At 42.6% G+C, this 1,153,433-nt stretch overlaps 3 protein-coding genes, 1 long non-coding RNA gene, 1 other non-coding gene and 3 pseudogenes across 8 annotated transcripts; 6 read left to right on the forward strand and 2 right to left on the reverse strand.

Moving 5' to 3' along the window:
* The first annotated feature begins 35,280 nt into the window (after window positions 1-35,280).
* Window positions 35,281-35,444, forward strand: LOC111763166 (U1 spliceosomal RNA). Its single transcript, XR_002796082.2, has one exon. It is a non-coding gene; the product is annotated as a U1 spliceosomal RNA (small nuclear RNA).
* A 74,754-nt stretch (window positions 35,445-110,198) lies between these two features.
* On the forward strand, window positions 110,199-111,772 carry LOC111763164 (large ribosomal subunit protein eL19-like; annotated as a pseudogene).
* A 170,614-nt stretch (window positions 111,773-282,386) lies between these two features.
* Window positions 282,387-282,469, forward strand: LOC111763167 (U6 spliceosomal RNA; annotated as a pseudogene).
* Window positions 282,470-334,382: 51,913 nt separating this feature from the next.
* PHACTR1 (phosphatase and actin regulator 1) lies at window positions 334,383-939,073 on the forward strand. Its single transcript, XM_058285234.1, is given in 16 exon segments — window positions 334,383-334,464; window positions 336,276-336,432; window positions 364,010-364,156; window positions 689,112-689,276; window positions 797,742-797,822; window positions 821,766-821,933; window positions 823,729-823,935; window positions 855,602-855,690; window positions 855,692-855,924; window positions 886,903-887,150; window positions 889,056-889,212; window positions 924,676-924,731; window positions 928,327-928,388; window positions 932,508-932,648; window positions 934,913-934,989; window positions 936,027-939,073. Coding segments are annotated over 15 exon segments (1,950 nt in total). The 5' UTR covers window positions 334,383-334,464; window positions 336,276-336,329; the 3' UTR covers window positions 936,043-939,073.
* LOC101440827 (thiamine pyrophosphokinase 1-like) lies at window positions 553,097-553,813 on the forward strand (annotated as a pseudogene).
* A 13,809-nt stretch (window positions 939,074-952,882) lies between the features above and the next one.
* TBC1D7 (TBC1 domain family member 7) lies at window positions 952,883-980,924 on the reverse strand. Of its 4 annotated transcripts, none has more exons than XM_004454294.5 (8): window positions 980,704-980,924; window positions 979,233-979,383; window positions 976,255-976,335; window positions 971,716-971,903; window positions 963,283-963,420; window positions 955,485-955,630; window positions 954,314-954,443; window positions 952,883-953,116 (listed from the first exon to the last, which is right to left on the reverse strand). In XM_004454294.5, exons 2-8 carry the CDS (start codon window positions 979,342-979,344, stop codon window positions 953,030-953,032), a joined length of 882 nt encoding a protein of 293 aa, XP_004454351.1. In that variant the 5' UTR covers window positions 979,345-979,383; window positions 980,704-980,924; the 3' UTR covers window positions 952,883-953,029. The 4 variants fall into 4 exon arrangements, with proteins under 4 accessions (XP_004454351.1, XP_004454350.1, XP_004454352.1 ...); XM_004454293.5 differs by having other exon boundaries at window positions 980,501-980,919; XM_004454295.5 differs by having other exon boundaries at window positions 980,725-980,803.
* Window positions 980,925-1,019,881: 38,957 nt separating this feature from the next.
* On the reverse strand, window positions 1,019,882-1,148,822 carry GFOD1 (Gfo/Idh/MocA-like oxidoreductase domain containing 1). The gene is made up of 2 exons (XM_058285236.2): window positions 1,147,921-1,148,822; window positions 1,019,882-1,026,877 (listed from the first exon to the last, which is right to left on the reverse strand). The coding sequence occupies exons 1-2, from the start codon at window positions 1,148,171-1,148,173 to the stop codon at window positions 1,025,958-1,025,960; spliced, it is 1,173 nt and encodes a 390-aa protein (XP_058141219.1). The 5' UTR covers window positions 1,148,174-1,148,822; the 3' UTR covers window positions 1,019,882-1,025,957.
* Window positions 1,148,823-1,148,986: 164 nt separating this feature from the next.
* LOC131275330 (uncharacterized) lies at window positions 1,148,987-1,151,543 on the forward strand. The gene is made up of 2 exons (XR_009182758.2): window positions 1,148,987-1,149,232; window positions 1,150,890-1,151,543. It is a non-coding gene; the product is annotated as an uncharacterized lncRNA (long non-coding RNA).
* Window positions 1,151,544-1,153,433: the final 1,890 nt, after the last annotated feature.

A 1,153,433-nucleotide genomic window follows, 5' to 3' on the forward strand; every position in this document is an offset into this window, starting at 1 on the left:
AGTACAGAGCTGCAACCCAGGCATATAGGACAATCATTCCAGAGCCAGACACAATCGAAGGTGCCTCTGAACAGACACCTATTATCACATCTGTATTAATCAGCCAAAGGGGTGCTGATGCAAAATACCAGAGGTTTTTTTTGTTTTTATTTCTCTTTCCTACCCCGCCCCCCCCCCCCCCCCCCGCCAATTGTCTTGCTCTCTATGTCCATTTGCTGTGTGTTCTTCTGTGTCCGCTTATATTCTTGTCAGCAGTACCAGGAATCTCTGGCTCTTTTTGTTGCGTCATCTTGTTGTATCAGCTCTCTGTGTATGTGGCATCACTGCTGGACAGGCTGTACTTTTTTCGCTCTCCTTTTGGGGCACACTCCTTTATAGGGTATTTATTTGGGGTAGAAGCTTATAGTCACAAGGCCCTAAAGAGTCCAACTCAAGGAACCAAAAGAGGTACTTTCTCACCTGAGTATGTTGCCATATGTTGACACAAGATGGCAGGCAATGTCTGTAAGGGTTCAACCTTCTTCCTCCTCCCAAGGCTCCCTGGCCCCAGCTTCTTTCAGTCTCAGTGGCAAGATAGGACATACTTGTCTCTCTCCTGGGATTCATTTCCTCTCTTGGGCTCTGCTGCTGTGCTCTCCCCACAAGGCCAACTGTAAACTTTCAGGTGAACGCCTTGTCTCTCTTCTGGAGCCTCTGCCATGTCTAATGAAGCCTTCTCTGTGTGCTTACTTCCCCAGCTCCAGAATCAAAACTCTGTCTCCTCTGCCTTGTTGTTTTCATCCTACCGATGTGGCCGATGAAAACCCTAGCCATAATTTAATCAAGTAAAAGTGAAACCTCTGAATCCAGTCCAGTCTAATATGCCCAGAGGAACAGACCAGTTCACAAATATAATCCAGTCTTTATTTTTGGAATTCATAAACAATATCAAACTGCTACAACATCTTTTCAGTGAACCAAGATTATAAGCATATCTCATCATATATCTTTTCTTTCTTGAAACCTAAATGTATATAACTTGAAATTTTTTTTTTTTAAAGATTTATTTATTTATTTAATTCCCCCCCCCCCCCCCCCCGGTTGTCTGTTCTTGGTGTCTATTTGCTGCATCTTGTTTCTTTGTCCGCTTCTGTTGTCGTCAGCGGCACGGGAAGTGTGGGCGGCGCCATTCCTGGGCAGGCTGCTCTTTCTTTTCACGCTGGGCAGCTTTCCTCACGGGCGCACTCCTTGCGCGTGGGGCTCCCCCATGCGGGGGACACCCTTGCGTGGCACGGCACTCTTTGCGCGCATCAGCACTGCGCATGGCCAGCTCCACACGGGTCAAGGAGGCCCGGGGTTTGAACCGCGGACCTCCCATATGGTAGACGGACGCCCTAACCACTGGGCCAAAGTCCGTTTCCCTATAACTTGAAATATAAAGTAAAGCATAAAGAGAAAAATAGCGAGTTAAATTCACCAATTTCAAAATATTTCTTAGTATTTTGGTTCTACTACCTACTAAACATTTTTATCAACAAAAATTTTTCTGAAAATGTCTTCCATAAAGTCTGTATATTATTCTGCTTTATAGGCACAGTAATTCATTTTATAATTTCTCTGTTAGATATTTAATATTTCTTTCATCCTTTTTCTCTTTATTTTTCTTTTCTCTTTTTAAATAGAGTTACAAGGAATATCTTAATATGCAAATGTCTGCCTACTTTGTTAACTTAGGATAAATATGTAAATTGTTACTGGATCAAATGGCATGAAATTTCTTAATATTTTTAATATAAGCTTCCAAATTTCCTCCCATAAATGTTATAGCAGTTTATTACTGGTACCTGATATATAAGATAGGGCCCTTTTCAGAGCTGCATCCTAGCATTAAAAACTTTCATTAAAAATATTCTCTGCTATTTGACTAATAAAGAATTTATTGGTTTAATTTTCATTACTTTGAGTACTGAGCTAGAACTTTTTTTCAAATGTTGATTAGATCTTTGTATTTTCTCTCTGAAACTTTTGCTCTTGTTCTTTATTCTTTTAAAAAAAAATAGGTTCTTTGCATACAATCTGTTCCTTGCATATGGTATACATGAAGGTAAGATTAACTATTCTCTAGTGTTACAGTAAGGACTACATACACTGAATTAATCCAGAACCTGACACCTAACAGGTTCTTATTAAATGATAGCAGTTCATTATAGGAGGCTATAATCAAACCACCTGTGTACTTTCACTTGCTTGCTCCCTCAGATTTGGCAGGATTATTCCTTTAATTTCTCAAATAACTTTTATTGCCATTCTTGTAGTCACCTTTGCCATTTTCTTTTCTTCCTTTTTTTTTTAGTTAGTAAAAATAATTTATTGGGAAATGGGGGGAAAGAAAAGAGCTTGCTGAGAAGTGGGAGAGAACGGAAATATGTACTGAAATTTGCTGTGTGTCTAGGCAGAGAGAGCCTGCCATTTTCTTTTGCACTCTTTATATGCTTTCGTAACTTTGAAATCAAATAGAGGAATATGCTTTCCTAGAGATGCAGCAAATGGAATTGCACACAGGTGCAGAAGTGCATGAGCTGTGCGATAAAGATGAGTTGCTGCACTCAGACCACCTGGGTTTAAATCCCAGTTCCTTGTGTTAGTAACTGGGTATCTTTGGGCAAGTGAGTGAATCTTTTTGTCTCACTTTCCTCTTCTATAAAACGGGGGTTACTAATCTCACCTATTTTATAAGACTACTATGAAAATCAAATAAGGTGTGAAAGTCATCTCTTGAAGCATATCAAATTATCCCAAACCTAGCAGCTTATGAATAATAAACAGTTGCTATCTCACAGTTTCTGCAAGCCAAGACTACAGGGGTGGATTACCTGAGTGGTTCTAGCTCAGGGTCTCTCAGGAGTTGTAGTTATAATATCACCTGGAGCTGCAGTCATCTAAGGCTTGGTGGGGGCTGGAGCTTCCACTCCCAAATGACCACTCATGTGTTAGGTATATCAGCTATGTTCTTTGTCCTGTGAATCTCCTTACAGTGCTGGAATGTTCTTACAATCATGGCCACTGGCTTTCATGTGATTCAGGAAAGAAAGCAAAGCGGAAGTCACAGTGCCTTTTTGACCAAATCTCAAAAAGTCTCACACCATCACTTCTGCAACTTTCTAGATATTTAAAGCAAGTCACTAATCATGGGTTATACTCAAGGGAAGAATTATGCACCATTTTTGTAAGAGAGGCATGTCAAATAATTTGCAGCCTTCTTTTTCTTTTTCTTTTTTAGTGTCATACATTCATTGCAGTTGAACACATTTCAGAGCATTGCCACTAAGCATGGATTATGGTTTACATTGTAGTTTACATTCTCTCCCCCACAATTCTGTGGGTTATGGCAAGATACACAATGGCCTTTATCTGTCATTGTAGTACCATTCAGGACAATTTCCAAAATGCCCCCCATATTACAACTGTATTCCCTCTCCTTGTCCTTAGAACCTCCAGTGGTTACTGCCTCCACATCAATGATATAAGTTCTTCATTGCTAGAACCATAATAAATCTAGGGTAGAATGCCAGTAAGTCCACTCTAGCCCATAGTTCATTCCCCAGTCCTGTGGATTCTGGGATGGTGATGCCTACTCCACCTCTAATTAAGAGGCAGCTGCAGTCCCATATGGCCGATGGATGGGATTCTCTTGCTTGCAGTGTAGACTCTCTCAGTTCCTTAGTATGGTGGTTGTCCATCATTGCCTCCCTGTTAGTTGTTCTGGGTGAGTGTAATAAACTGGAGAGTAGGTGTTGCCACTCTGTTGAGATTTAGGGCCCAGCTGACATATGGATAGTCCAAAGATTCAAGTCTCTTGGACTACCAAGTCTATAGGTTCAAATAGAAGGGACTGAAGAGCCATGTGTAGGGAATCCACAACTAAGTCCAATTCTGTCACACTGGGGAGCACAAACCCCTAAGATTAGTACCTACTGACAAGGTACCAATCTCATGAGCTATCTACCCTGACTATAGTGCCTGGGTATCTCCAGAGCCCTCAGGAGCCCTGCTATTTGGGATAGTGTTTAACTTGGCAGTCAATGAGATCCTGCTGAGACATGCGTAAGTATATCTTCTGAAATGACCTCCTGACTTACTTGAAAGACTCTTAGCCATATAAACTCATTTGTCTTTACCTTTTCCCCCTTTTGGTCAAAGTCTTTATCCAGTTGCATTGCTAGTTGGTGCTTGTTAGTAATACCTTCGTGCCAGGGAGGTTCATCCCTGGGAGTCATGTCCCATGCTAGGGAGAAGTTATTGCATTTATATGCTGAGTTCAGCTTAGAGAGAGGTTGCAGCCTTATTTTAAAACCACCACATAGCCTAATGCATGTTATAAACTTAGAAGAGATGCCATACAGGAAGAACTCAAAAGATGCTGTCTGATGTATCATCATAATCATTATCATTATCTATAGCACTACCATTAAGGAACTGCAGGGTGTTCTGTATTGATAACTCTTGGGTACATGTAGGGTAATGGTAGAAAATAAGTCTGAAAGATACACAGAAAATAGATTAAAAAAAAAAGGCCTAGCATGTCATAACACAGGATTTGAAATTTTCGCAATAAGTTCCTGCTTTTCAAATTGGGTTGGTCCCAATGCACTTAGGCACAGGATATAAATGTTACTTATAGTGAAAGGATAAAGATCATCTCTACTGAAGTACTATTTCAATTGAGAACAAAATAGAAAAACAGAAGTAGATGTTTTGGGAAGTAAAGTGTAAAATTTATTTGATTTTCAAGAGGAAACATTTTAACTAAATGGAATGTTGGCCTTCTGATGAGCTTCTTTGGATTCTACTCCTTAATCTGGACAAAGTATTCAATTTCCTTTCTATTGGTGTAACTTAGTGGAGAAATTAAATGACTCAGTTAGTTGATGATGTGCTACCAAAGGATATTAGGCAAGGGAAGAACTTGATATTTTAAGAAGATACCATAGCCAATAATAGCCAAGAAATTCATGTTAAGAGAAGAATGATGCAGGTCTGAATTTACCTTAAAGCTATTAAAAATACTGCAAAGTCCTAATAATGAAGCATTTAAAAAATTAGTACAGGAATAAAGAAACAATCTATTGATGAGGGTGGTTATTCCAGAAATAGATGTGTGTGTGCATATATTCTTAAAGTATTAAGAAAGCATCGCTAAGAAATTTATTCAGTACATGCCAGAGGGGAAATTGACTCTTTAAGGAAAAAAAAATCAATCCCTAGCCCCACCATGCATTACATATTAAGATAAATTACAGAGATATGTGATAAATAAATGTAAAAAATGAAATAATAAGAGACTTGACTATTAGATGAATATTTACTCTCTCTCTGGATGGGGAAGGAATTGCTAAATACAAAAACATTAGAAGGACTCATTATGGAAAAAGCAATAGATTTATCTAAGTAAATATTAAATCTTTTGTTTAACACATTTAAAATTTTATAACAAACCACAAATGCTGATTGATAGCTTTTCTTCATTGTGTACCAACCATGTACCAGTACCATGCTGGGAGCTTTATCTAAATTATTTACCCATAATATTCACATAAAGCTCTGAGGGCTTGGTATTATTATCTCCACTTAGTAATGAAGAAACTAAGACTGAAAGAGATGACCTTACATCAATAGTTTACAATTCAGGCTGCACAATGAATCACTAAGGGAACTTTAAAAATACAGATGCTTAAGTCCTATCCCAGAACAATTTAATCAGAATTGCTGGGAATAGGAGCTAGGCATCCAGTGCTTCGACCAAGGTCCAAGCTGATAACTGCAAACAGAGCAAAGACCTTTCTGCCTCTTAAGCATCTGGACTTTTCCTATACCACATGGAAGGATTTCTTGAGAATATAAACAGTTGTTTATTTCTCAAAAGTGGCAAAAACCTCAACAAAGGATTAACTTAAAGCAGAAGAGATTTTGCATGTAAGGATTAATTTGTTGATCCATCTGCAACATAGACTCCATAATCCATCTCTTGGGGTATCAGTAAGAAAACCACAGGGTTGTAGTGGATGAGGCTTAGGAAGAAAGTGGCAGGATGACTAGGGAAAGGATAGCATTTTGATGGTCTAATAATTTGGAAACAATTGGTAATGCATAGATAACATGTAAGATGTTTGCATGAATCTACTTTCTGTGGTTTATATTGGCTATTGTGACTTCTCCACCAAGTGATACCTAACAATATGAATGATGGCTTCATTGCCTAGTTTTTATGAGTGCAAATTTTGGAGCCATACCACCTAATTTTGACTCTTTACTAGTTGTCTAACCTTAGGTAAGGTTTTTTTTTTTTTTTTTTTTTGTAAGACGCCTCGGGGAGAAGCACAAGCTGCACCTTAGGTAAGTTTTTAAAATTTTCTATGTCTCAATTTCCTCAATTGTAAAATGGGAATAATATATTAAAGCTGTATAAGGAATCACCTGAAACACAGACAGCATACAATTTCTCTTGGTTTCTGTGGGTGGGAATTCAGGCACTGCATGGTTGGGCAGTTCCAGCCCAGGATTTCCTAAGCTAGGGCTGTGATCATCTGATGGCTTGGTTGGTCAGAGGATCCACTTCCAAGGTGGTTTGCTCACATGGTTGTAACAAATGGTGATTATTGTTGGCAGGAAGCTTCAGTTTCTCTCCACAGAGGATTTCGTACAGGACTCCTTGGGAGTCCACATGGCATGATGTCTCGTTTCCCCCAGAGCAAGAGGCCCAAGAGAGCAAGGTGGAAGCTGCTGTGGCTTTTATGACTTTGCCTTGAGGCCCATACCATTACTTCTGCAGTATTCTCTTGGACACAGAGACCAACTCTGACTCATTGTGGGAAGGGACCAGGCAAGGGTGTGAACTCATGAGATGGGGATTATTGGGGGCCATCTTGGAGGTGGCTACCACAAGTCCCTAGTTTAGAGGCTTGCTGCAAAGATTAAGTCTCTATCTCTATGTCTCTAAGATATATATATATATATATATATATATATACACACACACACACATATATACACACACATACACACATACACACACACACATATATATATATAAAACACACTTAGACCTTGGAAAATAATAAATATTATATAACCAAGAAACTCTAGGGGTAGGTCCTGGGCATTAGTTGTTTAAAAATCACCTCTGGTGGGAGCAGATGTGGCTCAAGCAATTGGGTATTTTTTAAGCTTTCTAGGTCATTCCAAAGCACAGCCAAGTGTAAAACCCACTGCTCTAGTTACCTCACTTAGATTGTGTTATAACTCCCCCATTTCCTCAGTGAGCTGAGCTCTAACTCAGCATGTAGATCCTCAGGACTTAACATCACTTGTTGAAAACAAAGGGAAGACCTTTGACTCGTCCTAATGTGCTGGGAATGCTGAAGATGGCCGGGAATGCACAGCATGGCGCCAGTTGCTCTCTGTCTGTGTTGCATGTGTCTGGAGGATTTGAGCCTCCAGCATGTCAGCCAGGCTCCTTTGGCCAGAATTTGTCTTCATGCAAGAGTAGAAACCTCCTAGGCATGTTACTGCCGGGCCAGGAAAATGTCACCCATTGCCAGAGAAAAACCAGCCTTCCACACAACTAGAATGAATGGCACATGAAACCAATTTAGCCAAAGCAGTTGGAGAGCTATCAGAAGCATCATGAGATGGCCATTCTGGAAATAATGCCCAAGAAATGCACCTGATAGTGTTCATAGGTGCTGTGCAGGCACAGAAAGTTCCTCAATTCAAAATCATGGAGCTTTCTATATGCTGCATTGTGAGTTTGCTTCTGTAAGCTGAGCATTCACCTGGTGTAGAGAGCAATCTGTTACAACTTGGGGAAGAGAAGTAATAGAGAGCAAATGGTAGCTGTGTTTGAGCCAGAAAAATACTAGGCAAAAGAAAATTTCTAGTGAGTTATACCATCAAACAAGGCTTTTAGAACACTTGTGTGTTGGAAAAATCTCAACCCTTTTTGCAAATATTTGGGATTAAGGGAAGCTCTTAACAGACTTTGCTGATAGTTTTTCCTCCATATTTAAACCTGTGTTTGTTTTAAGGAAAGCTTAATCCGTGTGTTTCTGATTCCTTTATACATAACTCATCAAAGTCTTTGTTTTGGGAAACAATTCATTTAATGTGCAAGATGCCTTTGCTTTTTAGCCTTTTAAAGCATGTTCTCATTAAAAGGGGCCTCAAATAACATGCTTGCCAAATTTAGAGCCCACCAAGCTTTCCTGAATACAGAATTTTGACTACTGTTTAGGATTTGAGTTTCTTCACGTTGCCAAAAATGTGACTTCCTGTTTGTTTTTAGTATCCAAATCCTTTTTTTTCAATTGAGTTTGGAACTCTCAGTGACCCCTGAATGCAGTGAATTTGCCCATCCATAGATTTTTTTCCCCTATTGTGGAGTTTGTTAATGCATTTGTTTTACTGTCATTCTGACTCTTTGGAATAATTTTTGTTTGTGTTGCCTAGTAATAGAAGAAAAATATTTTGAGCTTGTGATAGCACCTTTTATCAAGGATTTCAAAGCTGGCTTGCAAGTACGAGCACAGAACTATGACAACAGTCTCCACACAATCCATGAATGAATACATAACTTGATTTGGAGGAATAAAATAAGAAAATCCGAGGTAAGAATTTAAAAGGAGAGTGTCTGGACAGAATGCAAGCCAGATGGGTCTTTACAACTACAATAACTTTTCTCATATGTTCCTTAAGAAATATAGTTAGGTGTCTCCATTTCTTAATCTCTATATCTTACAACGAGAGAAGGAACTGAAACATGTTAATTAGACAGAGCCAAGAATGCAAAATCACCCAATGAAAACTAAAGAAATATTAGTCAATTATTCAGACTTTAGTCAGTTATTCTCTACATATTATTTATAAAATCTTTTTTTTGTAAAATGTTGTTTTCTTTAATACATTTTTAATTATTGATGCTTCAGTTAGAAAGATAAAGGGCTAAGGTTCATGAAAAGTTTAATGAACTATTGTCAAGAAGTGCAAAGTATAAACAAGTATAATTTTCACGGATGCAGTAAACTGATATCTAATTTCATTCCCAAATGAGCCATTTGGTCACTACCATTTTTTGTGTTGATGGTCATTTGGTGATGTGAGAATGTTTGTACAGGAAATGGAAGTCTTAGTTCTTACTCTTGAAGAACTCACAATCAGGGTAGTTTATAATGTCAGTATCAAATACAAACCACAAAAACAGGAGATTAATCTGTAACAATGACAGATGTTCAGGCAACTCAGTACTTGGGGAGTGGAGAGTGCAGAAGGTCAGCAGAGGAACTGAGTGACCAGAGCCAGGTGGTGCCCAGTGCTCATACAACCAGAAGAACCCGTAAACAACAGGTCTGATTTTTCACACAATAAAAATTCAGTTTTGAAAACATGACAGAATCAAAATCTTTGAACTTCACATAAGCAGTCCAAGGTTCAATATTTGAAAGAAGATCAAATTGAATATTGCAGTGGAGCAAGGCATACTTTAACAGTCACTAGTAGTGGCTTGAATTTATTTTCTGTAACAAGGTTCACATTTAGTATAGCTACTTAGGATATTCAAATTGGAACAAAACATTACCAATGTTGATCAAATTTTTTTAAAAAAATGAATGTTATGAAGACCAGTTTTATGTTTGACATAATATATAACCACATTTGCTTATTTTATTTTACTATATTTGCCTATCTAGACCTTTTATCTCAGGGCTGGACTCCTGAAATGCCAATGTTTAATATAAATTACAGTTGCCTCTTGAAGAAAACACCACAACTATTTTACTAATGAGGAAGAGTGTCAAGTAATTTTAAGGGAAGATTTGGGATTTTTCTCTAGGTGAGTAACCTTAATTCAGTTTTTCTCCATCTCCTTTACTGTAAAGTAGGGCTATAACAGTCAGAAAATAAATGTGGGAATAGTGAATGCTTAAAAAAGAGATTGGGAGCCCACAGTTACATGCTGTTGTTTAATGGTAAATCATTATTCCTCCAGATCTGGTTATCATTTAAATTGTGCACTGCCAAGCAAGACCAGGAAAGTGATGCATCTGGTTTCAAACATTCAATAGCAAACAAAGTACTATTAAATGTGCTTGCTCCCTGGGCCTTTGCACATGTTACCTACAACCTTCCCTTACGGCATCAGCCACAGCTTACCTGAAAGCCATCATGTAAACATACATGATCAGCAGTAAATTAGGGTCTTCTTACTGGGTGGGACTCCATGTTCTTATACCCAGAACTTAAATTCAGAGGGATTTTAGCATGGAAGTTTCCTAAATTAAAAAAAAAAAAAAAGTTCATTAAAAAAAGAAAGGAAGAAAGGTAATATGTCCAATTTGGAATTCAGTTGCATCTGTTCAAGAGATGGACATGCATTTATCCAGCACTCACCATGTGCAAAGCCCTGTCCTGGGTGCTGTGGTGTAATGGTGGGCAAGGTAGAAGGCTACCTGACCTGGACAGCCCACATTCTAAAGGGAGGAAAATGTTTCTGAGAGCATTTTGCTGACAAAACATGGATGCTCTTAAGAGCACTGCTTTAAGAAATAAACTATAGTTCATGTTGCTGGCAGAATTTATATTGGGAGAAGTCTGTACATTGTATGCTATGCTTTCGTGATTATAGCAAAGAATGGGAATAATGTTGGAGCATGTTGCAAGAAATAGTGAAGTACTATTTTAATTTTACGTTTTTTACAAATTCCACAGACTACATAATTTTATTTATAATATTCAACCTCTGTTCTTAAAGTGTGAAAATTTGAATTAGCAAGAAAGATGGATAATAACACGTGGTGAAATTTGCAGTGAGAATGAATTACATTAGAAATCCAGGAGCAGGTATGTACATATGGGCAAAGTTTTGGTCCCAGTAAGACCGAAGGATTTACTCAGTGTTTCCTTAATCAGTTACATGTTGAAGGAATTTTGAACCATGTCAAAGTCCTAAAAATAATTTTGGCTAGGTTCAGAATCTTTCTATTGCTCTATTTCCTTATAGAAGGTAAATGTAAAATTACCGTAAGGTAAAAGATGTGTTGTGAAGTGATACAATGAATTAAAAATTAAAATTAAAGCCATATTTTAAAGCAGGCCAAGTAATATCTTCAACTTATTATAATCCAAAGAGCAAGGTTCTGTTCCTAGCTTTACGCAGCAAATTTAGGTGAGTCATTTAACGTTGTTGAGCCTTTGCTCAAAGTACAGGGCAGATAACTCCTGCCCATCTACAGCAGGCAGTTATCACCCACCAAATATTCACCTTCCAGTTCTTTTTCCCTTTGCCTGCCTCTACTATGGGCCTCTCAAAGCTTAATATGCATTTCCCAGCTGGCCTTGCAGCTAGGAGTGGCCAAGTCAAGTAACATTTCTGCCCAGTGAGGTGTAAGTAGATGTCTACTGAGGGGCGTGGGGAATTTTGGGAAACACATTTTTTTAAAAGATTTATTTATTTATTTTATTTCTCTCCCCTTCCCCCTGCCCCCCGCCCCAGTTGTCTATTCTCTATGTCTACCTGCTGCATGTTCTTCTGTGACTGCTTCTACCCTTATCAGCGTCACCGGGAATCTGTGTTTTTCTTTTTATTGCGTCATCTTGTTGTGTCAACTCTCCATGTGTGCGGCGCCATTCCCAGGCAGGCTGAACTTTCTTTCGTGCTGGGCGGCTCTCTTTATGGGGCACACTCCTTGCACGTGGGGCTCCCCTATGCTGGGATACCCCTGCGTGGCAGGGCACTCCTTGCGCACATCAGCACTGCGCATGGGCCAGCTGCACACGGGTCAAGGAGGCCTGGGGTTTGAACCATGGACCTCCCATGTGGTAGATGGACGCCCTAACCACTGAGCCAAGTCCGCGTCCCAGAAAACACTGTTTTGATGCAGGAGGGCAGACACAGCTCCCCCTTACCTCTCAACCCCACTTTTCCATCTCTCTTCCTTGAATGCAATATGATGTCTAAAGTGACATATTGTGACTATGAGTGACAAGCATGAGGACAGAATTCAAGGTACTAGGTATAGCAGAATGAGATATAAAAATAATATGAACCCTGGAAGGTGTTACTGGGCAACAGAGTTGACTTCGGCCATGGTTTACCTCCTGACTTCCTGTTATGTGAGAAAAATACCACTCACCCCTATTGTTTAGTCAGTTGCTGTCTTACTTGCAGCTAGATACACTGCCATATGGTGACCTGTCCTTAAGGTTATTGTGAGAATTTTACACAAAAATTATGTAAAATGGGTAATTTACATTAGTAGCTTACATCCTTATTTGTATTATTTTATTATCATTTTACATATGAAGAAACTTTTGTTCAAAAAGTTAATCCAGGTCTTTTAACTACAGGTCCTATGCCATGCTATCTTTTGACACACATAGAGTATGTCAAAGCATTTTTTAAATGCTAAAGCTCTCATAATAATTCAAAACATCTGTCTAGTTCTTGCAAGTGTTTAATAGATTTTCAAAAATTTCACCAAGTTTGATTCTCAGAACAACCCAGTGAGGTAGATATTGTTACTATTCCTCTACTACATGATTATTGTCATTTCCCATCATCTCCTTGTCAGCCCCTGCTGCCATTTAGCTCATCAATTCTGCCATCATGGATTATCAGTCCCCATGTACTATTCTTTTTTGATAGGTTCAAGCGCTTCATATTTCCACCTTAGTCGATCTCCATTCATCCCCTGTAAGATTCTACTTTAATTCAAAAGGGTGCATACCTTCAACATCAGAACAATCTTCAGCATTACTGCAGCCAAGGAGCTCTGGAAATCTCATTAGAGTGTCAGTCCTCATTGCCAAGTTCACTCATTAAAGGAAAAATGCTTATATTATTGGGCATGAAATATGATTAGAGCTGGTCTTGGCCTGGAACAACTTCTACGAAGGTAGTGCCTCAGATTCTGGAGGACGTACAGCCCACTTTTTTTTTTTTTCCTTACAAACATGCTTGCTTAGAGTAAACCTCCTTGCCTCATTTGAACTAACTCAATTAAATCTGCCCCTTGTACAACTCCCCCACCTACCAGGATGGGGACTGTAAAGTGATACCACATGTAAAAACTAACACTGGTTTGTCAAAAGAGATTCTGTGCCTAATATTACTTGTCAATTCAGTTTATATTGGGAGCTAAGAGATAACTTTATCTAGAATTTATCCAATGAAGCCTTGCAACTCCAAGTGTGGTCCTGGACAGGCAGCATCAGGATTACCTGGGAGTTTGTTAGATGTGCAGACCTACTGAAAGAGAATCTGAATTTTTTTTTTTTTAAGATTTATTTATTCATTTATTTCTCTCCCCTTCCCCCTCCCACCCCGGTTGTCTATTCTCTGTCTATTTGCTGCGTCTTCTTTGTCCACTTCTGTTGTTGTCAGCGGCACGGGAATCTGTTTCTTTTTGTTGTGTCATCTTGTTGTGTCAGCTCTCTGTGTGGGCGGCGCCATTCCTGGGCAGGCTGCACTTTCTTTCACGCTGGGCGGCTCTCCTTACGGGGCGCACTCCTTGCGCGTGGGGCTCCCCTACACGGGGGACACCCCTGCGTGGCAGGGCACTCCTTGCGCACATCAGCACTGCACATGGGCCAGCTCCACACAGGTCAAGGAGGCCCGGGGTTTGAACCGCGGAGCTCCCATGTGGTAGACAGATGCCCCAACCACTGGGCAAAGTCCGTCACCAGATAATCTGAATTTTAACAAGAACCCATAGGGATTTGAGAAGATTGCTGTGAAAGGCTATCACGTAGTTGCATCTATTACGTTTGTCTGTAAGTCAGTCTTTGCTAGACTTCGTGTCCTTTTACACCTTGCCTGTGAAGCCTAAGGAATTTCTGTGACTGAAAGTCTACTCTCCTCATCCCATGTTTTTGTTTTCTTACTGAAAAATGTAAATTGGTCCACTGCTACTTATTTTTTGCTGAACATGTTTAAATGCATCCATTTTGAATACTGGTGGATATTTCCCTATACTATTTTTTCTTCCTGGCTAGATTTGGACTGAAATTCAAAGCTGGATTTCTGAGACCTCACTGGTCCTCAAATACCACTCCACCTTGTAAAATCAGTGGCAAAAATCATGTGAACACACACAGCATGGTGTCTGCAATGTGGTGATAGGCAAAAGTAGTATCATTATTTTTCTTTGTTCGACTTTAAGATATTGTTTGTGTCTAGGGATCCACAATTTGCAGATATTGAGGGGATGGAGAGAGAAGCACGTACTGTGGCAATTTGCCTACTAATTTTTAAGCAGTCATATATGGATTATTGCCGAGGTTCCTGGCATTGACCTGGTGAAAATCATATCAAGTCTCTGTCCTGAAGCTGCAGGTGGTCTGGTGGTGGCAGAGCTGTGCACAGCTCAACCCCAGTGGGCCCAGTCACTTCAATTTATGTGAGCTGTGTTTCCTGGAGCTGTGCTGGGGATGGTGACAGTAAATAGTTAACTAAGGCAGAAATTTACCCAGGGGCTTTGATAGCACAGTGGAGGGATACCTAATTTATGATGGGTGAAGTGCAATTATGTATTTGTGGGTGTGGGTGGTATATACGTAAGTGTGAGGTGGGGGGATATATGTGTGTGATTGGTGTTGATATGGGCTATGTGTGAGGGCTGTGTGTTTCATCATGAATAACCTGGGCTGTGTGTAAACTTGCTAAAACTTAAGATTCCAACATAAGTCATGTGTGCATGCAAATAATAAGAACTGCAGCCCTGCCTTTCGTAACCACGCCAACCACTCCAGTCTGCCTAGTTCCCAGAAAGCCAATTAAGTGATATAGACTCTATAGGCTTTGGATATTCAGGGAGGATACAGACTAAATATGTTAATTCAAGCTAATGTGGGGAATATATATTAATTCAAGCTTATCTGGTACTCAAGCAAAGCACTATTTGACTCCCCACCCCCTACATCCGCTGTATGAAAGGGACCCAAAAATCCTATTTGGGGCTCAGGTTTTGGACAAGAGTCCCCAAGCCTGGCCAGTCGTAATAAATCTTTTTCCTTCTCAAAAATATTCCTGAGTCCTGGCCTTCAATACACAATCAAGGAATCTTTCTGCTTTCACAACAGTATATGTGTTTAGATGTGAACTCTGAATGTGTGTGAAGTGTGTGGATATGGTATGGGTGGGTATATATATATACGTGTGTGTGAGTATGTGTGGTGTGTGCACACTTTGTGTGTTTTGAAGGGAGAAGTGGGTGGTTTGGGTATAGGCAAGGCTTTCCAGAGGTGATCATGTCTGCTTTAATTCCCAGCTGCTAGAACAACTACCGTACAATAAGTTGGCATAACAACACGAATTTATTGGCTTGCAGTTTCAGAGGCTACAAGGCTTACTTCCTCCTGGGTGGATATCTTTTGGCTGGTGGGCAATCTTTGAGGTTCCTTGAATTTTCCATTACATGCAGCATCTTTTCCATTCTCTTCTGGATTCCCTTGACTTCCAGCTTCTGGCTGCTCCCCACGGTTTCTCTCTGTATGTGCCATTTCTTTTTTTTTTTTTTTTTTTTTTTAATTTTTTTATTTTTTATTGACTTTGTAATAATATTACATTAAAAATATATATGTGAGGTCCCATTCAACCCCATCCCCCCACCCCCCCTCTCCCCCCCCCCAACAACACTCTTTCCCATCATCATGACACATCCATTGGATTTGGTAAGTACATCTTTGGGCACCTCTGCACCTCATATACATTGGTTCACATCATAGCCCATACTCTCCTCCATTCCATCCAGTGGGCCCTGTGAGGATTTACAATGTCCGGTGATTCCCTCTGAAGTACCATCCAGGGCAGCTCCATGTCCCAAAGACGCCTCCACCTCTCATCTCTTCCTGCCTTTCCCCATACCCTTCGTCCACTATGTCCACTTTTCCCATTCCAATGCCACCTCTTCTATGTGGACATTGGATTGGTTGTGTCCATTGCACCTCTATGTCAAGAGGAGGGTCAGATTCCACAAAACATGATTCAGTCCCCAACAATGTCTGAACCCTTTCTTCACTCTACTCCAATCAGAATTTCTTCCCCATATTCCAATAAAACCCCACTTGTAAAGGGTTATCAGAGTCCTTACCACTGGCGGATCTAATGACTGATTCTTAGTCTTCACCTTGTTCACCCCACTGAATTATTCCCCATCTCAGTAAATGGCGCCTGATTTTCCTGGGTGCTTAGATTGCAAACCTGGGAATTACCCCTGACTGCCTTTCTCTCTGACTGCCTATCCATTCCAACTATAAATCCTGTTAGTCCTACCTTCAATCTGCATCCAGAATCCGACCAGTTCTCATACCCCTTATCTGTACTACTCTAAAGCTCTGCCTTTTTCCTTGACGATTAGCATAATCTCCTCACTGATTTCTCTGTTCTGTCCTTGCTTCCTAGAGTCTGTTTTACACTCAGCAACTAGAGTGATGTCTTTAAAAATCTAAATTTATGAAATGCATTTCCTCAAAATATTCTAGTGGCTTCCCCTCATGCTTAGAATAAAATTCCTTTTTGTTATTAAATTTTACTGTGATAACATGTATTGTAAAATTTCCCATTTCAACGTTTTTTAAGTGTACAATTCAGTAACATTAAAAACATTCACATTTGGTTGTGCTGTCATTACTACCATCCCTTAACAAAATTTTTTCCTTACCCCAAACAGAAATTCTATACCTATTAAGCAGTTTTTCCCCTCCCCTGCCAACCACTGGTAATGCTAATAACTTTCTCTCTGAATTTACTTATTCTAAATACTCATATAAGTAGAATCAATATTTGTACATTGTGGTTAATTTCATGTGTCATCTTGGCTAGGTATGGTGTCCTGTTGTTTGGTCAAATAAGCACAGCCTTGATTGTTATTTTAAGGATATTTCAAGCACTTAAATCGTTAGTCTGTTGATTGTGGCTATAGAAGATTATATCTACAATCAACAAAGGAGATTGCCCTCAGCAATGAGAGAAGTCTCCTCATCCAAACAGTTGAAGGACTCAAATGGAGAACTTAGATTTCAACAATCAGAAGGAAGGGAAAAAAAAGGAATTTCTGTCTCTACTTCAGCCAGTCAGCTTCTCCTGGGGAATTTGCCACCTTCACCGAGTTTCCAACTTTCTATGGGTTCTGTTTTTCTGGAGAAGTCTCCAGAAAAGGACTAGTATATTGTCCTTTTGTGTCTGACTTACTTCATTCAACTTAATGTTTCAAAGTTCATCTGTGTTGTAACATGTATCAGAATGTCATTTCTTTTTATGGCTGAGTAATATTCCATTGTGTGTATATACCACATTTTGTTTATCCATTCATCTGTTGAAGGACACTTGGGTTGCTTCCTCCTTTTGGCTATTGCTATGAACAATGATACTGCTATGAACAATGGTGTCTGTTTCAGTCCCTTTTTGCAATTCTTTGAGGTATAAACCTAAGAGTGGAATTCCTGGGTTAGATGACAATTCTGTGTTTAATTTTCGAGTAATTGCCAAACTTCTTTCTACAGCAGCTGCACTATTTTACATTCCTACCTATAGTAATAAAGTGCTGAGCTCCCTGTTTTTCCACATCCTTACCAACGCTTGTTATTTTGTGTTTTTGGATTTTTTTTCCAGTAATAGCTCTCCTAGGGGGAATGAAGTGGTATCTCATTATGATTTTAATTTGTTTTTCCTGAATGACTAATGATGTTTAGCATTTTTTTCATATGTTTATTGACATTTGTGTATCTTCTTTGGTGAAATGTCTATTCAAATCCTTTGTCTCTTCTTTGTAATTGAGTTGTCTTTTTTTGTTGAATTGTAGGAGTTCTTTATATATTCTGGATATTAAGTCCTTATTATATCTGTGATGTGCAACTATTTTCTGCCATTGTGTAGGCTATCTTTTCATTTTCTTGATAATGTCCTTTGATGCACTAGTTTTTAACATTTGATGAAGTCCAATTTATCTGATTTTTTATTTTGTTGCTCATGCTTTTGGTGTCATAACTGTGAATCCATGCCAAACCCAAGGTCATGAAGGTTTCCCTCTATTTTTTTCATCTAAGTGTTTTATGATTTTAACTTTTATTTTGAAGTTGTTGATCCATTTGGTTAATTTTTATATATGGTGTGAAGTAGAGATCCAACTTCATTCCTCTGCATGTGGAAATCCAGTTTTCTCAACATCATTTTTTGATGAGTTGATTATTTCCGCATTGAATGGACTTGGCACCCTTTGAAAATCAGCCGACCATAGATGTGTGCTTTATTTCTGACTCTCAATTTTAATCCCTTGATCTGTATGTCTTCCCTTATGCCAGTACCACATTCTTTTGATTATTGTAACTTTGTAGTAAATTTTAAAATCAGGAAGTGTGATTCTTCTTTTTCGAGACTGTTTTGGCATCCCTTGACATTTTATGTTAGTTTGTTAAGCATCTGTCTCCTCATTCAAATGTGAACTCCATGAAGTCTGGGACGCAGTTCTGTTCTTTGTTGTATCTTCAACTCATAGCAGAGTGCCCGGTTTAGTAGTTGAGAAGGTGAATGCCCGACTGACTGAATATGTATGGGAAAAGCTTGAGGAATGTCTGAGCCACATCAGTGGCTGAGGCAATGAAAAGTAGGAGTAGCATATCAAGGAGGCAGAAAACACAAGACTTGTGATAATTTGTTATGTGGAGGTGGGTGAGAGAAAGGTTTCTGCTTTCTTTCACAGGGGGATTGTCATTTCATTTGAGGGGAGAAATAGGGTCAGACAGGGGGAGCAGGTTTGGAGTCAAAATGATTAGTCCTGGATATTTTGAATTTGAGGCGCCAGTGGGCCATCCAATTGAAATGTCTAGTAAGCAGATGAGAATATGTGCTGGGAGCTCAGGACAGGAGTCTGAGAGAGATTTGAGAGTTGGATGATAATAGATGAGAGCTGAAGTCATGGGAGAAAATGGGTTAATTTGTGAAGAGTTAAAAAAGAAAGTGCAATCAGTTACTCTAGAGTCTTGAGTTACTCAGAATCCCTGCTGCTGTGTGTAGCAATTCTCAGTGATGATGTCAATCTCATTATCAGCCTAATTGCCAGGTAAGGAATGTAGATTTGGCCTTAGTTAGGTCATGCAAAGTGATAGCAGGTGATATTGGCCTTTAGAATACCTCACTACCTCTGTGTACCCCAGAAAGTACTTATATTTGTGCTTCTACCCACTTGACACGATGGCTGAGTGCTCTGCCCTTTTACATTATGATGTACAATGTAACACTCACTTGTTAATGTTATGGAAATATCTCTGTTTCATCACTACTCATTTACTTCTGTAATCCCCATAACGTGTAGTTTCAGATTCTGCCACTCTATGGAAACTGGTTTTTGAAGGCCTTCAGTAACACAATCATAATAAATTCATTGTGCTTTCATGGTCCCATTCTCTGTAACAATACTGACATTTGGTACCATTGATTGCATGTCTTGTCATGAAGCTCTGTCTTATCACTGGGATAGTAATTATGGGCATTCTTTCTCCGTCCTTGGTTCTCTATTCTTCCCTGTGGGCTCTTTCCAAATTTCAGACCTTGGCTTTTTGTTTTTCTGTTTATGCTTTCTCTATGGCATCTCTATGGCATCCCACAGCTTTATATTCTCCAAGTCTGTAGCTTTATCTCCAGTTATTTTTCTTTCTCTGCTACCTCAGCCTTGTCTTATCAGCTTAACTTTTCATTTCCAGTGACATTCTCAATATTGCCATTTGGATGTCATATTCTATCAGTGCAACTCCAACATATTCTGAAACTGACCCTACCATTTTTGCCCACATTTCTGGCTCCCTTCCTTAGCTTGCTTATTGTTATTCAATCATTCATCTAACCCACCACAAAACTCCATAGATTTTTCTATCTTAATGCCTCTTTCCTCCATCTCCTTCTTTCTATTTCTTTGGCCGTCACTTTGGCCCAGGCAGTTAAGAATGCAGGCTCTGGAGCTTGGACCACTTGTGTTTGAGTCAAAGCTCTACTTCTTATTATGTGATCTTGAACAAGTCATGTAATCTCTGTGTCTCCATTTCCTCATCTGTTAAATGGAGATAATAATGGTATCTATCCCATAGAATTGTTGAAGGATTAAATGAATCAAATATGTAGGACACTTAATATAATCTTACCACCTGGTTAGCACTGTTATCAGCATTGGATCTAATTATTATTAGTGTTTGAATAACTTTCTAAGTGTTCTGCCTACCTTCGAGTTATTCCTCTTTAGAGCCTCGCAGCACATCACCACCATCTTCCTAAATTATTTCCATCATGCCCTCTCTTGCTGAAGGGTCTATAATGTTTGCCATTTCCTTTCATTTACAGGAAAACTGTTCTACTTGTCTTTCAAGATCTTCCATAACTTGCTACCATCTTGGGCAGACACTTTATTTCCCACCATTCCCTAATACTATTAGCACTTTAGTCTCTATTCTTAGCACAATATAGTGGAGAAACTTGTAGGAGTGGGGGAAAAAAAATCAAGTCTAAATTTTCACATGGAGCAAATAACTTAATCTCTCCAAGCCTCAGTTTCTTCATCTGTAAAAACTGAACAGTGATAACTGTGTTCAGGGTTGTTATGAGTATTAAATGAAATATCAGTTAGCTGTTTCAAATCCTTATTGGAATGAGTCTGGGTATGAATATATACATTAGTAAATAAAGTATTATGAATAGAATGTTAAAAGGGGCTTGAAACGTGTGCAAACAAATGTGTGTGTGCAAAGTCCCTGGAAGTTATTCAGGGATTTTGAATAAGAACATGAACACTTGACATAAATTCTTCACGTATGTGAAGAATTAACATAAATTAGACTAGTTCATTCCTATCCCTTTACCAAGTTAAAACCAATACTTGCTCTTGGATACTCCTCTTAAACCTTGCTGCTTTACCATCTTAAAAGTCCAACTCTGTTTGACATTTGGGATGTCTTTAATAACAGAGTTCTCTTTCGACCTTGTATTATCTACAGCATGTATTGTCTAGACTACTAATTTAGGATTTATTATGAACTTTACTACATTGTTAGTTATTTTTTTTATGTTTGCATGTTTAATCTACTCAGCTAAACTATATCTGCTTCTTGAGCACAGAAACTATGTTTTCTTATCCGCTCAGCATGTAGAACAGAACTGTAAATCAGGCCTCCAAGTTTATGTTTTCATTTAATTCATTGTAGCACAAAGGAAGCTTTGCCGTCCTGACTTGTAATGTAACATGGATGACATGAGCTCATTGTCATCCCTCCTTTTCTGTGTGAGTGTTATGCTGGGGCCTCTTGAAGTCATATTGCAAATTCTCCACCCAAGTCAATACCAACACTCCCCTAGGTCTGGTGTTGACCCATACAGCATATGTGAAATCTTGTTTCTCTGTACACAGATTACAAGTGCTGCCTTTTCAGTGGGAGCATTTACAGCAGACTTATTAGAAAATAAGATCCAGCAAGAGTAAGTCTCACTATAAATAGTACATAAAGCATTTTAAAATCAATCCCTAGAAATTGCCTGCTTTTTCTTCATCTGGCAATTCTGATTTGGACTTACATAGATTTTATTAGTTTGAGTAAGAGCCTTAACTTACCTCATTATTTATTTCCAAGTGTAGACCACATAGATTTTGAAGTATTGTAAGTAATTCTCATATAAGGTTTAGGTGACCTGAGCTAACTCAAGTTTTCTGTCCAAATGCCTTACAAAAACAGCCCCTTCCTCAACAAACAGCTTAAAGGCTGACAATGTCCTGGGTCAAGGCGTCTGCACTGCCCACTAGGGAGTACAAGGTGCCATTTTTCACATGCCCTGGAGATTTATTCTTTAAGGAGGTTCAACAGTCATTTCAAAGAGCGCAAAGAACCTGAGGGAACTTTGATCCCGAGATTAAGGAACTTGAGCTGAAAGAGTCCAACCCCTGCTTCCTAGGCCTTGCTACTCAGCTTGATTATAAACTAGATGCCTGATACCAAAGCCTTGAGTTTACCATAGTTCCACACACTAATCAGAAAGTTGAGATTTAGTGCTTTACCTTCCAGTTGAAAAAGTGATGAGACTAATATTGGTGGCAAAATAACTCCATTAATATGAGTAAGAATAGTACTCATATATTAAGAATAAGATTAACAACATTCCAATACTAGTAACATTCTATTTATAGTGCACTCTATTAAGCATTTTATATGTACAGTCTCATTCTATCCTTAAAACAACCCTATAACGTAGGTTGAAGAATGAGTCTTAGGTAAGTAACCACCCCAGGATCACCTAGCAATTAAGTGTTGGTGACATTATTTGAAACTAAGTCTAGCTAGAATCAAAGTTTTTTAGTCCAAATACTATATTGTCTAGATGAGGATGTTTCTTGAAATGATAAATGTCTTGGTGGCTGAGTCTCAGACACATTGAGGACAAATGGATCCATATGATTTTAAGCAGTTTGTTGGCTTTGAAGAAAGTACTTTAGTAATATCTAATAACAACGGAGAGTATAGTCACATGCTGGAATGAGTTTATAAATCTTCGAACCTGATTTATGTTTGTTCTAACTTTGTATGGATTATTTTTCCATGTATGAGTGTTTGCATGTGTAAGGGGGCTATTGACTAGGAAGAGGTACAGGGAACTGGAAATGTTCACTCTCTTGACATATGATTATACTTTATTATACTTGAGTGCATACATATGTAAAACTCTATTGCATGTATAGTTAAGACTGGCACACTATATTGTTTGTAAATTATATCCCATTAAAAACGTTCAAACTTAGAAATTCAAATACGTTTAAATTTCTGATTCATTGTTATTTTGTGAAAGATTAGATCATTGATTTAATGCTACAAATTTCCCGTAAACAGTGCTTTAGCTGCATTCCACACATTTTGATAAATTACATTGTAATGCTCATTCAATTTGAAAATATTTCTGATTTTCTCTTACGAATTTCTTTAATTTTTAATTTTTTAATTTTTATTTTTTACTTTATTTCTCTCCCCTTCCCCCCAACCCCTGCCCCAGTTGTCTGCTCTCTGTGTCCAATACCTGTTTGTTCTTCTGTGTCAACTTCTATTCTTGTCAGTGGCACCAGGAATCTCCTTACAGGGCCCACTCCTTGTGCATGGGGCTCTCCTATGCTGGGGACACCCCTGCGTGGCAGGGCATTCCATGCATGCATCAGCACTGTGCGTGGGCCAGCTCCACATGGGTCAGGAGACCCTGGGTTTCAACCATGGACCTCCCATGTGGTAGGCAGATGCTCTATCCATTGAGCCAAGTCCACTTCCCTCTTATCAATTCTTCATTGACCCATGAGCTACTTAATAGTGTATTGTTTAAATTCCAAATATTTAGAGATTTTTCTATTTTTAATTTCTAGTTTAATTCTATTGTGATAAGAGAATATACTTTGTATGCTTTCAATTCCTTTTCAGTGCACCTTATGGCTAAGAATTTAATCTGTGGTCTTTTTTGTGCACTTGGAAAGGATGTGCATTTTGCTCTTGACAGGTGGAAACTATAAATGTCAATTGATTGGTTGACTATGTTGTTCAGGTCTTCTCTATCCTTACTTAATTCCTTCAGTTGCTGAGAGAGTATGATTTCTCTAACTATAATTATGCATTTGTCTTTTCCTCCTTGTCATTCTATCAGTTTTGTGTCACATATTTTAAACATCTGTTAATAGGTATACAGGATTATGTCTTCTTGACTAATTGATCCCTTATCATTAAGAAATGACTTCTTTATGTCTGGTAATTTTCTTTGATCAAAGATTTACTTTGTCTGATACTAATATATTCATTCCAACTTTCTTTTAATTATGGTATGCCATCTTTGATACTTTTACCCTTAACCTATTTCTGCTTTTACATTTGAAGTGACTTCCTTATGGACAGCTTATACTTGTCTCTCTCTCTGTCTCTCCCTCTCTCTCTGTCTTTAAATTAATCTGAAAATATCTGTCTTTTAATTGGGAATTTTAGACCATTGAAGTTTAATGTGGTTACTGATGTGCTTAGGTTTAAATCTACTATTTAGCTACTTACTTTCTTATTGTCTTTTGAGGACTGAATCATCCCCCACAAAAGGCATGCTTAGGTCCCAATCCCTGGTTCTGTGGATGTGAACCCATTTGTAAATTAGACTTTTGAAGATGTTATTACTTAAGATGAGCCCAAACTGAATGAGAGTGGGCGTTAATACAATACAGCTGAAATCGTTATAAGCAAAGGAAATTGGACATAGAAAGATAAACCACAGGAGTCCCAAGAAACTTATGGAACCCAAAAGAGAATGGAGATGTTATAGTCATGTGCATTGCTATGTGGCAGAAGAGACAAGGAACCCAAAAGATTGCTGGCCAGCCAAAAGATACTTACCCCACAAGGAAGAAAACTTCCAAGCCTCTGAAACCATGAACAAGTAAATTCCTGTTGTTAAGCCAATCCATTGTACAGTATTTGTTTTAGCAGTTTGGAAACTAAAACTTTCCCTCATCTATTCTTTGTACTATTTCTTCTTTCTAGTATTGGATCAAGTATTTTCTAATTCAATTTTATCTCTACTATTTGCTTATTATTTATAGATTTTTAAACAAAAATGTTAGAGTAGGACCTTGTTTTTGACAATAGATTCTTAGACTTTATGGTAAAAGCACAAGCAACAAAAGAAAAATATAGATCAGTTGGACTTCAAGATTAGAAATTTTCAGGGAGGAAGGGGGAGTGTTTGTTAGGGAAAACATTTTTTTTTAATGAAAGACTTTTGTGCACCAAAGGACAATTTCAAGCCAGTGAAGAGGAAACCTACAGAATGGGATAAAATATTTGGAAACTATGTATCTGATGAGGGTTTAATATACAGAATATATAAAGAACTACAACTCAACAATAAAAACGCAAAACACACACACAATTTACAAACTAGGCAAAGGACTTAAAAATAGATATTTCCCCAAAGAAGATATACAAATGACCAATAAGCACATTAAAAGATGCTCAATATCATTAGCCATTAGAGAAATGCAAATCAGAATCAAAATGATCTACCATGTCATATCCACCAAAATGGCTGTTACTAAAAAAGCAGAAAATAACAAGTGCTTGTAAGGATGCAGAACCCTCATACATTGTTGATGAAAACGTAAAATCATGTAACTGCTGTGGAAAACTTAGCAGGTTCCTTTGGGCAGTTCCTTTAAAAGTTAAACATAGAATTGCCATGTACTCTGGCTATTTCATTTCTAGATTTATGACTGAAAATTGAAAGCTGGGACTCAAAAAGATATTTGTGTACCTATGTTCATAGCAGCATTATTCATAATAGCCAAAAGATGGAAACAACTTAAGTGTCTATCAATTGATGAATGAATAAATAAAATGTGGTCTATACATGCAATAAAATATTATTCAGCCATAAAAAAGAATGAGGTTCAGTAGTGCCTCCTGTTGCTGCCAGCAGGACTACTGAATGGTGGCACAACCTCTGTCTTCCTTTGGGCTGGCAGTAGCTGTGTGGGTAGATAGGATTGAGCAGAACTTTGGGGGTAGGGGTGACACAGTGCATGGCAGCTGCTGTGGCAACTACATCTGCATCTGGATCCAGCATATGGCTGGTGAGGGGGCTGTCTGCACCCTGCCTGCTTCCTCACAGGCCATGGTTCTGGCATGGCCAGGATCATCAAGAAGCAGACCCTGAAACATGTATCCTAATTCACAAAGAATCTTTCCCCAGTCAAAGTCAACTTGAGCACCCTGAAAATGGAGAGCCAGCTAACCAACATGGAGCTGGATGAAGAGGTTCTACAGAATGTGCTGAAACTGCCCACTTGGTTGGCCATAACTCAGATCTACTTCAACAGGGCCTCCATCCAAATCCAGGGGATGAAGTTGAAGATGCACCCAGTTTGCTTGTGTCTGTATAAGATAGAAGTGGAGATGAAAACATGTGAGGAACTCCCAGTGGACAGTCTCCCATTGCCCTTGCTTCAGGACAGAGATGGCCCATCTTTGACCTGTGACCTATTCAAGGGGACTTCTACATTCTTAATAGAAGGCACCAGTGATCTTCCCTTCTTTCAGACAGAAAAAGATGTTCCAGACTTTTCTTATAATTTATGCATCCCTATCCCAGATCTGGAATCAGACATTTTTCCATTTTTAGTGAGAAATGCTCTTTCAAGACTGCAGTCTGGGCAAAAGTATATTCACTGGGTTGTCATTGCTTTAAGACCTTTTCCAAGTATTCAGTTCTAGAAAGAGAAAAGTAAATTATAAAATTATTCTGATAATTTTCAATTCAAATGAAAGAAAAAAGTGGTTTGAGTTAACTTTTTGGATTTAATATTTGTTTCTCTTTTGTCTTATATTGAATCTTGTTTCCTAAAACAACACAAATTATTGACTTTTTTTGGGTAGTTTGAAAAATAACAAAACCAATATTATCACTGTAAATAATACTGAATGCAATAGTTTTGTGGATGTATTTGTGTTTATGTATATGTTTCTGTATGCTTTAACACTGTAATTTATCATACTAAAGGTGTAGTCAAAATACTGTTTTTATTGAGGTGTTGTTTACTATGACAGTTAGTGAAATCTGCCTGAGACTTGCATAAGCGTAACCTCTAGAATGACCTCCTGACTCACTTTGAAATCTCTTAGCCATATTTTTTCTTATGTAAGTTTTCCCCTTTTGGTCAAAGTTTATTTCCACATGCATCGCTGATAGGTAGTTGATAATAATCCCTTGGGGAAACGGACTTGGCCCAGTGGTTAGGGCGTCCGTCTACTACATGGGAGGTCCGCGGTTCAATCCCCGGGCCTCCTTGATCCGTGTGGAGCTGGCCCATGCACAGTGCTGATGCGTGCAAGGAGTGCCCTGCCACGCAGGGGTGTCCCACGCGCAAGGAGTGCGCCTCTGTAAGGAGAGCCGCCCAGTGCGAAAGAAAGTGCAGCCTGCCCAGGAATGGCACCGCCCACACTTCCTGTGCCTCTGACGACAACAGAAGCAGACAAAGAAACAAGACACAGCAAAGAGACAGAGAGCAGACAATGGGGGCGGGGGTGGGGTGGGGTATTAAATAAATAAATCTTAAAAAAAAAAAAATCCCTTGGTGCCAGGGAGGCTCATTCCCAGGAGACATATCCCATGTAGTGGTGGAGGGTTGGGGGTAGGGTGGTATAGTGAGTTCATTTGCTGAGTTTGGCTTAGCGAGAGGCCACATTTGAGTAATAAGGAGTTTTTCAGGGAGAAACTCTTAAGCATTAATTATTGTTAGGCTAAGTTTCATTTTTACAGAAGTAAGTTTCCTAAGTATAGGCATTAAGGGTGAGGGATTTCAGACTTGCCCAGGACAACTAACAAAATAATGATGATGGGCAAGTCTCATCCTCCCAAAAAACAGGAAGAATCTTCCAAATGCAAGCAAAACACTTCCTTCCATTTGCTCCATATTATCTAAGCCCCTTCTCAATCTCTCAATCTGAAGAAATCAGAGTGGACATCATCCCAGATTCTTCAAGACTAAAGAATGAACAAACATGGAGGGCAGTAACTGCTGACCAATATAGATGTATTGTTTTGTAGGTATTATCAAGTGGTAATGGAAGAACTTGTAGTTTTGATATAAAGATAGTGATTACCAGAGGTGCAGAGGGGAAAGTGAGGGATGAATAGGTGAAACAAAGGGTATTTTTAGGGCGTTGGAATTGTTCTGTATGACACTGCAATGATAGATACATGACATTATAGATTTGTCAAAGCCTATAAATCTGTGCAGCACAAAATGTAAATCATGTACTGTAGACCTTAATTAGTACCAGTGCTTCAATTTTGTTAATCAGTATTAATAGATATACCTCACTAATGTAAGATATGAATAATAGGGGGAAATGTATATGTGTGTGTGGGGGGGGGGGGGCGGTAATATGGGAATCCCCTGTGCTTCTTTTTTCCAGGAGGTACCAGGGATTGAATTCAGGAAATTGTTCATGGGAAATAGCTCAACCACTAAGCTACACCCACTCTCCTGCCCTATACTTTTTTTGGTCTTTATTTATTTTTTTACTATCACATTAAAAAAATATGAGGTCCCCATATACCCCCACCCCCCTCACCCCACTGTTCCCCCCATAACAACAGCCTCCTCCATCATCATGAGACATTCATTGCACTTGGTGAATACATCTCTGAGCACCGCTACACCTCATGGTCAATGGTCCACACCATAGCCCACACTCTCCCACAGTCCACCCAGTGGGCCATGGGAGGACATACAGTGTCCGGTAACTGTCCCTGCAGCACCTCCCAGGACAACTCCAATCCCCCAAAATGCCCCTACATCACATCTCTTCCTCCCACTCCTTACCCCCAGCAGCCATCATGGCCACTTTCTCCACACCAATGCCACATTTTCTTCGATTACAGATAGCCCCTACACTTTTGATGTAATTTTTCTGTAATCTAATATTTCTCTAAAAATAAACTTTATAGTGAATTTAAATGTTTTAAAATTACTGTTTTAAAGTCACTTGAAATCATTTTTTATATGCTTAAGTACCAATTTGACATGGAGAAAGATTGGTTTGTTTCCGTTTTTTTCACTTTTTAATGTTTTATTTAAAACCTATATAAAATTATAGAGTTTCAAGTCTAAAACTATAAAACAAAGTGTGGTTTTTAAAAAAGATTTATTTATTTATTTTAAATTTTTCTCCCTTTCTCTCCCCCGTTTTCCCCACCCCCACCCCCGCCATTGTCTGTTCTCTGTGTCCATTCACTGTGTGTTCTGTGTCTGCTTACATTCTTGTTAGTGGCATCAGGAATCTGTGTTTCTTTTTTGTTGTGTCATCTTGCTGCTTCAGCTCTCTGTGTGTGCAGCACCACTCCTGGGTAGGCTGCACTTTTTTTCATGCAGGACAGCTCTCCTTGCTGGGCATACTCTTTGCATGTAGGACACCCCTAGAGGGGGAAACCCCTGCATGGCACAGCATTCCTTGCATGCATCAGTGCTGCACGTGGGCCAGCTTACCACATAGGTCAGGAGGCCCTGGGTTTGAACGTTGGACCTCCCATATGGTAGGTGGACACTCTATCAGTTTAGCCAAATCTGCTTCCCCCAAGTGTGTTTATGTGTGCATATTTGTGTTGTCGCCACCCCCTTTCTTATACAAAATGTAGCATATCCTATCCACTTTTCTCCACATTGCTTTTTTCATTTAAAAATGTATGCTGGAGGAGGGCAGGTGTAGTTCAGTGGTTGGGCACCTGCTTCCCATGTACAAGGTCCTGAGTTCAATCCCTAGTGCCTCCTAAAATATATATATAAATATATATATACATGTTTGAGATCAGTCCGTACAATATAGAAAGATGGTCTTTATTCCTTTTTACAGCTACAGAGTACTGGTGAATCCATAAAGTAATAGTACTCTGTAGCTGTAAAAAGGAATAAGATTCACCATAGTTGATTTAATGAATTCTCTAGTGATGGACATTTGGGTTGTGTAGCAGTTTGATTTAGTTATGAATTTCCAAAAATAGACATTGGATTATGTTTGTAATCTGTCTATTACTGAGCATGATTGAGTTATGATTAGGGCTTTGATTGGGCCATGACATTAGGGCGTTGAATCACCTCCCCTTGGTGGGTGGGGACTCACAGATAAAAGGCTTGGCAAAGACAGAGTTGGAACTTTTGATGTGAGAGTTCTTAATGTTGAAATTTTGATGTTGAAGTCTTAAGCTGGAGCCCCAGAAAGTAAGCTCACAGAGGAAAGAGAAGCCAGCCCTAGGAAGAATGGAACCTTGAATCCAAAGAGAAGCAAGACCCAGTACAAAGATGTACTGTGTTGATAATGGGGGAGTATGTACACTATGTATAAATGTACCAAATGTATGCTATGGATATGGTAATAATCTGATGATATTATCGCATAACCTGTAAGAAATGTTCCGCCACAGTGTAGTGTGTTGATAGAGGTGTGTTGTATGGAAATTCTGCACATGTGCATGATTGTTTTGTGAGTTTACAACTTCGGTTATATAAATATATTTAAAAATATAATATATATTTATATATAATATATATATAAAAATATAATAATAGGGTGAGTTAGGGGAAAATACACCAAATTTAAGGTCAGAACTATGGTTAATAGTAAGATTTTGACAATATTCTTTCATAATTTGTAACAAATGTCTCACAACAATGCAAAGTGTTGGTGGTAGGTTGATATATGGGACCCCTGTTTGATGTTATGCATGTTTGCTTTGTAAGTTCACAACTTCTACTATACACTTATTGTTTATGTATGTTCTTGTATAAATGATATAAAATAATAATAATAGGGGGAGTTGGGGGGAAAATACACCAAATGTAAGATACTTTGGTTAATAATAATATTTAGAGGATGTTCTTCAAACATTAGTGCGGTCACCCCTCGGGCTGAAGAGTGGTTTGCTGGCCCGGCGGGGGAGCGGCCGTGGTAGGCCAAGCCGCTGCCCGCATAATAGGGTGGCTGGTTGGACTCACCGCCACCCCTGAAGGGAGCTCGGCATGGGCGCAGAGTGCCCTCGGGTCTCCCCTTCTCAGCAGCCATGCTTCCGCGGCCGCCCCTCCTCCCGGATGGCGCCACACGATGCCTGTGGGGCGGCACCCTTCTTCTTCTTTCTCCCTGCGCAGGCGCAGGGCGGAAAATTCCAGTCTGCCCTTTTCCCCTCCCCCGACAGCAGCAACAGCCAGGCGTGGGCGGAAAAATCCAGTCTGCCCTTTTCCCCTCCCCCGACAGCAGCAACAGCCAGGCGTGGGCGGGAAACTCAAGTCTGCCCTCCACCCCAGCAACAGCAGCCACCAATTCCTAAACCCTGCCCCTTCCCCCAGCAACAGCGACAGCCAATCCCTAACCACCACCCCTCCCCCATCCAGTACCGCCCACTGACCTTTCGCCGGCAACCAATCAGAACAGGGCGTGGCTTCGACCAATCAGCCTTCCCCAGCCCCTATAAAACTGTTGCCTCTCCCTCAGTAAAGTGGACTTGCGTGTTTACCTTGTCTCCGCGGTAGTTCTTCTGCCGTCCACCCTCTAGTCCTGAGAGCCCCCGACAAGGGCCTGGCCTCCCTTGTCCCCAGTTCATCGTCTGCTTCTCCGGGCGACCCCTTCGTCGCCGGCTTCGCCGGGCGACCCCGTCAGCCGAACCACGCAACCCCTTGTGAGACCGATCCCTCGTCTGCTGCCGGACCGACCCCTCATCCCAAGTGGGACCGACCCCTCGTCCCGAGCGGGACCGACCCCTCGTCCAGAGCTGGACCGACCCCTCGTCCGCAGCCAGACCCCACCTCTACTGACCGAGCAAGCCGCCGCACATTAGCTTAAAATGTTTCACAGCAATGCAATGTATTGGTGGTAGGGTGAGGTATGAGAGCCCTGTATGATGTTATGTATTTTTGTTTTGTAAGTTCGCAACTAATACTATAAACTTATTGTTTATGTATGTTTATGTATGAGTGAATATACCTCAATAAATTTTAAAAAAAGAAAAAAGAAGCAGAGAGAGGCAAAAAGAGGCACTGAGAGGTGAAAAAAAGCACAGAGTGGCAAAAAAGAGGGAAAGAGGCAAAGGCAAGGCAGAAAGAGGCCTTTAATTGTTAGTAAATCCAGGTAGGGGGTATTGGAGTTCTCTGTGTTATTCCTGTGTTATTTTTTTTTTTACTTTCCTCTAAGTTTGAAATTAATGCAAAATAAAAAGTTTAAAAATGTTACTGGTTACCCAGGAATTTATAATACTCGTCTTTAATTGCAATCTACTTTAAAATAATGTTGTACTACTTCAGGTATTCCATGTATCCTGATATATTCCAGCTTTTATGCTATTGTCACATATTTTATTTTCTACTTGTTATAAACCCACAGTAGATTCTACTGTTTTTAATTTAGACAGTAACATATTTTAGAATGGTTAGAAATAAGAAAAAAAAGTCTTTTATATTAACCTTCATTTTAGCCATTTCTGAAAATATTTCTTTGTGTAGATCTAAATTTCTGTCTGCTGTGATATTCATTCCTCTTAAATAACGTACTTTAGCATTTCTTATAGTCTGGGTTTGCTGAAATGAATTATTCATCTGAAAAAATTTACTTTTGCCTTCATTTATGAAAGATATCACTATCTACAGAATTACAGATTGACAGGGCTTTTTCTTACAACCCTTTAAAGAGTAACTCCACTATTTTCTGCCTTGCATATTTTCAACAAGAAGTCTCTGATGATTCTGATCTTTTTCTCTGTATGTAATGGGTCTTTTTCTCTGACTGTCCTCAGGATTTGCTCTTTAGATATGATTTCAATAGTTTGAAGATGATATGTTTAGATATATGTATGGTGTATGTATGTGGCACTTAGTATTTAACTTACTTGGGATTCTCTGAGATTCTTGGATTTGTGATTCTTGTGTTTCCTTATTTTTGGAAAACTCTCATCCACTATGATTATCTCAGCCAATGTCCACATCTGATCTCTTTGGAGGGACCTGTGTTTCCTTAGATTTCAGGCCTATTGATTGTCTTGTAGCCTCAGCTCCCTGAGAGGGTAAAGAAAATTAAGATTTTATGGATTATCTTGATTTTCTTTGTTGTTAGGGTGGAAACAACACTCTTTCCAGCTTATTATATTCTGTATAGAAGTGGAGCTTTCATTATTATTTGAATCAGAGATTTTAAGGCATTATTTGTTATATCAAATTTTAATATCAAGACTGAGAACAGTCTTAAGATTTTACCCTACTTGAAAGTTAAGAACACAGTCTGACACAGTTTCACTAATGCAGAAGACACAAGACTCCTGGGTCAGAGAAAGGTTTGTTATTCATAGCTTTAGAATATCCAGAGTATCATCACTTTCGTGGCAATTCTCCAAGCCCCAGTTTCCACAGGGCAACAAGACGGCCAGGTGCACGCACACATTTGGTGGATTGTGTTATAGGAGAGGAACCCTGAACTTAAGGAAAACAACTCTTTTCTAAGGTAGTAAGCCTGTCTGCCATTTGCTGAGGAGGGAGACCTTGGCTCTGTCTTCCAAGACTGTTTGCTACACAAACATCCGTGAAAAGATAGTCCAAAACAAACACAGTGTTTGTTTTGGATTTACACTTAGGAGCAGTGTTTCTGCTCCTAAGACATACAAAACTGCAAGAGACCTATGGAGAATTATCTCTCAATAGAGACAGATTCTCCTGGGCTAATGTATTTTATACCACATGTAGGTTTCTCCCATATTTTGTGTCCCAGGATCTGTTCCCATTCATTCAACTCTATTCATTTTGCATTTCTTATGTACCAGCAAATATGTCCAAGGTTAGAGATACAGGGCAGATATGGTCCATATTTCTTTCACCTGATAAACAGAGTAATTGGGATTTTCAGGGTTTTACCAAACCATACAAAGTCTTGATGGATTAACTTGCCAGTGATGGGAGAATTTAGTTATTAACACTAAAACACATTAATGCCTTTTATACTTTACATCACTAACCTTATCATCATGTCTCCTCTTTTATATATGTCTCTGTAGGACTTTTTTTTTTAACTTTTTTTTTAGGAGGTTCCAGAGAGTGAACCCAGGACCTCATATATTGGAAACAGGTGCTCAAAAACTGAGCTATATTCACTCCCCTTCTGTAGGACTTTTAATACTTGACTATGAGTTTTTTTAATGGAAGAACTGCATTTTGTGTTGTTTCCCTAGTGCCCAGCAAAATGCCTGAAAATGTGTTGCTATTACTTCCTATACACTTTATTACTTCATAGGTTACATGAGGATTTTTTATCTGTGAATTTGCTTTTCAAGGTGTCCACTAGGCCCTGCTTATTATTGCATCAGAAAACAATACTTCACTCTGCTTTTCCATAGCACAAATGGCCAAATAATTTGTCTCTGGAAGTTTGTCACATCAAAAACTTTGAGTCATGAGGTATAACATGCAAATTCTGTTATTTTATTACCACCAACCTTTACACTTCATAAGATATATATGGTGGTTCCTTTTTCTGCATATGAAGGTGAGAGATAATAAAATTTAAAAAAATTCATATTTGCAAATGGCTTGGAACCACATCCTGAACACTGTTTTTCACCACATATCCTTTTCCAAATAGACACTAAGTGTAATTTTTTTAATTGCCAGGAATGGGAATATGGTGTCATTTCATTCTCACAGAACATCACAAAGTTATCTATCTCCATCCCCACCACAACCCCCCAAAATAGTGCTTTTGATTTAGCCAAACTTAACCAATATGTTTTCTTAAAGAGTTGTCCCCTTGATTTTTAAATTCTGTGAATGTGTATGCATATGTGTTTACATGCGTATGGTATGTATATATAATATATGCATATATATGAAATTAAACTGTAGTTTTATTCATTTATACTTGATTTACATTTCTTGAATAGATGTTTTCTGTATAAATTCCAAGTTGCCGGAGGTATCTTGCAAAGATGACTTTGGAAGTGCTGACCCTTTGAGCCTTGGGATTATGTTTTACCAGCACTCAACTGGGAAAGGGCCAAAGTTCAACTTTAAACTCTTTGTGTGCTACTTGCTTTAAATTTTTAACTTGGCACAGTGTGTACTCCTGTGCCTGGTTATTCTTGGAATGCAAAAGGTACATGTTTTTGTAATTCTCTGAGGAGCTCCTTTGTGGCTTTTCCAGAATTTAAGTCAGATTTTACTGTCAGGGCTATGTTCCAAGGTCTAAAATTCATTTTTTAGCATCTTCAGACATATGGGTGCTATTTTTGAAATCCATATGGTCTTTCCTTATAATTGGGTCTGTTTAATGGATTATGTTACTACTACAGAAATACACATTACATTTGTTCTTCCATTGCTGCTAAGAGTAGTTCTGATTCTGCGTTGTCTTTGCAGGTTGGGAGAAGGAAAAAAAATATATATGAATTTGCTATGATATTTACAGTTGGTATGTTCTTGAAAGAGTTGGGTGGACTGAGGTTTTAGGAATAAAATCATGTGTTAAATGCCCTAGGAGAGCATATCAGAACATTCTAGCTAAGTTTAAAGGCCTTTCTGCATTTCAAGGACTACTTGGTTTATATTTTACGAATCATTATTTTTGAAACTGCGGTCTTAACTCTCTGAAATTCATCTATCCTGTTACTCTTCCTATTCAGAACATAACCCAGAGTCACAAAATAAACAAAAGGGATTGCTTCAAGACAAAAGTGATGTCAGATAACTTACCTGGCAGGAGAGAAGATACCAAGATCACGAGGGGGTTTTCCCAGGGCGGGGCTTACCCATTGCAAATCAAATGTGCTGACCCCTGAGATTTCCCCAAATGTGGGAAACTTGACTGTGTAATTTATGGTAGTGGGGACTGCATTTGCATTGTCCCCTGAAATTAAAAAAAAAAACAAAACGATATCACAGTTTTCATTCAGTAAAGCCCAGGAATTCAACTCATAAGAAAATCTATTTATTTGTAATTTATACAAATTCTAAAAAACTAATAATCTTTGTTTCTTGTGCATAACAACTTTGAAGCAGAAAATAGAAGCAAGTGACTAAAGAAAGACATGACAATGGTCAGGTGTATTGGTAGTAGCAATAAGTAATAACCCAAAGACAAGAAAGGCGAGAGCAAATGTATTTTAAAAGCCCATATAAGTATATTGAACATCACAAAAGCCTGGTGTAAACATCCTTGTATCATCAGCAGGCCCTGCGAGCATCTCAGATTTATATTTGAGACGTCTAGAAAAAATGTTCATCACATAGAAGCAGCGAGCTCTCATAGAAAGGGAGGTGCAGGTTTAAGTTCTAACACTGTCACTTGGACAAGTCACTTAAACTCTATACATATCTGCTTACTCATTGGTATCTTGGGACTAAAGATATCTGTACAAAGGGAAACGGACTTGGCCCAGTGGTTAGGGCGTCCGTCTACCACATGGGAGGTCTGCGGTTCAAACCCCGGGCCTCCTTGACCCGTGTGGAGCTGGCTGATGCGCACAAGGAGTGCCACCCCACGCAGGGGTATCCCCCTCGTGGGGGAGCCCCACGCGCAAGGAGTGTGCCCCACAAGGAGAGCCGCCCAGCGCGAAAGAAAGTGCAGCCTGCCCAGGAATGGCGCCGCCCACACTTCCTGTGCCGCTGACAACAGAAGCGGACAAAGAAACAAGACGCAGCAAATAGACACAGAGAACAGACAACCAAGGGAGGGGGGGGATTAAATAAATAAATAAATCTTTAAAAAAAAAAAAAAAAGATATCTGTACAAATACCCAAGACAGGAAGTCATGTGTGGGTAAATACTCCACAAACTGATGAGCATGCTATGGAAAGTACAGTCTTAGATCCAACAAGAAGGCATTCAAAAATTATTAAAGTTAAATAAGATTTAGATTTAATATCAAATGATCAAGAAGGAAAGTTTTTAAATTTTTGATGAGATATATTCTCAGTTATATGGAAAAGTGATTAAAAAAAAAAACTAAGTCAATATCCAGAAATTCTCCAAATTAAGGATTCATTGCACTGACCTTTCTTAAGGCAAAGGAAATGAGGTCTTTCTGATCATATTGGCTAGGATCTACATCCAAGCAGTAGAAGACGAAGGACCTAGGGGAAAGTGTTCTGCTCTGTAAATCAAAGGAATAGGATTCTGATTTGAGCTTTTTAACTCCCTTGAGCTTCATTTTGTCCCCTGGGTCAGTTTTCATACCTTTAAATAGTAATAATAGTAAGCAATTTTATTTAACATAAATAATAAAATTATTATGAAATTAATAGTAGGTAAAATTTTTATGAAAAGCTATTTCTCTCTCCTTTGCTCTCACCTTATGGTGTTAGGGAAGATCTAAAAAGATGTGCCCTCACTTATCAATATCCACCTTTCCGGTGGCATTGGATTGGGAAAAGTGGACATGGTGGCTGATGGGTATGGGGAAAGGCGGGAGGAGATGAGAAGTGGAGGCGTCTTTGGGACACGGAGCTACCCTGGATGGTGCTTCAGGGGCAGTCACTGGACAGTGTAAATCCTCCCAGGGCCCACTGGATGGAATGGGGGAGAGTATGGGCTATGATGTGGACCATTGACCATGAGGTGCAGAGGTGCCCAGGGATGTGCTTACCAAGTGCAATGGATGTGTCATGATGATGGGAACGAGTGTTGCTGGGGGGGGGGAGAGGTGGGGTGGGGGTGGTGGGGTTGAATGGGACCTCATATATATATATATTTTTAATGTAATATTATTACAAAGTCAATAAAAAAAAAAATCCACCTTTCCTCCTCCCCCAACCAACCCACGAATTTGTGGAAATGAGGTAAGGATATAAAGTACCAGGAAGCCCAGCCTCCACCTACATAACTACCTGTCCCGTCACGCCAATCTTAACTCTTTCAATGTGAGTCTCAGGCATCTGTTTCCTGGGTAGTGACTTCCGAGACAGCACATGATTGTCATATCTAAATCCCATAATGGGTAGGTTCCCACTTGAAGCTGTTAACTCCTGCTCAGCAAGGCACCAGACCCTGCCCTACTCTTTAGGGGGTGTTAATCTCTTACATTCAGAAGCAACTAGCTAATCTGACAAGTCACAGCATGCATTTAGATTATGTTGAGAAAAATGTCACTTTAAATGCTGTCAATAATTTAGTAATCATAGAAAGCCCAGGGCCCTCAGCCTTTCTCTTTGTCTAATTCCTAAGGAGAAAGGCCTTATAGTAGAGGAAAGGCACAACTAAGAGTTTTTCCAGGATGTTAAAAATTGATTGTTTAATCTCTCTACCTAAAGCAGCTAAGGATTTGGGGATGGCACCAGAAATAGTTAGCAAATAAACACTTTCTTCGGCTCTAAGTGGTGCAAGGTTGGCTATGAGAAGATCTGAACCGAGTGTACAAGCTACGAGTGAAAGAATAGTGTGAAATATGGACTCGAGGAAATTAGAAACTAGAGCCAATGCTTCTACAGCAGGTGTACACACGAGGACAGATTCTGAACTCCCAAGGGCAATTCACATTTAGCAGATCAGCAACTGAACCTGTTATTCACCAGTCCTACCAAACCAATTCATCCTCTAAGTCACCTAAGCCATAAAGAAACCTGTACCCAATCAGTAACTAGAACCTACTGGCTCCATCTCCTAAATATTTCTGAAATCTAATCCAGTCTAGCTATTTTCATCATCTTTACCCTAGTTAAAACTCCAGCTGCCTCTGGTTTTACCAATCTCTAAATCCTCTTTTACACAATCAACAAAGTTATCTAAATATAATGCAAAAATGACCATATCACACTTCTGCCTAAAACCCCTCAATAGTTCCCCATTTTCTACAATAATAGTCCAAGGCCCTCAGAAGGAGGATATAAGATCTTCCATGATCTGACCCCTTAGATAAGGCCCTTCTCACTACCTTTTGCATTTCCCACTTCTGTCTCCCATTCTGACTTTAGCATGTGTTCAATGCAATCCATTTGTATTTCTTCGTAAGTGATTTAAAAAGCTTCATCTTAGAAATAATGCAAATGTTGATAATTTTACAGCTTAAATATCTTATGAAAATTTCATTGATTTTTCTGGAATAGGTACATTCTGAATGACTTTAAATGGTAAGGGCCCTTTCTTCCACCAGGTCATCATTCACTAAGCTGAGTGTTTAGGTGCTAGGACTTTACAATGTAGATAGAACCCTGGCTTAAAGAAAGGTAACAGGAACCCTTATAAGCCTGCAAGCTGTCCTCTACTACTCTAATCCTTTTCACTATACCAGGCAAAGTTTTAGAGTAATTGTAAGGTAAACTCATTTAGAGAATATAGGTGTAGAAACAGGGGAACAATCTTAAGAGTCTCTTGATAAGCCTTGTTTAGCGCAAGGCATTTCTGCCCATAGGTATAAGGAAACCAATATTGGGGTGCGGTTGGGGAGGCGGTAGAAAGGACGTGAACTACTGTCCATGGTCCTGATAAACAAATGCTCATCAGGGCATGGCTGGTCTCTGCAGTCCCACGTGCCCCTTCCCCGTTTTTTGTCATCCCTCCAATACTGCTAGCCATAGTGTGTTGAGGGAGTCAGTGCTTTAAATGAGTGTCTTATAAATACCCCTTTGGATTTTTAGCTTTGGTGCCATCTCTCGTCACACTCTAGGTTTCAGTCTATTGATTAGTATGTAAAAAGAATAATAGTGCTCAGCTCTGAAATACCATGATGCCTACAGAGCACAATCACATCGCCAGCCACTAAATCTAGGCTGGTTTCCTGATAGTTCCCTATTTCTGTTTCAGTTCAGGTAGCAAAGCAGGAATATACCTTTCTCTAAGAGGGGTAAAATAGCTTCCCACTATTCGAAATTAGTGGTGATTTGTGGGTTATTTATAGAGATTTTGCTTTTTTACTTTTCTCCCTTGGCCCTTCACCCTGACTACTTCCTGTTTTATAAATTTCTTAGGGAAGGATGGGAATTTTCCTTTCAAGATGTTGGTTTCCCGAAGTTCCATTTGCACTGCAGCAGAGTCTGGTGATACGAAGGACATATCCTGCTTTGTGAATTGTAAAGCTCCTTGTTGACCACAGTGATAACAGGTTGTTTTCTCCCCGTTGAACATCCATTCAGTGACCAGGAAGGTTATCTTCATTATTCTTCTGTTTGGGTTTGCTGTTTTATTACTGATGAGAACGTGGAAGAATTCCTGCCTTTACCAGCTTTTCATTTGGGGTGGGTATGTGACCAGGGGGCATGTGCTGACTGCTCTGTTTGCTGATGTTATCAAGACATCCTATAGAGGATGCCGTGGAAGAGTTTCCTGTTCTTTCAGAACAGAACAGCCAGACGGAGTTTTTAGACAATATACTCTGGCACAGCTGATGCTGACAGGCAGCACGTTCACGCAGAAGGAGTCTTTTGCCTGATTGGCAAACGGGTATCTAACTCTTTTATTGGTTTTTTTTTTTCTTCTTTTTTTAGAGGAGTGGTTTTCCCCCTTTTGTAATCTTCCTATAGATTTCAAAACACATTGTCTTGCAGAATATGTTTACATAAGATGTCTCTGGGAAACACTTCCTGAGATGGAGTTTCCAGGGCTCATTTTGGGAATGGCATCCAAGTACATTGTATGCAGAGATCAACTTCAGTGGAGTTGCTGTCAGGTTGTGGTATGGTTTAATAAATTTGATACACAAGTAGAACTCCCATGCGACTTATTTATTTATTTTTAAGAGGTACCAGGATTGAACCCGGGACCTTGTACATGTGAAGCACATGCTCAACCACTGAGCTACAACCGCTCTGAAACTTATTTATTTAATTTTGACCATTCGTAAATATAGACAGTAAAACCATGGACTTTATTTCAAAATTATTTTCACTGTAGCTTAATTGAGATAGGCAGTATTTGAACATAGTTCATTTTAACTTGTAGAGATTACCAGTCCAGATTCTAGGCCTTTTCATTGGCTTCTGTGATTAAGTGACATAGTTGTTCTTCTTGCCAAGAATGCTTGTTAGGATGGGATCTCCCTTCATAAGACTTTCATGCTAATGTGCTGGAGGTGCAGTTAATGTTGGGGTTTAAGATATATTTAGGGGATTTGAATCTCTGGACTGACAATGTGATAGCCAGATCCTGAGCCTCAACAGACTCCAGCACCTACAATCTGATTTATTGGACTTACCACACTCAGCTAAGATGGAGGTGAAGGACAACCACCACACCATGGAGCCTAGAGTGATTACAACTGAAAATGGGAGGATTGCATCCAGCATCCAGGTGGAATCTGAGCCTCCTCTTGACATAAAGGTGCAATGGACACAACCAATCCAGTGTCCACATAGAAGAGGTGGCATTGGATTGGGAAAAGTGGACATAATGGACAAAGGGTATGGGGAAAGGCAGGAAGAGATGAGAGGTGGAGGCGTCTTCGGGACATGGAGCTGCCCTGGATGGTGCTTCAGAGGTAATCACCGGACATTGTAAATCCTCACAGGGCCTACATGATGGAATAGAGGAGAGTATGGGCCATGATGTGAACCAATGTATATGAGGTGCAGAGGTGCCCAAAGATGTACTTACCAAATCCAATGGATGTGTCATGATGATGGGAACGAGTGTTGTTGGGGGGGGGGGGAGAGGGGGGGGGGGGGGGGTGGGGTTGAATGGGACCTCACATATATATTTTTAATGTAATATTATTACAAAGTCAATAAAAAATAAAAAAATTAAAAAAAAAAAAAAAAAGAATGCTTGTTAGGTGAACAAATCTATAATAAAATTATTCCTGGGGAGTGGATGCCACTCAAGTGGTTGAGTGCCTGTTTCCCACGTACAAGCCGCTGGGTTCAGTTCTTGGTACCTCATAAATATATAAATAAATACAGCTGGATTAAAGAGTTAGATTTCTTAAAAAAACTATTCCTGTGGTCTTGTTCAAGTATGATGTACTCTTCTGACTATTGTAGGACTGTGACTATTGGGTTAACTCAAAAGATCATGGGGAGTGGATATAGCTCTAGCCATTGAACACCTGCTTCCCACACGGGAGGTCCCAGGTTCAGTTCCCAGTACCTCCTAGAAAAAAGCAAAAACAAACAACAAGCAAAACAAGTGAAAAAAAGCAATTCAGGGAAGCGAATCTGGCTCAATAGATAGAGCGTCCATCTATCACATGTGAGGTCCAGGGTTCAAACCCTGGGCCTCCTGACCCACATGATGAACTGGGCCACACACAGTGCTGAGGCGCACAAGGAGTGCCATGCCACGCAGGGTGTCCCCTGCGTAGGGGAGCCTCATGCGCAAGGAGTGCCCCCGTAAGGAGAGCTGCCCGGCGCGAAAAAAGTGCAGCCGCCCAGGAGTGGCACCTCACACATGGAGAGCTGATGCAGCAAGATGACGCAACAAAAAGAGACACAGATTCTCGGTGCCGCTGACAAGAATATAATCAGGCACAGAAGAACACACAGTGAATGGACACAGAGAACAAACAACTTGTGAGGAAGAGAGTGGGGAAGGGGAGAGAAATAAATTTAAAATTTTAAAAATTTAAAAAAAGCAATGCAGGGATGCCAATGTGCCTCAGTGGTTGAGTGTCAGCCTCCCACATATGCGGTCCTGGGTTCAATCCCTGGCCCCAGTACCTGAAAAAAAAAAGGACTTAAGAGCAATAAATTCTGTTCCTATCAAAATCATCTTTCTAAAACAAAAACTTCCCGTGACATTTGTATTAGTTTCCTGGGGTTTCCCTAACAAAATACCACAAACTGGGTAGCTTTAGACAATTTAAATTGACCCTCTCACAGTTGTGGAGTCGAGAAGTCAGAAGTCAAGGTGTTGGCAGGGCTCTGCTCCCTCTAAAGCCTCCAGGAGAGGATTCACCCTTGCCTCTTCCAGCTTCTGGTGATCCCAGGCATTCCTTGGCGTGTGGCAGCCTCTATGTTCAAGGCTGCCTTCCCTCTGTCTGTGTCTCTTCTCTTCTTACATAGACACACATTGGGTTGGGACCCACCCTAATCCAGTATGACCTCATCTTAATGCAATTTCAGCCACACAGATTTTATTTCCAAATAAGGTCACATATACACGTACGGGGCCATAGAACTTTCAGCATACCTTATGAGGGGACAGAATTCAACCCATAACAACATTCTTCTCCTCAAAAGCCTTTGAATTGCTGACTCTACTATGGAAATGCTTTGCCCTTTACTTTTACTCCTGTTTCATCTTCCCCATCCATCAACCAGCAGCTGAATGTCTACTGTTTCTTGCATTACAGAGATGACTCTCTCTAGTGAAAATGGATGAAATGATTTGTACATAGGGACGCAATCCAAGCTCTGGGATAAGAGAAATAATAAAATGAATCATGGCTGACTGCCAGGTGGGAGTACCTGGAAAACTGATTTGCACCTTATTTCATAACGATTTTGCTGATAAGCTTAGTGCAAGGTGGATACCTATACAATTCTGATATGATTTGGATATTGAATTCAATGAGGCATTTGACAAATTTTTATTCTTTTTTTAATTTTTTAACTTTTTAATCTTTATTTTTTTAATATTACATTAAAAAAATGAGGTCCCCATATACCCCCCACCCTTATGGACAAGATGCACAGTGACTGCCATGCAAGCTAATTTAAGTTTAGGCTGCAATAAAAGAAATATCATACCCAGAAGGTACATATTGGTCCCCCCAAGTTCTGCCTAACCCAGACAATTCTTGGGGGTGTGGACTCAGTTCTGGGTGCCATGCTTTAAGAAGACACTGACTACTTGGAGTGTATTCAGAGAATAGAAACCATAATGGTGAAAAGATTCAAACTGAGACATTTAAAGGAAGACTGAGTTCATTCAGAATATTTAGCTTAGATGAGAGAAGACCTGGAAAGAGCATGAAATTTGGAACGCCATTGAGGGTCCATATACAGAAAAGGACTTACTTTGTGTGACTTTTTTATTTAAGAGAGACAGGGTGGTAGGTTAAATTATGTACCTCAATTTAGACATGATCTTAATTCACATCCCTGTGTGTGAACCCACTGTAAATTAGATCTCTTGAAGATGTTGTTTTGGTTAGTTTGAGGTATGGTCCAAATGAATGAGGGAGGCCTTAATCTGAATTACTGGATTCCATTATAAGCAGGAGAAGTTCAGATGAAGTCAGTGGGAAAGTCATAGGGAGGAGCCAGCAGCTGGAAGTCAGTGGAACTCAAAGAGAAAGGAAAGAACATTGCCATGTGAAAGGAAAGCCAGAAGCCCCAGGATTGCCAGCTATCCAGAATGCTACCATCCCTGGAAGGAAACAAGCCTTCAGCCTCTGAAACCATTGGCCAATGAATTCCTATTGTTTAAACCAACACATGGTATGCTGTTTGTCATAGCAGCATAGGCAGCTAAGACAGGTGTATAGGATAGAAAGAAAAGAGGAAAGGCTTAGAAGTCAGAACTCGGTTTTTTTTTTTTTTTATATACCATATATATTTCTAGCTGTGTGTAACTGGGCAAATTTTTCAACCTATCTGAATTTTAATGTCATGATTTCTAAAGTGAAGATAATTGTGTCTATATTGAGAGGTTGAAAATCATGTATTAAAATTGTCCAGCATTTGATTTGTCTTGTTGCTTCAAAGAACAGGATTTAATATCTAGAAGGTACTGGGAAGTAGTTTTGTTTAACTACAGAAAGAACTTTCTTGTATTTAATATTTTCTGAATATAGAGGAGGGAGTAAATTCTTTCTTGGAGCAGTGTTTGGAGTCTGTAGAGTAACTCGGGTGTTCTGTGTAACCTTTTTTCCCACCTTCCTGTATTGGGTCTACCTTTGCTGTCTACTAGAGAATCAAGCACAAACAAGTAAGAAACTGTATAAAGAAGAGGTTAGTTGAGAAAATAGCATCCCTAATTCTAATCTACCTCACTGGTTTTTAATTCAATCTTGTTGAAAGAATCTGTTCATTTATTCCTCATTTGGGTTTGCTTATCTTAGCCAATTATACCTGTAAAATTATTTCTTTTAATACCACTTCACTTACTTTCACCCAAATGACTAGAGACTTAAAAAGAGTGCTCATTATCCTATACTTAGAACTTAGAATATTGCATGAAACCTATAGACATCACTTTTACTTGCTTTTCAAACCAAACATACACTGTGTTTTTTCAATGGGGAATTAGAGTCTCCAAAGGGAGTAGAATTGTGTTTCTGTGTGATGGAGCTGGACTCAGATGTAATCTTTTTTCTCAAGCCTCTCCTGTTGCTTTTACCAGAACTATAGTAGGTGCTGGGGTTTAATATATACCCAGGGGACCTGAATCTCTGGACTGACCATATGATAGCCAGGCCCTGAGCCTCAACAGACTTCAGCTCCTACACTCTGGATTATTGAATTTACCCCACTCAGCTAACATGGAGTTGAAGAAGGTCAACCACCACACCATGGAGCCAAGAGTGCCTACAACTGAAAGCAGGAGGATTGCATCCAGCATCCATGTGGAATCTAAGCCCCCTCTTGATATAGATATGGAGCAGACACAACCATTCCAAGGTCCACAGGATGGAGGAACAGAATATGGATTAGAGTGGACTTACTGATATTCTATTCATGAACTATTGTGATTAGTAATCGAAGAAAATTGGTGTGGAGAAAGTGGCCATGGTGGCTGCTGGGGGTGGGGAATGTGAGGAAGAGATGAGATGTGGAGGCGTTTTCGGGACTTGGAGTTGTCCTGGGTGATGCTGCAGAGACAGTTACCGGACATTGTATGTCCTCCCATGGCCCACTGGGTGGAACGTGGGAGAGTGTGGGCTATGATGTGGACCATTGACCATGAGGTGCAGCGGTGCTCAGAGATGTATTCACCAAATGCAATAAGTGTCTCACGATGATGGAGGAGATTGTTGCTGTGGGGGGAGTAGTGGGGTGAGGGGGGAGGGGGTATATGGGAACCTCATATTTTTTTAATGTAATATTAAAAAAATAAAGACAAAAAAAACATAGTTACTATTCTCATGGACCTTCATAATCTAGCAAACTTTAATTTTGATGCCACACATGTAATAAATCTGTTTACAGGAAAAAAAAAGAAATGTAAGAATGTATCATTTTCTGTTTTCAGAGATAAGATGAAAACTCAGCTTCATATTCTCTCAAAGAAGTAGTCTCTATGAACTGTGGAAACTGGATCAAAGTTATGACAAGTGTAATTATTTTTTTTGGTCTTTATTTTGTTAATGTTACAGTCAAAAAATATGAGGTCCCCATATACCCCCCACCCCCCTCACCCCACTCCTTCCCCCATAACTACAACCTCCTCCATCATCATGAGACATTCATTGCACTTGGTGAATACATCTCTGAGCACCACTGCACCTCATGGTCAAGTGTAATTATATGCCACTAATGATGCTTAGCTGAATTTTATTAATGGTAAAAAGTAAAATGTTCCCATCTCTGTGTGGATTAACTATCTTACTTGGTGGCTTTTGAAAACTATCATGGATGCATAGAAACTATTGTGAGAACTGCAATTTTATGTATAAAAATTAACCTGCCTGTGTCACCCACTGTTGATTGCTCATATTATTAAGACAATACATATTAATAAATTGAAGCAGTTTTTATATAAGTAATAGATTAAAGAGAGGTAACTTTGTTAAATGCAGTAAAAAGGGAGATTCTAAAACATGGCTGAAATTGGGAGTCATTCAAACTTAAAGGAAAAGGCATTTTAAATTTCTTTATGGACAACAAATTTGTTCTCCAAATATAATGTGTATTTTAAAAGCTTTGGGAATATTATCTAGAAATCAAGATACATTAATTAGCATGTTTTGTTATAAATGGTTTAAAATGGCTACAGTTAGATTAATTTTCTCTTTAACAGAAATTTATCATTCTTTCCTCCTCAAACAGGAATTGATTGAAAAATCATTAGAGATGTCCCCTTGGCTGACACGTCTTTTCTTAAGAAATTTTCAAAATTCTTCAAGATTAACTGAGCCAGATTTCGCAAGAGCTTCAGGTAAGGAGAATCAACTGACAAAACATTCATCTTAGATATGAACAGATAAATCAACCTGAGTATTAACCTGTTCTATCTATTGCATAAACATGTCAATCATTTCTTTAGAAAGAAAACATTTAAAAAATAGGAATGAGATTTTTGAGAGCATTGCATAAAACCTATGGCTATCTATTGCTTGTCTCATCAGCTTCTTCCAACTTTGAGAAATGTTATTTTAATCAAATCAAAAGAGAAATTTGCTCCTGCTTTCATAGGTGCCTCAGGCAATTATGAATGACTCATTTTGAGGTTCATGCTAGGTGTGTAATACTTCTATAAGTTTACAAGTGATCTTGAGTTTCAGAGAAGTTAAATCATTTCCACACATATACAAAAATGATAAATGGTAGAGCTAGGACTTAAACCTCAGACTGTTTCTCTGGAAATACTCTCTCTGTTTTTCTCAGGACCCCACACTCTTTTCTCAGGGAAACTTTCAGTCGCCAAAACTAACCCCATTCCCTCTATTTCATATATAATATGGGAGTTTCTCAGGTCTCTGGACTGGGCCTTCTTCTCCTGGCATGCTCTTTACCAATCTCATCCAGCCCCGCAAGCATAAATCCTACCATAATATTGACAGTTTCCCAATTTTAATCTCCAGCTCTGAGTTCTAGACTCATACATCCAAATGTCTTATAGTCGCCTCATACTTAAAATTTCCAAAGTTTGATTTCTCTCCAAATAAAACTGTATCACCTGCAGTTTTTCCATCTCACTAATGGCACCTCCATTCACATAATTTTCTAATGCCACGAGCCTAGGAATTATCCTGGATATGCCTGTGTCCCCACATTCAACTCACCACTATGTTCTGTTGAAATATTTCTTGAATATCCCTTGAGCCCATCCTTCTCTCCATCTCCTGGTGATGGGGAACAGGAAAGTGACTACTGACTCAAAAGAGTCCAGTTAAATAAAAATGATGAATTCTTTTTTCTGTCCTCCTGATACCCATGGTCACATGCTGGCTCACTGCTTTCAGGAACTTGCCTTACTTGCTTCTCAAAATTCAGAGGCTCCATTTAGTATTGTCTTTTACGAAGGGAAGGATAAAGTAAGATTATTTTGGGAAACGGACTTGGCCCAGTGGTTAGGGCGTCCGTCTACCACATGGGAGGTCTGCGGTTCAAACCCAGGGCCTCCTTGACCCGTGTGCAGCTGGCCCATGCGCAATGCTGATGCGCGCAAGGAGTGCCCTGCCACGTAGGGGTGTCCCCCATGTAGGGGAGCCCCACGGGCAAGGAGTGTGCCCGTGAGGAGAGCCCCTCAGCGTGAAAGAAAGTGCAGCCTGCCCAGGAATGGCGCCGCCCACACTTCCCCTGCTGCTGACGACAAAAGAAGCGGACAAAGAAACAAGACGCAGCAAATAGACACAGAGAACAGACAACCGGGGGAGGGGGGGAATTAAATAAATAAATAAATCTTGAAGGAAAAAAAAAAGATTGTTTTCTCCAACCTAATGCCTCTTCTCCCTTTCCCTATGTGGCATTTTTCTGTGTTTTCTAGAAGCCCTTCCAGTCCTTACTGGGGCCCTCTTTGTTCAGTTATCCTGTAAGGGCTCTCTCTGTCTTGTCATTCTTTGAATCCTGGTTGTCTGAGGACTGCTTTTTTTATTACTATTGTTAGGACATGAACACATTTATGTAACCAAGCATGTGAAAGCATTCTATTTCCTTATTTTAACAATATCACAAAATGGCGTTCTTTCTTTCTAGAGAAGGAAGGGGGGAAGGTATATTAGGAGCTTTATGTACCAAGAATTTTTCATAGGAGGAATTCACTTTAATCAAGTTTTTTTTAAAAAATCACATAAACTCTTTTTCTCCATTACCACTCAGAGTTTCATTTAGCATTTCATGCTCAGAGACAGCAGTTTGCATGGCAAATGAATCTTGCACATTCCTGGCAATTGCCATGTTTCCTCCCTAAAAATCATAGCACACAGAAAAAAGGACCAAAATCCTACTTGCTGATCTTAGACTTGACAGGAAAGAGTTACTGGTATTTTGTTTCTCATCAAATGCCATGCATCTACATTTAATGGACCGACCAATTTCACAAACAAATTCACAATATCTGAGGTACTTAACAAAAAAACATTTAGAAGTTGTTACAAGACTGTTGTAAGGATGGTTTGACTTTTTAAGTTTCCAGAAATAAATACCCAAACAACCAGCTTCTCAGATTGAAAGATAAGGCTTCACAAGGATTTTTTTTTTTTTTTAAAGTCTCCAGGCATATTTTTGCAGCCCTGGGGTTTGATGGGAATCACAAAGTGAAATGATAACATTTGTAGGCATTTTGTAGGCAACAGTATCTCTAGTACAGCATTCTCCTTCAGCCTTCCTCTTTGGAGGGTTAAGTTCTGTCAAACACTGTATGACAATGTTTGTGTTCAGAATAAGACAGGAAAAAATTGGGGTGTTTTTGTTTTTTGTGTTTTTTTCAAGGAAAAAGTTGTGAGATTTGGGCATCAAAAATCCTAGAGCCAGAAAAATATATAATGAATATAGTCAGACTCAGTCCAAAAAAGGTGGACTAGAACTCAGGAGTTTTGAACTCAAGGCCCTGCTTTGCCACTTAGGAGCTTGAGCAAATCATTCTGACCTCTTCCCTCATCTCTAAAGTGGGGATAAAATAAGCCTCTGTTACATGCCAGAAATGAAGTTAGATTGGGAGGAGGGATGGTGATGCGTTGGTAGCATGTTGAACATGACAGGCAGGCAGACGGATGTATGTCTTATTTCTCAAACTCAGTTTAGTGGTGGGAAATATTAAGTGACAAAGAAAAAAAGTATTGAACTATTGTTTTGGTTAGAACTTTGAAGAAACAGAACAGGGTGCTATGAGCACCTGTTGCTGGGGTGCCTGACATAGACTAGTAATAATAATGATAGCACCCATGGTAGGCTGAATAATTACCACCCCCCCCCCTTCCAGATGTCCATGCCTTAGTCCTTGGAACCTGTGAATTTTGCTTTAAATGGCAAAGGCTTTACAGATGTGATTGGGTTAAGGATCTTGAAATGGGGGGATTGTCCTGCATTATCTGGTGGGCCTTAAATGCACTCAGAAATGTGTTTATAAAAGGGAGTCAAAGGGAGATTATAGACAAAAGAGGAGGAGGCAGTGTAACCACGGGGGCAGAGGTTGGAGTGATGCCTACAAGTTAAGGACTGCTGGCAGCCCCCAGAAGCTTGGAAGAGGCAAGATTCTCTCTAGAACCTGGGGAAGACTTATGGTCCTGCCAGTGCTTGATCTAGCCTCAGTGTAACTGATTTCAGACTCTGGCTTCCAGAAATTTGAGAGACTATATTTAAGCCACGAAGTTTGTGGTAATTTGTTATAGTAGCCAAAGGAAACTAATGTAGAACTCATGTACCCATGGCCTAGGGCATGGCAAGAAAAGGCACAGAGCTTGGCACGTAATAAGTGCTGAGTTTAATTTGTTGCCACTATTAGCTGCACCACCCCAGTTAGTGGGACTCAGTCCTATCTATAATTGTTCCCCAAAAAAGACGTCTCCTTCTCAAGGAGAGTGTGACCAACCCTTTTACTTATCAGTCAATCACAGTTATTTAGAATTTGTTGTGTGCAAAATGTCCTGGATGCATTTTGTTAACAAAATGAAATGTTTTATCACCTCTTTTTGTTCTTGCAGCCTTTAATTCTAGTCTGTGTTGCACCACCTATTTTTATATTGCTGTTTCTTTTAAGTTTACATGTCAACTCCTAAGGGTGGAGTCCTCTGTAGTTTGGCATTATATTCCCAGCACAGACCAGAGTATCTGGAAGACTATTGACAGACTGAATGAATGAACACATCCAGACTTTCACATTCATCTCATTCAAATAGAGAGCCAGGATGAAGGAAATTGGCCATTGACAGATGTGATGGCAAGTGTCTGTTTGGAAGTAGTCCAGACTTTTAAGGGCAATGATTACAACGATATTACTGAGCCGAGTTGGGGAAGGGTTTAAACCCTCTGTTCTCTATTTCCAACTCTGTAAAATAGGGGGCTGTATTAGATTAAACTATTCATACAAAAGCTACTTTTAAAATACTTAGAGGGAAGCGATGTGGCTCAAGTGATAGAGCTTCCGTCTACCATATGGGAGGCCCTGGGTTCGATCCCTGGGGCCTCCTGGTAAAAAAGAAGAAGAGAAGGCACACCTGCACAGCAAGCCAGTGCCCGTGCAAGTGCCCACATGGTAAGCCAGTGCCCGTGTGGTGAGCCAGTGTTCGCACGAGTGCCCACGCGAGTGCCTGCATGGTGAGCTGGTGTCCTGCTCAAGTGAATCATGCAGCAAGATGATGACACATCAAAGGAGACAAGGGGAAGTGGATTTGGCTTAGGATAGAGTGTTTGCCTACCACATGGGAGGCCCAGGGTTCAAACCCAGGGCCTCCTGACCCATGTGGTGAGCTGGCCCACGCGCAGTGCTGATGCGTGCAAGGAGTGCCATGCCATGCAGGGGTGACCCCATGTAGGGGAGCCCCACGCACAAGGAGTGTTCCCCATAAGGAGAGCCGCCCAGCACGAGAAAAGCGCAGCCTGCCCAGGAGTGGTGCCTGGAGAGCTGATGCAGCAGGATAACGCAACAAAAAAGAGACGCAGATTCCCTGCGCCTCTGGCAAGAATGCAAGTGGACACAGGAACACGCAGCAAATGGACACAGAAAGCAGACAACTTCAGGGGAGGGATGGAAGGGGAGATAAATAAATATAAAATAAATCTTTAAGAAAAAGGAGAGACAAGGGGAGAGTCAGGGTGAAGTGCAGCAGAAACCAGGAACTGAGGTGGCGCAATTGACAGGGAACCTTTCTCCCCATCAGAGATCTCTAAGGTCAAATCCCGGTGAATCCTAGAGGAGGAAAAATGTGAAGAGAAGACAACACAAAGAGCAAAAACAGCAGTGCAGGAGGAGGGGAAGGGGAAGAAAATAAATATATATATAGATAAATCTTTTTAAAAAATACATTGAACTGGGCTCTGTTGTAGGCTACAGTGGTGATGCAGCAGTGAATAAGATAACAAGAACCTTTATCTCATGACTCATACAGTGGGAGAAGACAAGATATACAAGTAAGAAAATGTAGGGTAGGGATAGCAATTCAACAGTGATCAAGCAGGTTACCCTGATAGAGAGTGATTGATGGGCTACTCTAGTTTGGGTAGTCAAGAAAACCTCTTCTGAAAATATGACTTTGAAATGAACTTGAATAACAAGGGAGAGGAAGGCAGGCAAAGATTTGGGGGAAGATCACTCCAGTCGAGGGAGAAGCTGATGCACCAGCTTGAAGGTGGGACAATCTTTGAGTTTTGCAGAATGGAAAGAACATGAGTATGGCCAGAGAGGATAGAGCAGAGGCAAGCGTAGCACCAGAGGGTAGCAGAGAGGTTGTAGGAGTGAGATTATACAGTGTCTTAAAAAAAGCCTGTTTTCAGGTTTATTCTTTTAAGCCTTGGAGGGGTTAGGAACTGACTTAAACAGGGTTATTTATTTTTCACAATCATGTTTTTAAGGGTGGGCCATAGTGAAAGCAGGAGCACCAGTTGGTGCATCATTGCCGGAGACCAGATGAGAGATGACAGTGGTTCCCATAGGGTGTCAGTGGTTGAAACATAAAGAAGTGGACAAAGCTCGAGTTGGTTTTGGAAGTAAAGTTGACAAGACATACTGATTAATTTTTTGAATATAGGGATGAAGGAAAGAGAGTATGGTGGTTTGGAGCTGTGTACACCAGAAAACACATTCTTAAACTTAGCCAATTCCTGTGGATGTGAACTCTTATAAATAGGACCTTTAGATAAGGTTCCTTCAGATACAGTGTGGCCCAGGATGGGTCTTAACCTTCCTACTGAAGGCATTATAGGGAAGGCCACAGAAAGAGAAAAAAGGAAGCAGCCAGAAGCTGAAAGTCAGTGGAATATGGAAGAGAAGAGAGAGACCAGGAGAGGCGGCTTTGTGCATTGCCATGTGACAGAGGAGAGCCAAGGACCAAGGATTGCTGGGAACCAGCTCCAAAATGCCATTCTTCAGGAAGAAATCATCATCTTGATGGTGCCTTGATTTGGACTTCTTCTAGAGCCTTAAAACCATTAGCCAATAAATTGTCATTGTTCAAGTCAACCCATTGCATGATCTTCGCTTTAGCAATGAGGAAACAAACAGTTTTTGTTAGGTGCTTGATAGAAAAAAACTAGGTTGCTTTGAAGAGACTGTTGGTAGAAATGTGGATGTAAAAAGGTACTCCTGGTGAGACCTTAGAAGGAAAGTAGTCTTTGTTTTGAAATGTCAGATAACTTGATGAAATTGAATTCTGATGTTAGATGGAAGACAGAACATAAAGTGATGAACTTGGATATTTAGCTGAGGAGATTTCCAAGCTAAGTGTGAAGAGTACAGTCGGTTCCTCCTTGCACCTTATAGTAAAATGTGGGAGGAAAGGAATAAGCTGAAAACTGAACTCTTGAGCACAAAGAAATGAGAAATTATAAAATTCTGAGCCAATCGAGATAGTGTGCTCAGAGACGAGGGCCAGAAGTGACTCTATCAGGGACCTACCTGAGCTTCTGGAAAACAAGTCCCCAGTGAATCTCCCATTTGGGAGATTAATTGAACAAGGATCCAGTCAGTGGAACTCACTCAGGCTTGGAAACACAGTAATGCAGGAAGGATCTACAGAAGGTTGTATTGTCTTATGGTTTGGACACCTGTGAACTGTATTTAAAGCCAACAAAAGTTTTTGCAAAATCTGTATGAACAGAACCGCTGCCAGCCTGGACTGAAAGAGACAGAGAAGGAATGAACTGATGGAAAAATTGCTTCATGGGCAGAACCTTAGAAGCCTAAGTCTTGTCTGAAGATATCTCCTCAGGCCAAGAGAGCGGGCCCACCCATGTTTGTGGAAAGGGCAGGTCTGCCTCAGCATTTGGAGGGAGCATGTCTTCTGTCTTGGTGCTTGGAGAGGGTGGACTTTCTGCCCCAAAGATCATAGAGCATGCTTCTACCCCAGTGCTCAGAGATGGTGATGTCTGTGCCCTGGTGTCCTCAGAGACCCTGGCTGCCACTCCAATGCTCAGAGAAGGTGGAGCCTGTGTTCCAGGGTTTTCAAAGAGCCTGGCTGCCACCCCAGTGCTCAGAGAGGGTGGGGCCTTTACCTCTGTGTTCCGGTAGAGTATGGCCACTATACTTGAAAAGAGTGGGTTTGCTGCTCCATCAGGCCCAGTGGACAAAACATTGACCAATAGATGACTCTCAGACCTTGAAATCTAATGGAGTTTGCCCTGTTTGCATCCTGTGACTCCTATTTTCCTTCTAAATTAGAGTAAGAATTAGAATAGGGATGTCTATTCTATGTCCTGTCCCACCCTTGTATATTGGAAATAGATAATATCTTCTCTAGGTTTCACACGCCCACAGGCAGAGAGGAATTGTGCCTCAAGGTAGACACAACCTAACTGATTTTGATGTGTCTTTATACTTAGCTTGTTTCTGAAATGACTTCAGGTTTTTGGGATGCAGTGATGGTATGAATGTATTTTGCATGTAGAAAGAACATGTCTTTTTGGCGTCCAGAGGGCAGACTTTGGTGCTTTGGAGCTATGTACCCTAGAAAAGCATGTTCTTAATCCATTCTTGTGGGTATGAATCCTTATAAATAGGACCTTTGAATAAGGTTACTTCAGATAAGGTGTGGCCCAGGATGGGTCTTAATCTTATTACTGAAAACCTTATAGGGAATGTCTCAGAAAGAGAAAAAAGCCACAGAGGGAGTAGCCAGAAACTGAAGGTCAACAGAACTTGGAAGAGAAGGGAGAAGCTGGGAGCAGCTGCCATGTGCAAGAACCAAGGATCACTGACAGCCAACCCCAGAATACTGGTCTTCAAGAAGGAAGAATCGACTTGATGACACCTTGATTTGAACTTCTCCTAGTCTCAAAACTGAATCAGTACATTTTCATTGTTTAAGCTACTTTGATGTATGGTATTTGCTTTAGCAAAGAAGAAACTAAAACAGAGAGAAATCAAGAATGACTCCCAAGTTTTTATCTTTAGTACCTGGGTGAATCATGGGACATTTACTGATAAGGGAGAAGAGGAAAGAAAATGGTAGGAATCCCAATTTCTGTTTTGAGATTATTATTAAACATTTAAAGATATGTCAGGTAGGCAATCATATGTGCAGTGTGGAGTTAAGGATGGTTGGGTCTGGAGGTAACATTTGGGGATTAATAGTTTATAGGTGGTATTTAAAGTTATGAGGTTGGTTGAGATCACCTTGGAAAAGGTGAGGTACTAAAGAGGTGCCAAGGCTGCCTTGGGTGGTCCAAAATTTAGAGGTTCAACTGAGAAAAAAGAAGCCTGAGAAGGAGGTAGGAGGAAAAATCAAGGAGTCTTGTGTCCTAAAAGATAGGGCTTGAGTGTTTTAAAGTGGAAAACAAGGTTTTTTAAATTTAAGAAATACTAGAACATTGGATTCTGTACTGCAGAGAGTTGGTCTTGTAGAAGAGAAGGCTTAACTGCAGGAGCTCCAACCTTGAGAAGGCAAGAAGGACTGGACTCCAGAGGAATTGACCTTGGATTGAAACAGGGGAATGCCATCCTCCATAGCACATCCTTTGAGGCAACTTTCCATTTTGAGCAGGAGAGAACATCGACTTGATGGATCCGCAGACAGGGATTGTTAGCTATGATATGAAAAGGAGTGACAGTTTTCTTCTACCTTCAATTTCTCCCATACTGTATGAGGGCAAGACATCTATTGAGAGTGAGGCAGGAAGAGAGGGTGGAGGTGGGATGAAGACAGAGGTGGATATGTGAAGTTAGAGGAATGGGAAATTGAAAATACTAAGGGCACGTGCTTGGATTGATCTCTGAATGCTTCCAGTTTGGATTCCAGCCAGGGTTAGTTTCAGAGATGTATACCTCTGTGCTAACATAGTTACTTTTTAAAAATTGGTTTGTTGGGAGAAAATATTCAAGATTGAATGCCTTCTTCCAATGTAGGAGGCCCTGGGATCAATCCCCAATACCACCTAAAAAACAAACAAAAAAATTGATTTGCAAGCATACTTTATGTATTAAGGATATTGATATTGGCTTATTGTCATATTGTTATACTTTTTATGGTCTACTCTTTGTTTATTTCATTATGGTGACTTTTAGTTTTAATTTTTTTATGTCATGAAATCACTTCTTTGGCTTTTTCCATTAGTTTTTCATGCATAGAAAGTCTTTCTTTTAGACCAGCATTGTGACTTCTTTTCCTTTATATTAACCTGCTCCCATTTCTAAGGCCTTCCTAATTTCTGATCCGCTGTCTATTGTTATGCTTATCACAGTCCTAACCCTCTGCCTCATCGTGATGGTTAGGCTATTCCATCAACTCTGCCAGGTAATTGTGCCCAGTTGTTTGGTCAAGCAAGCACTGGGCTAACTGTAATACAGGGGCATTTATGGGCTTCAGTCACCATTGACTTTACTGCAGTGGTAAATCACAGATAGCTGGTTATAATTACATCAGTCAGGGAGATTGCCATCAGCAATGAGTGATGCTTAACCCAATTAGTTGAATGCCTTAAAAGGGGAAGTGATTCCAGCATTGAGAGAGAATTTCCCAGCTCATCTTTGGACAGCCAGCATCTCCCAGAACTCCTCAAGAACTTTCATTGGACTTTCATTGCAGCCCCTGGTTGCAGCCTGCCTGTGGAACCTGGACTTGTGCATCCCCATGGCTGCGTGAGAGACTCTTATAGAATCGCATATATTGACAGATATCTCTTGTTGATTATGTTTCCCTAGAGAACACTGACCAATACACTCATCTACAGCTGGGCGTGCGCAGCTGAGATTCACATGGCAGTGGTTGTACACTTGAAGAGTGTAGAAAAAGACACTGTGCCTGACCTCAAAATATAAGTATTTAACAAAAAAGACAATTAAAATTTTTTAAAAACTCAAGTATTTTATGCTCTTAGTTTTTTCTGTAATTGAGTATTCAGCTTTTCATAACTTTTCCTCTTTGAATTAATTGATTTAGGTGTAGGCCAAAAAAAGTAAAGCAAGTGGAAAAGAAGATCCATCAGGTGAGTTAGTGGAGACTCATCTGCTCTCTCCACTGGAGAAAAGAGGGCTCAGAGAAGCTATAGGGCCAAGAGGATACTTTCCTTCTTTGTGCCAGACAGGCCCCAAAACAGGAATTTGAAGGGCTCCCCTCCAGGAGTTTTCCTGGCACCTGAAGGTCAGACCATCAGGTTTCATTTTATCTAATTAGCATGAGCTGTGTCACTCTTGGTTTGAGAATAACAAATCTGCCCTTAGGGTGAATTGAACTTTGCTGCTGAGAAAAGAAAGTGGAAGCCAATAAGAATAAAGCATTTTGCCTGGGCAAGTGCATTCCTACTGGACCTGAGACAATCAGGCAAATTCTTCCTTCAGTTTTGGAATTCATGAATCAATAATTTACTGAGCACCAACTTTGTACCAGGCATTGTTTTAGGAGTAGGAATTCTTGCTCATACAACTGAGCCTGAACTATACATTCATTCCTTCAAAAGAAAAACTAACTGCACCATAATTGGCAGACTGTGGACTCCCAAATTCCTTCCCTTTATCAGGTATATAATGACACTTACTGTGTCATAATTATATTTCTCCAGTGTCTAGCCATTTTTCTCCATTTATATTATTTTTGTTGCTGTTATTGTTATTTTTCCCTTTATTTTTTCTTCTTCTTTATTTTCTTTTAAATGTTACATTAAAAAAATATGAGGTCCCCATATACCCCACACCCCCCTTACCCCATCCTCTCACATCAACAACCTCTTCCATCATTGTGGCACATTCATTGCACCTGGTGAATACATTTTGGAGCACCACTGCACCACATGAACAGTGGTCTAAATTGTAGTCTACACTCTCCCCCAGTCCACCCAGTGGGCCATGACAGGACACACAATGTCCAGCATCTGTCCCTGCAGCACCACCCAGGACAACTCCAAATCCTGAAAATGCACCCACATCATAGCTCTTCTTCTCTCTCCCTACCCTCAGTAGCTACCATGGCCACTTTCTCCACATCAATATTACAATTTCTTCCCTTACTAATCACAATAGTTCCCCAGCAGAACACCAATAAGTCCACTCTAGTCTATACTCTATTCCTCCATCCTGTGGACCCTGGGATCGTTAAGTCCAGCCCCCCTCTACATCAAGAGGGGGCTTAGATTCCTCATGGATGTTGGATGCAATTCTCCTGCTTGCAGCTGTAGGCACTCTTGGCTCCCTGGTGTAGTGGTTGATCTTCTTCAGTTCCCTGTTAGCTGACCAGTGTAAGTCCAATAAACCAGGGGGTAGGAGTTCCAAGTCTGCTGAGGCTCAGGGCCTGGCTGTCACATGGACAGTCCAGAGATTCAGGTCTCCTGAGTATACATAAACCCAAACACCAACCACAGGTCCAGTAGAAGTGACAGAAGAGGCATGTGTAGAAAGGTCATATCTGAGTCCAACTCCATCACACTAAAGAACACAAATTCCAAAGTAGGGCCAACTGATATGGCCTTGAACTCCAGAGCTATCTGCCATGACCATAGAACTGGTGGGTCTCTGTAGCCCTCAGAAGAACCAATTCCTGGGTTTCTATCTACTTTGGCTATCTCTGGTACCCTGCTGAGGCATGCATAAGCATTACCCCTCTGATGACCTCCCGACTCTTTTTTGGAGACTCATAGCCATATACACTCATTTGTCCTTTCCAATAGGAGCACATAGTTGGGAGGGAGTTCTCCAGGACACGTATACAGGGTACATAAAAATGTTTGGATATTTTCATAGTAATTCAGTTAAAAACGACAACTGAGAGAGTGCTGAGTTTCTAGTCAGGGGAGCTCTATCATATTCCCCAATGGAACAGCAACAATCCCCCAAGTGCAATGGCAAAGACCAGTAAAGACGGATGGTCCAACAATGAGCCTTTGATACCGATGGTTCCAATTATGAGTCTGTGTGCCTGAAATATGAACTAGGCCTAGAGCTGCAGGGTGCCTAAGAGTTACCTCCTGAGAACCTCCATGTTGCTCAAATGTGGCCATTCTCTAAGCCAGACTCAGCATGTAAATGCATTACCTTCCCCCCAGTGTGGGACATGACTCCTGGGGATGAGCCTCCCTCGTGCCAAGGGATTACTACCAAGCACCAGCTGGAGATGTAACTAGAAAAAGACCTTGAGTAAAAGGGTCAATTCAGACCAGCAGAATATCTCAGCCTACATGTAATATCATGGGTTAAAAACTGCTTTTTGTTACTGTTATTCTTAACATTCACCCCTGTGTTGGCAGGATGAATTAGAGATCATTAGTGATAGTGCATCCTCTAGGATGTAACCAGAATTGTCTTTACTTCTCTATGTTTCTCTCTTTGCTCTATCTTCTTCCTCTCTCTACCTCCTTTTACTTTGTCCCCTCCTCTTTCTTTCCCTGCCTGCCTGGCCCCCATCACACACACACACTCACAGAATACACACCTTGTTGTTCTCTTAACACATTACAGATAGAGTGTTTTTGCAGATTTAGCTGCCATTGAGGGTTCATAGTCCACTGTCACATACAATTTTATTTCTTTGTGGAGTAATTGGAATGGAGTCATGACACAACCTTACTGAAACACCACGCTGTGAGGCTGAAAGATTTGGAAAATACTGGAATTCCTACCCTACCCAAAGCTGTCTTTCTGGTCCCTTAATCAGTTGATGTCCATGCTTGGAAACTCTTTTCCCTACTTAATTTAATTGCATAACTAGAAGTAATGAGGAGTCTAAGCAAGTTGCAGATTGGATATGGAAAAATAGTGCTCTTATCTTCAGAGTAAATTAGTTCTAAAAGTAAGAAGATTCTTAAATCAGAATCTGTGGATAGCAATCATAGGAAAATATCAAACAGATTTCTAAAAAGTAAAATTATTTTGATGCTGGGTTATAATTGATCATATAGAGTATCTATGGTGAACCACTTTAAGTAGTACTAATTAGGTGCAAACTTCTTATTAAACATCACTGCTTGTGTAAGCCACATCATTTCTCCTGACCTTCTATCCATTGTCCGTTTTTCATACGGAAGAACTTGAGATACTGAGAGGTTAAGCATTTAGCATAATTTTATGATAGAGTAAAATGAGATTTGAGATCTTTTGGACTCTATAACTGAAAATCCCACATCAAAGATAGTCCCTGCTCCGAGCCCCCACCTCCCCCCACGCACACCTGTACTAGCCCAGCTAGGGCCCCTTTCTCTGGCATTCCCCAGGGAACATCACCATCCTGACCCCTAATTGCTAATGAGGTCCTCAGTTCTGGGTTTGTTTGTTTTTTTTCTCATACTGCCAGATTTATATTCATTTAGGTATATAGTCAATGCCAGCGAATGACTTGTAGCTGATTTCCATGTGTTCTTAACTCTCACACACTGTCTCCCTTCCCTTTTTGCTTCCAAGTCCATCTCTCCTCACTGAGTTACCCAGATATTGAGTATCTACTGCTTCTTTGATGGCATTGCCTTGATTTTGCCTTGTCATCTTTTTGGGTACTCTCTAGTGCTTACTGCTTTGATGTCAGAGCTCTCTGCACCTTTTGAATTTGCTCTAAATCTGATGTTTTCCATATCGTTGTGTTCTCTCCTCTCCATGAAAAGCACTGTGCTATTGCTCGTGTTGAGTCCTGCCTTTTTGCAGGCTTTGTGTTGCTTGCTGTCAATCCTGATTCCACCCTGTGCAGCTTTGGTTTCTCCAACTGAAGGCTGCACTCTAAGGGAAGGTCCTAAACCTAAACTTTATAGTTTGCAAGGGATTCGACCCTGGGCCACAGGGCTGATGACTTTGCTCATCACATTCCTAATTCTCTCCGGGTCCATGCAGATTGTTTTCAGATTTTATTTTGATCCTTGGTCCCACTGAGCAGACCCTGGCTCCCATGCCTGCTTATCCAGTCCATACTGAGCAGCTTGGCTTCAGACCCGCGGCAGCCACATACTGGCTCTCAGATCTCTGGCCTTTCTTTGGTTCCATTGACTCCTCTCAGCAGGCTGGAAGGACCATTTGTCTTGTCCTGTGGTTGTATGCAGAAAGGAATAGCTTCCTGATGGTCAGGCTGTGTGGAGACCAGCTCTCCAGTAAAGAACACATTCTCACTCCATTGCTTCTTCCTTGCCCCAATTTCAAATTCTCCTGCAATCCAGGCATACAGCCTCCACTAAGGAGCCTGGGCTGCTGGCTGGGCCTGGAGCAGAAAGTTTGACTTGTTTCTTGCCAGTTACGTGGGCAACACTTATGCATGAATCCTGATTTTGGTAAGTTTTAATTCAGTCTAATTTAGAAAGCTGTTATAGGACAGATAACATTCTCCCACAGCGTAAATCAATATCCCAGGCTCCTGAGCAGGAAGATAGAGAATCTTGACTAGGCACATAAATGTTATTATGAACACACGGTAATAAACACATGCTCACATATATACCCCTGTAAAGACTGAACACACATTCCATGGCACTCACTTTCACAAACAAGCACCAATAGGACTAAGGCAGTGAAATAAGAGGATTATTTTCAAAATAATCACTCTGAATTCAAAAGTTTCTTTTTTTTTTTTTTTTAAACCAAACTTAAATTTTTAAATACTACCTGGTTACACTTTCCCAAAATTCCTTGCTTGAACAGATTTATTTCAAGCTTTCCTGACTAAGGAGTGTATGATTCCCAACTGTTTATTCTAAAAATATTGCTATGTTAATTCAGTCCCCTCTTGTTCACCTGAGGAATCCTGCTGAGTGCTCTAAGATGATTTCCCTTAGATTTCCACTCCAAACATGTGATTCTGCTACTCTTGTTTCATAAGCATGCACAATTTGTACATTACTCTTCTGTAGTACTTTTATAAGGGGGTATAACTATTAGTTTATACACTGAACATTATACTGTGAACTCCTTTTTTAAAAAAAAGTGGCTGTACTTGGTCATCTCTGTGGTCAAAGCACTTAGCATAGTGTCTGGAACAGAGTAGACCCTTAATACATTTCCAACAAATCACTGACTTGATGAATTCTGGGTTTCCAGTTGACTTGCCACTTCAGTTATACTTTCATATGTTAAACAACAGGGTGGGTCAAAACCTGAAGTTATAAATGTGCGCCATCATAAGGGTCGCTGGGGGAAATTCTTTTGGAAGATCAATTGCATTTCCAGATATATGATTTTGCTTGGCCTGATACTATGGCTAGAGCATGCTGGCATATTACAGAATACCTTTAAATTTGATTAATCAAGCAATCTCCCCTCTCTTTTAAATTTTCCATAAAGTTTTCTATAAGTACTTAGGAAGCTACTATCTATGGTTTTTCCTTCCCTCAACAGTTAGTTGGTGTAGCAGTTTGGCATAATTAATGAATTCCAAAAATAGATATTAGATTATGTTTGTAAACTGCTCTGCTCCTCTGTATTATATTGGATTCAGAGGTTTCACTTCTACTTGATTAAATAATGATTGGGGCTTTGATTGGGCCATGTCAGTAGAACGTTGAGTCCCCACCTCCTTGGCGGGTGGAGACTCACAGAAAAACCACACCACAGAGGAGGGAGGTTGGTGTTTTGATGTTGGACTTTTGATCCTGGAGCCTGGGAAGTAAACACATAGAGAAGTAGGTACATAAGGAAGGAGAGAAGGCTCAATTGGACACAGCAGAGGCCTTGGGAAAAGAGTTGAACCGTTTGCCTGAGAGTCTACAGCTGGCCTTGTGCAGAGAGCACAGGCGCTGAGCCTAGAACAAGCCCCTGGAAAGAGGAACCCAGGAAGCCTGAACCCTGGCTGATGTCGGCAGCCATCTTGCTCCAACACACGAAAATAGACTTTGGCGAGGAAAGTAACTTACGCTTTATGACCTGGTAACTGTGGACTTCTACCCCAAATAAATACCCTTTATAAATGCCAACAGATTTCTGGTATTTTCCATCAGCATCCCTTTGGCTGACTAATACAGTTGGGAAATTTTTTCTTTTAATTAGAAAATCTAAGGCCTTGTCTGTCAGTGTTGGAATTCTGCTGAGGTGACTGCTTTGCAAGGCAAGGATTCAGGACTTTTTGTCATTTATACATAAAGTATGTTCTCTCCTGTTCTTTCAGTATAGGAGTTAATGAAGACATCTCTCCTCTTAATAAGTTATAGATAGTCTGTCTCTCTTGGCATGTTTTTTTGCCTCTAGCTTGAAGCCAAATTTTGCTCACACTGAAAAAAAAAATGATGTCCTTTTGTTTCTTTTAGTACTATTTTGATGTATACCACAATTTTGTAATTCAGAGTCACCCCTACCACTTTGCTACCATGTGTGCATTTTCTTTCTTTCTAGTCATGGCTGTGGTTATCTTGTCTTCTTTTTTATTTTTTTAAAATATGTTCTTTGTGTGGCTCTGCATCGAACTTCATTTATTTGGCAGGAAAAATCAAGTTTGGCTGCAGATTAACTTTGCACTATCTCTGAATATTAGGTTTCTTAAATAAACAAACCGTTTAAGAGTAAAATAGTTTAAAGGAATAGTGAATCTACTTAAGGGAAGAACTTTTAAAGACACAATCATTATTTGAAAGCAAAGGAATTCTAACCAAGCATAGTTTTCTTTAATCATGAAGTTAAACAACAAAACTTGTATCTGGAAACATTTTGCTAAGGTTGTTTGCATTCCTTATATACATGAAAATTAATAGAAATGCATTTTAAAACGTTTTTGTATTTCAGTTTTGAGCTTATATTGTTTTCCTCCTGTTTTATTAATCCAAGTTAGAGTTTCTACAGCCCTCTGAATTGAATGGAAGGGTAAGGGAATGAGTATAATTCTCTTTCAGTGTGTCAATGACTTTCTTTTCCTTCAAACCAACACTGGCAAAGATCCTTTCTATGATTTGCACAGAGACTTAGGAAGTGTCCTCAGGAATAGGGCTGGGATGGACAATCATTTTCTGCGAAGGGTCACATGTAAATGTTTTAAACTTTGCGTGTCACATATGGTCTCAGCTTCTTATTTGTTTTGCTTTTTTAAAAGTCTTTAAAAATGTAAAATCCATTCTCGGCTCATGAGGCCACTCAAAAACAGGCACTGGGTTGTATTTGGCCCATGAGCTGTATTTTGCAAACTCCTTTAATAGGGATTGCTTATTTCTTGTGAGTGCATGTGATTGTGTTGTGAGTACATATAAGAGTGTGTGTGGGGAAATTAGATGGTGACCATTGAGAGGCTGGAAAACTTTTTTGTTTGTGTTTGTGTGTGAAACATCTCTGTTAGTGTTAAATTTATATTTTTCTAACATCCTAAAACCAGCCACTTTAAATCCTTTCACAGCTAAGTAGGATGCAATTGTATACACACACATAACTGAGTTGAAATAAGATATTAACAGCCTTTGTAATACATTAAATCATGTAGGCAAATATCTAGATCAGGGGTTCTTAACTTTTTTTGTTCCTCTGCCAGCCAGGTGAAAACCATGGACCCCTTACTAAGTTCACTCTATACTGTGTATTATTTAATAAATATATCATACCTGCACCAACACGTGCCCACAAGGATATGTGTTTTTGAATTTCAATTCAAGCTCACAGACCCCTTGTTAAGAATCCTTGATCTAGATGAACACAGGTGTCACTTATACTACAACCCAGCAAAAACAACTATGTCATTTTGTTGTTTTGTTTTGTTTTGTTTTCTTTTTTTAGTTATACAATGTCATTTATGTTGATTTCTTTTCCAATTTTTTCTATATATGTGTACCTGTTATACATACACATCTATGCACACATATGTTTATGATATGAACATAGAAAGCTATATCGGCTCATAAAAATTCAGACTATTTTGTATTAATAATTTCATTTCCATCTATTTGCATTTAGTACGTTTTCTGCATTTTCTGATGCAATCATTGGTTCTTCGGAAACATAATTTTAACTTACTAGGCAATATTCTATCCTACCAAAATGCCACTATGTATTAAATTATATTCTACTAGATTGTTTCACATGTTTTCACTATTATATGTAACGCTGCAAGGAACATCTTCATAATTGTAGTTTTTCTGGGTACAGTTTAGAAACTCGTAGTTTCAGTCTCATGAATGAGGGCCAAAAGTTTCACAAATGTATAACTAGAGAAAAGCATGAAACAACCACACTAGAGTTTCTTGAAAGCTTATGTGTGTTGAGCAGGCAAGGGAATGAAAGAAATTGGTTGTTTCTTACATGGAAATAAACAGCCTTCAAGAATTTACCATGTTTGTCTCACTGGACATGATAAGCCAAGCTCTTTGTGGTACTTTTCGCCCTCATTTATTTCTTCAATCTCCAAATTCTTTTTTCCACTAGACTTAACCTCCCACTTTGCCAGGAACCCCTTAGGCTTATGCTATACAGAAAGTGTTTTAAGAAATGAGAACTTAAATCCTAAGTGCTGCTTTTTAAAAGAGAATTTTCTGTTAGCAATTCTACCTAGGGTAAGCCACAAATCTCAGTTTACCGTGAAACAAAGGTGATTTGAAGTACAAAAATTCAACTTAGTGGAAAAGGTACAGCGTTTGTTCATGCTAGCTGTATTAGTTTTTAGCTCTACAGAAATTTCTTTCGACAGAAATGGCCTATTGTAAATGTTGGTAATAAAGGTTTGTATGAAAAGTGCAAAATTTTAACTCATACCTAGTGTTTGTGATGAAGCTCAAAAGAGAAAAGAAATTCGCATTGCTTATACATCATAACAAGTGCTATGAAATATTAACTTTAAACCTGGCAGCCAAAACAGCGAGGGTATCTGACTCTGAAATATATATAGTTTATTTATCTAACAGTTATACATTGTCTACAAAAGAAATAAGAGGCAGTATTCCCTTTAGTCATGGACATTTTGCTGACTGATAATAACTAGGATCCAAAAACACACGGACTGGGCCTGCATAATCAGGTAGGTTCATTTAGAGGACATCTTCAGGGCTAATTCTGTTTCCTGTCCACAGAATCCACTTTCCTGAAGGCAATTGCAAAGTATTTTGGGAACTTGGAGAGTAGGGAGGTGGTCCCTGAGCCAGACACTAATTCTTCTTGATCTTCTTCCATGATCTTCTTCCATCCATTTTCTTCACTCCATTTTATAGTTTATGAAGCATTTATATAACATCAGTTTCTATTAATTGTTGGTGAAGAAACTGAGGCCCAAGAGGTGACATTACTTCTCTAGTTTACCTGAAGGCTGGAGGAACTGGACTCTAGGTCTCAAACTCGTTTCAACAAACCCCACAGTACAGCAGATGTTGAATCAACTATTCCACAGATGTTGAATGAATAACTGGGATATTTCCTCATCCAAAGAATCTCCTTCATGTGACTATCAGTATATTATGCCATTCTACCATAAGAGATATTGTTCACTTTTTTTTTTAGTTTATTCACTTTCAATGATAAAAACATCTTGAAATTCTGAACTGCCCACAATGATACTTTTTATATGCTATCTCTAACCTTTACAAAGACCCTGCAAGACTTAGCCTAGTACCATAAGGTGTTTACAACTTACCTCCTGAGAGCCTCCTTGTTGCTCAAATGTAGCCTCTGTCTAAGCCAAACTCAGCATTTAACTGTATTACCTTCCCCTCAGCATAGGACATCACACCCAGGGATGAGCCTCTCTGGCACTGAGGGATTACTACCAAGCACCAACCAGCAATGGTGAGTCAGGAGGTTATTCCAGAGGTAACAGTTATGTCTCAGGAGGATCTCATAGACTGCCAAAGATACTACACCAAATAGTGGTGCTCCTGAGGGCTCTGGAGACACCCAGGTTCTACAGTCATGGCAGATAGCTCTAGAGTTTGGTGCCTTGCCAGTGGGCCCTACTTTGGAGTTTGTGCTCCTGAGTTTGACAAAGTAGGACTCAAATGTGACTTTTCTACACATGATTCTTCAGTTCCTTCTATTTGAACCTTACATTTGGTGCCGTAGTTGGTAGGTGTATGTCCAAGAAACTTGAATCTCTGGGCTGTCCATGTGCCAGCTGGGCCCTGACCCTCAGTGGACTTGCAAAGCCTACTCTCCAGTTCATTGGACTCACCCAGGACAACTAACAAGGAGGTGAGAAAGGACAGCCATCATACCGATGAACCAAGAGAGTCTACAAATGAAAGCAAGAGAGTCCCATCCATCAGCCATTTGGGATCAAGGCCCCCTCTCAGTTAGAGGTGGAGTGGGCATCACCATCCCAGAATCCTCAGGATTGGGGAATAAAATAGGGACTAGAGTGGGCTTACTGTTATCCTACTATAGACTTATTGTGATTCTAGCAATGAAAGAAATTATATCATTGATGTGGAGACAGTGGCCACTGGAGGTGCTGAAGGCAGGGAAAGGAAAAAAGAGGTATAATGTGGGGGCATTTTTGGGACTTGGAATTGTCCTGAATGACATTGCAATGAGAGATAAAGGTCATTATATATCCTGAGTGGGAGAGAGTGTGAACTATAATGTAAGCTATAATCCATGCTTAATGGCAGTCCCCTAAATGTGTACATCAATTGCAATGAATGTACCACCCTAGTGAAAGAAGTTGCTAATGTGGGGAAGGGTGGGAGGTGTGGGGAGTAAAGGATATAGGAACCCCTTATATTTTTGTGTATAACATTTTGTGTAATCTAAATATCTTTTAAAAAAAATAAAACTTATATTTAAAAAAAAATGATCCTGCAAGGTAGAGTTTCCCTTTTTTCCATTTTACAGTGGAAAATATGTGGTTGAAGCAGTTAAATAACTTGCCTGAGGTCCCACAGCTAGAAAAGATCTACCTGGCACTAAAACCCAGGGCTCAAGGAGGAACTTTCTCTTTTATCTCTAGCAATAGCAGTTCAAATATAAATTCCCCTAAAGGAGCAACACATTAACACCTTCTGCAGAAGTCATTTAACTGGCTGAAGATGCAAGGAGCATTGGCCATAAAAGTTTTATGGTAGATGTAAGGAGAAATCTAGAAGCAGGCGCAGCAGATGTTAATGGACTGTTGAAGTGTTTTAACTTGGAGGAGTATGTGAGCATTTGGGGGAGGGTATGGGGGCATTGGTGATGAGCTTAAGGATAGTGTGTGCCCTAGGCAAGTTATGTAACCTTTTTCTACATCTGTAGAAATATTTTTCTCATCTGTAGAAATAGTACTCTTTACCTTCCAGTGTTGTAGTGAAGAAGGTTACTGAAAAAGAAAATTATAGGAGAACAAACTTAAACTGCAGCTATCTAAAATTTTGCCCTTGGCCGGCCCTCTGCTCTAGTTTTCACTCTCTACTGACTATTTGGCATGAAAACAAAGCAAAATACAATTTAAAACCCTTTTCTTAACCCCATTTCCCTGCAGCTACTGCACCATTTCTTTCCTTCCATTAGCAGGGAAACTCAAAAATAGATTCTCTCCATCTCAATTCTTCTCTTCCCATTTTTTCTTAAACAAACTCCAGCCAGGTTTTTACCACATCATGACACTGGAGCTGTAATTTGATCCACAAGTTGCTAAATCACCAGTGGTCAATTCTCCATCATCACCCTACTTTATCAGTGACACAGTCGATTACTCCCTTCTCCTTGATTCGTTTTCTTCCTTAGTTGCCAAGACATCCTGCTCTCTTGGTTTTCCTCCTCCTCAACTGGTCACTCCTTCTTCAGCTTTTTTTCTGGTCCCTTTTCTATGCCCCAGATATTGAATGTTGGAGTGCCCAGGGCTTTGGTCATCTTTTTATTTTCCCTCTTATCTACTCAATCTTGTGGTGGTCTTATTAAAAGTCATCAATTTCAATGCCATCTGTATAGCAACAATTTCATGTATATAGGCCCAGACCAGATCTTCCACGCTCTAGTCTCAGAGAGCCAGCTGCCTATTGGACATCTACCCTTGAGTGTCTTACTGATATCTCCAATTTAACATGTCTAAAACAAAAATTCCAGTGCCCTCCATCCCCAGATATCTGCTTTTCCTGCTGCCTTCCCTGTCTCATTTGAAGGCAATTAACTCATTCTTTCAGTCGCTCAGGGCCAGGGGCCAAGCTCTTAGACTTAGCTTTACTCCTCCTTCTCTCATACCTCAAATCTAATCCCTTAGAGAATCCTGCCTTCAAAATGTATCCAGGATATGACTCGTTCTCACAACTGCCATTGCTACTACTCTGTTTTCAACATCATCTCTCACCTAGATCATGTCACTCTTCATCCACTAGCAATGTCTTCATTACATGAAGAATAAAAGCCGAAGTCCTTAACATGGCCTCCAAGGTCCTGGTTCACCCTGATTTATTGCTGTATCCCATACCATTTATCACCTTTTAAACATTCTATATAATTTACCTGTTTTTGTTTTTTTGTTTGTTTATTGTATATTTTTGCTTTTACCTAATTAATAATAGAATTAGAATGTAGGTTCCTAGAGGGCAGGTATATTTGTCTCTTGTTCAGAAATTATCATAAGTGCCTAGAGCAGTGTCTATACGTAGTAGGTACTTCATACCTGCCTGCTGAATGAATGAATGAATGAACAAATGAACTGGAACTTCACTGAATCTGATGCAAGACCAGGATAGAGCCATCTCTTCTGTATTTCTCTTTCAGAAAATTGTTGGTGCTAACTAGAGAATCTACCATAACCCAAACCTTCACTTTATTTTAAGTGAGAGCGATAGGTTTATCAAGGAAAAGTTAAGCTTATTATTGTACATCAGCCACCTGGACACAGAAATCAAAGAAGTCAGGCATGTGAAGAGCATCATCCCTAGAAATGGACTTTTTAAAAAATTTGAACGACTGTGCTAGCACAATGTTTATACAGAAAGTGAATCAACATTTGAATTCAAATTTTGTTTATGAAAAGCAGTGATACAAGAGGCAGTATCCTGTTTTAAAATGCACTGTTTCCCAAAGCAGACATTTAGTGTCTTGCATCAAATAAAATAATTAATGACTCAATGGAATGATAAGGCCACTCACACAGGCTCGCTAGAGTCGAATATGCACATTTCCTCCCAACTCCACACTGGTCACTTGAAATCTGCTGGGCTGCGAATATTTACACCCCAGAAATAGGCAAATGGCAGTCAGCAAATGCTGCAAGTCAAGACTTGTTTTCCAGATTAGATTTAAATAAATAAAAGATTCATTTGTTAAACATTGACTATAACACAAAATCTACCTTCACATGCTAAAATCTTAGTGAAGTCTATGGGGAAAAAACTATTTAACATGTTTTTCTAGTCTTTACAAAATGTGCATAACTGTGGAATCAGCTTTTGTACTCCTTGGAACATATGTTGATACTCTATAGAATACACTTTGTAAAATGTTATGACAATGGAAATTGAATGAACTTTTTGCGTCAGAAAAATCTAGGTTACAAAATGTGTGATCTTGAGCAAAATATTTCAATCTCTTTGAATACTAGTTCCTTCACATGAAGTGGGCAAAATATCAAACTTGCAAGATTTTTAAGAGGATTAATATATTTTAAAGTATGTGACAGTTCTTGATACATTTCAGGCACCTAAAAAATGTTATTTTTTCTCTTCCTCATTCCAATCTCCCCGGTCTCATTTTTGGAAAGTATAAAATGATACCAGAGAACTTCCTATTGCTTGAGTGGAAATTAGAATCCAGAATCATATTTCTCTTCATATAATTGGACATACAAATTAATGATGAAGAATAAGAAATTTTTGTACCAACATTTCATTTGTAATAATACCTTTAAAGATAATTTAGATTTACCATAAAACAGTTTGTATGATAACTTTAAAAAATAAGTCCTACTATAAAATTAAGACCAGAGTTATTTCAGAGTTTTTATTTTGTTTGGTTGGTTTATGGCAAGTTCTCTAGTCTGTCTTCTCTTTTTTTTTTTTCCTAATGCATTTTCATATGCCCAAGAATCATGGAGGCATCTTTGAGGGTTTTTTCCTTTGAAATATTTAGTCTATCCCCAAATTAGAACTAAATGCTTTGGGCCCAGAGACCTCCAGTTAGGTATGAATTGTCTTTAAATCTAGAGGGCATCTTTTCCTGGTAAGTGAATTGTTCTCCATATACTGCATGTGTATTTCTTAAGGCACTATAAAATCTTCTTAGGTAAAATAATTTGATCTCTCTCACTTATTATGAAGACCAAATAGTTCACTGTAGAAGTATCTAGGAAACTTCACTTCCCAAACAATCCTAGTCCCAACTCAAGAAGTTGTTGCTTGCCAAAGTCAACCTACCTTGTATAAATGGTACCCAGTGAAACTAACAAATTTTATCAGAATAATAAGGACATTCCAAATGATGCTTCAAACCTACTATAATAAAAATTCCTTTTCATGTGCTAACACAAGGCATAGGAGACCACTCAAGGAAAAAAATCCTTTCTTCTGAAATGGTCTTTCCTGTGGGGCTCTTAGTTGGGGATGCATCTTAGCTGGAATGTTTCATTTGATTTTCCATGGGTATCAGTCTCCCAACTCTGGGGTGGTTGAGAGAGCATGTGTTTTAGTTTCCTAGGCTGTAAAAGTAGATATCATGAAACACGTTGACTTAAACAATATAAATTTATTAGCTTACAGGTTTTATTTTTGTTTTTTTTTTTTTAAGATTTATTTTTATTTATTTATCTCCCCTTCCCTCTCCCACTCCTGCCCCAGTTGTCTGTTTTCTGTGTCCATTCACTGTGTGTTCTTCTGTGTCCACTTGTATCCTTGTCAGCGGCACCAGAAATCTATGTCTCTTTTTTTGTTGTTGTTGTGTCATCTTGCTGTGTCAGCTCTCTGTGTGTGTGGCGCCACTCCTGGGCAGGCTGGACTTTCTTTCATAGCGGGCAGCTCTCCTTATAGGGCGCACTCCTTGTGCGTGGGGCTTCCCTATGTGGGGGGACACCCCTGCATGGCATGGCACTCCTTGCACGCATCAGCACTGAGCATAGGCCAGCTCCACACAGGTCAGGAGGCCCTGGGTTTGAACCTTGGACCTCCCATGTGGTAGGGGACCCTCTATCCATTGAGCCAAGTCTGCATCCCAACTTACAGTTTTGAAGCTCAGAAAAATGCCCAAATCCAAGGTATCATCAAGGCAATGCTTTTTTCACAAAGACTGGCTACCAGCAACTTAACTCCTCTGTCACCTGGTAAGGCACTTGCTGCTGTCTCCTGGTCTCTCCCTTCTCTTCCAGGCTTCATTGCTTTCAGCTTCTTGCTTCTATGGTTTTCTCTTTCTGTGTTCACCCATTTTCATCTTGATCCAGCAAGAGGATTAAGTCCCATCTTGAATGAGGTGGGTCATACCTTAACTGAAGTAGCCTTATCAAAGCATCCTACTTACAATGTGTCCACACCCAAAGGAATGTATTAAGTTTAAGAATGTGCTTCTCTGGTACATACAGTTTCAAACCACCATAGTAGGGAAGTAATACATGGGACTACAAATGGAAAAAACTCTTTGCACTAATAACAGAGCTTTTACAGACAGTGACATTGTGATTCTGACCATCCTATCCATCAACAACAATCTAAAGGACCTCCTTCTCTGGTCTCCAATTGAAACATGAAATAGTAATTTTCAGAAACACAAATGATGAGCAAAAGCCATTAGGTGGGTTGCAAAGATTTTTCTTTGCTGTTTTCTCCAGGAACATATTTCTTTAGGATCTCTTCAATGTGTGTGCATTTCTCTAAAGAAGAAATAAGCACATTCAGGAGTAGCCGTCAACAAAAGGTATTCCTAGAGATCCAGGTGTACTTTATTACATCTCCTAATTTAGCCAGAGCTAAAATTCTTGTGTACTTAGCCAGTTTGAATTCCATTTAATTTTTAAGCAGAAACCTTTGCCAAGGGTGAATTATAGCTGGATCAAAGACATTAATCAGCTACATAAATAACTACAACAAAGTCTAAACTGTTCTTTCGTCTATGCTGTTTTAGTTTGCTAAAAGCTGCTGGAAGAATATACCAGAAATGGATTGGCTTTTACAAAGGGCATTTTTTAGGTTTAAAAGCTTATAGTTCTGAGGTCTTGAAAGTATCCAAATCAAGGCATCATCAGAAGACTGGCCGGCACAATCCTGGGGTGCTCTCTTACATGGAAAAGCACATGGAGGAATCTGCTTCTCTTCTGGATCTTGTTGCTTCAGCTTCTGGCTGCTCTGTCTGTGGCTTCTTCTGTCCTCGGTTCGAGAATTCTCTGGGCTCCAGAGTTCCTCTCTGAGCTCCTGCATTTCTTCTCTTCACCTCTGTGGCTTTTTCTCTGTATGTTTGCAGCTCATTATTCCTCTTTGTAAAGGAATCCAGTAAGACGATGAAGACTCACCCTGGACTACTAGACTACTGCACTATGAGAGCAGTCTAATCAAATGGCCTTTAGCTGAGCTAATTGAATCAAAGGTTCACTACTGACTCAATTTAAGAACATTATTTTCTGGTGTCCACATAAAAGACTCAAACCAGCATATAAGCATTCTTGCTAGTATTTACCAATATTACCATTAAAAACTGTTAATTTTATAGATTTCAAAAAATATATTTTTCATTTCTTCCTTTTGATTATTAATGAAATGGAATATTTCCATGTGTATTTCTGCTTTTTAAAATTTTGTTTGTATGCTTTGTACATTTTTTACTGAATTTTAGTGTCATTTTTAATAAGATAATGGAAGCCCTTTATAAATCAATCCTTTGCATATTGAATATCTGAATTTGAAGTTTCCCTGAATTTTTCTTTTTTTTGTACAAAGAAACATTTCAGATTTTTATGTAGTAAGATCTATACCACTTTTTTCCTGACTTTTTCCCTATCACATCTAATCTTAGTATGTTTTCTGCTCCACAAATTTCTAAACACACACTCTCTTCTCATTTTCTTAGAGTTTTCTAAGCTTATGGCTAATTTCTTAGTCCATCTATAATTTATTTTAATCTCTCGTGTGAGTTAAGAGCTAAATGGACTTTTCAAAATAGCTTAGTCATTGCCCCAATTAATATTAACCGAATAATCTTTCCTTTCTGCATTGATTTATGGTTCACAGCTAGATGGATGGCATAGGATGAGGACAGGTGTTTTTTTTTTTTTTTTTTTTTTTTTAATTTTTTTATTTTTTATTGACTTTGTAATAATATTACATTAAAAATATATATGTGAGGTCCCATTCAACCCCACCCCCCCACCCCCCCTCTCCCCCCCCCCCAACAACACTCGTTCCCATCATCATGACACATCCATTGGATTTGGTAAGTACATCTTTGGGCACCTCTGCACCTCATATACATTGGTTCACATCATGTCCCATACTCTCCTCTATTCCATCATGTAGGCCCTGTGAGGATTTACAATGTCCGGTGATTACCTCTGAAGCACCATCCAGGGCAGCTCCATGTCCCGAAGATGCCTCCACCTCTCATCTCTTCCTGCCTTTCCCCATACCCTTTGTCCATTATGTCCACTTTTCCCAATCCAATGCCACCTCTTCTATGTGGACACTGGATTGGTTGTGTCCATTGCACCTTTATGTCAAGAGGAGGCTCAGATTCCACCTGGATGCTGGATGCAATCCTCCCATTTTCAGTTGTAATCACTCTAGGCTCCATGGTGTGGTGGTGAGGACAGGTGTTTTAGACCCAGACAGGCTACTTATTGACCAGGTGATCCAGGGCAAGTCCTCTGGGCCTCCTTTTGCTCGCTTGTGAAGTAGGGTGATGCTTTCTAACCGTTAGGATCATTTTGGGGATTACATGGGTAATGCAGGTAACATGCAAACACAGTTCCTGGGACATAGTACCATTGGGCATTGTTCATACTGACCCTCTCTCCCTCGTGCTAAAAGACACAGCCCTTCCAATGGTTCACAGGCCCGATGCTGTTGTCTTTTTCCCACTTCTCCCACCTTGTAACTCTCTGTCCTCATCGCCCCCCTCAGCTCACCCCATACCAGCCAAACTAACCTGCCACCAGCCATCTCTGAGCCTGCCAGGCACTCTCCTGCCTCACGCCTTTATTCCTTCTGTTCCCTCTCCCTGGATGCTTTTCCAAATACTGCCTGGCTTGCTCCCTCACCTTTGCACAGTCTTTGCTCAGCTGATGCCTGAATACCCTATTTAAAATTAGACACCATCCCCATCCCTAGGACTTTCGGTCCTCTTCCCTGCTTTATCTTTCTCCAAGGCACTTATCATCTCGGTATATTTTACTTTACTGTTTACTGTCTGACTTCCCCAACTGGAAACTGCTCCACGGGGTCAGGGCTTTTCATGTTTTTTTCGCTGCTGTGTCCCTAGGGCCAGCCACGGGTCATGTGACACAAGGTGCATGAGATATTTCTGTTGAATGAATGATTGGATTTTTTAGGTTGCTTGCTTCAGTTGGCTAAGGGGGGAAAAGAATCACACCAGAGAATAGAGGAAGTGAGGGAAGAGGTGGAAATGCAGCAGTCCTTCTTCTGGAAAGGTGTCACTAGAAGTAGCTTCCCAGAACGCCAGATCCATGTCCACACTGGCTTGCCTGTAGGTCTGCCCTCTGTGCATGGGGGCTGGTGAGAACCAAGTGACTAAAACTAAGCTGATGGAGAAGCCAAAAGAGGAGCACTGGCCCTTCAGTGAGAGAGCCTTGTCTCTGAATCTGTCAGAGCGATTAGGTAGCATGCATGCCCAGTTATTAACCTTAGTGATAAGCATTCTTCCTAGTTTGCTAAATAATATTAAGTCAGAAAAATCTGTCACTTAATACTCAGCAATCCTATGTACTATGATTCTTACAAAAAAATTTAAAAAGTAGCCTGAGTCATGGATATCACCTTTCTGTAGATGTGAAAAATAATGCAAAGGGTTAGAAAACTGCAAGTTAAATTAATTCTTTTGAAATCAACTTCCTTTTGAGGCATATTCTGCATGACTGTTGGGAAAATAATTAGATTTACTCCTACTTCCAGTTTACAGTCAGATGGGGGCTCAAGACATGGCTTCATACTTCATTCTAATGGCCTTCTCTCTCTGTTATTCCATTTACGTAACAGAAGTATAGTGATCTCCTCTTTCATAACTTCCCTTAGATTTGAAGCAGAGCAGATATGCCAGAGAGAGCATTTTGTTGTTGCCATGACAACCTCCTGACTCACTACTGGCCGCACCCAGGCCTTAACTAGCTGAAGCAGATGTGACCTCCTTCAGAATGCCCCCTTTGGCCCATGTTTACTGCTGAACAGCCAATTGAAATGCGTTTTTTGGATGAGGGTGAGACAACCAGTGATTGCCTGCCCCTACACGAAGAGGCAAGTTTCTCTAAATCAGGGTGCCTTGCCTGGTACAACCACAGGTGAATCAGATGAGCAGGATTGGGGGACAAATACTTGTTAAAATTTTATAAACCAGTTAGCAGCACGGTCCTCATTTCTCTGACTTAGTTTCTCTATATGATATTGATTAATGCACGTTGGTTCTGTTCTCTAGGAACACTAAAACTACCTTTAGAAGTTCTTGTGTTCCTAGGGTTTGTTTGTTTTTTATCTTTTAGGTGTGTGCAACTAGCTTCGATTGCTGATTGTTCATAGCAGGGAAGGCATTTATTAGTGTCGATAACCAGTCAACAGCATTTAATAGGTCTCCTGTTGTTTGACTTGTGGATGTTGTTATGAAAAACACAAATAGGAACAGAAGACAAAAGCAAGAAAAGAGGGACTTTGAGAGACACAGAGGCTCATACAGAGCTGCTCTGAGGCCTTGGTGACAAATCATAGAACATAATGGGGACAGGTAGAGAAAGAGGAAAGGAATATTCTCCCCTTGTCCAAGTGGGACACAAATAACATCTTTTGGGTGTCTGCAGCTTTGCAACTGGGGGAGCACGTGAAATATATACTCTGACAGTGGATCAAGGTTCTGACGGGGTCACAGGCACAGATTTGTCCGTATGGGTGAGTATGGACAAATGCAAGAGGAATGTTGGTGAGCACTTCTGAGAACCACCAAAGCAATCCCAGAAATAACCGAGAGAGATTTAGGATGTGGGGTGAAATCCTCGTTATGTAATTAGGTACAGAGAGCCAGTGAATTTTGCCTTATTACTCAGTGTTACCTTAAACGTACCCACATATTGGAGATAATCTTCCTCACTTGATTTTGCAGTCTCTCCAGTATAGTAGTGAAGCAGTTCTTTCCAGGACATGACTAGTAAGAGAAGGAGCAGGCTGGGTAGAAAGAAAGAGGCTCCCAGGATTGGCTCAGATCTGAATAAGTGAAGTGAATGGTGTTATGAATTGAGTTGAAATTTGGCAATAGTATCTTTCAAAATGTGTTATTTAGGATGAAGCCAAACTGGATTAGGATGGGCCCTAATCCAGCATGACTGGCGTCCTTAAAAGAAGAGTAATTTTCACTACAGTTGGACAGCGTAAGAGAGCCATGTGACGGGGCCGAGAGTTGAGTTATGCCACAAGCCAGAGGACACCATGGATTGCCACCCACCACTGGAACCCTACAGAGAGCATGGCTCTGCCGACACTTTGCTGTTGGATTTCTAACCTCTAGAACTGTGAGACAATAAATTTCTGTTGTTTTAAGCAATCTAGTTTGTGGCACTTTTTTACAGCAGCCCTAGAAAACTTAGGTAGGAAAATCATGTTCTATTTCTCTTCTCTTTACTCTCTTTAGAAGATTTCAGCTTCTAAAACGACTTAAGAGTGTTATATAACCTCTGGACTGATCAGAGTAGGAGCAGAAGAAAACATCGTCATTAAGGTTAGGTAACATTAGTCAAGTGAAACAGTCCTCCCATATGAAAAACAATATTTACTTGAAGGGGAACTCTCCAATAACCATGCACCCTCTGCTGATTATTGCTGCTCTCTCCTGGCCAAGTAAAGCAAAGGTTACCTGGTTGATGGCAGAGTGAACAAGGTAGGAATAAAGTTGAGACTTAGTCAATACGTGCCACACTTAATTATTAACAGCTACATTATAAGAAAGAGCCTATTTCGTCTAATCAAGTGATCACCAAGTAAAGAAATACTTCACCTGTTTAAATAAGTTCTGCAATCTCCACCTTCATTTTTCTCTTTTATCATCTGACATTTGATCTGAATCCTATTTATGTTAATACAGTAATCAGAAACCTTCAAAAATATGGTCAGCAAGCCCTCTCCTCTTTCCTGTGACTCCAGCAAGATAAAAAATACCTGGAATTGTTTTTTGCTGCCTTGTTACTTGCTTCTCGAAAATTTATCATGAGTAGGTTAAAGCTAGGCTGCAAGATAAAACTTTTTTTAGGTTTTGTCATCCCTTATTTCCCTTTATTGCCTCTAGACATAATTTTGCTTCTTAGGGATATTTCGCTACTGAACTTTTGGGAAGAAAAGTCAATCGCTAAATTGGTATCATTATTCTTCTCTGAAATATGATTTGAAATAAAATAAAAGATCTCATAAAGACAGGATCTGAGAGGACATACTTTCTGTTTGGTCTTAAGAGTGCCTATGCAAAATAAAATTATTTACATGTTCCACGTGTCAAGAGTGTGAAGGTCTAAGATTTTACTTTACTTTCAAGCTAACAAGGTAGCCTGACACAGTCTCATGGAGGACGACAGAAGACCTGAGACTCCTGGATCAGAGACAAAGAACCACGTGAGTCACAGCAAGAGCAGTAGCCAATTTCCACAGGGCAATGCCGAGAAGGCCAGGTGCCACCTGTATGTGCAGAGGGAAACCTTGAGCTTAGGGAACCCAAATCCTTTAGCACAAACAGAAAGAATGCCTGCCTTTGCTCCAGGAGACTCTATTTCCTCAAAGGCTGTTCACTATGCAAACATCCTTAAAGATGCATCTCTGCTCATAAAATGTACAGAGTATGAACAATCCATTGAAAATTGTCTCCCAACCATACACTTTTCTAATTTAAATTTTATTGAAGTATATCAATCATACATGAACATATATAAACAATAAGTGTTGTGTAGTAAAAGTAGTGAACTTACAAAACAAACATGTTTAACATCATACAGGGGTCCCATACATCACCCTTCCACTAATACCTTGCATTGTTGGGAAGCATTTGTTACAAATTATGAAAGAATATTTTCAAAAATATTACTAGTAACTATAGTTACTTACATTTGGTCATATACATATTTTTAAAAGTGAATATTCATGCCATGTAAAATTATATAAATTATATGTAATAGGTTCCCCAAGGAGACATAGTATGAATTTTACTTTAAAAATATATCATCTTAATTCATATGATGTTAGGATTCACTTATCATTTTATAGTCTTATAAATAAAAACATTAAAAAATAAACATTGATGATAAAGTGATGTAAAGATAATTGGAAAGGCCTTTGCAAAATACGTTTTACAAGATTTGAAAGATAAATAGATAATATAGTCTGGTTAAAGTATTTATTTGGATGTAGAGACATCAGGACAAATGAATGATCAAAAGGAAGGCTGTTTACTTTTGCTGGGAGAGAAGCTCTTGAACTGAGCATTGGACAACCTGGGACATGGCTGAATGCTGGGAAATTGTTGATATGATATTGTATTAGTCTTCCAAAGAGGTGCCAATGCAAAGTACCAGAAGTTTGTTGCATTTTATAAACAGGGTTTATTTGGGGTAAAAGCTTACAGTTCTATGGCTGTAAGACATCCAGCTCAAGGTACCATACAAGGTGCTTTCTCACCAAAGTCAGTTGCCATGTGTTGAAGCAAGATGGCCACTGATCTCTGGTTGGTTTCTGCCTTCCCCTCCAGGCTCACCCTTTCCTCTGGAGCTCTGTGGGCCCAGCCTCTTGAAACTTCATGCTTAAACAATACTGTAGTCCCCTCTCTCCTGGCATAGGCCTTGTTTCTTTCCAGGCCTCCTATATCGGTCTCAGCTTTCTGGTCTCTTCCCAATCTCAGTATAAGCCGTCAAGCAAAATGACTCTTCTCTCCCAGGGGCCTCAGCTGTTTGAGCCTTCTCTTTTCTGTCACATGGCAGAATGAAAAATGATAGAGCTCCCTTTTCTTGTGTAAGTGTCTGTCCATGAATCTGTTTATATCAGACCCAGCAAGGGGGTGGGGGCTCAACCTGAGTTATGCCTTACTGACATAATTGAATTAAAGCCCTAAATAGATCTTATCAAGTAATCTAATCAAAGACCACTCAACTAAATTTAATAATCAAAGGGTGTCACATCCAGAGGAATAACTTAGTTTACAAACGTAATCTTTCTCTTTTGGGGATTCATAAAATAATCTCAAACTGCCATAGATAGCAAAGGATATCTCAGGAATGTGGGGTAAAAAGAAAAAGAATTGGTACAATGCAGATCTTTCCAATTAATACTAATTGACTAGTATTTTTTTTTTAATACCTAGGAATACTGGATAGCTGATGCTGGATGTTATGTGAATAAATTCTGTGTATTCAGAGTTTATAGGACTATTTTAATTTGCTAAGAGCTGCTGGGAGCAATATACCAGAAATGTGTTGGCTTTTATAATGGGAATTTATTAGGTTAAAAGCTTACAACTCTGAGGCTGGGAAAAATTCCAAATTAAGGCATCAGGTGAAGCTCTTGTCCTGAAGGTCAGTTGCTGGTGATCTTGGACTCCTGCCATGTGGCAAGGCACAGTAGTGGCTCTGCCAGGCTCTGCTTTTTCCTCCAGGCTCACTTTCTCCCCCGGCTCAGCTGTAGGCAATAGGCACATGGAAAGGCATAATGGTGGCCTTGGCTCATCTTTTCCCTCTCTTCTGGGCCTCATTTTCAGTAGTACTGTGGGCTCCACCTGTGCTTTTCTTTCTCCTGGGTTCATTGATTTAAACTTCTGGAGGCCTCTCTCTGTTAATGCAGCTCTTTTTCTGTATCTGTGTTTTCCTATTCCTCTGTTTATACAGGACTCCAGTAAGAGGATAAAGACTCAGGCTGGGTCATGCTCTACTAAAATGATCTAATCAAAAGGAATTCCATTAGCTGAATCTAATCAAACCATCCTATCTACAATAGGTTGACAAGCACAGGAATGGATTAGCTTTAAGGACATGATCTTCTGCGACCTTCAGACTATTACAAAGACTATTATCTTTCCTGGCTTGGGATGAGGAAAGCATAATGAGAAAGAAAAATGAAAGAGAAGATAAAAACATGCATATCAGCTATCTAGTATTCCTAGGTATTAAAAAAAAAATACTGGTCAATTAGTATTACTCCACCACTGGAAAGATCTGTATTGTACCAATTAGACTTCATAAGCTTTGTCTCAATTCCCCCAATTGTAAAGAGGGGATTATAATAGTCTCTACCTTACATGTTTCTGTGAGGATTATGTAAATTACTATATGTAACATGTTTAGAACAGTTCCTGGCACATAGGAAGCACTTCATAAGTATTTGTTATTGTTATCTCAAAAATAGCACTTTTCTACTTTATTGTCTCAGATCAGAGTGAAGTTTAGGCATTAGCAAACATAAAAATATTTATATCAACTTGCATTCTGTGAGCACAGTTTCAAGAACATGGTAATCATTCAATAATTATATTGATATATTAAAGGAGTATTGTGGTAGGTTGAATTATGTCCTCCAATTTAGACATGTTCTTAATCTTAACCCATATTCCTGTGGGTGTGAACTCATTATTAATTTTTAAAAAAAATTTTTTTCCCCTTCCCCTCCTCCCATCCTGCTGTTTTTGCTGTTTTGTGTTGTCTTCTCTTCTCATTTTCTCTCTTCTAGGATTCACTGGGATTTGATACTGGAGAACTCTGATGTGGAGAGAGGTTCCCTGTCAGTTGTGCCACCTCAGTTCCTGGTTTCAGCTGCACTTCACCTTGACTCTCCCCTTGTCTCTCTTTTGATGCATCATCATCTTGCTACATGACTCACTTGCACAGGCTCTGATTCAGCATGCAGGCACTCAAGTGGGCACTGGTTCACCATGTGGGCACTCATGCAGGCACTGGCTTGCTGCGCAGGCATGCTTTCTCTTCTTCTTTTTCACTAGGAGGCCTCAGGGATCAAACCCAGGTCTTCCTATAGGGTAGGCGGAAGCTCTATCACTTGAACCACATCCACTTCCCTCATTATTAATCTTGAAGATATTATTTTATATCAATGTGTGGCCCAGCTGAATGAAGTTGCATCTTAGTCTGATTACTGGAGGTCTATGTATAAAGAGAAAAAAATCAGAAGCAAGTAAAAAAGAAAGCCATGGGGAGGAGCCAGAAGTTAGAAGCTAACAGAACCTGGACAACAAAGGAGAGTGCATCTCGAAGCAGGGATACAGTCAAGGATCTCCAAGAATTACTAGCAACCAGTGTTACAGACCTTGGGGTGAAAGCATTGCCATGCTGACTCCTTAATTTTGGACTTTCCCTAGCTTCAAATCCGTGAGCCAATAAATTTCCATTTAAACCAGTTCATTCTGTGGTATTTGTCATAGCAGCATGTCCATAACTGAGACAAATACAAAAATGAATAACATTCACATTCTCATCTTAATCTCATATTACTATAAGTCCAATACTTAGATTGAAAATTAAGTGAAAGAGCAAGAGAATAATCCAGAGGAATGTACATATTTTTTTTTTTTTTTCCTCTTACTGTGTTTAACTGTTATGGAGGCCTTCTAGTTAGAAAAATACAGATCTGTACCCTAAGATGTAGTGGCTAATTAAGATCAACAATAAAATATACCCAATTGCATAATGTCCTTTGAGATCATACGAAAGGAAAACTTGAAGTATACATAATGCAAATGCTCTATGGTCTGATATTTAAAACTCAGTGTCGTGACATTTAATCCATGGCTTGATCCATAGATTTTACCCTCCATCACCTTCAGGTGAAACATAATTGTAGTGTCATTTGGTTAGAAAGCTCTTGAGTAGAAAGGGCTGTCTCTGGTGTGTGTTTTGTTTTTAATTCCATTTAATTGCTCAAGATGTTCTGTTTCAGTGCCTGATTGAGTGTAGACTGAGGTAACCTGACAGACATTTTCTGACATGTCTTGGCAATTCCCTGACTCCCCACCAAAAGCTTCGGTATGAAGAAAAGCCAGGTGTGACCTGGTCCCATGTGGAGTGGACTCAGTGTTGGAAATTGTAGTAGCTCCAGCTCCTAAGCATCACAGACTATCTGGAAGGTAGAGGCTAATAGCATTAAAAAGAGCAGAAAACTTTTCAAAACCACAATAACGGTTCTACTTTTATTAGAATATGAACCCATTTTCTTTTATGAAAATCACACTGTAGGGAAACTCCTGATATTGAACTGATTTTTGGGGGACAGGGCAATATGACAATATGTGTCATTTAGACTTATTTTAATAGCTCCAGAGGGCCTCCACTACAGAGTAATTAGAAGAGAAAAATTTAAAGGAGAGAGAAGGTTGAAGACATTTAGAGGAAGAAAAACTATGAATCAAGCTTCCATGGTTAAACTTTCATAAGGGTCATGAGGAAGATAGAAAGTTTTGATAAAAACCAGTAGTACAACATTTTCACACTCAAGTGTCTGCCATTTAATTCTGTATAATCATTGCCAGTTTGCTTAGTCTTTCTGAACCTAGTAGGTTTACTCATCTCTCAAGTGGGCTATGAGGTCCTTCAGGAAAATAGAGCATTTTTTCATGTTTGTTTAATATGAATCTACTCACCAAAAAAAAAATTGTTTTGTGATGAATGAATTAGTGATTCTAAGAAAAGAAAGCAAAGGGGTCCTCCCTGCTTGGAAAGCATATAACTTTTTGGAGGGAGATACATTGTATGCCTGTCAAAATATAACCAGAAGGTACTTAGTGCTGAGCATTCAAAAGACTGAGAGCTTTAAATCTCACAGGAGTCACACTTTAGATTAGGGTGCTCATGGAAGACTTCAAAGAGGAAGTGAAATTGATTTGGTCTTTGAAAGTTGAGTAGAATCTGCATGTGAAAATTAAAGAAAAAGGAGGGAGGCAGATGTGTAGAAAGATGCAATGTGTGTTTTAGGAACTGTAGGAGGAAAATTTTGCAAACATGGTGCCCTTTGCACACAGGAGAGTAAGCTTGCATGTTGGTGTTATTTGTTAATTCTTTGTGAGATGTCATTATAATAGGTATTAATTCCAGAAACTTGAAAGGTGCTTTCGGATACTGAAAAGGCAAGATTGGTGTGGGGCAGACTTCCTATGAAATAGCAAATTGATATCTCTAGAGTGTGGTGTATCAACCATGAGTTTAAAAAAACGGTAGGCTAATTTAACTAATTATTGGAGGCAGAAGGAAGTCGTCCAATCATTAAAATCAAACAGGGCTATTACGAATTCTGTTATTGCAGGTGAATGTTATCTAATAGAAAATACTTCTTTCTTCTCTACCTGACCTACATAATGACATCTCACAGTTCTGTTCCACTCCATTTGTGATTATTTAGACAGGGACTGCACTCCAGTTACCTTTGCTCTATCTAGAAAGAAAAGATTTGCCTAAGAAGTGAAACAGGAATCCAAAAGGAATGTTACCAAAGCTTTAAAATACCAGCCCCATTCCAACAATTAGTATTCTAATTATGAATTGTCATGAAAATGGAAATCCAGAGAACTGCCCTGGATTTAGCATGGCCCTGTAGGCCTATTTACTCCATTGTATGTATCTTTGAAAGCAATGACTGTATTAGTATAAATTTTTACAATTTAAACTTTTCAAATTGGCCTTTACCACAGTTATCCAAATAGTTATATTTTAAAGTACTGTCAGTCTTCTCTGAATTAAATCAACAAATATTTATTGAACGTCCGTTGTGCACAGAATTAGCTTTAGGGGAAAAGTAACCATAAAATAACTGATGATGATGTTGGCAATGTACCTATTTTCCCTTAAAGCCATGAGGGTACCAAAACCTGGCAGCTGAAAAATGTTTTATTCAAATTGAGCTGAGAATTGGTAGGGGACGTTGGATTTTGAAAATGATGAAAGAGATTAGGTCATAGAGCATGTAATAATGCTAAATGGAAAACTCTTGACAGCTCTGATGCTCATTAGCACCTCTACCAATGAGGGGTGGGGAAGGGGAGTAAAGAAAATAAAGCTTTAATTAATAGTTTTGGAGTCATTAGCAACTTGGACTAAAGCTTTATGAGTGAAGCTGTTGAAGGAAGCTTTGCTGGAAAAAGCACAGGGATCAGAGAGGGAAGTACGGATTGACAAGTGGATGGGAAGAGACCAGCTCATTATCCCGGACTTGGCTTTAATCTTGAGGGTAATGGGAGCTGTCGGAGTCCTTGGAGGTTTCTAATATGATGTGAATTATATTTGGCTAAAATTGTTTTAGCAGCCATCGTTAAGAATGCATTTCAAAGAGAGATGTGGGGAGGCATGCCAAGGAGATTTTGTTCCTCTGAGTGAGAGCTGACTGTAAACTGGGTGAGGGAGAATGAAAGTAAGAATGCTGAAGATCCTGGCATACAGACTGAATGGAGCAGCTAATGTGGGGAAAAGTAGAGTAAGGAGATCAAGGTGACTCTGAAGGCCCCAGGCTGGTAGGTGTAGAGGATAGAAGAACTGCCTATAGGACAAGCTATTTCAGAGGTCATTAGAATAACTTCCCAAGAGCAGAATAAGAAACACAATAAGCCAGTGTCTTATGGCTATTTTTTTTTTTTTGCATATGTATTACAAAGGTTCCAGAAGTTTATATACTCTGATAATTTGTGCATAAAGTTCTGTGAGCAACAGAACCATTAGCTGTTTTATGAAACTTTCTGAATATAGCTTTATCTCTTATGGTCTGCAGAGTCCAAATATCTCTCTACCAATTCTCACTTCAAGTTAGGTGAAATTGTGCGTTGCCTTTATGTTCTCTAGGTTTCCTACCACCCATGATACATCAAAGAAAGCAGGAATCCAAGGAATATTTGTTGAATGAATGAATTTGCCTGAACTGGGTATTTGAGCTTCTAAGACCAAATTATGGAACTAAGTATAGGGCTATTTTTAAAAGTAAAAATAAAAACATGCTCAAAGAACAATATATCATCTTGAGAGTACATTCCCTCAGCCTTTCATATCCAGACAAGCATTATGAAAATAATCCTTCTCTCACAGAATTAAGTTCTTCTAGCTGGCAGTCTATATAGTTGATAGAGAACCAAATTAGATTCAGAAGACCTGGTTTAAAATCTGAGTTTTATCACATTTTAAGTCTAAGGCCTTAGTAAAGCTGCATAAACATCTGAACAATACTTTCCACTCCAGTAAAATGAGATCCTATTTGTGGGGCTTAGAGGGACATTTCTTTCTATGATCTAAGTACCACATAAGTGGCAGATATTATTACTGTAATTATTTTTGTTGTTATTCTTCTTACATCACTGCCTGCAGTAAACATGAGGTTGTATAACAAAGATGTGACATGTTTGTTAGCTATTTCCTACACTGAACTGGAAAGAGTTGAAGTCTAAGGTATGTCTTAATTTTGGCCTATTCCCTGCTCTGATTTCATACGTCATTTTATTTTTACGTAAGTTTGAGAAAGGAGATTTATTTTTGTGAAAGTGCTTTGTAAACCATGAAATGCTTTATTTTTTTTAAAAATTATTTATTTATTTTTTAATTACATTATGAAAAATATGAGGTCCCATTCAACCCCACCGCCCCCGCCCCCCACTCCCCCCACAGCAACACTCTCTCCCATCATCATGACACATCCATTGCACCTGGTAAGTTCATCTCTGAGCATCACTGCACCCCATAGTCAATGGTCCACATCATAGCCCATACTCTCTCACGTTCCATCCAGTGGGCCCTGGGGGAATCTATAATGTCCCGTAATTGTCCGTGAAGCACTATCCAGGACAACTCCACGTCCTGAAAACACCTCCACATCTCATCTCTTCCTCCCATTCCCCACACCCAGCAGCCACCATGGCTACCGTTCCCACACTCATTCCACATTTTCTCTGTGGACATTAGATTGGTTGTGTCCATTGCACATCTATGTCAAGTGAGGGCTTAGATTCCATATGGGTACTGGATGCACTCCTCCCGCTTCCAGTTGTAGACACTCTAGGCTCCATGTTGTGGTGGTTGACCTTCTTCAACTCCATGTTAGCTGAGTGGAGTAAGTCCAATAAATCAAAGTGTAGGAGCTGAAGTCTGTTGAGGCTCTGGGCCTGGGTGTCATATTATCAGTCCAGAGATTCGAATCCCCTACATATATCTTAAACCCAGCACCGACTACAATAAATGACAAGAGTCTTGACGGGAAAATTTTGTTGGAAAAGCAAAACTTTGGATGTGAAAGCAATGGATGATGGTGTATTAGGACAACAGTTAGAATTACAGTTGAAAAGAGGGAAAATGAAAACTAATAAAATTTTAAAAATAATTACAGTTTATGTATAATTCACAGGACTTCATAATACTCAATTATGAGAATTGATTATTTCAATAAGAACAACAGTCTGGGACAAAAGTATATTCAGGCTTCCAATGTGTTTTATGGACTGGGACTAAAATCCGGAAGCTTCTTCCTCAGGTTATGGAGACCCATAATCTGAATTGGATCCATGCGGATTCTTGGATTATTCTTCCTAAAGCAGTAGTTCAGCTGTCCAGTTTGGTCATCAAGCCATGGTTCACCCATGGGCAGCAGCTTTCATTTCAGATAAGCAATGTACATGCTGACATTTTTGGCAGAAAACCACATTCTGAGCGTTAGGTCTGTTATCTGCAGGAATCCTATCTTTGCTCCTTTTGCTGATCTCACTCCCTTCTGTGACTAAATCCACATGAGCAGCTGAAGTGCATGCTTCTGAGAAAGACACTTCTGGCTCTCTCAGTGACTTTGTGACCTTGGACAAGCCCCGAAAGTACTTTGTGTCTTAGCGACATGTCACTTCCCATTACTTCCCTCTGTCAGGTGCTGTCACGATTGGAAAGCTCTGGAAGCTCTTTAAAATATAAATCTAAAATATTAATTATAATTTAATCATGGTAATTAACTTTTGTGAAAGGTGAGTCATCTATACATTAGTGATTCTATGATCATTTATTTTTGAAGTTACGCCTTAACATTTCCTTCTCTATTTGGTCTCACCCATTCTAAAAAGGAAGTTACATTTTAATTAAAATAGTCATAGTTTTTCAAGAAAGCAAAGAGAAACTTTCCTGTCTTATATTTAATGTGTTTGGATGGTTGGTACTGGCAAAGAAATTTTTCCTTAAAGCACAAAGAAAAAAAGTAACTTTTCTAAAGTAGACTGATAATTGTAATTGTGTCATCAGGGATATTTTTGCTTATAAATTCTTTTGATATTCAACAAAGTAGCTTATCTTGATGAAATGTTTCATTCTTCCCTGTACAATAACAAATAGATGGGAAGTTCAAACATTCGTACATTTTCTTTGAAACAATTGCCCTAAATTGGTAAAAACTGTCTTATCACCTACAACTTTGAGTATTTTTATTTCCCCCGATAAAGTTTAGGTTTGTGCTCATGAACAAGATATATAACTGTCAATAATCTTCTTTTCAGCCTCTAGAGGCCAAAATTAATTCATTAAACACAATAAGCTGTTCCCCCCTAGTCTTCACACATTCTTGTAGTGTAAAATAAACACGTTGCGTCTGTGCAGATACTCCTATAGTTATTTATTTTCCAAAACTTAAGAAGAGGGGAATGACCTTCCCCCCAGAATAGGAAAGAAATTTATACCTGACAGCGATAATTATCAACTTTCATAAATATGACAATATTCCATAAATCGGGCAGTTCTCTGCCCACCCATTGGCTGCTCAAGCTGGTCAGTTAAGACATAAAACCCAAATCCTTTTAAGTCAGTTCTGAGATAACTTTTCACTTAGTTGCAGGGTTTCATTTACTCTGGCAAGTTTGATAACCATGCATAATTATAGCTGCTTTTTTCCTCATCAAATCGCACTGCATTTCCCAGGCCTCAAAGGGCATGGGGACTCTGAAAACAGGTTTAGATGATGAACATGCCTTGGTAAATTCGCTTCATGACACTGAGCCAAATATATTCCAATATCTCCATTTCTTGCACAGTCTAAAGTAACGTAAATGGGTTCTCTTAACTGGGGGTTATAACTGTGAAAATGCATGATAAAGTTCAAGTAACTGTGTCAACATATATTTACCAGCCAAAAGAAATCTGTGGGTCATCCTGAGAGAGAAAACACATTCTGATTCTTCTTTCACTGTCCTCTAATCGTACTTGATCTTGGGTTTGGTTTATGTGGCTGTGGGTTTGTAGCCAAAGGCTGTGTATGTGCAGGGCAGTCAGGGGCAGCAACATCTGAAGATTCAGATGCATAACATTATTTAGAGTCAAGAAAAATATTGCTAGACCTCTAAAAGATTTTGCAAATTCTGTGGCAAAGGGAGAAAAGTAATGAACTATGCAAGGAGATGTATATAAAAATCTCTCCTCTGAGAGCTTGAATAGAGATACCTCTTTATATCAATCCTCAGTAACATTCTCTCATTTTCTTCTCTCTAGCTCCCTTAGCTTGAATTATGGTTTCATTTTTTTTTTAAATGGAGGAGGATGTTAAGGAGAGGAATGGTTACTGATTCCCTGATTTCTTTTTCTAAAATGTGCCATGGGGAGAATTCTGATGAGGGAATCATAGTAACTGGATTCACTGTTCTCCTCTCTTTGGTAATGCATTGATGAAAAGGAGACAGAGTCCTGTCATCATCACACTCTTTTTTCGGGTTTGCCACTGTAAGGCTTCATGAAAACTGGTATGGAATAAAGGAGCTTCATAAAGGGGATACGTGGAAGATGTTTTCTATAGCACTGAAGTTGAAGCCTGTGGGATAAACGTTTGTACGACGTGAAGTCAGACTTTCATGTAAAGTTGTGGATTTTCAAGGCCAACGTGTCAGATTTCTATATGCCCCTATTTATTTAGGATATAATCCAGGTTAAAGGTAGCCCTGAAAGATCCAACAGAAAACATTCCTGAGTCTAAATCATTCCAGACCTATTATTACTTCCAATTTATTATTATTATGATGATGATGGAAATATTTTTAGGCATTATTTACAGCAAAGTAAGTAAGGATGATATCTCGAGGATTATGTTTTTATGCTTTTCAACTTTAATAATGTATTTTCCAGTAATATAAAATACTCTGTTTTCAATACTCTCAAAAGTTGTACAGTTTCTCCTCATTTTACTCTTCTTCTCCAACTCCTTCGTCTCATCATCACATTGTTGGCAGGTCTCTAAATTTCAGATATAAGCAAAAGTTTTCTCGTATGAATGAGTAGTACTTTGTTCTCTATGGGGGTGGGTTTACACATAGCTTAGTTTTAATTGTGCATTTGTGTTTGTGATTTAGATTTCATTGCTAAAAGAGGCCAATAAACTTTTCAAAAAATTTTTAGGCCACAACATTTATCCATTTCTACCATAAGTAAATAACTTTCCTCCTCCAAATTAGTCATTTCATTTTTCAGTCATTGAAAATTACAATACATTGGAGGTTGACCCCAAGACAAAATATCCTAATATTAGCCTACCTTTTCCTTGTGATGGATGGGTTTTTTTTTTTTCCCTTTTGTATCTTGAATAAATCACTCAAGAAATCCTTGATGTGAGAATAAATTCCATTGTGGTTGAGACTTATTCTTTCTGGGGATAAAAGAGCCAGGAAATAGTTAAAAGCAAATTTTCACTGGGTCCTTCTTCCCTGTTCACTGAAAAATACCTATCAGTGAGATAAGAAATGTTCCAACTTTCAATTCTATTAGAATACAATCTTTTCTCATATGATGGCTCCTTGTTCTTCTCAGGCAACTGTCCAGTGATCTGGAAGGCACATTCCAATCCAGAATTTGGCATTTAGTGAGGAGAGAATAGCTCTACTGTCAGTTCTCAGTGAGATAGAAATGATTTCAAAGAGGAGCAGAAGGAAAAAAAATAGTAGTCCCTTTCTAGTCTTTGTCATGAGTTTTACACATGGCCAAATTTCTAACATGTCCTGTGATATACTGGCTGAACAGGGCCCTCCTTTTTGTTTAAATCAGACACAGATGGAGATGGAAGTGGTCCATAGAGAGAGGCCTGATTCTTCCCAGTTTCCCCAGTCTCTCTCCTGACGGGACTCCAAGAGGGTAAATATGCTATTGACGCAGAGGGGAGCCAGCTCCTTGAGTATGTTCAATGAGAACCCAGGGATCTCAGATAGACCTTCCCAAGGCAAGAGACTTCTCAGGGGTAAGGTTCTTGAACCAAATACTGTGCACTCAACTGATGACTCAAATAAAATAAAATAAAATAAAATAAAATAAAATAAAATAAAATAAAATAAAATAAAATAAAATAAAATAAATAAATATATATATATGTATATGTATATATATGTATTCAGAACTCTTTTGGTTACAAGTGACATTCAAACTAGCGTAAGCCAAATTAAAAAAAGAGAGAGAGAGAGAGAATTTCTTGGAAGTCTAGATATAATTGGTTGCCAGACTTTGAAGGCTGTCCTTAGCAGTGTACATTTTTACTCTCCTCTTGCATTCAGACAGGTTCCCAGCAGCCCTGAAACTATGTAGATCTTTAAACTTGTGATCCCAGAGAAAGAAATGCCATCTCTCCCATTAACTCTGCTATGGGGCAAGAGAGAATTCTGATAATCCTGATTGGAACACATGCCCTTCCCCAAATTAATCTTTGTGGCCAACTAGATGAATAGCCAGAATTAAGTTGTGTCCATCCCTGAAGCTAGTGGAATGAGATGAAGATGAGGATGTGGGGATCATCTAAATCACTTGAACTTTAAGGTATTATTAATGAAGAATTCTTGGTTCCCTGGGGGGGGGGGGGGGGCAGAAAACACACATATGTCAACTGCAAGTGTGGGAAGACATTGATGGGGCATTCACTGAAGAAGCCCATAAGCATCTCTGGGGAAATAGAGAGTCCCTAATTAGGCTTGCATAAAACTTAATGCAAATTGGGAAATAGAGCTGTAGATTTGATTTAGAGCACACTTGTTTTGAGGCAATTTTATTATACTTTACTGGTTGATCTGGTCTTGAATGAAATTGTGAACTTAGTTATATTGGGGTTTAAGGTCACTCTCTCTTGTTTTTATGGCCCTATTTTCTTTCCCTTTCCACCTACAGTTCTCCAAAGAACTTAAATCTCACAAACCTTCTGACCCTGATGCCCCATACCTGGCAATGACATTAAGGTTCTACCCCTTGTCCCCTCCTAAAATAGCCTACCTGTTGCTTTAAACGCTAAAGACCTTTAGGGAAATTGGTGATGGACATACACTAAAATGAATATTACATGTTACCAGACCAATACTACTTTCATTTCAAGAAAAGCCATTTTTTAACCATGACTCCCAGACCTTGGGATTTTACTGGCTGATACAATTGTACATAGAGAGAGAGAGAGAGAGAGACAGAGAGAAATTAGGAACTGGTTTAGGGTTCTTAGCTATTTCATTTTGCCAAGTTAAGTACCTTAAAAATAGCCACAATAAAACTACTATTTAATATTACCATAATTTTAAAAGCAAAGATATTTGTATACCCCCAAAATTAGAAATGAATTCATTTAAATTTAAGAAAATCCCTTAAATTTAAAAATGTTACATCTTTTTCGGAAAAGTCACTGAACTGCCCTGAATTATTCAGAGAACATTTAATGCTTTATCCCAAAGCAGCCCTTGCTGAAGATTGGTGTTTGTGAACCTCAGCTTCACCCCTTGAAGAGTTTAATGGGAGTTTCAGGGCTATCACTATTAACAGGAGAATTTTCAGCTACCATATGCTCATACCATGGAAATAAGTAATTCCTTTATCTCTAATACCTATCTCAGGTATTCATTCCAGGCCATGGATTCTGAGAGAATCATCCCTGATAAGGATTTTTTCACTGCTCACAACCTTTCTTTCTCATAGGATGAGAAACTGAGGCCTGCAGAGACTTAGCTAAGTTCACAGATAAACTTTTCCAAATCAGTTCTCAGCTGACACTCAAACAGAAAGTCATGAAAAGAGTCTGATCCTGAAGACTGACACATCCCCGGATGAGCCTAAGTAGAGAATGGGCTGAGTCAGACATAGGCGATGGGAGGGAGTCCAGATCAGTAGGGGAGCACTTCAGCTGATGGGGATGGTATCAGGGAATGGGGTCCAAGCCTGGACATCAGCTCTGTGTCTGGGGTATACAACAGTAAAAGGGGTCCCAGGCCCATGACTTGGACTTGAACGTCTCTGGGCAGGCCCCTTGAGATCAAAGCAAGACCCTACTCCCAGAAACTCCAGATTATCAGGCAGGTTATCACGGCATGGGTTTGGGTGTTGTGTCAGTTTACACACACACACATATATAAGTTTTATATATTTATAAATATTTTAAGGAATTGGCTCATGCAATTTTATGGGATCTGGCAATTCTGAAATCTGTAGGGTAGACTGGCAGTCTGGAACCTTGAACAGGAGTTAATGTGGCAGTCTTGAGACAGAATTTCTTCTTTGAAAAGTCTCAGTTTTTTGTTTTAAGGCCTTCAACAGATTAGAGGACATCCACCTCACAAAGGAGAGTAATCAATCTCCTTTACTTAAAGTCAGTTGATTGTGGATGCCAATCACATCTTCAAAATACCTACACAGTAACGTCTAGGCTAGTGTTTTGTTTTGTTTTTTAAGATTTATTTATTTATTTCTCCCCTTCCCCCCCCCCCCCCCCCCGTTGTCTGCTCTCTGTGTCTATTTGCTGTGTGTTCTTCTGCATCTGCTTGCACTATCCTGCGTCTCTTTTTTGTTGTGTCATCTTGCTGCATCAGCTTTCCATGTGTGTGGCACCACTCCTGGGCGGGCTACGCTTTTTTCACACGGGGTGGCTTTCCTTGCAGGGTGCATTCCTTGCACATGGGGCATCCCTACACGGGGGTGCCCCTGCATGGCAGGGCACTCCTTGGGCATGGCAGCTCTGTGCATGTGCCAGCTCACCACACAGGTCAGGAGGCCCTAGGGATTGAACCCTGGACCCTCCATACGGTAGACGGACTCTCTATCAGTTGAGCCCCGTCTGCTTCTTAGGCTTGTGTTTGACCAAACTGTTGGATCTCATAGCCTAGCCAAGGTGGCAGACAAAATTAACCATCATAGGAAAAGCCAGGGCTTGAGTTTCTGGAAATGAGGTTAGCTGAAGCAACAGCAAGATTTGAGTGTCTTCAGAGTATAAGACTGGTAGAGGACAAATTAATTTGACATGAAGATTGGAATGTCAGTCGTAGAAGTTATGTTTGATTTTTTTTTTAAGATTTATTTTATTTATTTATTTAATCCCCACTACCACCACCACCCTGCCCTGCTTTGTTTTGCGTTCTCTCTCTGCTATCTGTGCTCATCTTCTTTTAGGAAGCACTGGGAAGCAAACCTGGGACCTCCCATGTGAGGGGGAGGTACCCAATGTCTTGAGTTACCTCTGCTCTGGCTTGTTGTGTCTCTTACTGTGTTTCCTTGTTGCACTCTTCATTGCATCATGTTGTTGCATCAGCTTACCACGTCAGCTTGCTGTCTTGCTCGTCTTCTTTAAGAGGCACCAGCAACCAAACCTGGAATCTTCCATGTGGGCTCCAATTGCTTGAGCCACATCTGCTTCCCTGTTTGATGTTTTAAATGTAGGATTTTAAGGGGAGAAATGTGTGGGATTTTCCCCAGTAAAACAGCCATTGTTTTTAATATTTTCATGTCACTTGAGTCATTTCTGACAAAGAAAAGCACATACTAATCACTGTGTTAGAAAAAGTACTGTTACATTTTCATGATGGCACATTTTTTTTTATGGGAATGGGAAATTACAAGGAATTCAAAACAGAAAAAGGAAGTTTTGGTGAAATTTGGTAAATTTCCTAAGACTGACTCTTAGGAAATCTGGAAATGAATTAAATGAGTGGCTGGACTTGGTCAAAGCACTTGTTGAAAAAAAAACAGACAAAAAAAAAAACATTAAGGACAGGCCAAAGTAGACAGGCAATTTGGAACTGATGAAGCTTGAAATCCAGACTATGTAAATCCAGATGGAGGTTCAACCTTTGTAGCTAGTTAGAGATTTGAAGTAGGATCATGGAACCCTGCCAAGACTATGAAGAGACACAAAGCACAGATTAGCCCCAAGGGGTGACCTGAGCATTGGGTTAGGAATGATATAAATTTTTTCAGGGACTTAAGAGACTAAAAGAAAAAGGTCAAACCAAGGAAAACATACAGAGATCCAGTGGGCATAATGCCCGTCAAGAAAAAAAACAACAGTGGGAAACAACTACATTTCTCCTGTGCTTTAAGACTGTAGAAAGTTGTACCTCAGAATTGCTAAACATTGCAATAAAATTTAGTCATGCCGTTTTTTAAATTGATTAATTTAGGCTTGGAGATATAGGGTCAGAAATGTGGCATTGTCCACTTATTTCTTCTGGAACATAACAGTCCCCTGGATATGGGCAGTTTTTGGTTAAAGTATCTGTAATCGAAAAAATGAAATACCTCTGTGGCATTAGTAATTAAACTTTCATATCTTTCATGACAAAAACAATACTCAGAGCATGGGCATTACTGGAAATTCATGAAATGAACCCTCTTTTTTGGGTCAGTGTTTACTACAGTCCTGATTGTTTCAGAAAGAAAACTTTATGAAAGGAAATCAAGAGCATTTCTCCAACTCCATGAGTACTGCAAAAACAGGAAACTAAACTCCTATTTCTGTAGTTCACCAGATAAGAACTGAATAGTAGGGTTTTTTTTTTTAAGGCATGTGGCAAATGCTGTTAAAGACATATAAATTACTGTCTATTGCCCAATCTTGGCTGCGTGACTTACACTGTAGCTTCTATTTCTGTTGGGGGACACTTGCACACATTTGTCCTTACTCCAGAAAATGGTAAAAAAAAAAAAAAAAAAGGTTGGCAGACAATCTTGCCCACAATATGGCTGTTTCAGCCTTGGTTGAGCTACTCCACCCCAAGAACATTCTAGACAGTGAATGTGAAGCAGACCAAAAGGGTAACTTAGTAGCTGGAGGCAGTTTCTAGTGGAATCCAAAGATGACTGCAGTTCGATGCTCTCCTGGACTAGGAGAAACGATGGCAAGATTAACAAGGAGCCATTGGCTTTTCAAGGTGTGCTAGGGTATGCCAGGAATGAAGGAAAATTTCTTTGGCTCTGTTTTCATTTTCATACTTTCTTTTCACTGAGAACATAAGATGGAAGCAGATTAGTAAGCACTCATAATAAAGGGCAGATGCTCAGAGGCTGAAGCAAAATCAGTTTGCACAATTGCCAGTGATTGCTTAAAATCACAGGGCTTTCTTGTATCCTCCCAGCCCCCTCTCAATCAGGTATCCCACAGAAACTAGCACCCAGTGGCTTTAAATGGCCACTTTTCTCCAAATATGCAAGGACATGCTCTACCCAGCTTATTTTAGGGCATATTTGCTTATTACAGCAAATTATAATTCATGAACACTAGCTAGCTGGTCTATGACATATATTTCCCCCAACTTTTCACAAGTCAAGTTGCAATAGCAAATGTTTTCTAATTAGGGAGGCATGCGTGCTTGATTTTAAAGTTTATCCTCTTCAGCAGCTTTGAAAAGAACAGGAGACTGAGGTCAGAAAGCCAGTAGGTCATTCAAATCACAGATCTCTCAAAACACACCTACCCAGCATCTGCTGATATAAAACTCTTTACATTAAAGGATTCTTTAGGTGATAATGTAAAGGTTCTTTCATGGTCTTGGTTTTCAGCATTTTAATTGTGACACCTGATTATTAACTTCCCTGTTTGCTAAGACATCACTGACGTCATCCATTGTTGACAAGTCTCAGAGAAAAGAATTTTTAATATGTGGTTATGTCAACAATTGGGAAATGTAACTGACATCATCCAAGTAGCAGAGGGTTAGATGAGTCCCTTTGTTCAGTGTCTTCTTGCTAGAACCATTAGGGAACTGGAAAGATGCAAAATAGTGCACCTTCATTGAATCCCCAAACCCAGATTGAGTCGCTAATAATGTTTTGCCGCCTTTTGCTAAGCATTTTACTGTTTACTTATTTCAGATCAGTTATCCATGATTTTGCATTTGCTTTTTTTCCACTTAACTTTGTCATAAGTAGGTTCCTTTGCCATTAAAACTATATGTAAAGATCATCTTTATAAAAGGCATCCACTGTTCTATTGTGTGCATTTACCATTGGCACATCAAGAAGGTTTCCAGTGTTTCTTATTATCAATCATTTTGTGCAAAACATCCTCATAAACAAATCCTGTTCCTTTTTACTTATGATTTCCTCAAGATTTGTAGAAGTAAAGTTATGAGGTCAAGAATGTGTGTGTGTGTGTGTGTGTGTATATATATATATATGTATATATTTAGAACTCTTTATACTTATTGCAGAATTGCTTAATGGAAAGGTATATATACTCCCAACAGAAGTTTATTTAATTTTCTTTAATTTGGCCATAGTCCTATGAAAATGTATACTTAGGAAAACAGAGCATTTGTTACAAACAAATGAATGAAATATTTTGTTTAATATAAAATGAATGAGAAAGGCATCTTTAAATATAACAGTAAATTCTGGGATATTAAAAATATATTCAAAATTTGTGGCTGGGGGAAACATTACAGGCCTAATTTTTTTTTTTAACAAACTCTTTTTTTAATTGTCTTTCTTTAAAACAGGCCTAATTTTTTAAAGCCCATTTTCTTCAATAATAAAAATAGCCTCTTATATTTGCCTCATGCTTAACAGATTGCAAAATCATCTCTTACTAATCACCATGAACTTTAGCAAACTCTCTGAAATAACTCGGGATCTATCAGCAACCCTCAGATACAAACACATTAAAAAAAATTACTAAATTTTCTTTCATTTTAAATTCATTTTCCTTGTTAGTGTAAGATCTCTGCACTGGGGAAAGAATAAATTCCATGGCATGATTCTTCCCTTTCCAGCCAGCATAGAAAGGCAGGCCTAGGAGACAGGCTGAACAGTGTCTGCATGCTGGCATGCCTTGGCATCACTTGAAAGCAAAGGTAGGGAAAGGGAGAAGCTATGGTGCTGTCCCTTACTGTGTGGCTTTCTGGCAGTTCCCAGAACTCACCAAGCAGGCCCCTACCTGGGTATCACTCTTCCCTTATCCTGGAGCAGTCTGACCCCAGGTAAATGCCTGGCTCCTTCCCTCCCTCCCTTTAGGTCTGGCTCAAATGACACCATTTCAGCTGGTTTCCCAGCATGACTCTATTTAGAATTGCAAACACCACTCCCCCCAAAGGCCCTTTCTAATCCATTTCCCTAATTTTTTTTAGAACATCTACCATGACTACTTCTGTTTGTTTTACTCATTTGTTGTGTCTGACTTCTTACACTAGGATATAAGCTCCATGGGTTTCTTTATTCCTGCCATATCCCCATTACCTAGAACAGTATCTATCTGGAATAAATACATAATATATCTAGGGCCTGGACTTGGCCTTTTCTGTGTAGCTTTTCTTTATAAACTATAAAGAAAGAGACTACTCTTCCAAGTAGCCTTTAATTAGGCTATTTCAACTAGGCCTAGAGTTACCTCCTGAGAGCCTCCATGTTACTCAATTGTGGCCACTCTCTAAGCCAAACTCAGCATGTAAATGCATTACCTTCCCCCTGGTGTGGGACATAACTCCTGGGGATAAGCCTCCCTGGCACCTAGGGATTACTACCAATCACCAACTGGTGATGCAACTAGAAAAAGACCTGGAATAAAAGGGGGAAATGGTAAAGACAAATGGGTTTATATGGCTAAGTGACTTCAAAAAGAGTTGGGAGGTCATCAGAGGGGTTGCGCTTATGTACATCTCAGCAGGATCCCTGAGATAGCCAAAGTAGATACAACCCCAGGTACTGTTGCTCCTGAAGGATACAGAGATACACAGGTTCTATGGTCATGGTAGATGGCTCTGGAATTCAGTGCCTTGTCAGTGGGCCCTACTTTGGAATTTTGTGCTCCTGAGAGTGATGGAGTAGGACTCAGATGTGACCTTTCTACACATGCTTCTTCTGTCACTTATACTGAACCTGTGGTTGGTGCTAGGGTTGGTGTATACTCAGGGAACTTGAATCTCTGGACTGGTCATGTGCCAGCTGGGCTGTGAAACTTGGCAGAATTACAACTCCTACTCTCCACTTCATTGGAATTACCCAGGTCAGCTAACAGGGAAGTGAAGATGGTCAACCACCACACCAGGGAACTGAGAGTGCCTACAATATCAAGCAGAAGAATCACATCCATCAACCATGTGGGATCTAAACCTTCTCTCTCAATTTAGAGGTGGAGTGGACATCACCATCCCAGGGTCCACAGGATAGACGAATAAAATATGGATTAGAGTGGATTACAGGTATTCTACTATAGAACTTTTGTGACTCTTGCAATGGAAGAAATGGTATCATTGATGTGGAGACAGTGGCCATGGTAGTTGCTGAGGGCAGGGAGAAGGAAGAAGAGACATGACGTGGGGCATTTTTGGGACTTGGAGTTGTCCTAAATGATATTGTAGGGACAGATGCTGGACATTATATATCCTGCCATAATCCGCTGACGGTACTGGGAGAGTGTAAACTACAATGTAAACTATAATCCACGTGGTGCAGCAGTGCTCCAAAGTCTTCACCAAATGCAACCAGTGTGCCAAAATGATGAAAGAGGTTGTTGGAGGAGTAAAGGTGGGATGGGGGTGGGGGTGGGGTATATGGGAACCTCATATTTTTTAACGTAACATTTTTTTGTGATCTGTGTATCTTTAAAAAAAAAGAAAAATAGTAAAAGGAAAAAAAATTTTTAAGTAAATTATATTAAAAAAAAGAAAGGGAAGCGGACTTGGCCCAATGGATAGGTCATCTGCCTACCACATGGGAGGTCCACAGTTCAAACTCCGGGCCTCCTTGACCCATGTGGAACTGGCCGATGTGCAGTGCTGATGCGCGCAAGGAGTGCCGTGCCACGCAGGGGTGTCCCCTGTGTAGGGGAGCCCCACACGCAAGGAGTGTGCCCCGTAAGGAGAGCTGCCCAGTGCAAAAGAAAGTGCAGCCTGCCCAAGGATGGCACCACACACATAGAGAGCTGCTACAACAAGATGACGCAACAAAAAGAAACACAAATTCCTGGTGCCGCTGATAAGGATAGAAGCGGTCACGGAAGAACACACAGTGAACGGACACAGAGAGCAGACAACTGGGGTGGGGGGAGAGAAATAAATATAAAAAGTAAATAACTCTTTAAAAAAAAAAGAGAGAGAGAGAGACTACTCTTCCCAGTAGCCTTTAACTTTGATGCCCATCTACTAATAGCTTGCATTAGAGTATATTTGTCCCAGGGCTAGCTAAGGAAAAGGGGTGGGGAACCAGCCTTTATTAAAGTGTGGTTCGGCCAGAGGCTGTGGAGTCAAAAAGACCTCATTTTGCCACTGTATTTCTGTGTAACCCTGACAAGCTGGTCCACATCTATAAGTCTTGGTTTTCTCCCTATAGAATAAGGATGATGGCATCTACCTCACAGGATTGTGGGTGCAGATTCAATGTAGTGATACAGGAAAATACCTGGCACATAGCAGTCAACAAATGTTAGCCTTTATATAAGAGATACTGAGCTAAGCATTTAATGTACATTATAATGTTTCATTATGAAGCGTCATAGGAAGCAGATAAGCTCTTCTCAATATATATTCTGTGGTTCTCCAAAAAGTCTGGAAACGTTTTGTATTTCATCCCTTCATTGGTGATTCATATTACATATTACCATATAAAGAAGGTCTGCAATAAGGAAGCCTGTTCAACTTTAATTTTACTTTGCACCAAAAAGATGCTTTTTTCTTTTTATGTAACATGTATTGTCATCATGTAACAATGGTGTTTCCACTAACTGCCCGATAATAAATACGGAATGCATGATTTTCTCCATTTCACAGAGTTGGAAGTTGAGGCTCCGAGAAGGTCAGTAAGTTACTGGACAAGGACACATAGAGGACAAATCGAAATGCAGGGATTCTACTCCAGACCAACCCAATTCAGGAGAATGATCTTATCACCTCTTCAATGGGCCTAGCTTGGATATGATTATTGCAAATAGAGATGACAAGAAATTGACATGCTGCATTTTATAGAATTGTTGGCAGTTCAAACCGAATTGGATAATAGATTTAAGATTTTGAGATGTGTTTTGTGAACCAAAAAAAATATCTCACATACTTGACCATCACTGAGTGCTACCAATAACTGTATTCTTTCTGACATTTATGTTGTAGGCAGACAAATAAAAGGCCATTATCTAAAACATAATCACAGTATAATTAAATTATAAGGATTTTAAAAAGGAAGCTCAAGTTAAAATCAATTAAATAGAAACACATTGATATGAACGTGAAATCTGAAGTTATTTTCCTTTTGTTAAGGAGAAAACCTGGACACTTTCAGAACACGTAGTGAGGAAAGAGAAATTGAACTTCAAAAATGTTTCAGGTCTCTGCCATCTATAAGGGATGAACCTCATAGATTGAAACCTTTGCTAAGCAGGTAGCCTTGCTCACAAATAGATATGGCATCTCAGTTTTAGAGAGATGCCTATTTGCTTTCTGAATCAGCTCCAAATTTCAAATTATGTACTATTTAGAGTTTGTAACTATGACAAAATTAGGCCATGGGGTTCAGAGATGAAAAGAGGAAACTCAGAATTTTGCTGTGCTTCAAATTTATATTTGATAGGACGTGAAGGGAAAGGGTTGATAGCATCAAATGGGGGAATCCTGTTGGAAGTTAATGACATCTTTATTCTCAATTCACCTAAGAATTTCCAAATAAGGATGTGTGAAGTGATAAGAGAACCCAGATGACATAAGATACTGGAGAAAAATCATGATTCTAAAATATATTTGGTGTAGATACAAATCATCCTCAATTTAGATAAATTGGAAATAGTTTATCTGCCTTGCATCTAGCATACTCTGTAAGATAAATAAGATGGGAAGGGGTGTCTTAAAGAATGGACCATATATCCATCTAGCTCAGGTTGTTTTGCCATACTGTGTCATTTTTATGCTCCACAGCTTCGCTAAATAACTGAGCTGAAATAGGAATTAACAGAAAGAAGTACTCATTTTCTTTTGTCCAAACCATGATCAGCATACCTTGTTACCTATCCCAGCATTTAATGTTTACTTTTTAATGTGTTTCTGGTTGTTAAGGCAGCAGGCATGTCAGATCTAAGCAGGGCCTCCTAGGTATGTTTCTATGCAGTGGCATAGTGGCAAAATAATTCCAAGTTGTTATCAGCAGCAGTGGTTACTAGAAAGAACATGAATTTTTGCCCTGTAATCATTGTTTGCTGAGTCCTATAAGTGGCAGAGGAGATGGGCCTCTCAAGTGTTTGGAGGGTGATGGGTGATTCATAGCTGCATAGTGTAGCGCATTCTTCTAGCCTATCCCATATCTCATTAGCAGTCCTGGAGTATTATGAGGAAAAAGACCTTCTTTATATCCTTGGGGTGATTTGGGGGAATTGCACGCCTATTTCTAAAATGTCACACTTTTAAAAATAGTTAAGATTTTGGTTTTGCCCAAAATGCATTTGAGGCAGGCCTTGCAATGTATACCTTTGAGAGAGGTTTGTTGAATGCTGAATATCAAGGTTTAGTGCAGTTTACATACATTTTGGACAAGGCAGAGCTGTTTATTTTGAAATCAGAATGTCTCCAAGCAACCATGCACTACAAAACATTTTAGGAAAACCTTTTTGGCAGCAGCTGAGAATTTGCCATTTTGATGTATATATGAATAAGCTTTTGGGGATAATGTGCATGAAAACCCATTTTCAACTGCTGTCATTTCTTGTGCATGATTTTACCTTAGAACTAACAGGAATTATGCTACATGCTTTGGCTTGTTAGTCACATCTTTGAAGGGCCAACTTTTTTTTTTTTGACATGTGAAGTAATTGCACCTAATATAAACTGCAAAAGCAAAGTGAAAATTTACTCGTGGAGGCATATTTCTAAGTCCATATTTCAGGTCATTAATCTTGGCAAAGTACCTTTAGGATAAACGTTTTCTGCTCTGTCTCTTTATTCTTTGGACAAATGGAAATGCCTGTTTGAAAATATTTATCAAATCCCATGATGGTAGGGATAGGTGGTGAGAGAAGCCATAAGACACGAAAAACATGATTATTCTTTATTGCATATTTACTTCCATGTAACAATTCTAGAACTTTATCTCTCTGGTTGTCAAGAGAATAAGGACTGGAAAAGATTATACACTACTGGGTTTATGAATATATCCACATGCTATCCAGAATTTTTGTCTTCTGACTGAGCTAAAACAAGATACGTAAGTCACAGTTGTTTCATCTTTTTTTTTTTTTTTAATTCATGTCATCTTGACTTACCTGTGTAGCAGGGTCATAAGGCTAGGAAGCAGGGGTTGCTCTTGATGCAGGGGCTGCTCCCTGATAACTGGCTTGTTAGCAGAACACTCTGGGTTCTGGGCTTTTAGGCTCTTGGTTTATGTAGCATAAAAGAATTTAAGGACATACCATAGGGTAGGCAAGAGAGTAAAGAGTTTATTGAGAAACAAGTTAAACAGTACACAATCTGAGACATAGAATGTTGGCATGCTACAGGGGGAGACATGCACGTGGAGCCCTGGGTTAGGCCTTTTTAAATCCTTTACTCCTCCCCCTTCATAATATTAGGGCTGGGCCCCAGCTGTTTGCTGTTTTGGTTGGTTACCTTATCCCTGCCTGTAACCTCTCAGGAGCCCAATGAGGAATCCTGTTTGGGGTTATCCAGGGCTTCTCTTTGACTCCAGAAAGAGTTCCAAATGGGAACTCATGGCCAGGGTCTCATGGCTTTTTTCTGGCTTTCTTCTTTAGCAGCCTTCCCTTTAGGAGGTTTCCAGGGTAGGGTCTTGAGGCCATGTTTTCTGCTGGGTCTGCCAGGTCTTTCCTCTTTTCCCTATATTAACCTGCCCTAAGTCCCCCCCCTCAGAGAGTTTATACCCTTATTCTTAAGGGGGAACTGAAGAGTGATGGTCATTCTTTTATAGCTGTTTTCTTTTGGTTATGGGAATTTGGCCCTTCCTGGCAGAGTGTAAAATCCTCTAACTATTTTATTGAGGTTGGGGGAAGATGAGTCCAGCACTGTGGTTGGAACTGAATGAAATCCTGGCATGATTAATTTCTTGTTCTGGAAGGTGTTGATTCTGGAAGAAATAAACTTAATTAGAATTTAAGATACATGGTCCTACTAAAAGGATAAAACAGATGGTGGTAGGCAGGCCCAATAAAGGGTCAGCCATGACATACTGGAATATGGTAGTGAGAAAGGCCAGGTGCTTTCAGAGGCTGCCTCTTCCCAAGGTTGATGGGAAGCAGTATTCTTCCTTGAATTCTTTAATACTATTAGTTAAATCTAGGGAGAGATTGTGGTAGACAAGCTGAGTTTGGTATAAATTGTCAATCTCATTTCCCATGGAAGTGGTTATACTTAAGACAGCTAGGAGAGGTATGAAGAGAGGCATTGTCCTAGACATACACTCACAAAGACAACATAGGCAGCAAGACAAGCATATGGCAAGCAAAATAAAGTCCGTACTTAAGAGAGCCATTCTTTTATCTTATAGGCACATTCATTAATAAAATGGATTCAGTTTACCAAGACTTTTAGCATATCAATATCCTTCTGCATATGATCTAGAATAGAAGAGATATATTCATCAGGTATTTAGGTAAAGCACCTAATACTAATCAATGCATAAATTCCTCTTTGAGCTGCAGTTAATAGATCTAAGCTTCAGATTTGCAATACCATACATGTTGTCTCTCCATGGGAGCAGGCCATAATGCCAATTGTGTTTGTTGAAGTTCTATTCACATTACTCTGGCAATTACCACTCCATTTGCTATTTCCTTCACATAGCCAGCATGCTGCAGCATGGTTGATCCTAGAGAAAAACCAGAAAGATAGGCTCCAGTATTTCACCAGCCTAGTGCATAGCGCCCTTCAGCACTATGAAACAGAGCCAGTCTGGAGAAAATGTCCATTGTATATCTGGTCATATTAAGCTGTTTCCAGCTGCTGCAGGAGTCTGAAACTGCAACATACTCTCAATCCACTTCAGGAGCATGTCCAGATGTGGTAGATACCTTTATTGTTTTAGGGGTCATAGTTACTGACCTAATCAATAACTCAAATGGAGAGGCACCATGCAGGGTACTGATGGCCTGATTTGAGGACACAAGGGAGTTTGACAATACTGAAGTCTATCTCTTAGTTTTTATACTTTCTAAATACTTCCAATGCAGTTTATAACATATCAAATGAACAGCTATTTTAGTACTTCACTTTTTACTTCTATACCTAAAATTAACAGGTATTTTACTTTAGCAGTACAGGAAGAACTGTTTTCTCCATTATTTTATAAAAACCTAAGATTCCCAATGGAATCATGATTATCTTCCCTTACCACCACTTTCATATGTAGATTGAGATGGCCTCTGACAGCTTTCTCTGTTATGAAGCTACTTTTTATTATTATCAATCAGTTTAGGTTTCTAAATAATGGCTTCCTGGAATTAGCATTTAAGTACTTCAGCTTTGATAATGTTTTTGCAGACTCCTTATAATTAACCATAACCTCACAGACTAGTTACTTTACATTTAAATAAATTACAGTAAGCAACCAATGAAATTTACCTTTATCCATTTAAGAGTCTTGTCTTACATTCTTCATTCTGTTCTGTGAAAACTAGTCATTTCACTTTGGGACAGGTCTATATTTCATTAAACACAAACTTGCAATTTTCATCTTAAAGATTTAATACATATAATGCTAATGTATTTAGTTGGTACTCTGTAAATCTAGGGAGATAATACCCAAGCTAAATAAAATTGAAACAATTATAGTTTATGAAAGGAATATTCTTTTTCCTTCCTTCACAGGAAGCTAGAACCTCTTATTTAATAAAATTGTGAATAATCTGAAAAGCATACTAACTACTAGGTTATGGAATATATTATAATTGTTTAATTTTTTTAATCATAATTTTGAAAAGCTCTTTCCATAACTTTTAAGGACTTTTCCTTACTGAAATTTGACCATTGGTTTATTAGTTACTTTCATTTTAAGGCTGTTAAAAGGTTATTAGATAGGGGAATTACAGGATAAACTATGATTATTAATTCCCCAGCCTAGAAGATGTCATACGTTACCCTTCTCCCATAGTTCTTGAAAAGAGAAAGCCCTGCAGGAGCTAGGTAAGTCAAAGAGCTTAGGACAAACTTTTCCCCTTTCCTAATACTTTCTCTGTTCAAGTTTCTACATGATATTTCCATCCTGCGTAGCCTAATTTGGGCTCCAGGAATATTCATTCACATATATAAATACATATTTAATTTTTAACAATTTGAATTGGGCTCTTTTAGAATTTTCATTTGTTAATTTGATATTACCATCCAGATGTATGAAAATATACACTGAACAAATAGACACAGAAGCACGTAAACTCACTAACACTACTTATAATTTTCATCCTTTTAACAAGTAAGTTTAACTGTAAAATAACATTTAAAAGTGCTCTTTGAAGACTATTTCTGATAATTAATCTAATTTGCATTGTGACCCTGCAGTTTTGCACAAGCATGTTGTTCCTTTTAATTATTGGCTTATACCCAAATTGTTACCAGTGCCTTAAAACACAATTTATAACACTTTCACTTACCCCAGAGCTTTGCTTATTTCCCATTTCAATTTTGACAGACCTTGAATGAGCAACACTAATTCCAGTATATTCTTACTGGGTCATTGAAGTCTCAGGGAAAACTGGTTTCTTCTCATGACCTGCTGCTTTTAAAATTCTTGACACTCAAGCTCAAGGTGGGAGGTCCCTCACTCCTCAGGCCTCAGAGATAACAAGACTCACACAGTCACTGGACTGGAAGAGTGGACATCCAATACTGAGGGTTGACAATTCCATGAGAACAATTTCCTCAAAGTTCGTGGGGTCTCTGTGGACCCTTGCCCAAAGTAGGTAAATTGGAGTCCAGACCTGGAGTCATGAGAGAAAGCAGGGTTATTAACACCAGTGGAAGGATCAGAGAGAGGGGTGTCTCAAATATGCCTTCACCTGAGCCATAGGGCACAGAAGATGTCTTGCTACAAAAAGGGTATAATAGAGTTACCATTACAAAGTTGAACAGGTACATCCAAGGGCGAGGCCAGTCCTGAAATAACTATAAGCAAAGGCAAACTCAATTTAGAAGTACCATCACAATAGCTCAAGTTTAAGGGCAAAACTAGTAAGCTAGTCACAAAATAACCATAATCAAAGGTAAGTTCAGTTTATAATTACCACTACTATAGCAAGCATGGCAAGGATGAGGCTAGACCTGAAGTAACCATAAACAAAGGTAAATTAGACTGAAATTGCCCATCACAATAGTAGGACTAGGCTAAATCCACCCAGCTATAGCAATTTCTGCTTTTGTTATTTTATAATATAAAGGCAATTATATAATGATCTTAACTCTTTAGTTACAGTTTCTAGTAAATTTCTGCTTAAAAAACAATTTGGGCACTTTCATTTATTAACTAAGCAACTGAAACAATTTTATTAGTAACATTAATGTTGCTAAGTCTTCCTGTTTTTCCAGCAGTTGAATTAATTCTACTTGTCATTTCTATTATATATCTAATCCAATTGCAAGACAATATTGACATTTAAAGACTCTTTTTTAGATTATGTTTCACCGTCATCCAATTTGTAACACGCAAACCCCAAATCTGATTTATGAGTTCTTAGGCACAAACAGACTGACAAAGTTACACACAGATTTAAAAAGTTAAAGACAGATTTAAAAAGTTAAACAGAAAGTTAAGCACAGATTAGAACAGAATAGAGAATTTGACACACTGCTTTAGCATAGGGAAAGACCTGACAGAAGCCATTTTCCTGGAACTTTTTAATCTTAATTGGTGGCATATGAGAAGTTTCTTATTCTACAGGGGAGAGGTTTAGTAAATGGCCTAGATCTTGATTCCTCATTCACTCCTCTTATTAGGCACAATGGAGGATAGAAAGGTCCGAGTGCAGGTTTGGACTGAGTAATTGGCTCCTATGTTAATGAAGAAATTAACAATCTTACCTGTCATGTCAAGGGTCACCCAAGTCTCCTCCTGGTTGATGGTTCACACATGGCTTCAGGTCCCTTCTGTCCTACTCTAGTATAAGGTCCATCAATCATGGTGGTGGGGCAGCTTGGGGCCAGGTTCCTGCTGATGTGGATCCTGGATTTGGGTAACCCTGATGTGATGATGCTGTAATGGTGGCAGTTAGAAGGTGAGCCTATCCCAGAACCTGTGCCTGTCGCTTCTTAGCTTTTCCATCTTGGCAATGTGGTCTTTTTTTTTTTCTTCCTGTCCAGGCACTTTTCTTTAAAAAGATAGATCACATAAAACGTTAAATTAAAAAACATAAGAGGTGGCAGACTTGGCCCAGTGGTTAGGGCATCTGTCTACCACATGGGAGGTCTGCGGTTCAAACTCCGGGCCTCCTTGACCTGTGTGGAGCTGGTCCACGCGCAGTGTTAATGTGCACAAGGAATTTTGTGCCATGCACGGGTGTCCCCCATGTAGGGGAGCCCCACACGCAAGGAGTGCACCTCAGAAGGAGAGCCACCCAGCATGGAAGAAAATGCAGCCTGCCCAGGAATGGTGCTGCACACACGGAGAGCTGACACAACAAGATGACACAATGAAAAGAAACACAGATTCCCGTGCCGCTGACAAAAACGACGCAGCAAATAGACACAGAGAACAGACAACCAGGGAGGGGGAGGGAAGGGGAGAGAAATAAATAAATAAATAAATCTTAAAAAAAAAAAATAAGAGGTTCCTATATACCCCACTCCCCACCCCATCACTACTCCTCCCACATCAACATTCCCTTTCATCAGTAAGGCACATTCATTGCATTGATGAATGCACCCTAGAGTACTGCCGCACAGTATGGACCATAGTTTACATTGTAATTCACACTCTCCCCAAGGCCATCCAGAAGATTATGGCAGGATATACAATATGCTGGCGTGAGTCACTGCAATATCATTCAGGACAACTCCAAGTCCTGAAAATGCCCCCATATCACACCTCTTCCTCCCTCTCCCTGCCCTCAGCAACTCCTGTGGCCACCGTCTCCACATCAATGATATAATTTCTTCCATTGCTAGGTGGTGTGGTCTTGATTGTTGAAAACTGAGAAGACTGTTCCTAAAAGGAGGTTAATGGAGGGAAGCGGACTTGGCCCAGTGGGTAAGGCATCCTTCTACCACATGGGGGGTTCGCGGTTCAAACCCCGGGCCTCCTTGACCCCTGTGCAGCTGGCCCACGTTCAGTGCTGATGTGTGCAAGGAGTGCCCTGCCACACAGCGGTGTCCCCGCATAGGGGAGCCCCACACGCAAGGAGTGCGCCCCATAAGGAGAGCCACCCAGTGCAAAAGAAAGTTCAGCCTGCCCAGGAATGGCGCCGCACACATGGAGAGCTGACACAACAAGATGGTGCAACAAAAAGAAACACAGATTCCTGTGCCTCTGACAACAACAGAGGCGGACAAAGAAGAACACACAGCAAATAGACACAGAACAGACAACTGGGGGCGGGGAGGGGAAATAAGTAAATAAATAAATCTTAAAAAAAAAAAGTTAATGGAATTAGAGAAAGGAAAAAGGGAAAGTTTCTGTGGCTTTCTGTGGCTTTCTGTGAATAGCTGAGGCAGACTGACTGGGTGTCTAGGTTCTGCCTCTCAGTAATTTCCCTAATATTATAATTGACCAGTTTGGTAGTGCAATTCCTCATCTCTTTAAGAAGCCATGACCACATGGTTTCTGGCCCTCGGATCTGCCTGTCCTCTCTCTGTCATACAAGTTTAACTGGAATTCAGTGTCCCATGCAGAAACCACTCTCGGCCATACTGCGGCAATGTAGTGAGGCAGGAAAAGATTAGCCTCTTCCATTTTAAACCATCAGTAGGGAGGTTGTCCCAGTTCCTGAGAAGACACCCCACTAGGAGTCTTCTGGAATGTTAGAGAAGCCACCCGTTGTTCTAGGGAGAACTGGAAAAATTAGTCTGTCAGCTGACCCAGCATTCCAGCTCCCAGCCTGACTGAATTTTTAGCCTCCAAACCAAAGTGCCCAAGCCACTTAAGTCTTGGGCGACATTTGGAGCTAGCCTCCAAACAGAAGCGCCCCAGTTGCTCAGGCCTTAGGAGAAGTTTGGAGCTGCTGCTGCTGTTCGCAACATCCTGAAGACTCAGAGCCATGCCATCGTGTGTCCCCATGGTCAACTAGGTCTTGGGAGATGTCCAGACCCAGGTTCCAGACCAAAGCTACCAAGCCATGTCCTTCTTCCTAGAAAAGGGGCTGGCTTGAAACCTTTCTTTCGGCCTATTCTTGCAGAGGTCTTAGAGAGATTGGCCATGAGAGAGAGCTCATTTTATGGCCACTGCCAGGAACAAGTCGGCAGTTAAACTGGACATCAAGAGGCACATTAAGAAGCAGAAACTGATCTGTGAGTTTCAGGCAAACAGCCTCAGGGGCCCTGGAGGTAATGAATTACCTGGAATCTCAGGGACTCCCAGGGGCTAAGTAAGGAACAAAGAGGGCACAGACGGGCCTTAATTAAAAACTCACCTGTCATTGGTGGGGTTGGGGAGCATTACTTGCCTCCTTGTCTCCTGATTTGGCTTGCCAAATATGTCAGCAGAATGCTCTGGTTTCGGATCTTCTAGGTTCTCGGCTTATGTCGCATAAAAGAATTTAAGGGCATGCCATAAGGTAGGCAAGGGAGTAAAGAATTTATTAAGAAACAAAAAAAGAAAAACAATCTGAAAGATAGATGGTGGGCGTGCTGCAGGGGGAGATGCACATGTGGAGCCCTGGGTCAGGCCTTTTTAAAACCTTTCTTCTGCCCCCTTCATAATGTTGGGGAGGGGTTCCACCTCTTTACTGTTCTGATTGTTTCCTTATGATCCCAGCCTGTTAGCACTCAGGGGCCCAATGAGGAGACCTGTTTGGGGTTATCCAGGGCTTCTCTTTTTTTTTTTAGCAAATTCTTTGTCTTGTTTTTTTTTTAAGATAGATCACACAAAATGTTACATTAAAAAATATGAGGGGGGAAGAAGATGTGGCTCAATTGATTGGGCTCCCATCTACCATATGGGAGGTCCTGGGTTCACGTCCTGGGGCCTCCTTGTGAAGGCAGGCTGGCCCATGCCCCACGGAGAGCTGATGGCCTGCGTGCCTGCAGAGAGCTGATGGCCCTCACTGCAGAGAGCTGGCGCAGCAAGTTGATGCAACAAAGGGAGACACGCAGGCACAGAAGAACATGCAGCGAATGGACACAGAGAGCAGACAGCGAGCAAGTGGTAAGGGGGTGGGATAAATAAATAAAAATCTTTTTAAAAGTTAGTGAAATGTTTTATATATATATATATTCAAAATATGTATATATAAGAGAGGCAGCCATGAGTAGCTCAAGCTTCGGAAGAGGCTTGCCTCCAGTGTCCTCCGCTGTGGAAAGAAGGAGGTTTGGTTGGACCCCAATAAGGCCAATGAAATCGCCAGTGCCAACTCCCATAGCAGATATACGGAAGCTGATCAAAGATGGGCTGATCATCCGCAAGCCTGTGACTGTTCATTTCCAGCTCAATGCCGAAAACACACCTTGGCCCGCCAATGCTCGCATGCCTGAGAAGGTAACCTGGATGAGGAGGATGCGAATTCTGTGACGGCTGCCCAGAAGATACCATGAGCCTAAGAAGATTGACCGCTACATATACCACAGTCTGTACCCGAAGATGAAAGGGAATGTGTTCAAGAACAAGTGGATTCTCATGGAACACATCCACAAGCCGAAGGCAGGCAAGGCTCGCAAGAAGCTCCTGGCTGACCAGGCTGAAGCCCGCAGGTCCAAGACCAAGGAGGCACACAAGCACTGTGAGGTGCTACTACAGGCCAAGAAGGAGGAGATTATCAAGACGCTGTCAAAGAAGGAGGTGATCAAGAAATAAAGCTCCCCTTCTCTTGTCTGTACACAGTAACCTCAGCAGTTATATAGATCAATTATTCAATAGTAAATCAAGCCCTTATCTGCTTGAGGAGGGGGGGGGAAATACACCCCACTCCTCCCATATCAACAACCTCTTTCATCAGTGTGGCACATTCATTGCATTTGGTGAATACATTTTGCAGCACTGCTGCTCCGCATGGATTATAGTTTACATTGTAGTTGACACTCTCCCCCAGTCCATTCAGTGGATTATGGCAGGATATATACTGTCTTGCATCTGTCCCTGTGGAAGGAGTTCCAAATGACACTGTGTGACTAGGGTTTTGCTGGCTTTTTCAGGCTTTTTCTTTAGCAGCCTTCCCCTCAGGAGGTTTCTGGGGTGGGGTCGTCTCCAGGCTACCTTTGCTGCTGGATCTGCCCAGTCTTCCCTCTTTTCTCTATACTAACTTGCCTCAGGCAGGGCTTAGTCCTGGAAGGCTAACGTCTGGCTTGTCAGTGCTTCATAAAACTGATCCACATTTGAAAATACATGTATTTTTCCATCTGACCAGGAATATTTTGAAAACCTTCCTTTATTTGGGTTCATCCTTTAGTTGCAATTTCATCCTGGCAACATTGTCTTGCTACACGAAGCAGAAAACAATTGTTCAGTTAAGTATGATGTGAGTTTTGTGCCTTCAGCGAGTCTTCTAGGGAGACTTACAAATAAGTACACCATCAAATGCTAACATCCTTGCTAAGCTCAGTTCTCCCAATTGGTTATTGAACTGGTTTAGCACTCAGATCATCTAACTCCTCATGTTCTGAATCTCAGCAAATTCTGATTCTGATTTGTCTTCACATGTAGGTCTAACTACAGGAAGAAAATTCCCTGATGCTGCCAGAATGAGTACATACCAGTTCTGTGGCAGTTCTGCTTCTTATTGCAAAATAATACATTGGCTGTGTATATGAACGATGCTGCTTTTGTTGGTTTGTGACTGTCTGCTCTCACTGCATCATAAAATCTGAAAGCCAGACTCTGATCTACGGAGGACCAAGGCTGTCTTGAGGGGTTAGCCTGCTGGCCTTCCCCTGGGGACAATTCTCAGATGTCACCATGTGGAGAAACTCTGTTTTAAGTTCCTATAAGAGTCAATTTTTGTTCTAGGGAAGGTTAGAGACTGTGTGGAGAAGAGAACTGTGAAATTGGAGGTGAATGTTGTGAAAAGTGAAAGGGTTGCATAGGAATACTGGGTCAGGCAAGGAGAGTTTCTGTATCCTTCTATACAGTATCCACAACTTTGTTGGCATACCAGTGTTAGCAAAAAAGGAAGGCTTCTGCAGAAGGGAATGTTTATCCAATGATAGCCAAATTTTGGAGGATGAGGAAAATAACAGTTCCCTATCTACATTAACTTGGATTTGTCTTTATCCTTTATCCCTGTCACTGCTCCAAACAGAGTTAATGGGATTGTTATGGCTCAATTTCTGTGGTCCAGGGAAGCTTATCAATGGGCTGCTACTTCCTAGCTATTCATGGAATTTGTGTTAAATGAGTTCACTGAGGGATGTCATGAGCATTACAAACTTTATTCCACCAGGGTGATGAAATATAAGAAACTAGTCACAAATTAAGGGGAAAAGGAAAAAGAAAATTCCTGAAAATTAACTTCTTCCCTCCATTTGGCCATGAACTTCTTCCTTGAAAGACTTCAATTGACCTTTACAGTTACACACAGAATTAGCATTAGAACAAAGCTTATCTATATTTTAGATGAAATAGTTTACAATATAGCTTTTGAAATACAGGTTGTATTTTTGTAGGATACATCCTTCTAAGAGAGAATATTAGAGAAGGTTGTGAATGATAAATTGGAAAAACAGACAAGGAGTTGCCTCCTTGGGTGGAAATGTGCCTAAAAGGCTTATAATTTAATCCAGACCATCACAATTATTCATATCGATGTCCAGAGTCATTTTATTTTGGTATTCAAACCGTGAGCCACTGCTGCCTGTGAACCCTTGGTTCCTGCAGGCAAGGACTAAGGCCACATCAAGAATGCTATAACTGCAATATAAAGGATGAAAATTCTTGCCCAGTATTACATAGAAACCTGGTTATAGAACCAGTTCTTTCATTTAAAGGTACATCTACTAGGTTCTCTAAGCTACCTGTATTTCAATTAAATTATGTCTTTGAGCAAGAAGAGTGAGAATCAAATGGCTAGAGATAATAACCATTTTTCACAGCTTACTAAAGGAATATCCAAGATCCAGCTATTTGTCTTTGTTGACCTCTGTGCTATTTATGTGAAAATTTACGGAATTGAGAACCTAGCTAGCGGTCATCATTTTACATGTTACTGCAGGTGTGGGGTAGAAGTCTTAGGCAAGAGAGTGAGGATACCTCCTTAAATAATGTCACATGCCAAACTTCCTCCAGGTCTTGTGGAAGAATTCTACACTTTAAACTTAAAAGCCCACTGCATGACTTTCAGATTCAGCTTCTTAAATATGCTAAGGGAATAAATTTATTGAGGTAGCGAAATTTCACAGACTTTTTTTTTTTTTTTTTTAAAGATTTATTTATTTATTTAATTTCCCCCCCTCCCCTGGTTGTCTGTTCTTGGTGTCTATTTGCTGCGTCTTGTTTCTTTGCCCGCTTCTGTTGTCGTCAGCGGCACGGGAAGTGTGGGCGGCGCCATTCCTGGGCAGGCTGCACTTTCTTTTCACGCTGGGCGGCTTTCCTCACGGGCGTGCGCGTGGGGCTCCCCCATGCAGGGGACACCCTTGCGTGGCACGGCACTCCTTGCGCGCATCAGCACTGCACATGGGCCAGCTCCACACGGGTCAAGGAGGCCCGGGGCTTGAACCGCGGACCTCCACATGGACCTCCCATGTGGTAGACGGACGCCCTAACCACTGGGCCAAAGTCCGTTTCCCTTCACAGACTTTTTTAGAGGCTACAGAATATTGCCTTTATCAACATTTCTAGGCAGATAATTGTTTCCTCTCTCCCTCCAAGCCTGTATTTTCAGATAGTCATGTAAAAACAAAATGGAATTGGAAATGACTTTAAGAAATGCTCTCCTGGGAAGCAGATGTGGCTCAACTGATAGAGCTTCCATCTACCATATGAGAGGACCTGGGTTTGTCCCCTGGGACCTCCTGGTGAAGAAGAGAAAGTGTGGCTGCGCGGCAAGTGAGTACCCGCACAAGTGGCTGCATGGTGAGCCAGTGCCCTGCACAAGTGAGTCACACAGCAAGATGATGATGCATCAAAAGAGAGACAAGGGGAGAGTCAAAGTGAAGTTTAATAGAAACCAGGAACTGAGGTGACACAATTGACAGAGAACTTCTTTCCCCATCAGAGGTCTCAAGGATCAAATCCCAGTGAATCCTAGAGGAGAGACAATGAGAGGAGAAGACAACATAAACAATAGGGCAGGAGGAGGGGAAGGAGGGGAAATAAATAAATCATAAAAAAAAATGCTTTCCTATTAATTAAGATACTAAAATTATTCTATGTATAAAGAGTCATTTTGCTACCAATTTTTGTTACCAATTTTGCTAGGATGCTAAAAATGACTTTGTGGCTCATTTTCAAGTGCTACAGGCCTAGGGTTGAATGAAAGCTCATCTACTCACAACTAGATAACCTTGGGAATGTCACTCAAATTCTTTGAGCTTCACTTTTCTCATATATACATATGGGGTTAGGAATTCCTATCATTCGGGGTTGTTGTAAGGATTAAATTGAATAAACAATATGAATTCTTTAGTGCCTAAATTATAGTAGATTCTCAGCATTAGTTCCCTTATTATAATCCTTCAGCCCCAATTAAGATTTCAGGTTTCTTTTGTTTTCTAGTAACCAACTTTATTCACTATTAGTAGGTTTAATCATCAAAGGATAATATGAAAATTGTTTTCAATAGAAAACAGATATTTGTTGTAGCCATAACTGAAGACAGTAGATTTATTATTAATTTTCCAATCATAAAGTATTTAATTAACAGTCCATCAAATTCTAATGTACATATTGATTCTACTGTCGGGATAATTTTACAAAAGGATTTGAAACATAAGGGGAAGTAAGAAATCTGAGCCATAGCTCATAGGGCTTCTCTGCCTCAAAATCAAGGTAGATTTGTCCTTTGCTTTATACCTGATAAATAGCCTCTTTTTCCCAACTTAACTATTTCATGATGGTATCCTCATTTTTATAGCTTCTCAAGACTTCAGAATTTGATATCATGCTCTATTTTCAAGCTAAAGTTCCATTAATTCAGGTCTCTGTTTCTTTTTAAACTCTTTCATATATACATATATTTAAGATTATCTGTCTATCTACCTATTTATCTATCTATGTTTACGTGTACTATAGCCCAATCCAGAATCTTGCCCAGTTAATATCCATGACTGTGGATCCATACCAATTGCTTTTCTCTTTGGCAAGTCTTTGATAGATCTCTTATTCAACAAATGAAGGAACTAGTGGATACAGGGCACCATGCTGTGGAGACAAAGAAGAAGACATGTGCAGTCCTTCAATGGGAGTCAGAAATACAGATCAGTAAGTGTAATAAAGTGTCACAGACGTTAGAGTAGGGATTTGGAAGCCATAGAGAGGACCTAAACGGTCAATTCAGCTAGGCAAGATGACAAGGTCCAGGAAAAGTTTATGGGAGGTAAATCCTTAAGCTGATTCTGTGTACACCAAGTGGGTTGTCCACTAAGCAGGGTGGATGTTGATGAGGATGAATAGGGAATTCCTTACCGAGTGAGTCTCATATGTAGAGGCATAAAAGCTTAAAATATCCTTGCTTATTTTGGAACTTCAGGAACATTGATGGGGGCTGGCAAAGAGGGATGAGGCAAGAGATAAATTGGGAAAGGTAGGAGATGTCAAATCTGGAAGATTTTCCGTTCACTCTATAGCGGTTGGACATTATCCTTACAGGAATGGAGAAACAATGAAAGATTTTTAAACACTGAAAGCAAAAGACAAGATGTGGATTTTAGAAAAATCTCTGGAAGAAGTATGGAGGATACAGAAGGGCAAGATTGGAGGCAAGGTCCTAGTTGGAAACCGTTTCATCCCTCCAGGTTGAAGAATGGCTAATGTTCTCTCTCTGATGGTCCGTCATGCTTATAGCCAGTACCATTCATTTTAGTACTTAATAGTCCTCATACGAATTCATTCATAGTAGTTTTCTCTCTACAACTAAAATGCAAAGCATAGCTGCCCTGATGTATCTTACAATGTTTTTTTGGTCCTTCCTCTACCAACCTTCTGCAACATCCTCACGCTCGTACACGACCTTTTGAACAGGAATACATACAGAGAAGATGGCCAGAAAATGCTTTTAATTGCTTTTCCACTGGTCTGAAACTGATTTACAGTACATAGCAGTGCAATGTCATCCACAAACATAAGCTCCTGAAAGATACTCGAAGGCTAAATGAACACGCCAGAGAGATGGAATATATTCACCTTACGATTCTTTACCCTTAGGCCTTTAATTGTCTGTAACCTTATTTCACCTGAACATTTACAAGTAAAAAATTACTGGCTATGATCAAGTAATACTCTAAGTTTGACTTGGCTAAATGTATGTGATGACTTTGCCCTGAACACATACCCTCCATCTTTCAAACCCAATTGTTGTTATTGTTGTTGTTTACAGCCCTATCAAACCTTGACATTTGTATTCAAAAGTATCCTTTCTTTATCTTGCAAAGCCTACCCTTTAATCAGACCTCTTATCTGCCACTGCAAATTGGCCTTCACTGAATATACCATCTAAACTGCCAAAAGATTTCATTGTAGATGTGTTTTTTTAAAAAACCATGCTGTTTAGGTGTAGTAAAATTTTGTTCTTCAGTTTATATGGATGTATGTTTCCAGAGTAGAATTTTTTGTTGGTTTTTCAGAAATTCAACCATTATATAGCGCTTTCTCCATGAAAAGATACAGGTCTGTTGTCATGAACCTTGTGGCAGCCTACTAAAGTTTAGGTGGGAGGGTATTGGGTCAGTAGAAGAGAAGAACTGGATGGAAAAGGTGAAGAAAAAGAAAAGAATGGAAGACTGCAAAGAAATGGCTTTCTAAAGTGGGAGGAGGGATGAGCAGAAAGGGAAGTATCAGAGACAGAGGCAGCAGCAGAAACTGAAAAATGAAGACTGCCTGGAAATCCATTATATGGCAGATTTCCTCCTCTTCTAGTGTATTCTCTGGTAGTATATTGGCTAGAGAATGAAAACCATGTTTCCCAGTGGGGGTTGCTGGATCTAGGTTTCTTTTGATCAGAGGCACTCATGAGAGATTTGAACTTAGTACTGGGGAGCCAGACAGTGGCAGGTCAGGCATCCAGCTTTCTGATGCACAAAGCATAGAGGATACCTGGCTCTGGAGCCAGTTGCTCTAATGCTGGCTCATTCACGGCCAGGTCATAGCTAAGGTCATGTGGTCCTGGAGGTGAGGCAGTGACATCCTGAGCTATGGGTCAGGACAAGGTTGGACGAGGTCTTTCTGATTCCCAGAAGGAATCTGTAATTTTGATTGTAGACAAGGTCAGTCTTGCTCTTTCAGTATCTAATTCTCTGTATTAAATCCCTTACTGCTTAAAATATCCAGAGAATTTTCTGTATTCTGCAACTGAAACCTGATATACACATGATTTTTACTTAGTGACCCTAAAGGATCTACAAGAGAGATAATTTGGCAGTAATTGCTTTGGGGAAATAAAACTTCAGTTTAACATAATCAGCATACAGTAGGCATGCAATTTATACACATTACCTCAATATTGGAAAACGTAAGGGAAGTAGACTTGGCCCAATGGATAGGGCGTCCATCTACCACATGGGAAGTCCGCGGTTCAAACCCCGGGCCTCCTTGACCCATGTGGACCTGGCCCATGCGCAGTGCTGATGTGCTCAAGGAGTGCCCTGCCACGCAGGGGTGTCCCCCACGTAGGGGACCCCCATGCGCAAGGAGTGTGCCCTGTAAGGAGAGCTGCCCAGCGCGAGAGAAAGTACAGCCTGCCCCAGAGTGGCGCCGCACACATGGAGAGCTGACACAACAAGATGACGCAACAAAAAGAAACACAGATTCCCAGTGCCGCTGAAAAGGATAGAAGCAGTTACAGAAGAACACACAGTGAATGGACACAGAGAGCAGACAACTGGAGGGGCAGGTGGGAAGGGGAGAAAAATAAATAAATCTTTAAAAAAATATATTGGAAAACATAGCCCCAATATTCAAAGGTCAACCCTTCCTCATCATCACCTTTCCTGACTATAGACCCTCCTACTTTGGACTTGTATAATTCTCAGAGGTCCTCATTTGACTCATTAAAATGAAATTCATACAAATTGAGTTTTTTAATTTCTCATTAGAGCTGAAACAAGAAATATGTGGGAAAGACTGATAAAGACAAATATAAATAATTAGAAGAGGAGATGGAAAGAATCAAAAAGGAGATTCAATATCTTATTCTCCAAAATGTCATTCAAATGATAATGCAGAGACAGTAAGCCAGGCAAAGTATGCATAAAGACAAAATGTGGGGAAGTGGATTTGGCTCAACTGATAGAGTGTCGCCTACCACCTGGGAGGTCCAGAGTTCAAACCCAGGGACTCCTGACCCATGTGGAGCTGGCCCACGCGCAGTGCTGATGCACGCAAGGAGTGCTGTTCCACACAGGGGTGTCCCCCATGTAGGGGAGCCCCACAGGCAAAGGATTGCGCCCCATAAGGAGAGCCGCTCCATGCGATAACAGCGCAGCCTGCCCAGGAGTGGTGCCGCACAGAGCTGACACAGCAAGATGACATAACAACAAAAAGAGATGCAGTTTCCCAATGCTGCTGACAAGAATACAAGCGGACACAGAAGAACACACAGTGAATGGACACGAAGGGCAGACAACTGGGGAAAGGCGAAGGGGAGAGAAAATAAATTAATTAAAAAGAAGACGAAATGTAAAAAATGTTGTCATTTGGAGTTTAAAGCAAAAGAGGCAATGAAATGTAAATACCTTATTCCACAAATGATGTAAGATAAATGAAGCATCTTAATTTCTTTAAAAAAAAAAGGTCACTTTTGAAGCAAATGAACACTTATAAATAGAAACAAATGAATGCTCATCCCGCCATGTGTAACTCATCCAGAGAAGTTGGATAAACACTAAAAGAAGCTGGGTAATAATTCCTACTTAAGTAAATAGGAAATAATTAAAATATTTCTGGAGTTAGCTTAGATTGTGTGGCATAGGAGCAGAGTTTTTGGGGTGTACTGCCTTTTCTGCAAGCAGCGATGACCACCTGACAATAAATTATAAGCCATGTTAAAATTTCCCCACCACTTCTTCACATAGAATGCGCGACATGGTCAGTAAATCAAATTTGAGAGTTTTAGCAACCCCTCCCTTCCTGGCTTTCCAGCATTGTCTGAGACAACAGCCTAAATCCATGGCATTAACTATTTTAATAGGCTGTTGATAATAGCTTATTTTCTGACCCTTCTCTCTGATCTCAGAGCATGTTCAGATAGATAGATATAATTCTCCAACTTATCTTACTACATGAAAAATCAATTTTTAGAATAATATATGGGAAATAATTCCTATATGTATTTTTAAAAGCTAAGAAAGGTAAAGAGAAGTGTTTTTGTGTGCAGGTGTTTGGGTTAAAATTCATGGAGATTAGAGTGAACGACTGCAAGGATGTGTAATAAACATTTAATAGTAATGCCCCTGAGAATGGAAACTGGGATGGAGAATGTTTGAGGTGTTTCAGGGCAGAGAGGGGAGGTCTAAAAAAGCTGAATCATCTTCACCTTTTTGCCTCCCAGATCTAATCAGTCACCAAGTCCTCTCAATCTTACCTTTTTCATAATTTTAGAATGCATCTATTTCCAGAAGAAGCCATCCCCGTCAAACCTCCCCTAGCCGAGGCAGCTATTTTCTCCACTTTAGCTTTGAGTTACACCTTTAAGTGGTCCCACTGCATCTAGTTTGGTTTACCCATATCATCCCATTGCAGTTCAAAATCTATGTTAATGCCTAAGTCATAATTCTTTTTAGTTTTCTTACTTTACCCTTATGTATTATTTTATACAGTTAATAATTATATATTATATATGAGTATATTTTCAGTGTCTAACATTCAGGTAATAACCAATTTGTCCAGAATAAAACATGGTTTCCCTTCATAAACACTGCACATCCCTGATCAGCCATTTCCTTTCCGCACCCACATGCCACCCCCTACATGTTCTCCATCCTAAATTCCATTTCCCTCCCCAGAGGCACTATACGTGGTTGATTAAGCATCTTTCCAGTCTCGTTCTAAGCTTTTTAACACAAACACACACTTCCACATACTTTTTTCTTTACTAGTTTTTGCAAAAACATGATTGTACCAGATGTATTAGTCAGAACTTGATTTTTTTACTTAATCTGTCTTAGAAATTTTTCTATGCAGGCATGTAAGGTCTACTTTATTCTGTTTAACTGCTGTAAAATAATTCACAGAATGCATATATCAAGATTTTTTTTATAGACATGCTGATTACAGTTCCTTGCCACTAAAAAAAAATGCTGCCTACTGTGACAGATTCATTTCTGTAGAATAGATTTCCTAACAGTGGAATGTTGTGGGAATGGGTATGATTACTTTCATTTTTGATACCCTGCCAAATATTATTCTAAAAAATCTTCACAAATTGGCACGGCCATAAAAAAAATACCTGTTTCTGCATATACTCTCTGACAATTTATTTTGTTTATTTAAAAAATATTGTTTATTTGAATAGTAAAATCTAACATTCAATTATTGTTTTAATCAGTAATTCAAGGGATAACAAGCATCTTTATATGTTTTCCCTGATAGCTCTATTTCTTTGTTTTGACAATTACATGATTTTGCCTATTTTAATAGATTCTTTAATTGATTTGTATGAGTTCTATACCTATCCATCTATCTATGCACCTATCTATCATTCACACTGTCTTCTCATCTAAAACATACATAATTATTTAGATTATTTTTAATATTCTTCATTACATTTTTATGGTTTGATTTTTTTATTTCTTGTACATTTCTTGAGTTTATTATTTGATTTCTTGTACATTTCTTGAGTTTATTGTTCTTTTTTTTTTTTATCACAAATGGAATTTTTTCCTTCCAAACGTTTTTTTTTTTTTTTTTTGAGTTACCCCTGGCCAGGCATTGAACCTGGGACCTCATATGTGGGAAGCCAGTGCTCAACCACTGAGCTATATAGGCTCCTCTGAGCTGGTTTTATCATTTGTTTGTTGTTTTTTTGTTTTTAGGAGATATTGGGGATCAAACCCAGGACCTCGTATGTGGGAAGCAGGCACTCAACCACTTAAGCTACAGCTACTTTCCCAGAAACATTTTTCAATTAATCATTTCTGTTATTTGTGATCTTTTTTATTTTTATGTTTTAATTTTATGTCATTATCTGTTTTTTAATTTTATATCTTTGTGGTTCCTCTCTAACTTCTTGAGTTTTATGCTCTGTACTGGAGCAGCTCTGCTTGGCTCCTTTTGTTAGCAGCACCTGACTGATCAGTCATGGTGGGGCCACTACTCCCCTGTCACTTTTTTTTTCATCTGATGTATATTTTGGGCTCAAGAGAATACATTTTCTCTTGTGCTTTCTATTTGTCAGGAATTCCTCAAACCTTCACACTACCAATGATAGTTTTTCTTATATCCTGATATTTCATGGGTTTGGAACCTGGATGATAAATAGAGATTGAATTCAGTTTACCACAATGGTTTCCTCAAGACATATATCTGACCATATCATTTCCCTCCTTAAAATATCTTAGTGGCTTTCTAGCCCCTTCCTTGTCACAAGGCCCTTCATCGTACATGCCTACTACTTGCCCAGATTCTTTTCTTAGAAGTCTTTCCTCAAACCTCAGCTCTCATTCCCAAGCTGGAGGCATTTTTTAAAAATTAATTAATTAATTAATTAATTATTTTTCTCCCCTTCCCCCCAAGTTGTCTGCTTTCTGTGTCCATTTGCTGTATGTTCTTCTGTGACTGCTTCTATACTTATCAGCAGCACCGGGAATCTGCGTTTCTTTTTGTTGCATCATCTTGCTGCCTCAGCTCTCCGTGTGTGCGATGCTGTTCCTGGGCAGGCTGCACTTTCTTTCGCGCTGGGCGGCTCTCCTTACGGGGTGCACTCCTTGTGCGTGGGGCTCCTCTATGTGGAGGACTCCCTGTGTGGCACGGCACTCCTTGCGCGCATCAGCACTGCGCATGGACCAGCCAAGCTGGAGGCATATTGAACTACTGTGTTCACCAAACAAACTCTTTTTCATCAGTCCTTGACATTCCTTACACCTTGTTATGGATTGACTTGTGTTTCCAAGAAATTTGTGTTCAAATCCTAACCCTTGGTTCCATGATCTTGTTTGGAAATAGGATCTTTGAAGATTTTATTAGTGAAGATGAGACCAAATTGGATGGGGTGCACCAAAATAGGAACCTGGTTACCACTCTGGGCAGGGGGTGACAGCATTGCAAGGCTGGGAGAGGAGCGGGAGGCCTGTGGCATCTGACTAGAAATGGGAGGCAGGGCCTAAAATGAATCAAGGGTCCAAGGCCTGGGCACCCTGCTTCATTGTCCCATCAGACTTCACTTGCAGAACACAAATTCAATGATAAAATAGTTAAGAAATCCAAAAAGAAACCACAGAGCATTAAACCTTAAGCATGGGGACCCTTCTGGATAGCTGTACTATAGTTGCATGACCCAACTCTGTGACCTCAGAAAGGTTCACCTACCTTTTCTGAGCCTCCATTTCTTCATCTATAAAATAGGGCTGATGAAACCTACCTCACCAGGCTTTAGTTGATGTAAAGAACTAACATACCCAAAGCTCTTCACCCAGGGCTCTGTTGTTTTTAATAGGAAGTTAAAATACCTTTTGCTTGAAGGAAGGGGTCAATACAATTTTCAAGGTTCCCTTTTTGTTGTGCTTAAAATTTTTTCCTGTTTACTTAGTCATTTAATAGAGATTAGGATATGCTTTGGGTTGAGTTGTTGGAAGTAGAGGAAACAGAAGTGGGAGAACTGTGTATTTTTGATCTACACCTGAACCATGCAACATGAAAAGTGGTTCTCAGCATATACCCCAGAGTAGCTGCTTCTGAAGCTCTTAAGACACTGATGAAATGCTGATTGCTAAGCTGCACAATCAGAGTATCGAGATAAAATCAAGGAAACATGTTTTCTGCAAGTTTCCCAGGTGATTTATATGCACACACATTTTCCCCCAACATTTTCTTATGTTCTTGTCCTAAATTCCACCTTTAACATTTTTCTATACTCACATTATCCTGTATCTATCCATCTATCCAAACCTCAGTTTGCCAATTGATCTACTTCTTCTTATTTTAATGCATCTCACAGCAGATTGCAGATATTGGTGTATTTCCCTCCTAAATACTTCATAAGAGTTCAGTAATTTTTATAGGGTAGTTGTTTTTGGTTTGCTTTTATTGTTTGTGTTTTGGGGGGGAGACAAAATTTACATACAGGGAAGCAGATGTGGCTCAAGCAGTTGGGCACCCACCTACCACATGAAATGTCCTAGGTTCAGTTCCTGGTGCCTCCTAAAGAAGTGAAGCAAGACATGATGCAACAGGCTGGTACAACTAGCTGACGCAACAACAAGATAATGCAATGAGATGATGCAATGAGGAAATACAATGAGAGACACAACAAGCAGGGAAAAGGGGTGGCTCAAGCTATTGGGTGCCTCTCTCCCACATGGGAGGTCCTGGGTTCAGTTTCTGGTGCCTCATAAAAGACGACGATCAGACACAGAGGGCACACAACAAACAGATACATAGAGCAGGCAGTGAGCACAAACAATGGAAGCGGTGGGGAATAAATAAATCTTTTTTAAAAATTACATACAATGGAATGGATTTTAAGTGCATATTCACTAAGTTTTGAGAAATGCATACACCTATGCAACCCAACCCCCCATCAATAGATAGAACATTTCCATCACCCCAGAAAGTTTCCTCATGTCCCTTCCCAATTAATATACATACCCACCCTTCCAGAGGCAACCACTGTTCTGACTTTTCTCCCACCATAGATTCATTTTACCTGTGTTAGAGCCCAATATAAAGAAATCATTTAGTAGGTGCTCTTTCATGTAAGGCTCCTTTCATTCAGCATGTTTTTGAGAGCCATCCATGTTGTTGCATACATCAGTAGTTTGTTCCTTTTTATTGCTGCTCAGTATTCCACATGCAAGTATTCTGCCACTTTTTCATTCATCATCCCAATGATAGACACCTGTGTTGTTTCCCATGTTGGGCTTTTATGAATAAAGCTGCAAGCCTTGATGTCAGTGAGGTGTGATCCAGGTTGGGTCTCTGCCTTTTTGTGAAGATATCTTTTCATTATGCTTGGGTCAATACTAAGAAGTGGAAGTGCTGGATCACAGGGTAGATGTATATTTAGTTTCATCAGAAGATGCCAGCTCTTTCCAAACTTGTACTGTTTTATATTCCCACTAACAATATTTGAGAGTTCTGGTTGCTCTTCATTCTCACCAACGTTTGTTGTGGTCAGTCTTTTAAATTTAATTCTCACCATTCTGGTAGATAGTTAGTGGTATCTCACTGTGGATTTATTTGCATTTCCCCAATTTTGAGCACCTTGTACATGCTCATTGGTTGTTTGCCCATGTTCTGTTGTGAAATGTTAATTCATATCTTTCTTCACTTTGATTTGGGTTGTTTGTCTTTTTATTATTGACTGGTAGGAGTATTTTAGATGTCATATACTAGACCTTCATCAGCCTATATTGCATCAGGACTGCCAATGCGGTATACCAGAAATGTGTTGGCTTCTATAATGGGAAATTTATTAGGGTAAAAGTTTACAGTTCTGAGGCTATGGAAATGTTCAAATCAGGGGCATCATCAGAGATGCTTTCTCATCAAAGTAGGCTGCTACAAGATACTGGAGTCCTGCCACATGGTAAGGCAAAATCGTGGATCTACCAGTCTCTATCTCCTTCTCCTGGAGATCAGCTGTGGACAATTAGGCATCCCTCCTTGGACCTCATCTCCTTGAGTCTCTCTGGTCTTCTCTGTCTTTTTGCAACTGTAGGTGAATCTGTTCTTCTGTATGTTCACTGTCAGAGACCATTTCATCAAGTTCACTAATCCTTTCTTCTGCCTCCTCAAATTATATGATTCCAGTGTTTTATTTCATTTATTGCACCTTTCGTTTCCATAAGATCTGCTATTTTTCTCTGTATGCTTTCAAATTCTTCTTTGTGCTCATCCAGTGTCTTCTTAATATCCTTAATCTCTTTGTTTTTTTAATTTATTTTTATTTTTATTTCTTTCTTTCCCATTCCCCTTCCCTGCCCTCCCCTTCCCCCACCTCACCCCCCAGTTGTCTTCTATGTTCATTCGCTGTATGTTCTTCTGTGTCTGCTTATATTCTTGTCAGCATCACCGGGAATCTGTGTCTCTTTTTGTTCCATCATCTTGCTGTGTCAGCTCTCCGCAGGAGTACAGTTCCATTCCTGGGCAGGCTGCACTTTTTTCGCCCTGGGTGGCTCTCCTTATGGGGTGCACTCCTTGTGCGTGGAGCTCATCTACATAGGGGACACCCCTGCGTGGCATAAAACTCCTTGTGCACATCAGCACTGTGTGTGGGCCAGCTCACCACCCAGGTCAGGAGGCCCTGGGTTTGAATCCTGGACCTCCCGTGTGGTAGGCGGACTCTCTATCCATTGAGCCAAATCTGCTTCCCTATCCTTAATCACTTTAGTCATCCCATTGAATTTATTAAGGAAATTTGTTCGAACATCTGTGATTAGTTGTTGCAACTCCTTTATGACATCTGGAGGCTTATCTTGTTCCTTTAACTGGACCATATCTTTCTGTTTCTTCTTGTGGATTGTAATTTTTTGTTGGTATCTTGGCATCTGGCTTACTAAAGTATTCATTCTGGGTGCAGTTTCTCTCTTTAGTTTCAGGCTTCCTACCCTGTCGCACTTGCTGGTTGTACAATTCATGCCAAGGATGTAGTTGGTGCTACAAGCTGTGGAGGCTCAAGCATTGCCCCAGGGACAGATGAAGCTTCTCCCAACTTTCTCCTTTGCCAGGGGTCAGGACAGACACACTGTGTAGAATAATCCAAGTCATGCAGGCCTAGACTGTAGTTGCTGAGAAAGACTGATAAAGCTTCATGCCCCTTTATCCCCTGCCTGGGGCAGGGATGGAGCCACAGGTATGGGCAGCAATCTATGCAGTGCGGGTCCAAGATTACTACAGTTGCCCCAGTAGACTTCTGATTTTTAGTCTGTGCTCACCAAAGGTACCTGCAGTTACCCGGATAGGCTGGTGTAGTGTTCACTAGCATCTCCCTGCCAGAGGTAGAGCTGAAGCCTAGTCTAGGGCTGCAGGCTTATCTGGGTGAAAGAAACTAGTTCCTACCATCACTGAGAGTTTCAGTCAGCCCAGCTTCCCCTCAGGCTGGGGGTGGAGTCAGAATGGTGGCTACTGGCCTCTTTCTGACTTGGGCAAATTCATGCCCAGCTGTTGCCAGGGTTATTTCTTAGCCAGCAGAGTTTACCAATCAATAGCCGAAATTGGAAATCTCTCCTCTCCTGTTTTTGGGAAATGGAGCTTCAATTCCAGCCACAGAATAACTTCTGGGGTGGCTCATGCAACCAGAGTAGGACAATCACCAGTCTCCATGGCTTGGCTGGTAATTTCCCGGAGAAGCTGGCGCAGGTCCCCGCAGCTTCCTCTCTGCTAGAGGTGGCATTGGGGCCTAGGCTAGAGCTGCAATCTGACCTGGATGGAAAGAAGCCGGTCTCCACCAGCACCCGCTTCCCCTCATGCCAGGTGCAGAGTTAAGATGGCGGCTCCCAGCCTCTTTCCGACCTGAACAGGCTCAAACTTTAGCTGTTTGCAGGATTATACTTTAGCCCGCTGAATTTATTCATCAGTAGCTGAAATTGGTGCCCAACCGTCTCTCTGCACCCTCCCCCCCCTCCCCGTTTTTGGGAAACAGCACAAGCCGCCACAGAACAGCTCCCAAAGCAGCTTGTGCCTCAATGGAGAATGGGCACCAATCTCCAGGGTGTGGAGTGCTCTACTTATGAGTCTTCTCTGCAGATGGGCAGTCTCTTCCTTCCATTCCTCCAAGGATGTGGCAGGATGCTCTTCTGGCCTCCTGGAGCCCCCAAGTAGGTGCTTCAGCTAGCTCCAGAGAGCTCTGGGTGATTACTAAGAACCCTGTAGCAGGAGCTGACTCTAGGAGCTCCTTATTCTGCTTCCATCTTACTGGTTGTTTGGGCACCTTTTAAAGAAAAATTCCCTTGTGTATGAGGCCGGTGTTTGGTAATTATTCTGTTTGGAGAACAGGACAGCTGTCTTTTTTGTTTGTGGTTCACATTTTTCAGAGAAACAAACTCCTTTTCTGTGTTTAACAAATTCCCTCCAGCTCAAGCTCAAGACCATGATTTAAATCTTCTTATATATGAACTCACATTGAGTATGGGGAGAAGAGAAAGAGTCAGATGATCATAGTGAATTACAGAGGTTCATTTTTTTAGGCGCCACATTCAGATACACTCATCAAAAGATCTTACAGCATTTGGCAGAAAGTTAGGCAGTGAGGCCATCTATCTCCACAAGAAAAAGCAGACACAGAGAGAAGGCACCTTGTCTGAGGCCACCATGGGGAGCTTGGAACAGAAGCCAGGTTCCCTATCAGGAGATCCCAGTTGCCTCTGAAATTACACGGTCAGAACAGGCAGAGCACAAAAGAGAAACCCACTAAGGAGAGGAAATGTTTTCCCACAAAAGCAATTTCCTCCAATTTGTATTTCAGCAACAAATTTATTTCCAGTTTCAGATGCCACTATTCAAAAATGACCTGTTGCCTTTTGACTATAATAGAACCTCTCTCATTCTTTAATGATTTGCTTGTAAATATTTATCAATACAGCTTGGCCCTTTGCCCCATTTCTCTGTCTTCATTGTTGTGAACCTTCCAGCAACCCCCCCCCCCCCACAACACACACACACCATTTCTCAAGTCTTAATTACTGTTAATGCTTTCACATGGATCCGTGTGTTTTCTTATGTGGCCTGTGAGGTGCTATAAACATTTACAACCGAACTGTCAAAATGGATAAATAAAGTACTATAAATTTTTACAGTGCTGTGATCTTTATTGTGCTTTTTATATCCAGGAGCTTGACTTTTTCTCAAGAAATTGAAGCAATAGATTTGAGTAGTTTAAATATATTAGTCAGTGGTAGTGTTGCTGAAGTTCTAAAATCATTCCATTCCTATAAATAAATGTGTTTTTTTTCCTTTAGCTAGAATATGGGTTTATGAATTACAACAGAAAATTTTGATTAAAATTTCAGTTTTCCTTTCATTGACAACTACAGTTGTCTAAGGTGGGGACTTTGAAACTACTAGGCATCACTTTAAAGATTTGTCGAAATGCATTTTGGGGTGCCAGGGGGTACCACCAAGGTTTCTGATGCATTAGGTCTGGGATAGGGGCCTAGAAATTGCCTTTCTCACTAGTTCCCACGTCATGCCTTTGCTCCTACTCCAGGGTTCCAAAGCACTGATTTGGTTCTTTCCTCCAAAGAACAAAACACACTTACTTTTCAGTTTTGTTTTCCAGCAAGTGGTCACCATATTCCTACATTTTGAGCTATGCAGATCTACTCAGGCTTTGTCTTTATCAAAAGCAGGGATTAGGCAAAATTGGAGAATGAGTAACTCTCACATGCAGATAAATACATACTCAAAGACTCCCGAGTACCCAACTGCATCCTTTCGAGTCTCGATTGCCCTGCTATGCTGCGTCCGTTCTCTGGGAAGGCCTTGTGAGAACATTCTGAACTGTTCTTTGCATCCTCCACATCACTGCCTCTTTGTAGCCATCTCCTTTTTAACCTTATGTGCCACAATATGTTAACCAGAGACTTACTTCTCCGTTTAACCTACACTTCACGCCTGTCTAACAGACTCCTACCCACACTTGAAGCCTCAGCTCACGTCACCTTCCCCTTTATATCTCAAAGATCTAATCCTCCCCTCTCTGTGCTCTGAGTATATCAAGACCACATATTTCACTTAACACAGGGTCCTGTACTTTTACAGTTCTGTATTTGGCCTTTTCTATGAAACCGGAGGCTCTTCTATTCAGAGCAGTGCCTTATTCATATCCAGCACCTACAGAGCTACACTCAGGAAATGCAGGAAAGAAGCCAAGATAGAAAGGAAGAAGAGGAGAAGAAGTTCTGCTCCCAGGAAATAAAAGTATATTGATTATAGAGCGGGTGATGTAGTGGTTGGTGGTTGGGGAAAGCAGTAGAAGCTGGAACCCACTGTGAAAACCCAGAAGATTAACCCTCACAGCAGCCACAATGAAACAGGCCCCATGAAAGATTCTCTCCACTTTGAAGACATGGACACAGTCCAGTGACAGAGAAACAATGGGCATTACATATGTGTTTGTGATTCTCCTGGCTCTTTGTCTGAGATGGTGCAGAGGGGGCTTCTTTTAGGGACTTTGTCTTTGAGGCTAAAGGACTTTGAGGCTCCAGAAGGACATAGGATAAGATAAAAACAAAGGCTGGAAACAACCAGCTAGATGGTGGCAGAGTAAGGAGTTCCTACAGTCAGCTTATGCTACAGGGCAGCTAGTAAACACTCAGAACTATCTAAAGCACCTGTTTGGGGCTCTAGGGGAGCATCCTGCAACATCCTTGAAAGAATGGAAGGAGGAGACTGCCCGGTCTGCAGAGAAGATTCCTAAGTAGAGTACTCCACACCCCAGAGACCGGTGCCCATCCTTTGCTGGCAGCACAAGCTGCCTCGGGAGCTGTTCCGGGGCTGGAATTGGAAGGACCACTTTCCAAAAAAGGGAAGGAAAAGACAGTTGAACACTGACTTCTGTTATTGATTAATAAATTTGGCAGGCTAAAGTATAATCCTGAGAACAGCTTAAGTTTGAACCTGTCCAAGTTGGGAAAAGGCTGATAACTGCCACTTTTACTCCACTCCCAGCACAAAGGGAAGCCTGACTGACTGAAAATCACTGAGTGTAGTAGGGACCAATTTCTTTCACCAGATTGGCCTGCAGTCCTAGCCTAGGCTTTAGCCCCACCTCTAGCAAAGAGGAAGCCAGCAGACCCTGCACCAGCCTCTCTGGGTAACTGCAAGTACATTAGGGTGGCACAGACTGAATAGTCAGAAGTTTACCAGGACAAGCGCAGTCATTTTGGACCTGCATTGCATAGATTGCTGCCCACACTTGCAGGTCCATCCTGCCCCATGTAGGGGAGAAAAGGGAGTGAAGCTTCATCAGTCTCTCTTAGCAACTACAGCCTAGGCCTGCATGACTTGGATTATTACACACAGGTGTAACTCTCTCCCCATCCAGAGCAAAGGGAAAAAGGTTGGAGAAGCTTCCTTGGTCCCTGGGGCAATGAGGGCAGCTTGAGCCTCCACAGCTTACAGCACCAACTACATGCTTGGCTCCTACCACACAACCAGCCAGGGAGAAAGGGCAAGAAAGCCATAAACTAAAGAGAAAAACCACCCAGAATAAAGACTCTGGTAAGCCAGATGCCAAGACACCAACAAAAAATTACAATCCACAAGAAGAAACAGGAAGACATGGCCCAGTTAAAGGAAGAAGATAAGCCTCCAGATGACATGAAGGAGTGGAGACAACTAATCACAGAAGTTCAAACAAATCTCCTTAATAAACTCAATGAGATGACTAAAGAGATTAAGGATATTAAAATGATATTGTATGAGGGGGAAAGCAAAGGTGGTGGCAGAATAAGTAGCTCCTAGAGTTAGTTCATGCTACAGGGCAGTTAATAATCACCCAGAGCTATCTAAAGCACCTGTTTGGGGGTCCTAGGAGATCAGAAGAATATCCTGCAACCTCCTTGAGATTATGGAAGGAGGAGACTGCCCATCTGCAGAGAGGATTTGTGAATAGAGCCCTCCACACCACAGAGGTCAGTGCCTGTGGTGCAAACCACTTTGGGATCTATTCTGGGGCTGGAGTTGGAAGCTCCATTTCCCAAAAAACAGGGGCGAAAGACATGGTGTGGCACCGACTTCTGCTACTGATTAGTAAATCCGGTGGGCTAAAGTATAATCCTAGGAACAACTTAACTTTGAGCCTGTCCAGGCAGGGAGACTGGTAGCCATCATTTTTACTTCGCCCCCAGCATGAGGGGAAGTGGGGCTGATTGAAAATCCCAGTGCTGGTAGGGACCTACTTCTTTCTACCCAGATTAGATTGCACTTCCAGCCTAAACACCACCCTCACCACTGGCAGGGAGGAAACTGAGGGGACCTGCACCACCTCTCTGGGAAATTGCAAACCAAATCACAGAGGCCAATGCACATCCTACTCTATTGGCAAAAGCTGCCTCAGAAACTATTTTGTGACTGAAGTTAGAAGCTCCATTTCCTGTAAACGGTGAAGGAAGAGACAGTTGTCCACCAACTTCAGCTACTGATTAGTGGACTCAGCTGACTAAATATAATCCTAGAAACTGCTAGGATTTGAGCCTGTCCAAGTTGGAAAGAGCTGCCATTTTGACTCTGCCCCTGCCATGGGGGAAGCCTGGCTGACTGAAAATCCAGTGAAGTTAGGGACTGGCTTCTTTTCACCAAGATGACACTGAAGCCCTAGCCTCAGCTCCAGCCCCACCTCCAGGAGAAAGGAAGCTGGCAGGGCCTGCACCAGGCTCTCCAGGCAACTACAGGTGCTCTCCGCCAGCATAGACTGAATAGCCAGACACCTGGGCTGCATCCTTGCACCCCAATAGGATAGGAGAGGAGCTGGGTATCCTCGGTCTCCCTAGGCAATGGCAGGCATTTTTAGCCCACACAAACTGGTTTGTTGCATACCTTCCAGTTCATCTCCACCTCTGTCCCCCCATAGGATAGGAGGGGGCTGGTGTTCCTTCAGCCTCTCAGGGCACTGCAGGCAGTTTTGGCCTGCACAAGCCCAACTGTTGGGCACCTGTGACTCCACCCCTACCTCCAAAAGGACGAGAGATAGACCGTGTTTGCCCAGCCTCTCTGGGTAACTGTAGGTGCTTTTGACACACAAAGCCTGGGCTGGTGGGTACTTGTGGACCGCCTCTCACCCCCCAATAGGAAAGGAGGGGGCTGATGTTTCCACAACCTTTCTGGGCAATGACAGACACTTTTGGCCTACATGGACTGGACTATTGGATGCCTATGGATCTACCCTCAACCCCAATAAGATAGGAGGGATCAGGTGTCTCCACAGCCTCTCCAAACAACAGCAGGTACTTTTGGCCCACAGGGACTGAACTGTTGAGTTCCTGTGAATCCATCCCCATGCCCTAATAGGATAAGACAGAGCTGATATTCCCTCAGCCTCTCTGGGCAACCTCAGGTATTCTTGGGCCTAAAGGGACTGTACTGTCGGGTACCCGTAGATCACTCCCAGCACCCAGTAGGATAGGAGGGGGCTGGTGTTTCCTCAGCCTCTCCAGGCAATGGCAGGTATTCTTTGCCTAAAGGGACTGAACTGTTGGGTGTTGGCGGTTCTGTTCCCACCCCCTAAAGGTAGAAGGAATAGTACTTCCTCAGCCTTTCAGGGCAAATGCAGGCGTATTTGGCCCACATGGGTTAGATTGTTGGGCACCCCAGAGAGTCCATTCTCACCCCCAGGAGGGAAGGTTCTGGTGCTACATCAGTTTACCTGGGCAACTGTTGTCATTTTGGACCCACATTCCTGCCCAAAGTAGGGGAGGAAGGGGTATGAACTTTCATTAGTCTTTTCATGCAAATACAGTCTTTTCCTGCCCAACTTGGATTATTATACACGGCTGCAGCTGTGTCCCTACTCATCAGATGAGAAAGGTGGAAAAAGCTTCATCAATTCCTGGGGCAATGTGGGCAGCTTCAGGACCACATGGTTTCACAGGTGAGTTCTACCAAGCATTCAAAGAAGATTTAATACCAATCTTATTCAAGCTCTTCCAAAAAATTGAACAAGAAAGGATGCTACCAAACTCATCCTATGAAGCCAATATCACCCTAATACCAAAGCCAGAGGAAGATATTATGAAAAAAGAAAGTTACAAACCCATTTCTGTAATGAATACAGTTACAAAAATCATCACTAAGGGAAGCGGATGTGATAGAACTTCTGCCTACCATATGGGAGGACCTAGGTTTGATCCCTGGAGCATCCTGGTGAAAAAGAAGAATAGAGAGCATGCCTGCATGGCAAGCCAGTGCCTGCGCAAGTGCCTACATGAGTGCCCGCGTGGTGAGCCAGTGCCCCACACAAGTGAGTCATGCGGCAAGATGATGACACATCAAAAAAAGAGAAACAAGGGGAGAGTCAAGGTGAAGCACAGCAGAGACCAAGAACTGACGTGGTACAACTGACAGGGAAACTCTCTCCCCATCAGAGGTCTCGAGGATCGAATCCTAGTGAATCCTATAGGAAAGAAAATGAGAAGAGAAGAAGACAACACAGTCAGCAAAAACAGCAGGACGGGAGGGGAAGGGGGGGGAATACATAAATAAATAAATCTTTGAAAAAAATAAAGAATGAAAATTCAAAACAAAACAAAACAAAATCCTCAATAAAATACTTGCTAATCAAATCCAAAAACACATAAAAAGAATTATTCATTATGATCAAGGGGGTTTTATACCAGGCATGCAAGGGTGGTTCAATATAAAAAAATCAGCATAATATACCACATTAATAAAAAAGAAAAATCACATGATCTTATTAATTGACATAGAAAAGGCATTTGACAAAATACGGCATCCTTTCTTGAAAAAAAATACTACAAAATATAGGAATTGAAGGAAACTTTCTCAATATGGTAAAAGCCATATATGAAAAACTGACAACTAACTTTATACTCAATGGTGAAAGACTAAAAGCTTTCCTGTTGAGATCACAGAAAAGACAAGGATGTTTACTGTTACCACTGTTGTTCAATATAGTGCTAGAGGTTCTGGCTAGAGCAATCAGGGAAGAAAAAGAAATAAAAGACATCCAAATTAAAAAAGAAGTAAAACTTTCACTATTTGCAGATGATATGATTATATATGTAGAAAGTCCCAAAAAATCTATAACAAAGCTGCTAGAGCTATTAAACGATTTCAATAGAGTGTCAGGATACAAGATGTGGTGTTTGAACACAATTGTAATGTGCAATCTGAGGAGGAATTCAAGAAAAAATTTCATTTACAATAGCAACTAAAAGAATCAAATATTTAGGAATAAACTTAACCAAGAATGCAAAGCACTTGTATTCAGAAAACTATAATGCATTGCTAAAAGAGATTCTTTAAAAGACCTAAATAATTGGAAGAACTCTCCATGCTCATGGATTGGAAGACTAAATATAATTAAGATGTCAGTTCTACCCAAATAGATATACAGATTCAATGCAATCCATTAAAAATTTCACCAGCATTTTTTAAACAAATGGAAAACACAGTTATCAAATTTATTTCACAGAGTAAGAGGCCCTGAATAGCCAGAAACATCTTAAACAAGAAAAGTGAAGTTGGAGGACTCTCACTTCCAGACTTTAAATCATATAACCTAGCTACAGTGGTAGAAACAGCATGCTATTGGCATAAAGATAGACACATAGACCAATGAAACTGAATTGATGGTTCAGAAGCAGACCCTCACATCTATGGCTAAGTGATTTTTGACAAGCCTGTCAACCCACCTAGCTAGGACAGAACAGTCTATTCAACAAATGGTGCTGGGAGAATTGATATCCATAGCAAAAAGAAAGAAAGAAGACCCCTATCTCATACCTTATACAAAAATTAACTCAAAATGCATCACAGACCTAAATCTAAAAGCAAGTACCATAAAACTCCTAGAAGAAAATGCAGGGAGCCTTCTTCAAGATCTAGTGGTAGGTGATGGATCCTAAACCTTACACTGAAATCATGAGCAACAAAAGAAAACATGGATAAATGCAACCTCCTCAAACTCAAACATTTTTGTGATTCAAATGATTTCATTAAGAAGGTGAAAAGGCAGCCCACTCAATGGGAGAAAATATTTGGAAACCACATATCCAATAAGGCCTTTATTTCAATTCTATATAAAGAGATCGTACTACTCAACAATAAAAGAGCAAGCAATCTGATTTTAAAATGGCCAAAAGGTTTGAATACACATTTCTCCAAAGAGGAAACATGAATGACCAAAAAACACATGAAAAATATTCCATATCGCTAGCTAATTAGGGAAATGCAAATCAAAACAATGAGGTATTATCTAACATCACATAGAATTGCCATTATTAAAAAAACAATAAGTGCTGGAGAGGATGTAGAGAAATAGGAACACTCCTCCACTATTCGTGGGATTGTAAAATGGTGCAGCCTTTGTGGAAGACAGTTTGGCGGTTCCTCAGGAAGCTAAATATAGAACTGCCATATGATCCACCAATTCCTCTACTAGGAATATATCCAGAAGAACTCAAAACTATGACACGAACAGACATCTGCACACTGGTGTTCATAGTGACTTTATTTGCAATTGCCAAAAGATGAAAACAACCAAAGTGTCTATCAGCCAATGACTGGGTAAACAAAATATGGTATATACATATGATGGAATACTATGCTGCAGTAAGAAGAAATGAAATTGGGACACATATAATAACATAGATAAATCTTGAAGACATTATACTAAACAAAGTAATCCAGACACAAAAGGACAAATATTGCATGATCTTATTAATATGAACTAAATAGGAAAATAAACTCATGGAGATAAAACCTAGAGTATTGGTTATTAGGAGATAATTGGAGGGTTGAGAAGAACTACTGATGCTTAATGTATGTAGAAGTTTTATATACATTACATACATACAAAAGTGTTGAAATGAATAGAGTTGAGGGTAACACATTATTAGTGAATAGCAGCTGGTTTATAAATGGGATTGTGGCTGGAAAGGATAGTCAGGGTAAGTAAATGTCAATTGAAAGAAAGCTAAAGAATAATCTAGGGACTGAATAACACAGTGAACCCAGAGGTGGCTGAGAATTGTGGTTGAGAGTACAAATGCAAAAGAGTCCTTCTGTGAGCTAGTGCACATATGTATCACGATGACAGTGTGGTGGAAATGTGGAGAAGCATGGGAAAACTACAATTTGTGTGATCTATAGAATTTGGTTAACAGCAATACTATAATATTCTTGCATCAATGCCAAAGTTGTACTATGATGATAATAAAGATGTGTGGAAAAAATGTGCCAAATGTACACTATTGACCATGGCTGGTGGTAATAATCTGACGATATTATCTCATAATCTGTAACAACTGTTCCTCTACAGTGTGATGTGTTGATGAGGGGTGTTTTATGGGAATTCTGCGCATGTGCATGATTGTTATGAAAGTTTACAACTTCTTACATAAAAATATATTTAAAAAATAATAGGGTGGTGTGATGGCTAGGCTATTGTGTCAACTCTGCCTGGTAATTGTGCCCAGTTGTTTGGTCAAGCAAGCACTGGGATAATTGTAATACAAGGACATGTATGGACTTTAGTCACCATTGACTTTACTGCAGTGGTAAATCATAGATAGCTGGTTATAATTACATCAATCAGGGAGATTGCCATCAGCAATGAGTGACGCTTAACCCAATCAGTTGAATGCCTTAAAAGGGAAAGTGATTCCAGCATTGAGAGAATTTCCCAGCTTGTCTTTGGACAGCCAACATCTCCCAGAACTTGTCAAGAACTTGCATTGGATTTTCATTGCAGCTCCTGGTTGCATCCTGTCCGAGGAACCTGGACTTGTGCACCCCCATGGCTGCGTGAGAAACTCTTATAGAATCGCATAATATTGACAGATATTGTTGATTCTGTTTCCCTAGAGAACCCTGACTGATACAGCCTGGTACCAGGAGTGGTTCTTGAGGAACAAAGTCTTAAACATGGGATGTCTGAGGTGGTTCTGGGAGTTTTGCAATTGTCTTTCTACTCTAATTGGACTGGATATGGGTTTGCATTTCCTGCATGTAATGCTTCTTCCAAAACTACCATCCATAGACTTATCAAATGTCTTATCTACTGCCATGGCATTCCACACAGCATTGCTTCCAATCAAGGAACCCATTTCACAGCAAATGATGTGCAGGAATGGGCACATGCCCATAGAATTCACTGGTCTTACCATGTTCCCCATTACCTGAAACAGCTGGATTGATAGAACAGTGGAATGGCCTTTTGAAGACTCAATTATGGCACCAACTAGGTGGCAATACCTTGCAGGTTGGGGCAGTGTTCCCCAGGAGGCTATGTATGCTTTAAATCAGTGTCCACTCTATGGTGCTGTTTCTCTCATAACCAGGAATCAAGGGGTAGAAATGGGGATGGCACCACTCACTATTATCCCTAGTGACCCACTAGGAAAATTTTTGCTTCCTGTCCCTGCAACCTCAAACTCTGCTGGTCTACAGGTTTTAGGCCCAAAAGGAGGAGTGCTGTCACCAGGGAGCACAATAATGATTCTATTGAACTGAAAGTTAAAACTGCCATCTGGCCACTTTGGGCTCCCCTTACCTCTGAACTAACAGTCAAAGAAGAGAATTACTATACTGGCCGGGGTGATTGATCCTATTAAGGGGAAATAGGACTGCATCTACATAATGGGGGTAAAGAAGAGTTTGCCTGGAATACAGGAGATCCTCTAGGATGTCACCTAGTACTGCCATGTCCTATGATTAAAGTCAATGGAATATTGCAACAACCCAATCCAAGCAGGACTAACAATGGCCCAGAATCTTCAGGAATGAAAGTTTGGGTCACCCCACCAGGCAAAGAACTACGGCCAGTTAAGTGCTTGCTGAAGGTAATGGAAGCATGGAATGGGTAGTGTGAAGAAGGTAGTGATAAATATGAACTTCAACCACATGACCAGTTACAGAATGAGGACTATAATGGTCATCTTTCTTTCTTGTTTCATTAAGATGATTGTATATGTACACAAAACGAATTTCTTTGTCTTCTTACCTAAACTTTCCCCTTATCATATAACAAGTTGTATCCATTTCATGTCATAATATTTGAGGATGTCAAATTTGAATATTACCCAAGAACTTGCACCCTATTCTGTATGGAATTAATGTATTTCTGGTTGTACGCTGGAAAGTTGAACATTGTTGGGCGGTTATATATATATATATATATATATATATATATACACATATGCATGTCTGTTATTGTTTTTACTTAGAGACTAAGTATGGTTTAAGGTAATGTGTATGGTTGCCAAGTTGACAAGGGGTGGACTGTGAAGGTTACTCTGCCTGGTAATTGTGCCCAGTTGTTTGGTCAAGCAAGCACTAGGCTAATTGTAATACAGGGGCATTTATGGACTTCAGTCACCATTGACTTTACTGCAGTGGTAAATCATAGCTAGCTGGTTACAATTACATCAATCAGGAAGATTGCCATCAGCGATGAGTGATGCTTAACCCAATCAGTTGAATGCTTTAAAAGAGGAAGTGATTCCAGCATTGAGAGAGAATTTCCCAGCTTGTCTTCAGACAGCCAACATCTCCCAGAACTCATCAAGAACCTTCATGCAAGGTGTTGGTGATGGGTTGATGCATGGGACCCCTGTATGATGTTATGCATGTTTGCTTTAATTTCACAACTTTCACTAAATACTTATTTTTTAGTTATGTTCATGTATAAATGATATAAAAATAATAATACTATGGTGGGTTGGGGAAATATGCTTTGGTTAATAGTAATATTTTGAGGATGCTCTTTAATCATTTGTTTAAAATGTTTCACAACAATGCAAGGTATTGGTGGTAAGGTGAGGTATGTGAGCCCGTGTGATGTTATGTTTTATAAGTTCACAACTATTACTATACACTTATTGTTTATGTATGTTTATGTATGACTGATATACTTCAATACATTTTTTTAATGGGCAAAGTATTTGAGCAAACACCTCTCCAAAGAAGATATAAAAATGGTCAGAAAGCACAGGATACTCAACATCATTAGCCATCAAGGTAATGCAAATAAAAAACATAATAAGATTCCATTTTACAGACATTAGAATGGCTGCTATTAAAAAACAGAAAATAGCAAATGTTGGAAATGATATAGATAAATAGGAACACTCATTCATTGCCAGTGGAAATGTAAAATGGCACAGCTGCTGTGGAAACTGCTGTGAAGTTGGGCAGTTCCTCAGAAAGGTAAGTTTAGAACTATAATACATATGACCTGACAATCCCTTAACTAGAAATATACCCAAAAAAAATTGAAAGCAGGGACATCAAGAGATCTTTGCACACCAATATTCAAAGTAATATTACTCACAGTTGCCAAATAATGGAAGCAACCCAAATGTCCTTCAATTAATGAATGGATAAATAAAATGTAGCATCTACAAGTGATTGAGTATTATTTAGCTGTAAAAAGGAATGTCATCCTGATATATGCGACAACATGGATGAACCTTGAAGATACCAAGTTGAGTGAAATAAGCCAGACACAAAAGGACAAATATTATATGATCTCACTGATTTGAAACGGAATAAACAAACTAATCGAGTCAGAATCTAGAATATGTATCACCAGGGGATGGGGTAGGAATAGGGAATGGGAAGTCTTAAAATGTACAAGAGTCCTATTTGCAATGATAGAAATGTTTTGGTAATGTATGGTGGCGATGAACACACTGTGAACACAGTCAACAATGGAATATATATCTGAACATAATTAAAAGGAGAAAAGTTAGATTGTATATTGTATATATGGTAAAAGAATAAAAATTTTTAAAATAAAAAGGCTGGAGGAAAACAGATGTGACTTAGCAATTGAGTTCTCACCTACCATGTGGGAGGTTCTAGTTCCTGGTGCCTTCTGGAGAAGATGAGCAAGACAGCGAACCAGGCACAATGGGCAGGCACGGTGAGCTGATCCAACAAGATATGACGCAACAAGGAGATACAAAGAGGAAAGACAATGGGAGACCCAACAAAGCAAGGAGCTGAGGTGGCTCAAGTAATTGAGTGCCTCTCTCCCACATAGGAGGTCCCAGGTTTGGTTCCTGTCACTTCCTAAAGAGAAGATGAGCAGACAGAGAGCAGACAGTGAATGGACACAGAGAACAGACAGCAATCACAAACAATGCGGTGGGGGGTAGGGGGTGGGTGTGTGAGAAATAAATAAATAATAAAATCTTTTAAAAAAGAAAGGCTGGAATAATAATTGCAAGTAGATTCCCTTATCAATGGCTCACTAGGGGTGGCGGACTTGGCCCAATGGTTAGGGTGTCCATCTACCACATGGGAGGTCCGCGGTTCAAACCCCAGGCCCCCTTGACCCGTGCGCAGTCCTGATGTGTGCAAGGAGTGCCCTGCCACACAACGGTGTCCCCTGTGTAGGGGAGCCCCACGCGCAAGGAGTGCACCCCATAAGGAGAGCCGCCCAGCGCGAAAGTAAGTGCAGCCTGCCCAGGAATGGTGCTGCACACATGGAGAGCTGACACAACAAGATGACGCAACAAAAAGAAACACAGATTCCCGTGCTGCTGACAACAAAGAAGTGGACAAAGAAACAAGAAGCAGCAAATAGACATAGAGAACAGACAACTGGAGTGGAAGGAAAGGGAAGAGAAATAAATAAATAAATAAATCTTTTAAAAAAAGGCTCACTAGGTGCCAGGCACTGTCCTATGGACCGGACATAGAGTGACATTTGCCTGGTTAAATTACAGTTATGTAGCAAATAATACCTATTTATCTCTTCTTCATATGTGAATATTCTTATGCTTTCCCCTAATGTAAGCAAAAAAAAAAAATCAATAGGCACTTTTGTTCTATATCATCTAACTTATCTTCAATATTATGCAAATATATTGATATTTTGGCTAGTTTTTAAATATTTTCTTCATTTTATCCCATTACATTCTCAAGACTTCTGAGGAATACAATTTTCTCCCAGTTCCTAGTACCTTATTTTTTAAAAGCTGAACTTCTTTCTTGTATAACCATCTGTTGTCAGAGTACATTTATTTCCTCTCCCCGAAGTGAGAGGAGATAATATTTAATGCTGACCTCACAGAGACTTTGATAAAGTCAGTTCTGTGAAATGCATATATCTTTCAAATGAATTTATTACAATCTGAGAGGGGGATGTGTTGGAAATTCACACTTAGCAATATCATTTTTAGAGAATTTGGTCTATATAAGTTTAATGTTGGCAGCTAGCTATTAGTGGCATTTGAACAGGCATATTTTGAGAAATGTTCTGACTTTGGTAGGATAAGGATGAAGGAGAAGACCATAATAGAATTATTTTTTCTTTAATAAATTTCCATTTGGAAGAATTTTAAAAGTCTGTCTCAAAATATTTCTGAAAGTAAAAATTTTTTAAACAAATCAATTCTATTGATATATACTAATAAAGCATACAATTCATTCAAAGTATACAATCTATGGTATTTGGTATAATCACATAGTTGTGTGTTCATCACTTCAATCATTATTAGAGCATTTTCATGATTTCAATAATAATGATAATAAACAAAAAACAAACAAGAAAATCCCTCCCCTCTCAAATCTGTTTCCCTTGCTGTACATAGCTACTATTTATGGCTATTCTTGCACAATTATTTATTTGTTTATTAGGCAGTTTTATTGGGATATATTCACATACCATATGATCTAGCCAAAGTGTATAATCAATGGCTTTTAGTATAATCACAATGTTGTACATTCATCATCTCAAAAATTTTAGAACAATTTCATTCCTCCAAATAGAAAGACTCCATACCCCTTAGCATTCCTTCCCCAACCCTTCATAACCAGTAAACTAATTTCATCATTATAAATTGACTTATATTACATTTTATATAAATGGAATTATACAATACTCTTTGTACTCTGTGTCTGGTCTTCTTCACTTAGTATAATTTTTTTTATCTGATAGTAAAATTTTTTAGTATTAACTTTATTTGTTCAGCTTCAAAGAAAAACAGTTTTATATATGCAGTTTTACCCATATTCATATTTCACATAATATATTTATATTTCACCAAATATATTTAGTTCATATTAGGGCAGTCATACAGTGTTGGTCCTTTTGTGTTGGGCTTACTTCACTCTACGTAATGTCCTCCAGCTTCATCCATGTTGTCAAATGTTTCACGACTTCATTTCTTCTTACTGCTGTATAATATATTCCATCATGTGTGTATGCCAGAATTTGTTTATTCATTCATCGATGGATGGACACCTGAATTATTTCCAACCTTTGGCTGCCGTGAATAACACTGCTCTGAACATCGGTGTACAAATATCTATTCGTGTCACTGCTCTCAGTTCCTCTGGGTAAATGTCTTGCCATGGTGTTGCGGAGGCCCATGGCAAGTCTATTTTGAACCTCCTTGGGAACTGCCACACCATCCTCTACAGTGGCTGTACTGTTCTACATTCCCACCAACACTGAATAAGCATTCCTATCTCTGCACATCTTCCCCAACATTTACAGTTTTCCGACTTTTTAACAGTGGCCTAATGGGTATGAAATGATATCTCTTTGTAGTTTGATTTGCATTTCCCTAATTGCTAGTGATAGTGAACATTTTTTCATTTTTTTTTTCCCATTTGTGTTTCTTCTTTGAACAGTTCTCTTTTCAAGTCTTTTGCCTATTTTTTAATTGGATAGTTTGTCTTTTTATTGTTGAGTTGTATGATCTTCTTAGATATCATGGATATTACCCTTATCAGATATGTGATTGCCAAATATTTTCTCCTGCTGAGTCACCTGCCTTTCCACTCTTTTGACAAAATCCTTTGAAGTGCAAAAGTGTTGAATTTTGAGGAGGTTCCATTTATCTATTTTTTCTTTTGTTGCTTGTGCTTTGGGTGTAAGGTTTAAGAAACTACCGCCTACCACAAGATCTTGAAGATGTTTTCCTACATTTTCTTCTATGAGTTTTATGGTTGTTTTTATATTTAAGTCCTTGATCCATTTTGAGTTAATTTTTGTATAAGGTATGAGATAGGGGTCTTTTTTCATTCTTTTGGATATGGCTCCAGTTCTCCCAGCACCATTTGTTGAATAGACTTCTGGCCCAGCTCAGTGGGCTTAAAGGCCTTGTCAAAAATCACTTGACTATAAACGTGAGGGTCAGTTTCTGAGTTCTTGATTCAGTTCCATTGTCAATCTGTCTGTCCTTATGCCAGTACCATGATGCCAGTACCACTGTAACTAAGTAGTATGTTTTAAAGTCAGGAAGTGAGAGTCCTCCAACTTCGTTCTTTTTTGAGACATTTTTGGCTGTTCAGGGCCCCTTAAATCTTCCAAATAAATTTGATAATTGGCTTTTCAATTTCTGCAAAAAAGACTGTTGGAATATCTATAGGGATTGTGTTGAATCTGTAAATCAGTTTGGGTAGAAATGACATTTTTTTTTTTTTAAAGATTCATTTATTTATTTCCCCCTTCCCCCCACCCTGTTGTTTTGCTGTCTGTGTCCATCGCTGTGTGATCTTCTGTATCTATTTCTCTTTTTTGTCTTCTCTTCTCATCATTCTCCTCTAGGATTCAGAAGGAGTCAGTCCTGGGGACCACTGGTATGGAGAAATGTTCCCTGTCTGCTGCACCACCTCAGTTCCTGATTTCTGCTGCACTTCACCTTGACTCTCCCCTTTGTCTCTCTTTTGTTGTGTCATCATCTTGCTGTGTGATTCACTTGCACGGGCACTGGCTCACTGTGCGGGCACTCGGCTCGCTGGGCAGGCACTTGGCTTGCCATATGAGCACTGGCTCGCCACACGGGCACTCGTGTGGGCTTGGCTCATTGTGCAGGCACTTGGCTCACCATGCAGGCATGCTTTCTCTTCTTCTATGTCAACAGGAGGCCCCAGGGATTGAACCCAGGTCCTCCCATATGGTAGGCAGAAGCCCTACTACTTGAGCCACATCAGTTTCCCGAAATGACATCTTAACAGCATTTAGTCTTCCAAACATGAACTTGGAATGTCCTTCCATCTATTTAAGCCTTCTTTAGTTTCTTTTAGCAATGTTTTGTGGTTTTCTGAATACAGGTCCTTTATGTCCTTGTTTATGCTTACTCCTAAATACTTGATTGTTTTAGTCACTATTTTAAATCAAACTTTTTTTCAGTAGTGTATAGAAATACTACTGATTTTTGCATATTAATCTTATATACTGCCACTTTGCTGAACTCGTCTATTAATTCTAGTAGCTTTGTGGTAGATTTTTCAGGATTTTCTAGATACAGGATCATGTCATCAGTGAATAGTGAAGTTGTACTTCTTTCTTTCCTATTTGGGTGTCTTTTATTTCTTTGTCTAGCCTAATTCCTCTAGCTAGAACTTCTGTCACAATATTGAATAAAAGGGATGGCAGTGAGCATCCTTGTCAAGTCTGCTACTCAATTTCAACTTTGTAATAACCTTTGGCTTTATAAAATGTCAAATTGATAGTTACATGGAAACTTCTATTTATAATAGTACAAGCACATTTTCATTGCACTTTTAGTCTGCAAATATGCTTAACATACACTGTCTAATTTGATATTTAAAATCATACTGGGAGAATTGTACAGCATGTATTGTTTAACTACTAAATAAGTTAGCACAGTTACACCAAAGTAATAATACTTGGTCAAAGTTTTCTTCTAGCCTTTCTCTTATAATCTTGATTTTGGCAGATAGGAGTGCTGCCCTTAGGAACCAGACTAAGACAGATGGTCAAGCTAGTTCCTTTAACCATCAAAAATAAAAAATGAATCTTCTGGTAACTCTTGGTCCAAGGTCATTTTCTTAAAATAAATGTTTCCTAATTTTTTTTTCTTACTTCTGTCTTTGGTAAGAAGGAACACTGTATATCAAATGCTTGAAGGAAACACAAACTTATTTCTCACAAATTATAACTATCTGTGATAAAATTTTAATACAAGTGTAGCAGCTTGATATAATTGATGAATTCCAAAAAGAAATATTGGATTATGCTTGTAATCTGATCTGTACCTGGGTGTGATTGAATTATGATTAGGGCGTTGACTCCCCACCCCTTTGTGGGTGGGGACTTACAGATAAAAGGCATGGCAACGAACAGAATTGAGGCTTTTAATGTTGGAGTTTTGATTTTGGAGTTTGACACTGAAGACTTAAACTGGAGCCCTGGGAAGTCAGCATGCAGAGGAAAGAGAAGCCAGCCCCAGGAAGGAAGGAACCCTGAAGCCAGAGTAAAGCAAGCCCCAGGAACGTAGGAACCCAGGAAGCCTGAACCCTCTCAGACATCGGCAGCCATCTTGCTCCAAATAGACTTTGGTGAGGGAAGTAACTGATGCTTATGTCCTGGTATCTGTAAGCTCCTACTCCAAATAAATACCCTTTATAAAAAAACAACCAGTTTCTGGTATTTTGCATCAGCACCCCTTTGGCTGACTAATACAACAAGAAAGAGTGAACACATCATCAGAAACAGGCGTGTCCAGATACACAATGTACACTGATACCAGACATTGATTTTTTGCCTTTGTATTATCTTCTGTTTTGAACATGTGGAGAAATGTATGTCATTCTGTGTGTATCCAAGTATGTGTATGTTCTCCACTCTCCTCTCTTCATGTGAAGAACCAAAAGTAACTTTTGTTAAGTGTCCCCATAGGACATTGGAGAATCTACATATTCAGAGTTCATTTCTAGGAGCTTTATTTGACAATACATTTCCTGTTTGGGCCAGTACGTGAAATCATCATCAGAATTCCAAGGAGACAATCCATGCTTGTAGAGGTGGGGAGACCAAACCCACAAAGTCTATGTTTGAAGTGATCCTCACTTGCCTTCCTACTAGGTAATTCTCCAGAGGGAAATTCAACCTATCTTTCAGGGTGGTGCTTTCTGAGATTACAGTTGTTTGGCCCTGGCTTTAGACCCAGATTACACATAAATGGAGTAGGATCACTTTAATTGCAATCTTGGATATCTGTCTGAGGTTTTCGTCTACTTGAGGTCTACTTGACCTCAGTTTTTCAGGTCTACTTGAGGGAGTGTCCTCATTCTTATACTTTTAACTTTTTAGTGCATACTTTTATCTACCTATTAAAAGCTCATATTTTGGAACACCAAATATTTGCAATTAAGGGTGTAATAGTTTGGAAATAGCAATCTTAATTTTTTCTCTCCTGATTTATTTCATACGGAAAGAGAACAAAATGGTGATTTTGCCTCCTCCTTTCTGGGCATATCAAATTACAGTCATCCATGAGTGAAAATATTAGAATACCACTTGGTAAGTTAAAGCTTACTTATTTTGTAATAAAGCAGCATTTTCTGTGGTATATTATAATCACAAAAATACCTCCCTCCCCCCCAAGCTGTTGCCTGTTTATATTGCATTTATTCAAGGGGGATTCTTTAAATATTCAAGGGAATTCTGTACCACCAGAAAGGCTGGAAATTCATAAGGGCAGTCCTGGGGCTGCAGGGCTGTGCAGGAGCATTCTCTCATTACCCCCAGAAAGCAATGGAATGCATTATCTCTTTTTTCTAGAGAAGGCTCCTTTTCTTTGAAAGGAAAATCCCCTAAGCTAGGAATTGTGCCCAAGTGAGGGGAAGGTTGGGGGAATTGCCTGGGGAAGCTACCGAGGAATCAACACAGGATTTCTACTCAAAAGAAACTAGCAGGCCTGTGGAGGAGAAAGATGCACTTCCCACTAATACCAATACAAGAGGGCAACCTTGCCAAAATATATATATATATATATATATATATATATATATATATATATATATATAGCACAGAGGAGAAAACTATTTTTGACCAAGGTGGAATGGAGTCGAGGTGTCATCTTTGTCTTGAGAGATTCAGATCTTTCTTTCTTGACAGGTGAAACTGGTGCTAGATGTATCGGTCAATTCTGATAGAAAGAAGCAAGAATACAGCTCTCCACTTATATTTTCCCTGAATAATACTGAGTGAATAATACTGAGAAAGATTGTTATTTCTTTTAAGAGGGAGAAACAACCCTACAACCTAAGCACAATAAAGCCTCATAAAAGATAGTTTTATAGATTCCAGTTTTCCCTTGTTTGGTTTTTCCTCAGCAGAGCTTATACCAAGTGGGAAACACTTCCATGGCCTTCCCTGATGCAGGGTGGGGCAGGGGTTTGCAGTGGACAAAACCTGCCTATTGGGGCTTCTGCCCAGAAGCTGTGCATCTCTCGCGGCCCTTCAGACAGCACTCTCTGGCTCTACACAGGCGTTACTTGAGATGGAGTTCTCCCCCTGCAGGGGAGAAAAAGGGCGAATTCTTATTATGGTAGTTGTTATATTTAGTCTTACTGATCTCATTACAGATATTTACTTTCTCTACCATCAACTGTGGTGTCCAGTTGCAGCTTAGGAGTCCACAGCCTTCTGAGGTTATTCAGTCCACTTCCTGAAAGGGCCTGACTTGCCCTCATGCCTATTACTCTCAGACTGTAAGGAGCAGCATGTAGACCTGTGGGGGTTGGGGGTGGTGCTAGTCTCTTTAAATTAAAGACAAAGAAGAAGAATTTAATTCATTTCCATTGTCTTCATCTGAGAGACTGAATCCACTCCAGTAACAATAATTGATATTAATAAAAATGGAGGCAAGTACACATTTAAGTCAGCTGTCTCTAGAATTGACCTGTCATTCTTTATCAGAGTCTTCTGTGGAGGGAACATATATTGTAAAGGGAATGGGAAAGTATGGTCCACAATGTCGGTCTAACTAAAAAATCTGCTTTGAAGGAGAGCGTTAGACTAATTCTGTGCCGTACCAAATTGGGGCAAGCAAGGCCTTTCTAAAAACGAAAGTAGCTAAAAATGGGAGTGGGTTCCCTGTCACTGGAGGGGCATCATGTTGCAATTTCATGTCCACGTAGAGTGATGGATAGTAGAAGGGAGGTCATGCTTTAGTTAGGTTAGAATATTGGAGCAGATGGCATCTAAGATAACTTCCAATTCTGATATTCTTGTTTGCTATAGAAAAGTAACTACAAGTATAATGAACTTTGCTTTGAAATACCAAGATGATAAATTTCTCCAGGCTATGGGCTAGAGAAGACAAGCAAAGCATAAAAAATGAGTGTAATTGTGAATGGTAGTCCTTGTGGAATAAGGCTTGAATTGAGTGGGAAGAAGTGAGAAGTGCTAGTTTACTGACATTTTCTTCCTATCCAGAAATTTGACTGAGTAGGTGAAAGGAAGTATGAAATTGGACAGCCGCAGAAACTTCTCTCCCCTCAATTTTCCAGAGAGATCGGTCTACATATAAATGTATGTTTGTATACTTATACATGGAGTGTGTATATATTTATACAGAGTGTATGACTAGTGGCAGGAATCACACTACTGGGTTGGCCCATTTAATGGTTATTGTATTTGGAAGCTTCCATGAGAATCCTCTAAAAGATGCAATAGAAATCATAGAACAGGCACCCTTGGGATTGGTCATCGTTTGTTCTATATCTGGAAAGTGTTGTAAGTCTCCTCTTTTTCCCCCATAAGAGGGCAACTACTGGAAGAATTTGCAACCAAAGCTGGCTAAAAGTCCCCGTGGTAACTTGTGTGTTCTTTCCTATAACATTAAAGGAGGGAGTTCAGGGTTCATGTTGGCAGAGCCACTGTTGCCAGGGAAACAAAAATCCTCATCCTCTGATTGCAGCTGTGTTAAGGCTCAGTTGCCCAGTTAAAGAGCCTTTTGACTGGTCCACAGCACGAATGCTCTCTTTATATTTAAGACCATTATTTTCTCCATGTGAATCTACTGCACAAACAGATTTGTCAGGTGGGACTAGACAGAATAGTCTATCTGGTTACCTGGTGGATGGAAAAGAGTAAAAGCAAAGCTGGAGGATAGTTTATTTGGGCCCTCTGTCCTGATGCCTTCCTATTAGGGGTTCTCTAGAGAGCACATCATCTCCCACAGCCCTTTAAGAAAAGCACTTCTCACTTCTTTAACATTCTGCCTGACAGGTAGATATTTCATCCATTTTTTATGACAGGTAAATCCAACATGGGTTGATATTTCATCCATTTTTTTATGACAGGTAAATTCAACATGGACTGATATTTCATCCATTTTTTATGACAGGTAAATTCAACAGGTAGATATTTCATCCATTTTTTATGATAGGTAAATTCAACATGAGCCAGTTTGCAATTAGTATTGGTACTAAAGTTTTCTAAATCTTCGAAGCTGCTGACCATTCATCTGAATTTCTTGACCCTCGGCTTTTATTGGAAGGTCTTGCAGAAGCAGCCTAAATTCTTTTAACAGTTTCCTTAAAAACAGGTTTGATCCAAACCAAACAAGTTATTCACATGATTTCTAGGGAATGGATGAGCTAACTGTATGGTAAAGTGGTGCAGCTTACCCTTGGTCTGCTTTAGAGTTTGACAAAGTTCCAGTGAGATATTGTCCCATTTGTATAGTCATGAGTCCATCTGTGTGTTGTTCAGTAACTCAGTTGGCCAATCTTTCCCTTGTAGGAAAGAGCCCTTCAAGAAACCATTTTCCTCCAATTCACTTTTTTTTTAAAATATATTTTTTATTGAAGTATATTATTCACACATGAACATACTTAAAAAACAGGTGTATAGTAAAAGTTGAGAACTTACAAAATAAACATTCATAACATCATAAGGGGTCCCATATATCACCCCTCTACCAACAGCTTGCATTGTTGGGCTACATTTGTTACAAACAGGGCAAGAGCATCATCAAAATATTACTGCTAGCTATAGTCCATACCTTACATGTCTTACATTTGGTGTACTTTTCCAACACTAGATTTTTAAAACAGATCAAATTTATTGATACATATTAATAAAGCATACAATTTATCCAAAGCGTACAATCAGTGATATTTGGTATAATCACATAGTTGTGCATTCATCACTTCAATAATTATTAAAGCATTTTCATTATTTCAATAATAATAAACAAAAACAATCAAACAAGAAAAATCCTCCCCTTTCAATCTCTGTTTTCCCTGCTGTACATAGCTGCTATTTCTGGCAATTCTTGCACAATTATTTGTTTACCAATTCACCTTTTTTTGTGTGTGTGATAAATAACCTTGACTTCCCTATCCACTCTAAAGAGAATGCTTTAACCGATATGCTGATGTGTTCATCCATGAAAATTTTAAAACATGGTTTATTCTAAAATACCAGTATTTCTTGAAGAAGGCAAAGAAGGTGTAGTTTAAGTCTAAATATGAAGGTTCATGCTGTGCACCATTTTTAAAAATAAAATACCTTGAAGTTTTTTAATAAAATATCTTGAAGTTTTTTAATAAAATATCTTGAAGTTTAACTCCATGGAAAGTTTTTTGCCCTTCTCTACCCTGTTATTTTATATTTACACTAGCTCCCTGGGGATTCTGAGTTTTGCTAATTATCACCATTTACTAACCACTACATTTCCAAAGGACATTCCAAAACTTTTAAAAAGGCTTTTCCTTGATAATGGCTTGATTTAAAATAATATGCTTACAAATAAAATACAATTTCATTAGGTTGAAAGAGGATACTGACCCATTTCCCTGATAGGTTCATTCAGATTTAGTTGGGTTGAAGTGGCCTGTGTAGTCAAGGCTTTCTGGATGCTGGTCTCCTCTGAATGTTTACCCCATATACTTATTGCTGGGGCTGTTTTCCAGGTCATTTAACAACTCCACAATGATTGTTTAAGCAAGACAACTTGCTTATGTGGTGGAGTATAGAATGTAAGCACGAACCCAGAAGATTGACACTTAAAACTTGACAGAAGCATTCCTTTTGCAGCAAAATAAACAGTTTTCTCTTCTCCTAGATAAGGTGGGAGTAATTTTTTTATTAATCCATATGGTTTGTCATCTTGCATAGGAAACCACTGAAGTCAACAATTTTCCAGATCTCTTCCTCCAAGTTTTCATTATCAATAAATGCCTGTGATATCAGCTGAGATTTTTTAGCCCACACATCCGGCTTATATCTTAATTGTAATAACTTCTTGTCACACACAGCCAATGCAGTGATGTATGGAAAAACTTGTTTTTTTTCCTTCTCCTCCAATGTTCCCCCCTACACCTCCAGACCTCTACTCTCTCCATTCCCAACCTCACAGAGCCCGGAAAGTCTTTCAACATTCCTGAAAAGTTACATAAGACACCAGAAGTAGATAACATTGTATGTTTTGAGTGTAAAATGCAGAATGTTTATGGCTACAGAGAGAGAAGAATGAAAGAATGTCTCTTTTGGGGATTCATATCTGGAATGACAAGAAGGCCGACAAGTGCTTCCCTTATAGTAAAAATAATGTTTAAGGACTTCAGGTGTTCTTTACTAACTGGTAAATAGCATATTTTTTTTGTTCCTTAAGAATAAATAATAGGCATTAAGAATTCATGCTGCAGTAGGCTTTGTACAAGTTTCTAAGGCAACAAGGAAACTACAACAAAGTTTCACTTGGGGCAGTGGCAATGAGAATCTTAGATCCAAGACTAGTATCTTTGTCCTGAGGTCCAAAGTCTTTTTTTATGGTATGGAAGGAAAAGGATGGAAGGACCCCAGTCTTAGTTTGTCCTGAAAGAAAGACAAGCCAGTTTCTGTTTTTGACATTTGATCTCCCCTCTAATGCCTAACTTACACATTGCGAGGGTCAGGTCTGCCCAAGACTCAAGAGTTTCTCTCACTGGGATCCCTCCTATCTGGCGTAGAACAAGCCATCCCTGAGAACAGAAGTGACTGCATTGCAATTTAAAGGAGAACATTCAGTTGGAGGCACCAAAAAAGGAGATTTAATGCGTAAACATATTTGTCCAAATCAATACACCACCCCCAAATGGTTCTTCCAAGGTTTCCTCTGACCTTGCCCTTCCCTTTGGCAAGGTCATGGCAATAGACAAGCAGGCTAGTGGTGGATTCCAGCACACTATAACAATCTCAAAGACAACATTGACTAAAGGTCGTTTACATGCAGCCCAACTTCCAGGAAGTCTGTGGGGCACTCTTGTTCTTTGTGGTCTGACATCAGGATAGAAAGTTGAACCTGAGTACAGGCTGGTCAGTTTATGCAGACACTGCATTCCTTTCTCTAGTGGGCTATGGTTGTGAACAAGAATTGGCCTCCACCTATAAAGTAAAATTTGAAAGGTTTGTAGAGTATAGACCTGATTACTGCCCAAAAGACTCATCACTCATATGGGAAACATGAGAAATAGGATGAACATTTCCATTCATTTCCTCAGAAGGTTAAACTGATTTTGGGAAAAGGAGTGAATTAAGGAAGAAAGAATAATGCAAAAAATTGGGGGAGATTTCTTCACCTTGTCCCTATTGTCACCTCTTATTATTTCTTCTCCATCTTCCATCTTCCATCTTGCTGATTTTTTTTTTTTTTAAATAAGGGAGGTAAGCTCTGGAAGTGGTTGGGAAGTGTTGAATACAACTGAAATAAAATCCAGTGTCTACAAGTGAGTTCTTCTCACTGCTATGACTCCCCATTTTTTAACATTATTTCAGCCAGTTCTTTCTTACACAAAGCATGTTTACTTAATTTCCTTGATGGTATTTGTTCCTGCTTGTGTTTTATGGAATTCTTACTAAGCACCAGGTGAACTGCGCTAATTCCTAGAGCGAGAGATGTAAAATGCACACTACCTATCTTGGGGAGCTTCCAGCTGAGTGGGGGAAAGACAAAGAAACAGGTGATTACAATGCAGTCTGTGAGTGCTGCACAAGTCAGGATGTAGCAATGAACCCATCCTGAGGATCAGTCCAGTATAGTGACCTCTAAGGGCTGCTCTTGAGCACCGGACTTTCTGGTGAGATCCTTAACGTCTCTGCCTTCAGTTTCCTCCTTTGAAACATGGGGCCAGTAATCGTACCTCCTATTGAGGCATGTTATCCATGGCTCATAGTCACAGGAAAGATCTCTGTCTTTTACTTTGAACTTACCACTTGCCCAGCAAGTTCAGAGAGCTTACCTGTTTGCTATACAGTGACTCCTAGAGCTAAATTGGAGTAGATGTCCTTAGTAGAGACAAAAGGGGAGTTTGCTTCTCCCCGAGGCCTCCATCACTTTATAGGATTAAGTTAGGCACAGATGCGATTAGCTCCTGTGCAGTTGACTGTGAACCAATTTCAGTGACCCAGGTTCTGGGCAGAGTATGGCTCCTGAATCTTCCACTGTTCTAGAGGCTACAAGAATGCACACATTCGTCTAGGGTTTTATGTCCACATAGACCCGAATGTAAGGGGGGCAGTGGTAATTCACACAGCCAACAAAAGCCAGTATCATTTTTACAAATAACATCTTATATCCCGTTGGGTCCCTTTCAAGTTGCCATACCTCCACACAAAAGCTCACATGAAGAAAGACCTCCAAATAAGGACTTTGATTTTGTTTGCCAAACGAATGCACCAAAGGACCGAGGCAGATTAAACCAATTCTCATGGTTTCTATCTGTGAGAAACTTCCACATTAAACTAAAAAAATGTTCACTTTATCTATATCAAGGTAGAATGAAGAGATTTGGGGAAGTAGAAACTGGTGGTGATGCCTTTTATCTGAGCTGATTTACAGTAAGTCCCCACTTATGTGTCATCCAAATAACAGAAGTTAGGAAAATTCTAAGTAAAAAATTCGATACTCAACATTTAGGACAAAGAGCCAAAAATCCAGGCAAATAAGCTGATATAAGTAAAATAAGCACTCAGCAAAATAATAGCTCATAACCCTTCACAATCACCTCATGAGATAGATATTCCCATTTTACAGATGAAGACACTAAGGCTTTAAGAGATTAAGCTACTTGCACAAATCAGCTTTCACTGGATTCAGAACCTGAGAACTTAACACTCTTCACTATCAGGGATTTACATATGTCAGATGGGCAGTTTCCAACAAGGATTGACAGCTAAGGCTATCCAAGGCTTTGAAGCCTTAAAGATAATGTAATATTAGCTAATATTAAGGGATTTCTTTAAATAAATCATCCTCTAGGGCAGGGGTTTGAGAAACTACAGCTCGCATTCCCTGGCGGCCTTCTGCCTTCCTTGGTAAATAAAAACTTATTGGAACACACTCATTCATTTATGTAGTCTATGACTGCTTTCACGTTAAAGCGGCAGAGTTGAGTACACGCAACAGAGACTGTAGCTGCAACAGACACCATACATCTTACAATGCCAGAAATCTTTAACATGTGGCCCTTTACAGATAATTATTAAAGGATTAGTATAAAATGAATCCATCAGCTACATATTATACTCACCCAATATTTTAAAGTGTTCAGAATATTCACTGTGAGACTCCTTGCATCTTGTTAAAATACTATCTATAGGACTCTCATAAAAGGCTCAAGCCTTCTTGATCTAGTTTTAGGGTTAAGTATCTTGTATATAATTCAAATCCACATTAGGTGAGCAATACAGTTCTCCTCGGCAAAACACCCTATTCTCCAAACATCCTGGATTAATGAAATCTTGATGTGACAATCCTCTACAGTCCTGAATTATATTGCTCAAATTCCTGTACTTAAAAGCCTCTTACTAGTTATTAAATCAGTAAATCTATTTATATTTAAACATGGTTTAGGTTTTAATTTTGTTTTGCAATCCTTCACTTACACATTGTGATTTCTATAGCATACTATGGTTTTATATGCATTGCATGGCTCCTCCTTATCTTATAAGGTAGTTCTTGCATTCTTTCATATCTGAATCTTCAAAAAATCATGCAATCAGTAAAAAGTAATTTTTCCTCCCTTTCCCATACCATTAAACTTTCTTTCTCTATTGATTCATTCTCATTAACTTTTAAACATGCCTTTATTTCTCTCATGTTAAAAATTTTTAAAAAACCTTCTTGACTTCACTTTTCTTGCCAGCTACTGATCTACTTCCTAACAACTCCTTGAAACAAAATTCCTTCAGAGGTTTCTTTTCTCTTCTCTCATTCTCTTTTAAACTTTTCCATTGAGTCTTTCACCCTCCCTACTCATCTCTACTCCAACCACTCTACCAAAATCTCCACTAAAACTGCTCTCAGCAGGGTCACCAATGATCTTGTTGCCAAACCCATATTCAATTCTCAGTCTTCATTGCACTTGACCTTTCAGCAGCATGCGAGGTTCTTGGTCACTCCCTCTGTTCACCTTGATACACTGTCCTTTCTTTGCTTCCAGTGTACCACAGTCTATTGGAAACCTTTTTTGTCATAGTTCATACCTAGAACTGTCCCTGTCACATAGTAGGTGCTCAGCAAATAATGTAAAGGAACCACGGACAATTAACCTCATCTGCTAACAGGATACCATCAAATGTTGTTTGAAGGTTTGTTCAGAAAATAAGATTATACCTAATCCAAATGATCACATTTTAATGCAAGAATATCAAATATCAAATACTTTCAACAAAATGGCCAACCCCACCACTGGGTTAGCTTTTTTCATTTGAGGTATTTATAGAAACAATAAAGCCCTTACTGCTAAAATGATGAAAATTTTTCATTCTCAGTATTCTACTAAGAATACCACCTAATTTGGTAAAAGAATTTCAAGTCTGTGTAGGGCACTGATTTAATAGGGACAGCCTGACATCTGCATTCTTTTTTCTTGATAATGTATTTGACAAAAGTTGTAAGAAGATCCTTTGGAATCTATTAGTGCTGATAGCAATATTAATGAAGCCATCTCAGAAGAAAGTCAATATTAGGATGACACATGAACTAAAGTGTAATCTCCTCAGGTCAGATAATAGATGGTTGATGTGTTAGGTAATTCCCCACTCCCGCTTCTCATCCTCTATTTTAAACAGAGGATAAACTAATTGTGGATGTCCAAAAATACTTTGGAATTGAATTTAATTGAAAAAAGATCTCCAAGTATATTTTAACTAACTCACATTTGATTTTTTAGACCCATTTTTATTCATTGCATCTTTGCTAGATCAAAAAGCTATTCATGTGGAGACAACCAACATAGACAACCTTCTCAAGAAATTTTGAATTCTTGAGAATGGAGTGGTAGTTGGGGGCAGAGAGGAAAAAAAAGTTTAAGATGGAAAATATTTTTGAGAATGCTTGATAGGTGAAGGAAATCATCCTAGATATAGTTATATCCCCAATTTGGAAAATGTGTGCTAAATAGAAAGAAAATAGAAACATAGTATTTTAAATTTGAGAGGTTCTCAGAGATAATCTTAGATATACACTTTACATAATAGATGGGAACCCTGGTCCAGAAAGGTGAATGACTTGTCATTATCATATAGCAGAGCTAAAACCAGAATCCCGTGGTCATACTGTGTGTAAACAAACACTTGCTTAAGCTCATTCCTAAAGAGACAAACATTTTCAAGTTCTCATGTATTTAGCCCAAAATGTTATTCCTCTCATAAAGCAGGATATTTGTTGTTACTATTGGTCCATTAAGAGCTAAGGGGGAAAAAAAGAAAGAAGCTGTCTATGATAAATAAAAATGAAGAATCCAGACTTTCATGGCTATTCAGGACTGTCCTTAAGAGAACTGAAGTGATTTTACTCAGCATCTGCACGTTTTAAGAAAAGAATGGCACGTATCATGAGAGCACTGTAAACACCGTGGGAGAAAGTAGTTTGGGATTGCAATGCACAGAGCTTCCTCTGGGTGGGTGAGATATCATCAAGACAAATGGCATTCCAGCCACTCAGTTGGCCAAAGTCTAAGATTATTAACCAATTTCCGTCCTGTCCTTTTTTCTTGACTATAATGACCAGGCGAGATTTCACTGTTTAATATTTAAACAAATATTTTTCTGCTGAGACAATAAGCCACTGTTGGGGCTGGATAGAAACTGTTTGATATTCTCCACTATGGCTGACTGCCATTCCTGCTGAAATAAATGGCATAGCTGGTTTCTATGGAATTTCCTCTGTTGCACACATGGCATATCATGTGTGTGTGGTCTGTCCCACAGAGTGAGCTCCTCTATTGTTCTGTTCCCTCTAGCCTAATGCAGCACTTTGGTTGGCATAGCTTGTGGTGGCTAAACAGACTTACTTCACGTGTTTCTTCTCTACATTGACCATTATCACGTTACTGACAGTAGCCTTTAATAGATACCTTCTTAATTATTCATCATCAAAGGCAGCTAGATGGTGGGCTTGTGTTTTGCAATTCAGTATCTCTCATTGGCAGGCAGGGCATTGATGAACTATGGAGGTAAGCTTACTTAGAGGAAGCATGTCTTCACATGAGCCAGGATAGATTTCAAAATCCACTTAGGCCTTTTAAAACAGTATGTACATATTTTTTCTTCAACGTTCAATATCCTAATGTTTGGATCAGACATGAAACAAGAACACTGACTTTAGAAAATGTTTGTGATCTTTTGTGAACCTGAAAAGGTTGTAAAGCACAACTTCACAAAAGATCTTTGACTCTACCCCTAAGGAGATCGCATGTCTCCTAAGTTGGGTTGGGTGTGAGCCGGACAATCTAGAAGGCACCATCATTATCCCAGCAGATCTTTAGAAACCCAATGCTCAAAATATTGAGATTGAAATTCTCCTTCAATCCATCATATTTTAGTTGATTTCTTTCCTAGAAGACATGGGGTCCAAGATGGAAGCCAGTAAATGGAGAGAACAATGTAAATCATCTTAAGTTGAACAACAATAAAAAGGAACCGATGTGAATTTTAAGAAAAAATACCTTATTAATTCTCATTGTTTTACTTCACATGTCTTTTTTAATAATAGTGTTTATGCATCTCAGATATAAAATACAGAAATACTTTGTAATCTTATTATGTATAAATTCTAAATCTTCTGTAACATACTTTCCAATAATTAAGAAGATGAGCCTTCTAACCCAAGACCCAAGGATATGCACTAGTGATCAGACTTTCTCAGAAGGGACATGCATTGGTACAAATGTATCCACACTCTCTCACCCAGCTCTCCAAACTCACTCTTTCAGTATGGCTTCCTGGGGACAAGAAACTATATAAAACTACCAGGCCACAGCAAAAAGTGTTTCCAATTTGTCTGATCAGAAGGATTACTTGGGGCATTTGTTAAAAATACACATTGCCAGCATTGCCCCACCTCCCTCAGACTGATTCATTAGGTATGGCTTAGAACCCAGGAATATGGATTTTTAATAAGATGATTTAATAAGATGATATTTTACTTTAGGAAACTGTGTGTGAAATGCTGCTCTGGGATATGGCATCCCAGGCTCATGACCTCACATGCTAGCAAGGTGCTACTTTCATGGCTACCTATATTCATTCACAGGGACTGAAACAGGAGAAATTGGAGAAGAGCGAAGATCAGAAAAGCATCTAGAAAGAATAATACTGGGTAGGAGGGAAAAAATAAAGGCAATTAAGTATGATGATATAATAGTAACAATGCGTAGTGACTGAAAACTTGGATATGAGAACATGAGAAGAGAAGAGATAAGAGAGAGACAAAAAAGTTTGCCTTCTCACATCTCCCCAGAATTAGTTTTAGGTTTGGGCATAGGATCAAGATCCCCAGTTGTCATTTTGGTGTCCTGCTATAAATACCTGTCCCTTTTGGGTTTGTGGTATAAGATGCCTGGAAGCTAATTAGCAATGCTTGGGGGTATTTTTATTTATATACTTATTTCAAAGTGGAAATCATTAAGGAAAACAAGTAGAAGGAGTAGGAATATGTTGATGGTAATATCTACCACTTATTGAATATCTGACTAAATTCTACACACTGTACTCATATAATTTCATTCATTATTGATACTGAGGTAGGTTTAATTGTTACAATTTTATAGATAAGGAAACAGAAGCTCAGAGAAATGGTTTATCTAAGGTCTCATTACCTAGCAGTTGACTGCTGGGATTTGAAACCAAATGTGTCTCTTTCTAGTACACTCTATGTTAGTGACATGGTGAACCAAGGACGATGAGGCAAGAAACTTGTATTCATTTTCTAGATTGCTTGATGACGCAGCGTGTGGCTTTAGATCAGCGTTTAGCTTCCTTTGTACTAGGCTATCCATATCTTCCAGTCTGCAAGCAACTTGTCTGTTAACTAGTTTTGAACCATCCCTAACATAATACCACTTTAAGTATACAAATACAGGACTTCTTCCGAGTTCTAAACTTGTGAGCAAATGAGAACATTTCAGATATCTTTCAGTTGCAGTCAAAATGGCGGCAGTCATTCATAGCTTAGGGGACCCATTTAAAAGTCCAGAGTACCATTGGCCCAACTGGAAAGCATTTGATAAGTTACTGTTGTCTTTTTTTTTTTTTTAAGATTTTTAAAATTTTTATTTATTTATTTCTCTCCTCCCCTCCGCCCCCCATTGTCTGCTCTCTGTGCCCATTCACTGTGTGTTCTTCTGTGTCCGCTTGCATTCTTGTCAGCAGCACTGAGAATTTGTCTCTTTTTGTCGCATCATCTTGCTGCATCAGCTCTCCTTGTGTGTGGTGCCACTCCTGGTCAGGCTGCGCTTTTTACATGTGGGGCGGCTCTCCTTGCGGGGTGCACTCCTTGCACATGGGGCTCCCCTACATGGGGGGACAGCCCCTGCGTCGCATGGCACTCCTTGTGCATATCAGCACTGAGCATGGGCCAGCTCACCACATGGGTCAGGAGACCCTGGGTTTGAACCCTGGACCTCCTATATGGTAGGTGGACTCTCTATCAGTTGAGCCAAATCCTCTTCCCTGTTGTCTTTTGACTCTGTCTCATACTTGTCAGCCTGCTAAGCTCTGACAAAGGGGCAGTTGGGAACTACTAGCTGGGAAAAAAAGTATTCTGTTCCAACTGACAATAGGCAAAATGATCTCCCAGGCACTTCTGTCAAGAAGTAATTGCTCTCTAATGAAATGCTGTTTTTATTAAATATTGTGTGAAGCTGATTCAATCACTTGGATTATAAGAGAGACAAACATAATGCAATGTGCTTTTCCTATGTAGAAGCTGTTTGCATGCAATGTAATAAGTCCCTGGTGAATCTCTGCAAATCAGTGGTATTTGTACAGATTTAAAGAGGTTTGCACATAGCTTTGAAAGAATTAAAAATAAGCACATCCAAAGGGCTGTGCTCCCTGGTGTCAAGGCGTATCCTTTGTAAAAGGGAGCTGAGGGATATGAAAAAGAACATGAAATTAATGTTAAGCAAACAGATGTCCAGAGCCTTGGGGACTAGCAGTACAATTCCCGAGGAAAAGAACTATAAAGTACAAAGGAGTCCAGGAAGGAAATGTGATAAGTGGGGAGTGATATATATTGGGTAGATTTTTGGTCCATAGAGGTTTCATATTTTCAGCAACAACTCATTGATGGTACCAAGAACTTATTTGTGTTCATTATGTTAATAGATGACCCCAGGCTGACCTGAAAAAAATTAAAATTCAGAATTACTTTAGTCAATGTAGGGGGAAAACTTAGTGAAGATTTTAAGGATGTGTTCCAAGCATTGCACACATTCAGAAAAAAATATGGCAGGAGAAAATCGTTTGGGGTTTACAACAAACTTCACACTGTCTCTAGGTCACCAATGCACAGCTGTGATACTGTCCAAAGAAGCATGTGTGATGTATCATGTTTAACTGGACAGGAAACCTATGGCAGGTTCCCTTTTCTTTAGAAAAGCGAAAAGCACAAGGCAAAGATAGAACAGGATTACAAAGTGGGAGATTTGGGTTAACCAAATGGGCTGAAATTTGCAGTAATGAAAATTGTTGATCACCACAAATGTATGGTTAAGACAAATCAAGTGAGTTTCATTCCTGGAGGTCATTAGAAATCAAAGAAGTTCTTGTCCAACTAAGGGTCATTGGGACTTCCAGCACAAATGGCATCTAGAGTTCATTGATTTTTTAAGTCCGCTTTAGCCTGATGTTTCTGTGGACTCCAGGAAGGAGAGTGCAGCCCCTGTTTGAAACTTCCCTTTCCAACAGTTCTCAGGATAACACAAACGGGGATGTGATGGCTTTTCATCTCTTATGCCAAGGAACTCTGAAGTTGCATCAGGTCCCATTTTTTTCCCACTCAGAAATGGAACTGGGAAAGTTCATTTTCTCTTGCTAGTTCATTTTCTCAAATTGAGTTGAACCACCTGCCAGACTGAGGTGTGGAGGCAAAGAAAAGGAGAGAGATAGAAAGAAGAGGAGACACAGAGGCAGTGCCAAGGGTCTGGTGTGTGACCAGGACCTTCCCTTCACCTCCATCTGTCATCATCTGAAATGGCTCTCTTCTTTCAGTTCAGCACTGGCTTGGCTGTGGAAATGTGGCTTGAAGACAGATACCTCAGCCCCTCCCTCCTATCAATTCACTACTCTAAAACCCTAGAAATTCTGAAGCCACCAGTTTTGTTTTTTAGTTTTATCATGGAGATAGATAGATATGTATCATAAAATTTGCCTTCTTAACCATTTCTAAGTGTACACTCCAGTGGCATGGATTATACTTACAATGTTGTGCTACCATCACCATCATCCATTACCAAAACTTTTTTTATCACCCCAAACAGAACTTCTGCACCCATTAATCAATAATTCTCCTTTCTCCCCTACTCCCAGACCCTAGTACCCTCTAATTTACTTTCTGTCTTTACAAATTTGCTTATTCTAAATATTTCATATAAGTAGAATCAAAGAATATTGTCCTCTTTGTGTCTGATATTTTACTCAAAATAATGCTTTCAAAGTTCATCTGCATAACGTCCATCAGATCTTTATTCCTTTTTATGGCTGAATAATACTCAATTGTGTATATGCACCACATTTTGTTTATCCATTCATCTGTTAATAGACAATTTGGTTTTATTTTTTTGGCTATTATCGATTATGCCGCTGTGAACGCTGACATACAAATATCTTTTTGAGTCTCTATTTTCAATTCTTTTGGTATATAACTAGTAGTAGAATTGCTGGGTCATACAAGTAATTCTGTGTTTAGTTTTCTGAAGAACTCCCAAACTGTTTTCCACAGCAGCTGCACCATTTTACTTTCCCAGCAATGTGTGAAGTGTCCAATTTCTCCAAATCCTCTCCAACACTTGTTATTTTCAGTTATTGTTGTTGTTGTTTTAAAATAATTGACATCCTAGTGGGTGTGTAGTGGTATCTCATTGTGCTTTTGATTTGCATTTCCTTAATCTGCCAGTTCTTTTGCTTCTCAAAGAAGTACAGATTCCCTGATTATAGAATTAAAAGGACCTTACTCTAGAAGAGACTTTAGAGGTAGATCATCTGGTCTAACAATTTCATTTTACAAATGAGCAAACTAAGGGCCAACCAGATCAATGCTTAGACCAAAGCATACAGTCAGGAATGTGGGCTCCATGCAGGCAGGGAATTTGTTTTGTTTTGTTTTTTTCCTGCCTGAACTCCAGAACAGAGGAGAGTACCTGGCACATAGTAGGTGCTCAGTAAATATTTTTTGAATGAATAAATGATCCATGATCCCTGATACCCCTTCCAGTGTTCTTCCCACTCAAGCACACATTTTAGCTCTCAGAATCAATACATAAATAAATAAATAATCTGACACCTCACCCTAAGCCCTGAAATGACCTAATATTTTATCTCGGAATGTTCCACTGTGTTTCCAAACATTCCTAGTGTGCAGTGGTGCAGTTTGACTGAATTCTGTTTTCACAATATATTTGACTAAATAAGCCCTTCACAAAAGCTCCATTGTTATTGCCAGACACAGCCTTATGCCCCTGAAAGAGCATTATCTTATAGCTTCTTCCTGGTGTTTTGAGTCTATGTTTTCCGCCTAATCTCTCAAAAACAAAACAAAACAAAACCCCCATTTCCCAAACTGAGGGAATTCCTTGACCTTGGTTTGTAGTAAAAAAAAAATTTTTTATCCACCCCCCCCCACTCCCCTGTTGTCTGCTCTCTGTGTCCATTCGCTGTGTGTTCTTCTGAGTCTGTTGTAATCTCATTAGGCAGCTCCAGAAACCCATCCTGGGACCTTCTAGAGTGGGAGAGAGGTGATATTCTCTTGCTCCACCTCAGCTCCCTAGTTGCTGTGTCTCATATTGTCTCTTCTCTGGGTCTCTTTTTTGTTGTGTCACCTTGCTGTGTCAGCTCTCCATGTGGGCGGCACCACTCCTAGGTGGTCTGCTCTCCTGCACAGGGCTGTATTCCTTGCGTGGGGGCCACTCTTGTATGGGGAGCACCCCTGTGTGGGGTGACACTCCTTGCCCACGGTACCACTCCCCCTGGGCCAGCTTGCCACACAGGCCAGGAGACCCTGGGTATCAAACCCTGGACCTCCTATATGGTAGGCGGAAGCTCTATCCATTGAATCATATCCGCTTCCCTGTACTAAAAATTCAGTATAGGATACAAAAACAATGTGCAGGTAGATGTCACTAAGCATAAATCATGATATCAGAAAATTTGAGTTCAAAACATAAAGTGTGGGTAAGACCAATTTGTAGTACTGAAGAATTCATCATAATATTCCTTTGAATATTAAGCTAAGGTATAAATGTGGTTCAGATTACATCAACTTTTTAGGAACACATCTATTGTGCAAATGAGGTGACATTTCTGAGATAACCACATAATAAGCAGAGCAGCCAACTGATGTGGCATGTTTAAGGAGTGACTCATGGGGTTAGTATCCAGAGTCCCCAAAGCCCTGTAAATTATGGGATTCTTCCAGGCTCTAGAAGTCAGGGAAAACCTAAAAACTACCTTCTGTACAATCTCCTTACTGCTTGTTCCACAGTCAACTTAAATCCAGAGATGGTGGATAATTTGGAATAGGGACAGAAAATTTTAGCCCCTATACCTAACAAATGCTAACATGTTGTCACTGAGAGGTTCATATTCTTGTTTCAAAAAAGAATTTTTGAATAATTTAGGGGACACATGAAATAAGATAAATAAATGTGCATGAGAAAAATTAAAGTAAGAACAAGAATCAGGAGACAAATCAAAGAATGAAGCCAATACAAAATATATACTGTAATAGATAACATTACGGGGGACAGAGATGCGACACTTTGATTTTCAGCAGTGAGAGAAAGGAAACCAATCAGTTACTAAGTTTACCATCTCCAGGAAAAAAAAAATTAATGCCCAAGAAAGTGTGCCAGAAAGAAATTTGTCTCCTAAGCCCTCACAAAGATAGCTGTGGGTGAGTCATAACATCCCGTATGATACACTTATTTCAGATGAGTGGTTCTCAGCCTTTAGTGCACATCAGAATCAGCTGAGGGCTTGTTAAGACACAGATTGCTAATCACAACACCAAAATTTTTGGTTCAGTAAGCCTAGGGTGGGGCCCGAGTATTTCACAGTATTTCCCTCTGCAGGTCCATTCCAATCCAGTGGTGGGTACCAATGTTGCAAGCGCATGACCACACCAGTTCTCCTTGGTATATTTGCTATAGTGCTCCCCGTAGCCTAGCCCTAGAGGTTTATTTCTCATGTCCTTCAGCAAACTTAGAGATTTCTTCCTTGCTCATCAAACTCCTCTCCATCCCAGCCCAGAAGAAGCTCTGCCAACTAGAACCCTACCATCCTTCATCAGCAATCGCAAGAACAGTCTTTTCTTATCCAAGACTGCCTTTGAAATGTCAGTAGAATTTTGCACCTCTCTTACTTGTTACTTATATCTTCTCTTTGTACTATTCATCTATTATTAATAACCTTGTAAAGACCGGGATGTGTGGAGTGGGTGTAACTCAGTGGTTGAGCTTGTGCTTTGCGAATATGAGGTCCCGGGTTCAATCCCTCATACCTCCTATAAAAGGGGAGGGGGAGATATTAAGTAAAATAGAATTTTTAAAATATAAAATAAAACAAAGACTGCAATGAGCTGTCTTCCCAAGCCAGTTAAAGTTCTCTGAGCCATATCTAATGTTTCATTGTATCTCTCTAGCACATGGTATAGTGTTTTGTATAATGGATGTTCAGTTATTTCAGGGCTAAACAAGAACGCTGTTTTAAAAAATAAAACAAAAACCCCGTGAAGCCACCAACTAATGTTAACAGAGGAGATTCCCCTTAACCATCTTAAAGTATCTTCTTTCTCATAAAGCTAGCCCATTTTAGATTAGCTATGTTCTATTGAGAAAAAAAATGGCATAAAAATCAGGTTTTATTAATGACATAACCATACATATGATATGGTGAGTCTCTTTGACCTAGGATTTTTTTTTTCATATTTTAACACTGAGTTCATTCATTGATTCAGCAAATATTTACTTGATGGAGTAATAGGAAAGCAATGAAAAACACATTCTTAAGGAGCTCACATTGCAACAGGAGAAACAGACTCATAAACCCAAGAATGTGGCCAGGGTTAGACCAGAGGTACATGCAAGGCATGCTGGGAAACATAGAAGAGAAGAGTCATTATAGGGTTTGGGGAGCGGGTGGGGCCCAGAAGGTTTTTATATCGGAGGTGGCAGAATGTTTTAGGAAAACAGGACTTACAGTGTTAGAACTTGGCATGTCTTACACCAAAACAGATGAAAACAAGCAAACTAATTCATTAATTAGAATTCTGCGGGGAGCAGGGGAGCATGGGAAGCAGGAGGTCTGAGCTACCACACACACTGATATGCTTTGAGAGGAGCCAGAAAGGATCCCCTGCCAGAGATATCCCCCACTGCCACGTTACCTGCAATTTCACCACGAAGATGCCATTCCTGTGTGTTGTAATGACCCTCCGGTACTCTGAAGACCTCAGGAAGCGTGCCATTTCTTCTAAAGCAGTGTTTCTCAATCTTGGCATTATTACTATTTGAGACCAGATAATTCTTTGTTGGTCGGGACTGTCATGTGCATTGTAGGATGTGACAGCTTCCCTGGCCTCTACCCACTAGATGCCAGTAGCACCCCACCTCTGAGTCACGACAATCAAAAATGTCTCCAGACATTGCCACGTGTTTTGAGGGGGACAGAATTACCCAATGGAAAACCACTGCCTTAGAAGGTATTATACCTCTAAGCTAGTATCTGCTGAGGTTCTTGTTCCCAGGATCAAAAAGCATTTTTCCTCTTTCCAGGGAGACTGTTGTCCTCTACCTATCTTGCAGCTAAGAGAGGAGCAGTGGAGCAGGGAGGAAGCAGGATGACAATTGCCCAGGCAGCCATATCAGCTATTCCAGCTTTGTCTGTCACTGGGGTGACTGGAGTCACAGACAGATGGCTATCCCCTGCCATTGAAATTTAGGAACCAAACTCTCTGGGCACAGGAAAGGTCTTGGGGGAGAAGGAGTCAGGAGTGAGAATATGCCAAAAAAAAAAACGTCCAATTTTACATTAGCTTGGGGAAGAGTGGCTAAACTGCGTGTTTTTCCTTTAGGAATATCACACAGTAGAAAAGGATTTGATTGATAATTTATTGATTGACCAAACATCTAAAAAGTACATAATTGTTGTTGATATATTATTAAAATGGATAAAATAGCAATGTTTTTATGTGTGTATCATGCTTCACAGCTTTTAAAATCCCTCTCACCTAGTGCTTTTTTAAAAATAGGCAATACATTCACATGTTTCAGAAAACAATCTAAAAAGAAAAATAGTGAAAAGTCTCATTCCCATCCTTGTCTCCATTCACTCCATTCCTTAAAGAAGAATGTTAGTAGTTTCTTTGGTATCCTTCCACAATTTTTTTGTGAAAATACAGGAATATACAAACACATATGCATATTTTCTCATACCTTACTCAAAAGGTATGTTATACGCTCTGTTCTGTGTTTGTTTTCACTTAACCTCTTGGAGATTGTCTGTACAGTTTCCTCATCATTTGTTTTTAGAGGTACATTGTCTTCCCTTACCTGAACACGTCACAATTTACTTAACAGTCCCCTGTTGGTGAACCAATGGATTGTTTCCCATCTTTTCCAATCACAAGCTATGCTGCAATAAATATCCTTGGGCATGCATGATTTCATATGTGCACATGCTGCCTTTATCTGATTCTCACGTCAATCCTATGAGATAGGCAGAGAAAAGATTATTTCCACATTTACAAAGATTATTTCCACATTTACAGCTTGTCTTAAACATGCTGATGTCAATTGTATTAGATATGCAAAAGCCATGCCTCTCAGATAATACAAGCAGATTTAGAATATCCATCCAGGTCTAGTACCTGCCACTCTTCTGTTTGCCACATCAACTTTCCCCAGTGAAGTAAAGAATGCAGATATTATTTTATCATCACTAATTCTGTTATCCATCTTAGAATCTCAGTGATAATTTTAGGGAATGGATTTTTCTACCCATTGATAGAATAAATCTCCTTGTTCCTCAATTGTGCTGCTGCTCTCCTCAGCACCTACCACCTTGACTTATGTGCTAAACATTCAGAAGATTATTGGTCGTTATTCCTGCCCGATTACATTCTTCCTCCATTGTCTATAAATTAACTAAAGCCTTGAACTTGGAAACAGAATGGTTCCCCTTTGGCTCAGCATTGGGGAAAGAGCAAGTAGCCTGGCTAGAAGTGTTTGCTAACCCTACAAGCTGTGACCTCCGGGCTAGGCGTGTGGGGCCAGAGGAATAACTAACTCTTGGCAGTATTACTGGATTTTTCCAGCAAAGAATTATTGCAGGAAGTCAGTTCACAAAGCCAAGGTATATATTATTGAGCAGGGAATACCATCAGTAGCAAAAACAAATACCAGCAGGAAAAAAGGAAAGCCTGACCCACTCTCCCTCACACGTCTCATCTCAAAGATGTTGGTAGTTAGAAGCTGTTTCAATAATGATAGTTCATATTGATGACAGTGCTCTCTAGAACTGTCCTTGCAATCCAGTTGTTTTATGTTTCCTTGATCAGGCAGCCAAGGAAGAAAAGGAAGGTCATTACTACGAAGCCGGATGTGACTGAATGTTGTCCAGCAGTGTATTTTCCTGGCCTACAAATGCATCACATTAGCTTCAAAGGTTTATGTGCTGTAGTTGTCAAGGAGTTTGCTGCTAACTATAAAATAATAATCTCCCATACTGGAAAGCCTGTAAAACAGGGATAGCTTTTTTTTTTTTTTTTTGAGGAGGTACCAGGCATTGAACTCAGAACCTCGTACATGGGGAAGTTGGCACTCAACCACTGCGTTACATCCACCCCCATGAGAGTTGAGTTTTTGTTTCTTTCTTTTTAGGAGGTACCAGGGATCGAACCCAGAACCTCATTCATGGGGAAGTTGGCACTCAACCACTTGGGCTACATCTGCTCCCCAACAAGGGTAGCTTTTATATGTGAATAAAATGTCTAACACCTAACAATAACCAGAACGTGAAGTATAAAAGCAAAGTAGAAATATACCAAGTTATAGAAAATGTTATCAAGGAAACTTGCCTGTCTTGAACTTGACATTTGGATGGAGGGAAAAAAGTCTACCTGAAGAATTACTAATTGTATGGGAGTTGCAATCTAATTTTGCATTTCCAGTTTGATCCAAATAAAACTCAAGCCAATTCAAGACTTTGGGAAATATGCCTTAACTCCCAATATCCTTCTTTTTCCAGTGACCAAAACCTGAATCTTAGACATGATCTAATACTTTATTTTAACACTACAATTTATTATATAATATCAATACCCACAGAAACCAGTACCATGTGAAGGTTTTATTAATGAGGTATCTATTGTGACTCTATTCCTAGCTCTCTACAGTTAAACCAATCACAATGTATGTCAGTAGCATATATACAACTTAGAAATTCCCATTTTAAATGCTTTCAAGTATACAATTCAATGGTATTAATTATGATCACAATTTTGTACCACCATCCATTACCTCAACTTTTTCATCACCTCAAAAAAAAACTCAGCCCCATTAAGCAATATTTTCTCCTAACTCTATCCTCCACTGGCCCCTCATAACCTGTAATCTACTATCTGTCTCTAAGAAATTTGCTTATTCTAGGTTTCTCATATAAGCAAGAGCACACAATAGTTGTCTTTTTGTCTGATTTCACTCAACATGTTGTCTTCAAGGTTCATCTCTGTTATAGCATACATCAGATGTTACTTTTTTTTTTATTTAATTTTTTTACCCCCCCTCCCCCCGTGTGGCTTTTTGCATGCTCTCTGCTCTCTGTGTCCATTCACTGTGCATTCTTCTGTGTCTGTATTTTATTTATTTCCCCTCCCCCGTTGCGGCTTGCTTGCTGTCTGCTATCTGTATCCATTCACTGAGTGCTCTTCTGTTTTTGTTTTTTTTTTTTTGCTTGTCTCCCTTTTTTGTTGTATCACCTTGCTGAGTCAGCTCTCCATGGCATCTGCAGGCCAGGCGACTCTCTGCAATGTGCAGGCGAGCCTGCCTTCACAAGGAGGCCCGGGACGTGAACCCAGGGCCTCCCATATGGTAGACGGGAGCCCAGCTGATTGTGCCACAGCCTCTTCCCCAGACCTTACTTTTGATAGCTAAATAATATTTCCACTGTGTGTATATACTACATTTTGCTTATCCATTCATCTGTTGATGGGCACTCGGTTGCTTCCACCTTTTGACTACTAGGAATAATACTGCTATGAACATTGGTGTACAAATATCTGTTCAAGTTCCTGCTTTCAGTCTTTTTGGTTGTGTACCAAGAAATGGAATTGCCATGTCATGTGGTAATTCTGTGTTGGACTTTGTGAGGAATCATCAAAGTGATTTCCACAGTGGTTGCACCATTTTAGAATGCCAACAACAAGGTATAAGGGCTCTAGTTTCTCCAAATTCTCACCAACGCTTGTTATATTCTGTTGTTTTTATTTTTTTATAATAGCCATCCTAATAGGTGTGGAGTGGTATCTCATAGTGGCTATGATATGCATCTCCCTCACGGTCAGTGATGCTGAGCATCTTTCATGTACTTATTCACCATTTGTGTATTTTCTTTGGAGACATGCCCAAGCCATTTGCTCAGTTTTTAATCGGGTTATTTGTCTTCTTGGTTTTGAGTTGTAGTAGTTCTGGATATTAAGCCTTTATCAGATATATGATTAGCTGTTATTTTCTCCCATTCTGTAGGTTCTCTTTTTACTTTCTTGATAGTATCCTTTGACAAACCAAAGTTTGAAGTTTTTATGAAGTTCATTTTATCTTGTTTTTCTTTTATTGCTTGTGATTTTTGTGTCACTACCAAATCCAAGATTATAAAGGTTTCCCCCTATGGTTGCTTCTAAGAGTTTTGTTTTGTTTTGTTTTTTGCTTTTTTGTTTTTTTGTCTTTATTTTTTTAATATTACATTTTAAAAATATGAGGTTCCCAAATACCCCCCAACTCCCTCACCCCACTCCTCCCCCCATAACAACAATCTCCTCCATCATCATGAGACATTCATTGCATTTGGTGAATACATCTCTGAGCACAGCTGCACCTCATGGTCAGTGGTCCACATCATAGCCCACACTCTCCCACAGTCCACCCAGTGGGCCATGGGAGGACATACAATGTCTGGTAACTGTCCCCGCAGCACCACGCAGGACAACTCCAAGTCCCAAAAATGCCCCCACATCTCATCTTTTCCTCCCACTCCCTACCCCAGCAGCCACCATGGACACTTTCTCCATACCAATGCCACATTTTCTTCAATTACTAATCACAATAGTTCATGAATAGAATATCAGTAAGTCCACTCTATTCCATACTCTATTCCTCCATCCCGTGGACCTTAGAATGGCTGTGTCCACTCCACATCTGCATCAAGAGGGGGCTTAGATTCCACATGGATGCTGAATGCAATTCTCCTGCTTTCAGTTGTAGGCACTCTTGGCTCCCTGATGTGGTGGTTGACCTTCTTCACCTCCATGTTAGCTGAGTGGGGTAAGTTCAATAAACAAGAGTGTAGGAGTTGCCAGTCTGTTGAGGAGCAGGGCCTGGCTATCACATGGTGAGTCCAGAGATTCAGGTCCCCTGGGTATAGATTAAACCCCAGCAACAACTACAGTTCAGGTAAAAGTAACAGGAGAGGCTTCTAAGAGTTTCATAGTTTTAGCTTTTTAAGTTCTTCATCCAATCAGAATTAAATTTTGTATATGATCTGAGGTAGGTGGTCAGCTTCATTCTTTTGCAAGTGGATATCCATTTTTGTCAGCACTATTTGTTGAAGGGACTGTTCTTTCCCCATTTAATGTGCTTGGCACCTTTGTCAAAAATGAGTTGACCATAGATGTATAGGCTTATTTCTGAACTCTTCAATTCTATCCCATTGGTCTCTATGTCTATCTTTATGACAGTACCACACTATTTTGATTACTATGCTTTGTTTAAGAAAGTTTTGAAATCAGGAAATTGAGACCTCCAACTTTGTTCTTTATTTGCAATAATGATTTGGCTATTTGGGGTCCCTTGCAATGCCATATGAATTTGAGGATTGGCTTTTTCTTTTCTGCAAAAAAGGAATCTGAAATTTTTATAGATATTACATTGAATCTGTAGATCACTTTGGTTAGTATTGACATCATAATATTATTAAGTCCTACAATCTATGAAGATAGGATGTATTGTCATTTATTTAGGTCTTCCTTAATTTCTTTCAGCAGTGTTTTGTAGTTTTCATTGTGCAACTCCTTTACCTTCTTGGTTAAGTTTATTCCTAGGTATTTTATTCCTTTAGGTGCTATTGCTAATGAAACATATATTTTGAAAATAAATCCATTTCAGAATATTCTTTGCTGGTGAATAGAAACAAGTATTTTTTGCATGTAAATCAACTTTGCTGAATTCATTTATTAGCCTTAGTTGTTTTCTTGTGGATTCTTTGGGATTTTTAAAATCAGGGATCATAACAGCTACAAATAAAAATAATTTTACTTCTTCCTTTCCAGTATAGATGCCTTTTATTTCTTTTTCTTTGCCTAATTGCTCTGGCAGGACTTCTATTACAGTGTTGAGTAGCAGTGATAAAAGCAGGAATCCTTGTCCTGTACCTGATCTTAGGGAGAAAGCTTTCACTCAGTCTTTTACCATTGAGTATAATGTTAGCTATGGGCTTTTCGTATGCCCTTTAGCATGTTGAAAAAGTTCCCTTCTATTCCACGTTTTCTGAGGATTTTTTTTTTCTCCAAGAACAGTTACTGGATTTTATCAAATGCCTTTTCTGTATCAGTCGAGATGAGCATGTGGCTTTTTTACCTTTTTTTTTTCTGTTAATATGGTGGTTTAAATTGGCTGATTTTCTTATGTTGAACCACCCTTGCATTAATGGGATAAATCTCACTTGGACATGATGTGTAATCCCTTTAGTATGCTGTTGGAGTCTGTTTGCTAGTATTTATTGGAGACTTTTACATCTGTAGGCATAAGAGATATTGGTCTGTAGTTTTCTTTTCTTATGATATCTTTATCTGGCTTTGGTATTAGGGTAATGTTGGCCTTATAGAATAAGTTAAGAGGAATTCCCTTCTCTTCAATTTTTTGGAAAAGTTTGAGAATGATTGGTGTTAATTCTTCTTTGAATGTTTGGTAGAATTCACTAGTGAAGCCATATGGTCCTGGACTTTTCTTTATTGGGAGGGTTTTGATTATTGACTCAATCTCTTTACTTGTTATTAGTCTATCGAGATATTCTCTTTTATCTTGAGTCAGGTTAAGTAAAGTATTAGCCAGCTAAAGGGGTGCTGTTGCAAAATACCAGAAATTGGTTGGCTTTTATAAAGGGTATTTATTGGGGGTAGAAGCTTACAGATACCAGGCCATAAAGCACAAGTTACTTCCCTCACCAAAGTCTATTTTCACATGTTGGAGCAAGATGACTGCCAACATCTGCAAGGGTTCAGGTTTCCTGGGTTCATCCCTTTCTGGGTCTTGCTTCTCTTTGGGTTCAAGGTTTCTTTCTTCCTGGGGCTTGCTTCTCTTTCCTCTGTGTGCTTACATCCCAGGGCGCCAGCTTAAGATTTCAGCATCAAACTCCAATATCAAAACTCCAGCATTGATTTATTGGACTTATCACACTCAGCTAAGATGGAGTTGAAGAAGGACAACCACCACACCATGGAGCCTAGAGTGATTACAACTGAAAGTGGGAGGATTGCATCCAACATCCATGTGGAATCTGAGCCTCCTCTTGACATAGAGGTGCAATGGACACAACCAATCCAATGTCCACATAGAAGAGGTGGCATTGGATTGGGAAAAGTGGACATGGTGGCTGATGGGTATGGGGAAAGGCAGGAAGAGATGAGAGGTGGAGGCGTCTTTGGGACATGGAGCTGCCCTGGATGGTGCTTCAGAGGCAATCACCGGACATTGTAAATCCTCACAGGGCCCACTGGATGGAATGGAGGAGAGTATGGGCCATGATGTGGACCATTGACTATGAGGTGCAGAGATGACCAAAGATGTACTTACCAAATGCAATGGATGTGTCATGATGATGGGAACGAGTGTTGCTGGGGGGGGGGGAGAGGTGGGGTGGGGGGGTGGGGTTGAATGGGACCTCACATATATATTTTTAATGTAATATTATTACAAAATCAATTAAAAAAAAATGTAAAAAAAAAAAACAAAAAAAAAAAACTCCAGCATTAAGAACCCCCAACTCTGTCCTTTGCCATGCCTTTTATCTGTGAATCTCCACCCACCAAGGGGCGGGGATTCAATGCTCTAATGATGTGGCCCAATCAAACCCTAATCATAATTCAATCATGCCCAGGTACAGACCAGATCACAAACATAAACCAATATCTATTTTTGAAATTCATAACCATATCAAACTGCTGTAGGTAAGTTGTATGTTTCTAGGAATTTATCCATTTCCTCTGTATTATCTAATTTGTTGGCATTCAACAAATTAGATTTTCTTACAATCTTTTTAATTTCTGCAAGATCGGTAGTAATGTCCACTCTTTCATTTTGAATTTTAGTTACTTGTGTCTTTTTTTTCTTTGTCACCCAGGGTAATGGCTTGTAAATTTTATTGATCTCTTCAAATAATCCACTTTTGGTTTTATTGATTCTTACAATTGTTTTTTCTGGTATCTATCCCATTTATCTCAGCTCTACTCTTTTTTTTCTTTCCTTCTACTAACTTTAGGTTTAGTTTGCTCTACTTTTTCTAATTCCTCCAGACATAAAGTTAGAGTACTGATTTGTGATCTTCTTTCTTTTTAAAAATAGGCATTAAAAGCTATCATTTTCCCTCTAAGCACTGTTTTCACTGCATTCTACAGTTTTTGTATGTTGGGTTTTTTTGTTCATTCATCTCAAGGTATTTTCTAATTTCCCTTGTGATTTCTTCTTTGATGCATTGATTATTAAAGGTAGTGTTGTTTAATTTCCACATATTTTAATTTTTCCAGTTTTCCTTCTGTTACTGATTTCTAACTTCATTCCATTGTAGTCAGAGAAGATGCTCTGTATAATTTCAATCTTTTAAAATTTATGAAGGTGAACGGAGTTGGCCCAATGGATAGGGCATCCTCCTACCATATGGGAGTCCAAGGTATCAAACACAGGGCCTCCTGACCCGTGTGATGAGCTGGCCCACATGCAGGGCTGATGCGCACAAGGAGTGCCATGTCACACAGAGGTGCTCCCACATAGGGGAACCCCACGTGCAAGAAGTGTGCCCCAGAAGTAGAGCTGCCCAGCGTGAGAAAAGTGTAGCCTGCCCAGGAATGGTGCCACACACACGGAAAGCTGACACAGCAAGAAGATGCAACAAAGAGACACAGATTCCCAGTGCCACTGACAAGAATACAAGCAGACACAGAAGAACACACAGCGAATGGACACAGAGAGCAGACAACTGGGGTTGGGAGGGTTGGGAAGGGGAAAGAAATAAACAAAAAATAAAATAAATCTAAAAAAAAAGTTATGAAGACCTGCTTTGTAGTCTAACATGTGATCTCTCCAGGAGAATGATTCATGTGCTCTTGAGAAGTATGTGTATTTTGCTTTTATTGGGTAGGGTGTTCTGTATATGTCTGTTATATGCACTTCATTTATGATATTGTTAAAGCTATCTGTTTCCTTATTCATACCCTGTCTAGAAGTTGTATCCATTATTGAAAGTGGTGTAATTATTTCTATTATTGTAGAAATGTCTATTTCTCCCTTCAATTTTGTCAATGTTGGCGTCGTGTATGCTGGAACTCTGTATGGGTATGTATAGGTTTGTGATCAATATATCTCCTTGGTGGATTGATCCTTTTATAAATATATACTATCCTTCTTTATCTCTTGTAATAAAGGCACACAAACTCTATTTTGTCTGATATTAGTATAGCCACCCTGCTCTCTTTTGGTTACTACTTGCAAGGAATATTTTTTCCAGTCCTTTCACTTATAACCTATTAGTGTCTCTGGGTCTAAGGTGAATCTCTTGCAAACAACATATGACTGTATTGTGATTTTTAAAAAATCCGTTCTGTCAATTTATGTCTTTTGGTTGGAGAGTATAATCTCTAGATTCAAAGCAAGGCAGGACTTAACTTCAGTCATTTTTCCTTTTTTTTGTTTGTTTTGTTTTGTTGTTGTTGTTGTTTTGGTTTTTGTACATCCTGTATGTTTTTTGACCCTTATCCCCTCCATTGCAGCCTTCTGGTATAGAGTTGATATTTTATAGTGAAACAGACTGGTCTACTTTTCACTTCCCTTTTTTGTATGTATTTTAGATACTTTCTTTGTGTTTACAAAGGGGTATATATTTAACATCTGAAATCTATATTAAACTTGTTTGAAATAATACCAACTTAACTTCAATAGGCTATACCACCTCCTCTTTATGTTGTTCTAGTCACACATTACCTCTATATTTTGCATGTCCAAAAACATAGAACTATGATTATTTATTTAGTTGTATTCTAAATCTTGTAAAGAATTTAAAGTAGAGATACATACCAAGAACACTATAATACTTGTATTTGTATTTATCCCGAGATCTTTTTTCATCATCTGACTCCAAGATACACTCTAGTGTCCTTCCTTTTGACCTGAAGAACTCCCTTTAGCTTTTAATCTACATTGTATTCCTTTTTTGTCCCTCATCTCCTCCATTGCAGCCTTCTAGTGTAGAGTAACAAACTACCTCGGCTTTGATTTATCTTGAAATATCTTAAACTGTTCCTCATTTCTGAAGGAGAATTTTGGAGGATATAGAATTCTTGGCTGGCAATTTTTCCCATTCATGCTTTAAATATGTTGTCCTACTGCCTTTTTTAGAAATCAGCACTCAGTCTTCTTGAGGATCCCTACTACATGATGAGTTGTTTCTCTTTTGCTGTTTTCAGAATTTTGTCTTTATCTTTATTGATATTTTGATATGATGTCTTGGAGTAGTTTTATGTGGATTTGTCCTGGGATTATTGGATATACATATTTATTTATTTCATTAATTTTGGGAAGTTTTGGTCATTATTTCTTTAAAAATTTTCCCTTTCTCTTCTCTCCTCCCTCTGGGACTCCCATAATGCATATATTTATATGCTTCAGATTGTCCCACAGGTCCTTTAGGCTCTACTCACATTTTTCCCTTTTTTTTTTCTTTCTGCTCTTCACAGTGAATTATTCTGTCTTCTGGTTCACTGATTCTTTGCCTGTTCAAATCTCTTGTTGAACCTCTGCTGTATTTTTTTTTTTTAATTTTTTTATTTTTTATTGACTTTGTAATAATATTACATTAAAAATATATATGTGAGGTCCCATTCAACCCCACCCCCCCACCCCCCCTCTCCCCCCCCCCCCCCCCAACAACACTCGTTCCCATCATCATGACACCTCCATTGGATTTGGTAAGTACATCTTTGGGCACCTCTGCACCTCATATACATTGGTTCACATCATGGCCCATACTCTCCTCTATTCCATCATGTAGGCCCTGTGAGGATTTACAATGTCCGGTGATTACCTCTGAAGCACCATCCAGGGCAGCTCCATGTCCCGAAGACGCCTCCACCTCTCATCTCTTCCTGCCTTTCCCCATACCCTTTGTCCATTATGTCCACTTTTCCCAATCCAATGCCACCTCTTCTATGTGGACACTGGATTGGTTGTGTCCATTGCACCTTTATGTCAAGAGGAGGCTCAGATTCCACCTGGATGCTGGATGCAATCCTCCCATTTTCAGTTGTAATCACTCTAGGCTCCATGGTGTGGTGGTTGTCCTTCTTCACCTCCATCTTAGCTGAGTGTGGTAAGTCCAATAAATCAGATTGTAGGTGCTGGAGTCTGTTGAGGCTCAGGATCTGGCTATCACATTGTCAGTCCAGAGATTCAAATCCCCTAAATATATCTTAAACCCCAACATTAACTGCACCTCCATCTGCTGTATTTTTAATCGTTATTGTGTTTTCATACAGACTTCAAAAAGTCTGTTTGCTTCCTTTTTTAAAAAAGATCTATTTATTTATTTCCCCCCCTTCCCCTCCTCCCACCCTGCTATTTTGCTGTCTGTGTTGTCTTCTCTTCTCATTTTCTCTCCTCTAGAATTCACCAGGATTCAATCCTGGAGACCCCTGTGGAGACAGAGGTTCCCTGTCAATTGCACCACCTCAGTTCCTGGTTTCTGCCGCGCTTCACCTTGACTCTCCCCTTGTCTCTCCTTTGATGTGTCATCATCTTGCTGCATGACTCACTTGCACGGGCACTGGCTCACCACGTGGGCACTTGTGCAGGCACTGGCTTGCCACACAGTCATGCTTTCTCTTCTCTTTTTCACCAGGAGGCCCCAGGGATTGAACCCGGGTCCTCTCATATGGTAGGCAGAAGCTCTGTCAGTTGAGCCATATCTGCTTCCCGTGTTTAGATCCTTTTTAAAATTTCCAATTCCATCATTTGTTCATGCACTGTCTTCTTGATTTCCCTTATTTTTTTTTCTTATTTCTCCCCTCTTCCCCCCCCCCCCCCCATTGTCTGCCCTCTGTGCCCATTCGCTGTGTGTTCTTCTTTGTGTGTTGTTTTCTCATTAAGTGGCTCTGGGAACCCATCCTGGGACCTTCTGGAGTGGGAGAGAAGTGATCATTCTCTTGCTCCACCTCAGCTCCCTAGTATGCTGCATCTCATATTGTCTCTTCTCTGTGTCTTTATTTTTGTGTCATCTGCTGTGTCAGCTCTCCATGTGGGCAGCACCTCTCCTGGGCAGGCTGCTCTCCTGCACAGGGCTGCATTTCTTGCACAGCGGCCACTCCTTGTGCAGGGGGCACCCTGTGTGGGGCTACACTCCTTGTGCGTGGCAGCATTCCACATCATGGGCCAACTTGCCACGTGGGCCAGGAGGCCCTGGGTATCACACCCTGGACCTCCTATATGATAGGTGGAAGCTGTATCTGTTGAGCCATATCCACTTCCTGGATTTCCCTTATTTTTATGTCCATGTTTTCCTTTATCTCATTGAATTTATTTAGAAGAGTTGACTAGCATGTTTAATTAGTTGTTCCTATGTCTGTGCTTCTTTCATTTTGTTCCTTTTAATGGAATGTCTCTCAGTTTCTTTGTATGTCTTGTGATCTTTCTTGATGTCTATGCATTTGATTATTTTGATGGGCTAAATCTGGAAGTCAGATTCTCCCTCTTACCTAAAGTTTTAGAGCAGATTGCTCTATGTTGAGCATCTTCTTCAACACTTGGTCCAGTTTATACTGAAACTATAGTACAGTCTGTGGTGAACAGTTAGAAGTTAGGTTATTCTCAGGTCTCTCTCAGTCTATATCTTGCCCTGGTCATTAAGAGTAGTTTTCAAGAATTCCCTAGAGGAAAGTATATGTGGCTCAAGCAGTTGAGCACCCACCTACCACCTGGGTTTGCTTTGTGGTGCCTCCTAAAGAAGACAAGCAAGACAGTGTCCTGACCCAACGGGCTGGCATGGTGAGCTGACACCACAGGATGACACAATGAGATGACACAATGAAGAGAGGCAATGAGGAAACACAATGAGAGACACAACAACTGGGAAGCGGAGGTGGCTGAAGTGATTGAGCCCCTCTCTCCCATGTGGTAGTTCCCAGGTTCGGTTCCTGGTGTGTCCTAAAAATTTCCTCACTTTTACAATAAACCTTATTAAAAATTCTATATATATTACCAGTTCCCATTCTATTTCCTAGTAACCTATACTCTAGAGTAAACTCCATGAGTTTACTCATCGTATTTAGTTCGTGAGACCATACAATACTTTTTCCTCTGTGCCTGGTTTATTTCACTCAACGTAATATCCTCATGGTTCATCTAAGGTGTCATATGCATGTTCTCATATGTCTTATTAATGATGATATTACATTAACATTTAATTAAATTAATTTAATTATGTTAAGATTTAGCTCAGCATCCATTGGTAGATCCTGCCTGCAATGATTACTACTGTCGTTTTTATTCTGCTTTGACTGCTGCAGGAGATGGGAAGCAGAAAATAAAATATGAGAGTGAAAAAGACCTAACATCACTATATTAATACTAAACTAAAGAGATTTTATAAAAAGTCATACTAGAGATAGGAGTCACTATATAATAATAAAACACTTGATTTAATAGGAGGATGCAGTAATCATATACATGTATTTACAAATAATATACCCCCGAATTATATAAAGTAAAAATCGTCAAAACCAAAAGACAAAATAGATAAATCCACTATCACTTGGATAACATTAACACTTTCCTCTTTTACTTCCTAGATTAAGCAGTAGGAATATGGAGATTGGAATAACAGGTTTGCTATAAGGGAGAAAATAGATCATTACACCCAAAACATACATTTCAATCACTCGAAATACATTTTTAAAAATTTGACTGCACTATAGGTCAAAAGCAATTAGTAGAAACCTATAGTTTGATTACATCAGAAAAAAATTTAAAACTGAAATTTGATGTAATAAGTCTCCACCTCAAGAAGTTAGAAAAGAAGAAAAAATATGGAAGAATGAAATTATAAAACTGAATTTGAAATTAGTAAACTAGAAGGCAAAGATACAATAAAGAGGATTAACAAAGCCTACAGTCTATTCTGTGTAAATACTAATAAAACTGATAACATCCTGGCAGACTGATTGAGATCAAGACACATTTCAAAAAAAAGTTCTCAAAGCTGACTTAAAAAGAATTAGAAAACTTGAAATTTCCCATAGCTATTTAAGATATTGAACTCTTAATTTTAAGTCATAAAACAAACAACAAAACAATACTAAGCACATCAATGTAGAGAATATATATCAGTCTCATTACAAAGAAAATAATTTGATAGAAGGAATTCGTCTTTCCAAAATTACTGTAAGGACTGAAGGGCAGATTCGTGTTCATGAACATTTTGTTCCTGTTTACTTATAGTTCTAATATATTTTCATTTCCTTCTCTTTCTCATATGTCTGTGTTTTTATTTATGTGTTTATTTATATACATGTTTACAATAGGTTATAAAAGCTTTGTCCATATATCTTTGTAGACATACCTTTCAATCACTATACAATAGCTTTATATAAATCTAATTCTAAATGTTTATAAAAGATTTATTTATTAACATTATTCTCTTTTCTCACTGCTGTGAATTCCATTTGAGATTTTGGGGCTGTTCGTTGCTTACAATTACCTGCATTGACTAATTTGCTTGTCATTTTCTTGTTCTTTGTCTAGAGTGTCATTTGTTAAGTAACATCATTAACCACAAATATCTTTGGAAAGAATGGGATTTCAGTAAATCCAAAAAAATAAAATATGAGTCATAAAACAGTATGGAAAAGCATATAGTTAGGAGATTTCCCTGTGTTCAGCATATGGTTATGGTATTTAAATCACCACTTATAATATTTCATTGAAACTGGATACCTGGATTGTTTATCAGCAGTCTTCTTTGATGTCAGTTCATTTTAGTTCATTCACTTCTGTCTATACCTAGCATGTTCTAAATATATCTTGACACCATGGTAGCTCTAGCATATCTAGAATTTCTAGCCCAAAGAGAAACACTTTCATTACATATGCTTATACGTTTTGATAAATGTTAGCAATTTATATAAGGTGAAGAGCTATCAAACTCAGCTGTCAGAGACCACAATCTTTTGACACTCCTTAGTCCATCATCTTTTTGGCATTTTTTATGGCCCATTTAAAAAGACATTTAGTTTAGTCCATAATTGCATTGGCCCCTTATGTTTGTTCATTGCTTAATCTAGAGGATTTTAGGATGGCAATACCCACTCTGTTTCTGATTGAGAAGGGGCTTAGATCCCCTATTACTATTCTAGTAATGGAAGATCGTGTAATATTGATAGAAAGGCAGTGGTCCCCAGAGGTTCTGAGGGGAGAGAGAGAAGAATAGGTGTAACATGGAGCATTTTGGGGATATTGGAACTGTTGTGAATGACATTGCAATGATGGATGCTGGTCATTATACATTTTGTCAAAACCTGTAAAACTGTGCAGTGCAAAGTGTAAACTATAACATGAACTATTGACCATGCTTAGTAGCAATGCTTCAATATATGTTCATCAATTGTAACAAATGTACCATGCGAATGAAAGATGTTAATGGGGAAAAGTGGGGAGAGGGAGGGAGCAGGGAGTTCTATGGGAATTCCCCTATATTTTTCATGTATCATTTATAGAATGTAAAATAAAATTTATAAAAAGAAAATTTATAAAAAGAAAAAAGAGTGGTGGTGGTTAATATGCAAGTTTGTGTTGAAAACACAGGGCACATCCTTGTGAAGTCTGTAATCCTGGCGGACAAAATCATGTTGAATCTCCCTGAGGTAGAAAAGGAATTAAATGACTTCCTTCCCCTGAATTCTCAGCTGGAGAGAAAGAACAAAACAACCTGTTCATTGCCCTCTACAGACATTTTAATCTAATCGAGGGCTGAATATTAATGATGTTTTTACAGGAAGAGTGACACCAGGAGCTTTTCTAACTGGAAAAAAAAAGAATGAAAATAAAGCAGACCACTTCACAAATCTGAGATTTCTGAATGTGACTCATCAGGCAGGTATGTCAGGAATGCCTGGTGTTAAGAAATGGCTGCTTTGGGTGTCAGGCTGCATTCTTGAGATCTGGTTTGAAGGATGGAGTCCCTCCTATAGGCGAGACCTTCACTTAAGCTCTTAAGAGGATCCAAGTCAGTCTGGATATAGGAGGTTGTGGTCTTCCAGAGGGACCCGGGTAGTGCTATGCTCTCCTCTGTTAGTTGACTTGTGGACGTAGATTCATTCTGATGCTCTTCTCTGTATCCACTAGAGAGGTAACCCTGTCTGTCCTGGTGGGATTTCAGATTGAACCCACACATTTTTGGAAACAAATGTGCATGTAGGTAGTGAGTCAATTCATACATGAATACGTACATAGATGCCATCCATACCACCTTGTCTGTTGCCTTTATTTAATTTTTTTTACGAATAATCACATCCTACTTTATGATGCTTCTTATTTAATACGTAACAGTTTAATTTTCATGTCATTTGATTTTTCACGTAATTCTCTTATCTACCCTAGCAGCTGTAAGTTCATTGAGAGCAGGAAACATGCTTTTTACTCTTTTGTTATCCTCACAGCATCTTCCTTGAATGTGGCATTCAAATACATTGTGAATTTGAAATGAGCGAAGGAATGCCATGTGATAATCTTCTTATGCTAATAAAAAAATATCATGAGCTAAGAAAACATCACAGTGATGCATCTCCCACGAGCTCAACTTGTTTCCTTTGGAACTGATGCCAAAACCTTTTTGGACGGGCAATGTGATTTTGGGGTTGTAGGTGGTCCTCACAATGAGCTAAACACTGCACACTTTTTCCTGGGGCATAAACACTGGTGATGCCTCTCTCTTGTTATTTTCTTCCCATTGGATGTTATCACTGATCTCAAAAACAAAATTAATTTAAAAATTATCTAAAATATAAAGGCCAGTCAATCAAAAATTGCAGTTGAAAGTCTACTATGTCTAAGACCTAATTTTCTGAATTGAGTAGATGTCATAAAATCAGCAAGCAGACTGTTACCAAAGACTGGAAATCCCTATGGTGTGTTAATGTGACTTGTAGTGTACTTATTTGGGAATGCATTTAAGACTGAGTTCTTTAAAGAGAGTGTCTTGCCTTTTGGGCAGTGACAACCTCCCCTTGAGAACATGCTTCTTGCAAAGGACCTCCTTGATTCCTCTTCAGAAGAGGAAAGGAGGAAAACACAAGAAGAAGCACCTGGTGTAGAGCCCCAATTCCTACTTCATGGTTGTATAATGCCCAGGATGCTATAAAATCACCATGGTCCTTAGCCATGCATAAACAGTAGTTTTGTGTGTTGGTTGCTCCACTGTCCTCTGCCAACCTACTGGAGGAAAAGCAAGGCTTACACAGGATGCTTCTTCAGGCGCAACCAGCACTAAAAGAGCCCTGAAGGAAGATGAGTGGGACACCATCCCGATAAGCATTTTAGATACAAAAAAATAAATTAAAAACTAAAATAAAGAAGGTATCTTACTAATTCCACTTTCTTATACACAAGAATTGTGACCCTAATAATTAAGTAGGCACTCCTGAGTTTAACAACATTCTAAAGCTGTGTTTCTCAAACTCACCTCCTTGGTACACCAGTTTCTAGCGAGTAGTAGTGTTCTATGAAAACAATGCTTCTATGACTGTGTTTGGGAAATAGTGCCTATTATGTCACTCACTTGAATAATTCTCAATGTATGTAATTATGGTAACCATATAGAGAAGTCCTTCTGTTAAGAAATATGCTTAACTTTATGTCCAAACTAATTCAACCCCTCTCCTCTTTTACTGTTAATGACCTACTAACATTTCAGAGGGCACTTTTGTTCCAAGGAGCACAATTTGGGAAAATTCCCTAGGGAGTTTACTCTTTAATTCAGTTTTTTTGGATGACAGCAAAAGGATTGGTTGAGGAAAACTATACTTGCTCTCTGTAATGAACAGTTTACTTGGAATATGTTCATTGGTACAATTGCTAGCCTCCCCTTCTTAAGAAGCAAGTAATAATCTGTAACCAGTGTTGTAAGAGAATAGTTTCTCTTCTATCTAATATTTATCTTTTTCCTATCTCTTCCCTGTTCACTGTTCTTATCCATGTTTTTTGCCAAGGAGTATATATTTCTTGTTTCTTGCCCCATGTTACTGAACGCAGGGAAGTTATTAATATTTTCTTTAGTCAGCTCCGGAATGGCCTGTTGCTCTATCTCTTACTCTTTTCAACCTGGGCATTCTTTTTGTTCGTTTGCAAGATCAGTATTCTGTGATATTTGGGGCTAGAGTGAGAAAGAGAGAGAAAGATACAACCTGTCCTTTTGCTAATGTCTTTCCCTGTGTCTTCCAGAATATTTATGAACGTCTGCTTTCAATTTCTCTCCTCAACTGGCTTCATCACCTCACCCCATAAACTGCTGAAGTCTCCCTTGTGCTGAAATCAAACACACTCTCTGACTCTGCTTGGGGATAGTATTATCCTTCTCTTTCTGTTCTCAACTAAATTTCTGGGAAAAGGTTATTTTACCCTTTCTACCTGCAGCTCCAATGTACTCAGTTCTTTGTTATCTAGTTTATACCACTTTCTCCCCCCAGCTCAATCAAGGTATCGGACATGAAACATATTAGGACAATCAGATATTGTCCTAAGAAGACCAAAAACCACACTTCCATTATTATCTTGCTTGATCTCTCTGCTGCAACTGCCCCACTGACCAGGGCCTTTGTGCACTCAGTGCTCTCCTGGCTTTAGTTGTACCACTCCTTCCTGGTTAATTGCCTTCTTGGTCACTTCACAGGCTTCTTGTCCATCCACCCCTAAATCTGGTGTTCCCCAGTGTCTGCTCTGGTTCACTTTTCTCACTCAGCTTGTTCTTTTAGCTTTCATTTGTTTGCAGACGATTTCTAATTGTCTATTTCCCCCACAAGTATCTTTACTAAATCTCAGATTCACACAATGAAATGTCTCTGGGACACCAGAGTTTGGATACTCCATGCGAAGTCACATTCAGTATACCCAACATGGAATATTCCACGCCTTCTTCCAACCTCACGCAGAAAATCTATTCTTCCATTTGTAATCCTGTCTCCAGTTGGTGGTAATATCACAGTCTCTTCACTCCAGCCAGAGATCTGTGTTCTACCTCCATGCAGTCAGCCTTTCCTCTTCTCTTGCCCTCACCTTCAGTGTGGCCACTAGTTAGAAATTAGTTCCTACCTTTAAATTTTGGAAGCCTTGCTATTTCTTATTCTAGGGCAACTTCAGTCACTGACTACCCTGAGTCTCCTGCAACATTGAATTTTCAGTTATCTCTATGTTTGGTTTTTACTATGTACAGAGTTGTACTCTTAAGGAATTTGGGTAGATTACTTCTGGCAAATTAAATTATTTTGCAAGTATATGAGTGAGAATGATTGTTATTTCTATTAACCAAATGATGAGTGTTTATAAAGTTAGGAATTTGTTTGACTGGTAAAACAACATGCCTTGATATTTTGTTTGGATCTGATATACCAAGTTTTCTTGAATAGGGAAGATTATGTTTTTAAAGTTAATATAGTTATTCTCTCTATGACAAAAAGCCTACCAGCCTAAGTCAATATTATGGGTGGGTCCCTTTCCACTTTTAGATTTGAAGCTAAAACTGAAATGCCTTAGGTCATTAATCTTGTACTTCCAAGTTCATGTAAGAATTCATGCCTGTGGAATTCTCTCATGGAATTACAATTGCAAGAATTTTAGAGAATATTCCACTGAATCTCCCAGAAGATTACCTCTTCAATCAGGATATGCAACACATAAATAAAAATAAATACCCTCAAATTTGCTAATAGGGGTCTTGTCCTGATCTCCTTCTACTAGCGAATGGAATTAAAAGGAATATATGCTTGAGTAAACATGTCTGATTACATATTTTAGACACGAGTTTCCAAATGTTACTAGAAATGGGGATCTTAAAATAAATGGTGTATCACAAATTTTCCATCTATCCCTGGAAAGTTGTGGTAAGAATAGTACCACAATTCCTGCTAAGTAAATAAATACGTATATCATGTAAATATGCAGAACTGAAAGAATGGATACCAAACTATTGATAATGATTTTCTCTGCAGAGGAGGGGAGTACAATAATGAATGAAGGATTTTCATACCCATAACATAGGTACGTCCGTAATATTTGAATCTTTCACAATGTGGATGTATTCCCATGTTTCTTGTGTAATTTAGAAAGAAATAAAGAGAAAAACGAATAAATAAATGGATATATTTTATTTAAAAGGAAGAGAAGAATAAATATATGACTAGCCAAATGCTGAAATATGGCAAACCTCAACTTGCTTTTCCTGATTGCTTCCAGTCTGGAAAACTGCTGTAAAGATCTGGACTTTTTTTGATGTAACCATCTGAGCTTTAGCTGAGTCATATGTTCCCAGTAGCAATTGGCTGGTTATAAACCAATGAATCTTCTGTTTACTGGTTTCATGTGGAGGGAGATCCACCAGATCGCAAAGCTCTTGTTTGCTGTACTCCTGCCAGCCCACCTCTAACACATCCATCACAGGGACCCTTCAGCAGATGAGCCACTGTCAGCAGTATGCTGGTCTGTTTCAGGTTCTCACTATTTAGATAGATGACCTTGGCTGAGATTGTTACTCTTTTAGTTTTTATTAAGTTCAGTTTTAGAAACAAGCCTGTGTTTGCTGCTCTCCTATTCCCTTGGAAATGGTCACCTCGGTCCTTATGAATCATTTGTGCTTGTTCAAAATGCAATTCTTAGAAAAACTTTCTATCAGAGAAGCAAAACCCTCTAATCCCTTGAAGGAATTTCTCTTCTCTATGTAGCACCCTGCTGCCGACATCTGCAGATCCCTCAATCGCGACATACTGTGCATTATCAGAATGCTCAGAGAGATTTCCTCTGGTAGCTCCTGCTACCAGAAATGGAGAGGTTCTCAGATGAACAAATCTTAGGGGACTGGGGTGAAAATGGGATTCATTCCCAACAACAGAATATCCTGTTTTTACTTTGTCTCCTTCTGCTCTCATCCCTATCTTCCCTCCAATCTTGTTTTCTCCCTCCTGCCTTTCTGTCTTTCTCTTCACCCTATGCCCAGCACCTCCCAGAGTCTTAGGTTTCAGAGGGCTGTCTGCCCCAGGGCATGCATGCCTTTTGGGGGAACAGAATGCCAGACTCCCTGGCATTGCTGCTCAGAATGACGGACCTTCGCAGCAGGGGGTGACCTATGGCTTGCTCAGAGTGATGAGCCAGAACACTCGATGTAATCAGACAGCCAGCTTCAGTGGTTTGAAGGAATTCACAGGGAAAATTTTGCCCCTCCTCCGTGAGTCAAATTCTCTCTGAAACTGCCAGTCTCTCTTTCCCTTCACTCTTTACCGAGGGGCAGATAGAAGACCCTAATTTACAATCTTTAAACAGAAATAGGTTTGTTTCTCTGCCTCAGATACGAAAAGTAAAAAGGTTTGAAAATGTCTTAAAATTGCCCAATCTTCATAACCCATTCTTCTGTTCATCCCTAGACCCCAAACCCACAAGGAAAAAAGAAGTCGAGGAGGAGGAGGAGGAGGACAAGGAGAAGAATGTACGGTAATCTCCTTAAGGTGGCAAAATATTATATCTAGTGAGAAGTGGCACTGAGTAATATAGGCTCTTAAGTCTTCCCAGATAATTGAGGCAATTTTTTTATTGCTTCTGTGAGGAAAACCGACTCACTAGAGAAAGAATGAAATCCTTTCCATTTATATTTTATTATAAAATTTGTCCAAAATTTCAGGTTGATAAACTGAGATGTATCATTTCTTCAAGGCAAATGTATCTTAGGCTTTCTCTTCCAGGCTCCTTGTAGATTGTTATTCCCTGAGTTTCTTTGCCTCATACTAGTGACTGAAACAAAGTCCTTGTCTGAGATTGGAATTGATTTCTTTGAAAGTAAATTCCGTGTTGAAAACGTTTCTTAATGAGGTTTGGTTTCTGAAAACATATAGTTGACATTTTTTTAAGCAGTTTTATTGAGATATATTCACATACAGTGCAATCCATCCAAATGGCTTTTTTGTTTGTTTGTTTCTCAATTAAAAGCAAGTGTTTATTTTGTATGAAAAAAATTACAGCATACTGATCACAGGAACAATTTGCCAGTTGCACTTAGTAATTACTGTTCATATGCTATAATGTTGTTATTCTACATTTATCTGGTCTTTTTGGTTACCATTTGCATGTAATACCTTTCTCCATCCTTTCACTTTTAACCTGGTTGTGTCCTGTCTGAAGTGGTCTCTTGTAGACAACATATAGATGACTCATTTTTTTAATCCATTCTATCAGTCTATATCTTTCATAGGGGAGTTCAATCCATTAACATTCATTAATATTACTGTAAAGGCATTACTTACCCCGTCCATTTTGTCCTTCAGCTCTCTATTGTCGTATCATTCTGTTATCTGTTTTCTTATCCTGTAGTTTACCTTTTCTAATAATCTTCATTTCTAAACTCTTCTCCAAATCTCTCCCCCTTGTTTTTTTCCTTTCAGGCTATAGCACCCCCTTTAGTATCTCTTGCAAATCTTGTGTTTTGGTAACATATTCTATCAGTTTTTGTCTGTGAAAACTTTGAACTCACCCTCATTTTTGAAGGACATCTTTGCTGGATATAGAATTTTTGTCTGGCAGTTTTTCTCTTTCAGTACCTTAAATACATTATACCACTTTCTTCTCTCCTCCATGGTTTCTGATAAGAGATTGGCACTTAATCTTATCAAGTTTCCTTTGTGTATGACGCTTTGCTTTTCTCTTGCTGCTTTCAAAATCCTCTCTTTATCTCTGATATTTGTCATTCTGAATAGTAGGTGTTTCAGGGTAGATCTATTTGAACTTATTCTGTTTGGGATGCATTATCCTTCTTGGATATTGATATTTATGTCCTTCATAAGGGTTGGGAAGTTTTGGTTATTATTTCCCCAAATATTCTTTCTGCCCCTTTTCCATTCTCTTCTTCTGGTACACCAGTGGTGGGAATATTTGTACATTTCGCATTGTCATTCAGTTCTCTGGGACTCCATTCCATTTTTTCCATTCTCTTCTCTTTCTGTTCTCCTGTCTTTCCAGTTCAGATGTTCTGTCTTTGAAATCACTACTTCTGTCTTCAAGCAATTCAGATCTGCTCTTAGGAGCCTCTAATGTATTTTTAATCTCATCCATCGTGTCTTTCATTCTTATAAGGTCTGTCACTTTCCTTCGCAGGCTTTCACACTGTTCTTTATGGTATCCCAGTGTCTTCTTAATATCCTTTTTTCTTTAGTCATATTTTCTTTGAATTCTTTTAAGTGATTTAGGAGAGTTGTGTAATTTATCACTGATTAATTGTATTAAATTCGGGTTCCCTTTGGGATAGTTTGTTCTTTTGGCTGGACCATCTCTTCCTCTTTCCTAGTATGGCTTGTAATTTTTTTACTGATGTCTAGTCATCTGAATATGTTGGTGAATTTACTCTGATGGCTAATTTCTCTCCCTTGCCTAGTTTTTCCCACAGCTCTTCTTTGATATTTGGTTTAGTTTATTCTCAGTCTTTAAAATTGCCCAGCTTAAGTTTTCAAAATCAGGCCAGGGACTCACTAGTGGGGCGTAGATTTTCTCCCAGGGCTTGGATACAGAGAGCGCAAAGTTTCTGTCTGTGCAATTTCCAGACTAGCCAGCAGAAGGCGCTATTCAGCGCATCTTTCCACAGAGGTGTTTCAGTTTCAACTTTCCTGTGCTTCTGTGTTGAATCTCCACATCAGTGATTCAAAGCACTGATAAAAAGCACCCCAACGTCCCCTCCCTTTTCCTTTGAACCAACTGACAGGGAAGAAGGTGTCTGTTCCCCTCTCAGTTGGCTACAGTGAGCTAGGGGTTTTACCCTACCTTAGTATCTTCAGGGTGCAGAAAGGAACCCTTCCCAGCCACCATGGGAGCTTGGTAACTCACATTTGTCATTTTGGCTTCTTCATTTCTCTGTCCCTCACCCTCCTGGGACTTATGTAGCCCTGTCCTGGTCTGCTGACATCCAAAGCAGATCCCTCCAACAGCTTTTGGCTCTTTCTCTGTTGTTTTTGTGAGAGCATTCAGCTCTGCCTCTTAGTCCATTACCATCTTCCCACAGTTCCCAAATGGCTTTTCTTTTGGGGGGGAAGGGAGGAGTGGGTTACATTGTGGTTTATATTTTAGAATATACAATTTTCTAAAGTTTTAGTTATCTTTTTTTTTTTAAAGATTTATTTTTTTTTATTTAATTCCCCTCCCCTCCCCCGGTTGTCTGTTCTCTGTGTCTGTTTGCTGCGTCTTGTTTCTTTGTCCGCTTCTGTTGTCATCAGCGGCACAGGAAGTGTGGGCGGCGCCATTCCTGGGCAGGCTGCACTTTCTTTTGCGCTGGGCAGCTCTCCTTACGGGTGCACTACTTGCGCGTGGGGCTCCCCTTCGCGGGGACACCCCTGTGTGGCACCGCACTCCTTGCGCGCATCAGCACTGCGCATGGGCCAGCTCCACATGGGTCAAGGAGGCCCGGGGTTTGAACCCATGTGGTAGACGGATGCCCTAACCACTGGGCCAAAGTCCGTTTCCAGTTTTAGTTATCTTATGTTTTACATTATGATTTACATTTTAGCCTATCAGCCCCTATACATTTTTAGTATAATGACAGAATTATGCACATAGTTGACATTGACTCATTAAAATTTATGAAATGCATGTGTAAGATTTTGAAGGTGTAGGTGAGGATGTTCAAGTATAACTTAAGCCATAAAATACAAACTCTAAGACCTCTACTGAACAAGGAATTTAAAGACCCTTATATGGGAGTGGATATAGCTCTGTGGTTGAGTGTCTGCTTCCCACATATGCGGTCCTGGGTTCCATCCCCAGTAGCTCCAAAAAACAAAACAAAAGAAAACAAACAAAAAAAAAACTTTAGAGCAGAAATGAAAGAAAGAAGCTAAGAAAATTTAGATTTATTACCTTAACCATTTAACCATACTTTGGATTTTGAGTCTAATACATTATCCTCAGGGCAACTCTCACCCTATCTCTAGTAAACTATGAGGTAGAAACTCTTTTCAGCTTCAGAAAACCCACCCAGATATATCCATCAGCTTTAACTTCTCACCAACAGGGGGGTTGGCATTACTAAGGAGCTTGAAGACCACTCCTATTTTTAGGTGCATGCCTAGGCTTTTTGAAGTATATTCATCCCCCAGGCAAGCCACAGCATAATATTTTCTTGCTTCTGGGTTCTTGAGTGGCTTTGGGTTTATGCTACACCAGAATAGAGCACCCCTGCACTGCTGAATTTCAATGACTCAACAGGTCCAGACTTATAGGCAAGAACTTTGGAGCCATCGCCCAGGCCTGAATCAGCCGAGACTAAATCCATTTCATCACTTTGCAATGATATTTGTTTATTCTTGCTCCAAATGTGGTTCAAAGAAAAACAAAACCCAGTGGGGACGGGTACAGTTTGTGGGGATAGACCTGGTCATCATGTCATTTCAAGGACTCTTTTGACTTCTACTTTGATTTGAAGTGACCAAGACAATCAGAAGTGGGTTGCCATTACTATTTATTGTTCTTAAAGAAAAAAAATGAGTAATACCCAAAGCCTTTCCAAAAAATGATACACCAGAATATTCATAATCCTTTCATTGTCCCCAGTTTCAGTTATCTAATCCCAAAACTGTTTATGTGGGCCCATTGCATTAAGCCAAAATCTGTATTCATTGGCAAAAATAATCTTAGGGAATATGTGTCTCATATGGACCTCCATTTAATTTTTTGGACCTTGACTGCAGTGATACTAATTTTATTATTGAAAAATTACCACATATCCGATTATTCAATTGCAGTCACATTTTGGGAGCAAGAAACCCAGAAAATCTGAAAGTATTCCTCTTCTTCTACCAAACCTAGAATTATAAATGACATTTGTGTTTTGGGGTCCTACCCATAACTCCTTCCAAATTCTAAAATCCTAAAGATCCCATTTCACTTTCTAACTTTGTAAAGATGATCCTGCCCCCCACCACACCCCATCCCCATCGATGGGGTGAAAAATCCTAACAAGGGAGGGGAGGATACCCTCTTCCCCTGCCTATGATTTTCAAAGGGTGTCCTGCCTTTGTTTGAAAGGCAAATTAAAAGAGAGACAGAGAAAGAGAGAAATAGAGACAGAGACAGACTTAAGAATTAATAAGAAACAGTAAAGTACGATAAAAGTGCCACAGCTTATAACAGTTTCTGCTTTTTTAAGAATTGAGTCAGTCAAAGTTTGTGGGAAACCTAATTCTTCCCCCCTACCTATATTAGGAGAAATACCCAATTTCCTCAGCCTATCTGCAAAGTTAGCTGCTTTGAAAGGGCTGGGTCTGCCTCTGAGCTGACATCAGCCACCTCTGGACATGGAGGAGCTTGCTCTGGCTGCTTATGGAGATGGTTAGAAACAAATATTGCACAGTGTTTGGATAAAATATCAACGTTGTGGGTCAGAACCACAAACGGTTTAAAAAAAAAAACAAACATGATTTGACGATGTATTTTTGAATATTGAAGAAAGATATTTCCTATTATAACTTGTTATAGGACAATTTATTTGCCAGATATGAAATCTCTTACAGAGCATGTCCAGGCATATATTGCCAGCCACAGACACTCCATCTTCCTTCCAGTGGGGTAAAATTGATTCCTCAGAAGTCTTTAGGAAGGTCCTTGTACAAATTTTAAATGAAGAAATAAACCATTTTTATACTGAATTTTCATTGTTCCAGCAAGCAGGCAACTTAAAACTAAAGCAAGCATGTTAGGGACTCTGTATGAAATATAGATCAACAGAGTTGCCTAAAGTTTAAAACTTTCTGATACCCAGGTGTACTGTATGTGTGATGGCTTGAGTTTGCATGTGCATCTACTAATATTCAAATGTGACTTCCCTTACCATTTTATCCCTATCCGTCTTTTAGAATTTACCTCTTTTGATACGAGTCCAAGCCATGTAGTGTTTATGCCTTAACTCCTTTACCCAACTGTGATATCCATGCTGGATGGATATGGGTCTAAAGTATGTTTCCTGACTCAGATTTACTCTCACGAGTATAGTAGATACTCTTAACCAATCAGTTGTTACGTATTTCATAACATTAAGCCTCTTTCCCTTCAAAGGCCATATTAACATATAGAGGAATATATAGAAGTCCACATTTACATATAGAGGAATATATTGATAACTATTGGTTAAATCTTAGGACTGGGAAAGACAAGAAGTCCTTTTTCCTGTTTCTGGGTAAAACTATATTGAAGTTATTTTAGGAAGAATTTTCTGTTGTAGGATTTGAAAAATCTCAAAAACAGAGAAAAAGTAAAATCAAATGGTTGTCTTTTGGAAACTTTTTGATGTTTTTCTCATATCTGCCCTTAATCTTCCTATTAGTGTCTAAGCTTTGTTGTTGTTTGTTTGTTTTTGAGGTACTGGGGCTGGGGATTGAACCCAGGACCTTGTATGTGGGAAACCAGCGCTCAGTCGCTGAGCTACATTGGCTTCCATTAGTTGGTTTTTCCATTTTTTTGCTTGTTGTTTGTTTTTAGACCTACCAGGAACCGAGGCTGGTAACTCCCATGTGGGAAGCAGGCACTCACCCACTTGAACCACATCACTCCCTTGTTTTCTTTTAAAAGACATAAGTTTGTCACTGCTTCTCTAAAAATATTCTTAAAGCCTATTGAAAATATTATATATAGATAATTTAGAGTTAATAGTTAAGTATAGTTAGTAGTTCATATAATCTGATTTATATTCAGTGTTAGTCTGGAAACTTAAATTTCATTTCTTTCTTGAATTGGTCTCTCTTCTATCAAGTGTATTAACTTGCCAAAAGAAAAGAAATGCTATATACAATCAAAATAACATTTTAAATAGAACTAAAACTTGAAATAATTTCTTTCTATCTCATGACTCTCAAGTAGACATACCCTCAAAATGCTGGAAGTGCATTTTGTTTTGATGATCAGACTTTTTATCTGATGATCTGTAATACTGGACAGTTTGCCCTATTGAGACAGACACCAGATTTATCATTTAAAAAAAAAATCCAAGCACCTTTTTGATCTAACTTTAATAGCCATTGCCAATGTCAAGAATTAGGGAGTTTGTGGGTTGTTTATTATGCTAGAAGTCATCTTCTGGGTTGTATCGTTTGTCTGGTATGAAGCAACATTGTATGTCTGCTGTCCTCTGGGACTGTCATGAAAAGGAGGTATTTTATCATCCTGCCTGTGCCCGTAAATTAATTCAGTAAAGTAAATACAATATATAAAGCCAAGCTGGCTCCGAAATCATGCTTAGGTGCCTCCCTTGGGCTGTAGAGGAAGTTACTCATGCTTATCAGAGGGCCCAATTAGAGGACCATGATTAGGTTGCAGTCAATATAGTTACAGGGACACTACTAAGTGGTTTTAACCAATGCCAGGTGCCAAGACACACCTCTCCACTGGCTGGGCAAATGTTCCTTACCTTAGCCAAGAGGTGGGGGGACTTCAATAAATGTAAAGAGAAGTCAGAGCCTAAGAGAACTGGCATCAGATCAATAGTTTGCTTATAGGGAGTAAACACATCACTTTTAAAATACATTTTTCACCTCCTTGGTAACCTATGGCACTGATATTTGGAGAACTAGAATTTATTTTATTTTATTATTTTATTTGCTCTAAATCGATTAAGAATCACTCACTGCTAAGTGAAAATCAAAGAGGCAGGAATTTAACCACTTGATAGAACCTTCAGCACATTACAAGATAGACAATGAGAAAGGACACTGAGGAGGAAAGGCAAGTTGAATTATATTGCTTCACGACTGAACCATGCCATTTATTTCCTGTTGCTGACACATTAGCCTCTTCTGGCCATGCGGATCAGTTGTACCCTATCCTTTACTATTTCTTTAGATTCTTCAGAATGTGTGTTTGATGTTAGTAATCAATCCAATTACATCGTTGGAGTTAAATAAAATTGCTTTGAAGCCATTCCAATCTGGACTCAGCTCCTGGCTCCACCACTTCCTAAATGTGTGGCTTTAGACAAGAGCCTTTCTGGACCTTGCTTTCTTCATAAAAACAGGACAGATGTTCTAAAATAGCTATTTTAACCCTTGAAACACAGAGTGGGTTCATTGAAAGTGAAGATTTGAAAGCAGATCATCACTCTAAGAAATGTCTTGAGAATAATATAACTTGTTGAAAATATTTGTGTTTTTTTTAAAATAATGAACATTTAACTGGGGAATATTTTGTTAATTATTATCTTAAAGATTTTTTGCATCGACTGTAGATACATGGATAAGTATAATGAAGGAATTTTTATTTGATTCTCAAGTGAAAAATCTGTCAGATATTATTGATTTTAATTTAAAATTTAGAAATAATTTAAAGTTTCAGGAAGACTTCTGAATCTAAATAAATGAAAGGGGAGAGTCTCTGGAAACCTAAGTGAGAGCCTTATAAGCATCTTTTATCTGTGTAAGAAAGAAATCTTCTTCTGGAAGAAAATAAGGCTCACCCAATTGCTCAATCTTGCAAGAAGGCTCAATCTTGCAAGAAGGAGAGCACAACCAGAAAACGTGGCTGGCGCACTGAACGAAGAAAAATGACGCAATTTATCCCCCTAAGCCTAGCACCCAAACCCTTCCTCTTGTTTCTCCACAGATTGGATACTTCAGAGGTTACGGCCTATGCGAGAAGTCTAACTTTCCCGCATAAGTTTTCCAGTTTTTTATTAATGCTTCCCCCATCACATTCCAACCATTTTAGCTTTCACCTGCTCCTTTTGCTAAATAAGGAATGGAATTTAATGCTGAATTGATATTGACTTAGCTCTTTCTTGGGCATCTTTTTTACTGCCTATAGGACTGGCTTAAGCTGCTTTCCTTTGTTCCTATTTAACCTGGGAGTGGGAGACTGAGGCAGTAGGCTGCCAGGTTACATTAATTAATATTTTCTTCCTTTATGTGAAAACTAAACTAATCTCCATTTCTTACTTTTGTGTTTCTCACCTGAGGAAATCTTTTCTTAGTTTCAAACCACTTTTTGCAACACTTTTACATTTAAAAGGAGCTTGAAGACCACTCCTATTTTCGCTCTGTAAAATTTAAATTTATGGTATCAGTTCAACCAACATTCCAATCATTTTACAAGGCTGCCAAATCCAGATTGATTCAGCAGGTCCAAGTTTTATATATGGAGGCATTTATAGCACATCTAGAAAAGATATCTTTGTAATTTTCTTAGTTTATGTGTATGGAGTTTACGGCACTATATTTTGGCATGTCTCACTCTGTCCACCACCTTAATAACAGCCTACCAAGCACCAAATAAAGTTGGAGTAGAAGTGCCCAAAAGATGCATCAAACTCTTGAAGAGTAACACAGTATTAAACTGAGTATTTCCAGAGGTAGCATCAATAAGTTTTTTTCTTTGTATTGCTGATTGGAGAAACTGAAGAACAGACCGATTAAAAGTTCCCCAACTTGTTCAGTGGAAAAGAAACCGCACTGTGGAATGAATTGCTTAAGTTCTGCTCAGTGTCCATCTGCTTGCTCTCTATGGGTCTAGTGTGGAAACTTACATTATCACAAATGAAAAACAACTCACAGTACCCCCGATATGGTGGGCATCTCTTTTGTTTCTTCAGATGATTTTAAAACCTATCTATGGCTAGCTGTGTGTGCTTTTGAATCTGCAGTTTGTCAGCTTTGTTGGTGACATTTGCATTCGGTAGGGTTTGATCCTGGTTTGTCTCAAAAAAAAAAAAAATCCTTAAACTGTGTGCTGTTATCAGAAGTCGCCTCTTGGCTATTTACAAATGCCATGGTTACAGACCTGCTAGACCGATGATATTCACATGCAGGAAACAATGCAAGGAAAACAGGATTTGCACGGCTCCGACAGCACTGCCCCAAGAATTCCAGGAAGTGATTGTACTTTATGAAACCGTCTGTGCTCCACTAGATTGTCTATAGCTTTTAAGGTCAAGTCCTATCACACTGAGTCTGCAGTGCCCTTTGTAATCGCGCGGCCGTGTTTATGAAGCTGAGTACATGTTGTATTGTTTACCAGGCCGAGCAGCTTCAAGGTGCGATATTCCAATCTGTGGTTCAGGATGGCACTGGAAATCGATCACAGGCTTTTCTGACACAACCTTGGGATCAGTTCAAAAAGGCCCTGGCAGCGGTGACCACACAGCAGTCCAGGGCATGGAGAAAGTCACGAAGTCCACTCTCCCTGTCAGGAGAGACGGGCGAGTGGGTAGAAGATAGATTGGCAGAGCACTTTGAGTTTATGTTATACCATTTCCTAGCTTCCTGCTTGGCTGAGACCCCTAGGAGGGAGCGAGGTGCCGGCATACAGTAACTGCCGATTCTGAGAGTGCGGAAAAGAGCGGGAGACAACAATGGAATTTACTTCTTTGCAGGCGAGCTGGGAGGCAGCCAGGCATTCCAGGGTCCCACTTTGAATTCTTTAATTTCTCTATAGTGCATAATAACCAGAGAGGTTCCTGGTGCCTCTGGGTTCAGGGAGGCTGGGGCCGAACCACGGATGCCCAAACTGCCCAAGTGTACAGAGAGCACTGCCTGGTGACCCAGTAAGCTGTGCAGGAGTCCCCAGGTCACAACTCTGTCTAATCTCTTGGCAGCTGTCAGAATAGGCATGACTGATCAGACCCCTCCTTGCTCCCTCTCCATGAATGGTATTGGTCCCTGAGACTGGGTAGAACAAGCACTAACCCATAGCTATTAAGGATGCCGAAACAATTTTATCATTTGACCCTGCATCCTTCAACTAGGAGAATCGCCAGCTACCCGGGCCTAAATGAACTGTCTGGAGATTTTCAGGTGCCAATGTCATGACACCTTAGGGGCAGAGAAGACAGCACTGATGCTTTCAAATACACAAACTGAATGAATATCTGTAGGATATTGTTTATATCAAACTAATCAATATCAATTTTAATGAAGCCTATTAGTTTGTAAGTTAGGAGATTTTTCACTAGGTGCAATTTCCTCCAGGGTGGTAAATTACATGGGTGACATTTTTCATCCATTCCACATAGATGTGCTCTCAAGGGGGTTGAATTAGGCCCCCCAAACAAGGTATGTTCCAGTCCTAATTCCTAGTACCTGTGCATGTGGCCTTATTTGGAAATCGGGTCTTTGCAGATACAATCAAGTGAAAATGAGGTCGTATGGGATTAAAGTGGGCCCGAAATCTAATGATGGTGTCTTTAGAAGAGACAGGAGAGGAAGATTTGGACACACGATACAGAGGAGGCACACCAGGAAAAAGGCCAGGTGAAGACGGAATTGGAGTGACGTAGCTTCAAGCTGAGGAACGTCAAGGAAGTTCAAGGAGTGCCAGCAAACAGCAGAAGCTGCAGAATTCAAGGAAAGATCCTCCCTGAGAGGCTCCAGAGGGAGCATGGCCTTCGCATTACCTGGATGCTTCTCACCTGCAGAACTATGAGAGATTCAGTTTCTGTTGTTTTAAGCCACCCAGTTTGCGGTACTTTGTTATAGCAGGCCAGGAGGCTAATACATCCTCCAACAACGGCTTTTAGAGACCTGGTTTCACAAAGGAGGGTTGTATTTTGACGAAAAAATTTTGTGTTATTTTTAAATGATAGGCATTTTGAGGTCCATCTTTTAATTAATAAGTATACTGTGGATAAATTATTTTTAAATGATAGGCATTTTGAGGTCCATCTTTTAATTAATAAGTATACTGTGGATAAAATCACACAGCTATCTTTAAGCCTTTTAGTAAAACTGTTGTTACTTTTCATAGAAGGTCTTTGTTGAAAGTAATAGCATTATGGCTTCATGAATAGTTGCTAATTACTGATCAAAGGACCTAAATGGGAAAACAAAAAACAAAAAAAAGAAAAGAAAAGAAAACATAAAAGAAAACAAATGCACCACTCATCAGACAAGTAATACAGTAGAAAATACTAGATCAGAATTCTAGAGATCTCCCTGCTAGTCTTGTCTCTGCCACTTACTACTGGGAAATCTCACTTTTGTCATTCATAAACCTGGGGATAATAATTTTCTTTGTTTTCTCATCTATAAAATAAGGAGCTTTGAGTACGTGGTCTCTAAAGGCTCTTCTGCTTCTCACATCTGTAAAGATAGAATCGGTAATCCTTGGCCTCTAGAGGAGAAGACTCTTTGAAGAGGGAGAGGGAAGATTTTATAGAAGAATTAGATAAAAGCACGTATGAGGAAAAAAACAAAACAAGGTTTGTAGATCTTCTTTATTAAGTGAAATATTAACTTGATTCAAGGATTAATATTGCCATAGGAAGAAAAATAACAACTCACATTTGCATGGACTTTAGGAAGTACATCCCCATTCATTAAATCCTTGGGAAAAATACTGAAAGGTGAATATTATCAATCTCATTTCATAAATAAGAAAACTATTAGAAAAGAGAAAAAGACTTAAAATTAAATGAGCTAAATATCCAATCTAAGGTTTAGAAAAATAACAACAGAATAAACCCAAAGGAAAAAGAAAATAAGTAATTGCAATAGAAACAAAAACAAATAAAACCAAAAACAAAATTTTTATAAAGATTCAAAAAGCTAAAATTTGTTAGAAAAGACAAAGCACTGGTGAGATGTATCAAGAAAAAACAGTCAAGGATATACAAATAAATAGCAGTAGGCATAAAAAAGGAAACAAATACTATTCCCGCAGATATTTAAAAGACAATAAGAGAATATTATTAGGCCAATGTGTCGGTAAACACAGATGAAATACATGAATTCTTAGGAATACTTTACTTCTGTAAATGACTCAAGGAAACAGAAATTCCTTTAGTCCTCTATAGTAAAAACAATTTGATCTGTTGTTAAAAATCTTCTCACAGAGGAAATCATGCCAGAAGATTTTACTCATAAATTCTACCAAATGTTTTTTACACAGACTCTTCCAGAGAAGTGAAAAAGATGGCACACTTCCCAAAATATTTTCTGAGACATACATAACTTTGATATAAAAACTAGCTAAGGGCAGAACAAAATGGGAAAATTGCATATTAGAATTATTGCAATTCTCTCTATTAAGAAGTTAACAGAGATAAACCATGTGTTTACACTCATAGCTGCAAAAAAGGTGTCCAATAAAATTAAATAGCTGTTCACGATAAAAGCTTGGCAAAGTAGGAATAGAAAAGAATGTCTTTAACTTGATAAGAAGACCTACAAACCCGAGAGAAAACATCATACCTAATAGTAAATATCTGAAACTATTCCTTTTAAAATCATGAACATGGAAAGGATATCCACTATCACCACTTCTATTACACATTGTGGTGGAAGTCCCAACCATAAGGTAAAACAATAAAAAGGAAGGAAAGTTTCAAGAATTGTAAAGAAAGAAACAAGTCTGTTATTATTAACAGATGATATTGTCTAGAAAGAAAACCCAAATTATAGACAGATTATTGAATAAGAAAAATTAGCAACAAATCAATTAGCAGCATTTTTAGATATCAGAAAATTCAGTTAGAAGGTTTTTTGGATAGAAAATGTAATTTAAATACCTTTTCCAAAAGCAACATCTTATATAAAGTATATACACACATGAGAATAAATCTAACAAAATATATGCAGGGTGTATATAGAGAAAATTAGAAAACTTTGAAATTCACTAAAGAAGACCTCAATTAATGGAAAAATGTATACCATGTTCTTGGATAAGAAGATTCATTATCATAAAATTGTCAATTCCCCTCAAATGGCTCTAAATGCCCAATGTAATTACAATGCTAATTCCAACACGTTTTTTCATGGAACTCTGCAATCTGATTTTGAAATTCATATGAAAGAGTAAGGGGCAGCCGATAGCCAACATGCTTCTAAGGAAGAAAAATAAAAATAAGGAATTTGTCCTATTAGATATTAAGACTTACTATAAAGCTATAGTAATTAAGTAATTAACAATGGGATGTTGCACACTGATAAACAGATAGACCAAAGCACGGAATGGAAAAGTTAGAAACAAATCCATAGATATGTGGAAACTTGATTTATGACAGATGTGGTATTTGAGATTAATGAGAAAAAAGGTGAACTATTCAATAAACACTGTATTTGGTTGCCCATATTTGAAAATATGAAATTAGACCTCTTCCTCACACTGTATTAAAAAAATCAAATTCAAGGAGGATTAAAGACATAAATGTGAAAGGCAAAACCATACAACCTCAAGAAAAGGAGAGATCTATAACTACAACTTAAATTTCACATAAGGCTGATGAACTCAACTGCTTTAAAATTAAGAGCTTCTGTTTGTCAAATGAACATGCCATTAAAGTGAAATAATTAGAAATGAGAATTACCTCTTAATTGATAAAAATAACTTTTACGTAGTTAAAAATCTTGCCTGTCGTTCTTCCTACTTCGGCTATTTAAAAGCACCAATTAGTCAATGTGGAAAAGAGAAACAGCTCCAATAGACAGATGGACAAATGACCCAAAAAAGCATTCTAATGAAAAAGGAAATGTGTATGGTCCATGAATACTTGCAGAGATGCTCGGCTTCTTTGGTACCATGGAAATACAAATACAAAATCACAATGAGATTTCATGTCACATCCACCAGATTGGAAAAAACAAATTGGGACAACGGCAAATGTTGAAGAGGCTGTTGAGCAATGGGAGCACTCAGCTCCATCTGGTGAGAGTTTAAGTACGTACTTCTGCTTTGGAGACGAGTACCCCAAATTCATATCAGTGGTCTTTGCAGTAATGCCAAACTAGAAAATATTGAAACATCCATCAAAATCAGAATGGATCTATTCAGATGTCTATCAAGAGGAGACTAAATGAATTTGGATGGAGGAATACTACACAACAGTGAAAATTAGTGAATTCTAGATATAGGCATCAACGTGGATGAATTTCAAAACATTTCAAACAAAGGGAGCAAGTTCCAGAAAACAATAAATAAGTATTCCATTTATATCAAACCCCCCCCCCAAAAGGCAAAACTAAACTGTGTTTTATTTAGGAATATATACGTATATATTAAAACTATGAAGAAAAGCATGAATAAGTAATACAAAATTCAGGATAGTGAATCCTTCTACTGAGGGGTGAGAAAAGAAATCTCTGAGGTTCACATGGGAGAATGTATATGATTATATGATATACTCCACAATAAAATAAATAAATATGTAATTACCACAGCCTGCTATGTCCCCAGACCCCTTAAAATGCCTTATTCTTTGCTGCTGAACCATTTTGGTGAACAGTCCTGTCTAGGTTCATCAATGTGAATGATTCGTTTTCAGGTTTTGATGCACAAGATGACAAAGCGTGAGAGAGGGTACACAGGTAGAATAGTGGTCACCGTTGTCAACATGCTTCACATACTTGGCAGTTTTGCCTAACATGGTCTCTGCCTGCAGAATTGCCACAGGTTGGAAATCCCACATCAGTCACCACTTCCCCAGCGGCATTAGCTGTTCATGAAAATTCTGAATAATAGAAGGCTGGGTTTTGATCACAGAATAGAAGGAAGCAGAAAACAAAGAGAGAGCCCTCAGAGTGGAATTCAAGTTCAAGGGTTTCTCCCTAAACCTCTTCCCTCATACATGTGTTGATCATCTACTTGGTTAAATATTTGGAAAGCACATCATATTTTAGTAATTTTTCCCCCTAAGAACAGTTTGTTCCTATACTAGGAAGAATGACAGGGCTTTCTTTCCTTATTACGTGAAACCGAAATGCAGAGAGTTCTTGTTTTGGAATACATACATGTGTATAATAGTGTAAAGAAATGCTGTTAATAATTAATGGAAGATTAAAGAGAGCAGTTATTTCTGGCAAGGGGAGGGATGTAGACATGATCACTGAGATTACAAGGTGAAGAGAATATTTCTAAAATACTGGCATTATCTTGTTTCTTAATCTAGTTGATGGGCACCTGGTCATTCATTTTATTATTCTTTAAACTGTACATACATGTTTTATTGGCTCAAGTGTACGTTTGATATATTTCACAACACATTTTCGTCTGTTTATTTTACCTGAAATTTTAGCTAGATGCCAAAAAATAAAAAAAATTTTTAAAAAAGCAGAGATAAACAAATGGCCCCCAAAGATCAGGGACCAGAATTAAAAGGCCAATATGAAAGAGACTGTTCATGTTTGCCTGTACTCTTTTCAGGTTTCAGCATTTTAAATAAACACCTTTTAGGAGACATTTTAAATGCTTCCCCCCTGGCCTGGATAAATAACAAACGTTTGGTGAGATCCTATGGGTTGAGAGAGAAGGAAGAGGAACGTTAGAAGAGAAACCGCTGAGTTTACAACTTTATTGGCCCACAAGAAGCAATTTGAGAAGGATTCCAAACCAGTGCATCAACAAATGTAAAGCAACATTGAGTCAATGAAACAAATGCCTGAAAGTTGAGTGGCTGTATATACCAGTTTGCTAACAACAGCCTCAGCTTATGCCTTCTGTCCCAGAATAATTATTAGTAGTATCCCCATTTGTCTCTGAAAAGTGACCCAGTTTAACAATTAATTTCATGGTCATCCTATATATAAAGGGTAGGAGGTGACGGTGCTGTGGGAAGTGAAAAGCTCTTTCAGGAAGACTTCTTGAAAAAGAGAATCTGAAGCTTCGATGCTATAGCTCTAACTAGCAGAGAAGAGTGGAGAAAGAAAATTAAAAAAAAAAAACCAGCATCAGAAAGAGAGGAGGAGGAGGAGGAAGAACAAGCAGAAGTAAAAGGAGGAAGAAGAGAATAGGTGAAGAATTTATGTATTTGTTTAGATCTATGTAAGAGGAAAAAAATACAATGAAAGTAGTTATTTCCTTGGCCAACTTTTCCTCTGCTTTGAGCTTCTGAAGCTCATGCCTGAGCTTTCTTTCAGTTAATTTTCTTCTCATTTCAAATGAGTAAAAGGTATAAGGGAACTGGAATTAGCAGAGTTGATCTTAAGATTAGAGAGACCGTTCATTTCAAGCCATCCATCTTATCTGTGGAGGAAAGATACAGCTTGTGGCCTTGTAATTCCTGTTATTTCCCAATATGCATTCTTGTGGCTTTGTTAGTTAATGGAATGCTGTAATTTATGAGCTTTCCTCTTTTGACCCTTCCTGCTGACTTTATCAGCATTCTCCAATTTTATTAACAAAAGAAAAGGAGCTATTTTTAGATGTGGTGACCACATAAGGCCATCCCAAGCATGTTACAATTCTACAAAGTGGTCCTGTGAGGCTGTTTCTTCCACACGTGGTCTCAGCCCATAAGTCACTGCTTTGTAATCCTTGTCCTAAAATGAGACCCAGGCTACCAAGCTATTGTTTCTTTTTTCCTCTCTCTCAAAACCTCAATTTGTAAATAACTATATGATAAAATAATAGCTCATAGGAAAAGGGGAAGGGGCAAAGAGATAAAACAGAGAGAGAAGGAGTGAAAGAAGAGGCAAAAAGAAGAGGTGAAGAATCACACAGAGCCCCCAAAACTACAGGTTGTTTTAGTGGGGGCTCCATTTTTCTTTCTGAACAGTGGCTGAGTTGAGATGGGAAGATCTGGTTGGGATCCCAGGTGGAATACCCTTGCAAATTTATGGATGGGGAGTGGGGGGTGGCCAGGCAGGAAATTTGGGGGGAAAAGGATTCAAATGAGCAGAGCTCAGTATCCCTCAGGCCTTGTGTCTGTCTCAACCTCCAGAGAGCCCACGAAGAGCATGAACAGAGGAGTGACTAGAAGGTAAGTAATTTAATTTGACTTGAGCAAATAGGAGAAAGAAAGACTCAGACTCGCAGTTTTGGATTGAAACAGTCTTAGAAAAACAAACAAAAACAAAAACGCCATCTGGGTTCTTATTAATGGCAGTCAAGATGAATGTCCACAAACAAATCTTGGTTTGGGTTACTATATTAAGCTTTGGGTACCGTTTTCCTAGGTACAGGCACATCACTCTGAATTATTTTTAAAAGTTGCATCATATTCAGGAAAGATCCTTGGCAGTTAGAAGACTCACACCAGGGGAGCGGATGTGGCTCATATGGTTGAGCACCTGTATCCCACATGGGAGGTCCTGGGTTTGGTCCCTCGTGCCTCCTAAAAAAACAACAAGCAAAACAAACAAAAAAACCAACTCAGAGTTGCTGATGTGGCTCAGTGGCTAAGCACTGGCTTCCCACATATGAGGTCTTAGATTCAATCCCCAGCCCCAGTACCTCAAAAAAAAAAAAAAAAAAAAAAAGACACCAAATAAGTTGAAGCAGATTAATGCCAACTCTAATGGCTCAGTAAACACTATCCATGATATATACTGACCCTTCTGAACATAAAGGACAGTGACAGGGAAAACTGCAATAATTTCTGCCTGTCAACAAACACACCAATGAACATCATAATAATTAAGACTGGGAAAATGGAGCCTTTACATTATGGTGAAATGAATTGACAGAGTTTAGCTTAGAGCAGGGCAGAGAAGCAGACAATTTGTGCTTTAGGGCATGAATTTCTAATATGTATGGGTGTGTCCAGTCCTTCTTAAGGTGGTGTGCCAAGTAGTTTTTTTCTCCCCCCATTCCTTTTCCAAATAATAAGCAAGGTCAGCTCTATCTCTGAGTAAAAGAGCTGGTGATCATGCCTCCCTCCTTGAGAAAGTAACTGATCCCATTAGCAGAGATGCCAAATCACAGCACCCAGAGGGAAGGCATCCAGATATTGGGATGGGTTCTTTCTCTTTAACATTCAAGTTCATTTGCTTCTCTAAAAACTTGTAGTGTCTCCCCTTTTAAAACGAATACACTTGGGAGGAGTCTTATTTTAAGTTATGTTGACATTTGGATTAATTTAAAGTGACATCTTGGTAAAAATCAGGACATAGTCAACTGAGAAGGAGAATGACTCAGAAGGGGAAGACAACTATGGTGGATGTGGGAATTGGAGGTTGAAGGGAAATGGCCAAGACATAAGGTGGAAGAAGTGCTAGATGAGGAGAGGTGACAAGAAGATGAAGATTAATTACATTGATATAAGTTTTGTATCTGAATTGGCTCTGGCCCTTCTCCTAGAAATTAGCTCATTCATTTCTGTGCAATACCCATTTATCTCACAGACTTTTACCTGACCTCAATTTTAGTGATTCAAAAATGAACAAGAAGGGGGAGGCGTGGGGTGAGTGGGGTGGGGGGTGTATGGGGACCTCATATTTTTTTAATGTAACATTAAAAAAATAAAGACCAAAAAAAAAATGAACAAGACATAGGGATGGCCTATATCACAGCTCACATCCCAGAGGAAATTATATCTAAACTGAGTTTTGAAGAATGAAATAAGAATTCACAAGAGAGACCAAATCATGTAGCAGGGCATAGCCATTTGTGATTTCTAGCTCAACTAGACCCTCAGCACAGGATGGCAGTTATTTTGCTCTTCCCCAGAGTAATGCCCAACACTTTACTTCCTTGAGCCTTCAACACTGCTCCATATCTACTTGTCAGGAGATTATCTAGTCTCCTATTTCTCAAGAGGAAATTGTGCTCACCATTCATTAAATCCTTCAACTTCTTTCTGTCACCACCCACCCATATCTTTTCAACCCCATCTGCTTGTCTCATAGAAAAATGTATCCAGGGAGCAGATGTTGTTCAAGTGGTTGAGCACCTGCTTCTCATGTACGAAGTCCTGGGTTCAATCTCTAGTACCTCCTAAAAAAACAAACAAAATCAACTCTCATCAGGAAGCAGACATAGCTCAGTGGCTGAGCACCTACTTCCCATGTTCAAGGTCCTGGGTTCAATCCCCAGAGCTTCCTAAAAAATAAAAAAAAAGTATCCACTACCCTCCTTGATTAAACCAAGACTTTCTTGAAGTAACTTAGACCTAGACTCATAGCTCATCTGGAACCTGTGGTAGCATTATCTCCATTCTCTCAAAGCATCTTCCTCCTCTTCCTTCTCCCTGGTTCAGTATGAATCATCTTTAAAATTTTGTGTATACACACACGCATACACACACTCCATCTATTAAAACCAATTTCCGAACTGCTTTATTAATCTCCCTGACAAATCAATGAACTCTTCTCGATTCTCATCTTAATTGACTTTTCTGCACCATTAGATATGGCTGACCATTTCTTCCTTTTTGAGATGCACTCCATTCTATCTTTCTAAAATATTAACTCCTTGCCAGTTCTCTGACCTGTTGAATCATTTCTTCTGGATATTTTCTACTGACATGTCATTTCTTTACTCCTTAAAAATCTATAGTCCCAGGGTTTAAGCCTTGACCCACTTCTCACTCCACTAGTTTCCCCAACCTATTTCACTCAGGATTTGAATGATCACCATGCTTTTTCTGACTCCCCATATTAAATCAAACACCATGTTTTGTTTAATCTTCTTTCCTTATATTTATTAATTCTGAGCTCCTCTTTGCAACTAATCCTGCTGTCTTTACTCAATTTTCACTGTTCTCATCCCTCACCTAATGTAGAATAAAAGCTTCCTAATGCATCTCTATGCCTCTATTCTCTTGCTACTCTCCAATTAATCTTCCACGCTCTTCTCATTGTGACACAGTGGATCATTTAAGATCTGTTCCAATCTACTTTTTAATGTCTCTCCTCCTTTCTTTACTCTTCAGTCCTGTACTTGGGGAAAATTTTCCCCATCTTTCAACCATGTCATCGTCGTTCAAATTTCATGTCTTTGATTCTCCTTAAACTTGAGCACAGAATTTCTTCCCTGAATTTCTCCAGCTAGAAAATTTCTACTGCTTCTTCAAAGCACAAATAAAATTCCATCCTCTCTGTAGCGTTTCTTAATATTCCTCCTTATTCTTTCCACCCTCTGAACACTCATCTCCCAGGCAAATTTAGTTTCTATTTATTCTATGCCCCCACAATGTTTAATTTATTCTACTACTTAAAGCCCTTGATAGATTGCTTTGTGGTTATATGAACGTTCTGGTCCTCCTGGGACATTAGAGCATCACCCAGCATGACTTGGACAGCTATTGCCACAACTAGAACAATAATTTTCTAGAGCAATTGACAGAGATTTGTCTCCTGCACCATGTTGTATGGTTAGTATCATCGTGCTCAACCAGGAAGAAGTACGTCTGAGAGTGTAGAAAGTCTTGTCTGCTGCTCCCAGTATCTTGTGATAAACCTCGTTAACCATTGCTGCACCACAGAAGCCACACGGCTGATGCCTTTGTATTCTAAAGGCCTCCCTAGAACAGCAGCAAAAACAATAGCATGGCTCTTCACCACCTTACAGGAGTCACTGGTGATGTGATACTTGGTAATGTTCAAGGCTCTTGTCATTCCCAGATGCCTGGATGAACAGAACGCCAGTTTTAGGGCCTCCCCGTAAAGTGAATCATCATGAAAAGTGCCACAATTATGGCAAAGCTTTCTGAGAGGTGATTTACTGTGGCTTACAGAGTAGTGGAAATGAATGAATTGCATTTAGTTGTCCTGAAGATAGATCCAAACCTGAAGGCGCTTCTAAAGTCTAAAGGACCTGCCTTTCCCAAATGGGAAGTGAGATTTAGGTATGATTCCAAACCTAACAAGTTTATATATTTTAACTGAAATGCAGATATTGAAAAATCCAGTTGAGCCTCTACTGTGTGCCAGTTGAGTAAAATGTAAGAACACACACTTGCCTGTGCAAATAACTTTGTAATGAATTTGAATTCCTTGGACAAGTGGTTCTTTTAATCCATAATTTTATAATATTGAAGGAATGTTTGTGCTTCATATGAAAAATATACTTGCATTTAGTTGGCCTGTCAGATCCATATAAAATGGTAGTAGTTGAACTTTAATATTCGCCCTCTTCTTTTAGGGAGGTGGAAGAATGAGGATGTGGAAAAAAATTTGTCTCTAAGTTGAAATGAGCAGGGGTCTCTTATCACAGCTCCTCTCTAACTGCTTTTGTGAAATAGAGGACAATAGCCATCTGGTGCCTCACCTTCTCCAGCCAAATATGGGTAAAAACACCTACCTTGTAGAAAGAGCATGACTTAAGTATGAGGAATGAAATGGTGACTGCCGGAGTTCTTAGAGAAACCACACAACCTAAGCCCAAGGTATCTGGATCTCTATTGTATTAGTCATTCATTCAGCGTTTGGTTATTGAGAATCTACTTAGTGCTAAGCCCTGTTCTGAGCTCTGGAGAGGAACAAAGAACAAAAGAGACAAAAACCCCTTACCTTGGGTAGCCAATGTTTTAATGGGGGAGGAGGAGAAAAACAAAAGAAATAAATTATATAACTTATTAGACCTCAATGGATACAATGGAGAAAAACAGAGCAGGGAAGGGGAGCAGGGGGTGCTAGAGGGTGGAGATAGATTTCAGTTTTACGAAGAGTATGCAGTGAAAACACTTGAGGTGGTGAGTGAGACGAGGGTATGAGCATGAGGCTATCTGGAGGAAGGGCACTCCTGGCAGAGAGAATCAAGTATAGGGATTTGAGATGGGAAAGGGAAGGCCAAGGAATTAGCAGGGGCAACGCACAGGACCTTACAGCTGGCAAAAGGATTTGGCTTCTCTGAGCCAAATGGTGAGCCATTGGAGAGTTTGGACCAGAGAAGGAGCAGGTTGCTGTTTTGAGAATAGATCTTGGGGAGAGGTGCCAGCTGCAGGGAGGATGCAGGGAAATTGGTTAAGAGTCTATTTCGGTAATCCAGGTAGTGGTCAGGACTGAGAGCAAAGGAGGGTTTGAGAGGTGGTCAGCCTCTGATCTATTTCGTAGGTACAGCACACAGGATTTGCTGTTGGAATGAACTGCGGTGTGAGAGAAAGAAAGGAGTTGAATTTGAGAGCAAGGCTCTCATCCTAGCAAATGGAAAGATATATGGGCCATTATAACTCCAGTGGTGACATTAGTTCAATTTGGGGGAATTTAAGGCAAACAAATCTTCTACATTTGTATTTATCTTTCCAAAAGGTAAAATGGGAATACTCAACTGAGAAATTTTAAAGACTTTGATAGAAAGATGCTATATAAAAAAAATTGTTTCTTCCATCTATATATTACATTAAAGGAATCATTTGATCTTAATAAAACATCCATGATATAAAAAGTTTTTAAAAAATCCTTGAGAAAAGAACAATAGGGGATTATTATTCAAGTTTTACAAATGAAGAAACTGAGGCCCTGAGAAATTGTCCTGTAGCTCAGACTAGGTCTTCTGATTTCTTCTCCAGACTTTTCCACCATAAATGCTGCCTCTCTAACCACATTAAGCCCCTCCATGGTGTTTTTTTTAATAATAGGAGGAAAGATTTTTATATGGAAAGTTTCACAAGCAACTGGTGACACCCCTCATTTAGAGAACATAGATTGTTATACATGACACAATACATTACCAATTTTTCTTTTTTCTTTAAATCCTATTTCTCCACTCTTCAAGTTAGGTTTTAATATGCTCCTTTTGCTATTTCTCCTTACATATTAACGTAAAATGTAAAATGTGAAGATCGCCTTGAAATGCAAATGACATTTAAAATCTTTCCAGTAAATCCTACTACTTGCTGGAGAGCGTGAGATAAGTAGATTGGAGTTCGGTTTTTTTCTCCTTTTCATGACCCTCTACGTGCCATTCTAGAATGTTCTGAGAGGCAACAAACGGTGGCTAAAAGAGAAAGTTTATAATCATTTGTATTTCCTCCATTCTGGGGTAAAGAAAACCTTAGATGTCAGTTTTACAGTCTTCTCTCCTCTCAGGGGAATTGAGGTATGCAGAGTTTTGGCTGAGATTGGAAAGGAACAGCTCAGAGGTGGAGACTGGTGCTTAAAATGTTCCTTTGTTTAATTTTTTTTCCTGTTATTGTATATGAAACTTTGAAACCAACCTGACCTTCCATTCCAAAGGCACACGCCAGGACAGGTGCCAACTGTGGCGACTGTTTTGAGAGGGGTATACAGGATTCCTGACTTACAGGGCTCGGAGTGAAAGCTGAGCGGGGTTTCAGAAAGACGCCTTCATCATGAAGTAAGGAGTCTGCCTCACTGCGGTTAGCTGTAATCCTTTGTCCCCTATTGGCAAAGGGTGCCCAGTGAGGAAATTCAATACGAACGATTTCCAGGGTCAGTCCAAACAAGCACAGCGCAGGAACCGAGCAACCGAAGTGGAAACTCCAGGGCTGTGAATTCTAAACTGTCTGTGTAACCTGGGGCAAGTGGCTAAACTCGCCCTGCCTCTATTTCTTCATCTATTTGGTTGGAGACGCCACAGGGATAGGTGTTAGGTAAATACATAGATATCATCATTCCTTGAGGGAAAAGGCTTTGTTTAGCCAACAGGGCCACCTATTCCTCAGAGCTGGGTATGAATCAGAGCCTGCGCGCCCCGCCCTGAGTTGCTGAAGGTGCTCTGATTGCTCTGAAAAGGCCCTGCCTTTGACAGTAGACTTGTCGTTTGCCTACTGCTCAGATCCAGGCCATCTCTTTATCAGCAAGGTTAGGAAGATCCATTTTCTTCTTTGTAAGATTCTTTGAATTGATGGATTTATTGATCTGCATGTCTGACCATTTTGACTATGTTGAACAGCAAATCCTACCATTAACTGGCTAGGTTCATTTCCCATAGTCTCCCCTATGCCACCTCCCCATACACACACACACACACACACACACACTCCACACCTCCTCACACCTATCATTTCCTGGCATCTACGGCATGATTTGACACCAAAATGCTGCCTGCTGCCCATATATATGTCCCTAAAATCTTCTGTTTTTACAACATTAGACCTGTTGTTAAAGAAACAGAAGAGTCACATTATTCCATTGTTATTAACTGAAATTTTGGAACGAAGTAGAGCATCAGATTAGTGGCTAGAAGTGTGGGATCTGGGTTTGAATCCCAGCCCTGTCACTCACTGTGTACAGTCTCTGCGCTGCATTTTCATATTCTGTAAAATAGTGTCAGTAACAGCACAGGCCTCAGAGGGGTGGTGTGCAAAATAAACCTGATAGTGATCCAAAGTGCTTAAAATGTTGCCTGATACAGAGTAAACACGCAGTAAACCCAGCTGTTGTGATTATCATTGGCTAGCTAATCTCCAGCCAGAGCCAAAAGAAATGGTACAGAGGAAAGTAAATCCTATCCCGCTGAAGAGGGTCAGACCAAACCTCATATTTGCACTGACACTTTATGGGTGTAAGTTTTATTCTGCATCTGCTGACGGTAATGGTTAAGACTTCTCGAACCACTTTGTTGCTAACCACTCGAGTGACCTCTAGTGGTACTGATTTTTTCATAGTGAAAGAAAGAAACAGAGACCCTAATTTAAAGGCCATAACTACCATCATCTCTTGCTACTTTGCTTGTAAACTCAGAATTCAGAAGTTGATGAAATGAAAACTAACGTAGTGTTTAATTGGACTGACTTATCTAGAAATGGACATTTTTACCTCTCTACAGGTTTCTAACATTCCTTTTGACTATTACCTCACCCTCTCTTCCATTTGGCTTTCTGTCCATTAACTGCTGTGCCAGGGGAGTCATTCATTAGCATTCAGTTAACACGTGGTGCATGCTCCTACGTTCCAGACACTGTGCTAGACCGAAAGGGATATATAAAGAAGAGAAGTGGCATGGTCTCTGCCCTCAAGGAGCTCCTTGTTTAGGGATGGTGGTGGGGCATGGGGAGGATTGGATGAGGGGGAGAAAAACTAAGTCAACTGTTTTTTATAAGGTACCCGAGTAGACGTGAATACAAAGAACTTCTACCATTTGATGGGTTACGGTTTTGTGGATAACCTTGCTCTTCTTGATTTAGGAAAGGAAAGCACACATATCCATTGGGATCTAGGAGAATTCTCTCCACGGGCTGTGACCTGTTGGCCAATAGTAGAGACAAGCAGCAAAAGAGAAATGTGCTTTGGTATGGAAAAAAAAAATTATTGTCAAATAAAGAAAAATTAAAAATCATTTTAAATGTCATTCTAAGTATGTTTTGCTTATTCAGCTACCATATCTCACTTATTTTTGGGTGCTTCAACTTTCAGATAAATTTACTCCTTCCTAAAAATGCAATTCATTAAAGATACAAGTGAAAATGATTTCATTACTTTATATAGCTTTCATATATATAAATTCACGAGTCAGAAAAATATTTTTCCAGATCCTATTTTATCTTGTATGCCACATTGGCAATGCACATAGGGTCTGTGTATAAGGAAGGAAGATTCCCAAAGAGAATAATAGTTTCCAGAGATGATACCCATATTTTTATCACTTTCATTTGATGGATAAGAAATGAGGCTTAAGAATATTTTTAGCTACCCCTGAAAAGTATGAATGTCTCTTATTCTCTTCTGTGCACTTCATGTAAGCCTTTTAGTGATGTCTAGTTAACAGGCTAATGGCCTTGCCACATAGAAATATTCAAACTTAGCATCAAGTTAGAATTTCCTCAAGCCTAAATAAATCCTAATACCTCAAAATGAATTTGCAACACTTCAAATACCCCCTGGTAAGAACTTTATTTGGTAATACTGTGCAAGGGATTCTCTCCAAATACAATGTCATCTCAATACTCCTGACACAATGGGCTCCATCATTGAGAACTCTGTTCTAGTTCTTTTTAGAGTTTTATTTAGTGTCACTCGTGTTCACTCTTACGACTTAAGAGTACATGAATAGCCACTTTGAAGCATATAAAATGGTTCTGTTTTTAAAACATCTTATTTTTTGTCATATTTATTCTTAATTTATCATCACTTTAAATAATCTTTAAGATGTTCCACACTCTCTGAAGTGTATCTCCAAGGTAGGGCTGGCTTTGATTAGAAGTTAGGATAGAATAAAACAGTTGATAAAGAAATATTACCAGAAAGACTTAGAGGATAATAACCAAGTTGAAAAAACTAGAATGCCACCTGCAAAGTATCATGGTCATTGATTTCTCATTATCAGATTTTACCAATTGAATTTTTAAATTTGTTTTACATTTTAAACTATACTAACAATCGAATAATCTTTCATAGACAATATCTTTAGCAGACTTCGAGTGGAGAGTGGTACACAATTGGACAGTTGTACTTTTAAATTGTACTCAAGTGTTGGGCTGATAGTAAATTTATTTTCTGTCTCTATCTATAGGTTTTAACCACTTTAACTTAGAGGTAACCACTTAAAATAACTGCAAGTATATATCTAAAAAAAGAGAGAGAGAGGGATAAGTTGCAACACAGACTTAAAGATGACCTTTCATGATGAACGTGAGAAGCTGTGATAGCCAGATATTTATTTTGACACCAGAGGAATAACAAAACTGGGCATGGCCTTGGTCATCATTAGAAAAGTTTTAGGGCCTATTAGGTATGTGACTCTACGCAATACAGTTTAAGGTTCAAGAAACTTAAAAAAGTTTTGGGAGATACAGTAGTTATAATTATGCCTTTGAAAGTTTGTAATCGAGCATGTCCTTTCTTACCATTTTTCCACGCGCCATTTTCATCTTCTTCCTTTGAGTATCCCGAACAGGTTCGAGCCTCTTTGTCCCTCGGTCAATTGTTTATCTCAGCAGTTTGCTGCCACCTAGTGTCCTGGATAGAGTCATCAGTTGAATCAGACATTATGACCAAAGGAAGAACTTGATGCTACCCACCAGACAACACACTGCGCAAAAGTGAGCGTACCTGAGTGGCACGGTAATAGTTCACAAACTGATGCACCAATTTCATCAAATAAGTTTCAACTCCCTTTAATACGGGTCTCACAATAGGAAATGTGTGAAAACCGTGGCAGTTTCTAATTTTAATTTTAAATTTAAAAACCACCTTACATATTTTCAAGCATCTGAGGTTCAAATCTCATTAAGTTGATGAGAATTTGTATATCTCCAAACTTGTGAGTTTGCTTAACACAGTCACAAAATCTTGGGTAGAATTTTAGAGGGATTTACCCTGCCTTAGGTCTATCATTCTCAGGGATACTTTTGGATAAGGAAAATGTCTCCTATCTTGTCTACACAATTCTTCCTTCATTTAAATCTTCCATTTATATCCAGCTACAATCGGGCCATGTATTATTTATGAAAGTCTAGTTGTTACTAGAATATGGCAAATAGAGTGTTTGACATTTCACTTTTCTTTCTGAGCTTGTTCCACTTATAGATGTTCTGAAAAACAGATTTCATTTGGGGAACTGAACGTGGTGCTTTTCATAAAGTCTGATTGATGGAAGTTAAGGTGGGCAGAAGTTATCAAAATCTTGAAAATCAAGCGTTTAAAGGGGAAGAGATGTATTATTATTGAAGAAGTAGGAGGATTTAATTACCTGTGCTGACAGAACGGTTGGAAGCACCAACCTCCATTGCAAATCCCAGGAATTTGTTCTGCTCAGCTGACCTTTACAGAATACACAAATACCACTTGCTGGAAGCGTTCCCTTTTAGCAATTGAACTGGTTACAAGGAAAATCTTGTTTAATCATGTTCCCATATGCCTCATTAGACTAGATATTAGAACCTATGATGACAGGACCTCAGCAACTCAGAGCTAAAAATGAGTTAAGAGAATGAGAAAGAAAAGGCAAAAACTCAGTTGCACCCTTGGATTCACTTTAACGTCTCTCTCCGTTCTCATCTCTTCCTTTCCCTTTCAAATTATTATCTCACAATACTTACATTTAACAGTCTCAGGCTCTGTCATATACATTTATCTCTCCTCTTGCTTTTCTGTAAAAATATATATATATGCCACATAACCACTCTCCTGCAAGCAGAACAATTATTGAATTATGTTAAAATCTACAGTTGTAAGTTTTACCCATACGCATTAAATTTCACAATTGACTGCCAGTCTTTCCTCATTCTTCTCCTAGACAGATAGCAGCTAAAAATGCTGCAGTGTAACACGGAAGATCTATGAATAGAGTACACATAAAACTTATCTTTATTTTTATAATTCCAAATAGTCTTGTTTAAGCAGTCTTACTTATCAGGTTGAGCCCCTAGCAAAGGCCTACCTTCTCTGTTCTGATCCCTAAATACTTAGATAGCTGAAGGAAGGTGAGGTTTTGAAGGATTTATTCTGACCTTGCTGACTCGGTTGAGTCTCTATAGTTCAGATAGCATTCTTTTTTAAAATATATTTTTTATTAGAGAATTTTTGAGCTTACAGAACAATCATAGATCATGTGCAGAATTCCCATACATTGCTTCACTACCAACACCTTGCATTGTTGTGAAACTTTTACAGATTATGAAAGAAAGAACTTCATCAAAATATTACTACAAGGGGAGCGAATGAAGCTCAAGTGATTGAACGCCTGCTTCTCCATGTATGAGGTCCAGGGTTCGAGCTCCAGTAGCTCTTAAAAACAAAAAAATAAGAACACCAGCTTTCATTGGGGAACAGATGAAGCTCACCTGCGTCCCACATAAGAAGTCCTGGGTTCAGTCTCTAGTACCTCCACACACACACAAAATGACTAGTAACTATGGTCCATAGCTTACATTTGTTATATTTTTTCCATAACCGCCCCTATTTTTAACACCATGTATTAGTATTGTACATTTGTTATAGTTCAGGAGAGAAAGTTCTCATATTTGTACTGTTAATCACAGTCCATCATCCACCACATGGTTCACTGTATAATACAATCTGGTGCCTTGTACAATCCATCCATGCTATGTACACTCAGTGGCCGTCAGTTTCATCACAGAGTTGTGCAGTCATCACCTCAGTAAATTTTTTAATGTTTCTTAGTCCAAGAGAAAAAAAATCCCATATCCCCATCACTGACCCTTAGCATTGGTGTAGTACCTTCTGTGACACTGATGCAAGAATATTACAATATTGCTGTTAACTATAGTACATAAGTCACATTAATTGTATTTTTCCCACGTATCACCATATTCTTACCAACCTGTAATAGTGATGTACATTTGCTCTAGTTTATAGAAGAACATTCTTGTATTTATACTATTAACCACAATTCTCATCCACCACTGGGTTCACTGTGTTATTCAGTCCCTAGATTATTCTCTAGCTTTCTTTCAATTGACATTTACATCCTTAAACTACCCTTTTCACCCACAATCCCATTTATAAACCAGCTGCTACTCACTATGTGTTACCATCAGCTCTATCCATTTTCACACTTTTATAGTCAAGCTAATTAGAAGTTCTACATACATTAAGCATCAGTACCCCTTCTCAGCCTCATTCTATCTCCTAGTAACTTATACATACTCTAGATTTTAACTCCACCTGTTTATTCTTTATATTTAGTTCAGATGGCATTTTCAATAAAGATAGCTAACTGAATCTATGTTACTGAAGAAAAAATTACGTAGATGACAAACCACAAACCACAAGACAAATTGTGTATACATGTGTACAGACACACACACACATACATATACTCACATACTCAACTGCACACACATGATACATTGCAGGGATGCCAAAGCTAGGAACGAGAATCTTGACTTAAATATTAGGCAAGGAAAAACTCCTTTTGTGAGATCAGCACCTTGAACTATGATTTTCCATTGCAGAACTTGAGTTACCAATTGATAATATTCATAATAAGCCTGATGATAATAAAATATCTCTTCTTAGTTTTTGTTGTTTTGTTAAACCATATCTAGCAACATTTTCTGTGTTACATAAAGACTGAAAATTTTTTTGCACACTACCTTATAAATATAACAGAAAATATCTATCAATCGTGATGTTGTCCTTATTAATTTGCTCTTGTAGGATTTTAAGAACAATCCTTTCTGTAAAAGGGTAAAGGAAAAAACAAAAAAAAAACCCTGAGCAGTAAAAGATTATACAGTTCAAGAATGATAGTTAATTTTTTGTAGTAGAACATAATGAAAGAGTGTGTGGACAGTGTGTGTTGTTTTTGATCTGTAAAAAGGGAATAAGAAAGAAGCAAAAATCATCACCTTATCTTTTGATATCCAAATGTAAAATTCACTTAGTTCAATGGTAATTTTGAGCAATTTGAAAAGAGCATCAATATTTTATGCTATTTTAAGTGAGAAAAACTTTTTTCTCAGTTTTTCAAGCTCTCTTACATTTTAATGAAATAGACTCAAAATAGCACAATGCATATTTCTAGGTTTTGATCATTAAAATTCTTCATCTGTAGACTGCTAGCTGCAAATAATCAACTTGAAGAAATAAACCAAAATGTCTGCCTTTCTTGTTCCTTCTTACCATTTCTGGCTTTTGAGTCTTCTCTCCGCATTTGCTCAAAGATAACCTAAACAAAGAAGAGACCAGCATTTGCCAATCTTCCCAATCAACCCTCAAAAGTCAAACTAGAGTTGGCCTTATCCTTTGTTTCATCAGGTAGGGACTTACTGACATATCTAAACTGCCCCTTGGAGAAATAAGATTGGATTGCGAACTAGCTACGAACCTGGGAGTCAAAGTTTCCCATAGAGAAACAACAGGAAATATCAATGAGGCTGTGTACAGCTTGTCAAGCTGACTAATTTTAAACTTATTTGTGGCTTACCTTGACAATAGTTCAAACTCTGGAATTTCCTTCCACCATAGTAAATTCTTGAACCAAGAGCAGTGTGGTGTTCATAGGAAAAGGCCCACTTTGGTGATAGGCAAACCTAAGCTGCTACTTGCCAGCTGTGTGGCTTTGGCAAATTCTTAATGAGTCTGAATTTCTTTGTTGTCAAATGGATATAATAATATATACCTAACAAGACTGTGTGAAGAATGGAGATAATATACAAAAAGCACCTAGAATATCTTTAGCTGTTATTGACAGTATTACATGAGTTGAGCTACAGAATATAGAATGGGAGATGGAGATTTTGTTGGAAAACTCAAGGAGAAAAAGGCTGGAGGTTAGGAGAAATCAAATCCCTTGATAGAAAAACATTTATTTAAGATCCACCCAGCACAATGGGGTAGGAACTACAGATGATGGAACATTTCTGATGGTGTATGTTGTCCTAAATGGGACCCACTCCCCTGTAATCTGTCACATTTTAGATACGTTTCTAAAAGGCCATTGAATATAGGTGCTGTAAAAGGTAGTGCTGGGAAGTGGATTTGGCTCAACTGATAGCGCATCCGCCTACCACATGGGAGGTCCAGGGTTCAAACCCAGGGAATCCTGACCCATGTGGTGAGCTGGCCCACACTCAGTGCTGATGCACCCAAGGAGTGCCATGCCACCCAGGTGTGTCCCCTGTGTAGGGGAGCCCCATGCGCAAGGAGTGCACCCCATAAGGAGAGCCGCCCAGTGTGAAAAAAGTGCACCCTGCCCAGGAGTGGCATCACACACACAGAGAGCTGACACCTCAAGATAACGCAGCAAAAAAGAGACACAGTTTCCCAGTGCCGCTGACAAGAATACAAGCAGACACAGAGGAACACAGAGCAAATGGACACAGAGAGCAGCCAACCGGAGGGGCAGGAAGGTGAGAGAAATAAATAAAAAATAAACTCTTAAAAAAAAAAGTAGTGCTTATGGAGAAAATGTCATTCTCAATAAACATCCTTAAAATAAACTTTTTGAACTGCAACGCAGTTTCGGAAAATGTTCATTTTCATCATCTACTTGGCACATGCCAAAATGGCATATTTTAGAAATTCATCTATTATTCAATCTAAATAAAGTACTTTTACTTGGAGGTTATTTTGTTACTTTATTAAGGTAGGAGACTAATCATTCATCAGAAATATATAGTTAAAGCCTTTTATGTTAATTTGGCATTATTGTAATTGATCCAAAGGTGTTATCTTTTAAGCAAGAGCTTAAGTAAGGTGCCTCTTCATATGTTTGGGCAGAATTGGTACATCTGCAAGATTCACTGTTAAACCCTGCATGCCTTGGCACGATAGCTGCATAGATCGGTGCTTCTGGCTCATTCCAAGTACGTCATCAAACAGGTTTGCAGCAATAAATCAAAATTTTAAATCATCCGAACAAGATTTATTACTGGATGTGTAAGTTGATTTCCTTTCGCAAGCGTCTATTAAGCATCTTTTCACACAAGGCACTATATAAACATTATTTAATTTTCCTATTATCTCGTCCAGAACTTGAAAATCTGGTGAAAATATTTGACTTTACCTCAGACATTTCACACTAGATAAGGGAGCATACAAAGTCTCAAAACTTCAAAGAAGGGAAAAATATTTCAGAAACGTACCAATATTCACTATGTGTGATCAGAAATAAGTTTGGGATAGTCAAAGATTTCTTAGACAGTACACAAAAAGCACTAACCATAAAAGAAAAAAAATTGATAAATTGGACTTTGTGAATATTAAAAAATGTCTGTATTATCAAAAGAACCCATTAGGAAAATGGATAGACATGCCATAGACTGTAAGTCTGTATTTGCATTACTTATCTGACAAAGGACTAATATCCAGAATATATAAAGAATTACTACAAATCACTAATAAAAACACAAATAGTGCAATAAAAATTGGCAAAAGATTTGAATAGACACATTCCACAAGAAGATATAAAGGTAGCCAACAAACATATGAAAAAAGTGTTCAACGTCATTAGTCACCAGAAAATGTAATTTAAAACCATTAAGGTACTATTTTACACCACTGCAATGTCTAAAATTAGAAATACTGACAATGCTAAGTAATGGAAAGGTTGTGGAGCATCTGGAAGTCTCATATTGGTGGTGGTTGTGTAATGTATACCTCTTTGGAGAACTGTGTGACTTCCATCAATTCCTGTCCTACATACTTAGGAAAAACAATGACATATGCACAAAAAGCCTGATTTTATGAGAATGCTTGTATTAGCTTTTTTCACAATATCCCCAAATATGCCTTAAGAGGAAGATGGATAAATTGTAGTTCACTCATACAATGGAACACTACTAAGCAAAAAAACGAAAGAACTACTGCACGACAGGCTGAATGAATCTCAAAAGCATGATGCTGAATGAAAGAGACCAGGCACAAATGACAACGTATGGTCTGACTCAATTTATATGAGATCAGATTCATATAAAGCTACCATGTGGTTATAGAAATCAGATAATGGTTGGGAGGAAGCCTGACAGAGGTTGGGTCAACCAATATAGCTAGAAAGTGAAAAGATAATCACAGAAAAAAAAGAGAGAGAAAATCTGAAATGCTGTGTATACATTCTGCTGAAATCTTTGGTTAGCTCTCAAACTACACATGAATGGAGGACAATTCTAGTAGAGCAGCTAAGGCTAAATGAACTAAATTGAAATTTTAGTTGCCACCTAACATAGGGGAGATTGAGTGCAGTTTGCGTACTGTCAAGTTATCTGCCTGCTAACACTAAAAATCTATTTTTTTTGCAGAAATATTACAGAATCCAAAGTCTTGACAACGTATCATTTATAATGTCCTAAATATAATCCAAAATTATTATAAAGAAGGGAGCAGATGTGGCTTATGTGGTTGAGTACCTGCTTCCCACATGGGAGGTCCTGGGTTCTGTCCCCAGTGTCTCCTAAAAATAAAAAAGACAAACAAAACAAGCAAACAAATGAAAAAATTCAACTCAGGAGAGACGATGTGGCTCCGTGGTTGACCTCCAGTTTCCCACATACAAGATCCAGGGTTCAATCCCCGGCCACAGTGCCTCAAAAAAAATATTATAAAGAGGGAAACATTATCCATATTCAAGAGAAAAGACAATCAGTGGAGACCGACCCCAAGATGACCCAGATACTGGAATAATCAAGTGAGGATTTAAGCAGCCACTACTACTATGCTAAAAGATGTAAATGAAAATGTTCGTAATAAAGGAAATCATAAATCATAAATGTGTATGTGCTTGAGAATATCTTCAAAATAATAAAATAGTACATGAAACAAAAATTGACAAAGAGGGAAACGGACTTTGGCCCAGTGGTTAGGGCGTCCGTCTACCATATGGGAGGTCCGCGGTTCAAACCCCGGGCCTCCTTGACCCGTGTGGAGCTGGCCATGCACAGTGCTGATGCGCGCAAGGAGTGCCGTGCCACGCAAGGGTGTCCCCCGCGTGGGGGAGCCCCACGCGCAAGGAGTGCGCCCGTGAGGAGAGCCGCCCAGCGTGAAAAGAAAGAGCAGCCTGCCCAGGAATGGCGCCACCCACACCTCCTGTGCCGCTGACGACAACAGAAGCGGACAAAGAAACAAAAGCAGACAAAGAAACAAGACGCAGCAAATAGACACCAAGAACAGACAACCAGGGGAGGGGGGGAAACTAAATAAATAAATTAATTAAAAAAAAAAAATTGACAAAGAACTGTATAATTCCACAACTATACTGAATATCTTAACATACCTTTCTCAGCAATTCATAAAACAATTAGACAAAAATTCAATAAAAACATAGATAATCTGAAAGTATTTTAAAGTATCTGGACCTAACTGATGTTAAATAGAATATTACATTCAACAATATGGAATATACTTTATTTCTAAGTGCACATAGTATGTTCAATAATAAATTACAAGGTGGGCCATAAAACTAGTCTCAACAAATTTAAAAGGACTGAAATCATATAAAGTGTGTTCTCTGTTCAAAATGGAATTAAAAAGAAAATAATATTTCTAGAAAACCTTCAACTATTTATAAATTTAAAACAGACTTTTAAATAATTCATGGGTCAAAGAAGAAATCACAAGGAAACTTTAGAAAAATATTTTAAACTGATAATGAAAATACTACATAGCAAATTTTGTGGGATATAGCAAAAGCAAAATGTAAAGTAAAATGTATAGTTTTGAAGACATATTAGTAAAGAGAAAAGATCTAAAAGCAATGAAATAAGGTCTTACCTTAAGAAACTAGAAAAACAAGAGAAAATTAAACCCAAAGTAAATAAAAGGAACTAACAAAAATGAGAGAAATCAATAAAATGAAATACAAATAAGCAAGAGAGAAAAGTAACAAATCAAAACCTTGGTAACACAAAATTGATAAACACCTGGCTAGACTGATCAAGAAAAAAGGGATACCACAAAATACCAATATCAGGAATGAAAGAAGGATTAACATTACAGTCTTAAAAGCATTAAAAGGATACTAAAAGAACATAATAAACAATTTTATGCCAACAAATTCAACAACATAGTCAAGTAGACACATTCCTTGAAAAAAATATGCCCTACTAAAACTGACACAACATAAAATAGAAGATCTAAAAAGCCCAATACCTATTTAAGAAAGTTAATTCACTGTCAAAATTCATTTATAAAGAAAATTTCAGGCCCAAATAATTTCACTGGTGAACTCTATCAAACATAAACTCCTTCAGAAAATAAAGGAATAAAGAATGCTTCTAATCTCATTTTACAAAGCCAATATAATGCTGAAAAATTCCATATCAATTTCCTTCATAAATATGAATGCAAGAATACTTAACAAAATATTAGTAAATCAAGTCTACATGTGATCATGTCAATAGATGTAGTCAAAGCAGTTATGAAACTCAATATCCAATATCCATTTTTGATAAACACTTCCAGGAGACTAGGAATAGAAGGAAACTCCTTCAATCCAATAAATGGTGAAATGTTGAGTATTCTCACCTTAAGACTGTAAAAAAATAAAAAATTACCATTGCTTTTCTCTTTGTTGTTGTTGTTGTTGTTGTTTAGGAGGTACCAGGAATTGAACCCAGGATCTCATACATGGGAAGCATGTGCTCAACCACTGAGCTACATCTGCTCCCCATGAGAATTGGGCTTTTTTTTTTTCCCATTTGTTTGTTTGTCTGTTTATTTGTTTGTTTTTAAGAGGTACCAGGGATCAAACCCAGGACCTCATACAAGGGAAGCAGGTGCCCAACCATTTGAGCTACATCCACTCCACATATTTCTACTCAACATTGTTTATAGGTTCTTGGTGTAAGGAGGCAAGGAAGCAAAATTAAAAGCATAGACTGGAAAAAAGAAATAAAGCTATCTGTAATTGCAAATGACATGATTCTTTATGTAGAAAATCCTAAAAGATCTACAAAACAACTACTAGAGAAAGCTAATTTAACAAGGTAATATTATAAAAGATCAATATACAAAAAATAATTGTAGTTTTATATACTTACAGAAAAAATTATAAAATGAATTTTAAAATAATTGTTTATAATAGTATGAACTAGTAAATAAAACTTAGTAATAAGTCTGACATAAGATGTGCAAGATCTTTACACTGAAAATTAAAAAATATTACTGAGAGAAATTAAAGACGATCTAAACAAATGTGGAGATATACCACATTCATGGATCAGAAAATTCAAAAATTTTAGTATGTCAAATATCAAAAACATGAACCATAGATTCAACATAATACCAACCGAAATCCCAGGCTTTTGTGTAGAAACTGACAAACTGATTCTAAAATGTGTATGAAATATAAAGTACCTAATATATCCAAAGCAATCTTGAAAATGATGTAGCTGGAAGCCTTATATTACCTTATATGGAAAATTACTAAAATCTACTACTGCTTAAAGCTATAGTATTCAGGACAGTGTGTTATTGGCATAAGAATTAAATACATCAATGGAACCAGAGAGCACAGAAACTCACCCACAGTTGTATATGTATTTGATTTTCAACAAATATGCTAAAATAATCCAATGGGGAAAGAAAAATGTTTTCAACAAGTGGTGCTGCAAAAATAGGTATTAATATGAAAAAGAAAGAACCCCTAGCTCACAGCATTCATAGAAATAAAATTAAGATCCTAGACATAAGCTATATTGTTTATAGAGGAGAGAAGGAGAATATACTTGAGACTTGGGATCAGCCAAGATTTCTTTGTAAAATCTCCAAAATGCACAAACCATAAAAGAAGAGAAAATGTCATTATAATTCATCAAAATAAAACTTCTGCACATAACAGACATCTTTAAGAAATGAACAAAGCCACAGACAAGAAGAAAATATTTGCAAAACATATATTTGATGAAATATTGGGGTTTAAAACATAAACAATTTCTACCACTCAATATTTTAAAAATTGAAATGTGGGCTAAATTTTATGTTTTGAAGCAAAGTCTTCCATTATTTTATTGTGAACACTTAAAATCAATTACTTATTGTGATAACGTATATATGACATAAAACTTGCTGGGCTAAATATTTGAAGAGACACTTCACAAAGAAAGATGCATAAACTACCAATAGGCACACTGATGGTTAGGGCAATGCAAATTAAAATCACATTAATATACCATTGTATACGCAACAGAATAGTTAAAATTAAAAAGACTGATTACACCAAATGTTGGTAAGGATATGGAGAAGCCAAAGCTCTTATATATTATTGGTGGAAGTATAAAATTGTGCAACTAATTTAGAGAGCTGTTTGGCAGTTTCTTATAGTCTTAATTATATATCTTCCCTATGATCCAATGACTGCATTCCTAGATTTTTATCCAAAGGAAATTAAAACATGTCTGCAAAAAGACTACCTTGTATAGGAATGCTCAAAGCAGCTTTAATTGTAATAGTCCCAAGCTGAACACAGGTCGAGTGTCCATCAAAAGGAGAATGAGTGGGGAAGTGGATGTGGCTTAAGCAACTGAGCTCCCACCTACCATGTGGGAGGTCCCGGGTTGGGTTCCTGATGCCTTCTGGAGAAGATGAGCAAGACAGCGAGCTGGCATGACCGGCAGGCATGGCGAGCTGATGCAACAAGATGATGCAACAAGGAGACACAAAGAGAAGAGACAATGAGAGACACAAAGCAGGGAACTAAGGTGGCTCAAGCGATTGAGTGCCTCTCTCCCACATGGAAATTTCTCGATTTGGTTCCTGATGCCTCCTGAAGATAAGACAAGCACACAGCGAATGGACCCAGAGAGTGGACAGTGAGCACAAAACAATGGGGGACGGGGATAAATAAATATAAATATTTTTTTAAAAAGGAGAATGGGTAAGTAAATTGTGGTATATACAATGGATTATACTCAGAATAAAAAGGAACTAACTATGCCACTCACAACACTATGGATGATGCTTACTAACAATGTACCGAGTGAAAGAAGCCTTACACAAAACAGTATCTATGATGCCATTTTTCCGGCCATGAACCTACAGAATAGGTTGTACCAAAGTTTGATGGGTACTTCAGACTGAAAAACGAAGCAGGCCACTTCCTCTAGCAAAATAGTAACAGTTTATTTGGGAAGTTACAGAACGGGAGGCTGGCCCTGGGCGGCCACAGGATGTTCAGAGCAGCTCTCCACACCACCCAGCGGGCTACAGGGCATCCTATGAGGCAAGAACAAGGAAGGCACAGAGCTGGTTGGGATTTACAAGATCAAAACATGTTTCTTTGAAGTTGCTGATATTTAGCAGGAGTGGTTCTAGCACAGATGGCTGTCATACTGAAGATGCACTAAGGAGGGGGTTGTCTTATCTAGGGATTTCTGGCTTCTCTGGTTTGTGGTCTCATACTCTTCCATTTATATGGAGTTCTTAGAGGAGAAAAACCTAATCCGTGGAAAAATACCAAAGCAGTAGTTGTCACGATGGGGTTACGTGGCAAGGATTGACCGAGAAGGAATCTGAGAAGACTTTATGGGGTGATAATGTCTGTATTTTTGTAGAGGTTTGGTTATGCAGGGTGTCTTAGTTTGCCAGGGCTGTTATAGCAGATACCACAGACAGGCTGGCTTAACCAATAGGGACTTATTGTCTCATAGTTTCAGAGGTTAGGGGTCCAGCATCAGGTGTTGGCAGGATCCTGCTTTCCCGGAAGTTTGTAGCATTCTGGTGGTGGCTTGCCTGCAGTCCACAAATCCACCTTGCCTCTGTCGCATGGCTGTCTGTCTCCTGTCTCCTACTGCCATCTCCTACTGTGTCCAAATGATGTGTAACGATTGCAGTCACATTGGACTAAAGTCCATCCTGTTCAGTTTGGCTTCACCTTAACTAAAAACACCTTCAAAGGTCCCACTTCCACATGGGTTCCCATCCACAGGACCAGGAGTTAGGACTTGAACATGACTTTGTGGGGAACATAATTCAATCCATAACATGGATATGCAGATCTCAGAATTCACTGAATTATGTACAAGAGATTTGTATCTTCATGCTATAGAAAAATCTTAAAGAAATACAAAACAAATATTAATCTAGTTAATGATGTGTATGATGAAATGTTCAGGGGTAAAATGTATGTCTGCACATTATTTCAAAAGGCATCAAAATGACGTGAACGATGTTTGAATAGTAATGGATAGATGGATAGATATAAGACAATTGCAGTAAAATAAAATTGTTAAATGTGTGTGATAGGAAATGAGTGTTGACTGTCTAGTTCTTTTAACATTCCATATCTTTGAAATTTTCCATAATAAAATATTGGAAAATAATTTAAGAACTCATCAAAATGAACACATGATCTTTATATTTTACTATGTTAATTACATCTCAATTTGTGAAAAATAATGAATCCAATTCAGGGATAGATGAGATGACTATTCAGCCTTCAAACATTAATTTAAAAGGCATAATATTCAATACTTTCATGAGTTCCTGTGATGTGGGCTATGGGTGGCAGGCTCTTTGTCTCTTCAGAGATAACCTAAACTATCTGTGACTTGTGGGTGTGGGATGATGAAAGGTTGCAGTCCTGCCCTTGGTGAGCAGGAGACAGTTTAACAATGCAAGGTCTATAAACTTTAAGTATTCAGGGGAAATGCAAAGAAAATATGCTAAAAGCTTATTGAATGCCTGAGGTCCATGCTAAAAGCTTACTAAGATGTGGAAATATATGCTAATTCAAGCCTATTGAGAACTGAAACAAAAGGACCATTTAGCCTTTCCTCTCTGTATAAAAGGGACTAAAATCTTGTTTGGGGCTCGGGATTCAAACAGAAAGTTCCGGAGTCCGGCCGGCCATCAATAAACCATTTTTCCTTCTCAAAATCATTCCTGAGTCCTGGCCTCTCTATACTCAAGTAATTGAACTTCTCTCAAATTCTACAACACCTTCTTATAGAAGTAAAGTGTGGATCACAGGAGGAGGGTGGATGATTGCCATTACCTGTTATGGGATCTGCTCCCAAATCATCTGGTAACTCATCAATCCTCCTGTCATTCAATAAAAGGTCTCCTCTCATCTCCCGCATAAGCACATACTTCTCATGATAAGGTCAAAAAAGGAAATGAAAATGTGTGGCAACATAGTGCCTTGTACAACGTCTTCCCCAAGCTTCAGTTGGTGACCTGTGCTTTTTCATCAAGAGTGTGCAGACAAGGATGCACCAGAGATCCAGTCTTCCAGCACTGTCTGTAGACATGAGGCAATACTATTTGTAAGCTGAGCATCCTACCTCTGTCATTACTTAATTGTGTAACTCTAAGTAAACCCCCAAATTTATTCAGCACTCCGTTTCTTCTCTTACCATATGAATAGGTAAGAAAAGAATTGTCCCCTCAGGCCCCTTTTGTGCAAACAATTCGTTGTAATCATTCAGCTCTTTTAAAATGATAAAAATTCTGACAAATCTTTTGTGATGCAGGGTGAACCGAATTTGTCTGAGACAATCCCTCTGGTCAAAGTCAAGGACAAAGTTTGAATTGGCCCTGTTTGAACCCAACAGATTTGAACATTTTCAAGTAAGCATCACAGACTCTTAACAATTGTTCTTTTAAAAAGAAATAGAACTGACATTAACAACCAGGTGGGCTTTGAAAGATTTGAAAATCCCCAAAGGGAAGGTAACATGCTGTGATTAAGTTCATACAGAGCTGACATCATGAGGGGGAAAGGGAAAAAAAAACACCTACAATAAAGTGCTATGCCTGGCCCTGTTTTCAATTTCCCCCCACGCATCTACTGCTTCTGTTCAAACTTATTGCTTAAGTACTTTTTTATCATAAAGAACGACAGTTCTAAAAGGGACTATTGGCACCCAGATTCAGCTATGGCAATTGTGTTTGGTGTTTTCTTTCCTGGGCATTTGACCTTATTTCTGTTGTAAACGTGCCCAAGAGAGGCGTGCTTTTTATTAATCACAAATACAGAAACAAATATTACACTAGTCTCTGAATATTTCCTTTTGAAGGCAAAGGAGATAGATTATCTCAAGTAATAATGGTGGAAATAACAGCAAAAACATAGCTACTGATAAAAAGATATGCTCAATTGCTAATGAAAAGATATAAGTAACACCAAAAGATTTCTCTCCTAATTCAAAGGTGCTTTAAATCCAGAAAATTGTTTCTAGATACTCTCCAAAGCATAACCAAAATCTGCACTTCAATGTTATAAAACCTGTTTTAGCTGAATGATCTGAATAAGTATATGTGCTAACGATCACTTAACATTTTGAGATTTAAATTTCAGTGTGGTCCTGATCTGCATTGATCTAAGTTCTACCTTTCTTTCTAGCTCTCCATAGGCATAAATAACAGTGAAGTAATTACTATTTTAGGAGATGCTGGCATCTGTTTATTTTGTAATGAACAAACTGGGCAGGACTTTTTTTTAAAGTTTTTTTTGTCTGAGGACCCAGAACTCCTGGCTGCCGCTAAACTAAGGATCTAGTCTTTCTTTCCTCCTTTCCTTTCTTCCTTCTTTCTCTCTTTCTCTTTTTTTTTTTTTCTTTTTCTCTCTTTCTCTCTGTCTTTCAGTAAAATGTTATCAGCTCATAATTTACAATTCTGAAATCAGTTTACATTAGGGCTGAAAAAGACAAAGATTTCCGTGGTTTCCAAACTCTGCTCACAAAAGTCCTTTGAGTTCCATGGAGATGCATCCCGGGTCTGGCCCAGCTGAAACAAAGCAGCTCGATTCATGCTGCTTCTTCAAAACGATAAAACGAATGCGAACCATGGGATTTAGTCTGACTTCCTTATTTTGAAGTTCCAGAGACATACAGTGGTCTTTTGCAAGTTAGCTCAACTAGTGGACTTGGAAAAGTGACTAAAAATTGTGACAATAGATACGAAAGAGAGGGAGAGGTGGAGGGAGATAAGAGAGGGAAGATGGAAGAGTGAGAGTGCTGGGTAAAAACCTTAGCCCCATGGAGGTACAACTCTGCAGTCTACTAAAAATCAAACTGCTTATTAATCCCCAGCCTGATTCTCCTTTGACTTTTCTTTCTCTTTCTCAACATCATCATTTTTCTTAGCTATCTTGGTCCAAATTTCACCTCCATGACAGATTGCACTTTTCACATTTATTTTCTCAACTTTGTTCAGGCTCATTTGTTCCCACCTTCGGTGGCTCCACACTGCCTTCTGTGGTTCCCAAGGTGCAGTCCTTGGACCAGCAGGATCATTGCCACCTGGGAACTTGTTAGAAACACAAATTCTGAATCCAACACTCTGGGGTTGGGACCTAACAATCTGTGTTTTAACAAGCCCGCCAGGTGATTCTGCTTCATGCTAAAGTCTGAGAACCACTGGTCTACAAAACAACCCCCAGCCTCTTTGTACAAGTATTTGTATTATCAGTTTCCAACCTATCTTCCCATCTTTAGCTCCTATTGCTTCCTAAAATGTAACACTTGCTCTATATAAACTGCACTATTCTTACTTCCAGGTCTTTGCTCACTCTGTTGCTTTAGCCTAAATTCTCTTTCGCCCTCATCCTTCTCTGTTGAAAACCCATCCATCTTGTCTTTCAAAATCAATCTCAAGTGCACTCTCAAGAATCCCTCACAATATCCATATGATGATCTAACTTCTTATTTTGAATACCTGCAACACTTTTCCTCCCACTCTCTTGGTTCATTACATTCTCACAGTATAGTAATTATTTGTGTATGTAACTTGTCATTTCTACTAGACATTGTAAGTCCTTGAAGAGTGAGTGTTTGGTTGATCATTTTGTCCCTCACAGTACCTTGCACACAGTAGGAATGAATGAAAGAATGAAGACTTCTGGAGGCCAAGAGCCATGTCCTCCCTGGCGTTAAGGATAAGACATAAAAGCAATAGATGCTTCATATGTGTATTACTTGAATGAACATTGAAGAAGAGTAGTTTGCTTCGAAAGCCTACTTTCTGATTTGTGGTAGCACTCTTTGCATAGTATCCTCTCTCTCTAATTGTATCATGGTCAAAGTACAAAGAACAGAAAATAAAAGAGACCTGGATTGGAAACCTGCTATTAACTTGTGTGTGAATTTACGTAAGTCATTTATCTTTTCTGGAAGTCAATTCTTCACTTTTAAAATGAGATGTTTAGACTTGGTGGTTTTAAAGCCTACTCTTTCTTTTTTTTTTTTTTTAATTTATTTCTCTCCCCTTCCCCCTCCCCTGCCCCCATGCCCACCCCAGTTGCCTGTTCTCTGTGTCCATTTTTGCTGTGTGTTCTTCTTTTTGTCCGCTTCTGTTGTTGTCAGCAGCACGGGAATCAGTGTTTCTTTTCGTTACGTCATCTTGCTGTATCAGCTCTCCGTGTGTGTGGCACCGTTCTTGGGCAGGCTACACTTTCTTTCGTGCTGGGCAGCTCTCCTTATGGGGCGCACTCCTTGCATGTGGGGCTCCCCTATGCAGGGGACACCCCTGCGTGGCAGGGCACTCCTTGCGGGCATCAGCACTGCACGTGGGCCAGCTCCACAAGGGTCAAGGAGGCCCGGAGTTCAAACCACAGACCTCCCATGTGGTAGATGGACACCCTATCCACTCTAAGTCTGCTTCCCATAAAGCCTACTCTTTCAAACTCTTTAAAATCTATAATTTTAAAAATTAGCATAGTGTGGTGAAAAAGCAACCAGTTGGCAGACACCCAGCCTTTTTCTGTTAGCCATTTTGTCAGGCACTAGAAATAAATGTTGGGTACTAGATCCAGCTCTGTCATGGACTAGCTTTTGAGTATTTGTCATGCTGAAAATTTCCCTGTATTTTATGCTCTTGGTTCTAATGGCCTCTTCATCTTTTCTAGGAGTGTCATGATTGAGGACCATATATACCTAGATTCTCTCATCTATTAATCTTCATTTGACTTAGATGAAGCAATAGAAATTTCCCTTGTTGCCACAATCTAAAATGTGTGATTAATCCTGAGATTGTCTTCTGATCAGAAGTTGAGTACCTTTCCTAGGTCTGTGGTCTAAACATTACAAACCCATATTGTCTTTGTTCTGGAAGTTGTCTGGAAAAAAGAATAGGAAAATCTCATATTATTTTTATCTTTATCAGTACCCAAAGAAGATGTAAGGTGACAAAAGTTAAACTATGGTCCAGGCCATCCATATCAGCTGTTTTCTCAGAGATATAGGCTGGACTACAGAGAACTTTCTGTTCAGATGCTCTGGAGAAATGAGTGGAGTGGGTATAGTTCAGTGGTTGAGCACCTGCTTCATATGTATGAGATCTCAGGTTCAATCCCTGATACCTCAAAAAAAAAAAAAAAACAAAACCTGGAGAATTGATAGGAAAGCATTTCCATTTTCCAGTTTCCTTTACAATTTAAAGATTCAATTTTACCTTCAGATTATTGTATACATTATTTTTTTATACTACAAAATCCAAACTCACTGTCTTCCAAACTTGAACTAGTCAGTTCTCACTGATGCTTGATGCTGTAGTTAATAAATAGCAGTGGAGTTTTATGTTAGTGTTTGCAGGATAGGCTTTTACATCTCTTTTCTTCCAACCTATCTATGCTTTTATATTTAAAGTATAAACAATATATAGTAAAATCCTAATTTTTTAACTTGGTCTGATAATTTCTACCCTTTAGAGTATTTAGTCCATTTACATTTAATGTAATTATGGATATAATAGATTTAGGTCTGTTATCTTATCTATTGTTTCCTTTATTGCTACATTCCTGTCTCCTTTGGGGTTAATCAAGTATCTTTTAATAGTCATTTCTATTTCTTCTATTGGCTTTTTAGTTATATCTATTTGTATTATTTTTGTAGTGCCTCCTCTAAGTATTTCAATACAAATCTTTAACTTGTTTTGGTCTACCTCTTCACACATAATGCAAGAACCTTAACATTATAATTCTGTATATATTCTCCCTTTCCCTTTGTCCTATTTTTGTTATATATTTTATCTCTCAATGTGTTTTACCACATAGAGCATTGTTACTGGTTTTTGTTCGTTTTGTTTTGTTTTAATAATAAATTGATTTTTATCTGATGTCATGTAAGAAGCTTCCTTTAGTATTTCTTGTGATGTGGGTTTGCTGGCAACAAAGTCTCTCAACTGTGATTATCTAAAAATGCCTTTAATTTGCCTTTACTTTAAAAAGATATTTTTGCTGGATATGGAATTCTAAGATGATGGTTGTCTTTGGTTTTGAATATCTTGAAAGATATTCCATTGTTTTCTGGCTCCATTGTTTCTGGTGAGAAGTTGGTTGTCATTCTAGTCATTGTCCACCTCTGTGTGACATGTCTGCTCTTCAGCTCTTTAAAATTTTCATATTTATCTTTGGTTTTCAAGAGTTTGACTATACTAAACCCAGGTATTGTTTTCTTCAAAATCATCCTATTGGATATGTGTTTGCAATTTTTGTTAGTCTTAATTCATTCTGGTTTCAAAAGCTTTAAATAACTTTCCCTCTTGGTAGGTGTTGGAACCAAACTCAAGAGGCTACTAGACAGGGTCAAGAAAAACTAAGCAAATGGGAAAATAAGACAATTATTAACTACAGTAAGAATAAAAAGTTATGTAAGAGGAAATATAATCCTAGTGTTTAAACAATATTTGCATGGTATATTCTTTACCTATTGGTGCATAACAAATTGCTCCAAATTAAGCCACTTAAATCGACATACATTTCTTATATCACAGTTTCTTTGGGTCAGGAGTTTGGGCATGGCTTAGCTGGGTCTTCTGCCTCATGGTCTCTCATACAATCAAGGTGTCAGCCCAGGGTCCATGTTCTCACCTGTAGACTTTACTGGGGAAGAATATGCTTCAACACTCTCTCAGTGGTTGTTGGCATCTTTCAGTTTCTTGCAGGCTGTCGGACAAAGGGCCTCAGTGCCTCACTGGATGTTGGCCAGAGGCTGCCTTCAATTTCTTCTTCCCCAGGCCTTTCCCATATGGCTGACTGCTTCCTCTAAGCCCAGAAAAGCAAAAGAGAGGGAGAGTCTGCTGGCCAGGCAAATGTTATAGTCTTCTGTATCCTAATCACAAAAATGACATCTATTTAACCTACCTTATTCTACTGGTTAGAAGCAAGTGACTTAAGGGGAGAGGATTACCCAAAGGAATAAACACTAGGAGACATGGATCATTTAGGGCCATCTTAGAGGCTGCCTACCACACATAGTTAAAACAATCTTAAAATTCTGAATACTGGTTGAATGAAAACTATGATAGATTTCTGTAGGGAGGATAGAGGGAAAAGGGGGCATAAGAGGGTTAAAATTCCTCATTTACCATGCAACAAATCAGTATACAATATCCAATAGAGATAAATTAAAAGATAGTAATGCAAATGTAGCCTTTAGAAATATGAAAGAGAAATCTCATAATAGTTGATAGTGATTGCCTCTGGGGGTAGAGATTTTTGTTGTTATTATTCTAAGTCTTTTGGCACTATTTTGGCATATATTATTTTATTTATTTCTATTAGCACAGTTGTATATTTAATGCAAATAAATGTTAATTAAATAAAAGAAATGAAGAGATGACATTATCGATCCTATAGAGGATAAATTAAGAAAGCAATAACAGAGTATGCAATCTTCCTTTGAGCCGGTGGAACCATTTTTTTTTTCCTGAATAACATTAACTGCACTTTTGATATTTTCCAAATAAATCTAAGTGGACTACATTTTGACCTCTAAAAGAAACCTTTTATGTCGATCACCTTAATTGAATTTCAGTATTAAAAAGGAGCCTATTTATTACTCTTTTAATTTTATAATTTCATATCAGCTATATTGATTTATTCCATCTAATATGTAAAAATCATTGTCGGATACTCATTGTTTTTTCCAGCTTTTCCTTTGGTCGGTAGCACAGGCTTGATTTAAATTATGAGTGTGTGTGTGTATGTATGTGTGTATGTGTGAGATAGATCTTCTGAAGAGATAAATGATTATTTTATAACTTCTGCTATTTAATGACTGAAAGGCTTTTTTCTTAAGATTGTTCTTTCGTCCTCTGTGGCTGATGTTTTCAGTTGCATTAGGTTATTTAAAAAGCACTGGCATTATGCTTTCCTCATTGTTTGCCAGTGTACAGTGGATGGTCTGGGGAGGAGAGTGGGAAGGAAGTGGGGGAGGGCAAGTTATTCTCCACTGTCATATAGATTGGAGATGCTATGCATGCCAGATGCCAGTGGGAGATTCATAATGGCCATTAGCATATTTAAAGTTTCTTAAAGGACCTGAAGTAAAGAAAATCTTTAAATTTTTTTTCTCAGGATTATAGGTTTTTAGCCTGTAGGATGAATGTGAAGAAAAACACACTTTAGAATGGTTTTGCTTAGTAAACCATAGTGATTTTAGAATAATTCTGCATAGAAAATAATAACTGGGTATATTTGTCACTGACTCTGGATGATGGCACATGTACATCTATAAATTATTAAGGCTCTGTACTGTGAATTATAACATTCATACCAGAAAAGTACAGAAAGCAAAAATATACAGCTCAATGAATTAACATAATGAACACCCATGCTACTACCATTCAAGCCAAAATATAGACCGTTTTAACACCCTGGAAGCTCCCCAGTGCCTTCTCCTGATCATTCCCTCCCTCCTCTTCTCCAAAGGAAACCATCATCCTGACATTTAAGGTAACCACTTCCTTGCTTTTTTCTTTCTAGATCAACCATTTAAGCATGCATTACTCAAGTTTAGTTTTTGAATTTTATATAAATAGAATGCTGTATATTTCAGTGTTAAAAGTAAACATGAAAGGAAAGTGGACTTGGCTCATGGGTAGACCATCCACCTACCACATGGGAGGTCTGCGGTTCAAACCCTGGGCCTCCTTGACCCGTGTGGAGCTGGCCCACATGCAGTGCTGATGCGTGCAAGGAGTGCCGTGCCATGCACAGGTGTCCCCCACTTAGGGGAGCCCCACGTGCAAGGAGTCCTCCCCATAAGGAGAGCTGCCCAGCGCAAAAGAAAGTTCAGCCTGCCCAGGAGTGGTGCCACACACACTGAGAGCTGGCGCAGCAAAATGACACAAAAAAAGGGACACAGTTTCCCAGCGCTGCTGACAAGAATAGAAGTGGACACAGAGGAACACATAGCAAATGGACACAGAGAGCAGACAACTGGGGGGGGGGAGGCGGGAAAGGGAGAGAAATAAATAAAAATAAATAAATCTTAAAAAAAAAAAGTAAACATGAAAAATAGAAGTCTCGGAAATGATCCTTAAAACTCTTGGGGAAGACCCAGAACATTGGAGTTTCCCCTGAAATATAGGTTTAGATCTGCTTTCCCCAACTCCCTTCCCATATTCTACTCTGGTGCCAACTTTCTCAAGGGGCCCGGCTACTTGAGGCAATGATGCAGGCAGGCTACTGGGAGATGGGAGGAGGGATGATGGCAGCAAGAACCCAGGCTCATATAAAGAACAAAAATCAAGAGTCAGCTAGTCCTGAGTTAGCACCAGCACATGGGCAGTGGAGTGGGACCACCCGTCCCATATTCAGCACATCTTTTGGGTTTCTATCTGCCACCTCTTTTTACCCAGATGATGTGTGTGTAGACAGAGAGAGGGAAGTATTGAACTTTGATAAACAAAATGGTGAAAACATTTCAGGGTTTTCTTGTTAGAATCATAGGCAAGTTATCATTTGGAACCTATATGGAAAGAAAGAACCCCCTCCAAGGATGAAAGCATTTCTGAGTGAAGGGAGGGTGTGGCAGTTTGAGATTATTTATGAATTCCAAAAGGAGAGATTGTATTTGTAAACTGGTCTGTCTCTCTGGGTGTGATACCCTTTGATTGTGTTAGATTCAGCTGAAATGACTTTAATTATGTTAAGGTTAGGGCTTTGATTCAAGCACGTCATTAGGGTGACTCCATTGGTGTCCCCACCCCTTTGTGGGCTAAATAAACAGACACTCAGTCAAGGAAGCACAAAGAAGTAGATGCACAGAGAAGATACACAGAGGAAGAGACAGCTCCACAGACATGGCAGAGACCCAGGGAAGAGAGATAAGCCATTTGCCTGATTGTTTACAGCTGGCCTTTTGAAGCAACCAGAGCATCTAAGCCCAGAAAAAAACAAGCCCTGGAAGAGAGACAAGCCCTAGGCCAGCCCACAGCTGAGATCAGAAGAAGCTGGACCCACAGAGCCCTATGATGGAAAAGGAAGGCTGAACTCTCAGAGATGTTGCCCGCCATCTTGCTTAAACACGGAGCAAGAGAGTTTGGTAAGGAAGTAACCTTGAGTTGGATTCTTTAGAGCCTTGTAACTGTAAGCTGCTACCCCAGATAAATACACTTTATAAAAACCAACAGATTACTGGCACTTTGCATCAGCATCTCTTTGGCTGACTAATGCAGAGAGGGAAAAGTATATTGTACACAATTGTGTTTTAGGAATGAAGTTAATTTGTGCTATTAACTAAGAATGTTTTAAACAGGAATCAGTCTGACCATGTTTTTGTTTCACATTCTCTTCCAGTACTTAGAGTTAAACTGCATCTCTGCTTATGTAAATTTTCATAAGAAGTCCAGAAATATTTAAGTGAAATTCAGGAATAGAAAGGGTGAGAGGAATCCCCTGGTCAAAGACTGCTTGCACTGCGATAACAAAAATGGAAAGACAATGGTTGCCCAATTCGTTCCCACTTTTTCCTGTACCCAAGGATATAGCCAACGCATGATGTGAACAAAGGAAATACTGCATGTGTGATATTTTAAAATTTCTGATGTTTTCTCATGAATGCTTAAGGCCTTTCTAGAATGGGGTTCCCAATTAAAGATAGTGACTCTCAGTTTTATTCATGAATTATTCTGTTGTTGTTGTTTTTCCTCTTGGTACTTAATAAATGCTTTTCCTTAGATTAAGATTAAAAAGGTAGGTTTGCAACTCCAGTTTTTGTCTGCACTTCTTAAAGAGTGGATGAGAGTTTGTTTAATAGTCCTGTGTTTTCTTTGTATGCATACATTTACATAGCTCTTTTTATGGTAGTCATTTATCAGTTCTTTATAACTTAGATAAGGATTTTTTTTTCTTTCTTTCTGGTGTAACTTTTAATTATTCCCAAAGGCAATTGAGACTGCATTTCTTGTTACTTTGATCTTTAAATTTTATCTGAATTCTTTTTCAGTTTTCTTGACTAACAATGGACTACTTTTAGACTTAAGTTTAAATTTTAACTATGAATAACTCTGGGTCACTATTACAATAGATTCTTAAAATGCCTGAGTTGGGAGCTGACTTTTGGAGGGGGCACCAACTCCCTTATTTACAAGAAAGCCAAGGTGAGGTCCTTTGCTCAAGGTCACATAGCTGGTTAGTGCCAGAGTTGGGAGGAAGCCTCAGTCTCCAGACTGACTCCTGCTCAACGCTTGTTTAATTTAATTGTTTATTTAAAATTCTCCCATCATTTCTTCTAGTAAACAAATGTCACTGATGTGGAGTATATATTTTCTTTTTCTTAGATTTGAAAGTATGCCCTTTCTTTCCCATGAGAAGTGAGAACATTTATCCACACAAAAACTTGTGCATGAATGTTTATAATAGCATTTTTCACAATAGCCAAAAAGTAGAAACAATCCAAAAGTCAATCGACTGATGAATTGATAAATAAAATGTGATATAGCCACACAACAGTCTTATTTGGCAATAAAAGGAAATGATGTGACAATGCAGATGAACCTTTTTTTTTTAGATTTATTTATTTATTTATGTATTTATTTATTTCTCTCCCCTTCCCCCCCCCCAGTTGTCTGCTCTCTGTGTCCATTCACTGTGTTCTTCTGTGACCGCTTCCATCCTTATCAGGGGCACCAGGAATCTGTGTTTCTTTTTGTCATGTCATCTTGTGTCAGCTCTCCGTGTGTGCAGCGCCATTCTCGGGCAGGCTGCATTTCCTGTCGCACTGGGCGGCTCTCCTCTTGGGCCACACTCCTTGCGCGTGGGGCTCATCTGCGCGGGGGACACCCCTACGCGGGGGACACCCCTGCATGGCAGGGCACTCCTTGCACACATCAGCACTGTGCATGGGCCAGCTCCACACTGGTCAAGGAGACCCGGGGTTTGAACCGCGGACCTCCCATGTGGTAGACAGACACCTTATCCATTGGGCCAAGTTCACTTCCCCACATGAACCTTGAAAACACTATGCTAATTGAGAGAAGTCAGTCACAAAGGACTACAAATTGTATGATTTCATTTCTATGAAATATCCAGAATAGACACATCTATAGAGACAGAAAATAGAGTTGTGGATACCTAGACCTGGGAGGGAGGATAAGGGGGTTGGGATATGGGGATTTCTTTTGGGAGTGATGAAAATGTTTTAAAATTGATTGTGGCAGTGGTTTCACAACCCTGAATATACTAAAAGCCATTGAGTTGTACACTACAAATGAGTGAATTTTATTATATATGAATTATATCTCAACAAAACCATTAAAATATACCTTTGCTATATTCACGTTAAAGAAAATATAGATTTATATGATCAAGCAGTAAGATGAGATGAAACATCGCAGCCATGGACATAAAACAATGGCAAGAAAATACAATGACACTGAACTAAAAAAAACGTAATATATTTTGCTTTCCCATTCTTTCCCTTACTTATTAGATCCTCACTGTAATCTAACTAGGAAAGAATTTGAATGCCAATTTACCACTCTATGATAGGCTCACTCAGTCTACAAATATTATGGACCACCCACTTGCTGCCAGAAACTATGTTGGCCAAATAGTAAACAAAACTTAAGGTCCACTAGGGGAGCTCATGGCAGAGTTTCCGGTTTTTCAGAAGCGGGGAAATCAGCATTTGCGAGGCACTTTGTATAGGTTTTATGTCATAATAATTGCCAGTCCAAGAGGAATTTATCTGTCACACTGCAATTCATGCTGGCTGGCTGCTAACACAATTGAAATGACGTCATCCACTGTCTTATTAATCTCTTCATCTCAGGGACCTATTCCACCAATAATAATCAAAGCATAGTAGATTTAATAAAAGTTTGTTGAACTCTCAAAGGTAATTAATGATTTAGCAATACTGTTGCTTTGTGATGTAGACCATTAAAACCCAAAGAGCTGCCCAATGGTTGCCTTACTGATTCTTTTCATCTCAGTTCAAGAGAGCAGAAAAAGGAAAAATATTTGCAGGGAGAACATACAAAGAATTATGAAAACCATAATTTGTAAGCCCGGGGAAGGTCAGTGCAAGTTTATGAACTGTCATGAAAGTCCGTGTTCTGATGATTTTTTCAAATGATTTGCGAGACTAACCACAACTGCTTTCTGCTTTTTTGCCATAAGGTTTCCAAGACTCCCTCGGGCAAGTAGTTTCTTTTCTCTTTTGTACTTGAGCTTGGGAAGTGAGTTTCTCTCTGTTACATATGCTTTTGGTACATGGGGCCTGGAGGTAGAAGAAAGCTTGGTGGTGGCAACATTTGCCCTGGTGCAGCCAGGTGGCTAACATCAACCCTTCTAAGTGTGGCCTTTCTTGTGGGAACAAAGTGCTTTACAAATATCATCTGACTGAGCTCAGAATCCCAACAGGGAGGCTAGGAGAAAGGGACTAGTAGTAAACTCTTTCACACCTAAGGACACGAAAGCAAAAGGAGGCTTTCCCAACTGAGATGTTAGGAAATTTTTTAATCTTTAATTCCTAGAGGGGAATGGTCCAAGAAGTCATTGGAAAGTGAGTGTCTCCTACATCCCAACACCTGCTAACATAGCCACTAACACAGCAGAGCTTAGGAGTAGTTCGCTTAAATGACCATCATCCAACCTACACAGATCCTGGCAATACACGTGGACCCTCCTCAAGGAAAATGCCCGGCAACAGTGCCTTAAGACCAGTGGGCTCTTAACAAATGATTGCTGAGTTGACTTCAGAAAATGTGGCATAAAAGCAAAGTGAATGCTATATGCATAGTACATAAGACAGTCTCTGTAATCACTGGTACTGGGACCAAAATAGGGAAATGTAGAGAGTCTGAGATCACTAGCAATGGACTTGGATTGACTGTAATTTGCCATTTTTTAAAAAAGATTTAATTCAGAGAAGCATTAATAAATGAAAAGTTACAAACAAGCAACTAGGCTTTTAATTAAAACTTTTTCTTTATTATTTGGTCTCCATGAGTGGGTATTTTTACTACGATATTCTTAGGGATGAAAAGAAACCAATAAATAATGTGTGGCTTTGCCTGGGAAGGTTAAGATTTCAACTGCACAACTAACTTTCATTTGTTGATGATGAGAATCCTGCGTCTACCATTTACTAATTGTGTCACCTTGGGCCAAGCTATGGCCCCATGCCTCAGTTTCCTCATCTACAATATAAGCATAATGCTAGTATCTATCTTATTGGGTTACTGTAAGGATTAAATGAATTAATAATGTAATGCACATATCATAGTGCCCAGTACAGCTATGTAAGTACTACTTACTGCTGTTATTATTGTTGTTATGTTTCTATTATTTCACTCATACAATAGTGATTGAGCAATATCTTTCTGTCAGAGTCCAACAGCAAAACAGACATTAAGCAAGTCAGTATTATAAAACGTCATGAGTATTAGAATGGGGAAGTATTGCATACTTTTTGTTCTTAATTTCAACCAAGCAGAGCTACAGTCCTTCTTCCTTACTCTACCATACTTCTAGCAGAAAACCCAGGAGGGGTATCACTGACCATGAAGTCTAAGCCGACCATTTTAATTCTTGAATAATGGAGAGAGAATTCTGAGTTGTAAATCGGGGACGATAATCTCCCAACAAAGGGATTGAAACAAAAAGAGCAATAAAAACCTCGAATATTATTTCAACGAAATCTCTCCCCCAAAAATCGAAGGAGAAAGGATTCAGCAGTATTGGAACCAATGATATCAACAGCAATGAGTCTTCAAGTCCATCTGAAGATCTTCAGGGGCTTGTGGCGTCAGCCGTGGGAAATGGAAACTGTGGTGGACACACCGAGGAACATTGACAGCCCTCGTGGGAGCTCGGCTTGGCATCTGTGACATAGGTGCCACTGTTATTATTAGCACCCATGAAGAAATGGGGTGAAGGTACCCAGGAAGGTCTCTGTCACTCTCAGTGAACCTGACTGGTCTCAGAATGAGTCCTCCCAATAGGTCTGCAGTCAAGGTGAGTACAGCTGGTCATCCATCCCCATCCTGGAGAGCCCCAGGTCTGTGGGAGGAATTTGAGTAGAGAGGTGATTTCCACAGAGCAAGAGGAGCAGTGTTTTGGTACACATTAGCTGTCCTGGCATTATCTTTGCCCCTGATCGCTGTTGCCAGGAAGGAAAAAAAACCAAGTTACAGTCACTTGCCAAAGGATAATGTTTTAGTACTTTTCAAACCCAATTATGAAAAACCATAACTAATTATAAAATAATGTTGAGTCATTCTAATTCCATGGTACCAATAAAAAAATTAAAACCCAAAATAACTAAGAAAGTTTCCTGTAGGCCTGTAAATGATATTGAGATAGTAATTTTTAAAGTAGCCATCATATGGTAGATTGCTAAGTCATCTGATTTTTTGTTTGTTTTTTTCACTGTCAAGATTATTTAAAATATGTTTCTAATGATTAGTCTGAGTCAAGGGAGTATTTACAGTATAAAAAATGAATGCATACATGCCTTACTTTTTAGATCTATCCCTACAAGTAACTCAGCACACTCTGTGTATCCTGGATTAGAATTTCTTTTAAATGCTTGAGGATATGATTTTATTTTTTTTCAATTTTCATCAACTTGTCAGTAAAACTGTTGCACATTAACCTAAATGTTTTAAATGCCTTCTTCTTGAGTCATTCCTACCAGGAACAGACAGATGGTTTTAGATAAGCTCATCAAAAGGCAACTTTTTGTGCCCACAGTCCATCCAATCCGTTGTTATAACCATCCCCAACCCCCACCTCTCACCTTCCCCCCTGTCCTCTAGAGTAAACAGTGTCTTTACCAGCTACCTGGTAAACCCATCAGAACCTGTCTCAGAAGAAACAACAACTAAACCCTACTCCTTTTATCTCAGAGTTTTTCCCCACAAAGTAATAACTGAACTTTAACCAAAACAATGCCTGAGCTGCTCACGTCGGGCATCTTTAATCCTGGGGATACAGTTGGTCTACCAGAGTATGCCATATCATGGGATAAGCACGGTGTGTCTTCTTGAACAGCAATATTCATGGTGCATCCTTTTAAATGTTTGTACAGTCAAACAAGCAAGGTTACATTATCAATTGGGATTGCAAAGAGCAAGAACTTTAAAAATAAAGCACAAGGAAATTTTATATTTGTGATGAGCTATTTGAGCTGAAGCCCCACAATCACCTATTCATCTATTACTAGATACCCATACCCCTCTTCCATCAGACAGACATCAGTAGAAAAATTTAAGTATTATAGTCTCCAGTCAAAGGAATGAATTTCTAATATGTAATTTCAATATTATCCATCGGGTAAGACACCATAAATTAGCATGAGAATGGTGATTTACATAGTAGAAAGAAAGATGGAGTCTGAATTAGAGGCCCTGCGACCATGGTGAAGTTCTAATCTTACTGTTTGATCTTGGACACATCACTTAATCTCTCTGAGTCAATTTCCATAGGTGTGAACTGGGAGTGATGACTTCCAGTTCATCATTCTTCACAACCACTCTTGAAGCTGAAATAAGACAGCTGTAAAAACACTTTGTAAATTAAAAAATGCTACATAAATCTAAGACCCTCTTGTTTTTGTTTTCGCCTGATGGCTTGTTTTGTGGAAATATTAGCCGGCCTTCTCTGAGCCCTGGCATTGCATCTCTGCAGCTAAGCCCTGTCCTGCCTGCTCACTGACTGTGGTCTCTAGTTGTGCTGTGCTTATGCTTCTGAGCTGCAAATTGCCCAGGCTGGTCTGCTAGTGCATCAGATTTTGATCATAAATGATTATATATGCTGTAATTGAAGATTTTACACAAATGGAAAAACACGTCTAAATTCTCAAGAATCTGTAACATATCCTTTTTTTTATAAAAAATTTTACTTATTTATTTCTCTCCCCTCCCTCCATTGTCTGCTCTCTGTGTCCATTCGCTGTGTGTTCTTCTGTGTCTGCTTGTATTCTCATTAGGCAGCTCCAGGAACCGATACCAGGACCTTCTGGAGTAGGAGAGAGGCAATCAATCTCTTGTGCCACCTCAGCTTCCTGGTCTGCTGTGTCTCTTATTGTCTCTCCTCTGTGTCTTTTTGTTGCATCATCTTGCTGCGCCAACTCTCCGTGTGAGCCAGCACTCCTAAGTGGGGCAGCACTCCTAAGTGGGGCAGCACTTCGCACAGGCCAGCACTCTGCGTGGGCCAGCTCGCCACAAGGCCAGCTTGCTTTCACCAGGAGGCCCTGGCCATTGAACCCTGGACCTCCTATATGGTAGATGGGAGCCCAATTGCTTGAGCCACATCCGCTGCCCTATACCATATCTTTTGCAAAAGTGAGCATGATTGCTCACATCCCTCCTCCAGCTAGAGGACCAGTAAGAACCTGTGAAAACTGTGGAGCTGGTTCTGGTCATACCTACTTAAGAGCTGGAAGCAGCTCAAGAAATCACATCTTCTTATTTGGGACCAAGATGACATCTACATTTGGCTTACCTGCCATCTGTGCTGGTAAATTTTGGGTGGAGAGACCCTCAATTAACTCTTTTTAAAAATAGAAAAATACCTTAATCTGAATTTGGAACTCCTAGTGGTGTGTTTGGATACAAAGAATGCCACTTACAGCATAGAAAGACAGTCATCCAAAGTTTCACATTCTTGAAAGGCAACCTAAGTGTCCTTTAATTCTCCCTTTAAATGTCTCAATAGGGACAATTTTCCCTTTAAGGGCTAACTGTGTTCTCCATGAAGTACTGACAGCTGGAGAACTGGAGCCAGCCTTGGGACTTAGAAGTAATTTGTTTAGAGACAAAAAAAAATGCTGTTCAATTAAAAAGAAAAGATTTTTTTATTCTCCCCTCCCCCCGCCCCATGGCTACCTCATCTGTCTGCTCATTTTCTTTATGAAGCATCAAAAATTGAACCCAGGACCTCCCATATGGGAGGTGAGTGCCCAATTGCTTGAGCCACTTCCACTTCCTGCTGGCTGCATCCTCTGCTGGTTGTGTCATCTGCTGGTTGTGGCGTCTGCTCATTGCAGCACCTGCGACATCAGCCGATTCTGGCATCTGGCAGTTACAGCATCTGTTGGTTACTGCGTCTGCTCACCTTCTTTAGGAGACACTGGGAACCGAACCTGGGACCTCCCATGTGGGAGGCGGGGGCCCAATTGCTTGTGCCATATCTGTTCCCTGCTTGTTCATTTTTAAAGTTCCAGGAATAGTATGTTTCAGGAAAGAGTATATTGGCAACAGGAATTTTTTTCCCTAGAGATTCTTCCAGGTAATAGATGATCTAGTATTGTCTAATATATTCTGGTCAAGTATAACAGCACATCTGGCTCCTGATCCTAAATCTGCCACCATCTGTACAATGTGTACACAGAGCCAGGTTCCTGCAGAGCTAGAAGGCAAAGAGGCTTGGACTGAGATGGGAAAGGCAGATGAGCATGCTAAAGGAATGGGAACTATCCCATATCTAATCTTTCCTTTAGCTTTGAACAGTTTGTTCATATTCCACAAGCTTACTTTGATTTTTAGGACACATTCCTCTTTCTTCACTTTTCCTTTAAAGGAGATAATTCCCTTCACATTATTTTATGATTACACAGGTAATCGATGCTCAATTCCACAGAGCACCAAAAGATATCCAGAAGATAATAAAAATAAACATTGTGAACATGTTGAAATATTCCTGTCCAGGATTTTAGCTATGCATATATATATATATATATATATATATATATATATATATATATATATATGTTTATTTTTAAAATCAGAATCATAATGCATAGTCTTTGAACATTTGCATTTTTTTCTGTACACTATTCTTGTCCTTTGACCAATTTTTTAATGGTGTTGTTCATCTTTTTTCTGATTGATTTGAAAACCCTATTTATATTCTAAAGACAGTAGCCCCTCATCCTAAGTGTAGCGATTTTTCTGTCTGCTTTATTCTTTTAATTTATTTGCTTTGGTTTTTTAAAAATTAAAAGTGTATTCATTTTCGAGCTGCTAAAACAAGTACCCACAATGGGTTGGCTTAACAGCAGGAATTTATTGGCTCCCGGTTTCAGAGGCTGGGACTAGGCTTGCTTTCTCCCAGGACGGTAACTTCGGGCTGGTCGCCAATCTTTGGAATTCCTTGGTTTCTCTGTCACATGACAATACACATGACAGCATCCACTCTGTTCTCTTCTGGGTTCTTTTGACTTCCAGCTTCTAACTGCTCTCTTCTTTCCGGGTCAGCTCCCTTTCTGTGTCCAATTTCCTTTGCTTCTAAGGACTTCAGTCCTATTGAATTAAGGTCCACCCTCATTCAGTTTGGACACAAGTTAACTAACAACACCTTCAAAGGTCCTATTTACAAGTGGGTTCAGACCCGGGTTGGGATCTGAACATGTCTGTTGTGGGGAACAAGATTCAATCCCCAACACAAAGTAACCATAACCAGTATTGAATGATAAAAAGGAAAACATGTCTCTGGGAAAAAAAAAAAGAAGAAGTAAATATCAATAAGCAAAAGGAAGAAAATATCAGAAATGAAAGGTCATATTAATTGAACACCTTGAGACAGCTGCTATCAATAGCCGGCATGAATTTTTCCTGGTATTTGCATCTACATGTACATATATTTTTAATTGTGTTTACCTGAAAATTCTTGCCTATTATTTTATTTTTAACTTAGCCATGCTTTTCTATTTTTGTTCTATGGCTTAAAAGCTCTCGTAATTAAATTCACAATCTTTTTTCCTTCTAATCTAAGAGACTTACTATGGCAGTTAAATCCATTTACTCTTCTAACATGTTTTTTCCCATTGCTATTTCTTTCTGGAGTTTCTTTTTTTGGGGTCTTTTATCTTACAATAGTCTGTTTATATTTTATTAATTATTACATTTTCTTTTTATGTCTTTTTTTCTCTACTCCTCTATGTCAAAAAAAAATGAAAAGAAAAATCTTTCCCTTCCTCTTGTGAGAGATGAAAATTTTTAGTAAGTTACTTCCTTGTATGCTTTCCTCTCCTTCATGTATTCTGAACTTTTGGACCTAGATGATTACTATGTAATTGTCTCTTAATTAATGATTAATGTTTTAACATTAGATAACTCTTGTGTCAAGACCTTCTGATATTTTTATTTTCTATGTGCATATTTATGTAAGGTGTACCTCTAATTTTAATTAGTTCCAATGCTAATGCACATTGCCATTTTTTTTCTTTTACAACAATCTACACATTTTTCAGCTCTTTAGTTAGATTTCTTACTCAGTTATCTGTATGAATGGACAGAGACCCAAGTGGATCTTTCTTTGTGCATGAAAAACAAGAACCTGTCATCACACTCTTTTCTTGGTACTTGGTGAGCCCTTTTCATTTGTAGACTCTGATGTTCAGGAAAATGCTACTCTTCCTTCAGTCATTGCTGTGGGTCCATCAGCAACACTTTCCTCTTTTGAAATTCAGTTATTCATAAATGTGAGTCCCTGATTCTGTTCTGTATTGCCCACCTCTTTATTTTTCCTTCCCTCTCATATTTATCTCTATTCTTTCCACCTTAATTTCAAGAAAATTTCTTGAGTTTCTCTTCAACTTCAGATATTTTACATATGCAATATCAAACTCTTCATTGCATGCATCATGGTTTTATTTAAATACTCATGGTTTTCTTCTCTATATATACCACTCTGATTTTATAAATTCATGCCTGCCTATTTTAGCGCTACATATGCACATTGTTTTAAGGCATATTGATAACCCAACCAACGTCATTAAACTTTTTCCCCCTATTTTCTGAGGTTAATCACTTTCAGTGGGAAGCACTTGCTTTGATTCTTTGGAGCACATAAAATTGCTAGTTTTCCAACCATTTTTTTACCTACAAAATGGTAATTTTATATGGTTTAACCTAAAAGAAACTATCTTTTCCAGGACTTGTGACTTATTCATCCTTTCAGAAGTTAGTCTTTTTGCTGCCCAAAATTGGCTTATAATCAAGTCAAAATTAAGATGGGTTTTTGAGAGATTTGTTGGTATTCTTGTTATTATTTCTTCAGGTCCAAATAAATAGGGCAGATATTATTCTTAAGATAAATTCATATTGTTAGTTGAATATTCCTGCATAGTGGGTTGTAGGAAAAAAGCCAGTGCCACAAGTAGTCCCAACAGTGAAATTTGTGTCACTTTTATGTGAGTGTTGATACTGATCACACCAGTAGAAAATCCCATATCTCCTTGATACTGATTAATTGACATTTCTTCTTTCCATGCTCCTGACATACAAAATCAATGGTGAGTATATTCTTTGCTACTAGGTTTGGCAAACAAAAATACAAGATACTCAGTTAAACCTGAAAAAAACACTAAATTTGAATAAACAACAAATTTTTTTTAGTATAACTATGTCCCATGTAATATTTGGGGCATGCAATATTTGGGACATACTTATACTAAAAATCATTCATTGCTTTCCTGAAATTCAAATTTATTGGGCATCCAGGATTTTACCTACTTCTCGGTCCATTCACAACCTCACATTCTCAACACAACCAAGCAGACGATATAAATCAGCTGAACTTGGCATGGAAGTTGATGTCTAGTTCACAGCCTCTAATGGAGCCTCAGATGGCCATTGAGAGGGTCCAAATCCTATCAAATAGGCCATGCTCGTCTTCATTTGTTTTAGTTTCTTTGGGCTACCTAAGAAAATACCATGAAATGGGTCGGTTTAAACAATGGGAATTTATTCGCTCAAGATTTGAGACTGGGTAAAGGTCTGAATTAAGGCCTCGTCAAGGCAGTGCTTTCTTCCTGGAGACTGTGGTGCTCTGGGCCTGGCTGCTGGTGATCCTTGGCCCTTAGCTTGTCACATGGCACGACACATGGTGGTATCTCCTGGTCTCTCCCTTTTCTTTCAGGTTTTGTTGATGTTCATCTTCTTGCTTCCTGTGGCTTTCTCTCCTGCTTATAAAGAACTCTAGTAATAGGATTGAGGCCCGTCTTGATTGGGCCGGATCACACATTAGCTGAAGTAGCTTCACCAAAGGGTCCTACTTCCAATGGGCCACACCCACAGGAATGGGTTATATTTAAGAATATGTTTTTCTGGGGTACATACAGCTTCAAACCTCCACACCATCCTTGATTCTCTGAGTTTTTATATGTTAGCCGGGGTCTGCCATGATTTCTTCTGCTCATCTTGTGCAGGGGAACAGTGTGTAGTACCTTCCATAACTATCTTTATTCAGGGCTTACCTGACCATTGCTTCCATAAATTCTTCAAGTTTTATCGAAAATCAATAGTATTTTCCTCTAGTTCCCACCGGTCATGCAGGTTACCTATTGCTTTATTTTATTTTATTATTACTTTTTTTAGGAGGTACTGGGTAATGGTTTTTGTTTGTTTCTTTTTTGTTTGTGTGTTTATTTGTTTGTTCTTAGGAAGTACTGGGTTTTGAACCTGAGACCTTGTACATGGGGAGCAGGTGCTTGATCCCTTGAGCTACATCTGCTCCCCTCTATTGCTTATTTTAAAGGGAATTTGAGAAGAGAAATATTAGATGACTGTTTTGTAGTCATCTTACCATCTAGCCTGGGAAGCCAAGATAATTTTCTTGATCTGAAAAAAGATAAATTCTTTTATATGGTCCAATGGCCATGTTCCATCATGAACTTCAATAATCATAGAAGCCCAATCATGATACATACACATTGGATACTCAATATTTTTATAAATTGGCTGTTATAACTACAGAGATTTTAGAAAGAGTAATCCTAAAAGAAATTGCCTCCTGCCCCTTGAGTGTGGGGCAATGTGCAGTCACTGAAATTTCCTAAGTGAAATCATAAAATATGATCCGTTAGAGAAGCACAAATGAAATTTTGCAAATATCACCTTAAAACAATTTCTTATTTTACCACACACCGAAATCAAATTTCAAATGAGACCCTACTGAGAATGGAATAAAATAAGTTAGGCAGAACTTTCAAAATGATTGTACACGGCCTCCTTCCTTCTCTTCCTCTCCCTGGATGACATATCACAGAACAACATTCTGTAGCATTAAATTAGATTTCATCCTCATTATTATAATCATATGCACATCAGTGGTACATACCCTCTTCTTGTTCAAATCATGCAGAATATGAGGAAAGCATTCCTGTAGAAAATTCAATTTGTTTCTCAACTTTTATGGCTGTTTCATGCTAGAAAATCAGATATTAATAAAGGTAGTCAGAATTCATGCTTCCATTTGTAATGTTCTGCAAATACTAAGGCCACCTGGCCAAACCTATTATGAGGCTCTATCTACAATATGAAATCGCAAATCAATTCACTTCCCATTGTAAAGTAAAGTTAATATCCTACTTTCTTGCAATAGGAGAGTTACCTTTCTTTTTTGGCATAGAAAATAGTTTCTTTTTACATTTTATGTCTTATACGTAGTATACATTGAAAGTAAAATTCAAATAATATAAAGTGGTATAAATAAAATATGGGAAAAATCACTGGCAATTCCAAAACTATGTGATAGACATAGCCATTATATTGGTCAATCCTCTTGGAATTTTATCTGTTCATAGATAAAATAAAATGTGAAACATAAATGAATACAAAAGTATTAATATTAGATAACTTTATTTTAGGTATCATGTGCTTAAGCATTTATATGAATTCCTTTTTAATGTAAAAGCCATCCTGTAAAGTAGGTACTGTTACTTGCAATTTAGAGATGAAGAAACGTGAGAACAAAGAGTCAAATGCTTTGCCCAAGGTTACATGTTAGCAATGGTAAGCCAGAATTTAAAACCACGCACCTGACTCCAGCGCCCACCATACAAATATACTGTTTAATGGTCTGCACTTTTCAAAAGCATGTCCTGGATACCTTTTCATTTGAATATACATCAAAATACATACATCCTTTTTATGGCTGCTTAGTATTCCATGATATGGTTGTAGCATAATTTACATAAACAATCTCTCCATAGTTTGATTTTAGGGGTTTGGCCCTTATTTTCTTCACTACTAAAATAATACTCTGAACAAAATGTTGGAAATAAATCTTTGCAAACTTCTCTGATTACTTTTTTTAGGATAACTTCCTAAAAGAAGAATCTGGGAATTCAATTTAAATTTTGATACACGTTGCCAAAACTTGCACTTCCTAAAGATTTAAAGCAGTCTATTCTCCTACAAACAGTGCATGAGAATAACTTTTTTCCACACTCTCCATTTAGAAAGACCAGTCTTAAAGCCTCACATTCCAAGACACGTTGAAAGCAAAAAATCTCTTTCCATAGTGAGTCATCACAATAACTTCCATGAAGCCCAACTATATTAAAGGCCTTTTCTATGAAGGAATATTTCTGTATAAATCACTTTTCCAGGGTTAGATTGTCCCATCACAGCCAGCAGGCGGTGCTCAAAACACAGATTAGAAAGATCTCTGTGGTCAGAGTTGCTATAATGCACAAGACATCACTCTCACCACCTAAAACCCTTGAACAGCACATCACAGCCTATGACGACAGGCTGCTTGCTCAAATCTTATGTAATAGTTTCTCCAATAATCTCTGAAGCTCATGTTCATTTTCATTGTCCTTAACTAATGTCTTAGGAAGGGGCATGTAAGCAATGTTTAATATTCCCGTAACCACAAAGTCCATGTACACTGCTAATAGCTCTGTATAAAGCCCTAAAACTCATCCAGGTGAGATTTCAAGGATTTTATTTTAACATCTCAGCAGTCTCTCCCACCTTCTTATCTATATTTCTTTCTATAAGAAGGGACATATGCCGACATCTAATGCTCTTTTTCTTCCATAATTCATTATTCAACTAGCAGATATTTCTTATTAAATGGATTATTAAATTATTTGCCACCGAGAGAGGTAAATTTTCTCAATTTTTTCATTCCTATTAGTCCAAAAATCTTTTTTCTTTTGAAGACATCATATACAGAGCAGTCATGTGCCTTTGCTGTAATATAATAACAGAGAGAAAAAGAAATTCCCAACTCCCCTATATCTTGGTTACTAAACAGAATTCAAATTGAAAGATTGAAAGCTATGACTACATAAAAATCTGGACATCCAAAATCTTGTTTTGAAGTTTTCTGTGTGCAATTCTTTTATACCCATGGCTAAAGTTAATCCTAAATATTTTGTTCTTTTAGTTGCTATTGTGAATGAAATTGTTTTCTTGATTTCCTTTTCAGATTATTCACTGCTAGTGTTTAGAAGCCAAGTGATTTTTGTGTGTTGATCTTGTATTTGCACTTTGCTGAATTTTTTTATTAGCTCTAGTAGCTTTCTTGTAAATTCTTTGGAATTTTCTATATATAGGATCATGCCATCTGTGAACAAAGATAGTTTTACTTCTTCCTTTCTGATTTGTATGCTGTGATTAGAAATTCCAGTACAGTGTTGAATAACAGTGGTTAAGCAAGGCATCCTTGTCTTGTACCTGATGTTAGGGAGAAAGCTTTCAGTCTTTTACCCCTGGGAGTAATGTTAGCTGTAGGTTTTTCATATATATCCTTTATCATGTTGAGGAAGTTTCCTTTTATTTTCCTGAGTTCATTTTCCAGAACCAGTGCTAGATTGTGTCACATGCCTTTTCTGCATCATTTGAGATGATCATGTGAATTTTTTCCCTTGATTTTATTAATGTGGTATATGTGGTTTTCTTATATTGAACCACCCTTGCATTCCTGGAATAGATCCATAGTGTATAATCCTTTTAATGTATTGTTGGATTTGGCTTGCTAGTATTTTGCTGAGGATTTTAGCATCTATATTCATGAGGGATATTTGGTCCGTAATTTTCTTTTCTTGTGGTATCCTTGTCTGGCTTTAGTATAAGGGCGATGCTGGCCTCATGGAATGAGTTAGGGAGTATTCCCACCTCTGCAAATTATTGGAAGAGTTTGAGCAGAATTAGTGTTAACTCTTCATAGAATGTTTGGTAGAATTGGTGAAGCTTTCTGGTGCTGAAACTTTCTTTGTTGAAGTTTTTTGATTATGATTCAATCTCTGTGCTTGTTATTAGTCTTTTGGGATCTATTTTTACTTGATTCAGTTTAGTTAATTTGTGGGTTTCTAGGATTTAATTTGTTGGTGTACAATGTCAATTGTTAATAGTATTCTCTTTTAATCTCTTTTACTTCTGTAGTGTCAATAATAATGTTTCTGATTTTATTTATTTGCATTCTCTCAATTTTTTTCTCTGTTAGTCTAGTTGAAGGTTTCTCAACTTTATTATCTTTTAAATGAACCAACTTTTGGGCTGGTTGATTCTCTGCTGTTTTTCTATTCTTTATTTAATTTCACTCTGCTCTAGTCTATATTATTTCCATCCTCTTATTCATTTGGGGTTTAATTTTCTCTCCTTTTTCTAATTCCTCCAAGTGTGATTTGTTTAACGTATTTTGTTTAATGTAAGCATTTACATCTATACATTTCTCTCAGAGCCCTGCCTTCACTGCACTTCATACATTTTGTGTTCTCATTTTCATTCTCCTCAAGTACTATTGCCAGAATCAGAAGGCTCTGGAAACCAGAGCAAATGAAGAAGGATAAAACAAATTTTTAGTGGTTAACCTGGGAAGGGAATACTGAATGGATAACTAGTTTCAAAAATCTGACCATCTTTCGTTGGAAGAGTGAACATCAAGCAGAGGTCAGATTATCATCTAACAGTGATATTATATAAAATATTCCTGCATAGGGAATTAATTTGACTTGTAGGCCTCTAAAATTCTCTTCTAGTTCTATAATTCTGTGATCCTATGGAAAGCTTACAAGAGCTCAGCAGAATGATACTTGAAAATTAACATCATATACAAATATCATAGTTTCTAAAGACAGAGTAACCTAAGAATAGAAATCCTTTTATCACAAATTTAAATAAGAAAACTAAAGGAGAATCAAAATTTACCTTTTTTGGTGTGATCTTTTTAAGTGAAACAACAATTTTCCAGCTCCAGCAGCCCTGAGTTCCTTCCATTTCCCACTCCTGCTCCAGAACAGTAAAATTAAAAAGATAAAACAGCTCAATGAAAAAAGAGGTGTTTTGGCTTGCAAACTAGAATTAACTAGTTTGTCTGAGCCACTGTCACAAATACCACAGATTGGTTTTGGCTTGACAACTGGAATTTATTGGCTCATGATTTTGAGATAGCAGCAAGAGCTGTCCCTGAAGACTGTCGATAGCATTCTGGTGCTGGCTGCCAGCAATCCTTGGGGTTCCTTGGCTTTCCCATCAGACGGTGATGTCCTGTCCTCTCTAGCTTCTATGATGTCCCTGTTTTCTTTCTTGGCATTCCAGTAATCCAGATTAAGACCCATGCTTATTCAGTTGGGCCAAACCTTAACTAAAAGTAATTATTTTCAAGAGGTCTTGTTTACAATGGGTTCATACCCACAGGAATGAGGATTAAAATTAAGACTTTGTCTAAATTTGGATACATAATTAACCTACAATAGGTTCCATGATCCAAGGCTGAAAGGAAATTAGACATAATTATAGAGAATCAGACTACAAATAAGAACCTTAAAATATAAAGAACCATGGCATCTCTGTATTTATTCTTTCATAACCATATGCATATACATTAGCATTAAATGTATCAATCACATCCAAACTTTCCACCATGACGGCCCACTTTTATCATATTCTCTCATCAATTCTTTGCTTTAAAATATTTTATTAATACAACTCCAAATATTAAGTAAAATTTATTATACCATGTTGTGCCCATTAAAGACCTTCATAAATGGTGGTCAGTACTTCTGGTTGGTGTCCTATATGAACGAGCCATGTTAAATTGATATAATTCCTTCTGAATAGGATGTTTAGTTATGTATTAAGGTAGATTAGTCACATAATGGTTACAACTCTTCATCCCTCCTTGTGTCCACATTGAGGTGGTTTGTAGCTGTTTGTTTTTTCAGAAAAACCTGTTCTTAAATTTAATCCACTCTGTGGTGTGAACCCATTTTAAGTAGCACCTTCGCTGAGACTTCTACAGTTATGGTGTGACCCACTTCAATCAGGATGGGTCTTCATCCTATTACTGGAACCCTTTATAAGAGAATGGAATCCAGGAAAAGAGAAGCTACAGAAGCAAGAAGGTGAAAACAAGAAACCTGAATGAGAAGGGAGAGTCCAGCAGATACCACCATATGCATTGCCACGTGATCACAACATTGTTACAAATAGCACAATCTGTCAGGTTTGAGTACTGTAAAATACAAAGCTGGAAAGGTTGCCTTCTAATACTTTTATTCTTATTTTCAGAGTCTTAAAAATTCACTTAAAAGTGAAATCCCTAAGTAAAATAAAGCTAGATTCAATGCAAAGTGTGTGTGTATATATGTGTGTTATATATGTTCACATTCTTTTTATATGTCCTTGAAATATTTTTAAAAGGATCATGCACAGGGAAAACTTCAATAAGTTCTAAGAAATAAATAATACAGGGTATATTCTTTTTACTTCATTGCAATAACAGCAGAAATTCATAAAAAGTTTAAAACCAAAAGCATCAAATAACTTTTTAAAAATCTCTCCTAAAATATTTTTATGCCAACAGAAAATAATTCTTATAAATTCTTGATTAGTAAAAATAAGACTTTAATCTGAAACCAGAAAATGATGAAATACCTGAGTTATCACATTATCATCAGAAGCAAACAAACAAAATGTAACCTAACACCATCTTTGTTTATCACTATCTTGGAACTAGGAGATGATATTTTAAAAACAAGCAAAAGAGGGAAGCAGTTTTGGCTCAACTGATAGAGCATCTGCCTACCACATGGGAGGCCCAGGGTTCAAACCCAGGACCTTCCTGACCCATGTGATGAGCTGGCCCATGCACAGTTCTGATGCGTGCAAGGAGTGCCGTGCCACGCAGGGGTGTCCCCCACATAGGGGAGCCCCACAAACAAGAAGTATGCCCTGTAAGGAGAGCCGCCTTGCGCAAAAAAAGGGCAGCCTGCCCAGGAGTGGCATTGCACACATGGATAGCTGACACAGCAAGATGACACAACAAAAAAGAGACACAGATTCCCAGTGCCGCTAACAAGAATCCAAGTGGCTGCAGAAGAAAACACAGTGAATAGACACAGAGAGCAGCCAACAGGGGAGGGGAGAGAAATTTTTAAAAATAACAATAAAATAAATCTTTTAAAAAAAACAAGCAAAAGAAGGAAGATGTCAAAAATGGAAAAAAAAAGATACTTTTATTATTACTTGAAAGTAATAAGATTTTCAACATAGGATATTCAAGAATATTGATAAAAATTATTCGAAGTCACAAAAAGTTAAATAAGGTAGCTAGTTAAAACACAAATAGGCAAAAATAAGTTCACATCAGATAATCTAGCACTGTGTTTCAATTCCTGTCATCAGAAGTTGACTGAAAATCATCTGAAAAGATACACATTCCCATCCTATTCTTTGCTATTCTAAATACTAAGAAATGCCATTTACTATGAGAATTTTTAAAGACTTGAATACAAGACAATACCCTTTTACCTGGGGAATAATTTTGGGAAAATCCTACCTCAAATCTTTATATATTAGATTTTATATGAACAACATCATATAAATATATAACTTTTTACGTAACTATATCTCTAGCATCTAATAGGAAAAATTGATCTCTAAATGGATCAGGCATTAATTAATTGAGTCCTTTTGGATAGACAGACAGACATATATAGAAATGGATACATATATATATATATATTTTTTAAGGAGGTACTGGGGATTGAACCCAGGACCTTATACATGGGAAGCAGGCACTCAACCACTGAGCTACATCTGCTGCCCTGGATATCATTTTTGTAAATAGAATTAATTTCTATGATAGGCTAATACTGTTGAGAGAATGTTGAGAAACCTTGGAATAAAGATCACAACTTCATTGAGGGCTAGTGCTCGGAAAACTAATAGAATTGAAGTAGGGCACAGAACATGTACTAGGAAGTAAAGTGTTTTTCTAATTGTAATTTATTCCTGTACATATTTCACGATGCATATGATCAACTGATTGACAGAAAACAAAAAGAACCAATGTTATGTAATGATTATCAACATTTCAGTTTACATTCCAACACCATTTGTATCTGTGATTGTAAAAATCCACACTTGTATAATAATTTTGAATGGAAAGCAATACTAGAAAGCGTCACAATTTTGAAAAATCTAAATTGGTTTCATACACACCTCTAATTATGACAAACACCCTCATACATATACTCTTTGTTGACTCTGTGAGGAATATGCTATTTTACTTCTAGTCCCTATTCTCTTCACATGAATTTTATACTTGGTTTATATTAGAATCATTTTTCAGTGAGAATCAGTTATAAGTTAAAAATTCCCTAGCACTTTTGTGAGAGCAGTAAGGTTTGTGCCATCAGGATCACAGATGGATGGATTAAAGTTCATTTTCTCTTCCCCCTCCAACCTACTCTCTGGCAGAGTTGTTAACAAATAGTGAAATGACCTTATGCTTATTTCAGCCAGAAACACAAAAAGAAAGAACCGTTGTAGTCTACTCCTGAAAATTTCAGTGTTAGCTAGGATTTAAAGCCAATGTGTTAAAAATAAGTAACAGATATCAATAATTAAATCACAAACAAAAATGGCATAAACATATAGTTGATCAATCCCAACAAAAATGACCAATGAGAAAGAAAATAACACTGAGGTACAATTTGTGTCCACTAGATAGGAAAAATTAAAAAGAATGATAATATTCAGTGTCAGCAATAGGGTGGAAAACCAAGCATTCTCAACAATGGTGGTGGGTAGAAAAATTGGTACAACCATGTAAAAAAATTTTTCCATTTACATGTAACAGAAACAGCCACCTAAGAGTGAATTAGAGAAATGGTATCTGTTTTTTAACACATTTCTAAGAGTCTGAATTTCTGATTGAACAAGATGGCAGCATAAGGTATTGCAAGATTCTGTTCCCCTACAGAACTGTTGAACAACTAGTGAAAAGTGGCAGAGCCATCTTCCTCAAAACTCCAGAAAACAGTTAAAGGGTTGCAGGAAATGGGTGGCTGCCAAGTCAAGAAGACACAACTTTAAAATTTTAGGAGAAGGTTGTGGTGCCCTTGTTAGCCCCTCCCTGGTGCAATGTGGAGGCAGCCTGCACTCCCATTGTGGGTCCCTGGCCGGTCCAGAGGGAGAAGAATAACCCCTATGTGTATACAGCTTTTATGATGGTGCCAGTCTATCAGTGGTAGTGTGAAGGACTGAATCAAGACTCTCCTCTCTGGCTCATCCTCCAAGAGCTAGCTCATGAGGCAGAAGCAGTTTGTGGACAGCAAAAGCAGTATAAGAAACAATGTGGGGGAGCAGATGTAGCTTAGTGGTTGAGTGCCTGTCTCTCATGTACGAGGTCCTGGGTTCAATCCCAGGTTACTCCAAAAAAGATGAAAGTAAGAAAGAAAGAAAGTGTATTATTTTTAAAAAGAAAGAAATAGAAAGAAACAAAGCAGCCTGGGGCAAAGGATTGCCAGCTTTAAGACATAAAATAGAGCACCCTGGAGTGGGGAAAGAGTATTTCAGAGACAGCAGAGAGGTAATTCCAATCCTGTAAATGGGGGGATTCCTAAGGCTATGGGTTCATGCCAAAGACAAGATGCAGGCACAAAAAAAGATAGGAGATTCTATGCTTTCATCTCAGACTGATCTTCTTGATAGGAGAGCTAAACTCTGAAGAAGAACAGAGCCAATGCAGAGCCACTTTGCAAAGACTATGAAAGTGTTCTTTGACATTGGTTTGTTTTCATTAACTCTTGGCACTAAAGGAAATCAATTTCTATAATTAGCCAGATACAAACATAAGGAACAGAAAGACCAAGGACTAAATACCAGAGTTAACACATTAAAATACTGAATTGTACAGTGTGTGACAAAAGATTAAAACATAAGAAAACAAGGAGGAAATGATGGCCCAGCCAAAGGATAAAATTCAGAAAGCATCAGTGAATAAGACCAGATTTTGGACACTCCAGACAAAGACTTTAAAAAAATGATCATCAGAATGCTCAGAGAGATAAAGGGAAATATGGAAAAAGAACTAAAGCATATCAAGAAAATGACAAATGAACAATATGAGAATTACAATAAAGAGAAATTTTAAAAGGTAACCAAACAGAAATACTAGAGTTGAAGAACACAATAACTAAATGAAAAGTACCCTAGAAGGTTTCAATATAAGATCAGAGCTGTCAGAAGAAAAAAATCAGTAAACTTAAAGACAAGGAAATTGAAATAATTCAGGCCAAAGAAGAGAAATAATAAAGAATGAAAAACAGTGAGCAGAGCTAAGGGACTTTTGTAACACCATCAGCCATACCAATATATGCATTATGGGCATTCCAGAAGGAGAAAAAAGAGGGAAAGGGACAGAATGTTCAGAGAAATAATGACAGAAAACTACCCAAATTTAACAAAAGACATAAATATACACATTCAGAAGCCCCAAAAACCCCAACCAGCATGAACTCAAAGAAACCTTGCTCAGACACTTTACAGTCCAACAGTGAATGTCAAGGACAAGGAGAGAGTTCAGAAAACTGCAAAAGAAATGTAACATGTTATGTACAAGAGAGTCCCAATAAGATTTTAAGAGCCAATTTCTCATCAGAAACGATGGAGGCAAGTAGGGAGTAGGACAAAATATTTAAAGCACTTAAGGAAGATAATTGAACTAACAATTCTATATTCAATGATGTTGTCTTTTAAAAATTAAAAAGAGATTGAGACATTCCCATATAAACAAAAGCTGAGGGAGTTCATCACCACTTGACCTGCCCTACAAGTGATACTAAACTGAGTTCTTCAAGTTGAAAGGAAAGGACACTAGATAATGGATCAAAGCAGCATAAAGTAATGAAGATCTCCATAAATATAACAATGTGGGTAATTTAAAATGCCAGTACTATTATGCTATATTTTTTGTTATGTATATACACCTTTTACTTCTTACAGGTTCTAAAATGCAAATGCATAAAAAGTAGTGATAAATCTATGGTTTTAGACATAAAATAAATATATCAAGATATAATTAGTTATAAGTACAGAAAAAGGTGAGGGAAAGGAAGGGTACAAGAACAGTGTTTTACTATGCTATTAAGTTGGTATCAAGTAAAATGTGGTTGTTATCATTTTAGGGTGTTAAATTTAAGCCTCATAGTAACCACAAAGGATATATATAAAAAATAAATAAAGAAGGAAATGAGAAGGGAATCAAAATGGTACACTTAAGAAAATGAAAAAAATGTGAAATTAGGCATTAACAGAAAAATTGAGGTAAAATAAAAGGCATAAGACTTTAAAAATTAAATATAAAAATGGCAGAAGAAAGTCCTACATATTAATATTTACTTTAAATGTAAATGGATTAAACCCTCAAGTCATAAGGCAGAGATTGGAAGAATGGGATAAAAAGCATGACTGAACTATATATGCTATTTACAGGAGACTCATTTTAGAAGGTAAAATAGACTTTAAGTAAAAAAACAAAAGTCAGATAAAGATTCCACAAGAAAAGAAAATTACAGACCAGTATCCCTTGTGAATATAGATATAAAAGTCTCCAAAATATACTAGCAAAGCTAATCCAACAGCATATTAAAAGAACTTTACACCATGATCAATGGGGTTAATATCAGGTATGTAAGGGTGTTTCAACATAAGAAAATGAATTAGAGTAATATGCCACATTAATGGAACCAAATGATCATCTCAATTGACACAGAAAATGCATTTGACAAAATCCAGCTCCCTTTCTTAAAAGCACTGAACAAACTAGGAATAGAAGGAAATTTTCTCAACATGATAAAGGGCTTTTATTGGGGAAAAAAAAACCCCACATTAACATCTTACTTAACAGTGAAAGTATTTCCTCTTAGATCAGGGACGAGACAGGAATGTTCACCGTCACCACTATTATTCACTGTTGTATTGGATATTCTAGCCAGAGTAATTGTCTAGAAAAAGAAATAAAAGGCATCCAAATTTGAAAGAAAGAAGTAAAATTTTTCCTATTTGTAGATGACATAAGCCTATCTATAGAAAATCCTGAAAAATCCACAACAAAGCTACTAGAGCTAATAAATGAATTCAGCATCATAGTGGGGGTACAAGATCAGCACGCAAAATCTGGTATTTCTATACACTAGTAATGAACAATCTGAAGAGGAAATTAAGGAAAAAAATCTGTTTACAGTAACACCTAAAAGAAACAAATATCTGGGAATACATTTAATTAAAGACATTAAGGACTTGTACTTTGAAAACTACAAAACATTATTGAAAGAAATCAAAGAATACATAAATATATGGAAGGATATTCCATGTTCATAGGTTGGAAGACTAAATATTGTTAAAATGTTAAACCTACCCAAAGTAATTTACAGATTCAATGCAATACTAATTCAGATTCCAACTACTTTGCTTTCAGAAATGGAAAAACCTATCATCAGAATATTATGGAAGGGTATGGAGCTTCATATCACCAAAAACATCTTGAAAAAGAAAAATGCCAATGGAGAACTCAGACTTCCTGCTTTTAAAAAATAAGGGGGGAAAGGGTAAGGAGTATAAATGGGAGAGTTCACATTTAGCTGTATTTTTAAACAAGAAAATATTGCATTTTATTCTTCTAGCTGAGTTTAGATTTTCTCTGTGTGTTCAGTAGCTTTAGTAGGCTATACCTAGGTATGATATATATATTTAACCTGCTTGGAGTTCTTATCCTTCTTGAATATGTAGCTTGATGTTTTCACCCGTTTTGGAAAATCCTTAGCCATTATTTCTTCAAATAATATTTCTATCCCATGCTCTTTATTTTCTCCTCTGGGACACCAATTACACATGTGTTGGAAATTTTCACCATATCCCATATGTCTCACATGCTTTTCTGTATTTTCTGTCCTTTTGTTTCTTTGTGCTTCATTCTGGATATTTTCTTCTGATTTATATTTAAGTTAGCTAATTCCATATTTAGGTATCTCTTGTCAGCCGTAAACTATTTATTGAGTTTGTAGTTTCAGATATTGTATTTTTTATGTTCTAGAAGATCGACTTGATTTTTTTTCTAATTGCCCCCGGATTTCTCAATTATTTATTTTGGTGCCTTGAACACACATTGCATATAATTATTTTGAAATCCCCAAAAACTCTGTTCTCTAAATCTGAATATCTATTTTCTGTTTTCTCTTGATTTTTTTGTCAAGTCATTTCTTTTCACATTCCTGATTATTTCTGATTGAATGCCAGACATTTCATAGGAAATGTAGAGCTATTTTGAGATTTTAGATAATATTGTCTCTCTTCAGAGACTATTTAATTTTTCTTCTAACAGGCAACTATGATAAGTACACTAGAAATCCAAGATTCAGGAATTGAGAAGATGTAAAGCTCCTGATGAGTAATGTTCTATTTCCAGTCCTTCCCTTACCTTTTTCCTTGAGAGTCTCAATGACCAAAATTCTCAGAAGTTTTTCAGGTTCCCTCCCATTGGTGGATGCAGAGCTCTGATTTTTTTAAACTCCATTTCCAACCCAGCCTTTTGAGGCTATTGATATCTCTGTTCGTCTCTTCAAATTTTCAACATCGTTTTGAAAATTGGCAAATGCTTTGAGGGATCAACTCTCTGGGCTTAACTGCTCCTTTGGTCTCAGATACACAAATCTTTATCTCTGTTTTTTTCTAGTTGTTTTCAGGGTGAGAGTCAGTGAGAAACAAGCTAATATGCTGTTGCCAAAATACAAATTGTAAGAATCTTTTTATATTTTAAAAAACAAAGAAAGCAGAAGTTTGTATTAGAGTAAATCACACTGAGTTAACATCTGCCATGTATATCAAAATGGCAATGAGAAATTATGATGAAACTCTAGACTTAGAGATTATATTTAATAAATTGGAAACTTAGGGAATGTGAAGGGAACCACTTAGTATATAACATGGTAAAAATGGGAATCTGATTGCTTCTTTTCTTTCTTTTTTTTATTTATTTATTTCTCTCCCCTTCCCCCCCCCCACCCCAGTTGTCTGTTCTCTGTCTCTATTTGTTGTGTCTTCTTTGTCCACTTCTGTTGCTGTCAGTGACACGGGAATCTGTGTTTCTTTTTTTGTTGCATCATCTTGTTGTGTCAACTCTCCGTGTGTGCGGCACCATTCCTGGGCAGGCTGCGCTTTGTTTCACGCTGGGCAGCTCTCCTTACGGGGCACACTCCTTGTGCGTGGGGCTCCCCAACGCAGGGGACACCCCTGCATGGCAGGGCACTCCTTGCGTGCATCAGCACTGCACATGGGCAGCTCCACACAGGTCAAGGAGGCCTGGGGTTTGAACTGCGGACCTCCCATGTGGTAGACAGAAGTCCTAACCACTGGGCCAAGTCCGCTGCCCTGCTTCTTTTCTTAAGGCTAATTCCATTAAGACTGAACTTGCTTGAAAAGTATCAAAATGACCAAGAAATAAGAATCAATGATTTTCAAACATCAGCATGAAGCCAGGCAGAGTCTCCCTCTAGTAACACTATTGTACTATACATGATGTTGAAAAAATTGCATTACTTTTACCAACAACATATCTGACATATCTATCCATGTTAGTAAACAGTTACTAATTTTTTTATGTGGTAAAACAATTACTAGCATCAACCACACCCAAAAAGGGCACAGAAACTTTAAAAAAAGCAGCCAAGAAAGAAACAAAGTTCTATTGTGACTTCAAATCTAACCCCAAATCTCCTTTTTAGAAGCCATATTAGTGAATAAAATGCCATAAATTCCTAAAAAGTCTCACTAATATTCACTTCCCAATTGTAATGACCTGAGACTGGAGAATAAGTAGGTAACTCAGAAAATTTTGGAAAAAAAATTATTAATAAAAGCCCCTACCTAAGATTACAGGACCTCAAGAAAGGCAAAGAAAACCACCATGGCTCATGTTGGGGCTACATGCTGAACAGAGCATCTCAGAGTATTCTACAAATGGGGTTAGGTATACCTCCAAGATAGGAGTGAACTTGGACATGGTTATCTAACACAATGTTAGAAGAAAGAACAGAGTCTACATCATTTAATTAAGTCTGCAGCGGAAGTCTCCCCACCATTCCCCAACTCCTTTGCCACCCTTCAATCCCCATACATAATGGAAAAGCAAATAAAAATAAAATATCATTGCCTCACGCTGTTATCAGATGATTTAGAAAGAGTGTTAGTGAAAATCCATTCATATGACATTAGAAAAATTTAAGTCTGGACATACTGGCCCACCTCAGCCAAGAGCAAAAGAAGAAAAGGAACAACAAAAGAAGACATAAACCAAGGAACAGATGAAATTCCCAATGAGGACGTTTTGTTGGAAAATGTTTAAAGAGTATGAATTAATAAATTAAGATCTCAAAGTTCAAACAATAAAAACACAGAATAAGAGGAAATGGGAAAATTCTTCACAGACAAGGAAACAAATTGAGAACCAAAAAGCTTACCATTACCTAACTAATAAATAAATTAGAAACCTAAAGGAATAGATAAAGCATGGCTGAAAATTAAATTACTGACAGAGGAAAGCATCTGAGATAACCATAATAAATACTGAGGAAAGGGGCAAACAGATAAAGCAATTAATAAGAAGGTAATAGACATGGAAGACAAACACAATCCATCACCGAGATAATTCCTATCCCTGACTTAGAAAACAGCAGGCAAAACAAATGAAAAATATATTAAGGATATAATAGGTCCAGATCAAGAAGGTGATCTGATCACATGCAAATAAATTTCTGCTGTTTTAGCCACCCACTTTGTGGTACTTTGTTACAACATCCATAGGAAACTAAGGCAGCAAGAAAGCCAAATCCCAAGCCAGCAGTGGAGAAAAGTGAGAATCAACTCAGTCTACCTCACATTATTTTTAAAAGATACAGGAAATGGCAGCCTTAGACTTCCCTAGAACTGGAGATGAAAAGTAAGAGACAGTAAAATAAAGAGGATTGCTATGAGAGATGTTTCCAAAGAAGGTAGTTCATCAGTCCCTTTTCCCACTCCATTCTAGGCCTTGAGGGTTGCTCTCTGGAGATTTAAATTGAGTGACTGTATGCATACTGACTTCTGACTGTAGGGACCACCCTTCCCCCCACTTTCCTCCCTAATCAGACTCCCAGAATGTTGGCATTTGGACTTTTACTCTCCATGTGGAAGAAGGGAAGACTCAGGACTCTGAGAAGTCCAAGAGGCCATATTTAAAGAAACTGATATTTGGAATTTCTCAACAAAAAGTCCTGTGAAGCACAAAAGCAACAAACTCAATCCATGCACTCGGTATTTCCAGTCAGCTTTTAGTAACTCATCTTAATCATAAGCAGACAGCCTAGGATCACTAGACCTAAGGAAAACCTCTAATATGTAAGACAGGGCCAAAAAAAAAAAAAAAAAGGAAAGAAGAAAAATCCAACCTAGGAAAAAACCAGAAAACTGAGGAAAATTTTTTTCAAAAAAGGTGTCAAAAAGAGGACAACCAGCAAGATGGCAGTGGAGTAAGGAGCTCCAAGAGTCTGCTTTTGCCGCAGAGCAGTTAGTAAACACCCAGAGTTCTCTGGACCTAGCTGAAGCACCTATTTGGGGGTACCAGGAGGCCAGAAGAGCATCCTACAACATCCTTGAAGGAATGGAAGGAGGAGAATGCCCATCTGCAGAGAAGATTTGTAAGTAGAGTGCTCCACTCCCAGGAGGCTGGTGACCATCCTCTACTGGAAGCACAAGCTGCCTTGGGAGCTGTTCCACAGCTGGAATTGAAAGCTCCCCTTCCTAAAAATGGGGAGGAAGAGCCGGTTGGGCAACAACTTCAGCTACGATAAGTAAATTCAGTGGACTAAAGTATAATTGTTAGAACAGCTAGAGTTTGAGCCTGTCCAAGTCAGAAAGAGGCTGGTACCTACCATCTTAAGTCTGTGCCTGGCAAAAGGGAAACAGGGCAGACTGAAAACCACAGTGCTGGTAGGGACTGGCTTCTTCCCACCCTGATCAGATTGCAGCTCTAACCTAGACCCCAGTTCCACGTCCAGCAGGGAGGAAGCTGGGGGACCTGCACCAGCCTCTGCAGGAAATTACTGGCCAAGCCACAGAGACTGGTGATTATCCTACTTTGTTGGCATGAGCTGCCCCAGGAGCTATTCTGTGCCTGGAATTGGAAGCTCCATTTCAAAAGACGGGAGGAGGAGATGATTGACCACTGATTTTGGTTACTGGTTGGTGGATTCAGCTGGCTGTGGTATAATCCTAAGAACAGCTAGGGTATGAATTTGTCCAAGTCAGAAAGAGGCCCAACTCTGCCCCCAGCCTGAGGGGAAGCTAGGACTGAAAATCAGAGTGATGGTAGGAACTGGTTTCTTTCACCCAGATTGGCCTGCAGCCCCAACCTAGGTTTTAGCCCTACCTCTGGCAGGGAGGAGGCTGGCAGGCCCTGTGTCAGCCTATCCAGGTAACTGCAGGTAGCTTTGGCTGGCACAGACTGAACAATCAGAAGTCTACTGGGGCAACTGCAGTCTTCTTGGACCCACACTGCATAGATTGCCGCCCATACCTGCAGCTCCACTGCTGCCCTAGGCTGGGGAGAAGGGGTCAAAAAACTTCATCAGTCTTACTGGGCAACAACAGTCTAGACCTGCACAACTTGGATTATTCCACACAGCTGTGACTCTGTCCCTACCCCTGGCAAAGGAGAAAGTTGGGAGAAGCTTCATTGGTCTCTGGGGCAATGAGGGCAGCTTGAACCTCTACAGCTTATAGCACCAACTACATCCTTGACTCCTACTGCACAAACAGCAAGGGAGAAAGGGCAGGAAGCCCTAAACTAAAGAGAAAAACCACCCAGAATGAAGACTCTGGTAAGCCAGATGCCAAGACACCAACAAAAAAATTACAATTCACACCAAGAAACAGGAAGCTATGACTCAATTAAAGGAACAAGATAAGCCCCCAGATGACACTAAGGAGTTGAGACAACTAATCATAGATGTTCAAACAAATCTCCTTAATAAATTCAATGAGATGGCTAAAGAGATTAAGGATATTAAGAAGACAGTGGGGGAAGTGGACTTGGCCCAATGGATAGGGCATCGGCCTACCACATGGGAGGTCCATGGTTCAAACCCCAGGCCTCCTTGACCCGTGTGGAGTTGGCCCATGTGCAGTGCTGATGGATGCAAGGAGTGCCATGCCACGCAAGAGTGTCTCCCGCATAAGAGAGCCCCATGCACAAAGAATGCGCCCTGTAAGGAGAGCCGCCCAGCACAAAAGAAAGTGCATCCTGCCCCAGAATGGTGCCACACACAGAGAGCTGAACAGCAAGATGATGCAACAAAAAGAAACACAGATTCCCAGTGCCACTGATCAGGATAGAAGCAGTCACAGAGGAACACACAGCGAATGGACACATAAAGCATACAACTGGGGAGGGGGAGAAAGGGAGAGAAATAAAAAAAATAAATATTTTTTAAAAAAGAATTTGAAAACATACCTAGAAAAATAGCAGATCTATGGGAATGAACAGCACAATAAATGAAATTTTAAAAACATTGGAATCATATAATAGTAGATTTCAGGAGGCAGAAGAAAAAATTGGTGAGTTTGAAGAAATGGCCTCTGAAAGTGAACATACAAAAGATCAGATGAAGAAAAGAATGGAAAAAATTGAACAAGGTCTCAGGGAGCTTTAAGACAGCAAAAGATGTACAAGCATATATGTTATGGCTGTCCCAGAAGGAGTATTTGAAGAAATAATGGTAGAAAATTTCCCAACCCTATTGAAGGACATAGATATTCATGTCCAAGAAGCACAATGTACTCCCATCTGAAAAAATTCTTAATAGACCAACTGTGAGACACATAGTAATCAGAATGTCAAATGCTGAAGACAAAGAGAAGAAAGCAATGCATAACATAGGAGGAATACCCAATAAGATTAAGTGCCAATTTTTCACCAGAAACCATGGACGCAAGAAGACAGTGGTATGATATATTTAATATACTACAAGAGAAAAACTTCCCACTGAGCATCTTATATCTGGCAAGATTGTCTTTCGAAAATGAGGACAAGGTTAGAATATTCACAGGTAAACAGAAATGGAGAGAATTTCTAACCAAGAGACCAGATTTTCAGGAAATGCTAAAGAGTGTGCTAGAGCCTGAAAAGAAAACACAGGAGAGAAAAGCCTGGAAAAGAGTCTAGAAATGAAGATTATATCCATAAAAGTAACCAAAACTGTCTAAAGAGTGGGGAAAATAAACTATGACAGATAAACCTCGAATAGGAATAAACTTAACCAATGATGTAAAGCAACTGTATTCAGAAAACTGCAACTCAATGTTAAAAGAAAGTAAAAAAGGCCTAAATCACTAGAAGAACATTCCATGCTCATGGATTGGAAGACTAAATATCATAAAGATGTCAGTTCTACTCAAATTGATACACAGATTCAATGCAATCCTGATAAAAATTCCACCAGTAAATTTTTTTTAAATTGAAAGCACAATTATCAAATTTATTTGAAAGGGTAAGGGGTACTGAATAGCCAGAATCATCTTATAAAAAGGAATAGTGAACTCTCATCTCCAGACTTTAAATTATATTCCCTAGGTATAGTGGTAAAAACAGCATGGTAGTAGCATAAAGATAGACACATAGACCAATGGAACCAAACTGATGGTTCAGAAACAGACCCTCACATGTATGGTCAAGTGATTTTGACTAGCTTGTCAAACCTACACAGCTGGGACAGAACAGTCCATTCATCAAGTGGTGCTGAAAGAATTGGATATCCATAGCCAAAAAAAGGAAAGAGGACCCCTATCTCACACCTTATCCAAAAAATTAACTCAAAATGGATCAAAACCCTAAAAATAAAAGCAAGAGCCATAAAGTTTCTAGAAGAAATTGTAGGAAAATATCTTTAAGACCTGGTGGTAGGTGGTGGATTCTTAAAGGAGATAGGAGGAGGACTCAGGTGGACTACTGATGTTGAATGTATGTAGAAGTTTTAATTAGCTTTACTGTAGAAGTGTGGAAATGTATAGAGTGGATGACAGCACATAGTAATAGCTGGTTAATAAATGGAGATGTGGCTACAAATGGTAGTCTAAGTATGTAAATACCAACTGACAGAATGCTAGAGAATAATCTAGGAACTGAATAGCACAGTAAACCAAGAGGTGGATGAGAATGGTGGTTGATGGTATAGATGCAAGAGTGTGAGCTTTGTGAGCTAGAGCAAATGTACCTCACTACTGCAGGGTGGTGGGAATGCGGAGAAGCATGGGAAAAATACAACTGGCATGACCTATGGACTGTGGTTAGCAGTAATAAATGTAATATGCTTTCATCTGTGCCAAAGATGTACTGTATTGATAATGGGGCAGTTTGGAAACTGTGTGCCAAATGTACACTATGGACATGGTAACATTCAGATGACATTATATTTTATTTATAACAAGTGTTCCATCACAGTTGGTGTGTTGATAGATGGGTGTTGTTTGGGAATTCTGCACATGTGCATGATTATTTTATATGTTTACCACTTCTGTCATAAAAAATATGGGAACCTCTTATGTTTTTTAATGCAACATTTTGTGTGATGTATTAACTTTTAAAAAAGATGGTAAAAAATAAAATTAATTAATACATACATATTTTTAAAATAATAATAGGGTGGGTTGGGGGAGAAATACACCAAATGTAAGATAAGGACTGTAATTAGTAGTAAGATTTGAACAATATTCTTTCATAATCTGTAACAAACGTCTCACAACAATGCACGGTGTTGGTGGAGAGTTGATGTATGGGACCCCTGTATAATGTTATGTATGCTTGCTTTGTAAGTCCACAACTTTTACTATACACTTATTGTTTATGTATGTTCATATGTAAATGATATAAAGATAATAATAATAATAGGGTGCGTTGGGGGAAAATACTTTGGTTATTAGTAATATTTTGACAATGTTCTTTAATCATTAGTTTAAAATGTTTAACAACAATGCAAGGTTTTGGTGATAGGGTGAGTTATGAGAGTCCTGTATGATGCTATGTATGTTTGTTTTGTAAGTTCATAACTATTATTATGCACTTATTGTTTATGTTTATGTGTGAGTGATATACTTCAATAAAATTTTTAAAAAGGTATCAAGCCACAAAAATGCATGGAGGAACCTTAAATACATATTGTTAAGAGAAAGAAGCTAGTCTTAAAAGGCAACAAACTGTATGAGTCCAGCTATATGACAATGCAGAAAAGTCAAAGCTAGAGACAGTGAAAAGATCAGTGGTTACCATAGGGGTGGAATGGGGTGGAAAGAAGGGATGAATAGGTTGAACACAGCATAATAGATGAAAATAGTGCACAACAAGGCACGTTATGCTACATTTCTGAATACCAAGGACAAAGTGAAGATTCTATAGAATTCCAAAGGCGGAATGTGAGTATCGAAATCCACTGGACACCAAAGCTGAGGCGAGCTTCCCTGGATGGCAATATTCCATGGATGTTGACACATAAATAGTTGCTGGAGAAGTAAACGCTGTCTACAGAACTCCACTGGGAGAGTACTACTGGACGCCTTACGTGGCATCTCCAGGATCTGCCCTCTGCACTTCTTTGTGCTGATTTTAGACTATATCCTTCCTTTGTAATAAACTACAACTGTGAGCATAGCAGCTTTGTTGAGTTCTGTGAGTCCTTCTAAGCAATCATTGAACCTGAGGGTTGTCTTGGGCACCTCCCTAACTACATGTGTCTATCAGGTGTTTCATCATAATTTTTAAAAGATGTAATAGAAGAAATTTTCCCTAAATATAAGAACTAAATCTGTAGAACACAAGGACATTTTGTGCTCTGTGGAGGAGTTATTTTAATGAAAGATCGACATCAAGACATGTTATAAAGACATTACTGAACATTAAGTATAATGAGGGAAAAGAAATCTTTAGTCATGCCAGGGAAATGCCAGTCACTAACAAAAGGGAAAAATGTCTGCTGGTAAATTCCAGGAGAGAATATAAAAATATTTATAACAATCTGAGGAGAATATTACTGAAGAATATAATACTCAGCTAAATTGTTGCCCAAGTATTAAACTGACAGACATTTTAATCAGGAAAAAATTAGGAATGGAGTACCCGTGAGCTTTTGCTGAAAGCAGTTATTCCAAAGTGGAATCCACACAATGAAAAGATGAATCAAAATAAAGATCTCAGAAAGGGAGACACTGACTACAAATGATGATTATTGAACATTGGATTCGTTAAAAGGTGGAACCATGATTGAACAACCGTGGGAATTATGTATATGGAATAGAATGCAGATGTTAAAGTTCTTGGCTAAGTAAAAATAGCAAAATAGAAGTCAGGATGTGTTTGGGAATTAGGTGGAAGAAAGCATGAAAAATTCGTCCATCTTTCATAGCAGAAAGCTTAATAAAATGGTCTCTTTTTTTTTAAACAGACATAAACCATTAACATGACTCTCACTTCTGCAGTTTTTCATAATCACTTTTTCTTAAAATAAATCTATATGACTGAACTAATATTCATTAATTACTACATTCCAGGCACTATTCTAAATTTTTTTTTACATTTTTCATTTTATCCTAGCGATATGGTATTATTAGGTAGTATATGTCCCATTTTACAGAAGAGAAACCTAAGATACAGAACTGTTAAGTAATTTGCCCAAGTTCCCACAAAAGTTTAAATGGTTCACCCAGGAAGCAATAATTTTTGATGTATGGAAATAATTGTATAAATTTTGACTTCAGTTTTTTCTCCTGTATTAAGATCAATTGTAATTAAATTTGGACATTACACTTAATATATAGTGCATAATCACATGTTCATAAAAATGTATTTCTTTTATGTAAAAATTTTTCCAACTGTAGATATGTGTATGGAAAATTGTCAGATATGCTGCACAACTAACTTTTAAAAAAATTTCTTTGTAGAGTTAAAATTTGGATGGTATTTTTCTCCCTGCTCTATAATTATCAATATTTATTGATTTCATATAATTAGTATAATATATGAAATGTTAAGAATTAATAAAATACTCATTTAAAGTGTCTTCAAAGTAAAAAATATTGTAGTGAATTATTAAATAAATTATGTTGCCTGAATGCCATGAAATTTTGAGAAGCTATTTAAAGTACTATTGGGTTTTTTGTTTTTCTTTTTCTTTATATTTTTTATTAGATAGGTTGTAAGTTCAGAAAAAAACATGCAACAAATACAGAGTTCTCATATATTCCCCAAATATACTCCCAGTTCTCCCTATTACTAACATTTTGCACCATGTATTATATTCCTTGAAATTGATGAAACAATATTATTATAATTATACTATTAACTATAGTCCATAGTTATAATAAGGTTCACTTTTTGTGTTGTACAGCCATTTGGTGTTTTGTTTGTTTGTTTTATCCTGGTAACATAAACAACCTGAAAGTCCCATTTTAACCACTTTCAAATATACAATTCAGTTGCGTTAATTACATTCACAATGTTGTATAACATAACCATCACCACCATCCATTACCAAATTTTTCATAACCCCAAACAGAAACTCTGTAAGAATTAAGCATTAACTCCCCATTCTCTACCCACATCCATGGCTTGTTAACCTGTATTGTAGTTTCTGACTCTATGAATTTGCATGTTCTAATTACTTCACATCAGTGGGAGCATACCATATCTGTCCAGTGGTAGGATTTCTTTATATATTCTGGATATTAAACCTCTATCAGATACATAGTTTCCAAATATTTTCTCCTGTCCAATAGGTTTTCTTTTCATTTTTTTGATAAAATCCTTTGATGTATAAAAGTTTTTAATTTTGATAAAATGCCATTACCATTTATCTATGTTTTCTTCGTTTGCTTTGCTGCTTTTGGTTTAAAGTATAAGAGACCATTGCCTGATATAAGCTCCAGAAGATACTTACCTATGTTTTCTTCTAGAAATTTTATAATTTTGGTTCTTATATTTAGGTCTCTGATCCATTTTTAGTTGATTATTGTATATAGTGTGAGGTCAGGGCCCACCTTCATTCTTGTGCATATGGCTATCTAGTTTTCAACCACCACTTGCTGAAGAGACTATTCTTTCCCAAGTGAGGTGATGGTATCCAAAAATCAACTGGCCATAGATATAAGGGTTTATTTCTGAACTCTCAATTAGATTCCATAATTCTGTATGTCTGTCCTTGTGCCAGTACCATATTACTTTCATTATTTTTCACCTCAAGATATTTCCTAATTTTCCTGTGATTTCTTCTTTGACCCTCTGGTTGTTTAAAAGTCTGTTATTTAATTTCCATATATTTGTGAATTTTCCAATTCTCTCTGGGTTATTGATTTCTAGCTTCATTCCATTATGGTTAAAGAAGATACATTGTATGAATCCAACATTTTAAAATTTATTGACACGTTTTGTGACCTAAAATATGGTCTATACTGGAGAATGACCAATGTGAATTAGAGAAGAATGAGCATTCTGCTGCTATTGGGTGAAGTGTTCTATAGATGTCCATCAGGTCTAAGTGGTTTAGAGTAGAGCTTAAATTTAACATCCTAAATAACAATCATGTTTGATTTGAAACCAAGTTAACTTCAATAGGGTGTTCAAAGTATGATCCTATACCTCTCGATCCTCCCACCTTTTTGTTGTACTTGCTACAAACTATACCTTTATTCATTGTGTGTACCAAACCATATATTTATCATTACTTTTTATGAATTTTCATTTTAGAACCTGTAAGGGGTAAAAAGTAGAGTTACATAACAAAATACAATACAATAATACTGGCTTTTATGATAATCCATGTGGTTACCTTTCCCAGAGATCTTTACTTCCTTATGCTGCTTCAGTCCACTCTCTAGTGTCCTTCCTTTGCACCTGAAAAACTCCCTTTAGCATGGCTTGTAAGCCAGGAGCATGGTCAGGTGGTGATGAATTGTCTCAGCTTTTGTTTATTTGGGAATGTCTTAATCTCTCCCATTTTTGAAAGACTGCTTCATCGATTATAAAATTCTTGATTATAAATAATTTTCCTTCAGCACTTTACTTTAAATATTTTGTCCAACTCCCTTCTTGCCTCCCTGGTTTCTGGTGAGATTTAATCACTTAGTCTTAGTGGTACTCCCTTGTACATGACATTTTTTCTTTCGCAGCTTTCAGAACTGTCTCCTTGCATTTGCATTAGACAGTTTGACAACAACTGTCTGGGTATGATTCTCTTCACATTTATCCTGTTTGTTGTTCATTGGCTTCTTGGATATATATCTTTACATCTTTCATTAAATTGGGGGATTTCCTGACATTATTTCTTTGGATATTTCTTCTGCCCCCTTTTCTCTTTCCTCTTCTTATGAGACACCCATAATGTATATGCTTGATTATATCCCACAAGTGTCTTAGGCTCTGTCCACTTTTCTTCATCATTTTACTTTCTGCTCCTTAGCCAGAATAAATTCACTTGTCTTAACTCAAGTTTGCTAATTCTTTCTCTTGCCATTTCCAATCTGCTGTTAAACCCTTCTATGGAATTTCTTATTTCAGTTATTGTGTTCTTCAACTTTAGTATATGTTTGGCTCCTTTTTATAATTTATATATCTTTTTAAAAATTCTCATTTGTTCACTTCTCATTTTCCTATATCCTTTAGTACTTTCTCTGTATTTTTCTTTAGCTCCTTGAGTAAAATGGAAATCATTTTTTAAAAACTCTTTGTCTGGCATAGCCAAAGTCTGGTCTTCATCTTATTTCTTTTGATGGACCACAGTTTCCTGTTTCTTTATTTTTCTTGTACTCTTTTATTGTGCACAGTACATTTTAATATTTTAGCATGTTAACTCTGAAATTTAGGCCCTGATCTGTCTATTCCTTAAGTATTTATCTAGCTATTGATAGGACAGAGATATCCTTGAGTGGCAGGTACTAACAAAAAAAGCAGGCAAGCCAAGGAATAAGAAGGCTTTCACAGTCTTTGCTCTGTCTTGGCCTGTGTTTTCCTTCAGAGTTTAGGCCTCTTACCAAGAAGATCAGCCTGAAGCAAATGCATGGGGTCCTCTCAGTCTCTTCTGACATATGTCCTGTCCTGGGACAAGAATGTTAGTCACAAATGTTAGTCATAAATGACTAACATTTTTTTAAATTGTGGTTTTTTGGTTGGTACTTGCCCAATTACTGCAGCCCTCTGTTTTCTGGAGCTCTTAGGAAGATGGCTCTGCCAGTTTTTGGTAATTGATCAAAGATTCTGGGGGGTGAAGGGAAGGATACCAGGAATGTCCTATACTGCCATCTCTTGGTTGACCAGAAGTCTAGTACTATTGTTGATTTAGACTTATCGATGGGTAAATTTATTTTTGTTAAAAGAGTCAGTATGCTATATACTATGAATGATATATTTCAATTATGTAAATTTATATATGTAGTGTGTGTATGTGTCTATAGAGTCAGACAGAGGCATGTTTTCCACGATAATGAGTGGTTTTATCTGGATGTCAGAATTTTAGATAATTTTTACTCTATATTTACAGTGCTGGTCAAATTGTTATCCATAAGCACATATTATTAATTTAATTAAAATATTTATCTGCGTTTAGGTGATAGTCAGGATAAAGGATATATTTTTATTTGGTTCTCAGAGAGGTTTCCTGATTTTTCTACTCTTGGTGTTAGGCAAGAGTGTGGGTGTTTGTTTTTTTCCAACTATTTTTTTTCCTTTGTTGATGATTGCCTAAAAGCTCTTTCCTGATTATCCACTTTGAAATTTAAGACAGCAGGAGTCTTTTGGTATTGAGTCATTTTGTCTTAGGGGCAAAACGCTCCAGGGCAAGTGGAATGAGAAGAAGGGAATTGATTATGCTTTAACCAGTTGCTGGACAGTGAGCTGTGGTAAGATTGCTCTAGTAGGTTACTCTCCTTAGAGAACACCTTGTTCTTTGTAATTTGACTAATGTCAAATTAGTCTACTGAGAGTGGTTTGGAGGCCAACAGTATAGTCCCTACACAGGAACTTATTAGAAATGCAGCTTGGCGCCCCACCTCAAACCTTCTAAATTTTATCAAGATCTCAGGTGATTTTTGGCCATAATTAAAACCTGAGAATTACTGACAGAGAACATCATACTCCTGATTTTCTGTACCAGTTAGTCAGAAGTGAAACTGTATCAAGTCAGAGAATCACAAAGGCTGATTTGAGAGGAAGAACCAGCTCAGGCCCCTTCCCTCAAGCCACAGCTAGACAAATAAACTCTCCAGAACCTACAAAACCACAGTTCAGAGATGTAAATTCATACCAATTAAGTTACCATATCTAAAGACAATAACGTTTACACAAATGTTCAAAAAATAGAGGCTCGAGTTTCTAAAAAAGAGTCTGGAGGCTGGCAGAAGGATTGCCCTCATGCACAACTGAGCAGAGTCAGAGAGACAGATAAAGCAGATACAACCCCCAGATATTGGTTCCTATGAAGGCTAAAGAGACCCATGAGAGTTATGGTCATGGCCGATGGGGTTTACTACCAGGGCAGATGGCCCCTCTCTGGAAATGGTGTTTATGTGTGATGAATCTGGACTCAGATGGGATCTCCCTTCATAAGACTTTCATACTAATCTGCTGGAGGTGCAGTTAACGTTGGGGTTTAAGATATAGTTAGGGGATTTGAATCTCTGGACTGATAATGTGATAGCCAGGTCCTGAGCCTCAACAGACTCCAGCACCTACAATCTGATTTATTGGACTTACCACACTCAGCTAAGATGGAGTTGAAGAAGGACAATCACCACACCATGGAGCCTAGAGTGATTACAACTGAAAATGGGAGGATGGCAGCCAGCATCCATGTGGAATCTGAGCCTCCTCTTGACATAGAGGTGCAATGGACACAACCAATCCAATGTCCACATAGAAGAGGTGGCATTGGATTGGGAAAAGTGGACATGGTGGACGATGGGTATGGGGAAAGGCAGGAAGAGATGAGAGGTGGGGGCGTATTTGGGACGTGGAGCTGCCCTGGATGGCGCCTCGGGGGTAATCACCGGACATCGTGGATCCTCACAGGGCCCACTGGATGGAATGGAGGAGAGTATGGGCCATGATGTGGACCATTGTATATGAGGTGCAGAGGTGCCCAAAGATGTACTTACCAAATCCAATGGATGTGTCATGATGATGGGAACGAGTGTTGTTGGGGGGGGAGAGGGGGGGGTGGGGGGGTGGGGTTGAATGGGACCTCACATATATATTTTTAATGTAATATTATTACAAAGTCAATAAAAAAAAAAAAATAGAGGCTACACATGTGCCAGCTGGGCACTGAGCCTCAGCAGAGTGGCAACTCCTACTCTCTGATTCATTGGGCTTACCCAGGTCAGCTAACCGGGAGGTGAAGATGGTCAGCCACCACACCAGGGAATCAAGAGTGCCATCAACTGCAAGCAGAGGAACTGCATCCATCATTCATGTGGAATCTAAGCCCCCTCTTGATCTAGAGGTGGAGGGGACATCACCATCCCAGGATCCACAGAATGGAGGAATAAAATATGGATTAGAGTAGACTTACTGATATTCTACTATAAAACTATTGTGACTAATAATAGAAGAATTTGTAGCACTGAGGTAAAGAAAGTGGCCACAGGAGTTGCTGAGGGCAGGGAAAGAGAAGAAGAGATGTGATGAGGGGTCATTTTGGGGACTTTGAGTTGTCCTAAATGATATTGCAGGGACAGAGACTGGACATTATATATCCTGCCATAATCCACTGAATGTACTGGGGGAGAGCATGAACTACAGGGTAAACTATTATCCCTGTGGTGCAGCAGTGCTCCAAAATGTGTTCACCGAGTGCGATGAGGGTGCCACAATTATGGAGGAGGTTGTTGGTGTGGGAGGACTAGGGTAGGAGGGCTGGGGGGGTATACAGGAACCTCTTATAGTTTTTAATGTAACTTTTTTTTTGTGATGTATATATCTTCAAAAAAATACAATTTACAAATATGATGGGGTAGGCGTGGGGAGTAGGGTACATGAGAACCTCTTATGTCTTTTATGTTTTTTAATGTAATGTTCTTTGTCATCTATTAACTTTAATTTTAAAAAGTGTAAAAAAAAAAGAGGAAAAGAAAATAAGGGCTGCATTACTTAATATTCTATATTACCTCTTCAGGGAACTGATTTCCAAGCTCTTAGCACAATACCTGGCACATAATAAAACATTTAGTATGTATTTATAAATACATGAAAACTGAATTTTTAACCAAATATAGTATAAGTTAGACCAACATAAATCTGGAAAAAAATTAAGGTGCAGAGTTTGAGGGACTTGCTGAGAGTCAGTGTCAGTTAATGGTTAGTAACAATCAGTTTTGATTAATAATAGTGTCAGTTAATGGTTAATAACAATCAGTTTTGTGATTCCTGTTGAGTGCTCTTTCCCCCTCCTTTTCATAATCTGGCTCTAGTACTTTTCTCTCTGTCATCTGCTCCCTACCGCCCAACTAATATAACAGACCCAAAAGGCAATTATAATTATCTCCAGAGCTTCTAATTGAAAACTGGAGGCTTACCATATGATCCACCAATATTGCTCTTAGGTATTTACCCAGAGGAATTGAAAACTTACATCCATACAAAAATCTGGACACAGATATTTATAGCAGCCCTCCCCCACTCCGCCCACTCAAAGCATGGTGGTGGTGCCTGAGGTAGCTGGTGATATGGCCAATTCCCCCAATCCTCCAGAATCCTCTTCCAGTTTATGTGCTTCCATGTCAGATGCCAGATGGTCTAAGCCCCCATAACCCTGCCCAGAAGCACAAGCACTTGCCTCTATCAAGTGTAAGTAGCCAAATGCTAACCAAGGAGAATAACAGAATTGGCTATTTGGAACACTCAGAGCAGAATCCTGGTTCATCAACAGGTGACACTTCAGCAGGGCACCAGGCAGATTTAGGAGAAAACTTGATAGGCACAGGCCTTTGTCTTTCTGGCAGTGGGTCTCCACAGTCTCACTTGAAGGACTTGGCCGGCACAGCAGGAGAGTACGGGGACACGTACCTGCAGGAGATCCTCCACCCACTCACTTGGGTCTCTTAAGCCAGGGCACCATTAAAAGCAACTTGCCTCTGGACTTTGTTCTGAAGAGACAGTCCCACAAGCCTCCATCCTAAAGAAACAGATCAGGGCTTGGATTTCCCACCTGTAGTGCCTTTAGCCAATGGTGTCGAAGAGTCAGAGTGGATCAGGATGATGATCAGGAGAGCTCTTCCTTGAAACTTTCTCAGAACATTGCTGTACAGATTGACTTTAAGATATCCGATTCAGAGACAAACACAGGTCAAGATAACAAAAGAATCTCGATAAAATGACAGAGAGGACCCTGTTGAAACAGTGCTACCATGAGGTCTTGGACAAGCAGAGGCAAGTGGAGAATGAGCTCCAAGTGCAGTTAAAGGAACTTCAATGAAGGAAAGAAGAAGAAATGAAGAATTACCAGTTCTATACGTCTGAAGTCCAACATGGTTGTCACTGGATCAAGAGTAAAATGTCAGCAGGGCCGCATTCATTTTTGGTGGTTCTAGGGGAGAATTGGTTTCCTTGCCTTTTCCAATGATAGAATCACTTTTCTTTCTTGACTTGTGGCTCTCTTCCTTCATCTTCAAAGCCAGCAATGTTGCATCTCTTTGAACCTTCTTCCCTAGTCACCTCTTCCTCCAAACACAGCCTGGAAAGGTGTGCCACTCTTAAGGACCCATGTGATTACATTGAGCCCACCTGGACAATTCAGGATACTTCCCCAAGTCAGAGTCCCTAGCCTTACTCACACCTGCATGTAAGGTTATATATTCACAGATTCTATAGCTATGAGGGTGTCAACACCTTTGGGGAGCTATTATTTTGCCTATTACAGTTTAAACAGTAATTCACAGAAGAGGAAAATAATAAATATATTTTTAAAAACTCACTGGCTTTCATTCATTCAGCAAATATTTTTTGAGTGCCTGCTATGTGCCTGGCAGTGTTCTAGGTTCGGGAGATTAAGTGGTGAATGAAGCATAGTTTGTGCCTTCATTGAATACTTATTCTATTTGGGAGAGACAGACATCAAAAACAGTAAAGAATGGGAATTAGGTAAATAAATTATTTCTTCCCCTTTCATCCCTTCCTCCCCCCTGCCCATCCCTCAGAGATTGGCAAAAATGAAATAAGTTATGAAGGGAAGAGAAATGAACTCTTTCAGTTATTACTGGTAGAAATGTGAATTATGACTTTTATAGAAAGTTACTAGGAATTCTCAGTTAAAATTTTAAATATACATACTCTTCAACCTAGCAATCTCATCATAAGGAGTACATTATATAAGAGTTCTTGCATGAATGTGCCCACACATAAAGATGTTTATCGCAGTATTATTTGTAGTTACAAACAAATTGGAATCAACCTGATGGACTAACAGAATGATTGAATAAATTGGATATATCCATATTATGGCAACTAAAAAATGTTTATAACAGCTTTCTTCATAATTATCAAATATGAGAAGTCACCAAGATGCCCTTCAATAGGTAAATGGATAAATATGCTGTGGTACATCCTAACAGTGAAATATTACTCAGATATAAAAAGAAATGATATAGAGGAAAGCGGCTGTGGCTCAATTAGTTGGGCTCCCGTCTACTGTATGGGAAGCTCTGGGTTCATGTCCCAGGGCCTCCTTGTGAAGGCAAAGCTGACCCGTGCTCTGTGGAGAGCTGACAGCCCACGTGCCCCAGAGAGCTGGCGCAGCAAGATGTTACAACAAAAGGGAGACAAGTAGATACAGAAAAACACAGCAAATGGACACAGAGAAGAGACAGCAAAAGAAAAGGAGCAAGCCGTGGAGGGGGGAGGGGATAAATAACCAAATAAATAAATCTTAAAAAAAAAAAAAGAAATGAGATAGAAAGCTATGACAAGACATGGAAACTTAAATGCTTTGTGAAAGACACCCATCTGGAAAGGTGGTGTATGATTCCAACTATGTGACATTCTGGAAAAGTCAACACTGTAGAGACATTTAAAGGACCAGTGGTTGCCAGGGCAAGGGCTGAATAGATGGAGCACAGGGCATTTTTTTGGGTGGTGAAACTATTCTGTATGATGCTATTATGATGGGTACATGTCACTAGGCATAAGTCAAAAGCCTTTGAACAGAACAACACAGTAAACTATGGACTTTATTTACTAATAATGTATCAACATTGGGTTCATCAATTATAACAAATGTACCATACAAATACAAGAAATTGGAAAGACAGAGAGAAGATTAGCATGGCCCTGCACAAGGATGGCACACAGATTCGTTTTCATGGCTAAGAGACTTCAAAGTGAGTTGGGAGGTTATTCCAGGGGTTATACTTATGCACACCTCAGCAGGATCTCATTGATGCCACAGTAAACAATGCCTCAAACAGTGGAGCTCCTAAGGGTTCTGGAGGCATCTGAACACTATAGGCCATGGAGCATTGTCTCAGTGGGTGGAGTCCCATACAATAACCAAAAGAATATTGAATTCCCTACCTGGGAACTCCTGCTACATTTTCTGGTGGAGCAGCAAGAATTCCCCAAGTATATGGGCAGTGCCTAGAGAAGGACAGATCATTACTCCAGACCCTTCATACTAATGGTTGTACTTATGAACCTTTTCTATTGAAATTGAAACTTAGCCTAGTATTATAGATTGCCTAATAGTTGCCTCCTGAAGGCCTCCTCGTTGCTCAGGTGTGGTCTCCCTCTAAGCAAAACCTAGCACATAAGCACACTACCTTCTCTCTAGTGTGGGACATGACTCTCAGGGCTGAGCCTCTCTGGCACCAAGGGATTATTACCAAGCACTGGCTAGTGATAAATCTGGAAAAAGACCTTGAACAAAAGGGGGAAATATTAAATACAAATGAGTTTTTATGGCTAAGAGACTTCAAAGTGAGTTGGGAAGTTATTCCAGGGGTTATGCTTATGCACACCTCAGCAGGATCTCATTGACGCCACAGTAAACAATGCCTCAAACAGAGGAGCTCCTGAGGGTTCTGGAGGCATCTGAACACTATAGGCAGGACAAACAATCTCAGGAGTTCGGCACCCTGTCAGTGGGCCTAACTTTGGAATATATGCTCCCCAGTGTAACAGATTTAGACTCATTTGTAAATTCCCTACACATGGCTCTTCTGCCCCTTATATTTGAACCTATAATTAGCACTACACTTGTTAAGTATATGCCCCAAAGACTTAAATCTTCAGTCTGTTCATGTGCCAGTTGAGCCCTGAATCTCAGCAGAGTTGCAACACCTCCTCACCAGTCTACTGGACTCACCCAGAACAACCAACAAAGGATGGACAATGCCCATTGCAGGAAGCAGAAAGTGTCTGCAACTGAAAGCAATACAGTTCCAGCCATGGGCTCTAAGCCCTCTCTCAGTTGGAAGCAGAGTGGGCATCACAGTCCTAAAATCCTCAAAATTGAGGAATAAACAAACAGAAGGATAGAAAGCAACTCTGGACTAATGTAGAATTATGATTATTCTAGCAATGGAAGAACTTGTATCACTGATATAAAGGCAGTAGATACCAGAGGTTCTGAGGGGAGGGAGAGGGAAAAATAGGTGCAACATGAGGACATTTTTGGCACAGTGAAATTGTTCTACATGACATTGCAATGATGGATGTGTGTCATTATACATTTTGTCAAAACTTATAAAATTGGATGGGGCAAAGTATAAACTATAATGTAAACTATAGTCCTTGGCTAGTACAATGCTTCAATATGTGTTCATCAATTGGAACAAATGTACCACTCTAATGACAAATGTTGTTAATATGGGAAGGTGTGGGAAGGGCTAGTTGGTGGAGTATATGGGAATCCCCTATATTTTTGGTGTAGCATTTATGTACTCTAAAGCTACTTAAAATTTTTAAAAAATTTTATATATATGTGTGTGTGTATCTGGGTACTTTGATAATATTGAATCTTTCTGGCTAAATAAAAATATGTTTCTTCATTTATGAAGGCCTTCTTTTGTCTTCCTCAGAAGAGTTTCATATTTTTCATAAATTATGTATATATATATATATATTTCTTGTTAAATTTATTTCTAGGTATTTTATGTGAATTTTTGGTAGTTGTTCTTGTTGATGTCACTATTTACATTGCTACAATTATGAATGAATCTTTTCTTCCATTATATTTTCTATCCTTTATAAAAAGCAATTCAGATTTTAGGAACTGATTCTGTGGAAGTACTTATAGATTTTAACAAATAGGTTTCTTGCACAATGTTTCACTGCAACATGGCTTTAAGTAGTGGAAATGGGAACTTCAGTAAATAATGTTCTATCTATACAATAACATGCAATAGAGTCCTTTAAAAGAATCATGTCTATGTGGCCTAACATGAATCACAACCTGAGATATAATATAAAGGAAAAGCAAGTTAAAATATAAAACAGATGTAAAATATCCTCATTTTGTTAAAAATATAGACATACAGGTTGAATTTTATCGAGTAAATAAAATATGCCAGACATTATATAAACTGCCTTATTATTATAGTTTGTATTTCACAAATGAAGAAACTAAGTCCTAGAGAGATTAAGTAATTTTCCTAAAACCGCAAATCAATCCCGGGACTCAAGCTCAGGTATGAATAAGTTCATGCTCTAAACTTCTATGCGATGTGGCATGTGCATTTGTGCACATACACATTAGTGTAATAAACTGTTATAATAGTTTACTCTGAGATATCAGATTATATGAGAATTTTTACTTTCTAAATTATTTGTGTCTATAATGTTTGTATTTTTTTATAAAAACATTATTTTGATAATTTGAAAAATTATTTTAAGTAAACTGCATAGGTTACTGCAAGCATTGTGGTTAACTGAGAGAAATAAATAAAAGTAGTTTAGATGCATTACAAAAGAAATATGAATAGAAATTTTTAAATTATATTGCCCCATGTCAAGTTTTCTACTTTCTTATCTTTTTTCTTTGCAAACTGTAAGCAAATTACATATAGGTTTATAACCACTAATGTTCTGGCAATATAATATCCTATTGTAGGATGTAGCCATAAATTACTTAGTCCTTCCCCTATTGTTAGCTATTTAGGTTGCAATTTTCCCCATCCTAAAGAACACTGTGGTGTGGCTTCTAAAGACAAACAGTAATACTTTTTAACTTTTTAAAACAAATCAATTAATATTATTAAATTTTAATTTCAATTAAGGTTTCTTTCATACTGAAAATCTCAAAATTGTAATCTCAGCTATAAAATCCATAGTTACACATAGAAATATACTGTTAGCAGTATAGCCACTTGAGAATGAAAAATTCAGGAAAACTGTTTATTTGCATATTTTTATAAATCCCAAATAGTAATTTTATACATTTCCTAACTAACTTTTATCTGAAATGCTTTATTTGCTTGAGAGTTAGAATAATTTAGCAGGATTGAATATTCTAATTTACAAAGATAAGCTGTCACTTCTTTTTTGGTGGTGTTTCAAGGCAAGAATTTAAAAATGACCATAAAGTATGTAGCAGGGGAAGGGCCTTAATGTTCTTTTATTTTATTCTTATATTGTCATTCAATAAATAATAGAAATGAAATATATTTAAGTGGTTTGAATTAATAGAGCAGACTGAAAATAAGCATATTATAATTATTAAAGGCCATCACCAAAATCACTAAATGATTTCACTTGTTGTTAATGGGAAAATTTAAATGTCCTTAATGAGAAAAGAGGAATTGTATAGTACACTGAGGAAATTATGTAATTCTACCAATATTTCTAGGCAGTAAAGCTCATAGTATTGATTTAGGAAGGCATGCCATCTCCAAGGCTGCACCTGCAGCATTCCCTTAATACTTCAATTTGCCCGATAACTGCAGATAAAGAGACTTTTGCATTTCTCCAGAAGGTTTAACTGCTTTTTTTCTCATTCTCATCTTTGCAACATCCCTGTGTGAGTCTAGAGTTGGCATATGTGTCTCCATTTTACAAATGAAGAACTGAGTCCCAAAGAGATTAACTCTCACCCAAAGTGATGTTCTATGTGAAGACTGATGATTCTCCATGGCATGTGGGCTCTGATTTTGTGTGTGTGTAGAGAGCAGAATACTCATTAGATAAATTTCTTCAGAAACTGAGAAGGACTACGCAAGCTTCCAACTTCTTCAAAATGATTTATGTGTTCAGGAAGTCATTTAGAAAACTTAAGTTTTAAATCGAAAGTGGATAAAAATCAAAGAAGGCATTGCCTTTGGGAAAAGAGGGTGGGAATTGACTGCAAATGCTTGAGGGAGATTTCTAGATATTCTAGATGGATTAAGGGATGGTACAGGAGTGGATACAAGTATAATAACATGTTAGTGGTAGAAATTTGGTGGTGGATATTTGGTGTTCTCTGTAAAGTTTTTTCAATTTTTCTGTATGTTTGAAATTTTTCAAAATAAATATTGTAAAAATAAAAGACAAATTCTTTTAAATGGAGTTTTAATCCAATATATAGGAGAAACCCATGTCTAGGGGCACGAATCACCCATGTCTACTTGAAAAAACAATTTGACTTAATCTGCATAAAATTGAAGTCAAGAGAGACATTTGGAGCTTTACGGTATTTTTCTTGGGCGAATTTTGACTTGTCTAAATTATGCTCTAACCATTCCTTATTAGAAATTAAATGAACATTGCTAAATCTTTTAATTTTCAAATAACTATAGAAATTAAATTTCTGTCTTCTTTCCTTTCATAAACTATCTCACTATTCTCAGGATAATCTTGAAAAAAAAGCAAAATGAAAATATTTTTCTCTTTAAGAGTTTATTATGGTTGTTTGAGATAACCTTGCTAGTAAGCCTACTTACATTGCTTTTTCTTTTTCTTTTTTTGCAATGGAAGAAACAGCAACTTCCCCTTTCCAGACAACACAGTCTAGTGATAGACAGCTGCCAGTGTTGACTGAGTCACCGTGCATTGGTTTCCTCCATTCCATTTGCTTTTTTATCTCACAGCTCAAAAAGGAGAGAAGGCAAAACAAATGAACAAACAAAATATCCTTAAATCAGCCAAGTGTAACTGTCAAAGGAAACCATTTGGGACAATTTTCTTAAGAGAATTAGGTAATAGTCTTTTGAAAATGACCTTTCATGTCTAGCATTCTGAAAATGACGGATTGATTGAGGACACATTTTTCATCCTTTGGTTCTATCATGCACAGAAGTGTGAGCTTAATAAGCAAGTTGGCACTGCCCCTTTGTTACATTTCTTCTGCTGCATACGATGTAGGTGAGTTCTGTTTGTTTTCGGAGATGTTAAAGCTCCTTTAACACTTTACTAATATTCATATACCAGTCTGGGCTTTACCTGATTTTTAAAAAGTGCATCTCAGGCTATCTGCCTTTATGTCACTTGGTGGTAGGAGCTGACCCCTGTTTTGTTTTTTGTTTTTGTTTTTTTTATTATTGATTTTGTAAAAATATTACATTAAAAAAATATGAGGTCCCATTCAACCCCACCATCCCCACCGCACCCCTCCCCCCCCCCCCCCCCCAGCAACACTCACTCCCATCATCATGACACATCCATTGCATTTGGTAAGTACATCTCTGGGTATCTCTGCACCTCATGGTCAACGGTCCACATCATGGCCCACACTCTCCCCCATTCCATCTAGTGAGCCCTGTGAGGATTTACAATGTCCGGTGATTGCCCCTGAAGCACCATCCAGGGCAGCTCCAAGTCCCAAAGGCACCTCCACATCTCATCTCTTCCTGCCATTCCCCATATCCATCAGCCACCATGTCCACTTTTCCCACTCCAATGCCACCTTTTCTCTGTGGTCCTTGGATTGGTTGTGTCCGTTGCACCTCTATGTCAAGAGGAGGCTCAGATTCCACATGGTTACTGGATGCAATCCTCCTGCTTTCAGTTGTAGGCACTCTAGGCTCCATGGTGTGGTGGTTGTCCTTCTTCAACTCCATCTTAGCTGAGTGAGGTGAGTCCAATAAATCAGATTGTAGGAGCTGGAGGCTGACCCCTGTTTTAATGGCCCTTTGGTTCTCTTTAGATTAGTTCTATTGAATTCTTGACAACTTTAGGAAACCTAGGCTTATTTGTGAAAATACATCACTAAAGCTTTGAATATTAATTGTGAAAAGACACCTTTATCAGGATACAGTTGTTTTTTCCTAGCAGAGAGGGTTAGATTATTGGCATGAAAATATATGAAGGGTAAGAATGAACAGAGGCTGCCAGCTTCTTCCCATTAACTCAGAGGCAGATACCACAGAAGTGAGGGCAGGTTGACGGGTCCTAGAACCTAACTTAAACGCAGAGGGAAGATCCCTAGGGGGAGAGAAGGAGCTCAGTCTGTTACAGAGTAATAGCAGAAATAGTCCAGCTGGGAGCAAATGGGGTGTACAGCACTTAGCAGTCATGTTCTTTTCTCTCCACTACTTTATCTGTTGCTGCTATGGAATAAGATGCAAATAAACAAACAAAAACTAGAGTCCCAGCCCAATTCCACATAGAAGAATAGGTAATATCAGAGAAATTCTGGAACTTAGTTTGGGAGGAAAGAGGATAAAAATTGGTGAGGTAAGCCAGCCAGCCTCTTTATATTCTCTCCTCCCCACTACCCACTTCCACGCTTGTCTAGGTAAGTATAGCCAAGTGAAAAGGCCCTTGGAAAAGAGCAGTGCCTGGAGCCCTCAGGGGGCTCCTGAGGGAAAAGGTTACTTTGTGAAGGGACATGGGCATGGAGTAGCTCAGACTGTAACGTCAGGTGCTCTTCAGCCTGGGCATTTCCCCCTCCCCCTAATTAAACTAGAAGGGCTGAACTTTCAGGCTAGACATTTCTCCCTTCCTCTGTGTACACATCATCAGCCAATACGGTTAATAGATTCGGAGGAGTATTAGCTCACAGAGACAATAAGGAGATATCTGTGGAGCACAAGCAACATAGAAATGAGATCACATTCTGAAAATCTCTGCTAAAGTAAGCAGAGTTAAGGAGCATAGAAAACAAGAATTTAAAATACGCATAATAGAAGTCCTCAGTGATATAAGGGAGAATATTGCAGACATAGAACTGGTATCAGCAATTATAAATAACCATTGATGAGGCTGGGTATGAAAAAATGTCATAACTACATAAAGATCTTAAAAGGTAGTTAATTAGAAGTATGGGTATAGCTAAAAACAATGATTGTAATGGAATATTAGGTCCAGGAACTCGCCAAGAAGGCATTAATAAGATAAAGAGATGAAAAATAGTAAAGTTGAGACATATGGAGAAAAGAAGGAGAAAGTGAAAACTCTTTGTTTAATGTAAGAACCCCAGAGGAGAGGGAAATATACGCTGTGTAAGGAAATTAGGAAAATGTAAACATCTGTTAAATAGAGATGCCCCAGAAGGAGAAGAAAAAAATATCTAATCTAGTCAGGGGACAGTAGGAGAATGCCAAAAACAAAAAATATGGTGAAATAAAAGCATGCCAGAAAGAAGTACTCACAATAAATATAAATACAATATATTAAATACAATATAAAATTAAATAAAATATAAAAAAAGACAGAACACAGCCCAGCAATTTAGCTTATGAGACATATTTACAATAGAAGGCTGCTAAAAGATTGCAAATGAGGGGATACGATGTATCAAGTAAATGAGTTCAAAGAACACATAGGCATTTTTGTATTAGCTAAAATAAAATTTTAGGCAAAAATTCTTAGGTATCAAAGAGTATTTACTATATAAGCATTTATTATATATAAGAGGTATAATTGAGCAAGACTCCAAACTGATCTTGAATTTAGCCCTAAATACATAAAGCAAAATGGATATAGATGAAACAGCTCATAGTTGATTTTAATAATGCCTTCTCTGAAATAGGTAGATCACGTAGAACAAAAAAGAAAAAAAGTATAGAAGATTTGAACAGTGTATATATATGTATTTGAACAACATACACAAATATATATTATATATATTTATTGGCTATATGCACAACTATATAGTAAATAAATCAGAAAATACACATGCTTTTCAAACTCACAGCAAAATCCACAGAAGTTGACCACAATTAGTCAAGAAAGAAAGCTTCAAAGAGTTCTAGAGAATCAATATTTATTGTATTTTATAAAATTTATTTTTGTATTTTGTAATATATATCACATATATCAACTATTATATATTACCCTTTATTACCATAATGCAATAAAATTAGAAAGCAAAACCAAAAAGAGGCTCAGTCTGAAAAGGCAAAATAGTTGCATCCAGTTCCAAGGGATTAATGAAATTCAACAGCATCTACCAAACTGTGGTCTCTGGATACTCACAATAGCCAATAATGCCCCTTAGGAAAGGAAAACATATAAAAACATTTTTTTCTCTTTCACTTCAAAATCTATTTTGTGCTTTATAATGTATAAAATATATTTGTAGAATACTTCAACTATATGATGTATAAATAAATCACTATACATGTTAGTGGAATGCATTCAAACCTTATTTTAAAGTGCAAACCCCCCTCAAATTGAGACCTCTAGTGTAAACCTCTCTGATGGATTCTGTGGGAGATACTGGCATGAATCGGATATGGCTCTTGTCATGCTAGTAATCACAGGTTTTTCAGTTACCACAATATATTTGTAAAAGATAATCACTCAGAGAGTCCCGATTATGTTCTAAGGCAGTTCAAAGGAGAGGAAATCACGAAGGCCTTTGCTTAGGAGGTGATGTTTGTATTGCGTCCTGAATAGCATTTCATCAGGTGCGTGGAGGGGAAAGGCAGGAATGCTGAAGACAGTTTGATTGAGTAGAGTGAGGGACAGGAAAATAACATGACAGCACATTGCAGAGTCCCTTGGAGGTCAGAAAGGAGGCTTTATTTTGTTGCTACTTTGGTTTTCCATTTTGTTTTTGTTTTGCCTCCTTTTCTGCATTTTGATAGCAAAGGAGAGCCGCAAGATGTTTTCGAGCGGAATCTTGTTCCGGCAGCAGCTTGGATACCGTGTTTTGGGACGTGGATAGACAGGAGAAGGAATGGAAGACTGTGCTGATAGCTAAGCCAAGGAGGAAGAGGACCTAAAGGCACGAGGCCTGTGAGGATTGGAAGGAGGTAGCTGATTTGAGGGGTGTTTCAAAAGTAGAGAGCTATAAGCTGACAAGGGATTGCATGAGTTGGAAAACATCAAGGGGACAGTTAGGCCTTGAACATGGATCACCATCAGGAGACAGGTAGAAACAGTCATGGAAATAGCCTAGTCAAAAGGAAGATAGAGACTGCCTTTGTGGGAGAATGAGGGTGAAATTGGCAGGCTGAGATTTAGGACCACCAGGGGGGAGCTTCCAGAGAGACAAGTAGAAGAGAAGATGTGGAGTGCACCTCTCAAGTACATCCAGGCTTGAGGTACAAATTGGGGAGTTGTCTGCCTAGAGATAGGGGAGAGCTGAAGCTCTGGGAGCAGAGATGGGACAGGATGGAGTTGGGCATCTTAATTTACTTACTCTTTGAGTTACCATCTACATCCTTCAACAGTTTTACAAATTAATTGCTGGTGAACGCTTTTGTAGCAAAACAGGTCGTTTCTCTGTAATGCACTGCTTTCCCCCCTCATATGCTCTTTTTTATTATTCTTTGCCTATGAGGCCAGCTACTTTCAAGCTGATTGAAATGGGGGCTACAGAAAATTCAAGGGTGGGTCTGAATTAATACCACTGAAGATTCAGATATGCACACAAAGCCTTATTATTTAGATAATAATTGGACGCTTCTAAGGAGTTTGGTGGTGACGCAAAAGAAAAAGAAGGCAGTAACTCCCAGGTTTAGCAGAGTCAGAGAAAAAAATATATTTTTAATTATCAGGAGGCTATAGGCTTGATTACTCAGAGCAAGGATTCCACCAAGAAGGGAGGATTGCAAGGCAGGTGGGAGAGAGGTGTAGTGAATGAACGTAAGGCAGGGGATTTTCACACTGTCGTGCTACCTGCCGTTGGTAATATAAAGGGTTTCTGCCCAGTCGTGATGCTGCTGCATCTTTGATCCTATCAGAAGGTCCCTCAGTGACCATCCTGACACCTGCTTATGCAAGAGAAGCAGCTTCTCCTTCCCACATCCTACCTGGAATTGAGCCCACAGGAAAGTCAACTACAAACTCCCCAACCCCCACTTTTGTTTGACCAACCCACCACATCTTCACCCATACAACACTAAGAAGGCAGAGTCCCCAGATGTACCGTCACCTTTGGCTCCTCACCTGCCAGGTTGAGCCTGTGCTCTTGCCATGTTTCCCTGTGTGACCCTGTGAAGCCTGCTGTCCCTCTCTGTTCTAGGACCCGTGAGTACTAATAAACTTACCTCCCGTGCTCCCCTGAAAGCTCACAGACAGTTTTGCAGAATTCATATATGGACATATAGTATAAGAGGCAAATTCTAGAGTTCAAATGTCATACAGTTTCACTGAATCCAGTGTCATCTCCCACTGTTACTACACTCTGTAGTCTAGAAGAATTGTGCCCTACAGTCTTCCACTTCTTTTTCTTTCCTTTTTTTCCTTTTCAATCAGATGAATTTTATTATGATTATGAAAAAATATGGTGGTGAGAAGGGAATGGATTTTTCATTTTTTTCTTCAATGTTCTACTTCCAAGCGCCTATTCCCCTTGCCTGGAATAGAATTTCCCTCTCTCTCCAATGACTTGTGCTAGAAGAAGACTCACTCTCCTTAACAAGACTACACTCTGCTGGACTGAGAGAGGCCTGTGCAGGTGCATCTGAGGAGAGCCCCTTTGGTCTCCTGATGATGTGCTCCTGCTGGCTCCTAGGTACTCGGCCAGTGGCCATCTCCCCAGACATCAAGGAGGGCTGGCTCACGCGTGGTCTGTGAACTTGTTCCCCGCCTAGGAATGAAAGGGAGGGAGCATTCCTCCCGTCCAAGTGACAGACTTTCCTACCTCTTTCTTCTTTGCCCTCATGGTGAGTCCCTCTCCACGGTACCTTCCTTGACAAAGAACCTTGCACTCCATCTCCTGACCACCAGTCCTACTGCACAGAGAAAGTTAGGTTTTTTTTCTCTAGTACATTATTTTTGTGATAAACAAAAGAAGACCTACCTTAAAAGGTGCTCCCGAGCTCATTTTTACTAGTTAGACCTCTTGCTACACCTCTCAAGTTCCCACTCAAATGCCAAACCTTCCCTAATGCATTTCCTGACCCCTCACTTGCCCATTCCCCACATCCTTCCTCATTCAGTCTCTTCCTTCCTTTATGCTTCTCTTAAAGCAAAACATTTATAATTAGGTATAACAATTACAAGTCAGGTATTCTCTTATCATATCTTTCTCATCCCTCCCCCTTTCCTATGTCTTAAGCTACAGAGATGACAGACATATTCTTGAAATGACTGCTTGCTTTGGCTTTGGAAATGCAAAGATGAAGGCATCAGACTCTTCGACATTAAGGAACTCAGAGCCTAGCGGGAGAGATAGATATTTACAATGCAATGCAAAGGACAAATACCACATGATTGCACTCCTATGAACCATACAATACAAGATACGTGATCATAGCAGAGCCCATAGCCCAGCAGGGTGAGCTTGGAGGATAGAGAAGATGAAACTGCCAAGACTTCCTAAAGAATGTAGGACTTGAAGTCACTCATAGAGGATGAGGAGAAGAACGTCAAAATGGATGAAGCGGATCTGGTTCAAGCAATTGAGCTCCCACTTCCCACGTGGGAGGCCCCAGGTTTGGTTCTCAGTGTCTCCTAAAAACATAGACAAACAACAAACTAGCAAAAAATCAACTTAGGGGAGCCCGTGTGGCTCAGTGGTTGAATGCCAGCTTCCTCCTTACAAGATCCTGGATTCAGTCCCCAGCCCCAGTACCTAAATACAAACAAACAAACAAAGCACCTGGGTGTGCAAAGTTTAGAAGGAGTTCAATGTTGTTAAATGTATAAAATACAGAAGATGAAGCTTGAGGGGAGGCAGGGGCTAGCTCCCCATGGTACATATATACCATGTTATGGGATTTGGGATTCATTCTGTAGGTACTAGGAAACCAAGGAAGGATCTTCAGGAGTGGAATGACACAGCTGGTTTAATATTTTAGATACATCTCTCCATTGGTTTTGTGAATGATTAATTTGAGAGAAGAGACCAAAGGCTGGGTAAAATAATCAGAGACTGGTATAATATTGCCAATCAGAGAGCATCTGCTCTAGGATAGAGAATGTAAGGTGAAAAGGGAGATGATGACTTGAGGAAATAATTAGAAAGTAAAAATTGATAGGATTTGGATACTTATCTTCCATGGAGGTTTAAGAAAAATGGGGGACTCAAGGATGCTCCCAAGTTTAGTTGACCAGAGAATAGTGTCAACTCAAAGAAAATACAGGGAGTCAAGGAAGATGATGATACCAGTATAAAATTGGTTGAGTTCAACCAGTGGAATTAATTAATACCTAGGTGGAGCTTGGTCTTTAGGTCCATCAAGGAGTTAGGCAAACACTCTGAATTTGAGGGAAAATTCTGGGCTAGAAATATTTGGGACTCATCAGCATCTAGGAGGTAGTTGTATACATAAGATGGGCGTTATCATATAAAGAGATTACATGAATGAGGCTAAGACATGAGTATACCATCTGTAAGGGTGTGTGTGTAAACAAAGGACCCCACACAGAATATAAAGGTAAAATCTTCAAAGCTGTATGAAAAGAACCAGGAAAGTAGAGATTTAAAGCGAGGGGGTGAGCTACAGTGTCCAATCTGATAAGAACCGACAAACATCCACTAAATATGGCAGCGTGTAGGTGTGTTGGGGGTGGAAGCTAAACTTCAGGGATTCAAGCAGTGGATGTTAAATGAAGGAGAGGAAAGGCAAAAGACGTCACTGCTTTCACGAAGTTTAGTTGGTGAGGGGTGGAGAGCAAGAAGGTGATAGAAGAGGATGAAGAGTCTTGGGAGTTTATGCACAATCAGCTGTGCATAGTTTTAAAAAATCATGTCTGCAAGCTGCCTGTCACTCCATCTGTCCCCCAGAGACTCTGTCTGGCAGAGACTCCCCTTGACCCCCGACCTTCAGTCATGACTCAGGTAATGGGACACAGACCAGCAGCCATGCTCTTGAGCCCAATCAAGCTGGCCAAATGATGTGGGTGACTGAGCCGCTGTCCAGCGAGGTTAAGACGGACACAGCGTGTGTGTAACGCTTCAAGTTTCCTTCAGGCAGTGTAGCCATGAAACAGAATCATTGGTTCTCCACTAAGGCATTTCCCACAAACACAGGTTTCCATGAAAATCAGGCAAGGAGGGAACTAAAAGAAAAGGTACCCTTTTTAGTCTACATTCTAGACTGCTTTGTTTACTGTCTGCTGAAGTCTTCTGACTGATACCTCCCAACCTCCCCAACCTTGGAATCCTTACACCCTGTAACAGTTTGATATGGTTTATAAGTTCCAAAAATAGGTACTGGATTATGTTTGTAAACTGGTCTATACCTGGGCATGATTAAATTATGATTAGGGAGTCCCCGCCCCTTGGTGGGTGGGGACTCACAGATAAAAGACATAGCAAAAGACAAAGTTGGAATTTTGATGTTGGAGTTCTGAGGCTGGAGTTCTGAGCTGGAGCCCAAGAAGGGAACACACAGGAGAAGAGAAAGACAAACAGGTCCTTAGACATGGCAGAAGCCCTGGAGAGAGAAACAGAGCCAGTCACCTAATAGTCTAAAACTGGCCTTGTGGAGAAAACAGAGGAGAAATGAGCCCAGAGAGAAATGAACCCTGGGAAGAGAGGAATCCAGGAAGCCTGAACTCTCACAGATGTCGGCAGCCATCTTGCTCCAACACGTGAAAATAGACTTTGGTGAGGGAAGTAACTTATGCTTTATGGCCTGCTAACTGTAATTGTCTACCCTAAATAAATATCTTTTATAAAAACCAACCAATTTCTGGTATTTTGCATCAGCACCCCTTTGGCTGACTAATACACTCCCCTTCCTTTCCTTCACCATCCTATTTTGAAGAAGATTCACAGATGCTCCCACACCAACCAATCTTCTGTTGTAAAAGTCGCTTTCTCTGCTGAAGTCCAGCTCTGGTGGACCAGTATTCGTAATAAACATTTGGATTTCTTTCAGTAATGAAGAAGGGAGGAAGAGCTTTTAAATATCAGCCTGAAAGAACTAGTCACAGTAGACTGAATTTTTTTTAAATTGCCATATTTGAAAAATGTTAAGAGATCCCTGGGACAATACTCAATTGACCCTGAAATTCAGGATTTTAGAATACTGAGAAGAAGACTGAGACTCTATGTCAGAAGCTAGGTGGGATTGAAAACCCTCTCTGACTTGGGCGAGAATGTTCTCTCCTCTCTCCCCTACTCAAAAGACTGGGAAAACCTGGGTATGAATTCTGAGGGCTGCGTTTGACCATCCTGTATGTATCCTGCTTAGGGTGCTCCTTGTGGGCTGTGACACAGACACACTGGAAGTGTAAGCGGTTTCTCAGGATCCTTTGAGCATATGTCTAAATTTGCTTTCTTCATGCTCAGCACCTGCTCTTTCCGGAAAGCCTTCTCCAATTTCTCTACTTGGCTTTTTCTCCATTTTGAAACTGGCTGGTGGATTCATTAACTTCACTGTCAACTGTTGTTCACTGCTGGAATGTCAGACTGGGCAACTGGCTACTTTGATGACCAGGGTGTTTCTTGGCCAAGAAATACGGAAAAGTTTACTTGTGAAACTAATGTATATTGGGGTTCCAGATAAACCAAGAGAGAGGACCCTTTGAAATTTGTTGACTGTTGTTCCTTGTTTGGCTCAGGTCACTCTGTATTTAAAATGGAAGAGAAAGGTCAATCCCTCTGGTGTTCCTTGCTCTATAGCAGTAAAGAGCAGCGAGGTGCCCAGCAGGAACTCCTGGCATAGCAAGCTCAAACTGTGTAGAGGCTCCCCACCAGTCAAACAGCAAGAGAGCCAGTCCAGCTACCATGGGGCATGTTCTAAGCAGATTAATCTGGATCTCCACCCCCAACACACTCATCCCCTGGAAACTTCCCTACATCCATTCCAAATTCCAACCTTCTCCCAATCATAGGCAGCTCAGATGGAATTCCTGGGAGCAACCAGTGAGTCCTAACCCATAATACCAACATATCAAGATGTTAGAAAAGGGAGATAATGTCTCTTGCTCAACAGTGAATTTGGGTTGGTCCCCAGATGACCATGACTGGTTTCAGAAAGGTTGGAAACCCAATGCTCAGAAGAAAGACCAATAAGGAAAGTAGAATGGAATAGAATTCTTCATGGATGCTGGAGAGAAAGAATGGGATTTTTCCCCCTTCAACTGCAAAATTGGAAATGTCTTCCTCACCTGGCACTAAGCCTAAGAGGGCAGCAGGAATCCTCAATGGTGAAGGTCAGACACAATAAAGGCCTTCAAAGGAGGCAACTAGAGCAAGAGCAACAACGAGTGAAAAGCACCCAGGAGTGGAGTGAACATGTGAGAAAGTTAAAGCCGACCACAAGGTAATACAGCACTAGATGCAGCTGTACTGTGCATCTACGCATAATTATCTATGGAGATTTTTAGTAAGAGTGACTTTAATGGATCGGAGGTGGGGGAGAGAACAGAAACTGGGGATGGGGGAGACAACGAGAGGAAAGGTATTGACAATGGTAGAAATTTTTAAAATATGAGAAGACCAGGGACTGTCTCTGGAGATAAGTTCAAAAGACAGAGCAAGAGGAAGACAGAGAGAAAGTATGAGAACTGTATGGGGTGCGTGCGGAAGAAGTGCCAGCGTGGGAAGGGAACTCACGTGACAACTTGAAAGAGAAAGTCTTTGATTTATGATAGTGAAAGCCCATGAACGTAGTTAATCAGTTAGCGATTACTTAATTAACTAACCAATTGTAATACAGGGGTTATTGGCAGAAACAAGTGTAAATGCAGAGTATTAAAAGTGATCAGATAAAAGGCAGTAAAGGAAAATCTGTGTGCCTTATCTAGCTCCAAGCTGCTGTGACCTGAAATGTCACCCAGCCTCTCCCCCCCAAGGCCATTGCTATTCCTTTATTTCTATTAGTCATCCCTATTAGGTACTCGAACAATTTTAATACTGAGACAAATTCAGAGGTAACTGGATCATTATATAATGTAGCCCACTTGTATTTTTTTCCTCCTCCACAACTTCTGAATACAGAGATGGATTTTTTTTTTTTTTAGTTAAACTGATTTGCCTAGATATGCTCCTCTGTTGACTTTATCCCACAGGGCTCCAGATCCACCCGTTCACTGCTTTTCTTTCCAGCCTGGTTCTGGGTTCCAGGAAACAAGAGTAAGAGGGAGAAAAGGAAGAATCAGGAGGAAATGCTTCTACATTACAGCTCTCAACCTCTAATGCATGTTGCTGGAGGGCAATTCTAGAGGCCACGAGATCACTTGGAAAAATACTGTGGTATTCCAGGAAGTATTTGATGCTGATCGATGACAGGGTGAATGGGGGATAGAGAAAGAAACTGACAAATCTAAGAAACACTTAGGGGGAAACTGTAAAGACTAAGCAAATGGATACATTTATGGGGCTTCTTACTGACATAAGGGACAAAGGAAAAAATTCTTGAGTCCATACAGATTGATTAAATATAAATACATATATATGTATATACATAGAGGAAGAGAAGGAAAAGCTCTTTCATACAGTAAAATGTCATCTAATAAATATGAAAGAATTATAGAATTGAAAATAATCAATCGCTGCTAAATTTGGTTGGTGAAAGTTGATAAAGAATAGGATTTTTACATAATTTCAAAATATATACTCACAAATAACGTATTAATTACAAAGGAAAAACTATTCACTATGGCAGAGAAGTCTGGCGAGTGCTACCTTAACCAAGTTAACGTTACCAATCTTGGGACAAGCCAACATCACGTACTTCCGGATAAGATGCACCAAGAGAGACACAACACCCTTTTTGTAGAATTCCTGCCAAAAAATGAATAAGCCTGGTCCTGCTTATGATCCTCCCTTAAGCCAGCTTACTTGGAAATGAGCCTTTGGGCTATTTTTAAACTAAGGCATAAAAAGTGTTTTGCCTGAAATTTGTTCATACAAACGTTTGCCTTAGTCATTGCTCAAATTTAAAGCCTATTTGTGGAGAGATGAACCATACAATTGGTAAGAAAGTCAAGAGTTATAAACGCAGTCTCTGTAACTAGAGAACAGCACTCCGTTTATGATTTTCTTTTAAAAACGCCCCAAAGAGACCAATTGCCAGGTTCAATGCAATGCAACTTTCTTTGAAAAGTAGGTTTGTCTTCCATCTTACTGTTCAAAGTTTTTGCTGTTACCTTCTTCAGCTCATTATAGCAATGATTTAATAATCAATTGCAAGATGCACTGTAAATAATTTAAAAAAAACAAACCTTAGTCTCCAGAGATACCTTTATCCTTATATTGGTAAGACCATTCAAGTACAAAGTTCAAGTATACAGTTCTTTATATCTGGGAAAGAAAAATATCATCAGTAAAAAATTTTAAATAAATTATAGTGTTTACCTATTCGAATGAAGTAAAAAACTATTTTGATAATTTTGGAAATTGGAAAATTTATTTACTGGGTTGTTTCCAAATTCTGTACCTCTCAAAAATGTACCAAAACCAAGGTGTAGATTCACCCTGGATTACACACACACAAACACACACACACACAGAGGCTCACACAGGTCCTTGCCAGGCTGAAAACTGCTTGTTTTGTGGGAAATAGAGAAGATTTCTTTCTTCTGAACACAATCATTGCTCTATTGTTCAAAGAATTGCTGTGGTGTGTCTGTGAGGTAACCATTTTGAGAGAAATAAATGTGTGGAGAAGAATTCGGTGTTTGTCCCCTCCTGGACATTAGCTGAGCAATCAAAAAACACAGAGAAGCTATTAGTTTGTGAAACACACTTTACTAAGGTTACTTATGGAATTAACAAGCAAAGCGCTTACAACAGCTTATTTTGAATTTTCAAACAGGAAAGCAGTTATTCACAAATTACCTACATTTCCTACAATTTATATGATATGTAAAATGAAATACGAAATAAACGAATGTAAACTCCTTATCAATAGTTTATCATTTTGCTCTGTCACTTTTTGATGTTTTTTTTGTAAGCTTGGTTTTACGACTTAAAATATCTGTGGAAAACTGATTGCAACGAGTTGGTTAAATCTTTCAATACTTTGCATTTCAAGGAGAATTTTCACTCTGATTATACACACAGACTTGCACGCACACATCTACAAAGATTGTTCAGTCTTAGGATGGCGGGGCCAGTAAGGAAGGGTGCTGAATGATCCCCAGAAAGAAGCGGACTCCATCTCCCCTCCTGGAAGCTTTGCGAAGCTACAACCGTGAATATGTTTTCTTACTTTTTGTTAAAAGTTAAAAACAACCATGATTTTTAAAAAATAATGTTTTGCATCTAAAGCCACTCATAATTCCACCATTACAGCACAGCTATTTTCCTTTTTGCATATAGAGTTCTTCATGCAACTATGTTTCCCACATAGTTATAACAATGATATATGCATCATTGATGTTTTTATACTTTTAAAATTATGTAAGTCAACCAGGTAAGGATTTGGGGAATCCTTGGGCTGGATGCCAGTTCATGAGTTCATTTATTCCCAATCCTTTGATGAGATCACTCGAAAAGCTCAATAAACGGCATCTACTGCTGGAAAAATGAAGGCTGGCCCCACCCACCTGGATTTTGGGCTCAGGTACCAGGCTGAGGAGGGAGAGACATCTCAGTACTACAATTTACAGTGTTGGTGGAGAGACTGGCACAATGTAAACCACAGGAACATTTGCTCCCTGGAGAGGGGGGACGTGCAATTTATATTTGACAGATGGCTAGAGGAAAAATGGGCTTAAGCTTGACTATTAAAACAATTAAGGTAGTCACTGCAAAGAGAGAGGCATATAGTGGGGCTCTCCATCTGTTAAATTTTCACTTCTACAGGATTATAAATCATTTGTATTCATGTTTGTTTTGCATCCCTTTTCTGATGTTTTCTATTTACAGTACTTTTCCATTTATGTAGTCAAATATTCTAGTATTGTTGCTTATTATTTCTGTTGTTTTAGTGTACAGAAAGGGTTTTCTCCACCTAAAGATGTATTAAATTTTTCATGTAAAAATTTCCCTTTTTTTTTTTCTGGTGTCATTTTCTACATTTCTTTTTAAAATCCATGTGGAATGTGTTTTTATGTTCAGAATAAAATCAAGATATAAATAGAAAAAGGGGTATATAAGCCTCATGCTATAAATAACATAGCAATAAAAACAATATATTGTTGCTACTGTTGAAATACTTCTTTATGATAAATGCTTTGTATCACCAGCTCAGGGATGTCTTTGGCTCTTAGCTATATTCCTTTCTAGAAGAATTATGTTAACTGAAAAGCAAGTAATCACAAATAGCTATCGTTGGCAGTTAGTTCTATGCTTACCTCCACACCCCACCCTCAGAAATGTCCTGCCAGAGACAAATATGATGCAATTTATGGGAACCAGGACTGTTTTGATAGGGCCTTGATGTTCTATGAAATATTTCATTATGTCAGTTTCCTGACAGGAGCCACACAAATTAACCGAACCCAGGACCTCCTATGTGGGAGGGAGGTGTCCATTGGCTTGAGCTACCTCCGCTCCCTGCTTGTGTCTCTTATTGTGTTTCCTCATTGTGTCTCTTCGTTGCATCATCTTGTTGCCAGCCCGTTGTGTCAGCTCACTGTCTTGCTTGTCTTCTTTGGAAGGCACCAGGAACCTAACCCAGGATCTCCCATGTGTTAGGCAGGCACCCAACTGCTTGAGCCCTATCTGCTTCCTTGGAAGAGGTGATTTAAAAAATAATCAACATGGGAATGCATGTCTTTTTCCTTTCCTTTTAAAAGGTCGCGCTACCTCTCTGCGTTTCTGTATTTTAATGGGCAGTTGTTCCTTGTGATGACCCTTTCTCTTGTGCGTGTGTGGAGGGCCTGCCTGTTTTTTTGAGCCATGGGCAAGCACACCTGGATGTATTGGATAGCCAGTGCTATCCAATAACACTGTTTTACTTTCTTGTAAAAAAAATACAAAATTTCAAAACCAGCTACAGCCCTTGCCTTGTGTGAGCAGGAAACCTGCTTGTGTGCAAGAGCCACTGCAGCCGCAGCCCCACCCTGGGCGCTGTCCACGGTGGTCTAATCGTGCATCCTGCCGGTTCTGACTCAGGAGCTGGAGGGGCAACCAGGCGGGGCCGGCCGGAAGTCATCCTTCCCTGTGGCGTCCTCCTCCTTCCACCATCCCTTCCTCACGCCGGCTGCAGGCCCCTGTGGCTGATTTGCAGCCCTCTTGCTCAGCCTCACTCAGAGAAGGGCCAATTGCTATGTCTCTCCCAACCAGCAGACAGAGAAATGTTTTCTGATTCTTGTGGTGCTCTAAGGTAGGGAGGACCATTAAAAATTCATGGACAATAGGACTCCAAGCCCAATTTTGATACTCGAGAACACTCTAGGATAAAATACAAATTTTGTATTTTGTCGTGAATTGTGAGAAGTTGAGTTTAAAAAATTATAGCATGCATTTGGCCCCCTTAATAAACACATGATTCACCTACCTCAAAAGCTCTCTCTCTCTGGTGCTTAAAAACTTCCTTTCCCCTCCCAATTTCCTTCCTTCCTCCCATTACATCCTAAATTAAATTCTGCATTTTCCATAGGATCCTGAGTGTAAGAAGTAGAAAATGCCTACATCTACTTCTCCATGCCTCCAAAAACAAATGCTAACGCCATAAAAGGGGGAACCATCTGGATTTCAACTTAGGAAGGAAAGAATGAGAAGAAAACTTTCTTCATGGAAGATGGAAGAACTGGCCTGTTCCAGAGGATCAGCCTGGCACAGGCGAGGTTAAGTTTGTGGATGGAACTGTGATATGTAAACAGAGGTAACTAGTAAAATGAGTTCAATCATATATAAAATATTAATACTATAAATTAGAAAAGCAGGATTCTATGTTAATAAAAATGCATAGATATAAAAAAAAAAAGGATAGCAATTTAATAGTGCCTTTGACACTGGACAACTCCAGGGGGCACAGTTCACACTGGTTTCTATGTAGATGCTGCTTCCTGTTGTTTTGCCAAACTTTGGATCTGTAGGTAATAACACTCATCGTTCAAATTCAGACATTGCTTTTGGACAAGAGGATTAAAAACTGCATTCAATCGCTCCTTATTCTTTTCTGTATTTTCAACTATACTTGAAAAAGAGGTTCTGATGCTTTGACAGCATATTTGAATTTCACTGACCTCATCATATGTTATCTTGTAATTCCAAAGAAACTGTGCATAGAGAGCATTTGAACTGGAAAATAGATCCAAGCCACTATTCTGTCTGTTAATTAATTCTATAATGTAAACTTGGTGATTAGATCAACACATTTAGCCACTGAGTCATGTATTCACCATAATTGGATTATTCACTAACATACATTAAATGCCTCTGTTCCAGGAACTGTACCAGGCAAACAAAAGCAACTACATTGACACAGAGCTATTATATACCATGTAATAAGGTACAATAAAGCATGCAATAAGAGCATAATTAATGTTGTAATAGGTTCAGTCACATATGAAGTGCCCAATAAATATGCATGAGTGAATGATGAATGAATGGCTAATGACCATTATACTAAGTCAGATGTCAAAGCAAAAGTGACATTTGGATCCCATATACAGCTCATTTGATCCACTAGAAATGGGCTTGAGGGAAGGAGGTCATATGAGGCTTATTCAAAAGCTGAAATCAGGCACAAATTCTACACCACTGATAGAAGATAATGTATAAAACATGCCGGAAGGGAGCATTTGGATTTATGACCATTATTAGTGGACCACTTCTAAAAGTCCACCCTACAGTTTATAGACAGTTCTTAGTATGAATCACGTAAGAATCAAGGATCTAACAAATACTGTGATGCTTTACTCATTGGTTCTTACTGTGAACCACCTGAAAGTCATCTAGTTTTGCACATTTATTGTATAGACGGTTCTTATTATGGACTACTCCTAAAAAATCAACCAACAAATACTGTGAGGCTTGCTTCATTCATTCTATAGACAGTTACTACATTTGAGGCCTTGCGTTAGAAACTAGGAATAAAGAAAATATATAGTCCTTATCTCAGGAAGCTCACGTCCTAGAGGGAGCTTCGTCCTCCTCCTCCTCCTCAGTTACAATGTGGTAGCTGTGTGTAAGAGAAACATGGGCTTAGTATTATGGGAGTGTCAGGAAGGAAAACAAGAGGACTGTTAACTTAGTCTTAGGAAATTGGTTTAAAAGTGTTGAAGGATGAGAGCGCTTGTGCCAGGAGAGAAAACTGAATGGGGCAGAAAGAAAATCATGTGCAAGGAGAAGGAGGCATAAGAAAATCAAACACAATTGGGGGGAAGCAGATACGGCTCAATGGATAGAGCTTCTGCCTACCAATTAGGAGGTCCAGGGTTCGATACCCAGGGCCTCCTGGTCCGTGTGGCAAGCTGGCCCACGCGCAATGCTGCCACGTGCAAGGAGTGCAGCCCACACAGGAGGAAAGACCTCCCAGGAGTGGAGTCGCCCACACACAGAGCCGATGCAGCAAGATGTCGCAACAACAACAAAAAAGAGACACAAAGAAGAGACAATATGAGATGCAGAGAAATAGGGAGCTGAGGTGGAGCAAGAGAATGATCACCTCTCTCCCATTCCAGAAGGTCACAGGATGGGTTCCTGAAGCCACCTAATGAGAATGCAACAGACACATTAGAACACACAGCAAATGGACACAGAGAGCAGACAATGCGGGGGGGGGGGGGGGGGGGGGGAAGGGGAGGAGAAATAAGGAAAAATAAATAACCCACCATTGGGCGCTAGCAAAGTTGGTTGGACTAGCAGGAGGATACCTGTGGAGAAACAATGACACCGGAAGAGAGCTGAAGAAGGAAACATCTGGGGCTCTGTGTGTCCTCCTGAGGAGTTTGGATCACCTGACACCACCGTTGCTAGGCAGAGTAAAAATCCTTCCCTGTTTGAAGATTTTAGGCTGAATTCTCAAGTTAGAACTGTTTCATATGATGATTCTAAGAGGAAACACAGCCTTGACTTTTGAGAGGCATGTTTACAGTCACAAACTATGTGTAAAGGTCAGTCAGGTTGACCCAGCAATGAGGACCTGTTATAGGATTTTAGTCTGCAAAATATTTTTGTCAGCCATGAACTGGAGTGTGTACAACTTTCATCTTCCCATCCTTGAAATGTTGGCATACTCATCCTCTTCTGGATTTCTGAACATTTTTTTCTTTTTTACTGTTGATGGATTGACTGCCAGTTTTCCTGATAGAACCTCTGAAGGGTTTTGAACCAAGGGTCCATGAGCTTGAATTGAAAGTTTTAAAAAAGACATTATTCTTGTGGGGACGTGTTGGTGTGGGTATGATATATTTAGTAAATACTACACAGTGTAGTGTGGACTTAGTAAGGGGTCCATGGTTTTCACCTGACTGACAAAGGGGTCTATGGAACAGAAAAGGTTAAGAACACCTGCTCTGAAGGATCAAACCCAAATGGTCCCTCTCCAGGTACCAGGGAGAAATTTCCCGGAAGGGGTAGTATATAGAGCCTCACGTCATTTGAATCAATGCCACCAAGCCATGTACAAACTGGCACCAAATCCCATAAGACACTGAGGCTGAGGGGAGAAAGCCTATTAGTTATACGTGAAATCTCTCTTTCTCCACGGTGGTGGCACTGGTAGTGTTTGAATTTTGCTCTTATCTCAGATTCATAATTCCTTGAGAAAGAGACTGTCAGATTATATTTTTCTCAGCATCAAAAGAACTATGCTAGTTGCTCTTCAGAAAGCTATTAGTAATCATTTCTACCATTTCTAACTACTTTGCAAAGTAGCTTCTCCTCTGTGAACTATAAATATGCACTTATTGGCAAATCTTAGGCAAACCCCCAAAAGACTCATTGTATTGAATTTAGTTTCATAAACTTGAAAGTTTAAAAATGCACCAAAGTAATCATTATATTCCACTGGTCGGATGAAATGTTTCTTAACCTTTGAAATCTCGAAGTCATTCTTCTAAGGAAAATGGATTTAAGAGGCAACATTTTCATATAAACCCAGACATGGGATAGTATAACAAATTTGGAATCTGCTTGTATGGGGTATCAGTTCATTTATACTCTTTGCAGGAACCAGAACATCAGTATCTGGTAGGAAATGGAGCTTCCCAGAGTTGCCGTCAAAGTCATGAATAGGATTCTCTACCAGGTACTGAGACTGAGTTGGTTAAGCAGATGTGGCCCTTCCCACCAATAAGCTGGTTGTCTGATCCAGTTATTTGAAGATAACAGGTGCTGTGTGGTTAAGGAGATCTTCCCAATATGGATTTGCCTGCACACTTTGCTCCACCACAAGAGCTCATAAGCTGTATGTTTATGAAGTAGATTCTCCACTCTTTAGAACCCTTTTCTTAGTACAGGGCTCTTTCCCTGGTTTACAGAGATGAGCCTTGGGGAGTGGAAATGGCAGGTGCTGAGGTTTCAAGCATCATCCTCTTGCTCTCTGATTTAAGTCTAGAATTTTTACCCCAAGGTCAATCTCATTGTCATAAAGCTTTATCCTTCTCACAGTGCAAATTCCCCATTAACACTTTAAGCTGATATCAATCATGTATGCCTTCACACGAGGAATTTTCTGAAAGCAGTTTGTAAGAGAAAGGAGATGAAAACATGAAGTCCCTGGAGCTGGGAGAGCAATGGAGAGGGGATGTCAAGACGCATAAAAAAAACAGTCAGTTCATTGGACTTTTTTTGAGCAGCACGTAGTGAAGGCTACTTACTGCTCTCTACTCAGTGCTAGACGACAGATGATTACTTTAAAGTAGCAGGCCTTGGATTAAGCATTATTAGGCCATTGGTTAATTGACTTTAGGCTTGAAACATATTCTCATTGTGCTACATAGTCTATCTTATTTTTGAGGAGTATAAAAACACTCAACACCCAAATCCTCTTTTACGGAATCCAGAAACCAGGAATCTGAGTTAATTTGCTTTACCTGAAATTTCATGTACCCTAATTTCCAGTTGCCCCTGACTAGGTCTGTACGTAAATGTGCTTTTCATTGTTCTTTAAATCAACACGAATTTCTTAGGTGTTTGAGGCTCTTAACTGAGAACAGGCTTATGGAGAGTCAAAAGAAAACAGTGCAGTTCTCAAAAAAAGTTTACAATTTGTTCTTTTATTTGTTCATTCATCTATCCACAAACACTTCTTGAGGGCCTACAGTGTACTACACTGGACAGTGTAGTGAAAGAAAAAGAGAAACCAACCATTGCAACACAGTGTGCCACATTCCATGATGGAGGTATGGGCAGAAGGACATAGGACTTGTGAGGACAGGTGAATGGGATAAGGTCTTGCTAATGCTTAAAAGTCAAGGGAGACATAGAAGGGGAAATCCCATTCCAGGTTTGAGAAATAAAATATGCAGTGGTACTCAGTCCTGAACGTAGATAGAAAATTTCAGAAGAGCATGGTGGCTACAGCTGGTAAATCTGAGAGGCAAGGCTGGAGCAGAAGGTGACCTTTTATACTGTGATAAGTAGGGTTATACCTTCTGGAGGCTGATGGGTGTTAGGGAAGGATTTCATGCATGTCTCTGACAGGTTTGATTTGAATTTAAAGATTCACCACGGCATCACTGTTGGGGGAGTGAACCTAGAGGCCATGCCTTGGACCCTTTTCAAATAACTGTAACAAAAAACGATGAGGTGGGGAAAGAGAAGGTATAAAAGATACTCATGAAGAGGAAAAATTGACCAGACTCAGTGATTGGCTGGATATTGCCGGATGGAGAAAATACATGAGTTTAGGAGGATGCCAAGCTTTCTGGAATGGTTTCCCTATAAAGAAAGAGTACATAATAATAATGGCTAAAATTTACTGAGTGCTTATTCACCATTCACTGTGCCAAAACTCTGAATTATGTTATGTCAGTTATGGTACGTCAAAGGTGAATTCTCTTTGGGGCAGGATGAGTCTGGGAGGCCCATGACTCCCCAGTGAACATCCTCAGCCCTGAGCCAAGGGGGTGTATGAATCCGAGCTTAGGAGAGTTCGCTGGGTGAGAGATCAAAATTTGAGAGTCATAAAGATAATACCAGCTACGATTTATCAAGTGTTATTACCACATCCCAGGCCCCGTTAGAAGCACTTTATGTGTGTCACTCATTTAATTCTCACCATGACCCTGAGGCAGACACTATTATTAACCCTTTTCATAGAAGATGAAAAAGTGGTCCCAAAGAACTGTTACTTGACTTGCTCGAGGTCACCAGCACCTGCCTCCAGGCTCTCTGCGCTCGGGGGACCTCGTTCTTCATTGCTAAACCTTGAGGTTGAAGACTCAGAGAAAGGCTGAAGCTCTACTCCACCTTGGGTTCCTTTGAAGTGGATCCACTCTGTCCCATTTCCAGTCAGCTGGTGGTGCTCTGCAAAGGAGTAAATGTAATGTCGGGAATGCATGTTAAAGAGTTTGGGAACTTCTTTAACCTAAGTTTCAAATTGGCCCGTGTGTGATTTTAGGTAAGTACCTCGATCTCTGGGAGCTTTGGTTGCTTAGTTTCATCTGTAAAAGTTGTATACTACCCAGTGCAAGGATTTTTCTGAGAATCAAGTACGGTGGACTGTCTGTTTGACCTTGCGGCATGTAGGGAGTCCTCACTACGAGTCTGTCACTAGTTCCACCCTCTTCAGTCTGCAGGGGCAACCGTCATAAAACGCCAGGGCGCAGCCTCAGGGGCTGGGGGTGAGTCCACGCCCTCTAGGGACTTGCCAAGGGGCTCCCTTTTCATCTTCTTCACAGGAGGAAGGAAACAATACTTTATCCACCCATTTCAAGACTTGGGATGAGGAGGTAGATATGCTCTGCTCTACGGGAAGAGAATAATGGGACACTATCAGTATTGTGAACCTTAAGCTGACATCATAGTTTCTTTAGAACCTTCTACCAGATATTAAAACATCTGTAACGATTTTACACTCCCATGTTAATTTGCTGTTGCTCAAATTTTAAAACCTTAAGCTTTATAACTTTATAGGTTTTCCCCTCAGCTTTAAGTGTAATTTTATTGCATTTTGAGAAGAAAACAATTTCTATAGCTGTGTAACTCTAATTTTTAAAAAAATTGAACCCATGTTTAAGCATATCAAGGACAGAGAGTGTCTTGCATTTTGTGTTTTTTTTTTAAGATTTATTTATTTCTCTCCCATTCCCTCTCCCCCTCCCCTCATTGCCTGCTCTCTGTGTTCATTCACAGTGTTCCTCTGCGTCCACTCGTATTATCAGGACGCACTGTGAAACTGCATCTCTTTTTTAGTTGCGTCATCTTGCTGCCGTCAGCTCTCTATGTGTGCAGCGCCATTCCTGGGTGGGCTGCATTTTTTCACTCAGGGTGGCTCTCCTTACAGGGTGCACTCCTTGCACGTGGGGCACCCCTATGCGGAGGCGCCCCTGCATGACACGGCACTCATTGTGCGCAGTAGCACTGTGCATGGGCCAGTTTACCACACGGGTCAGGAGGCCCTGGGGATCGAACCCTGGACCCTCCATATGGTAGGCAGATGCTCTGTTAGTTGAGCTACATCTGCTTCCCTCTTGCAGTTCTTTTATACCATCCATAGGCACCCAAGGACAGTTTGGAGAATTTAACAAGCAGCTATAGAAGAAAAAAAATTTTTAATTAAAAAATAAAGCAGACATTAAACAAAATGTTCCATAAAGAATCATTTTACTTTTAGGTCACTTTGGACACCACTGCAAGACTTGAACTGTATTCCAAAATCTGAAAACTATCTTATTAGGATCAGCACCTAACACATTCTAAGAAAACTAAGAAACTCTAAACTTTTGAGATTTTATTTTTCATAATTGAAGTTAGCCTGCAAATGCATAAGTGATATGCTTTAAAAATTTGCAGAATTATTTTAAAATACCATGGCTTGAATTCAAGTACAGCCTATTTTACTAAATTGTAAGCCAATGTAAGTAGCACTTTAGAATTAGTCAATACTTCCCTCTTCCCAACTTGATTTCCAAGGCAAAGGCTTAAAATTCCCATCCATACTCTATAATTTAGATATTAATCTTTGACTCATCTTTGACATTCTACTTACACCTACACAAAGTCTTTCAGTCTGACAAAATGCCACTGTTTCAGGGTTTAGCAAATTTAAGCATACAGCTCTTTACCACTAAGAGAAAAATACCTCTCCCCACTTCTTGCTCCCCCCTCTCCTCTAAAATACTTTAACACCAGACAAGCTTTTATCCTGGTGCTGTCTCTGCTAACTTTTAAAAATTGTTATAAGTTTTCTAAGTTAATTGGAACTCTTGCAAGTTGAGAACTTATTAAGTACTCAAAGATTTCCTAAAGAATATGCCATCTTTTTATGTCATCAGTGCTACCTTCCAGAAATTACCTTCACACAATCCTGCTGCACAGCAACGGAGGTTTCTATTATTAATATATTCCTGGCATTATACTCTCATTATAAAAAAAAAAAATTCCTATTATATTTGAATTGAATTTATATTTCTGCTTCCCCTTAGGACTTCTTAGCACAATGATTCTTTTCTCTAGGTATAAATTAGAATCACCTGGGGAACTTTTAAAATTATGAATGTCTGGGCCCTACCCCAGAACAAATAAATCAGAACCTCTGGAGGTAGAGTCTGAGCATGAGTGTATTTTAAAAGTTATGAAGATGCTTTTGGTATGAAGTCAGGGTTTAAACTACTGCCTAAGCAATTCTGAGTGTACTTAAATAGGTTCAGCTAAGTCTTCTCTATTATGTTCTAAGGATGACCCATTGCATGCAAAATGACAAGATTCTGACCAATGGTAACATATAAAGCAGGCTTTTTAAACTTTAATGTACACACATGTCACCTGGGAATTTTAGTAAAGTGTAGATTTTAATTCAGTAGGTCTGGGGTAGGGCCCAAGAGTCTACACTTGTATTAAGACACCAGTGTTACAAATGCCGCAATGAGGACCACTTTTTAGTAGCAAGGATATGAAACATTTGCTTATTCAACTTAGTGATTCTTTACCCTATCTGTACAGTGAGGACCTTGAAAAATAATGAGATGCCTGGACTTAATCCCTGTAGAAATTTAGTTGGACTGATTGGTTTGAATCAAGCATCTGTATTTTCCAAAAGCTCCTTGGTTGAGTCTGATGTACAATAAGAGTTGGAACTCAGAATATTCTAGCTATATACCCTATTTTGTCTAAACTAATGTTTTGGTTTCCTGGCTGCTAAAACAAATCGGTTGGTTTAACAGTGTGAATTTATTGGTTCACAGTTCCAGAAGCTGAAAGGTTTGCTTTCCCCTGGAGTCTCTATCTTCTAGCTGGCCAGCAGTCCTTGGCTTTTCCCTCACATGACAATGCACATGGCAGCGTCTTTACTTTCTCTTGTTCTGTTGACTTCCAGCTTCTGGCTGCTCCCCATGGCTTCTCTTCCTGGTCTGATTTCTTTTGCTTATAAGGACTTGGGTTATATTAGATTAAGACCCACCCTCATTCTGTTTGGGCCCACCACAGCACCTTCAAAGGTCCTGTTTACAAATGGGGTTCACATCCACAGGATTAGGAGTCGAAACCTGAACATGCCTTTTGTGGGATGTGTGATTCAATCCCGAACAACCAATTTTATTTGTTCCTATAAAGCAAATAATTGCTAATGTTTGTGGACTAGATTGTACATTGAGATTAATTGGGTGAGTCCGCTAGGACTTCATCTCAGGTTAAAATTTGGGGGAAATTCAGGAAGAATGTATTGGAGAGTTACTTCACTGGTTTCTGAAGATACCACCATTAAAATCACCGAGCATTTTATGTGATGGCATGACTCTAGCTGCGATTTTACTCATACCAAAGCTAGAACTCTGCCAAAAGAGTTTGAATTTGGTAGGTCAGTGATTGACCAGTTGATAGGTTTCTGACTGTGAACTCTTAATTGCCAAATCCAATAGAGAGTTCTTAATTATTGGTCTTAGCGGGTGATATTGTCTACTCTCCTTGAATTTTCCTTGGCTTTGGAACAAAAAACCTCTTCTTCTAGCTCCTTTCAAACTCCTTTAATACCCCTTATTTTTCGTCCTTAAATGTTTGGTTCCTCCAAGGATCTGTCTGGTCATTCAGTATACTATTCCCTAAGTGACCTCACTCAACTCATTGTTTCATCTTTGAATGGGTACAATTGAGAGTCCATACTTACAGGACTCTCCCTTTAGAACCAAGTTTCCTACTACTTTTTAAACATCTGTTCTTGAGTGCTTTTCGGGCACTTGAAAGTGACTCAAATTGAATTCCATGTGTCTCAAGTCAAGACATCATTTGCCTGGACTTTGTTAATTGCCTCTTAACAAGATTCGCTGCCTCTGTCTTTACCCCAGAAAATAAAGCCAGATTCCTTCACAGTTTGGTTCCTGCTTAACTGTCCATGTCCTGCCCCAACATCCGAACCTGTCCTCTATGAGAGCCCCTTCAATTCCTTTTTCCTCTTGAAATAAGCCACATGGCTCCATGTCTTTATCCAGGCCACCTACCCCCTCGCCTGTGATTCTTTCCCCATTCCATCCTCCTGCTAAACTGCTACTCAGCTCTTCAAAACTTAAGTCAATGTTAATAATAGGGGAGTATATGGGAATCCTGTATTCCTATGTATGATTTTTCTGTAAACCCCCAACTTCTCTAATAAAAACAAAACAAACAAAAAAACCTTAGGTCAAGCACCATTTGCTCGTGAATGCTCTCTAAAGTCCTAGAAGAACTGATCAAATTCCCTCTCTGGTTTATCTTTTAAAGCACTTTATTTATTTATTTTTAAAATTTTTTAGGATTTATTTTTTATTTCTCTCCCCCCCCCCACCCCCAGTTGTCTGCTTTCTGTGTCCACTTGCTGTGTATTCTTCTGTGACCGCTTCTATCCTTATCAGCAGCACCGGGAATCTGTGTTTCTTTTTGTTGCATCATCTTGCTGCATCAGCTCTCCATGTGTGTGGTGCCATTCTTGGGCAGGCTGTACTTTCCTTTGCACTGGGTGGCTCTCCTTATGGGGTGCACTCCCTGCGCATGGGGCTCCCCTACGCGGGGGACACCCCTGCGTGGCAGGGCATTCCTTGCGCGCATCAGCACTGCGCATGGGCCAGCTCCACATGGGTCAAGGAGGCCCAGGGTTTGAACCGCGGACCTCCCATGTGGTAGGTTGATGCCCTATCCATTAGACCAAGTCTGCTTTCCTGTTAAAGCACTTTAAACGGTGAATTGCAATTATTTGTTAGACAAGTTTCTCCTTCAACAAACCCAGATCCAACCGTTCCTTCCTCCTGTAGTAAATTAACTGTGTTTTTATCCTTGTTTCATAGCACAAATAATTTTGAATCAATTAAAGAAATTGCAAAATGCATGTGTTGCACTAAATGCACTAAATGGCCACTAGTGTTGCCTTCTTGACTCTCTACAAGAAACAAGATTTTGTTTGCTGCATTCTTTTGGTCAATAAATATTTATTTGTTTAAGCATAAATTGATTGCTCTGCTGCCCTAGAGAGCAACAGAGTTAAGAGGTGTCGATTTGACAAATGGAAAAAGCAAATCCTTGTGTATTAGGATGAATTCAAATGTATAAATGGTGGGTTTTTATGGTTGCTAGTCTCTGTATCCTTCATTCCACAGTTTAACCCCAGATAAAGGTGTCATGCTCATCATCATAAAAGCAACTCAAGAGCCATCCAAAAAATGTGAGGCAAACTCAAGGGCATTTTTATTGTATCATGCTTACATAGCTTTACAGCCATTGCATTTTGAACAAAGCCAAATTTTCAAGCTAAGATCTAAAAGTGGAAATCGGAGGCTATGGTTAAGAGAACAGAAATAGAATTGACAACCTAAATGTGTCAACATCCATGAAAAGTGACATCAGCAGGTTTGGTACGCTATTGCTTTTTTTTTTTTTTTTTTAAGGAGAGTAGGTGTTTAAAACTTTTAAATGTTTAGAAAGTGTTCTCTTCAGCTTGGTTTTTAATTTTTTTTATATATGAAAGATGTTCTTTACAAAGCTTAGAAGACATGCCTAGTGCCAATAAACTTAAAATTGTGTGTGCACGTGCATGCCACCTGCCAGGATCCTACCTTAAGACTCTGTGACCTTGGGTCCTTTGTCCTGAATATGTATGGGACTCAAAGTGACTGCCATAGGTGGTTCTGTGGTCAGTGACCATGGCAAGAAGTGCCTGGGCTGGAGTGCTGCCACTGAGTGTCATTTAAACGGCACAGGATTGCGCGTAAGGGAGGGGTTCAGACTGGCAGGTCTGAGTAGCAATTCTACCTCAGTTTTGTGTGTGTGTCTGTGTTTTCCCTTTGATTCAGCATTTGTGGAGTTTTTTTCTAGTCTCTATTGTCCTCCAGAGTTATAAGCGTTTTAAATTTGCCCTTTTATTTAGCTGTCTCTAAGGGAAATATTCCTGGGGATGTTTTATGCCGCCATCTTGATGATCTCACCCTCTCACTCCTTTGAGCATGTTTTTGTGTGCTTATTGGCCATCTGGATATCTTATTTGGTGATGAATCTGTTCAAATCTCTTGCCCACCTTTTTATTGTGTTTTTTGTTTTCTTTTTGATGCTTGAGAGTTTTTAATATTCTTTTGGATATTAGTCATTTCATAGATATATGATTTGCCAATATTTTCTCCCAGTGTGTGGCTCATCTTTTCGTCCTTTTAACAGTGTCTTTGGAGAACACAGTTCTTAATTTTTATGGTATCCAATTTGTCAATTTGTTCTTTTATGGACTGTGTATTTGGTGTCGTATCTAAGAAATCTTTGCCTAGTCCAAGAGCACAAAGCTTTTCTCCTATATTTTTTCTTCCAGTGGTTTTATAATTTTAGGTTTTATGGACTTCATTTCAAGTTAATTTTTATATATAGTGAGAAGTAGAAAGCTGAGATATTGATTTGGTTTTTGTAGATATGGATATACAAATGTTTAGTAGAATCCACCAGTGAACTCATCTAGGCCTTAGTTTACTTTGTGGGAATGTTTAAATACAAATGTAATTACTTTAATAAATATAGAGCTATTTACATTATCTGTATCTTCCTCTATGACCTGTGCTAATTTGTGTCTTTCAAGCAATTTGTCCATTTCATCTAAGTGACCAAATTTACTGCAATAATCTTGTTTAAAATAGTTCCTTATTATGCTTTCAATATTTTAGAAACTCAAGTGTTGGTCTGTCTCATTCCTGATATTGTCAATTTGTTTCATCTCTCTTTATATCTTGTTCACTCTGGCCAGAGGTGCCTCAATTGATTTTTTAAAAAAACCAGCTTTTGGATAATAATTTTCCCATTGTTTTCTGTTTTCTACTTCATTGGTTTCAGCTCTGATCCTTATTATTTAATTTCTTTTGCTTAATTTGTATTTAAATTGCTCTTCTTATTTTAGTTCCTCAATGTGGTTGTTGATTTGAGACTTTCTTCTTTTCTAATATAGGCATTTAATGTTATAAATTTCCCTCTAAGTGCTCCCTTAGTTGCATCTCTCAAATTTTTATGTCTCGTGTTTTCCTTTTACTCATTTCAAAATAATTTCTGATTTTCCATTTGATTTCTTCTTTGATCCATGGCCTACTTAGAAATGTGTTATTTAGCTTCCAAATACTTGAGGGGATTTTCCAGATATCTATCTTTCTGTTACTGAGCTCTACTTTAATTTTTTTGTGGTTAGAGAACATAACTTATATGTTTGAATCTTTTTAAATGTATCAAGACTTGTTTAATAGCCAAAAATATGGTCTATTTTAATAGATATTCATGTACATTAAAAAAGAATATATATTCTGCTATTTTTAGGTCAAGTATCCTATGAATATCAATTAGGGTAGGTTTGTCAATAGTGTTGTTAAAGTCTTCTATATCCTTATTGGTTTTCTATCCACTTGTTCTTTCAATTAGTGAGAAAGGTATATGGCAATCTCCAAAATAATTGTGGCTTTGTATATTTTTCTTTGCAGTTCTCTCAGTTTCTACTTCCTTTTGCTGATGTTTGGTTAATAGATATATAATTTAGAATTGCTATGTACTCTTGATGAATTGACTTCTTTATCATTTTGAAATGCCCTGCTTTATCCATGGTAGTATTCTGTACTCAGAAATCTACTTCGTCTAATATTAAAACAGCCACTCACAGTTTCCTTTTGTTAGAGTTAATGTGGTATAGCTTTCTTCAGCTTTTTACTTTTAATATACTTGTGTCTTATATTTAAAGTGTGTCTTTTGTAGGCAACATATGTTGTAGGCATATATATATATATATATATGTAGGCAACTATATGTTGTAGGCATATATATATATATATATCCAGCATATAGTTGGATCTTGCTTTTTTATCCTATCTGACATTCTCTGCCTTTTAAATGGGATGTTTAGACCAGTTACATTTAATTTGATCACTAATATGGTTGGGTTTAAATATACCACTTATTAATTCTTTTCTATATTTCCTGTTATTTCCCCCTTTTTCATCTTTTCCTGCCTTCTTCTGAATTAATGGAGTATCTATATGATTACATTTTATCTCCTTTGATGCCTTATTAGCTATAATCCTTTGTTTCAATTTTTAGTGTTGCTTTAAGGTTCGTAGATACATCTTTCACTCATCATTATGTACCTTCAAGTGATATTACACCACTTCATGTATAGTATAAGAATCTTACAAGAGTATACTTTCATTTCTCCTCTCATGACATTTGGGCTACAGTTGTCTGCTTTTTCGATTATATATGTTATAAACCTGACAATACACTTTTATTACTTTTGCTTTAACTGCTGATTCTCTTTTTAAAATATTTTTAATGATGATAAAAATATCTTTTTATTTTTCCATATAATTATCTCTTATGTCACTCTTCATTTCTTTGTGTACATCCTGATTTTCCTCTGTCATCATTTTCTGCCTAGAGGAATTTCTTTAACATTTCTTGTTTTGCTGGTCTGCTTGTGATGAATCCTTTCAACCTTGCCTACATGGAAAAAGAAGTCTTTGTTTCATCTTTAGTTTTAAAAATATTTTTTATCAGGTAGGAAAATTTAAGTTGATAGTTTTTGTCTTTCAGTACTTTAGAAATATTAATCTACTGTTTTCTGGCTTGCATTGAGAAGTCTGTTATAATTCTTACCTTTGTTCTTTTGTTGTTAATGTGTCTATTCTGTCTATATCTTTAAGAGTTTTCTTTATACTGGTTTAAACAATTGGATTCAGATGTGCCTTGGTGTAGTTTTTTTTTTAACAGATCAATTTTATTAATACATATTAATAAAGATAAATCCATCCAAAGTGTACAATCAGTGGTATTTGGTGTAATCACATATTTGTGCATTCATCACTTCAACCATTCTTAGAGCGCTTTCATTATTCCAATAACAATAATAATAATAATAATAAACAAAACTCATCACCTCTCAATCTCTCTATGCCTCCCCTACCATAAATAGCTGCTGTCCTGTTTCTTTCTCTCTAGTATATCTGTATTTATATTTTGTAAAAACAGTCTTATATATGCAATATCACCCATATTCATATTTTACGTGAGGTTTTACAATCTTATACAGTACCATGCTGCGGTTTTTTAGCTTTCCTTCTAGTAATCTACATGATATTAAACTTTCCCTTTAAGCACTTTCATACCCATACAAGAACACTGCTAGTTACAAACACCATGACATGTTTTAACTATTTCTATTCATCTCCAAAGATTTATAACCAACCTTTTTACCAGTTCTGCACAGATTAACCCTCGGTTTTCCATTCTCTTTTCTAGTGACCAATATTCTAATAATTAACTCCATGAGTTTTCACAATATATTTAGTTCATAAAGTACAATTACACAGGATTTGTCCTTTTGTGTCTGGCTTGCTTCACTCAACATAATGTCCTCCAGGTGTATCCGTGTTGTCATGTGCTTCCTGACTTCATTTCTTACCACTCCATAATGTTCCATCATGTGTATACACCACGTGTTGTTTATCCATTCATCAGTGGATGGACACCTGGGTTGTTCCCAACTTTTGGCAAATGTGAATAATGCCACTATGAACATTGGTGTGCTGATGTCTGTTTGTATTTCTGCTCTCAGTTCTTCTGGGTATATACCTAGTGATGGTATTGCTGAGTCGCATGGCAAGTCTATCTTGGGAATTGCCAAACTGCCAAACCGTCCTCCACAGTGGCTATACCATTCTATATTCCCACCAACAGTGAATAAGTGTTCCTATCTCTCCACATCCTCTCCAACATTTACAGTTTTCTGACTTTTTAATAGCATCTAGTCTAATAGGTGTGAAAAGATAGCTCATTGTAGTTTTGATTTGCATTTCCCTGATCACTAGTAATGTTGAACATTTTTTCATGTGTTTCTTCGCCATTTGTAATTCTTCTTTGGACAATTGTATTTTCATGTCCTTTGTCCATTTTTTAATTGGGTATTTTGTCTTTTTATTGTTGAGTTGTATGATTTCCTTAATATCATGAATATTAAATGTTTATCAGATATGTGATTGCCAAATATTTTCTCCCATTGAGTAAGCTGCCTTTTCACCCTTTTGACAAAGTCCTTTGAGGTGCAAAAGTGTTTAATCCCCCACACAGATTTCTCCTTCATCTGTTTGCTCATTGTTTTTGCTCGTTGTTTGTGTTTGTTATCTGCTCATTGTCCTTTGCTCATTGTCTTGCTTGTTGTTGTTTTTTTGCTCTTTAGGAGGCACTAGGAACTGAACCTGGGACCTCCCATGTGGGAGGCAGGCACTATAACTGCTTGAGCCACATCTGCTCCCCAAAAATGTCTAATTTTTAGGAGGTCCCATTTATCTATTTATTTCATTTATTGCTTGTGCTTTGGGTGTAAGGTTTAAGAAACTACTGCCTACCACAAGATCTTGAAGATGCTTTCCTACATTTCCCCTAGGAGTTTTATAGTTGTCGCTTTTATATTTAAGTCCTTGGTCCATTTTGAGTTAATTTTTGTATAAGGTGTGAGATAGGGGTTTTCTTTCTTTCTTTTGGATATGGATATCCAGTTCTCCCAGCACCATTTGCTGAATAGACTGCTCTGGCCCAGCTGGGAGGGCTTGATCACCTTGTCAAAAATCACCTAACTATAGATGTGAGGGTCTATTTCTCCGTTCTCAATTCAGTTCCATTGGTCAATCTGTCCTTATGCCAGGACCATGCTGTTTTTACCACTGTAGCTAAGTAATACGCTTTAAAGTCAGAAAGTGAGAGTCTTCCAATTTTGTTCCTCTTTTTTTAAGAACTTTTTGGCTATTTGGGTCCCTTACCCTTCCAAATAAATTTGGTAATTGGTTTTTCCACTTTTGCAAAAAAGGATATTGGGATTTTTATTGGGATTGCATTGAATCTGTAGATCAGTTTGGGTAGAACTGATGTCTTATTGATGTTCAGTCTTCCAATCCATGAATATGGAATGTCCTTCCATTTATTTAACTCTTCTTTAGTTTCCTTTAGCAAAGTTTTGTAGTTTTCTGTATACAGATCCTTTATGACCTTGGTTGAGTTTATTCCTAAATATTTGATTGTTTTAGTTGTATTATAAATGGAATTTTTTTCTGATTTCCTTCTCATATTGTACATTGGTAGTGTATAGAAACACTATTGATTTTGTGTAGTAATCTTCTATCCTACTACTTTTCTGTACTCATCTATTAGTTCTAGTAGCTTTGTTGTGAATTTTTCAGAAGATTCTAGATATATGATCATATCATCAGTGAATAGTGAAAGTTTTAATTCTTCCTTTCCTATTTGAGTCCTTTTATTTCTTTATCTAGCCAAATTGTTCTAGCTAGAACTTCTAGCACAATATTGAATAACAGTCGTGACAGTGGGCATCATTGTCTTGTTCCTGATCTCAGCAGGAAAGCTTTCAGTCTTTCACCATTGAATGCAATGCTAGCTGTGGGTTTTTCATCGATGCCCTTCCCTTGATATAGTTTTGTTCATGATTCTTGTGCTTAGGGTTTATTGCACTTCTTTTTTTTTTTTCTTTTTTTTTTTTTAAGTTACATTCAAAAAATGAGGTCCCCATATAACCCCATTCCCTTCACTGTACTCCTCCCCCCATAACAACCTCCTCCATCATCATGAGACATTCATTGCATTTGATGAATACAACTCTGAGCACCACTGCACCTCATGGTCAATGGTCCACACCATAGCCCACACTCTCCCACAGTCCACCCAGTGGGCCATGGGAGGACATACAATGTCTGGTAACTGTCCCTGCAGCACCACCCAGGACAACTCCAAGTCCCGAAAACGCCCCCACATCACATCTCTTCCTCCCACTCCCTAGATCTGTGGGTTTATATTTTTCATCAGTTTTTTTTCTTTGTAATTTAAGTCATTATTTCCTCAAATATTTTTTTCTTTGACTTCCCCCCACCCTAGTACCTGTCCTCAGAAATTCCATTTATATGATTAATAAATAATTTACTTGATGTTCTCCCATAGCTCACTGATACTGTGTGTTTGTTTTTCTTTTTTCAGTCTTTTCCTCCCTGTTTTAAATTTTGGATAGTTTCTATTGCCATGTCTTCAAATTCACTAAACTTTTCTTCTTCATTGCCTAATATGCTTTAAATCCCATTCAATGTACTTTTCATCTTAGATATTGTGGCTTTCATCTCTAGAAGTTTTTTATCATTCATCTCTGTATTTAACATCTTTCCTTTAGGTTCTTGAGCATAGGGAATATGTTACAGTAACAGTTTAAATGTACTTGTCCAATTCTATCATCTGTTTGATTTCTAAATTGATTTTGATGGATTGATTTTTCTTTACATTGTGGGTCATATTTTCCTGATTATTTGTGTGCCTGGTATTTTTTCTTGGGTGACAGACACTGTGTAATTTATGTGGTTTGTTGCTGCAAATTTTTTGACTTCCTATCAATATTTTTAAGTTAAGTGACTTGAAAGCAGTTTGATATTTTCAGATATTGCACTTAAGACTTTTTTAAAGGCAGAACCTGGGCAGCATTAAATTTAGGACATTTTTTCCCCATTACTTATTCTGGATCCTTCTGAATACCCTCAATGATGTCCCAATTATGAGGTTTTCCACACTCCAGCTTGTGAGAATAAGAACCTCAGAAAAAGATATTTGAGAAACCCTTGAGAAGCTCATTCTGCTAATACAGAATTTTTATAAAATATTTATACCATATAGACATTTTATGTAATGATGTTTTTGGTTGAGTGCAAACAAAAATTGGACTTTTTCTATCATTTTTAATGAATATGGTTCTTTCCCATTTTGACTTATACATTTCTTCTGTAAGAAGAAATGAGCAGAAGGCAGGAAGGGACTGTGTTTTTTCTAGGTCAGGTTTCTTCCCAGGATTCTTTGTGGCCTTTGTACCAATTATGTTGAAATCATATTTGAATGCTAGGCATATTGCTTTACAATCCATCCTATTTATTGTCATCAAACTCGTTGGTCAGAAAATACTTAGTGCCTAAAATACTCTCACCAAATCCTAGGCTTTTCTACTTCTCTGTGCCGGATCAGCATGGAATGACATTCATTTAACTGGTTTAGGATCTCCTTTACCTCCGCCAATACTTCTTCTGTTCAGAAGTTTTATTGGCATTTTGGGTAACATAATTCTTTTTTGTGTGGGACTATGTTATAGGTTGAATTGTGTCTCCCCAAAAGATATAATGAAGCCCTGACACCTGGTACTATGAATATGACCTTCTTTGGAATAGGGTCATTGAAATAGAATTAGGTAAATTAAAAATGAAGTCATACTGGAGTAGGGTGGGCCTTAATCCAATACGATTGGTGTTCTTAAAAGATGAGGATATTCGGATGCAGACAGACACAAGGAGAGATGTCCATGTGACAGTGGGGCAAAGATTGAGTTATGCGATACGTCCAGGAGCGCCAAGGATTTCCAGCCACCGCCAGAGCCACGAAAGAGGAATGGAATAGATTCTTCCCTGCAGACTTGAGAGGGAACATGGTGCTGCTGACATACCGAATTATGAGACAAGAATCCTCTTGTTTTAAGCCATCCACTTTGTGGTACTTTGTTAGGGCAGCCCTAGAAAACTAAGACAGTCTATGTGGTGGCCCGAAGGACTCTCGGTATCTCCCGCCTACCAGGCATTAAATGCCAGTAGCAGCCTCATCACTCTTACAAACAAAAAGAGCCTCCACATGTTTCTAAATGCCACTAGCAGCAATGCCATTCCTACTCCAGCTGATCATCACCCACATTATGAAGCTTTTCATCTTAAAAGGACTGATACTGTGCCAGACAATTCTTGAATGTTCCTGCCCTGACTTTTGAGTGGGGTGTGTGTGTGTGTGTGTTTGTGTGTGTGTGTGTGTGTGTGTGTGTGTAAGCAGGGAATGAGAGGAGTCATGGTCTCAGTGGTTTCTCTCAGTGAGATTTGTAGAAAAACCCCAAAAAAGAAAAATAATGATTTTGCTAAATAGTTATGACTTAGTGTAGAAGAAGCAGTAATAAGTTATCACAGAGGAGCTCCCCATGTCTGGAATGCTTTACCTAAGGAAACAAGCCTCCTAGGGAATCAAAGAGCCAGCTCATCTCATATGAGCACCATTAGGAATCTCAATTTTATTGAGACATATTAATAAAGCATACAATTCATCCAAATATCAAGGGTATTTGGTATAATCACATAGTTGTGCACTCATCATTTCAATCATTGTTAGAACATTTTTATTATTTCAATAATAATTATCCATTAATTTTTTAGTAAAAAAAAGTAGTGGTTGCAGTGATGAGAAAGACATTCAAAGACAGGAACAAATTAGTATGTCTTGTTCAGTATTCAGTAGATCATTGTTTTTCTTCCCCTTTTCTAGAATCTAGGGGAAAAAAAGCCACCACTTCCTAGGCACCCGCTTATACTAAATTTTGAGTATTTAAAGGGTGTATTTGTTATTGCAACTCAAGGTAGAGGCAGAGATCACTTCATATGAAAAGACACAGAGACATAATGAAAGGGATGGCATGTTAGTACACAAGATTTGACTGCTTTATAACTACTACATCTGCAGGATCCAAATCCCATCCAACATAAATTGGAAACTATGGGATCCAAAGTTCATGCAATGGAACAGAACTTTATGGAATCACACGTCTAACATCACGTACTACTAGCTGAGGTGCTAAGGCCAGCAGTAGAAGGCTTAAATGTGGCAAAGAGGGTGTCCAAAGAGAGGAGCTTTATTTCCAGTGGCTATGACAGGATCCGTGTCTGTTAGTCCTAGGAACAATGGCAACAAAGTTCCCATCCACCAAGGAGTTGGAGAGGGCACACTAAAGAGAATAGAAGAGCCATTCATCAAGCGCCATCTCACCCTGGGCTCTGTAAGTGCTAGAAGACATGATTGGATCCTGACATAGAGACCTGTTTTCATATCCATCTTGGCTATATCCAGTAGTTTGGCTGGCTGGCAGTGTTTAGAAAGAGCAACACTGTAGGAAAACAAGAACTCTAGCCTGTGTTTTCCTCTATGCTACATTGTCTACTCCCCTACCTCCACCCACCAAGGTTGAATAACGTTTAGGTCACAGGATAGAAAATACCCATGGGGTGAGGAAAAGACCTAGGAAATAGGAAATATCCAATTTGTGATCATGACTATATAACACGTTCAAACCTAAGTGCTTTGGCTTTTGTGTCAGATACCTGTGGAGCCAGACAGTCCATGAGTAGGATCATTCAAAGAGCAAAGTATCCTCAAGAACCAGAAAGAAGGCATCTCACTTTGTTCTGGTGTTTGAGTTCAGCGGGGACACTCAGAGCAGGAAGGGGACAAGCACGATGAATATTCTGAATCAGACACAATGTGGAGGAGGTGATATAATACTGGGCTTGGTGCCCAAGCATCTGGGTTTTAGCTTGATCTCTGTCCTTTCTAGCTCAAAAGTTAATTAACTGCTCTAAGGGCTTTGAGTCAGACTGCTTCTGTAGAATGGAATAATAATCCTTCCTTGGATGTGTATGTGAAGTTGTCATGAGCATCAAATGATACTTTTTAATGAAAAGTGCTATGTCAAGTTGGATGCAGGGTGGGGTCAGGTAAAGGGTTTCTATCCCAGGAGACTATGTCTATTAATGAACAAGACAGATAGAGGCCTGGTGGATACAACTTTGCCGCTTTTAGATGAGAGTCCTGTGAGGTCCAAGGTCATTGATTATAGCAACAGCACCTAGGTTTAGAGATGCGTCATGCACCAATGACAAGCCATTTGGAGAAGTCTCCCTTAAACCTTGGCACCACCATTCAATCCCCTGTTGTAAAACTGTAGGCAAATTATCTAATCCCTCTACACTTGTGTTTTCTCATCTGTTAAATGGGAATGGTACAATAATAATCTCATTAGGGGCGGAGAGAGGTTATTGTCTTAAAACAGGTGACCTTTGTTTTAGTCTGTGGAATTGCTGAAAGCAATAAACCAGAAATGGGCTGACTTTTACAATGGCGATTTATTATCTTGCACACTCAAAGTTCTGAGGCAGTGAAAATGTCCAAATCAAGGCATCATCAGGTTATGGTTTTTCCCAGAAGACCTACTGCCAGCGATCCTGGACTCCTCTGTGACATGGCAAGGCACACAGTGGCATCTGCTGGGCTCTCCCTTCTGCTCTGGGTTTCCCTGCCTCCAGCTTCCTGCTTCCAGTTTTTTTCTCTCTTTGTCTGAATTTCATTCTCTTTCAAAGAACTCCATTAAGGGGATTAAGATCTACTGTGGGCCATGCCTTACTGAAGTAACCCAATCAAAAGGCACTATTTATAATAGGTTTACACCCACAGGAATGGATTAACGTTAAGAACCTAATTTTGGGGGGTCCATCCAGCTTCAAACCACCACAATCCATTGCCAGAAAATTTATCAGAAGTACAACATTTGTAAGTACTTTACCAGCGGTTCTCAAGCTTTATTATTATTTTTTTCCTCTCTCTTATTTCTCTGCCTTCCCCCCCTCCCCACCCCCCACTGTCTGCTCTCTGTGTCCATTCACTGTGTGTTCTTCTGTGTTTGTTGTAATCTCATTAGGCAGCTCCGGGAACCCATCCTGGGACCTTCTGGAATGGGAGAGATGTGATCATTCTCTTGCTCCACCTTAGCTCCCTAGTTCACTGCATCTTGTCTCTTCTGTGTCTCTGTTTTGTTGCATCATCTTGGTGCATCAGCTCTCCATATGGGTGGCACCACTCCTGGGTGGGCTGCGCTCCTTGTGCAGGGACACTCCTTACGTAGGGGGCACTCCTTGCACCCCTGTGTGGGGCAACACTCTTTGCATGTGGCAGCACTCCATGTGGGCCAGCTCACCATACGGGCCAGGAGGCCCTGGGTCGTGAACCCTGGACCTCCTATATGGTAGGGAGAAGCTCCATCAGTTGAGCCACATCCGCTTCTCTGTTCTCAAGCTTTAACGTGCGTGTGAATTTCCTGATGGTCTTGTTAAAATGCAATTTCTGACTCAGTCTAGAGTGGGGCCCAACATTCTGCATTTCTAACAAGCACCCAGGCACTGCTGATGCTGCTCATCCATGGACACATTTGATGCATCAGGTCTCTGCACCATCATCATTCTCACAGTGTGGCCCACTCCTAAATGTCCTGTTGTCACTTTATAAAAAGAAAGAAAATATCAGAAAGCTTTAATCAGGCCCCAATTCTATTGATTTAGTTCTGGAAGTTCTAGACATTTGCGCTATAGGCTACCAAAGACTTAGAGACTAAACAGTCTAATATCCCCATCTTTCAAATGAGGGAGAAGCACCTTGCATAAGACCCCAGAGAACAGATCTCCAACTCCCCATCCTCTCACTTACCTATGAATACAGTGATTGAGGACAGACTCGGAACCCAGCACCTACTAAATATTCACCTTGACCAAAGATGTCTGGGGAGCAGGGGCACGGGTGGCGGTTGGACTCTGGAGAGAAGCCAGTAGAGATGTCACCTTCCCTCTGAGCCACAGTGCTCCTCTGAACATCTCCAAAGGAGCAGAAGTGGATGACTAGTCCACAACTTGTCAGCACCCTGGAATTTCAGCAAGACTTTATGCACAAGCAACTCAGGCCATCTCCACCCCGAAACTGATTTCCTTTCTTGGAAATTTAAAAAGCCCTTGGCCAGGATTCAGACCCTGCCATTGCTTGGCCTTGGGTACTTTGCATCTCCAGCTTCTGCTCCTTACTCTTTAAAAGGTGGAGCCCTGGAGGAGAACACAGAGCCCCTGGAGAGCTCCTTGAAGAGCAGGCAGGACGGGTGACAGACAGCTCCCCCTGCCTACGAGACAGCCAGCTCAGGGGGCATTTCTCCTCACTGGTGACTAACCACGCCAGCTTCCCGGCAACGTGTTATCAATGTTCCCGCCGCCGCACTGCAGCCCAGGGGGGGGAGCTTTCTGGCTCCATTCCACCACATATGTTAGCTTCAAAGTATCTGCTCCCAAAAGCCTTGGAACTCAAGGGACTCTCTTCACAGCTTCACGTCTGGCTTTAAAACAGGGAGCTCTCAAACTTGTCAAATCGGGGAAGCAGACAGACTTCTCTATTCTGGGGTCCATTTTCCCTACGGGCCTGAGGTTGTGCAGGTTTCCTCTGGGAGAACGCTTCCCCTTTCACATTCATGGTTAGTTGTTGGCATGTTGGAAACCAACTCCACATCTGGGAAAGAGGCTTTTTCAAGGTGTGCAGTTTAGTGAGGTTCAGGCTAAATCCACAGGGAGGGAAACAGGCGGGCAGAAGGTGGGGGAGGAGCAGGGCGCGCAGCTTAATGTACACAGCATGTAGCATGAGTCAAACCCTTCTGGTGGTTGCCATAGGAATGAGAAGACTTTTGATTTTAAATCATAGTTCCTCAGGAGCTATGTTAAAGATGTGATGGTGAATTCTTGCTATTTACTGCTAACAGTGTTTAAACTGGGGCTTTTTTTTTTTAATGCAGCCCAAATGTTTACCCTGCCAAAGGAAGTTACAGTAACCTGAAAATGTCACTCCCAAAACCTTAGCAACTGAAGAATGGGGACTTTTCCCAATTTCCTTGGGCCCCCAACTCCCAAGCTGGAGAAACACAACACGGTTCTGTTATTTTCCCTCCCCAGGAGGGATTTTGAAACTCACAGAAGAGCTTGTAACTGGTGGTGATGCATTCAAGGCAATTATCAGGAAACGGTGGGTGAAGAATATTTTTAAAAAACCACTGGTATGAGATCAAGAGCTCTTAAATAAGTTTTAAAGATTATTTGTTTAAAACACGGTGACACCCCCTCTGAATCAGGGGTTCTTAACCAGGGGTCCATCAGCTTGAGTTGAAGTTGAATAAAATGTTATTCTTGTGGGGACGTGTTGGTGCAGGTGTGATATATTTATTACATAATACTCAGTATAGTGTGGGCTTAGTAAAGGGTCTGTGGTTTTCACATGACTGGCAAAGGGGTCTGAGAAACAAAAAAGGTTAAGAACTCTTGCTCTAAATTTTTTCCCCACCAGTCAGGCCTCTCCTCCTTTTCATTGCTCATTCAAAGCTCTGATGTAAGAGCACCAGTCTTAAAATTCAGCTTTAAGCACAGCACCAAGTTTAATTAGTGTTTGCCCCTCTTCCCTCCCCCCCCCTAACTAGATATTTTTCATCTAAGTTGGAAAGCTGTGGAGAAACTATACACAATAAAGGTTGGGCAATTTACACAGAGCTTTCCAGGTGGCATGGCAAAATGTGGCCTCCTCATCTGTGGATGGCTGATCACTCGGGGGCACATCTGACAAATCCAATCATTTTCCAACGTATGCCTTAACACGAAAGAGGTTGGGAGAGTCTAAGTTCAGCTAGCACAAGGTAATCTCCTTGAGGAGAGCCGTAAGTCCAGCTTATTGCTGTATTCCCAGCAACTAGCACCATTTGTGGCACATCACGAGTGAGGTACAACTATCTGCCAATTCAATGACCATGAATCAATAAACTGTGGCTGAACATTTAGATTGGGTGATATCTGTGGCCTGAACCCTGAAAGAGTAGAAACTTCAATTGTGATGTTATTATCCAAAGTGTGTACAAAGTGCCTACTCTGAGCCAAGCATTTACATATATGATGCCACTTAATTTGACTGAGGGAACAAGAATAACATATGAAAATTAGCTGCCAAAACTCTGTTAGAGCTGCTAAGTCAGAAAACCGGATAGTCAAGAGAATGGTGCCCTCTGGGTGGCCCTTCCTTGGTGTGAGCCCTCGATAGTCCCCCACTTTCCGCAGCTCTTTAGAGGAAAAATAAATGCACATCGAGGCACTCAAGTCCACCAGCTCCCTGAGAGAGAAAATAATCGTAACTAACACTTCTTGGGTATCATTCTAGAGCATTCCACATATCGACTCATTTAATCTTCATGTCTACATAATTGAGTACAACGTAAGTTAGAAATATAGGCAGAATACGCTGGGATATGAAGCACGAGGAGCTTACAGAGGTAATATTTCAACTGCTATGAAACAGATGGGGTCGAGGTGGACAGGTGGGGTGTCTCACTTCCACAGCACCTTGCCATGTAGGCTGTTCAAAATTATTTTTAAGTGATCACTAACCTAAATTCTACCTATGTGCCAGATTCTGTGTTGTCTACATATATTACCTCCTTTTTGACCCTTATCTTTGTTCCAATTCTCCAAAAATGGAAATGGAGACTTAAAAAACTTACGTGACTTATTCGAAGTTGCTTAGCTAGTAAGCAGCAGAGGCAGGATTCCCAAAACTGGCGATTTTATCTCCTTTATTGCATCGCCTCCTGGATGATTGGATAAACACTACTGTGGCTCTTAGTACACAGCGGTGGATGTTGCAGGGTTAAATGTGATGGGATTTTTTCCCTTTCCATTTGTTAATTAAGCTTGGGGAAAATTAAAAGTCAGTGAAATACCAATAAGGTTCTCTTTGTTTTGGAAGCAAGTCTCCCCCTACCTTCACTTCCCTTTGTGAGCACCATGCAGGGGTTCTGTCCTCTGTTATTTGCAATCTGCTGGCAGCAGAGAATGCTGATTTCGAAACCTGGTACCCAGGAGATGATGCTCCCCAGTCCCTTCAGGTGACAGATCCTGAAGGTATTTCATTTTGAACAACAAATCCAACCAGAAACTGTTCATGAATAATAACACTGTTTGCTATGCAGAGATATGCATCAAATACTCTCGCACATTTGCATAAGGAAAACATTAAAATTAATATTTAAGCATACAGACCTTGCTATAGAACATATCGGTGTGTTCAAATCTAAATGGAATGAAACACTTACCAAAGTCCCTTGACTTACACTATTTTGGTACAGCTCACACTCACTCCCTGTGGGATCTCTCACTGCTATATTCAATCCTAGTTTCCTAATGGGTTTGGAAGTTCAGGGACCATATCTTCAGTGTAGCGGGCATAAGACCTGTGACTTGTAGAGGTTATTACTATTTTTTTGTCTTTGGATATTTTCAGGTTGCTAGCTGTATTTTAGGAGGATGAAGAAAATGCAGTTGCACTTGTGATTAATTTACTAGCCCCCTCCAGGAAAGATGAAAATAAATTACACACATGCACATACACATGCCAAGAACTGAGTGCAATGTGATTTTTCTTGCCAGAAGAAATGAAGTCGAATATCATTATGTATCACGAAATTATTGTTGAAAATACTATTATCAACACATTTCTCTACCATTAGGTGGCCATTTTCATGTCTTCGTATTTAGAGATTTAAAAGTTAACAGTATGTAACTCTTTTGAGAATTCCTTGGAGACTCCTCATTTCCTTACTCAGTATTTCCTCATTTCTTTACTTCCAGATCAATTATCTAAACACTGAGATGGAGATAAAATTTACAACCTTCTTTCTGCCAATCAAATAGATTCCCACATTATAAGCAAGATCAAACTTCCTAGAATCCATTTGGCAGAGGGGTGAGAGGATATCTTTTTTTTTTTTTTTAAAGGTTTATTTATTTATTTCTCTCCCCTTCCCCTGCCCCACCCCGGTTGTCTGTTCTCTGTGTCTGTTTGCTGCATCTTCTTTGCCCACTTCTGTTGTTGTCAGAGGCACAGGAATCTGTGTTTCTTTTTGTTGTATCATCTTGTTGTGTCAGCTCTCCGTGTGTGCAGCGCCATTCCTGGGCAGGCTGCACTTTCTTTCTCGCTGGGCGGCTCTCCTTACAGGGTGCACTCCTTGCACGTTGGGCTCCCCTACACAGGGGACACCCCTGCGTGGCACGGCACTCCTTGTGCACATCAGCACTGCGCATGGGCCAGCTCCACATGGGTCGAGGAGGCCCGGGGTTTGAACCGCAGACCTCCCATGTGGTAGACAGACACCCTAACCACTGGGCCAAGTCCGCCGCCCAAGAGGGTATCTTGAATTCTTGTTATTCAGTCTTTGAACAGACCCTTCTACAAAATATTAAAGGAGGAGAAAAGACACTGTAGAAATGGGCAACAAGTTGAGTCAAAGGCTTCACTTGGCCTTGGCCCCGCCTTTTCCATATTGATCAGTGTCCCTCCTCCTACAGGGTGACCCTCTCCAGTGCCATTTCAAGATTAGAGGGGAAATACTTTCCTCCTAACTGAAGACAGGTCCAGGGGAAACTCCTTTGACATTGTGTTCTTGAATAGGGACTGAGAATCTGCCTCTGGAACTTTAGGGCAGCTTCAGAAACTGACAAGTATATGGCTTTAGTTCCCGTTTCTACCAGCTGAACACCTGGTACTTTATGCAGGGGTAGGCCCTTGAACCCCGACCTTAGGCATATATAGAAGAGAATTAATCTCCTCCCCCTGTGAGGCTTTTTACCTCATTCCACATTCTCAATCTCCACCCTTCCCACCCATCTCCTTTAGCTTTCCAGCTCTCATCACAATCTTCTCCCAAGAAAGGTTTGGAAATCCATTAGTACAAAAGTAGACTTAACTTATGATGGCTTAAAATGTTCATTCTTCCATGGAAATTTTGATATAAATAAAGCCTGAAATAAAATGTTTGCAGTACCTCTACCATAAAATGCCAAGCTTTAATGAGAAAGGGAAGGAGAGATTTCTTTTGAGTGAGAGGTTGGGAGGTGAAAGACTGTTTCCAAGCAAAAAGGAATCACTGCTATTGAAATATATCTATGCTGGGGTCAACTATTTGAGGAACTGAGTAACTAAACATTATTTTCTAAACATGTTTTGCTAGCTAGCCTGTAACCAAAGATCTTCAATCTAGGAACCAGGGTGCCAGGGGATTCAAAAGTCAACACACAAGAACTCCTGATATTTGAAAGTTAAAGTTTGTTGGGTGCTTTAGCTAAAGAAAATTAGCTTTTATAGGATATAGAGAAACTTCCCCAAGATTTCCTGCAGGTGGAAAGCAGAACTTGAAGTCCAACACAAATTAAATTCATTGTGAAATTGTAAATATAACAAGAACCTCTATATATCTTAGCAAACATAATAAGGCCACACTGACTCCGTTGGAAAGCAATTGGGTGAAGTAAAAGGAACAAGCTATCTGCTTATGATGCTCATGACCTTCTTTTAAGAAATGTTTGGGTCTTGTGTCATCCAATAGAATAAATCCATATACCACAAAGATACAAAATACAAGGTGCAAGCTGATAGCTTCATCCATTTCCAGATTCCATCTTGAAATATGCCTCCACTTGCAATTAATTATATACAACTTTCTTTTGTATTTACACCACACACACATCCTCCTACCACCAAACTGAAAACAGAAAAGTTTCTTCTAGTAATTCTAGGTGATTTGTTCCAATTTTATGATTCTAAACTTTCAAATGGTAATACCATCTATATAAAAGATCTGACTCTACTTTGGTGTTTATAACTGATTTTTAAAAATCTGCAGACCACAAAGATCTGTTGACACTGTCTGAGCCAAGTTAATTTTTTCAGAGCTGATGTCTCGAGGATGCCTTGGTTTGAACTGCTCAGGGCTGCATAAATGTTAGTCTGAATATTTTGTCAAGCTTTGCCTTCTTCTTCCTCTGGTTCTACTATGTCTCAGAACAATGCACCATGGTAAATGCTGCTTTGGAGCAGAGTAAAGTTATAAAACAAGCTATACTGATCAGATTTTGACATTGGCTTCTGAACATGACAATACCTCTTGGCATTTAATAATAATTTCTTCACAGTTATTCCTATTTGTAATCTATAGCTATGTTCTCCAAAGAGTAGTCATTTTTCAAAAATCAATTTCAGAAGCTGGTTATCTTAGGTTAACAACCTAGTGATTAATTACTTAGTAAAGTCAAGTGCTTTCCTCCCAAATACATTTTTCTCTAAGGTAAAATTATCCCCCCTGAATTTTCTTAAATCAAGGCCCTTTCACATTATATATTCTCTTTGTATGATCATTTCCCTTTCTTGGTCCACTCTGCATAAATAGTGACTTCTAAACCCCTCTAGGAATCAGCTCTTCTTTTTTTTTTTTTAATTTAGCATCTCCTTCTTCAATCTGTGCTCACCTTCATGTCAGTGATTTGTCAATAAAGGAGTGCATATTCTCCCTCTCTCTCTTTCCCTTTCTCCCTCTCTCTCTCCCCCCACTCCCTCCCTCTCTCTGTGTCACCTGTGAGTCATTACTATTTCAGTAGAATCACAATAGAGTTCAGAACCTGTCGCCCACACCTTACTGTAAGCCAAAGAAGCCAAAGACAGATTTCTCCTCTTGTAAATGTCAAGTGCTCAGTAAGTCCCCAGTGGGGGAATGAATAGAAATGTAACCTTAGAGAAGGAAGTCCTTGGGTCTGAGCAAAGCTTTGAGGATTTTGTACCCAAAGTTGACTTTCACCATGAAGGCCCATGATTGGTAGCTGCAGCTTCTTCTTTCTGTGGGACTTAACTCGCTGCAGCATCAGCTTGGGGCCTGATTTGCTCTGATGGGTTGAGACAGTCCCCAAGACAAACAGCAGGAGAAGTTCAGGTTTGTCTTAAGGGCAACCAGCAGAACCAAGTGGGTGGGGATGTCTAGAGCCTCCGTTGTTAGACTGGGCTTCCTTCCCAGACCTCTCCAGTGGAGCTTCGCCTTTCCTGACAATCCAACAAGCCACATACCACCCCTTCCTTATTACCAATTCTGCTTGGAAGGCAAAGGGTGCAAGGGGGCTGTGAAAACCCCCACGGGGCTTATATCTGTCTGTCATCCTGCCCATCAAGAGCAAATCTCAGGGTAAACTACAATGTGAACTATGGTCCATACTCAGCGGCAATGCCCCAGGATGCATTTATCAATGGCAATGAATGAGCCACATGGATGAAGGATGTTGTTTACGTGGGAGGGTGTGGGAGGTGTGGGGAGTGGGGTATATGGGAATCCCTATATTTTTGGTGTAACATTTATGTAATCGAAGTCTCTTTTTAAAAATAAAAGAAAATATTATTTTTTTAAAAAAAGAAGCAAATCTCAAAGCTCTGTGCCTAAAATTGTCCTTGCTGAGGTTTGGGAGAGAGGATATCAACCCAGAGTAAGCAGGCTTGAGCACCTGGCAAAGTTTCTCACTGCTGTTGGGATTCTTTTGTTACATTCTGAAGGAGAGGAAGGCATCAAGGCAGGTTGGCATGACGGGGGCTGGAGTTCGGGCCAAGCCAGAAAGGCCAGGGAAGAGGGAAGCTGGAGTTCACTCCAGAAAACAGCTCCCAGTTATAATTACCCACCTTGTTTTGCAGCTCAGAATAAAAGTGGCGTTGCACCAAACCCTACTGGAGCAGCCTTCGTGATTAGAAAGTGCTCCACACCTTGGAGAGCTGAGGAGACATGAGAATCATTTTAAATGCAAATTAGATTGAGGGGGTAGCAGAGAGAACACACACAAGACAGTAAAACAAAACCTTTCAATTTTCTTAAATTAGCAGTCTAATGTGTTCTAAAGAGCAGTTCCACTCGGATCTCTATTTAGGGGCTGCATTTCATCACAATATAAAATGCTCAGTGCTCTTGAGTGGAGATTGAAGGGAAAATTATTCATTTGGATTTGCGGGCTCAGCAGCGTTGCACAGCTTCATTTGATGCTCGGCGCATCCTGTCGAAAGGGGTCAACAAGTACTGGTGAGTATCTGCTAACTTCAAGACTCTGCCTTGCATTTATCTTTTTGGCTCTCTCTCCCTTACAAGGGGATAGCTCCCAAAAGATCTATGTTATAATGCCTCTTTCAAAAATCCTGGGAAATTTTAGACAGCTTTTTATACTTCTTCCAGTGACTGATTTCACAGAAGGGGAGAGAGTTATTTTCAGCCTAGATGCTGGTGGCTGATCTGTGTATTAATTGTAAGAGGGGAATGTTTAACACATGGTAGCTAAATCGGACTTTCTCCATATAACCCCCATCCCTGAGCATGCTTGGCCAGCAGGAGGGTTAGAACTGGTGCCCCCCAACAATTTCTAGAGAACGTTCCCATTATACTAACTGCTTAATCATTTCATCTTCTATTCTGTTGTAATTGACACGCAAACTGGGGCTCGGGACTATAGAAACGTGTTATTAAATCGTAAGTCCATTTTTAAATGACGATGACACTTTTCTGCATAAGAGATGAGGGATGGGGAATAGATCTGCGTGATGGTTACATGTAGATTTTGATGGTTTTCTGCCAAAATTTTACATGGGAAACTGGTAATTTTCTTCCTTCACAGAGGAAAGTACAGAGAGGCCGAGATTGGCGTCACCTTCGGTTGCTAAGGTAACGAGCTCTGGCCATTTTGTCTGATAAAGGAAGTCCAGTGGACAGTATGCATTATTCATCAACATTCTAATCAAAATCAAAATTGTTTACTTTCACTGGGAATATTTTGTGAGATCAAAGACACTCTGGCTGAAACTGCTCTTGCTTTTCCTGCCGACAGTTAACTCTTGATTTTTTTGCAGTAAGTATAATTTGCTGTTGGGGGTACCTTTGGGTATTTAGAAAGTTTCCTCTTAGCAGATATGGTTTCTTAAATTAAAATGTATACTGTTAGAATGAGAAAACCATTGGATTAGCCTTCTGAGCTTGATTTTATTGACTTCGTCTTGTTGATTCTTTCAAAAACCATCCTGCAGAAATAGAGATACTTCATTTGTGCAAGTGGTTGGGAAATGCTGCATCTGCTCAAGAGAAAACCCCAACAGGCTGAATGTTTTTTAATGAAGTATATTAGCTTCCTGACAGGCTAGTGCATGATAATATTACGGGGATCATTGCAATGCTGAAATAATTGTCGCTGCTCTACAAACCACATTTCTATCTCCAAAGCAGAATGTGTCAGGTGCAGGCAGATGACTATCTTGTAGCACTTCATAAAATATGCCAGAGGAAATTGCTGAAAAGGAAGGAATTCAAAGCATTTCTATAGCAAACATGTCAGCGTGTGTCATGCATGTAGGACATATATGAGCGGGGGCTCTGATTACCAGGCGATTCTCACTGCTCACGGGGAATCCGAAACTCCCCGCATCCATTGAGGATCGATACTCAGAACGGCTGACACTTAATGATGTCATTTATCAGACAGACCTTTTGAAAACTGGTAACATGTGAATTTAACAGAGTATTTTCCAAGAAATACACAGGAAGGAAAGAATGGTATGTTATCTCTCTTTAGCCTGGGTTATCTGTTTTTCCTAAGTAGAATATATTACTTTTAATGAATATTGGTTAAATGTTGCATTTCTCCTATGATAAGAAAGCTATGTGGAAGGTTGGCTTTAGGATTGGAAAGATTGGTCAAATGATAGGCTATTACAATGGCTTGTTCTTATTCCAAAATTTTAAAGCATAGAGATAGATAGATTAGATATAGATATAAATATAAATATAGATACAGATATAGATATATGGCTTTAAAATCTAATATTGTGGATTTTTTTCCTCCTTCACAGGTGTCAAAGTGAACATTTACTCCTAAAACCAACTCTGTGTTTAGAACATCGAGAATGGATTATCCCAAAATGGATTATTTTCTGGATGTCGAGTCTGCTCACAGACTCTTGGATATTGAGTCAGCTCAAAGATACTTCTACAGCCAAGGAGCTCAAGGTAATAAAACAAAAGAAAAAGAGGAAACTCCTCTCACTGGCATGTCGGTTTTATATTAACGGTGCAGGGCAGCCTTGAGCAGTTGATGCTCTGCTCCTGAGGTTCAACCACTGGTATTTCCAAACTGATAACCTCTACCAAACTGTTGCTAGAATTGAGGCAGGTGTATCATAGAATGAATAAATCCAAACAAATTTCTTGGGTGTAGTTAAAAAAAAAAAAAGAAAAGAAAAGACCATGTACCCAACTTTTGGTATAAATGCCCTTTGGAGAGCTGTTAAGTCAGAACCCGCCACCCATCCTCATACCCAAGGCTTCTGCTTGAAAGGAATCAGGGATGATTTTCCCAGGAAAAGATTGAGCCTGCAGCCACTGTACTTGATGAGATCTAGAGCAACTTGACCTAGCTGACTCAAATCCAGCTAGAGGAGGATCTCCTGAGTTCAGAGCCAAGCTTCTGTCCCTGCCTTATCTATTTTAGATGAACTCAGTTACTGCCCCCAGGGGAATTAACAGCATACATGGCATGGAGTTGGGGTGGGGGGTGGAGGGGGCAGTAAGGAAAGTGCCTGGTATGAAGTGTGGCAGCTATATGCATTTTTCTTACATATTTCAAGATGGTCAATTAGCCCACAGTTTGCTTACTCTGCTGTTCAATGATGCATTTAGAATGTTTTGCCACCACGTTAGAGCAAGGAAAGAAGCTGGAGTGTTTTATGAGAACCCCTGCCTGTCGGGAGATTTTTGGTTTTACATGCATTTTCTCTTCTGCATGGAATATTTAGAATGTTCAGCCAAAGCAACCTCATGATGCTTAGTTCTCAGGTTATGCATGGAAGATGAAGGCAATGCCCTCTTTTTAAGTAGCTAGGCACTTCCTTCTCTGCTTCCATTTTCCAGTGCATGGTCAGGTCTACTAAAAGTCAAGAGGGGTTGGACATTATCGGGTTGATTTGCTTGGGCCTGGGTCAGTGCGCTTATCAGATCTAAAATTAGCAAAGGTGATAGAATAGCCAGTTCTCCTCATCCATCTGGGTATTTGTAGTCAGCTTGGCTAGTCTCAGCCACTTAAGGAGACATACAGTTATCACAGAAGCAGGGCAACCAGCCTCCTCTAGGTCTGCAGGTGAGAAGATGCTGCTAATTGACGTACAGCTGAGGCCTGAAAGGGAAAGGGGCTGAAGCCAGCCTCAGCCCCCGAACCAGGGAGCTGAACCATTTCACATCTGCCCGAGCAGCATCACCTTTGGCAGAGCAGAGACAGGGAGCAGCCGCCAATTATAGATGAAGATTTCCTCTTCCTCTGTTAGTAGGTAAAGGCTGCGGGCTCTGCGCTCTCTCGGAAGCACAGCAGGCAGGGCGTGGGAGGCTCAGAGGACTCAAGGCGACTGGCAGCAGATGGGCCTGGGGGTGGAGTGGCCAGAACCATCGCCACCCGGGGCTGTGGTTTAGACTCCAGAGCAGGAAGGACGAGAACACGCACCGGCCGCAGAAGCATGAGCTCCTGCTGCTTCCTGGAATCACATTCATTTTAGGGTAATCTGAAGGACGTGCCAATCAAAGAGTCTTGGATGCAGGAGGGGTGGGCAGTTCCCCCAGACAACCCCAGACTTGCTGAATTAGACATCAGAAATCCGAAATCCAGGTGTGAGGCTCCAGAGTTTGCATTTTAAACAAGAGTTCCAAGGATTGCTCCCTAGCCAGCTCATCCAGCCCAGTTTCTCTCCTTCCACCCCAAAACTGGAACACGCTCCTCAGCATCAGAGGCAGGATACACTGTCCACATTCCCTGGAGCCTGCCTGCCCAGGTTCAAATCCTGAGTCTGCCACTGTGAACTTGAGCGAATTAATCTCTTGGCCCTGCAATTGTCTCTCTTGCAAAGGGAAGGCAACAATCGTGCCTAACTTATAAGTTATGAGTATTAATGGGTTATATTTTAAAGTACATAAAATAGTACCTGCCACATAGGAAACAAGATACATACGCAAACCAATAAAATAAACGTCCCTGACAGGTAGCTAGCCGTCCCTCCTCTGAGGTTTCAAAAAGAAGCCATTGCCTCATAAACAAGAAATGTGGCCTGATAGACCTTTTACCTCCTATTTCTAACAAAATTAAATTAATTTTTTTTGTTAACTTAAAGACACAGCAGTTCTCTTCTTGTCCCATCAAAACCTAACTCCGGTGAGAACTCTGTCCTTCCAGCACCTTCCACGAGCCCCACCACCTAGGACCCTCCAACCCTCACATCTCCTCTCTGGAGCTCTGCTCCCACCATCACTGGGGGCTGCCTCTAGGTAGCATTCTGTCCACTCAGCTCAGATGCTCCCATTTTTCCTGGATTGTCAGCACCCAGGTTTTATGAAAGCCTCCAAGGCGACGAATGGGCAAAGGCCCACAGACCAAAGCCTGCATGTTTTAGAATGCAGAACTGAAGTTCTTAGCTACTTAAAGCAAGAGGAATCCAGGAGTGTAAGAAGGAAAAGGCAATCTGTCATGTTTGGGACAGATCCCTCGGGAAGTCCTGGGATCTGAAGGTCACTCGTCTGCTCCACTGAATACATCAGCTTGCTCTTTTCTCCCATCTCCATTTTCCTTGGTTTGACCCCCAACGGGGGAAAGATCAGCCCCCTCTCTGGGGATCCTCCTGGTCCCTCTTTCTGTCAGTGGAGGATGCCCCTTTACATCCCTGAGTGCCTTGTCAACAATAAATCCTGTTAACCCCAAGGGAGCTCGGTGGCGGTTCCCGTTCATTCTAAAGGAGAATCCTGGAGCTAGGAGCTACGTGGGCTCAAAGATCAGTCCTCTTGACACCGTACAATTTGAGTTCACCCATCCTTCAGGTTTCTGACAACGACATCCCACACACTCAACTTTAGACTCTGTCATTTTGTTTTGAACAATTGAACTGAGAGATAAGTCATGTCTTTAAAAATCAGAAAATGAGCCTTATGGGATTTCAGGTTGCAACGGACATTCTAGTTCTTGAACTCCTCCCTAGATTCCATGAGGACCAGTTCGGGTCCCATTGCTATGTTTTAAACGAGCCCCTGGGTTATTCTGGTGAACCCTGGAGTCTGAGAACCACTGCCGTGGCTCATGAAATCACTTGCTGCACAGAGTGTGGGAGGAACACATGGCTGTCAGCGTCACTGGGGAGCATGTTAGAGACGCAGGAGTCTAGAGCCCACCCCAGACCCAGGAGTAAGTCTGAATTGTAACAGGACCCCCAGGTAATTTGTGATGAAGTTCAAGAAATGATGCTCTAATCCAATGCACATTAGAAACACCTGGAGGCACTGAGGAGCCCAAGGCTGTGGAGTTCCACCGCAGACCACCAATTTCTGAGATGTGCCCCACACACAGGAATTTTCAAAGCATCCAGGTTTGTCAGGTGTGCTGCCAGGGCCGAGAACTACTGACCTCTCATTTTATAGAAAAGGAGATGTGAGTACATCGCACGGCTACTCTTGCCTGCAGGTCCCTATCTGGGTCTTCCCTTTTAAATGAATCTAACCCCTGGGAGGGATGCAAATGGACGTTTGAAACAAAGAGTATGTGTCAGTGCTTCACTTTTTATATTCATTGTATTGTACCCATTAATCCTCATAGAAAACCTTGAGAAATAGGAATTATCTCATTTTGCAGATGAGGACACTGAAGATTTAGATAGCGGCAGAGCCAGGATTTGAATTCAACGATATCCAACTCTCAGCTTCCTAGGGCTGCTGGAACAAAGTACCATAGACATGGGCCTAAAGCAAAAGGGCCAGCAGAGCTGGGCTGCCTCTGAAGCTTGCAAGGTTCTGGTGGTGCCTGCTGGCAATCACGGTGTCCTGTGGCTGTGGTGTGACTCAGTTTCTGCCTCCAGCACATGGCCATTTTCTCTCTCTCTCTCCGTCTCTCTCTGTCTCTCTCTCTCTCTACGTGCCTCAATCATACAGCTTATAACCAGAGGGTGGAGACCAGAACCATTCCAATTCCCTTTCCAAAGCACTGGGTTTCTTTTCTCGAAGGCCATCAATATCCTTGGATATTTAAATTATCTTCAAAAGAGAAAATACAGTAAAAAGCAGCCAATTGAGTAAAGCCACTAGGCAGTCCGATGTATGACTCCTGCTCACAATTTCCCCTCTTTCATCGTTTTAAATAACTCTTGGCATTTATTCCAGGAACTGTAGTCATTGTTCTTTCTTCCTAATGCACTTTTACAGTCTTCTGCATTGTCTTGTTCAACAAAGGGAAATGACACTTTTGACAACTGATGATTGTCACAGTGAAGAGCGGAGAGGCTCTTCAAGTTGTTATTGGAAAGAGAGGGGGATTTCATCTAAACCCCCTCTCTCATCCATTTCTCCCTAAACCCCTTCCCACCTCCACCCTTTGCCCACCCTGTGAAATCTGTCAGAATAGCTGGCTTTTGTATTTTTAGTTTTGAGTTGATGTTAAATATAGCCTCAACCTCCGGGACTTCTTAACAGAACTCTAAGAGACAAAGACAGTTGGTAGCACTCAATTAACTGCAAATTGTTGACAATAGGTACCAGCACAGAATGTGCTCATGCTCTTTCCTTTCCAGTGCTTAATGCATGGCCCAGCCCAAATGCCACCCCCTCTGTGAAGTCTTGCCTGACTTTTCCAGGCTGTTCTCCTGGGGCCTTTTATGTATGCTCATTGGAAAGCAATTGTCACATTGCATTCTGGGCCTCCACCACTTGCATGCCTTCACACAAATGACCTCACCCCTCTGTGCCTCAAGTGCTTCATCCAAATAGATACAATACTAGCTCTGAATCGCAGAGGTGTTTGAGAATTAGACGAGGGAGGCCGATAAAGTGGTTAGTACTATATCTGTTAGTATCGATTAATTATTGATACTAATGTTTAATTATTGTTTAGGTGTCTGTTACCTAACTCGATCATGGAGAGCTTAAATACCATTTTCTTGATGCCTAGAGTCATACTAGGTATACAGTAGAAATGTTAGGACTTATTAAATGTCTCTATTGAACTGAAGGAATGAACAGTCCTAAATCTGCATTACAAAGAGAAACTTGGGATTCAGGGAAAAGGACTTTTGAAGAATCAAGCTTTGGAAAATAGAACCTTCTAAGCAGTAAAGAATTAAAATCTTTAGTTGAAAAAGTTGAGTCTGCCTAAGGCTGAAAGGAAGGACATGTAAAAGTAATGTTCAAATGCATGACGATATGGGAAATGAAAGAAAGACATCAGCTCTGCTACATCTCCTATAAAATAGAAAAAAATAAAAAATAAAAAAGGAAAAGAAATTAGAGCAGGAAGGATTGAGGTGTGCCAATCAGGGTTTACTGTGATGAATTCGATTGAAATCAACTCTAAAACTACTCCATGTTCTGGAAACCAGCCCTGAGCTAGACCTTACCCGAGGGCCCTCTGCCTTTCCTTCTTTAGACCCTTACTTCCTAGTCCTGTCCTTTATGCATTTTGGCTGATTATTTCTCAAGCCAGCTACCACTCAAACTCCTGCTTCTGAACACATGCAGTGAAAAGAGGCTTTAGGTACCCACTGAAACCACTCTGGAAACCTGCACTTTGAGAACTGCCGACTGAGAGCCTTGGCGATGGTGTTTCTAGGAATCTTGCTTGGCTGCTGTGAGAGGGTTTTCATTCTCCTTCCTGCCACAGCCTTGGGTGTGGCTCATATCTGGACACGCGTGTCTAATTTGTTCCATAAGGATCGAGGCAGGATCAGTGAGTTCAAGGCAATCGGATCCCCATTTGGGACCTAATTACCAATTAGATCACAGCCTTTTCCATTTATCAATCTAAACCCAACTGCCCCAAGAGCCAAACCGGCCACATCCTCTGTCATTCCATTTTTTTCTGGTCCTGGAGCCATCATGTTTCTCGGTTGTTGTTTTATTTCCTCTCTCCAATTTTCGCCAGGAAGCAGCATGCTGCACTTCCCTCAAGGATGAAAGCTAAAGCACCAAGCCTATCTGCCTAACCTCCCACACACTCCATTTGAGACCTCTAATTGCTCACACCCAGGCTCTCCAAACCCGGGCTTAATAAGGGAACATTATGTGTGAAGGACAGGATGAAGGCAGATCAAGAGGAGAAATATTGTTCAGCTAGCTTGTGGGCCAGTTCCAGAGATATGCACAGGACCATGAAATCCAGTCCTCCCTTTCCAGAGGATGCTCTCAGAATAGTAAAGCCTCTGCACACAGAGCAGTTTTCTTGCTGCCAGCAATACACCTGAAAACTCTGCCCTTGAATGTGCCTTGTGCCATTGCCCCCAGCAAGCCTCTGCTTTGCTAAGGATTGTGATTCAGGGTTCCTAAGTAGGGCAGGAGGACGAGACCAAGAGAGAGAGGAAGATGAGTGGTGAGAGACAGAGAAGCGAAGCTGACCCGCAAATTCAATGAAATAATTCCCATCAATTAATAACTCTTGCCCTCACATAAGGCTTAAGAGTGGATTAAAGACGTGGCCCCACACAGCCAGTACCAGTGGCGACCCAGTTAGCATAACCATTCCCAGGCACTTGGGAAAGAATTCTCCCTTGTCCTTTGCCCAAACAAATCTGTTTTCTCAAAAACTTTCAATACCATCCTCTGCATGTGAGCTGGCAGAAGAAGCAAAGCCAAGAGCCTATGACATCAAAATCAGCTCATGGCCGATACCATTTTCAATATTTTAAAGAATTTCCTTAAGGCAATTAAACACACACACTCATACCAAACCACTGAACCTCTCTCCAATTTGAGTATTGGTGTTTTACTTGGACTTCTTAAATGGTACGACTGGAAAGAGAGATTATCTTAGAGATTTATGCACCTATTTTTCCAATTATAAAAGCAAAACAAGAACAATATTGAAGTTTTGGGGGGAATGAAAGGGAAAATGAACCCTACTCACTATTTTTATTTTTTATATTTACTTTCAGTCCTTTCATACACACTGAAAGTAACAGTTATGGCATATATAATATTTGGGGGATGAATGAAATCTTTCCCAGCATTAGATTAAAAATCTCATAGTGTTTTAGGGCTTATGCTTTGGAGTCACACATATCTGAGTTCAAATTATGATGGCCACTTCCTAGCTTGTGACATTAGGTAAGTCATTTCATCTCTCTGTGTGGATAACAGATGTAGCAAAATTCATGAAAGTGGCATAGGAATGGTTAAAGTCTGGAAACACTGAACAAATAAATATAAACACTAAAGAAAACATCCAGCATGTGAAATACATTTAATAAATTTGAGCTCTCATGTTAAGTGAGCTTTAATTTTGCCGAGGCTCAGAGGAAAATGGCAGGGCCTCAGCTTCCCCAAGACAGACATCTACCCCCACTTTTTGCCCCTCTCTTGCCTTCTCTGATGCCATTCATTCCTAATTCAGATCTCTAAGAACTGTAGAGATGTGCAGCAGTCTTACAACTCAAGGACAAGAAAAAGCAGCACATATTTGATTTTTAAAATAAAATTACTAACAAATTTGCAATGTATTCTCTTTGTGGTTTGTTTTACTTTGGAGTGTTTCTTCCTTCAGACCCTCTTACAACACTTGCTAAACTGTGCTGATTTCTTATCAATGTACAGCAAACTCTTGTTTACCAGAATCTGGCTTCCAGGTGGTGATTTACATGAGTTAGCAGTTACCTAGAAATGAGGAAATAGATTTGAGAGATTCTATTTGGAATTAGAGCCCAGGTATTTCTGCTTAAGAAAACAAAGCGAAATATAGTATCGTGAGGAACACAAAGGCAGCAATTCCTGGATTTTAATTCTAACCCAACCATTTAGCAGCCCCGTGACTGGCTGTACAAATGGCTGGACTTCTACAGGCCTTTATTTCCCCGTTTGCAAAATGATTATTTGCATTGTTTCTGTGAGGATAAAATAATATACAGTAACTAGGAGTTCCCAGCACATAGCATGTTCTCCATGAATAATTGTTTAAGGAATGAATAATTTGGCACATAAGGAAAAGGAGAACACAGGGTGACTGTTCTGTGTCTTCAAGAAGCTTCCGCATGAAACAATGCAAAGCAAAGTGCTCTCCTGGAAGCAAGAATAGGTTTTAAGAGGCTAAAAGAAAGAGCTCAGAGAATTGCTGAGGTGATACCTAAACTTTGCCCTGGAATTAGCACAATAGTGCTGAAAGAGAGAGTACGCGCTGCTCTTTCCACAATGTTTCAATAAGACTGGGTCACAAAGTGCAAGAAGCTGAAAGTGATACCTGCAATTGGAAGGAAAAGGTAGGGTCCAAGAAAGAGACCTGGAACACCAAATCAAGGGATTTGGAACTTACTCCGTAGGTAATACAGAGCACTTGGAGGATTTCTAAAGCTGAAGGAGACTATAGAGAACTTCTTAACCAGTTGATCCCAAAACTTGACATGTAACAGAAACATATATTCCAGAGCCACTCTCCAGATGTCTTGATCTATAGGAATGAGTTATGGGAATTTGGGATTTTTCTCTTTTAAAGGTTTTTTTGTGTTGTTGTTTTCTTACAGCTCCCATACGTTTTGATGCAAATAATATGAGGCCTGGAATTTGAGACCCATGGTCTATTCCAGTTCTTTCCTTTTATAGATAAGGAAAGTAGAGCTCAGAGAGGTGAACTAACAATATGCGATGCAGACCCAAGATTAGATTATTTCGAAATTTAATATTTATGGAACACCTACCACATTCCGGGAATTCAAACTCAAAATGGACAATTACAATGGCCTTGAAGAGTTAACCATGTAATGTGGGGACAGATAATTAAACCAATGGCTTCGGTGCCAAGAAATAAATGCTAGAAGGATGTCCATACTGAGAGTTTGGAAAGGACAAATGAGGGCACGTAAATCCTATAGAAATACAGGTGTGTTTGAGTTGGTGTAATGTGCTCTTGTGTGTTAGCGAGTTAGATGTTCTTCCAGCTTGACTTCCAGGATGAGATGAGAGCTAACCTGCATTTGAGTTAGCTTAAGGAAGAGAAGAAACAAATCTTCTGGGCAGTGTGAAGTGGCATGTGATAAGGCATGGACATTAGGGGAACTGTGTGTTACACTATGTCTAGATTGAAGGAGAGACTGTAGATATAAGGAATGGCAATAGAAGAGACTAGAATAGTGCACAGGAGCCAAAGCATGCAAGGTTTTGTATGCTAAACTAAGGAGTTCTAAACCTGACACTGAATCCACTACAGAGTGTAATACAGATACATGTTTTCATAAAGACCGCAGATATGGAGGACAGATTGGAAGGAGTAAGACTAGAGGCAAGGAGAACCATTGGGAGGCTACTGCAGTGATTTAAACAAGAAGCAAAGCCAGGGTGAATGAGTATGTTGACAGAGTGAATTTGGCAGAGGAGAGGGATACTGGAAATATCAAGAATATTCTTTCTATAGTACGTAGTGACAGGGTGAGTGGGCAGACAGTGATAGAAGGGTACTTTAAGTGATCCCCAGATGTTACATTTGGACCTCCTGGATGGGTGATGAAGCCATTCCCTGAGAGAGGGAATGTAAGAAGAGAATCAAGGGGGAAATAAGATAAATTCAGCTTAGGATATATCAAATTAGGAGGCCTTATGGAATATCCAAGCATGGATTACTAGTGAGGAAAAAGTTATATGGGTCTAAAGTCTGGTATTGAGATCTTGGAAAATCATCTAAAGTATTCTTTGTCCCTAGTAGTTCCCAAAGTAATTTCACTAATATGTTTTATATCTGCCTCTAGATATGTGGTTCCACTAGACCTTTAATTTTCCTTTCCTATTATTTAGAAAATGGGGCAATTTTTAAAGGAAATATTTCTTTTCTAAATTAAAAATACCATATTTTCTCAATAGCAGTAGTTCTTAACATTAATAGTCCATGGGAAATATTTACATAAAGCAAACATTTTAGATTGCCAACATGATTTCAAATTCTGGCTTGTGTTTTCATAAGAAGCAAAAGCCTGAATTAAAATTTATAAGGCCACTTAAAGAAAACAAGTTTTTTAAAATAAAGCCCAGTGCAGCCCGAACACTTTATAAAACTATAGTTTGTCACAGAATGTCATCGAAGGAAGTAAAAAGAAAAAGATTCAGCTATAGCTGATTAAAAATAGACCTTACTTTTCTTTTGAACCTACGCAGTAAGATCTGTTCACTTAGTTGATTACGCACTGTTTGATGATGAAGTTTGATAGGTGTCAGGCAGAAAAAAAACTATTTGACTTAGCCCAATTTAATCCTTGCCTCTGGAAGGTGAGACCACCTTCCAGACATCATACTGTAAGACTGATTTTTACATTAGCCCATATCCTGTGCTAGCTCAGTTATCTGAATATGTGCACAGGAGTTGCACAAGAAAGCGAGAGGGAGAATGTGACTCACATTTTGTCGGCCAGGGCTTGGTATTTATTGTCTCATTTAATTCTGGAAAAGGACATTTGTAAAGTAGGTGCTCTTATTCCCTATTTTACAGATGAGGTAATCCCCATTTCCAGCAATTCAGTAACATACTTGAGGTCACCCAGCTCTTAGTGATGGAACCAGAATTGTCATTCGGATCTATTTGACTCTTCCCATTACCTCTCATAGTCCTGTGTTACATTGGTGACCCTGGCAATACTAGGAAAAAGGCCCATGAACAGGAGTCTGGGGATATACATATTTCTGTGTATTTCCATGTTTTAAGACTGAGTGCCATCCACAGTGTTTCAAAATATAAATGTAGTCATGAAGTCATTTTATGTAATGGTAGTGTCAGGTTGAGTTTCTTACGTGGATTTTTTCATTTTTTTACCTCTTCCACTTGGGAAAATATCACCACGGGATAACACAATTCAGCATCTGTCCCTTGGGTTGAATTGCGGAGTGTGTGTTTGGCTTATAATTTCCAGGGAGTGGAGGCAACCTGCTCCAGGACCCTTGGAAGGTTCTTGATATACTCAACTAGTTTTCCCTCTTTACCAATATATCACATAATAACTATAGAAAATTCAGAAAATATGGACAAACAACAAAACCAAACTCAGCCCCATCCTCTAAAAATAAGTACTCTTTATACCCTGGCAAATATTCTTACATTATTTCTAAACACTTGGGCACACACATTCAACCTTTTTATTTTTACTTAAGTTGAGTTCCTCAGGAGCTTTAAATTTCTGTCTTAATTTTCAAAATAAATTAATTCTTCCTACCTTGAGATAGGTGATTCTAACCGATGTATGAAATAATCAGACACAGTCTGGGCTAAGAGAGAAGTCAGCCAGGCTTTGTTTTTGCTCAGCGGGTGGCTTTGCCAGCTGGGTGAATGCTCCTGGAGCTGGTCTCCCATTATTTACTAGACAGAGGCTCTGACTAATAGCCTATGATCTCATCACTGTCATCAAACTCATCCGCAGACACAACAGAATGTAAAGAAATATCTACCTAGCCTAACATTTGGCAGGCCTTCCTCTTAGAATCATGTAGTTTGGGAATTATTGAGTTTTCCCCCCTCCACCACCACGATAGGTTTTTATTCTTGTTACACACAGATGCAGCACTTGACTACAAACCAAGAGCAAGGGCCCAGAGCTTTCTTAGGTTTACTTTAGGGTAATGTCTACAATAATAGAACATTAAAGCTGTAAGGGGCTTACTTCAGCCACCCCATTTTATAGGTGATAAAAATAAGGCTCAGGAAAAAAGGAGAAGCAAAATACTATCTAATAAATAAATATGACACAAACTGTTTTCATTCATCTCATTCAAAATCACAAACTTATCAGCCCCAATTTGCAGGAAATTAAAGCTCAGAAGGATCAGAAAATGGACCTGATATCACACAACTATGAAGAGGTAAAGCCAGGATTCAAGTAGCAGTCTTTCTGGTTGCACAGATTTCCCCTACAACATCCTGCCTTTCTGAAGAGAGATGGTGTATCCCAACCAGACAGCTGATATTGGCAGAGCAGGAGCTAGAACCCAGTCTCCTTGTGTAGAGTTCTAGCCCAGTGACTTCTCCTTACATCCTGTTGTTTTGTTACAGTGGGGCTTAAATGGGATCCAAGTTCATTTTCCAAGTGACCGTGCCCAGCAGTTTGCTACACTAGGATATGGCCTACCATATGCCACCCTTTTCTATAACTAACATGAATTAGAAATAATTAGATTTCAAATTATATCATTAACTATATTAACTGTTGAAAACTAACCATGTAGAAAATAGAAAATGAAAATGACAAGAGATGTTCAAAATCTAAATAATGGAAAGCTGTTTGGGTTTATGTCCAACTATAACTCAGTTTTTCTCTTCCACATCCAGCACGCCTTAATAGCCAGCCCCTAGTCACTTCTCAGTGTCTACTTTAAGAAACTGGAAGAAAAGGAGGCAATGAACATTTGTTACTCACCTATTATTTATCAGGACCTGTGTTTAGTGTTTTACATTTATCATATAATCCTTAATCCTCCCAAAGCCCAGTGAAAGAGTTTTTGTTTTTGATTTTTCACTTTCTAGTTTACATTTGAGGAAGCTAGGATCAGAGAGCTCGCTAACATTTTTCCAAGGTCTATTAAATAGTATTCTCAGCAATAGCACCAAAGCTTAATTTCATAGCCACAGCTTTTTCTGTACCTTGCTAGTAATAATAGTTTTAAAATATTAAATGTTTATTGGGAATTTCCTTTGCCAAAGATAGTACATGAATTCTATCTTTTAATCTTCATAGCAAACCTAAAAGGTATGTACTGTATTAGTCCAATTTTATAGATGAAGAAATTAATGCACAAGAGCTAAGAAGCTTGCTTGAAATTATACAAGTAATAAGTATGGACTCTAGATAAAAGCTTACTAAGAACCTGTGCTGTAAACTTTTACTTCATATTTTTAAAAATATATTTTTTATGGAAGAAGTTGTAAACTTATAAAACAATCATGCACATGTTCAGAATTCCCAAATAGCACCCTCTATCAACACACCACACTGTGGTGGAACATTTGTTACAGATTAAGATAATATCATCTGTTTGTTACCACATCCATAGTGTATATTTGGCACACATTTTCCGTACTGCCCCATTATCAACACCATACATCTTTGGCATGGATGCAAGGATATTATATTATTACTGCTAACCACAGTCCATAGGTCGCTCCAGTTGTATTTTTCCCATGCTGTTCCACATTCCCACCACCCTGCAGTAATGATGTACATTTGCTGTAGCTCACAGAGTACACACTTGCATCTGTACCATGAGCCATAATTCTCATCCACCTCTTGGTTTACTGTGCTATTCAGTTCCCAGATTATTCTCCAGCATTCTGTCAACTGATTTACATCCCTAGACTACCATTTGCAGCCACATCCCCCTTTATAAACTAGCCGTTACTCACTATGTGTTACCATCCAGTCTATACATTTCCACACTTTTACAGTAAAACTAATTAAAACTTCTACATACGTCAAACATCAGTAGCCCATCTCAGTCCTCCTCTTATGTCCTTTAAGAATCCAACACCCACCACCAGGTCTTAAGATATTTTCCTACAATTTCTTCTAGAAGCTTTATAATTCCTACTTTTATTTTTAGATTTTTGATCCTTTTTGAGTTAATTTTTGGATATGTTGTGAGATAGAAGCTATCTTTTCTTCTTTTGGCTATGGAGATCCAGTTCTTTCAGCACCATTTGTTCAAAGGACTGTTCTGCCCGAGCTGTGTGGGTTTGACAGGCTAGTCAAAAATCACTTGACCATACATGAGCCATCAGTTTAGTTCCATTGGTCTATGTGTCTGTCTTTATGCCAGTACCATCCTGTTTTTACCACTATAGCTGGGTAATATGATTTAAAGTCTGGAGATGAGGGTTAGCTTTTCCTTTTTAAGATGTTTCTGGCTATTCAGGACCTCTTACCCTTCCAAATAAATTTGATAATTTAATTTTTTCAATTAAAAAAAAATGCTGGTGGAATTTTCATCAGGATTGCATTGAATTTGTATCTCAATCTGAGTAGAATTGACAATTTAATGATATTTAGTCTTCCAATCCATGAGTATGGAGCATTCTTCCAATTATTTAGACCTTTTTTAATTTCTTTTAACATTGAGTTGCAGTTTTCTGAAACAAGTGTTTTACATCATTGGTCAAGTTTATTCCTGAATATTTGAGTTTTATCTGTCATATTTTATTTTCACCACTCTTTTGACACTTTCAGTTACTTTTATTGATATAATCTTTATTTCTAGACTCTCTTCCAGGCCTCTCTCTCCTGTCTTTTCAGGCTCTAGCACAGCCTTTAGTATTTCCTGAAAATCTGGTCTCTTGGTTAGAAATTCTCTCAGTTTCTGTTTATCTGTGACTATTCTAAACTTTCCCTCATTTTTGAAAGACAATCTTGCCAGATATAAGATTCTTGGTTGGAAGTTTTTCTCTTGTAGTATCTTAAATATATCATACCACTTTTTTCTTGCCTCCATGATTTCTGGTGAGAAATCAGCACTTAATCTTATTGGGTATCCCTTATATGTTATGCATTGCTTTTCTCTTGATGTTCTCAGAATTCTCTCTTCAGCATTTGACATTCTGATTAGTATGTGTCTCGGAGTTGGTCTATTCAGAATTTTTCAGGTAGGAGTATGTTGTGCTTCTTGGACATGGATATCTATGTCCTTCAATAAGGTTGGGAAATTTTCTACCTTTATTTCTTCAAATATTCCTTCTGTCCCTTTTCCTTTCTCTTCTCCTTCTGGGACATGTATGTTTGCATGTCATTTGCTGTCATTTAGTTCCCTGAGACCTTGTTCAATTTTTTCCATTCTTTTCTTCATGTGTTCTTTTGTATGTTTACTTTCAGAGGCCATTCCTTCATGCTCACCAATCCTTTCTTCTGCCTCCTCAAATCTGCTATTACATGATTCCAATGTTTTTTAAAATTTCATTTATTGCACCTTTCATTCCCATAGGATCTATTTTTCTATGCATGCTTTCAAATTCTTTTTTGTGGTCATCCAATGTCTTCTTAATATCCTTAATCTCTTTAGCCATCTTGTTGAATTTTGCTCTGGAGGAGAAACGAATTTTATTAACAATCTTGCAAGAATGGGCATGTGACTTGGACAAAATGGCCGGCACCTCATTGAATTTATTAAGGAGATTTGTCTGAACACCTATGATTAGCTCTCTCAACTCCTTTACATCATCTGGAAGCTTATCTTGTTCCTTAAACTGGCTATAGCTTCCTGTTTCTTGGTGTGGATTGTAATTTTTTGTTGGTGTCTTGGCATCTGGCTTACCAGAGTATTTATTCTGGGTGCAGTTTTTCTCTTTAGTTTAGGGCTTCCTGCCCTTTCTCCCTTGCTGATTGTGCAGTAGGAACCAAGGATGTAGTTGGAGCTATAAGCAGTGGAGGCTCAAGCTGCCCTCATTGCCCCAGGGACAAATGAAGCTTCTCCCAACTCTCTCCTTTGCCAGGTGTAGGGACAGAGTCACAGCTGTGTGGAATAATCCAAGTCATGCAGGCCTAGACTGTATTGCTTAGAGAGACTGATGAAGCTTCTTGCTCTCTTCTCCCCTGCCTGGGGTGGCAATGGAGCTGCAGGTGTGGGCAGCAATCTATGCAGTGCAGGGTCCAAGATGACCACAGTTGCCCTGGTAGATTCCAATTTTCAATCTGCGCCAGCCAAAGTTACCTGCAGTTACCTGGATAGGCTGGTGCAGGGCCCGCCAACCTCCTCCCTGCCAGAGATGGGGCTGAAGCCTAGCCTATGGCTGCAGTCCCATCTGGGTGAAAGAAACCAGTCCCTACTGTTACTGTGATCTTCGTTCAGCCTGGGTTCCCCTCATGCTTGGGGCCTAGTCAAATGATGGACACCGGCCTCTTTCTGACTTGGACAGGTTCACACCCAAGCTGTTCCTAGGGTTATACCTTAGCCAGCCAAGTCTACTAATCAGTAGCCAAAATCAGTAGCCAACTGTCTCCTCCTTCCCTGTTTTAGGGAAATGGAGCTTCCAATTCCAGCCACAGAATAGCTCCCGGGGCAGCTTGTGCTGCCAAAGTAGGATGATCACCAGCCTCCGTGGTTTGGTCTGTAATTTCCCAGAGAGGCTGGTGCAGGTCCCCCCAGCTTCCTTCCAGCCTAGGCTACAGCTGCAGTCTGACCTGCATGGAAAGAAGCCGGTCCCCACCAGCCCTGGGGTTTTCAGTCTGCACTCCTTCCCCTCATGCCAGGCACAGAGTTAAGATGGTGGCTTCCAGCCTCTTTCTGGCTTGGATAGGCTCAAACTTTAGCTGTTCTTAGCCTGCCGAATTTACTCATCAGTAGCTGAAGTTGGTGCCCAACCGTCTCTTCCTCTCCCGTTTTTGGGAAGTGGATCTTTCAATTCCAGCCATGAATCAGCTCCCTAGGCAGCTTGTGCCTCCTGTGGAGGATGGGCACCAGCCTCCAGGGCATGGAGCACTGTACTCATAAGTCTTCTCTGCAGATGGGCAGCTCTTCCTTCCATTCCTTCAAGGATATGGCAGGATGCTCTTCTGGTCTCCTGGAGCCCCCAAACAGGTACTTCAGCTAGCTCCAGATAGCTCTGAGTATTTACTAACTGCCCTGTAGCAAGAACTGACTCTAGGAGCTCCTTGCTCCACCACCATCTTGCTGGTTGTCAACTTTTACTTCATAATATCTAGAAGGAAAATAATATCCAACTATTTTGTTTGTGTCTGCTTAGAAAGTGAAAACTTGGAAGTGCCACAAGTAGGAGACAGAGAAAGAGGAAGAAATTACATTCTCATCATGGTGTGTGGGAGTGGGGATAGGAATGAAAGCATTCCAGCTGTAGAGGATGAACAAAGCGTAGACATGCAAACATGGGGAAGAGGAGGAAAGAAAGATTTTCCAGTGGAAAGATTCTCCTGTCAGTCATGTAGTACTATTTCCTTGATTTTGTTTGGTTCTTCTCTGTTTTATAATTTGCTAACTGATCCATCCTACTGACTAAGATGTGACCTTTCTGAGAAACATAGATGTTATCTAGGGCATACAAGATTGATGATCTGTGTCCAGTGAGAACCCATATGCATCACTTATCTATTGCTGCATATCAAATTAGCCCCAAATCTAGTGGTTCAAATCCCAAACATTCATTAACTCACAGTTTCTTTGGGTCATGTATTCAGGAGTGGCTTAGCCAGTGTTCTGGGCTGAAAGGATGTCAGCTAAAACTAGTCATCAGAAGACTTGACTGGGGCTGGAAGATCCGCTTCCAAGATGGCTGTTGACAGAGGTCTTAGTTCCTTTCCACGTGGTCTTCTCCATAGACTGCTTGAGTGACCTCACCATGTGGCAGCTGGCTTCCCCCAGTGCAAGGGACCCAAAGAGAGAGCAAGGCAGAAGCCACAATGTATTTTATGCCCCAGTTTTAGAAGTGATGTACACTCATTTCTACAATATTTTAGTGGTCTCACATACCAGACTTGATTCAGTGTGGGAAGGAATAGTACTAGGAGTTGGGGATCATTTGGAGTCCATCTTGGAGGCTGGCTACCAAAACTCACAAGCCTTTATGGGAGCAGAAAATTTCAAAGGAAAGAGAGAACATGGCTTCTATACTTAAACAGGCTTTGATCAATAAGTCGCATATCATCAAATGACTTTTAAATTAGGCACAATTGTGCACAGACCATCAAAAATTTAGACCCTTTTGGAGAAAAACCACTATAATAAGGTTAGGATAGATGTTGAATAGTCTGGCTACTATCCTTATCCAGGCATCAATTCTAGGAAAGCCTTAAAGGAAGAGTTGGAGCAAAGCTGGTATTAGATGCAAATGAACAAGACTGGCCCAGGCACAGAACTGTCTGTTTGGGAAGTCACCTATTTTTGGGGTATGGCTGGATAAGTTGAGCACTTCACAATTGCACAATTCTGTTCACTTAGACTAAGATGTAAAGAGTGCATCCCTCAAGCTATGCAGCTTGGAGGACTTGACTCAGGGCCAGTAGGAACGCTGTAGAACTGGCATCCTAGGTAAAATCAAAGCAGTACCCCCTCTCCCCTTACGACCTCTCAGCCAGATATAAAAGAAGATTATTATCAGAGCTTTGTAGAGTGTACAGCTCCCTTAATCTAAGAGGTACAGATAGCATTCTTCAGATTCTTGATTCTCTAGGAAAGCATGCATGTGTACAGAAAAAGTGTTTCAGCATCTATGTACTAAATTTAGTTGTGATAAAAAGTTCAAAGCCCTTTTCAGTATATTTTATTAAATCCATATAAGATACACAAACTACTACTGCAACTTGTTGGGTTGATAAAACAGTTAATAACTTTCATCTTCATCACTTACATTTTGTATTTTCTACATGAATGATTTTCAATTTAGTCACTGTAATTAGTGACATGGTGCAGTGTTTTATTTTGAGGTTCTTATATTTCTAACTTATGTTAGGTATACAAAATAGGGACATTTACTTCAGCTGTATGGCCCAAATTCTTAAAGTGCTTAACTCTACTGTAACAGAATGTATTTTGTTTTTTAACAAGAATCAAATACCTCCAGGCTTTATCCAGGACACCCTTCCTTCAAGATCAATGCTGAATTTGGCCAGAGCCCACGAGGATACATGGCAATGATAATGTTTAAAAAAATATTTAAAGCGTGGGGTATTATCTATAACCCCTAGAAGCTCTCCTAATTAGAAAGGATTAAACATTTTACTAGAATATTTTAAAACTTTGGAAATAATTTAAAACTTACAGAAAATTTGCAATTGAACATCTATGTACCATTTACTCAGATTCACCTATTTATAACAGTTAACTCCATTTTCTTTATCATTTCCTCTTTCTTGTATCTATCTATATCTAGAAAGAGAGAGAGTGAGGAAAGGTGCCAAGCAAGGAAGGGAGGGACAGAAAGTATATATGTGTGATGTGATGTGTGATGTGTGTTTGTGTGATTTCTTCCTGGACCAACATGGCCCTTTATCCTTAATCCTTCAGTGTGTGTTTCCTAAGAATTGGGATATTCTCTCCCACAACCACAGCACAGTTACTAACTGTAGGAAATGTAACATTGATGTTTTAATTTAATTGCTCTTTTCAATCCAATTTTGTTAGTTGACCCAACAATGTCCTTTGTAACATTTACCTCTCCAGGCAGGAGCCAGTTTCAGGTCAGTTTAATCTAAGGCCAAGGTCAAGTCCTATAGTATGTAGTCTAGGTTTGGATCTCTTTCACCTTCTTGACTCTAGAACGTTTTCTCACCCTTAATTTGTCTTTTGGGACATTGACGTTCAAAAAAAATACAGCCTCGTCCATTTTTAAAAAAATAAACCATTCCTAACTTTGGGTTTGTCTGATGTGATAGACCTCATGATTAGACTCAGCTATTCATTCTAGACTAGGATACTGCACAGGTGATGTCAGGTCTTTTGTCTAGGGATCATCTCTGGAGGCATCTGATGTCCATCTGTCCCTCATTGGCAATTTTACCAATTTTGATTGGCTAGTCAGGGTGTTGCCCAATTTCTCCCTTGAGACTAATAAGCAGTCTGTGGGGAGAAACTGGAAGACCATGAAAATATCCCACTCTTCATCAACATCTCCCCCTGAGTTTTGCATCCATAATTGATTCTTGCTTGATCCAAACTTTATTATGATGGTTGCAAAATGATGGTTTTCCAGCTCTAACATACCCTCCCCATGGGCCTGACAACTCTCAGCATTCTACTATAAGCAAGAGCCCTTCCTTTGCCTGCATTTGGTGATTTATTCTTGTATTTATTCATTTTATCAGTAGGGACTCATGAATTTCTACTTTAATGGTTTATCATTATTTAGTATGCTTACTTATTTTTTGTGCTCAAATTATACCAACATTGGCCAATGTGAAAGCCTTCATGCTAGCTCCTGTGTTCTTTTTGACTTTTTGGGGGGGGCATTGCCTTATTCAATAATAAGAAGTCTATTGTCAACATTGATTTCTTATTCCTTATATACAATTCCAATCCAGTTATTAGTTTTTGCTTTTTAGTGCAGTTAAAGTTTCCAGGAGCAAAATATTTTAAACATCATGGTTATAAAAGATAGATATGACGACAGCCAAATAAAGATAAGATAGAAAAAAAACTGCAGAATTTTAGCATACTGGAATATTTAATATTTACAAATATGACCCAAGTGATTAAGAAATTATTTTAATTATATAATGTGGTTTTGTAAATACCCAGAAATTATCTTAAATGCAATCATTCTCATTATTTGTGCATTTTAACATGGGAAATTTTTATAAATTTATTTTTAGGGATATATAACACATCAAGTGACATAATACAAATACAAAATGTACAACTTGATGAATTTTTAGAAAAGTAAGTCGCCTTTTATAAAAGGTGTAGCCACCACCCATACCAATATACAGAATATTTCCTGCACCCCAGATAGTTCCTTTGTGCCCCTCCAAGGCAAATTCTCTCTAATTTAACTGCTGTTACAGCACATTACCTTTACTTGTTCTTGAACTTCATATAAATGGAATCATACAATATATACTCTTTGAGGTCTTACTTTATGAGATTCATTCATGCTGTTGCTTGTGGTGGTAGTTTGCTCTTTTTCATTTTTATGTGGTTTTAACACTACGAAAATACCACAGTTAATTGTGCATGTTTTCCTGTTGATGGATCTTGAGTTGTTATCTGTTTGGATTTTATAAATAAAACTACTATGTACTTGCTTGTCCAAATCTTTGCTTGTGAATATATGTGTGTCTGTGTGTGTGTTGACAAATGCACTCGTTTTTCCTCAGAATTATACCTAGCAGTGGAATTACTAAGTCATAGGGCATATGTTTACATATGTTTATGTAACCAATATGATATGTCAACATACATAGACCATTTTCCTATGTGGGTTTACCAGTTTATATTCCCACTAATAGTGTGACAGCTCTAATTCCTGCACATCCTCACTGGTATTTGGCCTTAAATGGTTCTTTAAATTTTAGCCAGATTGCTGGATGGGTAATGACATCTCATTGAGATTTTCACTTGAAATTTTCTATAACTAATGATGCTGAGCACCATTGCATGTGTTTATGGACACCTGGATATCATGTTTTTAGGAAATGCTTGTTCAGGTCTTTTGCCCATTTTAAAACTTGAGTTTAGTTTTCCGTCCTTTTGTTATTGTCTTAGGAGTTCTTTATATAATCTGGTTATAGGTCCTTTTTCAAACATATTGAAAATATATTCTCCCTTTACACTCTTTTAACAGTGTCTTTTTAAGTTCATGTGTTCATTTCTTCTCAGTTGTTGAATATGTGAGTGCAAAGATGTGTGTAGTATTCCCTTATTAACCTTCTAATGGCTGCCAGATCTGCAGCCTTATCCCGTCTCAATCCCAATATTGGTGATTTGTGTCTTCTCTTTTTATCTTTGTCAGTCCTGCTAGGGTTTAATCTATTTTATTGATTTTTTTTAAAGAACCAACTTGCTGTTTCATTGATTTTTCTATTGTTTTTCTGCTTTCAATTTCATTGATTTCTGTTTTCAATCTTTATTATTTCCTTCCCTCTGCTTGCTTTGGATTTATTTTTCTCTTTCTTTTCTAGGGTCTTGAGATAAGAATTTAGGTTATTGATTTGAGACCTTTCCTCATTTCTAATGTAAGCATTGAACCCTATAAATTTCCCTATCAACATTGCTTTAGCTGCATACCACATACTTTGTTGTATTTTTAGTGATGCCTTTTGATGAACAGAAGTCCTTAATTTTAATGGCATCACTCTATCTCCCTATTGTTTCGGTTAGTCATTTTTATTTCCTGTTTAAAATATCTTTGCCTACCTTGAGGTCATAAATTATTCTTGGATGAAAAAATTTCTTCTAGAACTTTTATTTTTTGTAATAATAAACTTTATTTGTAGGAAAGTTTAGATTACAGAAAGGTTACATCAAAAGTATAGGGGGGTCCCATAGAAACATCCCCACACACATGTTTTCCCCTATTACCAACATCTTATATTAGATGAACCAGTATTGAAGCACTGCTATTAACCAACATCTATAGTTTACATTTTGGTTTACAGTTTGTGCTGTGCAGACTTATAGGCTTTGACAAACATATAATGTCATGTAGCCATCCTTGAAGTATTGTTTTACCTTTCCCATTTAAGTCTAAAATCCATTTGGAATTGATTTTTTGGTATGGTGTGGGGTAAGGATCAAGGGTTATTTTCTTCCACCATATGGATATCCAGTTAACCCAGTAATTTTTGTTGAGAAGTTCATCCTTTCCCCCACTGTGTTCCAGTGGAATTCTTGTCATCATGTCAGGTAAATGTTCATATGTGTGGGCATTTTTCTGGATACATTATTCTCTTCCAGTGTTCTATCTATCTAAAAAAAAATTAGAATCAGCTTATCAAATTCCAGAAAAAAAAACTTACTGAGATTTTGATTGGGATTGCATTATATCTATTGGTAAATTTGAAGAGACTGATATCTTAACGTGTCTTTCAATTCATAGCAATATGGTATATTTATCAGACCCCCTTGATTTAGGTCTTAATTTCTTTCAGTAATGTTTTACAGTTTTTCCTGTTGTGGTCTTGCTCATCCTTTGCTAGATTTATTACTCGGTATTTAAAGTGATGGTTTTGATACTATTGTAAAACAATATTTTTCACATTGCATTAAATTTTGCTAGTATATAGAAATAAAACTGAGGCTTTATACAGACATCGTATCCAGTGACCTTGTGAAGGTCACTTCATTTTTCTAATACTCTGTCTTTTGGATTCTCTATTCACACAATCATATCAGGTTTGACCAGTGCCAATTTTATTCTTATTTTCCAGTCATTATACCTTTCAAATGTCCTTTATTTGCCATATTTCCCTCATCAAGACCTCGAGTATAATGTTAAATTGAAGAGGTAAGATTGGATATAGTTGGGAAACTTTTGAAAATCTAGGTATCCAGGTCTTCTCCCTTCAAATTCTGACTCAGTAGGCCCAGCTTGAGGGCCTGGAAAATCTACATTTTAACAAGTATTCCATGTGATTCTACGGTAAAGGTGTTCTAGAAACACAGTTTGAGTGATATTCTTAAAGGATAAGTTCTACTAATCTGAAGAGTTTTCTTAGTGAGGATGGGATATTGCACTCTTCTTTCTTCTTCCCCTTCTCTCCTTTGTCATTTTCCACACTAGTGATGGATGTATAAAATGTTATTGTTTTGAGCACCCTATTGTGCTGCTTCTCTTTCTCTGTCTCTGTCTCTGAATACACATTTACACATAGATCCTCAGTGTTAAAATGATAACTGACTTTAGAAAAGGAAAAAGAATAAGGCCTCTTCCTGAGTCAGCAGTCATATTTAGGGGGAATAAAGCTCAACATGAAAAAAATTTAAAACCATATTTGGAAGCTGTTGAGGTCACAGTTGAATTCATTGCTTTCTACACACACCTATGTATACATATAATCATATGGGTGTTTCTACATGATGGAAACAATGTGAGAAGAAACAGATTCTGAACATTGTACAGTCACATAAAAGAGATCTGAATAATATGAAATCACTTAGGAAGAGTATGGTTACCATGTGGCCTTCCTACATATGACTGATTACAAATCAAAGGAACAATACATTTTCTTAGGTTAAGGGACAAAATTCCCATGGATATTTATGGAAAGTCTGGACACAAATAAGCCATGTGTTGGAGCTAGGCAGGGCCTTTAAGGTCATGTTATCAGACCCTTGCATTTTCCAGCTGAAATGACCGAGACCATCCTGGTAGTGGGACACTGGGAGCTGCACCCACTGTTCCTGACTCCCACTCCCAGTCTTCTCATAAGAGGTAATGTATATAAAAAGAATCCCAAAGGATAAAGAATGGGAAATGTTGCAATACTCCCTCAAAATTAAGTCTTTTATAAAGACTTACTTTTTTATAAAAGTAAGGTCCATGAAACAGGATTGACTTTGTAAAGGAACTGTTAAAAAGAACTAAATTTAGATATAAGAAAAGAAAAGCAATGAGAATAGAGAAGAGAAGGGGGAAAATTCATGGAATGACAAGGAAAAAGAGTAAATTAGAGAAGCCAGAAAATGGAAAATAGTCAGAAACACAAATGTGATCAAAGAATTCCAGAACATAAAAAGGGATGCAGTACATCTTTGTCAAATGCCTATCTACCTTGAATTGTTCTAGAAGTAAAAGAGTCTGTTAAGGAAATAAGAAAGTGCATTTAATCTCTTTTGAAGCAAGGTAAACCTTAGGTAGTAGAAATAATAATGTCCTAAAACTCTAAAATGATGAATGAATAAGAAACAGAAATTCAAGGATGTATTTCTCTATATCAGGAACCATTAATGAGCAAAATCAAAGAAACACAGGAAAAGCAAATCTAGGTATTTCTTCAAATGACTTTATCCTTTTCCTAGACACATGGCTGATAAAAGAAAAGACAAGGGGGCAGGGAATCTTAAACATTTTGATCAAATACAACTGCATTATTTCAAAGGGAGACAGTTTATATTGTAGGCAGAATTTTAGATCCTTACTTTTTACACGTCCTTAAGAGCCTTGACCTAAGTGTCATAATCATAATATTGATTTACAATTTGATTAGTCATCTAAAAAGCATTAACCTTCACGGTCCATTAGATGCACCACATACTCCTATTGTATCTCTTAGAATAAGAGGTACCCATTTTAAACCTATGTGGAAGAGAGATAAATGGGACAAAATAATAAGACACATGTCATAGAAAAATAAAATTAAACTGTGGCTAGGGAACCAAATGGATATAGCATCCACTAGTAGCAAATTAATTACTGATCAAGGACACAGGATTTGAAATCAGACAAGCAAAGATTTGGTCCACAACTCAGCTACTCATTATTATGTGAGTAGCTCCTTCATTCCCTTTTTCTCTTCTCTCCATCCTTCTTCAGTCTTTTCTTGCTTCCTTCCTCATTTCCTTCCTTCCTTCTTCCTTCCCTTTTTTCTTTTAAACTTTATTTTTAAAGAAGTTTTAGATTACAGAAAAGTTACATTGAAAGTGTAGGAGGTTCTCATATACCCCACCCCTTCCGCTCTCACATTTTCCCCTATTAATAGCATCTTACATCAGGGTGGTACATTTCTTACAACTGATGAACACATATCGAAGCATTGCTACTAACCAAGGTTAGTTTACATGATGACTTACACTTGGCATGGCACAGTTTTATAGGCTTGGACAAAATTTATCATGACCTGTATCTGTAATTGCAGTATCAGGCAGAACAATTCCAATGCCCTAAAAATGCCCCATGTTCCACCTATTCATCCCACCCCTCCTCTCAGAACCTCTGGTGGCCACTATCTTTATGTCAATGTTACAAGTTCTTCTGTTACTATGATAATAAGTCTACTTTGGTCCATGGCTTCATTCCCCCCTTACGTTTGTTCATTCTTCAATCTTGAGGATTTGGGGATAGTGATGCCTGCTCTGCTTCAGACTGAGAGGGGGCTTTGGTCTCTCAGGGCAGATGGAAGGAACAGTTTTGCTTGCAGTCACTCTTTGTTTTTTTAGGATGGGGGCCTCCCTTCTTTTATTTAAAAATATCTTTTGAGAATTTACTATGTGCTGGGTTTATGCCTATACTAGCAGGTCAGTAATCTCACATTTCTTAGGGAGAACATGGAACATTTGTAGGGAAGAAATTGCAATGTGCTACATAAACGCAGGTGCAGATACAGAAACGAGCACAGACTTGTTGGGGCAACATCCCAGCCGACTGGAGGTACATAAAGGGAGATGAGGCTGGAAAGGCAGGCTGAAGCCAAGTTGTGGGGGGACCCTGAATGCCAGCATAAGGAGTTTCAAATTAACATGCAGGGTATCGCCTCCTAGTTAAAAATCAAGTGGCTATGGAGGTAGGCAGAAGAATAAGGAGGTCTAGTGCAGGAAGGCCAAACAAGGGACTATTTGAAGAAGAACTGATTATTAGGTACTTCAGCGAGGCCAAGAAAATGGATGTAATGATATTCATGACCTTTAAAAGGAAATGGGTTGAGAGGTGGAGATAGACTACAGCGCGGGGGATGAGAGGAAGAGATTGGTGGTAATAAAATAGAGTGTGTGTGGCCAAGAATTCCACAGGAAGGTAGAAGAGAAATGGAAGGGAGTAGTGTGGGCTAGATGAGAGGGCAAGGCCAAGGCAAGAGATCTTTTCCTAGGATGAAATGCACTCTGCACGTGGGAAGGTAAGAGAAGGTGGAGAGACTGGAGCTGCCAGGTGAGAGAATGCGGGACCAGTTAGACTTGACAGCTGACGTGGAGCAGAAGCCCCAGAGGCAAGCAGCTTCCTCTGAGGCTGAAGGGCAGGACTTGACACAGATTTCCTTTGTGCAGGGAAGGAGTCAAGGTGGGAGTCATCTCTGTACTCCAGAGGGGCTCTTATTAGATGGAAAAGTGGCCACCTCAGGACACAAGAACCTGAGTGACTGAAGCTGTAGAAAGGGAAGCATGAAAGAGTTCAGCACATCCATAGGTTCGTAGGAGCTCCCCACCCCCACCCCAAAACCTCCCTAGGTTCTGACGTGTAGTATGGGAGGGCGGGGGCCTGAAAAGAAGTTTTCAAGCCAACATAAAGTACCCTTGATCGCTGCCTCTCCCTCAGATGCCATGGTACAGGGTTGGAGAGACCCCAGGTCTGATCCAAAGTCGATTTTTCTTGCCCTGTGACCAAATAAAGAGCAAGTTGAAAGCAAAACTGAACGAATATTTATGTTGAGATAAACACATCCTAGAAGTTAGCGTTTGTAAAAGAAGGCGGTTTCATTCTGCCTGAAACATGCCAAGTCTCAATGAAAAATGCCAACTCTAGGAAGCTACTGCTAATTCCCACCCCCCCACCCCCAGCACCCCTCACCTCCAGGGTGCAGAGGGGCAGGTAAGTGGGCTTCTGAAGATTTCAGGTCTGGTTCAGTCCTTATTGGGAGCTCTTGGCTGGGAAAGGAGGGAGCAGAGGGGTACCCCTGCAGAATATCCTCCTGCATCCCCAGCTGTGCCCGGGCTTGCCCCCCCATGACTAATAACCCCACGCAGGGGAGGAAGCCGGATCCCTCCGGCGGGGCCTCCTCAGCCTGGAGACCCCAATGGGTTTGAGGGAGCGCAGCAGAGCCGAGTAAGTGCGTTTGGCGGGAGAGGGCACTGTGCTGACTGGGCATCTTTGCCTCGGAGTCTTTCGCTCTCGCCTGTGTAGCCCCAGAGCTGAGCCGGGCGGCGGGCGGGAGGCGGGGTGGCCGTCCGAGCACTGACCCCCTTCGGCCCTGCGTCTGGAGAGGAGTTGGGGGGCGCCCCCGACGCCAGCCCTGGGTCACCTCTGCACCGGTTCCACAGATCCTTAACGGCTCTTCTCTCTCTCTCTCTCCCTTCGCCCCTTTCTCTCCGTCGCTTTCCCTCTCCCTCCTTTTCCCCTGTCCCCCCTCCTCCCCCCTCCCGTCCCCTCCCCCGCCCCCGTGCCCTCCCCTCCCCCGCTCCCCTCCCCCCCGGGCCTCTTCCTCTCCCCCCGCCCCTTCCCCGCCCCTCCCTGGCTCCCGCGCCCGCTCCCGCTCAGCTCGCCGGGCGACCCTGCTCCTGCCTCCCACGTTAATGGCGGCATCTTCGGAGGATGACATAGACCGGCGGCCCATCCGCAGAGTGCGCTCCAAGAGCGACACGCCGTACCTGGCCGAGGCCAGGATCTCCTTCAACCTCGGCGCAGGTGAGCCCCAGCCTCCGCGCGCCGCCCGCGCCGCCCGCCCCGCGCCCCGCGCCCCGGCCGCTCGGGCCCGCGCCCACCCCCCGCGCCCCGCGCCCCGCGGGACCCCCCTCCCGCGCCCGCCGGCCCCGCCGGGGCTCGCTCACGCCTCTCTTTGTGTCGCCGGTGCGGGGAGGGGGCGCGCGCGCGCGTGGCGGTGGGGGAGGGGAGCGCCGAGCCCTCGGCGCGTCCGGGACCCCGCGCGGGGCGCTCCCCCCTCCCTCCGGGGCGGCAAAGTGTGGGCAGGGGTAGCGGCCCCCGGGGAGTCACCCGGCGCGGGCCCGGGACGCCCGCGCGCTGGCGGGGGGCGGCGGGTCTGGCGCGGCTCCGCGGGCGAGGCGTGCTGGCCGGGCCGCCGCGGGGTGGAACTTGTTGGTGACGGGCAGACCCTGGCGCTTTGCGGGGCTGACAGCGCCGCTGCGGTGTTGGCGTGGGGAGAGGGGGCGGGGCTCGCGTCATCCTGCTCCAGGCACTTGGAGAGCGACCTCGGGGGTGTGGTAACGTGGTCTAGGGGATGCTGGTTAGGGGATTTCAGGCTGCCACCGCCACCGGTGCCCAAAGGGGCTCCGATGGCATGAAGTGAAAAGGATAAGTGAGGTGAAGGAGGAAGGAGGGGAGGGAAGGAGGCAAGGAGGGAGGGGGGCAATAGAAGAAAACAGGGATTCCGAGCATCGAAATTGCTTCCAAGGAGCCAGCTCAGGGTTACAGGAAAGACGCTCCGGAGTCTGCTCTCCCCTGGCGGCTGCTCCTGACGCGTGGACCCCCTTCCCCCTGTTATAATTAGATGGGCTCTGTCCCTGGGAAGAAGTCGTTCATCACTAACTCACAGCCCTGCTGTTTTGGAATGACTCCTAAGCCCCAACCTTGGCTCATGTCTCTTCCTTCCTAGAGTCCCTTATTCTATCAACTCCAGTGTTGAAAGAGTGAGGGCTTTTTCCTCAAGGCTCTCTTTAAATAAAGAAAAAAAAAGTTTTTCTTTAGGAGATAAATCCTTTAAAATAGAACTGAATCAAAGGGTGTGTGAGCTAAGAGAACCTTCAATGATGGGAATTTTCTGCCATGTTGACAAGTTTGGACAGAAGAGAGACAAGATGCCCTCGTTAATTGGCCAGTTATCTTTATGGCTGAAAGAATGCAACAGAATGCGCCAAAGTAGCCAAGTTCCCTGCTGTGTAATTTTCCTGTCTTGGTTCCTTAGGGATTTTTGATCATGCATACCCTGTCACTCACCAAATGTTTGCCTCTGACTTTGGGGCTAGAGAAACGAGGTCTCGTTGGAAAAGCTTTGGGCTGTTTGTGTGGCATGCTGTAGTATTCTGTGGTGCTCAATTTGGAAGGAAGCCTCTGTTTATATGTTTTAGGTTCATCTGTATGATTGTAAGGGGTCTTGTAAAGGACTTTGAAGAGTTTACTTTAGGACTGAGATTGTCTTCCAGGCACAATGGTATTAGAAATTATTCCACTGACCCCTTTGCTACCAAACTCAGGTATATTCCCCCTAGTGTGTATTACCACAAAAGGATAAAAAGGGCTAAAGCAGCAGTTAGTAAAGATTGTTTACCGTCTACTAGACAATAAAATAAAGCACTATAACAGAGCTGCAATTTTCAGCTACTTCTGAGTGAAATTGAGCCATTTGCTACCAGATTAAATCCAGTGACTTGCAATCTCTGTATCTGATTAAATTGCTCTGGAGGCCAATTAAAAGATTGGCTCAGGCAGGAATTGTCTCCCTTTCATCTGGAAATAAACAAGCCAAATTATCTGTAGTCCCATCTGTATGTCCCTTGCAACACCCCTAAATGTGAAATGGCTGGAAGGACACCCAGCTAGAAAGAGGAATGCTGTGGAGTGGGTGTTGGCAACAGGAAGGGCAGTCACAGCTGGCCCTGTGCAAGCCCAGTGCAGGAGCTGTCCTCCCTCGGTGGTGCTGAAGCGAAGGGCTGTCTGACAGGGATGTGATTGTAAACTTGACATGGGAGGGAGGGGCGATTCTCTGTGATGGAATCCCAGGGAAAAGGCGGAAGATCTGGCCTTAGAAAACTTTTCTATCCTTGCCCACCTACATTTGTCACCTCTCTACTACTACTCACGCCCACTGCTCCACTGCTCAAAACGGGTGTCTTTGCTCTAATTTTGCGCCCGCTGCTCACTCCTGGGGCTTTGTGTATTTTCCAGCTGGTTTCTGGTTGCTTTCCCCAAAGTAAGATATACTCGCAGATGTGTCTTTCCCCCACGTTTGAAAGTAATTGTAACCCCTGGTTTATAAAGCAAACAGCCTCGTTTATCTCCTTGAGCAGCAAGTTGTAATTAAACTATTAGTGTCGTTATCAGTGTTGCTGAACAGAGGAGCTTGCACACTCCAAATAAATTACATAATTTGGGCATAGAGAATTTTATTTGTCTCTTAACAACAATTTATAAACAATTAAGCAGGGAAGCTTTCATCTACCCTTTCTTCTCACCCCTCTCCTGTCCCCAAATACTCTTTTATTTACTGTTTATTCTTTCCAGAGAAATTCTTTATTGGTTTAAACTATTTGCATTTAATATTTGCTTTCACACACAATCATTATGTATAAATCAATGTTTAATATTTTAGAGGTTTACCAATGCTTGGAGAAAATAAATAATCATCTATTCATTTTACTTGGATATCATTAACTCATTTTGGGAACCAACTCTCTTAAAGTAATCTGTACAATAGCCAAATAAAATGAACTAGGCATTTTGAATGCTAATTAAATATTTAAGTATTCCTTCAACCACATCCTGTCCCTGACAGGATTTAATATCATTTCAGAAATAACTCCACAACTTGAATGAAGGTAGTGCTCTTTCTCGTACAGTCCCAAGTCAATCAGAAAATAACACAAAAATGTAGTTCTTTCATCACTTTACAAAGATTCTGATTTCAAGTTTCACCCTAAATTGAGAGAGTACAGAGAACTTTTCTGAACCCTGACCTTTAGTTTTCTAAAGGAACCCTTTCCTAGGCTTTTAGCTTCTGTTCAGTCTTTAGTATGTTATGTAAATGTTGATAGATGATTGTTTCCTGAAGATAGTATATATGCTAAAGAAAATTAAGACAAATATTTGCTGAAGGTTATATAGTCATATCAAACCTCAGTTAAGACTTTGGAAGATGTTTTTCCTCAGAAAGTCAAATGTGTTAAAAGGACATCCTGTAATGGAAGAGTGTGTTCACACTATTAGTAGCAAGTGTTCTAATTGTGTTTTCATTTTGTAATGAATGTCACTGACATTTAGCTTGTAAGAACGCATCCTGCCTTATGAATCCATTCATTCATTTCTGTGCACCATAAATCAAGGTAAGGCATAAAGAATTGCAGCTCATCTGCCAGGTATTTTTCTATGGACAGTAGTATTCTATTCATTGTTATGGTCACATAATGTAGAGGAATATCTGAAACCTAGAAAGTGCTACCACCAAAGGTTCTTGGTAATTACACATTAAAGTGAAAGAAAGTGTTACGATAAAGAAAAGATTTAAAATGACTTAAAAGAATATCAAAATAAAGAAGGCTAATCTCCTGATGATTTAGGAGTTTTTAAAAACACAAAACCAATATTGGGCACTATTGAGAAGAATGAGTGTTTTCTCGTCAAATGTTGACTTTCAGAATTGCTTTGTATAGGGAGACTTTAAATTAATAGCACGGCCAGGCCCAGCATGCTTATCCTCTTTGGAAGGCTGAGGTTTGTATTAATTCCTGACATCTTCCAAGGATAGCTGTTTCTAACTTCCACTGATCTATTCTACTCTTTCAGGGCCAGACAATAATGGCAGTCAGAATTGGCTTGCTCTGGCTGCCTATATATTGGATGGGGCAGCCAGATTAAGTTATATACTAGATCTCAGGAGATCGCTTTACTCCCTTTCTGAACCGAGAAGAAAGACCTTCTTTATCAGTAGCTAAATTATGAAAGCCCATGATATTGAGAAGTGTGGCACCTAGAAGATGCTGTTGTCAATTTAGCTCTGATAAGTGTCCTTAGGCAAAAGTGTGAATCCTGTCATGCTGAACCAAGATCGTTTGATCTATCTACATGTCTTGGTAAACATCCTTCTTCACTCTTCCATTGAAAAATGCCAGTGTATCATTCACAGTATTTTTGGTCATTGATTGCAAATTTAAGGCAAGTCATATAGGTCTGGATTTTTTTTTTTTTTTTGATGTACCGGGGTCAGGGATTGAACCCCAAACCTTGTATGTGGGAAGCAGGCACTCAACCACTGAGCCACATCGGCTCCCCTGAATTGGTTTTTACATTTGTTTGTTTGTTGTTCGTTAGATCTGGGTTTTATTTGGTGCACCTGAACTCTCCTTTAAGGAGTTGTTTCTCACATTTAGTAGCCAGAATCAAAATGACTGACCACATATGGCTGACCAGGAGCAGCTAGGGCAGAGTGGTCTGAGCATCTGCTTTCCCGTGCCATGGTGAAACTTTGCTCACCTAATAATTTCAGTATGTCATGCATTAAGGAGATATTAATAAGGCCCACTCCAGACAGCATAAATAATATAAACAAGTTGCAGTGAAGTAGGTAAATAACACTGTGAAAAAATATGAAGTCTTCACGTAAATATTTCACTTAGCTGCTTATCTTGTCATTATTTAAAAATTTATAATTTCTGAGACAACTTTAACACACAATCTGTGCTGGATGATTAAATGTTCTTAGGAACTTTGGTATAGACATTATTAAAAATTTTTTAACACCTAGGTATTATACTTACTATTATCTTACGGCTAAATTGTAAATTACTAATTTGGTTATATGCCCATGTAATTTAATTCCATGGAAGACTACAGAGGTATGTTTTATAATGAAAAACATGAGACAAGAGTCAGAAGAATTTAATTCTAATGCACCTACCCACTAAGACCTCAAGCAAATCACTTAACTTTGATTCACTGATCTCCAAGATGGGGGATTTAGATGATAAAATTCTCTAAAGTCTAATCCAGTCTAAAAAGTTTATATGAATAACTGGTGCTTCTAACTCTAGCTGGAATGATTGAATACACACTATATAACTAATTTTTTATAGTTTCATCTATGATTTTAAACATATAAAATAGCATAATTGCAATCAAAATAAAACATTTGAGCACAGTAAAGTTAAGGGAATATGTTGAGTCTAAAAACAGTATATGTTGTTTAGGCACATTTATATATACCTTATTAATTAAATATTCTTAATTTACATATTCAGGACTTAGAGTGTTTAACACTGTCATTGTTCTATAAATATTTGTATAGTTGAATAAGATATTAGCAATAAAGGGACAATGGGGAAATTAAATATTAATCCAGTTTCCAATTGTCATTTCAAGTCTTTTAACCTGTTCTCTTTTATAATTAAAAGAGAGATTGGGGGAAACGGACTTTGGCCCAGTGGTTAGGGCGTCCGTCTACCACATGGGAGGTCCGCGGTTCAAGCCCCGGGCCTCCTTGACCCGTGTGGAGCTGGCCCATGTGCAGTGCTGATGTGCGCAAGGAGTGCCGTGCTACACAGGGGTGTCCCCCGCGTAGGGGAGCCCCACGCGCAAGGAGTGCACCCATAAGGAGAGCCGCCCAGCGCGAAGGAGGGAGCAGCCTGCCGAGGAATGGCACCGCCCACACTTCCCGTGCCGCTGACAACAGAAGCGGACAAAGAAACAAGACGCAGCAAAAAGACACAGAAAACAGACAACCGGGGGAGGGGAGGGGAGGGGAATTAAATAAATAAAAATAAATCTTAAAAAAAAAAGAGAGATTGGTATAGAAGATCTGTATTTTCCCTTTATCCCTTTAAATTATGAGGAATTGAACTTGTGTATACACAAGCTAAATGGCAGGATGCAGTCAGGAAGCAATGAATCCCTTTAGAATACCCACAGAGAAAAATTTTTAACTTAAAAGGACTTTTTTTTCCCTTTTCCTTCACAGGTGCAAATAAACTGCTGTTTTGAATAAATAGGGGTGCACAGTAATACATTTTCACATATTATTTTAATGTTAAAGCAAAATATCAAAAAATTTTTTATGGAGTTACTCTTTGATATAGCCAGCTTCAGTTCATGGTGTGTCGTTTAGTGCATAAGTAGAAGAGTTAAAATTCAAGTGGGAACTTGAACTTGTAGAGTTGCCTTTTATCCTTAATAAGGTGGAAAAGGACATACCTCATAGCCAGAGTGTTATGTTTTGTAGGCAAAAGCGGGCCTGAAAGAACAGTAAATATAACATTTTCCTCATTATATGGTATGAAAGGAACTCCAACATTTCATGTTTTGTCTCATCACTCTCCCTGCCCAATACCCATCTACTTCGGCAGGTGTTAAAGTGGATGGGGTTTCAGGATGGATAAAAGTGGGCATGTTGGATTGTAGTTGTTTAAACTTACAAGTCTTTTATATAATGAATGAAAGTTAAATGAAAATTGAAACCAATCTCATGACTTCACTGAATGATGATGGTGTCTTGTGATTTTCAACACTTGTTATGGAAGGACAACAGGAACAATCTCACGTGAGTAATTATTTAACAGTCATGAAAGGAAATGTTGGGGTAAAAGCTTGTAGGTTTCCTGTTGATCTTTTCTGCCACCTTTGTAAACCCTAAATTAACATTTCAGCCGTGGAATCATTGAATAGTAAATACTCAGGCTGTGACCGTAAACTTGATGCAGTATATGTCTTGGGTTTTGAAATTATTCTGAACTTTATCAGTGTGATTATTTGCCATTTATAGACATAGAAATCCATTATTTCTGGATCTTTCCAATCAAACCTTGTCAAGTTGGTTTAAATATTAAATCACGGCTTAATCAAAATTATACAAAAGGCTTGTGAGGAGTTTTTCTTACTCCACCTGGGCCCTGTTTAGAGGGAAAGGGGAAATAATAATCTGATAATATTCATTCACTCAGCAAGTATTAACTGAACTATATATCAGGCTATTTTCAGATACTTGGGATACATTAGCAGTCAAAACAAATAAAATCTTACCCTCGTGAATTTTAACTTCTAAAAGTGGGATATGGGAAATAAGCAATAAAATATATAAGTAAATGACACAGTATGTTAAGTGTTGAGAGAAAAATAAATAAAATTGGCTAAGAGGGTGAAGCATGTGGGGGTAAGGAGGGCAAAGTAGGGCTCATTGAGAGAAGGTCATTTGAACAAAAATCTTAAAGGAGGTGAGAGAGTGAGGGGTGTTGATATGGCAGGGACAGAGCTGAGGGCAGGCCAGTGCAAAGGCCCTGAGGCAGGACTGGATCTGGTATGTTCTGGAGCCAGCAAGGAGCCTAGTATGACTGTGGAGAAGTGAGCAAAGAGGAGAAGAGAGTGGAGGAGAGTTGAGAGGAGCAGGAACCAGATCATCTAGGGTGTGGTAGGACTTTGGCTGGACTCTGAGTGAAATGTGGAGCCCTGAGGAGATTGGAGCATAAGAGTAACATGATCTAACTTAAGTTTCAAAAGGATCTCTGAGGCTGCCATGTGAGGAACAGACTATGGTGGACCGATGAGGAAGCAAGAAGCTAGTATGATGGATTGAATGGTGTCACCAATGAGATATATTCAAGTCCTGGCCCCCAGTCTTATGAATGTGACCCCACTTGGAAATAGGATCTTTAAAGATGTTATTTGCTAAGATGAGGCCAAACTGAGTTAGGATTGGCCCTTAATCCAATGTGACTGGTGTCCTTTGAAGCAGAGGAAATTTGGACACAGTCAGTAAGAGTCAGAGTGAGAGATGGCCATGTGACAGAAGCAGAGATTGAGTTATGCTCCCACTAGCCAAAGAACACCATGGAATGCCACCCATCCACCAAGCCAGGAGAATGGCATGGAACAGATTCTCCCCGTAAGAGGAAGCGGGAAATATAGAAATGTTCTGAGCATCCTCCGAACCTACCTTAGCATTCTGTTGTTCAGCATGGAAGGATGGTATGGATCCCTTTTCCTGGAATAGCTATGGTCTCTTGCCTGAGGAGACATGAAAGCAGCCTTTCCCCGTGGTCTAGAGGAACAGCTTTCTAAATTTAGGTCCTATCTTAGTTTGCCAAGCTGCTATGACAAATACCACACACTGGGTGGCTTGAGCCAAGTCCCAGCAAGGCTGTGGTGTCTCCCAGAGTGTGCTGCTCCCGTGCTGGATTGCCACCATCCTTAGGGTTTTCCTGGCTTGCCTCCCGTCACAGGGCAATGTCCTTGGTCTCCCCCACTGACTTCCGACTTCTGGCTCCTCCGACTTCCGGCTTCCAGTTTCTTCCCTATAAGACCCACCCTGGCTCAGGTGGCCACCTTAACTTCAGGAGGTCCCATTTACAGTGAGTTCACACCCACAGGGATTGAGAGCATGACTAAATTGCGGTACATAATTCAATCTTCCACAGTCCACCTCCTCATTTTATTCTGGTTGATGTTCATGTGTGAAAGATCTGAGCTGTATGAAATATGTGTTCCGAAAAAATCCTGAATTGTAGAAGAACAGAAGACATGTAAGAGAATTATTAATACATGTGCTCTTTTTCAGGGGACCTAAATTGCTGACTCTTAAGATTTGGTTATATAGATACAGCTGTCATTGTGCCTACTTCTCATGGTCTGACTAGAGACGCAGACGTTAATTGTGTTTCTTTTTTTAATGCTTGGTTTCGAGACTAAACAATTGCCATTTACAATGGATCTATCGATAAGGTAATAAAAGTAAATAATGAAAATTAATTTCAAAACAGAAAAGAGGCAAAACCCTCCTGGCACCTTGATTCCAGATTCCTAGCCTTCAGAACAGTGGAACAATAAATATCTGGTGTTTTGAGCCATCTACTTTTGATGCATTGTTATGGCAGCCCTGGCAAACTAGGACAGCTGGTTCAGAGGCTCTTATAGTAATTCTGAGAACTGGTGATGGTTTAGCAGCATAGGATTGGCAGGGACAGTGAGAAGTGGTCAGATTCTGTATATATATGAAGGTGCAGCCAACAAAATTTCATAATGGGTTGGACATGAGTGGTGAGAAAAAGAGGAGGAGGAAAGAGCACTTGGAAGTTTTGACCTGAGCAACTGGAAGGATAGAAGGGCCAGTTTGGGGAGTGGGGGAATGATCTGGAGCTCAAATACAGGCACGTCAAGTGTCAGATCTCCAAGTGGAGAAATCAGACAGGCAGTTATACAAGTATACAAACAAGGAGGTCTGGCCCAGAGAGAAATTTTGAGTTGGTAGCATATGTAGATCATTTACTAACACCCACTGTGTCAAGAGCTTTATAAATATTTGCTCATTTGTCTCTCACAACAACCCTATGTGAATGGCATTATCATTTTGATTCTTTTTTATGCATGAGGAAACTGAGGCACAAAGGGGTTAAATAACTTAGTTAAGGTAATACCATGCATAAGAAGAAGAACCAGAATTTGCAACTTGTTTCGTATTACTTCAGAACCTGTATTCTTAACTGACATGATTTACTGCAAGAGGGTATGTTCATATTAACAACTTTGCTGTGAGGCCAGATTTTAATATGAACAGGCCTAAGGGAAAGAAGCTAGGAGAGTATGCTAGCTCACTATTGAAAAACGTTTTTGACTGTGACTCACTGGAAGAAATGTACTTCACATTAATGCCCAGAACACACACACACACATACATTCACATATATAACTGGAATAAAATAGTCCCTGAAATACCATTATAAGGTTCAAATCACAGTGGTCCTTCCTCTCTTGGGCTAAGAGTATGGTAAATGCTTTTTCTCCTGCAGGGGCATGAGTCAAGGGAAAGAGAAAAACTCCAGAGTCAGGGTCAACGTAGCCACTGGACACAGTGACTAGGCTCACAACACTTTCAGGGGCCCTTGAAAATATTTCAGTTTCTTTGAAAATGAGAGGAAAAAGCCCGAACATAATCCAGCCTGAATTGTATTTATCTTTATACTAATACAATATAATTAGTAATATTTGTTTTTGTGAAGGAAGGCTCCCGTGAAGTCGGAAGCACCTCAGGCTGCCAGAGGTCATAATGCAGCCCTGTAAAGAGGGGAAAGTGGAGGAATGCGAGAGACACCTCTTTTTGTCCAGGGCATTGGTTATGGAGCCACTTTTGACATCCTGAGCTTGAATCCCTGCCCTGTCACTTAGTAACTTTGTGGCCTTGGGCAGATCAGGTTCCTTGCCTGTCAAATGGGATTTAATGATGGTCCCAGCTATTTCCATAAGAAAAGTGGCTTCTACCAGCAGTTTTAGCATAGGATTCACAGAAGTCTTGCAAGTAAGGAAAATTCTCAGTTCTAGAAATGATTTTTCTATGTTCAAGATGCCCATCTTTTAGGCTAATTTTGAAGAACAAACAAATTAATAAATATGAAATACTAAGAATAATGCCAAATGTAGAATTTGTTAGCATAAAGTGGAGAATGAGGTCCACTGCCTTTGTCTATTCTGCCCCAAGTTTGTTCCATTCCTCCAAGAAACTCTAGAAAAGGATGCCCTCTGGTTTCCATATCTTACTGCTAGGAGCAGGCCACATGAGCTACAAATGCAAAAACTCTCACAACAGGAAGACATTTTACTGGGGATATATTTTACCCCTATTCAGTCCTTCTTGCCTAGTCTGTAGGGTTACTAGAGTAGTCCAAAATGAGAGCAGAAGTCACTCTCATAATTGCAAAGTTAAGGAAATTGGCATCAGTAATAGGTTATTCTCTAATCAGAACTGAATGGATCAACCTTGAGTTACCCTTCGCAAATGGCCACAGGGAAGGGAGAATAACCTTTCTAACAAACCTCTGAACTTGGAGATCTTGGGTGGGAAGGGAGAGAAAGAAGAGGAGAGGAAGAGATAGAGAGGGAAAGAAAACTGGAAGAAAACATGGAAAGAAAGAATGCAGATTTTTCTTTTTGAGAGACCATCTTCTCAAGTACATAAAAATCATGGTATCCTTGCATTTGAACATCAAGAGGAACATCTTCTCTTCTCTGAACAGTGGAACAAGTGCTGGGTAGAGGGTTTAGAGATTTTCTGGTTCCAAAACCTGATTCTGCTACCTAAGTAGAAAAGAATCATCTCTCTGAAATCTCTGAAGTGGGGATAACACTCTGCTTAAAGTTCATTGTTACTGTAAGAAGCAAATGTGAAATGCTTTGCAAACAGCCAAGTGCTAAACAAATGTAAGAAATAGATGTGGTCTAGGTGAATGGAACAGTTGAAATGTCTAGCTCTGGCACAGATAAGCCGCAGAATTGAAAAAAAACGAAAAAACAGATTTCGTCTACCAAAGGTTGCCTTTGATTTGGCTCAAAATTCAACACAAACTAATATTCCGAAAACACAATAAACACAATATTCATCGATTTGTAAATTTAGGTCATATTCGCGTCCCCCACTGCCAGCTCTCATCCTTGCACTGAATATCCATCAGTAAGAGAAAGTGTGCTTGAATTTCCCAAGTGTTTGTGAGTTGCGAACATTTTTCACTTTTTTGTAGGATCTCAGCCTTATTCAATTTTCCACTTGATATCAGTCCTCAAGAAGGTACCTGTCTTATTGTAGCTAAAAGTAATTGTACCTCACTCTGTCATGTAGGGCATTAACTCAACTGCACTAAAGTAGAAACAGGAAAATAACCAGGAGGTGCCCTTCTTTCACAATCTCCTCTCCCCTTTTCTTCATCCTCTCCCTCTTCCTCCAACTGAATGCCCTAATTATTCGTTTTGATTTCATGAAGACACAATTGGAGTTTTCAAGTCAAAACCTTCATTTCTGAGAGGGCAAGGCTTCAGGGACCCCTGTGGATCGGCGGAAGTGTGCGGCTGTTCATTACCTCCCACTCAAACCATAGAACTGCAGAGTTTGCACAGCTGTGGAGCCAGCTGCCTTGCATTCGCTCCAGGCCTTCCAGCAACATCCTTGCTATCTCTGATCATGAGGTTGGCTGTGCTCAGTTAAGAAGCAGCTATTTCAATAAGAAACGCGGCTTCCACCAGCAGTTTTGGCTTAGGACTCGAAGGAGTCTCACATGTAAGGAAAATTCTCACTTCTAGAAATCATTTGTCCATGTTCAAGATGCTCAATTATCATAGAATAGGCAGAAACAAAATTATGTGTGACGGGCTTTAAGATATTGTTTTGTCCTTAGGTTTTACATTTTCAAGGCTTCTCCTAAACAATGAGTTTCGTTCATATAAAAGCAGAATTTTTCAACTGATGAAAGGGTCTGGAGCTGTGACGGATAATTCAGGCCACAGCAAATTTTGGTTAATTGCTGAGTCCCTGCTATACATGATTTGAGATATGACATGAATTTCAGGGGTGTATTTTATGTCAGTTTGATGTAAAAAAGACATTTTGTTTATAGTTTTTAGGCAATCAGATGCTTGACACATTATTACAATTGTGCGAAATTTCATGGCTCAATCTTTTTTTCAAGTTGTAGAATACCTAAAGTAGTTTTCCTTTATCCTCTCATCTAAGAAATTCAGTTTAAATATGCAGATATAAATCATTAGTGTGGTTTCTGGAATTTTAGCCAAAGGCAGTCCCAACTCAGTATGGTAATTTCCATGTACCCCTTAATCCTCACCAAAAAATTCCTCCCAGTGTTATGAAGCTACCAGCCAGTTTGTCATCAATCAATGTAAACAATGCTTGCTTTGTTGTTTAGTTGATTTGAAAATTCTTCTTTCTTTTTCGAGGTTGGTTCATATATTTACAATTGTGATTCAGGTAATATTCTTTCAGGAATCTTAAGAACTTTTGTATTTCTGGAAACAAAAGATTTGCTCTTATTTTTCTTGCTGACCAAAATCTAAGTGGCTTATAGAACAGCACTCTAATAAATTAAAGTGTGTGTTAAGTCTAAGGACAACTGGAATCATCCATAGAAATAATACCAGGTCAACTCAAAGTAAGCTCCAATCAGCCTTAAACTCACTTCATTGGCCTCTGGGTTGCGGCTCATATACTATGATCTATCTGTATGAACTCTTTCTGTTGTAAAGCTACATCGTAAAGAAGTATATCATCTGCAGAGCCCTTTCATAAACCCAATTATAGGAACAATTCAACAGAGTTATAGCTACTAGAATCTGCTTTCTGTCTCCTCCCTGGTTCTGATTATTAAAGATAGTGAAGTAGAAATGTTGAGGTGGAACAGAAACAATGACTGAATGTAACCCACGCAGAAAAGACTGGTATATTCACTTAATCAGGCTTAATTTTAGCTCTCTCTTATTGTTATGTTGCCAGCTTCATTTATTATATGAGATTTGTCTGAAGAAAAACTGCAAACAGGCCTTTTGTACCCTGCTATGAATCTATTTTCAATGTCCCTCTGACTTATTTTCACAAAATCTGTGCATCCTTCATTAAAAAGTATTAGGTAGTTATTCAATTTAAATTCAGTAATGATGAGAAGGGGAGAAGATGCTGGATGTATATAGAATGTTTTCTAAGGTCGAATGTAAATATGTGGTAGTGGTTGGACTTGATGGTAACACATTGTAATGAATGTAACAAAGACTCTTGATTTATGGATGTGATAGTGGCTGAAACAAATAGTCTAGGAAGATTAATGTTAGTTGGAGGACAGTTGGAGCATAATATTGGGAATGTATAATAATGATTTTGGAAGTAGATGAGGACTGTGGTTAATATAAATACAGAAATGTTCTACTACAGGGTATTAAGAATGTGGTGATACATGGGGAAAATATAATTTATGGACTATAGTTAACAACATTGTAATGTTTTTGTTGCAAAAGCTAAGGTATTCATTCTAAAGGTGAAAAAAGAATATGGGGTTTGGTTTTATGAGATATGAATATGATCAAGCATTTTTTCTTCTTCATTTTTTTCATTAATTAAGAGATCTTGACTGTGTCATTTGACAAATCTGTGTATCTTTCAGAACATTGGAGGAACAACTCAGTTAGCAGTTGGAATTAAATGAAATAGAAGTGCCTGGAAAAAGAACTTTTTAGCAGTAATATTGCCATAACTTGTTGAGCTGCCTTTTTCTGTTCTTTTATTTTTGTGAATTTGAAGTAAAGTTGTTAAAAATAATAATAAATTCAATAATGAGAATACTTTGATAAACAGGTATAAGATCTTTGTTGGCAGGGCAGAAAGGAAAACAATACACAACTAATAAAATTTATCATTAATTAATAGATAATAAAAACACAGTATTTGGGGAAAAGCACAATTGTGAAAGATGTGATTTTTAAAAAATCTTTTCCAAGGCTCAGACCAGAAGATATTCCCCCTCAATGTGTTACTTGACACAGAGTTGAAAGGGTGGTAATGATTTTGAAAACAAAACAAAACGTATATGTTATAGTAGAAGGGCCTAGAGGGAGACCAACTAGGAAAATAGTGTCAGGGTTCAAATGAAAGCTTTTCCCAGCAAAGACCCATTTGTGAGTAGACAGGGGTTCATGTTCAGAACTGGTGGAAAATGAGAAGCCTCTTATGGCTGCAAATACACTCAACAACTCTGGTGTATATTAAAGCTGGCATGATTTTCTTTCCAGGTGTTTCTAGGAGGTCTTTATTCTCTGCCAATCTCTGGAAAGTTCAAGTGTGGTCCAATAACCACAATGAATCTTGAACGCATTCTAATGTCTTTTTTGAATTACAGCTGGTTTCCACTCTCTCGTGCTTGCTCTTCAGTGACAAGGTAAACCAACTCTCTTATTTATGTAGGCTCATAAAAATGATTCTTCCCCATAAATCCTCAGTTTCCATAAATCTATGACTGAGGTTCAATTATTGTTCTCGCCCCAAGCAAGAGAACACCTCTTCAAGCTTTAGGTTCATATCATTTCTTCCATTACTTTCTGGACCCTGCCTGGTGTTAGAATGAAATATCTTCCCCTGGTGAAGATCTAGAGGCTGTACAGCAGGAGCAGGTGCAGAAGGGAGATTGGCAAGTCAAGGGAGAGCTCTAGCCTGCCTGGGCCTAACTACCCTGGAACACCCATGATTTACAATATATTGTCATGGGTAGGAGAAAACCATCGGGGGATGTTTCACACGGGAGGGCTGTGGTCTAGGTGGTCTAGTTGAAATGAAATGATCCCACACCATAGAGCAGGAAAGCCTTGCTGTATAGGGGGTTAGCATGGACTATGTCAAACAGGCCTGGATAATTCAGACTCTCCGGGACAATTAGGGGGCCAGGTTGTTCATCTTCAGTTTGTAGACCTATAAAATGGGAGTTCCCATATCTCAGAGTTGTTGTGAAAATTACGTAGAGGGGGCATATAAAGCAATGCATCTGACACCGTTAACACTCAATAAACACCTTTCAAACAATTCAGCAGGAAACACTCTTAGTTGAGTCATTAGCATAAAAGCTTGACCTTGTATCACAGTGACAGTTACTTTATTAGACGACCGAAGCCCCGTGATAAATGTTAGGCAAAATTTTAGGAAAAGAAGGGACAATTTGTTTGATTTTTCATTCAATGTTGATAGAGCAAACATTCATCAAGGGCCTGCTGGACACGGTCTTAACAGTTCCATCAGCAACTAAACTGATCAGTGGGAGCATCAGCACCCCCTGGACTCCAGGCTCTCTGAGGGCATCTGCCTTATTCACCCGAATCCACACCGTCTAGTACAGAGCATGACCCGTTACTAGGTACTCGAAAATTACTTTTTGAGTGAAGGAATGTATGAGATCATTGGCCACTTTGCCAAATTTTCTTCATTATTGAGTAACATCTACACACATATTCATATATCTCGTCCTTACTCCTGACAGTTTCTGTATGCAGAAACCTTAGTGAGGAGAAAAAAACTTACCACTCAGAACTGTCTACAAGCTGGCCGAAAAGGTCTCTCTGGTTCCATCTCTTCAGCCTCTCTCTTATGTATCTGGGGAAGGGTCCAGAGACCTCAAGGTCTCTATAGAGTTTGTGTCTGATCCTAAAAAAATGTGGATAGCAAGGAAAATGTTGATTTTTATTCCGGTCACATTATAATTTGCAATACCTCTTGCAATGATACAATTAGCTTTTTCTCATCAATATTCAGCTCATGGTCTCCCCCAAGTCATTCCTTGGGCACGCACAAAGATTTGAAGTGCAATTTTTGAAAAGAAGATGAGCTGTTACTCCCTTATGCATCAGAAATACGGTGCCTTTGATTCCGTCCATTTTGAAAATGAAGTGAAAATTAAGCAAGTCCTACCCAACCACGGTGTGCTTTGACCCACCTGGCATTTATTTTGTTGTTGTTTTGAGCTCAACCATGGGACCTGTCATCATGGTGATAAGATCATGGGAGCCTTCTTTTGATGTACTTCTGAAAACTTTACCTAAACTTTATAAAGTAAACATTATTGAAACGGGAACACTGAGCTCTGTGTTGGAGGCTATCCTTTAGCTCCCAGTCCTTAGGGTGCAGTTGTAGATTAAACAGAATTTTAAAAAAATCTGGTATCATATTCAGGCTGTCATAAAATGCAAAGGAGGAAAAATATTAAAATAATTAGAAGAATCACACTAAAAAAAACTTTAGAGATTACCTATTCCAATTAACACATTTTTCAAATGAAGAATTTGTGGCCCAGAGAGCTCTGTGATCCCCAAGAAAAGAAAAAGAAAATTAAAAGGGAAAAAAAAAAAACCCCAGAGTCTAGGCATCTAAGAATAGCTTGGTTCTAGGGGTTTGCTGGAGCGAGCTCACACTGACTGTGCACATTGCTTCCCAACTCTGCAATCAGTGACATCAGGTTGGTAGCTTGAAGTCAGCCATCGTGGGAATATTTACATCTTGAAAATTTGCAAGCTCTGCTATAAACCCGAGCTTGCTTTATTAGAGAGGGCCAGCTGTTAAACATTTACCAGCACACCACTGCTCAGGTTCAGGGTTGAACATGATTTTTGGCAGACATCTCTAATTACCACGCAGGTGTACATATCCATGGTTTAGGCATGTCTTGTTATGCCAAAAATATTAAAGGAGAAACATGAGAATGGTTTTGCTTGATAAATTCTTTAATAGGACAAGATAGCATTCAGGTGTTTTGTTTTGTTTACTTCAAAAGATGTAGGAATAGATTGATAGGCAGAATTACTGTTTCTTTACTATTATTTTAATCTGTAAAAGTGGATATGACCTGAGTGAAGGTTTATCAGCATCTCTATACAAAATATGCTTTCATCTTTAGAATAAACATAAACATGTATATTGGCATATTTAAACAATTTTTCATAGAAAATATTTTTATCATGCTGTATTTTGGACACCTAAGCAGATGAAAGCAGATTTTTTTATGCAGTCCATTTGGTAATGAGATCAAGTTGGTCGGTGTTCCAACACATGACGCAGCATTTCCACATTTCCCAGCTAATGCTACTGTAATACATTAACTCTGTTTGGAATCCAGTTTCAGTCAAATAAATGTCGAACATCAGGGCCAGTGTCGCCAAAGCTAGAAATGTGCATCTTGAAGCAAGAAGGCAGCTGCTCTTTCGAATTCCCCCAGCCTACCTATGCACAACACAACCACTTAACTACATCAGAATAATGAAACACCAAAGTCATCATATGGAAAATATAAAATTATATTTTAGTTTCTGCAGTCATGTGCCAGTCTGTATATTTTAAGCAGTGGCAAGAAAGGGTGTTTTGCTGTTTTCTGAATAGGTGCTAACTGTAAATGCGGCTGCCATGAGATGAGGGTCCCAGAGGAGCACCTGGCATGCTCCAGGGGATTTGAACAACCTTCTTTATACTCTTTTCTTTCTTTTTAAAATGTGGAAGTGCAGGACTCAACAACAATCATAAAGAAGTACATATGCATACACTAAGAATCTGGCAATTATATGCAAGAGTAGTACAGAGTAATAAATGAGAAGATTTGCTTTTTTGGTGTGCTTTAAAGCTCTCTTGGTCATTTCCAGGCATTATGACCTATAAAAGAAAGCTTATAAAAGGATTCAGAATGAGAGATCATTAACTAAGAAAATGGCCTAAGGTTGGGGAGTTCCAGGAAAAATGACAGAACAAACTTAAAAGGTATCAATAAATCCTATTGCATATTCTAGCTGAACACATGAACCAAGCAGAAATTTTTAGTGGTACCTGACCTAAATTTTGTCACAGTAATGGGCTCAGAATTTTTCTTTGCCATAGAAAATGGCAACTGGCCCACAGCGGTTATTTGATTTATTAATTGAAAACAGGAATTACCTGATTTTGACCAGTTTGACATGACTATGTACAACAGTGTCTTCCTGTAAGGACAATTACTTAGAATGTGGCAAACCTTTTTTAGGGAACAGATCCTGGGAGGAACAATTATCGCCATCAAATCCCTGTTGGGCAACAGCTCCTGGGAAGAGAGTTCAAAGAGATTGGGCTCTATCTCCTCTAAGGTGCTGATAGGATGAGTTAATCTGAAGGAGCAAAAATTTTTTTTCATCATTTTCTTCTTTTTGAGAAAGGAATGAGATCCAGTCTTGGTTTGGGTTGGGGTGTGTGAATTAGACCATGGAGTTTAGCTCCCTGAGTTTGTATCCTACCTCCAGCCTTCACTACATGTGGGATCATGAGTTATTATTGAATCTCTTTGTGTCTTACTTCCTCTTTAATAAACTGAGACTAGTATTAGCATCTATGTTGCAGTTGCGAGGATTAGGTAAGGCCATATGTCTAAAGTTCTTAGCATGGCTTCTGGTACCCAGTCAGCAGGCAGCACAAATTCACTGGCAACATTAGTAAGGATTGCTGGCTCCATCAGCCCAGGATACTAGAAGCTTCAGAGGCTCAGCACCTCCTGAGAGAAGAACAGCAGACAGACTTGAAGTGAGCAGAGCCAGCTGGTGCAGCTGGGAGACCCGTCCACCATGACTCACTGCTTTGTTTTGCTTCTCCTGCACAGAGCTGCTTAGAAGCTCAGAAAGAAACCTCTTTAACCTCCCAGGTGGAACCTTGGCTGAACCAACCTGTTCCACCCCCTGGGTCATGAAGGCTGTGAATAGGCAGATCTAAGACTCAAGTCTCCTTTAGGTAACTCAATTGGTGGGGTAAAGTATTTAAGTCAGTAGGTAGATAAAAGATGTGACATCCCAGTGTCTAGTCACTTATAATTCCAACTGCATAGGGTTATTAAGCAATTTAAAATGCCACAAGATGTGGGAAGCTAAGTATGAGTCAGGAAAGACTTTGGTCCTCTTGCCCTTTCATTTGGAAAGTCTCCTTGGTGTGTCCTCCCATGTGGTGACTCTTAAGCTGGTTTCACAGTTGTCCCAGAGTAGGGAGAGTGGGACTCACTTTCTAGGGATTTATTCAATTATTTCACCAATATCGATTTATTTAGCATATCTTATGCCCAGGTTATAGGTGGCACCAGGGGCAGGACAATTTGAAGACATGGCCCTTGTTCTTAGGAGCCGTCTGTCTGGTTGAGAAGACCGATTGTAAAGAGATGATACCAATGTGAAGTGGCAGCACCATAGTCAAGGCCAAAGCAAGGCATCGCCGGACACACAAAATGAAGAGACCCACTCTGCTTGGGAGAGTCAGGGAATCTTTAGAGAGGAGAGTATCTGGGCTGATCCTCAAGGATGAATAGGATTTCTTCCATAGACTGAACCTCATGTGGAGTGACATGGCGGAAGGGTATCAGGAGGTGAAGGGCATTTTAATGAGAGGAGACAGTCTGCACAAACACATTGAGCATTTAAGTTGGCCTGGGTTCACAAGGATTTTATATTCATTCTTTCAAAAATATACCTATGTTGCCAGCAATGCATGGAGCCAGCTGTGAACATACAAAGAGATCTTCTACCAATAGGAGTACAGAGCAGAGAGAAAGCAGTCATGGGAAGTGGATGTGATGTAGCCTAAATCCCCTAACCTAACAATTCTACATCCCCGGGGGCAGCGGAAAATGGGAATCCACTCAGCAGAGACTGGGGATCAGTGGTGGCTTCACGCTGAAGGTCATGAAGGTCAGGGAAAGGGTGGTGTCCACCAGGAAGGCAGAGGAAAGTGTGTGTGACGGCATGAAGGTAAATAGTGGGCACACACCTCAAACAGCAAGGAAACTGGTCAGACTGGAGCACACTGTGCGAGCAATCTCAGACGTTGAGGGTGGAGAGGGAACTGGATACTGCAGAGCCTCATAGGATACTCAGAGATGTTTGTTTCGCAAAAGTTATTGTAGCAACAGTGAGTAGGATGGGTTGGAGCAGGTCAATACCGGAAGCAGAGAGAAAGTTAGTTATCTTAAGCATTTGGTCAGACTGAGCTAGGTCAGTGTTTTAGTTTGCCAAATGGCTGCCAATGCAAAGTACCAGAAGGATTGTAATCCTTGGGATTCCTTGGATTTTATCTCTGCCTCTGTCCCTTTTCAATCTATGTCATTCTCTGGCTTCTCCTTACTTCTGACTTCTGCTTCCATATCCAAGTATCTTTGCTTATAAAGACTTCAGTCATATGAATGAAAACCCACCCTGATTCAATGTGGCCTCCTCTAACGAGGGTCTTAGAAGATTCTATTCACAAATGAGTCCACACCTTAATTAATAACATCTTCAGAGGTCCTATTTACTAGTGGGTCCATACCCACTGGAATATGGATTAAGACTTGAACATGTCTTTTGGGGAGGGCATGATTCAATCCCCCAAAATGACTCTCGGTTATCTCAGTCAAGTGGTAGAAACCTAATTGCAGTGAGAAGAGTGAATAGGAGGTAAGAAAATGGATGCACTAAAAGTAGATTTCTCTTTCAAGGTCATTGGCTATGAAGTAAAGGTGAGAGCAAGTATCCTAGCTACAGTAAGACCATGTCAAGAGACAGTGTTTTGTTTTTTAGTTACACAGAGAGGTGTGGTTAATCTGATTTCTCTGGTTAGGTTACAAGCTCCCCAGAGAAGTGATCATGTTTTCTATATTCCAGATGCTAATTCAGGACTTGGAGGTTCGCATCGTGATTTTTATCACAATATTCTGCAAAGTTCATTGTATTTGCACCAATTTAGAATGTGTTTTCTTAATAAATTTACAGATCCATGTCTATGCATATTTCATACGAGGAGAAAGCAGATTTTGTGAAGTTAAGTAACAATAATGAATCCACAAAAACGTTGGCGGTCAAAGGACAATTACCTCCTTTTCCTGGAGATTTTCTGTTATTTATCTAGACGTATTTTAAAGTGTAATAAGATATTTTATGCTCATTCTTTTCTAAATTTAACTGGCCTTTCTCCTACATTTATCTGCTAAGTAACATTTCTTCTACCATACTTCTCAGGCCATATGTTCTCCTTCTGTAGTGGTTTTTGTTTTTGTTTCACTTTTGGGGGGGGATTAAATGGTACATGGGGGAGGGAGTTCTCATCAGTCTGAAATTCCACATATAACCAATATACTAATTGGGGTTAGGCATGAAATTAACTCTTTCTGGTCAACCATTTGTTGATCAAAAAGATCACCCTTAAACATTGCTCTTAAATTTAAAAATAAGTATATGTTAGTTTCTATTGGGTGAAGCATGCCAGATAGAACAGGGCAGCCCATATTTAAAGTTTCCATTTACACTAGGATGTGTCATGTAATCTAAGAGAAGTTTTATAAATTATTAGGGACCAAAGCAAATAGACCATATTTCCAACTCCCATTTTTCATTTAAATTTGTAACAAATCCAGTAAGATGTCCAGACATTTGTATAAAGATACAATATGAATGGAATAAGAAAGAGACCTTTCAATAAAAATAGAAACCCTTTAAAAGAATGAAAATAATAAAATAATTCTGGTGATCCAAGTAAACACACAGCAAAAGCCTCTCTTTAGTATAAGATTGAAAGTAGTTACTGGTGTGCAGTGGTTTCTGTTTGCATTTTTCTGAAGTGAAATTGGAGGCAGTTATATTAAATATATATTTTTTATTTTATAAATATTTTATATATGTTTTTTAAAATTTTTTGTGTTTATTTTTCTAATGTTACATTAAAAAAATATGAGGTCCCCATACACCTCCCACCCCCCTCACCCAACTCCTCTGCCCATAACAACAAATATATTAAAAAATATTTAGACTTTCAAACAGAAGGACTGGTTCTCTCAGTTAAATTCAGTTTCTTGCCAAGGTTTCTTATTGTTTCTGCCACAGCTGAAGTTTGATAATTGGGAGATGTCCCTTGTGTGGACATATGGATGTATGTCTTCTGCATCAACTTAATATTTTAAGAGGGATATGATTGGTGGTTATATATTCCAAAATTAACTTCCAGTTACTCTACCTTGCACCATGTAGCCTCACCTGGTGCACAGTGTATTTTTTGGACTTCAAACTGTTTATCAACTTCCTGAAGGGATGGGCAATGCAGTTTTATTTCTTCTTTTATTTGTTCATTTTAAATCAAGTACTTGAAAGACACCACATTTCAAAGTAGCCATAAGAACCATGTGCAGGAGAACCAGAAGGCTGTCAGTTAGACTTATGTCTCAATTCTAATATAAAACCTCAGATTTCACAGATCTCATAATATCTGAGTTGTGAATATTTGCTTCAGGCATCAACTTGACATTTTTAAAAAATCTTTAAAACAACATGGACATTTCACTTTGCTAGAATATCTACTTTCTCATATAATGCTTAAAAATACCAGGCTTTAACTAAAATATCCAGTTTTCTCCCCATTCCAAAAGTCAGAAATCTATTTTTGTTTGGTAAGTTGATCCTTCTTTTTTTTTTAAGTTTCTAGGCAAGACATACATGCCACTCATTTTGACTTGATCAGTTAATTAATTAGGTAATCAAACTTACTGCCTAGAAAATACATTTTAAACTCATAATGAAAGCAGTTTACTCTTAGAATTTTACTTAAGAATACTTTTAAGTAAAACTTAAAAGAACAAAAAGAAATAAAAGACAAGAGAAAGTAATGGTGGGGAGGGAGAGGGATAAAGATAAAAGAGTTAATAAAATTTAAAATATGTGGCAAAAGGCTTTCATCCAAACCTTTGTATTGGAAATACTCTGTATTTTATACTTAGATATATTTTTATGCTGTTAGCTATCTTGGTATATAATATTAATAATTAATGTTTGCATAAGCCCCTACAGTTTACCAAGTGCTCTTAGATCTTATCTTCTCACCTGCCTGGTTAACTCCTTGAGACCTAGAGGCATGCTTTATATTTTTCCCTGACTTGTCACGTGAATTCAAATATCTTCAAATCAATCTTCTTTGAGTCTTTAAACATTGGTGGAATGGGGTTTAAATGTTAAATTTCTACTCACCTGCACAGACATGTTGTACATGATAGTCAGTTTTTGCTAGAAACTAAGAAAGAGGTGCAAGCCTTGGTATCAGAATCACTTTTGTTCCTAAAAGGCAAAGCCGTTTCCAGACAAAGTAAGGGAAATATTCCTAGCAAGTTCTTGAGTCACTTTTAGAGTGTATCTAGAGCTAAGGAACCTGTGACTTTCTAGTACCTTTTCAAGGAAGTTTTCCACTTGTGAAGCTCCGAGGGGACCAGGGTACAAGACTGGAACCTCCTGAGACCACACTAGCCAGAGAAGACTGCTAAAAAAATTGGAACAAGAGCATTTTTCAGTGACCTCACCGTCTTGTCTTTCCAGAACTAACCTAATCTTCTGTGATTTTCAAGAAATTAATTATCCAGGATGCACAAACTATATCATGTTTTTTTTTTTTAAAGATTTATTTATTTATTTAATTTCCCCCCCTCCCCTGGTTGTCTGTTCTTGGTGTCTATTTGCTGCGTTTTGTTTCTTTGTCCGCTTCTGTTGTCGTCAGCGGCACGGGAAGTGTGGGCGGCGCCATTCCTGGGCAGGCTGCTCTTTCTTTTCACGCTGGGCGGCTCTCCTCACGGGCGCACTCCTTGCGCGTGGGGCTCCCCCACGCGGGGGACACCCTTGCGTAGCACGGCACTCCTTGCGCGCATCAGCGCTGCGCATGGGCCAGCTCCACACGGGTCAAGGAGGCCCGGGGTTTGAACCGCGGACCTCCCATATGGTAGACGGACGCCCTAACCACTGGGCCAAAGTCCGTTTCCCTATATCATGTTTTAATCATTTTTCAAATAAAGAGTTTCCTAATATTTGTAACCCTATAATAAATCAATGCTCTGCTCCCTAAAAATTACCCCCAATGTAACAACACCTATTTTTAAAAAACCATTAAAATAATTATCTTGATTACATTTTTAAAAAAACATTTATTTAAAGTAAGCTGGATCTGGCCATCTGTTACTTCATAGTTAACTAGTAAATACAATATGAAGACATAAATCTGTTTTCATTCACTGAACTCTTTAATCATGTGACCTAATGGGACAGCATACCACCACTCACATTTTAAATTTATTTTATGCTGGTAAAGACTAGTCCAGGGACATTTCATTTATTTTTGATTGCCTAATAGCTAATTAAAATAAAATTTAACGTTGCATTTTAAAAATCCCTCATGGTGGAAAAACATGCAAATTCATGTGAGATGCAAAATGGGTTGAAATGCAGTTTGTACATATGGGAATCCAAGAGCAGGTGGTTTACTGTTGCTCTAACTTGAGCGAAAATTTTTTGAAGGTTTGGTACTTGAGGATCCTGAAGTCCAAAATTCTCTCCTGGCAATAGTTTTGACTGGAACATACCGTAGCACCAGACTTACCTCTCTCCAAATCTAGTGGAAGACAAAGATTACCAACCAGCTTCATAGATTCTCAGGGCAAGAAACCAGTCATTATTAAAACTAATAATTAAAATAATTAATTACTGCATTCAACAATTATTTATTAAATACTCAGTCTCTGAAAGGCATTATGCCAGGAGATGGTGAGAAAATGATGAACAATGTAGTCACATTCCTGTTCTAATGGAACTTAAAAGTTGCCTTAGTCCAGACCCTCAAGTGATGTTTGAAAAAGTTTTTTAAAGATATCGTTTGGTCAGTTGTAACAAAGATACCACCATAATGCAAAGTGGAAATAATAGGGAAAACTGTGTGAGGGGGTTTATGAAAACTCCGTATTTTCTCCATGAGTTCTCTGTAAACCTACAACTTCTCTAATTAAGAAAAAAGTCTTTCTTAAAAGACTGTAATATAAAGATCTTTTCTTTCTTTAAAATGCATATACAATATTTCAAACAAGGAAACCTGAATTGATTTTTCCCCCTACATCTCTTGTCTGTAAATGGGATTTTTTTTGTAAAACTATGCGTGTTCACATCAACATAAGAAAGTACTGGTTATGTAGCCAACTCTTGTCTTTATTTTCCTCTTCCTGTTTACTTATAGATGGAAAACCAAGTGAGAATTTCTGCTGTTGTCTTAACACACTCCTCTTTAACATTTACAAATTTAAGTTAGCTCCAAAATAAGAAAACAATCCTTCCACGTCTGCCGAGGAGGCTTACTCTCTAGCGACTGAGGCAGTACCTGGAGCGGCCGCTGGTGAGCAGGTGCTCCAGCTCATCCATCAGCTGACACCCAGGACGGGCACCGCCATCCACACACAGCCATCCTGCAGGGGGTCCCGCTCAGCCCTGGAAAGGGTGGGCAGACAGGACACAGGTTCTAGGGAGACTCAGCAATGCCTTGTGTCCATTATAACCTGCCAAGTTCTACTATAACATTCAGAGTTTAATATATCCTGCGCTTAATCCTGTCCGAACAGTAAATGGAGTTATTTAAACAAAATGACATTTTTAGGTGTATTTTTCTTTTCATCCATCATTCACACTCCTCGTCCCTAACTTAACAGCACGAGAAACCTTCAATACAAGCTCTGCAGCCAAATTGGTCTTTCCATTCTTCTTCCTTCTACTCATAGATTGAGGAAATAAGATATTAGACTGGAGAATAACGTTTAAGATGCTTAGATTCTTTATGAAAAGAAAAACACTGCTTGTGGCCCTTTACACTATACCCTGTTCAGCGTCCCATCATTAGTACAAAGAAAATAAGAAGTTATGCCCCATACATTTTCAACAGACTAGTCCAAATAATAATGGCCTCCAGGAGGCTCCTGGAGCAGTTATTCCCATTCATTTTTTAGCGAAAATGCTCATTTTTTAAATGTGAGAAATTTTCAAGAACCCCTATAAAGATGTGAATGGTATGCACATAGAGATTTTGTTTAATACCGACTGACTGGTAGAAATGAGGCATTGGGTAAGGTGTTTAAACATTTTCATAATGTATCCAATACCAACAGTGTCTGCATACATTTGAAAAATAATGGCAAGGACATATTTGAGGTTTATTCAATCATGTTTAGATCTAGTGTGTTCACCTGGATGGGATGACCTCTTGCAATCATTCGGTGGTCCCAAAGTGGTTCATAAGCCTTAGGTTTGGTGGGAGGTACAGAGGCAGGAGTGGGGCTTTCATGTTTGCATAATGTATAGATCCTCTGGAAAAAAAATGATCACTTAGATCCCGGAGTTGACTTATTTTTGTTGTTGTTACATACATGTGCAACATAATAAGGATGCTAAACATGTGCATATGCAAACCTGGCTATACACTCCTGGCACTCGGAGTCCTTGTACAGCTATGAAATCAAAACAAATTGGCAATCAAATACAAGCTACAAAATCAATTAAAAGCAAATTAACAGAGCTAACTGAATGTGGCAAAAGATGTTGTTTGGCCTAAAATTAAATTACTACTCAGAATAAGAATATGGTATTGACTGCTATGGCAAGAGTGCTTTTGAATTCTTTGTCTCCATAGTTCTGGTCCCAAGTGATAGTTTTCTGTAGAATATAGGAAACTGTCATTTATTGCTTTGCTATATTTGGTGCAAATAAATAATTTATTTATTAAGTCCACCTTTTAGTTCTCATTAGTATTTCTTGTTGCTCTTGTACAGAGGTTATATTATGTTTCAGGTTTTCTCATCTATATCAAAGCATATAATTAAATCAGTTCCCCTAGAGAATCTGTACTAGAAACATGTCCCAGCATTCCGCCACCCCCATTCCAGATGACCATGGACTCCAGTTTGAAAATAGCACCCTAGAAGATCGTAAAACTTGTTCTGAACCTGTACTATGTGAAAGAGTAGTCTCATTGGTAATAGCACAGGCTTTTGAAAGTCCGTGTCATATTCTAACATGTTTAAATGAATAGTTTGATTGTTCTACATAGTATGTTATAGGTCACCGCTAATACATGTGATTTCTTTGTGCAAATTACCAAAAGGTGCTCCTTCCTAGAGACTGCCCCAAGCTAGGGCCACAGCTCAGCCACAGGGGAACAGGCGGGGACTTCGGCTCCATTTGCCCTGGCCCCTCAATGCCCTCTTGCAGTGACAGCCTGTTCAACTGTCTAGGGCAGACCTGGTCTGCTAAAAAGTTGAAGAAGCAAATTTCCTCTCCCTCATGTCATTTTCAAGAGAAGAAATCCTGATTCTGAAATTGGCTCGTTATCTGAATTAAATCTCTCTTTTTTTCCAGTCAAATTTACTTTGGTTAATTAAAGCAAAGGCACTGGGAGATACTCATTCAGTTCCCCTTAGGAAATTATTCCTGGTGACCTCTTCTTAAGTAAAAGACACCTTCTCCTCATTAGCTCCATTTCTACTTATTTCCCTAATTTCACTGCATTCTTCCCATTTTCTTCCATTTGATATAATTAACTAAGTAGTCCAACCCTAATTTCAAGCTCCCCATCCCCTTTCTTGATAGTGTTTATTGACTGAGAAGTCATTTTCTTGTTAGATAATAGGAACTAAAAATAGAAATATTTGTATTATCTTCTAAGGCAGTGTTTCTCAGCAATGCAGAAATGTATATGTATTCATTTACTTGAGATATATACAGATATAGATACAGATCTTAGTTTAAATAAAGACTTTCCGTATAGATACAGCATCTCAAGTAGGAATACATCATGGAGAATTATGTAATACTGTTATCTTGAATATAGCTCACTGAGCTTTTGCATGCCATTTATAGGTTATTTCTAAATATGCACATCCTTCATCAAGTCCCCTTATGGTCCATCCTGCTATAGCCCAGAGAGAAGGAGGGAAGAGAAACATGTATCAGGAACATGTGAGGAAGCTTTTCAGGATTTAGGGCCATGACCCTGCCTTAAGATTTGTGGGTCTGAAAATTTAGAGTTATTTATTATTATTATTATTTTAAGTATCTGTCTTTTTTTTCCCTCTTCCCTTCCCCCCCACCCCCACCCCAGTTGTCTGTTCTCTGTGTCCATTTGCTGCATGTTTTTCTTTTTGCCCGCTTCTGTTTCTGTCAGTGGCACAGGAATCTGTGTTTCTTTTTGTTGCGTCATCTTGCTGTGTCAGCTCTCTGTGTGTGTGGCACCATTCCTGGGTGAAAATTTAGAGTTATTTAAAGACATCTGTAGTCACTCAGAATGACTTCACATATTAGAATCTGGATGTATCTTGAAGCAATGTAATAAAAATAGGTTTTCTGTTTTATTAATTACTTTAACAAGTATTTTATGGTTGTCCTACTGTCTTATGCCTTTTTCTGTTTCACATTTTTACATTTCTGGATTTGAAAATGGCATGAGAACAGAACCCAGGTTTCTAAAGTGTTCAGTTTCCTGCAGGGTCAAGTTAGTAAGAAAATATTTAAAGTCTTTCTTTAGATTTTATCTAGATTTGGTGGCAGTGAAATGAGACAGTTCCCAAGTTAAAATTTTATTCAAACTCCATTTCTGAAGAGTTCAAGCAGAGCGGCAATGGGGACAGAAACAGTTGTATTAGTCCTTCCTTCTCTCCTGGATTCATTTATCAGCGCTTGATGGCAAAAATATTGTGAGGTTTGCCTTTGGCAGCTCCAGCCACTTTCTGGGCCCTCTTTCTCTCTCAAGCTTTGGAAAGAAGGTGGAGGTGATTGGGCATGCAGGTAGAACCCGTTGCTAGCGGCCTGCTGGAGAGAAAAGGTGTGGCGAGAGAAGGGAGAACTTTGGCCCAGTGAGTCCCGGAGCCTTAGGGCAGAAACTAATCTGATGACCTAGGCTAGGGAGAGTGTGTTGTAGCTCACAGGTGAGCGAGAGAAGCAGCGGACTTTTCTTGGACAAAGGTCTTGGAGCAGTACTGTCTGTGCCACTGGCTCCTTTTACTCTCGTTGGACCCTCTGGCTGCCATGTACCCTCAGCCTTCTCCAAGGCCCTGCCCAGAGGCCTGCCCACCGCTGTTCTCCCACCGCCGCTAGCCTCCCCAGGGTGAAACATAGGCATATAGGTGCAAGAATATGCTTATGTTTGATTTATTACAAAGGACATTTGGATCATTGAAAACAAACTAGAAAATAAAGATAGGCAAAATGAAAAATAAATACCTTTGAAGCTACTCATAGTCCTAATAATAGAGAGGAACCATAGTTAACCCCGTTCTCTACATCCTTCCAGATCTTCTCTGTTTCCCTTATTATCTATTTTTTAAGCTTATTATTCACAATGCATGCCTTTGTATCAAAATCCCACAGGCTTTTGAGGCGACCTAATAAGACAGGACAACAAACAAGCTGACTTGCTGTGTGACCTTCAACAAACCCGTAATTAAGCTCTCGGTGCTTTATCTGTGAAATGCCAAGCTCGGGTCATGATCTCCAAGGCTCCATTCCAGCCACAAACACCTATTATTTCATTAACTCTTGGGCTTATCAGGGGGCTCTTCTTTGTCCGCAGAGGCGACTTTGTCCCTACACACGGGAATAACGTATTTCAGGCATTCAGGTATCTGTTGTTTTAGCCTGCCCTGTCACCTGCCAGACAAAGAATTTTTAAAGGTTCATCTTGGCGCTTGCCATAGTATCACGTTATCAATCTATGTTTCCCCTGATAAAGAATGTCTTAAGTTACCGACTGTTGTGTTATTGGTATTGTTTCTTAAATATTTTAAAATCCTTCTCAGGTATGGGCTTAATAAAAAGCCCAGTTTCCAAGATGGATCAGTGGCACCATTCCATCAGAGAGAGAGAGGTCGTTCCGTTCCCCGTATGCACGTGTGCCTACCTGAGCATTCGCGTGTACCTACCTGAGCATTCTGTAGAGGCGACGTTATATATGAGCATCAGGCCCTGGTGTAAGAAAGAGATAATTGCTGTTAGGCGATTGTGAGCTTAAATAGTAAATCCTCTCTTCTCTAAGCTTCCTACCCAGAAGAACTATGCAGAGGCAATTTTACTTAGTGGATTATGGCCGTTTGTCACAAAATATATCTTAGCCAGATCCCTGGGAAAGGAATAGAGCATTCTTTGGAGCCGCCTGCCACCTGAAGAGTCAAAGCCTTGAGGATATCCCTCCTACCTCTATTTGCATGCAAAATGACCTCCTCTGGGCAGGAAAGTAAACGCTGTCATGCAGAATGCAGGTCCTTTCCTAAGCTGCTTCTGGCTGCCTCTCTGGTGTTGGCGTATGTTCATCCACGCTGCCTGAAGGTCAGCTGAAAAAGGCGTCTAAAAACATACACTACCTTTGCCACAAAATATTACCGTATTACTCTTAACTCTAATCTCTAAATTACATTAGTTGTAACCTTGTAATAGAGGAACATTCTTATATTTATATTATTAGCCACAATCAAATATAAGTATATACATGCACTGTATACCATATCAAGGTAAAGGTAAAAAAAAAAAAAAAGAATATAGGATTTGGTTTTATGAGATGCGACTATGATCAAGCTTTCTTTTTTCATTTTCTTCATTAACAAGGAGACCTTGGTCATGTCATTTAACCACTCTGTGCTCATTGATTCATCTTTCTGAACACTGGAAGAACAATTGAGTTTGTTTTTTAAGATAAGATAAATGTGCCTGGACAGGACTTTATTAAAGTAATACTTCCGTAATTTGTTAAGCTGACTTTTGTTTGTTATTTTATGTTTTGAAGTTGAAACAAAGAAGATGCAGCAAATAGACACAGAGAACAGACAACCGGGGTGGGGGGGGGGGAGCAGAGAGAAATAAATAAATCTTTAAAAAATAAAATAAAATAAAATAAAAACATATGCAAAACTTTATATGGATGATTTCTGAAATTTTCAAGTGCACACGCACTCCCTGCTCCGTCCCTGTCCTCACCCTTTTGACAGATGGCTTGGGTTGGGAGGTGACCTGGGGGAAGGATTGCTCCCTCTCCTTCCCCCTGAGCTACATTCCTTTAAAGGACAAAGGACTCTTAGTAACGATTTGGCACTCAGACTGTTCTCAGTTACTTGTCTAAAACGGGAATTCTTCACCCCAGCTAGGAGTGCAGGGGCCTCCCTTTCTCCCCACTCAGGTTCTGGGAAATTAACTCATTCATCAAAGATTTTTGAGTTGCTATTGTGTTCCATACCTGGGCCTGCAGGTGAGCAAGGCTGAGTCTTTCCCCGTCTCTTCTCCAATATTCTGGATCTGGGACGTTTCTGGCTTCGCTGCGAGCCTCTGTCCTACGATAACTTTAATGTGGAGACCAGCTGGCTCTAGAGCACAGAGGGACCCCAGAGAGCTCGGGCACCTGCGGCCAACGAGAACGGCCATGACTGTCCATCACTACGCTATGTTCGTTCTACCCAGATTATGAGCCTCCAGTGACAAAACCACTGTCAAACCAGTGCCCCCTGTCATAAGGAGGTGCCCTCTGCCTTCAAATGCTCGGCAAGCTATTTTTCAGGCAGCTGGCCAAGCAGGGTTCCAGACTTGCTCTGTTTGTCAAACATGTCCAATGCGGACAAGGATTTCCGTGGGAAGGAAGAGGGAGGCTCGCTTCGGTAATCTCAGTTCTTGGGGATAACTTGAATGAAAAGCACTGCTGTAAGGGAGGCAGCCGTGCCATGACAGGCGAGGTCGGTCACTGTCTACAGGCCTCCTGGAGCCCGGCCCTGGCCAGCCGTCCTGGACCAGGGCAGTTCTTTCCCATCAAGAATCTTTCCTCTGGCGCTTGGAGGGAGGTGGAGCAGCAAATTCTTATTCTCCTCCCACTACCAAATGACTGTTTACTTCCAAATTTTGCTTTCAAGATCCCAAGCAAAAAGAAAAAAAATGTTTGGCATAGCAAATGGATAGTGACTCTCTTGGGACTGAGCATTTTTGTACCAGGGTGACTGTAGGTTTCTGGCCAACCTAACAGGTGGCAGTCGGGTGGCTCTCGTGTGTTCAGTCCATTAGATCCAGGGATTTAAAACATGCCACAAAACATGCACCCCAGCACAGGGCCCTGCGATGGCTGCTTTCTTCCATGGGGGATGAGGTCAGGGCCAGTGTCATCAGAGGACACATCGGGTGGAACAAGTACTATGACTGACCCTTTCAGAAAAGTGTTTGGCCACCGGTCTGTGTGCACAAGGATACAATATAACCAGCTTATATATGAGACTGTGCCTAATGTTTGCGTATAGACTGGTAATATTAAGAATATCATGTCGCTTTTCCACAAAAGCATTGAAAAACATATATTTTTTTTCACCTAAGTATTTAAATCAAGCATTTTACCTTTCATAAACTTGGAGGGTGGTGGCACAGGGGATAACTGTAGGAAAAGTGCCAATGGTAATTTATAAGAACTAAAAAGAGACGTTAGACTTTAGGTATTATTAGATGAGGCTGGATAGTGGCCAGCAGTAGAATTTTAGAGTACTACTATTAATTAGATAGGCAGAGTAACAGAGAAACAGAAAATAAAGAGTCTGGATGGTAGGAAATGTGGAGCCGTGTAGCTATCAAAAAGAATTACCCAATAGACATAGCAATTATTATAGTGCTTATTCTTTTTTGAAATATGTAGCCAGCTGGAGACTCAGTTGGGAGATAGAGAGGAAAAAGAGATAAATATTTGTATTCAACCAGTATCATTTTGGAGTCAAATATTTACAATATCCAGCAATGGGTGTTCCTTGTAATCTATGGCCCACTATATTTAGTTTGGCCATGATTTGGGCAAGACAAACAAAACACTTGTAGTTTACATGAGTTATAGGTTTTTTAAAAAGGCAGTCAGCCTGTTGCTTTGCTTGTATTTTACTTGTTTCATGCCAGGAACCCTAGTTTCATGCACTTGTGTTGTCTTGTCATTTCCCTGAATCCATTGCAAAAGGTGGGTTGCACCAAATGCAGACTTTTTTTTCTTGTTCTGCAGCCTGAGAAGTAACTAGAAATCTACCCATCAGAACCTCCGAGGCTCAAATGCCTCGCATTTAAAATGATCAAATCCACCTTGGATTAGTGTTTGTTCAAAGTGTAGGAATTATATTTAATAATGTTCATTTATTCATGTGTTTATTTGAAGAAATATTTCTTTGCTCCCTTTGTGCAGGTCAAAACGTGGCATAATGATAGCTGAGATGACAAAAGAGGTCCAACTGAAGTTAGTGGGCTTCTCCTGTGTTCTTAAGAGAGTGAAATAACCTTTTGCCTCATTTATAATCTAACTTTATTACAGTTCCAGCCACATGGACTTTTCAATGCAAGTAAACAGATGTTCTATAGAGTGCCAGCTAGGTGCTTATTGCTTTGATAAGCAAGGCTCAAGGAGCTTTTGAACAAATTGTAGAGGAGGATAATAATACAAATCACAAATTCTATAGCCGTGTACATTTATTGCTAGGCATTATGTTTAGATGCTTTACAAATGTTATTTCTAACTCTTACACAAAAAAATCCTGTAAAGTATTGTCTCATTTTCACAAAGGAAGACATTGAGGGTAAGATGGGCTAAGTGACTAGTCCAAGTAAGCAGAAATAGGATTCAAATCCACATTTTTCTGCTTTGTCATGTTAAATAAATAAAATAGTGAACTAACAATAAATAACAGTTGTGTAGGTAATTGCTGTAGGAATTCAGAGAAAGGTAATTGGTTCTGTATTTGCTTGTTACTCTTTATAGGAGACCCTGCCAAAATATATACACACACACACACAAACACATATACATACCTGCATATGCATATAGACATATATATGGTACATACACACATACACACACACACAAACAGAAAGAGTGACAGATACTTTCCCCCAATCTTCTGGGAAATCATTTGCTTGAGGACATCAAGAAATATCCATTTCTGGCATTGGATATGTAAGTTCTGTCACATGAAAGACCTGCCTTCTCATCACATTCAAGTCAAGGGAGGATATTGGCATCTTTTTTCAAAAGGAATTCTTTTCTATAGAGACGGTATAAACATTGTGGGATGTTTAAGGAAAAGTTCAAATTGTTCATGCTTCCCGCCTGTTCTTCATCTTATTACAATTAAGTCCTAACTTATAATAATAACAATTTCTAACTTTAAAAGGCAGCTTCACTAATAAAATAAAACATGCAAGTTTTTCTACAAAGTTGCCCTGGCATTAAAATTTGGTTCAGCCCATCCTTTCTCCCGTTGTTGTTTCCTAAGCTGTGACGTGAGGGGAGGGGCTTCTCGCAGCGCCTTTTTATTCTAATATTCACTGAGAATCGTTCATTCCAATCATATCTTTTTGAGTCCTGGAAAATGGTCCTGATTGTCAATTGCTTCGCTAGTTGAAATGATTTCCCTTAATGGTTCTTTGCTCGTGCCTTAAAAGCTTATTTCATAGCCTCTCTGAATTTATGGAAAACTTCGGATTTTCTCTTGGCTATAGAAGGTAGGACGTCACCTCCAGACACCTTCTGTTTCCCAAAACTCACTATCACGACTGATTTAACTTGGGAGTTTTCAAGTGTGGTTTTATAGATGCAGTACTTTCATACATGACCGTATTTTCAAGTATGACATTTTCTGTCCCTGGGGCTTAGTGAAGCACTTTTGAAGTAGGATCAGAAACAAACAAAAGGAATACTTTTACCAAGACTGAAGCTGGGGAGCCCTGAAGAGCCCTCCTCTCAGGTTCTGAAACAGCTGCCATTTTCAGCCTCCTTGATACTTAGAAAATGCCAAATAAGGTGGTGAGGGGATCCTGTCAGTTAACACAGATCTGACGTGGATACATCCCAGTCGCTAGCAATGGACACTTTCCAGAAAACAGGGAGTTCCGTTTTCTCCCTTTCTACTTTTTATTCCATGGAGTACTTATTTCTGGACCTTGGACCCAACCATATAGCAAAATTGTATTCATCTGTATAGTTGAATTGTATTCATCTGTGTAGTTGATACTTTGGAATTGATGAACAAAATATATAATTTGATCTAAAAAATTATTTTTCCTATTTTTTCTATTCAAAAGAGTCATCCTAATTCATGATACTGCACTGATCACACACACATATAGAAGAAAAGAAAGCAGATACTCTTGTTTTTGGATTGCTTCAATTTATGAGCACTGTAGAAAAACCAGTCTTGTCCCTTGCATTATATTTTAGGCATCAAAGGCTATGGAACCAGTCCTTTATAAAGAAAGGAACACTTACTGAGAAGGATATGCAGTCTCTACCATTGCCATGTTGATTTTTGGCAAACTACATGAGAAAAATTGTGTACCACCAAAGCCACCACATCCCTCCCCTAGTGCCAGTGTACCTAGTGGTCATATTTTCGATTTGCAGCATTTAGAAACCATTTAGATTTTTACTTTGTAGAAGCAAAAGTCTAGAGGTCACAGTTAGCAGAGGAATATTATCTTTCTGGTGTTATATCTTAGGAATTTGGGTGGATGAAACCACATATTTTTATGACGCCCTCATGGGATAAGGGAGAAGAAGCAAATGTAATAATAAATGAGAGGATTTCATCAGGTCACTGAAAATATTTGGGGCCCTATTTTCTATGAAATATTTTATTTCACCCTGATACTCTGTTCTGATGTTTAGATGGAATAAGATCCCAATGTTAATTTCATAATTGTTGTGATTCTTATCTATCTAAATATTAACACAGTGAGGAATTAGTTCTCTCTGAGATTACAAATTAATCTGAGAACAGTGGCCAACACCTTACTGAGTGCCCACTTTGTGCCTAATATTCTAGTAGTCATTTATATAAGAACACAAAAGAAATTAAAACATTGTCTCTGCCTTCCAGGAGCTAATACTTTTGGGGGGAGATAAGACATAGAAAGGTAGACTAACAGTGTGAGGCAGGATTTGTTTAAATGCTGAATGAAGGGCTTAGGAGAGAAATATTAAAGCACATACTCAGAGAAGAGGGGGATACTCTGAGTTAGACTTTGAGAAGAGGGAAGGAAATGGAGACACAACAGTATTGGGGAAGGAAAAGGAGAGAGCATTCAAGGAGACCTGAATAGTTGGGTGGCATTGGCAGGTGAGGATCTTGGATGATGCAAGCCACCATTTCTTTGCACTTCTTTGTTAATACTCACTGCTTCCAATCCCTCTGTTCCCATTTTCTCATAAATCATTTAGTGGCAGGTTTTTTTACCTTCACACCTTCCTGGCACTGATTTTGGCGGGACCACTATTGCCTCCATACTATTGCACCTAAAGATCAATCCTCACACCAATGTGTGTTCATCCATTCCTATGATTTTGAATACTGTATCTGCAGCCATGACTTCCAAAATTAAATTCTGAGCCTAGACCACTCTCCCAAACTCTTTACTCATTTAGCACAACAGGTACCTCAAACTCCACATGTCAGAAACTGAACTCCTCATCTCCCCCACCAAAACTTGCTCCACCTTCAGTCTTTTCCATTCCTGTTGAGGGCTACTCCATCTTTCTTCTTGTTTAGGCTAAAAGCTTTGGAGTCATTTTGGATTCTTTCCATTCTCTCACCACTTGCATCTGGAAATCCCATAACTCTTCCTTAAATTACTTCCAATATCTGAGCACATCTTTCCATCTTCACTGCTCTAGCCCTGATTCATGCCACCATCATATTTCACCAGGCTTATTGCAGTAGCCTCCTAATAAGTCCCTGTGTCTACTTTTCCCCACTAAAAATCTATTCTCAAAAGAGAAACCAGAGTGATCTTTTTCAAAATGAAGTCAAGTAGAGTTACTTCTCTGCTTAAAATCCATTATTGGTTCCCTGTTTCACTGAAAGTAAAACCCAGAATTTTTATCATGACTTACAAGACCTTCTGTGATCTGGGACCCCATTACCTCTCTTATCGCATTTTCTAAATTTTCCTACTCATCACTATGATGTCGCCACATAGCAACCCCTTCTCTTTTTTGAACACATCAGGTATGCTCCCATTTCAGAGCTTTTTTGCTGCTTTCTTCCAGCACCTGGATTGCTCTTCCTCCAGATAACACGTGGCTCACTCCCTCACCTCCCTCACCTTTCGTTCAGGTGTCACTCACCTCCATAAGGTCCCCTCTGACTTCCGTACTTAAAATTGCAAATTACCTGCCCACTGCCAGGGCTCTTACCATTATATTGTTCATTGTCTCTCTCGATAAAATGTAAGTTTCATAAAATCAGTGATCCTTGTCTCTTTTGTTCAATGATAAATACTGCATGGTATGTGTTCAATAAATACTTGTTGAATGGATGAGCAGAGACTGACTATGGCTAATTTATGAAGAGGATATTATGGGAAGGACATGGAATTGATCACAGAATCTAAAAGAAAGTCAAGAACTAGGCCTTGGGAATCCGCCTCCTTAGGTTGCTACCATAAAACTAAATCATGGCGGCCGACTTGGCCCAGTGGTTAGGGCATCCACCTACCACATGGGAGGTCCGTGGTTCAAACCCCGGGCCTCCTTGACCCCTGGGTAGCTGGCCCATGCGCAGTGCTGATGCACGCAAGGAGTGCCGTGCCATGCAGGGGTGTCCCCCGCATAGGGGAGCCCCACGCACAAGGAGTGCGCCCCGTAAGGAGAGCCGCCCAGTGCAAAAGTAAGTGCATCCTGTCCAGGAATGGCACCACACACTCGGAGAGCTGACACAGCGAGATGATGCAACAAAAAGAAACACAGATTCCCGTGCCGCTGACAACAACAGAAGCGGACAAAGAAGACACAGCAAATAGACACGAGAACAGACAACCGGGGTGGGGGTGGGCGAAGGGGAGAGAAATGAATAAATAAATAAATCTTATAAAAAAAAAAACTAAATCATGAGCTCCAACTATTTCATTACTTGTACCGCTGGGCTCAAGATTGAAATTCTGATGAGAGCTTCTGATTGGCCTACCTTGGTCACCTGCCTGACCCTTGGCCAGGGAGGGTGAGACAACTTAATTGACTGTCTATCTCAGACTGAATCAAATGGAGAAAAACTAATTTCTTCCATTTAAAATCAGTGTCCTGTTATTAAAAGAAAGGAGAATGAATAGTAAGGCAAACACAATAATCCTAACCAGTAATTTTCTTTATAGTGATCTTTAATGATCACTGTATTTCATGCATAGGGCTACCGAGAGGGGGTTGCAGAACAAGGGCAAACAGTCCTGTAAACAATTAGGTGTAATGTACCAGGCTAACCTCCCAGAGGTTTATACAAAGTGCTATGAGAGCATAGAAAAAGTGGTGGCTTCTACTTTCTGCAGCGAGAGAGACTAGAAGGAGGTGGAAATTTTGCAGAGGATGTGAACAAACCAGGTGACCCGAGCAAAGATTTACAGTGAAGCATGAGCACAATACTTCTGTGAGTATGCTGGCCAGTAACCTTAGCAGTGGGACAAAGAAAGGAGCAGTGGAGCCAAGCGATTAAATGGGCTAGAAGCCTCCTACTCCTTGGAAGAGCGTCTTCCAAGCCTCTCCAAGGCTCACCTCTTTAAAGGGGAATAATAATGCACCAAAGCCATGGTCTTCATTCAGAAGATTATGTGAGATCATTAGCTACTGTGTGTAGAATGACTCGTACTGTTCTGCCCACAAAATAGGCAATTATTGAATATTCATTCTTTCAATAAATGTCTGTTGGACATCAGTTTCTGTTCCAGATGTAGCAATGAGCAAGACAAAAAAAATCCCTCATCTCTCTAAGGGACATAGATAGTTAGATAGATAGATAGATAGATAGATAGATAGATAGATAGATAGATAGATAGATAGATAGATAAAACTATCATTTTAAGTTCTCTGTATGCTGTTTGTATTATTTTTGCAACTTCCTTGTAAGTATGAAATAATTTCAAAATAAAACATTACAAAGTAGTCCCTTCTCTCATTGGGTCCACTCCACAGGAAAGCAGACAGCCAATCCATGTTTCATATATGTAGATGGTGGTGAGTGCCATGAAGAAAAAGAAAGTAAGGCAAGGGGTATAGAAAATAATGGGGCAGAGATGGGTAATAAATATTTAATATAGGTTGGTCAGAGTAGGCCTTTCTGATAATATTGGATTTGAACAGAACACCTAAAGGATGTGTTAATATGTATGTATGCATATAAAAGTAGACATGCAGAAAAATGTGTATATTTTACATATGTATTTTTACTTATATGTGTATAATTGTACCACAGGTTGTGGCTAGAAATTTAAAAATGGAGAGTTCTGACATTGTCCTGAAAAAGTATATATATAAAGAATAATTTTTATTTTTGTGAAAATTCAAATACAAGGCTTTTTATTTGACATCCCATTCAAACATCCCATTGCAGACATCCCATTTATGCCCATATGTACCAAACTGTTCATGGGTGTGAAAATCTGAGTGTTTTTCACATCTTAGAAATTAGTCTACTGTGATCATGATCTTCCAATTATAGTTCAGAATCCTGAAAATTTAACTTGGGCTAAGATTCTTATGGGCTCTGAGGCTTTTTAGAATCTGTTAAAATAGAATTCAGATTTAGGGATATGAAATTGAGCTGTGGATTTTTGATGCTTGATATTCGCACTTATTTATACCTTAAATAAAGGCTTTTCTCAAGGGGCAATCATCAAAGAAATTCTGAAGCATTTCTAGCTTGACTACACCTACATGTTGCTATTTTCAGCAAGCTCCCTTCTTAGTCAGGCATTGCTTAGATTTTAGATTTTCTTGCTTCCAGTCAAGTTCATGAGATTTGTTATTTTAATTTTATCTTCAGAACTGTATTTTACCCCCCAAGGTCATTATCAACCCTCGCCCCATGTTGAAAACATAAAAGAAAAGACATTTTTTAGGTAGCATTTATATTAGTGATTACATTCTCTGCTGCAGTATTTCTCAAGTGCTTTGATATGAGATTATTAAGTTGGTATTTTGTAAGTGTCTGAGAATCAAAGTTGAACATATGTCGAGTGTTTCTTTTTGCCAGAAAGTTGGCAGCCATTCCCACCCATGCCAATTCTTGAGTTTTATTGGGTTATAAAAATCTTGTGGCTGCAAAGCTTTATGTATAATTTTTCCTTTATTCTGATTTTTCATTCTTTCCATGACTGCCATTTTTTAAAGAAAGCAATTTGGCAAGGAACAGGGCTGAGCTGAATGGGATTTCAAGCCCAATGCCTCTTTCTCTATCCTTTTTTGCATATCAAGTAAACAAAAGGAAAATTTGATAAATTATGTCACTCTTTATGCTTCCTTGAAAGGAATGCAAAATCAGAAAGAAAACACAATTTTCTTATGAACCTTTGGGCTGAAAGACACCTAGAGCTACAAACTCTGATTATATTGATGAAGAAATCAAACCTAGGAAAGGTGGAGTGACTTTTTAAATTAATTTAGTGGAACCCAGGATTTATGATTGCCAAATCATAAATTTGGTGGTATTTCAACTATGACATTCTATTTTCCAAGGCAAACACATGGATATGTGATGTGAATCATCTTTTCTGCGAGATAGTCACATTTTTAGTTTCTTTAATGAGTCATCAGATTTCCAATGTAATCAATACCACTTTCCCAAAACTACCTCACTGCAGTAATTTGAATTAGATTATAAAGTGTGAATTTGAGTGAACTAGAAATAAATTCAATCCACAAAGGATTTGTTGTGCACCTACAAAATGCTAGGCACTGGCCTAAGTCGTGGAGATTTAAAGAGAAATAAGATAGAAAGAGCACAGAGTTTGAGGTCAGTGAGACTTGGATTTGAATCTTGGTTCAGTCATTTAGCTGCTCTGTGATCTTGGGGAAGTAAATTAACGTCTCTGAACCTCAGCCCATTTAGCCTACTTGTGAGGACAAAATGGAACAAGAACTCAGTAAAATGCCTAGCACACTTCCCATGTAGCACACCCTCACGTGTAAAACTCTTTTAACTCACAGATTAATCCCTCTAGTAGAAGAGCCCATACTGTGACTAGATGGCTATGATAGAATTTGAAAAGTGCTACAGTTGATTTCTTACTAAAGTGCTAGAACATCCTTGCTTTATCCTGGAAGGAGGTGTCAGAGGAAGCAGAGGACACATTTGAATTGGAGAGAAGCTTGCCAGGCAGACAGGCTAAGGGGCATCGCGCCACACCAAAGGAACTGCACAAGCAGATCACAAACACCTGAATCTGTTTGGTATAAAACTGCGCTGTCCAATAAAAACACATGAAATGTTAAATTTTCTAATAATCACGTTCTGAAGTAAAAATAAATAGCTAAAGTTAATTTTGATAATATATTTTATGTAACCTGATATATATATATAACATATTATCATTTCAACATGTTATCAATACAAGATATTAATGAGATATTTTACATTTTTTTTCCATATTAAGCCTTTGAAACCCAGGATGTATTTTCTACTTAGAGCATACGTCAGTTCATCTAGCTGATTTCAAGTGTCCATACCACAGGTGGCAGGTGGCCTCATGCTGGACAGCCCGCACAGAGTGAGGAGTGTAAAGGTGTGCAGAGATGAGAGAGGGGGAGACAAGATTAGAAAGGAGGGCAGGGACCTGACACAGTGGGCCTGGTATGCTGCATTAGGAAAATGGAATTTACTATTTTAAGTCGGGGGAATTTTATACCAGATCTGTAATTTTAAAAAATGATTGTGGGGGAGGAGGGGTTCGAGAGCGAAGGGTATCACTTTGGAGTCTGTCACAAACAAACTGGATTTTTGCTTCTCAAATTTAAATGTTCGTATTGTGATTAGTAATAGAAGACATTGTAGTGCTGATGTGGAGAAGGTGGCCACGGTAGCTGCTGAGGGTAGGGAGAGGGAAGAAGAGATATGATATGGGGGCATTTTCAGTACTTGGAGTTGTCCTGGTTGGTGTTGCAGGGATAGATGTTGGACCTTGTATGTCCTGCCATGGCCTACTGGCTGGAATGGGGGAGAGTGTAAACTACAATGTAAACTATAATCCATGCTGTATAGCAGTGCTCCAAAATGTACTCACCAAATGCAATGAATGTGCCACGAGGTTGAAAGAGGTTGTTGATGTGGGAGGAGTGGGGTGAGGGGGTGGGGGTATATGGGGACCTCATGTTTTTTGAATGCAACATATAAAAAAAAAATGAGAGAAAAAATTTTTTTTAAATTTAAATGTTCACATGGATAATCTAAAGATCTGGTTAAAAGTCAGATTCTGACGTTCTATGTCTGGGGGAGGGCCTGAGACTCTGCATTTCTAAGTTCCCAAGTAATGCTGATCCAAAGACTACATTTTAAGTAGCAAGTATCTAGAGTAAATAAAATAAAAAATGAGTCAAAAGATTATTTTATCTAGAGAAGAGAGAGAAATCCTAGTTCATAATCTAACTGAAAACAGATGACACGAGCAAGCCTTTTGCAGTCTAGCACTCACCACATAGGACTGAGCCCCTTTTGAAGTTACCCTTTGAGGGTGACTTGCTGTGTCAAGTGAGGACGTGAATGACAACCATTATCTTGCATTTAATTTTTTTTTTCATTTAGTTATTTTAAATGCCAGGAAACACATTAATTCAAGATGCAAAGATAGACATTTTCAGCAAAACTACACTGTTTGTGATTTAATGCTCCTAGAGAAGAACATTTTGATCCACAAATGAGTTGGACCCACAAGACTAACAAAAGTGCCCGTCTAAATGTTGGTTGTGTGACTAATGGGTCCTAGTGTTTGCTGTAGCTCCTAGGTATGTGCAATTAAGCGATGGTTGAAAGGCTGGAGGTGGGCGGGGCAGGGTATTGAGGGGTTGCTAGCAAAACCTGAGAATTTTCCATTGTACCCAAACAGGTGAAGCAGCTTGGGAGAGGTCAGATGATGGAGAGTAACACTGTGATTTGTGAAGTTTATTTTATTATTTTTTATTTCTCCACTTTTTAAGGCCAAAGTAAATGAGTCAATTGTATAGATTTTTTTTTTCTAATAGAGTGAAATATTTCTTCAGGGAGAATTCAAGCAAATTCTACTTACTTGTCTTTATTTAACCCCAATTTACATTTTTGGAAAATGAATCTACAAGCTCACAGAGAAACATAAATTATTGCTTTCAAATTTTATTAAAAACTCCCAAAGGATTCTTGGCCATTCTGTGAATTTAAGAAAATAAAGAAATAGATTTTTAAGTTAGAAGAATTCCAACATACACATCTGTGTTACTTTAGAATCCAAAGAATTAACTGTGTATCCCATTTACACTTGGCAAAGCCAACAAAACTGATTTTTTTTTCTGGATTAAGTTGAGAAGACTTGGGGAAAAACAATATTTGGGGATATGTGGGATAGGGATATTTGATTGCTGTCTCTTCTAAATAAATGCATTTTCTTTTACAATATTTTGAGTACCCCCAGACTTAGGTAAGCATGTGCATGCTGTTTGCTTTTATAGTAATTAAATATAAAACCCAATTTGGATCAAAGCAAATTGGGCAAGAAAACATTGTATTTTTCCCCGGCATGCAACTTGAGCATTGCTTGATACCTAGGACTACCTATTTTATTGCTATTTCATGAGACCTAGTTCCCAGAATGGACTTTGAACTCACAGCATTACCTACCCCATGCTTTTTTTTTTGTCTTTATTTATTTTTTTAATATTACATTAAAAAAATATGAGGTTCCATATACCCCCCAACCCCCTCACCCCACTCCTCCCCCCATAACAACAGCCTCCTCCATCATCATGAGACATTCATTGCATTTGGTGAATACATCTCTGAGCACCACTGCACCTCATGGTCAATGGTCCACACCATAGCCCACACTCTCCCACAGTCCACCCCGTGGGCCATGGGAGGACCTACAATGTCCGGTAACTGTCCCTGCAGCACCACCCAGGACAACTCCAAGTCCCGAAAACGCCCCCACATCACATCTCTTCCTCCCACTCCCTACCCCTAGCAGCCACCATGGCCACTTTCTCCACACCAATGCCACATTTTCTTCGATTACTAATCACAATAGTTCATGAATAGAATATCAGTAAGTCCACTCTAATCCATACTCTATTCCTCCATCCTGTGGACCTTGGAATGGTTGTGTCCACTCCACATCTATATCAAGAGGGGGCTTAGATTCCATATGGATGCTGGATGCAATCCTCCTGCTTTCAGTTGTAGGCACTCTTGGCTCCCTGGTGTGGTGGTTGACCTTCTTCACTTCCATGTTAGCTGAGTGGGTATCTACCCCATTCTTTATGTACAAGACCAGTTCTTTTATAGTGAAGCTGTGTGTAGCAAGATGGACGTTTAAGATGCTGCTACAAAATGAACCCTACAGTTTGGACTCTTTGATCTTCAGGCAGTTTGTCTTCATTGGTAACTAATTTGTCTCCTGATTTTTGACTTCTAGGTGACATTCACAACAGGACCACTAGCACTGGTGCTCAGGCACCTGAGAAGAGAAACAAGATAGAGGGTGCTTAGGGGTAAACAAAGACAGCATCACGTGGAAAAGGTGAACACTGGGGCATCCCAAGCCAAGTCCATGGGCTGTGTTTAAGCATGAGCAAAAGAGGCGGCTATCATCTATCATTGCCAATTGTGTTCCAGATGCTATGCTGGATGTTTTTGAAAAAGCCTCAGGTCCTCTGCATACCAACTCTGAAGAGCAGGTATTATCACCTTCAATTTGCACAAGAGAAAACTGAGAGTCAGAAATGCTATCTCATTCAAGGGCACAAAGCTTGTAGGTGGAAGAAACAGATCTCAGCCCTGGTGTGTCAAACTCCAGTACCTAACTGTGTGTGTGTTTGTGTGTGTGTGTGTGTGAGCAGAGTGATTAATGACAGAGGAGCTCCAGTTAGAGAGAAGGGAACTGTAGGTGCAATATTGAAGGTTTCCAGGAGTAACGGAGGTGACCAGCCACAGCTGTACGCAGTACATGCAGTAAGACAGATCAATGAGCTGAGAACCACTGAACATTCTGTAGCAGCCAGCTTGCAAGCAGTTAAGAGACAACCAGGTACTTTCATTTGCCCCTGGGAAAAGGTTGTAGAACAGAGATCTACAACCGAAAAACATACATTCACGGACTGCATACTGTGTAGTGCTTCAAGGACAAGTACTCTCGTTGCGTTTTCAGTCTGGTAGTCAGTAAATATGTCACCCACTGGCCTGCAGTTTAATAAATGCGGTGGCTCTACCCATGAGACATGCAATGAGAACGTAACTCATTCATTGACTTTCAATAAATAATCCTTGAGCACTTACTCCATAATATGAAGGTGCTTAAGTGTCAGTAGGAAAAGGAAATGAGCAATACTAACACAAGAGAATAATTGGCTTTTATGGCGGGGACCAAATGCAGTGGGAGCACAGAAAAGACACGTGCAAGCCTTACCTATCCCTCCCATGGCCGGCAGAGACCCTGGCCCAGCTCGTCCCACCTGTTTCTCCAGCCTCTTCTTGGCACCTCGCCCCTCACTCGCCATGTGCCAGCAACACTGGTCTTCGTTTTCTCTGTCATCCCGTCACGCTTATGCTACCTTGGAGGCTCTGCAGCAGTTGTCCCCCCTGCCTAGAACATTCCTTCCTCGTGTGGTCACAGGACTTGCTCCTTTTTCTCATTCAGATCTTAGCTCAGAGGGCTTTCCATCAGGGAGGTAATTTTAGACCACCCTTTTGAAGTAGCCTCCATCTTTTTGACACCTCTTCATCATGCTTACTACTGTTTAGCATAATATCATTTATGCATGTTTAGAGGTTTGTTTTCTTGAGTGCCCTATCCCCACCCTCACTCTCTCCCAGACACACACTGGATGGGCTCCCCAAAGAAAGGGGCTTTGTCTAGCTCATTGCTATATTCTCAGTGCCGAGAATAGTGTGTTTAGCACAGGGTTGGCAGTCACTAAATAGTCATTGAATGAATGAGAGAAAGAGGGAGGGAAAGAGAAATGGAAGGAGAAGGGAAGAAGGGATCAGAAAGCAAGGAGGGAGGGAAGGGTGGAAAGAGGGAAGTAAAGAAGCAGGGAAGAAAGTTCCACTGAAGAGAGTAGTTGAGCTGAGAGAGGTTTGAGCAGACAATTTTTTTCAGTAAGACAAGCGAAAGGGAGGGTTGCCATATATAGTGGATGCCATATGGGAGATACTGATGTAAGTGAAGGTGAAGTTGAGAAATGGAGAGAACTACTGCCTGGGATGGTAGGGAAAACCTAGGGAAGGACGATTTGAGGTTTCAAGGGATTCGTGTGATTCAAAATGGTAGTGAATATTGGAAAGTCATGCCAGGCTTGGAAAGCAGCCCAGCTCTGACTACTTGATTCTTAATTCTTAAGCACAACTGGCTTTGAATAACAAACAACCAATTTTAAAGTCAGTGCTTAGGTGACAGCACCAGCAGCTAACTTCTGGCTGTTTTTCCAAAGCCGCATCCTGCTTTGGGGACTTGTCCTGTAAACTTTGGATGTTTGCCTAAGAGGACGGGGTATTGCAAAGGAAGCTGTGTGGTTTTTTTTTAATGCTGGGTTATGTTTCAGAGCACAAGTTTCTACTCTCTTTTAATTTTTGGTGCATCATCGGCATGAACACCATGACACAGAGTTTAAGACAAATTCACGTGGTTGAAAAGGTAAACCGTCTCTGGCCCTTGCCAGAAGAGCAGTGGACATGCTCTTTGTTCTTTTATTCTAGTTGGCTGCTTTTCTCAAAATAAAAAAAATCTTTAAAACCTCTGCTAATTCCACTCAAAAGAATATTCAGCTTCTTTCTGATCTAAAATTGTCCTCTTCTCTCTTTCCTTTATGACGATCTCCATGTAGCAAAGTGAAACATTTCAATTACTTAAGGTTATGTCAAATTGTGAAAGGCTGAATGACAACTTCTAAATGTCATATTCTACCATAGTCACTTTCAGGAAAAGCAATATCCATTTTTTAACTTGACCTTTCTGCAGAGCATGTTTGGTATGTGTGATTAACTTCAGTTTCCCTCCAGTAGTCTACATAAAAGATTTATAAAAAGAATCTTTGCCAGCCTGATATTCAATCACAATCTATGGAAGGATGTTTTACAAATGCCAGAACATGATGGAAGGTAAAGAGGGAAGGTCATCCATCAAGCTGGGGTCACACTAGAGATGACACCCATTTGGAGAGAATTCACTTTCACACTTTTTAATTTCATACCTGTGCAGTACCACCATAATAAAAAATGCTTATGTAAATGAGACATTGTTAGCTATCAAGTCAAAATATGAGATTTTTCTCATAATTGCTTTTCTGAGTGAAAATGACTATATTCTCTTTACAGATATAGGAAAAGCATCTCAAGACACTAGTGGTCATTAGAGTGATTCCATAGGAAATGAAGAAACTAACTTTCATTTCTTTTTGGGTGGACAGGGGATCCACAAGAAGGCACTTAGATCTCCCAACTCCAACATACCATCCGCTAGAAATGAACATATTGCAGATTTCTGATGTGCCAGGAATCTTGTTGGATCCTGGCCAAGCTGAACAGCTATGTGTTTAGACTTTCTAATAATCTCATGTCAATAATTTGCTCACGTGAGATAACCTGAGCTTTGAAAATAATAAAGGAGAGGTGGCTCCTTATAAAATTTTCGTAGCCAAATTTTTATCCAAGTAGCCATTTATACTGAAAGACATCAAAGAAATAGCTGGTCATTCTCATAATAACAGTAGTAATAACTTTTGATTTATAACTCATTATGTTCTAATGCATGTTATATCATTCTGTTCCAATAGCATATACCTTTTTGCAGTTGAAAACATTTCCATGTGCATTATTTACTTTACTATTTTATCAATAAATTACTCATTCTATCAATGAATTGCTCTTATTATTCCCATTTTATTGATAAAATATAGATGTCAGGGAGCAGATGGCGGTCAGCAGTTGAGCACCCACCTCCCACATGGGAGGACCCAGGTTGGTTCCTGGTGCCTCCTGAAAAAAAAAACAAAAATCAACAAGCAAAACAAACAATCATCTCAGGAAAGCCAATGTAGCTCAGTGGTTGAGCACCAGCTTCCCACATACAAGGTCCTGGGTTCAACCACCATCTCCCCTGATACCTCAAAAACAACAACAGCAAAAAACATCAATGCCAAAATAAATCAGTGACAGCCACAGCACTAGACTTCTGACCTCAAATCCCACGTTCATTCTGTTACTCCATCTAGAACAATCTCATAGGCAAAAAGCAAAGGCAAAGAAAAATTTAAAACTCCTTAATTTTACCATCTTCTAGGCTGGATGTTTTTTCCTTTTCCTTGGTTAGGATGCGCTTCAGGGGATAAAACCCTGGAATGAATTTTAAAATCTCAGGGATTATCATTCCATATGTGCAAGAGAAGAATCTCAAAGTCTGGGCATCTCACCTAAAGGCTAGAACCCAAGAAGAAGAATAGCAAGTGGGTTATGCACACAGGAAGATTAACATCATCCTTTGGGTATTTTGTGCCTATTTCAAACTTTTTCCCAGTTCCAAGTTAAACAAATTGATTTTGTGTCCCATTGTGTGCCATTGTTTCTTTCTCTTAAAGTCAACAGAGTGATTCCTACTTTGAGTATGTGTTTATTAGGAAAGTTATAACAAAGAGAGCAAAATGATTGATCTTGAAAATAATGGCTACAGGAGATTAAAAGCCAATTTCTTTTGTTCCTTTCCTAAGGACTCTTCCAGTTCTCAGTTTCTAAGTGCTGAATTGTGCCAGTGAATTTTTGTTTTGTGTTTTTTTAATCTTTTTATTTTTATTATTTATTTATTTATTTATTTTTGGTTTACATTTTTTAACCTTTTTTTCCTTCTTTATTTTCTTTTAAATGTTACATTAAAAAAAATGAGGTCCCCATATACCCCCCACCCTACCCACCCTACCCCTCCCACATCAGCAACCTCTTCCATCATCCCAGCACATCCACTGCACCTGGTGAATACATTCTGGAGCACTGCTGCACCACATGGACAGGGGTCCACATTGTAGTCCACACTCTCCCCCAGTCCACCCAGTGGCCACGGCAGGACACACAACGTTCAGCATCTGTCCCTGCAGTACCACCCAGAACAACTCCAAATCCTGAAAATGCCCCCACACCATATCTCTTCTGTCTCCCTACCAGCAGCCACCGTGCCTACCCTCTCCACATCACTGCTACAATTTCTTCCCTTACTAATCACAATACTTCCCCAGCAGAACACCAGTAAGTGCACTCTAATCCATACTCTATTCTTCCATCCTGTGGACCCTGGAATGGTGATGTCCAGTCCCCCTCTACATCAAGAGGGGGCTTAGATTCCACATGGATGATGGATGCAATTCTCCTCCTGGCAGCTATAGGCGCTCTTGGCTCCCTGGTGTGGTGGTTGATATTCTTCACTTCCCTGTCAGCTCTCTAGGGTAAGTCCAACAAGCCAGAGGGTAGGAGCCACAAGTCTGCTGAGGCCCAGGGCCTGGCCAGCACATGGACAGTCCAGAGATTCATGTCTTCTGAGTATACACCAACCACAGGTCTGATAAAAGTAACAGAAGAAGCATGTGTAGAAAGGTCATATCTGAGTCCAACTCAATCACACTTAGGAACACAAGCTCCAAAGTAGGGCCAACTGACATGGCCCTGAACTCCAGAGCCATCTGCCATGACCATAGAACCTGTGGGTCTCTGCAGTCCTCCGGAGAACCAGCACCTGGGTTTCCATCTACCTTGGCTGTCTCTGGTACCCTGCTGAGGCATGCATAAGCATCACCCCTCTGATGACCTCCTGACTCTTTTTTTGGAGACTCATAGCCATATAAACTCACTTGTCCTTTCCATTTCCCCCTTTTATCCAAAGTCAAAAAGCAGTTTTTAATACCTGATATTACATGTAGGCTGAGATAGTCTGCTGGTCTAAGTTGACCCCTTTATTCAAGGTCTTTTTCTAGTTACATCATTAGCTGATGCTGGTAGTAATCCCTCGGCGCCAGGGAGGCTCATCCCTGGGAGTATGTCCCACACTGGGGGGAAGTTGTGCCAGTGAATTTTTGAATGTAACATTTTAGAAAATAATATGTACTTACTGGGAAGATAAAATACATTATATACCTACTGGTTTTCTGTAGGGCCTTTGATTCAAGGTATTAGGAGTGAAAAGCAGATACTGTGGTATGTCTTCAATGAATCATTTATATTAATAAAATAATTTGGACAAATATTTAGATCATGCTAATTTAATTTGATAATAGTCTAAGGGGAGAATGTACAAAAGACCAAAAAGATGAGTATGAATGAATCATGGATAGAACAATCTAATGTGGCGAGGGTTGGCCATGTCAAATGAGGGAGATGGTCAACAGGGCCCCGTGACCAGTGGCCCGGCAGCAGTGTTGTGCCACATGGCCCCCCAGAGCTCACATGGGTAGTACTTCACCTGCTACACAGAGGATGACTTGGGCATCTCATTAGGATAAAAAATGTAGACAGATTAGAAGGGGTTCAGAGAAGGGCTGCAAAAATAATTATAGGGGTTCACACATAGGCATCAAAATGAAGAAGAACAAAGTCCCCATGGCCTGACTGACAGCTATGCCATGGCATGGAGAGCAGAACAGGGAGGACTTCATTGCTAAGAAGTCTGTAGAAGTTGAGGAAGGAAGCATTTAGCAGAATCTTGGAATTTTAAGGCTATACGGCTTCTTAGAGATCATCTGGAGACTTGTTTGGAATTAATGAGACTAAATTAAGCTAAGTAAACTTGAGATTTAAAGGGGGGCGGGGAAGCAAGAAAAGTCTTTTGCACAAGAGAGCTAAACAATAAAGCTATAATGAACAAATTAGAAATTCTGTTCAGTTATTCCCCAATATCCTAGAATCCTTTTGAATTCGTTAGGATTCTCAAGAGAAACAGAACTGACAGGTTATATGGGAAATTGCTCATGCTGTAGAGATTGGCAAATTCAAATTCTGTAGGGCAGGCCACAAGTTGGGAGCTTCTGTGAAGGCTTCCTTGAATTCCTTAGAACAAGCTGGCTGGCTGAAGTAGAGACAGAAATTCTTCTTTGTGACTGCTGAAATCATCAGTTCTTTCTTTACGGCTTCACCCAATGGGATAAGCTTCTCTTATTGCTGAAGGCAGTCTCCTTTGTGATTGCAGATATAATCAGCCATAGATGAAATCAAATGACTAGTGATTTAAATTCACAAAATAACCTCACAGTAGCAATCAGGCCAGTCCTGGCTTGACCAAACCACTGGACACCATAACCCAGCAAAATTGGCAAATTAACCATTACAACTAGTGTCTGAGGTCCATTTGTATCAATTAAACCAATCCATTACTTACATGAATCAGGAATTAAACCCCTGAGAAGTGACTAAATAAATCATTGTCAAATCCGGGTCTTTTGATATCCTCATTTATTATTACCTAGACCATATTGGTAGGCTCATCCATTCAAATGTATATAATTTCAGAGGGGAAATATAATTTCCAAGTTCTAGTGTGGTAATTTAACCTCGCACAACCCTTTGATTTGAATTTATATACTATTTAAATTGTAAGAGAAGTGAGCTGTATATTGTTTTATATACTTAGAGTAGATCTTACACAGCCAGATAAAGAACATATACCAACTTCTTTCTAGGTTCTTCTATTTCCAGCCTAATACTTTATTTATTGAAAAAATAAATATATCTCGGTTCTAATTAGTTTTTAGTCCTCATTAGCAACTCACAGTAATGCAAAAGTAAAAGGAACAGTCTCAAGAACAAAATGCTACAAAAAGAATTAATCTTTATTTTCATGTACTGGCAAATGGGATTATAAATAGGCAAAAGTAGAAGCTGAAAAGGAAACAAATTAAAAAAAGATATATCTACAGGCATAAAAAGAGATGCAACTGGAGATGTCCTGCCTAATTCAAGTGACCCTAAGACACTTTGAAAGCATTACTTTATTTCATTAGATTTAAAATGCCATCAATTGTAGTACATATGATTGTTTTATTTGCCACCACAAGAGAGAAAACCAATTAAACTATTCCACAATGCTTTCTTATCACATCAGTTATAAGATGTAAACTAATTTCTTAAATATCAAAATGTTTGCTAAAATGTGCATCTTAGAAATGATGAAATACAATATTTTATGCTTAGCCACATAGGAATTGATTGCCTTTCTAAATACAGTGATGACAATCTTCTTATTAGAAAGCCTCTTGGCACTCATGACTCTTATCTCTATCATCTTACTGAGACAGAAATTTTTCAGTGACCACAAATTTTGGGGTTGGTTTTGCTTTTAAAAAAAGAAAATCAATTCTATTCGTTCTCTGTTCTTAGATGACAAGGTTGCCAATACGAAAGGCTTATTTGAAGACAGGTCGTATACATGGCTTTGTAGGGAGTAGAAGATATATTCCACAATATAATGAAGGTGTTATAGATATATAATAAATGACAGTGTTAAAATATCAGACCACTGTAACAAAACTCTCTGAGTTTTTGTGTATTGTTACCTGTTAACAAGTTATGCAGTCTTATCTATGCAATGCTTAAGCTTTTCTGTTTGATTCCATTATTTTATCACTTGTCTCAGATGTAAATACTGCTGCATTCAGTAATTTACAGGACTAGCGCCTTTGAGCCCAGCATGCAAGCTAACAGGACATAAGTACTGAGAGGACACTGTGGCAGGATTTAGAGTAATGGCCTGTCTTTTCTGTCTCTATCCTCCTTCCACTCTTGCACTCTGACCTTGTCCGCTACCCCTCTGGGGGAAGGGAAAGAAGGAGGCAGAATACGAAAAGAGAGAGGCTATAAAAATATTCTGCATTAGTTTGGACTCCCTTAAAGGAAGACGATGAAATGAAAGCTTGCAAAACTGTCCTAACACTATGTCACTCTCAAGCAACTCCACCTTTGACTCTAAGAAAATGTAAAATGTGTTTTAATAAGTAGTAAAAAGAAAAATATCACTGACTTCATACTAGAGAATGCTAGAAGTACTGAGATTGCAGCCATATGCTTTAAATTCTTCTCAATTGTTTTTTTTTTCCCTATTTTTAAAAAATGTTACATTCAAAAAATATGAGGTCCCCATATACTCCCCACTCCACTCACCCCTCTCTTCCCACATCAACAACCTCTTTCATCATCATGGCACATTCATTGCATTTGGTGAATACATTTTGGAGCACTGCTGCACCACATGGATAGTGATTTACATCGTAGTTTACACTCTCCCCCAGTCCACCCAGTGGGCCATGGCAGGACATACAATGTCCAGCATCTGTCCCTACAGTGCCACACAGGACAACTCCAAGTCCTGAAAATGCCCCCACATCATATCTCTTCTTCCCTCTCCCTATCCTCAGCAGCTATCGGGGTCACTTTTTCCACATCAATGCTACAATTTCTTCCATTACTAATCACAATAGTTCCATAGTAGAATATCAGTAAGCCTATTCTAATCATCCTTTATTCTTCCATCCTGTGGACCCTGGGATGGTGATGTCCACTCCACCTCTATACCTAGAGGGGGCTTAGATTCCACATGGATGATGGATGCAATTCTCCTGCTTGCAATTATAGGCACTCTTGGCTCCATGGTGTGGTGGTTGACCTTCTTCACCTCCCTGTTAGCTGGCCGGGGTAAACCAGAGGGTAGGAGTTACAAGTCTGCTGAGGCTCAGGGCCTGCCTGTCACATGGACAGTTCAGAGATTCATGTCTCCTGAGTATACACCAACCCCGGCGCCAACGACAGGTCCGGTAAAAGTAACAGAAGAGGCAACTAGGCAGGGGAGGAACACTGGTATGGTGTGTTATTGCTAGGTGGCACATGGTTGGGAGGGAGTTCTCCAGGGCATGTATACAGGATACATAAAAATGTTTGGATATTTTCGTAGTGATTACAGTTTAAAACAGCAACTGAGGGAGTGCTGAGTTACTAGTCAGAGGAGCTCTATCACATTTCTCAATGGAACAGCAACAGTCCCCCAACTGCAATGGCAAAGGCCAATAAAGAAGAATGGTCCAACAATGAGCCCTTGATACTAATGACTACGCTTATGAGTCTGTGTGCCTGAAATATGAATGAAGCCTAGAGCTGCAGTGTACCTAAGAGTTACCTCCTGAGAGCCTCCATGTTGCTCAAATGTGGCCACTCTCTAAGCCAAACTCAGCATGTAAATGCATTATCTACCCGCCCCCCCCTCCTGCCCCGGCATGGGGCATGACTCCCGGGGATGAGCTTCCCTGGTGCTGAGAGATTACTACCAAGTACCAGCTGATGATGTAACTAAAAAAAGACCTTGAATAAAAGGGTCAACTCAGACCAGCAGAATATCTCAACCTACACATAGTATCAGGTGTTAAAAACTGATTTTTGGGGGGAAACGGACTTTGGCCCAGTGGTTAGGGCGTCCGTCTACCATATGGGAGGTCCGCGGTTCAAACCCTGGGCCTCCTTGACCCGTGTGGAGCTGGCCATGCGCAGTGCTGATGCGCGCAAGGAGTGCCGTGCCACGCAAGGGTGTCCCCCGCGTGGGGGAGCCCCACGCGCAAGGAGTGCGCCCGTGAGGAAAGCCGTCCAGCGTGAAAAGAAAGAGCAGCCTGCCCAGGAATGGCGCCGCCCACACTTCCCGTGCCGCTGACGACAACAGAAGCAGACAAAGAAACAAGACACAGCAAATAGACACCAAGAACAGACAACCAGGGGAGGGGGGGAAATTAAATAAATAAATAAATCTTTAAAAACAAAACAAAACTGATTTTTGGCCTTGCATAAAAGGGAGAAATGGAAAGGACAAATGAGTTTATATGGCTACAAGTCTCCAAAATAGAGTCAGGAGGTCATCAGAGGGGTCGTGCTTACACACACCTCAGCAGGGTCCCAGAGACAGCCAAAGTAGGTGCAAGCCCAGGTACTGGTTCTCCTGAGGGCTACAGAGACACACAGGTTCTATGGTCATGGCAAATGGCTCTGGAGTTCAGTGCCATGTCAGTTGGCCCTACTTTAGAGTTTGTGTTCCTAAACTGTGTTTTAATGTTGGCACTACTTAAGTTTTAGCTGGATAATTCTTTATTTTGGGGGGTATACCCTGTGCGTAATAGGATGTTTAGTAACATCAGTGACCTCAAATGCCTGGATGCCAGTAACACCCCTCCTCCACTTATGACAACCAAAAATGTCTCCAGATATTGCCGAGTATCCCCTGGGACGTAAAATCAAACTCACCCATGTGAAAACCACTACTCAAATCTATTAAGAAATGAAAGCTCCAGGCGGTGGAGCAAAATTCCAGACAGTAACAATTATTAATTGCTTCTCTACAAAGAGTGAAAAGGGTTCCTTAACCTAGAATTCACCACTATCAGGCAGGGAGAGAAAAAATAGGATTAGAGAGGGTTTTTTACTCTTAGCCTGACCTTGCATATCTAACTATATGTTGCAATTTTCCTCTATAACAAAAAGATGCTCTAAACTACTTGTGAAAGGTTGTCTGGAAGATTCTGGTGGCTATTAGATTTCTTTTGCCATTTTAGTTTAAAACCACATGCCCATTGGATTATCTGCTGATCAAATTATCTGATGAGCTTCATGTTTAGCTCAAAGTAAACAACCCTGCAATTTACTCAATGACCTCTTGAAGACATTCTTAAATATTGCATTACATTTATGCCTTTAAAAATTCTTTGTCCCATGAATTTTTCCAAATGCCTCTCAGAGCTTCTGTCTTGATAGCCTAAGAGGAATGATGAAGCACTGTGTATGGGTTTCACTGCCTGAAAGGAAATAATTCCTGCGGTCAGATTTATTCCAAAGATGGGGTGGTTGTTCCTATGACAGAATTATTCTTTGCTATATATGTATCTTTAAAATATTACTTCATTAAATATTATTTACCAAACATTTTGTAGCTGTCAGTTGAGTATACTAGTGCCTTTTATGTGTAAAAATAAGGGAAAAAAAACCTCCAAATATGGGCAAAAATTAATCCATGGAAGTTTATTCAAAATTTTATCCTAATTTCCATGGTTATGGCTACAATCTTGTGCAGTAACAATGATAACTATATCATTTGCTATTCAGAATCTCACCCTCCTTTCATCCTAAACATATGTATTGCAAAGGAACTTTCCATTTTGATTATATGTGGGTTGTTTGGAATTTGGCTTTCAATTTTTTTTGGTGAAGTTTGGGGCAAAATCTATGAAGTTATCTTGTTAGTTAAGTCAAAAAATTTTATCACGAAGGAAATGAGTCATCTGTGCTCTTGAAAATATCACACTTGGAGTTCATCAATTAACACATTGTATGGAATTTACTTAACAATGCTGCTTTAGGTGCCAAACTCTTTAACTTCCTTTTAAATAAATCTTTTCTTAAATGATCTCATTTACTTGAGGTCATGGCACAATTTAACCAAGTAATTTTCAGTCCCCTTTTTCACTTTTCTGGAAGCAGAAACATTTATGTAGCTTTAAATTCTCTCTCACATTCTTTCCACCTCAAATTTCTTAAAAATAATCCTCTCATCCCTCAGCAACCTTCACTTATCTCTATTCCCAACTTCGGCCCTACACTGTTCTTAGAATGGCATCCTCTGAAAGACATCAGTTGTCAATGTCAATGGACTCTTAATTTGCTTATCCTCAAATTTAAGTAGCATTTGTTGCTGTTGACTGTCAGCTTCCACCAGGAAACTTCCATCCCTTGGATTTCTAATGCTGCATTCTTCTCCTTCTTCCCAAATCCCACTTTCCTCGTCTCTTCTTCTACTAAATGCATCTCAGAGTTCTATATTTGGTTCAGATTTCCCTCTACACTCTATTAGAAATCTCCAGGTTTAATACCTCCCTCCAAAACACACACTTTTATGCAATAAAGAAACTTTAGATTCCATAAATGACACTTCAAAAATATAGAGGGATTCCCATATACCCTGTTTCCTCCCCTCCTGCACTTTCCCCCATTAACGACATCTTTCATTAGTGTGGTACATTTATTACAACTGATGAACACATATGGAAGCATTGCTACTAACCATGGTCAATAGTTTACGTTGTTGTTTATACTTTGCACCACACATTTTTATAGGTTTTGACAGAATGTATAATGGCCTGTATCCATCACTGTGATGTCATTCAGAACGATTCTAATGTCCCAAAGATGCCCTGTGTTACACCTATTCTTCCTTCTCCCTCCCCTCAGAATTTCTGGTGACCTCTGCCCTTATGTCAATGTTACAAGATCTTCCATTGCTAAAATAAGTCTACTTTAGACCACAGTTGCAGTCCCTCTTAATGTTTGTTCATTCCTCAGTCTCTGGGATGGTGATACCCTCTTTATTTCTGATTGAGAGGGGGGATTAGATCTCATGGGAAAGATGGGTGGAACTGTCTTGCTTGCAGTTGTAGATACTGTCTCTTTTTTTTGGATGGTGGTGGTCCATCATCATCATTTTGTTAGTTGTCCTGGGCAAATCTAATCAACTGGAGAGTGGGTGTTGCAGCACTACTGAGATTCAGGTCTCAACCAGCATATGAACAGACCAAAAATTTAAGTCTCTGGTACATATATTTAATGAGTGTAGTGCTAATTATAGATCAAATAAAAGGGGCAGAAGAGCCATGCAAAGGGAAATTATAAATGAGTCTAACTCTGTTACATTGGGGAGCATATATTCCAGGGTAAGGCCCACTGACAGGGTGCCAAATTCCTGAGATTGTCTGCCCTGCCTAGAGTGGGCCTCACTTTTTTTTTTTGTCTTTATTTATTTTTTTAATATTACATTCAAAAAATATGATGTCCCTATATACCCCCCACCCTTCTCACCCCACTCCTCCCCCCATAGCAACACTCTCCCCCATCATCATGAGACATTCATTGCACTTGGTGAATACATCTCTGAGCACTGCTGCACCTCATGGTCAATGGTCCACATCATAGCCCACACTCTCCCACAGTCCACCCAGTGGGCCATGGGAGAACATACAGTGTCTGGTAACTGTCCCTGCAACACCACCCAGGACAACTCCAAGTCCCCAAAACGCCCCCACATCTCATCTCTTCCTCCCATTCCCCACACCCAGCAGCCACCATGGCTGCTTTATCCACACCAATGCCACATTTTCTTCAATTACTAATCACAATAGTTCATGAATAGAATATCAGTAAGTCCACTCTACTCCATATTCTATTCCTCCATCCTGTGGACCTTGGAATGGTTGTGTCCGCTCCACATCTATGTCAAGAGGGGGCTGAGATTCCACATGGATGCTGGGTGCAACCCTCCTGCTTTCAGCTGTAGGCACTCTAGGCTCCATGGTGTGGTGGTTGACCTGGGCCTCACTTTTTAACCACTGTATACCCAACTCCATCATCATCTCGCTTAAATATGCTCCTATTCCCTGTATTTTATTCTCATGACATCACCATCGTCTTTGCCATCACCCAGACTTTAAATATGGAAGAAAGCCTGAATTTCTGTCATGCCACACACTGTAGCTATTGCAAATCATGTCACAGCCACTTTCATGTTGTCTCCAGTACCTCGTCCCTTCCTTTTCAGTCTCATGATCCTAGTTCCCTCTCTTACGGACTAAGCCATTCCCTGATTTTTCCTCTTCTAATACTTCTTTCAATCTGTTCTAGACCATATATATCTCTTTCTAAAGAACGGCTCAAGTCATGTCTCCCCCATGCTCAGAAGCCCTCAGTGATCCTTCAGAGTTTTCAATGCCTTCTACATTCTGGCTCCACCCTACTGGTGTCCACTGTGTCCCAAGCCCTGGCTAACCCAGGCTACTGCCATTCCCGGAATACTTTTCACTTGTGTCATCACTGTGCTTTTGCTCACCCCAGTGGTTCTCCAAGGGTTATCCAGAACCAGGAGCATCAGCAGCACCTTAGAACTTATTAGAAATTCAAGTTCCCAGGCTGACCTCAGATCTGAACTAGAAACTGGAGGTAAAGCCCGATGGTCTGTATTTTAATAAGTCCTCTAGCTAATTCTGATGCATGCAGTAGCAGTTTGATATAGTTATGAATTCCAAAAAGAAATATTGGATTATGTTTTTAAACTGATCTTTTCTTCTGGGCATATTAGATTATACTAAATTCAGAGGTTTACTTGATTAAGTAGTCAGGTAAAACCCTTGTGTCAGTAGGGCATTGAGTCCCCGCTCCTTGGTGGGTGGGGACTCGCAGATAAAAGGCATAGTAAAAGAATAGAGTTGGAGGGTTCTTAATGTTGGAGTTTTGATGTTGGAGTTTGATGCTGAAGTCTTAAGCTGGAGCCCTGGAAGTAAGTACACAGAGGAAGGAGAAGCAAGCCCCAGGAAGAGGGAACCCTGGGAAGAGAGGAGCCCTGAACCCAGAGAGAAGCAAGACCCTGGAAGGGAGGAACCCAGGAAGCCTGAACCCTCACAGGTGTCAGCAGCCATCTTGCTCCAACATGTGAAAATAGACTTTGGTGAGGGAAGTAATGTATGCATTATAACCTGGTATCTGTAAGCTCCCACTCCAAATAAAAACCCTTCATGAAAACCAACTGATTTCTGGTATTTTGCATCAGCACCCTTTTAGCTGACTAATACACATGCCAAAGTCTCAGAAGCACTAACTTACACGATTCCTTTTTCCTGTTCTCCCTGTTAAAATGTTCCCCATCTTCCAATGAATAGCTTAAATATTACTTCTTCTATGGAGCTGTCCTGGCCCTCTGTTCAGTTCCCATAGCCATCTCTTGTGTCTTTATCATATCATCATATCATTTTTCAAACTCCTGCTTTGTTGTTGGTTTTTTTTGTGCTTTTAAAAGAATATTTTACCCCAAGATGACTCCCTCGTCTGTCTGCTCATTGTCTGCTCACTGTGTCTGCTCATTGTCTCTGCTTGTTGTGTCTGCTCATTGTCTCTGCTCTTTGTGTCCACACATCTTCTTTAGGAGGCATCAAGAACCTAACTCAGGACCTCCCTTGTGGGAGACAGGTGCCCAATTGCTTGAGCCACATCTGCTCCCTGTTTTTAAGTTATATGAATGTGTTGGATCTCTCCTGGTAGATTTTAAGCTCTAGGAGTCCTTGTGTGTGTATATATATGGTTGCATTATGGTTGTGTGGTTGTGTGTGTATATGTGGTGATGTGTTTGTGGTTGTATGTGTGTTTAGTTCTGTATATGTGTGTATATGTTTGTATGGTTGTGTGGTTGTGCAGGGGGTCGTATATGTGTACATGTGAGTATGGTTGGATATGTATTACATCTTGTCTTATGCCTTGTTCTGGTATTTTTATTTTTAAACAATAGAATTCAAAGCAAAGAATAAAACTTTCCTAAACTATTTCATTGTAATCTAAAAGGTTATGGGGAAAAATGAAATAGCACTTAAAAATTGGCAAAATGGCTTTATACTTCTAATAAAATAAATCCGCTCTTTAGTCTTGAAGGTATATATAGATGTGAGAAATATTTGCTTCAAAACATTTTGACTGATCTCTGAGAATAAAAATTCTACTACGCAGTAGTACAACAGGGACGGGAAGTTGTGTATTCTGAGTGTGCGTTATTTCCTGTGAAGTCCATGGCTACTATCACTTTTCGCACAGTTGGATTAATCTAAAGCAGTGTCTAGAGGCAACAGAACCAGTTTTCTTTACAATTATGAATGTTAAGCATTAAAATCAATGTATCTAAATTCATCCAATACCCCTCTACCTGTGATTTGAACTCTTATTCTTCTATTTTGTGCTAGTTTTAGTTTCCTTGTTGCTAAAGCAAATACCGGGAAATGGCTTAAACAATGGGACTTGACTGGCCCTCAGATTTGTGGCTGGGAGAAGTCCAAACGCAAGGTGTCATCACGGCAGTGCCTTCTGCCAGAAGACTGTGATGTCCTAGGCCTGGCCGCCAGGGACCCTTGGTCATGTTGCAAAGCACATGTGGCCTGTCCTGGCTTCTCCTTTTTCTAGTTCAGCTTCTGGCTGCTTCCTCTGGCCTTATCTGTCTCTCTGACCTTTCCTATGAAGCCTTCAGGGATAGTATTAAGACCAATCCTGGCTCAACTGGACCACACTTTACCTGAAGCAGCACCATCAAAATGTCCTGTTTATAAGAGTTCCCACTCACGGGAATGGGTTCCGTTTAACACGTTCTTCTGGGGGTCCAGAGCCACCCCAGTACTAATAATTTTTTATTGTTTTGTTTAAAGTGTCATTCAGTTAGAATATAAAACCAAGTGAATATGCCTGTGTGTTTAGTATAAAATGATATTCACAGGGCCACTGATCTCAGTGGTAGGAAGCAGAGCTGGGGACAAGAAAGAGTAGAAGAAAGGAAGGCAGAAGAGGGTCAGGTCTAGTTGTGGCACCTGGGTTGTGATAAATAACCCACAGTTTCAGAATATAGCCAGCGACTGCTAAAATCCTGATTTTAACTGGTTCGTCATCCGAGAGGAAGTAAGCAATTAAAATAGTTGCTCATTCATTCTTCCCATTGATGGAACAAAATTATTTTAAGGGAATGATTCCTAAGTTAGGAAAGATAGAGTATCAAGCACTTCAAAATATGGCAGTTTAATTCTAGAAAGCTCCCAGAAGGGAGATGGGTCCAACCATCCCCATCTTACAAAGGAAGATGCTCCAGCAAGGGGAGGTGAAGGCGCTTGTCCAAGGTTCTACGTGCAGCGCTGATGAAACTCACCCAGGTTGCCACCTAAGCACCGGAGTAGTCCCCTGGGAAGATGAACTTCAGGGTTCCCAACGTTTTTATGTTTACAACCCTTTAGAATTCTCAGCATATTGACTGTGCACTGAAAGACTCCACACAACTCAAGCCAGCACTGACCACAGTGTCAACCCTGCTCCAGTACCGAGCGGCTCGGTGTCTTCTTGAACAGCCACAGCCGCCCTCCTCTTATTCCCGAGTTGCTTCCTGGGTGATGGGGATCTTGAGAAGGGCTGTGTGTGGCTCCCACCGCTCTCCTACCCACGCAGGAGGCCTGGGTCTCACCATTTCAGTACCAGCACTCCTGGAGTCTCCTTCGGCTCAGGTTGAAGCTTGCAGAGTCTCTCAGCTCAAAACTTACCCATTTTTTGTGTGATCTATGTATCTTTAAAAAAAAAAAAGAGAGAATTTTAAAAAGTGATAAAAAGAAATGAGCTATTAAGCCAGAAGAAAACATGGAGGAACCTTAAATAATATTGCTGAGTGAAAGAAGTCAGTTTGAAAAGGCTGCATTCTGTATGATTCCTACTGTGTGCCATTGTGGAAAAGGCAGCACTATGCATCCACTAAAAACATCAGTGGTTGCCACAGGATGGGGCAGGGGTGGAGGGAAGGGGTGAATTAGTGGAATACAGAGCATTTTTAGGGCAGCGAAACTATTCTGTGTGATAATGTAATGTATATTATGCAATGTATCATATCTGTATGATGCCAATACATGACATTATGCATTTGTCAAAACCCATAGAACAGTGTACACAAAGACTGTAAACTACTAAGGTCTTTAGTTTCTAATAACGTATCAATGTTGGTTCATCAATTATAACAAATGTACTACACTAATGCAAGATACTAATAATTGGGAAAATGATTAGTGTTTGTGTTGGGGGAGAGGATATGTGGGAACTCTTTGTACTTTCTGTGCAATTTTTCTGCAAACCTAAAACTGCTTTAAAAAGCCTATAAATTTAAAAAAACCGAACAACTTACACATTGAAAATTTGCCAGCACATGTGTGGTCAGGTCCCAATCTGCTTAGGAGCCCTGGAAGGCATCATCTCACACCTTTTGCATGATTATGTAATGGAATAGAGAGGGTTGGTCTGTTACATAACAGGCTAACAGAGAATTTGAAATGTTGATCAGTGGATTTCTTTTAAGTCTCTTTTTTACTTTTGAAAATTACCACTTCTGCCATTCTTAGCAGAAAGATGCCCTTCATGGAGTACTATTTAGTCAAATAATGATTTTTCTATAAATCAGATCCATACTATGTATTTTCATCAGTTATAGCTATGATGTCAATTTTGAAGATGATTAAAATACTTTACAACAAAATCCCTGAGTAAAGCTACTGTCCTTAAAGAATTTAGCCAGTAGGACATATATTTTGAGAACTGTGAATTTGTTTGTATGATAGCTGCAATTACAAATCTGGAGTTTTTAATCTAGCAATCAGATGACAAGCTGAGCAATTAGCATTCCGTGGTTAACTATTTTTATGTTAACTTTTTTTTCCCAAACAGCTGTTATGGTTAAAAACATGAAGATTCTTATTTTTTTCCCCTCATGCTACAGTATTTTGTCAAACAAATCTCTGTTTCCCAAAACATAAAGACTCTGATTCTGAAATATGATGCCGTAACACATATGTGCTTTCATATATTTTCCAGTGCTTAATTATTTTGCAGAGATGAGCTTTAAAAAAGAAAATACTCATACAGTGCATGATATAGAGGGGGTACCAAGTGAATAGTTCATGAATGAATGAGTGAATGAATGAACTTGAATCACCGTGTATTTGATTATTTAACCATATCTTTTTTAAAAGGATTTTTTTATAGTAACTGGAAAAGAAAAACCAAAATATTTTTGATGCCATTTTCTTTTCTTCCCCAACAGACATCAAAGAGATAGTGTTTCTCTGGACAATTTCAAATCAAGAGAGACCCTAGTTTGCATTGCAGAGTTTGGGTCTCCATGCTGATTATGTCAACCCAGAGAAATACAAAGACCTGAGAAAGGTGAAGTGGATAGTGCACAGGTGAATGCTGCTGTTCAGTGATGATTCCATGTATTTTATTTTGCAAGCGGACTGTTGAGTTAGAACAAAGGAGTGTGAAATCCTTACAAAGAGTAGGCGGGGACTTTCTAATCGTACATATTGCACCCACCCAGTCTGCCCAGAGAATCCATCTGAAGATATTCTTCCTTTATCAAGCTAATCATCATAGGCAGATTTTCATGCTCTTCTTGTTCCTGTGTCAGGCACTTACATCTGTTCTATAAGTTGTTACCCTGATCCCCCAATGTTTCGTGGGATGTTCCTGCAATAGCCTTGTGTTGGCTTTAAAGACTGAGGAATGATCTTTGCATCCACCGTCTGGCGTAATGTGATTTCCCAATACGGTTTGTTGAACTTGACTTAGAGAGGGGTTTATTTAGGTAGTCACACCTCAGCCTCCATTATTTTAAGCAGATTTCAGTCTGTTAGTATAATTTTCAGTGATTGAATTTTCTATTTAGGAAGCAGGACTGTTTCCATAATTTTTATTTTGTTTTTCAAATTTATAACACCAGGCCATGTTGGAGATGGATGTTAACAATGTAAAGCTGTGCCCTTCCTATTATAGGAACTTTTAATTATTTTACCTCACACATCACAAAGTAGATTCAGTATCAAGTCCTGAGCCGCCTAAAATGAGTCAAGATATTCGTGACAAGCAGGTAATTTCCCCATTACATCTTTGTGTTTAAAAAAAGTATTTTGCCACCCACATAGTTCCAAATATGATACCAAAATGATTCATTCTTATCTATGTACAGGAACCATTTTTCAGAGAACTAATTACTAACCTATACAACAGAATTCTTTATCACTCTTTTAAATCTTAGGACATTATTCACTCCTTAGGCACATTAAAAATATACTTTCAATTTTTACAAAGTTGGTGGAGAATAAATTTTTATAACATTTCAGGAGCGCTATTCATCAAAAGTAATTTGCATCCACTTTGTTCCAGCAATTCCACTCACAAGAATGTATCCTAATAAAATAATCATATAGTGCTAAAAGATTTGGCTACAAAAAGATTTGTGGCTTATATTTAGTTATCTATATTTTCTAACTTTTCAACAGTGAACATGGATTATTTTGGCAGTAAGGAAGTAAAAGCTATCATTGGTATTTACATAGATTCTTTAACTACAACATTGTAAGAAGGAAACCCCCTAGTGCAGCAAAAGCAGATACTCCACCCTATGGCCCACACCTGTGCCCATAGCAGACATCACTAATCAATCACCATGCTCTCCTCTAAGAGACCTTGATGAAACCTCAGTTTTTCTCAGCACTGTATTGCTTGGCAGCTATTATCACTTAATCCAAGTTGGCACAGGAGATGAAGCCTGTTTGTCAATTCTACTGTACCAAAAAATAAAATAAAATAAAACAAACCTCTTTTCCCAGGGATTTATATTTAAGTCTCTTTTATAGAGTATTTGACATTATATTCAATTTTAGTCTGACAGCGTGTTAATGTCTCCATTTGTATAACCGTCTCTTTACTTCAAGGGAATATTATGTTGACTAATAAACTGATAGATGTGAGGACGGTTGTCTTTCTTAAAGGAAAAATGATGCTTTAAATAGGCTTTATGTCTCAGTTGTTCTTACAAGGTCAGATACAGATGGAAAAGCTTATGGATTAGAATGTTCCTCCTTCCAAAACAACGAGAAAAAGGAATATGAAAAAATTGTCCCTTATCGGTAGCAAACTTTATGATACTTTGTCTTCTGACTAATGGTTAAAATAGTAAATGCATTTAAAAGCAATGCTTATATACTTGGTAATGAATCTCAAGCCCCATGCTTGGCAGGAAAGTGCCCTAGGACCCTAATTCTAGAAGATGAAAATATGGAATAAATAAGCTGAATTTACCTTACCCTTGTACCTAGACAAGCTAACCTCTGTTGTCTAGCTAGATACGTTTGCTTCTTAGGAAGTCATCTGAGTTGTATACAGATTCAGTTTTGGTGTATATGTAACATACCTATTCAAATGCAATCTATCTTGGTTGAGAAAAGAAACATTTCTTTAGGTTATTTCCCTCTTCATAACGGGCACAACTTCCAAAATTTCAGGATTTTTAATCACATTTGCTCACTGATAATAAACAAAGGATCAAAATTACTCCATAGTTTATGCCAATTCAGTTCAATTTAGTAAAATGTAAAGTAAAATTTAGTCAGAAAAGGGAAAGTGTCGTAAGCTTTGCTTTCCACAAAAGACAACGTTTGATACACTTGATTTTTAATACTTTTTTTGGTTTGGTTTGGTTTTTGATAGAGGGAAAGAGCTAATCCACTGTTCCTGCAGTTTTTCCTAAAATAATTAGTGTTGCTTTTCCTGAAGCCTAGCTACACTCCCACATCCTCCTGGCATAGATTTAAAACACTTGTATAAGATGGGAAGTGCATGTCAGCCAGTGGAGCTCTTGCAGATTTTAAGAAACAGAGACCCAGTCAGGTTCTCAGGAACTGGGGAGCTAGCCAGGACGTTCCAGCAGCCCCTCCATGGTGCCCCAACTGTAACTGCCCGGGGGTGCCCTGCTCAGTTTTCAGTGGTTTCGACTCCACCTTTCTCACTAAATGCATCTGTTCACGTCCTTTTCTCTCTCTGCATGTTGCTCCTGTCCTACTGTATACCACCTGTCTTCATTGGCCTCATGTGTTTAAACCACTCAGAAGGAGTATCTGATTGGCCTCTAATCACACTCTAGCACCAGCCCCTTGATCAGGCACTGCCCTCCCGTGAAGCAGAAGGTTTCTTACCCCACTCAGTCTAGACCATAAATGGTTGGCTTTGTGTTGATTATCCATCCTCCTACCAATTAGATGTTCCGGTGCCTAAAAAGCACCTCAGAAATAGGACTTGGCCCTGAAATCTTCTTCCATAGTATTTCAGTGCACGCTTGAGTTCCTAGATCATTTTTTGAGGTATAAGGTGACATGGCATTTAGCACAATGGGGGAAAACACCTCATTTGCTTGTTTTAGTACCAGCCATAGATTACATAAGTGAGTTTCAGAAAGTACAGAAGTAGGGAAGAGCAATAGTTCAAAGAAAATGTTGAAAAAATTTAGTGAATTACCATTTGCCTGGTCTGCAAAATAAATGCAATTGAGATTGGGCCAGATCTAGCCCTGGATTTATTTAAAACTATTACATGAAATGCATCACTGACTAAATAAGGCTACAGTAGAAAATATGATAGTACATTACTAAAAAAAAAAACTGGTGGGTCTTAATAATTTGACTTGTTTAAATATATATTTTTTTTTGCTGAAATGTTTTCTATCATGATGCAGTGGTAGTTACAAGGGTATATACAAACGTCAAATCATTGAGTTGTACACTTAAGATTAGTGCACTTGGTGCATTTTGTTTTATATTTGCTATCCTTCAAGTTAGAAACATGTATGATTTCTTTCTTACATCCCATTCCTAAGTCTTCTCCAGTTTGAGCTCTAGCCTAACTCCTTCCCACATAAACTGACTTCTCTTCCTGTTTCTCTACCCTACGCTGATCATCTCAGAAGCAGCTCTGGTCTGTGTGTGTCTCAATCAGGTACACTGTTCATACTAACTCATGGGTCCTGTCTCTTCTGCCTACTTAGCAGTATACTTTTGGAAAGCAAAACCAGGCTTTGTTGGCCCTTCATGGCAGCTAGCACTGAACTTAACTCCTAATAGGATTTCCTAAAGGATATAATGAGTTAGGCAATATCAGCACTGAAAAGAACCTTTGAGATCCATGTCCCTTCTTTTTCTTGAAAGAGGAAGCCAACCCACAGACTATGTGGGAAAAGGATGAACAAGCACTATCAGTGCTCAACTATGTAATCTCATTAAGTCCTTGATTCAGCCTTAAGATATGGGTATGAGTGTGCCTATTTTTAAAATTTGGAAGCTAATGTTCAAAGAAGTAAAGTATCAAGCCCAAATTTATAAATCAAACAAACCACCAAACCAGGTCTAGGATCCAAATTCCTTGACCCCAAATTTCTTGACCCCCAGGACAACACCAAAATGTCTCTTTCTTGTCAGCTTCTGAATATCCATACCTCATCCAGCCCCATTATCTCCAGGGTCCTTGCTTCACACCCTTAACTGTCTCTTCGTTCCTTGCAGACATATCCATGATGTGGAACCCACACACACAACAAGGAGTTTTTATCTAATGTTTTAAATCACCTGTGTTCAGTCTCAAAATAGGTACTGGGGAGCAGATGTGGCTTGAGCAGTTGAGCACCTGCCTCCCACACGTGAGGTCCTGGATTTGGTTCCCGATGCCTCCTTAAAAAAACAAAAAACAAAACAACAAGCAAAACAAGTGATAAAACCAACTCAGGGAAGCCAGTGTGGCTCAGTGGTTGAGCACCAATGTCCCACATACATGGTCCCAGGTTCGATCTCCAGCCCCTGGTACCATTAAAAAAAAAAAAAAAGATACTAAAAATATCACAAGAATTTGTGTTGTACGTCAGTAGTGTATAACTGGAGTTTCATCACACCAAAGGCAATTTTCCTTCATAGCCTAGAAGGCATCTGAGAAGAGGTATCCTTAAAGCTCTTTTTAAGCAACTGAGGAAAGGCGGTGCACCAACTATGCATGAGCAACACAAAGGCAGCAGCAGAAGAGGTGGATTTTATAATTAATTCATTAGGCCAATTTATTTCTCTAATTGATTGTGAAGCTTTGTCAACTAGGTGATAATAAAAATCAATTAAAATTTTAACCATTTTAAAAACGTCATGGCATTTGGGTATTAAGAATGCACAGAGATGGAAAACAGAGAGGAGGCCTTAATTATTTCTTGAATACATGTTTAAATATTTACAAATTGCATTTCAGTGGAGCTCATTTTTATTTTTATGAATGTGTGCTGTCTCTATTTTAGGCTGAGCTGTTGGTTCCAAACGTAAGTTCTGAGAGCTCTTTTGGAGTTAAAGATGGTGTTCTCAAACTTAGGTCCATGGACCAGCTGCAGAAGTTCTCTACAAAGTCCTTGAAGTTGTCTGTGAAATGTAATATGCTTTCATTTTTCTGGGATGAGGGTGTAGAGCTTTCGTCAGATCCTCCTGGGTTAGGAACCGCCACTCCCCAGCTTTCTCTCTGAGTTATCAGTAGTTGGTGATCTAACAGTCTAAGGACCCTAACTCCCTCTGCTGATTGAAGAGGTGCATCTGTAGTGTGTGAAGGGTCTTCTACCATCCCCGAGTTCCCAAGGGCTCAAAGCCCTTCCTGAGGGCACAGCCTTGCAAAGGTCATCTACACCTTCCATCAATGCTTCTCCTTGCAGTAACCCAAATATAAAACAACCAGGTCAGAACCTGCAGTAAAAGCAGAATAGTTTGATGAAGGCCAACACTAGAGACAGGTCAGCTACTGAAAGTGGTTTTCCCAGGGTATAGGACAAGGAAATTATCAGTGTTGCCCATAGGCCACCAGCGCCAGCAACACCTGGGAGCTTGTTAGAAATGCAGAATCTCGAGTCCCACCCCTGGCCTCTCTGTCAGAATCTGCATTTTTAACAAGACCTTGGGTGATTCATGGGACCTTGGGTTTTGAGACCACCCCAGCTCTGCAGGTTCAGTGTTCTAGATAACCTCTCCATTCTCAGCCCAGTTCCTTCTCTTCCTTCACCCACGTGAAGCCACATCCTTTGTCCATCCCCCATGAGGCTGGCTCCTCTGTGTCAGACAGAGCTCTGCTAGGTTCCCTCATGTCACCTAAGGATCCTATCACCTAACCTGCAATCTGAGCTCCGGCCCTTCTCCCGCGTACAAACTCCTCTGACTGAACTAACTTCAGGATGCTGTGTAAACAAGAGGGGAAAGAATCAGAGCTGGGTTCTCCAGTCCTTTTCCTTCTAAGCCATTCAGTCATGGCCAGGTCACATAATGCCTCTTGGGCCTCAGCTTCCTCATCCCCATGCTGTTATGATGAGGATTAAACAAAAATATGAATCCAATTGCAATGAATGTGCCACAATGATGAAAGAGGTGATTCATGTGGGAGGAGGGGGGAATGGTAGGGTGTGGGGTATATGGGATCCTCTTACATTTTTTGATGTAACATTTTTTGTGATCAATGTATCTTTGAAAAAAGACAAAAACAATTTTGATATACACAAAAATATATATTTATGAAAAATATTCTGTACTTTTGTAAATGTTCCCAAAACTGGATTTCCTTGCCATTATAATTATTCAGCGATGGCCACAGATGCTTTCTGGAAAGGGCACTGAACTGGAAGCTAGTGAAACTGATTTACTTGTACTTGATCAGACTTTGAGTATTTTTGTGTGAACTTGGGTAAGTCATTTCCCCCTGTGTGTGACTTGGTTTCCCAACCTATAAAATCAGGCTTTGCGCACAGTTCTCTCTAAGATCCTTTCCAGCTCTGACATATTACACATTGCCTCCCAGAGGAACCCATTGCCCACCAGATGTTTTGCAAGTGGTACAAAAAGCTATAGAATTAATCTAACCTTTGAAGGGTGTCCCCTGAGACAAATATATTTTAATTATTCTGCTTCTGTGGACATTAATCCCCTCCATTAGTGATTCTGAGTTGCCCTGACTGCCTTACGCAACCCAGAGCCCAGATCCTCGGTTCTTTGTGAGATATCCTCCATTAAGTTTCCCTCAAAAAATGATACAGTTCACTTGAATTGAGCACAATTGCAAATTCCTCTGCGACACAAAAGGATTAATTTGGGGCTTCAGTGCGTTGTGTTTATCCATCATGGCGCCAACTGTCATTGCAATGATACAGTCTCCCATGCAGACAATTAAAATCAAGCTCAAGGAGTCTGTTCTAATTGCTTTGCCTTGCATTATATTTCAATGAAGACTTATCCCCCATGCAATTGGAGGGCCATTACACTTTGGTTGCAGTTTCAGATATTCTTGAACCACCTATAGATACTGTTTTTTCTCTCCAAGATATTTATCTCAAGGAGACCCCCAAATCTGGGGAAATAGAGTAGCTTAAAGAATGTCTAGAATTCCTTTTCCCTTTATTCCTAGGCACCTGGGAAGCCTCCTGGCTACTAAGGTTTGCTTCTCTATTCTGAACGTCACACTTTGAAACTTTCTGTGCTTTTATCTCCCTACACCAAACTTACCTGTTCGGATCATTCCCTTAGAAACCAGACCACTGCTACTAAACAGTGAATATGAGAAATTAATCTGTTCCCAAGTATTCAGTAGGTGCTAATGAAGCTGCTCTTACTTCTCTGTGCTATAGACGTGGAAAAGGAAGAAAATAATTATCCTCCCCTTTTAATGAGTATAGGTTGGGAGGGACTGATGCAGAAACAGCTCCTTAACTCTTTCACTTTCTCCCAAATGAAATTAAATTCATAAAATCCAAGGCCCATCCAAAACAGGGGCCCCAATACAGGACTCTGGGGAAAGTAGTAAGAGAGGCATCTGTTTTAATTGTTCTTCAGTTATTTTATTCTTTTCGCTATGTAAATCCTTTGTCTCATTTCTGGCCTAGCCAACTGAGTTGGCTGCATACTAAACATGTAGAGGCTTTCCACCAGAAACTAAAGGTTTAGATGGAATAAATTTAGTTCCCTTCTTTCCGTGCATGGTTATCTTCTTGGGGAGCAAAGTAGGTGGTCCTGGGCTTATGCTCAGCTTCCAAGGGGAAGCATAATATTCCTTGGGCCTAGATTCAACTTCCAAAGAAAAGAATCTTTTTAATATGAACAAGACAAAAGAAAATTAACAACTAAGTATATATCTTCATCCTTATTGTATTTACAACTCAGAGAACTCCATATTCGGTATGTGATCAACAATTGTATACAACTATTATTATATTCTGGACCATTCCATCATTGCTACCTTAAGTGGTTCCATGTCAATTCAGAGTTGGAACTGATAAATGGTTCTTAATTTGGAGGTTCATGAACATTGGTGATACCATGAAGAAGCTGTCAACTTATCTCCTTAATTTACCTGATTTTACCTGATATAAGTATCCAAAAGGCCCCTCACCCTCTTCTGAGAGATGTTTATCAGACCCAATTTTCTATGTTTCAAAGAATGGATGTCATCTCTTCAACATTTTATTCCATTCTCTAGCTGACGTTCTCTCTAAGGTAAAATTCAGTATTCCCTTTAGTCTTCTAGTCTTATGTAAGTGAACTCTGTGTGTGTCTATCTTAGGTTTTATGTCAGGGAGAGATAAAGCCTCATTAAGCTCATTCCCAAGGGGCAAAAATCATTGCTCTGAAACATGGTGCTTTTTGTTCTTGAGGGCCTTGCATTATATTACATCACAGTTTAGAGACATTTGTCAGTGAGTCATTGTCTAGTGAAATCATATCTTATACCTTTCTTCTGTCCTCACAACTTTAGAGTATAATGTGGTTTTTCAGAAGTGGTAAGCCTTGTTTTTGCCTATATAAATTGCAAAACAAACAAAACAAAACAAAACAAAAATCCCACAGCCTAGAAGAGAGATTTGGAATTTTTTTCTTTTGTTTTTAAAACTCTTCCCTATCTTCTGAACAAGCTAAGGTAGGCTGAAGGATGTGGGGACAGGTGTCAGAAAGACTTCAGGGGCCCTGTTTCAAGAAAGAAGACCAAATTATCAGAACAGGTTTAGATTGGAACAAGATGTGCAATGGAGTTCTAATTTGTCTAAATTGTGAGAGTCCCCACTGTGGTAGTGATAAAGAAAAGGAAAAAACAATTTGCTGTCCCAGGAAGACACTCTCATAATTCATACTTCAGAAGGGAGAGAAGGAAAAAATTGGGTGATGTGCGTGTGTATACACGGGGATGAGGGCACATGCATGTGATTCTGTGTGTGCTCATACATGCATACATGTGCATACATGTGTATGCATGCATGTGTGTGTGCATGTAATGGTGGCATTTTAGGTAATATGACTTTCTTGATTGGGAAGAGTTTGGTCAGAGTTGTATAGTGGTCTAAAGATGATGATTATTCATAAACTGTTACTGCCTTTTGGTATATTTTAGTAGGCAATAGGAGAATGGACTCTTTGACAAAAGGGGCTTTAACCAAGGAAACACTGATAGAAGGCAAAATTATGAATCAGGTGAAGTTTGTCATCAAACTTTTTGGTAAACATTTTACTCCTCTGTGTACCTCCTCCCCACTTTCCTACTCATCAAAATCCAGGAAAGTGGTAATACACATACTCATAATGATATGCAAATATATATGTAAGTGACTTGGGAGGCCTTACAATTAAAGGGGCTGTGAATTAGAAAGACCTTGGACAGGTAGATTTCACTGAGCCTCAGTTTCCTGATTTGGAAAATGGGAATAGTAAGATCATTATAGTGTCATGACTGGGATTAGATGAGATAATGTATTATAAAGTGCCAAGCACAGTGGTTGGAATGAATAATAAATGTTACTGATATGTCACATCTCCCTGAAGTGAAAGAAGGTATCTCAAATATTTGGAATTTGAAAGAATTGGGATATATTTTTAAGGAAATGTGAATACTGAAATCATATCATCCTCCATTAATAAGATGGACTCTGTACTGTAGAGACGACCACCAATTAAAGACAAGCAAATGTTTACTTTTGAACTACTGTCCTTTATTTTTTTTTTTGAGGGGGTTGAGGTGTATCAGTTAACAATTGCTATGCAACAAACCACCCCAAAACTTGGTCTAACACAACAAACGTTTCTTATTTCTTTTGATGCTGTGGCTTGGCTGGTGGCTTCTCTCGTCTAGACCAGCCCTGTGAAGCTAGGTGTCAAGGATGACCTCATTCAATTGTCTGGGGCCAGTGAGGTCCGTATCCAAGTGTCTCATCGTCCAGGAGGCTAGTCTAAGCTGGTTCACATGGTGGCAAAAGGGTTCCCAACAGGGAAAGAGGCCATACCTCAGTGAGCAAGTACTTTTCAAGCCTGTTTACTGAACAGCCAAAGCAGTGACGTGGTCAACCCAGATGCAAAGGCTGGACTTACAGACTCCACCATTTAATGGGAGTTGCTGCAAAGAACTTGTGGCCATTCAGAATCCTCCATAAAGGACACCAAACTCCTCATCTTCATATGCAGCTATAAATAGGGTTCTTTAGAACATTCTCTAGTGAATCTATGGCTTCTTTCCAATAAAGAAATTGAAACCTTTAAGGAACAAGGCAAAATTTCTTAGAATTCATAATGATCATCTGTATCTACGGTTTGGCCTTTCGACCACTCCCAATGCAGGTATCAAATTTCCAGGGTGACGGTGGTCAAAAGAGATGTCCAAATTCCTCTTCACAAGTTGGCCTCTTTCTGGTGTCCAGAAAACACATCAGAAAGTCGATCTGTTTTGCATTCCTACATTAAGTCAAGAAAATGCAGGCATGAGGAATATCAGAAATGTCTTTGCAGGAGACACTAGATGGAAAAAGCCCAGAGTTTGGAAAATATTTGAAGCCAGCAAAACGTTATAGCTGTGCCTTTCTCAATTTCTCAGCCAAAGCATTAAATTATGGTGGCTTGAAGGCTGTGACCATCAGGTATTCCACTAAAACCCTCAGCATCTGGAGATTGATCAGTTTGTCTTGTTTGCAGTTCTATTTTCATACCATGATGCTTTTCCTTTATTTGATTGTATGGATGTTTATAGGTCTTTTATGGCTAATCATGTAATATTCTAGAGTGGTGATGAGAGGAGAGACATGTGTATGTCAAGTGAATGGAAAATTCTCTGCAGTTACACCTTATAGCTATATTTTCTGCAAACAAAATATTCCATGGAGTCACTGGGGTTGAGCTTTCATTCTGCAGCAGTCTGGTAGGGAGACCTAGAGATTTCTAACAGCCTGTCTATGAGATCTCATGTATTTCAACTATGCAAGATTGTGTTTTGGTAAGGCGATAACTCCACACTTACGTAATGAAGGACTCAGGGAAAATCTTGGGTTCTAATTCTAAATTTGTTCCTTATTAGCCACATGAATTTAGGCAAAACAAAACAAAACAAAACCCAGCTTCACTTTGCCTCAGTTTCTTCTTCTATAAAATGGGAATATAAATGCTTGTCTATCCCAGGAAGAACTGTCATAATGATCAAATGAAATCATATATGGGGGGAAAAAGTGATTTGTAAGTCATAGAAATCTATATGTTAGAGATGACATCGTTATTATTATCATTGTTGGCTTCCAAAAGGCCAGATTCACAAGCATTCGGTACAGTAAGGGAATGAGGTGTGTCTCACTGTTTTCAGATTAGGATAAATAATGAATCCAACATCAAGTGAGGAGCAGGAGAGCCATTTCTATAGAGCAGGCATCCTCCAGTCCGGCTCAGTACTCATCTTTATTCTAGTTTACCCTTGGGGTTAGCGAGGTGCCAGACTTCCAGCTATTTAGAGACTAATTATCCAAGGCATGGATTACTTCCTTTCAGCTACTGCCTCAAGTTGTAGCAACTCATTTCTTAGGTAACTACGCTACATGTGATCATTACCTGATGCAGCCATGAGAGGGAAAGTGAAAGCTGGGAACTTAAATATTTGGGGGAATGAAGTATGGGGTGAGTATTTCATATAAGTGTAAATTACTTCTTATCTCCCTAAGAACTTCTGTGTCATACATGATAGCATGTTCACCCTGTCATACGTCATCAGCCAACAAGTATGTTTTCTTTCTAAAGACAATGGAAACTTCTTTGAGAGTAAAGAGACGCTTTATACAATATTCCCAACTCCTCCTGCCTCACTTGCATGTTCCTCTCCTCCTCTCTCCTCTCTACTTTCTCTTCTCGTCCTCTTCTGTCTTTGAGTGCCATGTCCTTAGAGAAGGGTAACTCAATAAGGAGACTCACAAAGTACAGGCTCCACCTTTGCAGGAGAAAGTAGAAATGAAATCAAAATCAAAGAGCCAAAAAATTTCCTTTAAATTTTGAATTTTGTATTTTTGTAAGCTTAAAAATATATTCCAATGGGCCTCTTCTGACTAAAAATAGAAACTGCGATGCTAAAAACTGAGCACTGCCTGTTCGAACACTATTAAAAAAATCGTCACCACCACCAAATGGCAACCTCACGCCCCAAAAGGAAACCCATACAGAAAGAAACCTGACCTATCTGCTCTTGAGATCATGATAAGATCTTACTTTTGGTTCACCTTTACCAACTACTTTCTAAGGTTTTCTTATTGGAAAATATGCTGTGAAGACTTAGGCTTTTAATTTGTGAGCCTTGTGTCAGCCAGCCAGTCGATCTTTCTGAGGTCTACCAGTGTGGGTGCAAAAGAGGACAAGTGCTTGAGAAGTTGAGCATCAGTGAACGTGGCTTAGATTCTGAACCATACGCCGGAAAATCCAGGATGTTTCTTACTCTCACCCTCCTCGACTTCAACCTATAGCCAATCATTTACTCTTTCAATGGCTATATGTAAAATTATTCCTTTTTCTGATAATACCTGCTATTTATTGGCTGTCTACTATATTAAATATTGGTTTAAATGCTTTTGTCAATTTTTAAGACAGCTCTAGATATGATTAGCACATTTTTACAAATGAGGAAGGTTAAACAAATTGCCAAAGATCACACAAGTCGAGCCAGATTTGAACCCAGATCTTGTGAGTGAGTGCAATTAACTGTCATGCTTTACTAGGTCTTTGCAAATATTGTAAGTATGCTGAAAAATGCCTTGAAAGAAAACCTTTGGGGATAATGTTATTCAACTGCAAGCCCCACGGGGAGACCACTTATTGGGCATTCCCCTGGCCTCAAGCCAAATAAAATAATCTTTATGAAAACCATGAGGTGAGTTTGCTCTGTGCCCCTGGTGCGTGGGGGGCAGGGAGAGGACACAGTGGGCAGGCCATATCGAAGGGCAGGAACCTGTGGCAGCAGAAAGAGATCTGTGATTTGGGAAGTCCCTGGCTCCGGGGGACAAAAGGCCAAAGGGACATTTAGTGGACAAGGCATGGGCAGAAACAGAAACCTGGCCCGGAGCTGTCTTCAATGGAATTTGCCACAGAAAGCCACTTGGAGAGGCTGTGAGACCTCAGCTGGGAGAACCTGGGACAACTGACCTTTGGGAGCCAGAGACCTGAGGGGAAGCCACACCAGCCAACAAGACACCCTAGTCAGGAGGCCACCAGGGAGAGACGCCAGGTGGATGGGGCAGGGGGACAGCGAGTGGTTGAGGTCTCCCCATACCCCACACAGCACTCCAGGACAGAGAGTGGCTTTAAAAGTCTGCCACAGCCAGAAGGAACCAGTGCCAGCTCACACCAGCTCTGAGCGAGATGCTCCCCACTTCTATGCGCTCCTCCTTTCCCTGCTTTCCCAAGCCCTGGAGACACAGGAGCATCTAGCAAGAGTGTGGATGGAGGGTTGGGAGCAAGGACAGTGAGGAAGGACAGAAGCTCTGGTCAGGAAGGAAAACATCAGCCTGTCTTCCCCAGGGTAGGCTTGTAGCCTGCAGCAGTCCTGACGTTTTAACTTCCGTGAAATTAAGAAACCAAACTGGATATGTTAATTATTTAATGGGAGCTGATTTGTGGTCAAAAGTGAGAAAAGGAATTTTTGTTTTGTTCAGTAATCACCAAGAAGGCAAATAAGCATGAGGCCACAGAAAGGGTTTTCGGGAGAAGTGACGGGAAAAAATTCCTTTCGGTTTTTCACACTTCAAGTCCTCCTTGAACAATAACATTTGTATCAGGGCTACAAGTGGCTTAGCAGTGACAACAAATGAAACCTTATGGTGCCTTCGTAATAGATTTACTGAACAATATCGTGGCAATAACCACCTTGGCATTTGATCAGGAGAAGGTTAATATGTAAGGCAAAATTACAAAACCTGACTATCTGCAGAATTACCCAATTACAAGGCTCTGTCATTACTTACCACCCATCTCACCTTTAACAAGCTATTTAGACTTTCAGTGTTTGGGTTGCTACATCTGCAAAATGGGGGGAATAATGTCACTTTTATATAAGGGAGGGAATTAAATAAGTTAATGTATTTAAAAAGTGCTTAAAAGAGCGAATGATACTAGGGGAACACTTATTTGATATTTTAAATGAACTTATTGAAGTCAACACTGTAAAACCAAGAGTTAGTTTGAAAGCATCCATTCGTTAAGTGAACCATGAGTTTGAAAACAGCATAACATAAGAAATGTTCCACCAGTTTTTGAGTGAATTGGGGGGAAAAACACATTTAAGTTACACTTTGTTGGTTATTAAGCTCATAGCCAGCTGGCCGCTGTACTTGGGCAAACCTGTCCAGTCAGATTTTGTATGAATTGGAGATCCATATGGAATGTGAAAGAACTAGAAGCGAACTGACCCACTTCCGAGTTCAGAACACACTGTCGTACTGAATTACATGAATTGATTTTTGTAAAACCCTTTGGTCGGTTGGGGCTTCAGGTTCGTTCTCTATTTTGATCCTGCCTGTGGTTTGGTTGGTTTTTATAATAGGGTGAAGCAGTTTCCTGCCACTCTAGGGGTTTCTATTTAGTGTTCATTCATCACTTCCATTTTCTTTCCTTATTTTGCTACTGAATATAGGCTAAAATGCGTTAGCTATTAGGGGCCATTTGCTGCTTTGTTGGAGTGTGACCTACATATCGATTTGATGCTTTCCTGAATTATCTTTTTTATGATTGTCCTTTCTAGGGAAGGAAAAGCCTTTCACCTGCCTGACGTTCCTAATGGGATTATAGATTCGCATACAATTAAAGAAGGGAGAGGCCACGCAAATACTTTCCGTTTTTAAGCTGCCTCTTTGGAAGATGAAGGTTTAAGGATGGAATTCAGAAAAGTTGGGGAGGGGTAGTGGAGGAAGGCATGGAGACGGGAAAGGAAATAGGTAATGTGGCCCTATTTCCTCGCTCTATTTTCATTTCTCACGTAACCCCTTCTCAGCTACATTGACGGGGACTGTTGACATTCAGGAAGATTAACGTTAATATAGGTGTTGTGACACTGTTTCAATTTAATGCATGGCATAGTAGGTAAGAGGGTTCTAGAACAGAGTCCCTGGGCTTAAACCTGGCTTCATTTTCACTCACCACCCACAGGGTCTTGGGCAAGTTACTTATGCTCTCTGTGTTTAGGCTTCTTCTTCTGCAAAATAAGGGGAAGGGAGGATTCATTTATTATATTTAAATGGTTTGGAAGAGTCACTGCCACAAGGGCAGCTGCTATTTATTTTACTCCTCTGCTCTCCTTTCTGAACTAAAGGATAGCTCATTATTTAGTGTTGTTTCTCCATGTTATTGGAAGCACGTCTGTATTTACAAATGTCATGGAATAAGTGGATTGAAAAGCATGTCTTATTACTACACAGCCCATTCGTATTTTTCAGAAGTTTTGAAAAGTTACTGCCGCTGGAGGGGATGACTCACATTCTTGTTTTCGTATTTCGATAATAGAAGTAGCAGCCAGAGAAGCAGGGGCCCCAGGGGCCTGTTAGCTGGTCTCCTCCGTCTCCCATCACTTCCCTTCTTCCTCACTGCCCTTCACAGTACTATGCTGCTGCCTTTAGAGCAAAGCCAGGCAAGTGCCTCTTCTTACATCAGGACCCTTTTCAGAGAAAACACCTAGCCCAGCCTGCAGACACACATGCCTAGTAGGAGGTCAAGAATGTTAAGTATATGCGCAAGTCACACAATTTATTTTAGAAAAAGTTTGAATTTCTTATGTGAGGCAGACCTGAGGGGTCAAGAGCAACCAGAAAGGAAAGACGCGCGGTGGTCAGCCACTCAAACCTACCACCACAGCTAAGCTACCTGGAACCTTCCCCTTCTCATGCATTGGGGAGCGCAAGAAAATGCCCCTTAACCAGTTAATCCAGGTGGAGGAACTGTTTTCCTGCAGTTAGGGACCTTTGGGGACTAGTGTCTCTAACCAGGCAGGAAGGTAAATTACAACACATGCTCTCAGTGAGCAGGTCCTCAGCCGCCCAGCCCTGCGGGCCCCAGAGTGGCTCCTGGCCATTGCCTGCCCTTCAACCTCAGCCAACTCCTCTTGCTTCCTGCCTCCCAGTGTCTTTCTAGAATTTCCTTCTCTCCTCATTTTTGCCCCTTTCCTTCAAGCTCATTTGTTTGCTTAGTTGTGTCCTTGTCATCTCCAAGGGTATTGCCTTTTTTTAATCTTCAACTTATTATGAGATTCTGGTTTCGTGAAGTCACCTTTACTCTTGATAAGCTCTCCAGTGACAAGGAGGTAAGCATTAAAGTTGCCCCCAAAAGAAAAGGAAAATTGGGGAGACTCTTTTCAGAGCTGCCTGTTAGATTTATGGGATTTTTTTTCTCCTCGATTAAAGAGTCCTTGGATTTTAATTAATAGTTTTATTAATAATTAATGATTGGGGGCATGTCTTACTAGAGTTCTGCACATTCACTTAGCTGACAAGGCTCTGCAATGTTGAGAGTGAAAGTAATTTTCCCCTGTGGCTAACTCCAAAGATCCCAGCACTTCACTGATTGACTTACAAACAAGAAAGCCCTTGGAGTATGCATTTATTACAGTTTTTCAAATTTATACATTTATCATCTTTTCCCACAAAGGAATTGAGTAGCTTACTAGGAAAAAAAACTCTCCAACAAAATGCCCTGAATTGTAAGTACTGCCTCCTTCCAATTTAAAGAAGAGAATAAGAAAAAAATTCAAAATAAAGCAGGGGGCAAAGCAGAGCTAGGAAAAGGGCTAAACATGTATATTATGATGACCAAATCTCCTGCTCGCATGGGTTCACATAGTTAACTAGAAAAATGGAAACCTGATCAAATTCAGTAAAACTCTCTTCCCCTCTGACTTTATAGAACAGATGACTTTTATTTAGGGGATATAGTCTCTGTTATTCCTTGTCTTTCCCCATCCAGAAGAAAGTATATGAGAATTCAAATGAGGTGACACTGTTGCAGCGTATCCTTGAAACTTCAATTTATTTCTTAAATAAATAATTTACAAATTTCATTACTTTAATATTAATAATAAAAATCACTTGGCATACATATTAGATACAAACCTCTAGCTTTGCATAACTCACAATGTCCATAAATTAATATAAAGAAAATAATAACTCAGACTGAAGGCAGTTAATTTGAAGCTAAAGTCAAGCAAAGATTTCTCCTGGGTTTCCTCATGAGGATGAAGAGGTGGTGATGCAATGAATAACTTTCTCAGGACAACCTCCCAGGAGTGGGAGCAAGGAGTTCTGTTGTCTTAATTAAGTTAATGGCCTTAAGAAGGGGGATGTTAATACCCTTCTAAAAAGCATTTAAATAAGTGAAGTTGCCTCCAGTTCATCTCTTGTTGACATCCTTCTCAATTGCTGGTGTGCATAAAGCATTGTTCTAAACCCAGCTTGAAATGCTAAAATTCCTCGAGTTTTCCTGCCTTTCATTTACCGTTTGAGGTACAAGGACTATCCGAATAGCAGCTGCAGCTTCACTACATAAATGTGAAAGCAAATGCACTCAATTGCATTTAACGTAGGACAAGAATTCTTAGACGTTTTAGGATCATAAACTTTAAAAAAAGGAAAGGAACAGACCCCTTCCTCAGAACAATGCACAAAGGTTTATAGCATTAAATTTTACGTATCATTTTAGGGAATTATAGACCTCCTAATGTCTACAAGACCTGAAAACCAAAGGATGTCATTCCTTCTAATGTAAATTTCTTAGCATTGGTTAGATTAAGATCGATACACATAAAAGAAAGCTTGCATATGCAAAATATACTCTAGGGCTTAATTCGAAACAGTCACATAGACTAGACTGTGAAGGTACTTTCACTCCTGTAAAAGACAGCATAAATCCCCAAACAGATACAGATCCAATTTACTAGGCCTGGCAGAACTTGATGTTTATGATTGAGATGTTCCCAGGGCTGCTCAAATTTATTATTTTTATGAAAGCAAAGCCAGATTTAAAATTTCCACCTTTTCTGAGAAGCCCGACCCTCAGCAAGCTTGCTGATGATATAAAGAAAGCTAAAGTGGATTCTGATGGAAACTTCTCCCAATCCCACTTTATTATTATTATTTTTTAAATTTCTCTTCCCTGCCCCCTGACCCCGGTTGTCTGTTCTCTGTGTCTGTTTGCTGCGTCTTCTTTGTCCGCTTCTGTTGTCGTCAGCGGCACGGGATTCTGTGTTTCTTTTCGCTGCATCATCTTGTTGTGTCAGCTCTCCGTGTGTGCGGCACCATTCTTAGGCAGGCTGCACTTTGTTTCGGGCTGGGCGGCTCTCCTTACCGGGTGCACTCCTTGCGCGTGGGGCTCCCCTACGCGGGGGACACCCCTGCGTGGCAGGGCACTCCTTGCGCGCATCAGCACTGCGCATGGCCAGCTCCACACGGGTCAAGGAGGCCCGGGGTTTGAACCGCGGACCTCCCATGTGGTAGACGGACGCCCTAACCACTGGGCCAAGTCCGCCGCTCCTCCAATCCCACTTTATGACAACACAAAAATGAAAAGACTTTTTTCCTTTCTTAGGTGAGGAAGATTGGGGGTGGGGGAGATGTTTGCAATAAATAGATACTTTAGGAGCTATTATGATTTGCTCGCTGGGCCTTTCTGATCCTCACCAGTCACTTTGGTTGTAGCAATTGCTTAATGTCCCTCTTTTCCAGCAGAAAACTTAATTTTGAAATGTGATTGTCAGGTTAATCAGACAATCACAAAGAGTACAAAGAAGTAACTAAGGGTTTTGGTTGCCTACCTAACTTTAACCAATCACAGCTGGAATAGTGCGTAGGCAAGAGTTGTCATTTGGTGATTTTGCTAGACAGAATGCCAGTGCGCCCAAAGGATTTATTTATAGAAGATCATAAAAATCTGGGCTTCAAGTGGAACATTATGCTTCTCTATTCTCTTACCAATTAGGATTTGTCACCAATTTTTGCAGTTACCTACTTAAATACCATTGGGACTGATACTATGCATTTTCTATAGCATATTTATATGTGTTTAGTACAAAACTTTACACACGAGAAACCAGAGGTTGAAATAAATTTAGATTGTATAAAAGGATGGAAAATTATGGGCTGGTGTTCTTTTTATAAGAAAATAATTTGGGGAAGTAGATAATCACAAGTTTTCTATGGTGGCATTTCTATTCATTTTTTGTTTCTTTTATTTGTAATAATTGGTGCCTTAGAATTACTTTAAATCTATGCTTGAGAACCTCTTAAAATGTAATATTCTTGCAAAAGAACAAGGAGATACAGAAAAGTATTGAATGTAGTTTTCTCTGAATGGGGAGGATTCTGGATGATGTCTTATTACCTTCTGTTTCTTTATCTTCATTTTCTGATTTTTCTGTAATGGAAATGTATTGCTTTGGTAATGAGCAAAGAGCAATAAAAGGAACTTCATTTTGGGAAAAAATAAATAATACTCTATTGTAAAACTGCAGGCTCTTTTGAAAAGCATTTTGAAAGAGAGGCAAGACATACTTTGCGGATTTTGGAGAAGGGGAATCATTGCAGAGACAAAGCAATGCCTGATTTGAGGAAGCACGAAGGTGGTTTCTCAAAAAAGTAAAAAGAATAAAAGGCAAAGTGGAGAGACTAAAGGGACAACTCTTTCCATTAGCAGAAAAAACTATTTACTTGAAGTTGTATCTCAACCAAACTTAGCCTTCAAGGACTCTTGGCAGATATCATATACAAGTATGTTGGGACCACATTATGGCCATAGAATATGGTATATAAACTGAGTTTTATGCTTTCTGAGGTGGTGGGGATTCATTGGAAAGCCTTCAAGTAGATGGGTGATAAGATTAGTACTATGCTTTAGAAAAACTAATCTGCAATCCTGGGCAAAATGACTTGGGGCATGGAGTAACAGTAGAGTGAGCTTAAGGTTTTAGGACTCTAAAATAACCCAGATGAGTCTTGAATTGGGCTCTGATTTTAGGGTAGAATGGACAAGATGCATCAAAGATTATGAAGGAAAAGTAAGGATGTGTTTGGTTCACTTTGTCTATTACACCTTTTATTTAATTTGCAAGGAACTGGGGTCTGAAGATGGAAAATGGACTTGAAAATGTAAGGCTTGATACCTTGGTGGCCTGATTTCCCAGAATCTTGTCCCATTCTCTTAGTAGATTGAATAATCTGTGAAAAAGATGTTGACAGTAAGGTATTTGTGTTTTTAAATCTCTGCCTTATAGTATCCCCATATTTAAAACTCACATTGATAATATCTATTCTAAACAGTTTAACAGAAATGATGAAAGGACAGGTAAGTAGATAGGTAGATAGGCAAATAGATGAGTAAGAGAGAGAAAGAGAAAGAGAGAGATAATTGAAGCAGGGAAATTTGGACCACCAAAGTTATCTATTATCATTTAGTAGCAGAATATACTACTTGAAGATTCATTTCTTTTTCATCATAAATAAATGATTTTAAAAATTAGCTTATGCATACAAATTTATAGAACCATTATATTTGAGTTTTCCCCCAGAAGAAAGTGAAATTGCAGTGTTTCTCCTTCTTATTAAAAAATCCATTGTACTGCACATAGTAGGTGCTCAAACAATATCCAATGGATGACTAGATAAATGAACAAATAAAGGAATGAACAGGAATGTCGTGGTGTGTTCTTTAAAACTGTGCAAATGTTTGGAGATACAGTCTTTGCAGTTTATAGTTTGTTAAGAAATATGGAGTATCATAGTATGAAAGGAGGAAATTCATCCAGGAAAGAACCCTTCACCCAACCTCTCAGGTATATATTTATTATGGTCCATACTTCAGTGACCTAAGGGGAAGAAACATACAATAGAAGAAATTTTTGTCTATCATTTAATAAATAATTGACTGATACTAGGTCCTACTTGGATACCAAGCATGGGACAGAAGTTGTCCCCTGTTGAAATTCACATTTCACCCTCCACGTGTGGCTACTGTGAGGCATTTCTTAGCTCTTAGGAGACTTTGGCCAGTCTAGAATTGTTCTATATTCTGTCACATTCCTTGGCAGACATAAGATTGGCAATCATTATATGATTTAAAACCGTTTGAAGTCTGTTAATGCTCCCGTGGTAATGACATTAACGGGTTGTCTATTTAAAGAAATAAGAAGAGATAAGGTTTAAGTCTAAGGGTCGGAAAATATGCTTCTTATGGAAATGGTCTCTCATGGCACAGAGAATTTTTAATAAGTTCTTAAAATAGTTGCTGTGTCTTTTCATTTCGAGGAATCATGGGGTCTTAGACCATCTAATCTGGATACCCTCCTCTAACTTGAATACCTTAAGAAAGGAAATGAGTAAGCCCATCTCTGTCAGAAACATGGTGAAACCAAGGGAATCTCTTCCCATGCTCCTTGAAGAAAGCACTCTGAAATTCCAGGATTCAACATTGGTTGTGGGGAGAGCACCTAAAAATAGCATCTTCTATGAATCAGGAATCTGAAATGAAATCCGTACTTTATAATTGAATATTCAATATAGTTGAATATTCATACACGTTTAGTTTCAGACTGATGATCTCCTTACCAGGCTGTGCCAGTTGGAGGTTATTTTGTGAATCCCAAAAAGAGAAAGATGATGTTTGTAAATTCATCTCTTCTGGGTGTGGTACCCTTGGATTATATTAACTTCCATTGAGGGGCCCTGGATTAGATTACTGTTAAGATTGCCTTGAGGGCTTTCCTCGATTTGGCCATGTCAGTAGGGTGAGAGTCAGGTTGAGCCCCCACCCCCTTGGTGGGTCTGGTATAAACGGACAGTCACATGGACAGACAGACACAGAGGAGAGAACTTTGTCCTTTCAGTCCTGCCATGTGACAGGCAGGAGAAGGCTCAAACAGCTAAAGCCCCGGAAAGAGGTGAGCCATTTGCCTGATAGTTTGCAGCTGACCTTGGGAAGAGAATAGGGCAGCTGAGACTGATATCGAAGGCCCAGAAAGAAATGAGCCCTATGCCAGCCATGCAGCTGAGAAAGCGGAAGTCCAGAGGGGAAGGCTGAACTGAGCAGAGATCGCCCCCCATCTTGCTTCAACACGTGGCAGCTCACTGTGGTGAGAAGGTACCTATTATGGTACCTTGAGTTGGACTTTCCATGGCCTTGGGACTCTAAGCTTTTATCCCAGATAAATACCCTTTATAAAAGCCAACAATTTCTGGTACTTTGCATCAGCACCCCTTTGGCAGACAGGCCAAGATATTTGTCACACTCTAGCACGATAATAACGAAAGCTGATCATAGGCCAGTTAAGAATGTAGAAGAGTGAACACTAGAAAATAATTCATGGTGAGAGTTTGTCTCAAACACTCAGACAATTCATCTCTTGCCAACAGGGCGCACTTGGAGGCTTTTTCAATTCGACCCTGGTAACTCAGATGCAAATATGCTCTTTAGGAGGTCAAGAACTTCTCTCATGAAAGTTAATGAACTCCCAAAGCAAGCCAAATTGAAATTCTTTTATTAAAATTTGCTTCAGTGCCCAAGATTTCATTTACCCAACTGCTTGTTTCAAAGTTTACTGCGTCATGAAATAATTTGTTTTCAGATCTTTAAACTTTTACTCGGAAAAGGAAAACTACCCCCATATTTTGTTCCTCTTATACTCTCAGGTACCCGGGGGGTTACCAATAATAGAAAAACAGTCAAAATTCTGTCTCTACTGAATGCTAAATGCCTTCTCTTTCCGAGCCAGGACATTTGACTTCTTTGCCTTTGCAATCAAGGTCTTAGAAGATACATGGTATTTATATAAAAGCAGTTTTTCCGAAACTTTTTTTTTTTTTAGATTTTAAAAATCTCAAACTTTTTTTAAGTAACCTGCAGCTATGTGACCCAAAGGCAATGAGCCTGAACAAAGTGAAGAAAGGCAGGTTATGAGAAGACGTGGTCTTGGTTCTGGAGTCAGCTAATTGCGCGCCCTTGAGGAAGATCTCCTCTGTTAAAGGGTCTCCAACCTCCCATCTACCTCTAAAATGCTAGGACAGAACATCACTATCTAAATGCTATCTGGTATTTTGCTTTGTTTTCTGTATTAAAGCTGATCTAAGGTATCTTTTGATATTAATATATACTAAATAATCATGGTTCTGGAAACTTCTCTACTACTTGAGTTACATAACCTGAGTCTGTCTACTTCTCTCCATCCTCACTACTTACACAGCTCATTGCCACCTTAGGGCATTTGCCCTAACAGCTCCCTGTGTCTGGAGAACATGTCCCTGATCATCACGTGCCTGGGTCCTTCTTGTCATTCAGATCTCAGCGCAGTGTGTCCCCCATTAGAGAGGTCTTTCCTGACCCTCTCACACGCTCCATTGGCCCCTCTCCACGTAATCACCCTGCTTTAGCTGCACAACGGCACCTACTAGTGTCCAAAATCATGAGCCTGGCAGGTGACCTCTGCAGTAGTCTTTGCCCAAGTCTTTGGTCTTGAAAAGAAAGACCACGGCGAGGAAACATTCTTTTTAAACATGTCTTCATTGATTTTGATTTTATTTATTTAAATAGCTATAGAACATACATTCTTATTGCTCCAAATTCAAAAATTTCACAAGGCGACTCAAGTGGAAAAATCCCTTTCCTACCAACCAATGTTATAAAGGTCTTGTGTTCCCCTTCAAAGAGCTATTTTAAAGAAGAAAGGGGAGGATGTGGACCCAGAATGACTATAAATAATGTACTATGTTTTGTATGGTGACTTATTCTTTGCAGTAGTTTCATGTTATCGTGTCAACATCTTGTAAGGTTCCTAGGACAGATGTGATGAGTCCTGGTGTGCTGATGAGGAAACCAGCTCGGAGAAGTTTCCTCTCCTCCTTGCAAACAAATGACCTTAACTGAGTGCCTCAAAGCAACAGAACCGTATTCTTTCATAGTTCTGGAGGTTACAAGTCTGAAATCAGAGGTGTTGGCAGGGCCCTGTTCTCTCCAATGGCTCCAGGGGACAAGCCTTCCTTGCCTCTTCCTAACTGCTGGTGGCGGCCAGCTGTGCTTGGGGTCTCAAGGCTAGTTAGATGTGTCACTCCAGCCTCTGCTTCCATCTTCACATGTCCTTACCTGCTGTGTGTTCCATCTCTTCCTATCAGGTCACCAGTAAGAATGGATTACGCACCCCTCCTACTCCAGTACTATCTTATTTTAACTAAGTTTATCTGCAATGACCCGATTCCAACATTAGGGCAACTCTAAGGTACTGGAAGTTCGGACTTCAACAGCTCCTTTTGCGGGGCACAGCTCAACCTCCAACAGAAATATAGTCAAGGCTAAGTAACACTTTAGTGGAAATATTAGACTGAGACTCATTTTTTTTAGGACACAAAGGAAAGAGTTCAAAGATAACCGCACATGGAATTTCACAGCCTCAGGCTTTTTGAGCAACTACAGAGCACAAAGTTTTAGATGCCTTTTGACTCAAACAATTTTTAAATCAGAATATGCCTGCACTGTTTCCTTATAAAAATCCCATAGACCGCAATGATTTTTTATTCAATCCACAAAAAGCAACAATAATAATAGTTGTGATGCTTATGAATTTGGCACCAGGGCCTTTGTTTCAGCTTGAATTACTTTTTGAAACTGCTCAGGAAACTATCGGCCTCACCTGGCCTCAAAAGGCATTAGAGAAATACCCAGAGTGATCTCAAATAGTCCAGTGAAGCCTGGCCCTGAATTTTAACTTCTCTTCCTCTTTCTTGCCAACTCTGTTTCATTTCTCAGTTTCAATTCTAGGATAAATGGTGAAACATAAAATTCTTTTTACCATGGGCCAGGCAATTTGTCCAAATTCTTCTGGTGGCATAGTTTGGTGAAATTAAAAGGTCCAAGTCAAAATCTTGGTTTCTCTTGATTTTTTGGCTGTCAAGACTTTTTTCCTTTCTTCTGGTCCTTTATTGGGAGCCAGCTGCATCCATCTGGCATGGAGGATCTTAGGCTGAATATAGAGTGGAAAGTCTCAAGCAATGTTTCCAGATGGGAAGGTAAAGAATACCCTCAAGTACTAACTGAGCTATCATCTTTACAAAATTTCCAGGGCAAATGCAATAAAGAAGGATAAAAAGAGAAAGTATGAATCCCAGAGAAGGGCTCATTTAGATTTGGGGTCCATTTCTAGAAATAATAGCCTAAATACTGTATGTGTAATATTACTAGACATCTAAATTATATACTTTTTTACATCGCCATATTTTAGTTGCAGAGCAGGAAGAATGGCTCTAAGAAAGCAAGCACCTCCTCAGCAATTCACTTATAATTTAAAATCTTTAAAATTAATTTGCATATTAACTGCATTTATAAGTCTTTCTCCTGGGACCAAGGAGTTCCTAAAGGCATTATCTTATTATACCTATTAGCTCTAGTGTGATGAAAGAAATGAGCACCTTTTCCATTCTACTTATAAAAAAAAATAAAACATAAGGAAATGACTTAGCACTTTTTGACAAAAATCAGAGGCGAAACCACAGAGACCCTTTCTCACTGTGAATCCCAGTCCTATCTCAAGGTAGTGGTATGGCCCTGGATGAGTTACTTACCATTCCTGAGAATCAGCTTTCTCTCTAAAGGAATGAGGATAAAACCTTCTTTACAGAATTGTGAATATTTAGTGATACATCTGAAAGCAACAAGCCAATGACTGACAATGAGAGGAATCTGTAATTAGCTACCTAGCACCGCATATCAACATCACCACATCACTCTGAATTTAGGGACTTAAAACAACACACATTTATTATCTCAGTTCCTGTGGGTCAGGCCTGGCTTGGCTGGATTCTCTGCCTCAGGGTCTCCCAGGGCTGCAGTCATGGTGTCAGCCAGAGCTACAACTTCACCTCAAGGATTAACTGAGGAAGGATTCGCTTCCGGGTTCACGTGGTTGTTGGCATAGTTCACTTCCTGTGGTTGTAGGATTGAGGGCATTGATTTCTTACCAATGGGAGCCTGGAGACTGCTCTCAGTTCCTTGCCACTTGAGCCTCCCCAACATGGCCACTTGCTCCTTCAAAGCCAGCAACGGAGAGTCTCCCTATAAAACATAATCACAGATGTGGCAGTCCATCAGCCTTGCTCTGTTCTTTTGAGTAAAAGTGAGTCACAGTTCCTGCCCACACTTGAGAAGAAAGGATCATGAAAGGGTGTGAAAACACGGAGATGGGAACATGGAAGCCACCATCAAATCTGCCTACCCCAGTATCCAATATCCAGCTCCTCCTATCCTAGTTCACCACCCCTTCTTCTCTCTGATTCCTGGATTCCAACAACTATGACCATACTGCCCATCAAAATCTTTGTCTCAGTTAAAGAAAGTACTTTAAAATTTCCTAGAAACAAAATAGAAAAAGGCAAACCACAATGACAAATATTAAAACTGATGTCTTAAAAGAAGTTAAATTTTCTTAGGTAAAATTAAAATTTAAGTACAAGTTCATAAAATACAAGGCATTTTGTTTTCTCCTGTCCCTGCTTTTGATGCCATTTTGTTGAGATGTGTTCGGAAAAATGATTACGAATCTAAATCAATTAGAATTACAAGAGCACTACAAAATAATTTCACTGAATAGTGTAGAAATGACTGTGGATTTTAGTCCTCTAAGTGTGGTTAAAAATAGACAAAAGCCCCAACATGAGGCAGAATAGCAACAATGCAAGTGTATTAGTCGTTATGGGGAGTTTGGCCATGCCCAATATTCCCTACCTGCTTCTCAGGTTTCTGGAGTCTCTGAGAACTTGGGTCTTCTAAAATGTTGGTGGTTTTAGTGATCATAAGGTTGCTGCTGCTGCTGCTGCTGATGGTGGTGGTGGTGATGGTGGTGGTGGTGACGGTGGTGGTGATGGTGGTGGTGGTGGTGGTGACGGTGGTGACGGTGATGGTGATGGTGGTAGTGGTGACGGTGGTGACGGTGGTGGTGATGGTGGTGACGGTGGTGGTGGTGGTGGTGGTGATGGTGGTGATGGTGGTGACGGTGATGGTGATGGTGGTAGTGGTGATGGTGGTGACGGTGGTGGTGATGGTGGTGACGGTGGTGACGGTGGTGGTGATGGTGGTGACGGTGGTGGTGGTGGTGGTGGTGATGGTGGTGATGGTGGTGACGGTGGTGGTGGTGGTGATGGTGGTGGTGGTGATGGTGGTGACGGTGGTGGTGATGGTGGTGACAGTGGTGGTGGTAGTGGTGATGGTGGTGGTGATGGTGGTGGTGGTGACGGTGGTGGTGGTGGTGATGGTGGTGGTGGTGATGGTGGTGGTGATGGTGGTGGTGATGGTGGTAATGGTGGTAGTGGTGGTGGTGGTCATGGTGGTGATGGTGGTGGTGGTGATGGTGATGGTGATGGTGGTGGTGGTGATGGTGATGGTGATGGTGATAGTGGTGGTGATGGTGGTAATGGTGGTGATGGTGGTGGTGGTGATGGTGATGGTGATAGTGGTGGTGATGGTGGTAATGGTGGTAGTGGTGGTGGTGGTGACGGTGATGGTGGTGGTGGTGATGGTGGTGGTGGTGGTGGTGGTGGTGATAGTGGTGGTGATGGTGGTAATGGTGGTAGTGGTGGTGGTGGTCATGGTGGTGATGGTGGTGGTGGTGATGGTGATGGTGATGGTGGTGGTGGTGATGGTGATGGTGATGGTGATAGTGGTGGTGATGGTGGTAATGGTGGTAGTGGTGGTGGTGGTGGTGGTGATGGTGATGGTGATAGTGGTGGTGATGGTGGTAATGGTGGTGGTGATGGTGGTGGTGGTGGTGGTGATGGTGATGGTGATAGTGGTGATGATGGTGGTAATGGTGGTAGTGGTGGTGGTGGTGACGGTGGTGGTGGTGGTGGTGATGGTGATGGTGATAGTGGTGGTGATGGTGGTAATGGTGGTAGTGGTGGTGGTGGTGACGGTGATGGTGGTGGTGGTGATGGTGGTGATGGTGGTGGTGGTGGTGGTGATAGTGGTGGTGATGGTGGTAATGGTGGTAGTGGTGGTGGTGGTGATGGTGGTGGTGGTGGTGGTGATGGTGATGGTGATAGTGGTGGTGATGGTGGTGATGGTGGTAGTGGTGGTGGTGGTGATGGTGGTGGTGACAGTGGTGGTGGTTGTGGTGGTGATGGTGGTGATGGTGGTGGTAGTGGTGGTGGTAATGGTGGTGGTGATGGCTAACATATACTGTGTAATTATTATCTGAGAGTTATCCTAAATGTTTCTGTGAAGAAGGAACTGTTAGTATCCCTATTTTACAAATGCACAAAGTAAGCCTTAGAGAAATTAAGGAACTTGGCCAAGGTCACAAGCCTAGCAAATAGGAGGGTTTGGGTTCCAACTATAGAAAAGTTCTATTTCAGAACCTTAGAATTTACTATGAGGATCTAAAAACATTAAGACTACAAATGAGAAAAGTAAGGGTGGGCCTAATTACCCTCTTCAAATAGTTGCACAACTGTCTTATTGAAGAAGGCACACGATTTGTACCTTGTGGCCAAGGAATGGGGTCAGCTTTTCTCCTCCATTTACCCCATCCTAGCTGCTGTCGGCTTACACCCGGGCATCACCAGGCTGATCCTCCTTCTCTCACAGCTAGTTAGTGAAGAGTGGGACAGGATATCTGCAACTCTATCCACCCCACACTGAATCCTTCATGGAAGTCCCTAAGAGTCAAGCTTGGCCTGTGATGGAAAGCATGGTAGCCAGGGCACTTCCACATTAAGTTGCCTCTTCTTAGCACTCAATGGGTCGTGTGGCCTGGCCCCCTTCCACCTGATCCTCTTGTCCCATACATAGCATGGGTACCAAGGTCATCTCTGTTCCCTTAGGTCTCAGCTTCTCATCTTGATCCAAGAGTCTGACGCAATGAATTGAGGCTGAATGCCAGTCACAACTGTCCACCCGAGACAGTGAGTCCAGCCTTATACAGGAAGCACAGCTCAGTAAACTAAAGGGAAGGACATGAGAACAACCAGCTGTTGGTGACAGTGGGTACTGTTACAGATTACTCAGTTTGGTGGATGTGGCAAGGGTAGGCTATGCAGAAGGAAAATGAAAAGTTTCTGTGACAGGAAGGCAAGAATATTGCTGTAAGGCAGCTACAAAGCAAGAATCAAGGATTATTACCTTATACTTTTGTCACAGAGATTATTCCCAGCCCCAATGCAGATGGGTTTTACATTCAAGAGAAATCACAAGCATGGTTTTTATGTGGGTGTCAGTGTAGGAGACTTCAAGGAGAGCCAGTTATATATCGCCAACTTGAAAAACTATTTTTAAACATGTATATGTCTTTCTTTTTTGATGATAATTCCATTAGGAATGCATAGTTTAAATCTTCATAGAAAGGAACGTAAAAATGTAGAACAACTGATTTTAGTCAATATTCTGGTGTACCTACTCTATAATACTCTTCACATTCTGGCCGTTACTCTTCACATTCTTGCTCAATCACACTCATGACCTCAACATAAGAGAGAAAAGGCTTTTGTCCATGAGGAAGGGGGCTGCGGGGCCTATGTCCAGGGCTTGTCTTGTAATAGCAGACTTTCCAGGCACGTGAGGGGTCCTTCTCTAGGTTGGACCTGCTTCCTCCTATCCCTATGAAGTGACCCACGCATCACAGCCACAGTCCTTTCTGGGCTACCCCGATAGTGCAGCTCTGAGGGAAATATTTTCTAAACCCACACTCCAGCAGAGAACATACATCTTTCTATCGTTACCAAAAAGAAAGTACATAAGCCTATCTCCCCTCTTCCAAATGGATGCCTCTTCAAGGGAGTGGCCATTTCTTTTTGTTTTTCACATCCAGGGGCGTTCTCACTGCTTTGAGGAAGAGTGCAATGCATGAAGGAAGAATTTAATAAATGCTTGTTGCATTGAGCAGAGAAGGCAGTAACTGCTACAGACTTGGCAGCTGAGTCGAAATAGTGGATGACACTGTCACTCTCTCTGCCCTGCTCAGTCAGGACCTTAAACAGGTGACTGAGCAGGAACATGGAACACGTCAAGGTGACCCTAGAGAGTAGAGAGTGCCCTGGCTGCAGTAGAGTGAGTTGCTTCATTTAATTCTAGCAACACCTCTGTGAGATGTAAAAGAAGGAAACTGAGATTTAGAGAGGTTAAGTGACTCATCCAAGGCCACACATTTAAGCAGTTGTTAATTACAGTCACTATGTTGTGATACCAGAATCACAGTACTGAACTGTATATGTATATTTGATGTGGTTAAAAGGGGAAGTTTTAGGTTGTATATATGCTCCTAGAATAAAATTTTAAAAAATAGTACTGTACAACACAAACAGTAAACTGAATGTAAACTGTGGACTATAGTTGATAGTACTATTACAACAATATTCTCTCATCAGTTGTAACAAAGGTACCACACCAATGCAAGATGTTAGTAACGGGAGATAAATGGGAACTCTGTATTTTGCATGATTCTTCCCTAAACTTACAACTTCTCCAATTAAAATAGAAGTATATATATAAAGAAGTAAGTTGTCAGGTGAGGCTCTGACCTCAGTGCCATGCTATTTCCATTAGCACAAGGCATTCCTTCCCTTTCTTCTGTCTTCTGCTGCGCAGTCATGTTATTGTACTTAAAGAGTATATACCCAAAATATTTGCCCTAGGGTGACATCAGAAGTCACTGCCTTGAACATGCTACATTCTGAGATATTATCATTAAGATAACTAACCCTCATAAAACTTCAGAATATCTCATACATTTTTATTTTTTGGGAGAAGAGCGATACAGATATGCATTGAGCACCGCTAAATAGAAAGATTTTATTTTTTATTTATAACATCTCCAGGATAATAACAATAACTATTTGAGATGCTGGTGACCCAAATAAAATGAAATCCATTTTCCATCATGCTAGGGGAAAAAATGTCAGCCAAACAGAAGAATTTAGTGTTTCAAATTTTCCTGTAGCTCTCCAACTATGAAAGTGGGAAACGAGAAATGATAGTTTTAAAAATAACTACTCTATTTCAAGAATTAAATAGATCTGGCCAAGAAGGAGTGCTGTAAACATTTTGATTTTATACCAAAATTCATTTTGATAATTATCCTGCTTTATCTGGTGTATCTCTTGTGGGAATCATTAGCCTCTGACAATGTTCTTTTCTATTGATATTTATCACTTAATTAAGCAGGTTGGCTCAATTGCCTGAGGGCTTCTTATATCTTTTTTCAAAAAAATACAGGGATACTCTTTAGGATATTTTGGTACTATCTCGACAATGTACATCAGGTTTCTGGCATCAGATAAAGCGATCATTAGGTTTTTTTTTTATACTCATGAAAATGAGGAGTTTTATCATATGATAACCAAACAACTTTGTTTTCTACTCTTCAATAAGAGACATATACAGATAAAAGAAATTGAAATATTTAAGTAAAATAATAATAGGAAAAACTGGGAAAGATGCTGCTTGCACAGGGTTCTACCCTTAAAAATTCAATTTAACACTTCTCAAAAAGAACCAGATGATTAATTTGCATTTACTCAGGTATAGTTAATTATTTAGACCGTATTTTGTGATACATGTCACTTAATAAGTATAATAAGTATTTTATATGAATATTATATACAACATAGACAATCTTCAACTTTACCAGTATTGTTGGGAAGATTATAATAAGTATATTTCTCATTAAGAATAATGTTCTACATAGGGGGTCTATTTGATCTTCACCAATGGATTCAATGTCATAAACAGCTGATGACCTGTTAAAATGATCTTGGAAATTACTTTAGTAATATGACATTATAATAAATATGTTTAAAGAGTAAAAGTATTTTTTTCTAAATCGTGCAAAATCAATATTAATAAACTGTACATATTGCATGTTTAAGGAGTTTAATGACCATAAGGTGTATAGCTATCACATAATTTATATATATTATACATATGTATATCTTAGAACTTATCTTCCATTAATATGCTAGCTAAAATAAACTTTTTCATTAAAAAAGTTGCTTTATCTTATTGGAATATAGGAAGCCTTTGGGGTGATGTTTTGGATGACCCAAGACTCTTGAAGTTGAGCTGGCACCTTTTCTCTTGTTAAAACTCCTTATTGCAAGGAGAGCATTCAAAACTTCTCCCTCATTAGCTAAGAGCTTTAATCAGTTCAAGTTAATTTTGAAGATTGTTTAAAAAGTCAATTCTGTTGCTTCACTAAAGACTTTAGCTCTGACAATTTGGCCAACAGAAGCTTTATGCATCTAGTCTTTTGATTTATCTTTTCCTTGAAGGAACCTAGAAGAAAAGAGGAGACCCAAATGGGGAGTCCCAGGATGTGGTGAAGAGGTTGTGGAGTTGGGCAGTGGCAGGTGAGGAAAGCAGGGTAAGGAGCGTAGAGGGTAGCAGTTGCTTTGCCCCTTCCCCTACGGTTCTCATAATCTTCGGGAGATTTTTAAATCACTTACCATGATCAGCTCACACTTTCAAAGTGGGTGTTTTCTAACAAATTCTGCTTCTTTGTGTCACTTCTTGCAGAGATTCTTACATGGCTAATTGCAACATATTCATTGCCCACCCATTAAGCAGCAGACTGGCTTGGAATGACTCTCTAAGCTTCTCCTCCTAAAATTAAACTGACTCTCTTACTCAAAGCTAAACCCATAAATCAGTCCTTTACCTGGAATTTTCTGCCACATTAGGGGAAGTATTTGGTCAGGAATCAAAAGCAGAACAACTCTAAAAACTTAGCTGCCAGGTGTTTTGCACAGAAAGAATTATTCCATAGTATGTCTACACACGCACAGAGAGAGAGGAGAGAGATTTACTTGGAAATACCTATTCCTTTTGAAGCTAATGGAGAAAACCAGTTGCTTAGAAACCATTGATTCCTTATAAATGATGTGTTAAACCATGCATCATAAGTTGACGTCTCTTCCCAATGTCAATGAAAATAAAACCAAGGATATCAACCCTACGTAGTCAACTGAGCTTTGCAGATATTCAAAAGATGATTAATAAGGACTTGACCTTAAGTGAAGGAGACAGTGTATTAGCAGGCCCCACGCTGTGAATGGCACCTGACAGGCAATCCATAAATAATTTTCTTTGCCTTTCATGAGAAAAGGTCCAGTTAATATTTGTATTGGTATGGAAAGGTTTTGTGTGGTCATAAAGCCTTCTTTGTTCTTTGTATCACTATAGTACAGTAGAAATAATATAGAATTTAAAAGTAAAACAAATATGGGTCCTGAATTCCAGTGCTGCTCTCTCACTCGCTACATGACCTGGTGCAAAGTTGTTAATGTCTGAGTTCCAGATTCTTCTTATAAGGTTAAAAGTCCATCTATAAAATTCACTGTGATGATCAGAGACAATATACGTCAGTGCCTTCCTGGTGTACTTTAGGATGCATCAGGAATGTTCAAAGCAGTGGGGACACGAGGTAAAACATACAGCCCAGGTCCTTGCTGTTAGGAGTTTATTTTGGTAAGCAGGTGTTCAAAAATGATAGACTGTATAAATATATGCAAAATACTGAACCATACAGTGTAGAGAAATACTAGATGGGGCATCTGTCTTCCAGAGCCTCCAATGTTTCAAGAAATATTTGAGGAAGGAAGGAAAAAAGTACAGGTGTGGAGAGGGAAAAAACGACAGCAGAAGGTACTATTGGAGAAATCAGGAAAGAAGACATTTGGGAGAAATCCCAGGCCACCTAAAACAAACCTGTGGGTCTACAAGGAAAAGACTCTTTTCCATTTTAGCCCTCTAGTGGTAGAACTAGGCAATGACAATCAGGATTTGAGCAGCAACAGGCTACCACAAATTAACTGGCAACCCCGGTGTAAGATTTTAAGGGGGAAAAATGAAAACCTAGAACCATATTGGTTGGTGTGTGCTGTGTGTGTATGTTTGCGTATGTGTGTTTATGCACACCTGCATCTGGCTGTTGGCATCTCTATTTCTCAAAACTGTGGTTTTTATTTACGTGTGATTATGTGTTTGGTGTGCTTATAAGTCATCGCATGATTTATATGCAGAGAAGTGAAGAAACGCCCTAAGTTATTCTGATCCCTTTTGTCCCTCACCAGAGCTCATGATGCGTAGGTGTTTCCCATCACAGATGCTACCAGGTCTTCTGTAAATTTGTGCCCACTCTCCCCATTGTAATTTTTAAAAATTTTTTTGTATTTTCAAATGTTATTTTATTAGAGATATCTTATGTTTATGAAACTCATACAGAGAATACCGAGCCCATTTATGCCCCTCCCATTATTATCACTTTGCATTACTGTGGTACATTTGTTAAAATTGATGAAAGATTAATTTTTTTGTTTTGTTTTGTTTTTCATCCCCACTGAATTGTACTCTCTGCTGGCAGGTGCTCGCTCCTTCTTTTGCAGGGAGAGAGGAGTGCAAAGATGTCACGGTGCAAAATCCCCCTCAATGCCAGGTCTTCTACCTGCAGCTCTGCAGCAGTCACATGGCAGATTGTGCTGCACAGGCTGGTAATCCTTAGGGCTTCCCATCGCCACTCAGCACTGGGACAGTCTAGGGCGCTGAGATGATGACCGTATGCATGGCTTCTATGTACTGCTTAGAGTTTTTAAAAACACCCCTAAAAAGAGGACGACTGAGGTTAATGCATCTTTATAGTGTGATTCCTGCACATCTGAGTACCAGACCTCTGTGCTTTATTAGGTTCCTTTTGTGCGCTCTGATAGGGAGTTAGCCCAGGCAGCCCTGCAATGGGCATTATCTTATTCCTTCTAAAAGACAATGTGTCTCACCATCAGGCAGCATTCCCCAAGGCTGTGCAAGAATTACGCTGACTTCATTTAAAATTGCTCTTCTATTGTCCTTAAAATTTCATCTGACAAAGTAAGCAGTTAATTGTGAGCAGGCTTCATGCACCTGCTACGCCTACTTGTCTCCCGTATTTCCTAACTCAGGGCAGCCGTGCCGAGAGTTTAAATGCAGCTTGTTCTCGTACAGCTCAAGTGAGGACTGCAGATGGGGAGGGGACTGATACCCATTTTGAGGCCATTACTTACAAAAGATACTGAGGCCCAAACCACTGTGGAATGAAGAGCGCCACTCGGGAAGATGATTTGAGCCCATGCTGAGAGTTGACTTGTTCACTGTGTCTTGATGAACCACCTCGCATGTAATCAGTGCTCAAGAAATATCTGCTGAGTGAAGGGACTGCGAAATGCTCGTGGCTGAGATGAAGAACACAATCTGAAATGTTAGAGACTGGAAGAGTCGCATATCAGCTACTTCTCTTAGAATTATATTGCAGGCTGTCTTCAAAATAGTGAACCTTGTGCTCTGATGAATCCGTTTCCTTTAAAATTTTTAGGATCTCTGCTCCTAAGTAAGTGAACTTTATGGGCATTGCTCTTTTTGTTTTGTTTTTTTTAAAAAACAAAGCTTTGGATAGACCTTGAGTCTAAGATGCAGAGCTGCAGGCCATGCATGGATGTTGATAACTAACCAAAATCTGATTTCTTAAAGGTAGAATGTAGCAAGAACTTTAGGCTCCTTATCTGCTATTCAGTCATCAATTTGCTTATTAGCTGTTGAAGTGATACTGACATTACAGGCATTTTGGAAATATAATACTTCTTTTTGCCTCTTTCTCCTCCGTCTTTTTTCCATAGCCCTAGGGAGATTGGGGTCATTGTCATTGTCATTTATACATTTATACATGTCATTTATACATTTATATTCAGCATCCTGCTTTTTATGCTTTTTCTATCATGAGCTTTTTATGTTGCTATATAATCTTCACAGTCGTAAGTAATTCCACCACAGGCAGTATAATCACTCCCAGTGATGTCATCTTTAACATCAGCCCTCTCTATATAATAGCAGCTGGATAATGAACGATAGATGCGTAGCTAGATAGATAACAGCCCCTCAATAGTTTGTAAATCAAATATTCAGCAATCTTATCTATGGTAAAATTGATGAGTCAAAAACCAACCAAGAAGAAAACAAACAAAAAAGACCTTTCAGTAGCCAAACTAGATGACACAAAGCTCATGGATTTTAATCATAGTAAGTACTTTTAAATATTCATTGAGAATCTATAAATATTATTTTATGAGCAATTTTAACACGCTTGGTTATTGGAATAGATGCTGGTATTGACGCTGACACTGATCATGGCTAGGACTGATTAAATAGCTCAAGGGAAAGGAACAGTAAAACTGTAAAAACAAGCATAAAACTGAATGAGAACAGAAGTCTGAAGCCATCTCATGTAAAAGAAAAATTGCTGAACTCATCCCAAAGTGCTTTAGTAACACAGAATCAGAATTAGGAGTCATGGCAATAAACTATTTTTAAAGTGCTACTTTGTATTCAGTATACTCTGTTTCCAAAGGCAGGGAAATAGCATATATATACATACATATATATATGTGTGTATTTTTTTAAGGAGGTACCAGAGATTTAACTCAGGACCTCATACACACCAAGCAGGCACTCAACCACTGAGCCACACCTGCTCGATTAGCTAACATATTTTGAGATATGTCTACCCAAATTGATTTAAAATATTAAACTGAGGAACAGAATAACATTCCTCAAAACATACCTCTTTAGAACAATTTATTATTTAAAGATGCCATTTAACTGATGCTTTAAAAATATTCACTCTTTCCTTTATCTTAGTTTTTATTTGAGCTTTGCTGTATTTCCCCATTCTGATGTGGTCAGGAGAACGACATCACCTGGGAATGAAAGCTCATCACTGGATGTTGAATATTGTATAGACGAAGACAGAAAGTATAATAAATGATCCTATATAACTAAATGTTATCCTTGCAGCCATGGAGCTGGATTTTCATTAATCCAGCCACAATTTTTGTCTGGGCCCATAACAAGTATTGGTAATAAACAGAGTAGAGCTAACCAGCCCACATGAAGCTCAAGTGTGTGTTGACATCTTTACTGTTAGCCACAGATGGCTGCCCATGGATGGAAACTCAAAATATGCCCATGTTCCCTCTCTGTGCATTTACAAATATAGATGTACATACATACACACACAAATACACCTGAGGGCAGTTGACTCAGTTTTCTTTTCTCCTCCTGTCTTCTTTTCCCAAGCACCATTGACTGGATCGAGGCAGCAGTTCCATTTCTATTAAAAATCTATTTCAACTGCGGGAGAACTTTCTTTGGAAATTAAATAGCAGTTCATTTAGAAGGGAGAGGGGCTGATAAAAGGTTTCTCAAGACAAATGATTTGCAACGTGCCTAAAGATTATTTCAGGGACCTTGAATAGTTTTCTCTTCCACCTCCTGATAAACATTTCAGTGTAACTGATCACTTTGTAAACAAGATGTGGGAACTTGAGCAGAAATTAAGAAAATCGCTAGATGTCTGGTGCTAAACTTATGTTCAAATGGGTTTTCTGTCACCACAGAAAGTAAATGAACTCCCCTGGGAAAGAAATTCACCTAATTTAAAGGAAGCCAATCTTCACCCCTTCCCCCCACCCCTCCCTTCCGAGAAAGTGCTGTCGTTTCTGGATAAACAGCCGAAAATCAAAAGACATTCATCAGAACCACTAAAATGCCAAGGAAATGGAGACATTATTTATTTTTTGTGGCTTATCTCAGAGTACATTTAATCTGATTGCTTCTAATTACCAATGGTTGTTCTACCTAAGATTTCAAAGACAGGTGATATTCTTCTTAGCTACCGTGCAAATGACTCCACAGATTTGGGCCTCTTTCATGCTCTCACAATGCACCTGCCTGCAAAGGCGAGGCCAACGCTGCTTAAACCCAGCAGGAAGTCACCAGTGTGGCCGTGGAGCAGCGTGAGTTAGGCGCTTGTGGTCTCTCCAGCATCTGAGCAGTAAGGGGAGGTCTCTAAGAGCGTGTGAGAGAGTGGGCCTGTTAGAAGGCCCCGTCACGCCGCGGGGAGTTCTGGGAGACTGGACACCGGATCCCAGGTGTTCCGCACGGCGTTTCGTGTGGCGAGGGCCTGCCTAGGTGGTGCTCTTAGGCTGGCCAGGCCTGCGGGCATCTCCAGGTCCCCTGGGGAAGAGGAGGTGCCCTGAGATGGGAGTGGAGAGGCGACTGAGGATGGTGTGTGGTCAGCAACCCCTGTGGACATAGGTTTGCAGGTAGAACCTGACAGAGAGAGTGGGAGATGGGTTTAATTGGAAGAGAAAGAATATCATAGACCGTAAGCAGTAGCTACAGGTGTCCAGCCAGCCTGGAGCCCATAAGACAGGAAACCTGGGGACGTCTAGAAGTGACAGGGTGACCTTAGGAGGAGGTCAGAGACTCCACGTGAGCAGGAAGCGCAAGAAGCGGTGAGTTTTGAAATTTTGCTTTTCTTATGATTCCGGTGCTGCGTCAGATTCCACTGACTGTGGAATCATCACGAACCACCACATTTCAGGGAATACTTGGTGATTTCCTCATCCTGCAGATTATCAGTGATGCTGGAAAAGTCTTCCTAACTCTTTTCCCAGGACTACCGGGAACATTTAAAATACAAAACAAAAATACACAATTCTTGGGCACAAAGTTACGTTGAAGCTTAATTTCCAGGTAGTAAATAAAAACACGTTTATTCAAAATGAAGTGAGAGGACGGCTGAGAGTCGCTGAGGTCTCCTGGGTGACTTCGCCCTACAAAAATCAATGTCTGCGGGGCAGGTGTGGCTCAAGGAGTTGGGCACCTGCTTCCCACAGGGGAGGTCCTGGATTTGGTCCCTGGTGCCTCCTAAACACAAAAAACAAGCAAACAAACAAGAAACGATTCAGAGGAGCCAATGTGGCTCGGTGGTTGAGCACCAGCTTCCCACATGTGAGGTCTTAGGGGTTCAGTCCCCAGCCTGGTACCTAAAAAAAAAAAAAAAAAAAAGTCAATGTCTGCTGCTTTTTCCAGGAATGGCTTTGAGATGTAGAGGTCCCTGTTCTTCTATCTACATTCTTCCGGCATGTTGTGGGATTTGACAGGAATTCCTTCTTCCTTTTGCCCTAGTCCAGTTTTGCTTCTTCCTTTCCGCTCCCTGTTCTTATCCCCGTGCTCAGCCCATCTTGGATCTCCAACCTCCTTCACAACATCAGGAAGCCACCAGAATAACAAGAGTTGCCATTGCCCTATCCTAATAGCCACTCCTCCAGGATCTACATTCATTACACCAGGCCCAGATGCAGATCCAAAGTCCTTCTCACCCTGTGGGCCAGGCAGCCACTACCTGTTAATTGACTTTGCACAGAAGATGAAATACATTCGCCCTCTCTCCTCTATGATATTGCTGGGGAATGGGAACCTGACTTCTCTATCGTATGTCCTCACTTTCAAAGAGAACCACTGTCTGTTCAAGTGGACCTCCCAGCGACCTTGCCTCACTTGTTAGTCCATTGCCCTTTTTTTTTTTAAAGATTTATTTATTTTATTTATTTCTCTCCCCTTCCCCCCCCACCCCAGTTGTCTGTTCTCTTTGTCTATCTGCTGCGTGTTCTTCTTTGTCCACTTCTGTTGTTGTCAGCGGCACGGGAATCTATGTTTCTTTTTTCTATGTCATCTTGTTGTGCGGCGCCATTCTTGGGCAGGCTGCACTTTCTTTTGCACTGGGTGGCTCTTCTTATGGGGCACACTCTTTGCACGTGGGGCTCCCCTACATGGGGACACCCCTGCGTGGCATGGCACTCCTTGCGCGCATCAGCACTGCACATGGGCCAGCTCCACACGCATCAAGGAGGCCCGGGATTTGAACCGCAGACCTCCCATGTGGTAGACGGATGCCCTAACCACTGGGCCAAGTCCGCTTCCCCCATTGCCCTTTTAATACATCCACATAGAAAGTCCTTTCATTCCTAATATTGTGCAAGCTCATGTGTTCAGGCATCTGAAAAAATTATAGCTCTTGAAGATCCCACAAACTGTATATGATTGTTTTAAACTCATACATATTATAGACAGTAGATTCATGTGTATTGATCAGCAAGAACATTTGTCATGCACAAAGAAATGGCAGCTCAGAGAGGTGAAGCAAAGCAGTGGAAGATGCAGCTGTGGTCTCTAACTAGCCTCCTTTAAGGGGAGGTCAAGAGGTGATACCTAGATGGATATCTAAATAACAATCTATACAAGGGAATACAGTTCTGTTGAGAAAAGCAGTAGGTTTTTGATGGAGTTAGAAGATTTCACTGCAAGGGAATCTTAAGAATCAAATATTGCTCTTTCAATCATCCAAACCCTTGCAAGTTCCCTGAAGGAGACAGATATAAGTAAGAATAGTCTAATGCAATAAAAAGTAGCACTTTATTATTAGCTACCTAAGTGTCCAGTTATTCATTCTGAGCCCACAGTTAAGCAGGGTTGGTTCACAGCACCCACCATGTGAGCAATAGCATCTATTCACATGCATCTACTTGATTTTCCCAATCACCTGAATAGTCTCACAGATTCTACACATTTATTCTAAAGCACCGTGAGCTTTCAACTCTGAATTTTCTTCAAAACAAATAAAACCTCTAAGCCATTCTCCAAGCGCTGAATGTCCTCCTCTCTCGTCATGAACACCATGAGCTTTGGTAACACCAGATTGTTTTGTTATGTTCTAATGATGTGATAAGGAGTATAGAGAGCCAAAAGAGAACGTCTTGAGAAGCTCGTTTAAAGTACTGATGACCTCTATGGTCAAGCAGTGGCCCAGAGGCAAGGGTTGCCCATGCCTTCCTCCTTTCCTTCCATTCTTTTCTATAAAGTCAGCCAAATCTACCAAACCAAACAATAAAAATCTTACAAAGGAAAGTCATAGATTCAAGCAGAAGAATCTGACTTAGGAAATAATCATGCAAGAAGTAGAAATGTGAGGAGGCAGTGAAAGAGAGCACACAGAGGTCAGGAGACCTGCATCTGTGTTCTGAATTTGCCATTACTCGACATGGTAGGCTGAGCAAGATCTGCTCATCTTCTGGCACAGTGGGAGCAGACCAGATGCTCTCTAAAATTGCTTTACACTTAAATGTATTAATACAGTCCTTGAAAGCACACAAAACCCCTGGAAAGTCCTCTAGATTTGTGGCCTACGGCCTTCAAATATTCCTGGAGAGCTTTCTGTGACAGATGATTCTCCAGGGGTCACAAAGGTGTACAGTTCCTTCTGGTAGGAGATGAAAAAGATAAAACATATTCTTGAAACAAGTATTAAAAAGAGGCACTGAGCTTATAAAAACGTTTCTGTCATTGATAGGTTGTGATTTTGAAGCTTATAGAACTTGCTTCGGGAATAGAAACTCCTTCCTCACCCATGCTAAAGTCTCAAGATCTGAAGAGTATCCAAGAGATGACTAAACGCATAACCTTCCTTTGACAGCACTGGACTTAAAACATCCTACGTGGAGCCCTAAAATCTCCAGGCAGGAAATCCTTGGCCTCTCTCAGAAACAGTTTCTATCCTATCACAGTCTGAATCAGTAACCACCCTTTCTCCTAACCAGAGTCTTCATTTCAAATCAGTTTATTCCAGGGATATATTAAGCATCTACGAAGTGTCAAGTGCCAAAGAATTACAGAACCTATAAAGTTGAATAAGAAACAACCCCAGGCTCAAAAAGTCTACAGTCTATTTTAGAAATAGCAAACATATGGGATACATGTCACCACTGCCCTGCTCCAGTGTCCCTGAGATAGAATTAATCAGTCCCTACATTTTTTCCCAAGGATGGACATGGGTCCTTCAGAATCCTCAACACAACATCCAGGCAAGAAAAAGAAGAGATCAGGTTTGGCACAGGAGAGAAGACCTATTTGCTGGCTCTGGTTGGTATGTCACCAGTAATAAATTGAGACAATTTAAAAAAATGCCAAGTAGGGATTCAAATAATGTGCTGAGGGAGCAAAAGGAAAGGAGCAATTTATTCTGAATGGAAGTAACGGAGCAGCCTTCACGGGGGGAAAAGCTTCAAAGAAAGCTTGAAGAATGAACGTGATGCCAATGGGTAGATGTTGGGCCATGACCATTCCTAACTGGGCAGCAGTAGAAACCAAGGCCTGTGAGATCGGTGTGTGGTCGCCATATGCGTGACCGGGCTGCGGGGTGTATGTAAGGAGAGAGTGAGAACCAGAAAGTAACTCAGAGTTGTGCCAATGGAAGACTTTTATTGCCTAAGAAATTTCAACTTTTTTTTCCCCTGAGCTAATGGAAATGCTTTTTTGAGGAAAATATATGACTTTAATCAGTTCACTTAAAACAGACCCATAAATATCAAAAGTACCCATTTATCCCAAGAACAACCAAGCACTATGGTCCTCCGACATCTACGTAAAGCTTTTTCATGGAATTGTGTATGCTCCTTTTTTTACTTTGTTTCCTCAGATGTGGGGTAGTAGGTCAGGCTAGTAGGATATATTTTTGGCTGAACTGCCTGACTCAAAGGATGTTTGTACCTTGTTAGCACTTTCCTAGGTTCTGTCAAATCCTGGTAGAATGCTTTGTGTGTGCCTATGGAAATGTCACTTTGTGATGGATGGCTTTTGTCCCAGCCTTCCTGGATATCTAACTTTTTCCATTGGGCTCAGAATCGGAAAATGATGTGAGAACAAACCGACAGAATGGGAGCACATGTTGATGATTTACCACTTTGGTTACTCTCCTGGCAGAGGCTACAGTGAATTCCAGGTTTCTCTAAATTCCAGAATCTTACATAGAAAGCCTTGAACAGTCACAATCAATGCTGTTGAACTAGAAGAGTGTACCTACAGGCAGAATTTAGTCTTCACGATGGTTTTAAACAGCCCACCTGTGCAAGAGCCCAGCTCATTTGAACTCGCTGCTGCTGTGCCTTCGTGGGTCCCAAGGAGAATACAATTTTTGTTGTCTCTTCAACTCATTAATTTACTGTCTAGGTTTCGTTTCCAAAGTTCAATCTTTCTTAAATTATCTTTAAAAAGAAAATAACTGCATGACCAAATACAAGTCTTCTTTCAGGATCAAGCAAATACACAAGGGTCCTAAGATTACAGAGAATCCGCTTCCTGCTGAGTTTTTCATATCACGATCAGCAGGACTGGCAGTATCAGAATCCTAAATTCTTCTTCTTTGGCTATTTGCCATGACCAGTTCTCAGAATCCCAGGGAGAAAGCGGTGCTATGGCTTTGGACAATCTGTCGACAAAACGCTGGTGTTTGCTTTAAAAGTAAGCTGGGAGCCTGCTGAGCACTCTCCCGTGTTCCGTGTTCTGCTGAGCAGGTGGCCCCAGCCCAGGGCCTGGTGGTAGAACCGAAATCTCAGAATACTTCTCAGCCTGTGGAAACTGAGGCCTCGGTCCTTTTCATTCTCCTTGAAACTGGGGATTATTCTGTTTGAGGAATATTGTGTTTCAGTTGATGACATAACAGATGAAGATTCTTCTCAAAAGGTGAAGAACTGGGTCAGAGAATTACAGAAAATGTTGGGAAATGAAATCTGTTTCTGTATGGTGGGTAATAAAAGAGACTTCAAAAAGGGAGAGACGTTTCCATCCAAGACGCAGAATCAAATGCAGAGTTGGGGGGGGGGGGGGCGAAAAGCATTACCATACTTCAGCCAAACAGAACAAAGGAATTGAGGAACCCTTTCTTGACCTTAGCAAAAGGATGCTAGAAACCACCCAAGTCGAAGAGACGGCAAAGGGCAATGGCTCCACTCAGCCAGGAGCTGCAAGGCGAGGTACAAACATCCTTTGAGGCAGACTATAGACAATGAACCTCAAACCCAGAGCAGTGGCAGACGGTATGTTCTGGGTAACTTTTCATGCTAAGAAATTGAAAAACAAACCTATGGATCATTGCTTTCAACATGAAGACTGCCATATTCCAAGTCACATTATTTTACCAATGGAGTTATAGAATTAACAGTATTTTCAATTACGTTTACAACACTGCAGAGACCTGAGGTAGAAGCAAAATCTCACCTTCTCAGCCGATGGAAATTGAGGCCTTGGTTCTTTTTGTTCTATATTGAAACTGGGAATTATTCTGATTGAGGAATATTGTGCTTCAAACTGACCCAAGCAACCACTGAGAAAAGTAGAATTCCCAAACCACAGAACCTGGAAGGCAAATTTCCCATTCTCAATAAGTAGCTCTGTGTATGTGATAGAGCAATTGCTGCTTTTATTAACAGGGTATGTGTATTTATTTGTCCCATTAGCTATTTCCTGCATATGGGTTACAGTTGGACGGAAATTCATTTCTTAAGTAAAATTAGATTGAGTGTTATCCCAAGAAATTACACTTAAAACTAGATTAATATCATTTCATATTCATTAAAAATTAGCATTTTCCTGGACAGGAATAGTACTCAACTGGTGATAAAAATAATCGTGCTGAACCAACTAACACTATGAGATTTGGAGGCTTTTTTTTTTTTTTTTGGTTATTTCCAAAGCCCCAGGTTATATATTTTGCCAGGATTAATTTGCCTGAGGACTAGTTATTCACCCACTCTTAAGTAAAGGAGCAAAATTCAGTCACCTTGTTTGAACCAAATATGTAGAAACAAAATAAGAGATTTGAAGTCACCAGATCTGGATTTAAATCCTGAATTCACTGTTTATTAACTGTAATGTTGGTCAGATCATTTCACTCATTCAACAGACATGTATTGAATGCTTCTTCCATGCCAGACGCGAAGGTGTTCAACAGGCATAGATTAAAAGATGTAGCCTGTTCTCAAGAAATTAACAGTAGACTAGAAAAGTAGGTATGCAATTAGTCTGTAATACGTGTCGCTATATTCAAGATTGTGATAGGTGCAATAAGTTTGGGAGAAGGCTGGGAAGGCTTTAAAGGGAACTCACAGGGAAGCGGACTTGGCCCAGCAGTCAGGGCATCCGTCTACCTCATGGGAGGTCCGCGGTTCAAACCCGGGTCCTCCTTGACCCGTGTGGAGCTGCCCATGTGCAGTGCTGATGCGCGCAAGGAGTGCCGTGCCACGCAGGGGTGCCCCCCACGTAGGGGAGCCCCACGTGCAAGGAGTGTGCCCCATAAGGAGAGCCGCCCAACGCAAAAGAAAGTGCAGCCTGCCCAGGAATGGCACCACACACACGGAGAGCTGACACAGCAAGATGACGCAACAAAAAGAGACACAGATTCCCGTGCCTCTGACAACAACAGAAGCAGACAATGAAGACGCAGCAAATAGACACAGAGAGCAGACAACGGGGGTGGGGGAGGGAAGGGGAGAGAAATAAATAAATAAATAAATCTTTAAAAAATAAAAATAAAAAAATAAAGGGAACTCACAGGTGATATTTATATTCATGAATTTTCCAACGGTTTCTTTTTTCAGTGCCCCAGTACCAATCAGGCTTGGGGAGGCCAACCACAAATTTGTTAATGTATAGGTAAATATTTAACTGCCTGAGAGATTGGATAATGACACCTGGAGTCCTAATTTCTCGTCTGTAAACACGGCAGTAGCAATAATGATAACACTGCCCCAGTGTGCTTCAAAAGTATGTAGATATGTTTAGAGATCAAATTCTAGCTGTCAAAATATCTACCATTCCTTGAGTATTTAAACCAGGCCCTGTGTTAAGTGCTTCAAATGCATTCTTTTATGTAGCCCTTCCTCAACGTTAAGATGTAGATATTTATTATGCCAGTTTCATAAAGGAGGAACCTGAGGCTTAGAGAATTTAAATAACCCTTAGAAGATCATACAGCTGATATGCTTCACAGCCAAGATTTGGACCCAGTTTGTCTTATTCAAAAGCCTGTGGTCTTAGACACTAAGTATACAATTTCTCATGAAATAATTAAAATACCTCTGAAAGAATTTTGTAACTGTAAAGTCCTTTACAAGCATGACTTAATATGATGAGGCAAGATGCAAAGGAAGGCTACTGAACATAATTGCTAGGTTTAGACCTACCATCACAAGTTGTAAGCCATTCTTTTTTCCCCTACACATGATCTGTTTGCCTATTGAAATATAGAGTATTTGGCATGTAACCATGAAAGAGCTGCCCAAAACCTGCTCCATATCAGTGAATGACACTTACAGCTAACATATGTATTCATTAGAGACTATATCTGTACTACATATATATGTAACTCTTAGCTTTTCCTTTCTGTTTTTCACATACTGGTACATCTTTGCCATGGCTTGTGTATTTCACTGTATTTCATGAATTCAATGTTGTACCAGTGATGCCAGGCCAAATGGCAGCTAGAAAGATGCTGTGATGGGCTCTATGCAAGCAGTAGTCCAGAGGCAGTGAGGGAAAATAGCAATCAAGGGTGGCGTTGTGTTTCCCACTACCGCTGCAGCAATGCACTTCAAGAACATGTGGGCAAGATTCAGTGTTAGGGAACAGGCCCATGACTTAGGCCAGCACCCAAGGAGCCTGCTTGTCCCACGGGTGTTGACTGAGCGCTCTTCCTCGTTTCCAATGGCGCCTCATCAACCATTTCTTTGTGCCCTATCTCTTGTCCAGAACCAGTATGTTCACCGTCAATAACTAACATGGCCCCTAACACATGAGGACAACAGTTGTTCATTCCAAATGCCCAAGAAAGTCTCCAGAGAAAACCTTTGAAAAGTTACTGGTACAGAGGGTTTTTATGTTGTTGTTGTTGTTGTTGTTGTTTGTATTTTGGTTTTTTATCTTCAGAGCTAGAAGGCACCAGCATCCCCCAGGCACCCCTGACTTCCCCACACAAATTCTTAGTGGTCGTTCCAGAGCACTGTCTTAAGTACACGGTACTGAGGTTATGCTGTAGGATTGCTTGACAATTACAAGAGTCATCAGTGGTGTGTTAGATAAATGATAAATTCTGCCAGACAAGGAAGGCAACATCATGAGGTAGATTTACCCTGTTTCACGCCACTCTCCAAATGCCACTTCCCCAGACACATGGTCCACAGACAGAAGGCACTGCAAAGGCCGTGCCTTTCTTGCCAAAACTGCACACATTTTTGAATGCTGTTGACTGAAAACTATTTCCTCAATAAATGAGAAACCAGTTTCCAAAAGGTAAGCATTTGTATTTATGTGTGCATTTAAAAATAAAGTCAATGGCCAGCCTTTGTCCCGCTTTGGGCTTCAGTGACTAGCTTGGTAGGCAATTGTCATGGCTCTGATTTCCTGAGGAAAAGGTCCCATGGAAAAGAGGCTCAGCAGTGGGCATTCTACAGCCTTGTTCAGAATCCTAAAGGGAAAGTGGGTGGTGATATGCTAACCTGGATCCTGTTAAAAATAATAATAACAATAGCAACAATAACCCAAGTCTATACTCTAGGATAGACTGGGATATAGGGTGCCTGAACCTCAAAGTGAAACAAGCCTTTTAACCAGGTGTTTGAATGAAAGTTACATTGAGTTGGGAAAAAAAGCAATAGAGAAGCCAAGCAAAAGCTGCTTTTCCCACTGAGCCCTTCTTCCTCCACTGTTCTGCTGTTAGAGGAGTAAACATATTGAAGTTGTGTAGGGGCTCTGGGCTGCAAGCAAAGAAGGAGCAGATGTCTCCTTTGGTTTACTTAAGTCTATATGAAAATGCACTTTGCAGAAATTTTCTTTCTCTGTCTTTCTTTAAATCTATAATTTACCATCTCTTCTACGTACCAAAAAAAAAAAAAAGAGTGTTAACCCTAACCTTGTCATTTCTGGCAAGCTAGACATCAGATTTTGACTTGAGCCAAAATCTGACTTACACTAGAAAAGCTTATTTCAGTCAGGTCAATTTTGTATTACTGTTTAAAATAAATACATGCATATATAAGCACACACATACATGTATAAGCACACGTATGTGTACATGTATGTGAAAGTATTGTGCATAAAAATATTATTACATACAAAGTACTATGACAAGTATTACATATGTTGGTGAGGGTGAAAGTGGGAGGGAATTACTGATGAACCAGATACTGCCTGCCTTTAGGGAAGCTTCTATCCTGGCAAGGGTCCAGAACGAGGACCATTGTAATACAAGGGCATGAATGAAGGAGGAGAGCAGGTGGATGGGCAAGGCTCACATGTGGACTGAGTGTAAAGTAGTCAGCCTTAGTCCTCCAGATTGAAACACTAGTACTAGATGCAGGCAGAGGGAACACTTCCAAACTCAGCCCAAATTGCACAACTGGACAGTGTTGGTGAGCCCTGCAGAAACCAGAGCCAGACGGCACAGCTTTGGGCATCAAGTATCCTACTGAGACATCGGAAAGAAAGAACACATGTGGGGTCAGAGCCCAGGCCACATGGAAAGCACTAGAAACCATGGAACCATGAGAAAAGCAAAAATTCATTTTTGCTGTCCTTCTCAGGGTCACTGGCTCACACCGAATAATGATTCTTTTTTTTTTTTTTTTTTTTTTTTTATTTTTTATTGACTTTGTAATAATATTACATTAAAAATATATATGTGAGGTCCCATTCAGCCCCACCCCCCCTCTCCCCCCCCCTCCCCCCCCCCAACAACACTCGTTCCCATCATCATGACACATCCATTGGATTTGGTAAGTACATCTTTGGGCACCTCTGCGAATAATGATTCTTATCGCAGCGACACTCGCCGATTCAGAGCTACATCTCCCTGCCCTTCCCGTCCTAGCAGGGGAGTGGTCAGTGGCTCATTATCACTTCCTCATCTGTTACAAGTCCAAGGGTGTTTAGTCCAACACTTATGCTTTGTTTTCTTACACCACAGGGAACACAGTGCACTGTGCATCTTGCAGTCAGCAAGGTCTAGGACAAGGAAGAAAGGAAACAGAGAAGGTCATACCTTGTCTGATGGGTCTGGACAACTGAGGGACTTCTGGGAACTAAGGATATCTCCATGAACCTTCTATCACCAATTTATTGGAATGACCTAGATATACATGGCCTTGTACCAGATTCTATATAGAATAGTCTGAAGGTGACCAGTGAGACCCCTGTATTATTAAGACAACTATGCTGCAGTGGACAGAGCAAGGACCTTTGCTTCAGGCAATGTGGATTCTAGCCCCAGGGCTCCCCCTTACCAGCTTGTGTTCTTGAGCAAGTCATTTAAGCTTTCAGAACCGCACTTTTTTCACCTCTAAATGAGAACTCTGCTAGTATATAGCAGCAATCTACAATAGGGTTCTAGGAACTCTAAAGTGTTTCTAATTGTCAGCACCATGTACTAACATGTAGAGTTAAGTAGAGAAGTTATGAAGTTGGAATCCTTCTTGAAAAGTGTCGATGGTCATGGTCTTTATTAATACAACAGAAAAAAACGGAAATGAGATAATGAAATGTCTGGAATGAGTTCTTCCCATTAGGCCAAGAGTCCCAGGCAGGATCTGACCACAGAAGGATGGGTGTCCTTAGGAAATAACTGTGTTTTTTAAATGATGGTAAGAAAATCAGCTGGCGGTGTTCATGATTTCATCGTAAATATAGGACAGTCATTGATGTAGTGCTTGCCTTTTCCATAAAATGTATTTGCTGTATTTTCCTCACTTTTGAAACAATAAAGTATCTTCTTTGTCATGCTAAAGTAAGTGAAAACCCAGTTGACTCTTGGCAGACAAGCAAACCAGGGGTGTTTGACAGTCCAGCCAAGGTCAGTTCTGTAGAAGTTCATGATTCACGAGCTAAACGTGTGAGCAGATGTAGGAAAGGCAACTGGGGAGCAGAGAGGTGAGTTTCGTGCACGATGCTAGGGTGTGTGATTCAGGTACCAAGTGAAATATTTCCTGTTGCTGGTGATATCAGAGCTCCCTGAGTGCCTGCCCTTGCTGTCGACGGGTAACGTAAAAGCTTGGCTCAACACCTGAATTCTTTGGGGGTCTTCTAATCCCCTGATTCTCAAACACAAACAAGGAAGAGAGGGTGCGGGTACCCTCCTCAGCAGTTCTCACATGTTTGCATGCGTCACAATCGCTTGTGCAAACACAGGTTGCTGCGAGGGTCCCCAGAGTTTTTATTCATTCGGTCTGGGGGTAGACCCTGAGACTTTGCATTTCTAACAAGTTCCCAGGTGGTGCTTAGGCTGCTGCTACATAAGGGTAATGCCCTTTGCAAACTCCGTGTAATTAAGAAAGAGATTACACCCAACACTGCGTCTTAAATTCTAACAGTGCCTTCAGCTAGATTGTCCTTTAGAACAAATCGGTTGTAAAACCATGCTATAAACGTGACGATGTCTGCAAACTAGCTCGTAGAACTTAGCTTCCATCGTGGCTTTCTTCAAGAACTTAAAGGATTTCATCGTGGATTTATACAGCCCGTGTTTTCCAACCAGCTTTATTCTTTGTTCTTGGTTTTCTTCTTTGTAGCGTCGATTGGCTGTCCTTAATCTCTGTCTGCACCGCTAGGTGCTCTAGTGTCCGGTCCGGCCAAGGACAGGGGGAATAGGCAGACGGGAGGGTGACCAGCCTACCCCACATTGCCTGGAACTATCCAGATTGAAAAGTGAAAGTTCCCTGGAAACCCCTCAGTCTCAGCCAAACTAGGACGGCTGGTCAACCCAGCAGAAGGACAGCTTGCCAGTGGCCTTGGGGAAAGGGGGGATCATGGCCATTGCTACGGGTATCTGTACCAGCCTCTCTGCTTCCACTGGTGAAATCCTTTGACAGTGGTGGTGTCCCAGAAACAGAAGACCATCCATCAACACTGATGAACTAACACCGACGGGGCCATAGCTATTGCGTCTGCCTCACTCACAGTGTGAAGGTATTGCTGAACTACCATCAGTGTTTACTGGGCGCATTTATGTATGGGCAAGCCCTCCTCCCCAAGCTCTTTTAATCTGCAATTTCCTGATCTTTTCATTCCCCTTCAAAGGTGCCTTTGTACACTGTGTTTTACAGTAGCAACATGCTAGTCGCTCGGGAGTCTAAAACTGTAATAAAGCACCGTCGTGTAAGCTTTCTCATTCAGCCTCTGCTTATTCGTTCTATTCAAATATTATAGTTCGCAGAGCTGTAGAATTATAGGTTTGAACTTCTGGATTTTCCAGGACAGTCCTGCTTTCGAATAGCCTATTACATTGTCCCTGCAAATGTCCTTGACCTTGTTGGAACGGGGGATCAATGTTTGGCTTGGGAAGGTTGATACTGTCTTCTTCCAGCCATGAAATCTTCTGATTGTCTTCCTCAAGGAATGCAAATAATCCAGTGATGAAGTTCAGTAGGAGAGCACGATTTTGAGCCTTCATCCCAGCCTGTCTCTCTTCTAATCTCACCCTAAGAAAAGCACCCTTCTTCACCAGGAACAAGGGAAGAGGACTGTGAGGTACTTTCTTTCTGCCTGAAAGAGTGATAGTGGCAGGAGATTTACAAGTCTTTCAATTATATTGTATATCCCCTGTCTGTAGGCACAAAACTCAGCAAATTTCAGCCTAACCAACAATTTTAGGGACGAACCCTTATGACAATAATGCCAGAGGGGTAATCCTTGAGCTGTGCCTCGGTAACTCAAGCCACTGTTGGCGTTTGTGGTTGCAGTCTAGAAGCTTTTCACTTCCTCTCATCCAGAACAAATGGCATAACAAGCGAGCAGATTTCATTTACCGAGTTTTTTCCTGGTTAAGGAAAAGCGTTAGAGAAATGTTTCCGTTGCATTTTAAACTTAGTTTTGGGCTTTTTAAACTTCTTGCTCTCTCCCCTCCCTTCCACCCACCTCGTTGGTGGAGGAAGGATTCCAGGCAAGTCCGAATTCTGTCATCAGCCCTGCTCCCCCAAAGAGAATGGAAAAGTTTCAGAATTCTCCCTCTGTGACTCAGCGCTGCTGTTCTTTATGTCAGAAAGAATCGGTACCCAAGAGTTGCAGCCTTCTCAGTCTTCTTACCACCCACACGTATGCCATGTCTTTGTAGGCTGAGATGGGGTAATTGAGAAGGCATATTCAAAAGGTACCATTTATGCTCACGGAGGTGAAGGAGCCCGGCAGGGCACTGACTTCCCTCTTCAAATAAAGCGTTCTGCAAGTTGCCTTGCTGAGAAGAGACTCTGCGCCTTGGTGACAGAAAAGAAACACCAACAATAGATGGGAGGTGTTTTTGCCGTAATTGTATGCGAGGGAATCAAGTGGCTGTCAGGGGCCGAACTTGTCTTTCTGTTTCTCACTGTGGTAGAGCTAAAATAAAGCTTTCAAAGGAAATATGGGGTCCCCTTCTGGGTTACTGGGCTGTAGTCCCATTTTGCAAAAAGCTTTTCATTTTCCTTCACCCACCCTCCCCCGGCAAGAGGTGCCCGTTGTGTTTGCAGAATCTTAAGCTTAGCTGAGGTCTTCTTTGCGGGCTGCTTCAAGGGGCCCAAGGAGAGCTGAGCCTCACTAGGCTTGTTAGAAATTGAAAATATAATGGGTTGGGTCCTTCCAAGTTACTGAGCAGACACTGCTGAGCACTTCTGATTTGCCACACACACCTCTAAGTGCTTAATCTGCATTAGTTCATTTATCCTCATAATGATTCAAGCACGATTATTGTCCCCACTTCACAGATGAGGCGATCAAGACCCAGAGAGGGTAAGTTGCTTGCTTCCAATGTTAATTATTTTGATATTGGACAAGTTACTAGTAAAAGGAAGAGTTGAAATTTAAACCCCAGCAATCGGCCTTAGCAGGCCCAACCCATAATCACAGCCCCAGGCCGATGCCTGGCACATAACAGCACTTTGCAAAACACAAATGCACTGTCCTTATCGGAATTACAGAGCTTTGGAGTCATGGTGACCTGAACTGCAAGATGGAGAAAGGTAGCTCTAGAGGTGGTATTTTTTTTTTCTCTCTCTCTTTGTTGTTGACTTGGTTTAACTATTGGAGGAATGAAGGCAAAAGGGAAGCAGGAACTGGTGAGTGATTTGTGTGTGCTCGAAGGCGTGGGATGATCTGTATGCCGAGGCCTTGGGCAACACTACAATCAACTACACAGTCTCACCAATCAGTGTTCCCTTCTCAGCTGACCCATTTGCTGGGAAGAAGTCAAATGCTAACCAGTTAACACATGCCTTAAATGATCCCGCTAACACTGCCACGTCTCTAAAATACTTTCAGGAGCCATAAAGATCCATTTCCTTTTGTTTTTCATAATGATATCCGACCCTACACTCTAAGGACATATTCTGTATTAAGAGAATATTCTAGAGATGGAAAATTCAAAAAAAAAAAAAAGGGGGGGAAGAGGACATATAAGCAAGGAGAGGTGGAAGACAGTCTACAATTTGTCAATACATGCGTTATCTTCTCATCAATCGTCACCAAAATAGCATCAAGGACAGATGATAGATAAACTGCAAAGAAACCCAAAATGGAAAGGAGAGAACAAAGGGAGCATAAGAAAGAGTCAGGGGAGGGGAAAGAGAGAAAGGTTGTCAAATTCTTTCTTAATACTCTGAAAATAGCAAAAGGCATATGTCCTGGCCACTTCCCAGAGGATCATGAAGAGGGTCTGGAAACAGTTTACAAAAATGTAAGGAGTTTAATACATGCCCAAGAATCCAGACACAGGCAGGCCCTCTGATACATTGAGATCTTCTAGCCATCCCTTCACCAAAAGCCAAGAAGAAGCAGGAACCTCAATTCTGTCCTTAAACTCAACCTTGTAGAACCTCTTAGAGGTGAGACGAGCCTCAACCTTGTCCACTATTAAGTTTCAAGTCCTGGGCAACTTGTCCTCATGAATTCTGCTTCATAATCAATAACAAGGTTTCATCACACTCTCCTCTTCATTCAAGCCTCTTCCCACTGCCACCCAGGGCCGTGCTTGGCCCCCAGGTATATCAACTCTGGGCCATGAGAGAGACTCATGGACCAAAGGGCATTGATGTGTCACAGCCTGGAGCTTACAGTGGTTCCCCAGGAGGTGAAAAATGAGGAACAAATTAAGTGTGGCCTTCAGGTCCCTCTATCATCTACCTCTACCTAATGGTCCAGCCCTGTCCTCTACCCTGCACCATTCCCTAGTGGTCCAGCCCTATGACCTAAATAACCAGTTAACTTGGGCTCTTCACATCCCACCTCCTTCCTCCCAGCCATGATGCCATGATGTTTACTCTACCTAAATGCCTTTCCTACTTTCTATTAAAATTGTACTACCTGTGTGGGATCTCCTTGAATCAGAATTTCTCTTCCCATCTTCTGCAGCTGTGGCTCCATTTACCTCCCTTGGAGTACTTTCCACATTCTATTTGATAGTCACATGTATTTGTGTCTGTTATCCTACCCCAACCCCCACAAGAGTATAAAGTCTACAGATTTGGGTAAAATGCCTCAAATCCACTGAACAAATAGTTCCTGAGTTCCTCCAGTGGGCCAGGCATTGTACCAGGTGCTAGAGTTATAAAGTGACCAAGACATAACCTTACAGAGTCTTATTTTATAGTGTGATTATTCATATGCCCTACCAGCACCTCGCACAGGCCCTGTAGCAGGATCTTGGTACGCTTTTTTGGATCTAATGAAAGGGGAAAGAAAATTAGCAGGCTGAATAATCACTGTAGCTAAACAGGGGCACACAGAAACCCCAGTTCCTCCTGGTCATCAGCAACATTCCTAATTGACTCAACGCAAACATTCGCACTTTCACCAAGATGTCAGAGAGAACCGCAGTCCACGTAGGTGTGATAACACATTGCTCTGTCAACTCAAAGGGAGTCTTTGACTCATTTCAGCAGAGATTATTAACTCGGAAACGTGTATCTTGTTTGGAATGCTTTTCTTTTTTTTCCCTTCAGATTGTTGTTGTATAACCTAATTCAGTTCTTCTGAATGGAAGATTCATTAATGTGTGGTTACATGTTTTATCAAGGAAGGTGCCTCTTTGGAGACGGATTTGGCAGAATGATTTTTATTAGGAAATGTCAGCCTTTGAAAATTTTTAAATTACAGTCATCCAGCAAACACATCAGAGACTGATTCCTTGGGAATTCTGTTTGAAGGGTCTGCATCAGGCACCTCCCTAATTGCACAAACACAGATGCACGCATGCCTGCCCCCACATTCCCAGTTTTCTTCCTTGCATGTTGACATCTTCTCTTGTGAGTACATCAAAGCTTTATAACCCCACCCTCATATTTTCCCTTCCCTCCAGGAATAAACAGCCACACACACTCATCCCATGTCAGGAATCCTTGCACTGACCAGAATAGAGAAGCTGACTTCTATCAGCTTCTAAAAGGCCTTCACCAAAGTGTTTTTGTTGGTGGGGGTTTGATCAGCTCTTTCTAAAAGACAAGTGCTAATATCGGCATGTGGGGGGAAAAGTTGCTCATCCTCAGACTCAGGAAATAAAATGACCGTCTTGGGAATAACACTCTAATAATCATCTATAAGGAATTAAATTAGGCATGGGTAGAAGTTTTCTAAGAGACCATCAGTAAATGTGTAGTTGAAACATTGTGGAAAAGCCAAAACCAATCAATCCAGGGAAGAATCAAAGGCCTACGATGGTAAATAAGTTGAAATCTATGAAGAAGAAGGCCTGCCTAAGAGAGAATGGCCTGCTAGATCCAAGAAAAGGGGAACAGAAAGAAAGAATTTGTCAGTGCTTATCCATCACTGTTCAAATGAACCACTGGACTTGGGATATTGGTCAGTAGAATCACATGACTCACTAGGCACTTCTATGTCCCAGACCCCCCTCCCTGCCTCACAACTCTTCAATATATTCAGACTTCTTAATTATCTCACAAATGACTTTTTATAGCTTGTTTGTCCTCATTATGATCCCCAAAACAGTTTTTCACATTGCATTTGGTTGATGTGTCTCCTAAGTCTCTTTAATCCATAATGGTTCCCTCTCCCACCTCCACCTCCCATTTATCATGCCATTTATTGTGGAAGTAATTAAGTCATTTAATCTGTAGAATTTCCCACATTCTAGATTTAGTTCATTTCATCCTCAGGGTGTCATTTAACTGTTTCTCTCCCCGCTCACCCCCCCTGCCCCCATATTTCCTGGAAACTGACTTGATTAGATTCAGGTTCAGTTCTTGTGCCAAGCACGCATCATGGGTGGGCATATAACATCTGGTCGCAAGTCCCTGTGCTTTTTGAAATGACTCCAGTCATGCTTTGATAGCTTCCTTTCTTTCTGTCACAATAAGATATCCCTAGCTCATTGTGCACATTTTCCAATGAGATCTGGAGTTAGCCATCTCTCCAAGGAGCCCTCATCCCTCTTGTGGGAAGTGGTGTTTAGAAACCACAGTCTGGATGCTAGGGGTGCTCATCACTACTCGATCCTCATTGTTTCTAAACTTTATCATTGAACAGAGCTAAGAAACACTTAAAAATATTGCAGCTACATTAAAAGAAAAAACATATGTATCTGCATTAGAGATACCTACTTAAGTATTGATTAGTGATATATGATATGATTGCTTGGATTTACTTTAAAATAATCTAATCACCAATACCCCCCCCCAAAAAAAAAAGTAGGGGAATGGAAAAAGAAGTTTGGAAATGTTGATAAAGGTGGATGCTGATTGAAACATGGGAGTTTATTACACTATTAACTCTACTTTTACTGGATGTTTGAAAGTCTCCATGATAAAAGATATTAAAGGGAGTAATGAAATGCGCACACCAACTCACATGCACAGACACACGACACACATGCCTTTTCATTTCTCTCAAATTTCATGTCTATAGCACAATCTCTTAATTACTTGAGTCTCCCAAAATCTTGATACAGGACCTGAAAATATTAGTACCTAACAGGAAGAACCCTCTATTATATGTTAATGAATTATGAACTGTTTTATTTTTAATCCTGTTCAACTTCTTTTCCCATGTCATCAAGATGCCCCCAATTTTCCATCCTTCCTCCAGGTACCCTGGACCCAGGTACAGCCTCTTGAAGGGAACAGAACCAAATCTTTGTACTTTTAGTGTCTGGCATATAGTACATCACCCACCCCCAACATTTTACAGTTTTTCTAGGTCCATTTTTCTCCTTGATTCTAAGTATATTTCTTAAGGCAAGACCAGTTTAAGTCAGAGATGAAAATCAGTAGCAATAATAATAATTTGATGATCAAATACATTTCCAAACGTGGAATCAAACTGAAAGGCCCACTCATAAAACAGAAAAGGAGCAAATTTACGTGGTTTCTACCTTGAACCATAACAACTATGATAACAATACTGATTTCCACCTACCCCATTCCAAATCCTTATAACATTACAGTAAATGAAAGAATACTCACTCGAATGACTTAAGGCACACTTTGCTTATTTCAGCTTGCCATTATGAAGGCTGGAGCTGGGAACACCCATTCCTCCCCTTTTAAAATAGAGAAGCAGAACTAACTCGCGTTTGGCAGGCATTGGGTTTGAAAGAAAAATTAAAATCCTCTGGTATTCAAATGTGTTTATTCTTGAGGAAAAAAAAGAACATCCTGATTCTGCATACACACCAAAGGTTTATGTAAAGAAAACCAAGCTTAAAGGACAGTTTGGACATCAAGTAGCTGTTAAAAGAATAACATTCAGATGAGTTACCTCCAAATGATTCATAAACATACGGATTGAATTTCCAAGGAAACTTTACATATGGACTTTATACTTAGTATGTTCAATGAGTGCATGTTACAGTTTATCTGGGAAAAATAGTCTATTGCTCATTTTAACTCCCTACTTTTCTATTAACTCAGTTATGTCTGGAAGTCCCTTAAACTCACCACCTTTTATCTGCAACATGCCCCAGAAGGCCCATTCTAGCTCTAAAATATATATATCCTGCCATAACCCACTGAATGTACTGGGGGAGAGTACAAAATACAGGGTAAACAATTATCCATGTGGTGCAGCAGTGCCCCAAAATGTGTTCACCGAGTGCGATGAGTGTGCCACAATGATGAGGGAGGTTGTGGTGTGGGAGGAGTGGGGTGAGGGGGTGGGGGGATACAGGAAACTCTTATATTTTTTAGTGTAACTATTTTGTGTGACGTATATATCTTCAAAAAAAACACAATTTACAAAAATGATGTGGTGGGGGAGTGGTGAGTGGGTTATATGGGAACCTCTTACGTTTTTTGGTTTTTGATGTTTTTTAATGTAATATTCATTGTGATCTATTAACTTTAATTTGAAAAAAAAAGAAATGAAAAGTAAAAGAATATGAAAAATTTTTTTAAAAAGTGGAATCTAGTAGATTTTCCCAAGTTCTCCCAGTCAGGACGGGAGAGGCAACCTCAGCCTTCTGATCTTAAATTAAGGGCTTCCTTCAATAACCTGACCTGCCCCGGGAGTGAAAGTCATCTATTTATTACCTTTTTCTTAAGATAGCTGTAACTAAAGCTGCCCGATTCCCACCTGACGTAGAATTGTACCCCTGAGCGCTGTCCTGCTAATGCTGCTTAATGGGCTAACGTGGGAAATCTCTATTGTGGAGAATTGTGTGGGTTCCCAGGCAGCAATAATTGGTGCAAATTAACGTAGATAATCTTGGCTTGCATTGTCAGTGTGTTTCAGGCTTTCCTGAGAGGAAACTGAAGACACCAATGTGCTCCTGTGACGTGTGCCCAGGCTCAGGAAACACTGTCATTGGGGTTAGTAGCGTGTGACAAGGAGGGCAGCTGGCACCGGGTGAGATCATCCGGAAGGGCTGCTCCACATGGGTATTTCTCAGCCAGACGTGACAGTCAAGCTCGGGAGGTTAGAGGCAGGAGTGGGAAGATTGGGGATACTTTCCAGGCAGTGTAATGAAGCCTCTAAATGTTGCACAAATATTCTTTAATGATGGTGAAAGACAGAGAACAAAGGGGCGTGAAAGGTAAAGGCAAATTCTTTCCAAGCAGGGATGCTGCTAGCTTGTCCAGTGCCTCTGCAGCAAACAGGAAAAGGAGTCCTTCTGCACAGGGCTTGGCAAGGGAGCAAGGGCTGACCCTCACTCACGCTGTCGGCTGGGCCTCTTTGTACATGGAGCATCTCGTGCTCGCAGTGTGCCTGGCCACCCCTTCATGTGAGCATGTATTAACTACGTAAGCGTCATCATAATCCCGTGTCATATTATTTACAATAGCAATTATACTCATATTTGCCATTATTATTGCCATTTTATCAACGAGGAAACTGAGACAAGGAGCGGTTAAGAGACTCATCCAAGGTTACACCACTAGTAAACTGCAGTTAGAATTCTGCTTTGTTGAGAAAACAATCCTCTAAGCTTCAGCTTACCCCTGCCTGTAGAGGAAGGAAACGCATCACCTGCTGCTCAAGGAAAGCTTCTGCAAGGCCGAGCCTGGGAATGCTTAGTCTGTAGAGTCTGAATAAAGAGAGTCTAAACGGGTTCAGAAACATTCATTCCAGAGTAACAGACCAATATGTACATCAAGAAGAAAATGGCCCAAACCTGCACCATTCGTAGACAAGGTTGAAACAAAACGACCAGTGTGAACAGTAAAAAGATTCAGCCGCTTGCTTACATGTGTGATTGTCATGCCTCTGAAGTGTGTGTTTCAGGGTATATGAAGCTGTTTCCCTCTGAAGTTCAGTATACAGTCACCAAAAGCTTAGACATCAATATAGGGCGAGGGTGGCATAGTTTTCAAGATAATACATGGCCTGGAAGAAAATGCTGGTAAACGCTGCATATTATGAACAAAGCACCACCATCCAGTCCAATCAACCACTAAGAACTTAGAGTACAGAAGTATACGTAAGAGCTCAAATGTGTGGAATCATGGAGTCTGGCTCTTTATTTACTCTGCAGCTTTGTTCCACAGCCCATCATCCTGTTTAAGCACACAGAGCTCTGAAAGTTCCTCTGTGTACCCTGGGGTTTCACACCTGTGTGTCTTTGTTTCCTTGCTCTTCTTCACCTGGCACACTACTGCTCATTCATCAGGTGGCTCTTCCACCAGCACCTGGCGCACTACCGCTCATTCATCAGGTGGCTCTTCCACCAGCACCTGGCGCACTACCGCTCATTCATCAGGTGGCTCTTCCACCAGCACCTGGCACACTGCCCCCTCATTCATCAGATGGCTCTTCCACCAGCACCCGGCACACTTCTGCTCATACACCAGGTGACTCTTCCACCAGCACCTGGCACACTGCCCCCCTCATTCATCAGGTGGCTCTTCCACCAGCCCCTGGCACACTACCGCTCATTCATCAGGTGGCTCTTCCACCAGCACCTGGCACACTGCCCCCTCATTCATCAGATGGCTCTTCCACCAGCACCCGGCACACTTCCGCTCATTCATCAGATGGCTCTTCCACCAGCACCTGGCACACTGCCCCCTCATTCATCAGGTGGCTCTTCCACCAGCCCCTGGCACACTACCGCTCATTCATCAGGTGGCTCTTCCACCAGCACCTGGCACACTGCCCCCCCTCATTCATCAGATGGCTCTTCCACCAGCACCCGGCACACTTCCGCTCATTCATCAGATGGCTCTTCCACCAGGACCCGGCACATTACTGCTCATTCACCAGGTGGCTCTTCCACCAGCACCTGGCACACTGCCCCCCTCATTCATCAGGTGGCTCTTCCACCAGCACCTGGCACACTTCTGCTCATTCATCAGGTGGCTCTTCCACCAGCACCTGGCACACTTCCGCTCATTCATCAGTGGCTCTTCCACCAGCACCTGGCACACTTCTGCTCATACACCAGGTGACTCTTCCACCAGCACCTGGCACACTGCCCCCCTCATTCATCAGATGGCTCTTCCACCAGCACCTGGCACACTTCTGCTCATTCACTAGGTGGCTCTTCCACTAGCACCTGGCACACTACCACTCATTCATCAGGTGGCTCTTCCACCAGCACCTGGCACACTTCCGCTCATACACCAGATGGCTCTTCCATCAGCACCTGGCACACTGCCCCCTCATTCATCAGGTGGCTCTTCCACCAGCACCCAATGAGGCTTTCCCTGTCACCACCTCCCTCATGACATTCCTTCCTTCATAAGTTCCCTCCACTTCTCACATTCAAAGAGCGATTTCCACTTAGTGTCAAGTGTTCAGGTTTTGGAATCAGAATTTTCTCCCACCCTGGCTCGTTTCACTGTCCGACATTCGCTAACGCTACCTCAGATGGGGCTCATCATAGTTAAGTCCCCGTGTCAACTTGGCTAGGTTATGGTGTCCAGCTGTTTGGTCAAGCAAGTGCTGGCCTTACTGTGGCTGTGAGGATAGCTAATGGATTTAAGTCATTAATCAGTTGATTGCATCTGTGGCTGATTACATCTATAACTGAGGCGATTGTCTTTAGCAATGAGAGACATCTCCTCCAATCAGTTGAAGGCCTTAGAGGGAGAATTGGTTATTTCAGCAGTCAGAAGAGAGAATTTCTATCTCTGCTGCAGCCAACTAGCTTCTGGGGATTTCACTGAAACCACTGAGTTCCCTACCCTATGAATTTGGACTCGTCAATCCTCATGGTTGTGTGAGCCCATTCCTATACTAAATCTCATAATAATGTGTGTTTCCTACTGATACCGCATTGGACTGAAGCTGTCTGTGAAGTATCAGATGCTCCTTGAAGCCAGAACCGTGCCTTCTCACCTCTGATTCCACACCACTTAGCAGAACGGCTGACAAGAAGGTCTTCAATGAGTATTTATTAAATAAATGGAAGAGTGAATGTTAGAGTAGCAAAGGAGCTCACAGAGGAACCTCTCTAATGTTCTTCCATGAGGAAAAGGGTACCTTCTTAAAATAAAAAAAAAAACGATGATCCCTTCAGAATCACAGATATTTGTATAGTCTGTAGATTGAGAAAAGAATAAGCTATTGTGGATTTCATGAACTTTTCAAAGAGCTCAGCTACCCTCCAGGGGTTTATGATCCAGAGCTTGGAAGTGCAGATCGAATTCAATTCCTATACTTGAGAAAGAGGGGAAAATGAAGATTTACATGAAATATGTCCAAGGTGATAGAACCAATTGGCAACAGAGCCAGAACAAGAAAGGGAGTCTCCTCAGCCTTGGTCCCTGTCCTTAGGGAATTTACCACCTTACAGGGGAGCTCTTACATGGGATGCTTTAAAAGAAAGATCAAGCTGGGTATGAAGCTGGGACTTGAGCCCAAATCTACAAGGATTTATAGGAGTTCACAGGTAATGTCACGATGGCCCTGGGGACCTCAGAGCTGACCTCAGAGAATTGAGTCACATCACTTGTGAAACATTTAGGTTGCCTGTGAGCTGCCCAGCATCATTAAGTTGCCTTGTCTCTCTTTCAACTTCCCTGGAGCCTGAGAGTGTTTTAGTTTATACTTTGGAGCTGTTGTCTAAAGGGGAGGAGGTGGATTAAGAGGAACAAGGCTCAGTTTCCAGCAGACGCATTTGGAATTTATGGCTCCATGCGCTCGATCTTTCAACCATTTAAAATCACACCTATGACTCTACTTGTATCAGCAGCATGGAGGTGACACTTGTCACAGCAGGGAGTGGTTAGTAGTGTGGCGATGCACTGTGATGGCTCACAGTTTCTGTATTTTAATACGTTTCTTGCTTGCAGACATGTTTTTCTAAGCAGGTTCCCTTTGCTCAGATGCAGCCATGCCTGCAGGCAAAGGAAGGGTTAGGAGGCTGGGACAGTCCCCGTAGCAAGGCAGGGAGAGACGGGTAGAGCAGAAGAAGGGCAGACCTGAGAGATGGCTAAGCTCTTCGAGGAAAGAGCCTGGGCTGGTTTGATCCTGTCGAATGTGGAAATTGAGAAAGAGGGTGAAGTAGAGAACAAGTGCCAGTGCCCAAGGCCACTCAATGACTTTATTTTATTTATTTTTTTAAAGATTTATTTATTTACTTATTTTTTAATTTCTCTCCCCTTCCCCCTCCCCCTAGTTGTCTGCTCTCTGTGTCCATTCGCTGTGTGTTCTTCTGTGACCGCTTCTATCCTTATCAGCGGCACGGGAATCTGTGTTTCTTTTTGTTGCGTCATCTTTTTGTGTCAGCACTCTGTGTGTGTGGCACCATTCCTGGGCAGGCTGCACTTTCTTTCGCTCTGGGCGGCTCTCCTTACGGGGCGCACTCCTTGTGTGTGAGGCTCCCCTACGCGGGGGACACCCCTGCGTGGCAGGGCACTCCTTGCGCGCATCAGCACTGCGCGTGGGCCAGCTCCACACGGGTCAAGGAGGCCCAGGGTTTGAACCGCTGACCTCCCATGTGGTAGGCGGACGCCCTAACCACTGGGCCAAGTCCACTTCCCTCAATTACTTTAAATGGGACCTCAAGCCAGGAAGCCTTGTGACTGAGGCAGCTGTTGCCTTGGGAGCCAACTTAGCTCTTTTCAGCATCCTTTCCTCACTTTCCCCACATCTTCTGGAAGCCTCAAGCTTGTTCTTCTTTCCTTCCTCCTGGTTTCCATCAAGTCTGATCTGTGATCCTTCCCCCAGGACCACTGTCATAGACCTAATGCAGGGATAGATCAACAACAACAACTAATAATAATAATATCAATAGCCAATGTTTACTGAGGACAAAATATTTTACATTTATTATCTTATTTGGTCCCCACAAGGACTCTCTGAAGCAGATCATATTATCCTCATTTTTCAGATGGTAATGCCGGGTAGTAGAAAGGTCAGGATTTGAACCCAGGCAGTTTGGCTCCAAACCTCATTCTAATACCACACTTCTTTCACACATAGGAGGTGACGAATGAGGCCCACTTTGGCAATGCATCTATTCTTATATGGGTACTTCTGGCTCTCCTCAGAGTAGCTGGCAGATTGCTTCGCACATATTTATTGATTCGAATGGCTCAATATTGAAGGATATCCATCGAGGCCACATTCTTCCCAAAATACAATGGTAGGCTGGGATGCAAAAGAGTGTCGTAACAGCTAGCGTTTATTGAATGTTTACTATGTGCCAGGCTTACTATGGGTTTTACATGGTTAACCTATTTTGACATCACACTAATCCTCGGAAGTAGGTGCTAGTCTCAACTCTATAGATGAGGAAATGGAATCCGCAGCGATCAGATGGCAACTAGGGACAGACTTGGGGTTCAAACCCTGAGACCGTGTCTCCAGAGTTCACATCTTTTAACTGCCACACTCAGATGCGAGACAGATATGCCCCCCAAAGGGCTTGCGGCTGTGTTGAGGACATCATGCTTGATCAAAGGCCAAAAAATTGATCCTAAAGTAACGCTTGATGTGGGTTTCATGAGACCACGTTTCATTTCCCAGAGGGGGAGCGTGTCATTTTGAAGCAAAGTTAAGGCAAGATTTGAAGAAGCAAAAAGAAAAGAGGAAGTTATTCCAGACCAGGAGGTCAGTGTAAGAAAACACGCTAGGGCAAAAGCACAATCAATGGCAAGATCAGAAGAGGTATGCTGGGGGAATGGGTGAGACGTGACTCAGAAGACATCTGGGGCTTTTGAATATCAGATTGGGAAACGTGCTCTCTTGCAGGTAGAAGAAATGTCATAGTGAAGGTTATGATTTAGGGGGAATGATACTGAGCCTCAGTTTCTCCATCCATGTAATGGAACTTTAGTGTCACCTTGCAGATAATATGAACTAAAGTGTATACAGCGCCAAGCACAGTGCTGGAAACTGTATTGTAAGTCTGCAGTAGATGGCAATCGTTCATCTGGCTGGGCATCATGGAATGAACTGCGTAGGTAAGGATCTGGCAACAGGGCAATGCAAAAGAGAGCAGAGGACACAGGCACAGCAGAGGTGGCAGGACTCTTGAGGATGCACTGAGGGCAGTGATGTGTCCTGGGTGACTTTTAAATTTTAAGAGTCCAGCCTCACTGACCCTAAGGGAAGAAGGGGCGAAGTCAGGGAAGAGCCAGTTTACGTGGGATAGCGTTGAGTTTGGACTCAGACGTGTGTACCCGCAGTTCTAGTGGTATTCTCGAGGAGGCAGTTGGAGATGCAGAACAAGACCTCTTTTAAAAAGCCACGATGTACGGTCCTCATTGCAAAACCGTCTCTGTGGATGCCATCGTGCACTTGCCCCACTCCTGGAAAACTCTTCCCCGAGATCTTCACACAGCTCTGCTTTCTTACCATCCAGGGCTCAGCTCAGATGGCCCTCCTAAGACCTTGTGAAGAAAGGCCCCTGCACTTTCTATCCCATTACTCTGTGGTGTCTACTTCAGAACACCGATCGTTCTCGGTAGATAAACTCTTTCTGTCTGCCTCCCCTAGTGGAATGTAAACAAAATACAGGCAGGAGCTCGGATGTGTTCCCTGATGCCTCTCCAGGCTCAGTCTGTCCTGGTAAACAGTTTCGAGCACTAGGGGATGCAGTAAGTATAAATGCATTGGAGCAAATGAATAGAGGAAGCTGTAACGTTGGATGGAGGCAGAGGATGAGGAGGGAGAGGAGCAGAAGGTTAAGATCCCGCCCTTGGAAATATCCATTTTGCAGCAAAAATGGGCTCAGAGAGGTAAGAGCAGAACCAAGAGACCAAGTGTCCTGAAGGCCTAGGGCAGAAGGAGTCTAAAAAAATCAATACAGTCAAAAGCTACAAAGACGTTACAGAGAAGGAAATCAAAGTCTCTGGCTTTTGTTTGGACGCTGGCTTCCTTCATTTGGGTTGTGGAGATGCCTGAGGATGAGAAGTGAGGAAGAGCACAAGTACCAACCACTGGGAGTCTGGAAGCAGGAAATCAGGCTGAGAAGTAGGAGAAGAAATTTAAGGGGAAAAGGGTGTAAGAGGAAGGGGTTTCTAGATAGAGGAGAATTCGGCGCCGAAAAGGGAGCAATCAAAGATGTTAACAAATAGAGGTGATGATAACAAAGAGAGAGCGTCCACCCTCAAGTTGGCTACCAAAATTCACAGAATGATTTTTTTATGACCTGTGAAAATTGCTCTCATTACCATATAGTCATAACCTCAAACCTATGAAGAGAAATATAAAAATTCGTAAAAACAAATACTAACTAATAATGCCTGTATTAGTCACCCCTTGGGGTGCTGATGCAAAATACCAGAAATCTGCTCGGTGTTATAAAGGGTATTTATTTGGGGTAGGAGCTTACAGCTACCAGGCCATTTAGCATAAGTCACTTCCCTCACCAAAGTCTGTTTGGAGCAAGATGGCTGCCGACGTCTGCGAGGGTTCAGGCTTCCTGGGTTCCTACATTCCTGGGGCTTGCTTTACTCTGGGTTCAAGGTTCCTCTCTTCCTGGGGTTGGCTTCTCTTTCCTCTGTGAACTTACTTCCCGAGCTCCAGTTTAAGTCTTCAGCATCAAAGTCCAACATCAAAACTCCAACATCAGAAATCCCCGCATCAAAAGCTTCAACTGTCCTTTGCCATGTCTTTTATCAGTGAGTCCCCACCCACCAAGGGGTGGGGACTGGTTGGGGACTCAACGCCCTAATCATAATCATGCCCGAGTACAGATCAGAGTACACGCATAATCCAATATTCCTTTTTGGAATTCATCAATTATATCAAACTGCTACCCTATGCCTTTGCAGTGTGAAAAAAAAAAATGTTTTCAACGGCTTAAAATCAGTTCAGGGGCAAAAGAGAGTCTACAAAGCAGAAAGGGAAAGATGAAGAGGACTAAAATTTAGAAAGCAAAGAGAAGTATTAGGTCCCCACTGCTGGTTCGTCTCTGGTTAGGGCAAGCCTCGTCTTTCTGGACGCACCGCGGTTGGTCCCTGGCCTCTGACACTCCTTGCCAGGACAGCGTGTGGGTTCAGTAGGCAAACAGCACACTGGCAGGCACTCAGAACAAGGACACAAACCAATGTGAGCTGACGCAGTGAGGCTTGGCCCCAGATGGAGCGAGGCAGCGCTGGGTACACGCTGAGGGGCGATGAATACAGCCACCTCCTGCAAGGGATTTTTTGTTTTCGAGGTCCCTGGGGCCGGAGATTGAACCCAGGACCTCGTTTGTGGGAAGCCGGCACTCAACCACTGAGCCACATCGGTTCCCCTGAGTTGGGTTTTTCGTTTGTTGTTTGTTTTTGTTTAGGAGGTACCGGGAACCGAACCCGGGACCTCCCACGTGGGGAGCAGGCGCTCAACGGCTTGAGCCATGTCCCCTCCCAGCCGCCAAGGCCTATTAACGCACCGTTTTGGAGGCGGTTTTGGGCTAGGAGGAGGTGTAGTGATTCCAGCGGGATGCTGCTGCCAGCAGGAGGGTCCTCACTGGACCCAAGCGATAAGTCAGAGTTTTGGGAAGGGAGCTTGACAAGGAGTCCCCCCGCCCGAGACATGGCAGGGAGTCTCAGATGTCTCGGAACAGGAATGTCGAGGCTAGGCTTTTTGTTTTAAGTTAAAAGCCCTTTCATTTTAAAAAAATCACACAACAGAGAAATGTCCCAGTTCCAGTGCCCAAGGAACTGGAGTCCTCAGAGTTCCCTGCAGTCCAGGGACAGCCCAGTTCCATTGCCCTGCCTTCCCTGCAGGGGACAGAGCTGGGGCGGGTTAGGGCTGGGGCGGGTTAGGGCTAGGGTGGGCAGAGCTGGGGTGGATAGAGCTGGGGTGGGTTAGAGCTGGGGTGGGCAGAGCTGGGGTGGGTTAGAGCTGGGGTGGGCAGAGCTGGGATGGATAGAGCTGGAGTGGATAGAGCTGGGGTGGATAGAGCTGGGGTGATTAGGGCTGGGGCGGATTAGAGCTAGGGCAGGGCGGAGCTGGGGAGGGTTACAGCTGGGGTGGATAGAGCTGGGATGGGTAGAGCTGGGGTGGGCAGAGCTGGGGTGGGTTAGAGCTGGGGTGGGCAGAGCTGGGATGGATAGAGCTGGAGTGGATAGAGCTGGGGTGGATAGAGCTGGGGTGATTAGGGCTGGGGCGGATTAGAGCTAGGGCAGGGCGGAGCTGGGGAGGGTTACAGCTGGGGTGGATAGAGCTGGGATGGGTAGAGCTGGGGTGGGTAGAGCTGGGGTGGGTTAGACCTGGAGTGGGCAGAGCTGAGGTAGGTTATAGCTAGTGTGGGTTAGAGCTGGGATGGGGCAGAGCTAGGATTGGACAGAGCTGAGGTGGACAGAGCTGGAACAGGTTAGAGCTGGAGTAGGTTAGAGCTGGGGCGGGTTAGAGCTGGGGTGGGGTAGAGCTGGGATCAGCAAAGCTGGGGTGGGGGAGAGCTGCGGTGGGGGAGAGCTGCGGTGGGGGAGAGCTGGGATGGGTGGGATGGGGTAGAGCTGGGGCAGGTTAGAGCTGGGGCGGGTTAGAGCTAGCATGGGTGGGATGGGGTAGAGCTGGGGCAGTTAGACCTGGGGTGGGTTGACCAGGCCTGGGCATCTAGACAGAGTTCCTGTCCCATTCTTACTCTCGTGTTTCATGTCCTTTGGCTCCATCCGGAGGTACTGCCTTGTAACGTTGCAGTGTACATGTGTCTTCATCTCCCTACACACACACACACATTCTCCCAGCAGATTGTAAGCACTTCAGGGCAGGGACCTATTCCATATTTTTTGTTTTCCTATGCCTGTTGCAGCACTATGCTTGGTAAATATTTATAGATTTTTATTTCAATCTTTATTTACTTTTTTTTAACCTTTGTAAATTAGCACCAACTTACATGAAAGGAATCTCACACCTATGGAAGAGACAAATATCACAATTTACTCATGGAAATTACAGAACTGGATTGTTGGATTCCTGGAATTTCTTATGCTTCAAAATGGCAATACATCACTCATTCATTCAACACCACCTCATGCCTATAGGTACTAGCACAGTATCAAAAAAAAATCCCTGTTCTCTCGTAGCTCTACTTCCAGTGAGACTGATTAAATAACTCCAGGACAGACTAATGTACTCTAGCAGGGGCGCCAGTTAAAGGAGTCTCTGGGGTTTTCCTGAGAGCAAGCAGTGGTCCCGAGGCATAGGGTTCTGACGGATGAATAAGAGCTTCCTTCTTGGTGGACAAGCCTCTCTGTGCCTGACCGTTCTGCCATCCCCTCCAACCCGCCCGGGGATGGTGCAGAGCTGAGGGCATGGTGGGCGTTTGTTTATGTCTGCAGACCTAGCCAGAGTATCCACATCCCTGTGGAATACGGAGAGCAGTCCCTGGCTGGCCCAGTGGGAACGGCTTCCTTTCATCTGGGGCCAGGGCGGCCTCTCCACCGTCACCTGGTGCTGTGTCAGGAAGCTTTCTTGGGAGGGCTGCCCTCAGGCCCCTGTCCAAATCTCTCCCAGGCTCACAGAATGCTGATGAGTTTATTAACTTGGTGATTCATGCAGCCATTATCTTTGGGCCCGTTTAAAGTAAATGCCTGCCTGCCTTTGATCAGAGAATTCTTAGCATCTGGAAAATTGGTTTCCCAGGGGGAGGGGCAAGGGATATCTGCGGCTCTGCCTCTTATTTTCTCTTTTGAAGGGTTCCAGCGCAGTCCAGCTCCAGAAATGGCCAAGACGCATTTTCTTTCTGTCTCCCTTTGCCACTCCCCTTCCAAGGTGTGTGTGATGAACTGTCTCGCTAGAAGGGTGACCGGTAAATGTTTCCTTCCCCATCACACAGCCACGCGTGTGGCTCGCTCCGTAGAGAAGACCCTGCTCTTATCTCCACTGTGACAAAGGTGGGAAATGAGGGGACAGTTCTCCCACAGTGGGACCCTCACCACAGGGGACAGGGCCTGGGAACCCAGTGACCATTCAAAGTCCTGACCGAGGAAGCTCAGCGAACTGGAAAGGAGATCCTGGATTCCACTTTGAGAGAGTTTGTTGGGAAGTGGATGTGCCTCAAGCGATTGGGCTCCCATCTACCATATAGGAGGTCCAGGGTTCAATTCCCTTGGCCTCCCGGTGAAGGCAAGCTGGCCCGTGTGGTGAGCTGGCCCGAGCAGAGAACTGGTGCAGCCAGATGATGCAACAAAAGAGACTCAGAGGAGAGACAATAAGAGACGCAGCAGACCAGGGAGCTATTTTGCCCTGAACTTACTTTGAGCAGTTGAAAACATTTCTTTTCACACTGCAAAGGCATTATTAGGTAGTATTTGTTCTTATGTATTTTTATATTTCTCTTCATAGATTTGCGGTTATGACTATATGGTAATGACAGCAGTTTCCACAAGTCTTCTGAAAGGAAGCACAATTTCTTTAAAGGTCCCTATCAATGCTGATGATTGGTACATGATGGGCAAGTGTTTCAAAAATACTGTTTACTGTTACCAACTTTCTTTCTAAACACTTGCCTTGCACTAGCCACTTTAAGTACATTTTTTAAAATATTAAATCCTCAGAACAAGTCTTTGGAGTAGTATTATTATGCCCATTTAATAGATGAGTAACTCGGGAGGATTCGAGAATTGCAGGAACTTGCCCAAGGTCGTGCAGCCAAGTGGGCAGTGAAGCCGCAGCTCTCAGATGCGACATCAGCTGTTGCTACCGCAGTGCACAGTTGGCGACGGAGAGGAGAGGCAGAAAGAAGAGCTGACCAGGCTCCCAAATGAGCCGAACTTCCAGCATTACAGCTAGGGAAGTCAGGGAAGCAGATGTGGCTCAAGTGGAGGGCTTCCACCTACTGTATGGGAGGACATGGGTTCAATCCCTGGGGCCTCCTGGTGAAAATGAAGAAGAGAAAGTGTGCCTGTGCAGTTAACCAGTGCCTGTGTGGTGAGCCAGTGCCCGCATGAGTGCCCGCATGGTAAGCCAGTGCCTGCACAAGTGAGTCACGCAGCAAGATGATGACACAACAAAGGAGAGATGAAGGTGAGAGTCAAGGTGAAGCACAGCAGAGACCAGGAACTGAGGTGGCGCAATTGACAGGGAGCCTCTCTCCCCATCAGAGTTCTCCAGGATCAAATCCTGGTGAATCTTGGAGGAGAGAAAATGAGAAGAGAAGACAACACAGACAGCAAAAAAAAAAAGAGAAAGATGGCAGGGCTGGAGGAAGGGAAGGGGGAAAATAAATAAATAAATCTTTTTTTTTTTAAGAAAAGGCTTGATAAGGACCAAATGTCATCAGCAAAGTAGGACTCTGGTCTTTAGGTCTGATCTCAGACAGGTCCAAACAGAGAACCCTAGGAGAGAAACCTGTCAGCAGCTTGGTGTTATCTGACACAGAAAGGGGAGAGACTGAGGGTGGTGAAGGCAGAGGATGCTCTACCATTATTTGTGTTTGGAGCTTTTCCTCTTGGCAGGGACTGCCAAGATACTGAGGCAGGTTGAAACTTACTCCTGCTGCCATTTCAAGAACAAGTAGCAGTAATGATAGAAGGAGGTGGAACAGGAGGCTGGGCTCCCAGTAGGAGTCCATCCTTGTCTGCAGACTGGCCTGCAGCGCTGTACAATAGAATAGCAGCTTCTTCTCTTTGTCAAATTAGCTGGAGACTTTCCCACTAGTCTCCCAGCACTGCGGGGGAGGGTGGGGTGGGCAAGTGGGTAGGGCAATCCCTGCGGAGCCTGAGAGAGAGCGGGGACCTTTCCCTGCACGTCCAAGCTCAATCCAGCTCTCCCTTGCCTCTGGGAACTCTGTGCTCCTTTGAACATGACCGAAAGGCAGAAACAAGGCATTTTCACACTAGAATGCCCAGCACCTGAAGATGGTAAAGGGGCGTTTTAATTTATATGAAGTTTAATATATTGCAGCTTTCTGCTGAGTTCTTATAACCATGGAATGTGACTCACATGCTTCTGCTCTTTGTATCCCCAAATATTCCTGGCTTAGGAAAACCCCACTGGCAAAAGCAGGTACTGAGAACCTCCTTCCTCTACTCTAACACTGGCCCTTGCCATCCTGTAGTACTTAGCCACGGACTTCACCTTTTCGGTAGCAAAAGTGGCAGTTCTCCAGCACTAAGTATGTGATATTAGCACTTATTCATGCGTTCATTTACCAGAATCTTTATACAAACATTTATTGAGTCTACTACATCCCAGGCATTATTCTAGGTGCTGGGGAGACTAAGATGGGCTCAATAGCCTCTTGATCTCTAGAAGCAGCTTGTTTAATAGAAACATTTTAATTGGAAATTCAAATTTTAATAAAAACATAGCCAGGTCAGCATTTGATTATTAGCCATGAATTTTTAAAATCAAAGTCATTAAGAAGGACTTTTATTTATTAATAACACAGCTCTTAAGTGAGTTAACTCTTTTAAAAGGCCATGGATTGGATAACATACTTATGGTTTTCTAAATAAAGTATGTGCGTTTTAATTAGTTTTACATGCCAAGAAATATACCCTTCAGCTATCTAGAAAATGAGCCCAACCAGAATGACTCTGTATTAGTCAGCTTTGCTGCAGTAACAAATAACTCTGGAATCACAGCAGCATTTGATGTTTATTTCTCCCCACGTTACATGTGGGCTGTGGATTAGCTGCGGCTCTGCTCCATGTGTCTCCTGATATCAGAACCCAGGCTGAGGGGAGCTGGGTGTGCCAATCTTGTCAGAAAGGAAGAGTGAAAAAACTGGTGGGAACTCATGATGCTTCTTAACACTGTTGCTTGAATGAGGTGTGTGTTGTGTCCAATCACATTTCATTGGCTAAAAGCAGGTGACCTCATGAAGCTCAGAACCAATGGGGTGGGCATGTACTCTTCCCACAGAGAAAGCAAAATTTACTGAAGTCCAAAGACTTTAGTAAGCCTACTTTGCTGGATGAGGCTGCATCTAATATGTCTATATCTATATCTTTCTATCTAACTATCTATGTCTATATATCTGTAACTCTGTAAGTATATGTATATCTATATCTGTATCGAAGGCATACGATGATCAAATATGTGCTAACCAAACCATTCTTGGAGAATTCAAAATGTAAAGAAAACATGACATTTGAGAGTGTACACTAATCTGACTGTAGCAGTTTGATATAGTTATGGATTCCAAAAACAGATATTGGATTGTGTTTGTAATCTGGTCTATTAGTGGGCATGATTGACTTATGATTAGGGCTTTGACTGGGCCACCAAGGGGTGGGCACACACAGATAAAAGGCGTGGCAAAGGACAGAGCTGGAGCTTTTGATGCAAGGGTTTCTGATGTTGGAGTTTGATGCTGAAGCCTTAAGCTGGAGCCCCAGGAAGTAAACTCAGAGGAAAGAGAAGCCAGCCCCAGGAAGAGAGGAAACTTGAGCCCAGGAAGAAGCAAGTCCTGGGAAGGAAGGAACCTTGAACCCAGAGAGAAGCAAGACCCTGGAAGGGAGGAACCCAGGAAGCCTGAACCCTCACAGACGTGGGCAGCCATCTTGCTCCAACGCGTGGAAATAGACTTTGGTGAGGGAAGTAACTTATGCTTTATGGCCTGGTATCTGTAAGCTCCTACCCCAAATGAATACCCTTTATAGAAATTAACCAATTTCTGGTATTTTGCATCAGCACCCCTTTGGCTGACTAATAGCCTGACACAAGGGGCAGATTTAAACTCTTCTACGTTGTGCTTTGGGGTCCTAGAAAGGAACTGAGGTGACTTTGTCAACCTTCTCTCAAATATTGGTGGGAAAGAAAGATCATTAAACAATCTTCTTTTGGTGGGTTTTTCAGTGTTATCCCTTGCCATTTTGATCCATTACAATTTTGTACATTCAATCATTACTTAATAAATGAGATAACTGACAGGAGGATTTGAAAATTTGATTAAAGCGAACATCTTCAGTGGTCTGATTTTTCTTTTGATTTTTTTTTAACCACCCCCAAACTGGCAGAGCTTGACTGGAGCCAAGCTCCCTGGCACCAGGCAAACATGTCGCCCTGGGAGGGAAGTCCCCTCTGCAGGTTCTGCGCCGTCACTGCTCCCCCGAGCCTGGCTCCCTGCCATCCCCTGGATTCCTGCAGCGGTCCTAGCAGACCTCGAGCTCCTCATTTTGCTCCCAACAGTTCTCAGCCAGAGGGAGCCTTTGAAACGGGAAGTCAGATCATGCCCCCTCTCTGCTCACCATCCTGAAATTGCCCCCCATTTCATCAGAGGAAAAACTACCCCGTCCAGGCTCATGCCTCCTCTGGCCCTGCTACCTTCCAGCCCCTTCTCCCCTCCCCTCCTCTCCACTCTGCTCTGCAATATTTGCTCAACTCTTGCCTTCTCAAGGAAGCATACCCTGATCAGCATTTTTTTAAATTTTGATTTTTTTTTTTTTAGTTTCTCTTCCCTTCCCCCCCAACCCAGTTGTCTGTTCTCCATGTCCATTTGCTGTGTGTTCTTCTGTGACCGCTTCTATCCTTATCAGCAGCACCAGGAATCTGTGTCTCTTTTTGTTGCATCATCTTGCTGTGTCAGCTCTCCATGTGTGCTGCACCATTCCTGGGCAGGCTGCACTTTCTTGCACACTGGGCGGCTCTCCTTACGGGGTGCACTCCTTGCGCGTGGGGCTCCCCTACGCGGGGGACACCCCTGCGTGGCAGGGCACTCCTTGCCCGCATCAGCACTGTGCGTGGGCCAGCTGGACACGGGTCAAGGAGGCCCGGGGTTTGAACCGCGGACCTCCCGTGTGGTAGGCGGACACCCTAACCACTAGGCCAAGTCCGCTTCCCCCATGATCAGCATTTTTTATGATGAAAACTGCTCCACCACACTTCTGGCCGCCCTTCCTCTGCTCTTTTATATTTTTTCTGTTTATAATAGCACTTTTCACCTTTTACATCACTTAGTAATTTACCTGTTCTATTTACTGTTTAATATCCATCTTCCTCTCCCTGACCTGAGCTCAGTGAGAGCAGGTGGCTTTGTCAACTTTGTTCACTGATATTACCCCCGTTGTGCACAATAATGCAAATGCCTGTAGTAATAAATAGATGCTCCTAAGTAGTTCTCGAGTGAAGGAGTCCCTGTCTTCATTCCTTGTACCAAAAACTTATAAAGACATTTTCAAATCATCCCTTCACCACTTGACTTGCTTTTGAAACAAAAACGTGGAGAAAAAATTCTTTGGCATTTTGAAATATCCTAACCCAAGCCCTCATTCTTCAGGTTTGAGTAAGTACGTAGCATCAGTTTCCCCCTGGGGAAGCCCAGTCAGCATTTTCATCCTCCTCGTGTAACGTTTCAGAGATTGTTGTGGAAAACCCAGGCGTTGCTCCTCCCATTTCACAGATGGCGTGAGCTAAGTGGGCAGCTGTGCTGTGCCCTTGTCATTTAACCTCACCTTCTCCCTGGTCTTCTTACCTGCCCCCCTGTCCACTGAGTTTCTCAAATGGGAGTTGAATGTCAGATAGAGAAAGGAGACCTCCCTAACCCTTTTACTTCGTTACAAAAATCACACCATCATCACAGAGATTCAGAAATGTGTGCATTTTATTGAGGAAGCGGAAAGCTGAAATCTGAGGATGCGAGCCACGAGATGGATAAACCTGACCAGTGGCTGCTCCAGATGATGCCCTTTTTCCAAGACCTTGCAGGCTTCCCGATCCTCTTGTTCCTTCTACAAAGTTCCATAAGGACTGGTGAGCACTTATACCCTGTGACAGCACGTTTCAGAGTCCATCTTCTATGAACATGCAGCCTACCCTTGATTAGATTGTGAGCAGCCAATGGACAGGATCTGGTTTCAAGAAGAGTCGTACCTGGCCTTTGTGCATAATAATAGTTCATTCTGAAATTAAACCAGACTTGAATCTCATTCACCTGCTGACCGTCTGCCCCTGAGCAAATCCTTTAAACATCCCCTGCCTCAGTTTTCTCTTCTGTAAAATGGGGATAACTATAGGGGCCTACTTTATGAGGTCATTGAGAGAGTCGTTTGGGGTGAAGGTTTCTACTAGCTCTTCATCAGTCATTCTCAGGTAGTGTATTAGTCAGCCCAAGGGGTGCTGATGCAAAGGACCAGAAATCTTTTGTCTTTTATAGAGGGTATTTATTTGGGGTAAAAGCCTACAGTTATAAGACCCTAAAGAATCCAACTCAAGTTACTGTCTCCCCAAAGTCAGCGGACACATGTTGAAGCAAGATGGCCGCTGAGCTCTGCCTCGTGTCTCCCTCCTGGGCTTCCTCTTTCTCCTGGCATAGGGCTCGTTTCCTTCCAGGCTTTCTATATCAGCTGCTCTGTTCTCTTCAGCAGCAAACTCTCAGGTGAATGGCTCATCCCTGGGTCCTCAGGATCAAACTTGACAGAGCTCTCTTTCTTCGCACGTGTCTTCTCGAGTGAGTGTCCGTTTATATCGGTCCACCAAGGGGGCGGGGACTCAACCCAAGTCACGCCTTACTGCCTTGGTGTAATCAAAGCCCTCATCTTAGCAGGTCATTTAGTCAAGGGCCCCTCAACTGAATCCAATATAATCAAAGAGTATCACGCCCAGATTAGCTTACAAAAACAATCATTCCCTTTTTTGGGACTCAGAGATAATCTCAAACTGTCCCAGGTGGGATATAACTCATCTACATGAAAGACAGCCATTTTCCCAATGACATTACGAGGCCATCCTTAGATCAGTGTGCCAAAATCTGTATTTAATACATGACCAACACAGGGCCGCCGTGACCTCGCAGCCTTCCCAAATGCAATGCTGAAAACAACTGACAGACTTTTGGGTTGCTGGGCTTACCAGTGTGTTTGGTCTAGCAAAGTTCAAGAAAGTCTGAACTTTCTTCTCAAAGTCAGTAGTCTTTGCCAAAGGAGCACTTTCGAGAAAAATGTCCTCTTTGTAAACACAGAAAGGCCCAGGAGAGTGTCCTGCTCATTTATCATTTAATACATTCAGTGAGGGCTTCACCTTATGCAAATAGTAGACTACACAGGCAGAACTTATTTTGCCTGGAATTTGCTCTTCAGACCTGAATCCAGTTAGGATGAGGCTGCATCTGGGTCTGCCTAGAGGGAAGTGGTAAAGATATTACTACCTACCCACACAGATATAGTCAGTTGTGGTGTGGTTTTATTTTGTTTACTTACTTGCACAGTCTTCAAGATTGGTTGTTAAAATAATACTGCCGACTGAATTTTGTTCATTTTCTTTGGGTTAAACAGGGCAGCAGCAAAATGGCAGTTATAGGTGCATCTTTTCCTTTCCCTGGGTCAGGATAGTAAGATAACTGAAGTCCATCCTTCCATTTATTCAAAGAGCTGTGAGGATAAGTGAGAGCGTCTCCTTTTGCTTGTCCTCAGGAATTATACCATGTGGTCTAGAGGAGGATAGGGGCATGAAAATAGCATCTCTCATTGTGCAGGACAATTAAATGAATGGCCCAGGAAATGAGAATATGTTGAATTAGCAAGCTGATCAGGGTTGGGATGCCGAGCTCTGGGGAAGAGGCAGGCTTACTTGAACCAGACCTTGAAGCGATGCTAGGATTTCCTGAGGCAAAGAAGGGAGAAAAAGGCTTCCAAAGAGGGAAGAGGAAAAGTACAGAGTCTTGAAAGGATAAGGAGTCTCCAGGCACCATGCTAAGACCAGGATGGTGGCTGCAAAGGAGGTTGGGAAGGCAGGGAAATCATGGGATCTGAGCCCCTCCTGTGCACCAGGCACTTTATAAACACGGTTTCAGGAGAGAAAACCAGGGCTCTATGAGGTTAAAGCTGCTCACGCAGGCAGCACAGAACTGTTTAAAACAGAACCATAAATGTTAGGGAGCCAGGGGCATTGAAATCCAAAATAAAATCAAAAGGAAGACGGTTTTACTATTACCTTTCAATAAACTTTTCTAGTCAACAGTAGAAAATTGCTGCTTTAACATTCACCTGTCCCTTCCCTTCCAGATGTTCACAAGAATTGCTATGGGGAGAATAATTAGCAGAATGGCTTAACAGTTAGTAGGCAACGAGATAAGTCATGAACTGGGTAGCTAATCCCTAGACATTTGAGAGGCCATAGAACTTGCAGGCAGTATCGATTGCTTCATTGCTAAATACTGTTTTGTTTTGTTTTTTAAGATTTATTTTATTTATTTCTCTCCCCTTCCCCCCATCGTCTGCTTTCTGTGTCCATTTGCTGTGTGTTCTTCTGCATCCACTTGCATTATCAGGTGGCACTGGGAAACTGCGTCTATTTTTTGTTGCGTCATCTTGCTGCATAAGCTCTCCGCGTGTGCGGCGCCATTCCTGGGCAGGCTGCACTTTGTTTCGTGCTGGGCGGCTCTCCTTACCGGGAGCACTCCTTGCGCATGGTGCTCCCCTACGCGGGGGACACCCCTGCGTGGCATGGCACTCCTTGCGCGCATCAGCACTGTGCGTGGGCCAGCTCATCACATGGGCCAGGAGGCCCGGAGCTTGAACCCTGGACCTCCCATCTGGTAGGTGGACGCCCTATCAGTTGAGCCACATCTGCTTCCCATGATAGTTTTTGTAAAGTATATTTTGGGGACTCATTCGGCATCCCCTTTGTGATCTGCAGAGTCTCTGAGCCCAGGCAGCCTGCGTGATCCTAACACAATTATCAACTTTCAACTAATCTGTCCTCCTTCTCCAGCCTGAAACTGAGCAGAGGCAAAGAAATGATTTGCTTTCACCCTTTCTTCTTTCACCATTACCACTGAGACGACTTTCCCCTGGGGACCGTCCGCTGAGGCCCTCCCCACAGGCGGTTCACGCAAGGGTAAAACCCTTTTCTCTAAGTCAGGGGTCACACAGGCCTCCAGATTCAGCAAAGCAGCCGCGTTGTTCGAAGGGGAGAAGATTCCAGAACCCACACACCTATTTCCTTGAGGCCAGCTGCACCCTGTGCTGAGCAAGGGCAAGGGAGCAAGAATCCCCGGGCTGATGATAACACGTGCTGTCAATGAGCTCCGATGACAGGCCCTTGGCCCAGGAACTCATCTTCCATGTGAGTTCTAACTAAGCCGCGTTACACTCACTTTTAAAACTTTATCGCCACCTGGTGGCTATATGCAATATTGCATGTGAATGGTAAGGCACCAGTTAAACCACTTGTGAATTATTCACTCATTCAACAAGTACATTTTGAGCCCCTCGTAGCTTAAGCACTTACACAGGAAAAAACAAACCGATAAGAGTAAAGAATCAGAAAGCCTAGGCATAATTTTCTAATTACTCTAATACGCTCCAAGCCCCAGGAGTCAGGCTCGGCAGGCTTAAAGAGGCACCGAATGAACCTATCACTGACCTTTTCAGCCATGCTGTTCCCACTGAGTGCATATCAGAGTGAGAAAAGGCAAGCTATGTGACCAGGCACTTACTAGGCTTCCTAGAGAAGATGCAGGATGCACTTAGAATGTTTAGTAAGGTTAAATGTAAATATGTGGTAATGGTTGGACTTGATGGGAACACATTGTAATGAATGTAACAACTGCCGACTTATGGATGTGATTGTGGGTGAAAGGAGTAGTCCAGGGAGGTGAACTCTGGTTGGAGGATAATGTTGGGAATGTGTAACAATGGTTTTGGAAATAGATGAGGATTGTGGTTAATAATATAAATACAGGACTGTTCTTTCACAGGGTGTTAAGAATGTGGTGATACATGGGGAAAATATAATGAAATTTATGGACTATAGTTAACAACACATTGTAACGTTGTTGTAGCAGAAGGAGAGCTGGTACTGTATTAATTCCAAAGGTGAGAAAAGAATATGGGGTTTGGTTTTATGAAATATGAATACAATTAAGCTTTTTTCCTCGTCTTCACTTATTACATTAATAAGGAGACCTTGACTATGTCATTTAACTAACCTGTGTTTAGCTGTGTCTCTTTCTGAACACTAGAGGAACAACTGAGTTAGCCTTTGGAATTAGATGAGGTAAAAAGTGCCTGAAAAAGAACTTTTTAGGAGTAATGTTTCCATAACTTGTTGAGCTACCTTATTCCATTCTTATTTTGTGTGTGAATTTGAAATAATGTTTTTAATATAAATAAATACCCAGCATCAAAAAGCTTTATAAAAAAGGAAAGAAAATAAAAAGCATCTCTAATGCCATCACACAGAAATAAATGTCTGGTAACATTGTTAAGTATATCCTTCCATATTTTTATGCAGGTATACTACAAAAATTGTACCGTAGCATATACACTGTTTTTCAACCTCCTTTTTCAAAATGGTAGCCCTTCTTTCTTATTCACTACTGTATCCCTAGAACCTAAACAGTGTTTGGCAGCCAAAGAGTTTTGTATGAATAGTTGTTAAATTTTAAAAATGTAAATAAAGAAATCACTGCTTTTTAGTACTTATATAATATTCTACTTTAGGATATCCTGTATTCATTTAACTAATCTACTCTTGTCTGATACTGTGATTATTTCTGCTTTTATTATTAACAGAATTATAACAAGCGCAGTAGGTGCACATTGCTGAGTTTTTCCAGGTAGGAGCATGGTAATGGCTTGCTCAGTCAACTTTGTGCTTATGAGATCAGCAGAAACATTGGTGTGACTGTTTTCTAAATAAAATACTAATGCAAATCTCTAATACAGAAGATTGCTATGTGCCTACAAATTGTACCCAGCATAACGAGACCAAGGGGACTTATCAGGACTTTAAGATTCTCTAGACCGTGGCAAATTGGCATTACCTGGGGACATTTTTAAACCATGGATGCCTGGGACCCTGGAAATTCTATTTGATCTCAGATGGGTTTCAACCCACAGGTATTTTCCAGAATTCCCCAGTAATTATAATGTTCAGCCAGGACTGAAAAAAATTACTTTCACTGAAGTTACCCACAGGGTTCAGATCAGAGAAACCTTTCACATTAGAGGGGCAAGCTCCTAGCTGTCTCAAGCCCTCCTTGAGTATGGCTCAAGCTGAGCCATTAAGCCATGATGTGCTCTGTAGCTTCTCAGATACAATGTTGCAAGTTCTGCATCCCACTGCTGGTTGGAACACATCAGAGCTGTTTTCGGGAATTAACAACAGAATTAACACAAGTACAGCAAATACCTCTTAGATAATGTGCCAATACCACAATTGCTGTACATACATTAAGATTAATCATTGCACAACGCAAACTGCGAATGCTAAATTAAACCATGGACTATGGTTAACCCTACAATTCTAAAAATGTGCCTTCATCAATTTTAACAAATGTACCACACAGATGGAAGGTGTTAATAATAGGGTGATAATAAGATGTTAGTATAGGGATGCATGATTTTTCTGTAAACCTACAACTTCTCTAATAATAATTTTTAAAAGATCAATCATGACCTGTGTGCACATAAGGATGTAAACTACATCTCCATATTGTAACACAGTAAATCTATTAGCAGGCATTATCCTTGAAACTCAGCACAAGTGTTACAATAGGATTCATTTGTAAGGCATTCATAGAAATAAATTAACTTGGGAATCGTCAACCTGTATGTTGTCATTGGTTTAGTACCATTTGGAAGATTTGTTAGGGAGTTTCTCCTCTTAAATCCTCTAGAAATTGAGACCATATATTCCTTTGACCATTCCCTTCCCGTGGCTATTGTGAGCATGCATTTTACCTTTATCAGATATCTCAGCAACTCCCTCTGAACTGAGCATGCCCAGATGGCTTAACCCTCTTTTCCAGTCCCAAAGCTACAATTATGTGCTCCACAGGGGACCAAAAAAGCCAGAGTCCCAAGAGAAGAAAGCAAGCGAAGGGCACTGGGTGCAGTCCCTGCTGCACGGGAGAAGATCCTAGATAAAAAACAAAAGTAAACAAGAGGGAAAAACTCATCAGAGCAGGGACATAGTTTTAAACACATTTCTTTAGGGAATGAAAAGCCTCATTTTTTAAGAAAAACCAGCAGTGAACTGACACTTCCTTCTATGTTTTCCCCACACAATTGGTTTTGATCTGTGTAGTTCTTTCTAATCTTTTAAGTTTCAGTCCTGCATTTTTTGAGGGGTAGGAGGTCTCCATAGAGAACTGGCAAGGTCATTTATGTATCTACTGCCAGTGTGCTAAGGGCCAAATTCAAAGCAAAGGAACTTCGAGTTCTGTTGCTGCCTTGTTGATAATGACCTTAAGCGCCCAGTAGGCCTGCTCGCGCGGTGTGCTGTGAAAAGGATTTGCACATCAGTCTGGCCACTTGGATTAGTCCAGCATGGAAAAGTGGGCTAAACTAAAAGTTCTCACATCTCGATGATCACATCACACTCTTCTTAAAGGAGCCATTTCTGAAAAACACTGAATTGAACCGAATAATAGCTGAGCGTCATCTCCAGCCTTCGTTTCAGTAACCCTTCCTTACACAATGGACCCGGAAGATATTTCACAGCCTTTCCTTTCAACCCCATCTCCACGTGAGAAGGAGCTTGAGCAGTGTCAACGTTATTGAGTAAAGTGGGTCTGGTAGAAAATGCTTGCAGCCTGTCTCCCACCAGTGCCAGAGGGAATCTTCCCTGAGGCTAACCACAAACTCGGCTGCAGGCTCCACCCCAGGTGCCTCTCCCAGGAGCTCAGTCCTCATTCATTTCTCAACTCGGCTCTCTCCAGGAGCTTTAGAAGTGCCCGCTCCCTCCCACGCTAAACAATAGAGTCTCCCTGAGTCCCATCCCCTCCTGTGGCCAGGGGCCACTACTCTAAGCTCCCTCCTTCACATACTCACAGTATGCATGTATGCATATGTACACGCACACACAAACACAGCACACACACATCCTTTTGTTTAAACAACAGTGTCCATTTTCTCCCTTTCGCTTATGACTGCAGTCTGGCTTTGGCTTCCCTCACTCCCCTCAATCCACCCTGGCCAAAGCGACCCACTGCGTCTTTGTTCCTAAAGTTTACGTAATGGACACGGTTTATTCTTTCTCTTGTGTGACTCTCTGGGCGGCAGTGAACACTGTGGATCCGTCTCTCCTTGAGACACCATTTTGCTTCACCTCGTGCCACCCCGTTCTCCTGGGGCTCTTTCCTACCTCCCTAGCCATTCTAGTGTCCTTCTCGCCTCCTCTTCCTCCTCCTGCTCTCCTAAACTCTCAGTCTAGTCCTCTACCCTCTTCTCTTCTCTCTGCCTCGGGGATCCCATCCGCTTCCCCATCTTTAAATACCAGCTGTGAATTGATGACCCCCCTAAATTCTACTTCACTCTGCTGAAACCTAAACCTACCAATGCTACACCTTCTCTTGGACGTCCTGTCCCACTGACACCACAATCTCAATGTGCCCCAAACTCAGCTCTCCCACTCGCTCTCCATCTACTTCTATATTCTCTTTTTCCATGTCAACCCCAGGAACCCGTTTGCCAAACCAGGAACCAGGCAGTCACTCTTGCTTATTGTGCCACTGTATCCTGACAAGTCTACCTCCTCAATGTTTCTCAGACACACCTGCAGCTTTCCAACTTTGCTCCGATGCTTTAAGTTAGGCCACTGAGATCATCTCCCAGCAGGTGCTGCACAGGTTTAGGCTCTTCGGGACCCCAGAGAAGATCCTGTCCTTAGAGCTCATCCATCCCTGAGGTGTGCACCCAGTGTCGATGGGACCTTCTTTTTGACTAGGTCATTTCAGTAAGGCATGGCCCAGGGTGGGTCTTGATCCTCTGCCTGGAGACCTCTATAAATAGGACGAATATGGAGAAAGAGTCAGAGAGAAACCCCCAGAAGCTGAGAAAGTCCCAGCCACCGGAAGCTGAAATCAACGGAACACAGAAGCAGAGAGAAAACCGTGACGTGGGCAGCTGTGGGCCACGGAGCCCACGGGAGGAGGTGGAGACTAGCAGAGGCCCCCACTGGCTCGTGATCTTCTGGGAGAAGAGCATCGCCTGATGGCTTGGTTTGGCCAGTTTCATGGCCCCAGAACTGTCAACCTGTAAGTGACTAAAACCCCCCATTGTAAAAGCCACCCCTTTACTGGAATATTGTTCTCGGCAGCGTTTTGGCAAATCTGAACAGGTGCCTTAGCTTCCTGTGGCTGCCATCACCAAGTGCCACAAACTGGGTGGCTTAAAACAAAAGACATTTATTATCTCGCAGCGCTGGAGGCCGGAGGTGTCAGCAGGCCAGGCTCCCTGCGAGGTCTGGAGGAAGGAATCTCCCGGCGCCTGCAGTGGCTGCCGCCCTCCGCGTTCCTTGCTTGTGGCATCGCTCAGTGTCCGCCTCCACCGTCACCCGGCTGTCTTCTCTCTGTGTCTCTTCTCTCCTTCCTAAAAGGACACCAGTCATATTCACCGTGGCCTCATCTTAACTCATGTGCATCCATCTTAATGACCTATTTCCAAACAGAGTCACCTTCTGTGGTCCTGGGGTGAGGACGTCCACATATCTTTTGGGGCCCACAATTCAGCCCCTAACACTAGGGCGCCTGCAGCACCCTTGACAGGTCACACTGTTCCCACCCCCACCCCTCTCTGATCCCATCTCCACACTGCTCCGGAACACTCAGTCTAAACTTTTTTTTTTTTTATTTCTCTCCCCTTGCCCCCGCACCCCGGTTGTCTGTTCTCTGTGTCTATTTGCTGCATCTTCTTTGTCTGCTTCTGTTGTCGTCAGCGGCACGGGAATATGTGTGTCTTTTTGTTGCGTCATCTTGCTGTGTCAGCTCTCCCAGTGTGCAGCACCCTTCCTGGACAGGCTGCACTTTCTTTCGCGCTGGGCGGCTCTCCTTACGGGGCGCACTCCTTGCGCGTGGGGTTCCCCTACGTGGGGGACACCCTTGCGTGGCAGGGCACTCCTTGCACGCATCAGCACTGCGCATGGGCCAGCTGCACACGGGTCAAGGAGGCCCGGGGTTTGAACCGCGGACCTCCCATATGGTAGATGGACGCCCTAACCACTGGGCCAAGTCCGCCGCCTAAACTTCTTGTTGTCAGGTCCTCTCCATTGCTTTTGGAACACCAACCCCTTAGCACGTGCCAGGTGGGCTCCTCCGTGCTCCCCACCTCCTTGCCTTTCCCCAGGTCCCACTGTCTCCCAGTGTGGTAGGTTGGATTTGCTCCCCCACAAAGACATATGCAAGTCCTAACCCTAGTCCTATGGGTGAGCCCATTTGTAAAGGGGTCTTTGAAGATCCTATTAGTCCAGGGTGCTTGGCGTCCTTATAAACAAGGAAATTAGGGCATGAAAGTAGAAGCCACAGGAGGAGAGAGAGAGACAGACGGCCATGTGACGGAGGCAAGCTGAGTGCCACACGCCACCCCAGAGCGCCGCGAGGCTGGCCGAGACTCGATGCCGGGCCTCTCGCCTCCAAACCAGAGCCAAGAACGTCCTGTGGTTAGAGCTGTTTGTCCTAGCGGCCCTGGCAGGTGAAGACATCCAGCCGCGGACCTGAAGGAGGTGCCCTCCCTCTGCCCTCCAGACTTCCCTGCAGCGTGACCTGACTTTCCTAATGCAGAGACGTTAGGAAGAATCGTGATGGAAGAAACCACGTTTCAAGAGTTAAAGGAATAAAAGCACCCCAGCAGAAAGATGACAAACCAGCCCTTTCCCTGTCAACCTAGCTAGTGTAAATTCTAGACATGGCTGCTCGCCCTAAACCAGGGGTTCTTAACCTTTTTTTTTGTTGTTGTTCCACGGACCCCTTTGCCAGTCAGGTGAAAACCACAGGTCCCTTGCTAAGTCCACGCTACACTGCGTAGTATTTAATAAATATACCACACCTGCACCAACACGTCCCCACAAGAATTATATTATTGTTGAATTTCCATTCAAGCTTACAGACCCCTGGTTAAGAACCCTTGTCCTAAACTGTTAAAATACGGTTCATTTCATTTGCCCACGTGAATAGGATTATAATTAAAAGGTGTGTCTCGGGAAGCGGCTGTGGCTCAATCAGTTGGGCTCCCGTCTACCATATGGGAGGCCCTGGGTTCGCGTCCCGGGGCCTCCTGGTGAAGGCAGGCTCGCCCGCACACCGCGGAGAGCCGCTGGCCCGCAAGCGCCACGGAGAGCCAACTCAGCAAGGTGATGCGACAGAAAAGGGAGAAAAGCAAAAACACAGAAAAGTGTGCAGCGAATGGACAGAGAGCAGTCAACAAGCAAGCCACAAGTAGGGGGAAATAAATAAACATAAATACAGACACACAGAAGAACACACAGTGAATGGACACAGAGAGCAGACAACAAGCAAAAATCGCAAGGCGGGGGGTGGTTAAAAAAGATATGCCTCTATGTAGATATTTGCAGGTGTTCATAAAATTCTGATACCCAAGTAGCGGAGCTGAAGGCTGCAAGCTTTTCATAGCCCTGCAGTGGGTGCGTGTTCCTGGGACTGCGCCCTCTTCTGGAACCACTGAAAATAGCCTCAATGTCTTAAAAAAAAAAAGAAAAGGCTTTCTAAGGAATGTGTAGGAGAAACTGATGTAGTTCTGGACTCAGACCAACTCAGACTTTCTAGACGAGAAAGGTTAGTTGGACACCCGGGGTTGATAAGAAATGGCCCTGCTGTCTAGCACCGCAGCAGCTCCTCCTTTGCCAGGCGCTGCCCTCTGCGCTGCCGGCCCCGGGCAGGTGAGAGGCTGCGGGCTCCGGGGGGTGGTCCACCTGGGGTCCCCGGTGTCCCTCTGCGCTGGCAGCCAGGAAACCAAGTCCCAGACCGCTTCTGCCCAACACAACCTGTCCGAGGCCGTTGGTTACCAGATTTAGCAAATATTTACGAATTACTCCACTTTACCTGCCCGCCTGAACTCTGACTCCTCACCTGTGCTGCATTCCAGTCTCTTGAGGCCACCTTGCTTTGCTTGTCCACCTGCTTGATTTTTGCTTTTCAAGTTCACTTGATTCTTCAATTGCTTGAGCTTAAAAAACAGCACACACACACAAACATTTTTTTGCCTTACTTTTTTACTCATCTTAATCCCTTCCCCATTATTTGTTTTTACTAACTCTTTTCATCTGGTTATTTTCTTCTAAGCTGATAATTATTTTATTATTACTTTAGCCTTACTTTTATTCCCTTTCATCTTTTTGCTGAGATTTTCGAGCTTTTAAATTTCCTTTTCTCTTAATTTATTTGGCCTTTTGCGTTGTCCTAGATTATTTTAATTTTTTCTCCATTTTTAAAAATAAAGTCTAGCTTCGGTGTTCAACTCTATTATGTGAATTCTTCTCTGCCTCATTTGTACTTTTTCCTAACTTTGGTGTATTTTATCTACTTTTCATCAATCATTTCCTAACTCGTGTGTGTGTTCATTTTAATTTTACCTTTTACTTGACTTTTAAGCTCTTTTTGGCTTTGTTTTTCTTGTTCTTATTTTTTTGTTGTTCAGATGTGTATTATCTTCCATTTTAGTTTTTAAATAATTTTTCCTCCTATTTTACACAGGGCAGTTCAGGAAACTAGGAAACCTGTTGATAAGTGTGATAACAGAAAGGATGCGCCTCACCTGAAAGGAGCGAGCCCAATGTGCTCTCTTGCCTGGGGTGGTCTGGAAGAGAGAGGGTAAAGGGCCACAGAGCCACTGCAGTTGCTCTCCGCTACTTAGTTTCTTTCCAAGTTAAGAAATAAAGAAGAACAGGTCAGGAAGTGGAACAAGAGATGGGTTCTCAGAGGTCGCGGCACTCCAGGGCTGCAGGCTAAAAGGATTCTGTTTTCTGTCCGTAAGAGTAATTTGGCCTAAGTCCACACTGAGGCATTTACAGGTAATTCCAGCCTAGGCAGCTGCTCCTTGGCCTTTATTGTAACAGGCGATAGTTTGGGAGACCTAAGAACAAGAGCCTCGAGAGCGGATGTGGCTCAAGTGGTTGAGCACCGGCCTCTCACACGGCAGTACTGGGTTCAATCCCCAGCCCCCGGTGCCCCCCACACACAAAAACTCCTCTTGTAATCCTCCCCAAAGATAAGAATGTGTCCAAGAAAAGCTATTGGAAGGAAGGAGGGAGGGAGAGATGGAGGAAAAAAAGAAAATGAAATTTCAGTTTTTACGTAAATCTTATTGCACACCTAGGAGAGAAGAGAGAGGGTCTTACACAGACTTACAAGTCTGTGGGGGGCTGAACACAGTGTTTCAGAGCGGGGAAGACACGTCGGTGCTCTGTAGCGCGGTCTGGAGGCACCTTGGGTCTCACGGCTCTGGGGCTAGCACTTCCGATCAAGATGGCGGCAGGGCCACGCTCCCTCTGCGTGGAGGGGAGAAGGGGGTCTAGGGGAGGAGCAGCCCGGGCCTCTCTTCTGGCCCCTGGCTGTGACTGCCACCCTCAGCGTTCCTGGGCTGGTGGCACAGTCCCGTTCCTGCCTCTGCGGGCGCCCGGCCGTCTTCTCTCTGCGTCCCCATCTCCGTGTCTCCCTGTCTTGGAAGGACACAGTCATGTGGGATTAAGGACCCCCTGTATGCAGAACGCCCCTGCGTTCACTTGCCTGCCTCCATCTGCAGCAGCCTGTTTCCAAGGCAGGTGGCCTTCTGAGGTCCCGGGGGTAGGATCTCAGCCTGTCTTTCTGGGGGGACAACCACAGCATTCCGCCAAAAGGTCACAGCGTTCCCACACCTGCTCCCGTCTCCACACCGCACCGGAACACTGTCCAAACTGCAAATCCTTCCTTGTTGTAGCATCTCCCCATGGCTTTCAGACTGCAGGCTCCTTAGCACACCCTGTGGCTGTAACTTGGGGGGCGCTCCCTGGCATCTAGCAGAGAGAAGGCTGGGGTGCTGCTAAACATCCCACGATGCACAGGACAGCACCTCAACACACCACCCAAGGACAAAATCAGCCAGCCCAAAGTGCCCGCAGAGCCCAATTAGAGCCATCCTGCCATAACAACAGTTTTCCTAACCAGTTTCTTCTCACCATACACTAGCCCTGCTCACCCCCTTTGGATAACTCCTTTCCAAAAACTCCCTGCTGACAATCAAAAGGCCAGCTCCGTCAACCAGCTGTGTCCCAGTCCATCTCTCTGGTATTGTTTCTCCACGAATCTTTCCCAGGTGGAGTTGCTTAGACCTCGATTTTCTTTTCCCAGCATCTCATCTCTTTCTCTTGAGCTGCAGTCCAGTCGATGGGCTCTCGTTGCAAGTGCGTATCTGACCTGGGAAGTGCACAGATTCCCGCACTACACAAAACTGACTGTCCGTGCGCTAACTGGAGCTGAACGAACCCTCACTGCCCATCTCAACACTTCTTTTTTTTTTTCAAAAGATGTATTTTTTATTTATTTCTCTCCCCTTCCTTCCCCCCCGCCCTTGTCTGCTGTCTGTGTCCATTCGCTGTGTGTTCTTCTGTGTCCGCTTGCATTCTTGTCAGCGGCACCAGGAATCTGTGTCTTTTTGTTGCAACATCTTGCTGCGTCAGCTCTCCATGTGCGTGGCACCACTCCTGGGCAGGCTGCACTTTTTTCGCACTGAACGTCTCTCCTTACGGGGTGCACTCCTTGCGCATGGGTCTCCCCTATGCGGGGGACACCCCTGCATGGCACAGCACTCCTTGTGCGCATCAGCACTGTGAGTGGGCCAGCTCCACACGGGTCAAGAGGCCCTGGGTTTGAACCCTGGACCTCCCATGCGGTAGGCGGACGCTCTAGCAGTTGAGCCACATCCACTTCCCAACACTTCCCTTAAACAGCAGCCCAGTTCCAGACTTAGCCTCTTGAGGGCATCAACTCCGTTATCAGACCCAGGAAACCGCCTGCCTCCACAAGCTCCCGTGTGTCTCCAGGGGTGATTTAAACTTACAGGTTTTAAGCTAAAGGGGTGGAGGGGGGACAGGGGCCGTGGAAGGAGAGAAGCGGATACCCACGTGGGGGTGGGAGGTGTGGCGGTGAGGAACCACCTACAGTAGACGCCCAGTTCTGCCACACTCTGCCTGGGAGATTTGGTCAAGTTCCTGCAACGCTCTGTGCCTCAGTTTCCTAATACGTCAAGTGGGGGCGCCTTAAAGGATTGTTGTGGGGACTGAATGATTCAGGACAAGTAAAGCACTTAGAGCAGTGCTGGGCACAAAGCAGCAGACTGGCAAAGGGCAGCTGATGTTAAAAGACAAGACACAGTGAACACCGTGACCGAGTAGCAAGAAGCGAAGTTTCATGTTGTTCATCCCACCCTCGATGGTTTAATACTAATGTATCCACCAGATGGTCAGCATGACCAAGGGTCACCTCTCTCCAAGGCTGAATGAAAAGCTCAACAACTTCACTTCCTTACAAGGGCAGCTGGACTGGGCACAGTCCTGCTTCGCGTTAATTCTGTTTCCTCTTTCCTATTTAAGAATTAGCTCACAGTGTGCAATTCTCTGAGCTTCCCAGCTGGTTTCTTCCTAGCTCCTTCTCCTTTGCCCCAGGAGGTTTCGTGACCCTTTCCCTTATAAATGCAGTACATAATTATTATGAAACACAAATGAACTGGGATTTAGTTGTTTCACTAAAAGTAAGATTTATGGCTATATCCCTGACGTCCTAGAAAGCAAATCGTTCTTATGTCATGGCCATAGTTATCTTTTTTAATCGGCCAACTTTTAACGTATATGAAAACCCTTGAAGTAAGTCAGAAGAGATTTCAGCCTATTAACATTCCTAAACAAGTCTAAATAGGTCAAGAGTTCAGCAGTATTATCTTCAGATTTGGGTTTTTTAAAATTTTAAACGGGTAAAACGGTGTATAATTTAACATCTTTTTAAAGAGGTAACTGCCTTAAAATTTTTAAATATCCTATTTTTAACTTTTAAAATATTTTTAAATGGAAAGTTTGCTTTAAGAGAATATTTAAATCCATTTTAAGATTTAGGGAACTATCAAGCTATTCTTTGTATCCCTAGCACCTAATACAGCATTTGGGACAGAGAAGACATTGCATTTGTGTTTGTTAAATGAATAAAACATACCTATGAATTAATAAAGGAAAAATACAGTAGCTAGGGTTTTATTTTGGTTTCTTTTATATTATATGTATGGTATATATAAAATATGTATGTATTATATATTTGGTTTATTTTACTTTCTTTTTTATCAGGTTTATTTTATTTTTTGATTGGTTCTCGTGTAGCTGTATTTTTTTATTTAATTTATTTTTTAATTGTCTTTTTTTTTAAAAGATACATAGATCACAAAAAAATTGTTACCTTAAAAAAATGTAAGAGGTTCCCATACACCCCACTCGCCACTCCCCCCACTCCTCCCTCATCAACAGCCTCATTCATGACTGTGGCACATTCATTTAGTTTCTTTTATATTAACTAGTCTAACAGTATAAACCACTCCTAGTCTCCCTGGTTGAGAATCACATGAAACAGTAACCCTTTCTGCCTTCATTTTTCTGACATGTCTTCAACCTGTCTTTCGAGCTGGGGAAGGAAAAATGACTCATGATCTACAGGGCAAGCCCTGAGGGCACTGGCCAGCTCTCAGTCCACGTCAACCAGACTCGTCCAGCTTCACCCCATCCAATCAGCCTGGGGCAGGATCATGTAAAGGGCACCTCCTGGCTTCTGAGAGGCGTATGTTCAAATCTTGGCTCTGTGACTTCTCAGCCCCTTGAGCCTCGTCTTCCTTACATGTAGAATGGGAGCGACGGCTCTCTTGTTGAGATGATTTATGTAAAGTGAGCACTCAGTAAATGTGTGTTTTATTAGACCAGCTTCCCAAACCATTCCACAGAAATAGCAGGAAAGTCATATGGAAAGATGACCGGGTGTGGGGAAGGTTCCCACTTGTAGCTTTTCAGCCCATCTCAGCTCTTGGCTGATGGTTAAAAATCACTTGGGAAACTTTTGAAAAGTCCTGATGCCTGGTACCCAGCTCCAGTGATTCTGACATAAATGGCTTGTGGTAGGAACAAGGTATCTATATGTTTTTTGTTCGTTTGTTTTTAGGATGTACCAGGTATTGAAAACAGATGTGGGAGGCAGGCGCTCAACCATGGAGCTACATCTGCCCCCTCTGTTTGTTTTTAAAGTTCTTCAGCCAGGGCTGGGGACTGTCAAGCCAACTGATGTGCAGGGCCTCTTGTCCCCTACCTTGGTAAGACAAGGGTTTGGTGGTAAACAACCATTTAGCCCCATTTTCAAGGTAAGATCTATTTGATCTTAGGTTTCTGTCCTTAAATTCAACTTAATTTCATGGACTGGATATTTTTTAAGTAAGATCTGCTATGCTGATTCCAGAGCCTGTCTCTCTTGCATAGCTGTGGGGCTAATTATCCATGTATTCATTTAAACAACGTAATTTACTGAACACCGTTTACATGTCAGAACTGAGTTACTCTCTTGGGATCCATTAGTGAACCTTGCCTTAGGTCACATCAGTCAGGTAGAGGAGACAGAGAGGAGCGTGACAGTTCTGTGTAGCCTGAGCTCCCACATAGGCAGGCTGCAGTGGAAACATAAAGAAGGGGCAAATCTAATTCTACCAGACCCAGACATAGGAGAGAGACAAGCTGAGAGAGCACCCAAAGGAGATGAATGATAAGGATGAGTCAGAATTAACAGGGCAGAGAAGAGAGGCCCCAGTGCAGGTTTTGGGTAGCAGAGGTAGGAAAGAGGGTTTGCCAGTTTCATCTAACAACCATGAATGAATATTTCTTTGTCTTAAAATAATTAGTGCAAGTCTGGTAGCCTCCTAACATACCTTTAAGATAGTATTAGGGTGTTGGGGATTTCAATCATGTCCCCCATGAAAAGCATGTTTGTGACTCAGCCCCTGGACCTGTGCATGTGAACCCACTTGCCAATAGGACCTTTGAAGATGTTGGTAGTGAAGGTGTGCCCAGACTGAATGAAGCAGGCCTTCATCTGATATGGCTAAAGTCCTTACAAGCAAAGGAAATTGGACAGAGAAAAAGAAAAGCCACGGGGAGCAACCAGGAGCTGGAAGTCAACAGAAGCTGGAAGAGAAAGGAGAAGATGCTGCCATATGCATTGCCATGTGACTGAAAAGCCAACAACCAAAGTTTGAGAGCAGCCAACCCCAAAATGCCACAGTCTTCAGGGAAAAAGCATGGCCTTGCTGATGCCGAGATTTTGGACCCTCCTACCCTCAAAACCAGAGCCAATAAATTCCCATTGATTAAGGTAACCCATTGTCTGGTATTTGTTTTAGCACCCAGGAAACTAAAATATAGGGTAATAAGGGCTTGGACTATTATTCCTACATGGACATCCCATAAATTAAATTCACTGGAAAGTATGTGTGACAATATGCTGACAAAGGTATGGTAAAAGGATTGAATAAATAACTTCTTATATTGTTTCCAACTTTGAAAAAAGTACTAGAGCACAGGTGGAATGGGTCTGCAAGTTGCCTTTCCCTCACTTTATTCCTGTTCTTCTATTTGTGTAATAGATAAATTAAACGTTTTGTGTGCCTGTCATTGTCTATTTGAGAAATGGACAGAATAGTGGAAACCTCAGTTGTCTTTCTGAGTATAAAATTATTTCCCAAATAGTTGACCTGTCAACAGCTCTGATTTTAACCATTTAATCAGAATGATTTAAAAATATATGACTTCTTATGTTATAGATTTAGGAATCAGTGAGGGATGTCAAATTAAGACAGAATTGATAACTGACTTAAAATACACATAAATTCTGCATCTCCATTTTCTTCTTTCTTGTTGCCACAGTGCAAGACTATTCAATGGTCAACTTTTTCCCTTCCAAAAACCTCATGGTTAAAAAATTCTTTCAGATCTTTAAATGAAAAGTGCTATTGAAAATAAATTAAAATATTTCCTTCCTTTATATAGCCAGCATGTCATATCTTTGACAGAGAAAACAGTATTCTAATGCAGAGTATAGAATAAGAATTATTTTCTTTGAAATCCAAACCTTACTAACTTCAGCCAAAGGGGGAGTTAACTGGCTCAGAGGATAGCACTAGCTTTAGGCAAGGACCACGTGCAGATGCCCCAATGACACCATTGAGACTCTCTCTGAGTATTTCTGTCTCTGGTTCTGTTGCCTTCACTCTGTGGCAGGTTTTCTCTCTGCAGAGGGAAAAATGGACCCTGGCAGATCCAAGACCATGAGGTAAATATGGTTCATGGTCTCTAAACAAGAAACCCTCTCAATGTCAAAAGAACTCTGGCCCTGGTTGGGTCATGTCCCTCTGTCTAGGGAAATGAGGTTTTTCTGATTGGCCCCTGGCTCCACCACTGTGGTGGGTCAGTCCCCTGATGGACAGACCCACCAGAATCACATGGAGTGGGAAAGAGTAGTTCCCATGAGAAAGGAATCAGAGGCAGACAAATGAATAGATGACCATTCCTTGTAGTAGTGTTATATAAAGTGTTTCTCATGTTCCTTCTTTAAAATTTTGATATTTCCACTAAGTAAAATAAATGAAAAAATACCTAGATTCTTTCCTTTTGAAAGTCTTTTCAGCTCTTGACTTATTTCTCTTCAGTGAACAGCAGACTTTCTCTGTAACATCACAAAATTCTCTTTGGTTATTCAACCGTTTGTGAGAACTCTTAGTAGGTCATATAATTAGTGCGTCAGAGAAAGAATTATGATTTTAAAAAATAGAGTTAGCAAACCTATGCAGCTCTAGTTTGTTATTTCTCCAGAGCAACAGATGGGTTTCCACTCATGGAGCCTGGCCCTTGGACAAAATCTAGCAGGGTAGAATTACCTTAGGGAAGTCTCCTTGGTCTAAGGCCAATCCTTAACTTCGAAGATACAGAAACGTGACTTTTTTCCCCCATACATTCCGACATTATCTGTATCTCCAAATCTGGCTGATATCAAACTCATAGAAGAAACCTGGAAATCTTCTGTGAAACCTCCCTTCAAACATATTCCATTAGTGACCACCCCTCTAATTCTGTCTTCCTAATAGCCCCCATTTTCATCCTCTCCTTTTATCCCCCTGCTTTGCCATATACACACATACCCTCATAATCCCTAACCTGGTGTGTGTTCTACTTCTCCAAATCCTGACCTACTCCTTGCTCCTTGTTTAATCTGTTCTTCACACTGAGGTCATTATTTGCTTTTAGAAATGCAAACCTCATATGAACCCCCTAGCCAGGAACACTGGACACGGTAAGAAGGTCCTCAATTAATACTTGAAATGTACTATGCTGTGTGTTTCAAAGAGAGGGGTAGTCAGTGATTTTTCTCTCTGAGAGAAAATTCCAGAAGAAGCCAAATTTTAATCTCAGAGTTGCTTGGAGAACATGAAATATTAACAGTTCTCTTATGAAGATACTCTTAATGGCTGGTGGCATCAAGCTATACTGATTTTATACATCCATTTCCTCTTTATGGATATATTAGGTCATTAGGTCAGCTGGTCATAGGATTAACGAAAACTCCCAATTTCTTTTTTTCTGAATTCCATTTTTAAAGTTTCCTTTTATCATATCCCTTCTGCTGATATACTCTTTCTTTAGATATGGTAATGAAACCAGTAGACTCTAGGTGGACACTATTCTTCCAGTTTTAGGCTTAGGAGATAATTTTAAGGAGATTAGATGAGAACGAGAGAGAGAAATTTAAAAATCTAAGTACCTGATTCCATTTTTCAGAATGTGAAACTAGTTGAAATCTAGACATCTATATTATAGTGCCTAAAATAGTATCTAGAATAGAGTGTGAGCACTGCATAAATATTCATTAATGAAGATAAAATGAAAAACAAAGTATGAAGAACTACAGATAACTATTTGAGAAAATATATTTACTAGTAACATAAGAACTATGCAAAAATTGGGGAAAATAATGTGACACCTCAGATACCTACCAAACACAGAGTTGTCTTAACCCATCTTGGCTAATAACATCCAAAGATAGCTTTTATGTGCTGTCACTACCTTAGAGATCCCCACTGAATGATTTCCCTTAACACTACGTGGGCATGTCTGGCTGGTTCGACTGAGGTTAGATTGATAGGTGGTGGCACAAAAGGGCTTGAGCCAGCTCTGTGTCTCTCAGTATGTTTCCTAAATGTCAACAGGCACGACGTGCAAATGAAGTTCCACCTGGCTGGGTGCCTGGCTTGGCGACTGGCAGATTTAGTATCATGGGAGATGTTTCTCTGGTATGTCTATTTTTAGACCAGCTAGAAGAAGGTGAAAACATTTTTAGCATTGCTATTTGATAAGGCAACAAACTTTGCTAATTATTTTGTTTCTCCCTGCTGCCCCGTTGTTCGCTCTTGCTGTCTGCTCTGTTCGTTGTGTGCTCTATGTGTCTGCTTCTTTTTTTTTACAGGAGGCACCAGGAACCAAACCCAGAACCTCCTGTGCAGGAGGGAGGTGCCCAATTGCTTAAGCCAGCTCTGTGTCTCTCATTGTGTTTCCTTGTTGCATCAGCTTTCTGTCTTACTTGTCTTCTTTAGGAGGCACTAGGAATTGAATCCAGAACCTCCCATGAGCTAAGCGGCCACCCAACTGCTTTAGCCGCATCTGCTTCCCAACAAACTTAGTTTAAATAGCCAGTTTCTCTATCCTGAGCCTAATTTGAAGGACTTCACCTAATTTGCAGTCACAATGAATTTTCAGTCACATCACATTTCAAATAGCCATAGTCATCTTTGAGAAGATACTTTAAAACTAATGTGAGTCAAATTTCCTCTAAGCTTTATTTAGGTAATAGGAATTTGTACTTATGAGGTTGTATAATATAAGGAAGCTTAATTTGGGGCTGTACAAAGTTTGCCTGCTGCAATAAAACTGAACCTTATAAAGAGAGGGAAAACGATCAGTGAGATTTGTACTACCATAATGGTCCAGCATCTCAGATTCATCACAATCCTTTTATTCACCTTGTACTGCTGCAGTAAAACAAACAAACCAAAACAGCATAAAATGATGCAATGCATGAAATCTTGAATAGCAAAGGAGCTTGCGCAACTGTTATGAAGTCTTTGGAAACTTCACATTATAATTCCCACAGTACCTCAAAATGTAAAGCTAACCCTTAGTGAAAACAAAATGTTCAATCAAGAATTTAAATGAATTCAAAGTATTAATTGAAAAAACAACCTTTAATTGTTTAAATCTTCAACAGTCTTTAATAACAGTCTTCATACCACCTTAAGCTTAAGTTAGTAGAAGTGGAATCTTTCTTCATCTTCAAAAAAACATTAGGACACACACCAGTAAACACAAAACGTAATTTGCAAAAATCATAATCTGAAATATTAAAGTATGTTACAGGCTCTTCTTGAATTACATTAGACATTCAGTAATTATCCTAGTAAAACAAAGTGTTGATAACATTGACATTCAAAAATTAATATTAAGCATTTGAGGATACTCATACAGGCAAATCTGGATTCTGAAATCTTCATTTATGAATTTATTTTCTTTGAGATATACAGAGTTAGGATAATGAGCATCAGTGACATGTTTTAATTATTGCATCATAAAATAGAAAGAAAACCAGTGTGGTCACTCAAAAAAATGTGACACTCAAAAAATTCCTATGCAATCTCGAGCTTAGTTGAAATACCTCAGTTATTGGACATTCATTACCTGTCTCAAGAGACAGCTGATTCTCTTATTGAACAATTCTGACATTTAGAAAGTTCTTATTTATATTGATCCAATATCCATCTCGTTGTATCTGCCAAGCGCTGATAATCTTTAAACCCAAGGCCAAGTAGAGCAAGCCGAAACCCTTCCCCATGTGGCAATCCTTCAACTAAAAGACAGTTACCAGCTCCCTCCATCTTCTTTTTTTCCAGACCAAAGTTTTTCTTTCTCTAAACTAGAATTGAAAACTCATTTGAAGACTGCTTATTATAGATGAAGCATGAGCTAAATTCTAGGGATAAATAGGTTGAAAAAACTGTGGCTGTCTCTAAGAAGTTCACAGTCTAGTGAAAAAAGACAACACCTAATCCAAAAGAATAATAAAATGTCCTAAGTGCAGTTACAGAGATGAAAGCCAGGATGCACATAAGATGGAGGAAATAATTCTGCCTGGAGGAGTCAAGGGGAGACTGACAAAGGAGGCGAGGTTCAAGCTGAGTCTCGAAAGGCAGATGAGAATTGGCCAAGTGACCATGGACTGGGATTGGCAGAGAAGAGAGCCTGGCTGCCTCTTTACACAGAGGGAGCACATGTAAGTGCCAATGCAGGAATGTGGGAAAGCACTTGTTCCTGGAATTGCAAGCCAGCCAGACCCTGGATGCTTGGAAGGGAGGAGGAATGGCAGGGAAGGGATGGCGCATGCTAGGTGGGAAGCTATCATCTCGTAGGTCCTCATAGGTTTGCTTGACGGTATGAGAAAGGCTTATCCTGTACGACATAAAATGACAATGGATGATTTTAAGCAGAAAAATGACACTGTGAGATTCGTGTTCTAGTAGAGCTGTCAGGTGGCTGTCTAGAGAGGAGAAGATGGGTTGATGTGACAATGAGAAAGGCAAAAAAAAAAAAAAAAAAGATGAGCTATCAGTACTTAGGCAATGGAGATGGAGAGGCAAGGTGACTTCCCAAATTGTCATCCAGGTAAAATCTTCAGGACTGAGGACCTGACTGGGTGTCAGTGAAACGCATGGTCAGGAAGACTTAAAATAATTTTTTTTTCTGTTAAAGATTCCAAGTTCTTTCAGCTATTCGCTGTCATACTGTTTCCCATTTCCTAACCATTTTCGCTTTTTTGATATTGATGGAACCCAGTGACCATCTGCCGTAATTTAATTGAAGCCGGTTCTTCCTCACAGTTTAATGATCCCAAAATAATAACAATGTCACTATTTACATCACAGTGTCAGCTTAACTGCAGTTCAATCACTGTTCCAGACTATTATGAGCCATTGTCGTGACAGCTATGACTTCCTTTATCTGTAAATGTTGAGTTGTGAGATGTACAATTATATGCAGAAGTAATTAATTTTAGATTTGCTTTTGTAGTTATATTAATTGAATATGGAAATGAATTGAGAGATGTGAAGGGCATGGCATTGAGTCTGATGCAATGTGTTCATAATAAGCAGATTAAAGAAATGATCATTGCCGGTAGCTGAAAGCGAGTCTTGATCTTTTGTAATAATGCAGTGTGAATATGTGGCCCTGTGCATCCCGTCCAAGTTCAATGACTAGCCAGCACGTTTGCCATGTGGTGTCATCATGAGAATCAATGTGAAAATGGACCAAAGCCCGGAGCAACGGGGTGGCATCCTGGTTTTCCTGCTGAGACTTACGATCTGTGGCATTGCCTCAGGCAACACCAGTGAATGTTTGAATTTTCCCTAGCAGACACATTCAGTTGCACCTAAACTCATCACCCTTACGTACCCAACACCCAAGCTTCCCACTGCCCTCCAACTTCTAACGAACAAACAGTTGTGTGTCTCCAAGGCCCTGACCCTGAGATCCCAGTTCCCTCCAATATCCAGCCCTCTCCTCTCTAGCTCAGCAGCTCTTCTACCGCTTGTGGGTGTTAGACCTGTGGAATGGAGCTGCTTAATCTCATTTGGCCCAGCTCCTTTATAGGGTCCATCTGTTCTTCAGTTCTACACGGATTAGAGCCAAGTCCAGCCTTTGTCCCAATGGGGGGCCCAGGCCAGCCAAGAGGGTGTGTCCTCTGGATGCGCTCCTAGGTCAGTTCTACAGGATGAGCTGATGGCAGAACCGTGGGTGATAGTAGGCACCTCAAGCGTGTCCATCGACAGCAATATGGCCTGTACCTCTGCAGCCCTTACTAGCGACCTTCCCAGGGTGTGCTGGTCTCTGATTTGCCGGTCCATTATAGACGCTATAAAACCTTAGGTATCTAGGGATGGGGACCTAAAAATAAATATGGTAGTATCCTGAGCCAATGTATTTCAGCTGCCTCTCACATTAACAAAATGAACAAGATACTGGTTTTGAAAAATGTGGAAAGAAAATTTGCTTAGTCAAATTATTTTTTTTTCTCTGAAAAAATGTACTGCGTTATGTACTGGTTTAAAAAAACAACCGTACGTACAAGCCTCGTTAAGTTCAGTAATAATAATCCCTATCGATTGGGGGTCCACTGTGAGTCAGATCATTCTACTATCTTCAAAATACTCATGCAGAAAGGTCCAAAGACAGGCAAAGCACAGAGTTGCACCGCGTCTGTTTGGCTGTACTACAAAAAGGCTGTTCAGCAAGTGGGGAGCTTCTGAGGACCAGAAGCTCTGACTCTCAAGGACATTGAACTGAGGGAAGAGGGGCAAGTATGCATACAACTACGGTACGTGGTGCACGTGGCTGGGAGATCTCAGGAGTGGCAAGTGGTAGGCTCAGAAGCGAGCACAGCATTTCCTACCGACATGAAACCTTGATTTGGCTGGCAGGGGCGCATTAAAGAGAGAGAAAGGTGAGAAATAGTCTCCAAAAGCATACAGTCACAACCTACCAGCTTGTGAGCAGGTCCCTTCACTACTGAGGCAGAGCTCAGTAGATACCCACCCAAGGTGATGTCCCAGCTCTTTGTAGGCTCATCTGTTTCTTTCTTAGTCTCTGCAAAAATCAATGTTTGGTGCTTTGTGTCTTCCAAAAAAGCAAAATAATTATAATATATTATTGTATCTTACTTTGGAAAAGATCCCCCCCACCCAAAGGACAAACTGCTTTCATTATGGCATTGCCTAGCAAATGAGAAAGCATAGATTTCACTAAACTTGCCGGTGCACTGGTAAGGAAAAACTGTTTCTGAATAAAATGCTTGTAATACTGTGGCATCTGCTAGAGGGCAATACATGTTAAATAATAATGTGGCTGTTTTTCTGTGGGATGACAAGTTTTATTTAGTCCAAAACAAGGTCCACAGTCTATGAGACACCCAAAGGATTCTTTGTTTTTAAAAAAAAAAATCCACAATGTCAAAGAATAAAAGCTCATGGACATCTCAGCTGAAAAATGGTAGCCTTTGAGTCTTTGTTATTTTTGCCAGGGGTCTCTAGTGGACATCTTTATTGGGCTCTGTCCCCTTTCCAAACAAACTGCACAGATAACCTCAACTGGATGTAATGCAACCACCCCTTGCCACCACCAACCGTGAAATCCACACCTGAAATCCCTCGTAACTACCTGAAAACCAACAGATGAGACAGAAAGGTTAAAAAAATATGTATCATCAAGAACAAAGACATGCAATGAGTGTTGTACCTCCCCACAGCTTTTAATCTCAAGGGTTCACTGGCATAGGGTTGACTAATCAGACAGTACCTGTCGGTGATTTTTATTTCATTATCTGCAGTGCACAGGCTATGCTATCCAAAGAGAGACCTCATCGTTTGGTTTTGAAAAGGCTTTGTGGGCTGGTAGTTTGTGTTCTCCTCTGTAGGACTAGGGCATGCAACAGGTCTGCGATGAGCTGATCTCAGTTACGCCTTCCGTTTCCCGCACCCCAACCACATGCCTTCTCTAGTGAACCCTTTATGTTTTGTCCTTATATATCTGAGAAATGATAGCTCTGAAAGGCTGGCACTTAGAGCCACCATAATCTATTTTATGGGATGTATCCATCATACTAGAAAAGGCTTCACACCCTTCTCCCAAGCCTCGGAAAACATAGTTTAGCGTATCAGATTGGATACCAAGTCTCCTATGGAAAAACCAAGGGCAGCCAGATGACCACAATGTCAAAAGCAAATGGGAAAGTTAATTTTCCAGGTTGCGATGGAAAGAGATCATGCAGAATACAGAGATTTGTAAAGCGACTAGTATATGAAACGAGGTTGCCAGGCAAATTAACCGTGAACTCTCACTGTGTCCCAAGGGCACGTAAAAGTGTAAAACTTTTTGCAAATTTTGGCACTCAACATCCCAAGACACTCTTGCTGCAAATCCAAAGAGTCATATGCCCAGTTTAGGCACTGGGCAGGGGAGAACTCAGATTCAACCAATGCTAAAACTTCCATCGGAAGCTATGCCCCCCAGGAAAGTCTGACGGATAAGACAGTTCTCACAGCACCCCAGGGACTCCCGATTCACTCCACATCCACCCCGCATGCCCTCCAGTCCAAGACGAGGCCGAAGAGGTAGGAATATTTTCCTGGCAACTTTATCCAATTCCACCTCGGGAGTAACTAAAGAAATGCATTGCACACTTTTTCCAGCCTCTTCTCAAAGTCAGAGATCTCAGGACATGCTGACCTTGGGGTCTCAGTGATTTTTAGAGTCCAGAGACACCGCCATTGACTGGGCTGTAACCCCGTGGACTTATTTCCCAACGAAGCCCAGGTCAGCCTGAGCGGCGTTCCACTGTCAGCGGGCAGGAGGTGCTCACGAGGACGAGCTGACCTCCTGCACACCTTGCCACTTTCAAGGATGATGTTTCTCAAAACCTCCTGAACTTCCAAGTAAACTCTAGAGACCACCTACATCTACTGAATGCTCTGAGACATTTTATTGTCTTTCCTCGGCTTTCGCTGACCTTCCTCCTACCTCTTTGATGGCTCCCTCCCACCTCTTTTGTTGACTTTTTCGCTCTGCCTGGTCCTTAAACTTCGGGAATCCTACAGAATCCGTTCTTGGTCCTTCTTACTTCTAAGACTCTGTAGCCTCCCTGGGAAACTTCATGCACTTCGACTACCATATACGTGCCAAAGACTTTTTTTTTTTAAGATTTATTTAATCGATGTATTTCTCCCCCACTGCACCTCGTTGCTTTGCACTCGCTGTCTCCTCTTTTTGTGTTCTTCTGTGTCTGCTTATCTTTAGGTGGCACCAGGAACTGATCCTGGGACTTTCCAGAGTGGGAGACAGGCGATCTTCTCTTGTGCCACCTCAGCTCCCTGTTCTGCTGAGTCTCTTATTGTCTCTCCTCTGTGTCTCTTTTTGTTGTGTCATTTTGCTGCACCAGCTCTCTGCATGGGTCAGCACTCCTGCGTGGGCCGGCACACTGCTCAGGCCAGCTCGCTGCATGGGCCAGCTTGCCTTCACCAGGAGGCCCCAGGAATCGAACTCTGGACCTCCCCCATATGGTAGATGGGAACCCAAACGTTTGAGCCACTTCCGTTTCCCAAGCCTACTTTTTAGATCTATGCCCCAGCCAATCGGCTCCCTGGAGTTCCAGATCCTTATCTCCAAGGAGTCATTTCTCTACCTGGGCATCCCACAGGCACCTTCAAAGCAACAGCTCCAGGAGGAACTTACATCGTCACCACCAGAAGGTGCTCCTCCTGCTCCATCTCAGTAAGGGCCATCATCCACCCAGTGCTCTCTCGGCTGGCTCAAATCAGGGGACGGAAAACACCCAGCCATTTGAAAGGGGACTGTTTAATATACACAAATATTAAGCTATGATTGGTAGTAACTATAACAATCCAAGAGAACTCTAACAGACAGTCTAGGGCTGAGGGAGAGTACCCAAGAAAGGGCAAAGTTGGAAGGGGCCCCTCCCCAAGGCTGGGGTTCACATTTCCATGGAGCGGGTGTGGTTACTGCCCAGTGGATGGTGGAGAAGTTGGCTGGATTGTCCAGGCCAGAGCTGAGCTGAGCTTGTTCTGCACTCACTGGGCAATGGCAAATGATCCTTTAGGGTGTAGCTGAGCCAAAGCAGGTGGGCAGAGGCACAGAGAGAGTTGGGAAACCACCGTGGGTGCCCGGCCTGGAGTGTGCCCTGCCTGCGCAGTGGTGGTCATAGGGATCATGGTGACAGCTGCAAGGGCAGCTGGGGGTGCGGCCGGGGTGGACGCCCCTGATGTCCCCACACTTCCACTGCCCTGAAGGACCATCAGCAGGAGCAGGAAAACCCATGAAGAAAGAGCCCCTTCTTTCTGCAGGGTCCCTAGTGCTCAGGGGAAATTCTTAAGAGTCCAGCTCAGAAGAGCAGAGCAGGTCCTGTGGGTGAATTTGGAGCTGAGAGGCAGTAGATGGGTAACTGGCAGAGGGTTCAGAACTAAAACCCTTCTTCCGATTCGTGTGCTCACATTTAGTTACCAAATCTTGCCACCTACTTAGTAGATAAATGTCTCTGGAATCAAGTCCATCTGCACTCTCTTCCCTGCCACCCCTGCCTTAGCTCTTGGCTGGCCAAAGTTTTCTGACTGGTCTTCTTGCCACCAGAATATCGGGACAGCCATTCTATCACCGCATGATTACCTGCTACCTTCCTAAAACAACACAAAATTCCCTATTATGCTACCTGATCACTTCTGGGGGCTTCTCTTTGCCAAAGCTGCTTCTCTTGGCATTAAGCCACTCCTGACCTTGGTGTCCATGCAGCCTCCTCTTTCAGGCCTGGCCAGACTGAACTGCACCCGCCAAGCTCTGCCCTTTCACAGCTCTGCTTTGAAACAAGTCGTTTCCCTTCTCTGGAGTCCCCTTCTTGCTTTCTTCCCTGGAAAGTTTATCCTTAACCTTCAAGATCCAGCTCAGATGTCAACTCTCAGTGAGACCATCACGGACAACCAGAGCAAACCAGTTACTTACTTTTCTCAGCTCTCATATAATTTTCTCTCTTATCATGCTGTGTTTTATTTATTTATTTATTTAAACATTTATTTATTTATTTAATTCCGTGCCCTCCCCCCCCCCCGTTTGTCTGTTCTCTGTGTCTATTTGCTGCGTCTTGTTTTTTTGTCCGCTTCTGTTGTCATCAGCAGCACGGGAAGTGTGGGCGGCGCCATTCCTGGGCAGGCTGCACTTTCTTTCGCGCTGGGCAGCTCTCCTTATGGGCGCACTCCTTGCGTGTGGGGCTCCCCTATGCTGGGGACACCCCTGCGTGGCAGGGCACTCCTTTTCGCGTCAGCACTGCACGTGGGCCAGCTCCACACAGGTCAAGGAGGCCCGGGGTTTGAACCGCGGACCTCCCATGTGGTAGACGGATGCCCTAACCACTGGGCCAAGTCCGTTTCCCTCATGCTGTATTTTAAATGACCTGTTTACATGTTAGGATTCGTCATGTGTTTATAAACTATATAACGTCATATATAACGTGTTTATAAACGTCATGTGTATATAAACTAGAGGGCAGAGAAGGGTTTCTTACTTAACTATTTGTCCCCAGCACCTAACATACTGTCTGGCACACAGTAGGCATGCAATAAATATTAATTGACTGATGAATGAATGAATGCATGGATAATGGGAAGAGTGCTAAGAGCCTGTACAACAAATATATTGCCACATCTCTGCAGCTAAGAGAGCAGTATCACTAAAGTAGTCAGGATACCAAAATACTAGAGTGAAAATGCTAGGCCTTCCTACATACATCCCGTGAATATACAGTATGGTGTTGGCACTCAATAAATCTGCAAGAACTGAGTCAAAAAGATTAATAACTAATAAGTCCCAGGTGAATTGGATACTCCTGAGCCTGAGCTCCTGAGTAGAAGAAATTGTCAAAGTGATGAATGACATCAGCATTTGGGAACATTGTAGCACCTCACCCTTGCTAACTCAGAAATCCAAATGACTTCTAGTTGAAGGGGACGATTATCTTTTTCAGCTTAGTTGGAAAATGAGTAGCAGAGGTGAGCAGAACGCCCATCTGTGACTATAATTCTGGCTTAATCAATTCCTCTTTCCGTGACTGGTGGCAGTTCTCCTAGCAGCATACCGGCTGATTCTTTTTATTTTTTATTTCTTTAAAAGATTTATTTTTATTTATTTCTTCCCCCCACCCCAGTTGTCTGTTCTCTGTGTCCATTCGCTGTGTGTTCTTCTGTGTTCGTTTCTATTCTTGTCAGCGGCACCAGGAATCTGTGTCTCTTTTTGTTGCATCATCTTGTTGTGTCAGCTCTCCATGTGTGCAGCGCCACTCCTGGGCAGGCTGAGCTTTCTTTCAAGCTGGGCGGCTCTCCTTACGGGGCGCACTCCTTGCGCGTGGAACTCCCCTACGTGGGGGACACCCCTGCGTGGCACAGCACGCCTTGCACGCGTCAGCACTGTGTATGGGCCAGCTCACCACACCGGCCAGGAGGCCCTGGGTTTGACCCGCGAACCTCCCATGTGGTAGGCGGACACTCTATCCGTTGAGCCAAGTCTGCTTCCCGGTTGTTTCTTTTTAAATCAGCCTCTCTTTAGAGTGGTTGCTCATCAGGTTGTTGGATGAATTTGTCACAGGGGATCAGTAACATGGACTGGGTTTCCCCCAGCCAGTCAACTTTGAGTTCAGCTTCAGACCCAGCTTTTCATTTTGGCCCTGAAGAGGGCCTTTGGTCATGCCAGAATCATTTTGATCTTGTACTTTCATCAACTCCAAGGAGTGAACCCCAGATGCAAAGCATCTTAAACCGAGAGTTAGATTTTACCCCTCACCCCAACACCGGCCTCCACTCCCTGAGTTGGACTCAGGATCTCAGAACTGATGATTCAGGGGTGGCTGGCAAGCCGAGCACCCCTAGTCGATGGCGACACTGAAAACAGAATCCAATTTGTGCCTGATGGTGAGCAAAAGAACCACAAAAACACCGTCCTGCCTTCTGGGGCATGAAGTGTTAGCACAACTCAGAGCGAGGGGAGACAGGGCCAAGAACTGCGTTTCCTTTCAGAGATTTGGCCTCTGCTCTCCCATGTTATCCCTAGCTGAACAAAAGCTTCTTGCAGCAATGGATCACCTTTATAATTTGGTCCAGAAAAAGCCACCCCTATAAGAGGCCACAAAACAGTTTCCACCAGTCAGGATTTGTTCCTTGTACAGGGAGAGGACTGTCCATTTGGGCCCCTCACAAATCTCCTTGACGCTTTCCTCCTCATCTTGGCACCATCAGAATAGCTTGGAGAAAACACTGGGCTGACATTTAAAATTCCCTTTACCCCTGAACAGCTTGGAATTATTTTTCGTGCTCTAGCCACTGTAATCACATACACATATCCCTACTTGAAATTGCAAACACAATTTTGTTTTATACATAATTACATCTCTGCTTAGTGAAAAAGAGTTCGGCACAATTTTGACAGTGCATTCATAATTGTGTTTGTTGGCATTACTTATTGTACATAAAATTGGCTGTGTTTTGTGTGCGCTTCCATGGCTATCAATATTTCGTTGGCATATAAAGGTTATCTGGTTATATTTTTAAATATTCATTCATTTAACGTGATGTCATTCTGTGCATGAAAACAACAGGTTATTTGTCGTAAGTTAATAAAGTTCCCTGTATCTTGCCTAATGGCGTAATATCACTGGCCAATGCCTAAAACCATTAGGACATGTTATTAAATTTAGAAGCAAAAAGCATAATCCTAATGAGACCCCCAAAGTGGCTCAGGTGTCAGTGTTGGTAAAAGAGACTTACACGAGTTTAATTTACAACAGTTCTTCCAAGCACCTTGCATATTAAATTTTGCCTTTTAGTGGTAGCCCAGGAGCAAGAAGAGTTCTCAGATTTTTCACTCTACGGTACAATTGTCTTCTAAGAGCTCCCCACTGGTCTTCTAAAGGTTTTTCACAACAGAAAGAAGCAGCACCACATGAGGGGCACATTGCTTGTCAGACAATCCTTACAATCTAGAAGTAGTGCGTTAGAATCAAGGAAATATGATAAATAGTTTACCCCAGTGCTCCTCAGAACGCGGACTTCACCTCCTGGCTCTGGGCCATTTCCCGGTGGCTTCTAGCTCTGCTTCTCCTTTGGTCTGCATTCCTCCTGGCAGTCATGGAAGACTCCTCAAGTCAAGTGTGTGATGTGTGGAGAATAAAATGCAGCCCGCTTCTGAAACGTGAGCAGCAATGCCCTTAACCGTGGGCTACGCGTAAAGTCACCATTACCTGAGGCAGACTCTAGCTCCTTAAAGAGGGACCCCCACATTTTTATTTTTGTTCCCAGAGCCCAGCACAGCGCTCTGGGACCTAAGATACAATGGAAGAAGCAAGGTGTTTTGTTCTCAAATAGACCTGGGTACCGTCCACAGGCCACACTTTCCTTCCTCTGAGATGATGACAAAATCACTTCTCGGTCTCAGTCTCAGTTAATTTTCCCATCTTCAAAATGACGTCATAAGTAATTTCTACCCTGAAGGATGAGTGTTACAGAGCCAGAGAGCTGATCGGTGACTGTTTTTCCTGAAACACATTATTCACCCAACAAGTGTTGGTATTATTATTGTTATTATTACTTTTCGAAGATAAATAAGCCTCTCCTCGAATGTCTGCAGAAAGTTTCCAAATGAACCTAATGGATAATGAAAGCACAATGAAAGCTTAAGAGAACAACAAAACTTGTTACTATCCTGCCCCCAATTTGCTTACGAATGGATATGTTGAATCTTTTTATACTCATACATCACTAGAAATCCCCAATACATGATAAAAAAAGCTCATAATCCATATAGTGGAAGGTGACCTTGAACATTTAATACCATTTGCATTTGTTAAACTTACGTTTCCTTCTTCTTCTATTTAAATAACTCATAATATTAACAGGTTAGATTAAGAATTTTTCCAAACCCGTCACCTGAAGTAAACTGCCAAGGAGTCTGAATTTGCAGAGATGCTAATGAATGTTTTTCATTATCACTTCATTAATGGTAATCCATTCATTACCAAGCTTTCATTTTTCCTCCTGTTTCTCTTTTGCCTGCCAGGCATTATAAGGAATCATGCTAAATGCAAAGATCAAGGAAATTGTTATCTACATTATAATTAATAAGTTGCAGAATTTTAGTGAAAGTAAAGGGACTGTCATTGTCAATGTGCCCATTAGAATAGGCCCAAGATCAAACCAAGGTGAAGTTAGGAGCAAAACAAATGGAAGAAAGAAGGTAGCTATAAGGTGTGCCTTCCTGTGTCAAAAAAATTTTTTTCCTTATGTTATAAAGTCCCAAAGGACCTGAAAATAGAAGCTCTTACAGTAATTGTGACCATTTTTTTCCTTTTAAAATTTGTATTGCAGTGACATATATAACATAAAATTTTCAAGTTTAACCATTTTTAAGTGCACAATTCAGTGGTATTAAATACATTCACTATGTTATGCTGTCACCACCATCCATTACCAACACGTTTTCATCATTCCAAGTAGGAACTCTGTACCCATTAAGCAAAACCCCCCCATTTCCCACTCCCTTCGACCTTGTCCCCTGGTTACCGTTAATCTATTTTCTTCCTCTATGAATTTGCTCAGACTAGATATTTCATATAAGTGGGATCATCCAGTATTTGTCCTTTTGTGTTTGACTTCTTTCATTCAACATAATATTATTAAAGTTCATTGGTATAGCATGTATCAGAACTTCATTCTTTTTAATGATTGAATAATATTCCGTGATATGGACAAACAACGTTGTGTATCTATTCATCTGTTGATAGACACTTGGGTTGTTTCCACTTTTGTCTACTCTGAATGACAGTGCTTGAACAGTGGTGTACAAGTGTCTGTCTGAGTCACTGGTTTTAATTCTTTGGGATATATACCTGGAAGTGGAATTGCTGGATCATACGATCATTCTGTGTTTATTGTGAGGAACTGCCAAACTTTTCCCTGGTGGCTTCCCAGTTTTACATTCCCACCAACAATCTACAAGAGTTCCTAATTCTTCACAATTGCCACCATTTTTCAATGATTAACCAAACACTGTGCAAAAAAGCCCTCAATTATCCTTAAAAGAGCTCTTTGAGTTTGATACTGAGTTTGATATTTTGAGTTTCTTGTTGTTTGGTACTGTCCCTATTTTACAGATGAGGCGTAAAGAAATTAAGTGAGGCATGTAGCACACAAAAATTTAAGGAGGCCCTCTAACTCAAGTACCAACGCTGCCCTTGCATAAACCCAAGAGTGCGTGCCTCCTTAAAATTTTGCATCCTAGACATTTGACTTGCTTTACCCTAGACCAGCCCCCACCACCATCACACAACTAGAAAACAGCCAAAGAGGATTCTGGATCAGGTCCACAGTTCATGTATTTGACCTCTCAGGTCGTCGCGCTCAGCTTTCTGGAGAATAGATTTGATAAATACTGAGTTACTGCTAGTGCGAGGCACGGGACCAGGTGTGCAGGGCATTCAAAGATGAAAACGACATTTCCTTGTCGTCAAGACTAAAATGCCGGTGAGCTGGGAATCACTGGCATCCCCCCAAGCCCAGGAAAGGATGGTCTGGGTGTCGCCTCAGGCGTTGGGGAGAGGGCTCTGGCACAGGCCTGGCACTCGCCACTCCGCACGATGTAACCGAAACCCTCTGAGGCTTGTTTCCCACCTCTGGGAAATGGCAGTGTTAGCACCTGTGCCGCCTTCATCACAAAGCCACAAGAGCGATGTCAGAAGGAGATGGTACACTTTGTTGGACCACAAACAAAATACAGACGTGAGCTACTTTCAAAATGCCAAGGGTAATGCACAGGACAATGAACTTGCAGTTGGGATCCCGAGTTCAAATTCTACCTTGGTCTCTTATCAGCAGCGTGACCTCATAAAGGATTATTCTCCTTGCAAGATCTTGCTTCCTCATTCATTTGAACAAGAAAATTGGATTCAGAATACTCTAGGATTGCATAGTTATGTGGCTGAATTATTGTGGGAAATATTTAGTAAAGGCTTTTTAAAATTATTTGTAATTATGTCTTATGCCTGAACAGATCAATTTTCGCATGCAATAATACTGACTTTAGAAATTTGCTAACTTACACATGAGTGATGCTGTAGAGGGCAATAAATGAAAATAGTAAAAGGTAAATTTTGGCTCAGGATAAGGAATAATGTTGTAACAATTCATTTATTCAGGAAATATTTATCAGGCATCAAGGTGTTGAGTGTATCTCCAGAGTCTAAACCCTGTATTCTTCCTACTTTGCCACATCATCTCATGTGTTATTGAGGGGCAGAAAAGCATGGGGCTTGGGGACAGCTGACCTAGATTTTCTCTGTGGCCACCACTGGGTCTGTAACCTCTCTGAGATCCAATATCCTTGTGTGTAAATGAAGCTAAGGCTACTTTGGAGAGTTTTCCTGAGGTTTCAGTTCTATGATGCTCACAGAGAGCCTACCGTCCCATAGAACCAAATACAAACTAAGGACTTTAGTTACTAGTAATGCATTGGTTCATGCACTGTAACAAATGTACCCCACTAATGCAAGATGTTGTTAATCTGGGAAAGTGTGTGCTGGGGGGTGGCTAATATGGGAACTCTGTACTTCCTGTGCAAGTTTTCTGTAAACCTAAAGCTGCTCTAAAATAAAGTTTAGTTTTTTATAAGACCCTTATGCATAGTAGGTGTTCCATAAACTAGCAGGTAGTTGGTATCAGTTTGAAGCAGCATCAGACCTGGAGTCTGTGATAAGAGCCAGCGCCCACATCCTGGGGAATTGCTGGGGTGATGGATTATAGGTTCTGTCCTCCATCTCAATTCCACCTTCTTGATGGCCACACGGCCAGGATAACCTTCAGATCTACGCGGTGTTTACCCACGTGGAGGACAAGGTGTCTGTCTCTACAGCCTTCCCAAAGCCCCAGCCAGGTGCTTGGGCTGTGTCTTCCGCTAGGCTGGAGCCCCTCCCTCCACCTGCAGGTGGCTGTCGGCACACCAATCGGCACTCTCTGCCTCCCCAGCTCCCCCAGGTCCTGCTTGCCAGGTGGCAGGAGGAGTTCCACAGTTGAAGTCAAAGAATAGGAGCCAGATCAGTTCATCTCTTTGAGCTGTTGTTTCTTCCCCTGTAAAATGGGAAGAGTGATCTCCGTTCCATGCACCTTGCTGAGTTTTGAGAGCTGAGTGAGACAGCGCGTTAAAGCACTTAGAAGAGCACAGCGCTATGCGAACCTCAAGGCTTCTTGCAGAATCTGGTGCCCATGGGAAATGAGGCGAGAGTGCGAGTTAATCTCTGAGAGCTATCAGCCCTCCTACAAGAGTAAGGCAAGGCTCTCCGCCTAACGTCAGCAACCTAGAAGTATAGTTTGCATATACAGAGAACAGCATAACTGCTAGGTGATGTTTAGTAGAAGTCACGTCCCTGGCCATGGAGATGGAGGCAAGAATCTGTAGCTCCTAGCTGACTGTCCAGGCATTGGCTAACACTTTATCATCTCGCTCCTTCTGTCATCCCCTTCATTCTCAATGATGGGCATGCTGTGCAGTGGGAAGGGCAAGTGTGGAAGTTAATATATCGTAAGTGGACCCAACCTGTGCAACAATTATTTACTAATTCACTAATTCCATGACAAAGTCATCTGCCACTCTGATGAGGCGCCTTCCACTCATCGAGAGCAAAAGTTGTCTCATGTCTCAGAAGCCAGGCACACGGTAATGAAAAGGAACCGTAGCTCCCACCCTCCTGCCCTCCCAGGACTCTGGTTTGGACACCGAGTAAATGAAGAGAGCTACACTGAGCTCACAAATATTTACTGCATGCTTTATACAAGCCAACAGTCTCTCAGCTGCTATGGGAGATTGCAAAGATTGGAATCAGGAACTGAGCTTTCCTTCAGAGATCTATTGCCTGTGCAGCTAGGACTATTTAAAGAAAAGTCTGATACCTCAACACTTAATGCAAAGGAGACTGGGCACGTGCCAAAACTAGAAGAGATTCCGAGATGATGGGGGACTAAGATTCAAAGGACAGGATTATCAAAGGCCATAAAAGTGAATCTACTCCAAGAGGGGCCATATTTTAATAATATATACTAGAGAAAATGTAGGACTGAGAGTTTACCTTGAAAAATGAATCTAGATGAGCTTATGTTATATCCTATGTTTAATGGAATGTAGGATAAAATACTATTATGCTGTAATTAGTAAAACACAAGAAGACTGCGTCAATTTAAAATAGCTTTGCAACAGATATTATCATAGCACAGTGCAACATCTTTTACATTATATATGACTTTTGCAGCATGATCCAGAAGAGGATCGCTTTTACAAAATTATAGGAGGACCTCCTCTGTTTTCCTACTAATTCTCCTTTGATATTGAAATGATTCCCGTTGCAGCACCTGTCCTATTGCTAGCCTTGCCCACTTTTCCTGTGACAGCTGTTAACTGGTCTCTTTCGGAGGCTTGCTTTTCACTGGCTCTGCAGTTCTCCACTAGCTGCACAAAACAGCATGTTTTTCCTAAGATTTGCAGTGCCCCTTTATAATTTACTTGTAATGTATTGTCGGAGAACTTCAGATGCCAGCAAGAAACTGACCTTCAGAGACAAGAGGGGCCTAAAGAGGCGTGAGGGTAAAGAAGTGATATCGGTGCTAACACATTTTATAAGTGGTAGGTTCCCATGTGACCTTTTTATATTGTTTTAAAAAATAATTTTATATCATATATTTTATAAGATTTTTTGCTTCGTTAACCAATATTATAAATGGGGAAGTTTGGATCATGAAGAGCCTCTGTTTGTGATAATGTTCTAAAGTAAACTCTGAACAGTCAACTTTTTAATATAGTAGTTCAATCTGAAAAATTATGATCATGAAATACAAACTATGTTCACGGTTCTTTGGAGGGCTTTCTTTCTTTATTTTTCTTGGTAGGTATTTTAGGTTATGTAAAATATTTGCCCTTTAGATAAAATTGACCTATTTTATTGATTGTTGAGAATATATGCTTCCAAATAATACTTGTGCAGATGTGTATATATGCATACACATCTAATAAACATATTTTAAATATATATATACATATATAGGTGTGTAAGAATTTACACACATATATCAACATTTGTGAATAATTATTTAAAATATATATATAAAAAAGTGTATTCTTTTTATATTGGTTTCATTGTATATCTCTATAAGCAATCACACCAAACTTGTTAAATTTCCCATCAGTACTGATTTGCCATCCTCTTGGCAATGTACTAATTTTCATGAATTCCTAATGGAATATAAAGTGAGCTAAAAATTCTTAAATTATACTAAATAATCATTTTTCACAGTTGCCCACACTCATTTGGACCCATCTTAAAAATGCGTTAATGGTTTTTCTTATGTATTTGTAGTTCAAGTTGATGATCATAATGGAAATGCCCTTTACTATGTACTGTTTATGATAGAAATCATCTGAGAGCAACTCATTCTGCCAGCATGGATTGTTTCTCTGCTTTTGGTCCTTTTTCAGATTTGTCCCCTAAGTTGCTTATTTATCCTGGCATATGCTTTCCTGGTGGTAGCTGCTAATCTGCTCACACAGCAGATGTCATTTGTATTTTATATACAATCAAATTTGTGATGCAAATTTCAAATGCAAATCTCTCTCAACAGCTTTATGACTTTTCTGTTAAGGGCTGAACTGACCTGTTGATATCACACAATTAAGTTGTGACATCAGCTGATAAACTGAAAGTAAAAATTTCTCTGCTGTCTTTTCATCTAGGTTATAAATACACTTGAATAAACACAACAGCCTATTAATTATAAACAAGTATGTTGAGCCTCTAGCTCAAAGGGGACCTTGAAGGGGTGAAAGATGCAGCAACTGTTCTCAAAGCGTATAAATATAAACAAAAAGAAAATAAATGTTCATGCTCACTACTGTATCATACTCTATTTGGGTTGAGCAAATTCATCTAAGTCAACAGTTTTTAACTTTTTGGACCCCGTTGATCATCTGATTAAAACTATCAACATTCTCTCCCAAATGCTACATATATATACACCAAAAAAGTATGTACATGTCAAGAACTTCATGTACTCCTAGGCTAAGAACTTCTGGTCCAAGAGACTAATCCCTACATTATATATTTGTTCTGAAGATGAAATTAGATGATATACATAAAACTTCAGGGAGTGGATTTTAGCAGATGCTCGGTAAGCATTGGTACATTTCCCCCATTCCCAATAATATTTGGAATTCACCTTTGGTTTCAAATTCCTGGATTTTGCTAGTGATGGAATGTGCTATCACTAGTAAAACACATAAAACAATGCCCCATCTTCCAATTGCATTGATAATGCCTGGAGCACAACTCCAAAGGAAAAAAAGAAAATGGGGTTTCAGTAGAGAAAGTGGTCTGGCAATTCTCAAGACAAGTGTCTCCCATTTCTCTGCTCCCCAAAGCAAAAGTACAAAACGCATCTCCAGTAACCTCCTCCCTCCCCTGCCTCCTTCCACCATCCTAATACAAACCCCGCCTGCCCCTAAAGCCATTACCACATAACTCTTTTTCCTTTCTGCCCTAATCGTTGAAAAAAAAAATAGTTTCCATTCCTTCCTCCACTTTTGTCCCTTACATGCGCGTTTCATCCTTTCTGCAGCGTGGCACCTGCCTTTACCACACCGCTTGAACGTCTCTGGCTGGGCTCCCCATGGACCCAACAGGCTGCTCTCAGGCTTCATCCTGCCTGCACGCTGCTGGCCCAACCTCTTTCTCTTCTGGAACTGTGGTTGCCCTTGATGTCTTTCACTCCTTCCACGCTCTTGGATCTTCTCCCCGCTGGGTCTCCCTTTCCTACTTTTGTGTCCTTTCGTCTCTTCGTTAGTGTTTCAGGTTGTCTTGGATCCTCCTCTCTTCTCATCACAAACCTTCCCTGGAGAATAGCATCCATTCTTAATGCTTGAGTTCGACCCTATAGCCGACAATTTCCAAATGGCTACCTTGATCGCTCATTGGTATTCCAGATCCACATCTATATTTGGATACCCAGCAGATAACCTCCAATTCTACATTTCCCCAAAGCCAAGTCCTTACCTGCCTCTAATCCACATCCCACCTGCTTCTTACCCTGAATTATAACACTGATGTCCACCACACATCCTGAGCTGGATAATTTGGATTTACCTTTTGCTAATTCTCCTTATCCCCATAGCAAGTTGACTGTCAAGAACTGAAGATTCCTCCTGTGCAGTATTTTTGACTTTGACTACTTCTCTGTCACGACGTGGAGGGCCTCCTCTCTCCAGTCCGTTTACAGATTTTTGCGGTGACTATGCAGCAGGCAGCTTCCTCCAGCAGAGCTGGTCCTGATCTCACAGTGCTTTAGGAGACCCACCTCTTGCATGGGGCAGTCAAAGCCCTTCGTGCTCTGATCCCTCCTACTTTCTAGCCTTTGAAGTCACCCAACCCTTGCAAGCCTCTGAGCCTTTGTTTGGCTGCCCCTTCTGGCAAATCTCGCTAGCCTTTTGAAATCTAGGCATCACCTTAGATCTGGCTTAGATGTCACCTCCTCAGTGAAGATTTATTTTCATTTTCCCCAGCCCCCAATACAGTAATGATAGTTTTGTTAATGCTGGTGACATAGCACACCATATAGTGATCATGCATGGTTGTTCAGATTGAGCAGGAACACCTGGTCAGGGCAGTGGAGGACTGCCCACTGGCAGAAGGAAGCATCTATTTTTCTAATTCATGTAAACATGTGATGTAGGCTGGTGGTGGTCCAGTGTCCAGCAGGGGCTTCAGTTTATTGCTCCTGAGTGCACCTGTCCCTGTAGACTGTGGCTTCTTTAGGGCTGGGTCTCCCTTGTCTTTTTTATCTTCAAGGTCTAGTGCAGTCTGTTGCAAAGATTTTTAGTTTTGGAAGATAATAACATCACCATTTTCAAGCCCTTATTGTCTTGTAGGAACAACTCTGTGTGTTTTGCATGGCTGATCTCATTTAGCTATCACAATAAGTCTATGAGGAAGGTACTGTCATTGCTTCCACTTTGTAGATCATAAAATTGAGGCTCAGAGAAGCTAAGATACTGAGTAAAGGCACACAGCAGGATTCGAATCCAGGACTAATTCCAGAGTCTGGGCTCGTAAACACTGTTGTGGCAAATGGAATTTGTAAGTGCCATACCCATGTATGCACCAAAAGAGAACTCATTCCCATGATGATACAGCCTGGGCTCAGGACCCTTTGGGAATTTGAAGGGTTTTCATGCAAAGCATCTGATGAAGAGCTAACCCAGAATCCTGAAGTCCACATATTAGAGGATACACATACTTTTTCAGCCCAGGAAAAGGGCAAGCTCAGCCCCTGCTGTCTCTGGGGCGCCGAGGAGGAATTACGCTCCCTGCAGGGCAGCACATGGAGAGTTAGGAGCGCCAACACCCGACGACTGCCTGCCATCCTCCCTTGCTTTCCCTCTTACCACCAGCACTGAAACCTCAGGCAGCTCCTTGGCTCTAGCTCAGGTCCTAGGGCAACCAGGCTCTGAGTAAGCTATAAAGCCCCTCTGTCGGGCTCGGAGGAGGCGAGGCTGCAGCGCCATCCGCCATCCATCATCATGAGGCTGATGCTGTCCCCACAGGCTCCCCTCTTTCAACCAGGGCTTCATTAACACGTGGGTTGGGAGACGCGCCAGCCGCTTCCGGAGAGAAAGGCTGCTGATGGATGGGCAGTCAGCTCTCGGCGACTCTGGGAGAAGGGCAGGGTCTCTTTCCAGAGGAGTGAGAAGGCAGCGTCAGAGGCTGCTGAGAGGAGGACCTAAGATACCAGGCTCGCCCGGCACCCACCCCGCTACCTACCGCGAAAACGAGCTTGGAATTAACCCCCGAGATTCTAGAGAGCCAAGGAAACTAGGGTGTCAGAGGGATTGGTTTTTCTGTTTCTTCAGAATCCTAATTTCAAGTCCATCTTTTCCTCAAAGTCTGCAGTAGCCCTGAAGGATTGCCTCCTCCTCAGAGCTCCTGGAACCATTATGTCTATTCCACGCATTCAGAAAGTTGATTCATTCATTCATGTAACAAACAAACCCTGAAGTTTTCTGATGTGCCTCACCCTGTGGAAGGAGCCAGAATAGAGAGACCAATGAAGCTCTGTCCATATGCTTAGGGGAAAGCTGGCCAGTGGGCGAATAAGTCAGGAAGGAAGAAAACTTCAGTAGAGGGTGATCAATTCTAGGGAAAGGCACAGGTCCTAGGAGAGAGCAGAACTGAGAAGTTAGCCCAGTCCCCAGGCAAAACTAAAGAAAGACCACACAGAGGAAAGATGCAGGGTCTTGAAGGAGAAGAGGGGTGTATCTGATTATCACTGGTGTAACAAATTACCATAAACGTAGTGGCTCTTAAAAAAACCAACAAATTAATTATCTTACAGTTTTGCAGGTCCGAGTCCACAGTCAGTCTGACTGGTCTAAAGTCAATCTGTGAGCAGGGCCACTTGCCTTCTGAGCACATGGGGGGAGAATTCGTTTCCCTGCTTTTTCCAGCTTCGTGAGGCCACCTACGTTCCTTGGCTCTTGGCCGCTTCCTCTGTCTTCAAGGACAGCAATGTAGCATTTTCAAATCTCTCTCTCTCTCTGCTTTGTCATCACATCTCCTTCACCAACTGTCCCGCCTACCCCCGTCATATAAAGACCCTTGTGATTATATTGGAACCATCAGGATATCCGGAATGACCTTCCCATTTCAGGATGCCTGAATGAATCACATCTGCAAAGTCTCTTTTGCCATGTAAGGTGACATATTCACAGGTTCCAGAGATTAGGAAGTGGGTATCTTTTTTGGGGGGCGGGGCAGTATTTTGTCTACCAAAAGAGGGACATCGGGGGCTTTCAGGCAGAAGTACCTAAAAGCAATTGGCTGTCAAAGCCAGGCAGCAGTATATTTTTTTAGTTGAGAGATTCCCAAGTAATTCCAATGAGCAGCAAAGTTTGAGAAGCTCTGCTCAGGTGAAACAGAAGCTGCTTCCCTGGAAGATTATATCCTCCCTCCCTGCCTCCTAGTGCTGGCAGCTGACAGCTGACAGTGAATGAATGAGTGAATGAATGAATGAATGATGAATGATGAATGAATGAATGAATGACACAGAAAAACAAAAGGCTGACCTCTTGCCTAAAGGTGGGACCACCTCTGTGGTGCAATTCATGCTCCAGAGCCTCCCAATGGGGTCAGGCTGAAGCTGGAAGACAGCTGAGACCACCTCATCCTTGCGTTAGCCCCTTTCCCTGCCCTCACCTGCTCCTGCTCACTCCCTTTCTCCTGAGAGCACTAGTCTAATAAGTCACATGCATCCAAGGCTCTGTGCAGCCTCTGCTTTAGGGTGCCTGACTGCAGATACCCCAGCACTCCAAATTATCCATTATAGATGTTCCATGTGGACTTACTGGTGGTGCCATGGTGATACACTTTCCCAGAGAGAGGAAGATAGCCTCTAAAATTATCCTCAATGATGGTGACACATTGGAAGTGTCAGAGAATGGTGGCTTAATCCAAGGAAGTAATAGAAGCAGGGTGACTTTCAGACTTGAAACAGACAAACGTGAAGAACGAATTACTCACAGTTCCTCTGGCACCCCATGTAAACAGCTGCTGGCCCCATCTCTTTCGAGGGCTGTTTATTCACAACCAAAGCCTGCAGCTTCTTCGTAGTGTTGTTATCTTGGTATGGAAAAACACATCCAGGCTCCCCAGATGATATTCTTGAATAGTTTCTAACTGATCAGCCTCTACTGAGATTGCTCCTTCATTCAAGCTTGCCAGAAATAACCACTTTAATTTTCTGTAAATACCTTTGTGGTGTGCCTTGGTTGAATAAACATTGTTTTAAGATGTTGATGCAAATGAGTGTCTTTTGAGTCACAAACAAGGCTATTGTTTCCCCTTCATTTTTTTGCACTTTTTAAAAATAAAATATTTTATCCCCTGAATACTGCAAGTAGAAGACTTTCTAATCTGTTGGTTAAACTGCCAAATACTCCTTTTGGACATAACACTTTTGGGTGCCTAGAGGACCTCTTTGAGGAATATTTAGGAAGAATGAAAGGAAATGCTCCTAAAAAACCTGATACGCAGTCCTCAGACAATTACAGGTGTACCTCATTTTACTGTGCTTCACATTATGGCACTTCACAGACGTTGTGTTTTTTACAAATTGAAGGTTTGTGGCAACTCTGCATTGAACAATCGATCGGCACCATTTTTCCAACAGCATGTGCTCACTTTGTGTCCCTGTGTCATGTTTAAATGTAGGTATGTACATTGTTTTTTTGGCATAATGCTATTGCACACTTAATAGACTACAGTATAGTGTAAATATCTTTTCTATATACTAATACATATTTGTACATGTATTTCATATGCACAAAAAATTCATATTACTCGCTGTATTGTGATACTCGCTTTCGGAAGTGGTCTGGAACTAAACCCACAATATCTACAAGATATGCCTGTACTCAAGTAGTTGATAATCCTTGTCTTTGTGTTGTTAAAACCCCATCTGTATTTCAGCATTGCTAGCCACATCTTCCCTTCAGCTTTTATTTGTCCCCCAGAAGTAGTCCAGTCTCTATATGATGACTCACTGCAGAGAGACACAAGAAACTAGATATGGGACTCTAGATCGGAAGGTGTTTTAAATTTTATTGGCTGCTCAAGCAAATACCACGAAATGGTTTGGCTTAAACAATGGAAATGTATTCACTCACAGTTTTGAGACCAGGAAAATGTCCCAGTCAAGGCGATGCTTTCTCCTCGAGGATGTGGAGCTGGCTGCCAGTGCTCCTCGGCTCCTCTGTCACATGGCAAGGCACATGGCAGTGTCTCCTGATGGGCTTTCTCTTCGGGGTTCTATTTCAACTTCTTGCTTCCTGTGGCCTTTTCTTTCCCTCTCTGAATTTCATTCTATTTATAAAGGACCCCAGTCATTGGATTCAGACCCATCCTGATTGAGATGGGTCACACCTTAACTGAAGTCAAGTTCATGAAAAGGTCCTGCTCACAGTGGGCTCACACCTACAGGAATGGATTAACTTTAAGAACACATTTTTCTAGGATACATACAACTTCAAACTACCATAGAAGGGGGAGAAACTGTATTAGTTTCTCTGCCGCTAAAATAGCATACAGTGGGCTGTCTTAACAACGAGAATTTATTGGCTCATGGTTTCAGAGGCTGGAAGGCTTGCTTCCTCCCAAGGACAGTAGCTTCTGGTTACAAGGAATCTTTGGGATTCCTTGACTTTTCCATCACATGGCAAAGCACATGGTGATGTCTTCTCCTTTCTCTTCTGGGTTCCATTGCCTTCCAGTTTCTTCCCATGGCTTTCTCTCTATATTTCTGAACTTCGTTCTGCCTATAAAGGACTCCAGTAATCCAAATTAAAGCCCAAACTGATTCATTTGGTCACAATTTACTAAAAAAAAAATGTTCACAAGGTCCTGTTTACAATAGGTTCACACCCACGGAACAGATTAAAATAAAGAACATGTTTTTTCCTGCAGTACATAATTTAATAACCAACAGAAACAAAATGCCATTTAAAAGCAGGGGTTAAGTAATTAGGTATGGGAAAGGTATCAGTGCCATGAATCTAGAAGTCTGAATGAATCTTGAGTCCAAAAAGTTAACTAATTCAGAGAAACACCATGTAGGCAATTATGTTAGAGTAAAGGCTAAGCTGCTACAACAAAGAGGCCCCAAAAATGCAGTGGTGTAAACAAGATAGAAATTTCATTTTCTCAACAAAATATCCTAGAAGAGAGTGGTCCAGGCCTGGTGGGGTGGTTTTGCCATCTTCGACATGTGGCTTCCAGGATTGCTCCAGCTACTGTCACTTTTAGAGAGTGAGAAGAAGGAAAAGGAAGTTTGGGAAACACCTTTATCTTTTAAGATGACCCAAAGGTTATGCTCATTATTTTGGCTCATATCTTTTTAGCCTGAATTTGGTCTCATGGTCCTAACTGCAAGAAAGGCTGACAAAAGTAGTTTCTAGCACAACGACTGTGTGTCCAGATAAAACATGTGGGGCTGTCTCACTGAAAGGAAAGTTTCAGCAGTCTCTACTATGGTAAATTAATATACCTATTAGTTAATTTATAGGTACCCAAAATAAATCTAGGAGAAGACTGGAAGTGGAGTCTCAGTAAACTCATACCACTAGGCTTTGAACATTATAAACACTAACTACATATTTAAAGGTTGGATTGATGGGCAAGTGAATAAATGGATAAATGAAATGAGAATTCTCATATCATCATCAAATAGAAGGGACAGTCAGGAGGCAGAATCTAACACAAGCAAAAATAATCACAGCAGCAGCACAAAACACCTAGAGTTGTACACCATGGCTAGCCCTTATCTCCTTCTGAGTACAGGCAAGCAGGTTATCAGGTATGGCCTGAGGAACAGAGAGGAGAGGGCTTAGCATTTGTTTCCTTGGTGATCTCAACAGCTCACAGCTGGGAGGTTAAGTTGGCTGGGACAGAGGCCCCTGTCCTGGCATTCAGACATCAGGCAACATCGGTCTTCCACTCAGCATCCCTTCCTTTACCATCAGTGGTTCTCAGAGTGCAGTCCCCAGACCAGGTATATCAGCATCACTTGGGAACTTATTTGAAAAGCAAATTCTCATACCCCACCCCAGAACTACTGTCCTGGTTTGAGTCTTTTGTGGACCACAGAAAATTATGTTCTTAAGCTAACCCATTCCTGTATGTGTAAACCTATTGTCTGTAGGATCTTTTAGTTAGGATCAGCTAAGGGACTTTAGGATTAAATCATTTTTATTAGATTGTGGGGCCCAGGGTATGTCCTAATCTTTTGGCTGGAGGCTTCTATAAACTGAGAACAGAAAGGACAAATACATACAGAGAATGGGAGCTGCCATTTCACCCTGCCATGTGAGAAAAGCCTGCAGGATATCCTACTGCAGCAGAAAGAGAGAAACCCTGCAAGCCTGAGAGAGAGAAGCCAGAGGCTGGAATCAGTGGAGTGGCCCAAAGCTGAGGAGAAGCAGCCCAGGAGAGACGAGCTAGGGTGCCTGATTGCCCACAGATGAGCTAGGGGAGAAACTGAGCTTGGAGGAGAAAGCAGAGAGAGGCAGGCAGGCTGCCATTTTGCCTTGCCATGTGGCAGAAGTCCAGGATGTGCCAGCAGCTGCCCTTTGGTGAGGCTAGCATCTCTGATGATGTCTTGATTTGGACTCTGTCGTGGCCTCGAAACTGTGAGATTTTACCCCCAAATAAATTCCCATTATAAAAGCCAACCCATTTCTGGTATTTTGCTCCAAGCAGATTTAGCAAATTAACACGCCTACTGAATCAGAAACTCTGAGGGTAGGGCCCATCAATCTGTGTTTAAAAAAAGTCCTCCAATGATTCTGATGCCTGCTCCAGTCTGAGGACCACAGCTCTAGACAGTTCCCTTCAATAGCCTGTTTTTTCTTGCCTATTACAGAAGCCATCACTGATGGGGGAACAAAATACACCCTTGGTTTGGAAAATCAAAAGTGTGATAAAATATGTATGCTTATGTTCCAACGTAGAGGCTCAGACAAAGGAATGGGAACACCACACATGTGGATTTGTCTTATTTCTGGAGTGAATGTGTCAGTGTATGTAATTCTGCAGGTGTTTGTATGTGTGTGTTTGGGTTTGAGGAAGTGTGGTAAGAAAGTGTAACCTTGAGGATAGGTATTTTTCCTAGGAGTGGAAAAGAACCTGGGACCCCTTATTCCTCATTTTATTTCCTTCAAACCATATGGTTCCTGCAAAACCCCAAGGTCTAACTCTGTTCTGTCTTTGTCCCTGCACTCCTGGTGGCTGACAGCCTGTGTGTCTCATGTGAACTGAAAATAGGCTCCTGAAAAATCAGTTAGACTTCTGCACTGGGCCAGGAGGTCGCCCCATGGCTAGGACCTGCGTTTGCTTGTTTTGCCTGAGAAGAAATTATTCTTGGAGACTGATGTCCTCTCCACCCCCTCTCACTCCCTGTGCACTAAGAGCCTTGGATCAAGACTACTGCCTGGGGTTTTAGATTAAGTATCATAAAAAATAAGATAGAGAGACAGTGTTGTTGACTCTTGAAATATGCATATTTACAGGAAAGAACAGGTAGTTGATAGAGCATCAAAAGAAACAAAACCCATCCAAGCCCCTGTGTGCCTTCAGGACTTTAGGAAGAATCTCATTTTTTTCACTTCAGAATATTCTGAAAGAATTTTCCATAGCTGGACTCTCTTTATTCAAAATTATAGCAATGGATCTAGAGTCTATCTCCTTTCCACTTATACCTACATTGGTATAATGGTAATTGTAATATTAATTGATCCGTCCAGCCCGAGGCACTCAAGTGTCTGCACACAAAATTAGAATGTAATTGCAACAATAAAGAGACCAAATGAGATAATGAAAACATAAAAGATGACAAATGCTAACTCAGGCAGTCTTTTATATGCACCAGAACGTTTGCTACTTATTTATAATGTGTTGTTTGAAAGTTCCTAAGGAAAGGGTGTGAGGCAGATAATTTTTATGATCTGTTTACACACAGATATCAAATAAAAGCACTCGCATGAGGATTGATTGCAGTACCATGGTAGGCCCAAGCATATATTCAGATAAGCAGTGTTAAAATGCATCCTTATAGAAGATGTAACATTGAGTTGGCATTAATGCCATTTTCATATTTCTCCTAAAGCTACAAACTTGAAGAAATACTATCTATATTGTCTATGTAGGATATATGGAACACACACATATAAATGATACTGTATTATCAACATAGGATATCATCTATTTAAGAAATATGCCAGGAGGAGAGGAGAACAAGACAGGCAAATGGAAGCAAGTTAAAAATTAAATCCTTTAAGGTTTAAATAAGTAATTAATATTTATAGAATTTTTAAAAAAAGAAAAAGAAAAACACAACTGGGGCAGATCTTTAATTACCCCTAAATAGAACAAATTGTCTATGGCTTTAAGGGCCTCTGGAGAGTTGGGTGACTTTTTGCCTTGGTCCCAGTTTTTGTCATCACTTCATTTTCCTTATTGAGTATTAAAGAAAATGTCTAAGGGATCATGTCAAAGGCATTGTGTTCATAACTTTCTAAAACTTTAGATTTCTATTCTTTATCATTTTAGTAACAGTCTCAGGCCCTGATGTTGTTGTTGTTTTTTTTTAAAGAAAAAACAAAAAACAAAACAAACCTTATTCAGTCTATGTAGTCTCTTGATCCTGCAAAGCCAGGCATGAAATGAGGTCAGGACTTCACTCACCTAACCAGTTTCAGTTGTTCTTTCTGCCTGGTTACCTCTGTGTGTTAAGAAAACTGCACAAAATCATAGGGGAGCATAAACCCATACACACCACCAGCATCAGCAATGCACAATGACAACGATAACACCAGCAATAACACTGCACGGCTACCATCTTGCTGCCATCATCACTAAGGAAGGCCCTTGGAGATAATGCAGGCATTCATTTATTCAACATACAAAGCATTTTATTGAGTGACTTTTTTTCAGTTTTATTTTATCTGTTTTTTAATTATCTTTTTTTAAAGTTAATAAATCACACAAAATGTTACACTAAAAAACATAAGAGGTTCCCATATACCCTACACCCCACCTCCCACCCCATCAATTTTTTAATAGTATTTTTTTAAGATACATAGATCACAAAAAATGTTACATTTAAAAAATATAAGAGGTTCCCTTATACCCCCCATGCCCCCTCATCCCACTCCTCCCACATCAACAACCTCTTTCATCATTGTGACACATTCATTGCATATGGTGAATACATTTTGGAGCACTGCTGCATTGCATGGATTATAGTTTACATTGTAGTTTACACTGTTGAGTGACGTTTAGATGCTAGGGATATTACAGTGAATCAAAGTCTCTGGTCTCAGGTTGCTTATGTTCCAGTGGAGGGAGACTAAACAAGCAAATATATGATATAATATCAGATATTAATAAATGTTATGAAGGGGGAAAAAACAGGGGAAGGGCCTGGAGAGTGCTTGGGGGAGACATACAATCTTAGAGACTGGGCAGAACAGGACTCTCAGAGAGAGTGCTAAGTAGAGATCTGAATATTTGCATGCATGTATCTCACTTTAATTCATGAACTTAAATCTTAAGAGATGGGAATGAAATGTAAAAGATGAAGCAGAAACCCACCATTGTAGGCCAATTGTCCAGTATGGAGCGTATGTTTACCCCATTGGAACCCCTGCTCCCCAATGGGAATTTGAAGTACCGCCTTTTCGTTCTGAATCAGCCTTTGGACAAGTGTTCTTGCCATCTGTGGAGCAAAACTATTTTAAAGGGCTGTGCTGATGGAGGTCCCAACCACTTATATGAGATCACTAAAGGAGAATGGGAAAACTTTTTGCCCAAATCATAATGGAGATTTTGATTCCATTAGGCCTGAAGTCAGAGAATACTACACTAGTAAGGGATGTGAGCTGATTTCAACTCCTAATCAAAATTACACTGACTTTGCCAAGTGCCTTCTAGAGCTCCAAAAGAAGATAGAAGAAAAAAACCTCGAGGTTGATCTTATTGTGATACTTGGAGGACTTGGGGTTGTATTGACTGGATTATGGCATCTGTGTGCACCCTGTTTCATGCAACCGATATCACCCCTTTGCCAATTATAATAATTCAAGAGGAATCTCTCCTCTGCCTGCTCCAACCAGGAAAGCACAAGTTGCACACAAACACTGGGATGGAAGGTGACTGGTGTGGCCTTGTTCCTTTTGGACAGCATTGCCACCACATTACCACAGTGGGCCTAGCAAATCCTGTGCTTGGTCTTAGAACACTGGTCAGTACTTCTAATACCTACGATGGATCTGGGACAGTAACTGTGGAAACTGGTCAGCTACTCCTCTGGACCATAGCCATCAAAAACTAAACTGTGGGAAAGCAGATGTGGCTCAAGCAGTTGGGCACCCACTTATACATGGGAAATTTCAGGTTTGGTTTCCAGTACCTCCTAAAGAAGATGAGCAAGACAGCGAGCTGATGCGATGGGCTGTTGCAGCGAGCTGACACAACAAGATGACACAATGAGATAAAGCAACGAGGAGACACGATGAGGAAACACATTGAGAGACACAACAAGCAGGAAGTGGAGGTGGCTCAAGCGACTGGGTGCCTCCATCCCACATGGGAGGTCCTGGGTTCAGTTCCTGGTGCCTCCTAAAAAGAAGATGAGCAGATGTAACACACAATGAACAGACACAGAAAGCAGACAGCGAGCACAAACAAGGGGAGGCAGGGATAAATACATAAAATAAAAATAAATCTTTTAAAAAAGAAGGAAAAAAACTAACCTATGGACTGACATCCATAGGCATGCCTTTCCTTACCTCATCGCCAGTGATTTATTGCTCCAAAAAAAAAGCTCACCTGGGTTTAACAGAATCTACATTTCCCTGGGTAGCCCACTCATTTAAAAGATGTTAATGTTTAGGTAATCCATGTAACATAAAAGACAGATCTGAGTTTTACAGTGAGATGCAAAAATCATTATTTATTCGGAAAGTAAATAAGCTCAATTGCTTTTAGTTGGAAACTAATGTGAATCATTCCTCTTAAAATTCAGTACTGATTATTCTTGAGCTGTCAATCATTCCTTTTATCCTAGAAAACTGTTTTCAGTTTTGAAGCTGAATAAAACTCATTTTGGAATCTAGCACATCATTCACCCCTGCTGCCCTTCCCTGCTTTTAACAAGGGCTACTTCTGAATGTCTTTTAATATTATATTTCTCTATATAAATTTTATCACCTTTTACTGAAAAAAATTCCTTCTAGTTTGGGTGTTAAAACTAGCTGGGGTTCCCTGAACCCCTTTCCTCATCTGTAAAACAGAAGGGGTATCTGAGGTTCCTTCCCACACTCAAATTGTAAACACTGGCACTTTGCAGTTGTAAGGCAGCTAGTGCACATGGACTGACACAGCCGGGTTAAACAGCCTTGTCCACTGATATATTAAAGTCTTTTATAATGGGACCCTCTTCATTAGACTTTACTATGTATTTACTAAACCGAATGTTGCCATACAAACAATGGTTTGAACATGGACCTGCCCGACACATTTTATGTACACACAATCCTTATGTAGCTGTAAGGAAAGGGACTAGCAGCTGTTTTTTTTTCCTTGGTGCCAACAACTTGGATTATGAAAGGACAGTGTGAGGCTTAGATTAGAAAGAGGAAACGAAAAGGGGATCTGGAGAACTAGCATACAATCCTCAACAGTTTCTCATTGGGAAAAAATTATTTTATGCAAATACATGTGAGGTTGAAATCTGGATGTTAATAAAAATATTTTAGTTATCAAAAAAAGATAAAACAATCCTTTGTCCGTGTTTCTGGGAAAAAATAATAATGAGTTCATTTTTTTTTAAATTTTATTTTATTTATTCATTTTTTTTAAAAAAATTACATTCAAAAAATATGAGGTCCCCATTCAACCCCACCGCCTCCACCCAACCCTCCCCCCACTCCCCCTACAGTAACACTCTCCCCCATCATCATGACACATCCATTGCATCTGGTGAGTATATCTCTGGGCATTGCTGCACCCCATGGACTATGGTCCACTCCATAGCCCACATTCTCCCACGTTCCATCCAGTGGGCCATGGGAGGACATAGAATGTCCGGCAATTGTCCCTGCAGCACCACTCAGGACTACTCCAAGTCCCAAAAATGCCTCCACATCTCATCTCTTCCTCCCATTCCCCGCACCCAGCAGCCACCATGGCCACTTTTTCCACACCAATGCCACATTTTCTTGATTATTAACCACAATAGTTCATGAATAGAATATCAGTAAGTCCACTCTAATCCTTACTGTATTCCTCCTTCCTGTGGACCTTGGCTTGGTTGTGTCCATTCCACATCTCTGTCAAGAGGGGGCTTAGATTCCACATGGATACTGGATGCAATTCTCCTGCTTTCAGTTGTAAGGACTCTAGGCTCTATGGTGTAATGGTTGCCATTCTTCAACTCCATGTTAGCTGAGTGGGGTAAGTCCAATAAATTAGAGTGTAGGAGCTGAACTCTGTTCAGGCTCAGGGCCTGGCTATCATATTGTCAGTCCAGAGATTCAAATCCCCTAGATATATCTTAAACCCCAGCACCAAATACAATTCCAGTAAAGTAGTATGAAAGGCTTGTGAAAAGAGATCATATCTGAGTCCAGCTCCATCACACAGAAGCACAGCTCCAAAGAAGGGCCAACCGACATGCCAGTGAACTCCATCTGCCATGACCATAGAACCTGTGGGTCTCTTTAGCCCTCAAAAGAACCAATACCTGGGGTTGTATCTACTTTATCTGTCTCTGGGACTCTGCTCAGGTGTACATAAGGGCAATCCTTCTGACAACCTCCAGACTCTTTTTTAGAGACTCATAGCCATATAAACTCATTTGTCCTTTCCATTTCCCCTTTACTTTAGGTCAAACAGCATTTTTAACTCCTGTTCTTATATGTAGACAGGGATATTCTGCTGGTCCACATTGAACCTTTAATTCAAGGTCATTTTCTAGTTACGTCATCAGCTGGTACTTGGTAGTGATCCCTCGGTGCCAGGGAGGCTCATCCCTGGGTGTCATGTCCCATGCTAGGGGGAAGGCATTGCATTTACATGCTGAGTTTGGCTTTGAGGCTGGCCACATTTGAGTAACACGGAGGCTGTCAGGAGGGAACTCTTAGGCACAGTGCTGCTCTAGGCCTTGTTCTTATTTCAGGTGTATAGGCTCACAAGCATAGTCATTAGTATCAGGGGGGTCACTGTTGGACCCTCATTCCTTCCTGGTCCTTGCCGTTGCACTTGGGGGACTGCCGCTGCTCCCCCAGGGACCACGACAGAACCCCCCCACCCCCGGCCAGGAACCCAGTACCCCCCCAGCTGTTGTTTTTAATTGTTTCCACTATGAGTATATCCAAACATTTCCATGCACCCTGGACACATGCCCTGTATAACTCCCTGTCAACCATATGTCCCCTGTCAATAACATCCCATACCAGTATTCCTCCACCGCAATTGTTGAACAACTCTGTGATCCAAAACTTCCTAAACAGTGAAGCCCAATATAATGTCAGGTTCCCTTAATAGTAAAATGGAATATAGTGATGAGTTTAAAGGTTAGATATAGAATATATATTGATTTGGAAAAATTCTGCATCCTATCTTTTTCTTTTCTTTTTTCCCTAATTATTGAGCTTCTCTTCACAAGAGCCTTAGATCACAGTAATTCATATATACAATATACAGTAGTCCCACATATCCATTATAAAACCTTTTCCCTTCCACAGAGATAATCTTTTAACTTATTCATATCATATTTACTGAAACTGATGTACAGATATTGAGACAATATCTTTCAAACAAGGTAATATTTGTGTTTACATTGTGGTTTATACTCTAGGCTATACAGTTTTCTAAATTTTTTAGTTATCCTATGTTTTACATTATGGTTTACATTATTGGTCTGTCGTCCCCTATATGTTTTTAGTGTAATATTACATGTTTTATATCCATCCTTGTGTACTTTTGTGAAACACTTCCCTTGCCTTCACATTTACTCTGGTTCCATCTATTCAATATTATTTCCCCCTCCCCTTGGGGCCCACAGTGACAGTCAATCTTCATTTCCTGAGGAGCCACATTCAGAGATACTTGCAACAGTGCTGAGGGCCTGACCCGCTCAACTGCCCTAATGCCCTGGGAGCCATCCTTTCTCTTGAGAGATACAATTCCCTCTATTTGATGGCATCAGTCCTCCCCAGGATTTGGGTCTACCTTCACTCTCATTAAATGGGTCTCTACCCAATGGTATAACCCACTCTGGCAAAATGAGCATTCACATATTCCCTAGAAGTCTGTCCTGCATCAGGTTATCCCCTTTGAGTATCTTTAACAGGTAACTTTCCTAATTATATTTTGAAAAGGTTTTCTCAGCATTATACTCTCAACCAACACCTGACAATCTCCTATGTTCATGTGTTGCCCCACCCTCCCCCCAATTTCTTGGGCATTATTACCCATCTGCCCATCCCTAACCCCCCTCAAATCCCCAAAGCCCCATCCAAAGGTAACCCTATGGCCCCATTTTATCCCTTCCTTGTACACATACTTACCTCCAGCTTATCATAGATTTCACCCATGTAGATGTCAGCTTACATCCTTCCTCTACCCCCCGATTTCCTGTAAGCCTATCTTCCAGTCTCTAGCTCTCTGAGGCAACTTGCTTATTTCATATCATTGAGGTCATGTAGTGTTTGTCCTTCAATGCCTGGGTTGCTTCACTCAACATAAGGCTCTCAAGATTCATCCATGTTATCACGTGTGTTTGTAGTGTATTTGTTCTTAAAGCCGAGTAGTATTCCATTGTATGTATATACCACATTTTATTGATCCACTCATCTGTTGATGGGCATTTAGGTCGATTCCAACTTTTGGCAATAGTAAACAATGCTGCTGTGAACACTGGTGTGCATATATCGGTTTGTGTCCCTGCCTTCAGTTCTGCTGGGTATATACCCAGCAGTGGAATTGCTGGGTCATATGGCAAATCCATGGTTAGTTTTTTGAGAAACTGCCAAACTGTCCTCCAGAATGGTTGGATCCTTCTGCATTCCCACCAGCAGTGGATGAGAGTTCCCATTTCTTCACATCCTCTCCAGCATTTGTATTCTTCTGTTTTTTTCATAGCTGCCAATCTTATGGGAGTAAGATGGTATCTCATTGTAGTTTTGATTTGCATTTCCCTGATAGCTAAAGATTTGGAGCATTTTTTCATGTGCTTTTTAGCCATTTGTATTTCTTCTTTGGAGAAGTGTCTGTTTAAATCTTTTTCCCATTTTTTAAATGGGTTGTTTATCTTTTTATTTTCAAGATATAGGAATTCTTTATATATGCAAGTTATAAGTCTCTTATCGGATATATAGTTGCCAAATATTTTCTCCCATTATGTAGGTTCCCTTTTTACTTTCTTGACAAACTCCTTTGTGGTACAGAAGGCTTTAATTTTGAGGAAGTTCCATTTATCTATTTGTTCTTTTGCTGCTCGTGCTTTTGGTGTGAAGTTCATGAAGCCATTTCCTATTACAAGGTCTTGTAGATGTTTCCCTACACTTCTTTCCAAGGTCTTTATGGTCTTGGCTCTTATATTTAGGTCTTCGATCCATCTTGAGTTGATCTTTGTATAAGGTGTGAAATGGTAATCCTCTTTCATTCTTCTACATATGGATATCCAGTTCTCCAGGCACCATTTGTTGAATAGGCCATTCTCTCCCAGTTGAGAGGGTTTGGTGGCTTTATCAAATACTATATGGCTATATATATGAGGTTCTATATCAGAACTTTCAATTCGATTCCATTGGTCTGTGTGTCTCTCCTTATGCCAATACCATGCTGTTTTCACTACTGTAGCTTTGTAGTATGTTTTGAAGTCCAGTAGTGTGATTCCTCCAATTTCGTTTTTCTTTTTCAATATGTCTTTGGCTATTCGGGGCCTCTTTCCTTTCCAAATGAATTTCATAGTTAGTTTTTCTAGTTCCTTAAAGAAGGCTGTGTTGATTTTTATTGGGATTGCATTGAATGTGTAGATCAACTTTGGTAGGATAGACATCTTAATAATATTTAGTCTTCCTATCCATGAACAGGGAATATTCTTCCACTTATTTAGGTCTTCTTTGATTTCCTTGAACAGTCTAGTATAGTTCTCAGTGTGTAAGTTTTTTACATCTTTAGTTAAATTTATTCCTAAATATTTGATTTTTTAATTTACTACTGTGAATGGTATTTGTTTCTTGATTTCCTCCTGATCTTGCTCATTATTGGTGTACAGAAATGCTACTGATTTTTGCACATTGATCTTATAACCTGCGACTTTACTAAACTCATTTATGAGTTCTAGAAGCTTTGTTGTAGACTTCTCAGGGTTTTCTATGTATAGGATCATGTCATCTACAAATAATGAAATTTTGACTTCTTCCTTTCCAATTTGAATGCCTTTTATATCTGGTTCTTGCCTCAGTGCTCGAGCAAGTACTTCTAAGGCAATGTTAAATAGAAGGGGAGAGAACAGGCATCCTTGTCTTGTTCCTGACTTTATGGGGAAGGCTTTTAGGATTTCTCCATTGTAAACAATGTCGGCTGTGGGTTTTTCATATATACTCTTTATCATGTTCAAAAAATTTCCTTGTATTCCAATCTTTTGGAGTGTTTTTATTCAGAAAGGGTGCTGTATTTTGTTCAAATGTTTTTTCTGCATCTATAGATATAATCTGTGATTTTTTTTCCTTCAATCTGTTTATATGGTGTATTACATTGATTGATTTTCTTATGTTGAACCATCCTTGCATACCTGGAATGAATCCCACTTGGTTGTGGTGTATAATTTGTTTAATGTGTTGTTGAATACGATTAGCAAGTATTTTGTTAAGTATTTTTGCATCTAGGTTCATTAGAGAAAGTTGTCTGTAATTTTCCTTTCTTGTGGTGTCTTTGTTTGGTTTTGGTACTAGGGTAATGTTGCCAACATAGAATAAGTTAGACAATGTTCCTTCTGTTTCGATTTTTTGGAAGAGTTTAGCAGGATCGGTGTTAGTTCTTTCCGGAATGTTTTGTAGAATTCACCTGTGAAGCCATCTGGCCCTGGGCTCTTCTTAGTTGGGAGGTTTTTAATTACTGATTCTATCTCTTTACTCGTGATTGGTTTGTTGAGATCTTCAATTTCTTCTTTCATCAATATAGGCTGTTTATGTGTTTCTAGGAATTTGTCCATTTCCTCTGAACAGTCATTTTTGTTGGAATATAGTTTTTCAAAGTATCCTCTTATGATAGTCTTTATTTTTGTGGGGTCAGTGGTGATATCTCCTTTTTTCATTTCTTATTTTGTGTATTTGCATCTTCTCTCTTTTTTTCTTTGTTAATCTCACTAAAGGTTTGTCAATTTTATTGATCTTCTCAAAAAACCAGCTCTTGGTCTTGTTTATCTTTTCAAGTGCTTTCTTATTTTCTATTTCATTTAGTTCTGCTCTTATCTTTGTTATTTCCTTCCTTCTTCTTCCTGCGGGATTACTTTGTTGTTTTCTTTCTAATTCCTCCAAATGTGCAGTTAGTTCTTCAATTTTTGCTCTTTCTTCTTTTTTAATGTATGAATTTATGGCTATAAATTTTCATCTCAGTACTGCTTTTGCTGCATCCCATAAATTTTGGTATGTTGTGTTAGCATTATCATTTGTCTCAAAGTAGTCATTGATTTCTTTTTAGATTTCCTCTTTGACCTACTGTTTTTCTAAGAGTGTGCTGTTTAATTTCCATATCTTGGTGTGAGATCTGGGCCTCTGGCTCTTGCAGATTTCCAGCTTCACTCCACTGTGGTCAGAGATATTATTTTGTATGATTTTGATCTTTCTGAATTCATTAAGCCTTTCTTTGTGGCCTAGAATATGGTCTATCTTGGAGAATGATCCATGTGCACTTGAGAAAAATGTATATTCTGCTGTGTTTGGGTGTAATGATCTGTATATGTCTATTCAATCCAGCTCCTCTAATACACTGTTCAAATATTTTGTTTCTTTAGTGATTCTCTTTTGAGATGTTCTGTTCAGAGTTGATAGTGGTGTATTAAAATCCCCCACTATAATTGTAGATGCAGATCTTCTTTCACTTAGTTTTTCCAGCGTTTGCCTCACGTATTTAGAGGTGCCCTTGTTAGGAGCACAAATATTTATGATTTTTCGTTCTTCTCGAGAGATTGTCCCTTTCACTAATATGTCGTATCCTTCTTTGTCTCTCACAATTGTTTCGCACTTAAAGTCTATTTTGTCTGATATTAATATAGCTACTCCTGCCTTTTTTTGGTTATTGTTTGCTTGTAAGATCGTTTTCCAACCATTCACTTTCAGCCTCCATGAATCTCTGGGTCTAAGATATGTCTCTTGTAGACAGCATATACATGGGTAATATTTCCTTATCCAATGTCCCAGTCTGAATCTTTTGATAGGTGAGTTTAATCCATTGACATTCAGTGTTATTACTTTCAAGGAATTATTTATGTTAGCCATATTTTGATTGGACTTGTGTTTGTCATATTGTGTTTGTTTGTTTTTTCTTCTCTTTGTCTTTTTTGTTGCTCTTACACTCTTCTCCAACTCTGACTGTCCTGTTTTTTCCTTTCTTCCTGCAGAACTCCCTTTAGAATTTCTTGAAGGGGAGGTTTCTTGTTGGCATACTCTTTCAATTTCTGTTTATTTGTGAATATTTTGAACTCTCCATCATTTTTGAATGCTAGTTTAGCTGGATAGAGTATTCTTGGTTGGAAATTTTTTTCTTTTAGTACCTTGACTATATCATACCACTGCCTTCTTGCCTCCATGGTTTCAGATGAGAAATCAGCACTTAATCTTATGGAGCTTCCCTTATATGTGATGGTTTTCTTTTCTCTTGCTGTTTTTAGAATTTTCTCTTTGTCTTGAGCGTTGAATAATTTGACAAGTATATGTCTTGGGGTGGGCCTGTTGGGGTTTATGATGTTTGGGGTGCATTGTGCTTCTTGGATATGTATATCTGTCTCTTTCAGTAGATTTGGGAAGTTTTCAGCCATTATTTCCTGCAACACTCCTTCTGATCCCTTTCCCTTCTCTTCTCCTTCTGGGATACCTATAATACATATGTTTGTGCATTTTGCATTGTCATTCAGGTCCCTAAGTCCTAGCTGGATTTTTTCTATCTTTTTATCGATCAATTCTACTATCTGTTTGGTTTCCGATGTACTGTCTTCCACATCGCTAATTCTCTTCTCTGCCTCTTCTAATCTGCTGCTATTTGCTGCGAGTGTGTTTTTGATTTCTTGAACTGTGGTGTTCATTCCCATCATATCTGTTATCTTTTTGCATATGTCTGCAATTTCCCCTCCAAGTGTTGTCTTCATATTGTTAACCTCTTCCTCTACTTCATTAAATTTATCTGTGATATATGTTCTGAGATCTTTAATTACTTGTGCGAAGTTCTGCTCCCCTTCCTGGTTTTTAGTTTGTTTATTGGATTCAGCCAATTTTTCCGGATTACTGGTTTGGTTTGTAGATTTTTGTTGCTGTCTGGTCATCATTTTATCTTGATGGGTTTAATCAGTTCCTTAGCTTCTTTGTCTAGTCTTGGGGATTAATTAGCTGTTGTTTTTGTGTAAGTATTATATCTTCTCTTTGTCACTCTGTTCTTCTTATTCTAATTTCTTATTGCTGGCTGAGTTCACTTTGAAGGAAAGTATTAGGGCCAGGGAAAAGCAATTGTGTAAGAAAGGAAAATGTTTAAAGTAGTATTGGTAATAAATGTTAACAGAGCAACAATATGAGATCTGGGAGGATGCATATTAGATTCATGTAAGTTGTGTAGAGTTATAGCAGTAAGTAGAGTGCCTATAATGCGGTAGTCGACTGAATATGGGAGGAATATGGTATGAATTAATAGGCTAGTGTTTTTGTGAGAGAAGGAAAGAAAAAGGAAAGGCAATGGTTTCAAGAGCGGATAAAAGACAGAAAACAAAACAAAGGTATTAGAAATTAAGAGTTAGAAGATTTGGGGATCAAAGAAAGGGAGGTGGAATATAGTGGAATATAGTGGAATAGGGAGACAGTAGATGATGGAGGATATCAAGATGTGGGGGAAAAGGGATAATGTAGGTAGCCAAAATCAATTCACACAGAAATGAGGCAACGGAGGATGAGGAAACCCAGCAAATGTGAGGTGTTCCAGGTGTTCCCTGTAGCACCTATTGTATAATTAAGATAAAATAAACTAAGAAGAAAATGAGGGACAAGAGAAAAGAGAGAAAAAAAAGGAGAGAAGAAAGAAAGAAAAAAGGGGGTGGGTAAAGAAAAGGGAGGGGAACAATTAAGGAAAAGAAAAGGAGATATAGAACACCAACAGCAGCAACAACAAAAAACCCCTAAATAAATGAAAAAAAAAAAAAAGACCTTGGGGGATACAATGGGAGAAAAGACTAGGAAATAATGCAATATTAGCAACCAGGACAATAAAAAATTTAAATTTAAATTTAAAAAAGAAAACAAACACAAACGTTGAGGGCTAGGACAATCAAGGACCTCAGATGGGCCTTAGGGCATGGTGGATTCAGGGATGGGAAGTCTGTGATATTGCAGACTCAAGAGGTGTGAGTCTGGGGTGTGGGCCACCAGGGTTTAGGGGACTCAGACCTGGCAACCTCAAATCTGGTTAACAGGGAGCCTGGGAGCACCGCAGTGCAACACAGCCTTCAGGGATCCCAGGAGCTGGGTGCCAGCCCTATGGGAGCAGTCACGTCCACAAACTCTGACCTATGTTTCCGAAACCCGCAATTCCCCCTTTCACTAGGGTCTCTTCTGTGGCTGTATCACCAATTCGACTTCAGGTCACCTCCTGCCCTACAGGTCCCTGAAACAGCCAGTTGGGGGCGCCTCTATATTGCAGCTAATTTAAGGACGCTGTAGATCCACAGCTAGGCATAGGGGGCGGGGCTCTAGCTGGAAGCGCTTTATCAATGTCCAAAATTAAAAATCCCATGCCTCGCAAAAAATTCCCCTATTCGGCTTCCAGCCGCCTTCCACCCTGCCGTCCCCAAAATAGCCTCCTGGTGACGTCTCTTTGCTGCAAGCGATTTAAGGCTGCTGCAGATCGGCAGCGGGCCTTGGGGGCGGGGCTCTAGCCGGAAGCGCTATTATTTGTGTCCGCAATCAAAAATTCCCCCACCTTGCAATAAAACTCCTGTCTATCTCCCCAAATCGGTCTGCGAAGGCCCCCTGCCCTGTTAGCCCCCCAATAGCCCGCTCAGGGCTTATGAATTCCCCAGTACTGCAGAGACTCCAGGAATCAAGGCCCCGGTGCCGGTGCGACGCAGCTCTGCCCATCCCAGGAGGGAGTATCCCACGCAGCACCCACCTCTGTGTAAGAGAGCCTCAATTTTATCTTTAACACGAATTTTCTCTATTACCTTCCCACGAAATCGATGTCCAGACACCTCCTGCCCTGCAAAATCCCGAAACAGCCTGGTCCTGAGGAATTTCTAAGTCTCAAAAAACTGTTTTTGAGACCAGCAGAGGCAGCAGCCGGAGCAGCCGCAGCCTGCACGCTCTCCCATCCCCCCTAACGAGTTCATTTTTATTAAGCACCTTACAAGTACTAACTCAGTTAAGCGTCACACCAACTTTTATGAGGTAGGAATGATTATTACCGCCTTTTAGAGATGTTAATGACTCGCCAAACGTTACATGGCTAGTGAGTGGTGGAACTGAATTTCAACTGCAGGTTGCCTCTGGTGTTTCTTTTTTCTTTTCTTTTTTTTTTTTTTAGTATAGTTTTATTGAGGTATAATTGATATATAACAAACCACACATATTTAAAGTATACAATTGGAGAACTTTTGATATATGTTTACACCCATAAAACCATCGTCACAGTCAAGATGAATATATCCCTCCTTTTCAAAAGTTTCCCCTGCCTCTTTTTAATCCCTCCCACCCATCCCTTCCCACCTTCCTATCACCAAGCAACCGCTGATCTACTTTCCGCTATTATAGATTAGCCTGGATTTTCTAGAACCTTTTTATCTGGGCTCTTTCACTCAGCATCATTATTTTGTGATTCATCCATGTCATTGTGGATATCAATACTTCATTCCCTCTTGTTGCTGAATAGTGTTCCATTGTGTGAAGGTACTGCAATTTGTTTATCTACTCACCCTTTGATGGACATTGGGGTTGTTTCCACTTTGGGGCTATTAGAAATTAAACTGCTGTGAACACTCATGTAGAAATCTTTGTATCAGACACTCATGTTTAATCATTGCATTATACAGCTTCTCTAAAGAAAGCTAACAAGTAGGATGCCTAGAAGCTACATTGCGCGATAAAACCACCCTGAACTGGACCAAGACTTCTGGATTCCAGCACCTTAGATCCCCCCCAATCTAAGCCATACAGCTGTCAGTACAGCTGAGTGTCTCTTGGTTTCTCTACCACCTAAGAAGCAATTGCCTTAGATAACCTAGTGCAGGAATCCCCGGTGTGCGTTCTCTCCCCGACATTTACTAGAGCTGTGACTATTGACAAGTCTTTCCTCTCTAGATCCCAGCCAAGTCCAAAGCTTACTCAAGCTTGCACTAGTTGGAGAAGCACAGTAGGTGTATATTCACATGGTTGTATATTCATCATATGTGTATATATATATTTATGCTGATTGGGAGAAACGTAAGATCTCAGAGCTAGGAGCAACCTGAGAGCATATGAGGAAACCAAGGCCCAGGGGTCTGAGGGTGCCCAAGGAGCCCCTGCCACAAGGGTGGAATTCACATCCAAATTCCGGGACATCTAGTCTAGAACTTTCCCTCCTACACCAAACTGCTTCTTGTTTGATCGTTCAAGTTTTATATCGAAGAGATACACTGAATTAAATGAGCGCAGTTTTTCCATTTTATAAGGAATTGAGGTGGCAGTCACCTGTCCCAGAAAGTTTCCTATACAGTGTGCGATCAAACTGCAGATGCTTCAGTCCGGGGGACATTGAGTAGCACCTCGCCGGCTAGGTAAATGCTGTGAGAGGAAACACTTTAGGGGAGAGAAGCTGTAATCAGAGAGACAAAGAAATGATTCATTCACCCCCTGCTGTTAGTTTAAGTTATAATTACCCAAACTTTAAAAATAAAACGCGAACAGCGTTGCTCTTCTCTGCCGCAGAAGGCAGAAGCTCACATCACACATTTAACAACTGCTGTTTTAGGTTGGACTAATTAAAGAATGATTCTGGGTACACGCATTCCTATGGCAATTCAGGATCTCCCGGTGCAAGATGGAATTAAGATTTCTTGAAACTGCTTTTCATCCTTCAGTGTTATAAGATGAATTTCCCCTTTATAACACGTTTATGAGGTTTACGTTTTCACTCTGGAGAGCCTCGATACATTGGCTTAGCACGACTCTTCCTTAGAATAACTTCAATTGCAGCGTAACCGGCTGGAAGAGTTTCTATGCAGGATTGCAAAATATTTAGTGGAGATAAAATTGTTTTATAGGTGGTTGCCCAGAATCCATGGAACTTTTAATGGAATGGGGGCAAATTCTCACAGAGCTTCGTTGCTTGGGAGCTAAGTGCTGCCAAAAGGGGACTGAAATGTACACATACAGCATCCCTGTGTCATGTCCCACAGGAAGCACCTGCAGCCGAGCCACCTACAGCACCAATTTGATGTGCCAAATAATTTGCTGCTGGTGAGGTTCCTGGCAAAGGCCACTCACTCATACCAGTCCACCGACAGACAATCCTCAGATCCCAGGATATTTGGATAAACCTTTTTAGCAGGGGAACAGCTAAGTAAACTAGCAGTTTACGGCTAGTTTACAGACCAGCAGTAAACAGCTCTCTAAGAAATACCTCAGAAATAGTAACAACTTAATTACAAGTACAGGGTATTTAGCCAGCCTCTTCCCTATATCATTTCTGTTGCTCGGCTCATTGTAATCGTGGTGCTCTTTATAACCATTTGCTATGGCATAAATCACCCCTGTGACGCAGATGAAGTGACTTTTTACATGTTACAACTTTGGTGAAGAGAAACAAATCGAAAGCCATAGCTCGGGTGGGCTGACTGAAAGAAAAAATGGAAATATATATGGAAGAATTGAGTGTTGAAGGAGCACGATGTATACAACCTACTCTCAAATGTTTGGAAGATAGATGGGTGGATGGATGGATGGATGGACAGAAGGAAGGAAGGATGGTGGATGGATGGATGGATGCAAGGATGGGCAAAGAGAGACGTAGAATGTTATGGCATGTGTGACAAATGTTAAAAGTTAGTGCATCTGGGAGTATTTGGGTGGGAGGTATGTTGGAGTTCTTTGTATGAGTTTTGTCTTATTTTTGCACGTGTCCTATAAATTTGAAATCCTTTCAAAATAAAAATTTTTTTCAAGGAAGAAAAAAGATGGAGGGGTATTGTCACCAGCCTATTTCACTAGGACCTCTCCTCAGCACCAAGAGAGCTGACAGCTCGGCACCGTTACTCTTGTTCACCACCTCCTACTTCTCTGCTTGAGTCCACCCTCACCCAGACAGAGCTGGGAGCTGGGCGTCTAAGTGTGTCACTGGGATTCTGGGAAGCGGCAGAGGTGAATTCCAGTGAATGTGGGTACAAGAAAGCCACCTGCAGGGTCAGTCAGGACCAGCGCAGACTGTCAATCAGGAGCAAGCACAGGAGCAAATAATGCTTGCAGAGCTGGAAGGCAGGCACTGGCTTGGAAAATTAGGCCAAGTGGACTGAAAAGTCAGTCTACGGGGCTTGCAATCAAAATACCATGAAGTGGACCTGAATTAATTAAAACACATTTGCTAATCTAACCAGAGAGCGCTTAGGTACGACCTCTTGGAGAAGACCTTCTCCAAGGTTTGGACAACTAGAAGCAGGCAACATTAAGTCTGCAAACTTACCCCCCCTGCTTGAAATTATCTTTGCCCATGAAGTGATGAAATGACAGGCACCCACGAGGGCATGCCTGCCTATGCCCATTGCCATTGGCTCCACAGTGTCCGAGCCTGTCTTCCACTCATTGTTCAGGGGACAAAATTCCTCATGCCAAACAACAACAACGAAAACTAAAAACTCATAACTCTCAAAATGACCCATGTTTTTCCCATTAAACATGCCACGGTTTCGTGCCTTTTGTGTACCTAGCCCTGTGCTCTTTAAGCACCACAGGGATACCAAAAAGTATAAACACCATCCAAGCCTACATGGCATGAGCATTTACCAGCCAACTGACGTACCAAGTCCTTTAAATACATTGCCCTGTTTAAAGTAACTGCAACCCCCGTCCTAGTTACTGCTGGTCCCCTCATTTATAAATGACGAAACTGAGTCTTAGAGAAAGTAAGTAGCTAGTTTAAGGTCACCCAATGTTACATGGCAGGGATTGGAATTCATGTGGTCCAACCACAGCACTCAAGTACATGGCCAAAAAAAAACTCAACTGAAGAAAGTAGCTTATGACCTGGTGGACAGATGAGGCACCTCACACGAAGCAAACTGACCCATTGTTATATAAAGTCACGTAACCCAGTGCTCTCTAGCGCTAGCTTGCATGCATTTCAGCAGCTGTACTTTTTCCCTACCAGCCACATTCAGTCTTTTGCAGAGTCCTAATGAAAATATTATGAACCTGGGAGTGTAAAATGATCCATGAAGTGATTTTAGGGTTCGTTGATGTATAAGACACAGCTGTGTCCTCAAAGAACCTAGAAATGCACTATTCAAAGAACCTAGAAATGCACTATTCAAAGAAATTAAAATGTACACGAAGGTGTCTGCTTTGGTGACAAATGGTGCATCCAGTGAAATAATTGTTTCAGTGGTTGTTGAATTGACACCTGTCAGTGTGTGATAATTTCTAGAGGTTGTAAAACATTTGGGAATCATACGATCTGAGATGTGCATGTATATTTCTTTCATATTTGAGATTATATTTAAGAGTTTATGATACTGTAACTCAGTAGACCTTCTATCTGTGATGCTTCTAGCCAAATTTTCTCACTTTTGCTTTAACAATAGAAAATGACTGATAAAAGATGACTGCTCTGTATACTTAAAACCTAGGTCATTTTACAGATTATTAATTTTGCCAAACGGGGAGTAGGATTAATTGGAAACAATCGCAGTGTTCTCACTACATTGCACCACTTCCTCTCCTTAATTAAGATACATTGCCCTCTGCTCTACTGGTGACAAGAGGGACAGCTCTGCTCCTGTTTCCAGATGGCAGCCAGAGAAGGCAAGGCAGGAATGGCAGTGTGTCTGAGAATTAAGGCAGTGGTGGAGGGCAGGAATCTCAGGATGGTGGCTGCAGAGGGAGATGCTAAGCCCTGCTTGTGGGCTCCCAGGTGCGCCCAGTTCCAAGCGTCGTGTTCAGTCTGCTCAATTCCAGTGCTACCTCTCTGCTTGCTAGTTGGCAAAAGAAGCTGCCTGAGAATGGAAAATGTGCTAAGGAGAGATTAAGTAACAATGGAGTTTATTAAGAAAATCCCCTCACCGTTCACAATTATGTAGCTTTAATTTTAAAAAAATAATAAATTAGAAATAAAATTGATAAACACCACCTACGAAAATTTTAACAATAAACCTTCTGAAAAATGAACTCCCTTAATTTGGCTTTATTAAGGCCATGGGGTAGAGTGTGTTTGTGTATGTAACTCTGTGCTTCAACAGATCACATCTGTCCAGCTAAAAGGATAGTCCAATCAGATTCCTGTAAGGAAAGTGGCAATCAGCAAACATCTGTTGAACATCTACATTGCAAGCCAGGTAGGATACAAGGACTGAGGAAGATTCTGGGGAGTGGGGGAGAAAGGAAAATCAAAGACTTCATGGTGACAATCGGGGTGAATTTTCTTTTACTCCCTCAGACATCCCCACGCGTTCTCTGGTTTCAGGAGCTTCACACAAGCAATTGAATCTGCTTACATCATTTTTTCCCTTTCTGCACCTGATTTCCATCTGACTGACTCCTGCTCCTCCTTTGGTTACCCAAAACCTCTTCCTCCAGGATGCCCTCCCTACTTCCCCAGGCCAATTAAGTCCCCATGCAAAACCGTAATACTGTTTCCCGTATCATAGCTCTTACTCCACTCTGTGGCTGTTGCATGTTTACTTATCTGCTGGTAAGGCAAAACTATAAGCTCCTTGAGAGCAAGTACTATATCTATCTTGCTTTCTATTGTTCCCCACCAGTTCATTATGCTGTGCCTGGCATGACACTTAATAAACTTTTACCAAATGAATGAATAATGGACAAATGAAGAATTAATGAATGAGGAGGCTTTGGAAAGATCAGTGTTTCCCAAAATATATTTATCAAGAGGTAGTTCCTGGGAAGCAGATTTAGCTCAACAGATAGAGCATCCACCTACCACATGGGAGGGTTCAAACCCAGAGCCTCTTGACCCATGTGGTGAGCTGGCCCACGCACAGTGCTGATGCGTGCAAGGAGTGCCCTGCCATGCAAGGGTGTCCCCTACGTAGAGGAGCCCCACGCGCAAGGAATGCGCCCCGTATGGAAAGCCTCCCTGTGCAAAAAAAGTGCAGCCTGCCCAGGAGTGGCACCGCACACACGGAGAGATGACGCAGCAAGATGACACAACAAAAAGAGACACAGATTCCTGGTTTCGCTGACAAGAATACAAGTGGACACAGAGGAACACACAGCGAATGGGCACAGAGAGCAGACAACTGGGAGGTCGGGGGAAGGAGAGAGAAATAAATAAAAAATAAACCTTTAAAAAAATAAAAGGTAGTTCCTAAGGGTGTCCAGAAATAGAGGACTGCAATGTTTAGGAAACATCGGGTTAAACAGAACTAAAGGGGTTGATTTGCTGTAGGACTTGGAGTATTTGCAATGTGCATGTGCAGGTACTCTCCAGTCGCTTGGAGGGATCTGGCACACAGTGTCACTCAGAGCTCACTGGCCACAGACAGGGGTTCTGTGAGAATAGCATTCTGACGAGCAGATAGTGGGAAATGCTGCGGAAGAGGAAGATTGGAGGTAGTGCCTTGTCCCACAGAAAGGTAGGTGGGGAAAGATGGACGTGTATGGAATACCAAGGCAACTTTAGAGCAGAAATTTAGGGATCCAGGAGGCATACAATGAGGGATAAGACGGTGGCACGTGGTGCAAGGTCCCAAAGGACCTTGAATGCCATGCAAAAACAGTTTGAACTTGGTGCTGCAAGGAAATAATATCAATCTTCCAGAAAGCGTGTCATATCCTAATCCGTTTTAGGTTTTAGGAAGATGATTCTGGTGGCAGTGTGAAAAACCGAGCTTGGAGAAGTGTGCAATTCACAAATGGGAGACCAGTTAGACCTTTGTAATGGTTCCAGTGAGAGAGGCGAAGGAAGTGAACTAAAGAAGTTGCAAGTGATCTAGAGAGATGGGCTCCAAAAGAGGAGCTTAAAAGAGCAGAACCGAGATCCTTCTGTGAGGAGTGAGGCCAGGAGAGGGTTTAGGTGAGAAGCCAACCTTTAAGAAGGAGGTGGATGGAGCAAGAAAAAAACCTAAGAAGTACAGTTTTTTAAAAAAGAGTAGTTTCGAGTAACTGTTGTTGTGGAAGGCAGGAATTGCCACCTGGTGTCCAATATGGTAGAAGGACCCAGAGGCCAAAAAAACATTATATATACGGTACAGTGATGGTGGTGGATATTTTTTAAATAACATTTTTTATTTTAAGTAGTTTTAATGTTACGAAAAGAAACGCAAAGATAGTACAGAGTTCCATACCCAGTTTCCCTTATTCTTAACATCTTATATTAATAAGGTACATTTGTCACTACTACTGACACATTCTTTTTAAATAAAGTCCGTAGAGTATTTATATTCCCTTAGTTTTCACCTAATGCCCTTTCACAGTTCCAGGATCCCATACAGGGTATCACATTACATATGTAAAAAAGTATTTTTATTATAGAAGTTGTGAACTTACAAAACAATCATGCACATGTGTAGAATTTCCACACAACACCTCTCCACCAACATACCATGCCATTGTGGAACATTTGTTACAGATTATGAGATAATATCATAAACTATTACCACCAGCCATGGTCCACGGCATACGTTTATCACGCTTTTTACATAACCCTCCCCCTGTTAACAACACAGTACATCTTTGTCATTGATGCAAGAATATTACAATATTGCTGGTAGCCACAGTCCATAGATCACACCAATTGTGTTTTCCCATGCTTCTTCACTTTCTCACCACCCTGCAAGAATGATGTACATCCACTGTAGCTCATGGAAGGACACTCTTGTATCTGTACCATCAACCACAATTCTCATCCACCTCTGGGTTCACTGTGTTATTCAGTCCCTAGATTATTCTCTAGCTTTCTTTCAGTTGACATTTACATCCCTAAACTACCCTTTTCAACCACAATCCCATTTATAAACCAGCTGCTACCCACTATGTGTTACCATCAACTCTATCCATTTTCACAGTTTTACAGTCAAGTTAATTAAAACCTCTACATACATTAAGCCTCAGTAGTCCTTCTCAACCCTTCTCTTATTTCCTAATAACCTATACTCTAGGTTTCAACTCCACATGTTTATTCTTCGTATTTAGTTCATATTAATGAGACCGTGCAATATTTGTCCCTTTGTGTCTGGCTTACTTCACTCAGCATAATGTCCTCAAGATTCATCATATTATCATATGTGTCCCAATTTCATTTCTTTTTACTGCAACATAGTATTCCATCTTATGTATATGCCACATTTTGTTTATCCATTCATTGGTTTATGGACACTTGAGTTGTTTCCATCTTTTGGCAATTGTGAATAATGCAGCTGTGAACATCAGTATGCAGATGTTTGTTCGTGTCAGTTTTCAGTTCTTCTGGATATATTCTTAGGAGAGGAATTGCTGTATCATATGGCAGTTCTATATTTAGCTTCCTGAGGAACGGCCAAACTGTCTTCCACAGGCTGCATCATTTTACAATCCCACCAACAGTGAAGGAGTGTTCCTATTTCTCCACATCCTCTCCAGCACTTACTGTTTTCTGTTTTTTAAATAATGGCCTTTCCATGCGGTGTGAGATGGTATCTCATTGTCGTTTTGATTTTCATTTCCCTAATAGCTAGTGATGTGGAACATTTTTTTATGTGCCTTTTGGACATTTGTACTTCCTCTTTGGAGAATTGTCTTTTTCCCATTTTTCAATAGAATCACTTGCTCTTTTATTGTTGAGTCATACAATCTCTTTATATAGAATGGAAATCAAACCGTTATTGGATATATGGTTTCCAAATATTTTCTGCCATTGAGTGGGCTGCTTTTCACCTTCTTGACGAAGTCCTTTGAATCACAAAAGTGTTTAAGTTTGAGGAGGTCCCATTTATCTATGCTTTCTTTTGTTGCTCGTGCTTTTGGTGTAAGGGTTAAGTAATGGTGAATTTTTAACAGAGGTCCCCTGGACCATTAATCTCTATTTTAAAAAATACTCCCAACTTTTAAAAAAAGGCAGAAATGCCCATAAATTCCCACATGGCCAGAAGGCTCTTTCCGACTGGATGCTGACTGTGGCATGTTCTGCTGTACTATTCAGTGGGTCGTTCTGCATAAACCAACTCTTCTCCCCAGCTGCCCAAGGATGACCTGAAGAAACAGAACCACTCCTGTTGTTTTTCCTATGCTGACACTGGTTGCCTTGCGATTTTCATTAAGAGTTACAGCCTGGCAGAGAGCTTACAGCAGAAATTCCAAGGAGGGATAAAAAGGACATGGGGAAAAAATACATGGAAAAACAACATTTTTATTTTAGAATGAGTGATGAGTTGAGTCCATGACCTGGGAAGAAAATCAAAACCAAAATTAGTGAGAATTTTTTGGAAAAGCTAATCATTAGAATATTCCTCTAAAAGAATACATGTGGGAGCCAGACATCCCACCTTTTGAATCCCAACTCTAGTTACTAGTTATATGCTCTTGGGGCAATAAACTGTAATAAACACTATTCTTAGGTTAATTCATTAAATCCGCACAATGACCCTAAGAGAAAAGTGAGGCTCTGAAAGGTTTAAGCAATTTAAATAGGTAGAGAGTGATAGAGTCAGATTGAAACCCAGGGTGATTTGATTACAAAGTTTGGTACTTTCCGCCAGTCTTAAAACTTTATGAGGACAGAAATCATGTCTGTTTTAGTCAAATGTGTATGTCCAGGCCTGGCACTGAGAGAGATTTTAGTAACAGGGTGAATTAATATATGAGTGAAGAAAATGAAGACATAAGCTATAATGTTTCCAATACATTCTCTTTTTCAACCGTAATTTCCTCCTCTGTTGGCTCACGGTAGGTGCTCAACCAGCCCTTCCACATCTCTGGAAGAAAGGCTGAGCTAACTGGGCCAACAGAACTGGGGATGCGATAGTTCTGCATCTGTAGTCAAAACAGACTTCCTGCTCCAGAATATTTGGCCCTTAGAAGGTAATGATGACTTAGTTGAGAATGTCGAGGGCAAAGTGATCGCTGGATGTGGGTGGGGGGTACACAGCAGCTACGACTGACTGGATTGTTTGAAACAAGTCTTCAGGATTGCAACATTAGCCTAAAGGCTGAGAAATGCAATTTTGTCGTGTAAGTGTGGAAGGGAAAGTGTCTGGAAAGAAGTAGGTGTGCACAAAGAAGGGGCTGTATCCTAGCCAGCTCTAAGGCATTAGGCACAAAACCCATCAAATGAGTGGAGGAGGATTGGTGGTGGGGAAGATGAAGATGAGATCTCAGAGATATGCCTGCCCTGTGCCAGTTATGGTAAGTACTTAACACAAACCGCCTCACTTGTTCAAACAATAAGCCTATGAGGTGTGCATTTTTTTTATCCCCATTTTAGAGATGTGGACTTACCAAAGGTCACACAGCTACAGTAAGAGAGTGGAGATTTAAACCCTGGCCCCGCCTGATGCCAGAGTCAGAGCTTTGAACCCTGTTGTTATCCTCAAGGATGGTATAATGGTGCCATATTTCTCTTGCCATTGGATTTTGGTGTGTGTTCACCATCTATGTTTCTTTGCTATGTGTAGGTTGCACTCACATTCTGAAATATTTGAGTATTTTGTTATTAAATTTTGCTTCCAAGCAATGTACACCTGTTTTCTTGTTTGTATGGAAAATGTTTAAAAAGCATTCTGAAATAAAACATAATGGAAGGAATTCTTGTGAGAATGGGCTACAAAGAAAGAGAAAATTGGTCCTTGTTCTCCAAGAATTATCATCACAGTAGAGTCAAAATGAATGTCACTTGGACACCCAGGAATACTTAGCAAGAAATAATCCAAGGGCAACATCTTCCAGCACAGTCTCTAGTTTTTCAGACTAAGTGCTCAGTGGAAAGGAAGACTAAATAAATGACTAAAATCCACTGTGGTTATTTGAGGGGGGCCTCCTGGGGGACGTGTGTCTCATGTAGTAACTTTGAAGTTAGAATACACATAAGTTGGCCAAAAACGTGGTGGGGGAGTTGGGGCTGGGGTGGAGAGGGTATTCTAACCAGGCAAGGGTCTAAATATAGCTGCTTTGTGTTTATATTTAAAGTAAAATTTAACTTAAATAATATATGAACTCTAATGTAAAACAATGTTTGAAAACTTATACAAAAGTCCTTTTAAACCGGAATGGATTGACAACTTCCTTTAAGATTTATTGTAAAAAGCTTCTGTGAGCTATAAAAAAATCACCAGTTACTGCTGGACCAATGACTAAGTTTTCTCATTTAACACACACACACATGCACATAGCACTCTGGAGGCCAGGTAGGACTCCTGGGGAAGGAGAAGGATTATCAGCAGGAAATGGAATAGCCCATGGCCCACAACTGAAAGAATAACTAAGAAGTCCAAGCCTCATAAGCCCTTGCTGGACCTGCCTAGGGCTGCTGGGGTTTGTATTAACATAGCTACTGGAGTGCCCCAACCATCTTTCACAGCATAGCAAATCACTCCCAAACTTTACCAACTTCTAACAAAAATCATTTATTACCTCTCATGGTTTCTATAGATCAGGAATTCAGGAACGGCTCAGCTGGGTGGTTTTGGCTCCAAGCTCTCATGAGGTTGCAGCGACCGGAGCTCGGGCAGTGGGAAGCGGAGAGGGTTCGAGCATCTGGGGTTGCCAGATAGCGTCCTCTCCTCGCCTGTGCTCACAAACTCTCTCTATGGCCTCTCCACGTGGCATAGTTGGGGCTTCCTATAGCATGGTGGGCTTGGTGCAGCCACCTGCTCACCTGCCAGCAGAAGACTTCAAGAGCAAGTCTTCCAGCTCATAAGGCGGAAGCTGCATTTTGCCTTTTGTTCATATCATAAACTTTATTTTTTAAAGACGTTTACATTGAAAGTATAGGGAATTCCCATATACCTCACCCCCTGCCCCTCCCACATTTTCCCCTATTAATAACATCTTACATTACTGTGGCACATTTGTTTCAATTGAACCAATATTGAAGCATTGTACTAACCAAGGTCTGTAGTTTACATTATGGCTTACACTTTGCAACGTACAGTTTTCTAGGTTTTGGCAAAACGTATAATGGCCTGGATCCGTCATTGCGATGTCATACAGAACAACTCCAATGCCCTGTGCACCACCCTTTCCTCCACAGTCCTGCAGAATTACTTTTGCCACCCTGGTTACAAGTAAGTTATAAGCCCACCCAGATTCAGAGAGAGGGGGGATCCGATTCTACCACTTGATGGGGGACTGGCAAGATTGTAGAAAAGCACGTGGGATGGCCGCCTCTGTCGTTTCCATCTTTGGAAAACACAGTCTGCCACGTGGAGATTCAGGATCAGAAGCGGGGGGAAGGGGAGACATACACAAGGTACTTAGCATTTGCGGGAGGTCTCGTTTAACTTCCGCCAACTAACTCTGTGAAGAGGACACTGTAGCTTCTCTCCATTTTGTGTGTAAAGAAAGTGAGGCTCAGAAACCAACTGACCAGTGATGTTCAGTCGCTGCTCTAGCCGGCCCCCGTGAGAGCTGCTTTATAAACTTTATCTGGAATCTTCCCCACAGCCCTCCAGGAGAGGTTTATTAGACTCGGAAATTACACAGGAAGAAGCAGAGGTTAAATAACCAAGGCAACGGGTGGACGTGCTGAGATTAACCCCAGTTCTCTCTCCACTGCATCTGCTGCCTTCAAAAGTCTTGTCCTCTTGCCCCATCACACCGGCCACCAAGCCTCTCTGCTCTCCCTTTGTCTTCGTCAGACCTTCCTCCTACTGGGGCCCAAATCATGATGTGAATTCCATACTGTGTTTTTGAGAGAATTCAAGGAAGCAAAGAAACTGCCTCACCCTCTGGGAAACTGCCTTTTGCTCCTGCTCTCCCAAAGTAAAGCTGACAGGGAGACATTCTGCTGAGCTGGCCAAAAGGCAATATGAAAAATGAATTCGGAGATTGGCAGCGACAGTGGCTTGGCAGGGAGGAGGGAGGAGCAGCTCGGTGTAGACTGGAGGACGCAGAGCTTTTTCCTGTCAGGCGCTGCCTTCCTTCTGGGAAGCTCTGTGTGACGTGGGCCCCTTTGGTCGGAACAAGAATCCTTTGACCTCATACCTTTCTTGTTTATGGCCTCGCAGACCTTGCAAGAGAGAGGAGAAACAGGCCAGTCTAAGTTTAGCAATCTGGTGAGCTTAATATGGCCTTGGCAAGAAGCCCGCCATGTAATTGCCCAAGAATAGAAAAGGACAAAATAATCTCATTTGAAAAGTACTAAATGGAAAAGGGGGAGAAAAAGAGAGAGAGAGGGGAAAGGAGAGAGAAAAATGAAAAAAGAAGAAGGGAGGGAGGGAAGAAAGGAAAGAAAAAAAGAAGACAGAAGTCAACAATTCACCATCTTAATATTTGCCAACATCAAGCTGGGTGAAAAGAAGGTGGGATGAGATGGCAGGACAGGGGCTCACCAGACCTCTGCCATCCCTTCAGTTTCCTAATCCCTTCTCCAACACTTTATGGTTGTAACGTAATGTCAGTAATACTCACCTTTAAGTGTAAACGTTTTCCACTCACCGACACCGTCAGCCCCTTGCTCTGCCAAGCGCTTTATAGATGTGACCTTGTATAAACCCCACCTCAGTGTACAATCCCCTCATCCCTCTTTTCTTTGTTTGCTTGGGTTTTTTGTTTGTTTTTTTTAATAAACTTTTTATTTTGAAATAATTTCAAGCTTACAGGATAGTTGCAAATATAATACAAAGTTCATGCAGAGGACTTCAACGTTCCCCCCACTGCATACCCTGGTCCACCAACTTTTAACATTTTGTCACACTTGCCACGTCGTTTTATCCATCCATCATCCACCTGTCATGTATCTACCTAGCTAGCTCTCTCTCTATATAAATATCTATGTAGTTATGTATCTATCTATCATCTATCTGACAACTATCATTTAATATCTTAACTAGATAACTAGCTATTTGTCTATTTTCTAAATCCTCATCCCCTTTATATAGATGAGGAAACCGAGGCTTGAAGAGGTTGAATACCTGGCCCAGAGGAGACAGCCCTGCTCTGAGCAGCGAATTGTTGATCCAGCCACTGGTGACCAAGGGTTGGTCCCCAGAGGCACACGGAGCACCAAGTCACTTCAGGATCCAGTCCGTGAGGGCATTAAGCCTCCCCCATGCCCCGCCGCTCTCCAGCCCCAGCCAGGCCTTCTAGCATACCCTCTTCCAAGGCTGTCCCAGCTCGAGAGTCTCCTGAAGAGCTCTCAGGAATAGGTTATCTGCCACCATTAAAGCTCCTATGCTGTTTATGTGTGTGGAAATATGTGTCTAGTCTGTGAAGCACTAAGTGTGTTTTCTCATCATTTCATTTAAATGAGAATTTATTAAGGCCTTAGCGCACGCACTGCCATTTGTTCAGTGCAGTTGTGAGAATGGAGGAGAGAAGACAATGACTACTCTGAGCAGCTGACAACCTACGGGAAAATGATTTGTACATGGTGCTGGAACCCAGAGAGTGCAACCCCTCAGCACCCAGGAGCAAGCCATTCTCTGGTCCCTCCACTTCTCAATGCATTAACAGACTTAATTGTCAGCAGACTACTGGAAATCCAGACACCAAGCCAAAAATGACTCTGAGTGACAAAACTAAACATCACACACTGTGACAGCCACATGGCAGAGCTCTTTGTACCCCCACTCAAAGCCACCACACTCTTACTGCAGGCAAAATATTATTAAGCAAGGTTTTCCATTCTTTTCGCCTGCTAAGCTTTAAAAAAATAGAAATATGAAAAAAAATTTTTTTAAAGAGACACATGCTCTTAAAAGACACAATAGGCTGGGGTCAGTGAACAGGTATGTAATCCTACACACTTAGAAGGCTATCACTGCACATGACCTTGTCCTAACTGATGTTTCTTTTTTTTTAAATTTAATTTAATTTTATTTATTTCTCTCCCCTTCCCCCCCAATTCCCTGTTGTCTGCTCTCTGTGTCCATTCGCTGTGTGTTCTTCTGTGACCACTTCTATCCTTATCAGCGGCACCGGAAATCTGTGTTTCTTTTTGTTGCGTCATCTTGGTGTGTCAGCTCTCCATGTGTGCAGCACCATTCCTGGACAGGCTGCACTTTTTTCACGCTGGGCGGCTCTCCTTATGGGGCACACTCCTTGCTCGTGGGGTTCCCCTATGCAGGGGACACCCCTGCATGGCACGGCACTCCTTGTGCACGTCGGCACTGCGCATGGGCCAGCTCCACATGGGTCAAGGAGGCCCGAGGTTTGAACAGAGGACCTCCCATGTGGTAGGCATCCACCCTATCCATTGGGCCAAGTCCGCTTCCCATGATGTTTTTAAGAATGACCTTAAAACACTTGTTGAAGAAATGAAACTGTATTCAACATGCCACATCGATGACAAAATGGGGATGAGTCCCTGTTTTAGTTCGCTAAGGAATGCCAAGGCAATGTACCAGAAATGGATTGACTTTTACTATGGGAATTTAATTAGTTTAAAAGCTTGCCGTTTCAAGGCTAAGAAAAATGTCTAAATCAATACTTCATCAGGAAGGGCTTTTCCCCCAAGCTGCAGCTATGGGCAATCATACACATGGCAGAGCACAATGGCAGCTTCTGCCAGTCCCTGCCTTCTCCTCCAGGCTCCGTTGCTTTCGCCCCAAGCTGCACCTGTGGGTGATCAGGTACATGGCAGCATCTGTTCTCTCCCCTTCTTCTATGGACCTTGTTGCTTTCAGTTTCTGGCTTCACGGGCCTCCTCTTAGCTTCTCTGTGCTGTTGATTTGAGCTTCTCTCAACTTCTGGGGGTTTCACTCTGTGTCTCTGCATGTTTTTTGCATTTATAAAAGACTCCAGTAAAAGGATTAAGACCCACCTTGGGTCATGCAATCTAATCAAAGGCCATTAACTGAAGTATTTTAATCAAAAGTTCCCACCTACAATAGGTGTATAGGTACAGGAATGGATTAGCTCTAAGGACATGCTCTTCTGGGGTCCACCCAGCTTCACGCTGTCACAGTCCCATCTTTAAGCTCTGTCATCAAAATGAAACGACATATGTGAAACGACATATGTTGTCAACTACATGATGATGATGATTAGAGTGTTTAGTGATTAGAGCATCAGAATGAGGAAGAATGGAGAGAAAAGGATATTGGAATTCCTTGGGCATTTATTGAGATTCTACTATGGCCCACAGGTGAATTCATGGGTAAATGACAGGCAGAGGAAACAGACTTTAAACAAAGGCAGAGAGTCACAGAAACCATGGTACAGTCAAGCATGTAGTTCAGGGTCAGATAAAGTATATGTAGAGAGGAGATGAACTGGAAAAGTTCCCCAATGCCTGTTTATGATTGCCATCATATCACAGGAAAGAATATGGATTTTATTCAAAAGGCAGTAGGTTGCTATTAAAGGTTTTAAGCTGAGAAGCTACATGATTAAATGTCTGCTTTTGATAAATGCCAAAACCGAAGGCAGTGTTGAAAATGAGCTTGAGTAGGTAGAGAGTGGATGCAGGGAGACCAGATGACCAGTCAGGAGTACTTTGTCATCATCTGGGTTGTGGCAAAGACCATGGGACTTGAGAAGAGGTGATGTGAAGACTTGATAAGACAGAAGTAGTCCATTAAGGGGCTGGGAGAAGTGGTCAGAGAGAGCGTTTATATAGAAAGTGGAGATTCCCAGTGCTGCTGGCAAGAATACAAGTGGACCCAGAAGAACACACAGCGAATGGACACAGAGAGCAGACAACTGGGGGGAGGGGGGAGGGGGGGAAGAGGAGATAAAAAAAAAGAGTGAATCGGAGGTTCCTAACATGGGCGATTGGGGTACACTTGGAAGAAACTTTTTATAAACCCAAGATTTATTTTTTTAATCATTGTAGTCCTCTAGAGGCATGAAAGAAGTTAAATCTTTCATAGCATTTCAATTCCAAGCTTCTTTGATGTTTCCTTCTTCACCCAAGAGAACACCACTTAAATTATGTCATAGGGCTAGAACCAAATAAATGCTATTTATTTTTTCCTAAAGTTCCAAATGTATACTCTGAGAAGAAATTCCAAGCTCAAAATGGGCAAATACAGTCTAGGGCTATACAATCTAATGTTGGCTCTTGAGTACTTGAAATATCCTAACTGAGATGTTATCTAAGTGTAAATATACATCAAACATCAAAGATTTGGTACAAAAAGAATATAAATGTTTTATTAATTTTATACTCATTACATGTTAAAGTAATAATATTTTGAAAAGCTTGAGTTAAATAAAATATATTATTACCAAAGCTAATTTCATGATTTTAAAAAATGTTTTAAATGTAACTACTAGAAAATTTAAAATTACCTATGTGGCTTGCATTATATTTCTATTTGACAGCACTGGTGTTGGAAATTCAATTTTTGCAGTGTAGGGTCAATAACTAATGATGATCTATATGCAGACCGAAAATATATTTTGTATTTTTTCTCATCCCTCTCTTGAGGAGGGTCTCACCACACACAGGTATCTTATATATCCTTATTCTCATTTAGAAAGAAGGAGTTTCCATAGCAACTGCCACAACACATGGTATTTACTACACCTGGAGGGAGAGATATAAACAGACATCAATTTGTCATTTAGGTTTACACGTTTATATTTTCCTCGTGTGCATTTGAATCTTCTTTTTCAAAATAGAACTTAGGAGACCTGCCTTCCATTTCCTGCCCGTGTCGCTGCCATCTCTGTATCCGTACAATAAAAATAATAATTACCCCATGTCCAATTCAGAGAACTGTGGGACTAGATAGTTACCAAGTATGTTGGAAATTATTCTTAGGACATGGTACCAGTCTAATGTTGCACATTTTAATATAGTAGTGGTGCCTAGTTTTATTTACAATGCTGATGGAAACAGGCAGGAAGGAGAAGGCAGTTTCCATTGGTGGGTGTGGTTGGAAAGATGCAGAAATGGGGGCTGGGGTCAGACAGGGACCACAGAGCACCGAAAGGAGCTTGAAAATGTTAGCATTGGTTCCCGTAGACTTTAGTACACCTTGCCAAGTATTTCCCACATTCAGCAACAAGCCTTCACTGGCTGGGAGGAAATTGGGGGTCATATACTGTTCAACTCAATTTTCATATGTAAACAGCAAATAAGTTGAAACTTTTTATATTGATCATCATATTTAATAATGTTTTAGATATTATGCTTATTTATGCAATCCAAGTTTCTCTAAGAGTCTCTCACTAATGGGTCACTTTTAATGTTTTAACATGCTTTCCCCTTAATATGGATCATTTCAATGGAGACGTTTGCGATCTGCTCATGACAGATGCTAAAACAGGAAAACTGGGACAGACTGAAATGATTCTTATTGCCTTCACCCAAGAGAGTGGTGGCATCAACATGTCTATAGAGATAGGCTTTAGAAATTACAGTCCTACTGCAAGTGGAGGTTAGGGGCTCGGCGTTTAAGTGTTTACATGGCAAGCATGCAGTCCTTGCATGCTATTCTAATTTGAAGTGGCTGGCTAATTTGATGTTATGCTAATTTGAGGGGGATTATGAAGATCAAGATCAGGGAGGGGAGGTTGGCTAAACTCACCTCAACACATCTGTGGTGTTCTGAAGCTGTATGTTTCCCAGGGAAACATGTTCTTAATTCTAGGCCATTCCTGAGATTGTGAACCCGTTATAAATTGGACTCTTTGGATGAGGCTCCTTCAGTTAAGGTGTGTCCCACCTCAATCAGGATGGGTCTTAGTCCTATTGCTGGAATCCTTTATAAGTGGAATACTATTCAGACAGAGGGAGAGAAAGCCACAGAAGGAGCAGCCAGGAGCTGAGAACAACAGGACCCCTAAAATGAAGGGAGACCAGAAGAGGCTGCCATGTGACAAGCTAAGGGACCACGGAGCACCTGCATCCAGGCCCAGAATGCCGGTTCAGGAAGAAAGCATCACACCTTGATGACCCCTTGATTTGGACTTTCTCTTGTCCTCCAAACTGGAAGCAGATAAATTCCCATTGTTTAAACAGAACCATTGCACGGCATTTTTGAGCAGCTCAGCCAATTAAAACACTAACCCCCCCCCCCCTTAGCACTTCATGGAACTTAGATAGGTGGCCCCAAAATAATAAGAAGCCTTCTAGGTTGAGTTTAATTTGCACCTTATAAATTTATTTGAGACTTTTCAACTGGTGATGCATTCTCTCCTTCAAAAATCCATTCAGTGATTTATCTAAGCAACAGACATCCCCCCTAAAAGAAAACCAGGAAACTGCCCTAGTTCATCTTGAGAAATCCCGGCTAGTACAACAAAGGCCTTTAGCAAACTCTCCCCAAGAAGAATCCAGCTCAGGGATAAGAGAAATAAATTGTAAAAAAAAAATGCAGTGCCCACTGCCTGTGCAGGTTGGGGTTAATCGTCATCGCTTGGTGTTTTGAGTGTCCTCCCCGCAGGCCACGCGGCTCTGCCCCCTGGGGTTTGGGGGGTGGGGGGTGGGCTTTCTCGTCTGGCCTCGAATAGCACCGTTTGAATTATATAATGGAGCTGTTGTGAGTCAGGTGATCAGGCTCACTGAGTAATTCCCTGCAGAAGGAGACAAACTGCATGTTAAAAAGCTCAACAAATACTCTTTTAAAAAACCAAGAAGGCAGCGCAGGCCGCGAGTTCCAGGCTTGAGGCTGCAGTTTCTCGAGCCCTGTCCAGGCTGCAGCGCGCGGGGCGGGAAGCCGGGCCGGGCCCCGCGCAGGGCTGGGGTCTGGTGTGGATCACCAGGTTACTTTCTGTTTCGTTTCGAAATGTCCCCCGCTTCTGAAACGGGTTGTCTCCCGTGTCAAAGAAAACGCGCGGCTCCCGGGCGACGCCCCCCGGCCGTTTAGAACCTGGGGCTCCGCGAAGGTAAGAGGCGCCCCCTTTCCCACGCCGGAGGGGGGCCGGGGGCGTGCGGGGCGCGCGCAGACTGTTCTGGCTGGAGAAATGACCCGCGGGGGGATTTGGGGGCTAGGGGAGGGAGGAAGATGGACCCTCACAGCCTTGAGGTGTGGCCCGCGAAGCCGGCGTGACTTGGCTGGACCCCACCCGGTGCCTTCTGGCGCCTGTCCCCGCGCCCGTGCCTGCCCGGGGGGCGGCTGCTGCGCCCGGGCCGGGAGCGCAGGCGACGGGGCGGCCTGGCACCGACAGGCGGCACGGGCGTGTGTAGCATGTGCATCGCCGGAGCTGGGCGCTCGAGGGGACTTGCTCGGAAAGCAGACCCCGAGCGAGAGCGTAGACGTGGGAGGCGAGAGCTGGGTGAGAGCGTTCAGGTAGGTGTGCGCCTTTTCGGGGCTGTGCTCTCTCGACTCGGGGCGTTCCTTCGTTGAATTTCGAGTCGGTTGTAGGTTGTGCTGGGTTTGTGCAGAATTTTCCCCTTTTGGAACTGCCTGGATCAATTTGGGGATTTTTAGAATCTCGGGCACCCAGTTCCTAAGAGGCTCAGAACCCCCTGCGGACCGCGTGGTGGCCTCCAAGTCCGAGGAGAGGGATGGGAAACGGGGTCTGTTTTTCAGATCAGGAAGATTCCCTTGCAAATCGCGCTGCAATGGAGACTGGCTGGGAGTCCGGGACGCCTGCTGAGGCCGGTGCTTCTCGGAGCCTCAGGAAGTTTCTGACTTAAAGAGGCAGGAAAAGAAAAATCGAATCAGCAGCTGTTATTTTAGGGGAGTTGGAGCAGGGAGAAGCTGTCCATGATGGGAAGGCAGGATGACTTGGAAAAGGAAAGGGTATATACAGGAATAGGCTTGGTGGGGGTCTCCTCTCAGGTGTGGTGTTTTCAGATTTGTTGCATGGAGATTTGAAAAATCAATATGTGAACTGATACCCGCTCCCTGACTGGGCATGAATGAGAAATGTTGCAGTGGAATATTTATTCACTGACTCCTTGAGAACCCGGCAGAGAGGCAAAGCTTTACTTTGGAAGAGTTAATTTCTCATTTTTTTCTTTCTTTCTTTTTGGATGTCCACGTGAGGTGCTCTCAACAAAATATGGAGATATTTAAGCCAAAGGGAAAATATCCTTAGAGTAATATCTACATGAGGACATTCAGGTTTTTGTTGTTTCTCACCCCTCCTTACTTTTGATCCCAGCTTTGGGCAAATTAAATGTGTCTTGCGTAAACAAGTGTTTAGGATAGTACCATTATATGTGTGAGAGGATACTTGAATATCAGCAGAAAGATGGTATTTATATCTGTGGTTCTTAATCCTTCGAGACCATGGGTCACACTTGGAATCAAAAAGTAGTCATGTATTTCCACATACTCCTCTTTCTCCTTGGCCCTGTCCACCCCCATCTCTTCTGCTATTCAACAGGCAAAACTAAGCACAACCAAAGGCTTCACATCATGGGATTTCTAATTTAAGCCCACATTTGAAATACAGATATTATAATATAATAAATACGCTTAATGTAAGTGAACAGTCCATGGACCCCTTTTTAGACTATGGTAGTTCCTCAGGAAAGCATTGCTTAAATAATTAATGTCAACACAGTACTCCCTTTTATCTACATTGCCATCAGTTAAGCTTGCTGGAAACCTGCATCTTGGCACTTAAGTAGTATAATGATGACCGAGGTTCACAAGGATGGCCTCCAGACACCACGAGGACCCATCACTACTTTCCAAATCAAAGAAGATAACTTTATGCCCTGAATAGTTGTACTTTTGAGTGCATTGCCTTGCATTCCATTTCCTGAAATTTGGTAATCAGCCTAGAATCATCATGGTGACCACATTTTCCACATCAAGAACAAAGGGTTTTTTGTGTTCCTTAAACCGTATGAGGGACAGTCTGGGGAAATGCAGTTTGGATGCCAAATTATGTCCATTTCTGAGGCTGTTCAGTGGCTTATGGGCCACCTGGTCAGGAGATAGGAACTAGAACTCCTTTTGGAAATCCGTATGACAGCATATAAAGGCTTCACTTAAAAGCCCTGGTTTTTTAATCAAACCGATCTTGATTCTCATCCCAGTTTTGCCACCTATTCAGTGAGTGCCTCTAAGAAAGTTTCTTTCCTTTCTAGGGCTCAGTTTCCTCATCTGCAAAATGGAATCATAACGGTATTTACCGAACTGGTTGTATGGGAATTGAATGAGATATTGCACAAATAGAACAGCAGGTGAAACAGTGCCTGGCATGGCAAGTCCCTAGTAAATAGTACCCACTACTATTATTGTTCTTGTTATGGTACTTAGTGAACAAAATATTTGAAAACCAAGTCATTCTTTCCCTTTGATATGCTGGGTAGTAAAGACTATGTTGTGAAAACTTAGCTGCTCATTTGTTTTTGTTTTTGGTTTTTTAAAAAAGATTTATTTATTTATTTAATTTCTCCCCTCCCCCGGTTGTCTGTTCTCTGTGTCTATTTGCTGCGTCTTGTTTCTTTGTCCACTTCTGTTGTCATCAGCTGCACGGGAAGTGTGGGCGGCGCCATTCCTGGGCAGGCTGCACTTTCTTTTGCTCTGGGCGGCTCTCCTTACGGGGCGCACTCCTTGCACGTGGGGCTCCCCTACGCGGGGGACACCCCTGCGTGGCAGGGCACTCTTTTGCACGCATCAGCACTGCGCATGGGCCAGCTCCACACGGGTCAAGGAGGCCCGGGGTTTGAACCGCGGACCTCCCATATGGTAGACGGACGCCCTAACCACTGGGCCAAGTCCGTTTCCCTTACCTGCTCATTTGTGATCCTTGGTATCTTTTAGAATTAACTCATTAGCACGTCTATTCCTCTATATGAAGAGGCATGATCAGCTTTGTGTTTTGGGCAGAAAAGTCCATTGAACTGGTTTGAGCCACATAGGACATCTGTGGGAGCACGGATGGGGAACATCTGTCTCCAGATTCCCTGTGCCCGACCCACCAGATCCCAGCACCCCAGTGATCCCAGCTGGAGGGGGGAGGCGCACACCAGGGCTGGCCACAGTACACGAGGTTTGCCCTGGAGCCTCAGCCAGCTTCCCGTGGCTGCAGTTGGCTGCTGTTGGCCGTGGCGCTGTCATTCTGACTCCAACATGCCCGTGGTTTTCACACTCCCCCTCCTTCTTGGCCAGCGCGTGAGAATGAGTGATTTTGAGCCACGACCACATGTGGCAAGTCTCCGCTAGGGGAGACGTAAAATCCATTACCCATGCCCAGCACCTCGAGGAGTGTGTTTTCATTTCTCTCTGTGGTCTCCTAACATGGGCCTTTAATGCTTTGCATAAAGCAAACTCCTGGTCGCAAACGAAAGCAAAGTACAAAGACAGTGGTATAATTCATTTAAAGGGTAAAGTTGTCAAAATGCCTTGATTTTGTGCCTTTTATTTACCTTGAGTATTCAGCTGCCTATAAAATTCCCAACCCACTGTTGTAGGGGAAGGCGTTCTGAGAAAGGATTTCATAGAAGGTCCTCCAAGTAGAGCCTGAGATTCTTAATAAGAAGTCCCCCTTGAAATTGTCATAGAGATGGCAAAATGAAGCATGCTGTAAGGTGTGGCTTCGTGCAAGTAAACCTACTATAAAGACAATACCAATGTCTAAAAGTAGAGAAATAGAAAAAAGAGTCCAAAGAAATACTGAAAAATAAGATATGTTTCAAAAACAAGCAAATTTGAGATGTTTAAAAAAAAAATCTTGGAAATATTACAATGCTGACAAAAAAGAAAGGGGTGGAATGGATAAATAATTCCTACCCTTTTCCCAGAATTACTGAAAAGAACAAATGAGATACTAGATCAAAACTTAAAAGATGACAAGAAACCACAGTGTGACCCCCAACGATGCTGGGAACTTGATCTTTACGTGGGTGTCTCAAACAGTTTATTAATAACTTATTTAGGGAAAGCAGATGTGGCCCAAGCAATTGAGCTCCCACCTACCACATGGGAGGTCCAGGGTTCAGTTTCTGATGCCTCCTGGAGAAGACAAGCAAGACAGCGAGCTGGCACAACGGGCTGGTGTGACAAGCTGATGCAACAAGATGACACAATAAGGAGACACAAGGAGGAAACATGAGAGAGACAAAAAAGCAGGAAATGGAGGTGGCTCGAGTGATTGAGACCTCTCTCCCCCACGGGATGTCCCAGGTTCAGTTCCCGGTGCCTCCTAAAGAAAAGACGAGCAGACACAGAGAGCACACAGTGAATGGATGCAGCGAGCAGGCAGCAAGCACGAACAATGAGGGGGGGTTTATTTATTAATAAGTTAAAAATAACTTATTTACAACTAAAGAAGATTACAAAAAAATAAGAAATGTATGTGTTAGCCCAAAAAAGCCAGGGTTTACTTAATAATAATAAAGAAAATCACTTTGGATAATCTGCAGCTAGTAGATAACCAATAGCTAGCAAGTTCATTAAAAATACTCATTAAAAAGTGTATTATTGCTTTAGGAATTGATCAGGTACATAAAAGAAACTGATAGCTCCAACTACCCTGAAGAGACCCCATGAAAGGAGACCTGGTAGACCTGGCCTGTGCCTCAAAAGAAGCTTTACTTCCTAGGGGCTTTTATTTTATTTTATTTTTTTAAGATTTATTTTTTATGTATTTGTCTCCCCTACCCCCCCCCCCCCTTTGTCTGCTCTCTGTGTCCATTCGCTACGTGTTCTTCTGTGACCGCTTCTATCCTTATCAGCGGCATGGGAATCTGTGTTTCTCTTTGCTGCGTCATCTTGCTGTGTCAGCCCTCTGTGTGTGAGGTGCCATTCCTGGGCAGGCTGCACATTCACGCTGGGCGGCTCTCCTTACGGGGCACACTCCTTGCATGGGGGGCTCCCCTATGCGGGGACACCCCTGCGTGACAGGGCACTCCTTGTGCACGTCAGCACTGAGCATGGTCCAGCTCCACACGGGTCAAGGGGGCCCCGGGTTTGAACCACAGACCTCCCATGTGGTAGGCATTCGCCCTATCCATTGGGCCAAGTTCTCTTTTCCGGAGGGGCTTTTAACTAAGAGGGAAAGTGAGCACCTTTCTAAAAATTCTCATTATTGATTTCCAACTAGATGATTTCTCAAAGAACTAATAGATGGTCTCTAGCAAGGTAGGACCCCTGTAGTGACAGCTTATTCTTGGCGGATGGATTTAACATTGTTTTGAACTAGATTTTCTTTTGAGGCATTTTCTTGGATAATTTCTCGCTTCCTTTCCATATTCTGTTTCAAAGGGAGGAGAAGCTCAGTCCTGTCATCCAGTTTCCTGCCACGTTTGGCATCGTCATGCATACTTTTCATGATCTTTTTGGTCAGCCCCAACTCTCTCCCTTCCCTTTCAGTATGAACAGTGAGTGATATTCAGTGACGTAGTTACTTTGAATATGTCTGTATAGATATGTATAATATATATGAAGGACTATATGTATTCCATCATTCTTGAATGAGAGGGAACTCGAGGGTAGAAAGGAAGAGAATTTACATGTGATATTTATAAATAACTTCCTTTGTTAAATTTCAGATCTTTGATTTTAAAGAAAGAGATGCAAGGCCAAGCTCACTGCTAAGGTAGTTCCACAAATGTGAGAAGAGCAGGGGAATTGACATCTCTTCTGAATTCGCAGAAAGAGAAAGTGAGGATGGTGGAGGAAAAGGTGATTTGCAGACGTTTGCTGGATAAAGGTGGAGGAGATCACCTGGCTTTCTCTGGTGGCTGCACCTTCAGCTGGGAATTTGCACACTATGTAAGGGCACATCCCAATTCCCTATTAGCAGTCTGGATACTATATCCAAACAGGAAAATCAACATAAAGGGGAGAAATCTGGAAGCAAGACATGGGCCTTGATTTTCTTTTTAAAACAACTGGTGGTAGTGAAAAATTATGTTGGGAAGAACATACTAGAACAACCTTTAACAATTTGTAAAACACCCTATCAAGTCCTTTTTTCACCAAAAGTTAGATATGTCTTCAGTGCCCAAGAAGCAAGTATCAATTCTCTGAGCATCTTGATTATATCTCTTGTCTCTTCTCTTGGTGTGTGTGGTTTGGGCACAAACAGGAATGTGTTCTGTTATTAGTACAGAATTTTACCCATGTACCAGGATCCATTTTGGAGGCAGGGAAATAATAAGTTAGTGAAGTCAAGGAGTTTGCCCCAAGCTTCAGACTGTTTGGATACAATATTCTATTTCAGTGTCAAGTGTTCTTGTTTGGATTATTAGAATGAGACTTGAAAGAAACTGTGATGTAATTCAGATTGTGTCAGCATTATGTAGCTCTGATTGCAAGGTTCTTGACTTGCCCAAAAAAGGGCCTAGAGGCTGAAAATGATAAAGACCCACACTCAGGACAAGTCAGCGGACTGTAAGAAAACTAAAATTGATTCCCGTCAGCCTCCATGTAAATTAGAAACACTTTCTATAATGCATTGCTCATGTAAATAATTGCATGTGGAACTTCTCAAATAAAAATGTTCTTTCCCATTATTAGAAAAATTGTGGGTTTACAGAACAATCATGCATAAAATACAGGATCCCCATATACCACCCTATTTTTAACCTTGCATTGGGATGGAACATCTGTTATAATAGATGAAAACACATTTCTATAATTGTACTATTAACTGCAGTCCGTGGTTTAACTTGGGGTTCACTGTGTAGTGCAGGTCCATGGATCCCTTTTTTAAAAAGTAGTTTAGTCTGTTCCCATACATACAAGGTAACATTTCCCCCTTTAACCACATGTGCTACCATCACCACTCCATTCCTCTAAAGCAAAAAAGAACGACCTTACATTTTTTTTGTTCCTGTATTTTTTTAGTAAAGCATATATTATCCACTCAACAAAGGATATCATGCACAGTGCTTTGCAGGATAAAAAAAAAAGATGAACCAGATCTACCCAGACCTATTCAGAGAAATAAAGCAGAGAAGGCATTTTTAAAGGGACCGTCTTGAGAAATAAAAGATAAAGTTGAATGCGTGGGGAGTGTGAGGCAAAGGACATACCCAGCAGAGACAGAGAGTAGGTGGGAAGCAAAGTCATAGGAGAAACAAGCTTGGAGTACACGTGCAGAACAATGGCCAGTCTGTTTTGTTTTCTGTTATTTTTCTTTGGAGGAGAGGCCAAAGAAAAGCAACTGGCTAGAGATATTGTTGGAAATATGAATACTAAGCCCAGAAGTGACCTGGTCAGAGTTTACAACAATGTGTAGGAGGGAGGGAATGGGGAGACGTGGTCGGTACACATCTCAGTTATAGTGCTATCGCAGCAGCAGAGAAAATAATAACTGTAATTAGAATAATCACTTGCACTTGTTGAGTGCCTCTTGGTTTCTGAGCATTTTTCTTATATTTTCTCATTTAATCTGCACAGCAAACCTGAGAGGTAGGTTATTGAATCATGTCCCGCTCAAAGTCAAGCTCAAGTTGTAAACAGGACCTCTGAAGATCCTATTGGAATGAAGTCAGATTGAATCAGGGTATGCCTTAATTCAATATGGCTGAAGTCTGGATAAGCAGAGGAAATTCAGACTTTGAAGAAACCAGAAGAAAAACCAAGGGAGACCAATTGCGTGTGACAGAGGGTTGAAGGAAAGCCATCATCAGAACGCTACAGCCTTTGAAGAAAGCGTGACCTTGCCGACACGTTTGGACTTCCGGCATCCAAAACTGAGAGACAATAAATTTCTGCTATTTAAGACAACCGGTGTGTGGTATTTGTCAGAGCAGACCTAGCAAACTAAGACAGTAGTGTTGAAGGTCTCCATTCCACAGAGAGGTAAACTAACGCTGGGAGAGAGAAGGAACTTGACAAGGCCACATGGCCAGCATTTGAGCCCAGGATGGCTTATCTCCAAAGCCCATACTTTTTCCAGTCTACCAGGCTGCTAATGCCAAAACAAAGTCCTGAACCTAGCGAAGGCAATAATGAGCTTAGGGGAGGAGATAAATTGTAAGTGCTTTAGGGAGTAGAGTCAAACAAGACTTGGCCACTGATTGCATGTGGAGGGCAAAGAGGAGCAAGGGGTCAAAGGGGACCCTGAAGTCAGGTGGAGGTGACTGATGGTTAAAATAGGGAGGGCCTGAGGGTCAAAGGTCACAGTGAGGGTATTAAGGCCTGCGTCATGAGAGCAGGGATGCCAGCTGTCCTTTTCTGAGCACACACTATCTTGTAGGTACTGCTGTAAGCTCTTATTCAACAGTCCCATTTAATCCTCCCAACCATCCTGGGAAGCAGGGGCTATTATTCCCATTTTACAGACCAAGAGAGTAAGGCCCAAAGAAGTCAAGTAACTTGCTGATGGACTCCTCTGCTAATTAGTTCTAGAGCAGAGACTCCAACCCAGGCAGAGTGACCCTGGAGGGTGCAATCATGGGAAGAAGTTTTGGAGTTTGAGATCTTGGTGAAGGAGAAGAATCCACGTTGATGATGCCTATCTGGGTCTCCAGTTTCTTGTTTTTAATTCTATTTTTCCAGTATTTGCTCCTTATACTGCATATTTTCCTACCTTCCTGTTTTTGTTCAAATTCTTCCCTCCCACAGGAATGCTCTTTTCCTCTCCCAGCTTCTATTTATTTTTATTTTTGATTAATATTTTTTGTCTTTTTTTAAATATTACATTAAAAAAATATGAGGTGCCCATATATCCCCCACCCCCTCACCCCCCTCCTCCCCCCATAACAACAATCTCCTCCATCATCATGAGACATTCATTGCGTTTGGTGAATACATCTCTGAGCACCACTGCACTTCATGGTCAATGGTCCACATCATATCTCCCAGCTTTTAGGTTCCGTTTGGTGGTGTTGCAAAGGTGTGGTTAAAATTATTTGGTAGCCACAGAAATTGCACATATTATGTTGTGCTATTTAGAAAATAATACATGTTAGTAAGAAGAATCGTTCTCCTAATTGCTCTTAGCATTTCTCATTTTCATATGGGATTGAATCTGCCTCTCAATTAGAGGTGGAGTGGGCATCACCATCCCAGAGTCCTCAGGATTGGAGAATAAAATATGACTGGAGTGGACTTACTGGTATTCTACTATAGACTTGTTTGTATTGTGACAAGGGAAGAAATTATATCATCGATGTGGAGACAGTGACCACTGGATGTGCTGAGGGCAGGGAGAGGGAAGGGGAGGTGTAGCGTGGGGATGTTTTTGGGACTTGGAGTTGTCCTGAATGACACTGCAATGACAGATGCAGGCCGTCGTATATCCTGCCATAACCTACAGAGTTGGGTGGGAGAGACTGTAAACTATAATGTAAACAACGGTCCATGCTTGGTGGCAATGCTCCAAGTGTGTTCATCACTTGCAATGAATTACCACACTAATGTGGGAGGCTGTTGATGTGGGGAGGGGTGGGAAGGGTGGGGAGTGGGGCATATGGGAGTCCCTTGTATTTTTGTGTGTGACATTTTGTGTGGTCTAGTATCTTTAAAAAAAAAAAAGAGAGAGAGAGAGCTACAGTACATTTACAGAACACACTCATTAATAAAAAAGGATGGTTATTATTTTTGTTCGATTTGGAAAACCCGAAGTAGAACAATATAATATGCTCAAGGTGCATTTCACCTCAGATGCCAATTGTCTTTGAACTTTTGCAAAAGATATTTGAGGTCTCTCTTGAAATTTAGTATGGTTAATATGTATGTGCCTATGTCCCTGAGATATTAAGAAATTAAATATTCACCCAATGCTTAGGAATGAAGGGATATTATCACAGGACTCTTAGTAAAGCTGTGCCTGGGAATTAAATAGCTTCCAAATATAGAGGGTGCTTTGTCTAAAATGTCCCAGAGCTGTTTTATTAGACTGAAAAATGTCAACAATATACAATAGGTGAGAAACTCCCATATCCAAATCTTGGTCTCCTGCTTTCATTTTTAAATGCCCGCCCCCCTCCGCAAGATGTCCAGGAGGTAAGCATTCTTTTTGACCAGAAAGAAGGTACCTTCTAGAACCTTGGCAGTCTATCACTCAGCCTCTGCCCACGGAGTTGAAATGCCAAGTGTTGCAAGAAGAGTAGTTAATTTGAGACTCTGTGGGTAAGTGGAAGGGTTCACTGACAAGGGAGCTTCTTTTCTTTGAAACACCCCAAGTCTGAAGCCTTTCATTTATAAATTAAAAAGAAACCTCTTGAACTATATGGAAACCAAAAGAAAGAGAAATGCAGTGTAGCTGGCAACTATATTATATATTCACTCAACTGTAACTTCCAAGTGAATAAACGCTGCATTTGTAGAGCGATCTAGTAACCTAGGAACAAAGGGATTTTAAGAAAATTTTGTCCTCTTCTTAAACTGCCATAGCATAAAAGGGAACTGGGTATAAAATGAAGCCACGTTTGATTCAACAAACATTTGAAACCATCTTTCAAATATTCTGGACTGAATAAAGTCCAAAGTGTGTTTTGCCAAGCCCAAGGGAAATTCACTCCATATGTTTCTGATTCATTTATAGTTTAATCATCAAAATATTGCTTTGCAAGGACTAGTTATATCCAAGAAACCTTTTACGAGCCATTTAAAAACATTATCTTGAAAACAGGAAGTCCTGTTTTGCCAAAAAGCTAACAGATGCCTGCAGTAGAGGGTCTGGATCTGGTTGTGGGGGCCGAAGACTTGGAGACAGAGACTTCCAAACCTGACAGACAGATGAATGCCTTTCGGGGGACTCTGTGGCGTGCGTCTGTCTCCAGGCACTAGAATTACAGAAACCCTTCAGGGAAAATAACCCAGGGAGGTAGCCACTGGCTTCCACGGCTTCCACCCAAACTTGGTCCGTTTCATGGACTTTCATACCCTCTTCACCAATTCCATTGGCTAAATGGTCATTCAAGAGAGACCCTCTTTACTGAAATAGTAATGTTAACTTCCTAGCCTCTAAAATCCAAAAGTAGAATTCTCAAATGAGCTTGGGAGCCAGAGCTTTTAAAGGAGCCATTGGCTCCAGGAATAGGAAAAAAAAAAAAAAACAAAAAAAAAAAACCTCTTTATTTTTTAGTTTTGTTTTATTTTTGATGAACTAAAGTTCTCAGAATCAAAGCCTCCTAAAAATGGCCTTAAATAAAATAAATTTACTCCTTGCTTTCTCCCTCCTTGCTCCTCACCAGTAGTTCTCAAAGTCTGGTACCTGATCAGCCTTATCTGGGAACTTGCTCGAAATGTACATGCTCCAGGCCCTCCTCTGCCCTTCTGCTCCTAATGGCACTGAAGGCTCCTTAAAACAGACTGCTGGGTCTGTTTCTGATTCAGTAAATCTGGGTGTGGCCTGAGAATCTACAATTCTAACGAGTTCCCAGGTATGATTCTCCTAGGGGGACCTGCCAAAGGCTCCCAACAGCATCTCTGTTTGCCACTGATGCTTCCAGCAGCATTGGATCTGCTGGATCATATGGCTCAAGAGACAGAGCAGGTTGCACGACAGCCTGGATCTGTTGCAGAGCCCTCCCCACCTTGCTGCAGTCCCCACTCAACACTAGCAGCTTTTTGGCTCACTTGGTAAACGAGCTGCAGTAACACACCCAAATGAGGAATATGTTGCCTCCAAAATCCAAAAAGGTCAACTAGGCATTGTGCCTCTTTGTTTTTTTTTTTTTTTATTGTAAGGAAGGGCCAGATAAAACAGCTTATCCATCACCTTGAAAAAGATATCTCAACATATCTCATACCACTAGACACCTAGAGATTTCACCAAGATGAAAGGCCTTTGCCTTTTTATTGGGTTTCTCTCCTACCCTCTGATACACAAATGTTGTACAATAAGTCTAGAGTGGTTGCTACTTCTTGGCTCAGGAGGTCCACTAAGCATAATCTCATCAATATAATGGACCAGTGTGATTCCTTGTGGATGGGAAAAGTGATCAAAGTCCCTGCAGATTATGACGTAAGGCTGGAGAGTTGATATACCCCGAGGTAGGACTGTGAAGGTGTATTGCTGGCTTTGCCAGCTAAAAGCACACTGTTTCTGGTGATCTTTACTAACAAGGTTCAGGGAAAAAAGCATTTACATATAAATAGCTACATACCACGTACCAGCGGATGAGTTGATTTGCTCAAGCAATGATACCACATCTGAAACAGCAGCTGCAATTGAAGTCACCACCTGGTTAAGTTTAGGATAATCTACTGTCCACCAAGAGCCATCTGTTTTTTGCATAGGCCAGCTAGGAGAGTTGAATGGGGATGTGGTAAGAATCACCTTGTATCCTTCAAGTCTTTGATGGTGGCACTAATTAATCCAGGAATGCGGTATTGCTTCTGGCTTACTATTTTTCCAAATAGAGGCAGTTCTAGTGGAGTACACTTGGCTTTTCTCCACCATAATAGCCCTCTCTCCACAGATCAAGAAACCAATGTGGGGATTTTGCCAGTTGCTGGGTGTGGTGGTTGGAAGCTATATATGTACCCCAGAAAAACATGTTCTTAAATCTGATCCATTCCTGAGGGTGTGAGCCCATTGTAAGTAGGACCTTTTGATGAGGTTACTTCAGTTAAGGTGTGACCCAGTCCAATCAGCCAATCAGGATGGATATTAATCCTAATACTGGAGTCCTTTATAAGCCGAATGAAATTTAGACACAAGGAAAGAAAGTCACAGGAAGCAAAAAGCAGAACAGAATCTGGAAGAGAAGGGAGAAACTAGGAGATTCCACCCTGTGCCTTGCCATGTGACAAGCTAAGTACCAAGAATTCCTGTTAGTCAGACCAGAATGCCACACTCTTTGGGAAGAAGGCATCACCTATGGACTTTTACCCAGTCTCAAATTGTGAGCAAATAAATTTCCCTTGTTTCCCTAACCCAGTTCATGGTATTTCCTTGAGCATCCTAGGAAGCTAAAACATTGAATATCTATTCCAATCATGCATTCTGTAACTGGGGAAATAGTCACAGAATGGGGTTAGGGACCCACTAGACCCACTGTGAGATGAGCCTTAGGTACAGCTTCACTGTTCACCTGACCTACATAAGTCCCTACTCTCCTAGTGGACCAAAGTTATGTTTTGTATGTTCTAGAATTAGTGTTACTTCAGAGCAAGTATTAAATATCTAGTAATTATTTCCTTTTCCCCAGTGCACTATCACCCTGGTAAAAGGCTGTAAGTTCCTTTGGGAAAGGCTAGGAGAAAGACTAACAGTATACATTTGACAGTGTAGCAGGGTCAAAAATCCATATTAACCAGTGTTCTCCAGAGAAACAGAAGCAATAGGGTGTATGTGTATGTATAAGAGATTTATTTTAAAGAACTGGCTCTTGAGATTGTGGGGGCTGGCAAGACCAAATTTCATATGGCAGGACAGAAGATGGAAATTCCAAGTGGAAGGATATTGAAATCTTAGTCCAAGTCTGGGGGTGATGGTAGTCAGGGAAGAGTGGAGAGTGTAGTCTCAAAGCAGAATTCCTTCTGATTCCTTGAAGCCCTCATTTCTCACTTTTATTGGACAAGTCCCACGCACAGGATGGAGGGTCATCTCTTTTACTTAAAACCAACTGCTTGTATGTGCGATTGCCATCTACAAAACACCCCCACAGTAACAACTAGGCCAGTGTTTGACCAAACAGTTGGACACCATAAAGTTTGACCATCATACCAGGTAACGCTGATGCTGCTGGTCTGAAGACCCCATTGGAGAACCGCACTCTACCCTCTTCCCAGTCCTCACCACTTGCTTGCAGCTGATGGGCAGGGAAGCAGGTACTAATGAGACCATTCCAGGTGAACCCACTAATGTTACTTGGGAATGTGTTTCAAGGATTTAAACAAGAATGTTGCCTCCCAGAACTCCTGTGGACCATTATCCATGGACAAAGAAATGAAGTAGTTTATAGAATTATGCATGAGAGCTCATGGTAGCATGGAAGTATTAGTAAGCCAAACTAAAAGTACATTTTCTTTTGAGATCAAATTATTGGAAAGATTGTGTAACTCTGTGGCCTCCAAAGATTTCTTTGGGAAAAGATTTCTTTTTCTGAAGAAAAGGAAATAGTTCCATGTACATAGAACACCTCTAAGTTTTAGAGGCTCTCATGACTTAGACTGTCTCCAAGAATTTAGACTTTTATAAAAGGAGTACCTAAATTAATCTTGAGAGATGTGCTTTTGCTGTCACTAAAATGCAAAAGGACTTCTAGTGCATGGATTCTTTCATAAGAAATACCTAGTACATAATGGGAAAATGCCTTTGATGAGAATTTTATAATTGACACAGATAGGCTATACGGATTCTCAGGCAAATCATGAAACTGGAGTTCAGTGACGGCATTTCTCCAGGGAGTTCTGCAGGTGAGCTTTTTGCCAGTCTGACTTAATACAAGTACAAAGCTTATAGACCTTGCTGAAAACGTGACTCTCAGACTTGAAACTGCATTCAGATCCCATGGAAATCTTGTTAAGATGTAGATTCTGATTCAGCAGCTCTAGAGTAGGGCTCAAAGTTCTGCGTTTCTAACAATCTCTCAGATGATGCCCATGTGTGGGTCCATGGAACCCACTTGGAGGAGCAAGGTTCTAGGATGGTAGTTCACAACCTGGAAGCTTTTTAAAAAACTCTAAATCCAATTTTCTGGGAGGGAAGTGGGCCTAGTTATTTTTATTTTTATTTTTAAGATTTATTTTTTATTTATTTCTCTCCCCTTCTCCCCCATTGTCTGCTCCATGTCCATTCGCTGTGTGTTCTTCTGCATTCGTTTGCATTCTTGTCAGCAGCACCGGGAATCTGTATCTCTTTTTGTTGCATCATTTTGCTGCATCATCAACTCTCCATGTAGGCTGCACTTTTTTCGTACGGGGCAGTTCTCCTTGTGGGGCGCACTCCTTGCACGTGGGGCTCCCCTATGTTGGGGGCACCCTGCATGGTATGGTACTCCTTGCGCACATCAGCACCACCCGTGGGGCAGCTTACCACATGGGCCAGGAGGCCCTGGGTTTGAGCCCTGGACCTCCTATATGGTAGGCGGACGCTCTAGCAGTTGAGCCAAATCCACTTCCTGGCCTAGTTATTTTTAAACACCCCAGGTGATCCTAAGATATTGACCTGGAGCAGTAGAGTTCATGTTTCTAGGGTGCCTCTCTCAAAGTCAGATGTCTCGCCCGAGCCTTTGCTAAGTATCAGATTGCAGTGAATTCACACTTGACTTCTCCAACGAGAGGCTTAAGTGCCTGTTTCTACATTGCTGATTAAAGAAAGAGCCGAATGCTTTAGATTCCAGACATGCTGACTGCAGAGTTGACATTTGGCTATGAAAATTTGGCACCCTGTCTTGTATCCTCCTCTCTGCAGAGGGTGTCCTCATTTACTCATATAGGTGAGCTATGGGCATCGCTGGGTGGAATGATCACTGATTGTCAACGGGGAAATAATGTCTAACATGCTCAAGTACTTACTCATATTGGAAAACTCAGAATCCTGCACACACTCACAAAATCAAGGGAAAATTCTGCTTTAAAAGTCTTAAGAGCAGATGTTACCACTGGGTCGTTTCCAGCATAAAATAAATGTAATATTACTTCTGTGGAACATCTGAGTCTCTTACGACTGCACCCTGATGGGTCTCCTGGAGGAGTCACCTGCAGAGCACACCTGAGTGGCTGAAGGTGCTATCTGTGGCTGGAGTAATTAAATAGTGTGCTCTTACCCTTTAGAGAATGACTGCCCAATACAATTATTTCAGCCTTAGCCTAGGTGGGTCTGAACTTCTCTTTCTCACAACCACTAGCCAACAATTGCAGTTACTTCTTACAGCCACTCTAATTTCTGATAGTAAAACTATGCCATCGACAGAGACAGATGCAACCCTATGTATACTGGCAGGTGCAGGCAGACCCAATCTATCTAATAACTCCACTAAGTTAATTCATGTTAAACCCAAAAGAAGGGACTTCAGTGTACAGCATGCTTGTAGAACTTAAATTTAATCTGCCAGAAATTCATTCTTATCCACCCTGTTTCACTCAGTCGTATTATGATGACAGCTTGGAAGAACTGAAAATCGCAATGTCGCATGGAAGTTTCCCATTTTATGCTAGCCACAGTTCATGTGCATGAATTGAAGACCAACAGAAACTATAATCATTGCAGAAGTCTAACATTCTTCTTAATGATTTTCTCCATGTGTTGAAACTGTACAGCGATAATGAGCCAGTAGAACAATCAGTAATAGAACAGACGTGGCCAGGGCAGGCATGGAGAGATGTTTCTTGCTCCTTATTGCAGAACACTATTTTGGGAGACCCTGGATGCTCTGACTGGACCTTGGAATTGACTCACCCCACACCTGCACCAGCAGTGAGCAGCCCAAACCATCCGGTGCTGGAGGAAATCGTTTTAGAATCGTCTTGTTTGTGTCACTCTGATGCCATCGCTACCACTCACTAACCCTGGGGCCTGGACCTCCTCTTTGTACATCCTACTTATCCATGTTCTCTTCAGTATTTACCCTGTAGATTTTCTTACAGGTTTAGGCTCGGCCACCTGTGGCTTACAAAATCCCCTACTGCCTCCATTAGGAACTTCTTACCCAACCTGGACCCCAAAAAACCCATTTCTACTGTGACATCTTTAGCCAGGCCAATCCAGCCACAGTTAAGAGTAGACCCTCTGGGAGGCTGGGGCAAGCAGAATGAAAGGAACCTGGCTCTCAAATACTGAAGATACCTAAGTGGGGTGGAGAGAAAGGAACGGTAAAGGAAGGTAGAAGGGGTAAAGTCATCCACCCCTCCCTATGGAGTTGATGGTCCCTTGGACTCTGATGTCCACCAACATTCATCTCTAGAGTACCAGGCCCTTCTCAATACCGAGACTAGACTTTTAGAGCTTGAGTGGAGGCAGGAGGGAAACTTTCAAATCCACACATTCTTTAAAAATCATGATTTAAAAAACGTCGCCCTGACTTTTCAGTTCCCTGCCAGTACTGGGAGCTCCACCCGATATAACCCAGCTCCCTTAAGGGGTACTTTCAGACGGGCCCACTTTTACATTTGTGAGTCACGTTAGGATTCCATCTGAAGGAACTGTGGCTAAGGCCCACGGCAATCGCTGGGATAGACCCTAAAGTTCTAGTAGCTGGAGACTGTTTTCAGTTTTTGGTGATTGATCAGATGTTTTGAGGTGGATGGGTTTTCAATAAGGAAGTAGATCACAACAAAGAAGGTAGAAAAGCACGATAAATATTAAAGACAAATGCAGAGAATGGGCAGACACAGAACTAGGCAGAAGCATTAGCCAGAATTAAGGCAAGAAAGGAGTGAGAAGTGCAGAAAATAAGAAGCAGTAGGTCATCTCCAGAGCCTGGACGATAGGTCCAGTGAGAAGATCAGGAATGCCAAAAAGTAGCCCAAGCAGTTGGGAATTTACATACCTGACAGAATACCTGGGCAGAGACAAACATGCCCAATTGGCAGAGAACCCTAGCAGGAAGACAAACCCAAGAAACCCAGGCCACTTCTTCTGGTCGTTCTTATTGGAATAGCCTGGAAGCCGTTTCAAAACACACATTCCAGGATTCATCACAAAATAGGTGAATGGCAGTCTCTAGGGGTGCTCTGTGTCTAGGTGATTTATGCTGTTGCAGTGAGGGATGTAATTCTCATGGATCTGAAATACAGACAATCATGGCTTTGGCTCTGAGAAAATAAAAGTAACTTGCCCAAAGCCACACAATAAGTGACGGAACCAGGATTGGAGTTCAGGTTAGATCTGATGCACAAGTTTGCCCTTTCTACTCCATCCTGCTGCGTGGAATTGGGGTTGAATTGCTCAGTACACTGCCCAGCAGTAACACTTACACATCAAACCCCTTGTATTAGTTTCCTACTGCTGCTTTTAAAAATGACCACAAGTCTAGCGCCTAAAACAACCAACTTGTATTCTCTTACAGCTGTGGAGGTCAGAAGTCCAAAATCAACCTCACTTGGCTAAAGTCAAGGTGACAGCAGAGCTGGGTCCTTCTGGAGGCTCTTAAGGGAGAACCCATTCCTTGCCTCTTTTAGCTTTGAGAAGCGTCCATCTTCTTTGGCCCATGGCCCCTTCCTTGCAGTGGAATCATTCCATCCTCTTCCCATCATCACATCATCTGTCTTCTCTGACTTTGAAGAAGTCTGCCACCTTCTTATAAGGATCCTTGTGACTATATTAAGCCCATATGGATAACCCAGGATACTCTTCCCATCTCAAAATCCTTAATTTAATCACACTCAGAAAATCACTTCTGCTATGTAAGGTAACATATTCACCTTAGGTTCTGGGAACTGGGATGTGGACAGCTTTTGGAGGCCATTGTCAGCCTACCGCACCCAACACTAGAAACCTGTGTTTACAAGGAATCTTGGATAATTGTAGTCTTCCCTAGTTTGACCTTGAACCTAAGATCCAAAACTTTCCTTTATCCATAACAACCCAAATTAAGACTAGCATCAAATAATACTATTATTTATTTGCCTTCAGTTTCAAATGTGCTCCACTTGGAACTTTAGAAGTATAAAATAAACAAAAACTTCAAGATGTGCCACTAAGAATATTATTTTCCTTTGAAAATATTATTATTAGTTGATAAATTTCAGGATAACTTGAATGTGTCAAGCCCTCAGAGAGAGCCCCATGCCAAAGGAATGTGGAAGTCTGGACGAATGAGAAACAACACACACGTAGAATAACATTTATATTGCATCAGAAACTGTTTTGAGGCATACTTTCTCTTCCACAATTTAATTTAAGACAAATATGAGCTTCATGAAGCCCTTTATACCTAGGCCAGTGTCTTGTTTTTCTTTTTAAATGTTTCTGTGGTGTCTGTATTTATTTTGCTCGAGGTTTACCCCCTACTGCAACAGCTGCAAATTATCAATGTCAAGGCAGGGAAGGCACCAGATTACAACAGAAAATGAAGAATATAAAACCAGAGCCCACGAGACAGACTTGAACTTCTAACCCAAAGACCAATGGAGGGAAAGGGGCTTGTCTATTATTTTTTTCAAAGGTCCTAGGCTCGAAGGCAATGGGTCTTCAGGGCTGGGAGAGTTTATCATATTTTTTAAAATATATATTCAAATATTGCATGATGAGAGTTTGGGGCTTGAGGATGGCATGTTCTTGAGTTTTCCTCTATATCTAATCTCCCTCTTGACTAAGGATAATAGTAACACCCTCTATAACTACTTCTGCTACAATGAGCGTGCAGGTAGAGAGGGGAAGCATGGGAAATGCATGTCAATAGCAAGTGAGAAAGAGATGGTCTGGTGTTTTATGTCTTTCAGAAATTACAGGGCATTACTCTTCAAAGCTTAGCAGTATATACATGCTACTACCTCCATGGTGGATATGGACAAGAAAATAAGTTTATAGCTGACACATTAAAGAATAACCCACCAAAATCCAGAGTAGAGTGAAGAGTGGTATGCTAGTAAATTTGGGTTGTTCTTTATTATATACATGGAAATCCTCTTAAAACACTACTCTGTAAGAATCTGCAATGAAACGTTCTACTTCAACCTGCTTTTCAGAAAACGTTATGTTGCCCTGGCATTTTAACTAGTGAAGAGCTCCTTTTCACGTGCTTGGTATAGAAGGTTTATTTTGATTGGCCAAGGGCCTTCCCTTACATGTTATGAGTCTTTCCTTGAACAGCACAGCCAGTGCTATGTGGAAATGGGCCAATTCATTCTATGATCATCCTTGAAAAGGTTTGGCATTCAGATATACTCTCAGAAATGTGTGGGGTAGGAGGAGTGGGATAATTCAACACATTTTTCTCCTTCTGAGCTTTGTTTCTGAGAACCCAACTTGCCAACATCTATGAAATATAGAAGAGGCTTAGCTTTTAATCATTGGAGGGGAAGGGAGAGTTACTGAAGAGGAAGGCGACAGCTGGCCAAGGAACTTAAAGCTTCAATCATTCTGTATCTCAGAACACGAGAGCAGGATTGCTGACTTTTAGATTTCCTTTGAGAGACTGTATGTGAATGGCATATGGAATATTTTAATAAAGCCAAGTATAGGTATACTTTTCCTAAGTCCTTTAGGAAACAGCCAGATTGGTTTAAAAAAAAAAAAGGTGAAACTCTTTGGGTGAATTTGAAATAAGATTAGACTTATATGCCATGTAGACTCTTAGAATAAGAAGGTACCAATAGAGCATCTAATGCAACCGTCTCATTTGATTCAGGAAGAAACCAAGACCTTGAAAGTTTCAGAGATTTGTCCAGGATGACAGGGCTTGGGGACCACAGCCTCCTGACGCCACTACCCAGTGCCCTTTGCCCCACCATAATGCTATCCTGCTGCTGTTTCTCAGCCTCTGCTCTTCCCCCTCCTTCTCCCAAACGCCCCTGCTTCAACAAGAAGCTTCTTTTTTAAAAAATTTTATAGAGGGTATTTATTTGGGGTAGGAGCTTACAGATACCAGGCCATAAAGCATAAGTTACTTCCCTCACCAAAGTCTATTTGGAGCTAGATGGCTGCCGACGTCTGCGAGGATTCAGGCTTCCTGGGTTCCTCTGGGCTCAGCTCCTCTGTTTTCTCCACAAGGTCAGCTGTAGACTATCAGGCCAATGGCACTGTCTCTCTCCCTGGGGCTCCAGCTTCAGCCTCAAATTCCAACATCCAAACTCCAACATTAAAAGCCCCCAACTCTTTCCTTTTCTATTCCTATTGTCTGTGAGTCCCCACTGGCCAAAGGGTGGGGACTCAATGTCCTACTGGCACAGGAGGTTTACATGTTACTTAATCAAGCAAATCTCTGAATCCAATATAACCTAATATGCCCAGAGGAAACGATAGGTTTACAAACATAATCCAATATTTCCTTTTGGAATTCATCGATAATATCAAACTGCTACACTCCACCCTCTGAATTCCAAAAAGACACTACAGTATTCAAAAAAATACTCTTAAATCAGTTACAATGCAAATGAAAAAGCTCCTTTAAACAAGACACCACTTGTAAAGACAACTCTCTTGGATTCATTTCTTTTAACTTATTCCTACATATAATAGCTTCACACACATGCATGCGTACGCACACAAAACAAGTTATAAAGTTGTTCTTGGCTTTACAATGATTACAGTAAAACACTGAAACCCTCCTGTCAAGCACAATATGTGAGGATATGTGTTGTGGTTATTTCTTTAGCAATGACAGCAAAAAAAATTTACTATAATGTAAGAATCGATGTTGAATGAGCATGCCACTAGTGGAGAAAGGGGATGCTTCCACAGAAACAGTCTCTTTCCCAACCTCATCTCCATTTGACCTCCGTTTTCATCAAATACCATAGACCATTTAGAAAAACAAGAATATCCCGCCCCCCCCCATCCTGCTTCTCCTTAGTGCTGCTTCTATTTGCCTGATAGGTGCAATGTAGTTGTCATTGGACATCTCTGAGGAGCCACGGTCTCCTCATGTTTAAATCATATTTCTTGCCAGGAGTAGATCCAGTTTGGGGGCTTGGGGGGCTATCTAAGAAAAAATATTAAAATATCTGACTTTTGAAATGTAGGGTAAATAATTAAAAAAAAACAAAACAAAAACCTGCTGGGGTGAGCCCACATCCCTTAGAGAGGCATGCGAGGTGCTCTAGGAAGAGCAATCCTTACCTTCCAGCCCTTTCCCTTCCCCGCCCTCCACCCCACCCCTACTGGATATCCTCCTGAAGCACATCAGGCTCCTCCTGCTCTCTCCTTCGGCCTGGTGTGCCCATCTTTTAAGACCTGGCTCCCAAATTACTGGACAGTGAAGCCTCTCCAAGCTCGCCAGTAAAATGAGCCCTCCTTCCCTCCCTGGGCACACATGTACACGCCAAGGTTTCCCCCTGGGTCCCCTGAGTGCTCTAGCGAGCTTATTCTTCTCTCCCCTGGTAAAGCTGGAGGATAGTCTTCTGAGTCTTCGTATTTCCGGTGCTGGCACGTGGCTGGTGTGGCTTACGTATTGGTGGAATGAAGTCCTCTACTACACAGGAACTCTTTAATCATCCAAACCGGATTAGCTCTCAAGGAAATACGTGTGTGGCTGTTTGAGATTATTTATAAATTCCAGAAAGAGATATTGATTATGTTTTGTAAACTGGTCTGTTTCTCTGGGTGGGATACCCTTTGATTGCATTAGATTCAGCTGAGATGCCTTTGATTAAATTATGTCAAGATTCGGGCTTTGATTTGACCACATCATTGGGGAGACTCAGTTTGAGTCCCCGCCCCCTTTTTGGGCTATATAAATGGACAGTCACTCAAGGAGAACATAGAAGACACACAGAAGCAGATACGCAAGAAAAGAGGAAGGAAAAGAGGAAGAGTGGCCAGGAGACCTCTCACCTGAAGGGTGGGGCTGGGTGGTCCCCTCGCCACCTCCAACTCAGCCACCCGTTCGCATTGTCCCTGATGGACTAGAGGCTGCGCTGGCCAGAGATTCTTGTACTTACCTTTCCTCCAGGTGGAGGAGGCGGGAGGGGGAGTCCTGCTTTCTTTCTTGCTACTTAAAAAATTCCACCTGGCCGCTCTTTTCTGGCTTTGGACTGATTTCCTCCGATTATTGTTCTAGTCATCAAGCATGTCCCTAAATCCATTCAGTGCCCCTCTGAGTGGGCTGGTTGGGTGGTGGGCCCCGAGGTGGGGCTGTGGGTCTTACCATCAGGACTTGACAGTGCAGGTGCGCTAGCAGGGAGCTCAGCAAGACCCGGGAGCCCCCCTGAGCCCTGCTTCCCCAATGGCCCAGCACCACAGCACACGTGACCGATTGAGCAGGAGAGACCCCAACCTGCCCTGCTCCTTGAGTGGCCTCTATCCAGCAGGCGCGGGCCTGCATTCTCTCCTTCATTTCCTTGTGTCCTTCCTTCAGGGCATACTTTTTAGCATTGTGAGCCTCTGGCACAGGCATTATCATTTGGAGAAATGTTCCCTTTCTGTGTGTGTGCGCGGAGGGGATCCAATACAGTCAGTTTTTCTTTGAAGCGAATGACCCCCCCCCCAAAACATGAATTAAACAAAAGGTTGCGGTGCATTCTGGGAAGTCTGTCAGACATGGGACTTTTTAAAAGCAAAATTAGAAGGAAAAATGTTCCTTCATTCTTTAGTTATCAAATAGCCGCTAAATAAAACAGCCGATGTAAGAAAATTTGTTAGGTTTAGTGCATCACTCCCTGAATCTCTCCCTTTTGTTTGCTTAGGCATGAAATCATGTTTACAGTTAGCATGGTTTATTAGCCACAAGTAGATGAGTTCTCTCCACAATATACAGAAATGTTCATTCTGCTCCTGGCAAACTGACTGCACTATTACGGTATCTGATCAAATTATGGAGATTTGTCTTTTGTAGTAGCAAAAGGAGGTGGGATAAATCCTCACTATGAGGTTTTCTTTGGAAACAATAGTGTCAAAAAGCTGGTTACTCAGACAGCGTACAGAAATAATAAATAGTGTGTGTGTGAGAAAGAGAGAGAAACACAGAGAGACAGCTGCTAAATGCTAGAAGGGTTTAATATTTGGCCTGTTTCACCCTCTTTGCTCCTGCATATCCCTCCTCCCAGTTGTCTGAAAGTGACCAGGATGAGAGCAGATTCATTAACACCCACCCACCCAGGATCTCACAGCCCAAGGGCAGGATGCATCAGGCATGCACCATAGACACCTGTTCATGTGTTCCCCGCACTTTTTCCCTGGTGCTTTGGACCTAGCAGCCTTCCTCCTTGTGCCGGTGCTCTTCTCCATGCATGGCACACCCTTCTGTGCTCTTCCCCATCCCTGCCTGTCCCTGTCCAAGTATGGCTTTCCCAGGATCAGGAGTTGATCCTTCCAGCAGAAGTGCTCCCTCTTTCCTTGTATTCTAGTCACCCTTGGTTTGGCCTTTCTTATAGTACTAGTCATAATCATTCTTGGTATTGTTGTCATTCTGGTTGTCTCGTCATATTAATACTATAAGCACCTCCAGGGAAGGAACTCTCCTTGGTCTTCCCTCCCAGGAGAACATGGTAGCTTGAGATCAGAACTGAATAGGGAGGAGAGTTAGCAGTTGAAATTGTTGAGTTTGGAGGCACCATTTTGAGTCACATACAGAATGACTTCTATGTACATTGTGGCAAGAGAGAGTAGGAGGAAGTGGGAAGTTTTAAAAATATGCCCACTCCATGTCTTTGAAAACTGTCTATTGGAGGCTCCCATCTTCCAAGTCGTATACAAATCCCTTCTGCTCTGCCCTAATGATGCTGATACAGATCAAAGGTTAAGATGGGCAAAAGAGAGATAGCTTTACTGTTATTTATATACCTTTATAAAGTCTTTCCTTAGTCATATTTTCAGTTGTCAGAAATTTCCAAGTAGGTCTGAATCTGCCTACACAGATTTCTTTTAAATTAAACTTGTACATCAGTATTCATAGCTCCACCTACTCTTCCTCCCATTTTTTGAGCCATGTACAGGTTATACAGATGTCTGGGGATGTGCTTCCATTCTGCTTGGCATAAACCTGGCTGCCTTCCCCCAAGTGTACTGACAAGGATAGTGGCCCGACGGCATTACAAGCCGGAAGTCCTTAGCCCTGCAGCCTGCAACCAACCTGCTTATCCATGCAACACTGAACTTAATATAATGTCCTGCATGAGTTCCACATTTTGGGAAATAGTGCTCATACTGGCTTTTTCCCGGACTTAACATGACTAATTTTAGAATTGTTAAAAATGTTGTGATTTTTAAGAGCAGATCTCTGAAATGTCGTAGTACAAAATACTAGTGAAAAAATTAATCTGAAAGAGGATGCTAAGACTAAAAACATACAAACCATTCTTCTCTTGCAGAGCAAACCATGTGATAAAGAGATTTTGTATTGTTCACCAAATATCTGATTATTATCCTGTGTCTAGGTATTCCTGGTTCCTACCATGAATAGGAAGGAAACCTTTAAACAGAAGGAAATAGCATGTATGTTCCCTCCTTCTCCTGTTAGAATGTGAGCAGTCTGAGCAACGTCCACACTGGAAAGATTTCTATTACAGTTATGTAGGAAAAAGTACACAAAACTTTCCCAGATATAAGCACTTTACATATTATTTTAGCTTCTAGACATTTTCATCTTCTTTAAGGAATTAGGAGTTTTCCATCTTAGAACCTTAGCATGGGATTGGGCATTACATCCTACTGAATTCACTGAACCATAAAGTTAGTAAAACTATATATAAGTTGACAGTTTGTACTGTGTGGATTCATTGTTGGCCTCATCTTGTCTTGACTTACGTACACTGGTATTTGCGGTCTTTTGTGCTTTATTCCCAGGGCCTCATTCAGGTCAAAACAAGTTGGGGTACTCGCATCAAGTTGTTTGCATCCCTGAGTCCACCCAGGCCTTCTCTAAAGCCCACAGCCTCCCAAACAGGGAGAAGCTTGATTCCTCTAGACTTTCCCACAGTGATTTTGCCTCCTCCTTTCTCTTCCCAAATCCCAATAAGCCTCATTTCCTAATTATCTTCAGGAGGAGATTTACGTGTTTGCACATTGACTCGAAATTTCAGAACTGAGACTGAAGTAAAGTGTAAAGCAGCTCCCCTGAGTGGAAGGTGCCAGTATCTCTGTTCTGAAGCCTTTTCCTGATGTGACTTCTCCCAATAAAACGGCCCGGCTGCTGCTGCTTCTTTCAATGCTGCACAGCTCCTCATTGCTTCTCCCTGGAACTGCCCAAGCTCCAGTGCCCAAAGCAACTTTTCCAGCCGCTGCTTAAATCCTTTTTTAATCCCTTCCTCTGAGACAAGAACGACAACTTTTCTACTGCCTTTCAGTTACTTCCTCATTACAAAATTAACCTATCCAAATCTCCCCTTCCTGTCTTGCTCTCAAGAGACAGTTTACCTACATGAAAAACGCTAGACTCAAAATCAGCCAACTTGGGTTCATGCTCCTGTTCCATTACTTTTTAAAGCCTCAGTTTTCTGCTCTGTCCAATAGAGCAGTGTCTGAGCCTCAAGAGATGGCCTGTGTTCCTGGCTACTAGTAGTAATGAGGTGTACATGCAGAATAACTATGTCATTGGAGATGTTTGCATTCAGTGTAAATCAGAGCTGTGTTTTTTCCATTAAGTAACAAGTCCCTTAAAAAAAAATCAAGACCAGTTTTTTGATTTTACCAAATGAGGAAAGTGGGGACCAATAAGGTAAAGTATTTTGTCTAAGATTCCACAAGCAGATGATTAGCAAAGCCTAGAATTGAACCCATGCTTTCCAGTCCATTGTTTGTTTGTGTTTTTCCCCCTGTACAACATTCTGAATTTGCAGACTCAAATAAATACGAATTAATTTAGTGCTTGCTACAAGGAACTGTCTTTTTTTTTTTTTAAAAGAGTTATTTAATTCCCCCCCGCCCCGGTTGTCTGTTCTCTGTGTCTATTTTGCTGCGTCTTGTTTCTTTGTCTGCTTCTGTTGTCGTCAGCGGCATGGGAAGTGTGGGCGGCGCCATTCCTGGGCAGGCTGCACTTTCTTTCGCACTGGGTGGCTCTCCTTACGGGTGCACTCCTTGTGCATGGAGCTCCCCTACGCGGGGGACACCCCTGCGTGGCAGGGCACTCCTTGCGCGCATCAGCACTGCGCATGGGCCAGCTCCACACGAGTCAAGGAGGCCCGGGGTTTGAACCGCAGACCTCCCATGTGGTAGACGGACGCCCTAGCCACTGGGCCAAGTCCGTTTCCCAAGGAACTGTCTTAAACACTGCAGATACAGAAAGGAGGCCTAGTTTCTGCCCTCAAAAAGATTATAACCAAGTAGGGGAGAGAAATACATAACCAACTGTATTAGTCAGCCAAAGGGATGCTGATGCAAAATACCAGAAACCGGTTGGCATTTACAAAGAGTATTTATTTGGGGTAAAGCTTACAGTCACAAGGCCATGAAGCATAAGTTACTTGCCTCACCAAAGTCTGTTGCCATGTGTTGGAACAAGATGGCTGCTGACGTCTGCCAGGGTTCAGCCTCCCTCTTCCCTTAAGGCTCAGTGGTCCCAGCTTCTTCCAATATCAGCTGTAGGCTGGGATCAGTCTCGTCTCTCTCCTGGCTCTGCTGCTCTGTTCTCCCCACAAGGTTGGCTGTAGACTATCAGGCTCTCCCTCTTCCTGGGGCCTCTGTCATGTCTGTGGAGCCATCTCTATTCCTCTGTGTTCTTCTCCTGTGTGTTTCATTCCCAGGGTTCCAGCATCCAAAACTCCGACCACCTCCTTTGCTGTGTAGTCTACTCTGCCATGTAGTTTTCATATCCTACTGACATGACCCAATCAAAGCCCTAATCATAATTTAATCAAGTAAACATGAAACCTCTGAAGTTAATACAATCTAATACACCCAGAGGAACAGACCAGTTTACAAACATCATCCAATATCTATTTTTAGAATTCATAAACAATGTCAACCTGATACACCAACTAACTTTAGTCCAAGAAAGAATGAAGTGAAGACTAAATAGAGGCCAAATTTGTTTATGATTTCTCTAATTCTGAAGAAACTCAGGGAAGGTGATATTTAAGCTGGGCCATGAAGGTTGTGAAAAAACTGCATACATGGAGAAATAGGGGTCAGGAAGCACATCCCAGACAGAGGAAATTAACAAAAGTAGAACCAAAGAGTCTTGAAAGTATAAGACATGGTCTAGGAACAAAGAAGAGACTAGCATTAAGCAGCGCACAGGGTTTCCAAGGAAATATGTTTTGAATTTAGATTAAAAACAAAGAGTTTGGGGTCATCTCATCAAGAGTTTGATTTTTGTTATGTTTTCAGGAAGCTGGGGGGTATGAGATTATTTAAACTTTTTTTTTTTTGAAAGATTTATTTATTTAATTCCCTCTCCCCCGCACCCCCCCGCGGCGCCATTCCTGGGCAGGCTGCACTTTCTTTCACGCTGGGCGGCTCTCCTTACGGGGCGCACTCGTTGCGCGTGGGGCTCCTTTACGTGGGGGACACCCCTGTGTGGCACGGCACTCCTTGCGCTCATCAGCACTGCGCATGGGCCAGCTCCACACGGGTCAAGGAGGCCCGGGGTTTGAACCGCGTACCTCCCATGTGGTAGACGGATGCCCTAACCACTGGGCCAAGTCCGTTTCCCTATTTAAACTTTTAAGAAAGTAACTCCTTTTGGAAATGATGTCTAGGATGGATTGGAAGGGCTTGAAGGGCTTGGAGAGTGGGCATGGAGGGAAGGGGACTGATTGGGGTCTGTACCAAGAATGGGAGTGCTAGAGATGATCATCAAGGAAATGCAAATCAAAGCCCCACTGCATATTTTTTTAACGTGGTCACTACTTTTGGCTTTGATATTTCATAGACACTAACTAGGTTATACTTTTGATTTATTGGATATTAGCTAAAACTAGTTTTTATTTTTGTTGTCACTGCTGGTAGTGGTAGGGTAATGTTGCCTAAACCTTCTGCAGCCAAGTAGCTTGTTTCTTAAGGAAAAAAACAAACTCTGGATTTGTGATACCGAAGTATCCATCTATTATAGTTTCAGAAAATGTATTTAATATACAGGAAGCCCTTGGAGAAATTTGTAGAACATATATGGAGATAGAAGACCAGAATCTGACCAGGAACAAATTACTAAATTTTCACTTCAGGTTTGAAACTTTTGATTTACAAGATTTGGGACTGGTTCTATACATGGCAAAAGCCAAGTTGTCCCTCAAGTTGACATCATCTAAATCACAATATTCTACTGGTGTCTACAATTGAAATTTCATCCAACTAAAACCATCTAAGATTGCAATTTCATTTATGAAACATGAGGTTCTTCAGCATTATCATCATTCTAAGTTGATTTTTTAAGAAGCACTGTGAAAAAAATACTCTGTCTATAATATCTCTAATTCACACCTTATCTACCACCAATTGTCTCAATAAGCCAAGTTTTCCTATGATTCAGATTTCCTCTACAGATAAAAATCTAAACCTATGCTCTTACCTCCAACAGAGAAGTGAACTTGTAGAGACCAGATATCTGATTGTGCACGGGTTCAAAGCAGCAGATGTAGATTTGAAATTGATCTCCTATATTCTAATATATTCTTAGACTTCATTCCAATGAAAAATCAAGTTCATTTGTCTTTCAATGTGGCTACTATTTACACTGAATGTACCACTTCATCAGAAGTTTGTAGAGTACTACAAATTGAACTACAACATACACACATAGGTTTGTAGAATTTATCATAAAAGTTAAAACTGGGAAGTGGATTTGACTCAAGTGATACAGCATCTGCCTACCACATGGGAGGTCCAGGGTTCAAACCCAGGGCCTCCTGACCCATGTGGTGAGCTGGCCCATGTGCAGTGCTGATGGGTGCAAGGGGTGCTACGCCTTGCAGGGGTATCCCCCACATAGGGGAGTCCCACATGCAAGGAATGTGCCCTGTAAGGAGAGCCACCCTGGGCGAAAAAAGTGCAGCCTGCCCATGAGTGGCGCCACACACACAGAGAGCTGACGCAGCAAGATGACACAACAATGAAAGAGACACAAATTCCTAGTGCCACTGACAAAAATACAAGCAGACACAGAAGAACACACAGGGAATGGACACAGAGAGCAGACAACTGGGGTGAGAGGTTGAAAAGGGGAGAGAAATAAATTTAAAAAAAAAATTTTTTAATTAAAACCTGGAAAAAAAACCCCAGTGTCCATCAAGAATAGAATGAATAAATAAATTGTAGTATAAACCACAGTTTACACCATGGCAATAGAAGTAACAGGCTGCAACTATATAGATGGATCCCACTAATGTAGTATTGAATGAAAGAAGCTAGAACGCAAATTTTATGATTCAGTTTGGATAACATTCAAAAATGTGCGAATTTATACTTTTCAAAACAACTTGCCTTAGTCTTTTGGAGAGGAGGGTGGGGTTGTGTTGGGGAGGGAGCGTTAGTGGGGGCTTCTGAGGTACTGACAAAGTCTGATTTCTTGAGCTGGGAAATGGTTATGGGGGTATTTCTGGGACATCGCAGCGTGAAGCACGCTGTCATAAATTGCAGAGCTGGGTAATGCATTGGCTAGAGTCTGTTCCAGACCTTTCACTCCTAAGGGGAAAATATTTCCATAGTAAAAGATATGATGTGCTGGAAGCATAGGTAAATCAATAAATATTTACGGAGTGCTATGTGCCTACTACTATGGAGCTTCAAAAATGGCATTTAAAGAGTGGTTTCTCTCGTCCACTCACTCCTTGTAAGGAGTGCTGATTTATTCCTTATTCTTCCAGCATTTGTGTAAATGCCAGCTTTGTGCTAGGCACTGTGCGAACCTGAAGGTGTAGGGATGGATTAAAACCGCCTTGCCATCAAAGAGCTCTGTCTTACTGGGGTGAGAGGTGTGCGAGGAGTGCCCCATGGGGCATTGTGCAAATGCCTACAGAAGCCAAAATACCAAACTACCAGAGGGCAGGATTCAGGATGAAGGGCAGGAGTCATCTTCTGTGAGAATGGGCTTAAGGAGAGCTTCACAGGTGCGTTGTTACTTGAGAAGTCCTTGACTCATGCTTGTGCTCATCAGAGATTGACAGCATAGTTCAGTGAGGAGAACGTGAGCAGTGGCCCGAAGACATGAAAGTGCGTGGCTTGGTGGAAAAAACGTCCCAAGAATACCTACCAAGATGCTAATAGGGGCTACCTCGGAGTGGTCGATTTGTATGTGATTTTTCCAACTCTTTTATCTAAGCCTGTTATTGACACATTTTTCACAATGAGCATGTACTATGTATTTGCAATCAGGGAATATCTATGTATGTGGTTTTAAAAGGACTGTCATAGATTTATGATGATCATACTCAGTAACTTACCGTGACTAGGGGAAGAAGAATCAAGACTCTTAAGCATTTGAATTTTATTCTGTAGATGATGGGGAAGTAAGAAAGGCCTTTTTACAGCAGAGTAACATTATCATTCAGCTGCACAATGTGTTAGACCCACATATACAACATGTCAGAGAGGAAAATACAGTGGGCCAGAATGTTAATGAAAGGCTTTACGGAAACACATGGGATCAGAGCTCAATTTCTGAAGCTTTGTATTGTCTGAACAGAGGGCGTAGCAGGGGAGAGGACATTTTAGGCAGAAGCAAAGGGTGAGCAAAAGCAAATGATCAGAACAAATGTTTTCTGTGTGGAAATAGTGAGAGTGGGGGTGCCTGGTGAAATCGTGGCAGATTAAACCACTTTCTAGTTCCAGAAGGTTTTGGACTTGATTGTGTAAGCCCGCAGAGATTTTTCATGCAGGAGAACGATGTGATAAAAATAGTTCTTGAACAAATAAGGCTCATTTGGCAGCAGTGTTTGGAGAGATGCAGTGGGAGATGCGGAAGTAATCCCTAGGTGGAGAAGGAAGCAGTAGGAACCGGGCAGTAGAGGCAGCACATTTCAAATTAAAACAAACAAACAAAAATCACTAATGGGTGAGAGATGGGCCAGACACTGATGGAGAGGAATGGGGTAATGGTGCTTCCACTGTAGAACCGAATCCCAAAGTCCTTAAAGAGAACTGTAAATCACATAGAATCACTTTGACATGAAAATGGCAGCCCCAGCTCCTATCATTAGGGCACAGATGTAATGAGCTTTTCCCGCACTCACAGGGCTGGGATGATGGGACTGGCCACTCACATGTCCCTGCTGAAGGCCTGCTGTGGCCTGGAACCATGGAAAAGAGCAAACGGAGCCAAGTATAGGGGCAGACCTCCAACCTTAATCTTATACATACCATGCGATGGCCAACTCAGGTAATCAATCACCTTCCCATTACTATTGGAAATTAAGTGCTTTAGGCTGCACCTGCCGTCCATATGTGTGGGCAAAGGCATACAGCAATAAAAGCAGGATTTCCTTTGGAGCTTTTGAAAAGATGGCGGGATTGCCACAAGCAATTACAAATTAAAGTCTTCATCCAGGCTGACTGCTGTAGCTGACCTAGGACTCACTTCAGAGAATTATGTGCCACGAAGCCACATCACACAGATCATCAGTGACCATGGCGGTTGCAGAGGGGTGGAGGGGTGTGAGAAGTCCTTGGGTACCATGTTAAATACGCATAATGAGGTAGTATGGAACAGAAGGTGTCCCTTTGATGCTTGCCTGCAATAGCATCATTAATGCCAGTAGGGTGATGCATTCAGGATGAATCGGTGTCCATCAGAGAGCCGCAGAAGGAAAACCACAAAGATGCAAACTGAAAATACTTGCACAGCATCGAAGCATCTTTTAAATTCTTTGATCTCACCTCCCCACTGGGGAGCCTACACTATTCCTCTTTGCAGATAAGAAATCTGAAGTTGAGAAATTAAACAATTTGGCCAGGCATCGTGGCAGCGCCATGTAGTGGGAAAAGCACTAGATGGTCAAGAGAGTCATGTTAGAATTTTGGCCCCATGTGGCATGTGGACATATCAGGGACATATCACTTAACCAGTCTGCCTTTTTGCTTCCCCTGTAAAATGGTGATAATGGTAAGAGCCTGCCCATCTCGAAGGTTTTTAAGAAGATCACAGAGAAAACGGATGTGGAAGCAGGAAACAAAATGAAGTTGTATTAGTGTGATTAGAATACCAAGCTCCCATGTATATTTGTAGAGCCCACTAAGGAGTACTGATCCGCTAGAACCAGGTGTGTCTTGTACAACCTGCTGCTGCAACAAAACTTCAAAAAGGAAACTACTGTTGCTGACCACTCAGTCTGAACATTTACCATTACATCATATGTGTGTTGGTGGGCTCTTTGCAGCAATGCTACCTGCAGGGTTCCTCCCCTGGGGCCCACAACAAAGCATGTCCTTGCTTCTCATCCCCACTTTGGGGCATTTTTCTTGAAAATATCTAAGGTCTCATCAGGTGGCTGGGACCGGTGGGGCGGCAGTTTCTGAATAGGGAGCCCTCTGCCCAGACCAGGACTCTTGGGGGCCTTGGACCCCTGTTTGCCTTTTCCGGGACATTCTCTAACCCATTAATTCCATCCCACCTTACCCCTGGCATGTGGGGTCAACCAGATGCCCCAGGGAGTGCCACACTCATGCTTATGGTAAGTATTGGGTCCCTTGGCTTGTCTTGGTCCTCGAGAGGGTAGCCTGCCAGGCACAGTGCTCCTACTGGCCTGCCCAGTATTTCTTTCATAAATTGGGTGAGATTGGTGCTGACTTTGGGTGATGCAGATAGTTTCAATAGATGAGGATCCCACACCCCCTAAGGGTAGGCCTGGTTCGCAGGGCAGAAGGCTGGTGAGATTGGCATGTGTCTCCACAGGACTGCCCCCTACAGGGAAAACTTCCCACTTACACAACAGATCAAAAAGTCAGCAGTCAGTAATTAAAACAGCCTCATTGCATTATGACAAAGAGACTTGGACAACAGAATGCTTTCAGAAGAGGCCAGCAATTTAGAAAAGCAGTCTTCTGCTGTTCCTCTGCTTTCATTAAAAGCATTCCCTTCTGCTCCTTGGCTTATTCTTCCCTGACAGAGTTCTGATCCTACAGCTTTTTCTTCCTTCAGAAAAACTATAACTGAAGGATTCCAACTACCTTGTCAGCGTTTTGTTTCCGTGGGGGGCCAGCCAGCCTCTGAGGAATAAGCTGAGACTTGGATGACAATGCACATTATCAAAAGTGGCCCTCACAACTTCCGTGAACACTGAGAAGGAAATAAATTTATTTTAATGACATGTTTTTTGGGGGGTGGACATCACATGACCAACTCTCTAAACACACTTAATTAAAAGCTTAATCAGGATCTCAGATAAGGAAAATATCGAGTACCCAATGTGATGAAACTTGGAAATTTCAAATCAGACTACGTGGTCTGATTTATTCATCTGTGGTATTGACGTAAACTATGTTTCTGTACCTTTTGCAGAAAAATACAGGTCTTTTAAAACCCTCCATTTTACCTACAATTTATCACCTACTATAATACCCAAAATCCACTGACAACACATGATTGTTATTTATCAGACACAAAACTAAAGAACTGACTTAAGCAAGCTGAGAAGAATGAGTTCTTGGGGTAATAAAAGACAGGGCTTTTCTTTTCTCGTTCTCCCTCCTCCAATCGCCTGCCCAAATCCCACAGTGACAGATGTTGAAGGAAACATCAGCGTACCCTCCTCTTGCATTGTAAGCAAATCGAAAATGAAGCACCCCTGTATTTTCAAGAAATCGAAGAGCTAGAAAGATCTTAATTAAATTGTCAAAAAGCTTCTTGCCTCATTTCAGTGCAACTGTATAACTAGGTAGCCAGAAGCTATATATAGCATCTCGGTGCTATTCTTGGGTCTTAATTTAGTTTTAATTATTTAATTTAAACAAGGTTTCTAACAGTGAAGATGAAAACTAGTAGAAGATGGGAATCTGAACAATCAGATACGAGGGATGCCTGCAAGCTTCACTTTCCAATCATTGAACTCTCTGACACATCTTTCATTCATGTTTTTGGCATATGCTATATCATGTTCCAAGTGACAAGTTGTAGGGAACTTTTTAGTAACTGTCAGACTACACCTAAATTAAAGCCATTTATTTGTTAATTTGTTCATCAGATATTTACTGAGCAAGCTCCTGCTGACTATGTGCCAGGTATTACCCTAGAGACTGGGAGAGCAAAGGAGAGAGAATTGACAGGGAAAAAAATCTATGCTTCTTTCCTTTGGGATTCTCACTGGCTAATGGGAGAGTCAGATGAAAAGAAATAATAGAAGTATCAGCAGCATCATGAACTGAACTGTTAGGACCTTTACAAGAAGGTGGAGGGAAAAAAAAGTTATACCTAACTGAACTTGAAATAAATGAAGAGGGATTCCCAGGTTTTAAAAGCAAGAGCGGGAAGCAGACTTGGCCCAGTGGATAGGGCATTTTCCTACCACGTGGGAGGTCCGCAGTTCAAACCTCGGGCCTCCTTGACCCGTGTGGAGCTGGCCCACATGCAGTGCATGCGCACAAGGAGTGCCCTGCCACGCAGAGGTGTCCCCCGCATAGGGGAGCCCCATGTGCAAGGAGTGTGCCCTGGAAAGAGAGCCGCCCAGCGTGAAAGAAAGTGCAGCCTGCCAGGAATGGTGCCACACACACAGAGAGCTGACACAGCAAGATGACGCAACAAAAAGAAACACAGATTCCCGGTGCCACTGATAAGGATAGAAGTGGTCACAGAAGAACACACAGCGAATGGACACAGAGAGCAGACAACTCAGGGGGAGGGGGAGAGAAATAAATAAAAAATAAATCTTTAAAAAAAATTAAAAATTTAAAAAAAGCAAGAGCATTTAGGTGGAGTAGATTATAGGATGGCTCAGTGTCTGTCCTGCATATATGCCCTAAGATATGGGGTCTGGACTTTCCATGCCTATTTCAGGGACAAGAGATATGGCCTTGGTCTTGCTTATGAGCTAAGACCCCCCTCTAAGAGAATGATCCTCAATCTGCTCATACTTAAAAATGGAAATAGGAAAGTTAAAACAGAGCTCTATCTATAAGGCAGGGAAGTAGCAAGTAAGACCTGAGACTATTTAGAGGGAGGGTCCTCCTGAGAGAAATTGAAACTACAAACCTGTGACACTCTTAATGTGGGATTCAAATTGATACTGCCCACAGGATTCAGGAATCCCAGGGCTAAAAATGAATGTAAACATTTTTTCTAGACCATTGGAACCACTAGGATTCTTTTAGAAGCAAATGAAAAATCACTACAGGGAATGATAACTCATTTTTTGAGCATGCAGTCAAATGAAAAACTCAAAATTAAATGAAGAAATAGACCACATGAGAGAGATTCAACAAATGCAACAAATGAAGGAAATAGAAAAATTTAAGAGTTGTTTTATATATATATATATATGTATATGAGTTGTTTATATATATATAAAACAACTCTTAAATTTTTCTATTTCCTTCATATATATATGTGTGTGTGTGTATATATATATATATGCTTAAAATAATAAAAGAAGGTCAAGGAGAAATAGAAGTCATAATGAAAGATGAAGCCACTATGGGGAAAAAGGCTAGTAAAAGACTAGTACATATAGAAACATATAAAAATGAAAAATACAGTCTTTCAAATGAAACACTAAATATTTGGGTTAAATAGCAAATTGGACACTGCCAAAGAGAGAATTAATACACTGGAAGATCTAAAGAAATCACTCAGAATAAAGCCCAGAGAAATAAGCAAAAGAAAACTATGATATATTAGGAGACATGGAATATAATGATGTTAGCAAAATCCTTGTTAGTTCTTACTGTATGTCAGGCATAGTTCACATTCCTTCTCTTTTTTTTTTTTAGATTTATTTTTTGTTTATTTCTCTCCCCTCCCCCACCCCACTTGTCTGCTTTCTGTGTCCATCTGCTGTGTGTTCTTCTGTGTCTGCTTGACACCAGGAATCTGTGTCTCTTTTTGTTGGGTCATCTTACTGCCTCAGCTTTCCGTGTGTGCGGCACCACTCCTGGGCAGGCTGCGCTTTTTTTGCATGGGGTGGCTCTCCTTACAGGGCTCACTCCTTGTGCATAGGGCTTCCCTATGCAGGGGACATCCCTGCATGGCACAGCCTTCCTTGCACACATCAGCACTGCGCATGGGCCAGCTCACCCCACAGGTCAGGAGGCCCTGGGTTTTAACCCTGGACCTTCCATGTGGTAGGCGGACACTAACAGTTGAGCCAAATCCACTTCCCAACACATTGCTTCTCTATTTTAATTTATTCAAGCCTCATAGGTTTTCTCTGAGGTAAGTATTATCACTAGCTTCAGTTTTACACATGAGAAAACTTACGCATAGAGAAGTTAAGTGGGGGGAAATAAGGACTGCGAAGGAACTGGTCAACTTGTTCTTTTTTTCCCCATGAACTTCTTCAAGGTGTTTCTCCATACTCAGCTTGATCCACCTGCTCTGTTTCTTTTTGGCTTATTGTGAAGCAGTGGCCAGAATGGTAATGCATTATTTCCCATTGCTTCCCATCATTCCTTGCCCTACCTCTCCCTTGCCCTACCCCTCCCTTTAGCATTCTTATAGACCTAGCTTTGCATCTTCTAAATAATTTATTAGCAGTAAATCTATCCTCAGCTATATTTCCAGGGAACTGGAGTTAAGTGACTTCTCTATCATTCCCTCAATTTGACCACAGGAGTTTTAGTCTCTAGAGAAGTTAAATCCAAAAGCCTTTGGATCTGGACACACCAAGCACAGCCATGGGCAGGAATGAGGCGCCTTGTCTGAAAGGTTTGTCAGTGTGGGGTATTGTGCTGGGACGCCATTGGAGGGTGTAGGAAGAATTGGGGATTGGCTCAAAGAAGACTAAGAAAATAAATTTAAACATTATTAACTCCAGGAAAATTTAAAATTGTTTAAAATAGAGTATATAATTTTGGATCTCCAGTGAACCCTGTTAACAAAATCAAAATAATGTAAAAACTAAATATTTACTTAATGAAAAAAATATATACTAATAGCAGAGGAAAAGTGGGGTGGGAAAGCTCAGTCCTCATCGATCATAATGTATTTCTAATTAAATGTCAAATTAATGAATTAAGAGAGAGTATTCTGAGCTTACGATTAAGAACATGGAGGTAAATATCAGAAAGAAAAGCTATTTTTATAAAAAAGAAGAAAATAGTAATCTCTGGGGAGGATCAGAGGACTACTATTCTTAGCACTGTTTAAATGTTGAACCCATTTACATACATTCTCATATAATAATTAAAGTATATCAAGAGTGATACTGAACTAAAGATATTTGCAGGCAGACTCTTAATTTGTTATTCATAGACCCTCACTAATTGGACTGTTCCTGTGTTATTCAGAAGGAAGTCTATTGAGCCAAGAAGGAAAGAGTAAAATTCAAGAAGCAGATACAAAGTTGGCAAATATGTTTGTAAAAGTAGAGCAAAACCAAAAATGATGGACTGTTTAACAAACAGGGCTTAAAAACAAGTTAGAAATATAAGGCTACTATAACCTAAACGATGGGGAGGGGCGATCAGATTTCAGCATTTTAAGATATTCATATTGTTCAGGAAGAACAATATTAAATTAATTTTACACTTTTAGACTATAGTATGTTAAAGTTTCAATGGTTACTGTAAAACAAACATGGTGCTAAGAATATGTGATAATGGGAAAATTACATCTAATTTAAGTTATAGAAATAGTTAATAATATTGTAATATTTTGCGGGCAATGGCAAGAAGATATTTCAATCCTAAGGGACAACAATAGGGGGATATAAGGGGGTGCGATTTTTCCCTTTGTAATTATGAAAACCTTCTAAAATTGTTTGAGGTGATGACAGCACAAATCTGTGATGAAAATGAGAGCCACTGAGTGTACTCTTTGAATGGATTGTACAAAGTAAGGGACTATAACACAGGGAATCCAATGGTAGATGATGATGATATGCATGTTTGTTTTGTAAATTCACAAATTTTACCATATGCTTATTGTTTATGTATGTTCATGTATGAACGAAAAACTTCAATTAAAAAGTTAAAATAAAACAAACGAATGCAAATAAATCTTATAATTTCCAAACCAATGGAAGGGGAAAAAGAAATAAAGAAAATACCATCAATCCAAGACCAAATGGAAAAAAGACCAAGTATGGTGAATAGAAAACAAAAATAACTTGATACAAATGAATCACAATAATTGTAAACACATTAATTCTTCTTGCTGGTTACAGAAAAATCATGCAAAAATGATACAATAGGCAAATACTACTCAAAAGAAAAGTAGTATAGCAATATTATTATTGAACAGATTTTAAATCAAACACTACTATTAAAAATAAGGAAAATGTTTTATGTATAGACAAGGGAATATTTCCTAGGAAGATATAAATATCCAAAATTTATACAAATCTAACTAGACTCCAAATATATAAAGTATAAGTGATAAAAATTATGAGGCAAAATTGACTAATCCGAAATGATAAATGGACAGTTTTTAACATATTTCCCTCAGAAATTGATAACTCAGTAAAAAATTAGTAACGATGGTAGAGATTTGAACAACTCAGTATATTTTATTTAATTTACATATTCAACAGTTGGAGACTGCGTAGTCTTTGAATTAATACATGGACCTTGTCTTAGTTTGCCAGGGTTTCTATAACAAATACCAAAGACTGGTTGGCTTGATCAGCAGGACCATGAGTTATCTGAAGTCTGTAACATTCTGGTGGGGCGAGCCAGCAATCTCTAACTCACCCTCTGCTCTGACACACGGCCATCTATCTTATACTCTCTCCACATTTCCTCTGTTTGTAAGGACTCCAGTCATACTGGATTTAGACCCACCCTGAATCAATTCGGCTTCATCTTAACTAATACACTTTTCAAAGATCCTATTTCCAAATGAGTTCACATCCTCAGGACTAGGGGACAGGACTTAAATAGGTCTTTGTGGGGGATATAATCCAGTCCATATCAGACTACTTTTTAAAAAAACTGCTATAAGTTAGATATTAATATGACCATTAGTATCATAAAAAGCAATAATTTAAAACTAAAAGATTGCTCAAAACAAAACATGTTTGGGATTATTAATAAATAAGCATGTACATAGTTCATTACCAAAGAATAAGTAATAATGAAATTTTGAAATATTTAAAATTAAACAATAATTCAAAACCACTTTCAAAATACATGGGATTTGTAAATGATGCTTAGAGGGAAGTTTGTAACCTTAAAGTTAGTGACTCATATAGTCAACTCAAGAAGTTAGAAAGAACAACAAAGTCAACCCAAAGAATGAATAAGGGAGAAAAATATGGACATAAGAAATGAACTTAAAAGAAAGGAAACCAAGATACAATAAAAGGCTCAAAACAGTCAAACAGATTGCTGTTTTTTTAAAGAATATTAATAAAATGGGTAAATCTCTCACAAACTTTATTAAGAATGAAACAGAAAAACAGTTAAAGCATACTAGGGAGAAATATTTAACAGGTGGATATTTTAAAACATCTTATGGGACAATGATCAACTTTATGCAAGTAAATTTTAAAATTTAGATAAAATGGAGAATTTTCTAGATAAACTATGCTATCAATATTGTTTCAAAAAGCAAGAGAAAACCAAAATCTCTACAATCACAAAAGAAAATAAAATCAGCAATAAAAATAATCCACTAACCAAAAATCATTAGCCTCAAAACATTTTGCTTGTGCCTAAGAGTTCCCTCCTGACAGCCTCTGTGTTACTCAAATGTGGCCAGTCTCAAAGCCAAACAGCATGTAAATGCACTGCCTTCCCCCCAGCGTGGGACATGACACCCAGGGTTGAGCCTCCCTGGTGCCGAGGGATCACTACCAAGTACCAGCTGATGACGTAACTAGAAAATGACCTTGAACAAAAGGTTCAACGCGGACCAACAGAATATCCCTGTCTACATATAATAACAGGAGTTAAAAATGCTGTTTGACCTAAATTAAGGAGGAAATGGAAAGGACAAATAAGTTTATATGGCTATGAGTCTCTGAAAAAGAGTCTGGAGGTTATCAGAGGGGTTGCCCTTATGCACACCTGAGCAGAGTCTCAGAGACAGATAAAGCAGATACACCCCAGGTATTGGTTCTTCTGAGGGCTAAGGAGACCCACAGGTTTTATGGTCATAGCAGATGGAGTTCACTGCCATGTCAGTTGGCCCTTCTTTGGAGTTGGTGTTTCTGCATGATGGAGCTGGACTCAGATGTGATCTCTTTTCACAAGCCTTTCCTGTTTCTTTACTGGAATTGTAGTTGGTGCTGGGGTTTAAGATATATCTAGGGGATCTGAATCTCTGGACTGACAATATGATAGCCAGGCCCTGAGCCTCAACAGACTTCAGCTCCTACACTCTGGTTTATTGGACTTACCCCACTCAGCTAACATGGAGTTGAAGAATGTCAACCACCACACCATGGAGCCAAGAGTGCCTACAACTGAAAGCAGGAGGATTGCATCCAGTATCCATGTGGAATCTAAGCCCCCTCTTGACATAGATGTGGAATGGACACAACCAATCCAAGGTCCACAGGAAGGAGGAATACAGTAAGGATTAGAGTGGACTTACTGATATTCTATTCATGAACTATTGTGGTTAGTAATCAAGAAAATGTGGAATTGGTGTGGAAAAAGTGGCCATGGTGGCTGCTGGGTGCGGGGAATGGGAGGAAGAGATGAGATGTGGAGGCATTTTCGGGACTTGGAGTTGTCCTGGGTGATGCTGCAGGGACAATTACCAGACATTGTAGATCCTCCCATGGCCCACTGGATGGAACGTGGGAGAGTATGGGCTATGATGTGGACCATTGGCCATGAGGTGCAGCGATGCCCAGAGATGTACTCACCAAATGCAATGTATATGTCATGATGATGGGGGAGAGTGTTGCTGTGGGGGGAGTGGTGGGGTGGGGGCGGTGGCGGTGAATGGGGACCTCATATTTTTTTAATGTAATATTTTTAAAAAATGAATTTAAAAAAATGATTAAAAAAACATTTTGCTGGTCAATTTTAATCAACATTCAAGAAGGGTTACACTTAAGTTATATAAACTGTTCTAGAGAATAAATATGTAACCTCTATCTTATAGGAAATTTTCACAAATATTTTCATGAGACTAATACAACCCTTAGTATAAAACTGGACAAGGACTATATGAAAGAGAAAATTTCCAGACCAATTATATTTATGAACATAGATACAGAAGTCCTAAATATGATATTTGGAACCAAAGTCAGCCATCTGTTAAAAACTAATACAACATAGCCAGTTAGAATTATTCCGAGAATGTTTAAGTTTGTGTAACTCAGAAATTCTATTTCACAGTTCACCACATTAATGTATCAAAGAGAAAAAAAAAAGATTATCTCAATAGATATAGAAAAAGCATTCAATATAATTCAGTAAAATGCTATATGACAGAAGTAGCTTTATAAATCAATGAGGAGGGAAGCGGTTATGGCTCAACTGATAGAGCATCTGCCTACCATATGGAGGGTCCAGGGTTTGATACCCAGGGCCTCCTGACCCGCGTGGTGAGCTGGCCCATGCGTAGTACTGCCGCACACAAGGAGTGCCATGCCACACAGGGGTGTCCCCTATGCAGGGATGCCCCACATGCAAGGAGTGCAGCCCACAAGGACAGCTGCCCCATGCAAAAAAAGCACAACCCACCCAGGAGTAGCACTGCACACATGGAGAGCTGATGCAGCAAGATGACACAATAAAAAAAAAGCAATGCAGTTTCCCGGTGCCAAATGAAGAGAATGCAAGTGGACACAGAAGAACACACAGCAAATGGACACAGAGAGAAGACAACACGGGGGATGGGAAAAGAAAGAAATAAAATAAATCTTTAGAAATAAATAAATAAATGAGGAAAGAAAGTATTATTCAATAGACTCTGAAAAATTACTCTTCATATTGAAATAAATAAAAATTAGATTTCTAGCTCATATCATATATTAAAATAATTTCCTGATGCGTTAAAGACCTAAATATGTAAAGCAAAATTTTGAAACCTTTAAAGGCAATATAGGAGACTGGTTTATAACCTCATGATAAGAAAGGATTTCTTTTAAAGTTCAAAAACGGGGTTCTGGGAAGATGGCTTTGGAATAGGCAGGCAAAGCTCAACTCTCACACAAAAACAATGGAGAAAGCTAGCTGAGGGGCCTGTTTTGGGAGTCAGCAGACCAGGACACTGCTATACAACTACCAGGAGGGTGAGAGACAGATAAGAACTGGAAACAACAAATGTGAGTTACCAAGCCCTCTGGGGCAGCTGGGAAGGGCTCCCCTCCACCATCCCCAAGATACTAAGCTGGGGTAAAACCCCTGGTGCACTGCAGCAGACTAAGAGGAGAAAAGACATCTTCCTCCCTGCCAGCTGTTACCAAGGAAGAGGGAGGAGGAGACAGGGGCTTCTTGTCAGTGACTTCAATCAATAGAGCCCATTTTGAATCTCAGCTCTGGTCAGACCAAAACACAGGAAAGCCAAATTTGAAACACCTTTGTGAAAAGATGTGCCAGTGAGCGCCATCTGCTGGCTGGTCTGGTATTTGCATTGGCAAAACCTGATTTGGGGTTTCTCTGTACCCTAATTCCTGGGAGAAAATCTGCTCCCCATTAGTGAGTCACTGGCCCAATTTTGGTAACTTAAGCTGGACAATATTGAAATTCTTAGAATAAGTTGAACCAAATATCAGAGAAGAGCTAGGACAACAAACAAACAAAAACAGATGAGAAAAATTGGCCATCAGAGTAAATTCACCAACATATTCAAATGCCTAAATATGAGCAAAGAATTACAAGCCATACTAGGAAATAGGAAGAGATGGCCCAGCCAAAGGAACAAACTAAATATCCTAAAGTGATAACAGGATTTAAAACAGTTAATCAATGATAATCACACAACGTTCCTAAATCAATTCAAAGAATTGAAAGCCAATATGACTAAAGAGGTAACGGATATTAAGAAGACACTGGATGAGCATAAAGAGCAATTTGAAAGCCCGCAGAGAGAATTAAGAGACCTATGGGAATGAAAGTCATGATGGATGAGACTTAAAGTAGAGGTACTTAAGAGCAGATTTGAATTCCTCAAAGAGAATTAGTGATTTCAAAGAAAGAACATCTGAAATGGAAGAGACAGGAGAACAGAAAGAGAAGAGAATGGAAAAAATGGAACAGGGCCTCAGGGAATTGAATGACAATGCAAAACGCACAAACATATGAATTATAAGTGTCCCAGAAGGAGAAGAAAATGGAAAAGGGGCAGAAAAGAACATTTGAGGAAATAATGACTGAAAAAGGTCAGCACATTCCAAACAGAATAAATTTGAACGGACAAACCCTGATACATCTATTCAGAATGACAAATATCAGAGATAAAGAGAGGATTCTGAAAGCAGCAAGAGAAAAATAAAGCATCACATGCAAGAGAAAATCTTTAAGATCAAGTGCTGACTCTCATCAGAAACCATGCAGGAAAGAAGAAAGTGTTATGATATATTTAAGGTATTGAGAGAGGAAAACTGCCAAACAAGAATTCTGTATCTAGTAAAACCATTTTTCAAAAATAGGGGTGAGTTTAAAGTCTTCACAGACAAATAAAAACTGATAGAATATGTTACTAAAGACCAGAATTACAATAGATATTAAAGGGAGTGCTGCAGCCTGAAAGGAAAAAAAGGGAGAGAGATTGAGAGAAGTGTAGAAATGAAGATTATTAGGTAAAAGATTATAAGGTAAATTAAAGGGTAAAAAAACATGAGCCATTGGAGAATGGATGTAGCTCAAGCAATTGTGTGCCCTCCTCTCACATGAGAGGGCCCAGCTTCAGTTCCTAGCGTCTCCTGAGGAAGATGAGCAGACAATGATCAGACAGACAAGGGAGCCAGCTCAGGGGGAGTGGGGTATTAAAATATATATATATGAGCCATCTATATGTTATCTTCAAGAGACTCACCTCAGATGGAAGGACACAACCAAGTTAAAAGTAAAAAGTTGGAAAAAGATATTCCATGCAATTAGTAGCAAAAAAGAGCTGGAGTAGTGATAGTAATATCAGACAAAATAGATTTAAATGCAAAACTGTTAAAAGAGGTCAAGAAGGTCATTATATATTAATAAAAGGGATAATTCACCAAGAAGAAATAACTATACTGAATATTTATGCACCTACCCTGAGTGCCCCAAGATATATGAGGCATACATTGGCAAAACTGAAGGGAGAAATAGATGTCTCTACAATAATAGTTGGAGACTTCAATACACCACTCTCAGTATTGGATAGAACATCTGGACAGAGGATAAGTAAAGAAACAGAGAGCTTGAATTTATTGTGATAAATGAACTAGACCTAACATATCTATAGAGCATTGTACCCCAAAACAGCAGGATATACATTCTTTTCAAGCACTTATGGATCCTTCTCCAAGACAGAACATACAATGGGTCACAAGACAAGTCTCAATAAATTTAAAAAGCCTGAAATTTCTCTGGTCATAACAGAATGAAACTGGAAATCAACAATGAATGAAAAAGGGAAAATTCATAAATGAGATTAAACAACACACTCTTAAATAATCAGTGGGTCAAAAAAGAAATTACAAGACAATTCGGCAAGTATCTTGAGATGAATGAACATGAGAACACAACATAACAATCTATGGGACACTGCAAAGACAGTGCTGAGAGGGAAATGTATACCCCTCAATGTTCACATTAAAAAAGAAGAAAGTTAAAATTGAAGATCTAACTTCGTACCTGGAGGAACTAGAAAAAGAACAGCAAACTAATCCCAAACCAAACCATAGGAAAGAAATAGCAAAGGTAAGAGTAGAAATAAAATGAAATTGAGAACAAAAAAATAGAGAATCAACAAAACCAAAAGTTGCTTCTTTGAGAAGATCAACAAAATCTACAAACCCTTAGGTACACAGACAAAAAATGAGAGAAGATACAAATAAATAAAATCAGAAATGAGAGGGGGGACTGACTCCACAGAAATAATAGAGATCATAAGAGGATACTGTGAACAACTATATGCCAAGAAAATAGACAATGTAGACAAGATGGACAAATTTCTAGAAACACAAGAACCACCTACACCGACCCCAGAAGAAACAGAAGACTTCAGCAAACCAATCACAAGTGACGAGATGGAAACAGTCATCAAAAACCTCCCAAAGCCCAGGATCAGATGTCTTCACAGGTGAATTCTACCAACTCATTCAATGAAGCCAACATCACTTTAGTACCAAAACCAGAGAAAGGTACTATGAAAGAAGAAAATTACAGACAATATGTCTGATGAATATAGATGCAAACATTCTCAACAAAATACTTGCAAACAGAATCCAAAAGCATATTAAAAGAATTATACACCACGATCAAGTGGGTTTTATCCCTGGTATGCAAGGTTGGTTCAACACAAGAAAATCATTAGTATAATAAACTATGCTGATAAATTGAAGAAGAATCACATGATCCTCTCAATTGATGCAGAAAAGGCATTTGACAAAATACAACACCCTTTCATGATAAAAACACTCCAAAAGATAGTAATAGAAGGAATCTTTCTCAATATGGTAAAGTGCACATCTAAAAAAACCTACAGCTAGCATTGTACTTAATGGTGAAAGACTGAAAATTTTTCCCACTGAGATGAGGAATAAGACAAGAATTCCCACTGACACCACTGTTACTCAATATTGTGCTGCAAGTTCTAGCTAGAGCAATTAGGCTAAAGACATAAAAGACACCCAAATAGGAAAGGAAGAAGTAAAACTTGTGCTATTCACTGATATGATCCTATATCTAGAAAATCCTGAAAAAGTCCACAACAAAGCTGCTAGAACTAATAGACGAGTTCAGCAAAGTGGTGGGATACAAAGTTAATATGCAAAAATCAGTAGCGTTTCTATACACTACTGATATGCAATCTGGGGAGGAAATCAGGAAAAAATTCCATTTATAATAGCGACTAAAACAATCAAATATTTAGGAATAAACGTAGCCAAGGACATAAAACATCTGTATTCAGAAAACTACAAAACATTGCTAACAGAAACCAAAGAAGGCTTAAATAAATGGAAGGACATTCTGTGTTCATGGTTTGGAAGACTAAATATCATTAAGATGTCATCAGTTCTACCCCAATCGATTTACAGATCAACAGGTTCAGGCCGTAAATAACCTCAGCCTGCTTTGTGCTCTCTTAGTTGCTGTCTTTTCTCCTCCTTCCCACTTTGGTGTCAAACCTTTGTGTCATGTGGTAGGTAGATCAGAACGCCTTCCCCTTTGCCATGAAGAATGCCCCTAATCTATAAGAGTGTTTTCATCAGATATTTCCATCTAGGCGACACTGATAGGTGATTAGTGTGGATAGGAGCATCAATCGGGACTTGAAGATCAAGTGTTCACTGGCTCATTCATTTATTCCTCCAACAATTAGTGGTCTGAACAGTTTGGGGGCATATTATCAAATTTATGTTGCTATTTGCAGTTAATACCTAAAACTGTACATGGCATAAGACCTAAAACATTGTAGCCAGTGAACTCTTTCCTTCCCGGGTTACCTATCTCTTCCCTCTTTGACGCAGCTTTGAGCTAAGGTCATTTGGGAGACCGCATCAGTACCTTGCTTATGGCTTTCAGTGTCTCTGGGAAAGACAAAAATGTTGGCTCTATTAAACTCAGCCATCCACGGGCTTTCTTGACCTGGCAAAATGCCACAATCTACTACAAAGCATTACGTACATTTCTGTTTGCTTTAGTTGACAGGTACAACTGTTTATTCACGAGGAAATAGCTCAGCTCTTTTTTAATTCCAATACTATCTGTGGAAATATCCGTATCACTCATTATTTACTCACTAACTAAACCAGAGGAAAAACTAAAGCAGAAAACATTTCGTATGACGGTTGTGTGCCTCCTGTATTATTCTCATGCTTAACAGCCCACTGATGCAAATGACAAAGCCCATCTCTGAAATTATATTCAAGATCGAAACAGGGTTAGCTATTGGTTGATCATGTGCAACTGTCAAAAACTAAAGTTAGTTGTGCCAATGCCTGCCTTGGGAGTTCACTCTAAATGAATTTAACAATGGGTAATGGTTCCCAAACTGTGTATAAAATGTTCTAAACAACTCACAGTTGACTTAATATGCGCTATTTAAGAACAATTAGCAGATCCTAATGTACAAACCAGCTAATATGCCCTCTATGGCTCATGAACCTATCAGCAGGAAAACTTTGTGAGCAATGCTTATAATTTCTATACATCAGTGCTTTGGGGCAGGTCTGAGAACTTTAACTTACAAACATCAGGGTCAAGCTATTCAGCAGTGCCCACACCTTTCTCTGGCAAGCAAATCAGGAATATTTTATTTATAAGGTGAAGTTGAGATTATGATTTAGAAGAGCGAAAGGTTAATTATAAGGTTGCTTTGCCTCTAAAGAATTCGACAGATTTGGGAGACAGTACCATGAGACAGCATGAATTGTTTTTTGTTTTTTAATCAGGGTATCTTCACCAGATTTTCCCTGATACCCAATTTCTGGTTAGGAATATAAAAGGGAACTAAGAAAAGGGAGGCTGGAAAAGGAACTTTATATATTTAAACATTTTTGCATGATTTCCTTTAATTATTCTACTCATTAGATTTGGTAACATGTTAATCTAATATCCATACACTCTGGATGTTTCTTTAATTTTTTAAATCATAGCTTACACTTTCTCTAAAGATTGATCACTTTTTTCAAGGTTTAATATTTTTTTCCTCCACCTGCTCCTGGCAAGAAGAATGGTACATGTGTAAGTTTTGAAAAATAAATTCCTTACAAGATTTGGGAATGAAAGAATGTTCATATTTGTAGTTTTTCTTTTTTAACCATAACATGGCAAGATAGATTTACTTCAAGTTTAAATAGTTAGGTCCTAATGGATATAACAGGTTTGCCCTTCCTCTTTAGGAAGTTCTCCAAGAATTTCTTCCTAGGTTGGTTTGGAAAGATATTTTTGTCTCTTTCCCATGTGCAAATTTTTGGACAGCAGCCTGATATGGTACAGATGAATATGTCTGACCTGCATTTGTTTCAGAACTCACTCTCTCATGTCTATGGGAGGCAACGTTGTACATCGTCCTTCATCTCTTTGGCTTCTCTGGAAGGAGGTGGTCAGCATACTTCAAAACTTGAATTCATTGTGAGGTTAAATGAGAAATTATTTGTAAAATATACCATATGTGCAAACTGCTCTCTAATATTCAGAAAATAGATAGATGGATAGATGACGATATACAGATATAGATAGGTAGGTTAGTAGATAGACAGGTAGGTAGGTAGGTAGGTAGAGAAATTAGAGAGAGAGAAACCACAGAGGTGACAAAATGTTAATATTGGTGAATGATGGGGTGTGGGGTCTCTTGGAGTTCTTTGTATGGGGTTTGTGTTGCTTTCTTATAACTGTGATGTAAGTTTGAATTTATTTCAAAACAAAAAGTTTACAAATATGTAAAGTCTATATTATATTTAGCATATGGTACTTAATATATTTATTAAGTATACAAAGAATAAAAAGCCCAGCAGACTTTCTCAGACACATTAGAAGCTCACCAACTGATACGTCCCTGCCCTCTCCCTGCTCCCCCCACCCTGCCTACTCCTCCCTGTGGCCCCTATGGGGTTTTCATGTATTTCTGAATCTCAGTATACACAAGTATATAGTCAACATACGCGTATCGCTCTCCTAGGCTTAACTTCCAATAACACACTCCATTGTGCTCTCTCTTTGGACGATGTTAGCTTTTTAATTTATCCTTACCTTCCCATACATAACATTCCTTTTGCACGTTGGATGGCTACGCTGTTGTTACAATAATTTGTGTGGAGATAACATGTATCTTAGAGGATAAGTTATTTCAATAGTTTCTATTGAAATATAATATGTAAAAATAAATATAACTTCCCTTCAGCATGGCTTCTCTACTGTGAAAAAAAAAATGTTTTGGAAGCTCACCTGATCACAGGGTCCTGAAGTGTGGAGTCGAGGAGCACAGGCTATCTTGGTAAAGCAGAAGTCTTCCTTTCATCAGGCAGTTCACGGGTTTTAGGGCCTATTTTAATGTTTTGCTCAGCAAATTAGACCATCTCATCTCCCATAGAGGAAATAATTTTGCATGTCATACTTGTACACCCTTGCAATACTCACTCGAAGTCTCCCCTGGCTGGCTACCCACGGCTGCCCACAGCTGCCCACACACATCTGATTTCTCCATATACGTTCCATATAATAACCAAAGTTCTCACTCTTGGAAAAACTTCTGGCTGGCGCTCCTTGCCAATGTTACGTTATCTTATTAACTTGTTCCCTGCCCGGTGTAAGTACAATTGTGAGCTTTTGTTAAGCAGTCCCGAGGGGCTTGCATTGCTGTATGTACAATCCCAGCTCTAAAAAGATAACATCAGTGAGAATACAACTGCAGTCTGTTTTAAAGATGGAATCTGCTAATACAGCTGATAGATAACGGCTTGTGCATCCTATTTTTACCCCTGTTCTCTTTCCCACCAGCAGCTCTTCTCCGCAGGCAGGCAGGGTTTCTGAGCCTGGTGTCTTTAGTCTGATAACCTTTCCTCACTGTGTTTTATGATGCCATATGCTTCTGTCCTAAAATAGGCCTCTGAGGAAAAACGACATATCAACTCTCTGAATGTCAGCGGGATGGTTGGAGAAGGAAAGGTGTGCTTTGTTGTTAAACATACTTTGACTCAGATTTCTTCTCGGCAAATTTCTAATTGTGTGACCCAGGAAGTTTATTTAATCTTTATTGAGCTGCTGTTTCCGGGACTGTAAAATGGAAATAATAGTTTTATCTTATGGCGTTTGCATGGTCATTAAATAAGGTGATATATAATATGCAAATACACACACAGGTATGCATGCTCACCTGTGTACACACACGTCATTGTTGTATTAGTCTTGTTAGACTAACATTTGATATTTAATATATTATATTAAATATATTTATTATATTGATTTGCAAGGCTGCTATGACAACAAATATCATAGCACAGGTTGCCTAAACAATGGGAATTTATTGGTTCACAGTTTTGAGGCTAAAAGAAGTCTTAAATCAAGATATCAGCAAGATTCACTTTCTTCTAGGACTCACAGGTTCTGATGCTGGCAAGCCTTGGGGTTCTTCAGTTTAAATCCCTGCCTCCCACCTCCTGGCAATATCCTCTCCTTTCTGCTTCTGTGACTTCTGGGTTCCCTTTATTAGGCCTACAGTAGTCTGCTTTAAGACCCACCCCGGGGAAGCAGACTTGGCCCAGTGGTTAGGGCGTCCATCTACCACGTGGGAGGTCCACGGTTCAAACCCCGGGCCTCCTTGATTCATGTGGAGCTGGCCCATATGCAGTGCTGAAGTGCGCAAGGAGTGCCCTGCCACGCAGGGGTGTTCCCGCTTGGGGGAGCTCCACGTGGAAGGAGTGTACCCCGTAAGGAGAGCCGCCCAGCGCGAAAGAAAGTGCAGCCTGCCCAGGAGTGATGCCGCACACACGGAGAGTTGACGCAGCAAGATGACGCAACAAAAAGAAACACAGATTCCCGTGCCACTGACAACAACAGAAGCGGACAAAAAGAAGAACATGCAGCAAATGGACACAGAGAACAGACAACTGGGGGAGGGGGGAGGGGGAAGAAATAAATAAAAAAAAGAGACCCACCCTCATTAGTTGGCCACACCTTAACTAAAAATCACATCTTCAAAAGGTACTATTTACAAGGGGGTGACACGCACAGGACATGAATTAAGATTAAGAACATCTGTTTGTTGGGGAACACAATTCACCCTACCACAACTAAATTAAGCTAACTAAAAACAACTCCAAATCCTTCCAAGTCAACTGGTTTAGATCTAACTCATTATTTTTAGTAGTGTCTTGCTATAACTATGCTACAATTTATTTGGCCATTTCTTCATTGGTGGACTTAGTTAATTTATTATATTTTACTGTAAGTATAAATATACTTATCACTTTTATTTCTATAAGATGAATATCCAGGAGTGTCTAAACCTTCCAAAATAAAACTGTTGATTAAAAGGAAACATAAGGCTATAAATCTCATCTAAAATGGAATTTATAACTTGGAGCAAAATGTAAAGTAACTAAATACTTAGAAACTACTAGATCTCTCACTTACTAACCTTCAACAATTCTCAGCCCCTATCCAATATACCCTTTATTTTTCCACAGATCTGAGTAGAAATACCTGACCCCCAAAGTTTTAGCTTGGAATCAGAATTGCCCTAGCAGAACAGACTTTAAAGGTGCTTGACATTGCAAGACCTTGCACAAAATTTCCCACCAGATTTGATCTTCTTTCTGCCACAGTAACAAAAATTATATTCACTCTGACTAAATGGTCTGTTATAGAGAAGATCCTCTTACTTGGCCTTAAGAGCTGGGCGATTCCAGTCCTCTTCCCATCCATGGCAAAGCAGAAAGAGAAAGAAACATTTCCAAAATAATGCTACAATGGAAATTAGAGGAGTTTTCGGCTGACAGTGTTCCCACAATCGCTTCTTTTTCCACCTGTTTTTGTCTAATTGCTTCTCATCTCCCCTTCTCGTTAGGGTTCTATCTGCTAAGTGCTGAATAATTCGTATGGAACAGTCCCTTACTTCTAGGCCTGTGATGATTAGTAAGCACAGTCATCACAGGGCTAGAAGTAAAATTGCTTTCTATTCAAAGGTTTAGAGGGGAAAAAATCCCTTAGCTAAAACAAGAAAACAAAAAACTGCTCACACCATTTAAATGTCTAAACAATATTTTTAGGAACTCAAGGTTTAAAAACAGAGATATGAAATTGTTTCCAGAAATCTACTGAACACTGACCTCCCCCTGGGCTCTTATACCAAGAACCTGCCAGGTCGGATTAAGAAATAATAAGGAAAAAGCTAAGGCCAAGAGAACTTTTGCCATAGGCGCCAAAACACAGTTGGAAGAAAAACAACTGTGGTAAAAATTCCTACTTGTAATAGAATAAAAGCTTACCAATTGCACAGCAGCTTTCCAATCTTTATCAGCAGGAGCGACACTCAAAATATTTAATACCTAGACTTGCCAAGAGTCAGAATGGACACCCAACTTATTAGAACACATGCCAGCCATAAACAATCCGTATAGCTGTAGTACACAAGGGCTGAATATGAGCTCCATTTATATATCACTGAGTTGAGTTGCCTAAAGAATTTTCACTGGTCTCCCACAGCAAGATCTGATCATGCTTCCTTGATCAAAAATAATACATTATAATAAATAATTTTAGATACCTGGAAGTTACACCCCCCCTTAATGGCACTCTACATACATTGCTGCTTTCTGCAAATAAAAAAAGAGACAGAACGAAAACAAAAAACCCAACAGAAGTAGCTATAATGCAGCACAATTCCGTGTTCATGAACCATTTGACAGTAATTTTTAACCCTCTTCTTAAATCTGCACTTTGTAAATTAGCTGGCAGTTCTACACGTATGGATCAAACCTGGAAAAAATGGATACTAGTCTTAAACTAGAAATATAACATTGTTGTGTAGAGATAAGTGGACCAAGGGGACAGAAGCAGGAGGAAAATGTAATGGGTAATGTTAGACTACAGCAAAGAAAAAATATTGAGAAAGGACAAAAAGATTTTTAAAACTCCTTCTTTTCACCAAACATATGTGGTGATTTCTATTGGAGTACACATCTTTTAGGGGTTCCGTTGGTTTGCCTTGCAGTGACGGTAATTTTTATTTTTACTGTCTCTTTCCTAAGAGTTAAAGCACTTCAAGAGCGTTTCTGAATTTCTACCCTTAACTTTTTAAGGCTATTAACTGCTTGGGGCATTAAAAGTAGGGAGGGGCATAGAGAAGCAGAAAGCAGACTTAATTGCCTGTGGATGACACACTGCTGCTCACAGAACTTGGGGGATCTCGAGGCCTTTCACAGTTGCCTTTCACATCCCCCAATGTCTCTAGTCTTCTGGAAAGTCCAGTTTGCAGTAGTGCCTTGCTGGATGTCACGGTTCTGCCCCCTTGCCCTTACCCTACTCCACCCACCCCTCGTAGGTGTGCTAATTCTAGCCTCTGAACTTGCATTCTTCTCACTGTGCCACCCCAGCCCCTCACCTGCTTCAGCTGGACCTCCCGTGGAATTCCTCCTCCACAGGCTCCAACCTGTCTCTTTAAAAACTCCAAAATTCCCTTCACACATGGCCCCCACTCAGGCATTCAATGCATAACTCCCCATGGCTACTTGTGTTTTCAGCTGGGTGTGTTCTGTTATTCTTCTGTGTCTTTGCATTCGGTGTGTTCTTTCCTATTAAAAAAAAAATTCTTTTTTCAAGATTTATGTATTATTTCTCCCCCCTCCCTCCATTGTCTGCTCTCTGTGTCCATTCGCTGTGTGTTTTTTTGTGTCTGCTTATCTTCTCACTAGGCGGCTCAGGGGAACTGATCCTGGGACCTTCTGGAATGGGAGAGAAGTGATCATTCTCTTGCGCCACTTCAGCTCCCTGGGCTGCTGTGTCTCTTATTGTCTTTCCTCTGTGTCTCTTTTTGTTGTGTCATCTTGTTGCACCAGCTCTCCGTGTGGGCCAGCACTCCATGCAGGCCAGCACCCCACGTGGGCCAGCTTGCCGCATGGGCCAGCTTGCCTTCACCAGGAGGTCCTGGGCATCGAACCCTGGACCTCCCATATGGTAGACGGAAGCCCAGTTGCTTGAGCCACATCTGCTTCCCTCCTATTAAATTTTGAGCTCCATGAGATAAGGGATCCTATCAATTATCAGTTATCCTAGCAGTTGTCAGTTTTCCTATCAGAACAGAAATGTGTCCTGCTGGTAGGCAGATAAATACTATTATTAGGTTGATTCTCAAACCTTTATGTGTGTTATAATGTGAATCACCGGGAGGTCTTGTTAAAAGGCAGATTCTGGGGTGGGGCCTGAGGCTGCATTTCTAACAAGTTCCCAGGAGCTGTGGATCCCGTGGTGGGTGGCTTCACACTTCAAGTAGCAGAGTGCTGGAAGCTATTAGACACAGTCGCCATTTTCCAAATGGCTGCTGGCGCTAAGGACCCGTCCCTCCTGCTCGTCTCCTCAGTGGCCCTCTGTGGTAACACAAGGAGATAACATTCATCAGCTTCTGAAACTTCAAACTAATCTTCGCTGAACTCAACCTGAGACGCTCAAATTCCTGTATCTTCTAAGAACAGCACTACGTATGGAACGTTCCATGATGGTGAGAATGTTCTGGAATCTGTCCTGAACAATGCAGTGAGCACAGGTTAAGTGTGGCCCCGAGCACTCGAAACACGGCTAGTGCAACCAAGGAACTGAATTTTAATTTTGTTAGGTAACTTAATTTAAATAGCCATGTGGGGCTAGTGGGCAGCACACTTAGAGGCTGCAGACTCCGGGGTCACGTTTTAGGAAGAGGAATCTCCAAACAAGAGAAACACCCTTCAAAATAAACCTTAGGCCTTCTACACACGGAACTTGAAAAAAGACATTGAACGTTTGAGCCTCAGCTGGCAGTTAAGTCCGTTTTCTCTACACTACAATCACGTCACTACTTAGCCAATTAAGACAGAGACACACAGAGCCCTTGGCTCTGATTTAATATTAGGCAAGTGAATAAAATATTGCTATGGGTTCAGTTGTTTTAACAAGGCCATATGGGGTTTAAGTAGGTCTGTGGGGCGCAGAGCAAGAAGGAAAAGGCATGCGATTTGAAAAAACACATTTAAGGAAAGATGTAATTTGCTGATATATACACAACCTCCTCTTTTCAGAAGGGAGTTAAGAGGTGATAAAGTTTGGGGGAGGGACCTGAGGATTAGAGAAAGAATAACAAATGTTTTCCCATAATACAGTGCAATACATTCCTTCATACCCTCAACAGCATGACAAATGGGTCCTTTGACGTCGCTGAGATAAGACTTAGAATTAGCCAGGAACTGAGTAACGTGAATCTGACACTTGAGCAATGCTGTGAGCTTCACCTGTGGCTGGTATGCCAGTAATCCAGGCAAGAAGGGATACCAGTTAGCTTACCTAAGGCCCTGATGGGCACCCAGAGGGACTCTGTTGTCATCTAATTAAAGAAAGCACAACTCTCAAGCCCCCAGTCCACTTCAGGCCCTGACATTCTCTCTAGGGCAGGCCATGTGACCCGGATACCTGAATTTCCCAACTACGGAACGGAAAATAAAACTGTGCTGATGTGGGCAGAACAGTTTGCAGATGAGTAGTATAAATGACAGCGTAGTACGGCTGGAGTGACAGAAGCCTATTATAATGCAGTAATCTAATATCCCTCGTGGGTCCCTGGCTCTCTACCTGTGAGGTGAGCTGTACACGTAGAACTGGCCGGCTTGGAGGAGGCTAGCCGTGGCTGCCTCCCATGGAAGCGCCAGTTACGTATAGCGCAATTAGCTTTGGGGAAGTTCCCGGAAACAACTGGAAGTGATAGTGCACCCTTTAACTGACACTATTTTGGCCGGCAGGAAAAGAGAAAAAGGGCTGTGATTCAGAGGTGTGGTGGAAAGAACACAGGCCTGCAGCCCAAAAGACCTGGCTGTATACACCTGATTCTCCACTCAGTTTTGCATCAGCATCACCTGGGGGACTTAAAGCTACAGCTTCCTGGGCCCTCGCTGACCTACTAAATCAGAATCTCAGTGTTTTGGGGGGGGGGGTCCCCCAAAGCCGCTACTTTTAAAATAAGCCCCCAAGGCGATTGTGAGAAGGGCTTCTCTCCGCTCCAGCTAATTGGTGATGTAGTACCTCCACTGAGTTTTAGGGTTGTTGCATGAATTGGTGGTTTATGAGACAGTGTAATTAAAAATCAACAACAGAAAACTCCAAACAAATAAGGGCTCGATCGCTCATGGCTTTTGTTAATACTTTGGAAATCTCCATAGACGCCCTTTGCCTTGCTAAGCCTTAGTCACCCTGTTGAGTCAGCTGGGGACTTTTCAAGCCAAATTAGCTGGGATCCCAAAGTTGCAAGTTGTTGTTTTTGTCACTAAGTATTGGTAAGAGCAGCCATTTCTTAGTCTTTTTCTTTTCCCTTTTTGAGTTTTAATGGCACTAGCGTAAGGTCGCCTGGAGGTTGGGGACTTTCTGCTGGGGGTTGACACCATCATTGAAATTTTAACAGGTTGTCTGTTCGGGTGGAAGTCAAGTGGCGAGGGATGGACCCAGCAGAGAGTAGTAATTCGTTCTGGCCCAAGAGAGCCGCTTCCAAGGAGGGATCCCGCGGCATTCGCCTCCTGGGCGGCTCCGCGGGCTCAAATTTGGCAGCGTCAAGGCTCGAGGAAAAGGGGGCGGGGGCGCTCGGCGTTCTGCCTCGGGGCTCCCGGCGTGGAGGTAGCTGCAGAACGGGCAGCCTCTAGATTGCGGGTTGAGAGGTGCACGGAGGGGTGGGGCGGCGCCGGGAAGGGGGAGCACGTGAGAGCCGGGAGGCGGTGGGAGTGGGGCGCCGCAGGTAGGACCGAGGGGTGCCCCCCGGAAGCCCGCCTCCGCCTGGGCGCCTCGGATTGGCTCGGGCAGAAAGGTCGGCGAGGTCGAGACCCTCCGGGCGCCTTCCCCTGCCCCGCCGCGCCGGGGCCGCGCGCGTGTAGGGGGCGCCGGCGCTGGGGCGGGGGCATGCGGGCGCGGCGGCGGGCGGCGAGCGGCAGCGCGCGGGGGCCCGAGCTGCGCCCGGCCCGGGGCGCCCGGGGGGCCGGATGGCGGAGCCCACGCGCGCCGCGAAGCCGAGACGGTTTGCGCTCCGCTCGCCGGGCTGCGGCGAGGGCGCGGGGCCAGGCGCGGGCGCCGGGAACCCCCCAAAGAAAGCTTTTTATTTGCTGAGGATGAAGCCCCTGAAGGAGCCCGCCCCCAACAGCAGCAACAACGTGTCCTTTGTGATCCACTGTCAACTGGGCAAGGAGATCAAACACATTTGCAGCAACTGCAGTCGGGGGGAGGACGCCCGGGACGGTGAGTGCCCCGGGCGGGTCGGCACGGCGAGCGCGGGAGGCGGGAGGGGGCCTGGGCGGTCGGGGACTTGGGGGCCTGGAGGGCTGCGGACGACATCTGCCCTGGCACTTGGCGGAGTGCTGCCCGTAGCCAAACCCAGATCGCACCCGGGTATATGCCGTTTATGTATGCGTCTCCAAATGAGGGTCCACAGACAAAGGGGGCAACTCTGGGGAGGATTCTCTGGGGACGATGGGGTCGCAGCGGATTTGTCAGGGGCCACGTGGTTAGCGGTACAAAGGTTGAGACACCTGCTTTTGGGGCCGTGGGCTTCTGATCCTTCGCTCCAGGCGTCACGCTAGGGTTGGCTTTGCAGATGTGGCGCTTCGGGGGGCTGCACTTTGGAGCGGTGGCGGCGGCGCCCAGACCCCCAGGGACTTGCGGAGTTGTTGAATGCTGTCTTTTTTAGAGTAAAAGATGGCCGTGGTTTTTGGAAGAACGCTGCTGGCCCCTCTTGGAATGATGCCCAAAGGCTCAACTGTGGGGAGGTGGAGGAGGGGACGTGCGCGGCCTCTTCCAGAGGTGCCTGTGCCTGTGCGGGCCCAGGAGCTCCCCCAGATCGGAGCTGAAGGAGGGCAGTGAAGGGGTGCCGGCGCCCCGCGACTCCGAGCAGCAGGAGCCACGCGGGAGGGACCGCGCGCGGGCCAGAAGCCTCTGCAGATGTGGATGCGCCTGGGGCGGTGGATTTGGTGGGCGCCTCCGGGCCACTCGCAGAGCAGATGCCGCCCGAGGGCCGCCGAAGGTCGGGGAAAAGTTTAGGCAGCAAATTTCCGAGGGAAAGCATTAGATCCTGGCCGGCCGGAGCTCAGGTCGCTCCTCGCTGGACGCTGGTACCTGCTTGGGCAGGCAGATTTTCCTATCGAGCTCGCAGGTTTGGCTTGTTCCCTCCCGAAGAACAGATATTACTTAGGATCCTTCTGTTCTCTGTTGGTCTCTAAAGTGCAGGGAAATGAAGTGACAGTGGCCCGCTAATGTCTTTTCAAAATTAGAGTCCTGCTAGTGTAATTATGGTTTTCTTTGATTAAACTGCAAGAGAGGCTGGGCAAAAAGACCTCGGCAGCCGAGAGGAAAACTGGGGCTGAGTGAGGGAAGGTGGACTCTGAGAACGCGCTACTGCTGCTCTTGTTAGGCTCGGTCGGAGGCTGCTCATTTAGGAGCAGCACACACGTATGTGCGTAAACTGATGACACAACCAAAGGAATGTAAGTGGATTAAGGAGATGAGCCAGAGCCAGACCTTGCCCATATAATGTAATATAGCTTGAGATGCAGGCTAAAATACTTACCAAATGTGAATCACTCCGTTGACGGAATCCATCCCCAAGGGGAGTTTGTTTAAATTAGTGTCTCTGAATGTTGCTACACTAGAGCCAGGTGTGTGTTTACACTCAAGGATGTGTGTTTACACATGCCATTATGAACAGGGTCACTGGTAGACATGTCGGTGGACAGCAGGTGGACCCAGGCATCTATTTTAACCCACAACACATATTTCTCCCTGTAAACATGTGTCATCTCTAGAGCGTCAAGTACCGCAGAATGTTCTAAGGAGCTACATATGGATGCTCTCATGTGATCTGATATGCTGGTATAAAAGTACTTAATTTCAAAGGATTCAAATAGGTATTAATATTCTAATATAGGAAAGACGCTAAGTCGAAGCACCTAATTTGTGCCTACTAATCCTGCCTACCTCGTGTGTGGTGCACTCATTTAATCACTGAAATAGAACGAGGTCAGGACTTTAACCCTTGTGCTTTTGCTCTCAGAGCCAGAAGCAGCCCTGCCCACTGTAAAAGGACGGAAAGTACAAGGCACTTTGACTTTTTTTGCAGGGTTTGACCTTGCATGGTAGTTTTTAATATGGGAATGTGCTGTTAGATAAGTTCTCCAGATGCTCCTTGCAACCTGAATCATATTTTGTATATGCCAGTAAAGCCAGCTATTTTGAAGGAAATGCCTGGTAAGGATTGTAGTAATACAAACAGCTTGCCCTAGTGTCTCTATTTTGGTAAGACTACAGAGGAAAGCATTACCTTTGGCGGGGCTTAAGGCTGCATGTACATCATGAATGTGCCCGACTCATCATTTAGCTCCCAGGAGGCTGTATAGTGGCAACCAAAGAATATTTTGGACCAGTTGCAAGTTCTCACTTGAAATTTTATGCAAGTAAAATTTAACAAAGTTATTGGCCCTCGAGTTTCTCTCATTTGTAATTTCCTTGCATATAAAATGGCAGTTATTTTAAACATTTAAAACATTTTAATAACCTTTAGTTTAAAGACAGTGACTAAAGGTATTTAGCTGATACAGAATAAACAAATTTAAAAAATATTCCTGGCTAGTTGAGTTGATATTTTAGCAAAAAACCTTTGTAGGTATCTTTTAAGAGTATTTTTTTTAAAAAAAAGATCCTGCGATCCACTAACAAGTATTAAAGATAATTTGCAGATTTTTAATTTCAAGTTATTTTATATTTTTAACAAAACCAAACCAAAATCCTACAGTTCACCATGAATGATGGTTAAAGAGTAGTTTGTATTTCCTTCATCTTTGCTGTCGGGGTTCACGCCGTGCTTTAAACTGGCTTTTAAGTGATTTGCAGATTGGAGAAATTCAAAGAAGTAAGGTAGTTTCAGAGTGAGGTGAAGACAGAGAGAAGACAGTGGAGGGATCAGAAGCAGGGGGTGAAGTGCCTCAGCTCTGGTCACAGCGGCAGGTGTCACTTAGCCATGGTGTCATTTGCTCCTACAGGAGACCCTATTCCATTCCTACTTTTCCTTAACCCAACCCTCTCCTGAATGCTGTACTGATTACTCCATATAAAGAAAAGCTTGTACTTTAGAACAACGGTGAAAAAACAAGAGCAAAAGTAAGAAAGCTCTCCTTCTTCCCCTAGTTTAGTAATTGGCTTTCTAATAAAAATAAGTCTTTCTCCATTTATTGAATGCCCCAAGTAGCTGAGAACCTGGGCTCCCCATATAGATAGATTATTTTGAATCCTCCTATTTCTGCTAGAGGGTGGGACTGCCCTCACTTTTCAGATGAAACAAGTTCACATAGCACTCTGGTGCTAAAGGCCACAGTGCCAAGATAGCACAGAAGGAAGATTCAAACTTTCATCTGTCTGACTCCAAAACCAAAACACTTTCACTATGCAATCAAATTGGGTTTTTTAAAATGGCGTTTTTGTCTCCTACAAATTAGGAACCATGGGTGCATATGTGTGTGTGTTATATATGCATGTTAGAGATTCAGTAAACCAGATTTATTGGGTAAGAGATTAGAAGGAATTGCAGAATTTCCTGGTGCATTTAGTTGGTTTTAGCCTACCCATCCTACTTGATGGAGAAGCTAACTCTGGTAGAAATATAGGGAAGGAAATTTAGAGGGAAAGAATTATTAGAAGTTATGTGTATGGTGAGCCAATAAGAAATATAGCTAAATCAGCACTGGCCTTATATTGGAAGTCAATAGAAGAATATTGACTAACTTACAAATAGTTAAAAATCATCTGGTTCAGAAAAATCTGTTTTAGAAAGCAAAGTGTTCCTATGTGTAATTTCTGTTCTCCTTTGAATCCCACTTGAGTCTATTAATAGCGAGGATTTATTTTAGAAATTATAATATAGCATTAGTAGTTATTTAGTAAGAGACCATTTCAAGTAATTTAAATAGAAATAAACATTTAAACACTTTTAACAGCCTTCACAAATATTTCAAAGCCTGTCAGTCTTATTTTATAGTGACATATTTAAAAATTAATACAATGATCAATAAATTTAAAACCAAGACAGATTGACTGAGACTGCTACTCTGTGCTTTTTACATGCAGTTAATCAGTATTTCAAGGTCGTCTTCATTTCGCTAAATCCACCTCATTCTTTAAACATTCATGTACGAATTTGTTTACGAATTTTCAAGTTTTGTTTTAGGGATTAGAAGTATTTACATGTTTTCTAATTGATTTCATTATGAACTTTCAGAATAACAACACTGTCAAAGTACTTCTCAGTGGTACGTTCTATAGGGTTCATTCAGTGGTCCAGCCTTTTAAGTGGTAAAGGCTTTCAAGTCTGTGTGGGTCAAATTCCTTATTTGCACAGGAGAAAATTGAGGTGCAGAGAGATTAGGTGAGTAATCATCCAAGGTCAAGGTCAAGCATCTGGTGTCAGGACCTTGAACAGAACTTAGCTCTGACGAGGGAAGCATTTGAGTGATGGTTCAGAGCTGGGTCTTGGAATCCCATTGCCTGATTTCAAATAATGGCTCCTCCACTTGCTAGCTGGATGTTAGGATTTTACAGTATTATTTACCACGTGGAGTTGTGCAGATCAAATGAAATAATTGGTATAAAGCGCTTAGCATTGGTGCCTGGTAAGAGAAAGTACTCGAGAAGTATTGGTTATGATTACTATCGTTTGTACTATTACGGCCAAGTCCAGTGTTGTCTTGCGTTTTTTCCTCCTGCCATACTGCACTGCATTGCCTCTTCCTAATTAAACTTCCTTGGACTGGGTCCAGGATGAAAGCACAAAATTCTTGTTTGTATTTAACCGTTCAACATACATTTCTAATAAGACAAGTGAAATAGAAGTGAGGCCGAGGAAAACCCCTTCAACCTTGTACCTGTTGTCAAAAATATTTCTTTGCTTTAGAATTTTAACAATCCTAACCAGTATATTCCAGGTAGAATATATTGTGTATATAAGTTTATAGTGAGTAAGCACTTTTATGTCCATTGAGTAATAAAAAAAAAATAGGCAAGGTGAGATGTAGTTGTCTCTCATAAAGGAAGAGGAAAAGGTGAATAACAGAAATTAATACTTACAGGAAAACTCTATAGACATGGGCCCAGTGGCTATTCAGAGTCAAAAGGATACTTCTGAAGGGCTTGGCCAGACCACGGGGTAGATTCTGAGAGAGACATGCTTCTTTCAGGCCAGGAGAGACTAGAAAAATCTCTAATTAAACAGGGTAGACAGGTTGTGTGGAGACTTTAGAGGAAGGGAGCTTGAAGGCAGTGGGGAGGAGAAGTGAGGAAATGCTCAGCAGGATGTTGGGAAAGGCTGTCTGGGGCAGGGAGTCTATTTACAGACTCCTCCAATTCTGTTAAGGTGTTGTGTACCCAAACAACTGAGCTGTTGATTCATTCTCTTATATTTGTTTGTAAAAGTCTCTGCTGGTGTGAGCAGGACCCTCAATTTAGGGTTAGGTACCAAGAGGTCAAACAATCAGCTATTGCCTTTGTAGAGTTTGGAGTTTAGTTAGAACAACAGGAAAGTAAACAGCTAACTGTGGGAAGCCGATAATTGTCTGAGGAAAGCAAGGGGGACTTCCCAGAGGAGGTGATATATTTGGACTAGGACTAAAGGAGATTTCCTGATAAAGGAGGGAAGGGCATTTCCTGGAAGAAAAGAAGACCGTGCCAACGAGTTAAACTATGGAAGAGCTCGGTGTGTTCTGGAAAGTGGTAGAATGCAGGCCGTGTTGGTGGAAGAGGCAGGAGTTGGTCTGGAAACTTAAGCTAAGCCAGTTCTTCATTTTTTATCAACCAGCATATTTGTGGAGCATTTTGTGTGTTCCGTGATGAGCTTTGGGAATATAAAAATTAGGAAGATGGTATGCTTCTTGCCCTCCAAGGCCTTACAGTGTAATAGAGGGAGGTAGACAAATAAGTGCACAGAAGTTTTAAAGGAGTCTGAGAAAGCTGTTGTTTCGGAGCTAGAAAGGAGAGAGCGGCGGGGCCCACCTTGGAGGAGAGCGCGGTCAGGAAAGCCACACGCAGATTGTGAAGGAGTTCAGATTTCATCCAGTAAGCACCCGAGAGGGCAAAGGGGGTCTGAAGCAGAGGTGGCACGATCAGATTACTTTTAAAAAAAAAAATTATTATGGGAAATTATAAACATACACAAAAGTAGACAGGCTTGGATAAGGAACCTCTGTACACTCATCACTCAGATGCCCCCCTGCCGCTCCTGTCTTATTTTGAAGCAAATTTGAGTGGGATTTTGGGATGGCAGGTGCTGGCAGTGCTAGGCGGGGACCAGATAAGAGAAAGGGCCTGGCTCCCAAGGCCACTGGGCTCGTGAGAAGGGGTGGCCTTGAGCAGGAAGTGTCCGAAGACCTCTTGTCTGCTACTTGGTTCAGACTCCTAAGAAGACCCAGGGATGTCTTCAAGCAGCAAAAAGTCAAAATCGATTTGGCGTAACTCTGAACTCAAATGTAACTTGACTGACCCTTTCTCCTTCATTCCCAACACATTTCTGACACTTTTCAGGTCACCCTTCTGAATATTAACTTCGTTTCAGAGAATATAAATGTGAAAAATATTTGTGAAATCTAGCTTAAGATAAGCTCACATGTTTGAAGGAGAGAAACAGTCTTAAACTGAAGAGATGAATAGCTCAGATGCGTGCATCACACTTTACTGGGGAGGGGGGATGGACCTCTCCTTGCAGCAAACGTTCCTTCCAGTAGTTTGCTAACTAATATGAATGGTCCAGCCTTAAGGGTTTGGCTAGTAGCTGGAGTTTCAAGAACTGTCTGAAAGTCGGGAAGTGGGGAGAGCAGATTGAGCCACTCAGGGGCTGCCAGTGTGGACCAGCTCCAAGGTCTGTGCCAAGTCTGTAGTTGTGATGAAGGAAGAGATGAAGGGCCAAAAGCCAGGGGCAGGGGCAGGAGAGCTGTCCTTTCCTTCCGCCTGCGGGGAGCAGAGGAAAGACCAAGGAGGCCAAGGTTGCAGGGGCTCCAGGGGACAGAACCAGAGGAGCAGCACGAATCCATTTGCAGGGTTGGAAAGGAGGAAACAGACAGTGGAGATGCTGGGGGGTGGGGCGCGGAGGGGTGGGCCCTCAGCCAGAATGTTAGCGGTGGGCCACGTGAGAGAAATAACGTGACAGTTGTTGTCACAGTTGTACTGTTTCTGTGTATCCAAGGCCAAGCTCAGCCATCTGCCCGAGGAAGGCCAGACGTGGCCGTTGGTCGATTCCTGTAACATTTCTCCCGTGGGTGAACTCGTTGGGGGAGTGCAGCGATAAAGGAGGAATTCCTGCCTGTAGAGAGACTGGCGGTCCAGCGAGGCCCATGGCCGGGGTGGAGGTGGGCCCAGGGCGCCGTGCACGCACAGGTGGAGAGCCAGCGGGTCGTGTGGGGGGAGCTGGCACGAGAGCCCACGGGACGGGCGAAAGGACTGGCCCGGCAGAGCCCCTTGAGGGACAGAGCGCTGGGAAGGTCCCGAGGCCCCAGGGGGGCCCCACGCGGCAGTTCTTGGCAGCGAGCGTCCGGTCTCTCCACTCCACGGCTGGGAACAGTGCCGTGCATGTACTGGGCACCTAGTAAGATGTGATCGGTCCATCATGTACACATTAACGTATCAGTTACTGATTAGTGCAATAAATATGCATCATTATTAAAGTGCGTGCAAGACAGTTCTGTTTGTGCTATGGTAGGCTAGAGCGCCGGAGCTTGGAGGTGGCGAGGAGGAAACCTGGGGAGGTGGGAGAGGCTGATCGTGAGGGGCCTGGGGCTCCGTGCTAAGGAGCTGGGACCTGCTCCATAAGGGATGCAAGAGTCCCTGGAGGGAATTTTCTTTTAAGCAGCTTCATTGAGATATAAGTTACATACTATGCAATTCACTCATTTAAAGCCTGCAGCTCAGTGACTTTCGGTGTATTCCCAGAGTTGTAGAGTCACCACCACAATTCATTTTAGAACATGTTTATTATCCCAAAAACAAATCCTGTTCCCCACAGCTGTCCCCCCCACCCCAACCTCCGGTGTCTCCTCAGAGCCCCTCTCTCCCCAGCCCTCCCGAGGCTGTCTCAATAGCTTTCTCTCTTCTGAGTATCTCATATAAATGGATTTATGCAATACATGGCTTTTTGTGTCTGGCTTCTTTTGCTTAACAGTTTTCAGGATTCATCCGTGTTGCAGCGTGGACCAGTACTTCGTTTCTTTTTGTTGTCAAATGATAGTCTGTTGTGTGGATATACCACATTTTTTTGTTCACCAATTAATGATGGACATTTGGGTTGCTTCCACATTCTGGCTATTATAGCACTTCTGTGAACATTTGGATGCAAGTGTTAGTGTGGTTGTATGTGTTCCTTTCTCTTGAGTATGTATTTGGAAGTGGAATTGCTGGGTCACGTGGTAACTCCCTGTGTAAACCTGAAGGACCGCCAGGCTGTTTTCCACAGCGGCCGCACTGTTTTACGTTCGCACCAGCAATGTACGAAGGTTCCAGTGTCTCCACATCCTCCCCAACACTTGTCATCTTTTTTTATTATAGACACTTTGGAGGATTTTTAGGAAATAAAGTGAGAAGGTCCTGAGTTGGTGGTCAAGAGTCAGGAGCTGATGGAATGCGTTTAAGAAAGTTGTATATTTAGACTATCTAGGCATCTTATAAGGAGCTATTTCTGTTTCCCTTTATAGTTCATATTTGTCGTGTCATTGTAAGTGTGAAATTTTAAGGTTTTAATCTTGGAATTGTTACTGTGACCATTTCAGAGAAGAGGGAAGAGAGACTCAGAGGTCTTAGCTTCCTCCCCGTCACCTGCTCGGGGGGTGACAGCCGGCCCTGGACCGCCCCCTCCAGCTTTGCCGCTACCTTTTGCTGCCTCTGAGGCTCATACTTCACTGAACCTCTAAGAAGGGACTAGTTCGTTTGGCCAATGACGTTTAACCTTTTTAAAGGAATCAATTAAATGTGAAAATGATTCAGAAAATTTGGACAAAAACAAACACCCAAAAGCAAACTTGATGCCTTTTAAAATGGTAAAGGAAATTATCCAATGGAAAGTTTGTTTGGTTAGAATTAGGAAACCTAGAGGGCCTTTCTTTTCTTTTTTTTTTCAGGAGATACTGGGGATTGAACCCAGGACCTCATACATGCAAAGCAGGTGCTCAACCACTGAGCTACGCTCACTCCCCTGGAGGACCTTTCTTGAGTCATCTCTCTGACTTGAGTTTCTTCAGCCTGCACAGTGAATTTACTTCTGTTCCCTAAAGGCATGGCTAAGGTGCCTAAAACCCATCTAGCTTGGGGGTTGGTCAACTATGGCCAGTGGGCTCTTTCCCTGTTTTTGTATGTGGAAAAAGATTTATATAAAAAATATATATAAATCAAAAGAAAAATAGCACTTCATGACGTGACAATTACATGAAACTCAAATTTCAGTTTCCATCAGTAAAGTTTTATTGGAACACAGCCACATGTAACCCTTTCTGTATTGTCTATGGTGGGTTTTGGGCTACAGCAGCAGAGCTGAGTAGTTGCATCAGAGACCCACAAAGCCTCAACTACTTGCCATCTGGCTCTTTGCAGAAGAGGTTTGCTGACCCCTGTAATTAGAAGATACTACTTTCAGAATAACTGGTCTTAGAGACGAAAGGGGCTCTAGAGATCTTTCGCACCCACTTGGGTGTCTGCGTCCTTCACCTGAGCTGCCATCCTAGTCGTTTTCAAAGTCTCCTTGACGTCCCGGTGTACTCAGTGGGAGAAGTTTAAAACGAAAACCAGCCTGGAAAGAAATAACCAGTCTGAGTTCGGTTTGTGGAGTATATTATCCCCACTCACTCCCTGACCTTTATGTGAGCTCCAGCCTGGCACATTTTACGAGGGGGATGCATTTTCTCATCCCCACCTAAAATCTCACCATCTTGAATCTGTTATTGTTCCAGCGTGAACTTTAGAACAATCGCCTCTGCTATTTTGGCACAGGGAGAGTTGCCTCCACAGTAATTATTTTGCAACCCACAAAAGTAATTATAAAATCAAATAATTATCTTCTAAACAAGCTGTAACCCCAGCAGTGCCTGGGAGGGGGGTGAGTGCCTGTTCTTTAACTCTCATTTTTAGAGCTGTGACATTCTGCTTCCCTGCACCTCCCCCCCCCCCCTTACCTCAGTTCTGATGTTATTTCAAGTCCAAAATTACAATCTATAGTGAAGCCCCAGCCGTTTGTGGAGCAGCCCACTCCAGATAGTAGCATGGCTCCGAGGTTGTGAGCTGAACGGCAGAGGAGCAAGCAGGAAAGGGAGAAAGTAACATCTAACTTTTAATTCTGCTGATAATTGGAAATGAAAGCGGAAAAAAAGAGAAATGGCCTAATCCGGACTGCATTGGTGATTGGTTTGTGCATCACCGTGTGGTCTCCAGATTCTGAAGGTGTCCTCTGCCAGCGCTGGCACTGGAATTTCCTAGCACAAGGCAAGGGACGAAATCTGCCACGCGGTTAGCAGTCATCCTTCTCTTGACAGGCTGGGCTGGCACCAGAATTAGGTTATTTCTTGAAAGACTTAAAAGTCTGTTTATGGGCAAGTGTTTGCCTGACATCCAGCAGATCCTGTAGATAACATTTGTTTCTGTTTGGAAACCGCCCGTGGTCCGACCAGCCGAGCTAGCCCACATGATCAAAGATGTATAGGGCAGCAGAACTTTTGGACAGGGGCCATCACAGATCGGAGGCACATTGAAGAAATCGCCTTCTCCAAATTTCAGTCACTCGCTGGTTTATGAGTCCCTTGGCCAGCCCAGTAAAAAGTCTAACGAGCCACAAGGCAGGAGCTCATCATGCCCCAAATGAGCATGCCGTGACGTGATGGCCTGTCCAGACTCCAGAGTGAAGTGTGCGCTGCAGCGTCAGGCCGGCCCAGCGGTGAATTATTCACACACTATAAAGTGGCCTCTGGTCGGAACACCCGACCCCAAGTAAAACCAAATTCAAAAAGAAGATATTTTAGCCCCCGCAGCTGAAAGAGAGCCCTTTGTCGTGAGGGTAGAAAGGACGGATTACTGGCTCCCTCCCATCCTTGCGCTGGGTTCTTGGGGTTGAATCTCTGAAGTCAAAAGCAAGGTTCTTGCAAGACAAAAAGAAAAATGGCCTAGAATGGCTGGTGAGCAGAGCCGTCTCTGGGCTACAGGGCCTTGGTTCCCATTTCAAAATTTCCTAGAAGGCAAAAGAGAGGGACATGGATGAAAAAGGAGTATTTATAGTCAGGAAATCAAAGTATAGCCAAGAAACACCCAACAAAAGACGTGCTCTTTGGAAGCACACAACTTAGGAACATCTTAGAAGAGCCTGTTTATAATTCAGAGAAAAGGGAATTTGCTCCGCTTCAGGCTGGGGTGGGGGTAGAGGGAAGGTCCTGCCCTGACACAGTGCCAGGGAGGAGTTCAGGGCTTCTCAGAAACTCCACCCCATTTAAACCAGGTACAAGATATTATAGGGTGCGCACTATGTAACTAGAATGTGAAGATCATGTCCTAACAGGGAAACATGCACTATACTCCCCAATTTCTTTTCCAACCAATATGCTTTATTTAAGATAATTAGATTAAGATATTATATATACTATATTGAATAGGAATGTTGTGTAAAAATAGACTATGTTGTAAAAGTCGAATGAGAACAAAAATATGAAACCTTTTTGCAAACTGTAGAATATTAGTATTGGTCAGTAGGATTTATATCACCAATGACCTTAATGAAATTATATTCTTTCCTATAAAAGTGAAACTTAGCAATTTAAGAGTCTGAAAACAAGAGTAGACATCAGAGGTCAGACTAATTCTTGAATTAGAACAAGGATGATAATAGTAAAGGACTTATAGATTGTTCTTAGTTATGACCCCTAAATACATGTCTTTGATTAAGTGGCATTACATTATGGTGCCTCTGTTTTTCAAATACTTGTCAAATACTTGGTGACTTCCGGCCCTTAAAATTTTCCTTTTGGTAGTAATAAATACTTTCATATCTTCAGTTTAAGGCCACAAAATATAGTAACTCACCGTTTTTTCCCCCATAGGTAAGGAATAAATGTTGTAGTTAACTTTTAACAACACATATTATTATTTGAAACCATTAAAATACAACAAAATGAAATATGCTTACCATTTAAGCTAATCATTATAGAATTAATCACTGTGATAATTTATCATGACTTTTGAGATCATTCAGTTCTTTAGAATCATTCATTTTTTGAAGGTGGTTTTTTGCCATTTTGTTACTTGATTACTTGTCAAAGTGTCCATCAATGGGAATTATCAGGTGATAAACTATGGAAAAATAGTTATCCAAACAGCCATTTTCTGTTTCCACAAGTTGTTGACGAGTGTTTACATTTGGGGTGAACTTTGTGTACCTATTTAGGAAACAGTGTGATGTAACATATTACTGAGAAATCTCTAGCTAATATGTACTTGTGTGATATATCCTCCCCTATTTTTAATAATTTATTTTTTTATTTTTTATTAGCGAAGTTGTGAACTTACAAAACAATCATGCATAATATGCAGAATTCCCATACAACACCCTTCCCCCAACACCTTACATTGTTGTGGAACATTTGTTACAGGCTGTGAAAGAACAGCACCAGACTATTACCACTAACTATGATCTATAGCATATATTTGGTATACTTCCCCTACAAATTTTTATGCTGTGAAGATAATAAAATATCCAATAGATAAACGTGAAACACAAATAAGAAATAACCAAATAAATGGTAAATTATTCATGCATGTCTGTGTGTGTGCATGTGTTTGGGGGAAAAATTTATATATATCGTCTGAAGAATTATATGACATCATCCATAAACGGGTGGAAATATAACATTTTTAGATTCAAATTGCTTCACAAAGACTGTTTAGTCTCCTGCCAATGGTAATAATCACCTCTTTAAAAAGACAGCTGCTTCAAGTGGTGTTTGGTTTCTTTGGCTCCCTTCTTTTATTAAGTGTTGATGGTTCCAAAGTTCACCATTGGATTTATAGGCTAGTGTTGAGGACTGAACAGAAATGACATTTAGCACTTAAGGCAAAAGCATGACAGATGGGTCAGGAGGCATTACTAGCTCGAAGCACTTAATTAGCCATGAATGAAATGGCACAAATTTGCTTTGAAAACATCGTTGCCCAAATCGCAGTAAGATTTACCTGGAAGGATTTCACCACGAGTTTAGAAAGCAAACACGACTTATTTTTATTGCAAAATCCTAAGAGTGCAATTCCTGGCAGTGTTTACCAGAGAGTAGGAATTAGCAGCCTCGAGAGGAGGGTTAGGGAAACAGAGCACCCTCTGGGAATCAAGCTCCTAAGTTTCAATTCCAAATAGCCCCAACACAAACTGGTCTTGGACAAATCGTTCAGTCTCTCTGTTTTCCTTCTTTCAGGATGGGGTGAAGGATAAAAGGCTCATGCTTGGCTTCAGAAGGTCTTGAGAATATTCTAGAAGCATCTGGACATTTTTCAAAATTTGTATCTGTGGTGCTGGTTTGCACATTCCAGAGGAAGGAAGAAGACGGTTTCTCTCTGCTCCTGACATTCTCCTTTCCATTCGCAATGGCTGATGGTTGGCTGGAGAGTGGAGGGCTGAACAGGCTGTGGGACTCCCGGAGGTGGGGAAAGGGTAGTGGCTTTAGCTCAAGGTGTAGGTGCAGAGGGCTCCCCTGAGCTAGAAGCACAGATGGCTGTGTCACTGCTGCTACCCTGTTTCTGAGTGCGTGTTCTCGCCCTCACCACCCAGCTGAGCCCTCTTCAGATCATGCAGACCACCAGAGCTACGGCAGACTCCAAGGGGCGATCTCCTGAAGGCTGTTCTCGAGTCCAAATCCCTTGCAGATGGCCATCCTCCTGCCCCAGAGAAGAAGGCTGCACACCCTTAAAGTGCGGTAGATGGGGTGCGGTCTGCCAAGAACTACAGATCCTCTTCAGAATCCATTCCTTTGCTGGTCAATGAAATCCCCAGAGATACTGCGGAATTTTAAAAATGAACACTTGGGTCTCTGATTTAGGGGTAAGATTGTGGATAGGAGTAAGGACTGGTCAGAAAGTAAGTGGGGAAATGGTACACTTTGTACCTTCACCGTGGACCTTTTACAAATGTTCTATTACTTTGCTACCTTATGGATATTCAGGGTGATCCTTTTGTTGTTGTATTTGTTTTTTTCTCCCACAAAAGTTAAAATTAGACTTTTGCTTGAGGGAAAACAGTTTTCTTTCTAAACATGTCGAGCTCAGTACTCTCTAACCCATCCATTTGACGAAGCAGAAGAGACAAGTCCTTCCATGCCATTTGAAAGTATGGTTTGGCCAAATTCTAGCGTCCAAGGCCATTGCAACAGATACCAACAGAAGCCTGGCTTTTGTAGCCGTGCGACTTCTGAAGTTAAGGCGGGTGGGGATATGCTTCTTGGCTATTTAGTGTCCCAAAGCAGCTCTGATTACAGAGTGAGAAACTTTACAATTCAAGTTTTAAAGTTCAATGTTGAGATTTTTGTCAGCTTTAATGAGATGTTTTCCAGAGCGTGTTCCACATAACTCTTGCTTCCCAGGACGGTAATAGATGGTATGTGAACATTTTCAAGGTCAAACTACTTTGGGAAACATGGGGCTGAACAAAGTTGAACAGATTGTTTCAATCTGAGAGCCTTTATTATGCCCAGGTGCACTGTGAATCTCTAAGAACGGGGTGTGTATGCTCTTCACCCAAATTTATTTTCTCACACACACTTTTATTTTCTTTTTGGCGGAGCACCCCAGGTGACCCACACCCTATGGGAAAATTAATGTGCTAATTCAGAATCCTCCCATAGAAAGTACCATCCTGCCAGAACGCTTCCCTCTTAGGAGATTACAGAATCACAGAGAACAATGAGGTTCCTTCATGAAGTTTTCTTTCCCACCAGCAGCTGGAAGCACTATATACATTGTAAGTGAGAAGAAACACAATCACTTTTGCTCAATAGATTTCCCAGTGATTTTTGATTCCATGAGCCCATGAGTGCAAATTAAGATGTTGTATCAATTGTCCATTTGCTTCCATCAATCCGGGAATCAGATACTTCCTCTATTTCCCAAGACAGGTGGTATAGTGAAACCATATGGCAGGGTTTGAGCTTCCAGAGACCTTGGGATCTCAAAGCGTGGAATGATTTAGCTCAGGGATTCTCAGCTTTGGGACTGTTGACACTCTGAGCTGGAAAGTTCTATGGTGGGGTGCTGTGTGTGGGTGTTTAGCATCCCTGAGCTCTAGCTGCTAGATGCCAGTGGCACCCACATCCCCTGGGGCAAGACCAGGCTTAACCACTCAGTTAAGGCGTAAGTTGAGTCCTGCTGGCCACCAGTGGGATTTCACCAAAGCAAGAGGTCAGAGTGGACCCAAGTGCCAGGAGAAGGCTTTGTGTGAAGGAGGCTGATTTGAGTTGGCAGAAGTCAGCTAGGAAGATATCCATCCTCTAGTCACAAGCAGTGGGAGGGAAGGAAAGGCAAGGGTGCTGGTTTTTGGATAATAACAGTATCTGTTACTCACGTGCCACATGGCAGGCTTTGTACTATTTGTAGGAATTATCTACTTAATCTTTCCAAGAGTCCTATGAGATAGGGACGACTGATCTCAATTTGGCAGAAAAGGAAACTGTGAGGGATTAAGCAGTGTGCCTGTGTCTCACTGGTAGTAAGAGCTGGTGTTAGGATTTGAAACCAGGTCTCTTGTCATTCAAGACTGCTCATGCAGGGTTTGAGCGACCACTAACGTCAGGTTAGTGAAAGGATTTTAAAGAACAGAGTTTCTGGACTTACAGGGATATTATACACAAAATAATGCAGCAGGTGAGTGATATGGTGAAAATGGTGTATTAGATGTATCTCTTAAACAGAAGGGGCGGGGACTGGCGGCAGGCTGGGGTGATGTGAGCTGAGCAGCTTACGTGACACGGGCAGGTGCTGGGCAGAGGGTGGTGACAGGAGGGCCGGAGAGGAAAGGGAGATTAGAGGGATGTTTCCTGACAACAGGAAATGAAAGCGGAAGAATGAAGAATAAGAAATTATTCCACTGCATCTGAGACAAAAGCCTGGACGAATGGTGCTGCCCCTCCAGGGGCAGGGGCACGGGTGTTACAGGAGGCAGGCGGAGACCTCAGGTGTGGGAGATGGGCGTGTCAGCTGGCAAAGTGGAGTTTGGGTGCACTTTAAAAATCTGGAGATTCAGTTCATTTCCAGGACTTATTTTTTAATAAGGACACTCATGCTGCACTGGGAACTGCTCTTTGCACTTTGTATCTATGAACTCACTCATCATTCACAGTGACCCCCGAGTAGCATCTCCCTTTTGCAGATGAGAAAACTGAGGCTCAGAGAGGTTCAGTAACTTGCCCCAATTCTGGGTCCAGAGTCCCGGCCTTAAGTACCCTGCTGTGCTGCTGCTTCAGCGCTTTATTCGCACGGGGCTGCTGAGCTTTTTTGTTACTTTATCTCCTTGGGGGCTGAATAACCTTGGCACTTCTAACGTTTTTCTCATCTGTGAAATAAAGGGCTGATCTGGGAAATCCCTATTAGCTCTACCAGTCTGTGAATTATAAATTCTCCTTATTAGAACAACAGGGACATGATTCTGTTCATGTAAAGGAGAGTTTTTTTCTTAAAAAGAAGAAACAGGTTTTCAAATGTTATCTTCCTTCTGAGGATTTGGTTTGCTTGGGAAAAGACCTTCATTGGTATCCCGGAGGCCCCCTGTGCATAATTCCTAGAAAGACGCTCTGGTCTGTGTGTGTGCCTCAGTTTCCCCTGCTCATCTGAGAGCTCCTTGAGGCCAAGGTTGTTTTTCCTCATCTTTGTATTCCTGGCATATAACTTGTGCCCATGAAAAGATCAATAATAGTTTTGTTCTCTTTTCTCTTTTCAGTGAGGAAATCAGACTTAAATTTCAACTTGTATAATATTACTGTAATTCAGAGAAAATCTTTCCTGAAGAAAAGGATAACCCTGGAAATAGAAGCAGGAGACCATACTGAAAGGAAGTTAAGCTCTCTAGCTAAGATGTACGTTGAGCAAAGGGCATCCCACTCCTAAGAACATGGAACACATTATCGAGTTGAATTACTTACTCTTCAAGACTTTAAACCAAGGATCAGCAAAGTTTTCCTGCAAAGGGCCAGATAGTAAACATGTTGAATGAGAGTGCAAGGCCAGGTTAGATTTAATATAATCAATGATTTTAAAAAATAGCCTAGCCACAAACATTTATAAATGTAATAAAATAATTTGGATATAATAGAAATTAATTATAATCTAATTTTTTTATTACAGCTCTATTGGACATAATCTCTAAGAATGAAATAAATTATTGGTGTAGTTATTTAATTTCCATTTAGGCCATAATTCTTTCTAGGTAATCAAATTCCTATTTGGGAATTCTTCACATTTTATTGGAATGAATTACAGCAGATCACAATTTGCCAACTCATAATTTTATGAGGCAGAAAAACTCAAAAGTCTTGTTCAACAGTAGTCATGCTAAATCATTATTGACCCAGAGAGATTATTTTATTTAAAGAGTTATGCATAAGAAAGGTTAAAGAAAAATGAAGTATCCAAAATTATATCTGTTCTCCAGCCTTCCTCATTAAAAGCATATATTTTTAATATATGATAAAAATTACAGAATACTGATCACAGGAACAATTTGCCAGTCTAGTTGCACTGAGTAATTATTGCTCATATACTTCAGTGTTTTACATTTATCTGGTATACTCCAGCTCTTTTTTTGGCTACTATTTGCATGGAATATCTTTTTCCAACTTTTCGCTTTTAACCTGGTTGCATCATTACATCTGAGGTGGGTTTCTTGTAGACAACATATAGACAGCTCATATTTTTTTATCCATTCTGTCAAGCTATGTCTTTTGATTGGGAGTTCAGTCTATTAACATTCAGTGTTATTACTGTAAAGGCATGGCTTACTTCATCCATTTTGTCCTTTGGTTCTCTGTAATCATATCATTCTATTGTCTCTCTCCTTATCCTTTAGTTTACTAATAATCTTCATTTCTAAACTCCAAATCTCCAAATCTCTCACCCTTGTTTTTTTCTTTCAGGCAGCAGTACCTGCTTTAATATCTCTTGCAAATCTGTTCTTTTTGGTAACGTATCTTATTAGTTTTTGTTTGTCTGTTGTAGCAGTTTGATGTTATGAATTCCAAAAAGAGATATTGATTATGTCTGTAAACTGGTCTGTAGCTCTGGATATGATACCCTTTGATTGCATTCGATTCAGCTGAGATGTCTTTGATTAAGTTACATGATGATTAAGGTTTTGATTTGACCACGTCATTAGGGTGGCTCAGTGTTGAGTCCCCGTCCCCTTGGTGGGTAATATAAATGGACATTCGATCAAGAACACAGAAGTAGATACACAGGAGAACACAGAAAAAGACACAGCAGAGGAGAGAACTTAGTTTTGATGCTGGAGCCCCAGAGAGAGAGATGAGCCATTTGCCTGATAGTCTACAGCTGACCTTGTGAAGAGTCCAGCGCAGCTGAGCGTGGAAAAAAAAACGAGCCCTGGAAAGAGAGACGAGCCTATGTCAGCCTACAGCCGAAGTCAGAAGAATCTGGACCCACAGAGCCTTAAGAAGGAAGAGGAAGGCCGATCCCTCGCCGTTGTTGCCTAACATCTTGCTTCAACATGTGGCATATGAAAGAGAAAAACTGCCACCAGGAATTCTGTATCTGGCAAGGCTCTTCTTCAGAAATGAGGGTGAGTTCAAAGTCTTCACTGACAAAAAAAACTGATAGAATATGTTACCAAAGACCAGAATTACAAAAGATATTAAAGGGAGTGCTGTAGCCTGAAAGGAAAGAACAAGGGAGAGAGACTTAGAGAAGAGTGTAGAAATGAAGATTTTTAGGAAAGGTAAATTAAAGGGTGAAAAAAACATGAGCCATTGGAGAATGGATGTAGCTCAAGCAGTTGTGTGCCCACCTCTCACATGGGAAGGCCTGGCTTCAGCTCCTGGTGTCTCCTGAGGAAGATGAGCAGACAACGAGCAGACAGACAAGAGAGCCATCTCAGGGGGAGAGGGGTATTAAAAATATAAATATATGAGCTATTTATATGTTGTCTACAAGAGATTCACCTCAGAAGTAAGGACACAACCAAGTTAAAAGTGCAAGGTTGGAAAAAGATATTCCATGTAAAAAAGAGCTGGAGTAGTGATACATCAGACAAAATAGATTTAATGAAAAACTGTTATTAGAGACAAGGAAGGACATTACATTACATATTAATAAAAGGGATAATTCACCAAGAAGAAATAACTATACTGAATATTTATGCACCTACCCTGAGTGCCCCAAGATACATGAGGCATACATTGGCAAAACTGAAGGGAGAAATAGATGTCTCTACAATAATAGTTGGAGACTTGAATACACCACTCTCAGTATTGGATAGAACATCTGGACAGAGGATAAGTAAAGAAACAGAGAGCTTGAATTTATTATGATAAATGAGCTATACCTAACAGATATCTATAGAGCATTGCACCCCAAAACAGCAGGATGTACATTCTTTTCAAGCACTTATGGATCCTTCTCCAAGATAGAACATACAGTGGGTCACAAGACAAGCCTCAATAAATTTAGAAAGACTGAAATGATACAAAACAGTTTCTCTGTTCATAACAGAATGAAACTGGAAATCAACAATGGATGGAAAAAGGGAAAATTCATAAATGAGATTAAACAACACACTCTTAAATAATCAGCGGGTTAAAGAAGAAATTGCAAGACAATTTGGCAAGTATCTTGAGATGAATGAACATGAGAACACAACAAAACAATCTATGGGACACTGCAAAGACAGTGCTGAGAGGGAAATGTATACCCCTCAATGTTCACATTAAAAAAGAAGAAAGTTAAAATTGAAGATCTAACTTTGTACCTGGAGGAACTAGAAAAAGAACAGCAAACTAATCCCAAACCAAACCACAGGAAACAAATAGTAAAGATAAGAGTAGAAATAAAATGAAATTGAGAACAAAAAAATAGAGAATCAACAAAACCAAAAGTTGCTTCTTTGTGAAGATCAACAAAATCTATAATCCCTTAGGTACACAGACGAAAAATGAGAGAAGATGCAAACAAAATCAGAAATGAGAGGGGGGACTGACTCCACAGAAATAATAGAGATCATAAGAGGATACTGTGAACAACTGTATGCCAAGAAACTAGACATTGTAGACAAGATGGACAAATTTCTAGAAACACAAGAACCACCTACACCGACCCCAGAAGAAACAGAAGACCTCAGCAAACCAATCGCAAGTGACGAGATGGAAAGAGTCATCAAAAACCTCCCAAAGCCCAGGATCAGATGTCTTCACAGGTGAATTCTACCAACTCATTCAATGAAGCCAACATCACTTTAGTACCAAAACCAGAGAAAGATACTATGAAAGAAGAAAATTACAGACAATATGTCTGATGAATATAGATGCAAACATCCTCAACAAAATACTTGCAAACAGAATCCAAAAACATATTAAAAGAATTATACACCAAAACCAAGTGGATTTTTATCCCGGGTTTTGCAAGGTTGGTTCAGCACAAGAAAATAAGTTAGTGTAATAAACTATGCTGATAAATTGAAGAAGAAAAATCACACGATCCTCTCGATTGATGCAGAAAAGACGTTTGACAAAATGCAATACCCTTTCTTGATAAAAACACTCTAAAAGATAGTAATAGAAGGAAGCTTTCTCAATATGGTAAAGTGCACATACAAAAAAACCCTACAGCTAGCACTGTACTTAATGGTGAAAGACTGAAAAATTTTCCCACTGAGATGAGGAATAAGACACGGATTCCCACTGCAACCACTGTTACTAAATATTGTGCTACAAGTTCTAGCTAGAGCAATTAGGCTAAAGACATAAAAGACACCCAAATAGGAAAGGAAGAAGTAAAACTTGCGCTATTCACTGATATGATCCTATATTGAGAAAATCATGAAAAAGTCCACAACAAAGCGGCTAAATTAATAGACGAGTTCAGCAAAGTGGTGAGATACAAAGTTAATACGCAAAAATCAATAGCGTTTCTATACACCACTGATATGCAGTCTGAGGAGAAAATCAGAAAAAACTTCCATTTATAATAGCGACTAAAACAATCAAATATTTAGGAATAAATGTAGCCAAGGACATAAAGGACCTGTATTCAGAAAACTATAAAACACTGCTAAAAGAAACCGAAGAGTTGGGTGGGGGAGTACCTTTTATGGTACCTTGAATTAGACTCTTAGGACCTTGTAACTGTAAGCTGCTACCCCAAAGAAATACCCTTTATAAATAAAGCCAACAGATTTCTGGTACTTTGCATCAGCACCCCTGTGGCTAAGTAATACAACTGTGATGACTTTGAACTCACCCTCATTTTTGAAGAACTGTTTTGCCAGATAAAGAATTCTTGGTTGGCAGTTTTTCTCTTTCAATACCTTAAATACATCATACCACTTTCTTCTCTCCTCCATGGTGTCTGATGAGAGTTGGCACTTAATCTTACCAGTTGTCCCTTGTATGTGATACTTTATTTTTCTCTTGCTACTTTCAGAATCCTCTCTTTATCTCTGATATTTGTCATTCTGAATAGTAGGTGTCTCGGGATAGGTCTATTTGGATTTATTCTGTTTGGAGTGCGTTGTCCTTCTTGAATGTTGGTATTTATGTTTTTCATAAGGGTTGGGAAGTTTTTGGTCATTATTTCCTAAAATATACTTTTTGCCCCTTTTCCATTTTCTTCTTCTGTGACACCAATAATGCATATGTTTATGCGTTTTGCGTTGCTATTCAATTCCCTGAGGCCCTGTTCCGTTTTTTCCATTTCTCCCTCTTCTCTTTCTGTTCTCCTGTCTTTTCCGTTTCAGATGTTCTGTCTTTGAAATCACTAATTCTGTCTTCAAACAATTCAAATCTGCTCGTATGTGCCTCGTATTTTAAATCTCATGCATCATGCCTTTCATTCCCGTACAGTCTGTTGTTTTTCTTTGTAGGCTTTCAGATTGTTCTTTATGTTCTCCCAGTGTCTTCTTAATATCCTTTATTTCTTTAGTCATATTTTCTTTAAATTCTTAGAAGTGATTTAGGAGAGTTGTGTGATTATCACTGATTAATTGTACTAAATCCTGTATCTCTTTAAGATATTTTGTTTGTTCTTTGGGCTAGGCCATCTCTTCCTGTTCCCTAGTACAGCTTGTAATTTTTTGCTGATGTCTAGGCATCTGAATATGTTGGTGAACTTACTCTGATGGTTAATGTCTTTCTCTTGCCTATTTTTGTTATTGTTTTATTTTTTCACAGCTCTTCTTTGATATTTGGTTGAACTTATTCTCAGTTTTTAAAATTGCTCTGCTTAAATTTTCAAAATCAGGCCAAGGACTCACTAGTGGGGCACAGATTTTCTCCCAGGGGTTGCATGGAGAGAGCATGAAGTTTTTGTCCATGCAATTTCCAGACCAGAGAGCAGATGGCGCTAGTCAGCACACCTTCCCACAGAACTGTTTCAGTCTTGACTGTCCTGTGTTGAATCTCCAGATCCGAGATTCAAAGTGGGATCTGCTGGCCGAATTCACTGAAAAAGAGCACCCTGACCTCCTCTCCCTTTTCCCTTCAAACAGCCGACAGGAGGAAGATATTTGTTCCACTCTAAGTCGGCTCCAGTGAGCCAGGTATTTTACCCCAGCTCAATATCTTAGGGGAGGGAAGCCCTTCCCAGCTGCCACAGGGGCTTGGTAACTCACCTTTGTCTGTTCGTCTTGTCTCTCTGTCCCTCACCCTCCTGGGAGTTGTATAGCACTGTTCTGGTCTGCCGACCCCTAAAGCAGGCCCCTCAGACAGCTTTTGGCTCTTTCTTCATTGTTGCTGTGAGAGCGTTCAGCTCTGCTTGTTAGTCCGCCGCCATCTTCCCACAGTCCTCCATATGGTGTCCTTTGCATCTACTCAGCTCTGCTGTTGTAGCCCAAAAGCAACCGTAGGTAACATGTACCTGAATGAGCATGGCTGTGTTCCAATAAAACTTTATTTACAAAAACAGGCAGCAAGCTGGATATGGACTGTGGGTCATAGTTTGCCAATCCCTGATGTATACTCTTTAGAGTGACAGAACAGGGCACAGACCCCAGCTGTGCCACTTGCTAATTGTGGTGTTCACCAGATTAGGCCTGAGTTTCTGCATCTGTACTGCGGTGAATCTCACAGCATCCTCTCAGGATAGGGCTGGCATCAGGATTAAATGAGATAGCACAAGTATTTGCCACCTACTGTGGTATATAGTAAGCACTCAGGAAATAATTGGTACTATTGTTCTTATTGTAAATATTACTTACCGTCTCCTGGCCTCCTTTCTTTCTCACTCTTCATTGTATTAAATGAATTCCCATTGAATAAGTGAACAGAGCTCCCTCCTTTTGCTTGAGAATGCTAGTGAAATGTTTTATTTGCAGCCCTCTTTTTCTGCCTCTAGACTTCTTAAGTTTGAACAACAATATGGAAAGTAATGTGTGTAGGTCATATCGGCTAGGGTTGTAGTGAGTATAAAATTCAAACGAAGTAATCACATGGCCTGGCATTTAGCACTCAATGTATTGTAGACAATAGGAGGAAGGAGACAAATTTTTTAAAAAAACTTCTGCCTCAAATGAATAATGTAAAGAAATTCACTAATCCCTTAGAAATCTGGTGGAATTTCAATTCAGCAGGGATTCTGATGGGGAGATTTTTGGCCTTCCATATGCAGAAATGGCTTCATTTTTTTCCATTTTGAATCTCTTAATTGCTTGACTCTGTTCATCAGTGATGCCCTGAAGTAGAATCCATTGCTCATAAAATAGGATCTTTACAATTGGTCGAGGCATTTGCTTTTGAAAATGATCTGTTTCTATTGTAGCTGAAACAAGATTAAATCGTACATGCATAACAGATGTCTTTTGGTCGACAAGATTAAATCATACGTGCATAACAGACTTCTTTTGGTCATGAAGAATAGTCCTTTCTACATATTGGAAGAGCTCATTCTGCACAGTCTTACATGTGCTGAGCCCACGATAATTGAGTAATGCGTAGAAGAGGTGAACGTGTCCTCAGCCAGGTTGCCCTCTGGAGTCATGTGTTCTAAGGTTTCTCCACCTCAGCACTGTTTATATTTTGGACGAGATCCTTCTTGTGGTGGGGGCAGTCCCATGCCTTGTAGAAGGTTTAGCATTATCCCTGGCTCCTCCCCAATAGATGCTAGTAGCACGCCCTTCTCCCCAGTTTTGACAACTCAAAGTGTTTCCACGCTTTGCCAAATGTCTCTCTCCTGGGGGCGGGGGAATCACCACCGATGGAGAACCACTGGTGTAGGCTGATGATTAAAAACAACGCCCAGAGACATGATGTTCCAATAGATCCAAGCAATAATAATTTATTCCTGTGGAAACACAAATGCCAGATTTCTCAGATGGTCTTAATTTCAGATTAACCCAACAGGTATGCCTATACTTTGGAAACTTACCTAGCCTGACTTAAAAATTTGAACATCTGGTGACCATCCTCTTGCAGTGCTTGTCTTATATTGGCCTTATTTCTTGCATCACCATTCATTTTTTATGAATTTTTTTATTAGAGAAGTTGTGGGTTTACAGATCATGAATAAAATACAGGATTACCGTATCTCTCTCCCTGTTACATTGGTGTGGTACATGTCTTAACAATTGACAAAATCATATTTTTGTAATCGCACTATTGAAGTCCATGGTTTAACTTAGGGTTCGCTATTTGAGGAGTGTAATTTCATGCATTTTTTAAAAAAATTATTACTTTTTTACCATATGTTTTAATTTGTTAAAAGCTGCCAAGGCAATATACCAGAAATGGGTTGGCTTTTACAATGGGGATTTACTAACTTATAAGCTTACAGTTCCGAGGCTTTGCACATGTTCAGATCAGGGCATCTTCAGGAGATGGCTTCTTCCCGATCTGCAGCTGTGGGTGTCCGCATCTCTCCGCTCTCCTCCGGCCTCGCTGCTCTCAGCTTCGGGCTTCAGTGGCCTCCTCTCAGCTTCTGTGTTCCATTGATTTCAGCTCCTGGCTCCTGGGGCCTTCTCTGTCAGCTTCTAGAGATTTTTTCATCTGAGCTCCTGTGCGTCTCCGTGGCTTTTTTCTGTGTCTGCGGCTTTTTATTCCTCCCTTTATAAAGGACTCCAGTTAAGAGGAGTAAGACCCACCCTGGGTTGCACAATCTACTCAAAGGCCTTTAACTGAAGTAGTTTAATCAAAAGTTCCCGCCTACACTAGGTCATATGCACAGGAAAGGATTAGGCCTAAGGACATGATTTTCTGGGGTCCACAAATGACTCAAACCACCACACCATATATATAACCTAACCTTTGCCCTGAAGTTTGGAATTACCATATGACCCAGCATTTCCCACTTCTAGGGTCTACCCAGAGGAATTGAAAAGATATTTGCGTGCCGGTGTTCATAATGGCATTAGTCTTGATGAATTTTGCTTAAGGAAAATAGTTGATCTAGTTCATAGTGGTTAATGACATTAAATATAATTACATCCTAAAAGTGATAAAAGTCAAACACTAGTTTAATTAAAACAAATATTGAAAACTTTAAGCAACATACTCTTGGGGGTCTCTTTTTGCCTATCTTAATGCTAAGGTAAAAAACATTGTTCATTTTCATATATACGTGACCGTTGATTGTTTTAGTGATGTATCATCTTATGTGTGACTGTGATGTTATGGAATGGTCATAAGAAAGTATCATTTTACCTATCTATCAGGATCCCTTTTCCAGCTAATTTCTAGCACACTGATTGTGTTACCTGAGGCAGGCTAGTTTATCTTTAAGGTACATTTCATTTGTAAAATAAGGCTAGTATTACTCACATCTTTAAGTATCAAAGATTACATTTCTTTTAATTCTTCTTTGTCCCAGGAATGCAAAAGTATTAAGAAAAAAGAAATCAAAGTTTGGACTTCTTACTAGAGCTTACACTCAACACTACATGGAAATGGGGCTGTTTAACCTGTTGTAGTAGCCAGCCAAGGGAATGCTGATGCACAGTAACAGTAATCTGTTGGCTTTTATGAAGAGTATTTATTCCGGGTGGAAGCTTACAATTACCAGGCCATAAAGCCTAAGTAACTTCCCTCAGCAAATGTGTTGCCACGTGTTAGAGCACGATGGTTGCTGATGTGCAGCCTTCCTCTTCCTCTTAAGGCTCCGTGTCCCAGCTGCTTCCAGTATCACCTGTGGGCTGGGATAAGTCTCCTCTCTCTCCTGAGGCTCAGTTCGGTCCAAGTTCAGCTGTTCTGTTGTCTCCACAAGGTCAGCTGTAAACTCTCAGGTAAATGGCTCATCTCTCCTCCCGGAGCCTCTGCTATGTCTAACAGAAACTTCTCTCTTTCTCATCTCCTTCTCCTGTGTGTTTACTTCCCAAACTCCAGGATCAAAACTCCAAACTCCCTTCTCTGTGGTGCGGTTTTTCTGTGAGTCCCCGTGGGACTCAATGCCCTACTGACTGACGTGGCCCAATCAAAGCCTTAATCATAATTTAATCAAATAAAAGTGAAACCCCTGAATCCAATATAATTTAATATGGCCAGAGGAACAAACCCGTTTACAACCATAATCCAGTATCTATTTTTGGAATTCATAAACAGTGTCAAACTGCTACAACTGTAATAAGATGATAAATTATAGGAGATTGTGAGATGGGTGTCAGGATTTAAATTATGTCTTAAAAATATATATAGTAGGAGTGGTTTGCCATACCACTACTCAGAGACTTAAGGAATTTACTATTCTAACAAAATATCAAAGTTTCAGCATCAGGTAGAGGAATTGAGGAAGATAACATTTTATCTAATGCTGTAGAGTAATTACCCATGGAGGTATTTTCCTGATATTATATAGCCTGGAAATAATTTGCCACCTTATTCCAGTGGCTCTTCTATATTTACCACTTATTAAAAAGATACATTTTACTCTGAACATCGGAACCTTGAAAAACAACTGTGGGCTGCAGTAACATATTTTTTTTAAAAAGTTGGCTTTCCTAAACCATAACTACTTTAAGTACAATCTAGGTAGTTTATCCTGAATCTGTGTGTATGTACTAATTTGGCACTTATTTTTCCCTCTTGATAGCATTTGTATTCGGGCTAGAGAAGAATGTCTCAATAAATGAGAAAGTACCCCTGTTAGTTCTGAGCTATCAGCCTGGTCCCTTGCTGAGGTCACGGCTATGCAGCAAGATAAATCCTACTGCTCAGTTTACAACAGTATTTGCTAGACTCTTCTTGCTCATGCGTACAGAATATCCCTTTGTATGCTCATGTGATAGTTACAAACTCTGCCATGAAATTTTCATTCTGTTTGAGAGTATGCAAGATGATATAGGGTGGATTTTGTTGTTGTTTAATGTTACTGTTTTGGAGTTTTGGTCTTAGAGAAAGCCTCTAAATGTTGTGAAACTTTATTCCTGAGTGTCATGGAAATGAGTTTAGCTTCTCTTCCCCTCTTCTCCTGTATTTCCATACTTCTTTAGAGTGTTAAGTTGTTAATATTAACTTGAAACTATATCAAAGGAGGAAAATATGCAAACAGCAGTTTATTAACACCCAAAATAGCTAAAGTGCATGATAGGATAAATATAATATTGACACAGATTCTCATTAGAATAAATCTAACATTGATATGTAGTCTCATCATAGAGGGGGCCTCGGTCTCCATTTCTTATTGGCCTCCCCAGGCCCCTTCCCCCAAAATTAGGGATAACAGAAAAGTGCGTTTAAACTCTTAAACACTAGTTTTTCAATATTAGCAAAATCCTTGGAAAAATGAAATGAAGATATTCTTCCGTCTACACCCCTTTCCAGCTCCACCTAAACAGTGGACACTAACCATTTGAAATTACTTTTCATTATCAAGATGCAGTAACTGCATACATTTTAAGTAGTCTAGCTACAGTTATCATGATCTAGCATGGCACAAAAAATAGGATTACTGCCAATTTTATGGGCGAGCTCACTAACATAGACACACTCTGTTAAAATTCACTGTTATATCATTGATTCCTTTGACAAACAACTATAACTATCTGTAGCCATCATTGGCAGTTAAACAAAGGAAAGTAGTTTAAGACAACCACATAATACTCTTGGTTCCTAGATGTTTATCCTAGTTGATCAACCCCCGAATCAGAAGGGATTGATTCAGTATCTGGGAGCATGAAAGCTGCTTTATCTTTTACAGTATAGATTGTTCTAAAGACAAATTTTCTAGGTGCTATAAAGTCAGAGCTTTCCTGCCTTCAGTCCCACAGAACACTCTAAACAAAATTTTTTTAATAAATCTGTCTGAATGTAACAGAGCAAAATGGTCCCAAGAAATATTTCTTCTAAAATCTCTATACAATCTTATCATGAGGAAATCTGAAAACTGCTTTCTCCGTCCTGTAGGATGATCATGTGTGTGTGTGTGTGTGTGTGTGTGTGTGTGTGTGTGTGTGATCCATTATTGTATAGACTTCTTGGGCAGGGACCGTGGATTTTTACTCAATTTTGTGTAATCCACCGAGCTGCACAGATAGCAGGTGTTCAATAAACGTTTGCTGAATTGAGTCCTTAAAAGACGGTTTGTTCAGGAAAGCAAATTTTACTAATGTACTTATGATTTTTTCCCCCTCCAAACCACTTCGTTTCCTATTTTATCTTGGAAGTTCACCTATTGCTGTCTTGGTGAGCTGAGTATGAGCTTAGAATGAACAGCTACCCTTTCTCCTCCTGGTAGATGTGTGGATGAGTTCTCCAGGTAATTTTTTTTTTAAAGTTCCGGTTATCAGAGACTGTCAGGTTGTGGTTGTCTTTGAGTGGTATAGAGATGATTTCCTTATTTGTTAGACTTAAATTTTCTGTCTTCTCCATTTGCAAGTAAGGATTCCCTTAACGGAGCCTCTCGTTCTCCTTGTCCTCCATTGTTGAGTCTTTCCTAAACCCCACTCAATTCTATAAAGGCTTCTAATTTTTTACAAGTATCAAAGGGAGCAATTGTATTTGCATTTGAGCCAGTATGAATGGTGAAAAAAATGTCCTTTTCTGGGGAGGGAAAAGCCAGGAAATGAAGAAATTACCTTCAATGTTTTTTGAAGGATAGTTCAACAAATATCAAATGCTTTTAGAAAACCTCTGAAAATATTGACTTCATGGTATCTAATTCCTTTCTGCCTAGTGGATCTACACCACATCTCAGGCAATTTCCACTTAAATAAATGCCTCCGAAGCCTTCAAAGTATTCATGGAGTGTTTGCTTTGTGTGTTGCATGATAAGATTATGAATACATTTGAATTACTCTTTGCTACTCTAATCAACATAGCCAAAATATTGTTAAAATCCAAATTATTTTCCCCAAGTCAAAAATGAATTGGAGATAAGTCCCATTAGGCCAGTTAATGGGCTCTGTTGTTTTTATTATTCTATAAATACCATATTTCATTTTTTGTTAGAGTGCCACTTTCATAGGTAACTTAAATCCTTAAAGATAAAGATGGACTTGGCAACCAACTAAGCTTGAACTTATTATGTATTTTTCTATTAGAAAGAGCCCGCTCCGCTTTTGCCCCTGCTTGTCACCCTACTTTTTAGATAGGAGTTTATCTCCCTTTCCAATTATAGATGTTCCATAAAGTTGCAAGTTTTATTTTGTTTTAAACCCAGGAAACCATTTTAGTGCACTGTTCCACATTCTTTTCAATCATTCCTACCAATCCATTTCATAATGTAAAAAAGTCTCTAGGTAAAGATTATAACTAGGAGCATGCCAAGATAACACTTATTATATTTTAAATATAATTTTTATGATAACTGATGTCTCTATAATAATATTTATTGGCTCTTAACTGTGGCCAGGAACTATGTTAGTCATTTAAGTACATTATCTTATGTAATAGAACAACCCTATAAAGAAGATATTATTATCCTTATTATAAAGTGAAGAGACTTGGGTTAGATCCTGAGGCTCATTTCTGTCCACTCCAAAGCCATGCTTTTCAATGCCGCATGACACATGGCTCAGTGAGAGCCTCTAGTAGGAGAGCTGACATCCAGAGTTGTCAGTATTTCCTTCATGCCCTGTACATTCAGCCAATGGCATCACAAGTGACTGCTGTCACCTTATAACAAGCTCCCCTGAGTACCATTTGTAGGTTTCTGCTAGGCCTAAACACAAATGTAATATTGGTATTATAATAATGACAATATACTTTTGAAAATCACAATGGCTAAGATTTATTAGCACTTACTGCATGCTAGGTACGATACTAAATGCTTTACATGGATTCACTCTCCTTAACAGCATTAGAGAAAGGTAGTCTTATTTTCCCTGTTATACAAATGTAGATACTGAGGCTTGGCACATGGCACATGATGGCAGAGCTGGGATGAAATTCAGCTACCCATCTTGCTACCCCCCCCCCCAAAATTTTAAAAATTATGAAAATTATAGAGAAACTTAAGATCATTTCTAATTTTATCACCCAGCTCAAGGTGTTACTGGCATTTCAGATCCTATGCTTATGCATAGATATGTAGCTACATAAGTAAACTTCTCTTTTAGAGAAATAGAATTATATGTTGCTTAATATTTGGCAAATTATTTTCCACCGAACAAGCCATGACAGTTTTTCATGTCAATAGTCAGAGACGTCTGTCATCATTATTAATGGCTGTGTAGTCATACGTAATATGGTTGTCCCTTATTTTAGCTAATCAGTTTCTCAGGATTAGGCATTGGAGATAGTGTCTTTTTATGTTATTCAGCTACAAATGGGGGGAGCAGGTGTAGCTCAGTGGCTGAGCACCTGCTTCACATGTATGAAATCCTGGCTCAGTGTTCCCCAGGTTCAATCTCCCGTAGCTGCTTAAAAACAAAACAAAACAAAAAAACATTTTCCAGGGAGTGGGTATAGTTTCACCTACTCCCTTAAGCACTCCCTGTTTAGTGGATCTACACCACTGGGAAAAAAAATGGAATTTACTTTGTGAATTCACAAATATATCAAATACTGTATATTCAGTAATATACCAAATTTGATGAAAACTAGCAAATCCTTTTATGGAATATGGGACAAACTTCTGTGAAGAGCCACTGATCAAGGCAAAGCAAAAGCCTCAATTCACTCAAACTTGGGATAACAATTAAAGCCAAAATAATTCTTTTAGGAAACATAACAGCCTCTCATCTTGCCTTTGCATGTCAGGAAGTACTCCATGTGCCATTTCTTACTTGTGATTTGGAGGCAGACACTCTCGTTGCATAGTCCTATCTCCAGCCATTGCCCTAGACCTGGGGTTCTTAACCAGGGGTCCGTGGACCCCCAAAGGGTTCGTGGAAAGGTTTCAGGGGGTCTGTGAGCTTGAATTGAAAAAAATCAACTTATCTTTATTTGCTCTGACCTCTAGCTGAAATCTAGTATTTCCTTCACTTATGAGTGTATGCAATGAATAAATTACAGTTGTATTCATTTCACCTGACTGGCAAAGGGGTCCGTGGAACAAAAAAAGTTAAGAACCCCTGCTCTAGAAGTAGTACATAAAAGTAGCAGATTAATGATGAATCTTAACTATCATGCTTGTCCTAACCATGAACATTGCAGTAGATGGGAAATATTACATGTACTCAAACCAGACCCTATCCTGTTTTTTTTCTTAGAAACATCTTTTCATTCATTCAAGATTCACTGATCTTTCTTGTGGGTCATAAGTGATCTTTGTCCTCCCGCATAAACAACCTAGTAGGGGATTGTCAATTGGGACGATTTTGGGCTGCAGTAACACAAGACCCTAGAATCTCTGGTTTACTAGTGTGGTAAGAGAAGTCTTAGGGTAACCAGAAAATCATGGGCGGGGCGGGCGCCAGGCCTGATGGCATTTCCCGGTGAGTCTCAGCCCTGCTCTCCTTTGCATAAGGACATCGTCCTGGCAGGTCGCTGGGAGGCTGCAGTGAGTGGTACAGGCCTCACCTGCCGACCCCACGGTGGCCAGAGGCGGGCAGGGGTTCTCCAGGGGATCTGTGTTAGAAGGAAGAAGGTCTGCTTAGAAGCCCCGCCACCTGTGGCATCCCGCCTTAGATCTCATTGGCCAGTCTGGGCGGCCCCCACTCCCTTGAACCAATCACCGACCAGAGTTCCACCCACTAGTGCTGTGGGCGGGGCCAGCTCCCGGAAGCTCAGGGCTGGGTGCAGGAGGGCAGCCGCTGAGAGCCTACTGGACTCAGGAAGGAGCAAGGGCAGGAAGGGGCCCAGGGTTCTCAGTTCAGAGGAGACTGGCATTCAGCAGTCTCACAGTTAACTGGCCAGGCAGAAGGGACCCAGGTGAAAGGCCTCGGGCAGAATTGAGGTTGGTGCGAATTTCAAGATATGTAAATCAAAGACGAGGTGAGCAGGGAGGCAGCCCAAGGGGTGGTTGGCGGTGGGGGCGGGTCTCCCATCCCCGAGTTGAGGTGAAGACTCAGGGACTCTATCCCAAGAGCAGGGAGGACTCCCTGCGAGGTTCATGCTTTGACTGATGTTTACGAGCGATATCCCTTATAATTGAGAAATATTATTTGGAGATAAACAAGAGTAATTGTAGTGATAATAGTAATAACAATAGCTAACACTTTTATAGTATTTATTATGGGTCAGACACTGTTTCAAGCCTTTTATGTGTATGAAATAATTTAATTCTCATAATAACCTTTGAGGTAAGTGCTGGTCTTATCCCCATTTTACAGATGAAGTGGCTGAGGCCCAGAGGAGTTCAGTAACTTGGCCATAGTCACACAGCTAGTAAGTATTGTGTCAGCTGGAAGAATCTTTTAGACTGGAAACATAACTTTAGAACTAGTTATATTATCAGTGCTAACTAAAGCATCATGGGAGTGAATGAAATTGCCCAGGAAGAGTGAGGGCCAAAGAGAGGCCAGGACCAAACACTGGGAATTCCAAGATATTTAAATCAAAGCCTGAGAAACTCAAAACTACTGTTCAGGGCAGAGGAAAGAGGGGTTCGGTTCCCAGTGCCTCCTGAAGAAGACGAGCAAGACAGCAAGCTTATGTGACAGGTTGGTGTGGTGAGCTGACATAACATGATGATGCAATGAAGAGACACAACAAGGAAAACACACAATGAGAGACACAAGCAGGGAGCGGAGGTGGCTCAAGACATCGGGCACCTCCTTCCCACATGGGAGGTCCCGGGTTTAGTTCACAGTGCCTCCTAAAAATAAAAAAAAAAAGGATGAGCCCACAACGAATGGACACAGAGAGCAGACAGCGAGTACAGACAACCAGGGGGAAGGGGGGAATAAATAAAATAAATTCTAAAAAATAATAAAATACAAAGAATTTAGCTCCTTTATAAACTAAGAAACAGGGTATAAAGCTTCTGAAATATGCCAGAGATAGAGTGAAATACAGACATGTAAACTCCAGAAGACCTGACTTTCTGCCACATACAAACTACAGTTTGTGTAAGCGTAGGCAAGTCACATCTTTGTATTGGGACGAGGTTCAACTGCATGAAGCAGTTAGGCTCCATTTAGTAATTATTTAAACATGTTTGGTTTTTTTTCGTATAAAAGAAGCTCTGAGGCAACCCGTTTTAAGACTGGTATATGTGATGACTTCACAAAGTTCTTATCGACCAAGGCATCATCTAGCTGACCGATGCATCATTCTCTAAGGTAGCCTTTGTCTTCATAGTGACTGCTGAGTTCCAGCCATCACATCTCTGTTCCAGAAAAATGGATGGAGAGAAAAGAGGACCCCAAAATGACACATCCCTGCCCTGTGAGCAGATTTCTCAGAACACTTAGGCTTACACCTCCTTGGTCACAGCTTGATAATATGACCACACTTACCTCAGAGAAGGCAGTCTTTCAGCTGGGCAAATAATCAAAATGCTTGCACAAAAGAGGAAGGGAGGAATGGCTTTTGGGAGGTAATCAGGCATCTCTGTCACTGTCAGTTTGCTCTTTTGTAAAATATAGATCCCTATTAAAATCTTTCTCCTTTGTTGGTTTATTATAGCCATCAAAGGATATAATAAGTAGACGTGCTTGGTAAATGATACAACACCATACAAAGGGTTGCCATTTGAATGGCCATTGCCTCCTCTTGCACACAGTAGGCACTTAATAGTTTCAAATGAGTACATCTTTTTTAAACACTTAAGATTTTTCATACTACTTAGAAAGTTAAAAAGCAAGGAATACAAATTGGGGAGAGAGAATATTTTTCTACGACTCTTTCCTTTCAAAGGCAAAGCTTTGAATCAATTTCAGAATAGCCAAGATTCATATCGTATTAGCTCTGCTATGAAACTTCCCATCAGTCTTATCTACTGCCTGCTGTACCCAAGCACTGCCTGAGGAGTGCTTTCTGTGGCTAAAGCGGGGCAGTTTCCAGAGGGGGGGGGGGGGCAGTGGCTCCTGTCATTTCCTGCCTGGTTTTCACAGTGAGTTTTTCTAATAGTGAGGATTCCAGACCGTGACAGCACTTTAAGGAAATGGCTCTGTCATTTAGAGATTCCTTGCAAGGATCACTGAGAGATGGAATGCAAAGCTATCAGGGTACTTTAGATACTGCAGCTCTTTATCCTAGGGATGGGTAAAGGCAAATGAAGCTCTTTGCCCTGTTACAATAAATCAGGGATTCTTAACAAGGGGTCCATGAGCTTGAATTGAAATTCAAAATAATATTATTCTTGTGGGGACATGTTGGTGCAGATGTGATGTATTTATTACATAATATATAGTGTAGGGTGGACTTACTAAGGGATCCGTGGTTTTCACCTGTCTGGCAGAGGGTCTGTGGAACAAAATAAGTTAAGAACCCCTGCAGTAAATCTAGGGTAGCCAGGAATTATCTGTGAATATTGATATTCTTTTTAAATTTTGAGTTAAACTCCAGAAGCAGATGATGCTTTTGCATAAAATAATGTCCTTTACAATTATTCTTGCACACGGAGCAGAGAGTTTCTATTATCTTTCATTATAGCCGTGCTTTATAGGGCAATATCAATTTCAGGTTTCCATAAAAATGAAATAGTGCTTGCTTTAGTGTTCTCACTTCAGGATTTTACTTTTTAAAGGACAGGAACTTTGTCATCCCTTTCTTCACATTCGATATCCCATAATTCCAGTTGTGCAATAAATCCTTAACAAACGTTCGTTGACTTAATGCATTCAAACATTTGCTGAGTTAAAGCATTATAACCTCTTGCACCAGTCTGTGGACCTTGTTATTTCCCAAAAGTGCCTGAAGGGATTCGAATGAGGACAGGGGCTCTGACAGCAACCTATTCCTTGGGACTCTCCCTTTCTCCTTTCCTCGACCTGATTCCTTATCTTTTAAAAGCCTAGGAACTTTGGAAAGGGAAAAGAGTCTCACACATTTAGAGCAGGTCTAGTTGACAGGTTGTAGGCAACCGCAAACAAAAACTGAAAAGATAACATGTAAATTAAAAGATCACATTGAAAGTAAAGCAGAAGAAAGTGGTTGACAGATTATAACCCCAAATCCTAAATAAGCAATAAGCATTCAATTTTAGCAAACGTGGGGAGGTTTTCTGCTCAGAACGTGTACTTTTCAATTAGTTCCATTGCCGCACTGGAGCATAACTCCTCTTTGTTAGTCATTAATTGTACCTCCTGATGCTCCCAGCTGAACCCAGCAGCCATCTGCCCTTCTTCCCCGTCAGACCAGATTCAGATGGCAAACAGGGTGACTACCGAGAATAATGGGGAAACCAATCAACATCCTAGATTTGGAGTCAGAAAATATTTACTGAGGACACACTAAATATCAGTTATTATTCTTGAGTTTTCACATGTTAATATAATGATCGCACCGTTGGAGGGTGTAGCAGTTTGATATGGTTATATTTATATTGGATTATGTTTGTAATCTGATCTGTACCTGGGCCTAATTGGAATTATGATTAGGGCTTTAATTGGGCCACGTCATTAGGGCATTGAGTTCCTGCCCCTTAGTGGGTGGGGATTCACAGATAAAAGGCATGGTGCAAAGGACAGAGTTGCAAGTTTTCTGATGTTGGAGTTTTTATGTTGGAGTTTGATGCTGAAGTCATAAGCTGGGGCCCCCGGGAAAGAGACAGAACCATTAGCCTGACAGTCTACAGCTGACCTTGTGGAGAGAGGCAAAGCCTAGAGAGCCTCACAGTCTACAGCTGACCTTGTGGAGGAAACAGAGGAACTGAGCCCAGAGGAACCCAGGAAGCCTGAACCCTCGCAGATGTCGGCAGCCATCTTGCTCCAACACGTGAAAATAGACTTTGGTGAAGGAAGTAACTTACGCTTTATGGCCTGGTGTCTGTAAGCTCCTACCCCAAATAAATACCCTTTATAACGCCCAGCAGATTTCTGGTATTTTGCATCAGAACCCTTTGGGCTGACTAATACAGAGGGGTAGATACTGTTATCCCCATTTTGCAGTTGAGGAAATGAGAACTTAGTCTGTCTGTGAGTCCCCTAGCTAATTGGTGATTGGCACGTAAACCTTTGTGTTCAGAGCCCAAATTCTAAGCTCAAGGTCAACACCATTCAGTCACTGGATAAAAAGACATAGTTATTTTTAAAAAGGAACTCTAAGTAGAATGTGAATGCACAACTTCTTACGGAGCAAAATTAATCAATGACTTTCCCTTTTAAGACCTCTTTAAAATTTGAGCATCTTTCATGCAGAGGAATAATAAAATGCCCCTGGGGGAATTACTGACAGGATGAAAAGAGTTGGATAGTTACCGCTGGTAAAAAGACTAATGGACCTTCCTTAATTTCTGTGCTCTGAAGCAAGGGAAATTAAGAATTTCTTGTGACAAGTCTCAAAAAATATCTGAGCAGGATATTACTTTCTGAGTAATAGTCAAGACCAGGGCCCATGTTATATTGATAACACACACACACACACAAAGGAAAAAGGGGAAAAATAAGTAGGTTACTGTTATTCCAAGAAGATCAACATCCTTACTAAAATATTCTTTCCAGGAGTAAAATTTGGGTTTTGACATAGTCACTATAGAAATGGCAAATGGCACTGAAAAACTGGTCTGTGAGTTAATGGGAGGGGAATAAGGGAACTGTAATGTCATTACAAAAAGAAAATGTGAACTCTGATCTTAATAAGAAGTCCCTCAAGAAATGATTCTTAAATGGATTGTATGGTTTCATAAAAGTTCTCTATCATCCTACATTCATTAGGTAACTGAGCAGTGATTATGATTAGCTCTTGGAATGAGCTCAAGGGAGGGAAAATGCCTAGGATTATTAATGGAGCAAATGATTTGATTTGCTAAAGGGATAGACTGTTTTATAAGGGTTGAATCAAAAAGACTGCAAGCCTGGTTGTGGTATTCCCAGGCCATCCACAACTTATGAGAATGACGGACCAGAAGATGTCTGCCCTCAGGAGCCCTGGGCCACTTTGGCTCCCTGTGTGAGTTGGCACATTCTGGGCAAGTCCCTTGGCCCTTCTCTGTTTCAGTTCCTGCAATTGTAGAATGGGACAAAAAAGAGCACCACCAAAGCATTTCCCGAATTGTATTGCCCTGAACACTGGTCTGCTGTGAGATCTTAGTGGTATCCCATAGGGAAATACCAGAATTTTAGTTTCCTGACTGTTAAAACAAATACCGTACCTTGGGTTGGCTTAACAACAGGAATTTATTGGCTCCCAATTTCAGAGGCTAGAAGGTTTGCTTCTCCCCAGACTTCTGGGTTCCTTGACTTTTCCATCCCATGACAAGGCACATGGTGGCATCTTCTTTCCCTTCCAGGTTCCACTGACTTCGGACTTCTAGCTTCAGGCTGCCCTCTGTATCTTCCTTCTTTTTATCTAGTATTGTAGCCATATTGAATTAAGGTCAACCCTCATTCATTTTGGGTACACTGTAATTAATGACATCTTCAAAGGTCCTATTTACAAATAGGTTCATACCCACAGGGATTGGGACCTGAACTTGCCTTTTGTGTGGGGCATGATTTGGTCCCCAACAACCAAACAACCAGTCAATCAACCAACAAGAGTTGTAATTAAATTAAATTTGGGAAACAAAGAGTTAAAGTTTAAAAAGCTTGTTAACAGACCTTCTCAGAGCCTTGAAAAGGCTAAATTGCAATGTGATGGCTTCTAGAAGAGAAAACAGCATAATCATCATAGCTGTAGGGAAAAAAGTTAGGAAATTTGCTAGTCTACACAACAGGGGTGATAGGAAGATCTACTGATATAATAGATCACTACTTGAACATTGGGCATTTTTAAAGAATTCTTGATGATCCCAGGAATTTGGAGTTGGCAGACACCCCTGAATGCCGACTTAATTTTCTGCATTAGGGATTTTCCTCTTGACCCAACCCCCCGAAGGTAATGGATAGACTTGGGGAAAAGGCACTGGGATTCCAAGCTTCTGTAGGAATGCTGCCAGTGTTGATTCTCAAATGGCTCACATCAAAATCAGCTCAGCTGCTTATTATCCATTGAGATTCCTGGATCAGAGGGGCTAAGATGGAGATCAGGGATCACAGTTTTTAGCAGGGGCTTCATTGATTTCATATGTACATGAAGGTTTAAGAGCTGCTGGCCTAGAGTCTTGGCATAGCCCAGAGCCTCAAAAACTTAAAAAATTCCTGCATATCCTTACAGGGCATCCTGCTGGTGACATGGTGAGGAAGTCAACCCAAACAGGACCCCCTTACTGGCCAGGTACTCTGCCTGATAGGAGAGGACACTTAACATTTAGATAACTTTAAGTCCACAAGGGTGTTAATCCTCATAATTTACTATGATTCCCATTTTACAGAAGGAGAAGCTGATGGCGACATTCCTTAGATCACACATGAATTTGCTGGAAGACAACCTAGCCCAAACTGGCTTAAATTTTAAAAGGGAATGTATCGGTTCATCTAAGGAGAAAGCCCATGGCTAGGATGGTTTCAGGCAGGGCTGAATCCAGGGGCCCAAATAATGTGATGAGGTGTCATTCTCACCTGAGCCATCCCTCAGCTCTTTTCCTCTCTGTACTAGCTCAGTTTTCAGGCAGGCTTTACCTGCATGGTGGCAGAAAGATGACCTGTGGCTCAATGCTATGGAACAAGGGTCCACAAACTGTGGTCACAGGGGCCGTTTGCCTGTTTTTTAAAATAAAGTTTTTTGGAGCCGAATCATGCCCGTTTGTCTGCCTATCACCTGTTTTCCTGCTGCAACAGCAGTGTTAAGTGACACTGAATGACCCTAAGTCACTAAAGTCTAAAATATTTTTTGTCTGGCCCTTTACCCAAAGTTTGCTGACCCCTGCAGGAAAAACAGGCTCCACTGAGGTCTGAGAGGCACGGGTTATTTACTGCGAGAATACCAGACCCTGGAGTCTGGAAGCCAAGAGCATCCATTATTTAAAGTGTTGCTTTGGGTTAGCAAAAGACTTGGGAGTTCATTTACAATTCAAATACGTTCCATTCCCAATGTCAGTCTGTTCTATAGATTAAATGAACAGTAGATTATTTGTCACATGCTTTAGTGGTGAAGCTTAGATTCCTGGGAGATGAAACAGGAATTTTGTATTGACTCTCCCAGGAAGAATTTTGTTGATAACATCTAATATCTCAATAACCATAGGACAGAGCCTGCATAAATTTACATTTAAATACCTTTACCCCACCTGGCTGGTCTGTTCCATGTGCTCTCATTCATTGGCTGCCTGAAGCCATAGACTATAAATATCTTCATCTTCCCACTACCGTACTTAGAAAATTTTGAAGAACTTGACAAAATGGGATTGTTTCCTCTCAAAGCTTATGAATTACCATCGTGACCTAGAGATACCTCTAGTTTTAACCAAGTTTGAATGAAGGGTTTTGAGTTTATGGCCTCCACCTTGGCTAGTCTTAAGAGCCTGTTTTCCATGCAGTCCTCATTGATAGAGTACATCTACCAGTAATCCCTGCAAAATCCAGGACTGAGTCTCTCCTGGGCTCAACTCAATTGCTCAGCCCTCAACACCTATTTAGGCATAGGGGGTGGGGCAGTGGGGAGAGCACAGTGCTCTGATTGGCCAGCACTGGGTCTCTGCCCATCTTGAGTCAGGAGTGAGATTGAACTGGGAGTACAGAGGGGCGGTTCTCCAGAGGAGAATCAGGAGGCCCAGCCACCTGCTGGGGGGCCAAAAAGAACTAGCACCCACCAACAACTATTAGGTGGTGAACTCTAGAGCTGAACCCACATCCTCCCAGTTTCAAAACGAACATTCTTTGCACTCTACACAAGGAATAGTGTCTTTTAAGTGAAGCAGATCTGCACCTATTCTAGGCCAAGCGAGCCCTGGCTGAATTCCTAACTGCACCCTGTGGCATAGATGCCTAAGAAGAGAATGTCCTGGGACCTTCCTGCAGTGGCTAGGGTAGCCCCCCTCCAGGGTACCTACACACAGGTATGTATATATATTAGAATACTTCAGGGCAAGGCATTTAACACCCCTCCCTCTTCACTTGCTGGAGTGGGATCAAGTTGTCTTTGCATCTGTTTTACGGAGGTGTGTTTTCTCCTTCATCACTAAGCCCTCCTGTTACTGTAGCCTGTAATTCGGAGATTTGAAAGGCCAGACTTACACACCCGTGGAATGGGGGCTTTCTTGAAAATAGGCAAGACTTAATTAAAGTCATGTTTTCTTTCCTTCTGAGGAGCACTTCTTCCTCTTCATTTGTTCCTCCTCAATTTCCCCACCCGTAAAATGGGAATAATAATCACATTATCTCGTAAGATTAATGTGAGTGTTACATAAGGTACTACATTGTAAGTGCTTAGGTCAATGGTTGGTACGGTTAGTGATAAACAAATGATAGTGGTCATTAATATTGTTATCACCCTTGTCATCGTCTCTGTTGTCATCGTCGCCGTCGTTGCCTAAGGAAGTGCCATGCTGGTCAGAGCCTCTCTCCCTGTTAGGAGGAAACTGAAGTCCCTGTTCATAGTGTGCAGAGTACTGTAGACCACGCTCGTCATTTGGCTTCTTTCTCTTCCTGTACTAGGATTCCAGAACCAGTAGAACCATCCCCTTCATGTTAGGGCTCAGTGGGATGCTTAGCTGCTAACGCTTTCTAGGCCAGCAGGAAACCAAACTCGGCGCCTTCCTTCATGAGCCTTTTGAAGACCAAGCCACCATGAGAAATATGGTGGAAAAGGAGTCAGCTAACGTGCCTCGGGCCCTCCCTGCTCTTGCAGCACGCTCTAGTAGCCCACCTGGAACAATTCCATCTGCCATAAAGAGTGGATACAGCGCACAAGCAGGCACAGGAACAATTCCATCTGCCATAAAGGGTGGGATGCAGTGCGCAAGCAGGTGCAGGTACTTAGTCTGTGTAGCAGTTTGATATTATTGATGAATTCCAAAAAGAAATATTGGGTTATTTATATATGGATTGTGTATATATATATATGTATGTATACGTATCTTTTCCTCCAGGCATATTAGATTATATTGGATTCATAGGTTTACTTGATTAAGTGGTTATGTAAACCTCTTGTGCCAGTAGGGCATTGAGTCCCTACCCCTTGGGGGGTGGAAACTCACAGATAAAAGGCATGGTGAAGGACAGAGTTGGGGGTTCTTAATGTTGGAGTTTGATGCTGGAGTCTTAAGCAGGAGCCCCAGGAAGTAAGCACACAGAGGAAAGAGAAGCAAGCCCCAGAAAGAGAGGAACCCTAAAAAAGAAAAAAAACTGAAAAAGAAAAAAAAAAAAAAGCCCAGGAAGAAGCAAGCCCTGGGAAGAGAGGAACCCAGGAAGCCTGAACCCTTGTAGCCGTCGGCAGCCATCTTGCACCAACACGTGGAAATAGACTTTGGTGAGGGAAGTAACTTATGCTTTATGGCCTGGTATCTGTAAGCTCCTACCCCAAATAAATACTCTTCATAAAAACCAACCAATTTCTGGTATTTTGCTTGAGCACCCCTTTGGCTGACTAAGACAGTCTGGTTCTTGGAAATTAAGACCATGCATAAGTCAAGTACTTTCTTTTCCTGCTTTTCTAAAGAGAAAGAAATGATCATCTCCCAACCATTTTGCCCTCCTACGGATAAGGCAGATCCCAGTCACATCATAAGAAGAGTCCAAGCTATCTCTTTTCTTAGAGGAGTGGCCGTGCCAGAAGAACCCTGAGAGCTCGCTCCCCCATTCTCTGCCCCAGGTCTGTGGCCCAGTACCCATTCTCAGCATTCTCAGCATTCTCAGTTCTGCCAGCTGACGTTAGAGCTGATTCATACCTAAGTGAGTGTTTTCTCCAGACTTCTTGCTCTCAGCACTACGAAGAAGCCACCTTCGAGCTAAGCATTTTTTCTTAAATGTTTCCAAAGACTGTTATTGTAAACACGCTTGCCCCTTCCTTCCTTTCCCCCTGTCTTCGTCCCCTTCTCTCTCCCATTCCTGTGGGAGGAGCCCATTTGATTCTGAGCACTGTTCTGTTTTCTTTGAACCCTATATACCACATTCTTAAGCCCTACTTCATTATCAGACAGCAGAGCAGTCAGGTGGAAAGCTGGCCCCTACCAAATGAATTGGAAAAGAAAAAGTAATTTGGGTGATGAAAATATGAATCACTTAAACCTAATGTAATTCAGTCTACTCGATCATCTACTGTGTTTAAGGGCTAAACATCTTGACTTTAGTAATATACTTATTAAGGAGTCATTTAACTATCAAGTTATAATTATGCCTTTATACTGCTCTGCCAGTGCCTTACCACTCTAGGTTTTTCAAAGGCACTCCTGATTTCTTATAATTATTTTAATTTGGTAATTTCAGAATACTTTCATCCATTTCTTAAGAACGTGATTGGGAACGTGATTAGGGTCCTCATGGTGTATTTCTTAAGACAAATAATGATAATTTGCTCTCACGCCTCTCAAGATGTGTGTGAATGAGCTGAATCAAATGCAGTCCTTCATTTATTTATTAATAAGTATATCTTGAGTGCTCCATAGAAGAAGCAAGCTCAGTAGCAATCCTGAATAATGTGAAGGATTCCTTAGGTAATCTCTACATAACCTTCAGTGGAAGATGTTTTAGGTCAGCTGACATCAGAGAAGCCTCAAGGTGGATTCTTTCTGAATTTTACCTTTTGTGTCCTAAATGTTTTGAGAATCAAAAGAGAGAAACTCTTCTAACCAGATATGGATACCCCCAAAATTTTGCATTTGATTTTAGTGCTTTGGTGGTCCCAGTGAAGCCCACTGGGCTCCACAAATTCCAGGACAAGATTGCTGCTGTGGGGAGTATTTCATTTGGCTGCAGAAAGTGCTTAGAGAAGTATTAGAGGGTCATTCTGAGCAGGTGAGTCAGGGAGAGGTCCTGAAGACCAAGCCAGGAAATGAAAGCATTCTACTGTAAGCTGTGGGAGGTCCATTTTTCTGAGAAGAGCAGTTTTTTGGAAGGTTAATCTAGCAGCAGGATAGGGTTGAAGGCAAAAGCCTGGAACTGGGGATGTAAAATCACACAATCCAGACAAGCTGCGGTAAGAGTATACGTTAAGGTAAGAAATGGAAAAAATCGGTGATGAATCCCAACTCTGTGATTATACCAAAAGCCACTGCATGTACACATTGGATTGATTGTATGGTATGTGAATGTATCTCAGTAAAATTGTTGAAGGAAAAAAAAAACTGGAAAAATGGTAATGGATATTTAAGATAAAATGCTATCGTGGGAATCAGATCATTAGGCTCTTGCCTTCACTTCCCGCCTGGACTATATTCCGCCTTGGTACAGTTCCCAACAGTTGTCACAACCCGCGCGTGGCTCTATCCTGATGCTTAGCAGTGTTGAAGAAGCACCAAATCAAGCAGTTGATGCCATCTAAAGAGAGTAATTTCCAAATTCAGGATTGCTGGCCTCATCGAGCTCCCTGCAATTTTCCACTGTAGCTGTTTTTTTTCTACCACTCTCCTCAGCCACTCTGCAACCCAGACTGACTTAAAGCCTCCCCTGTCTTTATCTTCTTCTTTTTAGCCTCCGAGTACTCCATTTTATGCTCTGCTGCTAGCTCGATGACCCTGCGGCCCACATCCAGTCTATGCCATTTATGATCAAAGACCTCCGCTCAGACTTCCAGTAACTTCTGCTTTTCCTCCCTAACTCCGTTTCCTGAATTACTCGATGACTTTCCCACATCTTCAGCCTCTCGCTGCCCACTGGCTCTTGCAGCTCAGACTCCTGCCCAGATTGAGTGTGCCAGATCATTCCCTCACTTTCCAATCCCCCTTCGATAGTTCTCCAAGGCACCTAAGGAGGCCTTGCAGAAAGACACCATCTCCAGGCTCCAGCTCCTTCTTGACTTAGCTACATCCTCTTCTACACCTTTCTTTTATAATAAAAAATTTAAAAGATATATGCATATGTGTATATAAAATCTTCATCCTCTGCTCAATTATGACAATCAAAAACTCCAGCTTTTCTTGCTTTCTTGTCCTCCCTCATGGCTATCCAGAGAGTTACCAAAAACTGCTGACTGTCCCTCCTCTGAATAAGGACTTGGCTCTCTGTCCCTGCCTCACTCGGTTCCTAGGCCCTACGTTCCAGGCTGTTGGAGTGGTCTCTTAATTGCTCTCTCTGCCACCTGTTCTCGTCGCTCTACTTCAGGTTACCAAGAAACAAATCTGATGGCATCTTGTTCATTTTCCTTCTCCATCAGGCTGACCCTCACCACACTCATTAAAATTGAACCCCTGTCCTACTCAGGTATCTCCTTTACCATGTCCCACCGTAAGCACGGATTGTCTTAACATATCCTGGAATATGCTTAGTTTTAACTTTATCGTCTGCCCCCTCCCCCTTCCAGTATAAGTTCCATGAGTTGGTTTTTTGTTGTTGTTGTTTCTTAATGAAACAACCAGTCTCTGGTACATGGTGAGCAATCAGTATGTATTTTGTCAAACGTAATAATGTCACTTTCCCGTTTTCAGATCCTCATCCTTTTCCTAAGGCTTATAGGGTAAAATCCAAACAATGAGTAAAATCTCACCAAAGCTTTCATGATCCGGCCCCAGACTCCGCCAGCCTCATGTCTCTCCGCTTGCTGTCTCTGTCACCTACAGTAACTGACGCTCTCATTTCCCTCGGGCTCTTGGAGTCTTGGACGTGCTGTGTTCTTTCAGCCCTCTCTGTTCCTGTTGGATCTCTTTCCCCTTCTACTATCCCTTCCCCATCTTCCCAACATGGGAAGAACCCTTGGGAAACGTAGCCAAAAATCATGTCCCTGGAGGCCTTCTCCAGTTCTCTGAAGCAGAATTAGCTGCCGCTTCCGTTCTGCCTCCCTTGAGTGCTGTGTCCTTGCCCCTGTGGCAGCACATTTTTATCAGCATGACCCTCTGTCTGTAGACCGTCTGCTCCAGGGCACTTCCGGTTCTTCCCCGTGCCCACCCTGTGACACAGAACACATTGGTCACGTCACCGTATGACTTTGAAAAGTGGCTCTATCAGTTCACGGACCAGGCGATCAGAAGCGTGAGGGCCATCTCCATTGTGCCCAAATCCTCGCTACCTGCACCCCCAAACCTGTGCTTCCCCCTGCAGTCCCCGTTCCAGAGAACGAACGGGGCCACCCCAGGAATCACCTGCACCCCCTCCCTCAGGCCACCCAGTCCACCACCAAGCCCTCTTGACATGACTCCCCACCTGTCTCTCAGATGCGTCACCCGCCTTCCCGTCCTGCCGCCAGGAGCCTTTACCGCGGCGACTGCCACAGCACGCTGCTGGCCCCTGGTCGAGGGTCCACGCATAGTTATATATACATGTGTAGAATGCCTGAATCTCCTGAGTTGAACCTTTCTCAGAACACAGCAGGCTGAACCCTCAGGCTGTGATTTTGGCTTCCAAGAGCAGCACATGTTGCCAAAGACTGGGTGATATTTCCCGAAGGACAGTGTCTGAAAACAAACCGAGTGGTTTGGGACCTTCCCCTCCAATTTTACTTTCTGGAAAGTCGAGTTCCTCCCCACTCCTTGACTTCACCAGGGAGGTTATATTATCCGGAGTGTTCCTATCTTAAAAAATGCAACTTGGGGTCTCTCTCACTGGGATATGTAAATACTCATGTAACTTGGAAGAGAGTCTGTTTTATTCCTAGAGTGTGACGAGGTTGGGGTGATGGGCGATTGCAGCTTTGAAAGAGGGATTCACTAAGCATTATTACTTTGAAAGCCTTAAATTCCTACAATGTACAGTTTGGGGAATTAGTCTAGATGTTGCCTAGGTTCTCTTACAGCTCACAATTTCTGAGTTGTTTTGTTTTTTGTAAAACGGTGGTGGAGAGGAGAGAGCAGTGGGTGGTAGAGAGGCTGACATGGAAATAGACAGCTGAATGTGTCCTCCCAACTTTATCCCTAGCAGTGTGATTGTGGTTGCATCGGCCACATTTTACTTGAGAAACTGCTGGGCCAGAAGTTTTCCAACTGATTTGAATCCTGATGTCTTCTCCCTGCCCTGGGGAAGGCTCTGACCTGTCGAGAGCCCTCTCCTTGTCCATCTCCTCCTCCTCGGGTCTAAGGGAAGACTGGACAAACCTGCCAGGGCCTTCTGAATCTCTGGCGTTTGGCTGATTGTCCCCAGCCTTTAGAACGCGTTGGTACGGCGTCCATCCCAGCAGGCAGAAAGAGGCATGGAACCCATGTTATCTGTAACCATGGAAAACGTTCACCATCTGTGAGGCTCCCATTTTAACACTTTTTTTTCCCTCTTTCTTTATTTCTATCTCTTTCTCTGGGGGAAAAAACAAGCTGAGGAAGTGGAGAGGCTGGCGGCCATGCGCTCGGACTCCCTGGTCCCAGGCACCCACACCCCACCCATCCGGAGGAGAAGTAAATTTGCCAACCTGGGACGGATCTTCAAGCCTTGGAAATGGAGGAAGAAGAAAAGCGAGAAGTTCAAACACACATCTGCAGGTAAGAGCTCTTCCCTTCACCGCTCCCTGGGGGCTGGTTGACCTCAACTCTCGATCTTAATTAGTAGACTTCATTTACTTATTTGTTGGAGCCAAAGAAGGGTCACCCATCCTTAGGATGGCCCTTGCCGAGTAACTCTTCAGTGGAACTGAGAATTGCTTTTCTAGCCTATGTGTTTTCTTGTGTCTTAGGGATTTTGTTAAGTTGTTGTTTCGGGGTTTGTTGGTTTTGGAAGGAACCATCACTTTTTTTTTTTGATAAATCTGAACTTAGAACTCTACTTTTTCTGTAACTGAGTGCTTCCATCCAGGCATTAACAATCCCCTTCTTATCATCTATCCTTATTTTCACTGTGCCAGTGAAAGACAAGACACAAGCAGAAAATAAGTTATATGGTGTTATATGTTATATATGGTATACATGGTATATATGGCAGATAAGAAAAGGATGTATATGGTATATATGTTAGATATGGCAGACAAGAATGGGTTGTTTCATGGAGGAAAATTCTTGAATAAATAACTCTCAGACATGGCAGGAAAACACAGAAGAGTGGACAGGAGGCATTATTGCAGTGACAGAGAGCTCACAGCTTGTAGGCTGGTGGACAGAAAAGGAATGAGAGAAGGGTGAGCATAGCTGAGGGGTAAGGGCACAGACTTGAGTCAGACTGTGTGGCTTCAAGATTCACCTCTGGTACTCATTGCCTGTATGACTTTGCTCAGCTTATTTGACTCTGTACCTCAGTTTCCTTATCTATAAAATAGGGGTAAAGTGAATATGTGTGAAGCATTTAGAACCTAGACTGGTACACCATGTGGATATTTTTTTTTAATTAGTAAGGGTGGGCAGAGGGAAATGCATAGAGGAAAAAAAGCAAAGAGCTCTGATTGTTGTCTGTTGGGTTTGAGATGAGATGGAGGAAGAACTATGGAGCTTATTTTTGTTTTGTTTTGTTTTTAGCTAATTGTGTGCCCAGGGTCATTCCTTGGGCATAGCCCAGGGCTTTCATTGCCTTCTTCCTTCAGACCTTCAAAAATTCAGCTTGCTTTCTCTTCTCAGAATTACCACTGCCTCTACTTCTTGGTTTACCTCCCCATCCACCTGGCCCCAAATTAACTATGTAATAGGAGGTGATCTGCTTCTTGGACCTAAGCACCTGTCCACAGATCCAGGATTTTTAATGCTAATTTCTTGGGGGACTGAAGGGAAATGACAAACGTAGGGAAGTTACAGTTTTGAAATCTTGAAACCTGAAATCATAAACATCCCCGGTTTATATTTTCTGCCTCTGTTTCTTGAAAGGAATCCCAAAGTCTTGTTGCTATAATATGTTAATTCCTGAAGTTAGAATTAGTGTCTGAAAATCATGAACCTCTAAATTGTCGGCCCTCGGGATGGGTCCCTTCACCCCGAGTTTGCCACCCTTTCCGTCACTGTGCAGATCCATCAAGATGTAACCAAACGTGAGGTCATGTGGATCCTGAACATGAGGGAGTGACAGATGAGCAGAACTCCAAAAGGAAGATTCTTCCGTATGGCCCAGGTGATACTTAGAAAGCTCCAGAAAGGACACTTAGATCTTAGCTTCAGAGATGAGAAATCTAAGTGAAGTATTTGTTATATGTATAGTGAGTTTCAAGATGTGAACAAGAAAGAAAATGGGAGTGTTCTGTAAGCACTGACAAATTCCACAAGATCCCTTGCAATGTCTTCCTGACCGTATGAAAATTAGTTTATAATAGTAAAAACAGGTGGAACGGACATCACGATCCCAGAATGCTCAGGATTGGGGAATGAATTATGGACTTAAGTAGACTTATCGGTATTGTGAATTCTAGCAATGGAAGAAATTATATCATTGATGTGGAGGCAGCAGCCACTGGAAGTTCTGAGGGCAGGGAGAGGGAAAAATGGGTGTAATAGGGTGGCATTTTCGGGACTTAGGAATTGTCCTGAATGACATTGCAACAACAGATGCAGGCCATTATGTATCTTGCCATAACCTACAGAATAGTGTGGGAGAGAATGTAAACTACAATGCAAACTATAACCCACACTTAGTGGCAATGCTCCAAAATGTGTTCATCCATTGCAGTGAATGTACCTCACCAATGAATATGTTGTTAATGTGGGAAAAGGTGGAGGTGTGGGGAGTGGGGCATAGGGGAGCCCCCTATATTTTTTATGTGACAGTTGTGCAATCTAAGTGTCCTTAAAAAAAAAGGAGATTAAAAAAACCCGCATATAAATGACTGCCGTTTGTCAGCATGAATCCCTAAATGATGATGTGGTAGATGCATTTCCTCCTGGCACAACAAGAGCTTTGTTACACATTTGGCCAGGCCGTAAGACAAAGCCCCAGTGCGTCTCTTATGAAAAGGGTACCTCACCATTCATGCTGCCTCTTCAGGACATTGGGAAACTTGTCTTTTGATGGATGCAAATACAATGGCATCAGCTTATTCATGAATCTTTAAAATCACATTCTTAAAATCTGGGAAAATGTCACTTAGGCCTCTTTGGGAAGAAACATTAAAACACGTGGCAGGCAAGTTTTACATCAGTCATTCCCATCACTAACTATTCTTAGCAAGTTCTTGTGACCTCCGTGACCAAACTGATTCATTTGGCAGTTGAATTTGATGTTTGTATTTAGTGGGTTTTTCTTTTTTTAAAGGCCTTTAGCTCCTGAATTAGAGAAGGTAGAAGGAAATACTCTAGGATAGCTTAATATCTTGTTGAATGGATGGATACATGATAGAACTCAACTTATTCTGTTTAAAAAAACAAAGTCAGTGTTTTACTTTGTAGTATCCTTTATTCTTAACTGAATTTAGAAATAGTAATCCTTACTTTTGGAGAGATTTTCCGTATTATTTCTAAGCCCAAAGAAAAAAATAACTGACAGCATAAACATGTTCTACATGATAAATTATCCAATATTCAAATATCACTTTGAAAATAAACTTACCCAAGTATAGATAACAACCAAATATTAAATAAATAAATAGATTGATTGTGGTAGTGTTAACTGGTAGACTAGTTTTTTAGTTGGTATGCATAGTCTTCTATAGGTGTTATAATGTACTTTGATATGTGCAATATATACCATTTTAAAAACAACAATAAGTCTATATAGTAAATTTCTATAATGTACTGATATTTAAGATTGAGCACTTGATTGAGCAAATGAAAGGACATTGAAACAGTGCCTACTAAGCTGATTATTATTTCCACACTGTTACATTCATCATCTGCCATAATTAGCTGTACTATAGTTTGACTGTAAGTGACATGACAGGTATGTTTGTGTGTCTGTGTATTCAGCACCTTCAAAGGTATACCCGGAAGTGGTGTTTTGTAAGTCGTGTAACAGTAAGGACACTACATTGGAAAATTATGTTCACAACATTTTCCTCTAGTTTGACGTGGACTATTACATGGGTTTTCCAAAAACAAATCCGGCTGCTGTTCACACATCGTTCATAGTCATAGCTGAAGGCTGGAGTCCTTGAAATGTCTTCAACATTAAAACTCAATGGCCGAGGGAAGCGGGTGTAGCTCAGTAGTTGAGCGCCTGCGTCCCGCGTATGAGACCCCAGGTTCGGTGCCCGGTACCTCCTAAGCGAGCTCCGGCTGGCCGTGAAAGCTCTGGACGGCAACGGGTCCCTTCGCAGAAGCAGGCACCCATCACACGGCAGGAGGGAAACGGTAACAGAGAGAAAATGGAGTAATGGGTGGGGCGGGTCCCCATGCGTCTCAGCCTGTTCTCCCGGGCTCGGCCCGGGGCCTGCGATGCCCTTAGCCCGGCTCGCCCAGCGCCTTGTGTGGAGTCGGTGCTGGGTGTCGGCAGCGTCTCCACACCTGCCACGGGAATGAAGATGGGTGAGAACGCCCCCTGCAAAATGGAACAGGCAGTACCTCCCCCAGGCAGTCAAGAGGAGCGATCTTACCCAAGTTCCTTGAAAACAAGGGTGGTATTTATAGAAAAGTAAAACTGGCAGGAGTAAACTGCAAAGACGCCGCGGAAAATCACAAGCTGCAGGGGTTGGCCCTGGAAACCCACAATGTGTCAGAATTCCCTTTGTGCTTCTAAGATTTCCTCCACACCTAAGCCCTTGGCAGGGGGATATACATATATATATAAAAATAAACTTTCACTGAGTGCAATCTTAAAGGTACAATCACAACTGTGAAAAGGCAGTGAAGGAAAGGCCCTTGGAAATCCGAGAGGTGGGACTTGACTTAGTCTGAGGGGTCAGGAGTGCTTCCCTGAGGAAGAGAGGTTTGAGCTGGGATTTTAGGGAGGAGTAGGAATTTAGAAAACAGGCACTCAAGGCAGTGGAAATAGCATGTGCAAAGGCCCTGTGGTGGAGGAGGCAGGAATGGGACAGTCTGGGAAGTCAAGAAAGACTGGGCGTTTGGGGAATGGAGAGCTGGATTGCTGATGTGGACTGAGGCTGGCGAGTTAGCCTAAGGGTAGAGCTTCCTGCATGTGTGTCGTGTAGTACAAGTTAGACCAGCATGTGAGTGGCAGTGGACAGACAGGTTTGAAGGCCGTTATGCTGATAAAGGTAGCTTGTATTAATATGTGGTCGTAAAAATGGACGAACCCGAGAGAGATGATGAGGAACAAGCATCAGGATTTAGCGATGGGTTAGATAGGGGATGGAGAAGAAGCGTCGAGTTTGCCGCCCTCCTTTGGGATTAGGCTGCATGGTGGTCCTACCCGATGGCTACTTTAGAAAAGGGGCAGGTTGGGGCGGGGAGAGGGTCCTGATTTCAATTTCAGGTGTGATTTGGCTTTGTGATATCCAAAATTGGTAGCTAGCTGTATGGAAAGCAAAAGAGAGATGTGGGCTGGATATGTAAATTTGGGCGTCATTTGCAAGGACATGTTAATTAGCACCCTGGCCACATGGGGGATTGCCTAGAAAGCCAGGACGAGGATGCCAAGGGCTGTCTTACAGACAGAGGAAAGTGTCCTCCTTAATGACTGGACAGAGGAGGATGAACCTGCTGTAAAGGAGCTAGAAAGCACTGGCGGGGGAGGTAGGAGGGAAACAGGACTGTGGAGTGAGGGAAGCCAAGAGCAGAAAACCCTTCCAGGAGGGTGCAGTTACCTGGAGGAGGCCCGTGAAAGTTCAGAACGATGTCCATGGCCTTTAGTGGCTTCAGCCAAGCACAGATCATGATAACTTGGGAAGAGTTATTTGGGTGGATTCTTTGGGGCGGATGTTGGGGTGGCATGGGAAACGTGTGGGAGGTGAGGGGAAACGGAGAAAAGTGTTTGGGAAGTTTTGCCGTCGGGTGGGGAGAAGAGATAGGACAAGGCTGTGAACGATGGTGGAAACCTGGGGGTGGGGGGGATCTGTGTGTGTTTTGACTGGAGGGAACTCTAAATGTGTCTTTTGAGTTGTTGTTTGACGATGGAGGAGACAAACGCCCGTGTAAAAGATCCAGTAGAGGGAAAGTTTAGAGGATATATGAGACAAAAGAGAGGGTAAGGTGAAATGGATGGGAGAGGGGAGGAAACAAATACAGGAGGAAGGGTTAGCCTCAGAAAAGGGACAAGCTCCCCTCTCTGAAGTAGGAAGGAAGCAGTGAGGCTGGGGACGGGGGTCAGTGGAATGATATGACTGGTAGGTAGTAAGTGAGGTCGTCTCCTAATAAGAAAGGGGGAACGGGCAGGGATAGGCAAAGCTGTGCCCGTTTGAGACTGATGATTATGACTCTGCGTGAGGTATAGTTATGGCTAAGGTAGATAGTCATTTACAGGTATACACCCAGGGCTAGAGTTTTGCAGGAAGGGCAAAAAGCAAAGAAGGAAGGGCAAAAGAGACTAGGATATAGAACTTTAGACTGGATAAGAAAGGAGAAGTACAAAGGGTTGAGAGGAACCGAGACAGTCAATAGACCTGAGCACCGGTGTACTCAGAGTCAGGAGATGTCACATTCATTTAAGCCCCTACACTTAGTAGGAGCAGTTGCAGAAGCGAGCTAGGAGGACTGGAGCTTGTGGGCAAAGGGCTGGATTCTTGAACAGGTGATTTTTCAAGATGGTGCAGTTGTGGGGTTAAGAATTGTTTTCTTTAAGACTTGGTGAGGCTCTGAGTCCAGGGTAGGGAAGAGGCACCCACAGAACTGGGCATCCCATCTGAGCAGTGGGTGAGACCAGGGTACCCAGGACCCAGTGACGGAGTCTCGAGGTGCCTGGTCCTTCAAGGGATTTGGCAGCCCGCAGTGCTGAGGAAGCCAGAGTGTAAGCATATGAAAATATTTGTTTATAAACACATGTGACACATGTTCTGGATATTCCAGAAAATGGCTGGGAGACTTGATGCCAAGGCATGGCTAGAAAGCCAACAAAATATAGATATGCAGGCCCACTGTCCTCATTCGTAACCACAGGCTGTCTAAACTTAGGGACATTGGGATTACATTTCAAAGGAAGAATTCCTAGGGTTGGTAACTATCTGGTGGTTAGGATGTAATTAAGGAGTTAAGATGCTTTCAAGGTTCAGGCATGCCTAATAAGAAAAAATAACCATTGGCATTTATTGATATTCCATTATTTGTAAGACGTTATGCTAAACACTATACATGAATTCTCTCATTTAAGCCCCACCTCAAACATGTAAGTGCCATTATTAACTTCGTTTCACTGAAACAAATGACAAAGGCCCATGGATGTAGGTAGCTGAGGTGTGGTAGAGGAATACGTTAGGAAATGGGGAGTTACCTCATTCAGAACGTTGTAACTGATCCCATCTGCTAATAGGCAAACACCCATAACATCGTCTTTGCAAAAATTTGTGCTGATTTAATTTGCCATTTTCAATCAAGAAACATAAAGAACTTTTGCTCTTTGGTTTGAATGTTCAACTAATTCCCAGATTGATATTTTCTTGTAAAGATTCTTTGCTTTCTTTTTCCCAATTGAGATGTTTCAATCCATTATACTTTTACACCAATAAAGTGCTGAGAGTTTGATTCATAGAAAAGCAAAGGATGCTTTTTGAAACTTTCACTCCTGCTGTTAGCAAACCCACCTAATACAGGTAAGGTAGGGTTATACCATGGCTGCTGCTTTCAAATAAAAGTAATAGATTGCTTATGTCCTTAGCACACATTTCGAACCTGGAATCTTGGCATCAGTCTTTTTCACCAGCTCCAGCAGAAGGGACTTGAAATACTTGGGAACTCCCTCTTTATAATGGGGTCCAGGGCCAATCCACTTACCTTTTGCCCAGTGCTTTCTTGTGTAGCAACACTGCTGTAACTATTTGTTGAAAAGAGAGTCTTAAGTACTCACCTGAGCATGGAGCTACAATGTCCTCATTAAGCCACTCTGCCCTAATTATCCTTGGGTTCTGCTTATCTTGAAATCTCCCAATAGGTCAAGCCCCAACCCTTAATTCTGGCCCATTAACCAACAACTTCACCTAGTTCTTGGCTGCCCCTTTCCTTCAGGGCCAGACCACGCTGCCTTTACTTCTTGCATAGATTCACCCAGAATTGCAGATGACTTTGCACCTGTTAGGTCCTAAGAAATACTTACAAGGAAGCCCCTGCCTCTAAAATTGTTCCTCTTCAAATGAAACTCAGTGGATACTGAAGACAGTCCAAACTGGATTCTGCCTTTGATCATGGTGTGATAAGCTCAGGTCTCTTCAGAAAGAGTCTGCTTCTGACAGCCAGGAGGGCTGGCTCCCATGCTAGAGCCAGAATGCTAATTCCTTTGCCCTAGGAACTCCTAGCATGCCATGTGGTGGGTAGAGCACATTTCCAATTCTTGGAGGGGAAAATTAAACCCTGAGCTGTACATCAAGGCTTATATTGACATCGTTTCATACTTCTGGATTGCAGATCACTGTTCATAAATGGAAATTGTTGTCTCTTCTCAGTGCAAGGCCAGCTGTCCACCGTGAAGGCTGTTACGGTCCGTCTACCAATGCTTGGGCTGGAAGTTTATATTCTTTCCACACAGGCAAAGATGTAAAACTCAGGGGCTGAAAAAAAATTGATCATAAGAAGTACTTGTGGCCTATTTTTTGTGTTTGAAAGAGAGCCTGTTGCAGGCCTTTGCACCCCATCTTCAGTGTTCCTGAGAGGTTCTTGTTTTTCAAGCTAACAAAGTAATGTCATCAACTCGGTCAGAGCTTAGGTTTTTAGATTTCTGTAAGCTATAGGATGTTCAGAAAGGGCACCAGGCTAGCACATTGCTTTTATTCATTGTTCCTAATGAGGACAGGCCTGCCCCTATTTCACAAAGATTATGGGCTTTATAAAAGGCCACTAATTGAGCAATTACAATTAAGTGTAATAAATTATATCCTAGGAGATGCAGACAGGCTGTGATAACCCAAAGGGGATGAACTCAGCTGAGTTACAAATGGCCAGGAAAGGTTTGCCAGAGAAGCGGGTGTTTAACCAAAGAGTTGGTCAATGAATGTGAAGGAGTCTTCTGTCCTCATAGGAAGAACAGAATGTAAGAGACTGTGGAGATGAGAGAGGTTGACAGTTCATAGCTTAAAAAGAGTTCATGGCTGGAAATGGGTGGTTGGGGGTTGTTGAATGGGAAGAAGGAGCATAGAATAGAGGGAGAAGAGGATGAAAATGTGGGCAAGGGCCAGTTCACAAAGTGTGTTCTAAAAGCGTGTTATGGAGTCTGGACTTTATCCCATACTGGAGGAAGCTATGAGAGGACTTCTATTTTAGGAAAGTCATTCTCTGTAGTAGAAATAATTTGAAGTTGCACAGAATGTTGTTTTCGAGATTATGATATAACAACGTGTATATTTGTGTCTGTAATGACAAAAAATTTACTTATGATAGAATTAAGATACCTCATTATTGTTATATCAAACGAACGGAAAAGTATCCCTGTTGATCCTGGTAATACGGAAACCAGCTAGCAGGCATTGGTTATAATGCAGTGACAAATAAAGATGGCCTAGACTGAAAAAAGTGACATTAGGAACTGAAGACTGTGAACACATACGAGAGATACAAAAGGGACAGAATGAACAAGACTTGACTACAGATTAGATGTGGAGGATAAGGGAAGAGTAAAGAACCATCCTGGGGTTCCCCCCGAGAAGTTATGTGACTAGAGACCCTTATGTCAGGGACCCTGAAGAGAGGCAGGTTTGTGAGAGAAGAGGATGAAAATGCAAGGAAGGGTCCGATAAAGGGGTTGTTTTCGTTTCCTAGGCTGCTGAAAGCAAATACCATGAAATGGCTCGGCTTAAACAATAGAAATCTATTGGCTTACAGTTTTGAGGCTGAGAAAATGTCCAAATCAAGTCATCATCAAGGCAGCACTTTGATGAGTTTATTTTTGGACATTCCGGCTTCCCTCGGCCATTGAGTGGTAATGATGGAGAGGACAGGGAGACACTGGATATGGAGAACTGGGATCAGGAGAGAACTAGGGGGCACACGCAGATGGGGAAGTCATGAGCCTTTGGGTGGGCAATAAAGCCATGGGGTGGGAGCTCCAAGGAGAGAACAGAAGTGGGGAGGAGTGGGGCTGGGCAGCACCCAAGGACCACCAACGTGGAAGTTATGAGCAGAGCCATGGAGACTACAGAAAAGGCAGAGAAGGTCCACCTAGAGCGGTGGTGGGAGAAAAACCAGAAGGGTATCCCCCGAGCCAGAGGAGGATGGTTGAAAAAAGAGGAGGGGCCACCCCACTCAGTGATGAAATGGTGAGGACTGGCAAGTGTCCAGTGGGCATGGTAGCAAGTCATCACTGGTATCATTGGGGAGAATATCCAGCTTGCAGGTGTTGGGTAGTAAATGAGAGGAGAGAAAAAGGACCTCTTCTTTTGAGCAATTGGACCCATAGGGAAAGGAGAAGATAGAGCAGTCACCAAAAGAAGACATAGGCTTGAAGGAGGTGTTTTTTCTTTAAGACTGGTTGGATTTTGTCAAGCTGCAGAGTTTTCCTTAAAGTGGCTTTAGCATTCCAAGGGAAATTGAAACATCACTGGCGTTACTGTTAAGCCAAGTAAATATATTTCTACACATTTTCAGTAATGACAATTCCCATGAGTAGGGAAAATAAACATGCAAATAATCAGAGCACTATTTAGCATATGATTTTAATAAGAAATCATCAAATCAAGATTCACTGCCTTCAGCATCTGGCTGGATGACACATTCTCTTTGAGACTGGAGCATTCCATTTCTCTTAAAAAAAAAACAAAAAAGATCGAGCATGGACAGGTAAATATGTTTACCTTTGTATACATGACAAACGGATCATCTAGGCCAGGGTTCTTAACAAGGGGTCCATGAGCTTGAAATGAAATTAAAAAACAAAACAAAACATTATTCTTGTGGGGATGTGTTGATGTAGAGGTAATATATTTATTAAATAATACACAGTATATTGTGGACTTAGTAAGGGGTCCGTGGTTTCCACCTGACTGGCAAAGGGGTCCATGGAACAGAAAAGGTTAAGAAACCCTGATCTAGGCATTACAAGGCAAAGTAGATTTAATGGCACTGTTTTTAAAAATGTCTAATTATAGGAACACACTTAAAGTCTATGGAAATTGCTGTTTTCCTAGTGCTGGGTTTGAAAAAGATAGAACTGTTTTCCTCTTGAAGTGAACTTTTCTGATTTGAGACTGATTTGAGACTATAAAATCCTTAATGGAAGCCTGTCCTTTTCACGCTGTCTCCCAGCACTGAGCAGAACACCTGGTACATAAGTGCTCGATGAACTGCAAGTGAGTAAGGTGGTCAGCCAACTCTATTTTTCAGTTCCTCTGTTTGCCAAGATCTGAAAGAGGGCTGGAGAGGGTAGTTATTGAAACATAAGGACGGTCCCAGACTTTGAAGAACTCGCCATCATTAATGATTTTTTTCAGCTTATCATAATTGTACACACTTTAGGCTAAACGGCATGTTTCGAATCTCAGATCATCTTGACAGCCTTGTTGTTTGGGTTGTTATTGCTGTGAAACAAACCTCTCCAAAACTTGGTGGCTTAAAACAACCACCATTTTATTAGCCCTCGTGGCCTGGGATTGACGGGGCTCAGCCGGGCGGTTCTTCTGCTCTCTTGGAGTCTCTAATGCAGCTGCAGCAGGATGCGATTGGAGTCATCTGCAGGCTCACCTGTGATGTGGGGGGGAGCTGGGCATCTCTCTCACCCCATTTAACTCAGACCTTTCCGTGATCTCTCTCCACCTGTTCACTCCAAGCAGATTAGCCAGACTACATAGCAGCCTAGGACCCCCAAGTGTACAAAAGTGGAAGCTGCCTGGCCTACTTATGACTTAGGTCCAGAATTGGCCCAGAATCACATCTACCACATTCTGTTGGTTAAAGGGAGTCTCAGGACCGGCCAAGTTCATTGTTAGAATGGACTAAACAAGGGTTTGAACACCAGGAGCATGGACCGTTGGAAGCCACCTTTGGGAGCCAAAAACCACCATTGTCCAAGGCAAAAACTGCAGCTACTTCTGGCTCCCTTCTTTCCAAATAGAATGTTCTTCACTGTTTTTATATCAATGATGACAGTGGTAGCTATCATCTGTTGAGTTTACTGTCTAATGAGAAAAATTTATGCCTCATTGACTTTAATCTTACAACAGACCTATGTGGTATTATTAACCCTATTTGAGTGGGGAAGAAACTGAGGCTTAGAGAGGCTAAATAATTGCCAGTTAGAAATAGCAGAGCTGGAATTTGGATGTAGCCTGTAGTCTTATCAACCACATTGTGTTTCTGATCCATAAATATGGGAACTTATAGTTCAGGTACTTTCAAATATAAGAAGAGGTGTGATGCGGGGGCATTTTTGGGACTTGGAGTGTCTTGAATGATATTGTAGGGACAGATGCTGGACATTATATATCCTGCCATAACCCACTGAATGGACCGGGGGAGAGTGTAAACTACAATGTAAAGTATATAATCCATGTGCTGTAGCAGTGCTCCAAAATGTACTCACCAAATGCAATGAATGGGCCACAATGATGAAAGAAGTTGTTGATGTGGGAGGAGCGGAGTGTATGGGAACCTCTTATATTTTTTAATGTAACATTTTTTGTGATCTGTGTATCTTTTTAGAAAAAGACAATTTAAAAATTCTTCTATAAAAAACAAAACATCATTTGTCTAAATTTAACAATGGTACTACAAAAATGCTTTCCTCTCCTGGTATACTTCCTCTGTAGTTGAATTATCAAGGAGGAGAAGCTCATCAATGAGAAATGACACTAGAAGTCATAATGTGACTCTTTCTTGAATGCACTTAAAGGCAGAGGTTCCATCTTATTCATCTTTGTACATATTCCACAGTGTCTAATTCATTGTGGGTGTTTTCTCAATATTTGTTGAATGGCTAAAGAAGAGTGACTTGAAAAAAACACCATTCAGAATCATTCTTTTGTATTTGCAATGGAATTCTCCCTCCTTCTGCTATTTAATATATAGCGACAAAATATGCCTAGGTTGGGAAATGGATATGGCTCAAGCAATTGGGCTCCTGTCTACCATATAGGAGGCCCAGGGTTCAGTGCCCAGGGCCTGCTGGTGAAGGCAAGCTGGCTCGCATGACGAGCTGGCCCATGCGGAGTGCTGGCCAATGCAGAGAGCTGGTGCAGCAAGATGACGCAACAAGAGACACGGAAGAGAGACAATAAGAGACATAGCAGACCAGGGAGCTGAGGTGTCACAAGAGAATGATCGCCTCTCTCCCACTCTGGAAGGTCCCAGGATTGGTTTCTGGAACCTCCTAATGAAAATACAAGCAGACACATAAGCACACACAGTGAATGGAAACAGAGAGCAGACTGGCGGGGTGGGGAGAAATACATACATTAATCTTTAAAAAAAAAAGCATAGGTTAAGTAAGCTACCAGGATCCCTTATGCTAGGTTTGGGGCTATTTGTTACAGAACCAATTCTATAAAAGGCCACAAACCTTATACCATTAAGATTGACCATAAGATGTGTGATCAGTCATAAACTTCTACAGGTGAGAAGAAATTCTGGTCGGGATATAGTACAGGACGGTGGTTGAGAGGATAGATTCTGGAGCCTGGCTTTCCAGTTCGCTCAGGCCAGTTGCTTATACTTCATACAGGTCTTTAAAATAGAGATAACATTGGCATCTCATAAAGTTGTGAAGATTGAATAAAGTTAATTTATGGAAAGCTGTTAGAACAGTACTTTGCATGTAAAAAAATTTTAAGTAAGTTTTAGCTTACCGTTATTTTTTTCTAGAAATGCATTTTGAAAAAACATACAAGTCAGGAAAGAAGGGGTGTCTCCTATTTTCAGCCTTTGGCTGGCATATGGCTAAGATGCCAGTTTTCCTAGTCCTGCTTAGGTTTAGGTAATGCTTATTAGGATGAGGGGAGTAGGACCTTGGTTTTAGACAGACTGTCCAATTGCACAAAGCTCGAGACTGTCCTTGTTTTCCTAAGTATCAGTGAGTTAGTTCACAAAGTTGTCTCCTCCTCTTTGAATTTACAATTAGGTGAATGCAGTGGCCTCTGAGGATGTGCTTCACCCTGTTTCTCTTTTGCTACATCGTAGGTAAAACTACACATGATATATGAAGAAATGTTCTTGAAAAAAAAACAACAGCCATGTTGAGCACAATCTTCTTTGGAAAATCAGATGCCTATGGCAAGTCAGAATGCCCAAATAGAGAGATACATGAATAGGGTGACCATATCCTTTATCTCCCAAAGACATCTTTGAAAGTCAGATGGGGTGCTTTGACTACTCAGGCCAGGAGACAGACGTGAATGCATGGTTACCCTACACCCGGCACCCCATCGACATAAGATGCAGGCCCTGAGACCAGTTCTGTCTTAGAAATAGAAAAGAAGTGTCTGTTGACTTTCAAGAGAAAGTCGAAGGGACCGATGGAACCGAGCCTCCTGAGAACATTCGAATGGCCCTCTGACTGTCCACCATTTCCGTTAAATTAATTAATGGCAGTCGAGTCCTTTAGATTCTTTACAGAATTAAATTTCTTTATGTCTGGCCCTCAAACCGTGTTTTTGCCTCCTCTCCCATTGAATGTCTTGGGTGGAAATTCAAAGTTCATCAATGAGAACTGACACTGGAAGTCATAATGTGATTCTTTCTTGAATGCACTTAAAGACAGAGGTTACATCCTATTCATCTTCCTACATATCCCCTCCCCTTTCCTTCTTGAAGCACTCACTTATCCTGCCTCCAACTCCTCACTTCCTTCTGTTCTCAGGCATTGGTTGGTTCCTTCTATGTGGCAGCACTAGACTCAGGGCTCCTCTCGTGGGCCCAGTCTCCAACCTGAACCAGCCCTCCCTAGGACCTTTCCAAATTAGTGTACAATGAATGCCTTAATTTCTGCCAGCTTCCCCTCCAAAAACACCCTGGCTCTCAGAAATGAATCATCATTCACTGTGAATCAACTTTGAATCTAGTCTCTCTTTATTTCCATGTTCAGTGCAATCACAGATGTGCTTTCCTTTCACCTTGACAGACAGCTGGTCTCCAGTGTTTCCCCAGAAATCTTTGATCTTTCCCTCTGACTTTTATTTACTGTGAACTTAATAATGATGACAATGCATTGTACTGCTAATTACAATGATAACAGCTAATGGTGCAGTACCGGTGGTATGACAAATACTGAACTAGCTGCAATGCAGTTCTTAACCGCCAACAGTCCTTGATCACTGCTAATATCTGTTTTGTGCAAGGAGATAATGGGGCTTAGGAAAGTCCGTACTTGCCCAGGATCCTGTGGATGGTGAGCGGCAATGCCCTAGAGGGTATGAATGCAAGCCCGCCTCATCTCAAAATCTTCTATGCTTTGCTCCCAAAATGTCAACAATTATACGTGTCTTGAAAACAGAAAGAGTGAAAGGTTAAGAGACATGTACATCGAGGTAGATGAGCGTTAATCAAACTTGGATTCAGGAAGCTGGTCTCTTTAAGAAATAGACAATAATGTTGGAAATAGGACTTTGTGGTTTCAGTGACTAATGCTGGAACTCCAAGGCAGAGACATATGCCTCTACGTGTATATTAATCCATCTGTGAAAATGTGGGCTTCTTTTCATTTGTTTTCATTATTTTCTTGGTGGTATGTTGCTTTCTTTGGTGGGTGGCAGGAGATACGAGAATGACATTAGGCAGCAAATCAGTTATGACCTTTGGCTTATGTGACTAAAACAAATAATAAGTAACATAAATAGAAAAATAGAAGGCGAGGCCACGTGTGAATCAAAAGAGTTGTTCAAGGTCAAACTTAAAGGTCGTCCTTCTTCCTCTTCGTAGCAGGAGGAAGACTTGGATGGGGAGGGAGAAGATGTGAGACATGTTGGTGAAATACCCTGGCGGGAAGAAAGCATTGTGTAAAGAGAGCCTGCCTGGGCACTCTGGCCTGGGAGGGCTTGGGTGATGATAATTCCTGAGGACACTTCCTTCTCCTCACTCTGAGTTACAGTTGAGCCTGGAGCTGAGAGAAGTCTCTTAGAGCAGAAGACACGGGAGCACTGTGATGTTCAAATACGCCCTGCGCAGCTTGAGCATAGGAGCCTGTGGGAATGCCTCGTCTCTTTTTGTTCTCAGATTAGCCAAGTGTGAGTTTCTAAAGAGAACCAGTGTCTCTTCCTTGACTTCTGCAGCATCTTTGTGTCCTCTGGAAAACCGTTCTTTTCCATATCGCTCGGGTTCGCACTCCCTGGCTTCTGCCAAGTCTCGAAAGGCTCTGTGGCACTGTCCTAAGCCGCCTGCGACCGCGGCTCGTGGTTGTCGACAGCGCTCGTGACAAGGGCCTTTAAATGTCCTCTTGCGTGCAGGGAAGGGGCATTTAACGTGGCAGTTTGAGTATCACCCTAAATTCATTTCCAGATGCTTCTGTGAAGATTACATGAAGCAACTATGAATTGGAATTCTGCAACATAATTTTACAATAATACATTGCTGTGTAAAAGAAAAAAAGTTATTCCCTTTCTCCATCGGAGCCCGAAACTAATTCAGGAACAGACAGTTGAAAAAATTCGTTACAAAAAAATTTGCCATTACGACAAGGATGGCCCTTGCCTGCCTGATCAGTGGCTGAAGTATCACTTGGTAAATCTGGATCAGGCAGGTATTTACAGAAGGTACTCAGATATTGTACCTTCCCTGATGGTCACAGTCATGTCAGTTTCTGGTATCTTCTATATAAAGACTGTATTTTTTCTCCCTGTCTAGAATGTTCTTCCCTGCCTTACCAATGTTTGGTTGTACAGCTAAATATCTCTAAGCAAGTCATTTACCTGCTTCGCCAACTGCATCCCCAGATAAGGAAATTATTGCCATGATTTTGTATTTAGATTCTAAATAGAAAATGTGAGCGGGGTTTTTAAAAATAAAGATATATTACATTGAAGTTTGAAAATACAAAATTCTCCCTTAATCCTGACACTCTTACAAATTATGATCATTTATACATGCCTGTTCCCAATCTTTAATAATAACTTCACCTGGTTAAGATTAAAGTACAACTATAATGGCAAGTCTCTCATTTCATTTTTTTTTAAAGATTTATTTTTTATTTATTCCCCACCACCACCACCACCACCACATTGCTCTCTGTGTCCATTCGCTGTGTGTTCTTCTGTGTCCACGTGTATTCTTGTCAGCAGCACTAGGAATCTGTGTCTCTCTTTGTTGCGTCATCTTGCTGCGTCAGCTGTCCGTGCATGCGGCGCCATTCCTGGGCAGGCTGTACTTTTTTTTGCGTGGGGTAGCTCTCCTTGAGGGGCGCACTCCTTGTGCATGGGGCTCCCCTATGCAGGGGACACCCCTGCATGACACAGCACTCCTTGCGCGCATCAGCACTGTATGTGGACCAGCTCACCACATGGGTCAGGAGGCCCTGGGTTTGAACCCTGGACCTCCTATGTAGTAGGCGGATGCTGTATCAGTTGAGCCAAAAATCCCTCTCTCATTTAATTTTAATTTTTCTAACTTAACATTCTATCATAGAACTCTTGCTCTAGCCAATACAGCCTTCCTAATGACTGTGAAGCATTTCCTTGGGTGTGTTCTAATTTACTATCTCTCCTCTGTTACTGCAGATGGAAGCTTCTTCCTTTTTATTTTATTTTATAAATAACCTTGCCTCAAGCATCTCCGAATGTGGCGTTTCTTTTCCCTTTAGTACGGAGCCTTGCTTCTGAAGCGCATCCGGTGTGAATCTCCTTATGGCTCTCACTTTCCAGAAACGCTGTGAAAATTTTCACCCCCTGAGATGTGGCAAGAACCAACTCTACCCCCAGCCGGGCTGAAATCTGGAGAGGAGCCTGGCGTGGGGTTCTAAGTATGATCAGTGGGACTTCAGGAGGGAAGGCCAGTGTCTCTTCTGGAGAGCCCAATATTGAATCCATCTGCCCAGGGTAGGCACGTGGGCACAGCTAGGGGGTAGCGTCCTGGGCCACGATGCTTGGACCAGGCCTGGGCTCTCCAGCCTCTGCCTCGACTGATTTCTTCTTTCGTAGTTGATTACAAGTTCTCCGCGTGAATGTGGCACAGGACCAATCCACCATAAGTTAACATTTTTCCCATCAGAATAACGGAGCACTTAAATGAGAACCAGCTGGTTGACATCTGAATCCCTCTACCATTATAAACTAGCAGAAACACCAAAGACATCGAACTTATAAATGGTCTCTGACAATAGTCTAAACAAGAAAAAAAACAAAATACTCCAGAAAATAGATACATGTTTCCTAATAGTTCTTCGAAGCGCATGACTCTTATAAATTAGAATTCCTTCACAGCCATTCTGTGACTCTTCACTGAACATAACACGGTGAGGACTAGGAGCCAGGGGCAGCCAGGGGTTACTGGACCATCACCTTTGAGGCAGGGGTGGCAGCCATATGAGAGGAGATCTGTAGATGAGGTCAGAGCACAGGCCGCTCCTTATCGGACTTGGGACTTTATCCCATAGGTGATGGGTCACTATTTAAGTGCTTTAAGCAGGGAAGTAGCAGACTTCATGTTTCCTATTCACAATCTCTCCCTGTGTTTGGGGCCGATAAAAAAATCGTTGGTAATGGACAGTGGTGGTGGTAGCCACAACATTGCAAATGTAATTAATACCACTGAAGCGTGCACTTCAAAAGGGTTAAAATGGGGGATTTTATGTTGTATATATGTTGCCACAATAAAATCACAAGTAAATAAATAAATAATCTGGGTGTTTTTAGCTTGCTTAAAGCAAGCTGGAATCAAATACCAGAAAAGGGTTGGCTTTTACAATGGGAATTTATTAGCGTCAAAGCTTATAGTTCTGAGGCTGTGAAAATGTCCAATCCAAGGCATCGTTAGACACGCTGTCTCACCTGTGGTCGGCTGCTGGCGATCCTGGGCTCCCGCCTCGTGGCAGTACACTGGGCTCTGCCAGGCCCGGTCGCTGCCTTCTCCTCCAGGCTCACCACTTCCCTGAGCTCAGCCGTGGGCGCTCAGGCAGATGGCTCCTCTCTCCGCTCTCACTCAGCCTCTCGGGGTTTCTCTGTTTCTGCAGCTTTTCTCTGGATCTGTGGCTTTTTAGTCCTCGTTTATAAAGGACTCCGTAAGTGGATTAAGACCCACCCAGCATCCCTCAGTCTAATCAAGGGCCTTTAAGTGAAGCAGTGTAATCTACAATGGGTTTACAGGCGCAGGAGTGGGTTTACTTTAAGAACAGAATTTTCAGTACTGTTATAAAAATGTTCTTTTGCGAATTATGACAGGTGGACCACACTAATGCAAGGTCTTAATAATCAGGTGGTATATTGGGGAAAAAGGTACACCTTAATGTAAACTATGGGCTCTTGTTAACAGTATAATTATAATATACTTTCATGAATTCTAACAAAGGGTACCTCATGAATATAAAGTGTTAATGGAGGGGTATATGGGAATGCTGTATTTTTACATGAATTTTCTAGAATCCTATAAATACTCTAATTGCAAAAAATAAATGAAAAATTCAAAGATGAAAAACTTTTTTTTTTGATTAAAAAATTATTGACACTGAAAAAAAAAAAAGAATAGGATTTTTGGGATGCACCCAACACTCAAATCAGCACATCAGGCAAAGGATATGTATGAACTGGAAAGTCAAAGAAAAATGCAGCTGTCCTGTAAATATAAAAAAGATCCCAGTCACTCCTAATTAAAGAAACACAGATCAAAATAATAGTGAGATACCATTTTTCACATATGATTTTGGCAAAGATAAAAGAAATTGAACATCACTGCACTGTGGCAGCTAATGTGAAAGTGGAGTGGGAAACCATCACTCACACACAATGTTGGTGGAAGGATGAATCTCAGTGCAAGGCTTTTGGAGGAAAATTTGGCAAGAGTAATCAAAATTTTAAATGCACTTACCTTGACCTTGCATTTCATCAACTTAGCAAAGATTGGTGAGGCAGGGAAGAACATTCCAGACAGGGAGAAAAATAATGCTATAAAGTTACAGATTTAAGGAAGAGCATGCCCAAAAGAAGTTACAAATGGCCAAGAATTTAACCTACATGTGTTTGCAGAGATGAATGTACAAGGTTGCTCATTACAGATTGTTTATAATAGCAGAAAACTGGAAACAAGATAAATGTCATCAATAGAGAAACAGTTACATAAATCATAGAACTTCTACATAGTTGGGTACCACTGAGCTGCACAAAAGAATTGGGTGGATTTATATGTGCAAATATGGGGAGAACTTTAAGATACATAGTTAAGTGGGGAAAGCATGGTAATAAGGCATGTATATTATGACCCTATTCATGTTAATTTTAAAGGAGAGATTGTATATATACACATGTCGGTTCCTGAATAAATTCTTTTTCTGCAAAGATACAGAAAAAACACTTAAAGTATGATTGCTTTGGGTATTGAGGTTAAATAAAGGAGGGGCATTTGGTATTTTGGCATATTCCTTTCTTTGTATATGAATTATTGCCTTTTATACTAAATAATTACAAGAAATACATTTTCATTAGGGTTTAGCCACACATCAACTTTTCCTAATACAACCTTAGTTCATCAACACATATGCTATTTGTGTGCCATGCACTCTTCCAAGCTCATGTTAAACATCACATCCATGTGAGACAAGAACTATTTTTTATTCCCATTTTGCAGTAGAGGGAACTGAGGCACAGCAAGATTAGGCAACCTACCCTGTGGTCACACAGCTCTAAAAGAGCAGAACCAGGATTTTAACTCTGCACTATACCTTTGCTCATCTGTTTTACTTTGCCGGCATCAAAAGAGCAAGCTATTTCCTAGAGGAAGTTCTTGGTAAAGGGCCCATATAGGCCATTGCTTGTTCCACCTGAGGTTCCTTTTAGAGTTTCATTTAGTTAAGAGGCTCAAGCTGCATCTTACGCAGATGCAGAATTTGTCCAGTCTTCATTTCCTGGCACCGAGGCTTAGTAGTGAGGGCAGGTGCTGCCCCTCCTTCCTCTTTCTCAACCCTAGTTTTGCTTTCTGAAAGGGAATGGCACCGGGTTATCCCTTCCAGGCATGCTGTTGAGCCCTGAGGTTGGCAGGGATGCATTCACAGCTCCTTTCTCCCATCATCGGCAGCTGCGGGCACCCAGCCCGGCCGCCTGACTTCCGGCTCGCTGTATGCTTTATGGCTCAAGGTCATGTGCCAAGGAAACTTTTTGCATCCAGCTTGGAAAACAAAACGTAAGTCAAGCTTGATCCAAAACAAGGGTGATAGCTGAATGAATACAGTCAAGAATTTCACTCTTTTAGGAATTATGCCATGAAAGTAACAATAGTGTTTGATCCGAGGTATCTTCTTAGCAGTACATTATTTGAGAAAATTACATATGGGAGTATCTTTCTTTTAACCTGTTCAACTCAGGTTTCCCCTGCAGATGCCTTTGTTAAATAAATACTTATTGAAGACCTGCTAAATGCCAGGCACAGAAAATTTAGGACGAAACAAGACAGCATCTGCCCACACTGTGCACACGCTATGAGAAGTCCTAGAATTAGCAGCCAGTAATTGCAAGGCTGTGAAATAAGTGATGGTGAGGTATATGCAAAGTGATTCCTTGCTAGTTTTCATTCAGCCCCAGCTGACAATTCCTGCATAGAGAAAGGACCTTGAGTCTCCACTGGGAAAGATTCGTATCTCAGGTGGTTTCAGCCATCCACCTGTTCATGCGTGCATGCAGTAAACACCTACATAGCACCCACAAAAATGCCAGCACCAGTATTGGAGTAAAGAAAAATAGGGCAGAGTCACTGCCCATGGGGGTGCTCCCACACTTCTAGTGCTTCAACATTCGGTGCTTCAATTGTGTGCATTCATTTTTGTACCTACTAAGTGCCAAGCACTGGGTGAGGCCCTTGGACACTGAGGCTCGAGGGTGCCCAAGGGTGCAGGAGTAGGGAGGGGAGCAGGGTCCTGAGGTGAGCAAGGACGACAGAGTGATGTTCTGCAGTGACTTTGGAACTGGTGGTAGAGGCTGGTAAGAGTGGAGAGATGTCCCAGGCACAGAAAGAAAGGCTGCAAAATTATGGACTTAAGCAGGGGAGGGGTGTCCAAATGAAATTATTTTAAAGCAGCTGAAGTGGAGTAAAAACAGATTAGTTGGGGTGCTGTGGGAAGTTACAGGAGAGTGCCAGCTTCCAGCTTCCAAAGCAGAGTTGATGAAAAAGAATAGGAGGTGGCGACTCTTGAATAGTTCATGTGCCCGATGCTGTTCTAAGGGCCATTCATGCATTTTCTTGTTGAGTTCTCACTGTAGCCCCACGAGGTAGTCGCATCCCTGTTTAGCAATGTGTGTGTAAACTGAAACGCGGGAAAGTATAAGTAGCTAGCCTTGTTGTGTCTCAGTGAGTAGAGGAACTAGGATGGAGCTGGTTCCTTGCACGCCAGAGTTTGTGCGCCTCACGGCAGTACCCCAGCCGTGACCTTGAGGAATGGTGAGGATATTGCAAGCAGAGACACGAGGTAAACAAAGGCACAGGCATGGGAAATCAAAAGTGTGGTTTGGAAAGTTGACTTAGTTGGAGCATGGGCTGATAATTGGTGAGCACGGGGAAAGAGAAGGTGGGTGTAGGGGATAGAAGGTAGTAAAGACTTCAAAGTTGGAATTTTATTCCATTGGAGGCTTTTGAGCAAGGAGGCGTCATAATCACAGCTGGACTTTGGGATGACCCACTGGCTAGAACCAACTGGAACAGTCAAGGGCCTGGCAAGGGGAGCCCCATGGGAAGCCGCTTGTAACCGTCTAGGTGAAGATAATTGTAGCCTGCATGGGATGGTGGCATCAGGAATGAAGAGGAGAGGAGGATGTGAGAGACACAGAGAAGGCAGCAGTGTCAGGACATGGAAAACAAGATGTGGGGAGGAGAGGAAGAAGGAGAAATCAAAGGTAGCTCTGAGGTCTGGATCCCAAATGACTCAAGAGTGCCAGTGCTGGGAAGTGGATGTAGCTCCACTGATAGAGCATCCACCTACCATATGGAGGGTCCAGGGTTCAAACCCAGGGCCTCCTGACCCGTGTGGTTTAGCTGGCCCACACGCAGTGCTACCGCGTACAAGGAATGCCTTGCCATGCAGGGGTGCCCCCGTGTAGGGGAGCGCCACATACAAGGAGTGCGCCCCATAAGGACAGCCGCTCTGTGCGAAAAAAGCGCAGCCCGCCCAGGAGTGGCACCGCACACATGCAGAGCTGACGCAGCAAAATGATGCAACCAAAAAGAGATGCAGTTTCCCATTGCCAACAGATGCAGAAGAACACACAGCAAATGGACACAGAGAACAGACGGGGTGGGGGGCGGGGAGAAATAAGTAAAATAAATCTTAAAAAAAAAAGTGGCACTGCTTTTTAACAGGATCAATTAAGAGTTGTGGGAGATGAGAAGAGAAAGGGCCTTCCGTTTTTGACAAGGTGACCTTCTGGCTAGAGAGGACCCAGCAGTGCCCATTGCAGGATGCAGGGAAGGCTGACTCAGCATTCCGGGCCCTGAGGCTGTTCCAGAGTGAAGGAGGAGAAGGCCTTCTTGCTCTCAAAAGACAACCAGATTTCAGTTTCCCACAGGCATCTTTCAGAGGTTTGTGAGCCATTCATTACTGGTTTAAAAAATGTTTTCAGGTCAATCAAAGCCGACGCCTGTTGACAGCTCCTTCCCGGATTTGCAAATGTTTTCAATCGACAAAAGACTTGTCAGTGCCAGAACGTTATTCCTTTGGTCGGTATCCTCATGACTCCCCAGCTCCCCGTCATTTCTGAGACAATATCCTTCCTCCAAACCCCATGTTCCAGAAAAAAGTCATTCCACAGCCAGGAGCACGTGCCTGATAGCTAGCGAAGACCCCTGGGGATAAGCCTGCTGGAGAGAAAGAACAGCTGAAGGCCAGAGTGCAAGCTGGGCGGACCCGGGACGTCCAGGTGCAAAGGAGGTCCCAGCTCCCACGCCCCGCAGGAAGTGGTCCATGTCCACTTTGCTCGGCTTTGGACGTCTAGCTTTGCCAGTAAAATATTTTATGGTCTTTAACTACAACTCACTGTTTTCTTCTTAGAAAATGATTTCTAACACCTGAAAAGAAAAAAAAGCTCTCCGAAAGTATTTTATAAAAAGGTAAAAAGATGTCTGATTTTCCCAAGTCCATCCTTTAGGATGTACTGGGGATTGAACCCAGGACCTCATACATGGGAAGCAGGCACTCAAACGCTTGAGCTACATCTGTTCCCCTAAAATAGTTTTTTTTTTTAAGACTTATTTATTTATTTCTCTCCCCTTCCACGCCCCCCCCCCCCAGTTGTCTGCTCTCTGTGTCCATTTGCTGCGTCTTCTTTGTCTGCTTCTGTTGTCAGTGGCACGGGAATCTGTGTCTCTTTTTGTTGCATCATCTTGTTGTGTCAGCTCTCTGCATGGATGGCACCATTCCTGGGCAGGCTGCACTTTGTTTCGCACTGGGCGGCTCTCCTTACGGGGTGCACTCCTTGCGTGTCGGGCTCCCCTATGTGGGGGACACCCCTGCGTGGCAGGGCACTCCTTGGCCACATCAGCAGTGCGAGTGGGCCAGCTCTACATGGGTCAAGGAGGCCCGGGATTTGAACTGCGGACCTCTCATGTGGTAGGCGGATGCCCTAACCACTGGGCCAAGTCCACCGCCCCTAAAACAGTTTTTTAGTTAGGAAAGTTGTAGGCATGCAGAAAAATCGTGCAGAAAATACAGAGTTCCCATATACTTGCCCCTTCATTTTTAACACTTTGCATTAGTGTGGTACCTTTGTTATAACTGATAAAAGAATATTGTTAGAATTTTCCCGTTGGCTAGAGTCCATGGTTTACTGTTTATGCTGTGCAGTTCCATGGATTTTTTATTTACAAAATGTTTATTCAGATAACGTATACACAGTCTGATGTTTCTCCTTTTAACCGCACCCAGATAGATACTTCAGTGCTGTTAATTAAATTCACAGTGGTGTGCTACCATCACTGCCCTCTATTACCAAAACCTGCCCCCAGTCCACCTTTCTTCCCAGAAGTCTAGACTCAGGGTCTCTCCTTGGGAATAGGAAAAGTCAACTCAGGGCGACCAGGCCATATGCTGCTTCCACCACATGGCTGGAGGTTTAGGCAACCCGGAGACCCCCAGAATGAACACAAAGAAGTCTGCCCTCAGTGTCTATAATCAGATCCAGGCTTTGCCTAAATAGCTCTTGGGTAGTTTTCCATTTTTGTGCGGGTATATTTACATTGACACCCACATTTGTATGATTTGCCAGAGCTTGAAGCTGATAGCTTGAAACCTTTCCTTTCATTTCCAGTTTTCATTGCGCTTGCGATCCCTGTAGCCTTGAAAATGAGCTTTTCTGAACTCCTCATTAATTTTTCACTCCTCCTGCTAAGGGAGACTCACAGATATATAGCACTAGGATCGCAGGCCAAAGAATGCTTGGCAAGCCACTGCTGTGTCCAGCAAGAGCGTTCCAGAAACAGACCTCAAGGGGTTTTGACAAGTAAAATGCCCATTGCCCACTTGCCCTCTCATTCGGGGGTACCCTTGAGACCTTGAGAGAGTTGCCCTCTGCCCATTCTGTGGCTCCTTTTTTTTTTTAATTGGGTACCAAATTAAGAGCAGCAGTGTGTTATGCTAGCAAATTCACTGGTCTAGCCGACGCTAGCGCTATGCCCTTGGACAAAGGACTTCACCTCTCTTAACCGTATTTCTTCATCTTCATAACAGAAGTCTTAGACAAAACCATCTCCGAGATTCTCTTACATCTAACACTCCTTTTGACAGCAGCCTGGCCTTCTTCTCCACATATATAAAAAGTCATTTTAACAAGTCTCCCTCGGTGTAATTGTTTCGGTAGCCCAGAAAAGGATCTGTGTGCTAGAAGACTTAAAAAGAAAAAAATCACCTTCACCCTGTTTTAGGAAAGAAATAAGCCATGTGGGAATCCTCTAATTAGAAAGGCTCTGCTTTACCTCTTGGTCAGTGATCTTGGATACTGCCTTCTGACCTCGGTCCCTCCTTCCCACCTGACCCCCGCCCCAAGCACCCCTCACTCCTTGTTGAAAAGATCATGTGCATTTCTTCGGGAACCTTCTACAAAGTTACCTCAAGCTCTGGAGTTTAGGCACAAGAGTGGACTAGTGACCTATGTAATGAGCCGGAGCCTCACTGAGCATGAACTTGCTCAACTGGCAAAAGTAACCGTATTGATATTTCCCAGCCGCCTTAACTGGAGGCAGGGTGTCCAGGTCAAAATGGATAGGGCTCTCAGGATGGTTAACTAGCTAAACAGATCACTTGTGTACTTGATTCCTCTTCGCCCAGCCCTCTGAAATGAGTTAGCCTTCCTAATATAGAGATGGTCTTCCAAGAACTCATAATTTAAACACTCAAGGAACAAAATAGGATAGCAGCTGATTTTCATCACTACATGCTGCCTGTATCTGATGTCTAGAAGTAATTATCCGAGGAATGAACTCTTTCAAATCTGGAGCCAGGAAAGCTGTCAGTTAATACTAGATTCCCTTACATGTCCTCAAGGACAACAAACAGTGTTAGAAAGAGGGAAATATCAAAAGAAGAACCTGGCAGGAAAGAAAATAGATAGGCGTTAGGGATTAAGTAGTACAGTTTTATTAGAGCTTTCACCACCTAAATTTATGTCATCCTAGGTTAGAACTTATTATAAGAGGGGGAAAAGGTTTTTCAATGGCCTGCTTGCATGACTAATAGAAATCCAGAGGAGTTTTCAGGCTGAGCTAAAAATGAGAACATTTTTAGAAAAATTCAGAAAGCACTTAGAGTATAGACAATTTGTTTCATCAACAGTAAATCAGAATGCTGTGGATACCTGATGGACTAAGTCTTCATACGAGCAGAGAGTAGTACAGTGCAGTACTTAAAACACTGGATTAAAAAGAAAACAAAGCCCCCCAAATGTCACTCTTCATATGCCCAAAAAGTGGGTACTTGAAAATACAACAATGGGTTATAGCAATAATTATTATGAGTGACGCTCTGCCAGTACTTGAAGTCCTTGGCATAACCCCATTCTACTTCTCAAATTGGGTTCCACGCCTGTTTAACTCCCCTAGTGCTCTCTGTTTTCTCATGTCGAAAGTAAAGGGTTTAGAGTAAGTAGTCTCTGAGTTCCCTGTCAGCCTTAATATTTTTGGGTTTTAAATCAACATATTTGGGAAAACTTACCAAATTTTATTAAGTACATTTATTTCCACTTGCCTTCAAATGTAACAGATATAAAGATGCAGTGTTTACTCATTCTATTATTAAAATATCCCTTTTTGCACACCATCCCCATCCACTGCTCCCTGTTATAGCTATTTGAAAACACTGCATGATGCCATCTATACAGTTATTTAAGTAAGAAGTCAAAAGGAAGTACGGTTTGCCCATTAAACTCCATGCAGTGGACTTCCTTGACAGGGATACATTAAGAAACGATTACCTTCCTGTCACTGCTAGTTGGTTTCCTAGTTTAGCTAATAATTCACAATGGCCTCCAGGTAGGATCTTTCTTGCCACACTTTCTTTTAAGCAAGAACAAATGGATAAAGAGAGAGAACAGTTTGGGGCCAAGGAAGGATAGTTAGCATCTAGGCACAGACTTCGGGAGCGCCTGCTGATGGCTCTCTCTGTCATCACTCTCCCTTGTTCTGCTGCCTGTCCTTGTTTATCTTAACGTCTGCCTTCGCTTTTTTCCTTCCGAGCACTGCCCTCTCTATATTCCATTCCCCTTCTCCTCCGTCGTGGCATTGGTGGTTCTCATAAGCATCTCATGGTTCAGCATCCACACACTGAACACACTGGCCTAGGAGCTGATGGACCGTGAGCATTTTATCTTCAAAGGCCTGAGGGAAAATACTGAAGATTTTATGATCAGGTAAACCATCATTCAGGTAAAGATATGGTCAGCAGTAAAAATCTAGAAGAGTTTACTACTGAGATATCCCTTGAAAGAAATATGAAAGAATGTAATTCAGGAAGAAAGAATAAAAATTCTTAATAAAGGAGTAGGGTACAGGAACCAATAATGAGCAAAGAATTTGGTCAATTTTGAAAACTTTGAACAAGTTCTTATTGTTTATAAATAATGCAACTAACTTTTATCAGCTTTCGGGATTATTTTTACAAAGCAGTACCAGTATACTAGATATCGACATATAGGAAAGGGTGATCTGAGTAAAGATGCTCTTAGTTCACTTGTGTTTTTCTGGAGGATGGTGGGGATGGGATTAATTGTAAACTTTCTAAGTCAAGTGAGCATATTAAAAATTAAGGGTAACCACTAAAGGAGTAGAAGTAGAAGGTGTAACTTAAACCACTGAAGAGGGACAAGGAAGAATAAAAAAAACTCAATTATTCTAATATGAGACAAGAAAGAATAAAAATTATGGAAAATTAATGGTAATTAGAAAGCATAGAATAAAAGAAGTAAATCCAAATGTATCGGTAATTACAATAAACATAAATGGTCTATATGTACCAGTTTAAAAGCTTGAGGTTATTAAAATATGCAGTAAATTCCTATAATTATGAAATACGCATGCAATGTAAGGATATAGAAAATGTTTAAAATAAAAGGACATAAAAGGATTTATCACCCAATAATAAAAGAATGCTAGTTTATCTGTATTAATATCAAGCAAAAAGGGTATTAGGTTATAAATAGATTTATAAAGTGGGTCATTATATATTGATAAAAGGAACAGAGCATTTGGAAGATATAATAATTCAAAATAAGTGTCTTACTATCCTCATAGTCTTTAGATACATAAAGCAAAAGTTGACAATAATACACATATGATTGAATGGCACTATTACTTTGTACCTCTCAATAGCTGAGTGGTGAGGCAGACAAAAAGAGGGAAGGATATAGGAGACAAACATACCCAATTAACAAGCTAAATGAAAACTAAAACCACCATAATTAGTTTAGAAATTTACAAATTAAATATTTCATGGAGTGAAGAATAAATTATAATAAATAGTATATTAAAATATTTAGAATTGACTGAAAAAATATATTTCATGCCAAACACATGTGAGAGATCGCTAAAGCTATATATGGCAGAAAATATATAACCTTAAGTGCATGCTTAGAGAAGAAAAAAAGATTGAATAGAGCCTAAATTAATCAGGAAACAATGAAAGAATAAAGAAGATCCACAAAACCTAAAACCAGTTATTTGAAAAGAACACTGAAATAGATTAAAATGAATCAAAATCAATTACATAAAAATAGAGAAGGCATAAAAAATACTAGAAACGAGAAAGAGAACATAGTTACAGATAGAATGCAGGTTTTTTTAAAAAATGAAAAGGAGAAACCTAAGAACAATTGTACACCAAAATTTGAAAACCTGGATTTAAAAGTTTCCTAGAAAATAATGTAAATTGCCAAATTGGTCACAAGTCAACATAGAAAACCCAAATGAACTATCACCAGAGTGAAAATTAAATTGTTTAGTTTAAAAATCATCCTTGTTTTTAAACTGTTCTTATTGAAGTATAATTTACATATAGCAAAATTTACTTTTTAGTGTACATTCATCTATATGAGTTTTGACAAGCACATACAGACATGTAATCCCCACCCAATCAAGATATAGTATAGTTTCATCACCCCAAAAATTCCTTTGTACCACAACCCCTCCTTTCTACCTCTCCCCATTTCCCTTCCCACCCCCACCCCCAGCTCTGGTAATTCTTGATCTGTTTTCTGATATCTGTAGTTTTGTCTTTTCACAAGGTTATATCAGTGGAATCATACACTATGTAGCATTTTGAGAGTGCATTTGAGAGTCATCCCTGTTACTGTGTGTATCAGTAATTCATCCCTTTTTCTTGCTAAGAATTATTTCCATTGTATGATTAGACCATAGTTTGTTTATCCATTCACCAGTTGAAGGACACTTGATGGGTTTCCAATTTTTGCCAATTATATGTGAACATGTTTTTCATTTCCCTTGGTCAATAACTAGGAGTGATATTGCTGGGTAATATAGTAAATGTATGTTTAACTGTACAAGAAATTGTTACACTGTTTTCCAAAGTGGCTGTACCATTTTGTCTTCCCACCAACAGTGTATGAAAATTCTAGTTGCTTCATATCTCAGCTAAACTTAGTACTGTCCATTCTTTTATTTTAGCCATTCTAATAGACACTAGTGGTATTTCATTTCATTTAAATTTATATTTCCCTAATGGCTAATGATATGGAACATCTTTTCATGAGCTTATTTGTTATTTGTATATCTTCTTTGGTGAAATATTTGTTCAGATTGTTTCCTCTTTCTTTTAACTGGGTTGGTTTATTTTTTTGTTGTTGTTATTGCATTTTTAGAGTTCTTTATACATTATGGGTAAATATTACATACAGTAGTATAAAACATTCTTCTAAAAATGGGAGTGGGCGGCATCCCCCATTAACAAAAGCAGAGCTAGCTAGCTAGTATTCCAATTTGCATCATAACTTTAATGAGCACACTCATAAGCAGTTTTCTTATGATAGTAATCTGAAGTACAATTGTATTCAAATAATTAAGCACCAAACTAAAATTGGGACTTTTCGATAAAATCCTTAAACAATAACATATAAACTCTCTATCACTTTGAGCCCAGTAATGTATTAGCAATGACCCTTTTAATTGTGAACATGGAGACATTTCTATCTTCAAGTACTTCTCTAAAATACTTAATCATTTCAAATTTGAACCATCAAATCTCTGATTTTCCAAGTTTATGGCTCTTTCCTGTAGGATAAAAGTGTTAAATTACCTAGTTTGTGGTTGCCCAAAATTAGTGAAAAACCCATTGAGATTAATGAGTAAAATTGTGCAGCTTTTAATGAGATACCAATTAAGCAACCAAAAATACTATTTATTGAAAACATGCTATGTGCTTGAATTATCCTAGACTAGGAATCAGCTAAAAGCATAAAGCCTAGTCTTTAAATAGGCCATAATCTATTTAAAATATGCAACTATAAAATAAAGCATGGACAATGTAGCTCTAAAATTAAGTGTACAATCTGACAAAGAGTTGTATTCCAATATCATTTTAGAGAGGGGGTTAATCATGTAAATCTGTAGAATGGTTTTGTGAGTTGTGTTGAATCTTGGCAGGAAAAAAGAAAAATGAATCATAACAGTAGAACTGAGTTTGTATCCTTATGAGCCATAAAACTGAAGAGAAGAAATCATGTAGAAGCCATTGAGAAAAATAATGAATAAATTCTTAATACATGCTAGACTTGGGTATTATAAATGTTTGCTACAAGAATAAAATCTGGATTATGCTCTTAAAATAAAAAGGCAGGACTAGGTGGTTGTTAAGCTAAAATCTAGCAAACCCCTCAAGGAACAAGGAACAACTAAAGATGATTCCAAAAACAAAAAAAATTAGAAAATCAGAAAAAGCTCCCAATCATTTTATGTGCCTGGTATAACCATGATACCAAAAAGCACAGAATGAGTAAGCAAGTGTGTAGAGCTATCTTACTAAAAATATAGATTAAATATTATCAAACTAAATCTTGCAATTAGGGGTAAAAGTCATTATCCATTCAAGGATGGTTTAACAGTAGAAAGTTTATTTATGTAATTCCCTGAATAATCATATTAAGGAAAAAATCATTATTATCGCAAAAGAGGAAGAAAAAGCATTTGATAAAAATTTAACATCAATTCATGTTATTAAAGAAAGAAATACCCTCAGAAAAGTACCAATAAAGCAGACATCCTTTACCTGGTAAAGTGTATTTACAAAAAAACCCTACAGAATGTATCATATCGAATGGTGCAAATTAGAAATTTCCCTTTTTGACAAGGGAATAAGAATAAGAATGCTCAGTCTCACCACTTCTGTAAGTCCTACCCAGAAAAATGGGATAAGATGATTTCTACATAGTACAAGAGAATCTATATGCAAACTTAGAACTAATATAGAGGGTTTGGCAAGATGCTGAATACAAAATAAATATTTTTTAAAACCATATACAATAGCTAAAACCAGTAAGAAAATGTAACAATTTTTAAGATTACAAGAACAGCTAAAAACTCAGAACTGTGAATCTGATTTCTGTAGTTGATCCTTCATGTCACCCCTAAAGGAGCTGATGCTTTATAATTGCCACCTAAAAGAAACCTGACTTTTCACTTCATTATAAATACTTAACTCAATTGATTTTATCTTCCTATGCGTATGACTGTTCCATTAATTTTACCCTACAAATCTTTTATTAAGTAACTACTATGTTTCAGGTGCTTTCTTTTGTCCAGCTACTGTTTAGCAAGTTTTTCTTTTTAGATCTGGAAAAATTCCTCTCCTTGCCTTCTAAACACAAATCAGGTCATCGTTGGAACTCAGTTTCTCTGTAAATCATTCTCTTCTCTCTAGTCTTTGCCCACTTTGGTTTTTACCCTTTTGGATGTCATAAATTGTCCTTACAGTAATTCTGAAAAGCCCTTTTAAAGTCAACTTTAACATTTCCATTACTCTCCCATCAGCAGGGATACAGTGCAATACACAATCTAATGGACTCTCAAGGGCAGGGACAACATACAATTCATCTTTGCAGCCTCTGAGCCAAACCAAGATTCTTGCGAAAAGAAGTGCCAGTTATATTTTTAAGGGACTATATAAAACCTTAGAAGTCCAGAAAGCAGAGCAATTTATTTTAGCTTTTCCATAAGCAGGTAAGAAGATCCTGCTTCATCTCTTTTATCTCCTTTATGTCCTCTGTCACTGTGCAATTAGAGTCCAACAGAGGTCTAACACTCGTTGGGTCTGGACAAGAGGACAAACACAGACCCCCACCCCCTTAGCCCTTGGTTTGCTCCTTTCTCATTCCCACCCCCAACCCCAGGAGCCTCTTGGGTGTGGATTCCCACCCACACACCTGCCCAGCTCTGGCCTCTGAAGAGACACTTGGCCACATGGGCAGGGAATTGGGAGGTCCCAAGTCCCCAACTGTGGTTTAAAACGTGGGCACGCGCTTTTGGCCCGGATGTCTCACCCGGTGTGGAGTGGCAGAGCTGGGGGAGGTTCAGAGTGGGGTCTCCTCAGGTACCAGGCCCATGGCAGGGTATAAGTGCTGTACTTCTTCCTCAGCAACAAGGAATATGCCAGGCTGTTCCCTGAAGAATTCAGACCCGACATGCTCTCAGTTTATAGATGGAATCATAGAAGACGAGAACTGGAATGAGCCTTAGATACCATCTTGTCCCAACATTTCATTAAATGGGGAAACCAAGGCAAAAAAAAAAATGAACTGATTTGCTGAAGGTCACACGACAAGGTCAGTGTTTAGATCAGTTATAGAAACCAGGACTCTACATGGTCCTCCTTTCCGTTCTTGGAGCTGCATGTTCACAATGCCTATGAAAGTAGTTCTTGGGCGCTTTGCTAAACTGCGGTGCTAGCTTTGTTATTAATGTATAAATCTGACAAACTGTAACCAAAGTGGAACCTACAAATGCGTGGAGGGCAGAGGAAAATGCATCCACATGCCCTGCAGCATCTACACAACTTAGATTTCCCCTAAATGTGGAATAATAAATTCCCTGCAGTGAACAGGAAATGTCGTTGAGAATTAGAAATGGCCGCCAGTGGACCATCAGATGAGTTGAAATGCCAGAAGCCAAGTACCACGGTAGAAGGAACAGAATTGCATTATTGGCTTTTATTAAAGTTGTCCATTTTCGTCCCTTCAGTGGTTCCTCCAGGGTAACAGACCCAAGACGACCACGGGGGTCCAAGGTGGCATCATAAATTGGCCATCACTTAGCCTTGGGTACTACAGCCATAATTTGCTGGGTTTATTCTTTTGTACAATGAGAAGAGAAGGAGAAAATAGCTTGGGGCTCTGTTTTTTCATTCATTTGTATAGTATTTGTTCTTTCAACATCTATTTATTGTATTCTTGCTACATAACTAGGTCCTGTGCTGTGAACTAGGAATACAGAGGTGAACATACAGATATGGTTTCTGCTCTTAAGTAGTTTTCAGTCTAATGAAGGAGCATCATCTGAGATCTTCAAGAGAGGAAACAAAACATGTGAAAGGGCTGAACCAGGAATTTAGGAAGCCCCTTACAGAGAAAAAGCAAAAGGAATTCTCCCTGTTAGCACGGTGAAGATGCTGGATGCTTTGCTACTGAACCTTGAGGGCTGATGCTTTCCACCTTCACGGAGAACAAAGCGCACCGCAGCCTGAGGGATTCTGGCTAGGAAATAGCATTTCCATATTTTAAAAAGGTTTTTAGGATGGGAAGTAGATGTCTAGAGGAGTACTTTAGCCTGATGATCTTTAAAATAGACCTAGGTCTAGATTGGTGTCTTAGTTTGCCAGGGCTGCTGTAACAAAGTACCACAGACCCATTGGCTTAAACAACAGAAATTTATTGTAAAGGCTGGAAGTCTGAAATCACAGTGTCAGTAGGGCCATGCTTCCTCGTAAAGGGAGGAATCCCATCTCCTGGCTTTTGGGGGTGGCTGGCAATCCATGGCATACCTTGGCTCTGTGGGTGGTCTCACTGACCACTTCCAGGTATCTTCTGCTTATAAGGACAACAGTCATACTGGATTAAGGGTTTACCCTAGTCCAGTTTGGCCTCATTTTAATTAATAACACCTTCAAAGACCCTATTTCCTGGACCTGTGAATGGGGTCACAGTTAGGACTTGAATATTACTTTTGGGGGGACACAAATGATTTAGCCAGGATCTTGCTGGCTCCTGAGTCTAATGAAATGGGGAGCCCCTCAGGGTCACTCTACTTGGTTTTCATTTATATGGTTGGCTGAATGCTTACAAATATCAGGTCATAGTTAATCTATTTTGTCGTTTAGAAACTGGGTTGTAGTGTTTAAAATTGATATTAGGCTTTGTAAACTTTGGGCAGGAGATGAGTAAGACAAAATAACCTTATTTTTATTGAGCTTAATTTTTAGTGCATTAATGTAAACTATAAGAGAACAGGTATCTTTCTCAGTCAGCCACGTCATTTAATGTATATATTTTTTGCAACAACTTAAAAATATCCTAATGTTCAGCTATATGTAGCCAGAAAAAAAGTCAAATGTATTAAGTCCATAAGATGAGTTAAGCCAAAAATTCTGTAAAAATATCTTTCTGATTTTTAGGATCAATCAGCATCAAATTGTTATCATCATTCTTATTTCCATTAATATACCATTCAAGTTACCATACCACACAAAGTACTAATGACAGGGAAATAGAAGACCTGTTACATGTTTTAGGCCAATTTCATTTTTATCTCTACCCACAGCACTGACCTACCCAGTTTAGTGCAAATAAGGCAATTAGGAGACTGAAAACAGGGGACCTCTGCACCCCAAATTAACTCACTTCATTTTGTGGCTAAAATGCATTCCATCCTATATCATGTATAACAGATTCTAATCCAGATCTTCTATTAATACTACCCATGTGAATAGCACTTCTGTTGGGAAAAGCCAAAAAATATAAAGCATGAAATAGAAATTAGGGAACCAGTAAACATGGTTGGGTACTAGAGAGAATTTGATTTTGAAGAGCCATTCCTTTAACAGGATCTGCTATTTTTATTTTAGGTTGAAGTTAGCTAAATAAACTATCAACTTAAAATTAAAACGTAGTACCTGCATCATATTTTCCCATCATTTTCTATATGTATATAATATATAAATGGTAGTATATCTCTATAGTTTAGCAAAGGGAGCAGGAGACAGGTTAAGAAGCCCAGGCAAGAAGCAAATGATGACAGAGATTGAAAAATAAAATTGATGTGTGTATTAGATAACACAAATATACTACAAAGCTTTGTCACAGATGAGAACATCAAGTTGACAAGTACATTTGACTACACCAATACACTACAGAATTCTGAGAAAAAAGGAATACGGCATTCCTTTATCACTCACCCTTTCTTCCTTCCCAATTTCCAATATCACTTTTAAGAGCGGAAGCCCCAGATTTCTGGGAAGATGGGGGATTAGAGAAATGGAAGATCACTTCTCTCCCCAAAAAATAGCTAGAGGACAGGTGGAGACTGTCTGGAGGGATGCTCTGGGCCTCAGGACACCAGGAGAAGGTGACATACCACCCATAAGAGAGAGGGGAGAAGAAAAGGAGTCTCAGCTGGCTGACAAACCCCCCGAGGAGAGCTGCAAAAGCAGCAGCCAGTGCCCTTCCCCCCACCTCTGGCGCAAAGAGCCGTCTGCAGAGTGCAGCAGCAGTGGACTGAGGGGGGTAGAGGGATCCTCTTCCCCAAGGAAAGGGGAGGGGAGGGACTCAGCCGACAGCAATATCAAGAGTTTGGCCAGTGGACCTGGCCCGCTGCATTGGAGGGGTTGCACACCTGCAAGCCGGGAGGGGCCAGGACATTGTTTACACTGAGAGCCTGCAGGCAGCTAAAGATAATTTGCCTTCTTAAACGTGCTCCCTACTGCCCTGGCTGGTTGGCTGCTGAAGAGGCAGACAGAGGGAGGGTGTTGCCAACCAAGGGTGGAGAACAACAGCCTCTGAGAAAATTTGTGAGGCTTGACCAGTGCTGAGGACATTGCCTCTGCACCACCTAGCCCCCTAAGGAGGTACACTGAATGCATTCCCTTCTAGCACCTGGGGTCTGAGCTCAAAGATGCTGAAAGGCGCCATCTCCTGGGCAGACCAGAAAGGTGCGTGAAAAAGAAAAAATAATAATAAATAAAAGAGGCAAGAGCTGCCTTTACTACCACCTAGTCCAAGGCCCTTGGAAACTAGGACCCATTACTGGGTCCTAAGCCCTGGTTTGAACAGTTAAAGAGGGCAATCCTAAATATCTAGAACAAGTTGAACCAAGAGTCAAAGAACAGTGGTAGCACACAGCTCCTTAATAGTAAATCCCTAGGCAAAAGAGAGAAACTGAACATCAGTGTAAACTCAGCAGCAGAATACACACCTAGACATCAGCAAAAAAATTGCAAGACATGCAAAGGAAAAGGAAGACATTATTCAGGCAAAGAAACAAATCAAAGCTCCAGGTGAAACTCAGGACTTGAAACAGCTAATCAGTGAGTTTCATACAAAAATTTTAAAAATCCTGGATAGAAAAATAATAGACCTTATGGAAACATACTTTAAATGCAGAATAAGTAAGTGGGATTAAAAATACATCAGAGGCATGCAACAGCATGTTTGAAATCTTAAAAAAAGGATCAGCAACGTAGAGGAAAGAACAATTGAAATTGAAGAGAAAGAAGAATATAAAGAGAAAAGAGTGGGAAAAAGTTGAGCAGTGGCTTAGGGAGTTGAATGATAACATGAAGTGCAACAACATACATGTTTTGGGAGTTCTGAAAGGAGACGAGAAGAGAGAAGGGGCGGAAAAATTATTTGAGGAAATAGTGGCCGAAAATTTCCTAACTTTCATAAAAGACATGAATATATGAGTCCAGAAAGTACAGAGTACTCCAATTAGAATAAATCCAAATAGACCTACCCCAAGACACATAATATGCAGAATGCCAAATGCCAAAGATTAAGAGAAAATTCTGAAAGCAGCAAGAGAAAAGCAAAACATCACATACAAGGGATGTCCAATAAGTCATAGTGTGGATTTCTCTTCAGAAAACATGGAGGCAGGAATGCAGTGGTAAGATATAATTATAGTACAGAAAGTGAAAAACTGCCAGCCAAGAACTCTTTATCTGGCAAAACCGTCCTTCAGATATGTCAATGAGCTTAAAATAGCCACAGATAAATAGAAACTAGGGGCTTGTAAAAAGGAATCAAGCTCTTCAGGAAACACTACAGGCAGTTCTGCAGCCAGAAAAGACAAGGCAAGAGAGAGAGGCATGGAGGAGGGTGTAGACGTGAAGGCTACCAATAAGAGTAACCAAAAAGGTAAAAAGATGAACAAAAACAAGATAACGACATATGAAAGCCAAAGGCTAAGGCTGAAGTAATGTCTTTACAGTAATGACATTGAATGTTAATGAATTAAACTCCTCATTTAAAAGTCATAGGCTGACAAAATGGATAAGAAAACATAAGCCATCCATATGCTGTCTGCAGGAGACTCCCCTTAGATCCAATGATGCAAATAGACTGAAAATGAAAGGTTGGAAAAAGATATTTCACATAAATGGTAACCAACGATAGCAGGTTGGGCTTACTGGTATTCTACTGTAGAATTATTGTAACTCTAACAATGGAAGAAATTATATCATTGATGTGGAGACAGTGTCCACTGGAGTTGCTGAAGGCAGGGAGAGGGAAAAGGAGGTGTGATATAGGGGCAGTTTGGGGGCTTGGAGTTGTCCTGAGTGATATTGCAGGGAAAGATACAGGATTTTATATATCCTGCCATAACCTGCTGAATGGACTGGGACAGAGTGTAAACTACAATGGAAACTATGATCCATGTGGTGCAGCAGTGCTCCAAAATGTATTCATCAAATGCAATAAATGTGCCACAATAATGAAAGAAGTTGTTGATGTGGGAAAAGGAGGGGTGTGTGGGGAGTGGGGCATACGGGAGACTCTTATATTTTTTAAAGAAACACTGTGTGACCTATATATCTTTTTAAAATAAGTTAAAAATACATTTAGTAAAAGAGAGAGCAGGAGTAGCTGTACTGGTGTCAGGAAAAACATACTTTAAATGCAGAAATGTGATAAGAGATGCAGAAGACCATTATATGTTAATAAAAGGGACAGTCCACCAGGAAGGAGTAACAGTCATAAATATCTATGCACCTAACCAGGGTGCCTCAGAATATGTGAAGAAACTCTAGCAAAACCAAAGGGCAAAATAAGCATCTCTACAATAATAGTTGGAGACTTCAACACACCACTCTCATTGATAGATAGAACAACTAGACTGAAGATCAACAAGGAAACAGAGAAGTTGAGCCATATGATAAATGAGCTGGACCTGACAGGCATATACAGAACATTTTACCCCAAATCAGCAGGTTATACAGCTCTGAATAAATTGAAGAAGATCGAAATTACACAGAGCTCCTTCTCTGATCATAATGGAAGGAACTTGGAAATCAATAATAGGTAGGAAAGAGGGAAATTTGCAAATATATGGATGCTAAACAACAGACTCTTAAACAATCAGTGTATCAAAGAAGAAATTGGAAGAGAAATTAGCAGATATCTTGAGATGAATGAAAACAAGAATACAACGAATCAAAACTTATAGTATATAGCGAAGGCAATGATGAGAGAGAAATGTATAGCCCTAAGTGCTTATATTTGAAAAGAAGAAGGAGCTAAAGTTAAAAACTAACTGAACAACTGGAGAAAGTAGAAAAGAACAGCAAACCAATCATACAGCAAGCAGAAAGCAAGAAATAACAAAGATTAGAGCAGAAATAAATGAAATTGAGAACAAAAAAAGAGAAAAGCAACAAAAGACTGACTCTTTGAGAAAATCAATAAAATTGACAAACTCTTAGCAAGACTAACAAAGAAAAAATGAGAGAAGATGCAGATACATAAAATCAGAAATGAAAGGTGGGACATTATGATGGACCCCAAAGAAATAAAACAGATCATAAGAGGATATTATGAGAAACTGTATGCCAACTAATTAGACAACTAGATGAAATGAACAGATTCCTAGAAGTACACAATCCACATAGACTCTATAAGAAATACAGGAACTCTACAAACCAGTCACAAGCAAAGAGATTGAATCAGTCATCAAAAATTTTCCAATATAGAAAAGTCCAGGACCAAATGGCTTCATAGGTGTTTCTGCCAAATATTTTGAGAAGAATTAATAACAATCCTGTTTAAGCTCTTCCAAAAATTGAAGAGAAAGGAAAATTACCCAACACATTTTATGAAGCCAGTATCACCCTAATACCAAAGCCAGATAAAGATATGAAAGATAGAAAATTATAGCCCAATCTCTCTAATGAACATAGATGCAAACATTCTCAACAAAATACTTGCAAGTCAAATCCAACAGCACATAAAAAAACTATTATACATCACAATCCAGTGGGTTGTATTCCTAGTATGCAAGGGTGGTTCAACATAAGAAGATCAGTTAACATAATAAACCACATTAACAAATTGAAGTGAAAAAAAAACACACACGATCATCTCTATTGATGCAGAAATGTCATTTGACAAATTCCAGCTGGATATGAAAGAGGACCCCTATCTCACTCCCTATATAAGAATCAACTCAAAATGGATCAAAGACTTAAGATTAAAAGCCTGGATCATAAAACTCCTAGAAGATAATGTAGGGAAACATATACATGACCTTGTAGTAGGTGGGGTCTCTTAAACCTTACACCCAAAGCACAAGCAAAAAAGAAAAAATAGATAAACGGGACCTCCTCAAAATTAAACCCTTCTGCACCTCAGAGGACTTTGTGAAGAGAGTGAAAAGGCAGCCTAACCAATGGGAGAAAATACTTGGAAATCACACACCCAACAAGGGTCTAATATCCATGATATATAAAGAGACCCTACAAGTCAACAATAAAAAGACAAACGACCTGATTTTCAAAATCAGCAAAAGACCTGAACGTACACTTTTCTAAAGAAGAAATACAAATGGCAAAAACAAAACAAAACATACACAATGAAAAAATGGTCAACATCACTGGCTATTAGGGAACTGCAAATCAAAGCTACAGTTAGATATCATTTCACACCTACTAGAATGGCCACTATTAGCAAAATAGAGAACTACAAGTGTTGGAGAAGATATGAAGAGTAAGGAAAGCTTATTTTACCCAGAAGAATGGAGAGCAGTGACATGAACCAATGTTCACAGCAATGTTATTCCAAGAGATGGAAATACCCAGCTGTCCATCACCTGATAAGTGAATCAACTGTGGTATATACACATGATGGAATGTTATTTCAGCTGTAAGAAGAAATGAAGTCGTGAAGCATATGACAACATGGATGAACCTGGAGGACATTCTGTTGACTGAAGCAAGCCAGCACAAAAGGACAAATAACATACAACTTCACTATTTTGAACTAAATATATTGAGCAAACTCATGGAATTAATAGCTAGAATATAGATCACCAGAAAATAGAGTGAAGTTAAAGAATAGAAAGCTGAGGCTTAATCTGTGCAGAATTGGTAAAAAGTTGTTTATAAATATTTGGAAATGAATAGGAATGGTGAAAGCAATCCCAAAATACCTACAAAAAAACAAATCATAGGATTTGCGATTAGTATCACTAACATATGGGTATGATAGTGGTTTGTTTTTTATTGCTTTTTTTTGGAGTAATGAAAATTCTCTAATCTTGATTGAAAAGATGAATGCGCAACTCAGTGGTTATATCAAATGCCATTGATCATACACTTTCGATAAATTATGTGGTTTATGAACAAAAAAATAATAGGGTGGTTTGGGGAAAAATACATCAAATGTAAGCTCCAGACTATAGTCAGTGGTAATACTTTGATGATGCTCTTTAATAATTTGCTACATTGTTTTGCAACAATGCAAGTATATTTGTGGAGGGATGATGTATGGGAGCCCAGTATGATGTTATGCATGTTTGTTTTGTAAGTTCATAACGTTACTATACACTTATTTGTTATATGTGTTCATGTATGAATGATATACTTCAATAAATTGTTTTTAAAATGGAAAAGGAAAAGAGAACAGAAGCCCAGCTGAAGATGTGGCACTGCTAACAGTCTGTTAATTTATAAATTAAGCGACAAGAAACAGGGGTATCGTCTTCCAACAGTGATTAAGTTCCTTGCCAGGGGTGGTTTCCATTGTCATCATCGGCAGCATTCATGAAGTGCTCCCTTTGGGTGGTGCTCTGCTTGATCTACAGGACGCAAATAAAGCAGACCCGAGCTCTGCCTTCTAGGGGCTTTCCGCAATTGCATTCGGGATGTGAGTTTGTCATTTAACAAAGAAAATTTGGGTCGAAGAACCCCCACCCATCCTAACTTCACTGTGGCATTCCTGGGCAGAAATGGGCAGACTGGAAACTTAAACCTACTCACGGCTGGACGGGCGTCCAAAGATTTCCCTGAATGGAGGAGGAAGGTGTGGGAGAAGAGACATTTCCTTGAACTTAGTTTGGAAATGTAATTGATGCTACGCTTTAGCAAGTGAAATGGATTCCTGGTGACCCTGGATCCCTCTCTCCCACAGCAGGGCAGTGGCTGCCTTCTCCTGGCTTTCCTTCCTTTCACGCTGGCTTCCAGGGCTTTCTCTCTCAGTTTCTGGGGGTTCCTCTGTCTCTCTGTTTATAAAGGACTCCTGTAAGATCGGGACCCACCCTGGGTCACGCCCTACTGAAGTGATCTAATCAAAAGGTCCCTCCTGCACTGGGTCCACACCCCAGGAATGGTTTAGCTCCAAGAGCAGGATCTTTTCTGGGGCCCATAAAAGCCTCAGACCTCCACCCACCCCCCTTCCTTCCTACCCTTCCTTTCTTTTTTTTCCTCTCTTTTTTTTTTACCAACATGCTTTTCTGAAAAGAAATAAAAATTGATATGTGAAAGTAATAAATTTAATTGTTTCTTTTTCAGCCTCTAGTATTATGTTATCCCAGGAGTCCAAGTGAGTGACCAGCCCATTCACAGAACTTTCCAAAGCTGCTCAGTTACTTACTGAGGGAGGGATGTTGCTGATATTTACAGTTATAAATACATATAAGCCATTCCAGACTAGTTGCGCTTTTAAAGACGAGTAATTTTACTAGAGATTGCCATTTAGAAGACTGTTGATTTTTATTGGAGATCTTGATCCTAAATATGTGAAAATGTTTATGCTTGTAGCCCAGAGTGATCATCATTTATGATGACCACAAGTCAAATATACTTTTGAAAAATGATCAGCTTCTTGAAACATGGAGTAGAAGGAAGTTGCAAAAAATAAAGGGTAAAAAAAAAAAATAGCGCACTCCAAGGCAATGGAAAACCTGAATAGTGGGATCATTTAGTTAATACCTGGATAAATCTCACAGATGGGTTTAGATCATTGCCCCATGTCCTTTTGATGTTTCTTCAGTTCCCCGGCATCTCCTATTCAGAAGTACTAACTAAATCCATTCCCATGCCGTATTCGTGTTCTAGATTAATGAACGATGGCGAAGAGTCGCAGATAAATATGTTTCCATTATGCATGGCTTTTGTGTGTTTTACCTTTAAGGAAGGTACCAGGAAAAATAACAAGAATTTGATCTGTCCTATGGATAATGTTAAGAGGTGCTTAGCCATCATGCATGGCCCTTGGGGTATTGAAACGTCCTTCATTGCCTCTGTGCTCAACAGGAACAAATGAAGACGGCGTAAAAAGGTAGGCTAGCATGAGTTGTTGCTGCATAAAGAACTAACCTGACATTAAGAAAATAGATTCAGATCTTTTGTTCCTGTAAACATCAATAAGATAGAGGGGAAGCATTTTGGAAACTGTTTCCACTAAATGCAAATTTTGACATAAAAAAGGCATAACTTTTATTCTTGAATGAAACTAACTCCTTGCAACCCATGATGCTGCAGACAGGGTCAGTTTGAACTCTCTTGAAGCTTTGCTGGAATTCTAGCTAAGAAACAGTATTGCTCCATCTCCAGTGGTCTCCCAGTGGTCTTTCTTATGTTTTCCATAGAGAATGGAAAGGATTTTACTATTAAAAGTGGATTTATTTCTAAGAAAACATTATCCGATGTTGATGCAAATTATGCCTTGTCCTTCCCAGCCCTCCCCCACTCCTCTGCCACGTCCTGCCCCCACTGCCATCAGCAATGGTATAAAGGAGTGATTTATTCTAAAATCACGCACTGCGGTTAACTTATTGTTAGAGCAGGGGGAGCATTATGACTTTGAGCCTTACAAAACTGTTTAATTTTATGCAAGGAACACTTAATTTAGAGCTGAAGAAGGTCCCCCTTGCCCCAGCTAACTGTCTAGAGTGGGCACTGAGTAGGTAATAACCAAACGCACACTCAGCCGTGGCAGACGCTCTCCTAAATCCCGTGCCCCGCAGCCCCCACCGGGACCTCAGACACTGGCAACCCTCCTTTGTCTCTCTAGTAAGTTCACTCTCTCATTCTCTGGCATGTCTTGTGCCCACCCTGGTATCCCAGTACTTCTGCCCTTCCCACTCCCAATCCTTTACTCGCATCCCTACTACGTGATTTGACCTTATAAGCCTCATATGGAAAATACCATTCCTCGGACAGGAATGCCTCCAACTTTCTACCATCTCATCTACCTGCTCTCTGTTAGTACTTCCCTTGCAGTGAAAGAAGTGTCCCTTTGCCTTTTTTTTTTTAAGATCTATTTATTTATTTAACACCCCCCCCCCCCATAGTCTGCTCCCTGTGCCCATTTGCTGTGTGTTCTTCTGTGTCCCCTTGTATTCTCATCAGGCAGCACTGGGGATCTGTGTCTCTCTTTGTTCCATCATCTTGCTGCATCAGCTCTCTGTGTGTGCAGTGCCACTCCTGGTCGGGCTGCGGTTTTGCGCGGCGCAGCTCTCCTTGCACAGGGGCCACTCCTTGCGCGGGGGCACCCTTAGCGGGGGCATCCCTACATGGGCTGGCACTTCTTGTGCGCAGCAGCACTGCCCATGGGCCTGCTCGCCACACGAGCCAGGAGGCCCTGGGTATCGAACCCTTGGACCTCCCGTATGGTAGGCAGACGCTCTACCTGTTGAGACATCCACTTCCCCCTCTACCTTTTAAAGAACAATCTGGATCCTGTTCTCCTCCCACCTACTTGGATCCTCTTTCTCTTCTGGATCTCAGTTCTCCTTCCTCAATGGATCTTTCCTCTGCACAGTTCAAACATGCTCGAGTACCTCCCATTTTAGAAAATCCTCCCTTGGCCCCATAGTTTCTTACCTTTCAGTAGTTTTCAGTCTCATAGTTAAGCTTCTCAAGCTGCCTTCTCTTTCATTAAACTGCCCTAAGTCCTCCTGTTGCTAGTTCCAAGTTTCCTCTTATTCATTGCCCCAAGGTCCTGCACCCTTTCTAACACCTTCCCCTTGGCCTCTGTTCCACCCAGTTCTCCTGCTTTTTCCTTCTCTTTGGCCATCCTCGGCCTCCTCTGGATCTGCAGCCATTCCCCGGTCTCTAAAGTTAGGGTCCCTGTGGGTGTGGCCCTGGGCTGCTTCTCTCCTGCGCCCCCTCTCTATGGGATTCTATCTCACACATGGCTTCAGGTACCCCCTACATGGTGACAAAGCCCACATTTATATTTCCACCCAGATCTGCTTCTAGGCTCCAGATCCATATTTGATATCTCCATTCTGTCTCACATGGACCTCAAATTTCAATATGGCCCAAACTGACCTAAACTCATTATCCCCATTCATGTTTCCTTCCTGCATAAATGACCTTACATCTGCTCTCTCCCTCAGGACAAAGCTGAGAGTGAGTCTAAAAACACCCCTCTCTACCAGCTCTCACCTTCAGTCAATCCATGCATCCTAATTTCTGTAGGATGTTCACTTTCCTCCAGTTTCAGTGAGTCCTTCATAGGTCATCCCCTACTTTCTCTCTTGCCTGGACTGTCACAGTCGCCTCCTATTGTCTTCTTACATCCCCTTGGCGCCCTCCCAATCAAGACTCTGCCCTGTAGCCATGGGGATGGTGTAAAAGCAAAATGATGGTTTCCTTAAGACATTTCAGTAATACCCAAAACACAAGTCTGGAGTCCTACAAGGGCCTGCATGACCTAACCCTGGCCTACAAGCCTCTGCCATGCCCTCCCACCCTCTCCTGGCTCAGTGGCCCCAGCCACCCAGGCCTTCTCTAGGCTCATCTTTCTCATTTTCTGTGGCCTTTGCACACGTCTTCCCAGTCTTTGCCTGGATAAATTCTTACTCACTGTCTAAATGCCACTTGCTCAGAGGATCATTGTCTGATCTTCCAGTTTAACTGGGGCACTGGCACAGTGGTTCTTCAGACTTTTTTTAAAATAGGACTTTTCTCAATTGACAGTCATTTGTCTTCTTGTGATGATAGAGCATGTGTCATCCCCAATAGACTACAAGCTATGGGCTCTCTGTCCATTCAGTCCCCACATGGTCCTGGCACATGGTTGGTACTGAGTGATGTTTATTGAATGACTCAGTGAGTGAATGGATGAAAAGAAACATCCTCCTGGAACTCACCTAGTACTGCGATGACTCAGACTGGCTTCTTTGTTTAATGCGGGATTGTAGGACAGGCCCCAAATCCACGGGGTGCAGTTGCTTCTGAGATGTAGTAGTGAGTATTCCTAGTATCATCAAAAACCACTTCTGATGGAGATACTCTGGTTATATGTGAGTGAGCCCTTTTACTCTCTGCTTCTGAAGAGTGTTTGATGTTTAAGAATTTCTAAATAGACATGAATGATAACTTATCCTCTGCAATCCAACTATTATATTGATCTAATGCATTACCTTTGGAATATTTCAATAAAGAGGTATTACTTCTTAAACACAGTTTTCATAGCTTTTTACCATGATAGTTTATGGTTTCCTTTCTTTAATTGGCAAGAGAAATGCAATATACATTTAAAAATTACTACCTGCACCAGTGAAATACGTTACTTTCTAAGCCTTATGGATGATAGTAAATTAAGAAGGTCTGAATCAGCAAGCAGGCTAATTTAATGTCACAACCAGGTTTAGTTTCTCTCTGCTCAATTGCAGACCAATCGACAGCATTTAAAAACAGGCAAACATTGTGCTCTGAACCGCTGGTGGTGAGAGAAGGGATAATGGTATAAAACGAGCAAAGAAAGGCATTTAACTATTGCAAAAGACTCAATCCCCAAGTGATACTATTGAAACTCAAGGCAACTCACCAGAAGCCTTGCTTTTTCTTGATTAAAAGAGGAATGCTGTGAACATTTCAAATTGTTTCTGTTCTGAATCGTCTCTCCTTCCCACCGGCCTCACGTTGGTACAGGCAGTTGAGTCAAAATCACCTTTAAAACCTCTGAACAGACACATTAGACATCCCAGGTTCTTGGAATAATGTATTTTTTTTTCTAGGATTTGCAAAAGAGAACTCCTAATCTCAGTCAACACCTAGAAACGGTACAGTTCTCAGCACGTACACTTGCTAAATTGTTTGCCAGTTTAGATAGGTCACAAAACTGTGGAAACCCCCTTCCCCTCTTCAACCCCCTACCCCTCTCACCTCCAAAATTCTGTCTCTCTATACCATAATACCCCACCGACAATGTTCTATTTATTTATTGGCTCCCCCTCTCACCTTACAGTAGTGTTCTTGGTATTCCCAAATTGCGAACTGGCTCTTTTAACCTAACTGGCTGCCTTCCCCCAGTTGTGTGGTTATAAACTCCAGGAAATCCTCTGTGGAGTCAGACTAATCCTTCAGCATTTATTGTGCAACTCTCCATTGTAAGGAATGGTTCTGCACAACGTTAAAACATTTGATGCTTAAGCTCTGTTCATACCTCCCTAGCTACTTCACGAGGCTCGGATAATGGAGACAAGGGAACGTATGCACAGACCATGCCAAGAGATGCTCCAGAATGCAACACAGTGATCCTAGCTCGCTGAGTCCAGTGCTTCCCCAAATGGAGTATGCCTCAGAATCTCACTATAGCTCAGATGCCTGGGCTCTCCAACCTTCACACACACACACCCAGAGATTCTGATTCAGTAAATCTTAGATCGGGCCCCCAAACTTGGATTTGTCCCAGGCTCCCAGTGCTGCTGCCACCGCTCTGACCACACTTTGAGTAGGACTGGTTTACTCTAGCCACCCCCAGCAGGAGGAGCTGATTCACATTATAATATCCCCGTCTCCACTCTACTGCCATGTTGGTCATAAACCTGGGTTAAAAGAGTGGGAGGAAGAGACGTGATGTAGGGGCGTTTTTGGGACTTGGAGTTGTCCTGGGTGGTGCTGCAGGGACAGTTACCGGACATTGTATGTCCTCCCACGGCCCACTGGGTGGACTGTGGGAGAGTGTGGGCTATGGTGTGGACCATTGACCATGAGGTGCAGCAATGCTCAGAGATGTACTCACCAAATGCAATGAATGTCTCATGATGATGGAGGAGGTTGTTGTTATGGGGGGAGGAGTGGGATGAGGGGGGTGGGGGGGTATATTGGGACCTCATATTTTTTAATGCAACATTAAAAAAATAAATAAAGACAAAAAAAAAAAAAGAGGGCGAGAGAGCTGGGAAAACAGAGGAGAACTTCCAGTTATGTAACTCACAGAATTGTGTGGTCAGATCGAGCTAGGCGCAAAGCTCAAAACCATTAAATGCTGACTTTATTCCACCTTCGGTCCAAGCAGCAAGCCAACTGACCATGGCAGAAACCTGCTGAAATGAAACTACCTGGGAGGTCCAGGTGCAGAAGGGCATGTTGCCAGAATCATTCCAAATAGGAAGGAAAGGACAAGAGTCACATGTCTGAAGAAACACAAGGAGCTTACCTTTGTGCTGAGATGCCCATCACACTCAGCAATACAGCCCAGTGCTGCAAGTGGACAGTGGTTTTTATTTTTGTTTTTTTTGGTAAAGTCACTGGACTATACAAAGCTTTATTTAGGGGGTAAGGTTAAGCTGCTAAAACCCCATGTTGGCTGCTGCTCTTGAAATACGGTGCTTTGGGAGTAAAAACAAAAGTTGTATCTTTGTCTTAAAGACTCTTTTTTTTAAGATTTTATTTATTTATTTATTTCTCTCCCCTTCCCCCCCCCCCACCCCGGTTGTCTGTTCTCTGTGTCTATTTGCTACATCTTCTTTGTCCACTTCTGTTGTCATCAGCGGCACGGGAGTCTGTATTTCTTTTTGTTGCATCATCTTGTTGTGTCAGCTCTCCGTGTGTGTGGCACCATTCCTGGGCAGGCTGCACTTTCTTTCGCGCTGGGCGGCTCTCCTTACGGGGTGCACTCCTTGCACGAGGGGCTCCCCTACGCGGGGGACATCCCTGCATGGCAGGGCACTCCTCGGGCACATCAGCACTGCGCATGGGCCAGCTCCACACGGGTCAGGGAGGCCCGGGGTTTGAACTGCGGACCTCCCATGTGGTAGACGGACGCCCTATCCACTGAACCAAGCCTGCTTCCCTGTCTTAAAGACTTTTAAGAAAATTAATTAGTCGTGAGACTTACTTATCTTTCCAGGGAACATACTGATTGGTCTTAAAGAAGAAACGGTTCAGTAAAAGGTGCCTGGGACATCCATTTAAGCCGCCCAGTGGTGCTGCTTGCCTAAAATGGAAGAAGAGCTGTTAACCCAGGAGACACCCGATCCCTGAAAAGTCACATGCTTAGAACACTGGCTTTCCCTTGATAGCCATGCGTTGATACCACTAGGTTTCAAAGAGGTCCGGTAGCCTAGAAAGCCTGCGAAAAGACTTTTCCCACCAGAGAGGCAATACTTGTCGCAATTTGGCTAACTGGGAAAACCCTGTACTGCTCATTGACCCAGAGTGTCACCTCTGCAATTAGGAGAGCACTTTTCTCTGTTTTCCCTGAGGGCGAAGCAGCTGCATTTAGCAACGAGCTTCTAACAAGCTCGATCAGAAGGAGCTATTGATTGGGTTGGAAGAGAAACAAGTACAATTAAGTTTCAGACTAATCATCAGTATTCAACATTGCCTGAATTGTCCCACGGAGTCATTAAAATCCCTCTCCTGGGCTTGGAGGCCGGCAGTTTCTGAGTTTGCTGGAGAGGGTCAAAGGCAATGTGAAAAACCATGGGTCAGCAGTTTGGGATATTTTCTTACTGTCAAGGAACCGAAAATGAAATGAATAAAAAATTGTAACTCCCTGAAGTCAGGTCCATAATTTAAAAGAAAGGCAGGGAGAATTTTAGCAGTTAACAGTATTCCTCATTCATTCACAGCACTTACACTATGAATTATACATAGTTTTTAATCAGCTTCTTTTTTTTTTTTTCTGCCCTGAGAACATGGCAGGGTGACCGCTGCTGTTGCCACATTTGTTGTAGGGCCTAGATAAGTCTAGGTGATAAGTGGTGGCAGCAAGGAGGTACCTAATGATGTTAGGAGGGAAAAAAAGGCACAAGTGTGTATCTGCAGTTAGTGGGGAAATCTGCTCCATCCTTATAAAAAGCTCACCGAGCTCCCCTGTGTAATAGCAGCATATACTACCTGGAAAATGTAGCTGATATTACATATTGAATCCTTGATGGCTAAATGACCTCTCTCCAAAAACAGTAGCTCATTAAAGAAGGAACTGTGGCCTTCACCTCCCTCTTCTCAGTGTAATGCCACAAAGCTGTGTTTTGTTTCTTCATGGCACTTAAGATGTGCTCAGCCAGCTTCCGCTGGATGTGACTGGAATTAGTTTTATGACAGCGTCAGAACAACAAAGATAAATTTCTGCTTACTTCCACCTATTAAGATTTGCCACAAATACGGCTTTGAAACGTTATAAATGAATTACTTTGGCCTGCTGGACAAAGTGCCACGCTGTTAATTTCATCGCTTTTTTGGCCAGCGTATTAGCGTTACGCAGTAGCTGTAATTGGGGGTTATAAATTAGGCATGACTGCTAAGCACGAGCTCTTTACCAGCTTTCGGGATATGATAATTTCAGAATCCAGACCTTGTCCAAAGAAAAACGAACCAAACTAGCTAACCGAAATACTAAGAATGATTTGTAATTGTTGTGGGAATTTACAACTGCTCTTCACGATGTTTGGTGAGTATATTACTTTTGTAATAAGAAATTATAGTACAAATAACAGGTGTTGAATTTCGCAGGACTTTCATTATTTCACTGACATCCCAGTACCTGCAGAGTAAAAATGTTACTCTAGGGTAGAAATGTTTCTTTGTTTTGAACAAAGAAAAACAAAGAATTTTAGACTTCCAGAAATGTTGCAGATACAGCACAGTTTCCTTATATCCTTTGCCTTGCTTCCTCTAATATTTGCATCTTATGCAACCATAGTACGGTTACCAAGAACAGGATATAAACATTGGTATTATGTTATTAACTAAGCCACAGACTTTATGTTATTAACTAAGCCACAGACTTTATTTTAATTTTGCCAATTTTTCCATTAGTGTCCTTTTTCTGTTTCTTAATCCTATCCAGAATACCAAATTGTGCTTAGTTATTTCTCCTTATTTCTCTTTAGGTTCCTGTATTCTAGAATTCATTAGTTTCTCTCGTTTATAAAAAACGTTTCTTAAAGAAAATATTTTAATTGGGTGAGATTTAGATGGAAAAATTATATATGTTTTGGGGGGTGTGTTTATATGTACCTATGGTAATTAATCAGTAAGCCTTTGAAATCCTGGTTTACTTGGAGAGAAATATTACAGAAACGTTTCCGTTATGTTGATAGTATGTGGCAATTTAGTCTTATTCAGTAAACTTTGCTAATTCAGATTATTTGAAAAAGCCACTTAGACTTGGTAAAGAAAAAAAGTCTGAGTTATTCTAATTTTAAAATATAATGCTTGAAAAATGATTGGGGTTGTTTTTTTAAAATTTATTTTATTTGTCCCCCACACACACACACATACCTTCTTGTTGTTTTGTGCTCATTGTGTGCTCGTCTTCTCTTTAGGAGGCACTGGGAACCAATCCTAGGACCTCTGATGTGGGAGAGAGGCACTCAATCACTTGAGGCACCTCAGCTCCCTGGTTTGTTGTGTCTCTCATTGTTTTTCTTCTGTATCTCTTTGTTGCGTCATCTTGTTGTGTTAGCTCGCCGTACCAGCTCACCTTCACCAGAAGGTCCCAGGAGCCTAACCCGGGACCTCCCATGTGGGAGATGAAAGCTCAGTCCCTTCAGCCATATCCGCTTCCCAGATTGGGTTTTATTCTACTATCTTTTTTTAATAAAACTGAACTAATATAGGCCTTTCATTTTAATTACTGTCTAGGAGATCTCACTATTGAATATGTGAGGACAACTTGTAATCAGCTTAAGCACTATTTGTATATAATAGATTGTTTCAACTAAAAAAAATTTCATTTCTTAAATATTTTCCTTTAAAAAGATCTAGTATTTTAAATTTTCACTGTAAAAAGCATTAGGTAAACAAAGACAAACTGAAACCAGAACCTTATCCCGATTGTACAAATTCCAAATTACAGTGGCTCAAATTGAAAGTTCTTATTGTATGAGAAATTTAAAGATGTTACTGAAATATGACATTGGAGGACAGCTGAATTATATCTATACCAGTCTGTTCTTCTGTACATTGGTCCTTAGCCTTTTTTCCAGCACCATAGCCACATGTGTACATGAGGATTATGACATACTTTGATGGGTAAAAATGGTAGGAATTCTCAGTGCCTCACCTCTCCTTAAGGATTATTGCTGAATGGAGACGCATACACGTGCACTTATACACACAGAACCCCCCAATATTACAAACATGTGTCTTAGATTGCCAGGGTGCTAAGACAAGTAGGACATAATGGGTTGGCTTGAACAATGGGAATTTATTGTTTCATGGTTTTGGAGACTAGGAAGTCCAAACTCCAGGTCTCAACAGGCCATGCTTTCTCCTGTAGCGTTCTGGGGCTGGCTTGCTGCAATCCTTGGCGTTCCTTGGCTCGCGTCTCTGCCTCTGTCACATGCTTCTGCTGCTGCTGCTACATCTCCTGCCCCATCATCTGTGTGTCTATCTAGATTTCCTCTCCATATAAGGACTTCAGCCATGTGGATTAAGACCCACCCTGATTCCCTTCGATCTCCTCTAAATAGGATCTTTGAAGATCCTCTTCACAAATGAATCCACACCTTCAATAACATCTTCAGAGGTTCTAATTACAAATTACAGAGCATGGGTTAAGACTTTCACAGGGGACATGATTCAATCCCCAACACTGGTTTATCTTTACTTCTTTAACATGTTTTTTGGTTTGTTTTTTTTTTTTTTTCCTTCTGATAGTTTAAAAACTGCTTACTCTTTGGAAAATACAGAAAACTGTTAAGAAAATAAAAATTATCCATAATTCCAATAGCCATATCCCTATCCCATGACACCATTGTAAATATTCTGGTATACATTTGTTTTTCAGGAGTACCTGTGATTAGAACCTGGGACCTCGTCCATACAAAGCATACACTCAGTCACTGAGTTACACCTGCTCTGCTCTGGTATACATTTTTAGCAGTAATTTTTTCTCTGTATTTTAAACAAAATAGGAGCAAATCCATGGTTTTTTTTTTCAAAGTTAGTTAAACTTATCCCTAAGTATTTGATGTCTTTATGCTATAAATAGTATTTTTTTATTTGTTTTTTAACTATTTGTTTTTAGTATTTAGAAATGCAAGAAATTTTTACAGAACTTCTCTGTAGGATTTTCTACATACACAATCATATTGCCTGCAAATAAAGCTTTATTTCTCCTTTCCAATCCTGTTTGCCTAATTTTGTTTTCTTGCCTGAATGTATGGCTCTGTAGGGTATTGATAAGGGCTTTTTATATTTAGTACAATATTAAATAGAAGTAGTGAGAGTGGATGTGTTGGTGGGGAGGGGATATGCTTACTCTCTCATCAGTAAGTCTGATGTTAGTTGTACATTATTCATAGATACCCTTTATTAGTTAAAGAAGTTTCCTTTTCTTCCTAGTGTTTTGAGAGTTTATTTTTTTTTATTAAAATCACAAATGGATTTGAATATAGTCAAATGCTTTTTCTTTACCTAATGAGATGATATTTTGATTTTTTCCCTTTTTTCTGCTAATATGATGAAACACAATTGATAGATTTCTTAAGTGTCTTTGCACTAGATAGCATAGGTAAGCTTCTGCATTTTAGTTGGAGTGTTCAGACCATTTAAATTTATCGTAATTATCACTGTGGCTGGATTTATGTCTACCATCTTGATGTCCATTTTCCCTCTTTCTCTGTCCTCTTTTGGGTTAAGTTTTTTTTCCCCTCAATATTACATTTTATGTACTCTACTTGCTACTAATTATTTATATCCCTATATTATATTTTTAGTAATTGATCTAGGGTTCCCTCTCTTCATTTTCATCTTCATCTTATGATAGTCTACCCTCAGATAATATTATGCCATTTTGTGTATAACGTAAGACCTTAAAATGGTAACTTCCATTTCCCTCCTTTGTCCTTTTTGCCATTATTGAAATACATTTTCCTTCTCTCTATATTATAAACCCCACATGTATTATAATTTTTTTATATTTCTAATTATCTTTTAATTAAATTTAAGGCTGAGAAAATGAAATAGATATTTCTGCTACTCTTTATTTTTTTGTATAGATCTGAGTTTTCATTTGATATTTTCTTCCACCCTATAAATTTCCTTTAACATTTCTGTAGTGCTGGCCTGCTAGTAATGAATTCTCATAGCTTTAATTTATCTGAAAAATTATATTTTTTACCTTCAATTTAATAGGATATTTTCTCTGTGTTTAGGATTCAAAGTGATAATTTTATTTTTCTTTTCTGCACTTTAAAGGTATTACTCCATTTCTCTGTGCTGCATTATTTCTGATGAGAAATCAGAGGATATTCTTATCTTGGTTCCCCTGTACATAATATATCTTTTTTCTCTACCTTCTTTTAAGATTTTCTCATTATATTGATTTTGAACAATTTGACTCTGGTATGCCTTGGTGTGGTATTCTTTATGTTTATGCTGCCGGGGGTTTGGTGAGTGTCTTAGATCTGTGGGTATATAATTTCATCAAATTTATAACCATTTAACCATAATTTTTACAAAAATTGTTCTACCCCCTCCCTCTCTCCTCTTCATATGGAATTCAAATTACATGTACATTACAGTTTCCTTTTGTTAAATAGGTCAACTAGATTCCATTCAATTTTTTTCAGCCTTTTTTCTCTCAGTGTTTCAATTTGGGTAGTTTCTGTGTTTTCTTCTGCAGTGCCTAATCCCATCCAGTGAAAACTCAATTCAGATATACTATTTTCAGCTCCACAAATTGGTTCTTCTTTATATCTTTTGTTTCTTTTTAAATTAAATTTACTTTTAGATCCTTGAGTAGAAATAAAATACCTGTTTTTTAAGTCTTTTTCTGCAAATTTCATCATCTCTTTTGTTTCTGGATTTGTTTCTTTTGACCAATTCTTTTCTCCTGGTTATGGTTCACCTTTTCCTCCTTTTATGTCCCAAGTAATTTTTGACTGGATGTTGGTTATTGTGAGGTTATATTCTTCACTCTCTGGATTTTGTTATATTCCTTTCAAGCATATCAAGTTTTGTTTTGGTAGGCAGTTATTTGTTTATTAGCTTGATCCTTCTGAAGCTTATTTTTAAGTTGGTTTTGGAGGGGTGTAAGGTAATGTCTTAGTTTGCCAAGGCTGCTGTAACAAAGTACCCTGGACTAGTTGGTTTAAACAAGAGGAGTTACTTTTCTCACAGTTTTGGAGCCTGGAAGCCCAAAATCAAGGGTCCACAAGATCATGCTTTCTCTGAATCTGTAGCATTCTGGTGGTAGCTTGCCAGCAATCCGTAGCTCAGTCTCTGCCACTGCCACATGGCCGTCTCTCTCCCCATCTCCCTCCTACCACTGTGTCTGTATTTCCTCTGCCTGTAAGGATTCCAGTCACATGGATTCACGACTTGCCCTGATTCAGTTTAGCCTCATTTTGACAAATAGGATCTTCAGACATCCTCTTTAGAAATGAGTTCACAGGACCGCGGTCTCAGACTTGAACATGACTTTGTAAGGGACATGATTTAATCCACAACAGGTAGTTTTTACTCTAGGGCTAGTTTAACCCCTCTACTAAGGCCTTCCAGGGTCACTACAGAGTGCCAAAGTGTGGCATAAGTTATCGGTGCTGCGACTGGCGAATAAATTCCAGCTTCCTGGTAGTTGTTCTTTCTCTACAAGTTGTTTGCTTTGATGATTTTGCATCCCAGCTAAAAACTCAAGAAGACTGCATGCGGATTGCTACAGCTCTACTCTGTGTATAAGCTCTCTTCTCTCATGCCCTGCCTCACATATTCCATCTGCCTCAGTGTCCCTGTGAACGCCAATCTCCATAGCTTCATTTCAGCAAGACTGCTGCACTCTGCTGGAGAACTCCCTCCCTGTACCAGGTCTGGAAAGAGCCTCCAGACCAACAGCGGGGGAGATCATAGGGCTCTCCTTGTTTTCCTTTCTCTGTGACCACAGTCCAGCACTGCCTGCGGTGTATGTCTAAAAGTAGTTGCTTTTAAAATTTTGTCTAGTTTCCTACTTTTTTTATAGTGGAAGTTCAAATCTGGTTACTCTTTCATAGCTGGAAATTGAAATTCTGCCCTTACAGAGGTTTTTTCTGCTTCTCTCTTTCTCTCTTTAAATTGTAAACTAAGTCTTTTCCATACTTCTCTAAAATTCCCTTTTTAATGACTGGAGAACATTTCTTTTACATGGATATACCATAATTTATATGATAATCACCTCTAATTAGCATAAGAACATTGACCTCAGTTTCAGAGTATTAATATTATTATGCATTTTTCATTATTTCCATAGAATAAAGTGAAATTACTGTGTCAGACGAAGTGGACATTTATATAGTTCTTTGTACAGTTTACCAGGTTGCCACCCAGAAAGATTAAATGTTTAAATCCCAGCTCACTATATGAGTGTAACCATATCTGGATATTAAAATACTTTTTTAAAAATATTACCTTTGTTGAAACTTCATTTATTTGGAATTTTATAATGCTATATTATTTGAATTTGTTTACTGCTTATTGGCCATTTGCTGTTCTTTATTTAATTTCTCTCAAGTTAAAATATGTATGTTTTTTAAAAGTCAATAGTAGGGTAATCAGTACAATATAGTCAATAGTAAAAAAATCTTACAATGAAAATAGCCATTCCCCTTCTGATGCTTCATCATCTCAATCGTGTTGCTCAAAGGAAACCATGTTTAACTCTTTTAGATCTCTAAATTACCTTTTACAGCACTATTGCTTCAGTTATTAATTTTAGATACTAACTCTTTACCTCCTACTCGTGTAAGTTAGATTCTTACACTAACTCCCTCCTTCCTCCCCCATCCTCTCAATGTACTTATATAGCTAAAGCAGTAAAGTGTCTTTACACTATTGTATCTTTGTAAATGATAGGCTCTGCAGAGCCAATATTGCATTATTACAATTTTCTTCTCACATGGCTTTTTTCCCTCTTGGGGTATTTCATTGTTTTTCTTTTCTTTCTGCAATATCTTCCTTATAATAATCTTTTTTCTTAGCTCCAGCAAGTCTACTGAGTGCCTTTTTCTTTATTTCAATCCTTTTGTTCAACTATGGACTGATCTCTCTCTACACCTTTACTTTTTGTTCATCCATGGCCTTACTTCAGCACGTTTCAAGTACATCTAAAGACATTTACACTTGGTTTCATTGAGTATAGAATTCCAGATTTAAAATAATTTTCATAAAAATTTTAGGACATTGTTCTCTTGTCTTCTGTCACTCAAAATTGAGAAGTCAAATGCCTTCTGATTCTTATTCTTTTCAATTTGGCCTTTTAGTCTTAGGAACTTTTTGGGATATTCTCTTTATTGCTGATACTCTAGATTTTCATGATTCTGTTCTTGTCATTTATTGTGTAAGGTCCTTGTTAGACCTTTTCAATCTGTCCTTTGGGAAATTTTCTTAACATTAATTCTTTTGTAATTTTTTTCTTTGATTTTCTCTGCTTTCTCATTCTGAAACTTCTTGTCAGTCACATGTTAAATTTCACTGAGTGATTCTGTTATCTCTTATCTCATACTTCCATCTTTTGTCTTGTTTATAACTTCTGGAATACTTTCTTGGCTTTGTATTCTAACTCATATACATGTGGCTTTGTTTTGATATTCATTTTTAATTTTCAAGAGCTCTTCTTGTCTGATTGTTCCTTTTTCATAACATACAGTCCTTTTAAAGGATTTTTTATTTTTCAATATTCTTTTCTGGGGAAACGGACTTTGGCCCAGTGGTTAGGGCGTCCGTCTACCATATGGGAGGTCCGCGGTTCAAACCCCGGGCCTCCTTGACCCGTGTGGAGCTGGCCATGTGCAGTGCTGATGCGCGCAGGGAGTGCCGTGCCACGCAAGGGTGTCCCCCGTGTGGGGAAGCCCCACGTGCAAGGAGTGCGCCCATGAGGAAAGCCAGCCAGCGTGAAAAGAAAGAGCAGCCTGCCCAGGAATGGCGCCGCCCACACTTCCCGTGCCGCTGACGACAACAGAAGCGGACAAAGAAACAAGACGCAGCAAATAGACACCAAGAACAGACAACCAGGGGAGGGGGGGGAATTAAATAAATAAATAAATCTTAAAAAAAAAAAAAAAAAATATTCTTTTCTGTTCTTTGCCTTATCTATTTCACCTTGGCTCAGTTTTTCTGCTTATCGTGGTATCTATTCCTCTTTCATGTAGGAGTTTTTCCTCACATTCCAGGTAATCCTTGGTTGTCAGTTTATATTTAAGAGTAAGACCCTAAGATTTCCACTTCCAACACTGTATTTTTAACTAGATTCTATGAAGGGGCCTCCTCCTACAAAACCGTTAGATAATATGCCTGATCTTTTTAAGGCATATTAGAATGCATTGCTAAGTTTTCAGGAAGTTACACAGATTTTTAAGGTCCCCTCCCACCATAAAGTAGCCACCGCAATTAAAAGGTAAAAACAAAAAAACCTAAGCTAAACTTGTTCTGAGTAAGAAAATGCTAAAGAAGTGTAGCCATGAAGGTAAATGCTGACCGAAGGCAGCAACAAAAAAATAAACCTAAAGCTTCTTGTTATTTTTGGAATTTAAAAAGTATACATCTAAATGGCTTAGAGGCCAAAGAATAAATTAGAGTGGAAATTAAAGATATTTACCACAGCAACAAAAAATAATTAAAATGCTGTGTATTTAAAACTTGCTGAATGCAGGGAAATTTACAACCTTAAGTGTTCATATAAGAAAAGGAAAAAAACCTGGAACATCCAATTTAAGAAACTAAGCAAAAGGGCAAAAGAATAAATCCGAAGAGAATAGAAGAAAGGAAATACCAGTGATACAAAGACAGAGATTAAAAAAATAGAGAAACATACACTACTTTCCTCAACGAATAAAACCCTAATATCTCTAACTCAGTGGTTCTCATGTGAGAACGTATTTGTCCCCAGGAACATTCAGCAACATCTGGAGACACATTTGATTATCACAAGGGGTGAGTTGCTCCTGGCATTGAGCGAGCAGTGGCCAGAGATGCTGCTAAACATCCTGCGATATGCAGTTCAGCCCCACGACCAAGTGCTATCTGGTCCAAAAGGTCATGAGTGCCGAGGTTGAGAAGCTCTGCCCCAAACCAGCAGCTCATCCGCCCAGAGTCATAAATCATCACCATAGTAACAGTAAACATTAGTTGTGTACTTACTATATCCTAGACACAGTGCTAAATAAATTGCATACCTAGGTTCTTGGGGGAAGGTACTACCCGATGCCCATCTTACGTATGGGAAAAGTGAGGCGGAGAGAGGTTTGGAAAATCCTGTGAGGTCAACCAGCGACTAAGGAATAAAGCAGGAATTCAAATTGATCTGTCTGACTCCAGGGTCAGAACTTTTAACTGAGCTAATGCCCTTAAATTATAGATGAGGAAACTGAGTAGCATCTTAAATGAGGGTTCCTTCCTCTTTCAGTTCTTATATGGGATAAGTTTAGCCCAGAATTGTTCCATCCTACCAAAGAGCTGTTTAGTTGAAGATGTGTGTATCTCTTGCTTATTTACCGCCATCTGACCGAACATAAAGCAACTCCCTGAGGCCAGAGAGCTGATTCAGGGCAGAGCCGTCATCTTTCTCCCCCTCCAATTATCGGTCTTTATCGATTCTTCCTCCCAAAGGAATGCTTTTATTTTATTTAATGTTAGAAAACTTGTGGGTTTACAGGACAGTCATACACAAAATATAGGGTTCCTTTATACTACCCTATTATTAACACCTTACCTTGGTGTGGCACATTTGTTACAATAGATGAAAGCACCGTTTAATAATTGCACTATTAACTGTCATCCATGGTTTAACTTGGGATTCACTATGTGTGTTGTGGCCAAAGAAGTGCCTCTTGAAGTCACACCTTCTTCTCCATCCACCCCTGTCTTCACCTGAAAGCAGAGCCCAAGACAAGGGTTTGGATGTGGGTAATTTATTTGGGAGCTGATCTCAGGAACAAGGAGTGAATCAGAGGAAATCAGTGGAGAGGAGAAACCAGTATGTCTTGTTATTTAGGGGGCAGTGGGGATTCCTGACCCATCACTTTAAATCCATGCATTTCCAGGCTGTACTTGTACTTGAGCCAAGCATAAAAGGGCCTGGGGGCAGACAGTGGACAGGTGGAGATGAGTGCTGCATGCTAGAGGAGGGATATGTTCAGTGAACCAGAATCTGAGCTCAAAGGAAGTGTCCAGTACAGCTTCTGCTGAATATAGCACTGGGCCTAAGGGATATGGCTTGGGCCTCGGCTACAATCCGTTTCTCCTGAAAGGTCCACCAAGCTCAGCCACAAATCAGCACGTGTACGGTGATGTCTCAACCGAGGCTTGACTATTCTGCTTCATAGCTGCCGAAGGTCCGCTGGTGCAGCCCGGGGCTGTCGTGGCCCTGGTGTAATTGATGTGCTGCAGACAGACTTCTTGACATGCTCTCTCTCCACTCTTTTTCTTTCAAAGTGGTGCTGGAATCGTCTGGTTTTTCTGTAAAAGTTCTGCACGAATCCAGTCAACAAGAAGCCAGCATTAAGACTCCAGGTCCTCATTGATTCCGTTGAGGAAGCTAAGGAAGCTTTTAGCTAGACTGAAATTGAGGAACGGGCATTAAATCTACAGAAGCCAGTTTCACAAATCCAGCCTGCTGTGAAGTCTGCCAGCCATATCCTGGATGACAGATGCCAGCTAGCATATGCCCTGAGATGGGCCAAGAGTGAGAGGCGTGACAGAGAAGTTGATTACTCAACCAGAGTAATGTGATACAAGGAAGTAGAAAACTGCTTGAATATACCTTTTCTTTCCTTAAAAAAAAAAAAACAAAAAACCAGTAGCCATTGTTTACTGAGCACTTACATGCAATAAGTCATTTAAAGTCACCTTGAGAGAATGTAAAGGTATTTTGAAGGACAGAATAGTGCTTACTTTCTTTCACGGAGAACAGAGGGAATTGGGCTGGGGAAGGGGGCAATGAGCACCTTCCCAGAGGTTGGCAAGATTTGATTTCTTACCCCAGGTGGTGATTACCGGGGCGCATGCTTTATAATAAGTAAGACCTTCATGCTTCACACACTTTTTTGTATGTGCATGGTATTTCCAATTTAAAGAAGGTTAAAATAGTAAAAGTTTATTTATTTAATGATTGGGAGGAAAAAGTGATGCTTTCTGAGGAGGAGAGAATGATGAATAGTGGGAAATCTTTTGGCATTTTCTTTCCATTATCTCCTTTGAATCTCACACCGCCTTATGAAGTAAATGACAATATTATTATCCCCATTTTCAGATGAGGACTTTGGAGCACACAGCGAGTAGATTGCATAGCACAAGTCACACTTCTGGTAGATGATGAGTTTTGATATTTAGACGTGGTAATTTTTTTAAGGCGCCAGAGCTGTTCCCCTGAGATGTGGTGTTGTCTCTTGGTTTGTTCCAGCACTGGAGCGAGGCCTGTGAGATTTAGCCTTTCCCTGACTGAGCCTTCGGCCACAGAATCCTGAAGCACAGCCTGGCCTTGCAAGGCAGGGTGCACCAGGGGAAGAGGTCTGCCACCATGTTGCTTCCATCAGAACCTGCCCCCTTCCTCCACCTCTTGGGTTTTCCTTTAAGTTAAAAGTTGGGCGGCGGAATTGGCCCAGTGGTTAGGGTGTCCGTCTACCACATGGAAGGTCCGTGGTTCAAACCCCAGGCCTCCTTGACCCGTGTGGAGCTGGCCCATGCGCAGTGCTGATGCACGCAAGGAGTGCCCTGCCATGCAGAGGTGTCCCCGGGGTAGGGGAGCCCCACGTGCAAGGAATGCGCCCCGTAAGGAGAGCTGCCCAGCGTGAAAGAAAGCGCAGCCTGCCCAGGAATGGTGCTGTCCACACGGAGAGCTGACACAGCAAGATGACACAACAAAAAGAGACACAGATTCCCGTGCCGCTGACAACAACAGAAGCAGACAAAGAAGACTCAGCTAGTTGACACAGAGAACAGACAACTGGGATGGGGGGGGGAAGGGGAGAGAAATAAACGAATAAATCTTAAAAAAAAAAAGTGGCAAGATATATGTATTTTTTTAAAATTCGCTAGTTATTTGTCGCAACAGAGACAAAAGTCCATTTTTTCTAGGTTTCCTGACCCAGGCACAAGGTGCCAGGTTTCTTGGGCTTGGGGCTTGATTTTTGTTTGTATCCGTTGCGTGCTGTATCAGGTCAGGGCATTTTTAAAAATTTTGGTTATTCTTCAGTGCGGATATCATGTGGGTACGTCTGGGAATTGGATGTCTGTGAGTAATCTCAGAGGGAATTATTAATAAAGGGCAGTAAATATCAAATTAAAATACATCTTTAGCTCTTGCAGGGCTATAATTTGAATCCCAGTCACCATCTGACATGCTTTTTTCAATCAAACAGCTATTTATTGAGCACCTGTTTTGTCTTAGTGTTGTTTATATATGTTGTAAGTTTAACAAAAATTGGTCTTTGTTCCCAAGAATTTGAAAATGAGGAAGATAGGGTATCTATACATGTGTACATATTTTTAATCCTCTTGAGCTAGATTTTTAAAATGGCATGGGAATTCACCTTGTACTCTTAGCCCACGCTCATCACATCCCTTTCTTTCTCCACTGTGTTCATTTGCAGTTGTAGCACTGTATCCATCTGTTACCCCCAGGGATTATAATTGCCTTCTTAAGCCACCTTCTTTTCGACCTTACCTTACTCACCTTTGTCGCGTCTATCACAGAGCTCTGCACGTGCTAAGCACTCAACAGAAGCCTTTAACAAATTAATGCAAACCGCAGCCTCTCCACTCAACTTGTGATTTTTACAATCAGGAGGGTAATTTTAAGTATTCATGTTGTCTGCAGAAATCTCCTATTAACTCTCCTCCTGAAACAACTATATAGTCCCAGGTTCTGGTCCTAGAAGCTGCATGGAAGCCAAAAAAAATTCAGTATTCATACAGTTTCTACTTATAATGTAAAACTTCAGGGAAACAGTTTAAACTTTTCTAAAATAGGAAAAGAAAAGCAAACCTGAACTTATTGAAGCATTTTCTGCTTCAATCCACTCTCACTGCCCAGATAGCCTGTGTATTAAAGATTATTCCTGCTCCCCCAGTGACGCCAGGCACTGCGGCACATCCTGTCTCCTCCACATTCTTCTCGAAGGCCAGAATGGGGAAGCCAGGAAGCAGGAAGGCTCAGGAAAGCAAGGGATTAAGAAGCCACTTTCCTGGGATTTTTTATCCAAGATCCAGTGGCTTATTAAACAGTTATCCCTTTTCAGCTCCTCTGTAAATTCACTGCTGTGATGCTGGTCCAGATAGAGCTCTTTTCTGAGGCATGGTGGACAGAGCCTGGGCATTGGGGATAGAAGACCTGGGTTTGAGCCTCTGCCCCACATGTCTTGGAAATGTGCTGCCATGTTCCAAGCCTCAGTTGCCATCCGTGCAGTAGGAACGACAGCACTGAAAATGCTAGGAAGTGGGGAGGGCACCGGTGTGTTACCTGCACCATCTCTTAGTAGGCACTGTCTTGGTGCCCCAGGCCTGCCCTAGGAGATTTCCACAAACTTGGTGGATTTAAACAGGAGAAGTTTCTCCTCCCATAGTCCTAGGAGGTGGACATTTTATTAGTCAGCCAAAGGGGTGCTGAAGCAAAATAGCAGAAATCGGTTGGCTTTTATAAAGGGTATTTATTTGGGGTAGGAGCTCACAGATACCAGGCCATAAAGCATAAGTTACTTCCCTCACCAAAGTCTATTTTCACGTGCTGGAGCAAGATGGCTGCTGACGTCTGCCAGGGTTCAGGCTTCCTGGGTTCCTCTCTTCCCAGGGTGTGCTTCTCTCCAGGCTCATTTGCCCTGCTCTCTCCACAAGGCCAGCTGTAGACTGTCAGGGAAAGGGCTCTGTCTCCCTCTCCCCTCCCACTCTCTCTCCCCCTTCCCCTCCCTCCCTCTCCCCCTCTCCGGGGCTCGATTCTCTCCGGGATCAGCTGCTGTGCTCCTCTGTGTGCTTACTTTCTGGGCTCCAACTCAAAACTCCAGTATCAGAACTCCCAACTCTACCCTTTGCCATGTCTTTTCTCTACTAATGTGGCCCAATCAAAGCCCTAATCATAACTTAATCAAGTAAAAGTGAAACCTCTGGCAGACCAATTTACAAACGTAATCCAATAACTATTTTTGGAATGCATAAATACTATCAAACTGCTACAGACATGAATAAATATTTCAAAATTAAATATTTCAAGCCATGGCAAATATTTTGAAATTAAAAGAAACTGTCTCTTGCTGTCTTCCCTTTTTCAGATTTTCTTTTTATTTTTTTCTAACTCATAAAGGACAGAGTGAGATGTTATTTGGTTGTTTTGTTTTTTCTAACTTTATCTCTTTTCCCCCCCAAGTATGCTTTTCATATGGTAGAACAAAGCAAATTAGGTCTGTGCGTGGTACAGAAAGCACCTCTTACAGAGAAGTGCCAAAATGGAGTCCCACGTCCTGCCGTGTGTTTGTGAATGCATGGTAAGGTTAGTTTCTCTAAATGTGGCGACGTTTTTGGAAAATAACAGTTGACTTCCAAATTGACCTGAGATTTTCCGGTTGTAAGTGTATGGCTTTCATGACAGTCTGGTCCTTTTCCTCACAGCATTGGGAGTGGCAGTACCACATACAGGGCTGCCGGTGCTGAGCTGTTCAGTGCTAACGTGGATTTCCCCAGGTTTATGCTGTGTGAGGCCCAGGGCCCCCGGGAGTTCCCACCCTCTCTGGGCTGCTCTGGGCCCTTCAGCACAGCCCAGGCAGCAGGGGGAAGAGGCCTGTGGGGTTCCCAGTGCCCCCAGCTACAGTTTGCCTCTCTGCTCCTTCCCAAGAAGTTGGTGGCACGGGCTGGGTGTCTGGGACCAGCAGGGTCCTTTCCCGGGTCACTCCTAAAGCGAAGCACGTCAGAGGGGCCGAGCCGGTGAAAAACTCTGCTGCAGGTTTAGCCCCTCAGATCTGAAACTCCACACCTTAGCTACTGGCAGGCTTCCAGCCAAGCAGATGTTTTCATGAAAAGCTGCCACTTGTTTTTCTTCTTTCCACTCTGTCATGTCTGAGGAACCCAGAGTTGGAGAGAGAAACCCCGAGTGGTAAGACAGTGTGCCGAAGGTCTTTTCCTTCCAGGGAGAGGCCCAAGTCAGATACCACCTGCATTTGATTACACCCCGTCAACTGCATAAAATAACTTGCTCGAAGCAGTGCTTAGCCAAGGGGCCCAGGGCCGCTGGCCTGCCCCGGTCCCTACTCCTGCTCTTGGTTCTAGAAGTGCCTCTCCCTGTACCTCCCCTTCCCTGGGAAAACACGTCCCCTTGGCAATGTTCAGGGTTTACAAACCCTTTGATCCTTTACCACACTGTGCCTCAGTTTCTCCATCTGTTGAATGGAAATAATAGTACCAAACTATAGGTTGTCATGCAGTAATAACATATGAAGAGTAAATTCAGAAATGTAATAAAGTGCTTCTCTCCTGCACTCTTATTTTTAAAACTTCCTACTTTCTCCTTCCTTCCCGCCCTCTCTAAAGGGGAAAAAACAAAACCAAACCATTTAAACAAATGAGGAAAAGAGAAGAACCAGCCAAACTAGCCAAACTGAATCCTCAGATTTCCCTCTGGGACGACGAGGCATGTTCTGAACCCGCACTGTTGAGACGTGACTTCTTGGCATAGAGATTAATAGGAAAATGATGCCTCTCAGTGAGTCGAGCCCAGCGTCAACAGATCTGGCTGTTGAAGCACTTGGCTAGCTTGCCTCTGTCCCCAAGAGAGTGGAGAAGGAGAAGGAACAGGAGTGGCTGGAGGGGATCCATCTGAGGGAGAGGCCTCCTCCTTCACGCTCGACACTGAGAGCTGGCCCTCTTCTCCTGCTCAGTGTACTTCTCTGTTCACTCTCATTTAATTATGCAGGACAGAACGAGGCTGGCCATGGAGGCAAGGGCCAAACTGGAGCTCTTCTCCTTCCTGCCACCACCACCTATGGAAGGCGGGAGGGGGCTCGGAAAGACGCAACGTAATCCCTAAGGGCTGAATATCGTCCTTGTATGGATGTCACTTTAAACTATCTGTTTGACTCTTTGGGGAATTTTGCCCAACATTATGCATGTAATGTCACCCTGTCCTTCCACTTTTTTTTAAGATTTATTTTTTATGTATTTCTCTCTTCTTCCTCCCGCCTCTTGTCAGCTCTCATGTACATTTGCCATATGTTCTTCTGTGTCCGCTTGCATTCTCGACAGGTGACATGGGAATCTGTGTCCTCTTTTGTTGCATTACCTTGCTGTGTCAGCTCTCTGTGTGTTCAGTGCCACTCCTGGGCAGGCTGCAGTTTTTATGCGGGCCAGCTCTCCTTGTGGGGCACACTCCTTGCACGGGGGATACCCCTACGTGGGGGAGACCCCTGCATGGCATGGCACTCCTTGGCCATGGCAGCACTGTGCATGGGCCAGCTCACCACGTGGGCCGAAGGCCCTGGGTTTGAACTCTGGACCTCCTATGTGGTAGGCGGAGGCTCTATCAGTTGAGCCACATCCGCTTCCCAGTCCTCCACTTTTGATAACTCAGTGCAGTGACCAGCTAGTGAGCACCGTCACGCTGGCCCCCCGAGTGACAGAGTAAGACTCCCTAGTCTAAAGGAGGGTATAGCCTGTGGAACATTCAGACAGGCGTGTCGTGAACAGGAACACGCGGCAGAGCCTGAGGAGGCATGGGCGCTCCTGGTGGGGAGAGGGTGATGTTATCTCAGGGCTTGGGCAAGCTGGCAAAAGAATTTTTATTAGCTCCAGATGGACATTCTCCAGGTGAGGGAAGCAGTGCCACAAGGATGCTCAGTGTTCTAAGAGGGAATGACTCGAGTGCTGGGTGGATTAAGGGCGGATGCATCGACAGGAAGGTCCAGCTGGACAGACGGTGCCGCCGAGAGCTTACTGCCAGACTCCAGAGCCTTGGGAAGGTTGCCGAACTGCTCTGTGCCTCAGTTTCCCCATCTGTAAAATGGGAATATCAGTACCTCCTTCAAGGAGGCTGTTATACAGTAAGCGCTCTTTTATATTCTATATCTTATTGTGCTATTACTTATATAACAATTACATAATTTTATAATAACCTTATGGCAATTACAAAGCTTGTAATACATTATATAGCATATAAATACCTACTATATTATAACAGCTTTTACTATTTTATATATCAGTATAGCACATTATATTGTATAATGTTTTATTATGATGTACATTGTAAGTTATATGATAATATATCATGTTATATTTTAATGTATATAATATAGTACAGTATAAGGGTTAGCTGTAGTTACTTGGGGTTCAGTGGCAAAGGGCCTTCCATGCCAATTTAATGAACGTAAATTTATTCTGTAAGCAGTAGAGAGACATGAAAAGGGCTCGAGCTACATTTTGTATGATCTAACATGGTTTCTAGAAGAAGCTGTGGCAGCAGTATAGAAGCTGGATGGAAACAGATGAGACCGGTAGCAGGAAGACACGTCTGATGCCTCTTTCTAAAAGGTTCTAAAGACGCGCTCAAAGAGGCAGCAGCGGTGTGTGCAGAACGTTTCTGTACATGACATGATGGCGATCATCTGAACATGATTTCACAGTGACTCCAGGGAAGCGGGGAGAGGGGGACCTACTGGGCCCAGCTACATCATGCAACCTGAAGTTCAGGGCTCTTCTGTTCTTTAATAGGCATGGGTGTGTACACGCATCTGTAAGCACGTGTGTAGGTGTATATGCACCATCTCCTAAGAAAAATCACAGACATCATGGCACATCCTGTTTCATGACCTGACTGTGCATTTGTCTCTGCGTGATAGAGGAGCCATTTGTGACTGAGCTGCCCTGCAGCCTCCACTCTTCAGGAAGAATTCATCTCTGTGTTGGAATGCCTGCCAGCGCTTTCTAAACGGTCAACAATCCAATGATAACGTCAAAAGGCTAATTGGAGTCGAGTTGGCAGATTGCAGCGTTTTATTTGGGACACCAAAAGTTTACTGCAGCAAGGAAGCCTGACCATGTGTAAAAAATGGAAGTAGCTTCAATCTACTGGTGATGGCAAGTGATTTTTATAGCCAGAAAAGGGAAGTTAGCTCGAGTCCTATTGAGTGGACAAGGGGTGGTCCATCTTACAGAGGTGGGTTTAGTTTTAGGGCAGATGGACTTTGTTTTGTGCTGGGTCAAATGTAATGAACTGGGGGCTTGATTGGCTGTCTGGGTCTGTCACCTTGGTGGGTGTATTAGGGTTGTTAGGGGAACAGACCCAGCAGGGGGTGTCTGTAAATAGTATGAGATTTTATTAAATTGCCTCACGTGACCATGGGGATGCAGGAGTCCAGATTCTACAGGGCAGTGCATGCCAGACACTCCAGTGAAGGTCCTTGATGAGTTCCTCAGGAGACACTGGCTGGCTGAAGCAGAGATGGAAATTCTCCCCCTGAATGCTGAAGTCACTTCTCCTTCTAAGGCCTTCACCTGGTTAGGTGGGACATCACTCATTGCCGATGGCAATATCATATCCTCAGTAGATTGTAGCCGTAACCAGTCATCTGTGCAATCAACTCACGGATGATTAAAGTCTATGAAATGCTCTGGTATTACGATTAGCCCAGTGCTTGCTTGATGAAAAATTGGGTACCATTACCTGGTCAAGTTGACTCATTAGCCTAACCATCACAATGGGAATTTCAAATTTCACAAGATATCAAAAGGAAACCCAAGAGGGAACTCAAAAAAAAGGAGAAAAAGTAGGGCATAAGTTCTTTTACTCTGACAGGTCCCTAGAGCTTCTTCTATATAATAAAATCACTCTTTAGAAACTCATTTAAGAGTTTTAGAACATAAGAACTTTGGTTTTTACATCTAGATGCCTCGTATATTTGCAAGTTATTTTGAATTGGTGTTGCATACCCTGCTACATATTAAACCCCAAATACATACTCTTGTATTTGAAAGTAGGTGAAGTTTAACTCTCCAGAAGGAAGAGATGATGTGATGGGCTTCCTCCACGGTTAGTCTCAGAAGAGCTTTGCTAGTGTCGTAAGACACAAAGCTTTAAAAACACATGTGGATTTGGCATGAGGTTTGTAAATTAAGACTTCCTTAAAATTTCAAGCTACCAATGTATCGTTCTACCCAAATGCAAGACTTTTACTCTAGAGATCTAACTTAGTGGTCAAACTTTTAAGAAGAATGATAGTGATTATTGTTGAAAAGGGATGATGAGTTGATGGGTTCATTGCACCAATCTTCCTACTTGTAAATGCTTGGAATCATTCATAATTTTTAAGTGAATTAAACTTTTAGAATTGGAAGATACTATTTGAATGCCCTGGAGAGTATGTGGTATGATTTTAGGGCCATCAGAAGGAGCATTTCTCCTATTTAGCCTGATGGTTTCACCATTAGATTGACTCCATTAGGTAAAGCCATTGTCTTCTGTCCTTTTAAAAAATGAACCTGTGAACTTGCTTAGTGCCCTACAAGTATTCATTATGTGATAGCATGTATTAGGAGTTTTGTTAATTTTATTTATTTAGCTGGCTGCTTAGAAAACAAATAAACATCTCAGGAAATGGCTTATAAGATTGATTTTGAAGAAATAGCATAAAACATGAGTAAGAACATAGAAAGCTCTTCCAGGAATGTGTCTCTTGGAAGTTGGGAGGAGAAAGGGGTCCTAAAACAGTGAAAAAATAGTAGTTTGGATACCAAAGACAAATAGTCCTTACTTAATTTCACCTAAAGGCCACTCAACCTGTATCCCAGCTTCTAGGTGTGAAAAAGAGTTAGGGTAAGTAGATGTGGCTCAAGTGATAGAGCATCCACCTACCATGTAGGAGGTCCAGCATTCAAACTCAGGGCCTCCTGACCCATGTGGTGAGCTGGCCCACGCGCAGTGCTGATGTGCGCAAGGAGTACTGTGCCACGCAGGGGTGTCCCCTGCATAGGGGAGCACCACATGCAAGGAGTGTGCCCTGCAAGGAGAGCCACCCTGTGCAAAGCCTGCCCAGGAGTGGCACTGCATACATGGAGAGCTGACATAGCAAGATGACACAATGAAAAGAGACACAGATTCCAAGTGCTGCTGACAAGAATGCAAGCAGACACAGAACACACAGTGAATGGACACAGAGAGCAGACAATGGAGGGGATGGGGAGAAAAATAAATAAAAAAGAAATCTTAAAAAAAAAAAAAGATTTAGAAGAAAATCTCATTGTCTTTCTCCTTTCTTAATGGCCAGATTGCAGTAGAGCTCCTGATGGATCGGATTTACCAGTAGGAATATTTTAAAGATTTGTGGGGAATCCAAATCTGCATATTCTTACAAAATAGTGAGCACTAAATAGAGTTGCGACAAGAATCTAATAAATTAAAAAAAAAAAAAGAATCTAATAAATAAATAAAGGGCAAGAAGAGGAGAGAATTCTTTAGCAGCTTGACCCTTTATCTCACCCATGTGCAAAGCATTAAACATTTAAAAACTAAAAATGGGGGTGTGTCTCTTAAAATGAAAACGGGAAGGCCACTTATATATAGATCTTACAGCCTGCTTTGATGAGGGAAAATGAAAGTCATTAAAATCCACCATCAAATTGGCAGATATCTTTGCTTCTTGCTGATTTGAAATGGGAGTGGACGGAAGTGGTGGATTGTTTTGTTGTTTTTAATCCTTGGAATTTTTTTCCTATGTATTTTTTGTATATTATTATTTATATATATATTAGTAGAGAAATTGTGAGCTTACAAAAAATCATGCATAACGTACGGAATTTCCATACATCACCCCTTCACCAAACCTCTTGTTGTTGCAGGACATTTGTTACAGATTATAAAAGGACGTCATCAAAATATTACTACTAACTATGGACCATAGTGTAGATTTGGTATTTTTTTTCCATACACCTCCCTATTATTAATGCTATGTATTAGTATTGTGTATTTGTTATAGTTCATGAGAGAACATTCTTTTATTTGTACTGTAAACCACAGTCCATCTTCCACCACATGGTTCACTGTGTTATATAGTCCCATGCCTTACAATCCATCCAAAGTGTATACTCAGTGGCTCTCACTTTCACCACAGAGTTATACAGTCATTGCCTCAGTCAGTTTTTTAATCTTTTCCTTAGTCCAAAAGAAAAATCCCATACCCCCCTGTTATGGAGCCTTAGCATTGATATAGTTCCTTCTTTGACATTGATGCAAGAATATAATTTGGCTGTTAACTACAGTCCATAAGTTACATAAATTGTATTTTCCCATGCATCACCATATTCTTACCACCTTGTAATAGTGACATACATTTGTTCTAGATCGTGGAAGAACGTGCTTTTATTTGTACTATTAATCACAATCCTCATCCACCTCTGGGTTCACTGTCTTATTCAATCCCTAGATTATTCTCTAGCTTTCTTTGAATTGACATTTACATCCCTAAACTGCCTCTTTCAGCCACAATCGTATTTATAAATCTTCTGTGTTAGTTACACTCACTGTAATGTGTTGCCATTAACACGATCCATTTCCACACTTTTGCAGTCAAGCTAATAAAGAAATTCTGCATACATTAAGCATCAGTATCCCTTCTCAACGCTCATCCTATCTCCTAGTAATCTATACTCTGAATTTTAACTCCATGTGTTTATGCTTTGTATTTAGTTCATTTTAGTGAGCCCATACAATATTCATCCATTGTTTCTGGATTATTTCATTCAGTATAATGTCCCCAAGGTTCATCGATGTTGTCATATGTGTCCCAATTTCGTTTTTACTTACAGCAGCATAGTATCCATCATATTTATACACCACATTTTGTTCATCAGTTGATGAACAATTAGGTTTTTTCCATCTGTTATCAATTATGAATAATGCCACTGTAAACTTCAGTGTGCAATTTTCTGTTTATGTCACGGTTTTCAGTTCTTCTGAATATATTCCTAGTAGAGGGATTGCCAGATCTTATGACAGTGCTATATTCATCTTTCTGAGGAAATGCCAAACTGTCTTCAACAGAGGCTGCATCATTCTACATTCCAGCAGCAGGGAAGGAGTACTCCTATTTCTCCATATCCTCTCCAGCACTTGTAGTTTTCTGTTTTTTTAATAATGGCTATTTTTTAAGGTGTAAAATGATATCTCTTGTAGTTTTGGTTTGCATTTCCCTAATAGCTGTATTAGTGATATGTAATAGTGATATAGAACATTTTTTTCATGTGCTTTTTTACCATTTTTATTTCCTCTTTGGAAAAATGTCTGTTTAAGTCTTTTGCCCATTTTTAAATTGGATTGCTTGCCCTTTTATCGTTCAGTTGTATGATCTTTTTATATAGTATGGAAATCAAACCCTTATTGGATATGTGGTTTTGAAATACTTTCTCCCATTGAGTAGGTTGCCTTTCACCTTCTTGAGATAGTCCTTATATGCACAAAAGTGTTTAAGTTTGAGGAGGTCCTATTTACCTCTTTTTTCTTTCATTGCTCATGCTTTGAGTGTAAGGTCTAAGAAGCCATCACCTACTACCAGTTATTGAAGATGTACCCCTATATTTTCTTCTAGAAGTTTTGTGGTTGTAGCTTTTATATTTAGGTCTTTGATCCATTTTGAATTAATTCTCATATTTGGTGTGAGGTAGGAGTCCTCTTTCCTTCTTTTGGATATGTATATCCAGTTCTCCCAGCACCATTTGTTGAATAGACTGCATTGTCACAGCTGGGTAGACTTAATAGCCTTGTCAAAAATCACTTGACCATAGGTGTGAGCGTCTGTTTCTGAATAATCTGTTCACATCCATTGGTCTACATATCTATGTTTATACCAGTACCATGCTGTTTTCACCACTGTAGCTAGGTAGTATCATTTAAAATCTGGAAGTGAGAGTCCTCCACCTTCGTTCTTCCTTTTTAAGCTGTTTCTTGCTATTCAGAACCCCTTACCCTTCCAAATAAATTTAGTTAATTGGCTTTCCCATTTCTTTAAAAAAAGGTTGCTGGAATTTATATAGGGATTGCATTCAATCTGTATATCAATTTAGGTAGAATTGACATGGATAGTTTGTTTTCCAATCCATAAACAAGGAATGTTCTTCTATTTATTTAGGTCTTCCTTTTTTTTTTTTAAGATTTATTTTTTATTTATTTCTCTCCCCTTACTCCCCCCTCCCCCCCACCAATTGTCTGCTCTCTGTGTCTATTCGCTGTGTGTTCTTCTGTGACCACTTCTATCCTTATCAGCAGCACTGGGAATCTATGTTTCTTTTTGGTGTCATCTTGTTGTGTCAGCTCTCCATGTGTGTGGCACCATTCTTGGGCAGGCTGCACTTTCTTTCACGCTGGGTGGCTCTCCTTATGGGGCGTACTCCTTGCATGTGGGGCTCCCCTATGCAGGGGACACCACTGTGTGGCACGGCACTCCTTGCACGCATCAGCACTGCACATGGGCCAGCTCCACACGGGTCAAGGAGGCCTGGGATTTGAACTGCGGACCTCCCATGTGGTAGGCAGATGCCCTATCCATTGGGCCAAGTCTGTTTCCCTATTTAGGTCTTCTTTGATTTCTTTTAGCAATGCATTGTGGTTTCCTGAATATAGGTCTTTTACCTCCTTGGTTAAGTTTATTCCTAAATATTTTATTCTTTTGGTCACTGTTGTAAATGCAATTTTTTCCCTGACTTTCTCCTCAGATTCTTATTATTAGTGTATAGAAACACTACTGTTTTTTTTGTGTATTAATCTTGTGCCCTGCCACTTTGCCGAACTTCTTTATTTGCACTAGTAGCTTTGTTGTAGATTTTTCAGGACTTTCTAGGTATAGGATCATATCTGCAAATAGTGAAAGTGTTACTTCTTCTCTTTTTTTCTTTTCTTGCCTGATTGCTCCAGCTACAACCCTCTAGCACTATACTGAACAACACTGGTGACATTGGGCTTGTTCAGTTGAGAACATTGTCTTGTTCTCAGTCTCAACAGGAAAGCTTTCAGTCTTTTGCCATTGGGTGCAAGGTTAGCTGTGGGTTTTTCATATCTGCCCTTTATCATATTGAGAAAGTTTCCATCAATTCCTATCATTCAGAGTGTTTTTTATCAAGAAAGGATGCTATATTCTGTCAAATACCTTTTCTCTGTAAATTGAGATGATCATGTGATTTTTCTTCTTCAGTTTATTAATGTGATATATTACACTGATTGGTTTTCTTGTGTTGACCTACCCTTGCATGCCTGGTATAAAACGCACTTGATCATGATGAATAATTCTTATTTGTTGGGGATTTTTCATCTATATTCATTAGGGAAGTGGGGCTGTAATTTTCTATTTTTAATAATATCTTTATCTGGTTGTGGTATTAGGATGATGTTGGCTTCACACTATGAGTTTGGTAGTATTCCTTCCTGTTCAGTTTTTAGGACAAGTTTGAATAACACTGGCATTAAATTTTCTTTAATTGCATGATAGAATTCACCTTTGAATCCATCTGGTCCATGGCTTTTCATTTTGTAATCCTTGGAATTTTGAAAAGAATGTCCATAAGCATTTCCATAAAACAAATAAAAGAATAACAATCTGCAAAGAAGAAGATAATTATGAGTTGTGTTCATGTATGCCACTACAAATGCTGGCAGCAGCCTTCACACCCTTTCTTCCAGAGTCCCATGCTAGGTGGGATTCAATTGCAGCTAGTGTCATGGTGGCGTATGTTGTGAGCCAGGCACTGGCACTCAGTGCCGTGATTCAGATGAAGGCAGTGAACCCTGCACGTAAGGTCAGATGCCCAAGGCACCACAGGTAAGAGAACTTGCCAGCTGCAGAATAGAAGGGGACAAGTCCTCCTGTTTTCAGAGGATCCCAGGAAACAATGCCCAAAGGATCCAAGGGCCTGGGTGTATTAAACCATAGAGAACTTGTCTTTGAGAAGGGCTCCCATGTTCTGTGTCTTTTCTCTCTCTGCCCAATGTTGAAACCAGAAGCACGTTTATGCTAGGGGCAGGGCTGCATTTCCATCTGGTTTGGAAGAACCGCAGGGCACAGCTTCCCATACCAAGGAGTTCCTCAACCAGTGGTGTCCTCTGGGGCTCATGTGATCAAAAGCAGTGATAACATCTGTTTCAGTTTATTTTCTGAAATGAATAAGTAAAATAATTACGTTAAGTATTCTCCCAATAAAATGAAACCATTTGAGCCATTCAGGTAAGCACGTGCAGTGGTTAGTAGAAGTACAATTCAGTCACTTGGTTTGTTTATTGTTGAGAGAGCCCCCACTTACCTCAGTGTCATTCTGGCTTCCACTAGAGTTCAAAGTTGATTTTTTTCTTGGTCATTTGTTTCATTTCTATCTGTGAAGTAGTTTGATAAAAGACAGGAGACCCAAATCTTAAAATGCAAGCAAGGACTTCCAGGTAATGTGGTAGACAAGAGCACCTGACAGTCTCTATTCCTTCCTGAAATACCAGTAAAGTGACATTAAAGGGGTACAGAGGTGTGAACCTACTAGGGCAAAGAGAACTGGATGGAGATGCAAAGATAAAACTGAACGAACTTTCAAAGCCACAAAGCAGATTCAATGACTTGGCTGACCAGAGAAAGTTGAAAACTGTGGGAAAATAAGGGCAGGACTGCAGAATCTCAGAAGGGTTCACGATCTTCAGGTGTCTCTAAAGACAGGGGTGCACATTGGGGCTGGATACAGGCAAATTCTTTGAAAGTTCCCAAAAGAAGCCTGTTAGAACCTTGGATCCCTTCCTTTACCCCATACAGAGAAGCAATCACACCACCCTGACCTGGCAAAAGACATCTTATGGAGGTTGAACCAACATGATTGTGGTCACATGGACTGGGCCCTGGGGGGGGCGGGTAAAGGGACGCCATTACGGAGGATGAAGTGACCGTTTCCATACCTGGCCTGTGATGCCACCATCTCTTCTCCCTAGTAGGTAATAGGGATGCTGACCACCAAGGCTTTGTTCTCCAGGCAGAAGAAGAGAGGACTCTCCACTAGGTAGCATCCAAGTCAGATAAAAGACATCCCAGATACTAATAGTCGCGGATCCCCTACAAAACAGAGGGGTCTTAGCCTGAAGCTCCTCACTTGACAAACCACTCGCTCTCCTCTGAGCCATTCAATATGGCAGCCACTAGCCGCTTATACGGTACTCTTTAGAATGTGGCTAGTGTGACTGACAAATTTTAATTTTCTTTAATTTTAATTAGCTTAAATATAAATAATCACATGTGGCTAGGGGCTACCATATGGGACAGCATAGTCCTTAGATAACTGAAAGTTTGATTTTGTGTTTGTTTTTCCATAGGCTCTGACCTCCATTTTCACTGAGGCACTGGTAATAACTTAAATACCACTCAGACAATTCCTGAGGAATTTCTCCTCTGACAGGCATACATGCTTACTGTGTGGATCATTTGTCCCTTTCTCGTTTCTTCTTTTAAAATTCTTTCTACCTATGAAGGACTTCCATATTTCTGTACAAGTATAATGTCATCTGTCGAAGAGGAGTAAATCCTGTGTTTGAATTGGACACTCGATGTGCTAGTATTTATGTGGATGTCGATTTGGGTGTCATTTCTCCAGAGACATGATTCCTTACATGCCCTAGGGGAATTTGATTGTCACCCTATTGTGGCTTCATTTATAATGACAATAATTATTTCCTACTCTAGTTGTAGTTTCAAGTGGCTTCGGAAGGCATTTTCTTGAAAATTCGTGTGTATCCGCTCTGTTATAATTTTTATCTGTATTCTTTTATTTATAACTAGTAAACACAATGGCAGTCTTTTTATTACAATTTGAATTTTACCTTGTTTTCAAAGCTAGGAGCTTTTTGTGGTTGTGCTAGTTTATCTTTCAGTCACTTTTTAAAAAAAGTCTTTATTTTTGCAGCAGTTTTAGGTTTATAGAAATATTGAGCATAAAGTGCTAAGAATTCCCATATATGCCCTCCTTCCCCTACCCAATCCCCCAATATTAACATTTCACACTTGGTGTAATAGCATTTGTTACAGTTGATACCACTTTGATATGTCATTAATATAAGTCTATAGTTTACATTAGGGTTCACTCTTTGTGTTGTACAGTTTTGTAGGTTTTGACAAATGCAAAATGCCCTGTGTTCCACCTTTTGTCATTCCACTCTAAGCCCCCAAACTCTCCAACAACTGCTTTTTACTGTCTCTGTAGTTTTACCTTTTCCAGAATGTCACGTAGTTTGACTCATACTGTAGGTAGACTTTTCAGACTGGCTTCCTCTCATTCATTTTAAATCCTACCTTCAGTGGAATAAACCCACTGAAATATAATTTATAATTGCTACTGGTATGACTGTTTCTTCTGTCTTCCTCCATCAGAAAAAGAAATATGTCATTCCTAAAAATCCATAAAAATTTTACTCTGTGGTAAAGGATTTGAATTAGTAATCTCCAGTGTTAGTGGTGTATTTCTTGTATTTTAAAAAATATTATGTTGAATATTTTCCAGGTCAAATAAATTCCTTTTGCATGAAGATATTTGTGCGTGGAAGATGTCCAGGTTGCCCATCTGTGCACAGTTAATATTCAATATTAAGAATTCAATAATATTTTAAAACATTTATCTTAAATTCAAATATTTCCTTCTCGTGATTCAGACAGAAGAAAAAGGACAGTCAGGAAAGTGGTTCAGATGGTATGACTGACGTGTGTGTGTAAATTAGATCTTATTTTAGTTAATCCATTAATTCACGAAGATACTTTATTGCATTTATGTTTAAGTGACAATAAACATTTTAAAATATGGATTCTAATAGTCGTGAATAAATTTGGGTGGTGGGGATGGGAAGAGGAAAGAAGGAATTTAGCTGCTTAATACTTAAAATATGCAAAATAGAATTAACCCACAGATATCCATAAAATACTCTTTGATGATGGAAGCATGCTAAGGGCTGGATCCTCTGCTGTATGTTAGCAGACTGGGTGACTGGTTTACCTAAAGAGATGGAGACTCTCCCACTAAAGAATGGAATGACCTTGACAAGCTTCTTAGTCCTAGACCCAGAGTGTATGACCCACGGTGATATCCCAGCTACATGTCCACCAGGTGTTAGATTTACACATGCACTCATTGAAACTTCAGAGCCACCCGGTATGGTAAATGTCATTGTTTCTACTCTACAAGCTCACAGACTTTCAGTGACTTTTGCAGGGTCACACGGCTAGTAAATAGTGGTTATAGAATTTGAGCTCAGATCAGTTGGACTCCAAAGCCCATACTCCTAACCAAATTTCAAAACTTTACCATATGGGGAAGCAGATGTAGCTTAAGTAATAGGGCTTCTGCCTACCAAATGGGAGGACCCAGGTTCGATCCCTAGGGCCTACTGGTGAAAAAGAAGAGAAAGCGTGCCTGAGTGGTGAGCCAGTGCCTACATGGTGAGCCAGTGCCCACGCAGTGAGCTGAGTGCCCGCGTGGTGAGCCAGTGCTGTGCAGCAAGATGATGATGCAAGAAAAGAGAGACGAAGGGGAGAGTCAAGGTGAAGCACAGCAGAGACCAGGACCTGAGGTGGCGCAGCTGACAGGGAACCTCTCTTCACATCAGAGGTCCCCAGGATCAAATCCCGGTAAATCCTAGAAGAGAAAAAATGAGAAGAGGAGACAAAAAGAAAAATAGAGATGATCACACAGAATGAACACAGAGAGCAAAAACAGTAGGGCAGGGGTGGGGGAGGGTGAAAATAAATAAAAAATTTTTTAAAAGACTATTTTAAAAAAACACTTTTACCATATGCACGAACACATCATTCTCAAGGCCTGTCGGAGTCTCAGGAAATATGCTTCAGTAATCCTGTTTGTCCTTTCTACCTGTGCTAGGGGGGATAAAATAGCAAGTTTTTAAAATGTTCTTACACACTGATGAATTGTTGTTGTTCTTAGGTTTTGGCAGATATTGACTACCTGATGAATTTTTAACTATTGACCGTTGGAAAGTTCCTTTTTCCTTTCCCGTTTCTCCCACCTGACTCATTGACAGACCATATAAAATACCCATCAGACTATTTTGAGAGGAGAAGAAGAGTTGAAGAATGAAAATACAAAGAGAATTTTGGGTGCAACCTGTTAATGTGCATGGGGCCTCTCTCAGCCTCTGTTTCTTAGAAGGTTGGAACAGAAATTCCTTATCTTCTCATCCATTTATAAATGTTTTTTCCATTTCTTTGGTATTTACCGCATATTGATATAATATGAAGATGTGTGTGCTGTGATTGCGACTTTGCGTATAGAAAGAATATAAAGTGGCTTATGTATATAAAAACATAAGACACACATGGACCTCTAATGCCATATGTTCTGTAGATGACTCATTGTTCTCGAAGCCCACATTGGGTTTTTTCCTGTGCTAGACTTTGCCCTGTCTTTTTGTTGAGTGGTTTATACAAATTATGGCATATTTAGAGCAATATTTACATTCTCTCATATTTGACCAAAGAGGATATTACTTAAAATTAAGAGACAGTGTGTGACCCCTAAATGTCCTCTCCCTTTCCCAGAAGTAGATGGCTTTAATGACAGCTGCCAACATTTTTAATTTCTACTGGCCTTTAGGGATCTGGTTTTAAATGAATCAGACTTGATGGGCATTACATTGCAAAATTAGGAGAACTGTGTTCTGGCTTCCTCACTTTGAAAAAAGTTATTCTGAACTTCAGAGAATGCATGTTAAAATTGTTAGAGTGCTTCGAAAATAGTAACATAAATATACCTGTATTAGATTCTTAATTTCTTTGATGCTTTTAATCAGCCATACAAAGTGGTATAGCTTTGGAGAGCATCATGCATCATACATTCATGTGATTTAAGCCAATTTACATCCTGATGGAAATTCTGTAACGCTTCTTTAAGCATTAGGAGGTTAGATGTTCTGTTGGAGTGATTTTACCCACGTTTCTCTCTTTTAAATGCCTTCAAGAACTTTCTTAAGGTTTATTTTACTTATTTATTCCCTGCCCCCGCCCCCTCGTTGTTTGCGTCCGCTGTTCTGTCTGTTGTGGGTGGGTCTTCTTTTTTAGGAGGCACTGGGAACCTAACCGGGACCTCCAGTGTGGGAGGGAGGTGCCTGATCTCTTGAGCCCCCTCCGCTCCCTGCTTTCTTGTACCTCTCATTACGCTTTCCTCGTGTCTCTTGTGTTACCTCACCGTGCCAACTTGCTGCCTTGCTCGTCTTCTTTAGGAGGAACCGGAAACCACACCCACCGTGCGGTGGGCAGGATCTCAGTTGCTCGAGCCCCGTCCGCCTCCCAAGAAACTTTTAATGCAATCTTCAACAGAAGTCTCTTTAAAATATGTACTTTCCCATTTCTCCTCAGAGTAAATTAAGCCAAATGTCATCTTTCCCTGATGCTTCAGGGTCCTTATTAAAACTGCTTCTTTCTGTACCAAGTGGTGACACTCAGAGGGACTCACAGGGGCTGTAGAACAATTTAGTCTTTTTTGGCTCTGAAACCCCCTTCCCCCCATCTCCATTTCTGTCAGCCTGCCTCTTGCCTTCTTCTAATTTCCGTTTCTAATCTGGCATGACCTGGGCTACAAAACCAGATTACCAAACCTGTTTAAATTGTAACTAAAATTAAAGTAAGCTAGCTGGGAGTGGGAGCTTGGGCTCTGCCTGTTTGTTTGGGGGGTTGGGGGGGGCTTCCCGTTGGCTGGAAATTGACTGTGCTCTAGGTAAATGGATGCTGCGGTGATTTATAGCGCCAGGAAGTATTTTAAAGCCATTCCTAACATCACACAGAAGAAGAAAATTTGTTGAACCTATTTCAAATCATTGAAAAGAGTGAAATCCCTGTCATTTAAAATACATCGATATAAAGAAGAACTATTTACTGAGTTTCAGAATAATACTCTAATTTATTAGGTCACCCAATTCCAGTGTTTTGGTTTTTGTTTGTTTGTCTTTTAATGGAAAAGATTGAGACAATGTGGAAGACTTTTTTCCTTCTCTGGCTCAAAATCTGGAGGACTTTTTTTTTTTTTTGGCACATTTTGCTAAGCAACCATGAGCCCAATATAAATTTTGCCATTCCATTGAGGCAAATAAAAAATTTTAACTGCACCTTCTCAGAAATATGAGGCTTGAAAATAGTTTAATGATCTCATTAGGTTACTCATCAAACATGTTGTTTTAGATAGACAGGTGCATTTTAAAATAACCTTTTAGGTGCATCATAAATTAGCAAAGCCTCATGTTCTTTAAATGAAGCCAATCTTGTAAAATTCCCACCTCAAATTTGTAAGATGAGACCTAATTTTTTAAACCTCTTTCTTCCTCTACACATATGTTTTTGTCTTTGAGATCTTGCAATTACATTTAAAATCTTTTTTCCCCTATCTCAGAATATGAGAATTGTAAGTTTTAGCATGAATGAAATTTTCATACGAGTTTTTTGAATGTGTGATTTCTTTATTTGAAAAATTAAAATGATGCCTTATTAAGTTATGCAAATTAGGAAATGATGGAAACTTCAAAATGAGCAGTTAAAAAGAAGAAAATTATATTTTTACTTATGATATAGTAAGTCAGGTGATCAAAAGTAGTGACATAGCTCTTGTATGAAATAGGCTTGGTAGTATTTTTTACATAATATAGTCAAACCTAGATTATGCTAAAGCCCTATATCTGGCAGCTTTTTACTCCTGTATCTTCTGCTGGATACTTTTCTTCCAGCCTCATCCTGTAATTGTCCCCAAGCCCAGTCATCACCCTGTGGTTATTTCTCGTCTAGTGTCTTTTCCTCCGGAAGCTTTTGTACTGAACTCTTTGGTTGTTTCTTTGCTTCTGATTTCTCGTCATTTCTCCAAAGGTATGTTTTCACCTGAACCTAGGACACTTTCACTTGGATAGCCTAACTCATTCAAAAGATACCACCACCTCCTCCACCCCACTCCACCCCCTGCCCTAAGCAGCCCCCATGCCAGCCTCCCCGCCGTGGCTGGCGTAGCACTCCAGTTCAGTGCAGGAAGGAATTTAATGTATAAAATCAGAGGGTGACAACACGATTAAGGGAGTGGAAAAATAATAGAAAGCTGTCTGTGTGCAAGCAGTTAGAGCCCTGTAGGCAGGGGGCAATCAGTAAAGAAGCTCTCCAGCAGAGATTCAGCCACAAGTCTGAAGAGGCAGGTACAGGACTGCAATCCTAGCAAAATTCCTATCCCCACCCCATCCCCAAAAGAGATTCCTAAAGGAGGATCATAATCCCAGTAGGGAGTTTGAGTTACTGCAACTGGGGTGCCAGCATCAGAATGTATGGGCAGAGCAGGTGAGCTCCAACTTGAACCGGCATTTTTTTTTAGGAGGGACCAGGGATTGAACCCAGGACCTCGTACATGGGAAGCAGGCACTCAGCCGCTGGCCTACATCTGCTCCCCAATGAGAGATGGTTTTTCCATTCGTTTGGTTGGTTTTTAGGAGGTCCCGGGGATCGAACCTGGAACCTTATACACAGGAAGCAGGTGCTCCCAGCACCAGCATTTTTACTACCAACTTTAGTGTCTTATCACCCCTCTACCTCTAGTGCCTAGCAATGTGCCTAGAACATAGGGTTTTTTTGTTCTCAGTTGAAAGAAAGAGTGAGTGAAATCCTCAGATAATGTGTTCAAAATGTACGCTTTGTTTGAAGCAGAGCAGAGAGTTGAGGTCTGGTCGTCATTCCTGGGTAACATGGAGCCCTGCTCTGAAGAGTAAGGCTGGTGGGCCAGGCAGAGTCAGTGCTGGCTCAGCACAAAACCAGGGCACCCCGTGAGACCGGTCCCCAAAAACATCTTTAGTCCTGCAAGAGAAGGCAGTACCACCCCTAATTTCCATCGCTCTCAAGACATCAGGAACGCTTACCTTTAAATTAGTATTTGATTTAAATAATTAATAGTTCTCCATTTCAAAATCCTATTCCAATTCTCAAGACATTTTACCCTCATTTAATTTGATAACGTGTGATATGCTGCCTTTAAGATAATAATTAAAATATTTTAAAAGCTTCCTCATAATGGTCCAGTTAGAACAGTTAGATATTTTCAAAGACTCATTTCAGTGGGAAGCGGATGTGGCTCAAGTGATTGGGCTTCCAACTACCAAATGGGAGGACCGGGCTTGATCTCCAGGGCCTCCTGGTAAAGGCGTGCCTGTGCGGTGAGCGACGCAGCAAGAGGATGACACAACAAAAGAGAGATGCAGGGGAGAGTCAAGGCGAGACGCAACGGAAACCAGGAACCGAGGTGACACAAGTGACAGGGTACCTCTCTTCCACATCAGAGATCCCTGGGATCAAATCCCGGTGAAGCCTAGAGGAGAAAACAAGAAGACAAAAAAAGAAAACAGACACAGAAGATCACTCAGCAAATGGACACAGACTCGTTGCAGTGATTTGACTGTGCCTCAAATGCAAACATAACGTTCCCTTAATCTCCTCGTGTTCTTTTAATAATGTAAAAAGGGGCTTTCACAAATCCAGAAGTTTAGAAAAAGAAGATTGAATCTGTCATTCAGAATTTGACCTTCATGGTATTTTCTGATCTCCTGTCTTCCAATATTCTTTCCAAGATGATTGTAAGTAAAAGAGTACACCAAACCCCCTTTAGATAAAGAAACTCTGATGGCCCTGGCCTCATGGCTGGAACAGTCATGAAACTTTACGGATTGCTTCACATCTCAGACATCAGTTTCTTCTCCTAAAATAGAGGTCCAAGTACTAATTCACTTATAAAGAACTTTCTTTCACGATTAGTAACTCAGAGTGTGTTACAATAGCTCAGTGGGGAAACTGGTTGTGGCCTTTGTTATAGTTCTGATCAACCAGTGAAATTTACTGGCTTCAGGTACTCTCCCAGCCAAGCTCTGCTGTCTCTTCAGGTCCCGGCTGTAGCACCCCTGGCTGCACCTGCCCACAGTGCCTGAGCCTGCGGCAACCCCTGTGCTCTCTATTTTCCACGTGCCCTTAGCGGACGCAGCCTTCCTCAAGAAGCCCTGGTTTAGACAGCACATCCTTCAAGTGCCCAGGCTTCTCACTGTCTCCCAGGTCCTGCATCGAGTAAACACTTAGCAAGTGTCTGTTTATGAGGTTTGCAGTCCCTGACATAGCACTAATGATTGCTATTTGTTTCATTACGGGGAGATAACTATGGTTGGAGAGAAGGAGAGGAAATGAGTAGTTAAGGCTGCTGAGTTACTCAGTGGACAGTCTTTTGTGCCCAGGATGTACAAGGCTCTTTGCAAAGCCTAGAAATAGGAGTTAGAATTCAGTTTTGTTCTGTTCTGCTTTTATTTTTACTTATTACAGTAAGCACCAAAAATAAAAAGTAACTTTTCAAAGTATACTGTGGAATCAAGTTCATGGACTCTACCCTGTACCTAGAGCGGTTTTCTAACTATAAAGAAACTCCGGATTTAAGGAGAGGATAAATGAATGAGTGAGTGACCTAGATTTGGACACTAGCTATCTGAATTCATAAAAGTACATCAAAATGGTACTTTCCAAAGTTGCTTGGCCGGTAGATCTGAACTATTTGGATTAAGCCATCCATATACCTTTTTCTGCCCTCTTTTGTCCAAAATAAAAATCAAATAGCAGCCAGCTTTCTGTATCCGATAGTTCCTGTTGTTAGAACACGATACTATTGTATTGTACTAAGATGAGGTTGTACTGCTCAGCTGACCTTGCGGATGGGAAGGGAGACTTACCTGACAGGTGAGGTGCCTGTGGTCAGTCACCTAGGGAAAGAGGCCTGCTTCTGCAGACTCTGGAACTGAGAAGCCCCAGGTAGTTGGGAGAGGAAAATGCCTGTCTCTTGGACTTACCTGTGACATGTCAGGCAGAGTCGGTGGGGGCCTCCTGGATTTGGAATGGGTGAGGTATCTCGGGATATGCAAGAGAAAATAGGGGGAAGAGACTTGTCCAACATTGGGCCTGAGCATTCAGGGTAGAGCAGTATCTCCTGAAGACGACGAGGACAGACTCCAATAGGCAATTGAGACGGTGCCAGAGGGACCTTGGCCAGCCATGCCACCGGGCAGGAGCTTTTCCTTCCAGTGGTAACCTTGGCGGCACCAATGAGTTGTGTGTTCCTTTCTTTAAAATTGAGGCGACATTCACATAACATAAACTTAACCATTTGAAAGTGAACAATTGAGGGATACTTAGAACTTTTAGAGTGGTGTGTAACTATCACCTCTCTGAAATCCCAAAACATTTTCAGTTACCCCAAAAGGAAACGCCATTCAATTGGACTTTTTTTTTAGGAGGTACAGGGGATGGAACCCAGGACCTCATCCATGGGAAGCAGGCATTCAACCACTGAGCTACATCCGCTCCCCAGTGAGAGTTATTTTTCTCGTTTGTTTGTTTTTAGGAGGTACTGGAGATTGAACCTGCCATCTCATACATGGGAAGCAGGCGCTCAACCACTTGAGCTGCATCTGCTCCCTGTATTTTGCCCATCCTTTGCCTTTTTTTTTTTTTTCAGGAGGTACTGGGGATTGAACCCAGGACCTCATACATGCAATTGTAATGAGGAAAATGTCATTTCCTTATATCAACAATGTGCTTTTATTAGGTGACTTAGTTTATGGATGAAATTTCTGGCTCTGAGATTTTCTTCTCTGTGAAGTCAAACATTATACTGTGAGGAAGTTCGGAGTTCAGGTCCCCACATCCAGGATATGTTACATTGTTTTTCAGCTACCAAGAGGTTCTTTAGATCAAGGAACAGAAGCTGGAGCATGAAATGGAGCCAATGAAATACATTTTTTACAAGGAAGTGTTATATTTAATTTTGAGGGAAATCACATCAAGAGACTTTTGGCGGGGGGCACTTGTCATTTCTTGCCACAGAGAGCCTCGAAAATTTGGTACTCTTTATTAGAGAAAAATCTAATATTCAAAGTTCTCTTCCTTGGGTCTTCTACTCAGCAGTCAGCAAACTATGACCCATAGGCCAAGTCCACCCTACGGCCACTCGTTGTGAAAGAACACAGTCACCCTCATTTGTGTGTGTATTGACCCTCGCTGCTTTTGCAGTGGCAGAATTCAGTAGTTGCCCCATAGACAGCGCAACCCACAAAGCCTAACCTACTGTCTGGCCCTTAGAGAGAAAGCTTGCTGACCCCTGCGTGTTTATAGTTCATTTTTACCATTGTAACTATATTTTCTACCTATATGAATCATAGAGCTGGAAGGTTACAGAGTCCATACTGCTACTTTATGATTCAAGTGGAAGAAGTTTCATTTGAAGAGCTCAACTTGAAGGGACAGCATGCTTCAAGCCCCAGTGAAGCTTGCAAGAGACAAGCACGTACCATGCAGCCTGATTTCCTCATTAATGAGACTGTTTGATTGCCTCTTATAAGGACCTTAACTGTATACACCAGAGGGAGATACAAGTATTTTCAGTAAAGCTACAGCTGCCCTTTAATTTATGGGGAAAGTATTTTGAAAATAAACTAAAACAACAGCAACAACACCAAAAATACTTTCTCTGGAAACATGTAACCTTGCCTCTTAACCATTTCATTCTTCCCACAAAATCCATCCCCATTTTCCTCTGCAAGGAAATCAAAAGTGTATAGGTAGACCTTTAATTTGTGACAATATTATTCCTGTGACTTGAGGCGAAGAAATGGCAACACTTAAAAGCATTTAAGGGAAACGGATGTGGCTCAAGCAATTCAACTTCTGTCTATCATATGGGAGATCTAGGGTTCGATTCCTAGGGCGTCCTGGTGAAAGGCAAGCTGGCTATGCAGAGAGCTGGCCCATGCAGAATGCTGGCCCATGTGGAGTGCTGGCCCATGCAGAATGCTGGCCCGCACAGAGAGCTGGTGCAACAAGATGATGCAACAAAAAGAGACACAGAGGAGAGACGATAAGAGATGTAGCAGACCAGGGAGTGAGGTGGTACAAGAGATTGCACACCTCTCTCCCACTCCGGAAAGTCTCAGGATCAGTTCCTGGTACTGCCTAAAGAGAAGACAAGCAGACACAGAACACACAGAGAGTAGATAGCAAGTGCAAAACAATGGGGCAGGGGGCAGAAATAAATAAACAAAATATTTTTTAAAAAAATAAAAGCATTTAAGTTTACAGATCCAGAAATTATGAGAAATCTCATAATTTCCCTTTGCCCAAGTTTTGACGTCTTAAAATTAGGTTGATGGCATCACTGAGCTAAGAGTTTTGACCAACGTGAGGGAGCCTACACAAAGATTCTCTTTAGACTATCTGCATGGTTTCATACCAATTAGTTTATCTACTTAACCTTGTAAGGTAACAGGATGATTTAATGAGGGGAAAAAATGAAAGGTTGTTGGATCTAATGTCATCATTTGTTCCTTAACATCATGTGGATACAGCCTTAGGCAAGATTTTCTGTTGTCCCTTTTATGAAGTTATTAGAAAGAAAGAAAACAAATGGTTTACATTTGCATTTGAACACCACTGAAATCAGCTGGATTCCCATCAGTAACAAGGAGAAATACTTTATTCACTGGTTCACTCAAGCCAAGATTGTGCTAAGAATCAGAATTTGAATTCCCTTTCACTGCCTTGGCCGAGATCTTCCCTTACATCAACCCACAACTGGGAGTCGGTCCCCAGAATTGAGAAACGTGGACCGGCTTATGGAATGAAGTTCCAGCATGCGTGATGTCATGAAGAATCAATCTCAAGCAAATGAAAGAACTCAAATTCCACTATTTTTGTCAGTTAAGGATCACGTTTGTCAGTTTCCACCATACATCCTACTTCTACTTCCAAAGAAGTGCAGAAATACTGGTCAGACACGAAACTGAGAGGTTCCTGTAGCAGTTTGATATGGTTATGAATTCCAAAAATAGATACCGGAATATGTTTGTAATCTGATCTGTACCTAGGCCTGATTGAGTTATGATTAGGGCTTTAATTGAGCCACGTCATTAGGGCATTGAGTCCCCACCTCTTGGTGGGTGGGGACTCACAGATAAAAAGCATGGGAAAGGGCAGAGTTGAGGGTTTCTGATGTTGGAGTTTTGTTTTTCTTTTTAAGGTTTATTATTTATTTATTTCTCTCCCCTTCCCCCCCACCCCCAGTTGTCTGCTCTCTGTGTCCATTCGCTGTGTGTTCCTCTGTGACCGCTCCCATCCTTACCAGTGGCATTAGGAATCTGTGTCTCCCCTCGTTGCGTCATCTTGCTGTGTCAGCTCTCTGTGTGTGCGGCGCTACCCCTGGGCAGGCTGCACTTTCTTTTGCACTGGGAGGCTCTCATGGGGAGCATTCCCTGCGCGTGGGGCTCCCCTACACGGGGACACCCCTGCGTGGCAGGGCGCTCCTTGCGCGCATCAGCGCTGCGCATCAGCGCTGCGCATGGGCGAGCTCCACACGGGTCAAGGAGACCCGGGGTTTGAACCGCAGACCTCCCATGTGGTAGACAGATGCCCTATCCATTGGGCCAAGTCCACTTCCCTGATGTTGGAGTTTGATGCTGAAGTCTTAAGCTGGAGCCCCAAGGAGAGAGACAGAGCCGTTTGCCTGATAGTCTATTGCTGACCTTGTGGAGAGAAGCAAAGCCTAGAGAGCCTCATAGTCTACAGCTGACCTTGTGGAGGAAACAGAGGAGCTGAGCCCAGAGGAACCCAGGAAGCCTGAACTCTGGCAGACGTGGGCAGCCATCTTGCCCTAACACATGAAAATAGACTTTGAAGAGGGAAGTAACTTATGCTTTATGGCCTGGTATCTGTAAGCTCCTACCCCAAATAAATACCCTTTATGAAAACCAACCAATTTCTGGTATTTTGCATCAGCACCCCTTTGGCTGACTAGTAGAGTTCCCATCATGAAAGATGAGCAGGACAGTGGAGCATTCCCCTCGGGGAGCAGTGTGCTACTTGTCGTGGCTTTCCTTGCCTCGTGGTAACAGGGCTTGATGGCATTCTGTAAGAACGAGGAGCACCTCAAGGAGAGCTTGGATTAACATTGTGCCTTTAGACTTTTCTACTGTATGCTTTATGAGATTTCATCTTTTTTTCCTGTTTTTTTTTTTTCCTTTCAATTTTTCCAATGGCAGTTCGGGTAAATATTTTATTCACAAACCTGCTATTTATAGTTCCTGTAATTTTTTTTAGAGAGTGTGCAAGTTTTAAAGGCTAATTTTCCATAATACAGATTAATAATTCAATTCTCGTATTTGAGGATAAGGTTTATTTGGCCACCTACGGTTCTTATTATTAGCCGATGGATGCTTGGGTGAAGGGCAGCCCAACTCCGTCCCTGTTTCTGTTTGAAGCATCTTTTCATGCAGAAGTCTTGCTGTAGCTCAGTATTTCAGCGATAGGCACAGGAATGATTAAAAAAAAACTTTTCATACCCTTGAAGATCTCACCACTTCGTTGAGTGATTCATGAATTGCACAGCATCCCGTTCAGAAAGTGGAAGGGAGCTCCACTGCGTGGTGGACAGGGGAAAGCTCCTAGAGGACAAACATGTGAGGAAGTGTTCTGATCGACTGACACGCAGCTTCCGTTTTACATAGGTAGGGCCAACAAAGTGGGGAGCAGTTACACACTGATTAGTGTAGCATGCGAATCTGATGGCATCTCTGCTGGATCAGTTTATCAGTGACCGTTTAGGGCATGTTCTGTTTTCTCAGAAAACCCCTGCAAGGCAATTGTTTTTGTCCTCTGGAAAGCCTTCTCGGAAAGGGCTCTTTTCTCAGCAGGGCCCAGGGCAGGGGGCCATTATATTTTACTTAAGAGAAATCAGCAGCCAACCTGCAAATTTCTTCCCTAGTAGTTCTCTCCACCTGATATGACTGATGACAAGTAACTAGGCAGATTTTGTCTCCCTCCATCATATACATATAAAAGAAGAAGAAATTGGTGACTCTTCATTGCCTCTAGCCCAGTTTAACTTCTTCCCAAACTGGAGAATGCTAATAATAATAATCACACAGTCTGTTGCATTTTCTGTACAAAGCAGTGTGCTTAGTCTTTGTATGTGGAGTATTAGCATTTAAATAGCTGCTAAACTTGGTAAAATGACTTCAGAAATGATCACACTATACAAGCTATAAAATTTTGCCTAGAAAAGAATAAGAAGTAGTATCTTTAGTTCTTTTGTGTATACATGCTAGCCTCCGAGTAAAGGTTTGTTCATTTATAAAAAAGCTTCATAAACTTTGGGACATATTCCTAGCTTGTGGAGTTTTAGGAGGCAGTATAATATCATGCTTAAGCATGTACACACTGGAGTTAGACTACTGATTCAAGTTTAACTCCATACCTTGGGCAAGTGTTTTAACATCTTTATGTACAAAATGGAGAGATAAGTACCAGCCTTGTAGAGTTACTGTGAGACATGAAATACTGCATGGAGAACTCTTAGAGTGTACAGTATATATAATACCTGTTACCATGAGCAGTGGTGGGAAGAAATCAAATCATCACACAAAATGTCCAATTCAGACAATATATTTGTCTGGGTAGACATCTGACAAAACACATAGTTATGATTTTTTAGTTTTTGTTCAGAATTACTAGCTGACTTATTTCTGACTGTAGATATTAGGAATAAATAAACACTCTCCATCTCATGCCTGCCATCTTCCCTCGTCTTGTAAAAAGTCAGAGAAGTAAGGTTTTCAAGTCTAAATGTCTTAGCACCCTCCTTTTTTTTAATATAATCAGCTTAATTGAGACATGTTCATAAACCATACAATCCCCCTAAATTAGCACCCTCTTCTAAAGACTTCATTGCAGCTGAGTTGGTCTGGTCATGAGGAGAAAATCAACAGTGAAGCAGGCCAGTTTATTTCCATTAACTTGGCATCACAACACACTTTGAACAAGGGCCCTATTATCTTTTAGCTAACAGGTGGTAGCTGGGGTGTTAAGCTTTCTGGGCAGGATTTCAGATTTTCATTCTTCAGTCCTTTGGGCAGTACACTTCTATCATAAAGCGATCAATAATAATTAGATGTCTGGAATGAAATACAGTACATCATTATGCTTCCTACATCTGGAAGGAGAAACTCGCTTAACTAGCTCTAAATCAATGGATTTTCTTCTTATTCCTGGGGGAGTGTTGGAAGCAGCAGAGAACACGGTAGAAATGCGAATTGTGGCTCTGAGCACAATCACGAAAAATTAGATGTTATGACACTCTCCTGCAAGTAATAGAAGCAAATCCCAAAGCACTGAACCTTTATTTCTAACATAAACATGTTCACCCCATTGCATTCTCTATTATTTAGGGGTACCTGTTTGACATTTAATGAAAAAGTCAATCATAATATATGATACATAGGTGAAAGGACAAAGGAAAGGTTGTCAGTGGGACTTAAGTAAATTATTTTTCAGATCTGAGTTTTATTAAATCATGTCCTACCATATTCCCAAAACAGGGGGCCAATAAATGGAGAAAGAATTATTTCCTTTGTGTCTCGTAGATCTCAGAAGAAAAAACTGATATTTATTCTGCAAGAATCTGATGCGAAGTTCCGTGTGCAGACTGGGGGAGAGAGATTGAAAACGGAGTCTATCAGTTTTAACATAAACATTCCTCCATGCACCTCGAGAGCGCCGAGGGCTGATCATTGCAAAAACTATTTCCTCTAAGTAGCTTTTCATTTGTCAATTTAAGGATGGACCCCTGATTTTCGAAATTCAGAATCTTTACTTCTGTAAAATTTTTCACCTCTAACTACTTTCTATGAGCTTTCTCCCCCAAAATTCCAGGTCCTCTCTCATCTCTGCTGAGAGTCTTAGCAGTGTTGAGGACAGCTCTTCTTGCACTCTGACCTACTTGAAGAAACGGTCAGGAAGAGGCTGGTTGTGATACGCACTGCCTGATCTTCACCCTGTCTTCCATTAACAGGAGTCAGTGTACTGATCAACTGCAGGCTCTCATTCTGTAGAGGCTGGGTTTTTCATTCCCTTCCAGAGCCTATGGCAGTAATGCAGAGAAGCAGAGTTAGGAGGAAGGTGATTTAACATTGTTATTTGGGGAAATAAGACATACATTGAGAAAATGCATTAAACATCTGCGTACAGTTTAACAGATGTTACAAAGTGAATACCGTGTAACCACGGCCCAAGTCAAAAATGAAAATATTACCAGAACCCAGAAGTACCTTAACGTCCCTTCATGTTTACCCTTGGAGGTGCCCACTGTCCTGATTTTTATTTTAATCATATCCTGCCTTTTCTTTGTAGTTTTGAAGATTAGAGCTAGGTATCCCTTGACCATATATTTAGTTCTACCAGATTTTGAACTTCATATCAATGGAATCATACTGTATGTGTTCTTTTGTCTTGCTTTTCTCACTCAGTATTGTTTTAAGATTCATTCATTTTGTGTGTTTACTTTTTTTATTTATTGAAGTACATCATTCATACATAAACAATAAGTGTGTAATAAAAGTTGTGAACTTACATAACAAACATATAACATCATACAGGACTCTCGTAACTCATTCTGCCACCAATAACTTGCATTGTTGTTAAACCTTTTCAAGTAATGATTAAAGAGCATTGTCAAAATACTGTGACTAACCAAAGTATTTTCCCCCAACCAACCCTATTATTATTATCTTTATGTCATTTATATATGAACATACATAAGCAATTAAGTGTATGGTAAAAGTTGTGAACTTACAAAACAAACATGCGTAATATCATACAGGGGTCCCATACATCAACCCTCCACCAACACCTTGCATTGTCATGAGACTGTTGTTACAAATTATGAAAGAACACTGTCAAAATCTTACCACCAATCACAGTCCCCATCTTACACTTGGTACACTCTTCCCCCAACCCACCGTATTATTATTTTTTAAATATATTTTTTATGACAGAAGCTGTAAACCTACAGAACAGTCATGCACATGTGCAGAATTCCCAAATAATACCCCTCCACCACCACACCACACTATAGTGGAACATTTACTACAGATAAGATAATATTGGGAAGCAGATCTGACCCAAAGGATAGGGCATCCACCTACCACATGGAAGGTCCAAGGTTCAAACCCAGGGCCTCCTGCCCCATGTGGTGAACTGGCCCGTGCGCAGTGCTGATGTGCACAAAGAGTGCCCTGCCACGCAGGGGTGTCCCCCACTTAGAGGAGCCCCACGCGTAAGGAGTGCACCTCATAAGGAGAGCCGCCCAGTGCGAAAAAAATGTGCAGCCTGCCCAGAAGTAGGCCACACACAAGAAGAGCTGACACAACAAGATGACGCAACAAAAAGAGACACAGATTCTGGGTGCCTTTGACAAGAATGTAAACGGACACAGAAGAACACACAGTGGTAGGACACAGAGCCCAGACAACCGGGGGACGGGGGGAGCTGCGGGGAAGGGGAGAGAAATTTTAAAAACACACAAAAAAATAATATCATCTGATTGTTACCATGTTCATAGTGAACATTTGGCTCACATTTTCCATACTGCCTCAGTAGCAACACAGTACATCTTTTGCATAGATGTAAGAATATTACATTATTACTGCTAACCACAGTCTATATGTCACTCCAGCTGTATTTTTCCCATGCTTCTCCACATTCCCACTACCCTGCAGTAGTGATGTACATTGTTCTAGCTCATGAAAGGACACTCCTGCATCTATACCATCAATCACAATTCTCACCCACCTCTTGGTTTACTGCACTATTCAGTTCCTAGATTATTCTCTAGTGTTCTGTCAATTGGCACTTACATACCTAGACTACCATTTTCAGCCACACCCCCATTTATAAACTAGCTGTTTCTATTAGTTACCATCCACTATATACATTTCCACACTTTTACAATAAAGCTAATTAAAACTGCTACATACATTAAACATCAATAGTCCATCTCAGTTCTTCTCTTACCTCCTTTAAGAATGCACCACTTGCCACCAGGTCTTGAAGATATTTTCCTACAACTTCTTCTAGACATTTTATAGTTCTTGCTTTTATTTTTAGGTCTTTGATTCATGTTGAGCTAATTTTTGGATAAGGTGTGACATAGGGGTCCTCCTTCCTTCTTTCTGCTATGGCTATCCAATTCTTTCAGCATCATTTGTTGAGTGGACTGTTCTGCCCAAGCTGTGTGGGTTTGACAGGCTAGTCAAAACTCACCTGACCATACAGGTTGAGGGTCTGTTTCTGAACCATAAATTTGGTTCCATTGAACTCTGTGTCTGTCTTTATGCCAGGACCATGCTGTTTTTACCACCACAGCTAGGTAATATGATTTAAAGTGTGGAGATGAGGGTTTGCTTTTCCTTTTTCTGATGTTTCTGCTATTCAGGATCCCTTACCCATCCAAATAAATTTGATGATTGTGTTTACAATTTTTTTTTTTTAATGCTAGTGGAATTTTTATCAGGATCGCATTGAATCTGTATCAATTTGAGTAGAATTGACATCTTAATGATATTTAGTCTTCCAATTCCATGAGCACGGAATGTTCTTCCAGTTATTTAGGCCTTTTTTCATTTCTTTTGACATTGAGTTGTAGTTTTCTGAATACAAGTGCTTTACATCATTGGTTAAGTTTATTCCTGACTATTTGAGTTTTATCTGTCGTATTTTATTTACACCATTCTTTTGACACTTTTAGTTACTTTTATCGATGTAATCTTCATTTCTAGACTCTCTTCCCAGGCCTCTCTCTCCTGTCTTTTCTTTCCAGGTTCTAGCACACCCTTTAGTATTTCCTGAAAATCTGGTCTCTTGCTTAGAAATTCTCTCAGTTTCTGTTTATCTGTGAATATTCTAATCTCACTCTCATTTTTGAAAGACGGTCTTGCTCAATATAAGATACTTGGCTAGAAGTTTTTCTGTTATAGTATCTTAAATATATCAGACCACTGTCTTTTTGCCTCCATGGTTTCTGGTGAGAAATCAGCATTAATCTTATTGGGTATCCCTTATGTGTTATGCATTGCTTTTCTCTTGCTGTTCTCAGAATTCTCTCTTGGTCTCTGGCATTCAACGTTCTGATTAGTATGTGTCTCAGAGTTGGTCTATTTGGATTTTTTTGGGTGAGAGTACATTGTGCTTCTTGGACTTGGTTACCTATGTCCTTCAATAGGGTTCAGAAATTTTCTACCATTATTTCTTCAAATATTCCTTCTACTTCTTTTCCCTTCCCTTCTCCTTCTGGGACACCCATGACACATATGTTTGCATGCTTTTTGCTGTCATTCAGTTCATTTTTTTCCATTCTTTTCTTCATCTCTTCTTTCATATGTTCCCTTTCAGAGACCATTCTTCAAGCTCACCAATCCTTTCTTCTGCCTCCTCAAATCTGCTATTATATGATTCCAATGTTTTTAAAATTTCATTTGTTGTACCTTTCATTCCCATAAGATCTGCTATTTTTCTATGTGTGCTTTCAAATTCTTCTTTGTGCTCATCCAGTGTCTTCTTAATATCCTTAATCTCTTTACCCATTTCATTGAATTTATTAAGGAGATTTGTTTGAACAACTATGATTAGTTGTCTCAACTCCTTTATGTCATCCGGAGGCTTATCTTGTTCCTTTAACTGGGCCATAGCTTCCTGTTTCTTGGTGTAGATTGTAATTTTTTGTGTGTGTCTTGGCATCTGGATTACTATAGTATTTATTCTGGGTGCATTTTTCCTCTTCAGTTTAGGACTTCCTGCTCTTTTTCCCTTGCTGGTTGTGCCATAGAAGACAAGGTTGTAATTGGTGTTATAAGCTGTATCAAGCTGCACTCACTGTGCCAGGGACCAGTGAAGTTTCTCCCAACTTTTTCCTTTGCCAGGGGTAGGGACAGAGTCACAGCTGTGTAGAATAATCTAAGTCATGCAGGCCTAGACTGTAGTTGCCCAGAGAGACTTGGGAAGCTTCACACCCCTTTCTCCCCTCCCTAGGGCAGGGATGGAGCTGCTGATGTGGGCAGCAATCTATGCAGTGCAGGTCCAAGATGACTGCAGTTGCCCTGGTAGACTTCCAATTATTCAGCCTGTGCCAGCCAAAGTTACCTGCAGTTACCTGGATAGGCTGGTGCAGGGTCTGCCAGCCTCCTCCCTGCCAAAAGTGGAGCTGAAACCTAGGCTAGGGCTGCAGGCCAATCTGGGTGAAAGAAACTGGTTCCTACCATCACTGTGATTGTTGGTCAGCCCTGCTTCCCCTCAGTCTGGGGGCAGAGTCAAAATGGCAGCCACTAGCCTCTTTCTGACTTAGGCAGATTCACACCCCAGCTGTTCCCAAGGCTGTATCTTAGCCAGCCATGTCTACTAATCAGTAGCCAAAATTGGCAGCCAACTGTCTCCTCCTACCCTGTTTTTGGGAAATGGAGCTTCCAGTTCCAGCCACAGAATAGCTCCTGGGGCGGCTTATGCCACCAAAGTAGGATGATCACCAGCCTCTGTGGCTTGGGTGGTATTTTCCTAGAGAGGCTGGCACAGGTCCCCGCAGCTTCCTCCCTGCTGGAGGTGGGGTTGGGGCTTAGGCTAGAGCTGCAGTCTGACCTGGATGGAAAGTAGCCAGTCCCCACCAGCTCTGGGATCCTCAGTCCACCCCACTTCCCTTAGTGCCGGGCATGGAGTTAAGATGGCGGCTCCCAGCCTCTTTCTGGCTTGGACAGGCTCAAACTTTAGCTGTTCTCAGGATTATACTTTAGCCCATTGGATTTACTCATCAGTAGCTGAAGTTGTGCCCAACTGTCTCTTCCTCCCTCATTTTGGGAAAGTGGAGCTTTCAATTCCAGCCACAGGACAGCCACCAAGGCAACTTGTGCCTCTGGTGGAGGATGGGCACTGGCCTCCACGGCATAGAGCGCTCTACTCACAAGTCTTCTCTGCAGATGGGCAGCTCCTCCTTCCATTCTTTCAAGGATGTGGCAGGATGCTCTTCTGGCTTCCTGGAGCCCCCAAACAGGTGCTTCAGCTAGCTCCAGAGAGCTCTGGGTGTTTACAACTGCCCAGTAGCAGGAGTTGACCCTAGGAGCTTCTTACTCCGCCACCATCTTGCTGGTTCTCCTGTGTGTTTACATTTTATCTTGAAAAAATTCAAGCTTAAGTAGAGAGAATTGTGTAGTGAACATATATTTAGGCACCATTTAATAAATAAAATTTGCCCATATTTTTAAGTGTATCTTTTAATTATGCATTCATAAAAAATAAGGAAAATATCCTTTATGCTACAGACCAAATCATACATAGGAAAACTGAAAATAATTCATTAATACCATCTAATGCCTAGTCCATAATTCTTATTTCCCTAATTGACCCCAAAATATTTTGCAGCTGGGTTGGTTCAAACCAGGATCCAGTCAAGATCTGTGAAGCCTGTGCTTTGGCTGGCACACTTGACAGCTTTCAGTGAGCCTGTGTCCCTCCCCTCTTCGCATCTATCTGATCAGCTAATGGAACTCCCGTAAGACTTTAAACTGTAGGCCCTTCTCCCATAGAACATCCTCTGCGCTAGTGACTGGTTCTACTCTCATGCTATGTGACTTCAGAAGAAATTATACTCTCAGGTATTCAGTAATTGCCTCAGAAAGTGTGGATTACTGTCACAACCGAACATGTTCGTTTGGGTCAACAGAATGCAATGTTGAGATGCTTGAGGTCGAAATAAGCCTTCACCTTTAGTTATCTCGGTAATGCAGGTGGATACTGATCTGTCTGAGGGAGCTCATTGAAATGCAGATATCTCCACCACCAATGAAGTTTCTACCAGGACCTCAGGTGTACAGACAGATAATGGGGGAAAAAGGGTCCGCCATCTAAGATCTTCCCAGAGTCATTCCTTCCTCCCACGATATTGCAGAACTTAAGGTTTTCAGTTATGTTTGATTCAAACACTTTCTAAAAACCTATTTACAGAAGAGGTTGCCCACGTCTTGGCCTGTTTCCCTGTTGAGGGGTTTGACCTGCCTTGTTCCTTTTTATAACAGAACACCAGATTTGCCCATGCAACCTGGTATTTAGTTCAATTTCCTATAGGGTTTTCCTCAAAGCCCGAGTTCCATGGTACTCAATAAAAAGGGTATGAATTTGGTAGGCCAAGTTCTTTACTGTGGGCCTTCTCTGAGCCACCAGCTTTCTAATGAGCACTGAGACTCTCCAGTTGTATGTGATATTTCCCAAATTTGTTTGTCCTCAGAATCCTTTCCTTTGAGCATCTCTCAGGATTACTGTTCTGCAGAACAGACTTTAGAAAGTGCAGCTCTAAATGACTTAGATGCAGTCACCAGCAGTAGTAAACAAACGATCTCATCTCCCACCTCCTGGGTCATGAGGGGTCTATCCAAGCCAGCTACTTGGCCTGACACAACTACAATGGTTGGGTCCCCATGGTGGAGATGGGGAACCTTCTTGGACCCTTCACTGAAGTTCATCTTCTAACAGCTGGGGTCCATGGAGCTAGTACCCCAGCACTCATGTAGAGCCAAGATCCAGACCCATGCCAGCAATTTGCTGATATAGGACAAGGACTCTTGTGATGTAAATTCTCACTTTTAGGTGGCATTTCCATATGCTTTGAATTTTTAGAGGGAAAAAAAAGTGCTAAACTGGGCAGCTTCTCTTATTTTTGAGGAGCACTTGGAGTCATGGGTTGAACTCTGTTGACACAGAGGTTGACATCCTAATCTCCAGTAGCTCTGAGTGACCTTGTTTGGAAATTGCCTCATTCAAATGGCAAGTTAAAATGAGGTGGTGCTGAAGTAGGGTGGGCCCTTAGTCCACTATGACTGGTTTCCTTTTAAGAAAAGGGGAGAGCAGACATGGCAGGCGGGTGACGGCCATGTGATGCCGTGGACTGCTGGCCAATCCCTGCCCAAAGCGGGGAGAAAGGCATGGAGCAGATTCTTCCCAATCGACTTCAGAGGAAACGTGGCCCTGCCGACACCTTGATTTCAGACCTCTAGTCTCCAGCACTGTGAGACAATAAAGGTCTGTTGATTTAAGACATCCAGCTCATGGTACTGTGTTATGCATCACAAACTAAGACACTTGGCCTTAACCACCAAATACAAAAAAAAAAAAGGTATTTTCTTTTGGAATTAGCCATATGCTTCACTTGGAAAATTAAGTGATAGAAACCATTCTTCGCCAAGGAGTTCCACATTTGTCAAGATGTTTAGATATCCATAGCCCTCTCAAACATTTTCTGAGTTAGTGAAAGACACACTATTTGGTACTCATACAAATTTATCATGTATTTTTTTTTAATATATTTATTATACCATTCTGTCATTTTGTCTGAAAGTTCCATTGTATTCTTAGTTGTTTTTTTCACTTTCTATTTCTTCAACAGGGCCATTAGATTGACAACCTGTTGCTTTTCTCATTTATTTCCTTATGAAGTATAAGATCAAGTGGCTTTGCCATCTGCTGATGTAAAATGGAAGGCCACCAGGTTTTTCCCATGCCTCCAAATCCTTGCTCTCTTTTCTCTTTTGTAAGCTATATGCATAAATTGAATTTTGAAACAGGTTCTCTTCATCTTCTAAAATAAAAAGAAAGGGAGGAAAGAAACCAAAACAGAAATAGCCTGAGTATGGGTTGATTTTTTTTGCTTTGGGTCCTTCTGGACTATAGTTATTTCTTCATACTAATAATCCTCATTATTCAAGAGGCGAAAGGCTCACTGTGTTTGTCACTGGTAGATTTCTAGCCTGATTCCCTTTCACTTGGATTTATAAATTTTAAAAAGGATAAAAGCTGTGAGTTTTGCTTGCAAGTTGACTATTTTAAGGACTGAAAGTATAAGACTTTGCAGTAAGCTACTGCAGATTTCATCGTTTCTCAATTGTGTTTTTTTCCCCCCTTTCAAAAATCTAATTTAAAGACATTTAAGCTGGAAATTCAGCCGAGGTAAATTATCCTAGGGAAAAACTCTAAAGCAGTTCTCTGTGCTGTGGTGCTCTGAGCAAGAACGAATAGCATAATCCAGTCTCAATATTGTCTTTTTTTTTTTTTTTGCTTCCTCCATTTTTAAATAAAAAAGCAATTATTGAATATTATGACACAGAGTTTCTTTCCTCCTTCAGTACTGGAAGCAGATAGCACATGGAAAATGTCCTGCCCAGAAATTGCATGTCTAGCTATATATGCCAGAAAAATTCCAATACCAGGTTCACATAGTAGGTGAACAAATATGTTTACAGTAGCAATGTTGGTATGATAAAAATTTAGAAACAACATAAATTTCCTGCAGTTGCAGCCTGGTTAAAAAATTATGGTACATATGTACTATGAAATTGCGTGCAGTACTCAAAAAAAAAAAAGCTGTGCCTGTATTGATGGATGGGAAGAACTCCAAAACCTATTAAGTGAGAAGGAGGGAAAAAAGACATGCAGAACAACACAAGCAGAACGATCCCATTTATGTTTTTAAACACCGTATTTATATATAGGTGTGTGTGTATGAAAAAGAGAGAATGAGTAAGTAAACACATGGAGAAAACTCAGTAAATATGCCATTCTCCATACTCAGAAGGAGGGTAGTGGGGTTTGGCAAATTGGTATATGGAAAGGGGAACAGCTAAAGAAGACTTTTTCCTCCACATTGTTTGAAATTTTTTAGAGTGAAAAATGCTTTCATGTATTGATTGCATAAATCTAAAAGCACACATATAAAAGCATAGAAAGGAAAATGTCCTCGTTGTTTAACAAATTCATCCACCCCAGGCATTTACCAAAGAGAATGAGCCCCTCCACGAAGCTTGTTTTAAATTCATTGGCATTCCTTGACTTAACATAAACTCATGTTGATCTTGAGGCTGGAAAAATAAATTAAGAAAAGATGATAAGAAATTACTTGGCTTTTAGTAAATATAGCACAGGCCGTAATGGTTGCTCAGAAGAGGAGTTTACAGAAATGATTAGACCAGAAACTACTTTCACTCCATTATTGAATGATACCAAGGGTTAGTTCTTGCCCGGGCTTCCCATTTCTAAAGCACTTGCTCACATTTAAACCAACTTCAGAACAACAGAGTGGAACATAAAATTGCGGGAAATTCTCCTGCTTTGTGTACAAACCAGCACCCCACCTTGCAAGGAGTGGTGGCAAAGAGGCAAGAATGAGTGTCTTTTGAGGTTTCCTGCCTGTTTCTTTATATTAATTTGGAAATTGTCCAAATTAATATAAAGCTTAGAGAGACTCTCCTTGGACAGACCAAACTTTGAATATGGTTAGAACCTACCACCATTTGGGGCCACTCTTTTGAGGACAGTAATTGAGAAATGATTCTTCCAGACACATTTCAGGAAGAGAGGCGTGGATGAAACTTCTTTTTGCATGTTTGGATCTACTCATCAAATTCTTTGATGGTCTTTAAAAGCAAATCAGTGTTTTCGTCGCCTTTCCCTCATCAGACTGTCTCATAGGCTGATTTGGAATATCAGATTGGACATCCTTAGGTGTGTGGTCTTGGCCTGTCTGCTTCTTTTTTTGTCATTTTAGTTGACCCTGAGCAACCTCTAAAGCCTTATACTCCACCTGGAAATTTGTGTCTTTTCTAAGGAATTGCATTGTTTCTGTTATTATTAATATATGGCCTATGTGTCTGTTTTGGGGGGGAATTGGATTCCTCCTTTTTCTATTTTGGTTCTACTCACTGATTAGGTGTTAGAGGCTAAAAAATTACTTTTAGAAAATTTTTTTTTGCCATTTTTCTAAACCTTTGATTTTGGGGATGGGAGTAGGTAAGAGAATAAAGAGTTTATTAAGAAGCAAGAAAACGAGAGAAGTACACAGTCTAAAGCATGGCCCACAGGCGGGCGTGCTGCAGAATCAGACACACCAGCCCTTGGATTTTAGTGTCCTCTCCACTTACCATGACCTGAAGTTTATTCATTTCTTAATTGTAGGCTTAGGTTTAATTTTTTTAACTTTCTATCCAGGGTTTTTGCTGTTATGGGTATTTTCCTTTGTGGTTACTAGTTTTTTTCATTTTTAAACAGCTTTATTGAGGTAATTTACATACCATACATTTACCATTGTAAGCATCCAATTAAAAGATTTTAGTAAACACAAAGAGTTGTGCAACCAGTCACTACAATCCAGTTTTAGAACGAAAAAGCTCACCCCAGAACATTCCCTCTTGGGGCCGCTCTGTGCTTCTAAGAACTGAATGACGTTAGAGCAGGGGTTCTCAACCAGGGGTCCGTGGAAAGGTTTCAGGAGGTCCATGAGCTTAAATTGAAAATTCAAAAACACATTATTCTTGTGGGGACGTGTTGGTGTGGGTGTGATATATTTATTAAATAACACACAGAACAGTGTGGACTTAGTAAGAGGTTTGTGGTTTTCACCCAACTGGCAAAAGGGTCCAAAAAAGGTTAAGAACCCCCTGCATTAGAGTGAGCCTTATATTTTATAAAAGGTCTTCTTTTTTTGGGAAGCAGACTTGGCCCAATGTCCGCCTACCACATGGGAGGTCCACGGTTCAAACCCCGGGCCTCCTTGACCCGTGTGGAGCTGGCCCACATGCAGTGCTGATGTACACGATGAGTGCCATGCAGGGGTGCCCCCCGCACAGGGGAGCCCCACACACAAGGAGTGTGCCCGGTAAGGAGAGCCGCCCAGTGCGAAAGAGAGTGCAGCCTGCCCAGGAATGGCGCTGCACACATGGAGAGGTGACACAACAAGATGACACAACAAAAAGAAACAGAGATTCCTGGTACCACTGATAAGGATAGAAGCGGTCACAGAAGCTTCTTTTTAAAAATGTTTTTTTTTTAATAAAGGCCTTATTATTTTTCCTTTATATAAAAATATATTATTTTTCTACTTTGTTATATTATAATTATTAATGCTTATTGCCACAAGGCTGCCAATGCCTTCAGTCTTCTTTTATTAAAGGATTGGATGATTTTGTTCTTTTAACTTTAATTTCCCACCTTCCGAAGTCCAAGCGCTCCCCAGCTAATCAGCTCACCATCAGTCCTCCATGTCTCACTTATGTGATTCATTCCTCTTATCCTGCCTTTGAGGAGATGCTTCTTCTCTACCTTTCCCCAATGCTTCTTCTGACTTCTTTAACTTTTCATAATTTCTTCTCTTTTCTTCCTTTTCCTTCTTTGTTCTACCAAAAGCCAAAATTGTAAGGGTTGGGAAGTGTCTGGCCTAGCCTTGGTTGGTGAAAAGGAAATCATGACTCAAAAACAAAAAGACAAACAATTCAATTTAAAAATGGGCAAAAAACTTGAACAGACATTTCTCCAAAAAATATATACAAATGGCCAAAAAACACATGAAAAGATGTTCAACATCATTAGCCATAAGGGAAATGCAAATCAAAACCACAATGAGGTACTATTTCACAGTCCCTAGAATGACGGGGATTTTAAAAATTGGAAAATTACAAGTGCGGGTGAGGATGTGGAGAAATAGAAAAACTCATTCATAGCTGCTGGCAAAGTAAAATGATATAGTTTCTGTGACTAACAATTTGGCAGGTCCTCTGAAAGTTAAGTATAGAACTATTATATGACCTGCCAATCTCACTTCTAGGTATATACCTAAAAGAATTGAAGGCAGGTGCTTGAACGTAGATTTGCACACCAATATTCATAGCAGCATTATTCACAATTGCCAAAGGATGGAAGCAACCCAAGTGTCCGTTAGCCAATGAATGGTTAAAGAAAAATGTGGTATGTACATACAAGGGAATATTAGACATAAAAAATGATGAAGTCCTGATGCATATGACCCATGGATAAACCTTGAAGACATCATGTTGAATGAAATAAGCCAGACACAAAGGACAAATATGGTATGATCTCACTGACACAAAAATAATTAGAACAAACCAACTTCTGGAGACAGGATCTAGAATATAGGGTACCAGTGAATGGGGATGGGGGGGGTAGCAAATAGGGCGATAAGTCTTGAAATGAAAAGGGTTCCTATTCGGCATGATGGAGATGCTTTGGTAATGGAGTAATGGATCGTGGTGATCATAGTGCAACACTGTGAACCTAATTAACAGTACTGAACTATATATTTGAATGTGGTTGAAAAGGGAAATTTTACTAGAATAAAAATTGAGAAAAAAAAATCCATGAAACTGCCCAAGACAGTGAACCCTAAGTTAAAACATGGACTACGATTAATACCGGGAGGGAGTGAGGGTTCAACAGTGAGCCCCTGATGCTAATGACTATGCTTGTGAGCTGATAAGCCTAAAATAAGAACTAGGCCTAGAGCAACATTGTGCCTGGGAATTTCCTCCTGTCAGCCTTCATGTTACTCAAATGTGGCCAGTCTCGAAGCCAAACTCAGCATATAAATGCAATGCCTTCCCCCCAGCGTGGGACATGACACCCGGGGATGAGCCTCCCTGGCACCGAGGGACCACTATCAACTACCAACTGATGATGCAACTGGAAAATGACCTTAAATGGAAGGTTCAATGCGGATCGGCAGAATATCCCTGTCTACATAAAATAGCATGACTTTAAAATGCTGTTTGACCTAAAGTAAGGGGGAAATGGAAAGGAGAAATGAGTTTATATGGCTACGAGTTTCTAAAAAAGAGTCTGGAGGCTGGCAGAAGGATTGCCCTCATGCACAACTGAGCAGAGTCAGAGAGACAGATAAAGCAGATGCAACCCCCAGATATTGATTCCTTTGAGGGCTAAAGAGACCCATGGGAGTTATGGTCATGGCCGATGGGGTTAACTACCAGATCAGATGGCCCCTCTTTGGAAATGGTGTTTATGTGTGATGAATCTGGACTCAGATGGGATCTTCCTTCATAAGACTTTCACGCTAATGTGCTGGAGGTGAAGTTAATGTTGGGGTTTAAGATATATTTAGGGGATTTGAATCTCTGGACTGACAATGTGATAGCCAGGTCCTGAGCCTCAACAGACTCCAGCACCTACAGTCTGATTTATTGGACTTACCACACTCAGCTAAGATGGAGTTGAAGAAGGACAATCACCACACCATGGAGCCTAGAGTGATTACAACTGAAAGTGGGAGGATTGCATCCAGCACCCATGTGGAATCTGAGCCTCCTCTTGACATAGAGGTGCAATGGACACAACCAATCCAATGTCCACATAGAAGAGGTGGCATTGGATTGGGAAAAGTGGACATGGGGGCTGATGGGTATGGGGAAAGGCAGGAAGAGATGAGAGGTGGAGGCGTCTTTGGGACATGGAGCTGCCCTGGATGGTGCTTCAGAGGCAATCACCGGACATTGTAAATCCTCACAGGGCCCACTGGATGGAATGGAGGAGAGTATGGGCCATGATGTAGACCATTGACTATGAGGTGCAGAGGTGCCCAAAGATGTACTTACCAAATCCAATGGATGTGTCATGATGATGGGAATGAGTGTTGCTGGGGGTGGGGGGAGAGGTGGGGTGGGGGGGTGGGGTTGAATGGGACCTCACATATATATTTTTAATGTAATATTATTACAAAGTCAATAAAAAAAAAAAAATAGTACACTATGAAAATTGTGCTCTCATCAGTTGTTAACAAATGTACCACACTGATGCAAGGTGTTAGTTTAATGTGGTATATGTGTACCCTTTATTTCCTGTGTGATTTTCCTTTAACCCGCAAGTCCTCTAATTTAAATAAAATTTTAAAAAAGGAAATCATGATATTTTCTCTTTCCCTGACATTAAACTTACTTTCCCCTTTGTTCTATGGTTCATTAGAAGACCAGGGTCAAATGACTTGAGTTGTCCTTCTCTTCTGGACAGCCCACTTCCTCTCATTTTTCAGGGCATGGGTAGGCTTGTCTTTGAGCCCAGTTAAACTTAGCTCTAACTTTGGAAGGGCTGCAGAAAGTAAGCTTCGAAGAGTGGCACTTGTGTAACCATTTTTAAAAGAGATATGTCAGGAATGCCTAAGAAGGAAGATGTTCCAAAAACTAAAATGTAGTTACGGCACTTTAGCATGGACATTCGGCCCCAGGTAAACTAACAATAAGAATGCCCTCCATTTCTGGGATCCCCTTCTGAGAATACCCTTCTGCCCTCCCCCCGCAATGTCATATCATTTGATAGGGCTCATAAAACTCCTTGACCCTGTCTCAGTTTGCCAGGCTGCTACAACAAATACCACACAGTGGGTTTGGGCTTAACAACAGAAATCTACTGGTTTGTTTGTAGGAGGCACCGGGGACCGAACCTGGGACCTCCCGTGTGAGAAGCAGGCGCTCAACCACTTGAGCCACATCTGTGCCCCCGGCTCACAGTTTTGAGGCTAGAGGAGAAGTCCAAAATCAAGATATGGGCAAGGCTTGCTTTCTTGCAGATTCTGGTGCGTTCTGGTCCTGGCCGCCGGCACTCCTTGTTCCTGGGCTTCTGTTGCTACCTCCCTCAAATGGCCATGTCCTCTCCTTTCTCCCATGACTTTTGGGTTCTCTCTGTAAGTCCCCAGGAATACCGCTTAGGCCCACCTGATTCCTTTGGCCGCACCTTAACAAAAGGTGCATCTTCAGAACATCTTATTCACAGTGGAGTCACAGCCACAGGGTGTGTGACCCATTGATTAAGATTAAGAACATGTGTGTGTTGGGGTTCACAGTTCACCCTAAACAGAAACTGTTCCAGATCTGCCTCCCCCCACCTTTGACCCTCACTCTCCTGTTATATGACTAGCTATTTGTATGTATCTGTTTTATCATCAGTGGTTTCTCAGTATGTATATGTGAGTGCCACCTAATCTAACATTTGTTTTTCTGCCTTATTTATAATTTAAGAAAAGGGAGTTAGAATGTGCACAATTTTTTTATTTGTTTAGTTATTATTAAGAAACTTTCAAGCACGTACAAAGGTAGAATAGTACTGAACCCCATGTACCCAATATCCAGCTTTAACAACTAACAAAACATGACCAAAATTATTTCATTTATGTCTCCTTTAAACTAGATTATGTTAGAGCAAATATGACATAGTATTTCTTCTGAAAATACTTTGAAAAGGACACCTTTAATATACACACAGATACATATACGTATGTGTATAACTATGAAATCTGTTATCACACCTTACGTATTAATAGTAATTCTCCCATTAGCTCATAAATGTATAGTTTGTTAGAATCAGGATCAAAATTAGGTCTATATATTGAAATTTGTTGGTATATTCATTAAATGTCTTTTTTTTTTAATGATTTATTTATTTATTTATTTCTCTCCTCTTCCTCCCCCCCCCCCCCCCCCCCCCGTTGTCTGTTCTCTGTCTATTTGCTGATGTCAGCGGCACGGGAATCTGTGTTTCTTTTTTTGTTGTTGTTGCGTCATCTTGTTGTGTCAGCTCTCTGTATGTGCGGCACCATTCCTGGGCAGGCTGCACTTTCTTTCGCGCTGGGCGGCTCTCCTTACAGGGCTCACTCCTTGTACATGGGGCTCCCCTATGCGGGGGACACCCCAGCATGGCAGGGCACTCCTTGCGCGCATCAGCACTGCGCATGGGCCAGCTCCACACGGGTCAAGGAGGCCTGGGGTTTGAACCGCGGACCTCCCGTGTGGTAGGCGGACGCCCTAACCACTGGGCCAAGTCTGCCGCCTTAAATGTCTTTTAATCTATAGATTTACTTTCCATTTTTTTCTTATAACTTAATTGTTGAAAAACTGGAGTCTGCCTGTAGAATTTCCCATAATCTGGATTTTGCTGCTTCCATTTCTTTGATATCATTTATTTTTTTGTCTTTATTTATGTTTTTAATGTTACCTTCAAAAAATATGAGGTCCCCATATACCTCCCCCCTCCCCGCAATTTTTTAAATAGTACATTCCAGAGTGTATACAACAATCAGTGAGTCTCAACCGAGCTGTACCTGAGAATAATCCAGAGGACTTTTTTTACTATATAGACAACCAGGTCCCACCCTGGAGCTATTAAACCAGAATACTGGGGCTGAGTTCCCGGCGTCGGTGTTTTCCTAGACCGGCAAAGCATCTCAGCGAAGGTCCCTCCAGTAGTGGCTGGCAGGGTTAGAATCACAGTCCGGGTGTGCTTGCTTGCTTTGCAGGCCTTACTCCTATTCTTGGGGCTAAATTCTCTTGAGCGGTGTATGTTGAATTCATCTATCCCTGGTTTCGTCTGTAGAAAATAGTTTTCCTGGATTTATGACTCTTCCCCTCCCCCCGCCTCGGGTAGCACCCCGAGGATGCAGAGCTGCTCCCGCTGAAATAGCCTCGCCCTCCTCCACGCAGTGTTTACCCAGAGCCTGAAGTGTCAGCGGCGGAACAGGGCAAGCTTCCCTCATCCGAAACCCGACCTGCCGGGAGCCTCACGGCTGCCCTTGGGTGCTGCCTGCTCCTCTCGGGTGCTTTCTTTGCACCTGAGTCCCCTCCGCTGTGCCCACCGTTGCGAGAGGCAATGCTCCCCTCCCTTCCCCAGCCTCCCCGCCTCAGGCCCCTGGGGGGTCCTGCACTTCTTTCCTCTCCTGGCTGCTCCCACTGGGAGCTAAGAGGGAACAGCAGAGTCACCGGGCCCCTGGATGCACCCCCCCCATCCCTAAGAGGAATTTTTATTCCATTTTCCTGGAGTTGGGAAGCCACGGGGTCCTCAGGGATGGATATAAAGTAGATATTTGAAAAAGCAACCCCACCTAGAGGAAAGGGCACAGATGTTTGAAGAGTAAACAAAATAATCTGCATAAAATGCTAACTGCTTCTCATAATCCCCAAAAATGTTAACTGTTATTGTCATTAGCTTACTTTTGCAAAGCATGGTTTACAGATGCATTCACATGCATTAAAATCTGATTCCTTTAAAAACATTTTGGGTATCCGCTCACACCTGCGTCTGTTTGTCTTTTGCTTGCAGCCCTGGAAAGGAAAATATCAATGAGGCAAAGCAGAGAGGAGCTGATAAAGCGTGGTGTCCTGAAGGAAATCTATGACAAAGGTAAGAGGGACTGGTCCCCTTCCCACAGACCAGAGAGCAATGTCGTGGAATCTCAGTGCAAAGGGCAAATTTCTCCGAGTTGGATTCAATTTTCTGCATCCCATTATTATCAGGATTTGAACCTTTAAAACTGCAGGCAATTCTGGAGCAAAAAACCCACAAACAACCCACAAAACATGGCAACTCATGCAGACAGTGCAAAAGCTAACAGTATTAGGGGAGGGAAATCAAACTCCCTCTTTCTCAGCATTGGAATCAAACCACTTGATGTTAAGAAAACTTAGGTGTCATATCCATTGACATTCTGCTGCGGAACTATTGTGATTAGTAAGGGAAGAAATTGTAGTAGTGATGTGGAGAGGGTGGCCACGGTGGCTGCTGATGGTAGGGAGATGGAAGAAGAGACATGGTGTGGGGGCATTTTCAGGATTTGGAGTTCTCCTGGGTGGTGCTGCAGGGACAGATGCTAGATGTTGTGTGTCCTGCCATGGCCACTGGGTGGACTGGGGGAGAGTGTGGACTACAATGTGGACCACTGTCCATGTGGTGCAGCGGTGATCCAGAATGTATTTGCCAGGTGCGGTGGATGTGCTGCAAAGATGGAAGAGGTTGTTGATGTGGGAGGTGGGTGGGTGGCGTGAGGGGTATATGGGGACTCATATTTTTTTAATGTAACATTTAAAAGAAAATAAAGAAGAAGAAAAAAATTAAAAAAAAAAAAAAAGAAAAGAAAACTTCTGTGGCCCCAGGAATGATGTAGGTACTGGCCAGGAGGCTGTGATGGATTTAATTGCTTAGGCTCTTTTAGGTACTAGGGGTTCCCAAGATTAGTGTTAAAAATCCATAGGCATCTAGAATTTCCTTAACAGATTTTTCTGTCTCCCCACAATTGAGGCAATTGAAGAGGAGAAAATGATGAAACATGACTGTTCACATAAGATATTTTAAATGATAATATTTACGGTGATGCACATGCTGTGTGAATATGTCCACAAATATTCCCAAGTGAACGCCACACGTCTTTTGCTTACTGAATTGCTATCTTTAAATAGAAATGTATGCAGTGGTTTAAACAGTGTGTTACTTAGTCTTCAGTGCCTCCTCCTCAGAGCTTGGCTATTTTAAATTGTGCGTGTCACCCTCTCTTCTGAGCCCTGGGCGCACTCCCCCTTAGTGCATGTAGTGAAATAATAGACTCACTTCCCATCTTCTTGCAGTTACCAATAGTAACTGTCTGCTTCAGTCTCCTTACTGTTGGGGGCTGGTGTTATTTGGTGGGCCAGATTATTAAATCAGGTATCCCACTTTAGAGATCCATTCCAAGAGTCAAAGCAGCACTTGGAATTCTGGCCATGCGGTCATTTACCATGGTTTTTTTTGCCTTCTACAGGCTTAGTTTGTGTTCTAATGCAAAACGGCAGGGTGAGTGTAGCAGTTTGGTAGTATGAATTCCAAAAATAGATATTGGATTATGTTTATAAACTGGTCTGTTCCTCTGGGCGTATTAGATTGTATTAACATCATAGGTTTCACCTTTACTTGATTAAATTATGATTGGGGCTTTGAGTGGGCCACGTCAGCAGGACTTGAGTTCCCACCCCCTTGGTGGGTGGGGACTCACAGAGAAAACGACATGGCAGAGCAGAGAGTCGGAGTTTTGACGTGGAGCCCTGGGAAGTAAATACACAGAGGGGCAGATACCTGAGGAAAGAAAGAAGGCTCTATGAGATGCAGCAGAGGCCCAGGGAAGAGAGATGAGCCATTCACCTGAGAGTTTATAGCTGGCCTTGTGGAGAGAACAGAGCAGCTCAGCCTGGAGAGAAATGAGCCCCAGGGGAGAGACGAACCTCATGCTAACCTACAGCTGAGAAAGGAAGAAGCTGGGACCACAGAGCCGTAAGAGGAGGAAGGCAGACCGAACCCTCGCAGACACTGCCCACCATCTTGCTGCAACATGCGGCTAACGACTTGGGGTGAGAAAGTACCTCTTATGGTACCTTGAGTTGGGCTCTTTAGGGCCTTGTGTCTGTAAGCTTCTACCCCAAATAAATACCTTTATGAAAGCCAACAGAGTTCTGGAACTTTGTGTCAGTTCCCCTTTGGCTGACTCACACAGTGGGTTTATCTCTTCAGGTATTTCTCTTAAGAGTCCACTGGCTCTGGTGATTCGATGCTAGCTGCTCTGGCGCATTTCCCTGCATGCTTTCCTGTTGTGGGACTTCCCAGTGGCATTCAGATTTTTTAAGTATTTTCTCTTAGCACAAACTGTCAACCTGAGATGCAAGTAGGAAGTGGCATCTCTATTCCCCTGCCCCGGCAAGGACTCCTGGAGGTTGGGTGTGAAGTTGTACCGTTCCAGACGACCTACTATAACATCAGAGCCTCCTGGCCCTGAGTCCCTGTGGTGAGCCACTTTATCTGTCCTTCTACTTCCGAGCAAGACCATCCCAGAATTCAATTTATTTGGCTGATTAAGGTCCCCAGGGAACTAGAACCCATAATTTGTCGCTTGTCTCCAGTGTCTTGCTTTCTATATGATCCCCCTTGTATCACACTTAAACCCCCATGGTTCCTTGTAAGTCCTCTCAGGCCCCAGTAGAGAGAGAAGGTGGACGGCTACAGGGATAATATTGTATACTGAGCATCCAAGTGTTTAAATAAATGTTATTGTCACAGCTAAAGCCTATTCAATCCTGTTAAATAATCCCTTCTCCTCCTGCAACCTTTATGTCTCTCACTATAAACCATCAGTAATACTCGAAGTACAGAATACATTTTACTAGGGTATTAATCATTTCCATTACATATAATAACTGTGTTAAGTGAAGTCTTGCGTAAGTGACATCCAGACTTAACGAAAGAAATCACAGATTATTAGAGCCAGAGCCTTGCTTTATAGGGAAAGAAACAAAGAGACTGAGACTGGGGCTTGCCCGAGCCACACCAGCAGTCGGGCTCCCTGAGAGCGAGAGCCAGGCCTTGTTCACAGGTGTTTCTCTGGCGGCAAGGTGGTGCCTGGCACGTAGCATCCCGCAGTAAAGGGTCGTGGTCCAGTCTTGCCCCCGCCTGTCACTCGCCACCACAGCGTCTGTTTTGAGTTTTGTCTTGCTCTTCTCTAGTGCAGGGGCCTCATAGGCATAGAAAGATATGGTTATAGTTATATAGAGATAGAAAATTATAGATGTAGCTATAGGTAGGGATATAGGTATAGATATAGTTCTAGATGTGTAAATATGGTTATAGATAAAGATAGTTATGGTTTCTACATAGAAAAAGTTATAGGCATGTTATAGCTATATAGATAGGTATAGCTGTAGATACAGATAGGGGTTTATTTTAAGGAATTGGCTCACGTGATTTGGGGGCTGACAAGTATAAAACCCGCAGGGCAGGGCAATTCCAGTAAGACTGATGCTGAGGGGAATGGATGTGGCCCAAGCAGTTGAGCACCTGCTTCCCACATGGGAAGTTCCTGGGTTTGGTTCCCAGTGCCTCCTAAGAGAAACAAAAACAACCACCGAAACAAACAAAAAGACCAACTCAGGGACGCCAACATGGCTCCGTGATTAAGCACCAGCTTCCCACATATGAGGGCCCAGGTTCAATCCCTGGCCCCTGCTACCTCAAAAAAAAAAAAAAAAAATGAGCAATGCTGAAGTCTTGACTCTGAATTTCTTATGGGAAGCTGGCAGGATGGAAACTCCAGTAAGGGTTGGTGTTGCAGACTTGCGTCTGAAATCCGTAGGCAAAGCCAGCAGGCTGGAAGGTCGGAGGGGAAGAGAGGGTGTTGTTCTCAGGCAGAAGTTCTCCTTCTCTCCGGAAGCCTCAGCTCTTGGTCATAAGGCCTCCACCTGGTTGGATGAGGCCCGCCCATCTTATCTAGGGAAATCTCCTTTATTTAAGGTCAACAGATGGTAGGTGCCGATCACGTTTATAAAATGCCTCCCAGCCACATCTAGGCCAGTGTTTGACCAAACAGCTGGGCACCATAACCTGGCCAAGTTAACACGTAACACTAACCAGCACGGTAGGGGTATGGGTTTTTGTTTGCTGTGAAGTTTTCTGATAAAAGCGTCCATTTTTTAAAACCATTGTCGATATTAATCACTCTATTCATTATATTACATTATTGTATGCAACATTACATTATTTCACTACATTAGCAGTTAGGTACACTAGAATCAAGTGGCCTGGATTCACTTCTGTTGCCACTACTGACTAGCTTTGTAGCTTTAGTCGAGTCTCTTAACTTCTTTGTGCTTCTATTTTTTTTTTATCTGAAAGTGGCAATAACATAGTTGTGATGAGGATTAAATGAAATAATACACGTAAAGTATTTAGAACAGTGACTAGCACCCCGTAAATCTCAAAAAAATGCCTAACATGCCATTATTAACCATCTCGTTTTCATCATCATCATATTTTATACTTTTTCAAGCCCTTTACATGTGTCACCATGTAAAGAGATTAGAAACGTGGACCTCGCTGTCCTTGTTTGAGGATTGCAATAGCTCTTACCCTCTTCAAAATGCTCTTACCAAAGTCAGAGTCCAAACAAGAACCGAAGCCTAACTCACTTCCCTCATCTCACCTCCGCCCTGCCTTCCTCTTAGCCTCGAAATGGGCCGTTTCTCCTGTGCTTCGTTCTTCCCTTTCTGTGACATCGTTCGCCTTTGGTGGGGAAAAGAAATAAAATTGTATCGCCACAGCCTGGGTGAATAGCAAGTGGCAAAGAGACTTGCCTCGCTTTCCAAGTTGTTAGTTGCAGAGATAAACTTCAGAGATGTGGGACAATCAATCCCCCTTGTCTGGATGGCAGTTCCCCAGTTCTTGCACTGCTTCTTTAAGTTAGCACACAGGACTCGAGTTACCTGGCAGCAAAATAGTTTCCACAGAGATGCAGGGGCTCTGACAACCACCTTAATGACTCATAATGACCACTTGCCCCTCTGCCCGGCTCACCTGAGATGCACACACAGAGGGCCTGCAGTTACACTCTTCGCGTGCTTCACGTTGCTAAGGTGGTCTAAAGCAGTCTGTTCTCTTTAATAGGAAGGCTTTCTCTTCTAATCTGCTTGTGTTACTGTCTTCACTTGATAATACCCTCCTCGTTCATAAAATATACAAAACTAATCTATAGTGACTTGAGATTTGTAACTTTTTTGGGCACAATGAGATCAGAATTAATGAGATTTTATTATTCTGACAGATCTCTTCCAAATTCATTACATTTTTCTTAGCGGATTAAAATCCGAAACTGGTCCATGAATTCAAATCAGGCAAAATGAGAGCTTGGATGGAAGAAGGAGAATTATCTCAAATGTAGATCCTTTATTTAATGGGACATTTTAGAATTGGAGGAGAACTATTCAGTGGCTTGTATTTTTTTTTCCCATTGGTTTCCGTATGGAATCACATGATTTTAGAGTTGGAAGACTTAAAGGTTTAAAATCCGATGAATTTTTTTGATCTCTGGATGTACCAAGGCCACGTAAGAGTATAGCAAACTTTGGAAACTACGTCTCTAAGAGGAAATTTTTACACTTTGCTAACAGTGATGGTGGTAGGAATAAAAAATTATAGGTACTTCCCCCCACCATTTGTCAGGTGGTTTACAGTATCATTATGATGCTTTTGTGAAGAAAATGTAAGCATTAAGATGAAGCATCAAAACTCTAAATGGTAAAGAAAATTTCAAATTGATGAATGGTGGAAAATAACTTATAATTTGATGGCCTGCTTGTTTCTAACTATTTATTCCCCAATCTTGTGGCCTGTTTATTTAAATCAAAAGGAAGGCCTCCTGGGCTCCTGGCACATCAGTCCTCGTGATTCTCTAAGTCTCTTCACCCTTTCTTTAGCTGTTTTATTTTATTTTATTTTAAAGATTTATTTTATTTATTTTTCTCCCCTTCCCCCAAGTTGTCTGTTCTCTGTGTCCATTTGCTGCGTCTTCTTTGTCCGCTTCTGTTGTTGTCAGCGGCACAGGAATCTGTGTTTCTTTCAGTTGTGTCATCTTGTGTCAGCTCTCTGTGTTTGCGGCGCCACTCCTGGGCAGGCTGCACTTTCTTTCACGCTGGGTGGCTCTCCTTACGGGGCGCACTCCTTGTGCTTGGGGCTCCCCTGCATGGGGGACACCCCTGCGTGTCACGGCACTCCTTGCGCGCATCAGCGCTGCGCATGGGCCAGCCCCACACGGGTCAAGGAGGCCCGGGGTTTGAACTGCAGACCTCCCATGTGGTAGACGGACGCCCTAACCACTGGGCCAAGTCCGCTTCCCATCTTTAGCTCTGTTTTAATCTAATCAAAGTCACCAGACAGTGTCTGGCATAAAACTCTGCTCTGAAGACTCTGAGCACATTGCTGTCCAGCGGCCCTCGAGAGCGTTCACTCAGTCACTCGTACGTTCGTTCCTTCATTTGTTCATTCAAAAAACTGTTCCCAAGCACCTCTGTCATGCCAGATATTCTTGCAGTTGGTGGACTACAGTAATGCCCAAAAGAGCGCACCCCTCGCCTTCTCGGAACTGACATTCTACTGAAGGAAACAGGAAATAATTGGCCAAATAAGTATCTGATATATCATCAAGTATGATAAGCCCAAGCAAGAGAAAGAAAGGAGCAGGCAAAGAGATAAAGGCAGAGGGGGTTGTGATTTTAGATTAACGCAATCATGGATGAATTCTCAGGGGAGGTGACATTTGAGAAAGGAAGATAACCAGGCAGGGCACTCAAATTCTAAAACTTGGTTCTACTCCTGCTTTATGATAGCTTGTAACCTACCTCCTGAGCCTCAACTTCTGCCGTTTGATCGATTACATTTCTTTTCAATGCAGGCCTCTCTATTGCATTTGCCCCTCTCACAGCCCTCAAGTCACCCCCTGCTCAGAGCCCCATGTCACAGAGAGGAAATTTCAGGGTCCTCAGACAACCTCCCAGACTTGTAGGGTCTGCCCTCCCACCTGATGTTTCTTTTAACTCTCTGGCCTTCCCTTCCACTTAACTCCCTCTTCTTCTCTCCCTCTCCAGCCCTACTTTCTAGCTGTTGGTGTTTGCACTGGCTATTCCCTCTTCTAGATCTTTCTACCCCAAAGAGCCACATGGTTAACTGAGCAAAGATGCCTTTGCTCCGATGTCACCTTCTCAGTGAGGTTTACCCTGGGACCACTGCATTTAAAATTGCCACCCCTTTCCCTACACAGTTTGTCCCTATACTCGGCTCTACAGTTTTCTTTTTCTTTACCCATCTCTGACCACCTTCAAACATGTTCTATAAACTCCTCGTTTATTAGGCTGGCTTTTTCTTGTCTGTATCTTCTCCACCAAGGCAGGCATCTTCGACTGCTTTGTGCACTTAGGAATAGTGCCTGGGACATGGTTGAGCTCAGCAAATGTCCATCGAAAGAACGACAAATGTGGGCATGAGGCCATTTCTGCATGCTCACCCGATTTGCCTCCTTCCCCTGGATCGGCACAATCCAGAAGACTGGATCACTTGTTTATTCATTTTCATGATACATGAAACATTTCTGCCAGTTATTTAAAGAGTCAATACAATACAATATCTGTATATTTAACACAAATGCCAAAAACTCTACTTTCAAATGGTGGCTCTAAGTGCCATGGGGGGAGAAATAGGCCAAAAGAGTGAAGTGTTTGGCATTCGTAAAACAGTGGTGATAATTCTGAGACCCAGAAGGGATCTCACAAAGTCTCCTGACCTCACCACTGTTATTAGCCAAAGGTGGAGATGAAGCAGCGGAAGCCCAGAGAGCTTACTGGCTTGCCTCAGGACACGGGGCCAGTGAGCCTGAACTCTTAAAACCTCTGCCGAGGCCATCTGTCCTTCATTTGGAATTCATAGGAACACAGGAAGATCTCGAGATGTGTTGCGTACTGGTAGTCCGGCCAGCCTAATAAATGTTGCTGTTTATTGTCACAAATCTCGAAGTGTCCACTGCAGTCACACCTCAGCCTGGTGGGAAAGAGAATCTCACAGGAGGGGATACAACAGACTATGCAGAAACAATAGAACTGATGTGTGCCAGCGAGTCATCCCACTTTTCATGGTGTGCTGAGAATTAGAGATAACACTTCCCAGCCAATAAGCAAGTGCATGGAGGTGTTTTATTTCTTCACCAGGTTAGAGACATGTTTGAAAGGTGTTATTTTAAATGACGAACACAGAGGCTCCCTGAACTGAGCAACTCTTTTGTGCAGAGTCTGTATTTCCTCCCCTTCTGGCATTTAAGAGAAAGAAAAAAAAAGGCTGATATTTAAATTAAAAGGTCATTGTCTTTTAAAAGTAAAAAATCAAAACTTTCCCCTGTATTAGAAGGGACGAGTGTAGTAGGCTAAAGCCTTCTTCAGTCCTGCTGTTTATTTGGTATTGCAGGTGCATTGACTTTTAGAGTCTTGGAGTTTATGGGAAATGCTTTTCACAACCTTTACCAGCACTGTTATTTGTCACATTTTTAGCTGTTTCTGGATTCTCACCTAAAAATGACATTTTCTGAAAGCTGTGATTTGGAGTAACTGTGTGAAAATGAAAAGAGTGTTTGCTTTGAGCATCAGCAACATAGAATCATTTGTGTAGCACCTGATACAATTGATTGCTCTGGCGGCATAGACTGAAAGTGGTTTAAACAATAAAATAAGGAGAAATTATGATAAAACTTCTCTTAAGCTGCACTGTTCTCTTAGAAAATCACTATCCCGAAACAAAAGAATTAACGAAGCTATTATTGTACCAACAAACGGCATTGCCCAACAAATTTCATTCATTTGCTATATATTTTTGAGCTCCCATTATGATACAGACACCATTCCAGACGCCTGGGATACTAGGAAAGAGAAGACACCCCTGACTGACAGAAGATACAGACCTGGTAATGGGTTCAGGTAGATAGGCAGGGAAAGGAAAGGCTGTTTTGGGGGCACATAGGAGCAGTACCCCGCTGTAGCAGTTTGATATAATTGATGAATTCCAAAAAGAAATACTGGATTATGCTTGTAATCTGATTTGTACCTGGGCATGACTGAGTTATGATTAGGGCATTGAGTCCCCACCCTCTTGGTGGGTGGGGACTCACAGATAAAAGGCATAGCAAAGGACAGAGTTGGAGCTTTTGATGCGAGGGATTTCTGAGGTTAGAATTTGATGCTGAAGACCCAGGAAGTCAGCACCCAGAGGAAAGAGAAGCCAGGAAGAAAGGAAACTTGAACCCAGAGAAAAGCAAGCCCCAGGAACATAGGAACTCAGGAAGCCTGAACCCTCGCAGACATTGGCAGGCATCTTGCTCCAACACATGAAAATAGATTTCGGTGAGGGAAGTAACTTATGCTTTATGGTCTGGTAACTATAAGCTCCTACCCCATATAAATACCCTTTATAATGCCCAGCAGATTTCTGGTATTTTGCATCAGCACCCCTTTGGCTGACTGATACACCCCCCACACCTGGGAGCTGAAGGAAAGCATCCTAGAAGAAGCAGTGGCTCAGAGACAACCTGAAGAATGAGTAAGAACTATCCTAACGAGGACATGATGATCACATTCCAAGGTGAAAGACTAGACTATGTGGAGGCAGCAAGTCAGGAGGAAATGAAAAGGGTGTTCAACGTGTTGGGAAGGTAAGGGGACGTGGTGGCAGATCGTGCAGACATCGAAAACTATGTCCAACTGTTCATTCGTGAGCAGTGAGGAGCTTTGGAAGGGTCTTATCCATGACCAGTTTGACTGCCTCATTATTCTGGCTACCGAGGAGATCGAATTGGAGGGAGGACAAGACATGAGTCAGGGAGACCAGTTAGCAGACTTGCTGGGATTCCGATGATATGATGGTGAGATGCACGTAATAGGGGTGAGTTAGAGAGAGAGGGCAGGTTAGAGAACGACAGGCTTGAGGTCAGTTGGGCCCTGTGACTGATTAGATTTGGAGGAGTGAAAGACAGGAAGTAGGCAGAGCTGACACAGCATCTGGCCAGCGCAGCTGGGTGGGCAGATGACAGGTACCATTCTATGAGCTGGAAACCCAAGTGAAACAAGTTTAGGGCAGAAAATATCACTATGATTTGACCATGGTGAGTTTGAGATATCCAAATGTCAAAGTCGACAATTAAATATACAGCCACGATGTTCAGGAGGAAGATTGGGGCTGGAGATGCATGTTTGGACTCATCCGTGTACAAATGGTTAGGACGTCATGTACAGTGATAAATTTCTCAGAGAGAATGTGGGTTGTGAAAATACACAGCCCTTTTTAAAAATCTTAGGAAATCCCAATACTTAATGATCTGGAGTAAAACAAAAATGATCTGGGCATTAAAAGGCCCCTCAAAGCCTGAGAAGTGACTAAAGAAATAAACCAGAAATGTGTAACATGATGGAAGGTGAGGCAAGAGGCAATGGTTTAATGGGGGAAAAATGGTCCTCATTGTCAAATGCAGAGATAGCAAGTAAGGCAGGGTCCAAGAAGTGCCCTTGCCATTATTCTTATACCATTAGATGGTAGGCTTTTGTAACTGTGAAATCAATATAGGACATAAGCTAAAATGCATCCGATCGCAGGTAACAGGAAACTTAAAGTGAAACAGCACATTGACAAAATCCACAAGGCCAACCGTCTTCGTGTGTTTTGACCTCCAATGTTGGGACTCATTTAATATTGATTGAATGAATGCATGCATGAATGAATGAATCTCATATAATAAAGTCCAGGGGCAGGACAGCTCCAGGGTAAGTTTTAATTAAATTTAAATTAAACAGACATATGTGGCCACCTGTGGCCCTGTCTGAGAGCTTAGCTAGAGAAGTGGGGCTGCTTGAATCTTTGAAATGTCCAGCCCTTATTACATCCCTTCCTGATTCCAGAAGTTAAAGATTTTTTTAAGTTTGGGATTCCAGTCTCAACTGGGCTATCCGGTTAACTGTGAAGGGCCTCTTACACTACTATATATGATTATATGAAATTCAGATGATCCTACTGCATAGGAGAGAAATTGTGACATTCTGTTCATTTTATCTCTACCCCAGTTGCATTTTTTATATCGGAATGGCCAGGAATGGAAAGATGGTGAATCCTCTTCAGTCATAAACCTTGGAGCCACAGTCATTACTTTGATGTCGTGGTCAGAGCCATCATAGTTCATGCGGATAGCGTAAGAACCAATGCACTTGGAGTCACTGAAAAACAGCTTGGCGGTTCCTCAAAAAATTAAACATGGAGTCACCATATGTATTAGCCAAAGGGGTACTGATGCAAAATACCAGAAATGAATTGGTTTCTATAAAGGGTATTTAATTGGGGTAGGAGCTTACAGATACCAGGCCATAAAGCATAAGTTACTTCCTTCATCAAAGTCTATTTGGAACAAGATGGCTGCCAATGTCTACGAAGGTTCACGTTTCCTGGGCTCCTCTCTTCCTGGAGCTTGCTTCTCTCACCCCTGCGTGCCTACTTCTCAGGGCTCCAGTTTAAGGCTTCAGCATCAAACTCCAACATCAAAACTCCAACGTCCAAAACCCTCAACTCTGTCTTTGCCCTGCCTTTTATCTGTGAGTTCCCCCCTTAGGGTGCCCTAATGACATGGCCCAATCAAAGCCCTAATCATAACTTAATCACACCCAAGTATAGACCAGATTACAAACGTAATCCAGTATCTATTTCTGGAATTCATAACCATATTAAACTGCTACACCATATGACCTGGCAATTCCACCTCTGGGTATACTCAAAAGAACTGAAAAAGGATTTGAACAGAGACTTGTACAACAGTGTTCATAGTGGCGTCATTCACAGTAGCCAAAAGGTGGAAACAGCCCCAGTGCCTGTCAACAGATGAAGTGATGAACAAAATGAAATATATACGTTTCAAGGGGATGTTATTCAGCCATGAAAAGGAATGACATCCTGATATGTGGATGAACCTTGTAGACATCATGCTGAGGGAAGTAAGCCGACACAAAAGGAAAAGTATTGTACAATTCCACTTACATGGAATATCTAGAATAAGCAAATCCAGGAAGAACAAAAGTAGATTAGCAGTTATGAGGGTCTGGGAATGGGGAAGAGTGGGTAGTTATTGTTTTATGGGTCAGAGAAAAAGTTTTGGTAATGGACGATGGTGATGGTAGCACATTGTATGTAATGGAAGCCACTGAATTACAAAGTATAAACTATAATGTAAACTACAGTCCACGGGAAGTAGCAGTGCGTCAATATGTGTTCATCAGTTGTAACAAGTGTTCCACACTAATGAAAGATGTAGTTAATGGGGGAAAGCGGGGGACGGAGAGGGGGTGAGGTATATGGGAATTCCCTATATTTTTTATGTAATATTTATGTAATCTAAAGCTTCTTTAAAAATAAAAAGTTAACTCAAAAAAGGAATTAAATGGCAAATTTTATATTACATATATGTTACCACAATAAAAGAAAGAAAGGAAGGGATGAGACGAGAGAAGAACCAGTGCATTTGATGTGAAGATTGCTGAAGAGGCAAAACCGCACCCAGGAAAATGAGAGAAATGCTTCTGGGAGAGAAACCGACCATGAAGTGTTGAGGTCACCAGCAGGCTTACAGCTGAGGAAGCATAAACTCTTAACAAGAGCCGCAGTTTGTTTACCGTGAGTCCGTGAAAAAAGAAGCAAATGCTGATAAATCCAGCAGGAAACAGCTACAGGGAAAGTACAGCTGAAACACGCTACCCAAGACCAGTGTTTTTGCCACTTTTGTGATAAGATTTCATTGCAAACTTCATGTTTTAGGTAAAGGACTCTGACCATACTAGGGAAAATACTATTTAAAAAATCAAAATAGCATATTAAGTCCAGAGCAATAGCAACCAAAAAAATAAATAAATAAAGGCAAGGTGTTTCTCCAAGCATAAAAGCATGTATCATTCCATAGCACATAAGCAATCATCCAATCAAGGTATCACTGAATCAATTAAATTCTGAGATTGAAATACATTTTGCACAGAATTTCAAAATAGTTCGAAAGGGTTCTGTGAGTCAAAAAGATGCTTCTTGGCTTTTGCAAAATTGCTCATGTGTATGTGGTGATTAGAGTACTCTCAAGGCAGCGGACTTGGCCCAGTGGTTAGGGCGTCCGTCTACCACATGGGAGGTCCACGGTTCAAACCCCGGGCCTCCTTGACCCGTGTGGAGCTGGCCTATGCGCAGTGCTGTGCGCACAAGGAGTGCCCTGCCACGCAGGGGTGTCCCCTGCATAGGGGAGCCCCGCGTGCAAGGACTGAGCCCTGTAAGGAGAGCCGCCCAGCGCGAAAGAAAGTGCAGCCTGCCCAGGAATGGTGCCACCCACACGGAGAGCTGACACAACAAGATGATGCAATAAAAAGAAACACAGATTCCCGTGCCACTGACAACAACAGAAGCGGACAAAGAAGAACACACAGCAAATAGACACAGAGAACAGACAACCAGGGTTGGGGGGAAAGGGAGAGAAATAAATAAATCTTTTAAAAAAAAAAAAAAAGTACTCTCAAGACTTCTGGCTGCAGATAGAGATAAAAGATAAACTGAAAGACTCTAACTTGTGGATTCTGAAAATATAAGTTCCGGGACCCTATGGAATCCAGCAGTGTCTGCCATAAACCCTGGTAGTGTATGGATTCTTTTAAATATAAACACACACTTACAGATGATTTTCCTCACTGGGAAAGGGAAAATGCACACATACACACACACAAAGTGGAGGGAGATGAAGAAGAGCTGCTGTATATTCTCCTAAGAACTAAGACCTTCAATTCAAATTTTTAAAAATCTTTAAGAATCAAATGATAACAATTAGTCAATGTTCAACAGGACGGCATTGCTTTCTGTGCTCTCTCTCTATATATATATAATTTTTTTAATTCTACGAAATGCTTCCTATAGTACCATTTAGTTTAATTACATCAACTCCCTCAACTCAGGCAAATTGAAAAAAATATCTCCAATGGAAGGTGAAAATACCAGGGAACCAGTTCCAACTTTTTATGTTTAAAGCTTTTAATCCAGTAATGAAATCCTCCAATAAATTATTTCTTAGCTAACTGCTCCTGAGCACATCATTTTACTGACTGTGGGAGCAGCTAGTGACTTTGATTGCACAGTTTTACAAAGGTCAATGGCATTAACAGAAGCTTTTATTAATGCTTTGTACATGGTTGCTAAAATGGCACCTTTGTAGGTTACGAAACAATGGCTATGTCCCTTTAATGGGTGCATTTTTTCCTACTCTAGTGGAAAAAGTATGTCAATGTCAAAAAAAAAAAAAAGACATTAGTTGAAGTCTCTATTTCATGGCTCACTAATATTAGGTCCGGCGCCACTTAACAGTGACACTTCTGTGGAAAATACCTTTACCTCTGCGGGGCAACTCATCAGCCGCTCTATAGATATGCCCTGTGGTTGGTCAGAGAGCATGTCTGAGAAGCTAAAATGAGAACACAGAGCAAGCTGAACCAAATCTCTTGTCTCAGAAGGTAGAAACGATTAACTGCTTGTATTAGGCTCCTTTTCCATGTCTGTTCTCAGAGATGGATATTTACTTTAACATAACAGGGTCTATTTTTTGTTGTTGTTTTGCTTTAAGTATAGCTATTGGTTATCATCAGTAAATTAAAATGCGGTTGCATGTTCACAAGCACGCGTGTAAATTCTACACATTTGCATCACCCAGCAGAGGTGCAGTTTGGCCACCACTTCCTAAGGTCTTCAATCTAAAATTGTCACCGGACACTTTGACTTACATTGTAACTTGCCTCTGCAGTGGAAGCATAAAATCACATGTAGTGCATTATTTTCCTCTGCTGCAAGTAGTAACATGAGCAGAATGTGTGTTTTCTTTAGGACAACTGCAGATCTGATTTATAAAGGACCACCATATTGTTCTTTTGCCTTCCTTTAGAGTTAAAATTTCAAAGCAAGTCATTGTTAATGAGATAACATCAAACACATAAACACACACACACGTTTTAGCCACATAATAGCTCAGCACCTATTTCCTATATGACTTTATCCAAGTTACTTAACTCCCCTGGCTTTTTCTTTATTTATTCAATGAGGATAATTTTGGTACCAACTTCATAGGTTTGTTATTTGTATTAACTGAACACAGAGTTTGGCACATAAATAATGCTAAATAATGCTCTTGTTTGGGGGGGATATTATTACTGTTATATGTAAAATGTCTAACATGGTGCTTGACATCAAAGATGCTCAAAGAATCTTTGTCTTTCATCATCCCTTTTCTCTCTGTCGTCCTACTGTGGACAGAGGCTCTTTAATATACAGCACAAATCTGTAGGTTTATACTAAAACTCTGCTTAGCAGTTTTAAAAAAATGAAAGTATAAAACTTTATTCAACAAATAATAAACCAGAGATCTTTCCATCTCCCTCCTAGTTCTTGCTGCAATATGCTCAAATAGAGGAAGCCCTATAAAGAAAAGGAAACCTCAATGTCAAAACGCTTGGCTGTTTTAGCTTAACTCTTATTTCAGGCCTATTTGCAAGTTTCTTCCAGGGCTTATTCTCATTTCTTCCAGCTCTCAGACAGAGAACGCTTGAATTTAGAAGTGACTTGGGCACTAACAGCCTTTTTGTTTTCAAGGCACAAGAGCCAAGGCCCTCAGAAGTGATGTGGCTTGATACAAGCTAGTGAGGGGTCAAGGTCAACAGAGGTCTCCTTCCTCTGCACCTGCTGCTTCTCTCTCCCCACCATCTCTCTCCTAAGGATAAGTTCGGGTGCTCCCTAGCACAGCTCTCTCTCTCCTTTTTTTTTTAAATTTACTTTATTTATTTATTTCTTCCCACCCACTCCTTGTTTGCACTTGCTGTGTGCTGTGTCTTTAGGAGGCACCAGGAACTGGACCCGGGACCTCTGCTGGGGGAGGGAGATGCCTAATTGCTGGAGCCACCTCTGTTCCCTGCTTTACTGTATCTCTCATTATGTTTTTTCTTCTAGTGTCTCTCGTTGCATCATCTTGTTGCATCAGTTCACTGCACCTGCACATCGCGCCCGCTCACCATCTTGCTCATCCTCCCTAGGAGGTATTGGGAACCTCCACTCCCTGCTTTGTTGTGTCTCCCATTATGTTGTTCTTCTTGTGTCTCTTGTACATCATCTTCTGTGTCAGCTTGCCACACCTGCCCATCGCTCCAACTCTCTGTCTTCTTTAGGAGGCACCAGGAACCGAACTATGATCCTCCTGTGTGGTAGGCGGGAGCTCAGTTGCCTGAGCCACATCCCTCTTTTAATGAGAATCAGGACTCCCTGGGGAACATGGTTTTATGACTCATCCCTTCTGTTCCTTATCAATGGCACCTTACAGTTTGTGAGGGTTTTTTTGTTTTGTTTTTTTCCACCTGAAATGGAAAAAGCATTCTCTTCCCTTTACTCTCCAGATCATCAAGGATTTGAGGGACCTGATAACAGCACTTATCTTCCCTCTCTGAGTTTCTGAAGCATTTGGGAAATAATACAAAAGATTAAGACAAATGGGACGGCATGTGACCTTTATGACTGAAAAAGGCCAGTTTGGAGAAGTCACTAAATGGGCTTGATGGTTCTCTTCGTCACCTACCAGCCCAGCAGAGGAGGGTCTGAGCCGGGTCCACCCTGGCCCTGGCGGGGCTGAGAGGGAGGGGCGAGGGAAGGGTGCCCGAGAGTACGTCTGCCCACAGTCCCAATCCGTTGGCTCCGCCCAGTGGAGAAGCGTGGCCCTGGGCATGTGCACCATGGAGAGGGGCCAGAAGCTGAGCAAAATTGGGGAGTGCTTAGGGAAAACTCTTCTCACAGACACCCGAGGAGTGAGGAAGGGATTTCCCCCTCTAACACGATTTTTTTTTTAATTTAATTTAACAAAGCATCTTGCAATTTGGGGGTGGGGGTTATTTTTTAAAATGTGAACATCTTTACAGAAAAAAACAGAAGCTAACAAAGAAAACCAAATTCACTTCAGAACTTTGCCAACCTGCCTACATATTTCATTTGTGTGTCATTCTAATCAACAGGTACATATTGCGCTCCACTCCTGTTTTTGTCCTGGATATTATTTCCCTTGCACATTCTCAGTAGCAGCATTACCCACACGATCATTTCACTTGCATTGCTTTCATTCCTAGCTAGTCTACACACCTCACAAGTGGCACCTGGAACTTGATTTTTGTTTATTTGTACAAATACTTTTCATTCTTCAGATTTTCTTTTATGAGCTATGTTTATCTCATATTTTTCCATAACGCTGCTTTTTTCCCCTTATAGTTCGTGTACAGCATTTCATTTTGCAAATTACCAATCACAACGTTTTGTAAATCAAAAATACCCATCGAGCTTTTCTCTTGAACCACCTGAATTTTTTAAAAGCGTGTATTCCCATTTATTCCAGTTTTAAAGTTTTATTTTTACTTTTGGATTCATGTGAGATTTATTGAAGTAATTGTTCAATATTATAGATGTGAAAGCAGTTCTTCAAATGCATATGCAACTATTGTTATTAAATATTTCTTTTTCGAGTAGAAATGCATTTTTAAATATAAGATGCATGTAAGCCATGATTCATACCCTAGAAAATCAGATTCAGTGGTGAGCTTAAGTTTATAAAAGTATTTTTATTTTTCGGATTTGGAATTGGCCCTTTTTTCTTAACCTTCAAAGAGCAATGAGCTGTAGGCCTCCTTAGGAGCACAAAATGTCTATTTTTCATAAAATATTTTAAAAGTATTGACACCTAAGTAATCATGAAAACTTAAAGGAATTCCTGTTGCTCGTTCTCCATGGTGACAGGCACCTGAAGACAAAAAAACTTCAGTCTTCAGAGGCAACCTTAAGCTTAGAGAAAATTTAACTATCAGAAGTTAATGTTGATCTCCCTAAAACCAGGGAGTATCCCTCAAGTAAAATCAACAGTAAAAAAATTATTAAAAATTTTAAAACCTTGGAAATATAGTCGCAAAGGCAATATTCATTATGGGTATTTAGTTCTTAAAACTAAACAAGAACTATGTATCATGTGAGACCATTCTCTAGAACAAAACTTTTGTTCTAAATCGTACTTTAGCATATTGAAAAAATTCTGTGCTAGACAAGATAGTCCTCTATTCTGAGCAAGTGTCTCCCATCTTCCTTTGCTCCTTTTTTTTCTTTAGGTCATCCACTTCTAAGGTTTAACTTCTCACCACAGCTTCCTTTTCCCTTCTCTCACACCAGCTGGCTCAAGCCACTCCACTCTTTGCATGTCTTCATTATGTGCCACCCCGTGCCCTTCCTCCAAGGGATGTCTGTTTTCTCCTTAACCTATGGCATAACACCTGGCTTATGGGAGGAGAGACTTCTAGAAGGAGAGGTAGTGTGTGGTTAGGCTTTGGAAGCTGTGGGCTAGGCAGTCACTTGTACACGTTTCATGAACGGCTAAGAGCTGAACCCCTGCCTTCCTGCACAGGCTGTTGGAAGGCTCAGCAGTGTGATACGTGCTCTTACTGCAGGCTCTCAGCAGATGCACATCAATCAAACGAACTCATTCACTCTTAGGCTCCTCGATTTGGTGTTACTCTAACAACCACCATCTTCATTTCTTATGCCTCATAGGGAGGAGAGGAGAATAAGGCTGGCACAGTTGCCATGCCCAGCGTTCTTTCTTCGATCCACTGCCTTCTGCTTCTCTTCATTTAAAATTCATGACATCCATTGACCTCCACTAATTTCTGCCCATTGTTCTCTACTACATCCGGGACCTGCTTCTACCTTGCCCAATATTTCTACATGTCTCAACATTGTTGTTTTCCACTTCACCCTACTGTTCTCTCCAGCCCTCTTGTCTTTGTGACAAAGTTGTATTCATGATCCATGGTCAAACAATGCAGCCTCCTGTTTTCTTGTTCTCCTCGATGCTTAAATCAACCATCTGTGCTCCATCCTAGCCACACGTTAGCATTTCCTGGCCTGACCCTGGTCATGGCAAGGCACAGTTGCACTTCCAGTTCCCTTGCTTCCCCAGCTCTTTGTCTCTAATCCAGTGGTTCTCAACATCTGGTGCCCTGACCAGCAAAACAGCATCAGCATCTCTGAGAACTTGTGAGAAATGCACATTCCCGGGCCGCACCCCAAAACCACTGGATCAGAAACTCTGGGGATGGGGTCTGGCATTCTAACAAACCCTGCAGGGGACCACGATGCTCCATAAGTTTGAGAACCACTGCCTCAACTGGACTCGTTCTTCTCCCGCCTTCTCCCTTCCTCCTGTTCATATTTCACTAATTCTGGTGGGATTGGAGATCATCACGTGCCATTTTGAAAACCAGTATTGAGGTAATTTTAGAAAGCTGGGTAAAACATAAAACTAATTTCCCCTTTCCAATACTCAGTGAACTCTTTCTTACCCATGGTAATGAGAGGTGCTGATGCGCTTGAGAGAGAAAGGATAAATAATCCATGTGATTCATCTTAATTAGGAGATTTAACTTCTTCCCGGGGGGAGAGGAAGAGCTTTTCAAATAATATTGAATAAAAAATGCTGGTAAAGATGTTGATAAACAGTGTTGGCAAGTGGTAAAAAGACATGGACACCCTAAATAGACTTAAGATTAATCAAACTTGGAATTTCCCAGCATAGGGAGAATTCCCAGCTAATTCCTTAATTGGAGGATGGGTATATGCAATTCATTTAATTAACATCTATATTTTGTGTATGTTTGAAAATGCCATAATAAAAATGTTTAAATAATAAGTCCTTAAAAGTGGAAGTACCATTCTATCCCCATGTTCTATGAATCCAAATCATTAGTTTCCCACTTTTTTCATTTCCATCTAGGCCATAAATGATATTAGAAATGAATTTCACCTATTGAATGGTTTTATTTTTTTATTTTTAAAGATTTTTTAAAATTTATTTCCCCTTCTCTCCCCCCCACCAATTGTCTGCTCTCTGTTTCCATTTGCTGTGTGTTCTTCTGTGTCCACCTGGATTCTTCTCAGCAGCACCAGGAATCTGTGTCTCTTTTTTGCATCATCTTGCTGCATCAGCTCTCCATGTGTGTGGCGCCACTCCTGGACAGGCTGCACTTTTCTCCCATGTGGCGGCTCTCCTTACGGGGCTCACTCCTTGCGCATGTGGCTCCCCTACATGGGGGACACCCCTGCGTGGCATGGCACTCCTTGCGCACATCAGCACTGCACATGGGCCAGCTCATCACATGGGTCAGGAGGCCCTGGGTTTGAACCCTGGACCTCCCATGTGGTCGACGGACACTCTTATCAGTTGAACCAAATCTGCTTCCCTTGAATGGTTTTGATTTATGCCTACTAGATGTGTATATACATAATGTGTATGTGTACAGGTAGGTAGGTAAGTGGATGGATGGATGGATATAGATAGATAAAACATGATTATCAGTGTTAATATAGAAATGGCCAATAGCTAAGATATTTGTATGTTCTGTACATTGCTGCTAACAGTGCAAATAAGAAAAACCCTTTAGAAAAACAATTTCACAAGATCTGGGTATGTGGTCACTAGATAGTAAAATATTTATACACATACATTTCATTTATTGGATTCTATCCTAAAGGGGGCAAAGGGGTCCTAATTACAGGAAAAAGTGTTATACAGGAAGATGGTCATTGTCTTGTTTTGCCAGATCTGCTATCACAACAAACTGGTTTTGGCTTAACAATAGGAATTTATTAGCTTGTGGTTTTGAGGCTAGAAGAAGCTCCAAATCTCCATGTTCCCAAGGCCTGCTTACTCCCAGAGCCTGGGGCATTCCGGAGCTGGCTGCTCACAATCCTCAGGGTTCCTGGGCTTGTACCTGGCCTCCCTGCATGTAAGACCTCTCCCTCTCCTTCTCCCTCTTCCTCCCTCCCGCCCCCTTACCCTTCCCTCCCTCTCCCTTTCTCTCCCTTTCTCTCCCTCTTCCTCCCTCCTTCTCTCTCCTTTTTTTTTTTTTTAAGATTTTTGTTTATTTATTTCTCTCCCCTTCCCCCCCCCACCCCGTTGTCTGTTCTCTGTGCCTATTTTCTGCATCTTCTTTGTCCGCTTCTGTTGCTGTCAGCGGCACGGGAGTCTCTGTGTTTCTTTTTGCTGCCTCATCTTGTTGTGTCATTTCTCCGTGTGTGTGGCACCATTCCTGGGCAGGCTGCACTTTCTTTTGCGCTGGGCGGCTCTCCTTACGGGGTGCACTCCTTGCGCATGGGGCTCCCCTATGCGGCAGACACCCCTGCGTGGGGCGGCACTCCTTGCGTGCATCAGCACTGCGCATGGGCCAGCTCCACAAGGGTCAAGGAGGCCCGGGGTTTGAACCCCAGACCTCCCGTGTGGTAGACGGATGCCCTAACCACTGGGCCAAGTCCGCCGCCTTCTCTCTCCTTTCCCTCTCTTGCTCTCCCTTTCCCTCCTTCTCTCTCCCTGTCTTTCCCTCCTGCTCCCTCTCTTTCTCTCCCTCTCCCTCTCCCTCTCTTTCTCTCTCTCCCCCCTCCCCGCCCCCACTCTCTGCCCTTGTGTCTCTTCTGGTTTCTGTGACTTCCTGCTTTGCCCTGGGGCCTTCTCGTGCTCTGCTCCAGTTTCTTCTTGTTATAAATCCCCCAGTAATATGGATTAAGACCCACCCTGATTCAGCTGGTCACATCTTCATTAAAAAGAGCATCTTCAAAAGGTCCTACCTCCAGGGGGTTCATACCACCAGACACACAGAGATTAAGAGCACACATTTGATGGGTACATAATTCACTCTACCATAGTTAGTGAAGCATTTTTTCATAATAGCATAAAACATTGGAAATCACCTTTGTGACTAGCCTTAGGGAGATAAATAAGTTAACTGTATTCATCCAGTATAATCATTGAAGTGATAGTTATGAAAATTATAAAGCTTATAATGGTAAGTTTTAAAAAACCCAGCAAAATGCAAAATTTCATTCATAGTAGAATTACTACTGTGAAAAAATGTACAGAAAAAGAAACTTTGTTAATGTGGTGATATGATCAATATCTTATTTCTTCTTTCTCCCTTTTTGATTTTTCCAATGGAAATTATATTGAGAAATTATGACAATGGATTCCCAAGATTATTTTTTCTCCAAGGTGATTTGGACCTTTGTGACTCTTAGCAAAGGTACTTTTAATCCACAGGGAGCTATATTTTTTGAGAAGTAATTTGTCTCCAGAGGAGTAATAGTACTGCTTCTATTTTAAAGCCTATTGTGCTAAGCCAACTGCCTTGATGAACCTGACAGTCATAGAGAGAATCTAAAGTAATCCAGTTGCAGTTATGTCTTTTTTCCCAGCGTTGCTCCTATGGTACTTTTAACTGATAAACGTACAGTAATCATTTGATTGCATCTTTGCCCCAACAAGGCAGAAGTGGGCATTAATAGCACCAAGATCCCCTCCTCCACCTCCTCCTATTGTCTTGTCTAGTACTTTCATTATGCTTTGAACATCAAGAATCAGAGTGGTTGTCTTGAGATGTGCTCAGCTGAATGTCAGCTGCATCATTATTCTCCCAGCTGGGAATTTTAAACAGAGCTTTTCCCCGTAGTATCAGTTTGAGCTGGCAAAGTCAAAGCATGTTAAGAGGACTAGGGACCATCCATTATGGGTTCGTTATGCATTAGCACTCACCTTGGACGTCCTGAAGTTCAGCTGTGCAATTCCCATAGCATTGGCCAGAGAATCTGCATTGTTCTTGTTCTCTCATTAGTGAGTAGTAACCATACTGTTGATCACAATTATAAACACAACTATTACCAATTTAGGAGTATAAAAATGCCGAATGAAAAAAGGAAAATAATTCCACAAAATCTTCAAGTGCCGGTGCTTTTTATGTCTGCTTCAGATGGTTTTTTGTATCCATTATATATTTTTTTCTTTCTATGTTTATAGACTAGATTCAGGTCAAATATTATATGACCTTAAACCAAATGGTATCCAAAGCCCATCAGTTTGTAGATTACTCAGTAGGACATACACAGTTCCCTGGGCCAATTCTAATAGGGGCGGGGGAACAGTGAGGAATCCTTTGCCACCATATATCATTGATATATAATAATCAAGACCATGACAAGAGCATAACAAAAGGAAAGGGTTATTTATCCAGATGAACCTTGGAGTCGCTTCACACTTTATTTCTACAAGTACGTCTTCTTTCTTCTGGTTTCGAATAAGGTCATGACTCTGCAGCTTTCTGTGTTTCTGACGAGGCATCACTTAGAGTCTTTCATCTGGGTGTTTATTCATCTTACTGGAACAGCTTTCAGTCGTCTTTAAAAATTAATTTGACCTCAAGTTACTCAGGACTCCCCTAGGCCCAGATTAAGTCACACCGGGGGAATTTTAGTTTGGCAGATGACCATTGTACAGGAGCCTTTGATCCTCCACCGTGGTGCGAACTAGCTGCCCCTGGTTTCGCTGAGCTTCAGGCAGAATCTAAGTCTGTGAGCCCACCGGGCTCGATCAGTGTTTGACTCTGGGAGAATCCTGGCTTCTCCTCACCATCCTTGGTGTGCTGCAGCTCATTAACTGGAGCTTCAAGCCCTCCTAAATGATTATCCACCTAGAGAAATTGGGCTCAGGTGGAGGTAAACAGAAGCCAGGATGAGAGTTTCTTCAGGTTCCCAGAGTGGGAATTTCTGCTTTTCTGTCTCTGAAGCCTACTATCCATCCAGGTTTTCAAACATTATAATGCAAAGTTAACTGTCCTTCATCTCCATTTATTTTTTAAACAGCATACAAAATATGGTAGGTTGTGGTTAGGATGGAAACAGGCAAATGGCAGAAGATCCCTGGAAATGATGGTTGTGGTGTTTAGACGCCCTGTCTCAGAAGATAAGATGTCTTAAAATCAAAAGACTGGATGTGCTGACTTGAGTTACTGCCCTTGGTAAGGATTACTCAGAAGGCAGCCCTCACTTCATTCTGCCGTCTGCTTCTCTTGCCGACAGATGGGGAGCTGTCCATCTCCAATGAGGAAGACTCCTTGGAAAACGGGCAGTCCCTGAGCTCCAGCCAGCTATCGCTGCCTGCGCTGTCGGAGATGGAGCCAGTGCCAATGCCCAGGGACCCCTGCTCGTATGAGGTGCTCCAGCCTTCAGACATCATGGATGGCACAGGTAATGCCCCCCCGGCAGAGGAGAGCGCGTCCCCCGCCGGTGGCCCTGGGGCCTTCAGCCTGGCCCAAGTTGGGGTTCTAGTTTGGACCATCCTGAGCCTAACTATGTAGAAAGGAGGATGAAACTGGCCAGTTAGGCCATCCTCTGCACAGAAAAACGTGGAGGAAATTTTTATTTATTGTTCTAGAGTTTTTCAGCATCTCACCTTGTTAAAGAAGATAGGCCTTTTGCAGGTAATACTGATGATTTAAAATGCCATCATTTTGTGTTCTAAGCCTCATGTCTGTGCAAACGAAGCTACAGAACCCTGCGCTTCTATGGGTGCCTGTCTAATCCACCTCCTCAAATGGTGCCTGCTTTGCCCTTTGAGCCTGGCCGCACTGTGCCAGTGGGAGTTAGGCTAAGTCGTCTCCTGCCTATAGATGATTTTCTCATGCCATCTGACTCTCACCCCCATCTTTGACCCAAAATCATCAGAGGGGCCAATGCTCTTCTTCTCCAAAGGTTGGTAGGGTGGTCCCAGTTAGCTCCCAGTCCGCGCCATACAGCCAGGGAAGAGAGGATGGCAAGAGGCAAGTCTGGAGCAAGGCACCTCTTGGAATGTCTGGTGGGTGAGTAGAAAGGCCACGTCCTTTCCCCACCCCGGGCACAAAGTCCACACAACAGGAGCTCCCGTGGGAGGGTGGGAGAGAGAGATGAACATTTCACAACACTAATTCCAGCGCTTCCCTTTGGGACCCGGTGGGTCCTGACTCCATCTGTGTGTCAAACACTGATAATAATAGTGTCCCTTGAGACAGGGGGAGAATTTAGCGCTCGTGAGGATTATTTGCAGGGCGTTGATGCTACCGGATTGGGGTGAAAGAAGAGAAGAAAAGGAGGGAGAAGTCACCTGTAGGCAGGCTGATTGTGGCAGCAATGGAAGGCAGGAGGATATGCAGTCCTGTACGTTTTTCTCCCCTAGGAGACTTTCCCAAATCCCAGTGAAAAAGGTGAATTTTTTTTTTTTTTAAATCCATCCTTCCTTGTGAGATTGCAGTCAGATGGACTGGATTGCGATGGTAAAATCTGCCAGTGCAGCGAAGTCATGGCGTTCCACCCTGCTGCAGCCAGGCTGCCAGCGCAGCGAGGAGGCTCTCCTCCCTCCCCGCACACATCTCTTACTGCAGCCAGCTGGGGCTTCCCCCGTGGAGGGAAGCAAGAGCCAGGCCCAGCACAGAGCAAAGAGAAACGGGGTGCAATCGAGCCACCGTTCTAGGAAGCGAAGGAGAGAGAGAGGAAAGGGGAAGATAGAAACTGTAGACTTGAAGCCTCCCTTGCCCTTTCCAAATTCACAGGAGCTTACCAGGGGTACAGTGGTGTCCCCAAAACTGCCACTTACTGACTTGGAGGCTGAGGCGCAGCCCCGACTGCGCGTGAGCTCCGAGGAGCAGCCAGCCCCGGCCTGGGGCGCCCACTGTCTTCCAGAACCCATGGGCAAGGACCGAGCAAGACCCCAAGGGCAAACGCAGGCCACCGAGGGTTCAGAGGCAACGTCCTCTTCCATGTGCAATCTCTCACTCTTTCCACCCTTCTTTCCCTCCGCCTCCCCTCTCTGTCCCTCCACCCCCAGCCCCCTGTCGCTTTGTGGGATTTCCGGCTCTGGCACCCTAATGTCCCACACCGAGGTGCCAGCCCCGTGCAGAGGCACGCCCGGCGGTGCCGCTCACCCGTGTCCGTCCTCGTGCCCTCCCCGGCCCTCGCCGCACTGCTGTTTGTGTAATGTCTTCTGTGTATCATGTGGTTGCACCTTCAGTGTCTGAAGAGAGTCCCTCTGCCAGTGAGTCTGGAGTCCTCCTGTCCCAAGATCCTTCTGCCAAACCAGTCCTGCTTCTGCCCCCCAAAAAACCTGCTGCTTTCTCTGGAGACCATGAGGACACCCCAGTGAAGCAGCTGTCCCTCCTCAAGCAGCCCCCCGCCCTGCCTCCCAAACCCATTGCCAGGATTGCCAACCACTTACCAGGTGAGTCGTGGGGTCCCTCCCTCCCTTCAAGGGATGATGCTTTTTTTTTTCTTTCTTTCTTTTTACCTGCAGCCTGATCGCACCTCTCCAGTGAGGCTGCACTGTGAGACACTTGGGTGTTTGTGTGTGTGTTTTCGTGCATGCAATTGTGACCTGGGTTTGTGTGGTTTGTGTCACAACAAAACAACAAAACAACCATACAGTGTACACATGCCAATCATCCCAGCCTTCAATGTGTGTATCTATAAATCTGTGCATTCATATTTATATGACTAGTTTTCAAGATGGTATGCCCAGCTGGGTGAATTCAATTTAACCTGAGGCTGTTTGCAAAGAGAAAGGTTGTGTCCTTCATAATACTTTGTCAAGGCTCTTAGTGGGTTTTTTTTTTTTCTCTTTAAATTACCAATCAGAAACCCAGCATATTTCTTCTATTAAAATTTGTTTCGGTGCTGTTTTCTGGTCTCATATATATTTTTAATTGTTTACATTTTTAATATTTTATTTTTTATACTTTTGATTGTAGTTATACGAATGTGCCGACAATTATTAAATTGGGCATTTAGTGGAATTGCATTCAGCTGCACATGAATCAGATAAGACTTGTGACTCAAGGTTGTGGTGTAATCAGAACTTGAATGATTTCTGAGGGTTGTGGCTCCAGGTTTGATAATAACCCCAGCTGATACCGATAGGCTGCCTTTATACAGTGCCTGTGATATTTTTACAAATAGTACCTAATTGATCTCTATGGCATTTTTATAAGACGCGATGGGGGTAGAGATAGGGAAGAGTGTTCACCTCTTTCATAAAACTGAGAGCCTAGAAAAGCAAGGGACTTTTCAGAGACTGGCAGGACTCCTGGAGCAGAGCCCAGGGAGACCGGTGGTTCATCAGACCTGGTTCAGTGACTCGTTTCCTTGCTAGCAAGAAGCCTCTCACATGGTGCTGTGTTATATGGTCCAGTTTATGCATGGGGTTGTGTCATACTACTCTAGCAATGTCCTGCATCCAAGTCAGGCGTTTGGGTTTGAAAGAGCAAATTTCCATCTGAAAAAACCACTTAGCACATTGTATTAGTCGGCCAAAGTGATGCAAAATACCGGAAATGGGTTGGTTTTTATGAAGGGTATTTATTTAGGGTAGGAGCTTACAGATACCAGACCATAAAGCATAAGTTACTTCCCTCACCAAAGTTTATTTGGAGCAAGATGGTTGCCGATGGCTACGAGGGGAACGTTCAGGCTTCCTGGGTTCCTCTGGGCTCAGTTCCTCTGTTTTCTACATAAAGTCAGCTGTAGACTATGAGGCTCTCTAGGCGTTGCCCCTCTCCCAAGGTCAGCTGTAGACTATCAGGTGAAAAGCTCTGTTTCTCTCCCTGGGGCTCCAGCTTCAACAGCAAACTCCAACATCAAAACTCCAACATTAAGAACCCTCAACTCTCTCCTTTGCCAGGCCTTTTATCTGTGAGTCCCCACTCCTTGGGGTGCCCTAATCATAACTCAATCATGCCCAGGTGCAGATGAGATTACAGACATAATCCAGTATCTATTTTTGGAATTCATAACCATATCAAACTGCTATACACATTAATAACCATTTTAGTTCATTGCGTCAAAATTTAAATTTCCCAAAAACCACAAAGAAAAGCATTTGTAAACCTCCCTCTTAAGTATATCAAGCCTTCCTTCCTTCCTTCCTTCCTTCCCTTTCTCCCTCCCCACTCCCTCCCTCTCTCTCTCCCTCCCTCTCTCCCTTCCTTCCTTCCTTCCTTCCTTCCTCCCTCCCTTCCTTCCTCTTTCTCTGTTTCTTTCTTTCTAATTAAAAATTGAATATCACTGTACATATTTTATCACATGTTTTTTCACTTAATGATACCTTGTGAGTTTATTTTCAGTTGAGTAAATATTCCACAGCATGATTTATTAACTGCTTGGTATAGATCGAGATTTACCTGATTGATCCCTTAGGGTTTTCCATCTTTTATATATAAAACACACTATAGTGAGCATCCTTGTAAACATATCTTTATAAACATCTCTGGTTTTTCCCTACTTCATTCCTAGAATTAGAATTTCTAAGGCAAAGGGTTTGTGCCTTTTAAGGCTTTGATGCCAAATTTCCCTTGAGAAAGACTAAATACTGCAAAATACATTTATCCACACTTATTTAAAATGCCTCCTATAGGCATAATAATGTACTAGATAGCAAAGGGGATGCAAATATGGGAGTTCAATGATATATATCTTATATTATTATTTAATATGTATATATATAATCGAGTGCCAAAATAAATGCCATAGGGAGCGTTACTCAGTTCAGTGCGCTCTGATAAAAGGATTGGTGAAGGCTGAAGGCGGAGCTGCCCTCTAAAGCAGGAAGGCATTCCCTGGGGAGGGGGAGGAGGCTTCCCGGAAAGATTCTGGACAAAGGCTGGAGAGCCGTGGTGGAGGGGTGGCGTTGGCGTGCTCTGAGAGAAAGGGTCGCCCGGGTAGCGCAAATGAGGATTTAGATCCTAGACCCTAGGCAGTCAAAAAGCCTTTGAAGGCCTTTGAGCTGGGGCAAGGATGAAATCCAACCCATGAAGGAGTTTCCTGGGTCACCTGTGTAGGACAAAGAGCAAGAGGTCAGATGCGAATCAGAGAAGCCACGAGGCCCACCCCGTGCTGTGTGCTGCAGAATCGGTGCTTGGTTGAGTTCAGGGGAACGATCTGAGCGGCTGGGACTATGTAAGAAGCTACTGCAGTCATTCAAAATGCGTTCGCAAGCCTCTGGCTCAAGCATCGGGGAGAGGGCAGACAGCGGATAAGACATTTCAAAAGAGGAATGGAGAGGACTTCTCACCACCACCCCGCAGTTTAGCTAGTTATCTCATTAATGGAGGCACGCTTGAGCTACAGCTATCAGCCTGGGACTTGGGTAGCCTGGTGTCCACGGGACTGCTTTGATATGTGCAGGGAGGGACTGGAGCTCCCTAAACTAACCCAACCGTCCTGCCCTCACTTGTTTTGTCCTAAGGAGAATGGGTTATTATCTGTAAACCTCACCTCCAAATACAGTCTAGGTCCCATAGTGTACCTGACAGCCTCTTAAATATGATATAGGGGAAGCAGATTGGCTCAAGCAGTTGGGCGCCTACCTACCACATGGGAGGTCCCGGGTTCGGTTCCCAGAGCTTCCTAAAGAAGACGAGCTGACGACACAATGAGGGGACACAGTGAGGAAATATGATGAGAGACACAACAAACAGGGAGCGGAAGTCACTCAAAAAAAAAAGGAAAACAAGCAGATATGGAGCACACAAACAGATACAGAGAACAAGTGCAAACAACTGGGGAGGAGAAATAAAATAAATAAGAAATACACATATATGATATAGACTAGACAGGTAGAGATGTCTATGAGTCCAGCACTATACGTTTGGGTTTAAATTTAATTAGACTTAATTTTTACAAATGAGCCATCAGTCATAATAAATCAGCATCACCATGAGGCAGCTACGATCACTTTGTTCTGTTGCTAATTACTCTAGAGACATCTGGGCCTTGTCAGAAAAAATAAACTGAGAATTCTAGAGCTCTAAATTGAGACTTCTGAGTTTACTGTGTTCTCAGTGTCTGCTGTGCAGCTGACATTTTCCAAAGGAAACAGGACAGTTTGAAAGACACCAAGCATAACTAATAGACAGTGACAGCAGGTCATGGTCTGGTGGGCTGCTGGAAGAGACATGCCTCTGAACTTGGGCAACTTCCAGGTATAGGATTAGGGAAAGAAATGCAGAAATGCCTCTCCTTTGGTTCTTGCTTCCACTTTTTCAGGAAAACCATAATTAACTTGGAGCCTATTTGTCTTAACAGATTTTCTTTGTTCTTCAGCCAGGTAGAGAGAAGCTCCCTCGCTCTCCTAAATACTCAAAGTTCTTCTCTTGCTGTCATACCCTCCCATCTCATTTTCTCCAATAACAGCATGCACAGTAGTATATATTACAAGATCCATCATTGACATCAGATTCCCTTCCTTTCTGAAGATATTGCCCAGCAAAGCTGGTTATATAATGAATTTGATGTCAAGTGAATGAGCCGAAAAATTTCTTCTTGGGTGGAGCTCGGTGGTTGAGTGCCTGCTTCACATGTAGGAGGTCCTGGGTTCCATTCCTGGTACCTCCTGGAATAACGGATAATCCTAGGAAAAGTGGGGTTGTCTATTATCCCTACCTTTCTAAGTCTTCCTCAATTACTTCTCCAGCCATGCTGGCTCCAGAAGTCAAATGTTAAGCATTGCATGAATAATCCATGCCTTCTGCATCAAGTTCCTTTGATAGGTACCCCATAAGTGCCAGGTGGATGAAGGAAAATCACCTTACATGTTAGCTGGACGTCATGATCTGACACTTCCACACTTGGGGAATGATAATGGCACCTGCCATTGTCTGAGACCCTTGCAAAGTGCCACATAGTCCTGTGAGGTGGGTACTGTTGTCATTGTTAACTCCTTCTCACAGAGGAGGAAAATATTTGGAGAAATTAAATGACCCGGTCATGGTTTCATTTTTAGTAGAGTCCATACACAAACTTGAACCCCTTCTGTTTGATTCCAGAGTCTTCGCTTATTTTTATACCACCTCTGCCAAGATACCTATTCCTATTAATAATTAAAAAAAAAAAAACAGAAACATCAGCTTTTTATGGTTTCTTGCTTTGTGTGTTCTAATCTACTTAATAAATTTTAAAATCTGCCCCTTCGTTTTCGTAACTCAAGGACCAAAAATTAGGCAGTCTTTCAAAAACAGGTAATGTTCTCAAGGCACTTGGTTATGAAAGAGAAAAACCTGAGCTCCGTAGGATTGGATTTCGAAGAACATGTGCCAGAAGAAGTCATTTGTATGAGAATGCGGATCAGGGGCAAATCGCATGAAGAGCATCGGATCACAGAGACCACTCATTCAGCAAAGAAAGGAAACTGTTGCTGATTCTTAAATGCAAATCCTTCTGATAACGGGAACCTGCCAGGACTCATTTTCACTATCTTTAGAACCCCACATACAAGGAAACTTACTGTATTTTCAGAACTTAGTTGATGGCTAATTTCAACATAACCAAAGTATTTCCAACTGCAAATTACCTGAGAAATACCCATGTCCTGTGGCATTTTTTAGCCCCAATGCTTAGGCATGTCCAGTGAGAGCCTTCTAGACAGTGCTTGTCAAACGGGTACCAGTATTCCTCTTTATAGCTCTTTATAAATATTCCCAGTTTCGTGGTCACTGTCACTGTTCTACAGCCACATTCTGATATGTAATTTCATCATTTGTCTCTGTTGCTCTCAGGTTCTCTCTTCCCTCATTTCTCCTCAAATCCCACCCCATCCTCATTCATCATCTCCTTCAGCCTCCCTTCCAGCATACAGCTGGAAGGCCTCTGCTTCTGCCCTCCTTCCCAGAATATTTTACTCTATCAATGCAAGAAAACTGAAGATTAGATCACTATGACCTTGGCCTTTATCTGCACTTCTAAGTGGAACAAAATGAATAGCAAACCTATAAAAAGGTTTAAGGTTTACACACTCTTGGTAATGGATACCCTGAAAAAGTAGGGACTCACCCGAATTTACTTTTTATACCCATTTTTCCATCTTTTTTCAGGCTTGATTTTCTTTTCTTAAAAATGCAGAAAATCTTACCTTAAAGCAAGTATAGACCAATTATTGATTAAAACATGTTTTGCTCTGACCTTTAGGATCAAGGCAAGTTCATAATAAAATACCTTCCATTTTTTTGTGGTACTGTTAAGTGTAGGGATTTAATTCATTCAGCACTTTGTTGTTTTTTTAAAAATTTGTATGTGGTAACATATATAGAACTATATAACACAAAATTTCCCATTTTAACATTTTTAAGTGTACAATTCATGGCATTAATGACATCTGCAATGTTATACTGTCATCACCACCAGCCATTATCACACTTTATCATTACCCAGAGCAGGAGCTCTGTACCCATTTAGCAGTAACTCCATTTTCCTTCCTCTCATTCCCTGGTAAACTCTGAGCCACTTTCTGTCTCTATGAAGTTGCTTCTTCCAGCTATTTCATGGAAGTGGAGTCATACAGTATTGTCCTTTTGTGTCTGGCTTATTTTCACGCAACCTAATGTTTTCAGTGTTCATCCACATTGTAGCATGTGCCAGCGCTTCATTCCTTCTTGTGGATGAATAATATTCCATTGTGTGGATAGAACACTTCTGTTTTTCCGTTCATCTGTTAGTAGACACTCAGGTTGCTTTTACCTTTTGGCTATCGTGAAGAATGCTGCTGTGAACATTGGCATGCACGTATCCGTTCAAATCCCTGCTTTCAGTTCCTTGGGTTAAATACCCAGAAGTGGGATAGCCACATCATATGATAATGCTGTTTAGCTAGCACTTAGGCTTTGAGTGCCCACTATAGACAAGGTGTTCTGCCAGACCTGATAAAATTTATAAAAATCATCAAGGCTGGGAAGCGGCTGTGGCTCAGTCAGTTGGGCTCCCGTCTACCATATGGGAGGCCCTGGGTTAGCGTTCCGGGGCCTCCTGGTGAAGGCAGGCTCGTCCGCATGCTGCGGAGTGCCACCGGCCCATAGATGCCGTGGAGAGCCGACTCAGCAAAATGCCACAAGGAAAAAAAGGGAGACAAGAAAAAACACAGAAGAGTGCACAGCAAGTGGACACAAAGAGCAAACAGCAAGCAAGCTGCAAGAGGGGAGGGGAAATTTTTTTTTTTTAAGTGATGAGACTTGTTTTTAAAAAAAAAATCATCAAGGCTGCCAACCCTAGGAGCTGGGGACAGTAATAAGCTAAGGAAATGTATAATACAAAGAGGTACAAACATAGCTCTGATGAAAGTAAGAGGGTCGAACACTTTGGAGAAATCGATAAAGCATCATAAAGGAGGACAGTTAAGGTAGTCATTAAAGTTGAGTAAAACGTTGACCTGTCGTGGTGGGAGGAGGAGGCTGTTCAGGAACAGGAAGCAGTGTTCACACAGGTACGTGACAAAAGACACATTATCTTCAAGAAATAGCAAATAGTCTATCTCAGCAGGAATGTAAGATTCTTATAGGATAGTAAGGAAAAATCAGGCCAAAAAAAGTGGGGTGAAGGGAAGCAGTGGAGAGCCTCAGCTGCTGTGATGAGGGATGTGACTTTGCGGGGAGCAGCTTTTGTAGACTTCTAGCAGTGGTCACTTGGTTTCAGCAGAGCATGCCATGTTAGTTTGCCAGCTGCTAAAACAAATAGCTTACAGGGGATTGGCTTTCCCTATGGGGATTTATTGGCTTGCAGTTTTGGGGGCGAGGAGAAGTCCAAAATTGAGGTGTCAGCAAGGTAATGCTTTCTCCCCAAAGACTGTTGTGTTCTGGGGCTGGCTGCGGGCAATCCTTGGTCCTTGGCTTTTCCGTCACGTGCCATTGCACATGGTGAGGTCTTCTCCTTTCTCTTCCAGATTCCATTGACTTCAGCTAGCTTTTCTATCAAGAGTTTTTCTCTTCATAAAGCTTCCAGTAATGGGATTAAGGCCCATCCTGATTATTTGGCCACAGTTTAACTAAAAATAATACCTTCAAAAGGCCCTATTTACAATGGGTTGGTTTAAGAATGTGTTTTGAGGATGGGGGGGGGTACATAATTCAATCCACTGCTCATATCTTCTTGATGGACAATACTGCTGTCAGATGGCTTTACAACTGGATGTATAAACATAGCTGGGGAACATCCAGTGTGGATCTGAAAGTGAGATGGGCTCCAGGGTGCTGCCCTTGGTTTCCTCTCTTTGCAGCTCTAAATATCTCTGATTTAGGTAAGTTTCATGAGGACAGGGATTGAGTCTGCCTTGTCTCCTCCTATGTCCTTAGCACTGGAACCATGCCTGGGACAGAACAGAGACTCAAAAATATTCATTGAATAAAGGAAAGAATGAATTTTAGAGTATAGGTTCTGGATTCAGATTCCCTGGGTTCAAATCCCAGCCCTACCACTGACTAGCTGTGAACCTTGGGTACATTCTGTAACCTCTCTGTGCCTCAGTTTACTCACCTGTAAAACTGGGATGATGATAGTTCATATCTTATAGTTGTTAATGGGGATTCATATGAAAAAGCACTCAAAAAATATCAACTAATTATTAAGACCACCATGCTAATAACTATAAATACAAGAACTATAAGTGTTTTCTCCAACAGTTAACAAATACAGTATGTCAAATAGATGCCAGTTAGAAATGCACTGCAGCCTTCCCTATTTATTTTACGATGTTTATGGATTTAGCCAGACCTTGTTTACACCTTCACCGTGAATGTTCCACTTTCATATACACAGAGTATAATTAACATTTTCTTTTATTTGAACTACGTTTACTTCTTTCAAACTTCACAAATACAGTTGATACACATTATGTAGGGTGGTTCTATAAAGGTACTGCAAACCCTGAACTAGCTAATGCTGAACAGTTATTCTCAGGGGAAATAAATACAGTGTTAGGGTCCTCTGAGCTGCTGATCACGTCATTTTCATCAAATGACTAATATATAACCTTTTTTAATATGTGTTTCTGTTTAAAGACACCTATCCCTGAGGTCGCCAGCAGCCCTATAATTCATGCCTTAACGAAGTTTATCTAACATGTATCTTCTCTATAAGGCACTGCACAGCCTTTTGCACGTAGGAACACTGAAAAACACTCCTGCACTCCACTTGTGGGCCATTTCAAACAGCGAAATCACTAATAACATGCACAAAATGTGAAAAACGTGGCACTAAGTATACCATGGGAGGAAAGGACACTTGCTTACAAAATGAGCGCTGAAACAAGAAGGCAGAGCGTCGCCTGGTTCAACCCTCGCTGGAATCCTGCACGACCTGCAAGTGTTTCACCGCTCTGCGCATGTCTGCAAATGACCGCGAAAGAGCGGCGAGTATTAGATTTGGGGGTTACGCATGAGTTTTAGCAGGTCGGCAGATTCGCAAATACGGAATCCACCAGATAATGCAGCGTGACCGTATATTCCCCCGGTGCCCTTGCTGAGATCAGATGAGCACACCTTTGCTCACCCTTCGTGACTTCGTCATTTTGATTGCGTACGCTCTCCGCTGCGGTCCAAATGGTGACAAACAGCGGTCCGCCCCGGCGCGCCCCCTTGTGGGCACTCTCGGGTCTGTGTTCCTTTCAGCTCTTGTAACCGGGCCACCCTCCTGTGGCCTGTCTGGAGAAAGACACAGCTTCAGCGGCTCGGTTGTCAGTTGAATGACACTTTCCTTCCCCAGTCTCTCTGGCAGCACCGGTCCATTGATTCAAAAATAAAGAAAAGAGTGGGGTGGTGTATGGGAGCCCTGTGTGATGTTACCCGTGTGTGTTTTGTTAAGTTCACAACTTTTACTATACACACATTGTTTATGTCTGTTCATGGATGAATGATACGCTTCAATAAAAACTTGAATGGAAAAAATAAGGTAACGACTTTTTATGTAGGCAGTTTATCATTTCTCACAAAATAGTTACTGAGTTTTATCAATAGGTATTTGTCCCATAATTATAGGTACATCCATGGCTTTGATTCCTGAGAAAAATTCCTTGGCAGTGAATAATGCGTAGTTTTGCTAAAAGCTCTATTTTAATTGCATGCTGTTGGGGATTGAATCATGTCCCCCACCAAAGGAATGTTCAGGTCCCAGCCTCTGGCCCTGTGGGTGGGAACCCATCTGTCAGTAGGACCTCTGAAGATGTTGTTAGTTAAGGTGTGCCCAGACTGAATGAGGGTGGCAAAGGAAATTGGCACAGGGAGGAAGCCACGGGGAGAGCAAGAAGCTGGAAGTCAGCAGAACCCAGAAGAGATAGAAGAGGCCACCATATGCATTGCCATGTGCTGGGAAAGCCATGGAACTCCAAGACTGCCAGCCAGCCAGAAGATACTACCTGGCCTCCAAAACCATGAGCCTATAAACGCCTATTATTAAACCAACCCATTGTATGTTATTTGCTTTAGTAGCTAAGAACCAAGACAGGTTTTGGTCCTGAAAAGTGGGATGCTGCTATGCCAAATACCTAAAAATACGGGAATAACTTCGAAATCAGGTGATGGGTAGATGCTGGAAGAATTGTGAGGCTCTTGATAGAAAAAGCCTAGATTGCTTTGAAGAGACTGTTGGTAGAAATATGGATGGACACTAAAGGTACTTCTGATGTGGCCTTCAAAAAAAATGATGCATGTGTTACTGGAAACTGAAGGAAAGGCAAACCCTGTTATGAAGTGGCAGCGAACTTGGCACAGTTGTGTCCTGATGTCAGATCAGAAGTTGGTACATGTAAGCAACTACCTTGGATATTTCGCTGAGATTTCCAAGCTAAATGCAGAAGGTGTGAGTCTGGCTTCTTGCAGCTTATAGTAAAATGCAAGAGGAAAGATTAAGTGAGAATCAGACTTTTAAGCACAAAGGAATAGCAAGTGATGATTTTGAAAACCCTCAGCCTATGCAGGTGGCATGCTCTGAGACTAGGGCCAGAAGCAGCTCTGCCAGGGACTTCTCTGAGCTTTTGGTAAGTGAATCCCCAGAGGGTAGTCTCCATGTGAGTTTTAACTAAACAAGCCTCCCCTAAAGAAGGTGTGACTGCACATAGATCCAGGCAGCTATTTCAGTGGAAGTCAGGACTGGAAATGCAGTTATCCAGGAACGTTCTAATGTCTGATGGTTTGGACCTCCTGGAACTGCACACAAAGCCAAGAAGATGTGGGGGCAATTTGTATGAACAGAAGCAATGCCCGAAAGGTCCAGAGAAGAGAGAAACTAAAGGAAGAATGACTTCAAGGGCAGAACCACAGAAGCTGAGGTCTTGACAGAAGAGATCACCTTGGGCCAAGAGAGTGGGCCCACCCACTTGTGTGGACACGGCAGGTCCACTCCTGTACTTGGAGGGGTCAGACTGTGTCCTGATGTTCAGGAAAAGTTCTGCCACCCCAGTGCTTGGAGATGGTGGCCCTGTGCCCAATGTTCATGGAAAGCCTGGCCTCCATGTTAATGCTCAGTGGGAGTGGAGCCTACACTCCAGTGTTGGGAGAAAGCCTGGCCACTGCACAAGTGCTTGAAGAGGTGGGGCCGTCACTCCATGAGACATGGAGGACAAAGAATCAAGCCCCAGATGCTTCTCAGACCTTGACATCTAAGGAAGTTTGCCCTGCTGGGTTTTAGAATTGTTTGAGACCCATGACCCCTGTTTTCTTTCCAATTTCTCTGGGAATGTATATCCTATGCCTGTCTCACCATTGTCTATTGGAAGCAGATAACGTCTTTTCTAAGTTCCACAGGTCCATCAAACAGAAAAAAATTTGCCCCATAACTGATTTTGATGAGACTTCATACTGAGCATTGCTACTGAACTGACTTAAAGCTTTTGGAATATTGTGGTAGAATGAACGTATTTTGCATGTGGGAAGAACATGTCTTTTTGGGGTCCAGAGGATGGGACTGTTGGGATTGAATCATGTCCCCCACATCTTGAGGCCCCAACCCCTGCTCCTATGGGTTCGAACCTATTTGTAAGTAGGACCTTTGAAATTAGTTGAAGTGTGCCCACCCTAATTGAGGGGGCCTTAATCCAGTATGGCTCAAATCCTTACAAGCAAAAGAAATGGGACACCGAAGAAGATAAAGGCAGAAGCCAAAAGTCAATGGAACCCAGAGGAGAAAGAACACGTTTCCATGTGCATTGACACATGATGGAAAAGCCAAGGAATCCAAAGATTGTTGACCAGAAGATACCAACCCCAAGAGGAAGCCAGCCTTCCAGCCTCTGAAACCATGAGCCTGTAATCCCTCGTTAGGCCAGCCCCTTTTATGGTATGTGTCTTAGCAGAAGGAAAACTGAGACACATGTTCTGCAAGAGTGACATTCCAGTGTGACCTTGCTAACTCTTGAGCGGCCCTCATCAACTGTGCTCCCATCTCCATCTCAGTGAGCTCCTCCTGCTCCACTTCAGTCAGCTCCTCCATGATCCATCTCAGTGAGCTCCTCCCTGCTCCACCTCATGGAGCTCCTCCCTGCTCCTATGTTCTACTTCAGTGAGCTCTCCCTGGTCCATCTCAGTGAGCTCCTCCCTGCTCCATCTCATTGAGTTCTTCTTGGCTCCTCTGTGTTCCTCCTCAGTGAGCTCCTCCCTGCTCCTCTGTGTTCCTCCTCAGTCAGCTCCTCCCTGCTCATCTGTGTTCCTTCTCAGTCAGCTCCTCCCTGCTCTTCTGTGTTCCTCCTCAGTCAGCTCCTCCCTGCTCCTCTGTGTTTCTCGTCAGTCAGCTCCTCCCTGGTCCATCTCAGTGAGCTCTTCTCAGCTCCTCTGTGTTCCTCCTCAGTGAGTTCCTCCTGCTTCACCTCATGGAGCTCCTCCCTGCTCCTGTGTTCTACTTCAGTGAGCTTCTCCCTGGTCCATCTCAGTGAGTTCTTCTCGGCTCCTTCGTGTTCCTCCTCAGTGAGCTCCTCCCTGCTCCTCTGTGTTCCTCTTCAGTGAACTCCTCCCTGCTCCTGTGTTCCTCTTCAATGAGCTCCTCCCTGCTTCTCTGTGTTCCTCTTCAGTGAGCTCCTCCCTGCTCCTCTGTATTCCACTTCAGTGAGCTCCTCCCTGCTCCTCTGTGTTCCTCTTCAGTGAGCTCCTCCCTGCTCCTCTGTGTTCCTCTTCAGTGAGCTCCTCCCTGCTTCTCTGTGTTCCTCCTCAGTGAGCTCCTCCCTGCTCCATCTCAACGCCATCGTTCTTCCCTGCTCATTGTTATGTTCTCAGACATTCCTGAGGGATAAGTTTTAAAACAAAAGTGTTTCTTTGTGGAAAGTAGCTCCATAAGAGTCAGCTGCTAATGCCACTGTTGTGTATGCTACCATGGCCCTCATTTGGGGAATTCTGGAAGGTCTTAGAGCATGTCCCTCACAAATGCCAAGTGTTTGCTGTACTTTACATGTGCTGGCCTGGCTTGGTAAAGCAAACCAAATCTGGGGCATTTAACACAAATAACTCTTTGGTTGTTCTTGTTTCCCTCCACACCAGCCTCGTCACCGTAATGTGTCAGTCACATTTTATTTGCCTTTGTGTGCAATTGACCAAGTTCAAAAGATGCCAGACTACCACGTGGTCAGTAGGGTGGCCTGGAGGCCTGCAGGGGTTGATGGTGTGTCTGGAATCAGCCAGCGGGACTCACAGTCGGTAGTTTAAGGGCACTGGCCGGGCATTCAGGTCCGGAGGCCTTTTGTGTCTGCGGGTGGAGCGCTCGTACCTACGAGAGGAGATCAGTGGTTCTAACCCATTGAAACCAGCTGACAAATGCCTGCGAGATCCTTGCAGGGCCTTTGTTCCTGAAGGCGCCGAGTGTTACTGTCGTCCCTAAGTACTCCTGCTACCTCAGCCTTTGTCCATGGGCTTTCCCAGCAGGCATTGACCAAAGGTTCATGTTGGTAGTGAAAAGAGATGCTGGAGGGCTGTTCCTCCAACCCCAGCTCATTCCGCCTGGAGACGACAGTCCCTTAGCACGCGAACCGCCTGCAGACAGCATGGTGGCTCTCCATGTCCTGCCTGAGACCACAGGGCCGAGCTGGGCCGTGTGTGGACACAGCCCTCTTGGGTCTTCTGGCTCTGTGACCTTCACACTTCAGGTTTCTTTTCCTTGTTCTCTGGAACTGGTCATTTTGCTTTTTCCACTCCATCAACGGAGACTTTATGGACACACTACATGCCATCCAGTCTGGCTGCAGAGGTCTGGCTCTTCCTAATAAGTCAGCCGGCGGAGAGCTCTGCGCTTCCCCACGAGGGCCAGCCGCCGTCCACACGACACGCGCAGGGAGAGCGTGTCCTCCAACAACTAGCCAATGCCACGCCTCGGAGAGAAGCCAGGCATTTTATTCAGGGGGTTGCTCTCAAGGTAAAGCCGGCCTTTCTAGCCCTGGGTTTTTAGAGGTAAAGAGCCTGAGTCCCAAAAAAGGTGAGCTCTCTCCCAGCTCATTAGTAGCAGAGGACCTGGCTTCTGGATGCCAGTTTCATGCTCTTTTCCACTAGCCCTTCATACCCACAGTCCAGGGTGCACTCGAAGGACACACTGGCTCCTGGCCGACCTCTCCATTCTCTTCCTGCAGTGAATTGATGCAGGGATGGAAACCTGCTCAGACGTGCCTTGGGGTGCCTCTTGGCTCTGTTCTTAGGGCTCACTTTCCAGTGGCCCCTGGTGTTTCCTCCTGCTGGTAATAGAACCACCAAAGACTCAACGCGCTCAGAGCTTTCTTGGCTTCCCCTCCCCGCCCCCAGGGTGGGTGGGCTTTCACAGGCGTGGCAAGGGTCCTGGGGTAATGCTGCAAACGCCCCTGACTAGTGCTTTGCCATTTACAGAGTCTGGTCACATGATCTTGTCTGACCCACACAAAACTCTATGGGAGAGGCAGAGGTTTTTTTTCAAATTATGATTACAGACCCACTCAAGGCTAAGTTTGTTGAACTACTTTTACCTTTCAAGCACTGTTGGTAGCCTGTATAGAGACTCTAAAACTACAAAAAGGTGCCCTTTCCTTAAGTGACTTAGCCCCATGCCAGGATGTGGACGTCAGCCCCACTCGTGCTCTCGGCACCCCACATGGCAGCTGTGTAGATGGTCATCTCTTTACTCCTAACAGACCTAGAAGGAGACAGCACCCCCTTTCTACGCAGGAGGGAACTGGGCCTCAGAAAGGCTCCCTGGCTTGCGCTAGACCTCCCTTCTCTCTTCCTAGCCAGTGGTGGTGGCACCAGGCCATTCCACCCCAAGGGGCAGGAGAAGTCCCTTGTCACCCCGCAGGGGCAGAACCGGGCCGGAGGCTCCCGGCACTGCCGTCAGGCCCACGTTGGGAGCAGCCTCCCTCTCCAAGGAGCGCTTTCAGGCGCCGTGAGGCGCCACGCCCCCCAGGGAGCCCATCCAGGCCCTCGTCCTCATTCAGCAGGCCAGGGGCACCCTGCCAGTCTGCGTTTCTGACACGCTCTCCGGGGACACGGGCGCTGCTGGCCATGGGCCACACTTGGATGAGCAGAGCCTCAGTGGAGGAGCAACTGAGTCCCACCTTTTCCCTCTGCTCTGAATTCATGATGAGAAAGAAAACCAACCGAACATTTATTGGCCATCTATATACACCTGCTATTGGGTAAGACAGGCAAGGCGAGGAAAGCGCCACACCCAGTGTGGTTTAATTAATGCATCCAGGCCACCCACTGCCAACAAAACTCAGCTCCAAATCAAGAGAAATGGGATGGAGTGAATCAACCCTATAGGAAAGGCTGGGACAAAGGGACGGACAGGGGGCCCTGTGGGCAGCACCTAAACCAACCCTGGAAGGACACGCCTGTGGTGATCATTACAATTTATTAACCGATTGCCAGGCACTGTCCTAAACAGTTATGTCCATCATTTCCTCGAATGCTCACAGGAGTCTCCTGCCATTCATTTACCTCCCTTTCACTGATTGTAAAACTAAACCTCAGCGAGATTAATTTGCTGAAGGTAGCAGAGCTGAATAAGTGTGCGCTTTCATAATTTATGTTCTCTTTGTCCTAAGACAAATTTTGGCTATGCGTTTGGGCTTCTTACTCCTGTAATAATTTATGACACTTTCTCATAGTGCGGCTTCCACCTGGGTCAGAGCTATCCGGGTGGCTTGTTTCAAAATGTGCCCATTTGTAGACCCAGTGAATCTGAATCGCCAGAGGTTGGCCCAGGAATTTGCCTTTCCTTCAGTAATGAGGTTGATGAATCTGGCATATTGAAAAACATGAATCATTGGCTTAAATACAGCCCAGCCGATCCATCTCACTTTGTCATCCTCACTAGGCAAATGTCAGTGCCTTACTAAACAGAAAGGAGTATCAGGTTCACGTATCTCCTCTTGTTTAAAAAATGCATAAAGTGTGCAGGTAGGGCTCATCAAAAGTCAGCGGGAAGACTGATCCATTGACCCAATCTGTAGGAAAAGCTAACCACTTGATGAGTATTGATTGCTTGAGACAAATTTTTCTCAAACTTTGGGGGAAAAGTCCTGATGTGTGCTAAAGTAGATAAAATAGAAGAATCCACTGATGAGGATATAAGAAATCCCATGAGTCATAAACTGCTCAAAGTTGCCAAATGGCTTTTATAGATATAAAGTTGAATTGGAAGTGTCATGAAACAAACGGGTTTTAAAAAATCCTTTAATTGCAAAGTTTATATTCAGGTAAGCTAGTCACTGGGTGAATGGAGTTCAGGCAAATTAGCTTTCAGTAAATTGGTTTCAGGCAAATTGGTCTTTTACTTTTTTACATATTGGGGTCATAGAAATAGAACCCGGAGACTGTCCTGATGAGCTCCCAGGAGAGCGATTGCCTGGCTTTTGGGTAGAAAGGACACATCTTGGCCATCAGCCACCGCACGTTTTCACGTCCCAGCCTCCTGCAGCTTTGTACTCCAAGCCATTTGGTGCCCGTGAATCAGCGATTGGAGAATATGCTCCCTGTGTGTAGTAACACCTGGGGAGCATTTAGCTCCAATTGCCTGGCCCGGAGGTCCTGGTTCAGTGTAGATTAGAGCGGAAGCCCAAGAAATAGGAACTTTTTGTACCGCCAGGTGACCATCACAGGTGTTCCAGACACCCCCATTTAAGAACTACTGCCCTAACAGAGAATGGGACAAGAATAAGAGAGTGGATCTCAACTTTTAAAAAGCACAGTACTGTGTTTTTCACAGTATCCCTGAGATTCTGGGCAGTAGGGAGCTGCATCAGTCTTGTTTTAAAATCTCAGGATAGGGAAGTGAATTTGGCTCAACTAATAGAGCATCCGCCTACCACATGGGAGGTCCAGGGTTCAAACCCAGGGCCTCCTGACCCAGGTGGTGAGCTGACCCATGCGCAGTGCTGATGCGCACAAGGAGTGCCGTGCTACACAGGGGTGTCCCCCACATAGGGGAGCCCCACGTGCAAGGAGTGCACCCTGTAAGGAGAGCTGCCCAGCATGAAAAAAGCTCAGCCTGCCCAGGAGTGGCACTGCACACACAGAGAGCTGACACAGCAAGATGACACAACAAAAAGAAACACAGATTCCTGGTGCCACTGACAAGAATATGAGTGGACACAGAAGAACACAGAGCGAATGGTCACAGAGAGCAGACAACTGGGGGGTGGGGGGGAGAAATTTTTTAAAATCTCAGGATAATCCTGATGTCCCCTAGGCTGTAATAATAGCCCTCCCCACCCAGCCGGGGACCCCCACTGTAGGAATGCTGGTGTGTTTAGGAGGAGCCAGCTAGCGGCTGCCACCACGGGAGCCGGCAGTCACTCAGCACAAGGTAGAACAGAAATCAGCAGGGTGCCAGCTCTCCATCTAGGCGGCAGGAGTTCAGAGGAGGCTGTGAGGGGAATGTAGGTCTCTGGTTGCACCGTGAAGGGTGAATGCAATTTTTAAAAAACTATATTGAGGAAAGCAGCTGTGGCTCAATCAGCTGGGCTTCCGTCTACCATACGGGAGGCCCTGGGTTCACATCCTGGGGCCTCCTTGTGAAAGCAGGCACTTAAGAGCACTGCCCAGCCCACAGGTGCCACAGAGAGCCAACTCAGCAAGGTGACACAACAGAAAGAGGGAGACAAGCAAGAACACAGAGGAGCACGCAGCAAATGGACACAGAGAGCAGACAGCAAGCAAGCCACAAGGGGGGAGGAAAAGTAAATCCAGACACAGAAGAACGCACAGCAGATGGGCACAGAGAGCAGACAGCACGCAAAAAGCCTCAAGGGGGGGGACGGATTAAAAAAAGAAAACTATTGAAATAATTTCAAATTTACAGCACAATTGTAAAAATAATACAGAACCCAGGCAGCAAACTCCAGCATACCCTCCACCCAGATACCCAAATCCACCAACTCTTAACATCTCGTCACATTCACCCCATCTAGGGGAATGCAGTTTTCTAAAGCAATTTTATCAGGACGTGTTCACATACCATAACCATCCATCCAAACGGTGCATTCAGTGCTTTGACTGTAATCACAGAGTTGCGCGCGGTGAATGCATTTTGTTCAGGCCAGATCAGGATACGTATCGGGGGGTGGGTACCCACGAGGTCCCAAAGAGGGAATGAGCAGGGCTGTGAGGATGCCCAGTGTAGACCCTGGCCTGGCCTGAGAGGCCACCGTCGGCCAAGGAACAGGGACAGTGTCGCAGTGGTCACCGGAGCCATGGGGTCCCTGGAACGCGCCCTGGTGTCTGTGGCCTTCTCTGGTGAGGGGTGGGGGGACGGACTAGAGGCCTCGAGTCCCAGGCTACTGCAGTGGCTGAGGGGGCAAGCAACAGAAGGTGGGGAGGGGTCAAGTTCAGAATGACGGAGCACATACAGTTGGTCCTGTGGCGCGCCTCCAGCTGCATGGTGAGGTGTGACCTCACATTAAGATGTCACCTGGATATCAAAGTAGACCTTGCCAAGCTCAGAAAGGCCTGCAGGCACTCCTCAGCTACTTCCAATGTCGGGGGAAAATGGGGGCCACATGACTAATTCCCAGAGCACAGACAATGCCATCTGATTTGGGAATTTTCCTTGATCATTTTCTTCCCTTTCTACCAGATTTACTAAAGAGCCAAAATATTTTTATAGTGGTTTTTGTTTTTGTTTTTGGTGAAACTTAACACAAAATTAACTATTTTAAGGCGTACAACTCAGTGGCATCTAGTGCATTCATGTTGTACAACCACCTCCTTAACCAAGTTCCAAAATGCTTTCATCACCCCAAAAGAAAGCCCAGCGCCCTTCGCAGTCAGTCCCTATTTCTCCTTCCTCCCAGCCCCAGAAGCCTGACTGTCTCCGTAGATTAACCTCTTCTGGATGTCGCGTGTTAATGGAATCATACTATATGTGACCTCTGGTGACTTGGCTTCTTCCACCCAGCATAGTTTTTTAAAGATTCATCCGTGTTGCAGCATGTATAAGCACTTCATTCCTTTTTACAACTAAATAATATTCCATTGTATGGATATACCACATTTGTTTATCCATTTATCTGTTGACGGACACTTGGGTTGTTTCTCCCTTTTCAAAAATTAGTTTAATGGTTCACTCTTACCTACTGTTTATGTAGTGAAACAACCAGAAGGGAGATGCAGGCAGGTGGAAGGAGAAGGGACGGGGTGGCCTCTGCATGGCCCACCGTGCCATCTCGGGACCAACAAGGGTCACCGTCCCTCTCTCGTCTCTTCTTGTTTGGTCCTGCTGCTCATTTCTTCCTGGCCTGTTTTTGTTTGTTTGTTTTTATCATTCCGGAACTTCAGAATTTGAAAAGGTGCCTGTGTCCTCCCATTTTAATGTGGGGGGAAAATTCCTTTGAAAGTCATTTGAGGCTTGGGCAAAAATCCCATAGCTGTATTCTTGAACTCACTTGGTCAAGCCTTCATGATTCAGATGATTCAAGGGACACAGCAGTTCCCCCTTGCAGAGAAGACATTCCAGCTCACGTGGTCCCAACAACCAGGGGAATGGTGGCCGTCACAGTGCAGGAGTGCGGACGCCGTTTCTTTACACAGTGGTTACCCCACGTGTCTCCTTCTGCTGCCCTGTTGGCTCCCGTGTGGCCTGGTCTGCTCCCGCAAGTTGACTTGACTCTGAACGTTCTGCCTGTAGACTCGTGTCTCCTGAAGGTCAATACCAGAGTTCTGAGCATCGGCAAGAGCTCATCCTCCAAGCTGGGCCCCGCCCTCTGCATGGTTATTGTTGCTCAAGTAGAGAAGGGCTTTGTTTTTTATTTAGAGAAGCATTGGACTTACAGAAAAATCATGCATTGGATACCTCCTTTGTTTGGACAGCATTCCTAGGCTCATTTGGCCTATTTCCAGGGGGGACACCAAGTACATGTTGCTACAGTATTTTTTTTTTAATTCATTTTTTTTAAATATTACATTCCAAAAATATGAGGTCCCCCTTTACCCCCACCACCACCACCCCATTACTCCCTGCACAGCAACACTCTCCCCCATCATCATGACACATCCATTGCATTTGTTGAATACATCTCTGGGCATCGCTGCACCTCATGGTCAATGGTCCACATCATAGCCCATACTCTCCCACGTTCCATCCAGTGGGCCATGGGAGGATCTACAGTGTCCGGTAATTGTCCCTGCAGCACCAACCAGGACAACTCCAAGTCCCGAAAATACCTCCACATCTCATCTCTTACTCCCATTCCCCACACCCAGCAGACACCATGGCCACTTTTTCCACACCAATGCCACATTTTCTCGATTACTAACCACAATAGTGCATGAATAGAATATCAGTAAGTCCACTCTAATCCTTACTGTATTCCTCCTTCCTGTGGACCCTGGATTGGTTGTGTCCATTCCACATCTATGTCAAGAGGGGCCTTAGATTCCACACGGATGCTGGATGCAATCCTCCTGCTTTCAGTTGTAGGCACTCTTGGCTCCATGGTGTGGTGGTTGACATTCTTCAACTCCATGTTAGCTGAGTGGGGTAAGTCCAATAAACCAGAGTGTAGGAGCTGAAGTCTGTTGAGGCTCAGGGGCTGGCTATCATATTGTCAGTCCAGAGATTCAGATCCCCTAGATATATCTTAAACTCCAGCACCAACTACAATTCCAGTAAAGTAACAGGAAAGGCTTGTGAAAAGAGATCACATCTGAGTCCAGCTCCATCACGCAGAAACACCAACTCCAAAGAAGGGCCAACTGACATGGCAGTGAACTCCATCTGCCATGACCATTGAACCTGTGGGTCTCTTTAGCCCTCAAAAGAACCAATACCTGGGGTTGTATCTGCTTTATCTGTCTCTGAGACTCTGCTGAGGTGTGCATAAGGGCAATCCTTCTGACAACCTCCAGACTCTTTTTTAGAGACTCATAGCCATATAAACTCATTTGTCTTTTCCATTTCCCCCTTAATTTAGGTCAAAAAACATTTTTAACTCCTGTTATTATATGTAGACAGGGATATTCTGCTGGTCCATGTTGAACCTTTAATTCAAGGTCATTTTCTAGTTACGTCATCAGCTGGTACTTGGTAGTGATCCCTTGGTGCCAGGGATGTTCATCCCTAGGTGTCATGTCCCACACTGGGGGGAAGGCAGTGCATTTACATGCTGAATTTGGCTTCGAGACTGGCCACATTTGAGTAACACAGAGGCTGTCAGGAGGGAACTCTTAGGCACAGTGCTGCTCTAGGCCTTGTTCTTATTTCAGGTGTATAGGCTCACAAGCATAGTCATTAGTATCAGGGGCTCACTGTTGGACCCTCATTCCTTCCTGTTCCTTGCCGTTGCACCCGGGGGACTGCTGCTGCTCCCCTAGGGACCATGAGAGAGCCCCCCCGGCCAAGAACCCAGCACCCCCCCCAGCTGTTGTTTTTAATTGTTTCCACTATGAGTATATCCAAACATTTCCATGCACCCTGAACACATGCCCTGTGTAACTCCCTGTCAACCATATGTCCCCTGTCAATAACATCCCATACCAGTATTCCTCCACTGCCATTGTTGAACCACTCTGTGATCCAAAACTTCCTGAAAAGTGAAACCCAATATAATGTCAGGTTCCCGTAATAGTAAAATGGAATATAGCGATGAGTTTAAAGGTTAGATATAGTATACATATTGATTTGGAAAAATTCTACATCCTATCTTTTTCTTTTCATTTTTCCTAATTATTAAGCTTCTCTTCACAAAAGCTATAGATCACAGTAATCACAGTGGGAGTACTGTATATTGTACTCCCACATATCCAGTATAAAACCTTTTCCCTTCCACAGCAATAATTTTTTAACATATTCATACCATATTTACTGAAACTGATGTACAGATATTGAGACAATAGCTTTCAAACAAGGTAACATTTGTGTTTACATTGTGGTTTATACTTTAGGCTGTACAATTTTCTAAATTTTTAGTTATCCTATGTTTTACATTATGATTTACATTATTAGTCTGTCGGCCCCTATATGTTTTTGGTGTAATATTACATGTTTTATATCCATCCTTGCGTACTCTTGTGAAACACTTCTATTGCCCTCACAGTTGCGTTGGTTCCATCTACTCAATATCTATTTCCCCCTCCCCTTGGGGTCCACAGTGACAGTCAGTCTTCATTTCTTGAGGAGCCATGTTCAGAGATACTTGCAACAGTGTTGAGGGCTTGACTTGCTCAACTGCCCTAATGCCCTGGGAGCCACCATTTCTCTTGAGAGATACAGTTCCCTCTGTTTGATGGCATTAGTCCTCCCCAGGATGTGGGTCTACCTTCACTCTCATTATATGGGTCTCTACCCAATGGTATAACCCACTCTGGCAAAATGAGCATTCACATATTCCCTCGGAGTCTGTCCTACATCAGATTATCCCCTTTAAGTATCTTAAACAGGTAACTGTCCTAATTATATTTTGAAAAGGTTTTCTCAGCATTATACTCTCAACCAACACCTGACAATCTCCTATGTTCGTATGTTGCCCCACCCTCCCCCCAACTTCTTGGGCAATATTACCCATACGCCCATTCCTAGCCCCCCTCAAGCCCACAAAGCCCCATCCAAAGGTAACCCTGTGCCCCCATTTTATCCTTCCTTTTACACATACTTACCTCCACCTTATCATAGATTTCACCCATGTAGATGTCAGCTTACATCCTTCCTCTACCCCCCAATTTCCTGTAAGCCTATCTTCCAGTCTCTAGCTCTCTGAGGCAGCTTGCTTATTTCATATCATTGAGGTCATGTAGTATTTGTCCTTCAATGCCTGGGTTGCTTCACTCAACATAAGGTTCTCAAGATTCATCCATGTTATCACGTGTGTTTGTAGTATATTTGTTCTTAAAGCCGAGTAGTATTCCATTGTATGTATATACCACATTTTATTGATCCACTCATCTGTTGATGGGCATTTGGGTTGATGCCAACTTTTGGCAATAGTGAACAATGCTGCTATGAACATTGGTGTGCATATATCAGTTTGTGTCCTTGTTTTCAGTTCTGCTGGGTATATACCCAGCAGTGGAATTGCTGGGTCATATGGCAAATCTATGGTTAGTTTTTTGAGAAACCGCCAAACTGTCCTCCAGACTGGTTGGATCCTTCTGCATTCCCACCAGCAGTGGATGAGTGTTCCCATTTCTTCACATCCTCTCCAGCATTTGTATTCTTCTGTTTTTTTCATAGCTGCCAATCTTATGGGAGGATGGTATCTCATTGTAGTTTTGATTTGCATTTCCCTGATAGCTAAAGATTTGGAGCATTTTTTCATGTGCTTTTAGCCATTTGTATTTCTTCTTTGGAGAAGTGTCTGTTTAAATCTTTTTCCCATTCTTTAAATGGGTTGTTTATCTTTTTATTTTCAAGATATAGGAGTTCTTTATATATGCAAGTTATAAGTCTCTTATCAGATATATGGTTGCCAAATATTTTCTCCCATTGTGTAGGCTCCCTTTTTACTTTCTTGACAAACTCCTTTGAGATGCAGAAGGCTTTAATTTTGAGGAAGTCCCATTTATCTATTTGTTCTTTTGCTGTTCGTGCTTTTGGTGTGATGTTCATGAAGCCATTTCCTATTACAAGGTCTTGTAGATGTTTCCCTACACTGCTTTCCAAGGTCTTTATGGTCTTGGCTCCTATATTTAGGTCTTTGATCCATCTTGAGTTGATCTTTGTATAAGGTGTGAGACGATAATCCTCTTTCATTCTTCTACATATGGCTATCCAGTTCTCCAGGCACCATTTCTTGAATAGGCCATTCTCTCCCAGTTGAGAGGGTTTGGTGGCTTTATCGAATATTATATGGCTATATATATGAGGTTCTATATCAGAACTTTCAATTCTATTCCATTGGTCTGTGTGTCTCTCCTTATGCCAATACCATTCTGTTTTCACTACTGTAGCTTTGTAGTATGTTTTGAAGTCAGGTAGTGTGATTCCTCCAATTTCATTTTTCTTTTTCAATATGTCTTTGGCTATTCGGGGTCTCTTTCCTTTCCAAATAAATTTCATAGTTAGTTTTCTAGTTCCTTAAAGAAAGCTGTGTTGATTTTTATTGGGATTGCATTGAATGTGTAGATCAGTTTTAGTAGGATAGACATCTTAATAATATTTAGTCTTCCTATCCATGAACAGGGAATATTCTTCCATTTATTTAGGTCTTCTTTGATTTCCTTGAACAGTCTTGTGTAGTTCTCGGTGTATAAGTTTTTTACATCTTTAGTTAAATTTATTCCTAAATATTTGATTATTTTATTTACTATTGTAAATGGTATTTGTTTCTTGATTTCCTCCTGATCTTGCTCATTACTGGTGTACAGAAATGCTACTGATTTTTGTGCATTGATCTTATGACCTGTGACTTTACTAAACTCATTTATGAGTTCTAGAAGCTTTGTTGTAGACCTCTCAGGGTTTTCTATGTATAGGATCATGTCATCTGCAAATAATGAAATTTTGACTTCTTCCTTTCCAATTTGAATGCCTTTTATATCTGGTTCTTGCCTCAGTGCTCAAGCAAGTATTTCTAAGACAATGTTAAATAGAAGGGGAGAGAATGGGCATCCTTGTCTTGTTCCTGACTTTAGAGGGAAGGATTTTAGGATTTCTCCATTGTAAATGATGTTAGCTGTGGGTTTTTCATATATACTCTTTATCATGTTCAAAAAATTTCCTTGTATTCCGATCTTTTGGAGTGTTTTTATCAAGAAAGTGTGCTGTATATTTTCAAATGCTTTTTCTGCATCTATAGATATAATCATGTGATTTTTTTCCTTCAATCTGTTTATATGGTTTATTACATTGATTGATTTTCTTATGTTGAACCATCCTTGCATACCTGGAATGAATCCCGCTTGGTCGTGGTGTATAATTCATTTAATGTGTTGTTGAATATGATTAGCAAGTATTCTGTTAAGTATTTTTGCGTCTAGGTTCATTAGAGAAATTGGTCTGTAATTTTCCTTTCTTGTGGTGTCTTTGTTTGGCTTTGGTACTAGGGTAATGTTGGCATCATAGAATGAGTTAGGCAGTGTTCCTTCTGTTTCAATTTTTTGGAAGAGTTTCAGCAGGACTGGTGTTACTTCTTTCCGGAATGTTTTGTAAAATTCACCTGTGAAGCCGTCTGGCCCTGGGCTCTTCTTAGTTGGGAGGTTTTTAATGACTGATTCTGTCTCTTTACTTGTGATTGGTTTGTTGAGATCATCAATTTCTTCTTTCATCAATATAGGCTGTTTATGTGTTTCTAGGAATTTGTCCATTTCCTCTGAATTGTCATTTTTGTTGGAATATAGTTTTCACAGGACGCTCTTATGATAGTCTTTATTTCTGTGGGGTCAGTGGTGATATCTCCTTTCTCATTTCTTATTTTGTGTATTTGCATCTTCTCTCTTTTTTTCTTTGTTAGTCTCACTAAGAGTTTGTCAATTTTATTGATCTTCTCAAAAAACCAGCTCTTGGTCTTGTTTATCTTTTCAAATGCTTTCTTATTTTCTATTTCATTTAGTTCTGCTCTTATCTTTATTTCTTTCTTTCTTCTTCCTGTGGGATTACTTTGTTGTTTTTTTACTAATTCCTCCAAATGTGCAGTTAGTTCTTCAATTTTTGCTCTTTCTTCATTTTTGATGTATGAATTTATGGCTATAAATTTCCCTCTCAGTACTGCTTTTGCTGCATCCCATAAATTTTGGTATGTTGTGTTATCATTATCATTTGTTTCAAAGTAGTTATTGATTTCTTTTGAGAGTTCCTCTTTGACCCACTGTTTTTCTAAGAGTGTGCTGTTTAATTTCCATATCTTGGTGTGAAATCTGGGCCTCTGGCCCTTGCAGATTTCCAGCTTCACTCCACTGTGGTCAGAGATATTATTTTGTATGATTTCCATCTTTCTGAATTCATTAAGCCTTTCTTAGTGGCCTAGCATATGGTCTGTCTTGGAGAATGATCCATACACACTTGAGAAAAATGTATATCCTGCTGTGTTTGGGTGTAATGATCTGTATATGTCTATTAGATTCAGCTCCTCTAATATACTGTTCAAATATTTTGTTTCTTTAGTGATTCTCTTTTGAGATATTCTGTCCAGAGTTGATAGTGGTGTATTTAAATCCCCCACTATAATTGTAGATGCATCTGTTCTTTCACTTAGTTTTTCCAGCGTTTGCCTCACGTATTTAGAGGCACCCTTGTTAGGAGCATAAATATTTATGATTGTTTATTCTTCTTGACAGATTGTCCCTTTCACTAATATGTAGTATCCTTCTTCGTCTCTCACAATTGTTTCGCATTTAAAGTCTATTTTGTCTGAATCTTTTGATAGGTGAGTTTAATCCGTTGACATTCAGTGTTATTACTTTCAAGGAATTATTTATGTTAGCCATATTTTGATTGGACTTGTATTTGTCATATTTTGGTTTTTTTTTTCTTCTCTTTTTGTCTTTTTTGTTGCTCTTACACTCTCCTCCAACTCTGCCTGTCCTGTTTTTTCCTTTCTTCCTGCAGAACTCCCTTTAGTATTTCTTGAAGGGGAGGTTTCTTGTTGGCATACTCTTTCAATTTCCATTTATCTGTGAATATTTTGAACTCTCCATCATTTTTGAATGCTAGTTTAGCTGGGTAGAGTATACTTAGTTGGAAATTTTTTTCTTTTAGTACCTTGACTATATCATACCACTGCCTTCTTGCCTCCATGGTTTCAGATGAGAAATCAGCACTTAATCTTATGGTGCCTCCCTTGTATGTGATGGTTTTCTTTTCTCTTGCTGCTTTTAGAATTTTCTCTTTGTCTTGAGCATTGGATAATTTGAGAAGTATATGTCTTGGGGTGGGTCTGTTAGGGTTTATGATGTTTGGGGTGCATTGTGCTTCTTGGATATATACATCTGTCTCTCTCAGTAGATTTGGGAAGTTTTCAGCCATTATTTCCTGCAACACCCCTTCTTACACCTTTCCCTTCTCTTCTCCTTCTGGGATGCCTATAATACACATGTTTGTGCGTTTTGCATTGTCATTCAGGTCCCTAAGTCCTAGCTGGATTTTTTCTATCTTTTTATCAATCAATTCTACTATCTGTTTGATTACCAATGTACTGTCTTCCACATCGCTAATTCTCTCCTCTGCCTCTTCTAATCTGCTGCTATTTGCTGCGAGTGTGTTTTTGATTTCTTGAACTGTGGTGTTCATTCCCATCATATCTGTTATCTTTTTGCGTATGTCTGCAATTTCCTCTCCAAGTGTTTTCTTCATATTGTTAAACTCTTCCTTTACTTCATTAAGTTTCTCTCTGATATATGTTCTGAGATCTTTAATTTCTTGTGTGAAATTCTGCTCCCCTTCCTGGTTTTTAGTTTGTTCATTGGATTCAGCCATGTTTTCCTGATTACTGGTTTGGTTTGTAGTTTTTTGTTGCTGTCTGGTCATCATTTTATCTTGACAGGTTTAATCAGTTCCTTAGCTTCTTTGTCTAGTCTTGGGGATTAACTAGCTGTTGTTCTTGTGTAAGTGTTATCTCTTGTCTTTGTCACTTTGTTCTTATTCTAATTTCTTGTTGCAGGCTGAGTTCACTTTGAAGGAAAATATTAGGACCAGGGAAAGGCAATTGTGTAAAAAAGGAAAATGTGTAAAGTAGTATTGGTAATAAATGTTAACAGAGCAACAATATGAGATCTGGGAGGATGGGTATTAGATTCATGTAAGTTGTGTAGAGTTATAGCAGTAAGTAGAGTACCTATAATGAGGTAGTCGACTGAATATTGGAGGAATATAGTATGAATTAAAAAGCTAGTGTTTTCATGAGAGAGGGAAAGAGAAAAGAAAGATAATAGTATCAAGAGTGGATAAAAGACAGAAAACAAAACAAAGGTATTAGAAATTAAGAGTTAGACAATTTGGGCACCAAAGAAAGGGAGGTAGAATATAGGAGAGACAGTAGATGATGGAGGATATCAAGATGTGGGGGAGAGGGGATAGTGTAGGTGGCCAAAATCAATTCACACAGAAACGAGGCAATGGAGAATGAGGAAACCCAGCAAATGTGAGGTGTTCCCTGCAGCACCTATTGTATAATTAAGATAAAATAAAATAAGAAGAAAAAGAGGGAAAAGAAAAAAAGAGAGAAGAGGAAAAAAAAGGGAGGGTGGGCAAAGAAAAGGGAGGGAAACAAACAAGAAAAAGAAAAGAAGAAAGAGAAAGAAAAGAAAACCCCTCAATAAATGAAAAAATCCTTGGGGGATACAATGGGAGAAAAGACTAGGAGATAATGCAATATTAGCAACCAGGACAAAAAAAAAAGAGAAAAAAAAAAAAAAACCCCACAAACGTTGAGGGCTAGGACAATCAAGGACCTCAGATGGACCTCAGGGCGTGGTGGATTCAGGAATGGGAAGTCTGTGATATTGCAGACTCAAGAGGTGTGAGTGTCTGGGGTGTGGGCCACCAGGGTTTAGGGAACACAGACCTGGCAACCTCAAATCCGGTTAACAGGGAGCCTGGGAGCACCGCAGTGCAACAAAGCCTTCAGGGATCCCCGCAGCTGGGTGCCAGACCTATGGGGGGGCGGTCACATCCGTAAACTCTGACCTCTGTGTCAGAAACCCAGAATTCCCCCTCTCACAAGAGTCTCTTCTGTCGCTGTGTCACCAATTCGACTTGAGGACACCTCCCGCCCTGCAAGCCCCCGAAACAGCCTGCTGGGGGCACTGTATATTGCAACCAATTTAAGGACACTGCAGAAGGGCAGCCAGCCCTAGGGGGTGGGGCTCTAGCCGGAAGCACTGATCTCCATGTCAGAAATCCAAAATTCCACGCCTCACAAAAGACTCCTCCGTCTCTGTTTCACCTAATCGGCTTCCAGACACCCCCCTCCCTGCAAGCCCCCGAAACAGCCTGCTGGTAATGCCTCTTTATTGCAACTGATTTAAGGACCGCTGCAGATCAGCAGCCAGGCCTAGGGGGCGGGGCTCTGGCCGGAAGCGCTGATCTCCATGTCAGAAATCCAAAATTCCACGCCGCACAAAAACTCCGTCTCTGTCTCACCAAATCAGTTTCCAATCCCCTGCAATCCCCTGAATAGCCCGCTCAGGGCTTATGAATTCCCCAGCACCGCAGAGCCTCCAGGAATCCCCGCTGCCTGCCCCCACCCCGGGTGGAGCGTCCTGCGCGCAGCCCCTATCTCTGTGTAAGAGAGCCTCTATTCTACCTTTTACATGAATCTTCTCCGTCACCATCCCACCAAATTGATGTCCAGACACCTCCTACCCTGCAAAATCCCGAAACAGCCTGGTCCTCAAGAATTTCCAACGCTGCCCACGCTACAGGAGTATTGACAGGACATCCCATGGTGGTGTGTGCAGGAAGCTGGACTTAACGCGAGGGGCAGGCCCACTGCCATCACCACCCTCTCTGGGCAGTCCCCTCGTCCTCCTGGTGCTCTCTGCCAGCCAGATGGATGAGCACCTGCCTACCTTGCACAGGGACCCGGAACCCCAGATGCAGGAGCAAGCACCCTTGACGCCTGCCGACACGCTGCACCTGCTGGGTTTGCGCTCAAGCCCCCGGGAGCCTTGGGAGCTGACGCCCCCGCAACAGGAGCCCTCGAGGTGTTGAGCTTCCTCATCTCAGCCGCTTGGGAATCAGCTCCACACCGGAGGCTCGCCCCGTGCCTGGCCCGGCTTGTGCTTGCTTGGAAGGGAGCCACTCCGCCAGACCCCAGGACGATCGCATCCTTCTGCCTGTCCCCAGCCCAGCGCCCCCACCCTCACGGCTGCCCGACCCTCACGTCGTGGTCCATTTCCTGCTCCGTCCTCCCTCTGCGTGCGCTGCCGGGAGAGCTGGGTCGCCGTGGTCTGGCTGCTTGGGCCTCTCGCTCTTGGCCGCCCCTGTACAGGGTGCAGGGGATCTGTTGACACCCTCCACCCGGTCCCTGTTCCCCAGAGAGGAGAACTGTGTCAACAGGAAGTGCAGTCCTTTGTCTTCTGTCTCAGTTTCATCACAGTAGCAGCGTCTACCTCACGGGCATGTTGTGAGGACTCAGTTGGTTACTCTATGGGACAGGAGCTGGCCCGCAGTGAGCGTGGCGTGAGTGACGGTTGTAATTGTTCCCCTCGTCAGTGCTCGTTGTCACCATCACTGGCGCCTCGGCACACCCCGGCAGGCACGGTGGGCACTGAGTGGAAAGGGTGACTTTGTGGTCAAGGGCAGTTTCTCAGGAGAGCTGGTCTGCGGGCCGGATCTTGAAGGGCAAGTAGGAATTGACCAGGAAGACAAAAACAGAGTCTTCCAAGCCGAGGGTAGCAGAGGCCCAGGTAGCAGCGGGCACTGGGGGGCACTGGGACAGGCAGCCCTGGCCTCGGCGGGGACGAGGGGGCACCGTCTGGTTTCTGCAGAGGGTGGGAGGCCACAGGAGACCAACGTCGCTCTGCTGGGGCCCGCGAGGGCGGCTGACCCGGGCCACCGGGCAGGACTCGGGCGGGCACCGGCTGAGCAACGAGCCCACGCTCTGCTGGTCCCATGGGAGAGCCCCTTCCCATTTGGGGGGCCAGGGCAGGCTGAGGGGCGAGGTGGGGCTGGCAGGACCCCAGACTAAGTAGCAGGCAGACCACGGAAGGCCTCGAACGTGTGTCAGGACGTCCACTGTCCTCTTGCGGGCACCGAGCCGCTGGTGGGTTTTCAACTGGGGCGTGCCACGGTCAGATTTGTGCTCTAGGGGTGTCATTTCGGGCATGTGGGAGTTAAAGTGGAGGAAGGCCACACTCAAGACAGAAAGAGAGCAGGAACAGAAGCTGAAGTCCTGACCATGAATGAGAAGAGAGAGGTCGAGGCCAGCGGTGCCGCCTGGCACGCCGGCACCCCCTCTTCCTCTTCCGCCCTGCCCTGAGTGGTCCGGCTTCTCCCAGGCAGATCCCCTTCCCCCAGAGCAGGGGGATCTCCAGGAAGGAGGGGGACAAGCAGAGCACGCCAGGGCCTCCCAGAGACGCCCTGGGGGCTCAGCTGAGTTGGGAGCTGCTCTGGGAAGCTCCAGCAAGGCTGGCATCGAGCCACCGGGCTGGTTCTGTGCAGGTTCCCCGAGGCCCCTGGGCACCCAGTCACCCCCCACGTCGACACCTTGCCCCTCACGGCGCTTCGCCCAAGGCCTTCTCCAGCCCTGTGCAGGCACGCAGATGCCCCCCTCCCCGTTACAACCCATCCTGGCCAAAGCAGGCCTTCCTAACCAGCAGAGGAGGGTGCAGGCAGCCGTGGGACACACTGGTAGTGGACTTGAACCCAGGGCCCCTTAAGGTGTCAGCTGAAAGGCTACTTGTCCTAAACGGACCTCATGGCACACCCTAGGCCAAGGTCCCCTGTCCAGGTTCATGTGTCTCCAGGAGCAGAAGAGCCCTGCGCAGTCCCCCTTTCTCAGTGCACCCCAGTCTGTGCTGCCCTTGAGCCTCCATCTGCCCCGCATGGGGACAGACTGACAGTGGTTCCCGCAGGCCTCACAGCTGGCAGCTGACTTGGAGCAGGAACTAAGAGAGCTAGGGGGTGCCTTGGAGAGCTAGGGGGTGTCTCCTGAGCAGCCCTCCCCAGGCGTTTTACTCAAGGTCGTGCCCTCATAGGTTTCTCGGTTCCCTCTGAAGCCCCCCCAAAGCTCACCTCTGCGTCTCACCCTCCTTGTGCCGCAGATCCTGGCGCCCCCATGAAATTGCCTTGTCTGCCCGTGAAACTGTCGCCTCCGCTACCTCCAAAGAAAGTCATGATCTGCATGCCCGTGGGGGGGGCCCGACCTGGCGCTGGCCTCCTACGCCGCGCAGAAGGGGGGCCCGCAGGGCGTGGGCCAGCACCACCACACCGTCCTGCCCTCCCAGATCCAGCACCAGCTGCAGTACGGCGGCCACGGCCAGCACCTGCCCTCCGCCACCGGCTCCCTCCCCATGCACCCCTCCAGCTGCAGGATGATCGACGAGCTGAACAAGACGCTGGCCATGACCATGCAGAGGCTGGAGAGGTAAGGGGCGGGGCGGGGGGGTAGTGTGCGGTGGAGGTGGGGGGAGGCTGGGGGACCTGGACCCCAAGGACCGGGAAGACCAGGAAAGGGCCCATCCCCTCTGGAAGTACAAAGTGTAAGAGTGAAATCAGACAGGGACACGAAGGTCGAGGAGAGCACGGAAGGGAAAAAGCTGCGTTGCCATTGGCACATCACGGGTGTGGGTTTCTGCTTGGGGTGACAGAACGTTCTGGTGAGGGCACCGCAGCACCGTGAAGGCGGAGAATCCCCCCGAATGTGGTGCTTGGGAGGGGTTGATGCAGGAGAGCTCATGCTGTAGCTGTGTTTCCATGACTGAAAACGAGAGAGCAACTAAAGAGACAGTAACAATTGAGTCAGTGGAATGCAAGACATGATCCTGAACTGAATCTGATAGTGGAAGAGAAAAGGCCCAAGAGGACATTACTGGGCCATAATGAAAAAATTGGAATATAGAAAGAAAGCTTTATTTCATTGTTAAAGTTCTGGAACTTGATAACTGTACTTAAGATGGTTATGTATGTAGATATTCTTGTTCTTAGGAAATATACATGGGCATATTTTGTGCTCAAGGAGCATGATGTATACAACCTACCCTCAAATATTTAGAAAATAATAGAAAGATGGACTGAGATGGATGGATGGATGGATGGATGGATGGATGGATGGATGGATGGATGGATGATATAGATGGAATTGTAGATGGGTGAAAAGAGAGAAGGAGGATGGGGAAGGGAGAAAGATCAAATGTGGCTAAATGTTAAAATCGGTGGTTCTAGGTTTGATGGGAGGTTAGAGTTCTCTGAATGGGTTTGTGTATTATTATTATTTTCACTGTTCCATAATTTGAAATTATTTCAAAATAAAAAGCCTAAGAAATAATAGTGTTGCCAACTGCTGTACTATAGAACAATCAAATGTATCAAAAAGAGATGTACACACTAGCACCTACTCTACTCCTGTAAGCATTCACATTTTTCGGAAGGATGTACACCTAATCAGCAGTAGTGGTTCTCCAGGGACAGGAAGACAGGGAGAAAATGCTTTTATTTTTATATTTCTTACCTTTCTGTACTGTTTAAGTTTTAATTTGGGGTATATTTTCATGATATATTAGAAAAGAGGAAGTAAATGGAAAACAAAAGCTGACAGCTGGCAGGACCAGACTTTGGTGGAGGACGCAGAGTAGTATCATCTGACTGTATGTCTGTGAGTCTAATATTTTAGCAACAACTGGTACAGAATCTGTTGCCAATGGCACTGTGGGAGACCTGCAAAGGTGGCCCCCGGCAGGCCTAGAGCAGCAGCCCTGATGCCCCACCACCCACGGAGAGCACTCGTGCTGGTTCTGATCCTTCTCTTGAAGGAAAGGTCGATATTCAAATGCCCCCTCTGGTGCCCAGTCTGTTTCCAACCCAAGTTGCTTGCCCAGTCCCTGGTATAACAAAGGAGTAAAGTGTTACAGTCTGGCATGAATAGTCTTTTGAGCTGAGAGCCGAAATCCCTTTCTGGGTGTAGTAACTGCTCTTCACTGGGTCCCCTGGATGAGAAAATTGACATCTGGGGAGACTGACATCTCTCAGGCAGAGAGCCAAAAGCAAAAGAGGCACAGCCTGAAGTTTGTAATAGTAATTTCTTGATTCTCAGTTGATTTCTCCATTCCAGTCTCTCAACCCAGGACTCTAGGTTTGGGAAATGAGTGAGTTAAAGGGAAGTGGTGGTCTCTAAGAATTCTCACTTGATTATTCCATGTCAAACATCTACTGTCATTGCCAGAGCCAAAGCAAAATTGCTTTGGCCTGGGAACGGATGTTGCTCAAATGATTGAGCACCTGCTTCCCAAGTACAAGGTACCAGGTTTGATCCCCAGTACCTCCTAAAAACAAAACTAACAAACAAACGAGAAAACCAACTCTCATTGGGGAGCAGATGTAGTTCAGTGGTTGAGCGCCTGCTTCCCATGTACAAGGTCCCGGGTTCAATGCCCGGTACATCCTAAAAAAAAAAATTATATTGGCCACTTACCGTCATTTTAAACTACTATATTATTAGCTAGAACAGTAATAATTTAAAATTTGAAAGACCCCTTTAGTCTATTACATACCTTTTTATATATATTTAAATATTTTAAGTATATGTATATTTAATCCTCATGCCATCTAGGGAAACTGAATAAATGGGAGAAACCAAGGACAGTTAATAAGTGTGGGCCACAAACTGCTCTTTACCCATAGGTACAGAGGTTTGAAAGCAAGCTTTTAGAAACTCTTCTAGCAGTTTGACAGAATCATTTTATGTTCTACTGAATCTAGTAAATAAAAAGTTTCTTTTTTTTGGATGTCCTTTTAAAGATATTATGTTTTGCAAAAGCATCAGTTTGTGATGGATTGGAAAATAAACTAAGTTCATTCATTGATTTCTTCATTCATTCATTCATCCTGTTCCTTCACCATAAACATTCTGGAAACCACTGCCCTAGGTAGTAAGTGGAGGTGCCGTCCCCTTCAAGCCTGGGTCTCCCCACAACTCTTTGTCCTAGAGCACAGCTTCTTTCCTACAGAAAACTAGAGTCAACACCATTTCATACCTCCTCATCCACGGTGCACCCAGTAAATTTGCGCATGTCTCAGAAGCCTTAATCATCTGAAAAAGAGACTCATGACAACCTGCTAGTCGGGTTTCCACTTAAAACAGGCAAGTTTTAAAGTTTCAGCTGGAAGTACTGACCAACAAACTATATCATGTTTCTCAGTTCGGTCATGTCTGCGTGTCCTTGTAGGACACTTCAGCGGAGTTTGTGCGAACGATGGGGTGCTCTCTTGGAGGAGAGTCAGGTTCTTGATTGAAATGAGTCAGAACATTCCTGGGGGAGAGGACATTAGGGGGTGCGGTCTTCACAGCTGGGCAAAGGCGGGCTCCATGCGTGGTGCCCCCCAGGTGCTCACTGCCCCCACACCCCCAGGCCAAGGCGAAGCGCTGCCCCGATAGGCCACCCAGGAGGCAGAGAAGCACCGCGTGCGTCACTCTGACAAGATATCTCTTCCACCCCAGAGCCAAAAAAAAAAGGCCTCCTTCCCAAACAAATAAAGGTCAGAGAGATTTTTCTCTGCATCCCCATCATCACCTAGGACACCTGGGAAAATGAGAGAGAAGGACAAAGTCCCAGGCCACTTTGCAGCTTCGTGAGGAAAGTACCAGGGGATGCCCTTCTTGTTCCTTTCTGAAAAAATTCTCCCCGTTGCCTGTCAACGTTTTTTCATTCTTGCTCTAAGTTTCTTCCAGAGAGAAAGTATTATTTCTCCCAGCAATTTCCAATGACCCCCAAAACATCCCAAGAAGGAAGAAGCATTATCCAACACGTGGACGTTCTGCCTCCCAAGAGCCTTGGGGCTACCCGCTGTTTGGCCCATCCCTGCCCTCTGAGACCTCAGGGAACGTGGCTTGTAGAGCCTGAGCCCAGGTCCTGTGTCAGATCCTGATGAAAACGTTATAGGTAATGTGAAAACCGAGTGAGGAATTGAAGAGCATTGCACCTGACTTTGGACCGTAACGTTGAATAAATAGCCATCGTGTGAAGGAAAGGGACCTTGGAGACCCATCAAGGCACCCCAGGCCCACCTGCTGCCACGTTCCTGACAATCTGTCCTCAAGCCTCTGCTGGAGTGGGAGCCTCACTAGATTCCAAGGTGGCCTTTCCATGGTGGTGAAGCTTGTTGCCAAGTTCCTCCTGATATTAAGCTAAATGTTTCACCCGTTGTAACATTTCCGCTGATCTTACCTATCCTTATTTCCTATAAGGATAAGCCATCAAAAAAGCTATCAAAATTTCAGAGATAACTTACCCATTTCCTTTCTCTAAGGGCTTTTCTCGTTCAGGCTAACAGTCCCAAGTTCATTTATCCATTTCCTAAAAGAGATGGTTTCTAGCCCCCTGCGCTCGTTCGTATTTCTCAAGAGCACTCAGCATCATTCTGATTGTATGAAGACGTACTCGCTCATCACCAGGACCAAACTCTCCACGATGGCCCTAGAAAATGATGTGCCTTCCCTCACAGCATCGACTCACCCAGTTTGGGGGAGGGCTGCAGAGGGAAGCAGGGACCAGATGAAGCAATCTTAAAGAGCTCATATTTATCCAAAGTCCAAAGCGAAGCAAAGCTGGAGGTGGCCTCAGCATCATGACCCAGTGCAGGTTTTCCAGAATCTGCCAGGTTTGAATCTCAGAGCTGCCACTTGTTAAGTATAGTGCTTAATCTCTTTTTGCCTTTGACACCTCATCTGTAAAATAGGATTAATAACAATACCAAATAGGGTCATTTGGGAGGAACAAATGATTTAATCAATCCAAAAAAAAAGGAGTCCGTTTATTGCATAGCACATAGCAAGTGCTCAATAAAATGGTAGCTGAAATTAAGTAAAATGATATGGCACCTGGGGAGCAGCTGTAGCTCAAGTCATTGAGCACCTGCTTCCCATGTAAGCAGGTGCTTAATCCAAGGTCCTGGGTTCAATCCCTAGTACCTCCTTTAAAAAAATGATATGACACCCAAAATTTGTCTTCAGCATCCCTGAAAAGCATAGTGCAAATAGGTATGACTCAATCATGTTGAAGATTATTTTTTTGGTTTTTTTGTTTTCTGTGTCCTCAAATTAGATTATCTTCATTTGTTTTCCTCTCCACTGGAGTTTCATATCTTTTTTTGAAGGTGATGCTTTATACTTACAAATAATGTGCAACTAAATTTTTTTTTAATATCTGCAGTAAGCTCTGTGATCTTGTTGCCATCAATTCAATTCAGACTTAAAATCCTAATCTGCCAGGAGTGGATGTGGCTCAAGCAGTTGTGCACCCACCTCCCACATGGGAGGTCCTGGGTTCAGTTGCCAGTACCTCCTAAAGAAAACAAACAAACAACAAGCAGAGAACATGCAGGGAAAAAACGAGCATACAGACAAGAGAGCCATCTCAGGGTCACCGATATGGCTCAGTGGTTGCGTGCCAGCCTCCTGCATACCAGGTTCAATCCCCGGGCCCGGTACCTTAAAAAAAAAAAAAAAAAAAATCCCAATCTGCCACTTTCTTTCAAATCCTCATTCATTTTCAGTTCTCTGTTAGTAAAATGAAGATGGGAAATATTCCTTCATTGACCCCAAAGGAGCTTTAGGAAGATTGTTAAGGTAATGAACTTTCAAGAAGTCTTTCCCTGCTCAATTAAAGGTAACTGCAGTTGAGCCACTTCCAGTTGGTCTCACCAGAAACCTTGGAGTCATCCTTGACACTCTTCTTTCTCTCATGTGTCACGTCTGATCTGTCAGCAGATCTCACCAGGTCTGTATTCAAAATCATCTAGAATCTGCCCCTTCTCGCCTGCCTCCGCCCTCGTGGGACTCTCCACTGTCTCATGGGATTTGCTCCAGTGGCCTCCAAGCTGGCACCCAGCTTCCTCTCTTGCCCCCTTTTGGTCTCTCCTCAACACAGCGAAGAGAAAGTGTCCAAGGAAAGGAGACCGCGATGCACCTGTGCCCAAAGTGCTCCAGCAGCTTCCAGCTCGCTGAGGGCAGAGTCCCTGGCACGGCCAGCCCCTGTGACCTCACCCACTTCATCCGCTCCTCTCCACCCTGCCCATCCTCTCCAGCCACAACGGCCTTCTCGCCATGCTCCCCGTTCTTTGGAGGTGCTGGAGACATTCCTTGGCACTGGCTGGTCCCTCTTTCTAGACTGCTCTTCCCTAAAGTGTCCTCAAAGCTACCTCGCTTTCCTCCCTCAGGTCCCTGCTCAGATGTCACCTACTCAGTGACACTTACCGGACCTCCCTATTTACCATGCAGCCCTCTTCCCAACACGGCCTCAAGCCCCCTTCATTCTTTTTTTTTTTTTAGGAGGTACCGGGGAGGATTGAACCCGGGACCTACTGGTGCTCAAACACTGAGCTGAAGGCACTCAACCACTGAGCTACACTCACTTTCCATGCCCCCCTTATTCTTCTTGTAGCATTTTCACCTTTCAGCATTCTGCATCATTTGCCTTGCATTTTGTTTATTGCTCTTCCCCGCCAAGAGAACATAGAGTTTACAGTGGTGACAAGTATTTGTTCACTAAGAAGGGCCTGGTTTTTAGGTTCCTTGGGCATTCAATAAATATTTGAAGAATGAATAAAAGCACAGAGTTCCTAGTCACTCCTTATGGTATTAATTTAATTATTCATCTTCTCGCTATTGTTAGATATTTAGGTTGTTTCCAATTTTCTCTTTCGCAGTTGAGTTTTGAGTTCTCCCAAGACATATGCTCTTTATTAACTGGTGTTGGTGATGGGGAGATGTTTTAGTTTCCCAGCTGTTAAAACAAATACCATACAGTGGGTTAGCATCACCAATGGGAATTTACTGGCTCACGGATCTGAGGCTAGGAAGAGTCCAAAGACAAGATATCAGCAAGGTGATGCTTTCCCCGAGAAGGCTGTGGCATTCTGGGGCTGGCCGCAAGGGAGCCCTGGTCTTTGGCTTTTCTGTCACATGGCAGTGTACATGGTCGCTTCTCCTGGTTTCTCTCTCTGACTTGCACTCTGCCTCTAAAGGACTCCAGTGGGAAGTGGATGTGCCTCAAGGAATTGAACTCCTACATATCACACAGAAGGTCCCAGTTCAGTTCCTGGTGCTTCCTAAAGAAGACAAGCGAAACAGCGAGCTGACATGATGGGCAGGTGCGGCGACCTGACACAACAAGACACAGCAAGAGACATAATGGGAGACACAACAAAGCAGGGAGCAGAGGTGGCTCAAGCGATTAGGCGCCTCCCTTCCACATCGGAGGTCCCGGGTACGGTTCCTGGTGCCTCCTAAAAAGATGAGTGGACAAGAAACATAAACAGCAAATGCAAACAACAAGGGGGCAGGGAGAAAAATAAAAAAGTCTTTAAAGGACTCCAGTCATCTGGATTAAAGCCCACCTTGATTCAGTTAGGGCCACACCATAACAGAAGCACCATCTGGAAGAGATCTTATTTACCCCAGGGCCACACCCACCAGCACCAAGAACATATCCAGTCTGGGGTACACAAGTCCACCCACCACAGCAGAACAGGATTTTAACCTTTTATATTCATTTTTTATTACCCTAAAATTTTAAACTCTTGGCTCCATCTGGAACATGCTCTCCTGCCTTTTCATCTCTACCACCTACCCTATCCTCTTTCACAAAGAAAAGTGTTATTTACTCTTCAAGACTTTATTAAACACCATGTCCTCTGAATCCTTCTGAACCCTCCGATTACCATACCCTGAGTCCTGCCCCACCTTCTGGCCCACCTCTGATCTGCACATACCCCTGGCAACGTACCTTGCATTGTGTTGTTTGTTTCTCTATTCTCTTATAAATGTGAGCAGGAACCATCCTTGTCTCCATGCTCCACCACCAATCTGTCACTCAGAAAGTACTGGATAAATATTTATTGAGTGAGTTTCATAAGAAGTTATTCTGATATTTGGAATAGAAGGATATCTTAATCAATGATTATAGTTCATGTTTTGTTATTCACTCAGCTAATTATAGAAATAGACTTCAGCTGGGTTACAGTCCTAATTCCACTGTCTAATTATGCCAGCTGTATTAGTCAGGGTTCTCTAGAGAAACAGAATCAACAAGAGATATCTGTCAATAGTATGTGATTCTGTAAGAGTCTCTCACGCAGCCATGGGGATGCACAAGTCCAGGTTCCGCAGGCAGGCTGCAACCAGGGGCTGCGATGAAAGTCCAGTGAAGGTTCTTGATGAGTTCTGGGAGATGATGGCTGTCCAAAGACGAGCTGGGAAATTCTCACTCAATGCTGGAATCACTTCCTCTTTTAAGGCATTTAACTGATTGGGTTAAGTGTCAGTCATTGCTGATGACAGTCTCCCTGACTGATGTAACTATAACCAGCTCTCTATGATTCACCACTGCAGTAAAGTCAATGGTGACTAAAGTCCATAAATGCCCCTGTATTACAGTTAGCCCAGTGCTTGCTTGGCCAAACAACTGGGCACAATTACCTGGCTGAGTTGACACAATAGCCTAACCATCACACTGGTGTTGCATTGTTTTGTTTAATTGTTTTTTGTTTGTTTGTTTATTTGTTTGGTTGGTTTTTGTAGATATCAGGAGCCAGGTAAAAAGTTTCTCCAGTGAAGTTGAACCTAGGTCTTTGCTGGTTGCATTTAGTAGTATCAAACTAGAGCTCAAGGTACTATAATCCTGGTTACAAACATTATCCATTGTCCCATTTAATTCTCGTGGTGCATGTCCACCATATATGATAAAAATTGGGGAAAATAATCTTAAATAGCTGCTCCAGCAATGGTTGAGGTTCAGAGATTTGTATTTGATTGCCCAGCTGTCTGCAGTATCCTCAGACTAAAATTGAAAGTTCAACTTTGAGAATTTTACACTGAGACCTGAAAGATAAATAGCCAGGTAAAAAGGAAGAAGGAGAATGAGGTGATGTTCTAGGCAGATTAGAGGAAAGAATGTATTAGATAGCAGACTAGGTGCGTAGGTCCACATGTAAATAATAATCGAAGTCTCTGGGTTTGAACTGAAACTACAAAATGTTAGAGTTTTCATTCCAATTATTCATGCATATCAACAACCAATTGATATTTTTAACAATGTTTTACTTCCACATACTGGGGTTTTGGTTTAGGAAAATTGAAGTACCATACATTTTGCTCTGCTGGGATAAATTTACTACATATGTATATTGAAAGTGGGCAAATAAGTAGATGTCTAATAAACGCAGTTCATCTAACTTCTCAGACTCCAGAATCCCTGAGCAGATACATCAGGAAAGCTCTGATATTTGCCAGGAAAATTTCTGATGATAATGACTTGGAAACCTTGAGTGAAAATAGGTTCTACAAAGAGAAACAATGGTACTTGTTTGTATTTGCTTAGCAACAGGAAAATCAGTTCTTCACTGAGAACCTGTGCTGGTCCAGACTCTGCTTGGTTAGCACTGGCGATAGAAAAGCGAGCAATGGGAAGCAGACTTGGCCCAATGGATAGGGCGTCCGCCTACCACATGGGAGGTCCATGGTTCAAACCCCAGGCCTCCTTGACCCGTGTGGAGCTGGCCCATGCGCAGTGCTGATGCGCGCAAGGAGTGCCCTGCCACACAGGGGTGTCCCCCGCGTAGGGGAGCCCCATGCACAAGGAGTGCACCCCATAAGGAGAGCCACCCAGCGTGAAAGAAAGTGCAGTCTGCCCAGGAATGGTGCCACACACATGGAGAGCTGACACAACAAAAAGAGACACAGATTCCCGGTGCCGCTGATAAGGATAGAAGTAGTCACAGAAGAACACACGAAAAATGGACACAGAGAGCAGACAACTGGGGTGGGGGGGGAGAAATAAATAAAAAATAAATCATTAAAAAGAAAACAGAAAAGTGAGCAGAACACAGAGCACTGTTGCCCTCAGAGCTTCGAGTCTACTGGGGAGCACAAACTGTGCAGGTAAATACCAGTGAGGGGCGCAGGGTGGTGGAAAACCCTGCAACAGGGACTCAACTGCTCTGTGGGACTCAGCGTGGCCTTCTCTGGAGAGCTGCAGTTAAACTGAAATCTGAAAGATAGCAATAACGGCTGAAGAGGGAAAAAGGGGATAAGAGAACATTCTCAGCAGATGAAAATTACATGCTATCTCTGAATGTGTGAATGGGCTTCTTATTTTTCAAAAATTATAAATTGAGACCTGTCCATTCTAACTCTGTGTTTAGATATGCTGAAGTGGGTTGTCAACTTTAATATGAACATTTTTTGATATAGTTTTAGGAATCCCCTCTGGAATGTTAACTCTGTCGGTGTTAATGCAGATAATCCAGACTAGCAGTGGTCAGCCAGACCCAAGAAGGCTTCCAGCACATTCCCGATTCAACTTAGCAACACCTATTGAGCACTGCATGCCAATTGTTTCAGTAGGCACACAGTAACAAAACACTTGCATTCTTTCCCTCAAAATAATAACACTGATAAATTTAGATATATAGTTTATTACTGTTCGCTTATGATGTCCCTATTTTTGTATTTATATATTTGTTAGGAACTCAGTTACTACCAGTCAAGGACTTTGAATAATTCCTAAATTAAACAAAAGAAACTAAAATAGATAATCCCAATATCCCTTCAACCTCTGTAATTCTATTATCCCGTGATTATTTTAGACCTTTTAAGAACACAATACAATTTATAATCCTAGTATAAATACACATCACTAATTATTTTTCTTCATGTTACCTCAAGAGTCACTGGAAGTTCTAAAGAATAATTATTGGTCTGGAACTAGATGATTCCCAAGGTCTCTTTTAGCTCTAACCGTCTAACGGTTCTATTTTTGTTCCTAAGTACTGTGTTGATTTATGCTAATCATGCTTTCACCTGCGAATCAGAGTGTTCTGTGATGATAAGATGGACTGGTACCGTACCATGAATGAACCTCCAAATTCCTAAGTGCTATTTGCTTGCAAAGTGGCGTTGGTTGAGCGTTAGTTGAAGAAGTTCAGTGTTTGGGTCAAAGTACAGCAAATGGCAAACCTCCTGAAAAGAAATATGCTTCCAGGAAAGAGTCCCTTTCTTACATAGAAGAACATCCTTTCAAAATCTCGTGCAATTCTGGGTTGATATTTGTCCCTACCTCTTGTTTTCCTCTCTTTATCAGAAATTTTTTATTCTTTCTAATGACAGGAAATTAAGCCATGCCCAAAGCCTGAATGCACAGACACAAACCAAAGCAGCCATTTAAAGCATTACATATTAAGGCACAAGGCATACAATAGGGAATCTGGGGGGAAACGCTTTGCCACCTGCAGCTTACACCAGACTTTGCTCACTTGACAAATGAGCTCTGCTGGTGCTTGGGTGTGTTTCAGGGTCAGAGTGTCTGTGCAGAACCGAAGGAGACAACTGTGCTTTGCAAGTATTGAAGCATTTTAGACTGATGAGAGCTGTATGTTCTCTCTTTTTTTTTAACTTCATTTTTAAAGGAGTTTTAGATTACAGAAAAGTTACGTCAACACGATAAGGGATTTCCATATACCCCACCCTCTCCCCCTCTCACATTGCCCCTCATTCATTAGGGTGGTACATTTGTTATAATTGATGAAGAAATATTGAAGCACTGCTACTAACTATGGTCTGTGGTTTACATTATGGTTTACACTTGGCACCACACAATTTTATAGGTTTTGACAAAGTGTGTAATGGCCTGTGTCCATCATTGCAATGTCAGGCAGAACAATTTCAGTGTCCCCAAAATGCCCCATGTTGCACCTGTTCTTCCCTCTTCCTCCCCTCAGAACCTTTGGAGACCACTGCCTTTATATCAGTGTTGTAAATTCTTCCATTATTAGATTAATAATAAGTCTGCTTTGGTCCATAATTGCATTCCCCCCTTGTGCTTGTTCATTCTTCAAGCTTGAGGATTTTGGATGGGGATGCCCCCTCTGCATCTGATTGAGAGGGGCTTAGATCCCATGAGGCAGATGGATGGAACTGTCTTGCTTGCAGTTGTAGATACTCTCTGTTTTGGGGGATGGGCATTGTCCAACATCATCATTTTGTTGATTGTCCTGTGTGAATCCAATGAACTGGAGAGTAGTTATTGGCTGCAACTCTGCTGAGATTCAGGGCTCAACTGGCATATGAACAGACTGAAGAGTTAAGTCTCTGGGGCATATATTTAATGAATATTGTGCTAATTGTGTCCCTACTTCTTTGAGGGCAGAGTTATCAGCCCCCTACTTTAGGTCAGGTCTCTGATTTAAAGATACATAGTTATGGAAACAGATGTGGCTCAAGCAGTTGGGCTCCCATTTACCATATAGGAGGTCCAGGTTTCAATGCCCAGGGCCTCCTGGTGAAGGCAAGCTGGCCCACGCACCGAGCTGGCCCAGGTGGAGTGCTGCCCCATGTGGGAGTGCTGCCCTACACAGGAATGCCACTCCATGCAGGAGTGCTGGCCTGCGCAGAGAGCTGGCTCAACAAGATGACTCAACGAGACATAGAGGAGAGGCAATCGAAGGCATAGCAGAACAGGGAACTGTAGTAGCGCAAGAGAATGATCACTTCTCTCCCACTCTGGAAGGTCCCAGGATCGGTTCCCAGAGCCACCTAATGAGAATACAAGCAGACCCAGAAGAACACACAGCGAATGGACACAGAGAGCAGACAACAGGGGGATGGGGAAGAGAAATAAATAAAGCTTTAAAAGAAAAAAAAGATAGGGTCATGATCTTTGTGGTAGATTACGTTATCTTCAAGAGATCCTAATTATAATGGGTTCCCATCCACAGGAATGCGGATTAAGGGTAAGAGTAAGTTTTTCCTGGGGTACGTGTTAGTTTTAGTTAAGGTGTGGCCCAACTGAAGGAGGGTGCCTCTTAAAATCCGTGTTACTGGAGACCTGATAAAGAGAAGCAGGAAGTCAGCGGGAACCCAGAAGAGAAAGGAGAGACATTGCCATGTGATAGGAAAGCCAAGGATCTCAAGGCTTGCTGTCAGGCCACCACCAGAATTCCAGTTCTGGGGGAGAAGGCATCTCCTCCCTAAGCCTTGATTTGGGTCTCCTTCCAGCCTTCAAGCCATGAGCTGGAAAATTCCTGTTGTTCATGCCAAAACCTGCTAGTGGTATTTGTGATAGCAGCTCAGGCAAACCAAGACAGCATGAAATGGTTGCATGTAGACACTGTTGTTCAGTTATTGCTGCGTTACAAGGGGTGTGATGAGTTTTCAGGGCAAGGTAATGTCATTGTTAGTAAGACATATCCTCCCCTACAAAGTTGGGGAGCAAACTGATTGGTTAGAGGAAAGCAAGAATGAGACTCTACCCAACCAAATGGACCCTTGTGAATTCTTAAGGGAACAAAGGAAGTATATTTTCAAAAGAGAAGATATCAAATTCTGATATGTACTTCAGGAGAAACCCTGCCCTTTCCCAGTACTTAAGTACTTATTCTTTGATCTTCTTTGATCAAATATATAAATGCTAAAGAGAGGGTTCGATAAATTACTGGATAATATTCATAAAGGCTGGTGATGGTAAATGGCAGGCATTTAAATGCTCCACTAGCTAAAACAGCAACAACTAGCATCGAAGTTGACACAATGTGCCAGCATTGCCCTCTGATCTTGCAGCCCCCGGGAGGTGGGCAAGTCAGTTTCTCCATTTAACTGATGAGGAACTGAAGACCAAGATGCACAATTAATGATTGTCCATTCTGCGACCCAAAACATGGGTCTCCTCACTCCACATCCTGAGCTCCTGGCACTGCCCACCCAGCCAGGCGTGACCTGGGACATTCACTCGTGTCTACAGTCAAAGTCATTAGAAATGCTACCCATGTCTAATTCCTCCATCTGAAATAGAAAACCCTGGGAGGAGTGGTCTGTTGGTTGGACCTTGCGTGTCTGATGTTTTAATCATCACGTCCTAATCCCTGCCAATATTTAGAAACGTAGGTCATTAGCCCCTGAAAGGACAGAAAAAGGGTTGTGAATTCATTTAAATCCATTACTATCACCGGAAAAATAAACTCAAGATACATTCTATACTGAGGATGGGTCAGTATCGTGATATCTATACAGAACATCATTGTTGAGTAAAGCCCGACAGAAAAGCATAAGCCCTGGCAGCGGCGGTGGCTCAAGCCACTGGGTATCTCCTTCCCAAGTTCAGTTCCCAGTGCCTCCTAAAAAGAAGGCGAGCACACAACAAATGGACACAGAGCGCAGACAGTGAGCACAAACAACAAGGGAGGGGAAAATTTAGACACAGAGCGCCGACAGCAAGCACAAACAACGAGGGAGGAGAGAAATAAGACACAGAACGCAGACAGCAAGCACCAACACGGGAGGAGAGAAATAAAACACAGAGTGCAGACAGCGAGTACGAACAACGAGGGAGGAGAGAAATAAGAGCGCAGACAGCGAGCACCAACAACAAGGGAGGAAAGAAATAAAATCTTTTTTTTTTAAAAAAAGCAAAAGCTCTGATAATAGTGTTTCTTCGCTTAGAAGACTAAACCTAGTCCATGTTAAAACATACACTATGTGCGTGCATTCTTAAAATGAAGCTGATTAACTTCTCAGGGGGCCTTCAGCATGCATTCCTGTCATTTTTCAGCCTCAGGGACTGCAATTTATGGCATAATTTCTCACACATTTTTAGTCCAAGAGGAAAACAGTTGATTGCTCTCCCTCCCATCTGAAAACTCTCCTCATAACGCATGGAGACTAAATTACCCACACTATTCCTGTTAAAGTTTAATTTCATTTTCACTGTCATATTTCTAGATAATAAGTTTCCTCTGTCCTTTGAGGAGACTCATCTCTTCCCCCCCTCCCCCTTTTTAACAGTAGATGCATTTGAAATCAAATGCTGGATAGCAGTATACCATTATTGCATGTTTTCCTTTAGAAATGATGGTGGAATTGCTCCCCTGTATTTTTAAGAAAAATTAAGGATTTAAAATAGGCAGTGATTTTTAAATTTTGAAACCTGTTCCTGATTCCCTCCCAGAGTCACAGAGGGGTTTACAGCCTGCAGTTGCTGTCCATGTCTGCCATGGTGTGCCTACTGCCGTATGATGGGGATAAAGCAAGGACTGTAATGCGCCCTTGAAAAGGAGACCACTGCTGTAATGGCCCTAGAATTGCCCTAGATGGTTTGTTGTTCATCTCTTTGTGGATTATGAAAATCCAGGTCTCTGGTAATGAGCATGAAAGGTGAGGCAGTCTCTTTAATTTTCAGAGCCTAAGAATTCACTAGAAAGGTGCAACCCATTTCCAGAGAGAAGGAATTTAAATGGTAGGAAAATGGAGGGGAAAAAAAATATGTATCTGAAGACACCGTTGTGTTCTGAACCTGTTTCCTGCTTGTTGCATTGGTGGAGCCAAAGAAGAGGGTTGGGTTTAGCCAAGGGAAGGCTCATTAAATGCTCTTCTTGGAAGGGACAAAATGGGGGCAAGGGGTTACCTTCGGGTGGGGTTTTCTGGGTTTGAGGGGGGCTGGGGATGGGAAGAGGGGTAATATTGTCCAAGAAATAGGTGGGAGGGAGGGGCAACATACGAATATGGGAGAGTGTCAGAAGTTCGTTGAGAACTAAATGTTGAGTAAAACGTATCAAAGTATAAGTAGGAGGGTTACCTGGTTAGGACGCTCAGGGGGTATGGTCTGATGCGTGACGGACTCCGGAGGGAATAGCTGAAGGCTCATTTTGCCAAGGTGGGTTCTACCATTGGGTGGGGTGGACCCATATCCTGGGGAAGACTAATGCCATCGAATAGAGAGAACTGTATCTCTCGTGAGAAAGGACGGCTCCCAGGGTATTAGATTGGCAGGCGTTGTGGGCCCTAAGGGGAGGGGAAAATGGATGTGGAATGGATGGAACAAAGGTAAATAAGGGGGCAAAAGAGGAGTTATGTGAGAGTACACGAGGATGAATATAAAACAGCTAATATTACACCAAAAACATATAGGGGACGACAGACTAATAATGAAAACCATAAGACAAAACATAGGATAACTAAAAAATTTAGAAAACTGTACAGCCTAAAATATGGACCACATAGTAAGCACAAATGTCACCTTGTTTGAAAACTATAGTTTTGGAATCTGTACATCAGTTTCAGGAAATATGATATGAATAAGTTAAAAGATTATTGCTGTGCAAGGGAAAAGGTTTTATGGTGGATCTGGGGAAATACTGAATATTGTATATATGAATTTCGGTGATCTAAGACTCTTCTGAAGCTGACATTATGTTGGGATTCACTTTACGGGAAGTTTTGGATCACAGAGTGGTTCAACAATGGCAGCGGAGGAATACTGATATGGGATGTTATTGACAGGATATATATGATTGACAGGGAGTTATACAGGGCATATGCCCAGGGTATATGGTAATGTCTATATATACTCATAGTGGAAACAAAAACAACAGCTGGGGGGGGGGGGGTACTGGGCTCCTGGCCGGGGGGTCACTGTTGTGGGCCCTGGGAGAGCAGCAGCAATCCTCCAGGTGCAACGGCAAGAACCAGGAAGGAAGGAGGGCCCAACAGTGGGCTCGTGATACTAATGGTTACACTTTTGAGCCTATACACCTGCAATAAGAACAAGGCCTAGAGTAGCATTGTGCCTGGGGGTTTCCTCCTGACAGCCTTCATGTTACTCAAATGTGGCCACTCTCACAGCCAAACTCAGCGTGTAGATGCGATGCATTCCCCCCAGCGTGGGACACGACACCTGGGGATGAGCCTCCCTGGCACCAAGGGATCACTACCACATACCAGCTGAAGAAGCAACTAGAAAATGACCTTAAATTAAAGATTCGATGCAGAACAGCAGAATATACCTGTCTACATATAATAACATGACTTCGGGAAGCTGTTTGACCTAATGTAAGGGAGAAATGGAAAGGAGAAATGAGATTATAAGGCTGTGAGTCTCTAAAAAAGAGTCTGGAGGTTGTCAGAAGGAATACCCCTATGTACAACTGAACAGAGTCTAAGAGACAGATAAGGTAGATACAACCCCAGGTATTGGTTCTTTTGAGGGATAAAGAGACCCACGGGTTCTATGGTCATGGCAGAAGGGGTTCACTGCCATGACAGATAGCCCTTCTTTGGAGCTGGTGTTTCTGCGTGATGGAATTGGACTCAGAGGGGATCTCTTTTCACAAGACTTGCATGCTACTTTATTGGAATTGTAGTTGGTGCTGGGTTTAAGATATATGTAGGGGATTTGAATCTCTGAACTGATAATATGACACCCAGGCCCAGAGCCTCAACAGACTTCAGCTCCTACACTTTGATTTATTGGACTTACTCCACTCAGCTAACATGGAGTTGAAGAAGGTCAACCACCACAACATGGAGCCTAGAGTGTCTACAACTGGAAGCGGGAGGAGTGCATCCAGTACCCATATGGAATCTAAGCCCTCACTTGACATAGATGTGCAATGGACACAACCAATCCAATGTCCACAGAGAAAATGTGGAATGGGTGTGGGAACGGTAGCCATGGTGGCTGCTGGGTGTGGGGAACGGGAGGAAGAGATGAGATGTGGAGGGGTTTTCGGGACGTGGAGTTGTCCTGGATAGTGCTTCACGGACAATTACGGGACATTATAGATCCCCCCAGGGCCCACTGGATGGAACGTGAGAGAGTCTGGGCTATGATGTGGACCATTGACTATGGGGTGCAGTGATGCTCAGAGATGAACTTACCAGGTGCAATGGATGTGTCATGATGATGGGAGAGAGTGTTGCTGTGGGGGGAGTGGGGGGCGGGGGCGGTGGGGTTGAATGGGACCTCATATTTTTCATAATGTAATTTTTTAAAAAAATAATAAATTAAAAAAAAAATGCCCTTCTTGGTGGAGCAGGCAAGGGGAGAAAATTAAGCTTTCCGTTGCCCCAGTGTGTTCTAGAAAAATGATCTAAGGGACGAGTTTTAAATACATACTTTTTACAGACTTAGGACTGCCATTTCACCTTCAAGCTTTCTGGATCGTTCTGCTTTAAATGTCTCCTAAGTAGCAGACCTTCCTTTTCAGGTAAATTTATGTCCACCCTTTCCTGTTCATTCATTTTACTCCAACTGTTCCATCCTCTGGGGAGACCACAAGGACAAAGCTAGGTCCCCGTCCTCACGGAACTTACTTTTAAGTAGCAGCGACAAATGATAAATCATTGAGTATGTAATATGATGTTAAGTGGGGATGGAGGCTCTGAAGCAGGGTAGTTGGAGGAGGAATATTTTCCTCCAGGAAATAGGTCATTAAAGTGACCACAATAAATATTAATACAATCGCCCTCCCTCTTTTTATTGACCATCCCCCATCATCCAGGGCTGGATTATCCAACGGGGGAATTATTCTCCTCCTCCTTGTGTCCTGTTCTCTCTGCACACCTACTCACCCCAGCCGTGTGCTACTCACACTCTTTTACCACCTGAGTCTAGAATTCAAACCCACCTCTGCGTTCAGTAATAATTTCTAACCGTGGAGCTCTTGACAGCAAAATTCATAGCCAAAGTGTCATTGGGTGTGTGAACATGTTAGCCTTGCTTTTTATTAGATCATCATTACATTCCGTGTTTCGGGTTTTTTTTAACTTGTGTGCATGGAATTTCATGGTCAGCATTTGAGACAGGAAAATAATGGGCAGCTCTGGTTCCCTGGGAGAAGGCCGCCTGGCAGGTGGGACGAGCTCAGGTCCTGGAGGAGAGGCCTCAGGCCTCCGTCCTTGTACTTATTTTCTCAGAGACCCCCAGCGCCACATCCATGGGATCAAGTATTCTTCCTACCTTGGCAGGTGTTTGTGAAGATGAAACGAGATTATGAACCAGGCCCTTTTCAAGGGCAGGTAAAGAACCCAGTATGTTAGCCGCTGAAATTGGTTTTGAAAGACGCCCTGCTCTTCATCCGGAGCTGTGGAGTCCCACTGATGCATTTAATTAGTAGAATGGAAATATTCCAGAAGAGCGCAACTGCCCAGTGCCCTGTGAATGTCCTGGAATGCTCTTTGGTTTCTGCGTGTTCATCTCTATCAGGTTTGTCAGGAAAATTGCGTTCATTGGAACTACCTAGATGATGGGGAACAGAATCTCATTCTTTTTACTACCCCTTTCCTAGGCTTCTAATATTTTGGAGAATAAGTTAGGAACTTTGATGTTCATATAAACTTAGAGAAATTTAATATAAGACTTAGAGCTCTCATTTAGCCCAGCTACCTCGCCTTACAAATCAGTCTAGCTCTGGACCCTCTTACTGAAATGGCCTGGCTGCCTTTGAGTGGGGAACTGGCAAGTGTATCATGACCTTTTAAGCTCCTCTGGTAGTTCTTCTGTCCACACGTAGTCCTGGAATGGAAGACCTTGCACAGATCTCTTTGCCTTTTTCTCTTGGGCATCTTTCTAGGAAAGAGAACTTCTAGATCACTATTTTTAATACCCGATTTCGCAGTTCACAAAGATCTTTTCCATGTACTAGCAAGACTCTATCTAAGGGCCAGGAAATAATTATTCTAGTGAATTCGGTGATGGGAAATGTAAAATGGGCTGTGCTGATACCGAGAGACTTCAGCTATTCAATTGGCTTTTCCATCTGTTCTGGAAACACGCACAATGCTGGGACTGAGGTATGAAGATAATTAATTCTAAGCGTCTGTCTCTGAGAGGCTCACAGTCAATGGGGGGAAGATAGATGCCTGGACACATAATTGCTTCATAATGTGACAGGCTGTAACAGAGGTGGGGGCAGAGGCCTCGGGAGCACAGAAAAGGCTGCTGCAAAACACTGGCATTTGAGCTTTCCCTAAGGATGGGCAGGATGCTCCCGGCCAAATGCCAGTGCCAGAATTCTGAGGCGAAGAAATTGCAGGAGCAGGGGAAGAAGGCAAGTCTGCAGCATGCTTTGGGCATGGCAGGTGATAATAAAAAAACAGTAATAAATGAGACTGAAAGGAATTTGGGAGCCAATGGTGAAGGACCTTCTGGTTCATACCAAGGAGTGCAGAGTTTATAGTTCATAACAAGACCCTCCAAAGGCCTTTTAACTGGGAGAATTACATGCTCAGACCTGTTTGACAGCACTTTAGAAGGTGGACTGGGTGGTGGCAGGGAGAAGGTTCTGGAAGCAGAGTAAGCCTGGGAGACATTGCAGGGCTGCTGTATGGGGACATCATGACAAGGCCAGGTTCTGTCGTCCGGCTGCCTGGATTCAGTGGCGCATCCCTCTGGCACATGACCTTGGACATGTGCCAAGGTCTGAAATGGGTGGGAGATAGTGATAGCACCTATGTCGTAGGGTCCTCCTGAGGGTTAGCATGTGGTGCAGTGAGTATTGAAACATGTCAGTTTTTATCACCATTATCTGCTTTAAGAGGTTGTAAAAGCCCCAACCAGGAGGTTAGGCTGAGCTGCTGCTGCCTGCCTGCCACTGTAGTACCTCGACAGCCAAAAGGAAGAGAATGGTGAATGCAGCCTGCGTTCAGTATAACCCATTTGGAATGCAGGCATACCAGGTGCTTAACCCTGAACTGTTTTGACGCAGTTGGTCTAGAATAGATCTCGTTGCATGAGTCAGCTTTTCCTTGGAGAGTTAGACAGGCACTCCCTGGAAGACGAGGTGACTCCTGCAGGCCACTAGAGTGTCATTGAGTAAATCACTGATCTGGGCAGCATAATAATGAGCAAAGCTGCTTCACTCAAGAGTCAGTGTGGAGCTCTTGCATTAATAGGTAAGTGCACAGAGACTAGCGGAGGAGTGCAAATAACTAACTAAATGAAACCCTGATGGCATCAAAGCCTTGGGACATCCGCATAGTGCCAGCCTGAGATGCAGCAAGCCAAACCTAGCCGATAGCATCTGGGTAGATCTTATTAATTCGATGAATACTACAAACGCCTAACAGTCCATCCTGAAGTTGCTTTTGAAGGTGTTCGTGGGATGCAGGTCTGAGAATGGGGCAGGTGGGGAAGCCATTGTCGATCCTATAGCACAGTGGTTGTTCACAGAGTCCTCCCTGGGCATTTGGTAGTGCCCAGAGACATGTTTGGTTGTTGCAGCTAGACATGGGGTTGCTACTGGCTTCTGGTGGATGTAGTACCAGGATGCTGTTCAGTATCCTATAATGTACAGGACAGTCCTCCACAACCAAGAATTTATCTGGCACCAAGTGTCCGTAGTGCCAAGATAGAGAAACCCTGAACTAGACCAACATTTACCCAAAATGGGATATACACAAACACACATACATTATTGGTAATACAGGAAGTGATTTTAGGACAATCTTTTACAATTTTTTATAGTTATGCTTTTATTTTAAGATAAATTATAAATATATATATATATTTATTATGCAAAACCTATGAGTATAAAGATATTGGTGAAGAATGGGCCTAAAGTAGTGGGTTCTTTTTTAAATATTTTTTTTAGAGGATGACTTAAAGAAAGATGCAAAGTAAATAATAGTGTACATGGGCTTCAAATATGGCACCCACAAAAAGTAAGGAAGGAGGTGGGAATATGACTGAGGTTTAGGAAACATTGGCCCAAGTGCAATGGCAAAGACCAAAAAAGAATGAAGGTGCAACAATGAGCCCTTGATACTAATGGCTATGCTTGTGAGCCTGTGCACCCGAAATAAGAACAAGGCCTAGAGCTGCAGGGTGCCTAAGAGTTAACTTCTGAAAGCCTCCGTGTTGCTCAAATGTGGCCAGTCTCAAAGCCAAACTCAGCATGTAAATTTGTTGCCTTTCCCCCAGCGTGGGACATAACTCCCGGGGATGAGCCTCCCTGGCACCGAGGGATTACTACCAAGCACCAGCTGATGATGTAACTAGAAAATGACCTTGAATAAAAGGGTCAACTTGGACCAGCAGAATATCTCAGTCTACATATAATACCAGGAGTTAAAAATGCTTTTTGACCTGAATCGAGGGGGAAATGGAAAGGACAAATGAGTTTATATGGCTATGAGTCTCCAAAACGAGCCAGGAGGTTATCAGAGGGGTTGCCCTTATGCACACCTCAGCAGAGTCCCAGAGACAGATAAAGTAGATACAACCCCAGGTATTGGTTCTTCTGAGGGCTACAGAGACCCACAGGTTCTATGGTCATGGCAGATGGAGTTCAGTGCCATGTCAGTTGGCCCTTCTTTGGAGTTTGTGTTTCTGTGTGATGGAGCTGGACTCAGATGTGATCTTTTTTCACAAGCCTCTCCTGTTACTTTTACCAGAACTGTAGTTGGTGCTGGGGTTGAATATATACCCAGGGGATCTGAATCTCTGAACTGACCATATGATAGCCAAGCCCTGAGCCTCAACAGACTTGCAACTCCTACACTCTGGTTTATTGGACTTACCCCACTCAGCTAACATGGAGTTGAAGAATGTCAACCACCACACCAGGGAGCCAAGAGTGCCTACAATTGAAAGCAGGAGAATTGCATCCAGCATCCATGTGGAATCTAAGCCCCCTCTTGATATAGATGTGGAGTGGACACAACCATTCCAAGGTCCACAGGATGGAGGAATAGAATATGGATTACAGTGGACTTACTGATACTCTATTCATGAACTATTATGATTACTAATCAAAGAAAATGTAGCATTGGTGTGGAGAAAGTGGCCATGGTGGCTGCTGGGTGTGGGGAATGGGAGGAAGAGATGAGATGTGGAGGCATTTTCAGGACTTGGAGTTATCCTGGGTAATGCTGCAGGGACATTTACCAGACATTGTATGTCCTCCCATGGCCCTCTGGGTGGACTGTGGGAGAGTGTGGGCTATGATGTGGACCATTGACCATGAGGTGCAGCGGTGCTCAGAGATGTATTCACCAAATGCAATGAATGTCTCATGATGATGGAGGAGATTGTTTCTATGGAGGGAGGAGTGGGGTGAGGGGGTTTAGGGGTATATAGGGACCTCATATTTTTTTAATGTAATATTTAAAAAATAAATAAAGACCAAAAGAAAGGAAACATTGGTTTGGACCAGTGGTCAGCAAACTTTTTCTGTAAAGGGCCTGATAGTGACTATTTTAGGCTCTGGGGGCCAAACGGTCCCTGTCAACTCTGCCATCGTAGGAGAATGCAATCATGGACAACAGGTAACCAGGTCCCTTCATCACCTGACAACTCTGAAGCCATTGTACAAGATGAATCCTTTCAACGCCATGCCCCAGGTGTGGTGTGACTGTGGCAAGGTAGAACACACTTACCTATGCTGGTTATGAAGACATAAAAGATTCTCTTCACCTTATCTCCTGCAAGAAGGAAGACCTTTCAGTGACCAGACTGTTAACCTTCCAGAAGATGTCAACATCATCCTGAAGGGAAGAGGCCTACGGTTACTGAAGGGCCCCAGAGGAATTCAGTTTCCTTGGGAAGAAAAAGAGGAACTCAGTCTCCTTGGGGAGAAAAAGAAGAGGCTTCGGATTGACCCATGGTGGGGAACTAGAAAAGAACTGGATACAGTTGGCATAGTCTGTGGCCAAATACAGAACGAGATCAAGGGTGCTATCCTGGGCTTCCCTTCCAAATCAAGGTCTGTTGCTCACTTCCTCCATCTTGCACTTTCATAGTTAGGGGGGTTGTTTTTTAATCTAAGTACATGATCATACATGTGTCACAGTTCAATTTTGGGATACAGTATATTATAACAGTGGGTTCAAATCCCAAATCCTTCTTTTACTCCCTGGATCCTCATAAACCTACTCATTACCCATGCAGAGTCCACTTTCCTGCTTAATAAAATAGGGGTGCTGGCACCTCTCCTCCAGGATTGATAGAAAGATGAAATGGGATACTGTATGTGAGAGTTTCTCTAACAGTGACACATAGTAGTTCTGCAATAAATGTTTGGTTTTTTCCTCTCTCCTCCTTTTGTCCTCTTGGTTTTCTACATATTTAATGAGGATGCTGTTTGCTAAAGGCTGCCAAGGCAATAGACCATACATGGGTTGACTTTTACCATGGGGATTTATTAGTTTAAAAGCTTACAATTCCAAGTCCGAGAAAAATGTCCACATCAAGTCTTCATCAGGCGACAGGCACTCCCCAAAGACACAGCTGCTGGCAATCCTGGACTCCTTTAACATGGCAGGGCACAATGGCAGCATCTGCCGGTCTCTGCCTTCTCCAGCAGGCACCGTTGCTTTCAGCTTCCAGCTGCTCCTTCTGGGGCTTTCTCTCTCCTGGGTTCTGTTGATTTCTACTTCTTGCTCTTGTGGCTTTCTCGCTCAGCTTGTGTGAGTTCCTTCCTGAGCTCCTGGGTCTGTTCTCTCTCCTCCATCTCTCTGTCTTCATCCTGTTTGTACAGGACTCCAGTGAAAGGATCAAGACCCACCCTGAGTCATGCCTTTTTGAAGTAATCTAATCAAAAGGCCCTTAACTGAAGTGATGCAGTCAAAGGGGTCCACCTAGCTTCTAACTTTCAGTGGTGCCCTTTCTGTCATGATCTAAGCCCTGACTGAAGTGCCAACTCAAGTCAGGGGTACCCAGAGTCCTATAATACACCATTAGTTGCCTCACTGAAATTTTTAGAATGGTCCCTTAATTAGTGCTCATTGAATCTGATTTGTCAACCCTTCTAAATGAAACCTAGATATTGGTAAGTCCATTTCTTTCAATAAAACAATTACTGAGTGTTTGCTTGGTGCCAGACAGAGCTGGGCACCCGATACAAATGTGAATAAGATGCGGTCCCCCACCTTAGGGAAAGCAATATAAACCAAGGTGGTGAGGTTATAAAAATAACTACATCCTTATAGGGAGAGTTACTATTTGCCGTAAAAACTGTTAGGTCAGCACTATTCCATAGAAATCAAGTGCAAGCTTGTATGTCTTTTTCCTTTTTAAGATTTAGTTATTTATTTCTCATATCCTCCCCACTTCTTGTTTGTGCTCAGTGTCTGCTCTTTCTCTGTGTCTGCTCATCTTCTCTTTAGGAGGCACCAGGAACCAAACCCAGGATCTCCCATGTGGGAGAGAGGCACTCAGTTGCTTGAGCCACCTCCACTCCCTGCTTTGTTGTGTCTCTCATTGTGTTTCCTCTTTGTGTTTCCTTGCTGCATCATCTTGTGTCATCTTGTTGCATCAGCTCACCGCTCCTCTCCATCACACCAGCTGCTGTCTTGCTCATCTTCACTAGGAGGCTCTGGGAACTGAACCCGGGACCTCCCATGTGGTAGGCGGGTGCCCAAATGCTTAAGCCACATCCGCTTCCCTGTGTATGTCATTTTAATTTTCTAGTAGTCACGTTAGAAAAGTAAAAGGAAATAGGCGAAATGAATTTTTTAAACAAAACAATTTTGTTGATACATATTAATAAAGCATACAATTTGTCCAAAGGGTGAAATGAATTTTAATGATATATTTTCTTCATATATTTCTGCATGTAATCAATATTTAGGAATCACTAATGAGTCAATGCCTTGGATTGGGAGTGGGAGACAGTAAGTTCACAATTTAAGGTAGCACATTCTAGGCCAAGAGCACGGTGGGACTTGGGAGCAGTAGATGGATGCATAGCGCATGTGACTGAGGGTAAGTTACATGGAGACAGGTGAGGAGGGGCAGTGAGGGTGGGGTAACGATTTGGATCAAATTGTGCAGGGCTTTGTAAAGTGTCATGCTGTGTTTAAACTACTGCTTATAGGCTAGGGGTTTTCACTTTTCCTTAGAAGCGAGACCCTGTATTTAGAACAAACCTTTAAGCAACAGCTCCATTATATAAGCCCAGGGCTACTAAGACTGAAGTTCCACTGCATTCACCTTTCCACCCACCACCACAAGGGTAGGAGTGAGGGACTTGGAGAAGAAGGACCTGATGTTTAATAAGACATAAGACGTTGCACTTAAGTTGATTTCAGTTGATGTCATTCTTTGCCTCAAATATCATAGTTCATAGTGTGTTAATTGAATTTTCCACTCATGTCATTCCTTAGCACCCCAGATCTTTCTGGAGCTCTGTATTTTAGAGACTAGACATGAGTTGTAAAAAGGTACCTCTGACAATCATGTGGAGAATGGACTGAAACTGAAGAGTGTTCTGAAATCGTATTGGAAGACCATCTGTCTTGGTTTATCAGGGTTGCTGTAACAAAGTGCTATAGATTCAATGGCTTAAACAATGGACATTTTATTTCCTCACTGTTTTAGAGACCAGAGGTCCAACACCAAGGTGCCAGCAGACCCATCATTCCTCTGAAGACTGTAGGGTTCTGGGGGTGGCATGCAGGCCACTGTCACTCTGTCACATGGCCATCTGTCTCTTTCTGTCTCCTCTCCTGGTATAGCAGTTTGGCATTGTTTATGAATTCCAAAAGTAGATATTGCATTATGTTTGTAAACTAGTCTGTTCCTCTGGGATTTTATTAGTTTCAGAGGTTTCACTTTTACTTGATCAAATTATGATTAGGGCTTCGATTGGGCCATGTCAGTAGAATGTCAAGTCCCCACCCTCTTGGTGGACAGGGACTCACAGAGAAAACGACATGGCAGAGGTGAGAGTGGGAGCTTTTGATGCTGGAGTCCCAGGAAGTAAACAAACAGGAGAAGAACACAGAGGAATAGAGATGGCTCCACAGACACAGCAGAGGCTCTGGGACGAGAGAGTGCCTGAGAGTCTACAGCTGACCTTTTGGAGAGAACAGAGCAGCTGAACCTGGAGAGGAACGAGCCCCAGGAGAGAGATGGGACTTATCCCAGCCTACAGCTGATATTGGAAGAAGCTGGGACCACAGAGCCTTAAGAGGAAGAAGTAGTCTGAACTTTTGGCAGACATCGGCAGCCATCTTGCTCTAATACATGGCAACAGATTTTGGTGAGGGAAGTAACTTAGGCTTTATGGCCTGGTAACTATAAGCTTCTACCCCAGGTGAATACCCTTTATAAAAGCCAACTGATTTCTGGTATTTTTCATCAGCACCCCTTCAGCTGACTAATACACCTGGTATCCAAATGTCTCCTGCTAAGAAGTCCAGTCATACTGGATTAAGGCCCACTCTGATCCAGTCTGGACTCACCTGGATAAGATCTTTAAGATCCTATTTACAAATGAGTTCACGTCCACAGGGCCAGGGGTTAGGACTTGAACATGTCTTTGTGGGGACATAATTCAATCCATATTGCCATTTCTGTAAATACCAAGCATGAGTCTCATACAAGGCCATGCCAGTGAGATACTTCATGTACATCAGTCCCGCAAGGAAGGTATGATGAACTCAGTTTTGAAGCTGAAACTCTGGTTAAATAGTTTGCTCAAGATCACAAAGATGGAAACGGACTTGGCCCAGTGGTTAGGATGTCTGTCTGCCACATGGGAGGTCCGCGGTTCAAGCCCCGGGCCTCCTTGACCCATGTGGACCTGGCCCATGCGCGGTGCTGATGCGCGCAGGGAGTGCCGTGCCATGCAGGGGTGTCCCTCGCGTAGGAGAACCCCACGCGCAAGGAGTGCACCCCGTAAGGAGAGCCGCCCAGCATGAAAGGGAGTGCAACCTGCACAGGAATGGCGCTGCCCACACTTCCCGTGCTGCTGACGACAACAGAAGCAGACAAAGAAACAAGACGCAGCAAATAGACACAGAGAACAGACAACCAGGGGAGGGGGGGCGGAATTAAATAAATAATAAATAAATCTTTTAAAAAAAGATCACAAAGAAAGTAAGTGGCAAAACTTGGTCTTGGATCCCTGTCTTGACTATACTAACCAAGGTTATATAATAAGCTTTCCAGCTTCCTCAGCTAACTTCTCTACTCTCATTTGTCTTTCCTTCCATCCTGAGGTTCTCTGAAGTTACCAGATATATGGGCTTATCTCGATATATATCTTTCTCCCTTCTTTGTTGAATCACTGCCTTCGTTCATAGGCTGTTCATTAATATGTTTTAAAACCTTTTTGGTGGATTCACCTGGTTTTCTGGAAATACCTTCTTCATCCTTATGAGAAACTAGGCATTCAATCCCATGCTAGATTAATTCTTCAAGAAGATGACCTGATTGGCCAGACAAGATCTATATCCTCCTGTTTCTATGGGAACCCAGCAGGTAGTCACTTTTCATCACGGCTAGTCCCTACTGCACAAGATTAATAGAATGTTACCTTATACCTGCCAAATTACAGGTATTATCCCAACCTATTCAAGAAGGCCTCATATCACCCATATATTTTTGAGGGAAGAGACACCCGTCTCCTGTTTATCACAGGCTTCCATTGAGGCTGTTTCATATCTTCCTTTGCCTAATATTTTTCCCTTCTTGGTCCTCACCTTAATTTGGAGCCTTTATCTTAAGGAACTCGTAAGCTTTCTGGTTTCTAGTATTTTTCCCCTCAAAAAATTCTTCCCACCATACAAGGAAGTCTGTTGCCTGCTTTTCATGCTAGCTCCCACCTGTCCTTTCTGTGGCTTTGTATAGGAATCATTGCTTATCAGACCATAAATGGGGACTAGTGTGGGGAGACAGAGGTGGGACAAAATATGAACCAGAAAATTACATTTTGGCCCCTTCAGCCCCCACTGCCTTTAATCAAGCACAAATGGAGTACAGTGTCATTGCCTGATAGAAGGACTGCTCAGATGATTTGGAGCTGTAAGTACTCCAGGAAAACCTGTTTTTAGATGTCAAGGTCCAAGGATCTCCACCAGCCAGCCCCAGAACGTCAGTCTTTAGGAAGAAAGCATCCCCTTGATGATGCCTTGATTTGGGCTTTCTCTTAATCTCAAGGCCATGAGTAGGTAAATTCCCATTGCTTAAGCCAACCCATTGCATAATATTCACTTGAGCAGCCAAGGAAACTAAACCAGCCTCTTTGTGGGGCAGTGACTCTCCCATCAGTCCACCCTGTAATCAACCATCATATTTGTCACTCTGGGAACCATCTATCATATGCTTTGACTTCTTGCTCATATTGTCATTTACATTAAATCAGGTGGGAAATGGGTCTCCTTAAATTTCTAATATCTAACGAGATGCAGCATTTTTGTAAATCTGTGACTTAATCTTATTCGGTGGTTGAAGGACTTTTTTATTTAAGTCAATTTAGCTCATTGCCTTGGACCCCAAAGCTCCTAATGTGTTAACTGAGTTTTCCGTTTGTGTCACTGAGGAATTATATGAAAAATAGCAGAGAGAAAAATTGCCCTTTGGAAACAATGGAAGGAAGAAAGTTAATTGAATTTAAATTAGATGTATCAATAATTTAAAACGTAATCGCAAGTTTCAAAGAAGAATATCATGCATTCATACACCATAAGAAGGTTTCCTTTGGATAAAATAGTAAAATGTAAATTTTATTATATATAATAAATATATGGTAAAGTCTTACACTCCATTTCCTTGAGAATGTCAGACACTTTTAGTTAGTAAAATGCATTGAGTTTCTGGTGTTTAAGAAATTTGTTACTTGAAAAACATAAATTCCACTTCCAATTCATCTGAAAAAGAATTGCAAAATTTCACTATGCATTTCTGGCTCAATATTATCATTGTATTTGCGAAATTCATTCGTAGCCTGTCATAGAAAGGACTCTAAATTACTGTAGGATCAGACTCTAGGAGGAAACTAACTACTTTATTTTTCAAATTTTGTATTAGCCAGCCAAAGTGTTCTGATACAAAGTACCAGAAATCTTTTGGTTTTTATAAAGGGTATTTATTTGGAGTAAAAGCTCACAGTTACAAGGCCCTAAATAGTTCAACTGAAGGTACCATAAGAGGTATTTTCTCACCCAAAGTCTGTTGCCACGTGTTGATGCAAGATGGCGGGTGTTATCTGTGAGGGTTCGGCCTTCTTCTTCCCTCATAAGGGTCCGTGGTCCCAACTCCTTCTGATTGTTTCTTTCCAGGCTCAGCTGCCCTGGTCTCTTCACAAGGTCAGCTGTAAACTATCAGGCAAATGACTCATCTCTCTTCCTGGGGAAGAGCTCCATGTGGAGCTCCCTTCCTCTGTGTATCTTCTCTGTGTATCTACTTCTGTGTGAAAGTCTGTTTTATCAACCCACCAAGGGGGCAGGGACTCAACCCTGCACACCCTAACGATATTAAACCCTAATATTGATTTAATCAAAACCCTAATATTGATTTAATCAAGTAAACGTAAAGCCTTTGGATTTAAGTCAATCAAAGGGTATCATGCCCAGTGGAACAAACCAGTTTACAAACAATATCTCTTTTTGGAATTCATAAACCATATCCAACTGCTACAATGTACATTTCCTAATTTTCCTACAATGAATTTACATGACTTTTATTAGAAAACATTTTTTTTTATTTAAAAATATTTTTTAACTGTGTGGGCTCAACTTAAGAAGTAAAACCAAGAACAGCATAGTATTAGGGTTCTCTAGAGAAACAGAACCAACGTGATACATGTAAATATTAAGAGATTTACCCTGAGGAATTGCTTCATGCAATTGTGGGGACTCACAAGTCTGAATTCCATAGGGCAGGGAAATTCCCTTGAGGTGATGCTTAAGTTTTGACTCCAAATCTGTAGGGGAGGCTGAAACTTCAACAAGGAGTAGAGGGTGTAGTTTTCAGGCAGGAATTCTGATTCCTGGAACCCTCACTTCTTTGCTTTTAAGGCAAAGGGCCTGATTAGATGAGGCCCACCCACATTGTGGAGCATCAACTCTGTTACTTATGATCACTGATTGTAGGTGGTAATCCCATCTTCATAATCCCTTCACAGCAACATCAAGTCCAATGTTTGACCAAACAACTAGGTACCATGACCTAGCCAAGTTGACCCATAATAGTACCCATCCCAATCATCATCATTATTTCTTAGAAACTTGTCCAACAAAAACCACATTAGCCCTACTGTGCCTCCTGCTGAGGGTCTGACACCATCCTTGGGAGAGAAGACATACATCTAGGTCATCCCTGATGTGTCCACCTAATGGCTCATACCTAGATTTGCAGCCTTCTCTCCATTCTGCCTCTTCTCATTTTCAGTCTCCATCCACAACCTTTCAAGCAATCTCTCCCACACTTAGACCAGTCACCTTATATGGCTTTGGAAGCTAGAACCTCATGCATTGTCTCTTTCCTCCATCTCTAGCTTCATCAACACGTTAATCTTTTCCTCCCTGCCAAGGGACATGTGGGTTACAAGTGAATCTTCCTTTGGCACATGGAGATAACGATCTTAGAATTAATTGTGGAAGTAGAATTTGTATTTCCTATTTCATGCCACTAACACCATCAGGAAACTCTGCTATCCTAAAGTGATCAGCTATTAGATAAGAAATGGGACTTTAATTGCTTGGTAGACCCTTTGTCTCTCAGGTCTGGATAAAAAATTGTTAAATGTTCATTTCCTGTCATGGCATGGTTACATTGGTTTAAAAACGACTGGTTACTGATAACATTTATATGGCATTTAGCTGAAATTCATTTCCTCTTTCTTTCTGTTTCAACAGCTCTGAGCAGCGGGTTCCCTGTTCCACTTCTTACCACAGCTCTGGTTTGCACTCGGGTGACAGTGTCACAAAAGCAGGACCTTTGGGCCTTCCGGAAATAAGACAAGTGCCAACTGTTGTGATTGAATGTGATGACAATAAAGAAAATGTGCCTCATGAATCAGACTATGAAGACTCTTCTTGCCTGTACACAAGAGAAGAGGAGGAAGAGGAAGAGGATGACGATGACGACAGCTCCTTGTACACTAGTACGTTCCCCAGCCTCGTCGCCAGGGGTACCATGGAAATACCCCAGCATGTGTGGGTAGGATGATGCAAGTATGGTGTTACGGAAAGACAGTTGGAAGAGTTGTCCAAACACCTGTTCTGATTCTGGGTCTGGTCTTGACTGGCCTTGGCTCATAGTGCAGCTTAATTGACCTCTTTGGGCCTTAGTTTCTTCATCAGTAAGATAGGAAGGTAAATATCTTCTGAATGTCCTCGTAGCTCTGAAAATTGTGACACCATGCTTTCATCTTCTACCGCTTTGGATGGCTCTTCCTTTCTCTGATTGGTTCCCTTAAGATGCAAACCCTCCACCCTCCACAAAAGGGAACAAAAATAGCCGAAAATCCCTTCCAGTCTAGAAAACACTCGAAAATAATTAACCATTGTGTATGCAACAAATTCATTTTTGGGCATAGCTCAACAACTTTAGAGGGCCTGAATTTAAATTTAAAACGTGCTGAAAAATTGGAGAAATGTGGAAAGCCAAGTTCCAAATCTATCATCCTGGCCATGAATGATAGACTTTGGTTATATGAATACAACCCAATATTTGGTCAAGTTTTTAACAGATAAATTTATTATAATAACAACCATTTATCTAATGTATACTCATGTGCCAGGCCATGCTAAGACTTTAGTTCTTGTCCACATCTTGTAACAACCTTATGGCATAGATACTATTACCCCATGTTACCAGTAAGGGGGAAAATTCGAGAAATAACTTGCCTAGTCTTGTCCCTACAGAGCAGCAGGGCTGGGAATTGATTCCAGGTATGTCTGCTTCTGAAGCCCGTGTTCTAACCCAGTGGTGGGAGAAGAAAAGCACTACTGCCTAAAATCCAAAGGAAACCCCCAAACTAGCTGCTTGCCAGTGTTTTCCTCTTGCTCTTCATCTGCCACATGTCAGATAGAGATCAGCCAACTTTGAGATCTGGTGAGAGTGCCGGTGAGCTATGAAATGGTCAAAGAACCATGAGCCATGGAGGGACTGCCCAAGGCCCCTGAGCTCCAGGACCTGGAGGACAGCCATTTCTTACCCAGGGGACTGGGTGCTTTATTCCGGGGCTTCTCGACCTGGGCACCAGGGCCCTTGGCCCAATCTGTTGTGGTAGGGGCTGTCCTGTGCAGTGTAGGGTGGTTAGCAGTACCCCTGGCCTCTCCCTGCCGGTACATTCCCTCTCTACGACGATGAGGGAAAGGTCTCCAGACATGGCCAAATGTTCCCCGGAAGGGGCAACTTCGCCCCCCAGTTGTGAACCACAGATTACTACCTAAGGAAGCCCTTCCCTGGCTGCTCAGCCCCTTCTGCATTAAAAAGGAAACACAACCCCAGAATGATGTTGCCTGTTTCGAAGACCTCACCTCCACTCCCACCCCACACTGGCCCCACTTGGTCACCCAGCTTTTATTTCCCTTCACATACCACCCACTCTAGCATAGCTTGCCTCTCTGTCCCCTGAGCTTGCCTGGTTGATCTGTCACCTCTCAGCCTTTGCAGATGCAGATCCCCAGCAGCAAATACCCTTCCCCATTCCTGATGCCTGGTAGGATCCCGTCTGTCCTTCCTGGTCCATGTCACTTGCCCAGGTCACTAAAGGCCTCCGTGCTCTTTCTCACCTTGGCATTCTCCTCCCCTCCACTGTCCTTGACAAGCAGAAATCGAGTCGCAGGGTCCCCGTGTGCACCCCTAGGCATAGAGAGCTGGTTAGAGAAGTACATGGGGTGGATTGCATGACCTCCCCAACAGCGTCCTTCAGCTGAAGCCTTCACCATGCCCGGGTGTTAAGTACGCCCTTTCTCCCTTTGACCTTGACATCCCACCATGGGCCCTCAGGAACCCGGGCAGATGCGCACCGGAGTATATGGTCTCGTTTCCCGCCCCGCAGGCTCGCTGGCCATGAAGGTGTGCAGGAAGGACTCGTTAGCCATCAAGCTCAGCAACAGGCCCTCCAAGCGAGAGCTGGAAGAGAAGAACATCCTGCCCAGGCAGACGGACGAGGAGAGGCTGGAGCTGCGGCAGCAGATCGGCACCAAGCTCACCAGGTAGGTGGCGGCATGGCACTCCGCTGCGGGGCGCCCTCAGGAGGGCTCGGGCTGCGCCCCTCAGCCCGTGCTGGGTCCCTCTGGAATAGCTCACGTCGCACAAGGCCGGTGGGGACCGTTCCATGCCTTCGCCAGGGTTGCTTCTGAAGTCCCCTTTCCTCCGCTCATCCAAATCTTGGCGATTTCTCACTGATTCAAGGTTCAGGGAGAAGCTGGGAGGCAGGTTCCCAGGGAGACTTAACCATCTGTGGAATCCAGTAGAACTGAAGACCTGCGTGCATGTTAAGTGGGGGGTGGTTGCACACAAAGCAATGGAATAACCCCACTTCCTGCTCCACCGCGCAGCGGCAAGCGACCAGCCCTTGTTGGCGATGCTTCCTGGCGACAGTGTGGCCTGTTACGGGCACCTGCGCAGCGTTAGGTGATGAAACAATACGGAGCACCCACGGAGGTATTTGCAATCTAGGATACGTTTCGATCAGCTGCCGTGTGCTGAGCACTCACTATGTGCCAGGCGTTCTTCTGAACGTCTTACATGTGTTAAATCATGTACTCTTTGAGGCTTCCTACGAGACAGACATTTTTACGCCCATTTTACAGATGACAACACCAAGACCTTAGTTACCTGCGTCATGTCACCACACTGTGGTCCAGCATTTTGTCTTGACCACTAAATTACCCTGCTTCTCCATAATGATAGTTAACACCCCGCAAAGCCTTGTTTTGTACTAGGCACTGTGCTCGGTGATTGGATTCAGTATGTAGAAGTCTATCGGGGTTGCAATCCCGACTCTCCCCCTTGCTAGCTCATTAGCCGGGAGCAGGTTCCTTAACCTCTTTTGGCCTCGGTTTCTGCATTTGTGATATGAGAGTTTTGAGAATGAAACAAGTTGATAGAGGTAAAGTATTTAAAACAGGACCTGGCCCATCGTCAACACTCAAAATAGTATTTCATTGGCTCCTCCCATCCTCTCAAGTCGCTGCCATTAGCATTTCCCATTGTACAAAGAAAGAAACTGGAGCATCAAGAGGTTCTCCAGGCATGGATGTCTCCCAGAGGTGTGCCCGAATTCTTGCTTCTCACCTGATTGGTTTTATTGCTTAAGGGCAGCTTCTTTGTGGTGATGAACTTGGTTTTGGCCTGGAGGATGTTGTGTTAGTGGTACAGGGTTACGTAAGATGTTCAAAGCTATGGATGATTAGGCCTTGTGTTAAGCAATCTTTAGAGTCCTAGAATGAGAACATCTAACGAGCTACACACACACTCGTTAACCACAGTAATGTGTCGGCAGTGTGGTTGTCCGGAGTCTCTCTATACCTCAGTGATAATTACTAACTCCCAAGAGTCTGCCCTGAGACATTCTTCCTTGCATGGAACTGAAATCTGTGGCCTTGCAGCTTCTACCCATTGCCCTTGGTTCTCTTCCTTCTGCAGCTACTTTTAACTGGATGTTTGGGGGTACATGGAGAAAATGAGCCCGGCCTCCCCAGGCTACATATGACCTGAACTTATTCCTGGAGGAGGAGTGTGATCCAGGGCTGCTTCCTCACCCATCGTGTTCAGTTGAACACTTACTACGAATAGGGCTTCCGTTAGGAGACTAGAAAAAAGAGAAGGAACAGGTTCTTCACCCAAGCCCAGTTCTGAAGTCCCCAGCCCTGCCCAGTGCCCACATCCTTTATCTTAGCGCTTTCCCCTCACTTCCGGTTTCCCAGCTTTGCTGCAGTACAAGCAGAGCCCCAGGTATGTGATGGGCAAATAGAGGACTTCATTGTAGAGCAAGAGTGCCAGCTCCTTTGGGTGCCTGGTGTGGCATCTTAGCTATGGAGAGGGAGGGAGGGCAAGGGGAGACCTTCTTGTCTGCTGCAGAGCCCTTCCACCTGGTGCTGCTTAACTAAGAGAAAAAGAACATTCTTGTACCAGAACACACCCGCCACCAGAGAGGCAGGCCCAGCCCCCCCTGCCTGTATACAGATCCACATATCACCATCATCACTGGCTGGCGGTGGTGGCAACGTTGGGAAGAGTTCTCTGCCTCTGAAGCCGCGTCCTGGTAACCCAACCCTTTCCCAACCGTTCCTCTTCTAATGACACTTAAATACTGCTTGGAATTCATGAGCTCTACCAAAGCCTTGGCATAGGATATGTCCGTTCCTGAACCTCTTTCATCACAGCTGGTAGAAGACGACCCACTGACTTAGGGAGAGAGAGACAGAGGTCAAGAGGGCAGTGCTGGGCACGGTCAAGGTTTGAGCTGACCTACATCAGACAACCGGGATGGGGGGATGGGGGGAAGGGGAGAGAAATAAATAAATAAATCTTAAAAAAAAAAAAGGGCAGGCAGGAGTTAATTTTGCAGTCTTGAAGCAGAATTTCTTCTTCTCCAGGAAACCTCTTTTTTTGCTCTTAGGGCCTTCTACTGGTTGAATGAGACCCACCCACATGATCGAGGCTAATTCCTTTACTTAAAGCCACCTGATTGTCAATGTCAAGCACATCTACAAAATACCTTTACAGCAACACCTAGATTAGCATTCAGTTAAATAACTGAGTCCTGTAGCCTCTAAGCCGACACACGAGCCTAACCGCCACACCAGCCCTGGGCCTGCAGTCATTCACTTTCCTGCAGCCGGAAGCAGAGCGCAGGGCTCTCTGAGGGGTCTCTGGTAGGGAGACAGTGGTCCTGAGGTCAGGAGCCTTGAGCTCGAGCTCTGGTTCTGCTGACTCCTAAGCAGGTCCTTTGCTCTCCTGGGCCTTAATTTACTCATCTGAAGGACTTAGACTAGATCCTCTGATCCCTTGTTCGCCAAAGGTGTGTTTCATTATCACAAACAGTAACTAGAAGAAGGTAGGAATCTGTCAAAGCGTTTACATTCCTGGAACTACAAGGCTCTGGCATTCCTTGGCTGTTTGAAGCATTCCAGTGTACTGGACATCTTAAGCTCTTTGAGAAGCTTGTGGCCAAGCTTGCAGGCCTCAAGGAGGAAGCAAGATAGAAAACATCATTTCAGCCTGACTGTTTTAATAACATCTAAAAAAATAAAACCTTTCAGCCTTCCAAGAACAATCCCAAATGGGACAAGGGTAGCAGGAGGGAGGCAGGCAGAAACTCCAAGTAAAACCACGTCCATTTCTGCAGAACCTCCCAGCATTCAGTCTGGGTTTTCACATAAAAATGCAAAAAGTTTTATTCTTCCAGAAATGCTTTCGCATTGATGCTATTGGACAGATTCCAAAATCTCACTCAAAGACTTACCTGGATTTTTCATAATAAGTGACTATTTCATTATAAGCACCATTTGGGACCCAGGGGCCGCCTTAGAGACATGAACTTGACCAACGGTACATGTTGCCCCTGCTCCTCATATGTACCTAGACTCCAGCAAGGGGTCAGACCCAAGGAGATGTGCAAGACACCCACAGAAGAAAGTCTTAGAACTTCTGTTTAAATGTATTTGATATTTTCTTTTATATTTGTTATCTCTATCTGTGTTATACTGTACATCAGTACATCAGTAGTACCTTTATATTTATAAAGCGATCGCATACATTAGAGTACATGCTCAGATGTTTCCATTGACGGAGTTCTCACCAAAGCTCAGCATCCATGGGCCTGGGGGTTACTTCAGGGCAGCTGCTGCTCAGGACTACGTGAACAGTTCTTTTCATCCCCTGTCATCTCTAGTCAGGACATGTGTAGAGACCTCGGGGCAGCCCTTCACCCACCTGAGCCCCCTGTGGGAAGATCATGCTACTTTCTCTCTGGGTCTTTTCTTGGGGTCCCTCAACCCAAACGCTGGGACATGGTCATCCTAGCTCCATGATCTTAGCCATCAGAACCACTTCTAGTTCCCTTCACTTACCAAGTTTTTTCTGTCCCCAAGAATGATGTTTACCACCCCACCCTATCTGACTCCAAAAATCAACACTGTAAAAATCAGATGGGAAAGTGCCTTCTCGTCTCTGCTTTCCAACTTGGTGCACTGGTTGGTTGGTGAAGTGAAACACCCCTGAAGAGGGAGCCTGGGACCCCTAGAATTAAAGGACAGCCTGACATCTAAAGGAATAATGCTTTTGTTTCTGGAACATCCTCTAGAACATGAGACGTTCCATTAGGCACCAGGGCTAATTATTTTTAAAGGAGGACACTAAGACTCTGAAACACGACTTGTCCACAGTCACTCACCAAGCTGGTGCAGTCAGCACTGCCCTTGGGGAACCGCCAGCTTTTCAGGCCCAGCTCGAAGATCAGCCGGCCAGTCCTCTGTAAGGTCCTCTTTCTCCATCCCTTCCAGTAGCCTCTGTAATTTTTTATTCAGACCAGGGGAGAAACAGCCCGGGAAGAAAAATAAAACAGAAGGTGTTTCACAGTGTAGGTAGGAGTTTATCATCTAAATTAAGCTCAGGGGTAAATGAGGACTCAGGCAACCTGCCTCCCTGTCTCCCTTGTTTCCCTGAAATATCTCTCTACCCTTAAAATACCACCCTCCCACTTCACAGTAAACTGACATCATCTTTTTTGTAATCATAGTTGACCCCAGAATTTTTTCAGACCCTCCTGAGCTGGAGCAGACCTAGCCTCCATTTACAATTAGGAGCATCTCTGTTTGGAAGCTGCTGGAAGCCTGGCTGCTTGAATTTGGGAAGGGAGCATCTCCTTGTCTTGTCCCTTTTCTAGGACAAATGTAACCAGTGATTAGGGTCACTCACCTCCGAGGTCTCATCTTTATTGCCAGAGGCTCACCATGACCACACTTGTAGAACATTCTTCCCAATGACCAAAGGAAGATACTGACTCACTTTAAGCTACTTGGGGAAACAAAAAGTGGGTCTACCTGGAACGGGGGCCACAAGTGCAAACACCCACCAGGGCCAAATGGATATTGTACATACATGAAGCAGGTAATTATGAGAGTGGTCTCAGCGGGTTATGAACTAGAGGGAGAAGAAACTCCATCCCCTTTCTAAAGAAGCCGTCACCATTCAGCTTCAGCTCCTGTTACTTTGCCAAAACAAAAGACCAGTTTGTTAATCCTTTTGGGAAAAATCTGGATCTTTCTAAGGAAATGTCCAAAATTGTAAAACATGTGCAGACCAAGGAAAAACATATTTATGGGCAGAAATCAGCCTAGGGCCACCCTCTTAGCCATCTCGGACCCGGAACTTGTGTTGTATCTCTTTACAGTGTAGCCATAACTTCTAATGCTATGTGACTGCACCGAGTATTTTGATGAGCTCATAAGACAGAAACACTCCTTGTGTTGTAAGTGTTAGTGTGAGCATGCATGTGCCTGTGGCAATTTGGAATCACTGCCTGTAGAGTCCAAATCAGTTTGAACCTGGTTATTTAGGTGGCTGCTCATGTTCCTTGTTCCTAGAAAGAACCTTTGTCCCGGCTCTCTGAGGTTTCAGGAATTCAGGCAGATGGTTTTCAGGATGCAAACAAGTGATTAGAGAGCACATTAAGTTGGATGAAAAAGTTGGTTGAAATAGCCGCAGATTCCTTCTCTTCCTTAACGCCCATCCGTGACGCTGGGACTCAGAGGGGTTAACAATAACGCGCCTGGTTGTTGTTGATAGTTTGAATCTCTACGTAAGGCACGAAATCCAGCACTTAGCTCCATGCGGTAGATCGGCTGTAAGACCATTCTTTGACAAGAGTGCCTACAACTGAAAGCAGGAGGATTGCATCCAGCATCCGCGTGGAATCTAAGCCCCTCTTGATATAGAGGTGGAGTGGACACAACCATTCTAAGGTCCACAGGATGGAGGAATAGAGTATGGATTAGAGTGGACTTACGGATATTCTGTTCATGAGCTATTGTGATTAGTAATCGAAGAAAATGTGGCATTGGTGTGGAGAAAGTGGCCATGGTGGCTGCTGGGGGTAGGAAGTGGGAGGAAGAGATGTGATGTGGGGGCATTTTGGGAATTGTCCTGGGTGGTGCTGCAGGGACAGTTACCAGACATTGTATGTTCTCCCATGGCCCACTGGGTGGACTGCAGGAGAGTGTGGGCTATGGTGTGGACCATTGACCCTATGGTGGAGCGGTGCTCGGAGATGTATTCACCAAATGCAATGAATGTCTCATGATGATGGAGGAGGTTGTTGTTACGGGGGGAGGAGTGGAGTGAGGGGGGTGGGGGGGATATGGGGACCTCATATTCTTTTAATGTAACATTAAAAAAATAAAGACGAAAAAAGAAAAAAAATTCTCCCTCGTAGCTTCTCCTCACTGCTTATCTCACCATCACTTAAAAAACTGATGACTCTGTGATGGGGGAGGGTGGCGAATGAGAGAGGGAAGGCAGACAAATAAAAGTCCAATCAGCCCCAAGGAAGTTAATATATAGTATCCTCTCTCATTTAAATTTAAAAATATGCTAAAAAATCAAGAGCATTCTGAATCTGTTATTTTATCCTCCTTAAGTAGTCCACTGCTGTCACTCTAAGCACAATGTAAAATAACGGGTTCAGAAGATCAGGTGCTGCTTTGAATCATAGTACAATGTTCACGGGGAAAAGAACTTGAAATCCGTTTTTTAATGCTCGTAGTCCAGGCAGTGGAATACAGGAATCCTGCTTTCTAATTGTAGCTTGCCAGCTGTTGATGGTTTGGGAGAATTTGTGCCAAGAGCCTACCACATCAGCACCCCACACACCGAGGTGGCACGGAGCCTCTCCCAGGACCTAAGGTGCTCACTGTGAGCTGGCGTCTCCCCAGGCCAGATCATTTCTTCCCCAGCAAAAGCACTTTTCTAAAAATAGGAGTAACAATCACAGGCTCTGCGATTTCAATTCAACGTGGACTTGCCTAGTGCCCCCTGGATGCACATCACCGTGACTCACCACCTTAAAAAACAAAACAAATGAAGGGAAGAAAAAAGATTCGAGTGAAGTTCTGGAAGTTTCCTTGCCCACCCGGCCCTTGCAGCTTTGCTGAACCTCCACTGCCGTCACCTTCGCCATCTCGTTGTTCTGACTGTGGAGGTAGCCTGGCGTGGGACACAGGGCAGAGCAGACACAGGGCACTTGTGCTTTGTCTTCAGATCCACAAAGCCTGGATGGGAATGGCTTAGACTGGGGAGGGATTTCTCCAGGAATTCTGAGACTTTACGTAAACACGGCTGAAAATGGATATCGGTCAGCCAGCTGAAAGCACGTGATTGCAACAAGTTAAGTTGGGACAAACTGTGACCTGCATGTAGTTGTTGAGTCCTACAGTATTTGCATAACCAACACATGGTCTCCCAGACTAGCTAAGCTGCTTTCAGATCACCTGACATCTCTCAGGAACTTACTGCATATGACAGGAAACCCTTTTTTTTTCTTTTTTTAATGTTTATTTTTATTTATTTCTTTCCTTTCCTGCCCCCCACCCCCTGCCCCAGTTGGCTGTTCTCTGTGTCCACTCTCTGTGTGTTCTTCTGTGTCCACTTGTATTCTTGTCATGCAGCACCAGGAAACTGTCGCTTTTTTGTTGTTGTTTTTTCATTTTGCTGCGTCAGCTCTCCGTGTGTGCGGCGCTGCTCCTGGGCAGGCTGTGCTTTTTTCACACGGGGCAGCTCTCCATGCAGGGTGCACTCCTTGCACATTAGGCTCCCCTACATGGGGGACACCCCTGAGAGGCACAGCTCACCACGTGGGTCAGGAGGCCCTGGGTTTGAACCCTGAACCTCCCATGTGGTAGGCGGACACTCTATCCATTGAGCCAAATTCGCTTCCCCCAGGAAACCTTTTTTACAAACCCTTTGGGGATGCTGACGTCTTCAGAAAAGTGCCCAGATGAGCCGGGGCTGCGGCACTACCTGGCCAAAATTTAAAGACAACCACATTTGTTGATTTTTTTTCCTTCCTCTTTAATGAAAGGTGAGAAAGATGTCCGGATAAGAAGATTTCAGTGAGGCACCCTAGGAGGTGGTTGGACTTGAAAACCACACATGCGGAGATTTCTGCATTAAGGCACAGCTCATGCCCAGAAAAGAGACCTGCAGCGGTTACACGTGGCTCAGAGCCCCGGCAGGGACATTCGCAGCCTCTGTGCCTCTCCCCCAGCCTCCAGCTGTTAAGAAATGCAGTACAGATTAATCTCTTGACATGCCAGGGTCAAGACAGAGGTTCTGATCCTGACTCTGTGTGTGTGTGTGTGTGTGTGTGTGTCAAGATAGGGGAAGTCACAGTTAGCAGGGCCCCACACTGATGTCCCTGAACAAAGCACATCTTGTCGTGGACCCCCAGGGCTCCGCATCTGTGACTTGCAGCAGCCCGGGAGGCCAGTGCATTTTTCAGCAGTATGGTAAGTGCGGTAGACAAAAGAGCCGCCTTTCACCCAGCCAGGGCAGAATTGATCTCAGTGTCTAAAACTTGGGATGGTTGAAACAAAGAATGCGGCCATCGTTGGAGGGGTCTTACTCCATTTTCTCTTTCAGAGCTTTTTGAAACGGCTGATTATCCCAGCATCGTTTCCAATTTTAGGTGCAGGAAGTGGGGGAGCACAGGCTGTCTTCAAGTTCAGACTCAACAGCGAATGGAGGACTCCCCTGGTCTGCTTTTAGGAGCAGATCTTAGGAGGCTCCTCGTAACTTGAAATAAGTTAGAGAAGGGGAGGTTTCAAAGACTGAGCCGTTAATTCCAGCTCCCCTTGAGTTCCCCAGCAATTTTCTTCTCGTTCTTGTGGTAAAGTGCAGTGACTAGTCTTGTTTGTTGTTAATCTTAGCCGATGGCAGAGAGGCCCTGTTTCTTGGAATGTTTGGCTAAGTGAAAGAAGCAGCCTTCGCTGTATTTAGTGTCTGTACCTAGAGGGGACCGTAATGGGTGATGATGATCCCTGTTGGGGCAGAGCGCCACCCTGCACATGGCACGCTCAGGCCCCAACCCCTGGCCCGGGGGGTGTGGACTTGTACATGGGGTCTCTTGAGCCAAGGTGTGGCCCAGCTGGGTCATGCTGGGCCTTCATCTGGAAGACTGTAGTCCTTTCTAGACAGAATGAAACGCCCGCAGAGAAAAGCCCCAGGGGAGCCGCCAAAGCTGGAAGGCAACGGAACCCGGAAGAGCAAGAAGATGCCACCACGTGCTCTGCCGTGGGATGGAAAAAGCCAGGGAACCCCAAAGACTGCCAGCCAGCCAGAAAAACCAACCTGGGAGAGAAAGCCAGCCTTTTGGCCTCCAGAACCATGAGCTAATAAATTCTCATGGATTAAGCCAACCCCGCTGTATGCTATTTGTTTTAGCAACCAGGAAACTCAAACCATCCCAGGCATAACATATTCTAGCGTAAAGATTTTGGAGCCCTTTGTAGCTGATAAAATAACTTTCCTATCACCAGCTCATCTAATCATCATCACAACCCTGGCTGGGAATCCCATTTGGTGGGTGAAAAAACTAAGCTAACAATCATCCAGATGATAAGTGGCAAACAGAAGCACATTTCTTTCTTAAATCGAACGTTTGAGAACGTGAAATCGAATATTTAAGAAGCACAGGACTGTCTTTAACCGAACAAACATGCTGACAAATGTTTTTAGTTTAGTTGTTTACAACCAACAGATTTTCCATCCCAGATACTGTGTTTCGGAAGGTGTAGTATAAGATGCTGGAATTCTAGGTCAAGGGGTCAAGCTCAGTGTCTGCACATGTCCTCAAGGGAGAGGTGAGCAGCCACGGGAGGAAAGGAAATGGGACACTCTTTTCCACCTTGGATTTAACCGATCTTTTTATTGCGTTTCAGTAACACTATTCACAGTATGTAGGAAGATCCGAAACCCTGGACCCTCAGGCTTGGGTCTCAAGACACCTGGGCCTGTTGCTTGTGGGAAGCAAGGTAGTCCAGTGGGGGGGGTCTCACCGTGTGGTCCTCAAGTCAGTGCCACCACTACTGCCTGGGAAGGTGATGGAAATGCGTATTTTCAGGCCCCACACTAGATTCAGAATCAGAAATTCTGAGAGTGGGGCCCAGAAATCTGTATTTTTAGCAAGCATGATTCTCATGCACACTAAAGTTTGAGAAGCAGTGGTCTAGGGGAAACAGCAGTCAAAGAACCTGAAGGTGGACCTGGGCTTAGAAGCCCTCTCCACTGTTCACTAGCTGGGCTCTTGTTCAAGCCTTAGTTTCCATCTCTCTAAGATAGACATCCCTCAGAAGGGCATCAGGAAGATTAAATGAGTAATTCTCCCAATCATTGTAGATAACAAATGCTGTGTTATGCTAGATCCTTATTAGTCAGAATACGTAATGCTAGCTGCTCTAACAGGCAAATCCTAAATACCTATAGCTGAAGGCAATAAAGATTTATTTCTCACTTGAGTAAGGTCTGATGTGGATGCGATAGCCTTTATCCACCATGTAGCCATTATACACTTCTAGAACACATGTCTCCAAGATCTCTATAACAAGGGTAGAGGGGACACACACATCACTTCCGCTCACAATCCACTAGCCAGAACTAGTCTTACAACCTCATTTAACAGCTAGGGCAGCTGGGAAAGGTAAAGAAGCATGTGGAATCTTAACCACAACTCTGTGGAGCCTACGATTGTCAACTCCATTGAGCCTATGAGGTCTTTATTTAATGGTTGTTCCAGTCACGATCCAGTCATAGAAATAGGATCATCACATCTGAAAGAGACTTTATTAAAAGAGTTTACTACTTGGACAGATATTTGCAGTATTTACTACACTGATGTTTGTAGTAGCATTATTCACAAACTGCCATGAGGTGGAAGCAACCCAAATGTCTTTCAGTGGATTAATGGATAAACAAAATGTGATACATGCATTCGATGAATGTTCTTGGTCTGTAAAAAGGAATGGAGTTCTGATGCATGCCACAACATTAACAAAAAAGAGTTTACAACTGGCAGGAAGGAGGAGGCAGTCAATTAGCAATTGAAACGTAGGGCTCATAGTGATTCCAATGGAGGATGAGGTCAGTGTATTAAATGGCTATGGTCGGTATCAGTGAATTTGCTCCTGAAGCCAGTTTAGTAAAGCGACTCATAGAAATCAAAATGTCCCAATCAGAGAAAAATAAAACCCAAGGTAAACATTGCTTTTATTTAAAGGAAAAACCAGCTTAAATCCTAAAAAAGGAGCAGTAGACCCTGAGCTGAATGAGTTTGTTTTATAAGAATATAACTCTCCAGTGAAACAATTAATGAGGGGAGACCTTGGACCCCTAGCTTCAACAAAGTGATTTTGTTGACTAGGACTGGTCAAGTACCTTCTGTGTGCCCACACTGTACTCAGTGTCATTTAAAAGGTAGCTAACTAGTCATCCCTCTAAGGTTTAGACTAGCTAGTCAAAGTATACTCATTGTTTTCTCTGGTTCAGCCTGAGAAAGAGATGCTATTGGCCAGTTCTGTGGAGCAGATTCTTTTATCAGTGTAAGTTTGTTTTTATACTATTTCTCTTTCCATTTTCTATCTATAAAATGTTCCCAGAAGCTTGACAGAATAGAGGGTAGGTCTCTGGAGAATTTAGACATTGGATAATTTAAATATTTGAATCACACAGGGTTTATTTTGTCTTAAACCTATACATTAGTATGAAAAACTTCGACTTGAGTTGTCAGATAACTTTTTTTGCAAAATGTTGTTGTTGTTGTTGTTTTCTTTCCTGCCATCTTTGATCCACTTATAAACCAAAACAGTCATAAGAATTTGTCATTTCTATCACATTTTTATCCATGGAAGGATCTCTCAAAACCATCTGTGACCTTCCCAGGAAGCAGTGAGTAAACTGAGATTTAAATCATTTTGTGAAGCATCCAAAGAAGTGTCCAAACTTTTGTTGAAAGGTAATTTTGTTGCACAGAATATTGTTTCAAAGATCTGGTCTAGAGATTACAGATCATGTTGTTCAGAGATTTTTGTCACTGTGGGCTATGTGTCTGTATCCTCAGGAGAGTGGTGAGTTGTTTTATCTACTTCATATTTACATCTCCAAGCTCTGAAAGACGATAGAATTGGACCATTTTACATCCTAAGTGGGCACTTATGATCAGTGGGAATAGCCCTCGTAATTTTACAAATGAAGAAACTGAGTCCAAACGACGTTAAGCTACTAGCCAGGTTCACATAGTTATTAATATTTCTGGCTGAACCAGAATTTGAAAACAATCCCTTGGCCCCAGCCAGTGGTAGAGGTCAATATCCCTCCAAAAGAAGAGAGAAATGTATTCACTTCTCACTGAAGCAGGCCAGTTACTTGTTAGCTAGCAAAACGAGCCATATATCTTAAGTGATTTTCTTGATTCATGTCCAGTAGAAAACCAAATGACTTAAAGCAGAGATTTTGAATGAGGGTCTTCCAGAAACATTTTCAGTAGTCAAAAAGCTCCTCGCATCCTCTCCAGAGATAGGTTCTTTCGTGGGCATTATTTTCTGGGCTCCCCGATCCTCCTCAGCAAGAAGAACGTTTAAAGGAATAGTGCAAATGAGATTTTAAAAATAATAATCATTTTTTTAAAAGGTGCAAGTGAGAAATGCTTTCCCATGTGGGTCCCTGATACTCATCACAGCTGAGCACATGCAGACCTTGCCAAAAAGTCTCATTAGTCTTTTGAAGACTGGGCAGGGAGTTCAGAAGACTCTTTAGCTGGTACCTCAGTTTGGCATTGGCCTATTCTAGTGATTCTCTCATTCAGATGATAAAAGAAATCCTGATCATTTGTCCTTATTAAGGGTTCTTTGTTCTCTTCTTCTCAGTGGTGAAGTTGACATTTCCAGGCTCCCATGAGATGCAGTGTAGCAAATATGGCTTCAGATTTGATTGTATGCCATTTTTCTACACCTACTTTCCAGGGTGGGCACGTGCTGCTGAACACCTAAAAATAGCAGAACCGATTACAACTGAGAAATGTGCAGCATGGTTGTTTTTCATATCTCGCTGTGTATCTTTTGTTTACTAGCAAAATAACCTCAGATCTCATGGAAAATGCTAATAAGGGGAGTTCATCTTATTAATCTTCATTATGTTCACTTCACTCCTCTTGGTTAGAATGCAAAAGTTTTTCTAATAGCCTCAAAAATTGCATATATGCCTAACTAAACTAATTTTTAGACAGGGTATAAACAGGAAAAGAAATCATTCAAAGGCACAAACCCTAGAAATCACTTTTCACTCTGATTCTAAAGGCAATTCCCTTGAAACAGAAGTGAGTACACTTCTATTTCAGGAAGCATGATCATGAAAATTTTATGTTCTGTGCCCACTGAATCATTAAACAATAGTTCTTCATAATGTGCAGCCTCGTTAATTCCTTTGAAGAAAAAGTAAGTATAAATAGTGGATGCTGACAGGTAACTAGTGGCTTGAAAAGAGGTTTGTCTACCAACCCTCCTTTTGATTGTTCCCATTTTCCTAATTTTGCTCATCTTCATACTGTAACCTATCAAGTTCCCTCTTAAAAGTTGCCAAGGCAGATAATTCCATAAAGAAAGGAGCCTTTTCCTCTGCTTTAGAAGTGATACTGAGAGAGAGCCGCTCTCCCCAAATTTCACTGAACCAGTTGATCTGCCTCTGGCACCTTCTACCCCAAGAGGCCTGACCATGTGCTATTCTGAGTGAAGCCCTCAGCCTGTCCTCCTTAAGTCCAGTGGCCTTTGGCTTCGAGGGAACTCGAGTTCCCGGCTTCTACGTCAGTCGTACACGTCCCTGCATCACTTCCCCTGGCCAGCCTGGGTTAGCGCCATCTTGGTTCCCTGTTGAGTCACCTTTTCTCTTCACAATCCTTAATCACCAGAGCCCTTTGGGGCTTTAGCCTGTGAAACCTGATCTTCACCTCACGCTCAACAAACAGTGCAACTGGGATGTGTACACAGGTCCCAAAACAATAAAATTCCCCCATTTAAAAAAATTTAAAAAAAAAACAAAAAACTGTACCTCGAGTTTAGTCTACCTAAGAGATTATGAAAATTTATCAGAAATTAACTTATTTGTGCATGATATCTATGTACTAACAATATAATAGGGAGGTATTTAGGGAAATATTAGGGAAGTTTTTTTGGAACATTAAAACTCTTCATCTCTATAAAAGAATTCAAACTGCATATTTGACAAGCAAACTTGATTTAGGGGGGCATTCTGATCTCATTTGTATGCATCAAAGAATCCTCGTGTTGAGTTGATAATAAAGCCTTGAGGCTCTGGACCGTATTAGAGGAAATAAATCATAACCGTAAGACCAATTAATACATGGGGCAATAAATTCTAAGAGACACATGCTTATATCTGTTGTAAGGGGAGGAAATCTCAGCTGCATCTGCACCCCTGCAGCCCTGATCCACCTGCAGAGCCACCAACTATCTCATCTGTGCATAGCCTAAAGCACAAGCAAGGGTCAAAAGCCGGAACTCACCACAGAAGATGAGACCTCAGCAGAGAGTCCGTGCAGAAAACACTCAGCAGTTATCAAAATTGTATGCCAGCTAAGAAAAGACAAAGCAGGAGAGACAGGACATTGTTCAGATATTTTATTCATGTTGATGATGATGAAGAGGTGGAAGCTGGGAAGTTAGGCTTTCCGTCCTGCACTACTCCCCACAGGTCATAAATCAGACTGTAAGATTATCAAGACTCGCATAACTGGTTGGACCAGCAGCATTATTCTTTTTTGTTGCTTTGGGGCAAGGTTCAGGCTTGCAATCTCGTGTTTTGAAGGGCCCAGCACGTGACTTCTTTCTTATCAGGGTTAAGAAATAAAGCAAAGTGACTAAAGAATCACCCTTGTTGCGTTTTGCATGGGGGAACCACAGTGACTCCCATCTCATAAACTGTGAAAGTTCTTTTGGCACCACACCACTGACTGATGCTTCAAAGATACAGTTTTCAGCAACTGGTAACACTCCTTGGCAGGGGTACAGACACCCTGGCCTATGAGCTTAATCCAGCCTACCACCTGTTTTTATAAATAAAGCTTTATCGGAACACAGACATGCTCATTCACTTGTTGTCTGTGGCTGCTTTAATGGCAGAGTTGAATTGTTGCAACAGAAGCCTAAAATATTTTCTCTCAGACCCTTGGAGGGAGAAAGAGATGACATATTTAAAGATCGAGACTGAAAACATTTAGAGAAGGTGTTGATACTGGATCCATTTAGGAAATGCATAAGTGTAAAATATCCCCATTTGAGGGGAGAATTCTATTTATCTTCCCACAAATATGGTTTTTCTTTGTGCCCATTTCTCTAATCATCAAAATGATTCCATTTACTTTTACTTAATATGCACACCTAAGTATAAAGCACCAAATAGCTTTACAAATTATACCAGAAATACAGTCCATGTTTTTAAATTTGATTTATTACCTGAGCAATTAGAAAAGCTACTTTGAGGACAACGAAGTTCTTTCTAAAGCAGGGCAGCTTAGCTGTTGACCAGCTAAGAAGGAACTGACTGGAAGCGGATGTGGCTTCAGCAGTTGAGTGCCCACCTTCCACATGGGAGGTCCTGGATTCAGTTCCCAGTGCCTCCTAAAGAAAACAGACAATGAGCAGGCAATGAGCAAAAACAATGGGCAAAACCAATGAGCAGACAACAAGCAAAACAATCAGTTAACAGACGAGGGAGCCAACTCAGGGGTAAAAAAAGAAGGAACTGGCCGTGACAACTGAGAAAGCAGATTAATTTTAGCAGAAGATGTGTGTTGTCCTTAAGAAAGGGAGGCCACAAACCATGCCCAAGTGGCCTCTCTTGAAAATAAGTATCAAAAGGAGAGCTGAATGTTGTGTTAGTTTGCCAGGCTGCTATGACAAACACCCCACAGCGGGCTGGCCTGAACAACAAGAATTTGTTAGCACATGGTTTCAAGGCTAAAAGAAATCCAAAATCAAGATACCAGCAAGGCTTCCTTTCTCCCAGAAATCTTAGTGTTCTGGCGCTGGCTGCGGGCAGTCCTGGGGGTCCCTTGGCTCGCCTCTCCGCCCTGCCCACCCCCCTATCCCATCAATAGCAGTGTCCTCTCCATTCTGTGTCTGCCCTTCCAGTTTCCACTGACTTCCAGCTTCTGTCCCTTCTCATCTGTCTTATTCTGGCTTCCGGTTCCTTCCTCATGTAAGGACCCACTCTTGTCATCCAACCACTCCTAAAGTAAAAATCCTATCTTAAATGGGTTCGCACGTGCAGGGACGTGGATTAAGAACGTGTGTCTATTGGGGTGCGTGGTACAGTGTACCACGAGTGACTTCTTGCTTTCGCCAGATGGAGCAATAGTCCGAGCCCTATTGGCAAGGTTGGGGGCGGGGGGCGGGCACCATGAAATAAAAGATACCGTCACGGGACTCCTGGGGCCTGGGACGGGTTCTGAGGAAAGCCACAGCTCCAGCCTCAGGCCAGGTGGTGATCCGTAGACTCAAGTGTCATGCAGACGGTGAGAAGATTCTGCAGCGCAGCCCCCGCAGGTTTCAAACACGTGAAATCGGCGTGCAGTGTTTGTAAAACTGTGGTGATGAAAGACTGGTAAAGCCTTTACTCAACTCTTACCTCATGGAGAAAAATTTCTACCATTGATTCTTGTAATTCACAGTAGTTATGTTCTGTGAAGCTGTGTTCTCTAACTTTATGTTCTATAAAGTTGTCCCAAACACTGAACGAATGAATGCTCAACCATTTCTCCTGGGGAAATACAGGCTTAGGTTCCTGTGAGCCTCTGGTCTCGATGTTTTTGCCAACTGATCAATACATAGCCTTGTTTTATGTGTGTTTCTGTTTAAAAATACCTTATTATATATATATATATTTTTTTTTATTTATTTATAAAATCAATACATTAGCATTGAACTCACAGCCAACAGCACAAAATCTCATGCCTGAATAAAGCTTATCTAACACATATTTCTTCTTTAAGGCACATCACAGCCTTCTTGGGCTTAGAAATGCTAGCTGGCACTTCAGCATAATGCTTGGGGCCCATTTGAAACTGAAATCACCAACAGACAGCACAAATATGTCCCAAACCTGGCACTAAATAGACCATGAAAAGGAAACGTTTTTAACAACGTGAGAGCTGAAACAAGAGGGCAACCATTGCCTTGTTCAGCCTCAGCTGGGAACATCTTTTGCTTTTTCCGTACAGGTCTGCAAATGATCACAAAAGCACTACGAGGATTGACTTTGAGGTTACAAAGAGATTTTAGCAAGGAAGCAAATTCACAAACGTGAAATTCCCACATAATGAGCACCAGCTGGCTGTATACACAGATGCACGTACATGTATGCACATCCATACCCACACGTCCATGTGTGTAGACACACACAATGCCAGGACTCTCTCTCTTCGGAGCAGGGGGTGGAGGCACCGGGTCTCCGTGTGCTTTGCTCTTGGAGAGCAGAGACAGCCTTCAGGCCTCCGAGGGGCCGAGTGTTCACCCCGCCTGCTCAGGGCAGGATTCTGCTTGTCAGACCAGCTTGGCTTCGCAGTGACCTCTTCTTAACAACTTTTGGGGTCACAATGCTGGCCGCTGGCCACGCAAGGAGGAGGTGGCGCCTCTGGCTGCCGGGAAGGCTCCACCACCACAAGCCGTTTCCCTCAAGGTGGCGGAGGGTGGCAATGCTCACATTTGAGTTGGCTTTGTGGGCGCTGGCCGGGCAGGCCACTTCAGTCATTGCTATGGAGCCTGCCCACTTGTCTCTCAGCGCCGCCCTCTCGCCCTGGCTGCTGCGGTGTTTGATTTCCCTCCTGCCTCCCATGCGGAGGTGCCCACAGGGCATAGAGAGAGGGTGTGCAAGTGACATGAGTGAATGAGTGAGCTCGATGGGACAAGAATGTGAGAGAATTACAAAAATGTAAGAGAGGGAGGAGAATATGAATTAACACAGGCTAGGATCAGGCCATCCCAGGGCAGGCACGCGATGTGAATTCACATCCTGTGTTGGGTCCATATTTAAGGAGAGAGAGACTCTGCTCTCAAGAGATCTCCCAATCCCTTGGGTAGATAAAGCCAAGAAATTAGTGGGAAATAATTTATGCTTTTTCTGTCATCAAGGTAAGGTATATTTGAAGCATCCATATCACTCCCCGTTTTTCCAAGCTTTTCCTTCTTTCTGGTTCCCATTTCCATATCAATAAATCCTTCCTTGGATAAATTCAATCCATTAGTAGAAGTCCGTCTTTTCTGACATTTCTTGACAAAAGTTTTCGCAGTCATGACAGATAGGTTTTCAAGGAATGCAAAGTGCAAATCCAGACTGATTCGACATTCCCTGAAATCTGCCATGCTGCTGGGGGAGCAAAGATGGGGGGGGGGATCTTTTCTTTTTCACATCACAGAGAAAAGTGTGTTTTGTGAAAGATCATCAGGCCACAGTAAAGCACTTCTGGTGTAATGAGAAGAACCACATTCTATACCATTCCTTTGGGTTACAGAGCGATTGGTTTCAAAATGCAGCTTTATGTTTTAAATTGCGGACCAATGACTCAATCAGGGAAAGAGCAGGGAATACGAATCTTCCAATAAATTATGCAAAATCATGTGGGCAAACAGCCCTCCACTTCAAGAATTTTAAGAGTCTGGGATTTTTGAGTTTTAGTCCCCAAATTTCTAAACAACTCCATTCTAAACTCAGGTTGTTTTTTTGTTCTGTTTTGTTTGCCAGAAATAGCTGGGAAGAGGGAGGCCACGCTAAGGAAGACAGCTGTAGCATCCTGGAAGGGGAGGCCTGAGGAGGGGGCCCTCCCACCACTGCCCTCACTTCTGCTCCACCTTCCGCCCTCGCAGCTGTCTTTGGGAAGTGCTGAGGGCCACAGCATGAAGTTGGCCCTTCGGGGGTGGACATTAAAAAAGCATGAGCTGTGCTTATTCTGCAGCTCCTAGGAAGGATCAAGAGATCAAGGTCAGAGCAGGGCAGGGGAGGAGGCATCCGGGGCCTAGTTCCAACGTTTCATGCCTCACCTTCCTTTGGAAAGTGATCGGCAGTTGTATATATGATGCCCCACAAAGCCAAGGCATGAGGGAAAGTCTGGAACCATATGAGTGAATCAATGAATGCATGAATGAATGGGTGAATTCATTGATCATGGACTCTTATTTTTGTATTGTCTGGGCCGTGCAGGTCAACCTAGCCATGACATTGCCCACAGTGGTCACTCAGCAGCACACCCCGGAGCTTCCTCTGTTCCTTTGAATCACTCTTTGTCCTTGCCCGCTGAGGTCTGTGTCATCAGAAGCAGTGGTCTTTAAAGAAGGACAGTAAGTGCAGTGACACCTAGGTAAGGCTCAGATTGAGAAAAGAACCTCTGGATGCCAGGGCGTACGAGTTCCTGCGTGAGCCTAAACCAGGTCTTTGGCTGAGATTCGGGAGCTGTGGGCATGTTGGGTGGGCGCTTCCTGGGTCCACCCGAAGTCTGCTTTCCCCAGGGATACCAGCCGCACTGACATGGGCAGGCATTGGGCAGCATCCTTGAGCAGCAGCAGTGATCCAAATCCTCCAGGGGCTTTGCCAGCAAAGAAGGCAGGAGACCTCCCAGAAGAAAGGAACGAAATGGCTGATGCCGTTTGATAATGGCAAGACTTATTTAAGACCCACATTAAAAATCATGTAGGAAATCGCAGAAATAACAGATGATTTGCAGGGAGTTAGGGCCCGCGTATTTGGGTGGCACTGGGAATACTGTATGTAAATCATTATATCCATCAATGTTCTCCAATAGGATACACACACACATACCACATATTTTAAGGTTTATTTTAAGGATTTGGCTCACAACAATCATGGGGGACAGCAAATTTGAAATCTACAGGTCAGGCCAGCAGGCAGGAGTTAGTGCTGCAGATTCGAGGCAGAATTTCTTCTCTTCCAGGGAACCTCAGTTTTTTCCCTGAAGGCCTTCAACTGGTTAGATTAGGCCCACCCTCATGATGGAGGAGAATCTTTATGTGAAATCAGCTGATTGTAGATGTTAATGATACCTTCAAAGGACCTTCACATCAACACTAGATTAGTGTTTGATTAAATAACTGGGTCCTATAGCCTAGCACTAACCACAGTCATCTTAATATTTTTCTTGAGTTTTTCCTTTGGGCTTGAGTGCTGTGACCAGTTTGAGACGCAACCCTTAAAGAGAAAATCTAATCTGATTGCCACATCTGTCACTCTGTTAATCGCCAGGATCTGACTACCTGACTATGAAAGCAAGCATCTCCTTCCTCTTTTGATATTCCTCAGTGTCCCAGATCTGAGCGCCTTCATCACAAAGGAAGGCTTTCCCTATGGTGACCCTCCCACCAGTCCAGGTTCCAAGAGGAAACAGATGGTCCACTCATTACAGTAGCTCATTATGATGAAGAGGGTTTCTTTGCCGTGGATACAAACATACCTGCAGGCTTAACACACAGCTCCAGGTGCCTCTACCAGCATTAGGTCCACAAATGAGATGGCACCTCTTACTTAATGCACTTTGTGATTTATATAGATTACTATTGGTTGCATCTTCCGTAAGAAGAAAGCAACAGACGGCTTATCTATTTCCCTGTGAGAAAGTTCTAGATATGTGGGAAATTCTCATGTGCAAAGGGCTAAGAGGGCAAGTTCTGAACTGCCCTCTTAACTCCAGTCTTCTGACACACCATATTTATCCACCCAATTCACAGCCAGCACCTTATCTAGAAAATGTTCAGCAGGTATACCGTGAGTCATATTTAATTGACTAGAATTCAATTGAAATAAATACTAAATATTAAACCCATTCATCTAAATTATGACTCCCAACTTTTTTAGGAACGTCTTTTTCCCAAGTGTTGAAGACAAATCCCAAGTTTTCCCCTACAGGAGGAGGTCAATATCTTATCCACTCCATTTCTCTCCTGTTGGAAATGGGGGATGATGGATTCCTCTAGGTTCTTGGCTATGTTACAAAAAAGAGCATAAGAACTTGCCAGTTTAGTTAGGTCAGTAGTTTGTTAAGAAAAGGGAGGAGAACTGGAATCTGCACCCACACCTGTGGATGTGGGCTGCTCTAAGTGGAGAGAGTGTTTTGGTTTTGGGGTTACCTTTATTAAGCTGTTATTTACTCCTCCCCTTCCTAATGTGGGGCAGGGGCCCCAGCTGTTTGCTTATCTGATGGGTTACCCCACCAGTTCCCAGGGGGCCAATGGGGAGGCCCCTTGAGGGTACCCAGGGCTTTCCCTTGACCCCTGTATTGGTCAGCCAAAGGGGTGCTGATGCGAAATACCAAACCAGGTTGGTTTTTACAAAGGGTATTTATTTGGGGTAGAAGCTTACAGTTACCAGGCCATAAAGCATAAGTTACTTCCCTCACCAAAGTCTGTTGCCACATGTTGGAGCAAGATGGCTGCCGACGTCTGCGAGGGTTCAGGCTTCCTGGGTTCCTCCCTTCCTGGGCCTTGCTTCTCTTTCCTCACAACCAAGCTCCTTTGTTTTCTCCCCAAGGTCAGCTGTAGACTGTGAGGCTCTCTAGATTGTGCCTTGATCCACAAGGCCAGCTGTTGACTATCAGGCGAACAGCTCTGCCTCTCTCCCCAGGGCTTCTGCTGTGTCTAAATAGCCATCTCTATTCCTCTTTGTTCTTCTTCTGTGTGTTCTCTTCCTGGGCCCCAGCTCAAAACTTCAGCGTCAAAACTTCAGCATCAAAACTCCAACATTAAAAACCCCCAGCTCTGTCCTTTGCCATACCTTTTATCTGAGTCCCCACCCACCAAGGGGCAGGGACTCAACACCCTGCTGACATGGCCCAATCAAAGCCCTAATCATAATTTAATCATGCCCAAGTACAGACCAGATTACAAACATAATCCAATATCTATTTTGGAATTCATGACCATATCAAACTGCTACACCCCCTAATGGGATCTCATTCCAGTCTCGTTCCAAATGGGGTTCTTGTGGCCAGATTCTTGCAGGGTCCTTCCAGCAGCCTTCTTGGGTGGTGGTCCTTCCCTCTGGGCATTTCCAGGCAGGTTTCACAGCCTCGTGTTTCACAGCCATGTTTTTCTGCCAGGTCTTGGACTCATCGTCCTTTTATCTAAACTAACAGTGCCTCGCTATTTGCTCAATGATCTCTCTATTTTCAGTAAATTTAACAATGACCAAACTCCTAAATGTATCTATTTGCTTCTCCCCCCACCCTCACCTATTGCTGCAGTCTCTTTGAATGACTTAAAATACCACTTGGAGGGGTGGTTCTCAAATGTCAGCGTGCATAAGAATCTGCTGGGAGTCTGCTAAACCAACACAGTTCACGCGTCCCCACTCCCAGAGTTCCTCATTCATCGGGGCTGAGGTGGTGCCCAAGATTGTGCATTTCCAAGTGCCCAGGGGTACCGCTGTTGCTGGCCCAGAGATCACACTGGGAGATTCTTCTCAGTTGTGAGCACATGCTGGAATCACCTGGGAAGCTTTAAAAAAATCAGCGTCTGAGTTTTCCCTTACTATATTCTGATTTCATTAGCCAGGAATGGCACCCGGCCATAGGTGGGTTTCAGAGCAGCCCAGTGACTCTAATGTGCTACAGGATTGAGAATCACTGACTCAGAAACCATGGGAAATGGCAGAGTTGAGGAAAATAGCCAAATGCTGCAAGAAGACAGTGAACTTAAAGTTAAACTTTTTTTTTCAAAGATTTATTTTTTATTTATTTCTCTTCCTTCCCCCCCCATTCGCTGTGTGTTCTTCTGTGACCACTTCTATCCTTATCAGCGGCACGGGACTCTGTGTATCTTTTTGTTACATCATCTGTGTGTGTGGCACCACTCCTGGGCAGGCTGCACTTTCTTTCGCGCTGGGCGGCTCTCCTTACGGGGCGCACTCCTTGCCTGTGGGCCTCCTCTACACGGAATACACCCCTGCATGGCAGGGCACTCCTTGCGCGCATCAGCACTGTGCATGGGCCAGCTCCACACAGGTCAAGGAGGCCCAGGGTTTGAATCTTGGACCTTCCATGTGGTAGGCGGACGCCCTATCCATTGGGCCAAATCCACTTCCCTAAAGTTAAACTTGACATTTTGGTTCCCACTAATCTGATGGCTGGTGATTAGGGAGAGGGTCTAATGCACTAGGTTTGCCTCAGTCTAGTCTTTTGCCTTGACCTATCAGCAGATCATATGAAATCTGTTGAAGACGCTTGTAGAAGGTTATTAAAGACTACTTTGTACTTCTAGAGAGAATATCAACTTTTGCACTAGGTACCCAGTAGAGCTACCTATTGGAGTCGAAAAACAAAAAACAGACTAAATTTTACTGTTCAAGTTTAGGAGAGAGGCTAAGGGCAAACTACAGCAGGCCGTGTGTATTAATATTAGATGGCAGAATTTTATTACATCATCCAGGCCCAATCATTCCTGCTAGTAGCTTTTAGTTGTTCAACTTAGCGCTAATTGAAGGCCTAGCCAGTGTTTGCACATACTTGAATGGATGAAGGGATAGATGGATGAGATGAAGCTAAAGGTGGCCAAATATCTTCGGTCAATTTAGGTGATAGAATATTAGGCATTTATTTTTTATTCCCATATTCCTTAGCCTCTGACCTTTTATTGTCTTGGCATTTGTTCGGATTCTCCATGTGAAGATGGCCTTGCCGAAGTGAGCATGTCCTTTCGTTAACCTCAGGAAGTCTCGTTTCTATTATAACAGCTCATTCTTTCAAAGTGACATCTTCCTAATTGCCAATCTTAGGTTTATGTCCAATAATAATCCTAATAATACTAAGAGTGTTCCTTCGGAAGGCTCCCCGGTTTCTCACTTTGTTTTTTCACCCGGGTTGGATGCCTAGCAAGCAGCACACACCCAGCCCTCCCGTCATGACTCGTTATTCAAGAACCGTCCTCGACTCACGGTGACCATGTTGTTTCAGTGTTAGGTCTGCTTACTACCGCACCATACCTGACCTTAGCCACCAGGGCCTGGCAGCGGGGCCACAGCCTCCAGGGACTAAAATCGTTTTTCTCTTAAGAGTAACGTGCTGGGAAGCAGACTTGGCCCAGTGGTTAGGGCGTCCGTCTACCGCATGGGAGGTCCGCAGTTCAAACCCCGGGCCTCCTTGACCCGTGTGCAGCTGGCCCACGCGCAGTGCTGATGCGCGCAAGGAGTGCCCTGCCACGCAGGGGTGTCCCCCATATAGGGGAGCCCCACGCGCAAGGAGTGCGCCCCATAAGGAGAGCCGCCCAGCGCAAAAGAAAGCGCAGCCTGCCCAGGAATGGCGCCACACACACAGAGAGCCGACACAGCAAGATGACGCAACAAAAAGAGACACAGATTCCCGTGCCGCTGACAACAACAGAAGCGGACAAAGAAGATGCAGCAAATAGACACAGAGAACAGACAACTGGGGCGGGGGAGTGGGAGGGGGGAGAAAGAAAGAAATCTTTAAAAAAAAAAAAAAGAATAACGTGCTAATCTGTCTTTGAGGTAAGAGACCTTTTTCAAGTTACCAAAAATAATGTGAATATTGAGTGCTCCATACGGTTTTTTTAAAGGAGCATCACACCTCCTTACCTGGCCCCCTCAGCCGTCCTAGGCAGCAGGCAGGGTTGCTGTTGCCCTGCCCGTTTGTCATGTGGGAAACTCGGGCATAGAGAGCTCCAGCCAGAGTGGTGCCATGAGGTAACTTGGCTAGTGGGGGGGTGGGCCAGGGTGCAGGGCTCTGGGGTCCCATCCCAGGGCTTTCCCCCCTGATCTCTCTCCCATGACTAAGTTGTCTGTTAAGAGCCGCAGGGAAGCGATATAGAGGGTAGGAACTGCAAGCACTTGCCCGAAGCCCCTGGAAAGGGCTGCGCGTGGGGTCAGCAATACTGAAAGTGTACTTCCGCCCAGCTGGGAAAGAGAAAAGGCAAAAGGCTGTCGTCCTGAGGTAGAAATGCGAAATTGCCGCCCGCCTTCCCAGGGGGACCCCAGACTCCTTCCTCTTATGGCAGAAATGCCTTCGTACAAGCAAGCCAGAGTTCTGGCTCATCCCCATGGGGACAGCTTCCGGGTCAACAGGAAGCCATGACCTGGTTTATTTACTGCTGGGCCCCTTCCTATGCCAGGCCCCGTACTGAGCGCTAGGAGCACAGATAAATCAGGGGCCCTTCCAGTCTTGGGGGCATTCGCAGACATGGCTCTGGATAAGGCCATCGTCAGGAGTGGGGACATCAGAGGGAGCCACTAGCCCGTCCAGTGGAGCCAGAGAAGACGTCGCAGCTTCCCTGAAAGTTGGACGTGTGCTATGGTTTTCCAAAGGTGGACACCGGAATGGAGGCCCCCTTTCCGAAGGCCAGTGGAAGGAGTGGCTTTGAGCCTCCTTGGCAGTGCATGGTCAAGGCCCCCAAGGCTGTTAGCAGAGGGGGAGGAGACAGCCTCACTCTGCGCCTGCCCGCCCCCTCCTCCTCCCCTGCCCATTCTCCACCCAAAAATTCTGGGAAGTCTGACAGGCTCCGAGGATTCCTTCTGCTCCACCGCACAGAGAAGAAGAGTTTGCAGGCCAGCGAGGAAAGCCAGCTTTTCCAAGGCCCCGTCTGTTCAACAGGGACCCGGGGGCCAATTGCTGGGCACACAGCCCCGTCCCGGAAACCTGGGAGAAGCTCTGGGCCCGTCAACATACAAGAGACCCTCTGAGGGGCAGGGAGCAAGGTGGTCGGAAAGGAAGATGTGAGAGCTCTGGAAAGCAAGGGAAGAACAAGGTGGCATGCCATGAAGAAAGGACTTGGCAGTTCCATCACCACTGGCTTCAGCAAGAACCAATCTGGCAGAGCCGGGTTTCCCAACCACGGCACCATTGACATTTGAGACCAAATAGTTTTTTGTTGGTGGGAAGGTGGGTAGGGGCTGTCCTGTGCCCTGCAGGATGTTTAGCAGCGTCTCTGGTCTCCACCCACAGTAGCCTCCCTGGTTGTCTGCAGGCAATGCCACGTGGCCCCTAGGGGGCAGGGTTGCCCCCAGTTGGAAACCCTGGCAGCGAGTGGTGTGAACAGAAGGCAGAGCACGGGGTTATGGAAACTTCAGCCGGGACCTTCTCTCAAGAGGCCCGGCCGCCCTGCACAGGTGGCGATAGGTGCTAGCTGGGCACGGAGGGTGCCCTCCAGAGAAGGTTCTTGTTCTCCCCAGTGACTGCTTCTGACAGAGACACACATTTGTCTGCCTGGGGGAAAGAACTAGAAAAGAGGGAAAGGTGAAAGGTAAGGGCTGGTGGGAGGGCAGCATCTGCCTAATTAGTTGGCAGATATTAGCTCCAGCGACCGCATCTCAGGCAGGTGAGCCCATGTGGTTCCCTGCTGAGACACATGGAAGGTTTCAAGACCTCCAGGTGACAGGGCTCTGTAGCCCAGGCCAGGGCTCCTCAAGCTCGCGCCCCAGCTCAGAGCACCTGCCCCGAAGCCGGCCTGGTGGGGAGGGGGTAGAGCCTCGGGGCGCCGTGGGCAAGGCTGGCACGTAAACCCGGCTCTGCTAGGGTGCAGTGGACAAAGGACTATCAATGCGTTAACAAGAGGCCAGGAAGAAGAGCGGTATTTAGGGGTGACGCTGCCATTTGACAGATGGTTGTCAGTTAGCCAAGAAAGTTCTGAATGCTCCAGCTACAAGGAACAGCACGTACAGATCTGAAAGGAAGCCAGAGGAGATGAGCGTGTAAAGGACGGAATGGGGCGGTGCAGGCCGGAGTCCTGGCAGGCGGTCAGGTCCAATCACAGAGTCCGACAGGCCATCGTTGTGACTCTGTGCCGACGGCACTGAGAAGCCACGTGTAGTTCTGGAGCAGAGTGGTGTGATCGGATTTGCTCTATATTTTTATTTTATTTTATATTTTTCAAAGATTTATTTTTTTTATTCCCCACCCCCCCCCAGTTGTCTGCTCTCTGTGTCCATTCACTGTGTGTTCTTCTGTGTCCATTTGTATTCTTGTCAGCAGCACCGGGAATTTGTGTCTCTTTTTTGTTGCACCATCTTGCTGCATCAGCTCTCCATGTGTGCGGCACCATTCCTGGGCAGGCTGCACTTTCTTTCGCACTGGGCGGCTCTCCTTACGGGGCACGCTCCTTGTGCTTGGGGCTCCCCTACGTGGAGTCACCCCTGCGTGGCAAGGTACTCCCTGCGTGCATCAGCACTGCACATGGGCCAGCTCCACACAGGCCAAGGAGGCCGGGGTTTGAACCGTGGACCTCCCATGTGGTAGGCGGACGCCCTATCCATTGAGCCAAATCCGCTTCCCCGAGTTCGATCCTTAGAAAGCCCACCCTGGCCGTGGAAAGAGGAAGCCTGGAGCAGGGTAGTGCGACGGCGGCAGGACCCTGGCCGTAGGGTGGCAGAGGCTGTGGCCTGCATGCCCGAGGTGGCAGCGCTGGGGTAGACTCCCAGATGGTTTGGAGGTGGGACTCGGTGGCCGCCTGGCCATCAGGGTCAAGTTCAGAGGGGACGATTACCAGGGTCCTGGCTTGGGAAGCTCACGGGGTTGGGGAGCAGGTCCCACCTGGGCATGGCACTCTTAGAGGGGAAGACGGTGGGTTCACCTGGGACCCTTTGACAGGAGTGTAAGAAGGCAGTTGGAAAGAGGAGTCTGGAACTCAGAAGAGCCGCCCAGCCTGGAGGTACAGGTGGAGTCTGGGGTGCATAGATGCTAACGGGAGTCGGGAGTGCTGTGAGATCAAAGAGTGTGTTAGAACCGGGAGGCCTGGGGAGCGGTTGTGGCTCAGTGGTTGAGTGCCTGCTTCCGATGCTCAAGGTCCTGGGTTCAATCGCCGGTACCTCCTAAAAAAAAAAAACCTGGTAGTCCTGAGTTTAAAAATTACTGAACACTTACCGTGTTGTAGATGCTGTCCTAGAATGGGGATGTCAGGGGGACCAAGTCCAGATAGAAATGCTTCACCTTCAGGGAACTGCGGGTCCCTCAGTTAAGATTCTAAAGGAGGCAGGAGGGGATAGAATTCACTGCCTCGCCCCTTCGCCTCTCCCCACCGTGGCCTGTCTCCACTTGCAGTTTCCCACCCAGGGCATTATTAGAAAGCCCACGGCCTTTGAAGGGAGGACTGGTTTCTATAATTCTCCACGACGGCCCCGCAGGTCCATCTTTCTGTCTCTCCGGCAACGCAGTGAGATCTCCCTCGAACCAAGATGGGGAAAGCCAAGGTCAAGTCCACTTTTCCTTTTCTCAAAATGCAGACACACCTTCAGAGAGTTAAACTTTAAAAGCAGGCCCGTGGAGGCACTAAGCAGCTGTAGATGCTCCTGGAAGCGCTGACCTCATTCCGGAGCCGGCCGAAGTCCCGTTAGCTCTGGAAGCAGAGCTGATCCTCGTTGGATTTTGTCACCGCTCGAGGGAAAGGCTGTAATGCACAAAGGCAGTGCTGCCGAGTTCTCACACAACTGCATTCCCTCGTGGTTTCTTCTTCCCCCGTAGCCTTTTCACGGGGAGTGGGGGCGCAGGAAGGTCCCAGTTTACCTTGTTGCTTTCTGAGGTCACTAGTATATGGGTGTCAGTTGGGAAAAAAAGGCAAGATGTGTTCTTAAATTTGGAAGGAAATTAGAAAGCGCACATTTGGGAACTGGTGAAACGTGACATTCAAGTGGGAACTGGTGCTTTCTTTTCAGTTCATAGTAAACGGGCAATCACTTAGCACTGGTTGACAGTAAAGAAGGAATCATCAGAGGCATGGAAACAATTTTGCTGCTCAAAGATATTTTATACACCAGGCTCATGTATATAATGACAGAGCTATTTGAGATCACGTCAGAGTACCTTTAGGCTTTTCATTTTGGATAATCCACTTAACACAGAAATGCTTCTCTTTATTACCCAGCATGCAAATGATTGTGCCTAGATACATAAGAAATTTTTTAAATTTTAAGTCTGATCAGACACAAGTTAAATCCACTAGCAGAGCAGCAGTAAGGGAGATGCAGTACATTCGGAATATATCTCTGTCCTTCTGGAATGATCAGCTCCTTGGCATTTTTCCTGAGAACAGTCCCTATGTCCTGCTCCGTAGCTATTAGCCAGAGCTTCTGCACGAGGTGGCTCATGGGATGCACCAGCAGGTGGCTGCCTTACTGGTGAGGATGCCAGGCTGCCCTAAAAGCCTGCTGCCTGGGATTCTGAAGCTTGAGCTTTACCTTTTTTGATTTGTGACTTTGGCTCTGTTCAAAGACAGGTTTCCCAAGGAAGGGTAATATTTCAAACAAATATAAGTCATTTTCGTATGGTCCAACTTGAAAGAGTAAGTAGAAGCCATCAATTAGGGAAGCGGACTTGGCCCAGTGGTTAGGGCGTCCGTCTACCACATGGGAGGTCCGCGGTTCAAACCCCAGGCCTCCTTGACCCGTGTGGAGCTGCCCACGTGCAGTGCTGATGCGCACAAGGAGTGCCTATTTTATAGGGCATTTATAAGTTTACCAAAAAGCTTCTCAGAAAGTATAGCTTTCCCGTATACCCACCCCCACACATACACACCCAGTTCACCCTATTATTTTTTTAACATTTAAAAATTAACATTTATACCAGTGTAGCATATTTGTTGTAACTCATGAACCAATATTATTTAACTATATTCTTAAGTGAAGTCCATGGATTATATTAAGGTTCATTCTTTATGTTCTGCAGTTCTGTGGGTTCTTGGGTTGTGTTTCTTAATTATAATAACATAAATTCAACATAAAAAGTCCCACTTTAACCACTTTCAAATGTACAACTCAGTGATGCTACTTACATTCACTATGTTGTGCTACCATCACCACCCTCCATTACCAAATTTTTTCATCACCCCAAATAAACTCTGTACCCACTAAGCATTAACTCCCCAGTTAATGCTGGTAACCTGCATTAACCACCCCCACCCAGCCCCTGGTAACCTGTAATCTACTTTCTGTCTCTATAAATTTGATTATTCTTGTGATTTCATACAAGCGAGATCATACAATACTTGTCCTTTTGTATCTGGCTTATTTCACTTAGCATAATGCTTTCCAGATTCATCCATATGGTAGCCCGTGTCAGAACTTCATTCCTTTTTACATCTGAATATTATTCTATTGTGTGTCTGTATATACATGACCTTTTGTTTACCTCTTCATCCACTCAGGGACTTCTGTTTTGGCCTAGCCTTCTTAATGGCAAACCTGAGATGCTGTAAGAATCTGCAATGCCGTCTAAATTGCCAATGAACGTTTATACCACATTCACATATCATTTTTGAGGATATTTTATTATATTCTAGTTCCTTGAAAATGGTTCATCTGGCTTTGACGTGCACATTTTAATCCCTGATGTGCACCTGGAGGCAGGAGCTCCTTCAGAATGAGGAAATTCCTTGCCTGGCTCTCAGCAAGGCCCGTGATTGGTGATGGATAGATACAGAAGGAAAACAAAATGTAGGATGACTTTTTGGATGATATCATCCAGGGGGGGAAGCGGACTTGGCCCAATGGATAGGTCATCCGTCCACCACATGGGAGGTCCGCGGTTCAAACCCCGGGCCTCCTTGACCCGTGTGAAGCTGGCCCACGCACAGTGCTGATGCGTGCAAGGAGTGCCGCGCCACGCAGGGGTGTCCCCGCGTAGGGGAGCCCCACGCGCAAGGAGAGCCGCCCAGCGCGAAGGAGCGAGCAGCCTGCCCAGGAATGGCGCCGCCCACACTTCCCGTGCCGCTGACGACAACAGAAGCGGACAAAGAAACAAGACGCAGCAAATAGACACAGAGAACAGACAACCGGGGGAGGGGGGAGGAATTAAATAAATAAATAGATCTTTTAAAAATAAATAAATAAATCATTTTAAAAAAAAAAAAGATGTCATCCAGGGGTCTCAAGCTCTGAGGCCCACAGAGGCCAGGATAATTGGGAAGGAGGAAAGCCAGGGCTCACATACCTGTCAAAAGGCATTCAGATCCCATAACAGTTGCAACTTCGAGCATGCCCAAGAGTCAAATCCAGTCCACCACACAGCAATGCGCAACTTGGGCCTAGTGTGGCACACCAGCTGTGAGCCTGCCTCCACCCCCCAAAGATGTCCTAATCCCCAGAGCCTGTCAATACGTTACCCTACGTGGCAAAAGGGACTTTGCAGACAGGATTAAATGAAGGATCTAACACTCCTACTAAATGTGGGAAAGTTTGGGTAAAATGATAAATGGTAAAAAGAAGGACTAGTCGCTGAGGGTAAAGGAATGACTAAATGGCACATGCAGTGAGGGGAATCCACATTACAGTAATGCCTCGAGAGGCTCAGAGCAAGAAGTGATTTTTGTCTCTTAGCACAGTTATACTGGACACCAGGAAGGGTGAAGATACTCCTGCTTTGGGAGCCTGAGAAGGTCCAATGGAGGCCAGCAAACCTGAGCGACCTCACTGTAGGAGGTATTTTGGTCATAGGATGTCACGATGGATTGGACCAATTGTTAGTGACTTAATGGGACTCTAGTTGTGTGCCAGCATTTTTTAACTCTTACTTTCATCAGTTACCATACTGTGATATAGTATAACACAGGCCTTGCTGGGAAGGTTGTAGCACTGACCTTGATGATCATGTGAAATAATTCTGCATGAGTTTATCACAAGGTACTGTTAAAATAGAAACTTGGCCCAAACAAATAAAGATTTTCTAAAAAGGATGTTGAGATGGGGAGATTATCCTAAATTATCCAGATAGACCCAGTATAATCCCAAGAGTTCTTGTAAGAGGGAGACAGGAGGGTCAAAGAGAGAGTTTGGAAGACGCTGTACTGCTGGCTTTGAAGGTAGAGAAAAGAGCCACAGACCAAGGAAGGCAGGTGGCCTCTGGAAGTTGGAAAAGGCAAGGATACGAACTTCTGACATCAACTACAATTCTGACACTACCCAGGGTTAGGTCAGCTTCACAGGTTAAGGGTACACTGCCCTCACATCAGACACCAGCTGCAAGTTTGGGGGTTCCCCAGCCACCCACACTTTGGTCAACTGGCTATAAATTTGGGGGTTCCCACCACTCCCTCAAGTTCAATAATTTGCCTAGAATGATTCACAGAACTCAGGAAAGCATTATACTTAGGATTACTTTTTTTTTTTTTAAAGGTTGGGGGGATACATTTATTTCTAGGCAACTATTATAGCAGAAGGATACAAATGAGAAGAGGCAGGTAAGCTGAGGTCTGGGCGGGTCCCCAAGCAAGCAGCTCATGTCCCTTCCCCTGTGGAGTCAAGGAAGTTCACCCACTTTCCTACTCGGAGATATTTTTTTCAATACAGACTCAGTTGCTGGAATCAGTGCCCACGTGGCTGAACGCCAGCCCCTTCCTCTCCTCTGAAGTTGGGCTGATAGGACAATACCCAACCCCTTACTCACATCCTTGGTCTTTCTGGAATCGCCATCCCTGACCCTAAGACTGCCTGGCCCCACCCTGAGTCATCCCATTAAACCGTCAGGTGTGGTCCCAGGGCCAACCTTGAATAACAGAAGACAATCCTAGGTGACTTTTCACACAATTCACTCCGTAAATAACCACCCAGATTCCAGGGATTTAGAGGGTACAGGGGTAAAGACCAGCCAACTTCTTTACTCCACAACAGCAAAGGAATAGATGGTCCCCAGAGCTTTCCAGAAAGGAGGCAGCTCTGCTGATGGTTTGCCTTTAGCCCAGTGAAACCCATTTTGGACTTCAAACCTTCAGATCTGTGAGATAATAAATTCGTGCTGATTTAAGCCACTGAGTCTGGTAATTTGTTAAGGCAGGATTCTAAGTGTTCAGACAGTAGGGCCAGCTTGCTTGAGTTTAACTCCTGTCACTTGCTAACTGTATTACCTGGGCTGAGTAATGCAACCTCTGTGCCTTAGTTTTCCCATCTGGTACAATGGAAACGATAGCATTATCATTTAGTAACGTGCACATCCAGGCCTTAAAACAGTGCCTGTACATTGTAGTCAGCATTCGCTTATTAAATTATTCGTGGGGAGAGCACGTAAACCCAGCAGAGTTCAGTGCCTTGTCGGAGGATGCTAGACGGAGGACAGGAGCAGGGCTAAAACCCAGGTCCCCAGCCTCTCATGCTGTTTGGCACCTGCCATCACCATCCCACGGTGGTACTTTCCTTTCCAATCGCATTTTCAAAGTCGACGCTAATTCTAGCACTTGCCCTTCCGGAAGGGCTTGGCTATGTTTTATAACCATGATCAGCCTCGATGTCCTCAGACCCTTCCAAGAGAGAAGCAGCAGACCCAGGAGGCCTCATTTGAAATCACACATGTTCACCTGGGCGGCTGCCTGCGTAGTAATGGAATTCTCTCTGGTTATATTTCAGTCACACCGAGTTTTATCCCCTCCAGTCATGACCCAGAAAAGAAAGAAAAAAGGCACAGAGCCAGGCAGTGTCTGGGAAGGGAATCGGTGGGCTGCTCTGCACAAGCCAGTGAGCAAACGTTCTGCAGAGCCTCCTTCCCATCAAACTCCAGAATGTCAGCCCCGCATGCGAGCTGCCGCTCTACCTTGAACCTGCAGCCTCAGAACTCCAGCTTCATCTGAAGCCCGAGGGTTGCCAAACCATCCCGTACAGGTGGCCGTGCAGCCCGGGAACAGAACCAAGTGTTCTTGGAGAAAATGGGTCACAAGGGGAGGCAGGACCTCTAAGAAGATGGTTCTCAGCCGAGTCGGTAACTGCATTCCAGACCAGTGCCACCGGCTGCTCAGTGGTAATCGCAGGTCTCCTCCTCCTGGGTGAGAAAGCCATCGTAAAATGGCTTTAGCGACCACGGAGCCCAAATTGGGAAGCGGATTTGGCTCAACGGATAGAGTGTCCACTTACCACATGGGAGATCCAGGGTTCAAACCCAGAGTCTCCTGACCCATGTGGAGCTGGCCCATGCGCAGTGCTGACGTGTGCAAGAGTGCCCTGCCATGCAGGGGTTGCTCCCGCGAAGGGGAGCCCCACGCGCAAGGAGTGCGCCCCGTAAGGAGAGCCGCCCAGCGCGAAAGAAAAGTGCAGCCTGCCCAGGAGTGGCGCCGCACACACGGAGACCCAACGCAGCAAGATGACGCAACAAAGAGAGACACAGATTCCCAGTGCTGCTGACAAGAATATAAGCGGACACAGAAAAACACACAGCAAATGGACACAGAGAGCACAAAACTGGGGGCAGGAGGAGGGCAGGGAATAGGAGATAAATAAGTGAAAAATAAATCTTAAAAAAAAAAAGAGAGACCACGGAGCCCAAATTAATGAATTGCCAGAGACACAGCCCTTGTAAATGGAAATAAATTACACCTTGATGGGCTGTTTTGAGGGGAAGATGAGTACTAAATGTGAAAATGTTCTCATAAACTTAAAAGCACTTTGGAATACAAATTCCAGAGTGCCACAGATTTTCCAGACAAGTATCTGACTAAAAATTCTCTTACCACTGAGGCCCACATTCCATACATTTAGCCTGATGATACTGGGGTGTCACAGAACGGAGGGTTTTCTTGCCCGGGTTAGTCAAGAGAAACGCAAACGATGGAGACATTGAATTTGAAATGTTTCCATTTGGGGACACCATGGACTTTGTATTTTCGCTCCAGGCTCTCTCTCCAGAGTCCATGACTTGGACATCTTGCCAGCAGTGGACATGCATTGCTCATATTTGGGGAGGGTCCACAGCTTTGACCGGATCAGTCCTTTCTACCTGTAGGTCCCAAGGGAGAACTCGCAGAAGCCAAAAATTCCTTCCAGGATGTTCTCAGCCCACACACACCTCATCCCAACAGAATGCTGGATAATTGCAGGGTTCTCAGATCCTTACCAAGGACTTCAAAAACTACAGCTGTCCCTGTTCATGTTGATGGTTCCTGGGACTGCATTTAGGCCTGAAGTATGTGGTTCTGCCCCTTGGGGCCCTTCACATTCTCTGCTTCTGTCACCCTGTGCCCGCCCCCTTGCCCACCCCACCCCATTGCATCATAGCAAGTTCATGTCCTTGCTGTGATGTTTCACTTGCCATGGCTAAATCACGGGCCCAGCCACAAGCGTGTCAGTTCTGCCCCGTTCCTCGGGCATTCCGTGGTCTACTAAGGCTCCGGGGGCGATGGGTGGGGACAAGAAGAAGAGCAGCCATTGTCCTCTGCAGATGAGCCACGCTCTCCCGCGTCTTCCCGAGCCACAAGCCTCTCTATGTTCTCACTAGGTCCCAGCAGGCATGGCCAGAAGCGGGCGCTCACCCCGGGGGGTGGGGGAGGAAGGCAGAGGCCACCGGCCCGAAGCTAGGAGGCCACCAGGAAAGAAAGGGATTTCTGTGAAGCGAAGAGGCCGGTCTTAAGTTAGCGCGCCCCTGCCCGGAGGGCACCGGGAGGCCGGGCTGGGAGGGCCGGGGAGGAGGAGGGTCAGCTGGGCGTGAAGTGACGTATTGTGCCTTTCCTGGCGCTGAAATTGAGGAACTGTGAGGAGGCGTTGTTGGTGAGAGTCCCCTCTCGCGGGGGCCGGGATGGAACCGGATCGCCAGCCTCGGAGTCTTGTCTCGCGTTTCTACGAGCGCCGGGGAGATTAATGACCCGAGGAGGCTATGATATGGTTCAGAAACTTTTCCTGAATTTTTTCCGCAGGCGGCTGAGCCAGAGGCCAACTGCCGAGGAATTGGAGCAGAGGAACATCTTGAAACGTGAGTGACTCAAACCCAGATCCGCCGCTGATGTTTCGTGGTGTCTTGAGTTAGTGTTTAATTGTAGGTTGGGAGGTAGAAAATTCTGCCTGAGTAGAAATGATGGAGAAGGTCTGCCTTGGACGGCGTCCTCGCCTTTGTGAGAGCACCAAAGAGAAGTCAAATTCTAATCCACTTTACTCATTAGACATTCACAAACTGCAAGCAGAACCTTCCCTATAGAAAAGCTGTCAAGAAAGCTTAAACATTGGGGTGAAAGAACTTCTTATTAAATGGTTTTTTTGCGGGGGATGAGGGTCAACTCTGAACCAAAATTGGCTTAAAAACGAAGCATACTGTATTGATTGCTGAAAGGGCAATCGCACTTGAACCTGGGAAGAAAAACAGGATTTTCCCCCGCAGCCATTGGTAAAATTTCCTATCCCTTTGAACGTTAAAGTCTAGGAAAGCACTTCCGAATCAAAGTGCAGTGTGTCAATCAGGATTTCCACAGCTGCCCTGATGCTGTAATTCCAGAAAAAATCTGGCATTCTGGTCATAGAAAAAATAAGCATCTCATTCAGTTTAGGACTCAGATATTTGAATATGTACAGAAAACCCACGTGGTGCTAAAAATATATATAACAAAGGCAATATTAAAATAAATCAAGCATTTTGAGGACAACAGTATGCTCAATTTAGGGGTAGATAATACTTAGAAAATAAAACCAGTCCACTTGAACACACACGCCCCTCCTAATTTCTCTCCAAAGATGAGAAATGTATAGTTTTATGGAAGTGTGTGTGTCTGTGTCTGTGCGTGTCCATGTGTCTGTGTGTGTTGGCTTGTAAAAATCAAAGTTTGGGTGACTGATAATTTCCACTCAAATGGAAATGTTCTTAGTTCTTAATTTTACTACCCCACTCACCCCACCCACCCCACCTTATGATCTTATGACTTGGTCAGCTCTGGTTTGCTGAGGATAAGCTGTTCAATTTCCTCCCGAAGAAGCCGGGGGGTATGTCCCCTGCAGCCCCCTGTTTTCAAGGGCTGAGGTTTGGGGAAAGAGGCGCTCTAAACCAGCCAGCTCACCTTCGGCATCTCACAGTTAGGTTTTAATTGCCATTTACTTGGTGACCAGGAAGCCCAAGGGGCTTAGAACCAGGCGATCACACAAGGGCTTCCATTCTATTCTGTTTCCTATTTCCTTGTCCTTTTCCTATTCAGATAGCTACAAATTCAAGAGCCGCTTTGGCCAAATTCAAACACAATCACTTTGTGGTTTCCAAGTTTTTCTCAAGCAAGGTTCTTTTTTCCCCTAGGCAACAATACCTAAGTTCCAGAACTTTGTTTTCTTTTTCTCTCTCTCTCTTTTTTTTTTCAAAGCTGCTTTGGTCATGAAACAAGAAATGTTCCGTCTTCTGTCCTTCGAGGAGCTCCTCTCTGGGGGTGGTGGGGAGGGTCGTAAGGTGGTCACGGCTCTGGGATGGCCCGGCCAGCGCCCTGGGCTGACCCCAGCCCTGCCCCGCTGGCCCCGCGGGCGCTGGCCCCTGCCCCGTCCCGGCAGCCAGCCAGCACTGGGCACGTCCGAGCACACAATGGGCGCACGCTGATGGGGGGCCCCGGGCCAGTGACATCACGGGCCCTTCCTGGCCTCGTCCCGCTTGCCAGGTGGGGTGGTATTGGTAACCTCTTTCTGAGAATCCATGACACTGGGTTTGTAAATTGCTTTAAACTAAATCGTAGGGGATAGCACGTGGCCCTGCCCCTCGGAGGGACCCGGGAAAGCCGCGTTGGAGAGGAAGTTTCCAGACTCTGACTCAGCTTCCTGACTCACACCTGGTGTGCGGGGCCAGTGGTCAGGAGCTGGGCCTGGCCTGGCCGGAGTGTGCCATGGAATAAGGCAGCGTGTCCTAGTGAGGAAACAGCCGGGCTCTTCCTCACCAGCCCCTGGGGCTCAGACCAGCCTCTCAGTTTCCCCAGGTTTCCACGTGTCTAAGCCCCCAGCGGTAGATGAGGTGGTGTCTGGGGCCCCCTCGTGACCCTGATGTTGTGAGCCCTTCCATTTTAACCAGGTGCCCTCGAGCTACCTCCTGGGCTCTCCTTCCTGCCACCTGCAGACGCAGCTGCCCGGGTGGGGTCTCCCTTCTTCCACGTCTTGCTGTCTGGTCCCCGTTTACCTCTGATAGATTAATTCATACTAAGATATTACTGGCTGACCGGTTTAAAGTGTCTATATCCGAGAGAAACTTGTATTTTTAAAGCAGGGGGAGGGGGGGACTCCAGGAGATAGAATCTTTGAGTCCAAAGACAACAGCTCTGAAGGTGAAGATTTCAGGCACTGGGAGGCAAGATGGAGTGGGGAGGGCGCTGGTGCCACCCCATCCCGCCGCGCCCTGTGGGCATTTCTTGTTCTGCTTCTATACAAGGTCCTGATCTCCGAATGAAGCCCCTGAGGGTCTCAGGGGCCTGAACTCCGCTCTGGTAGGGGGACCTTTAGCATAACAGGTGGCCCAGAAGGGCAGGAAGCACAGTTTCTCAGATAATCCACAGGGATCTCTGTCTTCTAAAGCCCTGTCCCTATATGGACCGTCAGGGGTCCCCGCTCAGTTACAAGTGTGCGCTATGACACGCCGATTAAGTTACTGAAACGTAATCTCACAACAGTGATTTCCAAGTGGAAGACTGCGTGCCTGGGGTACGCTTACACGCCCTGGGTCCCTGTCCACCTGAAATGGCTATTTTTCACAAACAGTGCCACTCTGAACGCCAGTGGATGAGAATCAGGGCTGCTCTCCATGATTTTCTCCACGTTAGACAATCCCACGCTTGCTGTTCTGTATCCCCCCACCCCAAAGCCCACCCAAAGTCATTCAGTAGGTTTTAAAGAAGGAAGCCCAAATGTTCTGCCCTTCAAGTCTCTGTTCCCTTCCCCAGACCCTCTTACCGACGGCTCTTTAAAAATCTGATGACTAAATCACCCCACGTAGTAAGCCGGGAACCTTTAGGCTCGGAAGTCTCCTCGGCTCCTTAAGAGTCCAAATGCAGGCAATTGTACCCCACACTCTGGCCTCCCACATCCTCTGTGGACTTCTTGGAAGATTCAAAGAATTAATGGAATCAGGGCTTGCGAAAGGTGAGCATTTTGAAATCCCTCAGGCGCAGCCAGCCTGGCCAGGGCCTTAGCTGGGCCAGCTGCTTCTGCAGCAGATGGTGACGCGCCCTGGGGCCAGCCCGGCCACATCACAATGCGCCCCCTCCAATCCCTGGGAGGCCTGAGGCTGGCCCAAGGAAGGGCGCCTGGGGCCCTGGTGTCTCTGCTCACTGCACTGCCACCCTTTTAAGACCTGCCTCCTCGACTTGTGGTCTCCCAACCCAGAGCCTCTGCCTGGGGCCTCGGAACCTGATGTGACTTAGCACAGGGAAAAGAGCGCCCCTAAAAACCAGGCAAGCAGTTTGGAAAACCTCCCCACGGGCAGAAGCATGGCCCAGGAAGGGGCTCTCGCTTCCCCTTTGCAAGCTGCATTGCTTGGCCCCGCGCTAGCAGAGGTTCTGAGGATGCACCTGGCCCGACACTGTTGGCCCCAGTCTAAACATCTCCCTTATTTCTTTCAGCTCGGAATGAACAAGAGGAACAAGAGGAGAAGAGAGAGATCAAGAGGAGGCTAACTCGAAAGGTGAGAGGGTGCCCCAGGCCGAGGAGTTGGGACCCCAGGGAGCCGTCACCCTCCACCCCTTGCTCCCCTCCCCCTCCTCAGTGGCCGGGACTGGAAGCCACGTGGTTCTGCTCCCCTGGGTCAGAACTGCAGGGCTCGTCCTCCACAAGACCTCCCAGGGGACGGTGGCCCGTGCAGCCTTGGGTTGGGTTTGTAACATGCTTCGTTGCTTGAATTCGCCGCACCCACCTAACCCACCTCCCCCCCCCCAAACTTGTTGGCATTTGCATTAGATTTCCTCTTGCAGTGCATATTTTGTTTTTAAAAATTCACTGTAGCCCCATCAAACAATTGGAAATTCATTCTCAAAATCAGTAGTCTAAAGAGAACACGGTTATTTGCTATGACCCTGAGAAAGTGTGGATTTCTCTTTCCTCCCGGGATATCCTATTCCTTGCCTATTAATTAAGAACATTTGCCTTTATTGTTCTAAATCCAAATTGAATAACTGAATCAGGAAAATGCCCAAAGTACTGAAAATTTAATGATGGTGTTTGAAATGCCCCAGGTTGAAGTATCTGATAAGAAATACCTAGTTCAATATGTCATAAAGCAAACAGCAGGCGGCAGGTGTGTTCAAGCTATGGCTGATGGGGATCCCCACAGAGGACGAGGGGTGAGCCAAATCTCCACCCCATTTTTCTGGCACCACACTGTGCTGTCATTTACACTGAAATGCAGTCGAGAGGGAGCTGCGCCTGCATTTTCGGGAATTTGGATTTATTTCTAACTCCAAAAATAGCTGATTTGGCAATGCGATATCAATGCAAATGGATCTCATTCTATATGGGTGGCCTCTTTACAAAATCGACTCTTCCTTGAGGCACTTTTTTGATGATCTTATAAGTTTGAGTAACCAACAGCACAGCACGCAAGATACAATACTACATTTTGTCTGACCAGCATGTTTTTAATCAGTCTCCAGCAGTGACCGTCTTGAGGGAAAGTTACTCAAATCTTGGGGACAATTAAGAGGCCCATTAAAATCAATTTTGAAAAGGTTTATTAGTGGAGGTTCTCTCTAGGAATGTAATGCAAAGGAAGAGAATCCGAAGCCCTGAAATATAGCAGTTATGGAAGGAGAGGCTTTGTCTTTCTCCATACTTTTCCTTCCCTTATAGCAACCCAAACATCCGCCCAGTGGTGAGCCAAATACCAACCCATTAAAAGGAGTAGGATAAAGAAGCGCCTGCAAGATCGGGGGACCCCAGTGGAGACTAGGACAAAAGCTTGGTTCGCTCACCTCCACCAGCTGCTCTCACCCTCATCAAAACCCGAGTCTCCACCTCCTAGGCCCCCCATCTTTGAACATTGGGCGTGCTTTTTCCTGAGACCAAGTGGTAGGAAGGACGGGGGCAGGTGCGCTAGCCTGTCGTCGTGTGTCCTGAAATGACTGGGATATGAAAACTAGGGCGGTGGTAACCCCTCATCTACTCTGCAGAAAGGTCTAGACCTGCAGGCCATTTTTTTTATAGTTCATTGGAGATGATTACTAGGATCTAAAAATTCTCCCAGAACTTTCGGTTTCTTTACTAAAAGTTAGTAATAGAAAAATACTTCTACATTTATTTAATTTTTTTATCGCAAAAAAGGTGATAGGATTTTGCAAGGGAAAGAAATCTGCTGATATGATATGTGGGAGGAAGGGGCTCCCGCCACACCCCTCACCCCCACAATGGAGAACGCCGGGGAAGCTACTTCCAGGTAGCCCATAGTTTATGCAGCTCTCCAGGGAAGGAGAAATGCCTCTTTCTCTTGGGCTTCCTCTCCTTTCTTCTCCCAGGAAAACTGGGATCTCAGCATTGGCCTTCCTGGGACGGTTTGGGGAACTAATGAGCTTGAGCAAAGGGATTCATGTTTATGAGAGAGAGACAGGCAGGCAGGGCAACAGCTTTTGAGTCTGTTTTTGTAGGCAGAGGCGTGGAGCCCGCCAGCAGGTAGGGGTCCATGCTACTTCCTGGTTCTGGGCAACTTCCCTTCCTCTGGAGCCTTTATCACACCCAGACCACATGCCCGAGATGGTGGCTGCTTCTCAGATAGCCGCCCTCGGCTCTGGAGGATTTCCTCCATAAAGTTCTATTTCATTTTGATGGACTAGAGAGAAGGATCAAAAATAAAGCTCAGCAGCTGGTGCTGATAGCCACACAGCAGTCATTTTCTCCAGCTAAATTGAAGCTAGCCCAAAGTGATATTTTTTTTCCTTTTCAAAAATGCCTGCCTCCATCAAAAAAAGAGAAAAGGCTAGATTGGATGGATAGATGGGTAGATGGGTGGATGGGGGGATGAGTGGATAGATGGGTAGATGGGTGAGAGAAAGAAAGGAGAAAAGAAAGAAATGGCCTTGGGTATAGATTGTAATAGTGTTATTTGGGTTTCCATGAATTGACTCTTTGATGGGTATTTAGTTGCAGATGATACTGTTGCTGCCCCAGATTGAATCATAATGCTACCAACTCTTCCTCTTTACCCCATCTGCAAGCTCATCTTCCCCAGAAAACCTGACTTTGGCTACAGAGATTATTTCCTTAACATCTGAGGAAGGACCTCGGGTTCCATGTGCCCCAAGGGCTCCAGCCCTTGTGAGATTGCATGGTTTTTAAATTAACTTTATCTTAGAATAATTTTTTTTAAAAAGACAGAGAGCTGGTCCCTTCACTTCTTTAAGCATCAGTTTTCTGCTCTATAAAATGGGACATGGGTTTGTAAACTGTAACCCACAGTGCATCTGCATAGTCTGGGCACATGGTGAGGGCCACTCTGACCCTCTCACATATCCTCCCACCACTGGTGGCAGAGCGAGCTCCAGGACTGCCTTGTGCCCCAGTACCCACCACCATTCAATTCACCACCAGCCAGGCACTCATCTGATTATGCTTTTCCACTGTAGGCCAGTTGGCAGCAAGTTGGAACATTCCAGCACCAGCCAGGGGTACATGACAGCAGCATATGAAGTCAAAATAGCCAGGGTGTCTGGGATAGGGATACAGCAGGCGCTGCCTGCCCCAGTGGAGCTCGGGTCCTGCGGGCAAGGCTGACCAAGCCTGGTACCAGCAGGCCCAGGGCAGGTCGTCAGGTGGAGACCTCATAAAATTATAAATCAGCTTTACAACTGTTAAATAAAACACATTTTATTCTCTTAAAAAATGAACAGCCAGGGTCGTTTGGACACTTGTGCTTGTTTTATACACGTTAGTGGCAAGATTCCATGACTGCATCTTCTAGTAACAGAATTAAATACAGTCTCAGGTCTGGAGGGGGAAAAAATTGCTTTTAATATCAGTTGAGCATAAACTGACAGCATCCTAAAGAGAGAACAACTGTGTTGCTCCAAAAGCATTGAATCGGGTGACAGGAAGAGATAATAGAAATGGCAGCCTTGTGTTGCGAAATCACAAAGGAAGGGCGCTAGTGGTAACATCAGGAGATGGATACATAAATATGCCTCCCCTTTTATTCGTTCCCAGCCCTTCACCACAGGGCCAATCCTGAGTCTCCTCGCTCTGCACACAGCTCAGGATCTGTGGCTCGACCTTACCTTCAAACTGCTCGAGAAGACCATTAGCAGGTCTCCTCCTCTGACCTCATAAAACAACCTGCCCCACCAGTTCCAGAGCCTGCAGGCTGTTGGCAGTACTCTTTTTATTAATATCTGTCTAAAGCACCAGCAACATCGTATAAACCCATCTTGCAGAGAGCGCTACATTTGGCCCCCAGGTATGGACTCACAAATCCAAAATAAGACAAAGTCCCTCCTTACCGAAGTAGGGCAGATGCAGGAGAATACACAGTGCGTACATGCACACACCCAGAAAGACACGCTTCCTTTAAAGACCGAGACACCCCGACGTGATTACGAAGGAGACAGACCGGCTGCCCTGCCGCACGGACGTGGAGGCACCTGTTGGATAATAAAGCTCCCTTTTAGAGTTCTGGGAAAATCCCAAGTCCGGGCATCAGCTGCCCTGGCCCTGCCACGCTGAGTGGCTCCTCCAGACCTCGTCCTTCACACCTACAAATTTGCAGATGGAGCCAAATGAGCTGAGCTCCCTTTGACGGGTCCCCTCTCTGTCTCTCCTGCAGCTCAGCCAAAGGCCCACAGTGGAAGAACTTCGAGAAAGGAAGATCCTCATCCGCTTCAGTGACTACGTGGAGGTGGCCGATGCCCAAGACTACGACCGACGGGCAGACAAGCCCTGGACCCGCCTCACCGCGGCTGACAAAGTAAGGGGCACTGGGGGCGGTGGGGGGCGGCGGGCTCCCCTCGCCTGGGCCAGCCCCTTGGGTGGAATTTCTCACTTGCTGCTGGGAAGCCTCTAATGAGACCAGCGACATAGCATTAATCACAGTCTCGAAAACCGAGGGCAGAAAAGCCAGCAGTGGAGGCTCACGGTTCTGCTTCCGGACACTTTCCTCCCAGGGCTCTGGATAGTTACCGAGGTTGTTACCAGGATTATTCTTCCACTGCTCAAGAATGCACAGAATGCATGGGGGATGTCATGGCAATTTCCCAGAAAGAGGGGAGGCGGCACCGGGGAGTTATGTCCGGACAGACAGAAAAGCCGTCATATAGAACACAGAACAGACCAAGGACCCGAGGCTCCAGGCTCCCACCTGATCTCTAACCTTCTGTGTCGGGAGCACCCAAAGGTCCTTTGGCACCCCAGGGAGGCTCACAGAACCAAGAGCCTGGGCAGAGTCACAGTGTTCACAGTCCTCGCCCCAGAGATGGAGTAAAACATATCTCCCTACACTCAGCCCTCATCAGTGTGAAAACAGAAAGAAGAATCTATAATTGAGTTTGTTTAGTAAGAAATGCAGGGCTGGCAAGTGGCAAATCATTCTTAACTATCCATTAAACCAAGTCACAAAATGAACTCCGGCTGGGTGAGCCTTTGTATTAATGGTTCTAGTCCAGGGACTGTGGGGGCCTTTTCGTCAATGGAGTCCAGCATGATTGTGTCAGGTGTATGGGGAAAGTGGGGGGTCTGCGGTGCTCTGGGCCTCCTCCTGAAGAGTCCACCGTTGGTCCCGATCATTCCGGAGGTTTCCTATGGGATTCCTAAGCAATGCACAGGTCCCCTTCAGCCCAGACTCCAGCTGGATTGTCACCAACCCAGAAGCCAGGGACTCCAGGAACAGTGCCAAGGGTATGCGCTCTGCAGGCCAAAGGCAGATAAGCCTTCCCAGAAATGCCCTTCCACAGGGGAGGTCAACCTCAGACATCTTGAATCAATAAACGAGGTCTCTTCTGTCCAAATAGCTCTCGTCTCCTCCTTGTCCTAGAATTTGCCAGTGGCTGGGGTCGCAACTGGCACCAGCAAGCAAAAGAGTGAAAGGAAGAGAATTTGTCTAGTCCTTCTTTTCACATTCTCACCAGTATGTGCTTGTTTCTAAGGATGAGGGTGCCAGCCAGTGTCAAAGAGAAGTACGCATCTTCTCTGCAGGCACCACGCTGTAGCCGTGATGGTCCCCAGTTCCCCGCAGGCTCCTGGGAACAGAAGGAGCAGGAAGCAGTGTGCCCTGAGGCTGAGACCCGGCCACTTAGCCCAAAGGCTTCTGGGAACAGAAGGAGCAGGAAGCGGTGTACCCTGAGTCTGAGACCCAGCCACTTAGACATGCCTGATGTGTCTCTTCCCGGTCGAGCCCCTCTGCTCCTACCACAAGGGTTTTTTCCACCCTCTAAACTCTGGTGCCCTGATCAAAGTAAAGAGCAGCCGCAGAGCTGTGTGCAAGGGCACGTGTCTAAAATCTCAGCCCGTGGGGAAGAAGTGGGGTGTCTCCAGGCCCCCCTCCACCTCAGTCCCTGCTGCTCGCCTTCTCGCTTAGCATCTCTCTTTGCCTTCAGATGGCCCAGCCCTCCACAGTAGATCCATCTATGGTGTCCCCACAGAGATGAGGTGATTTAGGGTTATCTCCAAATATTTGAGGTTATTCGAAACAGCCCATATCCTTGCTGGTGAACTGTATCACCTCAGAGATGGTAACGTGAAAGAGACAGGGCAGCATAAACCAAAGGGGAAGGGGGTGTGAGCTAGCCATCACCCCTTCTCTGAATGTGGTTGGGGAATTCGGTCCACCCTTCCAGTTTGGGTGAGGGTATCTGCAGTGCTCAGCTCAGCCCATTTACCTGGCATTAGCATGTTTACTTGGTGAGCAAATCTGTACCAGCCCAGGAGCATGACTGTGACTTATCTGGGTAGGTGGACATGCACTGCTGACATCTGGGTGGAATATCTTGACAAAGAGAGCAAGAAATATACACTCTGGGTGATGTCTTGTCATTTGTGATTGAGATTTCGGAAGAGGAGGGTTCCTCGTAGGTTCTGAAGGACTTTGCATGTGATTTCTTTTTTTCCTCCCAGCAAAGGAATCCATTTTTCACTCCTTTATGGCTTTTAAGAAAAACAGTGTGGTTAGAAAGAGAATGAAAGGTAAATTTCCTTTCCGTCTCCTTCAGCCTATTTACGGGCTTCTCTTCCTTGCAGGCTGCCATTCGCAAGGAGCTCAATGAGTTTAAAAGCACCGAAATGGAAGTTCATGAATTGAGTAGACATCTAACAAGGTTAGTAGTGGGTTTTTTGCCTTTTGTCCCCACGGATTGCCAATAAGCAATATTTACTCTCAGCCAAACCACCCTGGTCCCCTTTGGATCACAAGTGGCTTGATGGGTGCCCTGGGGAAGAAGATAAAAGAAAGGTTGATGTGAAGTTCACGCTTTAGGTTTCTGAAATGAGTTGCATTACAGCTTTTATTGGGGGAAGGAACATCAAAGCCCCAGACTAAAAGAAACTTTCCAGAGGCCAAGGGTGTTTTGTGTTAATTTTCATTGGGGTATAATATATATACAACCTAATAGTCCCCATTTTAACCACTTCCAAATACATTCATGATGTCGTCTTCCATCACTACCAACCGTGACCAAAACTTTTTCATCTCCCCAATTAGAAACTTGGTGTCCATAGGCATTAGTCCCCCATGAAAGCTTTTAATTCATTCAAACTGAAACTCCGATAAGTACCCAATTTTTGAGTAACCCAGAGAGGGTTTCTGTGAAAACCTCAGCTGAGGGGGAAAGCTGGAGCTAGTTGGCAGAGGGCAAACCTGCGCCCAACTGCCCCAAACCACGCAACAGCTTCCAAGGCAGGTGCACATCTGTTATTGCACATCCCTCTCCCAGATGGTCCTTCGTACTATTTGGAGAAACTGAGGCTCAGCGCGATTAAAGGGCTCATATAAGACCCCCTGGCTAGTTAGCGACAGAGCCATGGGCTTAACTTGCGTGACTGTCCCCTGTGATGACCATTCCGGAAGAAGACTTATGAGTAGTTCCTGAGCTCAAATGATAGACGATATATCCCGGCTGACCCTGTGGGCTCAGGACCTCCAGGGCCGCCCTGTTTGACCCTGATCCAAAGTCAAAGGCGGGTTCCCTGGCGCTCAGGTGCTGGAAGGAGTTCGCGTGAGGCTGTGCTTTGGGTTGGAGACTTAAACCTCCCTGTTGCTGCAAGGAATCCTCAGGATGGGAGGGATGGGAAAGGGTGGCCTGCCGAACGCCCCGCATTTGACAGCCCCTCCGTCTCCACTTATCTGTTTTCCCAGGTTTCACCGACCTTAACCATCGAATTCCTCTTGAGTGCTATGCTGTCTTCAAAACATAAATTTCTAAGAACCATAAGTGCTGGTATTTATTCACTTCCCCATTAACAATGTAAATCTTCCGAACTGCCTTTTTTAAAAAAAGAAGAAGAAAAATAAAAGGAAACACAATCAGGATGACGTCTGTGAACACGCGGTGGTCGCCCCTCGGTGGTCAGAGCTGCCCACAGGACTTGGGATGCTGAGAGCCACCCCGCCCCCGGCGGGGCCGAGGACCCCAGCCAGGACGCGACTGGAGACGCCCGGGCCGGGCGCCCAGAGGACCTCTGCTTGCAAGTGTCTGTCACCCAAGTCCAGAGAGCGCGGAGGTGGCGGGTTTGCTCTGAGGACGGCCGCACAGAGCAGCCCGGGAGGCCCTCGAGACGTGGCCACACGAGCCCCTTGGAAGGTTGATGCCGAGGGGAGTCCCCTTCTCAGGGATGGCCTCCCTCCACCGTCCACACAGAGAACAAAAATGAAGGGCCCGTGTCTGGGCGAACGTGTGGGTGACGGCCGGGCATGAGAGCGCGTGTGCTCGGGGAGGGGAAGGCTGGCACCCGGTGGCCCGTCCTGGCCCCACAGGCAAAGCTGAGCTGCCTACCAGGGAGCTGTGGTTTAAAACGGGGTGCAGTCCCCCACAGTTCATCGGTCCGTCTTGAGAAAGCTGCGTGTCACGGGCTCTTACGCACCTGCAGCCATTGCCAAGGCGCGGGCACAGCATGCGAGCAGAGCCGGGGCATGAAGTCTGGGCCGAGGCGCTCCGCCGGGCTACTAGTGGTCTTATTTTCCGTGCACGCCTGGTGTCTTCGCAGTTCACAGCTTCTGAGGACAGGACCAAGGCGTGAGGGCCAGAAACCGGCCCTCCAGGCCTGGCTCGCCGGTCCCAGGCGGGCGGGCCCTCCAGGACCCCTGGACGGCCTGTGTCCTCCTGTCTCTGAAGAGTTTCAGTGGAGAAGCCCCAGCGTCCAGCACTGGCCGGAATCACACCAGCCGGGCCTGCGCGTGGTGGTCCTTCTCCTCACCCTCGTGACGCTGGTGAGAGCGAGATGTGTGTGGCCACCTGTCCGGCTCCGGCAGGGCCAGGAAGACAGTGCGCTGTGGACAGAGGGACACCGAGGTGGGGGGGTGCGGTGAGGGCAGGGACAGCTCCGATGCCCTGACAGCTGGACGGAGCCACCCTGCAGCTGTATCTCTTTTCCCTCCTAACCCAGCCCACAGGCCTCAGTCTCTAAGTCCGGCCTAGACTTCCGATCCTTCTAGGTGACGGCTCGCTCTCCGCCACACGTGCCCGGGATCTAGAAGGGGCCAGCGCGGCCTCCAGGGTTCCCAGCCCCCACCACGGCGCGGGCGGGAAGCCAGCCCCTTAGGAGGGCACCGTGCAAGCCTCTGTGCTGCCAGTGCTCACCCAGGGGCCGTGCACTTTTCTGGGGAGAGCTCAGGGCAGTGCCCCCTGCGCCCCCAGCCACTGGGAAGCTGCCGGCGTGCCAGCTGGAGGGAGCGCTCCGCTGCCCGGCCCCCCCCCCCCGACCCCGAGGAGGCCGTCACCAGATTGGTTTCCTTTGAATGTTGAGTCTGAAGAGTCACTGCCTTGGGAAGAGACGTGCAGGAAAAGTGTTCTCTGGGCCTTCACAATAGCAGTCAGTGCAGTCTTCCCCAGGGGCCCACTGACATTTGAATGTGCGAAGGGTCTGATGAAAGATTTGGGGCACTTTCCTTTAACTTTTCCACGGCGGCGCACCCTCCAGAGGCAGCGCCCGCCTGGCCGGCCTTGAGCCCAAGTCGCCTCTCACCGGCACCATGCCATGGGCAGCGCTCTGGCCCCGTGCCCAGACTTCCCCTGGAGAGGAGCGGGTCTTAAGGGGAAGGGTGCCATCGACTGGACTTGGGGCCCGGGCCCTTAAGATATCCCGGGAACGTCGGTTTCCCGGCCAAGGGCCAGCCAACTGCCCAGGTTTTCACCCAAGGTGCCCCATTGTCGCAGTCCACTTGATGCTTGGAGGAAATCGAACACAACATGCGGCTCTCTTCCTGCAGAGCGCCCTTTCCCCGAAATTTTTTGCACAGTCAGGAGGGCGTCCCTCCAGTCCCACAAAGTTCACCCACCTTCGGGTGGGCTCCTCCAAGCCTCTTCTAAGTGGCTCTTCAACAGGCTCAGCCACCCCCTGGGCTGCAGGATGGCCCTTGGCTGCTCCCTTACTTTCTTAAAACCTGGAGGGCTTTAGAGAAATCCATTTTTCTTTTTCTTTTTCTTTCTTTTTCTTTCTTTTTCTTTCTTTTTCTCCTTTCTTTCTTTCTTTCTGCCACATTTTTATGACAACTGATGCAATTTGTGGGAATTTCAAAGATGGCAGTTTAATGTTAATTGGGGAAAAAGGAGGGCTAGACAGTTAAAAGTATTTCCCCTTTCTGAAAAAGCTGCAGTTTTTGAGCAAAGGTTTATTCTGTGTGTATACTTTCCCAGTTGAGCATTTTGTCATGGAATAGCATGAGAGGAAAACGATGAAATGCCTCAAGTCCGATTGTTACCCCCCACATCCGTAACGGAAGAGATTGCCACCGGCCTGGTGGCTTTTTCACATTTGCTGACGTGCTCCCCCGAAGGCCTCAACCAGCTCCGTACACTTCGAAAACATCAGCCTTTTGTCAGATCAGAGAAACCAAACAGCGGGACGGAAATGTGGGGACAAGCGCCGGGTTTGTTTTCCTCCCGCTTTGTGAACATATATCCAGATTTGCCGAGTGGAGCCTGCGGCGTGCACTTCGATGACCGGAAGTCCAGGCCCTCCTGTGCCCAGCCCGTGAGCAGAGGTCGCTAAGTGACTTCTTCCCACTTGTCTGATAAGCCCCAAGCCCATTGCTTTTTCCAGTTGCTAACCGGGTGTCTGTACATAGTTGTGCTTGTATAGGAGTGAGTGCGGTGACCGTCAAGCCCATGGCTCTCCTGTGTCATAATTTAACAGATGACGGCTGTATGGAGAAGATGATGTAAATAGAAAACAAACTAAACTGGATCTCTATGGCCTAGATTTTGTACATACAGAAACTGCATGGTATTTAAATTATTGTTTGTCTCTGATAATGTATGCAGTTTCTTTAAAAACAACAACAAAAAGTTTAAAAAAATTGTTTCCTTGACTCCTGTGTGTTCTATCAACCTCTTGCAGGAACCACTGAAAACACTTACATTTTGACTGGGGAGGTCAGCTTGTGAGGGTAGAGACAGGGAAACCTCATGGATCTGGTATATTATTGGGTAAGGAAGTATTGCTGCAGAAAAACTAACTTTCCACATAACTTTTGGATACTAGGACTTTTTTTCTTCCTAACATTTTAATAACTATCAAAAATGTATTGCTTACCTCTCTGGCCTTTAATAATTGGAATAACAAATTCATTGGCTATCATTCAGCCTCAGATGCAGCAATGTCCTGCAGCAAAATGACCCAGACAGTTTTGCTTTTTGAGTGCTTCCATCTCTCCTTTCTTGAGAAGTCCAAGCACTTGTTGCTTTAAAGCAAAGCACAAGAGCTTTATCGCTTAGCCTTCTGGTAGCTAACTTACCTGGTAGAAGGCTTTGGGGAAGGCAGGTGGGCTTCCCTCTTGCTGGCTGCATTCTAGATGGAGGACATTGCTGGATACCATGTGCCTGACCAAGCAATGCAGGGAGGTCGCCCCAGGAGACAGCCTAGCATGGTGCCACTCCAACTTGACCATGGCAGGAATCACCCAGAGGTCTTGTTAAAATGCAGCCTCTGATTCCACAGGTCTGGGTTAGACCTGAGGTGATGCTTTCCTTACAAGCTCCCAGGGGATGCTGGTGGCGCGCTGAGTGGCAGGAGTGTGGGAGGACAAAAGAGCCAGTCTTCCTCCAGCCTTGTAACTGGGTGGTGTCATGTGCTGCTTGTTTCTCTCCCCCAAGGACAGCAGCTAAGTCCCTGTGGACACCAGGTCCTGCAGCACCTCCAGCTGTAGTCTCTGTGCCCTGAACTCTCACCTGTGCAGCTGAAGGACACTCTAGCAGGAGTGGCTGCAGCAGAAAGGATGAGTAGGTTACAAAAAGGGTTTCAGAAGTGCAAAGCAAGTGCTTTGCTTGCTCCTAGGGCTTTCTGGTTTGAAACTCATCTGCAGAACTTGTCGTTGTCTAGAGGAATGAAAGGGCTAGGAGAAAAAAAAAGTTCTGCCAAAGCTCCCAACAGGCTCTGCCCTGCAAAAGGGAAGAGCCCCCCATTTTTTCAGGAAATTGGCCATTATCTGATTTGAAGTCCATAAGGATTCCAGCTATGCATCCCCAAAGGAAGAAGCAGCGTCACACAGATGTCTACACAATCCTGGGCCAAAGACATGGTAGCTCTGTCATTAACATTTGGGTCAAGTCACTTAATTTCTCTGGGTCTTGATTTACTCATCTGGAAAATGGGGGCATCAATTTGGTGTTCTCTAACATCCTTTACAGCATCAGCATTCTAGGATTTGGGGACATCTGGATTTTTTCAATATCAAGCTTAGGCCTTAGCTTACCAAGCTCTGGTCAGTCTGTCGGAGAACAGTTTGACTGACACACTGACCCTGGCCATCCCTCCCTGCCACGTCCTGAATTGGCATCCTCATGGTGCCACATCCTAAAGCCTCTGTCAAACACTTACCCTGAGTCCCTGCCACCTCCCTCATCTGCAAGGGGGGACATTGGGCCTTGACCAGCGATGTCTGAGGCACAAACAGGTGGCCTACAACGCCTCAAGCCTCAGTGGTAGTGAACATCTGCCATTTCATTCTAGAGTCGTCTACCCTACTCAGCCTCACTGCTCTTTACCTAAGGCCCCGTCTCCCTCCTGGGAGTTTGCCACAGATGAAATAGCTTATGAGACTGTCATCACAGCAATGGTCTCGCTCGTAGCCTCCATCCCGTCCTGCGGCCAGCGGGCTCCCCCAGATCCAGCCCCAGCCATGCCTTCCCCACAGTGTGCCCACCAGGGCCCGCGCTGACCTACAGAACACATGCAGCCCTGCACTGGGCCCGCCAGCGTGACGGCATGGCTTTGAGCACTTCCCGGCTGGCTCTGCTTGGGGGACCCGGAGCAGGCCTTTCTGATGTGGGTGCCCTGGAGCCCTGCAAAGGTGGCTGTTGTGGCCACATCGTAATCACCTTGGGGACAACCAGGGGCTCCCCTGAAAGGAGTCCCAGAGGTTTGGGTGACCTCAGAATTCACACGAGGAGCAGGAGTACTCAAGCGTGCACACACACACACACACACCTGAAAGGAAAAATAGTGGACACACTCCAAATGTCATCTCCCCAGCACGTGGCAGGTGGCCCATGCCCTGTGATGGCTCCTGCTGTCTGGGCATCTGATTCCTACCAATTCCAACGCTAGCAGCTCATGTAGCAGCTCATACAATACACACTGGCCGCCTTTCTCTTGCCTTATTTTGTACCTTGGGGCTTGAAGGGGAGGAAACTCGAGCCCCGAAACAGCAGCTTGGGCAAGGGACCCAGGATGGCAACTGGCGGAGCAGCCTCCAGGCCAAGCCCCACGCCAGCCTGGTGCAGCCACTGCTTTGCCCCCGCCTTCTTGAGTTCCCACGTTCTCAGTTTCCATCCAGGCAGAGCTGCCCATCTGAAGTGAGGACGCTAACTTCAGACACCCAGAGGCCAGGCAGGCTGTCCAGCTGCCTCCAGGCCTCTGGCTGGGCAGTGCCAGCTCCAACCCAGGTGCCCTCCAGCTCTGCCCACCGCTGCCTGCTTGTGAGGGGGCCCAGGGCTCCCACCAGAGGGGACCTCGCACAGCCGCGCGACAGTCGGCCAATATTTCTGACTTCCTGGAAGGGACCACAGCCGGCGCCTACTCACAGGCGTCCATCTGCCCCTCTCCTACATGCTCTTCTCTGACGCAAAGGGACCTGCTCTTTGGACACCATTAACCCCAGAATGTTCTTCCTATTTCATAGAAGGAAGCCGTGAGTGCCAAATATTTCCACAAGGTAGGTCCCCAGATCAGGGCAAAGAGCCCTTGGTAAAGGAACTAACGAATCTGGTTTCAGAAGAGAGAAAGAAAGTTCAACCACAAAAGCAGAATGCACCAGTTCTTCTTCCAGGCTCTGCTGACCAGTGAAAACACGTGCTCCACCGCGCCGGGGCTCCCGGGGTCACCTCCTCCCCCCTCCAGGGTACATCGGGACTTTGACTCTCAGATGGTCGCTGAGGCTCATTGTTCCTGTTTTCTGTCTAGTGATATTGCTGCTCTTGTTCCTTTCACTAAAAAATAAGCGACAGAAAGGGTGGGAGGGAGGGGGGGAAACCACGAGTTCCTTAATTACCAGCCGGGAGAGGGATGGCTTGGCCGTCAGGCCCTTACCCAGGGGGACGTGGTGGTGCCCGAGATCTTTGTTACCAGAGCCCCCACCTGGCAGAGGGCAGGCCGCGGGAGCACTTCACACGCCCCCCGAATGGATCGCCCCGCGCACCACAACCACCTCCTGGATGGAAGAATCCGGGTCAAAGCGTCCCCGCAGCGCGGGCTGCCGTCTGCTGGCCCGGCGGTCCCCGTGGGAGCCTGTCTGCAGCTTCCTGCCCAGCCCCCAGGCCTCCAGCCAGGTCAGCAACCTCAGAGCAGCCCGGGGCCTGCAGGAGCAGAAGTCAACTCCTTCACACGGTGTGCTGCTTTGGTGTTGCGGTGGGGTTAGAAAGAAAGCTGCACCTCTAAGCGAAAAGGCTCACGGGATTGTGGAGGAGAAAATTATTTCATTCACCATCTTGCAAGAATGGGCGCTGGACCTGGATAAAATGGCGTCCGGCCAAACAGCCAGAAACAGTGACATTTATACCCTAAACCTAACACGCGGGTCCCTCCCCTGCTCCCCTTTGATTGGGTACTTCAGGGGTTACAGCCTAAGCCAACTGTCAAAGTTCAGGGGTTCCCACTCCTGCTTTCCCTACACTCCTGCGGGCTGAACAGCTTTCACCCCTGGGCGCTTTTCAAATTTGGCGCCCTTTTCACCATTGGCCCTGCCCCCACTTCGTGCCATTGGCCCTTCTTGCTTTGACCCCACCCCCCTGCACTCACCATTGGCCCTCTCACTTTGGCCCCACCCCCATTTCACACCATTGGTCCTTTCTCTGACCCCACCCCCTGCACTCACCATTGGCTTCCTCACTTTGGCCCCGCCCCCACACCACTCCATTGGTCCTTCTTGCTTTGACCCCGCCCCAACACTCACCATTGGCCCCCTCACTTTGGCCCCACCCCCACTTTGCTTTGACCCCACCCCCAGCACTCGCCATTGGCCCCCTCACTTTGACCCCACCCCCAGCACTCGCCATTGGCCCCCCTCGTTTGGGGGCCACTTTTCAAATTCCTGGCGCGCCAAAGCTGCTGGAACCCCTACCCTCCCTCATCCACCCGCAGAGCTGGCTCTGGCCTCCCCTTCGTGAAAACTAAACTTAACCCTTTCCAAGCCGTCTTTAAAGCTTTGCTGACGGCGAGGCCAGCGCCAGCCCACCGCAGCTGGACAGTCGTCCAAGTGTGGCACAAGAGCCCCTTGTTGCTGTTGGACTGTCGGGGTTTCCGGAATTCTCTCCCACTGACGTGGTTAAGACAGCCCCAAGGCAGACAGGACGCAACCCTGCGCTGTCTCTTCCTTCTTCCTAGAAAACCGCACACAATGGCATGCTCGCAGGAGGCCCACGGAAGTTGTTTTTTTTAGGGGGGACGGGGTACTGGGACTGGGGATTGAACAGGGACCCCTTATGGGGAAGGCCAGTGCTCAACCGCTGAGCCACATCAGCTCCCCTGAGTTGGCACCCTTGTCTATTGGCTGGTTGGTTGCTGGTTGTTTGCTCATTTTTTTCTTTAGAAGGCATCAGAAACCAAACTCAGGACCTCCCCTGTGGGAGTCAGGCACTCCACTGTCTCCACTCCCTGGAAGTTGCTTTTTTTTCCCCAAGGATTTTTTTAAAATTTATCCCGCCCCTCTGTTGTTTGTGCTTGCTGACTCTGTGTCCATTCACTGTGTGCTGTGTCTCCTTGTCTTCTCTTTAGGAGGCACTGGGAACTGAACCCAGGACTTCCCATGTGGGAGAGAGGTGCTGAATCACCTGAGCCACCTCAAATCCCTGGTTTGTTGTTTCTCTCATTGTTTTTCCTCTTTTGAGTCTCTTTGTTGCATCATCTCGTTGCATCAGCTTGCCATACCTGCCCGCCACGCCAGCTTGTCTTGCTCCATAAGGCACTGGGAACTTAACTGGGGACCTCCTGTGTGGTAGGCAGAAGCCCAATCACTTGAGCCACATCCGTTTCCCTGGAAATTGCTTTTGAGGAAGAGAATTTTAAGGACTGGGATAGGAGAAAGAGTCCTTCATACATTTTGTCCTGGTTGCCTTAGTATTTCTTTCTTCTTTTGCCATGTGCACAGTCCTTTTCCATTAAAATCTGTAGTTAGGGAAGTGGACTTGGCCCAGTGGTGAGGGCGTCCATCTACCACATTGGAGGTCTGTGGTTCAAACCCCGGGCCTCCTGACCCGTGTGGAGCTGGCCCATGCGCAGTGCTGATGCACGCAAGGAGTGCCGTGCCATGCAGGGGTGTCCCCCGCGTAGGGGAGCCCCACGCGCAAGGAGTGTGCCCCATAAGGAGAGCCGCCCAGCGTGAAAGAAAGGGCAGCCTGCCCTGCCCAGGAATGGCACCGCACACATGGAGAGCTGACACAAGATGATGCAACAAAAAGAAACTCAGATTCCCGTGCTGCTGACAACAACAGAAGCGGACAAAGAAGACGCAGCAAATAGACACAGAGAACAGACAACTGGGGTGGGGGGGGTGGAGAGAAATAAATAAATAAATCTTTAAAAAAAAAAAAAAAAGACGCTGCCTATGCGCCCCGGGAAGCGGCCGGCTATGCCGCGAGTAGGGACAGCGCAGGTGCTGAGGGCCAGGGATTAGGGCGCCCCAGCTGCTTGGGCTGCCCCTGCCGCCCCAAAACTGCACCCACACGATCCGCTAGTCAAAGGGCTGTGGAGCCCACCCCCTCTGGTTACCACGGAGACCGCGGGGCTCAGCGCCTCCGCACACAGGGGGCCCCCACAGAGCCTACTCCCGCCGGGGTCTGAGCCTCACCCCCGCCAGCCCCCTCACGGCTCCGTCCTCACACCACCATCCTGAGACCCGCCCCACTCCTCTGGACCGGGCTCTGCCCCCCACACCCGGCTGGCCGCCTCCTCTGGGCACCCCCATCCCACAGGCCAGGGAGCTGAAGTGAAAAGGGAAGGCGACCCGACAGCGAGGCCAAGGCAAGGCTGTGACCAGAACCCCAGGCTTCTGGGTCTCCATCCGGGCCTCTCGGCATCACCTCACTAGCGAATCCCACCAAGCACGGCCAGAAGGATGACAGTCGTGGCTGCAGGTTTACAATCCACGCCCAGCCCTAACTACACCCCAGCTGGTGGTGCCAGCAGCCACCGCCTAACAGCAAACCCAGGTATCAGTGGCTTCAACAAATTGGGCTTTATTTTTCTTTCCTGTAGAAGGAGTCTGTAGTTGAGCAGGGCAGAGCTTGTGTGGGGGCTCCATGACACCATCACTGTTTCACAGCTCTGTTTTTCTGCCCCACCATCACTGTGGCCCTTCCGTCCTCGAGCTTGCCTCATGTCCCAAGATGGCTGCCGGGGTTCCGGTTGTTGTATCCGTGTTTCAGGCAGGAAGTCTGAGGAAAGTTTACCTGCCAGCAGAGTGAATCCACTTTGAAAACTTTCCTAAAAGTCCTACCTAATGACTTTGCCTTCCATCTAACCGACCATCCCTTTTTGCAAGGAACTAAAGTCTTATGAACACACTCCTGACTGAAATAAAAGTGGGATCTGCTTAGGAAGGTAGAAAGGGAGGAGGGATATTGGGTAGGTGACCATAGCGTGGTTGGTTAGCTGCCACAGAGCTATCCTGGCAGTGAACTTGTGATGAGGTCCTAGTGAAACCACCCCCAGTGACCCGGTGCGGAGGGCGCCGTGTGGCGAGCACCCCGGCTCACCGCGGAGCCCGCGCTCACGTTCTGGGGTGCTTTCCAAGCTGTCAGCAGTAGCCCCACCATCCCTCGGACGTGGAGTCAGGCTAGTTTAAAGACGAGGCCGCGGCGCAGGCAGGGACGTTCCCCACGCGGGATTCCCTCACCGCTGGGCCTACACCTCACAGGAGGGAGACGCGCTCCCGGGCCCTGCCTCCACACACGGCGGTCCCTGGAGGCCAGCAGGGGCGCCGCGGGGGCTTGGGGGAGGCGCAGAACAGCTGAGCCAGAATCTGCGTTTCCACAGGACCCCCCGGGGGCTCTGGCTGCACCGTGCTTTCAGAAGCACTGTTCAGAGGCTGGGCCTAAAGAACCCGTACCGTTAATTCATTACTATTTTTTAGGAGGCACCGGGGATGGAGCCCAGGACCTCGTACGTGGGAAGCAGGCACTCAACCACTTGCGCGACATCCGCCCCCCTAGTACTTCTTGAGTGCTCGTTCCCTGGGGGGACACCGGCTAAGGCTGCGTGCGTCTGACTAAACTTGGTCCTCGTCACCTCCCTGTGAGGAGGCAGCGCTTCGGCCAGGGCCTTCCCCATTTTACAGGTGAAGAAACTGGCACAGAAGCTAAGGAAGTTGTGCAAAGCGACGCAGCCAGGAAGCTGGGAGCGGACCAGGCCGAGCCGCTCCCACCTCTGTGCTCTGGATGGTTCCACAACGCCGCGTCTCCAGAATGTTCTGCCCAGATGAGGGGATTGTGAAGCTCCCATAACAGAGAGGGCCGGTGTTGGGGGGTGAGGGAGGAGCTCGATGGCACGAAACGCCCAGACGGTTCTCCCTGCTCGGCCGCCCCCCATGCCCTTCTGACCCACGCTGCCACGGGAACCTGGCTCGCCTCCTCAGCGACGTGCGGGGCGTAGCGAGGGGCTGGACGGTCCGCGGGCTTTCTCTGGGCTCTGGCGTTCCCCGGGGCGGGTGTGCTTGTCACCTGGTCTTGAAATCAGTCTGCCTTAGCACCCTGATTTGCTTTATCGAGGCCCACCCAACTGCCACCAGGCCTGGCCGGCACCCAGCTCCATCCGGAGGCCCAGATGCTGGACCAGACAGCCTCCCAGGCGCATAAACCCAGCTGCGGCTAGACACAGGCGCCCCTGCTCTCCCCGGCGGAGGGGGAGGGCGCTGGGCAAAGCAGACTTCCCATCGGCTGCCGGGCTGGGCATGAAAGGTTCCCAAAGGGAACGTCTGGCCGTGTGAGACCCTGTTTGCCAACGCTGCCAGTGGGATATTTCCACTCTGCTACCCCCATCTGAAAGGGCTGCTGTGCTGCCCCAAAATGGCAGGTGGAAGCCCAAAAGAAGTGGTGAGGGAAAAGCCAGGCAAGCCTAGTCCAGGGCAGACGGCTCTTTGCCGCCACCCCGGTAGCTCTGCTGGGAACCTCTCGGGTGGGAAGATTTGCTCGGTGGCATGGGCAGTTTCTTCCAGTGGCAACCGTGCCCCTGTATCTGATAATAAATCTCCTTTGAGCAAGCTTGCTCCAGAAGAATTCTGCGACTTCTCCCCAGAGAAGGCTTACCCAGCACCAAGCCAGGCCTTCATGATTTTCACGGCGAGCCTCCATGTGCAAGGAGATGGGCTTGGCCCTGGGGAGATAGAAAGGTTAACAGGACATGGTCTCCACCCGCAAGGAGCCCGCAGGCCAGAGTGTGATATAAACCCGTCATTCTTCAGCAATGTACCCAATGGGTAAAGAGGACACTGACCGAGTGCCATGAAAAAGAAGGTGCCTGGGCAGGGGCCAGGGGCAGAGAGCTGGGAGGGCTTCCTGGAGGAGGGTGTGCTTGAGCCAAATTTTAGAGGTAAGGAGGGTGTTGCCTCACAGTGAGGTGATATCCCTGGCCAAGGGGACAGCATGGCCAAAGACAGAAGGGGGGCAATTACATGGTTTGGGAGAGAAAACGTGTATCAAGAGCTATAGTCGGTGAAGTGGGGATGTGCAAAAGGGAACAAGACACAGCTCCTGACCTCAAGCTTACGTCCTGGAGGGAAACCACGAGCAAAGTTTAACAAAAGTTCAAGACAGCCAAACAAGGGACTTCAGGTCAATGACTGCTAAGCGAATGGTGCAACGGCTCATTCAGAGGAAGGAGAATGCCGCCGGAAGTTGACAAGACTTTTCAGAGAGCGGAGTTGGGTCTTGAAGCAGAGTTCAGGTTCAAGTAGAGGCGGTGCAGTGCGCCGTTCCTCTCTAAGTGCTTCCACGTTAAACTCACTGGAAGCTCATGAAATCGGTGAGGGCTAAGGTCTGTAGTAGAACATCTCTTTGACAATGGGGAGACCGAGAGAAAGCTTGGGTGATTGGCAGCATCACAGAACAGGGGATGGGCACAGGCTCAGACCTCCCCCCTAGGTCCCCCCCATGCCACGGGCCTTTCTGCCACCTCTTTAATTAATAAGGGAAGGGAGCAGAGGAGAACACGTTTCAGAATAATTGCTAGCCTTCCTCTGCAGCTCGTGGGCCAACACGTCTGCATCTGCCTTGTACGGTAGCAGCTCAGGAGTGGAGAGTCCCCCTTGAGGACTGAGAAGGAAAAAATGCTGATTTGTTTAATATTTGTCTTTCCTGCAAGACTATCAGCTCCAAGAGGGCAGGCGCCTTGTCCTGGTCAGCCTATTAGGCTCAGGTGTCTGACTCATAACAGGGGTGCGCTCACATTTACTTTGTGATTGGTGGACATGAATGAAAGAACAGATGGACCGAGTGGATTGCAAGGGGGAGAACCGGCAGGCGTGTGTGTCTGGGTTTGGGGGTGAGGGGTGGGAAACAGCAGTGCAGCCTCTGAACACCTAGAAGGGAAGCCAAGCCTCTCTCTTCTGCCACCGTCACCTACCTTAGCCTCGTGCCCAGAGGGCAGGCAGAGGACCCAGGGGTCCAGGTGGCTCCTCGTTAGCCTCTCTAGGCCAAGGACCATGGACGACGACAGAGAAGCCCCTCCAGGGCCCGGGGCTGAGCTGGCGCGCTGGGTCCCTGGCCCTTCAAAGGGCCGCCATGAAGATGAAATGAAAACGCGGGCGTGTACAAGTTCTTGGTCGGATACAAAGAACTTTCTAAGTACACGGCCCGATTCTGAGGTCTGAACGAGGCCTGGCAGGGAGGTTCTGTGTGGTGCTCTGTCCATCAGGACAAACTTCCCGGATTTGTCCTATGTCCTCCTCTGACCCACATTGTCCAACTGCCCTGGAATCAAAGCCAGGCCCAGGGTAAATCTTCACCTCGTCCAGCAACTTTTTTAAAGATTTATTTATTTATTTCTCTCCCTTCCCCCCCGCCCCCCCACCCCGGTTGTCTGTTCTTTGTGTCTATTTGCTGCATCTTCTTTGTCCGCTTCTGTTGTCGGCAGCACGGGCGTCTGTTGCTTTTTGTTGCGTCATCTTGCTGTATCAGCTCTCCGTGTGGGTGGCGCCATTCCTGGGCAGGCTGCACTTTCTTTTGCGCTGGGCGGCTCTCCTTACGGGGCGCACTCCTTGTGCGTGGGGCTCCCCTATGCGGGAGCACCCCTGCGTGGCAGGGCACTCCTTGCGCGCATCAGCACTGCGCATGGCCAGCTCCACATGGACCAAGGAGGCCTGGGGTTTGAACCGCGGACCTCCCATGTGGTAGACGGACGCCCTAACCACTGGGCCAAGTCCGTTTTCCTCCAGCAACTTTTTAACCCCATAAGTCAAGGCTGAAAGAGGGACAGGACGAAGGCGGCCAGGGAGGATGCCGTCAGGGCAGCCACGTGCCCCGTCCTGCTGTGGCCTCCTGGAAAACCCCCTCGCTCTGCTCTCCTCGCCGCTCTCCCTTCACCCACCCGCCTCCTACTCAAAGTGGAGTCCACTCTGGACAAGCAACAGCTCATCTAGAAAGGTGCAGCTGGTGCCAAGAGCCACAAGCAGTTTCATCTGGCCCCGCGTCTAAGGGAGAAAGAGCTGTGTCATGCCACCCACGCTGCTGCAAAACTGCCACTCTCCCTGGTCCAGGGCGGGGCAAAGCGCTCTCTAGACCTTGCAAACTCCCAGGACCCCGCTGAAGACAGAAACTGCTCCCCTTCCGTGCACTGGCCCGTGGCTATAAACCGCGGGGCAGGATGGCTGCCGGGGGCCACCAAGGCCGCCTTTGCCGAACAACTCAGGGCATCACCCCGGTTTAGAATCCTACGGCTCGGGCAGGGCTGACACTTGGGACAGTGGCACTGGGGACCTAGTACTAGACATACATGCTGTAATTTTACCCTCCTCGTGTCCGCAGACTTCCCTCCAGATTCTTGCATTGCTAAAAGGAAACCAAAAAAACCTCGAGTCCCAGTGGGGCGGCAGCAACCACGTGGGGTGAGACGGTCATGAGCAGCACGTAAGGATTCTGACGCAGGGGCAGGCGTCTCACCCCCAGATGGTAGCGCAACATGTCACGGGACCGGAGGGTTGCCTCAGTTTTCAGGCTAACTTCTGTTAACAACAACAAAAAAAGCACTGACTCTATTTCCTGGAGCAACACCAGGCACTCACAAGCCTGGGTATGTGCAATTAATCAAGTCAACTTGTCATCGTGACAAAGCCACATGCACGTGTGCGCATGCGTGCACACACACACACACACACGGAGAGCTGATCCAGGGCTCCTCGCGTCTGCCTCATCTTTGAGAAGATACTCACAAAAAGAAGGAATCGAAATTAAAATGATGCTGAATCCCCGCTTCCTAAGAGGAGAATCCCCCACATGGGCCACAATCGTTTCGATAGACAGAACTTCTGGGCTTTCACAGAGGAAGAACTCTGCCGTGTCCTAACAGAATACTCTGATAAAGGGGATAGAGGAGTACTTTCCTCAGGTGTGTGCCCCTCACGAAAGGCAGCAAGCAGAAACATCTTCAGAATACTCAGCTCCCAGCAAAATAAAACTCTGACATTAAAATTAACACTGCTGAATTGCAGATGTGAAAGTGGATAAAATGGGAAGTTTTTTTGTGTATGCTACCAGAATAAAAACTTTAAAAATAACCCACAGATGGGAAGCGGACTTGGCCCAGTGGTTAGGGTGTCCGTCTACCACATGGGAGGTCCGCGGTTCAAACCCCGGGCCTCCTTGACCCGTGTGGAGCTGACCCATGTGCAGTGCTGATGCGCGCAAGGAGTGCCGTGCCACGCAGGGGTGTCCCCTGTGTAGGGGAGCCCCACGCGCAAGGAGTGTACCCCGTAAGGAGAGCTGACACAACAAGATGAAGCAACAAAGAGAGACACAGATTCCTGGTGCCGCTGATAAGGATAGAAGCGGTCGCAGAAGAACATACAGCGAATGGACACAGAGAGCAGACAATGGGGGGACTGGCAGGGGAAGAGGAGAGAAATAAAAATAAAAAATAAACCACAGAACTATATGGTACCAAGAAGGGGCCCTAAGGGGGAGAAAACGAGAGTGGATCCTTACCCACTCCATCACTCCCCTCACAGTCCAGGCCTTCAAAAAGTGGTGTGCTGAGATGGATCCTTTTGGTTTTCTAATAAGGAAAACTCTTTTGATGGCATCAGACCGACTCAATTAAAAAAAAAAATCCCCACCGCATACCCCATGGACAGGAATGCCGGACTATGCCTGCGGAGCATTTACTTTTACACCTCTTAGCAGTGCGCTGCATTTCAGATCCTCTGGATGCGCGTGAAGTCGTAGGAGGCGCGCAGCCCCCGCTTCTCCCTCCAGGTCGCCTCCTGCCCCGTTTGTGCTGCCACAGGCTGGTCTCCCCTCAAGATGTAGGCATCGGGGAGCGTGAGCTTCCACCCTGAAGCGCTCTTCCACCTGAGAGGTCGCTACCACCACTGACTTCACGTGCTTTTCCTTACAGGGCTTCAAAGGCATTTTTTTTTTCCGACTAGTAACTGCAGGCAGCAGTCTTCATGAGGTTGCTCTTCTGAGTGGGTTTCTTTTTGTTGTTTCAAACAATCAGATACTCTTGAAAATGTTACTGTAGCAAAGCACCAGCTGGTTTCAACCACCGGTGTCTCTGCACTTTCCCTCTGCATGGGAGGGCCTGAATTCTTAGCGTCCTGGCTCTGTAATCGCGCCATCGTCCTCCCTGGGGTGGAGAATCGGGTGACCGCCGGGCTGCAGGCCTGCCGGCAGCAGGGCGGCGTTCCTGTGCTGCTGCTCCAGGCAGCCTCACCCAAGGGCTCCCTTCACTCGCCAGCTTCTCAGGGCCTGAAAGCGGGCAGCGAGGGTGACCGCTGTGTGGCATACATGGCCGGGGGGTCAGTCGCTGTTAGCCATAAGCTGCAAGTTCTCCCCTTACTATTGTGCATGGTAGAGCGTTCCCCAAGCCCACCCCAACATTTGGGGAACCATTAGGAAAAAGCATCAATCCAGATAAGCATCAGGGGCTCTTTCTGCCAGTGGGTGAATTTGGACAGATTATTTTTCAATAAGTGTTTCAACTGGCACACAGAAAAAGAAAAAAAAAATGGAAGGACTTTTTTCAAGCCTCTTTAGCAAGCTGAAGCCTCAGAAGACAGCTTACACTGAAACAAGGACCGCATCACCGAAATCCAAATCTGGGGTGTCAACACTAGGAAGTTGTTCTCTCTTCCAGAAATAGACCTTGGAAAGTAACGAGCTGGGAGCTCACTGGGGAGAGGCGGGCAGGCTTAGTTACGCCCTGCTTACTACCGCCCCCACCCGAGATGACGGGGCTGCTTTTCAAACTGGGGGCTATTTTCTAACAGCCCTTTTAAAACGCAATTCAGAGCTGAAGTCTGTCCTTCTGTGTAACCACAAGACACTGGCCCACAACAGCAACACCGGGTATCTTTATTAAACAATTTTATTGGGCAAAGAAACTCCACTTTGAGCACCAGAGCAGCACCAGGCTTTTCAGTCAGCTTGGCGGATCGCAGCGCCGGAGCGAGCCGCTGAGGGGGGCCTGGCACTTTCCCCCCCCCGGGGGGTCCACTCAGGCTGAGTGGACCGGGGTCCCGCAGTGCTTGTGCCACAGGTCGATGGCCTTGCTCACGATCGCGTCCGAGCTGTCCTGCGGGATCTGTGGACAAGCAAGATCGTCTTCAGGAAGCTACAGTGTCTCTCCCTCATTCACAGTGACAGTAAACTTACTTCTACTGGAGTTTTTCAGAAAGTGATAGCATTTTAAAAGGCTGCCAGCATCTGTGCTTTGCTGCCTCCTGAGCACATACTAAGCAGCTCTGCTGCCGGCTTGCCTGGGTTCAAATCCTACATGGCCCACTCGCCAGTGTGGCCTCAGGCAGGTTCCTGAGCTACCTCATTTCAGCTTCAGTCTCTCAAAGGGGAAAGCAAGAGCTCCTCTGCTGAAAGGCTCACATGAGGGGAGCGGATGTGGCTCAAGCAGCTGAGCACCTGCTCTCCACTTGGGAGGTCCTGGGTTCAGTTCCCAGTTCCTCCCAGAAACGAAAAAGGCAAGCAGCAAGCAAACAGACAAAAGAAAAAACAACTCAGGGGGGCCGATGTGGCTCAGTGGTTGAGGGCTGGCTTCCCACACAAAAGGTCCCAGGTTCAATCCCTGGTCCCCGTACCTCAAAAAAAAAAAAAAAAAGTAAAAAGGCTCACACGACTTAATCCATGAGAATGACTCAGCACAGACTCGGGCACTGTCAGCCACGAATTAGGATGATGATGATTCATTCACTGAACAGATGTTCACTTAGTACTTACTATTTATCAGGTACTGTTTAAATATTACTATTGACTGATTAAAAAGACTAGTTTTTGGGTTCTATGAAACTCACTCAGGCATTAAGTCTTTTTATTTCTACTCCTTGCTTGGTGACGGCTATTCCGAGGTACACTCAGGGGGAAACGCTGCATTTAGACGTTTCTAAATGAATACTTCAGTGTGTTAGCAAACCCAACTGGGATTACAGCAGAGATAAAGAGAAAAGCAAGCTCTTGCAAAAGCCCCCAAAACATCAGGACTCCTTTCCTGGGAACAAAAAGACTCATCCTCAAGTGACCAATCTCACCTTTTCCTTTTCTTGAGAAGCGTCCTGATAGGGACATCAGGGTGTTAACCTGCTAATACCACCATCCCCCAAACAGAGGCAACAGAATGGTGAGCCAAAATTTTCAAGAGAAATCATCTTTCTTATAATCTAAAATATACTATATTATTTCTCTGAAACAATTTAGTGCAATAGGAAAAGCTGGCCTGCTAAACCATAAGCATTTCTGGATCCAACAATCAAATAGAAAAAAGCACACTTACGTTTTCCAGAAACTTTGTTATCTTCTCTGCACTGTTCAATGCCATTACTTTCATTTTAAAGGTTAATAAGATTTCCACAGCTACAAAAACTAGGATCTTACAGGATCCACTTACAACTTTATCCCAAACTCTACAAAAATAAAGAGACACAATCAAATTACATGAGTTGAAATTTATGGTTACCTAGTAATCTCAAAAATCAAATCAAATTATTCCTTTTAAGGATAAAGCTTCAGAGAAATACAACTGTGAAATAGTCATTTCACAAACAAGGCAGACAAGTCGTTTGTAATCTATCCTAGACCAAATCAGAAGCTGGAAGAAGAAAAGATCGATGAAAAAAACTGCTCTGCTCTGAATCTAATGTTCCCAAACTAGTCATTTTGGGGGAAGGAAAGTCCTCAACCAAAGTCTGTATTTTACTAATATTTTATGATGCTAATATATGAAGGAACAACAGCACAAGGCATGTGAAATGGTATCAATTTAATTGTCTAGCAGTTCTGCATGACAGATTCCTTACACTTCTCTGAGGGCTTAAGGAGACAGTTGCTGACCTGCAACTACACTAAAATAATTATTCTGATAGTAATTCCTCCACCTTCTATAGTTGGTATTACACTCGTATGCTCAGTTATATATTGTATTACAATGTTCTCTGTGGATGGCCTTTCTTCTTGGACATCCTAAAGCCTCAGAAAAAGGAACCAGGATTCACACATGTGCCTGTTCCAGAGCGGTGAGCACAGTCCTACCCAGACCACATATCGGAAACCGACTGCAAACGCTGAGTCTGTGTGTACTTCTTTGCTTTCAATTACTTCAAAGAGGTTATAATGAGATTGATAAACACCCAGATTTTCCCTAGATTAGGGTCTACCACATCTCTGGACAAGAAAAGCCCATATCTCTATATAAAATGCCTGGAGACAGTTTCACACGGGGTACTGAACAGCATGGAACGTACACACGGGGAGGACCCTCGGTTTTCCTCATTGGATTTTCAATAAGCAAAATCATGTGCTGCTATGTCAGCTCCTGGAGGAGTTAGCTTCAAACGATTGTACTCCTCTAAAGCAACTCATACTCTGAGGAATGGGCAAAAGAAAAAGCAGATTCTTCTCGGAATCCAAGCCGTCCATATTTATATGCCTTCGGAAGAAGTACTTGCCTCTGTAAACTGGATTCAGGCAAGCATCCTGCAAAGCACGTCTTGAACCAGAGGTCATAAGGAAGTTTGGACACTGCAGAGCACGTCTTCAGGTGATTCAGCAGTCTGCCATCTTCAAGATTCAAGTACTGTTCAAAAGCCTTTGGCTAAAGATTAAAGAGGAAGAGAGATTACCCATTTCCTGTGGCATAAGGTCAGTTCACATTACAATCTATGATGGAAAAAATGTACTTTCTGAACACAAGGAAGTGCTAGAAACAAAACACCAGAATCATCTGAGTCACTTGTGGCACAGTATTTTCCCAGGTCAGCACTAACTAGGTAACTGACCGTTGGGGCTGAGGGGTTTCCCGTGACGTAGGACTGTCAGGGCTAAATCTGGGACAGTCCCAGGCAAACGAGAATGGTTAGTCACACTCCCACTACCTGCACTAACCAGATTCAACAGCCTAAGACAAACATCCAGACCAAAATTCAATTGTTTTGGGGGGAGGGAGGAATAAGAAGGTCTATGGATGTCACTGGTCACTGGCCCTTCTGGAGCAGTAGAAAATATATGGGAAAAAAGGAAGAAGGGGAAGAGGGAAGACCCAAGAAATGAGAGTGGACTGGAGTGGGGAGAGGGAGTTAGGAAAAATGAGACCAAAGAGATGGGAAGGAAAAGGGTGTTGGGGAAATCACAGACACCTGTTAAGTGGCCATCTCAGGCCTTGCCTACCCCCACCTTCTCTAGGGAAGTCGCCAACACACACTAAGTGGCCAGTGGCCATCCTCAGGCCTTCCGCTACCCCCACCTCCAGTCATTCATTCTACATGAACACAGTGACATACACTGGGCAGTGCTGTGGACGAGCGCAAAGGAGGCTCATTCACAGAGATGTCCAGAGGATGAATTCTGCATGCAACCCAACTGTGAGTAAGAACACTGGTAGCAGAGGGAACAAAGCACCTGGATTCTGTCTGGTGGTCTCGCCCACATAAGATTACATGGTAGCCCACTCTGCAAGGTGAGAGAGCTCACAGAGCAGGTCACTTCCACATTACCCAGGCTGCTGGGTCCACTGGCTAAGAACGGACCAGAAGGGTCAAACCACTATCCAGAAGAACAGAATCAAATCTCATATAGTGGAAGCAAATGTAAGTGTTCATTCTGCCAAACACCTGCATCTCTGTGCTTCTGTCAAAGAAGCGATTCCTAACCCTCATAAAGTCCAACATAACCAGACGCTGTGCTACTTACAGGGACTAGAATAAAAGATAAGAGAAAGTCCCGCCGTCAAGAAGCGTACAGTAAAGAGGTGATGGTTATGAAGTGATGGATGCTACCATGGGCACAAGGCCAGGGTGCTGTGTGCCTCCAGGATGGACCCTGAACCCAGGGTTCAGGAGCCAGAAACGTTCCCAGAGAGGCGACATTTGAGTTGACTCCTGCTAAATAAACAGGCGAGTCAAGCCAAGAGAGGCCCACATATTAATATCTGGTCGTTTTCCCCCTTCCTTCCAGGGACCTCTCACTTTTTTTTTCTGTTTCTCCCAATGTTTTCACAGTACCTAACAGTTTCCATGGCTTCTCAAGAACACGACACACAACATCTCCAATAAGGAGGTGTTCTCTAAGTAAAGCTGTCTAAAGGACTCATGCCCTGGAACTCTTATCTAGAATTTCGGTTGGTTCTGCCAAAGGAAAGTACTTTCTTCACAAAGTGACACGAATAAAAATACATAGACATATATTTATATATTATGTTATATAGTAGATATATTATACTCATATATGTGTATATATGTATAAAATATACTATGTCTCACAGCAAGGGAAATCTCATCAAAGGAACAGTACAAATAATAAACCAGATATAGATGAGTGCTTTAAAATTATTTATCTTTTCTTTTATCAGAATATAAGTTCAGTGAGGGCAAAGACTGTATCTGTTTTGCTCACTGCTAGCTGCCCAGTACCTAACACAGTGCCTGGCACAGTAAGCTGAGTGAATGAGTGCTAAAAATAAATGGATATGATGAATGAAGTTTTGAAATTCACTAACATCTGATGATCACTCAATGTACAACTTTTTGCCAATGTCTTATGAAGTTCTTCTAAATATATTTTCCTGATTTATAATATGCTCATTGTAAGAATCTTGAAAATACATAAATGAATAAAGGAGGATATAAAGAGCACTTATCATCCCACTATCCAAAGATAATCTCTGGTAATATTTGCATTGTACAGAATTTCATTTTTTTTTTTCCTGCATACACACACATTTATTAATTGGACTATACTGAATACACAATCTAGTATATCACATTTTGCACTCAACATATTATGGGCAATTTCCCAGGTTAATAAACAACCTTAAAGGGTTAATATCTCTAACACAAAAAGAGCTTCTAGAAACAGAGAATAAAAAGGCTGAGAACTCTATAGAAAAAAATACATGGCTCTTATTTTATGAAAAGACATATAACCTTGCTCATGTCAGGTAGCAAAAAATTCAAAAGATGTTAACTGTAGGGAAACAGCCATTTTCATATACTGGTAGTGAGGATGCAAAATAGTAGAGCTCTGTGAGGGAGATTTTGGCAATATCTGGCAAAATAACATAAGCATTTACCCTTTGATTTGGCTAATGTATTTCAGGAAATCCATCTAAAAACGTATCAGTAAATATATGAAAATATGCAGGCACAAGGGTATTCATCCACAGCTCTGTGTATAATAACAAAAGACTAGAAATATCCCAAATGGCCAACAATAGAGGGCAGGGTGACTAAACCAGGGTGTGCACATGCAATGGAGTAGTATGCAGCCATGAAAAGGAGAAAGGAATGTCTCGGTATTCCACTACGGCATGATCTCTATGAGATACTGTGTGAAAACAGCAAGGTGGAGTAAAAATGTGTACTATATACTTAATCTAAGAGAGAGGATGAATACAAACATATACGAATATATTGTTTTAAGTGGAAGGAGATATTTATGTTGCTTGACATTGTTTAAATACTCAGGAAACACAGATATGATTATTATAATCATAATTATATTCTGTTGTTAACTACTTAGGTTATCCCCAATATTTCTGTGACCCCAAATTCTTACTCGATGAAGAAAATAAGGCATTTATCATCAACAGAAGGCAAAACCTCACTTCCATGAAACTCAGGAAGAGGCTGCGAAAAGTCTTTATAAAGCACCTCTCTTTTGGACAGCTTTAAGAATCTGTAGCAATGGCAATGAAAGAAAGCTCACTTACTTTAATGGCTCAATGCAATTAAGTCTGAAGTGGTTTAAGGGCAGTCTGCTCTGAAAGGAGATTAACAAGAGAAGCCTTCCATGCCACACTCAAGTTAGCATCTATTCTCATTGGCAACTAGAAGCCTTGTCAAAGAGCAGAATCTCTAAAAGCCTGTGTAGAAGGGAGAAGCTACAATGTAATCCTATGAATCAGAATTGTGGTTCATAATCACGCAGATGTATTCTTATCGTCTTTTGATGCCAAATGACCACGACTGTCCATCACATCACATGCTCACTTCCCCAGGACTATGAAACTACCTCTGCTTTGAGAGATACATTTATCTGGTAAAACTGCTACCTTTGAAAAGATGACAGGCAAGATCACAGAAACCATACTTTAACAAGAAACTAGGAAAAAGAGATCCACTTACAACAAAACAGAAATTTTAAGATAGACTAAACACTGCTTAACTAAAGAGAAAGTTTAAGTAAACACCTTGATGCCTAAATCAAATAGCAACACAAAGGAAATTTAGCTTTTTGTATACATTCTGAAGATTCTTTTTTTAAAAACTTCATAGTTATTTAAAACTGTGTGTTGGGCACTGCAGTACACATACTAAACTAACCCTCTTTTTTAAGATGAGGAAATTGAGGTTTAGGGGACATTAAGGATCTTGTTGAATCTGAAATTCATTTCAAAAAGAAAAGAAAAAGTTTAAAAATAGCTAAACCATTTTTGAAAAAGAAAAAACAATAAGAAAGAATTTACTTTCTCTACCAGCTATCAAAATTCACTTGAAAGCTATATTAAATAAATCATATGGCACTGGGCCAGGAATAGAAAATTAATTCAATGGGGGAAAAATTCAGAAAGAGATAGAAATATATATGGAAACCCAGTCTGTGATAAAAGTGGCATTTTGGGGAAGTGGATGTGGCTCAGGTGACTGGGCTCCCACCTCCCACATGGGAGATCTCTACTTCAGGGATCCCCGTGCCTCCTAAAGAAAAGAGCAGGCTGGCGCAATGGGTAGGCATGGCAAGCTGACACAACAAGAGACACAAGGAGAAAAAACATAATGAAAGGCAGAACAAAGCAGGGAGCAGAGGTTCTCAATGCATACTAAAGAAGATAGCAAACTGATGCAATGGGCAGACACAGCGAGCTGATGCAATAAGATGATGCAATAAAAGACATGAGAAAGAAAAACATAATGAGAGACACAACAAAGCAGGAAGCAAGGGTGGCTCAAGTCATTAGGCACCTCTCCCCCACATCAGAGGTCCCATGTTCGGCTCCCAGTGCCTCCCCCCACATCAGAGGTCCCATGTTCGGCTCCCAGTGCCTCCTAGAGAAGAGTCACAGCAAGTAGGAAACAACAAGGGGGTGGGGAGGAAGAAATAAAATGAATCTGCTACACAGCATGGATTATAGTTTACATTGTAGTTTACACTCTCTCCCAGTACTTTCAGTGGTTATGGCAGGATATATAATGTCCTGCATCTGTCCCTGCAATATCATTCAGCACAACTCCAAGTCCCAAAAGTGCCCCCATATCACACCTCTTCTTCTCTCTCCCTGCCCTCAGTAATCCCGTGGCCACTGTCTCCACAGCAGTGATACAAATTTTTCCATTGCTAGAGTCACAGTAATTCTATAGTAGAATGCCAGTAAGTCCACTCTAATCCATATTTTATTTCTCCACCCTGAGGACCCTGGGTGGGGGTGAGGAGTGGGGTATACGGGAACCTCATATTTTTTAATATAACATTTTGTGTGATCTATGTATCTTTGAAAAAACAAAAAGACAATAAAAAATAAATACATCTTTTAAAAAAGTGGCATTTCAAATCTGACAAAAAGGATCAACAATAAATGGTGTGTGGTAGTTCTGTGACTGACTGTGTGACCTTGGGCACATCACTTCTTGGTGCTTTAGTTTCCTCATATGTAAACACAGGGATAATATGTTAAAATGAAGAACTTAAAAGAAGCTTCACATTGCCTGACTGGAAGTTCTCTCTAACTGCTAACCGGAGGCAGGAAGGGCAGTGGCATGGGGGTGAAACTGTGGTGTGGGGTTAGCGCTAAAGGAAGGAAATTAAAACTGTGCCTGGTGCCAGTCACAAAGATAAATCCCTCACAAATTAAAGGGCTTGGTTTTAAAATGTTTAAACATTTAAAAACATTAGAAGAAAATTACAAGAAACATGTATTTTAATCTTATAGTTGGATACAAAAAGCGAAAGGAAAATACCTATGAATCCAATTGTATCAAAACTTATATCTTTGTGCAACAATTACGGAGAAAATATTTTCAACATATATAACAGGTAAAGGATAAATATCCACAATATTACTGGTTGCACTTAAATAAAAACAAAAAAGGAAAAGGCAAACAAAATAGTGGAAAAATGGGCAAATACAAATGACCAATAAACAGGTGCCAAGCTGCTCACCTCCACCAGAAACTGAAGACAAGTAAGTGAAAATGAGATGTCACTTTCACTCCTAGACTGACAAAAAGGCAAGAGATGACAGATACCACCAAGTACTTGGCAAAGGTGTGTAAAAGCTCATCATCAACTGGGGGGAGCATAAGTTGATATGGACTTGGGGTGAGCAATCTGGCAGTTGGAAATTTTTTACGTGTCTCTCCTTCAACCAAACACCCTACTTATTGTACCTACCCTAGAGAAATACCCACAGAGATACACAAAGGAACATGTGTGCACAAGTGTTCACTGTCAGCATGACACTTAAATTATGCCAAGTCCTAATAGGAAACATATGAGAAAATTTTTTAAAAAGTATCTCTAAATGAGTACTCACCTCTCAACCCTAACTATACTTCAGGATCATCAGGGACTTTTAAAAATTGTTAATGCCCAGGCCCCATCACCAGCGGTTTTGGCTTAACTGGTCTGGACAGAGGAAAGGCACAGGGATTTTTAAAAGCTCCCAGGTGACAGCGATGGGTAGGGCTGGAAATCACTGATCTACCTCTACTGACGTGGGAAGTTCTCCAAGACGTAGTAAGCTTTAAAACCATGAATTTTAGGGCCGTAAGTACAGTATGACACTAATTATGTTTTTGGTTTTTTTTAACTCATTCTATAGGGGTACATTTATAGTAGATGGTATATACTGATCTTAATACACATAAAATAGTCTAGAAGAAAACAGACTACGCTGATGTCAGTGGTTACTCGTGAGCAGAGGGTAGACAATGGGGGGTGGCTTGGGGAAGTGTTGGTACAGATCTGGGGGAACAACAGATTTATCCAGATTGTTTACTTTCCTTTGAGAATGTATTTCTCTTAATTGTGTTATCAAAAATAAAGACTGAATTTTTTAAACATAAACTATCAAAACACTACCAAAACTACTCCAATATTAAATAAGAAAAGCTTAGTACATAATGGTATAATTTAGACCTCCTGATTTAATTAGGAAACTAAAAGTTACATTTACTTATGCGCCAAACCCACACTTATTTTTGTGGATTAAACTTTAAAATTCTAAAACTCAAAGTTTACTTAATGGAAATGTTTTTTTTAAAACTCTCATATAGTGTTCCAAGACTTAAAGAAGAAAATACAGATCCATTTTTAAAAGTGAGAGCAATAAGAAAAGAAACCGGAAGAAGAGAATGACCAAGGGCCACTGGGCAATGCTGAGAAGCAGCTGCCTTTCAGCTCTCTGGATTCCCAAGGCAGGGTATGGCAGAGACAGCCAGCCGCCTCCCCCACAGCCATCTGCCCTCCTTCTTTGCTACCAGAACCCCTGCTTTAATGGGATCACAAAGTGCCAGGCCTAAGAAAAACCACATCTCTCTGTGTCTGCTGCAGACAAGGGTGATGACGTGACTCAGTCCTGACCACTGACACACACACACACACACACACACACAGAGGAAAGCCTGTCAAGAGGCTTGCCGCTCTTACTCCTCTGCTTTGTCTCTGCCCTTCCCTCCCTTCCAGCCTAGGACACAGATGCTGTGGCCAGCACTCCAGCAGCCATCTTGTGAGCATGAGCACCAGGCTCGTGCCTAAGAACCGTAGAGCTAAGTGACAGGAGTCAGGCCCCTGCCGGTACCCTGCAGCTGGAGCTCCAGCTCTGGAATGCCCCATCTCTGCACTTCAGGGTACATGAGAGAAAACAGTAAAGCTTCGTTGTTTGAGTTTGCCATTATATGCAGCCAAACTTAAAACCTTAACACGGGCATAATTCTAGATAAAGCCAGTGAATTCTAGACCAGGGTTGGCAAACTGTGGCCTGTAGTGGGCCAAATCCAGCCACAGCCATCCTTGTCCATGTTGTCTAAGGCTGCCTTTGTGCGACAACAGCAGCGCAGAGGAGCTGCAACAGCGTCCACCCGGCCCACAAAGCTGAAGATATTTACTATCCGGTCCTCACAGAAAAAGTGTGCTGACCCTGCTAGAGAAGGTCGACTCCGAACTGCAGCAGAACCGGGAGGTGAGACTGCTTCCTGAAGAACCCCAGCACCAGCGTTCACCCCCACCCTCCAGGAGCCAAAGCACAGTCCTCACCAGCTGGGGTAAAGAATCCCGGTACTTAGTCTTTAACTGGTTCACAAAGCTTCGGATGATCCAGTAGCAGTCGACATTATCTTCCACCATCTCTTCCATGGCTTTTGCAATGGCCAGAAATACTTCATCCTCTGGCTCCTGAAAGATTGATAATAAATCCCAAGAGAGAGACAGCAGATGAGAGGAATATACATTTCTTTAATAAAAACAAATTTTGCCACCTAAATTTTTGAAGAGGCTGTGTTAAATAAATTAAAGTGGGATCAAAAAGCACACAGTTCATCACTAAAGAGAGGGTGCGGGGAGACGAGGATGGGTAACTATAGAGATCTCTTCAAGTCGCTACTGTCTGGGAAGGACTGAGTTTCAGGCTGAGCACCTGGGAACCAGAGAGTCACTATCGATGATAAGCAAGGCCCCCAAATTTCTTCTGTACTAGACAATAATTTCTTTTAAAAGGAATTAGCTAGGGAGCAGATGTGGCTCAAGCGATCGAGTGCCTGCCTCCCACATGGGAGGTCCCAGTTCAGTTTAAGGTGCCTCCTGGGGGAAAAAAAAAAAAAGGAAAAACAACAACAAGCAAAACCAATGGAAAAACCAACTCAGGGAAGTTGATTTGGCTCATGGTTGAGCACCAGTTTCCCATATATAAGGTCCCAGGTTCAATTTTTCAATCCCTGGTACCTCAAAATAAGAAAAGGATTTATCTGATAAACAGCACAATTATTGGAGACATGCAAATAGTAAATGACTCCAAAAGCATCTGCATTATTTTAAAATGTTCATATATACATTTAAGATTTTTTCTCCTACCTTTAAGCACCTAAAAAGTGAGGATGTCCTTAGAATCCTAATTTTAGTAATCAGAAAGAGGGCATTCCTCAAACTTGGTGAAACATCATTACTCATAACATGAAAGTAAATTCTCAAGTAAATTTCAATAAAACTTTTTTATAAAAACTGGAACCCTACTTTGTTTTCAAACACCATTATCTTACACAAAAGGATTTATGTTGTCACTCAGAATAGCAGAAATATTTCAATGTTAAAAAGCAGCTAATAAGTATCTTTCTGCTTCTCCCAAAAGTCCCAAGGTAAATCAAAATTCCTATTTTAAAAAATTCACCCTTACGCCTCCTTTCAACTTGTTACTATTAAATGTCCAGAGTAAGAGTTAGCATCATAGAAAATGAATTTCCCCAAGTATTATTTAAAGTGCCCGAGGAGGACAGAAGAGAAACAGGAAGGCTCCTCCCGTGGCCTCCCACTGGCACTCTGCTCAGTCATTCCCCACTGCTGAGTGCTCGGGACCAGCCAACAGGTTTCCCGCCCGGGCTCGGCACGGGTGCTCGCTCTTACTACCGGGTAAGGGCAGTGAGGTGGCGCAACGCTCGGTGATGAGGAAGGCAACACAAGGTCTGCCCGAGACCTGAAGGGAAGGTGGACGAGCTGAGGAGGGAGGAGGTAGACACTGCATCTACCATCGGGAGTTCCTGAAGAAATGGATACATTTACCTAACAATATGTCATTTCAGGACTTGTGCAGTACTACCAACTTCATGTGACCAATGATGAGTGAAATTTAAAGGCATTTAAGTGTGGGCAGTCTTTGGGAAGCAGACTTGGCTCAATGGATAGGGCGTCCACTGTTCAAACCCTAGGCCTCCTTGACCCGTGTGGAGCTGGCCCACGCGCAGTGCTGATGAGCACAAGGAGTGCCACCCCACGCAGGGATGTCCCCTGCATAGGGGAGCCCCACGCACAAGGAGTGTACCCTGTAAGGAGAGCTGCCCAGCACGAAAGAAAGTGCAGCCTGCCCAGGAATGGTGCCGCACACATGGAGAGCTGATACAAGATGACTCAATGAAAAGAAACACAGATTCCCGGTGCCACTGATAAGCATAGAAGCAGTCACAGAAGAACACACAGTGAATTGACAGAGAGCAGACAACTTGGGGGGGTGAGAGAAAGGGGAAGGGGAGAGAAATTTAAAAAAAAAAAAAAAGAGTTGGCAGTCTTTATTAGCTCGAAAATTTGTCCTTCATTAACATCGAAAAGAAAGAACAAGTTAAAGCCCAAACTGCTATATTGGTAGGTTGCAGCATACAGGATGTAAAAAGGCTACAGGCAAATTCATTTTGAACAATTCTGATTTAGTAAAAAAATATAAAGAGTTAATATATATATGGCCTAGAGTGAATTGCATTAAAATAGTCAAAGCCCAATAGCTATCATAATTATTCCTTAGCCTGATCTCTTTCTCTTCTACCTCTCTTCCCTTTAAGAAATCTAGTAGTTGGAGTAACTAGAGTAAGAATTTCATTGAAGATGAAGTTTTGGAAAAAAAAAAAAAATGGTTGGGGCCTGTGAGACTGAACTGAGAAGGTAGGTAGACCAGGGAGCAGGCTGAGGCTGAGGAGGAGTCAATGTGGGGCCAGGGCCAAGGCAGCCAGCCGGCAGGGCTAGCTGGTTCAGGCCAAAGCAGTGGCTGGCAGTGTGGGTTATACACAGGGGGATGAGCAAAGCAGCAAGTATCTGGGGAGAACGCGAGCCAGGTTTCCTACTATCAGAGAAGGGAGTTACAGATAGGGAAAGGGTGAAGGATAAAATGAACTCGTGATAGCAAATCAGAATTAGGGTTTTGGTGTGAACTCCGAGTTTTAATATGGAAAGATAAACAGATACATAAAAATACATAGGTGTGCATATTCCTATACACACATATAGATGTGTGTGACTATGTACGTGAACGTGTGTGCACAGAGACATACATTTCCTAGCTCTGCTGAGAGGGTCGAGAACAAATGATACCCCAGGAACAAGGAGCATATCTAGTGCTTGGGCTCTCAATACCATGCTTCATTCAAAAGAGAAATGACTGATTACAGGGTATGGATAAGGAAAGCACAAAGTGAGTCTGGAATAACCTTTTGTGCAGAAAGCAAGTGAAAAAGACATGGGGGGGGTGGTACATGAGAACTCTGTACCTTCTGCATGGTTTTTCTATAAACCTGTAACTGCTTAATTAAAAAAATAAAGTAAAAAGACACAGGAGTCAGCTCCCCCTGAGCAAATCTGGAACAATCTGAACACCAAAATAAATAATGGTAGTAATGGGTAACAGCCATTTGGATAAAAGAGGAATCCATAAGTTCATACTGATACAGATAAATAAATGGGGAAGCAGGCCCGCTAACAAATACAGAAGGAATAGAGGAGTTAGAAAATCACCGTTTGGCAATCAGCAGAGTAAACACTGATTCAGAGATGAATCATCAATGTGTGGATATTTATATAGTCTCAAAATATCTCCTCACAAGTTACTTATTAATTACAAAGGGAAAAATAGTAACCTTACGGTAGAGAACCCTAACCAACCCACCTCAACCAAGTCACTGGAGAGCAGCAGCCATCCCCAGCCATATCAAAGCCACCACTTCAGTGGTGTTCTGGCCTAAAATGCATAACCTGATTTTAATCATAAGGACACAAAAAACAAGCCCAAGTTGAAAGTTGAGAAACACTGGCCAGTACTCCCCTCAAATGTCAAGATCATGAATGACAAAGAAAGGCTAAAGAACAAACTGTTCCAGATTGAAGGAGACTAAGAAGACATGACAACTAAACGCCATGTGTGACCACTGATTAGAACCTGGATGAGAAAAAGGACATCAAGGAGGACAATCTGCAAAATTTCTAAAAGGTCTATAGATTAGGTCATAGTGCTTGCACTAATGTTAATTTTCAGATTTTGATAATTATGGAATATATAATGTAACATTTCAGGAAGCTGGGTGACAGTAAATGAGAACTTTCTACTATTTTTGCAATTTTTTTCTGTCTATAACTAGTTAAATATGAAAAGTTATTTTTTTAAGATGTGAAACTTATCAATAAATGCTAGAACCAGTGGGTGAAGGGTTAATAAGAAATAGGATATTTATGTAATTCCAAAGTGTCTCCCCACAAAGGGATATAGTAATTACAAAGGAAAAAGCATAACTTTAGTGGGGAAAACCCTGGCAGACACTACCGTAACGAAGGGATCAAAGTTAACACTACTACTAATGCGAAAAATCGACATCACGTACCTCCAATATTATAAACCAAGCAGAACACACGTCACTTCTTTGTCGAAATGAATAACCTGAACCAGACAAGCCTAAGTTGAGGGACATTCTACCTATACTTATCAAAAATGTCAAGGCCATGGTAAATGACCTTGAAAATAAAAATCCCAACAGCCTTTTTTTGCAGAAATGGAAAAGCCAATTATCAAGTTTATTTGGAAGGGTAAGGGGCCTTGAGTAGCCAAAAAGATCTTTAAAAAAAAAGAATGAAGTTGGAGGATTCTCAATTCCTGACTTTAAATCAAATTCCTTAGCTACGGTGGTAAAAACAGCATGGTACTGGCATAAAGACAGAATGACCAACAGAACCAAATCAAGAACTCAGAAACAGACCCTGACATCTATGGTCAAGTGGTTTTTGACAAGGCTGTCAAGCCTACTCAGCTGGGCCAGAACAACCTACTCAGTAAATGGTACTGGGAAAAATGGAGAAAGAAAAAGGAAGCTTTTCTCACACTTGATACAAAAATTAACTCAAAATGGACTAAGGACTTAAATATAAAATCTACAACCATAATACTCATAGAAAGAAATATATGGAAACAAGATCTTGTGGCAGGTGGTGGTTTCTTAAAACCTTATACACAAAGCAGAAGCAAAGAAAAAAAAAATAGATAAATTGGACTTCCTCAAAATTAAATACTTGTTCTTCAAAAGACTTTCTCAAGAAAGTAAAAGGGCAGCCTATTCATTGGGAGAAAATATTAGGAAACCACATATCTGATAAGGGTGTGATATCAATGTTAAAGAGATCATAGAACTCAATGATAAAAAGAAAAGCAACCCAATTAGAAATGGGCAAAAGACCTGAATATGTATTTTTCCAGAGAAGAAATACAAATGGCCAAAAGCACATGAAAAAGCGTTCAACATCACTAGCTGTTGGGGAAATGCAGATCAAAACTACAATGAGATACCATTTCACCCCTTACAGAACGACCATTATTGAAAAAACAGAGAACTACACAAGCTGGAGAGGATGTGGAGAAACAGGAATACTCCTTCACTGCTGGTGGGAATACAGAATGGTGCAGCCTCTGTGGATGACACTTTGGCAGTACCTTAAGAAGTTGAATATAAAACTGCTGTATGGTCCAGAAATCCTGTTCCTAGGAATATATTCAGAAGAACTGAAATCAGGGATGCAAAATGACATTTGCACACCGATGCTCATAGCAGCGTTATTCAGTTGCTAAAATATGGAACCAGGTCAAGTGCCCGTCAACCAATGAAAGGATAAACAAAATGTGGTATATATACTTACAATGAAATACCTATTCAGCTGTAAGAAGAAATGAAGCCAGAATGCATGACAACATGGATGAACCTTGAAGATATTATGTTGAGTGAAATACGCCAGACACAAATGGACAAATATTGGATGGTCTTACTAATTAGAACTAAATATGATAAATAAACTCATGGCGACTAGGAGATAGAATGTGGTTGAGAATGGGAGCAATGCTTAATGTATGTAGAGTTTTTTTTCTTTTTAAAGATTTTTTATTTACTTATCCCCCCCACCGCTTTGCGGCTTGCTCGCTGTTTGCTCTCTATGTCCATTTGCTTTGTGCTCTTCTGTGTCCGCTTATCTCCCTTTGTTGTGTCATCTTGCTGCTCCAGCTCTCAGTGGGCACAGGCTATCAGCTCTCCGTGGGCGTGGGCTGGCTCACCTTCACAAGGAGGCCCTGGGAAGTGAACCCGGGGCCTCCCATAGGGTAGATGGGAGCCCAATTGACTGAGCCACAGCCGCTTCCCTACGCAGAGTTTTTAATAAGGTTTATTTTAAAAGTGTGGAAATGAATAGAGTTGACGGCACCATATTATAGTTAGTGTAACTAACACTACTGATTTATGAATCGTGGCTGAACGGGATAGTTTTTGGAAGTAAATGTTAATTGAAAGAAAACTAGAAAATAGCATAAGGACTGTATACATAGTGATTTCGATGATGGATGAAGATTGTGGTTAGTATAAATATAAGAACGTTCTTCTATTGCAACGTGTTAAGAATATGGTGATAAACAGGAAAATTACAACTAATGTAACTAAGGACAATAGTTATCAGTAATAGTGTAATATTTTTGCAGCAATGGTGAAGAATATGTATCGGGGAAGCGGGTGTGGCTCAAGCAATTGGGCTCCCATTTACCATATAGGAGGTCCAGGGTTAGATACCCAGGCTTCCTGGTGAAAGCAAGTTGGCCTGTGTGGTAAGCTGGCCCACAAGGAGTGCTGCCCCATGCAGGGATGCTGCCCCGTGCAGGGGTGCTGCCCTGCACAGGAGTATTGGCCCACGTAGAGACCTGGCACAGCAAGATGACGCAACAAGAAGAGACACAGAGGAGAGATAATAAGAGACGAAGCAGAACAGGGAGCTGAGGTGGAGCAAAAGAAATGATCACCTCTCTCCCACTCAGAAGGTCTAAGGATTGGTTCTCGGAGTGGCCTAATGAGAATACAATCGGGTGAGGGGGATGGGGGGTATATGGGGACCTCATATTTTTTTAATGTAACATTAAAAAAATAACGACAAAAAAAAAAGAACACAATCAGACACAGAAGAACACAAAGAGGGCAGACAATGGGGGGGAGAGGGGAGAAATAAATAAATCTTTAAAAATAAAAAGATATATCAATTCTAAGGGACACCAATGGGGGTGTAAAGGGAGGTATGGAATTTTTCCTTTTGGAGTAAAGACAATGTTCTAAAATTGATGGAGGGAATGATAGCACAACTGTGATGAAAATGAGAGCCACTGAGTTGTACACTTTGAATGGATTATACAAAGCATGGGGCTGTATAATACAGGAAATCCAGTGGTGGAAGATGAACTGTGATTAACAAGAATATGAGAACATTCTCTCATCAACTATAACAAATACTAATTCAGGGTGTTAATAACTGGGTGGGTTGGGGGACAATACATTAAACGTAAGATATGGTCTATGGTTAGTAGAAATAATTTGACAATGCTCTTTCAGTTTTTAATAAATGTTTTACAACAATGCAAGTTGTTGGGAAACGGACTTTGGCCCAGTGGTTAGGGTGTCCGTCTACCATATGGGAGGTCCGCGGTTCAAACCCCAGGCCTCCTTGACCCGTGTGGAGCTGGCCATGTGCAGTGCTGATGCACGCAAGGAGTGCTGTGCCACACAAAGGGTGTCCCCCGCGTGGGGGAGCCCCACGCGCAAGGAGTGCGCCTGTGAGGAAAGCCGCCCAGCGTGAAAAGAAAGTGCAACCTGCCCAGGAATGGCGCCGCCCACACTTCCTGTGCCGCTGACGACAACAGAAGCGGACAAAGAAACAAAAGCAGACAAAGAAACAAGACGCAGCAAACAGACACCAAGAACAGACAACCAGGGAAGGGGGGGAAATTAAAATAAATAAATATTTAAAAAAAAAAAAAACAATGCAAGTTGTTAGTGGAGAAATGATGTATGGGAAGCCCTGCATGATATGCATGTTTGTTTTGTACATTCACAACTTTGCTATACACTTGTTCATGTATGTTCACATGTGAATGATATACTTCAATTTTATTTTAAAAATGTCAAGGTCATGAAAAATAAGAAAAGACAGAGGAAGTGTTCCAGGTTGAAGGAGACTAAAGCAACATGGTAACAAAATGCAGAACTTTTACTATTATTTTTAATTTACTATATTTGTGATAAAGGTATTGTTGGAATAACTGGTCAAGTTTGAAACAGGATCTGCAGATCAGATGCTTATACTGTTCATTCCTTGTTTTTGATGACTAGACTGTGGTCACCTAGGAGAGGATCCTTGCCTTTAAGAAGTACAACATGCTAAAGTATGGGGTAAGTACAACATGCTAAAGTATGGGGTAAGTACAACATGCTAAAGTATGGGGTAAGTACAACATGCTAAAGTATGGGGTAAGTACAACATGCTAAAGTATGGGGTATTGTGCCTGGATCTTATTTTCAAATGACTCAGGAAAAAAAAATGTGTATAATATACCAGAAAAATGACAAAGCAAATGTAGTAAAATGTTAACTACTAGGGAATCTGGCTCAGGGTATCTGGGAATTCTTGGTATTATTCTTGCAATTTTTCTGTAAGTTTAAAATCACTCTAAAATAAAACGTATGGAAAAAAAAACAGGCAGATTGGATTGGAACATGCTGGGCTATGAATGCCAGGAAAAGATGTGTCGTCTGTATTCTATGGACAGTGGGAGCCACTGAAAGGCTTCTAAGGCAGCATGTGACGTGATCAAAGACTGGGGATGGGAGAGTCAAGAGCCCAGTTAAGTGTCAAACAGAAGCAACCACTAACCAGTGGAAAAGAGGGACTTCGAGGCAACTTCCCAGACTCCAACTGATACATACGGAGATAGACTTCAACCTGAGGGGTGGCCTCGCTGATGAAGCGAACGACTTTCAGAGCATGGAAGATATCAGAGTACTGATCCTTGTGGTACATCATCACCAGGGCATGGGACTCGTGGTGCGGAGGCAGGATTCCTGTAGAATTTTTAAATGGACGAACACTGAGATATCAATCCAAATCCCTCCTCTAATAAAGCAACCTACTGCAATTAGAGTAGAACACTGCAGTTAGAGCAGAACTCATACAAATATTTAACTTCCAAATAAATTATCTTTTAGGAAATTCTCACTATAAAGCAGTCTTAAATTTTTAAATACTAGCAGTATTTAAATGGTGGTTACATCGAGATTAAAGACAAATGAAATGGCATCATAAAAGCCCCTGAATGAGTGTGTCACATAAATTCAAGATTATCACATCAATTATAATAAAGATTTAATTAAATTTGCAACTGTCAGCCTGGGGTCACTCTAGAGGTGTCTTTCCAGTGTCTGCATGTGGCCCCTACACCTCAGAATCATCAATAGAGCATCAAACCCTTCTCTTCCCAACAAATAAAACTTGGTTTCAAACTATTCTATCTTCAGGACAACAGAGGTCCTAATCTTTCCTGATAAGGTCACCTTACATATTTCTATGATATTTCGTGCTCATTAGCCTATCTAAACAGTATGTCTACTCTTTTAAACCTTGGGGCAAGAACCACATATTTTTTCCACAAATGGCATAGAGAAAATAGTAGAAAGACCACTGGATAGGCCTTCAGGAAACCCGGGTTCTAGTCCCAGATCTGGTAATACCAGCTACAGGACTCTCACAAACGTGTTACTCCCTCTGCACAATTATTTCCTCATCTGTCAGAGGTGAGAACTGGGATGGATCAGAATTTCACCCAAATGTTCTCTGCAGAACACTCGCCCCAAGAGTCTGTGAGAAGAGAGGTACCTTGGTCAAATAGACTTGGGAAATGGTGATGATGAATTTTCATTGCAATATAGAAAAACATCTTTGTTTTATTCCAGGTTCATTAAAATAAATGAGGCTGTATAAGAGCATAGACTTCGGAGTCAAAGGTCCTGAGTTTGAATTCTTGCCCTGCTATTAACTGGCTGGGGAACCTTCAGCAAATTACTTACTCTGCCTTTGCCTCAGCTTCCCCATCTGAAAAATGGTAATAATAATACTTATCCCATGTGGTTCTTGTGACAATGAAACCAATTAACACACTTAAAGCATTTAGAAGAGTACCTGGCACAAATCAAGCTAGTAAAAATGTTAGCTAGGGAACGCAGACATGGCTCAACCAAACAGGTGTCCATCTACCACATGGGAGGTCCTGGGTTCAAGTCCCAGTACCTCCTAAAGAAGACCAGTAGACACCGCTCCTGCTGCAACCCACCGTAACAAGCTAGATGCTGCACCCGCCCAAACGAGCTAGATGCCGCAAGCCAGCAGATGCCACGGCCCGCAGGGAGCAATTGTGGCTTAGGCTGTTGGGCACTCACCTCCCATGTGGGAGGTCCTGGGTTCGGTTCCCAGTGCCTTCTGCAGAAGATGAGCAAACACAGTGAGCAAAAACAAGCAGACAGATGAGGGAACCATGGTGGGGGTGGGGGGGCGTAAATAAAAATAAAATTAGTCTTTAAAAAAAAAAGTTAGCTAGTATATTTGACTGTGGAACCCTCTTTGTTGCAAAACACTGCAGAGCCAGAGCTCTAAAGAACATTTTGGGAAACAACAGCTAAACGAGCTCTAAAGACTCCCCTAGCTCTTGATGCCACATTAATGTTAGAACCAAGCTTCCAAAAATATTCTTTTTCCCGACATAAAGCTTTACTAACCTTAGCTACAGGGCTCTTTGTCAGACTTTCAGAAAAGAAGTCAGGGGAATATACCATAATGTCCTCCAAATTTGGGTTAAAGCAGATTAAATGGCTGTATCTAAACTTTCATCATACTAGAGGCAGCACACTGCTTCCATGTTAAATCTCAAACCTGTTTTCTAAAAGCTGCTCCTAAAAAGTCTCTCAGATATTTACCTAAAATGGTATCAGGAAACAAGCATGCTAAGGTCCCTAAATAATCAAAAACTTGCCTTGGAGGGAAGCGAATCTGGCTCAATGGATAGAGCATCCGCCTACCACATGGGAGGTCCAGGGTTTAAACCCAGGGCCTCCTTGACCCATGTGGAGCTGGCCCACGCACAGTACTGATGCGTGCAATGAGTGCCATGCCATGCAGGGGTAACTACGCATATAGGAGCCCCATGCGCAAGGAATGCACCCCGTAAGAAGAGCTGCCCAATGCGAAAAAAGTGCAGCCTGCCCAGGAGAGGCACCGCACACACAGAGCTGATGCAGCAAGATGACGCAATGAAGAGAGACACAGATTCCTGGTGCCGCTTACAAAAATATAAGCGGACACAGAAGAACACATAGCGAATGCACACAGACAGCAGACATCTGAGGGCAAGGGGTGTGGGGGAGGGCGGGGGAGAGAAATAAATAAAAAAAATAAATCTTTCAAAAAAAGAAACCTGCCTTGGAGTCTGGTGAAATAAACTATAATGCATCCTTACACTGCGGTACAGTTGAGGCCATGAGTAAAAACAAAGAGGAAGCTCTCGGTATATTGCTAAGGAAAGATCCCTAAGATATTTTGTTGGGGGGGGCGGCGGAGGAAGCAAAGTCCTGAACAGTGTGTCTTGTACAGTTTTCTTCCTTTATGAAGAGAGCAGGGAGGGTTGAAAATTTTCATGTTGATCTGCATATACATCAAGAAATGGGAGGACTATACAAAAACTAACAAGACTATCTACCTGTTTTTGTAGGAGTTATGTATTTCACCTGATTTTATATGAAAAAAATAGACAACTGACCAGGAGGAGCCAGCCTGTCTCTACCTAGTGTGACAGCTCTAAATTTCCAGTGCCTTTAACCACCTCAAAAGTAAGATCAAAGACATACCTGATACAGAAAGGTAAGTAACACAGAGGTGACGAACAAGCCAAAAAGACCTCGGCTCTCAGGAAGTGTGTTGCAAGGTATAACTGTACTCCTTCCTCTAATTACTAATAAGACACGCTATATTTCCCAACAGAAATGGATAGCATCAACATTACCACCTAAAAGGCATACCTGGAAGGTACTTATTTTGAGGCCACTGGAAACACTAAAGTTTAAGAACAAAATACTCATGGAAGAACTAAAATAATTATCACCTCTTCTCTAGATTGTACAAACACTTGCAACAGACACAAGAAAAAGCCATTTTAAAAATGTCTTTCCTCAAATTCATTATGCATTATTTTTAAAAATTATATGCGTTATCACAAATAGCTGAATTCACCTACATATCTGAGCTAACATAATCAAACAAAGAAAACAGGACTGGAAAAACAAAAAGTCATTATGCAGTATTTTTCTAATAGGGCTCATATTCCCTTGCTGCCTCCACACTACCTAGTTAGACCCAGGACTGCAGGCTTAAGTCCTGAAAACAAAATACATTTTTGACAGAATTGAGGCCCAAGACTATTCTACCTTCAACTGGCCTTTACATACCTGAGCTCAAATCTTTTAAGACCTCAGGCAAGTTATTTAGCCTCAGAGTATTTTTCCCCATCTGGAAAATGGGGATACTGGTACCTACGTCACAGGGGAATCCTTTTAGTACACTTTAAGAAAACTACCCAGCCTAGTGACAGACTCACAGGGCCTGCCTAATGAATTGCAGTGATTTTTCATAGTCTTCAGAGTTCTAGTCTCACCACTATCTTATAGCTAGCAAACAAAAATGTAAAAGAAAGGAGAGTGGTAATGAAGGAGAGTGGTAATGGGTATCAAATGCTTCAGAAGGCTCAGCAATAACAGAAAGAAAAAAAAAATCCTTGGGCTCCAAAGGAAAGGGCCAGTCACTTATGGGCACCTAATGTACTTTTCCTTCCCCAGAACCTGCGCAAGATCAGGTTTTCTTCTCATTTAGCCACCCACCATTAGAAGTGAATCATTCGCACTTCTAGGGAGTGAAATTCACCAGTTGTTTCTGGCTTTAATAGTGTTCATTAGGAAGTCATACCTCAATAGTTGGGAATCACAGACTCTTAACAAGTTTAGAGCTAAAGCCTAAGAGTTAATTTAGCTCAATATCCTCATTTTAGAGATGCAAGAAATACCCCAAAGGAGTATTCCTCGAAGTTACCCAGCTGCTAACCAGCCTACACCAGCTCTCTACTTTCTCACATCTTGTCTCAGGAATATACTACTTTCCCTTCTATCATTAATAAACTGACCCTGGAGTAATATTTAATGTGCTGCTGCAGAAGTTACCTCTTTAAAGATTTTCAGGGTGAAAAGTAATTGAGTCTCCTGAGGAGGACTCAGTATCCAATAAAAGGCCTACACGCATCTTTTTTCTGCCTAATAACAAATGTGCCCATCATGCAATATTTTTGAGAATAAATCTTTCAGCTCTTAGATTTCATACCTAGGAGCACCTTCCACACCAACGCACGGTACATGGACGGGAGAGGGAACCTCTGACTGAAAGTGCAAAGTTTCTCAGTATCTAAAGGAAGAGAAAAACAGTTAGAGCTTTTCATGCTGATCAGAGAATGAATTTTGTTTTTTAAAACTGAGAGGTAGTAGGACATTTCCTCAGGCAAAGTCTACCACATGGCCAGCCAAATGCAGGAAAGGCAACACTGGTCTGATTTCTAGTCCAGGGCCTTCACCAACTAGTTATTTAAAAACAATTAGGGTTTCATAAGCACAGGAGACCTTTGCACTTGTTACTACATTCCCTTTAACAGTACCAATAGTTACTGTTTATACACTAAAAGCCTCCTGGATAGGTATTGTTTTAAAAATGAGGAAACTGAAGCTTAAGGCAGTTAAGTGACTCAATTGAGTTAAATGAACTAGTGAGCCACAGACAGGCCTCAAATCCCCCATTTTCCAATAAACCCCACCCACTCAGTATATCACTCTGCACCTGAATTCTCCTGTCAAATGAGACTAGGCAAACTTAGAGGCACAGACCAAATAGTGAGGATCAAAGATCAGGTGGAAAATCTTTTGGAAACTTTAAAAGCACTCTGTATGTATTAGGTATTATTTTAAACTATGGTTCAGCTTATTTTACTTTGGCCAACAACAGAACACATCTTATAATTGCTGGCATAAAAGATCCGAGAATGTCAATACGTAATGCAGTCCTAATAGTTCCATAAAAGTAAAGCATGACCAGAGTTGTCACAAAATTTACCTAGAAGCAATGATAACAGAACTGAAAATTGAGAAAAGAAAACACATGATCTAATAAGAGAAAAAATACTGTTTTCTTAAAAGGCCTTTCAAAAACTTTCAACTGTCTCCGGGAAATATAAATTTGAAAAACCTGTACCTTAAATTAAAATATACCATTTTACTGATATTCTACCCCTAAAACATAACAGCAAGGAATGTTGCTCTTAAGGGATACTTCTGCATATCTTTTTTTTTTTTATTAAAGCAGGTACAGGCTTACAGAAAAAAACAGACAGTATGGAGTTCCCTTCACAAACATTGTTAACATTGTTAACATTTTGCATCAGTGTGATACCTTTGTTACAACTGATGAAACAATATTATTATAGTACAATTAACTATAATCCATAGTTTACATTAGGGTTCACTGTTTACATTGTACAGCTCTATGGGTTTTTAAATTTTAACTCTGGTAACACATACACAACCCAAAATTTCCCATTTTATCCATTTTCACTTACACAATTCCATGGTGTACTGAATTATACAATTCAATGTTGTGACACCATCACCACCTTCCATTATCAAAACTTTTTTATTACCCCAAACAGAAACTCCACACCAATTAAGCATTAACTCTCTATTCCCTAGGCCCCTGAGCCCCTGGTAACCTATATTCTAGTTTCTGACTTTATGAGTGTTGCATATTCTAATTATTTCATATAAGTGGAACCATATATGGCTTATCTTACTCAACATAATGTTTCAAGGAGACCTTTATTGCACAAGAACACTCCAGGAGCAGGAGAAAGTGGCACAGAGGATTAAAAAGCATGAATCATCAGTAGAAGTTAACAGATTTCTCACCAAAGTCAATTCTTGACTATGATTTGAAAGTGATGATTGTTGTTGTTTGTGCAGCTATTGCTGAGAAACAGAAGACGGTTTCAACAAATGAAACAATGGTTATTGTGAATGCTTCTGGGACTGCAGAGACTGTAACTGAGAAGGAAGATGGTACTCCAACACCAGATGGCTCTGTTTTATCAAAGCCCAATGAGGGAAAATGCATAGCATGAATTACACAAACCTGTATTTTTTTTATTATCATTTAAAGTTTTAGATATAGGGACAGTTATTCTGGGGAAACAGAGCAAAACTCCTGTTTGTAAGGTAAGTTTTTCAGATGAAGCATATAAATCTAAATGGTACTATATAGTGCTTGGACTATACTTTGATAAATTATGATTTATATTTAAGATTAGAATTCTAAGCAAAATGTTTTTGATGTAAAAATTTAAATTAATCCAAATATATGGACGGGTACATTTTAAAGACACAACTTGAAAAGCAAATTCTTGAATAATAAATAACTTGGTCAGTGTTATTAAAACATTGACCCGTTGACTTTAGTTTATGATAACGGAAATAAATGATTGCTTTTTCTCCTAGAAATATACTACTGCTACTAATCACTGTTTCCCTTGCTTCTATAGAGTAAGTTTGTCACAAGGCTTAAATAATCTTAATATTCATTTTGATTTAAAGTGTGGTTTTGTTATAGGTGGAATCTTTGAAAGTTCAGCCAAAAATGCATGCAAATGTGAATATTCTGAAGTTTCTCTTAATTTCTATTTGTGCTTAAATTTTTGGGTTTAAAGAAGTTATAACAATGGTAGCTGCCTACTTCAGTATTTGTTAGATGTGTGAAGTACTGATAAACGTCACAATTAGGGTTTTGTTTTTTAGATTATTACTGTATGTTAGTCCTTACCACTAGTGGTAAGTTTTCAAACGTGCATTTTTTTAACGAGTGGCTTTCACAGACACATCATAAGTTGTACTGCTACATTAAAAAAAAAATAGGGGATGATCTGAGAGAAGGGGGGGTACATGAGAATCCCTCATACTTTCAATATAATTTTTCTATAATCTAAAACCTTTAAAAATCAAGGTTATTGTATTCTGAAAAATGCTTTCAAGGTTTATCCTTGTCACAAGAATCAGAACTTCATTCCTTTTTACTGCTGAATAATATTCCATTGTATGTGTATATCACAATTATTTATCAATTTATCTGTTGATGGACACTCAGCAATTGTGAATTCTGCTGTTCTGAATATCGGTGTGAAACCTCTGCACATCTTGTAAGGTAACATTTAGTTTAGAACATCTTGATAGAGAACAAATAAGCTCAAATTCACTTCTAAAACTCACCTAATCGATCATCTTTTAGGAGAATTTCCAACGATTTTTTTTCTTCAACTCCACGAAACCCCACTTTCTCATAATATACTGAACGAAAATTTCTCTGAGAGTCCTCACTCATGTTGCATGTCTTGGAGGAGAGTAGAGAGAAAAAATGAACCTAGAAACAAAAAACGAAGAATGAGATTTTTCAATGACTTTGTCTACCTTTTCAATCAATTTGATTTACTATGATAAACTTCCCACCTCTGCCTAGAACTTGATATTAAATCACTTCTTTTATGAAAGTAACTGCCAACCCAACTATGCACCTTGGTCAAAAACCAAGATGTAAATCTAAAGTCCTCTGAACTGCTAAATGAGATGGCACAAGAGTCTTGCAATAAGCGTCAGTTTTACTTATGAGAGCACCTAATACAATGGAATATTCTGCAGTCATCATAAAACATTCAAAGAAAAAAAACTAGTAAAATGGGAAGGCAGACAAGATATGTCGTGCAAAAGAGATTATCCATCCGTATACAATATGATTGCTTTGATCTCTACAAATCTCATGCATTAAAAAACATGGAAGACTATACTCCAAAATGTTTGCGATGGTTACTTCTAGTTAGGAAAATTTCAGATGATTTTAATTTTCTTTCTTTCCCTTAGCTTTTTTTTTTTTTAATGGGTATTTCATAAAATGAGAAGTTATAAAAAGTAAAAAGCCAGGAGTGGCTCCATTTTTTTTTTAACTTTAAACACAATTCTATCAAACGTTAATTATCACTTTTCAAAACCCACAACTAATTGACAGCGTAAGATTATAAATCGGGAGAGGAGCTGCTCTTTGCCATTCGTGACAAGCGAGGTCAGAGTTGGAGACAGAAAAACTATTTAAAATCTGACATGAGAGCTCAAAAAGCTCAGTGGTCTCAGATTCTTTCACAAGAACCTTCATACTATTGACAGTCATCAAGAAAAGGTCAGATTGGTTGGTGTTTTAGGAACAGAAAGAATGAAATACATTTTCCAAAAAGCATTGCACTGCCCTACCCAAATGTTAAGTGTCTGTACAAAAAAAGCCTTAAATCCCCAGACGTAAAAAATTCCTGAGACGTTCCACGGACCCGGAGAGGGCTGGGTTCCTGACAGCCAGTCTTCCTTAATGAAAAGCTATCCTACGAACCGATTCAAGTCACAAGAGCTGGATTCCTTTAGAAACAGATATTCTAAAGGGCTCTGAGCTTTCACTAGATGCTTCAAACAAAAAAACAAAAACGATGAAAACGCACGAGTTTGGAGATTTACTGAAAGGACGCATCCAAACAAGCTGCTCGGCGATACAGTCCCATCCTCGGAGTGCGCTACCCTGACAAACGCGTCCTCTCGGAGCAAATGCTGTATCGGCGAGATCTTTCCCTTGGGGTCCAAGAGACGGGAAAACGGAAACGCCTTGGGCCGCGCCCCCAGGCCCCCCCTCCCTGTGCCCCTTCACCTCTAGCCGTGGAACTCGCACCCGGGGAAGGCTAAGTGGTCCGTGAGAGCAGCGGAAACGAGGCCGGCGGGTGGGGGCCGAGGGGATTGCACAGGGTGCGGGGCGAATCCTGCGGGAGCGGCGGGGTCTGAGGAAGGACCAGGGAAGGAAAGGACGGAGAGGAGGGGGCGGCGGGGGGAGGGGCTCCAGCGCTCAGCGCGAGCGCGGCCGGACCTCGAGACGCAGGGCCGCCGGACGTGACGTCAGCTCCAGCCGACGGGCGGGCGTCGAGGCGCGTGTGCGAGTGCGCATGCGCGGTGAGTGCCCTTTCTTCACCCCGAACCCTGCTCCCAGGGTCGGCAGAGGGCCACCGGGAACCTGCGACCGGGGCCGCTCGAGCGAGTTTCCCCCAGTTCCCCAGCCCCCGTGCCACTCACTCCGAGTCCTCAGGGGCTCGCGACTGCCTCCCCCCCCCCCCCCAATCTGGGCGATGCGCGCCCGGGATGCGCTGCTCTCTCCGGCCCTCGAGATTCCTGCGCTGGTCCCAGGACCATCTCCCCGGGCAGCACTGCCCTAGTGGGTTTTTACGCTTGATCTTAACCAAAAAGCCGAGGAGCGATCCTAGTGGGTCTTTAAACCACCGCGACGCAGTAGGAGCCTCCTGAAGAAAATAAATTCCGTGGTGCTTGTCTCCCCTTCAACAACCAAACGCGCCAGAAGTGACCGCCCAGTTGCCAAACTCTAGGGGGGGAAACTCAGGGATCCACGGCACAGAAGAGCCGGTAACGGTGTCGATAAGTTTTGGCGTAATGGTTAGGCAGAACTTTAAAATAAAGCAGCATGTGGTGGTTGAACTCACATTTGTGCCTCTCCCAAGCCATCATCTTTGGTCCCTCGGTCCTGGGGTATTAGACATTACCGAGGCAGTGTTTCTTCACGTTTGTAAGCAAGAGTTCATCAAGTTGCAGCTTTCATTAGTTCCATTTACCCCATCCAAACCACGGGCCAGTCACTTAACTTTTCTAAGTCTCCTTATCTTTAAAATAGGACTCAGGATGGTGACAACCCCTTAGGGGTGTTAGAAAGGTTAAACTAGATGTTATGTAAAAGTGATTGGCGCAACACCTGGAACGTGGCACAAGAGCAATATATGTGGTTCGGCAGCTGTTAGCTACGCGGTGACCATAATTTGGCAGCCTTTAACTGCCGTTCACTGTGCTTATTGATGAGCGGATAAACAATATTTGGACGCATCTATAGCAGCTGGGCCTTTTTAAGGCTATCGTCAACCCTGTTTCGTTGCTCAAAAATCCTGTCGTGGCTGCCCATTTCACTCAGCGTAAATACCGAAGTCCTCACTCTGGCCTCCAAGGCTTTTGTGATCTACCTCCCCTTACCTCGACCTCAGCTACTACTAGGGACACTCCTGCCTGAGGACCTTTTCATGTATTTTTCCCGCTGTCTAGGACAGTTATCTATACGCCTCTTCCCTATCCTCAGTTTTGGTCAAATGTTTCAACCCCAACCCTCAAATTGCAACCTCTTATCTGACTCCTAAACCCTCTTACCCGGCTCTACTATTCCTTTCTTCCACACCACTTACATCACCATCTAACAAACTACACAATGTTCTTATTTACTTTTTTTTTTTTTTTTTTTTTTGCGTCTGTCCTCCCACCAGGATGCAAGTTCCACAAGGTCAGGGGCTTTACTTTCTTAACCCATGCATCCCAATTTCCTTCTTAAAGTCGTAATTTGGGCTGTCGGTTCTTAGAGGGCATTATTATTTTTTTTTTTAATTTTTTTATTTTTTATTGACTTTGTAATAATATTACATTAAAAATATATATGTGAGGTCCCATTCAACCCCACCCCCCCACCCCCCCTCTCCCCCCCCCACCCCCAACAACACTCGTTCCCATCATCATGACACATCCATTGGATTTGGTAAGTACATCTTTGGGCACCTCTGCACCTCATATACATTGGTTCACATCATGGCCCATACTCACTAGAGGGCATTATTAGTTGTTGGACACCAAGCATAACACAGAACATAGAGCTAAGCAGGCAGACAAAACAAGTTGTGGAATTTAATTGAAATAAGAATTTTAATCACTTCATTAGCATGTGTACCTGGCTGTCCATTTGTGGCCAGCTTCACTTCTTTGTACTATTACTGCCCTCTGGTGGTTAACAGTTTTTATTCCATTATGGAAATCATTGTATGGCTAGTCATAGAATCAGCTCTCAAGGTTGAAAGGTACCTAAAAGGTCAGCTGGCCCCATGAAATGTGGCTCAGAGAGCTAGCTTTCAGTGTCTGTAAACAGCAAAATATGATTAGGAATGGTATCATATCTCTCAACTTTTAAATTTATTTATAGAATAGTAGTAGTCAATTACCATCACCCGCAACCCCTTACTCCACTTTTTTCTAGAGATAAAGGAAGTGGGAATAAAGTGAGGCTATGGCTTTAAGGCAGCTTTCTTAGTGTTGAGGAGCAACTAAATTACTGTGAAAATACCATTATGGTGTGCTTGGTGAATATATATATATATATTCAGATAATTCATGGACCGAATCCCCTCTCCAAAACATCTGAAGAGAGACACTTTTGGATTGTCCTGGAGGCTCACTTCCTCCTTCGCTTAGTGACTTGGCAGAGAACTAGCTCAGCAGATTTGACTTAGCTCGATGCAGTAGGGTGATACCAGCTCCTGGACTCCAGAGGCTGCTCCCTCTGATCAGGGAGCTATCCTTAGTGTCTAGAGTGCTCTACATCAACCTCCCCTTGCCTCCAGACTATAAATGTGCAAAACACTTAGGGCACAGGTCACTCTCTATTAGAATGTTGCCCAATGCTGTGGGATCATTAGATACAGGGGAGTGTGTGCACTCTACTACTTTCTGCTTGGATACTTTTTTCTCTAACAAACTCTATTTTATATCTGCATCATGTGGCACTAATGACGTGTGTCCATGACCCTTTTTTAGGACACATAACTGCACAGCAATGGCCTTTTAATGGGAAGAGACATTGATTTGTCAAAACTGGTGGCATATGTATTATGTAGATGTGATTATAGCCTTCTAATACTGACTTGGAATATGGAAACCTCTGGTTAGGCCCAAATGTTGTCCAGTGCATTTGGGGTCATTTAACAAATAATAAATCCATTAACTACTGATAATTGTTTGGCCTTGGCCCTGCTTTGATCTTTGATATTAGTCTTTAATATTTTGTTTCCAGTTTGAGGATGTTGCCAAGTAAACTTGTCACCATATTACAATGGATAAAAACTCCATTTTCAGTGAAACTAGTAAAAATAATAAAATAGGTGAAGAAGTTCCAAAAAGCAGTGTAGAACAAGCAGGGGCACACATGGGAGAAAGTGGAGAGAAGCTCCAAACCTCCACATCTCAGGTAAAGTCAGGAAAACACAGCTCTCAAAAGTGAGGGGCTTACCCTGAGTCACAAAATCTAAATCCATTGTTTTCACTAGTAGGAACAAAAGGAGCAGACTGGTGACAGAACATCTTACAAACCAGTTTGATTCCATTATTCTAAAGAAGGCAGCTAAACAAGGATTTGTGCAGATAATCCATAATGGAAATATTTATACCCTGGAAATTGGCAAACACTAAAAATCAGGGCTTTTAAATTAAAAAAAAATTTTTTTCTGAACAGCCAGCTTTTAAACATTTACCAGCAAACCACTATTCACCTAAAATGTTGCTTGAAATAGTGAACGACTGGAAACAATCCAATTTTCCATCAATAGAGGAAATATTGAAATATGGTATCTTCATGCAAGAGGATATCATGAAACTTTACCAAAATATAATAAAGAAGTGAAGAGTCTATTTCTAGTAATACAGTAGCCTATCTATATATTTGGACCACCCCTCTTGCTAAAAACAACCAAAAAAATAAGGGATAAAATGTATACTTCATGCTTTTAACGACACTGACACGTGATAACAAGCTAGTTAGAAATTACCATGCCAATGTCTTCACAACAGTGGAAACCTGTAGAAGAAAGGAAAATATGAAATCCGTTTTTGCACTGAATACTTTTTTCTCTTGAGTGGTGAACTTGAGCTATGTGTTTCACAGTCTCTATATCAGGGAACTGAAGACTTAGCCGGGGGCCTACCCACTAGAAGGAGGCTAATATGAGACTCTGTCCCCATAAAACTGGGACCCCAGAGGGCGGTGCCCTCTGTGTAAAGATGAAGAAATCGGCTACCTCAGGTTTTTACTACCAGGACTGCAGTTGCCTTGGTGTTGCTCAGAGAAGGAGGTGAAAATCCTTTCCTAAGAACTTACTATCATATCCCAGCCCTTGTACAGTTTTTCAGCCTAAATTTTTTATTTCATCGATTGAACTCCTATGCTAACCCAAGGTCACAAGGATTGTCCAGTATGTTTTTTTTTTTTAAAGATTTGTTTTATTTATTTCTCCCCACTCCCCCCCCCCCCCCCCCCACTGTCTGCTCTCTGTGTCCATTTTCTGTGTATTCTTCTGTGTCCGCTTGCATTCTTGTCTGTGGCACCGGGAATCTGTGTCTCTTTGTTGCGTCATCTTACTGCATCAGCTCTCCATGTGTACGGCACCACTCCAGGGCAGGCTGTGTTTTTTTTGCTCAGGGTTGCTCTCCTTGCAGGGTGCACTCCTTGCACGTGGGGCTCCTCTATGCAGGGGACACCCCTGCGTGGCATGGCACTCATTGCGCGCATCAGCACTGCATGTGGGCCAGCTCACCACAGGGGTCAGGAGGCCCTGGGTTTGAACCCTGGACTTCCAGTGTGGTAGGCAGACACTCTGTCAGTTAAGCCAAATCCATTTCCCTCCTATGTTTTCTGTTAGCATTTTTTTTTTCATTTTAACAGTTACCTTTAGTCTGTAATTCATTTTGAATTAATATTTATATGTAAAGTGAGGTATGGATTCAAATTTTTTTCATATGGATATCCAGTTGTTACAGCAACATTTTTTGGCAAGATGATTCTTTGCACTTTTGTCCCACATATGTGTAAGAGTCTATTTCTAGACTTTTTATTCTGTTCCATAGGTCTATTTATCCATCTTTACACCAGTACCACACTCTCTTGATAACGGTAGCTTTATATAAAGTCTTGAAATCAGGAAATGTTGGTCCTCCAACATTTTCTTTTTCAAAGTTGTTTTGACTCTTCTAGATACCATGTATTTCTGTATGAACTTTAGAATCAGTTTGTCAAATTTACAACCACAAAAAAAGCCTACTGGACTTTTGGATGATGGGTTTGCACTGACTCTGTAGAACAATTTGAGGGGCATAGCCATCTTAATAATATCCCTTCAAATCTTCCAAGAGTCTATTTGTCTTTAGTTTCTGTTAGCAGTGTTTTGTGATTTTCATTGTGCAGGTCTTATACATCATTTGTCAGATTTATCTCTAAGATTTCATATATTGATGCTATTATATATGGCATTTAAAAATTTTTTATTTTCAGTTGTTTCCCATTTCATCTAAATTCTTGAATTTGTTGGCATAAAGTTTTTGTTTTTTTAAAATAATATACCCCTCTGATTGTCCTTTGAATGGCTGCAGGATCTGTAGTTATATCCCATATAGTGATGTCCCTTCTCCCATTCATGATATTGGTAATTTGTATCTTCTCTCTTTTTTCCCCCTGATCAGGCTGGCAAGAAGTTTATCAATTTTATTGATCTTCTTACAGAACTAGTTATTGATTTCATTGATTTTCTTCATTGTTTTTCTGTTTTCCATTTCATCGATTTCTACTCTGAAATTTATCCCTTCCTTTCTTCTGCTTTTTTAGTTTAATTTGCTCTTCTTTTCAATTTATTTTTTAAGGTGGGAACTGAGGTCATTGATTTGAGACTGCTTTTTTTAATATATGTGTTTAGTGTTTTAAATTTCCAGCATCCCACAAATCTTCCTTCAGTTCAAAATATTTTCAAATTTCCCTATTGGATTTCTTCTTTTACCCATAGTTATTTAGAAGTAGGTGATTTTGTTTTCAAATATTTGAGGATTTCCAAAGAAATCCTCTTGATTTTATTTCCACTGTGTTCAGATAATATGTTTTCTATGACTTAAATCTTGTAAAAAGTATTAAGAGTTGTTTTTTGGCCCAGAATATGGTCTAGCTCAGTAAATTCTCCAGGTGAGTTTAATGTGCTTCTTGCTGTTGTTGGATGGAGAGTCTTACACATGTCAGTTAAGTCAAGTTGTTTGATTCTGTTGTTCAGGTATCCTTTACCCTTGCTGATTTTCTGCCTGCTTCTTCTATCAGTTATTGAGAGAAGGTATTGGAATCTCCAGCTGTTACTGTGGATTTGTAAAATTGTTCTTACAGTTTTATTAGTTTTTCATAACATATTTTGGAGCTCTGTTATTGGGTGCATAAATGTTTAGGATTGTTATGTCTTGTTGATAAATTAACCCTTTTATCATTATGAAGTTACTTTTTTCTAAAATCTCCTTTGTGTGATATTAGTATAGACACTTCAGCTTTTTTTTAAGAGTTATTTTATTTATTTATCCACACACCTACACACACCCCTTGTTGTTTTGCACTCACTCTCTGCTCTCTGTGTCTGCTTATCTTCTCTTCTCATCTTCTTTTTAGGAGTCACCAGGAACCAATCCTGGGACCTCCAATGTGAGAGAGAAGCACTCAGTTGCTTGAGCCACCTCAGCTACTGGTTTGTTGTGTCTCTCTTCTTTGTCTTTTTTATTGTGCCAGCTCACCTTCACCAGCAGGCCCCGGGAAATGAACCCAGGGCCTCCCATATGGTAGACAGGAGCACAGTCGCTTGAGCCATATGTATGTCCCTTAGCTTGTTTTTTTGATTAGTGTTAGCATGTTAAATATTTTTCTGTCCTTTGATTTTAACCTATTTGTGTCTATTTATAGTATATTTCTTGTAGGCAGAATATAGTTGGTCTTACTTCTTAATTTTTTATTTTTTTAAATCTAATCTGACAATCTCTGCTTTTTAACTGGGGTTTTTAGACTATAATTTATGTGATTATTGACTTCCTTATTTTTCTTTTTATCATTTTGCTATTTGTTTTCTATTTACCTAATCTGTTCTTTGCTCTCTTTTTTCTTTTTTCTCTTCTTATTTTGGGAATACTTCTAGTATTCCATTTTATCTTCTTTGTTGACTTACGAGCTATAACTGTTTTCTTATTTTAGTCCTTGCCTTAGAGTTCATAGTATACATCTTTTACTTATCACATTCTACCTTTAATGTAATATAATATCATTATATTATGTCAATTTACCTCTAGTGTAAGAACCTTTCAATTGTATTTTTCCATTTCTCCCCTCCTGACCTTTTACTATTACATTTATTGAAAAGTCCACTCTATATTGTTGTTATTTTTTTTGGAGAGTTATCTATTGGCAAGATTTAAGTAACAGGAAATTATGCCTACATACACACATTTTCAGTGGTCTTCACTCCTTTCTGTAAGTCCATATTTCTGTCTAGTACCATTTCTTCTTCCTGAAGGATTTCCTTTAACATTTCTTATAATATGTGTATGCTGGTGATGGATTTTTAAGCATTTGTATGTCTTTACAAGTATTTATTTCACCTTTATTTTTGGAAGATATATTTTTCTGGGTATATAATTTAGGATTGATGGGGTTTTTCTTTCAGTACTTTAGAGATGTTTTTCCATTGTCTTCTTGCTTGCATTATTTCTGATGAGAAATCTGTTATCCTTAACTTTTTTCCTCTGTACATATCTTTTTTGTCTGGCCACTTTTAAGATTTCTCTTTACCTCTGATTTTAAGCAATTTAACTGTGATGTATCTTGGTTAAGTTTTCTTTATGTTTGTGTGTTTCATTGAGCTTCTTGGATCTATGAATTTAAAGTTTTCATCAAATTTGGGTGGCGGACTTGGCCCAGTGGTTAGGGTGACCATCTACCACATGGGAGGTCTGTGGTTCAAACCGCGGCCCTCCTTGACCCGTGTGGAGCTGGTCCATGCACAGTGCTGATGAATGCAAGGAGTGCCGTGCCACGCAAGGGTGTCCCCCGCATAAGGGAGCCCCACGCGCAAGGAGTGCGCCCGGTAAGGAGAACCGCCCAGCGCGAAAGAAAGTGCAGTCTGTCCAGGAATGGTGCCGCACACACGGAGAGCTCACACAAGATGATGCAACAAAAAGAAACACAGATTCCCGTGTCACTGACAACAACAGAAGCGGACAAAGAAGAAGTTGTCAGTGGCACGGGAATCTGTGTTTCTTTTTGTTGCGTCATCTTGCTGCGTCAGCCCTCCGTGTGTGGCGCCATTCCTGGGCAGGCTGCATTTTCTTTCACTCTGGGCGGCTCTCTTTACAGGGCACACTCGTTACACATGGGGCTCCCCTACGCGGGGGCCACCCCTGTGTGGCAGGGCACTCCTTGCACACATCAACACTGCGCGTGGACCAGTTCCACACAGGTCAAGGAGGCCCAGGGGTTTGAACCGCGGACCTCCCATGTGGTAAACAGATGCCCTATCCACTTGGCCAAGTCCGCTTCCCTCTACTTAACTTTTTTTAAAAATCAATTTTATTGATACATATTCATAAAGCATATAAGCCTTCCATACTGTACAATCAATGGTATTTGGTATAATCACATAGTTGTGCATTCATTACTTCAGTCATTATTAAAGCATTTTCATTACTCTAATAATAATTTTAAAAACATAAAAAACTTCTACTCCTAAATAATCACCTCTCAAACTCTCTATCCTTCCCCTGCCATATATAGCTGCTATTCTGTTTCTGTCTCTCTCATATTTTGTATTTATTTTGTATAGTGGAGTTAAATAAAATGTAGTACATTTTTTCTAGTTTCTTTCACTTAGTATATCTCCCCCCTCCTTTTTTTTTACCTTTAATGGAAGATTATTAATATATTACCATACACTACTGTCGCTAGTTTGCATTGGTTGTATTTTTGCCTGATATTAACATTGAATAGCATTAACATACATTTGTTCAGTTTCAAAGAAAAAGTCTTATATATGCAGTATCACCCATACTCATATTTCATGAGGTTTCACTATGCTATACAGTCCCCTGTTACATTTTTTAGCTTGTCTTAATAAAATACATAACCTTCAACTTTCCCTTTCAATCACTATAATACCCATGTATTAGCACTGCTAGTTATAAACACGATGTCCTTTCACCATTTCTATTCATTTACAAAGACTTATGAACAACCTTTTTACCAATTCTACAGATTAAACCTCAGTTTTCCATTCTCTAACCTCATTCTATTTTCTGGTGACCAATATTCTAGTTATTAACTCTAAGAGTTTACACAATATATTTAGTTCCTCATAGTGCAATCATAAAGTATTTGTCCTTTTATGTCTGGCTTGCTTCACTCAACATTAACGCTCCCCAGTTTCATCCTTATTATCATATGCCTCATGACTTCATTTCTTCTTACAGCTGCATAATATTCCGTCTTATGTATACACTATAGTTTGTTTATCCATTCATCTGTTGATAGATACCTGGGTTCTTTCCATTTTTTCTTGTGAACAATGCCGCTATGACATCAGTGTGTAGGTATCTGTTCTTGTCACTGCTCTCAGTTCTTCTGGGTGTGAACTTAGTAATGGTGTTGCTGAGTCACATGGGAAATCTATATTCAGCTTCCTTAGAGACTGCCAAATGGTTCTCCACAGTGGCTGTATCATTCTACATTCCCACCAACAATGAGTAAGCATTCCTATCTCTCCACGTCTTCTCCAACACTTGCAGTTTTCCACCTTTTTAATAGTGTACTTTTTTTTTAAGATTTATTTTTATTTATTTCTCTTTCCTTCCCCCCGTTGTCTGCTGTGTCCATTCGCTGTGTGTTCTTCTGCATCCGCTTGTATTATCAGGCAGCACGGGAAACTGCATCTCTTTTTTGTTGCATCATCATGCTGTGTCAGCTGTCCGTGTGTGTGGCACCACTCTTGGGCAGGCTGCGCTTTTTTCACATGGGGTGGCTTTCTTTGCGGGGCGCACACCTTGCACTGGGACTCCCCTACATGGGGGAGCCCCTGTGTGGCATGACACTCCTTGCTTGTGGCAGCACTGCGCGTTGGCTAGCTTACCACACTGGTCAGGAGACCCTGGGTATAGAACCCTGGATCCTCCATATGGTAGGTGGATGCTCTATCAGTTGAGCACTTCCCAGTGTCCATTCTAATAGGTGTGAAATGATATATCATTGTAACTTTGATTTACATTTCCCTAATCACTAGTGATGTTGAACATTTTTTCATATTTTTTTTCTCCATTTGTATTTCTTCTGTGAACAAATGTTTATTCACATTCAGGACAAGTAACAAGGAGATGATGACTGACAACAACCATTCTCGAAGAACAGAGAGAGTCTGCAACTGCAAGCAAGAAAGTCATATCCATCCGTCCCATGAGATCTAAGCTGCCTCTCAGTTAGAGGTGGAGTCGGCATCACCATCACAGAAGCCTCAGGATTGGAGAATGGGCAATGGACCAGAGTAGTCCATTTGTAAGTCCAACTCTACGGTTGTTCTACTGTAGACTTTTTGTGATCCTAGCAATGAAAGAACTTTTATCATGAATGTGGAAGCAGTGGCCATTGGAGGTTCTGAGGGAAGGGAGAGGGGAAAATAGGTGTAATTTGGGGGCATTCTCAGGACTTGGAATTATCCTGAATGACATTGCAATGACAGATACAGGCCATTGTATATCTTGTAATAACTTACAAAAATGTGCAGGAGAGAGTGTAAACTACAATGTAAACTATAATCCGTGCTTAGTGGCAATGCTGAAAACGTGTTCGTCAATTGTGGCAGATGTACCACACTAATGAAGGACAGTGTTGATGTGGGAAAATGTGGGAGTGCTAGGGAGCAGGGCCTATGGGAATCCCCTACCTTTTTTGTTTAACATTTCTGTAATCTAAATTTCTTTTAAAAAATAAAAAAATTAAAAAAAAAAAAAAAGAGGAAAGGAAAGGATTGATCTATAAATGGGTTCAGATTCACAGGACCAAGAATTGAGACCTACACATGCCTTTTGTAGGGGAGGTGATTCAATCCCCAAAACCAGCCTAGTTTGTTTGGAAGAGACAAGAAAAAGAAGAATGAAATCAAGCAAATTTTAAAAAAAAACAAAAACCCCCCTATTGCTTATTGGCTCTGTACCATGTTGGGTGCAGGGGTTTGGTGGTGATGGCACTGTTAACTGTTTTTCCACTATCAGTTTTAGCCATATGAATTAAGCTAGTCCATTCACTGAAAACACTTCAAAGGACATAAAATCAAATTGGAATATTAATACAATGGACAATAATTGTTTTCCCAGCTGTGTTGCTACTCCAGCAGCTATTATCATCAAATAACAAGTTGTCACTTTTAATTCATATCAACTTTGCCAAAACATAAATTCCATATATCTCTTCTTAAAAATGAAGTCATGTTTAATTAGTCTTAACCCTTGTATCACACTCATTTCATCTTCCAAGGAATGAAAATCACATGAATTCTATATATTTTTAAGGAAATGACTGAAATGTAAAGGACATGACTAAAGTGTCCTTTGATTTCTTAAAATTAAGAAAAGAAATACATGTGGTTTCCAGATAGTTTATCACATTAAACCAGCTGCCTTTTTACCCTTTTTGACAAAGTACTTTGAGGTGCAAAAGTGTTTAATTTTGAGGAAGTCCCATTTATCTATTTTTTCTTTTGTTGCTCGTGCTTTGGATGTAAGGTCTAAGAAATCGCCACCTACCACAAGCTCTTGGAGATGTTTCCCTACATTTTCTTTTAGTAGTTTTATAATCCGGCTTTTATATTTAGGTCTTTGATCCATTTTGAGTTGATTCTTGTGTAGGGAGTGAGATAGGGATCCTCTTTCATTCTTCCGGTTATGGATATCCAGTTCTCCCAGCACCATTTGTTGAAGAGGCGGTTTTGTCCCAATAACATGGACTTGGTTTGTTTGTAAAAAGCCAGTTGACCATAAAGGTGAGGCTCTATTTCTGAACTCTCAATTCTATTCCATTGATCAAGGTGTCTATATTTATGCCATTACCATGCTGTTTTGACTACTGTAGCTTTGTAATGTGTTTCAAGGTCAGGCAGTTAGAGTCTCCCACATCCTCTTTTTTGGGATGTTTTGGCTACTTGGGTGCCCTTTCCCTTCCAAATAAATTTGGTAATTGCCTTTTCTTTTTCTTTAAAGTAGTCTGTTGGAATTTTGATTGGTATTGCATTAAATCTATAAATCAGTTTGGGTAGGATTAACATCTTCACAATATTTAGTCTTCCAATCTATGAATAAGAAATGTCTTTCCATTTGGTCAGGTGTTCTTTGATTTCTTTTAGCAGTGTTTTGTAGTTTTCTGAATACAGGTCCTTTACCTCTTTGGTTTCATTGATTCCTAGGTATTTGAGTCATTTTGTTGCTATTAAAAATAGAATTCTTTTTCCTGATTTCCTCCTCAGATTGTTCAAACCTAGTGTATAGAAACACTACTGACTTTTTATCTTGTATCTTGCCACTTTGCTGAACTTGTTCAACCAGCTTTGTTGCAGACAGTTCGGAATTTTTTAAATATAGGGTCATGTCATCTGTGAATAGTGAGTTTTACTTCCTGTTTTACTATTTGGATGCCATTTATTTATTTATTTATTTATTTTCTCATGTAATTGCTCTAGCTCGAAATTCTAGTGTGATACTGAATAACAGTGGTGACAGCAGGCATCCTTGTCTTGTTCCTGATCTTAGAGCAAAAGCTTTCTTTTTTTTATTTTAAAGATTTATGTATTTATTTATTTATCTCCCCTTTCCCCCTCACCCTGGTTGTCTGTTCTCTGTGTCTATTTGCTGCGTCGTCTTCTTTGTCCACTTCTGTTGTTGTCAGCAGCATGAGAATCTGTGTTGCTTTTTGTTGTGTCATCTTGTGTGTCAGCTCTCCGTGTGGCGGCACCATTCCTGGGCAGGCTGCTCTTCTTTCGCACTGGGCGGCTCTCCTTACGGGGCGCACTCCTTGCGCGTGGGGCTCCCCTACGCGGGGCCACCCCTGCGTGGCAGGGCACTCCTTTTGCGCATCAGCACTGTGCATGGGCCAGCTCCACACGGGTCAAGGAAGCCTGGGGTTTGAACCTCGGGCCTCCCATGTGGTAGACAGACACCCTGACCACTGGGCCAAGTCCACCACCAAAAGCTTTCAACCTTTCCCCATCGAGTACGGTGTTGGCTGTGGGTTTTTCATATATACACTCTATCATACTGAGGAACTTTCCTTCTATTCCTATCTTTTGAAGTGTTTTTTTTTTAAAGAAAGGATGCTGAAATTTGTCAAATGCTTTTTCTGCATCGATTCAGATGATCATGTGTTTTTTTGTCCCTTCAGTTTGTTACTGTGTTGCATTATGTTAATTGATTTTCTTATGTTGAACCACCCTTGCATATCAAGAATAAATCCCACTTCGTCGTGGTGTATATTTTTTAATATGCTTGGATTCTATTTGCAAGTATTTTGCTGAGAATTTTTGCATCTGTCTTCATTAGAGAGATTGGTCTGTAATTTTCTTTTCTTTTAGTATCTTTATCTGGTTTTGGTATTAGGGTGATGTTGGCTTTATAACTTGTGTTGGGTAGTTTTCCCTCTTCAATTTTTTGGAAGAGTTTAAACAGGATTGGTGTTAGTTCTTCTTAGAATGTTTGGTAGAATTCACCTCTGAAGCCACCTGTTCCTGGACTTTCCTTTGTTGGAAATATTTTTGATGACTGATTCAATCTCTTTAAATGTGATTAGTTTGTAGAGTCCCTGTATATCTTGTAGAATCAGTGTCGGTTGTTTGTGCATTTCTAGAATATTTGTCCATTTCATCTAGGTTGTCTAGTTTGTTGACATACAGTTTCTCACAATGTCCTCTTATGATCCTTTTTATTTCTGTAGTGTTACTCACAACTTTACCCCTTTCATTTCTGACTTTATTTATGTGCATCTTCCGTCTTTCTTTTCTTTGTTAGCCTAGCTAAGGGTTATAAATTTTATTGCTCTCAAAGAACCAGTTTTTGGTTTTGTTGATTTTCTCTGTTGTTTTTTTCTTATCAATTTCATTTGTTTCTGCTCTAATCTTTATTACTTCTTTGCTTCTGCTTGCTTTTGAATTGATTTGCTTTTTCTAGTTCCTCCAGGTGTTCAGTTAAGTCTTTGATTTGAGCTCTTTCTTTTTTTTTCTTAATATAGTTGTTTAATGCTATAAATTTCCCTCTCAGCATCCTCTTCACTGTATTCTATAAGTTTTTGTTTGTTTTTGTTTGTTTTATTAATAGGTACCAGGGTTTAAATCCAGGACCTTGTACATGGGAAGGAGGGACTTAACCACTGAGCTACATCCGTTTCCCAATGAAAGTTGGTTTTTTCATTTGTTTGTTTTGTTTTTAGGAGGTACCAGGGATCAAACCCAGGACCTCATACATGGGAAGCAGATACTCAACCACTTTAGAGAAATCCACAATAAGTCTTACTGGGCTTCCTTTGTGTGTGATGGCTTGCTTCTCCCTTGCTGCTTGCATAATTTTCTCTTTATCTTTGGCATGTGACATTCTGAGTAGTATGTGTCTTAGAATAAATAAATTTATTCTGATTGGGGTATGCTGCACTTCTTGGGCATGTAAATTCATTTCTTTCATGAGAGTTGGGTAATTTTCAGCCGTTATATCCTCAAATACTCTTTCTGCCCCTTTCCCCTTCTCTTCTCCTGGAATTCCCATGACATGTATGTTGTTGTGTTTGGTGTTAACTTTCAACTCCCTGAGCCCCTACTCATTTTTTTTCCATTCTTTTCTCTCACTGTTTTCTCTCTTCAATTTCAGCCATTGTTTTCTGTATCAATTATTATTTCTTCTATTGTTCTGAGTCTGCTGTTGTAAGCCTCCAGTGTGGGTTTTTTAAAAATATTTTATTTATCTCCCCTCCCCCCCTCCTGGTTGTCTGCTCTCTGTGTCCATTCGCTGTGTGTTCTTCTGTGTCTGCTTTTATTCTCATTAGGAAGCTTCAAGAACCGAACCTGGGACCTTCCGAAGTGGGAGAGAGGCAGTTATTCTCTTGTGCCACCTCAGCGCTCTGATCTGCTACATCTCCTATTATCTCTCCTCTGTGTCTCTCCCTGTTGCATCATCTTGCTGCACCAGCTCTCCACGTTAGCCAGCACTCCTGCGTGGGACAGCATGCCTGCATGGGGCAGCACTCCTGCGCAGGGCAGTGCTCTGTGCAGGCCAGCATTCTATGTAGGCCAGCTCGCCACACAGGCCAGCTTGACTTCACCAGAGGCCCTGGGCATCAAACCCTGGACTTCCCATATGGTAGACAGGAGCCCAATTGCTTGAGCCACATCCACTTCGATTGAATGTGTTTTTTACCTCACCTATTGTGTCTTTCATTCCCATCTGCTCTGTTATTTTTCTATTCAGGTTTTCAAATTCTTCTTTGTGCTCACTCAGTGTCTTCTTTTTTTTTTTCTTGTCCACATAAATCTTTAATGAGGTATAATTATGTAACATTTGATATAACAACTTGCATAGGTATTTAGCAAATGAATGACTTAAACTCTAGCCATTTTATATTGAAACTGTAATTTTGGCACAAATGATTTGTCTGTTCATGATAATTCTCATTGCTCTTCAGTAACAGCTGCCTTCGATGATTAAAGAAAAGTTTACCAAGAGGTCCCTTTTGAGCTTATATTTGTAGATGATCACTAGTGGCAAGTGGTATTAATTCTTTATCTAGCAAAAATTGTACTTCAAATATAAAGGTGAATTTAAAATAGTCACAAATAATCAGAAACTAAGAGAGTTCATAAAAAAGAATCTGGCTTTGCAGGAAGCATTTAAAGGAGCTTTTCAGCCTGAAAAAAAAAGACAAGAGAGAGAGACTTGGAGGAGACTGAAGAAGGCAAGAATAACAGAAAGGACAACCAAAAGAGTGAAAAGACAGATGAAAATAAGATATGACGTATGAAAGCCAAAGAATAAAATGGGGGAGGTAAATAATGCATTTGCAATAATATCATTGAATGTGAATGGATTAAACTCTCCATAAAAAGATATAAGATGGGAAGTGGATGTGGCCCAAGTGATTGGGCTCCTATCTACCATATGGGAGATCCAGGGTTTGATTCCTGGGGCCTCTGGTTGAAGGCAAGCTGGCACATGGTGGCAGGCTGGCCTGAGCAGAGAGCTGGCCCATGCAGAGTGCTGACCCATGCATGAGTGCTGGCCCATGCACAAGTACTGGCCTGAGCAGAGTGCTGGCCCACACAGGGAGCTGGCTCGAGTGGAGTGCTGGCCCGCATGGCAAGCTGGCGCAAGCAGAGAGCTGGTACAGCAAGATGACACATCAAAAAGTGACACAGAGGAGAGACAAGAGACACAGCAGACCAGGGAGCTTAGGTGGCACAAGAAATTGAGCACCTCTCTCCCACTCTAGAAAGTCCCAGGATTGGTTCCTGGTGCCACCTAAAGAGAATACAAACAGACGCAGAAGAACGCACAGTGAATGGGCAGAGAGAGCAGACAATGGGGAGGGGAGAAATAAATATATTTTTAAAAAGGAATTGAGTTTCCTTTAAAAAAAAAAAAGATATAGGCCAACAGAATGGATTAAAAAAAAACATAAGCCATCCATACGCTTTCTACAAGAGACTCACCTTAGATCCAGGGATACGAAATTGGCTGAAAGTGAAATATTGGAAAAAGATATTCCATGCAAACACTAACCAAAACAGAGCAGGGGTAGCTATACTAAAATTGGACAAAGCAGACTTTAAATGCAAAAAAGCTCTAAGAGATGCAGAAGACCATTCTGCAGGATATTTTCTTTCACTGAGTTTCGGTGTCTTCTTTGATGTCCTTTACCTCTCTAGCCATGTTGTCTTTTAACTCATTCCAAAATTTTATTTTGGAAATTTTTGGAAATTTTATTGATTAGCTGTCTCAAATCTTGTGTCTCATCTGGGGCTTTGATATTCCTTTGCTTCAGCCATTTCTTCCATTTTCTTTGTAGGGCTTGTAATTTTTTGCTGACATCTAGGCAATGATTATGGTGGTGAGTTTACTTTGATGCTCAATTTCTGTCTTTCATAGGGATTTAGTGGTGTGTGTTACTGCTGTTCTTTGATTCCTGGTTCAACCTGTTCTAGATCTTTAGGACTGTTCCTGTTGTTCAAATCTGGGCCCTGGACCCAGTAATGGTTTGTAGACCTGCTTCCTAGGTTTTGGGGAGGGAGGCTGTAAAGGCTGGAAAAATCCTCTTTCTTACTTTTAATTTCCTCACACGCACTTCCTTGGTCTGCCAGCAGATGGCACTCTTCGACAGCCTTCTCATTTCAAAGCCTGGTCAGCGTGTGTTCACTGCAACGTGGACTGGGTCAGTGTGAGAGATCCTGCCTGGAGGCGAAGAGCCTCACGATTCAGACTTTCTCAGAGACAGTTCTCCAACCTTTACTGGTAGCCCCCTCCCTTTTCCCAGGTGGGGAATAATTCCACTCCCCTCTGCATCCTCAGCAACCATTCCAGGTCTGTAGGAGGGTCATTGAAAGAGTCAGACCTCTTTACTCCTGTGCTGGCTTCCGGGGTGAAGCATGGTGTTGCTCTGCCCGACCTGAAATGCTCCTGGGACACGGCAGACCGGGTCTGTGGGCCAAAAGCTGAGTTAGCCTTAGGTTGCATGCCTCTCTCTCCCATTTCCTAGGGAGGTGGATCCTGGTGGCCCCCTTTATAGCCACTGGCCCAAGGCCAGAGAATTCAAAACTGTTTCCTCATAGGGTGGGGGAAGGACACCAGTGGCTGCAACTGCAGCATCCACTCACGGGCTCTCTGTTGAGATTCTTTTCCTCTGTCCTTCTCTCTTCTCGTTGGTGTCCAGCCTTTCCCTTGTGTCCTAAACCCTGGAACATTTTTTTCCAGGTTTCTGCCCGGCCTCTAGCTATTCTTCTGGGAGAAGAGAGAGTCCCGTGTCTTTCTAATCTGCCATCTTCCCAGAAGTCCAAAAATGTCAATTTCATCACATTTAATTAATTTCTTATATTTCAATGAAATGATGCTATTTTATAGTGAGAAAAAAATATTATTTTCAGGAAAAAAATTTTAAGAATAAATTCACCCATGTAACAACGCATTTGATGAGCACAAGCGGAGTAATACCCAAGGAAAACTACAGAAAATGAAGCAGTGCCACCTGAAATGCTCGGAGGAAGCCCCGTGGAGGAACTAGCCCTTGACCTGAGTAGTGAAGAGCTTTTATTGAAAAGAGGGTCTTTTTGACAAAAGAAACAGCAGCCATTAACTCATAACGGTAGGAAATGGCCATGTGTGTATCCTGAGAGAGAGGGCTGGAAAGCAGGAAGGCTGCAGTGCGCAGGGCCGGTGCCAGGTGACTCCCGTCAGAGAGAAGCCTCAGAGACCTGCAGAGACCCGGAGGCAGGAGAGCCATCCGGAGGCACTAACGTGCCCAAAGAGGAAGGAGGCAGTGATGGGTTTCGGCAACTGAGAGGATACGAAAAGAGAGGGCTTTAAGCCCGGGCATCTGGGGGCGTGGGGGCACAAAAAATCAAAATGAGTACACGGAGAGGAGCTGCTCTGAGAATTGGCCTGAGCTTGAGGGAACGTGGAACAGTATTCAGGCGGGAATGTCCAGAAGTAGTTAGAGATCACATAGGTCTATGTAAAAATGCAAAGCTATGTTAAAGGAACTGTGAAAATGAATTCTGGGACACTGAATAAAATTCTGAACAAAGTGCCTATCAGCAGGTTAGATTTCGCCAGTCTTGCTGCAGTGGGAACTCTGCTCTGTTTAATTCCCCATGGCAGCAGCAGAGGGCAGCAACGGTAGATGGTCGGGATAATCCTTATGCCCTGAGCTCAGGGGATTTGGGAGTCCACCTCTCCTCGCGTACAGTAGATGTCTCTAGAGGCTGGAGAAGAGCAGGTGGCACTGGCTTGCTGAGTCAACCACAGGTCCGTCTTCCTGCAGATGGAGATGCCGAGGAAGGCCACGGTGACTTCCTCATTCCACCATGAAAAATAATAATAGCCGAATTGGTTGAATGCTTATTGTGTGTGCATATTGTGTCATTTAGGTGTTGTAACAACTCTGAAGAGTTGGTGTTATTATTACCATCCACATTTTATAGTAAATTAATTCAAGAGGACACACTGTAAGTGGCTGATCTCTGGCTCCAGAGTCTACATCCTTAACCATTAACTACACTGCATCCCCCTCTATGAAGTGTTGTTCCTGGAATGTGAGTGTGTGCACACACTTTGGGGCATGGTAGACTTTTTGTTTAGATTTGGACTCAGATAGAAAATTTTCAGCGTGTTTGTCTTTTCCTTTAAGTCAAAACCTGCAAGACAGAAATAAGCTCCTCTGACCTGCTGAAGTGGCACTGCTTAGAGTGGGGCCCGCTGACTGACGCAGGCTGAGAACCGTTTGTCCCAGGTCTGCAACCAGGAAGAATAACCAGCACTTAGACACATTTACAGCAAATGGACAGAATTTTTATGTCCAATGGATCTAATAATAAAAATTGAGAACTTCTATCTTTATTTCATATATATCATTTATATCATAAATCATATATATCCTTTATTTCATTTTTCCAATAACTAATTTTTATTGTATTTGAGAAAAGTTCAGGTGACAGCAGATTGGAAATTAAATTTTTACAAAAGTTGTTCCTTCACCACAGGATGGCTTGAGAAGCTTGTAGCACAGATGGATTTTAGGTATGTTCCCCTTACAAAGGAAATGAAACGAGCACCACTGCTAAAGCATGGAGGAGCAACTCCTTTACATTCTCCAAGAGCTCCACTGATTGTCACTGTCTGAAACAGTAAAGGGACATGGATGTGGCTCAAGGGACTGAACTCCTGCCTGCCCTGATTCAGTTCCTGGTGCCTCCTAAAGAAGACAGTGTGTTGGTGCGACAGGCAGGCATGGCACGCTGACAAAACAAGGTGACGCAACAAGGTGAGAGAGACTCAACAAAGCAGGGAAGGAAGGTGGCTCAACTGAGTAGGTGCCTCCCTCCCATATCGGAGGTCCCAAGTTCAGTTCCCAATGCCTCCTAAAGAAACACAGACACAGCAAATGCAGACAACGAGGGGGTGGGGAGAAATAATAAATAAATCTTTAAAAAAATGAAAAAGAAGAGGAAGAGGAAGGAGGAAGAAAGAGTGGGAGAAGATGAAAGGAGGAAAGCGAAGAGGAGGAGAAAGAAGGAGAAACCTTGATAACTGCTACAGACAGGAGTCTCCATTTCTTCACCTTAGGCCAAAGCTCTGCAGTGAGTTCAGGAAAAACATAAAATTAAGAAGGAAAAGATGGAACGTGGACTAAATGAAAACACAAACCTGCTGTTAGATATTGCAGACCCATCTTTGGCATGTGCATTTGACATACCAGAGGCTCCTGAGATCCATGTAATAATCCAGGGTTCCACGTGGATTTATTCCAGTCACTTACTGTGAAAAACACGTGATTTCCAGTGAAGGATGAGCACCTCATTCCAGCTTTGGCACCAAGGAGTTGTTACGTGTGTGTGTGTGTATATATATATCCCCCTTCTAGGAAATGTGACATTTCCCAGAGGAAAATGAAAAGCAACCCCAAAAAAAGAACTTGTCAAGGCATAGGTAAATTCTGAGAAGGAAAAAGTTTCTGAGAGGAAAGCTTGATAAAGAAGGGAGGGCAAAGCATCATTCTTTGTTCCCTTGCAGACGTTTTCCTTCACTGAGGAATGGAGGGTGAAAGATGCTCAGGTCTAGTTTGCTTCAGGAGACCCTGCTTAGCTTTGCTTGGAGACAGTAGATGTCCATCCATTTAGTGTCTCCAGTTCTCCCCACATCTTTCCTCCCCTGCTCCCCCCTCACATTTAAACACCATTTCTTCGGCTTAAGGCTGTCTCCCCTGCTCAAAGAGCCAGAAGGCTTGGGAGGATCCCCGCATTCCACCAAGCTGATGGCTCGTGCCTCGCGTGAATGAGCGTAGCAGGTTCTCTCCAGAGAGCCTGATCTGATGGCCGCGGAAGATGGGGCTTGAGGGGGCTGCGGGCATTCGTTCATTCTTCAACGAAGACGGGAGTCCCTGCTATGGGCCAGGCCCTCGGGATACCTGCCCCTGCCCTCCGGGGGCCTCCAGTCTGCCGGAGGGGACAGACAGGAGTCCAGAAGGCCACGCAGGTAGCGGATGCTTTAATGGGTGTACCAGGCCTTGCAGTATTTGTTCTAAGAGCAACTGAAGGGACCCATTGGAGGAGGACGCCTGGGTGTGCCCCAACCGGTGTAGAAACGGGAGGCCGAGACGCTTCCCACCCGCCTGGCGGGTGCAGCTGGAGCCCCGGGTGACGCCGCTCTGTTCTGACCTGGTGCCCACGCGAGCCACTTAAGACTGACCACGGGCAGGTTGCTTTGGAAAATCACACTCTGACTTCCATCCCTCATATCACTGAGCTCAAAACCAATTTTTAATTCAGGTCAAGTCAGGGTTTAACTATGCCTGATAATATTTCATGACCTAAAACTTTCTGGCAACGCGACACGGATACCTTCTGGCTCATCGCTTTGCCAGTTATCGGACCTGATGCAAATTACTTCTCAATGCCTGCTTTGTTTTTGTCCTGTGTAAAACGGGGACAATAGCACACCTTATCTCCTAAGAGAGGATTAAATTAAAATTTTAATCACGAGGATTAAAAAAAAAAGAACCTGGTAAAGCGTTTATGACCGCTGTGATTACTCTTGGGTGACATTCACGCCCTGTGACCCGAAGGGCTGAGGGACTATGTGTTTGATAGCCCCCGGGTTCTGGGAAGTCGGGTTAGAAGGGAGGAGTGGAGTGTGGGCACTGAGGGGATGTTTTCCAGGCAGAAGCAGGCACTTAAGACTGCGCTTGTGTTCACTGGGGAATTTTATCTGCATGTAGGTATTACACCCCTAGCAGTGAAACCCCAGGATTTCCCCCTCCTGACTTGCTTTCTCGTGGTCGCTGATGCCAGCTGAGGTCATCAGTACAATAAAACCAACCTGCTGGGAGCAGATTGTTCTGCCAGTTCTTTTTTTATTCTTATTTTTATTTATTTCTCTCCCCTTCCCCACCTGCCCCACTTGTCTGCTTTCTGTGTCCATTTGCTGTGTGTTCTTCTTCTATGTCCATTTGTATTCTTGTCAGTGGCACTGGGAATCTGTGTCTCATTTTGTTGTGTCATCTTTTTCCCATGGGGCGGCTCTCTTTGCAGGGCGCACTCCTTACATGTAGGGCTCCCCTACACGGGGGACACCCCTGCATGTCATGGCACTCTTTGCCCGCATCAGCACTGCACGTGGGCCAGCTCACCACACAGGCCAGAGAGCCCTGGATTTGAACCCTGGACCTCCCATGTGGTAGGCGGACGCTCTATCAGTTGAGCCAAATCCACTCCCCATGTTCTGCCAGTTCTTGAGATCTTTGAGCTGCAGATCATATCTGGGGCTGATCACTCAACATGCTTCATCTGCCTGTGAGGTTCATGACGGTTTTCCCAGCTCCATCACCGTGACTGTTAGTGACTCTAAGTCCACCAGTGTAACTGTGCCCCATCATCACAGGTAGAAAGCGGGCGATGAGTTTGCAGCACAGCCTGATAAAAATCTGGCATTGGCGTCTCTTCTCAGCACTGTGGATGCTCTTGAGAACGTCAGCCAGGACGTTCACACACTGTTATGGCGGCACGGAAAGATGGTGCAGAGAGGAAGTACAAGTTTTTTTTGTTTGTTTGTTTAAGGTACCAGGGCCTGGGGATTGAACCCAAGACCTCATATGTCAAAGCCGGTGCGCAACCACCAAGCCACTTCCACTTCCCTGAGCTGGTTTTTCCATTTGTTTTGCTTGTTGTTTCGTTTTTGTTTTTCAGGAGGCACCAGGAACCTAACCCGGGACTCCCATGTGGGAGGCGGGCTCTCCACCTGCTCTACCTGTTCCTGTGGCACAAGCTTTTAAGAGGAAAGAAAGTGGCTTTCTGCTGGCCCATGAACCCATTCTCTGTTGAGAACACACAGCCAGTTAGTTAATATCCAACTAATATTTACTGAGCTCCTACTATGTGCCAGGCACTTTTCTAAGAGCTTGGGTGTGCCGATCAAAATAAATAAATAAAAGCTAAAAAGTAAAATTTCTCTGTCCTTAAGGAACATACATTCTAATGGAGTAAACAGGCAGCAAATAAGATATAGTGAGTAAATATATATTTTAGAAAGAAGTAGATCAGGGTAATGATGATTGGGTATTTTGGAGTGATATTGCATGTCTCCCACTTACCTGAGGAATGCCAAGGACGGCAGTATGTTTGGAGTGGAGTGACAAAGGAGCAGAGCATTATTAAAGTCATCAGAAAGTTAATGGGGGGTGCAGTACCCTAGATCATGTCACTGTGGGAACTTCAGCCTTTTCTCTGAATGAAATGGGGGGTTCTGGGCAGAGGAGTGACTTGACCTAACATTTTATATATATGTATTTTTTTTATGATTTATTTTACTTATTTATCCCCCCCATTTGCATTAAATGTGTCTATTTGTTGTGTGCTTGTCTTCTTTTAAGGTGGTGTCAGGAACTGAACCCAGGACCACTGATGTCAGGGGGAGGCACATGCCTAATCACTCAAGTCACCTCTGCTCTCGGCTTTGTTGTATCTCATTATGTTTCCCTCGTGTCTCTTGTTGTGTCATCTTGTTGCATCAGACCACTGCGCCTGCCCATCACGCCAGCTTGCTGTCTTGCTAGGCTTCTTTAGGAGGCACCAGGAACTGAACCTGGGACTTCCTGTGTGGTAGGCGGGAGCTCAACTGCTTGAGCCACATCTTCATCCCTTAACTTACTTTTAAAAGGAACACATTTTTTTCTTTGTTAAAAATAGACTGGAGGATGGTAAAAACAGTTATGAGCTATTGAAGAAATTCAAGTCAGGGATGATGATGAAGAAGGAGGAGGAGGAGGAAAAGACCACCTCCTCTTCCTGCTTTGGGCCAGGGTGGTAGCAATGGATAGGGTAAGAAGTGGTCAGAACATAGATATATTTTTGAGGTAGAGCCAACAGATTTTCCTCACAAATTAGATGTAGAGTGTGAGAAGAAAACGGGAGTCATCAATGACTTTGAGTCTTGAGCCCGAGCGACTGAAAGGATGGGGAAAGGCACAGGTAGAGTGGTTTTGAGGGGACACTTTGGAGAATGGTTCTATTTTGGACCTGGTAAGTTTAAGGTGACTCTTAGACATCCAAGTGGAAACGTCAAGTGTGTGTTTGTTCACAAGTGTGGTGTGAAGCAGTTGTCAGTTCACTGCCTCTCAGCTCCACCTGCACCTGTGGTAGAGATGAACCTGTAACTATTTCTCCACTGCCATCCGGCATGATATTAAGCTTTCTCATCAGAGTGCGCTGGAGGGGGTACTGGAGGAGGAAAGCATCCTTCCCCGATTCTGGCGGGCTCTCTTGGCTGGTCCCCTCCACAAGCACGGCTTCTGCAGCACCTGCTCTCACAGCGTGCTGCCGTCGTGCCTGGCAGCCCCAGCCTGAACACTGCCTCCTGGTTGGCTCCCCCAGTTCCTTCTTAGCCGTTTGCAGTTCCCAGGCACAGCACCTCCCCCAGCACCCCACAGGGCGGATTCTGAGTTTGAATTTGCACCTCACAAACCCTCCTCCATCCAGTGAGCACAGCCATGCCCTCCCCAGCCAGATCTGGAACTCAGCACCGGGGCGTGGGGGAGCTCATCTTCGAGATTTATTCCTTCCCTAGGTGCTCCCTGTATCTGTTTCTCTGTTCTTTCATGTCTTACCTACTACTAGCCAGTCCTCTGTCACTCCAGTCCCCTGTTATCAACCTTTCCCCATTCATTTTGCTGTGAGCGTCTCTCTCCCGATTGGACCCTGACTGATGCATGGAGCTCTGCAGAGAGGCTCAAGCAGGAGATATAAACTCAGGAGTTGTCAGCAGATAAAGGCAACTTAAAGCCATGAGGCCATCAAGGCGGTGGGCAGAAGAGAAAATCGAAGACTGTGCCCTGGGTCACTCCAACTTTAAAACATCAAGGTAAAAAGGAGAACTTTGGAAAAAAAAAAGACAAGAAGGAATGACCAGTGAGGCAGGAGGAAAATCAAGAGATTTTCCTGGAAACCAGATTTTAAAAAGTATATCTAAAATAGAAAAAAAAATGCTATGAAGATGTCATCACCTCTGTCAGTTATAGCTGCACCAAGTGCTGCTGACATACCAAGTAAGAATAGGACTGGGAGCTGACCGTGGGAGGCACTGGTGACCTAGCTGATCTCAATCAGGGCAGGCATCTGATTGGGGTGGTTTTAAGAGAGAATGGAGGGGAGCGGAGATAGCTCAAGTGATGGAGCACCTGCTTCTCACGTACAAGGTCCCAAGTTCAATTTCCCTGTACCTCCTAAACAAACAAATGAAAAAAACAACTCTAATTGAGGAGCAGATGTAGCTCAGTGGTTGAGCACCTGCTTCCCATGTACAAGGTCCTGGGTTCAATCCCTGGTCCCTCCTAAAAAAGAGAGAGATAGAGAATGGAGGAGAAGCATTAGAGACAGCGCTCTTTTGCAGCTCTTTTGAGAAGTTTTGTTGCAAAGAGAAGCAAAGAAATGAATGGTAGCAGTGCCTCCCAAGCCAACTGGTGTTACTCATTGGCTAGCTTAGGCTAAGGAAAACATACCCCATAAACAGTTCCTGTTTCCATGCCTTGGTAAACATGGAGAGACAGTAAGGCAGAGTGGTCAAGAGTCCAGGCTCTAGAGCCAGACCATCTGGGTTTGAATTCCAACTCAGCCACTTACAAGCTATATGACTTTAGACAAGCAAGCCATTTAATTTCTTTCTATTTTACCTATAAAAAGCAACCTTAATAATTATACCTACACCATTGACTGTGGTGAAGATGAAATGAGTTAAAGGATACAATGCACTTAGAACAGTAGCTGCCACTGTGTAAATGTTAGTTAATATTTTGTAATGCTGCTTTTCCTGGAGTTTCCTTCAAAAATGTCTTATTTGAACTAAAGCAATGGGTGGTATATTCATTTTTAAATTAGAATATCTAAAGTAGGGTATTTAGGGAGTGGCCTAAATAGAAATTAAGTCAAGTGTGATAGCAATTGAGAACTTGGAAGTTTAGGTTATGGTAAACCAGAGTGGGGCAACCTCAGGCACAGGAAAAATAGGGCCTTGTGGAATCAAGGCCACATTTTGCAGCCTCCCTTGCAGCTAGGTGTGACCATAGAATCAAGTTCTGGCCAAAGGATGTGAGGTGGATATTATGTGGGAACCTTCTGGGCCATGCTCTTAGATCGAATTCCAGCGCGCAAATCCTCCTGTTCCCTTGTTCCTGCTGGTTGGAATACAGTCCTAGTTGTGAGCCATCTAGAACCATCCAAAGACCTAGGGACGAGAAAGCAACAAGCCAAAGAAGGTGGCCCCTGACCACTTAACAGTAAACCACCCCATGAACCCTGACTTTTACGTGAAGGAGAGAGAAATTCGTATATTAAGCCTCTTATTTTGAGATTCAGTTTAATGCAACCAAACCTATATCCAAATGAATACAGATTTCCACAAAAAATATGCTCTCAGGACCACTTCTTTGAATGCCATGTAACTAGTTGGAATAGAGAGATGAACCTACATCAGGTGCTAAACTGACATACCTAAGAAGGGGCAGCTACAGAGGGGAGAGAGCCAAACTCTTCGCGGGCTAAAGAAAATCAACTTCGTGAGAAGCCCTCCAGCGTGGAGTGCCTTTGGCCTGTGAGGTCTGGGCAGTTCATTCTGGTCTAATCCTCCTCCTTTTACTCTCTTCACTGTTCCACACTTGTCCTAGCTCGCTTGCCCCTCCCCACCTCCTAAATGCCTGAATTGTGGTCTCATTCCTCAGCTCTTACACTTGACCCAACTGTCTTAAGTTTCAAATCAGAGGAGACTCACCTCTGGCCTCCCAAAGACCTCTCTCCACTTCTTGTGTCCTGAATTGGATTCCCCTGATGTGTGGTTCCCAGAGGGGCCCTGAAACTACTTCCTGAACCAAGAGGCAGCTCACCTAATGCACGCTCACCCTTTCTCCCTCTCCCCGCACACATTTATTAAGCTCTAATTTACTCTCCGCCAGGGATCTTGATAGTAGCAGCCTACACAGCGAACATGACAGGATACTAGGAAACTACCACAAAACACTGCAGCCCAAAGGGACAGGTGCGCGGGGACTCCTGTCTGTAGGATCTAAGAAAGTGTATACAGTCCAGGTCAGTGAGAGGGAAAGAGCTGTCCTTTGATTATAGAAACGGAAGAGGGAGATGACAGAAGAATTCAGAGGTGGAACACCAGCTTGTGGCGTGCAGCATCCCATCCCTGCTGTCTCCATGGTGACCTGGACAGCTTGCGGAAGGCTTGGTGAGTGCTCTGCTCAAGTTCCTGGGTTCCCTTTTCAGTTCTTTTTCTTGCTGAAGGAATTCCTGCATCATTTTACTGATATAATATTACCTCGAAACAATTGACCATCTTAGTTCTCTCAGCCTTCTAACCCATTACTTGCTGTCAGGGGATACTGGAAGGAGAAGAACTATTTTTGTCCTCATTAGAGAAGTAGTGTGTTTACAGAATGATCATGCACAAAATACAGGTTCCTCATACACCACCCCACCAACACCACCTTGCTTTAGAACTTGTCCTTGCACTGTCCTGGATTGAATTCCTCTGATGTGTAGAATATTTGTTACAATTGATAGCACATTTTAAAAACTGTACTGTTCAGAGTCCATGGTTTAACTTAGGGTTCACTGTATAGTGTATCTGAATGGATCTTTTTCCTTAATTTGTATTCTGTTACCATATGTACAACCTAACATTTGCCCTTTTAATCACGTTCATACATATATTTCAGTGCTGTTAATTGCATTCACAATGTTGTGCTACCATCACCACCATCCATTACCAAAGCATTTCCACCATTTGAAGTAGGAACCTTGTTCATTTTAAGCCTTAACTTCCCATTCCCTATCCCTACCCCATCCCCTGGTAACCTATATTCTAGTGCCTGACTCTATGAGTTTTCTTATTCTAACTATTTCAAATCAGTGTCATCATATAGTAATTGTCCTTCTGTGTCTGGCTTATTTAACTCAACATAATCTCTTCAAGGTTCATCCATGTTGCCACATGTATCAGGGCTTTATTCCTTTTTTATGGCCTAATAATCAGTTGTATGTATATACCACATTTTATTTATCCATTCATCAGTTGATGAAGACTTGGTTTGCTTCCATCTTTTGGCAGCTGTGAATAATGCCACTATGAACATTAGTGTGCAAATATCTGTTTGAGTCCCTGTTTTCAATTTCATATAATAGTTCTATACTTAGCTTTCTAAGTATAACCATCTTCCACAGTGGCTGCACTACTTTACCTTGTCACCAACAATGAATGAGTGTTCCTATTTCTTCACATCCTCTCCAACACTTGTTATTTTCTGTTTTTTAAATAGCAGCCATTCTAATGGGTATGAAATGGTATCTCACTGTGGTTTTCAATTGGGTTTCCCTAATAGCTACTGATATTGAGCAACTTTTATGTGCTTTTTAGCCATTTATATATCTGTTTTGGAGAGATGTATATTCAAGTCTTTTGTCCATTTTTTAATTGGGTTGTTTGTCTTTTTATTGTTAAGTTGAAGAATTTCTCTATATATTCTGGATATTAAACCTTTTTGGATATGTGGTTTCCAAATATTTTCTCCCATTGTATAGGCTGATGTATTAATCTCATGATAAAGTTCTTTGAGGTGCCACAGGTTTTAATTTTGATGAACTCTCATTTACCTGCTTTTTCTTTTCTTGCTTGGGTGTAAAGTCTAAGAAACCATTGCCTAACAAAAGGTCCAGAAGATGCTTCCCTACATTTTCTTCTAGGAGTTTGATAGTTTTGGCTCTTACATTTAGGTCTTTGATACGTTTTGACATGATTTTGAACAGCATGTGAGGTAGGGGTCCTCCTCATTTATTTTTTTGTTTTTTGTTTTTTGTTTTTTGTTGTTGGTGTTTTGCTGGGACATCCAGTTTCCCCAGCACCATTTGTTGAACAGACTATTCTTTCCCAACTGAGTGGTCTTTGCGCTTTGTCAAAAATCAGTTGGCCGTAAATGTGAGGGTTGATTTCTGAACTCTCAATTTGAGTCCATTGATCTATATGTTTGTCCTTTTGCCAGTACCCTGCTGTTTTGATGACTGTGGCTTTGTAATAAGTTTTAAGATCAACAAACTAATTTGTTTTCAGAGAAGAAAGTTAATATAGAAAACAATTAAGCACCTGACTCAGCAAAAATTTGACCTGTTCAACATCTCCTTTCTGGTCCATTCTACTTGTTTTTTTCATGGGAGTTTGCACATTAGTGGCATGAAGATTAATTACAGGCTGATTATTGTACAGTTATTTGCAGGGCCAAAAAGAAACAGAAATAGAGGGAATCAGAAGGAAGAGAGGGTGGATGCTGGGTGAAAGTGACAGGTAGCGGATGTCCAGGAATATGGGGAACCAGGTCGAAAATCGGGGTTGGCTGCTTTCCTATGAGAAGACAGCTGAGTTCCAACTGGAACATTTCAGGGCATGGAGTAAGAACACAAACCATTGCAATGGCTTCCTTTCTGGCAACCGTTTGCTTGAGTACCACCTTCTTTTCGACTTGTTTCATATTTGTAAAAACTGCAGGAACAGCCCACAATATTTTCTGCCCATCCTGAAGGGAGCAAAATCAGTGTTAGCAGTTCTGTGCTGAGAACACATTCAGACCTTTCAGAGCAGGTGTTCGTAAAAGATTTATTTATTATTTTTTAAAAATGCAAGCATGCATCAGACTCACCTGGAGGGCTTGCTGGGCCCAACCCCCAGTTTACTTTTTACTTCTTGTTTTTTTTTTTCAGGAGGTACCGGGGATTGAACCCAGGACTTCGTATATGCAAAGCATGCACTCAACCACTGAGCCACAACCACTTCTGGTTGAGTAGGTCTGGGGTGAGACCTGAGGATTTGCCCTCCCGAGAAGCCTCCAGGGCACCGCTGCTGCTGCCGATCCTGGGACCACCCTCTGAGCACCACTGCCCTAGAGGTAACTTTTTCAAACTATTTTCCCAGCTCCCAACCTAAGAGTCTGTTGCATCCCCGAGGGGGCACTTGGGGCGTGCAGGTGGGGAAGAGGGTAGTTCTAATCACAAATACAAGCAGAAAAGGTGACAGGGCACACGACCCCAATTGTGCAGTGTGTGCTAGCTCAGCACAAAGTTGGAGCAGGATAAAGGTGCCCACCAGTGACCCAGAACAAAGAAACCAGAGTTGAAAGTCGATTATATTGGTTTCCTCAGCTGAAAGTAATGTCTCCTGAAACTCACAGTAGAATTTGTTAATTTTCTGGAAACTGCTCCAAAAAGTCTTCTGATGGTCCGTTATCAGGAGCCATGGCAAGCCAGAAAACGGGAGCAGGGCCTTCATCTCAACAGAACCAGCTTGCGAGAGGTTGGGGGCCTGCCTGAGCCCCACAGGACTTGTCCGTGACTCCCTCCCCCCACCTTAGAGGGTAACGGCCGGGACTGCAGGCACAGAGTGATGCCTGGGAGCAAACTGACCTCCGAGGACGGGCGTCAGTGAAATGGAAGGCGGGCTGGGAGTGGCAGCCCATGGCTCTCCCATGTAACCGCCAGGTCTCTGCCACCTGCCGGGATTCCACGGAAGGTGAACCACACCTGTGTCCCAGTGGAAAGAGCCGGCTTCCTACTGAAGGAGGGACGTGTGAGCAGCTGAACCCCCAGGAGAGGGGCATGGAAGTACAGTTCCCGAATGCACAGTGAGTATTTGTAATGCAGGGGGGAAATGGGGTGTGGGGTGAGATGTTCCAGAAAAGTGGCTGTTGTAGCTACGTAGGAAGGAGAATACTGAAGAGAAGCTCAGATGGACTTGTAAGTTCACAGCCAGGCCCCACCAAATCTGAGACTACATCCATGAAACATTGGTGTATGCAGTGACACGGGGAGGGACAAGACCTTGGGAAAATTCTAGAATCCCAGTAGGACCCTACAGGTGAGTCTTATCCTAACCCCTAGCGCCAAGCTGCTTGAATATGGGCAGTGTTGAGACAGATGTCACGTGACTCCTGGAGAGGGGGAGACAAGGAAGTGGGCCCCACAGCAAGTGGCCCAGGCCACTGAAGTCCCTGGGGCAAGTGCCTGACTCAGCGCCCCCAGTCTGCCCACAGCCAAGCGCTTCCCGTGGCCCTTCCTGCGTAGCGCAGATGGACAGAAGCGCTGGGAGACTCAGCCTCAGGGTTTAAGGTTTTACAGTGATGAACTCCAGGCAAGCTTTCGTTCCCTCGGATCTGAGCTGCCGCAGAGCCAGTGGGTCAGCGGACGATACACCACTTGGTACCGAATTTCAGGGGATTTAGCTTATCTGAACAGAGCACTCGGGAAAGGCTCTTTGAAGCCCTTTCGCCGGGTCAAGGAGGCAGAAATGCCAGTGAAAGGAAGTCTTAACACAAGGGGGGCTCCCCCAGGTGCAGACTGGGGAGCCCTCCACCCCCTTGCGTCCATCCCGTTGACGTCCTCAAGGTCAGGCTTGGATCGTCGCACAGGCCGTGGCCCAGGTTCCACCACGCTCTCAAAAGTGAGGAGGAAGGGGCCTCAGAGCCGAGAGGGGCCTGTCACAGCGGAGCGCTAGGCCTGTCAGGCAGTGCCGGCTCTCTGCTGACCCTTTCGTGTCACCAACATCCACCCATGAAGAGGAGACAGGTTGTTCCCTAAAGAAAGAGAAACCTTCTCTGGGCTCTTAGGTGCTCCAGAATGGAAGGGATGGGAGTGGTGGCAAAGCGTGACTTGGAAAACTGCCAAGGCAACGTGCCAGCAGCTATGACCTGAGAGCAGGTGTCCCCGGACTCCAGGCTGGCCCACCTGACAAGTTCTGGGGGAAGCAGGAGGGAGGAGGCTCCGCGGCCCAATCACCTGCAGCGCTTTTTAAATTTTTTAATTAGAATTTTTAGTGCAGATTACCTTTAATACCGCTATGAAAAAGAATGAGGTCGATCTTCTGTGCCGACGTGGAATGATGTTAAAAATACATTATTAAGAGAAAAAGAGCAAGCCACAGAGCAGTGGCTGTAGAATACCTGAATGCACATTCAGATTTTTTCAGACAGCTTCAGAAAGAGGACGTAAATCGTTGATGGGGGTTACCTCTGGAAAATGGGAGCGAGGATCTGGGCGGGAAGAGGTTTAACTTTCGTCATCTATCTTTTGTGTGTGGTTTGGACTTTTTCATAGATGCCGGTGATATCTGCAATTTCAAACATTCCAGCCGCCTATTCTCCCCTAAAATTGATTCAGGAGGTATCGTGCAATGCCCTAGAACCTGCTTCTGTTGAGATGCCCCTTTTGTTCCTAACGTACATCCGTGTTTGGGGAACACGGCTTTGAAGCAAGAGCGTCCTATAGACAAGGCTTCGAATACCTAGAAAGGGCCTCTGGATTTTCGAGTATCTATTTTAAACGACTTGGGTCATTATTCAAGCCATATTCAATAAGCATGAGGAAAATTTTATGCTTGGGACTAAAGATCAAGCTAAGGCTATTTCTGACACACTCGGTTTCTTAACTTTTTGTGTGCCATCTATTCTCCTGACAGCCTGGTAAAGCCTACGGGCCCTTTCTTGGAGTAATGTTTATTTTTCACTGGAATAATGCCTATAAATATAAGAAGTAATATGTATAGGATTACAAGGTAATAAATTAAATTGATATCTAGTTAACCAAATATTTTTAAAATTGTGATAGTGATATATGGACTTCTTATTGCAGCATTAAATCACTAGATCTAATTGTGAGCGCAATTTCAAAATAGTGATGAAAGTAAATGATATTTCAAGATATCTGCAGAAATTATAATGTGGTATAAAAATATAAGGGGTTTCCATTGGTGATAATGTCATAGGCATGGCTAACACAAGCGCGGTTATTATCACAATCGAAGGAAATGCTAAATTTCAGTTTGAGTTCATGAAAGTCAAGGGCAAGGGTTTTTCCCAGCCAAGTTCAGAGGCCCCAGGTTCAGAATCTCTGGCTTAACTGGAGGATGAAGGGAAGAGCGCAGTGGACTGGAGGAGGCTGGGAATGAGGACTAAGAGCAGGCTGTGGGCAGTGAGATCCAGCACCCCCAAGGAAAGCTGCCTCTGACTTTGTTGCCCCATGCGAGGAAGAGGACGCAGAGATGGCCTGTTTTAGATAACCAGAATAGGTGGGGAGGTTCTCAGCAGGCAGCGGGCAAGTAAGAGGCCAGTGTAAGCTAGTAAGGGAGACCCCTGGACGCCCCCAGCCACCTAGCGAGGAGAAGGTAATCTGGGGCAGATCTGAGGACTGAGCCAGGGGCTCTGAGAGAGGCCAGGGGCTCTGTGGCCAGGGGCTGCTGAGCACCCACTCCTGCTGGACCAGGTCTGCTCCACCTTGGTGTTTTCTTCAGAAATGCTCTGATGCGAGAGATGAAAGCCCATCGTAAGGGTGGCCTGGTGGGCAGGTTCTCTGAAAGCCGAGGAGGGGTGAGAAGCTAAACGGGGAACTCCCAAGTGGAGCGTGTGTTCCAGGGGCCCAGGCAGAAGTGACAGCGGCTGATCCCTCCAAGACTCAGGTGAATAGGCTTTTGGGAGCTGCAAATAGGAAAAGCATGGAGAAGAGAGGATGGGGTCCACAGTGAACTTGGGATCTCAGGGATGTGCCCGTCAAACACTGTGGTTGGTACTGAAAAAATTCCCAGTAAATACCAACCTTTTGAAAACTTGCAGCGGTTCTGGAAGTGAATCAGCCAGATATTTTCAAGTTCTCCTAAGAATTCCCCTCCTCGTTCCTTTTTATCTGCCTTCCTCCTCCTCATATAAGCTGCGTTCAGAGCACAGATTAAGGCCTGCCAGCCACAAAGGAACCATATTTCCAACATCTCAGGCAACACTGGTTTATCCTCATAACCTTTCCTGTCACAGCTCTCAGGCTTTCATCTGTTTCTTCCCCTTCATCTATTTTTAAAATATATTTTAAATTTATTTTTAAAAGATACATAAATCACACAAAATGTTACATTAAAAAAATACAGGGGATTCCCATGTGCCCCACTTGCTATACCCCCACACTTTTCCTGCATCAACAATTTCTTTCATTAGTGAGGTACAATCATTGCAGTTGATGAACACATTTTGAAGCACAGCTCATAGCATGGATTATAGTTTACATTGTAGTTTACACTCTCTCCCACTCCATTCTGTAGGTTATGGCAGGATATATAATGTCCTGAATCTGTCCCTGAAATATCATTCAGGATAACTCCAAGTCCTGAAAATGCCCCATATTACACCTTTGTCCCTTTCCCTGCCTTCAGCAACTCCAGTAGATACTGTCTCCACATCAAGATATAATTTCTTCCATTTAAGAGTCATAAAAAGTCTAATAGTCGAATAACAGTAAGTCCACTCTAGTCCATCGTTCATTCCCCAATCCTGAGGATTCTGGTATGGTGATGCCAACTCTACCTCTTAATTGAGAGGATGCTTTGATCCCACATGGCTGACAGATGGGACTTTCCTGCTTGCAGCTGTAGACTCTCTCGGTTCTTTGGTGTGGTTGTTGTCCATCCTCACCTCCTGTTAGCTGTCCTGGGTGAGTCCAACAAACTGGAAAGTAGGCGTTGCAACTCCACTGAGGCTCAGGGCCCAGCTGGCACATGGACAGCCAGAGACTCAATCTCCTGGACATATACCCACCAACCCCAGTGCCAACCACAGGTTCAATAAAAGGGACAGGAGAGACATGCGTAGAGAAGTTACATCTGAGTCCAACTCTGTCACACTCAGGAGCACAAACTCCAAAGTAGGGCCCACTGGCAAGGCCCCAAACTCCAGAGCCATCTGTCATGACCATAGGACCTGGGCATCTCTGTAGCCCTCAGGAGACTGACTATTTGGGGTAGTATCTACCTTGGCTCTCTATGAGATCCTACTAAGATGTGCATAAGCACCACCCCTCTGATGACCTCCCAACTCATTTTGAAGTCTCTTAGCCATATAAACTCACTTGTCTTTACCATTTTCCCCTTTTATTAAAGGTCTTTTTAATCACCAGCCAGTGCTTGGTAGTAATCCCTTGGTGCCAGGGAGGCTCATTCCTGGGAGTCATGTCCCACACTGAGGGAAAGGTAATGCACTTATATGCTCAGTTTGGCTTAGAGAGTGGTCACATTTAAGCAACATGAAGACTTCATCTATTTAAACCCCTAGCATGAACTGTCACTTCAGCTACTGCCTTCTCTTCCCCTGACAGTCTTCCATTACTGCCCGCTCCTTCCTCTTCTTCCCTTCCCAACCCCTCCTACCTTCCTGCTTCCACTGTGATACATATAGTTTTAGTCCCTCACAGCTGGACTGATATGCTTCTGCTCTTCCTAGGCTATCTCTCTCTTCTGCTGCATGGCAAGAACCTGAAGGCCAAGCCAAGATCCCTGAGCCCAGCATACTCAAGAGTGCCAGGCTGCTCCAGCCTCATCTGTTATCACCACCTCCCAGAGAAGCAGCCTGAGAAGACCTGGAGAAAAGGTGGGGCTCCGCCTTGCTCCCCTCCCTAGAGTCTCACTAGCTATCATGCCTGCTGGGTCTTTGCTTTTGAGGAGTCTGGAGAGAGTTGCCCATCCCAAGGGAGCCTCAAGCAGCCCTTGTCTGGCTAAGACCTTAATGAGACCTCTAAGTGCTACCTAAAAGGGAGTTAATGACTTGGGGGAGTTCAAGACTGACTGCCAGGAGCCCCAGGGACTGCCCCAGAGCCTAGAGGGCCTTGCAGATGTGGTCAGCTCATCAGCTGCAAACAGTCAAAGCCCCCTTAGTGTCTCTCCTTCCCAAGGAGACCTTCTTCTAAAGGCACTGATGGCCAGTGATGAATGAGTAGAGAAAATGCAACATGCATATTGTACATCCCAGGCTGAAATTCTGGGGTTGAGCCCCATCAACAAGTAAGTCACTGACCAAGAAATGAATGAATCCTCAATTTTCCAAGAAAGGTCCCTAAAAGGCAGTCTTTCATTTTTATTCATGGCTGAAGGGAGAGAGTTCAGTTTGATCATAGCTGATCAGAACCTGTGTAAAATTAGGAAAGGTGTTCACATAATTATGATGATGTTTTAGAGGAGGCTCAGCCACCTGCTCAGCCATGGTGGAGCTCATCTTGCTCGGAGTACAGCAATTCTGTAGAAGCTGCCCTAGCTCAAGTCGTTTCCCAGAGATAGGATCCAAGAGGAAGCCTGCACTTATATGAACAATGTAAAGGACTTTGGAGGGTTTCAGTTGGCATCAGCTTTTTGTAGAGTTTTGACTCAGGTAGGCTCTAATGCCATCCCTCTGACCCTGACTTGGCCTAAGAAGTGACATCATGGAGCTCTGTCACCGAGACTTCTTGGACAGCCTTCCAGTGGGGAGCACTGCTGCTGCCAAATGGATGGGAGGGCTGGGAGCAAAGCCTAGGATTATCTAGGCAAAGGGATCTTCTCTACTCAGCCAGAACAGGTAAAAGCAGGTCAGGAAAATGGGAGCCTACCACATAGAAGGAAGTAAAAGGATCTTTTCTTACTTCTATACAGAATTCTATATACTTTGTGTATATGTAATTCAGTCTCATAATTTTTCTTTTTTTTTTTGGATTTATTTTTTATTTATTTCTCTCCCCTGCCCCCACCCCACCCCGCTGTCTGCTCTCTGTGTCCATTTGCCGCGTGTTCTTCTGTGACCGCTTCTATCCTCATCAGAGGCACCGGGAATCTGTGTTTCTTTTTCTGTTGTGTCACCTTGCTGTCACAGCTCTCCGTTTTTTTTGCTCGTTGTTTGCACTCATTATTTGCTCTCGATTTTTGCTTATTGTCTGCTTGTTGTTTGTTTTTTAGGAGGCACTGGGAACCAAACCTCCCGTGTGGGAGGTGGGCATTCAACTGCTTGAGCCACATTCGCTCTCCCAGTCTCATAATTTTAGCAGTTATTTTACTTTTCAGATTATATTACCTGGACCTATCACAAATGCTAAATACTGCTCAGCATAAAAGAAGCTGGGGGAAACAGATTTGGCTCAACTGATAGAGCGAACGCCTACCAGATGGGAGGTCCAGGGTTCAAATCCAGGGCTTCCTGACCTGTGTGGTGAGCTGGCCCATGCGCAGTGCTGATGTGCACAAGGAGTGCCGTGCCACAGAGGGGTGTCCCCTGCATAGGGGAGCCCCATGTGCAAGGAGTGCGCCTCTCAATGAGACGCTCTGCATGAGAAAAGCCTGCCCAGGAGTGGCGCCGCACACAGGGAGAGAGCTGATGCAGCAAGATGACGCAACAAAAAAAGAGACACAGATTCCCAGTGCCACTGACAGGAATGCAAGCGGACACAGAAGAACACACAGCTAATGGACACAGAGAGCAGACAACGGCGGGGGTGGAAGGAAGGGGAGAGAAATAAATAAAATCTTAAAAATTTTTTTTTAATTAAAAAAAGCTGGAAGGTGATTTCTGTGTGTCTGCATAGTGTTAGGGGCACAATGGGAAATAGATGAAAGCAGCACAAGTGAATTTCTCTTCATTTGACCAGTAAATGATAACCTGAAGTACGTGCAATAATTGCATCTGTTGTTTTCACTCAGTTCAGAAACTATGAAAACAATGTTGATCGTATTTCCTGTGGCTGGTTTTCCTTGGTTTTACAAAGAAAGAAATGGGCCTAAATTGTGAGAAACCAACATCACAAGGAGAATCCAAATTCTGTGAAGAATTAAATAGCATCTGGATTGAAAATTGACATAAATACTTAGGGAAGTTGAGTCTCCTATCGAGTATTGGTTCTCAGCTCATTTTGCTAGAAAAGCAACTTGAGGATTAGATCCCATCGCAGCAGTACTTTTCATTTGGGCAGACAGTGCTTTTAGCTTGTGCAAAGCACTTTCTCTTGCTGCCTTATTTAGCAGTGCTCTCAGATTTACAACAGAATCACAAGGTATGAGAATGTGTGTGCGGTACTAATTCATGTGGATGCCGGAAGTTGCTGCCATTTTATCTGTTAACAGATGGGCTGTATTCCACAATGCATTAATATCAGGACCTGCTCACAAAGCAGTGAGTATGAGCTTTCAGCTTTTCCATTTTTATTTCTAAGTTTTAGACTTTTTTTTTTTTGAGGTACCGGAACTGGGGATTGAACCCGGGACCTCGTATGTGCGAAGCTGGTGCTCAGCCGCTGAGCCACATCTGCTCCCCTGAGTTGGCTTTTTCATTTGCTTGCATGTTGTTGTTTTTTTGGTTTATTTGTTTTTGGGAGGCACCGAGAACTGAACCCGGGACCTCCCGTGTGGGAAGCAGGTGCTCAACCACTTGAGCAATATCTGCTCCCCAAACTGTTTTTAAGTGAGGAGAAAGCACGGACCAGAAAAAACACCTCTGTTTGTTCCCTAAGACTCAGCAGAGGGCGGAAAAGAAAGGCTCAGTCCTCCACCAGAGACCCATTTCATGCACATCTGAAATTTGGCCAAGACAGTCATCCTCAACACTGTTAGAAAAGTAAACACAGATATTTTTAAAAAGTCAAGTGAACTAGCAAAGTCTTTCAGAGCTGGGTTTGGTTGTTAGGTTAAGACATGAAAATAGAGAATCCCGGTATTTGCTCCCCATCCTAAAATCTGTAGTGTTGTCATCTTTCTGTTGTCTAGACTAGCCTTTGGCATACACACACACACACACACACACACTCGTGTGGAACTAGGGAGGTGACGTCCCCTTCCATGCCTCCAAAATGTGGATTTGAACCAGATTGCTCTAAAGTGCCTCCAGTTTTAAGATTCAGCGACTCTACAGTCCATAGCTGAAGGTCAGCTGATTCTCATTGTCCACCTTCATGGACGCGTGGCAGGCACACCCCTGTCCCCGAGGCAGTGCCATCTCTCCCACTCCCGCTCTTGCTCCAGATCCCACCAGCTGCCCACCTACCTAACCCGGGAGCAGGAGCGCCTGGAGCTAGCAAACAGGAAAACAGCTGCAAGTGCACTCTTCTTTGACATCTTTATTCGCCACCGTCATGCCTTTACGCCACCAATGGGAATTGTGGAGAACAGGAGGAAGCCACGTTTGAAGCGGCACACGGTCGGCTGGCTGGGTGATCTTAGCCACTGCCCCCGAGTGTCACAGAGGTCACCGTGACCACCTCTTCCTGGAGCCTGGTAGGACAGCTTCCACGCAGCCAGCGGGCAGGGAGGGCAAGGCCTCCTCCCCCCACAGGTGTTTGGCCTTTAAAACACTGAGAACTGTTGCATTCATTGTCCCCTTTTTTTTTTTTTTTTGCTTTAATAATAAAAAAAAGAAAATCCCAACCTTCAACAATTTAGAAGCTATTTTTTTTTGCTATCTACATTATATATAAAATATAGACTCTGTTTATAACACACATCTTTTTCCTTTGATAAATAACTCTTTAAAATAACTAGTATACATGCCTTGACTTTTTATATATATAGGTTTGGTTTTATACATATATATATATACTCTCATGTTTGTAAGACATAATAAATACATACTCGACAAGGACAAGCAACCAAACGAATGCAGTTTTGGTTATTAAAAAACCAATAAAGTACTGTAGAAGCCCCCGGCAGCCAACAGGAAGTCATAACTGCAAGAAATTTCTCCCTTCCCTGGGCAAGGCACAGGGCAGATGACAAGGTACATGTGGATGCCTGAAAGAGGAGGCGGCGGGCAAAGGAGCTGGCCGGGTCACTTTTATTTTGTTTCTGAACCTGGGATTAGACTGAGAATCACAAATAAGTCGTCCCAGTCATAAGGACACACCAAGGGACTCAATGTAACACCCGAGTCCTTGTGCTGGCTGCAGAGGACAGCAGAGACCTGGCCGGGGACGAGAGCAAGCCACGGGGGGGACCCCATGGTGACCTGCAGGCCCTGCCGACCCTGCCGGGGCAAGCTTTCGGGTGCCGCGCTAAGCTCAAAGCCATCGCACGGGACGCCTTCTCCTCATTACTCCATTCGCTGCTGGTGTCAACAGAAAAGGAGAGAGAGCAAGAGATTCGAGAGGATTCTGTCTATTCAGTCGTGCAATGCTTTAGTAGCTGGAGGCTGAGCTGGCCCCCTCAAGGGTTAGGGTTAGGGTTGGGGTTAGGGTTACAGGGACCTCAACATGGAGAGAAAGGGGCCAGGAGGCCGTCACCTGTCCCGCTAAATCCTCTGGACGCTGGCTACACCTCCAGGCTCCAAGGGGCCTCTCCTGGGAAATCCCGGAGCCCCCACCCAGCCTGACGGGAGAACACCATCTGCCGGCTTCTCGTCTACACGGAGCCAGGTGGCTGGCCTCGACCGCAGGCCTCCTCTGGGAGATCACACCGGAGCCACGCTCGGCTTTTCTTCCAGTGTCCTCCTCCCCCTTTCCAAAAATGGGAATTGGAATGTGACCTTCTGCAGTCTTGTTTTTTTTAATGAGCATCCCCCCCCCACCACCACCACCAATGTCACAGCCTCTGCCCTCGAAACCCCAGGGCTTTGATAGCCAAAAATTGTCGGGTAGGTGGGACAGGAGTCCTAAGCTAGTCAGAGCCTAGCTCTGTGTTTAGGAGTTGGGGGGGAGTGGGGGGAATATAAGTAGAACTGGCCTCAGGAAACCCCAACATTGAAAAGAAATCTAGACCTATGCCTCCCCCAACTTTGCTAAATGACAAATTAGAGATAATTGTTCAGGTTACACTCACAATGGAATTTTAAAAATAGCTATTTCTCTGAGTACATTCGACATATATTTTAGTTTCCAAAAAATGGATTTGCATGCTTCAGCTCGGGGAAAAGTCGGGTACAGGTCTGCCTTCTCCTGCCAGCTCCCCCACGGGCTAGCCGTGCCACCTCACACAAGAGAGCACACCTCCCAGCCTCCCCTCCTCCAGCAGAGAGCTCTGAGGGTGCCGTGAGAGGCAGGGTGTGGACTTGGAAAACTAGGCTTCTAGTCCTGGCTGTACCACACAAAAAAAGCTGTGTGACCTGGGCCACCCCATCACCTCTCTGGGCTCTGAAATGAAGGGACTGAACATACTGGACTCTGAGGTCCCTTCGGATGCAAGTGGATTTATTCTCACCCCAAGATACTAGCCATGCCAAATATTTCTCCCTTACCAACCAGAGTAAAAGAGATCAGGCCAGAGACCCAATTTCGGACCGCAGGTCAAATTCAGCAGCTGCAGCTACAAGACAAGCTGAAGAGATTAAGAGCGTGTAAAGGTGAACGTGCAATGCACAGCCACAGTGTGGGTCACAGACAAATGAACTTTAAAAGCTCCCCTCCCTGAGAGAAGGCATCTTCCTACATTATACCCAGGCCACACGGAGCAGAAGCAAAGGCCACCGGTGAGTGTCGGCCAGCAGTGTTTGGAAAATCCCCACCTCTGGGGTTTGCTGCATCAGCTACCATCAAAATCAACCGAGGGAGTCGGCGATGAAAGAGGCTGTGATAGTTCCATTGGGGACAGGGAAGAAAAATGGGCCGCTTCTAGCTGCAGTTCTAGAACTAACCTCCTGGCCTCACATGGGGCACCCTGCTCGACGGGAGGGGGTGTGGGCAGCAGTTGAGTGGGTAGCTCAAGGTGCTCCACCCAGCCTGAGAGTAGACCCCTACCGTGTCTGACACGTTGTGCTTTCCTGTGGGGAAGACTAGCAGAGGCACTCCTCTTCTTGGGATGCAGTGTGGTTCGGAGAAGAAGATGCAGGGTCAGCTGACCCCACTTCTGCTTACTAGTTGTATGACTTTGGGCAAGTTGCTCTTACTCTCAGAGCCTCAGTTTTCTCATCTGCACAAAGGGAATAACAGTACCCAAGTACCATGGCGTTTCATGGAGGACGTGAAGACTTAAAAACCCTGCACACAGTGGGCCACCAATGAATGGTAGTTCTCCGCCATGTTGGCAGCACAGAAGGTGCTTGGGATTGCTCTCCACAGATGGAAAAAGGATCAGGGAGAAATTAATCTTGAGTTGGAACCAGCCAAGGCTGCCCCCAGAGAGTCCAGACACACCTGGAACACAGGTATTTGCTGCCAGGTAAGCTAAGGGGAATCTTGGTACCCCTCAGTGCCTCTCCCATGAAGGGGAGGTCTTAGAGAATCTGACAGAAGGCATGGGCTCCCTTCTTAAAAGGGGACAACTGCAGACTTGCCCTTTAAGCTCAGGGCATTCCAACCACTTGTGGATTACCAGGTAAGAATACCTGACACACACTTGCAGAAGCTAGAATTTAGGAGGCAACCAGTGGCACCCACCAAAATTACTAGTATCAGAGGCATCCACACAACGATGGGACCAAAACAGGCAAGGGGGGGGGGGGATATAAATGTTAGGGCCCTAAATTGAGGCTCAGTTACATGAGGCCTTTGAAACGCATTAAACAAAGCAGAAAGGGGCTCCCTTATGCTGGGACTTGGTACTAGGTCCAAGTGGGCTGACAGTACCTAGACCCCTCGGAAAGTTTTGGCGGTGCTGGGAGGAAACCAAGGCCTTCTAGAGACTGTTGTTGAAAGCTGGAGGCATCAGCCTCATACTGCTCCTCCCACTCAATGGTCTTTGCAAAAGGAGCCCTTAAAGCAGCAGCTCAGACCCATCTGCTAGAATTTTTTTATACTAAAATCACAAAATTATCCAAGTCTTTTATTTCCTTCCATTCCTGCCACTACCTAATACAAGCATTTCAGTTGATAAAATTTGAATATTTACTAAAGTATTTCTCCATGCTCCTCTTTAAAAGTGTATATTCTCTCTCTGCCCCAGCCTCAAATGGGAATTTTTGTTTCCTTACACTGAATATTTATCCTAGAGCTCGGAGGACTTTTTTCCAAGTATTGTGATTAAGGACAGAAAAATCACATTATAACCCCCTTGGGATATCCCTACTTTATTATGAAACAACGTAGAAAAATGAGGCCCCTAGAGTCGTTTAGTTTCTTTTCCTTCCATCCTTAATCATAGCCTTCCCTGCTAATTAGAAAAAAATTTTCTTTCCGCTCAGTTTCCACAAAAACTATCTATCCAGAGGGCAATTTAGGAGAACAGGGACCAAAACAGCCTATGACCCAGCCCTCAAACCATTTAGGGGACTGCCATTCTACCGACTCTCCAGTTTTGAGGGGAGAGCTGCACAGGCTGGAACGCTGAACATGATGTCCGTGCACAGAGCCCGGCCAGAAGGGCCCACCAGGAGTCACAGCCGCTGACCCTTCCGTCTCAGCGAGGACCCAGGAAATAGGACGACTCTTTCCAGGAAGGCAAAGCTTCGCCCTCTGTCCTAGAACTGACCAACACTTCCACTGGTGTTTGGAAATGCCCACAGCTGCCCTCATCGAACCTAGGCAGGAAAATGGAGGAGGCAACGAATTATTCTGTTCACTTCCAGGTTTTGGCCTGAGGTCTGGAGTGGACTCTCGGCTCCTTCAATTCCCTCCTGGTTCTACTTCCAGGTACCTGAAAAGAAGGCTTCCGCGAGCTGGTAACGCAGATCTCCAAGTAGCGGCCTCAGCAGCCCACCTGACAAATGCCTGACAGCGGGCAAGGAGTTAAGACAGAGAAGAGGACAAAAGGATAGTTGCCTGTCTTCCACAGATACTTGCCTTGTTCTTTCAAGGCCAGATCCAAACTTTTAAGAAGGATTTTGGTGATATTTGCTGACAGCGCTGAAAACCCTGTGTGTGTCTGTGAGTCTAGCTCCCTTATGGCACTGCCTGCTCAGAGCCTGCAGCGCCCCCTCCCTCCCAGTAAAAGCTCTGCAAGTGAGGGTGAAAGGGTGCAAAAGAAGATTCTACACCAGGAAGAATGTGCTTTTTCCAACATGACTTTCTTAACCTTAGGTGAAGTGGACTTTAAAGCCCCCATTTCATAAACACTGAAAATTATGTTCCTCTCTGTGTTTTCTTTTAAATTTTTAATACCTATTCAAAATCGTGCAGATGTCAGAACCTGGAGCACAAAAGCCAACGCTAAGGAGAGGAGCCTTGGCTTTTTTTTGTTTTCTGTATTTGTTTGTTTTTAATGGGAAGGAGAGTACATGAGCGTGGACCTAAGGCTTTCCCTTTTAAATCCACAAAGCTAGACGCTCTTCCCCAGTCCCACCAGAAAGGCAGGTATTAGAGCCCGCTATGAGCCTTTGGTTGGAGAATTTTCCCGGCCCTGCTGAGGCTGGCAGCTGCTCGGGGTCTCTGCGGCTAGGGGTGAGCTCTCAGGCCCTGCCCCTGGAGAGCCGTGAATTGCCCGGCACCGCCACAGTCCAGGATCGAATCCCTCTTACACTCATTCCACACCACTGGAAAAAGTGTTGGGTGGGGGCTCCTTGCAGTTTTTCAATTGCTGACAAATTCAAACGGGTATTTTATTCTCAACCTCATCTGCTTCCGAGCACGGTGCGCTCTGGCTCTCCCTTTTTGGTTTTGGGGAACCCCTCTCTCGGCTTGACACCCATCTCAGGCCAGGTGATGGCCAGTGACCAGTGGGCGAGACACTCCCTCGGGCTTCCTGCGAGGACAGCATCATCCGAAAACGCTGCACGCTTAAGTTACCAAGCGCTTTTTCATTCAGACATTTAGAATAAAAAGTGGCTTCCTGGAACTTGAACTTTCCCACTCACCCCCCTCCCCTCCCCAGACGTGGGTGGACAGGTGAAGGTGGCACCTTATCCTGCCGGTGCTGGGTGTGGGGGAACCCTGGCCACCCAGAGCTCACCATCTGACCCAGCGACCCCTTGCCAGACCATTTGGCTTTGCAAAAGGGGGCCACGGTGTGTGAAGGGCTGGGGTGCAGGGGGGGCACCCCCTCCTCCCTTCTCACAGCAGATGAAGGAAGAGGCAGTGAAGTGCCTCCTTCCTGTGCAAATGCCCAGCAGGCTCTGCGGGACCTCCCTGGCATGAGCTCAAGCCACCAGCAGTCTTGCCTGGGGTTCCTCCCCGGGGGGCTGGGGTTCCCCAGAGGCCATCCACTCACAGTGCCCCTCCCCCCCCCCACGCTGCCCCCCGCCCCAGTCATTCTCACCCCTGTGCCTTCCCCCCCGCAGGAGCCCGAGTCCGCCCAAGACCCCCCGGATCCCCTGGCGCGCTAGCAGTAGAGGGACATCCTGCTGCGCCGCATGGCCTCGCTGATGAGGTAGGCCGGGCTCAGCTCGGGCTCCTCCGTCATGACGGCGATGTTCTGCCACTCGCCCGTCTGGCTGGAGCGCTTGATGGTGTCCACCACGCAGAGCGCGTAGAGGCAGTCGTCGAAGGTGGCGGCCATGGTGAGGGGCCGCCCGTCCCACGTGCGCCGGTCGTCCTGGTCCTGGAAGGCCTGGCGCACGGCCTGCATCATCTTGATGGTGCCGCGCAGGTAGGGCGCGGGGATGTCGCTGAAGGCCTTCTCGGGCAGCAGGGAGTTGCTGACGGGCGTGGCGTCGCGCAGCAGCAGCTCCTGCGCAGGCGCGCTGTGGCGCTGCCCGTACAGGTCGGTGCCCGCCGCCAGGAGGCGCCCGGCCGCGCCCACCACCGTCACGTCCTGCTTGAACTCGCCGGGCACGTTGAAGTTGAGGGTGACGGTGCAGCACACCCCGCCCTCCAGCACCATCTGGAAGGTGCAGAAGTCGTCGCTGGTGATCTGGCGGATGCCCTTGATGTGGTCGGTCTGCTTGACGAAGGTCTTGAGCAGCCCGTGCACCTTGACGGCCTTCTGGCCGGTGAGGAAGGTGAGCAGGTCGATGATGTAGGTGCCCACCGAGTGCAGGCCGCCGCCGCCCATCAGGTCGTCGCAGCTCCAGTTGTACTTCTTGCCCAGCAGGCTGCCGCCGTGCACCTGCACCTCGCACACCAGCAGCTCGCCCACGTAGCCCTCCTCGATCAGCTGCTTCATGCGCACGAAGGCCGGCAGGAAGCGGAGCACGTTGCCCATGATGCTCATGAGCTTGGGGTAGTAGTGGGCCGCGGACATCATGCGGAAGGCGTCCAGCGGCGTGGCCGTGCGGTCGCAGATGACGTTCTTGCCAATGCCTGCGGGCAGAGGAGAAACAGGACGTCAGGAGCGGGCGCTAGGGGGCGCTAGGGGGCGCTAGGGGGCGCTGGGGGGCGCTAGGGGGCGCTGTGGAGCCCAGAGGGTGATTCTCAGAGAGGAAGAGGGACCCAATCAGATACTTTTAACTTTAAATACAAATATATTCCATATAGTTCAATGCCTATTTCAGTACTGAAGTTGAACTGCTTCATTTAAACAATGAACGGTGGATTTAAATATTAAGATTCATTCTAAGTATCTTTTCAAAAAAATTAAAAAGTATATAAAAAAGATTTTCTAATTAGACTATATTGTATAAATATTTTTAAAATGCTTGCCAGTATAAATGTCTTGCCATTTTAATATATATATAAAAATAGATGACATTTCTATGCAAATATAGTTTACCTGCAAAATATCATCTACTTTTTAAAATATTTTAAATAAAGCTAGCAAACATTTCTATTAAATATTTTAAAGAACAAAATATAAAATTCCATAACATATAAAATATATCTTATTAAACTTAGCTTATGTAAAATTTTACATGTGTTTTATTTTATATATAAAACAATTTTAACACACTTTATTATTAAAAATACCATAGATAGGAGAAATAATGTCTGTCTGGGCAGAACCAGAATACATGAGCTTAAATCATTAACTAGAATTTTTGAAATCCAAACTATTTTTTGTTCCTTATTACATACACATGTGAATCCCTAATCCATACATGTGTTAGTCTTTGTGTTTTGTTCAAACATACAAAAATGTAGCATAGCAAACAAATCGCTCTGTCTTGATTTTTTTCACTCAAATGCTTGCGATAATTTCTTGCTAGTATATATTTGTTTTGTCAGCTTAACTGTTTTACAGTCTTCTGATACGTACATACAAACCCCTTTATTCACTCTCCCTTACTGGTGCCTACTACATCGCTTTTTCCACATGCCTTCTTACAAGTTGTCATGTAAAGGCCGCATGATTTACAGACCCATATACAGGTATCAGTTATTCTACAGTACATTTTCAGACGTGTACTTCTAAGAAATGCTTCCTCACCCCTTACATAATAAAGGCATTTTCCTATATTTCCTTTTAATAGTTTAAGAGTTTTGTCTTCTGCACTTTAGTCTTTGATCCCCTCGGAATTTATTTTTAAGTATAGTGTATGGCAGGGATCTAATTATGTTTCCTAATATGGAGAGCCAATTACCCTGAACTCATTTTTTGACTAGGCCATCACTTCCTTCCTGACTTGCAGTGTCACTTCTACCATATACCAAGTTCCCACAAATTCACAGGCTTGTTTCTTGACAACATATTCTATTCCACATAACTACTAATGTAACGACACCAAATAATTCTAATAATTGTAGCTTTATGTAAGGTATCATATTACCTAAACATGGTAATTTCGTCCCTTCCTTTCTAACTCTCATACTACTTTCATTTTGCTGCATTGGTTAGAACCTCCACTCAGGGCCATAACCAGAATTTTTGTAATGACACCTTTTGAAGGTCTAAGCTTTGAGCTGTGTTTTTATTTTTTTCCAAAGGATTATATTTTGGGTGGTATCTTGCTTGTTTATTTTGCTTTCTGGATTAGGGTGGGCAGTGGTCACAGATGTATTTGTGTAACATGCGTTCCCACTCTTTCCGGGAAGGGCAGATACTCCCTCCTTCTGATGGGGTGGACAGTGCCTGGTTCTCTCCGCAGTTTGTTGCTTCTGGCCAATGGAGCTGGGGCCAAATAGGAATTAGGCCCTTGTGACAACCATAATAGTTTTTCCTTTTTTTAAGATTGATTTATTTATTCCTCTCCCCCACCCCCACCCCACCATTGTCTGCTCTCTGTGCCCATCACTGTGTGTTCTTCTGTGTCTGCTTTCATTCTCATGAGGCTGCTCTGGGAACTGATCCTGGGACCTTCCAGAGTGGGAGAGAGGCAATCGTTCTCTTGCGCCACCTCAGTTCCCTGTCCTGCTATGTCTCTTACTGTCTCTCCTCTGTGTCTCTTGTTGCATCATCCTGCTGCACCAGCTGCCCGCATTGGCCAGCGCTCCTGCACGGGGCGGCACTCCACGTGGGCCAGCTCGCCTTCACCAGGAGGCCCTGGGCATTGAGCCCTGCACCTCCTATATGGTAGACGGGAGCCCAGTTGCTTGAGCCACATCCGTTTCCCTGGTAATCGTTTTTGTTTAAATCACAGGTAGATGCAAGCTGCCTCTCTGAGCCCATTAGGAGATGATGGTTCCGGGTCTGGAGAGAACAGAGGTTCAAAGGGTGGGAGGGTGATAGGGAATGAGGGGGGATTTCATTCCACGGAAGCTAAGGAAAAACCCAACTCAGCTGGACCTGGAGGAACTGCCAACTGGAACTCAAAAAAGAACAGAAATTGGGAAGCAGACTTGGCCCAATGGATAGGGAGTCCGCCTACCACATGGGAGGTCCGCGGTTCAAACCCCGGGCCTCTACCCGTGTGGAGCTGGCCCATGCGCAGTGCTGATGCGTGCAAGGAGTGCCCTCCCACGCAGGGGTGTCCTCGCGTAGGGGAGCCCCACGTGCAAGGAGTGTGCCCCGTAAGGAGAGCCACCCAGCGTGAAAGAAAGTGCAGCCTGCCCAGGGATGGTGCTGCTCACACGGAGAACTGACACAGCAAGATGACCCAACAGAAAGAAACAGATTCCCCAGCCACCGATAGGAATGGAAGCGGTCACACAGCGAATGGACACAGAGAGCAGACAACTGGTGGGGGGGCGATAAATTAAAAATAAAATCTAAAAAAAAAAAAAAAAAGAACAGAAATTTTTTTCATGTTTGTTCAAGGCCAGATAAAAGAGTGCTAGGTGAAAAGGGAAGAGGCTCAGGGAGCTGCTGGCGCAGGCAGCGCCTGCCTGTGCAGGTCAGAGATCCCGGCCTGGAGGCCTGGGTCCAACAGCACAGAAGAGGGAGACGCCTCAAGGGAAATAGGCGGGTTGTCCAAGCTGGTACCCAGCTGGACGATACATGTGGACTCTTGGAACACACTGAGCTAGGACGGGGTTCTGGGGAAGCCCCGGCACTGCCGGCCTCTGTCCTGGGGCAACACTTGGATGAGGCGGCACTGGCTGATGGCTTGCTCACGTTCCTGCTGGAGGAGCCAGCCCACAGCTGTGCTCAGCACGGACTGGAAAGAAAATCAACGCACGCTGCACCCGCGGGTTTCCACAGTCACGCCTGAGTCTGGCCACGGGAATGTCCCAGTCCTTGCCGGCTCCTTCCTGGCAGCTCCCCCCACGACCACAGAGGAGCAGCACGAGGCTCCTGGAGCTCTTAGCAGTCAGGTCAGGACCGCGGTGCCAGCAGGAGGATGAGGAAGCACTGGTGAGTGCCCCCAGAGTGCCATGCACCTGCTCAATGTGATGCCCGACGAGGGGATCTCGGAAGCACGAGGCTCAAATAACACCGCCTCCTGCTGCCAGGAGCAGATTTATATGTAAACGGATTGGGAGGTCACGGCAGGGACAGGTGACAGTTCCGGCCCAAATCCGCCACACACCTGTTGGGCAGAGGCTGTGGCTCCTCTTGCACCCCACCCCAAGTCCCCCAAACCAGAAGCCCTGGCTGGCCTTGCCTTAGTGCACTCCATCGGTCAGATAAATGGTAGTAAAATAGGCTTATCTTACTTCGCTATCATAAAAACTATAGAATGAAACAGAAGAATGAGGAACAAAAAAGTAGAGAAAAAGAATTCACCCCGCCCCTTCCATACATCCCCCAACAATCACTGAATGGGTAATTCTTTTCAACCCTGTAAATGAAAAGATTCGGATGGAAACTGTTCTCCATCTCCAGAAAATGTGATATGAACATACACACAAAGCTCCACCTGCCTCCCGAGCTCGTGCCCAGGCCCCGCTGGGTTTCGAGGCATCTCTTGCTTTATGCTATTTGCGTATTTTGTGGGTCCCCACTCTACGCGCTATAGCGTGAGTTCCTCGAGGCTAAACGCTGGGTCTTCTAAGTGCCCCCTTTGCCCTCACCCCTAGCGGCGTGTCCTGCGTTTGGCAGGAAACCAGTGGGTGTTTTCCATTGCCCTCCCCTCTCTGCCAAGTCCGTGCTTTGCCAATGGGTCTTGGCCACATCTGAACATATCATATCTTCAAAAGTCAAAAGAGCCTTCTAGGAATCTGTCAAAGAAGGCATCTAAAATGCAAGCAAAAATGTCTTGCCCGGAGAGGCTTCTCACTGCATTATTTATTAAAGCAAAAAAGCTGGAGGCAGCGCAAACGTCCAACAATAGAAGAATGGGTACGTAAACTCCAGGGGAGCCACACAATGGAGTATTGTGCCGCCACTGAAAATAATGCTCATAAAGACTTGGTAATGGCAAGCAAGATGATTAGGATGCAATGTCAAGTGAAGAGGGCTCTATTCACGACATACTATGATCTCAACTCCCTCTAAAAATAAACAGAAAAACATAAACGCCGGGGAGGGAATCCCTCAAGCTTTTTATAGGGTTATCTGTGCAGCAGGGTTATGGCTGCTTTGGTTTTTCCCCTAAGTTTCTATTTTTATGATCAGAAACGAGCATTAGTACTTTTGTAGACCCAGAGGAGATGCGATGACCTTTGACGGCTACATTGGTGATGGGAGAAGGGCCCCCCAAAGCCTCGGCTGGTCCCAGCGCCGTGGACCTCTCCCAGCTCCTGCGCCCGGGAGCGCTCACGAAAGCACTCCTGATCTTGAACTCTGTGCTGCTTCAGAGGCTGAGGCCCCGTGTCTAGCCTTCCTGCTCAAATACCCCAGGGCCGCTTTAGGATCCTGCTGGAAGCAGTGGACTCTGTCGCCAGAAAACGCTGTACAAGCATCGTCACAAAACCACGCAGGCTGTGACGCCCAAGCGCGGATCCCCTGAGGTCCTGAGGTACAGGCGTCTCCATCGCAGATTCTATGGTTACTTTTCAAAACTCTCAGGACGTAGCATTAAAAACAAAGTTATCACTTCTGGTTTTAAAAGGAACCCAAAATGCGGAGCTGCCACCCCGTTCACACATTTGCAAAGCAGTTTGCTTTCTCTCTACTTTGGACATCATTCCCTCAATTCCACCCCTTGATGGTGTTTCTGCAGAGTCTACTCGGGGACTCCTGGGAGCCTCAGTTTCTCTTTCCCAGCTTTCCCTTCCCAAATCTGCCCCACAAAATGCCCGAGAACCTGAAATTCCAGGTTCTTACCGTTTTCACAAGAACCCGGGGATGAAGCTAAAGGAATAAAGCTCTAATGGTAGAATTCCAGTCAACAGGCATCTCCTGTGCGTATCTGTGTAGAGGGAGAGGTGGATGGGCGTTCGTGTGGGCCAGAGCCTTTCCCTTGCCCCTGAAATCACATACAGTGTCCAGGTGGCCTTCATTGGGCATAAGCTTGGCACACCCCACCTGGGAAAGCCACCGCGGCAAATGCTGGGATTTCTCTTGAAGAAAAAAGATTGCCTCTGTCAGACGGGATTTGAAACCTGGCTCTCCAGGGAATAGCACCGGTCTTTGGTGTCTTCTTGACTTTCATCTCTGTTGGCACAGTGCCTTTCTTGCCACCCTCAAAGAAAGTGCAGAAACGGCTCTTTTAGAGAAAAGCCCTCCCTCTCCATTTTCTTCTGGAAATAAGTAGCAACAAAGTCTTGCACCCTCCCTCTTCCCTGAGCACGTGGCTCTGACTTTCCTCTGACATGAAGATAAGTAGGTGCCACTGGAGGGACAGAAAATGACGGGGCCAGAGAGAGGCAGGAATCCCCTTTTTGGGGCTCGTCCCCAAAGCAGCCACGGCTGATTCCTGATGGGGCGCCCGGCAAAGGCTCTCCTCAGCCACGGGTGGAAAACGCAGCCCAGAGACGGCTCTGCACAGCCTGTGGAGACCGTCTGTGCTTTCTCACTCCCAGATGGACAATGTGACTGAAGGACAGGAGGGGTGTGTCACCACGCCGCTGCTTTCTGAGGGCCACATGAAACACGCTCCCTTTAGCTGCCGGGCTCGTCTTGTGGCGAAACGGGATTCCCACCGACGAAGGCAAAAAGGTCAAATAGATTGGGACTTGAGAGCAGAGAAAGCCACACAGACTTGAACAAAGGGGCTTGAAACATACAGATTCGAGTTCACCCCCCATAAACAGAGTGTGCAAAGCACAGACAGAGAAAAAGTAATGAGGGCCGGAGAAAAAGCGTTTTGGGTCTTGGCAGGCCTCAGTTGCTGTCGGAGCAGCTGGAGAGATTCAGCAAAGCCCGCTGCACTCACGACGATGGCGGAGGACAGCAGAGCTCTCGGGGACGTGGGGCTCCGCTGGGTGACGATGGCCCTGCTGCTCCCACCCGAGACCAGGAGCCGGCCCAACACGCCCCCAGACGCAGCTTGTGCCGCTGGGGAGGGAATTCTGCACCCAGAAACGGTGGCCTTGGACTCTTACCCCATTTGTACAGCGCGACTGGGGACGGGTGAGAAAGACCACATCGGGCCTGGCCGGGGGGCTGCCGGGGGAGTCGTCGCAAGTGACGCCCCCGTGGACCGGTTACCCCTATGCGGGAGGACAACGCGCCCAAGCGGAGTCTTGAACCCCTTTAATATTTTAGATCAAGCTGACCTTTGGGCTTGATCCCACTTAATGCCCCAAGACAAGCCCCCACTGTCAGCAAATAAAGCGACAGCTGCCGGTCCCTGAAGTGGTGGGACTGGGGCCACCCTAGCCACGTCCCTGGGCTGAAGTTGGGGGGAAGATGAGATCGGCGGGAAACTTCTGGAGGGTGACGGTGCGATGTTCAAGGCAGTGTGGCTGCTCTTTGTCAGGACCTTTTAAATTAGATAATTCCAGAAGGAGCTCTACTGCCCTCCTAAGATTCCTCCCGGGGAAACAGAAAATCGACATCCTTCAATGACTGCTGAGAGTGTTCCCTAAAACTGGGCCAAAATATCCATGGCCTCATGAGGAGCTAATGATGTGGGGAAGGAGTTCCCCACCAACAACCCTGAAGCCCCCCCTTCAAGCAGCTGTTCCCTCCCCCCTCCGTGCTCAGGGCCTCCAAGTGGGGAGATGGGCTGTGGCCGAAGGCCCTGCCCGTACCCCTTTACCCACGGGAAAGACCAAGGCTTCTGGGGACCTGACACCCAATCCAAATAATGCTCCTCTGGGCCAGGGGCCTTCCACCGAAACCTCCAGAGAAAGACACTTTCTCCGCCTGTCCCACCTTGTCCCTAGGCAGGTAGGTTACCCCTGGGTGCTGGAGTCTGGTCCCTCCACCCTGCCACCCAGGCGGGGGCCAGCCCTCAACACAGTCAGGCTGGACCTTCAAAGCACCCCTCCCCGCCAGCTCGCTTCCAATTCCGCATTCCCTTATCTAATCGATGGTGGAAATCCGTCAGCCGTGCTACTTCCCCACTGGCTCCTCCACGGTTATTCTACTGGTGGTGACAGCCCCTTATCTTCTGGAAGCCAAAACAGATGCCGATCCTGAAGGCTGGCTCGCAGCTGTCCCCACAAGTCCCATCAGATACGGCTTCCTGTTTTCAACTCCCAGGCACAGAACCTGAGGGGACTTTCTCAAGGAGGGAACGCATCATCTTCATTTATGCTTCACCCCTTCAACACCTCTGGGCTAGGCACTGGGGACCAAAGAATGAATAAGACAGACCCCTAGGAGCTCACGGTCTAGTGGAGGCGACCAAACAGGAAAGGAAAGGTCCCAGGAAACGGATCTAATAGAGGGGCGAACAATGTACATACAAGGAGAGCACCAAGGAGGGGCTGCCCAACTATCTAGGCATGGAGGAAAGCTCTGCTGAAAAGGCGATATTTCTCAGGGCCCTGAAGTATACGTAGGAGTTTGCCTAGTCATCGTTCAGAAGATTGAGGTCCATTCAGAATATGATAGCAGCAAGTGTTCAACTTGAGGTCCAAAAAATTGCCGGAAGTGGACTGTTGACAAAAGTTCCTTGTTATATCCTGATGCACAATTTTATGAGGGAAAGGTTCACTAGCTTCCTAAAAGAGTCTCTGATTCAAAACAAATTGAGCAGAACTGGGCTTCAGAGGGAAGGGGATAAAAAGGCAGGTCAAAGGGGAACCTCTGATTCAAACAGAATTTAGTATCTGAACAAACAGGGCAACTTATACCCGCGCCTTCCCTGCACTCTGAACAAGAGGCATGTACACGGTTTCACTCACCTACTGCCTCACTCCACTGAGTCCAGGCCTGTCTCTCTTTTATGTTTCCTCTCTACCCTCCCAATACACACACATGCGCACACACACATTTTCTTTCTGCCTAGAAAGTGCGAGAGAAGTGGCAGCATCAAGGCTTGTCCAAATCCCCGTCTCGGCCCTCTGGCCCTTCTTCCACATAAATTGGGAGGAGAACCCCTGCTGACCTCCTTCTGGAGAAATTAAATCCTCTACCTTCAATCCCCATAAGAGCTCCTAATGCAACTTCCCAACCCAAACCACCAGTATGATGCGCTCGTACCAATCATGGCATAATTTAAATTAGTAAGAACAACATTGCTGGGTACTTGTATGTACCAGGGTACTTTCCATGCAGTCCCACCTTCCAGCCCACCAGACCCCTCGAGGCAGGGATAATGCTACCCCCCTCACAGATGTGGAAGCTGAGCCCCTGAGAAGACAAAGCCCCCTGCCCAAGGTTCCACGGCTCAGTGGGGAGAAGAAGCGGGATCTGGGCTCGGCTGGCTCCACAGCAAGGCTGATCTTACCTGCTGCACTCTTGCTACCTTCTGGCCATCTCCAGGCTGAGAGGTTGTTTTCTGCACCCATACTGAAATTGTATCCAACACCCAGAGAACAGCATGTGCTTCCCCGACACACATCCCCCATTTTTGCCTGTGACCCACGCTTGGCTCTTGTTGTTAAGCTCCTGTATTGGTTTTGTAGGGCTGGCATAACCGATGACCACAGACTGGGTGGCTTAAAAAGCAGAAATGTATTTTCCAAGGTTCTGGAGGCCAGAAGTCTGATGTCAAGGTGCTGGCAGGGCCATGCCATCTCCAGTGGCTCTAGAGAAGCAGCCTTCCTTCCTTGCCTCTTCTAGCTTGGGTGTTTGCTGGCAATCTTGGCATTCCATGGCTTATAGCTGCATAACTCTAGTCTACCGCCATCTTCACCCGGCCTGCTCCGCTGCATGTCTCTGCATCTTTTCTCTTCTTCTAGGGACACCAATTATAATGCATTAAGGCATCAAGGGCCGACCTTACCCCAATACAACCTCATAACTAATCCCATCTGCAGTGATCCTATTTCCAAATACGGGTCACATTCTGAGGCACTGGGGGGTTAGGACATCAACATATCCTTCTGGAGGACACAATTACAGCTGTCAGTTGGCTCAGAAAGAGGGGAATGACCAATGATGGGAAATCAACATGAGTGATCATGATGGGACTTGATGTTGAATTGAAATAGCTGTGGAAGTTCTTTTCTGTTTCTATCCCATCCACAAACATAAACTAGTATCTGTCTTTGGAATTCATAAACAATATCAAACTGCTATGCTAACCTAGCTGTAGGAAAATAAATCTATACTTTCTCATCCTTTTAAATTATAATGTGAATCCCCATCTCTAGCAGTTTGATATAATTGATGAATTCCAAAAAGAAATACTGGGTTGTGCTTGTAATCTTGATCTGACCTTGGCATGACTGAGTTATGATTAGGGCGTTGTGTCTCTGCCCCTGGGTGGGTGGGGACTCACAGACACGAGGCGTGGCAAAGGACAGAGATGAGGGTTTCTGATGTTGGAGTTTTGATGTTGAAGTTTGATGCTGAAGACTTAAGCTGGAGCCCCGGGAAGTAAGCACACAGAGGAAAGAGAAGCAAGCCCCAGGAAGAGAGGAACCTTGAGCCCAGGAAGAAGCAAACCCCAGGAACGTAGGAACCCAGGAAGCCTGAACCCTCGCAGACGTCAGCAGCCATCTTACTCCAAATAGACTTTGGTGAGGGAAATAACTTATGCTTTATGGCCTGATATCTGTAAGCTCCTACCCCAAATAAATACCCTTTATAAAACCAACCAATTCCTGGTATTTTGCATCAGCACCCCTTTGGCTGACTAACATACCCTCACACATCCAAAAGAGTGGGTGCCTGATGTTATCTCCCAAAGCTCCCACAGAGTCCCTGGCAAAACCTCGGGACCTAATTGTTGACTGCCAGTCAACACCTTCAAGAGATACATTAACCTCACTAGGTATATGGTTTGAAAGACAATAAACTAGGCAACTTCACAAAAACACACACAAAAGTTATGAAATTCCCCATATAAGAAAGGTTATGCTTTAGAGAAGCGATCTCAAATGAGTAGCCCAAAGGTATATTCATCCAGAAGATGTGTTTTTGAAAAAACTAGGGTGTTTCACACAGTCTAGACTTTTTTCTTCCCCTGAAAAACTAAAAGATCCAGAACCATTGGATTTGTTCCCCAGAGCTTTCGGTATAATAATAACAATAATAATCTGAATTGTAGCCTGGATGGTTAGATGGCACTTATCTCCAGTACACCACAGTCCCCACCAGGCCCTACTGCCTTACTGTATGAATTTTCTATTGCTGCTGTAAAAACTACAGAATCAGCAGCTTAAAACAACTCCCATTTATTATCTCGCAGTTCTGTAGAGGAGCAGTCCAGGGAGGCTCAGCTGGGTCTCTGCTGAAGGTCAAAATCAAAGAGTCGGCTGGGCTGGGCTCTTATTTGGGAGTTCTGGGGACGCTCCTTCAGGTTGTTGGCAGAATTCAGTTCCTGGTGGCTGTAGGATTGAGTTCCCTGTGTCCTTTCCCTGTGTCCTTACTGGCTGTGAGCTGTGGGCCACTGTCAGCTTCTAGAACTGCTCCTGTGCCTCGCCATGGGCCTCTGCCATTTTTTTTTTTAAGATTTATTATTTACTTATTTCTCTCCCCTTCCCTGCCCCCCACTTTGTCTGCTCTCTGTGTCCATTCACTGCGTGTTCTTCTGTCTCCGCTTGTATTCTTGTCAGCAGCACCGGGGGAGTCCGTGTTTCTTTTTGTTGCGTCATCTTGTTGTGTCAGCTCTCCACGTGTGTGGCGCCACTCCAGGGCAGGCTGCGCTTTTTTTGCACAGGGCGGCTCTCTTTACGGGGCGCACTTCTTGCGCGTGGGGCTCCCCTACGCGGGAGCCGCCCCTGCGTGGCACAACACTCCTTGCGCGCATCAGCCCTGCGCATGGGCCAGCTCCCCGCGTGGGTCAGGAGGCCCTGGGTTTGAACCGTGGACCTTCCATGTGGTAGGCGGATGCCCTATCCATTGAGCCAAATCCGCTTCCCGACCTCTGCCGTCTTTAAGCCAGTCCTTCTGGCGCCTGGGCTCTCTCTGACTTCCTGTTCTGCTACCAGCCAGACAAAATCCTCTGTCTTTACAGGGCTCTCGTGTATTAGATATGGCCACATAACAAAATTAACGTAATCAGAGGAGTAACACCAGTGGACAAAGATCACCTTAGAATCTGCCTTCCCGGGAAACGGACTTTGGCCCAGTGGTTAGGGCGTCCGTCTACCACATGGGAGGTCCGCGGTTCAAGCCCCGGGCCTCCTTGACCCGTGTGGAGCTGGCCCATGCGCAGTGCTGATGCGCGCAAGGAGTGCCGTGCCACACAGGGGTGTCCCCCGCGTAGGGGAGCCCCACGCGCAAGGAGTGCACCCATAAGGAGAGCCGCCCAGCGCGAAGGAGGGAGCAGCCTGCCGAGGAATGGCGCCGCCGACACTTCCCGTGCCGCTGCTGACCACAGAAGCGGACAAAGAAACAAGATGCAGCAAAAAGACACAGAAAACAGATGACCGGGGGAGGGGAGGGGAATTAAATAAATAAAAATAAATCTTAAAAAAAAAAAAAAAGAATCTGCCTTCCCCAGTGACTCCAACCCATTCCCCTCCTTTACGTTACCTGCCAAGCCCGTGGCCTCTAGAAACCCCACAAGGAGGAAGATTCTAGTGTTCTCCCAGTGTTAAGTGCCTCCGGCAGGCATCTGCACTCCTTTCAAGCCTCGGGTTTATTCTCTCAGTAGTTTTCACTCCATCAAAGAGAGAGCCTCAGTGAGGTACTCCAGGGTTTAAGAAGCTATTATTAGTCTCCCTGTTACCACGGCGATGACGTCCCTAGCCCAGGGCTCCCCTGGGCAGCAGGAGTGGGAACAGGTGCAGGGCGAGGCTGCAGCCTCAGGGCCTCTGGGGGCGGGCGAGAGGCTGGGGCGGGCGGAGGAGCTGGAACTGCTCTGCGTCCACTAGGGGTCAGTGTCTTCTCTTCGCAGGACGCGGTTCCCTCCAGCAGCAGCGGGCCCGCCATCCCCATTTGCACAGAAGAGCCAGCTGAGGCTTGGCGGGAATATCATGGCCCGAGATCAGAGCTAGGTAGCAGGTCCACGCTGCAGAGTCCATGCTGTGCCCCCCAAAGCCCTACTTTTCCCATTTTCCATCTTGACAAGTGCTCCAAGTGGAAGAGTGGAAGCAGGATGCAATGACTGACCTCAGAGCCACCTGGATGGGTTGAGAGGAGAATCTTCAGACCCTTTGGGTCTCACTGGACCCCAGCGTTGTGTGGAGAGATTTGGGAAAGCGAAAGAGGGAGAGCAGGGTTTAGTGCTTGACTGGGGGAAAGAGCTAAAAAGCAGGATGGGCGGGAGGCTCAAAGGGGAAGGACTTTGAGCCACTGCTGCCGTTCTAGCTTCACCTCCGTGACAGTGACGGGCCAGAGACCCTGAAGGACTATACCAGAGAGGAGAGGGCCTGGGGAAACTGGCCATTTGGGTGCACAGCTGAATAGAGGCAGCCTACAAGGGCTCCGGCCCTCAGCCATCTTGGCCATCCTCTTGGCCAAAAGAATTGGGCGGCGATGGGCTTGCCACGTCCTTCGGTCCCAGGAAGGCGGTGGGTGGGCAGGAAAACTATAGCGGGCCAGGCTGGCACCATCTTGCCAAGCCCAGGAGCACAGATCCCTGGGGGAGAAAAACACCTCAGCGTGGCCAAACCCTGCCAGGAAAGGAAAGCGGCCCAAGGCTGCCGCTTCCTCAGAGAGAAACAATGGTGCCTCACGCCTCAGCCAGAAGCAAAGGGAAGTGACACTCTGCCGTGGGAACCCTCCTCGCTTTGCAGTCTTCAGACAGGCAGTGCTCCTGCTGATGTCACCCAACCACATCAAGAGACCCCTCCCGCAGTCCCAAGGCACACCAGGTCCTCAGTTCTACCAAAGACCATTTAAAAAAAATTTTTTTTGTCTTTATTTTTTAAATGTTACATTAAAAAAATATGAGGTCCCCATAAACCCTCCACCCCCCTCACCCCACCCCTCCGCCCATAACAACAACCTCCTCCATCATCATGAGACATTCATAGCACTTGGTGAATACATCTCGGAGCACCGCTGCACCTCATGGTCAATGGTCCACATCATAGCCCACACTCTCCTCCAGTCCACCCAGTGGGCCATGGGAGGACCTACAACTGTCCCTGTAGCACCACACAGGACAACTCCAATCCCCGAAAATGCCCCCACATCACATCTCTTCCTCCCACTCCCTACCCCCAGCAGCTACCATGGCCACTTTCTCCACACCAATGCAGCATTTTCTTAGATTACTAATCACAATCATTCATGAACAGAATATCAGTAAGTCCACTCTAATCCATACTCTATTCCTCCATCCTGTGGACCCTAGAATGGCCGTGTCCACTCCATATGTATATCAAGAGGGGGCTTAGATTCCACATGCTGGATGCAATTCTCCTGCTTTCAGTTGGAGGCACTCTTGGCTCCCTGGTGTGGTGGTTGACCTTCTTCAACTCCATGTTAGCTGAGTGGGGTAAGTCCAATAAACCAGAGTGTAGGAGCTGCATGTCTGTTGAGGCCCAGGGCCTGGCTATCACATACCAAAGATCTTTAACGCACCACGTCCCAGAGCGATTTCACGTAGATTAGCTCTGAGCTTCAGCCCAAGTCTATGATGAGGTTTGGGGAGTGGACGAGAGGTGGTAGTGGTGGTAGGAAAGAGAGGAGTAGCCTACAGTGCAATAACTGGGTGTTCAGTGTGTTTGGTGGGGGGTAAGGTAGGGTGGGGTAGGGGAAATTTGTAATTTGGGAGGGCTGCCTGGCATCTGGCTCTCGTTACTCCATTTGCAAACCCCAAACTAGATGACCCTGGTGGGAAGTAGAGCTTCTTCCTGCTAGGAAGCCAGAACCAGGGACTGGCTTTCTAAGCTCCCCCACTGCTAGGGCACGGGCACACAACCGAGGCTGGCCAGCCAGAGTCACAAAGAAGTAGGAATGGCGGAGGAGCCATGCCGGCAGTGGGGGAAGCAACATCTAGTTTCCAAGGGCTGTGGTGGCAGCAATGCCAATGAAAGCATCTATTGGCCAGTGCCATGTCAAGCCGTGGGCTCCACATGCCGCATGGGGTCTCTGGGTGATTTTGACTGGGGTTCCTTTTTGCTTTGTTCTTGTTTTCCAAGTCTCCTTTTCCAGCTTTCCTAGCATTTCTGTGACCAAACCAATGTCCTTTCCAAAAAATTCCATTCTGCTAAACCAGCTTCTGTTGTTTGCAATTAAAATGTCTCTCAAATACACCAGGTTTACAAGCTCTCTGGGGCCCTTTCTGGAACAAAAGTCCCATTGTGTGCCTACTAAGAAAGCAGCCCAAGGGCCACATGATTTAAGGGAAAAGGAAGGGAAATGAGGATCAGGAGACCTGGACTAGCATTTGCTGATGGTGTGACTTGAGTCACTCTACATCTCTGAAGCTCAGTTCCCTTATCCATAAAGTTGGAATAACAATATCTTCCTCAAATGGCCGCTTTGAGGATGGAATGGCACCATCTTGGCATATGGAATCTGCTGAGTTTTATGGTCATGGCAGATGGAGTTCTGTGCCATGTCAGTTGGCCCTTCTTTGGAGTTGGTGTTTCAGTGTGATGGAGCTGGACTCAGATGTGATCTCTTTTCACAAGCCTTTCTTGTTACTTTACCAGAATTGTAGTTGGTGCTGGGGTTTAACATATACCCAGGGGATCTGAATCTCTGGACTGACCATGTGATAGCCAGGTCCTGAGCCTCAACAGACTTCAGCTCCTACACTCTGGATTATTGGACTTATCCCACTCAGCTAACATGGAGTGGAAGAAGGTCAACCACCACACCAGGGAGCCAAGAGTGCCTACAACTGAAAGCAGGAGGATTGCATCCAGCATCCATGTGGAATCTAAGCCCCCTCTTGACATAGATGTGGAATGGACACAACCATTCCAAGGTTCACAGGATGGAGGAATAGAATATGGACTAGAGTGGACTTACTGATATTCTATTCATGAACTATTGTGATTAGTAATCGAAGAAAATGTGGCATTGGTGTGGAAAAAGTGGCCATGGTGGCTGCTGGGTGTGGGGAATGGGAGGAAGAGATGAGATGTGGAGGCGTTTTCAGGACTTGGAGTTGTCCTGGGTGGTGCTGCAGGGACAGTTACCGGACAATGTATGTCCTCCCATGGCCCACTGGATGGAATGTGGGAGAGTGTGGGCTATGATGTGGACCATTGACCATGAGGTGCAGCGGTGCTCAGAGATGTATTCACCAAATGCAATGAATGTCTCATGATGATGGAGGAGAATGTTGCTATGGGGGGAGGAGTGGGGTGAGGGGGGTGGGGGGTATATGGGGACCTCATATTTTTTTAATATAATATTAAAAAAATGAATAAAGACAAAAAAAAAAAAAGAAATCTGCTGAAATTCATAATAGAGACAAATAAAAACTGCATTTGCCAGCCCTCAGAACTACAAGAATTTGAAAGAAGGTGACGGCAGGGAGAGGCTGGCAGCACGGGGCTGGGTAAGGTGCAGGACTCTGAATCAAAGTGGCACTGATTCAACGTGCAAAGCCCATCTGAGACATGGGGGGGGCTGTCTGGCCCCGTCCACTTGATAAGACTGCAGAGAGTATGAAACGGGTGACTAGGAGGGGACGCTGGCAGTAATAAGCCAACCACAAGAACGAAGTTACTGAGCCGCCGTAAGAAGCGAACCAACCTACTGCCGTGCCCTCTCCAGAAATCCCTCTCGCCAATGACACTGCACTCTGAACCTCCTCCATGGGTTCTGCCCATCTGTGCCTGGCGATGGCGTGTTGGCGTCAAGTTTGCCCTCAGTGGCCCACCCCTGCAGGCAGGGATTTCTCTTGGGCTTTTGGCTGCATGGGGAGACAACAGGGAGGCAAAGCTTGGGCAAAAGTGAGGGAAAGGGGAAGCGGATGTGGGCCTGGGTTGGATCCCTGGGACCTCCTGGTGAAAAAGAAGAAAAGCGTGCCTGAGTGGCAAGCCAGTGCCGGCGTGGCGAGCCAGTGCCCGTGTGGTGGGCCGAGTGCCTGTGTGAGTGCCCGTGTGCTGAGCCAGTGCCTGTGTGGCGAGCCAGTGCCCGCGTGGTGGGCTGAGTGCCTGTGTGGCGAGTGCCTGCGTGGTGAGCCAGTGCCTGTATGGCGAGTGCCTGCGTGGTGAGCCAGTGCCCACGTGGTGAGCCAGTGCCTGCGTGGTGAGTGCCTGCGTGGTGAGCCAGGGCCCGCACAAGTGAGTCACTCAGCAAGTTGATGATGCAACAAAAGAGAGACAAGGGGAGAGCCAAGGTGAAGCGCAGCAGAGACCAGGAACTGAGGTGGCGCAGCTGACAGGAAACCTCTCTTCCCATCACAGGTCCCTAGGATCGAATCATGCTGCATCCTAGAGGAGAAAGACGAGACGAGAAGACAAAAAGAGAAACAGACACAGAAGATCACACAGCAAATGGACATAGACAGCAAAAAGAGCAGGGCAGCAGGAGGGGGAGAAAGGAAAATGAAAGTTTCAAAATTTTTAAAGAGTGAGGGAAAGGCTGCCGGGAACGTTCAGCTGAGCACCTAGTAGATAACTGAGGCTCATCTCATGAAGGGAGGCTGCAAGTTAGAACCCCCTCTCCAAAGAACCGAGCCTCGCCTTGGCTGCAGCTGGTGCCCGGACGGCGGAGGGCCACCGTCATGCGCAGAGTGCGGGGCCCCTGCAGCGGGCCTGGCTCTGGGGGGACCTTCAGGCTCCTCAAGCACCCGGCAAGGGGGTGCTGGGCTTCCCCCCTGGATCCGCTTCTCTCGAGGGGAGAGCGCTTCGTCTTCTCCCTCAGGACCCGCGACACTGCCCTGCAGCTGGCGGGGGTCGCCAGCTCCCTGGGTGGACAGGGAAAGCCGCTCCCCGGGGCGGGCACCTCCTCCCTCCAGCTCAGGTGCTGGCTAGGGTGAGCCCCAGAGCTCGGGCAAATCTGCCAGCCCTCAGACCAGGTGGTGGGTGTTGTGTGTGTGGCGATGCAGCTACCACCCCACATTCCCATTTAAATCCCCTCCAGGGATACGGCGCGGAGATGCTGATGACACTGGCGGTGCAGTGTGCCCTAAAGGCTGCTTCGGGAACTCCCGGGCACCTGGCCGGCGAAACCCGGGCTGACAACCTGGCAGGCCACCACCTGCGATGTCACGGGGCAGCAGTCTCATTTTACAGACGAGGAAAGTCCGGGTAGGGCGGCGGAGGCTCCTTGTACACCTTTTTTTTTTTTTAAGGATTTTTATTTTTTACTTATCTCCGCCCCGCCCCCTCCCCCCCCCCATTGTCTGCTCCTGTGTCCATTCGCTGTGTGTTCTTCAGTGTCCCCTTGCATTCTTGTCAGGCGGCACTGGGAATCTGTGCCTCTTTTTGTTGCGTCATCTTGCTGTGTCAGCTCTCCATGTGTGCAGCGCCACTCCTGGGCAGGCTGTGGTTCTTTCATGCAGGGCGGCTCTCCTTGCGGGGCACACTCTTTGTGCATGGGGCTCCCCTACGTGGCAGACACCCTTGCGTGGCACGGCACTCCTTGCACGCATCAGCACTGCACATGGGCCAGCTCCACACGGGTCAGGAGGCCTGGGGTTTGAACTGCGGACCTCCTATATGGTAGGCGGACACTCTATCAGTTGACCCAAATCCACTTTCCTCCTTGTACATCTTAAGGCTATTCCCTCTTGGAAGGGACTCTCCTGGGCGCTGCACAGGCACAGGGTGGGGCCATGCCATGCCTGGGGCTTCTGGACACTTGGACTGGAGATGACCAGATGCCCAGGACAGCAGCAGCTGCCCGGCAGTTGTGCTGGATCCAGGGAGGACGCATGGAGGCCCAGTTTGGTTTCCTCTGTTCCGGTGTGGAAGAGAGGAACGACTTTTCCAACGGATGCACAAGGCTCATCTCCTTCCCCTCCTCTCCAGGCACAATGCAGCTCTGACACCTACTATCCAGAGTTAGGCCAAGTTCACGGGCTAACGGCACCGTCCTGACAAGTCTGTCCTCACTCCGACACCAGCTCCAAGTTCAGGATTCCCAAGGGCACCCACATTTCTGACATCTGGCTACAAATTCCGGGGTTCCCTCAGGTTCCACAGTTGCTAGAACAACTCACAGCACTGGGCAAAGCGCTGTCCTTGTGATTACAGGGGTTGAGATGCACAGGGTGAGGTCTGGGAAGGTTCCCAAGAGTCCCCCCCCCCCACGGCGTCAGGACGCGCCGCCCTCCCGGCACACTGGCACGGCACGCTCACCCGGCGTCTGTGTCCCGCGGCTTTACTGGAGTTTCGTTCCGGAGGTGTGATTGATGGGATCGAAGCCACATGTCTGGGCTGGCCTGGCCAAACAGACCCCGAGTTTCCTCATTAGCATCAACTACTGGGTGTGGGGAAACGGACTTTGGCCCAGTGGTTAGGGCGTCCGTCTACCACATGGGAGGTCCGCGGTTCAAACCCCGGGCCTCCTTGACCCGTGTGGAGCTGGCCATGCGCAGCGCTGATGCATGCAAGGAGTGCCGTGCCACGCAAGGGTGTCCCCCGCGTAGGGGAGCCCCACGCACAAGGAGTGCACCCATAAGGAGAGCCGCCCAGCGTGAAAAGAAAGAGCAGCCTGCCGAGGAATGGCGCCGCCCACACTTCCCGTGCCGCTGACGACAACAGAAGCGGACAAAGAAACAAGACGCAGCAAATAGACACCAAGAACAGACAACCGGGGGAGGGGGGGGAAATTAAATAAATAAATAAATCTTTAAAAAAAAAAAAAAAAACAAAAACTACTGGGTGTGGTCAGGGGCCCTAACTGACACCTGCCACCCAAGGTTACCCCAAGGTTACCCCAAGGTTATCCCAAGGTTACCTCCCAGGAGCCAGGACCCAGGCCAGGCCTCTTTGGAGGCCAAAGTTCCTACTATAAACAGGGTGCTGTCTTTCTCACCGCCTTCCTCTCCTCAGCACCCCGAGAAGGGCCTTCCACGCTCGACCCCCCTGGAGGCCCATCCCCAGCAGCGACCCTCGCGGAAACCACCCACCTTCCTGGATTGAAGCACTCACTAGCATCGAGCAGTGGGCAAAGTGCTTCCCGTGAGTCCTCGCCAGAACCTGGGGAGGCTGTTGTCATGCCCATTGCACAAACCAGGAAGCCTCGAGAGTCAATGCCCAAGGGAGGGGGGTATATGGGAACATCTTATATTTTTTAATAAAACATTTTGTGTCATCTATATATCTTTTAAAAAAAAGACCAAAAAAATTTTTGCTAAAAAGAAAGACTCAATACCCATTACCCCAGTCTGCGGTGGGGTCAGGATTCGAACCCACAGTGCGGGAATCTGTGCTCTTCTTGACTGCAGTACAACCCCGTAGCTGCAGTCCACCGGGCCACAAAGCAGGACCGCGAAGGAATCCAGTCTTACTGATGGGTTTCCATGCAGCCGTTCATTCAATCCCACAAATACTTACTAAGGGCCTACTGGGGAAGGAATGGGGCCCCCGGCCTCCAAATGCGCTTGAATTTTCCTTGACTAGTTACTGTGCCTTAGAACCACGGTTCCTGTTCTGGGCACTGAGAATTCTTGTGGCCCCACAGCAAACTCACAGAGGTGCTGCAGGGTATTTTACCTGTTTGAGGGAAACAGGGATATTGGACACCTGTGGATGCTGCAGGAACTGCTAGCTCAAGGAAACTTGTTCATTTTCAACAGTGGATTATACTACACGCCTGTCAATGATGCCCTATCTCTATGAAGCTGGGACTTGGGCACTTGCTGTGATAAAAATAAAATAAAATACCAAGCAAAAATCAAGGTGGAAGAGGAAATAAGGGCGGCAGTTCTAGCCAATCTCCAAATTTGAGAATTTGTTCAGTGCCCAACAGGCACACACAATATAAGTCATTGTGATTATTTAAGAATGAAATAAAAGTATTTTTATTCTTTCAATTTGTGTACGCTATTTTTTCAAGTGGCTACTAACTTAGGACATCAATACTTATTAAGTGATTAGAATCTAATTACCTAATGAATGGAAATGCTCGGTCTTTCTTTTGAACTAGGAACTTCATGTAAAAATTACCAAGATACTAATGCCATGAATGGAGAACATTCGGGAACCTCTGCTCTAGACAGTCTTTGAGCCCAGCCTCTATGCCCACCCCCAAATATTCTAAGTTCTTTAAAGACCGGAACCGTCTTATACTGGCCAACTTGCGGGTTCCCCCCAGTCTAGTACTTGGCTTGCTGTAGGTATGGTTTAGTATTTAACAATTTACAGTACATGACTGACCTATGAGAAACCCCTACAGATCCAGAAGCCCAGTAAGGTGTGAGTAGTTTCGGGGGGCTGCTGATGCCCACTGCAGGTTGCAGGGGCTGGGGTTACAGATTACACAGCACTTTCTTTAAAAAAAAAAAAGTATAATATTATGGCAACCTACATATATATATAATGTAAAATGGGCCATTTTAACCATTTTAAGTGTACAATTCAGTGGTGTTAATGACACTCAATGTTGTGCTACCATCACCACCGCCCATTACCAAAACTTCTTCATCACCGCAAACAGAAACTCTGTACCCACTGAGCACAACCTCTCCCTTGACCTTCCCTCCAGTCCCTGGTAATCTCTAATCTCCCTTTTGTCTCTAGGAATTTGCTTGTTTCAGATATTTTCCTCATAAGCAGGATCTTAAGACATGTGTCTGGCTTATTTCACTCCACATGACGTCTTCAAGGTTCATCCATGAGGGTGCACGTATCAGAACCTCATGCCTTCTTCTGGCTGAGTAATATTCCACTGTAATAGCACCTTCTTGACCTCAGAGAAAAAATAGAGTCTTCCGAGCTGTCTGACGCAAAGTAAGATAATCAACTGCCTCTTCAGGGTTCTGAATACAAATGAAGGTACAGAATTGAGGTACACATGATTTTAAACTCATCTGGAATTAGGAGACTTTTCTGCCCAGGAGGTTGAGCTTCTGTGTTATTTAAGCAGAACCAATGAGCACTCCATTGCCGTGGGTCTTTCTTTCCTATTTCAAGAGACAGACCCACACCTCCAGGAAGGCAGGGCTCTCAGGACCCAGGGGAGGGTCAGAGCTCGTTGGCAGCAGGAGTTCAATTTCCAATCTCCAGCCCCAGGGAGTCTGCCAGCTGGAACTCTCAAAGGGTGTCTTAGGTACCTGCTGACGTGGAGAGCACGGATAACGTGGTTGCTCAGCAACTGTGGCCACCCAATGATGCTGGGCAGGGGTGTGAGGCTGACACTCTAATCTCAGGAACGCGCCATTCTCGTGGAGTTCTCAAGATAGGACAGGTGGGACAGCTTCCACACAGGCACCCGTTCCCAAGGGACTTCCGTGCCAGTAAACTACAGATGTTATATCCATGACCTAAAAGTGCCACTGGAGACCGCATGAAAGAGGTCAGTGAGCGTCTCTGAAAGCTGGGGGGTGGTGATGGTGGGACCTTCAGGGCAGACCAGCTAAAGGGCAACAAGAAATGGTAGCGGGAAGTGGATGTGGCTCAACTGATAGAGCGTCCGTCTACCATATGGAGGGTCCAGCGTTCAAACCCCGGTCCTCCTGACCCATGTGGAGCTGGCCCACGTGCAGGGTTGATGCGAGCAAGGAGTGCCCTGCCACGCAGGGGTGCCCCCGCGTAGGGGAGCTCCATGAGCAAGGAGTGCACCCCATAAGGAGTGCAGCCTGCCCAGGAGTGGTGCCGCATACACGGAGAGCTGATGCAGCAAGATGACGCAACAAAGGGAAACACAGATACCCAGTGCCGCCTGATAATACAAGCGCACGCAGAAGAATAGACACAAAGAGCAGACAACGGGGGGAAGGGGAAAGAAATAAATAAAATAAATCTTTAAACAAAAAGAAATGGTTGCTCTTCTGCTCAGGGCTGAGGACAGGAAGACAGGCATGTGGGGCCCAGAGAGAAAACACTTATCCTGCATTTCTGCTAGGTTGGGGCTAGAAATAACAGAATTATGTTTTTGTTCTTTCAGTGTATAACACATTGAGAGTGTCAGGAGCTGAACAGCCAAGCCATCCTGTTAGCTTACTGAACAACCAAGTGCTTTTAGTACGCTCGCTACTAGATTTATTTGTTTGGGGAATAAAAAAACATCAGTATTAAATAGAGTAGTATAAGTGAGGTATCTGCTGGGGATTGAATCATGTCTCCCACAAAAGACATATTCAAGTCCTAACCCCTCAGTCCTGTGGGTGTGACCTCATTTGTAAATAGGGCCATTGAATATATTATTAGTGACGGCTGAGTCTGGGTGAGCCCATTTACAAATAGGACCTTGGAAGATGTTATTAGTTAAGGCGCGGTCAAAGTGAATGAGAGGGGGGCTTGATCCAAGATGGCTGAAGTCCTTACAAGCAAAAGAAACTTGGACACGTCCATAGAAACCAGGGAGAGGCTGCGGAAGGAGAACGAGATCACCATGTGGTGGAGGCACAAGCCAGGGAGCGCCAGAATGCTGTAGCCCCCGGGAGAAATCATGGCCTGTGGAGGCACCCATTTTGGTTGTTTCAGTCAACCACTCTGTGGTATTTGTCATAGCAGCCCTGGCAAACAAAGGCAGTGTAGGTAAAGCACTGTTTCTTTCTTTAAAGATTTATTTTTATTTATTTCTCTCCCCTTTCCCCCTCCCCCATTGTCTGCTCTCAGGGTCCATTTGCTGTGTGTTCTTCTGTGTCCACTTGCACTCTTGTCAGGCAGCACTGGGAATCTGTGTCTCTTTTGGTTGCGTCATCTTGCTACGTCGGCTCTCCATGTGCGGGGCCACTCCTGAGCGGGCTGCGCTTTTTTTGCACAGGGCAGCTCTCCTTGCAGGGCATACTCCTTGTGCGTGGGGCTCCCCTACACGGGGACACCTGCGTGGCACAGCACTCCTTGCGCGCATCAGCACTGTATGTGGGCCAGCTCACCACATGGGCCAGGAGGCCCTGGGTACCGAACCCCAGACCTCCTACATGGTAGGCGGATGCTCTATCAGTTGAGCCACATCCGCTTCCCAAAGCACTGTTTCTCAAACAGTTCCCCAAGCTCTTCAAGGGCTCACAGCCTGATGAATGTTCTCAGAGAAAACTAAAGCACTTAAGAGAGTAGAACTGCAATAAATCATGATGTGTGTGAGTCCAGCCCCTAACTCTTCGCTCCTCGGTCCTCTCTCTGCTCCACAGAAAAGTTCTTCCATGTATGCAGCTCACTTCTTCAGGCCCTTAAACAGCAGCTTCGGGCCATCTGTGGTGTGTCCTGTTAGTTGTCCTAGGTTGGTGAGTTCTGACCACTGTTCTTATTTTTTCAAACAACAGCTTAAATGTTCATGGCCCTCTGGTTCTCCTTCCATTCTCTGAAGGCACGTTCAGTAGGATGTTCCGGGAGCCCCCTCTTGTGCCAGGCCCACGACCCCCCTTCTTAAAATCAGGGTACCAGAACCTGCACGTGTTTGCGCTGGACTAGCATTCAGGGAATCAGCGGTTCTAAACTCTCTGCCTGGGAAGCTGCCCGATGCGTGCCCACCTTGACTGCAGAAGGATGTAGCCCGCCACGGGGGACACACAGCTTTCCCCTGCCCGCCGGGATCCGCAGAAGCGACGTTCACTTGGGCAGCCTGGGGTTCGGGTTTGGACCTTCTCGCAGGGGACATCTTCCACTCCGCCGCCACCAGAGAGCATGAGCTCCCCATAAAATTTCCTCCCCTCAAAACGCCCCTTATTCTGCGGTGCTTCCTGCGGTTTTCCAAGGACAGAGTTCACCTCCACATCCCTTTCCCTTTAGAGGTTGGGTAGTCAGTATATCGGGGTGGGAGGTGGATGACAGGGGTGGAGGCAGACCCCTGTCCGCATTTCTACTCCCAGCTCTGCCGCTATCTTGGGCTCCATTTTCTTTAAAGTGACGGGACTAGGCTAAGCCAGCGTTCACAAGTGCTCCTGGGAAACACTAGTCCTACAGCTTGTTAATTGGCACGAGGCACATGGATAAAAGATTCCAGGGTCCACAAGTCTGGGCAGTGCTCGTGAACAATGTCCAATAGTTTGGCTAATGTTGTGTTCCATGCCTGGGCTGTCCCCACCCTCCATATTGTCCCCGCAGCCCCAGGACAGAAGGTAGTCCTGCCATCGGCCACCCCTTGCCACACTTGCTTCTGTGTGTCTCTGGATGTTTTCCAAAGCACTTTAAACACCTGGTTGCATGCACACGCACACACATACATCCACACAGACAATAAAGCAGAAGATGTAAGCGCTCTCTGCCCAGAAAAGAAGTTTCTCTTCTGCAGGATTTCTCAGAGCCATTGGGAAGAGTCCCCCAAATATCTGGCCATTCAATAGGACAGCAAGCTGGGGAGAGAAAGGGCAGCCAGGGACCAGACTACATGTTCTAAAGGGCCTCTCCAAGGGTAACAGCCACGATTTATGTTCTCCCTAGAGGGCAGGGGCTCTTAACCAGAGGTCCATGAGCTTGAATTGAAGTTCAAAAAAACATGGTTCTTGTGGGGACGTGTTGGTACGGGCGTGATATATTTATTAACTAATACACAGTATGGTGTGGACTTAGTAAGGGGTCTGTTGGTTTCCATCTGACTGGCAAAGGGGCCCACGGAACAAAAAAAGTTAAGAGCCCTGCTAGAGGGCCTTTTGAACTAAATGGCCAATTGGCATTTGTTTGGTGGCGAGGGAAAGGGCTGGGAGAAGATAAGGGACTAGAGGGCTTTGATGCTAATCAGGGCTGTGGCCGCACGGTTTGGCTCTCCAACGACCTCAAAAGAAAAGTCACAATTCAGGGAAGCGGGGGGGGGGGGATGTGAAGGTACCCAAGACTGCTGGGGAGCCCATGCTACCAATCCCCATCACACACACACATCCTGTAGGTGACTGAGAAGTAAGAGATGTGATAGAGCACTGAGGAGAACTCTCAGCGTCTGGACATGGAACAGGTCCCTCTGCCGGCTGCTGCTGTGAAATCCATTTCTAAAGGCCCCTTTCCAATCCACCTTATTGTAAGTCTTTTCCAAGACTTATCATATGAATATATATATCACAGATAAAACACACGAAAACACACATACATACCCATACATATATATACATAACATGTAGGTATACATAATACATACACGGACCCGTGCCCCTCCTGTTTAGAAGCTTAACCTTTCCCATTGATGGCTCACAGTCCGGCATTCAAGACTTTCCACAGTTTGGCCATCATTTACCTCTCCAGAAGGATCCCCACCTTTCCTCTGCTAAACCCTCAGGTTCAAATGGGGTCAGCCAGGGGTCCATGAACTCACGGGCACTTTCCCACCCTCCCACTTTTGCTTCCTTCCTCCTCTCTGTTGTGTCGACCCCTCTCCAAGGTCCAACTTAAATCCCACCTGTTCTGGGACATCCTGGAGGGAGCAAGGATCTCTGCTCCTCTAACATTTGCTGCCTGAGCCAGCTGAAAGGCGTTTGTTCTATACCACCTAGACTTTTAAGTCACTTTTCATGCCATATTGGAGCTCCTGTGTGCACTGTGATCAAGTTCCTCAAACCTTCTGGGCTTATGTTTATCTAAAATAGGGACGATAATAATAGCATCTACCTCCAAAGGATGTTCTGAGGATTAAATGGGCTAATGCAGGTAAGCATTAGTGCCTCGCCCATTGTAAGTGCCAAATGAATGCTGATATTACCCAGATGGTGAAACCCTGTGGGACAACCAATAATTGTATTTATTTCTTGGTGTCCCCCAATGGCTTAGCACAAGGACCATAACCCAACAAGAAAAGGAGGTGGGACCCCAGGCAAGGGAAAGTTGGAAGGACTTTTCACTATGGTTTTGAAGGACTTGAAGGGATATTTGCAAAGGATGGTGAACATTAGATCTCTGTGTGTCCTTGAAGGCAGAAGGTGAGAAAGTCTTACACTTCAGTAACCTTGGCTGGAACTTCTGATGGTGCAAATGACGGTGCAGTAGAGAGGGTTGTCAAAGGCCAGGGGTAGGGCAGCCAGACCCAGGATGAGTCTGACACCAAAGCTCGACCCCTTTCTTGGATAAGCAAATTAACCTCGCTAAGCTTCAGTTTTCTCACCTGTCAAGTGAGAATGATGGGTGTCTACTTGATTGGAGAGTTGTGAGAATTAAACATGATAAATCATCTTAAGAGCTTAGCGCCAGTTTGGAACACAGTAAGCATGTAATCAATCCTAATGACTGCCACGGTATTGTAATCAATGGATGCACTAGTCTTTTTTGGAAAATGCTTGAGAAACAGTTACTTTCCATAGACAGCTGGTGAACAGGGCTGCCCATGGCGTGTGGAGAGCTCCTTGAGTTTCTGAACTTTGTTAGATCGGAGGCCCCTCTGATGGGACAAGAATGACTCTGCTGACCAACGACACAGCCCGCTTCCTCTTGCTTCACCAAGAACTGCTGCTTCTGGTCAGTGTGTTTGGTTCCTGGGCCTTCTCTGATAACGGTCTCTTGTCATTTCATGCTGGGGTTCGTGGTGAGCAGACGAGGGGGGAGGAGAAAAGCAGTCAGGAGCTTTCGGGGGGGGGGAAAGAAGTGAGAAGCTTGCTGGGGTCGCACTCCGGCTTCCCATCCCGCAGCCTGAGGAAAGGGTCACAGATGGGTCCAGGTTGACCCCGCAGCAGCCCCCCGGGTCCCCCCCGCCCAGGCTCTCCACCCAGCATGGAGCAACAGGGTCCCTCAGAAAACAGTCTCTTCCACGTTCATTCCTCTGCGGGCCAGTGACACCAGAACGTACTGAAGTACTTCCTTTTTAATAATTTAATAATGCCAAGCAGGGCTTGAGTTTCAAAAAAAAAAAGGTTCAAAACCTTTTTTGGTGGGGGATTGTCTCTTATTTGGTTAATTTAGACTCTACAATATTCGGCATAGATATGTATGTATGTATGTGTGTATATATATGTGTGTGTGTGTATATATATATCTGAGAAAAGACCTGTAACCAGAATAATTTTTTTAAATTCATACAAAACTATATGTAAAAGAAGGATGATTCATAGGATAATGGACAGATATGAAACAAAAATGCCTACACAAATGATCAATAAACATATAGAAAAGTTATCAGCATTATTATTCATCAGTGAAATGCACATTAAAACTACAATGCAATGCCAGCCAACACCCACTAGAATGACCACATTAAAAAGACTGACAATACTAACAAAGGTTGGCAGGATATGAAGGTTCTTTCAAACACTGCTGGTGAGAGCACAGCAGTAAAATCATTGTACAGGATCTGCTGCAGTTGACATACTCATTATCCTACCATCCAGAAACTCCGCTCCTGATAATATATCCCTCAAAATCCAAAGACAGAGACGAGAATGTTGTTCACAGCACTAGTTGTTATAGCCAAAAGCTGAAAACAACTCAAACTCAGCAACAGGAAAACTGAAGATAAATAGTGGTCCTACAATGTAATTATACGTAGTAATTAAAATGAGTGAACTACTATTAAATGTAAATATACAGATGAATCACACAAATGTAATGCTGGGTGAAAGAAGACTGACACAAAAAAGTATATACTGGAAGATTCCATCTATGTAAAATTCACAGGCAAAACTAATCAAGAGTTAGAATGGCTGGTGGTGGTTCACATAACATTGCGAAAGTAATTAACAGCACTTAAATATATATCTGAATGTGTAAAAGAGGAAATGTTAGGTTGTATATATGGTAGCAGAATAAAAAGTTTTTAAAAACTTCATGGAACCGCATAACACAGTGAACCTGAAATTAAATCATGAACTTTAATTAATGGTACCATTATAAAAACATGCTTTTATCAATTATAACAAAGGTGTCACACCAATGCAGGGTGTTAGCAATAGGATGGTATATGGGAATCCTGTATTTTATGGGAGATTGTTCTATAAACCTACAACTTCTCTAAGTAATTTTAAGAAGTAAAAAATAATAAAATAAAATTAAAAAGCAACGACTAGAAAATATTTTTATATTTAAGTATTGATTCACCTCAAATATATTATTTTCCTGGCCGATTTCATAAAGGGATAATTTATAGGTATTTTGCTAGGCATATAACTGAAAAATAGCCTGTTGTTTTTAAAAGTACTTTAAATATCATCAGTAGAGTATTATCTTTTTCATGATTTTATATAAATTTGAATTTTCACATAAAAAATGAGAAAGAAATGCATGATATGGAAGACAACATGGGTAAAATGCAGAACAACATACATGATATACATTTCAGTAGGAAAAAGAGAATAAATACATATGCATTTGCTCCTATTCACAATGCCGTATCTCTAGAAGGTAATACTGGTCACCAGTAACATTTGTTGTCTCTGGGCAGGGGAAAGAGGGGGCTTATGGAGAGAGAGGGGAGGGCGGCTTTTCAGTGCATCCTCTTGTGTCTTTGAATTTTGAACCAGGTGACTATATTACCAATTTAAAAATAAACACAAATTTTTAAAAATTAACTTGGAAATTTTTTTGAAAAGGGAAGCGTAACCCTTACAATGTCCTTTTTTTTTTTTTTTTTTTAATGAGATGTAGGGAGGGCTAGGACATAGTTAACAAGCAATGGCTATATCCACCTGCATGATAGTGATGGCTTTGGAATGGCCCTCTGCCAAGAGTTCTGGTTACATGATAGAGAACCCACAAATCGCCCAATGAAACTCATATATCATCGTAGTTCCTCTATATAGGAACCGTGTTTTTCCCTCTTGTAATACAATAGTGACACATAAATTATCTGGAAATTCAGGTATTGCAGTGTCACAGGCTGGTAGGCTTCGAAGCTGGGCTCATGCCAGCCCTGCTCCTCGCCTGCCCCTGACGAGCTGTGCAAACTCAGATAAGAGCCAAGCTCTCAGAGCTTCTGCTTCCTCTTTTATAAAACGTGGGCAGTAATATCCTGAGAATCAGCTAAAGCTAAGTTAGATAAAGCAACTGACAGTCCTCCCTCCTAAATGCTAGCCCGTCCACTTGAGACAAGCAACCAGAAGCTACCATTTTGCCCCCAGCAAAGAAATGTCCTTGACATAAACACCATAGCCATGCCCTCGGCACCCCTCCAGAGGGAGGGCCCAGCCGTGAGCGAGGAGAGTGAAGATGCTCCCCCAGTAGGTCCCACTCAGCCTGTGTTATCCCTGGTCCAAGGAGACGGGGCAAGTCTAGGTCCAGGTTGGGGTTCATTCAGTTGGGGGATCTGAGCCCGGGGCCACTTGGGTAAGGGGCAGGCGGAAGGGAAGGCAGGAATGTTGGGCCTACTGTGTCATTATCAGCCTCCATTTCCAAACTTGGAGCAGTGGCTTTTAGGATTTGGAAGCCTGGAGCACAGTATTTCTATGTTTAGTTTATTATTTTTTATTTGAGAAGTTATAGATATATAGGAAAATCATACAGAAAATACCAAGGGGAACAGATGTGGCTCAGGCGCCTGAACGAAGAGCCCTGGGGGCTCTTCCTGCCAGGACAAGGGGCATTGCCCACAAAAGGCGAGGATTACCGCGTGGCCTCGTTCACAGCCACAGGGAGCCAGGCGGGCGCAGGGGGTGCTCAGGAGGGGCGAGGGCACTCAGGTGTCACTTAGCGAGCTCAGGACAGGCGCCTCCCTTGCGGGGCTCCCGGGAATCCACCCTCGATGGGGCAGGAGGCTGTCCGCCCCCCCACACACCGCCGGTCTTTTGCCCTGAGAACCTTCCATCTGCAGGGAGGGCTCCAGGGGCCACTTTTCACTTCCTCTTTCACTTCCAGTCCCTGCATCGTCTCTGGGGCAGCCCCTGCCACACCCTGAGAGGGTGTGGGGCCCCCAGGGGTGCCTCATAAAACCCCAGAGGCTGGACCACGGGGCAAATCTGCAGGAGGGCAAACATTTGTCTCCATCTGTTTCCACAATAGAAGCCACTGCAAAACAGGAGAAGGCGGGGGACAGGAAATCTACCCGGCCACCACCCAGCCGGCCTCTGGAGCGAACAGAAGACAGGAGCACCCCGCAGCTGGGGTGCCTGCGAGTGTGCAAAGCTGCACGCCCTCGAGACGTCTTCCTGGGGCGTCCTTGGACTTGCTGACTTGGGGAGGGAGGACACATTTTTACTTTAAACTTACTTTATATCAAAATAGTGTCGGCATCTTTGCAACTAAACTGACTGGGATTTGCAAAATACAAATTTTGCATTTAGTTTTCAAGGGAGAAATTTTCTATTTCTTCTAGGTCTCCCGATAGGGAATCTCCATCTCCCCAAGGGTGCAGCGCCTTCCCTTCTCCCTGTCCTTACAAGTGTCTCAGCAGGAAGCCTGGTATGGCAAGTGCTAATGCTGGAGCCTTTCCACTTGAGTTGGACTCCTGGTGCCGCCAGGTTATGTTAGTTACTGTACTATGATATATATTATGTTTTACATTAGTTACCGCTCGGGGCCTCAGTTTCCTCATCTGCAAAATGGAAATAACCTCTTAACTCACAGGGCAGATCTGGGGATTAAATGCGATAACATATGTGCAGGCCTAGCACATAGACGGCAGGTATTACCAACGTAACGGCATTAACAGCTACCAGATACGGGTCTCTTACGAGGCTCACTTCCTTCAAAGCCTGGACTGGGGGATCAGAGAAACGTTTGGCTTTAAACAAGTCTAGGTGCGACTTCCTTTTCCAACTTCCCCTTTCAAAAGTCTCCATATCTTGATTGGGTTGATTCGGGTGTGTCCATTTATCAAAACTCATTGAATTGTACCCTGAACTTCTATGCATTTGACTATACGAAAATTTATCCCCATTAAAAAACGTTTTTTTAAATGTCCCTTTGGACTCAAATACCAATTTTGCATAACCCAGAATGCCCACATCAATGCACAAAGGCAGCGTCCAAGAAACTCACATGGGGAGTCTAGTTTTGATTAACAAGTTGTCCTGGATTCAGCAAGAAAGTAATTTCAGATTCCACTGGCCTGGAGGCAAGAAGCATCTCCACCTACTGTGCTGACTGAGCTTCCAGAAGAAATTTATTTACTTCTCCCTCCTCCCTCCGTTGTCTGCTCTCTGTGCCCATTCACTGTGTGTTCTTCTGTGTCTGCTTGTGTCCTCATTAGGCGGATCCGGGAACTGATCCTGGGACCTTCTGGAGTGGGAGAGAGGCGATCATTCTCTTGTACCATCTCAGCTCCCTGTTCTGCTGTGTCTCTTATTGTCTCTCCTCTGTGTCTCTCTTTGTTGCACCATCTTGCTGTGTCAGCTCTCTGCATGGACCAGCGCTCCCGCGGGGGGCAGTACTCCTTGTGCGGGGCAGCACTCCACATGGGCCAGCTTGCCACACGGGCCAGCTTGCCTTCACCAGGAGGCCCTGGGCATTGAACCCTGGACCTCCTATATGGTAGGCGAGAGCCCAATTGCTTGAGCCACATCCGCTTCTCACCACTTCTTTTTTCCCCTCTTCTGGTCAGCCAGCAGGCGCCAGGGAGCACAGCACTCCAGAGCTCAGCCCAGGTGGGACAGCCGGGGGATCCAGGGCCTTTCTTGCACACACCTCTGTTTACAAAGATGCCATGGGCGCTAATAATGGACTCTTCGTTCTCTTTACTTCTAGCTAACCAGGAGCTAGGTACAGTGCAGTGACACTGGGCCTTTACAAGAGAAGGGCTGGACAACCACATTGGAGAACAGGTAGTTTATATTCTCTTTTTTTTTTTTGAGGCCCCGGGACCTCATACGTGGGAAACCAGTGCTCAAGGACTGAGCTACACCAGCTCTCTGTATTCTTTTTAATTAAAAGAAAACACGTACCTACCCTAAATCCCAGAACTTCCACTGCTAGAAATTTACCAAAGAGAAACGGAAAGAAATGTACACACAGGAGATGAATGCCCATAGCAGATGAGTCACAATAGCCCCACACTGGAAATAACCCAACGTTCATTAGCTGGTGATTGGTGACTGGATAAACAAATCATGTTACATCTATAGAATGGACTATGACTCAGTAGTAAAAATAAATGAACTACTGACACATTCAATATTATGGAAGAAATCCCAAAAATACTACGCTGAATGGAAGCAGCCAGATATAAAAGGGAACATACTGTCTGACTCTATTTATATAAAATTCTGAAAGAGATAAAGCTAGCTTCCAGTGAAAGCACGGCAGTGGTTACCTGGCCCGGCCTTGCAGGAGGCAAGGCGGAGAATGGACCACAAGGTTACACGGGAGGAGACTGTCTGGGTTGATGGTGATATTTTGATTGCAGTAATGGTTACATCTATTAAAACTCATAAAACTATACACTTAGGGAAGCAGACTTGGCCTAGTGCTTAGGGCATCCGTCCACCACATGGGAGGTCCGTGGTTCAAACCCTGGGCCTCCTTGACCCGTGTGGAGCTGGCCCATGTGCAGTGCTGATGCGCGCAAGGAGTGCTGTGCCATGCAGGGGTGTCCCCTGCGAAGGGGAGCCCCACGCGCAAGAAGTGCACCCCGTAAGGAGAGCCGCCCAGCGTGAAAGAAAGTGCAGCCTGCCCAGGAATGGTGCCGCACACACGGAGAGCTGACACAACAAGATGACGCAACAAAAAGAAACACAGATTCCCGGTGCCGCTGATAAGGACAGAAGTGGTCACAGAAGAACACACAGCGAATGGACACAGAGAGCAGACAACTGGGGGAGGCGGGGGAAGGGGAGAGAAATAAATTTACAAAATAATAAATCTTAAAAATAAATAAATAAATAAAACTATACACTTAAAATGGGTGCACCTTATTGTTCGTAGATGATATCTTATTAAAGTTACTAAAGACAGCGGGAGGGAGAGAGGGAGAGGAAGGGGTAGTCTGGTGTCTTTGACCACGTCTTGCTTTCTGGGAAGGTCAATGCACCATTTCTCTTTCTCCTAAGATCTCCCGCTGAGAAGCTGATCTTCATCCTGAATGGATTATATAATCAGGGGAATGTCGATTTTTAGTTTTAAAAGAAGAGGGCTCCTGATATATTGGAGGGAGAGTCAAAATGTTATTCCCTTATCATTGACTCTGCCGAGGACGGGGAAGCTCTAGAATGGGCACAGCAGGAAGTACTACTATCTTGAAGCCTGAATAATGCCTGGCCCGTATTCAGCCAATGCACAATGGCAGCCATGGCAGAAGTTAAAAAGATAAGTATTTATTCATCTGTTGGCAAAAAGCCACGGCCCCAAGATCCCTAAATACCTCCCCATCAATGGGGAATCACCCCCACCTTCAGCTCCCCATGGCCCAGCAACTTGAAGGGTCAGCGCCTGGCACAGCAGGAGGGCGCTGAGACCCCAGGCCAGCTCGGGTGGCTTCCCTGCCGATGGGTTGGTGCCTGGCTGTTAAGGATTGAATCACTGTGCCCACGTAGACATGCCCAAGACCACAGCCCGGGTCCTGTGCAGGTGACCTCATTTGTACATAGGTTCTTCGAAGATGTTATTACTTAAGGTGTAGCCAACCTGAATCAGGGTGGGCCTCAGTCCAAGGTGCCTGAGACCTTCCAAGCAGTGGAAACCTGGGCACAGGCGTGGGAGTCAGATGTGACGTGGCAGGTGTTGGGTTCTCCGTGGCTGGCAAGCCACCACCAGAGCACTGTGGACTTCAGGGGAAGCACAGTCCCACTCTTCTCCTAAACTACAAGACAATAAACTCCACTTGCTGAAGCCAGCCAGCCGGTGGCCCTTTGCTACAACAGCCCTGGCATGCTAAGAAACTGGCCATACTGGTTGGGGAAATATTTCATGATGGATTGGCAATTTCCACCCGTTCTTAACCCATATCCCTGTGGGTGTGCACCCACTGGAGATAAGGACCTTCGGAAGATGCAATTTTTAGTTAAGGTGGGATCCACCTGAATGAGGCTGGGTCTTACCCTGAATTCCTGGAGACCTTTATAAGCCAGAGAAATTTCGACGTAGAGAAAAAGGCACAGGGAGGAGCCAGAAGCCGGAAGGCAACTGGGACCAGAAGAGAGAGGAGAGGACATCACCGTGTGAGATGGGGCAGGGACACAAGCCAGGGAACCCCAGGATTGCTGGCAGCCAGCACCAGAATGCTACAGACTTTGGGGAGACAGCATCACCTTGCCGATGCCTCGATTCTAGGCTTCTCGCTGCCTCAAAACCGTGAGCCAGTAAATTCCTCTCGTTGAGCCAAAACCAGTTTGTGGTATTCATCATGGAAAATCAAAACAATCTTGAATACCCACCCCCCAATCAAAAGAGTAAAACACAAGCAGATAGTGATTGAATGGGCACACATTTTGTCAGAGTGGTGTACTGCCACTTGGAGAAAAACAGGAGAGTGGGATGGTTTGGGGGCACACGGCCTAGGACATGTTAGAAGGCTTAAGGAATGGTTGTCCATTGGAACCCTGCTTTGGTCCTCACAGCAGACTTGGGTCTCACATCCAGATCAACATTTTAAACGAAGGGCAGAGGGGAGAACCCGGGGAGATGGGTAGAAACCCGGATCTGTTGATTGAAGGCCAGCGCTGGGGATGGGAGGGGGGGTAAAAGAGGTCCTGAATGAGAAAGACGTCTGTGGCACTAAGTCCTCGGTCCCATGAGATAAAGTGAGATGAACAAGAGTCCTCTCCATCACTCGTAAGAACAACCAGTCATTGATGCTCAAGTACTGGGGGTGGGGATCAGAAACAATGGTTTTCTGTCCAATATCTTCAGCAAGGATTAATTCTCCTCAACAGGTGCTTGGCCAGCCAATTGTAGCATTATGTACTCATGTGGTGCCCCAGGCTTTCTGTTGGGAGAAAATAATGTTATTTTCTCTATGACATAAAGTGGGAGGAATGTGGGATCCATTTAATGGGTCTGTTAGACTGTACGTGTTAGCCTTGGTTGGGGTTATAGACCTACTGTGCCTGAATAATTTAAAATTTGGGAGTGGGGGGGGGTGTGCCTAAACAATAGGAATTTCTTGGCTCATGGTTTGGGGGCTAGAAGTCCAAAATCAAGGTGTCTGCAAGGCGATGCTTTCTCTAAGAAGACTGAGGCATCCTGGGGCTGGCTGCTGGCGCTCCTTGGCCCTGGGCTTTTTTGTCACATGGCAATGCATGTGGCAGCCTCTCCTGGCTTCTCCATCTCTTCTGGGTTTCCTTGACTTGCGGTTTCTCTGTGGCTTTCTCTCTGTGTGGGATTTTCCTTATAAGGCCTTCAGTAATAGGATTAAGACCCATCCTGATTCAGCTGCTAACTCAAGTAACCTTATTAAAATAGCAATTAATATAAATTTACATCCTCAAAGCAGGAGGAAGAAGAAAAGGGGGGGCTGTAAGAAAGTGGGGGGAAACACGAAAGATAAGAGAGTCAGGTGCAAGGGGTGGGTTTGTTTGGATTCTGATTCAAGAAGGCCAACTATGAGAAGACACTTTAGAGGCAATCGAGGAAATCTGAATGTGAACTGGGTTTTGGATGATAGTGGGGAATTCCTGTAAATTTTATGCATCTAGTAGTGGCCCGGTGGTTATATTTTTTAAAATACAGTCCTTATCCATTACAGCTGCTTGTTTATGTATTTATATGTCATGATAGTGTTTATGGATGGTGTGACATTATTGTTTTTCTGCAGAAAAATGAATACAAAAATGAAATTAAGAAAACATTCCATTTATAATCGCATCAAAACATAAAATACTCAGAAATCAACCTAACAAAAGAAACATTAAAACTAAAACTACTCTGAAAACTAAAAAACATCGTTGAAAGAAATTTAAGACCTAAATAAATGGAAACACATTCCATTTTAGAAGACTTAAACAACTGGAAAGACATTTCACCAGAAGACTTGATATTGTTAAGATGGCAATATTCCCCAAACTGATCTGTAGATACAGTGCAATCCCTACTGAAATACCACCTGCATTTTAGGCAGAAATTGACAAGCAAATCCTAAAATTTATATGCAAATGCAAGGGACAGAATAGACAAAACAGTCTTGAAAAAGGAGAACAACATTAGAGGACTCACCCTCCCTGATTTCAAAGTTTATTACAAAGCTACAATAGTCAAGAATAGATCAATAGAATAGAATTCAGAGTCTAGACATAAACCCTCATGTTTATGGTCAATTGATTTTTGACAGTGATACTAAGACAAATCCAATGGGAAAAGAATAGTCTTTTCAACAGATGGATCTGGGACAACCAGACATGCATACGCATATCCAAGCCACAGAAAAATTAACTCAAATGGATCATATGACTTAAACATAAGCACTAAAACTCCTATCGTAAAACATAAAAGCGAATGTTGTGACCTTGGGTTAGGCAAAACCTTCTTAGATGTAAAACCAAAAGCATAAGCAACAAAATTAAAATAGATGAATTGGACTTCACCAAGAATAAAAACTTTTGGGAAGCAGATTTGGCTCAACGGATAGAGTGCCCACCTACCACATGGGAGGTCCAGGGTTCAAACTCAGGGCCTCCTGACCTGTGTGGTGAGCTAGCCCATGCACAGTGCTGATACAGGCAAGGAGTGCCGTGCAACACAGAGGCGTCCCCCGCATAGGGGAGCCCCAAGTGCAAGGAGTATGTCCTGTAAGGAGAGCCACACAGCACGAAAAAAGCGCAGCCCGCCCAGGAGTTGTGCCTCACACACAGAGAGCTGACGTAGCAAGATGACGCGACAAAAAGAGACACAGACTGCCCGTGTCGCTGACAAGAATACAAGCGGACACAAAAGAACGCACAACGAATGGACAAAGAAAGCAGACAACTGCGGGGTGGGATGGGGGGAGGGGAGAGAAATAAATAAAAAATAAATCTTTAAAAAAAAGAATAAACACTTTTGTGTTTAAAGGGTAGATCAAGAATGTGAAAATATGACCCACAGAATAGGAAAAAAATATTTTGAAACCATAAATCTGATGTAAGTTTAATATTCAGAAAATATAAAGAACTCATACAACTCAATAACAAAAAGACAAACAACCCAATTAAAAAATGGGCAAAGGATCTGAATAGATATTTCTCCAAAGAAGACATACAAGTTGCCAATAAACACATGAAAAGATGCTCAGCACCATTAGCCACCAGGAAAATGCAAATCAAAACCCCACTGCCATACCACTTGACATTTACTAGAATGTCTAGAATCAAAAAGAGGGGTAATCTCGAGTATTGGTGAGTCTGTAGAGGAATTAGAGCCCTCCTACACTGCTGGTGGGAGTGTAAAATGGTACAGCCACTCTGTAAAACACGCTGGCAGCTGCTAAAAATGTGAAACACAGAGTTACCATTTGACCTATCAATTCTCCGTCAATTCCTAGGCATAGACCCAAGAGAAATTAAAATTTATGTCCACACCAAAACTTGCACACAGATGTTCACAGCAGTGTTATTCATAGTATCCCCCCAATAGAAACAACTGAAATGTCCAAATAAAATATAGTGTAGCCATACAATGGAATATTATTTGATAATTTTAAAAAGGAAGTACTGATACCTGTTAAAAAATGAATGAACCTTGAAAACATTACATTAAGTGAAAGAAGCCATAAAGGGCCACATGTTGTCTGAGTCCATTTATATGAAATATTCAAAATTGGCAAATCTATGGAGACAGAAAGTAGATTAGTGGTTGCCTAGGCTGGGGCAAGGGTATGTGCTGGCGAGCAATGGGTAGTGACTGCTAATGGGTATGGGGGTTATTTCTGGGGTGATGAAAATTGACTGCACAGATAAAATTGACTGTAGTGATGGTCAAACAGTTCTGTGAATATAGGAAAAAGCATTGAATGGTCCACTTTAAAAGGATAAACTGGTATATAAATCATATATCAACAAAGCTGCTAAAAACTTTTTTTTGCAGAAAAAAAGTAGGACAATATAGTTGAGGCACGAACAGCAAAATGTTTTAATGTTTCCATATTTTTAAAAGTTAAAAAAGTGCTAAACAACCATAGTCTGAAATCAAAGCCTAATTTTAAATGAGGCCTGGAATAAATCCTCATGACGTTTAATAAAATATTGACCTTGTTTTAATGTACAGAGAAAGTGATTGGCAAAGACTTTGCCAGATGCTCTAAAACAGGGAACCATTTTAGGGGTCCCCAGGGTGAGAAGCTCATTCCCACGTGGCCCTTTATTGTACTACGAAATCACAAAGTCATGGGCTCATCAAATAGTCATCTCGTTCAGCCCCTTCTCAGAACTGAGGAAATCTGCAGCCAACCAGCAAGACCGAGGGGTTGCCCAAACTTCCTGCCTTTCACAAGATTCCTGTAAGGACCAACCGAGACAATGAGCACGAAAAACTTTTATAAGTCGTTTAGATTAAGGCCCCAGCATCCAAAATACCTGGACTTGAACCTCAGTTTTGCCGCTTTCTAGCGATGGCTGAATGGGTTCGCTTAATTTCCCTGAGCCTCAATGAAAATGAAGATACCACCAGCCTCCTAGGGTGGTTACGAGAACTGAAGGAACCAACGCTATCCCAGCATCTCTCAGCATGGGAATTCAGGAAATGTGAGTCTACTGGTACCCACCTTCTGGGTAACAGACTATGTAAACTACCCAGTGGAGCCTGCCCATGGACTCAGGCGCAAAATGATAAATAATGCCATTTCAAGATTTTTTTTTTAATTCCAATTTATAAAACCTGGTTTGAGTTCGTGCCTGGAAGTGGGACATTTTCATGGGCTCTGCAGTGTAAAACAGTTTTGTTTGGAGAGTTTAAAAGGTGCCAAGAGTAGCATGATGGAGGCTTCTGGGTCTAATTCCACCCGAAGACATTGCTGATGTGCACCCAGTGTTTTAAAAATTTGAATTTGAATGCCTGTATTTAGGGCACCTCTCCCCAGCACCCCACACACCCCCCCATTTGCTATTGGCCAACCTCAGGCCCACTGCCCATTTACATCACTGCTGGCCCTGAAGGTGATCAAGTTTCCTGCTGGGGAGTTTCTTTGTTGGCTATCCACCTTGCCTCTTACAAAAGTTTAGAGAGCCTCTTCTTTTCTTTTAAAAAACTTTTTTAAGGTTTATAAGGTTTTCAAAATCATTTTCCATAACTTACAAAAGAAACCTCTGAAGTATTTTAAAAGATGATACAGGCCAGCACTGTCCCAGGAGAAATACAATGCAAACCACGCATGTAATTTTAAAGTTTCTGGTCACCATTTTTAAAAAGTAAATGAAAACAGGCAAAAGTCATTTTAATAACGCATTGCATTCAACCCAATATACTCAAAATGGTATCCCCTCGACACGGACTGAGTATAAAATTTGGGATGTTTTACACTCTCTTTTTTAGACTAAGTCTTGGAAATCTGGTGCATAGTCTGCATGGACCCCAGTCTACTCGGCACAGCAGGGTCCAGCGTCCAGTTGCCCCACGTGGCTGGTGACAGCGCTAATACAGACAATCAATGACAAATGAGTCGATGCAAGGCCTTGCAGGAAGAAGTGATGCTCCAGAGGAAAAGAAAATGTACATTAGAAAAGGATTGAGGTGGTAGATGCTGGGTGTCGGTGGCCGGGGCAGTCACCATAGCTCGAAGAAAGCTTGAGAAGGAGCAAAACTCAGATCAAGAGGGAGAGGGGCCGTGTAGGGCTTGATTTCCGCTGCTCTTCTGCTTCTTTTTCCTCCTCTCTGTGGACTGGGACTGGGAGAGGGGTTGAAGGAAAAGCAGACAAAGGAGAGTAGAAGGTGGAATGGAGAGAAGGGCACCATGCGTATGGGACCTCTCTGCTCCAAGCCCTGGCCTGTGGCGTCCCGGGCCAGGCTGGGTCAGAGGAGGCTGGCGGGGGGTTTTCCGCCCGCTCCTGCCCTCCCTGCCCCTAGCTCCGGGGCAGTCTCCTCTACCTCCAAACAGCAGGCCTTCTGCCTCCGCTCTTCAGGGAATATTATGTTCTCCCGTCTGTGATATTTTGGGTCTGTTTGGCAGGAGGCGGGACACGCAGGGGTGGAAATAACTCATGAATGTTCTCTGAACGAGGAACCGGTGAAGTACAGACATCTGGCCCCAGGATTGCGCTGGCTCCAGGGACGCCACTGGGAAGCCACTGACACTAATTGCTTTCCCGGCTGCTCCCGTTTCTAGTGGAAATAAAATGCCTCTCGGGCTAATGGAAAAGGAAAGACCCGTTGGCTGTGTGCTTCCCACATTACCGAAGAGCTCTCGGTGCCACCACTCCCCCCGCTGCCTCCACCCCGAGACCTTCAGACACCGCCTGTGAGCCTTGTACATAGATAGGGCAACAGCCCTCCAGAAAGGCTGCCCTCATTCCGGCGAGGGTGGTGGGCCCCTTGGGGCTGGGCTACACGGGTGGGAGGGGAAGGCAGAGAGAAAACATGAAGGAATCCTACTTGCTTCTTTAAAAAAAAATTTTTTTTAACTTTTATGGTGAAATAATTTCAAACTCACAGGATAGCTGCAAAAATAATATAAACCCCATAAAAGAATCCAGAATACCTCCACCCCATCAGATATGCAAATTTTAATATTTTTCCACCTTTGCCTTATCATTCTACCTACCTATCTCCCTGTCCATTCATCCATCCATCCACTTATTTTCTGAACATTTGAGAGCACATCATACTCCTTAAACACATAATGCTTCCACGTAAATTTCCTATGAACGAGGATATTCATTTTTGTAACCACATGCAGTTAACAAGTTCAAGAAATCTAGCATTGATGCAAAGCTTACAGTCTATATTCCACTTTTTTGTCCCAGTAATCTCCCTTTGAGCCTTTTCTCCTCCATTCTTAGATCCCTTCAAGTATCACGTATTATACTTCTTATCTCTCTTTAATTTCTCTTCCTTCTTTCATTGTGGAAACATATATACAACATAAGTCTTCCCATCCAAGCCCCTCCCAGGCATACCATTCAGTGAGTTTTTCCTTCACCCCAAGCAGAAACTCTACACTCATTTTGAATTAATTTCCCCTCACCCCTGCCCCCCATAACCTGTACTCTACTTTCTGTCTCTATGAGCTAACGTATTCTTTGATATTTTCTTTGTGATTACCATGGGGCTTAAGTTTAATATCCTAAATCTATGGCAATCTCATTTGGTTTGATATCAGCTTAACTTCAAAAGCATACATAAGCTATGTTTCTATACCCTTCCGTCCCCCATCTTTAAATAGTTCTTATCACAAATTACCTATTTATACAGTATGAGTCCAAGATCATTGATTTGTCATTACATTTTATGCAGTATCCTTTTAGATACCTCAGGATGTAAAACGTAAAGCAACCAAGAGAAAACACAACAGGACTGGCCTGTGTATTTGGTGAGCATTTGGATAGATCTATTCATGACTATTGTTACATGTGGGCAGTTTGAAGCCATTATTTCTTTGAATATTCTCTCTACCCCTCTCTGTCTTTCTTCTCCTTCTGGGACTCCCACAATGCTTGGTATGCTTGTACTTGACTGCTCTCCCACAGCATTCTGGAGGAGGCTCAGTGAGCTACTGTCTACACACAGGGCACAGTCTGAGATGGCGAGTCCCCAAGGCCATCACCAGACAGACTGGGGCAGACAGACACGCCCCCAGGTTACCCTGCTCCTTCCAGTAGAAGGACCAGGCGTCTGCACCGGGAGTGCCACTCCATGTCAGCCAGTGAGGAGCAGAGAAGGGCCATCGAGGGTGCCAGCAGAGCCTGCCGCTTTTAAGACGCCCTTCTCTTGATTCGATACTTGCCCCGTTACTGCAATCCTTTATTTTCTGGAGCTTTGGGAAACATGTTTCTGCTGGTTCTTGCTGGTTGTTCAGAGCTTCTGTGGGGGGACAGAGCCCTGAAACTTCTCCCTACTTGCTTTTAATTCACACTTCCAGGAATATTTTTAAATCCCCCTACTCGATGCTAAATACAAAGATCTAGAGTAGATGATTGAACCTCAGTCAAATTTAGTTTCACTGACAGGGGAAAGAAGTTGCAGGGGAAAGAAATTGAGGTTTAGGAAAATGAACCTTCAACACATTGGGCTTAATACAGTTGTCCATTAAAAAGTCTTCTGGCCAGATCACTGGGAAGTCTTCTTTAGCAGTCCTGTTCTGGCTTGGGTGCCTGCGTTTGACCCTTGGTAGGGTTTATTACACAGCATGGTAACTAGAGTTCTCTTTAGCTCCCTGCTGACGGTTGGCAGGGATTACATCTTACACAGCACTTAGCACAGGTCCTGGCAAATCATCAGTGCAAGCAGCGATCCCCAACTGTCCCTTCCTTTCCCGTCCCCCAATCACTTCTCCTACTTCTTCAGTAATAGAAACGCTACTTTTTATTGGACCCATGGTTGCCCCAAATAAAAACTACATTTCCCAGCTTCCCCTGCAGTTAAGTACGGCCATGTCACTAAGTTCTGGCCAATGGGGTGTGAATGAAAGTGCTATGTCAACTTCCCATGATGCAATTCTCCATCTCCCCCTTTCTGGTGTTAATACTGACAGAGGATGAAGCCATATTGGGGGTTGTAGGCAAGCAGCAATGAAATGAAATCCAGGGTCCTAGATCCCAGACACAGTAGAGCTGCCAGACTATTTAAAGACGGACTATTATGTGAGGAAAAAGGTTGCTATTTTAGATCTGGGTTACATTAGCTGAAACTATCTCCTTAGGACGTATTTGTTGAAGAGGAGACAGACCCCCCTTACAATAGGTAACCCCACGACTTGGCTTTCACTTGGAGGGCCAACCCCCTGCTCTGCCTACGTCGCTTAGTGCGGAGGACTCTTAGTTCACTAACTAGACAGTATGTTCCCGGCTACTGGGACTACAACTTCCTCTTCGCCTTCATTCAGGGCTATTCCAGAGCACGCCTTCTTGACAAGACCGGCTCAGGCACTTGGAATAAAGGAAACCACTCAAAGTAAAGTCCTTTATCATGTCTCTTTCAAGTGGCTTTGAGACACAAGTGTTACAAATGGCTGAGGAAACTTTCAGTGCTGGGAGTTCAGAGGGCTTATCTAAGAATCAAACCCTTCAAAGCAGCGATGGGGTCTCGGCCCAGTGATATGGTTCTAGATTAGCAAACTTTGGAAAACTTCAAGATCAAACGGGGCTCAGAGAATCAGCTATCACAAGGCGACTTAGTCAGATGGCTTTTCCTGAGTCACTGGATTTCATCAGGAGAGAACTGCCAACACGAACCATGTGTTTAACTTCGGCGGTGATGAAATAAATAGGCTGGCTCCAACTCAACCATCCTCCTCACCCGCCCCCACACATACCCAACTGACTCTCCAGGATTGCCCAACCAAGGAGCAGAAGTTCACAGACTATCTCTTCTTGGGTCAGCTCCCAAAAGATGGGGAGTGCTTGGCCTGGCTCCCAGAAAAACCATGATCTGGCAAAGGTATGTGAGAAATGTGCCCTTCCCTCCATAACACCGAGGGAGGAGAGAACAGTGCAGAGATCCACAAAGCAGCCGCGTTTGTGCTCCATATGGAGAGTATTTATGGCCTGACACATTCTCCCTCTCACTCAGGACAAAGCCGCCTGATCATAACACAACTGAACATGACCTTGGGTCAGCCAGTGGCAGGCAGAGGTTAATTTCTTGCCCTCCTTGGGTCAGGACCAAGTTCCAACAGTCTCACTTTGCCTAATTAAATTTTCTGCACCATGTGGCAAGCTCACGAGCCTTATCTCAGCCAGAAGGCACCAGCCACCCCTACTTCCTCCCGGCTGCTAGAAGTAGAAGTTTGACCGGTGGCCGAGTCTGCCGGAAAAACAATGTGAGTTGTGAGGAGAAAGTCGTTTTCCTCACTGTCCAAGGGGGCTGCTATTCCAGTAAAAACCCGTATTGCCTTGAGGGCCTCCGCAGGAGACCTGACAGGGAGAGAAGATGAAGCAGCCGTGTGAAGGAGCTCAGGTGAACAACGCAGGGCCTGAAAGGAAAGTAGGCCAGTGGGTCGGAATAAAACCCAGCCACAGGAGAACAAAAGATGTCATAAACAAGAGCGAATCCGATGTCCAGTCCAGGGCTCAAGCCCTGGGCCCTCTGCACTTTCGCAGATGCTGGGATGATATATTTGTGTACTTATTTAGTCATTTATTTCTGGAAGACTTCATGGTTCTTTAGAAAAACCTGCCACGCTCATTTTTTAAATGAAGCATTCCAGAAAAATCTGAAGAAGTAAATAAACCCCACTGCCCATCGAGCATACCCATCATTAAATTAGGTGCCTGTCGTTCCAGACACCCCTTTATGCACACAGACAGGTAGGAAAATGGATAGATTCACAGGGAGAAGTCATTTTCAAGGGAGTTTACCACCTACTCTCTTGAATAAAGACGAGTCCTGTTATTTAACAGATTTCTCAAAAGAAAGCATGTGACATGAAACGGAATCTGCCGCATTTCTGACATGTTACACACTTTTAGCAGGGCAGGATTCTGAACGCTTCATGAGCGTCCAAGGTCAAATGAGGTCAACGACATCAGGAAACACGGGAAAATAAAGCCTCGAGTTCCAGGTGATTTAAAAGTGTTTTCTTTGGAGAGATGCCTTGAATTCAGGTAAGGGTAGCAAACTCCTGGAATCAGTGCTGTTGCCCGGGGTCCTGGTTCTCAGTGCCACTGACACACTCTTGTGTGTGGATGTGTTGTTTGGCCTTTTACGAAGGGACCAGCTACCTCCCGGCACTCGGTACAACTTGACCACAACCATGAAAGCAGGAAAGAAGTGGCTTTCATCACCGACCATGCTAATATGGGGAACCATTTGATGGAAGCTCAAAATCAGTCCCAGAACTCAACAGGATTTATCGATGTAAGCCTGACCCAGGACTTTGAAAAAGAGAGAAGAAAGAAGAGGGAGGGCAGGGGTAAGAGGCATGCCTCGCAACCTTGACACCAAGAGGTAAACACTTCCCAGTCCCTTCTCCCTCAGGCAACTAAGTGTCATATCATTATTCATACAACAAAACAGGTCTAGCCTCAAGGAGACAGTGGGGACTGCTGTCGTGTAATACGCAACTCCCACAGTCGCTCCTCATTATTCACCTACTTGCTAAAATCTATTTGTAACCCCCAAATCAATACTTGTGCTCTCACGGTTATTTGCAGACACGCGCAGAGCAGTGAAAAATGTGTGTTGCCCCATGTGTACATTCCAGCTGAGGTCTAACAAGACAACACTCTGACTTCTTGTTTCAGCACTCAGATTGTGAATGAGTGTCCTTTTGGGGACATATTTAGTGCGGTGTTTTTCACACTTTTATGCTTTATCTTGGTGATTTTGCTGTTTAAGATGAACCCCAAGTGTAGTGCTGAAGTGCTGTCCAGTGTTCCAAAGAGCAAGGAGGCCGCAGTGTGAAAATAACGTGTATTAGGTGAGCTTCCTTCAGACATGGTTATAAGGATGCTGGCCGTAAGTTTGATGTTTGTGAATCAAATATATTAAATAAGGTGTCATTAGATAGAAACACACATGAAATAAGGTGGTGCGTTGTTTGATTGAACGTGTTGTGACTGAAGCTCGCAGGAAACTAGCCCTGCATTTCCCCAGTGTCCACAGGGATTTATTAGGACTTAACTACCACAAATAACGAAACTCAGCTATATGAAACAGCCTCAAGCTGTTACCAGGAAGAGCCCAAAGCCCTACAAACAGCTAAGCATGTATGTTAGTCCTGTGAGTGCCCTGTCATCACTTCACGAGGCCACCGATGGCCAGAAGGCAGGCGGAGCCTAACAGGGGAGAGGTCTCAGGCAAAGGGGACATCTGGGAGCAGAGAAGGAAACAGGAGGCTCCAGGCACCGGCTAACTGCACCCCATTGCTGGTGGGCCTGCCTCCTTCGTGATCCCATGGGGACCGACAACGACATCAGCTGTCCCTTAGCATCCCGGTTCAATCTGCCACCTGGTTTCCTCCGATGCAGGTGAAGAGTGTCACCTGGGGAACCTCCTGTCCACGTGCAAAGGCCCCACAGGTGAAGGCCTACATCCCAGTCTGTGACAGGAGCCAGGCACTAGCGTGCAAATACACCTCTACGTTTTCTCCTCTTCAACGACGTGGGATGACACCTTCCTATAACCTGCTCCTTGGCATTATTCCCAGTGAGAAACCCGGGGAAAGCCTTTACTTAGGAAGCAGCACAGGGACGTTCCAAGCATGGGCTCTGGGATGCTGCCTGGTTCAAATTCTAGCTCGGCCATGTTTAGCTGTTTGAGACAAATCACTCAACTGTGTGCCTCGGTTTCCTCACCTGTCCAATGAGGAAAATGGTAGTAGCTCCCTTAGGGCTATTTCAGGGATTGAAGGGGATAATCCAGGCAAACTGCTTAGAGCCATGCCAATACAAAGAAGAGTTCAAATATTAGCTAGGATTACCATCACTACCACTGAGCACACAATCAGCTTCACACACAGGCTGTGTATTTATTTTCTTAAACTTGTTTTTTTGATATAAGGTCTAAACTCACAGGACTGTTGCAAAAATAATGCAAACCCCATACAGAGAACTCAACATAGCCCCTACGCAGATACCCAGAGCACCAATTTTAACGTTTTGTCACATTTGCTGTATCACTCTATCTTTATCCATCTATCCATCCATCCATCTGGCTATCCTTAGCCCAGCGGATATTCAGGCCAGTATGAATCAGTACGGTATAAAAGCCAGTGTCATGGGAAAATACAATGAACATAACCTATGGACTATACTTAACAGCAATACTGTAATACTCTTGCATCAGTGCCAAAGATGTACTGTGTTAATAATAGGGGGTATGGAAAAATATGCCAAATGTACGCTATGGACCACCGTTAGTGGCAACAATCTGATGATATTATCATCCGTAACAAACGTTCCACCCCATTGTGGTTGTTGGTGAAGGGGTGTTGTATGGGAATTCTACACATGTGCGTGACTGTTTTGTCAGTTCACAACCTCTTAAGTGTATTTTTAAAAAAGAAGCCAGGGTCAGCGCTTATTGGTCACTGCACACATTATATCAGCTGTAAAATATTTAAAATATTTCTGACATCCGCCTCCTCCCTCCCAGTTACTAGTTTTATTCCAGCAGTGTCGACCCTTGAGTCGGAGGATCAGCCTTGGGCGACAGACATTAGCAAGAAGTTGTCCGCTGCTCTCTGACCCCTCGTCTTGCCGTCCCTTCTGGGTACACACAGTCCGGGACTCCCTGTGCTCCGAGGACCTCCCCTTCCTTCCTCTGACGCATTAAACAAGGTTTGGATGGCCGAGTGCAGGGAGGAGATGGGAGAGGCACCTTTGGGCAAAGCCGTTATGAAGCCGTCATCTGAAAGAGCCCCCGGATCCCGTCTGCTTCTGAGAGGGTCTCCCCCGAGGGGCGTGCCAGGGGTGGCGGGGATGAGCACGCTCGCTGTTTGCTCGGCGCCTTCAGTCTTTCGCGCAGCCTCCGCAGCACCCACTGGGCACACAGGAGCCCAGGGAAATCTGAGCAGGGCGTGAAGTCACACCGGAGCAGCACGGAGAGCCAGGCCACGGGCCCACCCCTGGGCTCTGCCCCTGAGCTCACATTTCCCCCCCGGAATGCCTGCACCCAAGACCCACGTGCTGCTTGGTCCTGCTCTGCTCCACCCACAGATCGCCTCTGGCAGGGTCCCTGGCCACACCGTTTGGAGCCCTTGACCCTTCGGGTCCAAGAGGAGGAAGCAGAGGTGACAGACACTGCAGGGACGAGGCCACCTGCTTGCCGGGGCCTGGTGAGCCTGCCGGTCACCTCCGGTTTGCTCCCGTACTACCAAGATCCTGCCCAGAATAGGTCTGCAGGAAGGTTCCTTGTTCCAGAGGCAATAAGAAAGAAGTGGCCCAATCCAAGAAAAGTCAATACAATTCTTTGTAGTGTAGTGGTTCTTGACCTTTTTTGCTCCACGGACCCCTTTGCCAGGCATGTGAAAACCACAGACCCCTTACTAAGGCCACACCATACTGCGTATTATTTAATAAATACATCACACCCGCACCAACACATCCCCACAAGAAGAACGTTCTTTTGAATTTCAATTCAAGCTCAAGGACCCCTTGTTAGCAACCCCCGTTCTAGTGGAAGGTACTCATGGGGCATTCCAGGGCCCGAAGGGCAGGGAGCCCCCAGCTGACTGTCATTCAGCACTTGACTCTCTTTACCCAAGGTAAGCCAAGGGTGAGGCAGGCGGAAAAGAATGTTTGTGCATTCTTTGGCCAAATTAGGGAGGGAAGCCTCCTACTCGTAAGGATGCATTGACACTTCCCACCAAGGCTTCCCCAGCTACCAGCCCGGAGCCGCTGGGCAGGCTGGGCTGGTTCTCAAACGAGCATGGGTGCAAATCACCCAGGCGCAGCAAAACCAAGCAGCACAGCCTAACAGATAAGAGCCTAAGGCTGTACCGTACAACCTGGGCTCAATGTCAGAGCTCAGTTTGGTTCTGTCCTCTGCGCAGACTAATGAGAGCCACAGTCCCCTTAGCAATTATACAGCACAAAGATACCCGATATGACGAGGCCAGTATAAAATGCATCAGATTCCCATAATTTAATAAAAAAAGAAAAAAGAATGAGCAACTAAAGAGACAATGGCAAATGCAATATGTGATGCAGGACGAGATCTTATAAAGGAGGAGAAAAGACTCAACAGAACATTATTGGAACATATGAAAAAGAAATGGAATACCTGTATACACTGAAAGTTTTAAATCAATGTTAAATTTCTTGAACTTGAAAACTGTTCTTAGTAAATGAACTCGGAAATAGTAAGTGTTCAAGGCACACGATGTATACAACCTCCTCTCAAATGTTCAGAAAATAGATAAGGGGGAGGGTTAGAGAGATGGACTGAGAGATGGAGAGAGAGAGAATAATATGGCAAATGTGGCAAATGTTTAAATTGGTAAATTTGGGTATCTGGAAGGGTAGGGTATGCTGGAATTCAGAATACAGAGAATACCATTATTTTTGCAACTGTTCTGTAAGTTTAAAATTATTTCGAAATTTAAAACTTTTTTTAACAGCACAAGATGACTGGACCCTTAAAACTCTCCCAAAAACCATGTTCCAGATTCTACAGATGACGTTTTTGATCAGTTTTATAGTTGCCAACACAAACCACATTTGCTCTAAAAAGAGATAAGGGCCTTTAATACCAGTCTGTAGTGGATTTGCATACAAATCCACAGTTAGAAGTCTGCCCCTGAAGCTGAGAGGATTCTGCTCGCTAGTCAAGCCCAGTGGTATTAAACTACTTCCAAGTACCCACCAGCATGCAAACTGAAGAAAAACAGAGCATGGGCATGCAGGGTAGATGGGGGGAAAAGATGTGCATATTTGGAAATGCATCGAGGCTGGAGTCTGGCCACACTGGCTGGAGTGCAGACCCAGGTGACATGGGCTGTGAGTGCTGGAAGAATTCAGAGAGGCAGAGCCAGCCAACCCCACTGCCAATCCAACCAAGAGAGCAAAATTAGCTAGCAAGGTCTGAAAAGGCCCAAGAGCTAGGACGCTTGCCCTAGGGAGGGTGATGCGTTTACTGTAGCTCAGGGTGAAGACTCCAGAATTGGCAGGAGAGGCCACTCAGAGTTGAAGAGAGAGGCTGGGGGAGCCATCCAGCCGGGGTTCAGGGCCGGCCCCCATCACTACTCGCTAGATGTGTACTCTTGAGCCCCTCCGGTGGTCTCTCTCTGCCTCTATCGCTTCATCTGCACATTGGAGACCAATAAACAATACCTTGGTGGAGAAAGCTTAAGCACTATGGCTGGTACACAGTGAATGCTTGATAAATGCTGCCTTTTACAATCATGAGATCAATAAAATAATTGCTTAATGCTAACTCCCTTGAGCTGATACCAGGAATCAGAATATTCAGTCTAAGTCAAAAGGTAGATTATGCAATTCCACTTTAAGGTAGGTACTCCAAAAGAATTGAAAACAGGAACTGGGATACTAATAGTACACCAACGTTCACAGCAGCATTATTCACAATAACCCAAAGGTGGAAGCAACCCAAGGGTCTGTCCATCGATGAATGGATAAACAAAACATGGCATAGCCACACAATGGAATATTATTCAGCTGCAAAAAAGAATGGAGTTCTGATATGTGCGACAACATGGATCAATTTTGTGGACCCCACGTTGAGTGAAATAAGTCAGACACAAAAGGACAAATATTGTATGATCTCACTGATATGAAATATCTAGAATAAGCAAATTCATAGCCCCAGAAAGTAGATCAGGGTTTACAAGGGGCTGGGGTGAGGGAGAATGGGAAGTTACTGCTTAGGGGGTATAGAGATTTTGGTTGGGGTGATGGAAAAGTTTTGATAATCAATGTTGTTTGAAAGGGAGATGACGTAGTATAAGGTAATTTTAAACTAATTTCTTTTGGGTGGGAGGGGAGGGGAGGTCTTAGATTCCCATGATGACGGTGTTAGTTAGAGGTGGTTGTAAAATAAAGGCCAGCTAATGCAGTGGCTGAAATCAGAATGAAGCCTGCTGACCTGCCAGTGACCACATCAGCCCTCATGTCCCGGGAAGTCCAGTGGCCGTGAATGAGCCTGCTTATCTGCTGAGACGATTGGCTCTTCACCCTTCCGTGCTCCCAACAGGATCTCCTCCCAGCACTGCCACCCTCTTAGGTGAGAACAGTCGAAAGTTTTCAACAGAGACCAGCCTGCGACCAAGCACCCAGGCTCTTCAAGCCTGCCCCTTCCCCTCTGCCATCCTCTCCAGTTCTTGAAGACACAGGTGTCCTCACCAGACAGTTCCAGAGCACTTGGCATGAGGAACACAGCCTTTCCTGGCCAGCCCATCTGCCCTGCCCTTCTACCCATAGAGCCCCCTGGGCAAGGGAGGGCCTTATCTTGATTACTACAAGTTCAACTGACTGTTGTTGCAAGGATGCCCCTCACCACGTGGGAGTCACCCACCTCCTCAGCCTGCCTTGTCTTGGCCCCTCAGGCCAAGTGCTCAGAAAGTGGGTGCTCTTGGGTGCTGGTCAGCCCTGAGGGTGGCTTCAAATGGATTCCTTCCCACCCTCCTCTTTCCTCGAGGTGAGGCCGTGGTCCGTTTCCTGGATCAGAAGGTATTTAACTTCCACAGGGCATCGAGGAACAAATCAAACCCTCTGTGGGTCTGGACAAGTTATTGGACCTCTTCGAGCCCCCGTTTCCTCCACAGATGAATGTTTTGGACTGTGGAGATGATTAAATGAAATAAATACAAAGTGCATGTTTGCCTTTGGCACGAATGACTGTCATTTGCCTAACCTACCATTAGCACTGTTATCTATATGGCTATTATAATTAGCGTCTAGTTTTCTATTGGCTCACTCTACAAGCCTTTATGCAGCCTTGACTGTGTGCCAGCCACAAAGCAGTAAAAGTCAGGCACGGTCTCAGCCTCACGGAATTCTTTGTCTGGGAACGGGGGCAGTCGATAAACAAGTAAAAAGAGAGAGAGCTCACATCAGGTCAGAGAAGCACAAGGAAGGAAATGGATGAGGTTTTGTGAGAGAGAGGAACGAGGGGAAACTTACCTTAGATAGAGTCTTGGGAGACAGCCTCTCAAGAAAAGTGACTGTTAAGGATGGGAAACAGCCACGTGGACAGGAGAGGGCAGAGCACACCGAGGAAGGAACAGCACGCGTGAAGAGCTTGGTGGTCCAAGAGCACAGCTGGAGCACCGTGGGCAAGAAGCAGACAGCGGCTGGGGAGCTGGGGAGGTGGGCAGGAGCTAGACCCACAGGCCTTCCTTGGAAGCTCAAATATGATCCTAAGGGAGACGCGGAGCCTCTTAAACCATTTAATTGGGACAGAGTCAATCAGAGAAGTACCACATTCCCTTTAATTGTTCACAATAAAAATGTTGTATCGACCCCTTACCGAGGATTCACTATATGCCAGGCTCAGGGCTAAGGTTGTACATGCATTATCCAGGCGAGACACGGTGGCGATGGGTGCCAGGGTGATGGAGATGGGGAGAGAAAGAAGTGGGAAGACTCAAGAAGACCTTGCTGATAGAACGAATGGGGCCCAGAGAAGAACCCAACTCAGACACTGCACCTGGCTCCTCAAGCCATTCCACGTTCATCATCGTCATAATGACCATTTAACCAAAGAGCAAGATTAAATCGATTGGAACTATTCAATCGTTTCATCAAGGCTTACTCAGTTAGATGGATTTATAAAGCACCCACTGCACACACGGCCCTCTGAAAGGCCCTGTGCTAGGTTGCGCTCTAGAATATTCTAGTATTCCCTTCTGGAGCACTCTGTCTTGTACCTACTTCCAATGGCTTAGTCTAGAAATATTTTCCAGAAGAGTCTGAGAATTGCTGAGTAGCCCAGTTGATGTAAGTCTGCCCTGAGAACGAAGCCAGAGAATGACTCTGAGGACACACAACACAGAGCTGTTGATCCCACAGACAAGCCAGCTCGGAGGGGGGCTTCCTGGGCACGGGCGTGAGGCGGCCTGTCAGGCCAGGGCGCAGCCACCGCAGACTCAGGACAAACCCCAGCGCCCAGGGATGGCGTCTCATGAACACAGCAGGAAAAGAGGGGCCGGACCGTGGGCTCGGTGAGCCGCACCAGGGATCACCCTCTCAAGAGGCTGCCACGTCATCGCTGGAACAGTAAAGCCTGCCTGGACTGGGGAGGTGCTGGGCAGAGCTGCTGTCTGCCGGGCGGAACCCACCCCTCCGTGGGGCACACACTTGCTTTAATAAGGCCTTCTAGAAAAAACACTGAGGACTTTCATCCACGCCTGGAAGCGCGTCACAAAAACAAGCAGCTGGGAAGAGCTGAAAGCCTGGGGCCTGGCGGCCTCCCGTCCGTCCATCTCCTGGGCCTGGGGAGAAGGTGGTAACTGGCGGGTGAGAGGGGAGAGAGGTATCAGGCTGATCTGGGCTGACGTCAGGTTTGGAAGCCAGCCACCCTCCTCCTCAGGAAAACCTCACACCCACGCTGCGGCGGGGGACGCGCAAGGCCGTAAATCATAACGGGCGATGGGGAAAAAAAGAAAAGGAAAGAAGGCTGGACCTGGAAGAAACGGGCGTCTCTGGGGTGGGTCACTGTCCCACTCTCATTAATTACCCTCCTGGGCTGCAGAAGTCCCACGAGACACACAGTATGACTGCCCCATGGCCAGTGGAGCCGGGCCTCCCGCAGCAAAGGCGGCCACCAGGAAGGCGGCTCCTTGCATGGGCCGGGCCTCGAGCTCTTATCGCAGGCTTCAGTTTGTTCATCTCTCCTCTGATGGAATGGGACAAGTCATGCAGCTTATGGGGCCACTGAAAATAATCAACGTGGAGGTAAATGTCATGAAGGGGAACTTGTCGTAAATTCAGACCCCTTTAAGGACTCTCTCTCCAGAAGCTCCGAGGAACCGCTTCATCTGCCACCTCTGCTCCTTATTCCACCTTCACACCATTAGCCTGGGGTTGTAAGACGTTCAAGCTGAAAGGCTGCTTAGAATCAAGCTGTCTAGAACTGGTGTTAACCATTAAGAAGCAGTCCCGGCAAGGACGAAGGGCTGGCGGCAACGTGCTTGGCTAATGGCAGAGGTGGAATGAAAGCTGAGCCCCAGCAAGGGCCTTCCTGTTACATCGGGGAATCATTTTTTTTTTCGGAAGAAGTTCAATAAAGCAAAGCCCTAGAAGGAAGTCAAAGAGTTGGGGAGCTGACAGGCCTCCCAAATGCATCTTGGAGGCTGTCAGTTCAGCGATTCCTGGTCAGACTGTATGGTTTGGGAGCTGGAGCAGGTGGCTCCTGGTTCTGTGTTTTTCTTAAATTCCCATCCAGGAAGCGGATGTGGCTCAAACGACTGGGCTCCCATCTACCATATGGGAGGTCCAGGGTTCAATTCTTGGGGCCTCCTAGTGAAGGCAAGCTGGCCGGCGCGGTGAGGTGGCATGAGTAGAGAACTGATGAAGGTAAGCTGGCCCACGTGGAGCACTAGCCTGAGCAGAAAGCTGGCGCAGCAAGATGACGCAACAAAGAGAGACACAGAGGAGAGACAATAAGAGACACAGCAGACCAGGGAGCTGAGGTGGCGCAACAGATTGAGCACCTATCTCCCACTCCAGAAGGTCCCAGGATCAGTTCCCGATGCCACCTGAAGAGAAGACAAGCAGACACAGAAGAACGCACAGCGAATGGACACAGAAATCAGACTGCAAGCACAAAACAACAAGGGAAGGGGGGGGGAGAAATAAATAAATCTTAAAAAAAAAAATCCCATCCAGCAGAAGCCTGGCCCAGAGGGAAAGAAACAGCTGTGTCTTGCTCAAGTCTAGGCTGCTGTGTTAGATTTGTTCTGAAGGTCCTGCTGAAGAAAGAACTCATGAAGGAAGATGTGCATTGATCTGAGAGTTGAGCATCTTTTTAAAAGGACATGGATGGATGCATGGATCATTAAACCTGGAGGTCCAGATTCCAAAAAACAGAAGAGATTATTTTAGAAGTTATTCCCGGGAAGGGTGCTAGAGAGGTGCTCCTATCAGCTAGAATTCTACTCCCAAGAGTTTGAGTTGAGGCAAATGACAAGCGCTATCCCTGCAAAGTGCTCCTGAAAGGGCCACTGCTTACCCTGCACAGCTACTTGACCCCTCTCAGCTGGACTGCTGCAGCCAATGCGTCTCCGGGCCACCACTCTGGCAGTCTGCTAGACCAGAGCCAGAGCGGGCATCTCGAAACAGGAAATCGGAGGCTGTTGCTCCCATGCTATCCACCCTCCGAAGGCTTTACAACACATTTAGCTTCGAATCCCAACTCCCTCCTGTGGTTAGGGGACACTCAGCCATCTGCCTCCCTCTGCTGCTGCCCTCCCCATGTCACCTCTCACCCATTCCCTTCCAGCCCACTCGCCTCCCTGCCTTCCATAGAACACACCAAGCGACCCCTCACCCCTTTATCTTTTTGTTTTATTCCTCCCTCCCTTGTGGCGTTTTGCTTGCTGTCTACTCTCTGGGTCCACTCGCTGTGCGTTCTTCTGTCTGTATTTATTTTTATTTTTCCCCTCCCACCCCACAGCTTGTTTGCCATCTCCTGTGTGTCCATTCACAGTGCACTCCTCTGCATTTTTGCTTGTCTCCCTTTCTGTTGCGTCACCTTGCTGAGGCCGCTTTCCGCGGCACTTGCAGGCCAGGTGGCCCTCCACAGTGCTTGCAGGTGAGCCTGCCTTCACAAGGAGGCCCCGGGACGCGAACCCAGGGCCCCCATGTGGTAGACGGGAGCCCAGCTGATTGAGCCACAGCCGCTTCCCCTCACCGGGAACACGCTGCCCCAGCCATGCACATGGCTTCTATCTCTGTTCAAATGCCCTATCCTCAGACAGCTCTTTTCTGGCCGCCCTGGGAAAACCAGCACCTCCCTCACTCTAACCCGCCCCATCCCATCTTTGGCCACTGCACTAATCGCCAGAGGAGGTGACGCAAGTGGTTCTTCAGTGTGTTTCCCTCTCTCCAGAAGAAGGTGCAGAGGCTCCATGCGGGCAGGGCATGGTCTGCTCAGCTCACTGTCCTGTCACCAGTGCCCGGGACAGCGGCTGGCCCAGAGAAGCCCTCAGTCCACGCTTGTTGGCGTGAGCGGAACCGAACACGTGCCTCTGAACTAGGACTGGAGGGAAAGCTGGGAGGAAGGCAGAAGGAAGGGGAAACATGGTTTCTACTGGAAAAGCCAAGGCCAGCGGGGCCTCTGGTTTCTTCACATACCCAAGTCAGTTTCTGAATACATATTCCACCCGTCTGCCTGTGCAGTCCCTGGCCGCGGAGGGGACAGAAGTCAGGACTTCCCCAAGGACGTGGCCTTCACGCTGCGCAGAGCTGCAGTGTGGCCCCGATTCTCAGGCATCTTGCAGAAGACTCTATCCCCTCTCCTTCCTAGATGCAGCTAGCTGCGCATGGGATGCTAAGGGAGGGACAAGGACAAGAGAAGAACAGAGGGGAGAGAGAAGCCATCACCAGGCAACAGGAACCCACAGCCCTCCGGAAGGTCTAACTCCACGAGAAAAAAGGCACGTGTTTTCCTCCCAAAGCAGGATGACTTGGTGGAAAGTTCTGCCTGTTAATTTACATCACAAGGAAACCCATTAAAAGAGATACGTCTTTTTCCCCAAAGTCTCTAGAATAAACTTGATCAAGTATTTATATTAAATTTCAAGACTTCTTTTTATGCAACAAAGGACTGGCTTCTTCCAGGCCTTTCTTAGAAGGAGGCCCAGACACACTCCTCCCTTGTGTAGGAGGGGAGGGTAGCACCAAAGCAATGCAGCGCTGTGTTTCCAGAGTGGTTTTTTAAAATTCCATACCCAGTCACTGTACTTAGAGGAATCTATTCGAAACAGGATGTCATAAATCAGACAAAAATTTACATGCAAAGATACTCATCTAAGCACAATTTGTAATAGGAAAAAGAAGTCTAAGAACGATAACGCGTGTACAGTTCCCAGAGCCTGGCACGCAGTCGGTGTTCAAGAAGGGATAGATAAAAAATTTTTGGTGGGGATAAAGAAAGTGTGGTCCATCTGTATTTTGCTTATTTTTAAGCTTTTTTCCCCTTCTGTTGGTGGTGTTGCCTGCTTTTATAAATACTGAGTAAAAGGAAAACAACAAAAAAAATATCCTTTCAGCAGGAGACTTTATATCCACTTGTATTTTTCAGAAAATCGCCATCAGCCTGTTTCCGCGACCCCAGCCTCTGGATCTGACAACTGTACAAAAAGCATATGCCACCCACCGGGTCTGTTCTCTCCATCCCACCCTCTGCAGACTTCATTAGCCTCCCCTCCCAGAGGCAGGTGAACAGCATTCCATAATTCAATCAGTGCTTTCTAGCATCTGTTCTGGTCGAAGCCCTGGCTAAGATGGATGTCTCCGAAGGGGATGCTGGAAGCCCCTCCTGTCTAAAGAGGGTCTCCCAGAGGTGGGGGGGTGGCTGGAAGCATTTGCTGGGCTGGGACAGCTTCCCCCAGGGCCATCAATCAAACAGACACAGCCCCTTGACATGGAGAGGTTCTCCAAGGCTGGTTTCTTCCTCTGGGAAGTGCCAGTGGACAAGAATCTAAGATTGCCAGCGATGATTCCTTCGAGGAGAAAAAGACCCAAGGAAGGGAAAAGTAATTTAATAGGCTTTTAGAAAACTGGAGATTGCTTGGGACCCCTCCCCCTCACAGGTTTTACACCTCTGCACAGACACACCCACGCAGCTGCACACAGACACATTCTCCCTCACAAGCAGACTTATTTACACACACATGCCAGACGTGCACACACAAACGCACAGAAGCATGCACAGAACTCGTGCGAAACACACACGCGTGCTCACAAACACGTGTCGTCACCCTTGCCTCTCATCATGCCCTTCTCCAAATAAGGCTGTCCTTCAACCCTTAGGTGACCACAAAGGGAACAGGAGATTTACTTTTGCAGTCTGGGATGTGAAAACTCCAAGTGGAACCAGAGGTCCCTGGGACACACGTAAGCTGCCTAGCGAGTCGCAGAAGAGAAAAACAGACTTTGCAGATTCAGAGAATGGTACCGCAGGGAGAGCCCCAAGGGGCCATCCGCCCTGCGATGAGGTTTGCAGAGTGAGGCTTGGTATCCCCAAGAGGCTACACTGAGAATTCCCATTTCCTTCCCAGCCCCGGTCCCCGACATCACCCCCAAATCTTCTCCTTCTTCCCGCTCCCACGTCTCCCACTTACGCGTGATTTAGTTTAGATAATGTCGACAGAGGCAGACAATTCCCCAAAACGTGGAGGTGTGTACCCGTCTACACTTTGGCCCTTTGCGAGTAAGTCACTAGCAGCTTTAGATGGAAGAGAAGAAAAGAAAGAAATAAAAAAAGAAACCCACATTCCTTTGGATTCAGATCATTTCCATCTCAGTAGGAAGCACGTGTTCATTCAGATACCAGTGGGCTGGCTCCTTGGTTTAAACAAAAGCCTTTCCTGAAAGCTGCAGGGAACCAGGGGAGGAGAATTCTCAGCAAGAACTTTCTCTCAGTGGATGTGGGAGGTGCCCCGTGAACCTGCCCACTCTGGTTTGACAATCCTGGAAATGGAGCTAGTAGGGTAGACTTTGTGTGAGTGCATGCCTAGCCATTTCACCGGAGGCGCTATTTTAAATCCAACTTGATGTACCCGGCCATTTCTTCTACACCTAATGTTGGGTTTGGTTTTTTTTTGTTTTTTTTGTTTTTTTTTTTAAAGATTTTATTTTTATTTATTTAATTCCCCTCCCCTCCCCCGGTTGTCTGTTTTTCTGTGTCTTTTTGCTGCGTCTTGTTTCTTTGTCCGCTTCTGTTGTCGTCAGCGGCACGGGAAGTGTGGGCGGCACCATTCCTGGGCAGGCTGCTCCCTCCTTCGCGCTGGGCGGCTCTCCTTATGGGTGCACTCCTTGCGCGTGGGGCTCCCCTACGCGGGGGACACCCCTGCGTGGCAGGGCACTCCTTGCGCGCATCAGCACTGCGCATGGGCCAGCTCCACACAGGTCAAGGAGGCCCGGGGCTTGAACCGCAGGCCTCCCATGTGGTAGACGGACGCCCTAACCACTGGGCCAAAGTCCGTTTCCCGGGTTTGTTTTTTTTTAAAGATTGTATTTTATTCATTTTCCCCCTCCCCTGCTCCCACCCTGCTGGGTTTTTTGCTGTCTGTGTCCATTTGCTGTATGATCCTCTGTATTTATTTCTCTTTCTCTCTTTTTTCAAATCTTCTTTTCTCATCTCTTTTCCTCTAGGATTCTAGAATCTCTCTAGGAATCCCTAGAGGGATTCGATCCTAGGGACCTCTGATGTGGAGAGAGATTCCCTGTCAATTGCACCACCTCAGTTCCTGGTCTCTGGTTCACTTGGCTTTGACTCTCCCCTTTGTCTCTCTTTTGTTGCATCATTATCTTGCTGTGTGACTCACTTGCATGGGCACTGGATCACCACACGGACACTGGCTCACCGCACAGGCACGCTTTCTTTTCTTCTTTTTCACCAGGAGGTCCCAGGGATAGAACTTGGGTCCTCCCGTATGGTGGGCAGAGGCCTTATCACTTGAGCCACATCCAGTTCCCCTAATGTCATTTTGAAGATATATCCCCAGGTAAGAGAATGTGTGGGAGTGAACATGAAACACAAGATATCTGAGGGTGCCCAAGATAGCCTTGGAGCTGGGTTTGCTGAATGCTCTCTAGAGAATCAACCAAGGGCGTACCTTTGAAAGCCTCTTTTATTTCCAGAAGGAAATAGTCAAAGAAAACCCCAGTCGGCATCACATTTGAGAACAAACATAAGGTGCCCAGCTTGGTACCTGATACTCAGAAAGTAAGAGAAAAATACTAGATCCCTCGCTCCAGCATTTGACTGAGATCAGAGCCCCACATTTCAATGGCAGCTAAAACTCCTACACAATCACATGACATGGACACTCCTGAGGCACATGATAGGTTTGTTGAGCAATTGCTATGTGCCAAGGACCTGGCTAGCCACCCTCCAGAAGTGTCACATTTAACCCCAAGAATGACGGCAAACCAACTTTACCATACAGCTGAGGATGCCAGGAAGGCGGCATTATTTGGTTAAGGCCATTCAGCAAGTAGCAGGGCTGGAATTGGATCCACTTGAATCCAAAGCACATGCTCTTCCTGCTTCTTCTCTGACCTGTCTTCCACCCAAAGCAGGAACGTCCCCAGCAGATTATCATTCACCCTTTGCTTAATTAATTAGGGTGATGATGCCCTCAGCAGTTACCCTTCTATGGCTGAGCTGGGCCCCACGGTTTAAAGGTCTGTCTCTATACTGGGCTGAAAGCTGCCTCCACAAAATCTGGTCCATTGGTCCTAGGTCTGCTCAATCCTGTAGCAGATTCTACAAATGTAAGGAAAATGATGATGATGATGACAATGATAATGACAGCTGTGTTCCTTATAAATCCTCTTTACAAAAAGGGGCCATTTGTTAAGGGCTCCCCTTTCAAACCTAACACACTGTCAAGTACCTATTGCACGTATTTGGGTGTAAACCAAAATAGAGTACTTAAACACATGATGTCATCCGAATGATGGACCATCATGAAACTGTTAAATCAGGTCTTCTAAGAAAACTCCATATGATGAGAAAATACCCACCACTTACTGTTAATAAGAAAAATTTAAAAATTGTATATTTACAGTTTTGTTTAAAAAAGAAAACAAATACCCACATGCATGTAAAAATGTATGGAAGGAAATGCAAAAAAATGTTATGGTTACAGTAGATTGACATGGTCAAGGGTTTTGAAAACTGAATTAATTTGAAACTTTACAAAGGTTTTTAGGTTTTTTTATAAAAACGAATTTTCAGGACTATATTCACCCAATACAGAGAGCTACCTATGAGGACATCCCATATAGAAGTTATAATAATACAACCATAGCAGCCGTAAACTTGTCATATGAACCCCATGCCAAGCACCAATCTTAGGAATGTATACGTAGTAACACATTTAATCCTCACCACAACCCTTTGAGTTAGGTGCTGTCATTGTCACCATTTTACAGATGAAAAAACGGAGGTCAGAGAGGTTAAGTCCCTTAGTCAAGGCCCTACAGCTAGGAAGTGGAGGAGCCAGGATTTAATTCCAGAACGTCTGACCCCCCAGGCCCGTGCTCTTGGCCATGACTCTGGAATCTATGTTCCTCCAAGCCTGAGCTAAGACAGACAAGATTAGGAAAAGCAGAAAATGGCTCAAGTCTTGGGTTTGCTCAACAAACTAGACCAGGCAGCAACGTCCTCTCTTTCAGAGTGTGGAAGTCTCCATTATCTATACTCCAACACCTTCCTGAGCACATACGGTCTGATCTCCCCACCCAGGCACCCATCAAATCTCATCAGAAGGCCAATTAGAAACAGTCTCCTTGTGGGTCTTGCAGGAATTCTTTGCTGAAGGAGGAAACAGTTCTGGGCCATCCTACTCAGTTGCATCCTACAGCTGCTGGCCCATCCAGGATTAGCCTGCTTGGGTTTCTGCCTCCTGTTAAGTGACTACACTCCAAAGTCTGCTGGACACACGATGCAAATGTCACAACGTTCTCAAGGGAGCCAGCTCATGTGGTGCTTGAAGCAGGCTAAGACTCCGACCCTGGCTCCTGCCTTCCACCTGGCTCAGCCATGGGGCTCTGGGCCAAGAGGACTACCCGCCAGGACAAGGCCAGCCACAGGCCCAGCCTGCCTGGTCCCACAGTACTGCTGTGGGTTGAATTTCTCTCCCCAGAAGACATGGTCAAGTCTTAATTCCCAGTCACGTGAATATGACTTAATTTGGAAATAAGGTCTGTGAAGATGTTACTAGTCAAGGTGGAGGGTGGGCCCTAATCCAACATGACTGGTGTCCTTAAAAGAAGAAGGGGACACAGAGAGAGACACACTCAGGGGAGAAGGCCATGGGGCTACAGAGGCACAGATTAAAGCCCAAAGATTGCTGGCAGCCCACCAGAAGTTAGGAAGAGACAAGCACTTGGGAATAGTTGAGATAGGAAAGTTTGTGTTGCATATGTATTTCCACGATTTTTTTAAAAAAAGCAATTAATGAGACAATGACAATTAAATGCAATACGTGATCCTAGACGGAATCCAACAATGGAAGAGAAAAGGCTCAAAAGGACATTATCGGCACATACGAAAAACTGGAATGTAGATGGGAAGCTTTTTATCAATGCTAAATTTCTGGAACTTGATAACCGTACTGAAGGTAGTTACACAAGTGAATATCTTGTTCTAGGAAACATACGTGGAAGAATTACATGTTCAAGGAGCACGATGTACACAACCTACCCTCAAATGTTCATGAAACAGAAGGATACATAGAGCGAGATGGATGGCTAGATGGATTAGATATAGATGGATGGATGGAAGGATGCACGGATGAATGATCGATAGATGATCGGATAGATGAATGGATACAATGAATGTAACAAAATGTCCAAATTAGTGGACCTGGGTATCCGGGTGGGAGTGCTGGAGTTTTCTGTCCGGCTTTCGCACTGTTTTTGCAACGTCTTGTAAGTTTGACATTATTTCAAAATAAAACGTTAAAAAAAAAAAAAAAAGAAAAGGAGAGAAGGAAGCATTTCCCCCTTCAAGCTTCAGAGCGTGCATGGCTCTGCTGACACCTTACTTTTGATCTTCCATCCTCCAGAACTGTGACACACTAAACTTTTTCCGTGTGAAGCCACACAGTTTCGCTACTTTGATGCGCAGCCGTGGGACCCCGGTACAAATACGGAAGTGTGTGCAGCCTGCACAAGTGCCAGGGAACCACAGAAGAGCGTGGACGGGACCTGGTGTCCCTGGACACAACTCCGGGACTGATCCTGCCCCAGACTTACTAGGTTATCTGGGTCCCAAGGACAGCTGAGAGCAGTGGAGGGGAAGGCAAAGCTCTAACTGGGGTTGAGACACAGACTTGCCCAGTCCCCAGTAAGGTGACTTGGACTTTCTCCAACCTCCCGAAACCTCTCCAGGATCACAGATAGACTCCCGGCCCCCTGGGAAGCAGACCCCTGCTGGTGGTCTGCTGGCAGCTGGGGGTGTCACGGCAAGAGCCTGGGGCAGGCAGATGTCTCGGAGGATGGCCAAGGCAATTCCCGAGCAAGGCACAACTTAGGACCGTGCAAACAGATTGGGGACTGGGGACCAAGCCAGGCCAGGGGACAGAGCACCCTTTCCCAAGTGTCCAGGCTCTCTCCAGCTTCCATGGCACTGGGAAAGGCTGGCACTGTCCAGTGGGAGGAAAGGCATGGCATCGGTGCCAGGAGGTGGGGTTTGAGTCTCTTAGTACCTGTATCTGGAGAAAGGTTATATATTATTCTGCAAAGTTTGTCTCCCATGGTTGTTGTAAAGAGTAAAAGTATGGGAAAGTGTTTTTGTAAACCATGAGGGAAGTGTGGTATGACCCCAGACAAGCTCGGGTGAAGGAGGCTCACAACACATTGACTTTTTTTTTTCAGTTTGATTAACCATCTTGAAATTATATTTTCAGGGTCATGCAGAGTCTGTCCTGGAACACAAGGCCACGCACATTATGTACACCTCCAGCCTCCGAAGAGGGAGTGTGCATGCAGGAAGTTTTGACATTCAGAACATTCAATACCTGTGCAAAAATCCTAATTGACAAAATGGGAGACTCAAATGAGATAACAGCTGTAAGTGAAATCTGAGGAGTTAAAAACATCATACTCCCAAAAAAGAACTGGAAACAGGGACTCAGGCAGATACCTGTACACCAATGTTCACAGCAGCATAAATCACAATACTTAAAAGATGGAAGCAACCCAAGTGTCCATCAACAGATGAATGGGCAAACAAAATGTGGTACGTACGCTTCATGGAATATTACTTGGCTATAAACAGGAATGAAGTTCTGATGACGACATGGATGAATCCTGAAAGCATCATGTTGAGTGAAATGAGCCAGACACGAAAGGACAAATATTGCACAATTCCACTTGCATGAAATATCTAAAATAGATAAATCCACAGAGGCTGAAAGTAGATTAGAGGTCACCAGGAATGGAGGGGTGGGTGGGTAGGGGAGTTATTGCTTAACGGGTGTAGGGTTTCTGTGCAAAGTGATACAAAAGTTTTGGCAATGGCTGGCGGTGATGGTTACACAGCATTTTGAAGGTAATTAATGCTGGGGAACTATTGTGATTAGTAAGGGAAGAAATTGTAATATTGATGTGAAGAAAGTGGCCGCGGTAGCTGCTGATGGTGAGGAGAGGGAAGAAGAGATGTGATGTGGGGGCATTTTCAGGATTTGGAGTTGTCCTGGGTGGTACTGCAGGGACAGATGCTGGACGTTGTGTGTCCTGTCGTGGCCCACTGGGTAGACTGGGGAGAGTGTGGACTACAATGTAGACCACTGTCCGTGTGGTGCAGCAGTGCTCCAAAATGTATTCACCAGGTGCAGTGAATGTGCCACGATGATGGAAGAGGTTGTTGATGTGGGAGGGGTGGGGTAAGGGGGGTGGGGGGTATATGGGGACCTCATATTTTTTTAATGTAACATTTAAAAGAAAATGAATAAATAAATGCTGCAGAATTGTACTTAAAAATGGCTAAAATGAGGAATTTTCTGTTTTGTATGTGATACCACCAATAAAATTAAATACTACAATAAAAAGTACTATTTTCATGGTAAACTCTGAGTTTTTCAGAGTTATATTTTTAAGGTATCCACTTTTCGCAAATGTAACTCTCACAGTGGACAGTTAAGTCAGACACACCATCCCACCAACTGCTACGTCTGGAGCTTCCTTGGATGGTGCAGATATAGGGGTGGGGACTCCTCAGTCTCTAAGGAATCTTGAGCAAGTCCCAGGACACCAGATTGAGTCACTCGACTTTGAGGAGGGGCAGCTCTGCCAAAAGAGAAAAACGACCTGTGGCCCTGATGGAAAGCTGTGGATTGTCCCCTCCTCCGATGGCAGAGCACAGAGGCATGACAGCGCGCCGAGCCCCATCCACACAGGCTGTGCTGCCTGCCCGCACAGTGCACCAGTTCCCACGTGGTGAGCCAGTGCCTGCGCAAGTGAGTCACGCAGCAAGATGATGATGCAGTAAAAAACGCAGCAAGATGATGATGCAGCAAAAGAGAAACGAAGAGGAGAGTTAAGGTGAAGCACAGCAGAGACCAGGAACGGAGGTGGCGCAATTGACAGGGAACCTCTCTCCACGTCAGAGGTCCCCAGGATTGAATCCTGGGAAATCCTAGAGGAGAAAGATGAGAAGACAAGAAAAAAGAGAAATAGATACAGAAGATGACACATGGGAATCGGATTTGGCTCAACAGATAGGGCGTCCGCCTACCACATGGGAGGTCCAGGGTTCAAACCCAGGGCCTCCTGACCCGTGTAATGAGCTGGCCCATACACAGTGCTGATGCACGCAAGGAGTGCCGTGCCACGCTGTGCCACGCAGGGTGTCCCATGCATAGGGGAGCCATACGCGCAAGGAGTGTGCCCCGTAAGGAGAGCCGCCCCGTGCGAAAAAAGTGCAGCCTGCCCAGGAGTGGCGCCGCACACACGGAGAGCTGATGCAGCAAGATGACACAACAAAAAGAGACACAGATTCCCGGTGCTGCTGACAAGAATACAAGCAGACACAGAAGAACACACAGCAAATGGACACAGAGAGTAGACAATAGCAGTGGGCGGGGGGGGGGGTGGGATAAATAAAAAATAAATCTTCAAAAAAAAAAAGAACTAGCAAGAAGTGATCGGGTTTAAATGTTCTCTGGCAGTACAGCTAACACAATTTGTAATTGGATGTGAGTTGTGCTTAAAAGAGAGGAGTCAAGGAGGACACCCAAGTTTAAAAAAAGATGACACAGACAACAACGGCAACAAAAAACCCAACCCAACACTGGGGCGGGGGCCGGAAAAAAAAATCTTAAAAAAAAGACTCCAAAAGGAGAGAAACCAGGTGTCCTACAATAGGAAGAGCCAGGTGGCAAGGAGGGGAGGTGCCTTTCTCTGCCGGGCGGGCGGATTTTACCTCCGCATGCCCTTTTCTTCTTAGGGTTTGGAAGGAAAAGGAAACCCATCCTGGCCTGGCCCGCGTCCAGCCTCCTGGGAAGTCTGCTGTCCTCTCCGTGACTCTCAACCCCACGCTCAACTTCCCTTGTTCCTGTCCTACTGCCTCTTGTTGGCACAACGTGAGCCTTCTTCACCGCAGAGTGACACCAGTCGTCATGTGGGTGGAAAGTGGGTGTGGGGGTTGGGGAGGAAGTGGGGAGGGTGTGAGCCGGCGGGGGAGGCGCCCCTGCAGTGGAAACGCCGACTCCACGTTTCCCAGGCCCAGCGCCTCTCATCTCAGGCACCCGGGGGCTCTTCCTTTCCCCTGTCTTTACCCGCAGCACAGTAAGGACCTCCTGGAGCTTGAAAAACAACACCCACCAGACTCCAGGGGTGAGATCACGAAGGCTGGGGAAAGCCAGCTCCTTTAACCTGTGCCCGAAAAGCCTTCTCAGAGGCAATCACAGGAGCCCCTTGCAGGGGCTGGGCTGGCGGGGACAGCTCCCCTCCCGGGGCCACAGCCCGCTTGGGAGCCCAAAGGGTCCCACTGGGAGCCGAGGGCTCCACGGATCACCCGGGAATTCCAATGACAGCACCCACTGGGTGTCATAAGGCGAAACGCTTCCTGCCTTTTGCTCTGCCCTGCTTAAGAAGGCAGCACATTGCAGAGGCGTCATCATCTTGACCACATGAAAAGGGGGAAGAAATATCTTCATGGGTACCAGGTACCTGAACAAAGGATGCTAGCGTGCTGGGAACCCAGGCTAAACCCTAGCAGCGTCGGCCCCGGCATCTGTCCCCAGAGTCGCTCACAAAGGAGACATGGAGGGAAGACGTCAGGGGAAACCGAGGAGGCGGAGGGACCTACCGGTCTCAGGACACAGAAAACGAGGGCGACCGGTTCCATAGGCCCTACCTCCTGGGCACCCATCTCCACCGCCCTTGCAATGCAGCCACCACTGGGTTTCTGGGAGGAGCTGGGTCCCCTGCCCGGCAGGGCATCACCCGGCAGGGCATCGGCGCCAACCAACACGTGACGCTGGCTGCCCTCCTGAGCCTGCTGGTTTGCGAGCCCCGGCCGGGACATTCTGCCAGCTCATCGCTGCTTCGAAAACTGCCAACTGCCTTTTTTTTTTTTTTTCAGGTAATTTTTTATTTTTAAGGAAGCTTTAGATTATCAAAAATATATTGGATTCCCTTTTACCCCACCCCTCCCACTTCCATACTTTCCCACATTAACAACATCCCTCATTAGTGTGGTATATTTGTTATAATTGATGAACACATATTGAAGCATTGCTACTAGCCATGGCCAATAGTTTATAGTTTACACTCTCAATCGCATACTTTTATAGGTCTTGACAACATGTATAATGGTCTGTATCTGTCGTTGCAATGTCGTGCAGCAGGACAATTCCAGTGTCCCCAAAGTACCCCATGTTGCACCTATTTTTCCCTCTCCCTTCCTTCGGAACCTCTGGTGGCCACTGCCTTTACATCAGTGATACAAGTTCTCCCACTGCTAGAATAATAGCAAGTCTACCTAAGTCCACAGTTGCATTCCCCCTTATGTTTGTTCATTCCTCAGTCTTGAGGATTTCAGGTTGGTGATGGCCAGTCTGTTTCTGATGGAGAGGGGGCTTAGACCCCACGGGACAGATGGATGGAGCTGTCTGGCTTGCAGGTGCCAACTGCTTCTTTACAGCAAAGACCACGAGAGGAGTTCAGAGCCTGTGATTCCTGGGTCTGAGTTTCCTGCCGGACGAGATCCAGAAGTAGCTCAGGGACTGCTGCTGCAACAGCCTGGCCAGGGGGCAGAGCCCGCGGTGCCCTGGGCCTTGGGGCCCAGCCCAGCTGTGGAGCTGAGGCTCTTAGAAGCAGCTCTTTGCCCTGGGCTGTCTGAAGGAACCAGACCAGGGCACGACACAACAGTGCATCACGACATCGCCTGAGAAGGCTGGTGAGGAACGGCAAGGGCAGTCTGGGATCAGAATAAACACGGGCACGGGGTCTGCCAAGCTATTCTCCGCATCCCCTGTGGTGCTGTCACGGGGCTCCTGTGCAGACCAGTGACTTGAGTGGAGTGGGGGGACCCCAGCAATGAAAGGAAATTAAAGAAGCTCCAGGAGCCCGCTCTATGCTGTTTCTGTTTGCCAGGCTGCCTAGAAATGGGCTGGCTCTTACAGCAGGGATTTATTAACTTGCAAGCTTATGACCCTGAGACCGTGAAAATGTCCAAATCAAGGCATCACCAGGCAACACTTTCTCCCCAAAGACTGGCCACCAGTGATCCGGGACTCCACTGCCACATGGCAAGGCCCGTGGTCTCTCCCTTCTCCTCCGCGTCTCGTTGCTTCCAGCGTCTTGGTTCTGTGGCTTCCTCTCCCAGCTTCTGCGAGTTTCTCTTTGCCTCACTGTACTCATCCCCTTTAGAGAGGACTCCAGGAAGAGGACTGAGACATGCCTTAATTGAAGTAGCCCAATCACAATGTCCCACCTACGACAGGTTCACACCCACAGGAATGGATTAGTTCTAGGGATAGGAGTTTTCCAAGGTCCACAAAAGCCTCAAATTATCACAGGTGCCTGATAAGTGGGACAGCAGGTGGGAAGGAATGTTCCCTGCGGGCACGGAAGCACCGCCTGCCCCTCCTGGCAGCCTCCAGGCCAGGCGATCCAGGGGAGCTTGTAAGACCTGGGAGTGGGGGGGGACTGGCACGCCGTGTCCACTCCTCCCGCCAGGCTCAATACCAAACAGGGCCATTCTCTACAGGATGCCGCCCGGGGCTTCTCAAGTTTCCAACTTCCCAAGCAACCCTTACTGTGCCCTTTCTATATTCCTGTTATCCTGCTAAAACCTTGCGTGTGCTGCGTCTGATCTAATACTCACAACCCTATTTATACATGAGGAAACGGAGGCAGGGAGAAAGAGATTTGGCCAAAGGTCACACAGCTCCTGAGTGACAGGGTTAGGGCTGAGCCTGAGCAGTTTCATTTGGCATTGCTTGTTTCGTTTTTTGTGTTTTTTTTAATTTATTTTTTTATTTATTTCTCTCCCTTTCCCCTCCACCACCCCAGTTGTCTGCTCTTTGTGCCTATTCACTGCGTGTTCTTCCGTGTCCGCTTCCATTGTTGTATTCTTGTCAGTGGCACTGGGAATCTGTGTCTCTTTTTGTTGCGTCATCTTGCTGCATCAGCTCTCTGTGTGTGCGGTGCCCACTCCTGGGAAGGCTGCACTTTTTTCGTGCTGGGCGGCTCTCCTTATAGGGCGCACTCCTTGTGCGTGGGGCTCCCCTACATGGGGGACACCCCTGAGTGGCACAGCACTTCTTGCGCGCATCAGCACTGCGCGTGGGCCAGCTCGTCACATGGGTCAGGAGGCCCGGGGTTTGAACCCTGGACCTCCCATGAGGTAGGCAGACACCCTAGCCACTGGGCCAAGTCCACTTCCCACATTGCTTGTTCTGAATCGCTGGGTACACGCGCTGAAGGGAAGTGAAACTGAGGTCTGCGGTGCCTGGCGGTGAGGGGGGTGGTGGCCACGAGGGCGAGGGTGGCCTGTCCTGCCAGGCTCGGGGCAGGGTGCTGCGCGGCCGCGGCGTCTCGTCTTCACCAGTCCAGCAAAGTAACTTAGTGTCGTGCAGGTTGTGAATGAGGAAACTGAGGCTCAGAAACGTTAAGCAATCACCCCAAGGCCAGGACCGAAGCGGAGGCGCCCTGCTCTTTCCCCTTTGCCACGCCTAGTCTTCGTCATCTGGAGAGGGCCGCCTCCCCCACCTGTCTGGCTGCACCTCCATGTGACTGGCTCACTTTCATTATCTCCGTGCCCTTTCTTTAAAGTCACTTGACCCAGGCCCCTCTCCTGCCTTCTTCTAGGCTGTCATTGCCGGCCACCCCATCAGAATCACATGGGAAGAGACACAGCCAGGCCAGCTCTGGACCCCCTGAATCGGGGTCCTACGTCCGGCCACTTGTCCCTCCCACTAACTGCCACCTTCTCCAAGCTGTCTTAGTTAGCCGGCACGGCTAAGACGAACACCGCAGAGGAGTGGGCTTAACAACAGGAATTTACTGTCTCACTGTCTCAGAGGCCAGAAGTCCGAAACGAAGATGTCGGCAAGGCCGTGCTTTCTCCCCAAACTCGGGGTCTGCTGATTTTGGCTTGCTGTGCTCCTTGGGGTTCCAAGGAGCACAGGGTACTCTCTCTCTCCTTGTGTCTGCTCTTCAGTTCACACCAATTTCCAGTTTCCGGATCCTCTCTGTATAAGGCCTCCAGTAACTAGGATTAAGACCCACCGTGATTCAACTGGTCACACCCAAAGGGGATCTGGGAAGATCCTATTCACAAACCACCACCGCTCCAGGGAGCCAAGAGTGCCTACAACTGAAAGCAGGAGGATTGCACCCAGCATCCATGTGGAGTCTAACCCCCTCTCGATATAGATGTGGAGTGGACACAACCATTCCAAGGTCCACAGGATGGAGAAATAGAATATAGATTAGAGTGGACTTACTGATATTCTATTCATGAACTATTGTGATTAGTAATTGAAGAAAAGGTGGCATTGGTGTGGATAAAGTGGCCATGGTGGCTGCTGGGGGTAGGGAGTGGGAGGTAGAGATGTGATGTGGGGGCATTTTCAGGACTTGGAGTTGTCCTGGGTTGTGCTGCAGGGACAGTTACTGGACATTGAATGTCCTCCCATGGCCCACTGGGTGGAACGTGGGAGAGTGTGGGCTATGGTGTGGACCATTGACCATGAGGTGCAGCAGTGCTCAGAGATGTATTCACCAAATGCAATGAATGTCTCATGATGATGGAGGAGATGGTTGCTATGGGGGGAGGACTGGGATGAGGGGCGTGGGGGGTATATGGGAACCTCATATTTTTTTAATGTAATATTAAAAAAATAAATAAAGACAAAAACAAAAAAACAAAAGAGTCCACACCCTGACTCACCTTAACATAGTCAAAAATACTGTTTACGAATGGGTTCACACCCAAGGAACCTGGATTAAGAGTAAGAGCACAACTTTCTCTGGGATATATAATTCCATCTACCCCAAGGGCCAAATGCCCTTTTGGTCAGAGAGTTTGGTGGTCCTTTCTGCATTCACACTCTCCTCTGCAAAGCCCTCCTCTAAGCAGCATTATGTGAAGGGCATTTTAAGCACAAAGCTTTTCACTGATGATGAGACAAACACCAAACCCATAACCCAGCACCTCAATACAAATTTTAATGACCACTTACCTCTTGCTCCCAGATGGCCAGCAAGTGTGAAGTGTCACCAGCTAAGAACCTCTAATTAAACTCTTTCTCCCGAATCCCTCTTCCCTCAGACCGAAACCTGGCAGAAGCAGTTTATTGTTCAGAGCCTGGCTCATCTAATGGCATATTTTATGAACAAAGCAACTCTCTCCACCCGAAACATTCCCAAGCACTTAGAAGGCCATTTTCTCCCAGCGGCATCATCCTTGTTGTCTCGATAAAGCTCGAGAAAGAGGGGCTCCTGCAGTCCCCAGAGTGTCCACCTCGGCCTGGTCCTCCCAGCATACCAGATGGTCCCTAAGCAGCCAAATGTCAAAGCAAAACCAGCTACAGGTGCCACCGTATCCATCAGCCAAGAGACAGCACGGTCATTGCCGCTCAGTGGCCAGATTCCATGCTGGCTAAATGACATTCCCATAGAGAGGCTCTCAAAAGCATTCCTAAAAAAGAAGGCTCTCAGGAAGAAAACAGAAGAGGGAGGAAGAACTCCTGTTTCCATGTCAACCAACACGGGCACTTCTGCTAAAGTGAAACTTGAGGGAAGATGGGATCAAAAAATCAAGTGACCCCCTCCAGACCTTCACACCTTCCGTAACTGGAAGGACACCCTTCTCAAATGGTTTCCCCGCGGCCCTACACCCGTCCACGTCCTGGGCACACCTCGCCGAGCCTCTGCGACGGGCACAGGGTCCCCCACCGCCTGAACACCTCCCACCTCTAGAGCCTCCTGTGCCTCTTCCCACCCCACACCCCAACCACGTGTCCCACCCAGTCTGGGTCCTCAACATGCATCAAGGCAGAAAGCTAAATAAACACACAAGCAGCTTGCCCCCACCCACTTCCTCCCCTGCCCTCATAGTCCTAAAGGGCTCTCTTTGGGTACTGCTAGTCCTGTGTACAAGGTCATCAGAAGCACTGAGCACCATGACTCCCCAAGGATGGCCCTAAGTCGTGGTGCGGGTTGCTCAGAGTTTCTCAACAGCAGCACGGCTGACACTTGGGGCTGGCTGATTCTCTGCCGTGTGGAGTTAGCCTTGCACTGCAGGAGGCTTAGCAGCACCCCACAAGTAGGAACCCCCATCCCCAGCTGTGACCACCAGAATGTCTCCAGACCTAGCCAAAGAGCGCCTGGGAGTAAAATCCTCCCCTCCCCGCCAGCCCCGCTGTATGAGAGTCACAGGGGTGACAAGAGGAGAGCTTCAGGGTGGAGAGTCCCTCACAGGAGTTCCGTGAGGGTGTCTTCTCTCCACACAGCCTTCCTTCTCCACACCCCGTGCACCTCCTGCCTTCCGAGCGTTTCCGCTGCCTCCGCCTGAGGCGCCAATGGCTGCCTCTCTTCTCCCTGCCCGTGAGGGGCCCCGTGAAGGCCGTGGGAGCCCCCAAAGCCCACAAGACGTTGCCGGCTCCATCCCTAAAGGCACTTGGCTGCGGACCATTCGTTCAATAAACGTTTTCTGGGCTTTCTTATACGGCTGGCGCCAGGCTCTTGAATGCCAAGAGGCAAGCTCAGGCCTGAGATCTGCCAGGTCTGCGGTGGGGGGGTGATCAGAGCCACAAACTGACCATTTTACAACACGGCAGGAGCTGGTGCAGGGCATTATGGGAACTCAGAAGGCAACTGCCGCACTCCTGGACTGGGGGAGAAGAGCCAAGAGTAGACATCCTCCAGAGAAGCTGCTGCAGCTTCCAAGGGCTGCAGTGACCAAACACCACAAGCTGTTGGTTTAAAGCAAGAGGTATTTATTCTCTCACAACAGAGACCGGAAGCCTGACCTCGAGGTGTTGGCAGAGCAAAGCTCCCTCTGAAGTCTTAGGGAAGAACTGTTCCTTGCCTCTCCTGGCTTCTGGTGGCGACCCGCCAGAGATCCATGGTGTTCTCCGTCTCATGATGTACCCGCCTCCCCCATCTGTCTGTGTTCCAACTTCCTCTTCTTATAAGGACACCAGTCATACTGAATTAGGACCCATCTACTCCAGCATGACATCATTTTAACTTGCCTAATTCCATCTGTAAGGACGCTATTTCCAAATAAGGTCGCAATCTGACGTCCTGGGGGGTGGGATCCAACCTATCTTTTTTGGGGGGGGCACAATTTGACCCAGAAGTGGCTGTTCAAGCCCAACCTTGGGGAGTCCATGAGAGCCAGCCAGGCAGATGGGTGGCAGGGGGCCTTCCCTGAAGAAGGGGGGAAGCAGAGTGGGTTCTGGGAAAGGCGGGCTGGAAACAGCACGGCCAAGTGGCCTGGAGGATTTGCCACCTGCTCAGAAAGCCGGGTTCACTCTGACAGGCCCATGGTGGCAGCGAGGGCACTGCAGACAATGGCAGGCTCGGGAGCACGGGGCTCAGGCGAGAGGCCCCACCGAGCAACCTGGGGGCAGCCCCAGGGGCACGTCTCTTGCCTCTGGGCATCCCAAAGCCTGCGCTTGGAGGAGCTGGTGACTTCTCCCCTTTATGTGTCACAGAAAGAACCTGGGAGCTGAAGCCTCGGGCTAGACCTGCCATCTCTGTTGCCCACCTGGGAGGAGAGTGCTGATAAAGAAAGCCAAGCAACTGAGCTCAAACGCCGAGAATCAGAGAGCCCTTGAAGATGTGCCTGTGATCCCTAAGATGCCAGCGTTGGCAGGGTTGCTCTAAACCCTGTGCTTGCATCACTGTGGAACCTCCTGTTTGTTCACAAATGCCGCTCTCTGCCTGGTATCCACCCTCCCCTCTTCTCCACTGAACCAATTTCCCACTCATTCTCTTCCTCTTGAACAAGACTCACTTTACCGACAGACTGCGGCAAACCCCTGGTGTATGCTCTAAATGTACCTTCATTTGCCAAACTATCTCACATCTTACTTTCACCCAACAATATATCTGGGAGCTCTTTCCATATCAGCAAGGAAATCATGGTTTTGTAGGCTGCATATCATTACATTGCATTAATAGGACATAATTCATATAACCCACTCCCTATACGTAGACACTTAGGTTGTTTCCGGCTATTCAATATTATAAATGCTGCTGCAATAAACAGTTGTGTTAATAGAGCTAAATAAATTCCCAGAAGTGGAATTGTAAGGGTGAAGGGTAGGTGTGATTTTAACTTTGATAGCTGTGGCTGAATTGCCGGCAGGTCCTTAATCATTCTGTGGCTTTATTTTCTCCATCTGTAAAACAGGAAAATATCGATGGCCTATCAGATTACTCCCGTAAAAGGCTTGGCTCGCCCGAGAAACACAAAGCAGGGTAACTGCCTGTGACATTTGGTTAGAGGCACTGTGTTCTTGCAAAGCTCCAACCCAGAGCTCTGTCTGGCATTCACGCCCATGATGCCAAGTCGGACTGTGGGTCAAACAGTATCGGCTCTAGTGGCCCTGGAACCCTGGTGACCCGCAGCCAAGGCTCAGGCCTGCCCTGCCTAGAAGGACCTTGAAAAAGGGTGCTGTCACGTGTAGGGTAAGACAGAAAGGGGAAGGCCAACCCAAAGGCAGCAGGTCTTGGTGAAGCAGTAGTGAAGAGTTCCCAAGGTCCAGCCTCAACACCCAGGGTTGGTACTGGATTGCTGTTGTTTCTTCCAGCTCCATCATCAAGTTCCCAGGCTGGCGTCCCCAGCCTCTGCAGATTTGTCTTTGAAACTTCCCTTCTTCTGATCATGGCAAATGTAGGAACTGGGCTGGAAGGGGGCCCTCGCCCCTCTAAAAGTCACTCTCCGATCCCTTTGCATTCACCCGCTAATGCAGCTAAGTCCACTAGAACTTTCTGCAATGGGGGAAATGCTCTATATGGACACTGTCCAAAATGGTGGCTGCTTGCCACGTGTGGCCACTGGTCACTTGAAATGTGGCCAGTGCAACTCAGGAACAGAAATTTCTCAGTTTAATTGATTTAAATTTAAACAGTCACATGTGGCTGGTGGCTACGGTACTGGACAGAAGCAACAGCAGTGGTTTTTAAAATGCTGGTGCCTTGTAGTCCAAATCTCTCTCAATTAGCCTATTAAAAAAGACAAAAGTACTAGCCAATACATAGCAGATGGATGTGTCTATTTGTACAGCAATGAATACGCCATGCTCTAAAATGGTGATCATGACCTTTGGCGGTCACTGCCAATGTCCAGTTGGCACATCACTGCACCCCATGGAAGAACACAGGATAGTGCACTTGAGCCTGTGGGCTTCATCATCTTTCCTTCAACAAGTCTCTATTATGTGTGCAGCGTGCCAAGCACTGGGGTTAGACATAAACGAGATGAAGAGTAAGGGAGGGGGAAGAGGAAGGAGAAAAATATATGTGTATATATGCATATGCGTATGTATATGTGTATATGAAATACATATGTGTATATGGAAAGAGAACACAAATTATATACAAAGCATTCGGTGGGTGCTTTTTTTTTTTTTACGATTTATTTATTTGTTTGTTTGTTTCTCTCCCCTTCCCCCCAACCCCGGTTGTCTGTTCTCTGTGTCTATTTGCTGCATCTTCTTCTTTGTCTGCTTCTGTTGTTGTCAGCAGCATGGGAATCTGTGTTTCTTTTTGTTGTGTCATCTTGCTGTGTCAGCTCTCCATTTGGGCGGCGCCATTCCTGGGCAGGTTGCACTATCTTTCGCGCTGGGTGGTTCTCCTTACGGGGCGCATTCCTTGCACGTGGGGCTCCCCTACGCGGGGGAACGCCCCTGCGTGGCAGGACATTCCTTGCGCGCATCGGCACTGCGCATGGGCCAGCTGCACACGGGTCGAGGAGGCCCGGGGTTTGAACCGCGGACCTCCCATGTGGTAGACGGACGCCCTAGCCACTGGGCCAAGTCCGCTTCCCTGTAGGTGCTTTCTTACTTGTCATTTCAATTCTTTCGCTTAGCGGAGGAGACATGTCACGGCATAATGACAATATGATGTGATTAGTAGGTTAAGAGACCAAGTACAAAGAGCTCAGGGAGCATCAAAGAATGTGCAGTTAGTTCCTCTCCAAAGTGCTATTTGATGGATTTAACACTGAAGAACCCAGTCCTGGGCAGTCCCGGGGACCCCAGCTGTGACCACTCTGTTAAGCCCCGTGTACACAGCGCTTACACAAGCACAAAAGAACATCACTCTCAACCCAGAAGGCCGGAGAGAAGCAAAGGTGTCCAAGACCTGAGGGTGCAGTTATCTGCTTTACAGAGAAAACCCACTAGCCCTCAGAGCAGCCACCCAAGTGGTCCCCAAGCCTCACAGAACATTCAGTGCCATCTACAAATACAAAATCACACCTTCTAAAAAGTAGACAGAAAACTAGATCTAAATTTAAAAATAGGAACGACTTGTCTTTCAGTTAGTAGTATTAGTGTCTCTACTACTGAGCACCTAGTATGGACCTGACCTTTATGCTATTCTAACCTCCGCCACCCTGCAAAGGGGGCACTGCTGCCATCACTTTATGGATGCAATGACGGTCATTCTAACCCAGACCTCCTGAAGTCTGAAGTCTGTGCCCTCCTCGTTGTGTCACACGGCCTCGCTCTGGATGGATCTGGGAGTGGGCCCTCGGCATCTGGTGTGTCCCCAGCACAGGAGCAAGCATCCCACGCCAACAGGATCAGGAAAACCCACTGAACGCGAGACTGCGTGGTGGGGCTGGAACGACGGTAAAAGTATTAGCTGGGAACATTCAGAGAAGAGAAATGATTGCCCAGACACAATGTGCTAATTTTTTTATAATTAATGTTTATGGAGGTCATATATACATAGATTAATATCCCATAAGTAGACATGATTTTTTTTTTTTTTTTTTACTTTTTTCTTGCATTCCCAGCCTGAAAATTGAATGCGGGACCTCGTATGTGGGATGTTGGCGCTCAACCACTGAACTTCACTGGCCGAAGGAGAACAGAATCACAGAAATCGAGACCAGTTTGCACTCTTGACCTCTAGAGACATCAGGAGCACTTAGAGTGCCTAGTTCTGAAGTTCTAGGTAGAAGATTAGGGATCTAGTACCACCCAAAATCGTCTGGACACTGCCCCTTGTCAACCACCACGAGAGGGTCCATTTATAAACAGAGATCATAATGGCTGGACAGGGCAGAAAGAGGATCGGGGAATAAACACCCGAATAAAAGAGGACCGTGTGTTTCTGCGACTCCAAATGGATATGGCAGTACCTGCAGGTCCGGGAAACGTGCGGCTGCCCTGCGAAGGTCTAACGCAGGGGGGCCTCCAGCCTCCCACCCTCCTCTCGACCCCTCTCTGCTACTCCAGGGCAGGCTTAGAGAACATCTGTCAGTCTGTCTGTCTCCCTCAAACAAATGCAAGAACCTCCCTGCTGTGCCTGTCTTATAAGCAACGTGAGCAACATCACACGTGCAGCTCGGAAGCTGTGTTCACATGTAGAGAAGCTGAGCTGAGAGTGTCAGCTGTCCTCGGTTCTTTGCATCTTCTCAAGAACCATGGATGCTAAATCAAATCGTCCCCACTTCACAGATGAAGAAACACAAGCTACTCAGCTGGTAAACTTCCCCTAGCCTTCCTAGAATACAGTGGTTCTCCAATTGGTTTTTCAGTTGGGGGAGGAAGGCTTGAAAACCTACTGATGGCCATGTACCACCTCCAGAAATTCTTATATACTTTCTCTAGTATATGGGTATCTGAGGTTTTAAGAGGTCCCCAGATGATTCTAATGTGCAACCAAAATAGAGAAGCACTGCACTAAAGCAAGAAAGGAGCAGAGGGAGGACTTGGACCCAGGTATCTCCAAGTCCAGAAACTGAAATCTTGACTGCTAACCATATACTACCCTCCATGCTGAGATTAAGCATATTAGGTGCTAGCAATCACTGACAATAAATACTATAGAAAATCTGCGCTAGCATTCTAGGCTGCCAGGCCTTTCACGCAGCCCCTTCAAATGAGGGGTTACCAGGAGATCTTTATATGCAAAACACCCCCCTCCTGGACTACAACCAGTCAACCTTCTGTTCTCTGCCCCTCAGCTCTAGAAAACCAAGAGCTCAGACTTACTTCCTTCCATTCCAGGGCTGGCTTCGTCTCCTGGCAGCAAATTTGCTAACAAATTGCTTTCAGAAATCAAAACCAGATATGTAGATATGTTTTCCATTAAATCAGAGAACAGCTCTCAATGTAAACAGGTCTTGGGTTAGACCCAAACACCCCTAGCCCATTTCAAGAAATGCAGGGCCCCTTAATGTAACTTGAAAGTAAATGCTTATGTTGTTATCTTCTAATGCTTCAGCTTTGCCCAAACTTCCCTCCTCTTGGTGCGTGTCTGTCCAGCTAGTGATACATTCTTGACTGCTCTTCTCTCCCCTTCAGTTCATCCCTATGTGAAAAAAAGGCAATTGCTGCAATGGCCCAGATAAGCCGGATCAACAGGAATACAAAGAAAAGGGTTTGGTCTGTTATATTGACCACCTCATCTGCTCATCTACAAGGAACCCAATCAATGAGAAGAAGGCATTCCACGATCCACATCTGTCGGGGTTGATGTAACTGAATCGTATCACAAGCATTTAACACATTTTGGCCTTCAGTTCTACTTGCCCAGCCTTCCTGCAGAAACTGGAGCAGTGCCATGCCTGCCGTGGCGCTCTACGACGAACGCCCCATTGTTGTCAGATGCATTCTCCTGGGTTACCAGCACGTTTGATGTAAGTTCAGAGGACAGGAAGATCAAAGAGGATGTGTCTATAGCCCAGGGCCCATATCTCCATGGCTGGGCTCAAATGGTTCATCCATCACGGAGAAGTGGCCAAGCACAAGGTGCCATGGAGAGCACCTGGCTGAAAACCAGGAGGTTGCTCACCTGCCATTTTCCCTTTTAACTAACGCTGACCTCAGGCAGAAGACTGAAAAATCACTCCGGGCCTGGGGCCTAAGTTTCCTTATGAATTCCAAGACCCCTCCAGCTCTGAAGGTCCAGGAGAGAAGCATGCACCTCTGCTCTTCTCCTTAGACCTCTCACACCCATCACCCTACAGATCCATGTGTGTTGACATTCCTTGTTTCTGCACTAGTGGATGTTTTGGTGAAAAGCTTCCTGGAAAACAGATCTGAGATTCCTGGAAAAGAGATTTTCAAGACAGAAAAAAAAAAGATTCCTGGAAAACAGATCTGAGAAAACAATTTGGATGATCATTGCAACTGACAGATCCTTTAAAATGAAATGCAGGGAGCGGAGGTGGCAGAAGCAGTTGAGCACCTGCTTCCTACATGGGAGGTCCCGGGTTCAGTCCCCGGTGCCTCCTGAAAACAAAAACAAACAACAAGCAGCAAAAAAGCGAGGGAACCAGCTCGGGGGAACTGATGTGGCTTGGCAGTTGAGCGCCGGTTTCCCACACGTGAGGTCCTGGGTTCAGTCCCTGGCCCCAGCACCAGAAAAAAATAAAAATAAAAAATGTGGCATCCATAACTAATGCCTCCCACAGATAGGCACTTATCCAACAGAAAAGTAGAAAACACCTGAATGGAGAATCCTCTTTGGTTTTATATTTTGTGTAAAGAATTTATCTTTTAATCTTCTCAGTTCCACTATAAATATCAAACCACCCCATTAGACCCTCTAATTATGCATGAATCTCCCCCAAAAGGAAACTTGGTTAATAATAAAAATTCCAGTCCTCCTATAATAGCACATTTAGGATCAGCAACATAATAGTCAAGTACCAGCTTATGCACATCTTGAAGGACACCAAATAGGGCAAAAAAAAAAAAAAAAAAATAGTGCAGCATCAGCTGAAGGCAATGTGGATGAACAATGAGCAAAGTGGTTAGCATTCTGGAAAAGGCAGCAGCTGGCAGATTTCGAGCTGCATATCCTCAGCAACTCTGTCTTCACAAAGAGCCAGATTTCCTGATGTTCTTTGAGCACCACTTCTCATACTCATATTTGAATAATGAGGAAATGAGATACATCTAAACAAGATTTGGAAGCTGCCCTTGGCACTGGGCCTGGCCCTTAATCGAAAGAGACAAGAGCCAGTCCCACCTTTTCCCTCATAGAATAGTCATCGGCTTAAGACTCTTTAGGAAAATAAGCTTCCATATCATATTTTCCCAAGCCAAAGGCAAATAAATCCCGCCCCTTGGCAATGCCTGGCTTCTTTCCTCACAAAGCCACAGTTCTCAGGGAAAGAAGATTCCTACAGGCAACGAATATAGAGAAAGACAGCTGGGTCTTCCTAACAGGCTTGCTTTCCAAAGGAAGGTAAGAGCTCTCCCTTCTTCTACAGGATCGAGCGGTCCACTCTGCAACATGAAATCTTAATTCTGCAGCTTAGAGGATGTGCAGACGTGATTGCCGCAGCTCTCATCTGTCGGAGGGCACAGCCTCCTGCTGCATGTGGCACAGGCCTGCCCTGCTGGGCTGTGCAGCTCAGACATCTGGTGCTTTGCCGGCCTAAGCCTCTCGGCCTGAACCCAGCGCTGCAAGTCCTGTCTCTTCCTCAGACGTCACGCCAAGGAGGCGGCCACACGCAGCGGCCTGGATTAGAAGACACGCGCTGGGCGGCAGAGGGAAGGCTGGAGGATGGCTACTTGTTCCACCACAAAAGGGGTGAGATGGCGCTCCAGGGACAGAAGTGCTACAGGCTGGGACCTCTCTGTCCCTCCGCTTGGCTATTCCTGGAGTAATAAAAAGGCGCAGGTTTGAATTTGTTCCACTCTGAGGGCTGTCACATCATTAGGAGCACTTTATGTCAAATCACCTTTAAAACGCCCAAAAGCAGGTCTATTCGCTTGCAACTCCTCAAATTGAATCCTAAGAACCGAAACTCCCGCAGCAGCACCCGGAGAATGAGGCTAAAGCAGCAAAATAGAGTCTCCTACTTCTGGGGACCACCGGGGGTGGTGGTGAATTGCACCCGACCATGACCCTGATCTCTAAACGGGAGGCTGCTTCAGCGCAGGGAGACCACGCAGACCTAGGAGAGCCTGAGCGTGCAGCCCCCCTGAGAGGGGGAAGCCGAGAGAACCTGGGCTGAGGGTCAAACCAGGGCACGCGGCCACCTGCTACGCCCAGGGCTACGCCGACAAGCAGTGTCAGCAGACACATTCCTGCGATGGGCGGCTAGTCCGCGTGGAGAGCCGCATCGACCCTCCCAAACACATCGACGCAGGTGGCAGCCAGTTACAAAAAATGGTCAAGGACAGGGCAAGGCTGGCCAGGACACCGGGTCCCGCTCGGCAGGAATGCTGACAAGGGAGTTTACAGGCTGGGAGCTCCCATTTGAGACGTTCCGATTTGACCAGGTGGCAACAACCCAACGCTTATCCTCTCCAGGCGTCTTCCTGCCCATCTCCTGGGAGCCCAAAGCACAGACGCCTGCCCAAACTGGCCTCCTCTGGATCTCCGTGTCGTGAAAGTTTATTAACAAAAATTTGCTCATCTGAAAGGGAGTGCTTAAGAATATTTTTTGGAGCCTATGTTAACGTAAGTAAATCAAGAATTCTACTCTCACTCCAAAAGATCAGTGAAGATTCAAGTTGGGAACAATCTTACAGATCCAGGGATTCCCATGGTGTATTTTATGGAACATCAGTTTTTAAAAATACTCTGCAAAAAGAGAATGCTCTGGTCCAATTTGTCTGAGAAATGCTTTAATTGTCTGAGATTCACTGTTAAAATAAAAATGTATGAAGTACCTCCCATAGCCCAGGCATTGAGTTTGGCTCTTAAACTACAAAACTAAATAAGACCAAGTTCCTGCTGAAGAATTAAGTGTTCGTTTGTTTGTTTGTTTTCCAGGGAGGGGGTTATACAGAGAAGTAAATTTCAATGTACTGAGATGAAAGAGGCTTGCACAGGCCACTGAGGGACCTCAGAGAAGAGGTAAGGCTAAAATTTTCTTAGCCTTGAAATAGAAGGGACAAGATTAAGACTTCCCAGCAGTGAAACCTGAGCTGATTTTTAAAGGGTGTATAGGGGTTTGCTGGTCAAAGTTAGAGAAAAGGCTTTCCACTGAAGAAAGTACAGGGAGCAGAGGTTTAAAACAGCAAGCATTTAAGCTGAGTATGACTAGATGATGCAGGACAAGGAAAGCAAGAGAGGAGGTGAAGATGAAGAGGCACAGAGGGCGACGGAAGGCTTCGGGCTTGGACTTGATCCTAAGGGAGAGGGATAGCCACCGGAAGCACCTCAGCATGGTGGTGATGGGGTCAGACCTGCATCTGAGTGGACTTGGGGTACACGGGCACGAAGAGAGGCAGGGAGGCCCAGTGGCGGCTGTTGCGTTAGCCCAGTGAAAAGATTATGGTGAGCCCACGCGTCCATCAACAGAGGAAGGGGTAAACAAAATGTGGTCTATCCGCACAATGGAATCTCATTCAGCCATAAAAAGGAATGAAGTTCTGAAACGTGCCGTAACATGGATGAGTCCTGCAAACATTACACTGAGTGAAATAAACCAGACACAAAAGGACAAACATTGTTTGATTCCACTTGCAAGAAATATCTAGAATAGACAAATTCGTAGAGATTGAAATTGGATTAGAGGTTACCAGAAGCTGGGAGCGAACGGAGGATTGGGGAGCTATTGCTTAATGGGTGCAGAGGTCCTGTTTGGGGTGATCAAACAGTTTTTGGTCATGGATGGCAGTGATGTACCACAACATTGTGAAGGTAATTAATGCCATTGAATTGCACACTTAAAAATGATTAAGATGGCAAATTTTATGTTTTGTATATATGTTTTTACAGTGAGTTTTTTTTAAAAAAACACACATAAAGATTATAGTGAGCTAGCATTGGAAAATCATCATTTTGCAGCATCATAAAGATTGGATGAGGTAAGTATCATCAGTGGATACTCAATTCAGGGAGAAATTTTGACAGTGAGCCGAATATTTGGATAGTCTTAAAGTTCTTCCCACAGTTTGCTTATTCCCTCACGAGGGGAAAATTAGGGGAGAAACTGGGGGGCTCCTTGACAGGGTGATCAAAATTACCATCACCAATGCTGGGCAAACAGGTATCACATCCCTCCAGATGTGATTCCAGAAGAACTATTCCCGCTGAGAATGTACAATCTGAATGTAAGCAATGAAAAAACACAGACAAACCCAAAATGAGAAACATTCCATAAAAAAAAAAAAATTGTATTCTCCCAAAATGACGCCATAAAAGACAAAGGCAGGCTGTGAAAATGTTCCAGACGAAAGGAGGCTAAAGAGACAGGACAACCAAATGCAATACATGGCCCTAGACTGGATCCTGTTTTAAAGGAGGAAATGCTATAGAGGACATTATGGGGTCAACTGGTAAAATTGGAACATGGAAGGTAGACTGGATATGTGCATCGTATCAATGTTAAATTCACAGAACTCGATACCTGAACTGTGGTAATGTAAGAGAAATCCTGTTCTTAGGAAATACACACTGAAGTATTTAGGAGTAAAGAGCCATGAGGTGTGTACTCTACACTCAAAAGGTTTAAAAAAAAAGACTGTGTGTGAGTGTGTGTGTATGTGGAGGGAGAGCGTGGAAAAGCAAAAAGGGGAAAACGTCAGTAGTGAATCTGTTAAAGTATATACAGGTGTTCTTTGCACTATTGTCTTGCAACTTTTCTGTACTTTTAAAATTATTTCCAGATAAAAAGTTGGGGGAAAAGGTGCTCGTCAGGGCCTGAACTGGGGTAGCACTGGCAGCACTGGAGGGGGTAAAATTTGGGGTGACTGGTAGGATTTGGGAGGAAGGAAAAGGAGGGAGACATCTAGAATGACTTCCAAATCTCTGATGTGTGAACCTGAATAAAGGCAGCCAAGAAAGAAGGGAAGTAAGCAGACCTGGCCGTGAGTGGAGATGATTCCAAATATATCTCAGGCTTCAGTGGTCCTTCAAAAGCCTGTCTCATCAGTAACTTTTCTAACTAGATGCACCTGACTGGTTACAATCCCTCCCAGACAGGGAATGCTGACCTTCCTGGCTATTTCCGGTTAATTTACATTTTTTGCCTTGCGAGCCCGTCAGGCATTTCTCCCAGGTGATGGCAGAGCTGCCGTCCTCTCCCAGCCAGGAGGGGAATTCCAGGAGCCGAGCAGACGCTCCTTCTCCCAGGCCTGTCCCCCACCCCGAAGGCAGGTGACAGCGTGAGGTCTGGGCCCACAGGAAGCGCTCAACAAAAGCAGCTGGCCAGGGGTTTCCTTCTGTTGTTCCAGCCCCGAGGGGAGGGCGAGCCTCGGCTCCCCAGCCCCCTCACTGCTCCTGCCCTGAACAGTCTCCTACAAAATAAGGCTCTCCAAAACAATTGTGAAAAGAAGAGGAAAGTGCCGAGAACCTTAGCAATACTCGGTCTTCCTTGGAAACGCCGAGAGGGGCCTCCTGCTTGTAGTGGCTCCCCGTGCCATTCACAGCACTGGCTCTGCTCTCCCCAGGACAAAGAAAAAGGCTCTCAGGCTGCAGAGAAGCCAAGTGAGCATCTCAGGCCACTAAACCGTCGTGGAAGGTACAAACCAAAAAAGACTCTGAGGGCCAGGCTTGAGTTTGGGCAGCACTTCTGGAGATGCTCTGCTCTTCCTGGGGACTTCCGGCCCTCACTCCAGAGACGGAGCCAAAAGTCTCAAAGGCTGGGGCCACCTCTAAAACGACAGAACGTGAAAGTGGTGGAGTGACTCCTACTACCCTGAGAGACAGAAATACTCAAGCACCTGCACCTCCGGGGCCAATGCAAGCAGAAGAGAGAGTTTCCTAAGGATCAAATACTGGGATTTGGGGAACTCACTGTCCACAAAGTTATAGCCCACACACCCGACTTACTTACAGTGTCAGTTCTTGGCCTTCAGGGTGCAAAACTCTTACCCTCCCAGAACAGGAAGCTACCAGCACCTGAGAGCAGTCAGGAAAAGGCATGTGGTTTCTATTTAAAGTCCACGGAAACAGTCTAAGTATGTTGAGGTTTAGATTCGCACTTTCCCTCAAATTTTCTTCGCTCCCTCGATAGCTTTTGCTACTGATAGGCGACTAACTGGCTCTGAAAAATCTGCCATGGTCGTGGAAGAATCTCCCATGAAGCAGGCTGCCCAGAATTGCCCCAGGTGAAAAAGCGACGCAGACAAATTCTAAATTCTGTGCCAGAGAAGGCCCTTCCTATTTTGGAACGTCAAGCTGTGCCAAGATTTCCTTGCTGCTTTTCTTCTTCTCTTTTTAACACCTGGACTACAAACGATCTGGCCTCTCAACGGGACAGCTCAACATCTGGATTCGAGGTGGGACTGGTGGGCTCATTAGGACATTCACAACCTGAAGCTCCCGTTAGAGGGACCCCAAGCCTCTGTACCACCAGTTAGCACAGGGGTGTAGGGCTGATCTCCGTCACTTTAAAAGCCCATGAGGGGAAGCAGACTTGGCCCAGTGGCTAGGGCGTCCGTCTACCACATGGGAGGTCCGCGGTTCAAACCCCGGGCCCCCTTGACCCGTGTGGAGCTGGTCCATGCGCAGTGCTGATGTGCGCAAGGAGTGCCTTGCCACGCAGGGGTGTCCCCGCGTAGGGGAGCCCCATGCACAAGGAGTGCGCCCTGTAAGGAGAGCCGCCCAGCGCGAAAGAAAGTGCAGCCTGCCCAGGAATGGCGCCGCCCACACAGAGAGCTGTTACAAGACACAAAAAAAGAAAACAACAGAAGCGGACAAAGAAGAACATGCAGCAAACAGACACAGAGAACAGACAACTGGGGGGAGGGGGGAAGGAGGGAGAAATATATAAATAAATCTTTTTTTAAAAAAAGTCCATGAGCGTGATGGGGTGTGTGGGGGGCGGCTCGTTAGGAGGATTCTTAGGACTCAGTGTATAGTTAGCCTATAAGATTTAGCACAGAACATAAAACAAAACGACCGAAGGGAAAAGCTGTATGGGTGAAGGCCGGAGAAAACAAGCTTCTAAGAGTCCTCGCCCGGTGGAGTCTCGCAGGACGCACTTCGTGTCCCCAGCATGCAACTGTGACCGCACGCGTGAAGTCTGGCCCAGCTAAAGGCGGGGGCCGGAGGGGGCAAGGCCCAGCACAGGAGATGCCCACCCTCAGTGTTTCCCAACAGTAACCCTCCACTTCGGGCACTCGCAGTCATTAAGCTCAGAGCCCTGGAGCCAGACCGCCTGGCTCTGAACCCCAATTCCATTGCTTAGAAGCTTTGGGACCCGGAGTTCGAGGTTGAATTCTGTGCCCCAGTGTTCTTCCGTGAAACGTCTAATTTTGCAGGTCCTCTGTTGCTTTTCCAAAAACAGATGTGGTTCAGAATTTTCCAGATTTTAGAAGGATAATGGGGTGCACCTGTTGTACATCATGATTTACATCACCACCCCTGCCCGTAATTTTTCTGTAGAGATACGTGGAAACATTCACATGATGCGAGGTAAAATGAAAACTAATCAGCTCATATCAGTTTATCCCAGATTTTGCAATCAAATGAGTCTGTACCAAACTACCAAAAGCTTTGTTTTTTTAATTGATTCAGAATTGTGGATAAGGGACTGTGGCTCATCAGATTATTTTGAGGATTAAATGAGTTAATCCAGGTGAAGCACTTTGCAAAATGCCTGCTACCTGCTATTATGGCTTCTCAGTTCTGTCTGTGTCTCACCAGGTTGCAATGCTCCTCAAAACCCAGATATTATCTTAGTCATTTTTGTATTCTCCTCGACACCTAGCAAAGTGAATTATGCCCAGCAAGGTTTGAATAAATGTTTCCTAAACAAAAAAACTCTAGTTTCAAAGATTATCTTTTTTTAGCATTCGAAACATGATGGGTGCTTGCAGATTCCTTGGAAAGGCCAAGTACTTACTCATTTGAAGGTATATAGATCTAGAAATTCAGGCTGTAACTTGATCACTCCTCTCAATTCACTCCTCTTTAAAGTGCCCTCAGTTATACCATGCTCTCACAACTTTAAACGAGCCAGTGAAACAGAAGAGGTAGTAGTAGCCGCAGCATCAGCAACTTACATTGAGCCAGACTTCCCATATGCCAAGCATTTTTTAAAAGAATTTTAAACATATTAACTTGTTTCGTTCCTGCCAACCTTTTTTTTTTTTTTTAATTTTCCTATTTTACTGATAGGGAAGCAGGACAAGCTACTTGCCCAAAGGCATCCAGCTACAAGTGGCAGTTTTCAATCCTGGGACGCCCTGAATTATGCTCCCATGGCCCCTCACACACCATGAGCACAAAAATCCCTTCTGGCGCTGTCAAGCTGCTGGAGCCAGCCAGGGCAGTGTCTCCCTCTCATAAAGCGCCTTGCAGGAGGCACGCGCAAACACAGAACCACACCCTTGTTGGACCGAAGAGCAAAAAGAAGCAGGACCTTCCAGGGGGTGCTTCTTACTCATGAACAACTCTTCCTGGCTTTCGGTGACTATTAAGTTTGAAACTGATCAAAAAGGAACCAAGAGGGAAGGAGCTGTGGCTCAATCAGTTGGGCTCCCGCCTACCATACAGGAGGCCCTGGGTTCGCGCGTCCTGGGGCCTCTTTGTGAAGGCAGGCTTGCCCATACGCCACGGAGAGCCCCCCGCCCGTAAGCGCCACAGAGAGCCTACTCAGCAAGGTGACACAGCGAAAAAGGGAGACAAGTAAAAAACACAGAAGAGTGCACAGCAAATGGACACAGAGAGCAGACAGCAAGCAAGCCACGGGGGGGGGGGGGTGGATTTTAAAAAAAAAGGAATGAAGAAAACAAGAGCGCAAGACAAGACTCATTCCCGTGCCACCCACTGGCTCCCCAGAATACACTGACACCTCATCCCATCACCCCGGGGCACCCACAAAGCAGAAACGCCCACTCTGTCCTTCCAAGTCCATCAGTGATATCCCCGCCCTCCTAGAGACCTGCTGATGACTCAGAGAGGGCAGCTGTGGCGGATGGCGGGCTTCTCACATCCCCGTGGGCTGCAAGCGGGAGAGAGAAGTGGCCCCCACGGGACACTGGAGCAGGAGTCGGCGTGGGCTTCATTCTCTGTCTCTCACAGCAACCCCCTGCCTGCCCCCACATTAAAACCTCAGATAGACTGCAAGTGCCTCTGGATGAGATTTAATGTCATCTGATCCCGGGGCTCCCGCTAGAGCTTAGGCTTGAGTCACTGGAGGGCTCTGATCTCAATCTTTTTGCACACGTGCCTGTCACACGCACGGGGCTCTGCACGCACACACGCACACACACACACACCCAGGCTCCCGTCCCTGGGTGCAGCACGCCTCCTTACAGATTCGGAAAGCTTAGCAGCACCTGAATGTGCCCCCGGAGGCCCGGCCGGTCAGGTTTCTCACCTGATCTGAACTGAGTGTTACACTCAGGGTTAGTTCTTTCACTCTCCCTGTCACCAGATCACCTCGGTAATTCCAGACGCCCATGCGGGTTGGTTTCCCCACGAGGGGAGACGCTCCCGCTCACCACGCGCACGGAGAAGCATCCCTGGCGGGGAGGCTCCCAGGGGAGGGAGAGCCGCCGCGCTGGAAGGAATCCCCATCTCTGGTTTGAATCTGGCTGTAGAAACACCCGGGATGAGAACCCGTGCTCCCCCATACAGAAAGCCCTTCAGATGTGCGTTTTGACAGGGAAGTGTCGGAACTGCAGGCAGAGGGGTCTCAGGTGAAAACAGCCGCTAAATAGGAATCCTGCTACCCCCTGCCACTTGGTGGGGACCCCGGAGGCCCCGTTCAGGAGAGAAATAATCACCTCAGCCAAATTAGGCCCCCCACACCCACCCAGAGAGGCCCCCCGTTGTGGAGAAGAAGGAAGGGCAAACTGCCCCCCGAATCTGCTGCACTTTGGTGTCCTTACACCCACCTGGTGGCATCTGCTAACAGAGGAGGGAGACAAATGAAGAGAAATGCCCTCTCCGGAAGGGCCAGTTGGTCACATATATATTTTTTTCCCAAGATTTGTTTTTTTAATTTATTTCCCTCCCCCCCCCCCCCCAGTTGTCTGCTCTCTGTGTCCATTCACTGTGTTTTCTTCTGTGTCCGCTTGTATTTTTGTCAGGCAGCACCGGGAATCTGTGTCTCTTTTTGTTGCGTCATCTTGCTGTGTCAGCTCTCCATGTGTGTGGCACCATTCCTGGGCAGGCTGCACTTTCTTTCCCTCTGGGTGGCTCTCCTTATGGGGCGTGCTCCTTGCACATGGGGCTCCCCTACGTGGGGGACACCCCTGCGTGGCAGGGCACTCCTTGCGCACATCAGCACTGAGCATGGCCAGCTCCACACGGGTCAGGAGGCCCGGGGTTTGAACCCTGGACCTCCCATATGGTAGACGGATGCTCTATCCATTGAGCCAAGTCCGCTTCCCCCATTACTGATTATTGGTGGAGATGAGGCATTCCCCTCTCAGTGTCAGCAACCATCTGCAACAGATTCCTGCAGCTAGGTATGACTCAGTGAGGAGGACGTCCTCAAGGTAGTGCTTAACGTAACTCCATAACTGTCATCCTTTGGAAGTGCGCAGCCCTGTTCTGCCAGAGAGATGAACGCGGAGCTTTCCTTGGCTCTTCTCAGCGTGGGCCACTTCAGCGACAGCCTTCAGTGGAAACCAAGAAATGTTTTCCACCCAGACAAGAGTAGAGGTTCCTGGAGCTCAGACTGGAGTCAGCAGCTCAAAAGGATTATTCAACTCCTTCCCATATCCATACGCCATCCTACAACCCAGCAGTCTTACTGCAGCCAAAGGGGCATCTGAACTCAGGCCATTAAAGGCCAGGTCACAGTTAAAGCTTCCCAGTCCCTTGGCCCTATTTTCTTCATCTATGGTTTCTTAAATCCTGTTTGCATTGCACAACATCTTACAGACCATTTCCAATCTCCTCTGAGATAGATCCAGAAGCATCCACAATGCCCTGCAGCGGGTCTCCACCACGTCCTCTATCTACACTGTCCCCTGAAGACTCTTCCAAACACAGGGCTGACCTCAGCTGGTACCTCACTGCCCATAGGAGAACATTCGGCTCCCTGGTTTGGAATGATAGCCTTTTGGGGAAGCAGATGTGGCTCAACTGATGGAGCGTCCGCCTACCACATGGGAGGTCCAGGGTTCAAACCCAGAGCCTCCTGACCCGTGTGGAGCTGGCCCATGCACAGTGCTGACGCGCGCAAGGAGTGCCGTGCCACCCAGGGGTATCCCCTGCGTAGGGGAGCCCCACATGCAAGGAATGTGCCCTGTAAGGAGAGCCACCCCGCATGAAAAAAGTACAGCCCGCCCAGGAGTGGCGCCGCACACAAGGAGAGCTGAAGCAGCAAGATGACGCAACAAAAAAGAGACGCACAACAAAAAAAGAGACGCAGTTTCCCAGTGCCACTGTGGTACAAGCAGATGCAGAAGAACACACCACAAATGGACACAGAGAGCAAACAATGGGGGGAGGGGGTGGAGAGAGAAAGAAATAATATAAATCTTTTTTAAAAAAAAAGCATATGAGGTCCTGGGTTCAATCCCCAGTACCTCCTAAAAAAATCATCACTGGCAGAGCCAGAACTCGAGCGGGAAGCAGGTGCTCAACCACTGAACTTCATCTGCTCCCCAATGAGAGTTGGTTTGGTTTTTTTTAAAGATTTATTTATTCATTTCTCTCCCCCCCTCACCCCAGTTGTCTGTTCTCTGTGTCTACTTGCTGTGTCTTGTTTCTTTGTCCACTCCTGTTGTTGTCAGCGGCACGGGAATCTGTGTTTCTTTTTGTTGCATCATCTTGTTGTGTCAGCTCTCCGTGTGTGTGGCGCCATTCCTGGTCAGGCTGCACTTTCACGCTGGGTGGCTCCCCCTACCGGGCGCACTCCTTGCACGTGGGGCTCCCCTACACGAGGACACCCCTGCGTGGCACAGCACTCCTTGAGCGCGTCAGCACTGTGCATAGGCCAGCTCCACACGGGTCAAGGAGGCCCGGGGTTTGAACCGTGGACCTCCCGTATGGTAGACAGACACCCTTACCACTGGGCCAAGTCCATTTCCCGAGAGTTGGTTTTTTTGATTGTTTTTAGGAGGTCCAGGGATCGAACCAAGACCTTGTACATGGGAAGCAGGCGCTCAACCACTTGAACCATCCACTCCCCACCAGGCGTTTTTTTGTTTTATTTTACATATTTATTTTATATATATTTTTAAAGATTTGTATATTTTTAATATATTTCTCTTCTCTTCGCCCCTGCCCCGTTGTCTGTTCCCTGTGTCCATTTGCTGCGTGTTCTTCTGCATCCACTTGCATTTTCAGGAAACACTGGGAAACTGTGTCTCTTTTTTGTTGCGTCATCTTACTGCCTCAGCTCTCCACGCGTGCGGTGCCATTCCTGGGCAGGCTGCACTTTCTTTCACGCTGGGCGGCTCTCCTTACAGGGCGCACTCCCTGCGTGTGGGGCTCCCCTATGCGGGGGACACCCTTGTGTGGCAGGGCCCTCCTTACATGCATCAGCACTGCGCATGGGCCAGCTGCACACAGGTCAGGAGGCCCGGGGTTTGAACCCTGGACCTCCCATGTGGTAGGCGGACGCCCTATCAGTTGAGCCATGTCCGCTTCCCCCACCCCGTGTTTTTAATGTGCCTTTTTAAAAAATCTCCCAGCCCGATGTGACCTCTTCCTCTGTGACGGCCCCTGGCACAGCATCCTGTATGTGCGCCTCAGACCCCGGGGCCCCTCTGCGTGTGCCTCTGGGCAGGGGCAGCCGGTGAACGGGCGAGGACACCCCACATCATAGGGGCAGGGGGCGTCTGCGCGGCCATAGCCCCTCACTCCCAGGCCCACCCCGAACACGCCGGGTCTCCTGTGGTCTCCCCAGCACGGCCCCTCCGCTGCTGGCCACAGCCTGGGTCCGGCTCACCAGCCTGGGCAGGCGACGCCCCCGGCTTGTGCTCACGTCCACCGCCGCCCACACGCTCCACCCGCGGGCGCCGGGGCGCCCACTCTGCCCCCGCGTTCCCGTCGGCTGAGCCTGCGGTGACTGGGCTGAGCTCTTCCTTTCTCTGGCAGCGCTGTGCTTCAGCCCCTGCACCAGGGCCACCTCCCTCCATGGACCTCGGAGCCACGGCCCCTGCGCTCACGTCGCCTCACCACAGACCCCGCTCTCCCCAGATGATGCGAGCCAGGGCGCAGCGTCCCCCGAGAAGGCAGGCGGCGGAGGGGCCAGCACCCCGCTTCTGGGCGCCAGGCCCCCACGCTTGGGCCCAGGATGACGGAGGCACCCGATGACTCACAAATACCGCGGGCACAGCGGGGCACCTTGAGCTGTTTGTACCTGAGGTGGAGAGGCAGCACCCCAGAGCACCTTCAGGGTCAAGTTCCAAGTCCAGCTGGTTCCCAGCTGTGAAACTCCATCCCGCTGTGTCTTCATCTCTCCATTTCACCTCTCTGCTGCCTCTGTTCCTTCACCTCTGTTTCTCCATCATCAATGAAGATAATCTCTTCCTCAGAGTGTGGCGATAAGGATGAAACGAGATGCCTTGTAAATACTGTACGTTGAACAAAAGGGTTGCACTTATGAATGGGGGGGCTCTGCCCACGCTTATCTTCCATGCTATCATTGTGCAGGGGTTCAATACTCCCCTCGTCATGTATATGCAGAGGACACACGACATTAAGAGGACAAATGCTCCCATCAGCGTTGGGCCACACGATGCCAGTTAGTGGTTGGTTGTTTTTGTCCCCAGTCTCTGAAAATCATGAATTGGGGCTCTTTCTAGAATTTCTGTCCCCTTTTTGACCCCTCTGGCCTTTGCCCAAATGGCAGAAACCCTCTCCAATCGCACCTGGGCTGAGCACGGAGCCCCGGGCCGTGTGCCTCCCACAGAGCTCTGCCCTAGCCTGTCCCACCGTCAGGGGCTGGGGGAGGAAATCGCTTTCTGAAAAGTCACGTCGGCCGCGGACGTGCCAAAGCCGCCACCGCAGTCGGGGCTGTTCTTACTGGAACTGCCTGCGGAGGGAAGAAGAAATCATCCATCCCCACCCCCCCAACCCCCGACTTCCTAGGTCCCTTCATTCTCCCCGCGCAGGTCGGTGAAACGGGTCTTTCCCAGTTCCAGTCGTTGGAATTTAAATCAACCCCGTCCACAAAGCCGCAAACGGAATCACTGGCTTTACAGACAAAAAAAACGAGCCGCGCCCACCCTGGTGGCTGGTCTAAGCCCGCCATCCCCGCCCCGTCCCCTCCGCCTGGGCCGTCGCACCCGTCTAGAGCTAGGTTTCCTGCACTTGAGAAGAAAGCAGCTGACAGAGGCCAAACCACGCTCGGGTTGCAAATGCCATCAGCAAGTCGGCGAAGATTTCATTAGGCAGAAAGCAGCTTGCCTGTCAGTCACGGCACCCAGGTGAGCAATTAAGCCACGGAAAAGGGAGGAAGGGAGAGGCTTCCGGGAGCATTTAAGAAGGCCAGGCACCTGAGCTGTCACACAGCCCGGGGCACTTAATTAACTATATGCCCCTTTGTAAGCATGAGGCCTGGCTCGCAGCCCCGGGGGAGATGGCAGAGAGCCCAGTTTAGAGAGACCAATGTGGGGGAGGTACAGGGGACAGGGGCATGGGAGCGATGGGGGGGTACAATTGCCATCATACATACAGTTAGTGACTGAGACAGAGCAGTACCCCACATTTGTGCTGTCCAGCCCAGTAGATATTAGCCCCGTGTGGCTGACAATGTACATTTAAATGAACTCAAATTAAATACAACTCAAAAGTCAGCCCCTTGACTTGAATCTCTGGACTGTCCATGTGCCAGCCGGGCCCTGAGCCTCAGCAGAATGGTGACTCCTACTCCCTGGTTCGTTGGTCTGACCCAGGTCAGCTAACAGGGAGGTGAAGATGGTCAATCACCACACCAGGGAACCGAGAGGGACTACAACTGCAAGCAGAATTGCATCCATCAACCATGTGGGATCTAAGCCCCCTCTCGATTTAGAGGTGGAGTGGCCATCACTATCCCAGGGTCCACAGGATGGAGGAATAAAATATGGATTAGAATGGACTTACTGATATTCTACTATGGAACTATCATGACAAGTAACGGGAGAAATTGTAGCACTGATGTGGAGAATATGGCCACAGTAGTTGCTGAGGGCAGGGAGAGGGAAGAAGAGGTGTGATGTGGGGGCATTTTCGGGACTTGGAGTTGTCCTAAATGATATTGCAGGGACAGATGCTAGACATTATATATCCTGCCATAACCCACTGAATGGATGGGGGAAGAGTGTAAACTACAATGTAAACCATTATCCGTGCGGTGCAGCAGTGCTCCAAAATGTATTCACCAAATGCAGTGAATGTGCCACAATGATGAAAGAGGTTGTTGATGTGGGAGGAGCAAGGTGAGGGGAGGTGGGGGGGTATATGGGAACCTCATATTTTTTTAATGTAACATTAAAAAAAAGAAAGAGCTCATGGAACCAAAAAAAATTCACAAATTGCAATTTAAAAAACAAATAAATAAATACTTGTAGCAATGAAAAAAAAAAGTCAGCTCCTCTTTCACAGCACCCAACGGCTGCATGGGGTTAGTGGCTATTGTGCTGGACAGTGCAGAACCAAACAGTTCCCCGAGGCACAAAGTTCTATGGGACAGTGCTGCCCCAGGTCACAAGACTCTCTCTAAGGTTTGTCCACCCCTCCAGAGTTTGGATTTTTTTAAACTGCAGGTATCCATCCATTAAGCACTTTGAAATTGGTTCTGTGGGTCATGCGCAGCTTTTCTTCTTCTTAATGAAATGGAAGAGAATAGAAAATACCATAGTGCATCACATGTCAAATGTAATAAGGTTAAGTGCTGTCTCAAAAAGCTTGTGTCCATGGGAAGCAGACTTGGCCCAGTGGATAGGGCATCTGCCTACCACATCGGAGGTCCACGGTTCAAACCCCGGGCCTCCTTGACCCGTGTGGATCTGGCCTATGTGCAGTGCTGACGTGCTCAAGGAGTGCCGTGCCACACAGGGGTGTCCCCTGCGTAGGGGAGCCCCACGTGCAAGGAGTGCGCCCCATAAGGAGAGCTGCCCAGCACGAAAGAAAGTGTAGCCCGCCCAAGAATGGCACCGCACATATGGAGAGTTGACACAACAAGATGATGCAACAAAAAGAAACACAGATTCCCGGTGCCGCTGATAAGGATAGAAGCAGTCACAGAAGAACACACAGGGAATGGACACAGAGAGCAGACAACTGGGGCAGGGGGAATGGGGAGAGAAATAAATAAAAAATAAATCTTTAAAAATAAAACAAAAAGCTTGTATCCAGTTATATGTGTGTGTGTGTTATGGTAACATATGTTAAGTCTATATATTTACATAAATTTTATATATAGCCATATACAGTTATATAGCTATGTATTAAGTCATGGTATAAAATGTATTTCTTCCTGTAGGTCTGGGTGAGAAAAAGTCAGCTCCTGTCCACCAGAGCCTGCTGCCTGCCTACAGATTTGGGTGGTTTTTCTCCACTCATTTTTCTCTTTTCCAGTTGACTCACATCACAAGAGTGTGAGGCACGGTCTCTGCTCTGTTGCCGCTTCCCTCCAGACCTGATCTTCCTGTGTGCTCTTCCCTGCTAATCTACTTCCCCTCGGCACAGAGTCAGACAACTGGAAGGTTCCAGATGCTCATCTGGGCTCCACTGTCCCACTGCTTGGCAAGGGCAGGGGAGATGGTGGGTGGCAGCCCCACAGCTCAGCCCACGCCCATCTTATCTGTGGCTCGAGAACGCCAGGTCTTCCAAGTTTATGCCACGCCTTCGTTTCCCAGGCTGCAATACAAATCCCACACAATGGGTTGGCTTCAACAATGGGAATTTACTGTTGGATGGTTTGGGGGACCCGAAGTCCACCATCAAGGTCTGGACCAGCCATGGGTTCTCCCGGAGGCGGTAGCACTCTGGTGCAGGTTTGCTGCCACCGTTTGGGTTCCGTGCTTGCCTCTCTGCCTCCACCACATGTCCTCCCTGTGGCTTCCTCTGGCTTCTACTGACCGTTGCATCCAAATTTCCTCTGCCTTATCAGGACTCCAGGCACATGGACTGAGGCCCACCCCTATTCAATGTGGCCTCATCTGTGAATGGGACCTTGAAGATCCTGTTCAAATGAGGCCACACTTAACTAATAGCAGTATCTTCAAAGGGCCTGTTTACAAGTGCGTTCACACCCTCAGCAGTGCAGGTTAAGACTTGGCCATGTCTTTATGGGGGCCATGAGTCAATCCCCAACAACCTAGAACAAAGACTTGTTGGAATTTCACCAGCAAATATTCAGTAATGCCCAGGCATCATTCTTGCTCCTGGGACCCTAAGCTCTACCCTCTCCAGCACGTCTGTAGTTCACAGAAGTCAAAAGAAACTGGAATGTCCTTTTCCTAGTATTCTGTGCTTCTTTCTGTAGTACACTGCTTGTGCCACAGTTTTGCCAACATAATCATTGTGCTTTGTACTCTGATTAGCTGATCACGTAAAGCTTATATCCTAACCTTCGTTACTCAGAGCATGGTCTGTAACCTAGCAGCGTCACATCCCCTGAAACCTTGTTAGAAATGTAGATTCTCAGGTCCCACCCCGGACTTACTGAAACAGAACCTACACTTTACAAGATCCCAGGCGATTCATAGTGCATTAAGGTTGGTAAGCACTGTTTTAAACCATTGGTTTGTAGCTTTGTGAGGCTTTAACAAATATCAATGCCTAGTTCTTTTTAAAAAAAAAAAAAAGTTTTACAAGGGTTCTTTTATTTTTGCAACTGTCCTGTAAATTTTGAAAGTATTTCAAAATAAAAAGAACCCCCCACATACACCAATTCCCCCCAGACACCCAGGTACACCAATTTTAGCATTTTGCCACTTTTGCCACATGACCCTACTTATCCATCCATCATTCCATCAATCTATCTGTCTGTCCATCTATCTGTGTATCTTCAATCCATTTTCTGAACACCTGAATATAGGCTGTTCGCATCATGCTCCCTGAATCCCCAACGCTGCCATGCACATTGCCTAAGAACAAGGATAAGTACCCATGTATCCACCCCAAGTGTGGGTATCAAGTTCAAAAAAATTCATCATCCATATAAAAATTTACATTCTCTATTCCATTTTTTTTCATATGCCCCAATTATGTTCCTTTGAGCCTTCTCTCCTCCCTTGTTAGATCCTATCCAAGATCATGTATTACTTTTGTCATTGTCTTTTTAGTTGCTCCTTCTTTTTATTGTGGGACCGTATATACAACTTAAACTTCCCCACTCCAACCATTCCCAAGCATGCCACTCAGTGGAATTAATCCCATTCACAATGCTGTGGTACCCTCCCACCTCCCATTACTGAAACTTCCCCATCTCCCCAAACAGAAACCCTGCGCTCGTTTTGCACTAACTCCCAGTTTCTCCTGCACTCCCCCAGCCACCTGTGCTCCAGCTCCAGTCTCTGTCTCCATAAGCTTGTATACTCTTCCACACTTTCTCTGTAGTCACCTTGAGGCCTAAACCCCACATCCTAATCCTGTAACAATCTCATTTACTTTGATACCAACTTCACTTCAATAGTATACACAGTAAACCCTTCTGTCCCCCCCACCTCTATGTATTTCTTTTCACAAGTTACATGTTTATATGAGTCCAAAACCATTGTTTTATCATTACATTGAATGCATCTGCCTTTTAGATACTATAGGAAGTGAAAAGTGGAGTTACAAACCAAAAGTACTATAGTACTGGCATTTATATTTACCCACATCGTTACCTCACGGCAGGTCTTTATTCTTCCTGTGCTTTGATCTATTGTCCTTTCCTTCCAAACTAGAGAACCCTCTTTAGCATCTCTTGTAACGCCAGTCTAATGGTGACAAAGTCTCTCAGCTTTCATTTAAATGTCTTAATCTAGCCCTCATTTTTGAAAGCCAGCTTTGCCATATGTAGAATTTTTGGTTGGCGGGTGGTTTTTTTTTTATAGGATGCTATGGATCCTTTTAGTGTTGGGTAATAGTGCCTATTCAAGTAATGTTGATTTCCCCTCCCTTACAGCAAATAGAGGTTTCCCACATACACCTAAAAGCACAGAATAAATTTTGACCTGCTGCATATACAGTCTAAAGTGACATAACTGTGGTCTTCCTGGGATATTCCCACAGAGACAGTAAATAGTAAACTCCACACAAGTAGCAGGAAGCATCAAGTCCTTTATTCTAAGTTGAGCCTGGAAGATGTTTCTCATCATTAATATCTACCAAAAGCTATGAATCCTTTTGCTACATTTTCTTCACAATTGACATACACTTAACAGTGGTGAAATTTTGATGGTTTTTTTTTAACCAATTGTGATAAGTACTGTTAAAAAGTGAGAAATTTTAAATAATGTATTATAGCTGTGCACTCAACAGATAACATGAATCATCCATAGTTTTAAGCCAAAGAGTAGAAGGGAGTACATCTGAATCTTAATGCTTTGGAGTTTAGTACTTTATAGTTTGTACTACTGTCCTAAAGATTGAAACGAATACAACCGCTTGTTTATTTACCAAATCAGGCATTAGTTTGAGTTCTTAGAGAAAATCCAAACTAAGAATTTCTCTGGGGTCTTTTTAGAAGGTAGACCAAAATTCTAAGTCATTGAAGATTCCTATGACACACTGGTGTTTTTCTGCATATAACTCTAGAGAACAAGCCAAAGAAGCAGAAGGTTGGTGGTATTTTATCGAACTTCCTAACACTGCAGGAGCCCTGAGTTGGTATACATCCTATTAGGAATCTGGAACACTGAATGACAGCTCAGAGTTGTTTTTATTCACCCCCATGTACCTGGCTTTGTGCCAGCTATTATGGCAAATAATTGTCTGGGGAGTTATGCTTGACTACATACGCTTGAAGATCTTATGGCAATTTCTCTAGATGAATGGAAATCCTTCTATTAAAAGTTGGCAGGGTCTATCACCTGAAGAGAAGATTTAACATCTCTCTGAATTTCTTAAATTACTACTTGAATTGCAAGTTCCTATTGCGGAAAAGACAGTATTAAAACAATGCAAAGTTCTCTTTTATTGGCAGCTTAACATACAGTGTGTTTTATTTTAGAACTTCTAAAATTTGGAAACAAGATGACCTAGGTTAAATGATACCGTTTTCTGACATCAACTGTGTACATTTGGAGCTCAGCCTTTCTGCTTGAACAAAAAACAACTGCCTACAACTCCTAGGTGAGAATACTACTATTTTGATGACCTGCGATTAGACGAACTGACCAATCTCAGTTGGTAACTCCCCTTTTTTCCCCTTGGTGAGGGTTTAAAGAATTCTAGAACAGATGTATTTTGCCAGCCTTACACCAACAATTTCATTCCAAGTGTCTCCAGAGGCATGTTCCATACACAGGGATCCATCTCCATCCTTCCCACTTTCACACACTTCAGAAACCAATGCCGAAATGCTCACCACGCCAGGTCTGTTCACCGGTAGGAAGAGGGTTTAATTAGCATTCAGCGGTAAGCACCTTCCAATTATTTTTGATTCATTCACTCATGTTGACATAAGCTGGTACAGGGAACTTGGTTTTATCCAGTACAAGAAGCTGCTTCTCACACTTGTCTCTTTCTATTAACTGAGATTTTAGTAGAATGCTGTTCTGCGATAAGTTCTACCCTTTGTTTGAAGGTATGTTTCTGCTTGTCTTCTCCAATGGCATAGCAGTTGGGGGTGGGCGGGGCAGGTCTGGCTCTCACTTGGCAGGTTTTACTCTCAGCACTTTAACTGTGTTGTCCCACTGCCTTCTTGTCTCCATGGCTTCTGATGAGATATCTGCATTAATCTTATGGAGGTTCCCTTGTATGTGACCCATTGCTTCTCTCTTGTGGCTTTCAGGATTCTCTCTTTATCTTTGGCATTCAACAGTTTGACTATAATATGGAGCAGTGTGGGTCTATTTGGTTTCATCCTGTTTGGAGTTCATTGAGCACCTTGGATGTGTGTATTCACGTCTGTTGTTAAATTTGGGAAGGGTTCAGTCATTTTTTCCCTGAATAGTCTCTCTGTTTCTCTTTCTCTTTCTAGGATTCCCACAGTGCATATGTTGGTCTGCTTGATGGTGTCCCACAGGTTCCTCAGGCTTTGTTCAGTTTTCTTCTTTCTGCTTCTCAGCCTGGATGAGTTCAATTGTCTTACCTTCAAGTTCACTAATTCTTTCTTTTGCCAGCTCCAATTAGCTGTTGAACCTCTCTAGGAAATTTTTCATTTTTGTTACAGCAGTCTTCAGCCCGGTTCATTTCCTCTTCATCATTTCCATCTCTCTATTGATATTTTCTTTGTATTCATCTATTATTTACCTGATTTTCTTTAGTCCTTTGTTCATAGTTTCCTTTTGTTCTTTGAGCATATTTAGGACCATTTTTTAAAAGTATTTGTCTTTAATACCCCAGGTCTGATTCTCCTCATGATGGTTTCTAATGTTTTAATCTCCTTTGTCTGGGTCTTCACTTCCTATTTCTTTGTACGTTTTGTCATCTTTTTTGAAATCTGGAATTTTGGTATTTTAATATGTTATCACTGGGATTATGACCCTGAACTGTTTCGTAAGCTTATATTCAGTTAGTGCATTATGACAGATTATTTCCCTGACTGCCTGGAACTAACAAAAAAAAAAGGAAAAAAGAAAACACATTTCCTAGTCTTTGCAGATTGACCTGGGGGAGTGCATCCCTTCAGAACTTATCCAAACACACTTTAGGGAATAGTTCCAGGCCAAATTGTATGGGCGGTCCTGGTCCCCTCTGCACATGTGTCTTGTCTTAGGCACACACCTGTGGCCCTAGGTTACAAATGGCCCCTCTTCCTTAGTAAACAGTTTCCTCACAGTCCTGCACTGACTGTCCTACAGCCAGCGGTCCCTGGCCTAAGGCCACCACCTGACTGCTCTCCAAGGGAGTGCTGGAGGAGGCTCAGTGAGCTGCCTTCTAGACACAGGGCTGGTTTTGGCTTGGCGAGTCCCTCAGGCCACCACCAGACAGACTGGGTCAGACAGGCATGCTCCCAGTATACACACGAGGGTTTCTCTGCTCCCTCTGGAACCAGGACCAGGGATCCACACTGGGACCCTGAGCCGGCTCCTGGGTCCACTGAGTGGGTGAGGGATGGGGGACGGGCCAGCCAGGGCACTACTGTTTTTTGGTTTTTTTTTTAGGAGGTACGGGGGATTGAACTCAAGGCCTCTACACGAGAAGCAGGTGCTCAATCACTGCGCCACATCCGCTCCCCAATGAGAGTTGCTTTTTATTTATTTTTGTTTGTTCTTAGGAGGTACCGGGGACTGAACCTAAGACCTCATATATGGGAAGCAGGTGCTCAACCACTTGAGCTACACCTGCTCCCATGCTACTGTTTTTAAGTGGCCTTTCTCTTGATTCTACATGCCCTTTCCTGCAGTCCTTTAACTGTTTGCCAGAGCTTTGAGAAATATGTTTCTGCCAGTTCTTACTGGTTGTTCAAAACTTCTGTGGGGAGATGGAGCCCTAAAACATCTCACTCTTCCATCTTGATCAGGGCAGGGCTTGCAGTGCCTACTTTTTAAATCAGAGATTCTGATGCAATTTGTCTGGAGTGTAGCCTGGGCCACCAGGATATTTAAAAATTCCCCAGATGTCACTAATGTGCAGCCAAGCTTCAGAACCACTCTAAACAACCTCTCATTTCATACGAGGAATTCAGGGACCTGTGTAAGGTCACAAAGCGAGTTTGTAACAGAAACAGTACTTGATCAAGGTTCCTGTCTCCCGAAAAGTTTTAAAGAAAGAGGAGAAGGTCCATATGCATTATTGTCAAATTTACCATGAAAGCTGGGCCATCCAACACCCAGCTAATGCAGTACATTTCATTCCACCAAGCATTTCCTCTGGGAAAGAAGAACCAACAGAACTCTCCATAAATAAAAAGAACTGCTCACTTCGGGTTGCACCTTGGGAAGCCTTCCCATTTATAATGACTGTTAAGTGTCAAGCACCGAAACCAGACATAAAATTAGTGCTGTGAACGATATAAGCCACCTCCTGTCTAGGGTGGCCCAAAATTGTCCCCATGTGGTTGATGCAGCCTCCATTGGCTCCTTTATCCTCTGCTAGCCCAGGATCCTTTGGTTATGTAACTTCTTTGGAAGCTACAGCATGATGATATTGTGCCTTCTTAGTTTCACCATATGGCACAGATTTTAAGTCTGGGTTTAGAAATAACAGGGAGAAGAGAAGTAAACAGACTTATCTTCCTTCAAGAGCCCTTCCTGCTGGCTGGTGAGGTCTATTACTGCCTCTGTCAAAGCTGTGATCAGCAACAAAAGCCTTGCTTTACACCTACCAGAGATTATTATTGTCACGTCCTCTACCTTTTGGGAAGGGCCACTGCACACAGGTAGCGTCAGTCGGCAGTGGGCCACAGCAGCCAGAGTGGTGGCGTCCAGCCAGTTACTCAAGCATGACAGCATAAAGTTCTCTGTCACCTCCCTCCCTTTGGCCTCCTATGAACTGGCTGCAACATAAGTTCTAGGCTGGAGGGGCTTGGAATCAATGCCTCCTCCCATCTGCTGCAGATAGTGCAGCAGCTCTTCTTCGGCAAAGCCACGTCTCTCCTTCGTGTGATGGAGCACAGCCTGCTGAATGAGGCACCTGCAGAAGCAGCCAACCCCAAATGCCCACGACGCTGATATATGCGCCCAGAAATGACACTGATCCCCACTGAATTGCCAGCTCGACAGTTGGCAGTAGCAGCTACCCATATTGATGTGTTCTCAGCAGCACCCTTAGAGGAAAAAAAGCACACCCTCAAGGTTGTAAACACACAGGGGCACTCACACACACACACAGACACACACACACACACACACACACACTGCTGCAGCAGCCTTCCTGCTGAGACACACCAGCCAGGCCACTTTGCCCCTGAAATGCATTCACTCCCTAGCAGATAAAGGCAAGTATGTTTCGCGGTATAAAGGAGAGCTCTGTGTGTGTCCAGAAAAAAAAAAAAGAAAGAAAAAAAACCAGCCAAGCAAATCAACCATATGACAGCAATGTTAATAAAGCAGCCCTTAAAATATTTCCCAAGCCAAACAAATTTGTGTGGTCAGTGCCAAGCTTTGAAAATGAGCTCCTAGAATAGCCATACAAGACGAAACGGGAAGGACTCTTAAAATCCATCTCTGGCACCTGCATTTTATGGTTAAGGAAACTAAAGGCTAGAGAGGTGAGGTCACTCGCCAAGGTCACTCAGCTAATTCGTTGTGATGTTGGGACAAAAACAGCCTGGCCCATCTCCCAGGCCAGCACCCTCTGGTCTGTACCATACCAGCACCCACGAGCTACAGGAAGAGGTTCAGGCAGTTGATGATGGCGTCTCTGAGAAAAAAGGATTCTAAAGCTGTTAGCCATCTATACCAGCGCAACTTTGGCCAAAAAAAAAAAAAAACAAAACACTGCGAATAAAATTGGAAACACTGCATTTGCACCATTTCCATATTTCTTTGGAAGGCTGAAGTCAAAAAGAGCCTTGCTTCCTACCCCGGGCAAGTTAAGGAGGTAGAGGAAAATAAAGGGGCCGGCAGTTTCCAGCAGTGATTGGATTTGAGCCACACAAGGTAAGGATTATAAATAAATCACTCTACAGCCAAGAATTTGGGGTTTCACCCCAAATTCAAAGTCACATCTGATGATGACAACCACTTCCACTTCCGCTTTTCCCTTTGGCCAAGGCTAGGCTAATTTGTGCTTGACTCAAAACATCTGCATGTGCCTGGGGACAAGTGATCCAAATTCAAAGGATCACAGAATGTGAGGTGGAGAGTCACCCCACCTCAATTTTTTTCTATGTTATTTTTCTGGTCTCTTTCTTTTTGAAAATAAATTTTTGTTTTTTTCCCCACTATGAGCACATTTATCTAACTGAAAACTTGAAGAAAATCAATCCATAATTCTACAACCTCAATAAGCATCATTAGGACTTGGGTTTATTATCTATCAGACTCTAATTTTCCAGGTGTATGTGTGTGGGTGTGTGAGTTTGTGTGTGTTTTAAATGAGACCATGATCATGAACAAATAATTTTTCTTTATACCACACGAAAACTTTCCACAATGCTACAGCCTTCCTACGCACAAGGCCAACCAGCTGTTTAAAATTTAATCAGCTGCCTTTACCACGTTACCCAACTGTTCTCTGACTGTGGAACATTTACGTTTGCTTCTTGGGTTTCACTAATGATAAAGAAGGTTTCCCCGAACACTCTTGTGCCTATAGGTTTTTTTCACAGTTCACGGTATTATTGTAGATTATTTCCTTAGGAGAGCTTTCCACAAGTCAGCCTCCGGGTTTCCCTCATTGTTGGAGAAATGCCGGCCCAGGGATTAAGTGATGTGATGAGGCAGGAACACTCTCAGGAGACCAGGGCTGGGCAGCGACTCTGCTGTCACTCGTTAGCTGGGAGAACACAGCCACGTGGCTCTGGGCCTCCGTTTCCCCCCGGGCATCAGAAAGAGCCCCCGGGAAGGTCTGTAGCAGGTGCAGGTGCTCTGATTATCGAAGGTGTGCTTTCCCCCTTATGGCACACCCCTGTCCCCTCGCCCCCACCGTGGATAACCTGACATGCCCGACTGGGCTCCCTCCTACTGCCCTGGCTTTTCACAACCACTTGTTGGGAAAGCGACTCGACCAAAGCCCACTGTGGGACCGCCTTTGCTGAAGCACGCGGGGGCTGTGGGAGCTAGACTCCCGTGGGCAAAACGTGGCCCTGGTAACGGCTGTCCATCCACACTGTAGCCCTGGCCCTTCTCTTTGAATCCAGGTCAGCCGTGGAATTCAACAGACCTCACTTCCTACCTGGAAATGTCGAGCATGCGGCATTGTGGCCATAAGAAGCACACGTGCCTGCACTTGGGGACTTCTCAGAATTCAGGCATGTGGGGGGGAGGGACTTGTCCACCGTGACAGTCCATGGGAGTCCGTCCTCCCGGAGAGCAGAGAGGCCACTGTGCCCACGTCCATGTGTCACGTCCCGCATGGATTCCTGCAGGTGAAAGTATCACACCCTGCCTGGAACACGCCGGAAATAATGGAGGAATGCATCATACTTTTTTTTTGTCTATCTTATCCACACAACTGTTTGCCATTTATTTTGACTTTTAAAACAAAATTAGTCCACATCCACAGAAAGGGAAGAAAATTAAATGCCATTTTCTCAATTTTCCAACATCCTGCTTGACACATGCAGTTCCCGATGCTATCAACACCTCGGAATTGATGTAATGAGATGATGTGAGGACCGGTTGAATTATAACCCCCACTTTTCATACTTTGTTCATCTATACCACCGATCCTGCAGCACGTCGTGCTGGAAAACACGCAGACTTTAGAGCCACACCAGCCTACGTCAAATTCTCTCTCCACTTCTTTCTGTCTGGGTGGCCTTGACAAGCCTCTCTATTTCACAGAATCCAAAACACCACTGCAAAAACCTACAGTTTTACTTTCTACCCAGAAAGCAGAACCTTTGCCAATGAAACTATAACATACCAACGATTGTAAGACATATCCCTGGTTTCAATGTTAAAACGCAAAACCAATATATGCCTCAGAAGAAGTGACTTGTGATAGCCACCCGCCTATGGTTAAATTCCTCACTCGTAGGATAGAATTACTAAACACTGGTCTGGAAGGATGGTTCGAGGTGTAAATGAGCTAGCGCTCGTACGATGCCTGAATTAGGACCTAGTACATAGTAAGTTCTCCGTAAAATGTTCTTCTTCTCTTTCAAAAGTGATGGGTAGTAGGGTGGGTTGGGGGAAAAACACACCAAATGTAAGATAAGGACTATAATTAGTAGTAAGATTTTGATAATATTCTTTCATAATTTGTAACAAATGTCTCATGACAACGCAGGGTATTGGTGGAGGGCTGATGTATGGGACCCCTGTATGATGTTATGCATGTTTGCTTTGTATGTTTACAACTTTTACTATACACTTATGTTCATGTATGTTCATATATAAATGATACAAAGATAATAATTCGGGGGTTAGGGGAAAATGCTTTGGTTTGTAATATTTTGACAATGCTCTTTAATCGTTAGTTAAAAAGGTTTAAAAACAATGCAAGGGGGAAACGGACTTTGGCCCAGTGGTTAAGGCGTCCGTCTACCATATGGGAGGCCCGCGGTTCAAACCCCGGGCCTCCTTGACCCGTGTGGACCTGGCCCATGCGCAGTGCTGATGCGCGCAAGGAGTGCCGTGCCATGCAGGGGTGTCCCCGCGTAGGGGAGCCCCACACGCAAGGAGTGCGCCCCGTAAGGAGAGCCGCCCAGCGCGAAAGAAAGTGCAGCCTGCCCAGGAATGGCGCCGCACACACTTCCCATGCCACTGACAACAACAGAAGTGGACAAAGAAACAAGACGCAGCAAAAAGACACAGAAAACAGACAACCGGGGGAGGGGAGGGGAATTAAATAAATAAAAATAAATCTTTAAAAAAAAAAAAACAAAACAATGCAAGGTACTGGAGGTAGGGTGAGGTGCGAGAGTCCTGTATGATGTTATGTATGTTTACTTTGTAAGTTCACAACTATTACTGTACACTTATTGTTCATGTATGTTTATGTATGAGTGATATACTTCAATTAATTTTTTTTAAAAAGCATGACTAACAAACTAATACAATGACAAAAATCAATGAACCAAGAGAAAACAGGAAAAGGGAATGTGTAATAAAGGAAATGCTGAAATTAATGAAATGAGAATCTGTCACTACCAGACCCACACTCAACGATTCCAGATGGAAGAAATGAAGACAACAGAAGAGGGTAAATATGTGCGTAAAACCAAATAAATATTGACTGGATTTAAAAAAAAAGTGATGGGTAGGGTGCAGGTATACTGTAAGCTCATTCAGAGTCAAGGTCATATCTGGGAGGACTCTGAACTCTTCCCCTTCTCCACAACCTAAAATAGTGCCCTACACGTTGCCGACACTCAATAAATGGGCAATGAATAAATGCTGAATTTATTTTGAAAACCAAATTCAACTTTTGGTTTGAAAAGCGGATAAATACCCACGTTGGGAATTCCTGTGGGGGGAGAGGAGGGACACGGGGGAGGTGGAAATGCAGCCGTGCAGTTCCACAGAGGTCTCTGGCACCTGAAAGTGACAAGCACACCTGTTGCTATAATCACAGCAGGGCCGTGGGGGCCAGAAAGACAAGCAAAGCAAATATCAACTGCCCGATGGACCTGCCTCCTGGAAAGCAGGCAGGGTGCAGACAGAGGCCACTGCATTTGTGTAACCACAAGCAGAAACATCTCAGTGCCACGGTGGCACCCGTGTGCCCCCCGGGGAAAGCCAGTCCGTCCCTGTGGCCTGGATGGGCACGGCTGTGCATATGAAGTCACACAAGCTTCATCCCCGAGGGCTCCGGAACCTGTCCTCCAGGATTCTCCGAGAGTGGCATCATGGAGTGTAAACAAATGTCCCACGTGGGTGGTGCTGAAAGGAGCAGAATCTCAGACAACAGAACCATGTGACGTTTCCCCTCTAAACTGTCATGCCTGCTGCTTTCTTCCCCTCTGATGCACCACCTTGGGTGGAAAGCAGGGAAGAGACAGAGCAGGGGGCAAAGGATCTCATTCTCCATGGGCCCACATTGGATCACTCAGATTCTGTAAGGAGAAGAGTCGCCAGGAATAAACTGAAATTTTTGCAAGCCTGACTTGGCCTTTGACGTCGGTCCACACGCATTCTGTCCGAGACGCGTTCCAGCATGCATGTGTCCTCACGCTCATAAAGGCACGCTCGCCTCTCCCTCCAAGCTCCAACCAGCTGGAACGCATCAGTCCCGGGTCCCTCGGGGACATTCACACGGTGGATAGCGCTTTCACGATGTTAATGGGACTTGAAGGAGAAAAAGCAATCATAATTAGCCACGTAGTAATTGCCTATTAGTTGAGGCTTCATGCTTTAATATTTATGTAGCCTTTCCCCTCAGCTAAGGGGAGGGACAGCGAGAGGGGTGGGCAGGAGAATCAAATCAGAAACAGCCTCTGCACAGTGTTGGACATAGCGCCCAATGCAACCTGACTCCGAAGTCAGTACTCTCCCTCAGGGCCTGGCTGCGAGCGTCCTCCAGGTTCTCTCAGGATTGAGGGACGTGGCGGTCTAAGTCCCTTCGCTTCTCTGTGCTTCTCTACGTTGGCCAAAAAGGAGGGCTAGCCCCATCTTCCACCCCTTAGGAAGACTTCTCCTGTGACCAGAAGGCAGCACTCCTGCCTGGCATGCTCCGCTCTCAGGGCCACGTCCCACCTATGGTAGGAACCCAAGCTGGGGGTGTGGGGGGCATCCTTTATCTGGCTGCTCATGTCCACCTTCTGCTGGAGAATCTAGGACACTTTCCACAGCACACATCTCCTTCTTGTTGATAAGAGAGTCCTTTCTAATAACAAGAGAAGACCTTGCCCATACCTCATCAGACCTCTCTTGGTGACTTCTGAGGCTCTGAGAACCACGCGTGTAGACTCCCTAGCATCCCGTTCCTTGGGGATAATGAAATGTACCCCTAAATTTGGATTTCTCAGAAACCGACATTGAGATCAATCCTAAATGATGTGTTCACCGCATTATCCCAAGCCTCAAGATCAGCGCAGTCCAGTAGAACGTTCTACAATGATGGATGCATTCTCTTCTGCACTGTCCAATATGTGACCTTTGAGCACCTGAAATGTGCCTAGGGCAACTGAGGAACTGAAGGTTTAATTTTATCTCGTTTTAACTGTAAATTTAAAGAGCCACTTGTGGCTAATGGCTACCGCATTGCATAGCACAGATCCAAGAGTACCTAGTACATAGCCGAAGCTCGGTATATCCCTTTTCAATGAAAGAGCCAATGGGCCGAAGCTCACCATAATAAGTTCTGTTTAAGCAGGACTCATGTTATGTTTATTGAGCATTCACTTTTTAAAAAAAAGCACGGTTTAAGTCAAAAACCTTCTGAGCTAGGTTCTTAGATTATCCCTGTTTTACTGAAGAAACTGAGGCTCAGAACAGTAAGTGGTGAGGCCAGGGTTCAAACTCAGGCCAAGTGACTGCCAACCCCATCTCTGGGGTTCCTGAGGCCTTCTGGAGTCTGATGGGGTGCCTCTTAAATCTGGTTGACTTTTCCACTGATGGAAAAAAAAGTATTTGAGTGCAACACTTTACTTCCAAAAGAATGACACTGAACTCAACATGGAACTTTTCCTTTCCAACCAGAGCAAAAGAAGATACATGATGTGTCTGGAGTGGGGATCTTTTAAGAACCCTAGCCATCAGAGCAACCAAGCAAGGCTCATCACTGACCAACTTCTGGACCCCACATCAAGAATTAACTATTCATTCCTTGACAGCAGGCTACTTTGTGGTTGCTTCACAATCATAAGCCCCATTACTCTCACCTCCTAATGTTGAGAGGCACGTCTACATCTCAGACCCTGAATGAATGTCCTTCTCCAAGGAGATTATTTCATCCTTTCTCATCCAGTCAATCATAGCCCAGCGCAGCAATGGCCCTTGGGCTCAACCGTATAACAAAGGGATGGGAGCTCCCACCACTGTTATGGGTTGAGTTGTATCTCCCAAAAAGACATGTTCAAGTCCTGAACCCCAGCCCTGTGAATGTGACCTTATTGGAAATAGGGTCTTTGAAGACCTTATTAGTAAAGATGAAGTCATATTGGATTGGGGTGAGTCCTAATTTGACATGACTGCTGTCCCTAGGAGGAGGGGACAGGAGACACAGAAGGAGAAAATGCCAGGCGGAGACAGACACAGATAGAAAAGAGGGCCACATGACAACGGAGGCACAGATGGAGTCACACCACAAGCCGAGGAACACCAAGGATTGCCAGCCACCCACCAGAAGCCAGGAGAGAGGCACGGACAGAAGCTTCCCTGCAGATTTCCGAGCGAGTGTGACCCTGCTGACACCCTGACTTTGGACTTCCAGCCTCTAGAACTGCGAGACAATAAATGTCTAGGGTTGAAGCCACTTTGTTTGCAGTATTTTGCTACTGCAGCGCTAGGAAAGTAAGACAGCCACTATCCCATATAAACACAAAACCAGGAAGCGAGCTCAGTTCAGGTCATCCTGTGCTCAGCTGACCAAAGCTCTTCAGATCAGATGACCCCGTTCTCCACCATAGCATATCTGTCACAGAGGGCTTTTGTCTTAAGAATATCTTGTGCAGAATTGATTTTGCAGCTATTTTCACACCCTGTAAGGCTGCCGTTTGTGCTCCTCTCAACTGAGTTCTTTCCAACCTTCCTATAAACAGTTTTCCTTGCCTACTATAGAGCTGTGTCATTTGTTACTGCTCCCATTGGGATCTGAGGGGACAGAAAGACATCAAGTGGCACTTAACTGCTGATGAAGGGGGAAATGTGCTGGCAGGTTTTTTTTTTTAATTCCACATAGGAAAAATAATTGAGAAATTTGGACATTCTTATACCTCTGTAACTTTGTCTTGTCAATCTAAGGAAAGACAGTTTACCTCAGAGTGCTGACAGGAACACCTTCATGTCAATTATTTATATCCTACACCTTCTTGGTCTAGTTGAAGCCAAGAGGTCTTCTAAACCATTCCAGTCCTCAGAAATTCCTCCCCCCTCAACTGTCAGATTGTGTCCTTCATCAAGAGGGCCACAGAGACCCTTTGCTGCCTAAGGAGAAGAATACTGGTGACAAATGTAGCCTTTCCTCGCTGGTCTGCAGCATTTCTCCTCCAACCCCAAACCAAGTTCCCATTCAGCAGAAAGAAAGCTCTATAACCACAACATGCAGCCCTTCTAGAAGGTAAGGTAGCAATAATTCATTTCCATTAGAGGACGCCACCTCCAGGGCTCATCCCCACCGCAAGTCTCCCATTCACACATAACATACTTTTTGTGAAAGAAAACTCATTAAAACATTGGCTCCATTTTTCACCCTTGTTTTTGTGCCTTTTATAGATTAGCACCCTGGAAAGCTACCCAGGTGGTCAACCCTTAATCCACTCATGGCTTTTTCTTTTTTATCACTCAATCACCTGATGCAAATGCTTCCTGATCTGCGGTGTAGCCATTCCTTCTGCACTCAGTGCCTCGCTGCACATGTGGTTAGGCTTATTGAGAACACAAAGACCATAGCTTTTACTCCTTGGGGTATTTCTCACCGCCGCTAACACTGTGCTACAAGCCTATGAAGGAAAAAACAACCCTACTCTTCAGAGAGTGGGTAAAAGAGATGGGCTGAGGACCATGGGGCATCACAGATATTCTCCATGTTGGGATGCTCCCAGGATCCCCTCCCCTGGTTGTCTCCCTTCTAAATAGTGAGCCATTTCACTAACTGTTTGGCAGAACTCATTTTACTCAGGTTGGAGAATTAACTCAGCTGTATCTAGTCCCCAAATAAAAAATAAAGGGAAGTATTTGAAAACCAACTCTACCCTTTTCCCAAGAGCAGTCTATTAATTCAACAAAATAAGAAAATCATAAAACCCATGCCAGGAAAGAACTCTTGCAACTCAACAATAAGACAAGCATGCCTATTTAAAAATAAGCAAAGGATTTGAATAGACAGTTCTCCAAAGAATGAAAAGATGACAAATGCCACACCCACCAGGGTGGGTATAATCAAAAGGACAGACTTTAGCAAGTGATGATGGTAGGATGTGGAAAAATGGGAACCCGCATACATTGCCTGTAGGACTATGAAGTGGTACAACTACTTTGGAAAACAGTTTGGCAGTACAAAAAGTTAAATATTTACTTACCATACAAGTCAGCCATTTTACTCCTATCCAAGAGAAATGAAAACATGGGTCTACAAAAGAGACTTGCATGCGAATGTTCATAGCAGTCTTATTCATAATAAACCAAAACTGGAACCATACAAATGTCCATCAACAGAAGAATGGATAAACAAAACGTAGTAAATCCAGACAACAGAATATTGTAATAAAAAGAAATGAAATTCCAATACACGCTACAACATGAACAAGGAAAACAGAATGCTAAGTGAAAAAAAGCCAGGCACAAAAGACTACATATTACGTAACTCTATGTATATGAAATATCTAGGAAAGGAAAAACTTTAGGGACAAAAAGCAGATTAGTGGCTGCCTGGGGCTTGGGAGTGGGAATGGGGATTGTTGGCCAAAGGGCATGAGGAAATTTTGGGGGGTGTTAGAAGTATTCTAAAACTCTTTGTGGTGATAGTAGCAGAGTTATATAAATTTGCTAATAATTCTCAAGCTACACACTTGAAATAGATGGATTTTATGGTATGTAAAGTATCTCAGTAAAGCCGGGGTGTTTTTGGGTTTTTTTTCTTTTTTTAAAAAGCAATCCTAAAGCTGCAAACCAACTTAATCAGGGGCCTCAAAATCTAGACTTTCAGTGTATGGATACTATGCTCATTAGAAGAGTATCTGAGTGCCCAGAGGTGCTATTACAATTGAAAATTGTTTTTTAAAAATGCATATAATTTTAATGTAAAGGTTTTTTTTCCCCTTGCATTTAAAAAAAACACTCCACAGGGCCTCAATCCTTAAGGAACAGGAGAGGCCAATTCCCTGAAGCCCTGTTGGCCGGTGGAGGGTGGGCAGGGTGACGGGTCCACGCCGCGCTCCGCATTTCCCCCACCACGGCCCTGTCTGGAATCTGAACCCAAAAGCACTGTCCCCGGCCAGGCCTTCCCCTCAGAGGAGTGGCTTGAGAAGGGACGCGCAGACTGCTGAAGTTGCTGGGGCAGTTTCCCCAGCGCCTGGTCTTTCCACACCCACGCCTGTGACCACACTTGTGCGGGTCTCCCAGGAGCCGCCTCACCCAGCGTGCCCGCCCCGGGTGCTCCCAGCGCCTTCCAGGACCTGGGCGGGGCCGGGGCCCGGGGGGCGGGGCCGGGGCCCGGGGGGCGGGGCCGGGGCCCGGGGGGCGGGGCCTCCACACCTACCCAGGCATGCTGGCTCACGCACCCCATAGGGAGTGCCCCGGAGAGGTTTGCCAACGCTCAAATACCCATAAATCCCCATGGACTTGGCCATGTTTGCCTACTTTCCCATCACATGCTTAAAAATATCTATGCACCATAAAAAAAAATAACCGCAACTAGCTTGGTGCCCGTTGATCTCCATTGTTTAACTATGGTCATTGCACAAGCAGCGCAATAACAAATGGATATTTCAGAGAGTGGATTAAAAAAAACCTGTGGGGGCGGGGTGTAACTCTGTGGTTGAGCGCCTGCTTCCCACATATAAGGTCCTGGGTTCAATCCCCAATACCTCTTAAAAATGTTTAATTCATTAATTAATTTTAAAAACCTATCTACCTGATCAGAGAAATGCCTAGATTTGTAAAAACTCCGACCAAGTCTGTGTTCCGATTATGTGCATTGTTAGGGGTTGAATTTACAGTTCCACCCCCGTTAAAAAAAAAAACAGGTATGTTGTGGTTCTCAGCCCCTTCTGAGGAAAATGCAACCTTATTTGGAAAGAGGGTCCTTGCAGATAGGATTGATTGAGATGAGCCCACCTGGGTTAGGGTGGGTCCCAAGTCCAAGACTAACGGTGTCCTAAAGATAAGAGAAGGGACTGACACGCAGTGGAGAGGAGGAGTGCAGGAGCAGGCAGGGGCTGCAATGGTCCAGCTTCACGCCCAAGGCTGCTCGGCCACTGCAGAGGCTGCAGGAGGCACGATTCTGCCCGGCAGGTTTTAGCACAGCCCAGCTGACCCTACAGCCTGGACTTGAAGCCTCCAGAACCGCGAGCCAATAAATACCCGTTTTGTTTTGTTCTTGGCTTTTTCTTGGAGCCACCTCTTTTGGGTACTTGGTGACGGCTGCCTCAGGAAAGGAGCCCAGGCACGTTTTTGGAATTCTGCCCTGCTCAGCGTGACCACTTTTAACCAGTCCCTCCATGCCCCCCACCCCCCCCACACGGGCCCTCCAGTAGAGGGGGCCCCGGCAGCATTTTGTGACGTGTCCCCCACACTGGGACATAACCACGAAAAGAACTGAGCAGGAGAAAGCCCATGACCTGAGCAGGGACAAGGATGTGAGGGGTTATGGGGGGCAGGGCTGCCCTTTTTGGGTGGTGGCATCTCTAACCTTTCCCTCTGGGAGCTGCAGGTGGATACATGCTCGCCTACCACACGGGCCCAAGGAGGCGAGGATGATGAAGCTGACAGGCGGAGCCGAGCAGAGCTGCAGGATGGCGAAATCCCGGGGTTTCATCAGGTCCAGCCACCCCCTGAAACCCAGCCACATCCCTGCCCCCGAGCTCCATGGGCGGCGCCTGCACCCTTATTGTTAAGTGATAACAAATCTTCATAGAAAAAAGGCGAGTTCTTTGTGACACCTTCGGTGCCTGGGAGAGATCATGCATCTGCGAAGCAAGCACAGGGTTCTCCACAAATAAGACATTTAGAGCCTGGCTTAGGTTCATTCCCTTAAAAGAGAAGAAAAAATTTTAACAAGGACTTCTCTTAGTGGGGTGTTAGGGATGGAGAGGGGAGCGTGGATTCCTCTATCCAGAAAATATTTTTTAAATCTGCAGAAGCACCAGTTGGAATAGGCTAAGGAACTGGTCACACTGGGGAGGAGTAAAAGCTGACATTTATTGAGCACATGCAGATAACTGAGGGGTCATCTGTTAGGTGTTTACATACCTACTCTCAATTTGGTTGTCACACACACCACATAGGATAATATCATTAGCTCAGTTTTATTGGTGAGGAAACTGAGGCTTAAGAAGCTTAGCTGCTTCTCCCAAATCACCCAGCAGTAACCTGCCAGCATTTCCGATCATTGGTTAGATTTGCAAAGCACATCATCTTATACATTGATGTTTTGCTGCACCATATGTTTGCCCTGCATCAAAATATATAGCTAATTACCCGTACATTGCTGTTAGTGAAACCCTTCAAATACGCTATTTATTTTCATTTCTTCTTTTTTGTGTGTGTTTTTTCCTCCAGTTTCAGGTATCGAAATGTCCAACTTCTTCATTTGACTTCTTTCCCCCTCCTAATCAAACTTCTGCAGAATTGTACATTTTCAAAGCCAGAGAGCCTCAACCAAATCATCCCTCAGCTGCACCTAATTCCAGTTAGATGAAATGGGGTCGGTGATGCTGGCCTCGGCACAGTAAACAGAGTAATTTCTCTTATTTACATAATGCCCACAGGCGTCCTCAGCCCTCATCAAGCTGATAGACCCCAATCACTTCCTTGGGCCTCAGGGGCTGGAAGCTGTAGTGAAATGCAATCACCTTCCCACCCGGTCTTAAAATGCAATGAATGTGTGCCACAGGAAGAAAGAGGTTGTTGAGGTGGGAGGAGTGCGGTGAGGGGGGTGGGGGGTATATGGGGACCTCATATTTTTTGAAATGTAACATTTAAAAAAAAAAAAGAAGGAAAAAAAATAAAGGCAGACAACTGCCTCCCCAGCAATGGGTCAGCACGTACTTTGTAATAGAATTGACAAGACTTTATGCTAGGTCACAAAATAAAGGCCGATTCTATCAGCTGGGGGGAAAAAAAAGATAGAACAAAATGCAGAAGGGTCATACTTGAAGGAAGAACTGGAAATTCAGTGTGTGCGAGGATTTCAGAATTGGAGGTTACGCTCAAAAAAGACAGACTGAAAATCCAAACGCGCCGCTGTCCTGATCTGCAGCAGCACCTCTGCTGGGGCGGCCAGGATGGCCCGTCTGTCCCCACCCCCTCAGCCCTCCTCCACATTGAGCAACTGCTGACACAGCTGAAATAGGTCAAGGAAGGGGCAGGTTGCTCTGGGCCCCTCCCTGGGATGCCAAACAAGTCGGGGCGAGATCGGACGTACGCCGAGATCAAAGCTCGGCAACAGTCCCAGTCACCCCCGCCAAGCAGCCTTCCATCCCACAGAGAGGCTTCTGGAAGAAAGCCTCCAGGGCTAGCTCCAAAACCCACTGGATACACAAAGGCCACAGGCATGTTAACGCGGTCCCCCTGGCTCACAGCAGGGGATGTCTTCTTTCCTGGTGCGCTTCTGCACACCCGTGTCCCTGGGAGAGAAACCCTGAATCTTGGCTCCCACCCCAGAATCTGCATTTCTGACGAGATCCCCAGGTGATGCGACTGCATATCTAAGTTTGGGAGGCACTGCATGCCAGGCAAAAATGTTTCCAGGTGGACATGTCCTGTTTATAACCCTCCTCCTTCCCGAAGCATCATTCCTTCAACAAAAATGCATTCATTTGTCACTGGACAAATACTATGTGTGAGTGGGTGCCTGCCACTGGCTAAGAGAGACAAGGCGAGGAAGCTACATCCTAGTGAGGGAGACGATGGCAAATAAGAAAACAACCAAACACAGGAAAGAGACCACCTCAAACTGAATCATGCTACCATGACGATAAGGAGGGATAAGAGGGAGGTGGGGGAGGCAGCTTCCGCCTGGGCGGGGCAGGGCCCAGAAAGGGCTTCCTCAGAAGCAAACGATGGAGCTGAGCTGAGAGTGGACAGTGACAACGAGCTGGCCGTTCAAAGAAGAGGGTAGAACCTTCCAGGCAGAGGCACGAGCCAGGAAAACGGCCCGGAGTCGGGGCACGGAAGAGAGGCCAAGCCATAGGCCTGTGGTCCTTTCTGCCCTTCCTGGAGGGTGGGTGGTCGCACAGGAGCGAGGAGGAGGGGCTCGGCAGCCAGGCCAGGCCCCAAAGGTCGCCGGTAGGGGCCTGGTATTACCCCAGGTGCCACTTAAGCCCCTGAAAGGTTCGACCCAGGGAAGCAGATGTGCTTGCAAAAATCACTTTCCCTGCTGCACAGAGAAGAGACTGGATGAGAAAGGAGCAGGTGGCTGAGAGGTGACTGCATGAGCCCAGGTGGGAATGGGCTGCGGTGGGAAATGGTGGGTGGTGGAGGGAGGAGGATAAAGGGGAACATATTTGACCCCAAAAGCCAGCTGGGCCCAGTGTAGCTCCAGATACAAAAATGAGGGGGACCGGTCCTGGTTGCCTTGAGCCAAGGGGCTGGCAGGGAGGCACACAAGGAAATCCACAAAACGCACTGTCATTTCAGATGTCAGTTAATTTGGCAACATCTCTGTTCAATGAAGCATGCAAATGCTTTTTAAACCAGCAATTCACGTACTTCTCCCACAAGCAGACTGGCATGTGTGCAAAGTGACATAAGTTCAAAATTTCCCATTATTTGTTTGTATAAGCAAAATATTTGAAACAACCAAAATGTTGGTTTAAAGAGAACTGGTTATAGAAATTTTGATTTATCCATACAATGAAATAATTTGCAGTAAAATAGGGGGGAAGGGAAACAAGGATGCTTTTATATTCCAAGATACATATATATGGATATGTACCATCTTTAAGTAAATATATAAACAAACTGTTAACATAATATTGCTGCATGGCAAAAGCAAGAGGCATAGCAGTATGCATGGTATGCAACAATGTAAAAAAAGGTTTAAAAAAATTCTCAATGTGCTTTAATGTGGAAAACCCTTTGAAATGAGGCAATAAAAAATGGGTATCGGTGACTACCTCCAGCACAGGGTAACTGTGTGTTTGCAAGACAGGGATTAGGTGACACTGACTCTTCACAGTGCACTTCTATAATAATTAAAGTTGGTACCATGCTATTATTTAACCCATCTGCAAATAACTAAAGAAAAGTTTGATGTTAAACAAATGCATAAGAATGGATGTTAGAAGGGGTGGGGGCATGTGAGGGGAGAAACAGAGGAGATATAAGGGGGTGTGGCTGAGGAGGGAGAGGAATTCCTGGAGGAGCAGCATTTGGGCTGAGATTGAAGGAGGAGGAGGCAAAAGTCGCAAGCACAAGGGGGAAGGGCATTTCTGACAAGCCCCGCCATGCCAGAGGAAGGGATGCCTTTGACGGCAGGGGAATGCCAGTCGTCTGGTCTAGCCGAAGCTCGTGGGCTCAGCAAGGGCAGCGGATCAGGCAGGACTGGCTCACAGGAGGTGAGTCTTGCCCCCCATGCCAGGAAGAAGACAGGGCTTTTCCTGGAGGCAAAAGGGCAAGGTGGCATGATCAGGTTCAGCAGCGGAACTCTGGTGGCAGGGTGGAAGGCGGAGGCAGGGTGGGCAGGGCAGGCTGGACCCTGACGACTTGGGCCACTCAGAACCACATAAGGACTGGACCACCGAGGAGGAAGTGGGGCGAAAGAAGAGAGATGGCAACCAAATTTGGAAATGAATTGCAGGAGTGGGGTAAAAAGGAATAAAGGATGGCTCTAAGATTTTCACTTGGGCAGCCGGGGGAATGGAGCTGCCATTGTCTCAGAGAAGGAACCCCACCCTGCAAAGGAGAAGGTTTAGGGGTGAGGAGAGGAAGAAATGGCTCGGGGGAGAGCAGAAGGGTGCTTCAACCCTCTAGCTGTATGACCTTGGGCCCTTCACTTCAAGTCTCTGAATGTTGGTTGTCTCATTCATAAAATCAGCATAATAACATCCACCTTAGAAAATATTTTAACCGTGAAGTGAATCACTTTATCTGCAACACCTACCACACCCCATGGCACACAAGAGGCACTTGAGCAGCAGCAGCCTTGGACACTGTACAAATTGTACATTCTCAAAATACCTCCACACCAAAGAAATGCTTAGTTCACTAAGGTAGGAAGTTAAAGGAAGTTTTGTCTTATTTTTAATTAAAGGAGGATGTGCAACCACTCCATTGACTCAAGGTGTCTTTCCTCTCTGGTCTATCCCTAGACCAGTCCCTCCCCTTGATATGCTGTGACAATTCAGGAGGATGGATTGAGGGCCACTGATCTATCGCCGCAGCAACTCAAAGCCCCTTGATAAAAGGACAATCCACTGGACTAGTAAAAGACTGGCTCATGCCTATTCCTCACAAACACTAGTGTATACAAAGCCCCGATGGCTGGGAGCGGCCTGATAACTGTTTGGGGTTTTCCACTTCCTACGTCGTGTTTGAGGAACCTCCAGGCATGACGGACAAGCAAACCAGGACGACCCCTCACTGCCGGCTCATAGGTCCTAAGTGAGGAAGCAGAGCCTCCAGGGCATTTACTAGTGAAAGTGAAGAGTCAAGGAGACTACAGTGCAGCAGTCTAGACCCCGTGCCTCCCCATGTTCTGTAATCGCAGACTAGCCAGAATTACCTAAAGGCAAGAGTTAACAGCCCGGGACCTACCATGAAAACACAAAGGGAGGGGGAACCGCCCTCTTTACTCATGTTTACTAAATAAGGCTATTTCTTATGTCTCTTATGCTTGGCTTTGAAGAGGTCACTCAGCGATCTCGTTAAGGAAATAAAATCATACCGATTTTTAAAATCAAGAACAGAAATGTATACTTTGCACCAGTCTCTTAAAGCCAGAGCCCCCAAATACATTCATGGCCCAAGCACCAGAGATGGCAAAAAAAAAAAAAAAAATAGGAACATCTTTGCTCCCCAAATTTCAGCTACCCTAGAAACATGCTATAGGGTTGCTCTGTAGGTCTAACCTGCAGGACAAGTTTGCCAAAGCTGGGAGAAGCTGTGCTGCATGTATCAGTCAAAAGTCCTCTAGTATAGGCGGGGCTCAAGATGAACCTGTTTTATATAAATCGTCCCAACAGATTTATACTGTAGGATGGCTATAATCTACCTGGTATGCATAAACCAATGTAAAGCCCTGAAGTTAGCTACCCAACCTATACAGGGAGCTATATCAAACGGAAAGGAAATATTGGCCGGAGCTGAGTGACATCCAATTCAAGGCCAAAGAAAACAGGCTGTAAAGCCCAGAAACTCAATAAAATGAAAGTGAAAACCGCCAGCCTTGGGCAGCTCCCTTAGGAATCACTGTGAGATGTCCCATGGGAGTCAGTAATAGAATGGCCTAATAAAAACCGCTTTCTATGGAGAAAGACTTCTACATTCTACTCATGGGCCTGTGAAGATAGAATTAAAATATCTGTACCTTCTCTACCCTGAATCCATACCTAATCTTAAAAATAAAACATTCCAAGATTCCACTGCCCACTTTCAAGGGCAGGCATACATTGTCTCAGAACAGTAAGGAGTGAGCAACCTTCTTGGAATTGTCTTAGGGATGTGACTGCCGCTGGCGGACAAAGCAGACACTTCTTTTTCCTCTGAGTATGTCAGAGACGCTGATTCTCAGCTCTGACATGCTTCTGACTGCCTGGGTGGGGGTAGGGGGGCCCGGGTGATGAGCACGGGGAGCTCACCCTCCACTCTCCAGCCAACACCCGGCCTCCAAATGAAACCGGCAGCGTTTGGCCTTTTCCAGTACGAAGCATCCGTGCCTGGAACGACTGCACCCGTCCCCTATAAATTGAACAACTATTACCCGGAATCGGTGCGGGAGACAATTCCAGAGTTGCTGCACGCGAAACTTAAACCCTTCTCGTTGTATCCAGCCAGTTTTCGTCTCCTACAACTGCCCTGACCACGTCGCAGTAGAACCCCCCAGCCCCCCCATCCAGCCACCCCTGCCATCCTGGTCTGCACCAGCTCAGACGAAATAATTCCAGTCGATTGTCTCATCTGTAATGTCACACTACACTAACTCACAGCGGAAAGAAACGATCACGAGGTGTCACAGCCGCTAAACAGCAGGGCGTCTACCGCCCCCAGGGAAACCCCCCCGGGACACGTGTGGGGCCCTTTCTCCCGGTGTTGCGGGGCGCACCCTGGCCTCCCACCGGCGCGCGCACGTGCACTGCACACACGCAGCCCAGGACTTAGTTTCCATTCCGAGCCGCTCCGCTCACCCAGCCCACCAACACCCGCCTCCCCCAGCAAGTGGCGCGGGACGCGCGCGTCTCCGCGGTGCGGGGAGGGAGGAGCGCAGGGACAGGGGTGGGGAAGGCCCGGGCGAGGGAAGGAGAGAAGACCGCGTGGGGTCTGGGATCTCCGGTGCGCGGAGCAGGGCAGATGCCCTGGAAGCTTCTGGGAGGGGGTGGCGGCGAGAGAGGAAGGAATGGGGGGGGGGGGGGGGTGTGAAGGAGGTGGGGGAGGGGCGGCTCACCCAGGGTTTTGACCGCGATCTGCCTGGTGAGCGGCGGGGGCAGGTTGATGCACACCAGGTCCACGTCTTGGTGCAGCAGCACCTCGTCAATGCGGCTGGTGTAGAAGGGGACGCTCATCTCCTTGGCCAGCTCCTCCGCCTCCTCGGGCGTGCGACCCCACAGCGCCTTCACCGCGAAGCCCTCGTCTTTCAGCAGCGGGATGATGACACGGGCCGTGAGGCTGGTGCCGAACACGCCCACCCCGGGAAGCATGGCTGCCCAGCTCCGCCAGGCCCCCGCAGCTGCTCGGCTCTCCGGGGAGCTGGCGCTCGACCCCGCACCCGCCGGTCCCGGCCCCGGCTCCCGCCGTCGACTCGGCCAGCCGCGGCGCACCCGGCAAAGCGCCCGCGGGGCGCGCCGAGCTGCAGCGGAGCAGGCTTGGGGGCGCCTCAGCACGGTGACCGCTGCAGTGTCCGCCACGCGGGGCTCCCGGCCTTCCCGGAGGCGGCTGCAGCGACGCCCCCAGGGCGCCCGAGGTCCCGAAGCCCCGCGGAGCCCCGGCTCAGGCGGCGCCCCCGCCGCAGCGCCGGCCGGCTCCGCGCGCCCCGCCAAGGCCGCTCCATGGCCGGCTCATCGCCGCGCCTCAGCAGCCCTGCGGCGGCTCTCTCCCGCGTCGTTCCCGCAGCCGCCGAGTCTCCGCACACCAGCCTGCACACCCCGCCGGAGTCCAGATCGGCTCGGCTGCGGGCTCCCCTGGAAGGAAATAATCCGGAGCCCCCCCTCCCCCCGGGAGGCCGGCTACGGGTGCGGCGTGGCGCGCGCGCGGCGCGGAGCCCGAGCAGCAGCGCGGTGGCCACGACCCGGCGCCAGCCTGCTCATTCTGCTGCCATGTCCGTCCCCAGCGCGGCTCGGGCAGCCTCAGCGCCGGGCGGGCTCGGGCTCCCGGCTCCCGCGGGGACGAGGGCGGAGTCGGCGAGCGGGGCTGTCAGCCGCCGGGTGTTCCTGCACCGCCCTCCCCGCAGCGCCGCGCGCCATTGGCCGCCGCGCGCCGCCCCCGCCCCGCCGCTGGTGGCTCGGCGGGCGCGCTGCGCGGGGACCGGGAGCCCGGCCGACTCCTCCCTCTCCGCCTCGCTCGCCTCGGGCTCTCCGCTCTTCCCTTTCTTCTCCCTCCACGACCTGCGTCTCCCCCTCGCTTCTCTCCAAACGCCGCCCGCAGCAGGCTGCTAGCAGATAAGGCGCGCCCCAAGAGCCAGGTCGTGGGCTCCGCGGGAAGAGGGCGCCCGGCGACCGCGCTGAGGGCAGCTAGGGGACCCGACGAGGTGTGAGCCGCAGGTACTTACGCGGCCGTGAGCGTGCCCTACGTGCGGGGCATCGTGGTGGGGACCTTCTCCAGGTATTCTCCCTCTTAAGTCACCCACCAGCGGTGAGTCGATTGCAAGTCCATTTTATCGGTGATGTCACTGAGCCCCGGGGAGGGGAGGGGTCTTGCGCAAGGTCACACAGCCAAGTAGGCCACCGGCCTGGGAATGGAATCCAGGCTCTAGAGATGGGGCGCTGAGCCGAGGTTCCACCGTCTCCGTCCAAGCGCCCCTGCCTCCCGCGCGCGCCACCCCAGCTGCTGGGAGCGCACGCACGGTCCCGCCGCCTTCCACCCAGGCAGCGTCGTCTCGGCGGGCTCCCCTTTTTTCCCCGCTCCCCGGCCCCCGCTGGCGTAGAAGTGGTGATGCGGGGCGGGAATCCCGCGTCTCAGCTGTACCGACAGGGCGTCGCGCTGGCCGGAGACCATGCCCGCCTCTTCGGCCTCCGGCTCCCGCGTCTTGCGCCCAGCCCCGCTCGTCCCCCACCCCCTGCTCCCTTTCCCAGCCCGCGCAGGGGGCGGGTTGAGGCTCTCCCCGCGTCCCCTGAGCCGTCGGGACGCCTGCGTCCGTCAGGCTTCCCGCCATCTCCCCTGCACTGCCACAGTGCCTGGCTCCATAAACAATAACACTGCCAAATAAATGAATGGCTACCCTTTGAATGACCGCTTTTTGCCCACTTGGAGCTAGGACCGAAAGGCAGGGGCCGTGACCTCCAGCGCACGACCCCCGGAGTGGGCAGGGGTCCTGCCAAGTTCCTCTCGTGTTCAGCCCGCAGTCCGGAGTGGCACGTGGTCTGCTTCGACACGTGAGTGGCACACGTGATGCTGCAAGAGTTTAACACAACTTGTAACAACTGGCAGCAAAACGGGGCGCGGGCAGAGAGCAGGAGACCAAAAAAGTTGTGTGTGACCAGGAGGCCGATCTCCGGGCTTTCGGAGAGAGAGGCTCCGAGGGCACTGGATGCGCTGGGGGCCTGGCAGCGGCCAGGAGACCAAAAGGGGTGTGGCCATTAACACTGAGCAGAGAGGGGTTTTGCAAGAACTAATGCCACGGGGAGGGAGTGCGGGCACTGGTGGAAGACAGAAGACAAGTTCGCTGTGCACGGGAGGACAGGTCAGATGCCCACACAGCCAGGGGCCTGGGTTTGACTCTTGGCTCTGCCATTTACTAACTGTTGGACCTTGAGCCAATTACTTCACCTCTCTGTGCCACGTTTTCATTTGTAAGATGAGGGTAACGGTAGCATCTACCACATAGGTTTTATGAGAAATTTACGAGTTAATATACTAGTGTCTGGCATATAGTAAGCCCAGTATAAATTCTAAATAAATAAATACGGAAGATGGGTCTGTTATCCACAGCGTTTCTTGATGTGGAAGACATCTGTAAAAGGCCAGCTAACAAGAGGGAGTTTTGTTTGCATTATTTTAAAGGGAACTCTATCCCTAGCTTCTGTGTGACTAAAAATAAGACCTTTTATTTACATAATGGCAAAAGAAAATCATCACACTTTATTCTCATTAAAAATGTGTGAAATGAATATTATTATCCCCATTTCATAGAAGACAAAACTGAATCCCAATACCAACTCACACTTACAGATCTAAAACAGATGCTTAATTTCCAACCAGAATGGTTCAGGCACTGGAGATGCAAAGAGGAGGACAGAGGGACCCCTGCCATCAGATCTCCTAAGCTTGGTGGATGGGGAAGGTCATGACCGAATGCTGTGGAAGAGGCTCACCAGGATGATTTGCGAGCAGCGAACGGCCTTTGGGGGAAGAACACAAAGCCTGTGAGAAGTGAGCTGGTCCCAAGTTGCGAAAGACTTGCTGGATGAAAAGTGGGTGTGGCAGTTGGATATAGTTATGAATTCCAAAAGTAGATACTGGATTGTGTTTGTAATCTGGTCTGTACCTGGGCGTGATTAAGTTATGATTCGGGCTTTGATTGGGCCATGACATTTGGGTGTTGATGAAAGGCATGGCAAAGGAGAGAGTTGGGGCTTTTTGATGTTGGAGTTTGATGCTGAAGCCTTAAGCTGGAGCCCTGGGAAGTAAGCTCACAGAGGAAAGAGCAGCCAGCCCTGGGAAGAGAGGAACCCTCAACCCAGAGAGAAGCAAGCCCAGGAACGTAGGAACCCAGGAAGCCTGAACCCTCGCAGACATCGGCAGCCATCTTGCTCCAACACGTGAAAATAGACTTTGGTGAGGGAAGTAGCTTATGCTTTATGGCCTGGTATCTGTAAGCCCCTACCCCAAATAAATACCCTTTATAAGAACCAACCAATTTCTGGTATTTTGCATCAGCACCCCTTGGGCTGACTAATATGGGGGGGGAACATTCTAGAGAGTGAGGCAACCAACAGGCCAACTCAAGGGGGAAGGGACTGAGTGGAGGTCAGGACATGACCAGGATCCACTGAAGGACACAAAGCAGAACAGGGCACAATCGAGCTGGGGACTCAGAGCCATCACTCAGGCTCCAGAGTGAGAGGATGTGTAATGGATCCTGGGCACAGAGGGAGCTCGACAGTGGAGGGAGGAAGACTGAGCTGAGGCAGCAATTGTGGGAATGAAGGTGAACGAGTCAAACAGAACACTTCACGGGGTAACAAGGAGGTGAAATCTCCTGGGCCTGGAAGCTCATTGATATGGGAGCTGAATGAGGAATGGAGAGGTCTGATCTCTCAGTGTGGAGCAGTGGGGAAGCTGAGTGTACGTACATGTGCACATCAACTCTGTGGGTTCCATTTCTTCAGTGCATGGAAAGATAACTCTAGCCAAGCATCTATTGTGAGCTTCGAACTCATAGTGCTTGTGCACAATGTCTGTTGATTATCCTTCATCTTCCTTGTGCAAAACCCTCTTAACCCCTGAATAGCACAAGCTCATGGTTTGACATTTTAAAGCAGTTGTGAAAATAAGCCTAGAATTTTCTTTCCCCTCAATCCTTGATTTAGCCAGCAACCTCAGTAGTTGCATTGGATGAAGATTTGAGGCCCATTTTAATACTGTTTAAAATAATCATCACATGACTCCAAAAGGTGCATTCTAAATCATCTTTTAGAAATAAAAGTAGAATGGATTCATTTTTTAATCCTATCCTTCGAATGATGATAAAATGGAATTTCTTCTCATATTAGGTAATTTAATGATAATTTTACATTATTTTGCACTCTAAAAGTTATTTATACATAATTGTGGAAATTTCAGAAAATAAAATGAAATCACCCTTAATATCTCCATCTTCACATATCCACTGTAACCAGTTTCGTTTACTTGCTTCCACAGTTTTGGAATATTTAGTGGAAAATGAAAGTTTCGCTATTTTGGGAGTTAGATTTGTTTCTCTCTCTTTCATAAATGGTTGGTGACAAGTTGCAATCAAGGCCCCTTTGGTACTGGCACAAAGCAGAAACTGGCTTTGGTTATTTTTAGTTGAGAATCCAAAATATAAATACCCAGTATCCTCATAAATCTTCACATTTGTAGAATGGAACACTTTGGATCTTTGAACAACAGCTTTGCCAAGTTGAAAAACTTGTATAGTGATGACTGCTGAAGATCCTAGAACAGGGCTTCTTAACCTTTCATTGTTCCATGGACCCCTTTGCCAGTCAGGTGAAAACCACGGGCCCTTTACTAAGTCCACACTATACTGTGTGTTATTTAATAACTTTTTCACACCCGCACCAACACGGCCCCACAAGAATAATGTTTCTTTGAATTTCAATTCAAGCTCATGGACCCCTGGTTAAGAACCCCTGGCCTAGAGCAATACTAAGTCCTTCCAATACTCAAAACACTGAATTATTTTTCTGAATTTGCTTTCATTGGTAGAGTTTTTTAATGTATCCATTTGACATTGTACTTTCAACTCTTTGGTTTTCTTGTTTTCACAATAGCAGCCACTTATTGAGTGCTTGCTGTATACCTGCCACTATGCCATGCATGTGGTATGCCTTGGCTCTCCTAGGCCTTTCAGGAAGACACTGTTGTCCCCATTACTGTAAATAAAGAAACTGATGCAGAGAAAAGTTGAGTAACTTGCGTGAGGTCGCAAAGGCGAGGATTCGACCTACACCATCTGACTCCAAAAGTCTGTACTCACTAGGCATGCTGCCCTGTAGTTTATCTTGGACACCATAGCCCGTTTCTTCACTGGGAGCAGGG

Source organism: Dasypus novemcinctus, chromosome 22, assembly GCF_030445035.2.
Source record: "Dasypus novemcinctus isolate mDasNov1 chromosome 22, mDasNov1.1.hap2, whole genome shotgun sequence".
Classification (NCBI taxonomy): domain Eukaryota; kingdom Metazoa; phylum Chordata; class Mammalia; order Cingulata; family Dasypodidae; genus Dasypus; species Dasypus novemcinctus.

Excerpts from the sequence above, each read along its gene's own strand:
- TBC1D7 (XM_004454294.5), bottom strand. The coding sequence starts at position 979,344 with ATGAGTGAGGACTCTCAGAGAAATTTTCGTTCAGTATATTATGAGAAA. Across the intron at positions 971,904-976,254 it reads GGTGTGGAAGGTGCTCCTAG|GAATCCTGCCTCCGCACCAC; the intron begins GTATGAAATCTA and ends AAAATTCTACAG. Across the intron at positions 953,117-954,313 it reads TAACAAAGTTTCTGGAAAAC|ATCCCGCAGGACAGCTCGGA; the intron begins GTAAGTGTGCTT and ends GCTTGTCCACAG.
- GFOD1 (XM_058285236.2), bottom strand. The coding sequence starts at position 1,148,173 with ATGCTTCCCGGGGTGGGCGTGTTCGGCACCAGCCTCACGGCCCGTGTC. Across the intron at positions 1,026,878-1,147,920 it reads GATCGCGGTCAAAACCCTGG|GCATTGGCAAGAACGTCATC; the intron begins GTGAGCCGCCCC and ends CTCTGCCCGCAG.